Raw genomic sequence first — 1,153,433 nt, 5'->3', positions numbered from 1 at the left:
CCATCGCTAGGGTACGAAAGTCTTACTACTGGCCGAAACTTGCCGCTTGCGTTAAACAGTACGTTCAAGCCTGCCGCGAATGCCAGCGCCGAAAATCCCCATCTGTTAAGCCTGCGGGATTACTTCACCCTATCGAGCCACCCAGAACACCCTTCGATCAAGTCGGCATGGACCTCCTGGGTCCGTTTCCCTTGTCATCTTCCGGCAACAAGTGGATAATCGTCGCTACAGATTATCTAACCCGCTATGCTGAAACTAAGGCGCTTCCTAAAAGCACGGCTTGTGAAGTTGCTCAGTTTTTCATCGAGAGAATTGTATTACGCCACGGTGCTCCATCCTGTGTCATCACAGACCGAGGAACAGCGTTTACAGCAAGGCTCCTTGAACAAGTTTTTCAGTTAAGTTACTCCACGCATCGCAAGACAACAGCGTATCACCCTCAGACAAATGGACTGACCGAGCGGCTTAACAAAACGATGACTGATATGCTGTCTATGTACATAGACGTACAGCACAAGACGTGGGATGAAATACTGCCTTACGTAACATTCGCGTATAATACCGCTACGCAAGAGACCACACGATTCACTCCGTTTCGTCTTCTATACGGTCGGGACGTTCAGACGATGTTGGACGCAATGCTCCCATGCGACATTGACAACATCGAGAATCTCGACGAAGATGCTGAGTGTTTCGTGCAACGAGCCGAGGAAGCACGTCAACTAGCCCGCGTAAACATCAAGAAACAACAAGGCGTCGATGCACAGCGCTACAACCGCTGCCACAGACAAGTCGATTATAAACCAGGTGACCAGGTGTTGGTTTGGACCCCTGTGCGCTGCAAAGGTCTCTCTGAGAAGCTTCTCAGTCGGTATTTTGGCCCGTACAAAGTGCTACGACAAGTGAGCGACGTCAATTACGAAGTCCTTCCGGACGGAAGCCAACCACCCCGACGCCGACAGCTACGACCCGAGATTGTGCACGTGGTGCGGTTAAAACCGTACCACACACTGTGACAATGTTTTTTTTTTTACGATACACGCTTCGTTTAGCATCGAGGCGATGCTCTTCAGGGAGGAGGGGCAGTGCCGCGCGCTTGATCTGCCAGCGCAAAAGAGGCAGACGAAGTGGCAGTTCCCCTCGTGCCATTGTTCTGTTTTTGGCTGCGCTGAGCCGACCGCTCTTCGGACTTTTGTGAGGACGCCTTAAAAACGTCTCCTGTCTCTTTAACGTGACAATATGCTGTCTCTAGAACGCAACAAACAAATTCTTCTTGATCTATTTCTCTCTTACGGCCTAGAAAATGTAATTGATGTACCGACAAGAGTAACAGATGTCTCCGAAACTCTAATTGATCTATGCTTTATACCACAAACGAATGTCATAGAAGCAGGTGTCTTGATATCTGATGTCAGTGATCACATGCCAATTTTTGTTTTCTTCAACCCTCATTCAAAAACACATAGAATGCGTGCCAATAAAGCTTTTAAACTTAGAAAGATTAACAAAAGCAATGTTGCTGCTTTTCAAACGGCTGTTAGTGAAACCTCATGGTCTTATCTGTATCAGTTAACGGATCCCGTCATTGCTTATAATTATTTTATCAATCACCTTAAAAAACTTTATGATGAAGCATTTCCTTTAACTACTATCAAACAAAACAAGAAATGTAGGAAACCTTGGATTACCACGGTGCTTCTAAGGAGAATGAAGGAACGAGACAGACTTTTTAGTCAATTCATTAAAACTAGACAACCTAATCTCCTAACTGTTTATAAGAAAATTAGAAACAAACTAGGGCGTGATATCAAAGAAGCAAGAAATTGTTATTACGAAAGAAAGTTCGAAACCATTCTAAATGACCCCAAACGTGTGTGGCAAACATTAAAAGGCCTACTGCAGCAAAAAGAGCCACTCAGCGTCTCTGAAATTGTAGACAGCGATATAACTTATACCGGTATATCTTTGGCTAATAAGTTTAATGAACGCTTTTTAAAATGTGGAGCATCGGTAAGTGATAACTGTGACAGGCATAATTACAGGTCATACATTATGCATAACTCCTTGAAGTCTCTTTTCATGGAACCAACAACAGAACATGAAATTAAATCCCAAATACTAAAGTTAAAGAATGCATCCGCATGTGGCCAGGACGAGATAAAAGCCGAGCCGATAAAAGCAGTTGTCAACAGTATCAGCAATCCTTTATCACACATATGCAACCTCATTTTGGCTACAGGCGTGTTCCCTGATAAACTAAAAATCGCTAGAGTAACAGTTATATTTAAGGGAGGCGATAGAAATGACATGAACAACTACAGACCAATCTCGGTACTACCACTGTTTTCAAAAGTTTTCGAACAAATGATTAATGTAAGAATTATGAATTTCTGCACTAAAAATGATGTACTTACAGGCAATCAATACGGCTTTCAGAAAAAGAAGTCAAGTGAAATGGCTCTTTTAAGTATCAAAGAAAAAATAATTCAGAATTTTGAAGACAAAAAGTATACTCTAGGGATTTTTCTTGATTTTAAAAAGGCATTTGACTCTATTAAGCATGATATCTTATTAAAAAAGTTAAGCGAATATGGCGTTAGGGGACTTGCTCTTGACCTTATACGCAGTTATTTGACAAACCGCTACCAATACACAGACACAAATCATTCAAAATCAGTTTTAGGTGAAATTAAATACGGTGTTCCTCAGGGTTCCATCCTTGGACCACTTCTTTTTTTATTATATATAAATGATATAGGTAATATTCCGTTCATGCCAGATATAATTCTTTACGCCGATGACACGAATGTATTTTTTTCAGGAGAGAACCTACATATTCTTCAGTTGCAAGCTAGCAAATGGCTCAATAATTTATCTGAGTGGCTTATTGTAAATAAACTAGAACTAAATACCAAAAAAACTAAATATATAATTTTTCGCTGCCAAAATAAGTCAATCAGGAATGACGTACATTTGAAATTCCGTGGCGAGATCATCGAGCGTGTAAGAATACATAAATTTCTCGGTGTTCTTTTCGAAGAAAATCTCAGCTGGTCTCCTCATGTCGATAACCTCACAAGACGCATCTCACGTTCAATAGGTATTATCAGCAGAGCAAAGCAACTTTTGCCACGTTGGTTAAAACTCCAGCTATATTACGCACTAATTCATTCCCATTTACAATACTGCCTCCTTGTGTGGGGAACAACAACAAAAACAAATCTTAAAAAGCTGTATATCCTACAAAAACGTATTGCGCGAGTTATTGAAAATGTGCCATATATAACTCACTCCGCTCCACTTTTTAAAGCGAACACTATATTAACAATGCAACACATACTGAAAAAGAAGCTAGGCATTACAATATTTCAGAAAAGAAAGTTATGCCACGATAGTTTTTTTCGACAATTTCTGGGAAAAGGACACGCTTACGAAACCAGAAAAACTAGGTATGTTAAAGGTTTTACACGAACTAACTATGGTATCCAAAAACAATCTTACGTTATAGCAGACTTTTTAAATCATCATCCTACCGTGATAAACTTGGTACAAGAAACGATGCACATGAAATGCTTCAAAAGAAAGTTAACTGCATATCTCCTATCAATACAAGAATAATTCTGTTTTCTTTTTTTCTATTTTTTTCTTTTTTCTCTTTTTTTTTACCTTGCTGCAGTTTATACTGTATATGTATATAGAAAATCTTTCTGTTTCATATGTATATAGAACAATGTATATATGTAGAAAATCCTGTATATGTTTGGCCAAAATATGTATACTATATGCAACCTTGTGTATTTTGCTTAGATAACTGCCACTGATGTTTGAGTTGTGTGTGTCTAAAAAGGGGTGTGACACCCAGTCAGGCATTCGTGCCTTTTTGTCACTCCTCCTAGACAGGGCAAATGTACATATTACTTGTCTTTGTCTGAAATAAATACGAAATACGAAAATACGAAATACATGGCGAAAACAAAGTAATTGTGCGGCCACTTCTGAGCGCATGCAGCGTTGTTACATATCTCCTTTCAAGGTTCCCGCCGCGATGGCCTAGTGACTCAGGTTCTCGGCTGCTGACCCGCAAGTCGCGAATCAAATCGCGGCTGTGGCGGCTGCATTTTCGATGGTGGCAAAAATGCTCTAGGTTGTTGTGCTCAAGTTTCGGTGCATGTTAAAAACTCCTGGTGGTCAAAATTACCGGAGCCCACCACTACGGTGTCTCTCATAATCATAGAGTGGTTTTAGGACGTTAAACCCCAAATATCAGGTTGACCCTGTTAGCGCCGTTTCCAGGCGCAGCCACTTGGTGGTGATTGCTCACTTGCAATAACTATTTGGGCGAACGGGCTTTGACAAAGTCGCATCTGTGATGAACAACAAAAAGACCGATAAAAGATCATGCCAATAAATTGAGACGTGTCATGCCCTCAAACCAAAAATCTTGTTCTGCAAAAACGTACAGACAACAATATTCGTCCACTGCTTGTAACAGTAAAATCATGTTAGCAGTAATCTATTGCACCCTTTTTACCACAAGCCGCTGTAGGCTGTTTTTAGGCTTCTCTGTCTTTCTTGTAGACATTGCTAAGCGTAATACTATAAAGTTGCAGACCCGTGCCAGTTGTAGCTATGCGAATGTCAATTTTAAACACGGAATAATTGAGGAGCCTTGTAAGACGGCGAGTGGCCTAAAACTGTTGCCCCCCAAGCTGAAGAAAGAATGTAAGCTAGCTTTTCAGTCAAATCTAAAATCCTCAATCACTACAAACTTGAATCACAGGAATTCGATAAAGTGATAATTCTGGTAAATGGCAATGTTATAGAATCAAACTTTTTGACTTTTTGTACTTTTTACGCTATGTTCTAAGCTACAAATCTTTGCGATTTTTTTATCGCACCACCCCACCACAGTTACAACTGCATGAAATAGAGTTTCCTAAAATTAAGTAGAGTGCAGTCTGCCACTCTGATCATTAAGCGACGATGAGAATGATAAATAGTACAAGAATATGCCTAGTCTTCGTACTTGCGGGTGGTGAATCACACTTGTGGCTTCGTTTATAGCTGTGTTTCGGTTTTCTTTCGAAGGTAAGAACTAAACCTCTGGAATCGCCATCCGATTTCAAATAGTAAGCCTAAAGACATCAGGTGGTGAAGCACAACCACTGAATATTTGCTGATTTTTGTGTCGTGAGAAAACAGCTCCAAGCCACACGAACACATACAGAGCCAGAAGTACGAAGATGGGACCAATTCGTGTACTACCCATAATTCTTATGCTCACTGAAGCACCATGCGGTGCCGCTTCCATAGACACTAGCGCCAGAGTTACCTCTATTATATATTCAAGAAACTCTATGCTGCATGGCCCACTTCGATCTTTCTTATGTCCAGAGAACTTATACTTTGCCCACATCCAATCGCTCTTTGTGCAAACATAAAATGAAATTGGTCTAGACATCAGCTACACTAAGCCTGGTTCATTATGGAAGATGGAAGTGGGGCATGGTACGTGACATGAACTAAATGAGAGAACAACACAAGCGCGTCACGTACCATACCCCACTTTTATCTTCCATAATAAACCGCTGCCAGCTAGCCTAAATGGCTGCTTTGCTTCAATACTAAGTCATGTGGTCCACAAAATCTGGCATTTCAAGAGAAACAATACGATAAACAAAGCATTGACATGTAGACCTCTTGAATACTGATATCAATGACGTAAAAATAGATAGATAGATGGATAGACATACACACAGATATATATATATATATATATATATATATATATATATATATATATATATATATATATATATATATATATATATATATCACGTATGCCCTGACGAAGGCCGGTCCCCGGCCGTAACGTTGGTAATAAAGCATCGTTTTTCGTTTGCTCGTTCGCTTGTTCTGGTGACTTATAACTCGACCGGAATCCAGGAAGACTTTCAAGAAATATATATATATATATATATATATATATATATATATATATATATATATATATATATATATATATATATAAAGAGAGAGAGAGATAAATGACGTAGCCAGCAATATCTCTTAGGGAGGGGGGGGGAGTTCAACCATAAAACACAACAGAACACGAGCCTCTGCTTGATTTCCTAAAGCTGGGTTTGGTTGTTCATTGCTATTGTGAGCTGCATAGATACTGTATTTCGAAGCTTATGTTTCACGCGTAGTAGCGACAGCAGCACACTCATTGGGCACAATTGCATTGCGTTTTGTTTTTTCTAAACTGTCTCTGATAGTGATCTAACCTATGCAGGGGGAAAATGAATAAAAAAAAGAAAACAGGAGAACTCATTCTCTTGTTAATACAGACGATAATATAACGAAAGTATGCTTCGCCCTATATTTCGGCTAGGGTAGCAAAGGTTCACCGGAGAGGGAGCCACTCAGGAGTAGGGTGAATGCAGCGCATTGAAAGTTTGCTATCGAATTTGCTCTTCAATTGTTTGTCAAGTTTTCGCGCCACGTTTGAACTGATGTGCTGTGCCAGCTTCATCAGAACACTTGAAAGCACTGGCGTTCACAGTAGGTCTTGGAGCACTCGCACCACTAGTATGCGCCCACCCGAAGGCAGGTAAACCAGTGGCTCATGCATGGAACACAACACATCACGGCACTGGTGAGCGCTCTTCTTGACACCGCGCCCGCCCGTCCAGGCGCCACAGTATTCGTGGCCGAACCGTTCGAAGACAGCTCCGTAGTAAACGCGTACCCTCACTGCCGAAAGAACGCAGCGGCGGTAGCGTAATTGATAGATAAACACCGTCAAAGCGAGACGGGCTTCGCCATAGATGCGATGTTGGCGTACAAACTTCACTCGACGGGCGATTCATAGTAGCTCGATCGCTACCTTGACAATCTCGAGAAAACGCTCGGAATTTTCTCAAGTGAAGGAAGCGTTTCAAGTGAAGGGCGGTTTCTTAATGTGAAAATGCCACTCCGTGAGCGTTTCGAGTGAAGGTCGAGTCGAGCAGTGGTTGTGAATACGTTGTTAAGACCTTGCTGTCGGTGACTGTAGCGGTGTACAGGAGTATCCACTGCAAGAATGGGTTGCGCAGGTGAACTCGAAGTGCCGGAGCGTGGAGGTGTCCCAAGCATCAGTTGGAAAAGTCCAGCACCTCCACCAATATTGTGACGTGGAAAGAACATGACACAGGACGACGGTGCGACCAGGAAAAACAAAATTTGTATCGACAAAACAAAAAAGAGCAGCCACTTCAACGTTGTATTCCCCGGTGGAACCTTGGTTGCTCTCCGTGCTCATCATTTCATCGTCCTCTGCCATCCTGCCCGGCCTTCAGCTGTGACAATGTATTATGGAAAGGGGAGGACAAATACATCAGCAGTTTTTTTTTGTGATTTGGTGTAAGCGAGCTCTTGTTTGGTTATTACCTCAAGCTTGTACAGTTTTCCAAGTTTGATAGTTGGAAATGTTAATGTGAATTTATTTTTCAGTAGCAGGTTGCACTGGAGGAAAAATAATGTTATTTTCAAAAATTATTTCTATATGAAATTACAGGTGTGGCAGCACTTTACTCGACTAGGACATATGTATTGCGGTATGCAGAGCCTGCATGAGGCTTCAGTTTCTTTAAAACTGAATACATCAGGTGTGATCAGTTTGACGAAGTGATAGCTCTGCATTATTGTCAAAGAAGTATGAGAAGTGAGTGATTTCAACGATGGTTTTTAAATATGTAGTGTTTGGCACAAATAACATAGTTTGTTATGGTCCTGGGATGCATCGATTGCACGCACTGGCAAATCAAGCCTTCCCGTGGCCTAAAGCACCTGTACACAAAAAGAAATGACTCATGCTCTCTGAATGCGCAAACCTCTGCCATTGATGGGACTTTTATTATCCAGTGAATCTGGAAGCGGCCTGGAAGCATGCATGGCAGCATAATCTAGACGGACTTTGATGGAGAACCTTACAGTGAAGGAACTCAGCGAAATTTGTGAGGCACTTGGCCTTATTTTGGGCTATGCGAAGCAAAAGCAAGAGATACTTGAGATCATGACGGATGCAGGAGTGACAACTGGAAAAGTGGATGAGGCCTAGACGGGTATCAAAGCACGCCGGGAGGAGGCTGAAAGGCGAGAAGTTTCTTATTGAAAAAAAAACAGCGTGATGCCAGTGCATTTTTTAGCACTGGTTTGCGCTGAAGACACTGGTACGTGCTTGTATTCACTGGCACTTTGCTTGGCACACTGGGAAAAAGCTGTGTTGCACTTGTAGGGGCGCTGGCTCAAGTGCTGGGATGCTGGTGCGCGCTGCGAAGCGCTGAAACCGGTGGAACTTTCACTGGCAAGCGCTGGTGAATACTGGATGACGCACTGTTTTTATCAGCGAAGCGTTCACTTTATTGTAGCTTGTGCCGTGGTATGTTTTGGTGTCGTTGAATATAAAACGCTACAGTTGACGGCACGGAGAGATGCTACCCTAACAGATACCAAGCATAAGTAATTTTTGCGGCGCGCGTACGTATGGCAGCAATTATAATGCACCTTTTTCGCATATGCCCCTGCGTATAGCGGCCATATTTGCATCATCGTGTAATGCTGTAACGATTCCAAGTTGCAGTGTTTGTAAGCCTGGAGCTGCACGCCACTCCTAACTGAAACAGGAAATTCTTTTTGCCGCAAAGTTGACCAAACGTAAATGAGCTCTCTAGATCGCTTCGCAAGGTTTTCCAGCGGAGGCGAGAAAAAAGCTGTCATTCGATTTCACCACACCGCATGATTGTATGTATAGTTATGCTTATCCTTTTACTTACTTCAGGTGAGAGTTAGAAATGTTCCAAAGCTCAATTGCAGAATTACACCTGTCGTGCCGGCCGCGTTGGTATATCTGTTACCGGCCCTTTTTGCTTCGCGTACACACAACTTTAAAGTGTGAGAATAACTGTAAAGTATAACTTAGACATCCATGAATTTAAATCAACTATTTTGTCTTGTGTCGATGTTCGCACAAGGAGCGCTGGCGATCGAACGTCGCGCTTTCAGCTACGCAGGCTGTAACCGAAAGCTGCCGCCTGCACTTAGCCGGTACTTCTCTGACTGATATGTAACTACACGGAATTTTCAGTTGATAAATTGGAACGCTTTCGTTAACTGACTCCTTAGCATACATTTCGAGCTGATTGTATTATTATTTTATGGGCGTTTTTTTGAACATTGGTATTGATATACCTGCATATATTTGTACACTGGCAGGCCTGCTGTAAACTGCCAGTGGAGGCCAAAAAAAAAAACGGCTGTCGCTCGGCATCGCCACTCCGTAAATGCCTTTCTGGCATTGATTAACCTTTCACTTACTTCAGGTACAGTTTAGGTAACAGTTATAAATGTTGCAAAGCTCAAATGCAGAAACTTCAGCATCGCAACTAAGCTGCTTGGATTGCAGACTTACCCAGTGCCCCGTTCCAGCGGGGCCTATCGTGCCAGCCTCGTCGGTGTACATGCTGCCGGCGCATTTTACTTTGAAAAGGTAGAATTCTAACTTTTAAGAAAGACTGTAAAGCACAGTTTAGACATCTCTGAGCCTAAATCGACCATTTATCCGCGTGTGCGGTGACCGCACAAGGAGAGGCGACGATCGATGGGTCGTGCTTTCAGCAAGCTATAGGTTGTCACCGAAAGCTTCCTTTTGAGCGCTGGAGCTGGTACTGTTCTGACTCGTATGTACGAACACGTAATTAAAAGTTGGTAATTTGGTACGCCTTAGTGAACTAACACACTGGCATACTTTTTCAGTGGATAGCATTAGTATTTTCTTCGGCGGAGTCTTAGTTCAGTTATCGATACAACTGCAAATATGTAATCTGGTACGCCGGATCTGTACTGCTACATCGTCGCTTGCGCGAAAAAAAACTCCATATTCACTCATGTGCGCGGATATCTACCGAACAAGACATTTATATCATCTGTACATGTGGACAAGTAGCAAGTGCGAGAAGCGACCATCTAAGGAAAAAACTACCGGCAGCAACAGCTGACAATCTGTGGCTGCTCCTCCATGTCAACTTGAGATTTTTCAGAGTTAGGATGTGTATGCTCCAAAAACTTTGCGCTCTTGCTAATATCCGCACGTCATTCGGGGCCCGGACGTCTTGCGTCACTGAGGAATCAAGACGCAATTGTTATTTGGAAAGGAATATCGTGTCAGTCTTGACTACGCAACTTGTAAACATAAAGTTGAACGACGCGTTCTCCTGATAAATAGTCAATTTGCAACACCCCATGCATGTCCTGGCATAGTGTAGCGGGTAGTGTACTCGGTTTAAGATGACCCCAGATGGTCTAAATTTCCGGAGCCCTCCACTACGGCGTCTCTCATAGTTATATTGTGGTTGTGGGACGTTAAACCCCACATATCAATCAATCATTCAATCAATCAATCAATCAATCAATCAATCAATCAATCATTGGTTCGAAATGAGGAGGTGGCGAGTTTGAATCTCGCCAAGAAATGATTTATTGTTTTAATTTTTTTATTTACAATATCAATGCGCGCTATTTTATTTATATATACATTTATTTATGCAAATGTGCATGTCAGTGTTAACCCTGGGAAGCCATTTTTGAGTGCTGGGATGCTGCCGCTCCAGCGTCCCAGTACCTGCGCTGGGAGGCGATGGTACCAGCGCTGTACTGGGCTGAATGAGGCATGGCGCTGGACGCTGGTACCCAGTGGCGCTGGTTTTCGCAGTAGAGTCGCGAACGCGAAGAAGCTGAAAGGAGACAATTTTGCGAACATGAAGAAGCTGAAAGGCGAGAATGCCGTGAGGAGGCCGAAAGACAGGAGCGCCTTGAGTTGGAATGAATAGAATTGGCGATCCTACTGTGTCCACAGGTGCCTAGCGTAGCTTCTGCGTCAGTTCAGGCCAGCGGTCAGAGAATTCTTGACCAACTGCCACCGTTCGTAGTAGGCGAGGACATGGTGAAGTATCTCGTTAAGTTTGAACACGTCGGTGAGCGAAATGCTTTGGAGCGGTCTCTTTGAGCACAGAGCTGATAGCTCTTCTTCCCGGCGAAGTGACTGACGTGATAACGTGCTCGTCGAGGAAAGCGTTTGAGAGCTATGACGAGGTTAAGGAAGTGCTCTTGAGACGTTATAAGTTGTCACCCGAGGCTTTCAGGCAAAGGTTCCGGTATGCTAAAAATGGAGTGACGCACACGTTGACTTCGCGTTTCTTCTTAAAGCCGATTTATTTGAATGGCTCAAGGGCGAAGGTGTTTACGACGATCACCATAAAGTGATAGAATGCAATGCATTGGAGCAATTCTACCGCTGCATCGAGGAGGATGTAAAGCTTTAGCTGCAGGACAAACTTGAAGTACAGATAAACAAGGCGGCAGAGTTAGCTGAGGAGTATTATACTTGCCAAAAGTGGCATAGCAGGGCAGTGCGCGTTGAAAAAGATAAAAAGAAAGAGGGCTTTTCAAAGAAACCTGATCAACGGAAACCCGCTCCGCACCGCAATTTCAGGAAGGACCTTTCTCTTACGAAAGACACTGTAAAAGAAGGGCAAACGGAAGCGGAGAAATTGAGTGAGGTTCCTAAACAACGCACTAATACCACACGGTCGTTTGAATCACGGAAACCGCTGATCTGCTACAACTGCAAAAAGAAAGGGCCCATCGCGATAAACGGTAAGCAAAATGCTTTAAAGAAGAACGGCTATTCGGGCTAGTTGGTTATATTCCATGGTAATGAGGGTTGCAGCGCAAGCACGGAGGTGTTAGAAGAAACGAGAAACGAAAGGCGAGGCATGGAAAGCATTTTGTTTCACGTTTCTTCTAGCACCTTCGTGCTTGCGCTGCAACCCTTATTACCAATAAACTGTAAGCAAAAGTTTGCTTTCACAACAATTCGAGAATCGGAAAAGAACATGTGGTTGTTTCAGCTGTATCTACAAAATATTTGTGTAAATGAGAAAACGTGACGAGCACTTCGAGAGTCAGCGGTAACCATAGACGTGTTTCATCCTTCATTGGTGTCTCTGGATGACTTTACAGGAAAATTTGCGTGGATCAGACAAGTCTCGGAGGAGCAGAGTGCTTGCTTACCAATCGCGACTTTTGTCATTGAAGGCCCGTTCGGTAAGCTTCGCACCGAAGCGGCTGTGCCTGCCTCGCTTCCCGGTTGGTTTCCTTATCTTTTCTTAAATACCTCAGAGCAGCTTCTCAAAGAGCAGGGTAAATTGTTCTTGTCCAACTTAGCGTGCATGGCCCTCACGCGATCTCAAGCACAGAAGCTTTCGCAGCAACTTGATCTTGTTCAATGTGGTCTAACACAACCTGTAAAGGGTGCTGATCTTCGTGACCTTGGCAGTGAGTCGACGGAATCTGAGACAGGAAATTCTCCGTGTGAGTCAATTGAGCAGTAACAACAGCGGTCCGTCGCCGAAGCGACTGGTGTGGTCTGTGTCGGTGGAGGAGACGACATGGCGCCATTGAGTCAGAGCGAGAGGTGTGCAACGCTCCCGCCTATAGAAGAAAGTTGGAGTGAGCTGTCGAGAGTTGATCGAGAAACACTCATTCGAGAGCAGCGTGAGGACATCTCGATGAAAGCGGTAATGGAAAGCGTAAACTTGAGAAAAAAGAAAAAAAATGTTTCCATTTTTGAGAAAGCAGGGCTCCTGTATCGGAGCTACACAAATGCGTAAGGTCGCAAGAATGAGCAGCTCTTGGTGCCACAAAAGTATCGTCACCAACTATTAGAACTGGCGCATGAAAACGTGTGGGCAGGGCATATCGGCGTACAAAAGACCAAGGCTAGAGTTTCTCTTGAATTCCATTGGCCGAAATGGTGGAAGAATATCGAAGACTTTCTACGCTTATGCGACGCTCGTCATAGAGCGGGGAAATCCACGGACAAGTGGAAGGCACCCATGAAGCTTGTGCCAATTATCACAGAACCTTTTCGGCGCCTAGTAATTGATATCGTCGGGCCATTGCCAGAATAAAGGCAAGGTAGTCAGTACATTCTGACGCTCTGTGTAGCCACAAAATTACCGGAAGCAATACCACTTAAGGAGCTCAATTGCCTTCATGTTGTGGATGATCAGCTATCTATATTTGCACGCGCCGGATTTCCTTCTGAAATCTAATGCGACAATGGTAGTGTCTTCGCCAGGCACCTTACCTCTACCTTTTTGGGTAAATGTGGAATAAAAGCAGTGCACAGCTCGATCCATCACCCGCAATCTAATCCGGTAGAGCGTATGGATTCCGTTCTAAAACGGATACTGAGAGCTTTTTGCTGCGAGCACAAATGCGACTTAGAAGCATGTATTCCTCCCGCTATGTTCGCTTTGAGATCAGCTCCTCATGAGAGCACATGTTTTAGTCCTGCAGATCGTGTGTATGGCAGGAGTTTGAGAAGCGTATATTCCGAATGCTATGCGAGTCCTTTGCGAATGTTACGCGAGTCCTGGGATGGATTCAATGAGCACCCTGATGTAGTACCGCATGCTCTGGACCTCCTTCAGAGGCTTGGAAAAACGAAAGATCTTGTCGAAAGCCACCTGAAGGCTGCAAAAATGGGGTCAAAGTAGTACTACAACAATTCGGCGAAGAAGCGCACCTCTGAAGTAGGTAGTAAGGTGATGCTGCTGCAGCTGTTCAAAAAGAACAAGCTTTAGGTTAATGGGGAAGGGCCCGCCAAAGTAATATCGAAGCTTTCTGACAACAATTACGAAGTGAAAAGTAGGCAGGCGGCCAAACAAAATTTACTATAGTACCTCTGAAAGGAGTGTGCTTGCCTCATGTGGGCTGTTCAAAAGCTAGCCTGTTATGTCTCCGGTTTGATGTTGGTGGTCAAAATAGACCACTGTGTTCTAACCTGGTAAATAACAAGTCGCATAAAAGTGGCGGGTTACTGAGGTGGAGCATTATACTCGGACAGCACAACTTTGACGTTCGCTACAAAAAAGGAAAGCTAAACGCTAATGCAGATGCATCGAACCGAGCGTTTAGTTAGTACCTTCTCCACCTTTCGGTTTCTCGCTGGACATTCGGGGCACAATTTTGTCCTCATCACGGCCTTATCTGAGCGCTCTCGTCCAGAGTGATCTCAAGGGGCCAACTTTATGTTGTATTCTATTTGATCACGTTGTTCAGTTCTCATTTTAGGAGTCCTTTGTCCCCCATGTGCCTCTTGATGTAGAGGGAACGAAATTTCGATAGACACGTAGCTAGGTATATGTTGTTTTATACTTTGTCTGGTGTTCTGTCGGGTAACCGTGGGCACTTGCTTGTGTTGTGTGTTGTCTGTGGTCGCACCATTCTTGACAAAATGCACAACTATCGTCAAGTGCTGAGAAGAAAAATCGTCAGAAGAGGCGAGTGAAGATGGCCGAGAAGTTGTGGTGACAAGCCAGTGGAGCTGAGATCCGTCCTCAAGAAATGAATGTGTTCACGGAACTGAGCCTAAAGCTACATTCTCCCCATGGCCCTGGAGGCCAACCTGGAGGGACCTAGTGAACGAGCGCGCCCGACATCGGAGCCACGCGGAAGCACCTCGTCTTTCCGGCGCATTGTCTGGCGGCGGGGGTGCTGTTACGCCTGGGAGTCCACACTGAACGTCAATGCCTTTGTTAAGGCAATCTGTGTCAAGGCCAGTGATCGAGCCCGTCTAACGCAATCAACTGAACGATGTCATAAAGCGGCGGCGCCGGTCTGTCACGCAACACCCAGCGAGCTCCCTCAGCCCACGAGCCCGATGAAGCAATTGGCGCCATTCAGTCTGGCAAGTCTTAGGGACTGCGGGGCAACATCCCTCGTCCTAGGGTGCAACTCACACAGCAGAGGGTCCCCAGTGGAGCATTTTGACATCACGGCCAGTGGTGCTTCTGGTTGGACGTTTGATGACTCAAAGGATCCACCCGGTGCCTTTAAAAAAGCTCTGCGGTGCGTCGTCAACAGTAGACCGATGTGTCAGAAAAGCGTCTCGTAGCTTCGAGTCCCTATCGCAGTCGGCGCCTGGTGTCCTTGGCAGCGGTGAGTTTTGTGGCGTCCTTCGTAATCTCGTTGACGGTGCGCTTTGTGACAGCTGTCGGCCCCAGCACCGAATATGTAACGTTTCTATTTCTATTCTGTACATGTGACGCTAGATGCGGGAGACGTGGACTGGCTCATACGTCATGTTTATTCCAAAAGCACATCTTCCTTCTCGGCTTCTCCTAACCACCCCTGCCTTCTTACGTCACTAGATTCCCCCTACCCCCGAAAGATGGCACCGGTTACAAGCTACAACAAATTGCAGAGAATAAACAAAATAATGGCCAAATTCACAGTTTCACGTCCCGACAGAGTTTCACAATCTCCCTAAATCTTCAAGGCCGAGGGAGCAGTCCGGTGAACTCTATAACAACTCTGGTGGGCGAGGCTGACTGTTGCGTTCCGGACAGAGCGGGATACACGTGAATACTGACCGTACTGCTAGAACTCTTGTTCGGGCTGACCAAGGTTGGAACGCGCTTTGCATCGGCAGCTCGGATGTCGTCGGGGTTGTATTTTTCGCCGTGAATGGTGCAATCCCGATGCTTCTTGCTTGCGTGCTTCTCGACAGACTGTGATGGAGTGCCTGAGTGCTTGCGGTTTGCAAGCAGTGCTTCCACGTCTTTCTCGGCACTTTCTGTGGTGTTGCAGTCGGCGGAATAGCAGGCGCTGGGAGCGTTTCTGGCGACTTTTCTTTGTCTGAAAGTGTCTCACGTCTTGTTGGCTTGGAGAGTTTCTTTTTCGATGTTATTCAACTGGTGAACGCGCTTTCATTGAATTTCGCGTTCGCCGATGCCCTCGTTGCAGTCTCTTTTGTTGGTTTCTGAATTTGTGAACTTCGTTTGGCTTGCCTTGCTGGTGCTGCTCAAGAGATGATCGTAGTGGCGCCCCTTCTGGAATCGGGCATTCATTTCCTTCGAGGTTTGACACGTCCTGTAGACAGCTGATGCATGGTGAGCTGGTGTCTTGCTTATCGGGCATAGTTGGTAAAGTGGCATCATTATGCTCTTCAAAGACTTCGGTAAGGTGTTCCAGTATGGACGCTTCGGACAGACAGCTGTGTGCGAGGTATGGTGTATGTATTACTTCTGCATTTTTTCGGTTCTTGGAGCTGTAAGCACTGTATGGGGCTACCACAGGTGACGTGGCATGACTAGGTTTTAACTGCAGATTTTGGCAAGTCTGTGGTGCCACAGAAACGACACGAAGCTCTTCAGGGGCTTCTTCGCAGTTCACTGCGAGTGGTTCATGCGCCTGGTAGCTTGCGACGTTCGATGCGTCTGAGCCTTCTGCTTTGCTTCGACTGTCCAGTGTGTGTGTGCACCGCACGGTGATGAATGAACATGTCCGGAAAGAGCACGGCTTGACAGGGCATTTTCGTGAAGCGTTGGGTCGTCTACCGAGGTCGCAGCGTCCTTACGAGGCGAATAGTGATCGATAGGAGCGCTTGAAAAACCACGTGACGAAAACCCAGGTGGTGGACCACGTATGCGAGACGAAGAGTGAAGGGCATCAGGTGGTTGAGCAACGTCTCGGGTGTATGCTGAAGCGATGACTTCGGAAATGCTGACTTTCGCGCAGAAGGGAGGCGCGCTTGACGGTTAGGTTTTTCCCAATATACGCATCGCCTTCTGTAAGTAAACTCTAGTGCCACTTCGTCTTGAGGCAGTTGTCGATACACGCTGGGCTTTCGAATGGTTGAGGACTGCTGAAAGAATTGACGATAGTGTGCGGTTGTCTCTAGATGGTTGGCATTGAGCAGGTCTTGGTCATAGTCTTTAAAACGGGTAATCATCTCCTTTTTAATTTTTTGCCGATTTGTCATTTTCAAAGATGTGGGTGAGGTAACACTTAAAAGCCTCACCGGAGATGTAGTCAGTGAAGTTTGTGATCATCTCCCGTTCCGACCAGGATGCAGCGGCAGCATGGAGCTTGAATATGTTAAACCAGTCCTGTAGAGTTCCGTCGTCCGCTGATCCGGTGTACTTGGGGATGTCAAGGTCGTCTGATGTGGCTGTCATGATGCTGGTCTTGGTGTAGAGTTGGGATGTGCTTTTGTGGTTCGCGTTCGGTCACTGCGTCTTGCTGAGACGTTCGAAGATGGTGGCCGGTTGATGAAGTGGCCGCCAGGTCTTCATCCTGTCGACTCGTGTGACGCTAGATGCGGAAGACGTGGCCAGGCTCATACGCCATGTTTATTCCAAAAGCACTTCTTTCTCGGCTTCTCCTAACCATCCCTGCCTTCTTACGTCACATGCATATACCTTGCCTCAACTCACCGTCCTCTCGTCCGCTCGTCTATCAGCTCTGCGCACAAGCAGTCGCGAGCTGAGAGGCCTACGCTACCAAACGGCTGGTGACCTTGGCGGGGGAGTTCAGAGCAGTGGCGCCTTCAGGACCATGTTGGCGTCTCGCCTTCGTAACAATACCACGCTCAATGCACTCGCAGTCGTTTCAATGGCGATAGTTATAGCGCGAGAAGGACAAGTGTCCTGCGTGTCCTTCATGTCTTTGTGTCGTCGTTCTGTTCACGCGCTATAACTATCGTCATGTCATACCAACTAGCCCAAGCTGCCACACTTCTACTTTTCGATGGCTTTATATGCACTAAATTTGATATTACGTCACATGATTGGATGACAAAGGTATGTGACTTGTGCAAACACTATAATATGTTATTCGTGTCATATAATACATGGCTAGATTCCATGCTCATGATGCGCTCGCGGTCGTTTCGCTAGCTTCGAATATACCAAATATGGTGTCACGTAACGTGAATAGACGACGAATATAAATTACACCTCAAAACATCATAATCATGACGTGCGTGCCCCATAAACACGACTACATGCTAAGCTCATCGCGCGATCGTGGCCGTTTCACTAGCTTTGCATGTACGAAATTTGGCATTACAAGGCGTGATAACATATTACGTGATAACCGTGACATAGAAGCAATTTGCGGCGCAATTTGCGCCCATGTCGTAGCGTTGTGCTTATTTTAAAGTGACATCAACCCTTCCTTTCTCGTGGTTCGCATATGATTGTTTCCCATAGTACGTGAGATCTGCCAGTTTTCTTCATTCGCGTCACGTGATCCCATTTGTCACAGTCTGCTGAGCCTTTGATAGCAGTCTTGATGTCTGAGTTTTAATTTTTTTGCTTTCACCTATGAACGTCTTGATACCAGCTATAGCGGCAAGTTACTGGGTTTAAAGAGAAGTCATCGTAATAACTTGAATCAAGGAGGCTTGTTGTTACCTCGGTCCTAACCACTGAATGGGCCGGGAGAATATTCGTAATGAAATCTCGCGGAACACAAAAGCAACAAAATTATTCGTTCTGGTGGCTTATACAAGCAGCCATACGTGCCGTGGTACGCTAAACACACAAAAAAACATTTTTGAAGAGCTATGAGAGAGTTCCTAAATTTTTCAACGGCCCGAAAAAGCAGACGAGAACACTTGACCACACGAACACCAAGTTCACGCAAAGACACTTGCTTGTGTGCTGTCCATGTACTGTGGTCGCGCTATTTCTGAAACACCATTCTTATAAAGTAAATTTGGTATATATATATATATATATATATATATATGTATATATACATATATATATATATATATATATATATATATATATATATATATATATATATATATATATATATATATATATATATATATATATATATATATATATGTTCATACAACGCACCATTATACATCAGCGCATACTTGCCTTCAGGGTCTCCACGGAGGCGTCTACGTATGCAGGCGTTTGGTGTGTAGCGACACCATGGACCCGAGCTAACCGGGGGGTCTCGACTCTCTCCCTTTCCTGGCCATGCGTGGCTGAGCCGTGTCCGCGAAAAGGGTATACTGGGGGTTGAGCTGACGCTCGGTGCTTAGTACTTCAAGGCCCCCCGGCGGAGGCAACACTCCTCTTTCGGCCCGGCTTCACGTAGACGGCACCTGGGCTGACTCCCCGAGGGGAAATCGGCGGTCGCCTTTTACTATCTCTCTCTCCCTACATCTTCATCTTTATCTCTCCCTTTTTATCTCTCCTGTCATCTTCTCTTTTCAATCTACTTCCGAATTTCCTGGCGGCAAGGGCTAGCCTTGTGTTGATACCCAGTCTTGGCTATTCCACATTAGGTTATAGCAGCGCTGTGCAACTGGCGTGGACAGGACTCGCCCAGCATCTCCTGCCACGTCCCTTTGTTGGGCTCGGTGGTGGGCGGCTGGCACCGCTGCCGAACATTATGGTCGATTTATGGCAAATGCTTCCCCCACCCCTTCCTAATCGCTCCCTGAAAAGGTGGTGCATTGAAGACACTTTTATGCTCAACACACTACAACCAACCTTTCCGAGGTACCACATTATTCATAGCCTGAACGAAAAGAAGACAGTAGGTACTATTTCACCTTTTCTTGTGTCGAAAACTCTCATCGATGCAATAGGTCTAGCACTAAAATCACAAAGATAGGAAGTGACGATCTCCTTTTGGAAGTTCGTGACAAAGCTTAATATGAAAAGCTGCATATACTTGTAGCGTTTGGAGAAACCTTTGTTTCCGTGGGCCCACACAGGTCTATGAACACTGTCCGTGGCGTTATTTCTGATGATGACCTCCTTCAACTTTCAGGAAGTGAACTATTGGAAGGCAGGCAAGACCACAATGTAGTCAAGGTACAGAGAATTATTATATGACGAGACAAGAAAAAAAAAAGACCCACCAAACACATGATTGTCACGTTGGTACTAGTGACTTACCAGAATCAATTGAAACCGGCTATTGTAAGCTCTGTGTGAGACCATATATCCCCAATCCTCGTCGATGTTTCAAGTGGCATCGTTTTGGGCACGGATTGCAGAGTTGCAGAGTGCCAGCCACTTGCGCAGTGTGCATTCACTCAACACATATCAGACGACTGCACATCAGAATCCACTCATTGTTCAAATTGTGAACGAAATCACCGTGCTTAATCACGATCATACCCCACAAGGAAAAAGAGAAACAAATAGTAGAACTCAGGTCAAATTTAGTTTGTAATTCCATGAGAACGTAAACATTTTTCACTGCACCACCCCTCGTATCCCTCCTTTGCAGATGTGACGCACCGGGGTGCCACGCCCCATGTTTCTGCACCCGCGAATGTCACACAGAGTGTGGCCGCGGTCGTGCCACCGGCGCCCCCGGCTGGAGCAGCCTTTACTGCTTCGCCACCTGACAAACAGGGCCGGCAGATCCCCGTGACTGCGGAACTTCGGACCACTGCCAGCGCAGTTAGGTCCGAAAGTTCAGTGAATGTGCCTGCCCAGCAGGCACCATCCACCACCTCACAAGAGGTGATGGATACAAGTACGACTCCTCTGGTGCATCAGACACCGAAGGATAAGCGCAGCTCTTTGGAGCACGCCAAGAAAGAAAAAAACCCGAATTACAGGGCCTTCAAAAGGCCCTGTACCTAAGGAAACACTTTTGTACACACAGCACCACACAACACCTAAATGACACAAATACTACAGTGGAACGCCAGAGGACTGCTGTAAAACCTCTACAATATCCAACAGCTATTACACGAACATACACCGAAAGTGTTGTGTGTGCAAAAACACACTTGAAACCAAAACTCACTTTCTATGCAATTACGTTATCTTTCGAAAGGACCGGAATGATGCCATTGTGCTATCTGGTGGTGTTGCCATTATAGTCAATCAAGGGATTGCATGCACACAAGTACCACTACAAATATACCTTGAGGCGGTGGCTGTTCGAGCAGTTTTCTTAAATAGGCTCGTCACCATGCCCTTTACCCATACCTCCACAAAATCGTCTTGAAAACCATGAGTTCCAGTCCCTCGTAGACGAAGTTCCAGAACCCTACCTTTTCCTAGGGGACTTTAATGCACGTGTTAGCCTCTGGGGTGAGTCTCACTCCGATGCGCAAGGTCGCCTGATTGAACAGTTCCTTTTTTCTTCCGGTGTGTGCCTCCTGATTTGGAAAGAGCCAACATAATGCAAGATCGCTAACAATACGTACTCGACAATAGATCTCAGCATACGACCCCGATCACTCCTGCCTCTACTTAGGTGAGAAGTCATTACTAATCCATACACCATTTTCCCATCATTATCAGCACATCAGTAACCAATACATGTCCTGAACTAGTCCCCGAATGACTCACCGACAAAGCCGAATGGGAAAAGTTTCAAAAAAGGACTATTAACTTCGACTGAAATGGCGGCGTTAAGCATAGAGGATGCTGTGTGCTGCTCTACAGCTTTCTTGGTTGATGCAGCAACGAAATGTATTCCACGAACATGTGGAGCGTCAGACAAACGACGAGTTCCATGGTGGAATAACGAGTGCCGCGATGCGCGAAAAAACAAAATAAGGAACGGAAGTTGCTTAGAGACTCGCCTATTGCCGAAAATTTTGTAAACTTTACCCAGGAAGCACAGAACATTGCACCAATGTTGGGGATAGATTGGCACTTCATGGCCCAAGAATGGCCCGGATTCGACAACGTACCACCAATAATGGCTGTGCCAGCCTAATAGAACGGCGATGTTGGACCTGCATTGACAATTGTATCGTGCTGGGTCATGCTGACCATGACTCATGATGCGCACTCCGGTGCGCACCGACCGATTATGCCTAATATAAGCGGCGACAATAAACCCGGCAAGGCGTTGCTGCATCCTGCTTCATCGGTGACCGTCTCAGTCTTTGATCAGCCTACCTGGGTCTGATACATGGTGTCAGAAGTGGGATCGACGGCGGATGCTACCACATCGCTTCGCCGGTGCCGACAATCATGGAACTACTGAAGCCACCGGACCGACTATGCCTGACAGGAAATGTTCAGAAGAACTGGCAGCTTTTTAAACAAAAGTTTGAATTGTTTCTACAAGCAACAGAGCCAGCTACACGACTGACAGAAGCTGCTAGAACAGCCAGGCTCCTGACTGCTGCTGGGGACGACGCTTTAGAAGTCTTCAATAACTTTACATTCGCAGAAGGCGAGAACAAGCAAGACTACCAGACTGTGGTAAAGAAATTTGAAGAGTACTGTGCAGAGCAGCAAAACGAAGTCTACGAAAGATATGTCTTCAGGACAAGGACGCAAGATGAAGCTGAACCAGTGGAACATTTCATAAGAGACCTGCGCAAGCAAGCAAGGTATTGCAACTTCGGTCCGCTTGCTGACTCGATGATACGCGACCAAATCGTATTTGGCTCCTGGAACACTAAACTGAGGGAAAAGATGCTACGCGAGAAGGACTTGACGCTCCAGAAGGCCGAACAAATCTGCAAAGCAGCAGAGCTCGCGAACAAGCAAAACGATGCATGGCAAGGTAACGAAGCAAGAGTGGACGCCACCGAAAAACGTTACCTACATCGCACCCAAGGCCGGAAAGCTCCTGTCCAGTGCTGCAAGTGCAATCGAAGACATGAGCCTAGGAAATGTCCCGCCTTTGGCAAAATATGCCGCGCCTGCGCAGGCCGAAATCATTTTGCGGTTTGTTGCAGAAAGTATGAGGTCGACGAAGTACAAGAGGAAAAGGAAGACTTTGCAATCTTGGACGTCACCGTGTGCGGAATCCAGAAAACAGATTGGATTGTTAAGGCCCAAGTTGGACAGCAAGAAGTTGCATTCAAAGTAGACACTGGTTCCCAAGCCAATTTATTACCACTGTCAGTGTACAAAAGATTCCGAACGAATCCACCCCTCAGGGCAAGTAATTCCGTTTTACGATCCTATAGCGGAAACGCTATCATGCACTACGGAGTGACAACTCAGGTGATTACGATCAACGAGCGTCGGTGCCTTGCAGATTTCTTCGTTGTGAAGCGGGGCCAGAGTATATTAAGTCTCGAACTGGCTGAATCTCTAGCACTTGTCTCCAGGGTGGTTGATTTCGTAACCACTGAAGGGATGACTCCAATGACGCAACGGTCTCTCCCAACGACGCAGAAATTCAGCCACCTCTTCGAAGGCACTGGGTGCGTGAAGCGGCAATATCGTATGGTACTACATGACGATGCGGTTCCAGTGATCCATGCAGCGCGACGCGTTCCTTTGGCCTTACGGGAACCCCTACAGAAAGAGCTGGTGCGCATGGAACAGGCGAACATCATCTGCAAGGTGGACGAACCAACTGATTGGGTAAGCCCGCTTGTTATTGTAAGAAAAAAAGACGGTAGCCTCAGGGTATGCATGGATCCAAGAAGCGTAAACGCATGCTTGAAACGCGAACACTACCAGATGCCACAACGCGAAGACATTGAGGCGGAGCTGTCTGGTGCGAATTTCTTCAGTCGACTAGACGCTAACGCAGGGTTTCACCAAATTCCCCTTGATGAACCTACCTCAAAGATATGCACGTTCGCCACGCCGTTCGGGCGCTACCGATTTCTTAGACTTCCATTTGGCATTGCATCTGCCCCCGAAGTCTTCCAGAAAACACTGAGCGAGATTTTTGACCATTTACCCGGAGTTAGAGTGTACATTGATGACATTCTCGTGTGGGGAGCAACCAAGCAAGAGCATGACAGTCGCCTTCAAGCCGCTCTATGCGCAGCCCAACGCGCAGGGCTAACATTCAACAGGGCGAAGTGCCAGTTTGGAGTGCAGAAGATAGTTTTCTTGGGCGATGTTATCAGCTCAGCAGGAATTCGTCTAAATGCAGCTCTTGTAGACTGTTTGAGCAAAATGCCCGTACCAACTGAAAAACTTGCCGTACAACGTATGCTTGGAGTAATAAACTATTTTGGAAAATATGTGCCAGCTCTCGCTGATAGAACGAAGCTTCTTCGAAGCCTGATACGGAAGGACACCGTATTTGACTGGACCGAAAAACACGCTCAGGAATGGCACGCAGTCTGCGAAGCGCTGCGCACTGCCCCGCTCCTCGCTATATTCGACCCCGCGAAAGAGACAAAGATAACGGCAGACGCATCTAAGGTTGGCATAGGGGCCGCACTGCTCCAGCGACACTCCAGTGGCTGGCGTCCTATCGCCTACGCGTCACGAGCCATGACCGACGTTGAAAAGCGTTATTCTCAAATAGAGAAAGAAGCGATGGGTATAGCATACGGTTGCGAGAAGTTCCACCAGTTTGTGTACGGTAGGAAAATTGTGATCGACACCGATCACAAACCGTTGCTAGCCATTTCGTCCAAAGATATCGGGAACATGCCCCCAAGACTTCAAAGATTTTTTCTGCGCTTATTAATATACGACTATGTTCTACAGTTTGTTCCAGGCAAAAAATTGGTCCTTGCTGACATGCTCTCAAGGGCCACACCGTCAGAGCGTGAAGACACAGCGGATTTTGGCGACATTCAAGTACACGCAGTGGCCGTTTTGTCATCTTTAGTGAGTGAAAAAACGAAACAGCTTTTGTCTCCGGAAACATCTAACGACCCGGAGCTACGTGCGGTAGTAGAAAGCTTGTCGTTAAACAAAGACTTCGAAGGAACACTCAAGCCGTTCGCCTCGGAACTTTCAGTTGTCGACGGAATTCTTCTGAAGGGCTGTAAAGTAGTTATACCAAAGAAACTGCGTCCAGAAACCCTAAGCCGCATTCACGAGGGCCATCTTGGTTTAAATAAGTGCAAAGCTAGGGCACGGCGTTTAGTATTTTGGCCTGGTTTGAACTCTGACATTGCTGACGTTGTACGGAATTGTGCTGTCTGTAAAACCTATGCGTACAAACAACCGGACGAGCCCCTCTTGCTACGAACCCCTCCTGATCACCCTTGGTACCGAGTGGGCGTAGATCTTTTTTGTTATGCTGGAGCCACGTACCTTGCTGTTTTTGATGCCTATTCCAATTTTCCAGAAGTTGAAAAACTCGAGGAGACATCGGCAACTGCGGTTATCGACAAGCTGGCAGCCATCTTTGCAAGGTATGGAATACCGATGGAAGTCTGCACAGACAACGGCCCCCAGTTCGCAAGTCACCAATTCGCCACGTTCTCCAGACGGTACGATTTCAAACATATAACTTCGAGCCCAATGTTTCCACGTTCCAACGGGCTAGCAGAAAAGGGTGTCCAAATTATAAAGCGGCTGCTTAAGAAGACTGGGACCACACATGAAGATTTTTGGCTTGGGTTACTTGGTTACCGCTCTGCTCCCTTGCAGGATGGCCGGTCGCCGGCGGAACTTCTGCAGGGCAGGCCTCTACGCACTAGGATCCCCGACTTCAACCTGCAGCCCAAGAGTCCTGTAAAAAAGCGCCAGCAGACATCGTCTGGACGACCGCTGAAACCACTCCTACCGGGAGACGTGGTTCGCGTGAAAGGCCAGGCTTGGTCTCAAAAGGCTAAGGTATTGGGAAAAGTAGCCCCGAGGTCCTACAACGTCGCAACAGGAGAGGGGAGAACGCTGCGGCGTAACCGCCAACAGCTGCTGGCAACCTCGGAGCCATTTACGTACTCCAGCGACAGTGACACTGACGTCGGAGATGATGACGCAGAAGAGCCTCCACATCAGAGCCCGCCTCGCGTGACTTCGCCGGCACCTAGAAGATCCGCGCGCATTAGGGAGGAACCAAGACGTTTAGCATACGGCCCCAACTTTGCTCAAATAGTTTAGCGGCTAGTTCCGGCGGAATACTGTTGAATTTGTATTTTTTCTATCGCATTGCACTTCTTTTTTACGCCTTGTTAAAAAAAAAAAGGATGGGAGATGTATCGTGCTGGGTCATGCTGACCATGACTCATGATGCGCACTCCGGTGCGCACCGACCGATTATGCCTAATATAAGCGGCGACAATAAACCCGGCAAGGCGTTGCTGCATCCTGCTTCATCGGTGACCGTCTCAGTCTTTGATCAGCCTACCTGGGTCTGATACAACAATGTTCCGCCAATAATGGCTGCGCCAGCCAAATGGAACGGTGATGTTGGACCAGCATTCAGAACTTCCCGCCATTATTGGCCGTGCCAGCGTAATAGAACGGCCATATTGGACAGAGTTGTACAACCAGCAGCCAATATGGGCAGAGCCATGAAATTAGGCTGGCATTATTGGCCCATCGTTCGAACGTTGATGCCGGCGTCGGCTAAAGGGTCAACTTCGTTGACATGACATTAGACCGGTATGAGCTAATTTCTGCGTCTGCTGCTTTTGGCACTGTTCTGGTCCCACTCACGTGTCGATTTTTCAAGTTCGAGAGAGTAATATACCGGGCGCATGAGTAATATATTTTTGTCATTAAATCATGCACACCTAGTTGATATGCATGATTGTTGATTGAAGTTGCGCTAGGAAGGCTATATTACTGATAAACATTTATCGAGTTTGTCACCTGTCAGACCTCCGACACGGTGCTTTTCCAGATGAAAATCGTGCAGATCTGAGCGATGAAGCAACCGCAGACGCCACTGCTGTACGTGACCTACTTCGACGTGACCCGGCGCGCGCACGCGCCGGCGTTCGTTCTGTCGCATCACGTTGGCGAGTCCACGCCAAGCGCTTTCGATTTCGTAGTATCGGACGCAAAGCGTACCGTATCGTGTGTCCTTCTATGCTATCGCCACGACCGATTTGGTTTTTTCGCGCTCACAGCGCTGTACCAGTTAACAGCACACAATTGCTTGACGTGTGGGAACAGGAGTTATCAGTTGCCTTACGGTAAATGAATCGTACAACACACTCATTTGCCGTAATCTGTAATCTGACACACGCACCGACGCTCGCTTCTTTTATCGCAATGTTCACACGAATTACCTACAACATTGCAGCGAGTGGTTGGTAAAGTGTGGTGGAGTGCGTGGGCGTTGGGAACCTTGTCTTTGTGGGTCGTCGCGAGTTACATTTTTGTTGTGGAACGTTTTTTTGTTGATTATTTCGATATATATACATTGCCCTACTGTAACCAAAACATCAGCTAGCTTACGCAGTACGTAGACCTAATTGAATCCGCAGTACGACGCGCAAAAAAAAACGCTTTCGTGAGTTTATATCTGCTGATGCATAGAACACAAAACACGTAGGCTAAATTGTTTAACAAGAAACACGCACGCTTACGGCGTCGTGTTGTTATATCAAATACAGAACCACATAGCCGTCTCTGCCCACCTCCCTCCTGCTTTTTTAAGTCTGTGGAAAGAAGGAAGTGTTCGATTGATTGATTGATATGTGGGGCTTAACGTCCCAAAACCACTAAATGATTATGAGAGACGCCATAGTGGAGGGCTCCGGAAATTTAGACCACCTGGGGTTCTTTAACGTGCACCCAAATTTGAGCACACGGGCCTACAACAGTTCCGCCTCCATAAGAAGGAAGTGCTCTGCACAGATCCGGCAAGCCTGTTTCTGTGAAGTAAAAAGTCTTATTTCACGCTCGCTGTCTTTTAATAATTATCCGTTTAGTGGCTAAGGCCAGCTTGGTGTCTTTCGAGAAATCGATGGACGTAAACGTTACACAGCAAAAAATGTGTCAAAAATTGCTGAATCCCTAGAACATGAAAAATATCATTTGACATCTGGGTCAGGACTAGTCCTCACAACTGAAAGGCAATATCTATGAATAAATCTTAAGCTACGAGTGAGTGACTGTTTGTTGTACTGAAGACTGTTGCCTGTGTTGTCAGCAGCTGTGCATTTTTGTATATTTGGCATGTGAGATCATGAAATTTCTTTCTCACAGGGTTTCTCAATCTAGCTCACTCATATTTTTGTAGTTTCCTTTATCCAACAATTGGATAAACAATAAGAGACTACTCACGCGGCGATTATGACTCAATCAACAATGAACTCGAATCGAATTTTGAGAGCTTTGCTAATGGCTTCTTTCATCGCAGCGTTCAACAAAACTGGAACTTGTTCAAAATGAAAGTTGAATCTTTAATCACGTGATACATTCCCACATACGTTATCAAGGGTCGCCAACGCCCCCCTTGGTTCTCAACTGACTTAAAAAAATTGCGGAATAAAAAGAAACGGTTGTTCCGTCAGGCAAAGCAGACTAATTCGTTAGCCCGTTGGCACGTGTACAAATCTGTCCTTTCTGAATGCAGAGCAGCTATCAAGGAAGCCAAGCGCGTTTTTCTTAATAATACCCTTCCCTCAATTCTTGTAACCAACCCTTCTAAGTTTTGGAAAACTGTTAAACCAAGGGAAAAGAAAAACATTTCGCTTACGAACTCAGACGGGCAGCCAGTTCGCTGTGAAGAGTGTTGCATTGCATTAAATGATTTTTTTGTTACTACTTTTTCAAGTTGTTCTGCTTCTGCGTTGCCGCAAATGCCTAGTCGTGATTTTTTACCCATGTATCCTGTTACCGTTGATGCCGTTGGAGTGCAAAATTTAATTCACAAGCTTAAGTTATCCTCTTCTTGTGGCGTAGATGAAATCAACTCAGTTTCTAAAAAACACTGCATTGTATTCATCAATTTACTTGTCCCTAATCTTTTCGCAATCTATTCAGACCTCCACTTTGCCGCTTGACTGGAAGGTGGGGAAGGTGGTCCCTCTGCACAAATCTGGTAACACACAGTCTCCTCTCAATTACAGACCAATTTCCCTAACCAGTGTTCCTTGTAAAATGTTAGAACATATAATTTACTCCAACCTTGTCTCATTCCTAGAATCAAATTCTTTTTTTACTCCCTACCAGCACGGATTCCGAAAAAGTTACTCATGTGAAACCCAACTTCTTTATTTTACTAATGACATAGCATCGGCTTTAGATCGCGGCTCACTTGTGCATTGCATTTTTCTTGACTTTCAAAAAGCTTTCAATAAAGTACCTCACCAATTACTCCTCCTGAAAATTAGTGCCTTAAACATTGACCCGAACATTCTTAAATGGATTGAATGCTTTCTGACTAATCGCACTCAGTTTGTAACAACTAATGGCTAGAACTCACCTCTTTCTAAAGTAACATCCGGCGTACCCCAAGGTTCCGTATTAGGCCCTTTACTTTTTCTTATATATATTAATGATCTCCCAGACAGCATTAACTTCGCTATAAGGTTATTTGCAGATGATTGTGTAATTTACCGCGAAATAAACAATGAATATGATAACCAATTTCTACAGTCAGACCTTGACACTGTCTCAACCTGGTGCAATAAATGGCTTATGACTCTCAACTCTAACAATTCTAAATGCATGTCAATAACCCGGCGATCTATTTCTCCCCCCTGTACCTACAGAATTAACGCCGTTCCCCTCCAGCATGTCTCTTCATACAAGTACCTCGGCGTTTACATTACCAACAATCTATCTTGGCACACGCATGTTACCTACATCTGTAATAACGCTAACCGAACGCTAGGATACTTACGCCGCAACTTTTCTCGCGCTCCGCTGTCCCTCAAAATTCTATTATACCGATCACTAATTCGCCCAAAGCTTGAGTACGCGTCCACTATATGGGATCCCGTGCAGCAAAATTTAATTAACGCGTTAGAATCTGTTCAGAACCGCTCAGTTCGGTTCATTTGTTCTAATTAATCCCGTACTGCTAGCATATCAGAAATGAAATCTAACCTTGACCTACCCAATTTAACTGTCCGGAGGAAACTGGCGCGACTGCATTTTTTTTATAAGATATTTTTTCACAATACATCAATGAAGCGAGACCTCATTTCACAACCGTCATACCACTCATCGCGCATTGATCATCAGCATAAGGTTGCCATTCCGTTTTGCCGCACCAAATTCTTTTCAGCAGCCTTCTTACCAAAAACAGCCGCCGATTGGAACCACCTTCCCTCTTCCGTTGTATCAATAACAGACCCTTTGTTATTCAAGACTGCAATTTCTCAGCAATGCTTGTAACTATACGCAGTTTCCATTATCTACCTTTGTCTTGTATGTGCTTAAATTCTGATACATTTTTAGTTGACCTATGTTGCCTTCCTGATTTGCGCATCTGTTACTTGTTTCTTTATTTTGTCTTTTTTTCTTGTGTGTTATATATGTTGTACCCACCCCCTCTGTAATGCCCTACGGGCCCTGAGGGTATTCTAATAAATAAATAAATAAATCCAGACTCAGTGCAGAAGAGCAAACAGGATTGTTGTGATAAGCAAATAACTAGTTCCTTTGTCTTATTTATCACATACTATGTGTGCAATTTTGTGGTGTATGTGTCTTCCGAACGTCCTATAATCAGTGGCAGAGTCAAACAGAACTAAAAGCAAGGAACGGCTCAGTTGGCCAAAGTAGCTGGTGCATGTCACTCTTCCCATATTTCATATCTTTGTGACTTATACTGCTCTACACACATGAAGTTCTCATTGGTTTTTATATTCATGTGATATATGAACATGTTTCCTCAAGGCTTTTCAAACTGAAACAACCCTTTTCACTTTTAGTTTCACATGCAGGTAAAGATATTTAGCTTATCTGTATTATCAATGGATTAAATGGTCACGTCCACCAGAGGGGCAGTTTAATTGATGAGCCACTGAAGGCACAAAAGTGCAAGATGGGTGCTTCAGAGATAATGCAGTGGTGTAGCCAAGAAATAGGACACTGAGCAAATGGCCCACCCCTGAAATTTTCAGCAATGGGATACCGAGAACTAAATAACACATACTCGACTTGCCTGCACTGAAGACCAAGAACGTCATTCACCTGTTCCTCCACCACACAAGGTTTCTCTATATCGCAGGCTATAAGTCCATGGCCCATGTTCAAGCATTTTGTCAAGGTTTACGCGACCTAATGTTTTTAAATGGAAACATTTTTCTAAGAGAAACAAATACAACCATTTAGCATAAGTGGCAACATTTGTGTATGCAATTCATTTACGCTAGCTGTGTCAATTTGAGGCCAGAATGAAGTAGAATACATAGTTTGTTAGATAAACTCAACCTTCTCCCTAGTTAGTATGTCCTGACTTGACCTCAGTGTGCTGCTCACAACAGTAGCTGATTACTCTAGTGAAGGGAGTGTTATATTTGATGGGTCATTCAAATCGCGTTTTAAAACCAACGTCAAGTGTTGCTTTTGTTCTCCCGAAATAATGCAATGAAAATCAATTGCGCACACATATCGGAAACTTATGTTTTTTATTCTCTTTTATATCAATTAGGTATAACTTGCAGCAGAATGATGAAGTATTAAAATTCATAGAAGTTGTAATGGCTTGCTGAAGCTCACATGAAAGAAGACATCAATCTCTTCCTTGGAATGTGATTATGAGTGCCTTGTGATTGTGCTATGTCAATTGGCCACAATCGTTGACAGTGCATCATAATTCACACCAGAAGAGGCTATATGCTTAGAAGCATTAACAGTACTCTTCGCACGTGATTTGCAGTTAACTAAAAAAAGAGGCTTTGCCTGCCGAGCTAGTATTACATACTCAGAACATCACCACTGCAAAGAAACACCAGCCGCAACCAAGAAAGGGCACCCCTAAAAGGATTAGTCCACACTTTTTATGTTTTCTGCTGTGCCAGTAAGGCTGGCTGAGTTAGCACTGCATCCAGTACAAGGACGCTGCAGCGACAAAGTCCTACTTACAAAACATTCACGAGCTGAGAGGAGAAGTACTGACGTGCCAACCATCCAAAACGGAATGCCAGAGAAAAAAGCGGCGATTACTTTTACAGTCCATAAAAACAACCTAAGTGCTCAAAGTAGTAACGTTGCTGATCTTGGAGCCAAATAAATAAGGATACACTGAGAAAAGATACTAAGGATACATCATGAGGAAATCACTAAACAAAAACCGACGGAGGTTCGTCTTCATCACATGAGCAGCCTTCAACTGATAAAGTGAGTAAGTAACTGACAAACAATGAGTGCACGAAGGTGAGCTGTAACACGAGGTCGTCAGCAGTCAAATGCCACAGGCTGGAATCGGGGGTGGCGCCAGGCTAGGCCCAGGGAAGCTGGATTGTAGGCCCCCCACTCTCCCCCAATTTTCGCCTGACCTCTGTTTTGTGGTATGACTATATGTTGCGACTATGTTCCCAAAAGGAAACATAGTCGTAAAAATGGCCAAGTTCACCGCCTCTCTGCTCCTCCTGAAGGACCTCGCCTATTGTGGATGCACCCCCGGTATGAACTAATCCTGGCACTGACCCTGGCTAAAATACAATAAGAACAACTGAAAACTCAAGGCAAATGTTACCACCATACTTTGACTTCTTGCTTTGTGTGCAAGTGAATCTAGCGAGAAGTATGTGGAACAACAAGTAAAAGCACCACAGTCAACACCTGCTAGTACCTGCTTTCATAATAGTACAAAGTACTGAAGAAGCATGCAAAGAGGAATTCTTCGAAGCGAAATATTGTAAAGGAAAATGAGGTTGCGTGGCCCTGACTGAGACAATAATCCAACAAACAGAAGAACCTGTCAGGCATCTCAGCAGTTCATGCACAGCACTGAATAGTCATGAAAACCTACCTTCAATGCTTTTCTTGCTCAAGAACATAAAAGGAATACACAGTGATGGAGAAGAAAGCCATTACTCAAATCCGGCTCTTATGCACTGATGGAAGATACTTGGACCTCGATTCCTAACAATGGCTTCAGTACAACTCTTGAACATACCCTCAAAAGTGCTGAATTCAAGTGGACGAGACATGAAGGCAGACTACAATGCGACACAATGAACACGTCAACCACCAACCATGAACTTATGCTAGAGTAGATGCCGCAAGAAATCTTTAACACTGGAAACACTCAACGTTCCCAACCGAAATCTCGACCTCACAAACTTGATATGAATGTTCCGATGACCTGCTGCCCATCGTGATGATGTGAAACAGGGGCATACACACACACACACAACTGATATTTAAGGGATTAAAATACTCTTGCTTCCAGGTTTATAGAAGCCGTCTCACCAAAGTTCTCTCAATCACGCTCATTAGCTTTATCGTTGCCGGGAGTGTGTTCAAATTAAAAGAGACATATGGGACTGGTGGGGCTGCATGAAGATGCTGTTCTTCAAATAAATGAGCAATGGCCTGCACGGTCATCTTTGATAACCTTTCCCGCCAGAGCCATTTGTTATATTGACGTTGACATGTTAGTGTAGTAGTTGTGCCTAATGAAAAGCATGGAAGACATAAATATTAGTAAGAGAGTCCTGGAAACTTTCAGACGTCTTTTCATTTTCGCAAATTTGAACTGTGTTAGAAATAAAAAACCACATTGTTGCTCTAATGGCACTCTGTATATTTCAAAGAAATATTTGTACTGTGTTTCTACTCTTTCTGTACATGCAATGAGTGGATAAAGCCAGGCTTGCTTAAGCTAAAGTGATGCTTGCAAGCTGATCAGATAATGACAATCAATGTGTTTTCTTGTATAGTGCCTGTCAGACTCTGCTCTTACGTTCATTATTATTAATATTAATACATGCATAGAGATAGGGCTCCCATGTTCCCCAAATTAAATGGCTTTTCCTAAAATCCAATGCTGTGCCTTGATCCAAACAACTTTTTCAATATGAAAAATGCCATCACTAGCTGTCCTCTTCAATGTGTGTTTGATTCAATGAACTGCAGGAAAATTTGCTGCATTCACTTACTGTCAGCGACAAATTCAGTTCATTGCATTAACGGTGCCGGGAGTCTGAATAGTAGCATTATTTAGGTGTGCTAGAGTTGACTCAAAAAAGAACTACTCAGGCACAAGATACACAGCAATTATTGCAACAGTGGATTCTAAAAGAGCTCATACTAGTGGATTTTCACATAAACAAGTAAGAGACGAACAACTACAACTAATCTTGTGATCCAGTAAGCTTTCCGGTTTTTAGACTGGCACGACAAAGAAGGAAAAAAGACTATTGAGTAAGGTGCGCAAGCACAGGCTTCCTGAGTTGTCCTGTAATGATGTTTTGAAAAAAAAAATAGAACTAATTGAGAAGGTATAGTCAAAATGAAAAACAATCATGCATCAGTTTTCTTTCAATTATACTGCAGCGTAAACAAATCCTTCACTCTTCTGTACAACTTGTTTTTTTATTTTTTGGTATTGCTGGTCAATTTTGCGCATTGCCCTGTGGATGTAGTATGTATCTGCTCTGTAATTTTGAATAAACTTCAGCTGGGAATCGGCACTTGTGTTCCTGTGGCTCATTTGTTTTATTCTTCTTCGTTGTACTGTTCTAATATTAAGAATCCATACCAAATTAATCTGTCAGTTGTGTTCAAGTTTTCTGGCTTCTATAGTTGTATTACTAAACCATGTCAGAGTTTTGACCAAGCATACCTCTCGAAATGTTTGGAGGACCATTCGTTGTACGACAGGGCGCACGGAATTCATCTCACTGGTTACGTGATCATTGCTTTTTGCTGTTCAGGGGCACATGCACACACTTAGTCTTTACTTTTTTGCAAATGTGGCTTTACAAGCTTGAGTGCTTTTATGATGTGAATGAGTTAGGAAAGACGATTAGGCACGACTTACGACCACGAGCTTGTTGATCTACAAATGAAACAAGCTCAAGCTGCAAGACCACACCGTCTTTTATTCCAACTAATTGAAAATTCAGGTATTTAGAATAGTGTTTCAACTTTTTCTAATTGAAGTCTGGTTGCAGGGGTCAAGCTCACAGAAAACATGAAGTTACACTTTATTTTTCGTAGCATTTGAGCATAAGTACCAGGCAATAAAAAATTGAAATTACATTCTCAGTTTTTTGTGTGGCACTCGAGAACTAGCACATCTGCAAACCAATGCAAAACATAGATTTATTGAATCATATAACATTACAGCTGCTATTCAACATTTTGGTAGCCATCATATTTCAGGGGTCACAAATTCAATGGGGCATTTTTTTTCGCACTTAAGTTATCACTTCAGATATAACAAATCCATAAAAAGAGAAAAAATATTTTCACTTTGACTGAAGAAATGATGCTGGTCATAGCTTTATTAGCTAGATTGACTTGACAAGCAGTTAACATGCAATTTTATTCGTGGCATTGTGCGGATTGTTTATTGATGTTATGTAAGTGGGATATTTCTGCTGTTTCAGACCATTTGTGCACTGATGATGACTTCTGCATTGGAAGTGAATCATCCATCTTGTTTCCATGAAACTTCAGTAGAAGTTACTTGAGAGAAAGGTTTTTTTTTTAAAGTTAGCAGCATGCCACGAATGAGGGATGGTTAGCCCATATCATTTCATTATGCATGCGTGTACAAGAGTCTAGTTCACTGCTACCCTATGTGCCTTCCAATGCGCTGTCACACAGCTATAGGTAGAAGGTTCCTTATGATGTAATATAGACAAGATGTGCAGTCACTGGCAGGAAGGTGGGCTTCGTGTCGATCAGAGTAAAAGAACTTGGTCACTGGGTAGACCTACAGTCACGCATAAAGCAAGTTTTACAGTGTTGCAACCAATGTCTGCCTTGAATGTCATGCATATACGTTTCATTATTTCCATTGCTCATCGAGAGGTAGGGCTTGGTGGAATACTGTCGCTCCATATTGGCTTTCTATATTTGTTGGGACCAAGCATGACATGAGTGATGCAGCCAGCAGCTAGAAAAGCAGGAGCAACAGTGCGAGAGCTAGAAATATCTGGAGTTAGAATCTATTCCACCCAACGCTGAACTATGCAATCAACACAAGCCTACAAGTTTGTCTTTTTCAAGGCAGCATTATAGTCCTTGGCACAATAAGATCCTCAGAAACGTCGCTAAATCAAGTAGTTGAGCCTGCAAACATATCCAGCAATGTCACAATGCGATTGAATCTTGAAGTGCTGCAAAGCATTTGACACAGGTGGTACGTAAACCCGCGTGATGCCATACACCTTACGTTATTTGCCAGGGGAAGCCTTTAGATTTCCCGCGTGTTTGTGCATGAAAGACAGTCTAGTAATTTGCCTAATTGTGCTTGCAAGTGGGCACAAATGGTCATTTCTTAAGTCACAGCATGTGTTGGAGCTAATATGTCTCCTGTTACTGGCAAACGACTCTGCACCGCTGAAAGTCTAGCAGCGTCGAAGCTATTATTTCTTGCAGATGGCAGAATTTGTTGTGATTTCAACAAAGCGCCACTTTTTTAAGGTGTATATTTCTCTGGGAGAGGTGAACATGTTGATTGGGCTATGGGACAGGACATCAATGACAGTGTTGACAGCTCCTATGATATGTTTCCTATATGTTTGACGTTTTCTGAAGTTCATGGGAATATGGATGACACGATTGTAACTAAGGTAGTGTAACATGTATATCGATGAGTGATTTACTCACATATTCTATGACAAAGAAATTACGTAATTTCTTCCATGTAATATTGTAATGACATAAGCACTAACCATTTATGCCCACTTGTAAGCACAATTAGGTATATCACAATTAGAGAGTCTTTCACATACACCCAAGTACACGAGAAATCCAAAAACTTTCCCAGGCAAATAACCTAAGGTGTAGTATAGCATCACGTGGGTGCACGTACCTTCTGAGTAGATTGCTTTGCGGCACTTCAAGATTCAGTCGCATTGTCACATTGCTGGATATGTTTACAAGGCCAACCACATGATTCAGTGACATTTTTGAGGATATATTAGCTTCATCTTCCACAAACAAATGCTGTGGTGCTGCTCAGATAGTGAGCATAAGTTTTTAGGACATGTCAGGGAACTGATTGGCTGCCATATGTACCCCATCGACGAGTCGGTGATCTAGCACAAATTGCATTCAAGATATCGTACGATGACGTAGAGTGGAACTCTCATTTGATATTCAGGGAATAGCATATACTGTCGCGCAAGCATCTGTTGATCCACAAAAGTTTGTATGGGAGTTCTTGGTCTAAGGGAGCTCAATATAGTAGCGTTTTTGTGTATCAATAGCATGATGTGGAGGGAATATGTATAATGGCCTGGCACCAGGGTACCAAATGTTAGTATAGTACGTAGTTCACAAAAATAGGACGAAGGAGCATGTAGGGCTTATTAGCATCTAGTATTCGGAAATTGGAAGCTTTCAACACCTATAAATCTGCCTGGGTAGAGCTGAATACTGGGTGCGGAGAACGCAAGTTAAGGACAGGTGAGCTTTTGGACATCAGATACACACCTGCTTATGCTGACAAATGTGCCTTGTTCAGATGTTGGATTACACAATTCAGATGTGAACTGTGCTCATCTGATGAACTCACGATGAGTAGGTTGTTGAGGCAAGCATGACAGAATTCAAGGCTGGGGAAAATGCTGAAATGTATGTCCGGAATTCGCCATTCCGCATGGCATACGTAGAAGATCAGACACAATGAATGGTGTCACTATCAGAATGGTATTTGAAACCTACGCATCGTCCTAAAGAATTTGATGGTTGAAATACATGAGGCCAATTTCGGAGGAAATTGCTGCATCATATATTTGTGACATCATATACGAATGCGAGGAGTTGGGTTGAAGCAGCTAGGCTCAGTTGACTGTTGGTGCTATGCCATCAGCATCCTGATTAGGACTTCAGCACCATTCGCAAAACACAGTAACATTAACACACAACACACATTGGGCTGAGTGAAGTCGGAAAAATCTGTAAATATATCTGTAGATTGGTATGGCTGCCTCGAAAATTCTTTTGAATTGCAGCCGAATTGAAATAGTGCTTTTAATATAATTTAAGTAGTACATCAATTTCATGGTTGAATTGCCATATGCAGAATTATTTCTTTTTTGTTTCTCTGTCATCAGGGCCCTGATACTAGAGCTCTTTCTCAAAGAACCATCCCATACTGTTGTGGTGACTCCGCGGTTTAATATATGCAACAGTGACAATGTAGTGGGCAACGAAAAGAAGCAGGTACGATTGCTATGCCTTAAAACAAGTAATAGTCTGACCGGTCGCTTCACACTGATACAGAGCTTTCCTTAGCGGTTAAGTTGTCAAAATGTTGAAAATTAGCGCTCATGCAGTGCACACTCTCCAAAGTCCTCGTTCATTTTGCGACGTTTTGCTTATACGCTCACTGGTAGCATAATCTGGTACTTTTCCACAGAGTATATATGTAATTTTTTCATTGATTTGTCTACAAATACTGCAGGCCCTGTTCGGGCCCAAGCAGGAGTGAACAACAAATGTCAGTGACAAAACAGAATATAAAAATATAAGAAAATATGTTGTTGTTCGGACTAAGTTAATAGCGGACAGGCGTAGGTGGAGTGTTTTGGCTTTGCACATTTCCTATAAAGCATGCACGTGATAGTGGGCTTAGTTCTTGTACTCTACGCGCTGCCGTATTGTGTTCACGCGGGCGGTACATGTCGCAATAAGAGCGAGGTGTACCTGACATTAATAAATGTACACGCACACATGTGACCATGCTGGGTCATGTTCTCAAGAGCGTAGCCAGTGTTTATTTCTGGTTCATGCGTCAAACCCACGGCGTGGTTGAACCGGTATATTTGTATTGAATTGTATAGTTTGAACCCAACCTTGTGGCAAAGCCTAGCACCTTATACTACCACTTAATTTAATTAGGGACAAAAATTGTGCACTTCTTCGCCTCTTTACGGCCGTCATTCTCGCTTGGTATTTACGCGTCGTGCTCGCACGTACAACCGTAGCTTTTCACGCATGTCGAGTTAAAGACTACAGCAGCTGCATACCATCTGGAACTCCGGCATGATTAAATGAAATATATGCTGCAATGGGATCAGCTGATGCTAGTTTTCGTGATTTTGCGAGGATCACCTGATTTCTCTTGCCGATCCTTTCTAACGGTGTCTTTTGAGCGTGATCAGACCCCTCAGGTTGTGTTTGGCGCAAAATCGCGCAAACGTTTGGCGAAGACGTTAGCTAAATCACGGCCTGAGGGTCGGATATTGCGATGGGCAGATCCCGACCGTCTTATTCCTTCCGCAATGTTAGGTGTTCGTGTGACACGCAACGCAAGCTTAGCAAAGTCGTAAGAAGCAGTACGCTTGGTTTGTTGGTTATACAGACAGCTGGTGCTGTACAAAAGCTATCAATTGCATGCTACTTCATTAAAAAAAATCATTTCACAGTCTTTTGCGCCAACCATGCACGACCTCGGTCGTGATACCAGCTCGCCAAGCTGAGCGACAGTAGATTTTGACATTTGCTGGTTGACTACATCATCGCCGCATTCTGAGTGCTAAATATCACTTTTGTTAAATTGGCTTTAAATCATTTATAGTTTTGTCGTGAAGAAATACTTCCCTGGCCACGATTCGGGCGATTTTGTCCAATATTGTCGACGCTCTCTTACCAAGACCTGGCAACACTGAATTTGTCATCCGGGTTTCGGGCAGAAACTGAGAACTTCTGCGGCCTCAGCAACGTTAGGACAAGGTGGATTACATTTGTGAGTATAAGTTACTGTTCTTTTGTACGAGTGCTTTCTTGTTTATACCTGTCACGTGCACTTTAATCAACCACTCACCGTAGTGTGCGAGTATTCTGCGTGAAAGTAGGACGAAAAGTTGCGGCTAGTCGCGTACATGCGACCCGAGTGATCGAACTTTTTTCTTTAGATTCGAAGGTACATAGTAGACTACCGGTAATATTTTAATGTGCAACTTGTGTAAGCTTACCGCAAGATGGTGGGAGCCTATGTCGTCTGCCTATGTCTCTGGTATCTTTTAGAAAAGTGCCTGCCTCTCACCAATGCTAAATTTATATGCCTGGGTGTCGATCATGTGCACTGGAGCGGCAGTGTGAGCTAAATGGTGCATAAACGTAGCACATGTCGCACCATTTTGCATAATCGCGTCTTTACGATGCACCTAAAACAAGGTCAACTACTGCAGTCTGCCGTGGGTTCAGCGTGGCCATTATGTTGAGCGAGGCCTATTGCAACTGGAGGCAGTTCTCTGTGTGGGAGGTTAGTACGCTAGACAAGGCTTGTGTATCTTGCTAGCTACATTAGATATAATGAGCAGTGACGTTTACAAGCTTCGTGACATCAATATGAGTAAACAAAAGTGGCATCAACATTTATGTCAGTTACTTCGCAGCAAAAAAATTTGTGGTGGTGATTATGTTGCTACTAGCGGGGCAAACAAGAAAAGGAGGTCTGAATTACTTTTTCGTTTTTTTGCTTTGCAAGCCTAACAATACCTTTCAGTTCACTTTGAAAATTCACTCGTGGCGAGTCAGAAACACAATATGAAATATTGTCGGCTTATCCCAGAGGAGCGAAAGAGAGACACGCCTGAACGATAACCGATGCCAGCGCGGAACATGAGCCGTGGATTCACGTGCCACGGCCTAGCGCCTTCTTTATTTTCTTCTGTCGCCATCGCGCGCTCTCCGGTTTGCGCGCCGCCCGAACGAGGGCGCTACAGGGCCCCCCGTGTAGACTGGAAGTCGGAATGTGACATGCCGTTTGTGGTATTCCAACGGAAGATCAGTCGTAGATGAGAGGCTTTCTAGGGCGGTCTCCAGGTACGCCGGCTTGAGTCGGTCCAAGCTGACTGTCTCTTCACGGCCGTTCTGAAGTAGAGTGGCAGTTTTGGAGGTGTGGTGAAGGACGCGGAATGGTCCGTCGTAGGATGGTGTCAAAGGTGGTCTGACGGCGTCGTGGTGCACGAAAACATGTGTTGCACTGGCCAGATCAGGGTGGGCGAATATGGTCTTCTGTTCGGAAGGTCTGGGTGGAGTGGGCCGGAGGTCTTGAACGCAGTCGAGGAGGCGTTGTAGGAATTGATGTGGCTGGTCTGGTAGCTTCGTTGACGTGAAGAAGTCTCCCGGAAGCCGTAGGGAAGTACCATACACCAGCTCTGCTGTTGAGCACTGCAGGTCTGCCCGGATGACAGCTCGTAAACCTAAGAGCACCAGTGGCAAGGCATCAGCCCAGGTGGCTCTATTGAGGCGGGTAGTCAAGGCGGTCTTCAGTTGTCGGTGAAGGCGTTCCATCATGCCATTGGCGCAGAGATGATAAGCCCTGGTACGGCAATGTCTGGCTCCGAGGATGCGATTAAGGCAAGTAAACAGCGAGGACTCAAACTGACGTTCACGGTCTGTTGTCACTGTGCCAGGACAGCCAAAACGAGATACCCACGTAGAAATGAAAACGCGGGCGACTGTCTCGGCTGTGACATCTTGAATTGAAACAGCCTCTGGCCAGCGTGTGAAGCGATCGACCATGGTCAAAATATAACGGTACCCCTGAGACACTGGTAGAGGGCCCACAATGTCTAGATGAACATGGTCAAAACGACGGCCGGGTGGAAGGAAAGGCTGGGGCGGCGTCTTCGTATGACGGGAGACCTTTGTCATCTGGCAGGGCAGGCACATGCGCGTCCAAGCGCGCACATCACCGTTGATTCCGGGCCAGACATAGCGCTGGGTGAGAAGACGTTGAGTAGCCCGAATGCCAGGGTGACAGATGTCGTGTAAGGTGTGGAAAACGGTGCGTCGTAATGAAGCGGGAACGAAAGGGCGGGGAAGGTCTGCTGAGACATCGCACCACAAGCGCTCAGATGATAATGGATGAGGCACCAGGCGTAGTCGGAGAGAACGGCGGTTCTCCCGAAAAGCGGCAAACTCTCTATCATCTTGCTGTGCCGAGGAGAATGAGGCCCAGTCGATGGTTGGCGGTGGAGAGTCAACCGCGGCTATACGAGAAAGGGCATCTCCGGCGGTGTTGTCAGCTCCTTTCACGTGGCGGATGTCGGTCGTGAACTCCGATATATAAGCCAGATGGCGGAGTTCACGGGGCACGTACTTATACGAGTTAGTGCGGAAAACATACGCCAGTGGCTTATGGTCAGTCAGCACGTAAAACGAGCATCCTTCCAGAAAATGCCGAAAGTGCTGTATTGCAGCGTAGATGGCTAGTAATTCCCGGCCAAAGACGCTGTAGCGGTTCTCAGCAGGAAGTAGCTTCCGAGAGTAAAACGACAAAGGTCTCTACTCGGAGTTAATGCACTGCTGTAAGACGGCTCCGACGGCCACGCTGGATGCGTTCACCATCAACCGAGTATGGGCGTTGCTGCGTGGATGAATGAGAAGCACGGCGTTAGCGACCGCTTGCTTAGCAGCAGCAAAGGCGGCCTGGGCCTCTGACGACCAAGGAATGGCGGAGGACGGGCTGGCGGTCGACCGAAGGAGGTCGGTGAGCGGTCGTAGCAGTTCGGCACAGTGTGGTATGAAGCGCCTGGAAAAATTCACAAGCCCCAGGAATTGGCGTAATTGGCGCAGTGTTGTAGGCTGAGGATAATCCTGGATTGCTTTAACGTGGGACCGGAGAGGGCGTATTCCTTTGGATGATATGTGATGGCCCAAGAACTCGAGCTCAGATGCACCGAAAGTACACTTAGAGGCGTTCAACACGAGGCCGTATTGCTGAAGACGTTGGAACAGAGCGCGTAGATGGTGCTCATCATCTTCAGGTGTGCGGCTGGCGATGAGGACATCGTCAAGGTACGCAAACACAGTAGGAAGACCCCGTGTGACCTCAGAAATGAACCGCTGGAAAGTTTGAGCCGAATTGCAGAGTCCAAAAGGCATCCGCACGTATTCAAACAACCCAAAGGGCGTCGTGATGGCGGTCTTAGGTATGTCGGCGGGCTCGACAGGAATCTGGTGGTACGCCTTAACAAGGTCCATTGTGCTGAAAATTGTGCAGCCGTCGAGGCGCGATGTAAAGTCCTGGATGTGAGGTAGAAGATAGCTGTCGTGGACAATCTTGGCGTTCAACGCTCGATAGTACCCACAAGGACGCCAGTCACCAGGATCACGCTTTGGCACCAAATGCAGCGGGGAAGGCCAAGCGCTTGACGACGGGCGAATAATGCCGAGCTGCAGCATGTGGTCAAACTCCCGTTTGGCAATAGCTAGGCGGTCTCCGAACAGGCGGCGTGGTCGAGCGGCTGCCGGTGGACCCCGGGTGACGATGTGGTGTGTCACGGTATGTTTAGGCGGCTGAGTGAGGTTGCACGGTTTAGTTAACTCCGGGAAACTCGCCAAGATTTTTTCGAATGGTGAGGAAGGTATCAGCATGCGGATGGCCATTGGGGCGATGTCGGACAGGACTCTCGAGATGGAGAGACGAGTCTTACTATCTATGAGGCGGCGCCGCCGTACGCTGACGTCCAAATCGTAGTAAGAGAGGAAGTCCAAGCCGATGATCGGTTGGACCACGTCTGCGATGACGAAAACCCACCAGAAAATGCAGCGAAGGCCGAAGACGAGGGTGAGAGATTGGAGCCCATACGTTGCTATAGACGAGGCGTTGGCAGCACGAAGCACTTGCCCCTGTGACTTTGAACGATCAGCCTTAGTCGGGGGCACAACGCTAATTCCCGCGCCCGTATCTATAAGGAACCTGGCGCCCGATAGCTGGTCCGTGACCATTAAAAGGCGGCTGGGACGAGAAGGGAGATCACACGCCGCCGTCAGTGATCTCGGCAGGCGTTTCCCTGCCACGAACATGGGGGTGTACACTTCGTGGCTCGGTGTCGGAAACGCCGGTGGTACCAGCAGAGGGGTGGAGGGCTGGGACTCCGAGCATCTTGAGTGCGTGGAAGAGGTCGACGACCGGAGCGAGGTGAACGAGTCTCCTGCAGGAGGTTCCGGAGTGCGGCAATGGAGGCGGCGAGTTCGTCGATGCTGGCCTCAAGGCGCGAAATCGCTGTGTCTGCTGGTGGTAAGACAGCGTTGACAGATGGGGAGGTCGCTTCATGAACCTGATCAGCGAGCTCCGCCAGGCGGTCGAGATTGACGTCGCCGGCCGCCGCGAGGACGAGGCGGATTGGCTGAGAAAGGCGTTGGAGGAAGAGCTCGTGAAGCAACGCTGAGTAGGCAGAGACGTCGTGTTTCCCAAGAAGCTGTCGCATTCGGCGCAGTAGTTGCGAGGGGCGCCTGTCGCCAAGGTCCCCCTCTGCAAGGAGCTGCTGTAGGCGGACGCGTTCCGAAGGCATGAATCGTTCCAGCACCTTGGTTTTAAGGTGCTGATATGGCGTAGTGTCCGAGGGGTTGGAGAGGACGTCGGAGAGCTCGCTGGCAACGTTGAGAGGAAGGACGGAGGCTACGTGGTAGTAGCGTGTCGTTTCCGAGGTTACGCGGTACAGGGAGAATTGCGCCTCGACCTGATGAAACCAAACTTGCGGGTCCTGTGGCCAGAAAGATGGGAGACGTGGTCGCACGGCCGAGACGTCCTGCGGACGTGAGGCTTGTTCGGTTGCGGGTGCATTCGAGTCAGTCATTGTCTTCGTCCGGGTCACCGCTTGTAGGCTTATGTCACAGGAGCGAAAGAGAGACACGCCTGAACGATAACCGATGCCAGCCCGGAACATGAGCCGTGGCTTCACGTGCCACGTCCAAGCGCCTTCTTTATTTTTTTTTTTTTGTCGCCATCGCGCGCTCTCCGGTTTGCGCGCCGCCCGAACGAGGGCGCTACAATATCAAGTGATAATTCATCTGGTTCCTATGTTTGCCTTGTCTGTTAGCTTCCTGTGGTTTTAATAATTTGAACGCCTCCCATTCCTCATCGAGTGATGCTGCTTCTGCGCACAAATGTGCCAAACTAAGTTTCCTGCACTATCCTAATAAAATAAATGTTGATTATGCCATGCTATACCAGAGTCCCATGTTTCACCGTGTGTATCAGTGGAAATAGCAATGCTGGTCTAAACATTTGCCGCTCGATTTCGAGGCCACCTATCTCGCAGCCATACACTAAGGATTGTTTTAATAACTGAAGAGTGCTGGCACGCAAGATTTATTATACTGCATACAGCCAGAAACCAGATGCAATATTTCACCACCACGGGGTGGAAATTCAGTTTTGGTAAAGAAGTTGTACGCACAAGTGCACAACAACAATACAGTCATTTAAGTTTTTTGAAACCATGCTGTAATAGCGGAGTTAAATGCGCTTGATTATCCAAGCACAGTAATCACTACTTTCATTCTTCTTTTCACTACCCTCCGTTGGTACGTGTCCTGAAGCCGCTTTGCCCTCTTGCCGAGCCCCTCTCCCAAGCTTGCGCGCCCTCTGTCAACTGTGTGCTTGTTGGCGAATCGCTGTTGCTATGCCAACCAGTGCTTATGTGAATAGTGTCGGTATAAACCCTGTCCTACGGACCACAGTACCTGATTTGCAAGCACGTACATGCATGCGGGCATCACGACAAACCACGAGTGGCGTTCACAGCTTCTTGCAGGCTAACAGGAAGTCATAGGTGCTAGCTTGACCAATTGCAGCATATTTATTCTGCAGGTCAGATTCAACTTCTTGATGCCACGTGCCAGCCCGAAAGGCATGGGGGGATTGTTTCTTAAAATTTGTGGAGCACTGGCGGCTTGTTGCGCTGCCACGAGGAGAATCATTAGTCACGCAGCAGTTTGAAAATGATGCACGTGTTTATTTCAAACGTTTCAAAAAAAATCATATGAGGTAGTTTAGGGGCCCTTTGGGTGCCCTTTTTATTTTAAAATAAAGATTGCTTTAGTTATTTGCTATTCTTGAGGAACAATGTAGGGCGGCTCAGAAGAGGTTGATTGATTGATATGTGAGGTTTAACGTCCCAAAACCACCATATGATTATGAAAGACGCCGTAGTGGAGGGCTCCGGAAATTTCGACCACCTGGGGTTCTTTAACGTGCACCCAAATCTGAGCACACGGGCCTGCAACCTTTCCGCCTCCATCGGAAATGCAGCCGCCGCAGCCGGGATCCGAACCCATGACCTGTGGGTCAGAAGCCGAGTACCTTAGCCACTAGACCACCACGGCGGGGCGGCTGAGAAGAGGCTATAACGCGACACAGCTGGGGGATAAGGAAGTTCTGTTACACCATTGCAAAGCGTAATTTACTAGAAACCGCCTATGTCGACACGAGGTTAATTTGTAAGCGTTTTACTTAGAATGGGAGGATATCGAATGAAAGAACAAGAGGGATCAAAAAGCTTGTAGGCAAGCTAAGAAAATTCGGAAATGCTTTCAACACACGTAAAAATATAAAATGAATACAGCACATCATCAATATTGACACGTGTTGTTTTCCAAAGCTTAAGGGTGCATAAAGGCATGATTTCAGCCATTTATTTGTGTCTTGGGTACACGCTAGGTGGTGTTGCATTTTGGAGGAGTCATTTTGTTGTGATTTTTGCCGCACGATAATGGTAAGTGAGGTGCAAAACAGGCTAATTTCATTATTTGGCCTCAAGCACTTCATTTCAATCGAAACCATGTTATTCGAATGTCATTTTGTCTCCATTTTATTGACGCAATGAGGCCTCCAACCGTTCCATGCACCTTGCATAGAAATTCTCATGTTTTGTCCATGAGATAAGACTTGACCAATCTAGTGTGGCTCCTTTTCATTCTTTTGTTTCATGTCTGCCCTGTTCTGGATATAATACTTACAGAATTGCCCCTGCGATTTATCGCACATCTAACGTGAAATGAAACTATTTACTGTTTCTTTATATTTCAAATAAATAATGCTTTGCTGCTGTAGTCAGAAACGTACACTATATATAGCTTTAGCATACAAGTAAAATTTATAAACTTTTAGTCTCCTGTGTGTGAACAATAAAAATGACGAGCATATCCTTAATGTAGGTGCTGATTAGCTGGTACTTCATTGAATACCCTTTTGCGGGGGCATGTGCTCGTAAACAGCACAGTGCGTGTAAAATATTTAGGTTCACGTCACCACTTTCGGGGCTTATTTGCACCTTACAATTTCACGCCGTTTGCAGCAGGGCAGTTGCGTATCACCTACTCAACATTTGCGAAACCACCTTTGTGCCTAAACAGTGGGAACGCATCCACAGCTAACGGTAAAAATTTGCCAGAACAACATCTTTTTTTAAGTTTTGAACAGTGTTGACACACTTGGGAAATCTATTACCAATTTACGGGACACAAAGGTGGATACAAGATTTTTTATGAAGGAGGATCACCATTTGGAATAACATATTTGCTCTTCTTAGGGTATCAAAATAATAATATTAACAGGAGGAGGGTCACAGCATTTGGTTTGTCCTTATGAAATTGACCGCCCCCTCTGAAAGAGCACGTGGAATGCTTGAATAGTGCACATAGTGAAGCAATACGTGTGCAAACCACCCCACCAAATGTTACCTAGTAAACTCTACAATAAAGAAGTAACAATAAGCAACATGTTCAAGCACAACCAGTTCATTATATGAGAATCGATGACATGCAGAAGCTACGTGGTTAATATGTAATATTTATCGCAATCTAATCGACAAAGTAATGCTGTAAACAGCAGCAGAGGCAAGCATGAGTAGCCGTGAGGCAGATTTGAAGCTCGTGCACAAGGCCGGTTTGTCTGTGCCTGCATTATTACGGTGCAAAAACTAATTAATTCTGGCATGACATGAAAGAGCGTGCTGTGATGATTGCCTATGCTGTCCCACATCTGGATAGAGCAGAGAACATAAACAGGCATTTAATTGTAAGCAGCAAAATGAGCAACAGATCAGGACCTTCGCGTCAGCCATGAGGAAGTCAAATAACACAAAGGTCAATTTCCTGCAAATATTTTTTTAGCATCCCAGTTTCCTCAGTCTGAGCAGCATGGCACATGAAAATTTGTTGGCACTGCCACCCCTATCTGCCACGCCACGTTAATATGGACATTCCGTGCCTGCACAGGTGGAGCGCGCCCAGCCTACAACATTGCAGAAATGCGCTCGGTGTCTGCTAGATGGCAGCAGATTCTACACAAGGTCTGTACAACGCTGTGGGGTGTTTCAAAAATACACCAGTTTTTGCAAATATTTCTTTTATTAGCCTAGCAAGTGTTGTCGTCCTGCCATGATAACAAAGAATTCCTTTTTTGTTGTGCTGTTCGCCTTTGGTTTGCATTCCAAGGCTTGTTTAGAGCAGTGTGTCAGCTATCGCTTAGAGACCAGTGCGAACACAGAGTGGCAAGTTTCAAAACGTCTCGTAAGTGCTTTCTATTCATAGAAACCAGAAAAACTAAAGTCTCAAAGTGACGCTTCCCTTAAGGGTTGAGCTCCTGGTAGTCACTTGCTTTTCAAAGCAGAGAATTATTTTAGTGAACTAAAAGCACCTTAACCATATCTGTCTGTCCATCGGTCTGTGTAGTATCTATCTGATTGATCAATTTAGTCTAGCCTATTAGGTTGGACGCTCTGTGATCGCCTCTTTAACTTCACACCTTAGGTCGGCAACTCACATATGAGATGATTTAGCCGAGACTCGCTCATACTCAAATTAGGCCATGTGCTTGAGTGAGTAAGGGTGAGTAATAGTTTAACGAGCTTGAAGCCGAGCGAGTCTGGTTTAAGAAAATTGTGGTGGGTCAGAATGAGCCCCAGGCGTGATGTATAAGTGAGTTTGAGTGCGCTCTAATTTCTTGCCAACTAATGTTTGACATAAACGAAAATTTGTATGACAGGACAGAGTATGCTATAAAAAGGTTTGATTCAGCAACTCCCTGACATTCGGTTTCTATAGTGTACAAGATGCTTATTTACAAATGCGTTAAAAAGCCAAGAATATTTGGTTGACTGTTTTTGAAAAGTTTCTTGTGACTGTCTTTTCAACCACTGATGCACCCTGCACCGACCACTCTTGTCTTTCTCTATTGCTTGCTGCACCGCCCAGTGTACCAAGGGTCGGTCAGGCAGTTTCCCTAACGTATTGGGCGTGAGGCCCACCACCGGTGGCGCGAGTGCTGCAATCGCTGTGACATGTAAGGTTGGGTCACGTAATCTCGCCTCGCACTTTCAAAAAAAAAGCTCGCAGTTGCACGTGTGATTTTATGGTGACTTTGCAGTGTCTTCATTTTCGAACAGCGTTGTTTTGCTCTGGCTTCATGTGTGCCGACTTCTGCAGACTACACAATCCGGAAAGACTGCAAAAGTTATCGGCAGCATGCCACAGTGCGCTATATACGTGAGGGTGCTCTCACGGCGGCTTGCATTGCCACTGTCACCTCTCTCTTTTTGTGTTGTGGTTGTTATTCAACAATGAGTTAACATGAGCACCGACCATGAATGCTCGCATAAAAGCGGAACAATTAAGTTTCCGCATGGGCGACACGGTCACAACTAAAAATGAATGTGCGAACAGTGCAATTATGTATATTTCAAAATAGGATGCAGGTGTGTATATCCGGGGGAAGTTGCTGTCATTGTCAATACAATCAAGAATGTGCCCCGTTGTTGTCCTAATTGTCAGAGAGTCTAGATATAGCCCAGAAATTCAATTCTTTTCCCTTAATTTCGGTAATTTCACCTTATTCCTGTCTGTTTCGTTGTCAGTTGCTTCTGTGTGTTCGGCCAGCACGTTGGTCGAAAACTTCTTCTTACATCATACATGTGCCGCTGCAGTTAGAGCTACTTCTTTCGCCAAGGTAACCTAACAGCAGCCTGTGCCACTCCCCTCCCCCCCCCCTTTCCCCGACTCTCCTTCTCTGTGTGTGTACTCGACCACACTGGTTTCAATCCACCAATAGCGTAGCGAGGGGGTGGCACACCAGGCCCGTGCCTCTGCCCTCCCAGTATTTTGCTATGGTATATAGGGGCGCCGAAAATAGCGGTCTACCACATCTACTTGCCTAGCTGGGACCCATTCTAATCAAGGTGGCACCCCCTTCAAAAAAATTTCTGGCAACGCCTCTGCCATCTGCGACTTCAGCGCACAGGTTCTTTGCGTATAGATTACGTCTGTAGGATGGTCCCATAGCCACTGTCACTTCCTCTCAATGCTGTTTTGATGTATGAAAACTTGGTAAGCTTCGGAAACTGATTCATCTTCTAAGATCTGCCGTGAAATATCGCACAGTTTGTAAATAAAGCCTAAAAAACTGGACATTCTCTATTTCATTGAAAGCTCTGAGCTTCCCCCTACCCTTTTTTTGTCTTGAAGTTGCATTGTCCCGATCACGGTCTTGGCGATGGACATCTGTGGTACTGTCGCTAGGTCAACGGGTGCACGCCGTTGTTACTTTACTTGGTCGAACGCGCCTTCAAGGGAGAGCCGAAGCGATACCTAACCCCACGGTGAAAAAAAAAAACAAAGCGGGAAGTTGGGGAACGGGAGGTGTAGTGATAAAAAAATTTCTTGGCTTGGGATTCTAACCAGTGCTGGAAATCCTGAATAGGCCACCTTTGCCATTTCACACCAGTGCTTTGCGGAAAAGCGTAGTGTAGTGAGATTTGGAAGGGGTTGTTATCCCTAGTCACGGGACACTGCCCATACTGTACACTTACTCATGCGTTTGTATGCTGCCTAATTATGAATATCAGTGTAATCACTGATGTCTAAATATGCTACTGGAAATAGTTTGGAGCAGTGTACGACATTACTGCTCCGCTAAAAAAAAACTAAATTGTGCACCGGTTTTTTTTCACCACCTGTGCTCTTCGGTTTCAGGAATCTACCAAATTTCATGGTCGCAATCTTGGCAGATCCACAGTTAAATTTGCAGAGTCTGTCAAACGACTTTACAGGCACAGCAAATGCTAATATTTTATCATCGTTGGCTCAGTGGGGTTGTTCAAAATACCACTTTCATTGAAATAGCAATGCTCACGTTTACACTGCACTGTTTAAGGGCTGTCGAATGGTTTATACATATTTTGTTTCTAAATGTAAGCCTTTTTTTATACTGCTCAAAATTCGGTATAGTGATGAAAATTGCCTAATTTTCCCCTGTAACCTGCTCGCGATTTACACATTAGTGCTCCAAAAGTAACAATTTCTGCTCCTAAAATTGCTCCAAGTTGTATTTCGGCTGCTGCTCCATTGAACTTGTTAAACAGTAGCTTTCAGTGACGCTGTGTTCAATTAGGAAACAAGTTTGATATTCGGACATCCTTTTCGCATTTCTTCTGGTGCCCCCGTAATCTAACATGCACCTATCAGTCTGACCAATATAACTGTTGGCACATGGCTGAGGAATCTTGTACACTACTCCTGTAACACAGGGAATGAAGGAGCTTTGGTGGTTCTGACCACTTTCACCTTTATTTTTTGGTTTTGCCTTTGGCCCCGAGCTTAACAAGTGTGCAAGTGTGAGAGCTGTACATACCCCTGCCACATCATATCTGGATGCGACACTCTTTATTGTGCGCCATCTTGTGAACAAGTCTAACAAGTCTTGTGTATTTCCATGTACTGATAAGAGCTTGTATAAATAAAGAACTTGAACGTAGGGCAGCATGCCAAAGCGGCTTTAATCATTTTTCTCACAGACTTCACATTTGCTGAAATGTTTGATCCATCTACGCACCTTTTCGCGGGATCTAGTGACCGCATAGTCTGCAAATCCTCCTTTTGGAAACCTCTGGATCTGAGCATAAACACTGCTCAATACCTTGTGCACAAATGACTCGCACACAGCCTCCTGTACCAAAGATGCAGCCAATTCATCTTCGATAACTTTGGAATGAGCTAATGTATAAGGCAAGAGAGGCTGTTGCGACCTGGGCCTCTACTTCCAACACACAAGCATTGGTAAGGAAAGAGACAGCTGCTCATAATGCGCATTTTTGATACATTTCCGTCTTTTTGCGCCAAACTGCTCTAAAAGCCTAATAATCAATAAAATTGCACCGAACTGCTCCGAAACAGCCCCGAAAGGTAGAATTCTGATGCCGACCTCAGCTTTAGTGAGGAAAAAATGGCGAGTTTGACTAATGAGACGCACCCAATTTTGTTTGTTTTTTCACTTTCCATCTTTCTGGTGACAAAGGCTGCCACTGTGCCGCCATAATCTTTAAACTTTAGCAAATATGCGTGACCCCACAAAAATGTGTTGCCTGGCATCAAGCGTGCGGCTTCTATAGCTAGGCTGTGTGTTCTAGTGCCGCTGTCGGCGAGCGAAAACCACCGAGTTTGGTGGCAAGCATAGCGGGGTTAACTCTCTGCTTCCACTGTTACGTCACTGCAACGACAACTGTTACGTCACTAAGATTCTTGTGCAATCAGAATTTTTCAATTTCATTTTGAGTGTGATGTGTTTCTTTACAATGTTTCACTGGAACCTAGCTTTCAACAAAACATTTTTTAGATAGTAAGAGTGTTACGAAGGCTTGATAGGTCACGTGTGTGGTATATAAAAAAGTAGTGCAGTTCATACCTAGCGATAATCTTTTGAAAAACTTCCTTCAAAATCTGTTTCAGCGGATTGTGTATTAAAAGCCAATTTAAATATGCACTGGTGCCCCCACGTTGCTAAACATTCGTATTTTTAAGCTCCCAGGACAACTTAGTAAAGGCTGCTAACTGCTCCAAAATTGAAATTTCGCTGCTCCAAAAACTGCTCCCAATTTAGTTTCAGCCATATCACCCCAGTTTGAGTAAAGCGTTATCCATAGGTCTCAAAACTGAAGGTTTAATTCCTGCGGCAGTTCTGTCGTAAAGTGAAGTGCGCTTCCGTTCTCTTTAAAGAGACACTAAAGAGCAAAACAATTTTTGCATACTAGTAACTGTAATTTCACAATCCCAAAAACACCTCTCTTGCCAGGACATGATGCTTGACAAAGGAGAAAACATGCAAGAAGAAAATGGCGTGGCGATTTCGCTGAGATTGCCCTGCCAAACACAGTGATGTAAAAATAATAAAGGCATCTAATGGGGGATTCTCACATAGCTTCTACTTAATAAAAATGAAGTTTATTGTGTTCAGTGGGTGCTAGACCTAGCATACTGCCACGTTCTTGTTCTCAAGTTTTGTTATCGCCCCAATACATTACGTAATTCTCAGTGCAAACTGTGCTTGCAGTCTTCGAGAAGCTTCAGGACTGTAGTAGATCATTTCAAAAAGATCACGCCCACTCCGCGAACTATACAGATTATTCTGGAGCCTTCGTCACCACTAGCGATAACGCTAGAACATTCGACGGAAGTGCATAAATGCCGACGCGCTTCGCTGCATGTCAGTTGATCGACGGCCGATGCTCCGTTCGCCGCTATCAGTGCAAGCCTGCTACTGTAATGCGATTTTCCGCTTACTGGGCACAGGTTCGCCCCAATAAACAGTTTAATCTTCAAGGTACTCTCTGCTCTTTCGTCGACGTCACGACCCGGTGACATCTGGTGGAGGTGCTGCTTCTTTGATATTCCGGACGCCCCCTTCAAGCCACGAGCCCAGCCCAAGCGGCAACGAAGACACGGACGCAACCTCGAACAGCGAACAAGCCGCAGGCCGAGGAGACTACAACCAGAGTACGGGCCCCTTCCTGAAGCAGCCAGGCAGACCCATATCCCGACTTCAACTAAGCAACCACGACCACCCCCGGGCAGCCTGTCCCAGTCAAACTACGGACCTGGGAACTCTTTCAGACGACGCCACTGCGCACGTTCACGAGCATCGTCCGCAATGAAAGGATGCCACATTGCTAGGGAAAAGGGTGCAAAACTTTCTAATGAAAGCGTAACGCTCTTCGTCGAAGAGTTGGCCTGGCTCTTTCGAGACGCCGAGTCCAACTTGGCTGAGGAAAAGAATCTGCGGTTCCTCATGCGCGGAGTCAAGCAGGGCTGTTTGCGGGACTTATCCGGAATCTGCCCAAGACTGTCAGTGAATTCGTTGCCAAGGCCACAACTATAGGAAAGGCGCTTGAGAAGCGCACAACGCAATACAATCGCCGCACCTCATTGAACTGCGCTGATGCCTTCAGTACCGATGGCCTGCGGGAGATGATTTGAGCGATCGTACGTGAGGAGCTGCGGAAGTTGCCTTCAACGCAGCCTCAAGCCAATTCGATCACTGACATTGTCCGTGAAGAAGTTCAGCAGTCGCTTGGAATACGCAGAAGCACCACTGCCTGAACCGGAAGCAATGATCTCCGCCACTGCAGTGCGCCGCAATGCTCCTCCACGCCCTCGTCAAGACACAGCCCGCCTCAGTTCTTCCGCCACCACCACCACCCACGCCATACCGCCCGCCGGCCAGCCAGCGCTACGCTTCAAGGAAGACTGACGTCTGGCTGACCCGTGACCACCGCCCACTGTACTACCGCTGCTGCGAGGCCGGGCACACTTACCGCCGTTGCCAGTACCGACAAGATAGGACTGCGTGGCTTTGCCGTCAATGCACCACGTCCGAAGTCAGGGGAACCGCCACCTAACATCGCTGACTACCTGACAGGAACTCAGTGGACACCACGAAGTCCTTCCCTTTCGCCGTCGCGCAGCCGCCGCACGTCACCGCACCACCAGCAGTACTCTGGCCCAACGCGGGGTCGGTCTCCTAGCCCGTGTCCGGAAACTAAGGGCAGCAACCGATGGAGGTGTGGTTGCTGGGTGACGAATTACCGAAGATCCTCCGACGACGACAACGCCGCGACACAGCTTTCCGAACACGACGGCAACCAGGCAGAGTCCTGATGGCGAAACCGCTTTTACCGAAGGTGACCTGACGACGCAACATGGAAGCAGCGAAACAAGCCGACGCAGCCGTGACTCGACGTCACGCTCTCACTGTAACGCGAGACGACGAACTAGGGGCCTCAACGTTCTTATCGACGGCCACAGTGTGACCGCTCTCGTCGATACTAGAGCCGACTATTCCGTCATCAGTGGGCCATTCGCGGCGAAGTTGAAGAAAGTTAGGACAGCTTGGGAAGGCCCCGAAATTTGCACAGCTGGAGGTCATCTCGTAACGCCTGCAGCAGTCTGCACAGCGAGAGTCACCATTACCAGCCGTATTTATCCTACAGACTTCGTAGTCCTACAGCGTTGCTCGAGAGATGTCATTCAAGGCATGGACTTCTTATACCTCCATGGGGCTGTCATGAACCTAAGAACAAATTCGATAACGTTATCCACAGAAGAAGCACTACCACCGCGCACGCCGTCAGAAAACCATGCCTTGAATGTGCTTGAAGAAAGAGTCACCATTCCACCTTGCTACAGCGTCATTATTTTAGTATGCGCTCCTCAATCACCTGACTTGGAAGGCGTCGTTGAAGGCAGTCAATATCTGTTGGTCAGCCGCAATATTTGCGTCGCAAGAGGAATTGCAGAGCTGCGGGGAGGCAAAGCAACGGTCATGCTCACGAATTTCAGCAATGAATACAAACACGTGAACAAAGGAACGACGGTCGCATACATCAAAGAAATCGTGAAAGCCACCAGTGATTTCGCCCTCACCGATTCTGTGGAACCTGCTCAGAGAAACCAAGTCCCTCCCTCAGCTTTTGACGTCAATCCCAGCCTTCTGAACCATAAGCTAAAACAGCTCAAGACCCTGCTCCTGCAACACGAAGATTGTTTTTTTGTTGTCGCCGAAAATTTGGCAGAAGCCTATCACGAAACATCGCATCAAAAACAAGGAAAATGCCAGACCATTCCGTCAGGGCTCTTACAGGGTTTCGACGCTGGAATTCGAGGCCTTAAAGACAAAAGTTGATGAAATGCTACACGACGACATCATCCAGCCGCCTAAGAGTCTTTGGGCGTCCCCCGTGATGTTGGTGAAAAAAGGATGGAACGCTACGTTTCTGCGTCGATTATCGCCGCCTGAACGAAATCACAAAAAAGGACGTGTATCCTCTCCCACGAATAGACGACGCACTGGGTCGGCTCCATACGGTCAAGTACTTTTCGTCAATGGACCTCAAGACTGGCTAATGGGAAATCAAAGTCTACGAAAGAGATCGAGAGAAGATGGCGTTTATAACACCGGACTGCCTTTACGAGTTTAAGGTGATGTGCTTCGGTCTTTGCTCAGCGCCTGCAACTTTTCAACACTGTATGGATACAGCACTGGCAGGATTTAGGATGCAGACTTCCCTTGTGTACTTGGACGACGTCGTCGTGTTTTCCTCGAGTTTTGATGAGCATCTTTGGCACCTTGAAGCTGTACTTCAAGTCATCAAGACGTCGGGACTCGCACTGAAGCCTGAAAAGTGCAGATTTGCGTACGAGGAGCTCTTGTTCCGGAGGCACGTCATTAGCAAGCAAGTCCGGAGTACGTCCAGATCCACGGAAAACAGCCGCCATTGCCGACTTCACGCCGCCCACTGACAAGAAGGTGGTGCGCCGATTTCTGAGACTGTGCGCCTAATATAGGCGGTTCGTGAAAAACTTCACCCGCATCGGCGATCCACTCACTAACCTTACCAAGGCCGACGTGGAGTGAAAGTGGGAAACGCCGCAGGAACACGCTTTCCAGGAGCTTAAACATCGCCTCCAGACGCTTCCGTTACTTGCCCATTTTGACGAATTCGCCGAGACAGAAATACACACTGACGCAAGCAGCGTAGGTCTCGGTGCCGTTCTTGTGCAGAGGGCTGACGGACTTGAAAGAGTTACTAGTTACACCAGCCGATCGCTATCCAAAGCAGAAGCCAATTATTCCACAACAGAAAGGAGTGCCTCGCCATCATCTGGGCTACGTCGAAATTTCGGCCCTACCTCTACGGCAGGCCCTTCAAAGTTGTGAGCGACCACCACGCCTTGTGTTGGCTAACTACCATGAAGGACCCTTCAGGTCGCTGCGCACGATAGAGTTTGAGACTTCAAGAATATGACATTACCGTCGTTTACAAGTCCGGCAAGAAACACTCCGACGCCGACTGTCTCTCTCGTGCGCCTGTCGACCAAACACCACCCGACGACCCGGATGACGACTACTTCTTGAGAACGATAACTGCCGACGACTTCACTAAACGACAGCGGGCCGACCCGGAACTTAAGGCCCTAATAGAATACTTTGAAGGCAGGACCGCCGAAGTCTCGAAGGTATTCCAGCGCGCACTTGCGTCGTTCTTCCTACGAAACGGTCTTCTCTAAAAGAAAATCTTTTCACCATTTCGAGTCAAGTACCTCCTTGTGGTGCCTTCAGCTCTGCGACCTGAGCTCCTGCAAGCCCTGCAGGACGATCCGACGGCAGGGCACCTCGGTGTTTCCCTCACGCTCGCGAGAATACAAGAAAGGTACTACTGGCCATGTCTTACCACTGACGTCACTCGTTATAAGGACATGCCGGGGCTGTCAGCGACGCAAGACACCGCCGACAAGGCTAGCGGGACTTCTGCAGCCAATTGAACAACCTCGCCGACCATGCCAGCAGATTGGTATGGACCTACTGGGGTCGTTCCCGACGTCGGCTTTCGGAAATAAGTGGATTGTCGTCGCTACCGACTACCTCACCAGTTACGCCGAGAAAAAAGCCCTGCCCAAAGGCAGTGTATCCGAAATAGCTAAGTTCTTCATCGAAAATATCGTCCTACATCACGACGCCCCAGAGGTCCTCATCACCGACAGAAGAACGGCATTTACTGCTGACCTAACTCAAGCGATCTTGGAATACAGCCAGACAAACCCCCACCGGACAACAGCGTACCACCCACAGACCAACGGCCTCACCAAGCAGCTAAACAAGACAATCGCCGACATGCTGGCAATGTACGTCGATGTCGAACACAAGGTGTGGGACGCCATTCTTCCGTACGTGACCTTCGCATACAACACGGCGGTGCTGAAGACGACGCAGATATCTCCATACAAATTCTTCTAGGGTAGGAGCCCAGCAACGACGATGCCATGTTACACAACGTCACCAACGAAGAAAACCTCGATGTGAGTGAATACCTCCAACGCGCCGAAGAGCCCGACAACTCGCGCGTCTCCGTTTCAAGAATTAACAGACGACCGACAGCCGCCGTTACAATCTTCTACGACGCTTCGTGGCATACCAGCACGGTGAACGTGTTTGGGTGCGGACGCCGATACGCCGACGTAGACTTAGTGAAAAGCATCTGTGACGATACTTCGGATCATACAGGGTGGTTTGACGTCTCGGCCTACTTGATTAAGAGGTTGTCCACGACGGCATCACGAACTCTAAAGTCTAAAGTCGTCCATGTCACACAACTCAAGCCGTTTCATGCACGTTAACAAACTGAAACAGTGTTTTTTTTTGTATTATTGCAGTATGGTAATTTATTTATTGTACGTTCTTGCATTACTGTTGTACTTTCATCCACTGTCAAATCATCGGGACGATGCCTTTTTTAGAGGGGGGCAATGTCACGTTCTTTTTCTCAAGTTTTGTTACCGCCCCAAAACACTACGCTATTCACAGCCCAAACCACGCCTGCAGTCTTCGACAAGCTTCCGGACTGTAGTAGATCATTTCGAAAAGATCACGCCAACTCCGCGAACTATACAGATTATTCTGGAGCCTACGTCACCGCTAGCAATACCGCTAGAACATTCCACGGAAGTGTATAAATGCCGACGCGATTCACCGCTTGTCAGTTGATCGATCGCCGACGCTCCGTTCACCGCTATCAGGGCATGCCTGCTACTGTGATCCGAATTTCCGTTTCCCTACACAGGTTCGCCCAAATAAACGGTTTAGTCTTCAACGTACTTTCTGCTCCTTCGTTGACGTCACGACCCCGTGACAATACGATGGTTGAAAAATTTCATTGAGCCAATGTCGTGAATATACAAGAAGACATTTTGAGATTTGCTTTGATTGATAGGTGGGGTTTAACATCCCCAAACCACCATATGATTATGAGAGACGCCGTAGTGGAGGGCTCTGGAAATTTCGACCACCTGGGGTTCTTTAACGTGCACCCAAATCTGAGCACACGGGCCTACAACATTTCCGCCTCGTTCGGAAATGCAGCCGCCGCAACTGGGATTCGATCTCACGACCTACGCGTCAGCAGCCGAGTACCTTAGCAACTAGACTGCCATGACGGGGCATTTTTTCGAAAGTTTCTACGTGATGCTTAATTGCTGGGGTGCAACTGGTGCGCTGATTGCGCCAAATTAATAAAATTCCTCGTTTGTGCACCGAGCTGTGAGAAAACCATGAAAGTTCCCCAAATTGCGCCACGCTGTGCCAAAATGCCCGACCAGCCTCAAAATTTTCTCATTTGCCCAAATTTGAGCAAGAAATGGAAACCACTTTATCCACTTGTAGTTTGCTTCATCAATTTATGCGGGCAGACACTAACCCTAAACCAAAGTGTAAGATAGCTGCTCATTAGGTCAAGACACTTGCGAAACTCGATCGATCAAATGAATTAACAATACCGCGTGCCACGTGCCTGTCGGTCTTCTGACCGCAGCAGATATTTACTTGCGGGACGACGAAACTACAACACAAAAGATATGTTGCCGTAGCAAGCAAGACTTCGTTGAAAATATGAATTTTCTTGTTAGCAAGTGCGGCCATGGCATGTTAGAAACTATAAGGAGCTAAAGCTGGAAGAGAACAAACTCTCAGCATATCGAGCTTGTAGACTACCAGCATTAGTTCATGCTTGACCGCGCCAGTTGCCATAGCAACGCCAAATGCGATAGATATCCGGTGCCATTTCGAGGCCAACTGCCGCGTGCCATTATTACTTTATCTGGTCAAACGCGCCGTGCAAGCAAGCCAAAAAGTTGTGTCCTAAACGTAACCCCTTCATGAAAAAAAAATTGGAAGGGGGGGGGGGGGGTTGTGGCTCGAAAATTGCTTGGTCTTGTTCAAACCTGGGCAAAAACACCGCTTCTCCATGATACAGAAAAGGTCTGCGGCAAAGCGTTATAATATTTGGAAGGGGCTTATAGTTGTAGTTTCTAGACACTGCACAGTTTTTTCAATCCTTGATGTATGCATATGCCACATATTTGTGAGTACTGATATGCTCACTGATGTCTAAAAAAGTTACTGGAAAGGTTATTTGGAGTAAGAAATGACATCTCTGCAGCTGTAAAAACTCAAACAGTTTTTTTCCAGTTTTACGAATTTCATGGCCACCATCTTGGGAAATTCAGATTTGAATTCTTAAACAATTTGACGGGCCTGGTTAATTCTAATGTAGACCTCATCATTGTTTGTTGAGTGGGGTGAATAAATAAAATACTAAATTTGTTCAAATGGCAGTGCTCATATTCACTGTGCATGATTTGGGAAATGCTAAATGGCTTGCATGTATATATACATATATATATATATTAAAATAGAGGTGTTGTACGTCGAGAAGGGTTCAGACGTAGCTTGGCAAAATGTCCTTTATCAGGCAGGTCTGGCTAATGGCGAGCGGCGTGCGCGAGCTACTACTGCAGCCACCGATCATCATCGTCTTCTTCGTTGCCAGCAGAGCGTCCGTTACTCAGATTCATTAATTCATTACAATTACTCCCCGCGAAATAAGGAGCCATCCTGGCGACCTATGGACAAGTAAACACGGGAGGGTCGTAGCAGGGCTTAAGTCTCGAGACGTGGACAATTTCCTGGCCACGACGACGTTGGTCAGAAGATGGTTGCAGTGGCTCGATGAGGTAATTCACCGGTGACGTTTTTTGTAGCACACGATATGGGCCGTGATACTTGGGGACCAACTTGGTAGAAAGGCCAGGTGTAGCAGAAGGAACATGCAGCCAGACGAGTGAACCTGGATCGTAGGAAGTAGTGTTATTTGATGCGTCATGGTGGTGCTTTTGGCGTCCTTGGTCTTGGGTTGTGAATGATCTTGCCAGTTGGCGGCATTCCTCAGCGTATGTAGCGGCTTGAGACAAAGTCGTGGACTCTGAGGAGTCAGGTTTGTACGAAAGAATGGTGTCCATAGTGCAAGAAGGTTCGCGTCCGTAAAGGAGGAAAAAAGGAGAGAACCCAGTAGTGCTTTGAATGGCGGTATTATAAGCGAACGTGATAAACGGGAGCACTCGGTCCCAATTGGAGTGGTCTGACGAGATATACATAGACAGCATGTCGCCAAGGGTGCGGTTGAAGCGCTCTGTCATTCCATTGGTCTGGGGATGATAGGCGCTTGTAGTACGGTGAACGACGTGGCACTCACGCAGCAATGCTGTGATGACGTCTGACAAGAATACGCGACCACGATCGCTCAGTAACTTCCGAGGTGCTCCATGACGTAACACGATGTTGTGAAGAACGAAAGTCGCAACGTCTTTTGCTGTAGACGAGGGAAGGGATGAAGTTTCGGCATACCGCGTGAGATGGTCGACGGCAACTATGATCCAGCGGTTACCGTCAGCAGTGTTGGGAAGGGGACCATAGATATCGATGCCGACGCGGTCGAATGGTCGGGATGGGCATGGTAAGGGTAGCAAGGTACCGCTGGCGTGACAAGGGGGAGTTTTTCGTCTCTGGCACGTCGAGCAGGCCCGAACGTATTGTCGTATAAAACGGTACATGCCACGCCAGTAATATCGGAGACGTATGCGAGAATAAGTCTTCAGGAAACCTGCGTGGCCACATTGGGGGTCGTCATGAAACGTGGAACAAATTTCGGATCGCAGATGACGTGGAATCGCGAGTAGCCACTGACGTCCACCGGGTGCGTAGTTGCGTCGGTACAGCACGTCGTCGCGAGTGGCGAAGTGCTCCACTTGCCGACGCAACGTGCGAGAAGGGGGGGAAGCCGTCCGCCCAGCCAGGATGTCTAGAATCGAAGCAACCCAAGGGTCCTTGCGTTGCTCAGATGGCATGTCGGCGATGGTGACGGCAGTGGCATCACAGGTTAGACTTTCGCAGCAGTCCGGGTCAGGGGGTAGAGGCGAACGGGATAGGGCGTCTGCGTCCGAATGTTTCCGGCCGGAGCGATAGACCACGCGAATATTATATTCTTGGAGGCGTAATGCCCATCGGGCGAGGCGACCGCTCGGATCCTTCAATGACGACAACCAGCAGAGGGCGTGGTGGTCAGTCACGACGTCAAAAGGGCGCCCGTACACGTAAGGTCGAAATTTTTCTATCGCCCAAATAATGGCAAGGCATTCCTTTTCAGTGACAGAATAGTTGCTTTCGGCCTTGCTAAGAGTTCGGCTTGCGTAGGCAACCACGTACTCTTGGAAGCCGTCTTTCTTTTGTGCAAGAATAGCGCCTAGCCCGACACCACTAGCGTCGGTGTGGATCTCTGTGGGTGCCGATGGGTCGTAGTGTCGCAGAATAGGCGGCGACGTGAGGAGGCGGCGCAGTTCATTGAAAGAGTCGTCACAGGTGGCAGACCAGGCTGAAAGGTCTCTGGAGCCGGCGAGGAGCTTGGTCAAAGGAGCGATGATCGTCGCGAAATTGCGGACGAAGCGCCGGAAGTAAGAGCAAAGGCCTATGAAGCTTCGGAGCTCTTTCATGGTGGTCGGTTTGGGAAACGCTGAAACTGCTGTAAGTTTGGCAGGGTCAGGAAGAATGCCGTCTTTTGAAACCACGTGGCCAAGGATCGTAAGCTTTCGAGCGGCGAAATTGCACTTCTTCAGATTCAGTTGCAGCCCCGCGGCAGAAATACACGCGAGGACTTTCTCGAGGCGGGTTAAATGGGTTGCAAAATCAGCTGAAAATACGACAATATCATCTAAATAACAAAGGCAAACGTTCCATTTGAGGCCTCGAAGGATAGAGTCCATCATCCGCTCGAATGTAGCTGGCGCGTTGCAGAGGCCGAAGGGCATGACTGTGAATTCGTAAAGCCCGTCGGGCGTGATGAAAGCAGTTTTTTCACGATCGGCCTCTGCCATGGGTACCTGCCAGTATCCAGAGCGGAGATCTAAAGAAGAGAAAAATTCGGCTCCCTGTAGGCAGTCCAAGGCATCGTCAATGCGTGGCAGCGGATAAACATCCTTGCGCGTGATTCGGTTGAGACGCCGGTAGTCCACGCAAAACCTGATGGATCCGTCCTTCTTCTTCACCAACACAACTGGAGAGGCCCAGGGACTGCTTGACGGTTCTATTATGCCACGTGTCAGCATGTCGTCAACCTGTTCATTGATGGCACGGCGTTCAGTAGTTGACACACGATATGGACGCTGCCGTAATGGCGTCTCTTGACCGGTATCTATACGGTGAACAACAGATGACGCTCGACCTAAGGAAGGCTGATTGTGGTCAAACGAGGCTCGAAAACGCTGTAGGAGCTTGATCAGCTGTTTCTGCTGCCCAGGCGTGAGGTTACAATCGATGGACTTGCGGAATACATCCATAGGTTCACTAGCGTCAGTTGCGGGTGTAATGGCACAAGTCGGTAGAAATGGCTTGTCTGGATAGATCGGGTCTTCAAAAATACAATTTAAGGTCTCGAGGCTTCCCAGACACTCACCGCGTAGCAGGATGTACGGGCAAGCAGAAACGTTGCACGCATAAAGTACCGCCGAACCATTGGAAAAGTTGATGACGGCAAACGGGAGGACGATGGTTCGGTGTTGCACCCTAGCTATAGTTGGTTGGAACAGGAGCGTCGAGTTAGTGGCAGCAGGGGAAAACACAGGCACTAGGACGGCGGACAACGGCGCGATGCGGACGTCAGCTGCGGCAAACACTTTCGAGGGACTGTGGTGGTCGATATCAAGGCACGGATTCGTCAACGTGAGTTCAGCACGAGCGCAGTCGACGAGGGCCTGATGGGTAGAAAGGAAATCCCATCCTAGTATGACGTCGTAAGATGAACGTGGGAGAACAACAAAGTTGACGGCGTACCAAACATCTTGAATAAGAACGCGTGCTGTGCACTGAGCTGTCGGCGCGATGAAATGGGAGGTGGCTGTACGCAGAGCAAGATTCGTAAGCGGCGTTGTAACTTTTCTCAAATCGCGACACAGTTTTTCACTAATTACAGAAACGACGGCGCCTGTGTCGACAAGTGCACGTACAGCAACACCTTCTACTAGCACATCAATTTCGTTGGTCGGACAAAGAGGAGGCCTTAGAAAGTTCGACGACGACGCAGTTCTTGCCTCCGGAACTGCGGCTGTCAGTTTTCCTCTCGAGCGGGGCTCGTGCGCCGAAGCATCGGGGAGACAGATCGGCGACGGGGTGGTAATGACCGGCGAGAATCGACGGGGCGTCGTGGGGACAATGAGTCGGTGATAGAAGAAGATGGTCGCGGGGGATTCTGGGCAGCCTGGTAATTTGCAGAATTCCCATGGTCTGGAGGCTGGAAGTTGCGACGGCGACAGTAGCGTGCTATATGTCCCACGAAACCGCATGCGAAACAGATGGGTCGATTATCCGAGGTGCGCCATGGGTTAACGACAGAAGGTGCAGGGGGCGAAACGGGATGGGGTGCCGTGTATGTAGGCAGCGTCGTAGGGTAGGAGGACCCGGTGCCCCGGTATGCGCCAGAGACAGGTGGGGCTGGGGGTCTAGCAACGACGGCAGCGTAGGTCAGCGGCGTAGGGACAGGTGGCGATGGAGGCAGTGCTTGCGTGACCTGTGTCTCAATGACCTGGCGTAGACGTGGGTCTAACGAGGTCACTGGCGCGGATGCTTCGGCCACAAGAGAAAGCTGACGCGCAACTTCCTCACGAATGAATTGTTTGATTTGGGGCAGTAAGACGGTGTGATCAGCAGCGACGTTATGTACGAGGGCGGAAACTTCAGCCGTATCTTCTGCGGCCCTGCGCGTCGAGACACGCTGCTTACGCAATTCGTCGTACTCCTGACAGAGCTGGACAACATCGGTGACGGTCTGTGGATTCCTGGCGACGAGCATCTGGAAGGTGTCGTCGTCAACTCCTTTGATGATGTGCTTGATTTTGTCGCGTTCGGTTAGAGATTCATCGACGCGCTTGCAAAGGGACAAGACATCTTCAATGTAACTCGTAAAGGTCTCGTCCCTGCGCTGGACTCGACTACGGAGACGCTGTTCCGCGCGAAGCCGGCGCACGGCGGGACGGCCGAAGACCGCGGAGATGGTGGTCTTGAAGGCGGACCAGTTGGTAATTTCGCCTTCGTGGTTCTTGAACCAGAGGCTGGCCACATCATCGAGGTAAAAGCGCACGTTTGTGAGCTGGTCGCAGGCGTTCCACTTGTTGGAAGCGCTTACGATTTCGTACTCGACGAGCCAGTCCTCGACGTCTTGTTCATCGTTGCCGCGAAAAATTGGTGGGTCGCGTTGCCGAGGCGCGCCAGTACAGTAGACTGTCGTTGGTAAGGCAGCTTGAGAAGGGCCAGGAGCAGTCATGGTGAACGGTGAGGGTAGCGTCCGATTGCGAAGTTCCAGGTTGATGGGAACCCCGGCTCCTCCACCACTTAAAATAGAGGTGTTGTACGTCGAGAAGGGTTCAGACGTAGCTTGGCAAAATGTCCTTTATCAGGCAGGTCTGGCTAATGGCGAGCGGCGTGCGCGAGCTACTACTGCAGCCACCGATCATCATCGTCTTCTTCGTTGCCAGCAGAGCGTCCGTTACTCAGATTCATTAATTCATTACAATATATATATATATATATACATATATATATATATTTTCACCCACTTTTCTTCATATTTACATTAAAATTTGGTCTAATATCTTCCCCCGTACTTTCCCTGGCATTATTGTCTGTTAGATCTCATTAATATTGTGTAAAACACGGAAAAATGAGGCCTTAGGTATACACTTCTTTCCTTAATTCATTAACGAGGGTCTCGTACTGGTAGACTTAGTGCATTTATGTTGTATACGAGGGACTATTGGTCAGCTGCCCACTCGCAACAAGTTCACGTGCTACGTGACGCCAAACAGGCGCAAAAGAGTGTGCCACACTCGCCGCCATGGCTACTGGTGGCGCTGACTGAGAGTCCCACGTTTAATTCACATATAAACCCTATAATGTGGCCGGCTTGATAGCTGTCGTGGTAGCTCAGTGGTAGACCATCGAACGCGTCATTCGAAGGTCACAGGTTCGGATCCTGCCCACGACAAGTTATCTTTTCACCCACCTTTCTTCATATTTACATTACAATTTGGTCTAATATCTTTCGCTGTACTTTCCTTGGCATTATTGTCTGTTAGATCTCATTAATATTGTGTAAAACACTGAAAGATTAGCCCTTAGGCATACACAGCTTCTTTTTCAAGCTGCTCAAAATTCGGTCTTTCGTGGTAAAAAAATGAATGTGTTTTTCGCTTGTAACCTACTCCAAATTTGAGTTTTGGTGCTTCAAAAGGAACATTTTGCTGCTCCGAAAATTGCTCCAAATTCTAGTTCGGCTGTTGCACTCCTGGCAATTGTTTAAGCATGAAATTTAACATTAAAAGTTTGACCTTGATTTTTATTCATTATAATAAAATGATGACAGGTAAACTTGCAACATTAGAGTTCTCAGACTACAGTTTGTCAATCTAAGTCAAGTCATTGTTTCTCTTTATTGTCCCGAGTATATCTACATGCGGCTGGTCTGAAGTCGCACGCTCGCTTTCTTAACTGCCTGTGTACAGCAAGGAGGTTGCGCTTCTACCTATCGCCACAATCTTGTTCAAAACTAATTCGCCGTTGTCCATTGGAAACAAAAAAGACTAGCACACTCAAATAATGTTCAGGTTCATTTCTACTGTCGCACTTCCTAGTGGTACCAAGGCAATAGAAACATGGTAAAAGGCATATATGACAACTCTCTCTGATACTTCAAGACAGGAGTAAATTCATCAATATTCCATTCAGCACGCATTTACTAATGTGCGTTGCGTTCAGAAGGCTCGGCCACATGATCCGTCACAAACTGGCAGACGAAATTGCAGACAACGTAACTTTTTTTTCTGAGAAAAATAGTTTTGGAAACGTTCACTTCGAATCCACATGCTGGCAGCCAGTGCCGATGAAAATGATAAACTTGGCACATTTTTGTTCAAGGTATCACATTTCGTGTTTATTAAAATGAGTACTTCAAAAACGTGAAAGTAAAAGCATAATAGGGATGGTCGCTTTTTCACAAGTAGGTGTGAATAGCACTCGCAATAGCAGGAGTAATAGCAATACTGATAAGAATGTCATTGTAAATATTATTTGCTCAAAATAAAAACACAAAAGTTAGAAACATGAAAGAGCATGTAATGATAAAGTTTTGGAAAGTCGTTGTGGTAAAGAAAAAAAAACAACCAAAAGCCCACAGAATTCCAGACGCAATCTTCAGTGCTGATGAAAAAATGTGAAACATTTTCATATGAAATAAGGCTTGCCAGAGACGCAGGGGAACAATATAATTTCAGAGAATCAGAAAAGGTTCTCATTAGTTATAATACATTTTCGTTTCGCCTGAAGAGAAAGAAAGCACTGTTGGCAAAACTTTGTCGTGATGCTTTTAGTTGCCGTAGCGACATAGTTTCTAACCAGAAATGCTTTTGTGTGGGCTTTTATACATAGCCAGACGACAAGTCATTTTGATACGTCAACATTTTTATGCAATTAATTAAGAGAATCAAGAGAAACGATTCAGAAGTAATTAGCACCGACGCTTCTGCGTGACTCTTGTCCACACTTTCCGGACAGGCCAGTAGCAGGGAATCTTCAAGGTATGGCTCAAGAATCAACTGCACTTGTCAAAGATTTTTGTTCGAGGAAGCTATTTCACTGATATGTTTATGAAGGACGCCATAGTGAAAAGCTTTGGGAATTTTCACCGTGTGGGGCTCTTTAACGAGCACCTAGATGATAAATACAACCACACAAGCCTCAAGCATTTTCGAATTCAGTGAATAAATTGTGTTCGAGCCTTGAAAAAAAGATATTTGTGTCGTTGCGTGTGCGTATTCATTACCCAATGCATGAGTGCCCAAAATGCAGGCTGTGCCCACACACACCTCTACTACTTTCACTGCTTCTTACAAATGGAAAAGTAATTGGCACGAGAAGGTGGCCAGGCACAGCTGATTTACAAAGCCGATTTGCAATGCAATGCGTATGCGGCAAAATTCGTTTTCAAGAGTTGGCTCTCGACGCCCTCATGCAGAGTGCGCTGTCACTGTATAAAAACAACAAAGTTTTACTCGCGGCGGCTGCTTAGGCCATAAAACCAGGGAGCGAGTGAGTACCTACAGACCGGCCGTAATCTACCATCCATTCGTTAATATTGTTTCCTTCACAATTGATCAGGTAATCATGCATGTACCGAAATACATACTGCCAAGCCATGTAATATTACTGTCCCGATTTGCCTTGTTGGCATCACTTAAAAGAGGACGGAGACGAATTTTCATTATTTAGCAATTATTGTTCAATAGAAGACGCTTGGTTTCGAGAAGGGAGTTTGTAATGCGTGGGAAAACATCGCATATGTTTTTAATACCTCTACCTTTAAAAGACATTTTTAGTTCCGATGTCAAGTCGGTGGATTTTCCGTGACATGACAAGGCAGTGTGACATTGCAGGAACTTGGCAATTCACTCCGTACTAACGGCAGATGAGCGATTTTCTCGTCATACATATAAACCATGAGTGCATTGTTTCTGTTGACCATGACAGTGATTCCTGTGATTCAAGTTGCATGGAAACTCCGTTTGCTATTTCGGAGGAACCTTATTCCCTTGTCACGATAATGTCCACTCCATTGCTTGCCAATACTCTGCAACGAAAACTTTAGAATCAAAGTAACTATCTTATGCATGCTGGCTGACTAATGTGTGGTAAGTGGTAATACTACTTGCATAGCGAAGAAGCTAAAAATGTCCTTTTTGCGATGTCTCAAAATTGCCTCGGCACACCTTTAGGTAACGCTTAAACCAAAAACATTTTTCGCGTATAAGTGAAGTACCATTCCTCATTCCAGGAAATACCACTTGCATCGCGGAACGACGCTTGGTAAGCGAGATAACGCGCGAAAAGAAAACGTGGGTGGAGATGCCGGCTTGATTTTCTCGCACCAAACCATGTGACATCGATAATTTCAAACGCGTGTACTGGGTCTTACATAAATATGAATAATCAAAATTTAGTACACTGTCATCTGTCGGTGTGATAGACCTAAGATACGAAGTTTCAGAAATATTCATCAAGCCAATGTTGCGAAAATACAATACATTTTCAGATTTTGAGCATCACGAAATATAAAAAATAAACTTCAACCCTAATTTTCTCCTCTGGTAATAAACTTGTGGCATGAGAGGTCTCGGTGTGCAGCATGTCAGTCTAAACTGAGACATTGGTTCTCTTTAATGCAGTTTTAAGAAAATATTGCCACATAATGGTGCACCACCAGTCACTGCAAACACCGCTTTGAAGCAATATTTGATTTTTTTTTAAGTAAAACATCAGAGGTTCCCTTACATTTTAGTCCTATCACTTCGTTGAACTTGGCCTTGTCGTTGACTTCGTGTTGTAGCGCCTTAACAGCAGTCATGAGTTCTTTTTGGGGCATGGCGTAGCGTTATTATAATCCCTTTCTTGTGCCCGATTCAGGAGCTATCGTGATATTTCTGCGGCAGAATGATCCGAAGACATGCAGTGAATTTAGCTTAGATGTCGAAGACCTGTACTACCGTGAAATAGGGTTTTTTGTGACAGATGTTTCATGTTTTTTTCTCTTGTTGGAGAATCGTCAATGTAAAGGCAAATGAATAATGGCAGAACGATTACAAAACCTTCCCTCGCACTACGAATTGTTCTAATGATTCGCTTTTTCAATGTAAATGGCTCTAATGAGGTCAGGAGGTGAGGTGGGGCAAATGACTCTACATCGTGTGGGGCAGCTTTATGACAAAATTGTTTCTGGCTGAATATGATTGGGGAAAAAAAAAGGCTAGTACAAAGTTACACAATCGAAAGTTCATTTGAGTTATCTACAACTGCTTTCTGTTCTATCAATTTCACCTTTTCATGAAAATTCATTCGTACATGTACTTTCTCATTCAAGATGTTTTACTTCAAAGACACGTTGTTTGCCTAGTAGATTTAATTGAGTTCAAAATTGCGTCTTCACAGTCCACCCATCTCCAGTTCCTTACGGTCCTCCCATAGCGCTGATGATGTGTCTATCAGGTTTGACTTCTGTCGCTCATCCCAGGTAAAGGGGTCGTTCGAAGTTTGCTATGTCGAAGTTATCCTTCTTGAAGGTTTTTTTTTCTCTGGAACCCACACCATCAAATCCTAAACGTTGCCTGTATAGGGAACCAGCGATGGAGTTTCCACGGCCACCCTGGCGGTGAGAGCGTGCACTTCTCAGCTGTTCCAACAGACGAGAGTGGCGGCTGGTAGATAGTGGCTGCGTGCATCGCCATAACAAAACCAAAGGAGTGGCTACTTGGGCTGGTTGGCATTGCATTTTTTGAGAGAAATATACTTCCTTAGTACGCAGAGAGTGTTTCAGAGGGAAGATATAGCTGACAGATAGGACAGAGCGCACACTTACAACCAATTTTATCGCACAGAAGCCGGGAAAATATATACAGCCGAGAGGGTAAGGAGATCACACACAAAATAAAGGACAAATGATGGCGCATGCGCCAGACCACCTTATTCCACTTCTAAAATGACAACTTAACTGAAAAGATACCTGTCAAGGTGTCGGATAATGAATACATGTATCTTTTCAGTTAAGTTGTCATTTTAAGATCGGAATAAGGTGGTTTGGCGCATGTGCCATCATTTTTCTTTTCTTCTGCGCGTGATCTCCTCGACCTCTTGACCGTATATATATTCCCGCCATCTGTGAAATAACACTGGCTGCAAGTGCACTCTGTCCTATCTCTCTGGTATAATATCTTCCTTTACCGATGGAGGTGGAAATGGTGTAGGCCCATGTGCTCAAATTTGGGTGCACGTTAAAGAACCCCTGGTGGTCGAAATTTCCGGAGCCCTCCACTACGGTGTCTCTCATAATCATATGGTGGTTTTGGGACGTTAAACCCCACATATCAATCAATGCTATATGTTCCTTCTGAAACGTTCCCTGTGCACAAAGGAAATATATTTCTCTAAAAAAACACAAAAGGGCGCTGGCGGTACTGCTGCGTATTCATGTGCAACAGTATGTAAAAAGGAGGACGTATAGAGGAAAGGTAGAAGGTAGAAAGAGGAGGCAGCGTTGCATCCAAGCGGTCAGCTGAGCAAAACTCTGCTCTTGCTATCCTTTCTAGTGCTGTTGAGCTCGTTTCTAAACCGGCTGGCAAGCGTCTGCTATATTTTATCGAAAGTGAAGACAACCACCAGTGGAAACCAGGGCCCAACAGTCGAGTTTAAACGGTGTTTTGCCGGAAATGAAACGAGCGTATTATGCAACAAACTGCACTGTGAACTTTTTCTTATCTGGCCCGCTGAGCTTCGAGTAGTGAACTTCAAGACTAACAACGTTTCAATGCCTCCGTCCATTTTACCATCTCCACCAAGCTCTATGTGATGCTACTGCGTGTAGTGAACAAAACGATATAGGCACGTAGTATTTTTTTTTGAACTGTTGCGTGTAAGGGAAAGATGCGTGGCCCACAACACTTTTGCAAGGCCACGTTCATACGCCTCTGAACTACCATACAGGTACCGTACCTGTCGGGCATATAAGCCGGCACTAACATCGCACAAAATCCCAACCAGAAAATGATCACGAGGGGTTGCCATCACTGCACAACACTGTCTCAAAAATGCCACATGCATAGATGCAGTCCGCTTTGCCGAGCTTCTCTCCATTTTAAAGTGCTATTTATGTGAAAGTAGCCTTCATACCGGTTTTTTGAACCACAGTGCAGTATTACTGGCGCAATGGCTTTTAAAGCTGTTCGTGTCAAAATGAAGCACAGCAGCGCCACAAGGGCGTGCTCTCCCTGCAGCCTCACCCCGCCGCGGTGGTCTAGTGGCTAAGGTACTCGGCTGCCGACCCGCAGGGCGCGGGTTCGAATCCCGGCTGCGGTGGCTCCATTCCCGATGAAGGCGGAAATGTTGTAGGCCCGTGTGCTCAGATTTGGGTGCACGTTAAAGAACCCCAGGTGGTCTAAATTTCCGGAGCCCTCCACTACGGCGTCTCTCATAATCATATAGTGGTTTTGGGACGTTAAACCCCACATATCAATCAATCAATCTCTCTGCAGTCGGTCATCTGGGCGCGAATGGCTGAGTTGTGTCGCGACTCTCTGCCAAGTGCTGTTTTTTGGTGAGCCACCTATCCAGTCCTGGTCTACTATAAAACCAAGACTTCGGATCAATGCAAGTCTCAAAAACCACGTGAAATTTCGTAAGTTTATTTATTGCGAAAAGTACAACGTAAGAAACCACATCAGCACTTATTTTATAGCATTTCGAGATACCATTTTCATATAATACAGGAGCTTGCAATAATCCACAAGTTTGAGTGCTGAAATCGGGTTTGGATAGATTCTTTCATCTTGTGTTGTCTATCTGGTGGTCAGTCATCCTCTTGTGCAGTATTAGCTGATTTGTGCCCAAGAATAATCCAGATTTGAAAGTTCGTGTGGTCATGTGTCCTGTTGTCCTGTTATAAATTTATACAGCCATAGGCTATAGCTGCAGGCTAGTTCACGTGGCTTGCAACTTGTAAGTCATGTTCAGAAATCATGAAAGACATTGTGTTTATATGTAAACTAGTCAAACAAGCTTGTTGTAATCAACTTTCACTGAACCCTTTTCCTGAATACCTTGGTCTGTGGCAGATTTTTTTTTTGCACAATGACTGTTGAAGTATTTGTTCATTTCTTTTCATAATGGTCACAAGGCATTTGATCTGGATAGTTCATTATAACGTCTGATGTCATGGTTTTTCATTGCTTTAGCTTGCATATAGGTTGAACTGCAGTGCTTAGAACTTATTTGAGGTGTTTATTTCTATTCACGTATGCAGGTGTTTGAAAAAGCTCAGCGTTTCATCAAGACGTGCCTGTTGAAGTTTGTTCGCCTCGATGGAGGTTAGGAAAGGCACTTCACACATGTGTTCATAGATTTTCAGCCCGATTGCTGCTGCCCCTCAGAGCAGGGATCTACGACAGCCTGTGATGGTTGGTTTCCAGCCCAATCGCTGCCCACAGGACCCTGGGCAGCCCACCGTCATCGCCTGGTCTCCTACTGCAGCCTATAAATCATCGCCCCACCTCTGCGGCCCTGGCCAGCCCTATGCCCATAGAGCCTTGCTGAACTCGCCTCCTAGTTAGACTTGCATAACTGAAGAGCAGTAACTTGAAAATCTGAACTGAAAAATAAATGGTTTGACTTGGTAAATTCAGAATGAAAGTTACAAAAAATGTGTTCTGGTATTCTTATTTATAGATTGCTTGAGTGCGGAATATTTGCACTAAGAATTTATTTCAGTTATTTTTTTAGCCAATACTTTCTGAAACAGCCCATGTTACAATTTCTGGCAAAATTGAGGAGGAATGTGTAGAGAAAACCAGACAGTAATTACACTTGTGCAGTCTTTTGCTCTACATTTGGGGAGGGTTATAGGCAATGTAAGAAAAGGGTAAAAATGGACGATTTAGTTGAATCGTGTGGTCCTGCTACACTAGTCATCCAGTGGTCAGTCGCCTGGAAATATACTACACCGTGAAAATCGTACAGGACTGTTAAAAGCTGCTAGGGGAAGTTCTGGGGGCGTAATGTAATGTTTACCTGCTAAGGAATGCCAGTAGTAAAAAGCCCTTATTAATAACGGTGGAGTATTGGCAAGCCATTGGTAGCCGATGTTCATCGTAAAGCAAATGCTGGCGTAATGATGCATTTCATTGGCAACAAAGAGGCCCGAGAATGGTGCTATGCTGGATGTATGTTGGCAAGTACGTCGGTGAAAGGACGGGCCTTCACAATGGCGTGTCTAGAGTGGGCCGGCGTCGGCTGGATAATGGCAAATGCAACGGCAGAACGTCGGCCCCAGGTCGGCTTGAACATCGGTTCTACATCGAAAGAAGTTGCACTTGGCCGAGATGTCCCCTCGGGCCATTATTGCGGCCGACGTTAGGCGATACGGGTGCAAGATTGGTCCAACGCCCATGTGCTGCCTGGATAAAAACGTCAAGTCGCAACGAAAGAGGACGCGCCGACAGATGTGAAGGGAAATTTGGCACAAATTTTTGTCATGTAATAATTCATACATAGACGAGGTGACAGTCTGGAACATAGTTGGTAAGGTGGCAGCACGAAAAGTACATTCACTTCCTCTAGTGAACACACAAGGGGAGAGTTTTGAAGACCAGGCTAGCACTCTCGGAGCGCAATTCGAACAGGTCTCCTGCTCATCACCCTATAGTGAATCGTTCCGACGGTATAAAACCCGAATGAAAAAAAAAAACAGAGATTAGAGCGCAAGCCACACATGAGGCTTAGAATGAAGCTTTCTGTTTGGCTGAAATAGAAGCTTTACTCACCTGCTGCAGTAAATATACCCCAGGCCCGGACTATGTGGCATACGAAATCTTAAAAAACCTGCCCACTGAAACCTAGAAAGCTCTCCTCTCCCTGTGTAAAGTCATATGGTCTTCCAGTGAGCTACCCTCAGCCTGAAAGGAAGCTATCGTTATCCCAATTCTAAAAGAAGGCTGGACGCGGCCTCAGTTTCCAGCTACAGGCCAATACCGTAAAACAGCAGTCTTTGCAAGGTCTTTGAGAAAATGATTAACAGGCGCCTGATGCACTTCCTTGAAATTAATGACCTACTTGACCCATACCAGTGTGGGTTTCGAGAGGCTCGGTTCACCACTGACCACCCTGTCCGTATCGAGGCACAAATTTCTGACGCTTTTGTTCATAAGCAATTTTTTCTTTCTGTGTTCCTCAATAAGGAAAAGGCATATGACACTACTTGGCGCTTTGGCATATTGCGAGATCTGTCACATTTAGTTGTGCGTAGAAGAATCCTGACAATCATCGAAAACTACCTGTCTAACCGTACATTCCGTGTCCGAGTTGGTAATGTCTTATCCAGAGTATTTGTCCAAGAAACAGGAGTGCCACAAGGAGTTGTTCTGAGCTGCACACTTTTCATAGTTAAACAGAATTTCTTACACCTGTCTCTCCCACGTAATATTTTGTACTGCATATATGTCGATGATGAAAAGATGGGTTACAAATCATGCAACATCTCAGTGTGCCAACGTCAAGTTCAATTAGGGTGGAACAAAGTATCTCATGGGAAAATGAGAATAGTTTTATACTCAACGCGCAAAAGAGCACTTGCGTCTTGTTCTGCCGAAAGAAAGGCCTCCATCCTGACCCCGACATTTACCTGCATGGTCAACCTCTGCCAGGGAAAAACGAGCACAGGTTTCTTGGAGTAATATTACACACAAAAGTAACCATCATCCCACACATCAAGTATTTAGGAGACAGGTGTTTAAAAACAACGAATATTTTAAAATTGTTGTCACACACTACGTCGGGCAGTAACAAGAAGTAACTGACGAATTTATATAAAAGCCTCATACCCACACACCTAGGTTATGGTGCTCTAATCTATTAGTCGGCAACACCATCGACCTTGAATATTCTCGTCCTGTCCATCATCTAAGAATTCGCCTCTCTTCGGGTGTTTTTCGAACTAGCCCTATGAAGAGCCTGTACGTGGATTCGAATGAATGGTCGCTCCATCTACAAAGAAGTTAATTGTCTTTTTTGTACTTTCTGAAGGTGAAGGCACACAAGAAACATCTGTCGTTCCACAAGTAATGATTTTTCTTGTTGTGGCTTGTTCGAAAGCCGTCCTTCGTTGCGGCAGTTCTAGTCGCTCCGTATATGGGGCCTGGCCGAAGAAACAGGCGTGCATCTTCTCGAACACAGTTTGATGGCTTCTGCAACATATCTGCCACCATGGCAGTGGAAGCTTATAGACTGCGATGTCTCTTTTGTTGAAGTCACAAAGCACGCACCACTGTCACAGATACATGCATACTTCCTAGAACTACATTATAAATACGCATGCCCTGAGTTCATTACCAATGCCTCAAAGTCCAACACTTCTGTGTTTTATGCTGCGGCAGGCCAATCATTCTCCGAGGCCGGCGTTCTTCATCCTGATGCAAGCATTTTAACAGGAGAAGCTTACGAAATACTGGTGATCGTAAAACACAACAGATAAAACTACAAAGGCGGTCATATACACAGATTATTTAAGTGTGGTGAAAGCCCTAAAAACTTCTTAAAAACAAAAAAACCTCGTGCTGGTGTCACTTTACTCACTTCTGTGCACACTGTACACTTCAAAACAGCCTGTCATTGTCTGCTGGGTGCCAGGGCACCGTGAGATACAAGGGAACGTTTTGGCCGACAAGCTGGCTGCTTCCGCAAACGACACTACATCTAATGCATCAATCCATACACTTCACTTGAAACCGTTTCTAACAAAAAAGTTCATGAATTATTGGGAGAGTACGTCGGATAGACACACAGACAATAAACTCCATGCTATTGAGCCGCAACTAGGTAATAGGCCGCCACTATCAAAATCACGACACACAGAAGTAACACTAACGAGGCCCAGAACAGGGCATAGACACTCCACACATTCAGATCTTTTATCTACCGGCAATCCACCATATTGTGAGAGTTGTGGAGAACCACTAACGGTTCTCCACATTTTCATCCAGTGCAATGAGCTACATGCTCTAAAAAAAGCACTTTTTACTTCCCTACCGAAAACAGCTCCCAATTTACCCTTGGATGCTCATCAGTAGGAATCCGCTTTTTAAACTGAAATCACTTTTCATGTTTTGAAAAGATGTTCAATGCTTTCACTCCATTTTTCGAGGTCATCCGTAGCACAACCTTTCTACCGTGGTCGTGGCTGCGGTGACTACATCTTCATCATGGTTTAATTATCATGACGTTTTGTCATCCACTTTCACTGCACATATCTCACGCCACTGTCATGATTTTATTACTTCTATGTGTAACCCGCCTTTGCGCAAGTAATTTTAAGACCCTTTTACAGCCCCACATCATGTCCTTGTTCATATCTTTAGTCAATTGAAATGGCACTCTTTGGCCATCAATCGGCCCTTGGCCATTAAAAAAAACCACTCAGAATCATCATCATCGTGCCTCTAGGATCTGGAGGCCACTATCCCATGAGCATTGTGAGCTTACTGTGCGTATTTTGTTACAAAGGGCGTCCGAAAACAATGCTACGCATTTTCTTTATGTTGTTCAAAAGTATTACATCCCCATAGAGAATTCCTCTGAAAATATTACCATGAATTTCTAGGAGAGCATTGCATTTTCGTTAAGCCCCAAGAGCCCCACCTGCGAGGAGTGCAATGTCGTTATTATACTAAGCACGCAAACGAAGTGCGCCCAATAGAAGCCGGCTGCATAACTCCTCCTCCGCAGTAGCATGTGCAGTGGGGCCGATGCAAACACGTGCTTCCTCTGGCCCTGTGCTCTCGTTCTCATTATTACGGTGTACTTTTATCCGCTGTTTTCTTCTCTGCACGGCACTGTGCACTGCGCTGTGCACTGCACGGCGCTGTGCAGTTCGTCTCTGTGTCGATCACTCACTTTGTTACGAGATGTAGGAGGTGACCCCTGCGAGCAAGGGCATCGAGTCTGCGCTCTTCCTGCAGCCTGGCTGGCTGATGGTGGAAGCAGCTGATTAAACGCTCTGCCACACGCACACCTTTTTCCTACAACCTCGGCGTTCACCTGCCGAATGAAACTGGCCATACGGAACGTGTGTCTGGACTGAAGTCTATTACACTTCCCTAGTCACAATTGTGTAACAAAAACAAAATAGAAAAAAACAGTGGTACTTTGGTTTTTTACGATCATCTGGAGTGCATCATAGCAACGTGGAATGACGAAGTTTGACTGGACATTAATTATTTACTATCGTCTTAGTGATATTCCTACATTATTGGAAGAGTGCGGGAGTGGGTGCTATGGAGGACATAATGACACGCTCTTGATTTAATCAGGCATGGGATCCCAGTGGTCATAATTTCCACGTATCGTGTTTTCTCGTGGTTCCACCACCGATACCCTATCTTCTTTCACTAATGTGAACTGTATTTCTTCCGCGCAAGCGTCCTACATGGAAGCGGCATTTTCAGTAAGCGAAAGTGGGAGTTAGGTTTAAACATTTTCAGTATATTTGGCAGTGTAGACATCTTAGCCTTTCGTGACAAATATTCCCAAGAACCTTTTGCGTTCTAAGTAAACAAACTAACAGCCCCGCAGTCCATCTCCTGTTTTTTTTTCTCCCAAATTCCAGGATGCCTTCCTACACCGAACGTGTTTAAACTTCCACATTATTCAAGAGGCGTAAGTCGACGGAACGGCAAAGTCAACATACACAGCAAGCTCTGTCACTGCTGCTGTGAACGTGCGAACTTGTGCTCTCACGTAGTACGTGGTGAACGGCGTGCCGAATCTCTAATTCGGACGCCGTGTTGAGGGTTGAGTAAAAAGACAATTTCTGCATCAGCTTTCCCTCTATGCAAAGAAATCTCTACGGAATGATGGTTCACACACACACGTGGTGAAGCAATGTTCGCATCACTCAAGGCTCTTCCTGATCGTCTGGAGTGTAAGAATTACCACCCAAATCTAAGCAGTGACAATGAGTAGTTCACGCGAGAACTTAAACCGCAAATATATTGCGCGCACTGGTACCCCCCCCCCCCCATCCCCTCGCGAAATGCGAAACATGAACAATCTCAGAAGCATGGTGGAGGAAAATCGATTGGGCTTACATGGTATTTCACTAGATATGTTGAGTCCTGAAAAACATTCGGCATGTCCCACGTACAGTGGGAATCGATGATATGCGAAGCACGAATGAGGAAGGTCGATATGTAACTTTAAAATCAACACAACGTTACAAGGCACGGTATGTAATACCGTACATGACTTTCATAATGACTTTCATGTCATGATTATCATGTTTCGACGTGTCATTTACCTTCGTCTATTCACGTCTCGACATACCGAATTCCGTATATAGAGAGCTAAGGAAACGACTGGCAGCCAATCAAAAGTGTGGACCGTTTTGATGTTTTTACATGACACGCGTGTCATGATTATCACGTTTGCACTAGTCATATATCTTCATCATTTACTGACGTCACGTAACACTAAATTTGGTGTATGCAGAGCTAGCGAAATGGCCATGAGCGCATCATGAAGGACTCAATATACTCCGATGTAACGTTGACGAACGTGCACGCTGGGCGCAGTGACACTACGCTAGTAGGCGCGACCGGCGCGACCAGCGTCCGTCGGCGTGGCTCGGTGGCAACCGGTGCGAAATGTGACATGCTGCGATTCGCGCCGATCCCTTTACCCAGACAGCACTGCGTCTGCCTCTCTTCGTGAAGGTAGAACGCCGGGCACGCTTAAACACGCATTCGTAAAAGCACCGCTGCACGGCGCGCGCCTGCGAGTATATGGCCCAGATGGCATTCCAATTAGGTTGATAAAGACATTAGGTCCGAAGTCTAAGCAGGCTTTGAGAGAGGCAGTGAGTACAATAATAATCGATGGTGAAGTTCCCGATGGATGGAAACTTAGCAGGATGAGCATGATCTATAAAGGAAAGGGGGACAAAGCTGACATAAACAACTACCGTCCGATAACAGTGACATCAGTGGTCTACAGGCTGGCGATGCAGATTATAAAGGAAAGACTGCAGGCGTGGATAGAGGATGAGGGGGTGCTGGGGGAACTGCAGATTGGGTTTCGGAAACACAGGAGGTTGGAAGACAATCAGTTCTCACTGACGCAGTGCATCGAAATAGCAGAAAAGGAACACAGGCCCCTTTGGCTAGCATTTTTGGATATCAAGGGAGCGTACAATAGCTTGGTTCATGAGGAATTGTAGGGAAAACTGGACACACTAGGCGTGAAACATGTAGTCACTAATCTTTTAAAGGGTATCTATAAAGGTAACAAGGCAGTTATAAAGTGGGAAAAACAGGTATCCAAGCCTGCAGAGGTAAAACGGGGGCTTAGGCAGGGGTGCCCCCTGTCGCCCTTATTATTCATGATGTACCTACAAGGATTAGAGGCAAAACTAGAGGGAAGTTGACTTAGCTTCAACCTCTCTTTAGTCAAACAAGAAAAACTTATTGATCAGGCACTACCAGCATTAATATACGCAGATGATATAGTGCTAATGGCCAACAACAAGGAAGATTTGCAGAGACTGATGCACATCTGCGGTAATGAGGGAGATAGGTTAAATTTTAGATTCAGTAAGGAAAAATCAGCAGTCATGATTTTCAATGACAATGAAGGTAGTGAGCTTAAAATACAGAAGGTCACGCTAGAAATAACAGATAAATACAAATATCTGGGCGTATAGATAAGCAATGGGACCGAGTATCTGAGGGAACACGAAATATACGTGACGACTAAAAGTAACAGGAATGCAGCAGTCATGAAAAATAGGGCACTGTGGAATTACAATAGGTATGATGTGGTGAGAGGAATATCGAAAGGGGTCAAGGTTCCTGGGCTGACGTTCGGCAATGCGGTCTTGTGCATGAGATCAGAAGTTCAAGCAAGATTAGAAATTAAGCAACGTGGAATAGGTAGGCTTGCTTTAGGAGCTCACGGGAATACACCAAATCAGCGAGTACAAGGTGATATGGGATGGACATCATTTGAGGGCAGGGAAGCTAGCAGCAAGATAAAATTTGAGAAGCGATTGAGAGAAATGGGGGAAGAGCGTTGGGCTAGGAAGGTTTTCAGCTACTTGTACATGAAGAATGTTGATACAAAATGGAGGAAGCGAACCAGGAAGTTGACTGGTAAATACTTAGAAAACAGCAGGTGGCCAAACCAAAAAAAAAAACTAGCGGTTAAAAAAAAAGTGAAGGAAACGGAGACTGACATGTGGAGAATGGGCATGATTAAGAAGTCCGCACTAGAGATCTATCGAACTTTTAAGCAGGAAATTGCCAAGGAAAGGATCTATGATAATACTCGGGGTAGTTCTCTACTGTTTGAGGCCAGGACGGGAGTACTGCGAACCAAGACATATTGGGCCAAATACGAAGGGGTAGACACAGTATGCAGTGCGTGTGGAGAGGAAGAAGAAACTGCCGAACACTTGATAATGTTCAGTAAAGGGCTTCACCCTATAGTTCAGGATGATGGCGCAGAGTTTTTCAAAGCACTGGGGTTTAGGGACCGGGAGGGCAAAATAAACTTTAAGCGGGTAGACTTAACTAGAAGGAGGTTATCTGATTGGTGGCTAAAGTCAAGGCACGAGTGAAAATTAAACTCTTCACTGCAAAGTACGAATCCTCAAACTCACTTTTTAAGGAAAAAAAATAAATATAGTTTTTGGTTCATTAGGTATTACGGCTTGGTGGCGCTAGCCACCGCCCGATCTAAAGGGTACAGCCATATCCATCCATCCATCCATCCATGGCAGGTCGATCGGAATAGGGTGTGGAATCATCGGCGTGACGCGACGAAACGAACGCCGGCACACGCGCGTCGTGTCACGTGAAAGTATATTAGCGCCTTAAGTGTGGCATGTAGTCATGTTTTACATGACGCTCATCGCATAATTATCATGTTTGCGTGAGCCGCATACCTTCGTCTTCTATTCACGGGACGTCATACCAAACTTGGCATATAAGCTAACAAGCTCGCCGTGGTGGTCTAGTGGCTAAGGTACTCGGCTGCTGACCCGCAGGTCGCGGGTTCAAATCCTGGCTGCGGCGGCTGCATTTCCGATGGAGGCGGAAATGTTGTAGGCCCGTGAGCTTAGATTTGGGTGCACGTTAAAGAACCCCAGGTGGTCGATATTTCCGGAGCCCTCCACTACGGCGTCTCTCATAATCATATGGTGGTTTTGGGACGTTAAACCCCACAAATCAATATAAGCTAACAAAACGGCCCCCAGCGCCTCATGAGCGTTGCATGTAGTCATTTTGTTACATGACACGCATTTCATGATTTTCATGTTATGGTCTGTCGCTTGTGTTCACCATGCAGTCATGTCGTACCATACCAGTTGTGCAACATGCTATGTGAACGAAATTACTGCAAGAGCATGAAATGTAATCAATGACATTCATGGCATACATATCATGGTTACCATGCTGCGACTAGTCACTTATGCTCTTCATGCATTCATGTTATGTCATACCAAGTTTGGTATTGATACCATTATCGAAACAGCCAGGAGAGCTAAAAGTCGTAGGCGGCTACATAGATAGATAGATAAATAGATAGATCGATAGATCGATAAATAGATAGATAAATCGAGAAATAGGTAAATAGTTAAATAGGTAAATAGATAAATAGATAGATAGATAGATAGATAGAGAGATAGATAGATAGATAGATAGATAGATAGAGAGATAGATAGATAGGTAGATAGATAGATACCCTCAAAGTCACTCAAATTCACTGAGAAATGCTTCGCATATATAACGTAACATTCAAGGAAATGCAACCAAAACTTCTCAAACAGCCCGCGAGTAAGCAAAAGCGTCGACAGCAACGCTTCATCTTTTGCGCGGAGGGTTACGTTGCTATTAGAGTGGTCACACTGCTGTTTGCTGTCTTGGTGGCTGGCTTCTGTGTTGAGGCAAACACGTTGGCGTCGTGCAACAAACTTACAGCCAACATGTTCCAGTGAAGGTTAGAAGGGGTTGCTTAGTAACAAACAGATCCACGCGTGCGAAACTGTGCGGTCTTTGAAACAAACCACGTGCCAGCGGAGCGTTCGTCACTCGCTGCTAGCACTATGCAGCAGCTCTATCAATTAGAGATCGAAGCCAAACCTGTGGCTCGCAGTCAGTTGAGACCATGGCGGCTTTCAGGCCAGAAATGACAGAGATGACTTTATGCATGACACTGTTCATTATAAGGAAAAGCGCCACCAACAAACATGAACATTATTGTTGCCTGAAGGTACTCGAGAAACCAGGCGTTTTAAGATTTATGTACAAAGCGTCAACGCGCAAACCAAGATGAAGAACAACAGTGCGCTCTACCCCAAAATCACGTTGTCTTCCTTGGCACTTTTGGTGGTAGGCGGTGGCTTGTCAAGTCATTTTTCAAGATTGCTTTAGTCAAATCAACCGTAAAGGCCATACCTCTATCGGTGATGACAACCTTTTGGGCGTCATGACGAAGGACGTTGTCCTCAACGAAGAGCTTGGCTTCCTCTTCGACGCTACCTTTGGGTGGGGCCTTTGTTTTGACGTAGCGGGTGAGGTAGTCCGTAGCTACGATAATCCATTTGTTTCCTGAATTCGACATCGGAAACGGCTGCAGTAGCTCCATGCCGATTTGTTGGAACGGTTGGCGAGTTAGTTTGATCGGATGAAGAAAACCTGCTAGCCTTGTAGGCGTTGTCTTGCTGTCACAAAACGAGCGCTCAAAAAGGGCGCGCCCCGAAATTCTCGCGACGAAGCGCCAGAGTGACGCCACGAGGTCAACCATAAAAAAAAGGAAACAAACATCCAACGACTCCCCGGGCGCGCGCCTCTCCTCTCGGAAGCGTAGGTTCGCCGACGAACCTCCTCACCCCACATCAGCGGCCGAGCGAGTTCTAGAAATTTCTAGATGGAAAGGGGCGTGGTGATGCCGGGTTGAGTCATCCGTCGCGGACGGCCTTCGAACCGTCTCGCCCTCTCCCCAGCCTTCGCTGCGCATCGCGCTGACGAAATGATGAGAACTTTATGGAATCTCGCGCGGAAGGTATTTAATCGAGCAGCCGAGACGAGAGATCAGGAGAAGACGGAAGTTAGCGCCAGAGTGCTTAGGGATTCCGCCATGGAGTCGGCGAAGGTTTTGTCCGTAGAGAGCAAGCAGGAGAAGAAGATGATTTCCACCTGGTTGGTGACGACTCGAGCTACAGGCAATAGTGTGTGTTTACCGCTATTGAGCGAAGACGCGTGGCAACAGCTGCGTGTGTGGAGCCTACGTGTTTGCGGCGAAGAAGTGTGAAGCTTGTAGAGTGGCCAATTGAAGACGCGAGGTTTCCTGGAAGAGAAACTTCGGGGGCAGCGGAACGACAACAACCCTGGACGTTGAGTGAGTGATTCTCGGAAGAGTATCATCCAGACTTTTGTTCCAAGAACCTTGGACTGAATAAGTCTTCAAACTCTTTAGTCTTTAAGTGTCTGGTTGTTTGATGCATGCGACAGCATTGTAGTGCGTATTGTTGTCTGTGTCCATTGTTTCGAGTGTGGCTGATTGTACTGTGTAGTACGTTGTTTGATTGGTGACATATTCTATGCAACTATTGTGGAGTGTGCATTCTTGTGTATTGTTTTCAATCTGCCATTATTGAGAATATAATATTGTTTTGTTGATCAACTTTCGGCTCTGACTTGTTCTTTGGGCCACAGCCGGCGTCCGCTGGCGCGCCAAAAAGGACCACTTCTAAATTGTCCACGCTTTCGTGGTTCGGTTCGGCGGCCCGACACTTCGGCCCTTGGAATCAGCCCGGCGATCGCCTCCGGAATTAACGGGACCTGTGACAATTAATCTGGGGTCTGCGACAGGACCTTTTTGGTGCACAGTGTGCCCAAAGTAGTGAGAAAGAGCCTCGAGTTGTTGATAGTGCTATCGGAACGATTTTGTGTGTTGTTCAGTGTTCTCAATAACGAGTGCAGGAGAGTGTTCCGATAGACTGATTTAGGCAGATACTTTTTACACGCGGCAAGATTTTTTTCCGAGACACAATGGATCTCGAAAAGTTAGTCGCTCTTGGTGAGAAGATGGGTCGTTCTGGCGCCGAACTACGGAAGTGGGTCACCCAGAAGGAAAAAGAAGAAAAAGAGAGGGCCAAAGAAGAAAAGGCAGCTAAGCAGGAAAAAGGAAGGTTGGCGGTCGAAAGAGCCAAAGCGGGAAAAGAAGCTGAGTTGGAGAGAGAGAGGTTGGCAGCTGAGAGGGCCAAGGAAGAATGTCACAGAACGAGCGCTCAAAAAGAGCGCGCCGCCAACTCCTCGCGACGAAACGCCAGAGTGACGCCGCGTGGTCAACGATAAAAGAAAAAGAAAAAGAAAACAAGCTTTCTGGGCACGCTCCCTCTCCCCGCGGAAGCGTGGCTTCGCCTACGAACCTCTTCACCCCACAACGGCGGCCGAGCAAGCGTTCGATTTTTCTAGAAGGAAAGGGGCGTGGTCATACCGAGTTGAGTCATCCGCCGCGGAGGGCATCCCAACCGTCTCGCCCTCTCCCCAGGCTTCGCTGCGTATCGCGCCGACGAAATGACGAGAACCTTCTGGAATCTCGCACGGAAGGTATTTAATCGAGCAGCCGAGACGAAAGATCAGGAGAAGACGGAAGTTAGCGCCAGAGCGCGTAGGGTATACCGCCGTGTAGTCGGCGAAGGTTTTGTCCGTGGAGACAAAGCAAGAGAAAAAGATGATTTCCACCGGAGGGGTGACGACTCGAGCTACAGGCAAGAGTGTGTGTTTACCGCTATCGAGCGAAGACGCGTGGCAACAGCTGCGTGTGTGAAGCCGACGTGTTTCCGGCGAAGAAGTTTGAAGCTTGGAGAGTGGCCGATTGAAGACGCGAGGTTTCCTGGAAGAGAAACTTCGAGGGCAGCGGAACGACAACAACGCTGGACTTTGAGTGAGTGATTCTCGGAAGATTATCATCCGGACTTTTGTTCCAAGAACTTTGGACTGAATAGGTTACCTATCTCTTTAGTCTTTAAGTGTCTTGGTTGTTCAATGCATGCGCTGCATTGTAGTGCGTATTGTTGTCTGTGTCCGTTGTTTCGAGTGTGGCTGATTGTACTGTGTAGTATGTTGTTAGTTTGGTGACCTATTGTGCTCAACTATTGTGGAGAGTGCATACTTGTGTGTTGTTTTTTTGGATCTGCCATTATTGAGAATATAATTTCGTTTGTTTTTCAACTCTCGGCTCTCACTTGTTCTTTGGGCCACAGCCGGCGTCCGCTGTCGCGCCAGAAAGGACCACTTATAAATTGTCCACGCTTTCGTGATGCGGTTCGGGGACCGATACTTCGTCCCTTGGAATTCGCTCGGCGATCGCCTCCCTAATTAACGGGACCTGTGTGGCAATTAATCTGGCATCCGCGACAAGACCTTTTGGCGCACAGTGTGTCCAAAGTAGTGAGAAAGAGCCTCGAGTTGTTGATAGTGCTATCGGAACGATTATGTTTGTTGTTCAGTGTTCTCGTTAATGAGTGCAGGGGAGTGTTCCGATGGACTGATTTAGGCCGATAGTTTTTGCACGCGGCAAGGTTTTATTTGTGTGTTGCGAGACAAAATGGATCTCGAAAAGTTAGTCGCTCTTGGTGAGAAGATGGGTCTTTGTGGCACCGAACTACGGAAGTGGGTGACCCAGAAGAAAAAAGAAGAAAAATTGCCCGCAGCTTCCTTCGGGGGAACACTGAGGAGGATGCGGAGCGTAACTCACGCTAGCCGAGGGAACTTGACCGGCAATCAATGACTGCTTGCACGTAGCACACACGACGTAGTCGGCATAGTCGGTGCCCTTTCCAAACGTATCGCAAAGAACCGAAAACGCTTTGGAGTTGTTCTGAATGTTGCCGATCCGAGTTAAGTTGTTATCGAACCAAAGACGATCACACACCTTGCAGGTGTGGCCGAAGCTTCGGTCGAGGAAGTCGCGCTTGAAGCGAGCGTTGGGCGTGGCATACTGCTTGGCGCGCCACGCCGCTACGTCGGCGCGCTTGCGCTCGCGGGCAGCATCGGGATCGGCCTCTCGTCGCCGACGCTTGCACTCGGCTTCCCGTTTTTGAAAGTCCGGGTCCTCTTGTCGACGCTTATGTTTCAAAGCGGCCGAATTCAGTGCTGCTGCTCGACGCTGACGTCTCTCAGCGGCTTCACGTTCTCTAAGTTGAGCATCTTCCGCTCGACGCCGGCGTTTACGTTCGGCGTCGCGAGCTCTTCTCCGCGCTGCCTTGTCTTCGGACGACGACTTGGTTGCGGTTCCGCCAACACTTTGGCCGGCGCTGGTCGAAGAAACGTCGATCATTGCGACCTCGGACGTCGACGCGCCGTACAAACCAACCGACGAGCGGCAACTGAGCGAGCGAGCACCGACCTTGAGTATATATACAGCGCGACGGCGCATGCACTGTCAGCTGTCGAATGTTCGAGAAGGGGGAGAAGCGCAACGGCGCATGCGCGCGCGTCAGCTGCCGATGTTCTCGAAGCGCGACGGCGCATGCGCGCGCGTCAGCTGCCGGCACGCGGTGTGTAGAGAAAGAAGGGTGCACAGATGGTGGAGGAGTGAAGCGCGCGCGGTGTGTAGAGGAGGAAGGGATGCACAGATGGTGGAAGAAGGAGGAGGAAGCTTGCGGACGGCGCCGCACTACAAGCCTCAAGTATTAGATGCTCCGCATCTAAAAGAAAGGGCCAAAGAAGAAAAGCTAGCTGAGCTGGAAAAAGAAAGGCTTGCGGTCGAAAGAGCCAAAACGGAAAAGAAGCTGAGTTGGAACGAGAGAGGTTGGCAGCTGAGAGAGCCGAGGAAGAAAAAGCAGCTGAGTTGGAACGAGAGAGGTTGGCAACTGAAAGGGCGAGAGAAGAAAGAGAAGCAAAGGAGCGACAGCTGAAAGAAGAAAGAGAGGCAAGGGAGCGACAGCTGAAAGAAGAAAGAGAGCTGCAATTGAAGTTGGAGCTGGAGAAAGAGAGACTGGCAGCTGAGAGGGCGAAAGAAGAAACAGAGGAAAGAGAACGGCAGCGACAGCACGAGATAGAACTCGAGCGGCTCCGTTTGCAACAGCGAAGTGAAACTCTGGTCCAAGCTAGAGTTGAAAGCAGCGAACGGGAAGATCATGGCTTCCGCTTGAACCCAAGCAAGCTGCTCGTGGCGTTTGATGAAAGGAAGGACGACCTTGACGCGTACCTTCACCGATTTGAGACGATTGCGAGGAGCCAGAATTGGCTGGAACATCAATGGGCAACTGCTTTGAGTACTTGCTTGAGTGGTGAAGCGCTCAGTGTGTACGGCTAGCTGACGCCGACCGATGCAGCCAACTACGCAAAGGTGAAAGCTGCTTTGCTGAAGCGATTTAGATTTACTGTAGAAGGATTCCGGGACAGATTTCGGACAGGAAAGCCAGCTGATGGTGAGACGGCTACACAGTACGCCGCCTGACTTAGCCATTATTTCGACAGATGGATTCAACTTTCAGGGACAGCGCAGGAGTACGATGAACTTAGAGAGCTCCTAATTAGAGAACAATTTCTTACTAGCTGCCACCCAAGTCAGTCGCTGTACTTGAAAGAGAGGAGAGCGAAGTCACTTGAAGACATGCTTGAATTAGCTGATCAATTCTTGGAAGCACAAGGGGGAACTAATTTGGCCAAGAACCAGAAGGAGTGTCCCGAAGACTAAAAAATTCGGCACCCGAACCAAAGAAGCGTGCACCGGAGAGGGTTCCGCGATGTTTCCTGTGTAACCGAGTGGATCATCGCGCGAGCAACTGTCGTACTAACTTTACGAGCCCTACGGTAGTAAAATGTTTTAAGTGTGGACAGACTGGGCACAAAGCAGATGCATGTCGAAACGGAGCGAGTCAAACTCACCAGGTATCCTGTGTGCAAGCGGCACCGAAATCCGGTAATAATGCCGTCACCGACGGATTCGTAGAGTTGAAAAATGGGGAGAAAATTCCTATTGGGGGTGCTGTAATGTCAAAACAGCCGACCGGTGTTGTGAAGGGAATGCCAACGCTGCCTGGAAAAGTTGCGGACAAAAAGATTACGGTGTTAAGAAATACCGGCAGCTCCACTGTTATCGTGCGGAGAAATTCGGTACGGGAAAGTGAGTTAACCAGCAAAACGGAACCTGTTTGCTTAATTGACCGTACGGTTCGGATTCTTCCCGAAGCAGAAATTGAGGTGGAAACCACGTACTTCAGCGGGAAGGTTACCGCTGTATGTATGACGACCCCCCTTTACGACCTTGTCATCGGAAACATCGACGGGGCGCGAGGACCGAATGATCCGGAATGTTTGGGAGAAGACCCTAAGATAGAGCCCTCGCCAACCCAACGACCGCGAGATACAGTGGAGGAGCAACCCGTGACGGATCTCTCTAGAGCCCAAGGTGAAGCCGCGGTGCAAGAGACAGTGAATGAGAAGATTATCGTGTTGGGTGAGTTCATGGACCGGGCAGCTGGACTTACGTCGGCACGACCTCAACCGAGCGACAGTGTAAAGGTGACGGAGTCGGCCAGCCAGGCCACATGTTTGAGACGTGAAAAAGCGGGTGAATAACCGGGCAGGATCGGTTGAGCGTCATGACCCGTTAGCAGTGTCGGAAGTGACAACGATGGCTGAAACGCCACCTCAGATATTGTCGTTAGAAGGGGCTCGCCGAAACAAAACGAGCAAAAACAATAAGAAGAGATCGAGAGAGCACCGCAAGAAAGGGCGCAAGCGCCGCTCGAAATACACAGGATAGGTGCTGAGGTGGAATCGAATTGTGTTTGGCAGGGCTGAGTGCCATATGTTGTGTTAATGATCTTGTTGTCATGTGTCGCAACTGTATGTTGAGTGAGTCAAAATGTTTGTTACGGTGATGTGATGTATAGTAATGATGTGAGTATAGTAATTGTTGTAATGAGAGAACTTTATACATTTGTATTGTTTGGAATGTGTGTTGAAGTGTTGTAGTCATGTACCTGTGGCTATATTTCATGTGTCGTGGAATTGAATTACAATGTACAGTTGTATTGAGTGATCTATTGTGAATGTGAAGGGTCATGAGCGCCGGATTGTGTTACAGTCTGTGAGAGTGTGTGGTGACTGTTCGCGCTCGTTTGTGTGGTTTTGAATATTATGAGATAATATTCTTAAAGTGGGGGGCAGAGTCACAGAACGAGTGCTCAAAAAGAGCGCGCCGCCAACTCCTCGCGACGAAACGCCCGAGTGATGCCGCAAGGTCAATGATAAAAGAAAAAGAAAAAAGAAAACAAGCTCCCCGGGCACGCTCCCTCTCCCCACGGAAGCGTGGCTTCGCCGACGAACCTCCTCAACCCACAACGGCAGCCGAGCAAGCACTCGATTTTTCTAGAAGGAAAGGGGCGTGGTCATACCGAGTTGAGTCATCCGCCGCGGAGGGCACCCCAACCGTCTCGCCCTCTTTCTAGCCTTCGCTGCGTATCGCGCCGACGAAATGACGAGAACCTTCTGGAATCTCGCACGGAAGGTATTTAATCGAGCAGCCGAGACGAGAGATCAGGAGAAGACGGAAGTTAGCGCCAGAGCGCATAGGTTATACCGCCGTGTAGTCGGCGAAGGTTTTGTCCGTGGAGACAAAGCAGGAGAAGAAGATGATTTTCACCTGAGGGGTGACGACTCGAGCTACAGGCAAGAGTGTGTGTTTACCGCTATCGAGCGAAGACGCGTGGCAACAGCTGCGTGTGTGAAGCCGACGTGTTTCCGGCAAAGAAGTTTGAAGCTTGGAGAGTGGCCGATTGAAGACGCGAAGTTTCCTGGAAGAGAAACTTCGAGGGTAGCGGAACGACAACAACGCTGGACTTTGAGTGAGTGATTCTCGGAAGATTATCATCCGGACTTTTGTTCCAAGAACTTTGGACTGAATAGGTTACCTATCTCTTTAGTCTTTAAGTGTCTTGGTTGTTCAATGCATGCGCTGCATTGTAGTGCATATTGTTGTCTGTGTCCGTTGTTTCGAGTGTGGCTGATTGTACTGTGTAGTATGTTGTTTGTTTGGTGACCTATTGTACTCAACTATTGTGGAGAGTGCATACTTGTGTGTTGTTTTTGGATCTGCCATTATTGAGAATATAATTTCGTTTGTTTATCAACTGTCGGCTCTGACTTGTTCTTCAGGCCACAGCCGGCGTCCGCTGGCGCGCCAAAAAGGACCACTTCTAAATTGTCCACGCTTTCGAGGTGCGGTTCGGGGGGCCGATACTTCGACCCTTGGAATTCGCCCGGCGATCGCCTCCCTAATTAACGGGACCTGTGTGACAAAGAAAAAGCAGCTGAGTTGGAGAGAGAAAGGCTGGCCGCTGAAAGGGCGAAGGAAGAAAGAGAACAACAATCGCAGTTCGAGCTGGAGAGAGAAAAGTTGGCAGCTGAAAGGGCGAGAGAAGAAAGTGAAGCAAAGGAGCGACAGCTGAAAGAAGAAAGAGAAGCGGAGAGGGCTGAAAGGGAACGGCAGCGACAGCACGAGATAGAACTCGAGCGGATTCGTTTGCAACAGCGAAGCGAAACTTCGGTCCAAGCTAGAGTTGAAACCAGCGAACGGGAAGATCATGGCTTCCGCTTGAAACCAAGCAAGCTGCTCGTAGCGTTTGATGAAAGGGAGGACGATCTGGACGCGTACCTTCACAGATTTGAGACGATTGCAAGGAGCCAGAATTGGCCAGAACATCAATGATCAACTGCTTTGAGTACTTGCTTGAGTAGTGAAGCACTCAGTGTGTATGGTAGGCTGACGCCAACAGATGCAGCCAACTATGCAAAGGTGAAAGCTGCTGTGCTGAAGTGATTTAGATATACTGTGGAAGGATTCCGGGACAAATTTCGGACAGGAAAGCCAGCTGATGGTGAGACGGCTACGCAGTATGCCACCCTATTTTGCCAATATTTCGACAGATGGATTGAACTTTCAGGGACAGCGCAGGAGTACGATGAGCTTAGAGAGCTCCTAATTAGAGAACAATTTCTTACTGGTTGCCACCCATGTCTGTCGCTGTACTTGAAAGAGAGAAAGGCTGAGTCACTTGAAGGAATGCTTGAATTGGCTGATCAATTCTTGGAAGCGCAAGGTGGAACTAATTTGGCCAAGGTCAAGAAAGAGTGTCCCGAAGATTCGAAAAATTCGGCACCCGAACAAAAGAAGCGTGCACCGGAAAGTGCTCCGCGATGTTTTCTGTGTAACCGAGTGGGTCATCGCGCGAAAAACTGTCGACCGATCTTTACGAGCCCTACGGTATTAAAATGTTTCAAGTGTGGTCAGACTGGGCACAAAGCAGAGGCATGTCGTAACGGAGCGAGTAAACTCACCAGGTATCCTTTGTGCTAGCAGCACCGAAATCCGATAATAATGCCGTCACCGACGGATTCGTAGAGCTGAAAAATGGGGAGAAAATTCCTATTGTGGGCATTGTAATGTCAAAACAGCCAACCGGTGTTACGAAGGGAATGCCAACGCGGCCTGGAAAGGTTGCGGGCAAGAAGATTACGGTTCTAAGAGACACAGTTAGCTCCACGGTTATCGTGCGGAGAAATTTGGTACTGGAAAGTGAGTTGACAGGCTAAACGAAACCGGTTTGGCTTATTGACCGTACGGTTAGGATGCTTCCCGAAGCAGAGATTGAGGTTGAAACCCTGTACTTTAGCGGGAAGGTTACGGCTGTATGCATGACGACCCCCCTGTACGACCTCGTCATCGGAAACATCGACGGGGCGCGAGGGCCGAATGATTCAGAATGTTTGGGAGAAGACCCGAAGATGGAGCCCCCGCCGACACAGGGACCACGAGATGCAGCGGAGAACAAACCAGCGAAGGATTTCACTCGAGCCCAAGGTGAAGCCTGGGCGCAAGAGACAGTGAATGAGAACATCATCGTATCGAATGAGTTCACTTGCTGGGCAGCAGGGCTTACTTCGGCTCGACCTCAACTGACCGACAATGCAAAGATGACGGAGTCGGCGAGCCAGGCCAAATGTCGGGACATGAACAAGCGGGTGAATAACCGGACAGGATCGGTTGAGCGTCATGACCCGCTAGCAGTGTCGGAAGTGACAACGATGGCTGAGACGCCGCCTCAGATACCGTCGTTGGGAGGGGCTCGCCGGAACAAAACGAGCAAAAACAATAAGATGAGATCGAGAGAGCACCGCAAAAAAGGGCGCAAGCACCGCTCGAAATGCACCGGATAGGTGTCGAAGTCGATTTCGAAAGTGTTTGACAGTGCTATATGTTAAGTTAATGTGATTGTTTTCCTGTGCCACAACTGTGTGTCGAGTGAGTCAAAATGTTTGTTACAGTGATGTGATATATAGTAAAGATGTGAGTATAGTAATTGTTGTAATGAGAGAACTTTGTACATTTGTACTCATGCACCCGCGGTTATATTTCATGTGTTGTGAGATTGAATTTTAATGTCGAATTGTATGAGTGATCTATTGTGAATGTGACATGTCATGAGTGACGGACTATGTTACAGTCTTTAAGTGTGTGGCGACTGTTCGCGCTCGTTCGTGTGGTTGTGAATATTATGAGATAATATTCTTAAAGTGGGGGGCAGTGTCACAAAACGAGTGCTCGAAAAGGGCGCGCCGCCAAATTCTCACGACGAAGCGCCAGAGTGACACCGCGAGGTCAACCATAAAAAAAAGAAAACAAACATCCAACGACTCCCCGGGCGCGCGCCTCTCCTCTCGAAAGCGTAGGTTCGCCGACGAACCTCCTCACCCCACATCGGTGGCCGAGCAAGCTCTGGAAATTTCTAGATGGAAAGGGGCGTGGTGATGCCGGGTTGAGTCATCCGTCGCGGACGGCCTTCGAACCGTCTCGCCCTCTCCCCAGCCTTCGCTGCGCATCGTGCCGACGAAATTATGAGAACTTTCTGGAATCTCGCGCGGAAGGTATTTAATCGAGCACCCGAGACGAGAGATAAGGAGAAGACGGAAGTTAGCGCCAGAGCGCGTAGGGATTCTGCCGTGGAGTCGGCGAAGGTTTTGTCCGTAGAGACAAAGCAGGAGAAGAAGATGATTTCCACCTGAGGGGTGACGACTCGAGCTACAGGCAAGAGTGTGTGTTTACCGCTATCGAGCGAAGACGCGTGGCAACAGCTGCGTGTGTGAAGCCGACGTGTTTCCGGCGAAGAAGTTTGAAGCTTGGAGAGTGGCCAATTGAAGACGTGAGGTTTCCTGGAAGAGAAACTTCGGGGGCAGCGGAACGACAAGAATGCTCGACGTTGAGTGAGTAATTCTCGGAAGAGTATCATCCAGACTTTTGTTCCAAGAACCTTGAACGGAATAAGTTTTCGAACTCTTTAGTCTTTAAGTATCTGGTTGTTCGATGCATGCGACTGCATTGTAGTGCGTATTGTTGTCTGTGTTTGTTGTTTCGAGTGTGGCTGGTTGTACTGTGTAGTACGTTGTTTGATTGGTGACATATTGTATGCAACTATTGTGGAGTGGGTACTCTTGTGTATTGTTTTCGATCTGCCATTATTGACATATAATATTGTTTTGTTGATCAACTCTCGGCTCTGACTTGTTCTTTGGGCCACAGCCAGCGTCCGCTGGCGCGCCAAAAGGGACCACTTCTAAATTGTCCATGCTTTCGTGGTGCGGTTCGGAGGCCGACACTTTGGCCCTTGGAATTAGCCCGGCGATCGCCTCCCGAATTAACGGGACCTGTGACACTTGCGTCACTGACAGTCTCGGAATGTCCTCACGTAACGAGCGACGTCTGCGGTAAAGCGGGACCAGTGCCCCGCTGCGGTGGTTTAGTGGCTAAGGTACTCGGCTGCTGACCCGCAGGTCGCGAGAGTGAATCGCGGCTGCGGCGGCTGCATTTCTGATGGAAGCGGAAATGTTGTAGGCCCGTGTGGTCAGATTTGGGTGCATGTTAAAGAACCCCAGGTGGTCGAAATTTCCGGAGCCCTCCACTATGGCGTCTCTCATAATCATAGCGCGGTTTTGGGACGTTAAACCCCACAAATGAATCAAAGCGGGACCAGTAGTACTCTTGTTGTATTCTTGCAAGCGTGTAGGAAACACCAAGGTGTCCTGCCGTTGGATCATCGTGCAGGGCCTGGAAGAATTCTGGTCGCAGAGCTGAAGGCATCACAAGAAGGCACTTTGCTCGAAGCGGTGACAAGTTCTTGTTTTTCAGAAGACCGTTTTGCGGCAAAAACGACGTAAGTGTCCATTTGAATGCCTTCGGAACAACGGAGGTCTTGCCTCGAGGTATTCGCTTAGGCTCCAAAGTTCCGGGTCAGGCCGCAGGCGTTCCGCGAATTCATAGGCAGTGATCATTCCCAAAAAGCACTCGTCATTCAAGTTTTCGGGTGGTGGTGGGTAGACGGGGGCTCGCGACAGGGAGTCTGCGTCAGAGTGTTTTCTGCCGGACATGTAATTGACGGCAATGTCGTATTTTTAAAGTCTCGGGCTCCATCTGGCCAGGCAATCTGAAACGTCCTTCATGTTAGTTAGCACACATTTACCCCCGCACTTCGAGAGTATCTTTTTGTTATGAACCGGGCACTTTTGTTTTGAAGAGACTATTTTATTTAAAAGGTAGACCTGGTGAGGGTTCCATATTTGGGAAGCATAGTCAAGCTTAGAGTGGACTAGTGTATTGTAAGCTAAATGTTTAGTATCAGAATTGGCGAAAGGTATGTTACGTCTGATGAATCCGAGTGTCTTATAAGCGTTGCTAATGGTGTCAATGTGTAAGTTTTATGATAGGTGACTCGTTAAGTGAACTCCCAAGTACTTAAAATTGAGAACATTTTCAACTTGTTTCTCATTCAATGTGTAGTGATTAGTTATTGGTGTCTGTTTTGTAGTAAATGAAAGAACCTTTGTTTTTTCTCGCGTTGACTTCCATCTGCCAGTCTTGGCACCACTTACCTAATATGTTGAGATCGTTCTGCAAATTATAAGCATTTTCAATGCTAACCACCTTTCTATATATAACGCAGTCGTAGGCGAATAACCTTACGGTGGAAGTCATAGAAGTAGCTATATCATTAATGTAAATTAGAAACAGAATTGGCCCCAGTACAGATTCTTGAGGCACTTCCGATTTAACGTGCGTTAAAGGGGAGTGTTTGTCGTTGACTACAACGGATTGGTACTTGTTAGTTAGGAATTCCGATATCCAATTAAAAACGTGGGTGTTTAAGTTGAGAACGGTATGCTTTTTCATCAGTCTGGTGTAAGAACTTTATCGAATGCTTTTTTAAAATCTACAAAAACAGTATCCATCTTGCATCGGTCATGCAAAGCGATATGAATGTCTGTAATTAACTCAAATAGTTGTGTCTCGCAAGATCGACCACTCAGGAAGCCGTGTTGGTTGTCAAAAAAGAAATTGTTTTCCGCTAAGTAATTCATGAATGCCGTTGAAATGATGTGTTCAAGCAGTTTGCTGCCTATACTAGTTAGAGAGATTGGCCTGTAGTTAGTTGCGCTAAACGGGCTCCAGATTTGAATATAGGTATTACGCGGGCTAGTTTCCAGTCGTCGGGTACACAGCCTGTATCGAGGGACTGTTGGAAAACGGCACTTCACAAAGGATACAATTCGAGGTTTACCATCTTAAGCATTTTCGGGCATATCTCGTCAGGACCTGGTGCAGAATTTGCAGAAAGGCGATCAATGGCTGCTGCGATGCCTCGCGGAGTGATAAGGACATCTTGCATGCAGGAGGTTAAAAGAATAGCATGTAGGTTGGTTGGCATTGGACTTTCATCCGTAAACACAGAGCTAAAAAAGTTACCGAATTCTGTCGCGGCGTCTGTCGTAGAATGGAGTTTTCCGTCTTTCGCTATTGATATTATGACCTTAGAATCGTAACTTTGCCTCACAACCTTCCAAAGTTTTTTACTGTTGCTTGTTAACATGTTTGAAATATCCTAGTTATAAAATTTGTCTTTTGCTGCTTTGATTTTCATTTTACATATCTGCGCGTGTTCACGATGACGCTTCTAATCGTCCTCAGGTGCTGTCAATTTCACTCGCAAGTACAATCATTTCTTTTTGTTAATGCAGCATTTTACGTGTGCCGTGAACCATGTGCTTTGTGTTATTTATTTTATTTTATTTTTATTTTTATTTATCACATACTGCAGACCAAGTATGGTTCATGCAGGAGAGGGCAATACAGTTCAAAATTCTTCTACATACATACACTTCCGCTGCAGTATACATTCACTGCAGAACAAAATTCATGTACATTAAAAATTCGTGAAAAACAAGGGACAAATACAGGCAATGAAGCAGACTTAAGTGACAAGAAAAGGGTATAGTTTCATCTCGGCGTGTCGAGCATAGGGGAATCATGGGGAAGAGCATTCCAATCAGAGACAGTTCTCGGGAAAAATGAATACTTGTAAATGTTAGTGCGTGCAAATATAGGTGTAATGCTACGACTATGTTTATGACGTGAAGCCCTGGTTGTGTCCTGTGTTATGTAATTTGGTGCATGCAATCCAGATCTGGAAAAGTATAAAAAGCGGAAAAAGTTAAGCCATGCAGTTTTCCTTCAATCGGCCAAACGTTGGAGGTTCGCATCCTGCAACAGGGCTGACGGCGAATCGCGACATCTATACCGGTTGTATATAAATCGAGCAGCTAATCGTTGTAATTTTTCTATCTTCTGTATATTACCAGCTGTGTGGGGGTCCCACACAATGCTGGCATATTCAAGAGAAGGACGAACTATGACTTTATAGGCTCTAAGTTTTAGTGAACTAGAAGAACGACCCAATTTATACTTTAGAAAGCCTAATTTTCTCCTGGCAGCCGAACATATACCATCAATATGTGCTGTCCAGCTAAGCTTCGATGTAATCGTTACGCCCAAGTACTTGAATTCTTCTACTTGCCTGATAGCGTATCCAACTACATTATAAGTAAACTCCAGTTTTCGGATTTTGTTACTCAGACATAAATATGCAGTTTTCTCAAAATTAAAACCATTTCCCACCTTTTACACCATTCTTTTATGTAGATTAAGTTCTCACACAAGTCACGCTGGTCAGAGATAGAATTTATGGTATTAAAAATTATGCAATCGTCTGCAAATCACTTAACAGACACGCCAGGTCGGATGGCTTGAACTAAATCGTTAATATAAATATTAAATAGTATTGGCCCGAGAACTGACCCTTGCGGGACTCCAGATAACACCCCCAAATAACCAGGTTATTGTGGCTGTGGTGACTTTGGAAATGTATTTTCCTCTTAGTGAGATAACTTGGTTCCGGATAAGTGTCCAGTTTTTGTTTGCATCGCGGTCACCAATAGTGTAACCAAATCAATAGAAAAAGAAGAGAGTTGGCTTGATATCACATCAATATTTGCTCGTGCGTAGTCGAGGATAGTTTTCTTTTTATCACGTGTTTTTTCTTGGATTGTTTTAAATTCACAATGCAAGATTTTGTGATCGCTGACGCCTTCTAACACATTAACACACGTGTTGCTTGGATCAGTAGTAAGCACGAGATCTAAAATCGATTTGCCGCGTGTGGGTACACAAACAATTTGACTTAAGCTAAACAAAAAAAAGTACATCAAGGAAATCCTGACACTCAAGTTTTCTTGTGCTACTGAGAGCCACGCATGCCTGCCAGTCAATATTGGGATAATTAATATCACCAGCCAATAAATGTGGTGACAGTGGGAATTGGTTCTGTATTGCATTAACGGACTCGTTTAGGCACTCTGGGAAGTCGTCTGTTGAATCTGGTGTACGGTAGCAGACCCCGATAGCACAAGTTACAGCTGCAAAGGGGCGGAGTGCAGCCCACACAATTTCGAGGCACGTGTCAGTTACATTGACACGCGCGTCCATATTTTTCCTTATAGCAATTAACACTCCACCACCACGTGAGGCCGATCTATCTTTCCTAAATATTGTGAAATTTTTAGACATAGACAGCTGACTATCTGACACATTACCAGACAACCATGTTTCCGTTCCTAGAACGATATCAGCAGAACAAATCTCGAGGAAAGCACATAGATGGTCCTGGTTGTCGAATAGACTCCTGAATTTCGATACTAAGACTGATAAAAATCTACCCGAGCTTTGTTGTTTAAGTCAGTGCGTTGTATCACGTCTATCAGACTTAAGTAGAGCCCGAATCTGGTTGCTTGATGAATCAACGCAGTACACGGTTTTGCTTTGAACAAGCTTATCGAATAGCAGTTTATACCTGCCTTGAGGTTTCTTATTTTTCTCGTGCGAAATCCCCGAGTTTCTTTCTCACTTGCTGGACGAAAAATCTTCCTCGCTCCATTCAAGCTGCTCTACGTGTTTAAGCTTGAAAGCATTTGTGAGAATGTTGGTCTTATCTTTAAAGTTCAAGAACCTTACATTATTAGGACGAACGCGGTGCTTTTTTCGTTCACCCAACCTTTGGGCACGCTAAATTTCGCCTGCTGGTAAGCAGAAATGGTTGATTACAAATTCTTTGACGAGCACTTCAGTGTCTTTCCAGGTTTCCGAAGAGGCCTCGGAAATACCTTTCAAAATCAAATTATTGTGGCGCATTCGGTTGTAAGTTCATCAACAGCCATGTTACACTGCTGTGTTTGTTTGGATTCTATACTCTGTAACTTATCTTGAGAATCCTTTAGCAGTAGCCCCATATCGTCAATTGATCTACGAATGTCTAGCATGGTATCCGGCCTTCTTCAAGTTTGGAGAGACGCCGTTTTAGCTCAGTGACACTCGATTGAATGTCTTCTACTTTCGCTGTCATATCATTGAGAAATTTTTCACTTGAAGCCACTAATTCATTAACTGCTGTGAGGAGTTGGTCAACCTTATCAGGCCCCGGATTTGTTATCTCTAGAACAAAGTAGCAAGTGTGCAAGACAAAAGAATGCTGGCGTTAATTGGCCTGTCATGCAAAGCATAAGTGTAATTATGCCCACACGAAACCTTATGAGACGAGGCATATGGACTTCTTTGCCACGCGTAGAAAAGCAGCCTACTCGTGCGCGGTATGTGCAAAGGTCAACACCCATCACTTATTCAAGGAACGCCACAGTTTCACATGCAGTTAGGATTTGCAGCTAGCCAGTCTACAAAAGTGATGCACAAGAGTATGGTACACTCACCTAAAAAGTACAAGTGACTTGATTAGGTACTAGCATTGAGCTGCAAATCCTGCTGGTATCTTCTTCGTTGCCCTTCTTATGGCGTCGGTGGCGCTGTGATGCGTATCAGGCTCCCTTGCGCTGTGGGCGACGTAAGCAGTGTAGCTCGTCTCGCCAGCGGCAAGCGATAGCAACTGCAATCGACGATGTGTCAGCCGGTTTTCAGCGTACGGCCAAGGCAGGCGCAGCGCAGTTCTTCAGTCGACTGATAAGTACAAGTGACTTGATTGGGTACAAGCATTCAGCTGCAAATCAGCTGTATAATGACAAGCTCAACAGTATGTTGGATAAAGTAAACTTTCTAGGCATGCGCTACGGATGTTAAAAGGATCTGTGGTATGCGCCGAATGAGTATTTTATTCATCACTCAAAACTCGTGATAATGTTATAAATCATGGTAAGCATGCATAGGTCATGCACGTATTGCTGTTAAAACGAACAATTTGACATCGTATCTATTTAAGAATAATGAATATAATCTGCAAGTTTTCAAGCTATTGGCACAAACTTTAAAATCAGTTTCATCAAATTTTATTGCTAAATCGCGGTCAATAGCTTCCAAGATTCTGGTTTCCGGAGATTGTTGCAGAAGCTTGCATGCTTTATCAGGATGGTGTGTGGTTCGAAATGAGTGCCTCGTATGTTTTTTTTTCGTTAGACAACCTGTGATGCTTGAGTGAGTGTCGCTGCCATTTTAGCCAATTAGAATTATTGAAACTGCTGACAATAGCTTTCCGCACACAGTAGTAATTTAGTGACACCAATGTCTGACATTATAGGTATAACCGTCTCAGTGGGAGCTGCCTGAAAAGAGCTACATTGGTTGTATTTGAAATCGAACTTATGTTCAATATTATTAGAGGTTACCTCCAATGAATACTTGATGAAAGTGCATACCATCATGTATGTGTTGTGGTATCATTGAATTTGCTTTCAGCGCACTATGCACAAGTGCACTTCAAGCATGGTTTGGACACATCTGTAATGTGGAGATTGCCTTTTCTTTAATAAGATTTCAACTGTGTTTGCCAAGAACAACAAGAATGTATGTATGTAACATTTCTAGTTTGTGGACATCCTGCTTGTTTTAAAACACAGTCTTCCGAATCATTTTAAATATACAGACAAATTCAGTTTTTCTAAGAGTGGTGTGTCAGTCATGTCACTAAATTGTTTTTTGGGTGTTTTCATCGCAGCCTATGCATGCACTTCGAACGAACTGAGTATGAAAGAACTCTGCACAAGCCGGTCATCAATGGTGGCTCGTAAAAAAGTACGCTACTGAATGTACAACAGTTGCGCATGGCTTCTGTTTCCTACGGAAAGGGAGCTTCACTGAGCCATCTGGTTGCTGTGTTCAAGTATCCCGCATGTTCAGGATGTTCAATATTAAGCCTTTTGTTTTTCTTTAAAAAAGTCGGTGCTCTAAGTTGTGTGTGTAAAAGCCACCTTTGCAGATAGCTAAGCGTTCAGGGGAACACAATGTGCAACAATATTTATCACTGTCAGCCGTGCCCTTGAATGAGATTCAATAAGGAACCTATTAGTGACTGCATCAGGCAGCCAGGCACATATTAAAATTCTGAGCCAGTCACATTTCTACATAGGCCCGAAGAATTCTGGCATTCCTGTCATCAGATGTGCCGCTGGAAAGTTTAGTTGTGGCTTGTGTCATTATGCATGCAGGATAGTGAGCACTTGCACACAGCTACTCTTCCCCGAGATGCCACATATAATCTTACCATGGGGCGAAGCCATAGATGAGCTTTATAATGGTTACCTCTTTACTAGCGGCTCGTGATAGCAAGCACTTACTGGTCGTCCCACCAGGGAGTAATGGTTTGCTGATCCTCACTGCCTTGCATAGGTAATCATGAAAAGCGCAATAAACTTCCGAGTGGAAATCTCAGAGCATAGTCATGCTCGAAGAATTTTGCCAAGTGTGAGTGTGTGGAAGCACGACTGCCACAAAATGTTCTACGCAAACACACCCAATTTCTGTTGGCACCGATATTTCAGTATTCTTAGTTGATTGAGTAGCTGACAGCATTATTGTCTTAATTTGTGTCCCCCTGGACACATAACTTATCTGCAAAGGCAGTTTTCTGTTCTTAGGGCTGAATTTTATTACAAGCACAATGCACGTGTCTGAATGTGCCAGTGCTGCTTTCTAAGGTTTTATGTCGTCTTTAGTTTTTGTGTATTATGTACTTAGTCACTTAAAATTGAAATTTTTGCATTGCAATAATGCTGTAGCAGATCAAAAGTTTTATTTTCAATGTAAAAGTGACTATTTGTTTTATTGTTTTTGTAACCTTATTTCATTGTCTTCTCAAATTTATTCCCATAAGTGCAATAAAGTGATTTTCTATTGAAATACTTAATCACAAACAACTTTGCCAATGCCTAACCATGTGCGATATATTAAAGTGCTGCCTAACCATGTTTAACATTGTTAATGATGACTGACAGAAGGCAATCTAGAATACTGTAGCAGTTTTTACCGCACTGTGTCTTTCGTGCGAGTATTTCGGGATGAAATTCATTTTGGGGGTGTTATCAAAACCACAATCTGATTGTTAAACAGAGATTTGTGGTGAAACTTAATAATTTCGACTACTCATGGTTCTAACATACCTGAATTTGAGCGCACTGATTGAGAAAAAAATACTTGTTCGACTGCTGCTTTTTAGCTGCAACAAATGTTCTACCTTCATATATTTGCTACTGGGCCAATGTGTTTAACAAGCTAGCCCACTAAATTTTGTACCACTGAGAGAAGTCTGCTCGAGAAGAACAGTTTTTGCGTTTTGTATGTGTGCAGGTTTCTAGACAAGTATCAGGCCAGCCCCTCAATTGCTTTGTATATTTATAGTTACTATAAAGCATGCAAGTTTGGCACAAAGTGTGCAGTCATTGTTATGTATAATAAAGGTTACAAGTATGCAACAATATTTGTGAGAATTTTGCATTTACTTTTGAATGCGCAGTATGATGCATTCCAGACAACACCAGAAACAATATTGAGTTGTTTAAAAGTCTGTCTTGTCTCCAAGCCAAACAGGTTATCGTAATGATAGATGGCAGTCACATATAATTATTTCAACAAATATGGCGCCAGTTTTGCTGATTAGAATAGTGCCACCAATATTTTGGTGCCAAATTAGGTTGCTGTTCCTACTTGTCACTGTTAACAGTGAACAGCTAAATGCACCGATTGCAAAACGCTGACATGATGCAACAAATTAACCATGGGAGACGCTCAACAAGCTGGTTTGCATAATAAATAAATCTGTAAAAAGGGTGTTCAAAAATCTAGCAAAAGTCTTTTCAAAATCTTGGCAAAACGTTTACTAAGCTTTTATTATTATAAGTATAGTAAACGTTTACGAAGGTGCTTTAAACAATCTAGAAAGGCCTTCTTAAAATCTTGGTAGGAGTTTTATAGCCGCAAAATAACGTGGCGTTGGCACAGCTACAGGAGTTTTTAAAGCTGCTTGGGTTTAAATAACATCTGAGCAAGACTTCTCTTATACTTTTCGACTATATTTTTGGACATTTACTAGAAGTTTTTTAGCTTTTCTTGTGTTTCGTGGGCAGCATCTCGCATGCAGCGTTCATATGTCTTACCAGCCAGCGTGGCCCAAGCGTGCGTATCCTCTGCCTCGTCGCTGCTCAGTCCGGCATCGATTTCAGAATCTCTGCTCAGAAGATGATCAAGCCGAAAATAGCTCGCCATGCCGCGCGTCAACACGATTCTATATTCTTCAGTGTTTTCGTCGTCACTTGTGGGCACTGTTGACGATGGCGATGACAGGGGGGATGGCGAAAACATTTTTTATCAACTGAAACTCGCGTCACAATTTCGTGTAGCCACGAGGTCAGATGGGGTGGCACCACGGGTAATGACTAATTGACAGCGCTGGCAGCCCTAAGTATTGGGGTGCTTTTTACTCGTTTAAATATAAATGACCGGTAAAATAAGCAATTGCAGGGAACTGTGGGATACGATGGCTTCCGGTTCGACGCAACGCACGAGTCAACAGTGGCACACGCGCATTTTTGTACTGCTTTGTTGAAAAAAGCACCTCGCCGTGCAATGTCAGTGCTTTTTATTTTTTCCCAACAGTGAGTGACGATGACCAGCTACGAAAGCCATGAACGCTCCGGAAACATAGTCGCGCTAAAATCATCTGCTATGCTTTAATACTGCTCGGGGTGTTCTAAGTGTTGCTAGCAGATAAGATAAGATGAAAACAGTTTTCATTGTCTGATACGGTACTGCAGATAAAAAACCACCATTTTAAAGATATCAGGGGATGGGGATGAATGTAGCAGTGTGCTAAGAGTTTATTTCGGGATCGCTGCTTCGACCGACATCGTCAATCGGCATGAAGCGCGACACTTATTGAGCACGTTCAGATATATGTTTTTCTAGCCTTTAGTGCGCTATAAGATGCATTTTTAGTTGAAGTGAGGAGCTTAATTGAACGCTGATGTTGGTCAAGCTGCTTGGTACGGCGGCACACAAACAATACTTTCAGTCATAAACGGCACCGAATATTTGAAATTCTGCGCTTACTTAACGCACTTCTTCCTTTGGGTGCCGCTCTGGCGCACAGTTTGACGAAAATAAATGCAAATTAACTCTTCCAGCACTTCGTGTAAAGTTACTCTTGAGTGAATCTTCCGCGTTTTTTTGTCAAATATGTATATATATATATGAATATATATATGAATATATATATATATATATATATATATATATATATATATATATATATATATATATATATATATATATATATATATATATATATATATATATAATGTGATGACGTTTATTCGAGCCGAGAAGTCGCAGCGAGGTCGCAACGGAAAGTGGGCGTACGGCAAGTCTGGCAGAGGCGGCACAAACTCTCGCGCAAGCAGAGCACGGGCTTTTTGTTGTCTTCCGAAGGCGCATACGCGTTGGTGCGTATGCTCCACTACAATATATTCATATATATATATATCATCAGCTTGACTACGCGCACTGCAGGACAAAGGTCTCTCCCATGTTCCGCCAGTTAACTCGGTCCTGTGCTTGCTGCTGCCAATTTATACCCGCAAACTTTTTAATCTCATCTGCCCACCTAAACTTCTGTCTCCCCCTAACCCGCTTGCCTTCTCTTGGAATCCAGTTAGTTACCCTTGGCGACCAAAGGTTATCCCGTCTACGCGCTACATGCCCGGCCATGTTCATTTATTCTTCCTGATTTCAACAATGATATCCTTAACCCCCGTTTGTTCCCTAATCCACTCTGCTCTCTTCTTGTCTCTTAAGGTTACACCTACCATTTTTCTTTCCATTGCTCGCTGCGTCGTCCTGAATTTAAGCTGAACCCTCTTTGTAAGTCTCCAGGTTTCTGCTCCGTAGCTAATTACCAGCAAAATACAGCTGTTATATCCCTTCCTCTTGAGGGATAGTGGCAATCTACCTGTCATCTTTTGAGAGTGCTTGCCAAATGTGCTCGACCCCATTCTTATTCTTCTAGTTACTTCAGTCTGGTGGTTCGGCTCCGCGGTTATTACCTGCCCTAAGTAGACATAGTCTTTTACAACTTGAAGTGCACTATTACCTATCGCGAAGCGGTGCTCTCTTCTGAGGTTGTTGTACATTTTTTCGTTTTCTGCAGATTCATTTTAACACCCACCTTTCTCCTCTCCTTGTCTAACTTCGTAATCATCAGTTGCAATTCGTCCCCTGAGTTACTCAGCAATGCAATGTCATCGGCGAAGCGCAGGTTACTAAGGTACTCTTCATTAACTCTTATCCCTAACTGTTGTCATTCTAGGCTTCTGAAAACCTTTTGTAAGCGCGCGGTAAATAGCGTTGGGGAGATTGTGTCCCCCTGCCTTACACCCTTCTTGATTGGTATTCTGTTGCTTTCTTTATAGAGCACTATGGTAGCAATTGATTCCCTGTATATTTCTTCCAGGATGTTTATATATACTTCGTCAACGCCCTGATTCCGCAGTGTCTGCATGACGGCTGACATTTCTACTGAATCAAACGCCTTCTCGTAATCTATGAAGGCTATGTGTAGTGGTTGGTTATATTCTGAGCATTTCCTAGTACCTGATTGATAGTATGAATGTGGTCGATTGTTGAGTAGCCTGTTCGAATTCCTGCTTGTTCCTTTGGTTGATTGAATTCTAATGTTCTCTTTACTCTGTTAGCAATTAGCCTTGCAAATAGCTTGTATACTTCAGAGAGCAAGCTAATCAGCCTGTAATTCTTCAAGCCCTTGTCACCTCCTTTCTTATGTATTAAGATGATGTTAGCGTTCTTCCAAGACTCTGGTACCCTTCCCGTCAGGAGACACCTCGTAAACAGGGTGGCTAGTTTTTCTAACACAATTTGTCCTTCATCTTTCAGCACATCTGATGTTACCTGATCCTCACCAGCAGCTTTGCCATTTTGCATGCTCTCCAAAGCTTTTCTGACTTCTATCATTACTGGTGGGGTGTCATCTGGGTGACTGCTAGTTCTTATAGTATTAAAGTCGTGGTTGTCCCGGCTACTCTACAGAACTCTGTAAAACTCCTGCGCTATGTAAACTATCCTATCCATATTGGTCGTTATTTTGCCTTCTTTGTCCCTTAGTGCAATCATACGATTTTTGCCTATCCCAAGTTTCCTCTCCACTGCTTTGACGCTTCCTCCGTTTTTCAGAGCGTATTTCATTTTCTCCCTGTTATACCTTCTTACATCGGATACCTTACGCCTATTAATCAACTTCGAAAGCTCTGCCAGTTCTATTTTGTCTGTTGCACTTGAGACTTCCATGATTTGACGCTTCTTAATGAGATTCTTTATTTCCTAGGAAAGCTTGCTAGTGTCCTGTCTAACTACCCTGCCTACAACTTCCACTGCACACTCCGTAATGATACTCGTCAGATTATCATTCATTGTATCTATGCTAAGGTTGGTTTCCTCGCTAACAGCCGAGTACCTGTTCTGAAGTGAGACTCTGAATTCCTGTACTTTCCCTCTCAGTGCTAGCTCATTGATTGTCTTCTTGCGTACCTGTTTCTGTCGTTCCTTCCTCAAATCTAGGTGAATTCGAAACCATACCATTCTATGGTCACTGCATTGTACCTTGCCAAGCACTTCCACATCCTTCACGATGCCTGGGTGTCCACTCATTTTAAAGTCAATTTCGTTCTTATTTTCGCTATTAGGGCTCCTCCATGTCCGCTTGCGGTTTCCTCGTTTTCGGTAGAAGGTATTCAAAATCCGTAAATTATTGCGTCTTGCGAATTCTACTAGTAGCTCTCCTCTGGCGTTTCTAGTACCGATGCCATAATCTCCTACTGCCTGGTCTCCCGCCTGCTTCTTCCCTACCTTTGATTTAAAGTCTCCTATCAGTATTGCATACTGTGTTTTTACCTTACTCATTGCCGATTCCACGTTTTCATAGAAGCTTTCAACTGAAGCGTCCTCACGGCTTGATGTAGGCGCTAAGCCTATACCACCTTCATCTTGTATCTCTTATTCAGTTTAATTACGATACCTACCACCCTTTCATTATTGCTATAGTATTCCTCTAATGTTGCCAGCTATGTTTCTGTGAATTAGGAACCCCACTCCCCGTTCTCTTCTGTCAGCCAAGCCCCGATAGCAAAGGACATACTCATTCTGTAGCACCGTATAGGCCTCATATGTCCTCCTAACCTGACTGAGCCCTATTATATCTCATTTAACACTCTCTAGCTCCTCGAAAAGTACAGCTAGACTTCCCTCACTAGATAAGTTTCTAGCGTTAAACGTTGCCAAGTTCAGATTCCAATGGCGGCCTGTCCAGATCCAGAGATTCTTAGCACCCTCTGCTGCGTTGCAGATCTGACCGCCATCGTGGTCAGTTGCTTCGCAGCTGCTGGGGACTGAGGGCCGTGAGTTCTTTGACGTATTCCCGGCGGTGGTTACCGGTGAGACCGCACCCTAGGCCTCGTAATGCAGTTCCATCACCACGCGAATTTTTTTTATCCGTTTGGGAACGAAGCGGCACTGGGATTTGAACCACGGACCTTTTGCAAGCGAGGCGGATGCTCTAACCACTATGCCATCGCTGCATATATATATATATATATATATATATATATATATATATATATATATATATATAAGGGAGAGAAGTGTATACCTAAGTGCTCGTATTTCCTTGTTTTAACACAATAATAATGAGATATAACAGACAGTAATGCCGAGGAATGTACAGGGGAAGTTATTAGAACCAATGGAATGTAAATAAGAAGAAAGAAGAAAGAAAAAAGGATGAAAAAATTACCAGCTGTGAGCAAGTAATATATATAAATATATATATATATATATATATATATATATATATATATATATATATATATATGCCATGACCAGCGCTATTCTCGTGTGGCAGGTACATTTCACCCGCTCGTTCCCATATTACCTTTGCTAGGCGTGCCTGCGCGACAATTTATTTCTCAATATAATATTCGCAGCAAATTCATGGGTAAGCTTTTTTAGCGTGGAATACACTCGTACCTGTGACAACATGGTTTTCGCACACTCTGGCTTCAAAGTTCCGTAATCAAAGGCTACCTGTCACTGTGGCTCTCTTCGCAGTCGTGGCCCTCCTCGTTTCTTGTTATCATTATATGGCAATGAATTCCTGCGTTTACCTTGCACGTTCGAGTTGGAGCAGCCAATGGCTGAACAAAAGACCAAGGTTTATCAGGACGAAGATAAACAGGCTACCAAACGCGTAAATCACGAATAATCTGAGGCTAGCGGTGAAGCGGTTTGCCGTCGTCTACTCTTCGCGAACCGGAAGCCGATTGCAGACGGTGCATCCCACAATCCCTCGCTCTTTTACTGGTCACCTATTGCGTTCGGCACAAGTCATACTATTCGATATTACATATTGTATTTTATCCCCCTTGTTGCAATTTAGCTTCGAATCAATACAAAGGAATCAATGACTCAAAAATTAAATCGATGACCGCGATGACGCAATAAAACATCATACGTCAAGTTGCGTTAAAGCTCCTTTCCAAAAGAACCTGTTAGAATATATTAGCGATTTTTCTTGTAATTTCCGTAATTTTAGGGAGGTGCTGCTGAGCCTGTCGACCAGCTAGCGAGTTGGCATCTAACCACACAACGTTCAATAGCAAGCCTTCACACGATGGCACAAATATTGGTTTGCAGTTTTACATTGGCGATAAAACTCCGCTTCTCCTATATCGAATAACCGGTGTATGGCAGCAGCAATGCTGGTACTGACGTTTTAGATGAGAAGCCGCTTAGGGTCAAGCTCAATCTGGTTTGATGCGCGACCACTCTTCCTGCGCGTGTGCGTCCGTTTCCCCTCTCTCTTCTTCCCCCACCTTCCGTTACTTCGTCATGACGAAGCATCGAGCATCTGCTAACCTACACTCTATCCGTTTATTCAATATTTATTCCTAACCAGATCCGTCTAAACGTTGATTTTGTCTACCCCTGCTTATCAATATTTCGGTCAATATTTCGTTACACAAATCTACTGGTATATCTTCTTGACCTGCCTTCTTCCACCTTTTCAGAAACACCTCAATTTTAATTTGACCTGCAAAGCCTGTGGCCTGATCCGTCTCTCCTACGCCTACCTAGACTTGCACCCCCAACGGATGGTTCCTGCGCCATCGTAACAGCTGAGCGCTTTCTTCTACAAAAGTGGATTCTTTGCTACAGAGACAAGAAAAGATCATAGACAAATGAAGTATTTTTCTCACGTTGCCGCCTGGAGCATCAATGTCCCGAAGAGTTCCTCAGTGTGCAGTTGTACACAAACGACAAGGCAAGCATGCAACTGCGCCGGAGCGAGCTTTCACAAATGAGTTGGATACGTCGATTCCTCATCAAGGAAGCAAGATGTGCACTCAAAATGACAAAGAAACCATGCACAAAATTTTGAGCTACCGCCCGAGTAGTGTGGAACTTGACGTATTGTAATTGGGCCTGAACTTAAATATATCACGGAGCATCCAACGTAAAGAAAGTTGTCTGTACGATGCAAAAGGCTGTCAGCCATGTACAACCCTCCCGTTGTGACGAAGCACCCACTCACGCCATCTTTGACGAAGAAGGTGCTTAACAGCGCAAACAACAGGAGGGGATAGAAGAGCAAAGAAGAGAGGGCCGAACTTCTTCGCACCCTCTTCCTCTACCCTGCAGCACCAACCAGCCCATTCAAGCACTCTGTTAAAACTCACGCCATAAGTGTTCTATCGAACATCCGCTCGGGCGCACGTGTATCCCCGGTCACGTCTGAACAACATGCTGCCATCAAGAGCCTTCATAACATGAAGGGCATAGCAGTGCTACCCGCAGACAAGGGCAATGTGATTGTCATGCTGAACAAAAGTGACTTCAAGATGAAATCACTGGCGGAGCTTCTTGACGAATACGTTTACGCTTGTCTCGACAAAGGCTCTTTATGTCAAGGCTGCAAAGTGATTTTAAAAAGCTTCTCGCCGATGTGTTCCAGGTTACCTAAGCCGAACACCAGACTCTCTGCCACGAAAGACTAAACCACAACGCTCCTGCTTCTGCTCTCTACGGCGTCCCCTAAATGAACAAATCTGGTGTCCCATACCAACGCGTCGTGGACTTCATCGGGGGAAAACTTTACATGCTTTCTGGCTCGTTGTATTCGCTGATATTTCCTCTGAATAATCCGAATAACACTGACGTCCAGAATTTCAGCCACTTCATTGAAAAAGCCCTGGGCCTTGAACTTGATTCAGTTCTTGCCAAAAAAACGCCTATTGATGAGCCAGACGTGCTGAAAATTGTGCGCTTCTATCTGTATAATGCGTTTTTTAATTCAAAGGACTAAGCTTACCGGCAATTCAGTGAATTTTGATTGTTGCGCTGAATTCGACTATGCCGTCTGCAGAACGCTGATCACTCTTATCGATCACTAAAGTCCCAAAGATTTTCTTTCATGACGTCAAGAGCTCTTTTTGTATTATCAGCAACTAGTGTTTGCACTCGTTTACGTATCACGTGAATTGCACTGTGATGTCCCCCCCCCCAGTTTACAACTGAATTAAATAATGAAGAAATGCTTTTTCTTGATGTTCTGGTGAAGTGTTATGGTGATGAGCGTTATTTCACTGTCTTTATAAAGAACACGCACGTTCGCCGTTGTTCACACTTCAGTTCGGTACACCCAGCAGAGCCGAAGAGGTCCATCGTGTATGCAGCGTGACCACAAGATTTGCACCAAGTCTGTTGATCTATTCTTTGACATTGAACGTGTGTGCCGCGACCTGTCGGGTAGGGGCCACATGGGTTTCTTTGTGTCGTCTGTAAAACGCAAGTTAGAGTGCCCTCACACAGCTCCGTCGCAATGCTCGAAACAGTCCAGTACACTCTACGTGGCTGGCGTGCAAAAAACTTTGACCTGTGTTCTGTGCAAGTACTATGTGTACGTAGCTCATCTACCCATGCGAAAGGCAAAACACACGCTCATCAATGTGAAAGACAAATTACGGGAAGAATCCTTTCCTGGATCTGCGTACGAGGTCTAACACGCACTAAAGGCGATAGTGTACATTTTGGTGAATTTGGCAACGGCAAGCCATGGCTGAAAAGCACAATAGTGATGTAAAACGTGCCATCAAACGCCCTCGGCGAGCACGCGCAAGCTTCAAATAATGAAATTGACCAAAGCATGGCAGGTGCCGTCACTTCCAAAATTGGCTTCACTGAAAATATTATAGTAGTAGATCCTTCATTTTTCACCAAGATGATGTGGGAGGGTCTTGACTAGCTCCGGCCCCCAAATGTACACTCTGGAGCGTTTGCAACAAACTGTGCTGCACACATGAACGAACAAGAAAAAGATAACTTACAGCGATGAAATATTATAAAGGACTTAATAATTAACATTGTTGATGATCGGGGCGAAATAAATAGCAAGAAATTAGGGTGAACTGAGAAAAAAACAATTATCACTAACAATACGTTGCATGTTCCCTGGAAATATGAAGTGAAGATATCAACACATTTATGACAAGAAAAATTTTACTCATACAATTAGAGTCTGGTGTAGAATTTCAACAGTTGAGATAAAAGAAAAGAAAACAAGGAAAACAAGACACCATACTACAGCTGTATGAAAAAAGATATCCATATATGAAATACGTATTGTGTAAAAACATGCACGAAAGCGGGATTTCATCGCAAGGCTGATAAAACAAAAATTGTTGTGAAAGACTTGAGAAGAAAGTGCGCAGCTGTTTTGTTGAATCGGAAGAAGTGCGTTCGGGCATATTTCTGCCTTGAACAGCTCTCGTTTTTATTACACTGTCAGAATTCCTAACTATCTCTGAACAAGCGGAATGGAGGACACCACCCCCGGGATGGGGGACCATCTATCCAATAAAACCGCGGGTCCCAGCTGTTTGCCTAATGATGGACCGAAGGTTAGTGACCACGTTGGCGCATCTGCTTCTTGTGCTGACTCTACCGACAGCTCATCAGTGGGAGAGATGGAATAGGGAGCCGACTTCAGGACATTCAATACTCGCGGGTTGAAAAGGAAGCTTCACAGGACGTCATCAACAGCGGAGCCACAACCGGCGCTCAACAAAAGCGAGTGGTGTTTCACCATTTCGTGTGTACCCATTTCTACATCAGACAACCTCAACTCACACAACAGGCAGTCATTGACTGATTATTTCAATAAAGTTGCACCTGCTCAAGTGAATGAAATTTTCATAAATAACAGAAAAAACATATTGTCAGTTGATGTGGCGAACAAGACCACTCTTGACAGACTGAAGGCCGTAACAGAGCTCGGGAGTATCTCAGTTCGCACGTTCCTCGCTCATGGGAAAGGAACAACGACTGGCGTGATAAATGACATCGACGCAGATATCACGGACGCTGAACTCCAGAATCTCGTGACGTCGACAGTCAGAATCGTGACCATACGCCAATTCGGGCAGTCTCGCTGCATCAAGCTAGCATTCGATTCTGATACTCTGCCTCCTTGCGCGAAGGCGGATACGTGAGACATCCTGTGCGCCCTTAGGTGCTACGGCCTTTGCAGTGTCACAAGTGCTGCAAGTTGGAACTCGTCAGCACTGTGCGCAAAAGTGATACTATTTGCCAGCGGTGTGGCGGATCTCATAAAGTGGAAAGCTGCGATACTCCTGATCTATTGAAATGTCCAAACTGCTCTGGTATAATGAAGTGACATCGAAGGAGTGCCCGAAGATGAAAGAAGATATTCGCGTTCTGCGGAAGATGGTCAGAGACAACTCGACACACAGAGAGGCTGTCACGTTCAACCGTCGACGCAGACGTCTTTAACAACATAGGTACCAGCGAACCCATAGAGCACATAGGATTGATGCATCGCCATCAGCAATAGATGAACATACACATGCGCATTATCAGGCGGCTACACCCATGTCGTACGCACCACGTCCCAGGGATGCAGAAAGTGGACCAACGCCCACGTTGCACGCCGATACTTCAGATACTGAGTGGCCTTCGCTACCGCCCGGAGCAAAAAAAAAAGACCGCATCATAAGCTGCAACTTCAAAAGAGCGGAAATTAATAGGCGAGACACTGAGAAGACTCAAACTATGCTGAAGCATCTACTAAAATCTATTCGTGCGATTCTTAACGAGCTACAGACGCCCGGTGTAAAAGCAGCAGTGCGGAATCTCAACGAGCTGTAACCGCTGATGCTAGCCCTTCCATAAACAATATGGCTAATTTCATCGATGAACGGCTGCGCACCTCTGCTATAATACAGTGGAACGCAAAACGCTTGCAAAGCCGATTGTCTGACATTCGACGATGGAAGTTTAAATACATATTTCCATTCGTTGTTATATGTGAGCCGAATATAATGTCAGTGTTCCGGATTTCCGGATACGTCACTTTGTCGTCACGCGATGATCAAAATGCGAGCGAAGTAATTATATGCGTACGTCGAGATTTAACGTCCGTGAAACATGCCATGGCTTGTCATGCTTCTAATGACTATATTTGCCTATCTATTATGCACAAGCGACATTCATTATCAGTCAAGGGTAGATATATTCCTCCTAGAAGCCACGTGGACTGTTCCAATCTCTTGTCTGAGCTCCAAGCTTGCCCTGGACTACATGTATTAGTTGGGGAACTTGATGCACACCATTCCTTGTGGGGTTCTGCCTCAATGAACACCCGCGGTAGGGACATTGCCGATTTCGTGCTGAATCAGGGCCTGATGTCCATCAACAATGACTCCCCTACTTACCTTCGTGGCGCGTCGTACAACAGATGTCTGGACGTATATTTTGTGAGCAGTAGTCTATGGTTTACCAGCTGTTGGCTCATAGACGTTAAAACACGTGGAAGTGACCATCTCCCTACATATATAGAGATAGAAGGATTCCGTCGTTCGGCTCCCCTGCCTGTGAAAAGCGTAGACTCGCCAGAATTTCAAGCTTCTGTAAACGCTCAGTGCAGGAACATTCATTCTATATCTAAAATTGAAAGCATCAGTGCATCAGCCTTAACAAAACATACAAAACTTGTTAAGATCGCTACCATGATCACAACTTGACGCAACATAGAATACCTTCGTGCAATCAGTCACCGGGCCGAGAAAAAAATACATGAGGACGAAATTACCATCTGACTTATCTACAGCACGCTAAGCACAACGACGTGTATTGCGACACATCAATAAGCTCAACAGGCAACGGTGGAAAGTATTTTGTGGTTATCTTGATCCCAGAAAACCCCTATCTCGAATATGGCAAATTGTTCGTAGTCTTTAGACGCACACGCAACAGTTGTTCCCTTTCCGAGCTTTGGCTCTATTGCAAGGTCAACCTGAAGTAGAGGTTGAAGAAGATTACTGTCCCTTACTTAGACGTATGTCTTCCTCACCAATATGACCTTGAATGGATGGATGAATTGAAATGGCTGTACCCTTTAGATCGGGCGGTGGCTCACGCCACCAAGCTGTAATACTCAGTGAATAAAAACTAGATTTATTTTTTTCCTTTAAATAGTAAATTTGAGGACTCGTACTTTGCAGAGAAGGGTTTAATTTTCACTCGCGCCTTGACTTTAGCCACCATTCAGATAACCTCCTTCTTGTTAATTCTACCCGCTTAAAGTCTATTTTGCCCTCCCTCCCTCTAAACCCCAGTGCTTTGAAAAACTCTGCGCCATCATCCTGAACTATAGGATGAAGCCCTTTACAGAACATTAACGATTGTTTGGCAGTTTGCTCTACCTCTCCACACGTACTGCATACCGTGTCTACCCCTTCGTATTTGGCCCGATATGCCTTAGTTCGCAATACTACCGTCCTGGCCTCAAACAGTAGAGAACTACCCCAAGTATTATCTTAGACCCGTTTCTCAGCAATTTCCTGCTTGAAAGTTCGATAGATCTCCTGTGTGGACTTCCTAATTATGCCAATTCTCAACATATCGGTCTCAGTTTCCTTCACCTTCTTAACCGATAATTCTTTTTGGTTGGGCCCCCTCCTGATTTCTAAGTATTTACCAGTCAATTTTCTGGTTCGCTTCCTCCATTTTGTATCGACATTGTTCAAGTACAAGTAGCGGTACACCTTCCTAGGCCAACGCTCTCCCCCATTTCTCCTAATCGCTTCTCAAATTTTATCTTGCTGCTAGCTTGCCTGCCTTCAAATGATGTCCATCCCATATCACCATGTACACCCTGATTTGGTGTATTCCCGTGAGCTCGCAAGGCAAGCCTACCTATTTCACGTTGCTTAATTTCTAATCTTGCATGAACTTCTGATCTCATGCACAAGAACGCATTGCCGAACGTTAAACCAAAAACCATGACCCCTTTCCATGTTCCTCTCACAACCTCATATCTATTGTAATTCCACAGTGCTCCGTTTTTCATCGCCGCTGCCTTCCTGTTACCTTGAGCCGTCACTTATATTTCGTGTTCCCTTAGGTACTCGGCCCATTCGCTTATTCTTACACCTAGATATTTGTACTCATTTGATATCTGTAACATGACCTCCTGTATTCTAAGCTCACTACCTTCATTATCTATAGAAATCATGACTGCTGATTTTTCCTTACTGAGTCTGAAATCTAACCTATCTCCATCATTACCGCAGATGTCCATCAATCTCTGCAAACCTTCCTTGTTGTGGGCCATTACCACTATATCATCTGCGTATGGGTAGTGCCTGTTCAAAGAGTTTTCCTTGTTTGACGAAAGAGAGGTGGAAGCCCAGTCCACTTCCCTCTAATTTGGCCTGTTTTCTTTGTAGGTACATCATGAATAACAAGGGTGACGGATGACACCCCTGCCTAAGTCAACGTTTTACCTCTGCAGGCTTGGATACATGTTATTCCCACTTTATAACTGCCTTGTTACCTTAATAGATATCCTTTAAAAGATTAGTGACTCCATCTTCAACACATAATGTGTTCAGTATTTCCTACAAGTCCTCTTGACCCACGCTATTTTATGCTCCCCTCATATTCGAAAATGCTAGCCACAGGGGCCTGTGTTCCTTTTCTGCTACTTTGATACACTGCGTCAGTGAAAACAGATTGTCGTCCAGCATCCTGTGTTTCCGAAACCCATTCTGCAGTTCCCCCAGCACCCCTTCATCCTCTATCCATGCCTGCAGTTTTTCCTTTATAATCTGCATTTCCAGCCTGTAGACCACTGATGTCACTGTTATAGGACGGTAGTTTTTTATTTCAGCTTTGTCCCCCTTTCCTTTTTAAATCATGCTCATCCTGCTAAGTTTCCATTCATCGGAAACTTCACCAGTGGTTATTATTTTGCTCACTGCCTCTCTGAAAGCCTGCTTAGACTTCGGACCTAATGTCTTTATTAACATCTTTGGAATTCCATCTGGGCCTGTTTCTGTACTACTAGGAACACTCTTCTGAGCCCTTTCTCACTTTCGTTGTGAAAATGTAGCCATTCCGCCACTTGATTTATCCTTGTCTATAGAGGTGCGTAAAGAACTTCTTTGATGAAATTTTCCCGTCACACTTGTTCCTATATATTCAATAGAATCGTCCCCTACTAGCCTAGCACCTTGAGCTGTAGCTATGAACCTCCGCTCTAGGCTCGTCTCATTTCTTAGGGAGTATAGATGGTTCCGAAATTTCACAGCTGCCTTTCTACCTTTTTTATGTACTTCTGCCAGTCACTGAGCTCCCTTTCTTCTAATCTTTTCATTGATGAGAAGGAATGAATCCCTTCTACAGCATAGAAAGATTTCCCATTTTCTTTCAACATCATCTGTCCGTTTACCCCACTGTTTAGCATGTCTGTGTTCTCTAGAGGCTTCCTGACGTTTTGCTGTGGCTCTCTTAAGTTCCTCGACCCACCAACTCTTGAGTTTGTTTTCTTGTGTCTCGTTTTCCGAGGTGACTTGTCACGTGCCTTAGCAAGCTCTAGCTTAAACAGTCTAATTAGAAATGTGTATGTCCACACTGTTTTATTATCCTCAGTGATTACTTCTTCAAGTTGTTTAGTACCTATTTCTACTTGCCTTCCTGAATAAAAATTTTCCTGCAGTTGTTCAACCTGTCTTCTTCCCCCTTTCACTGCTCTTTCAAAATTTAGCTTGATACGTTTGTGATCACTACCTAGGCTTCTGGAGCCACCTTCATCTATGTTCATTCTCCTGAGCTTATCATACATCCTATTTGACATCAGTGCGTAATCTATCGTCGACGGCAGCCTTCCTACCTCCCATGTTATTTGCCCTTTACCCTTCTCGGTGCTGTTGCATATGATAAAATCATGTCTTTCACGCATATCCATGATCTTTTTGCCTGTTGGGTCGGTTTACCTGTCTATATCTTCTATATTTGCATTCATATCTCCCAGTATAATTATCTCGCACTCTCCTCCTAACTCCTCAAAGTTCTTCGATATACACTCTACCATTTCCTGGTTTTCATCTCTGGCCTTTGCTACCGTCCACAAGTACACCAAACCAAGGAGTGTCATTTGCCCTGCCACTTTCTCTTTTAGCCATAAATGTTCCTTGCGCTGCTGCTTGACAGTTTTCCAGTCTGTACTTTTATGAATGATTGCCCCAACACCACCCCCTTTCTGCTGCCTTCTTTTCTATTACAATATTTCCATGCGTAGTACGGATTGTTAGGAGGTTCTTCCATGTCCATAAGATGTGTTTCTACAAAACCGTATACCATCGGCCTCTCCTCCCTTAGCTGTTCTTCTATCTCTTCCCACTTCAGCCTCTTCCTGCTACCCTGCATGGTAATATACCCTATGTCTGAATTAGCTTGGCGCTCGTGGCTATGTCTATTTCTGCCCTGGACTTTACCTGTCTATGATACTGGTGCCACTTTGGAATTGTATCTGTCCATACCACCTGTCAAAGAATCTCCTTGGTTGTTTTCCTCGTTATTAGCTTCCCTGCACCCCGAAGGGCCCGCGTGCTCCCCAAAAAAGCTATTGCGCGTCCTGCAAGTCGTCAACCCACCTCATGACCTAGCCGCTATATCGAAGTGAATTCTGTCTTGTTGAAAACCACCCCACCTATGCACCTCCCTATTTAAAAGCCTGGGTTGGTGGAGGCTGGAATTTTTGGTGGATGAGGTGGAAAGAATAGTGTATATAGTGAACATATTAGTGGATATTGCGGAAACTGTAGTGGTCCTAATGGCTGATGATGGCGAAAGTGGAAAAAATGATGGCAGATGGCGGTAGTGGTGGCGAGACAATGGTGGTCACGGTGGAAAATGCCGGCTGATGATGGCTAGAGAGGATAAATGGAGGCAGAAGATGGTGGTGGTGGCGAGCCAATTGTGGTGACGGTGGAAAATGTCGGCTCAAGGTGGCGAGGCAAAACGTTTTTGGTAGAAGGCTTGGTGAGCAAGGTGAATGACGGGGGCATAGTGGAAGCTTGGTGCATGATGGTGGCATGATGAAAAGCACAGAACAGTATGCGAAGTCACTTATTTGTAGTGTTTTATTCTTGATTGCGCAGAGATATATGTTTACGGTCAAAAGGAATCAACGCTGCTCATTTCGCTTTCTAGTACGTTTGTTTTTTTATTCCTGTGGTATCAACAACGCTACGAATTTCATTAAGCATAGAATATGCAGCCGCGATCATGTTTACATTTCGCGCACGTACTTACATCAGTTCGACATCCGTGATATGTTTTTTTGTTGTGATGTTTAGAAGACTAGAATTGTCACTGTGAACTTGACAGTAAATGTTTTACATCGGCGCGCAGTTTCCAACCAATAAATGGGCTCCAGTTCGTAATCGCCCCTATCAATGTTAGAGTAGAATACAGTTGTCCCTCGATGTCGCCACGCTAGAAACGCAACTCTGGTAATTCTTGCGCACTCTATTGTTTGACCCGTACCTTTAAGTTAACAAAGTGCGTGCGAATATGCATAAACTTTCACTTTCGACATGCGTCGAGATGAGCTCAAGCGAATTTAATTTTTAGCCCTCTGTTCTACTACCATGATTTTCACCAAAGGTTGATCACACTGACCGAGCCCGTACAAGTGTTTTCAGCGCCTCTGGCTTTCAGAATACACAATTTTGACGAGTAAAATGACAATGCAGCACAGCTGTGGCATCATTTACCCTAAATGGAGCATCTTTTATTGTGGACGGTGTCCGCGCAAGAAGCGACAAACATCGATGCGACGCGCTTGCAGCACTTCCACCAAAGGTATGCCTCTCCTCACCGACAGCCGCCGGTCGCACTTGCTGGCACTTCACTGGCTCTTATGCGAGAACATAGACACGTCAATTTGTATGTTTACTGAACTATTATGATAGAATAATATTTCTGGCGCACTGCAATTGTTTTCGCCAAGCTGTTATGTAGTTGTTCCTAACGACAGAGCAACAGCGGTGTGCTGGCACGACTTCACTCGGCGTTGCGCGAGAAACATCAGAATCAATTGTGTGGGCGTATCTATCGAATGAGCATACCCAGGCAGCACAGAAGGTTGGCCCAATATTGGGGATAGATCGGCATTGCCTGGCCCATGAACGGCCCAGTTTTCACAACGTACCGCCAAGATTGGCTATGCCAGCCAAATAGAACGGCGACGTTGGACCAGCGTTGACAAGGTACCCCCAATATTGGTTCTGCCAGCCGAATAGAACGGCTATGTTGGACCAGCATTAACAACATTCCGCCAATGATGGCTGTGCCAGTCTATTAGATTGGTTATATTGGGCCAGCTTTCAGAACTTTCCGCCCATATAGGCTGTGCCGGCCTATTAGAACGGACACATCGGGCCAGGTTGTACAAGTAGCAGCCAATATGGGCGGAGCCATCCAATAAGACCGGCATTATTGGCCCGCCGTTTGAACGTTATTGCCGGCGTCAGCTGAAAAGTCAACATCACGATGTCATAATATTAGAATATGAGCCAATTTCTGCGTGTGCTGCTTTTTGGCGCTGTTCTGGCCCCAATTCACGCGCCAATTTTTCAAGTTAGAGAGAGAGTAATATATGTGCCGGGCACAATATTAGAACTATCTTTTCGTCATTAAACCATGCCCCGCCGCGGCGGTCTAGTGGCTAAGGTACTCGGCTGCTGACCCGCAGGTCGCGGGTTCGAATCCCGGCTGCGGCGGCTGCATTTCCGATGGAGGCGGAAATGTTGTAGGCCCGTGTGCTCAGATTTGGGTGCACGTTAAAGAACCCCAGGTGGTCGAAATTTCCGGAGTCCTCCACTACGGCGTCTCTCATAATCATATGGTGGTTTTGGGACGTTAAACCCCACATATCAATCAATCAATCATTAAACCATGCACAGCTCGTTGAAATGCATAATCGTTGGTTGAAGTTGTGCAAGGTAGACTTTTTAAGTGAGAAAAAATTACTGATCAAGTTTCTCTGTCAGACGTGACGTCCGATGCGGTGCTATCCGTACGTATGACAAAGCTGCTGCGGATACCGCTGTCTTACGCGTGCATGTAGACGTCGAATATCTGACGCAAATCTTATCGTATCATGTGTCGGGCTAGCTATCTACGCGACCTATTCGAATCTGTTTTGCGTTCACAGCACAGTACGGTTAACGGCACTTGCTGCTGCTTGACGTGTGGGAAGAGCGGGGGTCGTCAGTTGCGTTATGGTGACTGAATCATACAACATATGCAGTTGCCGTGATCTAACACACAGACGCGCGTGCGCACGCACGCACGCGCTATATTCATGCAACGACCACACGAATTCCCAACAACATCGCAGCGAACGGTTGGTAAGGTGTTGCGGAGTGTGTGGGCGTCGTAGGGCACCCTGTCGGTGCCCAGTTCGTTGCGAACGCGAATTTCGGCGTGGAACGCATCTTTTTTATGTACTTTTTTTACGTGTGCCCAAAACGGTAGGCTGCGCGATACGAGAAGTACGACACAAAAAAAAAGAAGAAACGTGAATGCATAGGGCAAATCGTTAATAACAAAAAAAAAAAAAAAAAACACGCACGCTCAAGTCACTGCAGTGGCGTGAGCGTGCGTGTTTTTTTGTTATTAACGAAGCACATGTGCTTCCATAAAACATGACAGCCAAGAATGATGAAGTATTCATTTAAATACAAATTACTATGAGTTGCTGAAACTCACGCAAAAGAACATAATTTTCTTCCTTGGATATTGATCGAGTGCCTTGGAATTATGCTATGTGAATTTGACACATCAACAGTGCATTATGATTCTCACCATAAGGGGCCACAATCTTGGCAAGTAATAGAAGTACTCTTCCCACCTGATGTGCACCTAACGTAAAGAGGCCTTGTTTCTCAAGTTAGCAATATATATATATATATATATATATATATATATATATATATATATATATATATCTATATATATATATATATATATATATATATATATATATATATATATATATATATATATATATATATATATATATATATATATATATATATATATAACCACTGGAAAAATATACCAGGTGTAACCAGAAAAAGGTGCACCTGCAGTTTTAAAGTTTAAAAGAAGCAATGACATGCCAACCATCCAAAATAGAACACCCGAGAAAGGAGCATCAATCAGTATTACAGCAGCTAAAAGCCTGCTAACAGCTGAAGGTAGTCATGCTGCTCTTCCATTCAAGTATAGTGTACACTGAGAAAAGATACTGAAGATACACCATCAGCAAATGACAAAAGCAATACAGACAGAGCTTTCTCTTATAATACAAAAAGTCTTTAGCTGAGGAGGCAAATAAGTCATTGGCACACAATAAGTGCACAAAAAAAAAAAAAAGCTGTTGCACGAGGCTGTCAGCGCTTAGACAACACAGGCAAAAATACAGTAGACTGAAGAAGGGAAAACCCATAGCAAAAGTTACCATACTCCTGAGTTCTTGCTTTGCGTGCAAATGAAGCTAGCGTGAAGTTGAACACTAGATTAAGGCACCACAATCAAAATCTGGAAGTCAATGCTTTAGGAATAGTACAAAGTACTGAAGAAGCATGCAAAGAGCATTCCTGTGAAGGCAAATATAAAAAAAGACTGAAAGCTCTGTGGCCCTGAACAAGACAACACCACAACCAATCGAAGAGCCGTTCGGACACACCAGCAGTTCCGGCCAACACTATAAAGTCAGAAAAACATACCTTTAATACCTTTTTTACAAGAGAACTTCAAAAGAAATGTGCATACACCAATGCCAGAAGTATCGATGGAAGCTATTACTCATATTCAGCTCTTCATTGAAACACTGACAGAAGATACTTGTACCTGGATGCTTAATTACTTTGGTACAACTCAAGAGCGTCGACGCCAAGTGGCAAAAAAATTATGATGGAAACAATGTGATCAAATGCACACGTCAACCACCAACCAAGGTCCTATGCTAGAGGGAATATCGCAAAAAGTCTTGAACGCCTAATGTCACTGGCTCATACTCAGCGTTCTCAATCAAAATCTTGACCTCCCACACAGCATATTATTTCAACAACCTGCCACCTCTCACCATGTCATGAAACAAGCTCGAGTATACACAAACCCTCCTCACCGTTAGGTAGTTAGATAGCTCCACTAGTGCTTCACTCTCGGAACACATAGACCAGGGCCGTAACTAGACGGGTAGTGAGGAGGTTCTGAGCCCCTGAAGTATTTTCATGCTCTGACTTTTCGTCAACAATAGCTTAATCTGGGCAAGTTGGTTCATCGTGGTTGTGTTCTAGTAACAGTTAGAGAAGTTCAGGAAGAGACAAAAAGGACAGGAAAGAGCGCTGACTGCCAACTAAATTTTATTGAAGGTACTATGCCCACTTTTTTACAGAGTACAAGAACAGTGCTCATGCACAACGACACATGTGAGACCATGATAATATAATCTTAACTGAGAAAAGAATACTCTCTCTCCGAATAATTGAGTGAAGGTATACTGATGCACTGATCCATGGCCTTCCTGACAAGAAAATGCTTTCACAGTCTCTCTTTCATTTCTTGTTCTTGCCTTTTTCAAAAACAGTGTTTTATGAAACATAGAACTGCACTTACATTCTTTACAGTGTATGGCCATGCGACTACCATAGCCATTCTTAACATTTTAAGCATGCTGTCTTGCTCAAACAATGGGGCATTGCCCAGTTTGTCTTATGTTTACGTTTCCACGTGTCAATAGTATCTCATACACAACATTATATTGGCATTCAGTATACCTATTCTCGTGACGAATGGTGAAATAATGGCTATTCCTGTTGCTTTTTAGTACACACACTTTTGAAAACTTGCAAGGGATGGCAAATAACAAGATAAAATCATATCGGCTCGCTATTTTCTTTATATTGTGAAACACCTTGTGTACGTACGGTATAGCATGCAAAGATCTTTGGTCATTCTGTTTTTATTTTGGTCCTGTTTTGTTTAACTTGACTTTCTGCAGGAGGGTTTAGCACACGGGTGTTATGGTGCTGTTGGGATATCCAGCATCCTTTAGTCTTTTAATCTGGTTTTTAAGGCTTACCTCATCCTTGTGCTCACATGACTTCTAAAGGGTGGCCTCAATGCACGTGGTGGCAATTCCTCTGTGTAAATTGTGTAAATGTGTAATCATGTGTTATGATGTACTAAAAAAGATGTCCCAAGAACCAGAATAAGTGACAGTAGTCAAAGTTTCTGTCACTGCCTTTATACAAATACCAGTTTATTTGTTGCCTCCTGCAGTATTTTAGGGCCTCTTATATAGATAGGATGTTTTCTCACTTTTATTACATTTTTGTATTGATGATGCCATATGCTCAGGAGGTAGAATGTCGTTATGTTCTTTCTGATAACTTCTAGCTTCTGAGCAAAGATAATGTTTCAGAAAAATGAAAAAAGGCTAGCATAATATTAAGGCATGGGAAGAAAGCAGAGTTTATCAAAAATGAATGCATTAGTTGGGAATGAGAAAAAAAGATGGATGACAGGTCAGTAATGTCAATTAATTTATATTAGGACACATGAAATGTATCAGAGGGTGGCAGGCGATTAGTTCCAATGAGATCGAGAAATTATCAGCCATAATATGAAATTGGCTCATACAGGACAGGGAACATTGATTGGGCTTCCACCCTGCAGTGGACATAATATAGGCTTAACGCTAACAATGAGCAAAGCCTGTGAAATTAATGCTCCATGAAATGAGCAGTACTGCACAGATTGCTGTGCTAGACTTCCCATTTTGCATGTTTTTACCAACTTATCCTGCTCGCTGTTCAGACACAAAGCTTCACCAGAAAAACAATGTTATACTTGGTGAGGATAATGCCAGTGAATCCACTGTTTTATCTACACCTTTCCTTGCTTATGTCCTCCTCCAAACTATACGATTTTTCTTGGAAATGTTCTGCTTACAGCACACCAACCGATCAAGTGAAACAACTTTATTGGGGTCCTGCAGGACGCGCCCTAGTATGCAATCACCATTTCACTTCACGTTACAACATATATACTGGTGGTAAAAATATTCTCTGGCAGGGTACAGAAGTGCATGCACTGAGCTAGCTTGTGCAGCGCGGTCTATTCCAGAAAGCTGAACCTATGTTTGGTACAGAATTTTGTAACCACACGATGCTTGCACAGATTAAATGTGGCCACACATAGCAACTTCTGAGCTTTTTTATGAAATGATCTCGCAGTATCTGAAAACATTTGTTTTTTTGTTTACTTCATAGTTCCCAGTGAAATATTTCTCGTGTTCCTCTCATTGAATAATGGCATTTGGTGTGACTAAGGTGTTCCTAATGCCTCACTATGAGATCAGAAAAATGATTCTCCTTGAAATTGCTTCACAAGCATTTCCTAAGATATTGAATGACACTGCTTGCACATGTACAAACATTTGCTAGTTTTATTGAGGGTTGATGATAAAGGGAATCAGTTGGTGCATCCAAGCCGGACCGAGATTGACTGGCCCTTAAAAGGGCGGTTTAGTTATATATCTTGCAGCTTGTTCCAGGTAGACAGGGCTTCATTCTGTAGAAATGGTAACTCATCACACTGGTTCCCCAGCATGAAGAACATAACTTGATGCTAACACTGACTCAGATGTTCTGAAATGTCATAGAGGGTACATGAAGGCTGGGTACATGAAGGTTGCAGTTATACTAACTGTACAGTCAGCATGCTTGTGTGATATGTGCATAGCTGCATCAAAGCCACGTGTGAGAATTGCGTGAACAGCTGAAAATCTCAATGGCAGCATAGCTTAAGAAGTCTGTCATCCCTTTTTTGCCAGTTTCCAATATCATCCTTCCCTTTTCATGCATCTTCTTTCAATATATCTGGGGTTTTAATTCCCAAAACCATGATATAATAATGAGAAGCAAATTTTGAACATCTGGTGTTCTTTAACATCTTCACTTGTTTGCAGCACAACACCAGAAACACAGGACAGGGAAGGAGCAAAAGAGAAAGAAAAGACGGCGCCGACTCTGAAAAAGATGGCACTGACATCATGACACGCACATGTCGTGATGTAAGCTGCCCAAAGAGTGGCCTCCCGTGAGAATAGTGAAGAATTTGGAATAGGATCTACCAGTAAGGGCTTTGTGTGTAATTCACAAACAGTGAAAAAGATCCACCAGGGGTGAACCACAGGTACATGCTGCACTCTGGTTGAGAGAGAGCAGAGTAAAACAGATGTGCCAGACAGGAGATTATAAATGGTTTTGTCTGGAGCTGGTGCCAGACCGAGCTCTGATTAAGCGTAAGGGAGTATTGAGCGCCAGGCCAATCTGATCCCATTCCTGTGATGGGGTGCAATGTGATGACAGGTGCGAATTCCATTTTCTTTTTTTTCCATGGGTTTAGGGAAATAATTTTTCAGGGATCAGATGAAAATACCTCCGACATACATAATAACATGCTTATTCTTGGGCGTAGTCATGCCTAGCCACCAGATTGGGAGAAAAAGGAATGTTTCCCGAAATGTGCGATAAAGTGTTTGGTGCTACGCCTTGACGGAAGTATTGATAGGTGCTTTGGAATTCGGTACGCCGTTTCTGTAATCGTTAAATATGCAACTGCATGTGCCACTGCTAGGGATAGCGTGACACTCCCAGCCATTTCGGGGTAAGCCGTTTTAATCTACATGAAGATGTTAATGAGCCCGTTCTCCATCACAGCAGTAGCTGTGGCCATTCCTTCAACTAGGCCTACTGCAGCGCCAACTAAACGTCTGCATGAATTTAGCGCTAGTACCGTACATAATAATCAGCACGTGCCTTGGGTTCACTTCGATGGTGTTGTGAATTCATCTTGCGTGACAATGGTTTAAGTTGCATGCGTGCCTTAATCATTATTGCAATAGGAGACCATGATTTATCGTCACGCATGGTGTTGCTTAGCTCGGTCCTCAGTGTTCGAAGCAGGTTCCGCCTTGTGAGTGCATGAGAGAGGCACAAGAGTTGATTTCTGCTCTGTGTTTCTATAATTCCCTAGCCTGTATTATACAGGAAGCGAATAGTGCTGGTGTGCATCAGCTGCCTCGGTGCACTCTCAACCGCCTGCCTGGTAAGACTGATAGCTCATTCTATCAGCGCCTTGTCGTACTCCCTCCTCACACTGCGACATGTCCTCCACTTGGAGGACATGATGACGGAACAAGATAATACGAAGCCCAAAACCGCAATGTTTGCAAGCCACAACCCGAGCAAACAATTCAACGGTGAGGCCAGAAAATCTACCTGACTAGGCCTGGAGCAACAAGCCAGAGAGCATATTCTTGGCTGGATAGATGGATGGATGTGGCCGTACCCTTTAGATCGGGCGGCGGCTAACGTCACCTAGCCGTAATGCTTAGTGAACTAACCACTAGATTTTTTTTTCCCCTTTAAATAGTAAAGTTGGACAGGTACTTTGAAGTGAAGGGTTTAATTTTCAATCGTGCCTTGACTTTAGCCACCAATCAAATAACCTCCTTCTAGTTAAGTCTACCCGCTTAAAGTCTATTTTGCCCTCCCTGTCCCTAAACACCAGTGCTTTGAAAAACTCTGCGCCATCATCTTGAACTATAAGGTGAAGCCCTTTACAGAGCATTGTCAAGTGTTCGGCAGTTTTTTCTTTCTCTTCGCACTCACTGCATATTGTGTCTACCTCTTCATATTTGGCTCGATATGTCTTGGTTCGCAATACTCCCGTCCTGGCCTCAAACAGTAGAGAACTACCCTGAGTATTATCATAGATTCTTTCTTTGGCAATTTCCTGCTTAAAGTTCGATAGATCTCTAGTGCGGACTTCTTAATCATGCCAATTCTCCACATTACAGTGTCCGTTTCCTGCAGTTCCTTTTTAACCGATAGTTCTTTCTGGTTTGGCCACCTGCTGTTTTCTAAGTATTTACCAGTCAATTTCCTGGTTCGCTTCCTCCATTTTGTATTGACATTCTTCATGTACAAGTAGCTGAAAACCTTCATAGCCCAACGCTCCTCCCCCATTTCTCTCAATCGCTTCTCAAATTTTATCTTGCTGCTAGCTTCCCTGCCATCAAATGATGTCCATCCCATATCACCTTGTACTCCCTGGTTTGGTGTATTCCCGTGAGCTCCTAAAGCAAGCCTACATATTTCACGTTGCCTAATTTCTAATATTGCTTGAACTTCTGACCTCATGCACAAGACCGCGTTGCCGAACGTCAGCCCAGGAACCATGACCCCTTTCCATATTCCTCTCACAACATTATACTCATTGTAATTCCACAGTGCCCTATTTTTCATCACTGCTGCATTCCTGTTATCTTTAGTCGTCACGCATATTTCGTGTTCCCTCAGGTACTCGGTCCCATTGCTTATCCATACGCCCAGTTATTTGTATTTATCTGTTATCTCTAGCGTGACTTCCTGTATTCTAAGCTCACTAACTTTGTTATCATTAAAAATCATGACTACTGATTTTTCCTAACTGAATCTAAAATCTAACCTATCTCCCTCATTACCCCAGATGTCCATCAACCTCTGCAAATCTTCCTTGTTGTCGGCCATTAGCACTATATCATCTGCGTAGATTAATGCTGGTAGTGCCTGATCAATGAGTTTTCCTTATTTGACTAAAGAGAGGTTGAAGCCAAGTCCCCTTGCCTCTAACTTGGCCTCTAATCCTTGTAGGTACATCATGAATAAGAAGGGTGACAGTGGGCACGCTTGCCTAAATACACGTTTCACCACTGTGGGCTTGGATACCTGTTTTTCCCACTTTTTAACTACCTTGTTAGTTTTATAGATTTCCTTTAAAAGATTAGTGACTCCATCTTTTACACCCAGTGTGTCTAGTATTCCCCACAAGTCCTCTTGAACCACGCTATTGTACGCTCCCTTGAATTTCTGCAGGCCGGTAGGAAGCTTCACAGCGCAGCGCCTGATCTTGTGAAACGGCGCAGCGATGCAGGCAGGGCATTCAATTCCCTCCCTATTTTTTGTATACTACTGTCCTTGTGTACATCGTAGAACACATAACAGTAATGATAGCAAACAGATCATTGATTCGGGTAGGCTTGGTGTTTTTATTTAAAATGGAACAACGAGGAAGCTGCTGAAGCTCGTGCCTGTATACAGCTGCTTTATATGGAGATGAAACTTTAACGAAAAAAAAATGTAATGATAAACAGTAGGCTCATAACAAACAACATTTCTCTGAGGGTGCATGGAATATATGTCCCATGCAAGGCTATGCATTGCAGTCCTTACTGCATTAATTATGTACACGTACTGCAGGGCATGCAAGTGTATGCAGACACACGCTGACGAAATGACATTTTTTGCTACATACAAACGTGCACCGCACCAAATAAGACGCACGTGTTTGTATAGTCAGGGAACACTCGTGAATATTGATGAAATCACACAGCTCGCTTACAGTATAAAATAAACACAATTGCGAACAATAAAATGCGACGCTGTTTAAAGAGGCGGACCCAGGTTACGAGGAGAATTATCAGTATGGCATACACACCACGTGTCAAGCTTTTGCAACATCTAAAGAGACTAAATATGGAAAGTTGCCTTTGTAAGTTAACATGACAGTACCAAATGGAGAAGCCACACGAGAGAACAATTCATCGTGGGCTAAATAATGTGTTTTAAATATTATACACAGCTTTGCAAGATAATATCGACGAGTTTTACTCGTCTAGGTGTGGGAGGTGTAGGCCTGATAAAATGCGATGTTGCTTCAGAGCCTTTCTTTCGTAATATTGCAATTTTATTCAACTCTTTCAAACGCGGCACCGTAAATTTCTACTGGGTGCTCGAACACGGCAAGCAGGTCGCGGGGCAAAATCTTTGTAACATTTTATTACCGAAACGGCGATACTAGCAATGCTTGAGCTGCACTTGCTGTTTTCTAAATTGTAACCTCCTCAATCTCATCACTGTGATCAGGAAACAGAGAGGAAAAGTACAGCAGTAGTACGTAGAGAAATATTCAATTTCAAGCCCTTTAGCAATATCATCTAAACAAATTGCCAGTTCACTGTTGAATTCTCGATGGAAACAAACAGCTGATCAGGGACGCAAGCTTGGCTTGGCACTGGCTTGGCCGTTCATACAGAGCCAAAAGCCGCTGCAGGAAACTGGATTGCGGATCGTATTGAGACAAAATATTTTATACAATTTTGTTTTCTTTGTTTCATTTCTCTAATTGCTCTTGTGATGGCGTGGACCGCGCTTCGTGATCTCATGTACCGGCGCACTGTTTTTAAGTTTAGTATGGCGCACGATAATGCATGATTGCGTGCTTTAATTTAAAAAGGTTCGCGAGTATGGCAGCAACACTGCAATGTCGGGAAGAGGCACGGGGAAGAGGAAGAGGATAGTAGTAGAACCAGTAGCAGCTGCATGCCCGGGTGGAGCGACGGATGCCCAGATGGAGGAATGTCAACCCGATGCCTTTTGTGTTGGCCGTTCTGGCAGTTCCGCCGACTTTATAGAAAGAGACGACCCCGTCGCTTGTCCTCTTCTCTTTTCCTTCGGGCATCAGCGACAACATTGACGGACGACGTGTTCGACTTCACAGTGCACGTGAGTATAGGTTGGTTTTTCATTCGAGTGAATTCTTGTTCAGATTTGCAACTTGTCGACTTCATCCTGATCACCTGTCACCGGCAATAAGTCACATACGTGTGATATTTAGGTGAAATAAATGATAATGCACATTTTCTGCTCCATTTGCGTGACTTAGCTACACCAGGACATGAGGTAAAGCCTTTGTCGCCTAGCCACTAGCAGGCAAGATCGATCACTCGCATGCTTCAGTTCACGAATCAACGCGGCTGCCTCAAAATTAGTAAGCTGCTCGCAAAGAAATCTTACCGAGGCAATTTTTTTTCTGTGAACAATGCACCGTAGATTTGTCTTGAATAACAAAAAAAAAAAACTTGAAAAATAAATGTCGCGACCTTTTAAAAAACGCCGTGTCTAAGAGCTAGACGCGGCATTTTGTAAAAGGCTCATTAAATTCAGTATGTTTTCGTAGTTTCTGCTTGAAATTATTGTCTATGAATTTCATGGCCCAATCTTTTGCTTTGGCTGAAAATCTCGGCGGCAAAAACTTTGTTCAGTGTCCCTTTAAGGGCAGGTGTAGATGCCATCATTTCAGTCGCAAATCTTTTTGCTAGTCGGTCGGCTGGTTAACAATAAGGGTACTAACTAGAGTTCCAGATTTCATCAGCAACACATCGTCATGGCTTCATCAGATGCTGCATTATATACATTCTATCCTCGTTTTTAAATAGGTGTACCGTATGGTCCACTGTTACAGGAAACAAGCGAGCTCATGGACAGTGAGCCATGTGGTGCTAACTGGCAGCGAGGCTTGTGAATGGGACGCATGCGCATAGAATCGGGGTGCGCCCAGTTTTGTCTGCCATTTCTCCGCCTGTACGCATGACAGCATTGAAAAGCGCATCCGTATTTTAGCTGCGCAATTTATCTAGCCCAGTGCCTCCTGCTTCAGGTATTTCCTGTGAGCACAAAAAATGCATGATTTTAATCGTTGCTGCAGTGTTTTGCAAGTTGTCACCGTAAAGCACATAATATTTTTCGCATAATGCTCGCTGCAACTAGCAAGTTTCGATGACTCAAAATGCTGTTCAGGTTTGATGTAGCAAACATTTTAAGCTCGTCCTCGTGACCTTGAAGTATTGGTTCATTAAATAATGGAAGGCAGAGTTGGCATCACTTGATTTACAGTGTGAAAATGAAAAGTGCGAAGGTCCGTGCCTCGCAAGTAAGCCCCGAGAGCATGAGCAGAGAAGTAGCAGATGAGGATGCTCATGCGCTGCATTTCCAAATCTCACCAGCACTAATGCTTGACGGACTGCTGGCCACGCACTAGCGTGTTCTTTCTGAAACAGGACTTTGGCCCTGTAAGCAAGTTCTTGAAGGGCATAAGTAAAACGTAGAATGGGCCCCCTAAATGCACCCATCCTTGAACCATTGGGCTTATGAATTAGTGCCCTTTTCAAAATACAACTATTCTGAGCTATAAATTGTGACAGAACAGTGCATGAAGTTTATAAATGGGAAAAAAGTCTTTAAATGTCCCCTTTATACGTAGTGTTCTTGTGATGTCACTTCTGCCGTTGTCGCCCTCTCCCACCATGCCCGGGTAACTCCCTGGGTAACTACGGCAGTTCACGTGCTGCAGTGCGGTTTGTTGGGGGCTCGTCATCTGTTGCTGTGAACGATGTGGAAGCATTGTGGTTTTTTGTTGTCTTACTTTAACGAGCTCATTGGATTAGGAAGGCCTCGCTCGTTCACTCGATACAAGACCAGATAATCAAGATGTGCGACACATATACCAGCCACGGCGTACACCGGCTGCCCGCCACAACCTATGAGGGCCTATTATCTTGCTTTCACTACAAATTGCCTGGCCTAAAAACAAGTGAAAGCTCAAAATCTCTCGAGCCGCAATTTTAAGAGTGGATGTGCGAAGCGCAGCTGCTCTCATCGAAAACTAGTCGTGCAGAGCTAGGCAAGTTTACAAGAGATATAATATTATGAATATATTGTCACGGCCTACGCCACCAAAGTAGCAATGCCCCCCCCCCCCCCCCCCCCCCGAAGTGTTTTAAACAGTGCTGATGTTGAGCTTGAGCCTCTTTGATTGCAATTTGTGGAAATAGCCGAGGAAAATATTATACAAGGCAGATAGCGACTTTGCGTGGTGTGTGCCGCGGTAATGCCAGTCATCACTTTATTTTTTGCGTATGCTTTAACACACTTTTCACTTTGTATTTTGCTTTTGTTGTACGCTAATGTACAGTGGAGTCACTGAACATGATAAGAGACCGTGTATAGAATTAATTGACTAATTAAAAAAATCCTGACGCCCAACTTGAACCGATCGGCTATACTTCAAAGTGAACTAATATTGTTTCCCATTTTTTATAGTTTGTTTCAATGCAATACCAAATCTCCGCGATCGCCATCACGATTTTAACCGCCTTCCTCGCCATCATGATTCTAACTGTGGGCAAGTTTGTATGTACAGTATCTTGGTAAGCTATATCTGTTTGCAGGTAAATACTTGGCTATGGCACTTACCCGTAATGAAGTTGTACCTGAAGATGCAAATATTGCAAAGTTTCTTCAAGTAGCTTTTGTTCATCTGCACCAGCCAAATACGCTGGTACTTTTAGGAAAATCGGAATGTGCGTTCTCAATTTCAGGTTATAACTTTCAGCGAAGAAACACCCTAAGCTCTGCTCCCTCTGCGTGGACTACTAAATCAACTTGCCTCACTAGCAGCTCATAATTTCTCAAACTTGCATCTTGAGGCAAAACTAAACGGGTGCAAGCACGAGGAGACAACATGGCAGTTGTAGGCGATAGATTCGGTTGGTGCCCGGGCATGTTGGTGGCGCATTTCGGAAGTGACGAAAAGGCGCTGCGAGATGCACGTGCACACTTTGTATAGTTGCTGTATTGGACAGCAAACTTTTTTTCTTATCTGAGCAGTTTTACCAAAGGAAGCTTCATCATATGGCGTGATAAATGAAGTGAATCCACAGGTTGAACCACATCATAGCATCGCTGTGCTTTTGTACTATTTTTAGCTCGCAAAATTTATTTGTACATATAAGTGACAACTTGCCAGTAATAAGGCAGCACTTGTTTCTTTACCATATGATCATCTCCGGTGTGCTGCTGCCTCAATATTTCAAATTCTAAGCATTTACACCATTGTATGCTAACTTTTCCTTCAAAGTGAGACAAGCCACATGTGTACCGTAGATCAAGAAGCATGCCAGTTTTACGTACTTGCAAGGTAAACATCAGAAATGCACAGTTGATCAAAAATACTAGTTTAATGGTGCATCTACATAGCAAAGCACCTGTGGCACCTCGGGAACAAGATAATGCCACATATGTTACAAGAGATAATTAAAAAAGACAGGGGACGTTCCGTGAACAAATAGAAACAAAAATAAAATGGCACGTGGCAGCGAGCGAAGGCGGCAAGGGGGGGGGGGAGCCCGTGGGACTTCAGCGGATGAACGTAAGGTGTGTGTTTAATATGTGGAAGAAAAAAAAATTCAAAATTTTGGCAACACTGAAATGAGGGTGACTTAGTGAGTGCGCTCATGACGAGAGTAAACAGGGTTATTATTTTTTTTTTTTTTCAAATCTCTTTTGAAAGCCACAAAAAATCTGTATGTGGTGCAGCCTAACAGAAGGTCCGTGAAGGCAAATTATGAATTCGTCGTTGTACAAATGCCTTTTTTTTTTTTTTTTTTTTCATGCGCACCATTTCCGCCGCAGTGGTCCAGTGGCTAAGGTACTCGGCTGCTGACCCGCAGGGCGCGAGTTCGAATCCCGGCTGCGGCGGCTGCATTTCCGATGGAGGCGGGAATGTTGTAGGCCCGTGTGCTCAGATTTAGGTGCACGTTAAAGAACCCCAGGTGGTCTAAATTTCCGGAGCCCTCCACTACGGCGTCTATCATAATCATATAGTGGTTTTGGGACGTTAAACCCCACATATCAATCAATCAATCATGCGCACCATAAATAGTGCTCAAAATTTAATTGCATATGTTGTTTTCATCCTCGCTGTACTCCGTGCTGTTTATGATGTAAAAAAAAAGTAGCACGCTGAAGTGGTGCTGCTTTTGGGCAACAGTTGAAAATGGCGGGGTGCATGAATGCGGAATACTGCCGCTTACACTCAAATCACTCTTGTGGTCACCTCCCACTGTTTGCAGCATGTGTTGTGTATATACAGCTGCATATTTCCTAGCTAGAAAAATTTGATTTTAGGTGTTTCACGCCATTTTCCATGTAACTATTCCACAATTGCACACACTGATCAGCAGGCTTTCAATTGCGCTGAAGGACACAGGTGCCATAAAATTCATAGTCGATTCTTTCAAGAAACCGTGTGTAAAGGCTGAAGCTTCATGCGTACATACACACACACATACCATATTGTTTTTTGTACTTTATGAAAGCTGAGAAGGTCTCATGTGCCTCCAAGCGTAACCTGTCTTATTTATTCTACATCACCGCAAATGTTTTGTGAGTTTCAAATAAAAGTACTTTGTGCGCATGGCCACTTTTGGGTAATTTTTTTGTGTAGGTGTTATTTGAGCAGCCTACAGTGTTTACTTTATAAGCCTGTATGTATATGTTGCATTATAAGGATGCAGAATGTGTGTAGCTGTACAATATAGATGAAGTGAAAATGAAAAATTAAGTGTGTCTATTGTAGTGTTCTTGCAACCAATCTTACCCCCGTATTCTAGAACGTCCCTCCACTCAACGCTTCACCTTCACTTGAGATGGCTGATGGGAGCACCGTCTCTAAGCAGAGAAAATTGCTGCATGTCAGCAATAATCTGCTGCGATTCTCGAGTAGCGCAGCGTCGCTTTCAAACGAGCAGCGGCACAGTGCTCAACTCTGTCAAGTGAAGGGTGAAAGTCGAGTCGGGGAGCGTTTATGAATATGGGGGTTAGTTTTGTTGTCTTGTTAACCTGCCATTAACACTGGATTGATGCTACTTTGCTCTAGCTGTACAGTGCTCTCCAAGGCTCAAGGAGGCACCGCACGAGGAAGGCTCGGAGCAAACCATGCGTGAGTTTCCTTTCATTGTTACACTATGCACGTATTAAGTGATAGACTTTAATGTATGCTATTTGTATTGTGCAAGTTTTTAGGGACATACAACTTCCAACACTTATATGTTCTGACGAAAATCACGCAAGAATGAGAGAAGCTTGTGCAAAAATTATGCAAGAGTGTAAGAAGTTTTTGCAGAAGTCTGTGAAATGAAGTTTTGAAATTTTGTGGCAATGTGTCATTGTATAGTAGTCAACAGTCTTGCTCAGCATGCTTGACTGCAGGGCTCCCGGCTGCACAGGCGCATCTACGGAGTGCCTGATGCATGATGGGCCAAATGTCAGCCTGCACACTGGCGCCTCTTATCCCCGTTTGTCTGTTACATCAGTGTCTCTTGTAAAGGGGATCAACTGTGCTACTTTTTTTTTTTTTCGAATGTAATGAGTTCTTTTTCCAGATTATTGTTGTTTTAAGGTAGAGCCTCACATTTCTATCAAGTACTGAAGATTCTATTTTTCCTTCTAGATGCTATGAAGTCACTCCTTGTGTTACAATAGAGTGAACACTGTTATGAGAAAAGCTACTTTATGAAGTTAACTCACTCCATATTGACTTAACACACAGAATTGGTGAAAACTACACTCCATTCCAGCTGCATTAGGAATAATATTCATTTGCATACTTCTGTTTCTTTTGTTTGTTTGTTGGCTGGAGGTTTGGAGTATTGGGTGGCCATAGGGCACTGTGTAGTCTTTCTTCATCTTCCCAATTTTTTGAACATCAATTGATAGCCTAATGGGAAGCAGCCAGCATGCTGAAACAGCGGTGCAAGCATGCAAGATGTTCACCATTACATGCAGTCAGTTGCTGTGAGCAACCTACTGCATACAATTAACTGCGAGTGGTGAACTAACGCTGCACTATGTGTGCCTCCTGGAAAGCTGCAATAGTAAAGTGCCACAATCGTATAGTAACATGGATAACATCGCAATTTGTTTGTGGAATAATTTTGCAACGGAATCAATGGAGTTTTGGTAAATTTGTGTATCTGCCTGGTTCATCAAAGCTACAGAGTCAAATGCGGTATATTCTCGCGTATTATGTGTACTTTTTTTGTCAATCCGGTCATGTGCGAAGCTAGTAGGAATCGCTGGCCTAAAAGCTCAACTGGGAATATATGTTGCAGGCGCTGTCACAGCTGTCTCAAAGCGGATTGTCATTTGTTTGCTAAGCCTGTTCAAATGCCCCCATTTTCTTGAAGTTCTTCCGAACAGTGCTCACAAAAACCAGTTCCCACGACAGGGTTATACCAGAGAACATAAGTACTCTCCAATGATTGTCGGGAACCCAACGTAAAGCAAGATGCAGACAAGGAAGCGCGATGCCAACACAGGGCTGTGTGTGTCGCCCTTCATGTGTGTGTGTGTCCATTCCTTGTCCCAGTCTTCTATTGCGTTGTGTTCCCTCCGATATCTAACCAACACACCCAAGCTTCTATGCTAAGTCTTATTCAACGCACTCTTCTGCTGGCTCCCATACTGAATATTGCATGTCGAAGAACTCCACGCTGATGTGCTTAGCGGTAGCACGGTTTCAGTTTTCTTCGGTAAGCTTTATAACAGCAATCTGCCTCGTATATAATTATTGTAGCCAATCACAAGGAACGGTAAAAACGCAATGGCCAGATGGCGAAACCGAAAAAAAAAAAATGAGTGCGAAAACCTGCCTCATCTAGTTGATGTGACAGGTCCTTGCACGCGTTCAACATCTGTGCTGTGTCTCGGGAATACATTCTTGCCATGGAAGAGGTGGGAAGATAGGAGGCAAACCTTTAGGCATTTCGGACTACACATAAACAGGTTTCAGTTTTCAAGTTCGGTATTCTAGGGAAAGCATAAAAGTTCATGGAAGAAGGGACCTTGCACTCAGTTCATTTTGTGTAAGACTGCACTCGCCTGCTCGACAAGAGATGTGCCTGACCAGAGCATCATGAAGTCAAATGTGTCTGTGTGTGTGCTGGCAAGGTGGCTCGGGCTGGTTGGGGAGGGCAAAGTATGCGAGCAAAAAGTTTCTTGTAGTAAAGCAGGCTGGCTAATTATACTGGTGAGCAAATTATGTGAGGATGCAAATTGTGCGAGTAAATATGGTATGTACTCTTGTATGTTTCAGCTCTATTGCTACGGATCCTGCGGATCCAACTTGGCATCCGGCAGCAACAAAGACAGGTTCTGCAGGAGGTGCGACAGCTGAAGCACAAGGTACGGCTCTTGTCCGTGCCTCAGCACGCCCAGCCAGCACAGCGCCCCTCTGACCTTCCCCGGCTGCCTGCTGGTACAATTGGAGAAGTGGAGGCAGCAGAGGCAGCTGTGCAGAGTAAAGCTGTGACTGCGGCTTTGGTGTATATTTCTTGATTTTTAATATGCCTATGTAACATGCAGAAATTTAGTACTGCTTTAAGATACTGTGTTTCGGGAAACAAACTAGTCAGGTTATCTCATGAGCCACTGTACTACAGTCGAATATGAATAATTCGTACTCAAAGAGGCCAGAAAATTTGTTCAAATTAAAAGAAGTTCAAAGTAATGAAAGTTACCGTAATTACTTGAATCTAACACGCACCTTTTTTCCGGTTAAGAGAGTTCATAAATCGCATGTGCGTTAGAATCGAGTACGAAAAAAAAAATGAATATGGTCATTCTATTGCCATCGCCACTTACAAAATGGCCGCCCCCTACGTGCGTCGGCATGGCGCGTCGGTCATTTTTGCCTATGTGTTTCCCATGCGCGGCACTTCATACGTGTGCTGAGGAGTTCGTCATCTTGTAGTACATTAGCATCGACGGCATGGTAGGGCCGACTCCAAAAACTCGACGAGTGCACCACAATGCTGCTTCTAAAAGAAAAGTCGTCGCGTGTGCCGGAACGGACAGAAATCGGGCCGCATCGCGGTCATTCGGAGTTCCCGAAACGTGCGTGCGGGACTGGCGGAAACAAAAGCAAAATATTGTCGACAGCAAAGATTCACGCAAAGGCTTCAGTGGACCACAGCAGGGTCGGTTTCCACAAATTGAAGAGCTGCTCGGCGAGTATGTGATTAAGCAGTGAGCGGCACAGCGGCCCGTGACGACAGAATTGCTCCAAGTGCAGGCTATGCAGTTAGCCTTAGAAAAAGGGCTAATGCAGAGCCATTTTAAAGCGAGCAGGTGCTGGCTAACGAACTTTATGAAGAGAAAAGGCTTTTCCCTCCGAAGGCGAACGGGCATATGCCGGAAGTTGCCAGAGGAGTACGAAGAAAAGCTTCAGAGTCTTCAGAGGTTCCTCCTAAACTTGCGGCACAACAACGGCTACCTGCTTGGGCAAATCGGGAATGCCGATCACACGCCTCTTTACTTCGACATGCCTGGCACCACAACCGTCTAGGAGAAGGGGGCGAAGCAAGTTTGTGTACTGACATCGGGCCACGGTAAAACTAGAGTGACAGCAATGCTCTGTTGCACGTCAGATAGGCATAAGCTTCCCTCGTGCTTCATATTTAAACGGAAGACGCTCTCAAAAAGAGTCGTTTTCGCGAGTGGTGTGATCAAGCGGGCCAACGAGAAAAAAAGGGTGCGCGTTGCAACCGATGTCTTGGTTTTTTTTTTTTTGTCGTGGAAACCGGGCGCACGTTACAATCGAGGGCGCGGTAGAATAAAGTAAATACGGTAAACGAGCGGAGGGCTCACCATGCAGTGATGCATGTGCATGGAGAAGTTTTATTCACAAATTACAGGACATCCGTCATTAATTAAAGTAGTCAATACATGTCTGTACACGTTGGCCTTGCAACGAGTCAACAAGTTTTGCGTGCAGTTTGCAAAGCATTTGTACTTCGGCTTCAGTATTCTCCTGGCAAAAGAAGTTGCGCGCGGCAATGTCCAGTGCTGACACTCTTCAAAGACAACTGTGTTTCCACTGTTACCATCTGCGCTGCAGCCGGAGCGTGGCCAGCACATGATGAGAATGGAGGAGCGTCTCCACCTGGAGAAAAGCAGATCGGCATTCGAGAGAGAAACACTCCGCGGCAGCTTTTTTTTTTTCTCTCTTCATGCGTGGTGTTGAAAGAAGAGTCTCTACATAGCAGGAACGAAAAACAGGGAAGCGTGACACCGGCGCGTTGCAGATCGGCATGAGAGAGCCAACTCTCTGCGACAGCTTTTTTTCCCCTCTTTCTCTTCATGCGCAGTGTTAAGAGGAGAAGGGTCTCTACGTGGCAGGGACGGAAAAAGCCGAAGCAAGGCACAGGAATGTCGCAGATTGGCATTTGGCAAACATTCCACCGCAGTCTTTTCTTTCCTTTTCTTCATTTTCTTTTTCAAGCACAGCGATGAGGTGTCTGAAGTGCCACCGCAGGATTGGGCGGGATGCCCCACCGCGGTGGTCTAGTGGCTAAGGTACTCGGCTGCTGACCCGCAGGGCGCGGGTTCGAATCCCGGCTGCGGTGGCTGCATTTCCGATGGAGGCGGAAATGTTGTAGGCCCGTGTGCTCAGATTTGGGTGCACGTTAAAGAACCCCAGGTGGTCTAAATTTCCGGAGCCCTCCACTACGGCGTCTCTCATAATCATATAGTGGTTTTGGGACGTTAAACCCCACATATCAATCAATCAATCAATCAGGATTGGGCGGGGTGCTGAGAGAATTTTCGGAGCGCGGTATAGCTTTGATAGGACCACAGCGTCAGTTCGAATTAAGTGTGTTGGAATTAATGAGATTCCACTGTATTTACTATAGTCTGTGAAGTCCGAGTGAACTGTCCTAAGCTAGCAGACGATGTAGGCGGCATCGTGTGTTTGATGGGCAGTGACTAGCAATAGCCTGCTTAAAACAGACATTCAGTAATTTTGTTCATTTATCACCCTATTTCGTGTCCGCTGCGGCTCTCTCTACTTTGAGCTACAGTTCACCCTGCCTTGTGTTAGCCGATTTCTTACTTTTTTAAAAATCTAACATGCACCCAATTTCGCAGTGTGAAGAAAAATGCACCTTTGTTTATTGTGATGAGATTTCTATAGCGACATGCCTCTTTGTTGGCTATCACAGAAAAATATAAACAGCAAATGGTGCGACCATCTAGTGCGACCTTTATTTTTCTATCAGTTTCATCTATGACCAAGATTTGGTCGCTCTAAGGTTGCCTCTTAGTACGCCTTGATCATGTTCATTTATCTTGTTGTGCTCTGCTTACAATGCATTGATTAAAAACATGTCCAAGCTTCTTTTTGAATTCCACATATTTTATCGTTTTTCACCTATAGAAGCTACTCCTGGTCAACATTCAGGCAAAGACATTGTAACCTCGAAGAAACGTGTATTGGAATTTGAGCACTGTACAAAGTAATTATACTATTTCATAGCTAGAATCAATATTTATTAAGGGTTATAACAGTGTTGTATTTGATTTCATAACAGCGAAACTGCATTCAGAGAAGGACTCTGAAAGGTTCTCACACTGAGTGTGAGAGGGCTGATGTGGAAACCATTTTAGGTCAAGTGAGTTGAAGTTAGTGTAAAAAAAACAATGAAATGTTGTAATGCCCAAAAATTCAAGTTGTTGTTTTCAGTGTCCTCTTCTTGCAGATTTTTATCATGAAAACATTTCGATGTGCTGTTGCGTTCACCCCATCTATGCTTCTTGCATTTTTTTACAGTGCAAGCACCTCCTGCTGATTGGGGGACGTGACCTCCGAGAAATTGGTGTGAATGCCATGAAGGCTGTATTGGCACATGACGTGCAAGTGCTGTACAGCCTTCATGGCAGAAAAGGGAAAAGGGCCTTTGTGAACCTGAGGCTCTGTAGATTAGTGACAGGTTAGACTTGTTCATTGTTTTATGTGTGTGTACCCTTGTGTATTCTCTGTGCTGCAGTGCTTCATGTGTACTATGGTATTTCTGTTCTTGTATGCAGATGTCATCTGCCAAAAAGCAGGGTGCGACCAGGCGGAGGCCCTCAACTTTATTAAGAGGTGGCTGCCAGGGTCTGGTGATCGCTGTGGGGGCAGGAAGCGGCGCTTCAGAGAAGCATCTGTTGTGGAGCAGCCCAATGATCCCCACTCTCAGAGTGCAGATTATCGACTGCTCGCGGCAGCTGGCTTCCTGCCCAGCCACAGCAGCCAGGGCCTTGACAGCACCACTGTCACTGTGCCCCCAACGCAACCTGACCTGCAGTAGAGCGGGCCTTTTTTAGTTGTGTATATATATTTTTCAATGTATACATTTTTTGTTGTACCAAATAAATAAAAAAAACAAAGAATAAATAGTCTGCAGACTGTCGGTGGTGCACTGTTCGGCTAGCTTATGCTGATTCGGAAGCACCATCACCATGTTTTAGTTACAAAAAAATGCTCTAAAGTATGAATATTCTCGATTACCATGTGGGGGACATATGTGGGGATTGCAAGTGGGGGACATACGTTTTCAACATTTACTTCCTAACGACTTTTTTCGATCTGCTGTACCAAATACCAGTACCAAATAAAGCACTCGCTATTGCAAAAGATAAATTGGTAAAAAAATAAACTACGCTTCTAGTGTTAGCAAAGGGAATGAGGTATAAAAGATGAAATAGATCGAGTAACTGCTTTCAGTTCTCAGCATTTTTCTGTTGCGCCAAGTATACAGGGCTGCAAAGCTACAAGAGCGGGTCATCGAGGCATATTGTTTAAATCTTCTGGTAAGAAAAATTACCTACTAATAATGGTTACATAATGGCAAGCCAATCAGTAGCCAATATTCGTTGTGCAGGAAACATCGGTGTAATAACGGCATTTGATTGGCTGCAATGTGGCCCTGGATTGGTCCAATGTCGGTCGTACATCCGTAGCCAATATTCGTCGTGCAGCAAACATCGGCGTAAAAATGGCATGTGATTGGCTGAAATATGGCCCAATGTTGGCCGAATATTGGCAGCTTTGTCGGCAAAACGACGGCAATACGATGGACCTTCGTCGGCCCAATGTTGGTTGCATACTGGCTAAAACATCGGCAAAACGTCGGCCCATCATTGGCTTGAACGTCGGCCCATCATTGGCTTGAACGTCGGCCCGACATTGGAAGAAGTTGCACTTCCGACGTCGGCCCGACGTCGGTGCCGATGTTAGCCGATGTTGGTCCAAGATTGGTCCAACGGCGGCGTGCTGCCTGGGTAGATGCGTCGTAAAGCCTGAACTGATATCGCTCTTAGGAAAGAGCGAGAAATGGATAATAAACTTGGCAGTAACCGCCAATAAACTCTACCTGCTCCTTAGTCCACTGAGTTTTTTCCCCTTGCCGTTCTAAATTGTAACAAAAACATAGTGCTGTTGCAATTATCGCAGTGGCAATCGTTACAGGCAGCGATTGTTCGTGTTTATCAGATGTGCAAATTTTAGCAGATGCGGGTCCCGTACCTCCCAAATAAACAACCAACCGAACTGAAGTAAAACAGTGACTTCCTCATTTGGCTACCTCTTTAACACCAAAATCGCCAACTGTCGGTGTGGCGCAATGATTAGTGTCCTCAGTTCTGAATTTGGAGATGGCAGGTTCAATTCCCCGCTGTCGCAAGTTTTTTTTGCAGGTGCGTTATACATCGTTTTTGATAGAATTATTTTTATTATCTTTAGTGGCAGTTTGTCACGGTGGTTCTGACGCTGCTTCGCGCTCCAGCATTGTCAGCTCGAGCACGCCATCCACCATGCGCTCCAGCATAGCCACCATACACCATGCGCCACCAACATTTCCACCGCCATAATCCACCAAAATGGTGGATGGTGGAATCAACCCTTCCTATGGTGGACGTTTTTTTCAATGGGGCTCTCTGTTTATTTCCACCACCACAAAGCCTTTCTCTCTACTCATCCGCCATATCTCTTGGTTTGCATTGACAACCGCACTTTGCAGGTTGACGACACGCACCGGTACCTCCGGTATTGTGCATATCACTACCTGTACCTGAGGAGAAGTGGCGTGCATGTCATCGACGCCTTTCACCAGTGTGGTCACTAGCCCTGCCATATCTTCATTTAGGACATCGTTGAAACCGCCTGAAATTATCACAAGGTTTCGTCTATCAGCTGCAGTTTTGAGTTTTGCGCTTGCTTGCATCATGACTGCTTCCAGCTTGCGTCCTGGGAATGTCCCTACTGGAAGCCTCCTGTCACCTCTTACCCTCTCGTTGATTACTTCTGCGCATCGATTTAAATTCGAGTTCCTAGCGATTATCCCATGTTGTGACTACGCCCAGCTGGAGCGTCCTGCACCTGGGAGTTGCTTGCACCTGTGACATCGGCTGCTTTGTCCCCTCCCAGCCCCACCACTACTTCGCTGAAGCTGGGCCTTGCGGCACTTGAACCGGCTGAACCTGTTTTTTGCAAACTTGCTAGCTCTTTCTTCGCTGCCGTTCTTGCTGCCGGTGCCCTGCTGTTCTCTCCGTCAGCCGTTCCTTTGTTCACCTTGGCTAGTGGTTCCTCGGCGGACTTCAGCATTTCTTCCATTGCCCTCATTTTGTCCTGATCTGTCCTCAACGCAGTCTCCAGCTCAGTGATTTTCAACAGCAGTTGACTCAGGGCAACCATCGTTTTTTCCATTTTTTCCTCGACTGCTGATTGCCTACACTTCGCGTCAGCCACCTCTCCGTAAGCTTCTGCACTTGGGTTCATTTTCAAACTCACTCCGCATACTGAACACTTCACAGCCTTTTTAACCATGTCTTTATGGCACCGATTGTCCTTATGACTTGTTTCACTCGATAATTACAGAACACGATCCCTACCCTACGAAAAAAGAAAGTCTAAGCTCTACTACAAAAGATTGCGTGTTCAATGTACGCGAACCTCCCCTACGGGGTGGCAAGAGAAGAAAACACAAAGAAACAAACACACACACACATGAACATAATAGTAAATACCCCCAGAAAAGCCGTACAATGTAATAAGAGCTGCAAAGATTTTAACTGCTGCCTTATAATTATAAAGGCAAGCTCAATACATGCAAAATCACTTATCTGTGAAGTCGATCGGGAGTGCTCAAAAACACGTCCATCCACCGTGCCAGTCCGAACTGAACTCTTGTTTAGCCTCACCGCCATATAGGGACGATCGCCTCGACTTACCATTCACAATGCACCAACTCGACGCTACGATTTCCGCGTTTCGACGCTCGTCCGCACCAGAGCTTGATGAAATTACTTATTCGGCTTTGTATCACCTCAGCCTGGAAGCAAGGCAAGCTCTCTTGTCGTTCTACAACGCTACGTGGGAAACGACGACCGTCCCAGAGAGTTGGAAGTGCAGCCGCATAGTGGCCTTACTGAACCCAGGCAAGTGTTTACCCGAGTTGTTTACCCTACACAGGTTTACACGTCCTGTGAACCTCTTCAAGTGCACCTACGTCTGCTGACCCAATACGCCCAGCACCCGTTGTATTGGCCACAAACGGACCAACCAGGCTGTACCTATTCACGATGCCTCGGCCCATTGCTCAAGCCAGTTGCATCGGTAAGGTGATAGAACGCATGGTGCTAACAAGTGTGGAGTGGCTACTGGAGAATAATATCAGCTTACCAGATTTTATAAATGGCTTTCGTAGCGGTCGATCATCCATAAAGGGTGTTGTAGACCTAGTTTCTTTAGTTAGAAAGGAAAGACCACGTTGGAGGTTGGTAGGGGCCATTTTCTTGTATATAAAGGGCGTGTACGATAGCATCCATCATGAGGCCATTCTTGATGCATTTGTAAATATTGGCGTAGGTGGCTAACTCCACCCATGGATAGTGATCTATCTCAGAAGACGTACTATTTCTATGTCGACATCTGACGGCGACACGGCAAGGCACCTCGTAAGCAGTGGAGTTCCTCAAGGTGCCGTCCGGAGCTTCATGCTTTTCAACAGCACTCATCGGTCTTGAAGCTGAGCTTCCCGACGTTGTCAGAATCAGTGCGTATGCGAGCGACATATGCATATGGGCGTCTTCAGCAATGTGACCACAACTACGAGCAAGGCTAGAACAAGGCACGTCAGTAACATCTAAGTACTTGTGCCATCGGAGCCTGAAACTTTCAATTGCAAAATGTGCTGCACTGGCACTTACAAAGAAATCAATGGTATCGTACCCAATCTTCGCTGATGGAACAGTGATTGCCGTGGTCAAGCACCACCGCTATTTAGTGGTCGTCATTGATCGCAACTGTTCCTGGTCGAAGCATGTGACTGCGCTGCAGAACGAACTAATCAGTTTTGTGTATGTTCTTTGTGTCATAGCAGGACGGAGATGAGGCCCTTCAGAGAAAAGTGCTCTGCAGTTGTACGAGGCATTGTTTGTGGGCTATATACGGTACAGCCCACCTGTACTTTCCGGCATGCTTGCAACGTCACTTCGTACTTTAGAGAGCCTTCAGGCACGAGCAATGAGAATATGCTTAGGTCTGCCATGGTGCATGTCAACCTCTGGCCCTATGGAAGAGTACCGCATCTACCCTACACAGGTTTACACGTCCTGTGAGCCTCTTCAAGTGTACCTACGTCTGCTGACCCAATATGCCCAGCACCTGTTGTATTGGCCACAAACGGACCGACCGGGCTGTACCTATTCACGATGCCTCGATACGCATAGACCCATGATGCCTACATGCTTTGCGCCTGCTGTAATGCCCGGAGTGCCTCCATGGACACCGACTAAAACGCTGGTGTGCCTTAACACACGCGGAATTTTGTATAAGTCGCATGTTTCTTATATTGCCCTCAAGCCTTGGCACATTTGTATGACCAATACAGCGACTCTGTGCACATCTACACCAGTGGATTCGTAACTTTTTCCACCTCAGCGGCAGCCTTCGTAATCCCTCAACTCTTTATTTCCCGTCTGTACAAATTAGGTCACATATTATCTTCGACTGCTAAAGAAATTGTTGCTATACAGGAAGCTATAAAATTTGTCAACGACGAGACACCGCGTAAATAGACGATTGTGTCCGATGCAAAGTCAGCGCTCCGAGCCATTCATTCTTGCATGAGAAGAGGCCAACTTTACGCGTTAGAATTGGAAATCGTCCAAGCATTTGACCTAACCCACAGGAGTGGTCACTTTATTACACTCCAACGGATTCCGGGACACCGCGGTCTCGTAGGCCACGAAATAGCCCATAGCGAAGCAAGAGTGGCAGTGTACAACGCTCCTATGTACGTCAAAGTACCGTATTCGCGAAGTGATGTCAACACATGGTTGAAATCGCTAATGCGCGAATGTGCTCCACTTACTGGTCGCTACTAGATAATCGGAACGAGCGTCTGCGGAAAACGAACCCCGATATAATTTTTCGTCTTCTAGCTAAAATCAGCCAAATACATGCTAATATACTGCACTGAATTCGTCTGGGCGTCGCCTTCACTCGTCACTACACCCACCTAACCAGCCATGCGGACAGCCCAAACTGTGAGTGCTGCCAAGTGCACAGAACTTTAGCTAACATATTTCGTGACTGTCCATTAAGCGTGGTGCAAAGAAAAATGCAAACTTCAATGTTGGCAATCATCGGGCGAACGCCATTGAATGAAAGCCACTTATTGTCAGCAATGATTAGCCAAACAGTGTCAAAAACTGCTGCAAAGGCTGTTTTATACTATTTTCAAAATACTGGACTAGACACTAGACTGTAGAGTACTATGCTAAGTGGCTACTGTACATACGCACCACCTCTTCTTGTCCTCCTGATCATTATTCATCCCTCTTTTCTTCCCCCTTCCTTTATCCCCTGTGTAGAGTAGCAGGCTAGAGCGAACTATCTCAGGCTGACCTCTCTGCCTTCTAATAAATTCTCTCACACCACCCAGCTGTTTTGTTGATAATCGTTCTGATGCGATGTTTTTGCAGCCACACAAGTTTAGCAACTCTAGAAGATTATGTTTTAGCATTTTTCTCCCGTAATTGGTGTGACATGGTGGTAACTTCAGGTCTCTGGATGGCGAACTGAATAAGCATGTATCTTCCTTTCTAAGCAAGCTAATTGCAGAAAATGGCCATTATTTTTATTTCTCATCTGTACGTTATGAAGAGGCGGTAGGAATACAAACATGGAATTTGTAAATTATGATGTTTGAGGCCCGTGTCACACGCGTCAAATCAAGTGCACTTCGAGCGAGTAAACTTAGCCGCGAGTGTCATTTGAGCGCTGTCACACGAGCAAGTTAAGTGTCACTCGCTGTAAAGTACACTTACCGGCACGTGCGTTCCGCAACCTCACTTGGCTGCGACCAAGTGTATAGCCTTGGTACCAGTGGCTTGCACAGAAATGCGCTGTTACCTAAAGTGGTGCTCACACCATTTTAAACTATTTATTCGTTATAAGGGATTCAGCTATATCCTAACACAAGCTATAAATCAACAAAAATTCTTGCTACTCTCTCTCTCTCAAGCAGTTTGCGACCACTTTCGCTGCGGGGATGTGGCAGCACATTCGGTGCGATGGCCGCGTCCGTCGCGTTGTGTACTTCCAGGCACACTTGCACATGTGTAGGCGAGTCGTTTTCTAATTGTTTACAATGGCGTGTACCACTGGTGCTACTTCCACGAAGACATTGTGATCTGGCGATAAGACGCGGGCACAAAACTAGCGAATATATATTGTTCTATAAACCTAACAATCGCCACTGTCATCACTTTCTAAGTACACTTCGCTTTCTTGTGTAGCAGCGAACCGCCAAAATGACACTTTGTGAGAGTAAGTACACTCGCTTAAAGTGCACTTTAAGGGGTGGTGACACCAAATTTGTGGAATCCGTGTTCTTTGCTGTAAGCGTTTTAGTCAGCTTCAGGAAGCATGATAAACGCACCAAGATTCGTCGATTTTTGCTAAATAGTTGAAAACTGCTCTACTTAATATGACCATTTTCGGTTTCGGTTTCCTGGCGCCGAGTTGCGCAGTGGCGTCGATGCATAGGTGGCTTGGCCACGTGACCACACAAAGCTGTGACGCACATTCTGCTGAGTTTCGTCTGCTCTCACACGCACGTGCTACACAAGCGCCAGGAAAGCAAACGCACTGACAGTCGCCATGGCCAGCTGCAGTAGCATCCAGGCAGTGGCAAGGCAAAAGGCATCCAGAAGAAAACGAAGCGTTTATACTAACAACATATGCACAGAACGTGGGTGAGGAAGCCGCCTGACGCTATATGCGCCGGCCTTTTATAGGTGCCAATACATTGAAGAAGAACGGGGCAGCCCCAATGTTGGGCACGCTCGGCGTCTCTGACGGACAAGGACGCGTCAAATGTCTCTTAGAAAGCACCCAGTATCTTTGACGGACGCACAGTTTCTCTGCAAGGGACGCCAACAAACTCGTCACTACAGATCTGGTGTGACGTCACGACAACTGCCGTTTCTTCTCCTATTCTGAAACGTCAATGTTGCTGCGCAAGCAATGGGTCTAGATCGTGAGAGTGGGCATTCAGCTTGACTTTTAAAAGTAAATAAAATATATTCTACGCATTTGTTTTATCCAACTCATGGTGTGGAGAGTCCTTGCATACAGAGGAATTTCACAACAGTCTTGGGATAGCCTCGAAGTTGGTGGTACTACCTCTTTAAGTTGCCCCGTGTAACAGGGGTATAAGAAAAAGAAACGATGAGGCATGAACGAAAGCCACGTTATATATGTGTCTTAACATTTCTTTCTGAAGCGAGTGTAGTATTCGTAAATTTGTTAAAGTAGTTGATCCCCACATATGTCAATATGTCAGAGACAGCGTTTTGTACAAGTTGGTGGAAAACTATGATATTATGCAAATATCCTAAAGGTGCACAAAACAGTGCAACCTACCGAGATACAGCGTTTTAAGATGACAGTATATCAGTCACGTGTGTGCAAAGCAGTGAGTTAAAAATGAAAAGTTTAACATACGTGGGGAGCATTTTTTGTTGATATACCGTATTTACGCGCATAATTTGCACCCTCACGTAATTTTAACACTCCTAATATTTTGCCAGCTTTTCGAAAAAAAATATTTACTCTCATATTTCACGCCCTCCGACCTGCCCGAGCAAGCTCGCTGGCACGCGCAGCTTGAGACTTTTCAATGCTTCGGGTGGGTGCGCGCCTCACCGAGCAGACAGCACAGTCAAACAGGCTGCGAGTACGAAGTCCCTTTTTTCAAAGACTTCACTCGAACTAGTGTCCCTAGAATACCGCACCTGAACACAAACCTTAAGACCGGTCGCCGGAACTGCTCCAGTGTTTTCATCCCCCTTTCTTCCAATCTCTACCCCTGAGATAATCGGAGAATGCACGCTCACGGCACTGACAACTTTCTGCATCGGAAGCGTTCAAGTCCTGTCACACCAACTGTTTCCCCTTTTCTCTGCGTCCACGCTGCAACGTACGCTTGCTCGATTTCTGAAGTTCAGGTTTCGCCATCCGGCCGACGCGTTTTGATGGTGCCCTTGCGATGTACTACAGTAATTACATATACGGCGAAATTTAGGTTCGCTGTTGCAAATTTCGCCGGAGAAATCCGGAAGTGCGCCATTGCAAAGGACTTCAAGGGGACGTACTTTAATGGGACGACCAGCGCGATCGCCACTCGAGAAAGCAGAAGAGTGCGCACTCGCTAATGCAAGTTTTCTGCCTTTGGAGGCCTTTTCAATTATGGGTGGATGCTTAGCTTTTCCGGTATCACCTTCTCGTAGGATCTACTTTCTCTCAGCATTGTCGAAAGAGCGTCAAAGTAATGGGGCGCTTGTACGTGGTCGACGGAACCAAGGACGACGCGCTTCGGGAGGGCAATGGCAGTGGCCGCTAGAATGATTCCCCATCGGACTTTGCGATCAGGGATTACTGGTAGACCACGTGGGTCCGGATCTGACTGGTTAACGTACACGCTAATTTTTTCAAAATTAACAAGTGCTCTTCATTTGTGCTCTAATTTATTTCTTCTATTCTTTAAATGTACATATGCGGGCGTTAGGACTTTGGCACAATATTTTATTTGTGCTCTCGAAATCCCAGCGTAAATTGCGCATGTTCTTCTCTGGGGCCCCGAAATCACACTGTCGCGAACGCCAGAAAATTGTGATGTTTAGGAAGGTTCGAGCACTTTCACAAATGGGCAGCGGTGCAGGAAACAGACAGGGAGACGTGTGCAAACGTATATATACAACAGGAAGGATATTAAAAGTCAGTGATATGGGCGCCGTCCGGACGACCACCACGGCACATGATGAAAAAGTGTCCCGTGGTCTCATGACTCTCGAGCAGCGGTGACGTCGTCTAGGAGAATCCTAGACCAGCGCGACCTCGGACCTCGTTTCCGAGCTCTGGATCACAGCCCGGGAGTAGCGGTTCCACGTGCGGGTTCTGGCCAGCACAGCACAGTTTGTGCCGTGCTGAAATGCCGCTCGCTAGATCTGCGGTGCGGCAGCTCAGTCACCAGCGTTCCTCGCCTTGGCCAGGGCACCACCAGGTGCCCTCGGGTGCACAGCTCATGAGCTCGCGGCCCACGTCCAAGACTGGCGCGTCACTCGGTGCGGCTCGGCACCACTCGGCAATTCTCGCTTCAGCCAGAGACTCCCCAGGCACCTGGATCCTCGGCCACTCTGGACCTCGCCTGGCTCCATGGTCCTCCGCGCACAAGCACGCGTCTCGCCCGGCAGAACGTCTCACTCGTCCGAGCACAGAATTGCACGCACTGGCCTGAAGACTGCGAGCGAGCCTCGTGCCACCGTGCCACCGCGCCCTTCTTTTTTGTCCCGCAGTGCTCAGTGGTCCGCGTCGATGTTTTTGCGATATTTAGACGTAAAATTTTACCCCCGAACTTTAGAAAAATGGGGGTAAAATGTCACGTGCGTAAAAAGTCACGTGTAAATATTCCGCGATCTTACCGTCCGAAAACCACCATATGATTATTTGGATTGATATGCGATCTTACCGTCCGAAAACCACCATATGATTATTTGAGACACCGTAGTGGAGGGCTCCGGAAATTTCGACCACCTGGGATTCTATAACGTGCACCCAAATCTGAGCACACGGGCCTACATTTCCCTCTCCATGGGAAATGCAGCCGCCGCAGCAAGGATTCGATCCCGCTACCTGCGTCAGTAGCCGAGTACTTTAGCCACTAGACCACCATGGCGGAGCATATATTTCATTGTTGAATGCCCGAAAAAAAATAATGGTTTTATACAAGGCGTAAGCATGCTTTGATGTTGGCTGCATTCTCCGCCCATAATAACACATTCAAATATTCCTTCTTTGCGAGGACAATTACTAAATGAATAATCCTAGAAATTGGCTGCATTTCCGATGGAGGCGGAAATGTTGTAGGCCCGTGTGCTCAGATTTGGGTGCACGTTAAAGAACCCCAGGTGGTCGAAATTTCCGGAGCCCTCCACTACGGTGTCTCTCATAATCATATAGTGGTTTTGGGACGTTAAACCCCACATATCAATCAATCAGTACCCATGATTAACGGCCAGTTACAGATTCAACAGTGGGCAAAACAAGTACGAACTTTGAAAAATAGGCAACAGAGACAGCGCTAGGATAGCGAATGAACTATACAAAACAGGAGGGCAAATGCCTAACCTGGGAAAACAACAGCAATAAGCGTCCCCGTCGTATGCGCTCCCTGCTGCCAAGTGATCGAGGGAGGCGTTGCCGCTGTCTTTTTGAATGGCCAGGGGTGGCCGATGTCACGTGGTATTGTGCCGGGCGCAAAAACGTAGCCGGTCGGTCAGCGCGGCACTCCCGCAAGGCGCTGGATGCAGCACGCTCCGCTATCAACGCCGATAGTCAGCCACGGTACACCTCGAACACCTGGGAAAACAACAGCAATAAGCGTCCCCGTCGTATGCTGTCCCTGCTGACAGTGAATGACGTTGTTTCGCAGATATCCTTGAAACTTTCTACTGCGTAGCTCCAGTAGCGCGTGTGTGAACTCTATTGCATGCACATGTACCGTTCATTTCAGTGAATGTAGAGTTTATTATTTCGCTGGGGGTCATCTTTATTGCAGTGCTGATTTTATTTTATTATATGCGTTTATACCTGTTCTTTGCAAATGATCGTCTACTTTTTTTTTATTTTCTGGAAGCCTGGAAATACTTCACCTGCTTTATTAGTATTTTTTTGCAACTTTGTTAACCTAACATAGGTATATTCACTCTGCTAAAACCATATTTGATTATTGAAGTAATAACAAATAAATAAACGATTCATTATTAAATGACGAAATGAACAAACAAAATAGAAATTAATTTACTTTAACCTTCTGAGTTGCTGATTTTAAAACGTTGCTAAATATTTCAGGTTACCCATATGAAATAATTTCCTGAATTACTACTATAAAATATCGATTATTTCAATTATTTTAGGCCTGCTTCGTTTATTGCGACTCGGTTTTGAGCATTGTTTGCCTTGTTTTAGGCCTATACTGGGAGCTTCAACTTGAGCATTATCGCACTGCTTGACAAGTATAGATAGACTAAAAGCCAGGCTCCTCAGGTATTACACAATAAAGGGTTTCGGACAGGAAATTTTCCACCCATTATTTTTTGTTGGGGTCATTAGTAGGCCAAGCATCCGAGAGCGTAGCAGACGTACCGGTACGCGTGAGTTTTCCTTTGAAGATTATCTACGGCATGATTTCAAAGCTAGTTTTGATTCATACTATACCGTGGCGTCACGAAATGGCATGTGCGGCACCACCAGGTGGTAGTATGTCCACGCGCAAGGTTTTGCGACGTACCCTTGATAGTTTCTTCGATCGTCTGCTTTGTGTGCTGCGCGCCACACGTATAGCAACTGTCGTGGCAGGGTGCACAATGTAAAAATGGCATACCTTTTAAGACAACGCGAAGAACGTCAGCAACTGCATGTTGCTCGTATACGCGTCCGGAATGAAGTGCGGCGAGCAGCTAGAGTAAACTCCACTTGGTTGGCGTCCAGTGTCCGCCTTGGCCATGGCGCATAAGGTTGACCCATGCTTGTCTCAACGCCGAATCAGAAGGGAATCACTGAAACTTGCACCTCTTGCCCCCGTTTTCTTCATGAAAGATTTCAAAGTGCATAATAATGGCGTCGTGACGACGATGAACTCAAAATAAAACATTTTATTTGCCGTTTGATGAGCGTATACCTTGTATCCTCAAAATGAAATGATTCATTTGCACTGTGATGGGATTTATGTTGTATTCGCGTGCACGTAAACTATCCGACATATCTACAGCTCACTTGATAGACACGCTAAATGGCAGTGACCACACGACCACATTTGGCGAGCAGGCGATCGAGAAGGCGATGCGCAAGCTGGCATGTTTTGTGTTTTGTGCTTCAGGTCTACACAGTTAACTAGCCAGACTGGTGCGTGAAGTCACCAGGGTTAATTTTCTAGCCTTACATCAAATCAGTGCCGATGTCGGTAGGTGTGCCACGAGAAAATTTACTTTTTTAATAAAACGTCATCATTGCGGAGCGTTGCACCTGCTCAGCGTCATTTTTTAAAGATGATAGTCTTTTTTGCGGATATTATACTAAAATTTTGGTGTTTCTGTCTGTCTGTCTGTACAATTGTTTATTTGTCAACTCTTAACGGCACTGAGTACTTGAAACAGCCGGCCTTATCCGCAGCGCCCACCAATGTTGCTCAAGGTTTAGCATTCATACTTGTGCGATTGTAAATAAAAAACAATTATTTCGCATGTTTTGGGTACCATAACAACACGTGCATATTCTTCATGTGTGTCTCTTACTAGAAAAGGCATACATAAAGAATTTTAAGGACCGTACCGCTTATCACGCTGCGCTGACCATGCAACGCCTGCACGAATAGGCGAGTGTTTCTAACGCTTTGCTAAGGTGAGATTGTGGTGGCGCCCGCCCGTCGCCTTGCGTTCTACACCTTATCATCTCTGAGATGGGCGCGCACACCCGTCTCAGTGCCACGCGCTTCCTTTTCCAAGAATACTGCCATATGGCAGTCATATCTCACGCGTGACGTGACTTGATGCGCTCGTTTGTCTCCACTGCACGCTCGAGCCACTCTAATGTGTACCATCTCCAGATTACCATTAACCAATTTTCTTGCGTAGGACATCAAATAAATGTTTTTTCACTCTGTCCACACGCAAGACTATCGCCTTTTGACGACATTTGCCGTATAACATGCAGATATGGGGCCAATGTTTCACAAAGGAAATCTGTCTGGCAGCGCTAACTCACCTCTGAAGAAGGTGTCACGAACATTTTTTGTTTGAATACCACAAATAGTTTAACGACCATGCATGGTTCTTCCTTTGCACACAGAACATTGGCCTAACTATGTTTGGTAGGACTATGGTAACTGGAGAAAGTTACCAAAAGTGGACCGAACTACAGTAATTGCCATGAAAATGATCACAGTAGCAGTTGTGGTGTGAAATTTGTGTGGTGGACTGGAGCTAAGTATTCTGACACGAGGCAAATCCCGCATTTGTCGTATTAAATGCGAAGAATTTCTTAGTGAACTTCGGCGACTTTGAGCGTATCTACCTATCTAGCCGTTTAGGTTTGGGTACTCTCGTGGTCAGCCCCTTACCTTGGCGTGAACAAAAGTTACCATGGGAGGGTAACGTGGTTTCACAAATATGAGGCACTGGTCAAAACATGAATATTCTGACATTCCCGTCGCGTACGTCTTAAAGCACTTCCCGCCAGACAGTGGCACATACAAATGGCCGAGTAGGTGCTACTGATAAGCGTGTATCCATCACAGGTGATTAACACTTAGTACCTATAGAGGAACGACAAGAACAGACAGGAACAACCTCAACGCACGAGCGTTAAGAAATACATGACATCAATATAGCGTTGACCCGGCGATTGCAAAAATAAATGTCAGGGTCCCAGCAGGAATTGAACCCAAGCATTCTGCGTGGCACTGAAGCATTCTACCACAGAGCTATGCCAGGTCTTGGAACTACTTCTCAAGTAGACGCGAATCTTCGTGACACGTCAATACTGGTGGCAGCACTGCCTACCCGATTTTAAAAACTGCACATATGTACTCCTTTGATATAAGCGTCACGTCGGGTTTATGTCAATTGTGGTAAGTAACCATGGCTGAAGTTGATTTATGTAGCAGTGTCCAGTGCCAGAATCATCGCGAGAATCAGGGCTTCATATCAGCTTCTTGTGTTGCTAATACGCATGTTCCAGTTGGCATCGTTGCGCAAGTGCACACAACTGGTTGCATAAATATCTGCAACTCTTCAACATATGTCTGTGCGCGCGACACTTGTACATGCATTGAGCGTCACTTCATGGCGTGTCGCCTAATAAAAAAAATGCAACACGGTCACCTTCCCTCCGCATGCTTCACGTAACGTCGATTTCCTGGTACGTGGGATCTGCTGAACTTTTTTTATATGCGAAACGTTTTCTAGCGAACTTCAGCGATATTGAACCTATCTATCTATCTATCTATCTATCTATCTATCTATCTATCTATCTATCTATCTATCTATCTATCTATCTATCTATCTATCTATCTATCTATCTATCTATCTATCTATCTATCTATCTATCTATCTATCTATCTATCTATCTATCTATCTATTTATCTATCTATCTATCTGTCTGTCTGTCTATCTATCTATCTATCTATCTATCTATCTATCTATCTATCTATCTATCTATCTATCTATCTATCTATCTATCTATCTATCTATCTATCTATCTATTTATGACGTTTAGCTCTCCTGGCTGTTTGGATGATCTTATCTAGACCAAAATTGGTATGGCATAACATGACTGCATGACAAGTGTAACTGACTAGTGATTACGTGAAAATCAAAACATGCATGTCATGAATGTCATGAATTATATTTTGTGGTTTTCCTGCTCTTGCTGTGATTTCGTTCACATGAAATTTTGCAAAACTGGTTTGGTATGACATGACTGCATGGCGAACATACGTGGCCGACCTTAACATAGAAATCATGATATGCATGTTATAATTTTCAAGTTATGACTAGTCATGGCTACTCGCCGTGCTAGTAGTGCGCTCGCAGTTGTTCCGCTAGTTTCACATATACAAAATAAGGAAGGTATACATGACTGGTGCAAATATGATAATCAAGGGGCACGTGCAGTGGCGTACGTACCAACTGTTTCGCGAGTGGGGGGGGGGGGGCAAACAACCTACCTCACTTGTCAGCTGGGATATATATATATATATATATATATATATATATTGTGGGCATTTAGTATATGCATTCTCTTCACCGGTACAATATCATCATTATCATGTGTGGCTCATGCATCCTCATCGTTGTCGCATAGCATCATCATCTTGGCTCATTCATCGTAGCTGTCGGCTGCCGGTTCCTCGGGCCTAATAAAAGGTAATCCAAACCAAGACTTCATACGTGGTGGAGAGTCTGTTAGATCCTCCGCCATCCTCTCGACCAGTCTACCCCTTGAAGCTACGTTCAGGTCACCGCTTGGACCAGGTGTCCGGAAATATGTCGCACCAAGATGAGGCCGGTGCTGCAGCCGTTCCCACTCAACCACCGCGTGCCGCGCCTTCTCACGTCATCAACAGCCTCCAGCTTGAGCCCCATCCATTCGCTGGTATGCGTGGGGAAGATGTGGAAAAATGAGTGGACGATTTCGAACGTGTCGGTGCTGCTAACCGGTGGGATAACACCTACAAACTCGCTCACGTGTCACTCTACCTCACGGGTGTCGCGAAGACGTGGTTCCTCAACCACTTCATCGACATCCCCGACTGGTCAGCCTTCAAAGATCAGCTTCGCCATGTCTTTGGCCCACCAGCTGTTCGTTCGGCTCTCGCAAAGAAAGCTCTCGCGACTCGCAAACAGCACATCGGGTAGTCGTACACATTCTACATCGAGGATGTTCTTTCACTTTGCCGCCGGGTTGACACACCAATGACAGAATCAGACAAGGTGCGCCAGCTTCTTAAGGGGATTGCACCTGTCGCATTCAATGCCCTTGCAATCCAGAATCCGGCTACCGTTGCTGACGTTGCGACAACCTGTCAGCGCCTCGAAGAACTTGAGTCTATGCGCCTACAACCATACAGTGACGCGGCCCGTATTACTACTGATCCAAACCTTCGACACACGATAAGGGCGATTATACGTGAAGAATTAGAATCAATGGGATTCACACTACCTTCAGTGTGTCCCATTCAGTCTTCTTCAACGTCATTGCGGGATGTCATTAGGGAAGAGCTCACGTTCACGACCCACATGGCCAACCTGCAGCCCATTGTCTCTCGTACTCTACCATCGTTCCCGCACACCGCCGCCGCACCACCAGGCACCGTCAGCCCGCCGTCCCCGCCACGAACATACGCGTCGGTTGCTGCCGCACCTCCCACAAGCTTTCCCACGAGCTTTTCATCACCACCGCGTGAGCCCTCACCTGTCCCTCTGACTTCTCTCTCTCTTGGTGCAGTTAGCGCAAGCTACTACCCTCCTCATCGATCGACTCGGCCTACGTGTTATTATTGCGGCTATCGTGGTCACATTGCACGCTTTTGCCGCAAGCGCCAGCAAGACGAGCGCCGAGGGTATGACATACGCGAACGGGACTATACCGCAGGAGCCTTGTACCAGGGCCACCGTTATTCGTCACCGCCGCGTCGGTCTCCATCTCCACCAGCATCGGGTGAACTGCGCAGTAGTCACCGATCAACCCGACGCCGTTCACCGTCGCCTTACCGGCGCTCTTCTTCTCCTCTTCAGCCTGCTTCCCTTACTTCTGATCGGTGTCCGGAAAACTAAGCGATGCAGTTTTTGGAGGACAAACTGCATTCCAACACAGGACTCCCATTCCTCCAGCGTGCCCCTACAATATGATTGCGGTCACAGTTGAGGGAGTGGACGTTGATGCTCTGGTGGACACTGAGGCTGCGTTTTCTGTTATTCGTGCTGATTTGTGTGCCCGTATTTGAAAAGTCACGACGCCTTATGATAGACCGACACTGGTTACAGCCCAGGGAACAATGAATCGCCCTTCCGCTCTCTGTACTGCCCGTGTACTAATCGACGAAATTCATCATCATATAGAATTTGCTGTGTTATCCCCGTGCTCCCATGAACTCATTTTAGGTTGGGACTTTCTTTCCTCTGCTTCTGCGGCTATTTGCTGTGCACAACGTGCCGTCCATCTTACTGACACGGACCACTTGCTCAACGACGAAACATACAGGCCACTTCGACTCATCGCTGCAGTAGACATCAAGTTACCACCAAACGAACATTAATTAGTTAGAGTTTTGTCCAACGACGTTGACTCTGGTGACATTTTGGTCACTCCGTCACCGTGTTGCCTTAATAAAGGCATAGCTCTGGCATCAGGTGTGGCTCGCTTCAACAATAGATCAACTGTCCTCGCTGCTACCAACACCACACAAGATAAAGTTTTACTGCCACGGGGCACTACTGTCGCCTGCGTTGCCGATCTGCAGCCTGTGTGCGTTGTGCCTCTTACCCCTGTCTCTTCTAAACGCCATGCTGCAGATCATGCTGCTTCCTCGGCCTTTACAGCAGCCATCAACAAAGACTTGAAGGACTCACAGAAGCAGCAGCTGCTTGATTTGTTGAAAAAACTTGCAAACACCTTTGACGTTCATTCATCCACCCTGGGCCAGACAACTGCTACAGCACATCGTATTCACACCGACGGAACATCCATTGTGCACCATCGTCCGTACCGCGTCTCTCTAGCCGAACGAAAAATCATTGAAGAAAACGTAGACGATATGCGCCAGCGGGAGATAATCCGACCCTCAACCAGTCCTTGGTCGTCACCCTTCGTTCTGGTACGTAAAAAGACGGTTCCGCACGATTTTGTGTCGATTACCAAGCACTCATTAAGATCACTACGAAGGACGTATACCCCATGGCACGCATCGACGACGCCCTAGATTCCTTACAGGGGGCTGAATACTTTTCGAGCCTCGACTTGCGTTCCGGCTATTGGCAAATCCTCATGCACAAAGATGATAAAGAAAAAACTGCGTTTGCAACCCCGGACGGCCTATACGAATTCAATGTTATGCCGTTCGGTCTATGCAATGTGCCCGCAACTTTTGAGCGCATGATTGATACCGTGCTGCGTGGCCTGAAATGAAAGTCTTGCCTATGTTACCTCGATGACATTGTTGTCTCTTCATCGACGTTTCCTCAACATCTGCAACGCTTGGACGAGGTTCTGACTTGTCTTTCGGGTGCTGGTCTTCAAATTAACACCAAAAAGTGCCGTTTTGCCAGCAGATCTATCAAGGTATTCGGTCATGTTGTGAGCAAGGATGGAATTCGTCTAGACCCTGATAAAACTGCTGCAGTGCTTCGCTTCCCTCGCCCTGACAAACCAAAAGATTTGCGAAGTTTTCTTGGTATCACCTCTTACTTTCGGCGATTAATAACAACTTTGCCTCTATAGCCGCACCACTTCATAAGCTACTTGCTTCCGGTATGACCTTTCAGTGGTCTCAGGAACGTGAATCGGCTTTTGACAGGTTGAAGAGTGCCCTCACGACCGACCCTGTACTTGCTAATTTTCACGATGATGCACCGACCTTTCTGCACACAGACGCTAGCGGCCGCGGTTTAGGAGCCGTGCTCCTGCAACGCGACAACTCTTCGTGAGAGCGAGTCGTTGCATACGCCAGCTGCGTCCTCTGCGCAGCCGAGAGGAACTACACGATCACCGAGCAGGAGTGCCTCGCCATCGTTTGGTCAGTACAGAAATTTCGTCCATATCTGCATGGCCGCCATTTCACCATTGCGACCCACCACCATGCTTTATGTTGGCTTTCGACACTCAAGAACTTGTCGGGACGCCTCGGACGCTGGATTCTACGCCTCCAAGAATATGATTTTGAGATCGTGTACAAGTGTGGCAGGAAGCATAGTGACGCTCTTGCTCGCTGCCCACTACCAGCGACTCCACTCGGGGTTTCCGCCATCAATTTGCACAACACGCCCTCGGAGTCCACGTATACGGCGCTTTCCTCTCTCGCCTCTATGGACCAGCTGCCTTCGGACGACCCGCACGATTTTCCTTCTCGACAGTTGGCTGACCCATACTGTCGACGTATTATAGGCTACCTCACTGGCAGTTCCCGTCCACCTAATGCAACGCTCCATCCCCAACTCTCGCAATTTAAGCTGGACAACTCGGTGCTGTACCGCGAAATTCACCATCCTGACGGTCAGCGCTGGGTTCCCGTTCTACCCCGATCGCTTCGGTCTGAAGTCCTCAGGGCACTTCATGACCATCCGACTGCTGGTCACCTTGGTTACCATAAAGCCTACGAGCGCCTTCGAAGTCGGTTTTATTGGCCAGGCATTATCACTAGTGTAGCTCGCTACGTCGGGTCCTGCACTACCTTCCAATGTAGAAAACTACCAACATCTGCTCCCGCTGGTACACTACAGCCTCTTCCGTGCCCAGCCACACCAATCGAAGTTGTAGGCGTCGATCTTTATGGCCCCCTCCAAGTGAGTGCTGCTGGAAACCGGTGGATAGTAACAGCCATTGACCATTTGGCGCCCTACGCCGAGACGGCATCCGTTACTACTGGTTCAGCTTCTGAGACTGCCGATTTCATCCTCCGAGCCATTATACTGCGTCATGGTGCTCCACGTGTGTTGCTCAGTGACCGTGGAAGGGCCTTTCTTTCGCAACTAGTGAACAAACTTCTTTAGGCCTCCGGCACAACTCACAAGACTGCCTCCAGTTAATATCCCCAGACTAACAGCCTCACTGAGCGATTCCACCGCACTCTTGCTGACATGATCGCCGCCTATATTCAACCAGACCACAAAAACTGGGATGTTGTTCTAGCATTCGTCACTTTCGCCTACAATACGGCCATTCAACGAACAACCGGCTACTCGCCATTTTACCTAGTTTATGGACGCTTCCCTACTACTTTCCTGGACGTCTCTTTCTTTACCTGCCAAGCGAATTCATCTCCATTCTCTTCAGAGGAATACGTTTCACGACTCGCACAGTGCCACCAGCGAGCTCGTATAAACACTGAAGCCCGCCAGCAAGACAGAAAGCTAGTTTATGATGAATCGCATCGTGCTGTATCCTTCCAACCTGGAGACGAAGTGCTCCTTTCGACGCCTGTTCGCACACCTGAATTTTGTGACAAATTTCAGCCTCGGTTTATCGGGCCGTACACAGTTTTTGAAGAGACTTCGCCAGTGAATTATCGCCTGACGCCACTTGTAGCCCCAGCAGATCGCCGTTATCGAAAACAGAGGTCGTCCATGTCTCCCGTATGAAGCCCTTCATGCGGCGTTCTTTGTCCCCTTGACTTGCCGCGGCCAGGCTGGCCGCTTTCACGGGGGGGGGGGAATTGATGTGGGCATTTAGAGTACGCATCCTCTTCACCGGTACATTATCATCATTATCATGTGTGGCTCATGCATCCTCATCGTTGTCGCGTAGCATCATCATCATCTTGGCTCATTCATCGTAGCTGTCGGCTGCCGGCCGGTTCCTCGGGCCTAATAAAAGGTAATCCAAACCAAGACTTCATAATATATATATATATATATATATATATATATATATATATATATATATATATATATATATATATATATATATATATATATATACACATATATATATATATATATATATATATATATATATATATATAGAGAGAGAGAGAGAGAGAGAGAGAGAGAGGGAGGGAGAGAGAGGGAGAGAGAGAGAACTTCAGCGACGCAATTGTACTTTGTAGTAATTTTTCGTACACACAGCGCTTGTTAAATGGCGTAAAAGAGGTCAAGTACGGCTGACTGTGCGAGGTGGTGCACGATGATCTTTTAAAACTCTGGTATCGGCAGCGTTGATACAATTAGTGCAAAAATTAAAAATCATGATCCCAAAAAGAATCGAAATTAATAATTTCATGTGGCACTCATGTATTCTACCACAGAACCATCTAAGGTAATGAATCTGTTTTGGTAATTGTACTGCACAGGCATCATGTCGGTGCAAAGTGGTTACGGTTACTATGCTAGCCTAAATTTATAACAAGAAGATAAACATTGAATATGTACTCAAACTATACAAATGCAGGTCGTGTCCAGCTAACATCAGTTGTATACCTTCAGTATCGCATGACAAGGAGCCTGCAAGGACAATCGTCACAGCAGAAATTCCAGAAACTTTTTCTAAAATAAAACATTTCGTGGTAACCTTTTCATTTCCTCGTAACATTATATTTGAGTGATTAATGTGGTGAAGGAAAACTTCGCCTTAGCCGTTGGTTTCCCCAGCGTGCAGCCGACAGTGACCACGGTCAAAAGGGGGGGGGGGGGGGGAATCAGCCCTCCCAACTTTTCTCAGGGGGGGCCTCGCACCCCCTTGCCCCTCCCAGCTGATACGCCTTATGGAGTCGTGTCATGCAACAACATGACTGCATGGCACGCTCACGATGCGCTCGCGGACGTTTAACTAGGTTCACATATACCTAATTTGGTGTTACGTGACGTCAATGCACAACGATGTATGACTGGTGCAAACATGATAATGATGACATGAGTGCCATGTAAGAACATGGCTACATGCTACGCTCGTAGCCTGCTCTCAGCTGTTTCGCTAGCTCCACCTATACCAAATTCAGTAGCACGTGACGTGAATAGACAACAAAGGTAAATGACACGTCTAAACATAATAATCATGATATGCGTGTCTTGTGATACATGATTACGCGCTTCGCTCATAGCGTGATCGCGGCCGTTTTGCTAGCTCCACGTATACGAAATTTAGTATTACGTGACGAAAATGGACGACAAGGGTAAATGACACATATAAACATGCTAATCATCTCATGGCAGTCCTGTATGGCATAATTTGTGTCCACCTCATAACGCTGCGCCTAATTTAAAGTGACTAATCACCTTCCTGAATCGTGCTGCTCTTATTATCGATTCCTGCAGTTCATGCCATCTGTCAATTTTTCTGTTGGCAGCTGCTTTCGTGGTCTTTTTTTTTTCTAACGCGCTGCCCGATTTCTGGTCACGTTAACCTGACATTGTTTACTTTAGTCACAGCTTCCTCGTGTGTTGATATTGCAGGCAGTATAAATTTCTTTAAAATGTTGTAAATCCCGGTATCTTGCTTCTACAAGTTTGTATGTTATAGCTGCATGCATTAACACAAGCGTTCTGCTAATTAGCCACACGTTTATACCAAGCTTTTATTTTTATTTTATTATTTGTTAGATTCAAAGTTCAAACAAAGCTTTAGCTATGAAAACTAAGCAGGGTCATATTTAGATAAACAATTATTACTGACTGAAATTTTATTTATTATTCTGCTTAGAGTCACCGGTATTATTTCACAGCCGTCTATGACACATCCGTTCCTAAGTTACGTTTAAGTACCTTACCAGACTGCTTTGGGGAGCTGCTCATTCGTTCATTTTGCGAAACGCTCCGTCCAAAAAGCTTAATTACAGCCTGTCATATATCCGCGAACGTGGCATGCACACGTTGCCTCTTTTTGCAGAGAAGTGACTATACAACTCTGCGGGAGACCATCCCACCCCATTTCCGCGTGCTATCATTTCGTCATTTACTCATCTACTTGCAATAAGAACTCCAATCTTTTGTTCTATTCGTTATGACACCCCACTGAGACCACCTTATTATAACAGACATGAAATGAGTCGTTCCTTCCTGGTACCCAGTCAACCGTGAAGCTATGATGCTGTCGCCGCCTGTTTATTGATAGCTCTTAGTTATTAAAAGCTTTCTAGCGACAAGAGCATCATATAATGCCGCGAGCCCATGGCAACACTTTTCTACTAATTGTGCAAAGTTAAATGCGATGCATCGTCATTGGCGCATGTCACTGTCACTGAGCACGTTGTTGTATGTGCATACCCTTGAAACACTGTCACTGAGCACGTTGTTGTATGTGCATACCCTTGAAATGCTATACAAGGCCTTGCTCTCGATAAACGTTGTTCACTGCTGTATGCTCGTGTCTATATATTTCAGTGAGGACGAGGCGATTGAAGGTTGATGAAACTGCAAAGGTTACAAAACAGGTCACTGAAGTTTTTTGCAGGATCGGCAAATGCACGAGAGGCGTGAGAGATAAACAATTGAGGTATTTTGTACAAGCACTCATGTATTCTAATATGATAGCACCTTCAGCCACCCCATCACCCGAACACCCTAGAGCGCCTCAACAACGAGGGCAGAACAGTCATTACAGGGTTGCCAAAGCACATGCCCCTTCCCGCTCTGAAGATCTGGTGTGCTTTTGAAGGCATCGCTGACTTTATGTCTATGCATGAGGTGACAGAGGTCGGGAGGTTTCAGTTTACGCATGATGTATCGAACCTTCCTGTACTACTACTCATGCCAGCGCATACAAATTGCAGACCCCTAACTTCTGTCGAAGAACATGGTGAACATTCCGCAAGGAAGAAGCCCACGCCCGAAACTACAAGAAATACATGGAGGAGATACTCAGTGGCAATTACCCCCGTAGCTCCTTTGAAGTAGTGTGCGTGGATGCGTTCATCGGGCTACAAGAGCAACCACCGATGTTCGCTACAGCATAGACCAACCTACACGTCAACGAATGGGGAACCAAACTGCACGTAGCGCGTCATGTTCTTCGCACATAAATGACGAAACTATATGCTGTTCACAATTTTGCTGAAGATGCTGATTACACCACTCAGAACTCACGAAGTGACAAGAATCTTCAGTACACAGCATTTACTGACTCCCAAGATGCATTTTTCGCTTGCAAGCACACTCCCATAGCTACTCCTGTTGTTCCTTATGTGCGTTTTTACCCGCGTCGTCTGTGGTAAGAAGAACATGATTTGCATCTGCACTGAATTCCCAGCCGCATGAGTACACCGGGAAATGAATGGCCACACCGACTGGTGCGTGCAGTGCTACTATCCGCGCTGTTGAAACCAGCGATACACAATATCCACAGTAACTAAGAGAAATTTAACAACACAGCAATTGTTCCGATTCATTTGAAAAATACTCCAAGCAAAGCGCTACTGGCAAAGCTATCTCCTCGATGTATCCAACCAATTGCACATACCACCACTTTCTTCAAGCACTCACCGGAAACAGTACTAAGCAGGTACTGAACAGGAACAGGTACCTACCGGGAACAGGTTTTGTTGCGGCAGGCACACACGGGAACCCTCTTTATACCCTTCCTCATGCAGCGTTTTCGCAGAGATTAACACTGGGGCACCCCGACAATTTGCATCTGCAGGCGCTGCAACACCTGGCGAACTTGGCGTTCGCAATCTGGGACTGCCCGCTGAAAACTGTGGACCCAAGCAAGAGGCAAATGCCATGGTTCGACTAGAATGGCACTCAACTTTCTTCCAGCCCTGGGCACAGCCCGGCCGGGTCACTTTAAAATTGGTGCCCGAAAAAAGACTGGCTGCGCACCTTGTATCAAACCGCGGTGCAGTGTGTGCGCACATACAAACCACGCAGAACGTCGCAAGCACGTCTTCAAACTTCATAGTAAGGATTCGTGGTAGATTCAACTGTGACCCTTATAATAGGCCTCCCAATATCGGCCAGGGGGCACTGCGCCACTCGCGTTTCACCACCGTTCAAGCAAAAACCGCTCGGTCGTCCTCCCGCTCCCGCCTTCTGACTGCGCTGCTGTTTAGTCGCCCTGTACGTGCAGCCTCACCTGTGACTCGCTCCAAACGTTTAAAATGCCACTCATCAGGTTTCACAATTTCGAACTGACAAGTGCAAATCGTACATGGGGCGTTCACTATCACATCTACTAAAATTTGCAACGCTACGCGCCGCGGAAAGGGTCAAACTTCAAGATGAACGCTACTCTCCCTTCCTTCCGTGGGCGGGAGCCTAGAAAATGAGGGCATGACGTGCATGCCTAAATTGCCTTACGTACACCTTACAAGGCAGTGCAGTGGCGTTGGTCCTCTACGTAGACGACTGTGCTTCGACGTTGCCAACACTACCACGTGGCATGGTGGTTTACAGCTAACCGAAGACCACTGGTTAGCTCTACACCTTCTCTCTTCTCGCCCCCACAACCACCTCAAATGAAACAAATAGAAGAATTGTTTTTTTCTTCGTGCCCCATCTGCTGTCATGATGATAGTGACCAGAGCGAACACATCCGTGAGCCAGTTTTCGAGAAAATTGTTATGCCCACCTGTACAGCATATAAGAAGCAAGTACACAGGAGGGTGAGCTCACCCAACACATTTATTAAAAGTTTTTTGTTTGTTAACCACTTCAAGAAAAGGGAAACGATCCGAAAAATAGCTGAGCTGCATCGTGGCTGTAGGCACAGATTCTTTGCGGTACTGAGGTCTACCTGCTTTACTCGCAGACAACATTTTTCGGTAACTAAGGGAAAGATACGAGAGCGGAGCTTCCTGCAAATGTGCTCCTACGCGAACTAGACGGTTCGGCATGTGTCTCGTAACTCTGTGCAAAATGATGGCTGAGCGCAGCCAGCGTTAATTTTCATACAGACACAGACGACGCTTAGCCCTTGAGGTACACGTAGAAGGCAGGGTTTTTTTCACGTGTGGAAAAGCACAGCGACAAAAAGACTTGCGCAAGCGAACACACGCACTCAGACAGACGAGCGCGCACACACATTCGCCCACACTCATTCACGAAGGAGCGCACGCAGACACCAAATTCGCATGCACAAAAGAACACACACGTGCGAGCGCGTGCACTCGCCCACACGCACAAGCGCGCGCAACAAATTGACGAGAGCGCACGCAGATGCACCCACATTCACACGCACTCACGCTGAAAAGAACGCGCGCACGTGCGCAATCGACCACACACACAATTGCGCCCACACTTGCAGACGAGCGCGTGCTCTCATATACACACACATTCGCCCACACTCACGCACGGAACGATCACACATGGCGCGCCCACACTAGGCCTCACACAAAAGCGCGCGCGCACACACACGCACGTACACATACGCACTCAAGCACAGAACACGCACACAATCGCCTCCCGAATCGCTAACAGGAAGCCCTCACTTCTCGGCGGAGACCTCCACTTTACCGCAAGGAAGTCTGAAGTGCAAACACCATGTTCATTGCATCTACCTCGAAATTTCGCTCGCGGCCAACGCAGCTTTTCCCCTCACACACAGACGCCGATGATATTATTTCTGCGAGACAAGCTCTTTAACGATGTCACGTTTCAATACAACCAGATTCACCTAAGCGAAAGAAAGTACTTTGGTATTGGGGTGACCAATCCCTGGCACCCAATAATTCGCGGGCGACTATAGCATTTCCCATCGTTGTCACGTCCATGGTCACCTACATGCAGCTTGCGCTTAGATAAGAAAATCGCATTTGCAACATTGTCGTACCAAGGGAACCTAAAAATGCTAAGTATCGTGCGCACAAGCAAATTTTGCTGATCATCGTGCAGGTGAAAATGACTGTAGCATTACCTGCCCTACGTTTAATTTTTCGCAATGTGGCGCTGTGACGACTGAGCAGGCTGCGTAACATGGCTATATATGCAGGGTTCATGACGACAAAATGCATTCCTTGCGGAACAAAGACGCTTAAATTGACAAGCGCTGATTCATGTGGCAGTGGGAAAAACAATCGCTAAAGCAAAGAGTGAAAAGCGCGGCAGATCACGTACTCAGTCAGCCTAATACATGTATCATGGAGGCGAAATTTGCGAACAAATTGCGCCACACGAAGTCGCCTCACCCTGCATGGCTTTGTCTCGATCATAGCATGCTACAGAAGAAAAAAAACTCACGGTGTCAAGCCCTATAAAGAATACATATTAGCGTTGCTTTAGTCCATTCACCACGTGAACGACGTCCATTGCGCATGTCTACGGTGCGGTGCACTCGGCGTCGTCTGCAGGGGAGTAGGAGAAGAACGCCGCTTTGTAGCGCGTGGAGGAACTTCTCGCATTACATTTTTAAAGACGATAGTCTTTCTTGGGGTCCTTCAACGCAAAAAATTTTGGTCTGTTTGTTTGTGCACTTTAAGGACATCGGTTACTTGAAACAGCCGACACCCTCCGCAGCGCCCACCTATGTTGCTCAAGGTTGAGCTGTCTTGTTTGTGCAATTGTCAAATAAAAAGCAATTATTGTGTATGTCTGGGTCACCATAATAACACGTATATATTCTGCATGTGCGTCTCTTACTAGAAAACGCATAGATAACAAATTTTAAGGACCGTAGCGCTTGTCACGCTGCACTTACCATGCAACGCTAGCACGGAACGGGAAGCGTTTCCAACGCTTTGCTGAGACGAGATGGTGCTGGCACCTACCCGTCACCTCGCGTTGTACACCTTATCACCTCTTAGACGGGCGCGCATGGCAGGCACTTTGTTTTCTGAAAGAAATTGCCAGATGGCGCTCATGGCCCACGTGTGACCATGAGCGCCATCTGAAAACAGTTTCATGAAAACAGTTTTCTCAGCTCATAATTAACCGATTAAGAAAGCTCTTGTGGCATAATGCTCCTCATAGAACACACAAACAAGGAAAACTTATTGACCAGGCATTACCAGCATTAATGTACGCAGATGATATAGTGCTAATGGCCAACAACAAGGAAGATTTGCAGAGATTGATGGACATCTGCAGTAATGAGGGAGATAGGTTAGGTTTTAGATTCAGTAAGGAAAAACCAGCAGTCATGATTTTCAATGACAACGAATGTAGTGAGCTTAGAATACAGGAGGTCACGCTAGAGATAACAGATAAATACAAATATCTGGGCGTATGGATAAGCAATGGGACCGAGTATCTGAGGGAACACGAAACATACGTGACGACTAAAGGTAACAGGAATGCAGCAGTCATGAAAAAGAGGGCACTGTAGAATTACAATAGGTATGATGTTGTGAGAGGAATATGGAAAGGGGTCATGGTTCCTGGGCTGACGTTCGGCAATGCGGTCTTGTGCATGAGATCAGAAGTTCAAGCAAGATTAGAAGTTAAGCAACGTGGAATAGGTAGGCTTGCTTTAGGAGCTCACGGGAATACACCAAATCAGGGAGTACAAGGTGATATAGGATGGACATCATTGGAGGGCAGGGAAGCTAGCAGCAAGATAAAATTTGAGAAGCGATTGAGAGAAATGGGGGAAGAGCGTTGGGCTAGGAAGAATTTCAGCTACTTGTACATGAAGAATGTCGATACAAAATGGAGGAAGCGAACCAGGAAGTTGACTGGTAAATACTTAAAAAACAGCAGGTGGCCAAACCAAAAAAAAAAAAACTATCGGTTAAAAAGAAAGTGAAGGAAACGGAGACTGACATGTGGAGAATGGGCATGATTAAGAAGTCCGCACTAGAGATCTATCGAACATTTAAGCAGGAAATTGCCAAGGAAAGGATCAATGATAATACTCGGGGTAGTTCTCTACTGTTTGAGGCTAGGACGGGAGTACTGCCAACCAAGACATATCGGGCCAAAAACGAAGGGGTAGACACAGTATGCAGTGCGCGTGCAGAGGAAGAAGAAACTGCCGAACACTTGATAATGTTCTGTAAAGGGCTTCACCCTAGAGTTCAGGATGATGGCGCAGAGTTTTTCAAAGCAATGGGGCTTAGGGACCGGGAGGGCAAAATAGACTTAAAGCAAGTAGACTTAACTAGAAGGAGGTTATCTGATTGGTGGCTAAAGTCAAGGCACGAGTGAAAATTAAACCCTTCACTGCAAAGTACGAATCCTAAAACTCACTTTTTAAAGAAAAATAAATAAATATAGTTTTGAGTTCATTGAGTATTACGGCTTGGTGGCGCTAGCCACCGCCCGATCTAAAGGGTACAGCCATATCCATCCATCCAGATGACGATGCGCCAGTGAGCCTCCGCTGCACGCTCGAGGCACTCTAACGCAGCGCCTCCGGAATACTATTCACCGATTTTTTTGCGCATAACATCAAATAAATGTTTTGTTCACTCTCTCCACACACAAGACTATCGTCTTTCAATGACATTTGCAGATTACATGCAGATACGAGGCCAATTTTTCAATGGGGCGTGCGCCGAAACCAACGGCCGGAGAAACAATCCCGCCTGCGCCCAATCCAGGCGGCCGTGGCGAAGGCTACGCGGGGGAGCGGCAAGTGTTTCGAGCTCACTTCCTCTCATCCTGATTTCGTGCCGCTTCATGAAAACAGTTTTCTCAGCTCGTAATTAACCGATTAAGAAAGTTCTTGTGGCATAATGCTCCTCATAGAACACACAAGAACTTCTGCCGGATAACTAAAACGTGTTATGGTGTCTTGTGAGTCTCCCTTTACAAATACTTCAAAAAATCATTTCTTGATGTGAATTTAATCAGAACTGCGAGCTATAATCGACAAATTTTGCGTGATCAAGCAATGAAGTCGTCATAGACGATGTCTTCGAGCTATCGCGTGTCGATGGTGAACGGCTGCGTTCATATGACATTAAAAGGCAGGTGATGGTGTGAATTCTGTTTGTTACTGATAAAATGAACATTTGCTGCAGCAGTCGTGTGTTCTCAGAGCTCTTGGCAAACCAACACCATAGTTGTATATAGCGTTCAGATTTCGATTGATTGGGCATCCAGTTTGTCGTGGGCGGCATTAAATTTAATAAATGCAAAGCATTCTCAGCGAACTTCGGCGACTTTGCGCGTATCTATCTATCTATCTATCTATCTATCTATCTATCTATCTATCTATCTATCTATCTATCTATCTATCTATCTATCTATCTATCTATCTATCTATCTATCTATCTATCTATCTATCTATCTATCTATCTATCTATCTATCTATCTAGCCGCCTATAACTTTTAGCTCTCCTGGACGTTTCGTTAATGTTATCGATACCAAACTTGATATGGCATAACATGACTGTATGAAAAACATATTTTACTAGACATAACATGAAAATTATGACATGAATGTGATGATTTACATTTCATGGTCCTCCAGCTCTTGTGGTGGTTTCGTTCACATGACATGTTGCGAAACTTGTATGGTATGGCATAATTGCAGGGGGAACACAAGCGACAGGCACTAACATGAAATTAATGACATACGTGTCATGTAACAACATGACTACATGCCACGATTATGATGGCTGGCGGCCATTTCGCTAGCTTCACTTATACCAAATTTGGTATTACGGGACGTGAGTGGATGACGAAGGTATCATACTGGTGCCAACATAAGATGCGCATCATGTAACAACATGACAGCATGCTACGCTCATGACGCGCTAGCAGCCGTTTCGATAGCTTGACTTGTACCAAAGTCGGTACATGTGAACGGACGACATAGGTAAGTGACACATGCAAACATAATGATCACGACATGCTTCTCATGTAACAACATGACTACATGCCACACTCATGATGCACTCGTGGCCATTTCGCTAGTTTTACAAATGCCAAATTTGGTATTACGCGACGTCAATAGACGACGAAGGTATGTGACGGGTGCAAACATGATAATCATGGGATTCGTGTCATCTGATCACATGGCTACATGCCACAGTCAAAATGCCAATAAGTTTCGACGTGACGCGGTGCGCGTGCTCACCGGCGTTCACTTTGTCTGGTCACGCCAGCGTCGCCACGCCAGGCACAGGTCCTGCCATATACTAACAGGCGCGCGCCGCGCAGCGTTGCTTTGATGCATACACGTTTCAGCGTGTCCAGCGTCTCTCCGTCAAGAAATGAGGGAGATGTGGTGTTGTCTGGGTAAACGCATCGGCGCGAATTCCGCACCGGTAACCATCGGGCCGCGCCGACGGCCGCTGGTAGCGCCGGTCGCGCCTGGAATCAGACTGTACAGTTATCACGTTTTGCTAACGTGGCGTCACTGTGCGCAGCTTGCGCGCGCGTGAACGCTACATGGGAATATATTGGGCCCTCCATGATCCGCTGGCGGCCGTTTTGCGAGCTCCACATAAACCAAATTTGGTGTTATGTGACGTCAGTGGATGGCGAAATATATGACTGGTGCAAACGTGCTAATCTTGACACGCGTGTCACGTAAGTACATGATAACATACCACGCCAATAGCGTGCTCGCGGCCGTTTCGTTAGCTCCACATATACTAAATTTGGTGTCACGTGGCGTGAATAGACGACGAAGGTAATCGTCTTATCCAAACGTGATGATCGCGACACGGAAGTCGTATACGGCAACATTTACCTCTCCCTCGTAACGTTGTGCTGATTTTAAATTGGCATACCAACCTTTCTCATTCGTGCTTCGCATATCATTGATTCCCACTGTACGTGGGATCTGTCAATTTTTAAGTGGTCAATGACAAAAGCCTAAATTTACGCCTGCCCTGCTGAGTTGATAGCACCATTGAAACGCTCAGTGTTCAGTTGCATAAAGGTACCCCTTTTGCGAGGTTTTCATCGGATGTTAACTGGGTCTCCAGTTTCCCATCTAGTTGCAGCCGGCGAACACGGTTGCGATCACGAAAGATAGAGCAAGCAAGGATGACACGAGAGACAGAAAAAAAAAGCGAGCATTTCAACTTGGCTCGCTGTGGTTAAACTTAGCTTTCTCCTTCGTGGTGACGTCAGTGCGTCATGCGCGGCACGGAGGATAGGGCTGTAAAACTTATCGAACATTTTAATGCCATGACCCTATAACTTTAGTTTCCGTTTTTGTCAGCACGCCGCAAACGTTTGCACATTTCACCACACTGCTGCTACTGCCAGATACCACATCAAAACAAATATTATATTCTTTTTTGTAAACGTCAAAACAGCATATCAATAGAGTGCGCGGCTTCAAGTCGGCAGAATGAGACTTACCTCGAGGCATACGTCGTACACGGTATTATCACGCAGGACCCGAAAAATGGATTTCGCAGTGACTCGGGCGTCCTCGCCTTCCGTATGCTTCAGATCATGAACTTGACTAACGAGCTTTACTCGTTTGGTTCGATTCCCTTCGCGGAATCGCTTGTCGAGCTCTGAGATCTTTGTGAAGCCGTACTGCAAGCGGTACATTGTGAGGTGACTCAAACGCAGCGCGCGCTCCACGTCCGAGCACGTAAGCGAACGCCAGCGCATTGAAGCGAAGAAAAAACGCGCCATCTACATCTCCGATTTCTACTTTTCTACCAAAGATGGCGCTGCCTGTTCAGAATCGCACTGATAGATTACGCACTGATGTCACATAGGATGTATGATAAGCTCATGGGAATGCACATAGACGAAGGTGGCTCCAGAAGTCTGGGTAGTGATCAAAAACGTATCAAGCTAAGTTTTGGAAGAGCAGTGAAAGTGGGAAGAAGACAAGATGAGCAACTACAGAAAATTTTTTTTATCCAGAAAGGCAAATTGAAACAGCCACTAAATAACTTGAGAGAGTAATGACTGAGGATAATAAAACAGTGTGGACTTACCCGTATCTAATTAGACTGTTTGAGCTAGAGCTTGCTTAGGCACGACACAAGTCACCCCGGAAAAGAAGACACAAACCCAAAAGTTGGTGGGATGAGTCAGTTAAGAGAGCTATAGCAAAACGTGAGGAAGCCTCTAGGGAACACAGACAGGCTAAACAGCGGGCTTAACGGACAGATGATGTTGAAAGAAAATGGGAAATCTATCTAAGCTGTGGAAGGGATGCATTCCTTCTGATAAACGAAAAGATTAGAAGAAAGAGAGCTCAGTCACTGGCAGAAGTACATAAAAAAGGTAGAAAGACAGCTGCGAAATTTCGGAACCATCTTTACTCCCTAAGAAATGAGACGAGCCTAGAGCAGAGGTTTATAACTACAGCTCAAGATGCTAGGCTAGAAGGGGACGATTCTATTGAATATACAGGAACAAGGGTGACTGGAAAATTTCAACAAGGAAGTGCTTTATGCACCTCCATACACAAGGACGAATCAACTAACGCAACGGCTCCATTTTCACAACGAGAGTAGGAAAGGGCTGAGAAAAGGGTTCCTAGTAGTACATCAACAGGCCCAGATGGCATTCCAATTATGCTGATAAAGACATTAGGTCCGAAGTCTAAACAGGCTTTGATAGAGGCAGCGAGCAAAATAATAACCGATGGTGAAGTTCTCAATGGATGAAAACTTAGAAGGATGAGCATGACCACTGAAGGAAAGGGGGAAAAAGCTGACATAAACAGCTACGGTCCTATAACAGTGACATTAGTGGTCTACAGGCTGGCGATGCAGATTATAAAGGAAAGACTGCCGGCATGGATAGAGGATGACGGGGTGCTGGGGGAACTGCAAAATGGGCTTCGGAAACTCAGGAGGTTGAAAGACAATCTGTTCTCGCTGACGCAGTGCATTGAAATAGCAAAAAAGAAACACAGGCCCCTGTGGCTAGAATTTTGGATATCAAGGGAGCTTATGATAGCGTGGTTCAAAAGATATTGTGAGGAGTACTGGACACACTAGGCGTGAAAGATGGAGTCACTAATATTTTAAAGGATATCTATAAAGGTAACAAGGTAGTTATAAAGTGGAAAAAACAGGTATCCAAACCTGCAGAGGTAAAAAGGGAGCTTAGACAGGGGTGTCCTATGTCACCTTTATTGTTCATGATGTACCTACAAAGATTAGAGGCCAACTTAGAGGCAAGTGGACTGGGCTTCAACCTCTCTTTCGTCAAACAAGGAAAACTCATTGAACAGGCACTACCAGCATTGATGTATGCAGATCATATAGTGCTAATGGCCGATAATAAGGCAGATTTGCAGAGTCTGATGGACATGTGCTGTATTGAGGGAGATAGGTTAGATTTCAGATTCAGTAAAGAAAAATCAGCAGTCATGATTTTAATGATAATGGAGTTAGTGAGCTTAGAATACAGGAGGTCACGCTAGAGATAACAGATAAAATGCAAATATCTGGGCGTATGGATAAGCAATGGGGCCGAATACCTAAGGGAGCACGAAATAGGCGTGACGACTAAAGGTAACAGGAATGCAGTGGTAATTAAAAAAGGGCACTGTGGTATGATGTTGTGAGAGGAATATGGAAAGGGCTCAAGGTTCCAGGTCTGACGTTTGGCAATGCGGTCTTGTGCATGCGATCAGTAGTTCAAGCAACCTTAGAAATTAAGCAACGAGGAATAGGTAGGCTTGCCTTAGCAGCTCGCGCGAATACACCAAATCAGGGAATAAAAGGTGATATGGGATGGACACCCTTTTGAGGGCAGGGAAGCTAGCAGCAAGACAAAATTTGAGAAGCGATTGAGAGAATTTGGGGAGGAGCGTTGGGCTAGGAAGGTATTCAGCTACTCTTACATGAAGAATGTCGACACAAAATCGAGGAAGGGAACCAGAATATTGACTGGTTAATACTTATAAAACAGCACGAGGCCAAACCAAAAAGAATTATCGGTTAAGAAGAAAATGAAGGAAGCTGAGATCGATATGTGGAGAATTGGCATGATTAAGAAGTCCGCACTAGAGATCTATCAAACTTTTGAGTAGGAAATTGCCATTCAAAGGATCTATGATAATACTCGGGGTAGTTCTCTACTGTTTGAGGGCAGGACGGGAGTATTGCGATTCAAGACATATCGGGCCAAACACGAAGGGGTAGACATGGTATGCAGTGCATGTGGAGAGGAAGAAGAAACTGCCAAACACTTGATAATTTTCTGTAAAAGGCTTCACACTATAGTTCACGATGATGGCGCAGAGTTCTTGAAAGCACAGGGGTTTAGGGACAGCGAGGGCAAAATGGACTTTAAGCGGGTGGAATTATTTAGGAGGTTATCTGATTGGAGGCTAAAGTCAAGGCAAGAGTGAAAATTAAACCGTTCACTGCAAAGAACGAATCCTCAACGTCACTATTTCAAGAAAAAAAATAAATCTAGTTTTTGGTTCATTAAGTATTACGGCTTCGTGGTGCTAGCCACCACCTGATCTAAAGGGTACAGCCATATCCATCCATCCATCCATCCATCGCAGCGCCACCATGCGTTGGTTTGGATTCCTATACTCGAAGGTATAGTGCTCTAGAATAATGGGTAGTGAGCCCACTCTACGGGGAGAGAGTTTTCGTTTTCTTGAGTGCCCATGTGGCGGCGCTACCATCGTCAGCAATGGGAGTTTTCACCTTTTCACTCCGCTTCTGTGTTGGCTGTGTGTTGTCGTCGCTGCAGGTTTACGGCCGAGCAGTGCTTTGTCAATACGTTCCTATTTTAAGTTCTTATAGTTGTGAATAATGTAGATTGGTAGTGAACACCTCGGTGTCATCGACACTTAGTGCGGAATGGCACCACTTCGCCAGAACCATTGTTATGCGCCCGGATGCCAGACGGGCTACGTTCACGTGAAAGGTGCTCCAAAACCGTCACTGTTCGTCGTCCCCAGGGATGAGAGACTCAGAAGACTGTGGGAGAATAATTTACACCGTGCGAACAAGGCACTCGAAGACACAAGTGTGGTTTGTGAACTCCACTTCGAGCCTCGGTACGTAATTCGCGATTATGTACACACCATCGGCGGTAAAAAAGTGCGGATCCCACGCGGGAGGCCTATGTTGAGCAGTGACGCTGTTCCCACTATTTTGCCAAATTTGCCATCGTATCTCACCAAAAAAGCAGTGAAAGAAAGGCCGCCTCGAAAAAGGAAGTCTGAGAGTGATGCTTTGCCAGTGAAGCGCCGGCTGTGCACGAGTGGCAACTCGACGGTGTTGCACACAAACGCCGTAAATACTCCGGATTCAGACGCTGCAGCATCGAGGCCAGAAGACGAACAGCTGGCCATCGATGTAGAAGTTTCTTCTTCAGAAAATCCACAGGAAGACCGCAAGTCTACGTCGTTATTTAGCTGTCTTGAGGTACCATCGCTGCACTGGACTAAGCACATCTTTCCAGATCACAAAGGCATTGTGTACTGCACGTCCGTGTTGACACCGAAGAATAAAGTACGATCGGAAAAAGTGGTCATGTTTTTTGAGTCATGCATTGCGAGCTACTGCAAAGTGTTCATCAGAGGCACCCTGTTGAAAGAAGGCACCGTGGAAACAGAGGCAGCAGCAGAAGAAGTGCTGAAAACAAGTGATCGTATGTGCATTTACGTTGGAGCAATATGTCACAAAGACTATGAAAAACAATTTTTTACGAAGAAGCTAAAGGACCATGTGGTTACATGCAACGAAATGTACTTCAGCATTAAGTGTCTTGGCCAGGTTGATAAAAAAGGTATTTATAATGTGCATTTTTACTAGTATGACAGCTATAACTCTTGTCGCTACGAAAGATTTTTTGCCAGTTATTGCAACCTAATTGACTGCACCTTTCTTTCAGGTGCACAATGTGTGTCTTGCCACTATTTGAAACGAGCACTGCAAATCCGACGAGCCCGGGCGAAGCGAGCACCAAGAAGGAATTGCCAATACGCAGCGCTGAAGTTTCGTGTTGTGGCCAGAAGAAACACTAGATTGTTTTCTCGCGTGAAAAGTGTGAAAAAAAAGCTGAAAGAAATGCAAATTAGGAATGCTGCTATAAAAACAGAAACTTTAGAAGCACAGATTGGAAGGCTTCCACCAAGACAGCAGGAAGCTGTACGACAGTGCTTTGCAGCTTCAAGAGTTAAACCCAATGGGTTGCGCTATACGAAAAGCTGGATTTTAGATTGTTTAATCATGATGATGAAGAGCCCTCGCCTGTATGAACACCTTCGTCGCAATAACATCCTAGCCCTTCCATGTAAATCAACCCTGAAGCGCTGTGTAGATGCATACCGCACTGTGTTTGGCTTTAGTGAGAGAGTTCGAAAGCAGCTAAAGGAAAAGACAGCGGAGCTTGATGTTTGGAAGAAACACGGTGGATTGGTCATCGACAAACTGAAACTGTCAGAACATTTTTCAGTGAAGAAGTCGGATGCAATTGAGGGTTTTGTGGATTTAGGTCCATTTACAACTTCCAAGGACAAAGGTGTACCTTTTGACCACGGTATGGTTATCCTTTTCGTCCCATTTCAAGGCAAATGGAGTCAAGTTATTGATTACTTTGCTACACAAGGAAACATGAAAGGTGACACAATCGCCGAAGTTGTCATTGAAGCAACCATACTAGCTGAAAAGAGTGGGCTCTTTGTGGATTTTATTACTTGCGATGGTGCAAGTTAGTATAGAAATATGTGGAAAATACTTGGGATCCAAGTGACAGCTGACTCTACTACTTCGAAAACTGAACACCCCTGTGATGCATCACGACGCCTATATTTTATATCTGACTTCTCACATCTCATCAAATGCCTACGGAACTCGCTGCTGAAGTCTGGATTCAACACCCCTGCAGTTCATGTAAGTCTGATGTTTTTTACGCATATCACACATTGGATTTAATATATGCTTACATTATCTCCAAGCTTAACCAGGTGCATTTCAATATGGTCCACTTAATTTCATTGCAGGTTGATATGCAACATGTAAGGGAAGCTCACAAAATAGAATCCTCCAACGAGACCCTTAAAGTGATGCCGGGCATAACACGGTGTCACCTGGATCCTAATGGATTTGAGAAGATGAGGGTCAGCTATGCCTTCCAGCTTAATGGGACAAAAGTCCTCCAAGCTTTCCACCTATACAAAGACAAGTTGGAAGCAACACTTGGAAGGGTGGTTGTAACACAAGAGTTCTTCAGGTGAGTCGTCTCTTGTCATATGCTGGTTAAAATTAGGTAGTGAAATGTCTGATATAACCAACTTGTAAATGAAAATTATATCTTAATAGAATGCATCATTAGCACCGACATTTGAGCGAGTTGGTTTTGGTTCATAGTTATGAACGGCGCAAAACACACGAGACACAAAATGACGTCCTTGTGTTTTTGCATTTTGTGTCTCGTGTGTTTTGCGCCGTTCATAACTGTGAAGAATGCATCATGCAATGTAAACTACAAAATTATGAAAACAGCTGTTTTGCATATTTCAGCAAAATCCACCAGCTCATCAGAGTGATGACGTCACGGTTCCCTGCTGAAGCCATCAGACCGTGTTCATCAGGAACAGCAGTGCTGCAGGATTTTCTGTCCTACCTCAAAGCATGGGAACAGCATACGAAAGGTGGAGGAGGCTTTCTGAGAAATTTCACTGCTGCTGGCCTACGTGTGACCATTTCGAGTACACTAGAGTTTCTTGACTATCTCACTGAAAATGTTGGCTTTAAATACCTAATGACTGCAAAAACTAGCCAGGATTCTTTGGAAAACCTTTTCAATATTATCAGGCAATCTTCTGGCAGTAATGATCATCCAACACCAACTCAGTTTTTGATTACAGTAAACTGCATGTCATTTTATGGTTTAGTTAAAGGTGTCAGTCAAGGAAACTGCGAAGAGGGCATGCTAGGTTCCCTTTTGGAAGTTAGTAGCCCACGAGACACATCGCAAAATGCAGCAGGCATGGATTTGGCACCGAGCTCTTCTCCGTATGCGCAGGCGTTGGTTATACCTTCCGAGGACCACAGCCAGCATGTTGCGAGGAGCGACTCAAGAATTATATTTTACATTGCTGGCTACGTGGCACGAAAGTGCATTTTGAAAAGAAATTGTAAAGATTGTTTGATACTACTAACCGTGCCTGCCCCAGACGAAAGCTTTCAGCTTGCAAGGTTGACACTATTTCGTGACAACGGTGGACTCCTCTACCTAAGTGCTTGCCTGTTTCGGTTCATAAAGAAGCTTGAAGACTTGTTCATGGGCTGCTTTTCTTGTGAACAACTCCATGCAGACAGCATTTTAGATGTGCTGACCATTGTGAAAGCAAGGCTTTGTCGAGAGGTTGGGTGCCCAAGCCATGTCTCAATGCTCTCTCAAAAAATAATACAATTCTATGTTGTTACACGACTTTTTTTTACATTAAGGGGCTAAATACAGACAGAGCAGGCAAACGCCAGAAAGCAAAGCACTTAAAGATAAGCCGCTGCTGTTAAATATTTTTTCCTTGCTTTAGAAGATTTTTAAAAATTTAATATTGTTCCTGTGTGGATTTTACAAGTGTAGGTTAAACTTGATGTATGAATCCTTTCTGAATATTCTTTTTCTGTTTCACTGACCCAAATACAAGAGAATGCCAGATTTGAAAAACAAGCAAAATAGTATGTTGCCACTCGCCACGCATACTATAGCAATAAACCCTTGACTAAGTGGCAACTCTGCTTAATTCAATTGTGAATGGTGACTTTGGTCCTTGGCGTACCATCAACAGTGCGATTAATATGATCTACGAGAACATCTGTAGATCTCTATAAGAATGCATGTTATTTGAATGGAAATGTGTCTATTATTTGTCAATTTCAGTATTTCTTATGATTCAGTGTCTTTACTTATTGTGTGAACAATATGTGTTGAGTGTTCATGTGTTTTTGTGAACTTTTTTATGCCAAGTGTGCTATTGAAAATATTTAGGTTCTTTTTGTGATTATTTGTAGTTGTGAATATTTTTCTAGCATCCATTGGGCTGTTCTAGGAGACATGCTCTTTGTCGCACACGCTGATAAGTACATAATGGGTCAAGGCCCTCTTCAAGCTATTTCAGCTTTTTCCATCTGCTTTCACTTTGAGAAAAAAAAATGAAACTGATTGATATGCATGGCTTTTGTGGAGTCGTTGTGCTGCCCCACCAAATAAACTTTTAACTTATTCCCGTGAACGATTGTTGTCTATATTTTTTTCCACACCTTCATTGCAAATTCACTTTTATTTCTTGGGCATGATTAGGATAGGTCTTTCCTTCTGTGCACTACCACACATTTTCTTGCACTTTTCAGGAGAATATATCAGCTGAGAGCGCGTAAGGTGCTTAAGTTTGTAGTAATATTGTTTTATTTAGTGAGAGTACGACTTCACTAAAGTTACTATTGAGTACAAACGCTAGCATATTGGTGGAGAAATGTGAGCCGCTTATATGCCACTCTGCGACTTATTAAATTAGTGATCATGAAAACATTAGTCTCTTTTATCAAAAGGCAATCGATGTCAGTGCACGTTAAAATTTCCGGAGTCCTCCACTACGGCGTGCTTCATAAGCAGAAAGCGGTTTCATAAATCAATTATCTAAAGGCAATAAAACTGCGAGAGCGCAATACAAAACTGGCTGTTTACAGCGTATATTGCATCCCGCTGATGACGCGCTCATGTTTAGCGATACTTCATGCGCCAGAACGACGGCCAAAGCAAGAATATGCTCAGGCAAAAGAAGAAAAGCAACGAAAATGGCTATGAACAGGGGTTGCACAAGAGTAGTTTGTGCTTGAAGCGCTGGCAAACTAACCTTCGCGCTGCGTTGGCCGAGAGCAGCAACGCGTCGCTTCCATTCACCGAGGAAGGAAAAGGTAAAGAGAGGCCCTGACGTCACTCGTTGTGAAGCCGCGATGAAGCCGGAAGTCGGCCATATTGAGTAGGCAAATTCTCCTCTCTTGTTTACATATGAATGCGAAGCAGAAGGCGCGACTCCCTCTCCGGCTCGGAAAGCACGTGGGCTGCGCAGCGCGTGTGTCGTGACGATCCGAAACTAATGGAACTGAGCTCATCACTCAGAGCCAGCGGGACAGCTTCAACGAAATCGCTTCGTCCGAGTATTAACAAAAAGTAACAGCTCGCTGACAACGAAGCAACTACGAAAGAACGCGCGCTAGATGCACTGACAACGGCGAGTGCTTTCACATCATTAATTCAGCAACTGTACAGACAACACGATCGGTCGTGCGCCTTCTACGGTTGCATTCCGCCACGCGACTGACGCAGCGTCCTGCCACTGTGTCCGTGTTCCGCGTGAAACTCACCTGCGTCAGCATTCTGCGACCGTGGTGACTTTGAGCACGGTGCTAGTGACAGTTGAACGTGGTTGCTGTTACGTTGAGATTACATGCAATGCTGGTGGAGAGTGTACCAAGTGAAACAGAAAAGGTGTTTTAATACGCACATGCAAGTTGTTAGTGTACACACACAACACGAAGCTACGTTTGTGCACATGGTCCTCACAGCATCTTGCTGGGCTCAACAGCGTCGTCCATTGTCACAAGCAGGAGCACTGCTCAACCGTCACTGACCTGCAAGGCGTTCGTCGTCATTCAGCTTCGTCATGGTGCCCAACGCCATTTCGCTGAACACTAACTGCTTCATCCGCGTCATCCGCCGCACGACACATGGATATGCACTTGTTCTACGCACTGTTGAAACCCCGTGATGAACAAAGAGATTTGTAAACGTTGGTAAGAGTAATGTAACAGCCAGACGAACACTGCCTAACCAATAACGCGGCGCAGAGCACAGATATTGTCTGCCACGGCTCAGCACGAGACCTGGGGAGGCACACATTCCGCCGCCAGCCGCGGCCGCTCACTGCTAGACCAGCTTCACTACGCAACTCGTAACCATAACAACGCCGCCATTGTGCCTACTGAATATGGCCGCCATGATGTCATTTCCGCGACATTTTTTACGCCCTGCGCCGGCTGGGCATGCCCTCTCTTTACCTTTTTCCTTCCTCCGTGCTTCCATTGCAGGTGGTGGTGGCGCCATCTACCAGGTGAGACATAAAGTGCATCAAAGCACGGCCTCCAGTCAGCCCACTACCCCTTTCTAGAACACTTACTTTATCGAAGGCGTGCGCCACGCTGCGTTGCTTAGACGCATGCGCGTGTGAGCGCGGAGGGCATCCCTCTGTCAGGAAGAGGGCAGACGCATTTCTGTCTTGGACGTCATCGGCGCGAAATGCACTGTGTCGCATTTCTCGCCGATTGCCACCTGGCCGTGCCGACGAACAATAGTCGCGCCGCTCGCGCCTGGCGTCAGACCACGGTGTAAAATACAAAAACTTGAGGTGGGGACGCTTCTCAGCTTTCGGATGGGACGCGATCGACCAGATAAAGTAACAGAGACGCGCGTTCATCGGACCGCTACCGGTAGCGCACCTATCGGCCTGCCAGCGCCACTTAAAAAAAATTACGCACCGTTGCTATAGCAACCGGTAAGGCCGGTGGCAACGCTGGCGTTCCGAACTCGTCGCGCTTTTCACTCTCAAGAAACAAGTCATTCGGCTACTTCAGTCACTAGCGTCCTTTGGCGCGTTTCATGAAGTAATGAGTGTCATTTCATAAATTCCGTTCGTGAAATGAACCTGTGATATGGTAAGCAGCCATGAATAAAATAAAATCTGCCTAAAAAGACGTTTACACAGTAAATAAATATGGGAAGAAAGTGCATCTTTAGTGATTGCTGGTCAGGTTACCCAACATGACAAGAAAATGTGATGTTATTCAATGTTTCTTCTGATCCCAAACGCCTCAAACCATGCACTCAAGAGGTGTCCCGGAAAGACCATCCACTCAGTAGAAAGGGTGCAGTCTGAAGCAAACAGTTCACAGATGAGATCATTCGTCGTGAATTTGAAGGGATAATATTCGCAGCTTGACCATTTGTTTTATGTTTGTGCAACACAATGATACGTAAAAGAAACAGTGTTTTTTTCTTTTACAGACATAGGGAGTTTTTTTTTACTGTAATACAGTGTGCATTCACTGCTTTTTGGTGGCAAGATTCCAGTGGCATTGCTAAAAAGGTCCGCTGATTGTTCAATGCGAAAATGTAAAATACTGTAATCTTTTTTCTGTAAATGGTCAGAAGGGATGGTAAAATCAGCAAAATGATAGGCGCAGGGTCCTTCGTAAACATGTCTCTCAGCGGGTAATCACACGTTAGTGAACATTTTGCCGTATAGTTGTCGTTAAAGCAACGAAATTAGCATTTGGCGCAGTACCGGTTGGTATCTATGTAATGCACGCCGACAAATTGATCAAGGTATCTAAGTGGTTGCTTCTCTTTTTACGAATGTCACGTGGTCTTAATACAGTCGCGCTTTGCTCTACCTCAAAAGACTGTGCGTCCCCCCTCACCGTTCGCGCGCTTCGCAGATCTAACTTGGCGACACGAGTGCCCACTAATCATCAGCGAGTGCACTAAAACTAGTGCAATTGGATAATGAACTGCGTCATACAAAATTTTGGAAAGCAAGTCAGTTATGTGTGTATCTGTTACGCGCCAAGCAGTGTTAAGTGCACAGGACGAGCGAGAATCACTTGAATTATGGACATGCGTTCCGAGAGGCATGTAGATCGTGCTCGCCACATGACTGATGCCCCCGTCATGCTTGCAGACAACAGTAATCAATTTTCACTCTTTGGCACGAACAACGCTGCTGGGCCGTTTATTTCAAATTTACCGCGGATGACCGGTTGTTGTAGCAACGCCTCCTTCTGTCTTCAAGTTGCGTCTATTCGTCTATAGGCACGCTGCCGGCAGCGGTTCGACGGACGCGCATCCCTGTTGCTCTATCTGGTCGATCGCGTTTCGCGAATGTCCCCACCTAAAGTGTTTGTATCTTACACCGTGCGTCTTAATATAGAGTGCTCGCATTGCGAGCGCAGCGTTGCTATACGCTTCGTCGGATTGTATTGGGCCATTCATGATGCGCTTGTGGCCGTTTTGCTAACTCCACATATACCCTGTTTAGTATCAGGTGACGTGAATAGATGACGAAGGTAAATGACTTGTTCAAACATAATAATCACGACAAGGAAGTCGTGTAAGGCCTAATTTACCTCCGCCTTGTAACGTTATGTTCATTTTAAAGTGACATATAAACCTTCCTCATTCGTGCTTCCCATAATATAGATTCCTTCTGTACGTGGGATCTGCCAATTTTTTTACCGCTCATTTGAAAGCATATTGATGCGCGCACACACACAAGAAAAAAGTATTTCGTGTCTACTTCGACCGCTTGATTCCTGAAGCGCGTGTTTCATTTCCGACAAAATCCACGCCTGACCACGCAGCATGTTCACTGATTTGAATGTTGCTTTGGTTGCTTTGACAGCTCACTTGTTCTTCGTCATATTAAACATTACTCACTAAAATTGAGGTTTTTGTTATGTTAGAACGAGAATTGCCCCTAAAAGCCACGTGTGATCATGCGAAACCATCTAAAATTTTATTGTCGCCTGGGTTCTTTTTTCAGCTTGTTTTCAAAGCTGCTGCTGTATATCACCCGCAGCTCAAGCCCGCGAATGTAAAAATCTAACATTTTATGGGCCAGAACTCTGATATAATTAGACGGGACGTCGTTGTGTAAGACACCAGAATGATTCCGGCCACATGAGGTTTTTCAACGTGCACATAAATTTATTTTAAATATAACAGACGACGAAGACAGCGGATAGAGGGTGCGCTTCAGGCTTACTACACAAGCTAAGTAACCGGAAATATAGGTTACGGAGGCACACCTTGATAACGTTGTACAAGATGTACATGTGCCCCATCATGGAATTCGGCTGCATATTATTCTCGGGTGGCCCTGCTTATAAAACGAAACCTCTAGTTGTCTTGGAGCGAGAAGCACTGCAAATGTGTCTGGGACTCCCTAGATTTGTGGCTATCAACGTACTGTACCAGGAAGCGCGCCTGCCTACACTACTTTGTCGATTTCGAATTTTGACCGTACAAGCATTTTTAAAATTTTATAGCTTACCGGCAAGAAGATCTCAATATGCTTTTATCGCAAACCCAGACGCCTTCTTTCTTGCTCATTGGCCACGCTTTCACACACTTCAGATAATGTTTGTACAAAAAAATCTACAAAGTATAAACGCGAACATTAGAAATGTAATTGAGACTAATGACTCGAATTGTCATGTTATTATTGAGTATGATGATATATTCCCGCAAAACGCCAAATTACATTCCCTCAAATTTTTAAATAAAATATTATTACATTACTTGGAGCATGCAAAAACTAAAAATATAATAGCCACAGATGCTTCCGTAAATAATCAAAAGGCAGGTGTAGGCATTGCCTCTGATTTGCTTGACTGGTCCTTTTCAGTGAGATTGCCTGATTTTACTCCAGTTTTTGAAGCGGAGCTCTTGGCGATTATTTTAGCTCTTCGAAAACTTCCATCAAATCAAAACAATGCAGTATTAATGACGGATTCTTTTTCAGTTTGTGCAGCTCTGACAGCTTCAGAGAACTCTTGAATTCTAAGCACATTCAAAACATTAGTACCCCCGCAGTTGAGACTCCTGAGATTACTATGGGTTCCGGGTCACTGTGGATTAAGAATAAATGAATTGGCCGATTCCTTAGCACGAGCCGCACTTGATGGGCCAGTTTTGTCCATACTGCCAGATGTAGAATATATCACGGCTATAAGATATCGAAAATCAGCAATCTCCACTGATACGATAGAAAAAGTAATTACATGGACAGACTATAACCACCTCATGTTTCCATGGCAACACCACTGGAGTCAGTCCAGAAAGATCGAAGTCTTAATCACTAAATTTCGATGTCGTGTCCCCCCCCCCCTAAACCTGTATCTACACAGAGCTGGTCAGACAACATCACCCCTCTGCGCATTCTGCGGAGAAATGGAATCACTAGATCATTATTTTTTGTATTGTCGCCGCTACGAGATACTTAGAAAAAGGTTACTAGTTATGCCATTTCGGAAAATAGGCCTTACATTGACGGCGGAAACGGCGCTAAGCTTTGGCGCCTCAGCCTTGGGACATTGCCACAGGGATGCTTTCAATGCCGTTTGCGATTATATTCAGGCAACCAAGCGTATACCTTTGTGATCTTCAATAAAAAAAATTATTTATTACTCCCAAGGGCAGAGTGAAGTAAACGCAGCTAAGTGGTAAACATAACACCTCAAATCTCAAAATTGCTCAACTTGATTTTTTTTCGTTTACTCTTTTTATGTTGTTTTTATTTTTACATTAGTCTTATTATAATACCAATTCATTACACATAGTTAAAATGGTCACAGAAAAACTGCACTACACTTTCTTGGCCAATCCCCCTGAGTGGGTAGGAGCCAACCTCCCAGGGAAACAAAACAAAACAAAAAAGAGGGTGCGCACACTTCGAGCGCCACATCTGCATGTTTACATTAGGTTCATCCCTCTATACGCTTGAAATTGACAAAACTAACACGCCCTCTCTGTCATTCTTACACCTGAGTCCAAGCACAGTTTACTACATTTGATTGATTGATATGTGGAGTTTAACGTCCCCAAACCACCATATGATTATAAGAGATGCCGTATTGGAAGGCTCTTGAAATTTCGACCACCTGGGGTTCTTTAGGATCGCTAGGTGGCGTCGAGGAGCGCGGACGTGAAAACGTCGGCTCCCGCTTTTCTAAATGTTTTCGGTCGTTTCTTTGCTCCAAGATCAGTTGGCTTTGTGCTTATTCGAACAAGCAAGCTCTGCGGTTTCAGTGGAGACGCCATTTTTGGCGGTGAGTGAACTCTTATACATATTTTTGGACTGTAAAGTTGCGACGCGGCGAGCGTCCCCGCTAACCCTAACCACACCTAGCGTTGGCGAGGAGTACGGCCGTTACACGTAGTTAAGGGCTCGGCCAGACGAGGCAGCTACTGGATCAACCTCCGTACGTCGCAGCCGACAACCAGGCACTGATAATGCCTTCCACAGTAACCGTGGAGGGAATGGAAGTAAGCGCGGAGATCTTAGACGGACCAGGATGGGCCACCGCCATGGGACGCCGAAGACAGACGACTCCGCCGAACGACGAGCTGGCCGCTGGGACGGTTGAGCAAAGCAACCAGGCGAAGCACCCCAGGGGCTTTAAAAAATGTCAATCGGCACTACACCGTGTGGTATCCGCTTCCAGGCTACCCCGCCTCCCAAAGACCAGATCAGGGTAATTATGAGACCCAGAGGTGGATTGGACGTAGCCCGAGTCGACCTCGTTCTGCCGGCGAGAGCCGTCATCATGGCCGCCCAGATCACCGACGAACAAGCACGGGAGGACACGATCTGCCCCAACAATATGTAAAACATCATTGTTATTTTTACGCCGTACCAAAATAATGCCACATCATACGTGAACGTGCAGAAACTGCCCACAAACCAAGGCTCGTTCGAAGTTGCCGCATATGTGGCCGTGCCCGATAATACATGCAAGGGCGTCATCAAGAACGTTAACCTCTCCCTTGACGACGCAACGCTCAAACGCCTGATTGTGCACGACCGAAATCCCACTGCCATCGAGGCAAGACGCATTAAAAAGACCAAAGTCGTCGCAATCCTCTTTGACGGGTTGCGCGTTCCGAGCCCAGTGATATGCGGAACCGCCATGGTTCCCTGCTCGCTCTACAAGCGACAAGTCGATGTTTGCGGAACGTGCGGAGGAGTCGGCCATCGCGCCGATGTTTGCCGGCACACAAACGCAACGAGCAAGAATTGTCACAACTGCGGTGAAACGCTACAAGAAGACGGCGTGCATCACTGCGAGCCGAAATGCAAGCTTTTCGATGGCAATCACCCCACCGGAGATCGCGAATGCAAAAGACGCTTCCACATTCCATACATAGTGAGAAGGAGAAGAAGACGCAGAAAGCAAGAGTGGCAAGCCCAACAACGTCAAGACGCACCAACATCTGTCACGTTTAAGGAACCCTGCCACAACCAGGTGCCGGGACAGGAGAACGCCTCGAGCGTCCATCAGCGTTCACCATCCAGGGGGAGATCCCGATCCAGAGGGCGTTCCCGATCCAGAAGGCGTTTTCGATCCAGAGGCCGTTCTCGTTCTGGAGGGAACCCCTCGACCCTGTCGGGATCCGACAACTGCCTGTCATCTCGGGAGTGCTCGAGATCCCAATCGAGAACGAGACCAACAGCCACGCAGCAGCAGCGGCAGCCGAACAATGGCTCCTGGGCCAGCAGGGTTGCAGGTAAATCACGAAGCACATGTAGCCAGCCCAAAGGTAAGGCACAGCCAGAGCATGCTCCCGATTCTCGTATTGTAGCGCTTGAACAAGAAAACAGGGCCCTCAAGAAGGAGCTTGAAGAGCTCCGGGCCTCAATTGCTAGAATAGAGAGTTGCCACGGAATTAATCTGTCGAGCTCACCGGCACCACCGACAACACGCTCACAACAAACGATCCACAACACACGCAAACGCAAAGCCGTAGACAGCGACAGCGACACGACGGAGGAGATCGAGATGGTCTCGATAGAAAAAGAAGCCCTACTGATAAATGTCGAGTCCGCGACAACTAAGCTCAACGACAAAATTGATACGTTGGCGAACACGCTTGCCAAGTTTATGGAAACCTTTAAGACTTACACTGACAAAGCTGACCAGAGGCTCGTGAGCCTGGAGAAGATGGCAGCCAACCCACCTGGGGCAGGTGCTCCTCAGAACCTAAGCGCGGACAAACCAGCGGTTACGGCAAGCGTGCCGAGCATACCTTCTAGAGCTAAAGTCCGATCAGTCAAAGCACGCAATCTCGCGGAAATAACGAGCCGCGACGCACACAAGCTACCAAGCCAAAATGGCTGCTGACTGTAACGAGATTAAGATCTGGCAGTGGAACTGTAACTCACTTCAGAAACGCAAAGCAGCACTAACACAACTATTGCTAGCTTGTAAAAAAAGCCGCATATAATATTGCTACAGAAATGTGGAGAAAGCAAAACTGCTAAAAGCATTGGCATACAGGGGTACAGGGTAGCCAGGCCGACCCTGCACCTCGAGCAGAACAAGACGCGAGGAGTGGCTACCTTTATCCGGAAGGACATAATGTTCGCCGAAAGGGACGCCCCCGTATACAAAAGGGCCTGGTAACGGTCCTGGTGGAAATCTTACCACACAGGGCTGTTAAAAGAAGCATCTTCGTGCTCAATGTTTACAGTTCTCCATCAGATAAGAAAAGAGATTTCAACAGACTGCTTACCTCAGCGGTCAAAATGGCGGGTGACAATCCGCTCATAGTAGCGGGCGATTTTAACGCCAGGAGTACCGAATGGGAATACTTAAAAAGCGAAGGCAAAGGCACCAAGTTAGCAGAAAGCGCGAATGCGCTGGACCTGCAGCTGATAAACAACCTTGCCCTCCCTTCAAGAAGAGGTAATTCGGTACAGTGGGACACAATGCCAGACTTAACCTTCACCAAGAACGTCAGAGCAACCTGGGAAAACCTCGCCGAAGACCTAGGTAGCGACCACTGCATCCTAGAAATAACCGTTGAGAACGAGGCGAAAGCGCCAAGAAAATTCAAAATCACAGACTGGGACCAGTTCCGTAAAATACGGGAGCAGAAGGGCAATACAGAACTATCTTATGAAGCTCTCTTAAATTAATTAAAAATTGCAGCGAATGAGGCCACCAAAGAAGTCGAGACAGATGAATCCATCCAGGCAATGGACTCTCACCTGGCCAGTTTGCTGCAGAAAAGGCATGACCTAAAAGAAGCGTGGCGTAAAAACAAGCTCAACAGACACGCACAAAAATCGCGGACCTTGGCCGCGAAATCGAATCTCACGCCAAAACAATCTGCGCGCTGCAACACATGAACAACACATGTGACGAAGCAGATGGCAAAATGAGGAGGGGAAGCAAATGGGGGCTGCTCAAACACCTTATGGCGGACAGCGACAAACCCACCAGAGGCGGCACCCAGCTGCCAATTGAACGATTGGTGCACAAGCACGCCCAGGATAGTGGTGGATTTCAAGCTCTCCTCAAAACGCTAAGCCAAAACTCTCTCCCACTGAAAAGCAAATCAGTAGCCTGGGAAAAAAATCCCTCATATGGAGGTCGACCCCAAGAAAAGCTAGACGAACCATTCAGTGAAGCTGAAATACGGTACGCTCTACAACAACTCAATGGCAGATCGGCGCCAGGGCCAGATGGAATCGAGAATAAACTGCTACGGAATCTAGACGATAAAGCAATCGTAATCATTACTAAGAAGATAAATGAGGCATGGGAAACGGGTACCGTGCCTAACGAATGGCGTAGTGCCAAGGTTTCGCTCATCCCGAAACCTGGAAAACCACTGAGCATCAATACCTTAAGGCCCATATCACTCACATCTTGCGTTGGAAAAGTAGCTGAGCATGCAATACTCAACAGTATCATGGACCACATTGAGAGCAATGGGCTCTTTCGACACAACATTATTGGCTTCCGCAGGGCACTGTCCACACAGGACGCCATGTTGATGTTAAGAGAACACATATGTTACGGCCTCCTCCACACGCCCAAAGCCATATTAGCCCTGGACCTCGCCAAGGCCTTTGACACCGTAAAACATGAACACATACTGGGTGAAATATCACACATGAACCTAGGTGAGAAATTCTATAACTACATTAAAGGCTTTCTGGCGAACCGAACCGCCACCATACGCATAGGAGAGCAATGCGGCGAACCCGAACGACTCGGAAATATTGGCACCCCACAAGGGTCAGTGCTCTCGCCATTGATCTTTAATGTGGCGATGCACAAGTTGTCGGAGAAGCTCGCTCAAATCCCATCCGTGCACCATGCAATACACGCGGATGATATTACCATATGGGTCCCATGTGCCCACTCATATGGTGCCTTGGAAGGAATCGTTCAACAAGCACTGACTACAACTGAAGAATTTCTTAAGCCAACTGGACTCGCACTGTCCCCCACTAAATCTACTCTAACACTCTCTCACCCTCGACGGAATTCGGGCGAAGAGGAGCAGCAAGTAGTGCTCAAAGCTGAGAACAACGAAACGATACCGCAAGTATATACGGTCAAAGTACTAGGGCTAACGGTAAGCGCCAAGGAGGGCCACAACAAAGAAGCACTCAAGCGCCTTGAAAAAAGCACGAACAGTTTTTCAAGAGGCATTGCTAGAATCGCCAACAAGAGAGCAGGCCTCCTAGAAGACAACATCATGAAGGCGTATCACGCCTTTCTCGTAAGTCACGTAGCATACGCGTTCCCGTTTCTGAAACTTACGAAGGCTGAAATCAAAAAGGTCGACTCCATGCTCCGCAAGGGACTGAAAACGGCCCTTGTCTTGCCCAATAGCACGAGGAACGAGAAACTCGAGCAACTTGGTCTGCACAACACAGCCGAAGAAATTTTCGAGGCTCAGAGAGTGGCACAGATCACACGCCTGTCGTTGACGCAGGCAGGCCATCTCATCCTACGAGACGCAGGCATTTGTCCAATTTTTCAACCAGAGAAAAGAACACAACTTGGTAATGACGTGAGGAAACACATTAGGGTAGAGCCAATCCCCCGCAATGTTCACCCTACGTTCAACAAAGGGCGAAGGAAAGAGAGAACGAGGGCGCTCATAAACAAGGCAAAAAAACACAACACACACGCGCTATTCGTAGATGCCGCCCGCTACTATGGCAGGGAGGCGTTTGCCATAGCGGTCGTTGATATAGACGGAAACCTTTTAAACGCGGCAACCGTCCAAGCAAGTCATGTCCACGAAGCAGAGGAAATGGCGATCGCGCTAGCCTTGCAAAGCTGCCAAGCCTACTCCACAATATACACAGACTCTAAGACGGCGGCACGAACGTTCGCGGCTGGCCTAGTAGCTAGAAGCACAAGAAAACTCACCATCACCGCAATAAGAGAGTACGAGAGCAAAGAAACCCTTGTTAAGGAAGAGAAAGCTGAAATCTACGTATCCTGGTTCCCAGCCCACATGGGACAGTTACCGGGACTCGACCACGGCAATCCCAACGAAGAGGTCAACCGCCTGGCGCGTGAGCTCACACGCCGCGCCGCGGACAACGACCCCTCGATGAGTGAGCGGTACGAGAATCTCTACAGCCAGGACAAAGCACTCACATACCACGAGATCACTTCACATTACCGGGGACAAAGACGTGCTTTCCCAGCACCGCACCCAAAACTTAACAAAGCACAAGCTCTAACTCTCAGAAGATTGCAAACACGTACGCACATAACACCATCCACCTTACACAGAGTCGACCCCGACACACCACCCACATGCTCCCTTTACAACCATCCCTATTGCTATTTTGAACACGTGCTCTGGCTGTGCCTTACCCATAGCGCAGCACAACTGAATACCCAAGAAGCTTGGCAGGAAGCCCACAAGAGCAATCAATACAAGCTGCAACTACAGGCGGTCTAGAGGGCCTGGGACATCGCTACAAGCCTTCGGCTGCCAGCGCCATCCTGGGCGGAGCCTCCAGGATGAATTAAGGTTCGGAATGGCCCTTTCTCAGCCTCCTCAGGATATGTTTAAATAAAGTCAATCTCTGTCTCTCTCTGGGGTTTTTTAACGTGCACCCAAATCTGAGCACACGGGCCTACAACATTTCCGCCTCCATAGAGGACACCCACGCCGAGGGAGGCGCTGCGGAGCGTGGCGCTGTCAGTCAATGTGGGCAGAAAACTGGTTACTCGAGTGTTGGCCCCTCCGCTGTCCCTCCAACCTGCCTTGAAAACGCGTTCGTTGGCTCGCACGCTGCACGCGTTCTGCACGTGTTTTTGAGAATCTCGCGGCGTGATTATGATGTATGCGCTCTGTCCGCAATTGATAGGATGCCGCAATTGAGGATTTTTTTTTCGTGGCAGCAATTTGCTAAAAGGGCAGCGAAGCAAGTTGTAGCAGACGATGCCGTCCTCGTCAGGGCGAAGTGCGTTTCGCTAGTGAAAGACGACGCTGTTACGGTGAATAAAACGTTAAAACGGTGAATAGACGACGTTAGAGGTGAATAAAACTTTCTGTACGTTCATAATTATATACCTGTTTTGACTGGTATATAATTATGAACGTACAGAAAGTTTTAATTATATACGTTTAACGTACAGAAAGTTTTAATTAAATACCTGTTTTATTTGGTTTACTGTGTGTACTATGCCCTTTGTTTGTTACTGGATGCATGGGTAAGGCCACTTCTCGTGCTTTAGGTTAAGCGGTTCTTGCGCTTTGACGGCTGTTACTTGGGATACCTTAATTTACTAGCACCCACCCACGTTATCGTGCGGTATATACATAGCACTTCAAAAATAACTGGTCTATTTGGGGCTTCTTTCTGACCCACAACGAAAATTGACATCTATCACGCGTGTCCTTCCTTGCATTATCACCGTTCTCATCGCGGGTACTTTGAGTTCACGAACAGCGTGCGTACCATCATGATGAGTGCCCAGCTTTCAAAGAAACTTTTTTGTGTGTGTCGAATCTGCAGGGTAAGAGCGCATTGATATAAAGGCAATTTATCTTGGTCTCGTATCGAAATTGCACCGTGTTGTTCGGGCTGCCCCTGCACACACAGTAACAACTAGTTCATTGTATCTGCCAACGCACGTGCAACAACGGCTAATGCATTTTTTTCTTTTTTTTCATAGTTGTCGTGGTCGTGTCCACTCAAGCGGGAGCGTCGCATCTCCAGCGGCAAATGTAATTGCATCGCTGGCGTCTCTAGCGATTCTAAATCACTTGAAAGCGAGTCATAGACATCGAGGAAAACAAAGTTCTCTTCATCTTGCATTGCTGTGTCGTCTTGAGCAATACCTTGTGGCACAGTCTGCTCCACAGAATTTTGTGCTGATCCGGCTGCCCTCACAGAATGACGCTTCCACCTAAGCAAAATAAGGTTGTGGCAGAGATTAGATCGTGCCGTTCACAACAACGTTCATACGTTAGAGTTTTTTTTATGCAGATAGTGTACGATGATCATCATTGAGCATATCTGTAGTGCGGCACATAATAGTTTTTTTATCATCTTCAAGTATAAAATGTGCAAAAAGTCTGAAAATGAGTAGACGTGGTTTCCGTGAGCCTGTTAGTAACGCCTTACATTCACAAAATAGAACAAGTACTGCATACGAAATCAAACTCTATAAAAACATGTACGATGGCAAAATGCCCCATTAAAAAAACTAGCATTTGTGTCCATCTGTGTGCACAGAAACACTTCATACAAGAATTTCACGGAGATAGCTGCGTATGAAAATTTATTGATTAAACATTTTGCATTGTCTGTTGCCTGAATCATTTTTATTTTGTGCGAAAACTATCACCAAAAAAGTAATCTGCTTGTTACTAACCGCATTCTCATCTTACCCTTAAAACGTAACGTTGCTAAAGTGTCATGTTTGATCAAAACCTTTCCATTTTCGCTTTACTTGATAATTGCGCATACGCGGAGTGAAGTCTCACTGAGCTTGAAATCAGTAATCAAGAGTCCTCATCAAAGGCTTTAAAATGCATAGATAGTTATGCGCTTTACTGCCTATCATACGTCTGCGCCGTTTGCGCTTGAGGTTCCCGTTTATTGTAAGCCGCTGGAAAGACTGTCGGCACATACGATGGGTGCATACTTGAGTCATTTTTGCAGTTTCCCAAAAAATGTCTACAAATCATTGTCCAAGCTTTTGGCGACCACACACTTCCGTCGGCGCTGCGTAGATATAAAAATATATAACAACATATCACCAATATTACATGTGTACACAGCTTCAACTACTACGTCCCCAAATATATCGAATAATAGTAGCAGCATAAAATATTTCTTCGCTATATTTTAACAGTGCTCTAAAGAGGGACGTTGAAAATTTATACTTTTAAGATGGAGACGTGCATTCCCCAGTAACTCCATAGATTACAGGAATGGTGACACAGGAATTAACACCTGGTATTTTTAATGCATTGTGTGCCTGCTAATTTTTATGAAAAAATTGTTTACTTACTTTAATCCATTCCTGACGTCTGCTTGTTTCGTACCATCGGTTTGGGAATCGGTAGAATTTCACTGGTGGAGTCGACCCCTTAGCGTTTGCATGGATATTGTGACTGTTGACGACGCCGCAATAGTTCCCCCTTTTCTGTTGGGGTGACATCGCGGAACAATGGACGTTTCACGTGCAGCGCGCGCTTCGCAAATGCGTCGAAGCCAAAGGGAGCGGAAGGGTCGGAAGACGCTACTGTTGTGCCCTTTTTCTGGAAAGGAAAAGGCAAGCGCTGGCGTCGCCGGGCAAACTTGAGCGGGTCTCCCCTATCGGAAATGCAGCTGCTGCAGCCGTGATACGAACCCAGTTTACTACATTTTGCTCCCATGGAAATGCTGCTGGCGTATGCGGGAATCGAACTCATGACTTAGATCCTACCATCGCACCACATTAGCCTGCTAAATTATCGGTGAATGTTGTTTGTGTGACATATACGTACAAAGGCTCAGCACAAACACGCAGCTTAAATCGGAATATTCAGCCTTCAGGGATGGATGGATGGATGGATGGATATGGCTGTACCCTTTAGATCGGGCGGTGGCAAGTTCCACCAAGCCGTAATACTTAATGAACCAAAAATTAGATTTATTTTTTTTTCTTTGAAAAGTGAGTTTGAGGATTCGTACTTTGCAGTGAAGGGTTTAATTTTTACTCGTGCCTTGACTTTAGCCACCAATCAGGTAACCTCCTTCTAATTAAGCCTACCCGCTTAAAGTCTATTTTGCCCTCCCGGTCCCTAAACCCCAATGCTTTGAAAAACTCTGCGCCATCATCCTGAACTCTAGGGTGAAGCCCTTTCCAGAACATTATCAAGTGTTCGGCAGTTTCTTCTTCCTCTGCACGCGCACTGCATACTGTGTCTACCCCTTCGTATTTGGCCCGATATGTCTTGGTTCGCAGTACTCCCGTCCTGGCCTCCAACAGTAGAGAACCACCCCGAGTATTATCATAGATCCTTTCCTTGGCAATTTCCTGCTTAAAAGTTCGATAGATTTCTCGTGCGGACTTCTTAATCATGCCCAATCTCCACATGTTAGACTCCGTTTCCTTCACTTTCTTCCTAACCGATAGTTCTTTTTGGTTTTGCCACCTGCTGTTTTCTAAGTATTTACTAGTCAATTTTCTGGTTCGCTTCCTCCATTTTGTATCGACATTCTTCATGTACAAGTAGCTGAAAACCTTCCTAGCCCAACACTCCTCCCCCACTTCCCTCAATCGCTTCTCAAATTTTATTTTGCTGCTAGCTTCCCTGCCTTCAAATGATGTCCATTCCATATAACCTTGTACTCCCTGATTTGGTGTATTCCCGTGAGCTCCTAACGTAAGCCTACCTATTCCACGTTGCTTAATTTCTAATCTTGCCTGAACTTCTGATCTCATGCACAAGACCGCATTGCTGAACGTCAGCCCAGGAACCAAGACCCCTTTCCATATTCCTCTCACAACATAATACCTATTGTAATTCCACAGTGCCCTATTTTTCATCACTGCTGCATTCCTGTTGCCTTTAGTCGTCACGTATATTTCGTGTTCTCTCGGGTACTCGGTCCCATTGCTTATCAACAAGCCCAAATATTTGTATTTAGCTGTTATCTCTAGCGTGACCTCCTGTATTCTAAGCTCACTACCTTCGTTGTCATTGAAAATCATGACTGCTGATTTTTCCTTACTGAATCTAAAATCTAACCTATCTCCCTCATCACCGCAGGGACACCGAACGATCAGCGCTTCTAGCGGCCACGGCTGGAAGCTTTCAAGTTTTAAATCGGACGGGGTAATTTTTTGGCGATAAAAAGCGTAGAGGCGGAAATCCCAAAAAGTTCCAATAGGGGCAACTTCTAGAAACTCTACTGCACTACACAAATGCAACATCGTTAACGTAGGGGCTTCCGATTCTGTTACCACGATGAATAAACTTACACAATAAGACCCTATCAAAGCCAACAGTATCACACCTTGTTTTTCTGGACAAAAAAAAGTCATTCGAATAACTAGGCAGAAACCTGTAAATGTCTTGGAGAGCTAAGTAGTACAAAGACTGAGCTTTGATTTAAGCCTGCAATAGTGCTTATGCGTAACATAAAACACGTTATAAAATGCAAATTCTATAACTCAGTCGCATCGCAGACTCAGGTCTTGGACCATAGTTTTTGATAAGACAAAATAGCCGCTCACCCGGCTGGCGTTTAGCCGAGTTTGTTGAGCGACCGTTCTGGTAGGCCGGGCGTGGCTAATTCAGTGCACGCAGGTTCGAATACCAAGAAATATATTTCCCTCTAGTTTTAAATGTGAAGTATTTTTAGCGAACATCGGCGAGTTTGAGCGTATCTATCTATCTATCTATCTATCTATCTATCTATCTATCTATCTATCTATCTATCTATCTATCTATCTATCTATCTATCTATCTATCTATCTATCTATCTATCTATCTATCTATCTATCTATCTATCTATCTATCTATCTATCTATCTATCTATCTATCTATCTATCTATCTATCTATCTATCTATCTAGCCGCCTACGACATTTTGCTGACCTGGCCGTTTCGATATTGGTATGGATACCGAAATTGGTAAAGCATAACATCACTGTATGACTAGCTTAAGTGACTACTCATAACATGAAAATCATGAGATGAAAGTCATGTATTACATTTCATGGTCCCGTTGCTCTTGCGGCGGTTTGGTTGACATGACATGTTGCAAAACTAGTATGATATGATATGACTGCATGGCGAACACAAGCGACAGGCCCTAACATGAGAATCACGACATGGGTGTCATATAGAAACATGACTATATATGCCACACTCATGATGCACTCGCGGCCGTTTCACTAGCTTCACTTATAATAAACTTGATTTTACGGGATGTCAATGAATGAAGAATGTTTGTGGCTGGTGCAAAAATGATTATCACGAGATGCGTGTCCTGCAGGAGCATGACTATATGCCACACTCATGACGCCAATAGACTTCTACGTGACCCGGCACGTGTGGGTGCCGGTGTTAGTTTCGTCGTGTCAAGCCAATGATGCCACGCCAGGCACCGATATGTGTCGTCTGACTCTGGAGTTTTGCGGACACGCAGCGCCACCAGTCGATGCAGTTTTGAGTACTGCGAGGCCGGACTCCTTGGCACAGTTTGCTACGCAATCAAGAGCAACTGCAGCGTAATATTCAGTGATTATGTTTTGTATTAGGTGCGTTGGAGCATTTCACACTTGGAAAAAGTGCTACGAGTTTTTTTCCGCTAGTCAGGCGCGTCACTGAACCGCCGTGAAGTGCTTGGTGGTTCACTCGCCAGAACGACGGCGAAAACAAGAGCAGACGCAACAGCTCCACGCTTTACGAAAAAAGACCCCAACCAACGCTAAAGTTGCGTGGTGAATTGCTACGGACGTTAAGGACTTCGTTTTACTGTTTTCCGCAGCTTTGGCGAAGCAGAACGGTGAAAGCATTGGACATGGGCTGTTGTGTTGGGTAAGTGAATCACTCGCGTTGTCTACAGCCTTTCACGTGAAAAAGTGTGATAATACATACGTATCCTGTTATTGTTATGAGTAGTTTTGATATCAAGGGGAACCGTAGTAGCTTTGATTACGAAGCTTAACACAGTCTCCGACTGCGGTGCGCACCGTGCAGCAGAAGACAGGTGACGCGCACGATAAACATCGCACATGCCGCGACTACCGATAACCTCAAGCTCCACAGCACTACGCCTAGGGTCTTTCAAGGTTCCAAGTTCCGGCTTTATCTAAGAAATGTGAACATGCACGTCATACGGGTAAATCACAAAATTATCGTTACCACAATAAGTTTTTTTTTCTGGCCGTTGGTCTTGATGATTGCCGGAACTATCTCGGAGGTCTCGGCTTTGGTTTTCGTTGTACACCGAGAAAGTGGACACGCATGCATCCCCATTTGCCGTATATAGAAACGGATGACAACCGTCAACAGATCATTATAGCATGCATAATAAAACAGTTCAACGCACAGGAAGCGAGACATCGATGGAGAATGCAACTGCAATGGCGAAAATCACCAGGGCAATTAGTGTGAAATAAAGTGTACTTTATTCCACTGATCGTAAGATATATTGCTCGTGTATGCACTTCATCACTTTGGCATCATGTGTATGCCCAAGTTTAACGCATTTAGGCGTTGCAGAATGAACGTAGGAGTGCTTTCCTGTAACAAGATGTCATGCGATGCTCACTTGCACAAACACACAGACAAACGAGCGCGCACACACATTCGCCCACACTCACTCGCGAAAGAGCATGCACAAAAGAACACACACGTGCGAGCGCGTGCACTCCTCACACGCACCAGCGAGCGCAACAGATTGACGAGCGCGCGCACACATGCACACACATTCGCTGTGTACGTGAAGATAATCTTGACTAACAATCTGCCGGAGCCATTTACAAAAAGTTACTTATCCGTGGGAAGAATAGCAAATGAAACTTACATGCGTCGCTTGTACTCAAAGTTTCACTTTTAGTACGCCGAACTAACTGAAACATCTTTTGCATTGTAAGCAATGTTTGTTTTGATGAGCTTTCTACTTTTCTGAAGTGAGGTTGGACTGAAGTAAAAATATTTGCCAGGTCCTTGATGTGCAGGAAACCTCGCCTTACGACCGACGAAACAGGAGGGCCTATGCATGTTCGCTTGCGGATGGATTGCTTTGCACTACCCATTTACGGCCGGCGCGTCGATAACGACGCCGATGGTGGGGTTTTTTGCAGCGCCGCCTGAGCAGTTTGACATCTATATACTTGCAAGCAAGCGCCGTGTTGCTATGCCACCGTAGCGCTGCGTTGTTTTGACGCATGCGCGTTTTAGTGCGACCGGCGTTTCTTCATCACGAAGAGGCACCAGACCAAAAAGCCACCGAAACATTGCCCAACGTGAGCGGTGCGAGAACTATTCATGATGGCTGCCCTGTGCTACCGAGCAAAACTAGCGCCTTGGTGTACCCAGAAATTCCCTATTTTGAGTGTTACGAGGTTGTTGTTGTTGGGGGAGTTGGTCGATTAGAGTGCTGTGAGTTATGTGAGGATGCAATGAAGGAGGTTGTGTATGCAGAACACTCGACGCCTGATCCTTCGTAGGAGCCTCAAATCAAGGAACAAGCAAGCAAGCGGCCTTTGTGTTTATTCTGTGTGTAAGGTGTGTCACCTCACAAGTGTTGATGAGTCAAGCCCGAACTTCTACGGCCACGGCCGATTCAGATGAATCTTGTTGCCCATTAGTTAACTGTCGTGATTAGTTGGTAGTCCATTGTGTGTGTGTGTGTGTATGTGTGTGCGCGCACACGTGTGTGTGTGTGCGCGCGCGTGTGTGTGTGTGTGCGTGCGTGCGTGTGTTTTAACCTTATTTGCGAGCTCTGCAGTTCAAAGCCAATTTCATGAGCAACTCGTAGTCGTGTAGTACGTTCCCTGTGCGTTGAACCTTTATACAACTTCAATTCGGCGCTCTGTTGTACTTTATTTAGTATTGTTTTGGAGAAAAGGTGTCGGAGAAATATGTTTACTATCGAGAAAACAAGCAGGCATACAAGATGGAACCCAGTCTGCACGAGATATCTGACATCGTCTTTCAGCGATTTTTGAGTTATCCGTGGCGCCACGTAGCACTACACCCCGGCGGCGAAGGCACCGTCTCGGTGCTCGATGGATCAAAGGGGTATCACTTCAGCCGAGAGACGTGCACAACGTCAGAACACGAGCGGGCGCCGGTGCTGTAAAATTGTCCAATTTCATAAGTCACGTCGGTAACCTGGTGCACGACACGGTATGAACCCAGATATGGCGAAGTCAGCTTTTCGCACAGGCCAACTCGCCATGATGGCGTACTGAGAAGGATGGTGTCACCACGCTGTAAGTTGACATCGCGGTGGCGGGCTTCGTACTGGAGTCTTTGACGGGCTTGCGAATCACTAAGACGCAGGCGAGCAATTTCACGTGCCTGTAGAGCTCTTAAGATAACATCGCGGGCGTAGTCCGATGTGTGGGTAACGGTAGGAAGGAGCGTGTCAAAAGGTAGCGTGGGTTCTCGTTCATACATGAGAAAAAAAGGCGAGAAAACTGCAGTATCAGGACGGGACGTATTATAGGCAAATGTCACAAATGGCAGGACCACGTCCTAGTCACGATGGTCGATAGAAACGTACATGGCGAGCATTTGTGTGATAGTTCAATTTAGCTGTTCTGCGAGCCCGTTTGTTTGAGGGTGATAGGCTGTTGTGCACTTTTGTCTTGTAGCGCAAGAATGCAATATGTCTTGTATAACCTGGGATAGGAAGTAGCGACCCCAAGCGGCAAGTAGTTGTCGAGGGGCGCCGTGATGTAGTATGGCGTCTTCTAGGAGAAAGTCGGCGACGTCGGTTACACAACTGGTAGGAAGAGCCCGCGTATGGCATACAGAGTGTCGTAGTCGATGGCGACTGCTATCCACTTGTTCCCACCGACCGATAAAGGGAATGGTCCAAGTAGGTCAAGACCTACCCTATAAATTGGTTCTGATGGTATCTGAGTGAGCTGAAGGCGCCCTGCTGGAAGGTTTGTTGGCTTTTTGCGGTGTTGACAGGATTTACAAGAAGCGACGTAAGGATAGAGCTCATACCAGGCCAGAAGAAGCAACGTCGAACACGGTCTTAAGTTCTTGAGACTCCTAAGTGACCAGCCACTGGGATGTCATGTAACTGCGCGAGGACAGTCTGACGTATATGTTGGGGTATCACCAGTAGCAGCTCAGGTCCGTCAAGATGCATGATGTAGCGATATAATACGCCGTCTCGGAGCAGGAACATACGGAGAGACGGAGGAGATGTGGGACCAGTCAGCCGAAGGATATCACTCAAGTGAGGATCACGACGTTGCACATCTCCGACATTGCCGAAGGCGAAAAGTGCCAGCACGCAAGTAGACTCGTCGCTCTCAGGAACGTCCGGTGGGTCGACTGGATGATGCGACAAGCAGTCGGCATCTTCATGGTGGCAGCCCGATTTCTAAACGACTGGGTACGAATATTTTTGTAGCCGTAGAGCCCACCGGCCGAGACGTCCACTAGGATCTTTAAAGGACGACAGCCACCACAAGGCGTGATGATCACTGACAACTGTGAATGGCCGTCCATAAAAATATGGCCGAAATATACCAACTGCCCAAACGAGCGCAAAACATTAGCGTTCAGTGATTGAGTAATTTTGTTCCGCTGTCAATAAGAGACGGCTAGCGTACGCAATGACGCGCTCGCAGCCATGCTTTCTTTGTGTCAAAACTGCTGTGATTCCATGGCCACTTGCGTCGGTGCGCCCTTCGGTTGGGGCGGACATATCAAAGTGGCCAAGAATTGGTGGCGTCATAAGTTTGGCGCTCAGCTCAGCGAATGCTCTGGCTTGTTCAGGTCCCCACACAAAAGTCACATCTTTCCTCAGTAGTTCCATCAGTGGGCGCGCGACGTGAGCGAAATTCCGCACAATTCTGCGAAAGTAAAGCAGAGGCCCAGAAAGCTCCGAACGACGTTCGCGGAGGTCGGCGAAGTTGAAATCTTTGACTGCGCGGATTTTCTCAGGGTCAGGACAAACAGCAGAAGAGTCGACAAGGTTACCGAGGACAGTCAGTTGGCGGCGGCCGAAGTGACATTTGGACGAGTTCAACTGAAGCCCTGCCTTGCCGAAAGCAGACAGAATCGTCGCAAGACGTTCGAGGTGTGTTTCAAAAGTCGGAGAGAAGACAACGACGTCATCAAGGAAAAACAAGCAGATAGACCATTAAAAATGTTGAGAGCGTCCACCATTTGTTCGAATGTAGCTGAGGCGTTGCATAACCCGAACGGCATTACATTAAACTGATAGAGTCAGTCGGGAGTTATGAATGTTATCTTCTCACGGTCCATGTCATCAACTGCTATCTGCCAGAAGCCGGAACGGAAATCGATGGAAGAAAAATAATTTGCTCCGCTAAGGTAGTCAAGGGCGTCACCTATTCGCTGCAGCGAATACACATCATTTTTCGTTACCTTGTTAAGATTCAGGTAGTCAACACAGAAACGCCAGATGTGACCTTTATTTTTGACGAGGACGACAGGCGAAGCCCAGGGTCTTGAAGAAGGCTCAATGATGTTCCGAGCAAGCATCTTGTCGACTTCTTTCTGGATCACGTGGCGTTCTGTGGAGAATATCCGATAGGGCCGCCGATGTACCAGATTTGCATCGCCGGTGTTAATCCGATGCTTTACGATGGTCGTTTAGCCCTTTTACCATGGTCGTTTGGTCGGTCATGACGATCAAAGGTGTCTTCATACGATGCAAGAAGGCCACGAAGCGCGTGCACATCCTCGGCAGGGAGATCAGATGCGATCATTTTCGATATGCCATGTCGGGTAGTGTCCAACTCAAGACTGGGAGGTGACGGTGTATCCTCTGTTAAAGCGGAAATGTTATAGTCGCTGGCCGTGGCAAGTGCTGCTAGGCATATTCCTCGGAGAAGTACTTGCGCGCAAATTCCAAAGTTGACAATAAGGAGACGTGCCACGTTGTATTTCATAGTGATAATCGTGTTCGGGAACGTTACATTGAACGGAGAGAGGACGGTAGCGTTAGGTGACACAAAATAATCCTCGTCGGCCACAAGCGGATCCGAAGAGACGTCCATATACATCACAGCTTGACACAATAGACGAATGTGCTCGACGGAGCATAGCCTTGCTGTCGCAGGAGCAGGATAGTCAATGGCGTGTGGTAAAGCAAGTTCAACAACACCCCAAGAATGGTCCATTAGGCCGGAATGATCAGACAGAAAATCTAATCTCAGAATGATTTCATGTGGGCAGTAGTTCAGGACGTAAAACAAAACATACTTATGATATCCAGCCAGAGTTTTACGGGTTGCACACATCTTAGTGACAGTTGACGTTGCTATATCAGCTACTCGGACTACAGTGATAGGAGCAGGCGTAAGCACTTTCTTAAGCCGAGCACGAAGACTAGAGTTCATTACAGATCTGTGTGCGTCAGTGTCAATGAGTGCTATCGCAGGTGTGCCGTGTACATTTACGTTGATCAAGTTCTTCTGTACGGGTAGCGTGCGCAGAGAAATTTCCGGTCGGGTCGTCAAGGCAGGCTCAACTCTGGGAGCCGCGCCCATTAGATTTCCGAGGACTGGTGCCGGTAGGAGGGAGAGGGAGAGCGGTGACGGTTAGGGGAGCGGGACAGGCGTCCGGATAGTGACGGCGAGCGGTTTGGTATAGCGGGCATGCGTAGCGAAGCATTGTCGTGGTTGACGTATAATGGCATGCGGGAACCGTTAGGTGGGCACCGGGTGTTGGTGTAGTGCTGCCGTGGCTGCCAATTCCAGAAATTACGGCAATGACGTGAAATGTGGCCGAGTCATCCGCAGTGCAAGCAGATAGGTCTATCATCGGAGCTTCGCCATTCAGCCAAGTTCCGGTAACGTGGACGGTTTTACGGACCGCGGGGCATATCGGGTACACTAGGTAATTGGTCAGATCTGTTAACTGGGCAGAGCGTCTGTAGTCTAACGTTGGCCAGTTGCTGGTGAACAACAGTCTGTATTAAAGAAATAATTGCACGAGAATCGTCAGTGGCACGGGCACGATTAAAATTAGGAATTATGGCCTCAATTTCACGGTGAACGATGCACACAATATTATCGAGAGTAGCAGTGGCTGAAGGGAGACAGGCGTCTTCGCAGGTACCGTGGCAGCTGTGTTGGGAAGAAGCGAAAATTAGGGAGAAATACGACGACTTTTCGCTTCTTCGAAGCGTTGGCATTCGTCATTGACATCGTCCACTATCGAAGAGTAGCGGAAGACAAGGAGAGCGAAGGCATCATGCACGAGTCTTTTGAGGATGTGCGCGACCTTTTCGCATTCCGGTAGTTTGTCGTCTACCATTTGATGCCTATTGCGCCGCAGTTAGCAATGAAGTATACGAGGGATATGTATTCCGTTCAAGAAAGCACGCGGAAAGGGAACCATTTGAAAGATTTGTTCTTGACTTGAAAAGGCAAACAGCCCAGTGTAACTTTGATATATTGCAGGACTCGATGAAAAGGGACGAAATTGTATATTGCACGCACAATCCTAGACTAAGCGGGAAAATGCGGTGGGACAACCAGTTGACGTTGCAAAAAGAGGAGTAAATATGCAGGGCAGTGGAAACGGTAGTACACCGAAACGAAGTGGGGCTTAAAAGCGAAGTCAGTGTGGACGCGGTCTCTAGGCGCCCGTCAACCCTAAAGAAAGAAAAATGGGCGAAAGAACAACAACGCTGTCACCGGTGCAACCACTGGCACAAACCAAAACAATGCCCAGCAATTGGAAGAAAATGTGGATTGTGTCATAAGCCTAACCACTTCGCAATTTGCTGTTCGTCAGCTGTAGTAAGTGAAGTTGACAAAGAACGAGAAGAGGACTTTGATATCCTCGAGATTGCAACACCAAGACGCGATAGGGATTGGAAGGTAAAGGCTGAAGTTAGCAACTGCGAAATAAAATTGAAAGTTGACACCGGATCACAAGCTAGCTTGTTTCCTATGTCAATGTACCGAAAACTGCACGGAGCAGGAGAGTTAAGACCGACAAACTCTGTTTTGCGGGCATATAATGGCGGTACCATATCTTGTTTTGGAACGTGCATGCACTAGGTAAAATTTGGGAATGTTACAGCATTCATCACGTTTTTCGTTGTGAAACATGGTCGGCAGGCTTACTCGGACTCGAAGCAAGTGAAGCCCTGGGACTAGTCAAGCGTATCGTTTGCCTCGTTGATAAGACTGCAAGAGGCGAACTTCTCAAAAGATTTAAACATGTATTTGAAGGGCTTGTTGTTTGCAACAGGCGTAAACCATCGTCCAGAAACATGAAGCAGTGCCAGTCATGCAACCAGGTCGTCGAGTTCCGGTGGCGCTGCTACAACGCCTAAAAAAGGAACTTGAAAGAATGGTACGCACTGGCATCATTCTTAAAGTGAATCAACCAACCGATTGGGTCATACTGTAGTTTTGACAAAGAAGAAAGACGGTTCGCTAAGGGTGCGCATGGACCCCAGAGCTGTCAACAGGTACATAAGGCGGCAGCACTTTCCACTTCCTATACGGGAAGGTTTCGAAGCCCCTCCAACCAATGCCACATACTTCAGCTGTCTTGATGCAAACTCGGGCTAGCACCAGATACCACTTGACGAACAAACTTCCAAGATGTGCACGTTCTCGTCCCCGTATGGGAGATACCACTTCCTCCGTTTGCCTTTCGGCATTTCTTCCGCACCAAAGGGCCGTACAAAAGGCTGGGTTTGCGTGGGTTCTCCGTCGACGCACCCCGCCTGCGAGCCGGCCAGCGCCCATTTGAGATCGAAGAATACCTGTTGAACACCAGCCGTGGACCATCCCATTTCAACCATTTGCCGTCGCCCTACCCATACCAATCCCCCAACCGTCGCAGCAATGCTGACTTCGCCCGTGGAAGGTCCCCCAGCCCACGAGGGGGAAACTAAAAGCAGCAACTTCTGGAGGTGAAATTGCACAACGAAAAAGTGAAAACCCTCCAACGACGCAAGACCGTGATTCACGACAAGCCCTCATCCCGACGACCCGACGACACCCTGACGAGAACCCCGAAAACGACGACAGCTACGCTGCGCGACACGTACCCGAAATGATGAAGCCTGCCGCTGAGAAGACGACGATGACTACGCATAGTGCCCGACCATCAACACGCGCAATTCGCGATGCGATGCCCCGACGCACCCGAAATTCGAGGAAAGTGGCATCCGACGTCCAGTTGTCCATCGACGGCTTTGACGTAGTCGCCCTTATCGACATGGGAGCCGACTACTCGGTCATGAGTGGGTCATTCACGTCCAAGCTAAAAAAAGTTACGACCAGATGGGATGGTCCGCACATACGCACAGCAGGAGGCCACCTCGTGACCCCAATTGAAATGTGCACATCGCGCGTCACCATAAACGGCACTACGTACCCTGCGGAGTTCGTCATTTTGCCTAACTGCTACCGCGACGTAATTCTCAGAATGGACTTATTGACGGACAATGGCACAATCATTGATCTGCAGACCAGGTCGATAACGTTTTCTTCCAATCACTCCACGACGCCGCAGCCGAACCTTAGACACCATCCTGCTGTAAGGATCACCGACAATCACGTCACCCTGCCACCCCGCGCAAGCTTGATGATCACCGTCTATTGTGAAGGGGCTGCCCCTGACGTCGACGCTATCGTGGATACTGACCAAAGGTTGCTTCTAGACCGCGGTGTGTCTGTCGCAAGAGGCATTGCGTGGTTTAAGCAACGCAGATCCCACGTTTTGGTCACCAATTTCACCGAGGAGTACCAGCATCTAAACAAGGGCACTGCGATTGCGTTCCTCGAAGAAACGCAAGAAGCGAATCAAGTGATCGTGGTCGCCACCTTTGAACGCGCTCGCGCAGATGCTTCCAGGCTGCCACATCCTTTCGACGTGAACCCGGCGCTGTCGCAAGAAAATCGGGACAGATTACTGGAGTTGCTAAGTCGCTACACCGAGTGTTTTTCCTCGAACTCGAAGTTACGTCAGACACATTTGCGAAGCATCGGATAATAACCGAAGATGGAGCCCGACCTACCAGACAGTCACCGTACCGCGTTTCTTCAAACGAGCGCGAAGCCATTCGGACTCAAGTAGATGACATGCTCAGCGACGACATAATACAGCCATCGAAAAGTCCGTGGGCTGCGCCGGTTGTACTCGTGAAGAAAAAAGATGGCACTTTAAGATTCTGCGTTGACTACCGGAGACTAAACAAAATCACCAAAAAGTACGTGTACCCCCTGCCACGAATCGACGACGCCCTCGACCACCTCTGCCTCGCCAAGTACTTCTCATCCATGTATCTGAAGACCGGCTACTGGCAAATTGAAGTGGACGAGAGAGACCGAGAGAAGACTGCATTTATAACCCCGGTTGGTCTATACGAGTTCAAGGCGATGCCGCTTGCGCTGTGCACGGCGCCCGCAACGTTTCAGAGAGTCATGGACACTGTGCTAGAAGGCCTGAAGTGGCACACTTGCCTCGTATACCTCGACGACGTTGTCGTATTCGCCCGGACTTTCGACGAACGCCTCACAAGGAGGGAATCTGTACTCGAGGCCATTCGTACGTCGGGGTTAACGCTGAAGCCTGAGAAGTGCCGTTTGGCGTACGAGGAACTCAAGTTCTTGGGTCACGTCGTGAACGCCGCAGGAGTCCTACCTGACCCGGCAAAAACATCAGCCATTGCGAACTTCCCAAGGCCGAAAGATAAGAAGGGCGTGCGAAGGTTTCTCGGACTGCGCGCATACTACCGGCGCTTCGTCGCAAACTTCGCACGCATTGCAGAGCCACTCACGCGCCTGACGAAAGAAAGCACCCCTTCAGCTGGGAAAACGACCGAGAAAAGGCATTCTGCGAACTGCAACAACGCCTGCAAAACCCACCCGTGCTCGCCCATTTCGACGAAAACGCCGAAACGGAAACGCACACGGACGCCAATGATATCGGTTTGGGTACCGTCCTCGTCCAAAAGCAAAGTGGTTACGAAAAGGTAATCGCCTATGCAAGCCGTGGTATGTAGAAGCAGGAGAGAAACTACTCTGCCTCCGAGAAAGAGTGCCTGGCTATCATATGGGCCATTTCAAAATTTCTCCCATACGTCTACGATAGACCGTTTAAGGTTGTGACAGACCATCATGCGCTGTGTTGGCTCGCCGATTTTAAGGACCCCTCTGGCCGTCTTGGGCGGTGGAGCTTGCGCCTGCAAGAGTTCGGCGTTACAATATTCTACAACTCCGGCAGGAAACACTCCGACGCTGACTGCCTGTCCCGCGCCCCCGTCGACCCCCCACAACAGGACTCCGATGAAGACAGCGCGTTCTTCGGAGTCGTGACAGAGAGCGACCTAGCCGCCCAGCAGCGTGCCGACCCTGACCTCCGCGCCATGATCGACTACCTCGAAGGACGCAACGTCGCCATGCCTAGGGCGTTCAAGCGCAACTTACCAGCGTTCAGCCTCAAAAACTCCATTCTAGGGAAGAAGAATTTCAACCACGGAACGAGAACGAATTATCTACTTGTCATCCCCGCAAACCATCGTGACGAAATTTTGGAAGCGTGCCACGACGACCCGTCTTCCGGACATCTCAGAACAGCTCGCACGATTACAAAAATCAAGGCGAAATACTTCTGGCCCCGCCTTACATCCGATGTCACCCACTACGTCCGGAGCTGCCGTGACTGCCAGCGACGAAAAACACCACCGACGAGACCCGCCGGACTTCTGCAGCCGATCGCCGTTTCAACAAGGCCCTTCCAACAGATCGGAATGGACCTTCTGGGCCCATTCCCTACATCCCAATCCGCGAACAAATGGATTGTCGTAGCGACAGACTACATGACGCGCTACGCAGAGACCACCGCTCTTCCGAGGGGAACTGCACAAGAAGTTGCAAAGTCCTTTATTAACCAAGTTGTGCTGCGACATGGAGCTCCTGAGGTCCTAATCACGGACCGCGGAACGACCTTCACTGCGGAGCTCAAGCAAGGAATCTTACGCTACAGCAACACGGATCACCGAAGAACGACGGCGTACCACCCCCAAACGAACAGACTAACGGAACGGCTGAATAAGACAATCGCGGATATGCTGTCTATGTACGTCGACGTTGAACATTAGACGTGGGACGAAGTCCTCCCGTACGCCACGTTTGCGTACAACACGGCTATCCAAGAAACCACGCAGATGACACCGCTCGAGCTCGTCTACGGAAGACGGCCGACTACGATGCTCGATGCCATGCTTCTGCACGTAGAAGACGACGACCTCAACGCCGACGTCCAAGCATACCTCCAACGTTCGGAGGAGGCCCGCCAGCTCGCTCGAGCTCGTATAACGGACCAGCAACTGGTGTATGCCGGACGCTACAATCTCCGACGCCGAGACGCCGAGTACCATCCTGGAGATCGTGTGTGGGTTTGGACTCCCATTCGACGACGTGGACTCAGTGAGAAACTTCTACGACGCTATTTCGGACCCTACCGGATTCTACGACGTGTTGGCGAACTCACGTACGAAGTGATCCCCGATGGTGACTCCCGTACATCACGACGACGCACGCGGCCCGAAGTCGTCCATGTGGTTCGCTTAAAACATTTCTACGGACGATGACGAACTTTTATTCTAATTTGTTTGGACTTTCCCTTATGTTAGCATCGGGTCGGTGCACTCTTAGAGGGGGGGTAGTGCCACGAACCATGCATTGGGTTTGTTTTTTTGTGTTTTGTTTTTTCGGCCTGGCTGCGCCGGCGTGTGCTATTACTGTTTTCACAGCGTTTCGAACAAACGCCGTCACAGCGTTCTCGATACAATTCGACTATTCGAGAAACCCTCACGCCGAGGAATACAAATTCCCGCACAGCCGATGCCGCGACATTCGGTCGCCGACGCTCACTAGCGTGCACGTCGTTTTGCCGACCACTGCTTCGCCGCCTGTGTATTCTTTCAGTTGTTAGGGGAGCACAAGTTCGCTCCAATAAACTTGTTTTCCTTATAGACCACTGCGTCGTCCTTTGCTGCGTCACAATATCGTCTAGTTGGACGCGAAGATAACGGACAAAGAATAATTGATAGCTCAAGTACACTTTTTTGCTGGATAGATAGAAAAGAAGTTTTAGTCTTGCAGTTTTCCTGCGACATTCTAGAGTATGAATTTTGTTATCATGCATTAGTTCAGTTGGGGAATCAGATCGGCGAAATCAGTTGAAGATAAAGCAAACGGCTAACCTTTGAATTTATCTAGGTTGTTAATATCTGTTTTAGTATGCGGATCCCATACCTCACATGCATATTCGAAATCAGACCTGATTATTGTATTATAAGCTAGAAGTTTATTCCTGGGGGAGAACTACTGAGTCATCAGGCCTTAGCATGCCTATTTCCTACGTGCAGATAAACATATCTTTTCAATGTGAGGAGACCAAGTTAGTTTGTTAGTGATTGTTACGCCAAAATATTTGTCACTTTCTGTTGGTAAAATTTGGGTCTCTTCTATACTTTACTGGGTAAATAAACGGCTGTTCCTTGTTAGTGATGCGCATGAACATAGTTTTATCAGGGTTTACAATCATTCCCCAGCGGTCACACCACGCAAATATGGCTTCGACAGATTCGTGCAGCGTTATCTGATCATTTAAAGAGTTGATTGAACGGAATAGAATACAATCATCGGTAAATAAGCGGATTTCTACACCTTGTTTAGCACATGTTGTGATATCATTATTATAAATAAGAAAAAGCAAAGGCCCAAGGACACTTCCCTGGGGAACACCAGAGTTAACAGGAAGAGGGTTAAAATAAACACCATTTATGTCAACAAACTGTGTACGTGAACCTAAATATGATTCAACCCAATAAACAATTGTAGAGGGAAAACCTACCAGATTAAGCTTGTGAATAAGTTTGAAGTGCGATATTGAATCAAATGCCTTGCTGAAATCAAAGAAAATTACATCGGTTTGGCCTGATTTATCTAGTACTGTGAAGCATAAATGTACACAAGAAATTAATTGGGTAGTTGTAGGAAGACCTTTACGGAAGCCGTGTTGCAATGGCGATAGAACATTTCGCGCGTCTAAAATTTACCATGTAATTTGAAATGATGTGCTCCAGCAGATTACAACACGTGCTTGTAAGAGATATTGGCCTCTAATTGGTTATGAGGAGATTATTTCCTTTTTTGAAAATTGTAAGGGGCAGTATCAAACAAGAACACGATGAGCGGTTAATAGCAGGGCTGAAATACCGAGAAGGCAGGCTTGACTTTCAACGCGCCAAAATGCAGAATAGGGGTGAAAGAAGTGGAGTTTCTCGGTGATGTCATCAGCCGAAAAGGCATATTGCCTGACCCGAAACTAATCGAAAGCTTGTCGGAAATGCCGACACCGACGTCTACAAATGACGTCCAGCGCATGCTGGGGGTGCTTAACTACTTCGGAAAATTCTTGCCGCAGTTGTCCGAGCAAACTACGCTTTTACGCAAGCTTATCATGTCTCGTTCAGAGTGCCAATGGAAAGCAAACCATGCACGAGAGTGTAAACTGTTGACGCAAAGGTTTGACCACCACTCCTTTGCTTCCCATCTTTGATCCCCAGCGAGATACCAAGATAAGCGGCGACGCATCGAAAGACGGTGTCGGCCCAGTGTTATTGGAAAGCTACAGTGATGAATGGTGGCCTGTAGCGTGTGCATCTCGGGTCTTAACAATTGCGGAAAAAAAAACTACGTGCAAATAGAAAAGGAATCTCTGGCGATATGTTTTGGCTGTGAGAAGTTTCACGAATTCGTGTACGAATGGACGGTGCGGATTGAAACGGGCAACAAGCCGCTGGTAGCGATTGCACGAAAAGGAATCGCAGACATTCCGCCGCGGGTGCAAAGGTTCTTTTTGAGATTGCTAAAATATGACTGTGTTCCAGTACGTTCCCGGAGAGCAGCTTGTTCTCGCCGACATGCTGTCACTGGCAACAGCGGATCCTGGTCACGACAAAGTTGACTCCGACAATAATGTCGACGTTCATGTGGTGGGGTCCTTGGGCTACATGGTGACGCCGGAAACGCAGTGGCTGATACAGTCAGAACATCTCAAGATAGCTACCTCCAGTCTGTAATTACAAGCTTGGCAAGTGGGCAACCGGTAACAGGGGAACTCAAGCCATTTTCGAAAGAACTGTCTAGCGTTAATGGAGTTATCTTAAAGGGTCCTAAAGTTGTAATACCACTGAGTATACGTCCATGCATGCTGAAGAAAATTCATGTTGGTCACCTTGGGCTTCAGAAATGTAAAGAGAGGGCTGGAACACTTAATATTTTGGCGCGGATTGAATGGCGACATCACAGCGCTTGTTGACAGCTGCGCAACGTGCAGAGAATACGCGTACCGGCAGCCAAAGGAACCACTACTAATGCAAGAAGTACCGAAACGTGGCTGGTACAGAATCGGAGTTGATATATTTTCTTATGCTGGAACGTCGTATATTGTTGCCTGCGATGCCTTTTCAATTTTTTCTGAGGTCGAAAAGCTCGAAGACGCTACCGCTCTTAGCGCTATGTTCGCCCGGTGCGGGGTACTAGTAGAAGTTTGTACGAATATCGAACCCCAGTTTTCTAGCCATGACTTTACCAGCTTTGCCAAGAGATACGACTTTAAGCATGTAATCTCAAGCCCCCGTTGCGTGCAGTCGAACGACTTGGCAGAGAAGGGTGTGCAAATCGTAAAGCGAATCCTGAAAAAAACTGTAGAGGTGAAGGAAGACTTCTGGCTGGGTCTTCTAGCCTATCGATCAGCACCTCTATAAGGCGGCATTTTTTCGGATGAACCTCTGCAACGAAGGAGACTTCGTTCTAACCTTCCCTACTTTCACAGCGTGTCCCGGACGCGACATTACAATCCAGCATCGTTGCAGCCAGTGACTACAGCGCCATGGCGAGTCATGGCGCGAACTAATACGAGTGGCCGCACCGTAGGTGCTTTTCTGGCGACCGCGCGCTGCCTAGGCACCCAAACCACGCGAACATCCTTATGCTTAGACCCTTGCGGTGCGCCGACGTCGACTGCCAGCGCTTCCTCTTGTTTGGTCAAGGTTAATTTTGGTGTTTTGCGGCGGTCACAGAAATCCTACCCGTTTAGAGAACGAAAACTGTACCTTTGGGCCGTTGTATTATAATAACATGCAAATACGTAGTGGCAAGTAATAACGTGCAAATACTGAACTGCAATACCGGGAGGCAAGATGCCGCTGGTAGAACTATAGTCATCAATAAAGAGACGCATTTTTTTCTTGCTGCAGGTGAGGGCTCGCGGCTGGTTTGCGCTGTTCGCTTCCTTTGGAATTTTTTTGGTTGATAAATCGCGCTTCGCGTCTGTAATTATCGCCAGGTGACCTAACTGGCCTCGACTGGCAAGAACAACGTCCATCAAGTAAGGTTTGCATCGTTTATATCGAGTATCCAAGCCGGTACAACCAATGTATACGGTCGGGTTCGAACAAAACAAGTCACTCATACATATTGAAAACTTTCAACCCATGTGTAAAGACTATTGAAAGCTAACAAGCATATGCATATAACTGAGCATATAACTGAGCATATAACTGAGCATATAACTGAGAAGTTCGGGGCGCCCGTTTGGTTGTTCAACATCTAGAGGCGAACACGAAGAGGACCTAGCGAGAGTCCACTAGCGAAGTTAAACACGTGTGTGTGCGGTGTAGGCGGCAGCTTCTAACAGTTGCTGAGGTAGGACAGTTAGCGGAGGCTGCTGGATAGCGGGGTTAGGGTTGAACTTAGGGCGGTCAGGTGCTTGGTCTGATGGTCGGGCGGGCAATGGCTAAGGAGGCTAGGAAAACCTCGGGCGGCAGTGTGCTGGTGCAGTGCGATGAATGCAAGCACTGGTGCTACTTGGACGAGACAGAACTCTCGGGTTTGGCCGACGCGTAAAAGGCGAGCTTCGTGTGAAGGCTGTGCGACGCACTGAAGGCGGCCGTGCAGCGCATGGAGGCTAGCATCGAGGGGCTTCAGGGCGAGCTTAGGGAGGAACCGGAGCAGAGGATAGAGCTCCAAAAACAGCTCGGAGCGTCACGTGAGCGGGAGGAGCTGTAGTTGTAAACCTCTGTTCTAGGCTTGTCTCATTCATTAGGGTGTTCAGATGGTTCCTATATTTCACAGCTGTCTTTCTATCCTTTCAAGGTACTACAAAAATAGGCTGTACCACCACCAGCCTATTAGAAAAAATGGGAAGGGCGGACGGAGCTCGAGCAGCGGGTAAGGGAGCTAATGGCGCTTTGCCCCGGCCCCGAGCAGTGTGAGACGGAAGGCATGGGTAGCGGAGAAAGCGACAGGCGAGAAGCAACAGGCGAGAAGGAAGGTCAGGGGGCCGCAGTGTGTGATCAAAGCATGGAGGCTCCGAGAACATACAGCTCGAAGGCGCGGCAGTCTTCGAGCAGGGCAGGAACACAGGACCACCGGCATAGAGAGAAACGGGTGAAGCAAACAGGGGCGCCATCACAAATAGGAAGCCAGACTCTAACATGGCCAGGGTTAGGGATGGCGTCTTCACAACAGTGAAGGAAAATGACAGAGTGAGGGTGGAGGCCCAGTCAGGAAAGAGCATGGGAGAGAGAGAATAAACTTTTATTATAACAAATGCACACTGAGCCTTGTTAGGGTGGGGCCCTCAGTCCAGGGCTCCATTGCCTTGCGCGACAATGCGAGCCCACTGGACCAGCTGCTGCTGTTCCTGCCGGCGTAAGCTGAGCAGTGCAGACTCCCAAGAGGAAGTGGTTGGGTTGGGAATGGAAGGAACGCCCTGTGGGGCAGAGCATTCCCACGGTACGGATCTACAGAAGGGGCAGTGGGAGGGGTAGAGATTCGGATGAAAGTGATTTAGCATATAAGGGCAAGGAAATGAGTTGGTCTGTAGTTGCCGCCAAGCGACAGCATCTGCTCTGTTAAGTGAAGCATGAGAGGCCGGATACGTATAACGTCTCTATCGGTAGTACTCCTGCGTAGCGTTGTAGTTTAGTGGTGCTATCGATGCGTCGTCTGGATTGGACAGCTCTTCCAATGTAGCCTGGCTGGTCAGCTCTCGGGCAACCGCATGAACGCGTTCATTGCCATGGAGAGAGGCGTGTTAAGGAATCCAGACAATACACATAGGACGTAATGCGGACGGTGAGACAGAAGAGAGGATATTGTGTGTATGTGCAGTCACAATTCCTTGAGCAAAAGCACGGAAAGCAGCTTGCGAATCTGTTACAATAGTGACAGGGGAGTCATGTGACAGTGTCGTAGCATGAACAATTGCCAGAGCAAGAGCTCCCTCCACTGCCAGACCACTGGCCAAAGCTCAGGAGTTTGTAGAGGACAGCATGGAAGGCGAAAATTTCGTCATTATTCATGCTGAACTCAATGAAGTGTTTAAGGGCAAGGATCAAAACCTTCAAAGACAGTTAAAGGACGGGATGCGTAAGCTTCGAGAAGCATCTGGGAGTGTGTATGTGACCATATGCATAGTCCCAAATGTCTTGGGGCAGTCTCGTGGGATTGAAAGGAGGGTAGTGGAGGCAAACTGTGCGATCAAGGGTACGAGCCGGCAACTCGGATACAGCGTAATGAAAGAGAACCAACACTTGTACGAGCCCGGCACTCGCCCCTTTGCAAAGGATGGCATTCAGTACAGTATTGCGATGGGCAGGAGGCTCGGTAGTAGAATGGGTCATCAAGCCACAGCTTTTTTAGGGGAACCCAGAGCCCTGAGGCCAATAGTGTGGCCAAAGACCGTTCCTATGGGGCAAAAATAATCAAGCCACATGGAGACCGTGGGAGAAGAAATCGACGTAGGCACAAGGGCCCAGCAAAGTCATACATAAGGTATATTATTGTGCAGGGAGGCAGGAACCAGATGAAGTGAAAAGAGATGGAAGAACAGCTAAGGGAGGAGAGGCCGGTGGTATATGGTTTTGTAAAAACACATCTTTGGGACATGGAACAACCTCCTAACGATTCGGACTACGCGTGGGATTATTGTAATAAAAAAGAAGGCAACAAAAAGGGGGGTGTTATTGGGGCATTAATTCATAAAAGTACAGACTGGCAAAGGGCCAAGCAGGAGTTCAAGGAACATTTATGGCTAAAAGAAAAAGTGGCAGGGCAAATGTGTATATCAAAGGACATTGAGGAATGAGAAGGAGAGTGCGAGATAATTATACTAGCTGATATGAATGAGCACATCGAAGATATAGATGGGTATACTGACCCAACAAGAAAATTGATCATGGCTATGTGTGAAAGGCATGATTTGGTCATATGCAACAGTACTGAGAAGTGTGGAGGGCAAATAACATGGGAGGTATGAACGCTGCAGTCGGCGATAGATTACACACTGATGTCACATAGGATGTATGATAGGCTCAGGTGAATGCACATAGATGATTGTGGCTCGAGAAGTCTGGGTAGCGATCACAAACGTATAAGGCTAAGTTTTTGAACAGAAGTGAATGTGGGAAGGAGACAAGATGAGCAACTACAGGAAAAATATTATTCAGAAACGCAAATAGAAATAGCTACTAAACAAAATTAGAAAGTAATCACGGAGGATAATAAAACAGTGTGGACATACACGAATTTAATTAGACTGCTTGAGCTACAGCTTGCTAAGGCATGTGACAAGTCACCCCGGAAAAGAAGACACAAACCGAAAATTTGGCGGGATGAGGAATTTAAGAGAGCCATAGCAAAATGTCAGGAAGCCTTTAGGGAACACAGACATGCTAAGCAGCGGGGTGAAACGACAAGTGATGTCGAAAGAAAATGGGACATCTTTCTAAGCTGTAGAAGAGATGCATCCCTTCTCATCAATGAAAAGATTAGAAGAGGAGCTCAGTGGCTGGCAAAAGTACATAGAAAGGATAGAAAGGCAGCTGCGATATTTTGGAGCCATCTAAACTCCCTAAGAAATGAGACAAGCCTAGAAGAGAGGTTAATAACTACAGCTTAAGGTGCTAGGCTAGACGGAGTGAAGGACACGCCGTGGTTGTCTTGTGGTTAAGGTACTCGTGGTCGAAATTTCCGGAGCCCTCCACTACGGCGTCTCTCATAATCATATGGTGGTGTTAGGACGTAAAACCCGACATATTAATCAATCAATTAGAAGGGGGCGAAGCTATTGCATATATAAGAACAAAAGTGATAGAAAAATTTAAACAAAGTGCTTTATGAACCACAATAGACAAAAAAGGATCAAGTGGCGCAATGGCCCCATTTTCACAATGGGAGTGTGATAGGCTGAGAAGAGGGTTCCTAGTAGTACATAATCAGACCGAGATGGCATTTCAAATACGCTGATAAAGAGACTGGTTCCGAAGCCTAAAGAGACTTTGAGAGAGGCAGCGAGCAAAACAATAATTGATGGTTAAGTTCCCGATGGAAGGAAACTTAGCAGGATAAGCATGATGTATAAAGGAAAGGGGGACAAAGCTGACATAAACAACTACCGTCCTATAACATCGACATCAGCGGTCCACAGGCTGGCAATGAAGATTATAAAGGAAAGACTGCAGGCACGGATAGAGGATGAGTGGGTACTTGGGGAACTGCAGATTGGGTTTTGAAAACACAGGAGGTTGGAAGACAATCTGTTCTCACCTACGCAGTGCATCGAAATAGCAGAAAGGGAACACAGGCTTTTGTGGCTAGCATTTTTAGATACCAAGGGAGCGTACGACAACGTGGTTCAAGAGGACTTGTGAGGAATACTGGACACACTAGGTGTGGAAGAGGGAGTCACTAATCTTTTATAGGATATTTATAAAAGTAACAACGTATTATAAAGTGGGAAAAGCAGGTATACAAGCCCACAGAGGTAAAACGGGGGCTTAGGCAGGGGTGTCCCCTGTCACGCTTGTTATTCATAATGTACCTACAAGGATAAGAGGCCAAATTACAGGGAAGTGGACACTTGCCGTGAGAAGAGGTATTACATAGTTGTCCTCTGTAATTCTGCCGACAATGACAAACGGTCTATCGTAAGTGGCCAAAAACTTTTGGCATAACCCGCGCTTGCGCATCAGATTTCACTACCACACCAGAATACCACGGCGATAAATCACTGGTCGATGATGAATGTCATAGCGTGCTTCCGCTTTGTCTTGCGATGCCTTTGTGAGCAGCCGAGCTATGCGACGCGCCTCTTCAGCGAGGCAGAGAGTCTCGGTGAGAACGACGTTGTCGAAATTCACCGATTGTGTGCCGGGGCAAACGTGCATAAAGCAAAAAGAAAGGGCTATAACCTGTAACCTCATGCTTCACGGTGTTGAGCGCCTAAGTAATGAACGGGAGTACGTCATCCCAGTTCTTGTGGTCGCATGAGACATACATAGACAACATGTTGATAATGGTGCGGGTGGTACGCTCAGTCAGCTCATTAGTTTGGCGGTTATATAGTGTCGAGTGACGCAGGCGGGATTCAAACAAACGAAGTAGCTCCTCCACGACGTCCGCTGTGAAATGTCGTCCATGTTTGCTGATAATTAGGCGAGGTGAGCCGTGTCGGAGGATAACGTACTGTAGCAAAAACGACGAGACTTCACTGACAGTTGCGGAGGCGACGGCCGCCGTCTCGCAGTAGCGTGTGTGGTAGTCGACGCAAACATTTATCCATCGGTTGCCCTTAGCCGATTTTCGAAAGGGGCCCAGGAAGTCAATCCTGAGCTGTTCGTAAGGCGCGTTTGGAGTTGGAATCTGCTCTAGAAGACCAGCTGGACCAGTTGATGGACGTCACATAACTCTCACATAACTCTCAACCGGCTTCTGCAAACCATGCCAATAAAAGCGCTCTTCAGTCCGGTGGAGCGACGCGCCGAAACTAAATTTCCAGATGTAGGGTCGTCGTGCATGACACTCATAATGACTGTTCGCAGGCTCTTCGGGACCGCTAGAAGGAAACGAACGCCACTGCTGGAGAGGTTCTTTTCGAAAAACAGTCCGTCACGCATATAAAAATGGCGTGCAATAGTGGAAGCGGATGCAGCGGCGAATAGTGGTGCTAGTTTAGCGTCCTTCCTCTGTTATGCTCTGAAACTGGGGTAGTCCGGGAATGTAGGTGACACAGACGCTACAAGCTGGTCAAGGCCATCAGATTCATAGTACATTGTGCTAAGTGGCATACGTGAAAGGCAATCCGCTTCAGCATGTCGGCGACCACTCTTGTAAGCGACCATAAAACTGTATTCTTGTAGCCGGAGTGCCCAGCGCGCAAGGCGACCACAAGGGTCACGAAGGTTTACAAGTCAACACAATGAGTGGTGGTCGGTTACGACTGTGGATTAGCGTCCGTACAGATAGGACCTAAACCGCTGCATTGCAAGCATTACCGCCAGGTATTCTTGTTTCGTGACAGTGTCAGCAGAGCAACTTGCGTATGCGATGACGTGTTCGCGGTCACCGTAACGTTGTACTAGGACGGCTCCAATACTATGCCATTAGCATACATATGAAGCTCTGTCAGAACAGAAGGGCTGAAGTGCTGAAGGTCGTGACGTCAGCAAAAACTTCAGTTGACTGAATGATGAATCGCACTCCAGAGTCCACTCAAAGGAATTGTCCTTTCGTAAGAGACATGTGAGGGGATACGCAACGTCGGCAAACTTCGGAATAAAGCGGCGGAAGTATGGACAAAGCCCCTGGAAACTACGAAGCTCATTGAAGGAACGCGGCGCATTGAACGCTTCATCTGCTGCTGTCTTCTGGGGGTCAGGATGGATGCCGTCCTTGTCAACGAGATGCCCAAGCACAAGCATCTGGCGGTCTCCGAAGTGGCATTTCTTCGAGTTTAAAACTAGGCCAGCGTTTCGGATGCAGTTCAAAACAGTATCCAGAGGAGAGTTTTGTTTACTGAACGTGCGGCCAAAGGTGACGATGTCATCGAGGGAGCACATGCAGATGTTCCACTTTAAGCCACGCAGAATGGTGTCCATAAATCACTCGAACGTTGCCGGTGCATTGCATAGTCCAAATGGCATCACGTCGAATTCAAAGAGCCCATCAGGGGTTACAAAAGCAGTCTTTTCCTTGTCCTCTGGGTGCATCGAAATTTGCCAATAACCGGATCGTAAGTGTACGGAGAAAAAATAACAGGCTGAATGTAAGCAGTCTATTGCGTCCTCTATACGGGGCAGCGGGTCTACGTCCTTTTTAGTCACGGCATTCAATCGGCGACAGCCGACGCAAAATCTCCAAGATTCATCTTTCTTCTTGACAAAGATTACCGGTGCTGCCCACGGACTGACGGACTCTTGTCCCACTCCATTTTGCATAATTTCCTGCACTTGGTCGTTCATAATTTGTCTTTCTGACGGGGAAACACGATATGGTTTTTTGGCGAATCAGACTTGCCATGCCAGTGTTGATGGTATGGCGGGTTCGAGACTGGGGGATAGGGATTACTTCGCCCTTCTGCGCAAAATCAACTAGCGAAACGTGCTTCAACAGCACATTCATTAAAGTTCGGCGCTCGCTTGAGCTAAGTGACCTATTTATCGTTGCCATAAGCGCCCTGTCCAAATTGTGACAACCAGTTCCGTCACGTTCTTTCGTCACGTCTGTGAGTTCGACCAATGACAAGGTCGCCTGTTCTTTGCTGACCAAAGCTGATTTCAAACAATTGGGTAGTGTCACGGGCTCAGAGGAACAGTTTACAGTCCATAGGCCAGTATGTCCGCCATCAATCGAAACTACATAATGGGGAACAAACACATTCTTCTTCGCGCATTTTATGTGAATTGGTTCTACGTTCGCATCGAAGCTGTCAGAATCCGTGCCTCGACAAACAACAGGAACACGTACGGTAGACAAGGCATGTATGAACATATCGCCTCAGGCACAGCTTTGTTTGGTCGTACGCTGGAGTTTTCAAAAGTTTTAACGGCATCCAACCACTCACAAAGCCTTTCCCCATGTGACCCTTTACAGTGGCACCACGTTCTTGCAAGAAGGCCATGCCAAGAATGACGCCATGTGTCGACCAAGGAATAATCGCAAACTCTGTCGTTATGATAAGGCCTCCCAAAAATACTTCAGCACTACACACACCAATAGGGCGCAACGGCTCTCCACTCGCTTCACAGAACGTTGAAGTTTCATCCCAGGTAAAAACAACTTTTCACCCTAACACATCTTTAAAAGAATCACTCATCGCGGAAATCGTTGCACTTGTGTCCACCAAGGCCGTCACAGGCACGTAATCTACCAAAACACGCACTTTGTTTTCAAACAAAGTCACAGGAGGTATTTCTGTCAGTAGCACATTTCCAACAACCTCACCTCCATTGGCCGCACCGGCTAGTTTTCCGGTGGCGAAGAGGGCACTATTTGGGACGTTAAACCCCACAAATCAATGAAGAGGGCACTATGCGACGCAGCGGTGATGGAGAACAATGAGCAAGTGGTCGCGGTGGGGGCGTTAAACTCCTGTCAGATGCCGGGTAGTGGTTGCGGAAAGTGCCGGGCTTCAGGTGGTATGTGGGCCGGCCGTTGGACACCATGAGACTGTTCGAAGGGTCGTGAAAAGTCGGATGGTTGGTGATACCGAGGAGTCACTCGACGGTTGCAAAACCGTGATATGTGGCCTGGCACACCGCTATAATAGCACACCGGCTGAGGTCGAAACGTTGGTCGCTATTCGATGAATCGAGCGTCATCATTTGTTCTTGTGTAACGAATCTACTGGTCAGGTACGACGTAACGAGACGTTGGCCGTCGAGGAGGCATGCGCTGAGAGCGTCGGTCATACCTCGACGCGGGAAATCGGGTTGTCATCCTTGTCTGTGGGGCTAGGCTGTACTCCACAGTTGCCGCGCTCATCGTCAGTTGCCATGGGTTCAAAGGAGGCACATTCAAAGCCTCACGTGGCAGACACAACTCGGCATGGTCAGCTGTCGAACGCGAGATTTCTCGGTGGGACAGTTCCTCGCGAACAATCTGTAGAATGGTAGAAAAGAGGTCGAGGCCAGGATTCATGTCCACACTGGCAACATTTGTAAGGTTAGCCAGCGGACCAAACCTGGGCGCAATTCGATGCGTCCTGAGCGTTTCAAAGGTTCGGCAATGCTGAATGACGTCGGACGCAGAACTTGGGCTTTCTTTTCAATTTAAAAATTATACACGTCCTCAACAACTTTTTGAGCAGATGACCAACTTTGTCCTCTTCCGACATGGTAGCACAGACCATCTTGCACAGCCTTAAAACTTCTTATATGTAAGTGGTGCATGTCCCACCTTGTAGCTGGGCCCGTTGCGACAGTGTTTGCTCAGCCCGCTTGTTTCTACCAACGGAGTCACCGAAAGACGCTCTAAGCTCTTCAACAAAAAAGTCCCACGTCGTGATTGCGTCCTCGTGGTTCTCGTATTATACTAGTGCGGTGTCGGTCAGGGAGCACACTACGTTGGCTAGCGTAGCGGCTGCATCCCAACCGTTGGACTTGCCCACAAGTTTGTACTTGGTCAGCCAGGCGTCGACATCTTCTCCAGCTTTTCCTCCGAAGGGCGGTGGAACTCGGTAGTACAGAAGTGGACCAGACGGTGCTGTCCTGGGAACGCCTGCTTTTTGGGGTATGTCGAAGTCACTCACAGCAGATTGTGGGAGACCGACAAGTCGACGGCTGGTCGAAGCTGTGGCAGTGATCGTTCCGTAGTTGAAGCGCTTACCAAGCTCCTCCACCACTCTGTTACGTTTGAAAGAAACTGGTAGAGGTTGAAAAGGGCCGTTAATTAGGTTGTAAGGAGCAGCTCAGAAGCGGCCGACTGGTTAGAGATCCTCCTGACCCTCTTGTTCCTTTTTCACTCCAGGCGACAAGTGCGTTCATCGTATACGCTTCGTTGTATTCGTGCATGTGCGCAACAATATACCCTAGGCCGAGCTTTGTCAGTGGCATGTTTTACGGCACGCAAATACCACCTAGCGCATTTCATCTGACCCGAGCTCGAACCGGATTAGCTTGAGCCGTGTATCAGCGGTCATAAAGTTGATCACGATCAAGAAAACTCACCCGGATCGCCCTGATCGCAATTAAAAGTGCAGGTGGGACACTGGTATAATATGTCCACGGGCTATGCATTCGTCATAGTGAATGAGGCATCCATAACTAAATAGTAACATCAATATTTTGCCCATCAGGACCATTGTGTCGAAACGAAAAAAAGGATGGAAGTACATTTAAGGGCTTCCTTCCTTTGTTAGATGCTATATTATTGATATCGAACAGACTATCATGTCAAAAAAAGTACATTTAGGACTTGTTTTTTTCTTAGACACAATACTATTGAAAACTGATAAACAATCTTATCAGTTAGCATGGTAGCCTGTCAGATCTCAATACTACTGTGCCTAACAAAGACAAGAAGATTTTACTTGTACTTCTTTCCTTCATTCATAGCGACGGTCTCGTTCTGACAGACGTGATGCATTCAGGTTCTATACAGAAATTATTGGTCAGGTGCTAACTCCTAATGACTCATAGACTGCGCGACGCGAAACAGATAAAAAAGTGTTCCACACTCAACGTTATGGCCCCCACTTTTAATTTACATTTACTCCATTAAGTAGACGGGGAGATGGCTGTCGTGGCGACACGCTCTCTGGATGTCATGCCGACCATTTGCGACCCCGCAATCTCCAATGACCGCGCAGCTCTGGCTGACTGGGCTCGCCCTACGCTACCTCCTTACGCCGACAAGAGCTCTCGCCGATTGGTGCCCCGTATTCAGACTCCTGAGACTTTTTTCAGCTTCAATATCTTCTTCTTACTTCCATATGTCGCTGCCCTGCGCCATACTCTCTCCTTCCCCCTATCTATTTTTATACTTTTTAATCCCTCCTTATCCACACCCCTCGTGAGCTACTGTTGAGGTGTCCTGCCTCTGAGAGACAGTTACGGGGCTCACTTCTCGCTTCTCATTTAAGAATAACGTCTCCCGCCCCCGTCGTGGTACCTCAGTTTCTGTATCGGACGTGTTATTCGAAGGTTGCAAATTCGGTCCCTGCCCACGGCAAGTTTTCTTCTTATCCAATTCTCTGTCTCCACATTTACATTACGTATTCAAAACAGGGCATATCAAGAAATGAAGGACATTTAACAATCTTAGCAACGTGTGCAGAAAGGGCAAAAAGCTCGAGTGCCTGGGGAACTATAGGTATACTTCGATTCACGAAATGATGTACCTGAAGAATGTACCCACATTTTGTAAAGTCCTTCAATGTCGAATCTGAAACACGATGGTGGTAAATGCTTGCTGTAGGAATTATCTATATATACCCCTCCACATCTCCACAACTGCCCCCCCCCTCCGACCTCCAGGAATTACACAGATGAATGATGCACATACCACGTGGACTCACAGTGCTCAAAGAATGACATATGTTTTGATATTTCAGCACATGCTCTGCTTAACTAGTGCAATGTGCGAGGTTTACTAACGACAATATTTCAATACACAATCTTGTGCCCTCCCCAAAAAGCGTTTGTTTTTCATTTACACTCGCCTAACAGAAAAATACACTGTTTATTCGGATGTAAATATTCCTTGCCCAACAGGAGATATTTCTTAAATGGAAACTAATGACAGCATATACATTTCTTAACCCAAAACCAACACTAGCTGGAGCCTCTTTGACATGTAAACGTTCAGCTTTTTTCCTGCATATTAGATTTCCTAATAAACTGCATACTGTTTTTAGTTTTTCATTAAGCTAGCTCATTACACCACCTAGTATATAGCAAGTACAATATTGTTTACTAAAAGCTCAATACTTCACTTAGGATATGCTGTTCAACGTATAACAGCTTCTTAATGCAGGCCAAAAGATCATTGAAGCTGCTTCAGTAAGCTGTTACTATCTGTTATTACAAAATAACCATCTGTTTTCAACATAGGTAAGAAGGTCTATGGATGGTATAGTAATTTTTCTGGAAAAAAGATGACAAATTTTGAACAAAATGAAGCGTGATGATTAACAAGTCAGGTAAGCTCCCCACTGAATAAACTCTGATTTATTTGGCAATACTTGGCAATAACCAGAGTACTTAAGATACATGGGTATATGAAGGGGGGTGGTCGAATTATGCATTACTCATATTGTGACAGAGGTGAGATCGAGGTTCATTCAAACAGCTAATTGTCAGCCAGACGATATGGCGGATGAGTACCACGCGCCAGCTACACGTTTTCTCATCGTATTCATCTTCGGCGACTACCACCCTGATTAATGTCTATGTTGCACCGTAACATAACCCTCCCGCGGCGGAAGCGTCATCGCGGCGCTTCATAAGGCGATGAAGACCTAGCAGGGCAATTTGGTTCACTCTAGAAACGCGTACGATGTCTGTCTGGGGTGACGTGGACGAAGAAGCTTAGTACGCAGGTGCGATCTCATAATTGATGTCGATAAGTCGGTCGGGTGCACTGTAGGGGCCATTGTAACGGGAGAGAAGCTTCTTGGATAAGCCGACTTGGCGACAGGGTGACCAAAGGAGTACCAGTGACCCCGTTGTGAAGTGCATGCTTCTATGTCGACTATCGTAACGATCTTTTTGCTGTGCTTGCGACAAAGATAGTCGGTCATGGGAAACTTGTCGAGCTGTATAAGCTCGAACAAGCACGTCACTGGCGTATGTAGTAGACGAGAGTCCGGTCAAAGTAAGGAGGGCCTCAAATGGTAACACTGTATGCTGACCAAATAGCAAATAAAATTGTGAATAACCCGCTGTATCATGTCGTGAAGAGCTATAAGTAAAGGTGACAAATGGCAGTGCATTTTCCCAGTCATAATGATCGGACGAAACGTACATTGACAGAATCTGAATAAGCGTTCTATTAAGACGCTCGGTCAATCTGTTCGTCTGGTGATGATAGGCTGTGGTAAGCTGTATGGAGCAGGTACGGAGAATGTCGTCGATGATACGTGAAAGGCCAGTATTGACGGCGTACTCAAAGCAGCGCCGAAATGAGCCAGTATTGACGGCGTATTCAGCAGGTGGACAAGAGTAGAAAAAGAGTCACCTTCCTCGATTGGTAAGCAACTGTGGAGGGGAGTCGACGTAGAATGACGTCATACAAGAGAAAGTCAGCGACGTTGGTGGCGCAACTCGTCAGCAGTGCTCGAGTAATGGCAAAGCTTCTGCAATAATCCATGGCAACAGCAACCCATTTACTACCCGTGGTAAACGGAGGAGAAGGGCCTAGCAGGTCAAGCCCAACACAGAATGGCTCCAAGGGTATGCCGATGGAGTGTAAGAGGCCAGAAAGCAGTACCGAAAGGTGCTTTTGTCGTAGGCAGTGGTCACAAGAAGCGACGTAACGAGCCACAGTACGGTACATACCGGGCCAGAAAAAGTGACGTCACACTGTATCGTATGTACGAGAAACACCGAGGTGAATGGCAGTTGGTACATCATGAAGTTGTTCTAGGACACTGTTGCGTAGATGGCGGGGAAACACAAAAAGTTGTTCAGGGCCATCAGCGTTGAAGCTCCGACGGTACAGGATGTGTTCATGCCGCTAGAACAGGCGGATAGACGGTTCAAGCGACAGCGACGTTAGACGGCCGATAATAGCCCCTAGCGATGGGTCCTGTCGCTGGTCACTGGCGATGTCAAGCAAAGCGTGGATGGGCTGCACGCAGGGATCCGAGTCAAGGTTTTGTGGTTTGCACTCTTCAACTGGATGACGTGACAAACGGTCTGCGTCTGTGTGAAGTCGCCACGACTTGTAATGTACGTACCTCAAACGAATATTCCTGAGGAAGTAGTGCCCAGCGACTGAGACGTCAAGGTGGGTCATTTAGTGATGAGAGCCAGCAGAGAGAGTGATGGTCCGTGACTACAGAAAACTTTCGGCCATATAGGTAGGGCCTGAATTTGGGCACAGCCCGCAGTAGCCCTAAGCACATTCACGTTCATTGATGGAGAATTTCAGCTCGGTGGGCGAAAGCACACTACTGGCGTGAGCAGTTATTCGATTCTTGCCCTGCTGTTGTTGCCGAGAACCACACCATGGCCACTGGCATCGGTCAGTGGCTTCGGACCGTGGCCACTAGCATCAGTCCGAACTGAAAGGTGCATCGTTTTTAGGAGATCAGTAAGAGGTCGGTTGATATCAGCGAAGTTGCGGATGAAGCGACGAAAATAGGAACACAATCCTATAAAACTGTGCAATACCTAGGTTGAGTACGGTACAGGGAATTCTCGCACTCTCCGCATCTTATCGAGGTCCGGTTGAACGCCGACAGCACTTACAAGGTGACCGAGTACAGTCATTACGCGCCGTCCAAAACAGCCCTCTGCCGAAGTCAGTTAAAGAGTGGCTCTGCGGAAAACATCCAGAACGGCAGACAGACGTGTGAGTTGGCTAACAAACGAAGGGAAGCCCGTTAGATGAAATATGGCTGGGAAAAAATGCTCGCGTCTCTGGCGCAAACGTCCACAGAATCGTATTTCTCGTATGTCGAAGTTGTGATTTCTTTGAGTCGGAAAGTCAATGTTTATGTTACCTAGACGATGATACTGTCTAGGTAACATAAACAGATGGATCCCTTATATCTACGGAGCAGGGAGTCTTTCATGCATTCGAAAGTTGCTGGGGCATTACAAAGTCCAAACGGCATGACCTTGAATTGGTAGAGAGCATCGGGCGCCACAAAAGTAGTTTATTCGCGGTCCAATGGGTCGACTGAAGTTTGCCAATAACCGAACCGAAGGTCGATCGATGAAAAGTATTGTGCACTATAAAGGCAGTCGAGGGCGTCATCAATCTGTGGCAAAGGGTAGACGTCTTTATGAGTTACTTTGTTTGAGTGGCGATATTCAACATAAAACCATTCTCTTCCAGCCTTTTTTCACGATCTCGATGGGGGAGGCTCACGGGCTGCACGACGGCTCTAAACATCCTTAGTGACCATTTTGTCAACTTCGCGCTGAATTACTCCGCGTTCCTGATGAGATACGCGATATGGACGCCGGCGTAGAGGAGTGGCGTCACCAGTGTTTATCCGAAGAGTAACGACAGATGTTTGACCCAGAGGACAGTCGTCGAAGTAAAAATGTTGCGATTGGACGCTTGTAGGTGATGGAGATCTGTAGCTTGCCCTGGGGTTAAATCGCGAGCGATAATTTTTGCGATGACGTCGGAAGGCAGAGTAGAACTAGTAACATGACATAGTGATGAAACATTGGCGTCTAAAGCGGCAATCATGCAATTGTCTAGCGAAGAGATGGTGGGCAATGACATTATACTTACCTGGTGCCGGGGTAACCGTGGTGAACATGGCGGCGCCCCCCGAGAGAGGCGCGGGCATTGCACTGCGTTCGTGCTGACCCCTGCTACTACCCCAAACTAGGGCAGATGGGGCATGTAATTTTTGAAATTTGGAATTTTGGAATTTTCAGTCTCTAAGAATCAATTGAGCGATTATACTGGCGTTGAGAATTGGAATGACCACTGTATTATGAACCACAAAAACAATGGTGTGAGCAAGGGCGACGTCTCGCGCCATCAGTACGCCGACAATAGGAGACACGAGGTAGTCACCGTCAGGCATATCACGCGAACAAGACAAAACGACGAGGGTAGCCGCTTCCAGGGGTAAGTGGGCGCGATTGTGAAAGCACAAGTGAAGAGGCAGGTCGGATGGATAATCCTCAAGCTGCGGCAACTCAAGCTGAAGAGCACTTGCCGCAAATTGTCGTGGGGACACTGGTCACGGGGACACTGGTCAATGACGGCGACTCGAACTGAGGTAGAATGACCGGCTATACAAATACAGGCAGTGCACATTCCGTGAACGGCACTAGTTACTCCATCAGTGAATAGGAGTGTGTGGAAAGCGTCAGGTGTGAGCACTTTATGCACGCCACGGCGAATGTTTGCGCTCATTACTGAAATGTGTGTTCCTGTGACATTATTCACCGAATAAGGTACACCATCAACGTCAACGTCCAGCAACCTTTGTCTCGTCAAAAGTGTAAAAAGAGGATTTTGGGAGGAAGTGAACAATGCAGCGTCACCTCCGGACATTGCACTGTTAAGTTTTCTTGGTAAGAAGAAATAGGGCAAACGGGTAGGACAACCGGTGAGTCTGCGGGGAGCGAGACGTCTGGCGACGACCTGAGGTGGGCGTGACTGATGACCACGGGGTGACGGGGAGCGGCTGTTGATCCGGGTGCATACGTTGTGGAAAGAAAACTGGGTCGGTGGTGCAAAGTGGGTGTCACCCTGTCGTCGGTATGGGGCACACGACGTCCGAGGTGGCGAGGACCAGCGGGCACTGTAGTAACAGACTACATGGCCAATATGGTGGCAGTGGAAACAAATCGGCTGGTTGTCGGCAGTCCTCCAAGCTGCGGGGTCGGGAAAGCCGGCGGCAGTAAAGCACTACTTGTGACAGGACGACGCGGGACGCCATCAGGTTGGCTGTGGACTAGTCGTAGCGCACACCGAGTGGATGCCAATGCTGGCGAGTTCCTGACGAACGAGGGCCTGAACATTGGGAGCAGCAGCTAGTGTCGTATCAGGCGTACCATTGTAAGCTGGACCAAGAGCCATGGCTTCAATCTCACGCCTTACGACTTTAGTCACCTGGTCTGGCGGAACGGGTGCCGGTAATTGCGTTCTAGCTCGAACTTCGCACGACGACGTTGCAGCCTTGTTGGAAAGCCAGGCAAACGCACCGTCAACTCGCCGGCTCTTACCTTGCTCATAGAGCCTGCACTCCTTTATAACGGCGTCCACGTTTGAGTTATTCTTACATATTATTAGATTGAAGGCGTCGTCGGCAATTCCTTTAGGAATATTCCCAACTGGCATCTCGGCATTGACTTTCCGACTCAAAGAAATCACAACTTCGACGTACGAGAAATACGATTCTGTGGACGTTTGCGCCAGAGACGCGAGCATTTTTTCCCAGCCATATTTCATCTAACGGGCTTCCCGAACAAGTCCAACATTTTCCTTCTGCACATTTCCCAGCTCCCAAGGTCTGCTTCATTGTTTTCATACTACACCTTGACGGCTTCCCTTATATAGAACAAGTTCGCCAGCATAAGAGTTGGACCCTATCGGTATCGAGTACTCACGCATTCCTACTCTGCCGGCCAATACTCAACGTCCACCTCATCTGGATTGCCGGAACCGCTAAACGTGCCAAGATCTCGGGGGGGTTCCAGCACGAAGGTTGTAGTCACCGCATCATCTTCAGCCGTAGGATTATCGGGGGCAGATGCAGACTTCGTAAATACTGTCACAGTTACAGAGTGACCCCTCAAACGACGGCTGCTGCGTAGTTTCATTGCGAGGCCGTTACCCCGGCCCTCCACGAAGTATGACGGACGCGAGATCGAGGTTTATTCAAACAGCTAATCGTCAGCCAGACGAAATGGCGGATGAGTTCCACGCGCCAGATCTTCGTTTTTCGTAGTCTTCATCTCCGGCGACCACCACCCTGGTTCATGTCTATGTTGCACCTGTAGGGAACTATGCGAATGACGACGAAGCAGCAAGAAACGGCCAGCCACAGCGTTGGTGCACACGCACGCCCCGAGGTCACGCTTGTTTGTATTTTCGGCCTGTTGACGTTCTTCGCTCTACTGGCGTTACTCGGTTTTCCAGTAGGTCTGTACATAAATAAACTACGTGACATCTGGTGGAGGTGTGTGGACTCCCGCACAAATCTGGAACTTCGCTCTCGTAAGGTTCCCTCTGTACGTGACACGAACATGGCTACAGAGACCGTCCATGTCACTTTCGGCACCGTGTATCCTCGACGAGATCCTCCTATCTTCACGGGCTCCACTGAGTCGGACGTCAGAGATTGGTTGGCGAGGCACGACAGTCGGCGCAAGTAACAAATGGGACGACCCAAGTAAGCTGGGCTAGTCACGTTCTACCTCGCGGACACCACGCAACTGTAGTTTAATAACCACGCAACCACGCAGCTGACATTCCTACGTGGTCTGCATTCAAGACTGCTATAACGGACGTCTTTGGACGGCCTTCGGCTCGCAAGCTTCAAGTCGAGCAGCGTTTACGTCACCGTGCGCAGCAACCAGGCGAGACCTACACGGGCTTCATTGAAGATGTGTTGCATCTATGCAACCGCGTCAACTCTACCATGCCTGAGGAAGAAAAAATCAGGCACATTTTAAAAGGCATTGACGACGGCGCCTTTCAGATGTTGCTCGCGAGAAATCTCCTAACAATTGCTGTGCTAGTTTCCCTCTGTCAGAGCTTCGATGAGTTGCGTAGGCAGCGCGCAATTGCTCGTCAAGCCCTGACGAAGCCAGACACGCTCACAAGATTGCACCTAGATGCCCATCCTATTGATCAGCAGCCGCTGCTTTCGACAATCAAGCACTTCGTCCGCGAAGAGGTAGCGCACCAGCTGTCACTGCTGCCACTGACACATGAGCCCGCGCAAGGTTTGGCACCGGACCTTCAACACACCATTCGGACCCATGTCGCTGAGGCCCTTCCACCGATGCATCAGCAACCACCTGTCAGTACGCCTCTCACGTACGCCGCCGTCCCTGCTCGGCCTACGCAACAGCGTATGCCGTATGCTTAACCTGCCACGCCACCCTATGTTGTGCCTACATCCCCATTGCTGCGCCGTATCCCTTCGCGAGATCTTCAGCTCCATTTTACCGTGGCTCAGACGCTAGGAGGACGCCGGATAATAGGCCCATCTCTTTAGCATGTGGTATCGCTGGACACGTCATCCGCCACTGTCGCCGAGATCCCCCTCCAGTTGCGTGGGCAGGCCAATTGCGTCGCCGTCTAGGATGCCATCAAGGTGCACCACTGACGGTCACCAAGCCTACGCAAACCATCGGTCACTATCGCCCCGACGACGCTCCCTGTCACCTATGTGTCACCGACCTGCTACAAAAGAAGGAAACTGATCGCTGCAGCTACGGAGGCAACAGCTGCATACAATTCGAACTGCTTAAGGCCTCCAACTTTTTCGCCGCAAAACGTTATCGACGTCAATGTTGAGGGAACCGCCGCACAAGCGCTTATCGACACAGGGGTCGCCAATTCCATAATCTGTGAGACCTTATGGCGCAAGTCAAAAAAGGTGACGACGCCTCTCTCAGGCCTGATGCTCCGCACGGCCAACTCGCAGTGTATAGAACCTACAGCTGTGTGCACTGCACGTGTCATTATAAAAGGTGAACTAGATGGCATTGAATATTTGTGCTGGCATCATGCTCACACGAAGTCATTCTTGGATCAGACTTTCTTTCGCGTCATCGGGTCATCATCTATTGCTCACGTGCAGAAGTTGCCCTTACGCCGACACCAACCTCTTGTTTGGTAGATTCTCTTTCTGAAGCATACAAACTTGTCGTTGTTGCAGACACGGAAATAACACCGAGAACATCCACCCTTATAGCCCTGACCTGTACGGCCGCTCCTGCCGGAACTGTTTTGTTCGCTCTGTCTGACGTACTTACCCGCCGCCGTAGCCTACACCTGCCCTTTGCCATACTCACCATGGAATACGGTGCTACCGCCATGCTCGTTGCGAACTCGCTATCGTCGCCAGTTACCTTACTTCGCGGAGAATGTTTGGGTAACATACAAGACGTCGACGTCTAGCGCCCTCTGAAGTTCGCCGAGCATCCACCTCACCTGCGGCTCAATGCTATGACGCCACACTGCCTGCGCCAGACTCATTCCAGCCCTCTGTTGCCGCTGAGCCATCGCTGACACAAAGACCCGAACTCCTGTCCCTCTTTCGAGAGTTTCGTTCAGCCTTCGATTGCGCTCAACCATCTTTGGGTCGCACAGCGAACATCACGCACCAAATTGACACCGGTACTCATGCTCCCTTACGCCGACGACCATATCGAGTTTCAGCGGAAGTGCGCCGTATTATCAACACACAAGTTGAAGATATGCTCAAGCATGGTGTCATCCAGCCATCGCAGAACCCTTGGTCGTCCCCTGTTGTACTTGTGCGCAAAAAGAATGGGTACATCCGATTCTGTGTCGACTACCGCCGGCTCAATAAGATTACTCGAAAGGATGTGTACCCGTCCCCACGCATCGATGATGCTCTCGATTGCTTGCAAGGAGCAGAATATTTCTCCTCTTTATATTTACACTCAGGTTATTGGCAAGTTTCACTGACTAATCCTGACCGATCGAAGACTGCATTTCTAACACATTATGGGCTGTATGAGTTTAACGTCATGCCGTTTGGACTCTGCAACGCCCCAGCTACCTTCGAACAGATGATGGACACTATCTTTCGCGGCTACAAAGATAACACGTGCCTTTACTACCTAGACGACATCATCGTTTTTTCTCGCGACTTTTCGACTCACCTTGTTCGTCTTCGTGCAATTATCACTTGTCTCACCTCTCCGGGCCTTCAGCTTAACATACAGAAGTGCCATTTTGCCGCACGTCAGCTCACTATACTGGGCCACGTCGTCTGCAAAAAGGGTGTTCTCCCGGATCCGGCGAAACTCCGCGCCGTGGCAGACTATCCGGAGCCCGATCTCATCAAGACGCTTCGAAGTTTTATCGGCCTGTGCTCATACTTTCGTCGATTTCTGCGCAACTTCTCTTCCATCATCGCGCCTCTTACCAACCTGTTGACAACTTCCAAAAGCGTTTCTGCTTGGTCAAAAAAGTGCGACGAATCCTTCACCGCACTTCGGCGGTTATTATTATCACCTCCAATACTACGTCATTTTGACCCCGATGTGCCTACGGAGATCCACACCAACGCCAGTGGTGTCGGTCTTGGTGCTGTATTGGCTCAACGAAAACCAGGATACCAAGAATACGTGGTCGCTTACACGAGTTGAACCCCCAAGAAAGCAGAGTGTAATTATTCCGTCACTGAGAAAGAGTACCTGACAATTGTCTGGGCTTTGAGTTCCGCCCATACCTTTATGGCCGCCCTTTCGAAGTCGTCATGCACCACCACGCTCTATGTTGGCTATCATCGCTTAAAGACCCATCGGGGCGCCTTGGTCGTTGGGCGCCTCGCCTACAAGAATACGACATTCGTGTTGTATACTGATCCGTCCGCAAGCACTCCGACGCTGATGCGCTATCCCACTCGTCGCTACCGGCTGACCCAACCTCCTCGTCACCTTCTCCAGCTGTCATAACACCAATCGACTTCGCAGACATTGCATCGGAACAATGCAAAGATGTGTATATTTCCCAACTCCTCGCCTTTCTGACTGATTCGTTAGCTAATTTGGTCTCAAGAACTATACGCCGTAAAGCCACACATTTCGCTATTCGAGACGACCTCCTCTATCGACAGAATTACGCGTCTGAAGGTCGGAGGTGGCTGTTAGTGATACCCAACCACATGTGCTCTGAAATCTGTACTGCTTTCCACAAACACCCGCAAAGCACTCACGCCGGCGCTCTCAAAACGTACAACCGTCTACGTCAGCGGTGCTACTGGCGCGGCATGTACACATTTGTCCGCAAGTACGTACGTGCTTGTGCTGCTTGCCAGTGACGTAAAGCTCCACCTCAACACACTGCCGGTACGCTTCAGCTCCTGCCATGTCCAGCGCGTTCATTTGACCACGTCGGTATCGACTTATACGGACCACTTCCCACGTCGTCTTCTGGAAATAGGTAGATAATTAGAGAGTTATAGTATACCGGGCTTACCGGGTTACCGGGGGTACCGTGATACCGGAATCGGAGTGCGCATGCGCAGATACGTACGTCACCCGTACCGATTCCTGTACGTGCGGTATTTTTCAAATTTCACGTTACCGTTGTGTACGTAGTGCACGTAAACATGGCGACGATCTCGGACACCCGCTTCGAAGTTATTTCGGCGTAGTTGTTGAAAGATTCACTTTGTTCGCAGCAAACGACTGTTCAAAGTGGCTTCGCTTGCCTTCAGTTAGCTTCGATGACCGAGTATTACGGATAAGTTGGCGTAGTTTTTGAGATAGCTTCCCATTTCGAACGCGCCTAGGCCTAACTACAACATCGATGTCAACAAATCGGCAACGTAGGTGCTCTGGCGTTTAGTGCGTGGTTCATATTTATTTACTTTTATTATCAAAAAATAAACTTCTAACAATTCTTCGCGTGGTGGCCTAGGCAAACATTCTCGTTTTCTTTTCATTTCACAGTTTAATCTATTAACTATCTAATAGGTGGCGCCACCATCCCAGCTGAGTCACGTAAACCACGTAAACGCTATTCCGCTAAACTATAAGATGCTTCCCAGAACGCACGTTTGCTGCACGGTAACGCCATTCTCCTAACCTACGCTATCACTCTAACGCTAAACTATAACTGTCTATTGTCGGCGTGGACCACCTCACACGTTACGCGGAGGCGGCAGCACTACCCGCAGCAACCGCGAGGGAAGTTGCATTTTTCATCTTGCGCAACTTTGTTCTTCGCCATGGTGCTCCCCATGAACTTTTGAGCGACCAGGGGCGTGTTTTCTTGTCTCACGCCATTCAAGCCCTGCTCGCTCAGTGCAACATGGTTCATCGCGTGACGACAGCATATCACTCGCAGACGAATTGCCTCACAGAACGATTTCATCGCACTCTCAGTAATATGTTGACGATGTACAGGCGAGACCAATTGGGACACTGTCCTTCCATTCGTCACGTATGCGTATAACAACGCTACGCACGCGACAACAGGGTTTTCCCCTTTCTTTCTGTTGTACGGACGCGAACCATTGTGCACGCTGGACACTATTCTCCCATACACGCCCAACTCCGCTGAGTACACTGCCATTTCTGATGTTGCCAGGTACCCAGAAGATTGCAGACGATTGGCCCGTTCGCTTACAATCGAGGACCAAGGCCACCAGAAGCTGCAGCATGACACCAACTGACATCAATCTACTTTCACGACTAGTGCTCTCGTTTGACTCTGGGTTCCACCGAGTACTCCTGGCCTTTCGTCAAAATTACTGGCACGATACTACGGGCCCTACCGCATTCTCGCCCGTACGTCAGCAGTAAATTATGAGATTGAGCCTTTGACACAGTCTGATGACTTAGGCCGTCATGGCCGAGAAATTGTGCATGTCAAGTCAAGTCAAGTCGAGTTTATTAAACAGTTCAGTTGAGTTACATTGTTAGTGTTATTAAAGCAGGAGGTCTCAAAGTTTCATAGAAACTGACAGGGGGACCTCCCATGGTTACATGGATAGGGTAATTATTTATTTATTTTATTTATTTATTTATTTATTTATTCATTCATAGAACACTGCGGACAAAAAGTCCAAGCAGGGTGAGCATACATGAAACACACTAATAAACAGAATGAAACAAGGTTGCAAAGTGTTTTTTACACAATTTCCTTGCTATAAGACAGAGGGGTTATGACTTAAAAAAAGGTAACAGTTGAACAACAAGGTGATAATACAATTCAAGGAAGTCATGGAAGAAGAGTATTTACACAAATGGTCAAGGGCGTTGAGGAAATGCTTTGGTTAGTTTATTACAAACATCTATTGCATGTGGGAAGAAGGAGTACCGAAAAGTATCAGTCCTTGCGAAGATTGGCGTTAGGGAATGAGGATAGTGGTGTCGAGTGGGTCTGCTTAACAAGGGGATACGTATGCTGCGGTGTCTAAGGGTAGGCTGTGGTTCACTATGTCTGAAAGAAACTGTAGCCGACTTTTTGTTCTTCCAATTTGTAATAGTTCTATTTCATTTGCCGTTAGTAATGCAGTTGGGTAGTCGGTCGACATAAATTTACTATATATGAATCGCACTGCTTTTCTTTGAATTCTTTCTAGGTTTTGAACGTTAATTTTTGTGTGGGGATCCCAAACTATGGAGGCGTACTCAAGATTAGGCCTAATTAAGGAAAAGTAGGAGAGTAATTTAACACTAGGTGGAGCATTCTTGAGCTTGTGGCAGAGAAGGCCTAATTTACGGAAAGCGGCAGAACAGATGTTACCTATGTGCAAATTCCAGGATAAGGTACTTGTTAATGTTAAGCCTAAGTATCTATAGGAGGCAACTTTAAGTAAAGGTGCTTCAGCTAACTTGTATGTGTAGTCTAATGGGACTTTTTTGCGCGTTATGGGGAGATACACACATTTGTTTGCATTAAGAAGCATTCCCCATTGTTGCCACCATTTTGATACATTGCCTAAGTTAGTATTAAGATCACATTGGCCACTAATGCAGGTTACATCTCTAAACAAAACACAATCGTCAGCAAATAAACGAATTTGTACCGGGGGGCTAATTACATTGACAATGTCATTAATGTATACCAGAAACAGAAGGGGGCCTAGTACGCTCCCCTGTGGAACGCCAGAAGTCAAAGGATAGCAGCCGGATTGTTTTTCTCCTACCTGAACATATTGGTTGCGATTGAGTAGATAAGCTGAGATCCAGGAGATAAATAATTCTGGTATACCAGCTAACCGAAGCTTTATAATTATTTTATCGTGTGGAACTGTGTCGAATGCTTTACTGTAGTCTAAGAATATTACATCAATTTGGCCGTTAGCAACAAGACGAGCTGCAAAGGTATGAATGATAGTAACCAATTGTGTTGTAGTAGAAAATCCTTTTCGAAACCCATGTTGATGATTTCTTAAAACTGAGCGTTCTTCTGAGAATTCATTTAATTTATGAGCTATTATGTGTTCGATAAGCTTACAGCATGGAGATGTTAAGGAGATCGGTTGATAATTTTATAGTACTGAGCGGTCGCCTTTCTTGAATATAGGAACTATTCGTGCCGACTTCCAGTCATCTGGCAATTTCGCTGACAACAGAGAGACTCGAAAAATGACGAGTAAGTATTTTGCAACAGACTCTGCAAAGCGACACAGAAATATGTTGGGGATATTGTCGGGACCGCAAGAAGTCTTATTCTTTGAGTTCAACAACACAGCAACGGCACCAGAATAAGAAATAAAGTTTACATTTGCAGCATTATCCGCATTTATGGCAGATGGGGAAGCACTAGGAGTAGAAAATACCCATTGAGGTGTTGAGCAATGGCAGCCTGATACCATTGAACCATGACATGACAAGATACCATTGAACCATTGACAAAAGCCTGTGATATGGCTTTCTTTTTTTCGCTAGTATAGTTACAGAACTTCTTTGGATCATTCTTTATGACGTTTGCGAGTGACGTATTCAAGTAGTGTTCCTTTGAGGTGTGTACGGCATGTGCAAGCTTATCTAGAGCGTCAGCTATAACTTATCGGTCAGCATGCTTTTTCTTTAATCTTTTAACTTTACGCTTGAGATGAATGATGCTTCTCGTCATCCAAGGCGTATGTTTATGCACCTTTTTACGTTTAGACGGTATAAATTTTTCGATACAGTAGAAGCATATGCGTTTAAATTGGTCCCACAATCTACAAACAACGGTAGCTACAAAATCTATCAGACAGGTTTCTAGGTGCTCGATAATGCAAGCATCGTTGGCATGTGTATAGTCTTTCACACAATGAAAGGACAAGTTGGCAGTTTCTGAAAGCGGTACCAGAGGTATAGAAACTGACACAAGGTAGTGATCAGACAGCCCTTGCTCAATTACTACGGTATGTGAACTGAAATCACGGGGAATAAATACCTGGTCTAAGATAGACCTATCAGAACCCTGATAATTCGTTGGTTCAAGAACCAATTGTACCAAATTATGTGCGAGCATGATGTCAAACACTGCATTTGCATTGCTGATATTGGCTGTAAAGGTTTCAAAACGCTCTCAATCTACTCCGGGGAGATTGAAATCGCCAATCAAAAGAACTTTGTTGGCATGGTATTTACACATGTGTTCCTTTAGTTACAAAAAATACAGCAATAGTATAAGGACTTGTGAGTAATAATGAATAAGCTTGATTAACAATGAAAATGCGATCAATACACATCATATTGGTAATACTCACTATTGAAGAATAACAAGGAAATAGTCAAAAGCAAGAGAAGACAAAAACAATATTAATGTACAACTCTACGTGACAAATGCAACACGTTTCATAATCAGTGTTATCAATTATACAAAGTCAAATTGAAGTAGTAAAATAGCACAGAAATGTGGAAAGCTATTAACATTTTTTTACACAAAACGGATGAGTTCATTAATTCCTGAACATAATATTTCTTGCTGCGCGAAGTGAAAATGTGGATGTTAAGCGATGATTTCGATTCGAAAGGCAATGAACTCTAAATGGCTATGCTAGTAAATAAGGCTGAGAACTTGGCGTAGTTTGTCCTTACGGCTGGCAAAAGAAGATTATTGCACTGGGAAAACCGGGTGATGTTACTATTAGTTAAGTGACGATGATCAATACATGCAATAAAAATGTCATGCATGATGAGTCTAAAGGCGACAATGGACATTCTATGACAAAATACTTGTTTCAATGGGAGTATGTTAAGCTGAGGCAACAACGAGCTACAGGAAAAGTAAAATGGGGCGAAAGTCATTAATCTAACTGCTTGATTCTGAAGTCGCTGCAAACGTTCGATGTGCGTGAAATATGTGTTGACCCAAGATAATACGCAATACGAAATCTCGCTATGAATATAGGCAAAATACAAAGTGCGTATGATATGAGGTCTTTGCTTTCCGAGTACCTCATTTGTGTCTGCTTGCGAGTACTTCATTTTGATTGTCGTGATTTGCGAAGTCGACGGTTAAATAAATGTTACACTCTCCGTGCACGTAAGCGTCTGGTGAGAATTTGGACGCTCATGAAATAGTAGTGCGGCTACGAAGGGTTGTTACTGAGCCAATGATCTCCGGTGGCCATTGCTCCTGCATTGCTAGCTTTTTAGCGAAGTGTGTGTAAGTACTTCAAAGCTGTCACCTGCGCGCATTGCTAGCTTTTTAGCGAAGTGCGGAAGTACTTCAGCGCTGTCAGACCGTGTCAGTCAGCAAAGCAGACAAATTGTTCGGCAGTTTATTATCGTTAGGGGGGCCAATGCGGTTAGCTGTGGGCAACATTTATTGAATGCTGATTGCCGTGAGCAACATGGTGACACGTCAATAGTTCGCAGCAACTTAGTCTGCCAATTACTGCCCGGCGTTCTCAGGGATTACAAAGAAGCCGATTTACACCTACCTGTAATGATACAACCTCGTCAAGCTGTAAATTCAAGCAGTTACGGTACACTGAGTGGAATAGCAAGGTTTCGTGCTGCGTATTCGGTGCGTCTACTGGATGAGGCAGAGAGAAATGATGGCAAGACACTGGTGGACCATTTTTTTAGAGGGCGGGGGGCGGACAGCCCTAACGATTTCTCCGTGTGTTCGCGTGTGACTAAGCTGCATGGTCTCCATACGTGGGCTGAATTGAGGTGGTTTCAAACAATATTGTCACGTAATACAAGATGGGGAACACACACAATAATTTATTGAGGGCAAACTTGTGCCCAGAAAAGTAGCGATGTCACAAAAAAGGTCTGCTAAAAGCGTTCCACCTACGTGTCCCTTTCTCAACAACTACTCCGTCCGTCTTCCCGGCTCGTGCTCGTACACCGGAGGCATGCGCTGCTCTGCCCAAGATGCATGAGCCGGCGCGAGGCACAGTAGACGCCCACACAGCGTCTCGTTAGTTGCGAGGCACTGCAGACGCCCACATAGCGTCTCGTTGGTTGTGAGGCACTGTAGACGCTCACATAGCGTCTCGTTAGCTGCGAGGCACTGTAGACGCTCACTTAGCGTTCCGTTGGTCCTCTTTGTAAAATAATTAGTAGGAGCAATCTCGGTGGCAGTACTCCCCCTCCGAAATGCGCATCGCCTCGATGCGTGAATTCGGAAGGTTAATAGTCGAGGGGGTAGATGTTTCATTCTCTTTCGTGGTATGGCTTCATGCGGACAACGTGGACAACCTTCGCATGGTTTTGCCGCTACGAGCGCTCTTGTCCGTCATGGATTACTTCATAAGTTAGGTCACTTAGCCGGCGAAGGACCTTGCATGGACCAAAGTACCGTCGAAGAAGCTTTTCTGACAGGCCGCGGCGTCGTATTGGTGTCCAGATCGATACTTGATCACCTGGCTGGTACTTGACTCCCCTGCGGCGCAGGTTGTAGTAGTCCGCATCCTTGAACTGTTGTTGACGTATTCGGTGCCTTGCCAACTGGCGTGCTTCTTCAGCTTTCTGCAGAAATTCGTCAATGTCAAATGGCTCGTAGTGGTCATTGTCGACTGGGAGCATGGCATCAACAGTTGAATTGACTATGCGACCATAGACAAGCTGAAATGGGGGGACGCGAGTGGTCTCTTGGAGGGCCGTATTATAGGCGAACGTTGCGTAAGGCAGGATTTCATCCAAGTCCACGTACATTGACAGCATGTCAGCGATCGTGCGATATAGGCGTTTCGTTAACCCATTCGTTTGGGGATGGTACACAGTGCTTTTCCTATGGCTGGTGTTCGTCATTATCATCAAACATTGCATCAACTCTGACGTGAAGGCTGCTCCTTGGTTGGTAATTACTACCTTTGGGGTGCCATGTCGAAGAACTATGCTGTGCACAAAAAACTTGGCTACTTCAGCTGCCGTTCCTCGCTCAAGACAGCCGGTTTCAGCATACCACGTTGAGGAGTCGGTGGCGACTACGATCCACCTCTTGCCTGATGATGACATTGGGAAGGGTCCAAGAAGATCTATTCCAACTTGTTCAAATGGTGTAGCAGGCGGTTCTATGAGCTGGAGCCGACCGGCCGTCTTCTGTGGTGGTCTTTTGCGCCTTTGAAATTAGCGACATGTCTTCACATATTGCTGCACGGACGCCAGCAGCTTGGGCCATTAATACTAATGATGAATTCTGGCGAATGTTCAGCTGACGCCCAAGTGACCAGACGATCGTTCATCATGACAAGCTTGTAGGATTTCGAGTCTCATTGCTAACGGAACGACGAGTAAGAACTTCTCTTTGTTATGCCCGAAGTTTCTTTTGTATAGCACATTTTCACGGAGACTGAATGAAGATAATAATCTCTTAAATACACGTGGGACCTGGCCGGCACGCCCTTCGAGGTGTTCGATCAATGGGAGCAGTTCTTCGTGAGCTCGTTGAAGCTCCGCAATATCTGAGGCTTCCATCACACAGAGAAGTGTCGAGTCGTCTTTTTCTGAAGGAGTAGAGTCAAGTGGCAAGCGTGATAAGGAATCAGCATCATTGTGTTTTCGTTCAGACTGGTATACTACAGTAATGTCGTATTCTTGCAGTCGGAGGCTCCATCTGGCAAGACGATCCGACGGGTCTTTTAAGTTCGCCAGCCATCAAAGTGAGTAGTTGTCGCTGACGGCACGGAACGGCCTTCCATAGAGGTACGGTCTGAACTTGCTGATAGCCCATACCACTGCCAAACACTCTTTTTCTGTCGCGGAATAGTTTTTTTTCGGCTTTCGAGAGTGTTCGGCTGGCGTAAGCTATCACTTTTTCTTCTCCATTTTGCCATTGTACGAGTACTGCGCCGAGACCAATATTGCTTGCGTCTGTATAGAGTTCTGTGCCAGCAGTCTCGTCGAAGTGGGCAAGGATTGGCGGGCTTTGCAAACGTTGCTTTAATTCGTTGAAAGCTGTTTCTTGTTCTGCACCCCGAGTGATTGATTCTTCGTCTTTTGTGAATTTGTTTAGAGGTTCGGCAATTTTCGAGAAATTTTCTACAAATCGTCTGTAGTAAGCGCATAAGCCCAAAAATTGACGCACCTCTTTCTGGTCTCTGGGCTTTCGGAATCCTGCGACCGCCGCAGTCTTTTCAGAATCAGGGCCAACACCTTCCGCGCTGATTACGTGTCCCAGAAAACGAACCTTGTCGAAGCCGAACTGGCACTTTTCTGGTTTGATTGTCAAGCCAGCCGACTAGATAGCCTGAAGAACTGACCGCAGTCTCTCTACGTGTTGGTCAAATGTCGCAGAATATACCACAACATCGTACAAGTAGACTGGGCATGACTGCCACTTCAGCCCCGTGAAGACACTGTGTCCATCATGCGCTGGAATGTCGCTGGCGCACAACAGAGGCCGAAAGGTAGCGCTTTAAAATTGTACAAGCCATCCGGGGTTACGAAACCGGTCTTTTCACGGTCTCTTTAATCCACTTCGATTTGCCAATATCCTCTTTTTAGGTCGAGCGAAGAGAAATATGTGGCGTGCCGTAGCCGATCCAATGTGTCATCAATACGCGGTAAGGGGTATACATCCCGCTTGGTTATGCGGTTTAGTTTCCGGTAGTCTACACAGAATCTCAACGTGTTGTCTTTTTTCTCACGAGAACTACCGGCGATGCCCACGGGCTGCTAGATGGCTGAATGACATCATCCTGCAACACCTACTGCACCTGGTTCTTTATAACCTCTCGTTCTTTCGGCGAAACTCTCTGAGGGTGTTGATACACTGGCCTGGTTGTTTCCTCTGTTATAATCCTGTGCTTCACGATCTGCGTGTGACGTACTTTTGATGAGGTAGAAAAACATTCTGCGAATTCTTCTATCAGGTCTTCTATGATTTTCCTCTCGACTGGCGAGAGACTTCGGCTGATTGGAACTGATGTTTCAAGGTCATGCGTAGTTTCCGAAGTAGGTGGCTCTGAAGCAATAGCACATAAGTCGGTAACTTCAGTAAAGCTGTGTAGAAAAGCGATGGCAGTGTGTTTTGCGACATGCTGAATTTCATTTCCGAAATTAGTGAGCAGTACGTTGGCAAGCCCACCACGTAAGCGAATAATGCCTCGAGCTTCAAATAACGCGTTAGATGCTCTAACCACTGAGCTATCACAGCGGCCTAATAATAATAATAATGCCTCGAGCTATGCAAATACCTTCCTTTAGCAGCAGCTCGACATTGCCATCCGCTATTCCTACAGAGTCGACGAATGCGTCATTCCTTACGCCAACCAGGACGCTGCATCGTGGTGGCACGGTTACGTCGCCGTCGATAACACGCAACGCAGAACTTCCCGTCTCCTCGTCTATGGCCAGCTTTGTAGAAAAAGAAATACTCGAATTCTGCAGGTTTATTATGGCGTCATTATCTAGCAGGAAATCCATTCCGATTATTACGTCTCTCTAGCATTCTGCCAGAACTAGGAAATCATCGACATAAGTGGCACCCTGAATGCCGATCCTGGCGGTGCATTTTCCCAGATGTGTTATCAGATGGCCCCAAGCCGTGCGTATTTTCGGTCCACTCCAAGGCATCAAAACTTTCTTCAAATCTTTTGCGATTGCGTACCTTATGATTGGCAAGTCAGCCTCGTGACTTGCCTTGAAGATAGCAGATCAGACGAGGACGACCGCAGGATTTGCACGCTGAGCTCACAAGGACTTCACTAATTCTAGACATGTCAGAGAGGGAACGAAAGAATTTAATAAAGGTCAGACATATCCACTAAAGTGATCGCCATCATTTTACGAGGCGGTGCAGCAATGTTTACCCTGCAACTTCCAGCGCTGGCTGCACGGTGACGCTACAGGCGCACTGCGCTAGCGCTCTGAGATCACCGATGTATTCGATTCGTACGCTGCCTCTTGCGCTCTGATTGCAAGCTGCCTCTGCATCTGGCTACTCTGAGCCAGAGGACTAGAGTGACCATCCAAATACGCCATTACTAGCAGACAGTGCCTGCGTTGGTCTTGCTAGGTGAGGCAAAGCGAGGGGAGCGGCACTTTTGCCTGTGCCTTCCAGGGCCAGGACGAGACGCGAGACGCCAGCCACTGCCGTCGTTGTGGAGCGACATTGTGCTACTAAGAAATGCTCCACATTTTAAACAATCTTAGCTGCTTCTGGCAGGAAAACACCAAGCTGGGTAGCGTTACATAAAGCTGTTGTGTCGACTCCTCGGTAAGCAACTGTCCCCAACGTACACTATGTTTTCGCCCTCACAACAAGAAGCTTTTTCATTCCAACCATCTCCCCCGAATCACGTCCTAGATGCGTGAAAACGAGCCACCGTACAGGATGCAAGGAGGTTATACTACGTTAACTCGATGTTCCCTGACGATGCCTAACTTGTCGTCTTCGTATGACCACCTTCATTCTTTGAATGTGTAATGACTTAAAGCAAGATCAGATTAAGAACTTTGCAAATATCTGTCTGTGAGGGCAACGAAGTTAACCAGCCTAGGGTATATTTTGCGCTCCCCTCCCCGCAGTACGCAGTGCGTAGAGTGTCTGAAGTGCGAGATCTGCCGAGACCAGAAGCTGGAGAGTGAGTGGCTGGTGGCCGAAGAATTCGCTATTATCAGGGTAATGAAGTATGGCTGTCTGTGGCCAACAGTCTTGGTTGCAGACTTGCAGCTTGCGGCAGGGAAAAAAGAGGATATTAAGATTGATTACAAAAATAAAAGCGGTGAATATGGGGGGGGGGGCGTAGAAAAAGGTAAAAGGTAAAGAATAAAAACTCGGATGATCGCATGTACATGAGAATGTCATACGTAGCATGCGGAGGCAGGGTGACTCTGTTGTAAAATTTTAGTGAGACGTTATGAAGTAATGTTAGAGATGTGTTCGAAAATTGTACGCACAGGTTTAAGTTCAACAGTGGCATATGGTTTATATTAACAGTTGGTTACAGCAGTGTGATGCTACCAACAGCTACATGGGTTTCAGCAGCACCACCAGATGTCTATAGCTAATATGCCACGCTTGCACTCGCGAGGATGGTAGTCTGGACCACTGCTCCATAAATAAACTTCAGCGGTGGCGCCCTGGTACAAGTGACGTTAATTCGAAGGGACAACTGCATCATTGAAGTACATATATAATGTTTAAAACATTGAACCTAGCCAGCCCTGCCTACAGACTGGAATTGTCACAAACATTAAGGTCTAGTTGAAAAGTGGTTGTGAGATATGGAATGACTCTGTTGTAGAATACTTGATTGCCCAGCAGAACATCGAAATCCAATTCCTGCTGGGGCCCCGGTATTCAATTTTGCATTTTTCAGCTTAAAGCTGCCGATGTCAGCTCTTTTTTAGTACTCCCGCGCAAAAATTGTGAAGGCCTATTCTCACCGTTTCTAGGTAGATGTAAACAGTCAATTCACTACAGCATATACTGGCATATGTAGTCATCTTGAAGTTTTTGCGCCAATACACGGGGACGAAGATGAGAAACACGGGTGGGTGCAAGATCTTCAAGATGAATATATTCCAAAAAGACCAATGCACAATTGTGCCACATTCTTGTGGCACATATTCAAGCGTGGTATACGAGTATATACCCAATATTAGCACATACCCAACCGTGGTATATGAACCTGGTGGAAATGGTTTGATGATGTGCGCGACGGAATTCTCATTTCGTATGTCATGAACAGGTAGTCATAATCGTCACACCAGCTTACCCTCCCGTAATAATTTTGGTTGGCCCAAGGTAAATAAGTCATCACGCGAGCACCCAGTTGTAGGAGTTGGATAGATAGATAGATAGATAGATAGATAGATAGATAGATAGATAGATAGATAGATAGATAGATAGATAGATAGATAGATAGATAGATATGCTAATGGCGTGTGCAGAACGCAAACAAATGATTCACAAATGACAGCCACATGTCCACCGGACACACTTCTATGAGCCAAGGGACAGCTATTTTTAGAATCTTAACGAACACAGTATGCAGTGCAAGCGGCCCCCTCAGGTCCCGATAATATAGGAACTATGAAGAGATTAGCTAAGCAAGTACAATCTGTTTACGTTGAAATTGTACTAGAGATGGGGACCCTGTCGCCATTTTCGATAGTTTTTACTTTTCTTTCAATATCCGAAACCACTATAGAAACTAGTGGAAGACGATAGTTATAGCGCGAGAACACAACGACGACACAGAGACAAGAAGGACACGAAAGACACGAGCGCTAACTTCCAACTGAGTTTATTGCGCACAGCACGAAAATATATATAGAGGAGACAGTAACCATGTGATAAAAACCATATGGCACAAAGAGCAGAACATGAGTAAGAAAAACAAAAACAAACAACACAAAAACAAAAGCACTGAAAAACAGCAAAGAAAAATCTAGAAGAAAACGAAACAGAAAGGTAAAGATAATATAACTACCTGCCCGCACCGAAACCTTCGAGGAACCTGCGTTCCTTCTCGGACAAAGCCATGGAGGGCTTGCTAATACAAGGCACCTGTTGGCGTGCCATCTGTGCGGCCTCGACAATGACTCGGGTGCTTTCATCTCTGTGTTTGTACAGCGTCGCTGTGTCCTTGAAGAGGGGAACAGTGTGCAATTGTGTGTCATTCTATCATGGCAAATAGATAGGCATTCTATCTATTTATTCATATATCTGTCCGTCTATCTATCTATCTATCTATCTATCTATCTATCTATCTATCTATCTATCTATCTATCTATCTATCTATCTATCTATCTATCTATCTATCTATCTATCTATCTATCTATCTATCTATCTATCTATCTATCTATCTATCTATCTGTCTGTCTGTCTGTCTATCTATCCATCTATCTATCTATCTATCCATCTATCTATCTATCTATCTATCTATCTATCTATCTATCTATCTATCTATCTATCTATCTATCTATCTATCTAGCAACCTACGACTTTTTACTCACCTGGGCGTTTGGATAATGGTATCAATACCAAACTTGCTATTGTATAACATGGCTGTATTACAAACATTACCGACTTGTCATAACAGAAAAATCCTAACATGTAAATTATAAATGTCACGAATTGCATGTCACGGTCATTTTGCTCTCACGATGGTTTCACTCACAAGATATGTTGCAAAATTAGTATGGTATGACGTGACTGCTTGGCGAACGCAAGTGACAGACTCTAGCATCAAAAGAATTGCATGCGTGTCGTGTAAGAACATGACGACATGCCACACTCATGATGTGCTCGCGGCCGTTTCGCTAGCTTTGCATATACTAATTTTGGTATTACGGGACCTGAATGGATGACTAAGGTATACGAATGGTGCAAACGTGATAATTGTGAGATGCGTGTTATGGTAGAACATGACTACATGTTACGCTTGGGGCCGTTTCACTCGCTTTATATGTAACAACTTCAGTATTACGTGACGCGAACGGGTGACATAGGTAGATGACACGTCTAAACGTGATGATCATGACATGCCTGTTAGGTACCAACATAATTTCGTCCCACACTTATGATGCGCTCGCGGCCGTATCACTAATTTCACATATGCCAAAATTTGGCATTACGTCACGTAAATTGATGACGAAGGTATGTTGCTGGTGCAAACAGGATAATCATGAGATGCGTGTCATATAAGAACATTATTAGACGCCATAGTCAAGGTGCCAGTACGCTTCGATGTGAGCTGGCGCACGTGTGCGCCAGCGTTGGTTTTAATGCATAACGCTGGCGATGCCACGCCAGGTGCCGATATCCCCAAAGAAGAGATCAGTGAATCTGCCAACTGAACTTAATTGTGGATCTGCATGCCATAACTCGCAGGCGTGCTCAAGGCTGCGTTGCTTTGACGCATGTTCGTTTGAGCGCACACGGCATCCCTCCGTCACGATGAAAGGCAGACGCGGTTCTTTCTAAGTAATGTCGTCGGTGCGAAATGCAGCATGTCACATTTCTCGCCAGTTGCCACTGGGCCATGCCGACGGACGCTGGTCGCGGTCGCTCTTGGCGTCCCACTATTGAGTGCTCGCGTTTTCTTAGCCTGGCGTCGCTGCACCCAGCCTGCGCGTGCGTCAACGTTGCGTCGGAGTGCATTGGTCCCTTCATGACGTGCTCGCCACCGTTGCGCTAGATCCAGATGCACCAAATTTGATATCGTGGGAAGTGAATGGATGACGAAGGCAAACACACGTCCAAACCTGATAATCATATATCCGTTTCATGTTAAACATGACTACATGCTACATTCGAAGCGTTTTCGCGGCTGTTTCACTAGTTTAATATATACTAAATTTGGTATGATGTGATGCAAAAAGATGATGAATGTAACTAAAGAGTCCAAATTTGATGATCTTCATATGGATTTCATTCAAAATAGACTACTTTCTACGCTCATAGCAAGCTCGCAGCCGCTTCGCCTGCTCCATATATATCAAAGGGGGTATCAGGTGACTTTAATAGATGACAGAGGCAAAAGAAACGTCCAACCATAATCTTCATGACATCAAAGTCATGTACGGCTTAATTTACCACCGCCTCTTAACGCTGTGCTGATTTTAAAGTGACCCATCACCCTTCCTCATTCGTGCTTCACATGTCGTAAATTCCAACTTTACGTGGAATCTGCTAATTTTCTATCTATCTATCTATCTATCTATCTATCTATCTATCTATCTATCTATCTATCTATCTATCTATCTATCTATCTATCTATCTATCTATCTATCTATCTATCTATCTATCTATCTATCTATATCACGCCTGAGTGCTCGCATGATGACCTAATTACCTTAGGGCAAACCAAAATTAGTGCGGTGGGGTAAGACGGTGTGACCATTGTGACAATCTATTCATGAGTCACGACATACAAAATGAGACAATTCGGTCGCGCACATTATCAAACGCTTTGCGCCAGGCACATGTACATATAGCACGTTTGGGTATGTGCCACAGCTATGCGGCAAAATTGTGACTCGGCTTTGTTGGTATATATTCAGCTTGAAGTTCTTGCACGTGTCTGCGTTTCTCATCTTTGTCTCCCTGTGTCTTTGCGCACAAACTTCAATATGAACTCATATGCGAGTTTATGCCATATGTGATGTACACTTTATATCTACCTAGGAACGGTGAGAATAGGCCTTCGTAATATTAACGCGAGAGCACCAAGAAAGAGCTGGCATCGCAGCTTTCATCTGACGAATGCAAAAAATAAATATCGGGGCCCAAGCAGAAATAGAATTCCGGCGTGCTGCTGGGCAATCAAGTATTCTAACACAGAGTCATGCCAAGTTTCGCAACTACTTTTGCAATAGACTCTAATGTTCGAGTAAGTTCCAGTGTGTATGCAGGGCCGGCTGCGTTAAATGTTTTAAACATTACATATTCTTATGAAGAGAAGGCGTCTGAAAAATACCTTTATTTTAGATAAACAGGCAGGCATATATTATGGAGCCCAGTCTGCACAAACTCGCCCTAAACATCGTCCTCTTTCCTATTATGTTCATTTGTTGCGCCCCGTAGCATTAAACCCGGCGGCGAAGGCACCATCTCGGTGCTTGGTTGGTTCGAGTAATATCGCTTTAGCCGAGTGACATGAACAACGTCAGAACACGATCGCGTGCTGGTGGCGTTAATAGGTTCGATTTCATATGTCACGTCGGTGACTTGGCGCACCACACGGTACGGGCCCGAGTACGGCGAAGTCGGCTTTTCGTATAGCCCAACTCGCCGTGACGACGTCCAGAGAAGGACAGTGTCATCACGACTGAAGTGGGCATAACGATGGCACGCGTTGTAGGCCAATCGTTGTCGTTCCTGTGAATAACTCAGATGCAGGCGAGCAATCTCACGTGCCTATAGAGCTCTAGAGATCACATCGCGGGCATAATTTGACGTGTGGCAAACGGCAGGAAGAAGCGTGTCAAAAGGCAACGTGGGTTCTCGTCCGTGCAAGTGGAAAAATGGCGAGAAAACTGCAGTATCTTCCGGGACGTATTATAGGCAAATGACACAAATGCGAGAGCGGAGTACCAGTCACGATGGTCGGAAGAAACACACATGGCGAGCATGTCCGTGATGGTTTTATTTAGCCACTCTGTGAGCCCGTTGGTTTGAGGGTGATACTTTGTTGTGAACTTGTGCTTTGTAGCACAAGAGCGTAATATGTCTTGAATAACTTGTGATAAAAAGTAGCGACCCCAATCGGTAAGCTGTTGCCGAGGAGGGCCATGATGTAGTATGAAGTCTTCTAGGAGAAAGTGTGCGAGGTCAGTCGCACAACTGGTAGGAAGGGCCCGCGTGACGGTACACCGAGTGGTGTAAACCGTGGTGACTTCTATCCACTTGTTTCCACTGGCCAATAAAGGGAACTGTCCTAGTAAGTCAAGACCTACCCTATAAAATGGTTTGGATGAGATCTGAATCGACTGAAGGCGTCCCGCTGGAAGGGCTCCTAGTCTTTTGCGGTGTTGACAAGATTTGCACGAGGTGACGTAACGGCAGACGGATTGGTGAATATCGGGCCAAAAGAAGCGACGTCGAACGTGTACATAAGTTCTTGAAACTGCCAGCTGACCAGCTGTCGGAATATCATGCAACTGTGCGAGGACAGTCTGACGCATATATTGTGGTAAGACCAACAGCAGCTCAGGTCCGTCAGGATGCGTGCTGTTGCGATATAATACGCCATTTTGGAGCTAGAACATGTGAAGAGACGGAGAAGTTGTGGAACAACAGAGCCGAAGGATTATATCTCGGATGTGAGGATCATGGCGTTGCGGATCTCCGATGTTGTTGAACGCGGAAAGTGCCAAAACGCAAGACGACTCATCGCTCTCAGAAAGGTCTGCTGGGTCTACTGGATCACGCGAGAAGCAGTCAGCATCCTAATAGTGGCGGCCTGATTTGTATACAACCGTGTAGGAATATTCCTGTAGCTTAGAGCCCACTGACCGAGACGTGCACTAGGATCTCTTCAGGATGACAACCAGTCTAAGGCGTGGTGATCAGTGACAACCGTGAACGGGCGTCCTTACAAATACGGCCGAAATTTACCCACTGCCCGGACGAGCGCGGGGCATTCACGTTTCATGATGGAGTAATTTCATTCTGCTGCCGATAAAATACGGCTAGCGTATGCAATACCACACTCGCAGTCATGCTGTCATTGTGCCAAAACGGCTCCGATTCCGTAGCCGCTGGCGCCGGTACGCACTTCCGTTGGAGCGCATATATCAGAGTGGTCGAGAATCAGTGGCGTCGTAAGTGTGATCGTCAGTTCAACGAATGCTGTGCCTTGTTCAGGTCTCCACACAAAAGTCACATTTTTTAGTAGTTCCGTGAGCGGGTGTGCGACGTCAGCGAAATTCCGCCCAAATCTACGAAAGTAAGAACAAAGGCCGACAAAGCTTGGAACGTCGTTCGCAGAGGTTGGCACAGGGAAATCCTTGACGGCGCGGACTTTCTCAAGACCGGGACGAACACTAGAAGAATCGACAAGGTGTCCAAGGACAGTGAGCTGCCGGCGGCCGAGGTGACATTTCGGTGAGTTTAGCGGGAGCCCTGCTTTGCGGAAAACCGTAAGAATCGTTGAGATACGCTCGACTTGAGTTTCGAAAGTTGGCGAAAAAAATTGACGTCATCAAGAGAGCATATGCAGATTGACCACTTGAAACCGTGAAAAAGAGCGTCCATCACTCGTTCGAACATAGCCTGGGCAATGCATAGCCCGAACAGCATTACTTTGAACTGATATAGTCTGTCGGGAGCTACAAATGCTGTCTTTTCACGGTCCAGATTATCAACTGATATCTGCCAGTACTCGGAACGAAGGTCGATGGAAGAGAAATAGTTTTCTCTTCTAAGGCAGTCAAGAGCGTCATCTATTCGTGGCAGAGGGCACGCGTCTTTTTTTCAAACTTTGTTAATACTTCTGTAGTCCACACAGAAGTGCCAGCTAATATCCTTCTTTCTCACGAGCACAACAGGCGAAGCCCAAGGACTTGAAAAAGGTTCATTGATGTCTCAGGCAAGCATCTTGTCGACTTGCTGCATTACGTGGCGCTTAGTGGGGGAAATCCGATAGGGTCGCCGGTGTACTGGATTTGAATCGCCGGTAGTGATGCGATGCCTCACGACGTTCCTTTGACCTAGGGTTCGGCCATATAGATCAAAACGTCTTGATACGACGCAAGAAGACCACGAAGCGCAGACACATGCTCGGCCGGGAGATCAGAGGCAATAATTTGAGTTATGCAGTCTAGTGTACTGCCCGAATGAATTGACAGATGGTGTATCCTCTGTTAAGGCGGATATGCGGCAGTCGCTGGCCGGTGCAAGAAATATCCTTCGTGGCAGCACTTCAGAGCAAACTCCAAAGTTCACAACAGAGAGACATGCCACGTTGTCCTTTATTGTGATGGTGGGGGGGGGGAACGCAACATTGGGCGAACACAGAACTGTAGAGTTAGGTGAAATAAAATGATTGCCGTCAGCCACAAGAGACGTCGATATACGTCACAGCTCGACAAGATAGGCGAACAAAGTCGGCAGAGCATAGCTTTGGCGGCGCTCGATCAGGAGAGTCAATGGCGCGTAGTAGGACGACCTAAACAACACCAGCAGAACAGTCAATTAGGGTGAAGTGCTCGGACAAAAATCGAGTCCCAAGATGATGTCATGTGGGCAGTGGTCCAGTACGTAAAACAGAACAGTGGTATGACGTCCAGCAACATTGACGTTGGCGGAAAACATCGCAGTGACCGCTGGTGTAGCACCATCGGGTACTCGGACAACAGTGATTGGAGCAGGAGTGAAAACTTTCTTGAGTTGAGCACAAAGGCTGGAGTTCATGACTGACTTGTAAGCGCCAGTGTCAATGAGTACTGCATCAGAAGTACCGTAAATATTTACTTCGATCAAGTTGTTTCGTCCACGTATTGTGTGTAGAGGAATTCGGGGTCGGATCGTCGAAACAGGCTCACCTCTAGGAGCTGCACCTGTCAGTTTTCCGGGAACTGGAGGTAGGAGGGTGAAGAAGAGTGACGTCGGTTAGTTGAGCAGGACATGCGTCCTGAGGGCGACAGGGAATGGTTCGGTTGGCTAGTCGTGGATGGCGAAGCACCATATTGTTCCACGTGGATGGGTATCCGAGAACCAGCAGGTGGGCGTTGGGTGTTGGTGTTGGCATAAAGCGACCGTGGCTGCCAATTCCAGGAAGTGCGGCGATGACGTGAAATATGGCCGACTCGTCCACAGTTGAAGCAGATCAGCCTGTCATCGTAAGTTCACCATTTTGCCGGGTTCCGGTAACGTGGGCGGCTCTTCGGTCCGCGGGACACATTAGGTGCACTGGGCAGTCGGTATTTAGGTCGGTCAACGGGGCGTAGCGTCTGAAGTCCGGCGTTGGCCAGTTCCTGGCGCACAACACTCTTGATCGAAGAAATCGTGGCGTGAGAGTCGTCGGGTGCCCGGACTTGGTCAGACAGAAGAGATGCTGCCTCAATTTTGTGGCGCACAATGCGCACGATAATGTCGGAAGCAGCAGGGGTTGTGGCAAACGGGCGTCTTCGCAGGTAGATGATGCAGTCGTGTTGGAAAGACGCGAAAAGTGTGGAGTGATGCGACGACTTTTCGCGTCTTTGAAGCGTCAGCATTCATTTATGACGTTGTCTACGGTTGATGAGTTTCGAAACACAAGGAGAGTGAAGGCGTCATCGGCAATTCCTTTGAGGATGTGCGCAAGCTTTTCAGATTCCGGCATCTCGTCGTCAACCTTCCGGCAGAGGGCGAGCACGTGTTGTATATATGTAACGTATGGCTCAGTGCAGGACTGGAGTCGGCGCGCTAGTTTTGTCTGCGCAGCACGATGAAGCTCAATGGGCTTGCCGAAGAGATTGATGAATTTCTGTTTACAGATGTCCCAAATTGTGATCTCGAGCTCCTTGTGGCTGGAAAACCAAACTTTAGCTGTGTCATCAAGGTAGAAAATATTATTGGCCAAAATGAGGGGGGATCCCAGTTGTACAGAGCACTCACCCATTCGTACAGCTGAAACCATTCCTCCACGTCAGTAATGTCACTGCCCGAAAGATGCCTTGGTCATTCGGTTGGGTAAGAATGACGGTGCGTGTAGTAGCGGCTAGATACGGTGCTATTGGCTGCTGCGTAGTTCGACGAAGCACGGTAAGGGTAGCCTTCGAAGAATGCTCGTTCTCGTCTTGATCAGGCATCGCACAGGCAGCCAAGGAACGTCCACTGCGTAGAACCGTCATGAATGTTGACTGTGGGAATACCCGCACTCTCCACCAAAATGTAACAAGGATAAGGCGTCTGAAAAATACCGTTACTTCAAATAAACAGGCAGGCATACAATATGAAGCCCAGTCTGCACGAGCTCGCCCTAAACGTCGTCCTGTTTCCTATATGTTCTTTTGTGGCGTTCCGTTTCAATATGTACTTTAATGATACAGTTATCACGTTGGGTTAATGTCAATAGTACCAGGACACCAGCACACAAGTATATTTATGAAGCAGTGCTCCGGACTACCATCCTCGCGTGTGCAAGCGTGGCATATTAGCTAACTACATCTGGTGGTGTAGACGATACCTATGTTAGTCAAGTCAAGTTAGTCAAGTTTATTCAACAACGATGTCAGTTTACAGAAAAGTGCGTACAGGATTGGCAATACACACAAGGAGCCCCAAAGTTGGAAACTGTCAGGGGGGCTCCCATACATGATGTTAACGGGAGAAGAAACAAAATATAACATTCAGTTGTTACGGTATCTTCAGTAAGAAAAAAAAAGCACAGTGCGAAAAAACGAAAGTAGAAAATACATATATGTTTAGCAAGGCAAAAAAGAAAACTCTGAAGAACAAACAAGCGCAAGTTATAATACAAAACGTAAGGACAATATAACATGTAGCAATTGTTATCGCTACATTAAAAAGCAGTTGCTAAGATAAAGACAACTGTTGCAAAAAATATTTCTTTACTTGGTTTTTGAATGCATGTTCTGTGGTTGATGATTTTATTACGTAAGGAAGGGAATTCCACAGCTTGATTCCCGTAAATGTGGTAGTGAACTTGCCGTAGTTTGTGCGAACTTTAGGCAGAAGGCGGTTATCAAGCTCAGAAAGCCTAGTAATATTATTATTTACAAGGCCTTCCAAGACAATGCCATCTATATGCACATTACCGCGAAAAAGCCTATACATCACAACTGATAACTTCAGCTGAAAGAGGTGATAAAGAGGATGTATATTTAAATTCTGATAAAGTGGCGTTGCATTGGTTAAGAAATGGCTGAAAGACATGAGTCGAAGTGCTTGATTCTGTAGGCGTTGTAGTTGGTTGAGGTGGGTCAAATATGTGTTACCCCAGGCTGATATGCAATAAGATAAATGGCTGTGAATATGTGCGTGATAAAGGGAGTGGATTATGTGTGGCTGAAAATATGAACGAGTTTTGATTATGGCGCGTATTCCAAAGGTTATCTTGCGAATGAGTGATTGCGCATGAAGATTGAATTTCATATGCCGGTCAAGAACTACACCGAGAAACGTTGTACTGTCGGACATGGGAATTAAATTATCGTCCAGACGCACAGATATAGATTTTGAAAGTACAGTCGGGAAGGAATGAAAAACTATAAAAACGGTTTTTGATGGATTAATTCTTAACATGTTCATTCGACACCAGGAACTTATATTATGTAGATCCACGTTAATGTTTCGTTGTAGCTCATCGACATTGTTAGCATAAGTAAAAATGGTCGTGTCATCTGCATATAAGATACAATCTGTAGCGGTCAAAACATTAGGTAGATCATTAATAAATAGCAAAAAGAGCAGCGGGCCAAGGATCGAGCCCTGAGGAACACCTTGATTTACTTTCTTAGCTGCTGAAACTTTACCGTCAATCTGAACAACTTGAGTGCGATTGCAGAGATAACTAGATATAAATTGAAGTGCAGGGCCAGTTATGCCATACGATTCAAGTTTATGTATAAGAATTTTGTGATTAATTGTGTCAAAAGCTTTCGTTAAATCTATGAATACGCCACCAACTACGAAGCCTTGGTCGATTGCCCCTTTTATTTTATCGGTGAGGGTTAGAAGCGCAAGCTCAGTGGAATAGCCAGGCCGAAAGCCGTACTGTTTAGATGTCAACAGATTAAACTTTGTCAGGTAGGATATTAATCTTGTATGCATAAGACGCTCGATTATTTTGCTGAAAAATGGAAGAATACAAATGGGCCTATAATTACTCAGAAGTTCGCGATCACCTTTTTTGTGAACAGGTGTTATTCTACCAACTTTTAGGGAATCGGGAAATATGCCTGCTTTAAACATCTTGTTAACAAAATCTGCAATGACAGGAGATAGCTCACTAGAGACTAACTTGATGTGGGATGGATGAACAGAGTCAAGACCAGGTCCCGTGGACCTGAGCGAAGTTATAACACGAAGAACTTCCTCTGCACTCGTTGGTCGCAAGAAGAAAGAATAAGGCTGGCGAGGTAATGTTGGTAATGGGGGATTTCTCAGAGATTCACAGGTACTGCTAATATACTCACTGAACGCATTGGCGATATCAGTTGGATGGCTGTATGTTTCTGCTTCAGTTCTAATTTTCGTTATCTGCTCACGACATTTATTATTTAAGAATTCGTTTATGACCTGCCAGTTGCGCCTCGTATTATTGCCATTATCCAAAATTTTTTTCTGAAAGTATTCTCGTTTTGCACATTTAAGTGCGGCTGCAAGCGTGTTGGAATATTTCTTGAAACGAATTTTAAGTTCAGAGTTAAATGGCTCACAAGACACTCTCTTGTGAAGTTGGTTTTTCTTCAAGATACAACGAAGTAGCGCCCTTGTAACCCAAGGTTTTCTGGGATTACTGAAATGACGAGCTGTGATGTGTACCGTCGTGCATTCGTTAATGCATTGTGTAACTGTAGTCAAAAATAGCTGATAAGCCTTTTCAGCGCAGGATTCACTTATTACGACGGTCCAGTCAATTGATTGTACCATAGATACGAATTTTTGAGAATTAAAAGATATCCTCTCTTTGTTTTCCTTACACTTGTAATTTTCTCTGCCCAAAGTCAGGAATATAGGGTAATGATCCGTTATGCTGTGCTCAATGACTCCTTCTGTATTGTCTGTAGCAAAATTGGTTAATATGTGGTCAATTAACGTACTAGATCCTGCTATGTCACATCTGGTGGGAGTGGTTATTAAAGATTCAAAACCGTAGCCATGTAAACACCCGAGATAATCAGAACATGACTGATTAGTAGGGTCGATAATGTTGACGTTGATGTCTCCGCAGATGATGATATTTTTGTTTTCGTTCGTAATAGTGTGCAACAACTTATCGAACTGTAAACAGAACTCAGACTGTGAAGATGTAGGCGAACGATAAATGCACCCTAATACTGTGTTCCGGCCATCGACTGAGAAAACACTCTTGTCAAATTCTATCCATACAGATTCACAGAACATATTAGAAAACGCAAGGTCATTGCGGCGTTTGTATGACAATGACGATTTAATAAAAACGGCGGATCCACCGCCCCGTGGTGTAGCACGATAGCAGTACTCTGCATTGTATCCTGATAGCGCATACAAGTTTCTGTCGTCCGGCGACAACCACGTCTCAGACAAACAAATAAATGAGAAATTGTGATTAATTAAAGAAAGAAATGCAATGAGACTGTTGTGGTTTTTACGTAGGCTGCGAATATTCAAATGTATCAGTGATAGTTTTGGGTTTTTATCACTGAAATGTTTTTTCAGAGCTTGACAAGAAAACATTGTTGCGTAGGTTTAAAATACGAAGCAGTAAATAGCAATACTGGTAGGCTAGGCTAACACAGCAAGGTCACCCGCACTAGAGATACGGTAGACGCGGCTGTCGTCCGTCCTTCTGGCCTTAATCATGCAGTGATCAGTCCAGAGATGTTTCCAGCCTTTAGCTTTTTTCAGTTCAAGTGCCTGTGCGAACAGCCGTTTCCTTTCTTGTGTGAGGTGATCATTTGCATATAAGGGCTTCTGATTGTTTTGGGAAAACCCAAGGGCCGCAGTCGTCAAGCGGGCCTTGCGTACTTTTTTCAAGAACTCAGTCTTTTTTTCTCGGGAGCAGAAGCGCGCGATAATGTTCGTGTCTTTTTTGGCTGGCACACGATGCACAGTATCAAGATCCTCAGGTGCAATCTTGCACCCTACAGCATCACCCATGGACTGAACAACTGCCAGACAGCTTTCACCTTTTGTTGCAGGGACGCCTTTTATTTCTACATTATTTAGTCGGGAGTACTGTTCAAGTTCAGAAACCCTTCGTGTCAGCTGCTTATTTTCATCTTTCAAAGCCTTGTTTTCAGTAGCGAGGTCGGAATTCTGCTTCTTAACACTCTCGACAAGCTCGTTGAACATACTAAGGCTGTCACGCATCGCCGCGACCTCAGTGCGTAAACACTCAATTTCTTTTGCCAACTCAGCGTTCGGTTGTTGCGGTTGGTAGCCTCACGCTGCTCTAAACAACTGTTTATATAAATATATGCCATTGTAGAACATAAATCTGTGCGTACAATTTTCGAACACATCTCTAATATTAGTTCGTAACGTATCACTAAAAAAATTACAACAGAGTCACCTTACCTCCACATGCTTTGCATAACATCGATTCTCATGTACGTGGAATCTTCCGAGTTTTTATTCTTTACCTTTTGCCTTTTTTTGCCCACCATATTCGTCGCTTTTAATTATTTCATGAATCTCATTCTGTTATTTTTTCACTGTCGTGAGCTGCAAGTCTGCAACCAGTACTGTGGGCCACAAACAGCCATTATTCACTACCCTGATTGCACCGAAGTCTTCGCCCATCAGAAACCCACTGCCCAGCTATCGGTGCCGGCTGAGACTGCACTTCGGACACTGGACACACTGTGTACTGCGGGGAGGGAGCGCCAAAGATACCGCAGGCTGGTTAACTTCGTCGCGCATAGAGACCGTTATTTGGAAAGCTCTTAATCTGGTCTTGCTTTAAGACATGACACTTTCAAAAATTGAAGGCGGTCATACAGAGAAGACGAGTTGGGCATCGTGAGGAAACATCGAGTCAAGGTATTATAAGCTCTTTGCATCGAATATGGCGGCTCGCTTTCACGCATCTATAGCGTGATTCGGGAGAGACGGGTGGGATGAAAAACCTTCTTGTTTGAGAGCGAAAACAACATGTACAATGGCGACAGTTGTTTACCGAGGAGTCAACAACACGGCTTTGTGTAACGCTACCCAGCCTGGTGTTTTCCAGCCAGAATCAGATAAAGATCGTCCAAAATCTGGAGCATTTCCTAGCAGCACAATGTCGCTCTTCGGCGACGGCAGCGGCTCGCGTCTCGCATCTCGTGCTGGCCCAGGAAGACACCCGCAAAACTGTCGCCCCCCGCGCACCTTGTCTCGCCTCGCAAGGCCAACGCAGGCAGCGTCTGCTAGTAATGACATATTCGGTTGGTCGCTCTTGTCCTCTGGCTCAGATTCGCCAGATGCAGAGGCAGCTCACAATCAGAGCGCGAGAGGCAGCGTACGAACTAAATACATCGGTGATCTCAGAGCGCTAGCACAGTGCGCCTGTAGCGCCACCGTGCAGCCAGCGCTGGACGCTGCTGGGTAAACATTGCTACGCCGCGTCGACAAATGGTGGCGATCACTTTAATGAACATGGTTGACCATTATTATGTTCTTTTTTTTCCCTCTTTGACATGTCTGAATGTAGCGAAAGCCTTCGGAGCTCAGCACATAAATCCTGCGATCGTCCTCGTCCGAGCTGATATCTTCAAGGCAAGTCACGAGGCAGACTGCAAGGTGCTGTAACGATAAAATTATTGACGTTTCCTCCGCTTTTGCTGGCCCCCTCGTTATTGACAAAATGCACCTATGGCCCCGTTCATGTGAATTCGCCGCACACATGCGCAAAACGCCATTAACAACCCACATGCTAGAAGTATTACACGGCCGCCGATACCACCTTCCAAAATGCACGCTCGCGCTCCTCACCACGTTCACCTGCCTGCAGCCACATTTTCGGTTGGCTTGTGTCACGTAATGCGTCGTCCTTGGCAGATAGCGCCACGCTCTCACTTTGAAGTTAGAATGGTCAAGAGCGCTCTGAGTCGGAGGCTGACGTTCTGAAAGAACCAACCGAAGGTACTCCGAGCACTCGAATTCTACCAAACCTAGGCGCAGTCATTTCTCAAAGCGCACTAGAGCGCACGAAAATGCCTAATTGTATACGCAAAAAAAATGACTGCTTGTGCTTTGGATCGCGCGTTCAGATTTCAGTCAAGGCTGTCTTGGCTTTCGCTTGACGTTGTAGGCAACAATTATCTTTCACTCAATGAATATTAAAAACAACCAGAGAAATTGCTCATTTAACATGCAAGGTTAAGAAAACAAAAAAAGCGGCAGCCAAAGTCCCGCTGCTTCAAAAGTTGAAAGATACACTTGCTAATAATATACGCGCAGCTAAACTCCATTACTTATTGGGGACCATGCCACAATTCCTAAAAAGTGGTCAGGTGAAATTCTGGCGCAAACTTCAGCCTAACAAACAAAAATCAGTGGAATGTGTTAAGCTCAAAGATGAGATTGTCCGAGATTCTAAGCAAATCTCGATTGAATTTAACCGCTATTTCTACTCAGTGTTTTCTAACCCATCCGAGTGTGCCAATTCAATTGATAACTGTATTAAAGTTGATCCAGATTTCATAACATTTGAAGGCGTATTTTCATGCTTCCTAATATCAAATATAAATTGCCATGTGGCCCAGACAACATTCCTAATGTATTTCTTCGTCGAAACGCCGATTCACTCGCACGTTTCTTGGTTGTAACTTTTGGCTCGTTCTTGTAGCAAGGCATTGTCCTGAAAGATTGGCTCATCGCACGGGTGGTCGCAGTGTTTAAAAAAGGAGATAATGTCACCGTAACATGCTATAGGTCCATATCACTACCTGTGTCGTGTTGTAAACTCATGGAGCACATTATTTGGAACTACATTTTGATCTTTTTAGATGAGCGTAATATTTTGTCACCATTTCAGCATGGGTTAAGTAAAGGCCTTGCTACCACTACTGAGCCTATTACTTCTATTTATCTCTTCTCTGCTGTATTTGACAAATCAGGGCAAACCGACGTAGTTTTCATAGACTTCAGCAAAGCCTTCAAGAAAATTTCCCATTCAAAGTTAATTTTAAAGCTTAATGTACTGGGTCTTCCATCTACAATCGTAAACTGGACAAAATATTACCTGCATTCCCGCGTTCAATTTGTAGATATAAATGGTTCTCATTCAGACTTCCTTTCAGTTAATTCCGGCGTCCCCCAGGGAAATGTTTTGGGACCGTTACTTTTCCAGATTTATAATAACGATCAAGCACCTTGTTATAATAACAATGTAGTATGTGTTAAATAAGGCAATGAAATACAATTATTTGCAGATGATTGTTTGTAATCAAGCACAATTATTTCTTCTAATGATGAGCAAATTTTAAACGATAACCTTGACGCAATAAGTAATTGGTGCGACCTTTAAGACATAAAACTAAATACTGAGAAAACCGTATTTATACGTATTACTAACAAAAAGCAACCTTATGAACATCAGTACACAACCAATGGTCTTCCTAACTCGCAAACTGATAGCTTTAAATATCTTGGCGTTACAATCACTAGTAATCTAACGTGGTCCTCCCACATTCTTAAAGTATGCGCCTCAGCAGGACGAAAACTAGACCTTCTAAGACATAAACTGAAAAATTCACCTGCGAACATGAAGCGTCCTTTGTATGACTCATTAGTACGACCATGCCTTGAATGCGCAGGCATAGTCAGAGATCCACATACTAAAAAAGACATTGCAAATATCGAAGATTAGCCGTCCGCTTCATTTACAACCGATACCACCGTCATGGCTCCACGACAGAACTAATCAAAATGAATGCAATCTCTACTTCGGAATCTCGACGCAAAATGATTAGGATAAAATTTCTTTTACAATTATCACACGGGAATATCAGACTCGAAACATCGGCCTTCCTGACTCTGTTATTATCACGTCCCACCAGGAGTTACCATTATGCAAAGTTCACGTCTATTAAAGCGCGCACTAACAATTTTAAGTATTCCTTTTTTCCTCACACAATAACCGACTAGAATAACCTTTCAGATGAAATCGTTTGATTCGATAATGTGCTGAAATGTATTGATCAAATGTTTGATTTGTAAAGTTTTCATTATTATTTCACAGTGTTTTTAGGATACTTTATGTTGTCGTGTTTATTGTTTTTACCTGGCTAAAGATTGTATAATTGATGTATTGGCTCTGTAACATCCACACTCTTGCTTGGGCCCGAGTGTGGTCTGCAGTGTTATTAAAGAAAGATAAATAAAACAATAAAGACGAAATAGGAACAAATTGACGTGGGCCGGGCATGCAGCACGTCAGCAGGATAACCGCTGGTCATTAAGGGTAACTGACTAGGTTCCCTGAGGAGGCAAACGCACGAAGGGGAGAATGGAAGTTAGTAAAAATTTCGCAGGTATAACGTGACAGCAGAAAGCATAAGGCCGGGTTGATTGACGGATAATGAGAGAGGCCTTAGCCCAGCAGCGGGAGTAGTTAGGCTCGTGATGATGATGATGGTGTTCAAGAAAATAAGTATTCCTAACCCATCTAATTATGCAACATTCACGCGATCCCCACCCCCCTGCCACTCTGCGATGCACTTACTTGAGTTCTCCCCCTGGGAGGATGCGGGCGGCAATTTGTTTTTATTCTGTTGTGCAATAAGCAGAATTCGAAGAAGACATTCTATATGAACTCCATAGCGACAGCTCATATGCTTTTTATTTAGAGCCGGAGTATAAATGTCTGGCATTTTTCCCACTTTGTCAGGGCATTATACTTCGCGGTTTCTCTTTGTGATGCAAAAGCAACGTAGCCTGGTTAGCACAGCGTAGATAAGAGAGCCAGCTATGACTCTAATTTTGTTTGACATTGTTCTAAAATACTTACCAGGAGTTTTATAGGTTAATTGAACGGAAATATACACAGAAACGGTTAAGGTTGCGGCCCTGAAAGAAATTCTCAAATCACTCGTTAGAACATCTCTTGTGTTTTGCAGGTATCTACGCAACAACCGAAGATTGCGCAGTGCATCGTTTACGATAAAGGCATATTTGACAAAAACGGGCTGGGCCGAAACTTTTCAGGCCCGGGCCGAATACGGGCCGTACTTGAAAACCCCGGGCCGGGCACGGCCGGGCCGGCACATGAACTTTTCAAACGGCCCGTTCCGCGCTCTAAGCCGGAATGCCAAGAACTCTTGGTGTAATTAAGTAATAAAATTAACACGCCTTTTTCCTGTTCTTTTTGAAACACCTTCGTGGTAATATTCAGATTGCTGAATCTCTGCCACCATATCTCTTGAAAACAAACCTTTTAATATATTCTTTTCGCCGTAGCATAGCTTATTGGAACGACTTACCCGTAGCTAGTTTATGCAACACTGACACTATTGATGCTAGTAGTTGTTGAATATGTCTTTGTTCTTAGTGCATAATTTGTTACTCTGCTAGTATTTATTTATTTATTTATTTATTTATTAGAATACCCTCAGGGCCCGTAGGGCATTACAGAGGGGGTGGGTACAACATATATAACACACAAGAAAAAAACAAAATAAAGAAACAAGTATCAGATGCGCAAATCAGGAAGGCAACATAAGTCAACTAAAAATGTATAAGAATTCAAGCACATACAAGACAAAGATAGATAATGGAAACTGCGTATAGTTACAAGCATTGCTGAGAAATTGCAGTCTTGAATAACAAAGGGTCTGTTATTGATACAACGGAAGAGGGAAGTATATTATATATAGTATATTATTTAGACTCACAGTCTTGTTGTGCTTTGAAACAGTCTTGTTCATTTTTGCTTCAAATTTTCTCATTCTAGCATTATATTTTTCTTCTTGTCACTGTAGTGTGTTAATTCACAATCTTAGCGCTTCTTTTATTGTCTTTTATATCTGTTTACTTGGTACTCTTCCCTTCCTCCCGCTCGGGCCCTCGCTGGGTCTGCAGCAACAAATAAATAAATTACAACAGGGTGAAGCCCTTTGCAGAACATTACCAAGTGTTCGGCAGTTTCTTCTTCCTCTCCACACGCACTGCATACCGTGTCTACTGCTTCATACTTGGCCCGATATGTCTTTGTTCGCAATACTCCCGTCCTGGCCTCAAACAGTAGAGAACTATTAGAAGGGGTGCTTACCAGCGCAAACTACAGGGCAGGAGGGGACAGGAGAAGATACGAGACAGAGCGCTGACAGAAGCACCCTTTACGATGTTATACCAACACACCCAATCCTACTGTCTCTTGAGAAGAGAACTAACCCGAGCATTATCATAGATCCTTTCCTTGGCTATTTCCCGCATAAAAGTTCGATAGATCTCTAGTGCGGACTTCTTAATCATGCCAATTCCCCACATATCGGTCTCAGCTTCCTTCACCTTCTTCTTGACCGATAATTCTTTTTGGTTTGACCCCCTGCTGTTTTCCAAGTATTTACCCGTAAATTTTCTGGTTCGCTTCCGCCATTTTGTAGCGACATTCTTCATGTACAAGTAGCTAAATACCTTCCTAGCCCAACGCTCCTCCCCAATTTTTCTCAATCGCTTCTCAAATTTTATCTTGCTGCTAGCTTCCCTGCCCTCAAATGATGTTCATCCCATATCACCTTGTACTCTCTGATTTGGTGTATTCCCGTGAGCTCCTAAAGCAAGCCTACCTATTCCACGTTGCTTAACTTCTAGTCTTGCTTGAACTTCTGATCTCATGCACAAGACCGCATTGCCGAACGTCAGCCCAGGAACCATGACCCCTTTCCATATTCCTCTCACAACATCATACCTATTGTAATTCTACAGTGCCCTCTTTTTCATGACTGCTGCATTCCTGTTACCTTTAGTCGTCACGTATGTTTCGTGTTCCCTCAGATACTCGGTCCCATTGCTTATCCATACGCCCAGATATTTGTATTTATCTGTTATTTCTAGCGTGACCTCCTGTATTCTAAGCTTCATGTACAAGTAACTTCATTGTCATTGAAACCTTCATTGTCATTAATAATTATGAGTGCTGATTTTTTCTTACTGAATCTGAAATCTAACCTATCTACCTCATTAGCGCAGATGTCCTCCAATCTCTGCAAACCTTCCTTGTTGTCGGCTATTAGTACTATATCATCTACGTACATAAATGCTGGTAGTGCCATCTAGCGGCGAGCAAAACAACCATTCGTTGCTGATATGGAACCAGCGGCAATATTGCGACCCCATCCCCCTTCAAGGCGATTTCGCGAGAGCTGGTAATCGCCTTGAAGGGAGAGAGGCTGCAAGCTTGCAGTTCTATATCAGGAACGAATGGTTGTTTTGCTAGCTGTTATATCACGCGAAAAGAGACTGTGGTTGCTCTCGCTCCCGCTTGAAGACACTGCTAGCAGCCCCTGTAGCACGGAGGCCACGCGTCGCCGCGTTCCTTTTCATAAAAATTTACACAGCCTGTATATTATATCATCAATACGTGACAATACGTGACAATACGTATCATCGATACGCGACACGAGATTTGTTATGGTGTAACTGTATATACTCGTTTTATATACACTTTTTAACAATATTGTCACTGGGTCGTGACGTGAACAAAGAGAGCGGACTGCAGGTCGGATAATAAACTGTTTATTTGGGCGTAACTTGTGGCTACGTAGAAGGAAAGTCAGATTACAGCAAAAGGCTGGCACTGGTAGTGGCGTGCAAAGCGTCAGCCGTCGATCAACTGACAAGCGGCGAAGCGCGTCGGCATTTATACACTTGCCATCAAATGTTCCAGCGTTATCGCTATCGGCGGCGTAGAATCCACAAAAACAGTAATCTTCACAAGGTGGGCGTAATCTTCACAAAATTATCTATTACTGCCTTGAGGCTTTTCGAACATCGTAGGCACGGTTTGCGCTGAACCTAGCGTAACGAGATGATAACAACACTTGTGCAAAGGAACGTGGCATCGTCCTTCTCTGGAAAAGACATCATGCGGATGCTTTACCAAAAGATGAAGGCACAATGATCAGACAAAAAACATTAAGTACAAGCAATAGAGAACGGTATCAACAACAAAATACAGTCCTCAGTTTTGTGCATGAATTGGCTTGAGGCGTACGACCTTGACAAATTCAGGTCAAGCATGGTGCCAGTGAGAGTTCCTTATGCCGTCAGGAACAACCTAACAACCTCGTAGTTGAGGGGGCCGAGACGTCAAACTACTCTATACAGTGCGAAATAGCGTCACAGAAGTTTTTCGACGAGCCCACTTTGGCGTATCTGTGTCCATACCCAGACACGGTCACCGAGCTGGCTCTCCACGAAGCTTCGTCGAAGATTGTAACGGCGGCTGTCGGCTGCCTGCTGATTCTTGGTGCGCAGGTGGGCGAGTTTATGAGCTTGTTCCTCGCACTGAAGGTAGACAATAACATCGTGGTTTTCTTCATCAGCGACGTTTGGCAGCATGGCGTCGAGCGTCGTTGTCGAGTTCCTTCCGTAGACCACGTTGTACAGCGTCATCTGCGTCGTTTCTTGAACGGCAGTGTTGTATGCGAAGGTTACGTACAGAAGGATGACATCTCACGTTTTGTGTTGGACGTCAACGTACATGGCCAGCATGTCAGTGATGGTCTTGTGTAGGCGGTCGGTGAGAATATTGCGCTGTTGTATGTGGGTGACATGTCTGTCTGTGTGCAAAAATCGCTTGGGTTAACTCGGCAGTAAATGCCATACCTCTGTCGGTGATTCGAACCACCGGGGCGCCGTCATGCGGGACGTTGTTTGCGACAAAGAATTTGGCTACTTCAGATGCATAATCTTTCGGCAGGGCTTTTGTACCTGCGTGGCGGGAAAGGTAGTCGGTAGCTACGACGATCTTTTCGTTTCCCACAGCGAATGTCGAGAACGGCCGAAGGACGTCCATACCAATTTGATCGAACAGACGGCGAGGTGGTTCGATAAACTGCATAAGTCCTGCTGGTCTTATCTTCGGTGTTTTTCGTCGCTGGTAGTCCCGGCATGTCCTTTCGTAAAGAGCGACGTCAGTGGCAAGGCGTGACCAGTATTATTTCTCTTGTATTCTCGCGAGTGCGCGGGAAAAACCAAGGGAGCAGGCCGTCGTGTCATCGTGTAGGGCATGCATAATATCCGGTCGCATTGCCGAAGGCATGACGATAAGGTAGCTGGCTCGGGTAGGGGAGAAGTTCTTCACGGGGACGTTGTTTTTCAAAAAATGACATCGGACCTCGCCTGAAGACTTTTGGAACGGCGCTGGTTTGGCCTTCGAGGTATCCTACTAGCCCTCTTAGTTCCGGGTCACCTCGATTTCCTTTGGTGAAGTCGTTGGCACCTATGATTTTCAAGAAGTACTCATCCTCCTGGTCATCTCGCGGTGGTGGATCGACTGGGGAACAAGACAGGCAGTCGGCGTTGGAGTGTTTCCTTCCAGACTTTTACACGATAGTAATGTCGAAATCTTGATGTCTTAGGCTCTATCGTGCGAGGTGACCTGAAGGGTCTTTCAGTTTAGCTAGCCAACACAAAGCGTGGTGGTCGCTCACAACTTCGAGAAGTCTGCCGTGGAGATAAAGCGAAATTTCGACGCTGCCAAGATCAGGGCAAAATTTGGACGCTGCCAATTTTGACGTGGCAAGGCACTTTTTTTCTGTTTTGGAATAGTTGGCCTTGGCCTTTGATAGTGAGCGGCTAGCATAACTGATAACCCTTTCCAGGCCGTCAGTCTTTTGTACAAGGGCGACGACGAGTCCTGTTCTGCTTGTGTCAGTGTGTACTTCCGTTTCGGCGAATTCATCAAAATTCGCATGCATCAGTGGTGTTTGGAGGCCTCGTTTAAGTGCCTGAAATGTTTCCGCTTGTGTCACTTCCCACCTGTATTCGACGTTTCTTTTCGTGAGGCGGAATAGCGGCTTGGTGATCTCTGAAAAACGTTTCACGAAATGCATGTACTAGGCAAACAATCCGAGAAATCGGCGTACGGCTTTCTTTCAGTAGGCTGTGGGAAATCAGCAATGGTGTCTGTTTTTCGCAGATCGGGACGGCCTCCAGACTTACTAATGACGTGTCCCAGGAATAACAGCTCCTCGTACACGAAGCTGTGCCTTTGTGGCTTCAGGGTTAGTCCAGAGGTGCTGATAGCTTGAAGTACCATTTCAAGGCGTCTGAGATGCTCGTCAAAGCTAAAGGAAAACACGACGACGTCATCAAAGTACACGAGGCAATCTGCCAATTCAATCAAGCCAGCATGGTGCCCATAACGCGCTGGAGCGTCGCAGGCGCCGAACAAGGCCAAATGACATGACCTTAAACTCGAAGAGGCCTTCTCGCGTTATAAAGGCCATCTCCTCTCGATCGCTTTCGTCAACCTCAATTGGCCAATAGCCCGCTTGGAGGTCCTTTGAGGAAAAGTACTTCGCGTAATGGAGTCGGTCTAGGACGTTGCTTATACGTGGAATAGGGTACACGTCCTTTTTTGTGATTTTGTTAAAGCGGTGGTAATCAACGCAAAAACGAAGGGTCCCGTCGTTCTTCTTCACTAATACCATAGGTGACGCCAACGGACTCTTGGATGGCTGAATGACGTTGTCGCGTAGCATTTTGTCGACTTGTTTCTTCACGGCGTGACATTCGTGCATCGAGACTCACAACGGGCTTTGTCGAACTGGTCGGGCACAGTCTTCTGTTATGGTGCGATGCTTCTTGACTGATGTTTGTCGAATTTGTGATGATGACGAGAAGCATTGAATTGCTAGAGCAGGGACTTGAGCTGGTCTTTCTTGCACTTCGAAAAGCTCAGGTTGACATCAAAAACTAGTTAGGGACCTAGCTTCGTCGAAGCAGCATCGGCAGCATCAAAGAGGGAAAATGAGTTGTTGGCCACCATGAATTCATCATTGTAGGCGACCGTCGTATCACTGTTGATGTGCCTGTATTCGGGACCGAAGTTTGGCAGCACCACTTTTGCTGTGCCCACACGCAGGTCAGCTACACCTCTTGCGGCGTAAATCTGACGCTTTAGAAGAAGGTGGTGATCAACCTCGACGATGGCTTTAAGGTTTTGGCTTATTCGAAGCCAACGGAAAGGACGACGCTGGAGAAAGGCGGCGCGGTGACGTGCTCTTCTGGTACATTCTATGCGTGATTCCAAGGCGTTGTAGAGGTCGGCAGCGCGTTTGCTGAAGGTAGTGTGACTGACTCACACCCCAGGTAAAATATAGCGCCGTGTTGACTTAGAAAGTTCATTGCAAGTATCAAATCCCTGGGGCAATTTTGTAAAATTACAAAGCTCGCAGGATAAGTCTGGTTATTGATGGTGATTCTTATTGTGCAGACGTATGTCGGTGTTATTAGGTGACCTAAAGCGGTCCAGATTTCGGGGCCTTGCCATGCAGTTTGAACTCTTTTCAACTTCGTCACGAAAGACCCACTGACGACAGGATGATCGTCTCCAGCATCGACGAAAGCAATGATGAGTTGGCCATCGAATATTACGTCGAGGTCACTGGTTCTTCGTCGTGCGTTGTGGTTGGGTCGTGGCATCGAGTCACGGCTGCGCCTATTTGCTCCGCTGCTTCCAAGTTGTGTGATGTCATCTTCTTGATGCGAAGGTTCGATGTCAAGAACCTTATCGTCTTGCGGCGGGTGCTTTCGATTCTGTGGCGGCGGCGTCGTCGGCGGGGGCGGAGGATCTTCCTTAGGTCGTTGTACAGCAACCGCACCTCCGTCATTCGCAGCCCTTAGTCTTACGAGTAAGGGCTCAGAGATCGGCTTCAAACAGGGCCAGTACACTGCCCACGGTGCGGTAAGGCGTACCGGCCTGACGATGGCGAACAGTAGAGTCGTCGGGGCATCGACTGCACACCCGCGGGGTGGTCAGCGACGTCATACGGTTGTTCACCCCGTTGTGTACACGGCGCGTTGGTGACGAAGGCTCATAGACCCATCTGTTGTTACTGGCAACAGCGATAGGTGTGCCCGGCTTCGCCGCAGTGGTAGCAGAGCGGGAGGTTGTCAGGCAGGCGCCAGACGTCGGCTTTCCTCGGCGCGCTGCGCTTGCCCGCCGGTGAAAGGTAGGACAGCGGTGGTGGTGGTGGCGGCGGTGGCATTCGGCAACGAAAATTCGACGTTACGGCGTCTTGGTGAGTGTCTAAAGGAGGGGCGTGACGGTGGGCTGCAGCAGAGCCCTGACCTATGGCGGGAGCCCTTGCTGCCGGCGGCTTGCTCGCTGCTCAGCGTTGGTGTCGATGTCCCCTTGACGGTCTGGGCTTGTCTCACGGCTGAAGGGAGGCGTTCGGTACATGGGACGGGAAGCTCCTTCACTAAATGTCACGGGGTCGTGACGTGGACAAATGGAGCACGCTGCGAGTCGAATAATAAACTGTTTATTCAGGCGAACCTGTGCCCAGTAAACGGAAAGTTGATTTGCGGTGGTGAAACATGTCGGCATTTATACTCTTGCCAGCGATTATTCTAGCGCTATCGCTGGCGGCGACGTAGCTTCCAGAATAATCTGTAATGTTCACAAAGTGGGCGTAACCTCAGCAAAACGATCTACTACGACATCGCAGCTGCTCGAACATCGTAGGCGCGGTTTGCGCTGAACGTAGTGTAATGAGGTGATAAAAACTTGAGGAAAGGAACGTGGCAATTTGAATTATTCCATTCATAAAAAATAGCCAGAGTGAAAAAGAAAGTTGAGCTGGCGATTATGAGTAGGGCCATGTAAATCTCAACAGGTGTCTTTCTATGCGCTACGGCAGCTTACATTTTGCCCTTGTCATCTTTACCTTCCTTAATCTCTTAGTGAGTTTCAGGCTTATTATTGAAAACTGTGAATCAGTGTCAACAACAGGCATCACTCGCTCGATGGCTTTAGGAGAATCTTGCAGCAGACAATTTTGAGGAGTGTCGTTACATGTGCGCCGACCATGATACGTAACGTAATCAAGCTAAGCAGGAAAAGTATAGTATTGAGCATCGCGATAACGGCGGACTCGAACACGTGCCCTCCTCTGCCACAACGATTGCACACCGCTTGAAGGTCAGCGGCGCTCTAAAAGTCAGTTTTTCAACGATACAGTTCTTTGCAGATACGCTACTGAACCACGTTGCACTGTCTGGTATCAATCATACTGCGTTGTTCGTGATGGCGAGAACGGTGTGTGTGGTGGCCTTGAGGTTGGCGTTTGATTGATCTATTGATATGTGGAGTTGAACATCGCAAATCCAAGCTATGATCATGAGATATGCCGAAGTAGAGGGCTCCGGAAATAATGACTGCCTGGGGTTCTTTAACGTGCACCCAAATCTGAGAGCACGGACATACAGCACTTTCGGTACCATGAGAGGAACCGTAGTAGAGGGCTCCGGAAATATCGACAACCTGGGGTTCCTAAAGGGCTACTGACATGAATTTTTCAGTTTTTTGCGTGGATTGACGGACTAGGACCCCAAGAACCCATGAAATGCACTGGCAAGTGAGAGTGTGACCTGAAAAATTATTTACGGCATGTCAGTAAAAGCTAGTTATGCTCGCTACTGTACCCTGTCGTCACATGGATGGATGGATGGATGTGGCTGTACCCTTTAGATCGGGCGGCGGCTAACGCCACCTAGCCGTAATACTTAGTGAACTAACCATTACATTTATCTTTTTTTCCTTTAAATAATGAAGTTGAGGATTCGTACTTCGCAGTGAAGGGTTTAATTTTCACTCGTGCCTTGACTTTAGCCACCAATCAGATAACCTCCTTCTAGTTAAGTCTACCCGCTTAAAGTCTATTTTGCCCTCGCTGTCCCTAAATCCCAGTGCTTTGAAAAACTCTGCGCCATCATCCTGAACTATAGGGTGAAGTCCTTTACAGAACATTATCAAGTGTTCGGTAGTTTCTTCTTCCTCTCCACACGCACTGCATATTGTGTCGACCCCTTCGTATTTAGCCCGATATGTCTTGGTTCGCAGTACTCCCGTCCTGGCCTCAAACAGTAGAGAACTACCCCGAGTATTATCATAGATCCTTTCCTTGGCAATTTCCTGCTTAAAAGTTCGATAGATCTCTAGTGCGGACTTCTTAATCATGCCCATTCTCCACATGTCAGTCTCCGTTTCCTTCACTTTTTTCTTAACCGATAGTTCTTTTTGGTTTGGCCACCTGCTGTTTTCTAAGTATTTACCAGTCAACTTCCTGGTTCGCTTCCTCCATTTTGTATCGACATTCTTCATGTACAAGTAGCTGAAAACCTTCCTAGCCCAACGCTCTTCCCCCATTTCTCTCAATCGCTTCTCAAATTTTATCTTGCTGCTAGCCTCCCTGCCCTCAAATGATGTCCATCCCATATCACCTTGTACTCCCTGATTTGGTGTATTCCCGTGAGCTCCTAAAGCAAGCCTACCTATTCCACGTTGCTTAATTTCTAATCTTGCTTGAACTTCTGATCTCATGCACAAGACCGCATTGCTGAACGTCAGCCCAGGAACCATGACCCCTTTCCATATTCCTCTCACAACATCATACCTATTGTAATTCCACAGTGCCCTATTTTTCATGACTGCTGCATTCCTGTTACCTTTAGTCGTCACGTATATTTCGTGTTCCCTCAGATACTCGGTCCCATTGCTTATCCATACGCCCAGATATTTGTATTTATCTGTCATCTCTAGCGTGACCTCCTGTATTCTAAGCTCACTACCTTCGTTGTCATTGAAAATCATGACTGCTGATTTTTCCCTACTGAATCTAAAATCTAACCTATCTCCCTCATTACCGCAGATGTCCATCAATCTCTGCAAATCTTCCTTGTTGTTGGCCATTAGCACTATATCATCTGCGTACAATAATGCCGGTAGTGCCTGATCAATAAGTTTTCCTTGTTTGACTAAAGAGAGGTTGAAGCCAAGTCACAACATTGTATCAGCAGCGCCATCTGACGGTAGGATGCACATGCGCACGTTTTCGTGACGTATCATCGTGCACGCATAGCTCCATTGACGTCTACTACGCGCGGCACGTATGTAAACTGTCACACCGTAACGATCGACGAATACTTTCTACCGGCTCAGACGACAGCAATGATTTCGGCAGAGAGGAGGATGCCGAGCTTGCAGACCCCATTAATCATTTCTCATTCGACCCTCTTTCAAGTTTGTCAGAATAGTCGTCTGATAGCGATAGCGTCATGCAAGAGGGTTTGCGCATCGAAAACGTTGAATGATGAGAATTCAGTAATTTTTTATTTGTTTGTTTGCTCTTGCACGGTCATCCACTGAGCGTTCGTCGGATGTCAGTAGCGTTCGTGTTAGTTTCTGCTTTCTGTTCGCTCTTGCGCGGCCATCTTCCGAGCGTTTGTCCGATGTCCACGTTCGCTTTCTTGTGTTTTCGTGCATGACATCCTCACAACCAACAAAACTGCTGCCTGACGTCATAAAAATTTGCACTGTACTTGACGTCAGAATAGTGTTGACGCTGGTAGGAGTGCCGCGACAAAACTGACTTTATTATCCAGATAAAAAATCTTATCCATATATGCTGAGCCTCACCCTTGCTCAGAACCATCTCTGTATACAGAAGATTTGCGAGGTAGAGTAAACTCACCTTCGAAAAAAAAAAGGTGTCAGTAGCCCTTCAACGCGCACCCAAATCTGAGCACACGGGCCTAAGCATTTTGCGAGCATTTGTCCGCGTTCGCGTTACTTTTTAACGGTGTGAGTTACTTTATTTATTGGTACTCGGCGCAGATTTAACACCGCATGTATGCGTGCTTTGTCCTGCTGCTTTCCCATGCAGCCGTACTGCGCATGTGGGATGAAAAAAACTGTTTTGATTTTCGCAGATCGTAAACTGAGTCTGTGCCTCTGTGGGGTCGCCACCCGATGGAGACAGAGTTGGTGTGCTTCCGAAAGGTTGCTAAATTCAGCGCCCTAGTGCCGGGTGAGACAGCCTGTGTCACAGCACACCCGACGTTTTAGCATGGGTGCCTCGACATTCACGCACTCGAAATCGCATATTACCCCTTCATGGAAGATCGACCAGGCGTCATTGATGGGTCTGGACTCGCTTGGGAAACGGAAAGCCAGAAGTCCTGCCCAGCTGCATCGTCTCTGCTGTGCGTCGAAATTTTCGTGTCAGGAGTATTGTGGTTTTCAGTACCCCGAATAATAATGAACAGAGATGCAGTACAAGAAATGAAAAAAATGTTCAATTTGATTCATTTTTAAGTGATAGTAGCCTATGTCACTAACCTTTCTTCTGTGTTTGTGCAAAATAGATGTAATATGAGTAGCACCGCAGAAGCCAGGCAACACTTCCGCTAACGCACATGAAAGTAAAGTGATGTACACAGCATACTTATGCAGGACCACAACACTGACTGCGATCACACATATGAAAGTGATGAAGCCGCGGCCACGGTTGGTAACATGACAATAACAAAACAAAAACAGCGGATAAGTCTGCACAGATGGCTGTGGCGCACGAAGTCGACCCACGCTTCTATCAGCGCCGGATAAGACGAAAATCGGTAGAACTTGCACCTATTGTTCCCCGTTTTACTGGCAGGAGTTCACAGGGCGAAATATTGGTGCCATGACGACAAAACCAAAATGATTGATATGTGAAGTTTAACGTCCCAAAACCACCATATGATTATGAGCGACGCCGTAGTGGAGAGCTCCGGAAATTTCGACTACCTGGGGTTCTTCAACGTGCGCCCAAATGTGAGCACACAGGCATACAACAATTCCGCCTACTTCTGAAATGCAGCCGCCCCAGCCGAGATTCGATCCCGGCACCTGCGGGTTATCAACCGAGTACCTCAGCCACTACACCACCGCAGCGCGGCATGAAATCAAAATGAAATGATTCCTCTACCCTTTGATAAGTGAAGATTTTGCACACGCAAGCACTCACACAATTTAAGACCCATTTACTCGCTTCACAGGAAGTCTGGATGACTGTAGCTGCACGACCACACGGCGGGAGCAGATGACCGAGAAGACGACGTCCAAGCTGCGGCTTTTTCGTGTTTTTGCGCGTGACGTCATCACAACCAACAAAACTGCTGCATGAGGTCATCAAAATGAGCGCTGTACCCTGACGTCAATATAGTGTTGATGCTGGTAGGAGTGCCGTGAGAAAACTGACTTTAATATCAAAATAAAATATCTTATCAGCATTTGCCGAGCTTCACCCTTGCACAAAGCCATCTGTGTATACAGAAGATTTGTTTGGTGGAGTAAACTCGCCTTCGAAAAACAAATGTGTCAGTAGCTCTTTAACGTGCAGCCAAATCTGAACACACTAGCCTATAGCATTTTTTGTCTCCATCAAAATTGCAGGCCGCCACAGGCGGGATGTGATCCCAAGCCCTGCGGGCCAGCAGCCGAGTACCTTAGCCACTATATCACCGCGGCGGGAGGAAGGTCGGTGGTGATGAGATCAGCTGAGTTTTCAGGGTAGTTGATCACCTAATCTTTAGAGGTGATGTCGTCGAGAGACTCTACATCAGGTAGCATCAGCGTGAGTAAGACGCAGTTGCATGTCATTATAGCCTTGTAAATAGCTTGATGGTCCAATTCCTGGTCAACATCAGTGACGAAAGACACTGTCGGCTTCGGTTGTGTTGATGAAATAAAACCAAGCTCATCAAGCTTTTCTCGCAGATTATCGCGGGTGACTTTGCGGAGAAGCTTGTCATCACTCACAGCCGTGACAGATGTGCGTGTTACTGGATTGATCATGTTGTCGTGCTGGTGGGTCGCTGCTCCGAAGCCCGTTCAATTGTTCTGCTTGTTTTTGGTCAATTCAGTGGTTGGTTTAGGTGGGCTTCTCACAAACCAGACAAACAGTTTCTCCTACACTCCTCACATGACACACCAGTACTTCCTTTGAACTAGCCTCTCAGGCGCTGTCCCATACTAAAAAGCTGGGTCGTGTCTTGCGAACATAGTAACGCAGCCGTTCTCTTTTTGAATGCGAGACTCCAGGAGGCATTGTGCAATCTCCATCCTGTCCACACTACTACAGTTGTCAAGGAGCTGGATGCGAAAGTCATCCCACGCAGCCAAAATGATCTTCCCGTTAATATACCCGACATGAAATCGTCATTGAGGTGGAAACATAATTTCTAAAGCTGGACCTCTGAGGTGACCTATTGTATTTCGCACAGCGTTAGAACCAGTTCAGTCACTCTTGATGGCTTTCAATAAAGCTTTCATTAATCATACGAATCCACAGGTGACACTGTGGATTCGTATGATTAATGAAATGACTGATTAATGTCACCTGTGTGTTCATACGAATTCACAGGTGACATTGTGGATTCGTATGAATCACACGCTCAGCAGCAGTGGCACCGAAAGGCCTGTTCGCGGTATCCCTAACGTGACCGTCTTCCAACTTGCAGGAATTGACGCGCAGCAGCTTCACTGGAGCAGGATACGAATGAACACGTGACGACCAAAGGACCACGTGCTGACCTACGTCATCAAGGACCATCTTCAAAAGCAGTGAACATTGAGCGCAATAGCACACACGCTCAGCAGCAGTGGCACCGAAAGGCCTGTTCGCGGTATCTCTAACGTGACCATCTTCCAACTTGCAGGAATTGACGCGCAGCAGCTTCACTGGAGCAGGATACAAATGAAGACGCGACGACCAAAGGACCACGTGCTGACCTACGTCATCAAGGACCATCTTCAAAAGCAGTGAACATTGAGCGCAATAGCACACACGCTCAGCAGCAGTGGCACCGAAAGGCCTGTTCGCGGTATCTCTAACGTGACCATCTTCCAACTTGCAGGAATTGACGCGCAGCAGCTTCACTGGAGCAGGATACAAATGAAGACGCGACGACCAAAGGACCACGTGCTGACCTACGTCATCAAGGACCATCTTTAAAAACAGTGAACATTAAGCGCAATAGCACACACGCTCAGCAGCAGTGGCACTGAAAGGCCTGTTCGCGGTATCCCTAACGTGACCGTCTTCCAACTTGCAAGTTGGGGGTCGACCTTATTCTTTTACACTGTTTGAAACGTTAGCGAGAGACCTGGTTGTAGCTGCTGCTGAATAAAATTGCGAAAAACTGGGTTGCCTGTCACAAGTGTATCCCAACTGATTCTGTCTATTTATCATGTTCAGAGTGCAATTATGAGTATCATCTCGGTTCATGCTCAGGCGTTACCGAAAGTGCATACAAAAAGAAATCGTCTGAGGCCAGAACTTTTTGGAAATGTCCGACTTGCAGAACCTCGAATGTTCGAGGCGGCCCGAGTAATGCAAAAGAAAAAATGGACCGTGAAATAGACCTTGCTAATGAAATTGCTGAAATACACGGTAAACTGAACATACTACTGACAATCCAAGAGAAAGTGGACGCACTAGAAGGCATTATTGCCACCATTGATACCATTGAAAAGTACGTACAAGCAATGTCTGATAAGTACGATGAAGTAATAGCACAAATGAAAAAAACAACGTGCAGATATAGACTGCCTAAAGACACGAGTGAAAAAGCTTGAAGAACACGCGGAAAAGCAAAAAATTGACAAACTCAAGCAATAAATGAACGATGTAGACCAATACGGCAGAAGACTGAACCTTGAAATTCACGGGCTTCCGCAACAAATGAATGAAAATGATCTCGAAAAATTGAACATACTGGCAAATGACTTGAAGCTGCCTAGGCTGTCAGAATCGGATGTAGAAGCCGCCCATAGGCTTCCGAAAAGAGCAGGGCAAGACGAGGCTGATAGGCCCGCCCCTATATTGGTACCCTTCACATCTCGACTGAGGCGAGATATCTGGCTCAAACAGCGATAAGAACTAAGGAAATTAAAGTCCAAGATCTTTTTCAATCAAAACTTAACTGCACAGAACAAAAAGCTGTTCTGGCTGATGAGGTGTAAAGCCCGTGAGCTGCATTATCAGTTTTTTTGGGTTAAGAAGGGGAACATGTTCATGCGACGAAGCCCACGCCATCAAATTGTTAACATAAGAACTGCTGAAGATCTAGAAGGGCTGCGGTAACTAAAAAAAAAACTAGAAAGTTCCTTTTCTGACCGACTTAATTCATGACTTTTTTCACACAGTCGCAGAATTATTATGATGCCTTTTCTTTTCGGCAATTAAAAGCTACACGAAACGTCAAACATCTATCCTTGTTAAATTTAAATGCCCGTAGTCTAAGGCACAAACAAGAATCTGTATGCCTTTTTTTTCGATACACTCGAACATAATTTCAATATCTTGACATTCACAAAACCTGGTTTTCTGGTGATAACCCTGATGTACATTTCGCTGGATAAAAATGTATTCAAATATCGCGAGAGAACAGAAAAGGAGGTGGTCTGGCGATTTATATTGAAAACTCCCTCCAATATGAAAATACTTTGGAATACTCCCATATTGAACTTCACTATGAGTGTTTAATGATCAAATGCATGGGCACGATTGTTGTCCTCATGTACAGACCCCCTTCTGGTTCTGTTTTGGTGTTTCTTAATTATATTCAAAGTGTTCTTGAATACTGTAGCCAATATGAATTTCCTGCGATTTTCTGTGGTGACATTAATATCAACTTATTAGCAACAACATCAAATATGCAAAACCTCGTTGATATTTTCTGCTCTTTTGGGTATCAAAATGTAATTAATATGCCAACAAGAATTACAGACATATCTGAAACGCTACTCGACTTATGTTTTACAAACTATCAGCCATGTGAATGCGACGCAGGTGTACTGATAGCAGGCTTAAGCGACCACTTGCCCTTTTTTATTTTCTTCAAGTCATACTTGTCCAGACATAACCAAACTATTCAGAATACAACCATTAAATGCAGAATAATATCTGCGGATAAGATTGCGATTTTTCAACACTTAGTTGAAGGTACAGATTGGAACTCTGTGACAGAGATCAAAGATCCGGTTGCTTCATACCGCCTTTTTCTAAACACTATCAAAGGTCTCTATGACATTGCATTTACCAAGACAACGATTAGGATAACCCGTAGGTCTAGAAAACCATGGATAGATTCACACCTTTTAAAAAGAATAAAAGTGCGTGATAGTCTGTTTAGTGTATTTATCAGAACAAAAAACTTGGACACATTATCTGCATACAGAAAAAATTAGAAATAAACTTGGCACTGATATTAAACAAGCGCGTTTCGCGTACTACGAAAATATGTTTGCTGGTATATTGAATGACTCCAGAAAAGTTTAGAAAAAGGTCAATGACCTTATGTGCAAAGATGATAAATCGGTTATATCGGAGCTCGTGATAGACGGTGAACCATGCTCAGGTCCGCCACTTGCAGATAGGTTCAATGAACACTTCCTTAGAGTTGGCGATTGTGGGACTACTGCTGGGGAGATAAGCAATCATACTTATGTAACTAGCAACATTTCATCCTCTGTTTTCTTGTTTCCCACATCCGAATCCGAAATATAAAAATTGTTGCAAAAATTAAAAAATAATTGTGCATGTGGCGTCGATGACTTAAAACCCCAGCCAATTAAAGCAGTTGCCCATACCATAAGTAAGCCGCTTTCACATATCGCTAACACAATTCTCAGTTCAGGTATTTTTCCTGATGAGCTAAAGATTGCGGAAGTATCTGTCATTTTTAAAGGCGGTAATAAAAATCACCTTAACAACTATAGGCCTATATCATTATTACCTATATTCTCTAAAATATTTGAGCAAGTTATCAACCTACAACTTTCAAATTACTTATTGCAAGAAAATGTGATAATACAACAACAGTATGGCTTCCAAAAGAAAAAAATCTAATGAAACAGCACCACTGAATATTGAAGAAAAAATACTTGACAATTTTGAACATAAATTACTTACCATAGAGATTTTTCTCGACTTCAAAAAAGCGTTCGATTCGGTTAAGCACCATATTTTATTACGGAAACTTCCTTCATATGGAATTAGAGGAAAGGCTCTAGAACTTATAAAAAGTTATCTAAGCAATTGTTAACAGTACACCAGTCTTGGCGACACTAAATCGAACGTAGGTAATACCATTTGTGGCGTTCCACAAGGATCAATCTTAGGGCCTTTGCTATTCTTGATTCATATCAATGATCTACCTAACATACCGCTAACCCCCGATGTTGTTCTCTGCGCGGACGACACCAATATATTCTTCGCCGGTAATTCCCTCAATCACTTTGAACAACAAGCAAACCTGTGGCTTACACATCTATCTGACTGGCTTAAGTGTAGTAGATTAGAATTAAACAATAAAAAACAAAATATGTTTTATTCCGCCCACGCAATAGAGCTATCAGAAGCGAGCCTACAATAATATTTGAAGGGCAGAAAATTGAACGTGTCACAGCGCATAAATTTCTTGGGATACTTTTTCAAGAACACTTAGACTGGTCCTTACACACCAACCACGTTCGTACCAAGATTTCTAGATCCACGGGTATCATCTGCAAATCGCGACAACTCCTCCCTCTGTGGTTGAAAAAGCAACTATATTATTCCATTGTTCACTCACATCTCCATTATTGTCTTCTTGTATGGGGAAATACGACTAAAGCAAACACTGACAAAATTCACACCTTGCAAAAAAAAGCTATACGACTAATACCAGTGGTGTCATTCAGGCATCATACCGCGCCTCTCTTTAAAAAACATAAAATACTTATGGTAACCAACGTCATGAAACAAAAATTGGCAATGCTTATTTATAAACAGGTACGAACTGATCGCTCAGGGTTTTATCAGAGGCATCTCCCGAGAGATCACAGTCACAACCTACGGCACAGGGTGTATACATATGAGAAACCACGTACAAATTACGGCACACAAAAACTATTGTATCAAATTTCGCATTTTCTGAACGAACAACCGATTGTAGCTTCTCTAATTTACAATACAGTCCCATATGGCATTTTTAAAAAGAAGATACAGGAACACTTCCTATTTACACAAAGGTAATCACCGTGACCATCATTGTTTCATATTTCCTGAAGTATTTTCTTGTGTAAATCACATTAATGTTTGGTTATGTTATCCAAACTGTGTTTCATTTATCGGTCAAACATATTCCTTTTTGATGTTGTTGTCTTTTGACTGTTAAAACCTTGTATTCAATTGTAAAGTTTCTTCAGGTATTTTACATGTCTTACATTAGTGTTTGTTTATGTCCTCTACAGTTTGCTTCATTTGTCGGACACGCATATGCTTTAATGATTTCATTGCCTGCGCAAATTTTCGCTCATTTATGTTTTCCTGTACATATTTTGCATGTAGAAACTTATTTATGCTTAATTTCTTATTGACTCTCTACTTTACACTGAGCACTGTGTTATTTTGGTGGGTTTTGGGTTTAGAGGGGGCAGCACTTTGTCAGGCTTTTATGCCTTTTCGCTGGTCCCCTAGGCAAATTGTACCTCTCTTCTTCTTTTTTGCTTTTGCCTGAAATAAACTTCAACTTCAGTTAAATTTCACCTGGATGAGCTGCAGTGGCCATGATCGTTAGAGGAGGATGACTAGAACCATCTAGCAGAGAATCGAGCTTAGGTGCCAGGCCAAGCAGAGATTGATTTGAACTGTGGTTCAGTGTTTTGATGGTCCGCGGTCACTTGCAGCGTTCTAGCTGTAAAAGAATTCCTGCACCCCGCCATATTGTACGGGCTCCTGCTCACATGGGGTTCGAAGGTAATGAGGCAGCCGACACCGCGACCCCCGCGCTTTTAGTGTGGTCCTTCCTACTTGCCTACTCCGAACACCGAGACATCGAATTCAATTTATTTATTTATTTATTAGAATACCCTCAGGGCCCCTAGGGCATTACAGAGGGGGTGGGTACAACATATATAACACACAAGAAAAAAAGACAAAATAAAGAAACAAGTATCAGATGCGCTAATCAGGAAGGCAACATAAGTCAACTAAAAATGTATAAGAATTCAAGCACATACAAGACAAAGATAGATAATGAAAACTGCGTATAGTTACAAGCATTGCTGAGAAATTGCAGTATTGAATAACAAAGGGTCTGTTATTGTTACAACGGAAGAGGGAAGGTGGTTCCAATCGGCGGCTGTTTTCGGTAAGAAGGCTGCTGAAAAGAATTTGGTGCGGCAAAACGGAATGGCAACCTTATGCTGATGATCAATGCGCGATGAGTGGTATGACGGTTGTGAAATGAGGTCTCGCTTCATTGATGGATTGTGAAAAAATATCTTATGAAAAAAATGCAGTCGCGCCAGTTTCCTCCGGACAGTTAAATTGGGTAGGTCAAGGTTAGATTTCATTTCTGATATGCTAGCAGTACGGGAATAATTAGAACAAATGAACCGAACTGAGCGGTTCTGAACAGATTCTAACGCGTTAATTAAATTTTGCTGCACGGGATCCCATATAGCGGACGCGTACTCAATATTTGGGCGAATTAGTGATCGGTATAATAGAATTTTGAGGGACAGCGGAGCGCGAGAAAAGTTGCGGCGTAAGTATCCTAGCGTTCGGTTAGCGTTATTACAGATGTAGGTAACATGCGTGTGCCTTTCATTGTATTCCTTCCCTAATTTGTGCAATAAAAACTATCCGACCACAGCCTTTATCCACACCCATGCAGAACCCTAAAAAAAACGGAGGAGCATCTTTTACTTCGGCTCCTCATCCCGTGAATCAGAGCACTCAAACACTTCGATCCCGCCTTTTCGCGCCGTTGATCACATGGCGCAAGAGAAGCCTTCAGACATCTACCTTATGGTTCCGGTGGGCCCCTGCATACCTGCTATGTCCCCTATCCCCAAGCGAAACCAAGAGGATTAGAACGAGAGACTGATTGGATGTTCTGCCCCTCAAACCCAAAAGGCCTTGGTATAACCTGCCCAGGCAGCCGACTCTAAAATGTCCTCCTACTAAGGATTCCCACCTAAACTTGTTGTGGGTATCATTCTCTAATGAGGCGTTCCCTGTCCATGTACAATTCGCTTGCTTCTAATTATTTTTTTACCGCCATAACTGCTTTGAACGCAGGGAAAGCCAAATAACCCTGACAGGGCCAAATATAGCATGTGTTCATCAGGCCATCAGTAGCTAATGGAGCGCGCACTCCAGACCAAGAAGAGACACCTCCTTCTTCTCGACCTTCGGGCGCCGTCAACATGCTACGTAGCTGAAATAAAGCCCTGCACGGACCCGTGCCGGTCGAAAAGCCCAAGTCCAGCCCGGCCCGCGGGCTGGTCGGGCCGGGTAAGTGGTTGTTGGATCGGGCTCGGGCCTAGGAGATTTGTGCTGAAGCACTGCATGGGCCAATTTTTCTGGCCCAGGCTTGGCCGCGTGTTTCCGTATTATATTACAAGAGATGTATGGTCAAACAGCGATGCCGCCATTCGCTGAAGGCGGTCACGTGACATAAGAAGCTTCCGTTTTTTTGTTTACTTTTGTTTCGTTTAGGCAAAATGACGGTGCCTGCAGAGTGGTTTTGCGAAGCTGGTTGAAGCCGTATGGCGCAGAAATTCGAGGTTACCGCTGACATGTGTTACGCGCGACTGACGATGGACGCAGTGGTGTTTAACATTAATCCGGGAGTGTGTAGAGCATGCCCTTTTGGAGTGCGACCATGTGTTTGAAGCCCCGAATGTACGAAGCCCCGCTCCGTACATATTGAGCCGTTCGTACGCCGCCGACATGATGGACGCCAGATTGTTCAGGCTTTTTGCTGCCAAATATTTTCGTGCCTTGTGGCAATGTATGCGCGGATTGTTTTGCGATGGACGCCAGGATGTGTGCACGGATTTTGTTACGGTGGACGAAGTGATGCACAACGTATATCCTGGAATCGTATGATGGGGGGCTAGTTCGTTGTACATTTAGGAAAATAAACTGCACTAAAAACAAGGCCCGAGAACGAAGTGGATCTGGAATCGTCCTGTCCACTTCGTTCTCGTGTCTCGTTTTTAGCGCAGTTTACTTTTCTTAAAAGTAAATCTGGGAGCGTGCGCATGGCCCTTTGGCTTGATAGTAACCTTGAGATCGTGTGTTTGCCATGACGCAAAAAACCGTAGGACTTGATTTTGCTCGCGTATGAGCGTAATCTTATTCAACTATGGTAAAAAAAAGAAGGGAGGCGATTCCTGAATATTTTTTCATTCATCCCAACTCGGCTCAATGCCATTGCAAATAAACCTGATGATTCAGGAATGTAAAAAGAGAAGTATGTTTCGGGAATAGCGTCATTATAAACTTCTAAGCTGCCTCTGGTAAGTGCACATCATTTTGTAAAAGGCAGGGAACACTTATCTCCAGCTTTTCAGGTGACATAGTTAATTCTAATCAGTGCTATCATCTGAGCAAGTAAAGAACACCTTATACCGGTGTCACACAGGAGCTTCTATTCGCTGTGGGTGTCGATCTGGATTTATCATGATTCAGATTAGGCGCTGTTACACGGTCACTTTTAATCTCGATCAGGCGTCATCGGTATCAAGCCTATCGCAATCCACGCATCATAATCTGCCTGATAGATCTCGATTTTGTTGTCGTCTGCACTCCATAGCAGAGCTTGTTGAAAGCACAATAAACAAGAAAATCAAGCATAGTTCAGAAAAACGCTTTAAAACAGCTAGATATGTGCAAAAAAGCAGAATCTGGACTGTTGAATCGAAAAAATATCTGAAGTATTGCATATTCTAGGATTCCCATCGACCGCATGTAGTTACGGGAGAAGCAGACGACAAGCAGACGAGAAGCAGTCGACCGCTGCCTTCAGCGCCTAGTTCAACTTTCACCCCGTCGGAGCTGTTGGAGCCCCTTGAAGCAAACTGATTAGGAGTGTTGCAAGCCTTTCGACTACGTCGCAACGTACGTTCACTACGCGGTCGAACAAAGAGATCTTTACAGCAATTGACCGTTGGCAGGAGCAACTGGAATAAACTTGAGGCGCCAGAAGTGAAACACTGGCGCGTACAACGAGATTCACGCTTCGCTGCGAGTTCACGGCTAAGAACAGGGGCCATGAGAAATAAAATTGCAGATTAAAAATCTCATACAGCAATGCAGGTAAGGACAAAAAAAATTTTATTGAATCATAGATTTATGAAATTGCTGTTGTAGGGGCATGCGAAGTTTTTGACGTTCGAGTAGTTCTCGCATGAATAACATTGCTGATAAAGGGCTTTGTACATATACCGTACGCCAAGTTTTGTCAGTGGCATGTTTTACGGTACGCAAATACCACCTGGCGCATTTCATCTGACCCAAGCTAGAACCGTTTAAGTTTCTGAAATGCTTCAATTTGCGCTGGTTCCCATTTAAAATCGACTTCGGTTTTCGTGAGTTGCGTTAGTGGCTTGGCAATCTGTGAAGAGCCTTTTGACAAGGCGTCTGTAGTAGGCGCACAAGCTAAGAAATCGGCACAAGGCCTTTTTGTCGGTGGTGGCGGAAAGGCAGCGACGGCAGCTGCTTTCTGTGGGTCTGGGCGCATTTCAGTTTTGCTGATTACGTGACCCCAAAACAGCAGCTTCTTGTACGCGAAGTGGCATTTTTCTGGATTTAGCGTAAGTCCAAAGCTCCTGATTGCTTTAAGTGCGGAATCCAGGCACTGGAGGTGTTCGTCGAAGCTCGACAAAAACACAACGACGTCATCGAAGTGACCAAAGCAAGTCTGCCACTTCAAGCCAGCCAGGACCGTATTCATGACTGGTTGGAAGGTTGCAGGTGCCGAGCAGAGATCAAAGGGCATCACCTTGAACTTGAACAGGCCGTCCGGCGTTATGAAGGCAGTCTTTTCTCGGTCTTTCTCATCGACTTCAATTTCCCAATATCCGGTTTTGAAGTCCATCAAAGAAAAGTACCTCTCATCAGGAAGGCGATCTAGAGTGTCGTCTATCCTTGGGAACGGGTACATTCTTGATTTTGTGCAGGTAGCGATAGTCACCGCAGGAGTATAGAGTTCCGTACTTCTCCAGTAACACCACCGGTGACTCTCATGGACTTTTTCAAGGGTGAATGATGCCGTCACGTAGCATTTTGTCGACTCGTTTCTTTATGGCCTTGCGGTCTCACGTCGGCATTCTGTACGGACTCTGACGTAGTGGCCTGCTACTTTCCTGTGTTATGATTTCATGTTTTGCGACGAGAGTCTATCAAATTCTTGATGATGACGAAAAGAAGTTATTGTATTTCAGGAGCACGTTTTTGAGCTTTTCTTGTTCACGCGTTGTAAGGCTCGGATTAACGTCGAAAGCCGGTTGAAGCACTGAGTCGTCATAGTGCATTTGGCAGAATCAATGGCGGCGGAAACGTTGCTAGCTTCAAGTATTTTTTTGATGTAAGCAACCGTCGTACCTTTGCTCACGTGCTTGTACTCATTTCTGAAGTTCGTAAGCATCACCCTCGCGTTACTTCTACCCAGCTCGGCTATTCCTCTGGCGACAAAATATTGGCGGTTGATCAACAGGTGCTCGTCACCTTCAACGACGCCTTGCATGTCTGTTCATTCTTGAGTGCTGACGAAAATGCTGGCGCTGGAGTGAGGAGGAACGTTGACATGCTCGTCCAGCACATTCAAAGCGTGCCTCTCTGATGGCGTGTGTGGCGGCAGAGTTTTTTTTTTTGTGGACAGTGTTATTGCCTCTGATTTTAGGTCGATGACGGCGCCGTTTCGACTTTAGAAACACATTCCTGGAGCAGTGCTGTAGAATTAAAAAGCTGGCGGAATAAGTCCGGTTATTGATGGTGATTCTTGAAGGTGCAAACACCAGCCGGCACTATTACATGGCCCCCCGTGGTCCAGATTTCAGGGCCTTGCCAAGAAAGTAGTCTTCGCTTTTTTTTTTCATTTCGTCACCAAGGCCCACTGACGGCAGAGTAGTCAGCCCCAGCATCGACAAGAGCGGTGTCATGGTGGCCATTGAACATTACGTCCAAGTTGCTGGTTTGTCGTCATGTGTTTCGGTTCGGTCGCGGCGTTAAGTAATGGTTACGTCGATTTGCTACACTGCTTCCATGCTGCGTCGTCAGGTTGTCTTAAGTACGTGGCGTTTCCTCGTCCAGGCTTTCCCGGGTTCGCGTCACGTTCGAAAAGTACCATCGCGGCGGCGGCGTCGAAGGATCTTCGACAATTCGCCCCACAGCAACCACATCTCCAACGTTTGCTACACTTAGTTTCCCGGATAAGGACTAGGAGATCAGCCCCAAGTTAGGGGAGTTTACGGCTGACGGTGAGGCGACTTGTAGTAGCCGGGTGATGGTGAATGAGATCTTGGAGTGTCCACTGCGCTGCTGCAAGTTATCCGGCAATGTCGCGGAGTCTTTCACCCCACTTTGGACGTAGCGCATCTACAACGAAACCACACAGTTCCATCTTACGCTACTGGCAGCGGCGGGGAAGCGCTGTGAGCGCGCGACGAAGCAAAACGTGCGGCGTATCGGCTCAATTAACTGCACTCCGCCAAGCTTAACGTCCATCGGCGCAGCAAGTCATCTGACCCCATTGGAGTCAAATTTGACCCAGCAGGCTCTCTTTTGAAGTAACTACGGCGGAAGTTAACCCTGCCACGGGGGCGACGCCGTTACGCCTGACGGTGATGCCGGGACCTGCTAGCCTGGAACGCCGACGGTGTCGAACCGGCGACCCGAGGCAACATGGCAGCCACCAGGACTTACCTGCGAGGTCACTATTACAAAGGCATGACTTGGAGTACAGTTCCATCCTGTCAAGACGACAACTCTGCTGTTTTGAGTTTTCAGCACCAGTCACTAAATGAAGAGGTCGCGTGTCCGTTCAAGAAAAGACAGCGGCGTCCAACGCCATCCCGGCCTCCAGAACACCGGCCGGCCTAACGCAGCCTCCAGTATCGCGTGCTGCAGGAGCCAAAGACAGGGCTATAACGAACTGGAGCCTTCGCTCATTCTCAAAACCAAGCTCAGAGGACTTTGTGGATGTGTTCAAGCCACGCGAAGTTGTCTCGCTGCACCAAGCTTTCTCAGACAACTGCTACGAAGCCGCCTTTACGGCCTACCTTGGACCCGAGTTGGCAAAGTCAATTTACGGTTGCGCCGTCTCGTGAGAAAAAAATCGTGTTGATCCATACCCAAACCCAGTGGTGGCAGATTGGCTTCTCGAGAAATTTTCGGTGAACACTGAGCGTGGGTTGATCCCGCTCTTTGGATACCTTTGACAAGACGGAGGCGATGCGTGCCACGGCGTCGTCATCGTGAGCAACTCATACACCACCGAATCGCTTCGAGAGCAGGAGCCATTGAGAGCAGGCACCATCGTCGGAGCGGGCAAACTCGGATCCTCTAACAAGGCTCGGGTTACCATCGCCGGGAAGGCAAAATCACATTTTGTACATTATGAGAACAGGCTTATTCCAGGGCGCCAAACTACCGGACTTTTCCAGCTGGCAGCCTGTGTGGGTGCGTCGATCACCGTGTGGATTCATGTCCCAACACGCAGCCCAACACGTGTGGACTCTGCAGACAAGAAGCTTCTCTTGTGGAGGGGGTGATGGAACATGCAAAAAACTCGCGTGAGTGTGCGGCGAAATTCGGCACCCATAAGGTGATCGTTCTAGAGGGTGATAGGAAAAATAAATCAGCAGCCAAGAAGATGAGCCACCATCTTGGCCTCCCCAGTGGGACACCAAGCCGAGATGACAGCACTGCGAAGCCGGCACCATACGCTGGCAATGACAGTATGGGGCCGCCGACGCAGCCACCACCACAAGGCGACAAAGGATGGTTGGATAGATGAATGTATCCGGCTGTACACTATAGATCGAATGGTGGGTCACGCCACCTAGCAATAAAGTTAATTACTATTATTGTGTGTTTAGGGATTGAATTTCACTTGCGCCTCGAATGCAGCCACCAATCAATTAGCCTCCTCCTGGTTATTTCTACACATTTAAAGTCTATTTTGCCTTCACTGTCCTCAAACCCTAATGTGTTGAAAAATTCAGCGCAATTATCTTCGACAATACGGTGGAGCCCGTTACTTCACACTATCAAATGTGTAGCTCTTTCCTCCTCCTCTCCACACGCACTACATACCGTGTTTGTGCCTTCGTACTTTGCTCAGTACGTCTTGGTCTGCAATACTACCGTTGTAGCCGCGAAGAGCACAAAACTACACCGAGATTCATCATAGATCTTTTCCCTTGCAATTTCCTGCTTAAAAATTCGGTTGGTCTCCAGTGATGATTTCGTAAGCATTCCCATCTTCCACGTGCGCCTTTCTGTTTTCTTCACCTTCTTCTTAACCAATGTTTCCTTTTGGCTTGGTATTCTGCTGTTGCCTAATTATTTGCTTGAAAATTTTTGAGTTAGTTTACTCCATTTACTATCGTAATTTTCATGTACAAAAAATTGAAACTTTCCTAGCCCAATGTTCTTCGTCTATTTTTCTCCATCACTACTCAAATTATATCTTGCCACTAGCTTCCCTACACTAAAAGATGTCCATCCCATTTCTACCCTTACCCCCTCATTTGGGTATTTCCGTGTGCTCGCAAAGCAAGCCTACCTGTACCATGTTTAATTTCCAATCTTGCTTGAATTTCTGACTTCATGCACAAGACCGCACTGCTGAATATCACACCTGAGATCATGGCATCTTTCTGAATCCCTCTCACAACATCATACCTATTGTAGCTCCACAGTGCCGTCTTTGTCATTACAGCTGCATTCCTAGTGCCGTTAGTCTTTACGTATACTTTATTCTCCCTTAGGTACTCAGCCTTGTTATTTATCCAAACGCCCAATTATTTTCACTTATTCACTATTTCTAGCGTGACTTCCTGTATTATATGCTCACTGCCTTTGCTATCATTAAAAATCATGTTTGCCGATTTTTCCTGCTGAACTTCAAATTTAATCTCTCTCCCTTATTACCACAGAAGTCTATCAATACTCACACATCTTCCTTGTCGTCATCTATAGATACTATATCATTTGCATACATCAACGCTGGTAATGTGTGTTGAAAGTTTTCTCTTGCTTGGCAAAAGAGAGGCTGAATCCGAGCCGACTCCCCTCTAATTTGGCTTCTAGTCCATGTAGATATGGTATAAATACCAAAGGTGACAAGGAACATTCCTGTAGAAGCACACATTGGATCCGTATAGTTCAGGTTCTCATTCTTTTTATTTGATAACTACCTTGTTACTTTATTAGATATCTCTTAGAAGATTAGTTATTCCATCTCCCACATCCAGTGTGTCCAGTATTCTCCACAAGTCTTCTTAAATAACACTTTCGTAAGCTCCCTTGATATCTAGAAATGCCAGCCACAGGGGCCTGTGTTCTTTTTTCGCTATTTCAGTACACTGCATAAATGAAAACAGATTGTCCTTCAGCCTTCTTTGTTTACGGAACCTATATTGTAGTTCTCCGACCACCCCTCATTCTCTACCCATGTCTTTAGTCTTTTCTTTACTCTCTGCATCATCAGCCTGTAAACTACAGATGTCAGTGATATAAGATGGCAATTGTTTATATCGGCTTTGCCCCCTTTCTTTCTTAGACCATGCTCATCCCATTTAGGTTCTACCCATTGGGAGCTTCGCAATTCATTATTACTTTGCTCGTTGCCTCTCTCAATGTTTGCTTAGGGTTTGGTCCTAGATCCTTTATTAATATGACTGGGCTGCCGTCAGCGCCTGTTGATGTGCTAGTAGAAACTCTTTTCTCTACTCTTTCCCACTCTTGTTGCCCCAGGAGAGACCCTGAGCTAATTGGTCGATCGCCATCTCGTATGGTGCATTCAGCGCTTTCTTGATGTTTAAATTCTTCTTTCATCAATGTTTTATATATTCCATGGCCTCATCCCCTTAGAGTCTGATCCCTTGAACTGTAGCTTTAAACCACTGTTTCTTGCTTGTCTTATTATTCAGAGAATCGACATGGTTCCAAAACTGCCCCGCCGCGGTGGTCTAGTGGCTAAGGTACTCGGCTGCTGACCCGCAGGTCGCGGGATTGAATCCCGGCTGCGGCGGCTGCATTTCCGATGGAGGCGGAAATGTTGTAGCCCCGTGTGCTCAGATTTGAGTGCATGTTAAAGAACCCCAGGTGGTCGAAATTCCCGGAGCCCTCCACTACGGCGTTTCTCATAATCATATAGTGGTTTTAGGACGTTAAACCCCACAAATCAATCAATCAATCAATCAATGTTTCGAAAACTCCACAGCTGCCTTTATATTCTTTTTGTTTATGTTCGTCATCCAATGGGCCCCCTTTTTTTCTAATCTTTTCACTGATCAAATCTGACGTTTTCCTTCTGCAGCTCAAAAAGTTATCCTATTTTCTTTTGACATCACCTCCTAGTTCCCCCCAATGTTAAGCATACCTTTGTTCCCTGGACGCTTCCTGACGTCTAACTGTGGCTCCCTTACCTTCCTTGCCCCACCAGATCTTGGGTTTGTGTCTGCTTTTTCCGGTTTATTTGACTCGTACCTTAGCAAGCTGTAACTCAAACAGTCGAGTTTGATTTCTCTACGTCCACTATGTTTTAGTATCCTCGGTAATTATGTTCTCATTCTCTTTAGTTGCTATTTCTATTTGCCTTTCTAAATAAATATTACTGTCTGGTTGCTTTTAATGCCCCCTTTCCGAATTCATTTTTTCAAAACTCAGCTTGATACGTTTGTGATCACTACCCGAGCTCCTGGACCCATATTCTACTATGTTCATTACCCTTAGGTAATCATACATCCTATGTGGCTTTATTGCGTAATCGATCGTCGAGTGCAGCCTTCCCACCTCCCATGTCATGTGCCGTTAGCATCTCTCGGTGCTGTTGCAAATGAATAAATCATGCCTTTCACATATATCCATCAGCATTCTGCCTGTCGGGTCAGTCTATTCATTCATATCTTCTCGCGTTCATATCTCCTGATGTAATTACTTCGCACTCTCCTCTTAGTTCATCAATGTTATTTCGAATGCACTGCACCATTTGTTGATTTTCTTCTCTGGCTTTTGCCCCAGTCTACAAGTATAGAAAACCCCGGCACGTGATTTGCTTTGCCACTTTCCCTTTTAGCGTAAATATTCCTTGCACTCTGCTTGACCCTTTGCCAGTCTGTACTTTTATGAATGATTGCCGCAATACCATCCCCCTTTCTGCTGCCTTCTGTTCTATTACAGTATGCCCGCGCATAGTCAGGATTGTTAGGAGGTTGTTCCATGTCTCTAACATGTGTTTCTACAAAACCATATACCATCGGCCTCTTATACCTTAGCTGTTCTTCTATTTCTTCTCACTTCAGCCCATTCTTGTTACCCAGCGTGTTAATATACCCTACGTTCGAACTCACTGGGCCATCGTGGCTACGTCGATTTTTGCCCCGGACTCTACGTGTCTTAGATATTGATGCCACTTTGGAATCGTATCTGTCTATACCCCCTGTCAAAGAGTCTACCTGGTTGCTTTCCTCGTTTTTAGCTATTCTGCACCAGGAAGGGCCTGCGTGCCCCCCAAAAAAGCTACTGCGCGTCCTGCAGGTCACCAACCCACCTCATGATATAGCCTCCCATCGAAGTGAATTCTTTCTCATTGAAAACCACCCCACCTATGCACTTATCTGTTTATTTCTACCACGTCATAGCCTTTCTCTCCACTCATCTGCAATATCTGTCGGTTCGCGTTGAGAACCACTCTTTGCAGGTTGCTGTCACGCACTGGTACCACTGGTACCTCCGGTATTGTGCATATCACTACCTGTACATGAGAAGAAATCGCGCGCATGTCATCAACCTCTTTTGCGAGTGTGATTGCCAGTCCTGCCATATCTTCATTTAGGACATCGTTTACACCACGTGAAATTATCTCGAGGTTTTGTCCCTTAGCTGTAGTTTTGAGCTTGCGCTCGCTTGCCTCATGACTGCGTCCAGCTTGCATCCTAGGAATGCCCCGACTGCAATCCTCTCGTCGCCTCTTACCCTCTCTCTATTTGCTTCTACGCATCGATTTAAATTCGAGTATCCAACAATTGTCACGTGCTGTGACTTTTGAGCTGAAGCTTCTTGCACCTGGGGGTGACTTGCACCTGTGATTCCGGCTGCTTTGTCCTCCCCTCCTAGCCCCACCACTACTTCGCTGAAGCTGGGTCTTGTGACTATTGAATCGGCTGAACCTGTTTTTTCCAAGCTTGTTTGCTCCTTCTTCTTCGCCGTTCTGGTTGCTGGTGTGCGACCGTTCTCTCCATCGGTCGCTCCTTTGTCCACACTCACTAGTGCCTCCTCGGCGGACTTGAGCCTTTCTTCCATAACCCTCGTTTTATCTTGCTCTGTCACCAAAGCAGTCCTCAGCTCGGTGATCCTCATCAGCAGTTCTCTCAGGGCAACCATCATTTTCTCTCTTGTTTCCTCGACCTCACATTGCCTACACTTGGCGTCAACCTCTTCTTAATTCGCGTCTGCATTTGGGACCACTTTCACCCCACCGCACATCCTGAATATTTTACAGCCTTTTTAATCATGGCTTTTTCACACAAATCATCCTCGTGAATTGTCCAACTTGATAATTTAAATACACGACGTACGACGAAACTACCCTAGGAAAAAAAATGAAAGTCTAAGCTCTGCTACAAAACTTTGCTGGTTTGGTGTACGTGCACCAACCCCACAGGGTGGCAAAAAAAACACAAACACAAAAACACACACAATCCAGTAAATATCTGGTCACTCACCCCCAAAAAAGCCGGACAATGTAAGAAGTGTTGCAAAGGTTTTAACAGCCGCCTTATAAATTTAAATTAACAAGCTCGAAACATGTAAAACTATTAATCTGTGCAGTCGATCGGGAGCGCTCAAAAACACGTCGATCCAACGTGCCAGTCCGAACTGAACAAAGGAAAACTGTCGACAACGCCACCACATGGCGAGGCTGGGACCTGGGCTAACGTTGCAAAACACGGAAAGCAGGTGAGTGTACGGGCAGTGCTGCCCTTCTTCTCCGCCTGTGGCATACAGTGACAAGCAAACCAAGATAGCAGCTCTCGAGGGCAAAATTGACATGTAGCTAAAAAATATCGACTCCTAAAATCCAATTGAAAAGAACTAACCAATCCCTGATCGCCCAGTACTGAGGCTACGATGAGTGAGCCCACGACCCTGACGGCAGCACTGAGCGCGGAAGCTGCACTTGAGGCTCGTCTATAGTACCGCATAGACGCCCGTCCTAATGCCTCAGAAAATCATATTTCCGCGGCACTGACCTCTGCTATTGCTAAAATGACCGAAAAGATCCCCACAATCATTGGCCAGCACTTGGCACAGTCGTCGCGTAGCGTTCGACGATCCGGCGGTCTCATCAAAGACGTGTCCGACGATCCGGTGTCTCATCAAAGACGTGGCCGCTATTTCCAAACCTCGCGTCGTGGATTAGAAAATGATGTAGACGATGACGACAGCTGCACGTTCACAGGAATTGAGGACGCCACCCTCCCCGCAAGTGCCGACTCCACCACTGCATCCCTACAACCGCTTTTCAACTTCAATGACCATGGCGGGCAACCCTCAAGTTAGACGCTTTTTACGTTGCGATTCGGCTGCCCCCATAATTACTCAATAGAACTGCCGGAAATCCCGTTTCCACGCCAAGCGGGTTCACCTTCGGCTTTTCCTAGTGAATCTTGCTTCACTTCCCGCAGCGGTTGCCCTGCAGGAGCCAGGGAGCCGCACTAACCTTCCAAATTTTTCCACGTTCTAGCAGAACTCCTCTTCATGTATATTCGTGCACAAAAATTATACAGCCAACAAAGTGGATTTCTAACTTAATACTGAATATTACTCTTCGATGGCCACCCTCCTTTCTCTTAAGAAACTAGATGCTCCATTACACATACTCAACAACTACTGCTCTCCAAAACTTAAAAATGTTTCTTTCACAACACTCTTCAGTCGCGCCCTGAAGGCTCTGGGCAGGGATTCCCTTGTGATCGTGGGTGATTCTAACGCTCACAGCACACTCTAGGGATACGTGCGTGATGAGAAGCGTGGGCCTCACTATTAACACTGACAATGCATATCCAACGTGAGTGGGAAACCCCGTGATTCTGGGCACGTGTCCCGACCTTACCTTTACCAAAACATTAACACGCAGACTGGGCCAACACCAAGAAAATCTTCAGCAGCAACCACTGCATACTCAACACAACCGTCACACACAGCCCGCCTATTCTACTGGACAAAGTTCCTGAAAAACTCCAACAATCAAGCCCCTATTCATGAAACAGGTTATAACGCGTGGTCACAAGAATTGGTTACCCACCTTCGTTCGACGGAAACTCAAGTTTAACTCTCAGATGCTATGCCAGGGGTGGAGAACCACCTTATTCACCTCCGGGAGGCGCGGCACAGCCTCGTCCACAGATGGTGCCACCAAAATTACAATCGGAAGCTCGAAATTTGCTTTGCCGAGCTCACCCAACGAGCGGCTGAGTACGTGCACAGCTCGCCGACTCAAATTGGCTGGAACGATGCAACATGGTTGCTAGAGAAATGTCTAGCCGGAACACTTGGCTTCTTTTTCGCACCTTGATTGAACCGACGCAAACCAGAGCCGAGCCACAAAACATCTCTAACGGGCTGTCCATGCCTTCGATGGAGACACTTCAAAATTAGCATGCAAACTCCGCGATCAATATCTCTCTGTCCGACGAGACATTCAAGGGCCAGCGTACTCGTATGCAGGTTCCGTGAACGCGGAGCTGTATCAAACGTTTCGTCTCCATGACCTGAAGGTGGCCCTGGCTAAAAAAAGCGAGGAACGGAACCGGGGAGGGACAAACTAACTCTGAAAATACTTGCCAATCTCCCCAACCCGGCGTACGACGCACTCCTCGCGTACATAAACACTGTCTGGCTTGGCGGGACACCCCTCCCAATCGAATGGAAGACTGCCCTGGTCACCTTCATTCCAAAAACTGGCAAACCCGTAAACACAAATAACCTTCACCCCATCTCTCTCACGTCTTGTGCGGGAAAGCTGATGGAGACTATGGTGCGAGATCGGCTATCTAATTTTTCGGAAAACGAACACGTATTTGCTGACACCATGTTCGCGTTCCGCCCACACCAGTCCGCACAAGAGTAAGACCACGAAATTGTAAATCCCATCGATTACCCTCCTAATGATAAGGCAGTACTCGCCATCTACTTGAAAGGAGCTGGCGACAACGTCACACATGACATCACTCTGATGCATCTTTCCCAAAGCAACTGCAGACACAACACGTTTTGATACATTAGACAATTCTCCCTGACAGACAGTCATATATCTGAATACACAATGAAAAACACGCCCCTACCAATTAGGAATGAGAGGTACCCCACAGGGCACGGTCCTCTCACCCCTACTGTTCATTCTGGCTATGATGAACCTACTGGCTCACCTGGAGAATGTTGAAGGCATACAATACGCACTTTACGCTGACGACATTACCATATGGGCTAAACACGGATCGGTAGGAGACATAGAAGGCAACCTGCAGCAAGTGGTTGACATCGTGACGCCTATGCCCGCCGCTGCAGCCTTAAATTCTCCCCAACCAAATCGGAATTTGTGCACATTTGCTCTTCGCCAAAGTTCACTACTGAAATTGAACTATCTTTGCAAAGCGGACCCATCCCCGAAAACGATGAGATCAGTATACTGGGCCCGTTTATTCACAAAAACCACCGAGCCGATACACCATTGACAAAACTGCGTAAGGTGGGTGACCAAGTGCGCCTGCGCGTTCACTCTCCGGGTAACGCCTTCGACCTTTTCGAAATAGATCTCGAACCCTATTTGGTTAACATTTCGAAAATTACTGAAGTCTATTGATTCGGCCATTGAATTTGTCCTAAACCCTGTAAGAGTCTTTCAGAGGTGAAGGAGCGATCACTCCTCTGCCTTTACACCAAAACACTGCTGGGCCCGGCAGTTCTTAAACATCTCGATCCCGCTTGTACAGGAAAATGTCCGCACTGTGCGGATAAGTCTCCAGACATCTTCCGCATGGTGTGGAAATGCCAGTCAACCCCTGGCCTCCCCCCGAAACCGATCTCCACCCGAGAGAGCTGGGAGGTGGCCCTGCTCGGCTGCTCCGACCTGCCAAGCCAGAAGGGTCTAGTAAACCGAGCCCAACTTACGTTGGATGCCAATGGGCATCTCCAAAGAGGAGCCCACCTAGTGTTTGTGAGGGCTGGCTCACACCAGGCCACCTTCTAAATACTGTCTGTGTATAAATAGAATAAAGTTTTTTTCTCTCTCTGGCAGCGGCGGTAAGTGTGGCTAGCTTTTCCGCAGTAGTAGCAGGGAGGTCGGTGGTCGGGGGCACAGCACACGTCGGTTTTCCATGGAGCGTTGCGCTGACCAGCGAGTTGACGGTATGGCATTGACGGCGGTGGTGGCTGACGGCGGAACTGCGACGGCGCGGTCTCTTGACGTGGGCCTGAACTAAAGCGTAGCGTCATGCTGCAGCAGCGTAGCTCATCGCTTGCGGCTGAGGCTGCGATGCTTTAGAATCCCCAAGAGATTGCCGAACTTCTTCGCGGACATGTCAGTGATCTAGTCCACTTGAGGCGGTGCTGAGGGTAACAGCTTGTGAAGCTCGTCCCACACAATTGCTCGGGTAGTCTCTCGCAGGTCATCGGAGCAGAGTGGTTGCATTTCTGTGCACTCTGGCGTCAAGCGGCGATTGACATCTCGGGTGCACATCTGCAGAGTATTTTCCATCGTTGTCGCTTCGGACATGAATGCCTCAGTACTGTCGAGTCGACAGTGCACGATTGATTTCGCATGAGATCCGCAAGTCGCTCCTTCTTTGCTGCTCGCATAAGGAAGCGAACTTTTTTGTCTTCAGGCATATTGGGGTCAGCGTGCCGGAAGAGTATAGCCATCTGTTCCGCGAAGAGCGTCACGTTTTCGCTTAGAAACTGCGACCGGGTTTCAAGCAGCGCTTTGGCCCTCTTCTTGCGTATGACGCTCGTGAATTTAGCGAGGAACTTTGTTCGAAATGTGTCCCATGTTGTCAAGATTCACTCCTGGTTTTCATACTACGTACGAGTGGTATCTTGTAAGGTGAAGAACGCATGACGAAGCTTATCTTTGCTGGTTAAAGCATTGAAAAGGACCACTTGGTACTCGTTCGTATGCATCTAGCTAACTTAATGGATTTAAGGGCTGAACCTAGGAAGGACGGTGGTTACGTGAGTTGCCAGAAGAGGCTCGGCGCAGATGGCACAGGATCTATCATTGTTACGGCGGCCATAGTCAGGGTCTTGGTCTGACGGGTCTTAGGTAGAGGCCCGAACTCGGGCGGTCGACCTTGTTGCCTGCAGCTTGTTCGCTGCTCGGGGTTGTCGTCGATGTCTTCCCGACTTGCGCTGTCTTCCCGGCTTCACAGGGACGTACATGAATGGAGCAGCACCTCCACCATAAGTCATAGGGTCGTGATGCGGACAAAAGGGAGCAGATTGCAGGTCGGATTAAAAACTGTTTCATCATCAGCAGCCTGACTACGTCCACTGCAGGACAAAGGCCTCTCCCATGTTCCGCCACTCAACTTGGTCTTGCGCTTTCTGCTGCGAATTTATATTTGTAAACTTCTTAATCTCATGTGCCCAACTAACCTTTAGTCTCCACCTAACCCGCTTGTCTTCTCTGGGAATCCAGTTAGTTCCAGTGGGAATCTAGCCTGGCGCGTGTTCATTTTCTCTTCTTGATTTCAACTATGATATTGTAGGCACTCATTAAGCCCATCCACTATCTTTACACATATTCATCATCATGAGTGGTCGTCATCTTCATGTGCTGTGGGGATTTGGCTTGCCTGAGTTCTGTGCCTTGGGTGTGGTCGCTTCCCAGTGTCTTCTCGGCCTAATGAAGGTTGCCTTCACCGTAACAGCACAAGTGGTGGAGTGTGCTCTACAATCTTCCGTCCTCTCCCAGCCCGATCTGCCTCCTGGAGCTCCGCTCAGGTCGTCGTTTGTGCCAGGTGTCCCGTAACATCCCTCAGGACGAGCCAACCGGCGCTTCTGCGTCTACCTCCACGGCCCCGGCTACCGCGGCCTATTAATTGTGGATTATTACCACGCACCAGCGTGAGCCGCCCAAGTTCGCCGGACTTCGAGGTGAAGATGTGAAGGATTGGTTGGACCAGATCAATCGAGCGAGTTCCACTAAAAACTGGGATGATCCTACCAAGCGTCGCCTTGTTTTTTTCTATCTGACAGGCGTAGCAAAAACATAGTTTTTCAATCACGAAACGGGCATTACGGACTGGACATGTTTCAAGCAACAGCTTCACCAAATTTTCGGCCTCCCGGTGGTTTGTTCAGCTCTCGCGAAGTGTACACTGGATGCTCGCAAGCAACAATGCGGTGAGTCTAACACATCGTACATAGAGGATGTGCTTGCTCTTAGTCACCGTTTCAGCACGTACATGTCTGAATCAGAGAGAGTTCGTCATCTATTTAAAGGAATCGGCACGGTCGCGTTCAATGCCTTGGTCATATAAAACCCGACCACAGTCACTGACGTTGTTGCCACGTGCCAACGCCTAGAGGAACTTGAGTCCCAACGGTTACCACCGGACAGCGCTGAAAACAACACCACGACTGATGCCTCATTGCGTGCCATGATCCGGGCGAATATACGGTAAGAGCTGCACTCTTTCGGCCTCTCAACGACACCGAGTCCTCCTCCCCCCTCCAACACTGTTTTGCGTGACGTTATCAAAGAGGAGTTGGCGTTCATGACCAGGCCAGCGTATGTAGACTACCCAGTACCTCGACTCCAGCCGACGTACGCACAAGTCCTCACTGGCTAATGACCCATCGTACAACCAATGCCCGCACACTAGACGCCTGTCCCACTGGCTTCGTTAACTCCGAGTGCGCCTAGCCAGCCCTTTCACCCACTATGGCGGCCGCCTCGTCCAATCTGTTATTACTGCGGCTGTCGGGGCCACATTGCACGCGTCAGTAGGACGAGCGTCGTGGATTCGACACCTACGAACGGGATGATGGCACAAGACGGAACGCTTTCCAACGTCGTCCTTATGATTCGCCGCTACGTCGCTCACCGTCTTCAACTGCGACATCTGAGCCAACCACCTCTCACCGCTCTACTAGACGCCACTCACCCTGACCCCTCCGCCACTACACGTCTCCATTGCGACCTGTCTCGCAATTCACCAACCAACGCCCAGAAAACTAACCTCTGCAGCTTTTGGACGAAAAGCTGCATCGAACGAAAAGACAGAAATTCCTCCAGTGCGTCCATAAAATACGATATCTGTTTTAATAGAAGGTGTGTACGTGGACGCTTTAATAGACACTGGTGCTTGTTTGTCTGTGATTGATCATTCCTTGTGCTCACGTCTGTGAAAAGTCACCACCCCTTATTATGAACCTACACTGCTCGCAGCTTAAGGGGACGCCATTAGACCTGCCGCTGTGTGCACCGCTCCTGTTTTCATAGCTGGTCTTCTTCATTTTGTGCAATTTGCTGTGCTGAGTTCGTGTACCCACCAGCTTATATTAGGCTGGGATTTTCTGTCTATGGCGAACGCTTCCATCTGCTGTCGAGAAAATGTTGTGCATATGATAAAAACTGACTATGTCCTGCATGCGGATGACAAGCCCGTTCGCTTGCTCGCTGCTGAAGATACCGAGCTACCACCTGGTCATCAGCGAATAGTTACCATCACTTCGAATGTGATCGACTCTGGTGACGTGTTTGTCCAACCATCTGCACGCGGTCTCGCAAGAGGTATCGCCCTTGCTTCAGGTCTAGTGCGGTTCCACAATGGCTCCGGACTTCTCTACGCTACAAACCAGACGTCTGAGAAAATTCTCATTCCTAAAGGCACCACAATGGCTTTCGTTACTGAATCCCAACCTGTCTCTGTTGTCCCGCTTACGCCAGCGTGTTCTGACCTTCCTTCTATTGGACGTTCATCAAGCGTTTCTACTCTTGCTGCGATTATTAGTCCACAACTGACCTCTTCAACGACCGATGAGTTGCTTGTATTGCTACAAAAGCATTGGAAATTGTTTGATGCCCATTCCTCGTCTTTGGGACAGACGTCCATTATTAGGCAGTGTATCCAGACCGATGGCACTGCCATCGTACGCCGTCGACCTTATCGTGTCTCTTCGTCCAAGCGTGAGATCATTGAACAAAATGTAGCCGGTATGCTGCAACGGAACATTAAACGTCCCTCCGCGAGTCCTTGGTCATCCCCTGTTGTTTCAGTAACAAAAAAAGATGGCTCCGCGCGATTTTGCGTTAACTACAGAGCACTTAATAACATTACCCACAAGGATGTTTACCCCATGCCGCGCATAGGCGATGCTTTGGATTCACTGCAAGGGGCCGAGTACTTCTCAAGCCTAGACCTGCGTTCAGGTTACTGGCAAATACCCATGCACAAAGATGACAAAGAAAAGACAGCGTTTTCAACGCCATATGGGCTGTACGAATTCAACGTCATGCCATTCGGCCTTTGCAATGCTCCAACAACATTTGAGCGGATGATCGACACAGTTTTACGAAGCTTGAAATGGAAGAGTTGCTTGTGCTATTTAGACGATATCGTTATTTTCTCGTCAACCTTCCCTCAGCACTTGCAACAACTGGACGAAGTTGTTACGTGCCTTGCAAACGCAAGTCTTCTGCTGAACACCAAGAAGTGCCGTTTTGCGAGCAAGACGATTAAAGTGTTAGGCCACATCGTAAGCAAGGACAGTATTCGACCTCATCCAGACAAGATTGCCGCTGTCCAACACTTCCCACGTCCTGAAAAAGGCAAAGATTTGCGCAGTTTCCTCGGCCTCGCTTCTTATTTTCGCCGATTCGTTCGAGGCTTCGCCTCAATGGCTTCACCATTGCACAAGTTGCTCGGATCAGGCGTCGCCTTTGTGTGGTCTCCTGAATGTGAAGCGGCGTTTGCCCAACTGAAGTGTGCACTCTCATCCCAACCAGTCCTCTGCCATTTCGACGAAACCGCCTTTTACGCTCCAACACACAGACGCTAGTGGTCGAGGCATTGGTGGAATTCTCCTACAGCGAGACAAATCTTCACGTGAGAAAGTCGTCGCATACGCGAGTCGTGCACTGACCCCTGCCGAAAAGAATTATACCATCACCAAACAGAGTGCCTAGCGGTTGTATGGTCGATGCAAAAGTTTCGACCTTATCTCCACGGCTGCCACTTTACTGTGGTTACAGACAATCACGCCTTGTGCAGGCTCTCGACAATCAAGAACTTGTCCGGCCGCCTTGGTTGCTGGATTCTTCGCTTACAAGAATACGACTTAACAATTACATACAAGTTGGGAAACAAACATCAAGACGCCGAAACACTTTCGCGTTGCCCGCTCACTTCGGAGCCACTTAACAAACCCGTCACTGCCGCACTGGAGAAGCTTTCGGCCATCTCTTCCCTACATGTTTCGTCATTAGCTACTGTGGACCCAACTTCTCCAAGCGAGTGTGGTTTGTTCTTATCTCACCAACGTGCTGACCCTTACTGTCGCCGCATCATGGACCGTCTTGAGGGAACTTGCCGGCCCCCTGACACCCGTCTTCGCCAACAGCTGACGCAATTTAAGCTCAACAACCACGTCCTGTACCGTCATATCTACCACCCTGATGGTCAACGCTGCGTGCCCGTTCTACCTCGCTCTCTTTGGGCTCAAGTCCTCAAGACATATCACGACGACATGTCTGCTAGACACATGGGCTTCCAGAAAACGTATGACCGCATAAGATGTCACTACCTGTGTCGGGCTTGTCTACCTGTGTCGCGAAGTACGTTGCCTCATGCGCCCTTTGTCAGCGTCGCAAGCTATCTACGTCAACTCGAAGTGGACAATTACAACCGCTGTCGTGTTCCCTGCAACCCTTCGAGGTAGTTGGCGTTGACCTGTATGGTCCGCTTCCTTTGACTGTCACGGGCAATCGATGGATAGTTACAGCTGTCGACCACCTGACCCGCTACGCCGAAAGAGCTCCCGTGCCTTCTGCATCAGCTTCGGAAGTGGCTAACTTCATCCTTCGAGCAATAATCCTTCGACACGGAGCTCCTCGTGTAATCCTGAGCGACCGTGGAAGACTATTTCTTTCAGAACTCGTCGAACAAGTGCTCAAGGCATCTGGCACTACACACAAAACAAGTTCCTGCTACCATCCTCAGAAGAACGGGCTGACTGAGCGCTTTCATCGTACACTGTCAGATATGATAGCGATGTATATCGAACCCGACCACAGATACTGGGACACCATTTTGCCATTTGTCACTTTTGCGTATAATACCTCTGTACAGCGCACATTCGGTTACACCCCGTTCTACCACGTCCACGGTCGCTTCCCCTCTTCTTTGCTCGATGTTTCGTTCTTCTCTGCGCCTGTCAAACCATGTTCATTTTCGAGTGAAGAGTGCGTGTCTCGTCTACTTCATTGCGGCCAGCTGGCTCGCGTCAACACTGAAGCCAAGCAACAGGATTGCCAGCTTGAATTTGATGCCTCTCATAATGCTGTGTCCTTCAGCCCTGGCGACGAATTCCTCCTTCTTACACCCATCCGCACTCCCGGCCTGTGCGAGAAGTTTCAATTACGTTTTATTGGCCCCTACACTGTCTTGGAGAAAACGTCTCCTGTGAATTATCGCGTGGCACCCGTTCTTCGTCCGACGAACCGCCGCTACAGGGCAGCAGAAATAGTCCACGTATCCTGCATGAAGCCTTTCATACGGCGTTCCTCTTCGCTTTAAACTGCGGCCAAAAACTGCGGTCAGGATGACCGCTTTCACGTGGGGGAGGGGGGGGGAGTTTGTGTAGGCACTCAAAAAGCACATCTACTATCTTTACACATATTCATCATCATGAGTGGTCGTCATCTTCATGTGCTCTGGGGATTTGGCTGGCCTGAGTTATGTGTCTTGGGTGTGGTCGCTTCGCCGTGTCTCCTGGGCCTAATAAAGGTTGCCTTCACCATTACATCACAATATCTTTAACCCGGTTTGTTTTCAGTTCACACTGCTCTCTTCTTGTCTCTTAAACATCCACTCACCAGGCACCAAACCAAATTTATGTTAGACAGTGGAAGTTGTTCGGCGTCCGATAAGGAACATTTTGCCACAAAAATTCGTTGATTCGGTTCATGACGAGAAGAAAAAACAGGTTTTTTCAAGCGGCGCAAAACGAGGATGAGAGGTACGATCTCAAAACCCTTGCTGCTCTTCCACGTAGCCTTCGCAAGCCAAATGTTCCCCGCCCTCTCAGGCATTCAACCAAGAAGTCACGTGCGCCTGACGTGCCCAAATAAGTCCAAACCCCGAGCACGTGACTGGCATTGCTTTGTTGATCAGCGTTATTTTGTGATCTTCTGCCTTTTTCTGTGGGATGGTTTGGAAATGCTGGCTTAGACACGGTAGAATAGATGAGTGCAATGAGTGTGCAAACCCGTAGGAGCGTTTCACGGTGGTTGTCTGCTCGATGTGCTGACCGCGGGTACACGAACGATTGTGAAACGCCGACACATTACCCAAACATATCGTTGCAATTCACGAGAGGGAATGAAAAAAAGACGTTCACATTCCCTTACTGCGTGTAATTATTTATCTAGAGCTTTAATAATCTCTTCAAGCAACAGCTTACATAAACTGTGCATGCCATGTTAAATAATTTTTGCCATGTGTCGCGTCACTGTTTGCAGCGTCACAGCAGAGTTATCTACGTAGAGGACCTACGTCACTGCATTGCCATGTACGTAGGACCATTCAAACGCGCACGTCATACCCTCGTTCTCTGGGCGCGCACCGGCAGAATGGAGCGCGATGCACGTTCATCGTGAAATTCGACCCGTTTCCGTGGCACGTAGCGTTACAAATTTTGGAAAACGTAATCATTATTGCCTCGTCTACGCATTGCGCTTGTCAGCTCAAAATTGACAAACCTGGTGAGCGGCCTTTTCATGCTACACCTACCAATTTTCTGTCCATTGCTCGCAGCGTCGTCCTTAATTTAAGCTGAACCCTCTTTGTAAATCTCCAGATTTATGCTCTGTAGCTAAATATCGTCAAGATGCAGCTGTTATATACCTTCCCCTTGAAGGATAGTGGCAGTCTACCTGTCATGATTTGAGAGTGCTTCCGAAATGAACTCCACCGCATTCTTATTCTTCTAGTTACTTTAGTCTCGTGACTTGGCTCCCCTGTTATTACCTGTCCTAAGTAGACATAGTCTTTTACAACTTCAAGTACACTATTACTTATCTCAAAATGCTGTTGTCTTCCTAGGCTGTTGTACATTGCTTTCGTTTTGTGCAGAATAATAACAAGACCTAACTTACTGCTCTCCTTGTCTAACTCCGTGATCATGAGTTGCGATTCACCCCATGAGTTACTGAGCAATGCGATGCCATCGGCGAAGCGTAGGTACTAAGGTACTCTCTTTTAACTCTTAAGCCTAACTGTTCGCATTCGAAGCCTCTGAAAACCTTCTTTAAGCACGCGGTAAACCCTCTGCTTTACACTTCTGTTGATCGGGATTTTGTTGCTTTTTTTAAGAAGCACTATGGTAGCAGTTGATCCTCTGTGGATTTCTGTTTATATATGCTTCCTCAAGGCCCTGATTCCGTTGAGTCTGCAGGACGGCTGGTATTTCTACAGAATCAAACGCCTTCTCGTAATCTATGAAGGCTACGCATACTGGTTACCTATTTCTGAGCATTTATCCATTACCTGATTGATAGTATGAGTGTGGTCGATTGTTGAGTAGCCTGTTCGAAATACTGCTCGTTTCTTTGGTTGATTGAATTTTAATGTTGTCTTAATTCTGCTAGCAATTGCCTTCGTAAATAGCTTCTACGGTAAGGAAGCTGATCGGCCTTTAGATATTCAAGTCCTTGTCATCTCCTTTCTTACGTGTTAGAATGATGTTAGCATTTTTTCAAGATTCTGGTACTCTTTCGGTCGGGAGACACCTTGTAAAGAGGGCAGCCAGTTTTTCTAACACAATCTGTCCTCCATCTTTCAGCAGATACGATGGTAACTGATCCTCACCAGAAGCTTTGCCTCTTTGCATGCTCTCCAAGGCTTTTCTGACTTCTTCTATTATTACTGGTGGGGTGTCGTCTGGTTTACTGCTAGTCCTCACATTAAGATCGTGGTTGTGCTGGCTACTGTACAGTTCTGTGTAAAACTCCTCCGCTAATTTTACTATCCCGTCCATACTAGTAGTTGATTTGTCTTCCTTGTCCCTTAGTGCATATATAAATAAACTGCTTATTTGGGCCTAACGTGTGGCCAAGTAAAAGAAAAGTCAGATTAGAGCAAGATGCTGGCACTGATACCGCTGAGCAGAGCATCAGACGATCAACTGAGAAGCGGTGTAGCGCGTCGGCATTTAAACACTTGCCATTGAATGCTCTTGCGTTATCGCTATCGGGGACGTAGGTTACAGAATAATCTGTAACCTTCACGAGGTGGGCATAATCTAAGCAAAACGATCTACTACAACCTCGAGGTTTTTGGAACGTCGTAGGCACGGTTCGCGCTGGACGTATTGTAACGGGATAATAAAAAAAAACTTGTGAAAAGAAACGTCACAATATTTGCCTATCAAAGTAATAAATACAGATATTTACATACTGATGCAGTCAGTACATTTTGATCAAGAGCTTGATTATGAATCACTAATTATAATGGCTTTGTGATCCATAAAGTACAAAGCCCTCCACGCCGCCAGTCCATATTGCTTCTGTGCTGTACATACTATCGACGCGCACTAAGTGATGTCCGGTGGCTCTGAACAGGCAGCGCCATCTTTGGTAGAAAAGTAGAATTCGGGAATGTATATCGCGCGTTTTTCCTTCGCGCCAACGCGCTGCAACTTACTTACGTGCTCGCGCAGAGGGTGCGCGGTGCACTTGAATCAACTCACAATGTACCACTTGCAGTGTGACTTCATTAAGATCTCTGAGCTGGACAGGAATTTCTGACAAGCGAATCTCACAAAAGGAGTTAAGCTCGTTAGTCAAGTGTATTATGTGGAGCACACGATGGAAGACGAGGACGCCTGAGTCGCTGCGAAATGCATTTCTCAAATCCGTGACAATATCGTGTGCCATGTATGCCTTGAAGCAAGTCTGATTCTGCTGAAATGAAGCCGCATACTCTATCGACGTGTTGCATTGACTTTTACGAAAGCCATATAATTGTAATTTTGATGTGATATCTAGCAGTAGCAGCTGCGTCATGTGCAAATGTTTGCGGCGTGCTAGAACTATAAAAAACTAAAGTTATATGGCCATGGCCTTCAAATGTCCATGTAGTGTTAGAATCAAGTTCTTTGTGCCTCGGCAGCATGACCTGCTGACCTCGCCACGAAGCAGCAAGCTGAGCTTCCACTTCACTTCACTTCACTTTATTACCTTAAAAACCACGGTGATGGGGTATGACATAAAGGGTGGGTTAACAAACGGAGGTTACAGAGAGTGTTCTTCTTACAATGCGCTGTAAGAATACTGCTAGACGCACGCCGGGGTAGAGCAACCGTTTATTGGGCGGAGTGGTTCTTGAGAGAAAGGAAGAGAAAAGTGAGCCCCGTTATTGTCTGATTCAGTGAGCGACACCGCCACAGAGCTCACAAAGGGATGGGGGTAAGGAGGGATAAAAGGGGAGAGGTAAAAGTATAGGAAAGAGGAAGAAGAAGCAACAACAAACTGAGGGGATAGAAGAGACAGGAAAGATGGAAAACGGTCACTGGAGTCCGAGGACGGGGTACACTTGCGAGAGATGGTGTCGGCGTCTGTAGATGGCGTAGAGCAGGACCAGTAAATCAGAGCTGCGCTGTCGTCGAAGGTCGTCGGCGACAGGAGATGACGTAGGACGAGCCCAGTCGGCCAGCGCTACGATGACGCCGAAGGTCGCAAGCGCGCGGAGCGCGCGGGCGCACAACCGGTCGCCACGAAATCCAGGGAGCGTCTGCCGTTTACTGGGCCTAACAGCACCGAGACAGCAACCAGCGGATTCAGCAGCAGCTCCAGCAGCACGAGCCTCCGCCACAACAAACGTCTTCGTCGTTCTTAGAGCCCGTATTTGTCACTACATTGACTCCCCGGTGCGAAAGGAGCCATCCTGGCTACCTATGGCACAGACAGGACTGGTGGGTCGTAGTGAGGTTTTAGGCACTCGACGTGCACAGTCTCGCGGCCGCGGCGCCGTTGATCTGTAGCTGGCTGAATAGGTTCAACTATGTAGTTGACTGGTGAAGTCTGGCGCAGGATCCGGTACGGACCGTCATACTTGGGTATGAACTTTGAGCAAAGGCTTGGGGCAGACGATGGCACGCGGAGCCACACGATTGCCCCAGGCGCGTAGACGAAGGGGATGAGTGTCGGTCATGCGAGTGCTTCTGGCGAGCCTGATCGTGCGTTGTTAGCGAACCTGCTAGCTGCCGACATTCTTCGGCATATGTGGCGGCTTTGGCCAAAGTTGGCGATTCCGAAGGGTCTGGGCGGTACAAAAGGATAGTGTCCAAGAACGATGAAGGTTCCCGACCACAAAGAAGGAAGAATGGGGAGAATACAGTTGTCGATTGAATTGCGCTGTTGTAAGCGTAAGTAACGAATGGCAGTATGCGGTCTCAGTTCGTATGGTCATCAGAAACATACATGGAGAGCATGTCACCCAGCGTGCGATTAAATCGCTCGGTCATCCCGTTGGTTTGGGGGTGGTATGCGGTCGTTGTTCGGTGCACGATGTTGCATTCCCGTAAGAGGGCTTCTACTGCTTCCGACAAGAAAGAACACCTACGGTCACTGAGAAGCTCGCGGGGTGCACCATGCCGAAAGACGAGGTTGTGCAGAATGAACAGGCCGACTTCACGCGCAGTGGCCTCGGGAAGCGCCGAAGTTTCGGCGTAGCGCGTAAGGTGGTCCGCGGCTACGATGACCCAGCGGTTTCCGTTTGGTGTGTATGGTAGGGGACCGTACAAGTTGATTCCGATGCGGCTGAAAGGCCGAGAAGGACAAGGCAGTGGCTGGAGCAGCCCTGTAGATGTGCGAGGGGAGATCTTCCGGCGTTGGCACAAGGAACATGAACGGACGTACTGCCTAACAAAGCGGTACATTCCGTGCCAGTAATATCGAATTCGTAGGCGATCATACGTCTTCACTACACCTGCGTGGGCGCATCGCGGATCCGCGTGGAAGAAGGCACTGACGTCAGAACGTAGGTGGCGAGGTATTACCAGCAACCATTTGCGACCATCAGATGGGTAGTTTCGCCGGTACAGAAGACCGTCACGAATGGTAAAATGGCGAGCAGTTCGTCGAAGTAAACGGTTGTCGGTACGTGGAGACGTCTGAGACAGGTACTCTAAGAGAGACGCTATCCATGGATCCTGGCGTTGCTCAGCGGACATGTCGGCCTGTTCAAGTGAAGAACATTCGCAGCTGGAAACAGACGCTGCAAGATAATCGTGGGGAAGTGGCGAGCAAGAAAGAGCGTCGGCGTCCGAATGCTTGCGGCCTGACCGATAAATTACACGAATATCGTAATCTTGGAGACGTTGTGCCCAGCGAGCTAGGCGACCAGATCGGCCTTTTAATGAAGACAACCAACACAATGCGTGGTGATTAGTCACGACGTCAAATGGGCGGCCATATACGTAAGGTCGGAATTTCGTGATTGCCCAAACAATGGCAAGGCATTCTTTCTCGGTGACTGAATAGTTCTTTTCCGCTTCAGGGAGGGTGCGACTAGCGTAGGACACAACATGCTCATCGAAGCGAGATTTACGCTGAGCAAGAATAGCGCCGAGGCCAACTCCACTAGCGTCCGTATTGATTTCGGTTGGTGCGTCTGGATCAAAGTGGCGTAGGATAGGTGGTGATGTCAGAAGATGGCGTAAAGACGCGAGTTTTTCGTCGCATGCTGGGGACCACGCTGAGAAGTCTTGGTTGTCGGCAAGTAGCTGCGTCAGGGGTGCGATTATGGTGGCGAAATTGCGCACAAAACGGCGAAAATAAGAGCAGAGTCCGATGAAGCTGCGGAGTTCTTTTAGTGTAGCCGGCCTGGGAAAGTCAGCGACAGCGCGAAGCTCGGCCGAATCAGAACGGACACCATGCTTGCTAACAACATGCCCTGAGATGGTAAGCTGGCGGGCCGCGAAGTGGCGTTTCTTCGAATTTAGCTGTAGTCCAGCGTTCGGAAGAAAGTCAGGACGCTTGCTAGACGGTGGAGGTGGGAGTTGAAGTCCTTCGAAAAAACGATTACATCGTCCAAATAGCAGAGGCATGTGTTCCATTTGAAGCCTCTAAGGATGTTGTCCTTGAGACGCTCGAAGATGGCAGGCGTATTACAGAGGCCAAATGCCATGACGTTAAACTCGTACAATCCGTCAGGCGTTACAAACGCAGTCTTGGAGTGGTCGGCGTCATTCATAGGGACCTGCCAGTAGCCGGATCGAAGATCTAAAGAAGAAAAGAACTGTGCTCCTTGCAGGCAATCGAGGGCGTCATCAATTCTGGGCAGCGGATAAACATCTTTTCTGGTGATCTTGTTAAGACGCATGTAATCAACGCAAAATCTGATGCCGCCATCCTTTTTTTTTCACCAGTACAACCGGAGAGGCCCAAGGGCTGTTTGAAGGTTCTATCACAGCACCTCGAAGCATATCGTTCACCTGATCATCAATGGCTCGGTGTTCAGCGTGAGAAACTTGATATGGGCGCTGGCGCAAAGGTCTATGGCTACCGGTGTCGATTTTGTGAACGATGGCAGACGTGCGACCCAAAAAAGGTTGGCTATGGTCAAATGACATCTTGAAGCGATCGAGTAAAGCCAGGAGTTGGGTGCGCTGAGTAACGCGAAGTTTAGGGTCAATGAATGGGGAAAAAACCTCCGGAGATGAAGTGGGGGTGGTATCAGTGGTAATGGTGTTTAAGTGAGATGATGACAAGTCATCAGGTAGGTGACTGGATGAAGCAGAATTGATTTCCTCAAGGTGACCGAGGAGTTCCCCACGGAATAATATGGCCGGGGAAGAAAGCGAGTTCATTATACAAATGGAGCCACGTGAGTTTCCTACGGTGACAACTGCGAACGGGAGAAGGAAGCTTTTGCAAGAGCCGAAGGTGTCAGAGGGGCTAAAGAGGGCGGTGACAGAGGGTGCGTCGTCGCAGAAGAGTGGCACATGAACACACGATAGAAGAGGGATGCGAGTGTCCGCGGCTACGGTGACTCGGGAAGATAGCGGCTTGAAAGAAGATCCTTCAATTGTCGGCGCTTCACACAGGGGCACTTCACACATCGTCGACAACTCTAGTTCAGCACGAGCACAGTGAACGACGGCATGATGAGCGCAGAGGAAGTCCCAGCCTAAGATGATATCGTGTGAACATGGGGAAAACACAACAAATTCGACTACATACAAAATACTTTGGATGACTAGTCGAGTTGTGCATGCCGCAGAAGGCTGGATGTGATGCGCAGTGGCCGTACGGAGAGAGACATCGGAAAGCGGCACCGTAAGCTTCTTCAACTTGCGGCACAGTTCACCACTTAACACAGACACGGCAGCATCAGTATCAACGAGCGCTTTCGCAGGTACACCATCAATATGCGCAGTTATTTCATTAGCAGGTAACAACGGAGGCCTTGAAGGTTTCGATATATGCGCAGCTCTTGCCTCGGGAACTGCGATGGTCAGTTTTCTGTTTGGGCGGGTGGTGATTGAGGAAGAATCGGAGAAATAGAGCGGCGCCGTGGTGAGGGCGACCGATTCCTGTCGAAGCCGCGGCGACGTGGCGGCGACTGATACGACGTGGGGTGGAACGAAGACGGCTGTGGTGGCTCTGGACGGTAAGAGTCGTAAGTCGCCTCACCAGCAGTTGGGTTGTAATCCCGACGACGGCAGTAGCGTGTTACATGACCAGGAAGCTGGCAGAAATAGAAAATTGGCCTATTGTCTGGAGTGCGCCAAGGGTTTGTTGATGGTGGTGTGGGGTGGCGAACAGGAGGTGGGTGGCGACGGGTGGGAGGACATGCTGCGTTGAGGGGACGGGACTGTCTAGCAAGATCCGTGACGGTTGGTAGCGACGGCGGCAAACGTCTGGCGGCCTCAGCGTAAGTGAGAGGGGCGGAGATAGGCGGAGGATTGTATGTGGGAGACAGGGCGTCAGAAACTTGCTCTTCGATTGCCTTGCGGAGCGTTGGGGTCAGCATGTGCTCACTGGTCGGGACGTAGGGCACAAGAGACAATTGACGCGAAACTTCTTCTCCGACAAACTGCTGGATTTGCTGCATTAATGTGGTTTGTTCGGAGTAAAAGGCGCCAATAGTTAACCCAGATGTAGAGGTCGTGTCGAGGTTTGGACGTCGAGTAGAAATCCGCTCTCTCCGCAGCTCTTCGAAACTCTGACAGTGCTGAATAAGCTGGGCGACGGTTTGCGGGTTTTTCGCAACGAGCATGTGAAAGGCATCGTCCTCGATACCTTTCATGGTGTGTCGTATTTTGTCAGTGCCAGGCATTTCTGAATCGATACGACGGCGAGGTCCAAAACATCCTCAATATACGAGGTAAAGGTCTCGTCTGGTTCGCTGTGCGCGGCAGCACAGGCGCTGTTCGGCACGGAGCTTGCGAACAGAGGGTCGGCCAAAGACTTCTGCGAAGCGCGTCTTGAAGGTAGGCCAAGAGGGTATTTCCGCTTTGTGGTTGTTAAACCCCAGTTCTGCCACACCCGCGAGATAGAAATTGAGGTAAGCGAGCTTGTCTGTGTAATCCCACTTATTGCCGGCGCTTACCGCTTCATACTGCGACCGCCAGTCTTCGGTGTCTTGGTCGTCGGTCGCGTTGAAAATCAGTGGATCTCGCCGTCGTGGCATTCGGGAACAGGTGACAGATAGGATTATCACTGCAGGGGGCTGGGTCATGTTGTCAGGCATTGACGAGGCGAGGGGCTGAGGTAGAGTCCGGGAATGGAGTTCCAGTTTGATACAACCAGCACTCTCCACCAAATGTAAGAATACTGCTAGACGTACGCCGGGGTAGAGCAACTGTTTATTGGGCCTAACAGCACGAAGACAGCAACCAGCGGATTCAGCAGCACGAGCCTCCGCCACAACAAACGTCTTCTTCGTCTTTCTTAGAGCCCGTATTTGTCACTACAGTGCATTTATGTTTTGCTCAAACGTTGTTGAAGACGTGATGGCTGCAATGTAACGGGGAAGGCCATTCTAGTCCACTGCTGTGCGAAAAAATAAATGAGGCGGCAAAACCAGTAGTGCGAGCGCGTGCGCGTGCGATTGAATAAGGGTGGGTCGTGCGGTGAGATATGCGCGTCGGTGGAATGATGTAAGGTGCTTCGTTGAGGGAACTGTGAAAAAATTTTGTGAATCAAACAGAGGCTGGCGATGCGGCGACGCACAGAAAGATTAGCAACATTTATTTCACGTTTTAGGAATAATATTCTAATGTCGTATGAATACGAAGAATGAATAAACGTAGTGGCACAAGTTGTACAGATTCTATTTCATTTATTAGGTATATGTGGTGCATGCTCTAGATGGGTGCTGTATATTTTAGTTTAGGTCTCATGAGGGCTTTGTAGGCCAGAAGTTTTATGCCTAGTGGTGCGTGACGCAAATGACGCTTTAGGAAAACGAGGTTCGCGGATGATATGACGTTGTTGATGTGTGCGTTCCAGGAAAGTTCAGATGATAAGGTGACGCCCAGGTATTTATATGACTGAACTTGTTCAATAGTGAAATTAGAGATCAGGTGTGAGAATGATAGAGGATTACGCTGGCGTTAAAATCAAACGAGTTTGCATTTAGTGGGATTAGGCTTCCTTAACCAAAGATTGCACCACTGTTGCACGAAATTAAGATACTGTTGGAGTGCAGTTTGATCTAAAATGTTCGTTACTGGCAATATGCGACATAGTCGTCGGTAAATAAACGGATATGAGAAGATGAGCGGGAAGATGAACGGGAGGATCGTTAATATTGATACCTAACAGCCACTAAACACGGCTGCAGGAAAGAGGAGGACGAAGAGAGTTTTCGTTTGATGCTGGTCTGGTCTGACGCTGGTCGAGTTCTTTGCGCTGTAAATAGATCATTAAACAAGTTACTCGTAACATTAATGGTGGAGATGGACGATCCGCGTACCTCGATGGAGACGCGCAGCGGTCGCACCATCGGCGACCTTTCGACTGCTTCGGCTGCTGGTACTTTCTCTGCGCCGCCCTCATCCGTTCAAGCCACCACCTACGTCACACTCCCGCACCTCCGGGATCCCGGCACTTTCTCCGGTGATGGTACGATCGATCTTGACACTTGGCTAAACTGGTACGAGCGCGTCAGCGCTACTCACCGCTGGGATCCCACGCTCATGCTTGCCAACGTGCTTTTGTCGCTCACTGAAGCAGACAATAACGGGGCTCACTTTTCTCTTCTTTTCTCTTTTTAAAAATGACTTCTCTCTACCTGGACGGCATTCCCCGAACATGGTTTGAAAGCCACGAAGCCGACATAGCGAGCTAGGATCTCTTCAAAAAAATATACGTGACCTGTTTGTCGATTAATCTGGTCGTTTTTTAATCTGACTGAATTGTACGTCTCCTATATTCTTGATGTCTTGGCTCTTTGTTCCAAGGCCGACCAGTGCATGTCAGAAGACGAAAAGGTTAACCATGTCTTGAATGGCATTGCTGACGATGCTTTCAACCTTCTGGTTTTTAACAACGTCTCGAGCATCGACACAATCCTTAAAGAATGCCGACGTCTCGAACAAGCGAAAGCCCGCCGCGTAGCCCAAAGCATCGTGCGCCTTCCGAACGCAGCGGCCACTTCTTCATGTGACGACGCCTTCCACCAGGCCCTTCTATGTGACAACCTTACACGCATCCTTCGTCGAGAGGTCGAGGCAGCACAACCGGTAGCCACACCATTATTTACGCCTGCGCCTTCCCCGACCATGATCTCTTTAATAAAAGTGGTCGTTCGTCAAGAGCTATCGAGTGTCAGACTAAATACTGTTACTACCGTATACTCTGCTGAGCCTTCTTATTGTACCCCTTCTGCTCCTCGCATACAACGCAATCCGTCCGAGTGGCGTACTTTTGATGACCGGCCCATATGTTTTAACTGTCGACCCGTTGGTCATATCGCTCGTCACTGCCGCAGCCGCTGGGCTCCACCGTCCCATTATGCACCTCAGTATCACGCCACTTCTGTTCGCCAGTCGTCCCCATCACTTTCTCCATCAACGCCGACCACACTTTCCGCTCCAGCAGCACCTCTGAGCAGACCTCACTACGACCGGTCACCGCCCCTGCTCGTCGTCAGTCCCGGTCGCCCCCACAACGCCGTGCTGCCTCCCTGACCCATTCGCAGCACCTCCGACCGGAAAACTAGGTCGTGCAGCTTCTGGAGGTGGAGCTGCGTTGACGACCTTCGTAAGAAATCCTCGAATAACGTTAACAACGAACCGGAACCTTTTGGACGTTACTGTCGACAATGTTCGTGTCAGTGCATTGATAGATACTGGCATGCATGTGTCCATTATGAGTGATAACCTTCGCTGCCGACTTGGAAAAGTTGTCACGCCCACCCCCAACCGAGCCGTACTAGTCGCCGATGGAGGAACTGCCGCAATTCTTGGCTTGTGCTCAGCGCGAGTGTCTATTGGGGAGATAAGCACTGTCGTTTTTTTCGCCGTTATCGAACATTGCCCTCATAAACTCATTCGCGTTATGAATTTTCTAGCCACGCACTCTGCCCTCATAGACTTTTCAGCTGACTCTCTCCATCTCAATTTACCCCTCTTTTCCCACCCGACCAGCCCACCGCTAACCAGCCTCTGCTGCATTGATTTCAGGTGCCTCCCTCCTAACTCTGTCACACATGTCGACTTATCCTCCACGCCACCAGTACCTGATGGTGATTACATGGTGGCCCCGATTCCTGCCGTGATGCTTACGCATGGGGTTGCTGTGCCACATATGATTCTGACGATTACGAGAAACCGCACCTTTCTTCCACTGGTCAACTTTTCACTCACCACCCAAGTTCTGCCACAAGGTATCTCCCTGGTCAAAATTACCGCTCTCCAAGATGACCATGTGTCACACCTGTCCCGTTAATTAGGGAGGCGATCGCCGGGCTAATTCTAAGAAATGAAGTATCGGCCCTCCGAACCGCACCACGAAAGCGTGGACAATTTAGGAGTGGTCCTTATTGGCGCGCCAGCAGACGCCGGCTGTGGCCCAAAGAACAAGTCAGAGCCGAGAGTTGATAAACAAACAAAATTATATTCTCAATAATGGCAGATCAGAAACAATACACAAAAATGCACACTCCACAATAGTTGCATACAATATGTCACCAATCCAACCAATCAATCAACGTACTACACAATACAATCAGCCACACTTGAAACAACGGACACGGACAACAATACGCACTACAATGCAGTCGCATGCATTGAACAACCAAGACACTTAAAGACTAAAGCGATAGAAAACCTATTCAGTCCAAAGTCCTTGGAACCTAAGTCCAGATGATACTCTTCCGAGAATCACTCACTCAAAGTTCAGCGTTGTTGTCGTTCCGCAGCTCTCGAAGTTTCTCTTCCAGGAAACCTCGCCGACTTCAATTGGCCACTCTTCAAACTTCAACTTCTTCGCCGGAACACGTCGGCTTCACACTCGCAGCGGTTGCCACGGGTCTTCGCTCAAAAGCGGTAAACACACGCTCTTGCTTGTAGCCCGAGCCTTCACCCCTCAGGTGGAAATCCTCTTCATCTCCGGCTTCGTCCCAACGGACCAAATCCTTCGCCGACTACACGGCGGAATCCCTACGCGCTCTGGCGCTCACTTCCGTCTCCTCCTCCTGATTTCTCGTCTCGGCTGCTCGATTAAATACGTTCCGCGCCACCTTCCAGAAAGTTCTCCTCATTTCGTCGGCGCGATGCGCAACGAAGGCTGGGGAGAGGCGCGAAACGGTTCGACTGCCCTCCGCGTCGGATGACTCATCTCGGCGTGACCACGCCTCCTTCGTTCTAGAAAAATCGCGGGCTTGCTCGGCCGCCGTTGTGGGGTGAGGAGGTTCGTCTGCGACGCCACGCTTCCGCGGGGAGAGCGCGCGCCCGGGGAGCCTCGGACGTTTGCTTTCTTCTTTTTTTTTGACCTCGCGGCGTTTTTTCCGCCCGTTGACGCAAGAATTTGGCGGCGCGCTCTTTTTTAGCGCTCGTTCTGTGACACCATGTCGAGCCTTTCAGAGTTACGATTGCTGCAGCGCAGTCAGTAGTTCCACTCCATCACGTTCTTCGGGCGCCGACATCGAGCGAATGGTGTCATCGGACCTCACGTCTGAGCAAGCTGCAGCGCTTTGCCACGTTCTTGAGGGCTATCGTAGCGTTTTCGACTTTGCCAGCAACTCTTTAGGCCAAACGACCATTGTCACCCATCGCATAAATACTGGCAAGGCAACTCCCATTCACCGACGCCCCTACCGTGTGTCTGCGTCGGAGCATGCAATATTACAACATGAAGTCGGCAAAATGCTTGCGAAAAACATTATCGAGCCTTTATGCAGCCCCTGGCCTTCTCCAGTCGTCTTTGTTAAAAAGCAACATGGAACATGGCGCATTTTTGTCAATTACCGTCACCTTAACAAAATTACCAAAAAAGACGTTTATCCTTTACCTCGCATCGACGACGCCCTCGACGGCCTGTACGGTGCCACTTCTTTTTCAACTATTGACCTTCGGTCAGGGTACTGGCAGATAGCCGTCGACGAGATGGACCGCGAGAAGACCGCATTCATAACTCCTGATGGTCTTTATCAGTTTAAGGTGATGCCCTCTGGTCTCTGCAATGCACAAGCCACATTTGAAAGAATGATGGACTCATTGCTCCAAGGGTTGAAATGGTCCACCTGCTTGTGTTACCTTGACGACGTTATTGTCTTTTTGCCCACATTCGACTCGCATCTTGATCGTTTGTCAGCTATTCTGGACGTTTTTCGTCGAGTCGGACTCCAGCTTAACGCCTCCAAGTGCCACTTCGCTCATCGTCAAATTTCCGTGCTCGGTCACTTTGTCGATGCCCAAGGCGTGCGTCCAGACCCAGAGAAAATTCGCGCAGTCACGAACTTTCCCGTTCCGAAAACCACAAAGGATGTCCGCAGTTTTGTGGGGTTGTGCTCATATTTCAGACGCTTTGTTAAGGACTTTGCGACCATTCCACGCCCCCTCACAGGCCTCTTGAAGAAAGACGCCTTGTTTATCTGGCCCATTACCAAGCGTCATCTTTTTCGCAACTTATGACAATGCTCACCACGCCACCAATCTTGGCTCACTTTGATCCACTAGCACCAACCGAGGTTCACACAGACGCCAGTGGACACGGCATAGGAGCTGTGCTATTGCAGCAACAACGGGGATACGACCGTGTTATAGCCTACGCAAGTCGACTGCTATCTCCAGCCGAGCGCAACTATTCCATCACGGAGCGCGAGTGCCTCGCCCTTGTATGGGCAGTCGCCAAGTCTCGTCCATACCTGCACGGGCGCTCATTTCGTGTTGTCACGGATCATCACGCGCTCTGCTGGCTAGCCTCCCTGAAGGACCCCACGGGACGTCTTGCTCGTTGGGCTCTACGCCTTCATGAGTACACGTTCTCTGTAATCTACAAAACAGGGCGATTACATCAGGATGCGGATTATTTATCCCGCTACTCTATTGACGAAGCAACCGATACTGACGCTATCACGGACGTTTTTTCCGTGTCGCAGCTGTTGAACATTGGCGAAGAGCAACGTCGGGATGCTTCTTTACGAGCCATCGTTGACAAACTGGAGTCAACACCTCGCGACCCATCCCTACGAATGTTTTTTTTTTGTGAAAGACGGAATCCTATTTCACCGTAACCTTGTTTACTTCGGATCAGACTTACTTCCTGTCATCCCAGCGCACCTGCGTTTCACTGTCCTGCATCAACTTCATGACGCTCCCATGACGGGCCATTTGGGCGTATCTCGCACATATGATCGGGTACGACGTCGGTTTTTTTGGCTTTGACTTGCCCGCTCTGTTCGACGCTATGTCGCCGCTTGTGAGCCTTGTCAGCGTCGCAAAACGCCGTCTGCCCTCCCAGCCGGCTACCTTCAGCCGTTCGACGTTCCCAACGAGCCTTTCTTTCGAGTTGGCCTCGACCTGTTGGGCCTTTTTCCACTCTCCACAGCCGGAAATAAATGAATTGCTGTTGCCACGGACTACGCGACGCGGTACGCAATCACACGAGCACTCCTGACCAGCTGCGCTACCGACGTTGCGGACTTTTTGCTGTACGACATAATTTTAGTGCACGGTGCTCCCCGTCAACTTCTCACCGACCGTGGCCGCACGTTCTTATCAGCTGTCGTTCATGAAATCCTGAGGTCTTGCCATACCAGGCACAAATTTACTACTTCAGACCATCCCCAGTCAAATGGCCTCACGGAGCGCCTTAACAGGACCCTAACCGATATGCTTGCCAAATACGTTGCGCCAGGCTACCATGAATGGGACATTCATTTGCCGTATGTGACGTTCACCTACAGTTGATATCGTCACAACACTGCCGGCTATTCGCCCTTCTATCTACTATATGGCCGGGACCCAACTCTACCCTTAGACACTTTACTTCCTGCGGCCACTGAATATGCTGGGGAAGCCATTGCCCGCACCGACCACGCGCGCCAAGTCGCCCGTAACCGTCTACAGGCTTCAGAGGCACGCCAACAACAGCTCTACAATTCTCACCATAGGGACGTGCACTTTGCTCCGGGTTCTCTCGTGCTCCTCTGGTCACCTACTCGGCGTGTGGGACTGTCTGAAAAACTGTTGTCGCCCTACACTGGACCATTCCGTATCGTTCGCCAAGTGACAGGCGTCACGTACGAGACTGTTCCAACCAATTCAGCAAAGTCATCGTGAGCTCCGAGCAACACCGTTCACGTGGCTCGGCTAAAGCCCTATTACCCCCCTTCGACATCATCTGCGTAAATTTAGCACCGGGACGGTGCTTCTACCGCCGGGGGTTATGATACATAACAGCCACTAAATACGGCTGCAGGAAAGAGGAGGACGAAGAGAGTATTCGTTTGATGCTGGTCTGGCGCCATCTTGCTCGTCGAGTTCTTTGCGCTGTAAATAGATCATTAAATAAGTTACTCGTAACAATATATATTAGGAACAAGAGGGGTGCGAGTGAAGATCCTTGGAGGACGCCGGTTGTTACTGGGAGGGAGCTACAACGGCAATTTTCAATGGCGACAAACTGGCAGAGGTTAGTGAGAAATTGCGTGATCCATGCAAGAATGTTAGGGTGCAGGTTCAGCTGGTCAAGTTTTAACAGTAGGCGTTTGTGTGGTGTCTTATCAAAGGCTTGTGCAAAGTCGAGAAAAATTGCATCGGTCTGAAAGTGATGGTCGAGAGTAGAATGTAGATCATGAATATTGCAAGTTGGGTTTCGCAAGAGAATGATTTACGAAATCCGTGCTGGGAAATATGGAAAAAATTGTAGGTGTCAAGGAAGTGCATTATGTAGGAGTATTAGACTTGTTCCATAATTTTTCAAGGAACGCTTGTTAGCGAAACGGGTCCATAATTTAGGGGGGACCGTCTCTTTGTGGACTGGACTAACTTTTCCATCCTTCCAGTCGCACGGCAAAATTCCTGTTTCGAGTGACAAAGAGAATATGATCGAAAGCACACTGCAATGACTTCCTTAGTTTTTTTTAACAAATTGAAGTTAATATTGTTTACGCCAGCCGATGATGAAAGTATTGTTTTGTCAATGAGTGATGAAACACCACCAACGGAAAACACAACAGGGGTCATCACTGGTAATGTCGTAGTAGGTGCACGGCGTAGGAAACGGTACGTTGGCTTCTTTAGTGAACATGGATGAGAACGCGGTGTTAAAGGTATCGGCACTAACAGTATCGCTTACGTCTTCATCTTTATTGTTTGTAAACGTGATGTCTCGTGTTAGTGGCGGGTTTATGAAATCCAAGAATTTTCTAGGGTTATATTTCAGAATTTTAGATAAACAGTTGTAATAAAATGTCTTTCGCTTTTCCAATTTCAGCATAATAAGCCTCTTTCGCAGCATACAACTTGCCCTATGCGCACGCATTTTTTTATACTTCGCAGCTTGGAAGAGGCGCTTTTTTTTATTTTCGAGTGTTTTCAAGCTTTTGGAAAACCATGGTTTATTTTTATCGGCAGTAAAGCTCACTGTGGGGATTATTTTTCAGTCAAGTCATTTATCTTGTCCTTAAGCAAGAGCCAGCTGTCATTGAGAGAACAGGAACCGAGATTGAATTCGAAGTAAAGCAGGAAATTCCGTAGTTCACGATTAATAGTTTTATAACGACCCTTATCACACAAGTAAATTGTTTTGCGGAAAATTGGGCGTATTTCGGGGGTTAAGTTAAATATGATATGAATAGCTTTGTCATCGCTGATTTCACGTAAGTATGCAATAAATTTTAAGCTTTCGGGGCCATTTGTTAGTACCAAGTCTAAAATATTTGAGGATTCACTAATGACGCGCACTGGTTCGATTACCTGTCAATGAGGTTAAAGTTGAGTCATAACATCGACAGATTCTCTTGTTTCAGATTTTCCGAGGTTGGTGAAGCATTATTGAGACAAATAATGGAGGGAAAGTTAAAATCCCCATAAATCAGAATACTTGCGTTGGGGTGTTTGTTACTAAGCTGGGATAATATTTCGTTAATTATGCAAAGTCTGGATCAGTTCCAGGGGGCCTATAGCATACGCTAAGTATTATTGCTTCGGGAGGGGCACGGCATATTACCCAGAATGATTTTAGTTGCAAAGATGTTAATTAGGTAGCATGATATTATTTTTAGTGGCGATGAGTACGCCTCCACCACGTGCATTTTTGCGGTCGTGACGAAAGACGTTAAAGGTTGGCAAGTCGGCCAGTACCTCTGTATCTGAAATGTCGTCACTGAGCCGTGTTTCTGTTAGTATTAGTACACTACTGCCGGATGATTCTATTTGATTAGACAGGGGCACGCGCTTGGAAAGAACACTAAGTATGCTAGTATAAAGTACAGAAAATGACAGGTTTGCTCTTGCGCTCGTACGGGGCTGATGGCGAGCTTGCTGACGGCGACATGATCCCTACGATACAACTCTGACAATTCCTGCCGCACTGTCAAAGATATATCGCTCCGCTCCATTGTGCAGGATTTTGAAGCGTAATGAAATTGATACGGAATCGCTCCTAGCCAAGGTAACAAACTGTATTCGTCCATTTCAAACTGAACGCGTGAAGCGTTCGCCAATGCTGATATTAGTGTCTTTTAGTTTTGGGCTGTTCGAAACGATAGATTCTTTAGTTTTAAATGATGCAAGCCTAATGATAATGGGTCGTTTCTGGTTAGTGCTGTAACGTCATAGACAATGTGCACACTCTATATCTTTAGTCTCGACTGTGAGACCAAAGTTTTTGAGATAGTGGTTGATGATTATTCGTTCCGAGTGAGCATATGTTTCCTTCGGGTTAGTGTCGGGAAACCCGTAACATATTAAGTTGTTGCGTCAGGAATGGTTCTAGAGGTCGTCAAGGCGCTCTTCAATGTCACACATACGATTGGCTAGTTGACCGGTTTTAGAGTTAAGGGCGTCAACTTCTGTTCGGAGAGCTAGAAAATTTTGGCAATGTTTTTCTAACTCTGTGAGGCGGGTGCTTAGATTAGCGATAGTGTTGTTTGTAATTGTAAGCTGGGTTTTGAGGCTCTGCATCTCAGATATTAGTGTGGCCTCGCTGGAAGACAGCTTTCTCAGTTCATCGAGGACGATTTTGTGGGAACCGAGGTTTGTCTCTACATCCCCCGACAGCAGTAGCAAGGCGCGTATGACATCGATACATTCAGAAACAAGTAAAAGACAGCACTGCGGGCTTGGCAGCTGTACCAAAAAGTAATCACTTGATTTTTTTGTAAGTGCTTGATACGAGCTACTAACCTGCATGATCAGGATGAACTGGTTAGTGGTCTCTAAATTGGCACAGCCATGAAGCCCACAGTGCGCGGCGGACGGTGGTCTGCGGCGCACTGTGGGCTTCGTGTTATGTGGGGGAACACACAACACAAGCGCTTGCGTTGTGCGTTCTATGTAATAGTGGCTGCGCTTCCGACCAAGATGGAGAAATCATGACGTGTATGTCCTGTACGTAATGACTATACGCCATGCTCATGATGTATTCTGCGGTCAATTCGTTATCTTCACATATACCAAATTTGGTATTACGGGACGTGAAAGGATGACGAAGGTATATGACCGGTGTTAAGATTATAATCAAGAGATGCGCATCGTGTAAGAACATGACTACACGCTACGCTAATGATGCGCTTGAAACCGTTTAACTTGTTTTATATCCATATACCAAATACAGTATTGCCTGACGCGAACTAAAACGAAGGTACAGGCCACGTCTAAACATGATAAAATAACATACCTGCCAAGTAAAACATGACAACTAGTTACGCTCATAGTGTGCTCGCAGTCATTTCGCTAGCTTTACATATACCAAATTTGGTGTTACATCACATGAATGGATGACTAAGGTATTTCAATGTTGTAAACATGATAATTATAGCAAGCATATCAAGCATGGCATGCATGAATACATGCCACGCCGATGATGAGCTTGCGGCCTTTTCGCTAGCTCCACATATATCAAATTTGGTTTAATGTGATATAAATAGACGAACGTAAATGACACATCCCATAATGATAATGATGACGCGCGTGTTATGTAAAACATGACTACATGCTGCGCTCGTACCGTGCTCTTTGCCGTTTCGCTAGCTCCACATATACCACTTTTGGTATCACGTGACATTAATGAACAACGAAGGTAAATGACATGTCGAAAAATGATTATCATGGCATGGAAGCAGTGTTGCGGAGTTGCCACTGCGGAATCGTAATGATTTCGTAAGCGTTACAAACTTTGGCGCCTTGGAATAGAATGGGAACAGAATTAAGCCTATTTTGCCCGGATTGGAATGGGAATGACATTACGTATAAAATAGAGCCCGTTTTCAACCACTTGTAGTTTTTTGAATTTCAAACATTAGTAATTCAGAGCATCGAATTTAACAATAAAGCATGGCTTGGCTGATTACAATCATGGTTCAACTATGTGTACCCATGTAGTACAACTCTGTGCCTATATTGACTGTGTTTCTCGGAAGTTTGTCTCTACTTTTCACGTATTTGCAGTCGAGTGATACTACGGCGGCAGCACCCTCGCTACCCTCTTAACCGCTTTTACGCATTGTGATTTTTTCTCTCTGTCGCCACCGAAGCCGTCTCCCCACCTTTCATTGCACTATGTTGCCGTCGACGTCTCGGACGCATATTTGAAGCAACGTATCTCAAAGTTGTGATGGGTATTGACGCTGGCGCGATGCTTTCGTTTATTGCAAACTTCTTTAACAATCTTGCGCAACCTCTCACCTCATACTAACCCCAGACCCCTTCGCCGTACTGTCCCTCCTGTCTAGACACATGGCCGCGTTCGCCTGAAACTGTCGGCGAAGGTCTATAGGTCAGTGCAGCAAACAGTCGTACCCGATAGCCCCTACACTCCAGGTAAAAAACTGCCGAAATGGAAGCAACGGCTGTTTCTAGTCTTTCAGACCAACTATTACCCCCCGAAGGGACCAAGTGGAACAAGGTGGCCGACGTGTTCAAAAACAGGGGAACAGCTGCATTAGTCTTAAGTTTGTAAGGAAGCAACGGAAGAAGGAATCGCTGTAAGTGCTCTCGTCACGCAGCAGTTACTCCCCTGCAGGACACCGCACACAAATATGCATGCCGCCAATATTGATATTCCTGGGCCAGATTATTATTTGTTCTGTGTACCCAACGTCATCAAACCAAAACAGTGATTTATTTAAGTATCCGCAGATAATGAGTAGCAGCGCTAGCTGAACACAAAAGGCCTGAGAATACATCTACCGCAAGTGCCTAATACACGCAGCAGCAGCAGCATGGAGAGTTGGAACGCCAGAAAGGACAAAACGCCGAAATACGCGCAAAGCAAGGATATTAAAAAAAAAAGCCCAGAGACACCGTTCATCAGCTAGAAAAAGGCGTCAAAGGAGCCCCCCCCCCCCAAAAAAAAATGTATCGGAGAAAAAAAAGCAGACCCAGACGCGTCTTTTATCTGCCGTAAAACTTAGTAGCACGCTTCAATGTGTAGTTTGAGGGCAGAATGACAAATGTGCGCTATCTGCACCCGCACAAGTGTGGCGCTAGTATAGCAAGCGATTCAATTTACAAAGTGACCATTATTCAACGGTTATGTTTATTAGCACGAAGTAAAAATTAAACTCTATTTTTATAAATAATTAGGAGTTCTGGTATAACCAAGTCTTATGGGTAACCAAGTATAACCAAGTTTTATGGGTGTATCAGGAGAACAAACTGAAAGCATTGCGCTGACGCCTGTGCTGCCACTGCTCAACGTCTTTTTCGGCGAAACTAAGTTTGCGTTCACACTTCTCATATTCATATGGTTTGTGGTCGGTGAGCACATGGACATGCGAGCTTGTGTGCTATGTTTTGATCGTGTATGTGTGTCGCAGGTTTGCGTTTACACTTATTCATGATGAAGGTTAGTGTATGTTTATCTTTAGAGAGTGAAATGTTGTGGATTTTGCTGCTGGATGTAACGAACACAATGTAAACACGTCTTCAGCTATCTTGAAACCTTTTAGCTCGTCGGACAAAAGACTGTACATGCATCAGTTTGCAGTCTAGTGGCATTTCCAGCCACTTTCATTGTTCTTACAGTGTGGGTAATTACAGTCTTACATTGGTTGGGACGTTTTCAAACCAAATTTATGCTTGTTCACAGCTTGTGAAAAATGTTGAGTTCTCGAACAACTGGCTTATTGTTTTTTTCTCCAAAGACATTATAGAGTAGTTGAGCTATCAAAAGAAAAATGATTTGCTCTTGCTTATTCACCGTATTCATCGCTAGCCGTGTCGGACTAAATTACCTCTATTATTACCGCCTGCGTACCCTCTTGCTGCCTCGGTCACCACCGTAGTGCCAGTGTAATTTTACTGTTAAAGGTTCCTTTTCGCAACAATATCTAGTTCGAAAAAAATTAGGGCGCGGTTGTAGCTGCTGTCATACTGGTACTTGTCTATCATTGGCTTTATGTACTGTTAACTGCTTGGTGTTGGGGCCTTGGGCCGCATTTTAAAGAGCTGTAGAGTTTATGTACACCAGAAAGTGAACAAATCCTTTTCGCATCACTTCACTTGCATAGCCAGGCGGTGGCAAACCAATTTTTTTCGGCCGAGCTTGGGGAGCCCAATATGACGACCATATTTGCTTTCCCCGCCTCCAATTCAGTTAGGCGAACCCTCCTCCCCCCCCCCCTTTCCGCACGCCTACAAAAAAAAAAATCTGCCTACATCACTGCGTCACTCGCTTCACCTCTACGCTGAACGTATTATTTTATAAGCGCGCCATCAAACGAGCACTTGGCATATGGACAGAACAATGGGAGGAGAAATGACCCAAATCTTTCAGAATTCGTTAGTAATGCAAAACCTTCGCAATACTGAATATTGTGAAAGAGAATCATAAATGCTGTAGGTTCACATTAGCGTTGTCATTATTCTGCATTATGGAATCTCTAAGCGCTGTGAAACTTAGCAAGCCGTTTAAGTAACATTTTGACGTCAATACCAATCGACAAAAACTTCGACAACCTCAATAACGTCGTTTAGGATTTGCCGCATGCACATAATTAGGCTGATTCCCACTTGGCTCTGCTGAACCCGAGTTGATTGCTACAAAATAAGACAATGTTTGATGCATGTCCTTTACTACAATTTTTCAGGTGTATGACACAAATTTGGTTTTACGGCAGATAATGATGCCCTCAATGATGCTAAAGTACAGAAAGCAAGTAAATTTCGGTAAGTTCAAACGTTTTGTACTACGTATAAGAAAGCATCGCTTTTTGGGCGCAAACTGCGCATGTGTTGGCCAGCGTATAGTGTATCATGCCACATGGTTACACTGGCACTGACAATTTGACATGGCTCCGCTGGTTTGTGTGTGTGCTTACACTGTTACCATTAAGATAAAATGTTTACGTTTTTGTTGCAGGGATTGCTGTTTGTACAAAAAAGCCGACTGCCAAGATTTGTTTACGCTGGTGCTACTAAACTTACGTTTTTACTATTTACACGGCTTTTAGCTTGCACAAAGCATAAAACTTGGGCCAAGATTCACAACGCTGTCTGTGCGCAGGCTTTCATAACAGCGTTTCTGGACTCGCCTTTGCTCTGTTTTCTGCACATGTTTCGCGGGTTTAAAAGTGCCACTGCATGTTGACCTGTACCACTCTGAAGAATTCTCGTTCAAACTTCTGCAAGAGTGTGCTTAACTTTTTTGTGCACCTCCTTGTTGTTCCAAGATTCCGAAGTGTTATGCTCTTACTATAGGTGGTAGTGTTCCTAATCATTGTATTTTCGTCACGTTGACAAAGTATACGGTGTGGGCTTGAATGTTAGCGCATCCTCAACAAATGTCTGTGTGGCACATGTAGAAGGCAGTACAAAATAAATTGGCAGACATTCACACTGGGCGCCAACTTCTAATATTGCTTTTTTTTGGAAACTATGGTGCACTTATTCCAATTTGTCCAACAGAGAAGTAACATGTTCGGCTGCGAACGAACACGACGTGGAACTAATAAAAGCTGCTTATATTGTTGTGCTCGGATATATGTGTATCAGCAAGCTATATGTGACACTGTCAAACAAATAATTAAACGTCTGTGCATGCCTTAAAATATATCACTTCGTTCACAAATCTTGTGGCTGTGACTCATCAACCGAGTGAACAAGAGCACCCTAGGTTCCTAAACTTAAAGCATTGTTTGAAAGTGGCACTGTCTATATTTATTTGTGTCTATCATTTTGTCCAACCGTATACGTCAGGCACAAGGAAATTTACTAAAGATTATCATGTAGCCTCTGCTAACGTTTGCTTTAAGCAGGCTTTGGATGCTTGGCTTGTGCCTACAGGTATTGCACAATTCATGACACAGCAGCGTGTGATATTACAGTAGAATCGAGAGCAACTATTTGCACGAGTTAAATAGGTAATTTAACATGAGTGGATGGTATGTGTCAATTGCCACACACATGATTTTGCTTAGAATGCCCATAGGCAAATATTCTCATGAAAATGTCACTCAGCTGTGTATAGAAAACAAGCTAACTTAACCTAAGGGTAGCTTTAACTGCTACAAATGTAATTCCTTCTCGAAGTGCTGCCCATTTTCTGCCAAAATATTACTATCTGAGACATCATGTTCAGAGCGTCTACCACATCAGCCTTTATACGGCTTGCCAAGTAACGTTTGGCTGAACGTAGAATTTTTTTCACATTTCATTTTGCATTAAAGATTCTAGAATATAAACGCAGCTGCAGTGTGTGTGACTCATTGTTATGAATTGGTTCTGGCAGGTTAAACCTGGCACTTCTATTTTTTTTCTTGCAGCAATGAGATGCTTCACATATGCCTGCTGTGACGTTCTGCTGTGCTACCCTGATGGAAGCACCAGTCCTGCGAAACTCGAGTCGTTCCCAATCGGAGAAGTGGCCCTTCTCTCTCCTATAAGACTGCCCTATGCTTGAAATTTAGGATCGTTTTTACACGGAAGACGGAAAAAACCTTTTGTGTATAATGACGCTTGGTTAGTTTTGGTTGTTGTGTGGCGAAGGCTGCTTCTACGTGTGCTCACACGTCGTCTAAAGAGACAAAAACAAGAAAGCATTTTTTTTTCCTTCAATATTGTCCACTTTTTGCTTTAGAAGCACCCAAGCAGTGCTCTGCCAAGGAGCTCTTGCCATTTTTTAAGCGTGTGACAAGCATACTCAAGATAAATATTCATTCACACAAGGAGTAACTGGAAGCATGTGCAGTTGGTCATCAGAGATTAACTGCGAACACATGGGAGTAACGGTAAAGAATAGCGTTGGTGTTAAGAGAGCAACAGGTGGAAGTAAATGTTGGTCCACAGGGAGCAACTGGAGGGATTAACTGTTCATCCTCCGAAGGAGAAACAGTTCATCCTTCTGCGGTTCCTCCTTTTAGGAGAGTAATGAGAGTGGCAATGCAATTTCTCCCTGAAAGGAGCAACCCCTATACCTCCGTTGCTCCCTCTTGGCTTAGAGTGTATGTATTCGCCGTTTGTACAGAGAGAGCATTGGTTCAGAAAACCGCCCAAATCGAGCATGCCCGCGTAACCACGGCCACGGCAGTGCCTCTCTCCGTCCTGAAGCAACGATTCACGCCGAAGATAACCCGTGGCTGCTCTGTTCTAAGGTGGAGGAAGGCCCAGGTGGAAAGCCGCTACCACCGTACCTGTTATTTGTTAGGCAAACACTACCATAATGCACGACCGCACAGGATCTTGCATCCAGTGGTCCACGCTCGAGTAGCTCCAGTTTAAGAAGCGCAACACAGATATAGGTGGCAACTGTTCCATCTGAATTTTCTTTAGAAACAATCGTTCAAAATGCCAGAATTCAGAATTATGGTTTTAAAAACTAATTGGCCAAGCACCTATAAGCTCATACCATTTCATGGGAAAATTTATATGAATAAATTTGAAACAATGCCTTTTTGCACCTTATCTGGCTTGTGACATTTATTGCAGCATTTTAATATACCGAGTATACTTCATCACTTTGTAATGTAAGCTTGCTTACCAATCAGAAGACAAGGTGTTCGAAAGATAAAGCACAGTAGATGAAGCGTTTCTTCTTATCAAGCTGAGAGCTGGTTATCCCACACTTCTACCAATCTGGGCTGGGATGATTTCATTGTTATCGTTATTTTTATGTATATTTTTGCAACTTTGCTTGGTGCCTACGACTCGGCATGTATTCGTCGCCAAATCGTCGCCATCGCCAAACAAAGAACACTTTGCGGCGGAAAGTATATTGCTACTGTCTTTATACAGTAACATCTTGCTCAAATTAGCGTTGTAGGTCTGAGTACATGTTTTATCGAAGTCTAAGGCCACAACGAATTCTCTAGATGAACCTTAAGTTAGCCGTAGCCAATGGTTGGGGCGTTCTAAAAGTGGGAACAATCTGCCAAATGGTGAAAGAGAAACTGAGCCATAGCTTAGTGCACAAATGCATTATGCCAACAGATTCTGAAGGGAGAGGCAAATTATCCTAGCAAGTTCATCCACACTGATACCCAACATGAAATTGGCAAATGCTCTGTGCGCTGCCTGATTTCTATCTCTCGAAAAGGTTAGTGTTTGACACACGCAAATAACCTTTCCGAAAAGGAAGACATTGCATAGCTTCGTACAGGCGAACACTAAAAGATCTCCTCTCCCCGCCCAAGTTTGCGAGATGCTCACAAGCGGGAGTGCTGATGAGCACGGCGGCCTAATGTTCTCTATCTGATGCAAAAACACAAAGTGCTGGAACGGTGGTGCACTGTTCCAACTAAAACCAGCAAATTTAGTGTACCTTATTAACAAAATTAGTGTGTAGTTATTAACAAAATTAGTGTTCTCCATGTTCAAAAATCACTCAATACGCGTGACAAAACAGCTGTCTTATTCAACGGTATACTTTTGTCACCATGATTATGCATCGCTTTGGCCATGCCACATTTAAGCTTCAACGTTATTAAAACATCACATTCGTTCAAACTTGCTCACCGTGCAAATACTAATGTTGCGGGAAAAGAGCCCCAATGGGATTAAGTAGGGTGGTTTTACTGCACGAGATATGATAGATAATATAGCAAGCAAGAGAGACGTGAAAACACGTCTTGAAAGTGGCTGTAGAGGCCGTGCCAATTTCGCCACTTTAATTCAGGGCTACAGCGGAGCCGCGGCGGCTGACAGCTTCCAGCGCGCCAGGTGGGTGAGCTCGTTCTTTTCTCGCGCAGCTCTAGCTATGCATGACCTGTGGGAGAGGGTTGGCGCGGTGACCAAGAAAATGTTGATGATCATGATCATGCGCCACAATATATACCAAGGTACTAATTCTCGGCCTTGGTAATGTGTTTTGCGTACTTTTGCAGTTTTAATGCATCTCGTGACACCAGCTTTATTGGGGCATTTATTATCAGCAAAAAAAAAATCAAGGTGCAGTTCCTACATTGAGGAATTACAGGAATGGAATTGAACTGCTGAGCCATTCCCGGTGTGAGAATGGGCTAACTATTACCATTCCGAGAAATTAAATGAAATGGAATTGTGGCGAGTTCTAACTCCCCGGAATGAATCTGTAATGAAATGAAGGTGCCCATTTCGCAGCACTGCATGGAAATCATATACGGTACGATTTACGTCCACCTCGTAACGTTGTGCTGGTTTTGAAGCGACAAATAAACCTTCCTTATTCGTGCTTCGCATATCATCGATTCCCAGAGTACGTGGAATCTGCCGATTTTGAACATCAACTTTATTATTTATATTGGAACATGATTTTGCCTGCGTTACGATAATTGATGATGGTTTACAACAGCCCCTCAGATGCTTTAAAAAAGCATGTCTCATGAATTTTGTACTCATACAGTCTCTTATGATGTTCTGCGAAGGTACTCGGCTGCTGACCCGCAGGTCGTGGGTTCGAATCCCGGCTGCGGCGGCTACATTTCCGATGGAGGCGGAAATGTTGTAGGCCCGTGTGCTCAGACTTGGGTGCACGTTAAAGAACCCCAGGTGGTCTAAATTTCCGGAGCCCTCCACTACGGCGTCTCTCATAATCATATGGTGGTTTTGAGACGTTAAACCCCACAAATCATCATCATCATGATGTTCTGCGAAATAGATAAGGCTATCTTCGTATCCGGTATGTTGGTTTACGTTCACTATGGTGACACAAGCAGACAAGGATTGTTTCTTTTTCATGTTTTAGGTAACATCTGGTGTGTGTGCATGGCTTCTTCGATTTATCTATCGTCATCACAGCTGTTTTGCTGAAATAACTTCATCTGATTCAAGGATCGCCAACGTTCTTTTTATTCCACGAGACGTGGTTCCCTTGTTTATATTTTAGATGAGCACTCTAAGGTTCTTTTCGGCTTTGACAGGGCCGGATTGGGTGGCCGCAAGTTTTGCAAGAGGTGTTCAGCCTCCCTTTAGGCTTTTTTTGTGCATGTTGTACATGAACACTGCGCCTTTCCACCTCTGCGATTTATGGTAGAACCAAAAATTTAGCGAGTCGATGACCAGTGAGCTGAAATGGCTGTGAATTAAGTGCTGTGTCAGTATTTTCGTTTTGACATTTGATCTAGGCTTTAAAATTAGCTAATTCGAGCGAAACACTCATCCACAATATTGTGTCATTTCTTGCTGTTTACAATAAATGCCAAAAAGATGGAGCTTTAATGGAAGATTGCGGTATTAAAAAGCGAAAGCAAAAATAATGAAGATATCTAGCTAAGATGAAAATTACCATCGCGAAGCTACCACCCAATGTGCAGCGTAAGATTCTTTTAATCGGGAGCGACGGACCAACTAACACTCGCTTTTTTATGAATGCTATTTCGAGGTGAAAATGCATTGCTGTGCTATGTATAAGTCGATTCGACGGTGCCGAAACATTTCATGAAGATGGACAAACAAAATCGAGTTTATCGCGCTCACTGTGCAAAACACCGTCCGTGAGCCTCTCGAGTGCTCGGGTGACAGTGCCTACGCGCTTTGTTTTTCATTCCAAGGCATGCAATCCCACCTTGAAGCGCATGCGCGCATCAAGTCGTGCGCGACGAATGAGTGGAGAGCACCACGCCTCCCTCTTGTCTTCACGGCCAATGACGGCGCGTGCATCCAGTGCTCTCCCTCCACATTCCCGCTCCTCGTCTCGCTATAAAAGCCGGCGCGCTGCTTGGAACAAGTGCTTGTCTCAATTCGCTGCTTCCTTTTCTTTCCTTTCTGACGCGTGGCTCTGAGAAGCACCACCGTGCGCGCTGCGGGGCAGGTGTGACCACCAAGGACACGGTAAGCTCGGCTTGGTCACGCAAGTGAGAAACTTCTGCTGATTTGTTCGTGTTTCTCTATATATATCCTAAATGAATGTGAAACAGCTAAGAAAATGCGTCTACTGATTTTCACGTACAACAATTGCAAATTAACAAGATGTCAAGCTCGATGGCACTGTCGGTAAACACATTTCTCAATATGAATAGAAAAACACTGTCATTGAAATATTATACCGAATAACATCTTCAAGCTCTGGGCCGGCTCTCGAAAATGCTTAAATTGTTCATAAGAGCGAAGATGAATGCGCTGCTACTATATATTAACCACAAACATAATAATCCTTAGTAAAACATTCATTTTTTTTCTCCAATTAGTTATAAATCTAAATTTTAGCTAAATATCGACATCATTAATGGAATCCATCTATTTTACAAGTACCTCATTTTGTCCCACTCCAACTTATTCTTAGAAATATTCTGGGTAATTTTTAAAAATGGCTACTGAGCAACAAAACAAGCAGCTAGCTTTCAGCCATTCACTGAGTTCATGCCAATAGTAGAACTATCATAACACGGACACCTGCATCCGGTGCAAAGAGCTCCTTACTTCTGCTGCACTACCAGTTCTATTGCATTCATTGCACTGCACTTTTTAGACAATGGCTCCACTATAGCGCATCGTAGAAGCTGGCAGATTATTGCAGAAATCCACTCTACATCAGTGGCCTTCCGTATTCAGCAATAACATCTAGTCCTTCACTACTTGAAAGCGCCGCTGTTTAACGCGCTTGTGCCCTCTTCTCCAATGACACTTTTTACTAATGGATGCATGCTAGGCACTTTGTCATATATTATATTCGTGTTTTGGGGTCGCTATTCTGAAAATTTTGAAAACGTGAACACTTCAGGGGTATATATTATTTAGTATACCAGGTGTTAAATGTTAAGCGTTATAATGTTTTAAAAATTAGGTGCTTGAAGGCACGTGCGAACCACTTGGTCACTTAGGTTAAACGGCCAGGCGGATGGAAGGTAATGATATTTACCGCTGTCAGCGGCCCAAATAACAAAAATAATTAGTTATCGCTGAGTTGGTATGTTACATTGAATAAAGTGTAAGCTGTGGTGTTTTTACACAGATTATGTTGGAAGATTTTTCGAGAACGCCTCTGCTTCGAGATATCCGGCTCCAAAGTTAAAGTGTCTTTCGCGTTAATATATATAGTTATTAATCAAAATCCTAGCTAAATATTGATATCTTTGACAGAATCCACCTGTTTGGCAAGTACCTCATTTTATCCCGCTCAAATTTCTTCTTGGAAATATTCTGACTAATTTCGAAAAATGACCAAAGAGCAACAAAACAAGCGGCTAGCTTTCAGCCATTCAGCGAGTCACGCGACAATGTCGATTTAAATGTCTTCATCGACGATGGCCTTCGTAGTCCGTCTTGGAAAGCGGACAGAGCTTGTTGTGCGCGCAAGAGGGTGAGATTCCGCGCAATGCTGCTTTTTAAAGTGACGTCTCTGTTGTGTGCACTGCTCAGTGTGTGAAGAGGGTGGAAGCGTAGGCATAAGTGATAACAGTTAGTCTTGCCCTCGTGCTCGCCGATATCAAAAATCGAAGGCAATTTGCAACCAGCGCCATAACACTCAACTACAGAGCCACATAAATAGTGGCAGATACCATACTGAGATAATGGTGCAAGCGGAGCATCTGGATGGCAGTGAGCGTGCGTAATAATGACTAAAAAAGCGTGCGTTATCGTTGCCTGGTCTACTTGAGTAGAGTGACTTCCGATGTCTGAGTACTGTAACTTTTCTTGAAATCAAGAGCAACAACTTCACCAATAATAACTGAAACAGTTTTAGTCTTGCTAACGCATATTTTTTCCTGCTACATAACCTTATTTCGGTCATGCACAAATCTCATCAAAACTCATTAGCTCTTAAGACATCAATGCCCTCAAAAGTGTTCAAAATGTCCGCCTTCGGCAGCAACACCAAGCATGAAACAAGCTCGCGTCGACTCGATAACTCGGCACACTACTTCTGCTGGAATACTCGCACAGGCAGATGTTACTCTGTCTTTCATGTCACTATTAGCGCTGGGCTCTGTTACGTAACTTGAGCGTTAACGTAGCACCAAAGAAATAAGTCGAGCGGATAAAGGTAATGAGATCTTGGTGGCCAAAACAACGCTCTTGCGCGCTTACTTCACTGTTGTGGAAAACTTCTATCCAACCAGTTATTCACCCTGCTGGACAAATGTGGTGGTGCTCCATGGTTCTTAAACCATACTGGGCACAAATCATTCAGAGTAAGACTGCAGGCATAGTCCTCAAACTAATATTTCTTTTGTGCACACCTTTCCGTTCAACTTGTTCTCAAAAAAGTGAGGTCCGATGATCCTGTTCCCGAGTATGTCGCACCATGTATACATTCACACTCTAACGAACTTAATCCTTATGCTGCCTCAGCCAGTGTGTGTTTTTTAGTGTCCAGTAACGGGCGTTGTGAAGAATAACACTTTTGTTTTGCCAAAACCAAGCTTCATTAGTTCATATTAATTTGTAGAAAACGTCAGTTTCTGGACCAGTTTTGATGAGACTCCTACTGCAGAAGTCAACTCGCCTTTTAAAGTTCGCCTCATTTAGGCCTTCATGAAGGTGAGTGGGGTATGAAAAAAACTTGTGATTTCTTAGAACATTTTTGACTGTTCCAGCGCATTGACCACACTGATTGGCAATCAGTCAGATGCTGAGCTCTTGCCTTGAGGTTACGCACGCGACAACGTCGATTTAAATGTCTTCCTCAACGATGGCCTTCGTGGTCCGTCTTGGAAGGTGGACAGAGGCTGTTGTGCACAAGCGTCGAAAAAGGTTTAGGAAAGTGGGTCTTGTGTAAAAGAGATGGTGTGAGGGGTGAGACGTGTAAAGCTCCATTGCTAACGAAGCGTTGCCATTAATTTGAGCTATTGCAAGCACCAGGTCGGCGTTTTTGTAGAGTACCTCACGCCAGAAGCAGCTACATTAGCTCGAGACTCCACGTGGATTTTCTTGGTAGACCTTCAATGCAGAGACGCTGTGCTACCGGAGGCACCCTAGTACAAGACGGTCAGGCTAACACGTTTACAAGAAGGTGTTTCCATGGGTTCTAAAGGAATGAAAAAAAACGTCGCGAAAAATGGTCCCTGTTATCGCGTTCAGCAGCATCATGCGTAACACTCATGGCGCACCACACTGTCACAGTTTGATTTCGCCGGCCGAGAGGGCAAGGATTATTGTTATTATGTATGCCTACGCTTCCACTCTTTCCACAAACTAAGCACTACACACAAGAGATACATCCCATTAGGAAAGAGCTTTGCACGGACCTTCACTTTCTTGCATGCGTAATCATGTGAAAGGCAAACTTTAGAGCCTTTTATCTCAGTGCACAAGTGTGCCAGAAAAGATCTGCGGACTGAAATTGTGTGCAAACACCACTGGCTACATTTTCTCAATATAAGCATGCCAACTTATGGCAGCCATTAAAATGTCAATTATTAAATTTTAGTTAGTTGGGTTGCTGGCAGCGATAATTATCTAAATTTCTGTCTCTATGGCCGTTAATTTATCTGCACAAGTAGTTCTAACACGTCATCGAGCGCCTAATATAAAAATAATCGTAAAACCTAACTTTAAACACCCGGTATATTGTATCAATTACTTGTCTGCGCTTAATTTTTCAGATTTCATAGCATTGAGAAGACTAGAACTTAGAGCCTACAGTTTCTATACAGGGGTGAAATGAAGAGCACATCATATAAAATTTCACCGCGAAGTCAACGGCGACTATTTCTTGCTCGTGATTATACTATATCTCTCTTGTTCACCGGTTGCTGATTGAGAAAAGTTCGACACTGGACTAACAATTCGATATTGCGTCTAAGAGCGAATGTTCTTGAGAAAATCGCTAAGCTCGTATAATTTAGCCCATATAATGTTCTTTCAGTTCCCGACACATTGCCAATTATGTTATTTGTAAAGTTAGTATTACTTCATGCGGTTAATCTGGAGCGAGCAGTTCACCGGCAGTTTCCGGGGTGAAAGGAACCAATAACATTGTATTATTCATAGAGCTTAACTCTACTGAGGGCCCGCAGGGGCGTCTGCGTAAGCGGGCGTTCGGTGTGAAGCGACACCACAGACATGAGCTAAAGGGGGGGTCTCGACTCTCTCCCACGCCTAGCTGTGGGCAGCTAAATCGTGTTTGAGAAAAATGGGATTTTGGGAGTTGAGCTGGCGCTGGGTGCTTGGGCCTTTGAGTCACCCCCGCAGAGGCAACACACTCCTTTAGCCCCAGCATCACGTAGGTGGCACCCCTGGGCTGGCCCATTCACGGGAAATCGGCAGTCGCCTTTTCCTATCCCTATCTCCCTACATCTTTGTCTTTATCTCTCACTTTTTATCTGTCCTGTCATCTTCTCTTTTTAGTTTGCTTCTAAATTTCCTGGTGGCGAGGGATAACCCTGTGTAGTTACCCAACCTTGAGTAGTTATGTTAAATTATAGCAGCGATGTATGGCGGGTGTCTTCAAGTGTTCACTATTCAACCTTGTAGCGTACCCTTGTTGGGCTCGGGTGGCCACCATCGCCACCGAACTGTACACAATCTGCATCTCCCTGATCACCACCCGAAAAGGTGGCGCACGGAAGAACTGTTCCTTTTTTTAAACCTAAGCAGTCTTTTCCCAAGTTGTTTCATGTCGTGCATAACAAGCAAGAGAACAAAACAGTTCAAGCAATCTCACAATTTTTTGTCTCGAAAACACTAAACGAAGCAATTGGCTCATGATAGCGTGTACCTAAGTTGGGAAGCGGTGGTCTCATTTTGGAGGTTCGCCACAAGCTTCAATACGACAACTTACCGAAACTATAGCCATGGATAATGTCCCAGTTTCAGTGGGCCACCACAGGTCAAGGACGTGGTGTGGTCTCTGATGACCACCTACTTAGCTAACGTGGTTGCTTGGGCGAGTGCCGCTGTCTGTCTCCTTCTTTTCCTAGTCTCTCGTTATTGGCGCTGTTTTTTTATGTGAATCACCTACTTAGACTGTCCGTAAGTGAAATATTGAAAGGCTCGCAAGACCAGATTGTAGTCAAGGTCCAAAGAAATAATATACAAAGAGACAATAAGGAAACACTCACAAAACACATAGTCATCACCTTTAGTACCAGTTGCTTACCTGATTCACTTAAAACTGGCTACTGAAAACTCCGTGTCAGGCCCTATGTGCCAAACCCTCAAGATGTTTCACGTTCCAGCACTTTGGACATAGGTGACTAAGCTGCAGAGGGTGCCTCGCTTGCGCAAAATGTGCATCCAATGAGCACGCATCAGATACGTGTACTTCAGCAAGATCATGCTGTGCGAACTGTGAAGGAGACCAAGCTGCCTACTCAAGATTGCGCCCAATCTGGAAGAAAGAAAAACAAATCCTTGATATTAAAGTGAAGCTCAATCTGTCCTTTCAATAAGCACGTAAACAGCCCTCCATCCATCAGTCCGGTCCCTCTTTCACCGATGTGATTAGCCGGAACGCCACACTACATCTTTCCGTGCCCCTAAATGTCGCAAAGAGTGATACTGCGGGCGCGCCACTAGCGCCCCCGGCTGGCGCAGCCAGTTCTGTTTCGCCACCTGACAAACAGGGCCACAGACTCTCCAGTCTGCCGGACTCCAGTGAGGCCCGAAAGCACCGTGAATGTGTCTGTCGAGCATGCACCATCCGCCACCTCAAAAGAGGCAATGGACAGGAGTCCCACTCCTCTGGTTCCCAACACAATGAAGAAGAGGCGCAACAATTTGAAGCGCACTAAAAAGATAGACTATGCATTACGGGGCCTCCTAACGACCCTGTCACCTAAGGCAACACTTTTGTACACACGGCACCACACAGATTAAAGATGACACAAATATTACAGTGGAACGTCAGAGTATTGCTGAAAAACCTCGACGATGTTCAAGAAGTTCTACACAAACATACAGTAAAAGTGTTGTGTGTACAAGAGACACACGTGAAACCAAAACAAACAAACTTTCTATGCTATTAAGTTACGTTTCGAAAGGATCGGAATGATGCAGTCGAGTCATCTGTTGGTGCTGCCATTGTTGTGGATCCAGGAAGCACCTGTACACATTTACGACTTCCGACGTTTCTTGAGGCAGTAGCCATCCGAGCCATCATCTTGAACAAACTGGTCACGATTTCCTCTATTTATGTACCTCCTCAGCACCAACTTAGTAAACAAGAGTTCCCGGCGTTAATTGACGAAATTCCAGAACCATATCTCCTCCTTGGAGAATAAAACGCACATAGCGGTCTGTGGGTGACTCGTGTTGCGGTGCACGAGGTCATCTGATTGAACAGTTTCTTTTCGTCTCTGGCGCGTGCTTCCTCGATACGAAAAATTACATTCTTGCGGACAATATCTACACGTCAATTGACCTAAGCATCGTATCTTCGTCGCTTCCTCTCCTGCTTCACCAAAAAGTCAATGTTATTCCTTTACAAGGCTACGAGTTTTCCAAGGCTCCTAGCTTAAGTTGTGCTGACATATGCCATTCTAATTTAGATGCAGCTGCACAATAATTTTACTGCTTTTTTTATTCAAGCTGCAGCTAAGTACATTCCACAAACATCTGGACAGGGCGGAAAACGACGAGTCCCCTGGTGGAACAGTGAGTGCCGTAATGCTCGAGAACAACAAGAAAAAGCATAGATTCTGTTTCGAGACTCACCTACCGCCGAAAAGCTTGTAAATTAAAACAAAATATGTCCTAAGTCAGGAGAACGCACCGACAGGCCAGCCGGAGAGCTGGCAGAGGTTTTTATCTGAAACCAACTCATATACACATGAAGCAAGAGTCTGGAGCTTGGTCGGTAGGGTAGTAGGATGAGAACCACAGCCTCTTCCTCTAGTAAACACACAAGGCATGGGTTTGGAAGACCAAGCGAACTTCCTCGGTGCACACTTTGAACGGGTCTCCAGCTCATCGCATTACAGTCCAGCGTTCCAATGGTAGAAAGCAAGAATAGAAAAAAATAAAACACAGATCACCAAATAATGAAGCATACAACAAACATTTCGTCTTAGCTGAGTTATAAGCATTGTTAAACTGCTGTAACAGAACCGCCCCAGGCTCCGACCATATATTATACGAAATGCTCAAACGTCTACCTCCCGGAACCTAAAAAACCTCTCCCCTCTTTGTATAATGCTGTTTGGTTTTCCAGTGAGATCCCTTTCACCTGGAAAGAAGCAGTCATTATTCCAATTCCTAAACAGAACATGGAACTCATCTTCAGCATCAAGAAACAGGCCTATAGTACTGAGGAATTGCCTTTGCAAGGTTTTCGAAAAAACGGTGAACAGACGACTGATGCATTTCCTTGTAACCAACAGCCTACTTCACCCATACCAGTGTGGGTTTCGAGAGAATAAGTTCACTACTGACCACTTTGTCTGTATCGAGGCACAAATTCAGGATGCTTTCATGCATAAACAGTTCTTTCTGTCCGTGTTCCTCGATATGGAGAAGGCCTATGACACTACGTGGCACTTTCGCATACTCTGAGACCAGTTAAGTTCAGACTGGCACGGTGGATGGACCTGTTTTTTGAGCACTCCCGATCGACTGCGCAGATTGGTGGTTTTGCATGTTTTGAGCTTGCCTTTATATTTATTAGGGCAGCAGTTGAAACCTTTGTAGCACCTTTTACACTGTACGGCTTTTTCGAGGGTCAGTCACCAGCTATCTACAGGTTTGTGTGTGTGTGTGTGTGTGTGCTTGTTTCTTTGGGTTTTTTGCCACACCAAGGGGGAGTTGCACGTACATTGAACACGCAAATTTTTGCAGTAGAGCTTACACTTTCCCTTTTTTGTAGGGCAGGGTTAGTCGTACGCCATGTTTGGCAATTATCGAGTGGGACAATTCATAAGAACAATTGGTGTCACAAAGACATGACGGTTAAAAAGGCTGTAAAGTGTTCAGGATGCGAGGTGGATTTTAAGATGAACTCAAGTGCAGAAGCGAATAGAAAGGAAGCTGACACCAAGAGTAGGAAATGTGAGGTTGTGGAAAAAAATCAAGAAAATGATGGTTGCCCAGAGTGAACTGCTGGTGAGAATCGCCGAGCTGGAGACAGTGTTGGCGACAGAGCAAGAGAAAATGAGGGCTATGAGAGAAAGGCTGGAGTCCGCCGTGGAGGCCTTAGCACAAGTGAACAAGCGGGCAGTCGATGGAGAGAAAAGTAAGGTACCGGTAACCAGAACGGCGGTGGAGAAAGATCAAAGAAGTTTGAAAAAACATGTTCAGCCGGTTTAGTGTTCTCAAGACTCAGCTTCAGCGAAGTAGTGGTGGGACTGGGAGAGAACAAAGCAGCCGGCGTCACAAGTGTGAGTAACCTCCAGGTACAGGGCGCTCCAGCTGAAAAGTCACAGCGCGTGATAATCGCCGGGGACTCGAATTTAAATCGATGCGCATAAGCAGTCACAGAGAGGGTAAGAGGTGACAAGAGGGTTGCAGTAGGGACGTTTCCAGGACGCAAGCTGGAAGCAGTCATGAGACAAGCGAGTGCAAAACTCAAAACTACAGCTGATGAACTTAACCTCGCGATAAATTCAGGTTGTTTAAACGATGTTTTAAATGAAGATACGGCAAGACTAGCGACCACAGGAGCAAGCGAACGAAAAAATTGACAAGTAAATATGCAGGTAAATTGACAGGTAAATATATAGAAAACAGCAGGGAGCCTAAACAAAAATCATGATAGGATAAGAAGAAGGTGAAGGAAGCTGAGACTGATATGTAGAGAATTGGCATGATTAAGAAGTACGCACTAGAAATCTATTGAACTTTTAAGCAGAAAATTGCCGAAGAAAGGATCTATGATAATATTTGGGGTAGTTATTTACTCTTTGAGGTGAGGACGGGAGTATTGCGAACCAAAAAATATCGGCCCAAATACGAAGGGGTAGACACGATATGTAGTACGCGTGGAGAGAAGGAGGAAACTGCCGAGCACTTGACAATTTTCTGTAAAGGGCTTCACCTGATAGTTCAGGGTGATGGCGCAGAGCTTTTCAAAGCACTGGTTTTTAGGGACAGGGAGGCCAAAATAGGCTTTAAGCGGGTAGAAATAACTAAAAGAAGGTTATTTGATTGGTGCCAAAGTCAAGGCACGAGTAAAAATTAAACCATTCAATTCAAAATACCAGTCCGCAACGTCACCATTTAAAGGAAAAAAAAAAGAAAAATCTAGTTTTTGTTTAACTAAGTATTACGGCTTCGAGGCGGTAGCTGCCGCCCGATCTAAAGCGTACAGCCATATCAATCAATCCATCCATCCAGACCTGTCACACCTAGGTGTGTGGGGCAGAATGTTGACAATAATCGAAAGCTACTAGTCTAATCAGACATACCGTGTCCGAGTGGGCACTGTGTTTTCCGGTACATTTGTTCAGAAAACAGGAGTGCCGCAGGAAGGGTATTGAGTTGTACACGTTTTATAGTCAAAATGTACTCCTTGCGCCTCGTTATCCTACGAAATATGTTTCACTGTACATATGTTGACGACGTGCAGGTTGGTTTTGAGTCCTGTAACCTCTTAGTGTGTGAACGTCAGGTTAAATTAGGTTTGAACAAAGTCTCTCAGTAGGTAGATGAGAATGTTTTAAACTGAACGGGCAAAAGAGCATCTGCATCTTCTTCTGTCAAAAAAAGGGCGTTCATCCCAATCCAGAGAATGACTGGCACGGTCACCGTCTGTGTCTAATATCTGAGCATACGTTTCTTGGCCTAATATTGGATGCAAAACTAACCTTCATAGTATATATGCAGTATTTAAAGAACAGGTACTTAAAACCATGAATATTTTGAAAGTGTTGTCACGCACTACATGGGGTGGTGACATATAATGTCTGATGAATTGATATAGAATCCTCATACGCACGCGCCTAGATTACGGTGCTATCACCTATCAGTCTGCGACACTATCAGCCATAAAAGTTCTCGACCCTGTCCACCATCTAGACATTCACCTCTCTACGTGTGCTTTTCGAACTAGCCCCGTAGGGAGTCTGTACCTAGAATGAATGATTGCTTCATCAGCATAGGTGTTAGCTGTCTTTTAACGCTGACAAGGACCATCCTGCCCACTCCCCATATATAATGGTCTGTCCAATGGTACCTTGTTGAATAGCTGTCCTTCACTGAGCCAGCCCTACTCACTTCATGTCAGGATGCTCGCTGAGGAAACTGCTGTGCCGATTTTAGAACAATGTTTCATGGTTTCACCAGTATATACACTGCCATGGAAGTGGAAAGTTATAGACTGCGATCTATCTTTCATGGAAGTCACTAAACACGTACCTACAGCACATATCCGCACGCACTTCCTCGAACTCCAACAAAAGTGCACTTGCCCAGAATTTTTCACAGATGCTTTGAAGTCTCACACTGGTGTGTTCTATGCAGCTGTTGGCCCATCCTTCTCCAATTCTAATATTCTGCACTCCTAAACAAGCATCTTCACAGCAGAGGTTCACGCGGTATATGTTGCACTCAAGCATATTAAGAAACTGCATCTACAACGCGTGGTAATATACTCAGATTTGCCGAGCGTAGTAATGGCTCTGAAAACTCTGAGAAAACATAAAATCCGGTCCTTGTGTCCTTGTACTCTCTGTGATGCACGGTCTATGCTCTTAAACGACATGTTGTAGTATGCTGGGTGCCATGGCACAGCAAAAAAGCTGGAAACGTGTTGGCGGATCAGTTAGCCGTATCTGCTCAAGACAACGCTGCCACCTGCACATATGTAGCTGCCCCTGCACTTCACCTGAAACCTTTTCTACGACGGCAAAGATGGGATGGGATAGGCATACAGAAAACAAACTAGATGTTATTAAACCGTGAATTGGAAAGTGGCCAACAGTATCCAGATCACGCTACACACAAGTCACACTTACGAGACTACAGATAGGACACACACTCGACAAATGGATACATTTTGTGTGGTGGCGATGCACTATTGTGTGAGAGATGTTGATAATCACTCACGGTACTCCACATCCTCTTCCAGTGCAGTGATTTAGATTCCCTCACAAAAAGCACTTTTTAATGCCCTAACGACAACAGATACCCTTGCACCCATCAATGTTCATCGAAAAAAAAAAACCTTTCTCCACAGAAATCTTTGCTGGTGTTTTTAACAGATGCATGTACTTTTAGCGTCATACACCCAGGCACTCCATAGCATGATCTATGAAGAAAGGTCTCTGCCCCAGTGGCTACATCTCCATCATTTTCTTACTATCCCGACGTTTCGCAATTTACAATTATCGCACATATTTCACGTCAAGGTCATGGTTTCAATGCTTCTATGTTTTTACTCGCGTTAGCGCGAAAAACTTGAACGCCCTTTTACAGCGGCCTATCATAATCAATCTTCGCATCACTTGCCCTTTGACGTGGCACTCTTTGGCCATCAAATGACCCCTGCGCCATACAACACCTCTCTTCATCATCATCACTCTGCTGAGGTATCGAGATAAAACCGATTTGATACAGGAAATCGTTTTGTTGTTTTGTCTTCCATAAAATGTAGCGTAAAATATTTTCTTAAAACAAAGTATGCATGCCTACGAACGTCAGAGTGTGAGCATGATTGCGTAGTCCGGCTGCACAACAAATTCTGAAGTGGCTACTTATCCAAGACCAGTGATAAACATCCTGCATATTTCACAGATAATGCTGCAATGTCACTTGATCTTGGCTTGTTCAAATATTCTGTTATAAATCCCGGGGTATTAGACGCATGGCTTAATACTGCCAGACGAGCTAGTTGGTATGAATGCATAATAACTGGTTTTTTAGCGCGCACTGACACACGGACAAAGCGAGGGAACGACACCTGCTCTACTATCAACTGAAGGCTTTATTCAGAACAGGAAAGCATGCTATGGCCCACTTCCCATGTGCTCCGTCGTAGTTTCAAAGTCAGTGGCTATCACGCCATATATGTTGCACTCATTACCCGCTTCAGCACCGACACTCCTTTTTCCAAAATAGTTACTGACGGCTGACTGATACAAGATGATTGCCTAATGTGGATGTGAAACGCCTCCGCGACCTCCCGCATCGTGCGAGCATGGTGCCAAAACAAAATGACTGTATTCGAAAAGCGTGCCTCACACCTACACTTTGCACGATCTATGAAATAATGCACTAGGCGCATGTCCTTCAAAGACTAGGGGTGCTCCCATGGCGTATATTTATGCAGCGACCAGTCTGACGCACATACGTTCATCCACATATTAGAATAGAGTGAACAAGCTTAGACACACATGAAACAAAACAAATCTCGTGCTTGATTTTGAAAGTTTGTGTGCTTCCTCATACGAGAGCATCCAGCTTTTCCCCCGCCATGGAGTACATCTTAGCCAGTTAATACTTTGCCCTAAAAACATTTATCCCGTACATATGGGTGGTCTTTTCAACAGCACATGTACGTACGGTATCACCGCTACTCTGCCGCGTTCACGTTCCTGTTGGTGATGTTGACTGCTTTTATTACGTTTATTAAGGCGCCTTTCAATTTCCTGCAAAACAGACCCGGGAAAACCGGCTTGTTTTAGCTGAATAAACTTCAGTGCTCTTTGAAGCTCTCCTGTGGTTAATAACGAAGAGACTTGATAACGGCTGACTTGAAGCAGCATGTGGCTACTCCGTTTTCTATTACTTTGGAGTGAAAGAAGTAGTAGCTCTGAGGGGGATTACGAAATCAAAGAGTGTACTGAAAACATGCATGGTCGGCTGAGAAATCCAACTTAAAGCGAAACTGCGGCGTTTTTATGATATGCACTGATTTCAAAAAGAGTTTCAATATGTGTTCGCATTAATACCGTAGTAGTATTTGCCAAGTTTTACAACCATAAGTCTTTAGTGTTTTTGTAAAACAAATTTTAAAACTGGTAGCTGATTCTTGAATCACACTTATGTGCCGTAAGGGCTTACTTTTTTTTTCAAAAACTCCGCCTTTCCTAGCAGACGGATGCAGCGCACAGTTTCTACGAGGTGACGACAGCGTGTTAGTTGTCGTTGACGTTGCGTCTTGCAATATTGAAATGAGGAAATTGATTTGGAGAATGTCACATGCTTCAGGCTCCGGAGGGTTGAAATCAAAAAACGATGCATTCGTCCTCAAATAGTAGCGGCAATTATCGCTGAACTTGTCACTGGTAAGTTCAGACGAGCAGCACACCTTGACTCCGTGTCGGATGACATCGACAACTTGCTTTTCGCGCATCAGAAGATCGAGGCACGCGAGCTATGTATACATCCTGGCCAGCCGTGGCGGGGTGTAGCGGATCTCGTGATGTCATCGGCGACGGACTTTTGAGACCTTATCAAATACCCATCATGGATGACAGAGCCGCTCCCTGTTTCGTTTTCTGTTTTGACTCGTAGTTTTTTTTTCTTAATCAAAGTATTGGCAAGTGCCTGGGCAAAATTAACCACCCTAGTTTTTTCGGGATTGTCAATACTATTAGAAATCAGAAATAAATGAGAATTATCTCAGTATGCAAGTTCCAAGATCTGCAATGTGTTTTGAACCGGGACCTCGCAAAAACATTTTAGCCCTCTTACTTTCGCCTGAAAAGGTTTAAGAACATCCCGTAGGAACGTATGTATTTGCACATTGCTAACTCAGTACCAAAACATAACCTACGAACCGAAATACCGTAGTGGACACTCCCTGGAGATCTAGCCGCAAATCACGGTTCATTTTGATCAAAAATATGCCACTCATAATTGATGAAATAGTAGATTCGATAAAACTGCCACATTATTTTATTATACAGCTTATCCTTGAATTCAACGAAGGTGTTGTTCAAGTAAAAGCTAGGAAGCTCTAGAAAGCTGTCCACTGTAATAGCACATTAATTTCTGAAAACAGTTTCATTGTTGTCCTTTACGAGGCAGTCTCCAACCCGCGCCATCAAAAGATCATGCGCAAGATAGGAAAACAAGTCTTCCATATTGATGCTAATACCGAAGCAAATAGTACAATCCGCATTAGAAAAGTAATCAGTTACTAAAGCTGAGTTACGTATAAAAAATGAATCAGAGATTTTCAAAGACTTAAGGTGTTTTTGAAGGTACGTGCAAATCACTTCGAAACAATCGAGTGAAAGGAAACGCCTGGCTTGTGCGTCTTGGCGGCAAAAAGTTGATTCAAGGCGGATTGGATTTCACCCCTGATGGAGGTGACTAGACCTGCCAATCTTACTGATCGCACATTTCGTGAATGCATGATTTTGCCTTGATTGTTTTATAGCCTACTTTACTGAAGTTCTTGAGAACAGCTTTTAACGCCTTTTTCACAAACATGGACTATTCATGAACCACAAAGTGGCCTTTCTTGTCTCATTCAAGGACACGTACGCCTTTTTTTTTTGCGAACACGACTGATAATTGTCTCAAAAGGTCTGCTCCCCTCTCTAGTGAACGCACCCTGCAGTAACAGCATCAACCCTCTCGGAAACAAAACGACCACTGCTCGTATCCGCTACACGCGTTGCTACGTTTCGAGTCATAGGCTTAGTTCCACAGTATCGATAGATGAACTAAAACAGAACTTAGTTTCTAGTTTCAGAACGTCCTGTTTACGTTCACTTAAGAATAAGTCTACTAACACCAGAAGTTTTCCTTCTAGAGACCTAGCCTTGTCAGGAGCCAGTAAGGTTCGACGGAAATTTTTCAACACTAACTCTGTAAACTTGCCAACAGGCTTCTTAGGAGGTTTTTCATTCACTCCGCTGTAATTCACCGCTTGAGGAACCTAGAGGAAGCATTGGTTCAAATAAAGTTATACGTACGGTGCTGCAAACAAGGGCTACAGCGGACCGTCTATATAAATCGAAAACAAATACTACCTGATAGACACGACTGTAAGTAAACTCGAATGAAGGTGAACCCCCCGAAATAATCATGGCTGGGGTCTTCTAGACTTGGTGTCGCGAGAGTGAAGCACGCTGACGGTAATGACGTAGACTTTTTTCTTGCGTGGAAGGAACTTTATTGTATACTGTCCAAATGTCATTGTGTGATTCCATGAAATGTGTTCCTGTCCTCGTCCATTATAAAGAACGCCTCCGTGTTATGAGGTTGTCTTGAGTACGTCCGATGACTTGGATACATTGAGTAAACCGCCTTACTCACTGCAATAGGTGAGCCTTGCCAGGATCAACACTTACCATTTTCCCACCATAACTTCATCACGCTCAAGATGCCTGTTAACTTGCGATGACTACAATGTATTCGAAAGAAGGTCGGTTGGTCTTGCTCCGATTTGAAGGGAATGTTGCGAGAAGACCCCGCAGAGGAACGCGAGAGGATTGATATCGAACTGCAGAACATATGCAAAGGTGACAATGACTATGAGCGCGTAAGACGAGAAGGAGAGAAGCTACTGTCGGAAATACGCATGGCTATCTCAGACACACGAAAGAATGCAAGAAGCAAAGCAGCGCGCAATGAGGTTAATGAGGTGTATAGGGTGAAAGCTCAACAAGACGAGACATATATTGCTAATGCACAGACACGCGAACACGTGAATGATAAAAAGTTTGATGCTATGCTCCAGATACAGAGTCTGCAACTACAGGTTCGAAGTGGGCATGTGGCGAAAACACAGCTCGCAGTGATAGAGAGCAAGTTAGTTTTTGCATTCTTTAGGACGATTAGTTAGGACGATTTAGTCCTAACTAATCGGCTTTAGATCGCGGCTCACTTGTGCATTGCATTTTTCTTGACTTTCAAAAAGCTTTCGATAAAGTACCTCACCAATTACTCCTCCTGAAAATTAGTACCTTAAACATTGACCCGAACATTCTTAAATGGATTGAATGCTTTCTGACTAATCGCACTCAGTTTGTAACAACTAATGGCTATAACTCACCTCTTTCTAAAGTAACATCCGGCGTACCCCAAGGTTCCGTATTAGGCCCTTTACTCTTTCTTATATATATTAATGATCTCCCAGACAGCATTAACTCCGCTATAAGGTTATTTGCAGATGATTGTGTAATTTACCGCGAAATAAACAATGAATATGATAACCAATTTCTACAGTCAGACCTTGACACTGTCTCAACCTGGTGCAATAAATGGCTTATGACTCTCAACTCTAACAAATCTAAATGCATGTCAATAACCCGGCGATCTATTTCTCCCCCCTGTACCTACAGAATTAACGCCGTTCCCCTCCAGCATGTCTCTTCATATAAGTACCTCGGCGTTTACATTACCAACAATCTATCTTGGCACACGCATGTTACCTACATCTGTAATAACGCTAACCGAATGCTAGGATACTTACGCCGCAACTTTTCTCGCGCTCCGCTGTCCCTCAAAATTCTATTATACCGATCACTAATTCGCCCAAAGCTTGAGTACGCGTCCGCTATATGGGATCCCGTGCAGCAAAATTTAATTAACGCGTTAGAATCTGTTTAGAACCGCTCAGTTCGGTTCATTTGTTCTAATTATTCCCGTACTGCTAGCATATCAGAAATGAAATCTAACCTTGACCTACCCAATTTAACTGTCCGGAGGAAACTGGCGCGACTGCATTTTTTTCATAAGATATTTTTTCACAATCCATCAATGAAGCGAGACCTCATTTCACAACCGTCATACCACTCATCGGGCATTGATCATCAGCATAAGGTTGCCATTCCGTTTTGCCGCACCAAATTATTTTCAGCAGCCTTCTTACCGAAAACAGCCGCCGATTGGAACCACCTTCCCTCTTCCGTTGTATCAATAACAGACCCTTTGTTATTCAAGACTGCAATTTCTCAGCAATGCTTGTAACTATACGCAGTTTTCATTATCTATCTTTGTCTTGTATGTGCTTGAATTGTTATACATTTTTAGTTGACTTATGTTGCCTTCCTGATTTGCGCATCTGATACTTGTTTCTTTATTTTGTCTTTTTTTCTTGTGTGTTATATATGTTGTGCCCACCCCCTCTGTAATGCCCTACGGGCCCTAAGGGTATTCTAATAAATAAACAAATAGTCAAACTAAGACTGTTGCAAACAGATCTCAGTCTGTGACTTCAGAACCACCAAGTGGTCGCGGTAGCAGTAGTGATGTAAAGGAAAGCACAGCCAGTAAGCATGGTACGTTTGACGAGCCCGAAGCTTGGGTCCTCCGTGAAAGCATGCCAGCAGAACACATGCTAGGCCTGCGCCAGACAACTACCTTGCCAGCTGAAGTGATCTTTCAGAAGCCCAAATTAAAGCAAGTTTCTGTCAACATTCGTGAAATAGAGCTGCAAGCCCTATTGCCAAAAACAGCGTCGCCAGCCTGATGCCAGTATGTTTGTTTGCACTGGTAAACGCTGGTATTTGCTGCCACTTCGCTGGGCGCACTGGGAAATAGCTGTGTTGCACTGGTAGGGGCGCTGGCGTATCCTCTGCGATGCTGGTGCACTCTGCGATGCTGGTGCACTCTGCGAAGCTCTGGGAGCACTGGAATTTTCCCTAGAAAGCGCTAGTGAATACTGGATCACGCACTCGTTCTACCAGCGCAGCGTGCACAATACTGTATACGTATGCCGCGGTAGGTTTCGGTGTAGGTAAATATAAAACACTTAATTCGACGGCACGGAGAGATGCTACCTTAACTGATACCGAGCATACGTAGTTTTGCGGTGCACGTACGTATCGCAGCAATTATAATGCACGTTTTTCGCATATGCCCCCGTGTATATCGGCCACATTCGCATCAGCCGTGCATTTCTAAAGCAATTCCAAGTTGCAGTGTTTATAAGCCTGGAGCTGGATGCCACTCTTAACAGAAAGAGAGAATTGTTTTTGACGCCGAGTTGACGAAACGTAAATGAGCTCTCTCGATCGCTTCGCAAGGTTTCTCAGTAGAGACGAGAGAAAAAGCTATCGTTCGAGTCCGCGACACCGCGTAAATGGATGCGTGGCCATGCTTATCCTCATGCTTACTTCAGGTGACAGTTGAAAATGTTCCGAATCTCAATGGCGGAAAATTCAATCATCCCAACTTACCGCGTCAAGAGCGGTCTTACCCAGTGCCCAGCCCAGTGAGCATTATCGTGTTGGCCGCGTCGGTGTATAAGTTACAGGCGCTTTTTGCTTCGTGCACACACAATTTTAAAGTGTGAGAATAATTGTAAAGTATAGTTCAGACATACATGAAGCTAAATCAGCTATTTTGCCATTTGTCGATGTTCGCACATGCAGTGCTGATGATTGATGCGTCATGCTTTCAGCTACGCAGGCTGTCACAGAAAGCTGCCAGCCGCACTTGGTCGGTACTTTTCTGACTGATATGTAACAATAAGCAATTTACAATTGGTGATTTGCCTTCGTGAACTGACTCCCGGGCATACATTTTCAGTGGCTTGTGTTAGTATTTCTTTTGGCGTTTTTTAACTGCTGTTATTGATATAATTGCGTATATCTGTACACTGGCATGCCCACTGTTTACTACCAGAGTAGCGAAAAACTGCAGTCGGTCGGTATTGCCACTGTATAAATGCATACCTGGCAATGATTGTCTTTCTGCTTATTTGAGGTACAGTTTAGGTAACAGTTAAAAATGTTGCAAAGCTCATATGCAGAAACTTTAGTCATCGCATCCCAGCTGCTGCGAAAGCTGCCTTACCCATTGCACCGTCCCAGCAAGGCCCATCGTGCCGGCCGCGTCGGTGTACATGCTGTCGACGATGTTTACTTTAGGTAGGCTCAATTATGAAGTGTAAGAATGACTGTAAAGTACAGTTTAGACATTCCTGAGTCTAAATCAATCATTTTTCCGCGTGTGCGGTGCCCGCACAAGGAGCAACGATGATCGATGTGTCGTGCTTTCAACAACGCAGGATGTCACCGAAAGCTTCCTGCTGAGCGCAGTAGACAGTACTTCTCTGGCTCTTATGTGAGAACACGCAATTTTCAGTTGGTAATTTGGTACGAGTGAGTGAACTAACAAAGTGGAATACTTTTTCAGTGGATCGAATTAGGAACTTTTTCAGCTGCTTCTTAGTTGGAGATGTCGATATAACTGCATGCAAATATGTAGTCTGGCACGTCAGATGTATACTGCTATATTGTCGCTCGCACGAAAAAATTACTGAATATTCACTCTTGTACGTGCATACCTACTGAACAAGTAATTTTAAATTATCTGTACATGTTGACCAGTAGCAAGTGCGAGAACCAACTATCAAAGGAAAAATTATTGGCAGCAACAGCGGAAAATCTGTGGCTGCTCCTCCAATCAATTTGAGATTTTTCAGAGTTAAAACGTGGATGCTTCAAAAAGCTTTCCGCTGTTTCTGATATCCACACATCATTCAGTGCCGGGAAGTCAGTTGTAAATGTCGAATCAAGACGCAATTGTTTTTTGGAAAGGAATATGCCACTGTGTACCTTGTAAACATGAACTCGAACGACGCTTTGATTGAATAAATAGTCAATTTAAAACTCAACAAGCACGTTCTTGCGTAGCTTAATGGTTAGTGTACTCGGTTCAAAATTGGAAGGTTGCGAGTTGAAATTCCATCAGGAGGCATTTTAATTTTTTGCACTTTTTGTTTTTTATTTTCTATTGTGATTGCGCTACTTTACATAAATAATTATTTTTTTAAGGCAAATAGGCCCCCCCCCCCCCCCCCGTTTTAAACCTGTGAAGCCATTTTGCGCAAATTACTTGGACGCTGCCGCTCCAGCGTCCCAGTACCAGCGCCATACTGGGCCCATAATCAGGCATGACGCTGGATGCTGGTACCCGGTGGCGCTGGTTTTTGCAATAGGGAGGGCAAAGGTTGGGCAAGAAAGACCTGAACCCCTAAAGCACTCTCGCCATTAGGGACGCCATGAGCCCATTTTATGGCTATTGTTACCACTTCAGATTAAATGGGCATCCACCCAGAGGAAGCTTGCCGTGTTGTGGGTACCACTCAGACGGAGACTCAGCTAGGTATCGATCTCATGGTTCAGTACCAGGGTTTGGATCTTAGCGGAATCGACAAGGCTCCGCATTACCCTGAAGCGAGCCGAAATGCTAAACGCGTGCTATGCGCAAGGACTTGAAAGAAAAAAGAATCACCCTATAAACCTCATGCATTGGCGGTTGCACGTACGATTCAGGACGTCATGACTTGTATGACGTCTTGAAACATTCATACAACCACCTTAGCCATAGCTCATAAGACGGGATACACTGCCAAGTGGTTGTTCGGTGGCACTCATGGCATATAGACAACTAGCCTTCAATAGTCATTCACCTCCTCATGATCAGATAGACCGTAAAGCAGTTGCTAGTTTTGCAAGAAGCACAACGCTTGTACTTGTCGTAGAGTTGGCTCCAGAGACACAAAAATTTTTCATCTCTTTTAACGTCCTTTCTCTGACCCTTTTCAGAGCAGCGTTCTTCAAAAGAGACTACACAAGTTTGAGCCAGAAAGCAGTCTCCGCACGCCTTGCCACATTATCACTTGCGCTTGGGCAAGCAGGTTTAGGCTTGTTCAAATGTAGTGCACCTGTTAAAGAGCCAGGTGACACATACATATGCATTAACACTGATTAACACTTTATTTTTATGTGCTCACTACGTGTAAATTTATGCGTTGAAGTTTGCCTTAGAAACTACGGAGTACTATACCATAACTACGAACAATGGCGATATTTTTTTTATTCGGACACAGACCCAAGCACCCATGTTTCAGAAGAGTTAAATACATCTGTAGATAACATTTATTTACTTATTTATTTATTTATTTATTTCAAAGTACCTTACAGGACCCTTTGGGAGCATTGAGCAATATGGGCATCACAAAATACGAAAACAACCAAAGTAAGCAAATCCACGAGTTCAAAAAGCATATAAAATATTACGTGCTAGCAATTCAATGTAAAAATAAATAGGTGGCAAGGAATACTGAGAATGCTAAATATCAATGAGTAAATAGTATGAACTGTTACAAAAGTAGTGGTGCAAGGGTCACGAAAAAACAACACAGAGAACACAGACACACTTGAAAATACACATAGCATAGGCGCACAGAATGCATCTTAGCGGAAAGTACTGAAAACTGCCAACCAGTGCCTGAATTAGAAAAAAACAGCAACAGTACTGAGAAACACCAAGCAAGAAAGTAAAAAGCTGATGAAAGGCAGTTGCATGCTAGCACTCTGCTTTACACAAGAGGAAAAGGAAAACCTAATTCGCTTAAAATTGAGTGTTAAGGTGGTGAATGTGAATATTGTTATGATGACACCTTTGGATTTAGGTGTTCCCTAAATTTGTCATTATTTTTAGTGTGGCATTGTTAGGGAGTGAAAGCATGATAAACGATTCTGAAGAAAACTAGTTTTCAAAATGAAACGAGGGCCATGCGAAACATGGAAATACAATATATACACAATACATGGTCTTTTTATTATTTTAGCTAATTATCACGAGGTAAATACCAATAGATTGCAAACACTGTATAGTCTCATAGCCAAATAAACATGCACTGGACAGTTGCGATCATCAGTGACACTTAAACACAAAAAACGAGGAACAGCAGAAAAAAAAAGAAAGTAAAGCACGAATAAATATCACAGATATAGATTAAGACAAGAAGGCAATATATCGCTTTTAAATAAATATAAGCACGGTAATAGTACATACGTACATACATACATACATACATACATACATACATACATACATACATACATACATACATACATACATACATACATACATACATACATACATACATACATACATACATACATACATACATACATACATACATACATACATACATACATACATACATACATACATACATACATACATACATACATACAATGTGATCGTGGTATTTAGTGAAACAGGATTGAACAGGTATTAGCAATGCGAAAACATTAGGTGTGTGTGATGATGAACTGTTTAAAGAAGTACACCATCAAGAAACAAGATGTTGGATCACTGAGTCAGGTAAATTTATTTTGGATTTTATGGCATACAGTTTTGGATTCAATTGATTGGTGATGAAGGTTTTTAAGATCTATTTTGTGAACTGAAATCAATTCGCTTCCTGATAGATCGACCATAGCAATAGAAGATATGCTATCAGACAAACCTGAGACCAAACAAACCTTATAAATCAAGCTATCATATCTCAATAAGACAGCCTCCAGCTTGAGCATTGTCATGAGAGCCATTTGCTACAGGCAGCCTTCGCCAACAAAGCGCCCCAGTTTCCTTCATCTTATAGCTGTGTCAGATGCACAGCTTTAACTACTGTTATGCCTAAGCAAGGTTTACAGTATAAACCGCAGTTAGCGCGAAGGCGGCTTTCTGTCGTTAACGTGTGAAGTTAGCTCATTTGACGAAGCTAATGATAATCACGTCGTCTGCAAGAAACTTTGGCACATCCTCGGCAAGTTTTGCGGTTCGACACAACTACACCTCCGCGACAGTGTGTGCACCTACGAATAAGTATTTAATGTTGGCAGCTCTACGAGATGGCCAGACACGAACATTGCGAAGAACCGTTCACCTCGACAAATACCTAGCGATTATGTCATGGTAATCCGGATGAGGACGGACTATTGCTTGCTTGTAGCCACTCCAAAGTAAGCCTAATTTTCCACAAGTTTTGCTTGACTATTGTTCGCCGAGACAAATTGTGTTATCGGAAAATCCTCGAATAACGCGAAGCTGCCGATTAATTTGCGCCGGTTCAAGGCTGATGCGAAGCTTGTCGGCCATTTGGTCAGTGTATCGGTTTGTGAGAATAAACGGTGTTTCCTTAGCTCAGTTTCCCACATCCATGGTTAGGAGACGGCTTTTACGCGTGCCGCGCAGCTATACCCTTGACTGTGGTTAGGCGTAATCGTAATAAGCTGTACCGAGGTTTGGGCTGTCCGTGTGACAGTGATATTATTCTCTCAACAAAATACGAGGTGTGTGGTTTTGTTCTTTGCCTGTGAAGAACTCCCGAATCTGAACCAATCAACGATTTTGGAAATATTGACATTGTTGCAAATAAGAGTTAATGAAGGCTTACAAGAAACTTTCTTTAATCTAGGTTGATAGAGTCATCGAAAATTCGGAACATCAGGCGTTCACCTTGTGCAAGTAAGCTAGGACATTGTGGTTGAGATGCTGTCTGATGGTTTCGGACGCCACAACGTGTCCGTCGATAATAACCTCAATTACTTGCATTCTGGGGCACCAGACCACAGATCGACAGGTCCAAGCATACTGTGGCATGCTCTACAAGAAATAAAGTGTGCACGGAGCTTTGCCATGTCCCCTCCTCGTCTTCGTCCGTGTTAGCCACGCTATTCGCTTCGTTAAATAGGTAGCATAGCGTTCGCGCCTCCACGTCAAGCGCCGGAGCTCGCTGCGACGTTACTACGAGCGACATCCTGTCTCTTCAAGCGTCACTAGTTTCTAGCCCGTATTTCATACGACCGGAAAAGCCTGAGATGCAGGACCAGCTCGTTTGGTTCTTTCTTGGCACAGGAAGCAAGTGCTCCTTCGTTCGGCGAAACATTGCCCGAGCACTGAACAGTCGCGCTCGAAGCATAGGGCGCCGTGACTTGTTCTTTTTCGGGCATACGCAACTTTCGGTGGCGATCATGTGGAAACGCGTGGCGGTAACACTAAGGGCCCTCCATGACGGTAAAGAAACTACAAGGAAGGAATTGGAGGTTTCAGATATCACTGTTGTGACAGGGAAACCCGCGTATGGCGAATGTTGGGGATTCGTGAACAAGAACAGACGACAGGAGACGTTTTCTGCTGGGAGTACGAGACTACAGCATCGGCACTGGAACGGCTAGCAACTGAGATGTCGCCATATGCCGAATAACGCGTTCATCTCCGCAGATCACAGCGCTACGCAGAAGTTCTCACTGAATTATACTTCTCTCACTTCCCTTTCCCCCTTCATGTTGTACGATGCTGTAGATGGCTATGCTACGTTTTACGCATCTCCTTTCACTAATCCTCGCCGTCACTTTTTTTATAACCGTTCCTCCTACACGCCTATAATTACCAAGCCCGACGGTACCCTGCTATACCTGCGCCGCTGCTCCCGCACCCTCCTGGACCACCTCGCCAACCCTCCATGCTATGCTATACCTCTGTCCTTATTATCCTCATGTCACTTATCATTATTACCCCTGCCCCTTCTACACCTTATTGTGCTGTGTGCCATTTGTTGCTTTGAGGTGTCATCGTAAGTCTAGACAGTTACAAGCGGCACTTTTCTATTTGTGGCATTTCAGATTCCGATCATTATTTACCACGATAGAGTTCACTTTGCCCGGCTCGAGAAGACCAGTTTTAACGGATATACGGCTTGCGTGACCACGGGCTGCTGTAGAATAAAGAACTTTCCACAGATATTCAACTAATTTAGTGCCGTGCGTTATAGTAGTGTTGACCAGTACAAACAGTTTTTGACCCGCAGACCCATGAGAGTGGCATGGCCGCAAATGTTTGAAGGAACGTGGCCAATGTTTCAAGTTCACCAAGAAGGTGACATTAGAGCGCAAGACTTTCCATTCACGACGGTGTCACGAGTGGTGCTAGTGATCTTGCTATTCTAAAGATCGATGTGATCCAGGGGTGCTGTCATCCGTGGAAAATGAATGCACTCAACTACGACGACCCTGTAAATCCTCTCTGCGTTATGTGTCCCGGAAATGAACAAAATAGTGGTAAGATTTGTTTTTTACACGCGACATTAACAAGGAGGAGAGGACTTGCAAAAATTTGTTGCCAAAACAAAGCAACTGCCAGTGAAATGCAGTTTTTGATCGTCTGTAAAACACATACTACGAGACTGAATTGTGCGGGGACTCTTAGATGAAGATGTGAGACAATACTGTTTCGTTTTGTGGAATCTTTGTGCTATAGATGTGGTCCACATTGGCGGATCAGTGGCTACGGTGCTTGGCTGCTAAGCCAAAGGTCGTGGGTTTGATACTGACCACGGTGGGCACGTTTCGATGGAGGCGAAATGGTAGAGACGCATGTACTACGCTATGTCATTGCACGTTTTAATAAAATACACAAGAAGGCCTAAATTTCCGGTGCGCTCTACTACAGCATCTCTGATAATGATATCATGGTTTTGGAGTGAAAAGCCCTACACATAATATTATTGCCATAGGTGTGGCAGTGAAGCCCCTTCGGAAGAAAAGACGACTATAGCCTGTGTTTTTAGTTCATAGTACTTAAAAAACGATAACGCAACAACGAACGCAGGAAAAGAAGCATACAGGGCAAACGCTCACATTCACCTAAAATTTTAATGCACATTCTAAGCATTCGGAAACACGAAACTGAAGCTGCAAGAAAAAACGAAAGAAAGTTAATCGATACGTGGCGTCTAGGCTAAACTATCAAGCTCTATCTTGAATATGGTATGCAGACGCATTAAGTACCTACTTTGGCTATCTTTATTGCTTCTGCGATTTCTCTAGAAGTCTTCTTACAATGGTGATTGAATGCAACTGTATAAATAAAACAGGTAGACATTGAGACTTCACATCACATTTTTTAGAATGGGCAGCCAGTTGTCCATCTGTCGAAGTAGTCATGGTCTTGCTCGAACAGACGCACGTTAAGGCATCGGCTGGTCCAACCTTCTCAAATCCTTCCACATGAAAGAAGTATTTCGTAAAGCACCCCTCTGGTGCGGGAAATGTAGGCATTTTTGTGTGTGATGGCACGAATGGTGTACCGCTTTCTTCTTGAACTTACAAAATCTCGCAATGTTTGTCTTAGAGAAAGAACACAACAACGTCATCCAACAACTCCCTTGCATTATTCAAATTATTAGAAAACTGTGCAATGACTTGTGAAAGTAGGAGATTACAGACAAATTTTAACATCATTTTCTTCTCTGATATCCAACTTCCGCTTTATTTCCTTCTTTAAAGCGTGAAGCAGCCTTTCTTTTTGACGGAGGCTATATAGAGAAAGCCTCGGATGGCCCACTTGCTCCAAACGTGCCACATCATTTTCAAGGCTTCCACGCAGCAAGTTACTCACAGGCAGTGTGGGAAAAAAGAACAATCGTGCTTTTTGTATGCTTTGGGTGTGCAGAATTTGATCTCGAAACGACCGACAACTGATTGTTCCCAACCCCTTTTTTGGCGCTACAGAAATCTCACCTTTCACAGCGTTCCTAGTCACAGTAGTTAATTCCATACGAAAGCAGTTCTTTGACAAACAGAATGTTTCAGTCTGAAAGGCTCCAAATACGGATGTACTTTTTTCAAGCAACGCTGAAAGTTGATAGAGATGCTGGCAGCTTTTTTCGAGATTTGTGAAAGCTGCCGCGATTTACTTTTGCAGGACTTCGCATAAATATATGCAACCACGTTTGTTTTAAGGTTTTCAGCTTTTTTTGAAAAAATATTCTCTCACAACGCGACGATGTCGCATTATGCACCTCCTCAGTACTTGCACCGCCTTGTGTGCGCCTGCACACAAGGTTGCCTGCGTCTGTGTTATGCGTGGCTTTCCCAGGCGTCGTAACCCTTCAGATACAGTAGTCAAGCCAAGTCGCCGAAAATGTCAATACGCATGTGCACAGCTATGCCGAGTAGCAGTACACATTCTTTCTGAGAGGAAGTGTTGGTAGCAAAAGTACGCCGCTTCAAAATCTTGTGACCTCGAAACTGCGTGCTTGCTTTCGTGACCACGCTGAAAACTTGCTCAAGACGCAATGACAAGCATGCAATCATTACGGGGTGACACGGCGTCACCAGTGTAATGCATACTACTAACACAAGCCTATATGTACATTTTTTATGAAGTAGTACGTTTTAGTGTAAAGAATCTAACACTATTTGAATAATAACCAAATAGCTTAAAAAGAACCAAAAGCCAAGGAAGTTCATCTGCACCTTTTTTACCACTGGCTTATGATCACTGACTTGATCACAAGCAAGGTGTCAAAAAGGCGAAAATAATGATGATGAGTGATACTAAGTTGAGGAGGATGGCAATATCGCATAGAATGGACAACGAGAGAGGAGAGTTGGTGGCTAGAGACATTCAGGTGGTCAACGGGAGTGCGAGAGCAATGGCGCAGGTGGCGTCGGGCTTAGAAAGGGGATGCGTGTAGGAGGAACGGTGCAGCATCATCACTGGTTTGGTCATCAACTGACATGTTGCCACCGGCCAGCTACCGCGTTTATCTCCGCAGATCAGAGCAGTGCGCGTCATTTCTAGCTGCACGCATCGCATTACTGGTCCTAACCCTTACTTCTCTTTCCCACTTTTTTACTGTTCGACACTGCAGATTGCTATGCTACCAGTCAGTGCCTGCTTTTTATGGTTCTACGTGACGTTTGGGAGAATTTCCAGTGGTGGTAACGCTGTACATAACAACAACGCTCGAGGAACGCGACGTACATGCCGCGCTCGTTATCATCGACACACCTCGACGAGCGTCATTTGTAAGCGATACCATCAAGGCGTTTAACGACTGCGAAGTGGCCACGATGAAGTAAAATGTCTTGAGTATGAACATGTGCAAGGCAGACCGCACAAGCCGGCAACTTCAGATCTAGCTAATGGGGTTGAAATGGGTCTTTCCACTAGCTTTGGGACTCTACAAAGCGGAGTCTGTGAAGGAGATCTTGAAAAAAATAAAAAAATGGATGACGCCTCCGCCATAGGTATCGGTGTATCGCGAAAGCGAAACGTGTCTTCATAGAAGTAGCGCTTACTCTGTATTGATATGCGACAGCTTGTAAAATGTCTTCTGGTGTTTCCGAGCTATAGCCACACTTGACATGGACGCACCGACGTTGACGCATAGTGTAGCATTTCCATCACGACGACGACCAACCCATGATCATTATTTAACCATTGTGGTAACTGTAGTTTTTAAAATGCATTTGTGCATAGTGAATTGTTAATGCAGAGAGCTTACATTGACGAGCGAACAATAAATAGGGCTACTCGATATGTGCGTTTTCAATGTGTCGTCAGTTATGGAGATAAACGGCATGGCGTGCGCTCCTTAGCTATAGGGAGTTTTAGAATAGCAGACCGCGAGTCTTTATGGTGTGATTGCTGCTACTGCGCATGTGTCGTAACTGTTCGCGTTCATGGCCCGCACGCAGAAAATCCCAAATAGCGCCCGGCGATCGCAGCCCACTAGTCCTACGAAGTGCTGTGTGTAGCTTCCATAAATTTGGGTTTTCGGTCGGAGTGAAAGTCCCAAGATTTTTGCCTAGAGGGAGCGAAAGAGAGAGAGAAGAAATGTAGGAAAGGTAGGGAAGTTACCTGGACTATGCGTCCAGTTTGCTACCCTACACATGGGGAGGGGGAGAGGAGGTGAAAAAAGAGAGAAAAATTGACGCATGTCACATCAATCACACAATGCCGAGTTTTACAGGTGGTGCCTCAATGAAGTTGCTGTCAAATATCTCGGGAGGGCTCGTGTGGCTTTCTGTGCTGATGTGCTGCGCGACCAGGCCCCTAAGATCTTTGCTTCATTAAATGGCCGGTCATCGAGTATATTCAAGGCACACTGGAGAGTCCGGCGATCAACATCAAATTGGGCACAGTGGCACAAGAAATGTTCAATAGTCTCTATACAGTTGCAGCTTTCACGCATGGATGAATCTGCGATGGCTGAATGACTGAGTAAACGCTAGAGGGAGCGAACGCTATTCTTGAGCTCATATGGCTCCCGCTATGCCCGCAGCGCCTGCAAAAGCTATTCTAAAACTCCCTAATAGGTTAACCTATGCCTGCGTGCATGCATACACTGCGATTCAGTGACGCGGAAGGCAGAGGTTGGTAGCTTAAGGAGTGGACGCACGCAGGCGTTCTGCGTGCCACTGGCCTCTGTTTTACTCCACCAAGGCCCGACATCTACCTGTCGACATCACGTCCTTGCTTACTGCAACAGTTTTATAAAAGAAGTCGTTGCTATTACGTGAACCTGAAGTAGTCGGTGGCTCAACATCATTGGTGCATGTGAAAGCTGCACCAATCTGACAGCGGTTTTTCACACTAAAAAAAACTAAATGCGAAGGACATAACTACTTCAGCGCCTCTCCAACGCTCACGCGTTCAGGGTTTTTCACTGCCATCAAGAAGCTCTACCTTGCGGCTCTAAGACTGCGCACTGGCACGCGATCTCGGATCTCATGCTTTAACAGCGTCGATGGCGAATCATTCTCTATCGGTGCTGGAGTAATACCGCATTGCTTCTCTTTACCGCTAAAGCAGATGGCCGCACCACGTTTCTTCGCCATATAATTGCACGGTGCAAGAGAGAATGTGTGAGAGATATAAAGTGCGTTCTTGCCGGGACTTTCCACTGCCTTAGCAGTTTAGCTGGGAAAGCACAAGGTGCTTTTTGTTTTGGCCCGAGGAGTCAGAGGTTTTACTCCAGGAAGACAGACTTTTCTGCGTTTTTTTTTCTTTTTTTCTTATTTGGTACCGTTACTTTTACAAAGCCATATCTGTGAGCAAACTTGGCCACTAAAGTCTTGGTTAACCGTTGCATAAAACACATTCTTCTTTTAAAACACGTCTCGCTTTTGCAAAACAGACATGGTGATATATAGTTTTACTACCAAGGCGTCCGATCAGTTGAGCATGGCATCTCCCTTTAAGGAAGCTGAATGCGCGATGCTAGTGCTTCCGGTCGTTCAAAACAGTTGGGTAATTCGACTGTCTGAGGTTGTAAGACTTATCGCAAATACCAGTTTCTTTCTTACAATGAGTGATTGTAGCAACGTGGGTTCACTAGAGCCGGTGATAAGGCGAGCATCAGAACATCCGGATGAGTTAGTCGCATGTGCCGACACACTGTCACTGTCTGCAGTTCCTCTCTTCATAGAATGCAGTAATCCACTTGAACCGTTGCTCACGTGCTTCTTTACGTTCGGTAAGCCGTAGTAACTCTGGCTGAACAATAAGTTGTTCAGTTCAAGACCGAGTGATTCCAGTTAAGAAAAAGTTTTCTGAGCTTTAGCACGAGGTGCCTGCACCGTCCCGAAGGATACCGTGAGGAAAATCAAATGCATTGCGTAGCGTCCGTATTGTTGGTACGCACGTGAGAACCCAGTGCTAGAAGAATAATGTTTTCTTTTTAGGGGCGAAGCTCCTTGTTTAGAAAAAGTTTATTTACAGCATGTACAGAACACAAAGGCTTCATACCATTCCAGTAACAAGGCACATACACTTCGGCACATCTATATTTCACGACTAACATCACTACGTTACAGTGAAGACATTTGCTCTAATATACATGATTATGTTGGCATACATGTACACAAAAATTCAATGTGATATCACGATACAAGGGTATAACGATACAATAGATCCAAATGAAACACAATTTGCTCCTTATGGCGTGGCTTGTGCATCCCTCGTAGTACGTAACCACCAGTGGCACATACCCGAAATAGCAGTCCTTACGATTTTGACCTCCAAGGTGGTTCCGGTGAGAGATTTCTTCAGTGCGTTGTTGAACAATAAAAGATAGTGTTCAATGCACATGCTAATGGCTGATAAGAGGGAATGAGAGACAGGAGCACTCGGCCTTTAGGTAACGCGCACGCTGCGATCCCCTTTAGCAGCTATTGGCATGTACATTGAGCCCAATTTGACAAGAAAGGGTTGCTACGTTATACTCGCTGGGTGTAACCTCCTTGGTTTTAGAAAGGTTTAGCGAGCGTTGGACCGCATAGCCATGAATACAGGGAACTACTAGAGAGTTTTAGTACTGCGGAATGGTGCTACGTACGCATCACGCAAGCGCCTTGCGTTACGTGGCGTCGTTCGCCACTAATTGGCTTTTAGTACGCCGTAGTACTCGCGTACGTAACGAGCGTGATGCGTGTTGCGTCATCTGGTAGATCAAAATAGAATCACGTGTTGTTGACAGCCAATGTGAGCCAATCCAAGTGTTATAGCCAGATTATGGCCATATTTTAAGCCACAGAGCCGGTCAGTGCTTGCCTTCGACGCCGCCATTTTGCAAAACAAAGTCTCGCGCTGTCGCGAACTTGTTCGAGAGTGGCGCGATCAGCTCATACGTACGCACGCACGCATCTCATGCGTGCGTACGTAGCGGCTGCGTACGTAACGTGATACGTGCGAGTTGCGGTCTGCGCATGCGCACTACGCAGAACGTGGCATCCTTACGTACGCAACGCCGCCACGTACGCAGTGTACGCAGTACTAAAACTCTCTACTATATACCATGAACTCGAGGTGGTTAAACGTGGGAAGTAAACCCGAAGCGCAAGCCGTAAGAAAGTATGCATGTGCCACCTCCCGTTTAGTCCTTAAAATGTCCGCTGCATGGCGGTGCTTCTATATGGAGAAGATATGATGAAAAGATGCGAGATGGTGGTACTTGGAGTGCTAAATAGATGGATGAACGGACACACAGACAGATACATGGATGGACGCATGAACGGATGCAGGCGCGGATGCACGGACGAACGCAGGGACGGACGCACGAACAGACGCACGCACGGACGGGGGGATGGACGCATGGACGGTTACACAGACGTACGCAGGAACGAACGGAAGCAAGAACGAATGGACGGACGAATGCTTCGCCCCACTCCCCATCATTCACTCCGTAGATATGCTGCCATTTTTTTTATTACACCGTGCCGCCAATTGCACCGTTTACGACACGTGACGTTTTCTGTCACGAGAAACGTGGTATGCGTTTCCAGCTCTAGTAGCTAGAGTGCACAGTTAAAGAGTGCACAGTGAACAAAACAAACAGCGTTTTCGGCTCTAGTTTCGAGCGTTCGTGTAGAGCGGATGTGCTGTTCGGAGCCCCTGTGTTTGCGGGAGACGCGCCTCAGCGTCTCGTGCAACGCTCCCCGTATCTTCGTCTGCATCATGGATTTTTTTCAACTGCGAGACTTTTCCACTAACTGGTGGTATCTTTCAACTCAGCAAGAGGCCGTGACTTCACCGCAGCCAAGCCAGTCGCAGTGAGTTCATCTTTCATGCATCCATGCGTGTGACTCCGACGCTCTGAGGCGGCTCCTATAAGGCTGCTGCTACTGTGGCGTGCTTTTGGCGTCTCATACTACAGGCCCAAAGCAGAAATCAGTGTGAAGGGCTCGAAGACAACTTACGACTTTGTGTCAATAGAGCACTCAACCATCGTAACACCGTCTTCCAATGAGCAAGGGTCATCGTGGTGACAAAGAACGCCGCCAGGCGTCGTGGGGCAGTAAGAAAACCCGAAACCCACACCGTGGGGCTGACATCTGATCCAGCTTTCACCAGTTCTCCTTCCGGACAACAAAATGACATTTTGTCTGGGGAAAGAAGAGAGGACAAGGGAGGACAACCGCCCTGCTGACCACACCGATAACGACGATGCAGGTGGCTGTTGGAAGACCGTCATCAAGAAGCGACGCGCCCAAAAAATGAAAACCCATGAAGAAACTCAACCAAGTGAGCGTCCCGGTCGTATCTCAGGGCAATTTATGAAAACAGAGTGCGAACCAGCATCTGCCTCTACATCCTATACACGATGAAAAAATGATTCTACGCCCTCATGGAGGGCTTTACCTGGATAGGAGGACCCACCCTGAACTCGCTGGTACTCTCTGGAGCCCTGCTAGTTTGACTACCAAAGACTGCGAGGACATCATATTCTCACTGCGACCACTGCGAAACCTAGCGATCATCAGCACGGCCCAGTTCCATGTGGCTGACGCGTTATATATGGTGTGGGAGCTGAGACTCGGTGAGCGTGTTCACCCCATCACAACGTACTTTGCGGCTCCTGACAATTCTTGCAAGAGTATTGTTCCTGGCATCGCACCCGTTACGTCGTCTTCCAAGCTAGTAGATGAACGTATGGCTCCAGGAACCCAAGTACTTGAAGCACGCGTGATGGGTCAAACCAACATTGAGTTGGTCACTTTCGAAGAATTGAAGGTCCTCGCTACGTACGTTTCTACGGGGCCGAACTGCGTCGTTACCCCCGTCGCCCCCGACAAGTTATTTGCAAGATTTGCCTTAATCTGGGCCATCGGGATGACTATTCCGCTACACCAGACGTTGTCGTATGCCCGACGTGTGGCACCGACAACCAAACGCAGTCGCATCTGTGCACTCCCCACTGCAAATCCTGTGACGGACCTCACCTTACGACGGATGGAAACTGCTCTCGGAGTGAGAGGCAGACACTCAACAAGGCATGGGTGCGGAAAGCCCTCTAAAAGGAACTGCATGAACTCTAACTCTCGAGTAACCATACCGCATCAAGCAAGACAGCCGAGACCCACCATTCATGCACCCCGACAAAGGCAGAAGAGTCACGCTCCAAGACCCGATCCAAATCGCATCGCAAGTCAAAGACCCGCTTCAAATCCCTGACCCTCTCCCAACCGCGGACTCGCCTCAAGTCCCGCTCCTTCTCGTGCGAATAATCACGGCGTCTATTGTAAACACATGCTCCTTCCGCATATGCGCAACGACCCCACAAAAAGGCTTTGCCGAGTAAACCTGTTGGCAAGGAGGTACACGCTTTCTAAAAGGAGCAGCGGGCCCCGGAACTAAACACAACCAAAGTGGCTCCTCGGGAGGTCGGTCAGGTAGAAGGTCCCCCCCCCCCCGTATTGCTCCGTCTTACCAATCACTGCCCAGCGCGTCCCTCCAGATCACTAAATCCTCAAGCCTTCATCCTCTACAGGATATAGCACACCTACGTCGAGACATGGAGGAGCGTTGCGAACGCCTGCAAAAGCAAATGAACGCGCTGATAGCAGAAATGGGCACCAGTATGCAGGTTGCACTCGACCGAGCGCATGGCGCTCACACGCAATGCGAGCGCATAGCGCTCAAAATGTGAGCGCCATGCGCTTACACTGTGAGCGTGTGAGAGTGTGAGCGCAATTGTGAGAGTGTGAGCGCAATGCGAGCGCATGGCGCTCACACTCTTACAAACCCTCTTCCGTTTCCTCCCACGATGACGACAGTGTCGCGTGACACGCCCCAACTAATGATGTCGCAATGGCACTGGAAGGGAGCGGAATTCCCTGCCGCAGTACGTAGCCGCATCCACTGACGCTCCCGATGTTAACTTCTTACAAGACGCAAATAGTCCTTCTTCTTTATCAAGCTACAACACGCTCTTGGGTGCCTCTCCTCTTGTGAGAGCCCTAGCTTTGAAACATGTTACATGTTGCGTGCATACCACCAGTACTGATATTCCTCACCAATTAATCTAAATAATTACGCAAAGCTCAAACAGTGAAAGTTTGGGAACTGTACACTGAATGTGTACAGTTCCCCCTGTTCGCGTAGGCACTGCTTTTACCGCCTTCTCACGGAATTACGGAGTTTTGGTCAGGTTCGTGTGTGTGCGGAGATTTTAACGCTCCACATACAGTTAGGGGTTAAGTCCAATCGCAGACCAAAGGAACACGCTTGTGGAATGGTGTTCGTAACATGAGATACACGTACTTTACTGACGCAGAGAGCCGCACTCAGTTTGGCAATACTACATCACGTGACACCTGCCCTGACTTCACATTTTTACTCAATGCGGGCCCGGTGGTAGCGCATAGTCGTTTAAAGGAGCACCTTGGCAGTGACCACTATATTGTGGTGAACATTCTACCACTTAAAGGTGCCCGGAAGACCGAGATGTGTTTACGCATTACAGACTGGGTCAAACTTAGGGAACGTCGCGGGGACCTGCCGGAGGGGCAAAGTTACGACTGGTGGCTTGACTCTCTTACTCAAAATATAGAGGCCACCACGCGCACATTATGTAAAACGATCGAAACACCAAAAATTGACCCACATTTCCTTCATCTTTGAGACGCGCGAAGAGAACAGACAGGTGATGCAAACGCCAGCGTCTGAACCGTAAACTGATAAAAAGAATGGATCAAATTACGCGGGAATCTCAAGAATATAAAGCGACCTCCACCAGAAATAACTGGCGAGGATTCTGCAACCAGCTTTCAGGAACATTAGGCATCGCAAAAACATGGTCGGTTCTTCGATCGCTCACAGATGCCACCACCGCGAAAACATAAACACATCAACAGTTACACATCCTAATACACGAGTATTGGAACGTCCCCTCGAGACTTCTCAGTGAGCTCGAAAAATATTTCATTGCGACAGGCCTAACACTGCATTACCCTGACTATCCGCACGTAGGTGAAACAAATGAATTGTCGGATGCAGATATCACGGTGGAGGAAGCAAGGGTAGTGTTGCAAGATCTACACCGTAAAACGGCACCAGGAGCAGAACACATTCGGTTCACCACACTCCTCAACGTAAGTGATGCGGGTATCACCCACTTCACCGGTATATTCAATGAGGACTGGCGCCAAGGTACGCTTCCTCAAGTCTGGCTACACGCCGATGTTTCGTTGATTCCCAAGCCGAGCAAACCAGTTCAAGTTCAAAACCTACATTCCATATCCCCAACCTCCTGCATTGGCAGGCAAGCTGATAGAGAATGCACTCTTGCGACATCTGCACTCTTTCTTAGAACAGCAATCTTTCATCGCGCATTCTCAATTCGTATACTGAGCTCATCTCTCGGCCAAAGGTGTACTGTTACAGCTACGCGAGAAAGTCCTAGGGCTTCCTTCTCGCGCCCAAACAAGAGCACTCATTGTTCTAGATTTGAAGGGGGGCTTCGATCATATTTTTTTATTTTATAAAGTACTGCAGGCCATAAAAATGGCCCAAGCAGGAGTTGTATGTAGTACAAGTAATGATATGACCAATTAATAAATGTACAGGTGTAGAGAAAGAAGAAAAAACAAAGAAAGCAACAACAACAACAACAACGACAGAAAAAATAAATCATACAGGTGTACAATATATTCGCGGGTTACATTACTTGCACTTCAAAGTAATTTTCTAGAGGTTTTAGTACATTTGCAGACTCAAAAATATGGTGCGGCAGTTCGTTCCATTCTGCTATTGTGTGAGGGAACAAAGAGTACTTGAAGTTGCTAGTGCGCGGAAAGACAGGTGTGAATTCGTAAGACTGGTATCCTCTAGTAGGACGTGAAGATAACGGAGTGAGGACGAGCGAAAGGTCTATGATAGTGTATTTATTAGATGGGTGAAAAAGAAATTTAAGTCTATCTCGTTTCCTTCTGGATGCTTAAGTTGGAATCTTGTTATTAGCTATTAGTTCTGTCGGGGAGTCAGACTGGCGGAAGCAATTGTAAATAAACTGAACATATAATCTTTGGACTTTCTCAAGACTAATAATATCTTTTTAGTGTGTGGATCTATGACTTCAGACACGTACTCTTAACAAGGCCGGACTAATGTGTTAAAAGCGAGGAACTTATTTTTAAGGGGAGAGCTTTTGAGGATGTGCTTTAGTAGCCCTAATTTTCTGCGGGCAGAAAAGCAAATCTTTTCGGAGTGGCAGGACCAAGCTAAGTTGTTGGTGATTGTGAAGCCAAGGTATTTATGACTTCGTGCAAGTAAAAGGGGAGTTCCTTTAATACTGTACGAGTAAATTAGGGGTTGTTTTTTGTTAGTAATGCGCATAGATACAGTCTTCTCTGGGTTTATATGCATGTCCAAGCACTCATAACAGGTATTGCTTGCATCAACCCTTGGTTCAATAACAATTGATCATCTGTGGATTCCACTGAACTAAACAGAACGCAATCGTTGGCAAACAGCCGCATTTCAACACTATATTTAGCACAGAATGTTATATCATTTATATAGATTAAAAATAGCTGTGGTCCCAGCATGCTACCCTGGGGTTAAACACGACCTCATCCTTCGCAACCGAGCCGAGTCACTTTGTGTAACTCGAATGTATAACTATATCCGCTCATTTCTTCGTGATTGTACGGCCACTGTGGGATTGTGACCGGATCTGTCTGGTACGATCCACCTTACAAGACGTGAGACACCACAGGGCTTCGTTCTTTCCCCTACATTATTTTATAGCGCACAGGCAGGGCTTCTCCGCTTGCTCGACTAGATCCCCGATGTCGTCCATGCTATTTATGCGCATGGCGTCACTATCTCGTCAACACGGGGCTCTGATGGAGCCATTCAGAGCCGACTGTAGAAAGCAGTGGATACTGTCGTTGAGTACGCTGAAAAAGAAACTTGCAGCGTGCTCCTCAAAAATCAAAGGTCATCATGATTCGCTCCCGAAGCAGTAGCCCTCCTCCCCCAATTATTATGCACGTGGATGGCATACCCATACCATATGTCCCTCGTGCCCGCATCCTTGGACTACGTGTTCAAGCGGATGGCAAAGCTTACTACACCATTGGCCTTATATCTCGACAAGTTGACGAAACACTGTTCATGATCCGGTGGGTTTCAAATCGGCGCTCTAGGCTTACAGAACAAGACCTGCTACGCTTGGTAGAGGCCTGCATAATCAGCCGGCCAACATATCACTTGCCCTTCAAGCGGTTGAGCCAATCGCAGCAACTACGCATAGACGCCATGATCAGCGAAGCGACAAAGCTGGCCCATGGCGTTCTGAACTGCACTTCCACACGTCTTCTTCTTAAGTAGAGGTCATACAACACACTAAGCGAGCTGCTTGAGGCAGATTGAGTCAGTCAGCGCCAATGCCACTTACTCACCCCTACTGGCTGCAATCACCTCTCACGCCTCGGATATCCCGTTCCACCACTTGAGAGTGGAACCCGCCCCATGCCCTTATCGCCTGCGATAGGAATATACAAACTCTTCATCTTTCACCATGTGAAATGCACCCCCTGCATGACAAGGGCCGGTGCAAATCCCGCGTACGATACCTCAGCCGTCGGCTCGAAGACATTCCTCAATCGCGTACTTTTAAGTGTGAATACACTTTATAAGCGACCCCAAACCATCCACCACCGTCGGCGGGGTCCGCAGTCTTCTCTCTATCTTTAAAAGAAAGAGGACTAGGCGGGCCGCAGCGCGACGCTCTACCGAATAAGTTACGGACGCGACGCTGATATCGGTGTCAGTAACGCGCCTTATATCTTTAACGCCGCTGCGCGCGTCTCCCTCCCTTCGCTCGCTCCTCCGCTTTCCTCGCTCGCTGCAGCTGAGTGCGCACCCCTCTCTCGCGCGCCCGCCTTCTCTCTCAGTCTCCCGTCGAGAGCGGGTCGTGCGATGGATGTCCCGGAGGCAACGCTACCATCAACAACGAATGCAGTACAACCGAATGCCAGCACTGCACCCGTCGTTGGAGGTGACGGTACCGCGGTGGTTTCGCCGACGTTGGAAGACAAGGCGGCGCTGCGAAGGGCTCGTGAGACCGAACGTAAGCCGGTGAAGCGTGCAGCGGATGCCGAACTGCGTGCTCGCGAGGCCGAGTGCAAGCGGGCGAAGCGTGCAGCGGATGCCGAACTGCGCGCTCGCGAGGCCGAGGACAAGCGGGCGAAGCGTGCAGAGGATGCCGAACTGCGCGCTCGCGAGGCCGAAGACAAGCGGGCGAAATGTGCAGCGGATGGTGAACTGTGCGCTCTCTAGGCCGAGATGAAGCGTCAGCATCGAGCCGCGAATGCGGCCCAAGAAGCAAAACGACAACGCAAGCGTCAGGCGGAAAAGGGCGATGAAGGCCGGCGTCAAGACGCCGCTCCCAATCGTCAACGGCGAGTGGACGTTTTCGAAGCTGTTTGAGCCAGTGAACGAGCCGCGTGAGAGAGGGTGCGAGCCCTGGACTTTGCTCGTCCGGACGTGCTTTTCAAACGCGACTTTGTGGATCGCAGCTTCGGTCACAGCTGCGCCGTGTGTGACCGGCTGTGGTTTGATAACAACCTGAGCTGCATTTCCGGCGTGAGAAACGAGACCAACAAGTTGAACGCGTTGCGGGTTCTTTGAAACGAGTTCGGAAGACGGTCGGGTGAACACCAATGCGACGACATGGATGCGCAAGACCCGCGGCTGGCTCCCTTCGGTGCGTTCCGGGTGTGTGCGTCGTGCCGAGAGTCCCTGCTGGCCGGGCGGGTTCCGCTGTTGAGCAAGAGCCACGGCTACGCGTACCCGCCTCGTCCCGCGGACCTCCCCGATCTGAACCCGGTGGAAGAGCGCCTCATCTCGCCTCGACTCCCCTTCATGAGCATCAGGTGGCTCACGCGGGGCAACGGTCAGTACGGCATTAAGGGACAGATCGTGAACGTGCCCATCGACGTTCCGAGCGCGGTGGAGTGTCTTCTGCGGCTGGTTCCCGAAGACGTTGCGATGACGTGCACGTGAAGCGGAGGCTGGTGAGTCCGGCTACGTACAGGCGCGGACTAGTGAAGCGCGGTAACATCTTGGCGTGGTTGAAGCACCTGGAGCATGTGCCGTTGTATGTCGCTAGCGGCCTGCGCATCGACTGGAGTCGGCTGGGTGTATTCGATGACGATGATGCGGCCGTTTGTGAAGGTGAACGTGCCCAGGGGGGAGACGACACTGATGACTTCGAGACTGTCCCCGAGAACATAGATTTGGACGACCCCGTGCAACTAGCCATTGTCCTCAATGTCATGTCAAAGACGATCTTCTTTAATGAGGAGGGTGAGCAACGACCGCGCGCACTCTTGGTGAGAGATGATGGGGAGCGAAGCGGTCAACTGGACGATGCCGCTGCCACTCACAAGCTGATCGATCAGTCGCATAGCCTGCACCTCGCTCCGGGTGGGAACCGCGTCCCACTGGCACTCTTCATGGATGCGTATGCGGAAGAGCTGGGCTTCCTCACGATATACATGGGCGTGCCTCGCAAGATCATCGGTCCGCGTTCCACGCCATTCGCCATGACCAGCAGTGAGATACGGCGCACCGACCAGCATGGAGCAATGCCGGAGCATGTCTTGTACATGGCCGCGAAGGTGATGCCGTACAACGTTGCGGAAAGCAACATGATGTTTCGCACCAACGAGACCACTGGTTCCATCACGCGCGAGCAGCTCGAGAGTGGCGGTGAGAAGTTCCTGGAGGAGGTGCTGGACTGCGACCTCGCATTCATTCGGGGCGTTCCAAATACGGTCCAGTACTGGCAGGATCGCAGGAGTGAACTCTTCGAAATGATCCACCAGTTGGGCAAGTCGCACGCATTCCTGACTATGCCCGCGTCCGAGGTCCACTGGGAGTGCCTGCTCAAGACCCTGGAACGGCTGCGGGTTGGGCCCGACGGCACGCCTCGGCCCGTGTCCGAGATGATGGCCTGGGAGCGCGTGGAGCTCGTGAACGAAGACCCCGTTGCCTGCGCGATGTACATCAACAGGATCTTCGACGTCGTCATGAACGTGCTCGCCGACCGAAACTGCTCGCCGTTTCGCCCGTACGTGATCCGGGATTACTTCAAGCGGGTGGAGTTCCCGCAGAGAGGAAGTGCGCACGTGCACGTGATTCTGTGGCTCGAAGAGGCGCCCGACGAGGAGCTCACCGGTGAGGAAGGTGCCATGCCCAAGACCCTCGAGATGGTGGCCCAACTCCTCACGCTCGACACTACGCTCCTCAGGCGGCCGCGCACGCAGACGCATCAGCACACCCACACGTGCTACAAGCGCGGCCGCACCAAGTGCCGGTTCGGGGCGCCCTTCATGCCCAGTGATGAAACGAGGATCGTGGTGCCGTTTCCACCTGCGCCGGAGGGAGACGATGTGGAGAGTAAGCGGGAACGCCAGCGTCTCAAGGCCCTAAGAAGAAGTATGATGAAATGCACAAGGGCCTCAAGTCCGGCGACTTTGAGGATCTCGCCTCGTTCCTACGCTTTTTCGGCCTGCACTCCGAGAAGGAGTATATGGATGTCTTGCGCGCCGGCCTTTCGCGACCCTGCGTCCTCCATCGAAGGACCCCGGCGAAGAAGTTTGTCAATGCATTCAACGCGTGGATAGGCCGGGTCTTGGATTCGAATATGGATATGCAGATAATACTCGATCACTACGCGTGCGCTTCCTACGTGGTGGACTATGTCAACAAGTCCGACCGCGGAATGTCCAACCTCAAACGCATCGTTGCCGAGATCCTCAAAACGAATCCCAACGACGACATCGAAGCCGTGATCCGCAAGCTTCATGTGGACATCCTTAAAAGAATTGAAATGTCGGCACAGGAGGCGGCCTGTTTTCTGCTCAAACAGGACATGTCGCACAAGAGCCGGGAGGTGGTGTACGTCCCCACGTGCTACCCCGAAGAACGGGTGCGCGTACGCAAAACGCGTGCCGAGTTGGAGGCGCTCCCTCTGGGCTCCACCGACGTCTGGAAAGCGAACGTCGTGCAAAAGTACGAGGCCAGGCCGCCTACCCTCAACGACGTATTTCTCGCCGACTTCGCGAGCAAGTACCGGCCGGTGAAGGGTGATTGCCGTTACGTGCTCAGGGTACGGCCGACTGTGATACGCTACCGCTGATACAACGCCGGTAACGATGTGGAGTCGTATATGCGGGAAAATGTTCTTCTATACGTCCCGTTCTGAAGCGAAACGGTTGATGTGTTGGATGGTAATAGGTATGTGTTCATCTACGAGAACAACAAGCAGTTAATCGAGGTAAAACGAAAAGAATACAACCGGGCGGATGAAGATGCACTGGTCCAAGAAATGGTGGAGGTCCACTACGCCGAGATGCTGCGGCTCAGGCGAGAGAGAGAGAGGAGGATGAAGAAAGAACAATGCAAGAAGAAGAAGAATGTAATGAAGATGACGGGTGCGCGCGGGTACAAATCCCCGAACGACGAGATGCGGATGCAAGTGTGTACGCGGACGTGCTGCCTATCGAGCGCCTACTCCGACTGCTCAAGGAGGTCAGTACGCCATGTGCTGCAGCACGCAAACGGCGCGGAATCATGGAACGAAAAGAGTACGTCTCGATGATGCGCAACACCAACCCCGAGCAGTACGAGTTGCTGCGCGAGATTCTGCACCGTCAGACCACGCCGGGGCAGCCTCCGCTGCGGGTCTTCTTCACGCGACCCGCGGGTTGTGGCAAGACCTTCGTGCTCAAGCTCGCCATGGACGTGTATAACCGCTGTGCGGACTGCTGCGGTGCCGTTGCTGGGAAGACGGCTCCTCCTCATCCGTTCCTTCCATCTGCAACGCGTACGTGATCTGTGCCAGTACGGGAAAGGCCGCCGTTGCTCTAGGTGGAACGACCATCCACAGTGCCTTCAAACTCGTGCGGGCTGCCCGTGGAAACCGACAGGACGCCCGCCTCGGAGTCATGGGGCACGGTGGACTCCGACCTAGTGACCTGAACACCTTCCGGTGTGTCTTCCGAAGAGTCAAGTGCGTCATCATAGACGAAGTCAGTATGATGTCCGCCGACCAACTCAAACTGGTTGATTGCCGTCTGTGCCAGATCACGCAGCGACTCACCGAACCATTCGGTGGACTGGACGTCATCTTCTGCGGGGACCTGCGGCAGTTGCCGCCCGTGCGTGCCAGCGAGATCTTCAAGCGGCCCCACAGTGCTGATGGTCTCCTCGGATTCAGCACTGTCACCTGGCATCATCTCGTATACTTCCCGCTCGTAAGAGTCGTGCGCCAGTCCGACGTCACCTTCTCCGCGGTCCTCACCAAGATTGGGGACGGCCGCGCGCTCGAGCCCGAAGAAGTAAAGCTTCTCGAATCCAGGTTCGTCACGGTCGAGGAAGCCGCCGAGCGCGCTCCCTCGCACGTGCGCATCTTCTACTCGAACGCCGATGTCACGCGTTTCAACGAGACCGTAGCACGTTCGCAGGACGACTTCGTGGTGCTTCGCGCGCGTGATCGGTACCTCGGCTGCAAGACGCCGCATCTGCTCGAAAATGCCAAGCGCAGGGTTGCCCGCATGGTTCCCAGCGAGTTTGCAAATCTGCCCGGGGAAGTCATGGCCATAGTTGGCAAGCCCTACATGATGACTCATAACATTGATCTCGTGGATGGTCTGGTCAACGGTGCGGTTGGAGCCTTGCGCCTGTGTGAGCTCGCCAGCCCGTTGCCCGATGATGGAGATGGAGTGGATGAAGAAGGAGAAGGAGACGAGGATGAGAGACGCGCGTGAGGCGACTGTGGCTCGAGTTCGATGTGCCCGGTACCGGAAAGCTCACGCCTGCGCGCGCCGCTCGGGCCGTTCACGAGGCCTGTTCCAACGGCTACGACGTGACCAGCGAGAACTGGATACCCATCGAGATGCAGTCGGCCACCGTCATGGTAGATCTAAAGACCGGCATAGCTTGTAAACGGACGCAGTTCTCCTTTGTCCAGGCCAGCGCCATCACCGTGCACAAATCTCAAGGGGGAACCTACCCCTCGGTCGTGTACGACTACTCCAAGACGCACCCGCAGAAGCTCGTCTACGTTGCACTCTCTCGGTGTACCATCCTCTACGGACTATACCTCACCAACGCTGAGGGAGACCACACCTTTTACCACAAGCAAGACAACCCCGACAAACCCATGCTCGATGAGTTTCGGAGGCTCGAGAATCACCGTCTCGTCACCGTCACGCAGCGCTACCTCTCCGCTCTGAGGGACCAGCATTTCCGCAGGGTGTGCGAGGGTGGCTGTAGAAGTTCACGCTCGCGCTCCTAAACGTCCGCTCTCTCTCGGCGCATGCACTGGACGTTGCCAAAGACCCCGCACTTTCCAGAGTTGATCTCCTCTGCCTCACGGAGACTTGGAACCGCTCCTCTGGTGACTGCGCTGCCGATGTCTCCCTGAGTGGCTACGATCGTGTGACCCGGGCCCTCGCCGAGAGAAGGGCTGGTGGAGTGGACGTCTTCCTAAAGCGCTACCGGCCCTTCAATTAAGAGCTCAGGCGACAGCAGGACCGGACCCAACTCCTGGTCTTACAGCGTGCCGACCTCGCTCCTGATGCATCGCCGCGAACGTGTCCCACTGACGACCCGTGCTCCTTCGCCCGGAGTGGAAGCCGGGGCGAGTACTGCGGCGTGTGCTTAGTTGGACACGTCTACGCCAACGTCCTCTCGCATGCCGTGTGTACTTCATCGCTCAGAGACGACTCGCCGTACGCCTCCGTCTACACCAGTGCCTACTCCGGCGATGCCGTCTTGGTTGTGACCGTCTACCTGGCCCCGAACCTCTCGAGAGATGACGTCTTGGAGCAGATGGATGCGGCGATGGAGAATGAGTCTGTGCGCGCGCGTCCCTTGGTTCCGATTGTGGTGGTGGGTGACTTTAACATGGACGTTAGAAAGGACAATGGCTGGTTGGTTGACCACATGCTGAACAATTACTCGATGACGTGTCTGTCTCTCGAGTTTCCGACCACGATCAACGGTGGCTTTATAGACTTGGCGTTCAGTAGGAACTGTACGGTCCGCTCCGTCTTGCCGGATCCACTCACCGTACATTTCTCGGATCACAAAGCGCTGGTACTAACCGTGAGCTACAACGATAACACGAATAGGTGCTATTCTGTAGTGTAGTTTGTGTGTGTGTGACGCGCTCGCGATGTGTGCATTTAATGCATCGTACGAAAATCGTGGAGTGTTAATAAATAATACTTCGTATATAATGTATCTGTGTACAAATGCTTCATGACAAACAACACCTAAATTCATTAATTACACTTTAATCATCATCATCAGTGATAAAACTCCCGAGCATTTCCCAGAGGGTGAACATGGTTAAGTGCGAATGCACGGGGTGATGCTATGAGGGAGAGTAAATTTAAAATCTGTTGGCATTCGCCAGTGAGTTAACGTAAACTCCCCCGTGTGATCAAATTGCGATTCCCAGGAACCATTACACCATAAAGGCACCATTGTGTGATTAATAAATATAATAGTGCGAATTAATAAATACCCCTCATAGCATCACCCCGTGCATTCGCACTTAACCATGTTCACCCTCGGGGAAATGCTTGGGAGTTTTTACACGGACACAGCTCAAACTCGCGAAGGTTACACCTTGGTAGTGTTAGATGGCACCGATTCCCTGCAGGGCTCGGCTGCAATGCGTGGGGCACATAGCACTCACGGCGAAATTCTTGGAATCGCTGTAGCGATACGATACGCTATCCTTGTTCACAGTGAGGTCTACATATTGACAGACTCGCAACAGGCATGTCGACCTTTCCTATCAAAACATGGCATCCGAAGAGCGACCCACTAAATGCTGAATCGAATTCCGCTGAGTCAAAGAGTACTATTCGCGTCCATTTACTCTGGACTCCTGGTCTTGCCTCTGTGCTGGCCAATGAACACGCACACGCTGTTACCCGCGAAATTTTCCTCCGGGTGGTTTGGCAAGGAGAGGAGACCATTTCAGAGTGGTGGGATTCTCCCCTCCCTTAAAACGACATTCTTCGTCACTACAGAAACGTTCATCGCACTCAGAGTGCCCCACCGCCATCTTTCTCGCGAGAGGAGGCAGTAGTGTTACGCCAGCTACAGACGAACATTTCCCAATTTAGTATCACTCTATAAATTCTACCCGCAGTGCTATGCAGATCGTTGCCTCGGTTGTGGAAAGTCATCGATGACCTTCTATGTCTCGATTGAGTGCAGTGCGAACATATTTCGCCGTTACCTGCTTTTCTCCAACATTTACGAAACGAAGACCTGTGGGATGATGCTCTCCGCGATAGACATCCCGAGGTCTTCCGAGCTCGGATAAAGGTGGGATGATGCTCTCCGCAATGGGCCTCCCGAGGTCCTCCGAGCTCTGATACAGCGGGCCCGACTCATCGCTGGAGTCGTCCGCGAGATCATGACTACGGGTTCCTCCCACGCCCCCCTTTTCCATGCTTTTGTGAATAAAGACGTTTCTCTCTCTCTCTCTCTCGGCTCGGCATCAACGTTTTAAAATGGTGTTTCGAGCACACATTTTCGGATGTTCTAGAGAGGCGCCCAGCCAGCGAACAGTTGAAAGTGGGGCGCGAGTGGATGGGAAAGGGGGGTGCAAGGAGGAGAGAGTGCGAAACGCAAAGATGTTCCATGCAGGTAATTTTTTCCTCTTTCGGAGAATTATCGCCTCTAATATTGAGCCAAAGGAAAAAAGTGAATCTTCGTGATATTGTAGGGAATTTTAAAAATGATTAAATTCTCCTATGACGACCGACGATTGGCGGTAACAGTGCGCCTTCATCTTCTGTAATCGGTTCTGAGGCATGCGTTGTGCAAGCACACCCCTTGAAATTAGTTTTTTATATTTACGTGGAGCGTTTTCTGGTTCACTATTGGTGTTATATTTGAAGCCCAATGTGCAGTGTACTCATAGTGTATGAAATAATGAAGTCATGCTATTGTTGTGCGACAGTGGAGAGGCCAATCACGATTTCAATAGCCACCAGTACGTCAAAAACGTGCAAATATAGTATGTGCGTTCGTGGATAGGGCGGAAATTAGTGCTGTTGTGCAGGGAAGTATGCTGGGGACTTTGTGAACATTTGCAGGGAAAAATGTCCGAAATAGGGAGTTTCAATGTCTCTGAATGGACATTTTCGGCGTAGTACGTAACTCCACTGAGCGAACGGTAAGAGAAGAAGCGGTGAAGCACTGCACTACCCCTCTTTTACACTCTTTAGCATCACATGCTGTTGTTGCTAGTGGTGAGGATGTCTGACGCCGCAGCAACGCTGCTGACACCACAGCCAACGCCGGATGTCTGACATAGCCCGACTAAAATATACATATACTTTTAAAATTGCAGTGGGTCTGAGTGAGCTACCAAAGCAGAATAAATTCTTTGAGTTAGTGTGAATTATTTTGAAACTTTGCCGACTAATATTTTGAGTTTAGGTGAGTCCTAAGCGCAAGATATATTTCCTTAGTGAGCATCAGAGAGCTGTACCCATCCGTGGGCGAAGGCCAAACTCGGGTCCCCGAGGTGGTAAGCAAACCAAAATATTTCTTAAGTTGACAACTGCTAATGGGAAACTTTCAACTTTCAACTAGCTCCATTGCAGATTATGCTAACAAAGAGATCCGTGAGTGAGGCAACAGGCACATAAGACAGCGGTTTGAAAGGTCAAGCTGACCATAAAAGTGGCAGAGTTTCTGACAAATTTTGAACCCAACAAACCTTTTGTGTGTGGATGGCCCACTATGTAGAGGCTGTGGTGATGCCTCCCATGATACAAGTGCAAATACTGGTATCATGGCCCATATCGATAAGAAAATGGAGCCCGTTGCACGCTAACATGCGAGGCTGTACGACCACATCACTGACGTGACCATTGTATGTAGCCCGTAACAATGGCTACCGCACGGACTTGAAAACACGTGACTGATCACCACGAAGGTTGGTTGGTGCACTGATGTCACCGAAAATATTCATAGCGTCCTTTACAGATTGGGACGCATACAAAACCGCTTCAGCAATAGTAATTACTGCCGATACGAAGGACAACGAATTATTCACTAGGATGACTCAATGCGTGAAGTAATAGACACACGTTTTAGGTAAAAATTATAGATGTCTGTCTATTGACGAGGTGTTTGAAAAACTGCGTGCTACTCGCAGGTGAGATAAAAAGAAATTTTTGCGAACTATGTGTCTTAGATACCTTCGGGCTAGCTGACAAAAAAATGGTGCAACTTTCGCTCCGCATTACATTTACGTCAATGTGCAGCCAAAATCTGGCTCTTCTTTAGAGGCATGCACATGCCATTTCAACAGGTGCAGTTTTCTGTGCACTCCTACTGCACGACCAAAAATCTCTCAATGGCCTCTCAAAATAATATTGCAGACTACTACCAGCGACTTCAATTCAGTAAGAAGCACAGAATGGTGGGTAATTCATGTTCACTGAGTTTCGCGAAAAATTGCAGTACAAAAGGAAGATACGTGGACACGACGCACACTAACCACTGAAACTTTATTCGAAAAAACAGGCATACATAAGCGCTTACGACTACCTGTACTTCAAAAAAATGATTAGAATAGCAGACAGACTGTATTAATGATGCACTTCCAGAAAAGATACCTCAGCGGCAAGTAACACAACCGACGTTTCGTGTCAAATGAATCATTAGCTTTGTTGATAGAATACGCCTGAAGCAAGACATCGTTGGGCTAGTTGATGATACATTATGGGTGGTAACAGTGCAAAAATTCACGGGAGTTTTTTTCGTCCCGTGAGTTCTTGTGCTGTTACCACCCATAAAAGAAGCCTCCTTGATTTGTTGCGCTACCTTCTCCCTGAATCTAGCTTTCACTACTGTATCACCAAATTATCGTGCGCCGCCCTCACATTCACTGCATTGTAGTGGTAGCTTAGAACACAGTTGTCCCTTCAGGAAAGCTTTCTTATCGAAATTCCTAATATAGTTACAACGCTTCCTTTCTAACTGCGGCGGCGGCACCAGACAGCCACAGTGCTGCGCATGACACGTGTTGTGATCTCACAACAGCTTTCGCTGTAAAACTTGCCTATAGAATTCGACGTTGTGCGAGAAGCAGTGTTAAGCAGGCAAACCCTAAAGAGGTGCAGAGCTCAGACATGTCGAATGGAGTACGATTCGCCAGTGTCAATCAAGTTCTTGCGAAGCAACCATCTGGAAGTGTCTTCAGCAACGTCAGCGGAACACTTTTGAAAAGGGACCAGACATCAAGAGAAATCAGTGCATTGTCAGTGTCCAAAGCAATACTCTTCATTTTGCTTCTGAGGTCAGTGTTGTTCTTCAGGTTAGTTCCAGTCATACCGGCCATTGGAGCTAGGACGTCGTCTAGATACTTTGAAAGGCTGTATAAAGGTTACCTAGCGTAATCTGCAAAGGGCGGGAAGGCAATAGGCATGATAGACCTTCGAAAATCTTATGCAAATTGTAGATCGCTGAAGCAGGACCATTGCATGGTAGATTGTAGTATGCCTTTTTGATGATGCAGGAAACGTCTGAAAAATACCCGAGAGTGGCTATTGCCAGCCTCTTTTGACTCTCTAGGCAGGATCCGTGTCAATCTTGGCGTACGTTGTGCAGTCCCCCACTATTTTTGAGTCCTCAGTACAGCAGTGCCTCCTCAGTACAGTGGCAAAAAGCTAAAGCTGGTAGCCATATTTTGTTTCTTACGTATTGTGTACACGTCGACAACACAGAACTTCAATGACTTGTTATAATTACTTTTTTATAATTATGCTGGTATACTTATAATTCTACTGTATTATTTGAATGTTATAATTACCTGCTGGCGTGAAGCGTTAGTTAGCAGCATGTTCAATAAGGTGCTGCCTGTTGACTTTTCTCACAGTGAAGGTGTGCGTCGTCTCAGCCCTATTATCACTACAGGAACGTCGCAGGGCACCACTGCTATTCACACTTTTGTGACATATTTCTAATAACTCGGTGATTTGTAAAAGCAATAAAACTTTACGATAACCTTAAAAACCAAATATACTGTAGTGAAATAGCAGACCACATTCTGTAATAAGCAATAACAGTGAATTTTTATACAGTTTGTTTACGTAACGCAATATATACTTTTTAATTAGCTCTCCTCAATAAAGCCAACAACATGAAGCGAATTGTACTTTGCGCTTCCTCGGTATATTCACGAATGTCGATTTGGCAAAATGGTAATAATTGTTTTAGAGTTAGTGCGCTTTGTCCTGTCATAGATACCATTACCAAACAACTGATTCCATCTTTTATGGCTGCGTACATGCTGCACGGTGAACTCGTCTCATTTTTAAAGGAACCCCACAATCTAATACATAGAGAAACGCCTCTGCGCTGATGCACTTCCGTACTGCAGCGTTCTTAAACGTCATTCGTTCAAAACAAGTGGGGTGCAGACCATCAGCACGTGACTTCTGAGGGACGTTGGTGTTTCCTTGCCATGAGCAGCAATCAAATTTCTGACGAAATAGGAAGCCGGGCCCTAGAACCACGGTAACGTATTTCGTTATGTTAGCCCTCCAAGGTCTAGCATAGTTCTTTGCAGTAAGGAAAGTGGTATCCTAATAATTTGCTCAGACAACTCCATTGCAACTTTTGCTTGATTAACTTACCAAAACATTTGCTGTATGGAGTGCACATTATCGTTTTTTTATTTATTTGATTATTCAGATACCCTGAAAGCCCAGAAGGCAATACATAGGGGGTGGGTAACAATTATAGAAAAATATCATATAAAACACTAAACAATGTAATAAAAAATACATGAAAAGAACAAGTAAAACAAAAACATTTGAAGGTTAAAGAATGGCTCAAGAAAAGCAATTATAACAAGAAAAGCTGCCACAATTCAAACATTAAACAATATATAACATTTTCTTCAGAGGGAGAGCACAAGTCTTGACAACGATTAGCTTAGAGTTTGATGAATGGCTTTACGTGATTTACAAATGATTCATGATTGACAATGTGTGCAATGTCAGTAAGGAGGACGTTCCATGAATGAAATAGTGTGAGTTAAAATGAGTTGAATTTTATGCTGGTGATCCAGGCGTGAAGATATATGTCGAGCTGGCCTGATATTGAAATTACCGCGAGATGACTGAGTGCAGTGAAGCTTATGGAAGAAGGACAACAGTGTCAGCATTCTGCGCTTTTCTAACGGAGCTAAGTTGAGTGAAGATTTGATGTGAGTTATGCTCGATGTGCGTAAGTAGTTTTTTTAGGTAAAACGAGCAGCCTTATTTTGGACAGGCTCCAGCTTCTGTATTGGGTGAGCCTTATGCCGATTCTACGTTAAGAAGGCGTATTCTATGCGTAAGCCTTTTATAAGAAGAATGTTTGGATCGGAGTTCACGGAATGCGAATTTTGTCTGATGATAGATGAACATTAAGGTAGCTTATTGTGGATACAAACCATGGGTATGTTGTTCAACTTGTAGTCGTATGACGCCATGTTTACTATTGTTTCGAACCTGATAGCCTTTCTTTTATTTCAATTAATTTGTATTTGCGAGTCATTACATAATGTATTGAAATTTGCTAGGTCAGAGTGAATGTAACAATGAGGGTAAACTACTTTGTCTGTAAATCACGCAATTATCTCCAAATAATTTTACTGTAGAATGCATATCAATGCTGATATTGTTAATATAAACAAAAAAAAAATGGACCCAAGCACAGAACCCTGCGGAACGCCAAACTTGACGTGCATAGACGGAGACGAATTATCATTAACAAAGACGAATTTGCGCCGGTTAGCTAAGAAGTTTGTAATCTACTTAAGAATTTTTGTATTTATTGAGATCTGTAAGTTTAGGAACAAGCCGCAATCGATGGATGATGTCAAAGATAACAAGGAAAGGCGGTATAGTTGGTTTTGTTGCATACTGAAGCTCTAGCGCACACAAACGAAGACAAATACGATAGAGACAGAAGCGTGCAGATCATTATGTGGACGAGTGCAAAAGAAATGTAGTGTGTAAGACTCCCTTTAATTGTGGGCACTGTTATGTTGGTCGGGCTGGCCGATGCTTGTATGTAAGAATGAAAGAACACTTGAATAGTTTAAAGGGAAGGCCGAAAACACATATAGCAACGCATTGTGCGATTTGTTTTTTTTTTGTTGTTGTTCATGTAAGCCTTTGTTTATTCAAACTTAAGTTCTGTATGTTAACCATAATTAGACAAAACGAATCATAGAAGAGTGGCGTATCTCTAGATCTAAATACACGCCTGTTAGTTATTTCCGTATCAATGAATGAGCAAGAAATTTTACTGCTGAATAACATGTGATATTACACGGCATCTGTTAAAGAATCTATTGGTGTTATATTTTTTGCATAATGTCGTTTTTTCCCATGCAGAGTGATCGTGAGGTTTTGAAAAGAGTGTATATTATGTTTCCTTGTTGAAAAAAATCTGTTGTTAACAGCGCAGGTCCATGTGTCTCCATCATATTTTTCCTCGTGTGTGTGCGCTAAAGCTTCAGTATGCTTGTAAATGGCCTTCGCGAATCCAACAAATATAGCATCAGTTGGATGAATGCAATGAGCTGAGTGATGCATGTTGTTAAATAATGCAAACAGTTGCGTTTCGCAAGAACGACCATAAAAAAATCCGCGTTGGTTGATGATGAATAAATTATGTTCCGTAAGAAACTCCATCACAGCGGATGAAATTACACGTACTAGGAGTTTGCAACACGCGCAAGTTAAGGAAATTGGTGTGTGATTTGATGGCTCAGACGGGTCAAGAGATTTAAATATGGGAGTTCCGCGAGCTTGCTTTGAATAATCTGGGACGTATCCTGTGCCAATATATTGCTGAAAAAGTGTGGCTAAATTGTTACATAATGCAGATTCTAACATTTTGTGAAGCCTAGTGCAGATCCCATCAGGAACAGTAGCCGAGTTAGTTGGAAGACGATCGACGCACGACTGCATCCCTTCTGGGGTGATATTGTCGCGCATGCTTGAATGCAGAAGAGGCATCTGAACATTACTTAGAACAAGGGTCTCATTCGTGAAAACAGACAAAAAAACCTCATTGAATTCTACAGAGACACGTGCCGGAGAAAGAATGCTACCACCCTTGGATAGTGAAACGGTCGAAGTGGGTGCGCTATTAGTGTTAAGTACTTTCCAAACCTTTTTCGTGTGACTGCCTGTTGTTATCTCGGTCTTGCGTAAGTGCGCGTGCTCAAAATGTATTCTTCAATTTCTTCAGATGCCTATGGTTTATTTTTTTTATATGAATGATTTTTTTGTTTATAGTGCAATTTACATGCTTTGTAAAGCAAGCTACTTGTGTACTGGTTAATAACTTGACTCTAGGAATGTGCTTTTTCTTAAAGTGCGATCATTTTCTCACAAAATAGTGTCAAGTTTATAATTTCGTTGCGTTAATTATATGATTTCTGAAAAAAAAGTATGCTTTTTTGGTGCGCAGAGAACGTTTCAGAAGGAAGATATAGCAGAGATATAAAACACAGCATTGAAACGGTCCGGGCACACTAGGAAAGTATATTTCTTTTGAAAAATGCAAGATCAAATAGTCCAAGTAGCCACTCTTTTGATGAAATGATTGTAAATAGTGGATAGAAAAGACAGAAAAGTCAATGATAAGCCCGTCTACACTCGCTCGGGTATAAACAAATGTTTCTTTCTTTCTGTTCGCAAGCTTTTGCACAGTGCATATGACTTCACAATGCAATATATTTTGGTCGCTGACACCATCCAGAATGTATAACAAAACATTATTCGGTTACGCTGTCAATAAAAGGTATAAAATTGAATCGACCCAAGTGGGAAGAGAAGCCACTCGGGGCAACTCAAACGACGCGATTACGCCAAGAAAAAGTTTACATTCCCTTTTTCTTTTGCTATTCAGGGGGCTGCGTGATTGCCACTCAATATTCGAGACAATTAAAATCGCCAGCAAGAGATGTCGGCGCCGTTAGTTAGATATTTTGAACAAACTTTGAAGACGCGTTTAGGCAACCGGAAATACGCGAAATGACTTAGGTAAGCGATAGCGTACCCTAATGACACAGGTATTTTGATTGGGCAGACAGAGTACAATCCACAAATTTTTTATGCAAGAATTAGTCTCTATAACGCGAGCTTCTAATCCAGCTTTTACAGTGACAACACACCACTCCCTCTTGATTCAACCCTATCTTTTCTAAGCAATGAAAATTCACTAGTCAAAGACGTGATCAAATATGTCATGTGAAAACCATGTTTCAAGACTCAGAACTATGTCTGCCGAACATGGTTCGACATACTAACACAGGTTATCTCGCTTTTCAAAGATACTGCGGAAGTTTGACACAAAAATAGACAAGTGCGTATTACAGTGTTGATGCTTCCGTCACTTCGCGGGGACTTGACACTTTGGAAGGATCTTCGGAAGGATCCAGAGGATCTTTCTAGTTTAAAATACGTCTGTTTATTTCGGTTATGTACGTTTCGACGTATTTTACCTTTCGTAACATGTCTTTTTGAAACTTTGTTCGACGCAACCATATCCTTGTTCCACTTTGTCAGGGCCAGGTTTTCATTCGACGTCTCCCGCATCAAGCAGCAGGGGCGCCACACAAAACAACCCAAGAGATAGCCGCCTTGCCAAGAAAACTTCGCAAGGACGGTAGCCGGACGAAACCACACCACGATACTCGTTCGCTTTACTCTGCGGTTACAGGCGAAGCAACCAACGCGAACGCGATGTGCGCATATGTCTATACCTATCACAAACAGACATACTGGGGATTTCCAGCCGGCAAAAAAATCTAGACGAGTTTCAAGGCAGGGAGCACTCAACTAAAAGGCAACAAAACAGGCTTAGTCAGCGACGAGCGTTTGGCCGCAAATCTCACTCGAATGTTGACGACACGTCTTCTCATAGGCGATTGGAAGGCGCGGCGCTAAGCTGTAACAGCGCTTGCACTTGGAAGGGTGCAAGGTAGTAGCCACGAGGCCCACGTAGCGGGCAATAAAGCTCGCGTGCGGTCACGCTTCGGTCCATCGCAGATGCTAAGATCGCGAAGAAGGTAGGCTTCCGAATGTCTTCGCTTTCTAGCGTTAGAACCAGCAACTATATTGTCGTGGCAAATATCTGAAAGGTAACAAAATAGGCTTGATCAGCGACGAGAATTTGGCCGCAAATCCCCACGAATGGTTTATAGACTGAAGTGCTTAAAGTTCCTGTTATGTTACCAAACAATGACGTAAAAAGGCTTTACGGTGACAGTCTCTTGATGTCTGCTCCTTTTACGAGTACAGTAGTTATTGTGAGATGGGGCTGGCAGCACCGTCCCCGTGATGTTTGGGATAGGCTGTCGGCGACGCGTACGCAAGTACCCAGAGCAGTGCTTTATTGCATGCGGTTACAAAAAAGGGAGAAAGAAAGATTGCAGGAACCCTGCTTATATGAGTGATGACCTCGGTGCCTTTGTGGGCACGTATGCGCATACACAGTTTTGTCTCATTGTGTTCGCCATGAAGAGTGGGACAGTCGATAAGTTTAGTCAGGAAAGCTTAGTGGCTGACAGCCCTTTGCGGTATACATTTACGCTTACCAAGTAAGCACATGTTCGTCCACCAGTAAAATTACAAAAATATTGAATGAGATCAGTTAAGCAGAAAGCTTTCAACGATGGATGCGTGCATGACCATGGCAACGCAGAGATAGATTGAAAGTAATTTATTCAGAAAAAGAGAAAGGCTGGGCGCATCATGACTTCTGTGGAGAAAAGCGGGACTTGAAACCTACACTACTTTTTCACGGCGTCGTAGGTTTAGCAATTATTGTATTCACCATCACTAGTACTTTGTCGGTTCGTGGTCAGTACTGTGGTCTGTGGTGGAAGCGATGCTCACACAACTGCATGTCACTGTCGCAATGCCCGGTGATCGCCATTTAGCTAGAACGTATGATGTGTATGCAAGATTTGCGTAGACCTGGGGTACCGCACGCGATGCGCTTTTTACTAGCAAGACGAAGGGAAATGCCCACGTTGTGCATTGTGGCTACCGAGAGAGCCATTTGACTTAAAAGCTTATAAGAGTTTACCCTAGGGGTGAGGGCAGAGAAAGATTGGTCGACCCAACTGCGGAAGCAGCTGCGGCGTGTGCCGCCGGACTGTCCCCGGGCATTCCCGTATGCCCAGGCATTCAGATAATTTCTATTGGCCTCTAGGCTTTTTTATGCTTTAAATGGCAGCAGATGTAGCATTATCCGAGATTGGGCGAAATGTTGCCACAAAGAATGCTTCTTTGAAGCGTTTTACTAATAGAACCAATGGAACGCTATGTGGTCGCCCACGAGGCCTCGCAACCAGCTAGACGCTATGTGGGCGTCTACGGTGCCACGCGCGTGCTCACGCATCTTGGGCAGGGCAGCGCATGCCTCGTGTGCACGAGCACAAGCCGAAAGGACAGACCTAGTCGTTGTTAAGAAAAGGACACGTAGGCGGAATGCTTTTAGCCGACTCTTCTTTGTGTCATAGCTACTTTTCTGGGCACAAGTTCACTCTCAATAAATCATTGTGTGTGTGTTCCACCTCTTGTATTACGTGACATTCGGGTGGAGTTGCTGGGTATGATTGGAAGTCCCCTTGGCGCAAGAGAAAGAAGCCCTGATGCTCAGCGATTGGAGCCTGGTGAACTTACTCCAGTACACCAGCGTTCAAGCCGCCGCCTCCAACGTGAGCCACCTGAATTCGAACCACTTCTCATTGCTCCAGCGACATGCGCAGCGGTAACCGCCAATGTCAGAGAATTGACCAATCCAGCTTCAGCATCTGACTTCATCGTGTCTCCCCCGTGCTTACCTGAACCCTTCCACGGTGATGCGCACAAAGATGTGGAAGACTGGCTGGAGCACTTTGAAAGGGTCGCAAGGAACAACATTCTGCAACATCAAGTCATGCAGACAGTTTCATCCCTCACATGCGTCATCTGTGATGAAGTTCGGCACGCCATTCTTCAGCCGAAACCAGAAGTGCAACCTCTTCGATTTTAACAACCACTGCAGGAATTCCAAGAACCAACGTAAGCAGACGCTTTACGTCAACCTGCCGTGCACAATGCCTCGTTCGTGACTCCCGGTGCACGCCAGTCAGCTTCGCCCACCTCACCTTTCCTTGGAGAGCAGAGACCACTAAAAAGCGATGTGTGGCGCACACCTCACAGGACACCACTCTGTTTTAGCTGTGGAGAAGCTGCCCCGCCGCGGTGGTCTAGTGGCTAAGGTACTTGGCTGCTAACCCGCAGGTCGCGGGTTCAAATCCCGGCTGCGGCGGCTGCATTTCCAATGGAGGCGGAAATGTTGTAGGCCCGTGTGCTCAGATTTCGGTGCACGTTAAAGAACACCAGGTGGTCGAAATTTCCAGAGCCCTCCACTACGGCGTCTCTCATAATCATAAGGTGGTTTTGGGACGTTAAACCCCACATATAGATCAACTGTAGAGAAGCTGGACATCTTTACCAACACTGTTCATACCGAAGACTCGGTCCTCGTGGGTTTTTGTGTATGCTCCATGCCCGCGTAATGGTGAAAGGCCTATAAAAGTAGAGGAGTACATTTCAAGGCAGGGATCTGCACCCACTAGCTTCCAGCACCAGCGAAGGTCACCAGCACCAAATTGTTATTGATCGCCAAGTCCGCGATGTTCAAGTTCACCACCGAATTCACGAAACCGTCGGTCAACGAGCCCGCGTAAGGAAAACTGAGGCCAGCACCCTGGGGAAGCAAGGCTGCTGCTGTCCGATAGAGAAAAGACCCTCCGTCGATGCCCCACCGAAGCAGCGATGAGCAGACAACCACGACGAAGATAAGTAAAAAAAATTCTTTAAACCTACGTGTTAGAGTGGACGGGTGAGAATTTAATGTATTGTTTGATACGGCCGGGTGCCGATTATTCAGTCGTAAGCTATGCAATCGCGAAAGAATCCAAGAAACTTTTGACGCCATGGAGTGGACCCGAAATACGCACGGTTGGGGGCCATCTGATAATACCTCTGGGAAGATGCACCGCCAGGTTCGGCATTCAGGGTGCTACACGAGTCGCTGATTTCCTAGTTCTGCCAGAAAGCTCGAGAGACGTAATAATCGGAATGGATTTCCTGCTAGTTATTGGAGCCATAATAAACATGCAGAATTCCAATACTTCTTTCTCGACAAAGCTGGCCATAGACGAGGAAACAGGTAGGTCTGCATTGCGTGTTATCGACGGCGACGTAACCGTGCCACCACGATGCAGCGTCCTGGTTGGCGTAAGGAATGTCGCATTCGTCGACACTGAAGGAATAGCGGATGGCAATGTCGAGCTGCTGCTAAAGAAAGGTATTTGCATAGCTCGAGGCAATATTCGCTTACGTGGTGGGCTTGCCAACGTACTGCTCACTGATTTCGGAAATTAAATTTAGCATGTCGCAAAAGACACTTCCATCACTTTTCTACACAGCTTCACTGAAATTGCCGTCTTATGTGTTATTGCGTCAGAGCCATCTACTTTGAAAACTACGCATGACCTTCGAACTTCAGATTCAATCAGCCGAAGTCTATCACCAGCCGAGAGGAAAATCGTACAAGACCTCATAGATTAATTCTCAGAATGTTTTTCTACCTCATCAAAAGTACGTCGCATGCAGATCGCGAAGCACAGGATCATAACAGAGGAAACAATTAGGCTAGTGAATCAACACCCTTACAGAGTTTCGCCGAAAGAACGTGAGGTTATAAAGAGTCAGGTCCAAGATATGTTGCAGCATGATGTCATTCAGCTATCAAGCAGCCCGTGGGCATCACTGGTAGTTCTTGCGAGAAAAAAAGACAACACGTTGAGATTCCGTGTAGACTACCGGAAACTTAACAGCGTAACGAAGCGGGATGTCTTCGCCTTACCACGCAATGATGACACGTTGGATTAGCTAGGGCACGCCAGATATTTCTTTTCGCTCGACTTGAAAAGCGGATATCGGCAATTTGAAGTGGATGAAACAGACCGTGAAAAGACCGCTTTTGCAACCCCGGATGGCTTGTCTGAGTTTAAAGCACTACCTTTCGCCTTCTGTTGTGCGCCAGCGACATTCCAGCGCATGATGGACAGTGCCTTCATGGGGCTGAAATGGCAGTCATGCCTAGTCTACTTGGACGATGTCGTGAAATTTTCTGTGACGTTTGACCAAGACGTAGAGCGACTGCGGTCAGTGCTTCAAGCTATCAAGTCGGCCGCCCTGACAATCAAACTAGAAAAGTGCCAGGTCGGATTCAACAAGCTTCATTTTCTAGGACTTGTAATCAGCGCGGAAGGTGTTGGCCCTGATCCTGGCAAGACTACGGCGGTCGTAGGAACACCAAAGCCAAGAGACAAGAAAGACGTGCGTCAATTTTCGGGCTCATGCGCTTACTACCGACCATTTGTAGAAAATTTCTCGAAAATCGCCGTACCTCTAAATAAACCCATAAAAGACGAAGAATGATTCGCTTGGGGTACAGAACAAGAAACAGCTTTGAACAAAATAAAGCAACGTATTCAAAGCCCGCCAATCCTTGCCCACTTCGACGAGACTCCTGACACGGAACTCCATTCAGACGCAAGCAATACTGGTCTCGGCGCATTACTCGTACAATGGTAAAATGGAGAAGAAAAAGTGAGAGATGACGCCAGCCGTACCCTATCCAAAGCTGAAAGAAACTATTCCGCGACAGAAAAAGAGTGTTTGGCAGTGCTGTGGGCAATCAGCAAGTTCAGACCATACCTCTACGAAAGGCCGTTCTTTGCCGTCAGCGACTACCATTCACTTTGCTGGCTGGCGAACTTAAAAGACCCGTCGGGACCTCTTGCCAGATGAATCCTCCGACTGCAAGAATACTACATTACTGTTGTATACTGGTCTGGGTGAAAACACAAGGATGCCGATTTCTTATTACCCTCGCCACTTAACTCTACTCCTACTAAGAAGACGACTCGACACTTTTCTGTGAGATGGAAGCTTCAGATATTGCGGAGCATCAACGAGATGACGCAGAACAACCCCCATTGATCGAACTCCTTGAATAGCGTGGTAGCCAGGTCTCTAACTATTCCACAAGATCCATTCCAACAAGTTGGAAGGAATCCTCTTGGACCATTCTCAATGCCATCATCGGACAAGAGGTTGATCATCGTCGCCACCGACTACTTAACGCGGTATGCTAAAGCCGGCTGCCTTAAGCGAGGAACGGCAGCTGAAGTATCCAAGTTTTTCGTGCACAGCATAGTTATTCTACATGGCGCCCCAGAGGTACTAGTCACTGACCGAGGAGCAGCCTGCGCGTTGGAGTTGATGCAGTGTTTGATGATAATGACGAACATCTGTCATAGGAAAAGCACTGCTTACCATTCCCAAATGAATGGGTTAACAGAACGCCTAAATCACACGATCGCTGACATGGTGTTGATGTACGTGGACTTGGAGCATAAAACGTGGGATGAAATTCTGCTTTATGCAACGTTCGCCTATAATACGGCCCTCCAAAAGACCACCCGCGTCACTCCATTTCAGCTTGTCTATGGCCGCATAGTAAACTCAACTCTCGACGCCATGCTCCCAGTCGACAATGACCACTACGAGCCATCCGACAACGACGAATTTCTGCAGAAAGCTGAAAAAGCACACCAGTTGGCAAGGCATCGAATACGTCAACAACAGTTTAAAAGTGCGGACTACAACAACCTGCGCCGCAGGGGAGTCAAGTACCAGCCAGGAGATCAGCTATGGATCTGGATACCAATACGACGACGCGGCCTGTCAGAAAAGCATCTTCGATGGTACATTGGTCCATATAAGGTGATTCACTGGCTAAGTGACTTAACTTATGAAGTAGTTGTTGACGGACAAGAGCGCTTGGACGGCAAAACCATGCTGAGGTCGTCCACGTTGTCCGTATGAAGCCATACTACGAAAGAGAATTAGGCATCTACCCCTTCGACAATGAACCTTCTGAATCCACACACCGAAATTATGTGCATTGTGGAGGGGGAGTAAAGCCACAAAGATTGCTCTTACGAATCATTTTACAAATCGAAGCAACGGGATGCTATGTGGGCGTCTACAGTGCCTCGCACGTGCTCACGTATCTTGGGCAGGGCAGCGCATGCCTCGGGTGCACGAGCACGAGCCGGGAGGACAGACATAGTGGTTGTTCAGAAAGGGACGCGTAAGCGGAACGCATTTAGCAGACTCTTCTTTGTGTCGTTGTTACTTTTATGGGCACAAGTTTGTTCTCAATAAGTCATTGTGTGTGTGTTCCCCCTTTTGTATTACGTGACAATATTCCCGAGTAAGCAGCGTGCGAGTGGGTGAAGGCATGAATGGGTTCTTGTATGCGAAAATTGCAGTCGGTCCCCATACGGCAAAAACTTCGACATAAATACCTGTACCGTTCGGTAGATGGCACCTTCAAACCCCAGTTGACTCAGTGGTCCGCGCGGAAATCCACGCTGTGCCGGCTCAGACATTATCAACAGCAAGCATCTGTCGATGGTATCCAAGCTCACTTCCCCGTGTAGTCGCATGGCAGGAAATTGGCGGGCATTATTATTGTGAAGAGATATAAAGAAAAAGGTCAAGTTTTTGATGGGTATTTTTTCATTGAGACAAAAAATAACCGCTGCCTTCCACCAGTCAGCAACAATGCCATGTAAGCACTCCAGACAGTGTAAAAAAGAATTTCCACTAAGTAGTACATCATAAATGCAAAGCAAGCTATGTGACTCAATTTCGAACGCCTAGCTCATATAAGAACACGAGTGTTTCTGTGTAAATTTCGCGTCAATTTAAAATTACGCACAGCAACTCAATCTTCAGTACAATTTAGGTACTTAAGTGTCAGACACTACTTGATAGCAAAATTTCATGGTAGCGTTACCACGGCCAGATAAACGCAACTTGACCTCATCGCCTAATTTTAAACTATAGTACCATACATACACACCAAAAAACAACGCGCAAGTGTGTGGAAAGTGACTGGTACCTGTTTAGAACAGAGTCACTGAAACACTGTATTACCATACAGTTTAGTGGTCCTCATGTTTGGAACGATAGCAAATGCATTTTACGATGAGCTTGAAGCAGACAGTGCCACTAACACTAAAATCATTTGGGTAAATGCAGCATACGGGAACGATACCTAACACCTTAGAATGCTACAGCTGAGCAAGACTAAATGTTTGCGTGCTTTGTTTAATCCATACGTACAAGCAGTGAAACTAGCGCTTACATAACCGAACAAACCACACTCTTGGAACGGGCGTGACGTACCCGCGCACGAAAACATGACGTGACCAGCATGTGGCGCAGAAACCCATCTACACTAGGCTCACGTCAGCCAGTAGCCACCACGTGGTGACACTGCTCAGTTTTGCGGTCGATACAGGCATTGCTTTCACAAGAAAGAAAATTAGAAAGTATCCACTCATTTTCGGTGGAGAGCCACTGACCTGTGAACAGCCTCATCAAGTTCTGCGAATGGTCATCGTACAAATTTTTCCTGCTCTTCTCAGGTGAAAGAACTTTAAGTGGGAACAGCTGCGGCAACACAACTTCTCAAATTCGTAAGAGGAATACCATGAGAATTTACATGTCAATAAATGGTCCTGGTTGAAAAAGCATACATTTAAGGAATCTTGCTCCATGGTCTACGAGTGCTTCACTGAATATCACTAGCAAACAAGAGAACTCTAGAAGCCGCATGTAACAGCTGCCTACGAATATTTGCAGGCCTGCCGAAGAGCTAAAATAGCATAAATCTAGCTAAATGTAGCGGGAGCAGGATGTCTCTCGAAAAATGTCATCCCAACACTGAAGACCATGCGTTTTAAAATGCGTGGATTTGGAACGCTACAAAAGCGCATGGAACGCATTTGAACCATGCGTTCCACAAAAAAGCAGATGGAAGGACTTGAATTCACATTTAAGCGTTGTAATAACGTTGTCGATCAAGTTGACGGGAATAGATTGCATTTATTGAATGCTTACACACACACACACACACACACACACACACACACCTACACACACACATATATATATACATGCCGTCACCTGTATTTCGTAAGATTGAGAGATCACAGGGCACGGTGGCACCGCAATGGTGTGGATCACTCACAACCCTTTTCTTCTTGCCGTGCAATTACTTGGTGTCCTGCGTGCTTAGGGCTGCTTAAACCTCGTCACGCTGAACGCTTCTACGCATGCACCACCGCTCTTCCCCTGCGACATCTGCAACCACAGCACCGGAAATCTGGTCTCTCAACCGTTCAGCAGACTACCATGTCATTCTACGTCATTGGATGCAGAGGACTACGCGCATGATCTGCGCGGAGTGACCCCTTTCAGGGAGCCTATAAAGAGACACCCGTTCGACGACTCGGTCACAGGGCACGGTGGCACCGCAATGATGTGGATCACTCACAACCCTTTTCTTCTTGCCGTGCTGTTACTTGGTGTCCTGCGTGCTGAGGGCTGCTTAAACCTCGACATGCTGAACGCTTCTACGCATGCACCACCGCTCTTCTCCTGCGACATCTGCAACCACAGCACCGGAAATCTGGTCTCGCAACCGTTCAGCAGACTGCCATGTCATTCTACGTCATTGGATGCAGAGGACTACGCGCATAATCTGCGCGGAGCGACACCTTTCAGGGAGCCTATAAAAAGACACCCGTTCGACGACTCGGCCACAGGGCACGGTGGCACCACAACTATGTGGATCACTCACAACCCTTTTCTTCTTGCGGTGCCGGTGAGAAAACACTATGGCAAATGTCTTCGTTCAAGCGATCCCTTTTTATTGGTGCTGCCGTGTCCACGGCGGAGTTGTTTGCTGCATGCTTTTCGTTTCTCACTGAGAAGGTTGCAACTTCCTGGGGGGGGAGGGGGACATTGAATCAAACCGTGACCCTGATCTTACTCAGATTTGAAAGCAGCTGAAAGAAATCCCTTGTGGCATAAAGGATATTAAAGAGAAGTGGCTGGTTGAAATCGCAAAGCAATTACGCACGCTTTCTAACCTGGACGGCAAGATAAACACTTACAAGGAAGAACTGCGCAGCATTCGCAGTGTAGTTCAGTCACTCGAAAAGAAAGTATATGAACTAGAAAACTACAGCCGCCGATCTAACCTAATCATTTATGGAATAACTGAAACAAAAGGTGAAAATGCTGAAACTTTGGAAATTACTGTTAGCAAAGATATTTTTCAAAGTCTTCAGGAACTAGAAAAAGCATCTATTGAACGATTAGGCATGCCGGCAAGTAACAAAAACCGCCCGGTTATCGTGAGGTTTTCGAACTCGAGAGACAAGTACAATATTCTAAAAAAGCGATATAAATTAAAGAACTCAAATATTTCGATCGGCGAAGATTTTTCTCGTAACATTCGGGAAGTCAGAGGAAAGCTGTGGGCAAGTGCGAAGTCAAACCGTGAAAATCGTGAGAAGGTTACGTTATCATTTGACATGTTGTACATTGGCGGGGTGGCGTATGCCTGGGATTAAGAAAAAAATGATAAAGTACCGGTTAAAAAAACAAGGCCAGAAGGCCAATTCGCCCAATGACAAGAAGTCACACGCAAGTGTTGTCTTAGTTGGAGAAGCTAGCAAGGTTCCAAGCAGCGCGAGAAGTTCCCCTTTCACAGATAACGACAATAGTATTGCTCACACGTGTTCACCACAAACAAAGCAGTTGCATATCACCAACTTAAATGCCCGCAGTGTTATCAAAAAGGCAGATTTATTAGAAATTCAGCTGCTCTTACATGACCCTCATGTCACAATCATTACGGAGACATGGTTGCATGGTCAGGTAACAGATGACCTTGCATTTCCACCGTGTTTTAAAGTTTTTCGTAGGGACAGAGCACATAGGGGCGGAGCTGTGGCTGTCCCTATTAAAGAACCAATTTATGCAACACTTATTGATGGATATCCTGACATTGAGTGCCTATGCATTCAGTTGTTATGCTGAGGGCATTCTTTTGTATTGTTCGCATGTTATAGACCACCAGACGCTGCAACAGTTTACGTGATAAAACTAAAAGAATACATGCCTCCTTTCCGGCATAAAAATTTTTTTCTCGTAGGCGATTTTAACCTGCCTAGTATTAACTGGGAACGTCTTAAGGCAGATTTAAAGAAGGACAGAAATGCTTACATTTTCTTCGACCTTATGCTAGAACACGACCTAATTCAAGCAGTTAATGAACCTACCCGTGTACAAGGTTTTTCTAGCGATATTCTTGACCTGCTATTTGTGAATCATGATTTTTCGGAATGCGTCGTTTCAGTTAATGACGGTCTGTCCGATCACAAGCTTGTAAATGTTTTCTTGCCCATAGTTACGCCTGATGTCTCTAAATGATAAAAAAAACATAGCTTCAAAAACTTTGCTAATGCCGATGATGCAAGCATAATAGATTACATGGAAACGTGCCTTGGTGAATTCAATGATACTGACAACAACGTATTCACGCTCTGGGAAATGTTCCGCAAAATGTGTCGCCACTGCATAAGTAGGTTTGTGCCTAACAAAACGAAGACGGTCAATAAACAAACGCCATGGATGATGCGTAACATAATGCAACTGAAGCGCAAACTAAAAAAAAGCAAAAAGAAGGGTGACCCGCCCCAACTTAGTGTTATAAAAAGCAAATTGTCATCAGCGGTTCGAAGTTCAAAGGATTACCACTTCAACGTGCAGCTACCTGGTTTCATGAAAAGTCCACCCGAAAAATTTTGGGGATATTTAGGCGAAGCTAAGAGACCTGTCTGTGAGATAATGGTCGATAGAACCACTACAAAAGACGAGAATAAAATCTCCGAACATTTTAACCCTTACTTCCACAGCGTTTATTCCCAGACAAGTTTAGGTAACGTGTTTCATTTTACTGTCTTTGAGCCGCACGAGGTGGACTTTATTTCATACAATGATATTGTGTCAATGCTTTTAAACTTGAAGACAACGAAATCATGTGGCCCAGATGGTATCCCAAATATGTTTCTTAAGCGCTATGCAGAATGTATCAGTAGATTTCTTTTTATTCTGTTCAGAGCTTCTTTGTTGCCTACTCAGGTACCCAAATACGGGAGGACAGCTCGGGTAGTGCCAATTTTTAAAAAGGGCAATAGTTTATCTGTGGAAAATTATCGACTGATATGTTTATCTTCATCCTGCTGTAAACTAATCGAGCATATCATCGCCAACCAGATGACAAAATTTTCAGACAAAAATTCAGTGTTAACGAACTGCCAGCATGGCTCTAGGAAAGGCTACTCCACTACGACACAACTGTTAACTGTAATTCATAGTTTTGCAAGAACATTGAATAATAATGGCCCAAGCGACGCTCTTTTTATAGACTTTAGCAAGGCGTTTGATAGAGTAGTTCACTGTAAACTTATACAAAAACTTATAGATTATAATCTTCCTAGCATTATAGTATCCTGGATAGCAGCTGATCTTTCGGATCGCGTGCAGTTTGTCACTATTGAGGGCAACGACTCGAGCTGTCTTCCAGTGACATCCGGAGTATTCCAGGGTAGCGTCCTGGGGCCATTGTTGTTTTGGTCTATATAAATGATATTGTCAACGTTGTTACACATGGCACACAAATCAGATTTATTGCAGACGATTGCGTTTTGTATCAGGAAATAACTACAGTGCATAACCAAACCAACCTCGAGATTAGTTTGCATAACATACAGGCGTGGTGTGACAGATCAGGCATCTCTTTAAACAAAGAAAAAACTGTCTGTCTTCGTATCTCTTGGAAAAAGAGCCCGTTAAAATACACCTACACACTGGCCGCCTCACCGCTAAAAGAAGTTGAAAACTTCAAATATCTGGGAGTAACATTTTCAAACAACCTTTCTTAGAATTTACATATTAGTAATACATGTTCCTCAGCTTTCCGTAAACTTTGTTTCTTGAAACACAAGCTTAAAAATTCACCCGTCCACATTAAACTACTGAGTTACATCACTTTCATTATACCGAAGTTAGAGTATGCTTGCATTACATGGGATCCCTACACTAAACACAACATTAAAATAATAAAGTCCAGAGAAAAGCTGTTTGCTTCATTTACTCTAAGTTCAAGAACACCGATTCTCTCACACAGCTGATGACAGAAAATGACATCCCCCTCCTCAAAACGCGTAGGCAGATTCTCCGCCTCAATTTCCTACAATCACTCAATAAATGTGAATTATCAATCGACCCCGCATTATATGTAACACCTCTGTCCACAAGGCGTACACGTCACGATCACACACATGCTTTAACCCCTCATTTCGCTAGGACAGATATTTACAAACACTCATTTTTTCCCAGGAGAGTGTCGGAGTAGAACTCTAGGCATGAAATGAATGACCTTTAAGTTACCACAATGCCCGCGTTAGGTGTTGTGTTTTCATTTCGTATGTTTTTTGTATGTTGCGTTTTGATTTTGTATGATTTTGTATGTTGGAGTGGAATTCTGGGCATATAATGCATGACCATTTTTTACCGTAATACACGCGTTAGGTGTCGTGTTTTTATTTTCTATGTTTTACTTCATTTTACTTGCTTCTGTTGTAACTACAGTACTGCATTTTTTTTATAGAATGCAGTCTGTGTGCCTTTACCAAGTTGAGTGTAAACATTTGCGCATATCTTGTGCTAACTGTATTGATATTTTGGTATTGTACTTTTTTAGTGTACTATGAGTGCCCTTCCTGCAATAACCGAATTCTGGTGTGCAGTATGTTATAAAAAGATAAATAAATAAATAAATAAATAAATAAATAAATAATAAATAAATAAATATATAAATATGAATGATGCGTGACATGCTTCTTCCCGCTCTATCCAACAACAAAAGATTAAGTAACGTCCCATCAGCTTAATTAACAGTTAACACATAACAATAGGCACACAAGCAACCATGTAAAGTTCACACGTCGGAACCGATTCCATTGCTTGCACACACGAACACTTTGTCATAGTAGTGGTGGTTCCGGCAATTCGGTGCCGCAGCCGCCACGGAAGACTCGGCCTAGTTCTTCCGTACTGGCTGGGGTGCGGGGGCTGATGGCGGCGATTCGTCGTGGTCTGTTGCGCCGTTGGTGTTTGGTTCTGTCCACGTTGCAGGCGAACAGAGGGTGTCCTGCTCGGTAGGCTGCTGCAGTTGTGTCGCAGTAAAGTTGGGCGTCATCTGTATTGTTGGAGTTCGCCTTGCAGGCCCTTCAAAAAGTGGTGGCGTTTCACCAGGTTCCAAATGTCTAGGGCGCAGATGGTAGGCGTCTGTGAAGTGGTGTATAATTGCGCACTTCCACCATGCATGCCAAGCCACTGATAACCTGGCTCATCTCCCCTTCTTCCCAGGAGACTTTTACCACGTACATTTTTCACCAAAACATTGTTCACCATGACAAACATACGCCCCCGCCCCTAAACAAATCTCGTTGCGTTTTGTTTAGGGGTCGTGTTTGTCCTGCATACTTTTCGCGAAATTCGGTTTGAGCAGTGACAATTTCACGCTTGGCTGGCGTTTCAAAACAGTTCAGTGGGTGATTTGCCTGTCGCACTGCTTGAGTGTTCTGGTGGGCCATGAGGAAGGTATCAATACTTTTCGCATCGCCGGCTGCTTGCCGGACGCCTCGATCTCATGCACCTGCAGCACCATTTGATGCTGCGTAAAAGGGGAAAGTACGAATGTTTTTCACACCACAGGTAGTGAGAAAATCAGCAAACTCAGCTAAGGTAAACTGGGGCCTCTTGTCACTTACCAAGACTTCTGGCAAGCCGCAAGTGGCTAAGGCACCCCCAAGTTTCTCCACGGTTTTTAGGGCTGACGTAGGTGACATTGGACACACGTCTATTCATTTTGAGAATAAGTAAACCAGTATAAGGGATACTTTCGTCTTTTTTGTGCAAAATTTCTGTCCACGTGGGACAAACACTGCGTAGGGTGGTGCCACAGTTGAAGTGGAACAGGCCGTGCAGCTGGTTGTACTGCTTGGCAAATCTTGCATTTCTGCCCGTAGTGTTCAATTTTGAAATTGATTCCTTGCCAACAGAAGAAACTTCTGGCTAGCATTTTCATGCGGCTTGCAGCTCGATACCCCTCATGCAGCATGTTTACCAAGCGCTCCCTCAGCTGTTCCAGAATTAACAACTCTTGCCCCCCACGTCACGCACCCCTTCTCAAGTGATAGCTCATCGCGGCTAACATAGTACGATTTCAATGCATCTGCATGCTGCCTGGGCCACCCAAATAGCGTGAACTGAGCCACACGGCTGAGAGTTAAGCTTCGTTTTGAGAACCTTGCAACTTCGTACGCGGTAAGCGGGAGGCACTTGCAAATTGGCAAGCACTCTGGAGCCTCGTTTTTAGGGACTTCTAGTTAAGGCAACCAAGACAAGGCGTCTGGCACTTCTACATTTTTACCCCTTCCCCATTTCATGTGATACCGGTAAGCTGCAAGTGTCAGAGTCCAACGTTGCATGCGCGCAGCAGCTACCGTTGGAATACGTTTATCTTGCCCTAGTATCCCTAGTACCGGCTGATGATCTGTGTATATGGCGAATGTTCGGCTATGCAAGTACCGGGGAAATTTTTTAGGCCATAAATTATGGTCAACGCTTGTCGTTGACACTGAGAATAGTTTTTTTTTCTGTTTCTGTCAGCGTACGTGACGCAAAGGTCACTGGCTTTTCATCACCTTCAGCTGTCTCGTGAAAAATCGCAGCACCTAAGCCATAGGACGAGGCATCGCAAAGCATTGCGAGTGGTTTCTGGACGTCATAGATTGTCAGCACATTGCTGCTTGTCAACAAGTGTTTCGTAGTTTTAAATGCATCGCTGCATTCCTTTTCTCTTGCTCAATTTTTGTCTGTTTTTATTTACCCGATAGAGTTGCGCCGCTACTGTCGAGGCGTTTTGAAGAAACCATTATTAAAAATTCTGCATTCTTAATACGCCTTAAGCTCTAACGGTAGTGGGCTCTCGTGCTTGTAAGATTGCCTTTTTTTAGTCTGTTGAGTAAATGCCTTTTGCCGTAACGTTGTGACCCAAATATCTAACAGATTTTTGGAAGATGACTGGTATGTGGGGTCTAACCTCCCGAAACCACGTTATGATCATGAGAGACGCCGTAGTGGAAAGCTCCGAAAATTTCGACTACCTGGAACTCTTTAACGTCCACCCAATTCTGAGCACATGAGGCTACAGCATTTCTGCCTCCATCGAAAATGCAGCCGCCACAGCCGGAATTCGATCCCGCGACCGGCGGGTCAGCAGCCGAGTACCTTAGCAATTAGAGCACCATGGAGGGGCTGATTTTGAAAGAACCGGCATTTATCCTCGTTAAGCGTTGTGCTATATTCGCTCAACCTTTGCAAGACACGTTCGAGTGTTTGCTGGCAATCGTCAGTGTCAGACCCTGTCACGATCTTGTTGTGGATATAGCATCGCATGCGTGCGATGCCTTGAATGACCCCATACATCATCGCCTGAAAGATAGCAGAAATGCTAGTCACCCCGTTAGAAAGGCGTTAGAACTCAAACAACCCTAGAGTGGTGCTTACTGTCAACAATGGAAGCGACTCATGAGTAAGTGGGAGGGAGGTGTTCATGTGCCGAGGACAGGTCTAGTGCACTGAAAACCCTACCGCCAACTAAGGCCGTGCACCCACTTCCAAGACCAGAGGCTCAGAAGTGGGTAATTATCTGTCATAAAAGAGGGGTTTACCGTTGTTTTGTAGTCATCACACACAACCAGACGCTGCCAGTCTTTTTTACAGCTGTGACCAGTGGCATAGCCCAGCCACTGTGCAGTACAGGGCGCCGCATGCCTGTTTCCACCAGTTCCCACCGTCGCTGCTCAAGTTTCTCCTGTAATGCAAAAGGGACTGGCCTAGTGCGGCAGAACACCCGCATCGAGCACTGCTTTAAGACAATCTTTGCTTGAAAGTTCCCGATCGTTCCCAATTCTGTTGACAACACGGCAGGGTACTTTTGCTTCAGAACCGCAACTCGGGTTTCTACCGCAATTAGACCAATCTGCAGCAAGTCAAGTTTTAGCCGTTCGAGCCAATTTCACCTAATCAGAACGGGTGAGTTGCAGCCATTGAACATTAAAACAATTATGGGTAACGTGATACTCTGGTTTTTGTACTTGACAGCCACGTCACACTGCCTTTCTAGCTGTATTTGCTCACCGGTATAATTGCGCAGTGACATTTTTCACGGTTCGCACTTCACGTGCGAAAACCGAGAATAGTACACATGTTCCAGAATTATGGTTACGGCCGCCCCCGTGTAAATTTGCATACTCAGTGCGGGCACCATTTTACTTTTATGCTCACTTCGCGAATGATTGATTGATATGTGGGGCTTAACGTACCAAAACCACTATGTGATTATGAGAGGCGCTGGAGTGGCGGGTTCCAGAAATTTTAACCCCCCTAGGGTTCCTCAGCGTGCACCGAAACCTGACCGCACGGGTCTACAGTATTTCCGCCTCCATCAGAAATGCAGCCGCCGCCGGGATTCAATCCCGTGATCTGCGGATCATCAGCAGAGTACCTTAGCCACTAAATCACCGCGGCAAGGCTTCTCACTTCGTAACTTGACTAGGTTGCACTAACCAAATGGTACAGTTCATGTACCGGTTCCTCGCCAGAATATTCGAGCGCATGCGTGCTCTCTTATCCTGCTCTAGAATTCTGGCACATGTTTTTCAGACTTCCTACTTCCAAACATTTCCAACTGGTAGCATTTTTGTACCAACACACTTCAGACGAGTGTCCTGTGCCGCACCTTTCACGGTTTTCGCTCTTGCGGGCTGTGCTTTCCTTGGGCTTACGGGTCTCTGGAACTGACGGGATTGACCCTTGCCGACGTGCACTGGTGCCTCCGGTTTCCTAGATCACATCTGCTCAGTGTCTCAAACCGATAGCTTTGTGTCCAGGGCAATTCTGAAAGTGCCATCTAATGTCAGCTCTCGTTCAGCAAACAGTGCGTGCTTTCTTTGTTTCGTATCCCCACAGCCAATCTATCTCGGGGGACGTCTTGCAAAAAAGCGCCGTAGTTGTACCTCATCACTAAGTATTTCGGTTTCACAATAAATCCTTCGACACTTTCCCTTCCTGTGGTACGCACCGGTTGAACTTGCACTGTTCCGCTATGACACAAATTCTGGCGCTGTAGTGCTCCTTTAGCAGACGTTTTACGTCTTCGTATGGCTTTTGTCCTAAGACCTCTGGTATAACGAAACTTTTTAGTACTTCATAAACCTCTGGGCGTATTACTGCCTAAAAGCCAAGAAGGCGCTTGGCTTCAGTTATCTCATTAGCTGTTAGAAAATGCTCAAAATGCTCTAAGCACGACTCAAAGTTCGGAGTCTGGGTCAAACTCCTCCATCTTTCCAAGTGGTGGCATTTCAATTAAGTAGATGTTTGCTACTCATTGGTTCGATGTTATTTGTTGTGAGCTCGACATCCCGTCACCGTTGGTCAAGTGGGTGTCTCTGCAAAGGGCTCGGTGCCGCATTTCGGACAGAATTTCGGACATCAACAGAATTGAATCTGTTCAGAAGAAAGCTGTACGCTTCATTTATTGTCGCTTTGACAGGTATTTTTCACCAAGTTCCCATCTTCCTATCTTACAGCTTACCAGTCTATCTTCCTGTCGACACGTTGAATGTTTGAAATTTCTTCATACCTGAATTAATTCCCCACGGTTTCCTTTACTCAGCAAATATATAGCACACGCTAGACCAACGACCACCCGAAATTACCATGAGTTAAACATGTCTACCTTTGCTCATCGTACGATGGCGTTTAAATATAGTTTTTTTGTTCATTCTATTGAATTGTGGAATTCTTTGCCTGGTTACGTTCGATCTTTATCACTGGATGAATATTTATTGTATATTACTAACCATTGATGTACAGCGCACTTGTTATGCTATTCTATGTTCTATTTGCCTACTCCTGCGATAGCCCTTTGGGGATGCAGTATGTTGAAATAAATAAATAAATAAATATCGGGAGCACGTACGAAGCGTGCTGGCTGCTGCCTACACGGACACGAAGAAATCTCGTCGCCAGTTGTAATAACGTTGTCGGTCAGGTAGATGAGAATAGATTGCATTTATTCAGCGTGCACGTATATATGTATATATATATATATATATATACCGATGCATGACGTCACATGAATTCCGTTAGATTGTGAGCCAGATATTCACTATGCGCGACATGCAGCGCTATCACAAGCGTGTGTTTCATTTGTAAATGTGAAGTATTTTTTAGCCAATTTAGGGGACTATCACCATATCTATCTATCCATCTATCTATCTAGCTATCTATCTATCTATCTATCTATCAATTTATTTATCTATCTATCTATCTATCTATCTATGTGCCTACGACTTTTTAGCTCTCCGGGAGGTTTCGATAATAGTCTCTATGCCAAAATTGGTATGTCATAACAAGACCACATGACGAGCATAACTGGCTAGTCATAAATTGAAAACATTCATATGTGTTTCATGATTTACAGTTCATGGCTTGCTGCTGTTGCGGTAGTTTTGTTCGCATGACATATTGCAGAACTGGTATGGTATGACACGACTGCATGGCGTACATAAGAGACATGCCTTAACGTGGAAATCATGACATGCATATCATGTAAGCCATGACTTCAGTCCACGCTAGTGGTGCGCTCGCGGTTGTTTCGCTACCGTCACATATACCAAATGCAGTATTACTGTGGACGTGAACTGATGTCGATAATGTATGACTTGTGCAAACATAATAGAGAGTTTTAGTACTGCGTACGTGGCGGCGTTGCGTACGTAAGTACGCCACGTTCTGCGTAGTGCGCATGCGCAGACCACAACGTGCACGTATCGCGTTACGTACGCAGCCGCTACGTACGCACGCATGTGATGCGTGCGTGCGTACGTATGAGGTGATCGCGCCGCTCTCGAACAAATTCGCGACAGCGCGAGACTTCGTTTTGCAAAATGGCGGCATCGAAGGCAAGCACCGACCGGCTCTCTGGCTTAAAATATGGCCACAACCTGGCTATAACACTTGGATTGGCTCACATTGGCTGTCCACAACACGTGCTTCTATTTTGATCTACCAGATGGCGCAACACGCTTCACGCTCGTTACGTACGCGGGTACTACGGCATACTAAAAGCCGATTAGTGGCAAACGACGCCACGTAACGCAAGGCGCTTGCGTGATGCGTACGTAGCACCATTCCGCAGTACTAAAACTATCTAATAATTATGAGATCCGTGTCATGTAAGAACACGCTCATGAAGTGCTCACGGCTGTTTCACTAGCTTCACGAACACCAAAGTTGGTATCACGGGACGCGAACAAATGACGAAGGTAAATGACACGTCCAATAATGATAATCAAGACATGCATGTGATAGAAAACATGAGCACATGGCGCAGTCATACCGTGCTCGCGGCCGTTTCACTTGCTCCACATATATCAAATTGAGTATAACGTGACATGACTAGACCACAAAGTTAAATGACAGGTCCAAACAAGATAATCATGACATGGAAGTGCTACGGCGTACTTCGCGTCAATCGTACAACGTTGTATTGATTTAAAAGTGACTTGTAAATCTTTATCATTTGTGCTTCACATATTATCAATTCTCACTGTACGTGGAATCTACCAATTTTTTAGCTGTGTCGCTTCGAATGCTGTCACAATTTAGTGTTTTCACTTCTTCCAAGAGTGCCTTTACCAACGTGTATGTCGTACCACTTCTGCGCAACAACACTCGATTTCGTGGAGTTTATTAAGGTACATGCCTCTTGTGCGTCTGCTCCACAGCGGTGGTCTAGTGGCTAAAGTACTCGGCTGCTGACCCACAGATCGCGGGATTGAATCCCGGCTGCAGCGGCTGCATTTCCGATGGAGGCGGAAATGTTGTAGGCCCGTGTGCTTAGATTTAAGGGCGCGTTAAAGAACCCCACGTTGACGAAATTTTCGGAGCCCTCTACTACGGCGCATCTCATAATCATAAAGTGGTTTTGGAACGTTAAATTCCATATATCAATCAATCAAACTTTTTTTGTGCCTAACTGGCGTATGTTACAAATAAATCACATGACGCAAAGAAGTGGTCTGCACTGTAATTTTTTTGCTCCGTGTAGAGGGCGTGAAGGGTAATCACAGCACGAAGCATGGCAGACAAATAAGAAAACAATGCGAAAGGGGCCTGATTACGTTACGGCGTTCGCCTGTTCATGCTGCGAGTCCGCCACGCTTTTGCGGTGTAACAAACGAAGACGAAGAAGCGTTCATTGAAAGAACAACATTATCGCCACTGATGCAGAGAAACAAAGCTTTTTGTTTACAGGCACACGGTCAAGCAGGTTGCAGAAGAATGGCTTTTCAAAAGAATAAGCATGAAATGAATTACCTGGCATTATTTGTCTTTTTTATCAACTGAGTACTCTCTAGAAGCAGCCCTCAGGTGACGAATGCTCTTTTAACATTTTCTTTATAACATGCCCTTTTAACGAATGCCTTGTTGGGAACCTTTATATGCCTCATTTTGAGCCCGAGCAAAAACCGCGCTGGTGTCACCGCTAATGCGGCTTATGCGTGGCCACTAACGCCGTCTCCCTTAGCGAGCTATGGCAGCCAGCTTTCTCTTCTTTCGGCGCTAATTCTATCTGCCACTTAATCCGGCATCACTTGCACATTCCGCCAGGGCCAGTTTTTTTTTCTTCTCAGCCGCGAAATTTTCCCACTGCAAGCCCAGGCTGCAGCAATATTGTCAGCAGCGCTGCCTCTTCTTGGAAAGGAAAAGCGATACGGAACGATGGAGAAGTTTAATTTCTTTCCGCCGCTCAAGGAGCCCGAAATCGCGGTTGCGCACTTCCGGTGGTCGGATGAAAAGCGTAGTGTTTTACTGGGTCTCTGCGGCGTTTGCCTGTGAATGAGCAGCCGCTGAATTGTGGTGGGATGACGCTCGGCCGCGTTTAATAATTCAAACTAACATGATCGCATAAAAGACAACGCGAAAATAGGATAATTAAAAGGGAGCATGACAGCGCAATCATATTGGCCCACACGTCATACATTCAACTCGGGCACGCAATCTCGGTTGCGATGGATGCTTGCGAAGAATACTAGCTTAAACTCGCGAGCTATGAGCAAGCAGTTCAGTTCACACAGACGAGTTTGTGGTCGCAGTGTAAATGAAAGCGCTGTTTCACAGCGGAACGAGCAGCTTTCCGTGCGCACAAGATCAAACACATGCTGCGCAACAAAATTTTTGTACCGAAGTCATGGCCACACGTAAGAGCGTTGCCGGCGAGTAATGTACCTACGAAGAGGCCCTTCATTCGGCCCTCTGTCTTGGCGCAGCTCACATGCGCTGAGTGTTTAGGGTCATATGGTGGCGCAGTAATGCAAGTTGCAGGTAGCAGTGGTGAACCTTTGATGATGTGCGAATACATGCGACGGTGGGAAACTTCGCTCTCCTGAGACACTATTAAAGAGCGTTCATTTATTAGTCAATGCATCAAGGTATCATTTTAAGAAATGCCACTCAGCCCAACTGACTGCTCTTGACAGCGATGCTGTAGAAAGCCAAGATTATTTTTCACGTATAGTTTGCAGTTTCTAGTGGGCATGCACAACAAAAATGGTACAAGCGCTACTGCTCACCTTCGGTCTATTAATAAGGAGCAAGTGCGCGGGCTTCTGTGTCACCAGGAGGAAAAATAAAAAAGCAGCGAGAATTGGCGAAAAAACAAGCAAAAAAAGACAAAGAAGGCAAAGCTAGAAATACAAGAAAATACTCTGGTGGAAACCATCTGCAGGAGGATACTGCTTATGACCTCGTGTGCCTGCCAGTGTCATGCCACCGGTGTCGCAGTTGAACCTGTCTTCGTGGCGTTCAGCCAGTGATTAGGGCAGCATTAGGCTGCCCTCGTTTTGCAAAAGAGGCCGTTAATATAGTAATGCACTTTGGGCGGTAAACAATGCTCTACCAAACAGTCTAGGCATTTCACCGACCGTGCTAGTGGAGTTGTCTACTCCCTAACTTTTTCATGCGGTGGTACGCATATCGGGCAGATGGGATGATGTTTAGCATCCGCCTAAGAGAACCCTCTGTATGGTAGACGCATCAGTTTCTCTGTTGCCTGCACTGCGGTTTCGACACTGAGGTACACGAAACTAATGAATACTGATTAGGCTCAACAACCGGCGTACGCGTGCATTTTCAGAAGCATTTGAATTCATAATAAAAGTGAAAGACAGGTGCGTAAGCAAGCCTTCGTTTGTTCGCTGATGCCGAGGTTTCGTACCTATGGCATATGTCATTAGATTCTTAGGTGGCGCTGATAAGATTTTTGACTGCCTTAGTTTCTTCTTAGACGTTCTATGTTTTTTCCACTAAACTTTCAGTTGTTAGGCAGCGCTTCTTTCGGTCTCTTTTTTGTATTTTTTGTCTTTAAAGCACTGATCATCATGAGTATACCTAAACTAGCCCAATATGCTGCATTTTTATGAATGTTTCATTTTGAAAAAGTGAGAAAAATTATTTTGTACACTTACAGATACTGCAGCCCCTCATTTAGCCCTTGCAAGAGTTATTACAAATAATACCATCAGACAATGAGTGCTAACAATAAATAGTAGTACTGAGAATAAGTTGGCATAACTCAAACAACAAAGTAAAACATGTACAATAATGGGAATTACATATATTTTTGTTGCACGGTAACTTTTCCCTGAAATCTGAATTTTTTCATATCAGCCACGAGTACAAAAGAGTATAGTGTTCTCAGATTTGCGTGTACGTTAAAAAACCCCAGGTGGTCAAAATTTCCGGATTCATTCACTACGGCGTATTTGATAATCATATTGCGGTTTCGGGACGTTAAACCCCACATATCAATAAAGAAAGAGCTAACTATTTTAATCAGTTTCGTAAATAAACTTTGCTAAGCAGTGTTAGATTTTGCAGATAATGCATTTGAAAAATATTTACGCGAGAAAAAAGAGTGAGCTTGTCGACTACAATGTTGCTGCATAAAAGCTTCATTGTCATCTATCCTGACTGAATGCTTTGCACTCGCTCAAAGTGCATTCAAGTTGCCACGTGGGATCGGGGCATCAGATTATAATATGCTCATTGCAGATCAACTGAGTAGGCAGTTGAATAAATTCTCTTTTTATTCCATGGGATAAGTACGGTCCGAAATGGCCATTTCCATACACGTCATGCAGAAGATTGGCCTGTGTAGAGTAACAAATCTCACGGCACTATTTTTCCAAGTAAAGTATCTCATAACTAGCCTAACGTATTTATTGTCGCCCACTTGTCAACGGCTACCTAGCTGTGAATATAATTGAACTCGCAAGGATTATTAAAACTTGTGCGAGTGAATTTGCCACAATTCACCTCAGTGATTTTTCAAAGTAGCATAATTCACTCCTAGCATTATGCCTCGTAGGGTTTTCAAGCTTCATATAGAGTTTATTTTCCATCACGTACCTAGATAAACCCGAAATCGTTGTTAGCGTGCGTTATCTGCAGAACACGGCGGGATAATTTTAGGGCTTGTTTCCTCGAGTTTCCTACTCGAGGAAACAAGCACTTAAAAGCATCGTTTTGATATCTTGGTGAAACAAGTCACTTGTTGAACATAATTCGTACAGGGTGGCAGGGTTGCCACTTTCGACAAATCGGCAAATTCGTGAGGCCCGTGGTGGCCTGAATTCACGAAGGGCGACATGGCGAATTTTCGGTGATTTTTGGCTTAGGTCTAAACAGACTACAGCATTCTATACTCAATGTCTACAAAACGACCGATTGACCAGGTTTCTTTTATTTTTTGTAGCCTTCGACCCACCAGTACAAGGAGCACTTTACAAGGAATTTATTACACTCTCATGACACCTTAATCTTCTGGAGGCACTGGTGCACTGGATTGTCCGCCAGCAACCTTTCAGAAAATGTGCCGCGAGGTGGCGTTAGACAAGTTTTTAGGCGCCTTAGGAGCTTAAATATTTTTGGTTTAGCTTCTGAAGTGGCTACATGTCGGTTAGGCCACATGTGTCAACCACAGCTCCGATTGTTCATAATAACTTGTCGGCTTCTTTACTGCTCTAGTACACAGAAAGGGGCACACATAGTTGATACTTTCCTAGCCGGCGAATATGTCGGCTTTTTTTTTTGTCAGCCTTCAGAAACTGCACTGAAGCAAAGGTGTAGCGTAAAAATGGCCACACAGAAAATGCATACAATCAGGGCATTTCGACAGTTAGGGAGTATTTTCGAACTTATTTATATGGTTTTATAATTAGGTTGTTCAATAGTGCAAAATAACAAAAACAAAAACGCCGACCAAGGTGAAATACACAAAACATAAAAAGACGGCTGTTCAATCATGGCACACATGATTGCACCACAATTAAATTCTCTAAATGTGTAGGAAGGCTACGCACACCATCCTTCTCTTGTTGTAGTGACTGCTTCGCCCTGTATACGCATTAACTGAAATCATTACAAAACATTGTTATCAGACGATAGCATTCAGGGAAGCAGCTGGTGTAGGCATGCCTTTCCTCAGTGCTCTCATGCGGTAGCGGTTCATATGACTGGCAATTAAAAACGTCAATATAGTTTAGCAATAGTGTATAATACTCTACCTTATGGGGCTATACACATTTAGCCATTTTTATTACCAGACATGCCGCGCATAAAAGGAGTGCCGACTTTCCTAGGGGAATTTGAAGAAAAATGGCGATTTTTCGCAGGTTTCTTGCTCATAGTTTGGCAGATTTCACTCGCTAATCAGTGGCGACCTTGCAGGTAGTGTCAGCGAGCTTTTCGATCTGCTATTGAAATCAAAAATATTATGTGGTGTTTGTTCTATTAATTCTTGGCGCAAGTCATTGCACCAGCGGTGCGTTATGAATGAACAAGAAGAAAGAAGGGTGCCAAGCGAAAAAATGTTCCTGCCAAGTGGGAAAATAGCCACGACGTCATCTCTTGAGCGCTTCCCGCAGGGCAGCTGCTTCCGATCGCCGCTCATGGCGGAAATATCACGAAGTGAGTCTTTGCCACCATCGTCCGTAAACTTCTATGGTTGACTGTACGAATTGTGTTTGCCGTTAACCATCGCAGTGGGTGAAGAGCTCAGCGAGCATGCACCACAACAACTGCACACAACGGGCAACGCTCGCTCCCGCGAAATAGTGTCCAACTACAGAAGACTTTAAAGGAATGCTGACACCTCTTTTTCGGAGGCAAGTCTACTCTGCTATGCAAATGTTCTGTATACAGACACGGCTCTGAGTATGTGTGACGCTCAGAAAACACTGATAAGATCGCTTGTTTTGATAATAAAGTAAATTTTCTCGCGCTGCATATACGGACATAAACGTTTACTTTACGTGAAGCTAGAGTACTAATCCTGGTGACTTCCCGCAGCAGTCTGACAAGTTGTAATGGCGTGAAGCACTGAAAAACCAATGATAGCAGCTTTTGCGTCACCATCTCTATCAACTTCTCGCACCGAGCGGTCGCTGCCATTCATCGTACCTCTGAAGAAAGCTAGCGGAGTCTGTAATAGTGCACGAGCACGTGAATATAAGGTATACACTAAGCATAGGGCAAAGAAACCATTTGATTTGGAACCTGTCGCCATGGTGACAAAAAAGGAATGGGGATTTGCGGCCAAGCAACTGATGCTAACGAAGTCTGCTCGCTTCTTTTAGGCACCAGAATATTTTAGGAAAGATCAGCGTTCTGCTTATACTGATGCTACCAGGTGATTTCACAGTGACCAGTCCACACGTGCTGCTTCCGGCCCGTGGCAAGGTCCCGACCACTTCCCTTGCTCAGACGGTCGACACCGCTCATTGTCATCATCTTAGTGGTGCTTCTATCAGCTACAGGAGCGCCCTCAAGCCTCTTGCCTATAGGAAGCCGCGTTAGCTACCAGCCAATGTGATTTTCGGCCAGACAGCTGACACTAACGACGTCTGCTCCCTTCTTTTAGGCGAGTTTGAGTCTTCTAATTAACTTAACCTTATGCTTTTTGTTCGCAAATCCCACTGAGTGATTACTGTGTACGTAGACATGCGTATTGATATTTTCACATACCGTGTTTGCATTGGTCGTTTTGTAGAATTACGAACACGTCCAAACACAATCACCTGTGTGGCTCCGTTCGAGAACAATCAGCCGCTCCTTGGTTGTGGGTAGTCGGCTTCTTGTTGTCCCGTTCTGCCTGTCACATCTCATTGTTCACGCTGGAGATGTTGAGACTAATCCAGGGTCGGATAAGATAGGTCACCTTCTAATGTTCCTGAAGGAGTTGGCGTCTTCAAACAAGAATTTTTTTTTGTTTTTTGTATCTCTCCACAAATAAAATCTGTTCGTTCAGTTAAATTTCAAAAGGATGTAACAGGTAGGCTTAAGGATATGCAAGCAGGCATCACAGATATTTGTAAAAAGACGAATATGTAGTCTAGAAAAAATACCCACAGATTTAGACATCCTTCGGGAAGGTGTTGCTGTCCAGCGCTAGATGATGTAAAAGCTAACCTCAAGAGCTCCGATATGCCAGCACTTCGCTCAATCCTTGAAGAAGTCAAAATTCATCTCGAAAATACTGGCTCAAGACAGTTTGAACAAGCTAGTATTGTAGTTGACAATCTAAGTAACCAGCTGAGACGAAATAGTCCGATATTCCAAGGAGTGCCTGAAAAAGGAGGTGAAAAACGGGACGATACGAAAAAACTTAAAGGAGGTTTTCAGAAGCCTAGAATGGGAACACTTATGGATAAGAGTTAATGGAGAGTACCTTAGTAACCTGCGCTTCGCCGATGACATTGCATTGCTGAGTAACTCAGGGGACGAATTGCAACTCACGATTACGGAGTTAGACAAGGAGAGCAGAAAGGTGGGTCTTAAAATGAATCTGCAGAAAACGAAGTAATGTACAACAACCTCGGAATAGAGCAGCGCTTCGAGATAGGTAATAATGCACTTGAAGTTGCAAAAGACTATGTCTACTTAGGGCAGGTAATAACCGCGGAGCCAAACCACGAGATTGAAGTAACTAGAAGAATAAGAATGGGGTGGAGCAGATTTGGCAAGCACTCTCAAATTATGACAGGTAGATTGCCACTATCTCTCAAGAGGAAGGTATATAACAGCTGTATCTTGCCGGTACTTAGCTATGAAGCAGAAACCTGGAGACTTACAAAGAGGGTTCAGCTTAAATTGAGGACGACACAGCGAGCAATGGAAGGAAAAATGGTAGGTGTAACCTCTAGAGACAAGAAGAGAGCAGAGTGGATTAGGAAATAAACGGGGGTAAGGATATCATAGCTGAAATCAAGAAGAAGAAATGGACATGGGCCGGGCATGTAGCGCGTAAACAGGATAACCGCTGGTCATTAAGGGTAACTAACTGAATTCCCAAAGAAGGCAAGCGGGTTAGGGGTGACTGAAGGTTAGGTGGGCAGATGAGATTAAGAAGTTTGCGGGTATAAATTGCCAGCAGCAAGCACAGGGCCGGGTTAACTGGCGGAACATGGGAGAGGCCTTTGTCCTGCAGCGACATAGTCAGGCTGATGATGATAATGATGACGACGAAAAAACTTATAAGCGAGTTTGTCTTGCGTAACCTTGGTTTTAACATTGGTGAATTTGAACGCGCACACAGAATAGGTCAACTAATGCCCGGTAAGAATCGCCCAATCATTGTGAAATTCTTGAATTATAAGGACAAGAGCACTGTGTTGCAAAGTTCGTCGAAACTTAAAAACCTTGCATCTCCATCCGTTCGGATAGAATATTTGTCACCACGAATTCACCTTATTAGGGGAAGGCTTCGGGACTTCATACGCGATGAACGTAAACCTAACGAAAAGTACAGATTGCGGTTCGATAAACTGTTCTTGGGTAACAAACTGTAAACCTATAATACCTCGAGCGACACGGTCGTCGCGCTTTCGAGGCGGGACGCGCCTGCGCCAACTACGTGACCCAAACAGCATTGCAGAAATAGAACTTATCGTTGATTGTGTCGAACTTCAAAAGCATTTTTCATAAACAAGAAAAAAAAAAGAACCTGTGTTCTTTTATCGAGGGCTGCTCTGCCGACATCGCACTTGATACAGAGACATGGCTGTCCCCGGATGTGGCTAAGTTTGAGGTATTACTGTCGAATAATTTCCTAGTCTTTTAAAAAGATGGAACGGCCTCTCGGGGCGGTGCTGTGTTAGTTGCTGTAAAAATTAACTTTAACGCTCACATAGTTGAAACAGAGGCTAGAATTAAAATTTTATGGGTCGCGCTACAGTTATCGTCATTTGTAACCTGTGCTGTCGGAGTATGTTACCGTCCACCAAACTCGCCAGTCGACTTCAAGGAAAAACTGAATTATTCGCTCTGCCTCATGTAATGCAGTTATCCCCGGTTCCCTATTTTTTGGCAGGTGATATTATTCACCCAGACATAAAGTGGCGGGCGTGTGCACCCGAAGGCGGCGCAGGATTGATTGATTTGTGGGGTTTAACGTCCCAAAACCACCATATGATTATGAGAGACGCCGTAGTGGAGGGCTTCGGAAATTTAGACCACCTGGGGTTCTTTAACGTGCACCCAAATCTGAGCACACGGGCCTACAACATTTCCGCCTCCATCGAAAATGCAGCCACCGCAGCCGGGAATTGAACCCGCGACCTGCGGGTCAGCAGCCGAGTACCTTAGCCACTAGACCACCGCGGCGGGGTGGCGGCGCAGGAAGGTCTGACCGTCAGGAATTTCTTGATGTACTAGTGCTGTTAAATTTGGCACAAATGGTTGTACTGCCTACTGGCGCTGATGCTATTTTAGATTTTGTATTGACTACCGAGCCCAATTATGCACTTGTGAATATTTTAAACAGTATTACTGATCACAATAAGCTTCATTGAGAATATACTTTAGAGAACAAAAAGCCAGAAAAGCCACAAAAAACAACCTACAACTGCACGCGCGCTAATATTGATATGATTATAAATCAACTGTCGTCTTTTTCTAATTAACCTTAAACGATCTGAGTCATCACAAGTGTCTATTTCCAAGGATGGTATAGTTCTTTCACCATCATATGTTGCAACGCAACTAAATCATTTTTTGGTTGAGTAGTCACAGCTAAAAATCCCATTCCGTCTGACCTTAATTTCACGACTCTAGATTCAGTCATGAACAATTTAAATTATTCACACCAAGGTATTGAATGAGCTATTGAAAGGCTCCCAAACAATTCGGCACCCGGCCCAGACGGCATCTCCACCAAAATGCTAAAAACAACAAAGCCTGTTATTTCTCACATTCTAGCTTCTTTTTTTTTTCAGCAATTTATTGATAGTGTTAGCGTACCAGACGCCTGGAAAATTGCCCACATCATTCCTATCTTTAAATTCAGTGACCCCTCAAGGCTCAGTAACGAAAGAACAATTTCGCTAACGGGCGTACCATGTAAACTTTTAGAGCACATTATATCAGCTGCAGTTATGACATATTTAACCACGAACAAGTTCTTCTTACCAAGTCAGCATGGTTTACAGCGTAGACTTGCATGCGAAACTCAACTATGTGAACTAATAACCGATATTCACGAAGCAATACATAACAAAACAGACGTTGATGCTCTCTTTAAAAATTTCGTCAAAGCCTTCGACAAAGTCCCCCATAACCGCCAAAATGTGAAACTGAGCGCCCTAAAAATCGAGCCTAATATCTAAAAATGGGTTGCTAATTTCTTGTCCGATCGCTATCAGTCTGTCTTTGGTAATATTACCTAGTCTCCATTAGTAAAGGTAAAATCAGGTGTTCCGCAAGTTACCGTGCTAGGGCCGATTCGATTCCTAATGTACGTTAACGATGTAAGTAACCAATTGTTATCCTCAATCAGACTTTTTGCAGACGATTGTGTAATTTACAGGCAAATTACTAATCATATCGATATGAGTGTGCTGCAGTCTGACATTAACCAAATCACCCGATGGTGCTACCACTGGCAAATGGAAATTAACGTTTCAAAAAACAAAGTATATTCAATTTAGAAGAACTACAAAACCAGAGCTGCCTTCCTACATGATAAGCAATAGGCTAGTGGAAATAGTAACCACTATAAATAATTATGAATTCGTCTTGCACACGACCTCTCATGGAATGCTCATGTTGAGGCAATAGCCAGTAAGGCTTTAAGAGCTCTAGGATTCATTAAACGAAATTTGCACTCTGCTAACCAATCCACCAACCTTTTTGCATACACAACTTCAAATCGCTCGAAAATTGAATACCCCTTATTTGGAATTTAAATCAGCAATTCCTTATTCATAAATTTGAGGCCATTCAAAACAAAGCAGCCCGCTTTATCACAGGGAAATTTTCTCGACTATATAGCATAACAGCTATTAAAACGTCGTTGAAATTACCTACTCTAGAAAAACGTAGGCTTATCGGATCAGTGCTGTCTAAATTCTACAAGCTTTATTTCAGTGAGTGCTCTTTCTTACAACCACAGATTAAACCAGCTCATCGCATTTTTCCACGTGTGGATCATGCTTATCAAATACAACCCATGTTTGCACGTAATAACTTCCTTCGTGACTCACCATTGTTTCTTGCGATTTATTATTAGAATAAACTACCTAGTGAAGTATTACTGTGCGTGATCACGACACGTTTGTTAGCAGATTAATGGAAATGTGGAATGTAAAACCGTAACATTTTGTGGCTTTCTTTAGTTTAGTCTAGTGCCAATATTACATCAGTTATCGAACACCTCATTTCATGTCATACCGAGTGCTACATTGCATTACTATGTGTTCTTTGGTGCAAAATTTGTTTCTGCGTTTACCTTTTTATTAATATTTTTCATGTTCCGTGTAAATATTTCTGTTTTGCAGATAACCCTGCTGTATTGTAACTACCCATCCCCCCTATGCAATGCCCAAAAGGGCCTTCAGGGTATATGAATAAATAAATAAATAAATATTTTTGCCGGTGAACTTTTGCACCAATGAAATGTGAGACAAGAGGTGCAAGTCCGACTTGTTCAAGACCGATATAGCGCTGAGACAAGTGTGGGTTGACTTCGCGCGCTGCGGCCGAGGTGAACGCGGACGCCAACCAAGTGGAGTTCCCTATGTTCGCTGCGCTTCACTCCTGACGTGGACACACTCAAAACTTGCAGTTGCTGACCGCTTTCAGATTGTCGACGAAGAACCTGTGTCTTAGAGGAGATGCCATTCCAACGTTGTGCGCCCCTGCCGTGACAGTTGCCACACGTGCGGCGCACAGCAGACAAGGCACATGATCGAAAAACCGAAGGGCGGATTACGATACTCCGCGGAAACTTGCGCGCGCACATGCCACCACCTAGTAACGCTGCTCATACCATGTCGTCAGGTGAGGGTGGAGTACGAATTGAAACTAGCTTTTAAAACAGGCTGTAATTGATTTTTCAGGGCACACTGACACTTACAGGTACACTGCGTATACACTCTTCGGGGCTTGGCGTGTTATTTGTCGCAAGAAAACGAAAATGGAAAATTGAGTGTCAGTACCCCTTTAACGTTAAAGGAATAGCTGGGATTAAGAGGCAATGACGGCGATTTTATTATATTCAACCAATTGTTATACAACTTTCAGCATATGTTCTTCGTGGTATATATACGTGTGTCAAATTATACAGTTTTATTCAGTTTCATCCAGTTTTAGCATTTTTTAGCGAACTTCAGCGTTTTTAATCGTATCGATCATTCCATATATCTAGCTGCTTACGATTGGGTGCTCTCGTGGTCACCCCCTTAACTTGGCATGAACCAAAGTTAGCATGGTGGAGTAGGATGGTTTCAAAAATATAACGCGCTGGTCACAACAATAATAATGTCGCATTCCCGTTGCGTACGCTGTCAAACACTTTCCACCACACAGCGGCACATAGCCACAGGTGGGTAATTGTGGTTGATATGCGAGTATGTGCCACAAATGATTGGCACTTAGTACCCGCCCAGGAACGATCTGAAATGCATAGGCAATTTTAACATGCGAGCGCTAAGAAATACCCGACGTCGGTAGCTTCGACCCGACGAATTCAAAGAACAAATGTCATGCTCCTCGCTGAAATCAAACCAAAGCATTCTTCATGGCAATGAAGCACTTTACCACAGAGCTACACCAGCTCTTGGAACTACTTTTCAGATAGACGCCAATCTTCGCGAGACGTCAATAGTGCTTGCAGTGCTGCCTACCCAATTTTATAAACATTACATATTGCCACCTGGTGTTCTGTGCCAGTGAACAGTGGGTCAGTTCTGTGCCGGTGAACGCGGAAGACGAAGACGAGCAACCCATGCCAGCGGAGACGTCCTTCTTTGTCTCCGAGATTTTTGACAGTCGCGTCCCTTTATACGTTGTTTCGAGCTCTTAGTGCGTGACAACTGGTGGAGGTGCTGGGTACCCTATGCACCAAACCCCTCCTAGTACAAGAAGCTCCAGCCCCATACCAGTGGTTACGCCTGCTCAACGTGCTAGCCACAGGATCCGTGGAGTGGACCCTGAGTTCGGACTTCTCTCAGAGGAGATGACGGCCCCAACTATTCCAGGCAGCGCCGTCCCAAGCGGCTCCAACTCAGCCGGTATGGAAGGCGCAACGCCATTGCAATATACACTGTTCAAACCAAAAACGCCGAATCCCTTTCATGGTGCTGTCCATGAGGATGTTGAAGATTGGCTAGTCCACTATGACTTCGCTGCCGCTCATAACATGTGGGATGACACAGACAAGCTCCGACATGCCTACTTCAGTTTGAATGACGGGGCACGTCTTTGGTACGAAAACCGGGCAGGTGTGTTCACGTCATGGGTGGACTTCAAACGCTGGCTTCTTGAAACGTATCCAAGTCGCGATCGACGACAGCGAGCTGAACGTGAACTCCAGTGCCGTATGCAACTGCCAAATGAAGGCGTAACAATGTATGTTGAGGACATGACGCGTCTTCTAGGGGCGAAGCTCCTTATGGCGTCGCTTGTGCGTCCCTCGTAGTACGTAACCACCAGTGGCACATACCCGCAATAGGTATAACATTTGACCTCCAAGGTAGTGCCAGTGAGAGATTTCTTCTGTACGTTGTTTAACAATGAAAAATAGTGCTCAATGTACATGCCAATGGCTGCTAATGGGAAATGAAATATTTTTGATATGTGGGGTTTAACATCTCAAAACCACCATATGATTATGAGAGACGCCGTAGTGGAGGGCTCCGGAAATTTCGACCACCTGGGGTTCTTTAACGTGCACCCAAATCTGAGCACACGGGCCTACACCATTTCCGCCTCCATCGGAAATGCAGCCGCCGCAGCCGGGATTCGAACCCGCAACCTGCGGGTCAGCAGCCGAGTACCTTAGCCACTAGACCACCGCGGCGGGGCAATGGGGAATGAGAGACAGGAGCATTCGGCTTTTAGTCAACGCGCACGCTGCGATCCCCGTTAGCAGCCATTAGCATGTACATTGAGCACTGTCGGACAAGAAAGGGTTGCTACATTATACTCGCTGGGTGTAACCTCCTTAGCTTTAGAAAGGTTTAGCGAGCGGTGAGCAGCAGAGCCATGAATACAATGAACTAGTATATACCATGAATGAATTCGAGGTGGTTAAAGGGGGAAGCAGATACGAAGCGCAAGCCGTAAGAAAGTAAAAGCCGAATTCCCCGCCTCTCATTTCCCATTAGCAGCCATTGGCATGTACATTGAGCACTATCTGACAGGAAAAGGTTGCTACGTTATACTCGCTGGGCGTAACCTCCTTGGTTTTAGAAAGGTTTAGCGAGCATTGGGCCGCAGTGCCTTGAATACAGTGAACTAGTATATACCATGAACTCAAGGTGGTTGAAGGTGGGAAGTAAACCCGAAGCGCAAGCCGTAAAAAAGTGTGCGTGTGCCACCTCTCGTTTAGTCCTTGGAATGTCCACTGAATGGCGGTGCTTCTATATGGGGAATATATGATAAAAAGTTGCGAGATAGTGGGACTTGGAGTGTTGAATAGATGGACGAACGGACACACACAGAGATGCATGGATGGACGCATGAACGGATGCAGGGGCAGATGCATGAACGAACGCAGGGACGGGTGCACGAAAAGACGCATGGACGTTCACACAGATGTACGCATGGGCGGACGAATGCCTCGCCCCACTCTCCATCATTCACTCCGTGGATATGCTGCCATTTTTTTGACGAGCCGACCCTCACATGCCGGAAGAAAAGAAGGTGCGATACCTGATGCGTGGAGTGAAACAGCAGTTGTTCGGTAGTCTTCTGCGCAGCCCCCCCAAGACTACGTCAGAGTTTCTTGCTGAAGACGTCCCGATTGAAAGCACGCTTCGGCAACGGACCCAGACGTACGAGCGACAAGTGAACTTTGCTTCTGCTACGGACTACATGGGTGGTCTTGGGGCCCACGTCGACTTCTTCCAAGAGCTAATACGCTCTGTAATTCGCGAAGAACTGCAGAAGTTATCTGTACCCTCAGCGCCCTCTGTCAGTTCTTTGTCCGGCATCGTCCGAGATGAAGTTCAGCAGGCACTACGAGAACCGTCCTGTCAGACAGAGCCGCGGCCTCTAACTGACTTCCCTCGCATGTCGTATGCGCCAACTCTGCTCCAGCCAGCACCACCTTTGGCTCCGCTTCCCACCGCGGCCCCTGGCATGCTTCTGGCAGACCAAACTCTGCTCCAACCTGCACCACAATTCACTCCGCCTTATACCACACAGCCCCAATCATGCTTCAGGCAGTCCAAGTGGGCCCGTACCACAGTGACCGCCGGCCGATTCCACGAAAATCAGACGTGTGGCGGGCCCCCGATGGACGTCCCCTTTGCTACCAATGTGGTGAACCTGGGCACATCTACCGACAGTGCACTTATCGACAGCTGGGACTTTGTGGTTTTTCGGCCAACTCCCCAACTCCTAGGTTCGGCCAGCGGCCTCCGGAAATCGCTGACTACGTTGCTCAGCAGCGCGGATCGACATCTCGGCACCACTCACGCTCTCCATCACCGCGGCGGTTCTCACCGAATCATCGCACCTATGCGGGCGTGGCGCAGGGCCAGTGACCTAGCCCGCGTCGGAAAAACTAGCCTCAGCGACCTTCAGGGGCAAGGCCGCTCAGACTGGTCATGCTCAAGGCCCCCTATCGACGCGGACTGAAGATACCGACGATACATCGACAACGACACCACCGGCTGATTGCGAAAGAGTTTCCTTAGATATTCCTGTTCTGCTAGATGGTCGCGAAGTCAGCGCATTAGTGGACACTGGTGCGGACTATTCTATAATTAGCGAAAAGCTGGCCGCCCTTCTCAAGAAAGTAACGATGCCTTGGAACCGAACTCCAATTCGTACAGCTGGCGGGCATATCGTCACGCCACTCGGTATGTGCACGGCAACACTGCAAGTCCGCGGTTGTACATTCGTTGCTAGTTTGAGCGTTCTCCGGCAGTGTTCTCGAGACCTGATCATTGGCATGGATTTTCTCAGGGAGCATGGTGCTATATTTGACGTTTGACGACGTCTAGTCACTTTCGCGACCACAAACGCCACAACAGCTTACGCCGATCCCAGCCACTCCCGAGTGTCTCTTCGCGTCGTTGATGACGCTGTCACGTTACCACCCCGTGCAACTGTTGTGGTTCAGGTGGCGTGGGACGGAGTGATGCACGGTGAAGCAGCCGTAGAAAACAATCACTTACTTTTGCTGTCTCAGGGCGTCTGCGTAGCGAGAAGCCTTGTTGACCTTCGTGATGATCACTGCAACGTTTTTGTCACAAACTTCAGCTACGAGCACCGGCACCTTTTTCCTGGAACTGTCATCGCCTATACGCCGACCCAATTCGCCAATGTCACCGAGTGTTTTGCTTCCGAGGCCATCGGCACTGCTGAAACGCCTTTCCGCACCGTCGACATCAATCCAACGCTTTCTGAAGCGAACAAGCAGCGTTTGAGCGAGCTGTTGCTGAAGTTCCACACATGCTTTGCACGTTCTTCAAAGATACGTCAAACACCGATAACAATGCACTGTATTATCACCTACGACGACGCGCATCCCATACGGCAGCTGCCTTATCGTGTTTCACTAACGGAACGGCACGCAATTCAACGCAGGTTAAGGAAATGCTTCAGGGTGGCGTGATACAGCCTTCAAGCAGCCCTTGGTCATCACCAGTCGTTTTTGTGAAAAAGAAAGATGGCACGCTTCGCTTTTGTGTCGACTACAGAAAGTTGAACAATGTCACAAAGAAAGACATGTACCCGGTGCCCAGAGTCGATGATATTCTGGACAAGCTGCGACGCGCGAAGTATTTTTCGTCCGTCGACTTGAAGAGCGGTTATTGGCAAATAGAGGTCGATGAACGTGACCGGGAAAAGACCGCTTTTGTAACACCGGATGGACTTTATGAACTCAAAGTGCTCCCTTTCGGCCTCTGTTCCGCTCCAGCCACAATCCAGCGAATGATGGACACTGTCCTGGCAGACCTCAAGTGGAAAATTTGTCTCGTCTACCTCGATGATGTCGTTGTGTTTTCAGAAACGTTTGATGAGCATCTTTGTAGCCTTCGGAATGTGCTAGAAGCCATTAGATCGGCTGATTTCACACTCAAGCCTGAGAAATGTCATTTCGGCTACGAAGAATTAAAGTTGCTTGGTCACGTCGTGAGCACCGTTGGTGTTCGGCCTGATCCTGACAAAACTGGTGCCGCCCCCGCTTTTCCACCTCCAACTGACAAGAAAAGTCTTCGACGGCTTCTGGGTCTGTGCGCGTATTACCGGCGCTTTATTGAAAATTTCTCCAACATTGTGGAGCCACTATTACGCCTCACGCGTGATGACACACCATTTGTCTGCGCTGACGACCAGCAGACTGCCTTTGCGGAACTACAGCACCGGCTCTCTTCACCTCCCGTGCCTGGCCACTTCGATGAAGATGCTGACACTGAAGTACGCACTGATGCCAGCAATATTGGTCTTGGAGCTATTTTGGTAAAAAGACAAGATGGCATTGAACGGGTAATACCCTACGCAAGTCGCACACTGTCTCGCGCTGAATCTAACTATTCCACATCAGAAAAAGAATGTCTCGCGGTCATTTGGGCAATTACAAAGTTTAGGCCATATCTCTATGAAAGACCATTTAATGTGGTGACTGAGCATCATGCTTTGTGCTGGTTGACCAATCTACGAGACCCTTCAGGACGATTAGCATGATGAAGTCTGCGCCTGCAGGAATTTGATGTCACCATCGTGTACAAGTCAGGCAAAAAGCACGAAGACGCCGACACGCTATCACGAGCATCTCTTCAATCCGCCAGTACTAGTGCAGAAGAGGACGGCGCCTTCGTGGCAACTGCCAGTAGACCGGATCTGATGTCCCATGAACGAAATGACGCCGATCTAAAAATGATTATAAATCATTTAGAAGGTGCCACCACGCCCATCCCTCGTCCAATGTCGCGAACGTTGCAATCATTTTGCCTACGAAATGTCGCCTTATACAAAAGGAACGCCGGTGCTGGTGACAGATCTCATCTCCTCGTCGTGCCTCAAGCCCTCCGCGATGACGTGTTATTAGCTTGCCATGACAAGCCCACATCAGGCCATCTGGGCTACTCGAGAACTATGGATCGGGTGCGACAACTCTACTACCGGCCTAAAATGTCTGCCTGTGTCAAACGCTACGTGAAGGGATGCCGTGTGGGCCAGCGTCGCAAGACACCACATTTAAAGCCTGCAGGTCATCTACAACCGATCGATCTACCACGTACACAGTTTGAACAAGTGGGGATGGACCTCCTAGGCCCGTTTCCTTTGTCTTCTTGTGGCAACAAATGGATTATTGTCGCAACCAATTATTTGACGCGTTACGCTGAGATAAAGGCGTTGCCACGAGGGACCGCATCTGAAGTTGCCAGTTTTTTTTATGCATCAAATTGTGCTACGGCATGGCGCCCCGTCATATGTCATCGCTGATCGAGGGACATCATTCACAGCGAAACTCTTGGATGATATCTTCAGGTTGAGTTACACAACCCATCGAAAGACCACTGCATATCACCCTCAGAGTAATGGTTTAACAGAAGGGCTAAACAAAACGCTAGTCGACATGATCTCTATGTACGTGGATGTGCAGCACAAAACGTGGGACGACATCCTGCCGTACGTAACATTTGCGTATAACACCGCAACGCAGAAAACTACACGCTTCACGCCATTCCGACTCGTTTATGGTCGAGATGTTAGAACTATGCTGGACGCCATGATTCCATATGAGGACATCGACAAGATCGACCAAGTAGCCCCCGACATCAATGAGTACATTCAGCGCGCTGAGGAAGCACGTCAACTGGCCCGTGTGCACATCCGAACTCAGCAGTGCGCAGATGCGCGGCGGTACAACGTCCACCATCGAGAAGTTAATTATGAATCTGGTGACCAAGTTTGGGTTTGGACACCCATTAGGTGGCGAGGTCTCAGTGAGAAACTCTTGAAGAAGTACTTTGGACCTTACAAAGTACTCAGACGTGTGAGCGACGTGAACTACGAAGTGATTCCAGACGGAAGCTCACCATCATCCCAGCGCAGGTTACCACGCCCAGAGACTGTACACGTAGTCCGCCTAAAACCATACTTTACGCGGTGATGCGAATTCTCTTCTTGTGCCAGTGAACTCTTCATGTGAACGGTGAATGCTGTCGATTTCCGATTACCGGGCCGAGGACGCATTTTCTCTCGTGCACTAATTTGTTTAATGTTTTTTTTTATGTTACCTACTTCGACCCACTGCTGTGCACACTTTTGTTTGAGCATAGGGTCGATGCTCTCTTGGGAGGAGGAGTAATGCCACCTGGTGCTCTGTGCCAGTGAACAGTAGGCCAGTTCTGTGCCGGTGAGCGAGGAAGACGAAGACGAGCAACCCGTGCCAGCGGAGACGTCCTTCTTTGTCTCTGAGATTTTTGACAGTCGCGTCCCTTTATACGCTCCTTCGTATTATTAGCGCGTGACAATATGTACTCCACTGATTCAGCCGTCACGTCGCGTTATTGTCAATTGTGGTTAGTCACCATGCGCTGAAGTTGATTTATGTAACAGTGTCCAGGGCCAGCATCCTCACGAGTATCAGCACTTCATATGAGCTTCTGGTGTTGCTAATACAAATGTCCCAGTTGCCATCGTTGCGCAGTGCAAACAACTGGGTATTCAAACATCTGCAATTTTTCAGCGTATGTGTGTGCGTGCAACATTTTTACACATATTTAGCGTCATTTCATGACGAGTTTTTCAATAAAAAAACTGCAGCAGGGTCACCTTTTGTCTACATGCTTCGCATAACGTTGATTCCCAGGTACGTAGGTTCTGCCGAATTCTTTCGTAACTTGAACTTTAGATTTGATGGGCGATTCTTGGGTCATTTTTGTAAACGCGGGTCACCATGTGCATGTGACGTACGTTGGTAGTCTTTCCGGCCTGCCTCGGCGAACAGATGGATGCAGCGCATGCTTCAATCTACGAGGCAACGATGACGCTAGAACCATTCAGTTTGGTCAGCTGCTTAGCGTGTAAGTCGTCGTTAACCTCGGCACTTAAAGTAATACTGAGAAACGAGGAGACTGATGCGGGGCAAGTCAGATACTTCAAGCACCCGCGGTTCTGAATCAAAAGGCGATGCGTCCGTGGTCACATAGCTGCAATAATCCTTCGACTCTTCTATGGTAAGTTCACACGGGCGGCACAGGATGACTTTGCGTCAGATGATGTCGTCAACTCGCTTTATTCACGATTGAAAAAGCACGTCTACTATGTCTACACCTTAGCCAGCCCTGGTGGCGTGTGGCCATGGTTTAGTGAACTCAATACATAAGCAGTACAATGCAGCTTGTTTTCGTTTAACCTCACCAATTATTGCTTCTTCAAAATCATTGACAACTATCTCAGCAAATTCAAGCACCCTAGCGCTTACAAGGCTGTTTTATTAGTTAAAGATTGCATTATTTCAATATAGTTGAAAATGCACCAGACTTACCCTTTAAGGAAGCCACAAACGTTCGTCACAGATGGTGCGTTTCTGTATACCGGAGTCGCGTTTACGTTATCAAGCTGAGATGTTTGTGTCATTCTTAGTGTGGGGTGTATGCGCTACAAAAACTGAAAGAAAATCTCAAAATGCTTGATTGTATCCCCGTATGCAGCAGTATCACTACATTTTCAGTAAGAAGTAAAGTCATTGACTTTGAACGACGAACCAAAAGCGAAAATGTATATGTCGAAGACCTGCATACAGCAATATTCTCGTATAAGCTAATATATTTTCAAGTGGGAAGCCATCTAAAAAAATACACTAAGTTAACAGCAGTTCATTGTCACCTTATTGTGCACTGCTTAAAAGACGAACACTTGCAATGAAAGACTATCTGGGCATAAAACTACCCAGGCTTGGTCTTCGAAGTTGCCTGAAAGCAAGCGAAGCCATTTAGCATGTTCATATGTTGCGAACAAACTGCATCCTTCAGCATCATGCCTAAAAATCACAAGAAAGGCAAGATAGACGCATGTGACGAAAAAGAGTTGTGAACAGCAGCTGGGTTGAACCGACGCTTCGACCAGCGGACTCGTCTCCCTGAAGGCTTTTTTGTCTCACAGAAACAAAATTGCACGTTTGAAAACAGGCGGCGTTTCATATATTATACATTCAGAATACACTCTCTACTAAGAACAAAAGTACCGTTGCAATCAATCTGTTTGTTATTTTATCAAATTTATGGCAAGAGAAAAATAAAATGAAAGTGCACAAGTACTCTTACAAGTCAATGACTATATGGATCTGCACTGACGTCATTCGAAAGAAGAACTATCTTAGGATAGAATTTAAGATTGATTGATATATATGTGGGGTTTAACGTCCCGAAACCACCATATGATTATGAGAGACACGCTAGTGGAGGGCTCCGGAAATTTCGACCACCTGGGTTTCTTTAACGTACACCCAAATCTGAGCACACAGGCCTACAACATCTGCGCCTCAATCAGAAATGCAGCCACCGCAACCGGGATTCGATCCCGCGACCTGCGGGTCTGCAGCCGAGTACCGTATCCACAAGCCCAACGCGGCGGGGTGATGTAATTTAAGAAGTGTAGTTTTTAGTGTAAAGTCTATATTCGATTCGTGAATGTTCAGCAATCGACTAATTTGGGATCAATGTCCTCTTTACCGTGGTTCAGGCGTGTTTTCTTTCTTTTGCGGGTAAAATTCCTGAAGCCGCATTTTGTTGCTGTATTGCGTGGACAGGAATGCTGAAGTTTATGTTTATGAATACGTTCCGTCAGCTTAAGACTGCATACTTTTCTACTGGATAAATTTAGAGTTTGAGGAAAACCGTTTGAATATTTGTTCTGGCCAGTGAATGTTTTTTGTAGCTTTTGAGTATGCGAAGCACGCTTCCGGGGAATAAAAATCTATCATAATTGGTCTTTGTATCTGTTCTTCGTATCAACATTTCATATGAAAATTTGCAGTATAGTGAGCTATAATACGGCGATTTATATAACGAATAAAGGATACGGAAAGCGATTTTACTCAAGCACCCTAATAAATAGCTATTTCTGCTAAAAGAATTTTTTTCGTGAGGCGTTTATGACAGCTGCTTCTGAAACCAGACCCCGAAAAATTTTCGTGCTCAGGCTTGTTCCGGTCGCTGATCACTGAACGAAACGAATATGTGTTACCATATAAAGTAATAAATTTGGTTTTTTGTGTATTTAGTCTCAGGTAGCAGTTTGTTAGCCAACCTGAGAGTTCTGAGAGGTATTATTTGTTGAATATTCTACTTCCTGGTTGCTGGAGCCTGTGGAAAACATATTTGTGTCGTCAGCCAACATTTTCGTTTTTGATGTGCTCTGAACGTGTCTTATATCATTTATATATGAAAGAAGAACTAACTGAAAAAAGAGGCGCATAGGTTTCAAGTACGCAAGGAAGCTCACGCCTTTTGTTTGTGTCCACAATTTGAACAAATTACTGTCATGAATATTTCTGGAGCACTTTCTAAAGATTTGGATTGAGAGAGATGGCAGACCGTGGTGGCAAGACAAATACACCTTAAGAAACTAAGAGTGGAGAGAAAAAACACCGAAAATTCACGTAAAAGTCTTGCACAGGATAATCAGTAATGCAACACAATTGGAACTAAAAGTGATCTTTGTCAAGACTTGTCCAAGCCCTAATCTGAGGCTACTCTCATGTGGACATGTAGTAGACAAACATTCTTATCTTTCTTGATGCCAACCTAGCACTACGACGAAGTGTTCAGTCGTCGAACTCCTTGAAAAATGATGTTCGTCGTTGTCGGCTTCATAATCCACTTGTCTCTTTTTGCAAAACGGTCGTCACAGACCAGGGACAGTCTAGTGGTTCGCAGCCGTCTCAGAATGTCAAGAGTGGCAGGTGCCCCAGGAAGTGCTGTTACAAGATTTGGCAGGTCGTCGGAGCGTTTCTTGTAGTCTACTAAGATTGACGGCTGCTAGCTGGAACCCTCACACCTACCTTCAGATCCGGGTTACCCGAACCTTCACCGCGGGTACAACGCTGTCTCTTTTTACCTTCTTAGTTCGACGCTCCGTAGAGCATTGATGTTTCCTCCTCTGAGATTTTCCACAACAAATCTCTTCGTGTGCCACGAGCCTTTGTACGACCGATCATGTGCGCGAGCGTTGCAGGGCGCATGCTATCGAGTATACTCTTTCATGGCTTCACGTGCCATCGCCCTTAACAAACGTTCTCAAGTACCTCGTGCTGCTTTGCTCATGGCAAATACGAAAGCCATTTTTTTGGTTTAGTGGAGTTGATAGCACAGGTTCCTCTCGGTCTGCATTTCTCGGGAGTAGCAGTGTAGTATCCGTTAAAGTCTGTGACAGTCTTTAAGCGTTTATTGTCGTCAAAGAGGTCCAACAGGCTTTTGAGATCTGATGTCAGGACCTTGCTTGGATCCCACCATTCACTGATAAGAAGCGCGTACAAAGAAGCGCCCTGTACGGGATGAACTTGCTGTGCCAGAACATTCAGTTACTTCATGTTTCATATCACGGCACATTTGAGAAACCTCGTCTTAACGAGCAATCCGTGCACGGATTCAGGCGGCAAAATAGGACTGCTTAATTTCGCCCACTTCGTTCCCTTTGCTTCGTAACTTCTCGAGAGAAGATAACACGCCTGTAGCGTGAAATACATTCCAGAGCTTCGCAAAACAAGAACCACCTCGACGGACATATGGCCTTCCGCGTCTTGAGTTTCATACCCATGGCCGAATACAAAAGAGCGAACTTAACGCGAAGCGCTCGCGACCATTATAACGTGAGAGGAAAGAGCACAACAAAATCACCAAGTACATTGAACAAGCTCGTCTTGATTCCACCTTCGAGAGCATCGTTTAGTCGGTGGAAGGTGTTGGAACTTCGTCTTTGTCCACCTAGCAGACGTATTTCGTCATCATCGTCAGTGCTCCTTAGAAGCTACTGCTCACTTTAGGGCATGAAGACGTCACTTTTTTTAATTTTCCAAGAAAAGAGTTCTTTTCGAACGTGCCGTTACTGCACGTCAGTGTTGTAGCCGGCGGACCTCGAAGTCCACCACATGGTTCCAAACCCCACGGGATCTTTGAAACAACGCCAACCTCAGCGATTGAAGTTCCCGGCTGCTGACTGAAACATAGAACGGCTACTCTAACGACGCGAGTGCCTCCGTTCGTAACTCGAAGCCATCGTAATAAAAGTGGAAGGCCTTCTACGGAAACAAGAGCTGTTATCGTCAAAGGTGAGCGCTTTAATCAACCGTATTAGGGCGACGTATGATCAGGTAATGAAGATCGATGACAGCATTTTAGTTAATACACCCGATAAGCTTTGAGACATAAATAATTGACGCGAACAGTTACGAGGACAAGATTGTCACGCTGGCACCAAAGCTTCGCTTAGCTATTCAGAACCAAGGGGCATCCCAAGTCTTCCGCCCGACGATGAGCCAACCTTCTGTTGGTGTCCGGTCATGACTACCGCAACTAGAACTACAGTGGTTCGATGCAGTCTACTGCAATTGCCTCGCTTTTGGATGCAGTTGTCGACAGCAGAGCATAATAACGATGACCTCAGTGGTGCCGACAAGTTTAAATACTTGAGTACGCTCGTCACTAGACCTGCTGCTGCAGTCATATCCAGATTGCAGCTTAGGCAAACTGCTATGAATGTGCAGTGGACATCTTCAAGAGATGCTTTGGAGACGGGAGTATTATGGTACTGCCTTATCTTCGAAGCATCTTAGATCACCGGCCAGTTTTGTCGTCTTCAAGCACCACCGCACTTCGAGAGCTCTATGATGAAGTTCAGTTTTATGTAAGGAGTGCCAAAGCACATGGAACAAGCCCTTCTGGGTTTGAAGTGTGTATCAACATGCTAATCCATACTGCTTAATCTTGATACATTACTTTCCAGTCGATCATGAAGGTTCTATGGACAAGAAGCTCGTCATCGTTGAATATTGCAAGCACCGCCTTAGCCGGACGTCCACGAAGTTCCGGTGACTCGTTAATAGCGACTGGAATAGGCTTGTCTTTCATCAGAGAGCTTATCGTCGCAAGGTTGTTGTCACTAACCTCATGTAGTTATTCCCCTTATAGTTGGAGACTACCTAGCATAATGCGTGCCACTGAATACTAGGTTCAAAAGAGGCTACCAAGAAGTCCATGCAGTGAAATGCTAGCATGACGGAGTGCTTGGCAAAACTGAGATGGGATATCGTTCGCATCTTCTCTTTTTGAGCCGGCCAGAGGGGTGATACATTCTTCCAGAGGCTTTGCTGTGGCGAGGCGCGTGTGAGACGACAATAACAAAAAGATGAGAACAAATTGAACTCTCACCATGCAAGTCTGTTAAGACCCTGGCATAGAAGTGAGCGTGCTTGACAAAACCTCGTGAAATTAGTACGAAACATGCTGCATCCACTCTCACGCAGCCACCAATTCAAAGCACTGGTAACACTTCAGCAAGATCTCACCTGTGGGTGCGTCGCGTTTCTTCAAAAAGAGGAAAAAGGCGCGTGTTGCAGTAGGTTGAAATAACATGCAGAGGGGCAGAAAAAAGGCAAAATTATTAGAGTTTAAAGAGCCCTTAGGTGTGCATGCAGTTACAGAAACACACCTTAAAGAATTGGAAGGGCCACCACAGATTCCGAATTATACTTGGGAAGGATGCAACAGCATCGTACCAGAAAGGAAAGGAGGGGGTGTTGGAATGCTGATTTATCTTCCCCGAAAAAACAGCAAAGCGAAAAGGGATGGAGTGAAGAAAACGTGTTCAGGGCACGTCTGGGATCTGGGCACAATAGGGGGAAAAATAACGTGGTTAGGTGAAGCTTATTGTAAATGGGGAATAACGGCAATGAAAAGAATCTGGAGATGGTGAATTTCATTGGCACCGGTATAAAGAATTAGGTCTGCGCAACGAAATTATTCTTCTAGGGGACACGATTGCTCACATACAGGACCTTGACAGATATTCAGACAGCAATGGTCAACCTATTGCTAATCGCTGCGAGCAACATAACGTGGGGTCTATGTGTGAGAAGCAGATACCGTGGGAAGTTGGACACGGGCAATCGAGCATTGATTATTGTCCTATGACACAGAGAATCCATGACAAACTTGTAGAGATGAGAATAGATTCGGAATGCATTAACAGCTGGGGTAGGGATCATAAACGTGTAATGGTACAAATCGGATATAAAATTGAAAAGAACAATATAAAGTCAAAGTTTGGAAGCTCGTATATAAGTGGCACATAAATAACAACGCTAGCGGCAAGATTCTGGGATGAAGTTGGAAAACTACCGTGAAAACACTCAGAGTGTATTGACCTGTTACATGCAATGACGAAGAAGATGGAAAGAGAGAAAAAAATTATTTGCTGGAAAGGAAAGAGAAAGCCTAAAAGTTGATGGAAGAGAGAAATCCGAGTAGTGAGCGACAAGCGACGTGTGGAAGCATCACGACAGTGCAGACAATCAAAAAGGAAGAAGCGGCCTCAAGATGAAGTCAACCAAATATGGGAAGTATATTTATAGAAAAAAAGACATTGTGCATAAATTGGTGGAGGTGAAAATTGCAGGTGAAACTGAACTCCAAATGAAAGAGATTCGCGAAAAAAAGAAGGTTGGGCCTAGAATATTTGGGAGCCACCTAAACGCGCTTGTGAGGCTGATGATGATGACGAAAAGTGCTAGGTAGGATGGCTGTCACAATGCAGCCACATTTGGTAGATGAAGAAAATAAACTGGAAGGGTATGAAACACGTGGTTAAACACAAAGGTAACATCAGATTAGTTTTAAAAGGACACCAAGGGGATTTTCCCGGTAAGTAAAAGTTTGAAAAGTGTGCAAGCGAAAAAAAAGGTAGTACTTAAGAATTTCAATTGGAAGAAAGCTAAAATATTCCTAAGAGCACTACTCCGGGCTTGGATGAAGTTCCCGTACGCCTCATCACCAAACTAGGATATAGCGCTGAAGAAGCAGTGCTGAAATCCGTAGAACGGATTTCAGCACTGCTTACAGATGAGGAAAATACCAGACAGTTGATGGAAAAGTAGAATTAACTTCATCTATAAAGCCAAGGAAGAAAAGGGTACGATTCACTCGCAGGGACTACTAACCTAGAAGTGTAGCGGTTTGGCTAGTTGGCATGACAATACGGTAGATATAGCGCTATATCTCGCGCTATAACTACCGTCAGGACTACTAACCACTACGTTTGGGCTATTGTCAATGCAGGCAGAAGAATTGATAGAAAAGTGGGCAGAGCAAAATGATGTTTGGGGAGAACTTCAGATCAGTGTATAGAAATATCTAAAATAGAAAAGCGTCATACGTAGCTTATCTGGACATCAGGACCACGTAAATCAGAAAGTTTTGTGGGGCATATTGCACAAAGTAGGAATAGGGGACGACTGTATACAGTTTTGGAGAGAAATAAACAAAAAATACAGTTTGCATAGTTTGGGAACAAGTAAGAAGCAATCATAGCATTCAAATTAACACAGGGCTGAGACAGGTATGGTCTCTGTCCCCGCGGTTATTCATGCTGTACATGGAAAAGATGGAAAAGGCGCTAGAAGGCAGAAACAGTCAGTTTATTTTGTCCCACAAACCACCTGGCACGATAGTTGAACAAAAGCTTCCAGGTGTTATTTTCGGATAGCCAAGAAGGTGTACGGCAGCTGACAGATATATTCGAAAGTGAAGGCGTAGCTCTAGGACTAAGATTTAGTATAAAAAATTGTGGATTGTTCGTATTTAATGATCACGATGACCAGGCGGTCTCATTTCAGGGTGAAGAAATAACGAGAGTAAGCGAGTACAACTCGGAGCTGGGATAAATGAACAAGATAGATATGTGGACGTACAATAAAATCCCTTTTAACCTGTTTATTAGGCGCTGTATACATATTTACCAGCAGCTGTATACATCAACAGCAAAGGGAAAGAGGAATGCTGCAACAATGAAACACAGACCGTTATAGGCATACGATAGGTACGAGGTGGTTCGAGGTCTGTGGAAAGGCGTCATGGTTCCAGGACTTACATTTGGGAGCCCAGCAGTCTGCATGAAGTAAGAGGTGCAATCATGAATGTATCTAAATCAAAGGATTGTGAGACGCGTCGAGTTGGGCGCTCACGGGAAGCCGACGAATGAAGCTGTAAACGGGGATATAAAATGGACATGTTTCGAAGTAAGGGAAGCTCAGAGCAAACTGAAATTTGAACAGTGGCTTATTAAAAGGAAAGAGAGTATATGCGCAAGGAAAGTGTTCAGGTATTTGTGTAGGAAGAGCATGGACACAAGCTCAGCAGTAAGTATACGGCTGTTCATGTGCGATACGGCAACAAAGAGCATAGGGGAACAAGCCAGAGAGGTGGGGATGATTTATTGGATGACAGCGATGGAGAAAATACCAGCTCTCAGTAACTACTGGACGGGCAAAAGGGAAATAAGGCGGAAAAGGTTTTGTGATAATTCTAGGAGTAGCGCTATACTTTTCGAAATTTAACAGGATCAAGTTGTCTTAATACCTTTCTTGCACAATAACATTAACACCAGAACATTGGCATACGCACTGATGGAGAAGAAAGCCATTACTAAAATCCTGCTCTTATGCACTGATGGGAGATACTTGGACTTGGATTCTAACATAACTTCAGTACAACTCTTGAACATACCCTCAAAAGTGCTGACTGCAAGTGGACGAGACATCAAGGCAGACTACAATTCGACACTATGAACAGGTCAACCACCAACCATGAACTTATGCTAGAGTGGATGCCGCAAGAAATTTTGAACACTGGGAACACTCAACGTTCCCAACCGAAATCTTGATCTCCCAAACACGATATGCCGCAAGAAATGCGCGTAGTCATAAAGCAACAAAAATTAACGAAGAAGAACAACGTACATGTTGTGGGCGAGCTGAAAAAACGAGGCAACATATTCTGATTGAATTTGGCAATATCCACCCAGGCATACCTGTGTGTATAAGGCAACATGGGTTTAGGGTTTTAGGGTCAAACATGGAAAGCTGAGCATGTCAGCAATAGAAGCGAGTAGGTGAAGGTAATAGTATTTGTGGCCGAAAGGTAGGGATGAAGGATCGAAATGTCGGGGAAAATGAGGGGATTCTGCCTGAATGGAAAGAGCAATATAACAAGAATTTATATTTTTGTATGTTATAGTAAGATCAATTTATTCGAAGTAGATATACAATGGGCCAACATAAAAATTAAATATTCTTTAATTTTTTTATTGCAAGCCTGGTGGCACACGTGTCACCGCCCAGTTATAAAGGGGACGCTCATAGCATCTATTCATCCATTAGTGGCACTGCCATTGTGAATACTCCTCAACTTTCATGGTGCCTTTTCCGTTGGCAAAATTGTCGCATAACAAAGCTTGTAAAGAATGACTCCTCCAGATAATGACTCCTCGAAATTGCTGCACTATTTTACAAAGTCGCCGCAAAGCTTCCGTTTTTGTTTCAGTTTGCTCGCATGAAATTTCTCTTGATGCACCTAAGAAATTCGTCGTGCCAGCATGTGAAGGTGTGTGAAGTCTTTGCACGTTCGACTCTCACTATTGGGGCTATCTGAAACGGTTCTATCCCACGCACGTGCAAGAGACAGCAGACCAATCAGGCACACGTGAAGTAATCCACGTGGCTGCAATGCACTGTTATGAAATCTCTGGCGGAGCGCGGTGACAGCGGCAGCAGGGGGTGGCGAAGACCGGGGCCCGTATCTAGAACGCCTATATCTTGTCCAGGCCCCCTAGCACCGCTGTTGCACATCAGTGTTCTCGAGAAATCCTACATCAAGATGCCGTCACACGGTTTTTGGTGCGCCCACGTTCGGCGACTTGTAGACGTCTCTCGCTTCGTGCGCGACAGTGCTGTTAGGAAAAGTGTGATGGGTGCGCTCTCCGAGATATTGTCGACGAGCGGTAAACTTTTAATGTTGAAACAAGAAGTTGTGTAAATAAGCGCTTAGAACTTGGCCTGTTGATAAAAACTGTAACCACATCACGTTACCCCTCGAAATCGGAGCTTGTGAGATAAATATAAATTGTGAAAATGTTCACCTGTTATAGTTTATAAAAATTTTTGGATGAAGGTGTAAATACAGAGGCATATATATATATATATACTATATAGGCGTGGCCCTCAAGTGGTCTGCTACCAAACTAGCGCACATGCCGAAAGGCGAGCGAGCACCGTAGCACAATCTAGAGGAAGCAAATCAAAATAAGCGAGAGCACAGCTGCGCCTCTAGCGGAAGCAGCGAGTGGCTACAATGGCGAAGCCTGGCGTAGCGTGGCTACAATGGCTAAGCGGAAAACGAGCCTCGAACCTAAGTAGCTTCACCCGTGAAACAATAGGAGAAATGACTCCAGGTTGTGACGGACACTGACGATTGACCTCATTTTATTCTGCCGCCTTGTCATCCCGCTCGTGCGCAGCTCTCAGCGCGCTCGCTGGTACAGAAGCTGATACAAAGACCATCAACCGACTCCTACGACCCCTATTGTACTTGGCGGACTCTAGAATAATTTGTGGCCATTGAATCGCAAGAAAATAAGCACTTTGTATAGTGCCATTTGACGATTATTTGGAATATAGGAATATACGAACAGGGCAACAGACAGCAACAGGGGAAGGTTACAACAGACAGCGCTGTAAACAACACGCAACGCATGAAATAGTGTTGCTGGTCTCCCTTCAAGATTGATGTGCTTGCTTAATCAGACGTTCTCCATTCTCTGACGAATCACATTCTGTGTCGCCTGGTGATTATTTTACTCTTGTACCCACTATATTACGTATGTTGATTGATGATTAATTTCTGGGGTTTAACATCCCAAAACCACCATATGATTATGACAGACGCGGTAGTGGAGGGCTCCGGAAATTTCGACCACCTGCGTTTCTTTAACGTGCACCCGAATCTGAGCACACGGGCCTACCACATTTCCGCCTCCATCGGAGATGCAGCCGCCGCAGCCGGGATTCGAACCCGTGACCTGCGGGTCAGCAGCCGAGTACCTTAGCCACTAGACCACCGCGGCGGGGCAATATAATACGTATGTTGAAGCGGTTCCTTCCTGACATGACGCCTGTAGAGGACATCTTAGGGAAGAAGTTCCAAGCACTGGTATGGCTCTGCGGTACAATGTTGGGCTGCCATGAAGGGGCAGCTGAACCCTGTTGTGCCCTGGATGCTTCTTCCTATTTCGCTTTTTAATTTTTATTTTGTCTGATAGCGCCTACGGGCACCGGTGGCGGCGGAGAAATGCGGCACCATCGTTATTATCTCGTAACATATTTCATTTTAAAACGGATCATTCACAACAATACCACGATCGCGAGATAACCTATCATTTGAAAACAGCACATACGAATTTCCACTTAGCTGGTGTACCTTCGCGGTTCATAAAAAGTAACTTCAATATTTCAGTATTTTCAACACTTCACGTCATGAAAATGAGGAAGTGTACTGAGTGGAGCCAGTTCTTCTCACATCATATCTTGGGCGGATGTGCTCACGTTGTAAGCGACAACGGTACAAGAATTACATAAAGGTATTTTAGGTCTTAGAAATAAAACAACTCCGCTTTGTTGCTGTCAATTCACATTTCTAAATGACTTCATATTTAGTTTTTCTGATCTTTCTTTTGAAGTCAGTCGGGAGACTTGATGCACGTTGTCTTGTTCAGCTCGCTGAGAATTTTCTACAGTAAATAATGACCTCGAAACCTGTGGGGTCCTTCTATAGACAGTTTCAAGATTGCAAGCGTTGTACCTCAATAAACGTCCGGTCAGTTTATTTACCAGCTCCTAAAGTTGAAATTGAAAGTGTGTTTTCAAACTTTTTTCTAGGGTTATGAGAGTCTCCCTTTAGTTTTTCAGATAAAAGAAACGTGCGGAAAGTTCAAGGAAATCCCTTACAGTTTATATGTAGCTCAATATGACAACTATTTCATTATATTTGCCAAATAAGTAAGGAAAGTGTAGGAATGGAGCGGGGTATACTCTAAGGCTTTTCGTGCTCACCGATGTTATTAGGAAACATCAGTGAACGAAACCACATGTCATCAAGGGTCTGTGTTTGTAAACAGTGAAATGGTCTAAAGGCTTCGTTGACGGACTCTGGTTGCAAAATGCAATTGCTAAAATTCTACTGCCACTGCCACGGAATCCATAATGTTCAGGAATAAAATTGAAATCCAATACCGTAAAGCCTGATCAGGCGGTGTAGAGAGCTTGATCAACATTAAGAGTGTTCCGAGACACTCATGCGTTTTCATAACAGTCAGGGATAGAGTCCAAAACGTGTTCTTTGGTGGAAGCTCTTACAAAATTTTGGACCCGTAAGGAAATGAGGACAACAAAGCAGAGCAGTGGTCTTTCTTGTCCACGTGTTTTCGCGCTTCTGAATTTTCGTCAGATGTCAACAAGCCGCCACTCATATGATTTTGGGTCACTATGTTTTGTTCTTTGACTGTGACACATCGATCGATATACTGCTGTGGGAGATATTTTGTCTTGCTGCTAGCTCATTCATAGCAAAGCGCACTACCAAATATGCCATATGGGTGCTGGAAATAGCTTATTATATGACCATGTTTCTTATAGAGTGCGCGGGTTGAGATCTTTTGCTGTGGCTAGACACTTGCTCGTCTGCGTTTGCTTGCGCCGCCGACATTACCAGTGAATCACTGCGGCCGTTTGTAATTCAGTTGTTTTAGTACGTCCAAAACTGAACTAATGCGGAGTAAAACACACTAAATTGTAGCTTCACAAGTGAACACCCGTTGCCTAAATAGGTGAAGCGCTGAAAGGTGGCATACACTTTATTAACGGGGTAATTATATGATTCGTTTTTTTCCAAAAGAGCCAACTTCACTTGAAATTAAACTGCTAAACACGCACTGATTTTCTACTGACACTATGGTTGGGCCTGATGAAAAAACTTCTTGTCAGTGTGTTCCTCTCCCATAAATAAAGAATTTCTTTTGTGGCTAAAATCTACATAGCCAAATATCATAACTGTTGTGGAGTAATGTTTGTACTTGGCTCATAAAGATGGAAACATTTCATTTATACAGGAATTAGCTTGTAAAATATGTGTGAAACGGTTCGAATGTACGGTAGAGCAATATTTCGCGATAAAATTGACATGATATTTGTGCTTCCGCCGGTACCGTGCTTCGAGGCATGGAAGAAATGGCGATCACTAGACTTGAAGAGCGAGTGGTCCTTCCTGGCAAATGGTGCACCATTTTGGACTGCCATCAGTGTTTTATTGTTCCTGGCATCTATTGAAAGCCTTGAAAAGTGTTCCAGTTAGTTTTATTCAATGTCATTTCTGACCGCTTTTTTTTTAGAGAATGGACAGGCGCCTTACATATTTATTTCATGCGTATTTTATTTCAAATATATTGTGTTGATAGAACGGAGGACAAGATACTGTTGCGCTAAAGTTGAAAAGAATCACTAAGCTGGAAAAAGAATTAAGCAAGTTAGCCTCTTACTATTTACAATCAAGTTTTTGGGGATTGAACATCATGTCATTCAGTAAGTGCCAACGCCAGCTAGAAAACCTAATTTTGAACGTCAACACGACAACAAAGCAATTAAGACACAAATGACTCTTTGGGTGAGACCATGTTGGATGTTTTGATTATGTTTGTTAGCGCAGTACTGGTCTAATGTATAGGGTTCACTTTGATTGAAACTGTTGGAGTGCTTGGGTCATGTTTGATTATGAAGTGCCTTTGTGAGCTCATGTTACAATAATGAGGTGCTTTATTTTGATTATACCTGTTCTAAAAATGGAAGACACTTAGGCATGCTTTACGTTTCAGTGAAATTTAGCTTAGTTTTTTGTTTCTGCATCTGGCACTTTTAGAAAAAAAAACGCCTCGTATAGGACCTCTCAAAGCCAACATTTGTGAAGTGCATCTATTCGAGTATATGTTTTCACAATGTACGCAAGGACAAGGAAAATAACCTCGTATGAAACATGTTTCATAATTACTAGTGGTTTGCGAATATTCGAAAATCTTGACTGACAAGTTCAAGAGTTATTTATTGAATCCACTGCTCGATTCTAAAAGAAAATATCTCATGTTCACCCAAGTTAATGATGTATGCAGATGACACTAACTTATTCTTCAGTGGTACACCCATTCTAGCGCTTGAATGCCAGCTTAATGGCTGCCAAATCAGCTGTCGGGTTATCTTATTTTAAATAAATTGCATGTAAACGTTAGTAAAACGAAACACATGGTACTCGCCCCGCCTCATAAGCCGTGCAGCTACAGTCCGACTGTTTTATTTGATGGCAGCGAGATAGAACAGGTCACCAACCAAAACTTTTTAGGAGTATGGTTTACCGAAGGCTTGACATGGAATACACATGTAGATAAATTAACGATCGCGTTTAGTAGAACCATGGGATGTTTATACAAGCTCGACGCAGTTTTGCCAAAATGGTTACAAGTAAAATAATATTATGCACTTTCTTTTCTGAAAAGACACACTCAATCTTAGTATGGCGAACTACCGCAAAAATATGAAATGTTACAGTTAACGTCGCTGTATTACTTCAGACTTTTGCAATGGGTTAAGCAAAATGGGTTACAATGTCTGGAAGCACGAATTACCACATCCGTCAGCAACGCCACAAAATGGCAACAGATAGGACAAATTATGGCAAACAACACGTCCCATACTGGATACCTACAATGTTAAATCGTGTACAAGGTCTTCTAGATTACGCGAGTAAAACTAAATATATATTGTTTGCACCCATTAATAAGCCACGGAATATAAGTCTAAGTATCTCCTTTGAGGGTCAGACTTTAGAACAAGTCAAGGTACAGAAATTCTTGGGTGTGTGGTTCCAGGAAGACCTTTCCTGGAATGAACATATAAATAAATTGGCAGCAGATCTAAGTAGAAGCGTTGGATGTATGTACAAACTATGTCCGTTATTACCACTTTGGCTAAAGAAAGCGTTATATTATACACTGATATATTCCAGGCTAAGTTATTGTGTCTTATGTTGGGGAACAACGACGGCTCAAAACTATAAAACATTACTTACACTACAAAAGAGGGTACTAAGACTATTCGAGGGATATTACGGTATGCCACAAGGTCTTAGCACACGTCCGTTATTCCCTAAATATCTCATATTACAAGCAAACCAAATATATTATTATAAGTTATTATTGTATATCCAAAATAATAAACTATACCCCATGTACGATTCTTCTCGATGTGCTGAGTACTATCTCCGTACACATAGTATAAGAACACCGAAAACTAGAACAACCTATGGTCAACAACATATTGATTACCAAATACCGAGTCTCCTCAACAAACTGGGTGACGTACTTGACCTAAATAAGAAAACTTCCAAAAATAAGTTCAAGGAATTTCTTCTTTATAATTGTATTGAATACACTTAATACAGAAATTTGGATTATTTATTACTTTCTGTGTCCCAATTGCTTAGAGTACACTATTTGTGTCCTTTTGTTGTTGTTTTTTAGGAATGTATGTGTCTCCTGATGCTTTCCTTACCTCACCTATTGTATATATTGCGATGTTTTTTAGGTATTTCATTACTATTTACTGTCCTGTTCTTTCTTTATATTTGTAATGGTTACATGTGTGATCATAATTTGCAAATTGTATCTGTATATAATGATGTTCTCTAATTCGGCTAAGTTGTGTATGACATGTTAATTTTAGTTTTTTTATTTTATTTTGCCAGACTGTATTTCGGAGCAAAAGCCTCCGTCAGGCTATGTAGCCTTTTGCTTTTGCTTCGTTTTTTTCTGTTGCACGTACAGAAAAAAATAAATAAATCTCAAATACAAATACAACTCTACCCCTTCTAACATCATTTGCAAAATCATACTAATGCATCATGATAGTGAGTACGCTATATAATGTTTGTTTAATTTCTATTATCTTCTCTAATATCTTGTATTTTTATATCTTTCGTTACTAATATTGTGCAATATACCATGAAATTTCATCTTGTATTTCCATGTTGTACAACAATGAAGTTCTGGTGAAATGTTGCTTTGCGATGAATTGCTTTTGTGTTTATTTCCCACTGCGTAGTAAGATTATGCTAATGTTTGTTGTATTTTTGTGCAATACGGCGTCGATATGGCGTCTGTTCTTTTTCGTAATAGTATATTCAAATTATTTCTAGATATGCAGAAGCACTATGGCCTGCGTGCCACAATGTATTCAGGAGCAGAGGCCCTTTGTCAGGTTGTATAGCCTTTATTCTCTGCTCCTGCTCCTGTAAGTTTTTTCACGGCAAATTAACTTTCAATTCAATGCAAATTATTATTTTACACGTCAGATATTTTTCGAATAGCTTTAACTGGTTCTAAAATAAAAAACGAACATGTGTTAGTCATAAAACCAAAATTTTTCAATAGCATTAAAGTGTATTTTTCTTTTTTTTTAACTAAATACCAATGTGCAAACAGCCCAACCTTTTACGAGAGTGCTGTAGCTGATTAGCGGTAGAAGGCGTACTTCTTTAGTTTTTTTTTGGAAACTGCCCCCTCCCTCGGAGTTTATTCGCAATGTAATAATTAGTTTCTGCCTTTATAATAAATAAACGAAGTTAGGGGTGACGAGTGCACTTAGCCCATTACAAGATATTTGGCGCAACCTTGGCTCTCACAAACACTCACACAAACGCTCAAACATCCACAAGAGTAACACACACGACAATCAGCGCTGGTCTCGGGTGAATGTGTGAGTGTTTGTGTGAGTGTTTGCGAGATTCAAGGTTGTGCTCAATACCTTACAGTATCACGAATAACGGCTAGCCCAACAACGAGTTTTATTGAACTGCATTTGGTTTCACGAATAACAAGCGAGTGTGTTTTCGAAAATCACCCTTGCTTCCAACAGTATAGCTCACATGCTCTCGGTGCCCAGGCCCATGTTGCAACAACAGGTTGATCTGCTTTATTACAGCTTTAGCTGTATTCGTGGTGTTCGGTTCAGAATTTCTCATCAATGTACCTCATTTTATGGAGTACTATAGTCACTGTCATGTACGAGCCTACCTCAGTTATCATACTGGAAATATTTGGAGTCAATTGAAAGCAACCGTAAAGTTTTTTTTTTGGTTAAAAATGAATCATTCTATTTTCAAATGAACTGTAGTTTCAGGACTGATTTCGAAAAGGTTGTTCTACTGCTCGAAATTTATTCGAACAGTATTTGTATTCAAATTCTCTGTCAGCACTGCTCGATTGATATTTAATTTGGTTCCTAAATTTACTATACGCACACCCCTATTCATTACTCGATATGACGTCATCGGTTGAATGGAATCACTCTGAGGCACTGCTCAAACAGTTCGCTGTTTGGCGAGATTTATTCTGCTGTTTGAGGAGAACTGTGACCTTATTTTTAAAATGAAATTTGTCACGCGTTGCTCGTTTAGCTTTGGTGTAACGCAGTGGGCGCTATTATAGGATGTTGTGCAAATACTGCACCAGCGTCAGTATCGTGCGGTGGATGAAGCAGCCGTGCTCCACATGGTTTTTATGCCATGACCGCTGTAAAGTAAGGTCCAAGCGAATTCATTCGCCCGAAAAGCTCCCGTCATCGTGCATAGCACCACCGTTCAGTAACCCTGCTGCTGATGATGAATAAATATGTCTGAGTGCTTTGTAGTCGCGTATGTTTGAATAATGTCTGATTGTTGTCTGAACGTCGAATTTTCAGAGAAACAAGCTTTAACAATATCCCAGAAAAGCGTGTTCCTTGTGTGGCCTGTTTGTCTGTTAATTTGTCTGTCTGTATTCCTCCACTCTGAAAATAATTTGCTACTACAAGAAAAATGGTAGTTTTTTTTTGTTTCCCGTTAGAGCAGAGCTTGAATGTATCACTAGACCTGGTAGAGAGGATAAAGCTGCCGAGATGTCTTGAATTTATTAACAAGATTTCGCGCTGACGCTAACATTTCGACAGAAGGACGGTCTTCACCATGACATCAGTGGCCGTACTTCTCAGCGTTTTTATGCCAATGCTGTAGAGATCTTTCCCCGCAGGCACTGGAATGGTGCGTTGTCTGCGCAGCAAACGAAACGAAGAACAACAAGGTGGCGACTCTTTCGATAACAGAAGGGTGCCACCATCGACCAGTGTGCACTGCTCTCAGTATTTCAACGTGCAGTGCGCAACACTCTGCATTCAGATAGGGTGAGGTTAAATAAGACTTAAAGCGAATAGCAAAATTCTGACTTTACTGGCCTCTGTAGCTATTAGAAAATGTACTTTTTGTGGTTATCTTTTCCAGCGTTAAGTCTGCTTCTTAATTGTGTACATTTTCATGCGTAGAAGTCGATTATTGCTCGCTGCATTCGCGTGGGAGAAATTACGCTGCCAGTGTAGGTGTGCTAGTGGTCTGTCAAAAAGGGGTGAAATTTTAATCAAGCAATTTTTTGGATCCATGCATAAAGCTTCCTTGTATTCGGTAAAACCACGTAAGTACATATCTTAATATTTGATACTTCTAGCTACTTACCGCCAAACTTCAGTTCATTCGGTGTCTGAGACCAAAGTGTGTTTTTTTTTATTCGGGCATTTCAAAGTGGGAGAACGTGACGAAAAGGCAACAAGTCACTTTAACATTTGTTTTATTAGGTGAATCGTTTACTTGCACTCATTACATATAACATTTAGCTGTTTATCTGTGTTCAGATGTGCAGGGTAATATATTATAGAGGCTCTTGCCAGAAAAACGACCTCTAAAACACTGATTTTTTTTTTAAAACAGAACTCACTGAATTCGCGCCGCGTCGAGCTTCTTCTGCGTTTCCAAAGATGTTCTCAGATGCATAAAAAATTGAGAGAATTTTTGACTCAAGAAATGCACAAACACGTTTTTTTTTTCATACCAAAATAACCAGTGACAAAAAACCAAAATTCTTCACCTCACAAAGCACTCTGACAAAGTTAACCTAAAAGTCGCTAAGAGCCTGAGAAATTTTCTATCAAAACGACCAAAAGAGGTGATTGAGAGGTGTCATAACTGGCATAACATATGTAGCTTCCAATCTTCAGTAATTCATTGAATTGTAAGCATTAAACAAAAAAATTTGCACAAAGAAGGAGTGACGGTGTTTCATTCTCAACCACTTGTCGAGCAACAAAGCCTGAGTGCTTGCAGTGCGAGAACTGAGTTCGCGAAGACAGCGTGAGGACCCAAAGAGTGAGTTTAAAGCGCTTTTTTGCAACACCTGACGTGAATAAGTTTTTTTCACACAGTGTTTTTTTGCCCTGCAGGTTGGGGCGAAATGGGACACCTGGTGCCTTTTTTCATTAATTTTTTATAAGAAACAGTCGAACGGGGGCAACACGGTCATAATTTTCTAGCACATACCTTACAACTGAAGGAATGGTTGTGCACTCAGATTTACTGCTAACGAGTGGAATATATAGAATTCTTCACTTAAAATGTTTGCCACATTTTGCTACACCCTATGCTCCTCAGGACAATAGACACCTGTAGCGTAAATAAAGCTGAAAATTTTCAACAAATTAGGCATTTTTAATGCAGTATTAAAATAAATAAACCTGCTTCTCCATCTTCTGAGTTTTCACGTTTTCTATCATAGATCTATGTGCGGAATCATTTAGCACTTACAGTTTTTAACGCCAAAGACAAAAAATGAGAAACTTATCTGCTCATTCACTGCATATGTCTAGTAGTCACAAGGAAATACAGAAGATACATATGCAGGCACTTTTACTACGACTAACTGATCTGCTAAGCAGTGTCACTTCTTTGGCAGTATGATGAGTTGCTGGCTCAGGTGCCTCTGTTTCGCTTTAATACAAGTACATTTGTTGAGGAACACGGAAAGACCACGCAATCGTTTAATAAATGCGAACTCAATACTGCATTTGGCGCTGAATATAAGTGTCCGGTGAGCATGACGACAACGTAGACAGTTAGGCTCCTGTTTAGAACTCAAAGAGCACCGCAAGTCAACTTTTAAGTTCGGCGAACCCGTTTCCTTGTCGGAATTTCGTTGGCAATGTTATAAACTTGTTGTGCCTAAAAACTCGGGGATACTGCGCGCTGTATTTATGAAAACGTTCGTTGAATACATCAAATTCTCCGTCTGGAGGAAAAGGTCGTCAGGTCGCACATGCATATACCAGTTGCATGTACCAGTTGAAATACAAGGGCATACCAGTTGAAACTGTGGTCTGTTCTTCATGATAACGCAAGTACTCACTCTGCAGCCAGAAGTAAGGAGCCCCAGTTGGAAAAAATGCGTTTTCAGTGCCTCGCAGTGCCTTTTAGCGAAGTTGTGGTACTAGAAACGCTGTCGTTCAGCAATGTACTACCATGCTCCGAGAGGCACCGAAACACATTGCACAGCGTGGCCAGTGCGGCCTAGTGCGTTTAGAGGCACTTTGCACTGTGGGCCAATCTCTTACAGCGCACATGAAGGCACTAAACACTCCGCCCAGAGTGCCCACGCACTGGTAACAGAGAACACGCATTGGGAACAAAAACTGGGTGTGCGGGTTAACGTGCACTTTGCATAGTTTATAATAAATTGGGAGTTGTGCAGAATGATTTATCGCGAGTACTTTCAAATTATTATTTTACTGTTTGCCCTACACGTAGGCGGGTATGCACTTGCGCGCTAAAGCATCTACTGACCACGCGCGTGTGTGATCCAGCATCGTGAATATGATTCATATAACTACGTCAAAATAACTAGTCACTCGCAACTCATTATGATATTTGTATTAGTGTAGTGTTCAAGGTCAACCAACTCTAGCACTCAGTCTTTCCATATGCGCATAAGAACGGTCATTAGGGCGAGTTGGTGTCTTCCATCTTGAACTAGAGCGACATAAATGAGAACGAGTGGAGCTAAGATTCGCAACTAAAGTTTTATTCCGAAAAAAAAGCGGAATAAATAGCGTCTGCAAAAACTAAGAAAAGAAAAACAACCATCGTGCACGCACAATGTGACAACCAAGCAACAACAGCTGATCCGGCTCATAAGACATGGACGTGACGCAAGCTAATCGGGAGGTTACTTCTGAACCTGATCAGTTCAAAGCATGGTAATAATTTCTCTAAAAACACTGTACTTGCAAAAATGATGAATTTCGTGAATCCTGCACATTTTAGGCACTAGTTAGAAAACACTTCCTTTGTAACCTCAGGAGGAACTGTGATGTGAATGCAATGCGTACAAGAGGCTTTGCTCCAAGATATAAGCATATTCTTTTTTTTTCGCGCTTGCAACTTGCGAGCCGGGCTTCAATTTCAAAGGAAAATGGCAAAACAATAATTGATCACATCCAGTAACTAGTTAAATATTCATAAATGGTCGGGCTTGCAAAGATCATGAGGAATGCCGGATGAGCTGTGTTTTTCGCTGTGTAGGTTCATGTATATTTTCATCCAAGTGAACATGGAAATTCCTTTACGCCTTTTTCTCGCAAGATCTTAACGCCCCCACGACAGGAAAATTGTGGATCAATATGAACTCTTTTCGTGTATAGTTCAGATGATTAAAACCTCAATTCAACTTGTGAAACACAAGTTCCACAAAACGTGGCTCTTGTTTGCATAGTGCACTCGAAAACGGTGGAGCAACCTTTTAGAAGTGTGGTGCGCATAGAATACGTCTCATAACGCTTAGAATAAGGCGTTTGAAATCTGCTTAAAAGCTGATGAGGATAGCTTGGGGGATATTTGGTAATGTATCTTGAATTTCTACAGCACACACACAGAGCAAGGTGACGACGCTTGTTTTGCGCATGCATATTGTCTCCGTCTATAATGCGCTGTAGCCTTTTTGATGCTTCAACCTCATTTTCAAATGTGCGTAAAACCCGCCACGATGGCTTTTAAACCAGGGGTAATTCTGGCATTGTGAAAACCCTCTTCTCTCCGGTGTTTTATAGCACCTCCTGTGTTGCTAGTGAATGGTGGCTAGTGTGAGCTAATTTTACGCTATATAATTTTCTGTTAGGAGAATAAAAACAAATAACTCACGGTTTGGAAACATTCGGTATTTGTTAGCTTTTAATTGCAAGTTCTACGACTATTCTGCCACAGAAGTTTGGAAAACGAAGCGACGTCCTTGCATGTGTGCTTCTCAGAACCGCTAGTTCATCGGTTAGAGTGATTTCGATGGCGCACTTCTCGCCCCTCTGGCCAAACTGGTGGCTGTGCTAGCTGGCGCGGCGTTATCTGCCGGGATAGCAGCGGAAATGGGATGCGAGCCGTCGCATTACGACTTCAGTGGTGTACCCCCTTCGTGCACATGCAACCCTCCAGCGGTCTGCAATTAGAGGCGGCCCATGATCGGCGCAGTTATTCCTTCTTTAATTTCTCTGCTCCCTCAGGTATGCCTTTCTAGTTCACTTTGACCCAGCACCTCAGCTAATGAAGAGGGGATCTTGATCTTCTGGCTGCTTGGCATGCAGGCCACACATTTTGTCGTCAATCGCTCAGCTTCCCTATTTAATTATGCGTGTCATGAAAACTGTGCTATTGGCGCGTTCCAAAAGAAGCATTGTTCAACCTTTTAATGAGAATATTTTTTCAATCAAATATACATCGACCTTCGTTTTGAAAGACTGAACCAATGATACTGCAGGCTATTCGAATGATGACCTACAGCGAGTTCCACGGTGTACAGGATAGTTGCACATAGTCAAAGAGTATACAGCGGAACATGTCATAACTAGAGCAACTTCACTCCTCGATATGACTGTAAAAATATCGCTGGGTGTACAAAACGAGCTATGTAAAATTGCACGTTTCGAACAAACAAAGCACAGGCATAAAAGGACTGTGAGGTTTAATATATCTCGCAATAAATCCGCCATATTTTTAAATGAAGTGATAAATGAAGCGTGACTACGTTTACCGAGTTCCACTTTTTTAATTTTTTTATACTTATACCTACAGCGCCCTCGGGGGGCATTGTTGTAAGGGGGGTTTACAAATTCAAAGTGCATTTAAATCAGTCGGAACAAGTTGAATTGCACGGCATAAAAAATAAAAACAAATCAAAAATACCTAAATCACAACATACAATGGTATTTTGTGACCACTTACTCCTTTAAAAGGGAAGGAAACGCTGTGGAAGGGGCGGTCACAATGTTTTTTGGAAGACTCTTTCATTTGTGTATTTCGCTAGACCTTCTGGTGAAGACGTAATCACCCGTCACAAACCGGGCGGCACGTTTCTGAATGCGCTCCAATGCATCAATATTTACCTTTGTGGCCGGGTCCCAGGCAGTGCAAGCATATTCTAAAATCGGGCGCACATTTGACACGTAAAGAACTTGTTTAAGAACAGAGGGGGCGGTTCTGAAATTGTGGTGTAGGAAGTTCAGCACGCGACTGGTTTTAACTGATACCATGCCAACATGATCATTACACGATAGTGTGCTGTTGATGACAACGCCGAGATACATGTATTCATTTATCATAAATATTGGTATCCTTTCCATGAAGGAATTTGTGATAGAAGGCTGCTTTTTCTTGTTAAACCTAACGACACAGCACTTTGACATGTTAAGCTGCATTTTCCACGTACAACACCAAGCTATTACTGAGTCAAGGTCTTTCTGCAGTTGTTCGGAATCTTGAGTGCACTTAAATTCACGATATATGCAGCAGTCATCTGTGTACAAATTTGCTTGACTGTTCACGCATTCAGCAAGATTATTGATATAAATCAAAAAGAATAGCGGCTCCAGGACGGAGCCTTCTGGCACTCCTGAAATGACGTCTACATGTGACGACGAGGCGCCATCGATTCGTGCATTGTTTCCTGCAGGAGAGATAAGCTTGTAGCCATGCCAGTGTGTTAGCAGATATATTGAGCCACAATAATTTCAGTAAAAGGAGCGGGTGTGTAACAGTGTCAAAAGCCTTGCTAAATAAGTCTAAAAAATGCAATCAATTTGGCTACCAGAATTTAACGTTGCGGCGATGTCATGTGTAAATTCTACGAGTTGCATATCGCAGGAAAACCCTTTCCGGAAACCGTGCTGTGTTAGACAGAAAGAATTGTTAGTCTGAAGATTTTTTGCCAAGTTCGAGTATATAATATGCTCAAGTGTCTTACAGGACACACACGTTAAATAAAAGGGCCGGTAGTTGCAAGTACTTGACTTGTCACCACTCTTAAAAATAGTAATTACATTTGCTCGTTTCCAGTCATCAGGTAATGCACCCTGCAATAAAGAATTTCTGAACACAGCTGTGAGAAATGGGCTTATTTAAAGGGCACAGTTCTTTAAAATGAAGCTTGACATTTAATCTGGCCCTGATGCCGAGTTCGCACTAAGGTTTTCTAAAAGAGGTGCAACACCTTGTTCTGAAATTTCGAACTCCGCTGTTTCCGATAACGTTACTGTGTTGCACATTGTAGTTTGAACCGCTGACGAAAGCGAAAACACAGACTGAAAGTACCAGTTAAAGCATTCAGCTTTATTTGTAATGTTCGACAAGTATTTAGTACCATTGTTTAAATCAGGAATACCACCAGGAACCTTTATCTTTCTTTTAACGTATTTCCAGACGAGTTTCGGGTTAGTTTTCACCTTAATACTCAAATCACTGAAGCATGCTCTCTCTGCTTCCCTCAGATCTTTGGTTATCTTCTTATGAAGTAGTTTCATTTGTTTGTACGTTTCAAGGTCTGACGTGTGACAATATTTGCGATAGAGAAGATCTCTTCTGTTTATGAGCACTCGGAGTTTCTTATTTAGCCATGGTTTATCATTTCGTTGTTTGGCTGATATGACTCCCGATGGTAGAAAAGTTTGAGTTAGAGATAACAGTTTTGTTTTAAGCTCTTTCCACAAGCCATTCAAGTCAAAACACAAGCATAGTTCTTGAAACTCAGGTAAATAGGCGTCTAGTTTTGTTGAAATGAAAGCGTAGTCTTCCTTTTCATGTAAAAACACCTTTCTGGGCCCCGAAGCTCGTTGTTTAGCTACAGATAAGCACATTTTGACAAGGACAACGTCGTGATCACTAATACCTGGTACTGTAACAACAGAGGAAGCAAGCGTTTGATCTTTGCAAAAAAAAAAAAACAGGTATAATACGTTTGCACTAGTACTGCACACCCTCGTGGGGGCTGTCACAAGCTGATATAGCTGATTGGCATTCACGATTTCTTGAATAGCTCTATGTAGCAGTGACTCACTGTGAATTATTGGTTTGAATGAGGACCTTGCAACATCCAGTAGGTTAAAATCACCGGCAACCATTATGTACTTTGTATTTACGGTTGACCATATATTGCTTAAAGTAAATAAAGGCTGGAGTGCTGCATAATTAGGGGGCCTGTAGAAGAAACCGACAGCCACAGTTGAGCCACCACTCAGCATAACTTTACACCACACATATTCACACAAGTCACTACACCATGAATACGAACGCTACGGATACTGTTATGGATCATTAGGAATACACCACGTCCGTGCACCGTGCGGTCCCTTCGGTATACTGCATAGGTCGACGGAAAGAATTCATGATATGCAATGGTGGTGTCCAGCCAAGATTCCATGCCAAAAACTATGTGTGGTTTAGTCATGTCTAATTACGAAAGAAATTCTGTTCTTTTGTTTTTCAAACTGCGACAGTTAACTACGATGCACGTTAGTTCATTTTTTCTCAATTCTTTTGTCAGTAAAACGGTATTTCGAGGTGATTGCTATCTACGACTAGGCACAACTCTATCTTCAGCACTGTTATACAGGAATATTTGGTCATTCATGAATAACTTATTGAAACGAAGCTTAAAATCACCACCCTTTCCTTTAGCGTGTTGTATCCATTTTTGCCTCTCTAGCCTGACTTTGGGTGAATAGTCTTCACTGATTCCAAAGTTGGTTTCCTTTAGCTTGCCAGAAGACTTCAGCACACGTTCTTTTTTTTTTAAAGATAGAAACTTTACTATGACGGGCCTTTTTGTCGCCGCCGAATATCGGCCTAATCTGTGACTTCGTTCAGTTGCCTCAGGGGCAATTTTAGCTGCAAGTCACTAGAACAAAAAGAAATAACTTTTTCCTCTGAGTGTGCCCATGTTCCATTCTCATTATCTGGGAAACCATAAAATACCAGGTTATTTCGACGATCCCTACTTGCGAGGTCGTCCTGACAGTCTTTCATAGCCTGACATGCACGCGCAAGCACTACACATTGAGCTGCAAGTTGCTCAAGCTCTTTTTTGCCCGTGTTACCTAGGGGGGTGTCATTTTCTACACGCGTTAATCTATCGTTTACATCTGCCACTTGCTGCTCAAGCGCCTGTTGCTCTTTTCACACTGAATGTATTTTTTCTCGTATTTTTTGTTGAAACGCTTCGTGATTAGTTCTGATAGAGCTACGTTCATCAAGAATGGCAGACTGAGAGATCTGCATTGAAGGTAATGTCATGATGGTGTCGAACATCTGCTTTTCCAGTTGCGGTGTTAGAGGTCCTGCGTTTTGCTCTATATCCCCAGATAACAGCAAAATCGTTTTCATCATATGACCACACGCGACAGCATTCGCGTACAAGGCCGACAAGTAGCAAAGCCCCGAATAAAGAACAGCAGTGGGATCTGGTGCCAATTTCTTAAATGTCCTACCATATACAGGGAGGTAAAAGTAACTAACCTGAAGAAATACTCGACGTACGTTTTCGGCAGCCATCTCGGCGCCAGATCCCAAAGTGGTTGAATGGTGGGTGTGCTTTTGTAGTGCTTCGCTGTCACGATGCTTCCATCGTTGCCAGATGCATATCCGCTCGCAACCGAACGTTGATACCGCTGGCAGCGCCGTCATGTCGAGTGGCATTCGGACCGCAGGAAAGCAAGGAAGTTCAATGAAGAAGTCTTGCGTCACAGAAAAGTCCGGCAGAGCCGCACACACCACTGATGCTGTGGTGTCCCGGGCAAACGCTCTCATCTGCATCAACTGCAGAAATACTCGACGTAAGTTTCCGGCAGCCATGTCGACGCTAGATCCCCTATTCAATTTAATCGATAAAAAAGAAATAAATGTATGAGTAAGATTAATTTTTCAGTGCGCATTCGCTAGCTGTGCGGACTTCTACTCGACCATTGTGAAGTTTTGGAAGTTTAAAGCTAATATTTTGTGCTTATTTTCTTTTAAATGCAGTTAAAAAGCCGGAAAAAGATAAGAAAGAACGCACGTGTAAGTTCATTGCGGTGGTTAAGCAATGAATGGGGTAGCGACTAATTGTATTCTCGTCCGATGTTAAAATTCCTTTCACCGTTTTCAGGCTGCGTCTTGGCAACTACAAAACGCTGGTGTAGGAAAAGACTGCCACTCTACGAAGCGAAGATGATCTCGGGCAGCATCTCTGCGTTGAAAGCGCAACTCGTCGAAACGCGTACGAGCCGTCCGCTGATGCCTGCGGAGATAGCGCGTGCGCCATGAATCTCCACCAAGCCTTTAGAATGAAAGTTAACAGTGGGATTCTTTGATTTTCAACTTCTAGCTGTTTTGGCTACCCGCAGGCTCCCAGAGCCAGCCAGAGCACCAGATTGCTTTGTCCGCCCCCCCCCCCCCCCGCGGGGGAGGGGGCATAGCCATTCGAGAAAACCCGAGCAGAAAGTACTGTTAAGTAGGTTAGTGGTGAACGCCTCGCATTGACGACGCAGAGGTCCCACGTTCGATTTCGCGCGCCGGTCTTTTCTCTGAATATTTTTCTCTCTTGCGTTGTCATATATATGGATGCGTATACGATGCATGACATCGACGCCCACGCCGACGCTTGCGGTGAAATCCTGCCGAGAGAGCCCATATAATTGCTATCACAATGAAAAAACAGAGATGTTTCGCAATTGCTTATGTCATCGTTGGTTTTGTCTTTATTCCTCTCCTAGTAATAATGCCATGCAGTATCTACGGTAATGAGCTGTATTAGCTCAAATCGAAGCAGTGCTACATGACATTTTGGAAGTGTCCTTAAGGACTGGCAAAGTGGTCCAGACAACTGCCAAAACTAGTCGAAAATGCGTCATGCGGAAAAGGATTTTAGATGCGACGTGCACTTGTGGTACCAATACCACCACATGTTTGAAGTTGAGACTAAGACACAAGTTGGTGAACACGTGTTTGCGCTGTATACACCGCGATAGCTGAGCACGTCTTTCCCGGAGCTCTTTCTAGGACACGATCACTTTCGCAATATTTTGCGTCATGTTGTGCAGTGATTGTTACATCCACTAGGCAGACGTGAGCTTGCTGAGCCGCTCTCGGAGTGGCAGCGTACCTTGCATCGTTATCGAGGCGCCGTGGACCTGCTGGCTGTATCTTTCGTGGAGGCGGCGAGTTGCGAGTGGTCGTGCGAGCGTACGAAAGCGTACCCCAAACGCATACACTCGAAGAAATTATTTCAGCTCTTTGACAAATTCAGCCCTGTATTTGCAGGCGGAAAATGCAGAAATAAATAGCGTGCACGCGGCGCATTGCTTTATTTGCTGCCACAGTGGTAGCGTTTATTTAAGTTTTACGCTTGATGTCCCAGCGTTCAATTTTGCAATCTTCTGGCAGCTTCGACTTTTTTCGGATTTCCCACATACGTGACCACAGTGCTGTTCCCTGTCCTGACCGGAACTAGCTGGCTGAGCCACTGGCCAGCTCTGGCTGGTAGAGACAGCATGGGGCCTGAAAATTGAAAATACCAAGTTGCTCCTCGTGCGACACCCCCTGCCCCCACCTAGTACCGCTGCAGGCTCTTTCAAGGGCGGCGGTCATTCTTTCTGGTTGTCACACAATATCATGCTCAGCGGCGATGTTCCCACACTCACTGTGCATGCTCGAGCCTCGCGTATCATGCCGCATGCTTGCGTCTTGTGCCAGCTGTTTATTCCTCCCAATCTCTCCCCTTGCAAGGCCGACCATGGTGGGGTCCCCTAGTAAGAAAAGCCCCCACCTGCCTGAAGAGAATCGTCGTGAAGAAATGAGAATGCACATCTTTCAAGGAAAGAGGGTACGATTGTCGTCAGACATTCGCCTTCATCAACATCTGACGTTGTCTTGAGAGGAGCCAAGCCAGCGAACGATTGAGAGTAAGAAGAGAGCGGACGGGAGAGAAAGGCACCACCGTTCTCGGCTCGGAGTGGGAGTTGACCCTGCCTAGCTCTGACCCAGTGCAGCAACAGGCCTTGGTCGACCGAGCCCGGGCGACGGCAACAGCCAATGTTCTTTGAGAGTCGGAGGTCTAACCACCGTAGCGACTTATTTATTACCAATAAATGCTTTAATTTCTCTCGGGATTTGCGTTTCACATCGGAGTCTCAAGCATGCGTTTCCGGATGCTCTTGAGAGGTGCCCAGCCGGCGAACTGTCGAGCGCAAGACGCGAGCAGACGGAAGAGTGGGGCGCAGGGAGGAGAGAGAGCAAACGGCGAGAAAAAGAGCGGAGAAGCAATGCACCTGCCCTACCCTACACTATCTCGAACCACCTGCTCCGGTTGCTAGAGGCGAGGATAAGCATGTGTGCCCAAGGTTGTTGCTATGAGAGCGGGGGTGAGAACGGACACCACCGCGGACAACGCCGGATGCCTGATATTGCCCGACTGAGAAATGCACTCGCATTTAAAACCGAATGCTTGAGCTGTGCATTGGATCGCACATCAGCGTCCCACCACTTGTCGAAGGCAGCGTTTCTTCTTCATTCAATAAATAAGAATAATAAAGACGGAATAGCACTTAAGCATTAGAAAACCATACCCAATGATGGAACATTCCTGCGATAATATCCCAACACTCTGCGACGCTTTTACTCGAGTTTCCCACCTGGGAAGATACGGCGGCTTTTCAAATGCGAAGCATTTCTTAGCGAACTTCAGTGACTTTGAGCGTATCTATCTATCTATCTATCTATCTATCTATCTATCTATCTATCTATCTATCTATCTATCTATCTATCTATCTATCTATCTATCTATCTATCTAGCCACCTACGATTTTTAGCTCTCCTGGTCGTTTCCGTAATGCAATCAATACCAAAATTGGTTTGGCATAACATGACTGTGTGACGAGCATAACTGATTAGTTGTAAGATGAACATTATGACATGTATATCAGGAATGTCACGATTCACACTGCCTGGTCTTGCTGCTCTTGTGGTGGTCTCGTTCACATGACATATTGAAAAATAGGTATGGTAGGACATGACTACACGATGAAGATCAGTGGCAGACCATAACGAGGAAATCGTGACATGCATTTCATGTTGATATGATATGTTGGTTAACGTCCCAAAACCACCATATGATTATGAGAGACAAAGTATTGAAGGGCTCCAGAAATTTTGGCCACCGGTGGTTCTTTACCGTGCACCCAAATCTGAGCACGCGGTTCTAAACCAGTCTCACCTCCATCAAAAATGCAGGCCGCAACCGGGATTCGATACCGTGACCTGCGGGTCAGCAGCCGAGTCCCTTAGCCACTAAACCACCGCGGCAGGGCGTGCATGTCAAGTAAGCCGTGGCTACACGCCAAGCTCAAGGTGCGCTCGCGGTCGTTTTGCTAGTTTCACATATACGAAATTTAGAATTACCGAACGTGAATGGACGACGAAAGTATATAAGTGGGGCAATAATGACAACCATAATATGCACGTTATGTAAGAACAAGAGTACATGCTACACTTATAGAGTGCTCACGGCTGTTTCGCTAGCTTCATATATACCAATTTTGGCACTATGTGACGCGACCAGACGACAAACGTGAATGATACTTACATTCATGATAATCAAAACATGCGTGTCAAGTAAAACATGGCTACTTGCTATGCTTATGATGCACTCGCGGTCCTTTCGCTATCTTCACATATAGCAAACTTAGTATCACGTGATGTGAATAGATGACGAAGGTAAATTACACGTCAAAACATGATAAGCATGACATCGAAATCATGTACTGCATAGTTTACGTCCGGCTTGTAACGTTGTGCTGATTTTAAAGTGATATATCAACTTTCGTTATGGGTGCTGCGCATATCAATAATTTCCACTGTACGTACTGAAATATGCCTTTCTTTTCCTTTTCGGGGTGTGGCCGTCGGTATTCCAAAGGAAGGCCGCGTGGGCAGATGTGGTTAAGTGTCATTTTGTACTCTTTATACAGTCGTTAAGAAAAGCCACCCACATCTTTCCACGGGGGCACTCGAGCAAATGCGTCGCAGAGTGTGTGTGTGGGGGGAAGGGGGTATCGCCTCAATGTTGCGTAATTGGGTATGCTTTGGGAATGCCTAATTTTTATTTCGGATTTATTAATTTTATTTACCAAACGAAGGAGAAGCGTTGCATTCAGTGAGTGGTGGGACGCTCATGTTGGGCTGTGCCCAACCACTGGTTGGAGGTACTGTTGCATCCATCGCATCTACTCGAGTCAAGCAATGTGCTAAGTCATGCGAAAGCTAAGGCGCTCTCTACTGAGCTCCTGCGCTCTTGACTGAACTCCGAACGCGGGATCCAGCGCCTACATACACGTTGTGCCCGGTGAGTGGTTGTGCAGCATGAGCAGTCTGTTTTGTTTTTGTTTGTTTGTTTTTTCACAAGTAGACGCTGCCTGCGCCTGCCTTGTGAGGCGAGAGAGAAGGGGATGACAGTTGGCACGAGACGCGAGCATGCGCAGTGCTGGTTATGGTACCGCTGAAGCTGGGTTTGCGAGTGGGTGCCATTATAGAATGCTCCACATTTAAAAATTTGTGGGAGGTCACGAGCTCACTGCGGCAGGCCCTGGCTGTGCAACTGCACGGGCAGAATTTATTGCAGAGCCCCACGTCAATGATGGAGACGGACCGGCTTGTTTCATTTGTGCCATAGGCGCGTTCGCGGCCTCTTATAGCAAAACGTCAAAGAAAACATACGATACGCAGAGGTACGCCGTCGATTTCGCTTTTATATGGAATTCTTGTAACGCAAAACCTCGTCAAAAGTGTAAATATAAAAATTCTCGAAAAAAAATTGTTGGTTTTTCGACAGTAATCCAGTGAGTCAAGCCTAGTGCTGAATTTGATTTCAAATGTCGACAGTGCACCAGTGGTGCGTGTCGCCAAGATCACTGTTTTGTGAAGGACAGGAATTATGCCTCTCTCGCACGAGCACCAGTGAAGTTCATTTAACTCGGTAAATGAAAATCTCCGTTGAACAGTTTCTTGGAGATGAAGTTATGGGAGGTGTCACTCGCCACATTTACCAGCTTTGGACTTGCGCCGTAAGGGGCCCAATCGAGGCTGCTGCGCATTTGTCTGCACACAAGATTTCACGTCCAAAAACGCTAATTACATTCTTACTTAGAGGCTTGATAGGAAAACGTGTCTCAATACAATAAAAAATTTGGGAAATAGCCACGAAGCCAACGCTCTTCGTTATATAAAGTAAGGCGATTACCAATAGCAGTGAAAGAAATGAAGCCGTTTGTTTACAAACAAGACAAACAAATTATATTTACAGATCACAAAGACACGGCAGTTGTACAAGAGTACACAGCGCAGAAATACTACACGCATACTAAAGGGTGAGCAGTTGAAAACTTGGGCAGCTTGATTGGAGATGTGACAGACGCCGTAGACTCCTGGGCGTGTGGCGACGGCATAAGGCGTGTGAGCACTCAAGGGGCGATGACAGCAGATGTGGCGGTAGATGCTGAAGGAGCAGGTGGGGTACAACGGAATGAAGGGATTGTTTCTGAGAACTGATGGCGTGCCGGAGGCTGGTAGCGCTCCCACGTGTAGCACTGTTGCTTGTGACAGCATTCGGCAGACGATGCGCTTGTTTATCAATGGCGGTTGAGATGCGCTTTCAAATTTAGTGTATTAGAAAGAACTAATTTTACTTTTTAAAATTGCAATCTATGTAACATAATATGTGGTCACCAATTCAGAATCCTCAGGAGAGCCTGCTGTTGGTCTATTTGAAGTTACGTAGAGCCACTAGGGTTACAAACTGGTATGGTGCGAGCTGATGAACTACTAGCCCAAAAACTTGGCAACCAACAGGCTCAGTGCAAAAAAAAAACATCGTTTCTCGCACCTTGCCATAGGGCGAAGTAAATAGGAGCGACACAAGAGCTTACTTCACAATTGTGATTTTTCTTATAAAGCTGCCAGAATAATGAAAATGCACTACGAAGTTAGTGCTTGTGTTTGTTGCAATTGTTTCTTCCGCTTTTAAGGAAGTTCTTTGCGCTAATGAAAAATCATCGAAATACAGCCCACACAGGCTGCGGAAATGAAAAGTGCACGCAAAATAAAAGAAGTGCTTCATACACTGTCAATTAGATAGCTAGCTTCGCTGCGAAATTTGAGGGGAAAATGAAGAAATTGCCACCGCGTATAATACCTCGCTGAAGGCAACGTTTGCTGGAAGCCCACCTGACTGTGGTAAAAGCAAGAATGATGGCGTCGAGTAAGAACATGTTATTCAAGACGTCAACAAGCAAAGTGGTACTGAAGATAAATGTGCTGAAGAAAGAGTTTCCTGATGAGTGAACGCGTATTCAACATCGACAGCTATCTCATAAACTCAGCGTGATCATTTAGGGGAAAAAACACTCCTCGTGCAAAGAAAATCTACCTAAAAGTAGAAATTGGCTGCAGCTCCCACCACAGACACTCCCAAATCATGATCATCAGTTTACCACAGTCTTATTTATAACAGCATATTCGTCAGACCACACATTTTACGTCAATCAGCGCTACAGAGGGACCACTGCGGAAGTCGAATGGCTCCAGAATTAAGGCTAGTTGTCATGACCCCGAAGTGGATTTGGAGTGACATCGAGACAACGCTCGAATGCTCGAAGGAACGATATGGTAATGGAAATAAGCGCCACTGTCACGCAATATAGTTGAAGTAAAATTTTGTCTTTTTGTCCGAAAATACAGTACGTTTTCGCTTACATGCTGTTTTTCAAACTTCGTACATTAGTAAGTTATAGCCTCGATTTCACAATGAATCAGTATTTCAGAATGGCTTGGCTGATTACAAGCATGGTACACATATAAGCAAGGTACCTACTACATTTCTGTCCCAATTTAATGAAGATCGCTGGACTCTCCAGTGTGCCTTGAATAGACTCGACGACCGGCCATTTAAGGAAGCAAAAATCTTAGGAGCCTGGTCGCGCAGCACATCAGCACAGAAAGCCACCCGAGCCCTCCAGAGATACTTGACAGCAACTTTATTGAGAGACCACCTGTGAAACTCGGCATTGTCTGTGTGATGTGACATGTGTCTATCCTTCTCTCTGTTTTTTTTACTCCCCTCTTCTTCTCCCCATGCGTACTGTAGCAAACTGAACGCATAGTCTAGTTAACCTCCCTACCTTTCCTACATTTGTTCTCTCTCTCTCTCACACACATTTCTGTCCCTATATAGAATGTGTTTCTCCAAATCACTTCTTTCAAGCAGCTCATGTTAGTTAGGCAGTGCATTATAGTAAAAATTTACTGATTCTCTTTGTTGAAACAACCTTTTAAATAAGCCGGATAGCCAACTTCATCTCTCAACATGAATTAAAACAGACAGCTAGGTCTCGTAGTTCAAAGCTCAAAAACGCTTTCAAGCAACGTGACAGGACAAATATTTGTGTCACAAATATTTCAAAACAGTTATGGAACTACCCAATAATAAAATTAGGTAAAATTTATATTATTGATTGTCTAGGGAGCTTCAAAGCACTTGGACGCACATCTCATTTCATCGTGAAGGTAATGCATCAGAATACTGACAGTTTGGCTAAGAACACTACAAACTTTCCACAATGCAGTTCATTGCGTTCTCGAGACTTGTTATTGAGGCACTCTGCTGCAAATTCAATGTATTGTAATAGGTGCGACACTGCAAGTTCAGGTTGTGCATACTGTATCAGGGTGGCTGAAATAACAGCTACCATGAAATAGGACTCAAGGGAGTCGTATTCAGAACGTTTTCACTTTATTAGGCCTAATCACAAAGTGGTTTTTTAAGCATAGTTCAAAAATAGATTTTACTTAAGTCCCCATTGAAAGGTCACTGCTGCTTCTAACCTTAAAATGTTTTTGGAGACCTGTTGGTACCTATAGAAGCATAGCAATTCATGTACAGGGTGTCCCAACTCTCTTCAGCGAGAGTTTAAAATTATGCCGACACACGCAGTGACAACACGATCAAACCCATGTTTTTGTCCGTCGCCGGGAGTGAGTCACACTATTCTTTGCTTTATTAATAATTTCCACATTCATGACCATCATTATCATCAACCTGACTATGTCCGCTGCAGGACAAAGGCCTCTCTTATGTTTCATGAGTCAACTCGGTCTTGTGCATGCTGCTGCCACTTCATACCCGCAAGCTTCCTAACCTCCTAACCCGCGCGCCTTCTCTAAGGTTCCGGTCGGTTATCGCTAATGACCAACGGTTACACTGCCTAAGCACTACATGCCCAGCCCATGCCAAATTCTTCTTCTTGATTTCAACTACGATATCCTCAATAGTCAATAGCTTTGGTTTCTTCCCTGATCCACTCTGCTCTCTTCTTGTCTCTTGAGAATACATCTATCATTTTGCTATCGAATGCTCGCTGCGTCGTCATCAATTCAACGGGCCTATGCAAAACTCTTGGAGCATCGCCTGAAAACGCTGCCGATCGGTAGTAGAGGCTCCAGACAACACGCGAGCCAAATATCATAGCAGAGCACGCGGCCTAAAATTCACAATAACCTATCAAAGTTAGCTAAAAATTCCTTTCCCTTCTCTCGACAAACACGTTACATGCCTTAAAATCACACGTCAATGACCCATCTATCAACCAGCAGGCAGTTTTGAACATGGTGCGCTCGCTCGTTACAGAGATCGCCGCGGGAGGCCGCTACTTGTCTACGCGTGTGCGCGCTATCACACTGACAAAGACACGAATTCAAAGAAAAAAAAGAAAAAGTGCTCAAGGTTGCGAAGTGCACGTGACATTTTTCTGTGTCCCTGCCATTCCTCCCTGCTTAGCTATGGGTGCTTTCGTTGGGTAGAAAGATAGAATGCATTGCAGCATGCGACAAAACTTCGCAACTCTACTCGCACTGGATGGATTCTTCAAATTTTTCTCGCGTTGAATTCGTGAGGCAATTAGCTCTTCAAGTAAATTCATTCAATGGTTACATGCAAAACGTTTCAGGACCCCTTTAGGTTGAAACCTCGTTGCAAGCCTTCAGGATTATGCTCCGAAGGTAAGTACCAGCAAGATGCAGCTGTTATATACCTTTCTCTTGGGATATAACGGCAATCTACGAGCCATGATTTGAGAGTGCTTGCTGAATGTCCTCTACCCCATTCTTATTTTTTAGCTACCTCGTTCTCAAGGTTCGGCTCCGCGGCTATCACCTGTCCTAAGTAGGCGTAGGTTTTTAAAACTTCAAGTGCACTATTACCTACTTCGAAGAGCTATTCTTTTCCGAGGTGGTTATACAATACTTTTGTTACCTGCAGATTAATTTTTAGACTTACCTGTCTGCTCTCCCTGTCTAATTTAGTAATCATGAGTTGCAATTCGTCCCCTGATTTACTCAGCAATGCAATGTCATCGGCAAAGCGCAGGTTACTGAGGTACTCTCCATTAACTGATATCTCCAACTCTTCCCATTCTAAGCGTACCAAAACCTCCTGTAAGGACGCGGTGAATAAAATTAGATAGATTGTATTCCTTTGCCTTACACCCATCTTGATTGGTATTTTGTGACTTTCTTTATGAAGCACTCTGGTGGCAGTTTATTCTTTGTATATTTCTTCCAAGATATTTACATGTCCTTTGTCAACGCCCTCACTCCACAGTGTATGCATGACTTCTGATATTTCTACTGAATCAAATGCCTTCTCGTAATCTATGAAAGGCTACGTATAGTTGTTAGCTTTATTCTAAACATTTCTGTATTACCTAGTTGATAGTATGAATTTGATTGATTGTTGAGCAGCCTGAACAAGATCCTGCTTGTTGTAATGTCTTACATCTGTTAACAATTACCCTTCTAAATAGCTTGTATACGACGGAGAGCAAGCTGATCGGCCTGTAATTATTCAAGTCCTTAGATCTTCTTTCCTATGAATTAGGATGATGTTAGCATTCTTCCAAATATTTTGTATCCTCCTCGCCAGGAGACACTTCGTAAACAGGGTGCCTAGTTTTTCTAACACACTCTGTCCTCCTTATTTTAGCAGATCTGATGTTACCCGATCCTCACCTGCAGCATTGTCTCTCTGAATTTCCTCTGTTGGGAAAAGCATGAGCCGCCGTCCCCATGGTGAAGCCCACCGTCGACTTATTGTTTGTTTGAGTACTATAATATAAGCTACTCCTAATGATGATCGCCATTTACACAGTTTTCAACACCATCCAAGGTTTTTGTGACTTCCTCTGTTATGACTGGTGGGAAGTCATCTGGCTTACTGCGAGTGCTTACATTATGGTCGTACTTTTCCAGCCTACTTAGTGTACATGTCTCTGTAAAACACCTCTGCTATTTTCACTAACGTCTTCATATTGGTAGTCACTTTGCCTTCCTTGTCGCTTAGTGCATACATGAGGTTTTTGGCTATCTCAAGTTTTCTGTTCACCACTGTGACGCTTCCGTCGTTCTTTATAGCGTGCTCAATAAATGCACTGAGAGGTAAAACACAGGAGTTCAGAGTCTCGCGTCAGAATAGATACTCGGCTCTTTTTGATTGATATGTGGGGTTTGACGTCCCAAAACCACCATATTATTATAGACGCCATAGTGAAGAGCTCCGGAAATTTCGACCACCTGGGGTTCTTTACCGCGCACCCAAATCTGAACACACGGGCCTTCAACATTTTCGCCTCCATCGCAAGTGCAGCCGCCGCCGCCGGGATTTGATTCCGCAACCTGCGGATCAGCAGGCGAGTACCTTAGCCACTTGACCACCACGGCGGGGCTTGGTTCTTATTGAGCAAACCAACCTTAGTGTTAACGCAATGAATGATAATCTGACGAATATCATTACGCAATGTGCAGCGGAAGTTGGAGGTACGGTATTTAGACAGGACACTGACGAGCTGTCTCAGGAGTCGAAGAATCTCATCATTCAATGTCAAAGATTGAAAGCCTCGAACACAACAGACAAAACAGAAGTGGCAGAGCTATAGAAGTTGATTATTAAGCGTAAGGCATCAGATGTAAGAAACTATAACATGGAGAGAGTTGCCTAATTAGGTCACCTTTATCAGCAAACTTGATAAGCAACCAAAATTGGCTGGACATTCTACTAAAAAAGTTGTTCATCAGTTTCCAAAGCGTCCGATAAGACAGTTTCGAGCTTTAGATCTGTCAATTTTCAGTGTTTTCCTACTAGCTGCAAACGCAAAAAACTATCTTATGACCAGCCCGTTAGCACCCAATATGCACTATCATTATTGTGCTCCCTAGCGTTTTACGTACGAACGACCGATTTACCCGATTGTGCTGTCTCGACAGGGCCGCAACGATGGTGATGGCTTTGCGATGAGCCCATCTCTCATACGACCTCCGTAGAAACAGTGGCGAAGCACGTCATCCTCAACCGATTAAGGCAACAAAGTATATACTTAAAACATGATTGGCTTCCGAGCCGGTTTCACGACGCAGGACGCAATGAAGATGATCAGTCATCAAAGAAGGGACGTCAGTACCAAGGACACCAGGGCCTTGCTCGCCGCCTCATCGCCTGCAAAGACCTGATGGCCAAGAGTCCAGATTATTGAACGCGGAGAGGGGTAACGTACTCGCGGCCAAGATTAAAGAATTTTCGCACTTAGGGATGGGATCCATCCCAGCTGAAAATTTTGGCAAGTTCCTTTGGATTCTGATATCATTTGAGAACGTTCGTGGGATATAGCCACAGCTATAGCCACCTCTTCAGCATGGGTAACATTGGTTGCACAGAAGGACAGACCATTCACCTGCCTGTCTTGCTGGATCATGGGGGCCGTATACCAACCCCCACGGTAAAAGCCAGCGAAGTCCGTGTAAAATACGTTTTGTTTAAAGCCGAATTGGTGCCGGAGAGCAAGAGGCCGTGCTTATCGACGGCCAGCGTGCGACTCACGTAACATATTGGTGTGGAGGGGTCGAAAATGAATGGCATATTTCCAGTGTTCGGACACTCGTACCCGCTCCTCTGTGTGGAATTCATGCCGAATGTGTAGGTGATCTAGCAGTCGTCTGCCTGAAGGGGTCTTTGCCAGATGCGTGTATTGATTTGTTAGGTGAGCTTCCCGGAGCTTCCGATAGGTGCTTACCACTCCTAAAGCAAGAAGTTCTGCATTGAAAGTAGTGATCAGGAGATCTAGGGCCCTCTTGACAGTTTAGCGAAGGGTTGATTGATTGATTTGTGGGGTTTAACGTCTCAAAACCACCATATGATTATGAGAGACGCCGTAGTGGAGGGCTCCGCAAATTTTGACCACCTGGGGTTCTTCAACATGCACCCAAATCTGAGCACAGGGGCCTACGACATTTCCGCCTCCACCGAAAATGCAGCCGCCGCAGCCGGGATTTGAACCCGCGACCTGCGGGTCAGCAGCCGACTACTTTAGCCACTAGACCACCGTGGCGGGGCTAGCGAAGGGTGACCTCCAAGGAATCTTCACCGTGCTTCTATAAGTGCAGGTACGCAGTCACATACAAGATGCGACCAGTGAAAAATGCATGTGCGTGGCGAAGCACATCCTTGCTTTTCAGACCTCCCCGCTTGTTGGAGACTCGGCGGACCATGCGGCCCACCTGTTCTCCAAACTTACGCAGCTTGTGAAGTGTTGTCTCGACCCTGCGGTGTTTCTGAACGTGAAGTCCAAGGACACGGATATCCTGTGCCTCAATAATAGGGCTACTAAGCAGGGAAAGGTTGATGGACGAAGTGCACTTCACCAACGGCCGAAGGTGCATGAATTCAGACTTCTGTGGGGGACATTGGAGGCCGCAGTACGCCACCTATTCATCCGCTATATGGGCTGCGGCTTGTAGGATGTCCTCCATGCTGCCCAGGCATGTCTCTGTGGCCCACAGATTGATGTCGTCAGCATAAAGCGCATGCCGTCGACAGCAGCCAAGCGGGCCGGGAGCTGTGCCATAGCTAAGTTGAACAACAGAGGCGACAACACAGCACCCTGTGGTTTGCCTCGCGTGCTCAGGAAATAGGGGACCGTATTCCTGATCTTGGATGCGAATGTACCCTGCTCTGTCGGTAAGAAAGTTTCAGATGTAGTTGAAGGTGCACTCGCCACAGTTGGTGGCACTTAGGTGAGCTAAGATGACTTCGTGCTTGACGTTAATGAAGGCTCCTTTAAGGTCAAGTGCTAGAATGATCTTGTCATTGTGGGGGTGTTCCACGGGATTAGGTACTTCGTGGTGTAGTTGTAGGAGTATGTCCTGTAAAGATTTCCTGGCCTGAAACCATACATAGAATCGACGAAAGGGTGGCGCTCTTTTAAAAAGGGAGAGACACGATCCCTGACCATAGTTTCCATTAGCTTCCCCCTACGAGAAGTAAGAGAAATGAGTCTGAGATCCTCAGTGATAGTCAGTTTTCCTGGCTTTCGAACAAAGGTTACTTGAGACATTTTCCAGTCTAGTGGGAGGGGTGTTTTTCCGAACCATATCACAATAATATAGTCAAGAAGGGACTTGTGCGCTGCATCGGGTAAATTTGCCAGCATTTTAACGGTAATTCTGTCTCGCCCGGAAGCCGTACCTCGCCTCATTTTGGCTAGAGCAGCGCGAAGGTCGTGTAACTGGTGTTGCGACTCCGGGTCCTGCGGGTCTCAGGGTAGCGTGATCCCGTCTTAGGACCCATCGTCGAACAAGTCAGATGAGGCGCTTGTGAATGTCCGCGGCTTCTTTGATTTTCAATACAATGATTTTAAACACTCGGGTAGCAGTGTGAATGATCTGTGGCTTACTTTTAAAGATATTGTCTTTGAATGCGTGGAGCGTTTCATACCGAAAATCGTTAAAAAAACTGAATGCCGGAACCCCTGGATTACAAGAGAAACGCTACATTTACAGCGAAAACTTAAACGAATAAAAAGCAAAAGAGCGAAATCTCATGATAAAGCTGCTTATACACCGCTGATAGCTAACATGTCGGGCGAACTAAAACTGCAAATTCCGCGCGACAAGGAAAGATACCACGAAACATCGCTTCCAACTTTTATCAAAACATCACCCGAAAAATTTTGGAGGCTGATCACGCCAACATCTCGCTCGATTGACTCATTCACGATAAGCGGCCAAAGAACATGCAATGAAGAAATAGTTTGTTCCGCCTTCAACAACCACTTCAAGTCTGGTTTTACTTGTGATAACGGCATCCTTCCTGATTTTTCAATATCGCTCCCACCTATTCCAGACTTAGTCATTTCCGAGAATGGCATTTTAAACTTACTGCTGAATCTGGATGTTAAAAATTCAACCGGGCCAGATGGCATTCGAAATGCCTTCTTGAAGCGCTACGCAGAATGGTGTTCTCGCTATTTGTTTATTTTGTATACCCATTCGTTGAATGAGGGCCAACTGCCAGATGACTGGAAGATCGCCAAAATTAAGCCTTTGCACAAAGCGGGAGACAAGTCATCTATTCCGAATTGCTGACCGATTTCCCTTATATCAACATCATGTAAATTTTTAGAACACATTATTCATAAACATATAATTACCTTCCTTAATTCTCATAAAGTATTAACAAATGTTCAACATAGGTTCAGGCGGGGCTTTTCAACGAATACTCAATTAGTGGAAATTACGCATGACTTTTCTCAAGCAATTAACGAAGGGAAGCAGACGGATGCCATATTTATGGATTTTCAAAAAGCCTTCGATAAAGTTTCGCATGCTAAATTACTTCACAAATAACTTGTATTCTACAAAACAAAAAGACCCTTGACTGGATAACAGCATATCTAACAAACAGGCGTCAATTTGTTACGGTAAAAAATACATCTTCTAAACACGCTCCTGTAAACTCAGGCGTTCCTCAAGGATCCGTCCTTGGGCCTCTTTTTTTTCTGTTATATATAACTGATATCGTCACTGACCTTTCTTTTCACAATAGGTTGTACGCCGACGATTGTGTCTTATATGAAAAGATCACCTCAGTTGACGATCAAATTAAACTAAATCAGAACTTTCTAAAAGTAATTTCGTGGTGTGACAAATGGCAGATGCCTGTTAATTTCGCTAAAACAGTTTTTATGAGAATTACCCTTAAAAAAGACCCTCTTCTGTTCCAGTACTCCACCAACAATACAATTCTGTCAGAAGTAACTCAATACAAGTACCTTGGTCTCAGGATTACAAAAAATCTATCCTGGTCAAAGCACATAGATTTTGTAGTAGCTAAATCTCTCCGTAAACTTTTTTTTCCTAAGGCGTTCTTTAAGATCAACCACACCAAGTATTCGTCTCCTCGCTTACAATGCCATTATCCGTCCTATACCGGAGTATGCTGTGGTCATATGGGACCCGTTCACTCAGACTGATATTCAAAAACTTGAAAGGGTGCAAAAAAAGGTTGTTAGGTTATTTTAAACTCGTACAGTCCTACTTCAATTACAAAACTTCTCTTGAAAAGCAAATTTCCAAACATTCCGGACCAAAATCGAATATTGCGCTTAAAATTTCTTTTCCAGTTAATAAAAGGTCACTAGGCAGTTGACACATCACATATCGTTCACTTTTCATTGGGTTACAGAACAAGACAGAGACACCATCTTACTATCTCTCCATTGATGCAACGAACAAATTGTTTCAAATATTCTTTTTTTCCGAGGACTATCATGGATTGGAAGAATCTACATAACGATGTTGTTACCCTAAATACATTGTCTGCATTTGAAGAGTCACTGCAGAAATGATTGTTATCTATGTTTGTACCTTACTTTTTGTTGATTATCTTGTCTCGAAGAATCACTGCAGCTATCAGTTACATAAGTTTGTATTACATTTGTTTTTGATTGTTTGTTTCCCTGTTTCCACTGATGTTTATGTTTATGTTTTGTACCACCCCTGCTATGATCTTGTAAAAGATCGCAGTATCAATAAGTAAATAAAATAAATAAAAACGACAACAATTTATTTACTTGGTTAGTAACTGAGAGTCAAAACTGTACACGAAATCTGTTGAACTGTGGAACTTGAAATACACGAGTCTTCGGCTTATATAGCACCTCGTTGCCAACCATGGGCGCATTGTCCGCGGCTTCCGCCAATAGGGCGCTCCAAGATCTAGGTGCTTCACCCACAAAGGAGAGGAAAGAGACCCCACAATGCATGCGGAGAGGGCACAGTCTACACGATGCCCAATTATGGTCACAATCGCACTGCGCCGATGTTTTCGCACACGTCACCAAGTTTCACGCACGTTCGATGATATTGGTTTCCAAGAGTCCTCTGGCAGTTCGGTGAGGTTCAAAAAACCGGCTGCCAGTTCACGTGTCAAACTTGCCTCACTGTTTGGGTAGGACAATGTAGTGGTGTGCCAGCATATCGTCAAAATATGCCACCCCACTAAGCACATCTTCTGGAGAAAGAGGAAGGAGGAGTGGTTGACTAATCCCTCGTTGTCGAGACGGGCTCCCACAAGAGCTACAGCAGATAGTGCCCTTCCTTTCCTTCAACCCCACATTCCATTCCTGGTTGTTTGCTAGAAGCTGTGGCTTAGCTGCGCATATTAGGGGCTCCGCTTCTCTTCACAAGGTGCAGTCACAACCAGTTTGGCTTTAGCTTTCAGCCTGAACTGCAAATACCATGCTGGTTCTGAGATTTCCAGATCCTCGGTGACCTCGAAAATGGCCGAGCTGCCTCCTTGTCTGCCTCGAAAGCCTTGGTTGCAGCAAACACAATGGCCTTTCTTGAGTCGAGCTCACAATGGCCTCTATTGGCTCGTGCGTTTTCTTTGCGCGAACCAGTCCCGAACCCCTCGTTCAGGTTTTGCCGAGAGGAAATCAACCTGTCTTGACGGCACACCCTTGCTGTAATGCGTCAAAATATGGTCGTCCCGTTCACAAACGCCGAAAGACTTCAATAGAGATTACGGTCTTAACACTGGAAAGGAGCATCCAGTGCGGAGTTCTTTCTGCCTGCATAGCGATACGCGGAGCCTCGCTTGTCCTGTTGAGTGCAAAGATATCGGTCCTGTAGTGATAAGGCTAGTTGTGCTGTGGAGCCGTGAAAATCGTGAAAGGCTCGGTGCAGTTGTTTTTGCGTTTCACCTCGTGTTTGAGTGGGATCAATCAGACTGCGGGAGAGTTTTATGTATTGCGACTTGACATTTGCCTGCTGGCAGTATTACAGTGATCTACCAAATTTGAGTCGGCGAGCTAGGCAGCGTACTCAGTCGCCATCTGGGTGAGATCCAGTATCCGCATGCGGACTTTGCGGTTGTGTTTTTGTCGGCGACATCTCTTTGTGAGGCTGCGGTGGGCCTCCCAAAGGTGAAGGAGATGGTGATCTACATCCAGATGACTATCCGCGAGTTGTATTTTCGTCTTGTGTTTTCTTTGTGTTTTAACCAAAGAGTGAGCCCACTGGAAATAACCGATCTCCAGAATGGGTGAGTCAGGTAAGCACTGCTGGAAGGCTTCTGAATTTGGTAGGTGAACCTGTGCGATTGGGGCATTGTAGGGGTCGTGTAGAAAATGTTGTGTTGAGAATGCAGTGGTCAATACCAAGGGTTTTCTCGGTATTGAACCAGTCTGCATGTCTGATGTTTTTGTGAAGGTTTTCGGCCAGATGTCCCGGCTGACAGAGTTACCTACACGAGTTGGTTGCGCGGGGTCTGTTTGAAGAGTCATGCCCAGCGTGCAAGTTAACTCCACAAGTTTCCTTCCACGCACCTCTTCCTTGCGGTAGCTTTAAAACTTGCTAGGGGCGTTGAAGTCACCTACTAATAAAAGAGGGTCATGCCCGGCGGGCTTCAGTGCCTTCTGAAGATGTCAACAAATGTGATATTTTTGAGTTTAGGTTTGCAATAAATATTGAGGATGTGCACTGGGGGGGGGGGGGTTGGTTCTGCGCAGGGGAAGAACCGTGACCATAGTGTACGAGTACGGTATTGAAATTTTGAGGTCGACCTCATGCATAGTTAAGGTTTCATGTACAAGAAGGCAGGTGAAGGGGTTCCGCTGAAAAGTGTTATAACCTGAAAGGCGCACGGCATTGTCGGGCTCTTGCAGGGATATGACGGCGCACTAGTGCTCAAATGTTTCAAGATAGAGGCGGAAATGGGCCTGTTTGGCCGAATCTTTGAAGCCTCTACAGTTCAATTTAATTAAAGAGAGTAACTCAGGTTTTCTGTGTGGCTATGTGAAGCAGTTAAGATGAGTCGCCATATTGAGAATTTCGGGTAGCTGGGAGAAACTGCATCCCTACTTCGGCGAACTGTGCAAGTGGGAGCTGGGAGTCCTCGGAGGTTTCAGCGAGGCTTATGGCGTTCGAAAACTTAAAGGCATGATTAACGTCCTTCAGAGGATCAGCCCTTCAGCTTTGAGGGTTTAGGCCATGGAGCCAAGTTTTAATGTTACTCGTCACCTGTTGGGTAACAGTGTTGGAAAGTGTTTCCAGGCTTTTGCTTACGGCAGTGATTTGTGTTAATAAAGCTGTCATAGTAGTTTCAATAGCCTGAAATTGCTCTTCAGTTTTATAAGGCTCCGAGACCGAAGGAATGGTGCACATGGGCATCGGTTCTGGAGCGGGAATGGTAATATTAGTTGGGAGTGACGCGGGTGGGACTGGTGGCCTACCTGTCTCCATAGCGGCAATTTGCCTTGAAGCTGCACGTTTGAGCTCGAGGAACTCGGGGGAGGAGGAAGAGAAAAAGGAGCAGAAGGCAGCCCTCAACCCGTTGCCTACCCGAGAAGCAGTTTTCTTGTTCGGCCGCTTATGGGCGCCGGGATCAGTCAGAGGTAGAACGTCCCCAGATTAGTGCACGGGGGCACCCGGGTCAGGTGTCTTGGATGACGTTTGATGTGACGGTATCTCAGGTGGAGGTGGTGCTTGTTGACTCGTCCCTTCAGTAGCAGAGTTCTTCGTGGCTTGGTTGGTAGCTCCCGGCTGACGGCCTTTTTACACGGTGCAAGATGTCTTGGGCGTTTACCGCTGTTCTGACGAGCCGCGGCTGCCATGATGCCCGCCCAGCTGCTTCAGGCGGCGAAAACTTGCTTTGCAGGCTTGGGATCAGGTGAGGTGTCTCTCACCGCAAACCAGGCACGATGGCGTGCACTCATGCGGTGCCATCTCTTCATCAGAAGCACCCACAACGTGACCACAACGGCCGCAGCACTGAACGTTCGCGTGGAGACACAGCTCCACCCGGTGGCCCACCATGCCACAGCGGTAGCAGGCTGAATGATTCGTTTGTGTTCACGTACTGTTGTCACAACGCTGTTGTAGTGCACGAAAGGTGACACGCGGCAGCCCTCAAAAGTTATAACGACCACCGAAGTCTTGTCAAGCTCTCTGATGAATGTGATGCTTCCACCACGCCAGTGGATGTTTGCTTTCAAGGAGGAGGAGGTCTCCTGCTCATGCACTATAATGACGTCACGGCACACTTCCTCACTGATCTTGGTGTGGCCGATCATTAGTAGAGGACCTTGTGATATTTCAAGAAAGAATTCACGAGAGAGAATCTTCGCAGAGTTGATGTCATCAGTTGAGAAAACAATAATATTTCGCTCCAACATGGCCCACACACTGTTGAAGTAACTGGAGGTAGCGTTCATGTATGAGGTGAGCTTGGCGCCTAGTTCACCTGGTTGAAAAGTAGCTTTGAAATTCACCGTGACACGAGGCTTCAGCACGATGGTGAAGACACCGATGAGCATTCATTGCACACCGGGTTCTGGCACAGTCGGTCACAAAGCTTTTGACCGCCCGAAGAGGTCACATAAGGACTGCAGTGTCACTGCTCCTTGAAGCCGTTGTACGTCTCCTTGGGCCTCAAAGTCGCTGTCCACCATAACTCAAGGCTGCATACCACACAAGGTTTCACTGTTGACATAACCACATACCTTCGTGTCACAACCACTCACATAGCACAAAACACGCTTCACCACAGCAGGTGGCATACACAGCTGCAGAGGCAAGAACGCTGCTGTTTTTTGTCCCTTGGTCCAAGATGTCAAAGCGTTGAAGGAAGGTCACCATCCTCGTAGCCCAGTTCTTCCTGAGACGATAGCCATAGCTGGTTTTTTTCCCCTGCCCGATGGGAAGGGACCCAGTCTACCTTACACCAATGATGCGAACACTCAACTCTCCCGAGGCAGCCAGGTGTCAACTTACTTCAAGACTTCATTCTTAATTTATTTTTCACAACAAAAGCCTACACTGTGGTGGTGACCAGTTAACATGATGCTGAAGGGATTATGTCTCAAACAAGGTGGGTGAATCTATTGACACAACCACAAGACCCCAGACAAAAAGCATTTCAGAATCAAGGTTTTTGATACCATGTTCAAAGACCCACATTGAAAAACACGAATGATTCAGGGAATATTCCTTCATAGGGCAGCCAAGACGGGTTTGAAACCAAACAATCTTTTCCTGTCACACGGGGAAAGGATCCTCTTAACGGCCCCCACCTGCATGTGAAACCCTTCCTGTTGCTCATAGTGAGGAAGAAAAAAAAATTGCAGATTTCACTAAATTAACCTACCGCGCAACCCTACCACACCGCTCAGTGATCATCCCTGTTGCCGCCGACGTACCACACAAAGACTGGTTTACAAGCTATACAGAATACATGCAACAATACAGAGAAGCAAGGCTCGTCTTTCCCGCACCTCGCCCGAGTCTAAACAGGCAAGAAGCATCAGAAAACCGACAGCTAACTGAACTCTGCACACCTCCACCTGAGCTACCCGCACTTATACCGCACTTATACCCGGACAACAAGTGTAAGCTATGTGTAACAAAAGAGGCGTCTTACAAACATATATTATGTGAATGCCCCAATTTATCAACAAGTTCTTCTGAGACCTTTTGAGAGCAGTGGCGGCTTGTGCCGCTCAGCTCGGAGGTTCAAGACTAAGAAAAATTGGCAGATCCCACGTACAGTAGGAATCGGTGATATGCGAAGCACGAATAACAAAGGTTTATATGTCACTTTAAAATCAGCAGAACGGCGTGATATACAAGTAAATGATGCCATACATGACTTCCCTCTTATAAATAACGTGCTTGGATGTGTCGTTTACCTTCGTCATCTGTCTACGTCACATGTTACCAAATTTAGTAAATGTGGAGCTAGCAAAAAAGCCACGATGACGCTGTTAGCGTGGTATGTTGTCATATTCTTACATGACACGCGTGTAGGAACTAGCATGTCTGCACCTGTCATATGTTTCGCCATCTATTGAAGTCACGTTACACCAAATTCTGTAAATGTAAACCTAGCGAAACGGCCACCAGCACATCATGAGCATGGCATGTAGTCATGTTGTTACATGACTCGCATCGCATGATTACCATGTTCGCACCAGTCACATACATTCGTCATCCATCCACGTACTGTAATACCAATTTTAGTATATGTGACGCAAGCGAAACGGACGCAACCGCATCATGAGCGGGGCATGTAGTCATGTTGTTACATGACAGGCATGTAATAATTTTCATGTCAGGATCTGTCGCTTGTGTTCGCCATGCAATCATGTCATACCATACCAGTTTTGATACATCACTTGTGAACCAAACCGCCGCAAGAGCTGCAGGACCATTACACATATATCATGACATTATTGGCATGCATGTCATGATTTTCATGTCATGACTAGTCAAATATGTTTATACAGTCATGTTATGCCATACCAAGTGTGATATCGATACTATTATTGAAACGGCCAGGGGAGCTAAAAGTCGTAGGTGGCTAGATAGATAGATAGATAGATAGATAGATAGATAGATAGATAGATAGATAGATAGATAGATAGATAGATAGATAGATAGATAGATAGATAGATAGATACGCTAAAGTTCGCTGAAGTTCGCTGAAAAATGCTTCGCATTTCAAAAATTGCCAGATCCCACGTACAATAGGAATTGATGCTGTGTGAAGCATGAATGAGGAATGTTGATCTCTCACTTTAAAATCAGCAAACCCTTACGAGATGGAGGTTAATATTGTCGCGGATTATAAATTACATGAGCTAATTTAAAAACAAGGACAGTGGAACTAGTAGAGACGCTCTCAAAAGAATGCCACTAAGATTGTCGCCTTCTTCACTCGCCTGCGCTGCCCCCTCGAGCAAATTCGCGTTCTTCGTTGTCGTCGCTATCTCGCCGCTAAATGCAGCTATGGAAGCGGCAATACCCTTTGCCCGAGCGAGCGTCGTTCCGATGCTCAACAGGTAGAGATGCGGCCAGCGCGTGTTTACATCACTGAGAGTGGTAAATTTTCATGCGGACAACGTGAACTGTCTCAGGCAGATGCTGGTGGCGTTTCGAACAGGAGGAGGCGTCGGTCACGACTTCATGCGTCATGTCGCTAAGACGGCGCAAAACCTTGTAGGGTCCGAAGTATCAGCGTCGGAGTTTCTCTGAGAGGCCTCGCCATCATACAGGAAACCAAACTCATACTCTATCTTCTGGTTGGTAAGTGACGAGTCGACTGCGAAGGTTGTACCGTTGGGCGTCAAGTTGCTGCTGGTGAATTATTCTGACGCGCGCAAGCTGCTTTGCTTCCTCGGCGCGCTCAGTGAAGTCTGCGGCGTCTGTCTCTAAATCACTGCAATCGTAAGGCAGCATGGCGTCAAGCTTTGTAGCAACTTCTCTGCCATAAATTAGTGCGAACGGCGTCATTTTTGTTGTTTCCTGGCATGCCGTACTATACGCCAATGTGATGTACGGCCATATTCGGTCCCAATTTTTGTGTTTCACGTCGACGTACATGCAAAGCATGTCAGCGATTTTGTAAAGTCAAAGTCGTTCTGTAAGCCCATTCGTTGGCAGGTGGTAAGCTGTCGACTTCCCACTGTGCCGCTGAGCGTAAGCACAGTGCGCTAAAGCTCGGCTGTAAACGTGGTACCTTTGTCCGTTATGACGACAGCTGGAGTACAGTGTCTCATGACATTGTTCCGAATGAAGAACTGGGCCACTTCAGCTGCTGTGCCACTCGCAATCGTCTTAGTCTCCACGTATCGGGTGAGGTAGTACGTCGCCACTATAACCCAATTGTTGCCACTGTCCGATGTTAAGAATGGGCCAAGAAGATTCATTCCGATTTGAGAAAACGGAGTTTCTGGCACGGGCACAGGATGTAATAGCCAAGCGGGTTCCACAGGTGGTACCTTGTGCCGCTGATATTCAATGCATGTTCGGACGTAATGTTTTACCTCTGTTGCGATTCTTGGCCGGTATTGCTTTTCTTTGACGCGTGTCAGTGTTCTTGTGAAACCGAGGTGGCCCGCAGTGGCTTCGTCACGGCAGGTTTGTAAAATTTCGCTGCGGAGAGCTTCAGGTACTACCGGCAGATAGCTTCTACCTGTTGATGAGAAATTTCTTCGTACATAATTTTGTACCGTGAACATAATGACGATAAGTTCTTCGAAAACACTCTTGGTGCATTAGCAGCTCGTTTGTTCCAGAACTCTATAGGCGAGTCGAGGTTCCGGTCATCTTGTTGCTGCCAAGAAATGATAGCTGCATCAACAACTCCTAAAACACCTGTGAACTCATCATCCTCTGTAGCCGGTGATTCAATCGGTGACCTTGCAAACTGTCGGCGTCTAAGTGTTGCCTTCTGGACTTGTAAACTACGGCCATGTCGTACTCTTGGAGCCGTAAGCTCCATCGTACTAAATGTCTAGATGGGTCTCTCATGTTAGTCATCCGACAAAGAGAGTTATGGTCGCTTACGACTTGGAAAGCGTGGCCATATAAGTACGGGCGGAACTTCGCAACTGCCAAAACGACAGCCAGACACTCCTTCTATGTTGTTGAGTAGTTGGACTCGGCGCCTGTCAGCGTTCTGCCAGCGTAGGCAACTACTCTTTCCACACTATCTTGGCATTGAACAAGAACAGCACCTAGACCCACATTGCTGGCTTTTGTATGGATGGCTATTGGTGCATTCTCGTCGAAGTGAGCGAAGACGGGTGGAGTTTGTCGACGCTGTCGCAGCTGGTTGAACAAAGCTTCTTGCTCTTCACCCCATACAAGCGCAGTGTCGTCTATTGTAAGGTGGGTGAGTAGAAAGGCGATGTGTGGAAAGCCTGCTATAAAACGCTGGTAGTAGGCGCAGAGACCCTGCAAACGCCTAACCGCTTTCTTATCCACAGGCCTTGCGAACTTTGCAACGGCTGCAGTTTTATCTGGGTCAAGCTTCACACCTTCGCGACTGACCACGTGTGCCAGGAACTGGATTTCGAAGCCGAAGTAGTATTTTTCCGGTTTGAGTGTGCGTCAAGCGGACCGTATGGCTTGAAGGACTGACAGTAGCCGCTTTAGATGTCATTCAAACGAGGCCGAAAAAACAATCACGTCGTCGAGGTACACAAGGCATGTTTTCTATTTCAGGCCGGACAGAATGGTATTCAATAGTGTCTGAAACGTGGCTGGGGCGGAGCATAGATCGAAAGGGAGGACTTTGAATTCATAAAGCCCGTCTGGCGTCACGAAGGTGGTCTTTTCTCAGTCGCGCTCGTCTACTTGTATTTGCCAGTATCCACTTTTAAGGTCTATTGTCGAGAAGTATCGCGCATGCCGTAGCCTGTCCAAAGAGTCATCGATTCATGATAATGGATAAACGTCTTTTTTCGTAACGTGGTTCAGCTTATGATAACTGATGGAGAAACGCAAGCTGTCATCTTTCTTTTTCACGAGTGCCACTGGCGATGGCCAAGGACTCTTTGATGGTTGGATTACAATATCCTCTAGCATCTTCTTGACTTGCTGCTGGATTACCTCACGTTCTTTCTGATCGACGCGATATGGGTTCTGTCGGATCAGTCTTGCTGTGTCTTCCGTGATGATGGAAAGCTGAGTCAGAGGCGTTCGACCCACTCGCGATGTCGATGAGAAGCATTCCTTGAACTGGTCGAGCAGCTCCATAAGACGGCATCTTTCAGTCGGTGTTAGAGGCAGGCCGATATCGACTTGTGGTGTATGTGCAGGTGATTGAGCAGTGGCTTCTCCTTGCATAAAAAGACAGTTGTGAGAGTAGTCGAGCTCTTCGAGGTACGCCACAGCCGTGTCTTTACCGATGTGCTGGTGCTAATTTGTGAAGTTGGTCAGAAGCACCTCTACGCGCCCATTCACTGAGCTGACGATGCCGCGAGCGATGTCGATGCTTGGCGAAAATGGACATGGCGTCTTCATTACAGTGCACGCCGCAACACACGGAAACAAGACCACATGACAGTGGTGGCACGCAGACGTCGTCGTCGACCACACGCAACAGACGTCGTCGTCGACCACACGAACACCCTAAGTTCTTGGTCTGAATCAAGGGTGACAGGCTTGCCAGCGGTGAATGTAATCACACCATCACGTATGTTGACCACAGCACCGTACTCTCTTAAGAAGTCCATTCCCAGTATCATGTGTGCAGCGCTCCGGTAGGATCAGAAATGTGGCTACAAAAGCCACATTTTCAATCAAGAGTCTTGCTGTACATTTTCCCGTGGGTGTCATTATCTGGCTCCCGCATTCCGGATATAAGGGCCCATCTATTCCGTCCTGACTTTCTTGAGTTTGTCTGCCAATATCGTTCACTCATGATGGAAAAGTCTGCGCCCGTATTGACTAAGGCCATCACTTCAACACCTTCAATTGTCGCAGCGAGGTCGGCAGTCACAGTTTTCTCGGCGGAGTCTTCATCGTCATCTCTCACGTGTTTCGGCAGCAGTGGGAGATTTTCGGCTATTCGACGGCTCGCAACCTTCCCCTCAGAGGTCGCTGCTTTCAGTTTCCCCGCCGTGGGCTGGGAGACCGACCTCTGACGGCGTCAGCAAAACTACGGCGGCTGGTGAACCAAAGCGAGCCGGGGATGGTGAGCGCGTCCGGAAGGTAGAAGAGCCTTCCCGCTACCAGCCTGGTCGTCGTCGATGAGGGCACGGCTTTCGTCGAACTGTCGGCGCGTAGCTGTAGGTTCAATACCACGGTATTTAGCTCGGCGATGTGAACAAAAACGGTATATGTGCCCTGGCTCTCCACAGTTGTAGGAGAGTGGTCGGCGATCCGCAGTGCACCACATGTTGGTCTTCCGCATATAGGGTCGCCTGACAGAATGCTGCTGGGCCCAGAGTGCCACGGGATACGATTCGATGTACTGCGGCGCTGGCATGGGCGTGGTTCGACGAACAGTGTCTGCATAGCTGTATTCGTTCGGCTGGTAGGATATTTCTAGAGACAGTGGACGACGCACAGCGTCTGCGTAGGTACACGAGTTTGGATGGTACGGTGGAGTGGAATAGTGCGGAGGAAAAGCAAACGCTTGTCCGAATTCATGGCGAACGACTTCAGTGACGGATGCTACTGTGGACTCCTGCTTCGGGGGCGCCTGTGACTGCAGTGTGTCCATGCATTCTCCTTCGCGATCTCCTCATGTACGATCTGTCTAATCAGGTCGTGTAGAGAAAACTCGTCGTTTGCGGTAAGTGCGGCGGCGCCTGCAGCTACGCCGGTAGCCGAGCGATCAGATTGTCGGTACCATTGCTGCAGCACACGCTGTATTTCGGTGGCCTCCCTGGTGAACTCGTCCACTGTTGTTGGCGGTTGCGCACAAGACCAACAGATAGCTGCTCTTTGAGGCCCCTCGTTAGATTGCTTAGCTTTTAAGCCTCGGGCATATTTGGTTCCATGTGGCTGCACAGACGCACCATATCCTCAGCAAACATGGCGACGCTTTCATGGAGCTGTTGGGTGCGTCCTTCAAGAAGGCGTTGTGCATTTTCGCGTCGGTTCGTGTTACCGAAGGTGTCAAGAAACTGACGACAAAACTCCTTCCATGTCGTCAATGTTGCCGCGCTGTTTATAAACAACGTCTTTGCGCTGTCTTCAAGGGCGAAGTATACGTGGAAGAGCTTTCTATCGAGACTCCAGTAGTTCGATTAGCTGCCCCTTCAAACTGCTCAAGCCAGTATTGTGCATCTTCGTTCAACCGGCCATGAAATGGTTCAGGAATGCGCATATTCTGGACCGTCCCCTGTGCAGGACTCCTTGAAAGTGCCGTTTCTTGAGTTTAGGTGGCTGTCGGAAGTGTTGCTCCTTCTAAAAGGCCAAATTCTGAATCAAGACCTTGAAGGTGACGGTTTGAGCGGTGCACAGGCGTCTCTACGCGTGGATGTCTCGTAGGGCTGGGTTCAAGACTTTTCACAGAGGTACCGATCATGAGGTGGTAGTACCCACCCCCTCCACCAGCGTGGTGGTTTATAAATTACAAGGACTTCATTTAAAAACACGGACAGTGGAATTCGTAGAGACGCTCTCAAAAGAAGGCCGCTAAGATTCTCGTCTTCCTCACTTGCCTGCGCAGCGCCTCTCGAGCAAATATGCGTTCTTCGTTATTGTCGATATGTCGCCGCTAAATGCAGCTATGCACGCGCTATAATATGTTTGGATGTGTCATTTATCTTCGTCATCTATTCATGTCACGTGATATCATATCTAGAATATGTGGAGCTAGAGAAACGGCCGCAAGTGCGCTATGAGTGTGGTATGTTGTCTTGTTCTTACATGACACGCGTGCCAGGATTATCATGTATGCACCAGTCATATATTTCGGCATCCGTTCACGTCACGTAACACCGAATTTTGTACATGTGGAGTGAGCAAGTGCCCGCGAGCGCATCATGAAGAGCCCTATATACTCCAATATAGCGCTGTCGTCCGCACATGCTGGGCACAGCCACGCTACGTTAGCCAAACGTGAGAACTCCATGCAGTCTGTTGCCCAGCGCGAACAGCATCCTTCGGTGTGGCCCGACGGCAACCAGTGCGAAATGCGGCGTGCTCCAATGCGCACCGGTGTTATAGGGTAACATTACTCTATTCTGGCACGTTACCTAGAAAACACTGCCCCCTATATTCAGAAACGCTACTTGACTTGAACCTGACTTGAAACCACCTTCAATGCAGTGCATTCGCAACGCGTCTGTGCGTTTGTGCTACCTTGGTGCCGCCTAAAGTCAGAGCGCTTGAAACGCGTTTGTGCTGCATTAAAGTCGGTGGCAAGCCAAGATCAAGTCAAGCAGCGTTTCTGAATACGGAGTGCGTCTCGCTCTTTTCGTGATAGAGGCACGCCAGACGCACTAAAACGCGCATGCGTCAAAGCAACGCAGCGCGGCGCATGCCTGCGAGTACACGGCAGGACCGCCGCCTGGCGTGGCAACGCCGGCGTGACGCGGCGAAATGAACACCGGCAAGCACGCGCACTGCATCATGTCGAAATTTATAGGCGCAGTGACTGTGGCATCTACTCGTGTTCTCACTTGGCACGCATCTCATGATTATTATGTTTGCACCAGTCAAATACCATCGCCATCCATTGGCGTCACCTAATACCGAATTAGGCATATGTGAAGCTAGCGAAACGGCCGCGAGCACTTCATCAGTGTGGCATGAAGTCATGTTGTTACATGACGCACATGTCGTAATCCTCATGTTTAGATTTGTCATTTACGTATGTCGACTGTTCGCGTCGCGCAATACCCAGTTTGGTACATTTGAAGCTTGTGAAACGGCCGCGAGCGCATCTTGAGCATAGAATGTAGTCATGTTTTTACATGACACGCATCTCATAATTATCATGTTTGCACCAGTTACATACCTTCGTCATCTATTCACGTACTGTAATACCAAATTTGGTATATGTGACACTAGCGAAACTGCCGCGAGCGCATGATCAGCGTGACATGTAGTCATGTTGTTGCATGACACGCATGTCATGATTCTCATGTTAGAGTCTGTCGCTTGTGTTCGCCATGCAATCATGTCATATCATACCACTTTTGCAACATGGCATGTGAACGAAACCACAGCAAGTGCTGTAGGACCATGAGATTTAATTATGACACTCATGATATAGATGTTACGATTTTCATGTTATGACTAGTCAACTATGTTCTTCATACAGTCATGTTATGCCATACCAAGTTTGCTATGAATACCATTATCGAAATGGCGAGGAGAGCTAAAGGTAATAGGCGGCTAGGTAGATAGATAGATAGTTAGATAGATAGATATATAGATAGATAGATAGATTAAATAGATAGATAGATAGATAGATAGATAGATAGATAGATAGATAGATAGATAGATAGATAGATAGATAGATAGATAGATAGATAGATAGATAGATAGATACGCTCAATGTCACCAAAGTTCACTTAGAAATGCTTCGCATTTAAGATATCCTTGAGGCAGTGCCACTTGTAACAGCAGAAACTTTAGAAGATCTTTCTCGCCACTGAAACAAGCAGTGCGCTGACAATCTGCCACCTCCTTTGTCACTCTCTCCATCTTTAGGCTTGTATGCTACTGAAATGACAGTTCCATCTCGGCTGTCCTGCCCATGCTCGTCCCTGTCTACTGAAGATAGCACCTCCGAGTGATTGCTTTCTGGGATACTGCATGTAAAAATCTATGGAAGCAATGCGCCTTCGATAGTTTATTTAGGCTACCTGATTGCAATCTGTTCTTTTTTCTTCTATTTTGCCTGCTGTATTAGAGACCTTTGACCTTCCTCTTCGTGGCTGCTTGGTCTTGGCTTGGTCAAGCGTGCGGAACACCATATTCTTCCGACCTTTTGTCTTCATCCTTCTTGGCATTGTATAGAAGAACATTTTGTATTGAGGCCTCTCCTGTTTTGCAATTCTAGCTTCTACAGTAGACTGTCTTCAATAGTCCTTGTTTCGTGGACGTTTTAGGAACTTTGAACGGACCATTGAGGGGACACTTCCCATCCAGGCCTTTTTGCACTAGAACCATCTCTCCAGGTATAATATCCGGCATATTGGACACGTGTCGTTTGTCGAACATTTCTTCATAGTGCACCGGTACTTCTTTTGTTGTTCTTCTTTGAATGGTGTTTCTCGCAGAGATATTTTACTGAAGATTTTCAGTGCTTTGTGGGCCGCAAGCCATGAGATCATTTCAAATGCAGCAAAATGTGGACAGCATCCTATCCCTGCTGTGTAAGAGTGGTTATGGCGGGCGACAGCTGCCTCCATTGAGCATTTAAACCCTCCCTTAAATTATGGGTAAACTGCAACTAACATCTTTAGGTCCCGTATTATCCTTCCAGCGAGGAAGTTGGCTTTGGGATGATAAGGAGCAGGAAAGCGAAGAACGACACTTCTGTCCATATTCGTAGCTTCTTACTTCGGAAAGCAGGTCCGTTATCAGCAACAACTTTCACGGTCATGAAAATGTCTCTTTCGAAAAGTTGAGTACATGAGTTCCCGCCCTCTCTTCCGGGCTCAGACGCCACAAACCACGTGCATTTATCCACGTGGTTCAAAAACACACGAACAGCTTGTGTTTTTGAACACTCTCACCCTTGTTTTTTATCTCGTCAAAGTCGAGGTGCAGTACTTCAAATAGAATGTTTGAATATGTTGGAATTATCATCTGGTTCACTCTGTTGCTGGGTGATGATGGGTTAAACTTCGCCTTACGTTTAGGCATACGTGGCATGATTTGATGTACCAAGCAGCATTTGTTTTTCGTGTTCTTCGACGTTAATCTTCGCATTAGCATTCTATACATCTTTCGAAAGCCATCGTCACCGCCGGAATGTGGGATATTATGGTACAGTTGGAGAATTAGTGGGACACTAGTTTCAGGTACGCATATCTGACCATATTTATGTCGTAAGTGTTCTATGCCTCCGAAGAGCATTGTCACGTTTACGGTATCGCTGTTTGTGTCTTTTGGTACATGCCATCTTAAAAGTACGTCAGCGTCTCGATGTTTAGTCCCGGGCGATGCGTAACTTCAAAATCATTCCTGTATCTCCTCTATTCACCAAGTGAGCCTTCTTATTGGCTCGACCAACTCAAGGAGATGCGTCAAAGCTTTGTTGTCAGTGACAAGCTTGAAATTTCGGCTTTGAAGTTGCTTTTATTGCATCTTAAGGACATCACAACAGCGACAGCTTCTTTTTCATTTGTTACATAGTTCACCTTGCCTTTAGTGTGTAATATCATTATCTGATTGCTTCTTGTCTTTCTGTGGACTTCCGAATTTTATGTTGATAGAAAGGTATGCCGAGCGCGCCGAACTGCTCCGGTTTTGTAGTGTGAAACTTCAGCACACAATTCAAAAGGTAGCGAAAAATGCGGTGTTATCGACACTGGGCCAGGTGAAATAATCTTGACAATATTCACGTAGCAGCGTTCACAGTCTTCTATTTATTCAAATAGAACTTCTTTTTGTGTTAGGGCTGTCAAGCTTTTAGTTTTTGTTGCGTAGTTCCTGAAATGACCAGCTAGACCTAGCAAAACTCTTAGGCAATGCGGGTCATATGGCTTAACAAGATTCTGTCTTCTCTGCACGCTTTCTTCTTTTGAGCTTTTTGTTTTCTTGTTAAAAGATCTAACACGTAATACCACAGTTAAGCAGAAGAATTCATTTTTCTTAACGTTTATCTTGAGGCTTTCTCAGCTCACCGCTTCTAATACATCAGGTAAGTGGTCAATCTGGTCATTCTTCGTCCTCCAGTAAACGATAATGTCATCGAAAAATACTTTGCAAAACTTGCCAATGTATTCTTTTAATACATTGTTCATCAAATCATGCCCCTTAGTTCTTCCATCCAAATAGGAATGGTTGTACTCATATATATCAAAGGCTGTAACGAATGCCGTGAATTTCTCGGGTTCTTTTTTTAGAGACACTTCCCATAACACCTTCCGCAAATATATTGTCGAGAACCATTCACATCCACCAGTCTCGTCAATAATTTCGTCAAGGCGAGAAAGGCGACAAGTTTGTTTGCGTGGTAAATAAATGAAAATTTGTGTACAGTCAAAGACAGCTGTTTTCCTAGGGCACAATAGTCATTGGCGACGCAAATGTAAATGTCAATGACCTGATGATGCCAAAGTCAAGAACACCTTGGAGCTGTTTCTTCAGCTTAAATTTCTTTTCCTAACTTAAGGTTTTTTCCTGACTTTTGTGTCTTTCAACTCAAATGGCACTTATATTAACGCACATCAGTTCAGGGAGCTTGACTGCGATGTCGCTAGGGCACTAAGCTACTCTGCTCACCATGGTACCAGTATTAGGCATAGCTTCTTTCGAATCGTTCATCTTAGTCCCTTTATCTTTTTTATTACGTCCTTCCATAGAATGCTCATCTTCGAGCGCTTCATATCCGCCCGAGAGAGGATGAAATCAAAGTCTACTTCGAATAATACCACAAGTTTCACAGGGACCTCCTGACCCCTGAAATAAACATTGGTAATTGTCCATCTTGAAAACTCTCGACGTTATCTATCGTAGCCACGTACCTGAATGGCTGTCTCATGATGATAATGTGTTCACCCAGAAGCTCTGTAACACGATTCGTCCTTACAGTATTGGTCAAACTTTATGTAGTCTGCTTACAGGAAGCTGGCAAGGGCTCAAAGGCACTCACAAACTATCGCCTGTAATCAGACACAATTGATCGCAGAGTGGCACTCCAGGTAAAGAAAGACTTGCCAATTACATATGAGTGCCACTTCTCTCCGAAAATTGCCTCGAAAATGCTCACCATATGGCCAGCAAAGAAAGGGCATCCCAAAGTAGTTATTTGTAATGTATACAGCCCACCTCTGGTGCACTCGGTGGACCGGTCTCAATACACTAATACGCACACTTATTAACAACATAACTGGCTAAGATCGCTTATTCTTCTTTGGTGACTTCAACGGGCGGAGCACTACCTATAGCTATATAGTATATCGTCCGAAAAAGACCAAGCTGTTGGAGGCAACCGAACACTTCAATTTGGAGTTGCTTACCCCACCCCCGAATATGCCAACCCGACTGGGAAATACCGTTTCAGGGGACACCACACCTGACCTTGCATTTACCAACAACATGTGGTAGGTGCAATGAAATAACCTCGAATAAATCCTTAGAAGTGACCATTACATAACGCAAAATCAATGCAGTTCCCCCGCTTTAAACGGCCACTGGGGAAAACGAAGTTAACAAACTGAAAAAAAATGCCGCGAAGCGCATGGGAACAGACTCCACGAACCCGTCATAGCACTAGAGAGGGGAGAACACATCACTGAAACTCATGCTCAATTTACCAAGACAGACTGACAGTGGACAATCACCTAGCGCACATGTGGGAGGCTCGACGGGTACTTGTTAAACGCTGGAAACGCCAACAAGTTCATCGCAAACTGAAGCAGCGGATCTGCGAGCTAACTGATGAATCCAACTCCTATGTTGCAGAGCTCACGCAGCAATTGGGTAACTTTCTTTGATTCGCTCAAATGCACTTTAGGAATAAAAAAAAAACTTGCGTTATCTTGCGCGGAATGACAGATCCTTCAAGCACGATAACAAAAACGACAAATACAATAACAAAACTAGCCACTGAATATAACAGGAGCACCGACCAACTTCTCCACGAGCTTACATAAAGTTATATTAGCAGTGCCAGGCCTTCGACCACGAGCAATGTAGCTTTACGACAATACACGGTGTCCCCAAATTTCATTCTAGACGCTCCAATCAGGGTCGAGGAGCTCTATTCAGCCACTCAGAAATTTCAAAGAAATGCCTTCCTGAGCTTTGCTGGTGTCACCAATGCCGTGATAAAGAATCTTGACAGAGGAACACTACAAAATCTCACAGACTACTTTAACAGCGTAGTTTGGACGCCAGAAGGACAACTACCTGCACCATGGACAAAGGCAAATATAGTTCTTATACCCGAACCAGGCAAACTTAAAACACTAAATAACCTTCGTTCTATTTCATTGACTTCGTGTCTAGGTAAGCTGTTCGCAAAAGTGCTGCTGCAGCGACTTGAAACACATGTTGAGGAACAGCACCTCATGCCATATATGATCCGCAGAGGGGTCTCGGCACAATAAATCTTTCTTATACCCAAGGAATAACTATTGAATAACTATGGGCAGTCTTGACAACATAGTCTTGAATTAGATGTGCACAAAGCGTTTGACACTATCTCTCACGAAACGATATAGCAAGGATTGGAAGATATTGTATGTGGCCAACGTATTCACCACTATGTTCAAACATTGCTGCACAATCGCACTGCAACTGTCGCATTGGGTTCACTCAAATCTAACCCCTTCAGTATTCTCAATTGAGGCACACCACAAGGCACTCTATTGTCTCCCTTTCTTTTTAACGTTAGGCAACGCAAGCTGGCCATAACGCTAACTCATGAACCCCGCCTTAGATTTGCAATGTATGCAGACGATATAACCCTTTGGATCACCCAAAGGTCTTACGGAGAGTGCCAGAATACCCTGCAAACTACCTTGAGTATAGTGGAAGACTACCTAAAAAAAGCCAGGATGCAGTGCGCACCGGCGAAGTCACAATACATTCACATACGTCAATATACGTTGCGGTGTTGCCGAGTAGTTGAGCTAACCTTCTACTTGGGAGGATCGCCACTCAGAAGAATTAGCATCCTTCGAATACTCGCCAAGTACATTCAGGAAACAACAAGCGTCAAGGTTGCATTAGATAAGCTGAAGCATACAGTAAAAAAGCCGGACGGAACTCATTAGAAGAATCTCGAAAGAAAGTAACACCATGACTGAGCACGACACGCTAAAGCTTGTGCGAGCACTTGTTCTGAGTCGGCTTACTTGTGCTCTCCCTTACCAGACAACCCGGAAAATAGAGCAATAGCAAGCCGACATATTAATTCGACTTGCGACTAAAGCAGCCCTTGAACTACCTACCAGTATGAGCACACAACACCTGCTGGAATTAGGTGTGCCTAATACTTTCGAGGAGCTGGCCGCTTTCACACTCATCACCCAGCGAGAATGACTCTGCGGCACAACACAAGGGATATTTTTCTTGCAGACTTGGATATCCTATCTCGCCACAATATTGTTGTGACCACCAACCTACTCTCGCCATATCTCAGACAGCGCACCATGACGCAGCCCATTCCTCGCAATGTGCATCTAAACCACCATATTGGACGCCGAAAAGCTCGAGTACAGAGGCTACAGCGGCTGAAAAATCGTCCTGACGTTTATTATACAGACGTCGGTCCCTACCTTAAGCAGCAGGGACAATCTCATGCTTTCACTCTCGCTGTAGTCAACCGGGGCAAACTTCTCCATTCTTCCTTCATACGTGCCTCTTCCTCCGGGTCAGCCGAGGCAACTGCAATCACTCTCGCCATTCGATTGGAAGACAAACAGAGTACCTCTGCTTACATTGTCTCAGACTCTCAGACAGCTTGTCGCATGTACCTCAAGGGCATATTACCTACAAAGGCCATCCAGCTGTTGTGGAAACGAACTCTTCTTTAACAATGGGTTAGTCTGGGGTCCGGCCCATACGGGCTAGGATGACAATGAAGTTGTTATTGCCAAGCTCGAGTACTCAGCAGCCGAGCCCCACTACCACCCGCTGCTGAAGAGGATACAAATGAAGGAGTGACATGGCGTGGAGTCTTAGAGAAACAATGATTAGATCGCCGAATCAAGGCCCCTCCCTATAAGGACCTTAATAGACATCAAGCTTGGGACTGGCGCCACCTGCAGACTAATACATTCCTAAATCTGCACAAGCTTCATATGATGTACCTGGCATGATGCCCGTAGTGCGGAGATATTCCTACACTAACACGTATTACTTACAGCTGTCCAGAGCGACCTGTCACAGTCGACATAGGACTTACGCTACCAATACATTCGTGGTCGTGGGAGGTGTGACTCGCTGAACTGACCCTGGGAAGCCAACTAGCGACCTTTGATCAGGCCTGCCGAGGCGCTATAATCAATGGAGTCTTAAAAGAAGGGCCCCACTCCTGATGAACAACTTTTTTTCATTATTAATAAATGTTGTTTCTCTCTCTGTTCTATAGGGCTAACAGACGCTCGTGTATCAACAATTGCTGGTATTTTTTTGTTCTTTACAAGCACTAGAGCGTACAGAATGTATGTCCGTGCAATAAACACAATCAAGACTAAACTCATCACTCTGGTATAGTTTAGTCTTGATTTTCCCGCTTGTGTCACATTCCTCAAAGTTTCTTATGGTTCTCGTATCTCCACGCGTGTCTTTCACAACACTTTTTATTATGTAAAGCTCTTCCGAAAAATGCGCTGACATTACTTCTATTTGTTGTCAGCATTCTTTCATCACTCCAAATATTACTAGAGATACCCAGGACGACTCTTGAAGAGTAAGCTCTGTGAGTTGAAGCAGGCGGCACTTATAAAGAACTAATCTAATATTCTTCGTTTATTCTGCGTATATGCTAGTGCTTCATCCCACAACTTCAGCGCATTACGTTAGAACGCAGGGCGAAAACTAGTTTTCCATGCACAACACGACTCTTCTTTTTCTACACTACAAATATCAAACCATTATTTTGGTGTTTTCAGTTATGTATTTTCTCATATAAACACATGGTGTAGATCTTAGAGGCAAGCAGTTCTTTCGCTGTCGTATTTATATAGCGCTCAAGCCATGCATCAACACAAGATGGAATGCCACCCAACTCTACCGGAGAAATTAGGGCTTGACGTCTACAGCAGACTGCAAGGGTACTCAAAAAAACGTTTTGGCGTTGGCTTTGTGGGCTTTGGAATTCAACAAGTTGACACAGTGCATTTGCTAATGTCGGTGGGGACAAAGCGCGTTTGAGGTGAATCTAGAATGATTCTGATCTTTACTAGTCTGGTAACTTAGCTCCATCATATTCATAATAATGGTCACGGTACCTATAACGACGATGTTGTTTATTGGGGCGTTTGCTTTGGCAACAAATAGCTCCTAGTAGAGCCGTTGTTATTGCCTTCTGTCGCGTCAACACGAAGGCTTCTCCATCTAGTTCTTAGCCCGGGACGACAGGTTGACCGTCTAGCTGCACCACATTTAAGGAGACCCACATCTTGTTCTTACTCGACTGTGCCAAATGTAAAAGCGTATGAAAGCAGTGTGCCTTCGATAGTTTATTGAGGCTACCTGATTGCCATCTTTTCTTCTTCCTTCTCTTCTCCTTTGTTCCCTGCTGTCTTACTGTCCTCTTATCTTCCTCTTTGCCGCTATTTGGTTTTGGCTTGGTCAAGAGTACGGAACACCATACCGCATCTGCCCCAAGCCAAGAAAAGCCTTCATTCACAAGTGAGTCATCCTGATTTTCAGCCATGTTTGTGATTCTTGTTATCTCTGACTGGCGATAGACGATGCGCTCTTCAGCTATCTCAACCGTGGCTTCCACGCTTCATGAATCTATCATGGATCCCTGCATTAACTGCGGCCTCACCACCGGCTTGTTTCTCCAGGACAACCTGAAGTTCTTGCGAGGCCTCGCGAGAACTTTTCTGAAGTTTTTGCTCACATAAACACATGATTTATTTGCATATTTACACAGGTATAGACATCTAAATGACCGCATGGGCGCAATTTCACCGCGACCGCGACAAACGACAGTGACGAGCGACAAGATTTGATGTCGCGAAGGCCCATCCGTTGCCGCCAATCGTCTCATCGTGCCATTCTGGAAAAATAGAAAAGATCGCTTGTCACCCGGAAGCCAGCGTGGTGATTTCCGAAAACATGGCTGCTGCCATAGTCCTCGCTTGGGTTACAATTTACTCTCGATGCTTGTTATCCGCGCATGCTTCAAGGGATGCAAGGTATCTACTACCTATTTAGCATTTTTATCTCACGCGGAGAGTGAGAGAGCGGTTGTATTTCGTCCTAAATCTCGTTATTGAAGGTTTGTTTTGATGTCTCGACAGAAGCTTGTGGAAACATTGTTGCTTGCTACATTGCGAAATCTCTTCGTACGAGGTGCGTAGTAGCCATCGTAGCGTACGCTTCTGGGCAGCATGTCGTGGTTAAACCAAAGATTGCGAATAAAGAAGGCCGTGAAATGCGTTTGTGGCTTTTTTATGTCATACAAGACGGCAATAAATATGGCATGTTGTGACCGACCAAATTTTAAACATATATTCGCAATTTTCGAGTATGTACGCGATAGATTTATTCAAACAACAATGATACTTTGTCGCTCACGTGCGGTTGCAGCCGTCACGACACGGCGGCGCGACGAAGCAAGTTTTTCGCTGCCACTTGTCGCTGTCGCTACGAATTCGCGTGCATGCGGTTAAGGCATCACGAAGGTCAGAGAGAGAGCGCCGAGCAAACACGCGTAAATTTTCCATGCACAACACAGAACAAACACGCGTAAAGTTTTCGTAAATGGAACACTAAAAAAAGCTGGCCCATCGTTCTCGTGCCTTCCCGTGCAGGTAACCGTGAAAGCTTGCTGGGGCACCATTTTTATTTTTTTCATGGCAACAGTTAGCGCACGCACCAGCAAAAACACACCTGCAGCTTTGGTAGGAGCAGCAGCGTTTGCCTACTTCGCGAAACTAAACGCCCGACGACAGTGGCACTGCATTTTCCTGCCTTATGTACAGTGGAATTCTGCTATATACAGAAGCCGCTATCTTTGTCCTAAGTTACCCTGACTTTTTCTGCATAAGCATCTAATTTAGGTCACCTCTATATTGCCGATGCTGCTTATGTTTACAGGGTGGAATTAACGGCCAATTCATCTTGCATTTCAGTCGAGTGCTATTAGATTTTGAAGACTTTCTTCACTCAATGTGATCCAAGTCTCCTTTCAGCCGAAGCGCACACGCGAAAGCGCAGTGAAAAACGGCCACGTGACGCAAGTGCGCGTTCGAACGGCTCCGGCAATCTGAGCAGCGTGCCATAAAACGGGTATTAGCCGTTTTGATGGCACCGCACCCTTCATCACGTTTATACGAGCCGGCGTACTATCCGGCTTGCGCCGAAGTGCTCCCCATTGTCGGCCTCGAGCTGAACACTGCAGTGAAAACACGGCCTGCTTCCTCCGGATCTTCTCTCTCCTGAAGCAATAGAGCGGAATTAACTTACAGTCTAAGCTGAACGCCTACGCCACTGAAAGCTATACTGACAAATTATAGCACGTTTGTTTACAACAATTTTGTAGCTTTCCTTCTTTGAGTTTCTAGCTGTGAGGGTAAGATGGAATCTTGGAGACATGTCGCTGCTGGAGCGAACTTACGAGAAAGTGGTCTTTCTTTCTACCTCAGTGCCTGTACTGGCATACAGTTGGTGTGTCACGTGGTGGGACACGTGCGGGACACGCACATGGAGGCAGACTGGGGAGCACACTGTGAACTCACTCCTGCTCTGGTCGAACTTAAAAAGCTCATCATCGCATTCACACCAAAACTTTAATGCGCCAACCAAAATGCTTTTCAATCAAAATGGCCGATCTCTTCGTCTTAGGAATCGGTATAACACGAACATGAAGCGTGTATTCAAACACGTCGCACTTTTTGTGCAGAGAATATTGGAGTTTGTACAGTCTCTATTGCTGTTTGTCATTGTTTATCCTTCGTGCACTAATCCTGAAGCTTAGTGACACATCATGGCGACGACGAACGCCCATGATTACTGTTTGACCACAGTGGCACCTGAAGTTGTGAACATCTACCTTGACCCGGCATATCGTAAATCCCACGGCACAAAGCCGTCATCAACTGGCAGTTCATAAAGGCTTGTACTCATTATGCACTTTTTCGAAAAGTTTGCTCTCAAGGATAAAAGCGGCTTCTGTGCGCACCCCACACATGTGCTCAGGCCAAGGTTGCCACTGGTGGCTACTTTTCACCAAATCTTTGAACTTGTTGAGACTCACACCGCGCTGGAATTAAACACACAAATAAAAGACACACTGAAGCACAGGTAGGACACACACGAGTGTGTCCTACCTGTGTGTGTCCTACCTGTGCTTCAGTGTGTCTTTTATTTGTGTGTTTAATTCCAGCGCGGTGTGAGTCTCAACAATGTTCAACCAACTAGCCCCCACTCTTGCCCTTTGAACTTGAGAGGCCGTGGCAACGTATAATGATGGATGGCGAATGTTTGGCGATTTTCGGCTTACGTCTTCACTGAGTTACGCATTGTATACACCGTGTCTTCGAAAGAATGGACGATAACATCATTGCTATGTTTCCTAGTTTTAGACCCCCGTATACGACGCAATTTACGCACACTTTACATTGAGGAGCTAGGAGGAGAGTGCGAGATAATTATACTAGGAGGTATGAATGCGCACATAGAAGATATAGATGAATATACTGAACCAACAGGCAAAATGACCATGGATATGTGTGAGAGGCATAATTTGATCATTTGCAACAGTACTGAGAAGTGTGAAGGGCAAATAACATGGGAGGTAGAAAGGCTACAGTCGACGATAGATTACGCAGTGATGTCACATAGCATGTATGATAAGTTCAGGGGAATGCACATAAATGAGGGTGGCTTCAGAAGTCTTCGTAGTGATCTCAAACGTATCAAGCTAAGTTTTGGAAGAGCAGGGAAAGTGTGAAGGACACAAGATGAGCAACTACAGAAAAAATTTTATTCAGAAAGGCAAATAGAAATAGCTATAAACAAATTGAGAACGTAATCACTGAGGATAATAAAACAGTGTGGACATACACAAATTTAGTTAAACTGTTTGAGCTAGAGCTTTCTAAGGCACGTGACAAGTCACACCGGGAAACAGGACACGAACCCAAGAGTTAGCGGGATGAGGAAGTTAAGAGAGCCATAGCAAAACGTCAGGAAGCCTCTAGGGAACACAGACATGCTAAGCAGTGAGGTGAACCGACAGATGATGTTGAAAAAAAGGAAATCTTTCTAAGCTGTGGAGGGGATGCATCCATTTTGATCAATGAAAAGATTTGAAGAAAGGGAGCTCATTGGCTGGCAGAAGTACATGAAAAAGATAGAAAGGCAGCTGCAAAATTTTGGAACCGTCTAAACTCCCTAAGAAATGAGATAAGCCTAGAGCAGACGTTTATAACTAAAGCCCAAGGTGTTAGGCTGGAAAGGGACGAAGCTATTGAATATATAAAAGAAGGGTGAAAGAAAAATTTCAACAAAGAAGTGTTTTATGCACCACAATAGCCAAAGATGAATCAAGTGCCACAATGGTTCCATTTTCACAACGAGAGTGGGAAGGGGCTGAAAAGAGGGTTCCTAGTATCACAACAACTGGCCCAGATGGCATTCCAGTTATGCTGATAAAGACATTGGGTCCTAATTCTAAGTAGGCTTTAAAAGAGGCAGTGAGGAAAATAATAATAGAGGAAGTCCGTGATGAATAGAGACTTAGCCGGACAAGCATGATCTCTAAAGGCAGGAAGAAAAAGCTGACATAAACAGCTACCGTCCTATAACAGTGACGTCAGTGGTCTACAGGCTGGCGATGCAGATTATAAAGGAAAGACTGCAGGCATGGATAGAAGATGAGGGGGTGCTGGGGGAACTGCAGAATGGGTTTCGGAAACACAGGAGGTTGGAAGACAATCTGTTCTCACTTATGTAGTGCATCGAAATAGCAGAAAAAGAACACAGGCCCCTGTGGCTAACATTTTGGATATCAAGGGAGCGTATGATGGCGTGGTTCAAGAGGACTCGCGAGAAATACTGAACAAACTATATGTGGACGATGGAGTCACTAATATTTTAAAGGATATATATAAAAGTAACAATGTAGTTATGAGGTGAGAAAAACATGTATCCAAGCCTGCAGAGGTAAAACGTGGACTTAGGCAGGGGTGTCCTCTGTCACCCTTGATGTTCATGTTGTACCTACAAAGATTAGAGGCCAAATTAGAGGGAAGGGGACTGGGCTTCAACCTCTCTTTAGTCAAACAAGGAAAACTCATTGAGCAGGCACTACCAGCCTTGATGTACGCAGATGATATATTGCTATTGGCCGACAACAAGGAAGATTTGCAGAGATTGATAGACATCTGCGGTAATAAGAGAGATAGGTCAGATTTCTGATTCAGTAAAGAAATATCAACAGTCATGATTTTTAAAAATAATGAAGGTGGTTAGCTTAGAATACAGCTCACGCTAGAGATAACGGATAAATACAATTATCTAGGCGCATGGATAAGCAATGGGGCCGAGTACGTAAGAAGCACGAAATATACAGGATGACTAAAGGTAACAGGAATGCAGCGCTGATGAAAAGGAGGGCACTGTGGAATTACAATAGGTATGATGTTGTGAGAGGAATATGGAAAGGGGTCATGGTTCCTGGTCTGATGTTCGGCAATGCGGTCTTGTGCATGAGATCAGAAGTTCAATCGAGATTAGAAACTAGGCATACGTGGAATAGGTAGGCTTGCCAAAGGAGCTCATCGGAATATACCAAACCAGGGAGTACAAAGTGATATGGGATGTGCATCATTTGAGGGCAGGGAAGCTAGCAGCAAGAAAAAATTTGAGATGGGATTGAGAGAAAGGGGGAGGAGCATCGGGCTGGGAAAGTATTCAGCTACTTGCACATGAAAAATGTCGATACAAAACGGACGAAGCAAACCAGAACATTGACTGGTAAATACCTAAAAAAACAGCAGGGGGCCAAACCAAAAAGAATAATCGTTTCAGAAGAAGGCGAAGGAAGCTGAGACTGATATGTAGAGAATTAGCATAATTAAGAAGTCCACACTAGAGAACTATAGAAATTTTAAGCAGGAAAATGCCAAGGAAAGGATCTATGATATTACTCGGGGTAGTTCTCTACTGTTGGAGGCCAGGACAGAAGTATTGCGAACCAAGACATATCGGGCCAAATACGAAGGGATAGACACAGTATGCAGTGCGTGGGGAGAGGAAGAGTAAAGTGCCAAACACTTGATAATGTTCTGTAAAGGGCTTCACCCTATAGTTCAGGATGATGGCGCAGAGTTATTCAAAGCACTGGGGTTTGCACTGGGGTTTAGGGACAGGGAGGGCAAAATAGACTTTAAGCGGGTAGAATTAACTAGAAGGAGGTTATCAGATTGGTGGCTAAAGTCAAGGCACGAGTGAAAATACACCCTTCACTGCAAATTACGAATGAGTCCTCAACCTCCCTATTTAAAGGACAAAAAATAAATCTACATGTTGGTTCACTAAGTGTTACGGCTCGGTGGCGTTAGCCACCGCCTGATCTAAAGGGTACAGCCATATCAATCCATCCGATCCATCCATTCAATAGTACGTGTTTGTTTCTCGTGTATAATCCCTAATTCAACGAGATCCTGCAGTGCTGCCACGTCCATCAGCAAAATCCCGCTAAAATTTACGTCAGTGAACTGCTTCGCGTGCCACGATGAGATGGTGCTACGCTGTGTTTCAGGGTCTTCAAGAGTTTGAGGCTAATCCGAATTGTCGCGTCAGAACTGACTAGGTGATGGTTTGGCCGTATATTCTGACCACAGCTGCAATTGTCGTGAATAGTTGTTGACTGCTGTAGTATCCCCCAATTTATTGTGTAAAGCAATTTTTTATTATTATGGTTTTAGTTTCTGCCAGACAGTCAGGCTTCCTTGTGCCGCTTCAGAAACTGCAGTGAGCTGAATTTATAGCGTGAGTATGACCGCACAGAAAGCTTTGTGTAGGCATTGGGACAGTTACGCTACACTGTTGAATTTATTTCCGATGCTTTTTACTTGAGTTTTTCGATTAGTGGACTCAGGATTGCACTGCAACGAAATTCTCTCAGTCTTCAGAAGGCCTATGCATGGTAACCGTTCCTTGTTGTAGCGACTGCTTCATCCTATATTTACTACAATTGGAACCACTACAAGTTTTTGTTATGAGGCGCTAGCATTCAGGGACGCTGCTAGTACATGCATGCCCTCTCTTTGTGTTCCCAAGGTGAAACATGTGATGAGAGTGGCATTCAAAAACGTCAATATGATTTAGGCTTTTATAGATGGTACAGTACTCCACAGAGCTATATATACTTCAGAATTTTATTACTATGCGCACGCCACACATATGGAGAGTGGCGACAATATTGGCGAAATTCGAAGAAAAGTTGTTGCGACATTTTGTTCTTCGTTTAGAGAATATCTCTTGAACGTCAGTGGCAACCCTGGCTCAGGCATGCACTACCACAAGCTCAGTGTATTGAGCGAGTTTTTTCTTTTGATTTTATTTATTTATTTACAAAATACTGTCAACCCTCCTTGAGGGTTATTACAGGAGTGGAAAAGATACAAACTATTTACAAGCAAGGCAGTGCAGTGGCAATACAAGAAGAGTACATAAGAAACGAACACAAGAATAATGACATCATGACGTGCAAGCGTCGCGATCATGGTAATTTCTAATGCATACATCATACAGGAATAGCAGTACAATGTCTACAACCAAATGACAAAGAAAATAATATAAATTGTTAGATTGTGGATGCTTTCACCCGTATGCAATTAGGTTAGCACATAGAACTTGGGGGCACCGACATGAGATTTCCAACTCTTTCTAGAATTTTTTGGAGTGTTGCCTGTGCTACAGTAGCTGAATCAAGCGCATTCCACTATCTTATTACGCGAGGGAAAAAAGAAAACCTGAAGGTATTGTTACGGCACAAATATTCTTCGAAGATCAGGTCGTGTTTTTGGCGCACTTTCCTTTTTGCTTTTACAGTAGCGGAAACGGGGGTATTAGTTTTAAAGTGGCCGCTTAACAATTGGTAAAAGAACTTCAACTGATGTATTTTTGCTCTATCGCAGAGCGTAGGTAGATCTGCTCGGAGCAGAAGCTCGGAAGGTGAATCCGTTCGTTTATAGTGGTTAAACATAAATCTTGCCGCCTTGCGCTGTACGCTCTCGAGCAAAGCTATGTCCGTATTTGTTGAAGGAAACCGCACTATATTCGCATATTCTAGCATAGGTCTTATGAAGGTAATGTAGGATAAGCGCTTCGTATCTGTGGTAGCGTAGCGTAGGGTCCGTTTTAGAAAAAACAACTTGTTCATTGCTTTTTTCGTCACTTGTTGTACATGCGCAGTTCATTTGAGGTCAGCTGATATTAGAAGCCCTAAATATATATACTGGGTTGCTGTGCGAAGGGTAACACCATTAGGCGAGTATGGAAATAATAGCTTGCTTTTCTTTCTACCTACGTTCATCACGACCGTTTTTTCAGAAGTAATAACCATCTACCAATCTTAGCAGCACTAGGCTACGTTGTTTAGGGATCTGTTAAGGGCAACCTGATCGTCAATCTGTTTGATTTCACTGTAAATCATGCAGTCATCTGCAAACATTCTAAATTTAACGTTTACTGATTCAACAATGTCGTCAATGAATAACAGGAACAAGAGTGGAGCAAGAACAGATCCCTGTGGAACGCCCGACAGGACTTTAACAGTGTCAAAATTCTGTCCATTATAGTGCACGAACTAGTGGAGGTCTGAAAGGTAATCACTAATCCATTCAACTATTGAACCATTGCCTAGTTTTCCTATGAGTTTAGTGATGAGTTTAGAGTGGCACACATGGTCGAAGGAATTAGAGAAATCTGAAATAATTACATCAATTTGCGATTGTTCGTTTATTGCCAGCCTGAAGTCATGTTTAGCCTCTGCGAGCTGAGTGACAGTAGATAGCCCACTTCTGAACTCATGCTGAGAAAGAGAGATGAGGTTGTTTTCTTCTACATGCTTGGTTATTAGCTTTAAGATAACATGCTCGAGAATTTTTCAAGTAGTGCAAGTTAAGAAATTGGCCGGTAGTTCAATGAAATAGAAGTATCACCAGATTTGTGCACTGGCACAACTTTCGCTGTTTTCCACTCCGCCGGAAGACGGCAATCGCTAATTGACTTTGTAATGATGAGATGGAGCTTCAATGTGGCTGCTCTAAAACTTGTGTGACTGCATCTGCCAAGTCAGCAAGATTCTGGGGACACCGATCTCACCCAGGTACGCCCAATTTTCGGCTACTTCGAGCAACTTTGCATAACAACGTAGCGAACGAGCTAAGCCTCACGGCGGCGGCTCCGCCGCTGCTGGATGCGGAGACGCCGCTCGGTCAACTCCTCAACATGGCGCTGCCTGAACAACGTGGCTACGACCCTACGACTCTGTCGTGGTCGTATATCCCGACAAATCCATCAGACGACGGCCCATCTACCATTTCGGCGGAGCAAGCCGACATTTTTCAACTCGTCGAGGGTCGGCGTCGCCGCCGAAGAAACGCGGAAGGAGCGTCTGCATTGAAAACTCCTCTCAACAATTCAGCCACTGGAGACGCTCGCGCTCCATCTCCTAAAGCTCCACAAAAGACTTCACCAGTCTCCAAGTGGACGCCGAAACCAACGGTCAGGGTGAATCCTGGCGACTACGTGATCGTGCTCAAGCCACGCATCACAGTAGCCCTCAAGGCAGCGTTTCAACAAGGTGAGCTCGGCGCTGCCATTTCCCAACTCATCGGAAGGCAGCACATGAATGACATCAGCATTTCTCCCAATTGGGAGCAAAACATCATCATCTGTGGCACGCAGAATAACGAGGTGGTTCAGAAACTGCTGTCGGACTTTAAAATCAACACCAGCAAAGGACCGCTGCCGCTTCGCGGTCACCTCAAGCTCACCGGTGATGTGTGTCGCGGCGTGATTTCTGTGCACAACCTCGAAACCAGTGCGTCTCTGAAACATAGTGTGCAGTGGCGTGGCGGTGAACTAGTCTATGCGCTCAAGCTGGGGAACTCCAACGTAGCTGTGTTGACTTTCGCGGGAAGAAACGTTCCGCGTTTCGTCCACTATAACGCAGAACTGACTCCCGTCAGGGAGTACAAGAAGACAGTGCCAGCGTGCTACCGCTGTGGTGCACTGGGGCACCGGGTGGATATCTGTCCCAACCCGGTCACCAAAAGATGCAGCCTTTGTGGCCAAAACGTGGGCGCTGGTCCTGAGGGGATGGCCCCCCACGAATGCAACCCAACGTGCATAGTTTGCGGGGGTCCGCACCTAACCAGCTCCCGCGAATGCACTGAAAAATTCATCAGGCTTCAGCAACCAGGGTCCAGGACATCGGGGACCCCAACAAAACCAAAGCACCGGTCAACTGGCAAAGCGCCAATTCCTGGCAAAGCAGCAACGGCAACGCTACCACCTGGTGCGGCGGAATCTCCAGCTTTCGGCGCTCCATCTGGCAACGCTGCACGCAACCAACCCAAGGTGGGCAGTTGGGTGGAGGTCCCCTCCTCCCCCTCCTCTCTCTCCTCTCCACCTTCTTCTGCCACAAGCACTACCGAAACACAAAAACTCAGGCATGAGCTCGCCCTTTTGCGATCTCAGAATGAAAAACTAGCCAGCGAACTTGACTCGCTCAAAACCAATCTCACTACTAAGCCCTCGTTGAGCGACGAAGAGGAAAATATAACAGACAGGGAGATTCCTACTACTGTAGAGAGTCGCGTCGCGGCCCTGGAGACCCAGGTGAATGCAATAGAAACACAATTGGCCGACCTCCCCAAAATTATCCAAGACACCATCGCGCGTCATATGGAGACTGTCATCGCACAGGTGACACAAACAGTAACTCACATTATCCAAAAGTGGATACAAGACAATCCACGCGTCCTCAAGCGCGTAGGGCCAATTAGGGACGTTAATCGCCCCTCAAAATTTAACAGAGTGACTCCAGATGAGTCGGACTTTTCTGAAGACTCCAGTACGTCAGCACAGGGTGCTGGTCAACTGAGTAATCTTAACAACACAACCCCACCCTCTATCTCCGAACATGGCCTCCAACCCTAGGTCGCGAGCCAGAGCAACTCAGCCGTTGTTACTAACACAGTGGAACTGCAGAGGTCTCAAGAACCACAAGAAGTGGGCTCATTTCCGCCTCTATCTTGAGACCTTTGAGTTCCTCGTTGCCGTGGTTGCCCTTCAGGAACCCGGCTCGGACGTCAAACTCACAAATTACACTACATTTCAACACAACCCGGAGACATGTATACTTGTTCACAAGCAATATACCGCCCAGGAAGTCACACTCCCCACAACACCGCCTTTCCCATACACAATGGTGTCGGTGCTGCCTATAAGGCGATCTGACCCACCTGTTCATATTTTAAACATTTACTGTCCCCCAAAGCTTAAGAACGTCACGTTCAGCGAAACTTTCACACAAGCTATGCAGGTGGCAGGACGGGACCCCCTCCTGATCGTCGGCGACTTCAATGCCCCAAGCAGGTTATGGGGTTACCCACGAGAGGACACGCGTGGAAGGAAGCTTGCGGAACTTCTTTCTACACTTGGACTCACCCTCCACACTGATCCCGCCAGCCCAACACGTGTAGGCAACTCTGTTCAACGAGATACTTGCCCGGACCTCACAATTACACGCAACATACGCCATGCCGACTGGCTTAACACACAGGACACTCTCGGTAGTGATCATTGTGTATTAAACACAACTGTGTACATGCGTGCCCTAAAATGCCCACTTACACAAGCTCGTATCTAAGACTGGACAACTTTCCGCACCACTCTACCTATTGTAGACCCTCTCCAGTCGGGATACGACACCTGGTCTAAATCACTGACGTATACACTGAAACAACATGAACAGCTGATACAGCTCACGGAAACTCAAACGGACGTGGACAACCACCTACTCCAACTTTGGCAGGCCCGCCGCAGCCTCACCAAACGATGGAAAAAACAGAAACATAACAGACGCCTCAAGAAACGCATCCTAGAACTCACGGAGCAAGCTGCGGAATATGCTGCTCAGCTAGCCGACACTAACTGGGTGGACAGGTGCAACACGGCTGCACGCCAGATGTCTGGTCGCAACACGTGGCGCCTGTTTCGCGCTCTCATCGATCCAACACAAACACGCACGGAAACTCAACGTCACTTACATAAGGTCATGCACAACTTTACAGGAACAACAACACAGCTGGCAAACACGCTCAGGGACCGATACCTGTGCACCACTAAGGACCCCTGGACGGCCGCATACTCCTACGCAGGCAAAAATAACACGCAGTTGGACGCCCCGTTCCAGCTCCACGACCTCCAGGCGGCCTTACGCAAGATGAAGCGTGGCACTGCACCAGGGCGTGACCAGGTTACGGTCAAACTGTTGGCCAATCTTCCCGACGCAGCCTACGCCACGCTCCTCAAATACATCAAAAGCATTTGGGACGGAGAAACTCCTCTCCCTGTTGAATGGAAATCAGCTCTCGTGACCTTCATCCCGAAGGCAGGTAAACCTATTGACGTGGAGAACCTTCGCCCCATCTCCCTCACGTCTTGTGTCGGCAAGCTGATGGAAACGATGGTGCGCGACAGACTCTCCGAGTTTCTAGAAACACAGCACACTTTTGCGGACACCATGTTTGGATTCCGCCCTCAGAAGTCAGCCCAGGATATAGTTCTACAGCTCCACCATGACATATTAGATCCTGTTGAATGCCCCCACAATGACAAGGTAGTCCTGGCCTTGGATCCTAAAGGGGCATTCGACAACGTGAAGCATGAGGTAATCCTTGACCACCTCAGTCAGACCAACTGTGGTTATAAAACATTCAATTATGTTAGACAATTTCTTACAGACCGTCGAGCCTACATACGCATACAAGATGAGGAACATGGGCCTTACGTCATCGGCTCGAGGGGAACTCCTCAAGGCGCGGTCCTCTCTCCCCTCCTATTTAATATAGCCATGCTTCATCTTCCCCCCAAATTGGCTTCTTTACCAGGGATACATCACGCTCTTTACGCGGATGATATCACGATCTGGGCCACGCAAGGTAACCTGGGTCACATGGAGTCATGCCTGCAAGCAGCAGCGACTGTAGTCGACAACTACGCAACCTACTGCGGACTCCAGTGTGCCCCGGCTAAGTCAGAATTTGTGCACGTACGTCCCTCCCCTCAGGACACAACTCAGCTCCATATCAGTCTTCCCTCGGGACCGATCCGTGAGGCCAAGGAGATCCGCGTCCTTGGCCTCTTCATACACCACCAACGCAAGGCCGACACCACAATAGCCAAACTTCGCACGGTGGGAGACCAGGTGGGCCGTATGGTCCGCCGGGTCTCCAACAAGCGGGGCGGATTACGAAGCAGGGATGCAATGCGGCTTGCCCATGCTTTCGTAACGAGTAGAATACTCTACTCGACTCCCTACTTGCACCTACGCAAACACGAGGATGATCAACTCGAGGTCATCCACATAAAGTTATCAAGCGGGCTCTCGACCTCCCTATCACCACGTCCAACCAGAGACTTCTGGCCCTAGGCGTGGTGAATACCTACCGGGAACTTCGAGAAGCCCACCTCGTTAACCAATACACGCGCCTTGCACAGACCCATTCCGGTCGCCGCCTCTTGGACCGAATACACATCAAAGACGATTACTATATTTAGGAAAGGGTGAGAGTGCCAGAACCTTGGAGACGCGCCCTCCGGGTCCGACCCCTTCCCCGCAACATGTCCAAAGAAAACCACAGTGGTCGCCGCCAGGCGCGCGCGGAAGCGTTGCAGCGACACTTTGGTCAAGAGGAACACGTGTGCTACGTGGACGTTGCCGGCCCGCACCATGGGGGGTGGTATACTGCCGCAGTCATACACAACGCAAACACCGTAGACGGGCTCACTTTCAAAGCCTACAGCGCAACACACGCGGAGGAGGTTGCCATCGCTCTGGCTCTCACCTATCCCTCTTCTAAACATATCATCACCGACTCACGAGAGGCCTGTCGGAACTATCAGCTAGGGTGGGCTTCACCGCTTGCTCAGCGCATACTGGAACCTAGCTGCCGATACGTTAATCCAACTCCGCGAAATCTGGTTTGGGCACCCGGTCACCAAGGACTCAGGGGTAACGAACAGGCCGATCAGGCCGCCCGCGCACTCTCTTCCCGGGCTATCTCCCTGTCTTTGGAAGCCTACTCGCAATCAGACAATTCGGCCCTTTCATTCAAAGATATTACCAATTACTACAAGGAGGAGCACCGGCGCTATCCAGACCCTTGTAAGGGACTGCATCGCGCTGACGAGCACCTCCTTTTAAAACTGTTTACTAATACCGTACTGTGCCCGGCGGTGCTAAAACATTTCAATTCATCCTTTGATGGCACGTGCCAGTTCTGTGGTGAGGTGGCTGACACCTTTCACATCGTCTGGGCGTGCCAGTCTAATCCATCTATCGCCCCCAACCCCAATCCCACGAAAGAGGACTGGGAGGCGGCCCTGCTCGGCTGTCAAGACCTGAAGGCCCAAGAGGCTCTGGTTCAACGGGTGCGAGCGGCGTTGCTTGCCAATGGAGCCCCGGAATAGGGGTTCCACCTAGTGCTGTGAGGGTAGGAGGCCAATAAGGCCCCAACCCAATCACCTCTCTGTAACCATTTAATGGTTATTAATTGTTTTCACCACCACCACCCATGAGATGGAGGTACTTTGTTGTGGGTTCAGCATACAGTTTAAGGAAGGTGTTAGGTATTTCGCCTGGGCCACAACTTTTCTATTCATCAAGGTCTAATAGCAGTGAAAGAATACCAGGTGCTGTCATATTTAACGACGGAAGTGATCTGCCTTGGTCAACGTGACGGGAAACCGGTGCAATCTTTCCGAGGTTATCAGTGCTAAAAACAGAGTAGAAATACGAATTGAAATTATTCGCCTTTATCGTGCACTCTTCAGCTGGAAACACTGATAATGTCGACCGTTTTATGCTTATGTAACGCCAGAATTTATCGGGTGCGCTTCTGATAATTTCTTGTAGTGTGTTCATAAAAATTCCGTTTTGCGTCTCGTATCTTTTCTTTTAAAGTCGATGTTAGACTTGCTCTTTGTGAGCTAGCGCTTTCAAGCGTTTTTCTTTTGCCTTCCTTACTCGCTTGATTTTGCGCTTAAGGTGAATTATGTCGCGGGCAACCCATGGGTTGTGCTTTCTTGTAACCAGTTTTCGTTTGGGAATAAGGTTAGAAATACAATGCATGATATGATGCTTAAAATGTGTCCACACTTCATCCATGCTCGCGTTGTTATCTGCACATAGCTAAAAAAACTCGGGATACTCGTGGGATAGTTAGTTCATTATTGCCGCGTCATTAGCTTTATTGAAAGAGGGCACATATATTACGAGGCCAGATTGCCGTATTGGAGTTGCTAAAGGCAAAGTGCACAGAACAGAACTATTTTATGATCCGATATGCCATCAACTGTTTCAACACTTGCACTATCGGTGGAAAAATGATCACTTGCAAATGCCCCGCCGTGGTGGTCTAGTGGCTAAGGTACTCGGCTGCTGACCCGCAGGTCGCGGGTTCGAGTCCCGGCTGCGGCGGCTGCATTTCCGATGGAGGCGGAAATGTTGCAGGCCCGTGTGCTCAGATTTAGGTGCACGTTAAAGAACCCCCGGTGGTCGAAATTTCGGAGCCCTCCCCTACGGCGTCTCTCATAATCATATGGTGGTTTTGGGACGTTAAACCCCACAAATCTATCAATCAATCACTTGCAATTACATGGTCGAACACTGAGTGCGACTGTTCTTGCATTCGTGTATTTTTTACAACAAGCTGAGTTAGATTGAGAGCAAATAGGAATTCGATGACTATATTATTCGACAGGGGGCCTGGACTTAGTGAGGGTCAATTTACATCAGGTAGGTTGAGGTCACCCGTCATGATAATTCTGCCAGCGAGCGTATGCAAATTCATATAATCCAGAAGTGGTTTAGGTACGTCGCATCAGCATTCGGGGGCCTGTATACGGCGCCAACATACACGTAGCCGTCATTCAGGAGAAGCTTGCACCAAACCGCTTCGACGCTGTTCACCTCTGGCATGACTGTGTAAGCGATTCCCTGCCGTAAAACAATTTCTACTCCACCGTCTCTAGTGTTCCTATCTTTGCGGACGATTGTGTAGCTCGGTGGCACAGTTTCGTGGTCATGTATAATTGAATGTAGCCACCTTTCAATAACACTAACAATATCAGGTTTTTCGGCCAATAAAACAGCTTCAAATTGTTCTGCCTTGTTCGCAAGACTTCGCGCGTTAACATTTAGAAGGGTTATGGGCGTCGTCGTCGAGAAGGCTGCGCCGTTGGTAGTTGCTCTTCGTTTTTCTACGATATTTTTTCTGTCTTCATCCCAAGTAAAAAGACGACCATTTATCTGAACTCTGTCAAATATAAGCCTTACCCTTTCCCCTCTATCGTGGTTTTCTTTCGCGACTTTCCACAATTTTCTTCTAGTTTCACAGACGCCAAACCAGTAATCCTCGCTTATTCAATAACCGCTCCCTTTGAGTTTGGCACAAGACTGGAGTATCTTAACTTTGTCGCGATGGTCGAGCAACTTGTGAATTATTGGCCTGTTTTTCGGATCGCCTTCTCTAGTTCTACCAAGACGGTGAATACGTTCAATGCCTGCAGTCTCTACGTCTAGGGCATCTTCAAATATTTCCTTTGATACGAGGTTATGAAGCTCTTGAAAGGACCCATTTTGTTTTTCCTCAACTCCGTACACAATCAGGTTCGACCTGCGATTGATTGATTGATTGATTTGTCGGGTTTAACGTCCCAAAACCACCATATGATTATGAGAGACGCCGTAGTGGAGGACTCCGGAAATTTCGACCACCTGGGGTTCTTTAACGTGCACCGAAATCTGAGCACACGGGCCTACGACATTTCCACCTCCATTCGAAATGCAGCCGCCACAGTGCGATTCGAACCCGCGACCTGCGGGTCAGCAGCCGAGTACCTTAGCCACTAGACCACCGTGGCGGTGCGGTTCGACCTGCGACTTCTGTTCTCCAGTTTTTCGATTTTCCTGTTCATGCCTTTGATTTTGTTTTCTAGTTCCACTATTTGCTTTACGCAATCAGAAACCTGCTTTTCCAGTCCACTAATTTTTTCAAGTTTCTTATCGATTGCGATTAGTTTCTGATTGGTGACGGATTTCTCTTTCTTGATTTCCTTTATGTCGCCCGCGATTGCCTTTAGTTGCTTTGACCAATCGCCTTCTGTAGACCCTGGATTAGTTTTCACGTCGCCACTAAGTAATAACAGGTAGCAAAGAGAATTAGGCACGTTAGTAACCATTTCGCACATTCACCATGAGCATGGCAGCAAGAATAAGCAAACGTTATTTCTACGGTAACACTTTCCGTATCGTTTGCTCACCTGTACAAAAAACATGATCTGGTTTGAAGCCCGTATCATGGCGTCGCCGCCATGCCTACTGTCAGGTGCCGCGCTTAAGAGCCCTTTTATAGTCTCGTTGACAAATGCATCCGTTAGCACCCCTGGTGGATCCGATGACGTCATTTTTGCTCCTCCGGGAAGAATGTTTAGCCGATGAAAGACCACGGGCATTGGCTTCTTTTGATCGATGACCAAGAACATAGCTGGTGATGAAGGGGCGTTGTTCATCGGTGATAGCCACGCTGGGACAAACAGCAATCCAAGCAGAACCTGTACTAAAAGCATGATTGGGTGTGAAGACCGTATCATGGCATCGCCGCCATGCCCACAGAGGGCGATCCATGGTAAAATCGCGTGGTTATAGCAAAGCTCTGTTTGAGAGTGAAGAAAAGAAGCCGGCGAAGAACAGAAATACAAAAGACAAGATGAGCCCTAAACTACCAACGTTTGTTTAATTTACGACCCTTCAGCAGACCGTTAGCTCACCTTGTAGTACACGTGTTCCGCACACATGGCAAAAAGTCACACTTTCCCCACAAGGCCAAAGCAATGAATGCGATAGGGACACGTCGTACTGAAGTAAGGCTGAGAAACCACACGAAATGTAGTGAACACGGTCGAATGTGCTTTGAGCTGCAACGTTTCTCCCACGTGCAGCAGCACGTTTTTCCAGTGCCTGGGCGAGTATGTGTGTAGGCACGCATGGGCCCGCCTTGCTTCAGCGCAAGTAGCGTTTCTTTGGAGCTGTTTCACAGGTGTTCGTACGACACAACTATATACAGCGCTTTGCCGGATTTCGTCCGGTGTTTTTTTCCTTGGTGTCAGTCAACGTCGACGAGCTCTTTTTCAGACTGCTCCGGATGACATACTTACCAACAGCATGGAGCACTTTGCGATAGAGTTCGCGTCATTATTCTCACGTGCCAACTGGTCACGACTAAGGCCGCAATTTACACAATGGTCAAACATTGGAGTGCATGCACACGTCTTGCCACGCATAGTCAAAGAACTACGAGAAGAAACCTTGTTTTTTGCATTGCAACAGTGCTTGCGCAGACGGTCGTTTACACACCTGCTACGCTATAAACTGCGTCGAACCAATCATGGAGCATGTACCCGACAGCTAAGGAACATTCAACAAACCTAGTCGCACGCTTCTTTCCTCAGGTGGATTGTGACTTATTAGGATTCGTAAACTTGGATAGTCGACTTAGTTTTTCGGGAGCAGAGAACACAATGCGGTGTTTGGTGTTTTTTCTCAGAGCTCTCAATTTCCAATAGTGTAAAATTTTAAGTACTTATAGTCTGACATTGGTTTTTCCAGCATCGGCCTTACCATTGTTCTGTGGTCATACCCGCCTAACACCGTATAGCCTGCCAAGGATTATCGCTTGTTCTGTCCTGCAAAAGTAACAGCTACTACGTAATGACATGTCTTCATCAGAGCCCTTTTAAAACACAGCCTGGCAATCCCTCATTTCACTAGCTTTGAATGCGCTTTACCGAACTGCAGGTCAGGCTTTTCTCACCGTGTTTTTTAGTACCAGCAAATACGTTCTAATGAACAGAACAACTGGATGTCAAGAAGAGGATTGGGCCTCCTTCCTGTAATTCGTATATGATGTCCAGAGGTACTAGAGATTCCTTAATGACTGGCTCAATTTCTGCAACTTGACTTTCAACATCAGCTCACGCGCCCTCGCCCAGCCGTGGTGTTCCAGTGGCTAAGACACTCGGCTGCGGACCCGCAGGTCTTGGGATTCAATGCCGGCTTCGCCAACTGCATTTTCGATGGAGGCGGAAATGCTACAGGCCTGTGTGCTCAGATTTGGGAGCACGTTAGGAAACCCCATATGGTCAAAATTTCCCGAGCCCTCTACGACGGTATCTCTTACATTCGTATGGTGGTTGGGGGTTCAACCCAACATATTATTATTATTATTAGTTTTATAATTATTAGCTCATGCATCCTAAATGAAAAACAACAAGAAAAAATTGTTAACATGACGAAAATCTTTGCCCACTCTTGTGTCATTTGGGCCATTTTGGGTCGCAGTCACAGCCAGTTGACATGAAAGACTGTTGAGGCGAACTCTACCACAAATTGTGCGAAGATCTGAGTGAGTACGCCATTCGTACCCTTATCTCGTAAGAAGCTCGATTTCCTTCGGTGTGTACTATGTAGTGCTGACGGATGTTAATTTAATATCTGCCTAAGGCTACCCTTCCTGGTCACGTGGGCTGCGCCGCAAGCTTACGGTTTTTGTCATATGTGCGGCGTTACGTGCAAAAGCAAAGCAAGTTATAAAATGTGTTGCAGGGTCATGCAATAAGCAAAAAAAGTTAAAAGTTAAGCGCCCTTTTTGTCGTCTGTGTTTTCAATCTTCATCGGCTTATTCACTTTTAAAGAGAGCTGCGCTATAACAGGATGATTTTATCATGCAGTACAGACTGCACACTGCGCTTCAGAAATACGGGGGGGGGGGGGCAGAGGTTCATAGCTTTAGGCACGAACACGCGCAGGCGTTCTATGTCCCGTTGGCCTCAACCTCGCTCCCCCAAAGCATGACATTCGCCCGTCGACTTTGTTGCCTCCTTGTAGCACCTATCGCAGGAACGTAGCGTTCTGAGCAAGTTGGTTCAACAGAATAGGACGATGAAACCAGCCAAAAACCACATGAAGACAGTCAAAAAGAACAACCACTTTGGACAAGCGCTGAACTGTGTGCTTGTTCTTTTTTGCTGTCTTTGTGTGGTTTTTCGCTGCTATCATCTTCCTATTATTACAGCAGTTTCATTAGTCGGCACTATCGCACTGGAAGCCGTCGTTGCCGGAGAAACATCGTTAAAGCCCGTGGAAGCTGCACTACTACGACAATGAGCCGTTACACATTAACACAAAGCTAAAAGTGAAGAACTTGACGTCGTCAAAGTCGACGCCCTGACGCTAGCTTTGCTAGTGTTTTTGGCTTCTGTCGAGGCCCTCTAACAATATCCTGCGAGAAATTCTTCTTTTCTAGGCCATCTTTTTACTGCGTCGTTGACATATCTATCGGCTCTAGTATCTATCGTCTCTAATACTTTCTTTGCTGTTCACAGACGGCATACTACACCACCCGCCTTAGCTCTTGCAAAAAAGCGAGATACAGAAGGCGCGTTTGTGGTAAAGCCTGCAGCGATCTCGGTAGCTCAGTCGGAAGTACGCTTAGCCCTTGTTGTCGTGCACCGAGAGGTCGTAGGTTTGATTCCCCGTTTGTGATCTTCCGAGTGTGAAGAGTTTTTCGGCAAACAAAAGCTCTTTCAACATTTGTAGTAACATATCTATCTACCTATCTATCTGGCCGCATACGCACGGGTGCTGCCATAATCACAACCTTAACTTGGGGTCGTACAAAATAATACGGCTAGATAAGAGGACTCAAGGCGAATAAGTCTGGCTAATCGTGGTATCAATAACGTTATATTTCATCACTTTGTTGTTACACTCTTTCCTTCTAGACATATGACAGAAGTCCATATACTGTGGGCCATGGTACTCGAGCACGTGCCACAGATTACTGACAGTGTATCAGCTCAGGCACGACGAGATCAGCCACTGGGAATTCATACACAACAGCGCTAACAGAACCGTTTCGGCGACGTTAACCTGACGAATGTGTCAGTGCCCTATCAAGAATTGGGAACCCAATCATTATTTGTAGGATTAAAGTGTTCTGTCACAAAGCCACGCCATACGTGATGGATTGGCAGCGCTGTCTGCTACCTATTATACAACCTGAGCTGACGAGCTCTAAGTTCATCATTCTTACGGGCTCGACGCAAGCTATCCACGATATACGACGAGTGTATTGATTGGTCTACGTCACTTTCGGATGGCATTCACTATCTAGCTGCATTCGAATCTGTGCGAATGTGTGTTCAGTGGGTTGCACGGGCCGCATTTCCAGACCTTATCAAAGCTGTGTTGGCAAGCGACCCTCAACTTACACCGCAAACACTACCGCATTTTCCTGAAGACGCTCAAGCATAGAGGCACAGGAGAAAAAATGCCTTCAACGTACCACACGAGATCTTATAGCTCCGGGTCTGTCATGCCTCCCTGGTGATTTAACCCGCAGATAGGAGGTTACATAGCCGAGGCTTTGTGTAGCAGTAGGGCTTATTTAGTGTTGTACAGAATGAAGTTCTAGGAACTAGTTCTTTTTTGGAGGACAGCCATCGTTTCATTGCGGATTAGTGTAACTGTAATGATATCTCGTTTGTTTACCACAGATTTGCAGGGGGAGTGGCGTTTCTTCTCCTAACGTTCCATGGCATTTAACAGGCAGACGTAGGTGCACATCACATTATGCAAAACTGTGGATGGCCGACTGCGACAAGTACGTGACTATACTGCATCTTGGTTTTCACTTAAAGACACCTGCTGGAGGCCCAAGGAAGCGCGTGACGCTGAGACTGACCGCGTGCTGAATGGACAGTTGATTTTTTTACACCACAGCTGCTATGCTCGAGGTAGCCGTTTATCGTAAAAAATAATCATTATCATGAACCAGCTCTTTTGCTCTTCTGCTTTGACCTCAGAACACGATTTGCCCGCCGTGGGATGCAAGAACTACAATGGGAGAGAGAACGAGTAAATATGGAGCAAAATAATGGTAATTAGAAAAAGAAAAAAAAGAAAATATTGGTGAAATATAGTCCCTACGAGGCCAGATTTGAACCACAATCCGAAGGCAAGCGTCGTAAATAATGTGTAATCCATTTCGTTTTTCTTTCGTGGTATTTATTTATCACATGCGTGACATATCGAAGAAATAAATTAGAAATTACAACTTACATGCCAATTCTGTTCGTATCGCTGCTTAACGACAAGCACATAGCACTGAAAAACCAGTATTTACCAATAGAGCAAATATACCAAATAACCGCATTTTGTAATCATACACTACAAAGTCAGTTAGGATGTTATGCACCTCATCAATGCGAATACCATTCTGGCCGATTTTTCATACGCTTTATTATATTGTGACGATGGAACGCGTTTATTTACAAGATGGGCAATGCAGAGGTGTATAGCTCAGCGAAGGATCCACAGCGTCGCTCGCGAGCCAGTCGAGTCTCTTCCTCTTCTTCGTCGAATCTTCGCTACCGCGTTTCACTTCCCGGTTCGCAGACGATGCCCTCTGGGCGAGTCACTCAGATGGTTGATGGTGGCACGGTTTAAGGCGCGCAACGTGTGTCAGCTGTTTTGCTAGAGCGGCGACCATTGGTGGTAGCGCTCGAGATTACGTACGTGACGTCGCTGAGGCGGTCAAGAATGACGAATAAACCAGAATAGTGAGCCAAGAACTTCTGGCACAAACCACGTTTGCGGACTGGTGTCCATAACCACACAAGATCGCCCTTACTATAAGATACGGAGCGATGGCAGGCGTCGTAACGTTTCTTAGAACGCTGCTGGGATGCCAAGGTTCGGAGGCGTGCGATGCGACGAGCTGCTTCTGCGCGGCAGAGCGTCTCGGCTGTCGAGGTTTCCACGTCTAGTGTAAAAAGTAGTATAGTATCGAGACAAAATCGTGGGGAGCGAGCGTACAGCAGGTAAAATGGAGAGTAACCTGTAGTCTCATGCTTCGCGGTATTGTACGCGTACGTGATGTAAGGTAGCACTTAGTCCCAGTTTTTGTGCTTAGAATCGACTTAAATAGACAGCATGTTCGTGAGAGTCCGGTTCGTGCGCTCTACGAGACCATTGGTCTGCAGGTGATATGGTGTGGCATGGCGGAAATGGCAGGCAGACAGACGCAGAATCTCTTCAACGACGTCGGCAATGAACTGACGTCCGTGGTTGCTAATGACAATGCGTGCAGGACCATGGCGGAGAATTATACAGCGAAGCATAAACTGCGACACGTGCATGACCATTGCAGCAGGTATTGCAGCAGTTTCTGCGTAGCGCGTTAGGTGGTCAACACAGACGACGACCCATCGATTGTTACTGCTCGATCATGGAAATGGACCGAGCAGATCGACACCAACAGTCTCGATGGGAGAGTTAGGAGGTGGAACAGGATGGAGAAGTCCTGGCGGCGTAGCCGTGGGACGTTTGTGTCGTTGGCATTGTTCGCAGCCAGCAACGTATTTTTCCGTGTCGTGTCGCATCTTGGGCCAATAGAACCTTTGCTGGATTTGTTGAAGCGTTCTGGCGAAGCCCATGTGGCCGCAGGTTGGGTCGTCGTGTAAGGACCGAAAGACGTGAGCCCGTAAAGTGCGTGGAACAACTAGAAGCAGATGGGCGCCTTGTCCGGAATAATTCTTCTTGTAAAAGACGCCGTCATGAACCACAAAAGAGCTTGGGTTTGCGTGTTCATTTGCGGAGGCGAACAGAGAATCTAAGGAGCGGTCCTCTTGTTGGGCTGTCCGGAAAGTCGCGAGATCAGGGAACTCAGAGGCAATAGCGCCGATATACTGGTCGAAGTTGTCAGCGTCGCACTCCGTCGTCGGTAGAGGAAGGCGCGATAGGCAGTCGGTGTCTGCGTGCCGGTTACCGCTCTTGTAGCGTACTGTGAAGTCGAACTCCTGTAGGCGCAAAGCCCATCGCGCCAGTCGTCCAGATGGGTCTCGGAGGCCTACCAACCAGCATAGAGAATGATGGTCGGTGATTACGGAGAAGCGACGGCCGTAAATGTATGGGCGAAACTTGTGCACGGCGAAAACGACTGCTAGGCACTCCTGTTCAGTGACTGTGTAATTTCGTTCTGCCTTGCTCAACGAACGACTCGCGTAAGCGACCACGTGTTCAGCATTGTCATGGCGCTGAACGAGCACTGCACCAAGGCCGATTCTACTGGCATCTGTGTGAATTTCCGTTTCAGCAGAAGGATCGAAATGGCGTAGTACCGGTCCTGAAGTCAGTATGAACCAAAGCTGCTTAAAGGCTGCTTTGCAATCGGGTGTCCAGTGGAAAGGGACATCCTTTTGCAGCAAGTCAGTCAGTGGTTGTGCTTTATCAGCGAAGTTCGAAACAAATCGACGAAAGTAAGAACACAGGCCCAGGAAGCTACGCAACTCCCTGGGAGACTGCGGCTGCTTGAAGTTGCTGACAGCGGCGACTTTCTGCGGGTCCGGTCTCACGCCATTTTTATCCGCCAGGTGTCCCAGAACCAAGGTTTCACGTTCTCCAAAGCGACATTTTTTTGAATTCAGTGTAAGCGCAGCTTCCTCGAGAGAGGTTAGAATGAGGTCAAGGTGATGATTATGTTCTTCAAATGTTCGGCCAAAAATCACCACATCGTCCAGGTAACACAGGCAAATTTCCCATTTGAGGCCCCGTAAAACGATGTCCATATATCTTTCCAACGTGGCGGGGGCATTACACAAGCCGAATGGCATAACATTAAACTCAAACAGACCATCGGGTGTAACAAAGGCCGTCTTTTCTTTGTCAGCCGGATCCATGGGGATCTGCCAATACCCGGATCGCAAGTCCACCGATGAAAAATAGGACGCTGAATGCAGGCAGTCGATGACATCATCGATGCGCGGAAGCGGGTACACGTCCTTCTTAGTTATAGAGTTGAGAGGTCGGTAGTCAACGCAGAACCTCCAGGACCCATTTTCTTGAATTACGCCAGAGGTTAGCATCTCGCTGACTTGCTCTGAAAATACCTCGTGCTCTGACGCGGAAACTCGATAAGGTTTCTGTCTGAGGGGGTGCGCAGATCCGGTGTCGATCTTGTGACGAGTGCGTGTGCTGGGCGTCTGAGGTCTATGCGACTTCGGTGCGAAATCAAATACTTTAGCGTGCCTGGCCAGCAGTGTAACCAACACTTTGCGCTTGTGCGAGAGAATAGACTTGCTAACAATCTTATAAAATTCGTATTCCGTGCCGGATACATCAGCATAGTTCGAATTCGCTGCATTGCTGAGAGCTCCTATGCAGATACTGCACTGCCCTTCAAACAAGGCAAGGCGCATTCTCTCTGGTAGTACAACAGACTCGGATGAGCAGTTAACTACCCATAACTTAGTTTTTCCCTCGGTGAGAGACACAACGCAGCACGGCAGAAAGATGTTTTTCTTCATGCAAGGCAAAGGCAACAGCTCAATCACAATATCAGGAGAACTGAAACTCGAGTCGGCATTCGAAGCAGCAACGGGCACGCTGGCAGTAGACCATGCCGGTAAAATAGTGTCTTTAACTACAACGAGGTTGTCGTCTCCGCTACGCTGAGGCTGCTGGGCGAGGGCGGACAACAGAACCTCGCCTGCCCCGCAGTCGACAGTCGCACGGCACTCTTGCAAGAAGTCAATTCCAAAGATAACGTCATGCGTGGAATGAGCGAGCACTGCGAATTCTGCCTTGAACGCTTTACCAGCAACACGAACAGACACAGTGCACACACCAACTGGACACAAAGCAGTGCCACTGACTGCTCGAAAAGTAGAAGATTTATCCCAATAAAACATAACCTTGCGGCCAAGTCTCTCCTTGAAAACTAAACTCATTACAGAAACTGTTGCACCGGTGTCTACCAGAGCCATCGTGGCAACATCGTCAATGAATACATGAACCTTGTTGTGAAGCATGTGAACTAATGGAGGCATACTTGTGTACAAAGCGGTACGTCCAGCGACCTCGCCTCTATCGGCCACGCTGGTTAGTTTCCCGGTGGCGGAGAGGAAAGCCGCGGCCGGGGACGGGGAGATGGGGACCGTCGCTGGCGCGTAGTAGGTGGCGTCAAGCTCCTCACAGAGGTGGGCGAGTCACTGCGGATGTTCGGCTGGTGCCCGTGCTTCTGGGCAGTTGAATCCGAAGGCCAGTAGGCGTAATCGGCTGTTGTCTTCGCCGTGTAAGCATCGCTGGTCGGTCAGAAAACGTCGTGCGTGGGCGACGTCGCGATGGGCAAAACCGGGCGATATGTCCGCGAACACCGCACTGGTAGCACAAGGGGCATTCCCGAGGCACATTGAATGCTGCGGTGTGGAGAGGATGCTCAAGGAACTGTTGCCACTCGGACACAAACAGAGGCGGTTGGCTGTCGTAGCTATAACTGCTGCGGGGAGCATAAGACGACTCGACGTAAGTAGCCTGTGGTGGCGGAGCCCTCAGCCGTGGACTGCGGGTGGAGTAACTGCGCTCGTCGAAACTCGCAGCATTGATGCTTGGGGTCAAACCATTTTTGTTTTTGAAAGACATAACTACGAATTATAAACTAAAGATCTGAAAAGGTAGTGGTTCACTAGCATGGTAATCTTTTATTTGCGTTGATGTAATCAAAGACAGCGGAGCATACATCCCTGTGGCAGTAACCAAATGAAGTTCCGCCAAGTGATAAAATTACTGGTAAATTTACTTGTATTCCTAGCTTTTGTAATTGGGCTACTAAAAATATTTTTCTCTGATAAGAATAACGATGACAGAATAAAAAGAATTGTTCAATTGTTTCAATTTCGTTGCACCAAATGTCACTGCGGGTGGAGTAACTGCGCTCGTCGAAACTCGCAGCATTGATGCTTGGGGTCAAACCATTTTTGTTTTTGAAAGACATAACTACGAATTATAAACTAAAGATCTGAAAAGGTAGTGGTTCACTAGCATGGTAATCTTTTATTTGCGTTGATGTAATCAAAGACAGCGGAGCATACATCCCTGTGGCAGTAACCAAATGAAGTTCCGCCAAGTGATAAAATTACTGGTAAATTTACTTGTATTCCTAGCTTTTGTAATGGGGCTACTAAAAATATTTTTCTCTGATAAGAATAACGATGACAGAATAAAAAGAAATGTTCAATTGTTTCAATTTCGTTGCACCAAATGCATAGCGGAGACCCGCAGTGTATCACACTGCGGGTCTCCAGCTTTCATGGGAACAGAGACATGGCGACGCAGTTCCTCCCGTACAATGTGACGAATGGTGGAGGAAAGGTCGGCAGGTAGAGAATTCTGGCAGACATCGACGGTGGCAACAGTCGTGACGTTGGCCAGACGTCCGCACTTCGATGTGATGCGACGAGTTTTAAGAGCCTCAAAGGTTCGGCAGTGGTTAATCACGTCGGCCACGCATTCCAGGCTCTCCTTGCCAATGAGGAAGTGGTAGACGTCATCGGCGATGCCCTTGAGTATATGGACCACTTTGTCTTCTTCCGTCATGTGGGCATCCACCGACTTGCACAACTTCAGAATCTCTTCAATGTAGGTTCTGCATGTCTCACCGGTGACTTGAGCCCTCTGCGACAACGTCTGCTCGGCCCGTTTCTTCTTCGTTGCTGGGTCTCCAAAGCATTTCTTAATTTCCTCCACAAACTGGTCCCAGGTTGTCAATGTGTCTTCATGGTTCTCAAACCATACCAGCGCCGTGAAATCGAGGAAGAGCCCCACGTGAGACAGCTGGCTAGCCGCATTCCAACCGTTCGAACGGCTCACCCGCTGATAGTGGCTTAGCCATTCGTCCACGTCATCGCCGGGTTTCCCTGTGAAGGTTCACGGCTCCCTGTAGTGGTAGGGCAACGTCCTTGCGGCTGGTTGCTGGTTGTCTCCGTCCGAGCTCATTTCTTGAGGTAATGGTGCCAAGCCCGCTAGTCGACGGCTGCGGCGAAGCTCGTGTAGCGGTTCCGTCGCTAGGAGACGGTGCCTCTCCGGTATCACTTGGTAGTAGCTAGCTTACCCAGCACCTTCCACCACAATTGTGACGATAGAACGCGTTTATTTACAAGATGGGCAATGCAGAGGTGTATAGCTCAGCGAAGGATCCACAGCGTCACTCGCGAGCCAGTCGAGTCTCTTCCTCCTCTTCGTCGAATCTTCGCTAGCGCGTTTCCAATACCAATTTACCAATAGAGCAAATATACCAAATAACCGCATTTTGTAATCATACACTACAAAGTCAGTTAGGATGTTATGCACCTCATTAATGCAAATACCATTCTGGCCGATTTTTCATACGCTTTATTATATATATGTGACGCAATAACAAGGTGATTCTAGGAGAAGCCGACGAAGAGGAAGTGCGCGTGCATTAGAGTAAATGCGTGCAGTTCCACAACTAAATTCTTACCTTAATAAAGCTCAGCTCAAGGCGTCACCGCTATGCATTTTGTGCAACGAAATTGAAACAATTGAACATTTCTTTTTATTCTGTCATCGTTATTCTTATCAGAGAAAAATATTTTTAGTAGCCCCATTACAAAAGCTAGGAATACAAGTAAATTTACCAGTAATTTTATCACTTGGCGGAACTTCATTTGGTTACTGCCACAGGGATGTATGCTCCGCTGTCTTTGATTACATCAACGCAAATAAAAGATTACCATGCTAGTGAACCACTACCTTTTCAGATCTTTAGTTTATAATTCGTAGTTATGTCTTTCAAAAACAAAAATGGTTTGACCGCTTGCCCAGCACACATTTTTGTTTTTTGGTAGTATTATTTTAAGCTACTTTTTCAGATTGGCTTCATTTTCAGTTTAGTTTCATTTAAGTATCCTGCCGCCCGGTTCTTGGCCCATTCCCTTTTGTGGGTAAGCGCCATCCATCAGAGGTCATCAGCATCAGCATCAGCATCTGGACCACGATGTGTCTCCATTTTGTAGCGTCACACAAGTCGACAGGATCGACCTCATCAACGTGCCATGGCTAAGCCAAAGCCTCCGCTCAACATACAGAAGTTCAAGGGAACACCAGAAGACGTCCGCATCGACAAGTGGCTTCTTCTTTTCGACATGAAGGCAGCCTAGGCATCATGAACTCACCGCGATCGGGTCACTCACTTCAACGAATACATTGAAGGGGAAGCGTTCAAGTGGTACCTGACAGAGATTTTCAGCAACGGCGAGACAACTTGGGGTGATATCAAGCATGACATGCAAGCCCGCTTTGCTTCGACTGACGGAGATGCCTTCCGTCTCTTCATTCACTACCGACTGAAAGGCGGGCAGACCATCAAGGACTACTACCACGAGAAAAAGCGACTGGGTTCCTTGGCTGACCTGAAAGAGTGCCACATTATTTCTGGGCTGACTGATGGTGTTCCTCCTGATGTGGAACTGGTGCCCGCCGGACTGTCTTTCAACTCGTCATTAGAGTGGCTCACCGCTGCTCAACGGGTCGAGACATCTTTAAAACGGGTGGGAGGAGTTTCCTTTACTCGCAACGCTAGTATCGCATCAAGAGCTCCACGTCTCTTCAGCAGATCGCAGCAACCGACAATAACTCTTCAACCGCGTGCCCTGCAAAACGAATGTAGATACTGCTCAGCTGCTGGTTTCCTACGACAGTTTCACTGGCACAACGAATGTCCACGTCGCGGCAATGTTTCCGCTATTGGTACTGAACGGGGAAACGAGGAGGGCGACCCAGAGTTTCATTAATACACTTCAGTGCTCTCATCAACGAAAAGCCAGTAAATGCAATTCTTGACACAGGAGCAACAATTACTTGTATCAGCGAGGATGTGTACAAACAGCTAAAGCTTCAGTTGATGAGAGACTCCAGCATCACGGTCCAGCAAGTTGCATCAAGCATTCGAACTTTGGGTCGCGTAAACATTAAGTTACAAATTGGGAACGTCATCAAGAAAGTTTATGCACATGTGCTGCGAGGCATGAGAACGCAATTAATTCTTGGCCTAGACAGCGCTTCATACTTCAATTTTTCTGCAAATCTGGAAAGCAAGTCAGTGACACAAGCACGTGAGAATATGAACCATCCGCATCACAATGAAAAGAAAACCATTCAAGCCCCGCTGATGCGAACCCTGACTTCAGAAAACTTATCAGAGCATGAGTCTGTGGCGCTCGACTCTCTTTTAAGCAAGTATGACGAGATATTTTCTAAATCTCAGACAGATATTGGGTGCATCACTACTGAAAAACATAGGATCGCACTTACCAATGCTGTCCCTATTCGTCGAGCACCATACCGGTGTTCACAGGCAGACAAAGTGGAGAGCAACAAACAGGTTAACGCTCTCCTCAAGCAAGGTGTTGTGAGGCCTTCATTATCACCCTACGCCGCACCTGTCATTTTAGCAGCAAAGAAAGGTGAAGGACGCACTCGTCTATGTATTGACTACCGGAAAGTCAATGCCATAACGGTACCCGACTTTCAACCAATTCCACGTATAGATGATATTCTTGACCACTTAGGAAAGGCGGAGTTTTTCACTACATTGGACGTAACGTCGGGATACTGGCATGTGCAAATGCATCCTGGCGATGTTCAGAAAACTGCATTTGTCATGCCTGATGGTCATTTTGAGTGGTTGGTAAAGCCGTTTGGGTTGAAGAACGCTCCAGCTACATTTGAAAGAGCCATGAAATCAATAATAGCAAAACATCAGCTCACCAATGTTATTAATTACTTTGACGATGTGGTCGTATACTCAGAGACATTTATAGATCATATACGACACCTTGAGGTGCTATTGAAAGCTCTCAAAACCGAGAACGTAAAACTCAAACGAAAAAAGTGCCAATTTGCACGCTGCAGCATTGAATACCTGGGCCACAAAATTTCAAAAGGAACAGTGACACCTAAGCAAAGTAATGTGGCTGCCATACTCAAATTTCCTACACCAAAACGAGAAAAAGATCTCCAGCGTTTTCTGGGCACTGTAAACACCTACCGTCAGTACATCCCCCACTTCAGCGATATCGCTCTTCCACTCACAAAACTACTCCACGAAGGCAGCAAGTGGGTGTGGACAGAAGCATGCGAGCAAGCCTTTCGTGAACTGAAGGAGCGAATAACTGAAGAACCGGTGCTTCACATATACGACCCTTCGAGACCATGTACTGTGTACTGTGACGCATCTGGCGAAGACATCGGTGCAGTGCTGAAACAACCTGATGACAAAGGCAAAGAACATCCTGTTGTTTACTATTCCCGCAAACTACTTAAGCACGAGGTGAACTATGCTATTACAGAAAGAGAATGTCTTGCCATTGTAGATGCCATTGATAAATGGCATTGCTACCTTCATGGAAAGTCATTCACTGTTGTAACAGATCACTCTGCACTCCAGTGGCTGAAAAACGTTAAAAATCCTCAAGGCCGTCTTTTCCGGTGGTCTTTGAAACTGTCAATGTATGATGTGAACATCAAACATCAAAAGGGCACAAGTAATGTCGAAGCAGATGCGCTCTCCAGAGCCCCAATAGTTAATCTTCTATAACACGACGACCATCAGCGATGCAACAATGAGCGTCCAAAAGGAACGCACTCATTGGAAAATAACATCATCATAGTTAAAAGAAAAGGACTACGGAAAATATACGTGCCCCATGAACTACGCCCAACCATTCTGAAGAATGCACATCAACATTTTGGGCATGTCGGAGTGAAGAAGACGCTATAACTCCTGTCTCCGCAATATTATTGGCCGCATATGGTAACCGATGTTTCCACTTACATTCGGCATTGTGATACATGCCAGAGATGCAAGAAGACGAAAACAAAAAAGTTTGGGACGCTTGAATCACTGCGTCCAGCTGAAGAGCCCTTCGACCTCTTTGCAATAGACACCATAGGTGGATTTTCTGGATATGGCTCGTCAAAAAGGTTTATACACTTGGTTATTAATCATGCGACTCGCTACGTATGGGCATTTGCTCATAAAAGTGAGAACAGCGACGCCTACATTTCATGCTTAAAAACTATTTTTTCTTCTGGAAAACCACGGAAGCTCCTTTCAGACCGTGGAACAGGATTTACCCCAGGAAAATTCAAGTAGTTTTTAAAACATAATCGTATACATCAACTATTCACCTCATCTCATCATCCACAATGCAACGGCATGAACTAGCGGACAAACCAGACTATCGTAACGAGACTTAAATGTAAGATCAATGACGAACCACAGAAGTCTTGGACTAAGCTGCTTCCGGAGGTAATTGACGAATACAACAGAACACCCCACGAAGTGACCGGTTACGCACCTTCCTTCCTGATGTATGGAATTCCATTTTATCCTACTGTACTGGAACAACGAGAAAAAACCGTCGAAGAAGCGCGAAAAACTGCAGTTACCAGTTCTATCGCCTACCATATTAAGAACAAAGTCATTTATGATAGCGAATTTCTTCCGATTGAGTTACAAGTCGGTGACTTTGTCCTTTACGAGACACCATGGCATCCTAACAACGGCAAACTGATTTTTGTCATGGAAGGACCCTACAAGATTCTACGCAAGGTCTCAACAGTGAACTATGAGATCAACCGCTCCGTGCAACCCTTACGTTGAAACTCTGACATTGTGCATGTTAGCAAACTGCGGCGTTATTTTGAACCTTCTGAACTGAGACTTCCTCGAGGGGAGGGGGAAGTGTGACGCATTAACAAGGTGATTCTAGGAGAAGCCGACGAAGAGGAAGTGCGCATGCATTAGAATAAATGCATGGCATCTGGACCACGACGTGTCTCCATTTTGTAGCGTCATATATATATATATATATATATATATATATATATATATATATATATATATATATATATATATATATATATATATATATATTCATACATTTTATATATATATATATATATATATATATATATATATATATATATATATATATATAAGGCAAACAAGTGTATACTTAAATGCTCTTTTTTTCGTGTTTACACAATAATAATGAGATCTGACTGACAATAATGCCAAGGAAAGTTAGGGGAAGTTATTAGGCCAATTGTAACGTAAATGTGAGGAAAGAAAAGTGGGTGGAAAGATAACTTGCCGTGGGCGGATCCTGCCCATGGTAAGTTATCTTTTCACCCAATTTTCTTTGTTCACATTTACGCTACAGTTGGTCTAATAACTTCCCCAATAATTTCCTTGGCATTATTGCCGGTTAGGTGTTACATTTCAAAGTATATATATATATATATATATATATATATATATATATATATATATATATATATATATATATATATATATATATGTGTGTGTGTGTGTGTGTGTGTGTGTGTGTGTGTGTGTGTGTGTGTGTGTGTAACGTAAGTAGGTAGTGACTGAAGATAGAGGCTGAGGAAGAAGAAGTGTTTTTAGAATAAACATGGCGTATGAGCCAGGCCACGTCTCCGATTCATCATAGCGTCACACGAGTCGACAGGGTGGAGACCTGCCTGCCCCTTCATCAGTCACTCATCACTGACGCAGTTCCCCAGAAGACACCCTGACCATACATTGACTACCGAATCATCGCCTAGAAGGACAACGAGCAGCACCATGACAGAACCATGGGCTGACCTCGACATCCCCAAGTACACCGGATCAGCGGACGACGGACCCGTGCAGAACTGGTTTAACCTATTCGAGATCCACGCCGCCGCTGCATCCTGGTCGGAACGGGAGATGATCATCAACTTCACTGACTACGTCTTCGGTGAGGCATTACAGTTTTACCTCACCCACGTCTTTGAAAATGACGAGTCTTGGCAAAAGATAAAAGAAGAAATGATCACTCGTTTTAGCCACTATGACCAAGACCTACTTATTGCCAACCATTTCAAGAAAACCCGACACTATCGTCAATTCCCTAAGCAATCATCGAGCATTCGAAAGCCCAACGTGAATCGACAACTGCCACAAGACAAAGTCGCACATGAGTTTACTTACAGAAGACCATGCGTATTCCGGGAAAAACACAACCATCAAGCGCGCCTCCCCTCTGCAGGAAAGTCGGAATTCGCAAAGTCCTCGCTCCAGCTTATGACACGAGGCGTTGCTCTCCCACCTGATTGCCTTCATTCTTCGTCTCGCATACATGGCCCGTCACCCGGTTTTTCATCACGCGGCTTTTCAAGCGCTCCTATCGCTCACCCTTTGCCTCATAAGGACGCCGCGATAACGGTAGATGACCTGACGCTTCACGAAAATACCCGGTCAAGCCATACTCTTTCAGGACGGGTTCATTCATTACCGTCCGGTGCACACACCTTAGACATTCGAAGCAAAGCACAAGGCTCAGACGTATTGAACATCGCACGCTGCCAGGCGCAAGAGCTCTTCGTAGTGAACAGTGTAGAAGAAGGTTCTAAAGAGCTGTCTATCAACCCTGAAGCATTATCTTCACTGCCCGAACAGAATTACAACAGCCCACAAACTACCAGCTGCCGACTAAACACCAGATCAAGTTGTCAGGAAAACCGGCCTAATGTTCAAGAATGGCTCCCCCCGCAACGCGTTCAACAGCAACATCAGCAACGCCAACAAAAACAACAAGGAGAACCCCAAAAACTAGTATGGCCACACCAACAAGGACAACGAAGAACTAAAGCTACATCGCAAGCATACTTGCGGCTTAAAGAATGTCGTGAACAACGATCACAAAAGAAAAGACTGATTCCGCATCTGAGCCAGCTTAGAAAGAAAAGCCAAGGAACTTTTCTGCAGCAGCTTTCAAGATTGCGCCTTCGGTCTGAACATCTGCGTTATCACCATAGAAAACTCCCCAAAAGCCACAAAACAATCGTTTGTGCTCTGCAGGAACACAAGCAGCGCCTAATCAGCCACGATCAACGTGTGCGCAAACTGCATGCACGGCGTTTGTATGACCCACGGCAAAAAATGCGACGCCTACGAAACATTCAATCCTGCAAAGCGTTCCAACCTCGTTCGTTCTTTGCAAGAATACCGGCTGTATTTCCATCTGTTTCCACGCTCAAAGCATGTTTACGTTGTCCAGAGCATAACAGCCAGCCTCGCCCACCGAAGCTGCACTTGATAACTCCGGATTGCTGCCCTCTCTTGTGAAGGCTATGTGCGATCTTAGGGAACTTCAATGTGATGTGCAACTACGGCCCGTTTCGATGTTTTTTTTTTTGCGTTCTAGTACTGCTCATTCATTATGCATTGTATGATACAACACGCGCATTCTTTCGGGGGGAGGGGGAATCGTGTAACGTAAGTAGGTAGTGACTGAAGGTAGAGGCTGAGGAATAAGAAGTGCTTTTAGAATAAACATGACGTATGAGCCAGGCCACGTCTCCGATTCATCCTATCATAGCGTCATATATATATATATATACATATATATATAAATATATATATATATATAAATATATATATATATATATATATATATATATATATATATATATATATATATATATACGTGTGTGTGTGTGCATATATATTATCTTAGTGACCATCGTAATTGGGTGGGAGGTCGAGGACATTGTTGGCTATGCATACCTCTGCAACACCCACGCACGCAGAGCATAGCAGAGCTTTGCACAGTATCGCGAGGAGTAGCGAAAGGGTAGTGAGGTTGAGGAGCAGGAAAGAGATAGCAAAACGAGTATAAAAAGAGACCGAGAGAAAGAGATAGATACAGAGGCGTTGAAAGAAAGCAAGACAGAATGAGAAAGAAATGAAGAAATAGGTAAAAAAAAGAAGGAAGACAGATACCACCAGACAAGGCTACAGAGAGAGACGAAGAAATATTTTTAAAGAGAAGAAATAGGCGGACAAAAAAATAAGGAGAAATGCTCAGAACTATGTTGGCCGACTGCAAAGAGACTTTACTGAATTCCAAATTTGTTTCCTGGAAATTATTTTCTACTCACCCGGAAATATTTCATCAGCACACAGTGAACCCCTACCATCGTCCCTTTTAGGGGCGAAGCTCCTTAAGGCGTCACGCTATCGTCATCTGCAGTAACCACCTCTATCAGATGGCGGTACTTGTATATAATAAATGTATGATGAAAAGACGTGAGGTGGTGGTACTTGGAGGCTTCACTAGACGTACGGACATACAGACAGATGGACAGACGCTTCGCCCTACTTATCATTATTCATTCCTTGGATACGCTGTGATTTTTATGCTGTTTCCTGTGCAATCAATTTAATTATATTGGTACATGGCTGAAGATTTTGGAAATTCAGAAGCGCATTTCACCGACTTGGAAAGTGCCAGACGTGTGGGACTTGCATCTTGCGAGCACGCAAGATGCAATTAACCTTGCTTGTAGTATGGTTGGTCGTCTAAAAATTATTGACTCAGAGCGTCTATTCAAAATTTTTACCAACGTATACCTTGCTGTCAGAAATAATGAATTCGCATAATTATATGTAGCTTGATGCGAGCGTTTAATTGTTTACTTCATTTCGCTACAGGATTTACTAACATTATATTTTTGTAAAGAGTGAAATATAACCTTATTGTAACACCTTCCTGTTTTCAAAATGTAACTAACAAGTTCCTCTCGAACTAGTAGAACTCTTTCCAAAATCGGGGAGAAGCGAAGAATGATCTTTAGTTCCTGAACAAGACTGCGCTTGCCCCGTCTGGGACCACCCCATGGACGCGAAAGTACCGAAGCCGTAACGTACACCATGCCCGTTTTGTGACGCCCTACGCGAGGATTTAACTGTGTCACACTTATTGTGGACTTGCACGGGTCTACAATTCAGCCGTCATCGTCACCTTCGTGCAACAGGCCTCAGGCCCTGGGACTTCAACCGCTTAAATAATAAAGTACAGTAATGAGTGGTGGTGCTCCTCACCACCACTCATTACTGTACTTTATACAAGAAGCAAACCTTCAGGTGTATTTTTGAATAACAAATTGTCACGTAAAAGGGCAGACGTCTGAAATAAAAAAAACCCTATGCAGGCGTTACGTCCGAAAAACGTCAACTGTGGTTATGCTACCCATCTAAGTTTATAAAGGTGACATATGTACTGATGTCACTATAGGTCAGCGAACTCTCTCACACTCAAATCAAGCTGTGAGCCGTGGTTTGAGTGCGTTTGTGTGAGCTATATTTTCGTGAGTCTGAGTCCGAGTGAGTCACGTAGAAGAAAAAAATCGTTAGTGTGAGTCCGAGTGAGCTCGGCTCAATAAATGTTCGGTGTGCCCTAGTGAGTAAAAAACCCAAAGTATATTTCCTGAGTGAGTCTGGCTTAGTTCAACTTTCTTTTGCCGACCTAAGTTCCTCTCTAATATTCTTCGGCATTAGTGTTTCACGTTTACAGTCACGTCTACTCAGAGTTTATTTAAGGTAGTCTCATTCATACACCTATTCAATATCTATACATTTAGAGGCGTGAATTACCTTTAGGGGCGAATTGACCTCTCCACACCAACTATTCCAAGAAATTTCATGATTATTGCATCTTATGCTGTGATCTCTTCCAAGCAAAATTTTTTTACCGGTTTGGGAGCACTCACAACTCGTTTTCGAAGATAGTATGCGAAACTGCACCAAGAAAAGCACTGACGTGAGATATTGGTCTTAAAGAGCGTTGAAGAAGAAGCTAATTTTAGGCTGACTGACTCGGAGTCGTTCAGACTCCAAGGGAGTGTGAGTGTGAGTGTGAGAGAGTGCAGCTGAAGAATACTTTCCTGGGTATGGGCCCGACTGATTCCGGCTCAGTAAAATTTCATTTATCCTGAGTGTGACTGAGTACAAAGCGCGAAATATATTTCATAGGAGAGCCTGAGTGAGCTCAACAAGTTTTGCCAACCTATGGCTATGACACAGGCGTCACCCCGGGTAAACTTTAATTGTAGTTAAGCGTCATCCACTGAAATCGGTCTATGTAGCGTTGTCCAGGGGTAGCATTTTTGCAAGCATAAGCTCTACATGTGAGCTTCCAGGTGCTAGTGAAACACACGTTGCTGTTCGCAAAGTTATGGAACTCCAAGCAACTGCTTATGTAAAAAGCATACCACTGTTCCTAGTAGGACTGTGCGTGCGAGATTTGTACGTATCATTAGCGTCATTTCAAAATGGTTTGCTCAATAATATTACATTACAGCGAGCTTCCCTCCACATGCTTCGCACAACAACGATTCTCTTTGTACGTGGAATTTGTCGAATATTTTCTTATACTCGTGCTTTCTCACCCCATTGGCGTACACTAAGTAACGTCATAAGCACGACAAAACTACGTTGCTAAAGACTTGACAAAAGCCGACGTAGTTCGCTTTAGAGTTCAAAAAAAAAAGAATATATCTGTGGACAAAGTTGCAGCACAGGTGTCCGCTATAGCTATCTAACACTTGGATGCGATAGTATACGCCTGTCTTGTGGATGCAAATATGGTAGAAATTCAGCTTGGTCGTTACGTCGGCGAAAAATATGGACAGGCGTACGCAGAACTTTAGTGAGGTCCTAAGCATTAGCGCTGTGACGGCCCCTGTAAAGGGGAATCCGTTGCAGTCGCGGGCCGCTCCAATGAACGGACCAGCAGACCGTATCCTTCCGCCCTCTCGTAGGCCTTCTGGACAGCCCAAAGTGGAAGCGAGAGGTTGCCGCCGTTGAGAGTTTTCCCCCAGCTACGGAGCCTCACTAAAATGCATTACAATATATAGCAATCACTCGGAGCCTTACTTCACGAAATTCTTCTAGGCTCAAAGAAACGAGCACAAGAGAGGCTGCAAAATACCAACCTATTTATTCGATTAAAAAAATATGGCGTACTGCGGGTTTCTTCAGGCGGGTACGTGAGTTGCATTTATAACACCACAGCAAAATGAAAAAGGACCGTTATTTACCAAAAGTTGTCTTGAGGAGCAACCGAGCGCTTGAGAGATTAGGCAGGCAGGTGACCTGGGAAATGTTGGGGGCCCTTTTGCTTAAATAAGAAATGCGCCATTTCCAAGTGTGCTGACATTGAATTTACTTCGCAATGAATTAGACTTTTCAGACAACTCTCGATAAGTGAAGGTTGTTTACCGCTTAGATATTGTGCTTTCAAATGTGCATCAATACTAGTTTCCAGAGCAGTTGATTTATACTGCTGGTGGTGGTGGTAGTGGTTAGAAGAGGAGAAAGGCGCCTAACTTCTGCAGCCCGGTAGGGAGCACGGCGCAGTGCCTGCGAGAAAGGAAAATTAGAGAAAAAAAATAAGAGAACATACTGAGATCTCGACTAGCTGCGCACGTAGAAAGGAGTCTGTGTCCCTCCTTCTTTCTCAGTGCTCGCTCAGCAAGCCAACTTCTCTTACCGGTGTAACAATGTATCTGACGTTACCTGGGAAGCAATATTTTAACAGAAAAGCCGTTACAGATACAAGTGATGACAGTCCCCGCTCCGCGAAAAACTGTCAGCATTGCGAACGAGTGTATACCACAAATTTGGGTAAATCGTACAACTCACCGCTTTGGCATTACCCTGATGGGTGATAGAAAGAAACAAAGTGAAAAAATGTAAACATAGAAAAGAGAATACCACTTGGATATCCAAGTACGCTACTTGAGCATTGTATAGTATTGCGTACCAAGGGGTAGGAAACGGTCGTAAGAGAGAGGGTGCGCGATGTTATGCTACGCAAAGGAGGGGCAGACATAATGAAGCAATATATAAAAAGAGTGTGAAGTAGGTAAGCAAATATTTACAAGGACAGAAAGAGAGAAAAAAAGAGAAATTCACCAAAGGTATCAAGAAATATAGAGAGGAAAAAATTGGCCCCGTATCTGCATGTTACACCGCAAATGTCGTCGAAATACGATAGTCTTGCGTCTGGAGAAAGTGAAAAAAAATAGTTATGTGGTGTTCTGCGCAAGAAAATTGTTTCTATTCCTGGGTTACTATTTTTCTATTCCTGGGTTACTATTCCTGGGTTACTATTCCTGGGTTACTGGGTACTATTCCTGGGTTCCTCCCAATCTCGTTTATTAATGCTTATTTTCCTGCGGGTGTTCTAAATTATTCCGTTCTAGATACTGCAGTTCACTATTGCCAAAAAGTTAGTGTATTAGTAGGTGACTTCAATTTTCATCATATTTCTTGGGGTTTTAAAACTGATATGAATGGCAATTGTTTATGGGATTGGGTGAAAAAGAATAACTTTATATGCATAAACACGAAAACTCCTACTTTTATGTGAAATCAGTCCTCGTCGGTATCGATCTAAATTTTTCGAACGCTAACCTCTCTATCTTATCATGGTCTGCGATTAACTTGGGAACAAGTAGTGACCATATGCAAATATTGTTCGAGGTGGTATGTCCAATAACCTCCAAGAATAGATCTTCCGTAACACATGTAAACTTTAATACCTTCGAGAAATCGTTACGAGGCGCTTTATCTAACCAATTGTATGATGCAGAACTAGACGCCATCAGAACTAGCGACATTTTAAAAGAGTCGTTAAATAAATCAAAATTCAACATTGAAAGCTCTAAACCGTCTACCAACCCTCGGTGGACTGCAGACTGTTCGTGGGCTTATAGACTAAGAAAAGCTGCATGGAAAAAAAAATTTCAACCAGTGTCCCAGGAACTGGAGTGATTATAAGTATGCGGCTGCTATTTTTAAGAGAACCATTGCTAATGCAAAGGACAAATTCAACAACTACCGATGTGAGTTCCTATCAAAGCCGGTCAATAGAAAAGCACTTTTTTGCTTTTTGAGAACTAAGAAAGTTCTTCCGGTACAAAGAAATATAGAATCTGTAGTACCACCGCCAGTTGAACTGAAGGCTCTTCTAGAAGATATAGCTCAGGGCCTCGAAAGTCGCTTTACGACACTTCTCTCATACCAAGCCCAGACCCTCCATAGGGCTGAGGATTTGGAAGAGGTTACACCTGCAGAATTAGCAAACGTAGTCAGAAAATTACCTCATTCTGTTCCTGGTTCTGATGGCATGACGACGTCGGTGATAAAATCAGTACATAAAATATACCCACTTGGCCTACTCGAAATTATTATTCACTCACTTAGAAGCTCTTTGGTGCCACCTGATTGGAGAATGACAAAAGTAAATTCATTATTGAAAAAGCAAGGCGCTGGGTTTACCATAGATAATATCAGGCCCATTGCACTTAGATCGAACCAAGTAAAACCCGTTGAAAGAATTTTCTATAGACGTATAGATCAATGGATGTCAAAAAAACTGACACTGAGCCCATGTCAAATTGGATTCAGACGTGGTTGCTTCATCTGGTGTGCGCACGTGGATCTCGAAAGCAATATTCAACTTGCTTGATATCAGAAACAATACTCCGCTTTGGTAACCTTAGATATCACAAAAGCCTGTGATAGCGTGGAGCATGTGAAACTGCTAGATTCACTTCAGAATTTAGAACTGCCTCAATATTTTGTGGCCTGGATTCATGCTTTCCTAGGTGATAGAGAATTTTACTGCTCGCAAGCTCGTGTGAACTTTTCCATATACAGGCAAACTAGAGGTATACTGCAAGGGTCAGTACTATCGCCCTTAATATTTAATGCACTACTATGTACCATTCCCATACAGCAGGATGTACAGTTCTATGTGTATGCTGATGATATTGCATTTTTCGCTGCGTCGGCGGACATTCTCACACTGTACCTGATTCTGCAGACATATCTAAATAGTCTGGAAACGTGGCTCCAGGATATCAACCTATGCCTCAATACAAACAAAAGTACAATCATAGTTTTTGCACAAAATGCCGCAGTGCGAATTTCACTAATGTACCGACAAGACGCCATACATCAAGTCGAGTCAGTTAGGTACTTGGGGGTAACCTACACCGAAACACTTAACTGGAGTTTCCACATAGAAAACATGGCTGCTAAAGGAGCACGTGCCGTAAGGATGCTGCGCAGGCTCAGTAATTATCGTGCCGGTTTGCGTAGAGAGATGCTCGTTATGATACATTGCATGTACATTCGACTGATAATAAAATTCGGCTGTGTTTTGTTTTCTGGCACTCCGGCCTACAAAGTTCGACCACTGATTTTGCTAGAATGCGAACCTTTACGCTTATGCCTAGGGCTACCTAAATATTTTGCGAACAATCTCCTATACGAAGAATCCCACCTGCCTTTTCTTATCAAAAGATTTCATACTCTAACAGTACGCCCATCCTTTAAAATCTATGCATCACCTCTGCGGAGGTCACAGTACGTTTTCGTTAACCAGCAGACCTCATTCTTCAACCACCAATGGCCTAAATTACGGTGCCCTCAAGTAATATTTACTCCAAAACTTTTGGAGCCCTTAAGAGTTAACCTTTGGGAAACACTTGTGCTCAACAGTGTAGATGCAATTAAGATTGAATTTGACGATATATATCCCAAGAATGGAAAAAAATTACCATGTCAGTATACAAATGGCATTTCGGAAGATCATTTGGCTAATCTAGAAACATCCATTGTGATAGTGACTGACGCTTCTGTTTATGAAGAGAAGGCTGACGTAGAAATCGTATCATTTTCTCTAGATTGGGCTTTCTCAATTTGATTAACCGACTTTACACCTATTTACCAAGTTGAACTACTGGCAATAGTCCTAGCATTGCGTAAAGTGCCGCAAGATCTTTCAGCGGTAATTGTTGTAACAGACTGTCTCTCGGTCTGTACTGCCTTAAGCTCACCAACTTTTTAGCGTACCTTAGAAACTCTCTACTCGCTCATTCCTACACATGTGTGACTTGTCCGACTAGTTTGGGTGCCAGGCCATAGAGGTTTAGCTCTGAATGAGCATGCAGATGCACTACCTGTATCTTCCCTTGACTATCCTGTTTTACCCATTTTGCCTTCTTCGGAATATATCACAGCAGCACGCTTTGAAAAACGCACAACGGCCAATAACTTCAAAAAATCCCCTTTGTTTGTATAAGACTGCCCAGAACTAGAGTTCCCTTGGAAGAACAAGTGGTGTTCATCAAGAGAGGAAGAAATAGTGATTACCAGGCTGCGTTGTCGAGTCCCCTCATTGAAATTTTACCTTCACAGGTCAGGTCTGGCACAGTCGCCTTTGTGCCTTTATTGTAATGAGAGGGAATCTTTGGAGCACTTCTTTTTGTCATGCCGAAAATTCGAAATTCAAAGGGAAAACTTACTAGAAGAACCCCTAAGAAAGTTGGGCTTTAACTTGACACTTCCGGTGATTCTTTCATTTGGCGCAGTCGCATTTGGATTCAGCCACAGGAGAGTTTTACCGCTGTTACAAATTTCCTACGATAATCTAAAAGAATAGAATGCTAAAAATAAGTAACTGCAGTTGTTTTATCTATATATTTTTTTCTTTTTTTGTGTGTTCATTAAGTTTTCTTTTCAAGGTTTTTTTGTTTAGAAATTTAACACCTTTTTATTATTACCTATAATACCTCATTATTCCAACCCTCTCCTTCGAGAAGTGAATTAATTTAAAAATCAAGGCACCGTCCCATTCATGGCCTATCCCCCTAGGTGGGTGGTGCCAAGGTGTTGAGGAACCAACCAAATAACCAATTGGTCAATGGTATTCTGGAGGTGCTGCGTTAGAGTGCCTCGAGCGTGTAGTGGAGGTGAACGAGCGCATCAAGTCACGTCACACGTGAGACATGAGCGCTATCTGGCAGTTTTCTTGGAAAACGGGGTGCGCAGTGCGCGCGCTGTCTCTGAGGTGATAAGGTGCAGAACGCAAGGTGACGGGTAGGCGCCACCATTGTGTCGTCTTAGTAAAGCGTTGGAAACACTTGCCGTTTAGTGCAAGTGTTGCATGGCCAGCGCTGCGTTATAAAGGCTACGATTCTTAAAATTACTTATGTATCCCTTCTCTAGTAAAAAATACACATACACATTGTTACACAAATTAAGGTAACTTAATGGGGGGTTTTAATGGGCCCTGAGTCCACAATCACAGTATAATGATGATGATCACCGCCATGGCTCGTACCCACTCAGGGGGATTGCAGTGAAGGCAACGTCATCTTCCTTCTCTGCCCACGCTTCTCTTGTTTTTCCTGGTAGTGATACTTTGTATCAGTCCTCCTCTCTCAAACGAAGCCCTCTGGGCGAGTCATTCTTGCATCCTTCGTGTAAACGGCTTCAGGCGGGCAACATGCGTCACCTCCGTCTTGCATGAACGTCGGCCACTAGTGGTGACACGTGCACTTTCATAGTTGACCTCACTGACACGACCGAGTATCACAAAAGGACCAGCATAGTGTGCCAGTAGCTTTTGGCTCAAGCCACGTCTGCGTATTGGGGTCCACACCCACACTAGATCACCGGGGGCATAGGCTACATGCCTGTGTCGACTGTCGTAGCGAGTTTTGGATGACCCTTGTGCTGCCAGTGTACGTAAGCAGGCAAGTCGACGGGTCTCTTCCGCACGACACAAGGTTTCCGCAATTGTTAAATCGTCATGGATGACAAAAGGAAAGATAGTGTCCAGCGTATGTCGAGGTGAGCGAGCGTAGAGCAGATAGAAAGGGCTATAGCCTGTCGTTTCGTGTTTCGGCGTGTTGAAGGCGTACGTGACAAATGGTAATACTTCATCCCAGTTTTTGTGGTCAGAGGCGACGTACATTGACAACATGTTGATCAACGTTCGGTTTGTGCGTTCGGTGAGACCGTTAGTTTGCGGATGATACGCAGTTGAGTGTCGGAATTTGGAGGCACACAAACGAAGTAATGATTCGACAATATCAGCGATAAATTGTCGTCCACGGTCACTTATTATCACGCGAGGAGGTCCGTGTCGGAGGATGACTGAATGCAACAGGAACTCCGAAACCTGGACTGCCGTGGCGGAGCATAAGGCAGCCGTCTCGCAGTACCGCGTCAGGTAGTCGGCGCATACAATTATCCACTGGTTACCTTTTGAGGAGCGTGGAAATGGTCGCATCATATCAATGCCAACCTTTTCAAAAGGGGAACCGGGAGGCTTTACCGGTTGCAGGTGACCAACTGGACCCGAGGAGGGCCGCTTGTGGCTCTGGCACTGCGTACAGCTGGCCACGTAGTTCTGAATTGTTTTGCTCATTTTCGGCCAATAGAACCGCTCTTTCGTGCGACTAAGTGTTCATGCGGTGCCTAGATGGCCAGAGGAGGGGTCATCATGCGTGAGACGCAGAACAGACGTTTCGAGGGACGCAGGAACAACTAGCAGAAAGCGGGCGCCCGTCGTGGACAAGTTTCTCTGGTAAAGAAGACCATTTCGGACGCAGAATCGGCCTTCGCTTAATGAATTTCTTGCTCCAGGGAAGAGAGCTTTTGAGCTTGGGTCATTACACTGCTCAGCGGCGAAAGTCATGGCATCAGGAAAGCTAGACGACAGAGAAGCGATAAGGTGGTCAAAGTTATCGGCTTCACAATCTGTCGATGGTAGCGGCATTCTGGAGAGGCAATCCGCATCAGCGTGTAGACGGCCAGTCTTGTATGAGATGGTGAAGACATGTTCTTGCTAACGAATGGCCCATCGTGCGAGGCGGCCGGATGGGTCACGAAGGTTGATCAGCCAACACAGGGAATGGTGATATCTGACGATAGTGAACGGGCGACCATAGATGTATGAGCGAAACCGTTGCACGGCAAAGACTACCGCTAGGCATTCCGGTTCGGTCACTGTGTAGTTGCGTTCAGGCTTGCTTAAAAAACGACTTGCGTACGCCACAACGTGTTCCTTCTTGCCAGAACGCTGAACGAGAACGGCACCGATACCGATTCCACTTGCATCTGTGTGAATTTCCGTGGGCGACGAACGATTGAAGTGCCGAAGTATTGGCTGCGAATTTAACAAACACTTCAGCTTGTGAAAAGCAGCATCACACTCGGAGGTCCACTGAAACAGGCTGTTCTTGCGTAGAAGGCTCGTCAGAGGGTGAACCACATCCGCAAACGTGGGTACGAACCGCGGAAATACGAGCAGAGCCCGATGAAGCTACGCAGTTGTTTTACAGATTTAGGACGCTCGAACGATTCAGCGGCCGCGGTCTTTTGTGGGTCAGGTCTAATGCTATCTTTGTCGACGAGATGTCCTAACACCAATGTCTGTCGCTCGCCAAAGTGGCACTTTTTTGAATTCAATACAAGGCCAGTTTTTTCAATGCAGCTTAGCACGAGGTCTAGGCGAGTGTTGTGCTCCTCAAACGTACGTCCAAAAATTATGACATCATCAAGGTAACACATGCATATATGCCATTTTAAACCACGCAATATCGAGTCCATAAATCTTTAGAATGTCGCAGGAGCATTGCACAGTCCGAATGGCATAACGTTGAACTCGTAAAGTCCGTCGGTCGTAACGAATGCCGTCTTTTCTTTGTCAGCTGCGTGCATCGGAATTTGCCAGTAACCTGATCTCAGGTCGACAGATGAAAAGTAAGACGCGGAATGCAGGCAGTCTAGAGCGTCATCGATGCGCGGCAGTGGATAAACGTCTTTCTTGGTAACAGAATTCAGTCGGCGGTAGTCAACGCAAAATCTCCACATACCATCCTTTTTCCTCACTAGAATGACAGGAGCAGCCCACGGACTTGCCGATTCCTGTATTATTCCCTTTTCCAGCATTTCTTGGACTTGCTCGTTGATGATCTTGCGCTCCGACGGTGCCGCTCGATAAGGTTTCTGCCTAATGGGATGCGCCGACTCGGTGTGGATCTGATGACGTATCCGGGACGCTGGTATTAAGGGCCTTTGGCTATTTTTAGAAAAATCAAACACTTTCGAGTGCTTGGATAGAACGTCGAGCAGTGTATGACGTTCGCTTTGGTCAAGTGACTTGCTGACCATTTGTAGCAATTGGGCACCTTCTGAACCTTCTAAGCCTAGATGTTCATTTTCGCTTGTAGCATCAAGAAGCGCAATCAGCGTCGTACATGATTCGGGTCTAAATACTGCAAGTTTCATGCCGCCTGGCAGAATTGCAGGCTCCATGGAACTGTTCAATGTCCACACACCTGCCTGTCCATAAACGACTGGCACTATGCAATGGGGAATGAGAATGTTCTTTTTCAGGCATGCCAAGAGAATCGGTTCGAGCGTGGCGTCAAACGTGCCACAGTTGTTGCTAGAACATGTCACGGGAACACACAGAGCAGAAAATGCAGGAATGACTGTGTCCACGGAGACGAAAAAGATGCATTCCTCCGGACGGGAATTTTCCAAGAGCGCCGTTGGGAAAGTACCGTGTATAGAAAGATGCCCACTTCTGCAGTCTACAGTTGCCCCACACTCACACAAGAAGTCAATACCCAAGATAACGTCATGTGTAGACCGCGGAATAACCGCAAACTCTGTGCAAAACACCTTGCCACACAGCGAGACGTACACAGTACAATATCCCACCGGACACAACACGTCACCACTTACACCACGAAATGTCACCCCACGGTTCAGGCAAAACATCACTTTTAGTCCCAGCAGGTTTTTAAAATTTACACTCATCACCGAGACTGTCGCGCCTGTATCCACAAGTGCCATAGTAGCCACTCCATCGACAACTACATGAACTTTGTTCTTCAACATAAACGCTGACGGGGGTATACCTGTAGATAGCACCTGCAGGTACTCGCGGCCTCACCCCCACTGGCCGCACCGACTAGTTTTCCGGCGGCGGTGTACGTGCGCGTCGCCGTGGCGATGGCGATCGTGGAGCACAGGGAGCTGGTGGTGGTGTCAAACTTCGATCAGAGGCTGGCGAGGGGTAGCGTGATCCGGTAGGTGCACGTGGTTTCCGTGACGTGGAGAGCGGATGGTCGAAAAATTGGTGAGACATGTGCCAAGACTGTCGCTGATATGGGCGGTGGTCACAAAAACGTGCGATGTGACCCATGGGATAGTGGGATAGTGGTACCGTCCATCGGGGGCCCTGTAGGGAGGCGATGTTGGGTAAACAGGTGGGCGAAAACTTCGTTCCTAGCTAGGAGGTGGTTGACGGGAGAATCTAGCCTGCCGTGTGCCTTGATATTCATAAGCGTCTGTTGCGTTGATCGATGGTTGCCATGGTGGAAGAGAAACAAGAGTCCGCACACGTTCTGGTTCGCTTACGTACCCATCCTGAAAATCGCTGGGGCGATGATAGCTCTGCTGACATCGAAGCAGCTCTTCTCAAACAATCTGCCATATGGTCAAAGCAAGGTCATTAGGCGGCACTGTTTCAACACTAGCCACAGTGGGGACGTTGGACAGGCGGCCGAATTTCGGAGAAATTCGTCGAATCTTGAGGGATTCAAAGGTACGACAGTGCTTCATCACGTCGGACATGGAGTTCAAGCAGTCTTTCCCAATTAAGAAATTGTACACGTATTCGGCTATACCCTTGAGAACGTGTCCAACCTTGTCTTCTTCAGACATCCTCCCATTCACGATCTTGCACAGCTTCAATATTTCTTCAATGTATGTCGTACATGTTTCTGCTGGAAGCTGTGCCCTCTGAGACAATGTCTGCTCCGCGCGTTTCTTCTTTGCGTCTGAATCACCGAAGCACTTCTGCACTTGTTCAACAAAACGTTCCCATGTCGTGAATATGTCCTCGTGGTTCTCGTACCACATAAGGGCGGTGTCAGTTAACGAGAATACGACATGATTGAGCTGTTCGTTCGAGTCCCAGCCAATGCTTCTGCTCACCCGCTTGTAGTTCTTGAGCCACACGTCGACGTCTTCTCCTGAGGTCCCGCCGAAGTTTGGTGGCACTCTGTAGTACGGCACGAAACCCATCGGAGTTGGCCTCGAAGCGTTGGATGGCTGCTCTTGGGCTATTACGATCGGCGAAGGTGGAAGTCCGACGAGGCGGCGGCTGCGACGAAGTCCTGGTAGTGAAGCTCCCGTCTTTGGGTTCGTCCTACCTAGCACCTTCCACCAAATTGTTACACAAATTAAGGTAACTTAATGGGGGGTTTTAATGGGCCCTGAGTCCGCGATCACAGTATAATGATGATGATCACCGCCATTTCTCGTACCCACTCAGGGAGATTGCAGTGGAGGCAATGTCGTCTTCCTTCTTTACCCACGCTTCTCTTGTTTTTCCTGGTAGTGATACTTTGTATCAATATTATTGACGTTGTTATGGTGCCTCGAATATGCTCAATAACTGCTTTTTAATTGACAATCGCACAAGTATGAACGCTGAACCTTGAGCAATATTGGTGGGCGCTGCAGATGAGGTCGGCCGTTTTGAGTATCGTTTGGTCACTTTAATGCCGTTTAGGATACCGTTAAGGGTGGACAAACGCACAAATCTACACAGAGACAGACAGACAGACAGACAGACAGACAGACAGACAGACCAAATTTTTTGCGTCAGAGGTCGCCAAGAAAGACGATCGTCTATAATAAGATCTAAGGGACCTAAGCAAGGATTACGTCGTTCAGCCGTAGAGCAATATACTATATAAAGAGCGGCCGCTCGAGCCTTTTAGCTGCCCAGCAAGAAGGAGTTTGACTGACCAATAGATGGCGCTACCAAGCTTGCTTCCACTCCTTTTTAAAGACATCCATTAGCCGCTTCAGAAGGACAATCACAACCAAAGTTTGGCCTCAAATTTCAGCAAAGAAGAAATTTTATTGACTCGTTCAATTTTCTATATTCGCTGTACACTGTGTTCCGCCAAGGATGTTTAATGCATTATCTTAAAAATCAGTAAATTCTTACTAGAGAGTGTTGATTTTCTGCATTTGTTTTGCACAAATGGCGTATTCATGTGGTTTAGATGTGCGGTACATGGATTCCCTTCGTGGAAGCGTGGGTGGGTAGCCTACTGGTAAAGACACTCTCTTTTGAACCATGAGAGTACATGTTTATAACCCAGTATTAGAAAGGAATTTCTTTTCTCATTTTATTGGCGCTGAAGACATTAACAGGTCTGACCAGCCACTCGTGGCGCTGAAAGTAGCGTAGTAGCTGGGCCGCAGTGCCCTAGGGGAGAGTCCACTCTTTAAGTAAGTATGTTTCTCCACGGTTCAGCGACCAGATAATGCATCTCCTGGCCAAGCTACGCATATGCAATACGTAAACCACGCCCACCAATGGAGGTATCGCGTGCAGCCTTCAGGGTGTGCCTGATGGGGCTTAAGAATGCGCCTACTTCTGAGAAGGAAGCCGTTCACTTCGAAGCTAAAACCAAATCTCAGTCACGCATACATAACGGTGACAAAACATTTTTTTGCAGATCACTGGCATGCGCATTTCGGTATCGGCCTGGTAGCCGATGCACAAGCGCCTTGGTCAAGTAACCACGAACGATACATGCTTTTGAAGTGGGCTGAGCGCCGAGAATGACACATGCCTCACCATTGTAAATCACAAGAGTTCATTATTCTTTAAACAGGGCGAATACCACCGATAAATGAGCCGTATATCAGCTTCAAATGCAGCCGCGGCATTCCTTTGCGTGATAGACGACGCGACGGTGGGTCTACCTTGGTTGCGGCGCTTGGCGGGTGAAGTCCGTACGTCGACGGCCGCTTCCCATTGCGCTTCGCTCCTTCGCCAGGCACTGAGAAATAGAGGCGCAGCCGATTGTTGACATATATGCTACTCACGATATCAATATAGCTTTCTGTAAATACACATGCGTGTTTTTGTTCGATCTGGGGGTTGTAGCTCATTCTGCTTAGGTACTGCCTGCGATGGTTCTCCTTACTTAGCTTACTTTTTTAGTTCCTTGTTATTGGGCAACTTCTCGCCCCAGTTCTCAGTAAGCCTCATCAGTATTCCATCTAGCGCTGTTCCGAACTAACGTCGCGTTTGCTTTCTTTTTTTTAACTTTCCGCGCTTTTTTTGTTTACATATATCGTTTCTCTCCACGTTTCTTGTTCATTGTAAGCTGCTCCCGCCTAATAATGTTTTTATCTGTGTTGCTGAAGCTTTCCAGCGCGTTTTTACATCACTCCTTTTGCTACTAACTTGTTGTCCAGCCCTGTCCGTACAAAAATATTTATGATTTTACTTTTCCTCGCTAAATGGTTTATGTGCGTCCAAACACCTTTTGTGTAGTACGCAGTAGGTCATCAACACTAAACCGATTTTGCAGCAAAACTGGATAACTGGTTATTGATTTCGAAAACTGGGTCACTGGATTGAGCGGATATTTGGTTGGTTATTCAGTTAATCGGATAATTTGGTGTATTGGATAATATTCGAATAATCGGATAACCGGATTTTCATTTTATAATGCTAAGATAAATATCCGTATTTCGTGGATTCTTGTGTTTGAGGAAACATTGAAATCATTTGAACAAGTACCATATGTTCTCTTATTGACCTTCTTACGTTGCTCTTTTTTGTCTTATTTTATTTTCACAGCTCTGCTGGGTAAGGCGTATAATTTTAGAACAAATGCCAATAGCTTACAATGAGGGTCACCACACCTAACGCCAGAACCATACGAAGTAACACGCGCGCAATACCATTCATTTCTACCGACCGCTATTTCAATGTATATGTAACTTCGTTAAGCTTCAGTGCAAGACGGCAATTCATTCATGTCATCTTGTACGTCAGATTTTTCTTTTCCACCAGAGTTACGAGAGTGACTGACACAAAGCAGTCACAAACCTGACGGATATTTTCTGATTTAGTTGTACTAAGACGTGCTATATCTTTTCTATATTCGTACGTTTTTGTCAAAATATATAATTTAGAGTAGTGGCAACCTGCCCGTAATTACTCCGCCACATGACTTAATCACTAGTGAGTCATGTTATACGAACCCGCCTCTATTTTACGTCTCTACACTGCTATCCGGCTGACATCATCACAAAGAAAAATTCTTCTTTTATGTAATAAATCGCACAACTCTTACTAAGACAAATGACGTATCCCCTAAATTATCACGCAAAGTCATACTGTTTGTCAATCGTATTCACCTTGCGGGTACGCATGTCCAACAAAACTTTATAGTGGTTAATACCCAATCAAAAGCAATATTCCAAGCGATGGTATCACTAGTGACTCACGTTATATCACCCCACTTCAGTGCATAGAATGCACTCGTGGAACTAGCCGTCAGGCGAACGTTTTTTAAAGTGTGATCAACCGATCTCTAGTCAACCGATCAACCGATCACTTTCAAAGTGTGATCAACCGATTGCACTTGAACCTCTTGACGGCACCTCTCTTCACAATCATGAATGTGTTTGCGCAACTTGTTGACATGCATGTCAAACAAAGGAGCTTTGAAGAGTTAATTACTAAATCACTACTAGCACAATGTAAAGTTGCGCCATCAATAATGACTCACGTGATGTCATCACTCTCCACTTCCATAAAAGCACTCGCGCATTTTGGTCACGTGCTTCTCAAAGAAAATTGTTTCGAAGGGGTAATAAAGAAATCACTAGCGATATGACAGGTGATGTTTCCACTAGTAACCCCTACCTGATGTCACCACTGTTTCGAGTCATTGATTGATATGTGGGGTTTAACGTCCCAAAACCACTATATGATTATGAGAGACGCCGTAGTGGAGGGCTCCGGAAATTTCGACCACCTGGGGTTCTTTACGTGCACCCAAATCTGAGTAAGGTAAAAACACAGTTTGCTATAGTGATGGGCGACTTTAATGCAGAGGTAGGGAAGAAGCAGGCTGGAGACCAGGCAGTAGGAGATTATGGCATCGGCACTAGAAATGCCAGAGGAGAGCTACTAGTAGAATTCGCAGAACGCAATGATTTGCGGATTTTGAATACTTTCTACCGAAAACGAGAAAACCGCAAGTGGACATGAAGGAGCCCTAATGGCAAAAATAAGAACGAAATAGACTTTATAATGACTGCACACCCACGAATCATGCAGCATGTGGAAGTGGTTGGGAAGGTACGATGCAGTGACCATAGAATGGTACGGTCTCGAATTCGCCTAGACTTGAGGAAGGAACGACAGAGACTGATACGCAAGAAGCCAATCAATGAGCTATCACTGAGAGGGAAAGTACAGGAATTCAGAGTGTCGCTGCAGAACAGGTACTCGGCTCTTAGTGAGGAAACCAACCTTAGCGTAGATACAATGAATGATAATCTAACGAGTATCATTACGGAGTGTGCAGTGGAAGTTGGAGGCAGGGTAGTTAGACAGGACACTGGCAAGCTTTCCCAGGAAACGAAGAACCTGATTAAGAAGCGTCAAAGCATGAAAGTGGCAAGTACAACAGACAAAATAGAACTGGCAGAGCTTTCAAAGTTGATTAATTGGCGTAAAGTATGCGATGTAAGAAGGTATAACATGGAGAGAATTGAACACGCTCTGAAAAACGGAGGAAGCGTCAAAGCAGTGAAGAGGAAACTTGGGATAGGCAAAAGTCGGATGTATGCACTAAGGGACAAAGAAGGCAAAATAACTACCAATATGGATAGGATAGTTAAAGTAGCGGAGGAGTTTTACAGAGATCTGTACAGTAGCCAAGACAACCACGACCTTAATACTATAAGAAATAGCTGTAACCCAGATGACACCCCACCAGTAATGAGTAATGAGTAAAGTCAGAAAAGCTTTGGAGAGCATACAAAGAGGCAAAGCTGCTGGTGAGGATCAGGTAACATCAGATCTGCTGAAAGATGCAGGACAGATTGTGTTAGAAAAACTAGCCACCCTGTTTACGAGGTGTCTCCTGACGGGAAGGATACCAGAGTCTTGGAAGAACGCTAACATCATCTTAATACATAAGAAAGGAGATGACAAGGACTAGAAGAATTACAGGCCGATCAGCTTGCTCTCTGTAGTATACAAGCTATTTACAAAGGTAATTACTAACAGAGTAAAGAAAACATTAGAATTCAATCAACTAAAGGAACAAGCAGGATTTCGAGCAGGCTACTCAACAATTGACCACATTCATACTATCAATCAGATAATAGATAAATGCTCAGAGTATAACCAACCACTATACATAGACTTCATACATTACGAGAAGGCGTTTGATTCAGTAGAAATATCAGCCGTCATGCAGACACTGCGGAATCAGGGCGTAGATGAAGTATATATAAACATTCTGGAAGAAATCTACAGGAGATCAACTGCTACTATAGTGCTTCATAAAGAAAGCAACAGAATACCAATCAAGAAGGGTGTAAAGCAGGGGGACACAATCTCCCCAATGCTATTTACCGCATGCATACAGGAGGTTTTCAGAAGCCTAGAATGGGAACAGTTGGGGATAAGAGTTAATGGAAAATACCTTAGTAACCGGTGCTTCGCCGATGACATTGCACTGCTGAGTAACTCAGGGGACGAATTACAGCTCATGATTACGGAGTTAGACAAGGAGAGCAGAAAGGTGGGTCTTAAAATTAATCTGCAGAAAACGAAAGTAATGTACAAAAACCTCGGAAAGGAGCAGCGCCTCGAGATAGGTAATAGTGCACTTGAATTTGTAAAAGACTATGTCTACTTAGGGCAGGTAATAACCGCAGAGCCTAACCACGAGATTGAAGTAACTAGAAGAATAAGAATGGGGTGAAGTACATTCGGCAAGCACTCTCAAATTATGACAGGTAGATTGCCACTATCCCTCAAGAGGAAGGTATATAACAGCTGTATCTTGCCGGTACTTAGCTACGGAGCAGAAACCTGGAGACTTACAAAGAGGGTTCAGCTTAAATTGAGGACGACACAGCGAGCAATGGAAAGAAAAATGGTTGGTGTAACCTTAAGAGGCAAAGAGAGAGCAGAGTGGATTGGGGGACAAACGGGCGTTAAGGATATCATAGTTGAAATAAAGAAGAGGAAATGGACATGGGCCGAGCATGTAGCGCGTAGACAGGATAACCGCTGGTAATTAAGGGTAACTAACTGAATTCCCAGAGAAGGGAAGCTGGTTAGGGGGAGACAGAAGGTTAGGTGGGCAGACAAGATTAAGAAGTTTGCGGGTATAAATCGGCAGCAGCAAGCACAGGACCGGGTTAACTGGTGGAACATGGGAGAGGCCTTTGTCCTGCAGTGGACGTAGTCAGGCTGATGATGATGATGATGACGAAATCTGAGCACACGGGCCTAAAACATTTCCGCCTTCATCGCAAATGCAGCCGCCGCAGCCGGGATTCGATCCCGCGACCTATGGGTCAGCAGCCGAGTACCTTAGCCACTAGACCACCACGGCGGAGCATGTTGCGAGCCATGTACTCCGCAATCTGCTGACATACCAAAGAAAATAACAAATTTAAATGGGTGATACAGATAGATAGATAGATAGATAGATAGATAGATAGATAGATAGATAGATATATAGATAGATAGATAGATAGATAGATAGATAGATAGATAGATAGATAGATAGATAGATAGATAGATAGATAGATAGATAGATAGATAGATAGATAGATAGATAGATAGATAGATAGATAGATAGATGTGCAGCGTCCATTCTTAAGCAATTCGCTAAAATTTATGTCAAAGAAATGCCGACACATGCATGCAGCGTGCGTACGCAGAAAGATCCTGCCGATGGAACTTTTTGTCCACCAGCACCTTCTCCGAAGAAAAGAATGGCAGGCGGAGTTCTCGCAGTGACGTCACACTGTTTGCAAACAGAGGAGGGGGGGGGGAGGTTATTGCTGCCACTTTTTTTTTGCTTGACAGATAGTGGCCCCAAATACACTCGTTTGGCTTTACAGTATGCGAGCTTATCAGTTAAGCGTTGTACACTGCCTGTGATACCCCTAGTTTAGTGTGCAATTTATTATACGTTGTAATTGTAATTTTTGTTGAATATACAGTGAGCGTTATGGACTCTAAAGTTAATCCCGGAATCCCAAGATGGGTGAGAAAATTATAATTGATAACAATCAAGTAACTAGGCCGAATTTAGCAAGCCTCTTATCGCGTGTGTGACGTGCGCGCATTAACGACCATAGGCTTTAGAACCATGCACCTCATATTCGCACCTCATTAGTAACATTTGTGACGTTGAAAGCATGATAAACCCACATTCAATTTAAATGTAGCAGATGGTAAAGAAGAACCCTCAGGTTTACATGCAGAGTGGCACGTTTTCTTCTCATAAAACTGAAAGTTTTCACACTGCCGTAATTGCAATTTCCCCGGTGTGCGCACTCGTATATGCGTAACTTGCATATTTAGTTATAGGCTCGCATATATAAGCTGTACAAGGGGATTTCGAAGCAACTGGATGCATTATAAGGATACTTAACGCACTCTTTTCGTCGGTGGCGGCAATGTAATCGTGAAAACCGAATCGGCACCGTGTTTTCAGTAAAGCACACAAAAGTAACGTTTCGACAATATTCAGTAGTATGCGCAACAATACAATGTATATCGTGGACAATTACTCGCCTAATCAATTATGACCTTAGTGCCAAAAGCAGTGAAAATATTTTCAAATGGTTTATTAGCCACAGAAGTTCAGAATGCATGAGTGCGTTTCGACTTCGCGGTGCGATGTGACGTATACGGTCTGTTAAAGCTGACAGCAAAAATATTTAGCGTTCAAGCACTTGGCTTGCCGCTTCTGTGTTATTAATACGGAGTAAAATATATGGTAATGGCGACTAAGATATTTATTTATTTATTTATTCATTTATTTATTTACAATACTGCCACTCTCATCCGAGAGCATAGCAGGAGGGCATACAAACGTGTGTACAAGAAACATGTGAATCTGCAGGCTTGATTCATGAGGAAGAACAAAAAGAACATATGCACACAAAGACAGAATAATTGCACAACTTTACGCATAAACACGCCTATATTACAAGCTGTAGTAACAGGAAGAAGAAATAAACGAAAGAAACAAGTCCATCAAAAAGATAAGAATAGTTCCAATACAAGGCTGCAGCAAAGAAATACACAAGAAATTAACAGATTTGTAAGGTGTAAATGCTACACGTGTGCTGTTCGGTTAGCGCAACAATAAGTGTTATTTCTACATCGAATAATCTAGCATTTCGACGAACTTAGATAACGAGTCAGTGCTTGTTATCACGGGGTCGAGTTTATTCCACTCGCGTATTGCCATTGGAAAGAAAGAGTACATAAACGTGTCGTTACTGCAGGAATATTCGGTTATGATGCGGTCGTGTTTGTGACGTGTAGGGCGGGTCTGAAAAAAAGATATGTATTCATGCGTATCAATCTTGTAACTGTTATGAATTAGCTGGAACAAGAATTTTAGGCGAGCGTGCCTCGCTCTAACTGACAAACTTTTTATTCCTGAATCAGCCAAGAGGTTAGTGGGAGAGTCAGTCCGTTTATATTTATTGTAGATGAACCTTATAGCTTTTCGTTGGACACTTTCAATCTTTTTCATGAGGGTAGTCGAGTGCGAAAACCATATCGCGCTTGCATATCTCAGAAGCGGTCTTACGAACGTTCTATAAGCTAACAGCTTGGTAGGAGTGGGGGACGTCTTTAGGCACCGTTTTAGGTAGAACAGTTTGCGCAACGCGGCGTCGGTAATATTTGTGATGTGTGAATCCCATCTAAGATTGGAAGTAAGCGTAATTCCTAAATATTTGTGTTGCGAAACCTTACTTAAGGGTATGTCATTAATGAAGTATGTAAACATAGAAGGCTGTTTTTTTCTTGAAACAGTCATGGTAACGAATTTTTTAATGTTTATTGTCATTTGCCAGTCAGAACACCATTTCGTTATTTTACTAAGCGACGTGTTAAGCATTAGGTGGTCCGTATAGCTATTAATTTCCCTGTAAATAATGCAGTCATCTGAAAATAACTTGATGTTGCACTCGATATTGGAAGTTATGTCGTTAATAAAAACTAAGAATAATAACGGTCCCAAGACTGACCCCTGCGGAACCCCGGATGTCACAGGTACGGTCTCAGATGGTGTGTTTTGGAAGACAACAAACTGGGACATGTTCGAGAGGAAGTCTTTTACCCATGCCGATATTGCGCCTTTGCCAATCACGTTTTCCAATTTCCCAATTAATTTAGTATGGCCTACACAATCAAACGCCTTGGAAAAATCCAACAGAATGATGTCTGTTTTCGCGTGGTTGTTTATTAATAGTGCGAGGTCGTGAACTACTTCTGCTAGCTGTGTAATAGTTGATAAGCCGCGGCGGAAGCCGTGCTGATGAGGTGATAAAAAGTTCACTTTTTCCAAGTAAACAGTTAGATGCTTCAGGATTATGTGCTCAAGTAATTTGCATGACGTGCTTGTTAGTGAAAAAGGCCTGAAATTTGAAACGTCATTTTTGTCTCCTGATTTGTGAATTGGTATTATTTTTGCTATTTTCCAGTCTTCGGGAAGGGTAGATGTTGAAAGCGACTTGCGAAAAATTAGGCCGAGGTACTTGCTACACTATTCTGCATATCTTTTTAGAAATTCATTCGGTATGTCATCCGGGCTGGTGGATTTTTTCGGGTCCAAGTTAAGCAATTGTTGCATAATTCCAGCGTCTGTGATGTTAATTTCGTCAATTTTGTCAGTATTGTGCTGTTCCAAATAAGGTGAAATGCCATTATCTGTCGTGAATACCGAGCGGAAGAAATCATTATGCGCATTCGACTTCGCTACCTTCTCTTCTGCTGTTAGTGTAGACGACGCTTCAGGACTTTTACGAAAATGCCTCCAGAATTTTTGTGGGCTATTTGTGATAAAGTTTGGAAGGGTTACGTTGAAGTAATGCTGTTTGGCTTGCTGCGTCTTTGTTTTCAGTCTCATGACTGCATTTAATAACTTCTCGTTACCTGGTGAGTTGGCGGGGTTGATCCTCGCTGCCCATCGTAACCTTTTTACTTGACGTTTCGCTTGGATAATTTCTCGATTTATCCATGGGTTTTTTAGATTGGTTTTTTTGTGTTTCACAGGTATAAAGGTATTGATGCAGTGAAGAACAATGACCTTGAACTCGAGCCACAACAAATTTACATTTGCGGACATGTCCGAGGCAGTTTCAAAAAAAGGTTGGAATTCATGCGCGAGATACGTTTGAATACTGTCACTGTTGGCTTTCTGATAATTGATAATGGTTACTGCGGTAGGGCGAACTGTGAGTTTACAATCAAGTACCAACCGACAAACAGGCATCTTGTGGTCAGATATCCTGTCAGCAACGCTTATCTCGATTTGCTCGTTTGGAAAATGGTCGCTCAGAAGGACGAGGTGGAGAATATTTTCAGTGGTTCCTTGTATGCGTGTTGCATTGGCTACTACCTGATGAAGGTTAAAATCAAGCATTAAATTAACCAGTGCTTTCGATGACAGAGACGTGTGGTGCATAGTAGCCCAGTCAAAATCAGCGAGGTTGAAGTCACCCATAATAATCACACGATTGCTGCGTGCATGCTGCGAAAGAAATTCTTGGATGAAAGATATACCGTCTTCACCAGAGGACGGGCTACGATAGACGCATCCAGTGATTGTACTCGGGCCGTCGCAAGCTATCTTACAAAAAAGAGCCTCCGCACTTGCTACCTCAGGTAAACATGTGAAAGGGATACATTTTTTAATTAATAAAGCTACCCCTCCGCCTCGAGTTGGCCTATCTTTCCTGATAACTGAGTAGTTTGGGGGAGCAATTTCATGGCTGGATACGTCTGGGGAAAGCCATATCTCCGTTATAGCCACAAGGTCAGGATCATAATCAAGTAAGATATGCTCGAGTTGTTCTATCTTGTTTAGTATACTCCGGGCTTTTATGTTCAGCAAGGTTAGCTCTTTAACAGCGCGTTGCTTCGAGTCGTCGACTTGCTCGGAATTTCTTTTTGCTTGCTTTATTTCATTGGACCTTTGCTTGCATTTTGGTCGTTTTTTTTCATCGGTATCTTGTCGCTCATTTCATCGCTCCAAACGAATGCGCGCTTGTCAATGTACAATTTGTCAAATGAAGGGGTAACCTTTTCTTTGTTTTTGATGACACTTTTATATTTGTGATACAGAAACAAAGAGTTTGGGTACTCGAACTCGCGCCAACACAATGCAATTTATTATGCACCGATAGGAGACTTAATTGACACGTTCCTTTCAGAGATTTCCTTTCATATGCTCGTGACCCAAGCTTGTATTTAACCTTTCAATATTTATAACATGGTCTAAAATATCCAGATTGTTGTTACAATCACTGAGCGACACGAAGCCAGGTTATTTTCTTTACAGTCTGCCGTCTGCCTTACAGGTAATGAAGGTACACAAAAAAGTTTCGCCTACTGAGCTTATAAATAGACTGTACAGACAAGAGAAAATAATAGAGCAGGTGACTACGCAACGGGACATACTATGAAATAACTTCATCATATGTACTTATAGACAGACAGGACAAACGACAGAAAGTGAGGGAGCAGACGACTGCGCAGACGGTGCAGACGTCAAAAATACTTCGCCGTTTGTTCTTATAGAAATATGATAATGACGGCAGAAAATACGGCAGCTGACGATAACGCAGACGATGCAGACGATATAAAAGCTACCAGTTGGCATAGAAGAGTGACAAAAAGTGCTCTTAAGGTATTGCCTGTCAGTCATCCACACCCATCAGATGCTAAGGGACTCTTCTCAACCTGGCTTCTTGTTAGCCCGTTAGTTTAGAAAGTAACGCTTTCAATATGGTTGCAAGAGTTACAACAGCCTGCAAGAAAGAAATAAATGAAGGAGGACCACCGCTGTGGAGACGGCACAGCGTTGGGCTGCAGTGCGTTGTCACTAGTTATGAAAAAACTAATGTGCTGGGCGTGGCAACATGCCGAAAGATCTTTGGGTGGTAGCACGGTGAAATGTGCCTTTTGCAATGAACAGTTTCGCATCAATATGTCAACATCGTGTCTGAATGAACATAGACTTCAAACGAAGCCACCAAAGCGCTGCTTGTAAGTAGAAGTTTGTACTCCGAAAGCTTTTGAAGTACCTTTTTAGAACATCTTTTCGTTATACAGTGATCCGCGTAAAAACTCACTCATTCAGTATCTCATGTATTTCAATAAATTGTTTCACTACTCATAATTAAGTAATTTGTATCACTTCGAGAACTCAGTCCTTAATGTTTTGCATGTTTCAAATACTTGTACAGCCCATTAAACTTACGCAGGTATTGAACAGCCATTGTTCGCCATGATCGGGTGTTAATACTATCTAACTTCTTTATCCTGTTTGTTTTCATTAAGGCAGCAGCGAAAAGGGCCGAATGATTACTGTAAACATTTATTAGAGTAGGGCATATTCACAATCAGCAGTTCATCATATGTACATGTGACGTTTCAAGAGAAAGAAAACCCCTGGTTCAGCACAACACGACAGAATGAGAATGATTTGACGTCAACGTCTCGCCCTGAGGCAATAAAGATTTACGTCCACGAGTTTTCTACGATGCTGAGTCTGTATTTTAGTATAAAACATTCTTGATCTTGAAACAAAACCATGCTCAAAAACAGATGGGAACAATGTTTCTCTCTTGCACATGGCTTTAGAAGTACGCATTTTCTAAGTGTTTTTGCCATAATTTTTCCCCAGAACGAAGAATGCTTTCGAAGCCTGCTTTCAAGCATCCATGCAACACAGCTTGTAATTACACGTATGATTAATCACAACTGTACAAAGTTTTTGCTCATGTAAAATTTAAGTATGCCCATTCTGCCTAATCAATTTTTCAGTGAAATGGCTGTCAGTATTACCAGTCGAACCCACTTATAACAATAATGGTTTTAACAATGTACTGGTTCCAACTTGAAACAATGAGAAGCTGCCAAAGCGTTTACAATTGTATGTTTTGTATGATGAATTAATTCACTTACAGCAATGCCCACAAACCACATTATCAGTTATAACAATAAATTCTGGATGTTCTACGTCTATACAGAAAGGTAATGGAACGTAAAATTTTTGAAAATAAGGTGAAAAACGAAAAGTTGAAGCTACTAACCCCCCCTCCACCAGCCCCACTAATCATTTGAAAATTGCTGCACTGCACGACGATGCAGCAATTAGGCAAAGCTAACTTTAGAAATTCACTGTGAAAGGAGAGTGAAGGTGAGTTTTTCTGATACACATTCAGACATCCAATTGGGGTGAAAAATTGACACCTATCAGAATTTTAGTATCTAGGGCTACAACATATTGCGACTACAGGGTTTGTGGTGGTGCTTTGAACGTGTATCAATTTTCAAGCATCTCTGAAAAATTGGTAGCTTGGTAATTTTCATCACAGATGTTGGAATATCACACACGCGATAATATAGTTTTCTCACAACAGCCTGCCATTCCCTCTTTCGCTTGTTTTTGTGCGACCCTTTGATTGCAGTTATCTATTATAGCAATGAAAATTTTTGTGGCACTTGAGTATATGTCGTCTTTACTTCAAACGTTCGCTTCTTCAGTATGGAAAGCTGTCGCCTTCCTAAGCAATAAATATTATATTAAAAACCATATTGACCACAGTTTTTTACATTTTCGTACCTTCTGGCTTAAAACGGGGGTAGTCTCTCAGGTCTAAAAATGCCTAATGCACTCTCGCACTTCAGCGCTTCTCTCCATGAGAAATGACTTTCACAGCAACAAATCAATTGGTGTCTAAATAACGTTGCGAATTCAAAACATAATAATTGGAACAGGCTTTTCAAATTGAAGAAAATAACAGTTGCCTGTTTTCTGCTTCCCACGAGAACTGATGCTATAAAAATATTGATTGCACGGAAAACATTGTCAACTTCCTCACGTTGACTGCTCCTATTTATCGCTTTGCAGACTTACGAGTTCGAAGGTACAGGCAGATAATATTTACGGCACTCTATTTCAGATCACAGTATGTACATTATTAACAGCGAGACTTCTAAAGCTCGAGGTGAAATGTCCAGAGCTCTCAAAAAACCCGCAATGCATTTCGCCCAGCCGTGTATGCGCTGAGGTAGCAGTGCCGCCAAGGCACTCCCACCGACGGTGACAGGACGCACAGGCACCACGGCGAGTCGGCCCAACGTAGTGGCAGCACGAGTTGTGTTCATCGGTGGTCGGGGCTTTGCAGCGGCTGCTCCTCGATGCATGCGCAGCTCAGCGAATGAACTAGCCGAGTACAGCCTAGCTAGTGACAAAAAAAGCCTTACTTCTAGCGAGGGTGTCACAGCCATGTTTGCAGGTCATTTTTTGGCGCTAAAGATTGGGCATCTTTGCAGCATCTTAAGAGGCTAAGCTTCGATTCTACTCTCTGTACCCTCCCTTGCATTATTCCAGAACGTCACGTTCAGACCCTACAAATGAACAGTTCCGCTTTTTCTTGAAATTTACACGGCTAGAATAAACGAGAAATTTTTATTCAGTATTAAACTGCTCAATAAATTTTGCGGTGCTTTTTCTTTTATCACTTCACTACATATATTGCTGCAAAACTCACGCATTCATAATTTTATGTACAGACAGTCACCTAGTTCAGACGCGAGTGACGTTAAAATTTCTTCCGACGAGGCGCCTGATGATAACGAAGCTCTAAGCCATGGGTTAGTCCCTCAGACATCAACAGGAGCTAAGCCACGAAAACGGCAGAAGAAGAGCGCTGAACAACAAGAGAAGATTGACCAAGCGCTTGCAAAAGTGATCGCTGTCAACCAGTTGCTTTTGGCATTTGCAAATAGTACAGGCTTTCGACATTTTATGGATGTTGTGGAACCAAGCTACAAGACACCTTTTTAAGTTAAGCTGAAAAATCGAATGAAGTTCCTACATGATTACTTGAAAAAAAAAAGTGGAACTTTATAAGGACTCCGCTACAGCTGTTGCGCTCACATCGGAATTGTGGACATCACGGGCGCAAGATTACTACATCATAGTCACTGTGCACATTTTGGACAGTGAGTGAAAATCACAGGCTTTCACCTTAGCGACCGAGCAAAAGTGGCACACGGGAGAAAATATCATGCAATGAATCGCAGAAGTCATCGCGGTATAGAAACTCAATGGTAAGGTGACGGCAGTTGTCTATGATAAAGCATCTAATGGAATCAAAGCAGTTAGTTCACTGCGATGCATTTTAGAACCGGATGACGTCACCTGCTCGCCTCACAGTCTCCACCCGATTGATTGATTGATTGATATGTGGGGTTTAACGTCCCAAAACCACTATATCATTATGAGAGACGCCGTAGTGGAGGGCTCCGGAAATTTATACCACCTGGGGTTCTTTAACGTGCACCCAAATCTGAGCACACGAGCCTACAACATTTCCGCCACCATCGGAAATGCAGCCGCCGCAGCCGGGATTTGAACCTGCGCCCTGCGGGTCAGCAGCCGAGTACCTTAGCCACTAGACCACCGCGGCGGGGCTCACAGTCTACATCCGAGCATCAACAAAGCACTATCACTCAAAGAGATTGATAAACTTTGCCGAGAGAGCGGGAAGCGGGTTGCCCATTTCCGTCATTCAACCATCGCCAGCGACGAGCTGGGTAAGCGACAAGTGGTGCTTGGCTTGGCAACAGAGCGCTTCACGCAAAGCTGCCCGACGAGATGGAACTCCACTTATTACAACAAGCTCGCAAAGCTTGTCAAGCACTGGCCTGCCATCAAAAGTGTACTTGCTGACACTGGAATAACACAGAACCTGGAGATAACTCAGCAAGAATGAAATGTCATCAATGAACTCTGCGAGGTTCTTGACCCTCTTCATCTTGCAACCGACATTCTCTGCAGTGACACAGTTTCACCTGTCTCCATGGTTCAGTCAGTTAAGAAACCACTAGTGAAAAAGCTAAGGCCTTGGGCTCGGGCATCTGGCGACTATGTTGTCAAGCACTTGAAAGAAATAGCTTGGTTGGAGATATTTCGCCGATTCTCGTTAGACTGGTGCACCCAAGTTAACTTGGTGTCGGCGCGTCAGCGGGCATCTTTTCTAGATCCGAGGTACAAAAGCCTTCAGTATGAAGAACCAAGCGCTCGGGAGACAATGCGTGCCAATGTTCGTGAAATGCTGCATGACTTGGCACCTTTGCATGGTGAAAGTGGGACAAGCACTACCGAGACCACAGCGGCAGCACTTGACATAATGTTTGATGCAGAGCCTCACGTTAGTGACCTGTCTGCTCAGTTCGAGGCATACCTCTCAGAACCTCAGCCCGGACACAACTTGGATGCACTAAGGTGGTGGAAAGACCATGAGTCCGAAATTCCCCGCGTGGCGGAACTTGCGAAAAAGTACATGTGCATCCCAGCCTTATGCGCAAATTCCGAGCACGTATTTTCAACGGCTGAAAATATTATTAATGCAAAAGAAGCTCGCTTCTACCAGAAAAAAAAGCACACTTGTGTTCTTGTACCAAAATAGGGCACACCTAGATATCTTATTATGAGAATTAAAACAAATAAATCGGTGTTTCTGAATATGTCACAGAGGTGGCGACTACTTTTTATTAGGTTAACTATTGTACGCGGGTGGAAAAAGCCGAACCAGGCGGATCAGATATCAGGAAAGTATAATGTCCAGTTCAACTGTTTCGGCAAACAAATATTAGATTTTGTTTGACATTAAACGTAAAGATCACACTTTACGTTAACTCGTTCACCTTCAGAAATGCGATTGTCACCGCATATGCTCGAAGGAAAAAAAACGTTTCTTGCTAGTTTGTTCATTCACTGGGTATTCTTTCATTTTGTTTTCGGCACCTTTGTTTTCTCAGTTTCTTTTTGAGTAAATATGCAAGATGCTTTTCGCATTTTATTTTTTCGGCCGAAATTCTTCCTTCACGCATATAAACGACTAGAAAACGCACTGTGGCTGTGGTGCACCTGTTTATTCATAGAAGTTTACGGCAATAGCATGGCGGATAGAGGACATAAACAACGTCACACAAATATGTGTCACTAGCGAACACAAACCACAACAGTTGGGCTTTACATAGCATGACAAACATAACATCTGCTGCCCACAAGGCTTGCTGCCACCATTTGCTGCGCAGTTTGCTCGCCGCGTTACTCGTGTCAGCTTGTTTTTTTTTCCTTGGTGTAAAAGTGCAGGCGGCAGCTGAAGAAAAAATGAACAACCTCTACTGTGGTACCCACATAGTGCAACCTACAGCCCACACCAGCAGAAGCAATGCGGCTGTCGAGCAAAACTTTGTCAACAACGTTCGCATACACATCGGCCAATGCAACTGTGTCCACAGTGAGTTCTTCAACATGTCCTTCTTTCACAGTGTGCAACAGGTTGAGGAGCTGGGATGAGAGCACTTGCGAGAATCCTCTTGACTTCTTCTGGATTAGTTCAATCGGCTCGTGTGTCTGGCTCTTGAGTGTTCCCACGCAGTCAGTGCAGCTTGTTGTTGAAAACTTCTTTACCACGTAACCGGCAAGATAATCAAGAACGCACTATTTGGTGGAGGGCGTAACGTCAGACATGGATGTATTGTTCGCTGCCTCTCTCCGCTCCTCAAGGACGTCATCAAAGAAGACCACCGACATGTAAACCTGCAAAATACATTCCAAGTTTCAAATCTTTCAATGTATAAGCCGAGATTCATAAATTGAAAAAAACACATTATGTTTTGTTTGGTTATTTGGTCACTTGTGTAGTGAAACTGCTCCTGAAAAAAAACTAGAGCTAATAAATAAAAGCAAGGGGCTCTTCACCTGACTGGAGGCATGTTTTCCCTTGTTAAAGAGGCCCTAGCGTTTGAGTAACAGCTGGGGTCCATCACCCTCGACCAATGCCCGTTTTGGCGGCCAAACTAGGTTGTTTAGAGAGAGCATCTGATAGATGAACAAAAAATGTTTCACAGTTGGCTGCCCTCCATCCCCAGCAACATGCCTGACGATGCCGAAAAGCCTGAAGACCAAAAACCAAAAACTCGCCCACTTTCAGCAAGTTCTTTCTGATGCACCTGAATAAGTGCGGTGAATTAATTACAACGTGGACTTGCTTTGAGGGCTCACACGGTTGTTCAAAACACGTTTGAAGCTTGTACGTACCCCTTGACACCTTGAGAGGAAAATAGTTTATTAGTACACCTGTTTTTCTACTACATCGATAACCACAGCTAAATAAAATTTAAAAAGACGTATCCACAGTTCTCAAGGCTGATTGGTTTGATGTGGAGTTGTCGCACGTCGCTGCGTCACCAACACCAGCGTTTGTAAGGTGAACAATTCACTGCAAAAAGAGCTTCGTCACGATTAATCCTGGGGCAGCACCAGAAGCACAAAATGTGCCCACAGTTTGTGACCACCCTCCAAGATAAGGCCGAAACAGAAAGACCAGCACGTGGTCGCTGTCTTAACCATCATCACCTGGTCGTGTGTGTTCGGCGATACCACGTTGCCCAGCATTGCCATATCCGGCTCGCGAATTTGAACGCTTTTTCGGACGCTCATTTCATCGTAAATGAGCACCCCTGGAAAGATTTGGGTTAGTCAACATCTTGTCTCAATTGCGCTGCTGAATATAATAGAATTACAAAAATGAGTACTGCTTCTTACATCGACGCTCTCTTTCTGGAACTGTTTCTAGCTGTTCACACAGAACCGTGAACAAAGTGCTGTCGAAGCCAAACTCAGCCTTCAGATTTATGAGGTAGCCATAGAAGGTGCGGGGATTTGGAAGGGGCAGAAATTCATTTTTATGAAGAAAAGTGTAGATTGCTGTGGACTTTATCTTTAGCAGTAAGCAGTCATTAGTCCACTTCTTTTTGCACCTGGCGAGAATTATTTACCAGTTAGTTTTCCACAGTGAGCTTGTTAGAAACTGTTCATGCAAAGCAAACAATTATGAGAATGGTGTTACAAAAACTGACGACAGTATATTTGCCCAAACGAACCTGCAGTTTTTCCCGACATTAGATATAAAACTACACAAAACACTACGACCAAACCAAAACCTGCCTCAATAACCTATTGTTTGGAGGTAAAACGGATACAAATACATGAAGAAATGAAGGTTGCACCTTGAGATATCATTTTGAAACGCAAAAGAAACAATCCAAAAGCAATATTACGTGTGGTGGGGTATTCGGAACTTACCGTACAGCTGTTGCAGACTTCGCGTTGGCTTTCATGAGCCAGTGGTGAAAAATGAGCTCCTCGCAAGCCGAAAGCTTCTGAATGTCTTGGTGCGATCTTCTGCTCCTATTCGCTTACACTGTCAATTTCGCAATCTTCACTTGGCACGAACGAATTTGCTGCTTAGTGCTTCGAAGCTGATCTTAACTGCGTGGAGCTCTGAGATAGAGCAGGTATTTCCCTCTACCCGGCATGCCATCTCTGTGCAGCTTCCGTGCTTATAGCTCCACCTGTCAAACGAAGAAATGTGGATCAATATTGTAACGGATATAACAACCTCACAACCGGGACGTCCTATTTACAAGGTTTAATAAGGGCGAACTTGTGCCCAAAGCCAAAAGAACTACACAGTAGCTGGGAGAAAGCAGCGAACGCTCGTCGTCCTCTTCTTCTCTTCTTTTCCGCTGCTCGGTAGCAGCTCGTGCACAGGCTGGGCCGGCTCGTGCCTTCCGGCGGGCTTCATGAGTCGTAGCGATGCCGTCAGCGTTCCTCTTTTAACAACGTCTGCGTTGTACTGCGCCTTAACAATTCCTCGTGGCATTATCCCCCCTCTCAAGCGGCATCGCCCCGATGCTTGCGATGAGGCTGTTTTTTTTTTTTTTTTTGTGTGTGCAAGTTTGTAAAAATGAGGTTGCAGTACGTCAAGGTATTGGGGTGGCTAGGTTTGGAATCGGTCGTAGTACGGTTTCATCCGTACAATGTGTACACGCTCCGTGGGATTGCGTCGCCTCGAATGCAGGTGGCCTGCAGGCTTGACTTCGTAGACGAGGTCATTGTGTCGCTGTACGATCTCGTAGGGGCCAAAATACCGTGAAATGAGTTTTTCGGAGAGGCCTCGTCGTCGTACTGGAGTCCATATCCACACTTTGTCGCCAACGTCATATCGCGTGTCAAGTCTTCCTCGGTTGTAGCGGTCGGCATCGATGCGGTGTTGGTGGCGTATTCGGTATCTTGCTAACTGGCGGGCTTCTTCCGCTCTTTGTAGAAAGTCGTCAAGATCGGGGGGGTAGTCATCTTGGTCTATTGGTAACATAGCATCCAGTGTTGTGGTAACAGCACGACCGTAAACTAGTTCAAATGGGGTGATTTTGGTGGTCTCTTGCACAGCCGTATTGTAGGCGAAAGTGACGTATGGTAAAATTTCGTCCCACTTTTTGTGCTCGACATCCACATACATGGATATCATGTCCGCTAAAGTTCTGTTAAGGCGTTCGGTCAGGCCATTGCATTGAGGATGATATGCAGTGGTTTTCCTATGAACAGTGTGAGTCATGTTGAGCAGGCACTTCAAAAGTTGCGCCGTGAAAGCCGTTCCGCGATCGGTGATTACAACCGTTGGAGCGCCATGTCGCAGGACTATTTTGTGTACGAAGAATTGGGCCACTTCTGCTGCCGTTCCTCGTTCCAAAGAGTCTGTTTCGGCGTATCTAGTTAAATAATCAGTGGCCACAACGATCCATTTCTTGCCGAGTAAAGATGTCGGGAAGGGTCCAAGGAGGTCCATTCCAACTTGGCGGAAAGGCGCTTTCGGTGGATCTATAGGTTGTAGAAGGCCCGCTGGTTTAGAACGTGGTGTTTTTCGTCTTTGGCACTCGCGGCATGTTTTGACGTAGTGTTGCACTGAAGCTAGTAGCTTGGGCCAATAATAATGGAGACTGATCCTTGCAAGCGTTCGCGTCACACCCAAATGTCCAGATGTGGGCTCATCGTGACACGCTCGAAGTATTTCTTGTCGCATAGTTGCTGGAACGACAAGCAGGAACTTTTCGCGGTTGGGCTTGAAGTTTCTCTTGTAGAGAACGTTTCCTCGGAGGCAGAACAATGCGAGGCTTCGAGAAAATATACGGGGTACTTGTACGTCAATTCCTTGCAGGTGTTCGATAAGCGGGAGTAATTCTTTGTCTGTACGTTGGAGTTCGGCTATTTGAGTGGTCTCGACAATTCCTACGAACGGAAAGTCGTCTTCTTCTGATAGTGGTGTGTCTGTAGGAGCCCGTGACAAACAGTCGGCATCGGTATGTTTTTTGCCAGATCGGTATACGACGGTTATATCGTATTCTTGCAGTCTGAGGCTCCACCTTGCTAGTCGTCCAGATGGTTCCTTTATGTTCGCCAGCCAGCAAAGCGCATGGTGATCGCTGACTGCCTTGAATGGTCTACCATATAGGTACGGCCGAAATTTACTGATGGCCCAGACGACGGCAAGGCATTCTTTTTCCGTGGCCGAATAGTTTGTCTCTGCTTTTGTTAGAGTCCGACTGGCATAAGCTATCACTTTTTCTTCACCTTTCTGCCACTGTATTAGAACGCATCCAAGGCCGATGTTACTGGCATCTGTGTGTATTTCCGTGTCGGCTGTCCCATCAAAGTGAGAAAGAATCGGGGGGTTTTCTAACCTCTTTCTCAATTCGTTGAAGGCGCTTTGTTGCTCGTTTTGCCACTGGAAAGGCACATCTTCTCTCGTAAGTCTCGTTAAGGGTTCTGCGATCTTTGAAAAATTTCTCACAAATCGTCTATAGTACGCACATAGACCTAGAAATCTCCGTACTGACTTTTTGTCTGTTGGCACCGGAAACCTTGCGACGGCGGCCGTCTTATCAGGATCAGGGCGAACACCTTGGGCGCTGACGACATGCCCAAGAAAACGAAGCTCTTCGAAAGCTAATCGGCACTTCTCTGGCTTGATTGTCAAATCTGCCGAACGGATTGCCTCTAACACTGACCGAAGGCGCTTGATGTGCTCCTCAAATGTAGCCGCGAAGATGACCACGTCGTCTAGGTACACTAGGCAACACTGGCACTTCAATCCGGAAAGCACAGTGTCCATCATGCGTTGGAACGTTGCCGGCGCACAACAGAGACCAAACGGGAGAGCCTTAAATTCGTAAAGTCCGTCCGGGGTAACAAAAGCAGTCTTTTCGCGATCACGTTCATCAACCTCGATCTGCCAGTATCCACTTTTCAGATCTAGTGATGAGAAGAACTTGGCACACCGAAGTCGATCTAACGTGTCGTCGATGCGTGGAAGGGGATATACATCCCGTTTAGTCACAGCATTCAGTTTCCTGTAGTCGACACAAAACCGTAGCGTGTTATCCTTCTTCTTGACAAGCACCACGGGAGATGACCACGGGCTGTTAGAAGGCTGGATAACATCATCTTCAAGCATTTCTCGTACCTGCTTCTTGATGACTTCCCTTTCCTTAGGGGAAACACGATACGGGTGCTGGCATACCGGCCTGGTTGTCTCGTCCGTTATGATCCTGTGTTTTGTAATGCTCGTGCGCCGTACCTTTGAACTGTTGGAGAAACAGCTGCCAAATTCCCGCACGAGGTCGTATAGCTGTTGACGTTGAATCTCTGAAAGATTAGGATTTACGTATATTGTGTCGCAGGCATCAGATGGAAGTTTCACATTCGGTGACGTCGTTTCAAGACTGCATATTTCTGTCACTTCACAGAATTCATGAAGAAACGCTATTGCCGTCCCTTTTGCGATGTGCTGGAATTCGTTACCGAAATTCGTCAAGAGGATGTCTGTGCACCCGTTTCGCAGCTGGATAATCCCTCGTGCCACACAAACGCCTCTTTTCAAGAAAACATCCACGTTGCTCTCCGCCACACCCTCGTAGTCGCTGAATGCATCATTATGCACGAGAACCATTATACTGCTCCGTGGCGGTACAGTCACATCATCGTCGACGACGCGCAGTGGAGTGGTACATCGTTCATCTGATCGTGCTACCTTTAAAGCTTGCTCCGTCGAAAAGGACACGCTCGACCTCTGTAAATTGATAATCGCACCATTAGCTTGTAGGAAATCCATTCCCAGTATCACTTCCCTCGAGCACACAGGCAGGACGACAAAGTCACCGACGTAAGTGAAGCCCCGTATCATGACCCTTGCGGTACATCGGCCGGAAGGGGTTATGAGGTGACCACCTGCAGTACGTACTTGAGGTCCACCCCATTCGGTCAGAACTTTCTTGAGTCGCTTCGCTAATTCGTAACTTATCACAGAATAATCCGCACCAGTATCGATCAAAGCATTGAGCTCTAGTCCGTCAATCACCAACGGCAAGTCTGAAGTAATTTTCTCTGTACTGCACTCCTTTACCTGGAAACAGTCGTCGTTATCAGGCTCGTACCGCAGTGGAGGATCTTCACATCCCAAGTCGCCAGCGGCCTCGCCTCCACAGGTCGCCCTCTTCAGTTTCCCGGATTTGGGCTAGGCGAACGCTGCCTAGACGTGCTTGGGAAGGGACGTGGGCTAGACGAGCGGTAGCGCATAGGGGATGGTGAGCGTGGTTGATGACGACGAGGCGGGTCAAATTCCCGACGTGAGCATAGGTATTCTTCAATCTCGGAAGGTCTTTCGCCGTTTCGCGGACACGGTGCATTGATGGCGAATCCCCTAAGACCAGCTTGACGATATCGGCAGAATCGGTACAGGTGGCCAGCCTCTCCACAGTGGAAACACAAGGGCCTACGTGTGGCATCTCGCCACACATCGCTCTTCCGTGGCATCATCTCTCTCGCACGAGGTGGAGTGCGTGTTGCCTCTACGATTTCAGGCGGGCTGCGCATTGTCTGCACATAAGTACTTGGTGTCTCGATCGGCGAACAGTGCAGAGTAGGTCGCCTGAGCACCTCGGAGTACGTTACCGCCCGTCGTGTCGCCGGCACATCACTCCGCGGCTCCCGCATGGCCTGTCGAATTTCGTCTCGGACAACTTCAGCAAGAGACAGCTCGGGGGTGACATCAGGTGACTGCAGTTTCCTTAATTCTTCCCTGACAACAGACCGGACGAGCTCGCGCAATGTGTCAAGATTATCCACGACGCCTGCTGAGTAGACTCCTGCGGATGCACCGGCTACGTCGCGGTTGTACTGTCGGGCTCTCTGCTGAAGCGTCGTTTCGATGGTTGTTGCTTCCGACCGAAACTCAGCAACAGTACGGGGCGGATTGCGGATGAGTCCCGCGAACAATTCTTGCTTTACCCCGTGCATGAGGTGGCGCACTTTCTTGTCTTCCGTCATGCCAGGATCAGCTCGCTTGAAAAGGCGGGACATGTCTTCGATGTACATCGCGACAGTTTCGTTCGTTCGTTGAATCCGTGTGCGGAGAGCTGCTTCCGCCTTTTCCCGGCGATCACTGTTGGCGAACGTACTCAGTAGCTGCCGCCGAAACTCTTGCCACGACGTCAGAGATGCCTCGTGGTTTTCGTACCACACTCGTGCAGAGTCTTCCAACGCAATGTAGACGTTACGCAGCTTGCCTTCCTCGTTCCACTGATTTAGATTTCCCACTCTCTCGAAATGCTCTAACCAGTCTTCGGCGTCCTCGTATGGGTCACCATGAAACACCTTTGGGATGACCGGTTGGCTTACGATGAGTTGTGCCGGCGTAACTTGGCTCGTCATGGTGGTGGCGGCGCTTGTCTCCGTCACCGATGCCCTTGATACAGAAGGGAGTGGCCCAAATTCTGGCAACTCTCCTCGGATACGGCGGCTGACTCGTTGGTGCACCGGTGTAAGCTCCACTGGTTGCGGCTGGTCAGTGCTTGGACTTCGCTCTTGCGTGGGGCTCGGAATCATGTACCCAGCTCCTCCACCAGAAAATGTAACGGATATAACAACCTCACAACCGGGACGTCCTATTTACAAGGTTTAATAAGGGCGAACTTGTGCCCAAAGCCAAAAGAACTACACAGTAGCTGGGAGAAAGCAGCGAACGCTCGTCGTCCTCTTCTTCTCTTCTTTTCCGCTGCTCGGTAGCAGCTCGTGCACAGGCTGGGCCGGCTCGTGCCTTCCGGCGGGCTTCATGAGTCGTAGCGATGCCGTCAGCGTTCCTCTTTTAACAACGTCTGCGTTGTACTGCGCCTTAACAATTCCTCGTGGCAATATAATGCGACATCACGCAGCACACGGGCACTACCGGCTCTCAACATAGTCAAACAAGAAAACAAGGCAATGCGAATGGAGGCTTAACATACTCTTCGGCTGCTTCAGGATTGCAGGGCTCTGTGCTGGAGCTCACAGAAGCTGCAGTGCCATCGTTGTTTGGCGATGAAACGCGACGACGTTTTGTAGGCGGATTTTTCCGATGTGAGCGCGACCGTGGCTTGGGATTCGTAAGAAACGCCGGAAGGTTTTCAAATATCCGGGGTAACGCGGAGCTTGGGCTTCTCACCGACGCGGAGCTTGGGCTTCTCGCGCTGCAGAAGCACAGATTGTCCACTTATTCTGAACTCATCGGCTCGAATAATGTCCGTGGTGTGGAAATGTTTCTGGCACACATGAACGGCCTTCAACTCGAAGTTGAAAGCGCCCGTCTCCTGTTATGGAATGGCTCGCTTCCACCTGTCGCGTTGTTCGCGGCCACTTGGGAGGCAGAGCAGCGAAGCTTTTTTCGTACAACTTCGATAGCCAGAGCTGCCACCAGGTACGCAGCACGTCAAATGCACGGTAGTTCACATAGTTGGCCGTCCGTGATGAGTGTAAAAAGCACAACAAGCAAACCAGTAAGCTTGCGCTCCAACGCACTGCAAATGCGGCCGCCGCTGTTCAAGCCGCCTTCACCAGACTCGTAGCGCCACTGCTCGGGAGCTTTCGTCCCCATATAAAGCTCTCCCATAGCGTTACGGATAATTTTTATGACCAGAAAAGTATTGAAGGACTCGGGTTTTATATACAGATCAGGAGATCAGGAGGAGTTATATACAGATTTATTTAATCGGCGTAGCGCGTTAGAATCATAGGACAAGGGAAGGGACAGAAGGGAGCGCTTGTCCCTTTCATTGGCCTATGATTCTAACGCGCTACGGCCATAAATTATGTCTTACCAACATGCCCAACTTTATACTCTAGTATATACAGATGCTGCAAGAGTTCATTAAAAATTGTGGGGAAAGATGACGCACGTGAGTCACTTGTGATACGATCCCCTGAATCGCTACAAGTGGTCTGCTTGTTAACCCTTGAAATACTTCTCATTTTGTATGTACGTTTGCAGGTCGCGTGAGTGCATTCATCACAATGAAGCGTAGTGTCATTATCTGAGTCAGTAATTATAAACCTCACGAGACACTATGCTAGTGATCGGTGTATTACTCCTTAAAATACCTCTCGTTTTGTATGCATGTCGGCAGGTTGCGGAAGTTCACTGAGGACAGGGAAATTTGGTGATGTCACATGAGTCACTATAGTGATTGCATTCATGACAATGAAGCGTAGTGTCATTATCCGAGTCACTAGTTATAAACCTCACCAGACACTGTGCTAATGGTCGGTCTGTTACCCTTTAAAATAGCTTTCATTTGATATGCACGTCGGCCGGCTGCATGAGTGCATCAATGGCAGTGAAACGTAGTGACGTCACCTGGGTTACTAGTGATAGCCTCCCTTGACGCTGTGCTAGTGATCGGTGTATTACCCCTTGAGCTACATTCCATTTATTACGCATGTCAGCAGGATGTAGTTTAATCATAATTGTGAAAAGTGGTGATGCACGTGAGTCACTAGTGATAAATAAGGTCAACTGAAATGCAGTCACTGATTGATCTGTTACCCATTGAAATACCTTTCGTTTTATATGCATGACCCCTGGTTGCATGAGTGCGATCATGACAGTGAAGCGTGGTGACGTCAAATGGGTCACTAGTGACAGCCTGAATTGGCGCTACGTTATCCTCACTTGACGCTATGCTAGTGATCGGTCTATTACCCCTTGAAACACCTCTTGTTTGATATGCATGTCGGCGGGTTGCGAAATAGCGCTCATGAAAGTGAAGCTTGGTCACGCCACATCTTTCACTAGTGATAGCCTCACTTGGCGCTATGCTAGTGATCGGTCTGGTACCTCTTGAAATACCTTTTGTTTGATATGAATGTCGGCAGGTTGCGTGAGTGCATTCATGACATTGAAGCATGGTGACGTCACGTGAGTCAGTATTGATAAAGTCACCTTTATTGCTGCCAATGATCGATCCGCTACCCCATGAAATACCTTTCGTTTGATATGCAGGTCGGCAGGTTGTATAAGTGCATTTATGATAGTAAAACATTGTGACGTCACGTGAGCCAGTAGCGATAGCCTCCGTTGATGCTCTGCTAGTGATTGGCGTATTTCTTCTCGAAACAACTTATATTTGATATGCATATCGGCAAATTGCGGCAGTTATTTCATTATTGTGAAGGGTCATGACATCTATTGAGTCACTAGTGATAACCGATTTTAACACTTTATGGCACCTTTATGGCAGTGAGGAGTGGTGACGGCACGTAAATCACTAGTGATAGCGACATAAGACGCCATGCTAGTCAATTCATTACACATTCAAAGCCGTTTCGTTCGACAAACATGTCGGCGGGTTGCAGGAGTACATGCATAATTGTCAACAGTGGTGTCATCAGGCGAGTCACTAATGGAAACATCACCGGAAATATAACTAGTGATCATTTTACTACCCCTTCAAAACCATAACGTGCGACATGCATGTCAGCAGGTATAGTGAGTGCTCTCATAGAAGTGATCAGTGGTGACGTACCGTGAGTCATCAGAAATACTTAACTTGACAGTGTGCTTTAGCGATCGTTTCATTACGCCTTGAAAGAAATTTTGTTTGATGTACACAACGGCAAGCTACGTGAGTGCATTCATAAGACTGAAGTGTGGTGACATTACGTGAATCACTGGTTATAATGCCTCTTGAAAGGTAGCTAGTGATTACCCATTTACATTCCGTTAGTTATGAATGTCTGCAGGGTGTGAAAGTGCATTCACAGTTGACAAACGGGAAGTCTCCGCATGGGCATTTAGTGATTACGACAGCAATGAATTAACGAGCTGCGCAAGTTGTGTCGGTGCACACGCAATAGCACTTAAATTTTGAATAACCTCTTAGCGACACTAAACATTCCTTTCCAAATATTGGAATGACCGGTTGTACGTTCATTCAAACCGGATGTCTGGAAAAACTGATAAACGACTTTCAAGGCCGGATTGACTGTTCTCCGGTTTAACCAGATAGCTGGTTTGGCAGATAGCGGCAAGCCCTAGTACGCAGAGCCAGCAATCGTTTTCATTACCAAGTTTCAAACTGATGAATTATTCTTTCAGCTTAATTAGAATTTTTGACTATTTTTTGGGAAATGTGTTTGCAGTTCTCAGTTGCTTACACGAATTCTTTTTAAATTGCGAATGCATTTCTTAGTGGGCTACGTCAGGCGTCCATCGCGATCCGTCCACTGCCCTCTGCCATAGCAACAGCTGTGGGTGCGTGCGTCCCTAGCAATCGGAGCCTCCACCATGTCGTTGTTCGGCATCGGCAGCTATCAGCAAGAACTGTGGGCACGCGTGCTCCTTCTCGCCCCTAGCAACCGGAGCCCCAACTCCTTGAATTGCACGTGACTGCCGCCACCTCAATGTAGGGCGTTTGAAACGCCTTTGAAGCGCTTGTGCTGCCAGCGGTCGTGTAACGTTTGTGTTGATAAGACGCTGACATGGCCGTCAGGTAAAATGGCAGGGGCAGTTCTCGCTTTTCCTTCTCTCGCCGTTCGCACTCTCTCTCGTCCCTGCGCCCCACTTTTCCGTCCGATCGCGCCTCACTCTCGACAAATGAATGGTTGGGTGACTTTCAAGAAAATCCCAAATTGTTACAAAGGTGTCTATGCAGGCTAGATGGTACTTCATTGCAATCATTAGGTGAAGCGCCGCGTACAAAATTGTAATAACAAATGTTTTATTTATTTATTTATTTATTTATTTATTTATTTATTTGAATACTTTCCATGCCCGAAGGCTTTACAGAAAGGAGTGGGGGTTATACAACAAAAAGTAAGCGAAATGTTACAATTGCTGCAAAATGGAGAGTTTGAAGTTTGCAGGGTCGATGAGGGATGCGGTGGCTGCGGAAAGGCAGTTCCAGTCTGCTTGTTCTGGGAATGAAGGAATCACTGTAGTGGTTTGTTCGGCAAAATGGAACACCTACTTAAAAGCATTGATCGAAACGAGGTGAAATGTAAGAGGGGGAAGAGAGAAGGCTCTCTTTTAAAGATGGATTGTAATGATAAATTTTATGAAAAAGAGAAAGGCGAGAGCATTTTCGACGGAATGATAAGTCGGTTTGGTTCAGAGTTTTTTTCATGGCTGTGACGCTGGCATGACGGAAATAATTGCACAAAATGAAACGGGCTGCGCGGTTTTGAACGGCTTCTAGAGTGAGAGTTAGGGTTACTTGACCGGGATCACAGATGGCGCATGCGTATTCCAGTTTAGAGCGTACTAACGTTTTGTAAAGGTTTAGTTTCACTGACATGGGTACGGAAGAAAACTTTCGTCGCAAATATCCGAGCATGCGGTTAGCATTACTAGTGACGTATTCGACGTGTTTCTGCCAGGATAGATTGTTAGTAATATTAAGCCCAAGATATTTATACGATGCAGCGATGGCGTAGTGGTTAGAGCATCCGCCTCGCATGCAAGAGGTCCGTGGTTCAAATCCCGGTACCGCGCAGTTCCCAACCGGATTAAAAAAAAAAACAAAAAAAATCCGCGTGTTGATGGAACTGCATTAGGAGGCCTGGGGTGTGGCCTCACCGGCAAACACCGCCGAGAACGCACTCCCTCACCAGAGAAGGATTGGCCACCCTGGTGCAGTATCTGGCCACTACCTCCCACATGCTTACGTCAAATAACTCACGGCCCTCAGTCCCCAGCAGCTGCGAAGCAACTGACCACGGCGGCGGTCAGATCTGCAACGCAGCAGAGGGTGCTAAGAATCTCTGGATCCGGACAGGCCGCCATTGGAACCTGAACTTGGCAACGTTTAACGCTAGAACCTTATCTAGTGAGGGAAGTCTAGCTGTACTATTCGAGGAGCTAGAGGGTGTTAAATGGGATATAATAGGGCTCAGTGAGGTTAGGAGGACAGATGAGGCCTATACGGTGCTACAGAATGGGCACGTCCTTTGCTACAGGGGCTTGGCAGACAGAAGAGAACTGGGAGTGGGGTTCCTAATTCACAGCAACATAGCTGGCAACATAGAGGAATACTATAGCATTAATGAAAGGGTGGCAGGTATCGTAATTAAACTGAATAAAAGATACAAAATGAAGGTAGTACAGGCTTACGCGCCTACATCCAGCCATGATGACGCTTCAGTTGAAAGCTTCTATGAAGACGTGGAATCGGCAATGAGTAAGGTAAAAACACAGTATACTATGGTGATGGGCGACTTTAATGCAAAGGTAGGGAAGAAGCAGGCTGGAGACCAGGCAGTAGGAGATTATAGCATCGGTACTAGAAACGCCAGAGGAGAGCTACTAGTAGAATTCGCAGAACGCAATAATTTACGGATTTTGAATACCTTCTACCGAAAACGAGAAAACCGCAAGTGGACATGGAGGAGCCCTAATGGCGAAAATAAGAACGAAATAGACTTTATAATGAGTGCACACCCTGGAATCGTTAAGGATGTGGAAGTGATTGGCAAGGTACGATGCAGGGACCATAGAATGGTACGGTCTCGAATTCGCCTAGACTTGAAGAAGGAACGACAGAAACTGATACGCAAGAAGCCAATCAATCAGCTAGCACTGAGAGGGAAAGTACAGGAATTCAGAGTGTCGCTGCAGAACAGGTATTCGGCTCTTAGTGAGGAAACCAACCTTAGCGTAGATACAATGAAGGATAATCTGACGAGTATCATTACGGAGTGTGCAGTGGAAGTTGGAGGCCGGGTAGTTAGACAGGACACTGGCAAGCTTTCCCAAGAAACGAAGAACCTAATTAAGAAGCGTCAAATCATGAAAGTGTCAAGTACAACAGACAAAATAGAACTGGCAGAGCTTTCGAAGTTGATTAATAGACGTAAGGTATGCGATGTAAGAAGGTATAACATGGAGAGAATTGAACACGCTCTGAAAAACGGAGGAAGTGTCAAAGCATTGAAGAGGAAACTTGGGATAGGCAAAAGTCGGATGTATGCACTAAGGGACAAAGAAGGCAAAATAACTACCAATATGGATAGGATAGTTAAAATAGCGGAGGAGTTTTACAGAGATCTGTACAGTAGCCGAGACAACCACGACCTTAATACTATAAGAACTAGCAGTAACCCAGATTACACCCCACCAGTAATGATAGAAGAAGTGAGAAAAGCTTTGGAGAGCATGCAAAGGGGCAAAGCTGCTGGTGAGGATCAGGTAACATCAGATTTGCTGAAAGATGGAGGACAGATTGTGTTAGAAAAACTAGCCACCCTGTTTACGTGGTGTCTCCTGACGGGAAGAGTACCAGAGTCTTGGAAGAACGCTAACATCATCTTAATACATAAGAAAGGAGATGACAAGGACTTGAAGAATTACAGGCCAATCAGCTTGCTCTCTGTAGTATACAAGCTATTTACAAAGGTAATTGCTAACAGAGTAAAGAAAACATTAGAATTCAATCAACCAAAGGAACAAGCAGGATTTCGAACAGGCTACTCAACAATTGACCACATTCATACTATCAATCAGGTAATAGAGAAATGCTCAGAGTATAACCAACCACTATACATAGCCTTCATAGATTACGAGAAGGCGTTTGATTCAGTAGAAATATCAGCCGTCATGCAAACACTGCGGAATCAGGGCGTAGATGAAGTATATATAAAAAACATTCTGGAAGAAATCTACAGGGGATCAACTGCTACCATAGTGCTTCATAAAGAAAGCAACAGAATACCAATCAAGAAGGGTGTAAGGCAGGGGGACACAATTTCCCCAATGCTATTTACCGCGTGCTTACACGAGGTTTTCAGAAGCCTAGAATGGGAGCAGTTAGGGATAAGAGTCAATGGAGAATACCTTAGTAACCTGCGCTTCGCCGATGACATTGCATTGCTGAGTAACTCGGGGGACGAATTGCAACTCATGATTACGGAGTTAGACAAGGAGAGCAGAAAGGTGGGTCTTAAAATTAATCTGCAGAAAACGAAAGTAATGTACAACAACCTCGGCAAGGAGCAGCGCTTCGAGATAGGTAATAGTGCACTTGAAGTTGTAAAAGACTATGTCTACTTAGGGCAGGTAATAACCGCAGAGCCGAACCACGAGATTGAAGTAACTAGAAGAATAAGAATGGGGTGGAGCACATTCGGCAAGCACTCTCAAATTATGACAGGTAGATTGCCACTATCCCTCAAGAGGAAGGTATATAACAGCTGTATCTTGCCGGTACTTAGCTATGGAGCAGAAACCTGGAGACTTACAAAGAGGGTTCAGCTTAAATTGAGGACGACGCAGCGAGCAATGGAAAGAAAAATGGTAGGTGTAACCTTAAGAGACAAGAAGAGAGCAGAGTGGATTAGGGAACAAACGGGGGTTAAGGATATCATAGCTGAAATCAAGATGAAGAAATGGACATGGGCAGGGCATGTAGCGCGTAGACAGGATAACCGCTGGTCATTAAGGGTAACTGACTGGATTCCCAGAGAAGGGAAGCGGGTTAGGGGGAGACAGAAGGTTAGGTGGGCAGATGAGATTAAGAAGTTTGCGGGTATAAATTGGCAGCAGCAAGCACAGGACCGGGTTAACTGGCGGAACATGGGAGAGGCCTTTGTCCTGCAGTGGACGTAGTCAGGCTGATGATGATGATGATGATGATTTATACGAGTGTACTGAGGATAAGGAGCATCTTTAAGCAGATACATGCAAGTGTTAGAAGCTGGAGTTTTTCGAGATACACGCATGCTTTTACATTTGGTTGAATTAAGTTTCATCCGCCAGTCACAACACCAAAGAGACACGTTATCTAGGTCATTCTGAAGTCTGATAGAATCAGTTGGGTTAGTGATTTTGGAATACGGCACACAATCATCAGCAAATAATTTAATGGTTGAAAACTCAACACAGTTAGGAAGGTCGCTTATATAAATCAAAAATAACAATTGACCTAACACAGAGCCCTGCGGCACCCCTGTTACGGCAGAAGTATCGGAAGAACAGTTGTTAGCAGTGACATATTGCGACCTGTTAGATAGAAAGGACTTCATCCAGCCAAGCACATTAGGGTCAAGGTTCAATTGATTTATTTTAACGAGGAGAAGTTCATGATAACGGTATCGAACGCCTTATGAAAATCAAGAAAAATGCAATGAGTGTCGTAACCTTCGTCAGAATTGGCAAAGAGATCGTTAGTGAAAGATACTAGTTGGGTTTCGCATGAAAATGATCTCCTGAAGCCGTAATGAGAAGGATGAAAAAAGGAATTTGTTTCAAGGAAGTCTATTAAATGAGAGAAAATAATATGTTTGAGTAGCTTACAAGAAATGCTTGTGAGAAATATTGGTCGATAGTTTTCTGGAAGATGCGGGTTACCTGACTTATAGACAGGAACCACCTTTCCAGAGTTCCAATCAGCGGGCAGCGATGAACACTGTAATGACTGATGAAAAAGCTTTGCAAGGACAATGGATGAATATACTTCTGTTACTTTTAACATTTTAGAGTAAATATTATCGGGGCCTGCAGAAGAACACATTTTGAAACCCTGAGTTAGCCTAGTTAAGCCCACCCAGCCAACAAAAATAGGTTCCATGGGCGGAAAATTGGCATGGTTGACAGGAAAGTGGCGCTCCTTTCCTGTCAACTACTTTTTCTCACAGTTTTGTACGCGGCACTACACCCAATTACCGAAATGTTTGCTCGAGACGCCACTGTGCCAGGCCAACACTGAACCGAGAACGCTGTTTGTTTTGTTCACTTCAAAGCCACTAGAGCTGGAAAGCGCACACCGTTTTTCACGACAGAAAAACGCCCCCAGTTTACGTTTTGGCCAGTCTTACGTTTTGACCTGCAAGGTGGTGCCGGTGGGAGATTTCCACTGTGCGTTGTTGAACAATAAAAAATTCCTAGCATGCGCGTTAACCAAAAGCCGAATTCTCCTACATCTCATTCTCCATTAGCAGCCCTTGGCCCATACATTGAGCACTATCTGACAAGAAAGGGTTGCTACGTTATACTCGCTGGGCGTAATCTCCTTGGTTTCAGAAAGGTTCAACGAGCGTTCAGCCACAGTGCCATGAATACAGTGAACTAGTATACACCATGAAGTCGAGGTGGTTAAAGGTGGGAAGTAGACACGAAGTGCAAGCCGTAAGAATGTGTGCACGTGCCACCTCTTGTTTATCCTTGGAATGTCCGCTAGATGGCGGTGCTTCTATATCGGGAATATATAATGAAAAGATGCGAGATAGTGGTACTTGGAGTGTTGAATAGATGGACGAGCGGACACACAGACAGATGTATAGACGGACTCACGGATGGCTGCACCGACGGATGGACGCATGGATGAACACAGGGGCGGATGCCTGGAAGAACACAGGGACGGACGCACAGATGGACGTGCGGACGCACGAACAGACGCACGCACGGATGGTCGGATGGACGCACGGACGGTCACACAGACGGACGCATGGACGGGCGGAAGCAAGAACGAAAGGATGGTCGGATGCTTCACCCCACTCTCCATCATTCACTCGGTGTATATGCGGCCATTTTTTATGCGAAACATTTCTTAGCGAACTTCGGCGACTTTGAGCGTATCCACCTTTATATCTAGCCACCTACGACTTTTAGCTCTCGTGGCCGTTTCTTTCAATTCTGGTATCGATACCAAACTTGGTAAGGCATAACATGAATGTATGAAGAGCATATTTGACTAGTCATAACATGAAAATCATAACACGTATGTCATGAATGTCGTGATTTACATTTCATAGTAAAGCAGCCCTTGCGGTGGTTTCGTTCACATAGCATGTAACAAAACTGGTATGGTATGACATGATTGCATCGCGAACACAAGCGGCCGACCGTAACATGAAAATCATGACATGTGTGTCATGTAATATTATGACTACAAGCCACAATCGTGATGCGCTCACGGCCGTTTCACTAGCGTCACATATACGAAATTTGGTATTACAGTACATGAATGGATGACGAAGGTATCTTACTGGTGCAAACATGATAATCATAAGATGCGTGCAATGTTACAACATGACTACATGTCACGCTCATGATGCGCTGGCGGCCGTTTCACTAGCTTCACTTATACCAAACGTGGTATTCCCGAATGGCAATGGATGACGAAGGTATGTGGCGGATGTTAACATGATAATCATAAAATACATGTCATGTGAGAACATGACTACTTGCTGCAGTCAAGCTGCCAATACATTTCGACATAACGCGGCGCGCGTGCTCACCGGCGTTCATGGCAACGCGCTGCGTTGCTTTGAAGCATGCGCGTTTCAGTGCGTCCGGCGTCCCACCATCACAAAAAGAGGGAAAGACAGTGTTGTCTGGGTAACTCATCTGCGCGAAACGCACCACGTCCCATTTCGGGCCGGTTACTGTCAGGCCGCGCTGATGGACGCTGCTCGCGCCGGTTGCACCAGGCTCGCGTTTTGCGCCAGGCTCGCGTTTGACGCGTGCGTTTCTCTGCTCAGCGTGCGCGCGCGTCACCGCTACATTGGAGTATACTAGGCCCTTCATGATGTGCTCGCGGCCATTTGGTAGCTCCCCGTATGCCGAATTCGGTGTTACGTGACGTCAATCAATGACGAAATAAATGACTTGTGAAGGTATGATAATCCTGACACGCGTGTCATGTAAGAACATGGCAACATACCACGCTCATAGCGTACTCGCGGCCTTTACGATAGCTCCGCATATACTATATTTGGTATCACTTGACGAGAATGGAAAGGTAAACTACACATCCAAAGATGATAATTATGACACGGCAATCATGTGCGTTATCATTTACCTCCACTTCGTAACGTTGTGCTGATTTTAAAGTGACATATCAACCGTTCTCTTTCGTGCTTCCTATTTCATCGATTTCCACTGTATGTGCAATCTGCCAATTTTTTTTTTCATTTGTACGCTTTTGTTAAGAAAGACAGCAGAATAATTTATAATCTTAACAATTTTCCCGTTACTTTTTCTCAGGGCTGGTCGGTGTCAAATATTCATCTCAACTGTTTAGATACGGCTTCAAACCGTTTTAACGAAATTTATTACTTGTTTATTGTACATACTGCAGCCATTTAGCACCATGACAGGAATGGGCGTGCATGTAAAATATGTAGAGAAATATGCGAGAGGCAGAGATAGAAACATTGAGAAACAGATAAATTAAAACAAAATATGTACATGTAAAAAACCCAAGCAATATCCACCACACCTATAGCTTAAGAAATGCGTCAGAAATGAACATCGGTAGGCAACAAATTCCCCTGTTCAGTAAAGCGTGAGAAAAGTGTATTTGAATATATCGCTATTTTCGAGGCAGAGTTTGACCTATCGTGTATGTTAGGACACAGCATGCATCGTTACCAGAAGTAACTGTGGTTTTACGGTAGGTTCAAGTCATGAATGCGATGACAATATCCCAACTCCGGAAAAATAGTACAGGTTTGAGGAATTGGGTACACAAGGAGCTGAGGAATCAAAACAAGTGGCTAGCCGCGAGGGTGCATGCGCATAACGCAAGCTGCCCTCGGACTCTGGCGCTTGTGTTGTCGCAAGAATGCCCCTGATGTTTCGTAATGTTGTGACACTCTCCTGTTGATTACCCCTGTAGGCTCTACTCGCTCTCATCACGCTCCGTCTTCGACAGTGGCGCCACCTGCATTGCTTCAGTGTAGCAGGCGACATTTCCCAGAGCCAATGCGGGCATGGCTCAGTGGTTGTCTGCAAGCGCGTGGCTGTGAGCATCTTCATTTGCGGCGCAATGACTATTTGTTGTGGGTTATACAAATATGTTGACTAGTGTTTGGATGACTATTCTGCTGTGAAGGTGTCTAAACTAACGCTAAAGTTGCCTACATGTCTGAAAGTACCATACTGCAGTTCACCACGTAACTTTTGTAGAAAGGCCGTATCGGCAGTCCGGTGCGAATTGATGTAAATGAAACGTTCTGGACTGTGCGATGAGATTACTCTCAACAGCAAAACCTCTGGCGCGTAGATATCATTCGTTGTTCATTTCAGGTGAATTCATGGGGTACATACGCCATGAAAGTTTAATAACATCCCCTGCAATTTTTCTGGCACCCCTGTCTGTTAAATATTGCGACTTCATATATAAAAAAAAGGGTCTGTATACGTGTGTCGCAAGAGTTACTTACTGTACATGGTAGACACCAGCTTGCAAAAGTACTTCATGTGATCTTGCTTTATAACATTGCGATGGGGTTCTTTGTAATAGACAGAAGTCGCGTCAGGGACAGCCACGCTCTCAATAGAAAAGGCGATGATGTTTTCTGTTTTCTTCGCTTTGTCGAAAGAAAAATCCAGGCCTGCGCGGTAGGCGCAGCACTGTCACAGCGAAAGCTAGAAGAGCGGCGTGTCAACGAAAAGAGGACACGCAACACATACTTAAGGTAGGAAAGCAGTTGACAAGGACTACCTACGAAATCCTTAACCTTAACCTTAACCTTTAGGCTATGTACAATGCTATGAACAGACGCTAAAACAGTCTAGTACACCCGCAACCGGAACAGTTTCACCAGTGAGCATCAGAATTGAGGCGACGGAGCGTCTACGGCGAGCAGGTCTTGTACGGCGATGCCGGCCCTGAAAGAACCAGTCGAAGAGCAAGATGACGCTCAGTTGTAGGTACCGACGGAGCGGCTAGGTGTCGAAGTCAGGGCCGGCGAAGTCAGGCAGTCTTCTCGGACGCACGGACCAGGGATCCACGACCATGACCGGGTGGCTGCGGTATTCTCCCGCTGGTTTCGAGGACCGTCGAAGCTTGAGGTAAAACAGAGCATGCCTCTCCGACTCTTGATCTCTGCCAGGCACTCGAGACAAGCCACGACTGTGATCCTGGCGAACTGCCTCCACCGTGCTTCTGCCCTAACCGACCAAGCATGCCTTGCCGATTGCCTTGGAGCTTGCTGGGCTGCCGCGTCAGCAATTGATTGGCCCCTGAATCCTTCGTGTTACCTTCTGATTCGGCCCTTTTGCCCTCCTATTGTCGACGTAGCGCCTCCTGCCTCTCTTCATTGTCAAAGTCTTCGCTGGGCTTTTCTCTTTGCACGTGTACTCCATGTCTTTTCGTTTCTTCTCGCAACTCGCCGCATTCACACTGTTTCACACCAAGACAACCGACATCGCCATCTATTACACCTCGCGCCAGAGTTCTGCCGATCTTTCGCGCGCACGTCGCATCACGAGCACATAAAGTTTCACTACTGTAAGGAGTCAATTCTCAATAGGTCAATCTCTTTGGTACCACGCAATGAACAGAAAAGTGGTAACTGATATTGCAGGTTATAACCCCTCCAGTAGTAGCATCTTCCCCCAATCTTCTTACAGAAACCAATGACAGACTTGAAGAATATTGTGATACATGTTAAAACGTTAGAGAGGCCCTCGACACTTTTGCGACACCTTTGTTTAGCACCAGAACGCGCGCAAAAGTGATCGCTGAGGCTGATTGAACAATAATTATGCAAATTGATGCACGAGAATAAAGTTATGAGTTCTCAAAGTTCAAAACTTCAGCAGATTATGAGAAACGTTTTCTTTTGTATATCACTCGCCCGTTGACGTAAAGTACAACTTCCAATTTAAGCACGCGTCTCAAAAAGACATACTGAAAATGACCCCTCGAGGTTGCCTTAACACAGTACCTCGCTACCACTCTTTTTGAGGGCGTCGTTGGCGTGGTCACGACGAACAACGTGCGTCGGGTATCACACTCTTCCACGGTCACACTGTTAAGTGGGGTCATCGATTGGCCGGTTCGGAGTGGGCGACGAACTCTGCGCCGGAGCACTCCACTCTGGCGGAGGGCTACAGGAGAGAATCTACCAATAGAACACACACACTGTCTCTGAAGCGAAGGGCAGGGGGATGATGGAACGCGATGTTCACGTCTCTTTTCTTACTTGAGTGACCACGCTTGGCACATTGACGCTACGCTAGCAAAACGTGAACTCCGACGCGAGGTGTAACCGACGCGACCAGCGTCCGTAGACGCGCCCGAAGTTGGCACTATTTCAAGCTACTGGGCGCTTGCTACTTCCGCACGGTTCCGCAAATTTTTGCGGAGTAGAATATTTTGCTCCGTGGAATTTATCTCGCAACGAAGCTGCTCTAAATGTGCCAACGAAACACACAGGGAGCGCTTCCAATCTACCAATAGAATAGACTCTCTTCGCATTAAACAAAAGAAAGTATTACCGGAAGAGCTCCGAATCTGCCAATGGCTGACACCTTCAGGTACACACATTATTCTTAGGCAGTAACTCTTCTCAGAACTCAGCTTGTAATAGAGCGGTACATATAAAAAACATTCACAGCATATCCACGTAGTGAATGATTAGGAGTGAGGCCAAGCGCCCGTCAGTCCATCTGCGCTTCTGTCTGTCCGTGCGTTCTTCCGTGTGTGCTTCGATTCGTGCGCCCATCCTTGCGTCCGTCTCTACCTCCGTCCTTGCGTCCATCTGTGCGTCGGTCCGTCCATGCGTCTCAGTGATCAACCGGGCGTCCGTTGCTCAGTGCCTCAAACAGACAGGCAGACGGACAGACGGACTCTGCCAGCAAATGATTCACGGTTTGTCGATAAAACACCCTTCGAAGCTTTGCCCCACTCATCATGATGCACTCTGTGGATAAGCTGTGTTACTACTTGCATGCATACATACAGGCGACAACCGACCCACATCCTAAAGAACTTCGTTCCTAAAAATAGAATACGACACATACATTCAAAAAATACTTTCTTCTGAGATAGAGACAGAAAATAAAGGTTTATTTGAGGAAGATCACTGTTGGCTAAAAGTGGGCGGCCTCTGTATACCTGGTAGCCATGGGCCTTCTCCATCTCCCGCACCCGTCGCACAAGGCTGCGCTGATTCTTCAGGCCTGGGTCCGATAACTTGACCTACCACTGCTCTCCGGCTACTGTAGTGGCTCCAAAGCTTTGTCCGCATCTCCATACCACATAGAATAGCGTTTGCGGGACATCACAGTACTTGCAGGGGTACGAGTACTGAGTTGCTGTAATGCATTGAAGCAGCCTACCGTGAAAGTCGGTATTTGTTTTCAGCTTCCTGAGAGTTACTGCTTCTTCCCAAATCAGGCTGGGGGAAGCAGGTGGATAAATTTTTCTGTTTACTCAAAGTGTTGTACTTTTTAAATGCGAAGCATTTCTTAGCTAACTTCGGCCACTTTGAGCGTGTCTATCTATCTATCTATCTATCTATCTATCTATCTATCTATCTATCTATCTATCTATCTATCTATCTATCTATCTATCTATCTATCTAGCTTCCTATGACTTTTAGCTCTCCTGGCCGTTTCGATAATGGTATCAATACCAAACTTGGTATGGCATAACATAATTGTATGATGCGCATACTTGACTAGTCAAAACATGAAAATCATGACATGTATGCCATGAATGTCCTGATTTACATTTCATGGCCTGCCACTCTTGCGGTAGCTTCCTTTACATGGCATGCTGCAAAACTGGTGTGGTATGACACGATTGCATGGCGAAAACAAGCGAGAAGCCCTAACATGAAAATTATGATATGCGCGTCATGTAACAACATGAATACATGCCACGCTCATGATGCGCTCGTGGCCGCTAGCATCACATATCCCAAATTTGTTATTACAGTGCGTGAATGATTGACGAAGGTATGGGACTGGTGGAAATATGACAATCATGAGATGCTTGTCACGTAAAAACATGTCTACATGCCACGCTCATTATGTGTTGGTGGCCGTTTCACTAGCTACAGCTACACTAAATTTCATATTTATTCCGGGACGTGAAAGAATGACGAAGTAATGATGCGGGTGCAAGCATGATAAACGTGATATGCGTGTCATGTAACAACATGACTACATGCCACGCTGATGATGCAATCGCGGCCGTATCGCTCGCATCAAATATGCCAAACTTCGTATTACGGTACGTGAATGGATGACAGAGGTACGCGATTGGCGCAAACATGATAATCATGAAATTCTTGTCCTGTGAAAACATGGCTACAAGCCAGGGTCTAGGCGCCAATGCATTTCAACATGACGCGGTGCGCGTGCTCACCTGCGTTCATTTCGTCGCGTAACGCCGGCGTTGCCATGCCAAGCGCCGGTCCTGCCATATACTCACAGGCGTGCGCCGCACTGCGTTCCTTTGAAGCATTCGTGTTTCAGGGCGTTTGTTGTCCCTCCATCACGAAAAGAGGGAGACGCGGTGTTGTCTGGGTAACGCATCGTCGTGAAATGCGCCATATCGCATCTCACGCTGGTTGCCGTCGGGCGGTTCCGATGGACGCTGTTCGCGCCTGGCGTCAGACCACAAAGTGCTCGCGTTTTACTAACGTAGCATCGCTGTGTCCAGCATTCGCGCGCATCAACGCTACATTGGAGTATATTGGGCCCTTCATGATGCGCTCGTGGTCGTTTTGCTAGCTCAGCATATACCGAATTCGGTGTTACGTGACGTCAATAGTTGACGAAATATATGACTGGTCCAAACATGGTAATACTGACGTGCGCGTCATGTAAGTATATGACAACATATCACGCTCATAGCGTGCCAGCGGCCGTTTCGATAGCTCCACATTTACTAAATTTGGTATCACGTGACGTAAATAAATGACGAAGGTAAACGACACATCCAAGCATGATAATTATGACACCGAAGTTATGAATGGCATCATTAACTCTACATCATTGCGTTGTACTGATTTTAGGTGACTTATTAACATTTTTTTATTCATGCTTCGCCTATCATTGATTCTCAGTGTATGTGGGATCTACGAATTTTCAGGTACATCTTCCTTTTTTAGGGAGCACTGTGACAAGACCCACTGAAGGGGAGCTCGGGCGAAAGCGTTAGTTGCCTCCTTTCCCATCAGACACTGGTGACCTAGATTTCGAAAGATGTGAGTTGCGGGTGAATGGCGCTTCAGTGGCGAAAATTTCTAAGGCTTGTTTTGAAATTCTCCCTGTCTCCCTCCGATCCCCAAACAGCTGACAAGCCGTTTAGGAATCGGTTTGTATTATTGCTGCGTTACCACAAGTTGAAACTGCTATCGCTCTCGCTGTTTCTTTTGACGTATTTGAGACGCTAGCTGCCGTTCTCGCTTTGCCATCGTGGTCGACTACGCTGACAGCATGGGCTTGGATTCAACATTTAGCTCCATCAGTGTAACTTGTGTCCAGATTGCGAACGTAGTTTTGTCGGAGCTTCTTCATTGTGCATTTCCTTCTTTTGAGATGGTAGGTAGGATGCATATTTCGTGGAAAGTGGGCTACCGCAACGTACTGTCTAATTGGTGGTAGAATTATCCTTTTTCTTCACATTGTTGCATTGCTTCATAATAACCCAATCTTCCAAGGATCGCACGGCCAGTTTCTTCGAAGTGATATGTTTGATCACTCAGTCAATTCATTGTTTGAAACGCATATACACCGAGCAAGAATAACTTCCTCGGTGGATTGTAATATAGGCAAACGTAGGAGCAGTAAAGTGCGCTATAGAATGGGACAAACGTCTCTTCGAGGATGGTCATGGCGTGCGCGCACATGCTCTTTTTATGTGGCTACCAGACGATGCTTGGAACAATCTACACTTGGCTCCTTTCTGCTTGTGGCTACCAGGTGGTGACTCCGCTCAATTTCTAGGTTAATGGGTTCCCCGTGGCTGGTCACGGTGTATATAGCGTGAAAACTGTCGAACAGTGACTAGATTTGGCTCATTTTGGCTCATTCTGGAAGGTTTCTTTCAGGTTTCTTGCTTCTGCATTTCTTGCTTCTTTCATCACTTAGTCTTGCCAGCACATTTTTGGGCGAGAGGGTATTCATCAGCTGGGCATAACTTGATGCTAGTAACAAACCTTTTGTTGACTGTGCAATTATAGCGCGTCGGCCGAGATGGCAGAGTATCTGCAAGCCTGTATTAGCTCGTGAAAGCTTTTTTTTTTTTTGTCGTTAGGACCCTTCGCTGTGTTGAGAATATGCGAAAGTTGGTTCAGGCTTGCGTGCCTGGTAAATCTCAGAGATGACTCAGAAACGCTTATAGAGATTTATATGGGCTAAGTTGAGTTTTCTTCACAGAATTTATTTTGTTACTGATATTCACACGCATTTCGGCCGCCCTGTTTGTAGTTAATATCACTTTTGGCGGAACAACTGAGCGTATTTTAGCCAGTCAAAAAACGAGCGTAAGTTGAAACAATTTAGGGTAGCGTTTATCCAACTCCATTTTGTTCATTCAGAATCATCTGGTATGCAGGCATATCACGCAATTGTCAAAACTTTATGCTCAGGAGCTTATGTGCTATTTTCAACGTTTCTCAAATTTCGTTTATAGAATATTTTGCTTTAGAAGCACTACTCAATTAACTGCTGTCAGTGCATTATTTAAGCAGTTTTTAGCCATAAGGCTGATCACTCAAAATTCACCCGAGCCAGATTGGTTGCTTGCGTGCGCTATTTCTCCAATTATTGTCAGTTTCGCGGGATGTGTCGCGTAGCACCACACAACGGTTATATTGTGTATTATTTGGCACGCACTGACGCGAACTCTCTGAATAAATTGTCTCCTCCCTGTTCTCGGCCTAGCACGACGCTCCTTGGAGCGCTCCGATGCTAACGCGCCAAGTGTCTCCATCTGACGGTGAATCCAATGGTGATACATCAAAATAGCGGTGAGATGAACAAGAAGTAGCCATCTAGCGTACTCTGTCGGTATCTCTGCCGATTTTCTATACGGACTGCCACATTTTCGGGTGAAGTAACAGGGCACCGCCCTACTTCCACGCTGCACAAAATGCGTTAGGCCTACTGCGGCCACTCCTGCACGTTTGACCAGTGCTTGCTGGCACCAGTGACTCGCCAACGCCTACTGGTGACTGCGACTCCTTAGTGCCTACACGTTCCAGCATTACTTCTGCGTTTGCTCCTCCGCCGTTCTTGCAAACTCCAAACACTGCTCCCATGCCTTTGGCTAAATGGCGTCGTGATTCTCAGGCGTGCATCGATGTTGCCGCCTGAGACACCACCCGGCCTGCTCTCAAGAAGAGTCTACTACTTAACACACTCGGAATTGAAGGCCACGATGTCTACCGGACAATACAAAATGCACAGGACGAAAGGTAAAGCCTAGACGGGACTTGGGACGAAGGCACGCTGGATGAGCACATCACAGCACTCACACTACTAGAGAACTATTTCAAGGATACAAGAAATGAAGTACTAGAGCGTCACTACTTCAAATTCCGCAAGCATATATTAGGAGAATCAGTTACTGACTACGATTTTGTTTACAGGCAAAGGAGTGCAATTGCAACTTCAGCGCTTCCACCAATTCCTTGGTCCGCGATCAGCTGTTCAGCAGAATAACCGCACAAAATGTCAGAAGACAACTCTTGCAACTGAGTCCTATCGTTACTTTACAGCATGCAATATAAATTGCGAAGGAAGACGAGCGTATCAAACTCAAACTGCAGGAATTCACGAACCCACCGGTTAAGAAGACCGGTTGACATCCAGGTTAGCAAGATGGCCACCAAAAACAAAAGTACGGCCGACAGCCTCCCGACAGAACTCAGCAGAAAGCCAACGTGGCCGCGGGCATCATGACTGCTGTCTTACTACATCAAATTTTTCAAGCCACCAGGATGGGCCACACCAATCAGAGCCGGGTGTTTGCAACAGATGCGGATCTCATAAACACTACACAAATTTTCGTAATTGTTCAGCCTGCAACAACACTTGTCCTGCCTGCTGGAAACAAGGTCGCTATTGAGCTGTATGCCGCTCTTACTGTTCAAGTTGGTTAAGTCAAGATCCATTTTCTCGTTGACAAAGGTGAGACCGTGTCATTGCTTAATTTACAAGATTTCAAGAAGTACTTTTCGGGCACGAGGCTACTCAACCTATACGTTGTTCTTCAGGACTATTAAAAAAATGCATTCCTAACCTTGGATACTTCTCCAGAGACGTTTGGCAGAATTATATTGTTATGTGAAAAAAAATATTGGCAGATCTCATGCGCAGTGGGAATCGATATGCGAAACATGATTTAGAAATCTTGACACGTCACTTTAAAATCGGCACAACGTTACGAGGTGGAGGTAAATGATGCCGTGTATGACTTCAGTGTCGTGATTATCACTATTCGATGTGTCGTTCACCTTCGACATCTATTCACGTCTCGTGATACCAAATACAGTATATGTGGAGCTAGTGAAACTACCGCGAGCACGCTATGAGCGTGGTATGTTGTCATGTTCTTAGATAATACGCGTGTCAGGATTATCATGTTTGCACCAGTCATATATTTCATCATCCATTGACGTCACGTAACACCAAATTTGATATATTCGGAGCTAGCGAAATGGCCGCGAGCGCATTATGAAGGGTCCAGTATACTTCAATGTAGCGTTGACGCGCGCACACGCTGGTCACAGCTACGCTACGCCAAAGAAACGTGAGCACTCTATAGTCTGACGCCAGGTGCGACCAGCGTCCGTCGGCGCCGCCCGACGGCAACAGGTGCTTTCGCGCAGATGCCATTAAGTAACATTACTTTATGCCGATACGCTACCCAGACGACACAGCGTCTTCCTCTTTTTGTGATGAAGGGACGCTAGACGCGCTGAAACGCGCATACGTCAAAGAAATACAGCGTGGCGCGCGCCTGTGAGTATATGGCAGGACCGGCGCCTGTTGTGGCAACGCCGGTGCAACATGACGAACTGAACGCCGGCGAGCACGTGCACCGGGTAATGTCGAATTGTATCGCCGCCTAGACTGTGGCGTGTAGTCGTGTTTTCACATGTCACGCATCTGATTATTATTTTGTTCGCACGAGTCACATACCTTCGTCATTCATTGGCGTCACGTACGTAATACGAAATTTGACATATGTGAAGGTAGCAAAACAGCCGCGAGCGCATAATTAGTGTGGCATGTAGTCATGTTGTTACATGACACGCATGTCGTCATTGTCATGTTTGGATGTGTAATTTACCTACGTCTTTAGTTCGCGTCACGTAATACCGAGTTTGCTACATATGAAGCTAGTGAAACGGCCGCGAGCGCATCATTTGCGTAGCATGTAGTCTTGTTGTTACATGACACGCATCTCATGTTTTGTTTGCACCAGTCACATAGCTTCGTCATGCATTCACGTACCATAATACCGAATTTGGTATATGTGAAGATAGCGGAACGGCCGCGACTGCATCATGAGCATGGTATGTAGTCATGTCTCATCATACGCATGTCATTATTTTCATGTTAGAGTCTGGCGCTTATGTTCGCTATGCAATCAGGTTATACCATACCAGTTTTGCAACGTGCCATGTGAACGGAACCACCACAAGAGCTGCAGGATCACGAAATCTGAATCATGACAGTCATGACAAAAATGTCATAATTTTAATGTTACAAATACTCATATATGTTCTTCATACAGTCAAGTTAGGCCATACCAAGTTTGGTATTGATACCATTATCGGAACAGCCAGGCGAGCTAAAAGTCGCAAGCAGATAGATAGATAGATAGATAGATAGATAGATAGATAGATAGATAGATAGATAGATAGATAGATAGATAGATAGATAGATAGATAGATAGATAGATAGATAGATAGGATACTACTGAAGTCACCGAAGCTCGCTAAGAAAAGCTTCGTATTCAAAATGACACGAGGCGTGTCTATTAAGAATCAATATTGACACTGATGCGTGTAGCATCGAGTAAGATGGAGGACAGCACGCATGACAGACAGGCCATCCCACTTTTTTGTTGTTGTCTTCTGATCGCTGATATGTCAGCCACGTAGCATTACCCCCACCACCAGCACCACCATCCCCCGGCGGTAAAAGCGCCGTCTCGGTGCACATTATTTACGGTCTTCAAAAGGCAGGTGCTAGGATTTTAACCAGCTGACATGCACAACATCACTGGGTGCGGTTGCAGGCATCGTTGCGGCCTTGGATTCCGGAAATACTTTATAGGTGATGTCGGTTGCCTGGCAGATAACGCGGTAAGGATCCATGTAGCGACACAACAACTTCTTTGATAAGCCAATTCGACAAACTGGGCACCACAAGAGAACGAGAAAACCGAGTGAGAAGCGAACATCGACATGCCGGCTTTCATAGATGGCTTTGTGGATGGCCTGTGAAGCCGAAAGACTAAATTGGGCGATCTGACGCACGTGATCGGAGCTAGCAATAGCGTCGAGTGCACATTCGGTTGACGGCGTTGTAGTGGTTGGAAATAGGGTGTCGAGTGGTAACGTTGGATCAAGGCCATAGCGCTAATAAAATGGTGAATAACGAGTTGTGTCCTGGTGCGAAGACTTGTACGTGAAGGTCACAAGAGGTAGGTAGCGCCAGGTCCCAGTCATGGTGGTCGGAAGACGCATACATCGCGAGTATGTCCGTTAGGGTGCGATTTAGGCGTTCGGTAAGGCCATTTGTTTTGGCATGGTAAGAAGTGGTCAACATGTGCTGCGTCGAGGAAAATGCCGAAGATCGTCGATTACTCGGCACGAGAATGCGCGGCCGCGATCCACGAGTAATTGGCGAAGAGTGCCATGGTGTAGCGACATCGTAGAGGAAAAAAATGGCAACGTATCCATGGAGTGAATGATGGATAGTGGGGCGAAGCATCCATCCGTCCATTCATTCTTGCTTCCGTCCATCCATGAGTGTGTCTGTGTGGCCGCCCATGCGTCCATCCGACCGTTCGTGCGTGCGTCTGTTCGTGCATCCACACGTTCATCTGTGCGTCCGTCCCTGTTTTCGTCCATGCGTCCGCTCCTGCGTCAGTTCATGCGTCCATCCGTCCGTGCAGCCATCCGTGCGTCCGTCCATGCATTTGTATGTGTGTCTGTTCGTCCTTCTATTCAACACTCTAAGTACCACCATCTCGCATCTTTTCATCATATATTCCTCATATAGCAGCACCGCCATCCAGCGAACATTCCGAGTACTGAGGGAAAGGAGGCACACGCACACTTTCTTACGGCTTGCGCTTCGTGTGTACTTCCCACCTTTGACTACCTCGAGTTCATGGTATATACTAGTTCACTGTATTCATGGCATTGCGGCCCAACGCTCGCTAAACCTTTCTAAAACCTAGGAGGTTACGCCCAGCGAGTACAACAGTAACTCTTTCTTGTCTTCCGTGCGTTGTTCAACAATAAAAAATTCGCAGCGCGCGCGTTAACTAAAAGCCGAACTCTCCTTTCTCTTATTCCCCCTTAGCAGCCATTGGCATGTACATTGATCACTGTCTTTTATTGTTCAAAAACGCACAGAAGAAATATCTGACCGGCACCACCTTGTAGGTCAAAATGTTGTACTTGTTACACAGTACTACAACGGCTACGAGGGATGAACGGGTGCCGCTATAAGGAGCTTCGCCTCTGAAAGTCCGCAAAGTCAAGAGCTGTGCTCGTGGGGAGCACCCGAGTGATGGCGTACCTAGTCACGTAGTCTACAGCAACGGCAACCCTCTTGTTGCCTGATTTCGACCCAGAAAAAGGACCAAGAAGATCTATACCAACACGGAAAATGTTTGGTTGGGATGGGGACTGGTTGAAGAAGTTCACTCGGGGACGCAGAAGGTGGCTTCCTACGTTGGTGTTTATCGCAGGAGGACATGTAACGGAGAATGTACCTGGCGAGACCGTGCCAAAATAAGCAGCGACGAATACGGTCCTATGCCCGAGATACACCCAGACGGCCAGCAGTAGGTTAATCGTGGAGCTCGTGCAACACGGTTGAGCGCGAAAGTTTCGGCATGACAAGAACGAGCTCGGGGCCATCTGGCTGGAGGCAATGACGGTACAGCATACCATTGAGAAGGACGTATATGCGAAGTGACGCGTCGTTCAGAGCAGATTATAGATGGTCAATAAGTTGCCGTAGGGAAGCGTCACGACGTTATTCATCACCAATCTCAGAAACTGAGACATTGACATGACGCTAAGGTTAGACTCGATGTCTTATTCGTTGGGCTGATCAACAGGGTAGCGGTATAAGAAGTCGGCGTTGAGATGGAGACCTCCAGACTGGTAAGCAACCGAGTAGGAATATTCCTGTAGGCCTAACGCCCAACAGCCCAGTCGTCCAGTGGTGTCATTCAAAGAACAAAGACAACACAACGGGTGATGATATGTGATGACTCGGAAAGGGTGGCCATACAAGTGAGGACGGAATTTCGAAACCACCCAGACAAGAACGAGACAAGCCTGTTCTGATAGGGAGTAATTTTGTTCATACATTGAAAGCAGACGTCTTGCATACGCAATTACACGGTCGTAGCCCGGATGAATTTGCACCAAAACTGCACCAATGTCACGACCACTCGCGCCTCTGCGCACTTATGTAGGAGCATCGGAGTAAAAATGGCCAAGAAAAGAAGGTGTCGTTAGAGCGGTGATTACCTGAAAGAATGCGTCAGCTTGAAGAGGGCCTCTCAAAAAATTGTGCGCCTTTTTTTAGAAGGTCGGTGAGGGACCGTGCGAGTGCCACAAAGTTTTTCACGAACCGGCGAAGATATGAGGAGAGGCCCAGGAAACAGTGAACATCATGAACATAGCGTGGGACTGGGAAGTTAGTTACAGCGCGTATTATCACTGGGTCTGGTGGTACACCGGCAGCGTCAACAAGGTGACCTAACACGGTAATCTGACGAAGACCGAAGAGGCACTTGGAGGAAATGAGCGGCAGGTTTGCTCGTCGGAATATGGATAGAATGATCGAAAGGCATTCAAGGTGGGTTGCGAAGGTAGGCGGGAAGATCATCACGTCGTCCAGGCAACACAAACATGTCAGCCATTGAAATTCTCGAAGGAGCGTGTCCATCATTCTCCCGAAGGTCACTGAAGCGTTGCAGAGACCAAAGGCTATAACCTTGAATAGGTAAACACCGTCAGGGGTAACGAAGGCGGCCTTCTATTGATCCATGTCATCTACAGCAATGTGCCAGTAGCCAGATCGGAGCTCGAGAGATAAAAATGTGGCGCCATGGATGTAATCTAGGGCATCGTCAATGCGTGGTAGAGGGTACAACTCTTTTTAGGTAGTTTTTTGAGATGGCAATAATGAATGCAGAAACGCCTTGAGCCACCTTTCTTCTTTACTAATACCACGGGAGAATCCCAAAAGCTCGATGAAGGGGGGTTATGTTTTTAGTAGGCATTCTGGCCAATTCTTTTTGAATTACTTCTCGCTCGGTCTTAGACGAGCGGTACGACCGACGGTGAATGGGCGCAGAGTCACCAGTGTTGATTTGGTAAGTGACAAACTTAGTCTGGCCGATGTACGATCGTGGATGCCATAACTGTCGCTGTATGAGGTTAAAACCTGGCAGAGAGCGTCGGCTTGGTGAGGCGAAAGGTACGATTCAATCATGTTTCGAGAAAAACGCCAGGCCTGCGAGGAAGGCGCAGCACAGTCACAGTGAAATCTATAAGAGTGGCCTTTCACAGCCTTTTTGAAACACTCATTAGCGTAACTACTGCAAGCACACATGCTTTATATCCACTAGGTTATTAATCAATTCAATTGGGTAGTAGGCCGTCATTAGCTATGTAAATTTTTGTTATTTTTCTGAGAAGCAGGGTATCCGCTAAACACTCGCAAAGACATTTGTGCCAATTGTTCATGCAGTGGCTGACGACAATGAGAAATTATGGCTGAATTGGGTATGCACCGCAGTAATAGGGAACAAGGACAAGCTTTTGTAATGGATTGGAGCATTGAACAGACCACTCGTTACGCTATTCGCATTTTGCAATGACTGATTGGTTTTTTGCTGTTTCTAAATGCTTTATAAGTCATATTACCGCGATTGCTTTCTCGACATCATGCCTGCCCAAGGCAGGTTTAAGAACTAGTCCCAAGTACCGGTGTAGCTCATTGGTATAATACTGGGCTGGCACCTAGCAGACCCAGGTTCAAGCTCCATTGTTTCATTTGTGCTAGGTCAAGCCAAGTTTGAAAACAAGGCAAGTTTGACAACAAGTTACAAGTACTTGCGTAGCTGGTGCTTGTAACTTGTCCAGCCAACTTCTTCTGGTTCAGCCCGGAATACTGGGCTGGCACTTAGCGGACCCGGGTCGAGGTCTACTGTGTCATTGGTGCGAGGTCTTTCTTATGATTTTGCGCAATGTGGTTACGGACACCAGCGGCAGCGATAGCGGACAACTGCGTGTGACCCGAGTTGTGATCTCATCAGAACTTTCAATGTAAAAATAGCATCGCTCTAGCTGGGTGACCGCGAGACTGCACTTCGATCATGAGCAGATACATACAGCGCCAATGCTGATATCGTCATCTGTTCTGGCATTTAGATGGGCTAGAGACATCTGGCAGGGCAACACTCGACAGGAAAAGCCAAAGTTAAGAAGCAGTTATCCGCTGTGGGCGCGATGGTATGGAGCACAGTAACACAGCGCATCAGCCGAACGTCAGTAATCAGCGTAACGACGTAACCACCATCAAGAACTGGAGGGGCTGATGACAAAGACACGTATGTGACCACTCGAGGTGGGAGGCGAAGGAAAGTGGTTGGGCTTTGCAGAGTAGTCAGCAAAGATTAGAAGATTGAGGCTGACGGTACCAGAATAACAGTCTATTAAAGCTGAATGTGCCGAAAGCAAATGAAGGCCAAGTATGAGGTCATGAAGGCAACAAGCTAGCACGGCAAAAAGGACCATGGCGTGTCCCCAGCAATGCTTACACAAGCAGTGCACATTCTGAGAATTGGTACGTTACCGCCATCGGCAACACCTATTGCCTGCGTCGTAGACGGTGTCATAATTTTTTTGCAAGCGGCGGCGTAAAGAAGCGCTCATAAAAGACAGGTGCGCACCTGTATCAATGAGGATGGTCATAGGAACATGGTTGACTTGTACTTCAATTAGTTCCAGAGAAGCTCAGCGAGGAAAAGCGCCGAAGTGGTGAAGAGCGGGATTCGCGACGTAGCGGCGACGGCGAGCGAGAGCTGCGGCGACCAGACGAAGGGGCGCCAGTGTAGCGGTGACTGGGCAAAAGGGCGTCAGTGGAAGGCTCGTAAGATGACGACAAATATAAATCAGGATGGTGCGGCGGCTGAACGTCGAGGGGTTGTAGGGTGCATGTGCGCATGGGTAGAGAAGGCCTGACGTGGTTGGTTTAGCCAACGGCGGCGGCAATATCGAGAAAAGTGCCCAGGCTGGCGTCAGGAAAAACAAATAAGCCGGTCGTTGGGTGTTCGCCATTCCGAAGGGTTGCACAAGGGAGTTGCGTAGGAGGTAGTTGCGTAGGAGGTAGGAGTTGCGTAGGAGTTGCATAAGAGGGTTGCCTAGGAGGTAAACGGCGAGCGTGGCCTGGAGAGTAAGGCGAGACTTCAGGGCCAGTCAAGGGACACGCTGATGGAATGCTCAGGTTCGCCAACTCCTGCCTCTCCACATATTGTATAAACGACACTAACGGCTGTTGTTTGTCAGAGGCGAGCGTTGAGAAAATTGGTGGCTGAAGAGCAGCCTGACAGGCAGATTCGATATCCCGTCGAACAATGGGCGTGACGATGTCATATGTAGGGAGCTGGTGGGTGGCTTCATGCGATGAGGTTTCGACCATGTTGGGCAGCCGGGTGAATCACTGAGTAATGCGGTGGCTCTTGACTTCTTCAAACCACTGGCACTCTTTAATAATGACGTTGACGGTGGACACTTTATGTATTCTAGAAGAGTACAGACGTCGTCTGCTATGCAATTCAGCACATAGGCTACTTTCTCGGACTCACTCATGTGCTCGTCAATCTGGCGGCAGAGGGTGATGAAGTCGTCAACGTACGATACGTACGTTGACGACTTCGTCAAAGTTACGTACGACGCCGTCAAAGTATGTGCACGGACTGTCAATTGATTCCGCGCAGCGATCTGCCGTCGAACGGTGTCACCAAAAAGGTCGCTAATCTTCTCTTTAAATGAATCCCCTGCTCGTAATCTCCGCTTCGAGCTTCTCGAACAACACCCGCGGTAGGCCATCGAGGTACAAAAGCACATTGGCAAGCATAAGAGTCGGGTCCCACCTATAGCTTGCGCTGATCCGTTCATAACGGTTGATTCATTTGTCGACGTCGACGCCATTCTGAGTGGCAATTACACCAGGTTCATGCGCAGGAGGTAGAATGACGCACGTAGTAGTCACGGAAGGGGCAGGTAGTGAAGACAATGTTTGTTTAACCTGTGATATGATTGGACCTATCATGATGTAGCCGTTGCGGAGCTTCGTGATGAGAACAGGGAAGCACCCAGCACTTCCACCACAAAGATGTTACGTAAAAATGACACGGGGTGTGTCTATTTAGCATGCATATTGACACTGATGCGTATAGCATCGACTAAAAAAGAGGACAGCAAGCAAAATGATGATGATGATGATGACGATGACGATAATGACGCTCCTTGAATCATTGGCATCTACCCACTCTCGAGGATCAGCCGTAAAATGGGCGATCATACGTAATGAATTTCTGATTAATATTTAGTAAGAGCTAAAATATTTAAGCCGTTTTTTAATGTTACGTATTTATGAATACTTGTACTTTTGAGTCGCATCATTTTGCGCAATCTCCCAGACAATGAAGATCTTTTGACTAGGAAGGCTATATAAAAAATTGTTAGTAGTTGATACACCTACCAAATCTATTCGACCCACATATTAACTTTTCGACAGCTTTGAAAATATTCCAATCTGAATGCCCCAGCGCAAAGGCCCCGAATGATAGCAGAAAGGCTGGCGTAACTGGTAGACCACATTGCCGCAATACATTTTCGATACGTTTCCTGTGTGAGAAAAACGTTGGCAGCTCAACAAGAAGAGTTTGATAGTTTCGAGTTCATTACAATAGGATCAATAAGGGAAGACTGCCAAACCCACTCTGTGCATGTAAAAATTTAGATTAGGAACTCTACAACGCATTCTGGTTAATGCAACTTCAGCTCATCTTTTCCTCCTCCAAGGGAACTGTAGGTGCAAAAGTCTGGTGATGAATCGAAACTTGGAGTAAAAACAGATAATGCATACTTTCTTATCCTTGTCGCAGCCACAAACACCGTAACAGGGAGGAGAGAGAGAACTGGACCTGTAAGAGAAGCTTCCGCAAAAAAAAGTCCACAACTTCATTGAGTACAATTCTTTTGTGTCCCTGCGACCAAATAAATCAGAGGTTTGGCATGTGATGAGGAACAAGTAATTGCAATAATTTTAGAACATCTGACTCTATTGAAGCAGTTAGCGCCGAACACAACGACAATGAATCTGTGTCTATAGCGACAAAAGTAATGGTTAAAGAAATTTTACATAGGACTAATAAAACAGCTAGGAACTTGGCCAAAAATAATTGGGTGTCATGAGGAAACCTAACAGAAAACGACCAGTCTAGTTGTGTAAAAAAAATTCCCACCCCGGCCTCTTCTTCACACTGCGAAGCATCAGTTGCTATCACAACCGTAGAATCAATTTGATTTAAGTGCTCTTGAAAAATGCCATTCAAACGATTACTAGGTCATTTTTTCGCATTGTTAGAAAATATCTCGTCATAAGATATGGCTATTTCACTGAACCTACCAATCATAGGCACTATAATATTAAGCCTTATCTGCAATGGGTCCAACAGCTTCTCGGTAATGATTACCTGAGGGGTATGAAAGCGAGGCCAAATTTTAATAAAAAACAAAGCTGGATCACAGATAAATATATATATTCTTCTCGTCTTATCGGCGAGTCACAGACTCTTAGGAATGCTCGAATTGTTAATGATTTGAATCTAACAGGTAAAGAAGGCATTTGTGATTCCTTATATAGAACAGAGTTTGCTACAAATTTGGGTAACCTCAGGCACCAGCGAAGTGCCCGGCACTCAATTAGAACTAACGGACGTGTCTTCCATGCTGGTACGCCAGAAAATAAGACACACCCAAACTCCAGTATAGCGCATCTGTCCGCATGCCCCATCGACTGTTACTAATCCTTCTGAATAGGCCTAACGCACCTGACGCATTGGTCGCTGTGTGCTCATTATGCATCTTTCAGTGGAGCTTTCCATCATAGATGACTGCGAGATATTTGAGCGTTTGCTCTTGGGGAATATCTGCTTGGTGGAATTAGAGCGATATATTTTAATGTCTTGCAAGGAGAACGCTAGAACTGGAAATTTCTGTACTGTAAGAATTAAACAAATGCTGTCTAGCCAAGCTTCCAAGGGAGATAAGAATCGTTGTAAAAGGATATGAAGTGATTGTATGTCATCCGCACATGTAAAGAATGCTATGTCATCCGCCTAAACATACGTCTTCACTCTTTGATGACGAGAAATGAAATTCAGCAAGATAGTAAATCGTAGCGGGGGCAAAACCAATCCTTGGGGAACTCCTCGTGGTTGTCTGAATTTCTCTGTTGATATCCTACCCTTTACACAGCGAAACTCCTTGTCCAGCAAGAACTCAGTTGTCCGCGTAATAAAAAAGCCAGGCAAGCCAATCTCTCTCATCTTTCTTGGTAAAATTGGGTATTCGACACTCTCGTAGACTTTATAGATATCTAAGAAGAATGGCAATTTGGGCTAGTTGGTTTGAATTCATGATAATAAGGGCTGCAGCGCGAGCACAAATGTGCTAGAAGAAACAGACGAAAGTCGAGGCACGGAAAGCAAACAGGAAAACACCAGCGCTGACTACCAACTGAATTTTATTATTCGCAGCACACATGATAATATATACAACAGGCAACCTTTTAACAGCAAAGGTGAGCAACGTGACATATTCTGGGGAATTGTCTGATAAAAAGAAGGTACAAAAATGGCTAACCCTTATCTAAAAGCGCGAACTCTTTGTCATGCAAGGCCACCGAAGGTTGGCTCACGCATCCGTCACACTTTTTTCTAATAAATTACGCTTCAGCTATTTCACGAGTTAACTTGTCCATGTGGCTTGCCAGCACACTCACGCACGGAAATCGAGGCTGGCACCCGCAGCTTTTGCAGTGCAAAACAAGGTTTTGAACTAATTCTTTTGCGGTGCATTAATAAAAGGCGGTGCATTAATAAACTGTTAGGAGGACAAATGAATGATATATGCAAAGCAGCCTTCATTTTTTAATGAAACACATTCATTGCCTCGCCAGTGGTCGGTGCTAGCTCGTAGCGCTTGCCGCGGTGGCCGGCGCGCAGTGCGAGCTCGATACGATGCCGGCTTGATACCAACGGCATAGCGAGGCCTTCTTACCACTTAGATCTTACAGCCGGTGAAATACCGGTAACACTCCGAGAAGCCACTATCGGCGGAGACGGGGCGAGCGCTTCGCCGGCGCAACTCTCAGACCGGTTGCCGGCCAGCCTGCCGTAGTCGAGCGAAGACCACTTTGAAGTTTTTGACGGTGAAACTCCAGGAGCAGCCGCTGACGATCGTAACAGCTTACTTTTGCTACCATTAATTTATTCTTTGAAGTTTTTTGTTACTCGGCCCTTTAAAGCGTGGCATTCAAGGCGTTTCGTTGAGGAATCGGACCGATGTGCAGCGTCGTTTAACGGTGCGAAATATATTGAAATGTTCGCAGTAAATATCAACCGGTCGTTGCTATTCTTCACTGCACATAAATTTTTCTTGCCTGTTGACAGATGTTCACATGGTTAGCCACACAAAGCACATGTGTTTCACACCGACGTGCAAACATATGCCCGTACACACACACACACACACACACACACACACACACACACACACGCACACGCACGCACGCACGCACGCACACGCACAAACACACACACACACACACGTCACGCCCAAAGAGGGTTTTTAAAGCTCCTATAGGGAGTTTGTAACCACGTGACCTGAAACTCCCTGCGGGGAGTTTAACAAGGTCATGTCGTTCATAAACTCTCTGATTAAGCAGAGGCGTTTTACGATGACATGTGCCGAGTTCACTCCCTAGCAGGGAGTAAATAATTGGGACAGGGGAGTTTTGTGGGCTCATGTGCTGGAGAAACCCCCATCTCGGCTAACATTTGCTTACAGTGATAGAGGTATCACTTTAGCTACCTTCCACACAGAAGGAAGCCTAAAGTGTTCTAGAGAATAATTTACTGTATCCGATAACACATTCGGAGCAACATCCACGATGATTTTCAGCATCTTCTTAGTGATACCATTAGGGCTTGGTGCTGCCGTTGGTAAACGTGCTACAACTAAGGAGAGCACCGACAATGATATATTTTCAGTATTTTTGAGAGTGTCTTGGCCCACAAGAGGTGAACAAAGCAGGTAAAAAATCAAGCGTCCGAACCCCTAGTGAGTGCACCTAGTGAATCTTCTATTTCTTGGGTAGAATGCACTATTTATTCTGCATGTAAGGGGCGTGGAATTGACTTGATATATCTCAGATGCCACAACAATGTGCTTTTATTGTTTGGTTTTGAAAGAAACTCAAATTGGTGAACGTTATATTCATCTTTTGCTTTCGCGACAGTACGCTTCAAACTCGCTGCAAGAAACTTGTATTTGTTCCAGTAGCTTAGAGACTGATTATGCATGAGTTGCTTCCACGCTGTTTTCCGGCAATTTTAATCACTCGAGCGGTCGTCATTCGCCCAATTATTAGCTGTATGGTCTCTTCTTTCTTGTATCATGAACTCCGACCTCTTACGAGCCAAGTCAAGAATAATGCAAACGTTAACTGCTGTGGTCAAATTTTCAGCCCAATATGTAAAACTTGCCCGCGAATTCATTTTAAACCTATTGCGGTCAATAACCGATCGAACGATACGCTGTGCATTACACTGTCACCCATGGATCTGAAATATCACGTTAATGTGGTCACTAATCTGACCAGTGTCTAATCAGGACAGCCCCGAAAGTCTTGGACCCAAAAACGTAAGATGTAGCACCGATTCGGACTGGCCCCATAAAAATTTTAATGATCCAGTGTTGTGACAAAGTGAAATTGTGCAATGCCGCCCAGTCCTATAGAAGTTTTCCATTTTGATTCGTTCTAAATACCCATGATATAGGATGAGAGTTGAAATCTCCAGCTAACACAACCTTTTTTCCATAGTTTAGAAGAACTGAATCTAGTGACTGACTATTTAGCACACCGAGAGGAAAATATGCATTAACTAGAGAAAAAGTGAGACCTCCTGGAAGAGTTAGTTCTACTGCTTACATTTCATTTTCTGTAGACAGCATAACCTTGCTTTATGGCAGAATTTATTTCACAAAAGAAAGAGTAAACCACCTCCTCTGATTGGGCGATCTAACCGAAATCATCGGTAATTACGCATACTAAAGAAATTATCTGGAGATAACCAAGTCTCTTGTAATAAGATAACGTCTTGATGAATCTGAGAAATCAAAACACTGAGATCAATAGAAGCAGCAAATACCGATCGACAGTTTCACTGCAGCACTCTCATCTATCTTCCGGTGACAAAAGCACCGCAGAGGCTACAGTCTCCTTCAAAATGTTAGCTGTACCTTTCCCATGAGGTAGAACTTTCTTTGATTTATAGTTAGTACAGGTATCGCAAACCTTTACGGAGGCCCCTTTTCTTTCTGTGCACCCGGGTCCACATCCATGCTTGCACATTTCTGTAAATCTGTATGGTAGCTTTGCGAGTCTGAAGGGCTACTACTTTTTGCAGACAAGCTGGAACTAGGACACTCATTCGAGGGTATCGTCTGGACATTGTCTACTAGTGAGGGAACTTTTCCTTGGCTTTGACCCACCGTCGGAACACTACCCAGTTGTTGCAACAGCCCCAATTGTGACACTAATAACCCACTGAGACTTTCGGACCCAGTCTTCGCAACGCGTTTCATCAGTTTCGCCATAGCTTTCTCGGCCGATTCTGCGATCATTTGCGAAATATTCACCTCAGGCATTACCTGGTCACGTGCATTTACGCTAGCATAACTATGTTCTCTTTCTTTTATCGCTGAAATAGCCTTCCTGCGTGAGCATCGCTTTTTGTCCGTTATCTATAAAACTAGTATATCTTTGTTTCTAGCTGGGCTTGTAGGGTTATCAGCCCAGTGTATACTTCCACACAGGCAGTACGTGAGGATTTGAGCAGAGCAGCTCTCCGGGGAGGGACCTTTACTACAAAAACAGATCCGCAAAGCAAATTTGCAACCTCCCGTACTATGGCCGTAGCTCCAGCAGTTGCGACACTGTAATGGACGTGAGGCAAGCGGGTCTACTCTAAAAATCAAAGGCCATACTTTGATTTCCGAAGGGCATGACTTACTGCAGTTGTGGCTATCACCGTTTAGTGGGGACCCATTGTTTATCGATTGTTCTGTTGCACTAGTATACAGCTATCAATCCAGCGGCGGAAAGCTTCTCGAGTGTCTCTTCAGGCCTTAAGCTATATTCTATCACACAAGAATTGTGGTGTGCTTTTAAAAGTAAAGTAATGGAACTCGTAGATATTTACATACCAAGTGTGCGTTCTCGTGGAATGAATAGCCACAAGAAGCCTTGGGTTAACTCACGGTTATTAAAAATAATTAAAACCAGGCAGCGAGTATACCGTATCTTCAAAAAAACGAAGGCAAAAAAACACTTCGACAGGTTAAGCGCCCTAACGCATGAATACAAAGTTATGGCAAAAAAAACGCGAAGGCGGGCTACTAAATAGGCTAAATGAAGAAATGAAAACAAATCCCAAAATGTTCTGGTGGTACTTGAAACGTTGCGGGTCGGATGCTACCGGTATTAACGAAATCCAATATAATAATCAAGTGTTCTCGGAATATATAGACAAGGCGAACTGCCTTAATGAATATTTTCGCTCTGTATTTTCGCCAAAGACTTTGTGATATTCCATGTGTATATCCCGTACCTTTAATGCAGCCTATTGAGCTTAGCGTGGACGGCATTTAAGCCTTTCACAGTAACCTCGATGAAACAAAAGCGAGTGGTCCTGACAGCATTCCTCTGCGTGTTTACAAACATGGTACTTCTCCTGTTTCTAAGTGTCTTCATTTAATTTACTCGAAGTCTTTATCTACTGGTGTCTTACCAGATGACAGGAAGATGGCCCACGTTGTGCCGATCCACAAAGGTGGACCCAAAAAGGAAGCTGTCAACTATAGACCAATTTCATTAACATCAATTACCTGCAAAGTACTTGAGCACATCTTGTACAAGGAAATAATGCGACATATAACGCACCACAAATTGTTAATAGATAATCAGCATAGATTCTGTAAAGGACTATCTTGTACCACGCAGCTGGTTGAATTTTATCATGATTTATCCTCTAGTATTGACGAAAATGAGCAAATTGACAGTATTTTTTTTGATTTCCAAAAAGCTCTTGATTCGGTTTCGCATGCGCTCCTTTTGCAAAAACTTAAGTTATTTAATTTAGACCTAAATGTGATAATCTGGATAGAAAATTATTTAAAGCATCGTCGCCTATGTGTTGTTTTGAATGGAAAAGCATCCAGTTATGTTGACGTGACATCAAGTGTGCCACAGGGCTCCGTTTTGGGTCCTTTGTTGTTTTTAATTTATATCAATGATATTTCGGTTGGTATCTCATCGTCTATCCGGCTTTTTGCCGATGACTGCATAGTCTACCGGAAAATTAAAAGTGAGCAGGATTCCTCCCAACTTCAACATGACTTGGTGCGTATTCATGACTGATGTACAACGTGGAAAATGTCTTTAAATTTCAATAAGTGTGTTAACCTTTGTTTTTCAAAGAAGACAAAGAAGATCGAATTTAGATATTGTATAAATGGTGTGCCAGTTACCACGAAGACAACTTACAAATACCTGGGTGTGTTCTTTTCTTCTTACTGTTCATGGAATGTACATGTTGATTATGTTGTCGCGAAAGCTGCGAGGGTGTTAAATTTTTTTCAGCGTAACTTACGATGTTCGCATCAACGACTTAAAGAATGTGCGTATTTGACGTGTGTACGACCAGTCTTGGAGTACGCCTGCGCTGTGTGGGATCCGGCGCAGGTATATCTTAGTGATAAGATAGAAAAAATACAGAACAGGGCGGCAAGGTTTGTGCTGGGACGGTATCAATGGCGGGAAAGCTCTACTGCTATGAAACAAGAATTGAATTGGGAGCTGCTTTCATCGCGTAGAAGAAAATTGCGATTAAATCTTTTATATCTAATATTTAATAATAAAACTGGAATCAATAAGAATATGTGTTCACAGACGCCGTATTATTTGTCAAATCGAATTGATCATCCTTTTAAACTGAGGCAATACCGTCCCAGGACTGAAATTTTTGCAAATTCTTTTTTGCCAGAACAATATATAAGTGGAATGGGCTCGCAAGTGTACAAGTGTCTGCTGTAAATGAAAATTTGTCTCTTTCGAATCTGTAACTCCCCTGCTATAACGCCTTCGGGCGCTGCAGGGATACTTCGAATAAAGAATAAAGAATGAGCTATTATATACGTCCTGAACAATGCCCTTGGTGCATGCAAGGTTTGGAGAGATGAAAGCAAACACTTCCATCAATCCAAATGTCTAGCATTTCAGAAGATCGCGCACGCAAGCCTGGTCAGGCGATCTACAAATTATCTCACCTTTGCCAAACTGCCGAACATCAGTAACGTGGAGGTAGTGGCACGTGGCCGACTGGAGCTCAGCTTGTATCGCTTTTGGGTTCTTAAGCCCTTCATGCAGGGGCACTAGAGCTACAAGAATACCGTTGAGACCACCGCGAAAGAACGCTTTAAGTGGCATTTGATAAGGTGGAAGAGAGGCCGACCAAGACTGAGGCCGCCTCTGGCCACCTCTTGGAGAACTGGTCGACATCAGCTCAGCTAGCAAAACAAACTGTAATTAGTCTAACAACCTCTGTTATTTATATCCGCCTGACCCTTAGATTAAACCCCCGAGTTCTCACTCAACTTTAGCAGAAGGCCACTCGCCAGGACATGACGGAGCCGAGACAAAGCACCCTAGCCGATCAGAGCAGGTATCTTATCAGATCAGGCATCTGCGGCGCACACGCGCAACCGACAAATAATCCCACTTCTTGGTTGTTGTCCTCTGATCACTGATAGGTCAGCTACGTAGAAAAATCACTGCTGCTGGCACATTTTACGTGACGAAAAAGGGTTCTTCGCTTCTTGGGTCGGATGTCATTCGACATCTTCACATAACCATCCACGGTGCAACATTGTCCTGCTCAGAAGTTTCAGGTTCAGAAACCCTTAAGAATTCTCGCCAATGCTACTTCTGAATTTCAACACCTCTTCACCCCGAAGTTCGGGCTGGTAAAAGACTACATGCACGAAGTGAAACGCCGTCGAAGTGTGCAGCCAATCTTCGCAGATCACCATTCATGCTTCAACAACAAATCTCCGATAAACTTTCTTGTCTTGAAAATCAGGCGTCATCGAATGAGTTTCAGCATCAGATAGAGTCTCTTCACTGGTCGTGGTGAAGAAAAAGAACTGTTTCTTAAGAATTTGTGTGGAGTTCCGTGGTTGAGTTTCCCCTACACCACATCGAAAAACTTCTCCAGCCAGCTACAGGTTCTATTTTTTATTTTTCAAAGCTAGATCTTGCATCAGCGTACCATTGGTTAACTTGTCAGGATCAAGTAGAGACTTGACTACTTTTTTAACACATGCTGGTCATTGAGATTAAGTAGAGTTTGCATTGGCCCTGCATCTGCCCCTTCTGTTTTTCAGAAAATGATGTCAGACATTTTGAAATACTTTTTTGGAGTACTGTGGTACTTAGATGAGAGTTTGGTCTGTGATCGAACGTGTGCTGGGCATGATGCTAATTTACAGGTTGTACTAAGATGCATAAACAACACGGGAAGGAAACTGAATGACAGATGTGTGTTTTCCGTCAAGAAAATTTATGTTTTAGGACACAATGTCAATGCCAGAGTATTGTCTCCTCTTTGATCCAGAGTGCATGCTATTGTTAATGCACCTGCAGATTCTAAAACCTTGCATCATTTTGTGTCTTGGTAACTTTTACTCTAAACCAATTCCGCTTATGCTGATGTTGAACCACTGCGTTCCATGTTGCGTAAAGGCCAAATATTCAATTGGCCCGTGGAAGCCAATTTGGCGTTCAACAATATCAAAGAAATACTATCTGCAAACCCAGTCATTCAACTCTTTGACGAGAAGCTTCCAATAGTCATTACGACTGATGCTTCCAGCATAGCATTGGGTGTCGTGTTTCAACAACTCAAAAGTGAATGGTTGTATACAATTGTTTTTGCTTAGACAATATTGTCTTCTGCTGAACGCACATACTCTGCTAGTAAGCGTGAAGCCCTAGCCTGCCTCTCTGCTTGCGAGAAATGTCATGTATACTTATGGGGTGGACATTTTACACTACGCACTGATCAAATTCTTTTACATTACTTACTGCTGGATCAGAGGGCCAATGCCTATTCGGTTTTCACGCTGGTGTGCCATACTGGTATACTAAAAATTCACTGTACAGCCCTGCAAGGGTTTACATATCTTTGTGGTGGGTGCACTTTCTAGTTTACCTTTGCAGTCTGTCCAGAGCAGGTAGAAGAAATGATTTCACTGATTACTCCTTGCATAAGTAAAGCTGACCTAGAGGCAACAGCTACTGAAGATGCTGCACTGCAGCATGTGCTTGCTCTCATTGCTAATGGCTGGCCAGAGAGAAATCATTGGTACCAGAACTATTGTCCTACTTTGCAGTCAGATTTGAGCTGTCCTGTGTAGAAAATTTAGTTTTCTGTGCAGATAGAGGCACCATTTCGATATTAATGGGTGATAGACTTGTTTGTGCAGCTGGCTCATGAAAGCCACCCGGGAATAATTAGGACGAAACAACGGCATAGATAAAGGTACTGGTGGCCTGGCATGGATTGTCAAGATAAACGAGCTGTGCGCAACTGCATTGTATGTCACACATCTGACAAATCTGCTAAACCTGTTTTTGCAACCCTCCAGCTTGTTCTGTGTCCAAGCAAATCATGGGAAAAGCTTGGCAAGGATATTGTCGGTCCACTAGAACGTTCTACTTACGACTGCAGATTTGCAATTTTCTTAGTTTACTACCACTCTAAGTGACCGGAAGTTTGTTTTACTCATGCAGTCACTTCTGAAGCGGTAATTGCATTCTTGTCAGCACTTTGCAGTAGGGAAGGCTTCCCTGAGGCAATTGTTACGGACAACGGTTCTCAGTTGAAGTCGCAACTATTTGAAACTTTCCTCTCAGACGGAGGAATTCAGTATCTTTGCTCACCGAACTACTATGCACAAGCCAATGGTCAAGTTGAACATTTCAACAGAGTTCTGAAAGAGTTAATTTAGCTCTCTCAACCTAAATGCCGCCCACTGACTTATTATGTTACAGAGTACTTAGGCACGTATCGCTTTACGCCTCAAGTGGAATTTTCAACGGCACAACTTTTGCATAATCGCCATTTGCATTTTGGAATCAACATTGCAGGATTACACCCAAAGTCTTCTGCACCTTTGCCAACGTTGGATCCTACGGTAACACAAGTATTCCATAGCCAACAGGCAACTATGCAACACATTGATTTAAAGCGCGGAGCTAAGCCTCCTAAGCAGCAGATGGGCCACAGGGTTGAAGATCGTCTTTCCGACAAGGTGATCAAGTGCAAGGGTCCATATACGGCCCGCCATGGTGGTCTAGTGGATAATGTACTCGGCTGCTGACCCGCAGGTCGCGGGATGAAATCCCGGCTGAGGCGGGTGCATTCCCGATGGACGCGGAAATGTTTTAGGCCCGTGTGCTCAGTTGGGTGTACATTAAAGAACCACAGGTCGTCTAAACTTCCAGAGCCTTCCACTATGTCGTGTCTCATAATCATATGGTGGTTTTGGGACATCAAACCCTACATATCAATCAAAGGTCCATATATAATTAGTCCATATATAATTCGATAGAATTTATTCCGCCGGAATGATGACAATGTATAGAATGCTTAAAAGCTCATACTGCTCAATACCGAGAAAAACTCATCTTCACAGAAGAATTCGCTTCCTTTGCCTAAATGTTCATTCATGCAACAGAATTACTCCCTAGCTCTGCGTTATTCTGCAACACCCTAGTTAGTGACTCTTCCAAACATCACCTTACACGCATCTCAGATCCAGCTATTCGGGACACAAGCGGTTTAGTTTGCCCGAACGATACCACGTGGCGTACCGACCTTGAAGAATTCAAAATTCCCGCCACGACATATGCAGTGACGTTGCACTAAATAAATCATAATCAAAACAAATGGTGCGCACACCCTGAAACGTTGGATTCACCTGAGCGCGCAGATGAGAGCCCGGTGTGTCGGCGTTATCTCGACGGTGACGACTGGCAATGGATGGAGAGTTTTTCTCGGCATACCGTGCCAGACAGCTCGCAGCACTCCGCACGTAATGTCTGGCCGTCGGTGACACAACTGTGGTGTGTCAAAAGAAGCCTGTTTGTTTTTTATTTGGTTGCTTTTATTTTCTGCGCTGCTGTACTGGTGTTGATATTAGAGAAGCATGCTGCTTTCAGGGTTTCGTGTTCGCCGAGCGTCAAGCTTTATGTTTGCGTACGAAAAGGACATTGCAATTGTATAATAACCATTTTTGTGTGCGCTACTTAGGTGATGCTCGCTTGCTCCTTGCGTTACTTCAAAGTAGAATTGGATAACTTTGAGAACGCAATAAAGGAGAGTATCAAAATTAAGTGAAAGGTATGTATTTTCGTTTTCATTTAGTTCTTGTCGACATATTTCTGCCACTTTCAGCTTGACGTCGTCGAAGCGGCTGTGGCTCGAACTTAAGCACGCAGTCAGGCTTGCTTTCCACCGCACTACGATCTTGGTGTCGCACGGACAATTTTGCTCACAATGAAGGCCAGTACAGATTGAGTTTGGTCCTCAAGCCTGGTACGGATTTAGGCTAGATACTTTGTTCCTAATAATATTTCGGCGCGCACACAGTTCACTGTGTGCGCTGATATGTTCCTAAGAATGCCCTCAAACCAACTCGCCCATATTTCTATACTTTACTAGATGCTTCTGTAAGCGTCACATTTATGTACACATTAAAAAAATTCATGGTTGAAAATTTCTGGAGCCCTCCGCTATACAGCATCTGTAATAACCATGCCATGATCTCAAGGCGTTCCACACCAAGTAGCATTATTACTGCTAGGACAGCCGCAGAGCGTGACAGTTGTGTCTCTCTTTTGTCATTAGATATCTTGCTTGTTTTATTCAGAATCCCGGCTGCGGCGGCTACATTTCCGATGGCGGCGGAAATGTTGTAGGCCCGTGTGCTCGGATTTGGGCGCACGTTAAAGAACCCCAGGTGGTCTGAATTTGTGGAGCCTGCCACTACGGTGTTTCTCATAATCTCATGGTGGTTTTGGGACGTTAAACTTCACATATGAATTGTTTTTTTTCAGGTCTGTCTCTCTCTCTCGCATACACACGTGTTTGGGATTGAATGGAACATGCACAAAATATGGTGTTTTATTAATGTTTCGGCTGGAGGGCAAGCTTTCGCCAGCATGAATGTGTTACCGGCTCTACATATGGGAAAGTCGATGTACATTAGGCGCACTGCACCACAATCAGAATTTTTGCGCATGAAGAACAAATTTGGGACATGTGGTGAACAGCGCACTTCACGGCGAATAGCAACAGCAATAAGACGCATATCGCGTAAGACAAGAAACCTTTTACTCACGCATAAGGCCTCCGCGCCCAATGTCAACCACTCTGAAGAAACATTTCAACATGTGGACGCATAGCGAGCGCGCAAAGAAAGTGTTTTCCAGAGCCCCTCTATATGCCATGTATCTATGTTGTAGCATTTTGCAGGGCATTCTTACTTTCTTCAATGTTCATAATATTACCACCCGCTGGTTGCCATTTATGTTGCAAACTTTACCGCAAGGAATGTAATCCTATGAATATCATTGCTGCTAAAATCATTGCCAATGATTTCAGCTTGAACATACATAGTGATTTTTCTTGTGAGACAGACAATATAGTTTATATGCTTGTGTGCTCCATTTGCAAGGTGCTGTACATTGGTGATACCAACAATGAGTTTTGGTACCGGTTCAATAATGCCAACGCGAATGTGCATTGTATGCTTCATTAGGCAATATCTAGGCGCACTCTCACCAGCGGGGCATATCTTCAAATCATTTAAAACGATGATATCCAAATTGGGATTCACTTTACAATATGAGCACCAAGTGCGCGAGTAATCTTTATTTAACAAGTTGAAAGCACCTTCAAAGAGCCTATATAAAAACGCTGGGAGATTTTTCTGCATGCTTGCATATCATAGCGACGCTTCCTAGAATTTGACTATAGTATAGAGCACATGCACAGTTCCATATTACCACTGAATACCTCTGCTTGTGTACACAATCATTCCGTTCAAAAGTGTTCTTTTTTTGTTGTACTTTTTTGTCTGATTTTGTTCGCAGAGTGCAATGCTTCGCTATGCACGGCACCAATAAATCTGATAACTGATATGTTTCGCAGTATCTCATTGCAAAGTGGCGTGGTTTCTTGTCTAACGGGATATTTTTGTTTTTGCCATTGCGATTCGCATTGCAGTGTTGTGCCCACCACACGCCTATAACTTGCTTTCTATGTGCAAAGAGTCTGATTGCACTGCACTGTGTCCTGTAGTTTACATCCTCCCACCTCTATATGATTCTCTAGCTAAAATCGCCAAAAAATGAAAAACAATTATACATCAGCACTACACGTCTCCAATTAGCGCAGTATACTTCTGAGTAATACAAGTATGTCATAACATTTTTTCCAATGTGCCAAGCTACGCAATTCGCAAAAATTGCCTAAGAAACAGTGTAATATTGACTATAGAGCCACAAGGTACTCCCTGTCAGTCTCTACGTGAGACACGCCCGCCACGCGCTAAGTGCGTCCGGTAGGACTAAAATAAAGTTTTTTTATTCAATTACATCCTGCGGTAAGAAATCTGCACTTCTTAAGTTTTGCCAGCCTTGGCGAAAGTTTTTTACTCCCGTCTCTCCATGTGTAGGGTAGCAAACTTGACGCATAGTGTAGTTAACCTGCCTACCTTTCCTACATTTTTTTTCTCTCTCTCTCTCGCGAAATGGAAATATTATCACATCAACACCGCCAAACGCGCTGCATTTTTATTGTCCTGAAATGAAGGTTCAGGAAATTATCAAAGACTCTTCAAGGGATGTCGCTTGAAGAGGCTATCGGTGACTAATATTGACGTTAAAGGTAACCTGAAGCACTTTTGAAAAAAAATTACTTAGAAACATGAAAGATCAGTTTGATTCCTGTTGAATCAGAAAAGCGATGCGAGAGTTCTCAAAAGTTAACGCAACCGGCACTTTTTGGTGAAAATCTGTGGCTGTAGCCGCCGCTCCTCTTGAGATGCCGAGCGAAGACGGTGACGTCATTCTTGGTATGCCACGTCATCTGCCACAGTAGCACTGCTGAAGTGTGGCCTCTTCGATTAGTTCCAGCAACGGCACGTCATGGGTTATTCACAGAGGCCGTAGTTGAAGAAATAAAACAACACTTGCACTAAGCCAGAGGAAACGAAGATGACGTATGTTTCCACGCCCACAGTTCCAGCGCGCTCGCGGGGGCGGAGCAAGACAAGCTTTTATTTCGTCTCTTCTAAAGCTTCTGCTGCAACCGCAAAAACAATTATGTCATCGTCAACAATTATTTTGGTCCTTCCTAACCAGGAAGCTTGATTGAATTCTAAAACTCCTTTACCTGCAAATTAAGCGAATGCAAAACTGCACCGATATAAAAAAGAACATCGATGAAAAAGCGTCCGCCACGTGCGAATGGGATACGAGACCACAGACAGAATTTAACGCAGCGCTGTTATTTTTTTTCTTTCCAGCTATCAATGAGCATCAAAACATTGATTTCGAACTTGCAGCAAACAAGCAATGCGCGCTTGATCTGTTCATTTGTTTGATGAACCATCATTGGGTTTGGCTCACGAACACTGTGTGGAGGGTAGTATAGTGGTTGCCTCATTAAATTGGTTGCCTCAATAAATTAACCAATTAACCAATTACCAATTAACCAATTAACCAATTAACCAATTAACCAATGGTTGCCTCATTAAAATGATAGGCAGAGCTTAAGTGCGAAAAAACGCTTGCTAGCGTTGAATTTACTTTCTCATTTTTCTTCATTTTTCTGTTGTATATTAGTGCTGACATAGGTACTTGTTCCGGGTAAGTCAGCAGTAAAGCTGGTATGCATGTGTCCATGCCTGAACTTTGCCTTAGGGATTACTCTTTGAACGGCATATAAAGTGTCATTGTCCCAACAAAACTAATGTGTCATCGGTTAATATTGACGACGAAAATATGCTGATCAGGATATCGCTGCAGTGGAGCAGAGGTTATGAAGCTTGGTTTGCTGACCCAAAGGTCGCGGGTTCAATGCTAACCGGAGCAGTCGCATTTTGATGGGGGCGTAATAGTAGCGGGTGGTAAACTGTCCGATGTCTGTGTGCGTTAAACACCAGATGGTCAAAACTTCCGGAGCCCTCCACTACAGCGTCTCTCATAATCATCTCGTGGTTTTGGAACGTAAAACGGGTGATAATATGCTGATCAATAAAGAAAATTGTACTAAAAAAAGAATGTGTTCAAAGGATGTTGTTTCACCTCACGAAAATAGTCCTGAAATCTTGCATTCCTCCCGATAGTATTATCGACGCACTCCGGGCGCTTCCACTCAAAAATAGCAAGCATGCTATGAGCCTACACTTTTCTTTTTTTTTGTCTCATAGGAAAGTGGCGAGCACCGAGAATTCAAGGAACGAAACGAAAGCCAGCAGCAAAGCAACCGGTAGAACGTGTCTTGTTCGTTCTTGTCCATAGTTGCATCATGCAATTGTGATAGACCCTTTTCGAAAAAGGGCGCCTCTAGCGCCGCGTACCCGAACTACAGTCTGCCGCCGTTGTGAGGGCACCGCAGCAGACTACGCAGGCTGTGTGTCCCAGCGACGCTGATGCGCGTTTCTTGTAGTGCTCAGAGACACCTCTTGCCTTTCTGCAGGACGCGGACCGCATCGGATGGGCATGCCGATGAGAGTCCCTTGCAGGCCGGATCCATGCATTGCTCGTCCAACTCGTTGAAGGGTACAAAATATTGCTCATTATACAGCGGAAGCAGCTCAGAAAGCTTATCGAAGAGTACTTGGAGCTTGTTCAAGCTAGAAAGCGGTGCGATAGCAGCGGATGATACGGAGAATCAGCCGCCAACACAAACATCACAGCACTCACGATTTCGACGGTTCAGTTTCCATGCCCTCATGATGGCGCTAGCTATCTCACGTTCTTTTGCGAAGCGAAACTTACGAAAAGCTCACCGTCAGGTGGCATATTTATGAAAAGGGTCTATAGCGAACCGAAGCTCAAATTTGCGGAGCGATGACAATACCGCGCCTGGCTTTGGCGGCGAGCTCCGGAACACTTGAGGAGAGACGCGGAAGAGATGGCAGGCGAGTGAGTGTGTTTCGCCGGAATGGGAGCGCGTACGACACGCGCGCAACGCGTTCTGCAGAGGCACCGTTCAGTCGAGTTTCCCAGTCTGACTGCAGTGCCAGAATACTTAGCTGAGCGCGTAAAAAAAATTTCCCGCAGCTTCCCTCGGGGGAACACTGAGGAGGATGCGGACCATATAATTGGTTAACGGGGTGTTAAAGTGCGACTTACTTGGGTCGATGGCTAAATTGGTTAACGTGGTTGTGAAATGGGGTGTTAAATTGCGACTTACTTGGGTCGATGGCTAAATTGGTTAACGTGGTTGTAGGAGGGGGTGTTAAATGAGTGAACACGTACACACGTATGCGAAAGGGCGGCGCTGGTCGAAGGGACGTCGATCATTGTGTTTGTGGATTCGTTGGAATTCATTTCACCGCGACCTTGGACGTCGACGCGCCGTACAAACCAACCGACGAGCGGCAACTGAGCGAGCGAGCGCCGACCTTGAGTATATATACAGCACGACGGCGCATGCACTGTCAGCTGTTGAATGTTCTCGAGGCGCGACGCCACATGCGCGTCCACTGGAGAATCAGGAGAATTGAAGATGTCGAACGCGGTGTGTAGAGGAGGAAGGGTGCACAGATGGTGGAGGAGTGAAGCGCGCGCGGTGTGTAGAGGAGGAAGGGATGCACAGATGGTGGAAGAGTGGGCGACGGCGCGACGGCGCATGCGCGCGCGTCAGCTGTCGAATGTTCGAGAAGCGGTGCGGACGGCGCGGACGGCGCACTACAAGGCGCGAGTATAAGATGCTCCGCATCTAAAAAACTTTGAGACAGCATCATTGAAAACGAAACGCGTCGCGCGAGGCTCGCGCCCTGCTTCTGATTGTGCCCGGGATACATGGGGGCTGCAAGCACGAGTCTTTTTTCTGCGTGCCTCTAACGCTGAACATCAGAAACGTTTAGATGGGGCAGTGTGAGCAACGCAGCTACCTGTGGTCAGTGTGTGGTGCATGTGCCGGCAGCTTGGCACGCTAAAACGAGAAGCTCGCTGTGAGAAGTTGCCTTTCCGCGAAAGAAGAAGCGGCCCCACGGAAGCGTCGGCGAGGTCCAAAGAATGTGTTGTGGGCTGCCACAACAATGCAGAAAACAACAAGGGATGCTCTCCACGTGTAAAGCTGTATCACTTTTTCATCTAGCCACAGCCGGCGAACAAAGCCGCGTTCGCGAAAGATAGAGCAAGCATGACACGAGAGCCGAAAAAAAAAGCGAGCACTTCAACTTGGCTCGAAGTGGTTAAACTTAGCTTGCTCTTTCGCGGCGGCTTCAGCGGGTCATGCCCGACACGGGGATATGACTCTGAAACTTCTCGGACATTTTAGTGCCACAACTGTGAAACTCAAGTTTTTAACTTTTTTTCAGCACACCGCAAACGTTTCCACATGACAGTAAATGGCTGCTACTGATAGATACCACGTCAAAACAACAAATACCAGGTTTCTATAAATGTCAACACAGCACATCGATAAAGTACGCGGCTTCATGTTGGCAGAATGAGTCTTACCTCGAGGCGTACGTCGTACACGGTATTATCAGGGAGGATTCGAGAAATGCATTTCGCAGTTACTCGGGCGTCCTCTTCTTCCGTCGTCTGCTCCACATCATAAACTTGACTAACGAGCTTCACTCCTTTTGTTCGATTTGCTTCTCGAATGTCCTTGTCTAGCTGAGAGATTTTTGTGAACCCACACTGCAGGTGGTACATTGTGAGGTGACTCAATTGCAGCGCGCGCTCTCTGCATGAGCACGTAAGGGAGCGGCTGCGCATTAGAGTGAAGGCAACACGCGCCATCTACATCCCCAAATTCTACTTTTCTACCAAAGGTGGCGCTGCCTGTCCAGATTCCCAGCGCCACCATGCGCTGCTTTGGCTTCCTATTAACCCTGAGAAGATGAATTGGCACCGTCTGCCGGATGATGTCATGGCACGTACCATGTCATGGCACGTACTATGCGAACCGCGGCGTGCCTACATGATGAAGTGCTCGCTTTGTGCGCTGTTCCAATTTTCGCCTTCGCTTTTTGCTTGTCTCAAGCTGCAGATTCATGAAAAAAACTGATTTAGTAGTGTTTTAAGTAAAATATTTAAACGCTCACTTTTGCTACTGCAGAATCACACGCTGGCTCGTATAGCAGTGTCAGATGAAAAAAGGTTTGTGTCGCGCTGTCAACCACGATCTTGGATTCCATTCGTGGCGACGCCAGCCGCATGCCGATGAGTGAAATCGAGAACACGCTTCTGTTTAGACGTATACAAAAAACTAATCGGTGCATAACCACGTGATTTAGAGAAGAAATTAAGACACCATATTTTTTATATAAGGTTAGGATGTGCATGGGTGATTCCTTTCTGAAATATCAAGGATTGTTCTCCCCTAGATTAATTTGTACAGGAGCAATTTACCTATCTATAAACAGCGCTTTCACAGGCGCATCAAGCCCCGTGCTTGCGTGCAGCATCGAGCATCGCAACATATATTGGAAGGCGCTCGCCCTAGAATACCGCCGCCGCTCTTGTGTGTTTTTCTTGTGTACTTGCTCACTCACCACGTTGTTAAAGTTAGATGTTTCTCTCGCATATTTTTGAAGCTTCAATTGACCAAAATTGTTGAAGTTAAGTGTGGTTAAGATTAGGTGCGTAAATTCCTATTGAGGCCACATTCTGACTTCGTGCAGAATCGTAGCAACGATTTGGTCACGCTCCGAAATACCCGTTTAGATAGACACTTCTTATGTTCATTATATTGTAGTTGATTACCTATTGGTAGACATGACGTGAGAGGCCAGTCGTCTCCTCGGCGAGGCGAAGGTTGTTTAGGTATTACATGGGTCCAAAAGCCTATAGGTTGACATTTTTTTGGGGGTTGGGGGATGACACCTACTTGATATGCTCATTTTTCTCTCTGCATTGGGAAAAAACTTTGGGAGGTAGCGTACAGGCCCGGTGAGCCATCCGCTGGTCACGCCACTGCTTGCGCCACGTCCTTGAGTAAGCTATAGGAAGAATTCATTTAGATTTTGTGGTTTTTGTGTTTAAATCGTCGCTATCAGCGATGCTTCCGCGTGAAGTATCTATTAGCGTTTGTGACGCGGCTGTGGAACACTCCAGCATGTCACGCAAATCAGGGTGTATGACTACATAATCCCTGATGACTGTTCAGAAGAAACGTGTACATACAATCCCATTGAACGGAAATATCTTATTAATTTTGAAATCGTTGTGCGGCAATATTATTTTGTTCGTATGAAGAATATGTTACGTGTGTGCTTATGGCAGTCATATTCCTGTAATGTCTCTTGCTGTAAGAAGCGCAGTTCTGTCAAATCATTTCCATCAATTGCAGATGCAGGTCAAACTTGGACGGTAAAGCGCAATGTATTTCGTAAATTGAAAACATTGCAATATCATTTCTCATACTTCGGCACAAGCTTGTTCTAATTACATGTTCAATTCTAATAAGACACGTTATTACTACTTAGCATTATTTCCTATAGCGAGCCTAGCGAACTTTGGCGACTTTAAGCCTATCTATCTATCTATCTATCTATCTATCTATCTATCTATCTATCTATCTATCTATCTATCTATCTATCTATCTATCTATCTATCTATCTATCTATCTATCTATCCATCTATCTATCTATCTATCTGTCTATCTAGCCGCCTACGATATTTAGCTCTTCTGGTCGTTTCGATAAAGGTATCGATACCAAACTTGGTATGACATAACAAGACCTCATGAAGAGCATATTTGACTAGTCATAGAGAGAAAATCATATGTAAGTCATGAATGTCATGATTTAGATTTCAAGGTCTTGCAGCTCTTGCGGTGGTTTCGTTCACATGGCCTTTCGAAAAACTTGTATGGTATGATACGATTGCATGGCGAACACAAGCGACAGTCCCTAACATGAAAATCATCACATGCATGCCGTGTAACAACGTGACTACATGCCACGCTCATGATGCACTCGCAGCGGTTTCGCTCGCGTCACATATACCAAATTTCGTATTACGGTACGTGAATGGATGATGAAGGTACGTGACTGGTGCAAACATGATAATTATAAAATTCTTGTCCTGTGAGAACATGGCTACAAGCCAGGGTCTAGGCGCCAATGCATTTCGACATGACGTGGTGCCAGTGCTCACCTGCGTTCATTTCGTCGCGTAACGCCGGCGTTGCCATGCCAAGCGCTGGTCCTGCCATATACTCACGGGCGTGCGCCGCACTGCGTTCCTCTGAAGCATTCGTGTTTCAGGGCGTTTGGCATCCCTCCGTCACGAAAAGAGGGAGACGCAGTGTTGTCTGGGTAACGCATCGGCGCGAAATGCACCATATCGCATTTCACGCGGGTTGCCGTCGGGCGGCTCCGATGAACGCTGGTCGCGCCTGGCGTCAGACCACAAAGAGCTCGCGTTTTACTAACGTAGCATCGCTGTGTCCAGCGTTCGCGCGTCAACGCTACATTGGAGTATATTGGGCCCTTCATGATGCGCTCGTGGCCGTTTTGCTAGCTCAGCATATACCAAATGATAATGATGAGATGATAACATGATAATGATGAGATGCCTGTCATGTAACAACATGACTACATGCCACGCTCATGATGCGCTGGCGGCCGTTTCACTAGCTTCACTTATACCAAATTTGGTATTACGGGACGTGATTGGATGATAGAGGTATGTTACTGGTGCGAATATGATGAACACGAGATGCGTGTCATGTAACAACATGACTACTTGCTACGCTCATGATGCGCTCGCGGCAATTTCGCTAGCTTCACATGTACCAAACACTGTATTAGGCAACGCGAACAGACGCCAGGTAAGGGACACATCTAAACATGATAATCGCGACGTTCGTGCCGTGTAACAACACGACTACATGCCACACTGTTGATGCGCTCGCGGGCGTTTCACTAGCTTTACATACGCCAAATTTGGTATTACGAGAGGTCAATGAATGACGAACCTATGTGACTGGTGCAAACAGATAATCATGAGATGCGTGTCCTGTGAAAACATGTCTACATGCCAAAGTCAAGGCACCAATGCATTTCGACATGACGCGGTGCTCGTGCTTACCGGCGTTCATTTCGTCGCGTCCCGCCAGCGTTGCCATGCCAGGCGTCGGTCCCACCATATACTCGCAGGCGCACGCCGCGCTGCGTTGATTTGACCCATGCGCGTTTCAGTGCGTCCGGTGTCCCTCTGTCAGAAAAGGAGGGAGACGCAGTCTATGGCATCGGCGCTAAATGCAGCATGTTGCCGTCGAGACGCCGAGACGGACGCTGGTCGCGCCTGGCGTCTCGCTATAAGTGCTCGCGTTTTGCTAACGTAGTCTCGCTGTGCCCAGCGTGCGCGCGCGTCAACGCTACATTGGAGTATATTAGGCCCTTCACGATGCGCTCGCGGCCGTTTTGCCAGTTCCAGTTATACCACATTTGGTTGTACGTGACGTCAATGGATGATGAAATATATGACTGGTGCAAACATGATAAACCGGACACGCGTGCCATGTTAGAACATGACAACATACCAAGCTCATAGCGTGCTCGTGGCCGTTTTGTTAGCTCCACATATACAAAACTAGGTATCACGGGACGTGAATAGAACGGTAAATGACCCACCCAAACATGATAACCTTAAAATGGAAGTCATGCATCACTTAACTCCACCTCATAACGTTGTGCGGATTTCAAAGTGACATATGAACATTTCCCATTCATGCTTCGCATGTCATTGTACACTGTACGTGGGATCTGCCGATTTTTTTAGCTCCCATTTTCTGGTGTACGCAATGAAAACGATAAATGTCTTTTCCTGCATCCCCATGTTCACAATAAATCTTCCGTTCGGACGAGAGTCTGCCTATTCTATAAGCTAAACTATGAAACCTCTTGCAGCTTTAAAAACTTTCACTAGTCGTGAAACCTTCCACCTTGTATGTTGAGAAAATTGCGCCACGAAATCGAGGAATAATCACCAACGTATTGCTAAAGAGCATGTACACCGCGGCCGCAAAAAAAAAAAGGCTACAAGCACTGGTGGAGCAGGAGATTCCGTGCCGTGACGTCACATCGCTGTGATCACAGCGACGCTAGTGGGTATTCTCGGGGCTACTGCCCTTTCGCCGTCTGTTCCACGCACATCGGTCCACGCATACAGCACGGTGAACCTCCGCCAGTCATCGACAGAAAGCGGGAGGGTATTGATACATATCTTAGTTATGCTCGTGAGTTCATTTTATATGTGCGTGTATACACATATAAAACTTAAAACTTTGAAAGGAGTTCGAGCACCATTTTCTCTGCCTACTCGAATGCTGACTAGTGAGGCGACACAGCAGCGTGCCATCTCTGCACCACAAGGTGGCAAATCTACGTGTGTGTACTCCATCACTCACACTATTTTTAAACAGCCGAATTTCCCGTAGGTCATTCGTTTTTGCCAATAAAGTTATAATGTGCTCTCTGTCTCTCGTTCACATATGCAAGTGCCTTTCTTGGTACTTTCATTACGTACAGGAAAGGTAGAAGCGAAGTGAGCCTGTTCGCCGAGGCAGCTGGTGTCGCATTGAGCCGATAAGATGCCACTGCTTCAAACCCGATAATCAAGCGAAATGTCTCTTATTGGCTCTACTTTGCAGAAATGCTGCTTTCACACCTACCGGTATTCTTTTGCATTCCGTCATAGGTGTGGATACAGGGAAATAAATGTACTAGTGTAACATTCTCCAGAGTTATTGAAGGAGCGATGGATTTTGGCAATGCTTCAATGGCGTCCGCTTTTCTTCTCGCTTCTGACGTGGTGTGATTGGATATGCTGACCCTGTCGTGACACCATATGGAATCACACAACGGAGAAGCGCGGCACAGATCTTTATGAAAAGCGACTTTTTTTTCGCAGTGCGCTTTGGGCTGGAATACTCAGGAAAACAATACAATCTGAAAAAAAAAGGGCGCGAGAATGGAAAAATAGGCTCCGTATTTCCTTCGGCGCGTCGACTTCCTCCCTTTCGGGCCATTTACCCGTCGCGGCTTCTCACGGCAAGGATCAAAGGAGCAACGTTCCTCCTTCAGTGTTCAAGTTTCTGCTCAATCGCACCGCCGCGGTGGTCTAGTGGCTAAGGTAGTCGGCTGTTGACCCGCAGGTCGCGGGGTCGAATCTCGGCTGTGGCGGCTGCATTTCCGATAGAGGCGGAAATGTTGTAGGCCCATGTGCTCAGATTTGGGTGCACGTTAAAGAACCACAGGTGGTCAAAATTTCCGGAACCCTCCACTACGGCGTCTCTCGTAATCATAGGGTGGGTATGGGACGTTAAAACCCACAAATCAATGAAATCAAGTTTCTCCTCAATCACGGAGGGTCTTGTGAGCGCGCATGCGCACGCCGAGCCTAGCCGGCCACGGCAAGTCGTGAGCGATTACTTTTACCTAAGATTGATGCAAGCGATGCAGGAGTGACGTCTCCTTTTTCTTTATTCATGTTGAGTAAAAGCCTCGCTTTTTTTATCGCCAGGCACTCGCACCATGCTCCGCACACTTCCGTGTGCGTCTCGTGTTGTTTTATATTACCAATTTGTCACGAATACAAGGAGCTCTGCTTCCCATGCAGTCTTGCTTTTTCGATTACCTTAGACTGTACACAAACACTGGATTTTTTTAGGTGTCAATATACTAGGAAAGCCCATGCATTTTTAGTTTTGCATGGCACCAACAGCCTCATGAATTAAACGAGGCGGATAAAGAAGTATCACACTTTTTCAGCATTCTAGGAAACCTGACACCACTGTACAGTCCATGTGTGAAAGCGCGATCATATACAATTGATAGAGTTACACGTGCCCCTACCGCCTTAAGGATGTTCTTTGCAGTTTACCCTCATTCGAATACGGCCGCCCTGGCTAGAAATCGAACCTGCGTCCTCCAGCATAGTCACCCGACACCCAATGAGGGCATGCTACTAAGGCAGGTGAAATAACAAAGGGAAACAGGCTGCGAAGTTTCACAGAGCGTTCCTTTTTCAGACTGGATTACAACCATCAGAAACGTTTCAAACATCATCATAACTGCATTTTTGTGAAAAGCAAGCCAATGACTTCTGTCAGTTAAACCTAATTCTCAATCGCATGCATTTTGAATTGTCCATGCCAGCACTGAGAGGTAAGGCGGAATTATGCACGCCTGCAGTATGCCTTTTTCGTCCATTATTCTCCTTTGCCGTCGGAAACTCCACACAAAGTGCACTTCTAGTAACAGCTGTGCACAGCAGGTGAGAGGTGAGTACTAACACTCACTCACCTTTGTAAAAAGAGTATTACAAATCCAGAGTTATAGTAACCACCACAGCCACAGCGCTAACAACCAAATTGTGGCACGCACTCTGACTGCAAGTTGACACGTGAGTCAAATCGCGAGAGGCATATGAAGCGGAAAAGTATGTAGGCACAGCATGCTATAACGTTATAGTAATTTTGCGCACTGCAGCACTAGTTCCTCCACTCAAATAATAGAGCTGCCGCGACGCCAACAGCCGTTGCCATCGCTCACAAAAAAATACCGTCGGAGGCGAGGTCATCGTTTATTTCTCAGCAAGAGCCGCGTTGTAACGTACGTATACACTGCTAGGACGGTCGTTACTGCATCAAAAACTGTGACATCGAAGGGCTAGTGGTGTACTGTATTCATGGCCAACGGTCACGCTTGTGGTAAGCACGTAAAAAGAATATAAGCAAACGTTAACACTAAACAACTAAACGATGTCAACGCGACCACAGAACACCTACCACGACGGGGAAAAGTCTGTCCTGCATAATATGCCCTCTCCGAGTAACAAGAGGAAAAATAAAAAAGACGTGACCTCCGAAATGGCTAGCGCGCGGCAGGCATTTGCGTTCTCGGAGGCTTCAAGAAAAAAAAGTAACTGTGGCAGTGGTCGAGAAATGGCGCAGCGTTCGAAATGCCATTGGCATTCTATGCATGGCTTGGTGTAATCGTTTTCGCGAAAACCTGATAAGCTCTTCCAATGATCCCGTTCATTATTGTGCACTCATTGATAAACTTCCGTTTGTCTAAGCATCAGATGCAACATATTTACGTGTGCGCCTGTTTTGGTATAGCCACCAAACGTAAACAAAAAGTTGACGAAATCTTACTTGTAACTTGTGCTACTATGGTTAATTGAAATTAATTGCTATATAAGCTTGTGCGCTTTCATGGTAGGGTGTGAGTAAACAGCTGTAAGTGTATGCCATTGGGGAGAATGGTTGATTGTACTCTTGTTCATTCAGGTTACTTTATATGCGTACTATGTATAGTATGTGTCTTTGATTGTATGGGTAACTATATGCATTGCATCAGCATATATTAGGCATCCGGTGCCAGTGAGTAATCCATGAATGGAATGAGTCGCGAGCCATCCGCAAGGGAGGCATGATTGTGCGTGGGACAACGTACGTCGCCGTAGGCAACCTTTTATTTTAGTACCGTTCAGTCCCCTCCAGATGACGCCAGCTACCACCTACTTCACAGCTTTGACACTCTTACACCTCCGGCTACTGATATAACGTTGAACATCTATCTATCAAAACTGCACTACTGAGTCGGAATAGTTTCGCTGCGATCTAGTCTATGGTTTGGAAGCACATCTCGTAACTTGCGGTCCCATAAACGCATAGACAACGTCGCTACACTATGCGAATCTGCGAGCAATAAATAGAGCAAATCTAGCATGCACTCTTCGGGTGAGGGCTCTTCAGTACCCGTGTCTTTCAAAGTGAACGTCGCCTCGCCGGCCGAACAAAACCTACTGGCTCCGTTGTTCTCTTTCATGGTGTTTTCATCACCACAGGTTCGTCTGCTTGTTTTTATAATCATTTCGTTCGATATCAAGCTCAGCGGGATCGTTTTTTTTTTTTGTAACTATCAGTGCCGTGCATTCCTTGTTAGTCGAGAATTGATGCATTTGCTAAGCCTACTCGCCTCGATAACATGAGGTCAGCCGTCTTGATTTTCATAGGGAGGAACCTAGTCTTATTGGGTGTCCTGTGACTATGCTCAAGGACATAGGATTGACATCCGTCTGCGGCGGCCGTATTCGAATGGGGGGAAACTGCAAAGAACACCCATATGGCGGTAGCAACACGTAAAACTCCATCAATTGTATACGATCGCGCTTTCACGCATGGACTGTACCGTGGTATCAGGTTTCCTAGATTGTTGAAAAATTAAGTGTGATGCATTTTTATGCGCCTCGTTGAATTCATGAGTGCTGTTGTGCCATATGGCAATAAAAATTCGCATGCTTACGAAGTATGTCGACACCAAAAAATTCCATTCTTTGTGTACTATCTAAGGTAATCGATTAAATAAGACTGTTCGAGAAGCAGAGCTCCTTGTATTTATGACAAATTGGTAGTATGAAACAAGACGAGGCACACATGGAATTGTGCGGAGCATCGTGATGCGAGTGCCTGGCGATTAAAAAAAGAGAGGTTTTTACTCTACACCAATACAACAACAAAAAAAACGTCACTCCAGCATTGCTTGCATCAATCTTAGATAAAAGTAATCGCTCGTGACTGGCCACGGCCGGTTAGGCTTGGCGTGCGCATGCGCGTTGGCAAGACCGCCGTGATTGAGGAGAAACTTGAACACTGAAAGAGGATCGTTGCTCATTGGGTCCTTGCCGCGAGATGGCGCGACGAGTAAAGCGCCCGAAAGGGAAAGAGTCGATGCGTCGAAGAAGAAACGGAGCCCGTTCTTTATTCTCGCGGTATTTTTTTTTTTTTAAGTGTAGTGCTACAAGCTTTCAGATTTCAATCTGTTCTATAGAAACAATGATAGATGTCATGTATTCAAGAATTTTAACGTTATCATAGATCCAGCTTTCACAGACATCGGCGTTTAGTTCACTAGTCTTCCAGCCCGTGCTGCGTGATCTTTATCTTTTTGAATCTCGCGCATAGCGAATAGTTGCGTCGCGTCAAGAAAAAAAAAGAAAATAGGTTCAAGTCGGCTTGGTCTGCTGCCTTTCGTCGTCAACGGCGACAGAAATAAAACAGCCGAGTTGTAACGATAAAGAGGCTAGGTGTTCCCTTATCCTATAGCAACGATCATTCGATGCATTAGAAAAGAATGCTGCCCGACTGCAGCGGACATTTTGAAAAGCCAGCCAAACCTATTGTTCTTCTTTCCTTCTTGTGATTGCCGGCTATTTTTGCGGCTCGGCACGTCGAGAAGAAACCATGATTATGCTGGTGCGCTGATGGCGTCAAGCAAGAATAAGAACAGTTGTGCCTATCTAAAGAAATATAACCATAGGCAAGCCTTTTAAAGCCATGTTGTTGTAAAACCTAATTATCTACGCATAACTATGCTAATAAAACCACCCTGAAATAAACCCTAATTAGGCCGACCTGAGATTATTATTTGCCTAGTCTTACCGCGCAAGGAAAGACGTGTGAAGCTCAGTTTACTCTAGCACAAACTGCAACCTTATCAAGATCAAACCTCGTATATGCAAAATGCTTATTCAAAGAAATAAGGTACTTAGTGCTGTGATTGCGAAGTGTTTGTCAATAGAACCAGATTGATACTAGCCAATACTTGCGAATCGCAATGTGATCGCGTAAACACTTTGTCCATGGGCGTTTGAGTGAACGTATGCCTAGTCAAACTTAGACAAGCAAGTGCGAACTGCTGTTGCTATGCCCCAGCTTTGTACGACTCCGCGAAAGCTAAGCTAATTTTTTACCGTATCAAATGGCTCCACCAATGGCAGATGTTGAAGTGGGTCACAATTATTTATTGACTTACTAGCCAAATGATAGACTTGGCAATGTTCAATGATAAATTACTTAACGTGTAGCATAGGCTCACTTGTCGTTCCCAAGTTTTTCAAGCTTTTTTCTACTAGTTAATCTTCTCTGGCTGCACAGAAGGCAGTTATACTTCTTCAAATAATGTTTCGAGGTTTTGCATCTAAAAAACGCAATGTGAATGTTAGAGATGCTGAAATGGAGGGCCTGAGAGTTCGACGACACGTGCTTCTGAATCTAAGTTCAGAAACTTCTAGGAACTTTCGTCCATCAAAACGCGACCGCGAACTCAGTCCCGTCAACTAACACGATGTTGCCTAACATATAGCTCAAAGTAGAAAGTACGGCTGCCGAGGTCGCATTTTTTACGAAGGTGAAATAACTTAACGCCCGTGGGCTTAACGGTCAACCGCAACGAAATTTTACTTGGGCGGAAACATACATAACTATGTAGTATATTTACGGTAAGTTACGATAATGACAATGAAAATTCTTACAGTCACGTATTTAATTTATATTTGGTGCTCTAATTGCCAGCTAGCTGACGACGCGGAGCTCCAGCGTTGTGCCCAAGCAAATCGGACAAAACCGGATATGACGATTACTACAGAACTTCGCCATGTCGTTCCACGTGAGCAATCCTCTCTGCCGTTAAATCGCTCTGCACGTTTGAAACGCGTCGGCGTTTGTGCTGCCTTGGCAACGCTCAAAGACAGCGCGTTCGAAAAGCGTTCGTGCCGCATTGAAGACAATGGCAATTCAAGTTTATAGGTCAAGCAGCTTTTCTGAATTCGGAGGTCAGACACCGCAAACTCACCAGTTGGAAGCTCGGACCAGAGTTCGATTAGAGGTATGTTCACGCAGCTTTCTTGAGTCAACATAAACACACACACTAAGCAGCGCTCCCGTGATGTGCGTGCACTAGGAGCGCGGAACAGACAATTTTTCTGTCGTTCACGCCACTTCCGGTTAGCCCTAATGGCATCGTTTATTCAAGCTTCGGTCTCAAAAACACCGTCGTTTGCAAGCTTTTTTCTAAGGTAGGCACTTGTATTTTGAAAGCAACATTTGGCGCAGTACTGCCTCTAGCTACGTTGCCTATAGGCATCCGGCAATATAGTTTACGAGATCTGATGGTAGCGCAAGAACACACAGCCTAGCGAGTAGGCGCAGCAAAACCAAGTCTTCTAATGCGTAACCTAGCGAGTAGACGCACCGAAACCGGACTTGCACGTGCATATTATTTTGTTTTTATGGGCAAAACGGGGAAGTTTATTGCAAACTGGTAACAACAATTCAGGTGAATACAACCGTCTGGTGTAACAAATCACTTCAGTGGCATGTGCAAACAAGAGAACATAGACAGGATTAAACACACAGCACTTCAATAATCTCACAGATCACGAATCACTCAAGAAAACAAAGAGAAAATAAATGCAAAAAAAGCAGTAAGTTGGAACATATTCACATATTACGTGCGACGAGAAGCAGTTTTTTTTCGAGTTAAAACGGCAGTAAAGGAAGTTCAATATACACGTTCCGAACTCCAAAAAAAACAAAAAAACGTGTACGCCACTTTCTGATAAAGGCTTATTCACCCTGAGTTTCAATCTGTTCGGTAAGGTACCGAACCATGATCACTCTAATCTTATACAATGCTGGGTATGCAGTTCGTTGGGGTCGTCGCCGTGCTTCGGCCATACAGCGGCGACGCCGCAATACGAACATTGTGATGAACAGTATGAGTTGTTCAAATAAGCATTTCTGCGCTGTTGGCTCGAAGAAATTGACACTCCGAATTGACGACGCACGACGTGCCATGTGCCCTTGGCCACTACACATTCAAACATCGTGTGCCAGATCGTTTTTCTTTTCCCGCAGTTGGGGCAGTGGTCATTGGGAACGACGCCCCACTTTGACAGTCTCTGACGAGTGGGCAACGCATCCCATCGCCGCAGCCAATCAAATTCTCTATTTCCGGTACGCGGTTGTTTCGCCATTTCTTCTACTTGCTGGGCCTCCATCTCTGTTTTTCCTCGTCAGTAATTGAGCGACTGAATAACATTTCGCTAATGCGTGCGGCTGCGAGCTTTGCAAAGTATTCTTCAGCGGCATCGTCGTCAACCAAACGCTTGAGGCCATCTGCTGCTTTATAAAAGGCATGTGGGTGTTCTGCTTGAGGTCCCCGATACCTTTCCGACGTGAATGCGGCTCCAAGAGTTCCGGACCAACATAGCAATCAGCTACGGCCGGGATAGTCATTGTACTGAAACAATTTGTGAACTGTTTTAGCTGCAAGTGTCTTTGTGAATTTCACAACATCTGGCAGACTGAGTCCTCCACAACTTTTTGGGAGCTTCAGGAACTATTGTTGAACTTTCAGTGTCTTCCCGTCCCATAGGAAGGCTCCGACCAATGACGCAAGGCGGCTCGCAAAAAGTTTGGGTATGAGTGCAATGTGCCCGATATAAAAAGCATATGCGCCTGCTTTCGTTTTCACCGCCGTCACTTTGGCGTCAAGTGACAAATTGATGTCAGTGGCATACGCGAAGACCTGCGTGGCTCTATGTACGGCGTTCTCTCAATTTCTTTCGGCCATCTCCCCGTCTCGAACGTATACCCTGAGAACCTTTACGGCATCCACGTATTGAATACTACCCGGCAAAGAGCCGTGGAAGCCACCGAAACGAAGGGCTTTGCTTTTCTCCGCATTCAGGAAAGCACCGGATGAACTGGCACATTCTTCGAACAGCTCCAAGAAAGCGCGGTAACTGGCTTGGTTTCGCAAAAACACAGTGATGTCATCCGCATAAGTGGTGGTGCTAACTGACTCCAGACCTGTCATTGGAAAGCCCTGAATACTAGGGCACTTTGCCACTTTCGTAAGGAGAGGATCTATGGAGAAAACAAAGAGCACCGGTGCGATTGGGCATCCCTGGCGAACACATCTTGTTACTGGAAAGCTTGCTGTCTCCACGCCGTTGATTAGAAGTCGGCTGGTCATGTTGGTGTATAGAAGCTTTACACAGCGAACACAGTACTCAGGCAAACCAAACATTATAAGTACGTGGTATAGGTAGTCATGTTCGACCCTGTCGAAGGCCTTAGCTTGATCCAATGACACGAAAGCACCGGCAACGTTTTTGGCGTTGGCATAGTAGAACAAATCTCTTATTAGAGTAAGTGTTTAAAAAATTGATTTACCCGGCACTGCACACGTTTTCGTGGGTGACACTATATCGTGCATAAAAGGTTTTAGCCTCAAGCCAAGGATCGTAGCTACAAGTTCGTAGTCCGTGTTAAGGAGGGTAATCAGCCTCCATGACCACGGATCGTCATGATCCATGCCCTCTTTGGTAGCAAGGCTACACGGCCCTCACTGAAACACTTCGGCTTTTGCCCATCAACTATGAAGCCGTTAACCATGCCTGTAAGTGCGTCGCCTAGCACGTCGAAGAAAGTTATATAAAATTCCGTCAGTATTCCGTCTCGACCTGGAGCCGTGGTAGTATTCATTTTCTTCAAGGCTTGCCAAACTTCATCTTTCGTCGCCTCAGCGCCAAGCATATCAGATGCCTCAGGACACAGCGTGGGCAAGCCTTCACAAAAGGCTGCGATTCTTTGATGCTGGTTGCTGTCTTTGGAGCGATGACCTGCAGTGCAGAGCCTTTCAAAATGCGCCCTAAAAACTTCTTCAATTTATTTATTTATTTGTAAAATCCTCAGGGTACATTTGTACATTATAGAGGGAAGGGCCGGAAATACAGATGAACAACAAAATAACTACAGGATTATGTAAACACATTTAACATGAAGATAAATATAATGATGAAGTTTTGCATGCAAGGAGTATATTTTATTAAAAAAAACTGAACTAGAACCACAAAGAATAAACCAAACAGTCAATAACACTTACGCGATTAGTACAGTTCACGATTCTGAGTTTATTAGTGCATTCTTAAATCGAGTAGGGTCGGTATCTGTGATTGATTTGGTATCTGTGACAATGCTCCCACACTCTCTCCGTGCTGCAGCGATAATACTGGGCTGGTGTTTTCTTACCCCTACTCGCTGTGCGTATGCCAAGTTACCTAGTTCATCCACAGGCCGGTTGTTGTTGTTGTTTTTTCAAAAATAGATACATTTTTATGAATACATTTTTTGCATAGCGAATGAACAATCGGATGTTCCAAAGTAAAAACTGCCAGGGGGACCTCCTAACAAAAAGTAAAAAGAGGATAAGCTTTTTTGTCAGCAAACAGCGACGATATCGCTGGTGCCGTTCCTCTGCGCGTTTGAAAGCCCCAGACGCTGCCCTCAACAAGAGGTCGTATTTAGCCTTTTTGGACCCAATGTACTCTTGAATTGCGCCGGTTAGATTACCTGCGCGCTCCCCTATTTGAATACGCCTCAATGTTTTATTCATTTGTGATGTTAGACACGCATGACGCATTTTCCCGGCCTCCTGCGCAATCACGCGCCATCTGGCCTTCATGAGAAACCATGCTGTCGGCGTAATATGCCGTGTGTCTTCCAAAGACGTGTAGATATTCATGCGCATTTAAGATACCGAAACTTCATCATTTAAAATTGAAGAATCAATTCGCCACAACTTGGAGCGATGCCTTCCCAGCTAGGCCTTCAAGGTGAACAGCACTGGCATGTGGTGGCTGAGCTTGCCTTGCCCAGGCGCTAAAGAAATGACATCGCATGTCTCTAAACTTGCAACGAGCTCGTTAGTGATATAGAATCTGTCAATCCTGCTCTGAGATGTACCCTGAACACGCGTGGCTCCAAAGGTGTTCCCGTGAAGCATTGTCCATGCATCGGCCAGCTTCAACTCTCTACATATTTTCTGCAACTCTTTTTAATGGTAAGTGCTTTGTTCTTGTCTAGGGCCTCGGACATCTCGAATTGAGTCAAAAACACAGTTGAAGTCACCTAACAACAGGGGGGCGCTGCGAGCACTCGATGGTGACGGACGCACTCCACATCGCCTCCGTAGATTTTCTGCTATTTTTGCGGACATCCACCTTGGTACCCCTAAAACTTAGATTTATCGTCACCGCCAAGTTCTCCGCTTCGCCTAGACAACACCTTCGTCCAGGTGTGTCCAGTTTTGACAACTTGAGGGACGTCCTTCACTCCCGGCTACAACGCCGCCTCGCTAAGGGCTCTCAGCCCCGCGATGGCGGCCGCTAACGTGGTTACGGGCTATGATCCTACTTCAAGCCAAATGCTGTCCATGGAGATTTCATCCTCCGAAAACACTATGCCATCAGAAGATGAATACCTCGACGACATGGTGAAACTGTGGCAACGCAAGCAAGCGAAATCGAAGTCTGCGTCTCAACAACAACGAGACGCCACGGCGGGCCACCATTCCCCAGCCTTGCAAGGAACGCCGGCGCGCCATCCCTCCGGCGGTGTGCCTACCTCTGCTCCGTCCTCGCAGCCAGCGAAGCAACGCAAGTGGAGTCCGCGTCAAACTCCTCGCCTCTCTCGCAACGACTACATCGTAGTACTCAAACCTCGCGTTCCCTGCGAGCTACGCACATTTGTCCCGGCCGATCGCGCGGGCGACGCCATCCGCAGCTACCTCGGCGAACGGACTACCACGCAAATTCAAGTGTGGCCAATCTGGGAACAGAACATCTTGGTCTGTAGCACCACGATTTTGCCTATGGCACAGCGACTCCTCCGGGACTTCCAGCTGCAAGTGGGGGATCAGCAGCTGCCCGTTCGAGGCCACGCCAAAACACCAGGGGATACATGCAAGGGCGTCATCAATGTAAACCCTGCTGAAAGCTCGGAAAAGATAATGTCTGAACTGTATTGGCCTCAAGGTACTATCCTTGCGGTCCGCAAACTCGGAGATTCCGCGGCGGCGGTGGTGACTTTCGAGGGCACGAAGTTACCCCGCTTCCTCTTCTACCACTGCGTGGCGACGTATATCCGCGCCTACAAGAAAACGGTCCCTGTATGCACCAAGTGCGGTACCATCGGTCATCGACCACCTCAGCGCCCTCACGCCGCTCCAACCCAGTGTGCCAAATGTGGAACCCCCGCACCTGCAGGTCTCAATGCCCACGACTGCCACCCCAAGTGCCTCCTCTGCCACGGCGCCCATGAGACTGGGACCAGTGGCTGCACGGCAAAATACCGAAAATATCGGAAACGCAAGCAGCCCTCAACATCTCCTCGAGGGACCACCTCATGTTCGTCACAGCCAGACAGCAGCACAAACCTGCATCATTCGGCTCCACCACTCCACGCCGACTCTCAAGCATTCCCACCGCTCGAAGCACCAGCGGCGGTACCTCAAGTGAGAAGTTGGGCAGAGAAAGCTGCTTCTAAGCCTCTCTCACCCCCTTCTGTCGATCATCCTTCTCCCGAACTTGCGGCCCTTCGCCAGCAAGTTGCGGCACTTCAAAAGCAAAATTCTCTTTTAACTAAACAACTCGAACTCTTAAATAAGCGACTTCAACCCCAACAACAGTGTACTGCAAGGCCATCCGGTATTGCCTCCTCTGTCCAGGCGGCTACGCCAGCTACGTCCAAGCTTAGTCCTCGCGCTAAGTCCACTCCCAATAAACCGCCGGTTCAAGCAGCCATGTGTACTGCAGCACTCGGAACCGGTGCCACATCTACTCCAGAAGCTCTTGAGGCTCCTGGGGAACCTCAGGTTCTCTTGCCCGCTAACCAAACTCTCCCTAGCGAAGAGCACACCCCGCGCGTAGAGGAACGCCTCACGCGCGTCGAAGCTTCGATTAATCACCTCCTCACCAGCTTCTCGGTCCAACGCATAGTAGTAGAGGTTACCCAGGCTATTCAAGCCTGGGCAATCACCCAGTTTCAACCCAAGGCATCGCGTTCCCGCTCCAGCTCAGTGAGCAGTGAGGGTACAGCTCCACGGCGTCGTCGTAAGGTGGCTACCACCACCCCGCCGTCGGACAATCCGGCCTCCGTGCCCCTCCCTGCCTCTGAGGATTCCGAGCGGGACATGGAGGACCAAATATAAAACCTAGGACAGTCACGATGGCTACCAATCGTACGTCCCGTTCAAACATTGCGTCTAAATTCGAGATCATACAGTGGAACCCTGGAGGCTTCGGGAACAGGCGAAAGCGTTAACATCTTTCCCTTTTCCTCAGCTCACTTGGCTCTCAGCCGGCCGTCTTGGCACTCCAAGAATCTGGCCCTGCTCCATCCCTTTCTGGATACTGCTCCTATGTAGGCGGCACCACCACATGCCTCCTCGTGCATAAAGCTTACATGGCGCTACAGATCGACCTCGATCTGGATCTTCCTTACAACTACTGCATGATATCATTGCTGTCTCAGCGGAGGGGCCAACCATCAATACATATCTTAAACGTGTACTGTCCCCCTCGCCTTTCGAGGGCTTCGTTTGCGCATCTCTTCCAGCGGGCACTGCGTATAGCGGCCCGACAACCACTGGTAATTGTCGGGCACTTTAATGCCCCCAGCCGTCACTGGGGTTACCACTACGAGAAGGCCCGGGGCAGAGAGCTCAAGGAGCTCATTTCCTCGCTGAGCCCGACGCTTCTTACCGATCCGGCACAACCCACACGTTCCGGCAACTCGGTCACGCGAGACACATGCCCCGACCTCTCCTTCACCCGTCACATCCGCGATGCTACATGGGAAAATTTAGGCGAAAACCTAGGCAGTGATCACTTTTTACTCCGCATTTCGTTCACACCGCGGCAGAAAATGCGCCAACACTGGGGCCAAGCCCGTCTCACCGATTGGACTCAGTTCAGAATGCAACCATTCCCCGCCGGCCTCTCCTCGACTGAATATGAATATGCAGCGTGGGCATCATACGCTCTTCATATGAAACAAGCGAACACTCGCACCCTTGCAACCTCTAATTTGACTCCTGCAATCGATCCACACCTCCTACATCTTTGGCACGCTCGCCGCGGGCTCATAAGGCGCTGGAAACGCAACAAACTTAATCGGAAACTTCGCGCTCGCATTGAGGCACTCACTGCAGAGGCGGCCGCATACTTCGCACAACTTTCCGATGCTAACTGGGCAGACACCTGTTCGAAGGCTGCAAACCAGATGAGCTCTAAGAGTGCGTGGCGACTCTTCAGAAGCCTTCTCGATCCCTCCACCACCAGGGGAGAAACGCAACGCCAGCTCCACCGTGTTCTGCATACATTTCAGGGCACTACGGATGAACTCGCGCGAGAACTTTGTGACCGCTACATCTGCCGCAAAATTGATCCCGCAGGCCCAGCATATACGTATTCCGGCGCCCCTAACACCGATCTCGACGCCCCATACACGCTTTCTGATTTACGATTTGCACTCACGAAAATGCGACGGGGCACGGCCCCTGGACGCGACGGAATCACAGTATCGCTCCTGGCAAATCTTCCCGACCAAGCACACTCTCGCTACTCCAGCTTATAAATTCGATATGGGACGGTTCTCCGCTTCCAACGGAATGGACCACATCGGTCGTGACATTCATGCCCAAATCGGCAAAGTCCGTTAGTATTGAGGCACTGAGACCTATCTCACTTACGTCTTGCGCGGGCAAACTCATGGAAACCATGGTTCGCGAACGCCTTTCCGCCTACTTGGAGGCCAGAAGCACCTTTGCCGACACGATGTTTGGCTTTCGGCCGCATCTGTCGGCGCAGGACGTCCTGCTCCAGCTTCAACACGATATCATAGAGCCGACTACTATGCGCCATAACGATAAAGCCGTGCTCGCTCTCGATCTCCGTGGGGCGTTCGACAACGTCAAACACAGCACTATACTCACTAACCTTTCTACCACAAACTGCGGGCAGAAGACTTTCAACTACATTCGCGCCTTTCTATCACATCGCACCGCCTTCATTCGCCTTAATTCTACCGAACACGGCCCGTACTTATTAGGCACGCGGGGTACACCTCAAGGGGCAGTCCTGTCTCCTCTGCTTTTTAACCTGGCGATGATGAACCTCCCCTCTCTTCTAAGCGAGGTCGAGGGAATACAACACGCACTATATGCGGACGATATCACAATCTAGACCAACACCGGCTCCTTAGCGCAAATCGAAGAACGCCTGCGAAAGGCTGCCCTTCAGGTGGACACCTACGCAGGTTCATGCGGCCTGGAGTGCTCTCCAGCTAAATCGGCTCTTCTTTCAGTCTCTCCGCTACCGCCGCCTCAAATTTTTCTTCCGTCCGGGCCCGTCCCGTCAGTGCAAAATATTCGGGTTCTTGGCCTTCACCTCACATCGTCCTTGAATCCAAAGGGCACAATAGCAGGCCTTAGACGCACCAGCGAACAGGTGAGCCGCATGATACGGCGAGTTTCTACCAAGCGCGGCGGCCTCGGCGGGTCTCAGTCCCTCCGATTGGCCCACGCGTTTGTGACCAGTCGCGTCCTCTACGCCTTGCCTTACTTTCGCCTGCGTCGTCGACACGAGCACCAGCTGGACGTCCTTCTTCGTTCAGTATACAAACGTGCTCTGGACCTACCTATTGCAACTTCCAACAGCCGATTCACGGCTCTGGGGGTACACAACACCTTTGCAGAGATGCGCGAAGCTCATCGCGTTAACCAAATCAATCGACTGTCACAGACGCCTTCAGGGCGCCGTCTTCTACACAGACTTGGCCTTAACCCGATATCTGACCAAGACCCTCTGCAGCCGGTACCAGAGCTCTGGCGTCAAAAGCGATGGGTGGAACCTTTACCCCGTAATATGAACCCTGACCTCCATCGTGGCCGTAGACTAGCACGCGCCGCGGCCCTTCATACGCGACACTCCGATCGTCCTGGTGTTTTCTACGTGGACGTCTCGGGTCCCTCCCCCTCGGGTCACTTCATGGCTGCCGTGATTACAGAGGGCAAACACGTAGATGGCCTCTCCTTTCGAGCAGACACAGTAACGCACGCTGAAGAGGTTGCCATAGCTTTGGCCGCCTCTCACCCTGCCTCACGCACCATCCTGACGGACTCGCGCTCGGCCTGTTCTCAGTACCTTCAGGGCTCCATTGCTCCGCTGGCGGCTAGCCTACTACAGGCAGCCTCTTGGCGCTTTAACCCTCATCCCATTCGTATAGTGTGGACCCCAGTCCACTCGGGCCTGCGTGGCAACGAGGCGGCAAATGCCGCTGCCTGCGCTTCTCCTGTCCGGGCCGTTGCCCCTCCATGTCCCGAGACGGAATCTGGCAATACCAACCTGACGCGCTTTCGCGAAATTTTGGCTTATTACCGGGCTTCGCGCCGCCTCTACCCGGACCCCGCACGCGGTTTGGAGAAAGCGGACGAACGACTGCTACGCCGCCTGCAGACGAACACCTTTATCAGTCCGGCGGTCGCCAGGCACTTTTTGCCGGAAATCAATGGCACCTGCTCGACCTGTCATGTTCTCGCCGACACATATCACGTCGTAGCATCGTGCCCAGTTAATCCCGTCCCTTTCTCATCCCCTTTTCCTATCCCAACTAGAGAGGCTTGGGAGGAGCACCTGCTCGGCTGCTCTACGTTTGCTGCACAACGCTCCTTGGTGGAGCGCGCACGGGCAGCTTCCAGCTCCACTGGCGTCCCGGAATAGGGTCTTGCCACTCTAGCACGCCGATGGGCCACGTCGGCACTCTCTAGTAAACTTTTTTTGAAATAAATGTTTTTTACCACCACCACCACTAACAACACGCACGGTGCTCAATTTAGCAGAAATGACCTGACCCCTCTAAAAAGTCATTGACAAAAGACCTATTCACGGGCGCGTAAAAGTTGGTGAATCGGATGGTCTGGTCGTTTATCCACATGTCCACCGCAATAATACGGCCTTCTGCATCGAAGAGGCAATGCGCACCCCGCCTGAACCTTGAATTGAGAAACACAACACTGGTACCACGTGACTTCGCCTGCGTTAAGGAGAAGAAGGCTTCAACCGAAAATCTAGTACGGAAGGTCGTGACGTCGTGCCGCGTTCGATAGTTGGTCTCTTGCAGAAAAAGCACGTCGACCATGAGTGAGCGCACAAGGTTCACTGTCTCCTGTTGTTTTACAAGATCTTTGAATCGACAAACATTAAAATTCATCAAAAATAACCTATCTATTTAAAATAAATTTAGGGGGAAACGAAACAATCCTTTTTTCTCTTTATTTAACAGCGATGAGTAAGGGAACGGCACGGCCTCTCCTGTGTCAAGTGGCAGTAGATGAAGTCAACGTGATGATACTCGAAGGACTGGCGCTGAGATTTATTCACAGATAGAACAGACCCAGTAAGCAACACCAATAATAACATAAATAGTAAACGCAGCATTCAACGTAACTCACACAATGCAATTACTATAACAGGGCATAGCCGCCACAGCATAGAACTCACAAAATGGCACATGAAGGTTCCATCGTGAATGACGGTAACATATGGAATGCTAAACAGTTTGCATGCATCAGAGACAACAAATGCATAGTGGTCGTACGGCTGGGAAGCAATCATTGCAACTGTACAGGCAACAGGAAGCGGAAAGAATAGATGTGTGCAGCACAAATAAAGAAACATTGAGCCCTCGCCCACATCAGGTGATGGATCTCAGTTTCGCGAATCCACTCGCGGCTTTTCGGATGTTCCGGAGGTGGTGACATCACTTCCACTGCTTGAGCTACCAGGCTTGGTGCGACGCTGAGAGTTTGTGGCTCTAGATAACTTGTCGGTAGAACACCTATTTTCAGGAGACAAAGATACCGATCGTGAGGCTTGCGAAAATCTGTCACTCTTTAATTTTCGTGGTGGTGACCGGCTCCAACGATGTCTAGATGTCTTGTCGAACGCTTCTTCTTGGGCCTGTACAGCGTGTGTGTGAGGTGTTTTAAGTTTCTTTGAAGACTTGGTCTTTACTTCTTTCATGGGCGTCGTCTTCACGCTACCTTCCAGGCCCACAGGTGGCCGTTCATGGAGCTCGTCACTTTGCATCGGAAGGTTGGAACAATTTTCCCGGTTGGCCAGCGCCCCGAGATACTTGGGATGCTTCCCCCAGCAATGACGCGTTCGAGGATCGTTCGTTTTCTGTGGCCTTGAGTTCCTCTGATGAAGACGTAGCAGACGCACTCGGCGTCTCTGCAGCGTTGCTGGGCTCCTCTGACGATGTAGTGGGAGATGACAACGCTGCGGTGTCCCCAGTCAGCGCAGAAACGTCATTGTCACTCGTTGTGCATGGCGACGCGGCATCAACGCCGGTGGCATTTTCTGTCCTGGCGCCATGAAATTCTGTGTTGGTTGCGCTGTCTTCATCCCAATAATCTGGAATCTTCAGTTGCCGTGGCTTGGTTTTGCGTTGTAAAACTTCCATGTGCCTGAAGGTTCGAATTTGGGTTGTTCTCTTCGAAGCAGACTCTCCAAGTTCTGGGAATTCTTTCAGTGATTTTGACGGAAGCAAGAACGAATGGACGGACGGATGCTTCGCCCCACTTCCATCATACACTCCGTGGATATGCTGCCATTTTTTTTATATGTGAGCAGGGGTTCACGGCTGGTTATGTAAGCGCCCAGGAAGCATGCTTTCAACACGTGCCAAAAAGAGCACCGACAGTTCAGCGTCCCAATGTGTTTAGCGAGAGTTTCATTCTCTTTGTATCTCTGGTGGTCAGTACAAACAATGCTGAGGCGGCGAAAAGAACTCCGTCGCGCCCTCTGGTCCATGGTCGGGTGCCTATACAGAGTGTCCCACCCAACTTGAGCCAAGAATTTGAAAATGAAAGGCACTTAGAAAGTGAATTGAACCAAATGCATATTACTCGCACTAGCCTGTAGGTACTCAGGCTAGTTTTTGTTTCTCTGTATATTATTTATTGTTAATTCGTAACTACCTATTTTTTTCATTATAGGCTGGAAACTCAAAATATGAACACTGAGATAAGAGCACTTTCAGAAACCACCGACTAAATTGCTTCTTGTACGATACGTATCACGCTGTGATTTTTTTCACGTTGTAAAGAAAGCCCTCGAAATGTAAAATGAAGCCACGTGACGTACCGCGTGCGCACTGCTATAGTAACGACGCTAGACGTATCGTATACAGGAGACAACTTAATCGGTGGTTTATAATAGTGCTCCACATCTCAGTGTTCATATTTTGCATTTCCAGGCGATAAATAAAGAAATAGGTAAATAATATAGATTATATAAGTACCTAAAGGCTTGTGCGAGTAGTACGCGTTTGGTACGCGTCTGCAGTGTTTTCATTTTAAAATTTTTGGCTCGAGTTATGTGGAACACCCTGTGTACACATTTTACGGTGTGCCCAATTTAGCTGCAGTTGTTCTTTAATCAAGGTGCCTGGTAAAACAACCCGGTCGAAATTTTCGGAGACCTCACCTACGGCATCTTTCATAACCATATGCAGTGGCGCACCAACTCTTTCGCAAGCGCAGTGGCCCTAACCTACCGCACTCGTCCGCCATTTATATATATATATATATATATATATATATATATATATATATATATATATATATATATATATACAGCCATACAACTAAAAACGTTTTATAGACGACACTTTTTTTATCTGGCATCACGGTGAAGCGGAACTAATGACTTTCATTGCAGACTTTACCAAGGTTCATCCATTCATTTCATTGTCACAATCGTACTCGAAGGCATCCATCTGTTTCCTGGATGTAACAGTATTCCTTTGCGGCGAAAAATTATCTACTAAAGTATATAGAAAACCCACCGACGCTCACCGATACCTTCATTTCAAAAGCAGCCATGTAAAACATTGTAAGACGAGTATACCCTACAGTCAAGCACATCGTTTCAAAAGGCTGTGCTCTGAAAGTTCAGACTTTATTGAAAACTGTGATAAGCTTCGTGATGCATACTAACATACTAACACCAATACTAACATACTAACATACCAACATACTAACTGTACAACAGTACCCGCCTCAGATTATCGACAACGCGATCATGCGCGCCGATGCAATGGACCGAAGAGCGCTTCTAAAATCAAATAAAGAACCTGCGCACCGGAAGCACATCAATTTAATTCTGACACATTCTCCGTCAATTCCAAATGCTAACGCGATTCTCTAAAAGCACTACAACATACTAATGCAGAGCAATCGTCTCAAAGACGTCTTCCCGGAGCCTCCTCGAGCAGTTTACCGCCGATCGAGAAACCTACGAGACATACTTACGTCATCCAAACTATCAACGCCAGCCCATGTGGGGTGTCACCCATGCAACAAGGCACGCTGCAAGGTGTGCCCTCACATGACCACGTCGCGTATTGTTAAGAGCTCTGCATCAAACTTCACTCTCTGGATAAAAGGCGATTTCGACTGCGACACGAGCAATGCAATCTACTTGCTCCAATGCTCATTGTGTGACCTCCAATATATTGGTCAAACGGAGACAACTTTCCGGTTGCGCTTCATTAATCACTGGTCACACGTCAGGTGCCTGCCTAGCCTTCCCCTGTCCAAACACCTCGCTACCCCAGGCCACTCCTTCGACAACATAACTGCCACAATATTTGAATCTGATTTTAAATCGCACTACGAAAGGGAAGTCCGTGAATCTTTCCTTATTCCTAAATTCAACGCCATAGAGTCTGGAATAAACGAGAACCAGGGGAGGCTTACGTTTTTACCGGCAAAACAAATAAATCAACCGTCGTAGCCCACATACACGTTTTGTTCGCTGCCGTGATTACGTTGCGGTGTCATTGGTGACACATTGGTTAGTTGACCAGAAAGCATGCACACTCTGTTACCACATTTGTGACATCAGTGGTGATATTATGCTCACGTATATTTCATTGACAACGAACGTAACTTACCATGGCATTGCCTTTTTTTGTTCATTCACAAATGTTGCGATATCACAAGTGTCCATCATATTAATTGTATCTATGTTTTCAAGTCACCTTGCCCTACCATATTCTGTATAGCGCACTGCTGCTCCGCTATCAAGAAAATGCTGCGCATGTCTGAATATCTTTTTGTTAACATGTATCTCAATATTGCTAAGAGTGATTATTCACAATTGGGGGCCCCCATGCTATGTTCTTAAGAAGTGCGTGTTAGTGTAATATGCACGTATGCCCTGACGAAGGCCGGTCCCCGGCCGTAACGTTGGCAATAAAGCATCGTTTTTCATTTGCTCGTTCGCTTCTTCTGGTGATTTATAACTCGACCGGAATCCAGGAAGACTTTAAAGAAATATATATATATATATATATATATATTGTGATGAGCGAGAGACGCAACACCAGATCCTGGGCCAGCTGTTCTTATTCCGTACTTCCTTCTTCTCTTCCTTGCTCTCACTATCCGCGCGCCGGAGACCTAGCGTCTTTCTTCGTCTTGACACTCAGCCATGACTGCGCGCGCGCGGAGCTAGCGGCAAAGTTTCTGGTGGGCAGGCTTGGCTGCATCGTGGTGGTCAGCCCGGACCACAATGCAAGATGGAGCGACGGTCTTGGGAAAGCGTCTCTGGTGGACGGCACTGGCTGCCTCGAGTCGGTCGCTCTTTTGCACGCCACGATGTCTCTTGAAAAAGTGCTGTGGACTCAGGCGGCCGGCACTGGCTGCCTCGTTGCGGCCGACGCTCTCGGCCATGCTGCAATTTGATCCGGGTATCTGCCAGAAGTAGATCTGGTGGTGGATACTGGCTGCATCTCGGAGGTCGGCCTCGACCGCGCTAGAACTGAGTGCCGGAGTCTGCCACAAGTCTATCGGGAGGTTGAGACCGGCTGCATCGTTGTGGTTGATCTCGTCCAAGGTTCGACGTGTTCGGAAGACTTGGTGAAAACAGTTCTGGCGGGTGGCATTGACTTCCTCGCCTGGGCCGGACCCGTCTAGGCTGTGACTTGGCGCGCTGAGACTGTATTTGTTGCCTTGGTCGGCCACAGTGTCGTTGTTGACGTTGGGCATTGGCATTCGCTCGCACCTTGGTCGATAAGGACTCGGGGTTATGAAACTGGTTGTACCTCGGTGGTCTGTCTTTACGACGCGTTAACACGGTGTAGAGATTTGGTGGGTGACAGTGGGTGTGTTGGAGCAGTCGTTGCTTGCCGAGTAGACATTTATGTCGTCTGAGTGGAGTGCACAGAAGTTAAAAAACAGCGCTAAAAAGACGGGACAAGAAAAGAAAGGACAACAGACAGCGCCCTGTCCTGTTGTCCTTTCTTTTCTTGTCCCGTCTTTTTAGCGCTGTTTTTTAACTTCTGTGAACATGAACCAACCAGCCCAAATGCGTACGCTTCTGAGTGGAGTGGTGTGGTTTTTATGCGCATTTGAATGCCGAGCCGGAAAATGCTTGAGCAACAGAGGGTGAGTGTGAGTGCTCACCGGCCACTGGACACAATCATGATGCGAAGTGCCCACAGCTTCCTTGCTGTTATCGCTCTTGTTTTGACCGAGCTGGTCATGGCCTGAACAATCAGGGTGACTTCCATGGTGACGACTTCATGGGGGTCTGCGCAACGTTCAAGTTGTACGTTGGGAGTCATGATGGCGTGCTTGTCGTCGTCGGCAAGATCGTACAACATGTTGCCAGAAAGGCCGATGCTGAGTCTCTCTGTTTTGAACGCATCGATGTAGCTCACACGCTCGGCCAATGACTGCAGATATGGTACACACTGGTCCAAGATTGTCTCCTTGCTATCCACGGTTGTCTCCGACAGCTCTGTCTTGGAAATGGCATTGGTTGCTGGCACGGAAGTTCGTGATGTGGGTCCCGGTGTGGAACCTGACATCGGAAGAGCGATGCCTGCCTTGGAGCCTGTTTCAGTGTACCCTGCGGAGCGTTCGGCCAAGAGGCCATCAAAGCTCATGCAGGGTACAGCTGCACATTCGGGATGGTTCAGTGTGGGTATGTCGTTTGAGTGACGTCCTTCACGAGGCCCGTCTTCGCTAGTGGTCTTTGGCTGAGTTGAACTTGAATTGGGCGATGGCAAGAGTCCGAAAGCTCAAGTGAACTGCAACGCATGACTGCAACCTGGAGGCGGAAACCCTCCTGCGCTTTATCCTCGGTAGTTGTTAGGTTGAACTGGGTGGTGAAAGGGAGATTGGAGAGTGTACGGCCGAAGGCAGCTATGAGCTTGGAGCTCCACTCCACCCAGGACTGCCGCTTGAAACCTTCATACCTGTGCCATGCCGTTGCACCTTCCCGAAGACGGTCCACAGCCAGGGTCCATTTCTGAGATTCCGTCCAGCCCTCGCGCATTGCTATTGCGTTGACGGTTGCCACCCAGCTGTCAGCGTCGTTCCGGACCCCGTGGAATTGCGGGAGTTCGCAGACGGCTGGTGATTGCGAGGTGGAATGTGGCAACGCAGAGATCACCGACGCGAATCAGTCGAGCTGGTGTGAGAGCTCGATGAAAGAAGACTGAATCTCCCAGCGTTGCTCCGGTGTGCTTGCCTCAAGGTCGTATGAGGCAGCTCCATCCAACACTGCGTTAATGTCACACAATGCTGGCAACATTGTAGGAGCTCGCTCGGCAATCAACGTGGTCAGTTTGTTAGTCTCGGCACGGAGTAGCGCGATGGTACGCCGCAGTTCCACGGTACTGTCGCACGAGGCTTCTGAACCACTTTGGTTCGCGTCCATGAGGTACGTGGTTCTAGTAGTACTCACGGCGGAAAGCTTGAACAGCATTCCCAAAGGACAGGAGCCCGTGCGTATCACGGCGCGAAATGGTAGCATAGTGTCCATCGGGTGATGCCCTGGTACCACAGAGGAGGCATGGACACCGTCCACTGTTGGTTCGATGGGCAGCTGAAGCGGCGGCCGGGTTGTTGACTCCATCGCCAAAGAAGCGTGAACGGTGTTCCTGGATGGAGAAGCCCGCACTGCCGACGAACCACGAAGACACGTACCGGTGGCTTCCCGCAGAGGGTTCACTTGTCGGACTGCGCCATTGTGATGAGCAAGACAGAGAACAAGAGACAAGACCCGATCCTGGGCCAGCATTTCTTATTCCGTACTTTCTTCTTCTCTTGATGAGGATGATGAACCTTCAGCTTTGCTGGCACTCGCCCACAAAGGGGGATCGGCCAAGAACCGGGCGGCAGGATCATCAAGTGTGCTATGTCAGACAATCGGGTAGTCTCGGAGCCGTAAATAACAACAATAGGCTAGCAGGGTAATCTCTTTGTTGCCCTTATGTATTCGCACACAGCAGAGAAAACCTCCCTGTGGCTATAACCTAATGTAATCTCTCAGAGGGATAAAATTAGTTACACGTTTATTGTTAAACCTAGCTTCTCAATTGGTTCGACCAGGTATCTTTTCCTTTGATAAGCATAACGTTGACAGGATAAAAAGAAGTGCTCTATTGATTCCGATTCCTTGCAAAAGAGACACAACGGAGATGCTGTTAGTCCAGCTTTATGTAGGTAGTAATTCAGATGTGGAATTCTGCATCGTAATCTGGTGATTGTAATTTCTAACTACCGAGATACACACCACTCTTTGTTCCAGCAATATCTTAGATGTACGAAGTCTCTGACTTCATTCAATGATAATTTTTCTATTTCTTTGTGCAAACAAGCTTTTCTCTATCTGAGTGCTGTTACGTAGGCAAAATCAGGTAAAATAGACAAGAGTGTTCATTTAACCATATGGTGTAGTAGCGCAATTTTCACGGGGACAAAGAGAACAAGAACACACGATACTCGCTACACTCGCAACTAATTTTATTTCAGAAGCAGCACATCATATATAACCCATAACCCTAGCGACACAGAAAAGAACTACAAACATTGAATCATTGCCAACAGAAGCTTTTGCGCAGACTCAAGCGATAGTACACGGCAGTTACGCTTACACTTTAAGATGACATAAATAAAAACAGCCCTGGGTAACATCAAATATAAAAAACAAAAAAAAATTTTTGCGGGAATTCACACGTGTTTGAAACAACATTTTGAAACGACAGAAGTCTGTTCTCTTTCCCCTCGTGAAAATAGCGCTACTACACCATATGGTTAAATGATGTCTCACCAACTAGCCCAGCTCTCAACCCTACTAGACAAGAGTGGTTCGCTTAAAGATACTTTGGCTAACGAGTCTGCCATCTCATTTGGAAAAATCCCGCAGTGGCCAGATATCCATAGCAAGTGAAATTTTTCAGGTTTTCTGGTAATAAACTGTTAATCATACTCAATAATGACAAATTTTTCGCTGTGGATAGTGCAGTGCATACTGAGAGAGAATCGGTAAGTATGACCGCTTCTGATTTGCTTGCAGAAAGTTTACGAAGCGCTAGAATTATAGCAAATAATTCAGCGATGAATATAGGCGTGTAATCTGGTAATCGAACTGAGAAAGACCAGTCGAGAGAAGTACAGAAGATGCCTATTCCAGCCTTTTCGTTCAATACAGATGCATCCGTCGCAATAATGTTGTTTATGGACAGATGAGTCAAGTAATCTTTTAACCGAATATTTAAATATTGAAGGGGCAGTTGTTTCGCATTAGAGGGGAAAATATCATCAAATTTAATTTCAAGTTTTGAATTAGGCGTCTTCGTTATAGCAATCTGATAAATATTTACATTAAGAGGCTCTAGCAACGCTTGGACGATCCTAATCTGAGGAAAGTGTAGAGTTGACCATTGTGTTCCAAGGAATGTGGTTGGTGCTTGATTAAAAACGTCTGAAGCTTGTCGCAGAGGCGAATTGTATATTTTTAAGAAAGTTTGAACTGTAAGTAATCTGAACCGAGTTAACAAAGGTGGAAGGCGCGCTTCCACATACAAACCATTGTTTGCCACAAATTTCAGGAGTCAAAGACACAAGCGTAAAGCTTCTCTTTCTAATAATATTATTTGTCTTATCTTGTAAGCCGCGCTGCCTGAAAATAATACACACCCGAATTCCATTATACGCCGCAAATACATCTTGTAAATCATTATCAATGTACTCCTAGGCAATCCTATTTTTCTGTTTCCCAATTTGCGTAATCACCCCAAGGCACGTGACGCTTTACAGCCAACCTCGTTGATATGGCTTTTCCGATTTAGCGTCCTGTTATATACGATGCATAGGTATTTAAGGAAATCGACCTGGCGAATGAGCTCGGTACGGTACATCAGGGAAATGTTGACACGATTCTTAAAATAGAATGGCAGAAGCGCACTTTTTTGACGTTCAATGACATATGGATATTGTCAAGCCATTCTTCTAGCATGTTCATGTAATTCCGTAATGCCTGATACAATGAGTGCAGATCACTGTTTGTTGCGAAGAAAGCAATATCATCTGCATATACGTAAATTTGGTTATCCTGATGAGTTGTAATGGAACTTAGTAATATGTTGAATAACACCGGGGATAATACTGAGCCCTGATACACCCCGTATTTGCTTATATTGTTTAGAAGAGCATCCATTCAAGAAGCAATAAAATTCTCTGTCTTTCACAAAGTCTGCAATCCATGCTGTTACATATTTTGGAAAGCGATAGTCTTGCATCTGCTGGATTAGGATAGGATATTCCACTTTGTCGTGCGCTTTAGCTAAGTCTAGAGTGACTAGGGCACAGTATTCACGGCGATGCCAAGCCAACTGTATGCGACTTTCCAAATCCACATGTGCACACCAAATAGAGTATCCCGATCTAAAGCCAATTTGTCTGGGGTTTAGTATTGTATGTTCAATAATGTAGTTTAATATACGGGCATTTAAGACTCTCTCTACAAGCTTGATCAGGTTAGATGTCAATGAAATAGGCCTTATGTTATCTAGAGTAAACTCCATTCCCTGTTTTTTAAGTATCGGAATTATTTTGGAAAGTTTCCAATCTGCCGGAATCCAAGAATTTTTCAGTGAATAATTGACTATATTACGGATTTCAAGTGGGGATATTTCGTATAGCACTTTAATCATTGTAGAGGTCACCCCATCAGGTCCGGGAGCAGCGGGCGGTAAGCTCTTCATCACATCCGCCAGTTAAGCTAAAGATACCTCCTGGAAATTACAATCCACCCTTATTTTACCGTGGACTTTGGCATAATTGTCGTAAACCTGGTTTTCAAGCCTTTAGCAATATTTTCCAAGAAATCAGAGAGTTCGCGAGGAGACATAATGGTGGAATGACTGCTTTCTGTCTGTGGAATCATTTTTCTCGCACGTAAAAACCTGAAAAGCATTTTATTATTTTTAAACTAAGACAGATAATTCAATTTATTCATATCATAGTCTTCTTTTGCTTTGCGCATTAGACGCTAAAATAGGTGGCGATAAATTTATAATCACTCCATTTTTGGAGCATTGGTTATTTAAGAGCTTTTTCCAAGCCGCTTTTCGCTTTCTATACCCCCTTACACATTCTGGATTCCACCATGGGCTAAAAGATTCCGCTGTGTTCGAGTTTACAGTAAACGTTGAATTTTTTAATGATCGTTTCAACACCGCACATAGACTCATAGCCCTAAGGTCTTCCTGCATTTTCTCGCGAAAAGTTGACGTAGATTTCAAGTGTTTTTGTAATTTAGCATAATTTACGGATGAGCCAACTTTCCCTGCCAAACTAAACCTCGGGAACTTAATTTCAAACGTAATGGGAAGATGGTCACTGTTTGTAGCACAATCTAATATATTCCGTGAGGAAATACCTAAAGTGGAGCTGGAAAATGTTAAATCAATAGTCGATTTAGAGTTACCTCCTACAAATGTAGCAACGTGTGAGTTCAAGCAGGAAAAGTTATTGTCGAGCGTCCATTCCCTCAAACGTCTTCCTAATACATCAGATTTGGAGCCCCAAGACACATGGTGTGAATTGAAACCACCACACAGTATTATTTCTTTTCTGCATGAAGCTACCATGATATCGAGGCATCTTGTGTGTTGAACTCCGGCAGGAAAGTATACATTTGCAAAAGATAAAGGCGAGCAGTCTGGTAGTGTTATGTCTAACACAAGAGTTTCGTAATTCGTATCCATACACTGATACGATAGCTTGGCTCTGTGGCTAAATTTAGTTGATATTAAGAAAGCCAGACCGCCACCTCTACTCGGCCGATCCAGCCGGATTAATCGATAATTTTTTATGTAAAATTTTTTACTGTTAGCAAGCCAGGTTTCCTGAATGGCAATTATGTCGGGAGAAATTTGCGAAGAAATATATTGTAAATCTGTATTTGCCGGCCAAATAGACCAGCAGTTCCACTGCAGAATTTTTAGGGAACCTATTTTGATGCTATACCGGCAGAAGAAACTGCCTGATCCAGAATATCTTTTTCCAAGAAATCATTTTTTTAAGGTTCTCAAAGAAGTCTTTCTTTGACAAGTATTTCTTGGATTTTGGGTTCTGAGAAGACTTTTTAGAAGGGGGAGATCTGTTACGTTTCAAAGTTCTTGGAGATTCTGTGTTCATATCTGTAAAGTCTCCTGAATTATCTGTCACAGGTTCTGACTCAACCTGAACTCTATTTTGTGAAGGTCCTGCTTTCGGAGAGATAGATCTATGATTGACTGTCTGATTTTCCTCCTCTGTACCCCTTGAAATCAACATAGCGTGCGAATCTCGATTTTGCACAGAAACTGTATCAATAATTTGTGTCAGCTGTTGTATTAACATATCAGCCAAAGCTTCAAAAAGAGTACCTGCCAGACGCTGCATTGCCTTTTCAGTGGACTTTTCAATAGCCTCAGTTATCGACTTTGCGAGCGATGCATTCATTGCCGCTGTGTGCCGGGATGTTATGCCTGCGTAACCTTTCAATCTTTCATGCATTTCTGCTACCGCCTCCCTCCTAGAGCATCGCCTGCGTTATATGATTTCTAGAACACCCATTTCTCTTTCTTTTCTGCCAGATTCAGCAGAGTCTGCAGGGTGCGCTTCATTACACAAGTAGTACTTCTGGTCATCAGATTTGCAATCGCAGCTGTCATGACTCTCTCCGCACAGACGACACCTAGCCTGTGATCTGCATCCTTTCATGCTGTGGCCGAATCGCCAACATTTTGAGCACTGGAAAGGTTTCGGGGAAAGTGGTTCTCCTTTGTAGATTAGTGGCCATGCCTTAATTTCCGTTAGCCTAACTCTTCCTGCAAAAGTTACTATAACTGATTCCGTAGGCGATTTTGTATTATCAGTCGTTCAATATCGATAGACTGAAACTGCCCCAGCTACAGCAAATAAGTCAAGAATTTCTTGAGGTGCCAGACTCGTATCCACCCCACGGACTATGCCCTTTGTACATGCAAGATGAGCTAGAATAAACGGGCTCACTGGCTGTGCAGCAAGTTCAGAGCGATTCAGAAGCTCTCGGACGCAATCCTGGTCGGCAGAGCAGCACAGGATACCCTCTCGGCTGAACTAGCGGACCTCAGTATTCTTCTGGAAAAGCGACGAGGCTTTCTGAAGCTCCACTTGTATCACATTCGGATTCTTCATTAGAATGAAACCCCCATTTGTAGGAACCAGAGCCACAGGAACGTAGCTATCTCCACTGCGTAGCAAGGTATCGAGCGGCCAATCCTTGACCGGTAGTGAGGCCAGCCAAGGGGAGTGCCCTTGGCAGGGTGATGAGAAAGACATCAGAATATTCTGACTTGCCTGGCCTCCAAAGGGCTGCAATAACGTTTCAGTTGAGAGAAACTACCAAGAAGTACGAGGAATGAAAAGCAAACCAAATCTTAGCTAAAACGATCCTGCCGCTCGACGTTGAGCCGATCTCCGATGAGCCACGTGGCGATCCTTCTTCAGCAGATCACGAGCTTCTCTTCCTTCCTTCTTCTCTTCGTTGCTCTAGCTATCCGCGCTGGAGCGCCAGCGTCTTTCTTCGTCTTGACTATATATATATATATATATATATATATATATATATATATATATATATATAGGGTAGAGAAGTGTATACTTAATGGCTCGTTTTTTCGTGTTTTGACACAATACTAATGAGATCCTACAGAGAGTAGTGGCAAGGAATGAATTGAAGTTAAAAGACCCTATCGTAGTGTAAATGTGAAGAAAGAAAAGTGCGTGAAAAATTAACTTACTGTGAACCGGACTCGAACCTGCAGCTTTTGATTAACGCTTTCGATGCTCTAACCACCCAGCTATCACGGCGGCTATCTCTCCAGACACTTTATTGGGTTTATATGTGAATTTAAACGTGGGAGTGTCAGTCAGCGCCATCTGTGGCCATAGCGGCAAGTGTGGATCACCATTTTATGAGCCTGTGTGGCGACACGTAGCACGTGAACTTGTTGCTAGCGGGCAGCTGACCAATATTTCCTGGTATACAACTTAGCAGCGCCAAGTCTGCCAGTACGAGACCCTCGTTAATGAATAAGCGGAAGAAGTGTAAACCTAAGGGCTCGTTTTTCCATGTTTTGACACAATATTAAGGAGATCTAGCAGACATATTGCCAAGAAATGTATAAGGACAGGTATTAGAACGAGTGTAATGTAAATAGGAAGAAGGAAAAGCGAGTGAAAAAAATAGTTTGCCGTGAGCAGGAATCAAACCAACGACCTTCGAATAGCGCGTTCGATGCTCAAACTAGTGAGCTATCCCGACGGCTATCTCCCAAGACCCTTTGTTGGTTTTATATGTGAAATTACACGTGGGAGTGTCAGCCCTATCTGTATTCAGAGCCGACGTAACAGTCGACTCGACGGTATACAGTGAACGCGCACCAGCGAGCTCTTGCCATCAACCGAACGTCCTCTTCTTCTGCCACCGTTCTGTTCCCCGCTACACACGTGCACACACCTAAGTTACATATGTGGTAACCTAACTACATATGTGGTGAGAAGTGTTTTGGTGATTCCGACTCAAAAAAGTAAAGCGTGGAGAGAACTCATGCTGGAGAAGCTCAGACTCCTTGAGAAACGTGCAACGCTTATATAGAGGACGGTCTTAAGCTTTGCAAGATTATTAACCCGCAAATGTCTGAAGAAGACAGGGTCGGACACTTCTTGAAATGCATAGGGGAAGACCTTTACTATTTTCTGATAGTCAGGGATCGCCTCACCTCTGTCTCCGACGTCCAATATCACTGCCGCACGTTTGAAAAACTGAAGACTCGTCGCATTGCCTCGAAATTCGGTAGGCTGGCAAATGTGACTACGGTCAGCAGCGTCTACGTGAGCCTGCCCACGGACCTTGCCGCTAGTATTCGGACAATAGTGCGTAAAGAGCTGCAGCGACAAGGTATTGTGGCTGACGAAATCATTCCTCATCCACCTACCAGTCTACCCTACTACACGGCAGCGCCATTAGCTCTTGCCACCAGCCAGACGTCCTCTTCTTCTGCCACCACCCTGTTCCCCGCTACACAGGTGCAAATACCTCAACTATACATGTGGTAACAATATATATATATATATATATATATATATATATATATATATATATATATATATATATATATATATGTGCCTTGAAAAAGACGGGGTTGCCGTCGAAACGTCGGCACAATAAACAGTTGTTACGCGAAAGCGCATCTACTTTCACATTTATAACCTTGCGGCAACCGAAGTTATTCTCCTGCTTATATATATATATGTATATATATATATATATATATATATATATATATATATATATATATATATATATATATATATATATATATACAGAGATAGAGAGAAAGAGAACTTCTCCAACGCGCTCGCACTTTCATGTGAGTTTTCATACACACAGTACTTGTCCGATAGCGTAGAAAAAAAAGGAAGAGTTAAGTTTAAGCAGAATGCACTAGGACAACGCGTACAGGCTTGCGATGCATGATGCATGTAATAATGTTACATGTGACGTATTTGTGCACTACCTCACAACTTTCTGCATGAATACAATTATGTTGATGAAAATATTTTATCAGTGATTGAGACTTTAGGATGACTGCCAGTTGGGCGTGTTGGTAAAGGTGCATAATGAAACAAGCGCTACAGATTACACGCACTCAGAGAGGACACAGACGAGCGCTTACTAGCAACTGAGAATTTTATTTTAAGGCGAACACTAATAAAGACATAACACGCATGTACGTCATTCCCAATCACCCATGTCATCATCAACAATGTGATATACCAAAATAATCACTCGCATAGTCAATGGCACACAACCGGAAACAAACAACTGTGAACAACTAACAAAAGAAAACGTAAAAAAGAAGAAAAGGAAAAAAGTAAATGCACTGGGTTATGTTACGCCCAAAAAAAGAAATTCCCCATTTGTTAGTAGAATAGACGCTTGACTGATACAACTGTCACCTCCTTTCCTAATTCTATACGCTCCTATTATTTCCCTCGTCGTCCGCTTCCTGCATGTGCCCACAAAGAATTCAGTTTTTAAATGGGACGCACTCATTGAGTATTTGAGCATTTCTATCTACTTATTTTAGCTTCTCACTGAGCTCGAGTCCACTGCTTTATTCGTTGCCGATTTGCAAGCTGCCTCTATCCTTCCAAGTTGCCATAAGCAAGGCTCATCAGATTTATCGGAGATCAAAGCGGAAAGCTTCTATGCTACCAGTACGGCGAAACTGAAGTATTTAGAAAAATTTGTCGCAAACATCTGCTCACAGCAGCTTCGACAGAGCAGTGGTGATGGTAAAAGGAGATATATAGGGCCTGTACTCAGCGCTAACCTGCTCTGCAGTGCCACTACACAGGGCGGAGAGCATCGCAAACAGCCTTCAAGGAAAATCGACACTGCTGAAATGTTGAAAAAATAATAATACATTGTACCTTTGAGTCATAATATTTTCTTTTTCTTGTGAATATATAATTGAGTGACTACAGTGATAAAACAAATTTTGCCTTAGTTGTTTTTCTCGGTGTGCTGCTGACAGTGACCACCGTCGAAAGTGGGTGGGGGGCTCAGCCTCCCAATTTTTCTGAGAGGAAAAGGGGGCTAGTGCCCCCTTTTGCCCCCCGGCTGATACGCCTATGGCAATATGATAGTTTTGGAAATAATACAGCACACATGACAATACAGCAAGCACACAATACAGCACACATGATCAACCACGTGCTGTTTGCCCATCGCTTATCATTGTTCATCAAAGAGCACAACAAAATAGTGTTATTCTAAGACCCGCTCGTGCATGATTTCTTCAATAAAGTAGAGCCAATATAAAAATATCAGAAGTTTTACATACCAGCCTATGATGCGATAATGAGGTCCACCAGAAAGAAATCCAGAAATTTCGACCTCCGGGTGTTTTTGGAGGTTAAATGATCTCACACAGTTCCGGTCCTCTACCGTTTTCCCTCAATCGAAATGCGACCGCTGTGGTCGGTATCGAACCTATACCTTTCGTATCACCAGCCGCCGACCTCCATCTCCACTGTACCGTCGCTGTGGTATATCTACAGTGTCTTCACAGCCACCATAGAGCTCCATGAAAAAACGGAATTAAATTTTAAAAAAGAATATTGCAGGGCAGGGAGCTCTACTTATACGATCTCTCTAATGTTAGTCACCCCATTTTACAGGAGGTTTTTAGAGGGTTACATTTGAAACAACATGAGATAACAGTTATTGGAGAGTATCTTAGTAAACTGCAATTCTCTGATCACATTTGCCATGTCGAGTAACTCGGAGAAATCATTGCAAATCATAATTACTGAATTAGACAAGGAAGGCAGTACCGTGGGTGCGAAAGCTAATCTGCAGAAAACTAAAGTAATGTTCAGCAGCCTTGGAAGAAAACAGTGGTTTGCCATACGCACGGAGACACTATAAGTACTAAAATAATACGCCTATTGAGGAAGGGTTATGATCGCAGACGCGAACCATGAGATTGAAGTAATTAGACGAATAAGAATGTTGTGGAATGGATTTGACGAATATTCTTAGATAATAGCTGGCAGTTTAATACTACATTTCGAATGAAAAAGCTACAAAAAGCGTCATATTACCGGTACTTGCGTATACGGGAAGAAACATGAAGGTTTACACAAGGGCAAAGAGCGTTCAACCTAAACTGAATACGACACCGCGTGCCATGCAAATATATATGATAGGTATAACCTTACTATGGGCAGGAAGGCAGGAGAGTGGGCGAGAAAACAGATGCGTGTTAAGGATATCTTAGTCAAAATCCAGAATGCTGCATAAAGGCCAGACAAATAGTGACCATTATATGGGACAGCATGGCTTCTAACAGAAAGAAAGCGCGAAAACGAGAGGGAGAAAGTTCAATGTGCAGATGATATTCGTAAGATTCTCGGGTTAACATGGGCGCAGTATGCACAAGACCGGGCTAATTGGAGAAAGATGGGAGTGGCATGTACTCTACAATTAACATGGCCATGTTGCTTATTATGGAGATGAAGACAACCACTCACTTGTGTAATGAGAATGCGTAAGTTTGATTACATGATTTGTACACATTTGCCAATATTTATTTTCCATATGACCGTAACATTACTGCGACAAAAAGCGTGTCAAGAGTTCAATCAGGTTATACCCTTAGCGTTTTCAGTGAGTGTAACATGTACTTAGCATTCATTCATTCATTCATTCAATCATTTCAAACGCACTCGAGCAAGTTGGCAATCTAGAGGAAAGTTGAGTGCATGTGTGCAACAATGAAGAGAATACTAATGTTTCAGCGAACACATTCAATAATATCTAAAGGTGCTGCCGGATGTTGTACAATTTCAGCTCGGGATGTAGTCTCTGTGAGCATGCCAATCTCCCTGAGTGGCCACAAGCTATTCTGGAAGAATCATCACCAATATCATCATCATCGAAAATTCCTGCATTTTTTCTGTTGTGAACTTTTTGCATGAAGCAAGGTTATTTACCATCCTATAACAGGAAATCATTGAAGACACCATTTTACTTTTCATGAAAGTTGTGCTACCATCGCAACTTCCTGAATGACGGACTCAAATGACTCTTATTCCGGGCTATTTTCGTTAAGACATAGCACGCCGTCAACGCTGACCCACAGTGTGCAAATATCGAAGGAGTGCAGACTTGTACTTTCCCTAGCTCTGCTTATGTAGAGTGTACCGCTGCTTCCAACAGTGGCGGAGCTGGCGAGGTGGGGATTCAAGCCCCCTTCAATTTCGCTTGGGTACATATATACGAACTCATGCAGACGCAAGCACAAACATACATAAACTATGGCTATAGCTCCCCTTCCTTTTCGTCCCCGAGAGAGATTTCTGACAACGCCCCTGTTGCCCACCGCTACAACTATTGCGTCGCGCGCAGCGACACAAGAACCACCCTAGCCATTTCCCTGTTCTGTAACAGCTTCTGAGTGGCCCGCTCAGTTCTTTGGACTATGCCGGCGATAATTCGTACGCTTATCATTACTCCTGCTACCAGAAGATAAAAAATTGTTGTCATCGATCACACGCTAACCGGAGAATGTGCCATGGTCATCTACATCCGCTAGCAAAGTTGCCTCTCATTTCACGCCACGTCATCCTACAGCACGGAGCAATACGGGAGCCGCTCCTTGACCGAAGTACGGGTAACTTTTTCTGAAGTCATCAAGCAATTTTCGAGAAATGCAAGGTCTTTCTCCGGACGACCACATGTTACATTCATAAAACGAATGGTTTAAGAGAAATATCTAATCGAACATCAGGTGATATGTTGACAAAATACGTCACTGCCGTTTACTAAGACTCGGACCCTATGATTCTCTTTATGACGTAGACGCCTAAAACACTGCTATGCTGGGCACGACTATAGATATCGTTCCTCCTTCTAACTTGTTGCTTACAAAACTTTTGTTAGACCACTACTAGAATATGCCTCAGTCGTGTGGAGTCCTCATCAAGACAGCCTGGAAACAAAATTAGAAAAATTTCAACGCCGTGCCATCCGCTTAATATGCACGATGTACCGCCGGTTAGATTCTGTCACGCAGATGTTGGAGTCCTGTGAACTTTAGTCACTTGAGGCACGAAGAGAAAAGAACCGGTTGAAAGCTCTTTTCCGGATACTGCAAGGACAAATAATAATTAACAAAGATGTGTACTTAAAAGCGCCATCGAAACGAAGCAGTAGGGTTAATCACGACTGTGCTTTAGTACCGTACTCTTGCCGGAGTGATGTGTTTCGTTATTTTTTTTTCCAGCTGCGATTGAGCTTTGGAATGTGCTGCCAGGCATTGTAGTAAATGCAAGCGATCTTCGCCAATTCGAAAAATTGTTGGACATGTACTTGGGCGATGAAGCTGCCAGATGGTGATAATGATCCTTGTTACTCTGGCGCAAACCCACAAAGGGGGATCGGCCCAGAACTGGGTGGCCGGATCTTAAGTAAAAGGCTTATGGTTTTTCAAACACAAAGTAATTTTGTACTGAAAAAAATTATATAGAAAGAAAAGCTGGAAATCGAAAAAGGAGTATATCTGAGCAGGGATCAATGCAGGCTATGAGATGCGATTTGAGACAGAGGTAATGGTGGGTCTAAAACAAATTATATATATATATATATATATATATATATATATATATATATATATATATATATATATATATATATATATATATATATATATATATATATATCAATATTTCGACCCCCTCTGCAATGGCGCACCAGCCTTCATTTCGCAGTGTGGTGCTACAATCGGTGATGTGCGTGACTTACTGGACCTAGAGCCCCGCTCAGCGTCCTGTCTTATTCATCATGTTGGGACGGTCGATGTGGCCTCGAGTTCGGGACACAAGGCGTTTGCGAAATACCGTGATCTACTGGAAAGCATTGCGAAAGACCGCCCAGAAATTCGGCGAATTTACGCCACGCTGATACTGCCTGGAAGCGGAAACCGTCGACAAAGGAACCGTAACCTGACATTTGTCCGACGCTGCAGCAGGCAAGCATCAGTGTTAAACAACATGCTTCGGAATTTTCGCCGCTATTCCCTGCTAGTTTGCTACCTCGATCATGAAATCGAATGGTTACCACCCGCACGCGTCCTCGCAGCAGACGGCCTTCATATGAGCTTCGAGGGTGTGTCGTTGCTTGCAAGCCACATCCGCCACGTGTGCTTCAGGAGACCGGTGGATGTGACATCAGCTGCCTGGTGCGATTTATCAACGAATGACTCTCCGCATCGAGTTGATCGAGCTGGGCGACCTTCAGCAGAGAACGTCACCTCGAAAGCATCGCGCGCCCACATGAACAAGTCGCAATCTACACAGCCTACGTCTTGCCTACCACCACCTGCGATCGTTGCATCACTTTCGCCGTCTCAACCACGCTACGGACTCCGGAACAGGGGCACAACCACGAGAGGAACGAACTGACTAACACAACGCCAGATGGGTGAGAGTACTTCGTCTGTTGGCTCAATGAACTTTTTAAGGACCAGGAAGGTTATAGAAAAACGGACTCGTTGTGAATCGCACATTTACATGCTTAGAATGTATGTCGCTGCAACAAGCGCTCCTAAAGGTTTGCAACTAAAACTGCAGCCGGCCACATCAGAGATTTCAAAGAAAAACCTGTCAAGGTGGAATAACACCTTAAATCGGGTGTCTGTTGAACTAACCAGCATACTTATTAGCCATTATGAATCATCACAAAAAGGTCTGCGGAATCAGGAAAAACAGCTTGTGCAATCCTCTCAGTTTACGACTGAAAAATTAAAAACTCAAATTATACCCCTCACAGAAGTTAGCCGAGCTGGATGCTAAAGTCAAAGAAGGTCGCCCGTGATAACTTAAGAAAAAAGGAATGCTCCCGACGAGGAATCATTCTAACTACAGCTGTAATGTGCAAGGCCGAGCTGAAAAGTAAATATTCTCGACAGGATAACCTTAATAATTTGTCATGTTGCGATCTATCAATTGATGAACGTATTGTGTTATCTCGAGGACTTAATTTTTGCCCTGCAACAGGAGGCTATAGTGAATTTCAGTTGGTGAAGTATCTTCACAATTTCGAACGTAACATGCGTCTCCGTCAGTACTTTTATGATCGGTCCTCGGCTTACAATACCGATAGCTCATCATTGCCATCTTACAAGCATTGGACACCTCCCTCCCAAAGAGACAAATGTCTGGACATTTATATCAGAGCTGTACAACACGATGTCATGCAGGCATATAGAAAACGTACACCATTGCACCGCAACCTTACTGACAGAGAGCAACAAACAATTGAATCCCACGCTAGTCGTAATGACCTAATTATAAAACCTGCAGATAAAGGAGGTGCCAATGCTGTAATGGACAGAAGCAACTATATCAGCGAAGGCCATAGGCAGCTCAGTGATGCATCATATTACAAGTGGCAAGATCATGACCTAACAAACGAGTTCAAAGATATTGTCCGTGATAGTCTGACTGCGCTCTTTAATGATAAAGAAATGAGCTATGGCACTCTGAAATCTCTAATACCATTCAGCCCAGTAGCTGGCAGGTTTTGCCTTCTTCCCAAAATTCATAAGAAAGATAATCCCAGTAGACCAATAATTTCTCAATTTGGAACAGTGACTGAGAACCTTTCCCGTTATGTAGATAGCCTCATCCACACCATTCCGTCCAGCTTTTCTTTTTACATTAAATATACCAATCACTTTCTAACAGATATTGTTGACCTACAGGTTCCTCAAAATTCGTTTCTCGTTACGTTGGATGTCACGTCACTATACACTAATATCCCTCACTCAGATGGCATCGAGGCAGTTATCTGCGCGTACAACGATTGCGACGCCGACAAACCACTTTCCGCATCTACGTTAGCTGCGTTGCTTAAGCTCATTCTCGAACTTAACAATTTTGAATTTGATGGGATACATTATGTTAAAGTTGGCAGTACATCTATGGGCACAAGAATTGGACAAAACTACGCAAACGTATTTATGGGGCTCCTTGAAAACAAATTTGTTGCAAATTGTGAATATAAGCCATTTTACTATAAGCGGTTCATCGACGAAATTTTTCTAATCTGGCACCATAGTGAATCGCATCTTCTTTCTTTCATAGCAGATCTTAAAAATGCTCATCCAGCGATTTCTTTTTCGCACGCGTATTCACATGTAAACATAAGCTTCCTTGATGTCATGGTCACTCTACGTAACGGGAAGCTGATAACAAATCTTTACAAGAAACCCACGGATAGGCAGATATCTTCACTTTAGTAGTAGTCACGTGAAATACAATAAAACTAGTATTCCCTACAACCAAGCAGTCCGTTTTAAAAGAATGTGCTCTGGTAGCAGCGAATTTTCCCGCACTGCAAACAACTTCGGAGCGCGCTCGAAAAACAGAGCTATCCGGCCCGCATAATCACAGACGCCATCAAACGTGCAGAAGAGCTCGACTGTTCAGACCTGCTGAGTACTAACGAAAGACCCAGAGATAGTTCGCGGACTAATTTAATTCTGACACATGCGGCCTCAGATCCAAATGTAAACCATATTTTAAAGAAACATTTCAACATTTTAATACAGAGCAAGCGGCTCGAAGGATTCTTTATGAACAACCACGGGTGGTCTACCGACGATCGTGGAACCTTCGTGATTTACTGACCTCATCTAAAACCACGTGTTCACATCATGAAGGCTGTCATCCCTGCAACAAACCACGTTGCAAAGTGTGTGCGCACATGACGACATCTAAAACAGTTTTAAGTACATCTTCCAGCTTTTCTTAAAGATAAATGGTAACTACACATGTGATAGTATCAACGTTATTTATCTTCTCGAGTGTTCAGCATGAAAAGCTCAGTAGATAGGTCAAACAGAGACAAGTTTCAGAATTCGTTTTAATAATCACCTTGCACATGCCGTAAGCCTCCCTAATCTACCGCTGTCGAAACACGTCAGTATACCTGGCCATGGTTTCGGCAAAATTAGGGCCACTATTGTTCAGTCCGGTTTCAAGACAAATCACGATAAGGAATTCAATGAATCCTTCTTGATTAACAAATTTAACACCATTCGTTCAGGTATCAATGAAAACGTAGGAAAGCTCACTTCCCTCGCACTATAACAACACGACTTCTTAAATGGGTAAAATATTTTAGTGTATATTAAAATGTATATCGGTCAACCGAGGTTTCTTTACTTCAGAGCTCCTTTACAAGTCCTGCCAATCATACTGTGCCCCACGAGTTTATGCACAAGCAAATTTGAAACTTGTATATTCAGGCACCCGTCGCATGTCAGTCATGTCAACACAAGGTTTTGACAGATTACCATTTTTTTCACTTTGATAGTCCTAGCATCTGTACCGAGAGTTCATCACGTGAGCCTATAAAAGCGGCTGCATTGTATCATACCTACTTACGCTGACGAAGGCCGTGTCACGGCCGAAACGTTAGTAAATACAATTTCCTTTTCAAATCTGCACGTTCTTCAATCAAGTTCATTCAGTATATATATATATATATATATATATATATATATATATATATATATATATATATAGACGTAGCGAGGGAGGAAGCGCACTGGCTCTGTAGTAAAAACGGAAGCGAGAAAGCACGACGTACGAGGAAACACTTTATTAATCACATACGTTTCGGCTGGTGGGCCAGCCTTCGTCAGTCACACTGACGCCAGCCACACTGAGAAAGGCTGGCCCACCATCCGAAACGTATGTGAATAATAAAAGTGTTTCCTTGTACGTCGTGCTTTCTCGCTTCCGTTATATTATATATATATATATATATATATATATATATATATATATATATATATATATATATATATATATATATATATATATATATATATATATATATATATATATATATATATATATATATATATATATATATAACGCCATCTGAGACCGTACCTTTGACATCCGGGGTTCCGCAGGGGTCAGTCCTGGGACCGTTATTATTCTTAATTTTTATTAACGACATAACTTCCAATATCGAGTGCAACATCAAGTTATTTGCAGATGAATGCATTATTTACAGGAAAATTAATAGCTATACGGACCACCTAATGCTTAACACGTCGCTTAGTAAAATAACGAAATGGTGTTCTGACTGGCAAATGACCATAAACATTAAAAAATCCGTTATCATGACTGTTTCAACAGAAAAACAGCCTTCTATGTTTACATTCTTCATTAATGACATACCCTTAAGTAAGGTTTCGCAACACAAATATTTAGGAATTACGCTTACTTCCGATCTTATATGGGATTCACACATCACAAATATTACCGCCGCCGCGTTGCGCAAACTGTTCTACCTAAAACGGTGCCTAAAGACGTCCCCCACTCCTACCAAGCTGTTAGCTTATAGAACGTTCGTAAGACCGCTTCTGGAATATGCAAGCACGATGTGGTTTCCGCACTCGACTACCCTCATGAAAAAGATTGAAAGTGTCCAACGAAAGGCTATAAGGTTCATCTACAATATTTATAAACGAACTGACTCTCCCACTAACCTCTTGGCTGATTCAGGAATAAAAAGTTTGTCAGTTAGAGCAAGGCACGCTCGCCTAAAATTCTTGTTCCAGCTAATTCATAACAGTTACAAGATTGATAAGCATAAATACATATCTTTTTCTCATACCCGCCCTACACGTCACAAACACGACCACACCATAACCGAATATTCCTGCAGTAACGACACGTTTATGTACTTTTTCTTTCTCATGGCAATACGCAAGTGAAATAAACTCGACCCCGTGATAACAAGCACTGACTCGTTATCTAAGTTCGTCGAACTGCTAGATTATTCAGTGCAGAAATAACACTTATTGTTGCGCTAACCGAACAGCACACGTGTAGCATTTCCAGCTTAAAAATCTGTTAATTTCTTGTGTATTTCGTTGCTGCAGCCTTGTATTGGAACTATTCTTACCTTTTTGATGGACTTGTTTCTTTGGTTTATTTCTTCTTCTTGTTACTACAGCTTGTAATATAGGCGTGTTTATGCGTAAAGTTGTGCAATTATTCAGTCTTTGTGTGCATATGTTCTTTTTTGTTCTTCCTCATGAATCAAGCCTGCAGATTCACATGTTTCTTGTACACACATTTGTATGCCCTCCTGCTATACTCTCGAATGAGAGTGGCAGTATTGTAAATAAAGATATATATATATATATATATATATATATATATATATATATATATATATATATATATATATATATTTATATATATATTGTAGGCATTTAGTATACGCATCCTCTTCACCGGTACATTATCATCATTAACATGTGTGGCTCATGCATCCTCATCGTTGTCGCGTAGCATCATCATCTTGGCTCATTCATCATCGCTGTCGGCTGCCGGTTCCTCGGGCCTAATAAAAGGTAATCGAAACCAAGACATAACATGTGGTGGAGGTGCTGCAGTAGACATCGAGTTACCACCAAACGAACATCAATTAGTTACAGTTTTCTGCAACGGCATCGACTCTGTTGACATTTTGGTAACTCTGTCACCGTGTTGCCTTAATAAAGGCATAGCTCTGGCATCAGGTGTGGCTCGCTTCAACAATAGATCAACTGTCCTCGCTGCTACCAACACCACACAAGATAAAGTTTTGCTGCCACGGGGCACTACTGTCGCCTGCGTTGCCGATCTGCAGCCTGCGTGCGTTGTGCCTCTTACCCCTGTCTCCTCTAAAGGCCATCCTGCATATCATGCTGCTTCCTCGGCCTTTACAGCAGCCATCAACAAAGACTTGAATGACTCACAGAAGCAGCAGCTGCTTGATTTGTTGGAAAAGCATGCAAACTCCTTTGACGTTCATTCATCCACCCTGGGCCAGACAACTGCTACAGCACATCGTATTCACACCGACGGAACATCCATTGTGCACTGCCGTCCGTACCGCGTCTCCCTAGCCGAACGAAAAATCATTGATGAAAACGTAGGCGATGTGCTCCAACGGGACATAATCTGACCCTCAACCAGTCCTTGGTCGTCACCCATCGTTCTGGTACGTAAAAAAGATGGTTCCGTACGATTTTGTGTCGATTACCGAGCACTCAATAAGATCCCTAGAAAGGACGTATACCCCATGCCACGCATTGACGACGCCCTAGATTCCTTACAGGGTGCTGAATACTTTTCGAGCCTTGACTAGCGTTCCGGCTATTGGCAAATCCCCATGCACGAAAATGATAAAGAAAAAACTGCGTTGCAACCCCCGACGGCCTATACGAATTCAATTTATGGACGACCCCCTACTTCTTTCCTGGACGTCTCTTTCTTTACCTGCCAAGCGAATTCATCTCAATCCTGTTCAGAGGAATACGTTTCACGACTCGCACAGTGCCGCCACTAGCTCGTATAAACACTGAAGCCCGCCAGCAAGACAGAAAGCTAGTTTATGATGAATCGGATCGTGCTGTATTCTTCCAACCTGGAGAAGAAGTGCTCCTTTGGACGCCTGTTCACACACCTGGTTTGTGTGACAAATTTCAGCCTCAATTTATCAGGCCGTACACAGTTCTTGAAGAGAATTCACCGGTGAATTATCGCGTGACGCCACTTGTAGCCCCAGCAGATCGCCGTTATCGAACTACAGAGGTCGTCCATGTCTCCCGTATGAGGCCCTTCATGCGACGTTCTTTGTCCTCTTGACTTGCCGCGGCCAGGCTGGCCGCTTTCACGTGGGGGGAATCGATGTGGGCATTTAGTATACGCATCCTCTTCACCGGTACATTATCATCATTATCATGTGTGGCTCATGCATCCTCATTGTTGTCGCGTAGCATCATCATCTTGGCTCATTCATCGTAGCTGTCGGCTGCTGGTTCCTCGGGCCTAATAAAAGGTAATCCAAACCAAGACTTCACAATATATATGTATATATATATATATTGATTAAATTATTGTACATGTATATGAACTCATGCAGACGCAAGCACAAACATACATATAGTATTGCTATAGCTCCCCTCCCTTTTCGTCCCCGAGAGAGATTTGTGACAACGCCCTTGTTGCCCACCGCTACAACCAGCGGTATATATATATATATATATATATATATATATATATATATATATATATATATATATATATATATATATATATATATATATATATATATATATAGATGATGGGGGCGGAAATGTTGTAGGCCCGTGTGTACTCAGATTTGGGTGCACGTTAAAGAACCCCAGGCGGTCAAAATTTCCGGAGTCCTCCACTACGGCGTCTCTCATAATCAAATGGTGGTTTTGGGACGTTAAACCCCACAAATCAATATATATGTATATATATATATATATATATATATATATATAGTCATTCATGTAAATGCAAGGCGATAAGAGGTAGCAGCGTCAGGACAGAAGCAGCAAGAGCTAGCCGAATATACGGGCGTCATCGCAGCACAAACCAGGCAGTTGCAGCTCGCGCGAACGTGTCGATGTCGCTTAGGTAAAAGGCATCCCTTTTCACAACATATGCTCCCCGTCAGAAAAAGAGCCGTCCTGGCAACTCACGGAGAACAGAGTACGAGTGGATCCTAATAATGTTTCAACTGCTGTACGTGAACGGTTTCGCGACCCCGATAGCGCTGGTCTGTGGACGGCTTCACGGGTTCGATGAGGTATTTAACAGGTGAAGACTGTGAGACAACGCAGTATGGTCCCTGGTATTTTGAAACAAGTTTCGAAGAAGGACCTGTAAGGACAGCTGGAATGCAAAGTCACACAAGGGTGTCCGGAACGAAGTTAGGGTATGGGTGGTTGTTGTCACGCCGAGATTTTTGTCTCTATTGGTCGATGGTTGTGAACGACTGGGCGAGCTTACGGCATTCTTCGGCGCGGCGGGCAGCTTTAGAGATGGGCGTAGATTCAGAGGAATTGGGGTGGTAGGGCAAATTGGTATCTTGTGTGGTAGAAGAGTTTGGGCCATATAACAGAAAAAATGGTGGAAAGCCCGTAGTCGCCTGTGGAGCAGTATTGTTGGCGAATGTCACAAAAGGCAGAATGAGGTCTCAATCGGAGTGGTCTGAAGCAACATACCTAAATATCATGTCGCCAAGGCTACGGTTGAATCTTTCCGGCAAGCCATTCGTTTGGGGATGGTAGGCGGTGGTAGTACGGTGAATGATACGGCATTCGGCAAGGAGTGCGTTGATTACTTCAGAGAGGAACACACGTTCTGTCGCTGAGAAGTTCACGCAGTGCGCCATGACGGAGAATGAAGTTCCGGAGGAGAAAAGATTATGCGTCACATGCTGTGGCAGCAGGCAAAGCAGCCGTTTCTGCGTATCGCGTCAAGTAGTCAACAGCGACAACGATCCAACAATTTCCGGAAGCTGTGAATGGAAGAGGCCCGTACAGATCGATTCCTATGCGGTCGAAAGGCCTGGCTGGGCAAGGGATTGACTGGATCGGACCATAGGTGTGATGAGCCAGAGCGTTCCGTCGTTGGCACTGTGGGCTTCACTGAATGTACTTGCGCAGAAAGGTGTACATGGCTCGCCAATAAAATAGGGAGGAAAGCCGAGCGTATGTTTTGAAGATGACCCCATGTGCGCACGGAGGGTCAGCGTGGAAAGCTGAACACATTGCAGCACGAAGATGGCGAAGTATGACCAGAAACCACTTTCGGCGGTCAGACTTGTAATTCCTGCGATAAAGGAGGTCATCGCGGATCTCAAAGTGAAGCGCTTGACGGCGCAATGTTCGAGAAGTTGGAGAAGTCGATGGGTCTGATAGGAATCGCCGAAGACCGTTGCTCCAGCCATCCTTACGTTGCTCAGACGCCATGACAGTTTGCTGGAAACGCAACCGTTTCATCCACGGCAAACAGACAAGCAGAGATTTCCGATAATACAGGCGAACGCGATAGGGCGTCGGTATTAGTGTGACGTCGGCTTGACCTGTAGACAACACGCATATCAAACTCTTGCAACCGCAAAGCCCAGCGAGCTAAATGGCCGGAGGGGTCCTTCAACGTGGGTAACCAACAACATGCATGGTGATCGGTGACTACGTTGAAAGGGTTACCATATAAGTACGATCTAAATTTACCTAGAGCCCAAATGGTTGCTAGACACTCCTTCTCTGTTGCAGAATGATTCTTCTCCGCTTTGTGGTGAGGGTACGGCTTGCGAAAGCAACTACGTACTCTTGGAATTTCGATTGATTCAATGATTCATTCATTCACTGTTTATTCAGACAAAAACAATGATTGCCTAGGTTGAAGGGACTAAAGGCAGATTACCTCTGCCTTACTAAGGTCCCTCCACCCATACAATTGCTGAGGTTAAGTGGAACAAAGGATACAAATTTCATTCTGCTTTTGAATGAGGGGACACAAAATTCAAATTCAACAAGTATAACAGATGTCGACACATACGTTTTAAAATAACACATTGCAGTCATCACCAATTTGCATTACCAATATAAAAATATTTATAAAAACTGCAACATCGAGAAAATTCTGACAGAATCACTAAGTACCATAGAGAAATACATTTGGAAAGAAAGAAATTGAGCAATTTTCATCTAACATGCAAGAGCATGAACGACACAAAAGAAATATTTATAATAAATAATACAATTAAGGCTTCTTACAAGAAAGGAAGTACATCTTAACTTTTTTTGTCACACTGTTTTTAGTGATATGTTCTTTAAAAAGTCACGGACATAGCTATTTTCGTGGAGTAGATAAGGTACTTGATATGATAAAGTTTGCTTACCATATGTTGTTCTGAAAAAAGGCAATCGAAAACGATCAAAGCGTAGTTCATAGGGAGTATCGCTTGGGTAGCGATGCTCCATATAAGTGCCAATGGTGTTTCCTATTTCATCATTGACATATAAGCTGAGTTTAAGATTGGTATAATTGTATAATTGGTAGATTGTATAATTGGTAGACAGTAAGTATCTGAAGCTTGCCAAAAAATGGAGGAGTATGTTCTCTAGGTTGCAGATTTGATATGTAGCGTGCAGACCTTTTTTCTAAAGCTAACCGCCTGTCAAGATTAGTTTTTGAAGTTGTGCCCCAAATTAAGAGAGAGTAATGTAGATGGGAATGAACCAAAGAATAATATAGCTGGAGTTCAGTAAGGTTGAGAGTTGGGTTAGTTGGTTAGACATCATTTTACCATATGGTGTAGTAGCGCAAATTCACGGGGACGAAGAGGACAAGAAAACACGACACTCGCTACACTCGCAACTAATTTTTATTTCAGAAGCAGCACTTCATATATAACCCATAACCCTAGCGACACAGAAAGGAACTACGAATACTGAATCATGCAAACAGAAGCTTTTGCGCAGACTCAAGCGATAGTACATGGCAGTTGAGCTTAGACACTTTCAGATGACATAACTAAAACAGCCCTGGGTAACATCAAATCAAAAAAACCAAAAAATTGCGGGAATTCACACGTGTTTCAAACAAAATTTTGAAACGACAAAAAGGAGAGTATGACACATGCAAACACTAATCTCAATTTAGTCCTTCGAGGTAGCTGGCTTCTCGGTTACTTAACGAAACCGATGACTGACTAATGCATCCTTCTTTTCTTTTTTTGATGTGTTTTCTTGTCCTCTTCGTCCCCGTGAATTTGCGCTACTACACCATATGGTAAAATGAATAATATAGCTGGAGCTTTAACCAGTTTGGAACTAGGGACCTAAGTTTATTTAAATCCGAAATAGATCGAGACATATTGGCATGTACTTTATTTATTTGAGAAACCAACTCATGTGCTCATTAAAAAGTACACCTAAAAATTGAAACAAAGAGACTCGTTGAATTTCATTATTTTCAAACCAGAAAGAAATCCTGTAATGTTCACACTTTTTTTGCTTCTAAATAAAAAAAATTAGTTTTACTAACATTCAACTGTAGTTGGTTCGAATCTAGCCGGTAAGAGAGTGAGACCAGGCATTCATTCGCTTACTTCTCAAGATCTTTTAGTTAGCTGCCAGAGAAGAACAAACTTGTATCACCTGCATACATAACTGTAGAAGCCACTGGAACATGAAAGATATCATTTATATAAATAATGAGCATAGAGGTCCCAGTATAGAACCCTGAGGCACACATAGTGTTACTAGTTTTAACTGGGAATTATACCCGTGAACTCATGTATATTGTAGCCTGTCTTTTAAATAGCTACGAACTAACTCTAGAGCAATACCTTGAATGCCATAATACGGTAATTTTTTGAAGAGAATATCATGCTTAACCGAATCAAATGCCTTTCGAGAGTCTAAAAATATTCCCAGGGTAAACTGCTTGCTGTCTATATTTTGAGCGATTTGTTCTTTAATGCCAAGTAATGCCATTTCTGTAGATTTCTTTGCTCAAAAGTCGAATCGCTCACAGACAAGTAGTTCATGATCATCGAGAAACTTGGTTATCTTTGTTTTGATTACGTTTTCTAACACTTTCGAGAATAAGGGTAACACTGATACCGGCCGGTAATTATTGAAATCATTGATAGGGCCTCCTTTATGTAAGATTGTTACCCTCGCAGTTTTCATAGCAGCTGGGAAAATGTCTGTAACTAGCGCTCTGTTGCAGATATGTTGTAAAGGTGCCGCAAGTAAATTTGCAACAAAAGTTATCAGAATAGCTTTGATTTCATCGTTACCGGCCGCAGTACTTTCATTTAAGAATAGATCTCCAATTCACTACATGGCGACAGAATTAGAGAATTCATACAAGAGTAAGCTATGTATTTTTCAACGATTAATTGCTTAGCGGAAGACGAATATGTACCCCAGGTTAAGAAGTATGAATTAAATTTATTTGACATGGCTTCTTTACTGTATGAGACACCATCAGTCACCAACGTGCTAGGAATGGTACCTTGTTCTTGACCAATAAGAGAACGTAATGTGTTCCAAACTTTTTTAGGGTCATCGGAAACAGTAAGAAATCTGTTTTTATAATATTCAGCCCTAGCTTTCTTGAGGTCAGAGTTTAACTTGTTTCTCACTTTCTTATACTCGTTAAGAAGTGCTAAGTCTTTTAGATTAATAAATTGATGGTATATTTAATTCTTTGATGTAACTCTTTTGTTACCCATGGTTTTGTACTTTTTTGTGTATTTTCGCATAACATTTAGGGAAAGCTTCCTCGTAGCAACGCTTGACCTCTTTCAGAAATATATCGTATGAGATGCTTGGGTTTTCTTCCTCGAGAACATTTGACCAGTCGACAAGCTCGATCATTGAGCAAAAAGCAGAGAGTGATGTTTCATCAAACTTACGACAAGGAACATGAGCAGTACGAGTTCGGCATATTCTGTTTTTTCTAGCAGCAAAGATGCAAAAAATTGGTGGGTGGTCACTCAAATCACTCGCGAAAAGTGCAGAAATAACATCACTTTTATCGAAGTTAGTAACACACAAATAAATCAGGGTTTCACTTAATCCTGTAATTTATGTTGGCCAATTTATTACATTTCCACAGTAGTATGATTCGATTAAGTTTAATTATTGATCTGATTGTGGAGTGTTTCTCAATATGTCAATGTTAAGATCCCCAACAAAAACAATAGGCAACATTTCTGTAGACACATATTCAAACAGGGAAGTAATATCTTCGAAAAAGGTTTAGTATCATATAAAGAGGCGGTAAACAGAAGCAATAACTGTTCCCACGCTCTTAACAACTACGTATTCATAATTTGCCGTAACACCCAAAAACTCACCCAACACATCATAAGTAATACAATCCTTAATATACAAAGACGTTCCTCCACCTCTACAATTGGATCTATAAACACCTTCTAATCTATAACCAGAAAAGTGTACAACATCCTGATCATTCTGAGACCATGTTTCCGTAAATTCCATGAAGTTAAAATTGTAGTCAAGCGACTCAAAAAAAAAGAATCGATATCTAGTTGTTTATTCTTTAAGCTTCTAATATTTACATGAAAAACAGACAATATACCATCTCTACTACTCACGTTTTCTGCTAAAGAATTGAATGAAGAAACATCGTGATACACAATCTTAGTGTGGTCAGCCATCAAAACAGAAATGCAAAAAAGGAAAGCAAGAACGCGGTGAAGTGATCTACGCTCAAGCAATTTCATAAAGATCTGCTTCGCATTCGATGCGCAACGCACGCTGGCCAGAAGCTTTACGTACAAAAAGTTTTCCATTCTTCTGCCACACAAAATCGTAGTGCATTTCCCGGGCCTTTGCCTTCATCATCCTGAGCAGTTTTTTCTTCTGCGGCGTCAAATTGTCTCTGAATTGAACCGCAAGTTTAGCATCTCTAAGCTCAGTTCTCTAGGACATCCACTCATCATGTAAAACACGTGAAGTGAAACAAACTAGTATTGCGGGATTGTTTCCAGGCTTAGCTGGCAGTCTGTGTAATGCCTCAAGGTCAGTGCGGGTCAACGCAGGAAGGCGAATTTCGTTAGCCAGTTCGTTAATCCTTCCGAGTAAATCCTCTTTATTGACAACAGGCATACCCTGTATTTCTAAATTATGCCGTCTACTGTATTGTTGTAGAGCATTAACTTGTTTTTCTAATTTGGAAACTTCCTGTGTACTGTTAGTCGATTCCACAATTTCAACTTTCTTTCTTAGGCTGGCGGTATCAGCGGACTGCTTTTTAAATTCTGCAAGCACAGTGTGGTACTGTTGCGACAGGTACTCAATTGAGTGCTCCAATTTGTCGACAGTTTCTTTGACAGAAAAAAGGGCATCCACCCTGCTCTGGATTATTGGTAACTGAGCCAAATTCTCGTTAATTTCAATGAGCACTTTTTCGAGTACTTTTTCATCTGTAAGGCCACTCCCCGCAGACTGATTGCTACGAGCAGCTGAGACGACGCACTTCCATGTTTTTTTCATCGCGTCATCCTTAGACTTGAAGGCGGTTTTGGTTAAACCCGAGCATGAACCTAAATGGTAACTGTAGTTACATTCGGAGCACGTTGGATACGAGGCATTTTCTGGTAGAGCCTCACTACAAACCAAACACAGCTCAGACATTTCTGTTCACACAGCACAGGGGTTAAAAGAAACTACCGCTCAGAAAGTACAGTAGATGCAGCAGCGGTGGCGGCAATGCATTAAAGGTAGTCAGTGAACAAAAAAACCAACCTGCAAAAGCAGAAGGTAACGATGACTGAAGATCAAGACGTCTTTCTTGTTGCCACCACCGCTGAGCAGATGCCCACCGACAGGAGTTCCGCCGTTTTTTATCTTGTCCAGGGGTGACGTAGGAATGGTGGGCGTAGAAATCGGGGTCGATAATGGCTCCTATCTGGAAGCTAGAGCAGGCAGTCGGCGTTCTTCAGTCTGGATGATTTCCTACGGGCAGAATCTGCAAAAGCAGAAAAGATAGATATGTGGGGTTTAAACGTCCCAAAACCACTATATGATTATGAGAGACGCCGTGTTGGAGGGCTCCGGAAATTTAGACCACATGGGGTTCTTTAACGTGCACCCAAATCTGAGTACACGGGCCTACAACATTTCCGCCTCCATCGGAAATGCAGCCGCCGCCGCCGGGATTCGAACCCGCGCCCTGCGGGTCAGCAGCCGAGTACCTTAGCCACTAGACCACCGCGGCGGGGTTGCAAATGCAGAAGGTAACGATCACTGAAGATCCAGACGTCTTTCTTGTTGCCACCACTGCTGAGCAAACGCCCGTCGACCGGAGTTCCGCCGTCTTTTATCTTGTCCAGGGGTGACGTAGGAACGGTTGGCCTAGAAATCGGGGTCGATAATGGCTGCTATCTGGAAGCTACAGCAGGCAGTCGGCGTTTTTCAGTCTGGCTGATCTCTTGACGGGCAGAATCTGCAAAAGCAAAAGAAAACAATCACTGAAGATCCAGACGTCTTTCTTGTGGCCACCACCGCTGAGCAATTTGCGCTGCGCGAGCACGGAACCGAGTTCAACACCGCTTGCATCGTTGTGTACCTCGATAGGAGCAGTCAGGTCAAATTTAAGTGACGCAAGATTGGCGGTGAGGTTAAAAGTGGCGCAACTTTTTAAAGGCATCATCACAGGCGGGTGACCAAGTGTAACTTTTCGAGTCATTCCATAAAAGTTTCGTCAAGGGGGCGGCGATCATCGCAAAATTCCGAATAAAGCGGCGGAAATATGAGCAGAGGCCAAAGAAGCTGCACAGATTCTTCAGAGATGAGGATTTAGGGACCTCTTCAACTACCTGAAGCTTGGCGGTGTCAGGAAGAATAACGTCTTTAGAGACAACATGGCCGAAGATCGAGAGCTGACTTGCATCGAAGCGGCATTTTTTCAGGTTGAGCTGAAGGCCAGCGCCAGTTAGGCACTGTAGTATTTCATCTAGCCTGCGGAGATGCGCGAAAAAATCTGGCGGAAATATAACCACGTCATCTAAGTAGCACAGGCAGGTTTTCCACTTCAGGCCACGCAAAAGATTGTCCATCATCCACTGGAATGTTGCGGGCGCGTTGCAAAGACCAAAAGGCATGACGCGGAATTCTTAGAGGCCATCAGGTGTGACAAAGGCGGTTTTAGGCTGATCTTCAGGCGCCATAGGGACTTGCCAGTAGCCGCTCCGTAAGTCAATAGAAGAGAAGAACTCCGAACCTTGGAGGCTGTCAAGGGCATCGTCGATTCTCAGTAAGGGGTAAACGTCCTTTCGAGTTGTTTTTTTAAGACGACGGTAGTCAACACAGAAGCGAATTGACCCGTCCTTCTTCTTAACGAGAATGACTGGAGATGCCCAGGAGCTATTCGAAGGCTGGATGAAGCCACGCTTCAGCATGTCAGCTAGTTTGTCACCGATAATTTGGCGCTCTGTCGCGGACACGCGAAAGCGTCTTGGACGCAGTTGTGCATCGGTGCCCGTGTCGATTCGGTGACACACAGCTGATGTGCGGTCGAGGGGACTATGCTGGCAGTCGAAGGAAGAACAAAGCTTGTTCAGGAGTCGTAGAAGCTGAGCACGGGTCGGCGATGGAGTTGCTCAGTATGCCAGGTCTAGTATTCTGTGGCGAAGAGGCACACGTCAATCCAGCGACTTCGTGTTCGGCAAAAGAACCAGTCGGCATGTCAATAATTGCAAAAGGGTCGAGACTGTAAACACGCCCGACGCACTCGCCCCAAAGTAGGGTTACAGGAGATGACAGCAGATTCGAGATGAGCATTCTGCTGACACCGTCATGAAGTTCCAAAAGGGCATGAGGTAGCGGCGCACACTTGCGACGAACGAAAACGGTAGATGGCGTGAAAAGTGCACTTCACTCAGCGAGCGCGTTGCAAGACATCATGGCAAGGGCAAAAAAGTGCGGTGGTATTGTAATGTCTTCACAACAAATAGTTTGTTCCCGGTTTCAACAGCGTCGTGTAAAGTAGCGTCGCTAAACAGTTCAAATGCCACCCCAGCGCGAGAGCAGTCGATGACGGCCTTATTAGCGGAGAGAAAGTCCCAGTCCAAAATGAGGTCATGGGAGCAGGAATCCAACACTAGTAATTCGACGACATAGATAAGGCCGTCAATCGCAATGTGAGCAGTACAGGAAGCGGCCGGCGTGACGTGCTCTGCGCTTGCTGTACGAAACGATATACTTGCTGGTGGCGTCATAACTTTTTTGAGCAAGCGGCAGAGCCGGGCACTGATCACTGAAACTGCAGCACCAGTGTCGACAAGAGCGAGTGCAGCGACGCCGTTCACATATACGTCCAGTACATTCGTCGGTGAAGAGAGTGGCATTGGTCTTTTCGCGGGTGTCGCAGTTCCTGGCTCTGGAACTCCTGCAATCACTTTTCCTGCTCCGGCGATGAAGGACGACGACGCATCGGCGATGGCGTGCGACGTCGAGATGATGGCGAGTGATGGTTAACAGGTGGGTGGTGGTCGGCGTGCGATGACATCTGGTCGGGATGCTGAGAGCCTGCGAACGAATGGCATGGTGGCACATAATAGACAGGTTCGAAGCTCTGGTGGTAGTTCTCGTGATAGGCAGGGACACGCTGGCCGCAGTATCGCGCTATGTGGCCAGGAAACCTACAGGCAAAGCATATCGGCCGATTGCCGGGTGTACGCCATTGTCCACTACTCTGGAGGGACCTTGGCTGAGCGTACCGAGGAGTGGGCACGGCTGATGATAGTGACCTGATTGTCTGGAGAGGTGGCCTTGCGGCAACCTTAGCATAGCTTAGAGTTGCATTCACCTCGGCACAGGCCACAGGTGTTGACACCGGCGAAGTGTCGTGGGCAGGTTGCAGAGCCGCGCAAACTTGCTTCTGGATGACCTCACGAATGTTTGCTGGCAGATGTGATAGTGGTTGGCCGGCTTTTGATAGCAGTGACAGCTGAAGAGCGACCTCAGTGCGAACAAACTCCTTGATCTGCCATAGCAGCGAGTGATGGTCAGAAGTGGTTGTCAACCTATAGAGGGTGTCATCTGGGACGTTAGAATGTCGCGTGAGAAGACGCTGTCGTCGGAGTTCGTCAAAACTCTGACGCAGCTCGAAGAGCTTCGAGACAGTGGCCGGGTTTTTCGAGAGGAGCATTTGAAAGGTGTCATCGGAAATGCCTTTCATAATGTGTCGTACCTTGCCAGTTTCCACCGTCGTCGGGTGAACACGTCGGCAGAGGTCGAGGATGTCTTCAATGTAGCTGGTGAATGTCTCACCAGTTTGTTGGGACCGGCTTCGTAGGCATTGTTCTGCGTGAACTTTGCGCTCCCCTGGGCTCCAAGTAGGAATGTCCAAGTAGGAATGTCCGTCTTGTGGTTTCTTTACCACAGCTTGTCGACATACGTTAAATAAAACATCACGATACCCAGTTTCATGGCATCATCCCATTTGTTGGTTGCGCTGGCTCGTTCGTAGGATTCCAGCCAATCCTCAACGTCTTTCTCGTCTGTGCCGCTGAAGATGTCGGGTTCAAGCAGGAGCTGGGCACCGGGATAGCCCCTGGGTGGTGGAGTAAATACAGCGTCGTCAGGCATGACGGACGGCAGCTTTTGGCTACGCAATTCCAGGGTCGGGGAAAACCGCAGCAGCCTCCACCAAAATATAAAGTAAATGCAAGGTAATAAGAGGTAGCAGCGTCAGGACAGAAGCAGCAAGAGCTGGCCGGATATACGGGCGTCATCGCAGCCGCAACCAGGCAGTCCCAGCTCGCACCTCGCGTGAACTTGTCGATGTCGCTTGGGCAGTAGGCGTTCCTTTTCACTACAATATATATATATATATATATATATATTAGTCCAGTAGATCCTCTGTGAGCGGTCACAACGTGGTTTATTTCGACGTTTCGGCCTAAAGTCGGGCCTTCATCAGGATCCTGATGAAGGCCAGACTCTAGGCCGAAACGTCGAAATAAACCACGTTGTGACCACTCACGCAGAATCTACTGAACTATTTATATATATATATATATATATATATATATATATATATATATATATATATATGTCACGGGCTAAGTAGATGCCTGAGGATGACGATGACGAAGTGCTGAGGAGAACGTGCTGGGACTGCGGCAGCGTTGTACGCATTTGCTCGCCAGTATATTCATCGTGTATACTTTATTCTCCGTAACACTCCCTTTATTCCTCGTTTTGGCCCAGCTCCATGATGCCCCCTCCACTGGACACCTCGGGGTGTCACGCACGTATGACCGCGATCGCCGCCGATTCTATTGGCCTGGCCTCTACCGTTCTGTGCGACAGTACGTTGCGGCATGCGACCTCTGCCAGCGCGGCAAGACAGCTGCTCTGGGACCTGCTGGTACCCTCCGGCCTATTTAAGTACCAGATCAGCCATTTTTTCGAATCGGCCTCGATCTTCTAGGACCTTTTTCCGCGTCGGCCACCGGTAATAAGCGGATTGCTATTGCTACCGACTACGCAACGCGGTATGCCGTTACACGCACCCTCCCCACCAGCTGCGCTACTGATGTAGCCGATTTCCTTCTGCATGACATCATTCTGCGTCATGGTGCTCCTCGTCAGTTGATCACCGACCATGGGCGCTGTTTTCTATTTAAAGTAGTCGACGAGCTCCTGCGATCCTGCTCAACCCACCACAAGTTCACTACAGCGTACCACCCGCAAACCAACGGCCTCACGGAACACCTCAACCGTACCCTGACGAATATGTTAGCGATGTACGACTCCAAGGATCACAAAGATTGGGACATCCACTTACCTTTCATTACCTTCGCATACAACAGTTCACGTCATGATACAGCTGGATTTTCACTTTTTTACCTACTGTTTGGTTGTGACCCGCCTTTGCCCATGGACACCATGCTCCAATCTGACGCCCCCTCATCGATTGCTTATGCTCGTGATGCCCTGGCCCGAGCTGACAGCGCCCGCTAAGTCGTCCGGGATCGTTTCTGTGCCTCGCTGCTTAACCAAAAGAGTGCTTACGATCGCCCGCACCGCGACGTACAGTACTCCCCGGGGTCGCTCGTCTTGCTGTGGTTACCATCACGTCGTGTTGGTCTCTGCGAAAAACTGATGTCCCGTTACGTTGGCCCCTACAGCTTCATACGCAAGGTCACAAGCGTGACCTATGAGATAGCTCCCCTCCATACCACGTCAGTACCAGCTTCAGTCCCGACTGATATAGTGCACGTCTCACGGCTTAAACCATACTACTCATGCCCCGACAATTGATCGTACCGGGACGGTGCTTCTGCCGCCGGCGGGTAATGTCACGGGCTAAGTAGATCCTCAGGATGACGACGACGAAGTGCTGAGGGGAACGCGCTCGGACTGCAGTAGCGTTGTACGCATTTGCTAGCTAGTATATTTGTAGTGTATGCTTTATTCCCCGTAACATTATATATATATATATATATATATATATATATATATATATATATATATATATATATATATATATATATATATATATATATATATATATATATATATATATATATATAGAGAGAGAGAGAGAGAGAGAGAGAGAGAGAGGCAGTTTAACATGGCAATAGCTTTGTTTCAATTATGTAGTTTAATACCACAGAGCAGACGTCCCTGTGGCTATAATCAAATTTAATGCTGCCAAACAATAAAATTACTGCCACATTTATTTCTAATCCTAATTTTTCGAGTGGAGCTACCAGGTATCTTTTCCGCTGATAAGAATATTGGCGACCGAACAAAAAGAAATTATCTGACGTTTCCAATTCTTCGCAAATCTGACATAAAGGTGACGCCTTTAGACAAACTTTATGCAAATAATAATTTAGTTGCGGAATTATGCAACGCAATCTTGTATAAGTGACTTCCAAATGCCGTGTTGCGCACCACTTTCTATTCCAGCAGCATCTTAGATGAGTGAAATCTTGAAATGTATCCAATGAGCAGCAGTTGGATTCATGCAAACAGAAGTTTCTAAACCTTATTGCTGTCGCGTAAGCCGTATCCGGCAAAATCGGGATAAGGGGACCGCTAAGAGATACTGTGGCTAGTGCATCCGCCATCTCATTGAGATATATGCAACGATGGCCTGGTACCCGTAAGAGCTGCAATTTTTTGCAAGTTTGTCGGTATGAGTTGTCGAAACATGTGTATAAGTGTTAAGTTGGCTCCTGAAGACACAGCAGCACATACTGAAAAAGAATCTGTCATTACGACTGCTTCTTTATCGCCGAAAGAAAGTTTCCGAAGTGCCAGTACAATAGCAAATAATTCTGCTATAAATATTGGTGTGTAATCCGGGAGTCTAGCCGAAAAGGACCAGTCAAGGGAATGTGAGAAGATACCTGCCCGAGCCTTTTCATTTGATACGGACGCATCAGTCGCAATTATGTTGCTCATGTTCACGTGTGCCAAGTATTCCTGAAGCCTATCATTTGAATATTAAAATGGCATTTGCTTTGCGTTAAAGGGATAAATATTCTCGAATTCTATCTGAAGATCTAAATTAAAGTTACTTGTTGAGAAAATATGTTTGCTTTTGACGTTCAGTGGTTCTAACAGCGCTTGAACGAACATGATCTTCGGGCAGTGGAATCGCGAGCACCAAGTTTCAAAAAATAAGCTTGGCTCTTTAATAAAAGCATAAAACGATTCTCTCTGGGGTAAAGTGTATTATTTTAAAAATGTTTGGATTGTAAGCATTTTTAATCTGTTAAACAATGATGGTAGACGCGCTTCCATGTATAGCACACTGTTAGCAACAAACTTGGGCAGTCCAAGGCACAGTCGTAAAGCTTCCCGTAGTAATATTACTAGCGGTTTCATTTTATAAGTTGCACTGCCCGAAGGTAAGACACAGCCGAATTCCATGATAGGACACAGGTACATTTTATAGACCATTACCAATGTATTTCTTCGCAACCCCATTTTCTGTTGCTGAGCTTGCATAACCACCCCATGGCTCGTGTTGCTTTGGACCCAATGTGATCAATGTGACTTTTCCAATTTAACGAGCTGTTGTATATGATGCCTAAGTATTTGAGTCAATCCACCTGGGGAATCAGCTCTGTGCCATACATGAGGGAGATGTTGACAGGATTCCCGAACGAGAACGCTAGAAGCACGCTTTTGTTTACGTTTAAAGACAATCGATTTTTTCAAGCCATTCCTCTATCATGTTTAGGTAATTCTGTGATGTCTGATAAAGTAATTGCAGATCACTGTTTGTCGGAAAGAAAACAATGTCTTCTGAATACACATATAAATGAATATCGCTATGCGTTGGAATCGAACTGAGGAAGATGTTAAACAACACCGGTCAGAGCACTGTTCCCAGTGGTACGCCACGGTATTGTCGATATCTGTTAGAAAAACAACCCCTCTGAAAGCAATAAAACTCTCTCTTCCTTAAAACTCTGCTACCCATGCTGCCATGTAGTTTGGTAAGTGATACTTTTCCATCTGCTAACGCAGATGGTAATTCAGGCTAATCATCTGCCAGATGATTAGCCTGCATGTTTTCTTGCTTTGAGTTTCTTTGTTTTCTTTCTCCCAGTTGTGTTTACAATGCGTAGCCAGGCATTGCTGTAAATGCAGGCAGTGTTTGCCTATTTGAATTGATTTACACATGTTATAATTGATTGCGCTACTAGCTGGCATAGGTGTATATTGGTTGTTCTGTATTTGGTTGTACCCTCCCTGTAAGAGCCCTCAAGAGAGGGCTGACAGTATTATGAAATAATGAAGGACTCAAGCTCTTTAGTACGTTGTGCGCCATACCTCCTTTTCACGCTTATGTGACTAGGTCCACAGCAGTTTCCTAAGCTGCTCAGCGTTGAAAAGGGTTGCCAGAGAGCCCAATCTGGCGCAACTTCTGGTAAGCAGCGTAAAATACACCAGCGCGATGTCTTGAAGCCTTTTAGCGTATGTACCCATGACTAACTTACATGGCTCTGAACTCGTCGAGCTAGCTCCGGTGGTCAAGCCCCTCCACCTTTCTTTTAATGTAGTTATCAACAATGTCAAAGCTTAAGATTGAACATATGAAACTGCTAAAGCTTTACTACCATGCACTGTGCCGTGGTGGTCTGCCCGCGATTCTCCAGGATGGCTCTGTTTCGAAATAGAAAGGCGCCGCTGCTTGCCAAAACAGAGCACGCTTCTCATAATTCTACCATTGCTGACCAGTCTCTAATAGTATCGTGCGCATTTTAAGTGCCTAATTACATTATAGTTAGCTTCTATCACGCTTTGCTTCAATTCAAGATACATTGCTTTACTGATTCTTCACTTAACTAATATACCCCTGATACCCCTTTTTTCTTGCCTAAATGATAGATAGCGTAATATAAGACAGAAAGAATGAAACAAGACAATCTTGCTTACTCCATTTCTAGAAACGAAACTGGCACTACAGTAGGTGCGACAATTGAGCGAAAAAAAAAGACACTAAATCGTCAGAAATCACGTACAAGTAATAACATTGAAGCACGACGGGCCAAAACTACGATATGGTAAGGAGGGGCGCCGTAGAGAAGGACTGGACTGAAAAAACTATGGCCCACAGGCTACAGCACACGCGTGCTGTAGTCTCTGGGGCACAGTTTTTCTTTCTGTTGCGACAGAGAAGTTGCCTAGAATTGCGATCCGCGGGGGTAAATTCACATGAATTTACACCTACGTGCACACAGTGGTGTAACCAGATATGAAGTCGCCTATGGGAAATATATTACCGTGTCACTCGTGATTGTAATGACAGTGATTATTTTTCATATCATTATTATTGTTTTATGTGCAAAATATCCTCAGGCTGTTCTGGGCAAGCAAACGAGCAATTTCTTGATTGATTGATTGATTGATTGATTGATTGATTCATGACTTCAGTACACTAATACTGCCTTGGACGTCCACCCATTGCACAACACAAAAGGTCCCCAAGATTAGAAAAAATGTGACACAAGCCAACAACCTATTCGGTCACTTGTCGTCTCGCTTTAAAAGAAACAAGCGAAATTTGTAAATTATATACATCTGAACGAAAGAGAACGATGGAGTAGGTAAGTAAATGGTTATTTTTGTTTTTAGATACATCACCACAAAAACTATTTTTCTAAATTATTTATTACGTTGAAGAAATGTGCATATTATGGCTACAATTTTTTAATAATGCTAACAGTGCGTCCAAAAGTCTTTTTAGGCAAATTCGGTTGTCGCCTATATTGTGTATTCTGTGACACGAGTGCTAATTTTGGCAGGGAACAATGCTTGAAAAGAAAACACGTTCTTTATATTTGAGATTTAAGATGGCACAGGTGCACTACAAAACAAGCTGTCACTCTCGGGTCATGTGTTTTCGCCCTCGGCCGCCTTATATAGACCAGGCATCTTAAACACGTGGCCCGCCGACGTCTCGCCAATGAACCGCAGCTCACGCGTCACTGTCTTCCTCGCAGTTTTTTTTCTTCGTTTTTTTTCTTTAATAGGTGCGGTCTTGAGCTACACAACTATGACTCGTCTAGAGAACTTCTTTTTCTTGATGGGACAGCCGCAGTCAACATTTGGGGATACATAACCGCAAAACCAAACTCTATACTTCAGAAACATTATTCAGATATTAGACAGTTATAGTTCACTGGTTTAGGGGGATAGTGGGCTTATTGTGATAGTGCCATCGAAGTGCGCATGCCCAGTAACGTGCGTGACCCGCACCGCTCACTGTACGCATGCTGTTGTTTGGATTTAACGTTACCGTGTTAGCGTTGTTCACGTAGTGCACATAGATCTTGACGGTTGTTTAGGGCGCACGCTTCGAGGTGATTTTGACATAGTTGTGTAAGGGCCGCTTCGTTTGTAGCAAGTGACTGTTTCAAATGTCTTAGCTTGTCTTCAGTTAGCTTCGATGACCGAGTATTACGCATAACTTAGAGTGATTTTCGGGATAGCTTACCAATTCGAAGGTATTAAGGCCTAACTGAGCCGCATGAATAGCAGCATGATTGTTTTCGCGTTTGGCGCGGGGTTCCCATTTATTTACTTTACTATACTTTAACTATTACTAAAAAACTTTTAGCACTGCTTCGCACAGTGACACAAGCACATATTCTTCTTTTATTTAATTTTCGCTGTTATTCAACTTATTTACCCTTCTATAGCTGGCACCACGGTGAAAGCTGAAGCACGTAAACGCTATCCCGCTAAACCACAAGGCGCTCTCCATATCTAACGTTTGTAGCACAATAACGCTATTCTCTTGACCCCCTGCACATAAATATATATATATATATATATATATATATATATATATATATATATATATATATATATATATATATATATATATATATATATATGTGTGTGTGTGTGTGTGTGTGTGTGTGTGTGTGTGTGTGTGTGTGTGTGTGTGTGTGTGTGTGTGTGTGTGTGTGTGTGTGTGTGACATATGAAGCCCTGGTAGCAGAGGTGGATAAGGAAGAGGAAGACGAAGTGCTTTTTGGTGAAAACTTGGCGTATGAGCCAGGCCAGTCCACGTCTCCCGCATCTAGCGTCACACACGTCGGCAGGATCTACCGTGCCTTTCATCATGACGACATGCAAGAATGTCATCAACATCCCAAATTATTCGGGAGCATCTGAGGCCATCCCTTTTGGCAAGTGGATCCAGCTCTTTGAGGTGAGGACTGCGGCCGCAACATGGACGGAGCGAGACAAGCTGTGCTACTTCTCCAATTACCGATGGTTTCTCACCGAGGTTTTTGACACTGACGTGTTTTGGGAGAGCTAAAGTTTACGCGCGGTGTCACGTTTGTTTCCGCCAATTTATTCATTGCCGGTTGAAACCAGGCCAGAGCCTGAAGGAATACTGTAATAAAAAATGTCTTTCGGACACCTCGGCGACCTAAAGGACGCGCACCTTATAACAGGGCTCAACGACGGCGCTTGCTGGGCTTACCGCGTCTACACCACTGGCATGGCTTATAGCTGCGATTCGTGTAGAGTCAACCATGCAGAGATTGAAGTTGCAGTGCCTTCCACCAGCTCGGAATACACAGATAAACGTAACAAGCGATAGCACTCGTCAGCGTCCACGTAATACCCCGTTACAAACAACCGTGCGTGAGTGCAAACACTGCGTGACGGATAGCTTACCTCGACAGATGCACTGGCATAATGAATGCCCAAGACGCGCAAGCATTTCCACCCTTTGGTTCCCTGGAGTCTTTGGTTCACTGGAGTCTTTGGTTACCTGGAGTCACTTTGGTTCCCTGGAGTCTTTGCCACCAGCGGAACAACCATTTGATCTTCTGGCCATAGACACTATCGGAGGTTTCGGCAACTCCGGCTAATCTAAAAGATCCATTCACTTAGCCGTTGATCATGCCACCCGCTATGTGTGTGCTTTCGCACACAAGAATGAGACTTGTGATGCCTACATCTCTTGCCTGAAGAGTATCTTCGCTGCTGAAAAGCCTCGGAAGATTTTTTTTCCGACCGCGGCACAGGATTCACTGCCGGCAAATTGAAGATGTTCCTCGAGCACAACAATATTAATCAGCATTTAACAAGCTCATAACGCCCCCAGTGTAATGGCCTAAACGCTCGCATTATTCAGTCAATCGTTACTCGCCTCCGATGCAAGATCAACGACGAACGCCGAAAACCGTGGCCACGGCTCCTCTCTGACGTTTTCGATGAGTTCAATAGAACACCTCACAAATTAACAGGCTACACACTCTGCTTTCTTATGTATGTCACACTATCTTATCCCTATCTCCTATCAGACGTTGTCAAAAATCTGCAGAAACCTCGTACAAACGCAGTCCCCAATTCAGTGGCACATCACTTGAAAAACAAGATCATATACGGTAAAACGTTTCTTGCGTGAGAGCTTCAAGTGCGAGACTTTGTTCTATATGAAACACCCTGGCACCCGAACTGCGGCAAACTCAGCGCAATCATGCAAGAACCCTATACGATTGTACGCAAGATCTCAGCAGTTAACTACGAGATCGATCGCAGCATGGCTCCACTCAGTCGCCAGACTGACATCGTTCATGTCGAATTAGACAATATCATCCGCCCCTGCATTTACGTCTCTCGCGGGGGAGAGTAGTAAATAAGGAAGACGAAGACAAATAAATGGTTCATCGTGTATCTATCATGTCTCCTGCATCATATATATAAATATATATATATATATATATATATATATATATATATATATATATATATATATATGAGATAGGCAAATGTATTTAAAATGGCAATGTTAGACACTCAAAAGGTAGCGTCTTTTGTGCGTCTTTGGTGCCCTATCCGGAGTCAATATCGACTATACGATGCTCATACCATCTCATTTCACCAGCTACCATAACCCATTTATGTGACACATCAAACTGAAAACGTTCAGATGTATGTATGTAGCAGAAAATAGAATGTCATTGTAGCTTGCTGCTTCACTGAAACCGAAAGTGGAGTCGATGTTCCTGACCGCCTTGTCTCCCGAGGTAGTGGGTAAAACATGAGTGTATAGCTCTTTTCTGGTGCAGCTCTCCTGGTTGGTTATCCGATACCCCTGGTCAGTTGTGGATATTAAATGTGCGCTAGCTTGAAACGCCAAGCTCACGTGGAATGAGCAGGGGCGTTGAAAATTGCACGCATTTTTGGTTGTGTATGAAAAAATAAGTTAACAAAGCAGATAATGCGGAGGTATTTTACTAAATGTATTTCGCCCCAAGCTCCATGCTGAATGAACCTCCTTTAAGCAGCGTGACCGACCTCTCGGCTGGTCAACTTTTTGGGGGTGATAAAGTTTTGATCATCACCATCGTCATAAATCTGATGGCTAATAGCAAATTAGAAACCACCATCACACATCGCCACGCGTGTGATTGACCGCTGCTTGGTCGTGCTGCAGTGAAGTCACTGCTTTCATGATGGCCGCGATGGATGCGGTTGCACACTTTGAGCCTCGCAGGGGAGATCTAAACAAGGATGCAGGATTGCATTTCACTGAGTCTGCATTATTTGCCCATACACTCGCGGCGGCAGCACCTCTTTCGGCAAATGGAGCCTACCTTCGTCGTTTTCGCCTACGGCATACGCGAGGCGTCCTACTGTGAATACGTTTTATGTACAAGCGTATTTATTTTTTCTATTTTATAATGGCGTTTTGTTTTGTGTAACTCGACCAGAGCCACCTTGCTATGAAGAAAATCGTGACATGGCAGTGAGAATAAATCCACGCAGAGCTTTTCTGTCTTCCATGGAATGCTGCGTGCATCCGAAAGGCAGGTAGTATTGTAGCATTAGGAAGAAATGTAACATGAGATCAATACCATCGAAGCCCCATATTTCGTGGTGGTACAGTGGTAGAACACGTTTGAAGTCTGACGCAAAGTCACTGTAGGGCTGACTCATACAAACAATGAAAACATCGCTTGAGTTAGACTACACCTGAATTCTGTTATTGCCAACGGGCTTACCGGCAGCCGCAAGAAAACAAAACAAAATGATTGTGCAACTTATCAAAATGATTAGCTCTCGGCAAAGCACGCCTGTACTGCGTTAGTGATAATTACGAGAAACGTGATTATATGTTGGTACTATCGGCATGAAATATGGAATGTGAAGAGCGGAAAACATTAGCAATGGTCTGGTGTGTACCATGCAGTCATCGCCGTGTAGATGTGCAGTGATGAAAAATAGTACTGATTCACGCAGTGGTAGTGACTCACGCAATGGTAGTGACTGGAGGGTGCGCAGTATATTATTTTCAATACTTACTGCTGTTCACACCTATTTTAACTGCGATTTTACCCATCCTTCTGTTTACCGGAATTTTCTCTCTCGTTAAAGCTAAGTTCACAGCATTATTGGCATAAATGTGATCACAGTAGAATAATTTCCCATTGCAGTTCTACTTCCTGTAACTCTTTAGTGCTATTATGAGCGAGGCCCACCACAGGAGACCTGGGCGCGGCAGTAGACATATGCTGCCACATAATGACCACGTGATGCAAGCCTTTTTGAGAAAAATTAAGGGGATTTTTCATCGGGGGACTAGGAACGCAAATATTTATTTGGGGAGTGACAGTGAATTCACACGTTACACCTCGTTATCTACGTCAAGAGGCAAACAACTCGAACCCTTCTAAAAAATTACTCGGGCACACCATTTCTCATAGTCAGCCCCTTCCTACGCATGCTGATTGGGGAAGTTGTCGTGGGAAAAACTCCGATACATAGAAAAAGATGAAGAGACGTGACACAATTCTATAGAAGACAGCAGTATTTGAACGCTCGCCACAGGGGTCTAGTGACTATGGCCCTCGACTGCTAACCTGAAGTTCGTGGGATCAAATCCTTGCTGCGTTGGCTGCATTTTTGAAGGAGCTGAAAATATTTGAGACTCGTGTACTTAGATATATAGGTGCTCGTTAAAGAACTCCAGGTGGTCTAAATTTCCGGAGCCGTCTACTGCGGCATCTCTTATAATCATTTTGCGGTTTTCGGACGTTAAACCCTAAGTATTATTATCATTATGTGAAGAAGATTTTAATTTCAGAAAAGATCAGAGTGAAACATTGCAGAAAAGCCGATATTTCTCTTTTTCCTTTTATCATTTCAGCTCCACCTCAGCCCACATAAGCTCGCCGTGAGCACAAAGACTGACGTGTCTGATGAGTTGGTAAAGAGCTTCTCGATCACAACTCTTCAGAAAAAAGACCGTGAAGAGCCCTTTTCTTTTCCAATTTTCACTAGGGTTATATACATGTTGAATAATCAAAGTGGTTTGAGCCGAACCATAAGAAAACAAATATTTCAAGCGATGAAATCAGCGGTGAAGCTAAAAGGCTGATAGGGATGTTCAACCTCTCACCAAGCTGATAATATTACATTTCTACATGTGTATATATGCGCACACACACAGATGCCAGACCCTAAATGAAGCGAAGGGAGAGCCTCAAAAGGAAGATTATGTATACGACCCTGGACACGTATACGTTGATGATCAAAATCCTGTTTAGGTGGAAACAGACTTACACCAACCAATATATCTCATTCATTTTCATAGACTTAAATATGAGGAAAGAGATATGGCCTTCTTGCTTACATGTGCCACAGGTTCTCAGGAACCCCTGGCTCTCAGAAGAATGCGTTTCGTTTGATGAATGAAAGGAGCAGTAATTAAAAACTAAAGGAAGTCGCTCGCCTCACGGATGGTACCAGGGGAAAAGAAAGTGAGGAAGAGGTGTCGGAACAGTGTGGTAGCATACCAACACTGTTTTTGAACCTGTAGGGGTAACCTTTACACGGGACTCGGTGCGGTGTAGTGCTCCGTGTGGTGTAGTTCTCCGTTTGGGTCCTCAGGAAGCCCTCGATTGCATGGTGGTCGGGTTCGCCTCGGCGCCTCCGTCCAAGTGGCACCTGGGGCACACATGTACTCCACTTGCCCCACCCAAGTCACGCCACTATGTGTATGCATCTAAATATAGATAATCTAGAATTCTCACCTACTTCGAGAGGCTAGAGCCGCGGTCATGATCGAACCCGTTTCCTTCGGATCGGCAGCCGAGCACAGTAACCACTGACATAAATTATCTAAAAAAAGACTGAAAGAAAGAGAGAGGTAAAATATTTTACTTGTAATTTGAACCCGCACCGCACCGTATTAACTGCACGCTAGCTAAACGCTTGGTCAATCAACCAACTCGGCATAAACGACCGGTGGTGCACGGCCATGAGATCTGCCTTATCAAGATACTATAGTCCAAGACTCGAGTCAGTGACACGAATTTGCTGTAGAAAACTGCAGTTTGGGACGTATTTTTTGTCATGCTAAACGTGACTGCAGGCTAAAATCAAAGCTCAGTCTTCGTACTACATAGATCTCCGAAAATTTTGCAGGTTTCCACTTGGTTTGTTTTTTTTTTGAACGGCCTTATTTGCTCCAAAAACAAGCTGTGATGTTAGTGGCTTTCGCAGGACCCAATTGTGTAAACTTCATTCGTCGTGGGAGCAGAATCAGAAGCCCTGAAGTTGACAGTTCTGCATTTGTGAAGTACAGCTCCTGGAACTTGTCATTTTGAGATCTTTTGGAATTTACACTTCTACAATTTTCTATCATTGAAAAATGACTCCGTCCAACTGAAAACGCGTGAGCTTCTAGCCGCGTCTGCTAGAAGCGCTGGTTGGTCAGTGTTGAGCCTGGCACGGTGGATGGACGTGTTTTTGAGCGCTCTCTATCAGCTGCGCAGATAAACGGTTTGACATGTTTTGAGCTTGCCTTGATAATTAGTAAGGCAGCAGTTGAAACCTTTGTATCACTTATTACACTGGATGGCTTTTTCGGGGGTCACTCACCAGGTATTTACTAGTTTGTGCAAGTGTTTGTGTGTGTGTTTGTTTCTTTTTTTTTCTTACCACCACATGGAGGAGGTGCACGTACATTTTACACGCAAATTTTTGCAGTAGAGCATAGACTTTCTCTATTTCGTTGAGCAGGGTTCGTCGCACGCCCTGTTTTGTATTTATTGAGTGGGACAGTTCATAAGGACAATTGGTGTCAAAAAGACAAGGTTAAAAAGGCTGTAAAGTGTTCAGGCTGCGAGTTGGGTTTGAAAATGGACCTATGCGCAGAAACGAGAAAAGAGGAGGCTGACGCCAAGTGTAGGCAATGTGAGGTCGAAGAAAAAAATGAAGAAAATGATGGTTGCCCAGAGTGAACTGCTGATGAGAATCACCGAACTGGAGACTGCGTTGGCGACAGAGTAAGAGAAAACAAGGGCTATGAGAGAAAGGCTGAAGTTCGCTGAGGAGGCACTAGGGAAGGTGAATAAAAGAGCGGCATACGGAGGGAACAGTAGGGCAGCGGCAACCAGAACGGTGGAGAAGAAAGAGCAAGCAAGTTTTTAAAAAACCAGTTTCAGCCAGTTCAATGGTCGCAAGACGCAGCTTTAGCGAAGTAGTGGTGGGGCTGGGAGGAGACAAAGCAGCCGGCGCCACGGGTGCAAGTAACCAACCAGGTGCAGGACGCTCTAGCTCAAAAGTCACAGCACGTGATAATTGTGGGGGACTCGAAACTAAATTGATGCGCAGAATAAATCAAAGAGAAGGTAAGATGTGACAAGAGCGTTGCAGTAGGGACGTTCCCAGGACGCAAGCTGGAAGCAGTCATGAGGCAGGCGAGTGCGAAACTCAAAACTACAGCTTATGAACGAAACATCGTGATAAGTTCCGGTGGTTTAAACGATGTCTTAAATGAAGATATGGGAGGACTAGGGACCACACTAGCCAAAGGGGTCGATGACATGTGTGCCACTTCCCCTCAGGTACAGGTAGTGAAATGCACGATACCGGAGGTACCGGTACGTGACGGCAACCTGCACAGAGCGGTTGTCAACGCAAACTAAGATATATGACGGATACGTCGTGACAAAGGCTTTGAGGTGGTGGAAATAAACAGAGAAGTGCATAGGTGGGGCGGTTTTAACGAGACCGAACTCACTTCGATAGGAGGCTAGATTATGAGATGGGTTAACGACGTGCAGGACGCACAGTAGCGTTTTGGGAGGGCACGCGGGCCCTTTGGGGTGCAGGATAGCTAGTACTAAGAAAAACAACTAGGGAGACTCTTTGACAGGTGGTATAAACAGATACGAATCCAAAGTGGCACCAATATCAAAGACAGTTAGAGTCCGGGGCAGAAATAGACGTAGCCACGAGGGCCGAGCCAATCCAGACATAGGGTATATTATTATACAGGGAGGCAGGAACAGGCTGAAGTGTGAAGAGATAGACGAACAGCTAAGGAAGGAGAGGCCGATGGTATACGGTTTTGTACAAACACATCTTAGGGACAAGAAACAACCTCCTAACAATACGGACTAGGCGTAGGAATAGTGTAAAAGAACAGAAGGCAGAAGAATGGGGGTAGTATTGGGGCATTCGTTCATAAAAGTACAGACTGATATAGAATCAAGCAGGAGTGCAAGTAACATTTATGGCTAAAAGGGAAAGTGGCAGGGCAAATGACACTCCTTGGTTTGGTGTACTTGTGGACGGGAGCAAAGGCCAGAGAGGAAAACCAGGCAATCCTAGAGTGTATATCAAATGACATTCAGGAGTTAGGAGTAGAGTGCGAGATAATTACACTAGGAGATATGAATGCGCACATGGAAGATATAAATGGGTATACCGGCCCCACAGGCAAAATGATCACGGATATGTGTTAAAGGCTTGATTTCATCATTTTAAACAGTACAGAGAAGTGTGATGGGCAAATAACATTGGAGGTGGGAAGGCTGCAGTCGACGATAGATTACGCACTGATGTTACATAGGATGATAGGCTCCGGGGAATGCACACAGATGAAAGTGGCTCCATAAGTCTGGGTAGTGATCACAAACGTATCCAGCTAAGTTTTGGAAGAGCAGTGCAAGTGGGAAGGAAACAAGATGAGCAACTACAGGGAAATTTCTATTCAGAAAGGCAAATATAAATAGCTACTAACCAGATTGTGAAAGTACTCACTGAGGATAATAAAATAGTATGGACGTACACGAATCTAATTAGACTGTTTGAGCTGGAGCTTGCTGAGGCACTTGACAAGTCACTCCAGAAAAAAAGACACAAAGCCAAGAGTTCGTGGAGTGAGCAATTTAATAGAGCCATAGCAAAACGTCAGGAAGCCTCTAGGGAACACAGACATGCTATCTGCGGGGTGAACCAAAAGATGACCTTAAAAGGAAATGGGGCATCTTGCTAAGCTGTAGACGGGAATCATTCCTTCTGAACAATGTAAAGATTAGAAGAAAGGTGGCTTAATAGCTGGCAGAAGTACATAAAAAAGATAGAAAGACAGCTGCGAAATTTTGAAACTATCTAAACTCCCTAAAAATGAGATGATCCTGGAGCACAGGTTCATAACTACAGCTCAATGTGCTAGGCTAGAAGGGGACGAAGCTATTGAATATATAAGAACAAGGGTGGCAGAAAAATTTCAACGGAGTGACTTATGCTTCAAATAAAAAAGAGTGTATCAAATGGCAAAGTGGCTCAATTTTCACAACGAGAGTGGGAAAGGGCTGAGAATATGGTTCCAAGTAGTACATGAACAGGCCCAGATGGCATTCAAAATATGCTGATAAAGACATTGGGTCCGAAATCTAACCAGACTTTCAGAGAGGCAGTGAGCAAAATAATAATCGATGGGGAAGTCCCCGATGGACGGAAACTTAGCAGGATGAGCATCATCCATAAAAGAAAGGGGGGAAAGCTGACATAAACTATGACCGTCCTATAACAGTCACATCACATGGCTACAGGCTGGCGATGCAGACTTTAAAGGAGAGACAGCAGGCATGGATGTATGAAGAAGGGAGCTAAGGGAACTGCTGAATGGGTTTAGGAAACACTTCAGGTTGCAAGAGAATCTGTTCTCCCTGATGCAGTTCATTGAAATAGCAGAAAAAGAACACAGCTCCCTGTGGCTAGCATTTTTGGATATCAAAGGAGCGTACGATAGTTTGGTTCAAGTGGACTTTGTGGGAAATACTGGATGCACTATGTGTGAAAGATAGAGTCACTGATCTTTAAAAGGATATCTCTACAGGTAACAAGGCAGTGATAAAGCGGGAAAACAGGTATCTAAGCCTGCTGAGGTAAAACGGGGGCTTGGGCAGGGGCGTCCTGTCACCCTTGTTATTCAAGATGTACCAAGAAGGATTAGAGGCGAAATTAAAGGGACGTGGACTGGGCTTCAACCTCTCTTTCGTCAAACAAGGAAAACTCATTGAACAGGCTCTACCCGCAGAATGCACGCAGACGATATAATGCGAATGGCCGACAACAAGGAAATTTGCAAAGATTGATGGACATCTGCGGCAATAAGGAAGATAACTTAGATTTCGGTTTCAGCAAGAAAAACTCAGCAATCGTCATTTTTTATGATAATGAAGATAGTGAGCTTAGGATACAGAAGGTCACGCTCGAGATAACAGATAAATACAAATATCTGGGCGTATGAATAAGCATTGGGACCGAGTACCTAAGGGAACACGAAATATACGTGATGACTAAAGGTAACAGGAATGCACGAGTGATGGAAAATGGGGCACTGTGGAATTATAATAGATATGATGTTGTCAGAGGAATATGCATAGGGGTCGTGGTTCCTGGTCTGATGTTCGTCAACGCCGTATTGTGCACAAGATCAGAAGTTCAAGCATGATTAGAAATTAAGCAACGTTGAATAGGTAGGCTTGCCTTAGGAGCTGACGGGAATACACCAAATCAGGGAGTGCAAGGTGATATGGGTTGGACATCATTTATTTATTTATTTACTTATAGAATACTGCAGACAAAGAGTCCAAGCAGGGTGGGCATACATGAAGCACACTAAATCACAGAATGAAACAAGGTTGCAAAGCGTTCTTACACAAGTCCTTTGCTATAAGACAGAGGGGTTATGGCTTTAAAAAAAAAGTAACAGTTGAACAACAAGGTGCTAATACCATTCAAGGAAGTCATGGAAGAAGAGTATTTACAAAATGGTCAAGGGCGTTGAGGAAATGCTTCGGTTAGTTTATTCCAATCATCTTTTGTTTGTGGGAAGAAGGAGTACCGAAAAGTATCAGTCCTTGCGAAGATTGGCGTTAGGGAATGAGGATAGTGGTGTCGAGTGGGTCTGCTTAACAAGGGGGATACGTATACTGCGGTGTCTAAGAATAGCCTGTGGTTCACTATGTCTGAAAGAAATTGTAGCCGACTTTTTGTTCTTCGAATTTGTAATAGTTCTATACCATTTGCTGTTAGTAATGCAGTGGGGGAGTCGGTTGACATAAATTTACTATATATGAATCATTTGAGCGCAGGGAAGCTAGCAGCATGATAAAATTTGAAAAGCGATTGAGAGAAATGGGGGAGGAGCGTTGGGCTAGGAAGGTTTTCAGATAGTTGTGCATGAAAAATGTCGATATAAAATGGAGGAAACAAACCAGAAAATTGACTGGTAAATACTTAAAAAAACAGCAGGGGGCCAAACCAAAAAAAATAATTGGTTAAGAAGAAGGCGAAGGAAGCTGAGACTGATATGTGGAGAATTAGCATAATTAGGAAGTCCACACTAGAGAACTATCAAAATTTTAAGCAGGAAATTGCCAAGGAAAGGATCTATGATATTACTCGGGGTAAATCTCTACTGTTTGAGGCCAGGACGGGAGTATTGCGATACAAGACATATCGGGCCAAATACGAAGGGACGGTATGCAGTGCGTTTGCAGAGGAAGATTAAACTCCCGAACACTTGATAATGTTCTCTAATGGGCTTCAACCTATGGTTCAGGATAATGGCGCAGAGCTTTTCAAAACACTGGGGTTTAGGGACAGGGAGGGCGAAATATACTTTGAGCGGGTAGAATTAACTAAAAGGAGGTTATCTGATTGGTGGCTGAAGTCAAGGCACGAATGAAAATTAAACCCTTAACTGCAAAACCAGTCCTTAACCTCACTATTTAAAAAGAAGAAAAAGATAAGTCTAGTTTTTGTTCACTAATATTACGGTTTGGTGGCGTTAGCCCCTGCCCGATCTAAAGGGTACAGCAATACAAATACATCCATCCATCCATCCATCCCAGAAAGCTGGATTTGTCACAAGAAATGGCCGATGTGTCAAGCCCCAGTGGAACCGTTTTCTAAGGGGGAAAAGATGTCTCCAGTAGAGATGTGTCATGTACGGACACTTCAGAATCGCTACCGCGTTTGCTCTTCGACGATAAGCATGTAGGTGAGCCCCAAGGCTTAAAATCTTCTTAGATGGATAAGGCTCGACCGGTAAATCCTTCACCTCATTCTTCTGCATGACTTTGTCCCAAGTGACGCCTTATAAAATAGGCACGTTGCGAGAATTATGCTTCTTAGGCATGCTTCTATATTCCCACATGTAATAACTACTGTATAAGATTGTTTTATTTTACAATTTTCTGCAAGATATTCTCAAAAACTATGCTGAATTGTCCTTAGCACCATAGATTTTTTGCATTTTTACTAGTCTATCTTACGCATGTTACTATATGTCAAAATTTCAGTGACTAACTGCTGTATAATGTTCGAAAGAACTGTGATTGCATACTATGGTGCTAGTTCTGTATAATTCAACCGCGTTCTTTAGTTCAATTACGCAAGAGTTCACGTCTCTTTTCCTTTATAGAGAGAGAGATTAGGTGGTGTCGGACATTTATTGTCCTAAATTCAAAAATAATACTAGTGGAGTCATGGACCTTCAATTAGAATCGGTGTCGCGCCACACAATGGCTATACAGTATGATGATTGCTACGCGCAGACGTGCACTCTCTGAATAAACGGCAGTGCGGCCAACTCTAGGAAAAATTCCCTAGATCTAAGGGATTTCAGTTGTACTTAGGGAAAAAGGAAAATTTTTCAACATCTAAGGAAGCTTTTCGCTTTCACGTGAAGCAAGCAGCTCGACGGAAGCACCTCCCGCTGTACTCCCGCCTACAACCTCTTTTTTGTGGCCTGTTCCATATTTTCTTTTTTACACCCCCTCTACATTACCCAAAAGCGCTGTGCCATGCCCAGTGGCGGTTCCGAAGGGTGCACGGGGGCGACAGGGCCGGTGTCCGTGCCCACTGCTGTGTCAGTGCATTCCTTTCCGCCCCTTCATTGCGGTTCATTCTATGCCATCCGTGTTCGATGTCGATTGCCTGAATCCTTGTTTGAAAAAAAAGAAAAAGTGCTCTCCCTCCAGCCCGCCAGCTATATGTTACATCAACCTCCAATTTTCTCGCCTTTCACCTGTGGCGTTATTTCTTCGGCTTGTTGTGGTTTCTTTATCAGTTTTCCTTCTTTGCGAACGCTGTAACCTTCCTAGTGCCCTGCCCGGGGAAGCCATGTGGTTCCAGCAAGGTCAGCAAATTTTCTGTGACAAGCGCGGCTGCAAGTATGCGCTAATTTGCAGAGCTCAAAAAATTGCAAAAAAGTGGCTGGTGGAAGACTGCATGGATATATTTGAAACGAATACATGGCACTCAACATTTCAAATAAACATAACTTTTTCTAACCATTCACCAGGTTGCGAGGGATGAAACTTAGAAGTGTGGCAGCATGGGCTATTTGGTATGACATGACGATAGTTATGGCTTGAGAATAGAACGACGACAACGTGCCCTTCTTGTCTCTTTGTCGTCATGTCATACGAACTGGCATAATATGATTTCATGGTTGAACTACTTTTTGTCACAAAATCCTGTATCAGATATAATGACATTGCTAAGAGTACGTTTTTCAAGACAATGTTTATAAAGTATGTAGGCATTCATCACTTTATGTTTTATATGAAGAGCACTAAGAATTTCCTGCAGGAGAGTTGAAAAATAACAAAATAACATCAAATGCAAAACAAGAGAATTGATGAATTTTTTAAAGCTTGCTCGCCATATTTCACGTGCGGCGCTTCATATATATGTTTGTTTTGGTAATTGTTATTATAATATTATTAAAATTACATTGTTTTGCAACTTGCATGCTATTACTAGTTCACTGTATTGTAGTGTGAGATTCCTGTGTTGTGCATTGAACCGCTAGCAGTGTTTATAAATGTTATTTTGATAACTTACCCCTTCTTCAGCCTTTATCTAATGCTTCTAGCTTGGCTATTTGTAGAAAATACTGCGATACTAAGTGTCCCCCCCCCCCTATGTGATGACCACTTACCTTTGTGATTTCATGAAATGAAACGATCTTTATTGCTATTAATTTGTACTGCGACGTTTTTCACCTTCAGCACGGTGATTTTCATTATTATTTCAACACGGTTGCACCATTATATCATAAAAGTGAACTTGGAAATTGTTTTTCACAGCACCAACACATTAGTCTTCAAAAAACTGCTCCTTATCGAAATCTAGGAAAATCTAGGCGATTCTTTTTTCTCCACGGAGAGAAAAAGTGGCTCCGCAGGTTGGCAGCTTTAATAAACAGTTCTCTCCGCGTTCTCGGCCTATCGTGACATTCCTTACAGCGCTTCGCCCCTAGCGCGCCAATATTCTCTGTCAGATGGTGCATCCGGTGGCGATACAACAGCTCGCATGACTCTTACTTCTTTCGTACTACCTCCTGCCGGCATGGCGTCTTCTTTCTCCACAAAAGACGCTGACTTGACCTGTGCATGATGGTGGTAGGTTCTTGCGGAAAGTCAATCGACAACATCTCGTCTGCTAAAAACCTTGGCCGACAAGCATTGGTACTGATAGACCAGGAAAACAAAAACTCGCTTGCGCTTTGTTTCCCATTAAAGCTAATGCGCAAGCTTCAGCGTTACATACGTAGTTTGATGCCATTCCCAAATCAACATTTGCGTTACAAAGCTTCAGCGTTTTAGCTTTACGCGTTTGCAGGAAGGCGTAAACGAATGAAGAAATTCGAGAGCCACTGTGAAGAAGTGCTTGTAAGAAAATTCCAAGAGCTTTAACGTTCATTGTGGGTTCTGATGACTGCGCCTGTGCTATGTAGCAAACAGAGAGCACGATGATAGACCCACCTACTCGGTGTTTTTCGTCTGCACGTACCAGGCAGCGTTCAACACTCCTGGCATTGCTGGCCGTGGGCTGCACCACACTGCCAGGGTTTAGTGTCGCTGGCTGCAGCAGATTTCCGAACGACCTCTATTCGCGCTACGGTGCGCAGAACGTTGCTGCCTTACATAACAACTTTCACCACACTGGTAGCATACGACTGGCACATGTCTGTGGTCGCCAGTTAGATTATGACTGAAATCACGCCTTTCGGCAGAGTGGCGTCCTGTGCACCCATTCATTACAAGAGCGCCTGTCTCAATCGGCTCGCGCAGCACATCTGAATCCAATATATCTGGACAGGGGGTGCGGCCGACTATACGTTTGTGTGGCTCGAGTAAGGAGCGGGCGCTCTGCATTATGACTCTGCACCGCGGACACTTGCTTTTAGGAACAGCTGATCCCAGATACGTTATTGAATGTGGCCCCGCAGAGCTGTTGCTTATGCGCGAATGGGACCAGGCCGCGGGAGGAGACAACCGTCAATGCGCCTGAGCTCTTCAGGCCGCATAAAGGGCTGGCAACCGGGGCACGCTAAGCCAGTGTAGTCTCAAGAACAGATATAGTCGCTGGAGGTGGCACGTAGGTGCTATCAGCAAACAGGGTGTCTTATGCACTGCAACCTTCTCATGCAAGATGCTCAAGGGTGTCGAATGTCAGACCGTAAAAAAATGGCCTGAATCTGGAATGATTTTGTCGAATGACCCGAGCAAATTCGTCTCTTTTCTAGGCAAGCGGTGCTGCTCAGCGATGCAGTTTTTACATCGTCCGGACTGCATCTGGACGTAATCGAGCACACTTCTCTTCAGAACCTGGGTTCTCAGTTCGAACTTACGCTATATAGACTCAGAGCTCGTACTCAGGGGGGGGGGGGGGGGGCAAAAATCATTTTCGGAAGTCCTTTTCAAAACCTGCCCATGTGGTGAAAGGCGAGAGTAGCCCGCCACCGTCCTGCGGCATACCGTAAAGCCAACGGCAGGATTCGAGCCACCGCGTTAGCTTACGAGACGCCACTAGCTCTGAAAGAGCTGTCTCTTTCATCCATAAAGTCAGCCACTCATTTCAGGTCTTGGTAGCCCGTATATGTTGATAGCTCAACCTGAGGCTGAAGCTGTGGGTCACTTACCCTCTGTGGCTCCAAGGCCAAACTGCTCACGCAGTCAATAACCGTGTTGCACAGTTCAACAACACGCTGTAGTGTGCTCAGCTGTGGGGCCAGCAGCTGTGCCACCAGCTGGAGATATGAATCCTTCTTGCCACCGGTAGACAAGATCATCCTGAAACGGAGACATTTTCCATCTGCGTATGCCATGAGAAAAAAAAACCGCACAAAAAAAAGAACACGCACCAACACAAAAAAATCACAGCTTTGCCTCAAACGCGAAGCAATGAACGCGATAACAAAAAATTGGAAGGTCTCGCGCAGAATGGCAAGCAGATCTAAACGTGCCCCGCTTTTCTCACGCACAAATAACGCATGAAACGTTTTCACAGGTACAATGCACATGAAAAACTGGCAGATCCCACGTACATAGAAAATCGATCATATGCGAAGCACGAATGAGACAGGTTGATATGTCACTTTAAAATCAGCACAACGCTACGAGGTGGAAGTTAAATATGTCGTACATGACTTTCGTGTCATCCTTTTCATGTTTGTATGTGTCGCTTACTTTCGTCGTCTATTCACGTCATGTGATACCAAATTTGGTATATGTGGAGCTAGCGAAACGACCACGAGCACGCAATCAGCATGGTATGTTGTCATATTTTTACATGACACGCGTGTCAGCATTATCATGTTTGTTCCAGTCATATACTTTCGTCATTCATTGACGTCACTTAACACCAAATAATCTCTGTGTGGAGCTAGCAAAACGGCCTCGAGCGCATCATGAGGGGCCCAGTATACTGCAACGTCAGGTCTTGATTTTCATGTTAGAGTCGGTCGCTTGTGTTAGCGATGCAATCATGCTATACCATACCAGTTTTGCAACATGCCATGCCAACGAAACCACCGCAAGAGCGGCAGGACCAGAAAATGTAAATGATGACATTCATGACAATATTATCATAATTTTCAAGTTTTGACTAGTCCAATATGTTCTTCATACACTCATGTTGTGCCATACCAAGTCGGTATCAATACCATTATCGAAACGGCCAGGAGAGCTAAAAGTAACAGGTGGCTAGATAGATAGATAGATAGATAGATAGATAGATAGATAGATAGATAGATAGATAGATAGATAGATAGATAGATAGATAGATAGATAGATAGATAGATAGATAGATAGATAGATAGATAGATAGATAGATAGATAGATAGATAGATAGATAGATAGATAGATAGATAGATAGATAGATAGATAGATAGATAGATAGATAGATAGATAGATAGATAGATAGATAGATAGATAGATAGATAGATAGATAGATAGATAGATAGATAGATAGATAGATAGATAGATAGATAGATAGATAGATAGATAGATAGATAGATAGATAGATAGATAGATAGATAGATAGATAGATAGATAGATAGATAGATAGATAGATAGATAGATAGATAGATATGCTCAATGTCACTGAAGTTCGCTAAGAAATGCTTCGCATTTAATAAGCGTCTCAGTTATTCGCTGTGTCTGAAAAGCGCGTTTTTTTTTTTGAAAACAGAGACTGTGCACCATTGCAGTGACTTTTGCGGGCCGCTTAATACAGCAGAATCATTCGGGTAAAGTCATCATGACAGCCAACACATAAGGTGCTCCCAACCGCGTAATAAGGATGCGCGAGTGTGCGTTCAAGGGCTTTACGACTACCCAATCTCCTCCGCGAAAAGTCCAGACCTACTTCCGTCTTGCCATTCCTATGGGTGAGAGCAAAAACCACGTTCGCCACTAACTGTGGCCATAGAGGTTGCTGCGACCCATGCGTAGGTAAAGCAAGGATGATAGAGGCTTCACGTTCTAACAACAACAATTTATTAAGCTAAACACGCCATACGGCCGGGTAGGCCCAGAGACTCGAGGAATTTACATAGCGACCATGATTGCGGGTAGCAACAATTTGTAAGAACGGGCGACAGCATCCGTTCATCGTGATAGCCAAGCAACCCTTCTTTTGGGAAATACGCAGAGTCACCCTTTTGAACAGCGCAGGTTGGCCACTTGCACTGCTGGAGCCCAACACGTGGTGCTATCTCTGCATGCGTCGTTCCCACAAGACGTTATTTGCATTTCACTACCCAATATATGAAATAAGTTCAAAAAGGTTGGTAGGCTGTAAGATGTTTTCTGCATAAAATGATTTGGCCGCACAGTGATGACCTTATCCTTTCATGTTTGACGAGTAAAATATAAATGCGAGTTTTTTTAGGTGAAGCACTTTTTAGCGACCTTCAGCAACATTGGGCGTATCTATCTATCTATCTATCTATCTATCTATCTATCTATCTATATATCTATCTATCTATCTATTCATTTATTTATTTATCTATATATCTATCTATATATCTATATATCCATTTAGCCACCTACGACTTTAAGTTCTCCTGGCCGTTTCGATAAAGGTATCAATATAAAAATTATTATAACATTTTGGTATGAAGTGCAGCAACTATTAACTGTGTAACAGTTACTGCGCTTCCTACCAAAATGAATTCATACCAACTGGCCCGGTAAAATTGTTTATTTACAACATAACATGACTGTATGACGAGCATAAGTGACTAGTCATAACATGAAGATGAAGAGTGTACGTAATAAATGTCATGATTTACATTTCATGGTCTTGGGGCTGTTGCGCTGCTTTTGTTCACATGACAAATTGCAAAAAATGGTAGGGTACGGCATAACAACATTGTGAGTATAGGTAAAAGACACTGACGTAGAAATCATGATATGCCTGTCATGTAAGTCGTGACTACAAGCCACACTCATGATGCGCTGGCGGCCGTTTAGCTAGCTTCGCAAATATCAAATCTAGTATCAGTGACGCGAATGCATGGATGATTTGATTGATTTGTAGAGTTTAACGTCCCAAAACCACCATAAGAATATGAGAGACACCGTAGTGGAGGGCTCCTGAGTTTTCGACCACCTGGGGTTCTTTAACGTGCAGCCAAATTTCAGCACACGAGCCAACAACATTTCCGCCTCCAACGGAAATGCAGCCGCCGCAGCCGGAATTTGATCCCGCGACCTGCGGGTCAGCAGCCGAGTACCTTAACCACTAGACCACTGTGGCGGGGGGACGCCAATGCATGACGAAGTTAAATGACACGTTTGAACTTGATAGTCATCACATGCGTGTCATTTAAAACAAGATTACAAGCTATGCTCATAGCACGCTCACGGCTGTTTCACTAGCCCCACATATACCAAATTTGGTATAACGGGACGTGAATAGACGACGAAGGTAAATGACACGTCTGAACATGATAATCATGACAAGTGTGCCATGTAAAATATCACTACATGCTACGCTCATTGCATGCCCACGGCTGTATCGCTAGCTCCACATATACCAAATTAGATATCACGTGACGGGAATAGACTACGAAGGTAAATGACACGTGATAATTATGATATACACGTGATATTCATGATATTTATGACATAAAAGTCATCTACTGTATAATTTACGTCTGCCTCGTACTGTGCTGATTTCAAATTGACATATCAACCTTCCTTATTCGTTATTCGCAAATCATTCATTTCCACTGTACGTAGGATTTGCCAATTTTTCTAGATAAGATAACTCTTGGAAGCACTGAACAGAGTGCCAGTGTCAAGCGCAATTCTCCGCCACAGAGCTAATGTTTGGACACCACCATCGCACGACACGAGAACTTGTCGAGGCCTACCATATTAACGCGAGGGCTCCCATGTGTTTTAGGAATCCTCTTTTGGCCTTATCGTAAAAGGAAGTCGCGCTACCCGCGGAACGGACGGGAAGGGGGTAGACCCATGGGGAGGGGGTGCAGGAGGTGTGTTCTTGGTTCGTATTAGTGCCTTTTGTTTCGCCCACGATGCGCATGCGTGGGATTTTGTTGGGCACTTAGTGTAAGTTTATATATTTTCGGTTCAAGCATTAAAGCTTTCAGTTGTGAGTAAGCACTTGTGGTGTACCCTTTTTTGTCCGTGTTTTTTCGTGCTACAATTACGATGTCTTGTATGCACTTTGAATTCTCTTGTATTTTCCTTCAAACGCTAGATGTATCTTGTATTTGTAAAGTATAAACAAGCAGAACAAATTGGCCATAAAAAATCCTGAAGTGTACGAATCCTGTGCTACGTTGAAAAGTGAAAGAACGACTGTTTTGGGATGTATCAAGTTCATGAAGATATCTCTATGTTACCGCACCTCTGGAAATACGATTGCTGTGAATTAAAATAGTATAGGAATGACATCGATTTAAGGGCTAACTGGGGCCCGAAAAATATAAGAAAATGTAGCTGCGTTCCTCACAGAAAAACCCAAAAGAATGGATTTCTGAAAAGGCATCGAGTGGTGCGTCATTTTACCACATCAAGTGCTTAGGAGGCACGTGCCATCAAGGCCTTTTATTCTTTTATTTCATACAGCGCCCAAGCTTCCGTACCTAGTTTCAATATTGTGTGTCTCTAGCCTCAATATAAGCAACAAAATACTATTGTTGTAAACAATAGGCTTCATCATACTCGGACCACACCAAATAACATGCCTAAAACTGATTTGAAGTGGGAATGCCAAAGCTTATATAGTGTACTGATTTGGTTGGTATGTGGGGTTTAACGTTCCAAAACTATCATATGACTATGAGAGACGCCTTAGTGGAGGGCCTCGGAAATTCAGACCAGCTGGGAATCTTCAAAGTGCACCAAAATCCAAGCACTCGGGACTGCTGTATTTTCGCCTCCATCGAAAATGCAGCCGCTGTAGTCGGGATTCGATCCTACGAACTGTGGATCAACAGCCGGGTATCTTAGCCACTAGGCTACTGCGGCGGAGCTTATTTTATGTAATGGCAAGTCCCGTTATTTTCGCCCAGCTTACAATTATTTCTAGTGCATAAAGATAGGTGCTCTGATTTCAGCTGATCTGCTTTGGTTCCGAAAATCACGGCGTTTGTCTCTTTTTGCAATATTTTGAGTAACGTTTGCCCCTGACCACTTTCGGTGAGCTTTTATAGCAGCCAAAATTAATGACGTGAAGAACACGCCCGACAGAGAGAAAAACAAACGCCAGGCCTGCACGGTGGGCGCCACACAGTCACAGCGAGAGCTAGAAGAGCGGCCTTTCAGAGCCTTTCAGAGCATTTCAAAAAACTCATTCGGCAACTAGTGCAAGCACAATTGCTTCATACCCACAAGGGCATTAATAATGACATTTTTAGTGCAGTAGGCCGGCCTTCGCAATGCTATTTTTCGCGTTCTCCTGAGAAGCGTGGTATCCGCTAAACTATTGCGAGGAATTTTGTGCCAATTGTTCATGCAGCGGCTGACGACGATGAGGAATTATGCCTGAAGTGGGTATGCGCCCCAGTTGGAGCACAATGGCTCCAATTTCATAACGAGAGTAAGAAAGGGCCGAGGAGAGGGTTCTTAGTAGTACAACAACAGGCCCAGATGGCATTCCAATTATGCTGAAGAAGACATCAGGTATGAAGTCTAAGCAGGATTTGAGAGAGACAGTGAGCGAAATAATAAGCGATGGTGAAGTTCGCGATGGATGGAAACTTAGCAGGATGAGCATGATCTATAAAGGAAAGGGGGACAAAGCTGACATAAACAACTACCCTCCTATAACAGTGACATCAGTGGTCTACAGGCTCGCGATGCAGATTATAAAGAAAAGACTGCAGGCATGGATAGAGGATGAGGGGGTGCTGGGGGAACTGCAAAATGGGTTTCGGAAGCACATCAGGTTGGAAGACAATCTGTTCTCACTGATTGCGCATCGATATAGCAGAACAGGAACACAGGTCTCTGTGGCTAGCATTTTTGGATATCAAGAGAGCATACAATTGTTTGGTTCAAGTGGACTTGTGGGGAATACTGCATGAACTAGGTGTGAAAGATGGAGTCACTAATCTTTTAAAGGATATCTACAAAGGTAACATGGCAGTTATAAAGTGAAAAAAAAGGTATCTAAGCCTGCAGAGGTAAAACATGGGCTTAGGCAGGGGAATTCTCTGTCACCCTTGTTATTCATGATGTACTTAAAAGGATAAGAGGCCAAATTAGAGAGAAGTGGACTGGGCTTCAACCTCTCTTTCGTCAAACAAGGAAATCTCATGAAACAGGCACTACCAGCATTGATGTACGGAGATGATATAGTGTTAATGGCCGACATCAAGAAAGATTTGCAGATATTGATGGACATCTGTGGTAATAAGGGAGATACGTTAGATTTCAGATTTAGTGAGCAAAAATTGGCAGTCATGATTTTTAATAATGATGAAGGTAGTGAGCTTAGGATACAGAAAGTCACGCTAGAGATAACAGATAAATACAAATATCTGGGTGTATAGATAAGCAATGGGACCGAGTACCTAAGGGAACACGAAATATACGTGACGACTGAAGGTAACAGGAATGCAGCAGTGGAGAAAAATAGGGCACTGTAGAATTACAATAGATATAAAGTTGTGAGAGGAATGTGGAAAGGGGTCATGAATCCTGGTTTGACGTTCGGCATTGCGGTCTTGTTGATGAGATCAGAAGCTCAAGCAAAATTAGAAATTAAGCAACGTGGACCTGGTAGGCTTGCCTCGGGAGCTCACGGAAATATACCAAATCAGGAAGTATAAGGTGACATGGGATGGACACCATTTGGGGGCAGGGAAGGTAGCAGCAAGATAAAATGGGAGACGTGATTCAGAGAAATGGGAGAGGAGCGTTGGGCTAGGAAGGTTTTCAGATAGTTGTGCATGAATAATGTCGATACAAAATGAAGGAAGCAAACCAGAAAAGTGACGGGTAAATACTTAGAAAACAGCAGGGGGCTAAACCAAAAAAAATTATTGGTTAAGAAGAAGGTGAAGGAAGCTGAGACCAATACGTGGAGAATCGGCATGACCGCGACTAGAAAGCACGTAACGGGGAGCCAAACGGTCAACGCGCAAGTATTTCAGCTGACTGAAAAAGTAGTTTATTCATTACTCGTATTTCTTGAATGTAAGGTGTTATTACTCGCTTGCTCGTGCGATCAAGTTGTTTTTAATATTTCCTTTTATGTTGTGCATTTTCGCGCACGCGCAGCTGCAAAATTCTTGTACTTTTAGTCTAGCATTAGAACATGACTGCGTTGATGCGGTTTCAAATATCAGTTTATGCGTTTCCATGCTGCCCCAGACATTAACACAACTCTTATCGATGGCGAGCTCTATTACAAACCTCATTATCAAAGTTGAGCATGCTTCAAGTGCACAGCGTGCAAATACAGTGCAAAAACTACAGCGCGTAGCAGACGTCTCTCACTTTCCACGCGCTTCTGAGCGCGGAAAGCCCACGAGTCCGGCGCAGCAGCGACGCGGCGTGGAAGTTCACTGCAAAAAATTCACGTAAGAGACCACGCTTTGGACACTCCCTTTATTCTAGGTCCCTGTATTAAAGTTTATTGCGCGTGAACTGATGAGTCAGTGGTGTAGCGAGCGGCGGTTGCGGTAGCAGAGTGAGTGGTGGTAGCGGCAGGGGTTGCGAGTGAACGGGCGAGGTGGCAACTGCGGGCGCTGCGGCGAGCGCATGGCAGCTGAGGGAGAGGATAGCGAGGACTGCGAGGATAGCGCAACATCAACGCGCAGCTGCGGCATGACCTACTCGGCACTACTCAAGTGCATGTGGCCAGGGGAATGCATTGGGGCACGTTCGTACTGGCACACGTACGTATGGCGTTACACACGTCAGTCAAAGAGCTACTTCACATCTAGGTATTTCTTTCAGATCACTGAAGACGACCGAAGCAACTCCTCCATTTTTTTTATTTGCGCACTTTCAACCCGACAACGTACAAAGACCCTGGTCGCAATTGTACATTTTTTTTTTGCGTAAATCAGTTGTGCTCCTAATATAACGTTCATTCTCTTGCCTATTGAAAAAAAAATTAGGCGTATTCAACATACATGAATTAAGAGCAAATGACCCTTTCGAAATGTAAAACCTCGCTTCTTTCAATTTAGGCCAATAAAAAGACGTGGTATTTAGCTCTGTAGACTGAAGAGAAGAAATTCTGTATTTATCTAGGTGAAGATTTCGCGCCTAAGAGCGCAAAAAACTTTGTGTGGGTGACTGAAGGTGCCAGATGCTGCAGCGATCAAGCATTAGTTGTTATGAAGTTCTGTTCGAACAGTCCCTTAACACTGTGCTCTTAGCGTACGAGGATTGGTGACAAAATCTGTCGACAGCATTGTTATTGTTTGTAATAACAGTCGTGCATATGTGTCTAGAGCGAACAGTTTGCAACTTTTAAGAGTTTCGACCAGCCGGCTTTTGTTTATGTGATTTCTTCATATGCATTTCAGAGTACGAGAGCGAACCCACTTTTCAGCTGCACCACCTAACATCAACGTCAATTTGTAAGTGAATTGCTACTTTTATACATGCTTTAACGCCCGTCCTATGCAAGCTTTGGCTAAGACAGACTTGAAAAAACCTCATTTCAACAGCAATACATATTGGAAAATTATTTTGTTGAAAGGTTGCGACAGATATGATGTTACTTTTTTCACTCGCTTTTGTCGTCCTACGTATATAGATCGAACAGTCTAGAGCAGATGTGCAAAAAACACTGCGATGCTACTCCGTTTCTTTGGTGATACCCAATTATTAGTTGGTCCTTCGCATCACCGAAGTGCAGGTACTCCCTTCATCTAAACAATATTTGCTACTTACTAGGCGACATCCTGATTGCGTGGCATATATGCAAGAAATCCGTCTGCACAAAAGCGGTGTCAGCTGTGCTGGACAGTACTGCACAAGAAAATCAGTAAGCAAGAACGCTAAATTTAATTCTGTAGCTGCAGGGATACGTGTCAGTCGTGTCTCGACGCGCAAATGCATAAAAAATATAAAGATGCATGTGATAACACGAAGTATAACGTGTTTTGCTGTTTGTGTCCCGATGCTAAAAACATAGCTGAGCCCCTACTGTGAAATCTGACAAAGTGATTTCCGTTCGTGAAGCTCCCACTGATCGGTTTACCAAAGCGTCAGTGTTGCCGCAGTTTGAAGTAAGCACGTATACCTTCTCCGGTACGAGTACAATATTGCTAGATATACATACTTCTGCTGCACTTTGTTCACTACCGTCAGGTTGTTTCCGCAGGTCACGGAGCGGCCCTCGCTGTCCGAGCTACACAACAAAAAGTGTGGCGGAAGTCTCGTGCTTTCGCACGGACTACCTAGCTGGATTCCGCCATTGTCTCGCGTCGTAGGCATAACACGTTGGCTTCAGAGCTGGCTGTAGTTGCGAATGCGCATTTTATGCAGCCGTTGCACTTTACAAATCACGCAGAAAACCTATAGTTGAGCGTCGATCTTCACGATTGCGTGTTTAGTTCATTTATTTGTTGTTGACAGCAGTTGCTGTCACGCCCCGCGCGGCTGCCTCTCTGAAAATGGTTGGCACCGCAGCTTTGTTGTTCTTCTTCGGCAAATGCTATATTGCTGCCTCAGGAATGAATGGCTTGATTTACTAGATGAGAGTGACATCAGCGATGGCTCTTAATGCGACAGGTGGTGGTGACCCGTCTTGCGAACAACAATCATAACTTTTACATCATCGTGTATTTGCAGAGTCTGCGCAGGTAATGCGCAAGCATCAATTACACCATCATCCTTGACTGCAGACGAACGGGGCAACTATTGGGATCATCTCTCATTGACGCCCCTTTGAAGCGAGAGCAGCAACACAGCTTCTGCTGCCAGGATTGTGCCGATGTTCGAAGTCATTTTGGCAGCAACGTTGGAGAAGCCTGGATGTCTTCTAACTACTTCGTTGCGTATTTGCACAGTGTGCACAGGTGATACGCAGGGATCAAGTACACAGTCATCCTTGGCTGCAGGTGAACGTGGCCATCATTGTGATCATCATCTTGTTGACGCCTCTTTGAAGCGAGTGCAGCGACACTGCGTCTGGCACCAGAATCGTGCCGATACTTTACGATTTACTCTGGCAGAAGAGGTGCAGAAGCTTGGACGTCTTTTAACTACTTGCGTATCTGCAGGTTTGATCTACATTTTTAGAACTTTACCTCGTAGTCATTCCTGCCACTGCTGCTGCCAGACAGTGCTGCTATTTGACGTTTGTCGAGGAAATTTGCCATGACGCGTGAAGTTTGTCTAGCACGTGAAAAGACGATCGGCAATAAGTGTAATGGGATCAGTTGATGTGATTGCGATTACATACACCCTGCAGGAAAATGATCGGGTACAAACGACGCATCCTTTAAAAGGAAGCATGAGGTTTCGAGGAAAACACGAAAGTGCCGGACGCGCTCCTCAGCAAGGTTAAGGGACAGCTCAGCTACTCCAAGTGTCATGGCATACGTGAACAAAGCTCTGGACTCTACTGCAAAGATAAATAGCTCAAACGATTTAAGTATGCATGCACTCGAGTTCAGACTCAATGATATTACAATATGTCTGTACCAACTTGAGCAATCACCAACCCAGTTTAATTGCATTGAAGAAAGCATCGACGTTTGGCATCGCATTTCACTGGCGCCCAGCGCAACTGAGAAAAACAATCGTTAGGTTTTACTCAGTGAAAATCAGGAACGAGTTTTGTCAGTGAGCAATAAAAGAAGACTATCCATGGATGTACTGGCATTTTTCTCCGCAGAACAGTCAATCTACATAAATGAGCACCACTCCCAGAAAAACAAGAAGTTCTTCAGAAAAGCTTGTGTGGGGGCTAGTTAGAAACTACTGCAGTAAAAGCTGTGCTGCCAAGTTGAAGACAAAAAACTGGACTGGCACAGGGAAAGCACATCGAACTGAAGTTTATTGAAATAAATAACAAAAAAGTGGAGTAACATACAAGGGGATGGGCACTGAGAACAAACCACACATGATCCTATCTGGTGCCATCTACGCCGTAGTACACGTGTGTTCATCAAAGTTTTTTTTCGTTTTGTTTGCCTTTGTAAACATGCCATTTGTTTATCTGAAAGTGCTATCGAAGGTGTGCTAACACATGCGTCAAACTTTCCAGACATCATATAGTAAGCTTCAATAATTTTTCTCCTGAATTTATCATTGCTGTGAGCCAAAGTGGTGGTATCGCTGAAGTTAGGCTGACACCCGCAAAGCAGTGTTGAGCAAGGTTGCCTTCTATGGCACGCCGAATACACAAATTACTGTGTTCTTGGAGCCCTACAGTAAGGCATCTGCTCAATGTGAATTGCCCCACAATTGCCCCAAGCTCAAGGAAATCAAGAAAACCACTCCAACCCTGCACTCAACAAATTTTTTGACGTGTCAAACCCTACATGCTTCTTCTCTGGCGTCACCTTCAGGGCCTTCAGCGTTAACTTTTTTACACAAGCCTACCAGTTTGTTGGGCGCAGAGAAAACTACTTGACACCATACTAGCCATCTTCTTAAATTTATGCGCAACTGTGTGCGTGTACGGCAACACCACTCCGTGTTCTTTCTTCGTTCCTTCACCTTCACTGGCTGTTTAACTCTTTCAGGCAGCATTCCACCACTGCTGTTAATACCCCCGTCAGGATATATCCACACTTTTTGAAGCGCTCTATTTGCAATCTCATGCTTTCTTCTGTTTTGTGCTGACATGAATTTTCGGTCGCCTGCAACAAGCACAATTTTGCAATGCATCTTTTTGTGAGCTTTGCGTGATTATAATGAAATGGCAAAATAGGTTTACCGATGTAAATGCTCACTCCTGCCATAGCCCCAAATTGGGGGCTGCAGTATGTATAAATAATAATAATAATAATAATAATAATAATAATAATAATAATAATAATAATAATAATAATAATAATAATAATAATAATGTGTGTTCTTGGCGGAAGAACTGAAACGAAAAAAAAAGTGGAGGTTTGTATACACAGAACAAGATCACATAAAGGCACGTAAGGCACCTGATAGTCCTCTATGGCGTCTTACTTGCGAAGCTCAGCCACGCCCCAGAAACTTAGCACTAGATTCCGTTTCAAAGAACGTGCACGATCGTAGCGGCTGCCGAGAACCCTAAAATCCAGATTAACGTAGAGAGGTTGATCTGAATGTTCGAATTACGGGATTCCACATAATTTTAAAAACAAAAAATTTGATACGCTGCTAAAACACATCCTATAATAAATCTTATGAAACAGCGCACCACCACAAGCACAAAATGAATGATAGAGACTCCGGTATTCTTTCAACTAGTTTATTTTGCTGAAAAACATAGTTAATACGCATAAAGACGGTGTTCTACGTGTGAGAAGGACGTTCAGGCTACAGCATATTTTCCAAAAAGCACATTTTGCGATCACTTAAACTAATTGATGCTTGGCTAATGCAGTTATTTTTCATTTAGCGGTATGGAAAACCTTGATAACTTCCCTGGTCACGTGATCCATGTGACGAGAAAATATTTCAGTCTCAGAGAACAGTAAAAAGCAGTGACACTCTAAGCAACTCCACCTTATGTGTGAGTAAGCATAATTAGCTAATGCTCTTGTGCTCCGTCAGCCTTGACTTATGCGCCGGCAGTTTGGCCGATATACATCTTTCCACATGACATGGGCTAACAATATACCACCGCAGTTCTGCAATCAACAAACGCAAAAACGTGCCAAATAGAGCACCGAAATATATCTTGTTTTGCCGATCGCTTTCTATCCAGCCTGGTGCAAATTTGTCCGAGTTTGTTTGGCGCAGAAAAAACATGTAAGCCGTATCGGCTGCCCACATTCTTTCGATTACTTGATATACTGTGTGCATAAGTGATTGAGACACATGTCTTTTTCTTATCTTCAGGCTCCCAGTCTTTTAGGAGCTCTTCCGTATATAAGCCCCTGCGCACATGTGGAACCAACTTGCGCGCTGATCTTCGCAGAACATGCTCTTCGTAACGCTCACTACCCAATCTATCTACTTGTCTATTGAAAGTATAATCAATTTTGTGAGGACAAGATTTTGCCAAGGCAGCGCAGAGGCAAGAGTAGGCTTTGTCGTTCTTAACGGTCTTCAAATGCCCGGAAGAGTAGTTAAGCAGGGGCTTCTTTCATCGTGGACTATATACCCAGCAAACATGGTCTGACTTACTGATAAAGACAAGTAGAAGAACAGAAGCTGACCATCCCTTGACGATTCCCACGTAAAGTCTAGGCCCGCGCTGCATTTCTTGAAAACATTTAGGATATCTTCTATTGCCCTGTCAAGCACAGTGTGTTCCACAAAAACTAAGTAATCATCAACATATCTAAACATGTTTGTGCAAGGCCATTTATACTGGCTAAAATTTTTTGCTTCACCTATCCAAAGAAAATGCAGATATGTATCAGGGTCACTTTCAAACCAAATCTCCAAATATCTAAATTTCAAACCAAATATTCCAAATCTTTGTAGGTACAACTCTCCATTCGATTCCTTAAAAGTAGACTGTAATTAAAAAGACAGTATTGAAAGGTATGCTCCTACTCGAATGCCGCATTTGTTAACAAATTCTGGTTCATCGTTTTCATCATTAATCTCCTTTCTAACAACTGTCAATAAGGAACCATGTGGAATAATATGGCACAAATTCTGAACATAAAACTGGCCGGTGCATAAATAGAAGGCTGACAGAGCACAAGAGAGCATTAGCTAATAATGCTTACTTGCGCATAAGGCGGTATTGCTAAGAGTGTGGCTGCTCTCCGCTGTTCTCTGAGACTCAAATACTTTTCAGTCACAGAGATCACGTGACTACAGAAGTTATCGAGGCTTTTCACATCACTAAAAGAAAGTATAACTGCATTAGTCAAGCATCAATCATTTTAAGCGATTGCAAAGTGTGTTTTTTGGAAAATATTCTGTTGTCTGAACGTCATTGTAACGTGTGGTACACCGTCTTGCATATTTATTATGTTTTTCTGCGAAATAAACTGAGAGTGCAGCGGTGTCCCTAACAGTCCTTTTGTGCTTGTCGTAGTGCGCTGCTTCATAAGTAATCGCGAACCATCACCAACTCGCCCAGTTCACTGTAGAGCAAATTACACCCTTATAGGTGTAATACCGTGTCTATAACTCAAACCCCTACGCCCCAAAAAATGAATGTAACAAGCAGGACTACACCTATGCAATGGGTGTACAAAGGGTGTAAAAGCAAATGTACACCCAAGTGGCCTTAAGGGAGTGAGGGTGTAAAAGCAATGTACACCCATGTAATCTTAAGGGCATGAAGGTGTAATCTTGCTATTACACCCTAACACCCTTAAGCAACACAAGTGATATAGAGATGTAATTCACTCAAACAGCTAAACCGGTGTGGGGGTGTTTATGCAGAATTATGCCTCAAAATTCATGCAAAAAATACCATAAATCGAGTGTTACCCCCTTTCAGTAGGCCCCCGTAGAAGCACTAGAGAGCTTACCCTTTAGCTAGACCTTTCAGGTGCAGATGTGCTATTGTAGTGGCTCCTGCCAATGCGTGAAAATTCTGGCCCTAGCAGTGCTTTTATGGTGCATATATGAAGCACGGCATATAAGGCTCTCACTTATAACATGTAATCCTGGCTGACTGGAAGGCATCACTAAACATGAGCTGTCACACAATGCTCAAAAAGTCATCCCGTAGTACCAAATAAACTCAAGCTTTATATCATTAGATACAGAGCACATACATGCTTCAGAAACAACTCGTAGCTTAATCCAAAACGTTTTTCAAGCGTGCAGAGCAGAAAGCCATTTGCTACAAAAGAAGCCCGGAAATCAGACGTTAATGATATTTCATGGAGCTCTAACAACCAAGAAATGCACACCAAAGTACAACAGAAAAGCTTTCATTTGCACTTAAAAATGAAGAACCACTTTTAACATGTTTCAATGCAACACAAAAGTACAGTGCAGTGAAAGATACAAACAACAGGAAGAGTGCAATGCAGCATGCCTTCTTTCTCCAATATACCGAAATAATATATCAAAGCACACTGCAATGGCTACTGTTTGCATGTGTTGTGGCATGCCTTATGCATATTATTCAAGGCTAGTGGTATTTTATTGATTATAATAAAAACAGTCTTAAAATGACATTTTCATTTCACAAAAACCCTTGTGTGTTCTGACATTGAGAATACTGGAGAAACAATATTACAGGAGTGAAAACAATAGGCAAAATTACAATGACTTAACAGCGTCACTACATACTTACCATGCAGAATAGTTGATGTGAAGATGTAAAATATTAAAAGCATCACATATTAACATGTCACCCTGAAACAATGCAACATAAAAGACCATAAACTGGACACACAAATCAGGGTGAAAAATGTAACCAATTACAGCTAGCAGAGGTGGAACACCCAAGATGAGATCTAGAGCAGTAATGTGAGCATCATACTTGCTTTTCGAGGAAGAAAATTTAAATTTAGAGCAGGTTTCAGGAAAAACAAACGCAGCATTTTTAGCCTGAAATTCTAAATTTACAGTATTGATTGATATGCGAGGTATAACGTCCCAAAATAACCCTGAGATCGTGAGAGCGCCGTAGTGAAGAGCTCCGGAAATTTCGACCACCTGGGGTTCTCTAACGTGCCCGAAATCTGAGCATACGAGCCAACCACATTTCTGCCTCCATCGGAAATACAGCCGCTGACGCCAGGATTTGATCCCGCTACCTGCGGGTCAGCAGCCGAGTACCTTAGTCACTAGACCACCACGGTGGGGCTCCAAATTTACTGTAGTACAATAAAATAGACTGAATCACACAAAAAGTATATGTAGAAATTATTTAACATCCACTAATTTATTCAATATACTCTAGAGCGCAGCTCTTTCAATTAACAGTCTCTTGAACTGCACCGCAGTGCTAACAATGCTAAAACTCGCTATAGCATTTGCCGAGCTTGTCAAACTGTTTGACAGGTGACAAAGAAATTCGAGAGATTCGTAAAGAAGGAGCTCAAGGTGGTGTCGAAAAGAAAAAAAAGGGGCGTATGATTTTCTTGATTGTTTCCTAAGGCCGTGCAAACATTTAAATCACTCTGAAAGACGACCAGCACTCATACTAGTACTAGTTATTGCATGGCATCTTCATGCGTGAGTAATAAAGGGCAAAAAATATTTTTTCTTCTGTGACAGCGAGTAATAGTAGCTACTTCCAAACCATCAATTACTTTTTCGGAAAGCAATACAGTTCTGTGTCAAAAGCGACTTAAAAAGCGTTGTGCACCTGTGAAAAATGGGCGCCAAACTTCTTTTAAACCGCTCTACTTTTTTTCTTTTGCCATAAGGTTAACGCATAGTCAATTATAAGTTATAATTATGGTTGGGGCGTCTTTGTTTTATTGGATGATGATCGCCTCGCCGCGGTGGTTTAGTAGCTAAGGTACTCGGCCGCATTTCTGTTAGGAGCGAAAATGCTGTAGGCCCGTTGGCGCAGATTTGGGCGCAGAAGAACTCCAGGTGTTTGAAATTTCCGGAGCCCTTGACTAAGGTGTCTCATAATCAAATGGTAGTTTTAGGACGTTAAACTGCACACATCAATCAATTGTATGGTGATGCACGAACTTATGGTTATTACTGGATTTTTTAATTTTCGATGAAGTTAACAATACTGAGAAAATATTTACGCTGGTGGGGCATTTTATAACGGTTCCAAGCAGAAATAAGAAATTGTATTCAATTGACCGAATTGGCGCAGCTGTTGTATTTCTGAACAAGCAAATGTGAATAGGAAAATAGCATGTAATATTAGGCTCATACATTAAACATGTGCTGTAATGAGATATGAATGCCTGAATTGAATAGTGAATTTCACGACGAAACCACGACCACGCAAACGAAGAAAACACATGGACAGGGCGGGCGCTCACTAGCAGCTGTTGGTACCATATAAATTTACACACAATCCTAAAAAGGTGGCGATTCGGCATGAAGTACTGCTGGAGTACGCCGCCCCTATCAAACTAGCAAAGTTGCGCCTGTGCATCACTGAAAATCACCCTCAGCAACTCAAAGGCTGTAAAAAGAAGCACGCGCGGCCGTTTACAAAGTGTGCCACTGAAGTGGTTTACAAAATATCCCTATCATGCAGAAAGAGACATGTTAGCCAGACGACGGGACGCTGCGTGAATGATCGAGCGAGGGAATACACTCTTACGGTAAAAAATAACGACGGTGCCCATTCAAGCGCGCATGTCACTTCATGTGAATTCACACCAAGAGAAATTTTAGAGGCCTTTCACAAAAGAAGCGGGGTACCGATTGCGTTAGCGAAACTTCACTAACTCTGTATGAGTTGGAAGCATGGTATTTAGAGATCATGTGTCCTATAGCATGATTAGGTAAGCAACTGCTCGAGTAGGTTGCCAAGCGGTGAATAAGTAGGTTTCAATTAGCCTGTTTCCTCGAGGAATAAACAGTTGCAAATGAGCGCCCATCGCGTTTAGTGTTTTCTTCGCTTCCTCATTTTGGCACAAAATTGCCTAATATTTAATTCAGACATGCACCAACTATCCCAACAGCGAGGTATACTAGATATGAATGCCGCTGCTGTAAATTTAAAATACTATAGCACGTGGAGCCGGCTGAGAACTGTGAAAAAAGCATTGTTATACAGCACCTGAGAGGAGGTACTTTCAATATATTTCTTCGTAAATAGAGGGTTCAACCAAAACGCATGACCTTCTGCTGTGTTCATGACATGCTATTATGGTCATTTCATGCCGAATGCCTCGCCATTTTGGCTACCATCCTAAATGTATTCGAAAAATATTGGCTTAATAACTGCTTTGAAAGCAGTGAAAGAGTAGGATATTTCCGAGAAAAAAAATGTTTGGTCACGTGGTTGCCTTTGAGACTTCCCGGAATTTTATTTGGTTGTTGTTTGCGGTGAAATTTATTTTAAAAGTACATTCCATACCAAGCTTGGTCTACATGTTGAGTAAAGGTTCTTGTGTAGGGTGTGTGAAGCTCAGTAATATTAGTGCCATTTTACTGGCACATACGCCTATAATAATTCATCCGAAATGCATTATATTTGCAATTTTTCGATTGAAATACTGCACTTTGCATGAATATCTGATTAGTGAGTACTTACTGCAAATGAGATATGATTTGAAAGAAAAAATATTTCATACCTCTCAAGCTGATAAACTTCACGAGAAAAAATCCTAAATTTCGCAAATTGTAATTTTTGTCCTTATTGAGATGCAATTTGCACCATGTGGTGGTCCAACTAAAATTATCTTGATACACAAATTGAAAGCAAATAAACAGTTTTTTCCATATGGAAACTCTAAGCATTACATTTTTTTGTTTTAAGGAAGAAAATAATTTTTGAATTTTCCCCTTGGCACCTGTCTTCCCAATTGGTCATACGACAGCTGCCGCCTTGAAATTCTCCATCGCCATCATTGGGAAAGTTAAACAATTCTTTTCTTGCTTAAAACAAAAATGTTGTGATAACATTTCGCTCACGAAAATGAGTTTGTTTTTCTTTCGATTTAGGTTTGAAGGCGATTTTTGATCGGAACATGCGATGGTGCAAATCGCGTCACAATATAGACAAAAATGGTGATTCGGCGAAATTTGCGAGTTTTTTTCTCGTAATGTTTATCAGCTTGAGAGGTCCCCAAATATACCTTTTGTGTAGTAAGTATTTACTTCTCAGATATTCACACAAAGCGAAGTAATGCAATATAAATATTGCAAGCACATTTTGGCTAAAATCTTGGAGGCGCGGTAGACGAAGAAATTGCCCAACAACGCAAAAGACAAGAGGAGATACAAGAGACGAGAACAGAGCGCTCAACTAACAACTAAAGTTTATTGCAAACCAACTGCAATATATTGGAAATAGAATCTGTGCATAACCGCGCAGCATAAGTAGAATTGCACATAGATCAGCCATATGGCACACCTTATCAACAACCGGTCATACCAGCGGACCCCACATAACTAACTTCACAGCAGTGAAGAAAAATGAAGGGTACGCTAACACAGGAAGCACCAAGCTGTTGTATGTAGAAGGCTTCACTAATCTCGTGCTCACGCCGATTTTTATATCAACCCGTGATCAAACAATTGTCAAGAATTGGCTGACCACAAGACTTATTACAATGGCCTGCCAAGTGGCTGGGAAAGAAGCCTTTTAGAGAATTAGCGTGCTCCCTCAACCGATCATTCATGCATCACCCTGTTTGGCCAATGTAACCGAGCCACACGTAAGTGATATCTCGTAGAGAATCGCTAAAACACGTTCAACATGGCACATAGCGTGTTTCTTAGCGCGTGTTTCTTTCTTAGGGCCTGTACTGTTGACCCTTTGATATAGCCCAACGAGCTTGTCGCTTGCGCAGAACACAACTCTTACACCTACTTTGCCAGCGACCTCCTTTAGCATATGGGAAACTGCATGTACGTTGGGTATAAGAGCCTTGCTAGAACGAGGCTTGTTGAGTTAGCTGTTGCTTTGTCTCTTATTAGGCACTCATAGTGACGTCAGGAGAGTCTCGGCAATGGAGTTGGCAGGTGATTAGGAAAACCTGCTTGTTGAAAGCGGTGAACTTAGAGCAAAAAGTTACATTCTATCTGGTCGTGACAAGAGCGAATTAGAGCTGCTTTTAGGCAGGAAAAATGATGCGCCACTTGACTAGCTTAGAATGGGTGGACGAAAAAAGAAGGCTCTTCATTGAGCGTGGTTCGTACCACCAATATACATGGTCAACCAAATAAAGCATTTCTATGTCTATACATCGTAGCTTGTCGTCAGAAATGAACACTGGCCTTAATTCCAGTTGTATCATTTTACGCTGAAAAACGTCAACCCTCGCAGAGAAGCCACTACTAAAGGGGCAAATTTCTCTGCTAAATTTTGTGGCAGTCTGGCAACAGCCATCCCAAAGTCTGGCAACTGACTTATGCAACGCCAAACATAACCTTGCCCAAGCATCATTGAAAGCCATTGACAGACAACACACACTCCGCCACACCGAATTTGTTCTGTACTTGCCGACGCACCATAGATTACACTGACACGTACTGTATCAACTGCAAGCGCGAGTTAAACCATGCAAGCCATATAAGTACACATCCTGGACAAGGCAAGTGAATAGCAAAATTGTGCACCAGTGTCAACATGCAGCAAACACTCACACAACATGTTACCACCCAATTCAAAGTCTGCCTGTTGATGATGGCGATGCGCATAGGCCCCGGGACCTCGAAACCGAAACCGACATTTATAGCAGCACCGTTTTAGGGTATAATTTTTAGGCTGTATCGAGCCACCAATATATTGGGTAATATTTTATGCTTCACAACATAATTATTCATAGCAGAGCTTCAAAGTCTTTTTTGGCCACTGACGTGTGCAGGCAGGAAATGCGTAACCTTCGTAATGCACATTTTTTTTCCCCGAGCGAGGTGACAATGCAGCGTTATTACGACATTTAGGAGTCCAAATTTGTTACTTGTGCAACATAGATATTAATAAAAAGTTAGGGAATGGCAGCGTGGAGGTTGTTCCATATTTGACACATTCACCCCTTTTTATGTTCGTTTGAGAAGCTTTCTTTATTCAAAATGGGGCAAATCTAGAACTGAAACAAGCTCTACTAACGCTGCCTTGGCGTAGACATGCTATGAAAGTTCTTCTCAAACATTAATAATTATAAATATAGTTTTATTATTACTGTTTTAGAGGAAAGATGAAAGCGTGTATGAGCATATTGAGTGTCATTCGAGCTACTTTCGGGTCAGCATTTGGCTCATTTCGCAAAAAAAAAGCTCCCGATTCGGATCCGCACATATGCAACCACAGGCAAAAACGTACATACAAATGGGTCAGGCTCCCTTTTTCTATCCTCCTCCATGCATAAATCCTGGCAACACCCCTGCTGTGCTATCAGCTTCTTTTGAATAACAACTTGTTATTCAGCAAGAACCCGAAGACTATCTATTTCACCGACAAAATATGAATGACGCTTGCTTTTATTTCAAGTCCTAAATTTTGTGTGAGCATATGAATGTGCGATTATAACTGCATTGTAAAGCCATAGTAATAACTCTCAATTAAAATGTTGCAAATAGTCAACTACTCTTCATTTTTGTGGCACGGGTACAGTGCGCTAGTGCTGTCTGCGATCGTTCACATGTATATTCTACGACCCGCAAGCGTTCATTTCAAGGAAATAAAAAAAGAGCAATAAGTGCCCACAGAGTGGTCCGTCCCATCGGGCGAGTTCACCCGTGCTTAGCGGATGTGCGCCAAGCTTGTCCTACGGCGCGGCATGCATGCATGCACAGCAGCTGCATCAGAGTAAGCTAGGCCTGTTAATCGCAAACATGCCTATTTCCACGGCAATGCGAATGCTGCAAACATTCAATTTGAACTCATTCATGCTCATAGATATAAATATAACTCACTGAATAAATCAGCGACTTTTCTATTGATGCGAAATACTTCAGTGTTGGAAAAAATGTGGACCCCCATTGTAAATGAACCAGGACCTCCGGTACGGAAAACTTAGTGTGATTTCAAAATGAGAAAGCGCGCATGAAAGCCCGTCGAAAACCGTGTGTGATCATTTCATGTTATGTTTAAGTGCGACGTGATCTTTTTTGCCGATGTTTCTGTAAGAATTAGAGATGAATGAACATGAGCGGCAGCAAAATATTTTTTAAGTAAGAATCCGCAAAAGTCAACCCAAGAAATAAGTTAATGAACATGTGTGTAATCTTCTGAATTATGTGAATAGGCGGTAGCATAATGAATATATTACATATTACGATATATTTAGGCGAATGAAACGCGATATGAAAACCAATGCCGAAACATACATCTTTTCACCAGAACTTTGGCATGCGGTTTGATTGCATCTGTTGATATTTGATATGTAGTGATGCTTTAAACTACATACATATAGGATACACTAAAAATATCGATTAAAAAGGGTGTCTTTTTGTCCCACAACAATAATCGTCATCAGACTTGCGTGCGCTTCCTTCCTTGAAATCTTGGCCCTGGCCAATCTCCTATCGAGAATGCAATGTAACCCTGATAATGGGCATATCGATCGTGACCGAAATATAACGGGCGCGGGGCGATACTGCAAGAATGGGACGCAATATAGATGACGATTATTGTTGTGGGACAAGATAACCCTTTTCTCTCGCTCTTTTTTAGAGTGTTGGTGTAACATTCAAAGAAACACCTTTGGGAGTATATTGTGAAGCTACACCTTCAGTACACCTAAAAATGACAAATGCGTGTACAAAAGGTGCCTTTGCATAAATTACATTCATTCGGGAAATTCGGGCAGAAATAATAGTTGTAACATGGGTGATTTATTGAAGAATCCACCCTTAAAGGCGTGAAATGGTTTGCAGTGAACTTTTGACATTACTGCACTTCTCTTTTATTTATATGTCTTTTGTTATTTCATGAATTTTAAATCAGGTGAAGCGCGGAAAGTGAGTGACTTGTTTTCGAAGCGTTTGCCTCCGCTCCTTCTCACCTTTCGCTCAGCGATATTAGAATTTGGATAGCACTAAGTTATGTCACTCTCTTGGTGTGGCACCTAAAGGAAAGATAAAGACAAAGGGTTGTGGCGGACACAGAACCAAAGACGCAGTGAGCTACGCCGAACATGTAAACTTGCATTCGTCTAAGAACGCTTAATTGAGTCACACGTGTTTTTTGCGGCTCTGCAGTGTGCTAAACCAAGGATTTTTTGTGCGGCAAAGGTTTTTCACCGTTTCCTACAGACAAAGGATGAGCGCAAGAATTCAAACTCAATAATTCAGAAGGTATTGATTTTTCATGAGTACATATTAGTGAGCATAGTCAGCAAGCCTGACTGGACTGACAGAAGTGCAGCGTTACTTGACTTTGGTGAATACGGCAGCCAAGCTCCTGTAGGGGAAATGAGTTTATTGAGAGGCTTGAATTCCAGTTGCCTCAGCTACATAGTCTTAGTTTCTTTTACTTGTGGCGTGTAGTTAAAATGCTGTCAAGTAATTATAGGCTGCTTCCTATTCATAAAACTCTTGTAGCCATGGTTTCAAAATTTGAGCCTTCTAACAGTGTCACTCAAATAGACCTGATGCGCTAAATGCTTCTAAAATTATTAGAGAATGCCGATGGAGCCAACGTTTCGACAAGTGAACTTTTCTTCAAGGCAGCGCTGTTCTCATGACGAAGACAAGTCAACTTGCTCAAGCTCTGTTTCCAGCGACGTTCTTTCTCGAAAATTTTCAGATCGCTTAACGTATCCCCAATGCCTTTGAACTTCAGTCTCATTTGGTAAGAAAGATATACGCGGTGTCATAACGAACGCGATTGACTCAAATTTGACGTGTCCTACTCGCAATTGTTCATAATTTCGCATTGGTTACAATATTCTGGGTTTAAGGTTTCTTCATTATCTCCGTATGCCAGTTAAATCTGCTTCAAATATTCATACTTTCCCACTACGTGTATGTCTGTACTTTATACAAAACGGGCAATGAAAAGTTGATTTTATTTCCACCAATCGAATTTCATCTTACGAAAAGATCAGTCAGCTTAACTTTCGCATCTTCGGAAAACACGAACAAAATTTTAAAAAAGGATTAACAAAATTTTATGAATGGCCTTATTGCCGAAGGAGCCCTAAAATAAAGCACGAGTGCATTCCGCTTGCATGCGAGTGGAAAAGAGGGCTTGCTCCTCTCGACTTTTTCTTGCATTTCAGGACGTAACCAGTGAGGTCAGTAAAGAAACTTTCTATTCGTGATTTACTTCTAGTATGATGCCCCGCTACCACCAGTCGTAAAAGCAGCGCTGCCGCAGCCGGGAGAGAATACATTCAAGGTATAGGGAGTTCCTGCCACTGAGTTTTGTCGTATCAGCTAGATGGCAAGTTAGACGTTATCATGCTTTGTTTTTCAATAGACAATTTGAATGGTTTGGCAGTTTTTGAAAACTTGCGGCGGGGCACACACTTTAAGTGCACACATTACGGAAAAACCAGGTCCAAATTGGCCAATGTATTGATTTATTGGCAAAAAGTTCACTTTTATTGGCATATGAGGGACAAGGTTGTCTGAGACTGAAGTGGGACTGCACAATAAATCTTGCTATAAGTTCGAAGCGAAATGTCGTACAATCTAGAATCAATCTAGTATGCATCATGGTGGTGCATTTTTCTACATTGGGGACAGGCGACTATTTGATGTTGAATTTGAAGCACCTCGATGCGAGTCGGTTTGGGTCAAGGTCGATAAATTTCAGTTGCAGTTGTCAAAGAACCTTATTATAGGTGTTATACATAAGTGGCCGTCTGCATTATATCAGGGCTTCTGTGAAGACCTTGGATTTCAATTCATTCTTGGGTTCTAATGTTTTTGTGATAATAATGGGCGATACTATTATTCATGTAAGTGATGTTCATTCTTTTTTTTGTTGTGATTATGCTTGCGTTTGCAAACACTCCAGTTTGCACACGTGCAGAAGTTCTTGATGTCAGTATTAATGATCACTACCCTGCGTTTTTTTGTATTGTCTAGAGCTGGTGCACACTGGCGACTAGCAGTGGTCGCGCGATCATTTGCGACTGATCGCAAACGGTCGCAAAGCGACTGCTTTGACTAGTCGCTTCCTGACCGATTTTTCAGTCGTGCTACTGCATTCGCAAAACTGCTGGAACCATTCAGCAATGCTCAATTTTTGTTTTTTTTGTTTCTTCATTGCGCTGGCCTTTTTGCGTCAGATACAAACGAGGGCGTTTCTTTGAGTCAGCGGCATCATGGTTCCCACGAAATACTTGACTTGGAGGTGGTGGGGCGCACCAGCTCGAGCAGTGTTGAATTTACGTGGCGGCACTCGCAAGAAGCTCAACACCGTCCATATAAACAGAAAATAAATTCGCCACTATCATTCCCCCGTATTCAGATTGTTTTTTTTTTTTCCTTGAACTTGACTTGTCACCTTCAATGCAGCGCGTTTGGAACGCGTTTGTGCTTCATGCCTTGCAAACGGCTTAAAACACCGCGTTCGAGACGCGTTCGTGCTGCATTGGAAGCTGTGGCAAGTCAAGATATATTTAAGAGCAATTCTGAATACGTACGACTCTCGAAATTTCTCCTCGTCGTCTCAGTGAAGCTCTGGAGGCAGGCGGCTTGCATGGCCAGCCAACTCCCGCGATTGAAGGGACGGTCACACCCACCACCAGCTCTTTTTCTTTGAAAGCATCTGTGCAGCCAGCGCTGACGCCATGGTATAGCGCACCAGCACCATGACAATCTCGTGTGCTTCGCTTGAATCGAACTCCTTGACGCTCTTGGGAACGCTGTGCGAGAATGGACGAAAACAATAAACGCTGCGCGGTCGGTTCGCTCCGCTCACTCAGCTGGCAGCGATCAGCTGATCGGCGCTGGTCTCCAGAGTTCTGGCTGATAAAAAGATTCGGACGTGACTCTCCAGTTTTGCGACTTCCAGTCGCTCGCATGCAGCCTCTCCCGGTGTGAACATCAGTCGCTATTTATTCACCAGTCGCGAATGGTCGCGCGACGGCTGCTAGTCGCCGGTGTGCACTAGCCTTAACTGCCTGAAATCAGACAAAAAAAGTTTTACGCGGACATTACTCTATGCAGACGTATTTGTGCAAAATGAACACGCCATTGACTGGTCTCCTGTATACTCTTCGAAAAGTTCTACCAAATCTTATAACAAATTTGTTGACAAGTTTACAGAAGCCATCTTTCACGCGTCCACAACTCACCGAGTACGCAGTAGGCATAAAATTCCGCGATACTTTTAGGTAACTGGCGCCCTCTTACGTTTCTCTAAAACAAAATGTAACACCTATCTAAAATGAAACGGCAACCTTATAACACTTTATTTATTTATTTATTTATTTATTTATTTATTTATTTATTTATTTATTTATTTATTTATTTATTTATTTATTTATGAGATACTGCCGGCTGCCTTTTGGGAGCCATGGCAGGAGTGGGTACAAAACAGAACAAATGCACATATGTCTAATGATAACAACACATGCGGCCGAATGTGAACTCAAGACGCGAACATAAAAAACAAGCCCAACAGCATTTGCAATAATACACTGAGGTAGGATACAGGAGCAATAACACGTACAGGATCGAGGGATTGAACACCCGAAAGACGCATACAACTTTTCAGAACATGAGTGAAACGGTCAACGAAACAAATAAGCATGTGAACCGAAGGACAGCTTACGTCAGCAGAAGAATACCGCGAAATAAATGGTTACCCGCATACATTTCAAGCTGTAAAAGAGAAAGAATTACAAGAACTGCGCATAACATCCGAGATAGTTCTGCACAGCATTTGTGAACGCATGAACTGATGATAGGCCGACTATGTCACATGGAAGCTCGTTCCATTCTGCTATCGTTCGAGGAAAAACGAAAATTGATACACCTTCGTTTAAACTCGTGGCCTTACAATCGTCTTACTGTGCTTCTATCTTGTTAGCCTTGCGCTGTTATACTGCATGTAATCAGTGAAGCCCATTCTAATGTTACCGTTTACAATATTATAACGCATTTGCAGTCGATGCAGTTTCCTGCGTGATTCCAGCGTTGGAAGTTTGCTTAAGTGTCTAAGGTTAATAATGGACACGTGCCTGCCGTAAGAGTTCAAGATGAATCTTAGCACTTTTTTTGAACGCGTTCAATGCAATCGACGTCACATTTGGTGTGCGGGTCCCAAATGACATCCGCATATTCTAATAGTGGTCTAACTAATGTCGTGTAGGCCACAAGCTTAGTTTTAGAAGTGCAATGCATCATGTGCATTGTTAGCATGTAAAGTTTTCTCAAAACCTTGGAAACAATGAATTGCACATGACCACTTCAGCTTAGCGTGGAACTGATATGTAAACCTAAGAATTTAAATTGGTCTACTGAAGCTAATGAAACATCATTGATGCTATAGGTGCAAACCAGCGGCTCCTTCTTGCGTGTAACACTCATATGAACACACTTGGAAACGTTTAGGCGCATCTGGCATGTTGAGCACCAGTTGCTAACAGCTGCCAAGATGTTGTTTAGTATTTGTTGATCTTTCACTGACTGAATGTGCATGTATGCAACGCAGCCGTCTACAAATAAACGGCAACATACTGGTGACGTAATCTGTAAATCATTAATATAGATTAAAAAGAGTAACGGGCCGAGCACCGAACCCTGATGAACGCCTGAAAGAATAGATGCGAATCCTGAGTCCGAATTGCCTATGTGAACAAACTGCCTACGCCGTGTAAGATACGAGTCGAGCCACTATACTATCCGAGGATTGTCAAAAAGGCATTGAATCTTTAACAATAAATATCGGTGTGACACACGGTCAAAGGCTTTTTCAAAATCAAGGAAAACCATGTCAATCTGTCCTCCCTTGTCAAGCATTACCATTAGATCATTTACAGTGTGAATAAGTTGCGTCGTAGTGGACAAACTTCGCCGAAAACCGTGCCGACTACTTAAAAATAATTGTTGTCCTCTATGAAAGAACAGATATGCTTACATATGAAATGTTCCAAAACCTTGCTACAAGTGCACAGTAGCGAAAGTGGTCGGTAGTTGATTACTTTAAGTTTGTCACCAGTCTTATAAATAGGCACCACCTTTCCAGTTTTCTATTCTAAAGGTATTTCCGCTGTCCGTATACTTTCTTTAAAGATTATGTTCAGATACTTCGCGCACCATTCGGCGTATATGCGCAGGAACATATTTGGTATGCCATCCGGGCCGATAGATTTTTAGTGTCTAATTCGAGTAGCGCCGAAAAAAATGCCGCTCTCGTTGATTTCTATATCCCGGATAGCAAAACTAGTTTTCGGATATGACGAGGGCTGAACGGTGGCGCGAGAAAACACAGACGAAAAGTAGTGAATAAATGTATTGGCTATACAGTTACTGTCATCGGTGATAGTGTCATCAAGTTTCATTTTGCTAATCGCTTCATTCTTATTCGTTAGGTGCAACCAGAACTTTCTTGTGTCATTTGCCGAAAAATGATGTATTTTGACGTTGAAGAAATGGAAATTAGATAGCTTAATCATTGTGCGCAATTCATCTCGGAGTAACTGTAGGGACACCGCCCCTCTCTTTCCAGCCGAGCGATGTAATCGCTTGACATGGCGTTTCAACTGTAATATTTCGCGAGTGACCCAGGAATTTTTTATTCATTTATTTATTTATTTATTTATTTATTTATTTACAACATACTGCAGGCCCACATGGGCCCAGGCAGGAGGGGTAAATTGCAAAACAAAAACACAGCATTTCAAAAGGCGAAAAACAAACAAAATAAACGCTTACATTTCAATTTCAATGTTAGGTTATGATAAATTGATCAGGTCAATTGACTCAACTCAATCAATCAATGATAATGGCAGCGAGTTCCATTTGTTAATAGTGTGACGAAAAAAAAGAAAACTTGAAGGTGTTAGTTCTTGTATGATATGGAGTTAAAGATTGAGGATGATGATGTCTGGTTAGTCTAGTTGATAACGGCCGTAGATATGGTCCAGGATGAAAAGAGAGTTTGTTATTCTTCAGAAGAAAAAGAAATTTGAGCCTGAGTATTTTACGTCTTAATTTCAATGTTTGTATTTCATGAGTTTGCATGAGCGCTGTTGGCGAATCGGTGGAATGGAATTTAGAAAAAATAAATCTAACAGCTTTGCGCTGAACCATTTCAAGTGCGTTAGTATTGTGGTTGGTGTGAGGATCCCAGACGGTGCAAGCGTATTCTAACTTAGGCCTAATTAGCGATGTATATGCATGAAGCTTGGTTTCAGGGGGCGCCTGTTTAAGTTTGTGTCGCAGAATACAAAGCTTGCGAAAAGAAGAAGCACAAATGTTAGCGATATGAGAATTCCAACTGAGGTTGTTAGTAATGGTCACCCCCAAATATTTGTATTCATTTACCTGAACTAGGGGATTAGATGGAAGACTGTAAGAAAACTGTCGTTTATGTATTTTCTTTGTTATATGCATGTATACTGTTTTTGTTTCGTTAAGCTTCATGTCCCATTGTTTACACCGTGAATGAACGTTAAGAAGGTTAGTATTCAAAAGTTCCTGATCCTCTCAACAAACAACTTCAAGGTACAATATGCAGTCATCTGCAAATAAGCGAATTTGAACTGGTTCTGTTATAACATTAACGATGTCAATAATAAAAATCAAGAACCGCCAACTACGCCAACTGCGCTTTTTTGTCTAGTAGGGACATAATTGCCAATGCATTTATTAACAACAGCCTTGAAATGAATCCACAAATCTTGGACAGTAGAATTTCCAGTAGCATAAATATGCTGAAAAATATCAAAATCTTCTTCCAGAAGGTCTAGTACACTCTCATCTTGAGCACAGTTAAAATCAGGGAATTTTTAGTGACGTTTTCGTCCTTTATCCTCGAGACTCGCATACGACCAGCAAAAAGGACGATGTCGTAATCGGACAGCCCAGGCAAATACGACATGTCATAGCCTACAGCACTAATATTTTCTGAAATGAAAAAAGATCTAGAATTGTGCTAGAAGTAGTTGATACACGCGTAGGCTGATCCACAAGCTGCTTCAGACAAAACGAGAAAGCAATATCAAGCATCAACTCGGAATGCTGACAAGATGTCGGAACACACAGTAGGTCCCAGTTAATTTTTGGAAGGTTGAGATCACCGCACAAGATGACATTAGCATTGCTTTTACAGTGCTCATACATGAAATCATGCAGTTTTTCTAGAATTGAAAGATCTGCATCCAGCGGTCTGTAAATTGCCTCAACGAAAACACTGTATTGGCAGAGGCGAACACGAATCCATAACATTTCTACGTTGGTATTGCGAGATATCACTGTGTACTCAATGTTTTTTTTTTTCAGCACAACTGCGACGCCACCGCCCCTTGCCCCCCGGTCGTGGCGAATAATCTCATGCGACCTTGGCACGATGTCCTCATCAGAAACATTATCGTGAAGCCACGGCTCAGTTATTACCGTCATGTCTAGGTTATACGCTAGAAGAAGGCCCTCCAAATCAGCAGATTTTGGTAAAATGCTTCTTGCATTATTTATTCATAATGGAAAACGTACTCTGGGTGGCGCATGGTGGCAGAGGCGTTGTGTCGTTTTTTTGAGATGCCCGATCATTACGCAGGGAAGAATCGCGTCATTGCGAGTGTAATGGAACCATCATGTTGCTTCCTTCATCCCATCTGAACAGCTTTGTGTTGATTTTTACTTTATCAAACAAAAGAGCAACCTTTTCACCTCTCTCTCTATTTTCCTTCGTAACTTCCCATAGTTTTTTCCGGATTGCCTGAATACGAGGGGAAAAATCCTCGGAAATACCATAGTTCGTACCTTTAAGTTTCCTGCATTTTTTCAGTATTTTCGGCTTGTCTCTCCCGTCCACTAACTTGAAAATTACCGAACGGTCCTTGCTCGGATTCGGCTTCCCCAGTTGGTGAATACGTTCAATTTTAACGTCATGACTACTCAAGGTATCACGAAGTATTGTTTAAGTAACTTCTTCCAACGACTCGAGTTGTTCTCCCCGAGGCTCCGTAATACCATATATAATAAGGTTTTTCCTTCTACTTCTATTCTCTAAATCGTCTACCTTCAAAATTAGTTGATCAACCATCTTCGGCAGGTCATCAACTCTAGATGTGTAAGCGCACACAGTGGACGAAAGGCCGTCCAGTATCGTTTCAATTGATGTCACTTTTTGCGTTGTTTCGTTCAACTTCAGGCTACTAGTACTGATGGTCGCTTTCATTTCCTCCATATCCTTCATTACCGACCTGAGCATTTCTTCCGTGTTAGGACCCGGGTTTTCCTCTACGTCACCACAACAGGTCAACAAAACAATGATATACGGCAAGCATATTTGAAAGCAGTGACAGTGGGCACGGTAGAAGCAAAAGACACGTTATTGCTTTTGTAGCAGGAAACTGAACAGTTGTCTCTCACCTGTACAAAGAACAAAAAGGGGTTTGATGAATGTGCGTCCATCGTGCCTCCACCGTGCCCACTGGCCCAGTCAGCTACGGCGACTGTTCTCATACTAGATGCACACGATGACGTCGATGAGAGTGGCGCCAGTAGTCTTCCGAATGGTGCAGTACAGATGCGCATGTCCAGGTCAGCTGCGTTATCTCTCTTTGTATCGATGTGCCAGTCGAAGATACGTTCCGCCGCATCCGGCCCAGTGCGGTTGACACGTGTGTCGCCAGACGAGGGGATCAAGGTGATGGCAAGCACGGTCTGTAAAAAGAACAAAAAGGGGTTTAATGAATGTGCGTTCATCGTGCCTCAACCGTGCCCACTGGCCCAGTCAGCTACGGCGACTGTTCTCATACTAGATGCACACGATGACGTCGATGAGAGTGGCACCAGTAGTCTTCCGAATGGTGCAGTACAGATGCGCATGTCCAGGTCAGCTGCGTTATCCCTCTGTGTATCGATGTGCCAGTCGAAGATACGTTCCGCCGCATCCGGCCCAGTGCGGTTGACACGTGTGTCGCCTGACGAGGGGATCGAGGTGATGGCAAGCATGGTCTGTACAAAGAACAAAAAAGGGGTTTGATGAATGTGCGTCCATCGTGCCTCAACCGTGCCCACTAGCCCAGTCAGCTACGGTGACCGTTCTTATACAAGATGCACACGATGACGTCGACGAGAGTGGCGCCAGTAGTCTTCCGAATGGTGCAGTACAGATGCGCATGTCCAGGTCAGCTGCGTTATCCCTCTGTGTATTGATGTGCCAGTCGAAGATACGTTCCGTCGCATCCGGCCCAGTGCGGTTGACACGTGTGTCGCCTGACGAGGGGATCAAGGTGATGGCAAGCACGGTCTGTGCAAAGAACAAAAAGGGGTTTCATGAATGTGCGTCCATTGTGCCTCAACCGTGCCCACTGGCCCAGTCAGCTACGGCGACCGTTCTTATACAAGATGCACACGATGACGTCGATGAGAGTGGCGCCAGTAGTCTTCCGAATGGTGCAGTACAGATGCGCATGTCCAGGTCAGCTGCGTTATCCCTCTGTGTATCGATGTGCCAGTCGAAGATGTGCCAGTCGAAGATACGTTCCGTCGCATACGGCCCAGTGCGGTTGACACGTGTGTCGCCTGACGAGGGGATCAAGGTGATGGCAAGCACGGTCTGTACAAAGAACAAAAAGGGGTTTGATGAATGTGCGTCCATCGTGCCTCCACCGTTCCCACTTGCTTGAGGAAAATATGCTGTGGTTACTCGCGAATTCATAATGCAACAATTTATGTAGCAAAGAAAGTTATTTTAGCCACGGTATTCACCATAATGGTAACAACTCAAAACAAAATACTGGAGCCTCCTCAACCAGTTTCTCGGACGAGACGCACAGAGTTTCATACAATAGTACCTTGAGAAGAATCTGGTGGTAGTGTCTACGTGGGCTCCTTCAGTGGTGCATGTACCCTCATGGAATTATGGGAAGGAAAGGCTTCGGATCTGCTTCAGATGGATAACGTTTCACACGCGAAGCATTTCATAATGAACTTGCAGCGACCTTGAGCATATCTATCTATCTATCTATCTATCTATTTACCCACCTACCTACTTACCTACCCACCTACCTACCTATCTATCCATCTATCTATTTATCTATCTATCTATCTATCAAGCCGCCTACGACTTTTAGCTCTCCTGGCCGTTTCGATAATGGTATCGATACCAAACTTCATGTGGCATACCATGACTGTATGAAGAACATACCTGAATAGTCACAACGTGAAAATCATTACATCTTTGTCATGAACGTCATGACTTACATTTCATAGTTCTGCAGCTCTTGCGGTGGTTTTGTTCACGTGACATGCTGCGAAACTGGTATGGTATGACAAGATTGCATGGCGAATGCAAGCGACAGACCCTAACACGAAAATCATGACATGCGTGCACATGTAACAACATGACTACATGCCACGCGCATGATACGCTCGCGGCCGTTTATCTAGCAACTAGCAACACATATACCGAATTCGGTATTATGGTACGTGAGCGGATCACAAAGGTATGTGACTGGTGCAAACATGATAATGATGAGATGCCTTTTACGCAACAACATGACTACATGCCACGCTCATGATGCGCCGGCGGCCGTTTTGCTAGCTTCACCTGTAGGAAATATAGTATTACGGGACGTGAACGGATGACGAAGGTATGACACTGTGGCAAACATGATAAACATGAGATGCGTGTCATGCAACAAAATAACTACATGCTACGCTCATGATGCACTCGCGGCCATTTCACTAACTTCGCATGTACATCGGTATTACGCGACGTGAAGGGATGACGTAGGTAAATGACACATCCAAACATGATAATCACGACATGCGCGTCATGTAACAACATGACTACATGCCACACTCATAATGCGATCGTGGCCGTTTCGCTAGCTTCACATATGCCAAGTATGTTATTACGTGACGCCAATGAATGACGAAGGTATGTGACTGACTGGTGGAAACGTGATAATCATGAGATGCGTGTCATGTGAGAACAAGACTACATGCCACAGTAAAGGCACCAATACGCAGCACCTTTGCATTTAGGCTCCAAAGTTTTTGTAAGTACGCCTAGCGCGAGATTGGTATCGTAGTGAGCGAAAGCTAGGTCTATGGTTTAGCCAAACGCCGCTCATGCTGCAGCTTTAATACCCAAGCCAACACCTCGTAAAAACATTATGCCGGGAACGTCAGCCGCGAACGCGCTGCTCTAACCTATGATTTTACCCTCCTCCGTCGGTACGAAGGCGAGCGTCTCCGACGGCCACGCCCTGCAAACACAGCAATGCTCTCACAGTTGTTTCCGTGCAGCCGTGATGTCACGTGACAGTGGTACGGTTATGTCACGTGACTGAGCGGTACGGAGGCGAGCAGTCTCACGCGGCGGCCGGTCGCAACATAAGGCAGGCGGCATGGCCTCCGAGATTGCGTGCTGGCAGGAAGCTCCCAATTGAAAAGAGAGCGACGTTCGAGGCATAGTTCTTCTAGGAGGCATCGCCCACGCCAACATGCAGCTGGTGCAGTGCGGCGGAGCAGGAACGCTTGGCCACGAAAAGCAACATGGCGCTTCTTGCTGTAGAAACCGGGGCTGGAAACCTTGTCTTTTAGCAGGCGGTGGCAAGCGGTAGGTCAAAGGTTGACACCATCACCTAAAACACGGAGACACGCGCACATGAAGGCTGCGTATTCTGCACTCAGGAAAATTTAGTTCTAGTGAAAAGCGCGTAAATCATTGACCTCAAGGGGTAATGTAGCTTACATTGTCAAGCCTGCACTGCAATTATCTGTGCAATTGTTGTTTCTTCACTCGCCGGATTCATGGGTGTGGTGCTGACCGAGTTTGTCACTTTTCATTCCTCTTGATCTTATTTCGTGTTCAACTACTGCTCCAATTGACACAAGATAATCGAGCAGCTCTCAGGAATCTACTTCGCTGTGCGTGGCGAAATCGTGGACGGACGTGGAAGTGTTTTTGTGTGCGTGTGCGTGTGCACGCCACTGGATTGGCGATCGTCAAACTTTCGTGCGAAAAAAATTGGACACCCTTGCTTGCGGGCAAGCGTTCATTCACAACTTCTCCCAAAAGCAGTACAAATGGACGTGGTAGCTTTAAGGTGTGAATAGGTTATCGGGATTAACAAGCTCTTTGAAAGATAAGTCTCGGTTAAATGTTAAGGTAAGTTCATCATTTTCATTACCTTCGCACGTTGTTCGCAAAAATTATGATTTTCAGAAAACAAAACCCATTGCATGCTTCCAGAGTAAATAATTTCATACTAATTTTCGTTTTGTGATTAGGCTGTTTTGTTTAAACGATACGACAACACTTTTCTTTTGCCATTTCTTCCAGACAGTGCTCTATTTAATTGAAAACTGTACACCAGGAAAATATAGGTTTTGTGCTATAGAACGTTTCACACATATTGATGTACATATACTTGTCTTGTATTTTTCTCAGTGTAACGCTTCAGGAATTCCCAACGATACACTATAACTTGTGTAATTACAAATAAAAAGCAGTTGCATATCCGTATCACAAAGGGTGTCGTGAGATTTACGAGCCCACGTTTGAATTTTTCTTGCGTTAGAATTTGTCTTTCTTCATCTAATTTTCTTTTGTTTTTATATTTACGTGTATTTTGATAAAGACACACAGTGAATATTTTTTGCTAGATCGATTTTCAAAGCAAGGTACAATGCTCACGAACGAAAACGGAAAATCGATGAGTACCCCATAACTCTGTTTCTACCATCTACAATTCGGGTGAAATAAGTGTAAGTTGGACTGGAATGCGTACATCACAGGAAACATTATCGTTACAGATAGCGCAACTTCGCATGGTTATCTTGAGGAACTGCACATACCCGCGTACATAGTTAAGCAAAATAATGTGATGTCACGTTTTAATCTGTTCGCATTGTAGATAGGTTTACGCAAGTCGACAGATAAACTGGTCTGATGCATTAGGGCTTGCCACTGTGCGAAAAAACTAACTGTCCATTAGGCTCCATCTTTCAGAGCTGAGCGCGTTAGTGATATCCTGTTTTTTGTGCGTAATTCAACCACTCAGTGTGCACTTTTTATTGTATGATGCTACTTGAAGATTTTTAATTGCGCAACCTTACTGAGTGATTGAGAAAGTTTAAAGTGCCTTGTCTCAATGAAGGTTTCGCACATGGCTGCATTCTGTGTGAAACAAGGGCAGCATAGTTCAAAGCACGAGCAATATTATGGTATTACTGAGTTGCCCAAAAAATTGGAAAACAAAAAGAAGACACCTGGACACACCGCACGGTGACAACTGAAACTTCATTGGAGAAAACAGACAATATGTTGTGGTTACGAGAACACGTGCGATGCGAGAAAATGATTAGATAAGCAGACAGATTGTACTAATGATGCGCATTCAGAAAAGCTACCTCAGCTGCAAGCAACATAACCGAGAGTTACGTGACACATGAGTCACCTGCTTTGTTTATGAGATACGCCTCAATTTTCTGCGCTACCGTGTCTCTTCATCTAGCTTTAACTACCGTATCATCAAACAAAAGCGCGCAGCCGCACTCTCTACAATGTGATGATTGGCTGGAGCATGGTTGTCTCTTTTGAGAAGCTTTGTGATCCACAGTTATAATATTGAATCCCAAATGATACTTCTCACACGACAGCGGAGTGCCGTAAATCGCACGTTGTCCACACGGTGAAAGAAAATGATTAGATATCTGCTCAACTAACCAGTTTTTTTCACATGACGTGTTCTCGTAACCACCTGTCTGTTTTCTACAATAAAGTTGCAGTTTTTGATTTGATTTGATTGATTTGTGGGGTTTAACGTCCCAAAACCACCATATGATTATGAGAGACGCCGTAGTGGAGGGCTCCGGAAATTTTGACCACCTGGGGTTCTTTAACGTGCACCCAAATCTGAGCACACGGGCCTACGACATTTCCACCTCCATCGAAAATGCAGCCGCCGCAGCCGGGATTTCAACCCGCGACCTGCGGGTCAGCAGCCGAGTACCTTAGCCACTAGACCACCGCGGCGGGGCAAAAAGTTTCAGTTGTTAGTATGCGCTGTGTCCAGTGGTCTTCCTTTTGCACTTCACATTTCTTCGCGCAACTCAGTTAAGATGAATTACCAACTTGCCCAGCAGACCGTGCTTCTCAATGTTAAGTGTATAAATGTTTGATAACTTTATGCACCCACTACGCAGTCTTGAGAGTATACCAGCAGTAACGTGTGTGCCTTTTGTAATGGTTGGCTGTCTTAAGACCGCGAAGTCACGTTGATAATATTGTGCTGTAATGCCCGAGGACAATGCGCGCTTGTATCATACAATACTAGTGATATAATAAATGTCATGCTGTGAAACCTGTATACAAGGTGCCTGTATTTGTTAAGCATGACAGCTATTTTTTTGCATTTCGAACAACAGGAAGTTATTCATACTTTGTTTTCAAGCAGAACACATAGCTGTGAGGTAGAGCGTTTGCTTGCTATGCAAATGATCTGCATGATTTTGATCTATATTCAGACCCATAAATTTATACTATTTGATTCATTTACATTCTATCAGTTTTTGATCAAAGGCAAGACGATTTTTCACTTAGATCCACCGGCGCCTATGCCACAATTTCTATGGAACGAGCTCTTTACCGCTGTTCCATTAGTGATGCATAATTGGCAGAACGGAAAGTGGGTTACGTTTACAGAATACATTTTTAGTGTCCCGTTGGCAAGAAATATCGCTATAAGCCTCCGTTGCCACGCGCCCAGAAACCTATAAGCAACAGTTTTAGCAGTCACGCTCTAGGCCATTTCTAGTCACAATACTTGTACACGACAAGCTTGCACATCAGTCGCATTTGATAGAACTTCATAAAAGTTCATTATCAAGTCATTTAAGGTATTCAATGCACACGTAGTTCATACAGTCAACAGCAAGTCATTATTTCGTTTTGACTAAGAACGCTCCGTTGGCACGCCAGAAAAGTTTTAGATAAAACTACTGTGGAAAAGTCAAATTGAGTTCTTTCATGCTATTTACCATTGTCAAGTCTGAATCAATGAAATGAAATATATACTTGCACCGTACTGTGTATGAGACCATGTTGACCATAGGCTCAAGACAAGAGAAATCACATGCAAGACTGACGTATTTCAAAACAATTTTTTACCAAATCAATCAGAGAATGAAACCACCTGCCTTCGAGTATTGCCTCTATCATCTAAATTATTTGTTTTATTCTATATTATAAATAGTGTGTTGAATTTTTTGGGGTGTGTTACGATTTTTATTGATATATGCGGGTGTGTTTCAGAATGTGATTGAGGTGACTTTGATTACTTTTTTGGCTGACTTTGTACCTTTTTTGTATTTAATGTTTGTAAACACTCCCCCACTGTAATGTAAGTTGGTGCTGTGGGTAATGAAATAAGAAAATAATAATTAAAATGTCACTAACTAAGCAATAAATTGAAGCAGAAACAACGTATTTCTTAAGAGAAAGTAGACTAACAGTCACACGTTCCCACCACAAACTCTAAATACGTTGCCAAGTTACATTTTAGCAATAGTTTTTTGAGAACAACTCGAGATATATTTTGAATAACTTGAACAAGATTGCTGAGGGGATATGCGCTGCGTTTGTTCTGGATACGATGGTGACTGCATGCAGACCTTTCAACAAACAGCCATATTTATAGCTAAAGAATAATTTGTGCAGCTGTAAATTATACCAGCAACAAGCTGAACCACTATTTATAAATCCTCTGAACACCTATATTTCAAGGTATTTCATTTCATTTCATTTCATTTTATTTCCCTAAAGGCACCTTGCGGGGCATTACATAAGGGGTGGGTACATAAAAATTGAGCAGAAAACAATCGTTTGTCCTAAAGTGAAAGATAATTAGTGATACAGGTTGTGAAGGTAGAAGTACAAGTAATGGCAGGAATGTCGCCTGAAAGGCCATTCCAGGCAACTGCCGTGCGAGGAAGAAATGATGTTGAAAAAGTAATGGTGCGTGCACGTGGGCGTACGACTTGAAGTGGATGATTAGTTCGTTGAGAGTTGTACGCTGGGGGAACAAAATATGGTGGCATGCGCATCGAGCTGTGAAAAAACTTATGAAATAACGAAAGACTGGCGATGCGGCGGCGGAGGGAAAGGAGGGGCAGTTGAAGTTCTGCCTTTAGTGAAGATACGCTGACGTCATGGGAGTAAGAATTATTGATAAACCTAGCGGCACGGTTTTGAATACACTCAAGGGCGTCGTCAAGATAGGCCTGATGCGGGCTCCAGATTGGGGAAGCATATTCAAGTTTAGTTCTAACAAGGCTTTTGTAAGCTAATAATTTTACATTTCTAGGTGCGTTACGTAGATGACGTCGAAAGAATCCCAATGTTTTGTTTGCCGATGATATGACTTTCGTGATATGCAAACCCCATGAAAGATCGTTGCAGAGTGTGACACCCAGATATTTAAAAGAATTAACAGTTTCAACTGGAATATTACTGATGGAATATGGAAAAACAAGTGGAGAACGGCGGCGGGTGAAGGATAAGGCTTTGCATTTGTGAGGGTTAAGTTCCATTAGCCAATCATCGCACCATTGTTTTACATTGTTAAGATCCCTCTGTTGAGCTAATTGATCAAAAGCGTTACAGACAGTGTGGTAAATCCAACAGTGTGGTAAATAAGGTATCCTTATGAGGTGATGTTTAACCTTATATAGATGCTTCTTTATATAGTCGTATAAAGGTAATTGTCGTATATAGCCAAATACAGCAACATCCATATAAGGGTATATAAGAGATATGGTATAACAGGTTGTAAAAGGTCCATATACAGCTGCATCAGGTATTAGGCATAACAGGTTATATATGGCCGATATATGAGGATTCCATATAAATATATGCCCAATTTCTAATGTAGCCACATATGGGGATTTTTATAAAAGTCCATATAGAGGATTTTCGTAAAGGGCGAATGGATAAAATAGCTTATTCTCGACGAAGAAAACAACACAGAAAGCTGAATGAACACTCGACAGTCTCGGTGCAGCGGCACATCATATCTCGTTGCGAACAGTGCCATGGTGAATTTCTCGTGGTTCATCATGACTGTTACGTTATAGTAATGTACGGCCGCAGTTGGACGCGCATAATACAAATGGACAGTGGCACACCTTACTTTTTATTAAATGCGAAGCATTTCTCAGCGAAATTCAGTGACTTCGAGCGTATCTGTATATCTGTCTGTCTATCTATCTGTCTATCTACCTATATGGCCGCCTACGACTTTTAGCTGACCTGGCCGTTTCGATAATGGTATCGATACCAAACTTGTTACGGCAAAACATGACTGTATTAGGACCATATTTGACTAGTCAAAACATGAAAATCATGACATGTTTGTCATGAATTTTCTGGTCCTGCAGCTCTTGCGGTGGTTTCGTTCACATGGCTGCTGCAAAACTGGTGTGATGTGGCATTATTGCATAGCGAACACAAGTGATAGACCCTATCATGACAATAATCACATGCGTGCCATGTAACAAAGTGACTACATACCACACTAACAATGCGCTCGCTGCCGTTTCGCTAGCTTCGCATATACCAAATTTGGTATTACGGTACATAAATTGAGGACGAAGGTATGTTACTGATGCAAACATGATAATCATGAGATCTCTGTCATGTAACAACATGACTACATGTTACACTCATGATGCGCTTGGGTCTGTTTCGCTAGCTTCACATATGCCAAATTTGGTATCAGGTCACGTGAATAGATGAAGAAGGTATGTGATTGGTGCAAACACAATAATCATGAGATGCGTGTCATGTAAAAACATGACTACAAGCCACACTCAAGGCGCCAATAAACTTCGACGTGACCCGGCATGACGTGAACGCCTCGACGTGGCGTGAACGCCTGGCGTGCGCGCTGGCGTTAGTTTCTTTGCGTCACACCGACGATGCCACGCCAGGCACCGATCTGCCTGCCATATGCTAGCAGATGCATGCTGAGTTACGTTGACGCATGCGCGTTTAAGCGCGCAAGGCGTCCCTCCGCCGTTAAGAGAGGCAAACCCAGTGTGGTCCGCGTAACGTAATCGACATGAAATTAAGCATACCGCATTTCGTGCCGGTAGTGGTGCGGGTCGCACCTGGCGTCAAACTACAGAGCCCACGTTTCGCTAGCGTAGCCTTGCTGCGCCCAGCGTGCGCACGCGTCCACGTTAGGTCAGAGTATATTGGGTCCTTCATGATGCGCTCGCAGCCGTTTTGCTTGCTCCATATATACCAACTTTGTTGTTACGTGACGTCAATGAATGGCGAAGGTATTTGACTGGTGAAAAGCTGATAATAATGACATGCGTGCCATGTAAGAACATGACAACATACTGCACTCATGATGAGCTGGTGGCTGTTTCGTTAGCCCCACATATACCGAATGTGGTATCACGTAACGTGAATAGATGACGAAGGTGAATGACTTGTTCAAACATGATAATCATGGCATTAAAGTCATCTACGGCATCATTTACCTATGCCTCGTAACGTTGTGCTGACTTTAAAGTGACATAGCAACCTTCCTCATTCGTGCTTCGCAGATCATCGATTCCCAAAGTACCTGAGATCTGCCAAATTTTCTTAGCTTGTCATTGACTATAGGTTTTATCATATGAAACCCTATGAACAAACGTAAAACATCCACCAGAAAAAAAAGTATTTACAGTGATGCCACGGATAACACTCGAAAGTATACGTTATGTTTTTAGCGCCTATTTTTCCTTCCGCAGTACATTCAAAGCTAAAATTTCAGATCGCCATATATGGTCCACACAAGTGTTTCGTTTTAGTGTTATCGCTCAAATGGACTTGAGCTTGCTTCAGTTTTTACAAGATTGCGAAACACAGCCTCTGGAATCGACAATGTTTCTGCGCATGCCGTTAAACTTGAAGATATCGCTTCACCATTTCTCGCTCATATTGTCAATACTACACTTGCCTCGGTGTAGTGTTGGGTGTAGTATAACAAAAATTACCAAGGTACGGCCACTTTACCAGTCGAATGACATAGAGAGATAGAAAATTATCGTCCAATATCAGTGTCGCCATTCTTCAGCAAAATACCTGAAAAATATTCTCTTCTTGGCTGACTATTTAAAAAAGCATACTATTTTTCTCGGCCCTGATTTAGTTTCCGAAAAGGTCTGTCTACGCTAGCTGAAATTTCAACTTTTACCGATGTAATTTGTAAGTCAATAGACAACGGCCATTTAGTGGCAAGATTGTTCATAGATTTTGCTAAAACCTTTGATTAGGTAAACCATGATATGCTATATAAACAAAACAGTTTTTTATATGAAAATAATGGCAAGCCTCTGGCGGTAATTCGCAGTTATTTGGAAGACCCGTGACAAATTACTCCACTAAGAAGTTCTCAGTCCAGCAGCATCCTTATAACATCGGTGTTCCCAGCACTTCATGCTGGGACCCCTTTTTTTACCGTACATAAATGACTTGCTTTCACCACTTGCCTGTGTGTCTCCTGTGCTCTTTGCAGAAGATACTAACTTTATAATTGCCGATCGTGAGAAATGTAAACTGATCTTGCACCAATGGCGCAATTTGACCACTCCTGACTTAAACCCAATAAGAACAATTTCTATTTTGATTCATTCTGAAAAAAAAACAAGACGAAGATTCACTCTGACGTCATTTACAATCACCATCCTATATAACAAGCTAGTGAGACAAGGTTTCTTTGTGTTTTAATCAACAAATAGTTTAAATTTTACATTTAGGTGCGCTCTGTAGATAACAGACTTTCTATATATTGCACGTACTTTCAAAATGTCACAACTGCTTCCCTCCCAACATACTTATAAACCTTTACTATGCATTTTTTCTCTCTCACATTAGTTACTCTGGTGGCGCATACAAAACTCATCTGTCACCAGTGCTCACGCTTCGAAAAAGAGCTCTCCGGATTATAAAACCTAACATGACACACATTAAAAGCAAATATTTATTCAAAAGTATCAACATTCTCATTATTTACGACCTGGTAACCTACAACATTGCCTTACTCATGCGCAAAAAAAATCGATGAAAAACTCGACACGGCAAGAGTTCGCTTCAGCCCTTCATTCGCACGCTATGAATTCTTCGTGTCGTCTTTTTATCCTGCCTAAGAGAACTACTAATTATGGTGGTTCCACACATAACGTTCTCGGTAAATCTCTTTAGGATAAGCTTGACTGCAACCTAGCCAGTACAACACAGTCGAATACATTTCTAAAAAAAGCTAAGGCACTCCCTTATTACAATGTCTAGCACGCTTGCTCGAAGATGTCTTTTTCTTTTTTTTTCGTTTTATTCTCTTTTGAGATGCGTTATTATAAGGCATTGTTGAAAAGTTTGTACTTTGCTGACATTTTTTTGTATTGCACATGTTTCTTTCGCGTAGTTGACACTTCTGTTTCTTATTGATCTTATTACAAAGTGTATATTAAGAGCTGCTATAGAGGTTTTTACTATACTCTGTTCCAGAAGTTCCATGCAGCAGAGCAAAGGCTACAAGACCCTCGAACGCAGGTTGTTGCAAAGCTAGATGTAGTGCCCCATATACGTAGCCCGTTCTTTGTACTCGTGACTTTTGCAAGCAGTCTCGGCGCAAGATTTTTACTTCAAGGCTTCTGTGCGTGTTGTAGCTGCAATTTGTATGACAATTTTGTTGCATTTTCTGTAAAAAAACAATTTTTGTCGCTCCATGTTACTTAAGCGAAAGTTCTTGCTTGTACGTGTTATAACATGAAAATAACGAAAGAAATACGCTGTTTTGGCTCGTATGTGTTATGTTTTTACCTATAAAGTACGAAAGATTGGTATGACACGGCCTAAATGCTTATGAGTAGTCCGCACAGCCCGAGCGTCCACAGCGCCGCGGAGAACCCAGTCTTGGGTTGTGATTAGTCCGCGGTGGCAGATTTGGTCACTACTCTCAAAATGGCCACGCCTGGTTCACCTGTTTGATATCGTTCCCGGATCAGCTTTTATGACAAGGTAGCGAAGCAGTTGGCTCTAAATGTGTTCAGGACACTGCGTAAAAAGGACGGCAAAAATGCAAGCATGAGCTTTCTCATTATGAGAACGGCTGCGTTAACCAACGTCAGTGAGCGTGCGCTCTACAAGTGGGTAGCGGAGCACGATAAGAACGCCGAGGAACGATAAGAACGGCAAGGTACCGGGAATAGAGCCAGCATTTCGTATCGAACGCGAGCGGCACTTCGCATGCCCATAGGCACGCGTATACGAAATCTGATGAAGCGTGGTGTTTTTATATTTAATTTGGCTATTGCGGCACTTTCCAGCGAAACATGAGCCACTGAACCCTATTCCTCAAATGTCTACATGCAAGTATCTCGAAGATGCGTGCTTTCATGATGCCGAGGAGAATATTTAACCGCTTTCACAATTACAGCTCATCTCACTGCGGAGTGTCTCGAGACGCTCTTGCCGCTTTAGCTGCAGCGTAAGTCGCTAGCAGACAATAGGGCATGGAAGGATACACTTAGATGTGCTTGCCCGCCTTATTGGTCTAGAAGGCCTGCAGTTTCCACAGTGCTGCACGGAACTTCTGAAACAGAGTGTACAGATACCTTCGGTAGGGACCCTTCAACAACTCTGCTGGGTCCCAAAAGTGTCTTTCCTTTAATCAATACATGTCATTTGTTAAATAAACTTTCAGGCTTTAAACTAGTGAAAAGCAGTGGCCCGTTGTGCGCACCGAAGCTTTCGAGCGTGATGAATGAAAAACGTACCTGACTCAATAACGGTGGACACAGTACGAAGCAGTTTGAATTATTAGCGTCCAGTTTACGCTTAGCGGGCTAACTCTATCTGCGCCCAAGTTTCACTTCGATATTATCGCAGTCCATCGATCCATGCAGCTGCAGCTTAGCTCGATAGCGATGAATGGTATACTCGTGCGAAAGTATCGTGAGACACACGGGCAAAGAGTAATTCGAAGGCGCATCATTTTGCTGAATAGCAACGCCAATCTGGATTTCACTGTTACGTCAGCTTCGGTAGAGCTACGTCGAATACAGCCTTACTAGAATAAATTCAGTTTGAAAGCGCTGCTGAAGAGGCAGGCTGGGTGGTGGTCGGGAGACCCATTGGCGCTGCAGTCTGATATTGCTCCCGTGGCCTGGGGCGCGGGTGTTGTGATCGGTGACGGCGATGACGAAGGGCTACCATTAGATACCGCGAATGGTTCAGTGTATTCACACGTCACTTCTCAGGCTGTTCTTTCCATGCCATAGTTTATTGCACGAAAACGCGTTTGCCATGTGTGAAGCGTGCTGAGGAAGACCAGATTAATGTACACTGAGGCACGCAGGCTTGCTTTGCGGCGGGCTCCAACAGTGACGACCGCAATGACGACTCCACTTCACGCAACTTGTTCGTTTGTTTGTTTAATAATTTTCTTTTTTTTTAGAAAACATGGTTGCACAGTGGCAGAGGCCCAAATGAAAGCTGCTGTGAGCAGCTTGAGAAGTTCACATATGTAGCTTTCGGTCTTTTTTGCCCTGCGGTGACTGGTTAGCAGGCGGACGAGAAGAAATTTCTTCTCTAGCCTTCCGCGTTCACCGAGAGTTCATATTGTTGTGCGAATGAAATGATTATTTCATTGCAATGGTGTTATTATAAGTTTTATTATAGATTACATGCGGCAGCAACTGGCGGATATATTAGAGGTGGCACCGTCGAGTTTTATGTATATAATGGATCAAACAATTACACAACCGTTACGGACACAGCAATTACAAAACTTGGACGTGATTGAGCTTCGCCGTCAAAAATAGACCGCGATGCGTAACCGGGCCATATGGGAATCACCTTCTCAATTACTATCCTAGCTTTGGCCTCGGTGTATACCTCAACCATGCTTCGAGGAAACGACCGACTGTGCATGCAACTCTGGGCTTTTCAGACTATCGTAGAATGTCTATTGAAATTACATTGTTAAAGTACCACCTATGCCAATCTTCGAAGGGCCTTCTACGCGTGCGTAAGGCATATGTTTGAGCGCTGTGTAATGACTGGGCCTTTAAAACACTTACTCGTTACGCATTTCACACGTTTTGACGCTTGGCGCAATTCTACGCTTCTACCATTTAATACTGCGTGCGTCAAAGAGATTCCTTCTACTACATAAACGAAAGAAGTGTAAACAAAAGACCTCGCATTTTTGGATGGACACAATACCAATGAGAACTTCTACTACATGACATTCATATTCATTTTTCTTTGTTCAATCAGTTTTGACCACTGCCGTGCTTCTAGTACAACAACTGATTGCCACGCAGAGAGCCTCGGTCGGATTTGTACTTGCATATATTTCTTGATTATTTATTTAATTGTCAGGTTTCTTACTTTTATTTTGTCATGCACAAGATGTTTTCTCGCTCACAACCGGAGACGCTGACATCATAATTCCTGCCAAACTCCTGAATGCTATGGTGTTCAACTAATACACAATGCATTAATACTATAAATATAAGTGAAGAGACAGTCGTTTATCCAACAACATAATTTGAGCACATGATGAAGGCACACACTAAAAGGTAGTCGCAAGCTCTAACAAAATTACCCTAGGAATATGAGTGGATGGGCTAAACCAGTTGAGACCATGCTTTTGCATGATCTCTAGATGTTAAGCACGAAGGGTACGAAACATTTCATGATAACAAAATTATCAGGGGCCCTGAGTAGCATTACAGAAAGCTAAGCTATAACTGTCCCTTACACACTATACACAGCCTAGACAAACATATTTACAGTACAGGTTTGACGCCTGACGTGGTGGAAGCTCTGGGGTCGAGTCATCGAGGCTCACCACGTCTACGAAGTCTGTTGTGTTACGAGTGCATGTTCCGCTGGCCATACCGCCAGGTCCCTGCAGTATCACGTGACTGCAGCATCGAGTACCCGCAGCGGCTGTACTGCTCGGCCTTGTGATGTGCACTCTATGGAGAGAAGCCGCAGGACATTTTTAGCGTCCTCACAAGCATTACGCCGCTTGGCCTAGCTCCTCTTCTGGTCGCAACCCACAGCTCACAGGCTGTTCCTGAGAACGCAGGGGCACCTGACCATGAGCTCTGCTGGCAGACTTCAGTCGAACGCCACGCCACTGTCACCGCACGTTTTCCGCTTGCCGTTCTGAACCCCTTTTTTCCTCCTCCTCTTCTTCCTCCCGGCCACATCGCCTCTCGACACCTTTCTTGACCTTCTTTTCCGTGCGTTCTTTTAAATGCGAGGCATTTCTTAGCGAACTTCGGCGACTTTGAGCGTATCTATCTAGCCGCCTACGACTTTCAGCTCTCCTGGCCGTTTCAATAATGGTATCAATACCAAATTTGGTATGGCATAACATGATGGTACGAACAAAATATTTTACTTGTCACAACAAGAAATTCATGACACGTATGCCATGAATGTAATGATTCACATTTCATGGTCATCCAGCTCTTGCAGTGATCGTTCACATAGCATGTTGCAAAACTGGTATGGTTTGGAATGATTGCATGGCGAACACAAGCAACAAAGCCTTAAATCAAAATCATTACATGCTTATCATGAACCAACATGACTACATGCCACGCTCATAATGTGCTCGCAGTCGTTCCGCTAGAATCACATACACCAAATTCGGTAGTATAGCATGTGAACGAAAGACGAAGGTATACGTGACTGGTGCAAAATGTTAATCATGAGGTGCGTGTCATGTAACAACAAGACTACATACCTCGCTCATGATGCGCTCGCGGCTGTTTCGCAAGCTTTACATGTAGAAAACTCGGTATTACGCGACGCGAACGGACGAGATAGATAATTGACACATCCAAACATGATAATAACGACGTGCGTGTCGTGTAACAACATGACTACATGCCATACTCATAATGCGCTCACGACCGTTTCGCTAGCTTAACATATGCCGATTTTCGTATTACGGGACGCCAATGGATGACGAAGATATGTGACTGATGCAAACATGATAATCACAAAATGCGTGTCATGTAAGAGCATGACTACCTGCCACATTGAAGGCGCCAATACATTTCGGCGTGACGCGGTGCGCGTGCTCACTGTCGTTCATTTTGTCGCGTCACGCCGGCGTTGCCACGCCAGGTGCCGGTCCTGCCATATACTCGCAGGCGCGCGCCAAGCTGCGCTGCTTCGACGCATGCGCGTTTCAGTGCGTCCGGCGTCCCTCCGTCACCAAAAGAGGAAGACACAGTGTTGTCTGGGTTACGCATCGGCGTGAAATGCAGCATGTCACAATTACTTTGCGCCGGTTGCCATCGTGCTGTGCCGACGGATGCTGGTAGCACCTGACGTCAAACTATAGAGTGCTCGCCTTTTGCAAACGTAGCGTAGCTGTGCCCAGCGTGCGCACGTGACAACGCCACATCATCATCAGTGTGACTACGTCTATTTCAGGACAAAGGCCTCTCCCATGTTCCGCTGGTTAACCCGGTCCTGTGCTTGCGGCTGCCAATTTATACCCGCAAACTTCTTAATCTCATCTGCCCACCCAACTTTCTGTCTCCCCCTAACCCGCTTCCCTTCTCTCGGAATCCAGTTAGTTACCCTTAATGACCAGTGGTTATCCTGACTACGCGCTACATGCCCGGCCCATGTCCATTTCCTCTTCTTGATTTCAACTATGATATCCTTAACTCACGTTTGTCCCCTAATCCACTCTGCTCTCTTCTTGTCTCTTAACGTTACACCTACCATTTTTCTTTCCATTGCTCGCTGCGTCGTCCTCAATTTAAGCTACACCCTCTTTGTAAGTCTCCAGGTTTTTGCTCCGTAGCTAAGTACCGGCAAGATACAGCTGTTATATACCTGCCTCTTGAGGGATAGTGGCAATTTACCTGTCATAATTTGAGAGTGCTTGCCGAATGTGTTCCACCCCATTCTTATTCTTCTAGTTCCTTCAATCTCGTGGTTCGGCCCTGCGGTTATTACCTGCCCTGAGTAGACATAGTCTTTTACAACTTGAAGTGCACTATTACCTTTCTCGAAGCGCTGCTCTTTTCCGAGGTTGTTGTATATTACTTTCGTTTTCTGCAGAATAATTTCAAGGCGCACCTTTCTGCTCTCCTTGTCTAACTCCGTAATCATGAGTTGCATTTCGTCCCCATTCATAGGAGTATATTGGGCCCTTTATGATGCGAAAGCGGCCGTTTTGCAAGCTCCACATATAAGAATTTTGTGTTATGTGACGTCAATTGATGACGAAATATATGACTGGTGCAAACATGATAATCCTGACACGCGTCTCATGTAAGAACATGACAACATACCACGCTCATAGCATGCTTGCGGCCGTTTCGCTAGCTCCACATATACTAAATTTGGTATCGCATGACGTGAATAGATGACGAAGGTGAACGACTCATCCAAACATGATGATCATGACACGGAAGTCATGCATGGCATAATTCACCTCCAACTCATAACGTTGTGTTGATTTTTTCACCCTGCCTGCTTCAATGTATGATTTTCGTCTTTCTTTATTTCTTTAATTGATATTGTTTTTTTCTCTAGTTTCTTGTTCATCTTTTCTTTTTTCCGCAACAAGTTAACATGATAATGACAACCATACTTCAAGAGAGTTTCTACATCGAAATTCGCTCTTGACGTCCGAAGACTTACCGTGGTCAATGGGCGATATGCACGTTTTCTCGATGCATTTGACCAGCACATTCGCATCACACCACTATCTCTTATTCATCTCACATCACGTATATATCACTATTAAGTCAGTTCACCTGCATCGAATATAGTTCAGACGTCCCACACACACACACACACGGAATGTCCTGGCCTTACGGTGACAATTTCAATAAATGTTCTCAATAACAAAATATTAGGTGCTAAACGTACTTAGCGTACCGGAGTAACTATAATGACTACTTAACACATTCGTGAGTTCACTGTTTTGAAACCTCCCGCTTTAAGAAACATTAGGCACAAACTCGCATAGTCGGCGCCTCACAGTCTACATGTCAGCACAATCTTTTTTTCTTCCCCGTCTGCTTACATCTTTTGACAAACTTTTGCACATCTCTAAGCAACGCAGGCTAGAACATTACTTTAGTTAATTTCATTACAGTTCCCCTCACACTTTTGTGCTTCTTGGCATAACACATCGCCAATATAGGTATTTCATACTTTGCCGGCATCATCAATTGTGGACACTCTCTTACCTTTTCTTTACAAACTTTTTGTACGCCACACCTTTATTCAGTACGTACGTCACGCTTCCTATGATTTCTTCATTCAACGAATCTACTTCCAATACCGTGTACAGCATACGTCAGTGACTCATCAAAGTCTTGCTCTTTACTGAGACGTCCCTGCTACGCCATCGATCGCCAAATAGAAGGAAGAACACTTAACCCTTTTTCTCGGTTCCCTATTGGTTGTGCGTCTCAACCACTCTCCATACACAGGGATTCCTGCTGGGGCCGGGAAATGGAAGACGCTACGACCTGTTCCTTTTTACTGATTCATTTATTTTATCACTAACAGCAAACATCGCATACCCGCGTAGATCAGCCACTACACAAAATTATAACACATGATTTAGACACTCACGACGTTCGAAACAAGGCAGGCACATAAAGAAAGTAACTGCAACAATACAAGGGTATGCATATATAAAGAAAACACATTACGACACAAATGATGAAGTTATCAATGAATAAAACCACGCAACGTCTAAACGTGTCACTTCCTTTCCTGCAAAGCTCGTCTAAATAGGGAGCATAAAGTTCGTCTCACGATTGGTCCGGGTTGTCAGTTTTCATCGTCGTTGTCGTCTTCATCGTCTCTCTTTGCGATTTCCATCTTAATCTCATTTCATAATGTGCCACAATCACTCGTTCCTCGTTTTCCATCTCTAACTTTCATTCCTCGTCATACCATCCCTGCTTCAGTCATCATCTCATCGACTCTCATCGCTATCTCTTCACACCGTTATCTTCCTCTTCCATTCCGCCTCTCTACCATCTCGATCTCATCCCAACGTCTACTCGATCGCCATTCCGTAGTCCCTTTTCGAAGGACACGACTCCACCCCTCCGTGGCACCTAACCAATTGCAACTGTTGACATGACACATTTCTCTGTCAGTCAGTGTGTGTCAGCTTCTAACACTGCCCCCGCAGACTACGTCAGTGGACAACCCTCTCCCAAGCAAAGCCGAGCAAGTAACAATGTACAAACTCAAGCCTCACAGAGAGAGATGGGCAAGCTGTCGGAAGACACGTGAATTACGGGTGATCAATGGTCCCGATGCTCCGACAAAGCGCGTCGTCTGTAATGGCCAACGTCCGGAGTTTTCAGTGTTGTGCCGAAAAGTTTTCGGCCAAATCAATTGCCCCGGATTCTGGTACCCAATGACCCGATGTTCAGATTGAGTCTCAACGCCTCCATGCAACTCGGTGTCTCCCGCAAAATTCTCCCCAGCGGCAACTTCTTTGTCATTCAACGCCGCGGCTGGTCATCCGCGCAGAACGCAGTAATGAGCCCTGAAGCCACGGAGGCTGACGGAAAGTCAGGCTGAGCCCGGCACAGGTCCTGCAGCAGGGCCGTATTCACCAAACCAACAAAGGTGCTCATCTGCTCCCCCATGCCACAAATCTGAAGGGTGCGCGCGGAGCATTGCCACCATACACATTCACACTGTCTGTAGACAACAAGGCGCCACCCGGTCCTGGTGTTTGCGTGGGGGGAGGGGGGGGGTGCGAGAACCGTCGAGAGGATCCTTCCAGGAACTCCACTCTGGAATGCGCATTGGTTACCCTGAAAGTTTTCTTTCCTTTTTTTTCAATGCGTGGGTTTAAGAAATGAACGTAGGCATCTTGAAAGGGCCGGGGTTCAGTCCATGTTTGCGGGGACGTCACAATGCCTTCATCTTGCAGAAGAATTTTCCCAGCCGGAAAATTCAAACACAAGAAATGCGGGCGCATGGCGCCGTCGGGTTGAGCAGCGAAATTGAGCCATTGCGGCAGTCATAGGAATAAGGCTTGCGAACACAGCACACTTGTGCTTTAGCCTTGGCGGCAGCACGTTGCTGAGAAAAACCAACCTGTTATTGTCGCTGAATTATCACCCACCACGAAGCAGTTTGATTCTGTGTTTTTACCACGTACAACACACTTGAAACCTTGATTGATTGATATGTGGGATTTAACGTCCCAAAACCACCATATGATTATGAGAGACTCCGTAGTGGAGGGCTCCGGAAATTTACACCACCTGGGGTTCTTTAACGTGCACCCAAATCTGAGCACATGGGCCTACAACATTTCCGCCTCCATCGGAAATGCAGCCGCCGCAGCCGGGATACGAAACCGCGACCTGCGGGTCAGCAGCCGAGTACCTTAGCCACTAGACCACCGCGGCGGGGCTTGAAACCTTGAGTGTCACCGCAGAAACTCATGAATGATGCGTGGACAACACGCACACTGGTCACAGTTGCTCGTCGGATGATTTTGCACGCAACGTTCAGTCATGTGTGCGGAAGGTTCAATACCATGCGAGCACATCACACACTTCGCCTGCAGTGTCCACTCTCGGCACAATCGAACAGAAAATACACACATTTCAATACGTTTTCATTCCACACATGCACAAAAATTTTAGGATCTTATCAAACATCTCAAACCAAACGAAAAGCGGGATGGCGGGGGATCATAGAACATACAAGCAGCAACACTGAATTACCCTCGCGTAGAATCTCCTTCCCGGCCTCTGCTGCACCTGTCGGTGAGAAAAAGAGACTTTCAACGGGATTGACGTGTTCGGATGGGCTGAGAAAGTGGCGTACATGCTGTCCTATGCAACTGTGACATTTGGCGCTGTACCTTAACACAGATCACGATGCTCCCTGCCTCCTAACGAGGTGCGACACTTCCGTGCGGGGAGACGCCTTGACCCCCTTTTCAATTTGAACTATCACCTCACCTTGTCGATACCGCGGCTGCTTCATTTCTTCCCACAATCGGCACTCCGCGCCTTCTGTCGAGGCACGACACTATTGTGTAAGGAAAACGTCGTAGCTTGTCCGTTATATTTCCTTGTCTCGTCTCATCACCTGTTGCAGCGTCTATTGATGTATCTCGACCTACCACCACGCATAATCTACCTAACTTAGGCCACAGATGCCAGTCACATATCCTGTCTTCCTAGACCTCCTCGTTTCTTAGAACATTCCCTTTTGCACCTTCCTCTCCGACAAGTGACGAGATCTGCGTAACCTCACATTCACTCACTCTATGTTCTCCCACCATAATTAGGCGTTAATCGATCCCAGGTGGTACCACTCACTCAATGATCAACATCAGATACCGCAAACAACACAAAAGCACAATAACCGAGCAAACTACGTGCCTCATTTCAAAACACAATCGACAAAATAAAACAAGTGTACAAGTCACAGAAAAACAAAATAAAGAACTTAAACTTTAACACAAGGTCTCCACTAAAGTAACAAGCACGATGACCGAGCAGAAATCATACAACACAAAATTGCATACAACATTGCGGACTCCTATGACCCTTGTCGAACCCCGAGCGCTCAGCATCTACTTGTATGCAGACCTCTTCCCCTACTCCGAGTCCCGGACCCTCGTTGGATGCTCCGAACTTCCACCTACTCAACTGAGTCGCGGACTGGGGTATCTGCAAAGCTATCTTATAAGACCACCGCTGCGCATGCCCGGGTTTGGTGTAGTGTACATCAAGTGTGCTGCAGATCCTTTATGGCCCCACAAAAACCACCCCGTTGCGATCTAGGCATTTCTCAATCTCATCTACTCTCTCTAACATCCGGTCTACCACCGTATCGACCAAGACTCCGACAACTGCATCCACATAAAACCCATTCTCATCCAACTCCATATCTGCTACTTTTACTGGTAATGCCTCATCGTCTCGTGGGACCTTCGAGGTAGAAACCGCAGCTAAACCGTCTGTATCCGCTGCAGCAACCCCAACAGCTTTTGTTTCACCCAGTGGCACCGGCGAGTGAGCGTTCCCCTCAAACACACATTCGCTCAATGGCGGAACATCCTCCTCGATCACTGAAATTGCATTAACCACATTCGCATACGGCAAACTGCGACTCGTTTTTACGGTGCTTGTTTCCTGACGAATATTTACGATCGCGATTGACCTCTGCGCGTCACCGTCATGAGGTGGAGTTGCGTCTAGGTTTCCAGATTCGAATTTTCCCACCATCTCCTTGCTTTTGTGAATGCGGCTGCCACCAGTCGAATTCCACTTTCGTCAGTGGTACCGGTGGCATTCTCGCCAAAAGTGACCAAACCTGCCACAATTATAGCACCCGCCAGGATAAGGGAGCTGCTTCGGGAATTCCTGCCAATTCTGTTTCACCTTATGGTGTACTGCCAAGCTCTCCACAAATTTTTCTAGGCGGTAAAGGCGGCTATGCATCTCTTAAATATCCGTGTTCTTTTCTACGTATCGAACGGGTAACGTATGGCTCCACGACAATTTCTCAATCTGTTCCTCCTTGACCACTATGGTAATGGCTTCGTCAAACGTTTTCTGGTCCCCAGAGAAAACGAATCTGCGGACCGGATTTCTCAGGCCCAATAAAAATTGCAACAGCAATTGCTTGGCCAGAATTTCGTGGCGCAAAGAAGCTTTCACCGGATCTTGACTATCGGAGCTCACCAGGGTGGCGGTCCCGACGATGCGCAAACGACTCGCAAATGACCGCACCTCCTCATCTGCCCTCTGCCTCGCGTTTGAAAACCTTTCCATTTTATAGATAAGTGGCTCCGTATCGAACCTCTTCAGGCCGAATATTTGAACTCAGAAAAAGTTGCAGCCGTAGCAACGCCATCATCCCACCACGCAAAATCGAGCGCCGCGCCTGCCATTTTGCATCGTGATATGCAGACCGGCTCACTATCCCTCCGTCCACCCAAGCGACCGACCTGCCCCGAAAATTTCAAGAAGTCTTCAATATCCGGGCTCGTTTAACGTCCCGTAAACGATGGAACCATGCCCGCTAACATTAACGCGGCCATTTCTAGTGGGTCGTCTCGGTCGGTCATCTTGGTAGCCTGCTCGTTCATTTTGCCGCCTCTCCTTACCTAGTACGAGGGAGATATCTCACACCGTTGCCCCAGCAGTAATCCCACTGCTGCCACCACTTGAGACGTCCCTGCTACGCCATCGATCGCCAAGGAGAGGGAAGAACACTTAACCCTTTTTCTCGGTTCCCTATTGGTTTTGCGTCTCAACCACTTTCCATACACAGGGATTCCTGCTGGGGCCGGGAAAGGGAAGACGCTGCGACTTGTTCCTATTTACTGATTCATTTATTTTATCACTAACTGCAAACATCGCATACCCGCGTACATCAGCCACTACACAAAATTGTAACACCCCTTACAAAAATCCTATATATGTACTTATATAAAAATCCCCATATTTGGGCCGTATATAACCTGATATGTCCAAATCCTGATATAGCCATATATGGGCCTTATATCTCCTTATATGGGTGTTGATGTATATGGCCATATATGGCTATATATAGAAGCATCCATATAAGGTCTTATATGGATGCTTCCATATATGGCCTTATATGGATACCTTTATATAAAGCCATTCAAATGATTCATCTATATTAGTTCAGCCTGTGTCACCGGCAAAAAATATAGCTGCTCAAATCATTCTTCAGCTAGAAATATACCTGTTTGTTGAAAGGTCTGCATGCAGTCACTATCATCTCCAAAACAAAGGCAGTACATACCCCCTGAACATTCTTCTTCAATTAAGTTATCCTCATTATATCTCAAGTTATTCTCAACAACTATTCGCTAGAATGTAATTCGGCATCATATTTAAAGTTTGTGGTAGGCACATGTCACTGTTAGTCCACTTTTCCTGAAGAGATACATTCTTTGTGGTTAAATTTATTGCTTACTTATCGACACTTTTTTATTTGTCTATTTATTTCGTTACCCACAGTACCAATTGGCATTACATTGTGGGAGCATTTACGAAAAGTAGAATACAAAAAATATATAGTCAGTCAAACAAATAATCAAAGTCACCTGAATCACAATCTGCAAGAGAAATTCATATATAAATCGGAACATTTTCTAACCTATAAATCGGAACAATTCTAATATGAAATAAAACAAATATTTGGGAATGTAGAGGCAATGCTAGAAGGCAGCTGGTTCCATCTTGTAAATTTTTTTTGTAAAAAGTCATTTTGAAACACGTCAGTCTTGCATGCGATTATTCTTATCTTGAACCTATGGTCAACACGGTCTGAGACATAGTACGGTGCAAGTAAATATTATCGATTCCGACTTGACAAAAATAAATACCATAAAAGAACCCAATTTGAGTTTCGTAAAGATTTTTTTCACAGTGTGTTATGTTTAAAACTTTTCTCGCGTGTCAATGGAGCGTCCATAGTCAGTCAAAATGAAATATTGACTTGCTATTGACCGTATGAACTGCGTGAGCATTGAATAACTTAAATGAGTTGATAATCAACCTTTAAGGAGTTCGGTCGAAAGTGACTGGTATGCAAGCTTGTTATGTACAAGTATTGTGACTGATGACCTATAGAACGACTGCTAAAACTGGTGTCTATAGGTCTCTGTGCGTGTGGGAACGGAGGCATTTAACAATATTTCTTGCCAACGGGATTGATTTGTGGGGTTTAACGTCCCAAAACCACCATATGATTATGAGAGAGGCCGTAGTGGAGGGCTCTGGAAACTTAGACCACCTGGGGTTCTTTAATTGCCAACGGGACACTAAAAATGTACTTTGTAAACGTAATCCACTTTCCATTTTGCCAATAATGCATCATTAACGTAACAGTCGTAAAGAGCTCATTCTGCAGAAATTCCGGCGTAGGCATCGGTGGCTCTCCGTGAAAAATCGTCTTGTCAATGATCGAAAATTGAGAGAATGCAAATAAAAGAAATATAAATTTTCGGGCTTGAGTGATGATCGAAATCATGCAGGCAATTTGCATGGCAAGCAAGTGCTCTACCACACAGCTATGCATCTGCTTGGAAATAAAGCATGAATAACTTCCTCTTGTTTTAAATGGAAGGAAAATAACTGTCATGCTTAACAAATACATGTATCCTGCATACAGGTTTCACAACACAACATTTAATATCGCAGCTATATTGCATGATACAAGCGTGCATTGCCATCCAGCATCACAACACGTTATTACCAACGTGACTTCGCGGTCTAAAGACAGCCAACCATTACAAAAGGCACACTGGTTACTGCACGTATTCCCTCACGACTGCGTAGTGGGTGCATAAAGTTCTAAAACATTTTACATACATTATATTGAGAAGCACGCTCTGCTGGGCGAGTTGGTACTTCATCTTAACTTAGTTGCACGAAAAAATTTGAAGTGCGAAAGGAAGACACCTGGACACAGCGCACACTAACAACTGAAACTTTATTGGAGAAAACAGACATATGTATGCGGTTACTACAACACGTGAGGTGGAAAAAAATGATTAGATGCGCAGAAATCTGATCATTTTCTTTCACAGTGTGGACATCGTGTGGTGGACGGCACTGCGATGTCGTGTGGGAAGTATTATTTAGAATTTATTTATATAATTGTAGATCACAAAGCTTCTCTAAAGGAATTAACAACCATTCTCTAACCAATCATCATATTGTAGAGAGTGTGGCTGCGCGTCCTTGTTTGGAATACGGTAGTTAAAGCTAGATTCAGTGACACGGTATAGCGCGGGAAATTGAAGAGGCGTATTTCATAAACAAAGCTGGGGATTCATGTGTCACGTAACTCTCACTTATGTTGCTTGCTACTGAGATAGCTTTCCTGGAAGCGCATCATTTATACAATCTGTCTGCTCATCTAATCCTTTTCTTTCACCACACGTGTTCTCGTAACCGCATATATACGTATGTCTGTATTCTCCAACAATGTTTCAGTTGTCAGTGTGTGCTGCGTCTAGGTGTCTTCCTTTTGTATTTCAATTTTTTCGCGCAACTCAGTAATTACATAATAGTTCTTGTTATTTAAACTATGTTACCCCTTTTTCACACAAAATGTAGCCATGTGCGAAACCTTCATTGAGACACTTTCAACCTTCTCAATTACACAGTACTATTCCACAATTAGATTTGTTCAAGTAGCATCATGCAACAAAGAGTACACACTAAGTGATTGAATTACGCACAAGAAACAGGATCGATACTGCTATCACGTTCAACTGTGAAAAACGGAGCTTAACGGTCCCCCAGTTTTTTCACACAGTAGCAAGCCCTAATGCATCATACCAGTTTATTTGTCGGCTTGCGTAAAACTATCTACAGTGCTCATGGATTAAAACGTGACATCACATTGTTTTGTGTAACTATGTATGCGGGTATGCGCAGTTCCTCAAGATAACCACGCGATGTTGCGACATCAGTAACGATAATGTCGCCTGTGATGTACGCATTCCAGTCAAATTTACACTTATATCACCCTGATTGTAGATGGCGGAAACGAAATTACGGGCTATTCTTAAGTTTTTCCATTTGGATCCGTGACATAGCACCCTGTTTCCAAGAGTCAAACTAGCAACAAAATTTTAACTGCGTGTCCTTATCAAAACACACGTAAATATGAAAACAAGTGGAACGTAGACGAAAAAAGATAAATTCAAACGCAAGACTAATTCAAACGTGGGCTCATAAATCTCATGACACCCTTGGAGTAGGAGATATGCAACTCTTCTTTATTTGTATTAGCGCAAGTTGTAATTTATCCTTGGTTTTTCCTCAAGCAATAAAATGAGAAAAATACAACACAAGTACATTTACATCAATATATTTATGAAAAGTACAATGGCACGAAACCAACATTTTTCTGGCGTAGATTTTTTGATTAAATAGAGCACTGTCTGAATCAAGTGAAAAAAAAAGAAAGTGTTGTCATATCGCTTAAACAAAACAGCCTAATGACGTAACCACGATTAGCATAAAGTTATTTACTCAGCAAGCATGCAATGTGGTATGTTTTCGAGTTATCATAATATTTATGAACAACGAGCGAAGGTAATGAAAATTATGAACTTACCTTAACATTTAACCGAGACTTGTCTTTCAAGGAGCCTGTTAATTCTGATAACCTATTCACACCTTAAAGCCACCACGTCCATTCGTACTGCTTTAGAAAGAAGTTTTGAAGGAACGCTTGCCCGCAAGCGTGGGTATCCATTTTTTTCTCGCACGAAAAGTTGACGATCGCCAATCCAGCAGCGTACAGACACACACGCGCACAAAAACACTTCCACGTCCGTCCACAATTTCGCCACGTACAGAGAAGTAGATTCCTGAGAGCTGCGCGATTATCTTGTGTAAATTGGAGCAGTAGTTGCACACGAAATAAGAGCAAAAGGAATGAAAATTAACCAACTCGATCAGCATGGCACCCATGACTCCGGCGAGCAAAAAAGCAACAATGGCGCGGATGGATACAGTGCATGCAGGCTTGACAATGAACATCACAATGAACATTACATTACTCCTTGAGATCAATGGTTTACGCACTTTTCACTAGAACTAAATTTTCCTGAGCTTATTGGCAAACAACGTTTCATTTTTTAACAATTATTGACGCAATGTTATTACCATACGACTGAATGTTTGTGCAAACTATTTTCTTCGTCGTTACTTGCAATGGGCCGCGGCACTCTCTTTCCTGCTGTGTCGACAGACTGTTGTAAGTTACGGCAGGGCTGCAGGGCGCCTACGTGCGCTTCATCGAACAACGTTCTCCGAATTGTCCACCCATCCGATGGGCGCCCCTTTTGTATTTTTTTTACTGTGCGCACCCCTTGCAACCAATGCAGTTAGGCGAGTTTTTTCGGACAATAGATTTCAACTTACTCCCGCGAGCCGAGAAAGCTGCACGTGGAGGACCTTTGAGACAGGCATTCCGTGGAGCTGAAATCACTGCTTCGTGTACGCTGGCTATGAAGACGCGTTTCAGCCAAATTTTCATCTTATTTCGCAAGGATTTATAATGATAATAATAATATTCAATCAACCAATAATCAATCAATCATTTTTAACGTATCCAAGAATAACCACAGGGTTTTTCGTGCTGGCGCGCGCGAAAATAAAACAAAAATAAACAATACATTACAGACTGTCCACAGAAAAGCAAATCAATGAAAAGAGCAAAAACGAGCTGTCGAAAAAAACCAATGCACAATGGGAACAACAAACATAAGAGTAGATATTCATGGAATGGGACTGAAAAATAATGTGGAATATACACAACCGTGCGGAAGGCTTCCTGAAAGACGGAAAAGGGAAGAATCTGTGCATATGCAAATCTACGTTAGGACAGGGCAGCCCTCACTGACAAAAAAAATGACTGTAGACTATGAAAAACATAACGAATCAAGAAAGTTCACGTTAGAGAGACTCGGTATTCTGTAAAGGATAGAGTGTTGAAAGAAGCTGGTAAGTACATGCAACGGTCGATTCTCTCTCGATAACTTACGCAAAGTTTGAAAATTATTACAACTGAGAAGGGCAGAATATCTCACCCTGAACTAGCTTGTAAATAAATAACAGCTCAGCGCGATTTTGCCGGCCATTAACTGATGGCAAATATAATATTCAAGCAGTGTTGAAAGGATTCTAGTGAAACGATGGGGGCAAATGCTTATGAAATTTTTCTGGACTCACTCAGTGGCGCTACTGCTGTATTTAGCAAGGCCATTCCAAATCAGATATGCATATGTACTAAAGTTGAGCACGACATATCACGGTGTACCATTTGTAGAAGACTGTAGGAGAACCGGATTCTCGCGAGATGTTAAGCCAACAGGAAGAGAATGAAGGCCTCGCATGGCAGCACATTTAATGCAAGTAGAAAAAACTCAGCATGCTATCAAAAAGAACACCGAGATAACTGATCTCATAAAACTTACATAACGACACAGTATGACAGCATATGGGTTTGCTGTTGGACGTTTTGCGAAATACAACAACAACAGCAACAACAACAACAATAATAATAATAATAATAATAATAATAATATAATAATAATAATAATATTAATAATAATACACTCATATCATTCTGACATGGCCGAAAATATCTAGCCACATTGAATGAAATTCCAGTGTCCGGGTGCCCATGAATCTCTATACGCGAGTGTGCACTTGCGCAGTTTGGTGGGTATGTACCGGCATACATATCTTATAAGTAAGAGCACTACCGTGTTGGTGTTGAAAGGATATGTTCGCAAGCAGTTTGAATCGTTACGCGCCTGCACAGCAAGGGGCTGTTTACATAATGTAGAGTTTGACTGGGGTATCACGCCAGCCCGCAAAAAATTTGTCATACTAATTGTATTCACAAGGCAATGTTTATGCTAATCCTGATGATGGCAAGTGCGCTTTAGTGACCTCAACCAAGTAATGACACACCGACACAAAATAGAAGTTTTGTGAATTCGGCAGCCTACGTTAATTGTTGCTATAAAGCTTCAGCATTTCATTACATGGTCCATTAAATATGTATCACGTGTGAGTCAGTTGCACCTTTCTTAACGTACATGTCTACGACGTGAGATTTATTTGATGCTTGCTAACATTACACTAAATTAATTGTTCACTTGTGCAATCATAAAATTTTCGATAAGTTTACTATGTGCACAGCCAGGAACATTATACGTAGCCAAAGGAAACGCAAGATGTATTTTTGCAATAAATTAGTACAACTTCCATCTTAAATGTAATAATAATAGTGCCTGCAAGTTGCATTCACGTAAGTTCTTTTTGTTTTTGAAAATACTCCCTTAAACATTGCACTAAGCATGCAATTATAGCAAATGGCTGCTGAAAGCAATCGCAGTTGAGGGGTCAACAGGATTAATAGAAATCTTGTTATATGAAGGGAGCATATAGCCATCAAAACTTTCAAATAATCAGAAATTTCGTCCACCGATGTGGAAGCTAAAAGTGCATTGAAATTACCATTTCTTGCTGCCACTTTAAACAATGCTATAATGTGAACAATATAAGTTGCATGCATTTTGTCTTTACATAATACTATATAGGATTGCTCTATAATAATAGCGAGGTTCGGAAGCTTCAATACGTTATGTGACTTGACACGATTCCTTCCTCATAAAACATGTCTGCTCTTGTATACATTATTTACGTCGTAATAATTGCAACCTATTAATTCAAACCTAAATGCCATGAAAAATGTACGAGTTAAATTGCACGAATGCATGTATATACGCATTCAACTGAGTTGCAACTATCACGTACACAAAACTGACCTGAAATTTCGGTTTTTTTGCATGGCAGAAACAACGTATATATTTAATACTCCTATTGTTATGAAAAATAAGAAGGTCAGCTTTGTGTACAAATTATTATATATTACAATTCACATAAAAGTGTGATGATGGTGCTAAATATATACGTGGTTCATCCCAAATAAGAGAGCACTTCCACATATAAAGATTCACTTGATATGTTATATATGCTGTGGCCGTGCCTTATTTGGCCGGATTTGACTCCTTATATGGGCCAACAGCGTCATATATGGCCGTATATAACCCCATACATGAGCCGACTCCGCCAGATATACATCCATATATGCTTATATGTGGCCACATATGCTGCCATATATGCTAATGTGTGGCCACATATGCTGCCATATATGCTTATATATGGCCAGATATAACTTATATATAGGCCATGTATGGCGTTTCCGTAAGGGACTTGATTTAGACACTCACGACGTTCGACACAAGGCAGGCACATAAACAAAGTAACTGCAACAATACAAGGGTATGCATATATAAAGAAAACACATTACGACACAAATGATGAAGTTATCAATGAATAAAACCACGCAACGTCTAAACGTGTCACTTCCTTTCCTGCAAAGCTCGTCTAAATAGGGAGCATAAAGTTCGTCTCACGAATGGTCCGCGTTGTCAGTTTTCATCGTCGTTGTCTTCTTCATCGTCTCTCTTTGCGATTTCCATCTTAATCTTCTTTCATAATGTCCCACAATCACTCGCTTCCTCGTTTCCCATCTCTAACTTTCATTCCTCGTCATACCATCCCTGCCTCAGTCATCATCTCATCGACTCTCATTGCTATCTCTTCACACCGTTATCTTCCTTTTCTATTCCGCCTCTCTACCATCTCGATCTCATCCCATCGTCTACTCGATCACCGTTCCATAGTCCCTTTTCGTAGGACACGACTACGACCCTCCGTGGCACCTAACCAATTGCAACTGTTGACATGACACATTTCTCTGTCAGTCGGTTTGTGTCAGCTTCTACGACTGCCCCCGCAGACTACGTCAGTGGACAACCCTCTCCCAAGCACAGCCGAGCAAGTAACAATGTACAAACTCAAGCCTCAGAGAGAGAGATGGGCGAGCTGTCTGAAGACACGTGAATTACGGGTGAACAATGGTCCCGATGCTCCGACAAAGCACGTCGTCTGTAATGGCCAACGTCCGGAGTTTGCAGTGTTGTGCCGAAATGTTTTCGGCCGAATCAATTGCCCCGGATTCTGGTACCCGATGACCCGATGTCCAGATCGACTCTCAACGCCTCCATGCAACTCGGTATCTCCCGCGAAATTCTCCGCAGCGGCCGCTTCTTTGTCATTCCACGCCGCGGGTGGTCATCCGTGCAGAACGCAGTAATGAGCCCTGAAGCCACGGAGGCTGACGGAAAGTCAGGCTGAGCCCGGCACAGGTCCTGCAGCAGGGCCGTATTCACCAAACCAACAAAGGTGCTCATCTGCTCCCCCATGCCACAAATCTGAAGGGTGCGCGCGGAGCATTGCCACCATACACATTAACACTGTCTGTAGACAACAGGGCACCACCCAGTCCTGGTGTTTGCGTGGGGGGAGGGGGGGGGGTGTGAGAACCGTCGAGAGGATCCTTCCAGGAACTCCACTTTGGAATGCGCATTCGTTACCCTGAAAGTTTTCTTTTCCTTTTTTTCCAATGCGTGGGTTTAAGAAATGAACGTAGGCATCTTGAAAGGGCCGGGGTTCAGTCCATGTTTGCGGGGACGTCACAATGCCTTCATCTTGCAGAAGAATTTTCCCAGCCGGAAAATTCAAACACAAGAAATGCGGGCGCATAGCGCCGTCGGGTTGAGCAGCGAAATTGAGCCATTGCGGCAGTCATAGAAATAAGGCTTGCGAACACAGCACACTTGTGCTTCAGCCTTGGCGGCAGCGCGTCGCTGAGAAAAACCAACCTGTTATTGTCGCTGAATTATCACCCACCACGAAGCAGTTTGATTCTGTGTTTCTACCACGTACAACACACTTGAAACCTTGAGTGTCACCGCAGAAACTCATGAATGACGCGTGGACAACACGCACACTGGTCACAGTTGCTCGTCGGCTGATTTTGCACGCAATGCTCAGTCATGTGTGCGGAAGGTTCACTACCATGCGAGCACATCACACACTTCGCCTGCAGGGTCCACTCTCGGCACAATCGAACAGAAAATACACACATTTCAAAACGTTTTCATTCCACACATGCACAAAAATTTTAGGATCTTATCGAACATCTCAAACCAAACGAAAAGCGGGATGGCGGGGGAACATAGAACATACAAGCAGCAACACTGAATTACCCTCGTGTAGAATCTCCTTCCCGGCCTCTGCTGCACCTGTAGGTGAGGGAAAGAGACTTTCAACGGGAATGACGTGTTCGGATGGGCTGAGAAAGTGGCGTACATGCTGTCCTATGCAACTGTGACATTTGGCACTGTACCTTAACACAGATCACGATGCTCCCTGCCTCCTAACGAGGTGCGACACTTCCGTGCGGGGAGACACCTTGACCCCTTTTTCAATTGGAACTATCACCTCACCTCGTCGATACAGCGGCTGCTTCATTTCTTCCCACAAGCCGACACTCCCCGCCTTCTATCGAGGCACGACACTATTGTGTAGGGCAAACGCCGTAGCTTGTCCGTTATATTTCCTTGTCTCGTCTCATCACCTGTTGCAGCGTCTATTGATGTATCTCGACCTACCACCACGCATAATCTTTCTAACTTAGGCCACAGATGCCAGTCACATATCCTGTCTTCCTAGACCTCCTCGTTAATTAGAACATTCCCTTTTGCACCTTCCTCTCCGACATGTGGCGAGATATGGGTAACCTCACATTCACTCACTCTATGTTCTTCCCGAATAATTAGGCGTTAATCAATCCCAGGTGGTACCACTCACTCAATAATCAACATCAGATACCGCAAGCAACACAAAAGCACAATAACCGAGCAAACTACTTGCCTCATTTGAAAACACAATCAACAAAATAAAACAAATGTACAAGTCACAGAAAAACAAAATAAAAAACTTATACTTCAACACAAGGTCTCCACTAAAGTGACAAGCACGAAGACCGAGCAGAAATCATAGAACACAATATGGCATACAACACTGCGGACTCTTATGACCCTTGTCGAACCCCGAGCGCTCAGCGTCTACTTGTATACAGACCTCTTCCCCGACTCCGAGTCCCGGACCCCTGTTGGATGCTCCGAACTTCCACCTACTCAACTGAGTCGCGTACTGGGGCATGTGCAAAGCTATCTTATAAGACCACCACTGCGCATGCCCGGGTATGGTGCAGTGTACATCGAGTGTGCTGCAGATCCTTTTTGGCCGCAGAAAAACCACCCCGTTGTGATCTAGGCATTTCTCAATCTCATCTACTCTCTCTAACATCCGGTCTACCACCGTGTCGACCGAGACACCGACAACTGCATTCACATAAAGCCCATTCTCATCCAACTCCATATCTGCTACTTCTACTGGTAATGCCTCATCGTCTCGTGGGACCTTCGAGGTAGAAACCAACGCTAAACCGTCTGTATCCGCTCCAGCAACCCCAACAGCTTTTGTTTCACCCAGTGGCACCGGCGAGCGAGCGTTGCCCTCAAACACACATTCGCTCAATGGCGGAACATCCTCTCGATCACGGAAATTGCATTAACCACATCGGCATACGGCGAACCGCGACTCGTTTTTACGGAGCTTGTTTCCTCGCGAATATTTACGATCGCGATTGACCTCTGCGCGTCACTGTCATGAGGAGGAGTTGCGTCTAGGTTTCCAGATTCGAATTTTCCTACCATCTCCTTGCCTTTGTGAATGCGGCTGCCACCCGTCGAATTCCACTTTCGTCAGTGGTACCGGTGGCATTCTCGCCAAAAGTGACCAAACCTGCCACAATTATAGCACCCGCCAGGATAAGGGAGCTGCTTCGGGAATTCCTGCCAATTCTGTTTCACCTTATGGTGTACTGCCAAGCTCTCCACAAATTTTTCGAGGCGGTAAAGGCGGCTATGCATCTCTTCAATATCTGTGTTCTCTTCTACGTATCGATAATGTTTGGCTCCACGAAAATTTCTCATTCTGTTCCTCCTTGACCGCTATGGTAATGGCTTCGTCAAACGTTTTCGGGTCCCCAGAGAAAACGAATCAGCGGACCGGATCCCTCAGACCGAATAAAAATTGCAACAGCAATTGTTCGGCCAGAATTTTGCGATGCAAAGAAGCTTTCACCGGATCTTGACTATCGGAGCTCACCAGGGTGGCGGTCCCGACGATGCGCAAACGACTCGCAAATGACCGCACCTCCTCATCTGCCCTCTTCCTCGCGTTTGAAAACCTTTCCATTTTATAGATAAGTGGCTCCGTATCGAACCTCTTCAGGCCGAATATTTCAACGCAGAAAAAGTTGCAGCCGCAGCAACGCCATCATCCCACCACGCAAAATCGTGCGCCGCGCCTACCATCTTGCATCGTGATATGCAGACCAGCTCACTATCCCGCCATCCACCCAAGCGACCGACCTGCCCCAAAAATTTCAAGAAGTCTTCAATATGCGGGCTCGTTTAACCTCCCGTAAACGATAAAACCATGCCCGCTAACATTAACGCACCCATTTCTAGTAGGTCGTCTCGGTCGGTCATCTTGGTAGCCTGCTCGTTCATTTTGCCGCCTCTCCTTCCCTAGTACGAGGGAGATATCTCACACCGTTGCCCCAGCAGTAATTCCACCGCTGCCAACACTTGAGACGTCCCCGCTAAGCGACCGATCGCCAAAGAGAGGGAATAACACACAACCCTTTTTCTCGGTTCCCTCTTGGCTATGCTTCTCAACAACTTTCCACACACAGATTCGTGCTGGGGCCGGGAAATGGAAGACGCTACGACCTGCCCCTGTTTACTGGCTCATTTAATTTATTACTAACTTCAAATATCGTATACCCGCGTACATGAACCACTACACAAAATTATAACACATGATTTAGACACTCGTGACGTTCGAAACAGAGCAGGCACAAAATAAAGTAACTGCAACAATTCAAGGGTATGCATTAATAAAGAAAACACACAACGACACAAACGATGAAACTATCAATGAATAAAGCCACGCAATGTCTCAGCGCGCCGCTTCCATTCCTGCGAAGCTCGTCTAAATAGGGTGCATAAAGTTCGTCTCACGATTGGTCCGTGTTGTCAGTCTTCATCATCTTCGTCGTCTTCATCGTCTCTCTAAGCGATTTGCATCCTAATCTTCATTTGTAACGTCCCGCAATCACTCGCTTCCTCGTTTCCCTTCTCTAACTTTCAATCCTCGTCATATCATCCCTGCCTCAGTCATCATCTCATCGACTCTCATCGCTATCTCTTCACACCGTTATCTTCCTTTTCCATTCCACTTCTCTACCATCTCGATCTACTCCCATCGTCTACTTGATCACCGTAGTCCCTTTTCGTAGGACACGACTCCACCTCTCCCTGGCACCTAACCAATTGCCACTGTTGACACGACACATTTCTCTGTCAGTCGGTGTGTGTCAGCTTCTACGACTGCCCCCGCAGGCTACGTCAGTGGACAACCCTCTCCCAAGCAAAGCCGAGCAAGTAACAATGTACAAACTCAAGCCTCAGAGAGAGAGAAGGGCGAGCTGTCCGAAGACACGTGAATTACGGGTGAACAATTGTCCAAATGCTCCGACAAAGCGCGTCGTCTGTAATGGACAACGTCCGGAGTTTGCAGTGTTGTGCCGAAATGTTTTCGGCCGAATCAATTGCCGCAGTTTCTGGTACCCGATGACCCGATGTCCAGATCGAGTCTCAATGCCTCCATGCAACTCGGTGTCTCCCGCGAAATTCTCCGCAGCGGCCGCTTCTTCGTCATTCAACGCCGCGGTTGGTCATCCGCGCAGAACGCAGTAATGAGCCCTGGAGCCACGGAGACGGACGGAAAGTCAGGCTTGGTCCGACACGGGCGGTGCAGCAGGGTCGAATTCACCGAACCAACAAAAGGTGCTCATCTGCTCCCCCATGCCACAAATCTGAAGGGTGCGCGCGGAGTATTGCCACCATACACTGTCACACTGTCTGTAGACTAGGCACCACCCGGTCCTGGTGTTTGCGGGGGGGGGGGGGCTGCGAGAACTGCCAACAGAATGCTTCAAGGAACTCCACTCCAGAAGGCATATTCATTACCCTGAAAATTTTCATTTCCTTTTTTTTAATGCGTGAGTTTATGAAATGAATGGAAGCATCTTGAAAAGGTCGGGGTTTAGTCCATGTTTGCGCGGACGTCACAATACAAACCTACCTGTAGACATGCCTAATTCATCCAGTACTGCAGTCGCATTAGGCTCGTGTCTTTCCTTTTTAATGCGAAGCATTTGTTTGCGAATTTCGGCGACTTTGAGCGTATCTATCTATCTAGCCACCTACGACTTTCAGTCCTCATGGCCATTTCAATAATGGTATCTATACGAAACTTGGTATCGTATAACATGACTGTATGAAAAGCATATTTCAGTAGTTGTAACATGAAAATCATGAATTGTATGTCATAAATGTTATGATTTACATTTCATGGTCCGGCAGCTTTTGCGGTGGTTTTGAAACTGGTATGGTATGGCATGATTGCTTGGCGAACACAAGCGACAAACCCTAAAATGATAATCATGACGTGCATGTCGTGTAACAACATGACTAAATACCACGCTCATGATGCGCTCGCGGCCGCTTCGCTATCGTCACATATACCGAATTCGCTAATACAGTGCGTGAATGAATGACGATTGTATGTGACCGGTGCAAACATGATAATCATGAGATGCGTGTCATGTAACAACATGACTACATGCGGCGCTCATTATGCGCTCACGTCTGTTTCGCTAGCATCACATGTACCAAACACGGTATTGCGCAACGCGAATAAACGACATAGGTAAATGACACATCCAAACATGCAAATCACGACATGCGTGTCATGTACCAACATGACTACATGCCACACTCATGATGCGCTCGTGGCTCTTTCACTTGCTTCACAAATGCCGAATTTGGTGTTACGGGATGCCAATGGATTACGAAGGTATGTGACTGGTGCAAACTTGATAATCATAAAATGCGTGTCATGTGCGAACATGACTACATGCCACCTTGAAGGCACTAATACATTTCGACGCGACGCGGTGCGCGTGCTCGCTGGCGTTCATTTCGTTGTGTCACGCCGGCGTTGCCACGCCATGTGCTGGTTCCGCCATATACTCGTAGGCACGCCAAGCTGCGTTGCTTTGACGCATGCGCGTTTCAGCACGTCCGGCGTCGCTCTGTCACCAAACGAGGAAGACGCAGTGTTGTCTGGGTAACGCATCGGCGCGAAATGCAGCATGTCACATTTCACACTGGTTGCCGCCGGGCCGCACCGACGGACGCTGGTCACGCCTGGCATTAAACTATAGAGTGCTCCCGTTTTGATGACGCAGCATCGCTGTGCCCGGCATCATCAGCCTGACTACGTCCACTGCCGGACAAAGGCCTCTCCCATGTTCCACCAGTTAACCCGGTCCTGTGCTTGCTGCTGCCAATTATACCCGCAAACTTCTTAATCTCATCTGCCCACCTAGCTTTCTGTCTCTCCCTAACGCGTTGCCTTCTCTGGGAATCCAGTTAGTTACCCTTAATGACCAGCGGTTACCCTGTCTACGCGCTACATTCCCGGCCCATGTCCATTTCCTTTTCTTGATTTCAACTATGATTTCCTTAACCCCCGTTTATTCCCTAATCCACTCTGCTATCTTCTTGTCTCTTAAGATTACACCTACCATTTTTCTTTCCATTGCTCACTGCGTCGTCCTCAATTTAGGCTGAACCCTCTTTGTAAGTCTCTAGGTTTCTGCTCCGTAGCTAAGTACCGGCAAGATACAGCTGTTACATACCTTCCTCTTGAGGGATAGTGGCAATCTACCAGCCATAATTTGAGAGTGCTTGCCAAATGTGCTCCACCCCATTTTTATTCTTCTAGTTACTTCAATCTCGTGGTTCGGCACTGCGGTTATTACCTTCCCTAAGTAGACTTAGTCTTTTACAACTAGAAGTGCACTATTACCTATATTGAAGCTCTGTTCTTTTCTGACGGTGTTGTACATTACTTTGGTTTTCTGCAGATTAACTTTAAGACCCACCTTTCTGCTCTCCTTGTCCAACTCCGTAATCATGAGTTGCAATTCGTCCCCTGAGTTACTCAGCAGTGCAATGTTATCGGCGAAGCACAGGTTACTAAGGTACTCTCCATTAACTCTTATCTCTAACTGTTCCCATTCTAGGTTTCTGAAAACCTCCTGTAAGCACGCGGTAAACAGCATTGGGGAGACTGCGCCCCCCTGCCTTACACCCTTCTTGATTGGTAGTCTGTTGCTTTCTTTATGAAACACTATGGAATTGTGCTTACGTAAAGTAAAAAGCGCCGGCAGCATATACACCGACGTGGCCGGTGCGATAAGCCTCGCTGGAACGGAACATTGGGTGAGGCTGCTCTCGAAGCAGCTGGGTTGCGATGCTTGAAGTTTCTGTATTCGAGCTCTATAACATTTCTAACTGTTACTTAAACTGCAACTGAAGTAAGTGGAAGGTCAATCAATGCCAGAAATGCATTTATGGAATGGCGATACCTAGCGACAGCCGTTTTTCTGGCCTCCGCTGGCAGAGTGCAGCAAGCTTGCCAGTGTAAAGATATGTGCAGTTATATCAATACCCACAATTAAAAAACACCCATAGAAATACCAATGCAATCCGCTGAAAACGAATGCCAGGAAGTCAGTTCACGAAGGCGTACTAAATTACCAGCTAAAAATTGCGTGTTGTTACACATCAGTCAGAGAAGTTTACGTTTCGTCAACTTTGGGCAAAAACAATTTCTTATTTCTGTTAGCAGTGGCGTGCCGCTCCAGGCTTACAAACACTGCAACTTGGAATTGTTACAGCAATGCACGGATGATGCGAATATAGCCGGTATACGTAGGAGCATATGCGAAATTACGCTGGAGCATACAATTGCTGCGATACGTACGAGCACCTCAAAAATTACGTATGCTCGGTATATTTTAGGGTAGCATCTCTCCGTGCCGTCGAATCAAACGTTTTATATTCAATGACACCGAAACACACCACGGCACAGGCTACAATAAGGTGCACGCTGAGCTGGTAAACACAACGCGTCTGCGGTATTCACCAGCGCTTGTCAGTGAAAATTCCAGCGCTGCCAGCGCTTCGCAGTGCGCACCAGCATCACAGCCGTTGAGCCAGCGCCCCTACCAGTGCGACGCAGCTTTTTCCCAGTGCGCCCGACGAAGTGCCAGTGATTACAAGCGTGTACCAGTGTCTCCAGCGTGTACCAGTGCCAAAAAAAACGTACTGGCATCACACTGTTTTTGCAATAGGGTTGGAGCATAATGAGCCCTTTGTGATGCGCTCGCGGCCGTTTTGCTAGCTCAACATATATTAAATTTGTTGTTACGTGACGTCATAGGATGACTAAATATATGAATGGTGCAAATATGATAGTCCTGACACGCGTGTCATTTAGGAACATGACAACATACCACGCTCGTAGCGTGCTCCTCGCCGTTTCGCTAGTTCCACATCTACTTAATTTGGTATCACGTGATGTGAATAGATGACGGAAGTAAACGACACAGCCAAACATAATAATCACGACATGAAAGTCATGTACGGCATCATTTACCTCCACCGCGTAACGTTGTGCCGATTCTAAAGTGACATCGAGCTTTTTCATTCTTGCTTCGCATGTCATCGATGCCCGCTGTACGCGAAATCGGCCGACTTTTTATTGCGATAGCAATTATACGGACACTGTCAGCTGGATATTGCCATCGTCACCATCTCTCACCTTATATGTATACGTATTTATATATATAGAAACGCAAGAAAGCAAAATGCAGAAAGAGACTCCAGCGTGCGGATTCGAAGGGAGGACCTCCGCATCGTGAACGCGAGTTGTTAGCCACAGAGTATCCGAAGAGCACCTATTTCGAAGTTCAAACGACAAGCTATTTATACTTACTACTTACCGCTGTTGGCAGGCAGCTTGGGGGGGGGGGGGGTATCATGTTTTTAGCATTAGCAGCTAGACGGCTCAATGAGCTGCGGCGGCGGCTCTCATCTCTCACGCGAACTTTGATCCGCGGAGAGGAGGGAGTGGGCTATCTCTCGTGCACCCTTATCTGCCAGTGGGGGCTATCATACGTCTTGGCTCGCGTTGGGCTTGCGCTGAGACGATCCTGTTCTTGTTACGGGGGGGGGGGGGGGGAGCACAAATATCACTGAAAATATTGCACCACTTTGTTAGCGAAAAGGGTGCGCTTTTCATACACAGCGAAGTAACAACTTAGACGCTTATTCGCGTTGTTCATCTTTACCTATGATTACGTTTTGTCCGTGAGAAACGCTGGGCACGTTTCGATTTTCTATTGATTATGCGCGTGACTTTCCAATCCGTTGCTATCGCGTTGATTGATTCGCCTTCGTGGCAGAGCTGTGACATTTTTCACCTATCACCCCCTTTGAAACCACTGCTCTTCTCGTTCCTTGTTGCATACTTTCTAAGCCGCCGCTTACACGGGGACTCGGCATTTTCTTTTGTTGCAGTGCTCCCCTGCTCTTACGCCTTTCACATTTTCTAGAAATACGTCATATAAAGGCTCGCCCTCACACAATGCATCTACATGTCCTAACTAGTATGGGGTGTTGAAAGTATAACAAACGCAGCCAGCCAGTAATGGCTAGGAGAAGTAGATCATGCTTGGTGACGGCAACGATGTCTTCTGTCGGACTTCTCCTGCGCCAGTTAACGTCATAGCGTCCACATAATTTTGGTGACGAAAAACCCCGTGAAGACAAGCCTTCCCTCTACGCAAGGCGCTCAGGGCTTTCACACTCGCTTCGCGTCAGGATGGCGAGGACTTGACGGATCTTGGACGCGAAGATTGGCGTAGGGGAAACGACGTCAGCAAGCAACAGTGCTCTCCATATGGATCGTCTAAAAGGCAAGCAATCTACATGACGTGCGCAAACAAGTAAGATAATTCTCGAATTGCGACTTTTGCTTGACTCCGGTGGCGCCGACATCGCGAAGCTCAAAGCCATAAAGCAACGACTCTTCGCTAGTAATAATGAGCTGTCCCAGATAGACGAGAAGTATGATCAGTATATCCCGGCGGTTCATATCGAGGAGCAGTATGAAGCTATAGTGAACTATCAGGACGAAGCTGTCAGCATGCTCGCCCAGCTACGTTGCCGAATCAGTCAGTTGGAACGGGAGCAATATACACATGCTCAAGCTAGCAGTACTCAAAACACAGAAGCAACGGCTTTCAGAAACGAAGCTGATTTATGACAGTCCGTTCGCCGCAGCTGCAGATTTCAATATTCAAAGGTGACATCGCACAGTGGACAAGCTTTTGGGAGAAATGTGATCAGCTCATTCACTGCAATAATGACCTGACGCCTTCCACAAAGTTTAACTACCTCAAAATTCTGTCGGTGAACGCAGCATTATCAATAGGGGGTTTTCCCATGACCAAACATTGCTACGGTGACGCCATAGATATGTTGAAGGAAAGATTCAGCGATAAAACAACGGTTATCCAGCACCATCTGATGGCGCTGAGAAATCTATCAGGTGTGATATCCGCTAACAACATCCGTGGGTTACAAAGATTATACGATTTGACGCAACTCAATGTTCGCTGCCTCGACGCGCGGAACATGCCGACGCTGATGTGTTCGGCTATGCTTATCAATACCTTGCAACATCTTTACGGCAGGCCCTTCAAAGTTGAGTGACAACTACGCCTTCTGTCGGCTAGCTAACTCGAAAACACTTTTTTGTCACCTCGCATAGTGGAGCCTGAAGCTTCATCAATTCGACATTACCACCGTTTACTAGTCTGGAATGAAACAATCTGACGCCGAGTGCCTGTTTCGTACCCTCGTCGACCCACCGCCGAAGAATGACACAGATGACGACTTCTTCTTGAGAACAATAGGTGCTGACGACTTCGGCGAGCGAATGCGAGCTGACCCGGAGCTCAGGAGGCTTGTAGAATACCTCGAGCGTAACATCTCCAATATTCCGAACGTATTGAATGAAGTACTGTCATCGTTCTTCCTGCAAAACGGAGTTCTCCTAAGAAGAACGTCTTACCCTTCGAGCCAGACACTTGCGGTTCCTTCAGCGGTGAGACTAGAAGTGCTCCGAGCCTTACACGACGGCCTGACGGCTAGACATCTCGGGTTTTCCAGCTGTAAAAATATACTGCTGGCCACGACTTGCTGCCGACGTGACTGGTTATGTCGGGACACGCTGACACGGTCAGCAACGCAAGACACCGTCCAGAAGACCAGCAGGCTTTCTTCAACCCATCGAGTCATCTTACCGACGGTTCTAGCAAATTGGTATGGACCTATTGGGACAGTTTTCTACGTCGGCTTGCTGGAATAAATGAAGCGTTGTCACCACCAATTACCTCACCATGTCCGCCGAAACGAAGACCCTACCTAGAGGCTAGGCCGCTGAGGTCGCGAATTGCTTCGTTGAAGATATTCTCCTGCGCCATGGTGCCCGAGAGGTTCTCGTCACTGACAGAGGTAAGGGCTTCGATGCGGGGTTATCTCAGGCGATCTTAAAATAAGGCCAAACAAGCCACCGCCAGACCCCCAATTACTACCCACATACTATTGGCCTCACCGAGCGCCAAACGAGACCATCGTCGACATGCTAACAGTGTACGTCGACTTCGAACACAAGACGTGGTATTTCATTCTTTCGTGTGCGACCTTCGCATATGACATGGTAGTGCAAGAAACGACGATGATGATGTCATGCAACTTGGTCTACAGATGGGGCCCGGCAACGATGCTCGACGCTATGTTACCAAATGCCACCGATGGTGAAAATATTGTCGTCACCGTCCCCCAAATCTCGATGATTTACCCGTCTGCGTATCCAGTGCCTGCAAAAGTGACAGCCGTCGTACATTCGACGGCGCTTTGTGGAATATCAGCCTGACTGCGTGTGTGGGTTTGAACTTGGACTTACTGAAGAGCAACTTCGACGACCCTTCGGGCCATACAAGGTGATTCGACTTTTGTGTGCTCTAGACTACAAGGTTATCTTGGACAGTATTACGAATTTTCAACGGTGCCGTGCGCGGCCAGAAGTCGAACATTGTCGGCCGCCTCAAGCCGTTTCACGCCTCTTAGAAAGCCTAAGGACCGAACTTTTTGCTTTATCATCGTTCTTTCTTTCTTGTGTTTGTTGTACTCTCTTACGTTGTTGGTACTTGTTGATGGTTTAGCCCCCGTATTCTGTTTTAGATATCAGGACGGTGCATTCTCTTAAGGGGAGCACTGCTACGAGTGTTTTATTTAGAGGTGCTCGTTTCAAACCTGTAAGCGATAATCTGTGCAGATCGCGTCTCAGTGTTCGAGAACCTTCGCGTTTGTTGTAGATCATTTTGTTAAGAGTGTGCCCAAGAAGCGAATACTCAAGATTATTACATAACTTCCGTGACCACCAATTAAAAGGCTGGAAAGTTCGACGCGTTAATAATAAAAGACGGTGATGTATTCGCGTGATGTATAAAATCCACGCCTGACACTCTACTCGCCGCTATCAGTGCCAGTGTATATTTCAGCAATCTGATTTTCCGTTTAGCGACCGCAAGTTCGGCCAAATAAACAGCTTTATCTTGGACATACAAACCACACTTCGTCAACATCACGACTACGTGACGCTATGCTATTCCGGAGAACTTGGCAGACATTGATTCCTCAGCATTATTACTAGAGACCACTGTTCCACTATTTCAAAGCACAAACGGCCTCTTCTCGGAAAACCTTCAATACTCCAACATCAGCCGAGCGTTGATATCCAGTGAAGAAACACCTTAATTCAAATATTTTTTTTAATTCTTGCTGTGATGTATGTCTAGGCATTTGAGAAGGTTACAACCCCCAGGACGATTGCCTGTGAAAGCAGTGAGCCAACATTTTATTCCTCTTAGAGTATTTTTCCTGCCCTGTCGCAGTGGTCTTGTGGTTATGGCACTCAATTGCTAAAGCAAAGGTCGCGGGATCGAATTCTCCCTGTGGCGGCTGCATTTTCGATGGAAGTAAAAATGTTTGAGGCCCATGCTTAGAATTAGCTGTACGTTGAAAAATCCCAGGTGGTCGAAATTCCCGGAGCGTTTGAGTACAGCGTCTCTCAGATTTGTATCGTGGTTTCGGGGTGTGGAAATGTTAAATACTAATACTTTGAGGATTTGCTAGACACATTTCTTGAAAAATGCTGTTTCGCATTAACGAAACGGTAATGAGGGCACAATGACGTAGATAGATAGATAGATAGATAGATAGATAGATAGATAGATAGATAGATAGATAGATAGATAGATAGATAGATAGATAGATAGATAGATAGATAGATAGATAGATAGATAGATAGATAGATAGATAGATAGATAGATAGATAGATAGATAGATAGATAGATAGATAGATAGATAGATAGATAGATAGATAGATAGATAGATAGATAGATAGATAGATAGATAGATAGAAAATTATTGAAAGCGTAATGAAAAAGCATGAAAAAACGACGACACAGAGTGAATATAGGCGACAACACGAGCACTTACTTAGAACATATCGTTTATTAAAAACCAAACAAGTCGCACAATCTATTTAGTCACCCAGGCATTCGGAACCATAATGACGTACTATTTTTTATGAAGTACCGTTCTACCCACAAATTTTGTTAGAAAAACTAGCCACCCTGCTTACGAGGTGTCTCCTGACGGGAAGAGTACAAGAGTTTTGGAAGAACGCTAACATCATCTCAATACATAAGAAAGGAGATGACAAGGACTTGAAGAATCACAGGCCGATCAGCTTGCTCTCTTTAGTATACAAGCTATTTACAAAAGTAATTGCTAACAGAGAAAAGAAAACATTAGAATTCAATCAACCAAAGGAACAAGCAGGATTTCAAACAGGCTACTGAACAATTGACCACATTCATGTTTGAAGTTTGAAGTTTATTTCACCACAGTGTTACACCATACAATGTGTGGTGTGGAATGCGGGAAAAAAGCTGCGATAAGAAACGCAGCTTGACTAGCCCCACATCCCATCAGTACAAGGCAGAAAAAGTGACAGCATTCATTAGGTCCTGGAAACAAATAAACAGACACAAATACATAGTTTTAAGTGGCACCAATAAGAAATATTGCATACATAAAATTTTACGAAATGTCGACAAAATCGCACTCTCTGAGGAAATACGAAAAAAATAAAAATAAGCAGAACATAAAAACAAATATTTGGAAATGGCTAAATCTCTTTTGCGTCATGAAAGTAAAAAATATTCGACATATCCTGTCGGGAAACAAGGCGCAATTCTTTTAATGATAAATCGAATTTATTTAGTATGTGGGGGAGTGAATGTTTCAGCATTTGTAGACCATAGTATGTTCGGCATCGAGGAACCTTCCAATAATCACGCTGTCTAGTAGGTCGAGACAAGGTGCTGTGCTCTAAGCATGCTATGGAGATAAGATTGTTACTTCCTTTGTTGATTTCAGTTTTTAAAGACGCTAGTAAACAATATTCATACATGTTGTCAAATCCTATGACTTTGAAATTGTTGAATAAAGACAAGGTATGTGAATAATATTCGGCATTTGCAATAGAACACAATGCATCTTTTGTAGTGTGAGTAATTTCTGCTTAGAGTGCAAAGTGCCAGTACCCCACGCCAAAAGGCCGTAGCGTAACTGGGACGAAAAAAAGCGTGTTGTATATCATTAGCATCTGAGTAGTCGGTAAAAATGACATCTCCTAAGCATGCCTAGTACCTTACTAAACTTGTTTTTTACCATTTCGGTTTGTGAATCCCATAACATATTCTGATGAAAAATAATTCCCAATGCTTTAGCGGTCGAAGAAAAATCAATCACAGAATCGTGCAGGTGTAGTTTTGAAGCAGCTTCGTACGTTGTTCCTTTTGAACGAAATAGGACGGCTTTGGTTTTTGAACAGTTGATTTGTAGGGAGCTAGCAGTTGCCCATGCATACAAGTCATCTAGTGTCGTGTTTGCTGCTGAAATTAGGTCATTTACATCCACACCAGTGAAAAACAAGGAAGTGTCATCCGCATATATGACATATTTAATTGTGTGATTTATGTTTATAATGTCGCTGACATAAGCGATAAAAAGTAACGGCCCCAATATACTACCTTGGGGTACACCTTGAGCAACTTTTTGCAAAGATGATTGTTCTGTGTTTATACTTACACACTGTAGCCCATTACTCAAATAACTGGTGATTAGGTTTAGCGCATTTCCTCTAGTGTCTTAATAGGGCAATTTTTGTAAGAGAGTATTGTGATTTATCCGGTCAAAGGCTTTGGAGAAGTCAACAAATATATTTAGAGTAATTTTCCTGTCCTTTATATTACCTAATATAATTTCCTTTTGACGTAACAATGCTACCTCTGTCGACAGCCCTGACCTAAAACCATACCGGGCTGTAGTAATTATCGAATGTTTTGCAAAGAAGTTTGACAGTCTTATAAATATTAACTTTTCCATGGTCTTTGACAACAATGGTAGAACATATATGGGCCTATAGTTCTTCAAATCAATTTGTCTCCTCCCTAAAACAGCCCTGTAACGCTTGCATGCTTCATACGTTCTGGGAAAATACCTGTGAATGTCAATCAGGTAATAGAGAAATGCTCAGAATATAACCAACCACTATACATAGCCTTCATAGATTACGAGAAGGCGTTTGATTCAGTAGAAATATGAGTCATCATGCAGACACTGCGGAATCAGGGCGTAGATGAATTATATATAAACATTCTGGAAAAATCTACAGGGGATCAACTGCTACCATAGTGCTTCATAAAAAAAGCAACAGAATACCAATCAAGAAGGGTGTAAGGCACGGGACACAATCTCCCCATTGCTATTTACCGCGTGCTTACAGGAGGTTTTCAGAAGCCTGGAATGGGAACTGTTAGAGATAAGAGTTAATGGAGAGTACCTTAATAACCTGCACTTCACCGATCACATTGAATTGCTGCGTAACTCAGGGTACGAATTGCAACTCATGATTACGGAGTTAGACAAGGAAAGCAGAAAGGTGGGTCTTAAAATTAATCTGCAGAAAACGAAAGTAATGTACAACACCGTCGGAAAAGAACAAAGCTTCGAGATAGGTAATAGTGCGCTTCTAGTTGTAAAAGACTATGTCTACTTAGGGCAGGTAATAACCGCAGGGCCGAACCACGAGATTGAAGTAACTAGGAGAATAAGAATGGGGTGGAGCACATTCGGCAAGCACTCTCAAATTATGACAGGTAGATTGCCACTATCCCTCAAGAGGAAGGTATGTAACAGCTGTATCTTGCCGGTGCTTAGCTATGGAGCAGAAACCTGGAGACTTACAAAGAGTGTTCAGCTTAAATTGAGGACGACGCAGCGAGCAATGGAAAGAAAAATGGTAGGTGTAACCTTAAGAGACAAAAGAGAGCAGAGTGGATTAGGGGACAAACGGGGGTTAACGATATCATAGTTGAAATAAATAAGAAGAAATGGACATGGGCCGGGCATGTAGCGCGTAGACAGAATAACCGCTGGTCATTAAGAGTAACAAACTGGATTCCCAGAGAAGGGAAGCGGGTTAGGGGGAGACAGAAGGTTAGGTGGGCAGATGAGATTAAGAAGTTTGCGAGTATAAATTGGCAGCAGCAAGCTCAGGACCAGCTTAACAGGCGGAACATGGGAGAGGCCTCTGTCCTGCAGTGGACGTAGTCAGGCTGAGGATGATGATGATGATGATGATGATGATGATGATGATGATGATGATGATGATGATGGTGGTGGTGGTGGTGGTGGTGGTGGTGGTGGTGGTGGTGGTGGTGGTGGTGGTGGTGGTGGTGGTGGTGGTGGTGGTGGTGGTGGTGGTGACCATCCTCTCCAACAATCCATTCATCAAGATCAATGTGTATAGGTTTCCAAACAGGTGGGTCACATTTGCTATAGAAATATTCAAGCGACATACCGCACTAACTACACAGCAAAAACTTCAGAAACTGGTCTACAGTCATAATCAGTCACGGTGTTTACTGGTCAGACAAAGTCTGCAGAGACAAACGCTGGAGACGTGAGTTCTTTTTGCAGAGACGTAATATACGGCTATTTTGATGTCTTGTATATAAACGAGAGTCTTAAAAGCAAACGCAGCTACAGCGGGCTTGATCCACCCACGAAATTGGGCAGTCTTCGTTTTGAGGGAGCTGTCCAAACCGGATATCCTTCAGCTTAAGTATAGTTATTGTTACACGCGTTTGCCATCAGCCACCGAAATAAAGGCCATGCCACGCCCTACGGTCCTTGCTTGGTCGCTTACGTGGTGTTTTGCGGCTTCGGAAACCCAAGATTGCAATTTAAATTTTAAATATCACAATTGGAAACCTCTATTTTTGTGTTTGCTGTCTTAGTGTTCCTGTAACTGATTTGCTCCGAAACCATGAAAGGGCTCGCTTATTAGCTTCGGCATGCACTCCTTCAAAGCTCAAGTGAATACCACCTTTATTTTAGTTGGAGAGTTGATATTCGGTTATATGCTGCGTGACTGAGATGAAAGACGACCGAGATGCTGTGTCACATTAGGCTCCGTGATCGCACACAAACTAATGAACTTCGTTTCACATATGCATAGTTGTATATTTACAAAACGTTACCATAATGTCAATGCCAATAACCCGCCATGAAGCTGATGGAACGAATGTCAATGTTTCTTCTTGACGACAAGACGCGGAGGCCTAATTTATTTTCAATATCATCAGCACTACGCCCATTACGCCCACTGCACGCTTGTCGTGTTTCTAAGGGCTAGAAATGAAGTTTTTTTTTCATCCATCCATCCATCTTGCAGATTTCGTCGCCATCACTCAGTCCCGGGCAGCGTCTTTGATCATGCAACATCGCTTGGCTATGCTTGAGCAATTAGGCACTCTACGTGAAGTCGTCAGCATACTCAATAGGAGCGTTCTAATGCGCGACCTGGACCAGTTTTACTGTTGCCAGCCGCAAAGTTCTGCGCGCTGTTGCTGAGATAATGCCTCAATATGCTTAGATAGTGCATCGACATGCATGGGTAACGTTGAGACAACAGTATCCAAAAGTGCGTCACACTAGCGTTAATCAAACCATTTCAAAACACCCTAAGGATTGTTTGTATTAAGCTTGGGGACGACTGTAAGCTCCATTCCTTGACGTACACCAAAACAGCAAGTGTTTGGCTCGGTTCCGTATGTCCCAATTGTTCGTGCACTTATGACTATCGGAATTCCCAGTTGTCTGCTGCACTTTGTGCGACCTTTTAGTAGGAAGCGTAAAATAAAATTGCGCGTTTCAGAACTGACAAGTAGAGCTTGCGCTGTTATGGAGGGCAGCATTTTGTTGCCACTTATTTTGTTACAACAGCTGGACAACCGAGCTGGTTGCCTTTAGGGTTTTGAACAAGTGTAGGAAATTACGTTGATGACATCGCGCGGTCAGCGATAAGTCACAGCATGGTTCATATTTTCGTGCGATATTGCAAGGACACCTCTTTTTTGAAGTGGGCCTGCAGGTTTCAAAAGCAGCCGTCATTGCTTACCATCTCATGCAAGGAGCTGGTCGAAGCATGGAGCCACTGTGCCTCGGAAAGACACCGATACGATGGATACAGCAACGCTGCTACTTTGTTGGCGCCCTGCATAATCGTAAACGAATGTCTTTGTTGGCGCCCTGCTGTCACATCTGCTTAAGTGAACGAATGCCTTGAAACCTAGGGCCGATGAAGCTGATCAGGTGCCATTGCTACATGGGGGCCAGTCATCTATACTGTTGGGCGATATATGCCTTGTCAGTCTTCAATGTGTCAACCGGAAGGGAAACATCTCTCTTTCTTGCTAGGAAGCGCAGCCACTATTACACAGAACACACAAAAGAAGCACTTAACTTCAACTAAACATTTATTGCAAACGTCAGAGTTTATAAAAGGGGGTGAAAAGAGAAAAGGAATAATAAAAGGTAGACAACAAAAAGCACACGTGCCAGTCCCGTACATTACTATCCGTTATTGTCTATCACCCCATCCATAAAACATAGTTCTTTCCGCGTGAGCGAGATAGAGGGTGAACTAACACACTCAAAATCATCACGTGTCATTTCCGCCGCTTCTACTATCAAACGGGTTAATAAATCTTGGTCCCGATATAACACGCACGTGTTATCGAAATAAGGCACACAACCGCACTCCTTACAGTGGATCGCCAAGTGACAATCGGTACCCTTCTGCACATTATTGTGGTGCTCTTTTAGCCTCTCATTAATGCATCTTTCAATTGTTTCCACATAAACAAGACCACATCACAAGGGCACTCTGTAAACTACCGACTGTGCACGCGCAACATATTATGTGGGAACAGCTGGAAGATGCATTAATGAGAGGCTAAAAGAGCACCATGGTTTTGGAACGTTAAACCTCACATATCACTTAAAAGAGCACCACAACTAAGTGCAGAAGGGTACTGATGGTCACTTGGCGATCCATTGTAAGGAGTGCGGTTGTGTGCCTTATTTCGATAACACGTGCGTGTTATATCGGGACAGAGATTTATTAACCCGTTTGATAGTATAAGCGGCAGAAATGACACGCGATGATTTTGAGTGTGTTAGTGCACCCTGTATCTCACTCACGTGGAAAAAACTATGTTTTTTGGATGGGGTGATAGACAATAACGGATAGTAATGTACGGGACTGGCACGTGTGCTTTTTGTTGTCTACCTTTTATTATTCTTTTTTAAAGTTTCACCCACTTTAAAAATAAAAACTCTGACGTTTGCAATAAATGTTTAGTTAAAGTTAAGTGCCTGTGTTGTGTGTTCTGTGTAATAGCGGCTGCGCTTACAAGCAAGACGGATCCTTACCAACTTGCCCGATACAATTGTTTATTGGAAACATCTCGTTGCCCTACGAATGATTCCTGGCTCACCTCATCACGCCCAAACCATTCCACTACTCACTGAGGCACACTAGCCGCCCGTAAGTTTACGAGCTGACCAGATAGCCTTACGTCATATCGAGCACGCATGCACTGAGTGCTCGTCACTTGTCTCACATGGCGCCTCTGGCTTTACTGGCAGTTTGAAGGAAACCACCTGCTTGAAGCAGTCAAACTAGCGCAGCATATGCATCTTCCCCATTTACCCGTGAAATCCTGACATACGCAAAAAGCTTGACCATACAACCAGTCTTATTTAGCCCATTTGCACACAACTTAAGAATTTCAATATTGCGCTAATGAAGGAAATAAATAGAATTTAAGATCTTAATTTTATTCGTTAGACATCGTATCATTGAGAATGAATTAACAGATGATTATGTGAAGGAAACTTGGGAGGATGCTATTAGCAGTAGGTGTTATAAAAATGTGAGAAAAAAGAAAACTGGAGAAAAAGACAACTTGCCGCTGGCAGGCACCAAACCTTCGAATAACGCATCTCATTATCTCCCAACTGAGCTACAGAAGCTGTAGTGCTGCCCTCCACTTTATGGTGTAATATGTGCATTCAACATCAAGGCAATACAAGGCTCAAAGCCTAAAACGATTTCTACCTTGGGTCGGCTTTCTAACCGTATTTATAACAGGAAAAAACGGCAAACATGAACTCACAATGCAATTGTAGGAAGCAATATTGTAACCTTTTGAATATATACCACAATTTATGTCTGACCGAAAAGTGCGGAATCAAATACCGGCTGCATTTTCATAGTAGGCGAAAATGCTCGACGCCTGTGTACTAAGATTGGGGTGCACGTTAGGTAACATCAAGTAGTCAAAATTTGCGGAGTCCTCCACTTATAGTGTTCATCATATTCATATTGTGGTTTTGATAAAACCGAGCAGTTATTATTATTAATATTATTATTATTATTATTATTGTTGTTGTTGTTGTTGTTGTTGTTGTTGTTGTTGTTGTTGTTGTTGTTGTTGCTGTTGTTCTTGGTGATGATGATAATGATGCTGATGTTGACTTTATGTCCCATGTACGGCTGCCGTCAATCTTTCTACACTAATTTCGGGATTTTGTATCAGCTTCGTTTCATTTTCTTTTCTCGAACGTTTGCTTGATTTTATCTAATATGTTTTTTAGAAGAAAAGCTTTTAAGAAATCGTTTCTATTGAGTATTACCTTCTCAAAGGGCCACTCACCAGGTTTTAAAGTTATGAGCTGACAAGCGCAATTCGTAGACGAGACGTTCATGATAACGTCTGCCCAAATTTGCAACGCTACGCACCGCGGAAATGGGTCTAATTTCAAGATGAACGCTGATCCTCCTGCCTTGTGCCGGCGCGCGCCCTTAGAATGAAGGCATGACGTGCACGTATAAACGCCCCTATATACACAGCACCACAGTGACGTTGGTCTTCTACGTAGGCGACTCTGCTCTGACGTTGCAAACAGTGGCACGTGACATGGCGAAAATTATTTAACCTGGCATGCGTAGTTTGTGTAATTTGTTGCTTGAAGAGAATAATAAAGCTTTAGATAAAAACATTGGCAGATCCCAAGTGGAGTGGGAATCGATGATATGCGAAGCACGAAAGAGAAATCTCGATATGTCACTTTGAATAAGATGAACTGGCGCTCTTTGGCCATGAAATGGCCCTTGCACCACAAAACATCAAGTGTCATCATCATCACCTAAATTCAAAATCAGCACAACGTTAAGAGGTGGAGGTAGGTGATGCCGTACATGAATTCTGTGTCATGATTATCATGTTTGGATGTGTCGGTTTTTTTCGTCATCTATTCACGCCACGTGATACCAAATTTAGTATATGTGGAGCTAGCGAAACGGCCGACAGCACGCTATGAGTGTGGTATATTGTGTTCTAACATGACACGCGTCTCAGGATTCTCATGTGTGCACCAGTCATATACTTTCACCGTCCATTGACGTCACGTAACACCTAATTTAGTATATGTGGAGCTATCAAAACGGCCGCGAGTGCATTATGAAGGGCCTAATTTACTCCTATGTTTCGTTGACGCGTGCGCATGCTGGGTACGGCGACGCTACGTTAGCAAAACGCGAGCACTTATAGTCTGACGCCATGCGCGACCTGCATCCATTGGCGCGCCCGACGACAACCGGCGCGAAATATGACAAGCTGAATTTCGCGCCGATGCGTTACCCTGACAACACTGCGTCTCCCTCTTTTTTTGACGGAGGGACGCCGGACGCACCGCAGCGCGCATGCGTCAAAGCAACGCAGTGTGGGCGCGCGCCTGCGAGTATATAGCTAGAGTGTACTAGCAGCTTTTGAGGGGCGCGAGCGGCTGCCTGGGAGCGGCCGTTTCGGCGTGGAATGATGCAGTGGCGCTGGCGTCGACCAATCTACCCGGGCGGATGGCTGGCAGGCGTTCCGCGTACGTGTTGGTACCTCTCTGTCGCGCCAAGTGTGAAGATGATCTCCCTCTTTTTTTCTTATTCACATACCTCCCCTTTTCCGCGCGAATAAACGTTATTTGACATTATTGTTATTGAAGTTGCTGCTGACCGCACTGCAGCCCGAAGCAGCATAGTACATTGTACAATATAACGAGCGCGTTTTTTTTTAAGTGTACATATTTTATACGAGAAACCAGCTCGCCGGTACACACCAGAAGCGCCCCCCCCCCAAAAAAAAAAAGAAAAGGAATATGCTGCACACAAAACGAAGAACTCTTGGTCGATTCCACGTAAAACACCAAAGCTGGACTCAAATAAAAGGCTCGTTGCTTGTGGCTGCGTGCACACACGACAAAAAAGTAGGTTTTATTGATATTATTTGAAGAACAGCAAAGTTTTTCCAAACCTCTTTTTGGTTTTGAAATATGGGAATAGATTCATTGTTGTAGGACTCACAGAAATGCAAATGCGTAATACTGCAGAAGAATGTCTTAGGTGAAACATAGTAGTCGAAGATTTTGAGAGTTCAAAAAACGCAACAATACTGCAAAGCAAAGTCGTAACTAATGATAATCATAATTGATAATATAAAAATGCAAGGTTTATATATTTAAAAAACAATACATTTGGACTTTGGTAAATTGTAAAAAACGTAAAATATAGAGCCAGGATACAAAAGATAACATAAAAGAAAGCAAACAAAACGACAGAGTTTAGGTTAGGTTATCTTTCCAAAATACATTTAAATAAAAAAAAGATGTTATGGTCGAAACATCGTTTGAAGGGACACTTAAGTGTAACAATGAATTGGCTTAGATTGATTAATTATGCACCGAGATCCCTAATGCTGCTAAATTTACCATCACAGGTTTAATACAAAAAGATTCAAGATCAAAGATTTATTTTGAGATTTCGCGTCATTATTTGCACGTTCTCTCGCTTACAAGCCTCTTCTAGAAAAAATTGTTTTTCTTCTTGGTGTACCATCCAAAAATTAAGTGTGTAAGAAAATATGCACGAAAAATGACATCCTTTTTACGCCACTGTAGCATTCTATAGCGTACTCAATTTTAGGTGCTGCTGTGCGCTTCTTCGTTTCTCAACCCTCGACTTATTCAAACAGGTGAAGCATACCGCTCGTTGAATGCAAAGTTCACGAGTGCTAGGATTCAGTGAGCACGCTACGTACGACACGCCGTCAAATCCAGGAAAATCGTGCAGCATCCATGACTTTGATGGTAGGACAAGACCACGAAGGTCACCGAGAGTGACAACCGCGTCATACGAGGCACTTGAGCTTGTCTCGTCAGCTTCGTCGCCATCTGAAGAAGTTGCACCGTTGGTATCCACAAGGAGCTGTGCAGGAGTGCTAATGCGTCGCCATTTTCTGTTGTCATTCTCAGCCGGCACACACTGATGCCGCCGCTTTGTTTGGGTCCGCGGAGCCGGAGTTTTGAGCATCAAATATGCAGGCAGGTTGGGCAAGATCGTCGGGACTGCATCAGGGGCAAGTGTCGGCGTTCCCCCAGGAATTCGGACTTGCACACCATTGATAACATGTACGTAGTCTCACACAATTAAATGTGGTTCAAAATGTAACTCGCACACAGCACAATCGGCGTCAAGTGGCTTGTCAAGCCGATGGAGGTTCCGCTCCCAAAGAAGTCGTCATTCTTCGTCTTTCGGGGCCTTAAAAAGCGATAACTTCGGACTTTGTTGCACACGCGGATATCCAGTTGTGCAAGCTGGCGGGTCAAAATGGTTTAGACGCTGTTTCTTCAGCATTTCGCGACTAAAACCGAGATGCCGGCCATGCCGCCGAGCCAGCCGAGTAAACCAAGCGGGAAGATTGGGGGATGGCAGCGCCGCCGCTACTTTCGCCACAAGTTGGGGATGAAGAAAGCAAGGGGAAAGCGTTTCGGTCGCGCCACTCAGAAGTTCAAGTACACTCTAATATGGCAGGACCAAGGAGGACTAAAGTTAATTGCTGGAGTGGAAGCTCCCGCAATTCCTTGCCAGCAGAAGTGAAGCCACCTTTTGCCACTGCCAAGATGGCGGAAACATGCTTTTTTCTGATAGTGCACACTTAAAGATCTAGAGGCTTTGATACGTTATGTAAATACTACGTTAGTCCTATATTAAAGGATAGTTGTTCCCGAAGAAATAACACACAGAAACAAGTATGGATAGCTGAATCTTCAAAGAACTTTGCCTCCAATTACAGGCTCACTAAGGAAAACTAGTAACTGTAAAAAGCACTTGGAGCACTATGTGACCCAAAAAAGTTCCCACATTAAACTCGTTAGACATGCGAGGGAATCGCTTCGTTTTTAATCGCTGAACGTTGATACTTTATCTTGCACATAGTAAGATGACCGCCACAGCCGCCATCTTGTCAGAGGAACGTCTTCACTTTTGCGCAATCATTTCCACTCCAGCAGTTTTTTTTAATCCTCCTTAGGCAGGACCAGCGCCTGGCATGGCAACGTCGGCGTGACGCGACGAAATGAACGCGGCGAGCACTTTCACCGCGTCTCGTCGAAGTGTATTGGTATCTTGACTGTGGCACGTAGTCATGTTCTCAAATAACACGCATCTCATGTTTCTCATGTTCTCACCAGTCATTCATTGGCGTCACGTAATAATGTGAAGCTCGCGAAACGGCCGCAAGCGCATCATGAGTGTACCATGTAGTCATGTTGATTTGATTGATATGTGGGGTTTAACGTCCCAAAACCATCATATGATTATGAGAGACGCCGCAGTGGAGGGCTCCGGAAAGTTCGACCACCTGGGGTTCTTCAACGTGCACCCAAATCTGAGCACACGGGCCTACACAATTTCTGGTTCCATCGAAAATGCAGCCGCCGCAGCCGGGAATCGAGCCCGCCACCTGCGGGTCAGCAGCCGAGTACCTTAGCCACTAGACCACCACGGCGGGGTCCATGTAGTCATGTTGTTACATGACACGCATCTCCTGTTTATCATGTTTCCACCAGTATCATACCTTCGTCATTCATTCACATCCCGTAATACCAAATTTGGTATAAGTGAAGCTAGCGAAACGGCCGCCAGCGCATCATGAGCGTGGCATGTAGTCAAGTTGTTTCATGCCACAGATCTCATGATTATCATGTTTGCAACAGTCACATGTCTTCGTCATCCATTCACGTACCGTAATGCAAAATGTGGTGTATGCGACGCTAGCGAAACGCCTGCGAGCGCATCATGAGCTTGGCATGTAGTCATGTCGTTACATGACACGCATGTCATTATTTTCATGTTAGGGCCTGTCGCTTGTGTTTGCCATGCAACTATGTCATACCATACTAGTTTTGCAACATGCCATGTGAACGAAACCACCACAGGAGCTGCAGGACCATGAAATGTAAATCATGGCAATCATATCATGATTTTCAAGTTATGACTACTCAAATAAGTTCTTCATACAGTCTTGTTATGTCATACCAAGTTTGGTATCGATACCACTATCGAAACGACCAGGAGATCTAAAAGTCGTATGCGGGTAGATAGATAGACATATAGATAGATACGCTCAAAGTCGCCGAAGTTCGCTAAGAAATGCTTCGCATCTAATAATGAGACGCCATAAGAGAATGTGAGCCTCTTTTTTCTACTTTTCTCGCGTGAATTGCAACGAGATGCGGGGCTAGTGTGTCGGCGTTGCACATGCGTTCGCGTACCCGCGGTCAGAGCATCGAGCAGATGACCACCGTGGAACGCTCCTACAAGTTCGCGCACTCATTGTGCTCATCTATTCTACCGCGCCTAAGCCAGCGTTTCCAAACCATCCCGCAGAAACAGGCAGAAGACCACATTGCCATAAAATAACGCTGGTAAACAAAGCAACGCCGCTCGCGTGCTCGGGGGTTGGACTTGTTTGGGCACGTTATGCGCACGTGACCACTTGGTCGGATGGCTGAGAGGGTGGGGAAGAGATTTGGCTTGCGAAGGCTGCGCGGAGGAGCGGCAAGAGTTTCGAGCTCGCCTACTCTCATCCTTGTTTCACACCGCTTTAAAAAGCCAGTTTTCTCCGCTCGCGATGAACCGATCCAAAAAATTTTTGTGGCAAAATGTTTCTCATTGGAAACCCAACAGCTTACGTCGATCATTTTGTAAGGAGCCTGGTGAGTGGCCCTTTATCGGGTATGTGCCTCTCTGTGTCCTATCAGAAAACTGTAATCATGAGTGGGTATGTACCACCGAAATTGGGCCAATCCCACCACTGGACACTGGTCCACTAAAAATGTAGATGGCAATGACTAGCAAAAAAAATGGCCGCTGAGGGTCGAAGGTGAGCCGAAGAACGGAAGTGCGTGACGAGACGATAATAGGGGTCGGAAAATGCTGTGGCAACTACGAAAAGACCACGAAGTGGTTGAAAACTTACGCCAACAATGACGTGCCCATACAACAATAGGAAGTGCGAATGCTTCATTTCGGCATGACTTTCTGTCGATGGATCTGGGGCAGTTGTGCCGTGTCTCTGACTTTCTTGGGTTCAACTTGTACCTTTCTGTGTTGAGAGTCCTCTGTTGTAGTCGGGGGTCTGCCAATAAGACCAGAGCCAGCCAAAGTCTTGGGGAAGATGTCGAGGAGAGGAGCCTGGAGCGGTTACCAGTAAGTTTTATTCACATTATTTACAAGTAGCGTGTTACTACATGACGGGGCTATTATCATGCATGCCCCCAATGGAAGCTTGATGGGAGCATCTTGGAGCTTCTATGGAGCGTGTCGACGCTCGCGTTTTGTGCGCTGGCCTTCCCAGGATTCTTTGCAGGAAAAAATGGGGGCCATGGCAGTCACACGAAATTTCCATTTTGTTCACAACCTTGGAAAGAGGAAAGAGGCACGCCCAGTTTTTCCATGGCGAGGGATAAAACACTGCACAGCACGGCGCGAAAACGTCGTGTCCTATACGTGCAAATCAGCTGTGTAATCTGTTGTAGTAGTGAGTGTACGGCGCCGGGCAGACCACGGTTTGAGGAAACGGCGGCATGAATACACCACGGAGAACGTGGGAAATTCACAAGAACATGGATCTCAGATGCTTGGCTCATTGTCCAGCGCACCTTGACGTACGCAGCAAGCCACCTTGACGGCCAAAAGCTCTTCCTAATCTGTCAGTTGGCCAGGCGTGTCCAAAGAATTTTACGAGGGGCGTTTACAGCCCTGTGCAATTCGAAGAACGACTTTCGTGTTGTCGCCGCTCTTGGCGCATCTCTAGAATCGCTGACCCGAAGAAATTAGGGTAGGCTCAGCCGCAATCTCTCACGCGTCCAAGTGAAGCCAAGACAGGGAAGCCGATGATAATACGGCCTAGAATCTCCTGGCTAAAGCCAATAGCAATGACCTAGAAGCAGCCTATCAACTATAGTTAAGGCCTCTAGACACAGCCTTGAAGCAACCAGAATAATCTTTAGAATCGTGCAGTGCGCGCTCCGACACATTGCAAGCTTGACCCCCTTTTTTTTTTCGTGGGCATCAAGTATAGCGCAGTTGCGAGTTCAGTGCCCTGTTTTCCTTTTTAGTCATCTGTATCCGTGTATTTCTGACGCTGTTGCTGATTGTAAGAAGCGTAAACGATTCCATTACGCAAAAAAAATATTTACCTTCTGACACTTACGACTTGAGAAAGCTTGGACTCTGATGGTGTCTCGCGGTCCCGACGTGAGAGTCACCCGCTGCAGCCAACATGTGTCTTGCCGGATACAAATAAAGTTTTCCACTCACCCACCAGCTGACTGCAGTGTGTTCAGTAAGATGGCTATCATTGAGTGAGTGACAACTCATAATATAAACGATTTGGCCCCGACGTGGCCCAGTGGCTAAAGCACACAGCTGCTGACGCGCAGGTCGCGGGGTGTAATGCCGGCTGCAACGGCTGCATTTTCGGTGGAGACAAAAATGCTGTAGGCCCTTGTGCTCAGATTTGGGGTCACGTTAAAAACTCCGGAGGGTCGAAATTTCCCGAGCCCTCTTCAACGTCGTCTCTCATATTCATATGGTGGATTTGGGACGCTAAATTTCACATATCAATCAATACAAACAATTTTTACTTACTCTTCTCACTGGTCATATACGAAATGCGACTCCCGGCGGTTATGCGCTCTGTGTTCTATATTTATTTATTTATTTAATTATTTTTATTTGTTTGTTTATTGTTTCTTTTGTTCTACCATTTCGTATTCGGTGAAAGTACCAACGGTGGCTTGAAGCTTCGCAGCGTTTTCCGGAAACTGTATATAGTGTACGCTTTTCTGCAAAATAAGCGACGCACGTCTACGCTGCAGATGGCCAGTAACTGGTACCTAATCGATAGTTGCTTGAAGAGGTAACCCGAAGAAGTGACGGTAAGCGCGCTTGTCAAGCTATACGGGCAATATTGCATCGAGAACAGTGCAGATATGGTGCACATGTGCGGCTGCTTCCAATTTTAGGATGTAACGACTCGAATAGCGGAAATGCGTTTTGAACAAAACACTTCCGGAATTCTTCCTCAGAACGAACACGAAAGTCATATGGCGCGTCAGAGCACCGCATGCGCCAGCTGAAAACTCCAATATGATGAGAACCTCAGTTCATACGTGAAAGCCCCGAGCCCGGCAGCCTTCTGTTAGATATTAAGCAAGAGAAGCACATAGCGACAAAAATTTTTTGGTGTAGCAAACATTGCGCTGAAATATTTCAGTGGGCATTCAGAACGCTGCCTTATTCACACCACGAATTAAGCAGTCGCAATGACTACGAAAAATATGACACGCTCTTCGCCTCTGCGGCATTCAACTTTCTCTTATCACTCGGCTTGTGAGAGGGCAGCGAGAAAGAGTGGCAGACGGCACAGCAATTTATATAGGCCATTACGTTTTTGAGATCGGGTCACCTAGATGACGGACGGGCATTATGATAGCAAGTGAATGGATTATCCGGCCCTGTTGTGAGGTAGCACACGTTGCGACGGGGAGCCCAGTCAACTTAGATATATCATAATGTTTTAGATATTCGAGTACAAAAACCATTATCTTAATTAACGCACTGGCGAAAGTTAGACGTCAACTCATTTTTTTTTATTATGCTGCCATTACTTCCGCACAAAATACAAAAGCCAGAATATCGCTTGTGAAATCAATTATCCTCCATGTTAACAGATGGGCGACGAAACATTAGTAGCGGTCATTCACGAGTGTGAATGCGGTTTTCACCCGCCATGGTGGTGTGGTTACGGTCCTCAACTGATGGTCGCGGGATCAAATCCCAGCCGCAGTGGCCACATTTTTGGTGGAGGCGAAAATGCTTGAGGCCGTGTTTAAATGCATCTTAAACAACCTCAGCTGGTCAAAATATCGTGAACCTTCCACTACGGCATCTGACAAAATCAATGGAGGTTGGGGGGGAGGGGGGGGCGACAAGCACCAGTAATTATTGTGCTTTGGGTTCCTCACGAAAAAATGGCGACTATTGGTGTGAATACTGAGCACAAAGTTTAGCTGGTTTCTTTTTATTTTTGTTTTGCTCCTTCTAAACTCTCATTACACTAGGCCCGATCACAACGTAAGGTGGCAGCATAGCCAAAGCTACGTGGGCAGAGCATCTGCACACGCGATGATATCACTAACTTTTGATTTTGCAACGTAGGCAGAGCTTCTGCCCACATGACGATACCGCTTTTACTTTTGATTTCGCGAGCGCATCCAACATGCGCATTATTCGTACGAATAAGCATAAATTGTGACACTACCTCGGAAATGGGGTTGTAAAAGGTACTTTATACTCAGCTTCGATTGAAGTCTACTCTAATCCTGCATCTACTTGCAGCTGAAATACCTGGAATCATTAATGAGCTCTCGCATCAAATATATCTACTCTGTCAGCAGTTCAGCTGCGAGAGCAAAGCGAGCAGCCTATTTTCCCAAGAAGTTGGAGTAACACCTCCTTGTGGGAGGCCTGGATGACGTCACGGCACGGACTCTCGAATTTCCGCCGCCACGCGCCTTCAGCGCACTCGCTTTGTGCGTTGCTCAGCTATTTGCGCTCGCTTTCTGTACGTCTGACTTTGAGCGTGACTGACGAAAACGGAATTTGTAATGTTCCTGGTAAAACAATAAATGGTTCAGCACAATCGCACGTTTGATCATTGAAAGTGTGATTGTGGTACAAAGGTCGGCGTTGCACAGCTAACATCAATGATGGATTACATTCCTGTCCACGGCAGCCGTATTCCGATGAGTGTGAAAAGACACGGCACCTTTCTGCTTGGATACAACAAACTGATTGGCGCATAAACATGATATTTTGAGGCGAAAGGCACAATATTTACGTTATCAGGCAGAGCGTTTCATGAGTGCTTCCTATAGAATGAGAGTTTACCCTTCTCTAGACTTATTTTAACTGGAGAAATCCGCGCATTTATGGACACTTCTTTCGCTGGTGCGCCAATACTTGCACTCACTTGCATTATCGAATCTCGCAAAATATCTCGCATGCGCGCACTCCAGAATACAACGGCTGCTTTTGTGTCTTTTGTTTTGTTGTGCGCTTGCTGGCTCAACACGTTGTTCACTTTCATGTTTCCCTCACAATAAGTTTGGAGCTTCATTTCACCGAAATTATTCAGGTTAGGACGGTTGAGTTTATGTGCGGAAAGTTTTATTGATGTCAGATTCTGTCTTGGTCCAGAATCATAGCAACAGTGCTGTCGCACTCGCAACCATAGTTGCGATTGCGATGAACTGCTATATCACTTTAGATGGCCACCTCATGAATTATTTTTCTTGCAGCTAATTACCTGTACGTGGACTTGACTTATGAGACTGGTCATTGCCTCGTTAAGGCCAATGTTGTTTAATACTTGCTTGGGCCAGATCGCTGACTGCACAATCGAAGCTGTTCATTTTGATTTCCGGCGTTTTTGCTGGAATCGTTGCTATCAGCGGTTCTCCCATGTAAAGTGATGTTTGCCACGCGGGGGTAGATAACCCCAGAATTATAAGCAAATCAGGGTACAAAATCAAAAACGCCGACCAAGGTGAAATACACAAAATTTAAAAAGACGTTTCGGCTCCGCACACGGGAGCCTTGTTCACAGTGATCGCCAATGGCGTAGTGCGCTCTTCTTATGTATGTTTCATCACGTGTTGCAGACATCGCGCGTACACAGGGGGGGAGTGTCCCAATATTTCTGTTCAACGTATGCGCAGTAGTTTGGATGGCCAGAGATTTCATGTACAATCTAGGTAACAACTTTCTTTCCGTGGCGATGATGCAGGATTTATCCCAGTCGATAGCGTGCCTAGTAGATGCAACATTTTCCCGGCGTGGTGTATGAAATTCCTTGCAAAGACTGGGAATATGGATACATTGGCGAAACGGGCAATTACAAAAGAAGGCTCTGAAAACGTTTTAATGACGTCAAGAAAAAGAAAGTAGCTCCTAATGCCCTCGCAGAACATGTTGCGTCTACTGGGCACGCTATGGACTGGGATAAAGCCTGCATCATTGCCACGGAAAGAAAGTTGTTACCTAGATTGCACATGCAATCTCTGGCCATACAAACTACTGCGCATACATTGAACAGAAATATTGGGACACACCCCCCTGTGTACGCGCGATGTCTGCAACAAGTGATGAAACATACATAAGAAGAGCGCACTACGCCATTTGCGGTCACGGTGAACAAGGCTCCCGTGTGCGGAGCCGAAACGTCTTTTTAAATTTTGCGTATTTCACCTTGGTCGGAGTTTTTGTTTTTGTTATTTTGCACTATGCTTGTCCCCGACAAGACGGGAATCCGTCGGACTCTTGACTAAATCAGGGTACACGACTACACAATTCCTTGCGACTGTTCAGAAGAACCACGTACATTTAATTCGAAGAAACGCACACATCCCAACATTCCGGAAATTTTTGTGTGTGGCAGTACAGTTTCGTTTATTTTTCCGAATAATTGAAGGTTGCGCTCTTGACAGACAATTTCATGGAAAGTATCCTGTCGGAGAAAGCGCGATTCTATCATATCCTTTAGAATATTTGCTGATGCTGGTGCATCTTTTACAGTAAAGCGCAATCTCACCAATTGCAGACATCCTGAATTCATTTTTGATACTTCGGCACACATATGTTCTCATCTCATAGCCTATGCTTAATTGTAATCACCTTAGCACCACTTAGCATATTTTTCAATAGCGCCCATTTTTTCGGTGTACGCAAAAAAACCTATTTTCACAGTAAATTTGCCGGTTCGAAGGGGATCTGCCTATCGTAAGCTAAATTGTGCAAACATTTTGTAGCCTCTATACCTTTGACTATTTTTGAAACCTTTTACTTTGTATTTGAGAATTATGCGTCACGCAATTGTGCAGTAACACTTACGTATTGCGAAATAGCGGTTACGAGGCGGAGGTAGAAAATAGATACAAGTGGTGGCGGATAAGGCGAGTCTCTGCCGTGGCGTCAAATCTCCGCGACCAAAGCGACGCCAGTGCTCGTTCTCAGGTCTAATAGCATAATATACATTTATTTTTCTTTGGAGGGGGGGGAGGGGTGAGCGATGGTGTGTTTGGTGACGACTGAAAATAGCGCGAAGAAACGGAGACACAAGAGAACACAAGACACAGGCGCTAACTTCCAACATAGTGTTTATTACCACCGCACACTTGCCTACGGCACCAGAAGAATAGCATCACACCACATGTATGATGCGCACAAAAATTAATTTCTTAGAAAACACAAAACCTTATCACTGATCATAAGTAAAGGAGTGCTGACACACTTATACCCTAGTAATGCGATAGCCTCAACCTCAATAATCTCTCTAGTAAGCTTGACAAACGTTCTGTTGATAACTGTGCATGCATTGAATATCGGTGCGCAGCCACAAGATTCACAATAAATCACCAGCCAACTACCCTGATCATTTCTCACGTTATTAAAATGAATCAATAATCGATCATTAAGGCAGAGGCCTGTCTGTCTAATATACGCTTTACCACAAGAAAGTGGAATACAATAAACAACGCAAGTGATGCAGGGAACAAAAACAGTTCGATGCTTCTTATTACAGCCGTTGGGTTTTACGTCATGGTCATGAAGGCCACAAAGGCTGGCCAACTTCTTCTGAGCCAAAAAGACAACGCCCACTTCAGAGCGCTTAGCTAATATCTTCAGGTTGTGCAATGTCTTGTGATGGTATAGTATGATGAGTATTTGCTTCGGTATATCGGCATCATGACGCGCTGTGCATCCTGGGTTGTGAAGCGTACGAAGCAAGCCTTCTGCAATCAAAGTTTGAACGTGCAGAGGATAACCTGCTTTCGACAATCTGTCCGACTTAATAAGAAAAGTATTGGCGATTTCATGCTCACAAGACTTGCTTAATGCATGACAAAAGCAATCACTGATTATGCCTGCTTTCACTGGTTTGGATGAAGCTTATTGGTAAGAAAAAACAGGTTTGTTCATACATAGTTACTATGCCCAACAAGTACGGTTAGGATTAAAGGTAAAGAGAACATCAAAAAGTTTTATGGCATTGTTCTCCGGGAGTTGGTGTGTTAGAGTCAAGAATTCAAAATGTTGTGGTTGGGAATCCTGTAGCTGCGCACCAATATTCAATGCAAGCACAATTACCAAGAGAATGTTTGACAAGCTTACTAGAGATATTGAGGCCGAGAGGCTATCGCATCACTGGGGTCTAATTGCGTCAGCACTACCTCGCATATGACCAGTAATAAAGAATTGTATTTTCGAAAAATATTTAGGTTTGTACCTATCATACATGTCATGAGATGTTACTCTTCTCTGGTGAGAGAGGCAAGCGTGCAGTGTTAATAAACATATGTTGGAAGTTAGCGCCTGCGTCGTGTGTCCTCTTCTTGTGACCCCGCTTCTTAGCGCCATTTTTAGTCGTCACAATGTACCAACAGGCCCAAATTTCGACAGTGTTGAGTGTGTTTGGTATTGTGAAGTTATCAGCTTAATTGAAGCGCGCTGTGTCAACTTTCATAGTGAGAAGCCAAGCATTAACTGCACTATAGTAAGTTTAAGGCAAATGCCTTAAACGTATTCTAGCCGTGTGATAAACCTATGTGCAACCAAGGTTGGCATTGTTGTTTTCTTTCATTTGCAGATGAATGACTTTCTTAGGACACTCACATTACTTTGTCCGGGAACGAGAAGGTATTGAGAGACAGCAGAAACCTTGTGCCACGAGTGCTCAGGAGCACGTCTGTAGTTCTAAGCGAGTGAAACGCGTTTGGAGGGTGATACCCATTCTGTTCAAGAACACGGTTCTTGCTCACATAGAATCAGCCTGTCTATCGCATAATACACATTAACGTGTTTGTTTTCCAGGCAACGATTTGAACTGGTGATTTCAAGCCTCGAGCCTTTATAGCCTCATACTCGCCTGAGCACTGAAACAGTTCCAGCTGTGGCCTCTTTCCTTTACACTCTCTCATCAATCACGCTATTGCTGAGGTAGTGTAAAAAACAAAAAAAAATAGTAAATGAGAGAAAGAATAAGGACAAAATATGCTCTCACTTCTCCGCCGAGAGTACACGGCGTAATTTGAATGACGCAAATTGATGAAGAGACGAGTACTTCTGCCGTAACCACTGATTTACACATTCGTCAGCACATGTTTGCGTGGTCATTGTAACTGATGACTTTAAAGTCAGGGTATTATCTACTCAAACGCTACACAAATGCTGGTACCACAAACGCTACAAACACGTTTCAAACGCACTGCATTGAGGTGGTAGCAAGACAAGTTCAAGTCAAGGAGGGGGGGGCTCCAGTTTCTACAGGCGAGGATAGTAGTAGTAGTAGTAAATATTTATTTAGAAAAAAACAGTGGTTGCTAGGAAGACCAGCCTCTAGTTGGTCAGCCTCCCTGCAGTACTAGGTGGAGTCCCTAGTCAGGGACCCCATTGGTCGTGGCCGCTGTCCTGGCACGCTGGATCATGGCTTATTGGGCCGCAAGGTCCTGGACACGAGAGGGCCGCCTCCCAGTTTTCTCTTGTTGAATTTGGGTTCTGGGGTAAAGAAAGAGTAAGCTGGCATGCCCACACTATGTGGTAGGTGTCAGCCACATCCGCACAGTACTCGCAGAGGCCGGGAAAGGAAGAGTCAAAGTGTTTAGGCACTGCCGGGCACATTAAATTAATGGTAAATAGCCGGAGAAGAATTCTCTCGTCCGCCTTCCTAAGACCTTTGCAGGGCGAAGGAAAACGGTGGTGGGAGTCCCGGTAATAGGTAATTATCTCTCTATAAGTTAGGAGAAGAGCATTTTCTTCTGGAACACAGGGGTCATCGGTAGGCGAGGCAGTGGCCCGGGAAATGAGTGCACGGGTCGCAGCGTGCGCCGCCTCATTGCCTGTGAGGCCCTGATGGCCAAGAGTCCAGATTATTGAACGGGGAGAGGGGTAACCTACTCGCGGACAAGATTTAGGAATTTTGGCAGCTAGGGGTGTGATCCATTCAAGTTGAATATTTCGGCACTCCTTTCGAGTCTGATAATATAATTTGAGAACTGTCGGGTGATATAGTCACAGCTAAGGTCACCTCTTCAGCATGGGTAGCATTGGTTGCGCAGAAGGCCAGACCATCCACCTGCCTGTCTTGGTTGACCACGGCAGCCGTATACAAACCCCCGCGCGAATGGTCGGCGATGTCCTTGTAAAATACGTTTTGTTTAAGAGCCAAATTAGCGCCGGAGAGCAAGGGCTCGCGCCTCTCGACGGCAAGCGTGCGACTCACGTGACATATTGGTGGGGAGGGGTCGAACATGAATCGCGTATTTCCAGTGTTTGGGCACTCGTGCCCGCTCCTCTGTGTAGAATTCATGCCGAATGTGTAGGCGATCCAGGAGTCGTCTGCCTGACGGGGTCTGCGCCAGAAGCGTGTATTGATTTGTTAAGTGTGCCTCCCAGAGCTCCCGATAGGCGTTTATCACTCCCAACGCAAGAAGTTTTGCATTGAAAGTAGTGATCGGGAGATCTAGGGCTGTCTTGACAATTTCGCGAAGGGTGACCTCCAAGGGATCTTCATCGTACTTCTGTAAGTGCAGCTACGGAGTCGCATACAAGATGCGACTAGTGACAAAAGCATGTGCGAGACGAAGCGCGTCCTTCCTTTTGAGACCTCCCCGCTTGTTGGAGACTCGGCGGACCATACGGCCCACCTGTTCTCCGAACGTACACAGCTTGTGAAGTGTTGTCTTGACCCTGCAGTGTTTAAGAATGTGGAGTCCAAGGACACGGATCTCCTGTGCCTCAATAATAGGTCCACTATGCAGGTAAAGGTTGATTGACGAAGGTGCACGAATTCGGACTTCTGTGGGGAACACTGGAGGCCGCAGTACGCCGCATATTCGTCTACTATATGGGCTGCGTTTTGGAGGCTGTCCTCCCTGCTACCCAGGCTTCCTTCTGTCACCCACAGAGTGATGTCGTCGGCATAAAGCGCATGCTTTACCCTATCGACAGCAGCCAAGCGAGACTAGAGCTGTGCCATAGCTAAGTTGAACAGCAAAGGCGACAACACAGCACCCTGTGGTGTGCCTCGCGTGCCCAGGGAATAGGGTACCATATTCTTGATCTTGGATGCGAATGTACGCAGCTCTGTCGGTAAGAAAGTTTCGGATGTAGTTGAAGGTGCACTCGCTACAGTTGGTGGCACTTAGGTGAGCTAAGATGACTTCGTGCCTGATGTTAATGAAGGCTCTTTTAAGGTCAAGTGCTAGAATGATCTTGTAATTGTGGGGGTGTTCTACGGGATTAAGTACTTCATGGTGTAGTTGTAGGAGTATGTCCGGCGAAGATTTCTTGGCCTGAAACCATACATAAAATCGACGAAAGGGGGGCAATCTTTCAAAAAGGGAGAGACACAATCCCTGACCATAGTTTCCCATAGCTTCCCCGCACAAGAAGTAAGAAAAATGGGTCTGAGATTCTCAGTGTTAATCGGCTTTCCTGGCTTTGGAATAAAGGTTACTAGAGACGCTTTCCAGTCTTGTGTAAGGGGCGTTTTTCCGAACTAGATTGCATTATTATAGTTAAGAAGCGACTGTTGCACAGCATCGGGTAGATTTGCCTGCATTTTAACAGTAATTTCATCTCGCCCGGAAGCCCTACTTCTCCTCATTTTGGCAAAAGCGGCGCGAAGGTCGTGTAACTGGAAAAGCGAATCCAAGTCCGAGTTCTCTCTGCCTGCATAGCAATACGCGGAGCCTTGCTTTTCCTGCTGAGTGCAAAGATATCGGTCCCGTAGTGTTGTTGGCTAGATGTGTTGTGGAGCAGTGGAAATTGTGAAAGGCTCGGTGCAGTTGTTTTTGCGTTTCGCCTCGCGTTTGAGTGGGATCAATTGGACTGCGGAAGAGCTTCCGTGTATATTGACTGGACATTTGCCTGCTGGCAGTGTTGCAGCGATCTACCCGATTTGAGTTGACAAGCTGGGCAGCGTAATAAGCCGCCTTCTGGGTGAGATCCAGTACCCGCATGCGGAGTTAGCGGTTGATTTTTTGTCGGTGCCATCTCTTTGTGAGGCTGCGACGGGCCTCCAAGAGATGAAGAAGATGGTTATCTACATACAGATGACTATCCGTGAGTTGTATTTAGGTCTTGTGTTTTCTTAGTGTTTTGAGCACACAGTGAGCCCACTGGGAATAACCGATCTCCAGGATGGGAGAGTCATGTAGGAACTGCCGGAAGGCTTCCCAGTTTGCTTGGTAAGCCTGTGCGATGGGGCGTTGTAGGGGTCGTGTAGAAAATGTAGTGTTGAGAATGCAGTGGTCACTACCAAGAGTTCCCTCAGTATTGAACTAGTCTGCGTGTCTGATGTTATTCGTGAATGCTAGGTCGGGGCAATTGTCCCAGCGGACTGAGTTACCTACACGAGTTGATTGCGCGGGGTCTGTTTGAAGAGTCATGCTCAGCGTGGAAGTTAGCTCCGCAAGTTTCCTTCCACGCCCCTCTTCCAAACGATAGCCCCAAAGTCTGCCAGGGGCATTGAAGTCACCCACTATTAAAAGGGGGTCAGCCCAGCGAGCTTTAGTGCCCTGCTGAAGATGTCAGCGAATGTGATATTTTAGGGGCGAAGCTCCTTAGGGCGTGGGCTGTGCGTCCCCTGTAGCCTGTATGTAGCCACCTCTAGTTTAGTTCTTGCAGTGTTCACTAGATGGCGGTACCGTCCCCTGTATGTAGGGGGTCAGCCCAGCGAGCTTTAGTGCCCTGCTGAAGATGTCAGCGAATGTGATATTTTAGGGGCGAAGCTCCTTAGGGCGTGGGCTGTGCGTCCCCTGTAGCCTGTATGTAGCCACCTCTAGTTTAGTTCTTGCAGTGTTCACTAGATGGTGGTGAACACTGCAAGAACACTGCAAGATGGAGTCGCTGGTGAGCAGGTAGGAGGTCGGACGTGTTTTTGGAGAGCTCCGGAATGACAGCTACAGATAAGTGTTTTTGCATGTTTCCAGCTTGCCTCTGTATGTAGCGTTATGAGAACGTAAGGCGCTAGCGTAAAGCTTGATTAGGTCTAGTACGGTGTACGTTTTTTTTTAGTATTCTGTACTGTGTCTTTTTTTTTCTCCAGCCACCACGTGGCTGAGGCCTGCGCGTAGACCGACCACGTGCATGCGCAGGTGCTGTGAAGTGTAGCGTATTTATTTATTATTGTGGTTCCTTTTGGCTTAGACCAGTGTATTTTAGTACAGTTTTCTAACACGTGGGCATCGGTAAACTGAGCTAGCCATGGTCAAAAAGACCGTAAAGTGTTCAGAGTGCGGGGTAGGGTGGAAGGTGGAAATTAGTGCGGAAGAGAAAGCAGAAAATGACGCCAAGTGTAGACAGTGCGAGTTCGAGGAGAAAATGAAAAATATGATGGCGGTCCAGAGTGGGCTCATGGAGAAAATCGCAGAGCTGGAGAATGCATTGGCGAAGGAGCGAGAGAAAACGTCAGCCATGGAGGAAAGGCTCCGGGCAGCCGAGAAGGGCCTATCGAAGGTCGTGAAGGGGAACGAAGACGCAGGTGACGGCGGAAGCATTATGGCGACGACCCCCCGTGCGGGAGAGATGAGGGAAACAGGCATGACAAAGGCAGATACATTGGCCACAGGGCCCAGCTACCGGGAAGTAGTTTTGAGGGAGGGAGGGAGCAAACCAGCAGCCGTGACTCACGCTAGTCACCTAGTCAGCAGCCAGGTGCAGGTTTCAGAAGGAATGTCTGAACAGGTCATCATCGCCGGTGACTCAAATTTAGTCCGATGCGCAGCGGCAATCAAAGAAAGGGTGAAAGGCGACAAGAGAGTTGCGATAGGGACGTTCCCAGGACAAACGCTGGGGACAGTAATGAGTCAAGCGGGTGAACAACTCGCAGCTAAAGCTAACAATCGTAACCTCGTTGTAATTGCGGGAGGGTTAAATGACGTCCTGAAAAAAAGAATCGTCAGGACTAGCGACGACCTTGGCGAAAGGGGTGGATGACATGCGCACCGTGTCCCCCCAGGTGCAAATTGTAGTATGCACAGTACCGGAAGTACCAGTACGCAATGTCAACCTGCAAAGAGCGGTAGTCGACGCAAACAAAGAGATATGGCGAATTAGTCGAGAGAAGGGTTTCGAGGTAGTGGATTTAAACAGGGAAGTGCACAGGTGGGGTGGATTCCAAAGAGACAAGATTCATTTCGATAAGAGGCTTGGACACGAGGTGGGCTGGCGACTGGCAGGACGCGCAGTAGCTTTTTGGGGGGCTCACGGGCCCTTCGGAGTCCGGGGTAGCTCGTAACAGGGAAAACAACCAGGAGGACGCTTTGACAGGTAGAATTGCGAAAAACCAAAAAAAAGGTAAAAGAAAAAGGAAAAAGGTGCGTGTTGCAATTAGTTACATAAACATGCAGGGTGGCAGAAAGAAGGCAAAATGGTTAGAGATTGAGGAGCAGTTAAACAAAGAACAGATAGGCGTGTATGCGGTTACAGAAACACACCTTAGAGACTTGGAAGAGCCACCACATATTAAAAATTATGTTTGGGAAGGGTGTAACAGGACCATATCGGAAAGGAAAGGTGGGTGTGTAGGAATGCTAATTCACCGCGGAGCCAAATGGGTTAGAGTGAAACAGACGTGTTCAGAGCACCTCTGGGTTCTGGGCACAGTAGGTGGAAAGGAAACGTGGCTAGGGGTAGCCTACTTGTGGACGGGGAATAACTGCAGAGAAAAGAATCAGGAGATAGTGGATTGCATGAGTGCGGATATTAAGGAATTTGGTAATGGGGCCGAAATCATCCTTCTAGGGGACATGAATGCCCACATACATGACCTTGACGGATATTCAGACACCAATGGGAAGTTATTACTAGATCTTTGCGAGCAACATAGTCTGGAGATAGTTAACACGGGGCCTAAATGTGACGGCCAGATCACATGGGAAGTCGGAAACAAGCAATCAAGTATTGATTATTGTCTCATGACTGAAGGAATTTACCACAAACTGACAGAAATGAGGATAGACGAGGAACGCATTAACAGCTTGGGTAGTGATCATAAACGAATAACATTACAAATGGGATACGAAACTGAAAATATGAGCATGGAATCAAAGTCTGGCAGCTCGTATTTGAATGACAAACAAATAATAAATATAGCCGCAAGAGTCGAGGAAGAAGTAGGCGAAATACCAGGCAAGGACTGGGAGTATAGGGAGCTGTTACATCTAATGACGAAGGAGATAGGGAAAGAGAAGAAAACCGTTTGCTGGAAAGGAAAAAGGAAGCCAAAAAATTGGTGGAACAAGGAAATCCGGGAGGCGATCGAGAAGCGACGCGAAGCATCACGGGAGCATAGAAAGGCAAAAAAGGAGAAGCGGCCGCAGGACGAAGTCAAAAAAATATGGGAAATATATTTGGAGAAAAAATCCCTTGTACAGAAATTGGTAGAGGCAAAAATTAAAGGTGAAAGTGAACGCTGGATGACAGAGATACACGAAAAAAAGGAGGCCGCGCCTAGGATTTTTTGGAGCCACATAAAGGCGCTAGGTAGGAAGTCTGTCACAACGCAACAACATATTCTAGATGAAGGAGGAAATCAATTGGAAGGGTACGAAGCGCTAGGTTACATCCAAAAGGTAACAGCCGATTCGTTTCAAAAGAGCGTCCAGGGGATCTCCCCGGTGAGTAAAAGTGTGGCGGAGAAAGCAACAGAGGAAGAGCTAGTACTAGATAATTTCAACTGGAAAAAGGCCGAAGGAAAAATTCCAAAGCGCACTGCCGCGGGTTTAGATGGGATTCCCGTTAGCCTCATTAACGAACTAGGACATAACACTAAAGAAGCATTGTTAAAAGCAGTAGAAAAAAGCTTAAAGGACGGACAAATACCGGACAGTTGGCGACAAAGTAGAATGAACTTAATCTATAAAGGCAAGGGAGAAAAGGACAAGATTCGCTCGTATAGACCACTAACCATTACATCGGTACTATACAGGTTGGCGATGCAAGCAGTAAAAATGAAAATAGAAACATGGGCCGAACATAACGATATTTTGGGAGAACTTCAGAACGGATTTCGAGTCGACAGGCGGTTAGACGATAACCTGTTTGTTCTCACTCAGTGTATAGAAATATCTAAAATAGAGAATAGGCCCTTGTATGTGGCTTTTCTAGACATCACTGGGGCATACGACAACGTTAATCAGGAAATTTTGTGGGATATATTGAAAGGAATGGGCATGGGCGACGACTGTATACGGCTTTTGAGGGAGATATACCGAGAAAATACAGTTTGCATAGAGTGGGAAGGAATGCGTAGCAAAGAGAACGTTGAGGTTAGCAGGGGTCTGAGACAGGGATGTCCTTTGTCCCCACTGTTATTCATGCTGTACATGGTGAGTATGGAAGAAGCGCTAGAAGGTAGCAACATTGGTTTTAATCTGTCACACAAACAGGGCGGCATGATGATTGAGCAGAAGCTTCCAGGTTTATTTTATGCGGACGATATCGTCTTATTTGCGGACAGTCGAGATAATATACAGCAGCTGGCGAATATATGCGGAAGGGAAGGTGAAGCTCTTGGACTAGGATTCAGTGTAACGAAGTGTGGTTTGATGGTATTCAATAATCCCTGTGATCAGACGGTGTCCATACAAGGCCAAGAAATACCGAGGGTAAGTGAATACAAGTACCTTGGAGTATGGGTAAATGAGAGTGATAGATACATGGAGGTACAGGAAAAAGCCTCGGCAGCAAAAGGAAAGAGGAATGCGGCAATAATGAAGCACAGAGCGTTGTGGGGATACAATAGGTATGAGGTGCTTCGAGGTCTGTGGAAGGGTGTAATGGTTCCAGGGCTTACTTTTGGGAACTCAGTGGTGTGCATGAGGGCAGAGGTGCAATCGGGAATGGATGTAAATCAAAGGACTGTGGGACGCCTCGCGTTGGGTGCTCACGGGAAGACGACAAACGAGGCTGTAAAGGGCGATATGGGGTGGGCAGGTTTTGAGGCGAGGGAAGCGCAGAGCAAAATAAGGTTCGAAGAAAGGCTAAGAAATATGAAGGAGAGTAGATGGGCAGAGAAGGTGTTCCGTTATTTGTATAGGAAGAGCGAGGACACACAGTGGAGAAAAAGAACTAGAAGACTCACTAGTAAATATACGGCTGGTATTGTGAGCCATATGTCAACAAAGAGCGTGAAGGGAAAAGTCAGGGAGGCGGAGAGGATTTACTGGATGGCAGCTATGGAGAAAAAACCGGCTTTGAGTAACTACCGAAAGGGCAAAAATGAAATAAGGAGGGAGGCATTTTACGATAATTCAAGGGGAAGCGCTTTACTGTTTGAAGCGAGATCGGGTTCCATTAGAACGCGTAGTTATAAAGCAAGATTCAGTAAAGAAGAAGAACAATGCACATGCTGCGGGAAAGAAGGAAACGGCGGAGCATGTTCTGATTGAATGTGGAGATATCCACCCAGGTGTACGTTTGGGCACGAGCCTACAGGAAGCCTTGGGTTTTAGGGACACCAATGGAAAGCTGAACACACCCGCGATTGAAATAAGTAAGAGACGGTTAGAGTATTGGTGGCGGAAAATTAGAGAGAAAGGACAAAAATAAATATTGAAAAAATAAAATATGGACAGTGTGCCGTAAATGGCAGAGAACTTAAGCTGAAAATTTACCTTTTTTCCATTAAGATAGAATTTATCGAAGTAGAGGCATTAGGCCAACATAAAAAAAGGGAAAAAAGGTTTTTTTTTTTGTCGAGCCTGGTGGCATACTTGTCACCACCCCGTTATAAAGGGGACGCTCATAGCATCCATCCATGTAGCCACCTCTAGTTTAGTTCTTGCAGTGTTCACTAGATGGCGGTACCGTCTCCTGTATGTAGCCACCTCTCGTTTAGTTCTTGTAGTGTTTACTAGATGGTGGTACTTGTAGCTGATGATGCAAAGATGCAAGATGTTATAAACTAGAAAGCGGTACTTGTAGTTGATGAAAGACGCGAGATCTTATAAAATAGGAATGATGTCACGTATGGCGCGTGTCATTGATTGAAGGCAATCGTTCGATTTAGTGCGGCGACGTACGCTAGGGGGAGCTTTGTAATAAAATCCGTTCATTCATTAGCAAGATTCAGTAAAGAAGAAGAACAATGCACATGCTGCGGGAAAGATAAGAAAACGGCGGAGCATGTTCTGATTGAATGTGGAGATATCCACCCAGGTGTACGTTTGGGCACGAGCCTACAGGAAGCCTTGGGTTTTAGGCACAACAATGGAAAGCTGAACACACCCGCGATTGAAATAAGTAAGAGACGGTTAGAGTATTGGTGGCAGAAAATTAGAGAGAAAGGACAAAAATAAATATTGGAAAAATAAAATATGGACAGTGTGCCGTAAATGGCAGAGAACTTAAGCTGAAAATTTACCTTTTTTCCATTAAGATAGAATTTATCGAAGTAGAGGCATTAGGCCAACATAAAAAAAAGAAAAAAGGTTTTTTTTTTGTCGAGCCTGGTGGCATACTTGTCACCACCCCGTTATAAAGGGGACGCTCATAGCATCCATCCATCCATCCGCTCGCTGTTGGCGCGCGCTCGGAGTCGCCGGATGGATAAGGCTGCACAGCGGAGAGAGCGCAAGGCGGCAGCAGCGCGCGCTCGCAGACAGAATCCCGATGTGCGAGCGCGCGAGGCAAGGGACATCGCAAGCCATCCGTCGTCTAAGAACAAGTAAAAGTTGATTTGTGTATATACACACACAGCGTTTCTCACGTCTTTACATGATGATCGACTGGGCGAATTACACGGAAGATTCACAGTTTACCGATGAATCCCTCCGGAGCTTCGCCCATTCATCATCATTCACCCCGTGAATATGCCGTAATTTTTTTTAGTTTAGGTTAGCAATAAATATCGAGGATGTGCACTTGGGGGTCGATTCTGCGCTGGGGAAGAGCCGTGACCATAATGTACAAGTACGGTATTGAAATTTTGAGGTCAACCTCATGCGTAGTTAAGGTTTTATGAATAAGAAGGTAGGTGAATGGGTCCCGTTAAAAAGTTTTATAGCCTGAGAGGCGCACGGCATTGCCAGGTTCTTGAAAGGGAATGACGGCGCACAAGTGCTCAAATGTTTCAAGATACAGGCGGAAATGGGCCTGTTAGGCCCAATCTTTGAAGCCTCTACAGTTCCATTGCATTAAAGAGAGTAACCGAGGTTCTCGGTGGGGTGATGTGGAGCAGTTAAGATGAGTCGCCATATTGAGAATTTGGGGTGGCTGCGAGGGACTCTACCCCTACTTCGGTGCCCTGTGCAAATGGGAGCTTGGAGTCCTCGGAGGTTTCAGCGAGGCTGATGGCGTTTGAAAACTTAAAGGGATAATTAACGTTCTTTAGAGTATTACCGTTCAGCTTCGAAGGTTTACGCAATGGAGCCAAGTTTTAATGTTACTCGCCACCTGTTGGGTAACAGTGTTGGAAAGAGTTTCCATGCTTTGCTTATGGCGGTGAGTTGTGTCATTAAAGCGGTCATAGTATTTTCAGTAGCGTGAAATCACTCTTCAGTGTTAGAAGGCTCCGAGATGGAAAGAATGGTGCGCATCGGCATCATTTGTGCTGCGGGAATCGTAATATTGGTGGGAAGTGACGCGGGGGGGGGGGGAATTGGTGGACTACTTGTCGCCATGACGGCAATTTTACCTTGAAGCTGCGCGTTCTGTGCCCGCAGCGCAGCAAGCTCTTGTTTGAGCTCGAGGAATTCGGGGTAGGAGGCGCGGAAGGAAGAGCAAGAGGAGGAGGAGGCAGCCGTCGCCCCGTTGTCTACCTGAGAAGCAGTTTTCTTGTTCGGCCGCTTACGGGCGCCGGGATCAGTCAGAGGTGGAATGTCCCCAGATTGGAGCACGGGGGCACCCTGGTCAGGTGTCTTGGATGACATTTGCTGTGACGGTGTCTTAGGTGGAGGTGGTGCTTGTTGTCTGGTCCCTCCAGTAGCAGGGTTCTTCGTGGCTTGGTTGGTAGCTCCCGGCTGACGTCCCTCTGGCACGACGCCAGATGCCTTGGGTGTTGACCGCTGCTGCGACGAGCCGTGACTGCCATGATACCAACCCGGCTGCTGCAGGCGGTGAAACCTTGCTTTGCAAGCCTGGGATCCGGTGAGGTGTCCGTCACCACACACCAGGCACGATGGCTTGCTCTCGTGCGGTGCCATCTCCTCCATATAAGCACCCACAACTCGACCACAATGGCCGTAGCGTTGGTCGTTCGAGTGGGAACGCAGCTCCACCTGATGGCCCACCGTACCACAGCGGTAGCAGGCTGAAATCATGTGTTTATATTCGCGTACTGGTGCCACAACGCTGTTGTATTGCAAGAATCGTGTCACGCGGCAGCCCTCGAAAGTTATAAGGGCCACCGAAGTCTCCCCAAGCTTTCTGATGCAAGCGATGCTTCCACCACGCCAATGAATTTTGCTTTCAAGTAGTCGAAGGTCTCCTGCTCATGTACCATGATGACGCTACGGCACACTTCGCCACTGATCTTAGTGTAGCCGATAATTAGTAGGGGAACTTTTTATGTTTCGAGTTAGAATTCTCGAGAGAGAAGGTTCGTAAAGTTGATGTGTTCGGTTGAGACAACAATAATATTTTTCTCCCACATGGGCCACACACTGATAGAGTCACTCGAGGTAGCGTTCACGTATGAAGTGAGCTTGGCGCCTATTTCACCTGGTCGAAAAGCAGCTGTGATATCTACCGTGACATGAGGCGTCAGCACGATGGTGAGGTCTTCGGCAGCAATGCGGGGCATAGCAGTAGGCCGCCACGATACACGGGATTCCTTCGTCTCGGGTGGTATGTTCACGGACGCAGTCTTATTGGTAGCCGAGCACTTGGTAGCTTTATATAGCCACCAGGCAATGCAGTTCAAAAGATCTGATGGTAGCGCAGAAACACAAAGCCTAGCGAGTAGTCGCAGCAAAACCGAGTCTTTGAATGCGTAGCCTAGCGAGTAAACGAAGCAAAAGCGAACTTGCGCGTGCATATAATTTTCTTTTTTAGTTGTGTGCAAGGGGGTCACGGCTGATTATGTAAGCGCCCAGGAAGCGCTCTTTGAAAAGGTGCCAAAAAGGGCACTGACACTTCAGTGTGTCACTGTGCTGAGCGAGCGTTCCATTTTCTTAGTATCCCTCGCGGTCGGTACCAACAATGCTGAGGCGGCCCAGAGAGCTTCGTCGTGCCCTCTGGTCCACTGTCGGGTGCCTATTGCTGGTGACGCTTGCGGACGGTCACCATGGTGAACAGTCCCTCATCCGCGATATCCGTTGGTTGAACGGAGTTTTCAGGCACTGGGGTAGAAATTTCTTTCCACGCTAAGGCCGTGGGATCATATTGCCACAAGGCAGTAGTGGGATTGGGGCATAAAGCGGTAGAGGGTCCCTGGCAAAGAGAGAAGACTACGAAGTGGATAGAGACTGGTTCCAGCCCGCCAGTGCGCCAGGCATTGTCATCGCGTATAATCGCTGTAAATATCTGTAAATATACGTTTTCTTGTAAGATTATTGGTGGAGGTGCTGGGTACGCCTACCTGGCTTTTCCGGCAAACCAACACGGAACTTCGGAGTGGTCGCCACCTTCATTTTTCTGCAATGGCTCAACAGGCCCACCCACAAGAGCAACAGCAGCCGCAGCTGCAGCCGCAGCTGCAGCAGCAGCAGCAGCAGCACCAGCACCAGCACCAGCACCAGCACCAGCAGCACCAGCACCAGCAGCAGCAGCTGCCTCCTCTGATTCTCCTGCCTCCACGAGACCCCGGAACCTTCTCGGGCACAGGCAAGGACAAGGTGAATGTTGAAGATTGGGTCGCTTTGTACGAGCGCGTGAGCGAATACTATAGGTGGGACCCTACGTTGATGCTGGCCAACGTTGTATTTTACTTGCGGGATACGGCGCTCACCTGGTATGAGACGCATGAGTCGGAGTTGACCAGCTGGGAAATTTGCAAACTGAAGCTTCTCGAGTTATTCAGCAGGCCATTTGGGCGACAGCAGGCCGCGAGGAAAGACCTGGAATGTCGCGTGCAGACATCGACAGAATCGTATGTATCTTACATACAGGACGTATTGGGCCTCTGTCGAAAGGTGGACGAGAACATGAGCGAAACTGACAAAATCGCTCACATATTGAAGGGAATTGCCGATGACGCGTTCAATCTGTTGATCGTTAAAGATTGCGCCACCGTCGACGCGGTTGTGAAGGAGTGTCAGCGCTTCGAGCACGCCAAGAACCGTCGCATAACCCGCCAGTTTGCGCGTCTGCCTAATACTGCAGCCACTTCGACCTGTGAAGACAGCCCCAAGTTCACGCAAGCTACATCGTCCGAAAATGTCACCCGAATCGTTCGTCGCGAACTCGAAGCAATGGCTCCTGCAGCCATCGCCTCTGACGGTCCTCAAGACAACGCATCCACCGTCTCCCTCATCCAAGCCGTCGTTCGCCAAGAAATAGCAAATCTCGGCATCACACCTGTTTGCGCTGTGCGCACCACCGAGAGCTCGGCTTCTGTTAACCAGATTCCGGTGTACCCTTCACGCTACCCTTCCCGCTACCGGAACCCTGCTGAATGGAGAACGTCGGATGATAGACCAATCTGCTTTCACTGCTCTCGCGCCGGCCACATTGCACGCTACTGTCGCAATCGTTGGTCATCGAATTCATCTTGGAACACTGGGACCTGGCGTCGCTTTGAAGGCAGTTCTCGCCGCTTTTCTACTCCGTACGATCCACAGCCTGCTCCCACTAACGTTCAGGGCCGAAGGTTCAGCCGGTCGCCATCACCCCAAGGCCGCCGATCCCTCTCGCCGATGATTTCTCGATCCAGGTCCCCTGCACGACCTGGGCCCTCAACCTCGGGAAACTAGACCATGCAGCTCCCGGAGGTGACGCTGCATTAACGACCCATTCTGCAAATCCTCTGTTGACGATTCCTACACGCCGCAATATTTTGGACCTTTTGGTGGATGACGTTACCGTTACAGCCCTGATAGACACTGGTGCACAAGTTTCAGTCATGAGCGCTGCTCTCTGTACTAAACTGCGAAAAGTGATCACGCCTCCTATTAAGTGTGCAGTAATGCTTGCCGATGGGAGCACATCTGCCGTTCTCGGCATGTGTACATCTCGCGTATGTATTGCTGGGCGCCAGACCGTCGTATTGTTCACCGTGCTTGAGCAGTGCCCACATGACGTGATTCTTGGCCTCGACTTTCTCTCTGCGCACTCCGCCCTTATCGACTGCTCGACAGGTCTTCTTCAGTTGGAACTGCCTTTTGACGCCGCTGTTGCCCATGACGCTCAAAGTCGCCTTTGTACCACCGAGTTCCTGCATCTTCCGCCGCAAGCCGCGACTTACGTGCAGCTCGTGTGTGATCCGCCTGTGCGCGATGGTGAATATGTCGTTTCACCTATTACCGACGTTGTGCTAAAGCACTCCATTGCTGTCCCGCACACCGTGGTGAGAGTATGCCACAATCAGACCCATTTGTCTCTTTTGAACTTTGGTTTCTCCACGCATGTGCTGCCTGCTGGTATTAAACTAGGCGTCATGTCGTCGCTGCAAGAGTGTGATATTTCTGAACTGTCGGCTCAGCAACCTACTCCGCATGTCAACTTGCTCACTGCGCCCAACCTGTCAAGCATTGACATTGCCAAAATGATAGCGCCAGATCTTTCGCCCTCCGAAGCACAAGACCTCCACCGTCTGTTGACATCCTATGCGGACATATTCGATCTTGACAACCGCCCTTTAGGCCAGACATCAGTTGTGACCCATCACATCAACACCGGCGATGCCAACCCAATTCATCGCCGCCCTTACCGCGTCTCCGCCGCCGAACGCTCTGTCATCCAGAAAGAGGTCGAGAAAATGCTCGCCAAAGGCGTCGTCGAACACTCATCTAGTCCGTGGGCATCCCCGGTAGTGCTTGTCAAGAAGAAGGACAACACATGGCGATTTTGTGTCGACTATAGACATCTCAACAAGGTCACTAAGAAGGACGTTTACCCTTTACCAAGAATAGATGACGCCCTTGACTGCCTTCATGGCGCAAAGTTTTTCTCGTCCATTGACCTTCGATCTGGTTATTGGCAGATCGCTGTTGACCCACGGGACCGAGAAAAAACAGCATTTGTAACCCCCGATGGGTTATATCAATTTAAAGTAATGCCGTTTGGGCTTTGTAATGCGCCGGCCACCTTTGAGCGCATGATGGACTCCCTTCTGCGCGGCTTCAAATGGTCCACTTGCTTATGCTACTTGGATGATATAATTGTTTTTTCACCGACGTTCGCAAGCCACCTAGAGCGACTGTCCAGTATTCTCCAAGTATTTCGCAACGCTGGTCTTCAGCTGAACTCTTCCAAATGCCGTTTCGGCCGTCGCGAAATAACTGTACTTGGTCACCTCGTTAACGCATCTGGGGTACAGCCCGATCCGGACAAAATTCGCGCATTGACTCAATTTCCCGTGCCCTCTTCTCATAAGGATGTCCGGAGCTTCCTTGGTTTGTGTTCCTATTTTCGCCGCTTCATCCGAAATTTCGCCGATATTGCGCGGCCTCTCACCGAGCTTCTTAAAAAAGACGTCCCATTTACTTGGAATTCGCCTCAGAGTGCTGCATTTTCGTCGCTCATTGCAGCCCTCACGACTACGCCAATATTAGCCCACTTCGATCAGACTGCCCCGACAGAAGTTCGTACGGACGCGAGTGGCCACGGAATTGGTGCTGTTTTAGCTCAGCGTCAGCATGGACGTGACTGTGTCATCGCCTACGCCAGCCGCCTTTTATCCCCTGCCGAGAGGAATTATTCAATCACCGAAAGAGAGTGTCTTGCTCTTGTTTGGGCTGTCGCTAAATTTCGCCCGTACCTCTTCGGCCGCAGTTTTACCGTTGTAACTGATCACCATGCACTCTGCTGGCTTTCCTCGCTAAAGGATCCCACGGGACGTCTCGGTCGTTGGTCTCTACGCCTCCAAGAATACACCTTCTCGGTCGTGTATAAATCTGGTCACCTCCATCAAGACGCCGACTGCCTGTCACGGTATCCAGTGGATCCACCAGACGCCACAGAGAGAGCTACGGAGGCTTGCGTCTTATCAATATCAGACTTTCTTGATATCGCTTCTGAGCAACGCCGCGACCCGGATTTACTTCCCATCATAGAAAGCCTGAGTTCCGCTACTCCACCCACTTCTCTGAACTTGTATTTCCTTCATGAAGGAGTTCTCTACCGCCACAACATGCGCCCTAACGGCCCTGACCGCCTTCTCGTCGTGCCTTCCCATTTGCGTGTAGATGTTCTCCGACAGCTTCACGATGAACCTGCCGCTGGTCACCTGGGAGTCACTCGCACTTATGATCGCGTCCGGCGCCGTTTTTTCTGGCCACGCCTATATCGCTCTGTGCAAAAGTATGTTGCCAGCTGCGACCTTTGTCAACGTCGAAAACGACCAACATCGCTTCCAGCTGGCCTTCTTAACCCTATTGAGATCCCTGCTGAACCATTCTACCGCGTAGGGCTCGACCTTCTCGGGCCATTTCCCACTTCTGCATCTGGGAACAAATGGGTTGCCGTGGCGACCGACTACGCGACACGTTATGCGATCACCCGCGCTCTTCCAACCAGCTGCGCTACCGATGTCGCCGACTTTCTGCTACATGACATCATATTGCATCACGGCGCTCCTCGACAGCTCGTTACTGACCAAGGCCGATACTTTTTATCTCGCGTCGTCCAGGATATCGTACGTTCCTGTTCCACGAACCACAAGTTCACAACGGCATACCATCCACAAACTAATGGACTTACAGAGCGCCTGAATCGCACTATCACGGACATGTTGTCAATGTATGTTTCTCCAGACCACCGCGACTGGGACGCAACGTTACCCTACGTCACCTTCGCTTACAACTCCTCCAGACATGACACCGCAGGCTATTCCCCGTTCTACCTTCTTTATGGACGGGAACCCTCTCTGCCTCTTGATACACTCCTTCCCGCTGGTTCAAGCTCCCCTGTCACATACGTCCGCGATGCCATACAGCGAGCCGACGCAGCACGACAGATTGCCCGAGAACGACTCATGCTTTCTCAAGCCTCTCAGAAAGATCGATACGATCGTCACCACCGTGAAGTTTCGTATACACCAGGTTCTCTCGTACTCTTGTGGACCCCATGTCGTCACATCGGCCTCTCCGAAAAACTTTTATTTCGCTATGACGGACCATACAAAGTCCTTCGCAAGATCAGCAACCTCACCTACGAGATACAGCGAGTCGTCGACGAAGCGCAGTCAATGCCACCACCATCCACTGTTGTGCACGTCGTAAGACTGAAGCCTTATGTGTCACCCAACACTCCCCTTTCGTGACAAGCGCCGGGTCGGCGCTTTAACGCCGCGGGGTAGTGCCACAAGGCAGTAGTGGGATTGGGGCATAAAGCGGTAGAGGGTCCCTGGCAAAGAGAGAAGACTACGAAGTGGATAGAGACTGGTTCCAGCCCGCCAGTGCGCCAGGCATTGTCATCGCGTATAATCGCTGTAAATATCTGTAAATATACGTTTTCTTGTAAGAATATCTACGGAGAGTGGTGGCCGCCATCCGTGGCTGCGGCTGTGAAGAAGTTCCGACGCAGTCAGCGTTCGGTGGAATGCTTGGTTGGGCGAGCGTAGCTCCCACAAAGTCAGGTCAAAGAGTGGACAAAAAATGCCCAAAAATTGGCCAACCTGAATGAGACTGGTGTCTTCTAGTACAGAACAATGTTACGAAGAAGATAAGATCAATCTTGACGAAGTGTGAAGCAGGGTTCCACCGGGCCTCACGAGTATGGTGGGAGCCGATGCGACGTGCGTCCACTCTCGTCGCGCGCTCGTAGAGTTTCCGGCGAGGATAAGCGTGGGCGCTCGCAGCCGTTGCTGACCGCTGCTGATGTTGAAGTGTGACATGGTGGGTGATCCGGTTTCTGTGGGCGCGTGCGCCCACAGCTGTTGCTTCTGGAGAGGGTGGTGGACAGATACGGGTGGACGCCTGACATAGGCTCGACTAAGAAATGCATTCGCATTTCAAAATTGGCCCCATATCTGCATGTTTCACTGCAAATATGGCCGAATGACGATAGTCCGTTGTCTGGAGAGAATGAATGAACCAATTATTTGATGTTCTGTTCGAGAACATCAGAAAAGGGGATTCTGGAGGCGCTGCATTAAAGTGACTCGATGGGCCTAGCGGGTAGGTGTCCCGACACAGCAAAGCGTTGGAAACAATCACCTTTTCGTGCGTAGCGTTGCATTGTCAGCTTAGCGTGGTAAGTGTTCTTTAAAATTACTTATGTTTGACTTTTATAGTGTAAAAAAACACGCCACTGTATATTAATGTGTTGATGTTCTGCCTCCGATATTCGCAACTTTTGCTTTTTATTCGACACTACGATCATGTACGGACGCAGAAACCAGAGCATATTGGTGGGCACTGAAGATGTGGTTGGATTAAGAAAATAAAGGCAGAGAATAACATGCAAGAACACAATTCGTTTCGGGTGACAATTGAACGGGCAGTCAGGCAGGCAGGCAGGCAGGCGGGCAGGTGGGCAGGCGGGCAGGCAGGCAGGCAGGCAGACCAAAATTTTTGCCTTCAAATATCCCAAGAAAAACTATCGTCTTTAAAAAAGACGCAGCAAAGTCAGTCAAATGACTGCAAGCTTTCGCCGAACGCGCTTCGGAATTGACAAAGTGTCCTTCATTTCTTTATTGCCCTGAATCACTGTCATCGCAAAGCGCCAAAAGCACCTCCTGCCGTAGACGCCAACGGGCGGGGTGGGACAGTGCACGTCACTCCATCGGCAATAGTAGGCATTCGAAATGCCGACCATAAAAATGGGCTCCTTGTACTAATTGCGTACTGCAGTGGTTGACCGTCCTGAAGACTGGCAGGTCGCCGGCGTCCGTCGAGCCCACCACATCACACACAACTTCTGTTCCCGTGAATGTACGTGGGTGAAACAATTCACAGTGACCGCTTTTTTTGGTTTCGTGTACCACCTAAAACGCACTTGCACTCGCTTGCTAGTTGCAATGAAGTGATGCCATCTTTGGCTTCTGGGGCAGGAAAACGTATAATAAACACCATGAAACCTAAAAACTCGAAGTAACGAAAACTCCTAACTGGATAATGTTTATCACTTGCAATAGCAACATTGTTGAAGGTAATGCCCATTTGTTATTCTTTTTCTGTTTTTCATTCTTCGTCACCTAAAAAAAGTTGGTGACGTAGAATGTTGGCGGACTACATGCAGAAGCGTAGGAAGTAATGCTTTATTAGGCAGCGTGGCCTTCGGCTGTACTGACACTGAAAGCTACTGAATCAGTAGATGAAACGTTCCTGGCTTCGTCATGTCTTGCTCAGAACTGAAAAATAAATGTAGGGCCACATGAATTTTTGTTATGCAATCGCGTAGGTATGAGATGTGCCAGGTTTTTTAACAAGGTTTAACTTCAGAGGGAACAGCCGAGCAATAAACAGTTTTTTCGTAGGTAGAGTCACCAGCCGTCTATTGCTTTTGTTTCTCCAGCAAAGAAACAATGAAATGTCATACACTTTCGACAAGTGTTCTTCCTCGAGCGCACCTAAAAGCTGGCCCACTCGTTAGGAGGCTTGGCATGTTCACTGTTTAGCGCACAAAAGAACACGGACGAAAAATGACGAGGACACAGCGCTGGCTTCGAGTACCTCTATATTTTTACAGTGGTACATACATACACACACCAAGCGACGAACTCAAGCGCATTGTACTGGATGGATGTAGAAAGTGCTTGCGTGCATGGTAAATTGAAATTTGGAGTCAAACCAAACAATACCAGATATGTTTCGCTATACGAGACCAGGAGGTCTTTGTAGGATACCATGGTTTTTGACCGGGCTAGTTGGTGAAGATCTATAACAGCTCACAGCACACGGGACAAAAGATGACCCCAACACCTAACAGCTGAAATAATTTAAAAAAAAAACATGCGGATAAATACGCAGATTTGCTTATCGGCGAGTGCATGCTGACGAAAGCGTCCTTTAACCGATATAACACGCAATCATAGTTAAGAAAAGCGTGCAAGGGAGCTCGATTCCCACAACGATGAAAACGATTTTGTGAATAGCATTTAGAAAGTTTGCTTATCGCCTTTTTTTCTTCATTTACCACAACTTCAATAATGAACTTTTTTTTCAAATGACGTTTTAGCAATTACAAAAGTGTCAGCAAACATGGGAGTGTAGCCACACTCAGAACAATGTTGCGCCGAAAAGCTCTCCACCTTTTTTTTTTCAATTTTTGACAATGCTCTAGCACACGCACGTTGAGACGTCATTACTGTTAGTTCCACGTACGCCACTCTACAGGAAATGGGTATGTTACATACCACACGTTTAGCACATTCTGTGATTGGGTTCCTATGATATTGCAGCCTTCACCTTTATTCGCAGCACATGTTCGCTTGCATAGCTTCGACAGTCTATCGAGAGCGGAAAAAAAGAATCGTCACATTTGATTTCTCGCCGGCTTTTTTTAAGCGGTGTGACATCTTATTCACATGTACGATTACACGTATCAATTTGTTTTTGTTGTTCTTTACACTGCATATGTACAAGAACCACAAAATCGAAACACCACGGAAATGCACTTAGAGTGCCCACGAAGGCCTATTTTAATGTGGTTGTTTCTTCACGTCGAAACAAATGCACCTGCATTACTTATTTCAGCACAACTTGAATTTCCTAACACATCGGGGACCAAAGAACTCATGAGCCTTCAGGATTTTTGTATAGAGAAACATAATATCGTGTGCGTCGGCGAGGCGAGTGTGATGCAGCACAATATTACAAGCATAAGATATTCTGCACAGCTGAATATTGTCACCAATCTTGTCTCACTCAAGGAAACCTTCCGCAGAACTGCTCGTCAAGCTAGGACAAAAAGAAAAACTGCTCCAACCCAACCTCTTCGTCCTCTTCCACACGAAAACCACGCGAATTCATGCGGCATTAAAAAGCGGCTCAATCCCAACCTCTTCGTCCTCTTCCACACGAAAACCACGCGAATTCATGCGGCATTAGTCCCCCCTTTTAAAAAGCATCGACTCGATGCTTCTAAATAAAAAGAAGAAGAAAAAAAAACCCATAATTAGAACACGCGTTGACGCAGAGAATGACAAAGTGAGTGCCAGGGAAAACAAAGAGGGCGCACAAGCACTTGGACCATGCGCGAACACAACAGCACCAGTGGAAGAGTCAAGAAAAAAAAAAAAAACACCACATGAGATCACTGTCACGTTTGCGAAGTAACTCGCAAGCACAGAGACTATTGTGTGTAGTACGGCTTGAGTCGTACGACATGCACAGTTTCGGGCCGATGTTGTCGACGTGACGACACTGTGCCGTCCGGAAGTACTTCGTATGTAAGGTCACTCACACGTCGGATAACCTTGTATGGTCCGAAATAACGGCTCAGAAGCTTTTCAGACAAGCCTGGTCATCGGACAGGAGTCCACACCCACACTCGTTCACCCGGGTGGTATGCGACGTTTCGACGGCGAAGGTTGTAACGTCGTGCATCTGCGTCTTGTTGGTGACCGATGTTCACGCGAGCCAGTTGACGAGCCTCTTCGGCGTACTGCGTGTATTGCTCGGCTTCTGGAGAAAGAGCATCGCTATTATCGTACGGCAGCATAGCGTCAAGCATCGTTTGTACGTTGCGTCCATAAACAAGGTGGAAAGGTGAAAATCGGGTTGTTTCCTGCATTGCCGTATTGTATGCGAACGTGACGTATGGGAGGATATCGTCCCAGGTTTTGTGCTGCACGTCCACGTACATTGACAGCATGTCCGCTATGGTCTTGTTGAGCCTTTCCGTCAGTCCATTACTTTGTGGGTGGTAAGCCGTTGTTTTTCGGTGACTCGTGCAGCTCAGTCTGAAAATGTCCTCTAGCATTTGTGCCGTAAATGATGTTCCTCTATCCGTAATCACACATGACGGCGCGCCGTGCCGGAGGACGATGTGCTGCACGAAGAACTTCGCCACTTCAGACGCCGTGCCGCGGGGTAATGCCTTTGTCTCAGCATACCGGGTCAAGTAATCGGTTGCCACTATAATCCATTTGTTACCAGTGGCCGACAAAGGGAAGGGTCCTAGAAGGTCCATTCCCACGAGGTCGAAAGGTGTCCGTGGTGGTGTAATAGGGTGGAGAAGGCCCGCAGGTTTCACGGGTGGCGTCTTGCGACGCTGGCACTCGCGGCAGCCTTGCACGTAGCGGTGTACACTGGTCGAAAGTCGTGGCCAATAGTACTGCTGGCGCACTCTGGCGAGAGTCCGCGAGTAGCCCAAGTGTCCCGACGTGGGCTCGTCATGGCACGCGAGGAGGATGTCATCCCGCATGTCGGCTGGTACAACGAGGAGGAAGGCTTTGTTGCTACCTCGAGCATTTTTCTTGTAAAGAATGCCCCTCCTTAGACAAAAGGATGACAATTCGCGAGCGATGCGCCGAGGAGTGTGAGAATTTCGGCCTTCTAAGGAATCAATAATAGGGCGCAATTCCTGATCGGCTCTCTGTCTAGACATAAAGTCAGAATCACTGAGGGCTCCGAGAAAACCATCAGCATATTCCGAGTCCATATCAGGATGTCCCACGGGTGCTCGAGAAAGTGCGTCGGCATCTTCGTGCTTGCGCCCAGACCTATACACAATCATGATGTCAAACTCTTGCAAGCGCAAACTCCACCGAGCGAGACGACCAGACGGGTCACGGAGATTGGCCAGCCAACACAGCGAATGGTGATCGGTCACCACCTTGAAGGGACGGCCGTAGAGGTAAGGTCGAAACTTTGCCGTTGCCCACACGACTGCGAGGCATTCCTTCTCTGAAGTGGAGTAGTTGGCCTCGGCTCGAGAGAGAGTACGACTGGCGTAAGCTATGACATGTTCTACGCCGTTGTGCCGTTGTACAAGGACAGCGCCAAGTCCGACGTTGCTTGCATCCGTGTGAACTTCGGTATCAGCGTCCTCATCAAAATGCGCAAGAACAGGTGCCTCTTGCATTCGCTGCCGTAACTCTGTGAAAGCTGCTTCTTGCTCTGTAGTCCAGGCAAACGGTACATCATCTCGGGTGAGTCGCGTGAGCGGTTCGGCTATCGTCGAGAAGTTGGTAATGAATCGGCGATAATAAGCACACAAGCCGAGAAAACGCCGTACCGCTTTTTTGTCTGACGGCACAGGAAAGGTGGCGACTGCTGCAGTTTTTTCTGGGTCAGGCCGCACTCCATCCGCACTCACAACATGTCCCAGAAATTTCAGCTCATCGTAGCCGAAATGGCACTTCTGGGGTTTTAGCGTGAGTTCGGCCGAACGAATAGCTTCCAGAACCATTCTTAGACGCTTCAGATGTTCTTCGAAACTCTCGGCAAAGATGACCACATCATCAAGGTATACAAGGCAGCTTTGCCACTTCAAGCCAGCGAGGACGGTATCCATCATTCGCTGGAATGTTGCGGGAGCCGAACAGAGGCCGAAAGGAAGAACTCTGAATTCATAAAGCCCATCGGGAGTTACAAACGCTGTCTTCTCTCTGTCTCGCTCATCGACCTCTATCTGCCAATAGCCGCTCTTCAAATCTATCGATGAAAAATACTTCGCGTGTCGTAGCCTGTCGAGAGAATCATCAACCCGTGGAAGCGGGTAGACGTCTTTTTTGGTGACGCTATTGAGTTTCCTGTAGTCAACACAGAATCGCAGCGTTCCGTCTTTCTTCTTTACTAGAACGACTGGCGAGGACCACGGGCTGCTCGACGGTTGTATCACCCCGTCGTCAAGCATCTCCTTTACCTGCGTCTGTATAGTCTCGCGTTCTTTAGCCGAAACACGGTAAGGTTGCTGGCGGATTGGGCGAACATCATCGTCGGTAATAATTCGGTGCTTTATGAGGGGTGTTTGACCGACTCTAGATGAAGAGGCGAAGCAAGATTTAAATTCCTTCAGCAGGGTATGCAGTGCGGCCTTCTTCTCGTCCGAAAGCTTCGAACTGACGTCGATGTGGTCCAGAAACTTATCTCCATCAACCATTTCCTCGGATGCGAAGCACTCGGTGACATCCGCTACACGGTCTCCGAAGGCCACGGTGGTGCCGCGGAAAAGATGTCGGTGCTCGAAGTTAAAATTTGTGACGAGTATCTGCGACCGTCCGTCACGCACACGCAGAATGCTTCGCACTGCACACACACCTTGAAGCAGTAAAAGGGATACGTTGCTCTCGGCGACCACGTCACCGTCTTGGAGGTCTTCACAGGTGACTTCTACGAAAGCAGTCGCTCGGGGAGGCAACGTCACGCTTTCGTCGGCAACACGCAGCGCAGGTCTACGACAGCTATCAGCGCCTCGATCGGTTGCAAGTTGCGTCGAGAAAGTCACCATTCGCTCGCGGAGATTTATGATCGCGCCATTCTCTCGAAGGAAGTCCATTCCAAGGATGAGCTGACGAGAACAGTCGCGTAGTACGAGGCAGGTTACCACAAACGTTGACTCGCGTATTTCCACTCTTGCGGTACAGCGACCCAATGGAGTAATAACGTGGCCTCCAGCAGTGCGAATACGCGTCCCATTCCAAGGTGTCATCACTTTCTTAAGACTGGTTGCCAATTTTCCGCTCATAATAGAATAATCTGCACCTGTGTCCACCAATGCGCTGACCTGAAGACCGTCTATCAGCACGGGAATGTCGAGTGAGACTCGGCCACTGGGTTCAGACGCACAATCCGGCATTTCTCTCGCACTGCACTCAGACGTCAATTCAATGTCTGCAGCGTTTTGTGGAAGCGTCGATAGGAGGTCTTCCGCACTTTTAGTCCCAGCGACCTCGCCCCCGAAGGTCGCTGCCTTCAGTTTTCCCGACGAGGGCTTGGGGAACGTCCCCGTGCCATCGTACTGAGACGTGGTCCAATAGCTGCGGGTCGTCGTGGAGATGGAGACCGCGATTGACGCCGTGGGAAAGGCAGACGTTGCTGCGCGAGGTAGTCCTCAATTTCTCTTGGCCTCTGACCAACTAGGGGACGAGGCGAATGAATAGAGAAACCGCGCAGTCCAAGTTGTCGGTATGGACATTCCCGGTAGATGTGACCGGCTTCACCGCAATGGAAGCAGAGGGGTCTTCTATCCGACGTACGCCAAATATCGGACTTCCGCGGAGGGGCACGGCGACCGTCGATGTCCAAACCAGCATGCGCAGATTGAATTGAAACTGGCGGCATCGTCTGGATTGGGACTGCAGGGCTTGAGACCGGCATGGAAGTGCGCAGAGCTTCGGCATATGTGCGGTTCCCAACATCAGTGGACGCAGGAGGTGGTTCTAGATTTGTAACCGTTGGTTGAGGGCGACGGCTGTGAAGCACCTGCTGGACCTCGTCCCGAATAATATTGGTGATGCTGCTTACCTCCGGCTGTCTCGCCCCGTGTAGTTTCGCGATTTCCTCGCGGACGACGGAGCGGACGATTTCGCGAATCCACTCAATGCTGTTGCTCCCGAAGCTGGCGGAAAATTCAGTAGGTGATGCAGAATTCACTTGCCGGTTGAGTAGGGCTGACCGCTGATGAAGTACCCTCTCCATCGTAGTGGCTTCGGTCAGGAATTCTGCTACACTCTTCGGAGGACTCCGCACTAGACCAGCAAAAAGCTGCTCCTTCACGCCTCGCATCAGATAGCGTAGCTTTTTTTCTTCTGGCATTGCCGGATCCGCTCGCCTGAAAAGCTGCGTCATGTCCTCCACGTACATGGTGACGGTCTCATTAGGCATCTGGATGCGTGAATGCAATGCACGTTCAGCACGATCGCGGCGGTCGGGGCTCCGGTAGGTCTCCAAGAGGCGATGCTGGAACTCGCGCCAGGATGTCAAGACATCACTTCTGTTCATGAACCACGTTCGGGCGCCGTCTTTCAAACACGCGTAGACGTTGCGGAGTTTGGCGGCTTCGTCCCAGTAGTTGATCGCTGCGACGTGTTCGAACTCGCTCAGCCAGTCGTCCACATCCTCAAACAGCTCTCCGTGAAAGGGACTAGGCATCAGCGGGTTCTGGACAGTGCAATAAATTGGTGCCGACGACGTAGGAGTTTCCATGACGCCTTGAGGCGAAGTCATAGTCGCTCTATGGATAAGCTGTGCCGGTGTCTCTGGTGGTAGGCCTCGTTGGCGGCGGCTTGTTCTGTGAACTGGCGTGTCCACGGGCACAGGGCTTGTGTTCCGGCTCCTGGATGGGCTCTTGTGCATGGGGTGCGTCGTCAGTTGTCGTACCCAGCAGCTCCACCAATCTTGTCACCAATCTTGTCTCACTCAAGGAAACCTTCCGCAGAACTGCTCGTCAAGCTAGGACAAAAAGAAAAACTGCTCCAACCCAACCTCTTCGTCCTCTTCCACACGAAAACCCCGCGAATTCATGCGGCATTAAAAAGCGGCTCAATCCCAACCTCTTCGTCCTCTTCCACACGAAAACCACGCGAATTCATGCGGCACATTGTCCAAAACGGGGTGTCGCCTTGGCGCTGCGCTGTCTTTTCCCTTTATTCTAAGGAGAGATAATATATTTCCATTTGAGTCTGTTTTGGATAGGCTAGAAGGCCGCTTCATTGCAGTTGCTCTTTGGCCACATCAAGCATTATCATCATGATCAGCTTGATGTTCTACCATGTTTTACCCATGTTCTACCAATAGATGATCCTATGCTTACTGCTAGCACGTTTTACGCGCAAGCTTCTTCATATCATCCACTCACCCATGTTTTCTCTTCCCCTCACGGCTTTGCGGTCCCTTTATATCCAGACGCTCATGAAGCCAATTTATTTGTTCTCCCTTCACTGTGTTTTATACGCCTCCATGAAATGTGTCACAGTGTCATAACATTTTTGATGATGTCTCGGGAAAGTGATGATTAGTCGAGGAACCTAGTATCAACAACTGCGTGCTTGGTGAGACAGAAACAAGATCTGAATATATCAATATTCGTACTCTCCCAAGGCTAGCGATGCACCACCGGCGTTCATTCAGCTCAATGTACACTTCCTTCTCGCTGTTCACTCGCCAGAACAGAAATGAACTTTGGTTTTGGCGATTTGTTTCATGGTCAAACTTTGGGGGTGCGGTGCTATGAAACACACAGAGAGACAAACATAGACCGACATGCAACAGAGGCTGATAAAATACCACGAGATATTTCTAGAAGTATGTATAATTTCTTTGATTATTGTTACCAAAGGTGGTTCACTGGAAAGAGGCTGTGCAAATGCCTGCGTTAGTTACCTTATGTGCCAATCAACCTAACGGCACTGACTGGACGAATGAACCGAATTAAAGATGATGCTTATTCAGTAGCAACTGCAAAACTTATTACAGCTTTTAGTTCTGCTCTTGAATGCATTGCTTAACAATTGGCACCATCTTTGTTTGTTTGTTTGTTTATTAATACTGTCAACCCCAGCTGGGGTTTTTACAGGAGTGGAAAACAAATGAAAGAAATGGTCATGAAATACGTTACAAAATAGAGACATACAGCGAACACAGGTATTTACACTAAAAGACAAAGTTAAACACAGGCATGTGCACTTGCATTCTGCGCATAGAAAACAACAATTAACAAAGCGAGAGGCAATATACATTGACATCGTGAATTATGACGCATCTATTTCGGAGAAAATAAGCGATTCTAAAGCTGCAGAAAACGCCGTGATAGAGGAAGACATCGCGACTTTGTTTGGTAGTTCGTTCCATTCTTTAATTGCCCTCGGAAAGAAGCTGTATTTAAATGCGTCGTTTCGGGTGGCTGGTGGCTGTATATATAAAGTGTGTTTGTGTCTAGAGCGCGGATCTGGAGAAATTTCAAAGAAATCTAATGAGTTGATTTTAACCTGACTACGAATAATGAGGAATAGGAATTTCAAACGGTCATACTTAGTTCTAAGTTCTAAGGCTTGTAGGTTTGCACGGTTGCAAAGATCGGAAGCAGAGTGCATACGTTGATATTTATTGAATATAAACCTGGCAGCCATTCTTTGAACTTTCTCCAGTTTATGTAGGTTAGTGGTGGTATGAGGGTCCCATACTATTTTACAATATTCAATTATTGGGCGTACTAGCATTTTGTACGCAAGACTTTTTACTTCGGGTGTTGCGTCATGTAACCTGCGCCTCAGACCCCATAGAGTTTTGTTTGCCTTTCTACAGGTGACGTCTACGTGAGTATTCCACCTCAAATCTGGAGTGAATATTAGCCCTAAATATTTATATTCTGTTACCCTTTTTAGATCGTGGGAACCAATATTGTAATTATATTTGAGAGGTACCTTTTTTCTTGTTATGCTCATGCAAACTGATTTTACGGGGTTTAGAACCATCTGCCATTCATTACACCATAGTAAAATTTTGTTTAAGTTGTTGTTCAGGTCTACCTGGTCTCTCAGGGATGTGATCTTGTTATATATAACGCAGTCATCTGCAAACAATCTCACGGGAACAGACAAATCTGAGGGCAGGTCATTTATAAAAATAAGAAATAAAAGAGGCCCCAGAACACTGCCTTGAGGCACACCGGATATAACGGGTCTGGACTTCGATTTAATTTTATTTATTTCTACGTACTGTGTACGAGAATGGAGGTAAGAAATGAACCACTGAGTAATATTTGAGTTTCTGAATATTTCATTTACTTTTAGTAAGAGTTTGGGATGCGAGACCTTATCGAAGGCTTTGGCGAAATCTAAGAATATTAGATCAATCTGTTCCCGTCGATTAATTGCCTGCGCAAAATCGTGAACTGTAACAACAAGCTGCGTTACTGTAGATAATCCCCTTCGAAAGCCGTGTTGCACAGGTGATAATAAATTGTGAGTGTCTAAATAATTAGAGAGATGCTTACACAGTATATGCTCAAGCAGTTTGGAGCAGGTACTCGTAAGAGAGATAGGCCTGTAGTTACCCACTTCTGAAGTGTTCCCACTTTTGTGAACTGGTATTATTTTAGCTTCTTTCCAGGCTACAGGAAATGAGGCTTGATTAATTGAAGTTTGAAAGATTATAGTAAGATACTTTGCGACCCATTGAGCATATCTATATAGAAACTCGTTCGGAATGCCGTCTGGACCAGCGGATTTCTTAATGTCAATGTGTAGAAGAAGGTTTAATACTCCTTCTTCGTTGATTAACGGGTCGGATACCGGAGGGCGATTGGAAGCGTCAGAAAGGGACGGAAGGGTACCATCATCTTCGGTGAAAACAGAAGAAAAAAAAGAATTGAATCTTGTGTTATCTTTGGTAGCCTCGTGTTTTCACGCTTCAACGATGGTTTCTATTGATCATCATTGACCAATATGTCAGCCCTCAGAAAAGTGCAATGCATTTACACAAACAATTATTGAGAGAAACTTAGCGCAAAAAGAAAGGCTTTCTGCAGGTCACTCGACAGTCAGATGCTGAAAATACATTGATTGCGAAACCCTAATTGAAAGTCTAACAGCGCTGAAAATGTTACAAATAGATGAACAGGATTGTCGGATTCCTATTTGCGAATCTTTTTTTACTCAAAAGACAGAATTTTTTTTCTTATTTTATAAAATTTTTACTTCCCGAAATGAAAATATGAATACGAGAGACACTGTAGTGGAGAGATTCGGAAATGCTTACTATCATTATCGTGCACTGGCATCGCACAGTGTTGTAGTGGAAATAGTAGGGAGGCAAAAAACTTTCTTTGAAGGATGACGACAGAGAGTGAAGACGTCTTCATAGTACGAACGCATCACGAAGACTCCTTCATTTTACAGTATGTACACTACTCTCGTTGAAGAGACAAGGAAAGCAAAAAAAAAGCATGCAGAGAAACACAAGTTTACATATGGTTAAAAGGAGTTTCCTCTGCACCCCGTACGTGCAACATTTTCCAGCAACTCCGGCAACTAACAGAGTCTGCCCTGTGGCCTTGAGCTTTTCGTCCACGGTAGCTCGTAGTCCTGTAGCTCGTTGAGGCATGCCGTCGTCGAGGACGGGCTTCCCTCTTGCTGGACCATTTGTCTCGTTTGAAAAGTGTAGCTACTGCCTGGAAACACGTTTTCCTCGAGTTGCCCCCTTTCGTGCCTTTTCTCCGCGGGTATTTCACTGGTAGTTCAATTAACGTTCCTCAGAAGTGGTGCTTTTGTTTCCATTTAGCGACAAATACATTTCGCCTCCATCGAAAAGCCACCGCCATGACCGGGATCGAACCCGCAGCGGTCGGGTCAGCAGCCTAGCAGCCAAGTCACTGATCCACCTAGGCTGACTCCGATTCAGTAGCAGTTAAGTACACAGCGTGAGCAGGGCTATCGACACGCGTGCGCCCAGAATCTGCGTATTGATTCCAGACAATCTCATTAAGACAGAGCCTCCTCTCCCTATTGATATGATCGGGAAGTAAGTTCGTCTTACGCAACTTCGTGGTGTAAATTTCCTGCGAATGATTACCGACCAAAAGAAAATGAGCACAGCCGAAGCTGCTTATTCCACATTAGGTGTTCCTCTTTTGTCAATCAGACGTCCCACACCTCTGTTTTTTTTTTATCCTCGCCTTTAATTTTTTAGACTACGCTTTTTTTTTTGTCTCAGCTTAAGTGTAAGCTATGCTACGATTCACTTCATTCTGACACCTGCGTGGCATCATGCACTATGAATGCAAAATAACTAAATTAGGCGTGTTATGCGCTTAACACTACCTAAATTTAGACCATAATCCCTTAGGATGTAATAAGGTTCAACGCACTGAATGCTACCTTGTTAGGCATTTACGTGATAATAGAGGGAGAAAGGAGGTCAATTCTAGACCTAATGTCATTCATCGAGAACGAGACCAATTAAAAAAAAAGACTCCTATTACACTCTCTCTGCCACAACTTCTTTGTCAATTCGTTTGGAGATCTGTGTAATCACTTCATTGCTGGGGCCATGCATCTAGCTGTGCAAAGGGAAAAATTGTGTTGTCGTTAGAAACGACCACCCTTCTCAGCATGTCTAATAAATTCATGAACACGCTAATCAACGGTTTCTTCGTGTCGCAGACACGTTGTCATAGGGAATGCGGCACAAAGCACACTTCGGACCGTTGAGCTTGCGCTTACGCAGCACTTTCACTGCAAAATGGCTTCGGTTATGCTGTTTTCTCATTCAATCAAAATAGGTTAAAAGAAAGAGCCCGTAAACTCTTGAAGTGGCTCATCGGCTCCGCTTGATGGTGCACTCAGTATTCCCTTTCGAATGAAGCATTCGGTAGAGGTGGCGTGCCTCGACATATAATATGAGTTGAAAAAACGTCTCCTGCACAAAAAAGAAAGAAAAAAAAAGAAAATGCCATTATCCTGAAGTGTTTGCAACAAAACGGACGAAGCGAGAAATGAAAAAGATAGCGTGGATCTACAGGCAACCGAAATGGGGGGGGGGAGAGGGGGGAGCATCACACGCATGCGCGCACGAAAGAAACAAAGGCCAAAAATAAATAACAGCATATTCACGGGGTGAATTATGGAGAGTAGGCGAAGCCCGTACTGCAGGGTCCTCGTGCCACCACCGCGCAGAATCACGGCTGACTTCGGGGTCCCATCTTGGTGAGCGAGCCACCGACGCCCTGCGTGCACGTCGCTCAGCAGCCCTGTTCATCCTCCGCCGACGAGCTCACGCTCGCCATAACAGCACCACCGATGCAGAAGAACACGTGATCGCAGTGCCGCGATCAACTCCATCTCCTTCCATACGTGTGACGTAAATCCTGTTTTCATAAGACTTACCTTTCATTATTAGCTTTTGCTGCAAAACGCCATCTAGTGTAGGCGTTTTAGTCTATCTAAGGCCAGATTGAAGACTCAACGGGTGGTCGTTACGAACATAACGGGGACAAACGGGTGACGCCTTAAAGGGCCAGTCAACAGGCCCCAATTTTTGTTTACACCCTCCAAACAAGCTCGCTCATTTTTCTTGCGCGGGACGAACCTCCTTCCACGCGCAGTGACGTCAACTTGGCGATCGGCGACGTTGACTTCATTATGTTTGTTGAGACCTGGCTTAGACCATTGGACGAGCTGCGTGCTGCGTCGCGTCGCCAATCACCGAGTTGACGTCACTGCGCGAGGAAGGAGGTTGGCCACGCGCAAGAAAAATGCGTGAGGTTTTCCTGCGCGTTTCAGAGCCTGTTGACCGGTCCTTTAAGGAGCTTCGTCCCTAAAAGAAAAAACACAAGAGGGTCTTTCAAGTTCTGAAACGACAGCTGATACTGGCATAAGCTGTCTCAGTGGTGTGGTGTGCTTGAGTGATAGCGAAGCGAAGCCGCCATGCGATTACCTTGGAATCGTAAACGATGCTTATGAAGTATTCTGCTTTGCCGTTATGGCGCGTTTTGTGCCAGCAGCCTTACACAGGTATCCAAGCCTGCAGAGGAAAAACAGGTATCCAAGCCTGCAGAGGTAAAACGGGGGCTTAGGCAGGGGTGCCCCCTGTCACCCTTATTATTCATGATGTACCTACAAGGATTAGAGGCAAAATTAGAGGGAAGTGAACTGGGCTTCAACCTCTCTTTAGTCAAACAAGGAAAGCTTATTGACCAGGCACTACCAGCATTAATGTACGCAGATGATATAGTGCTAATGGCCAACAACAAAGAACATTTGCAGAGATTGATGGACATCTGCGGTAATGAAGGAGATAGGTTAGATTTTAGATTCAGTAAGGAAAAATCGGAAGTGATGATTTTCAATGACAACGAATGTAGTGAGCTTAGAATACAGGAGGTCACGCTAGAGATAACAGATAAATACAAATATCTGGGCGTATGGTTAAGCAATGGGACCGAGTATCTGAGGGAACACGAAACACACGTGACGACTAAAGGTAACAGGAATGCAGCAGTCATGAAAAATAGGGCACTGTGGAATTACAATAGGTATGATGTTGTGAGAGGAATATGGAAAGAGGTCATGGTTCCTGGGCTGACGTTCGGCAATGCGGTCTTGTGCATGAGACCAGAAGTTCAAGCAAGATTAGAAATTAAGCAACGTGGAATAGGTAGGCTTGCTTTAGGAGCTCACGGGAATACACCAAATCAGGGAGTACAAGGTGATATGGGATGGACATCATTTGAGGGCAGGGAAGCTAGCAGCAAGATAAAATTTGAGAAGCGATTGAGAGAAATGGGGGAAGAGCGTTGGGCTAGGAAGGTTTTCAGCTACTTGTACATGAAGAATGTCGATACAAAATGAAGGAAGCGAACCAGGAAGTTGACTGGTAAATGCTTAGAAAACAGCAGGTGGCCAAACCAAAAAGAACTATCGGTTAAGAAGAAAGCGAAGGAAACGGAGACTGACATGTGGAGAATGGGCATGATTAAGAAGTCCGCACTAGAGATCTATCGAACATTTAAGGAGGAAATTGCCAAGGATCTATGATAATACTCGGGGTAGTTCTCTACTGTTTGAGGCTAGGACGGGAGTACTGCGAACCAAGACATATCGGGCCAAATACGAAGGGGTAGACACAGTATGCAGTGCGTGTGGAGAGGAAGAAGAAACTGCCGAACACTTGATAATGTTCTGTAAAGGGCTTCACCCTATAGTTCAGGATGATGGCGCAGAGTTTTTCAAAGCACTGGGGTTTAGGGACCGGAAGGGCAAAACAAACTTTAAGCAAGTAGACTTAACTAGAAGGAGGTTATCTGATTGGTGGCTAAAGTCAAGGCACGAGTGAAAATTAAACTCTTCATTGCAAAGTACGAATCCTCAAACTCAATTTTTTAGGAAAAAAATAAATATAGTTTTAAGTTTATTAAGTATTACGGCATGGTGGCGCTAGCCACCGCCCGATCTAAAGGGTACAGCCGTATCCATCCATCCATCCATCCATCCTTAAAGCTCACTTTTACCAAAGGCGGTGCTGCAAAGCGGTGAAGCGGGCTTTCTGATGCGGCAAGTGTTTGCTTTTGTTCAGATCGCACGCCTTCTTCGGATCGCTGCCCGGTCAAAGAGGAGAGGCATCTCGACCTTTCACACACGTGTAGCTAGGGCTGTCAACCTGCGGAGCCACTTTTTTCTTCTGTAGAGTAAAAAAAAAATTCCCTGGCTTTTCCTACATTATTATGGAGAGTAGTTTTTTGAAGACTACTGTGTTCTGTGAAAAACGATTTCCACATTCACTTGTATGATATAATGGTGCATTTGGTTTAACATATTACCTGAAATCACCCTGCTGAAGGGGAAAAAAGTCGCAGTAAAAATTCAAAAGCTTTAAAGAACTTCTTATTTCATGAAATCACAAAGGTAAGTGGTCATCACATTGGGGGGAGGAGGGAGGACATTTATTATCACAGTATTTTATGTATACAGCCAGGAAAGGAACCTGGGATATAGGCTGAAGAAAGAATAAATTGATTGATTGATATGTGGGGTGTAACGTCCCAAAACCACTATATGATTATGAGAGACGCCGTAGTGGAGGGCTCCGGAAATTTAGACCACCTGGGGTTCTTTAACATGCAAAGGATAAATTATCAAAATAATATTAGACACACTTCTAGCGGTTCAATGCAAACAACGGAAGTCTAATTGGAATAACATTTAAGTAGTAGTAATAATAATAATTTAATAATACTGCCACGTTCCATTTCCCAAGTTTTTGTTATCGTCCGAAAACACCGCACGATTCTCAGCGCAAACCGCGCCTGCAGTTTTCTAGAAGGTTCCGGACTGTAGTAGATCATTTCGATAAAATCACGCCCACTGTGCGAACGGTACAGATTGTTCTGGAACCTGCGCCACCGCCAGCGATAACGCTAGAACATTCGACGGCAAGAGTATAAATGCCGACGCGCTTCGCCGCTTGTCAGTTGTTGAACGAAGGCCGACGCTCCGTTCGCCGCTATCAGTCCGAGACTGCTATCTGTGCGAGACTGCTGCTGTAATTGGACTTTCAGTTTACCGGGCACAGGTTCGCCCAAATAAACAGTTAAATCCTAACACGAAGTCTCCTGTCTTCGGCCACGTCACGACCCCGTGACAATACGATAATAAATACCAAAGTGAGCATATGAAACGCAGTACATAGAATTTTCTGGCGAGCAAGCTTTGAAAAGTTCGTGAATTCTGTTGTTTCGCAATTTATGTTTTTCTGTTATTTTTCAACTCTCCTACAGAAAATTCTTGGTGGTCTCCATATAAAACATGAAGTGATGCATGCTTACATAACTCATAAACAGTGTCTTTCAAAACGTACTCACAGGCTTTGTCATAATGTCCGATACCGGATTTTGTGACAAAAAATACTTTAACCATGAAAGCACATTATGCCAGTTGGTATTTCATCTGTCGCCACTTGGTGAATGGTTACGAAAAGATATGTTTATTAGAAATGTTCATTTCATATATATTCGTTTCTAATATATTCATGCAGTCATCCACCAGCCACCTTTTTTTTCAATTTTTTTTTTCATCTCTGCAAACGACCGCATACGTGCAGCCAACTACTCTGGCCGCGCTTTCCACAGAAACCTTGGTGACCTTGGCGGAGCCACGTGGCTCCACCGGGCAGTGCACTAGCAACGTGACGGCGTTAGCGAAGAAGGAAAACTGATAAAGAAACAACAACAAACCAAAGAAATAACGCCGCGGGTGAAAGGCAAGAAAATGGTAGGTAGGTGTAAAAAAAAAACATATATTTGCAGGCTCGAGGGAGCGCACTTTTTCTTCAGTTCAAACCGGGATTCAGGCAATCGACGTCGAACCCGGACGGCACAGAATGAACCGCAATCAAATGCGGGAAAGGAATGCACTGACACAGCATTGGAGACGGACACCGGCCCTGTCGCCCCCGTGCACCCTTTGGAACCGCTACTGGGCATGGCACAGCGCTTTTGGGGAAGTTTAGAGGGGATGTGAGAGAGAACATAGGGAACAAGGAACAAAAAAAAAGAGGTTGTGGGTTGGAGTACAGCGCGAGGTCCTTCCGTCAATCTGCTTGCTTCACGTGGAAGCGAGAAACTTCGCTAGATTTGGACAAATTTTCTTTTTCCCCTAAGCACAACCCAAATCCCCTAGATATGCAGAAATTTCCTAAGAGCCGGCAGCACTGCGTGTAGCTATCATGTGGCAACGCGTTTCCCAAGGGTTCACTAGTGCCACCATTGCGCCTGGGCAGCATGGAGTTCCGATTGGCTACGGCAAAGCGGCGAGCCTTAGCAGGCGGCAAAAAAACAACAAAAAATTCTCTGAGAGCAATTACCTTTGCTGCCTCGTTTTCTGTCCACTTTCACCACTTGACAGGAAGTTTTCCCCGCTTTCCGCTTTGCCACCTTGGCGCTTTTTCCACCCCGCCTGCGGTGTGAACGAGGGTTCACTGTGTTCTCTTTCCTGAAAAAAAAATGCGTTGTTCGAAGACAGTGCAACGTGCCGCACGGCGAGTGCAATCGTGACTGTTGTCTAAACGAACGTAAGCTGGGCAGATCCTCGCGTTGATGACGTAGGCACCATTTTCTTTTTTTGTCGTAGTTGCGTCGTGGTCATCCTTTTGGATTTATTTTTTTTTTCGCTCTTTCTCTTTCTCTCAGCTTGGCGGTGCAAGCGCTGTTTGTTCGCAGCGTGCGTCGGCTTGCTTCGCTTATGGCAGGAGGTTCTATTAAACAATGCACGAGCCTGTTGACCGATAGATTGTGATTGAAAATTACCTCGACGGTTTACATCGTCAGGATGACGGTACTTTCACGGCTGCTTTAGCTAGACGATGAGTTTATTGGTTTAGGGAAAAAGCTCCTTAGGGCATGGCTTGTGCGTCACCGTTGTTGGTACCACCCCTCATTAATTCTTGAACCAGGCATAGAGGGCGGAACTTGTACTATATGCTGAAAATGCAAGTGGTACAACACTAGTAAAAAAGAAGGATTGACGTCACATGTACGGAAGAAGAAAGAGACGAACGTGCGACTACAATCACGTTTTCTTCGGTGGTGCCGCACGCCATAGTACAATAAAAGCGCCGTTATGGCGCGCGCGCGCATTCAGAGGCTCGGCGACGAAGGCTGCTCAGCGGCGCGCGCGCAGGGCGGCTTGCGCTCGAAGAAGGGACCCAGACGTGCGGGCACGCGAGGAGCCTGCAGTACGACAGCGGGCGGCCGAAGCGGCACCGGCGGGCGGATCTGGCTTCACCCCACTCTTTATCATTCACCCCGTGGATATGCTGTTAATTTTTAGAGGTCCTTGGCTGATGTAAACGGAGGTTACGCTTTCCGGAAGTCAAAATTCCTGAACAAGTAGTTTATTGCAAGGATGTATTAATTGCTTTTTAATGTGTCGCTAGGAGATTTGATTGAGAGTGCGAAAGCGTAGTAGTAATTTTAACGACTGACTCAACCTGACAGATGATCAAGTTTTCAGTTAGTGTTATTCATTTTTTCGTGTACCCTAAAGGTCCCAAGAAATCACATAGGGGGGGGGGGGCAATGGTATACATGACTAAAATCAACACAAGCACTAATGTATTAAAAGCTTTGAAAAACCTAACATCATTGTGCAAAAAGGTAGAAAAAAAAACGCTGAAATGTGATTAGAGGACCACATAGAAATGTACTCATACTGACAAGCTGCATTAAACGGAAAACAAAAACACCGAGGCTGAACATTTTTCAGCCACTCAGTGGTGATGTGACTGAGCTATACAGTGAGCCAGAAAAATCACGACGTGCAGCTGTAGTACGTCTGAAGCATTCTCAAACATGAAGATGAAGTTTTTATTTGTCGGTGAATTCATCACGATTTTGTTCTTTTTCCTTAGGCTGTTTCGAAACACCGTCTCCCCTTAGACACTATAAGCGACCTTAAACTACTGTTTAGGCATTGGAGTACTGACTGATGTTCTTGGCAAGCTCCCGATCAACCTCTTCACAACACTTGTCTTAAGGTGACGGTACCACCGTCGCCATCTTGCGAGTAGTTTCTGCTTGAGCCACCAGAAGACGCCACTAAGTCACGTTTGGAAAAAAGGGAGGAAAATGCACTCTCCGCCGTCGTAGCATGCAGTGGCGAAGAGCCTGTTCCTGCTGGAACTAATCCATTCTTTTCGGGGGTGCTGCTGCTCCCATATCTCCTTTGAAACGTTTCAAATGTGCGTGACGCCCTCCCCGCCCCCCCCCCCCGCTCCCCAATAACAACAACAGCAACAAAAAAAGGCACGGACCCGAGAGCCTTTGTACTCCCGTGCAACTGTGGGGAAAAGAGGGGCCTCTCTCTCTCTCCTGGTAACGTATAACTATTTACAATAGAGCGCTGAACCGCGCTGCCGCAAGGGTTGCTGGAAATAATGGTTTGGTTTCTGAACCGACTCTTTCTCTTCCTCGCTAAAGAAGAGTAGAAAGAAAAAGAGTAGAAAAAGAGTAGTTCTCCAGGAAGTTCTTCAGTGGCCCTGAATACCGGCAGTGTTGGGTCGCGTGGAACAACGCCGACCTTGTGCACGTGCATAGTAATTATAGATTTCTCCACTGTCAGCAGCTTTGGTTCGACTGTGAATGTAGTGTGGGTGTCGCGCATGGTCCGCTTGATACTTATGTCGCTACATTCAGAAGCTACCCAGGAAGCTCCTTTCCACTACTTCCTGGCTATCATTACACAAAGCCCCTTTTCCGTGCCTTGCAGTGAGCCAAAAATGGTGATTTTGTATGCATGAACGACAGAAGGGCTTTGCCTTTTTGCTAGCGAGAACACTATGAGCCTCATGCATCCCAAAACAGATGTATGGGCCGCAGCTGTAAACAGATGTATGGGGCGCAGGTGGCTATCAGTGGCGCCTCTATAGGCGGTGCACAAGGCGTATACACGAATGTGCTGCTCAGCACACGAATGCGCTGCTCAGGCGAACAATGTGGCATGTGCAGCTCTAGTTTCTTCACATAGCATCAGCGCAACAAATCAGGAAACTTTTTTCAAACACGAAAGAGTTTTATACGGAAGTCCACCACGACTGCGTTTGTATTTTCGTCGTTGATATGACGTTCGAAAACATATACTAACCAATTGCAAAGAAAAAGCGAAGAGAAAGTTTTGCAGCGAGACCTCGAACCAGCTACCTCTCGCATTGCAGCGCACGACGATACCCACAAAGCACAGAGCATGGCTAAAAATTTTTACGCAGCACAAAACACAGACGAGAAGAGAGAGGCACCGCAGGTGCTATGTTTTGTCGCCCGTGTTTTTTGTTGCACGAATTTCAGCCATGAATCGAAACCAACTCGCTCAACTTTCAATACTTTTGCTACAGAGCGAAAGTTGTGCAGCTTGTTAACGGCGAGCAACTCACATACACCATGTACCATTGACGGTCCTCAGATCTCAGCAACTTCAGTGTATTTAAGCGATCAGTAGCGAGATAGTGCTAGGGGATGCATGCTCTAAAGAATATTGTTTCCGAAAATTAACTTGAGGGGACTCTGGCGCCGCGATAGTTCAGCGATCATGAGAATTAATAATATGACATGGATTTGACTAGTCTTCAAGCTTGCGGGTGGCGAACGCACTAGTGGCTTTGTTTATCGCTGCACTTTTGTTTTGTTTCGAAGAAAAGAAGAAACCTTTTTTCACTTCGTGACCTGCTTTCAGGTGGTAAGTCAAAAAAAAAATGGCAGCATATCCACGGAGTGAATGATGGAGAGTGGGGCGAAGAATTTGTCCGTCCATTCATTCTTGCTTCCGTCCGTCCATGCGTCCGTCAGTGTGACCGTCCATGTGTCCGTCAGCCCATCCGTGCGTGCGTCTGTTCGTGCGTCCGTCCCTGCGTTCGTCCATGCAGCCGCCCCTGCGTCCGTTCATGCGTCCATCCGTGCATCTGTCTATGTGTCCGTTCGTCCATCTATTCATCACTCCAAGTGCCACCATCTCACATCTTTTCATCATATATTCTCCATATAGAAGCACCGCCATCCAGCGGATATTCCAAGGACTAAACGAGAGGTGGCACACGCACACCTTCTTACGGCTTGCGCTTCGGGTCCACTTCCCACCTTTAACCACCTAGAGTTCATGGTATATACTAGTTCGCTGTATTCATGGCACTGCGGCCGAACGCTCGCTAAACCTTTCGAAAACCAAGGAGGTTACGCCCAGCGAGTATGACGTAGCAAACTTTTTCAGTCAGATAGTGCTCAGTGTACATGCCAATGGCTACTAATGGGAAATGAGAGGCGGGGAATTCGGCTTTTACTTTCTTACGGCTTCCGCTTCGTATCTACTTCCCATTTTTAACCACCTCGAGTTCATTCATGGTATATACAAGTTCATTGTATTCATGGCCCTGCGGCTCAACGCTCGCTAAACCTTTCTAAAGCTAAGGAGATTACACCCAGCGAGTATAACGTAGCAACCCTTTCTTGTCAGATAGGGCTCAATGTACATGCCAATGGCCGCTAATGGTGATCGCAGCCTGCGCGTTAACTAAAAGTCGAATGCTCCTGTCTTTCATTCACCATAAGCAGCCATTGACATGTACATTCAGCACTATTTTTTATTGTTCAACAACGCACAGAAGAAGTCTCTCACTGGCACCACCTTGGAGGTCAAAGTGTTATACTTGTTACAGACTACGAGGAATGAACGGGTGCCGCTATTAGGAGCTTCGCCCCTAAAATCGTAAGCCAGAGAACCGTGGCTGCCAAACATCTGGCGATTGTTGTTACGTGACAGAGCAGCTTCAAGCCACACATAGCCAGAACGAACGCAAAGTACGAAAACTAGGCAAATCCATGTCATACCCATAATCACCATGCTCGCTAAAAGTGACATGCGTTACAGCTTCTATAGACACTCGCGCCTGAGTTCACCCTGGTATATATATAAAAAGCTCTATGTTTTAAACTGTGCCCACTAGCAACTAGAGCTAAGAACGCATTCCGCGTTTCTCGCGACCAAAAAAGGACACGTGTAGCAAACGCTGCTATTGGGTGCACAGTGTTAAAAAAAGAAAAAAAACAACAACAACCTACTAACGCTGAGTTCTCACGTGCGCAACGCCGTTATGGACGCTACGCACGCAGCTCGTCTTATATAGGGCATGCGCCGGTCACAGTTGCATAGGGAGTGCTGCGACATGGGGCCGACAAGAGAAAAGAGATAAACATTATGTGAACGTGGCGTCCACACCTAAATTATATTTCTTTCACCATGGTCCATAGGAAACAGCTCAAGTCGGGCCCTCCTTTTTTTTTTTATTCTGGAAGGCTTGAACGACATTTATATTTCGGATGCTAATCCATGGCGAATTCTAATTGCGTTTCCTATCATAGGTCTGTTAGAAAAGGAAGCTGAACTTTCCAACACGAAAGTGTTGGCGGGGTACACTCAGCGGGGTCCGCTACGACTCTGCTGACGTATTTTCGTAACGTATGTCAAATTGTAAAATAATGTAGAGAAAAAAAGCGATGATGGCTCTGCCGCGGGGCATCGAACCGGTGACCTCTGGATTCTCAGCGCGTGGCCCGTTTCACTACGCCATAGAGCGCATGTAATGAAGGGCGTTAACTGCAAGTCATTTATATACACCATATACCGATTGGCGGCCCTGAGAGCTTCGCTGCTTCAGCGCGTTTTGGTCATCAGCAGCACGATGACACGACCAGCCCGCGTTGGGCCTGTTCTAAAAGTCGTCATCGCCTCTGGCTTTTCCGAGAGCGCCGCCTCCACGGAGCGCGATCTCACCTGAGTGTGCGCTTAGAAGACTCGTGGTTCGGGAGAGCACAAAGGTCCCCTCACTTGTTGCCGGGGCCGCATGGACGTAAGGAAAATGCTGCTTACGCACGAAGAAGTAAGAGCTGTGGCAGCTGTTCGCGCTTGTCCTCGGTATATTTCTGCTTTCGTTCCGTGCTTCTTTTTTCCTATTTGAACAGCGCACTTTAAGCGTAGAGCTGCGACTCTTAGTCCGCACTCGTCGCGCGTATGCTCATTTCCTGCGTGCTTCCTGCTTGAGGTGCGCGCTGCAAGTTTTGTGGTCCTACTGCTTGCAGCTTTTTGCATGACTTTGCAATTTGTGGCTGAAGCATTCATTCTTTCATCAATTCAAAATATACGCTCAACTACCTATGTGAAGACACGTTTCTTTTTCGTGTTATACCGATTCCTAGAAAGAGGGATCAGTCACATTTTTCTAAAAGAGCGTGAACCACCAGAGGTAGCACGCTGCGGCTGGTAACCACACGTGGCGGCAAGCTTACACAAGAAATAGTCATATGCCACGATTCACCCTGAGAGCTATGTTAGATTGTATTGGCAGATCAAGGTCAAGTTTTTCTCTTCTGAGCGGATCTATCACACTCCAGTGGTGGTTCGGGAGCGTGAATTGTGTGTTCCAATGGCAGATTGAGAGCAACCGCAGATGACGGATTGGTCCGTGGAACAAGAATTCTTGCTCAGCCGAAATAGGCGGATTTGACCGGAAGTTCAAGGGACGTATTTTATGCACCCATCTTCCATGCAATCTTCAATGAATGCCCGAAAACGCTTTACATTCTTTCGCACGTTCTCGTTCTCCCTCGCTAGATTTTCACTCACCAACAACTCACGCGTCGAGACGCGCACAATGCGATTGCAGATTTTGAGAGAACCATCCCGCTTAAATCTGTGCGCTCCTTTCGCATTTCGGCCCAGCGCTCGCGATCTGCCATTGGAATTCAACATTAGTTTGTGGGCTAGAACTGTAAAAATGAGCACATGAATGATCTGTTTTTCAGAATAGTACCAAGTTGACATTGAGAGCTGGAACAACAACACGTGGATTAAAACATGCGTGTGTGAAGTTCTCCTATACTAAGTTGGGTAAGCTTTCAAGGAGACATTTCAGTTGCTTAGCAAAACATATGGGAAAGACTTTATGCGTCACACTCAGTGCTTTGAGTGGCCCAAGCGTTCTGAACATGGTAGACTGCAGGTCGGTGGCGATGGAACTCGCTCTTGTCATCACCAGATAGAATGCAGTTATTCACACCAAGTTCACCGCCTTCAACAAGCAGGTTTTCCTAATCCCCTGCTAACTTCCATCGCTGAGACTCTCCTTAAGTCACTAAGAGTGCCTGATAAGGGACAAAGCAACCGCCTACTCAACAAGCCACACTCTAGCACGGCTGTCATTACCTACGTACATAAGGTTTCCCATAGGCTAAAGAAGGTCGCTGGCAAAATAGGTGTATACGAATTGCGTTTTGCGCACGCGACAAGCTCGCTGGGCTATGTCGCAGGGATAACAGCTAAAAACCTAAGCAAGACGAATGGAATAAGAAACATGCTACGCGCTATGTTAAATGTATTTTAGCGATTGTATACAAGATATTGTTTACATGCGGGCTCTGTAACACTGGCCGAACAGGTCGTTGCTTTATTGATCAGTCGAGGGAGCACGCTTACTCTATAAAAGGCTCCGTTCCCAACCACTTGGTGGACCATTGTAAAAAGTGTGGTTGTCAGCCAATTCTTGACAAGTGAGTGATTATGGAGCGATATAAAAATCAGTGCGAGGGCGAGATTACCGAAGCCTTCTACATTCAACAATTTGGTGCTTCCTGTGTTAGCGTACCTTTTTCCTTCACGGCTGGGAAATTAGTTATCTAGCGTCCACTGATATGACTGGCTCTTGATAAGGTAGGCCGTTTGGCACATGTATGTGCGGTTTCGCCGACGTTCCGTGGTTATTCGCAGAATCTGTTTTCATATATAATGCAGTTGGTTTGCAATAAACTTTAGTTGATTGTTCAGCGCTCTATTTTTGTGTCTTCTACCCTCTCCTGCCCTTTACGCTGTTACGAACTTTCTTCGTTCACGCGCAGAATTGCTCGGGCCTCAAAACATGCTACTATTTAAATCTTGCCACCAATCGAATCATATAGCATGCTACGCATTGAAATGTGTTTTGAGACAAGTCACTGGCAAAATATGTCAAGAGACGAGAAATCTTATTAAGAAATGACAAATCATCAAGGCCTGAATTGCAACCAACAAAATAGAGCTAGTGGAGCTTTTGATTCATCAATAGGCGTAAGTTAGTCGACATCAGTAGGTATAAAAAAAGTAACATGAAAATAAAAAAATAACATGAAAAGAATTGAGCAGACTGCAAGAAGTGGCATGGCGCTAGAAACTGCGAAGGCAGACTTGAGCGTAGGCAAAAATCGAAAGGATGCATTGAGGAACAAAGAAGGAAATGCCATAACTAATACGAATGGGATAATCGAAGAGGTGGAGGAGCTCTGCATAGAACTGTACAGAAGCCAAAGCAACCAGGATGATATCGTGCGAAACAATATTACCAGAGGAATTCGACGTTTTACCAACAGGGAAAGTAAGGGAAAGTAAGAGAAGCCCTAGAAGAAATCCGAAGCGCCAAAGCCGCTGGTGAGGATAAGGTAACAACTGACCTCCTGAAAGATGGCAGAGTAATTGTGTTAGAAAAATTGACCACGGTATATACGAAGTGTCTGTTGACGGGAAAGGTACCACAATGTTGGATGAACGTCAACATCACCTTAATTTGTATGAAAGGGAGGTCAATATTTGAAAAATTACAGGCCGGTCAGCTTACTGTCCATTTTCTACGTACTATGTACAGAAATATTAGCTAATAGAATGAAGGCGACATTAGAGTTCAAGCAATCGAAGAACCAAGCAAGATTTCAACAGGCTACTCCACAATTGACCATATTCATACTATCAATCAGGTAATAGAGAAATGCGCTGAATACAACCAATCTCAATACATAGCTTTTGTATATTACGAGAAGGCGTTTCACTCAGTCGAGACATCAGCAGTAATGCAGGCTCTATGCAATCAACGCATTGAAGAGAGAGAGATAAATAGAGAGGAAAGGCAGGAAGGTTAACCAAGCGTGTCTCGGTTGGCTACCTTACAGTAGGGGTGGGGAAAGAGAGATTAATAGAACGGAAAGAGATAGAAAAGAAGAGGAGTAAGAAAGAAAATGATGAATAGTCAGCTCGAGACTACACAGCACGGTCTCACACTGTTCTTTCACAAGCGGTCGTGAAGTCTGGTGGTCCTTAGGAAGTACAAGAGGGCTTTCGTGGCTTTGCGCGTATGGGAAGCCACCGGCCAAGGTACCAGGATCTTATCTTCTGTAAGCGGCTGTGAATCCAGCTGACAGAGCTTGGCTTCCATAATACGTCGTTTAGACTGGTATGCTTTCAGTCGTTGCTGAGTCATTGCGGAATTGACCACGCGGATGAAGCGTCTCGATCGGCTCATGACTAATACCTGCGTACGCCCATACCACTCTCAAATGCATTGAAGAACCCTACATAAGCATACTGGTAGATATATACAGTGGATCCACAACCATAATGAAAAAAGTGACGGAATCCCAATAAAGAAGGATGGAATGCAGGCCCCCACGATCTCTCCAATGCTATTTATCGCGTGTTTACAGGAGGCTTTCAGGACCCTAGATTAGGAAGAGGTAGGGAGAAGAGTTATTTTCTTTTATTTTACTTACAGATACTCTAGTCCCTATAGGCAATTTTAGCAGGTTGTAAATACATCGTCATGGTAACAAAAATTCAGGCAGCAAAACAACGAAGCATATAAGACATTGCTTTTGAAAAATACAATACAATTATATCGATTATTGAAAGGAAAATGCATTTTCAGTGCTGTTGTACATACGGGACATTAACTACATAAAAATGGCAAAAAGAAATACTTATGTGAACGAGATCATGTTTCACATTTATTTATTTATTCATTTGGTAATACTGTCGACCCTCTTACATAATGTTTTTTATATTTCGACAACTCACAATACAAACAGGTATTCGCCTAATTAACAACTCAACATTCAAATAACAATTCAAGAACAATTCAAAATTCACAGTCAATTTTCAAAACATTTGCTATGAACATGCAGTCACTTACATCACTTGGCATTGAAAAAAAAATTAATTTAGCAATCACGTAAATGCGCTTCTAAAGCATTTTCGAAACCAGTGGTATATTTTAAAACAACAATTTTGTTCGGCTATTTGTTCCACATTCCTATGACATCTGAAAAAAAAAATAATATCGAAATGTGTCAGTATTTCTACGGTATGAATTTATGACGCAATCGTGGTTAGTTCGGGTATTTCTATTGTCTGGAGAATGTAAATATTTGAGGTTATCTATCTTCAGTTGATCGTGCAATATTTGGAACAGTACTTTCAGCCTACGTTTATTTCTACGTAGTTCAAGAGGGTCTAGGTTGCATCTTCATAACATCGGTGTAACTGATTCCTTCCTTCAGTACGTTGAACGAATAAAGCGCACCGATAGTCTCTGCATTCTTTCTACCTTTGTCTTAAGAGTAGCTTGACGGGGACTCCAAACAACGGATAAATATTCCAGTACTGCCCTAAAGAAGGTGGTGTTTGCAGTATGATTTACGTCGCACGATGCATCCTGCAGTCCTGCAGCTTCTTTCTCAATAGATATATCGTGTGATAGGCTTTCGTGCAAATGCTAAGTATATGCTCATTCCTTGTTAATTTTTGCTTAACTGTTGCCCCAAGGTAAATGAACTGGGTTGTATTTACCAACAACTGCTCAGCAATGCTGTACACAAAGGAATGGATTGTTTTCTTTTTGCTGATGGTGTAAATGTAGGTTTAAAATAATTTATTGCCATTTTCCATTTCCTACACCAGTTATCTAAGTTTTGCAAAGAGTTCCCAATTTTGACGACAGCAAATAGCGCAAAAAAAACGGGGACACAAGACGAGGACACACGGCACAGGCGCCTGTGCCGTGTGTCCTCGTCTTGTGTCCCCGTTTCTTTGCGCTATTATCTGTCGTCACAATGCACCAACAAGCCCAAATTTCGACAGTGTTGAACTTTAAATGAAGTCCACGAGTGTTGAAGATTGGGCGAGTTGGTTCGTTGTACTTGAACTGGTATAGCGCATTACGGGGAAGAAGAAACGGCCGAGCAGACCGACACAAGAGGACAGAGCGCTAACTTCCAACTGAGCTTTATTGTCGAATTGCATCAAATAAGTAGACCGGCGCAAGCATACAAAACCACCCTAACGCAACGACAATATAACACACAACATCACACCGTCACATATCACACATTCATAGGCGGTTACCCTGATTAAGGAAGGCCATTTCATGTTCAGATAAACCCAAAGAAGGGGCGCTAATACACGTGCTGCCAGCTCTTGCTATACAATGCGCCTCTATAATTTCTCGAGTTAATTGTGACGGGTGCTTTTTTATCACTTCACACTGGTCAAACATGGGGGTACATCCACAATCGCGGCAGTGAATTCCAATGTGGCCCTGGATTGCTTTGTGAGCATTATAATGGTGCTCTTTTAGCCTTTCATTAAGGCATCGCCCCGTTTGGCCGAAATACCACATACCACATGAGAATGGAATTGCGTAAACAACCCCCACTACACACGGCACAAACCGAGTTTTGTGCTTAGTTGCGCAATCAGTGGTGTGTGATTTGAGAGGGTTGACTGCTTTGCAAAGCCGCTGTAACTAATCCGGCGCTGAAAACACCACTTTGACGCTGCATTTCTCCCCTATCTTTTTTAGCCGGTGGAAAATGTCATGCACGTAGGGTAAAACTACGGGTCTTTTTCGGTCGTTAGATTCCGGCTGGGCCTCGGAGTTGCATCCTTTCTTTATCTGTTTTAATAGCTTTTCAGCTATAGATGCCAGTAGGATAGCTGGGTACCCAGCACTCAAAAGCCTTTCAGCTTGAGCAGCAAAGCTGCGATGCATGACATGATGACACGATTTCCTAAGAGGATTGATGAGAGAAAGATTTGTGATGCTGCGCTTAACTAACTTGGAATGGGAAGAGTCATAGGGTAAAAGGGGTTTTCCATTTCTAGGTTCAAATAGCCAGCACACATGGTCAGGTGAAAGAATCAAATTCAAATCTAAAAAGCGTAAGCTATTGTCAACTGGCAACTCATGAGTCAATAAAAGCGGTTTAAAACATTCCTTAAAAGTCATTACAATATCGTCGGTTAGGTGCTGGCAAGCAGCGTCGCTGCAGTCAATGAAAATTAAAAAGTCGTCTACGTAGCATCGCAGATGCTACGTAGACGACTTTTTCGTCTACGTCGTCTACAAGCAGCAAAGCTGCATCGCAGCTTTGCTGCTCAAGCTGAAAGGCTTTTGAGTGCTGGGTACCCAGCTATCCTACTGGCATCTATAGCTGAAAAGCTATTAAAACAGATAAAGAAAGGGTGCAACTCCGAGGCCCAGCCGGAATCTAACGACCGAAAAAGACCCGTAGTTTTACCCTACGTGCATGACATTTCCCACCGGCTAAAAAAGATAGGGGAGAAATGCAGCGTCAAAGTGGTGTTTTCATTTCATTTCATTTCATTTCATTTCATTTATTTATACTGTTAGCCCAGAAGTGGGCCGTTACAGGGTGGAAGTACAAACAATTATTTGCAAAAAAGAAGTACCGTACAGGTCTCGAGATAATTTCTCGGTATTATTGTGACCAGCAACTCGAAGTTATACATAACATACATAAATGGAACACACATGCGATGCAATACATACGCGCAAAACAGCACATGACGCATTTGAGGCGGCACTTTTGCACCGCGCTGAAGATTTGAAAGACAACTACTGCAGAATCATGCAACCAACAAAAAGTACACACACACGCCAAAAAAAAAACATATGTCACTGTTATTCGGAAAATAAACGTTTTAGATTCTGTTCAAATGATGCAAGCGAGGAACAACCAATTATAGACTCTGGCAGCATATTCCAATCTTCAATAGCACGTGGAAAGTAACTGAACTTAAAGCAATCGTTACGTGGGACTAGGGGTGGTATATACATATTATGGCGATGTCTGGAGTGTTCTTGTGTGTTGACCTGGAAGTAATCTGAATAGTTTAGTTTAAAATGATTATGAATTAACTGGAAGAGGAATTTCAGACGCTCAATCCTCGTCCTAAGTTCAGGACTATCCAGTCCAGCTTTTTTACAGAGTTCAGTAGGAGAATGATGTCGGCGATATTTATTAAAAATAAATCTCGCACCAAGTCGCTGTATTTTTGTTATTTTATTGCAGTTTGTCTTTGTGTAAGGGTCCCAGACAATTTTAGAATATTCGATAATAGGTCTGACAAGAGTTTTGTAAGCAAGAGACTTTATATCAGATGGGGCGGTATAAAGGTTACGTCTAAGGCTATACAATGCCTTGGTAGCCCTGGAGCATACATTATCAATATGAGTGTTCCACCAGAGGTCGGGCGTGAACCATAACCCAAGATATTTATAGTTTTGTACACGCTTGAGGAAAGCATTGCCAATCTGGTAGTTGTAATCTAGAGGTGCTTTCTTTCTAGTTATAGTCATAAAGACTGTTTTTTCTGTGTTCAAACTCATTTGCCATTCTTCGCACCAGCGCCGTATAAGTTACAGCGGCTTTGCAAAGCAGTCAACCCTCTCAAATCACACACCACTGATTGCGCAACTAAGCACAAAACTCGGTTTGTGCCGTGTGTAGTGGGGGTTGTTTACGCAATTCCATTCTCATGTGGTATGTGGTATTTCGGCCAAACGGGGCGATGCCTTAATGAAAGGCTAAAAGAGCACCATTATAATGCTCACAAAGCAATCCAGGGCCACATTGGAATTCACTGCCGCGATTGTGGATGTACCCCCATGTTTGACCAGTGTGAAGTGATAAAAAAGCACCCGTCACTATTAACTCGAGAAATTATAGAGGCGCATTGTATAGCAAGAGCTGGCAGCACGTGTATTAGCGCCCCTTCTTTGGGTTTATCTGAACATGAAATGGCCTTCCTTAATCAGGGTAACCGCCTATGAATGTGTGATATGTGACGGTGTGATGTTGTGTGTTATATTGTCGTTGCGTTAGGGTGTTTTTGTATGCTTGCGCCGGTCTACTTATTTGATGCAGTTTGACAATAAAGCTCAGTTGGAAGTTAGCGCTCTGTCCTCTTGTGTCGGTCTGCTCGGCCGTTTCTTCTTCCCCGTAATGCGCTATACCAGTTCAAGTTGAACTTTGGTTCCCAATTTCGATTTGGTCGTCTAGTTTGGTAAATGCGGCATAGATTAAGCAGTCATCTGCAAAAAGTTTAACGTGAATACCCTCTTCTATCACAATACTGATGTCATTGATGTACGGGAGAAACAATAGTGTTCCCGACACAGAGCCTTGGGGCACTCCCGAAAGTACCGCCATGGGTTGTGATAAGTTTTACTACCTGCGTACGATGTGTTAAATAGGCTTCAGTTCGCTTTATTACGAGTTCATTTATCTGCATTACGTATTTAGGCGATTAGTTGAAGATCTGATACTTTATCAAACGCTTTCAGGAACTTCACACATATCACATCAACCTGTTGTGTTATATCTGTAGCACTCACAAAATCATGAATTGTTTCTATTAACTGGGTCATGGTTGATAACCCCGTCCTGAAGCCATGTTCATAAGGGTACAGCAAAGCGTCCTGATCCAGAAATGCGAGTATGTGTTTTGCAATTATGTATTCAGACACTTTGCAAGCAACAGAAGTCAGTGATACTGGACAAAAATTTGTGGCCAGTTTGCGATTCCCGTCTTTAAATACAGGAATGACGAATGCAGTGCGCCAATCTCGTGGCAGCGAGTGCGCTGCATAAGATTTCGTAAAGATAATAGTTCGATAATGTGACATACATTCTGCGTATCGCTTAAGGAATACAGTTGGTATATCGTCGGGACCGCTCAAATTTTTCGTATCTAATGTGAGTAGCTGCTGGAATTTTCCCTCCCTAGCTATTTGAAGTGTTCCATTGAAACAGTAGGACAAATTATTAAGGCTTCTTCCGTACTTGCTTAAGTTTGTGGCAGGTTGAATACACACTGAAAAAATGGTTGAAATGGTCTGCTATCGCATATTTTTTTGTTATAATATTTTTGAATATTACACTTTTATAATATACTTTTATTGTTAAGTATAAATATGTACTTCGTCGACTAATTCTTTCCTATTGCTAAAATACCCCCAGAATTTCTTGGGCGAAGATCAAAGGAAATCACTGAGAGTTTTTTCAAAGAATATTTGTTTTGATTTCGCCAAAACATGCTTAAGATCAATTTTTAGATTTTTCAGAGCCACTGGCGACTTGCTCTTTTTACGCAGTGTCTTAATGTTTCTTTTCATATGAACTATATCTCGGGTGATTCAAGGACTTCTTTGTTTTCTTTTTTTACCACGTGATGGAACATAATTGCTAATGCAGTAACTTATAACACATTTAAACTCTTGCCATAGCTCTTCTACTGATTTCAAACCAGAAGTGGTCTTGAAGTTTTCATATTGGACCTCAAAATAGTCAATAATTAAAGCATCGTCAGCCCTACCTTAGTATTTAACCTTTACTTGTGTATAGCTCTTCACATATTGCGTTGCTCGAACGAGCAGCTGAAGACAGATCATCCTGTGATCCGATATACCATCTTCCACCGTCACTTTGTGATCGTTTAACTAATTAGGTAGGAACACCAAGCCTAGTAACGACCTTGACGTCGGCGTAAATCAGGTATCCTCAAGCGCTATTTGCTTCAGATTGTATGTAAACACAATTTCTAGCATTTTTTCAGCGTTTACTGGTTCCCCACCACTGTACGAAAAATGTTTCCATTTTATATGCGGAATATTACAATATCCAGTAATTACCAACCTAGTGTTTCCATTTATATGCTCACATAAAAACTTGTTCAAGCATTTCAGGAACTCAGGGGAGCGGGAGGGTGGCCGATATACAACTCCAATAAGGAAAACGGTACTGTCACAAGTTAATCTGCACCAGAGAGTCTCTGGTACTTCACAATCAATCAATGAAGCATTCAGACAACCGTCACCGACTGTGCACACCCCACCTCTCCGTGATTCTCTGTCCTTTCTAAATATATTGTAACTGGTAGGTCCAACACAATCATTTGGCTCATTTTCATGCAACCTAGTTTCCGTATTTGTGATTATATGAGGATCATGCGAGAGCAATAAGTACTCAAAGTGCGTAGTCTTGTTCACTACACTGCGAGCACCCCGCTGCGGTGGTGTAGTGGCTAAGGTATTCGGCTGCTGACCCACAGGTCGCGGGTTGGAATCCCAGTTGCGGCGGCTGCATTTCCGATGGAGGTGGAAACGCTGTATGCGCGTGTGCTCAGATTTGGGCGCAAGTTGAAGAACCCCATGTGGTCGAAATTTTCGGAGCCCTCCACTACGGCATCTCTCATAATCATAGGGTAGTTTTGGGACGTTAAACCCTACATATCAATCAAATCGATCAATCAACTACACGGCGAGCATTGAATGAGAGCAATCTTAGCTATTTTCTCGGTGCTCGAAAGAGCTGCCTGGGCTATCAGATTCGCCTGACTTGGTTGATACGACGCGTTCACTTCGTTTCGTTTTATCATTCTCACCTTTGACGGAGAGCAAATGGCGCTTGCCTCTGATTTCCTCCCATGCGTATAAGTCACCGTTTATTTTGAGTTTATCACGCACGAGAACTACTTTCGCACCTACCATGGCAGCGCTTTGCCATAACTTCTTTCGTATCTGCACTTTTTCCTTCACGTAGTCGTTGCTTATTCTGATCGAAGTTCCTTTTAGTTTTTTGCAGCTATTAAAAATGATATCTTTTTCTTTGCCATCCTAAATCTTCAAGATCACTGGTCTTGGTTGGAAAGTAATTAACAAACATATGAAGAGTATCTGAGTAACCCGCTATTCACTGATGACATTGCCTTGATGAGGAACTCAGGCGACAAATAACAATTATTTATTATTACTGAACTTCACATTGAAAGCGAGAACGTAGATCTGAAAATTATTATACACAAGACTAAAGTAATGTGAGACCATCTCGGCAGAAAACAACACTTTGCGATAGGCAGAAACGCGCTGGAAGTTGTAAAGAAATATATCTACTTAGTACTGATAGTTGACACGGACCCGAACCATGGGAGTGAAATTAGTAGAAGAATAAGAATGACGTAGATGACATTCGGCAAGCATTCTGAAATCATTATAGGTAATCTGCCACTAACCCTAAAGATGAAGGTATATATAACAGCTGCATCTTTCCAGTGTTTAGCTGCGAAGCAGAAACAGGAGGCTTGCAAAGAAGGTTTAGCTTAAATTCAGGACGACGCAGCGAGCAATGGAAAGTAAAATTAGAGGTGTAATCTTGAGAGACAAGAAGAGAGCAGAGTGGGTCAGGGAACAAACCGGGGCTAAGGATATCATAGTTAAAAGCAAGAAGAAGAAATGGACATAAGCCGGCACGTACAGCACGCACACGCAGCTAGGCAGGATAATCGCATCGCTGGTCATCAACTGACTGTAATCCCAGAAAAGGTGAACGCACGAAATAAGATAAATATGTGGAGTTTAATGTCCCAAAACGACCATGTGATTATGAGAGATGCCGTAATGCATGACTCCGGAAATTTCGACTACCTGGGATTCATTAACGTGCACCCAAACCTGAGCTCATGGGCCTACAACATTCCCACCTCCATCAGAAATGCAGCCACCGCAGCCGGGATTAGATCCCGCGACCTGCAGGTCAGCAGCCAAGTACCTTAGTCATTAGACCACCGTGGCGGCGCCTGTGAACGAAGGCAGGGGTGACAGATAGTTAGGTGGGCTGATGAGAGGAAAAGGTGTTTTAAAGAAATAGGTGCAGCAAAATGTACCTTCTGTATGCGGTGACTGTCTTTAAACAATGAAGTTACTACAGTCGCATGTTCTGACGACCGATGGTATTCTGCGCTTGTACCACGCATTCTTACTGCAACACTTCATGTTGTATTGTGAAGCACCCATACAGAACGTCTGTGTTTCTAAAGCAATAAAGTTACTTTCTCTGCATTTCCTAGCAGGGAAGTTATTTTCACCTTATTTACAAGCAGACGCGTGGCTATAAGACAGAGCACCCTCTTGCCACTGAAATAATCCGTGTTCAAAGAGCACTCAGTCGCAGTCATGCTGTTGTTTCTTTTTTTTGCATCTTTGTTCATTTATCGCTCACAACCAATGACGCCAACGCCTATGCCAACACCAGAATTTTTGGGGAATGAGCAATTTATTTTAGTTTATATATATATATATATATATATATATATATATATATATATATATATATATATATATATATATCTAGGCCCATCGCTTGCGCTGCAGCACTGACGTTTCAGAGTAGGAGAAGCTACGGCAGTTGTGACGTCACACCAGGTCTGTAGTGACGTGAGTGACCTTCTCCATCTCCGAAACGAGCGTACCCAACGTGCCAGCATGCATCAGTTGCTGTATTACTAGCAGAGTTTCTATAACTTCTTGGCTAAGTGCTACGCATGGAAACCTGCGAAAGCGTTCTGTTTTGCTGGCACTTGTGTGGCACCTGAGTGTGAAAGCAGACAAAATTGAGCACGATGTGCGTTACAGCCTTGAGTGATCACATGGCCAAGCCACCTATGTATCGACGTCACTGCCCCACTCGGTGCCGCGTAACCAAAACCGAAAATGGTCAACATAAGTAGAGCAATATTGAAATATTTAGCGAAAATACACGAATCTTGGTGTGTGCATCATGCTTCTTGGTGCTGAAGGAAACACTTACAGCGAAGAACACGCATGCCACAAATTCGGTGGCACCGCCCCTTCAACAAAAGTTGATCGGATGTACTATCAATCTCCGAGTACAAAACAGTCATGTGCGCGAAGTTTAACTTTAACAGGTATTCGTTCTTCGATATCATAAATAAGGAAAGTAAGTAGTAGAGGCCGTATAACTGATACCTTGGGAACGCTAGACTCAATTGTTATATATATTGAGAAACAATCGCGAAAAAAAAAACAAGTTGTTGTCGTTTAGTTATATAAAAACAGAGCGAGGTCATTAACGTTGAGTTTTGAAGTACTCTCTTTAATTAAAGAGTAAATTTTCTGCATGAAACCCTATCAAAACCTTCGGCGAAGCTCATAAAAATTGCATCTGATTGTTTGCGTGGTTAATAGATTTAGCAAAATCTTGTATGACTTTTGTCGAACTATTTCCGTACAGCAAGCGTAACCCATATGAAGTCAACCTTAAATCTACCCAGCCTATCATTTCGCCGCAAAATCTCGCGCTTGTGCCTCTTCCACAAGTTGTACCATACTATGCACTCACTGAGTAACTCGCTTTTTTTGCCGCCATCCTACATTTCATCCCGCAGCGATCACCACTTCAAAGTTGGAATTCCAAGCAGCCGTACAAACCTCCATTTTAATTCATTCGTGCCCAAAACAAGCACGGACTGGAATCACCTTCCCGCTTCCATTGCATCCATCACTGACCCGACCAACTTCAAGAATACCATAAACGCATACCCTTTTTAAACATGCTCCATTTGTTTGTACAGTTTGTTTGTTTGTTTTTCACCACTCCTCTCTGTAACGCCTTGTGCATTGAGAGAAAATAAATGAAATGAAACTAGCTGAGTGCAGGTTGAATATTCTTTTCTAAATCTACGCTAGCGTGTAATTAGCAACTTGTGTTTGTTAAATGTTCAACAATATTATTTTGTATTTTATGTTGTAATATTTGCAGCATCTTGGTGTTAATTAAATCGGCATGTAGTTGACAACCTGGTTCTTGTTTTCTTTTTATCTATTGGGTAAATTTTGGATGTTACGCAATGATGTGGTAGTTCCCCATTGAGCAGTGCTTTATAGAACAGTACGTGCAAATATTTTGGTTTGCATTCTGCATACCTGTTCGAAATACATTTCGAATGTAATCAGGGCCTATAGGGGTTTTTTTCGTATGTAGTTTCAGTAAAATTTTTAATATACTACTTTCAGAGATAAAAACATCAGGCAAGGGAGGTAGGAAGACATTAAATGCTGGCAAGGTACTATTGTATTCAGTTTAGACAGGTTGGAAGTGCTTATTAAAAAGGCACGTGAATAATACTTGATCAATTATCTCGTTGCCATGGTCATCAGATATTTAGCATTTGTTTACTCTGGTGAAATTGTCCTCCGAAACTTCTATGACGATGTAGTATGGAAACCGGGTAGTAATAGGTGTAATATTGAAACTCACGAAAGTAGCATTTTTATCTGAAACAACCTTTCTTTTTATCTCAGCTGTCGATTGTGCAATTTACCCCGGGAACTCAGATCAGAGTAATGAGCCATTGCTTCTTTTTATTCGTTTTTCTTCTTCTCAATTTTAATGTCTTCCTAGATATCCATGGATTTCTAGGTCTGGGATTTTTACGTGTGGTTGGAACAAAAACTTCAATGATTTTACCCACAATGCCCGAAAAATCGACCCGAAGATTTTTACACTCTTTTGTACTATTGGCTAAAATATTATAAACAAAAGGAAGAATATCAAGTGTTGGTTCATCATCAGCTTTAGAAAAGTTATAAAAGTAGTCAACTTGGGTTTTCGATGATCTAAAACATTTGACAAGGTGAAACCTACAGCAAGGTGATCGGAAATACCTGGGACAACGTCACAATTGCAATCAAGTGTTATATTTCTAGAAACTTAAACAAAATATAAATTTGATTAGGAGCTGCCTTGAATACTTGTGCAATATTCAACTGCCTGTGATAAATTATATTGAAAAGCAATGTCTATCACGGTATCGGCGGAAGCGTCGAAGTGTATAATGTGTTTCATGGTGTGGCAATCAACATTCGGCAGATTAAAGTCACCGTCCGATATATTCGGCCACGTGACTTTACAGTTGCTGTATATTTTCTGAGCTCATGGATAATAACTACTGAACAACCAGGGGACTTATATAAAAAACCCAGTACATATTTAGTGTTACCATGATTCACCTTACAAAAATTACATTCAGCATTTGGCACCTTTGCTATTTTAAATATTTCTATTTCCTTTTCAAACAGAATACATACGACACCAACTTCCAAGCTGCAATGATTTCTATATGCAATAAACCCGGTGGAAACATTTCGCTGTCCTATATAGAGTCTGTTAACCAAGCTTGACTTAGGAAATTTATGTCAGGATTTTGTGAGCGCAGAACTTCTAGCTCAACAGTCTTATTTACAATATTTCAGCAATTATATTGAGAATTTTCGGCAAGCTGTCGTTTTGCCTGTTTTTTTTCAGTTTCTGTTTTTGTTCCTAATGCGGTAACAGGACTTCTTGCTTCTGTCCCAACCATACGTTGCATCTTCTTAATTAGTTTGTCGTCCGAGAGCTAACTTTTGCATCTTTGGCACTTTCATCAGTTGGTATTGGATCTCTCACTTGCTTTGAAAAATCTTCAGATATGAATAGGTCACTATTTTCTTAATTTTTAGGCTGCCTTCAGGATAGACACCTTTTCGCAATGATCCAGGAGTTTTATTATAACCAGTCGTACTTTTCTTTCAGCCTCTTCACCTAACCTATAGATTCTTTCATTACTATTGACTCATAATCCAAGCTTGTGTTGGAAAACTTCGTCGCTTACTGTCTTGGCTAGTGTTTCCGTAGTGTCGTCGCATATCTCAATTGGACCACATATTATCAAGTTATGCCGGCGTCCTCTGCGTTCATTCTTATCCAGCTTTTCTTCAAATGTTGTAAGCAGTTTTACTCTTGCTGAAAAAGCGTTCATCGTCGATAGCTGTTTTTCAATGCTATCAACTTGGTCTGCTACATTAGACATTTTTCGCTAAATGTCTGCTTGGGATACCATAATAGCATCAATCGCAGACTGCATTTTAACTTGGCCTGCTAACACGTCCCGCAACATATCATTTCCTTAGAGCAAGGATTTGATTCTATATCCCCGTAAACTAGAAGATATTTTGTTAAGTCACTCACACTCTCAAAAAGACATTTAAAACTCAGTGGGCAAGGCATCAACAGCAAAAAATGGTCATCGCTACGATAGAATTTACCAGAGAGATAAAAACCAACCTGAAGTAAAAAGTGGAATGGGTGTTTGAGCATGTTTTGGCTGCTGCTGCTGCAAGGCCCTCTGTTAAAACGCAGTCTGGGTGCAGCCTTTATTGCGGTGCCCTCAGTCACGTGGAATAACGTCACATAGGTCAGAAGAGATGGTGCTGTGTCGAAGAAATCAGCATAGGTGTCGACACGAGACAACATCCTACGTCCGTCGAAACATGGCACACGTCTGCGCAGCAGCATCGCGCTAGATGATGTCTCGCCAAAGCAGCACGTCCTCGCATTAGTGTAGCCAGGAGAGTGGTTGATCTACTGTATTGTAGGTCGTCTTTTCTCTTATGACAAGCTAAATTGCAATGCTGAGATATTGTGTTTAATACTATGTGTCATCATTTCTCTCAGTATGAGCTGAGACAAATCAGACAAATATATAATGCTAGCACGTTATAACAATGACAAAAGGGAGACAAAGACAGCAAAAGGATGCTTCATTCAGCACCCTTCCTGTCCTGATGTATCTTTATTGCCTCTGTTTCTTCTGCTTCATTTGGTGCGGCTGGTATTGCCAACAATAGTATGTATTAATTTGCCCAGTAAGCCAGCGTAATGCACCACGTGGTTGAATTACGCACTAGAGAAAGATTTCGCTATCGTGTTTTAAAGGCGAAGCTCAAGAGCCCCGCTATTTTTCGTGTGCGTGTGTATATACGAAAAACTTCAGGGGAGGAAGCTGCAGCTTCCCCTCTCTTTCCCGCATTCTGGCTCCTCCATTGTAGCGTTCACACCTCAGTTTGGCTGGCACCCTATGCCCTTATGACTTTGAGCGGCCGTCACGTCTGTGCTGTATCCGTCTTACTCAAGAGGACGCTGCAGCACACAAGACCTTTATAGTTATCTTCGATACTTGCGACAGAACATCACAATGTGACAGATGCTTCATGTGTAACGGTCTCTTCAGCTGCTAAATACGCCTAAACTACCCCAGTGGCTGCTGTGACAACCTCGCATGTGGCACTCTAAGGCAAAAATGTGTTAAAATGTTTTGTGTTTCGTTCTTTTGGGGACTAATAAGGCTGCTACAACCATTATTCCTTTTAAGGACTAAAGGCATCGTGTCTAAGAGTTAGTCCCCACAGGCGAGTTCAAGAGACTAACATTTAGTCCACGCACTTACAACTTACTGAGTAACCGTTAGTCCCACAATACACCTCGAAGGAATAACATTCGATCCCCCCCATTTGCACCTTATAGGGCAATAGTTAATACCCACATTTACACCTTACCGGGCAGCCGTAAGTCCTCACAGTTGCACCTCGCCGGATGAATGGTTGATTCACTGAAATACTCTCATCAGATGAACTTTTTATGCCTAGTTCAGTCATTGTTTTTTTTTATTCATTTTCTATCAGGCCTATACTTTTTTCGCTTGTTTTTCTGCGCAGTAAGCAACTGTTACAAGCTACCACTCTAGCGTCGCCAGCGCGAAGTCGGCGACGGGAATGACAGCAGGTTAGTTCGTTCCGTATGCAAGCAGAGACAGTGAAGAGATCAGAGACGTGAGAAAACAAAACAAACTTTACTCTAGTGATATTGCAGTACACGGGATCTAGTACCACACTTCAATACAACTAACAAAATACATCAACACTTGACACAACTTAAAATACATACAAAAAACAAATCAGCTTACGAGAGAGCTATTCAAGCTACACAAACTAACAACAATTGAACTACGGAGGAGAAAGTTCGAAGATATAAACAGGCGAAGGCATACGTGTGACGACCGGCAGCGTTGCGTCCCCGACGATCGGATGCGAGAAGTCGAAGAGAGTTCTGGCACGACTGCGATGTCGGCGGTGTTGCAACGCTGGTGGCTACGGGAGGCTAGTGCTTGCAGGTGACCTCGGGCAGGTTGAGCTAACTCTAGGCGAAGTCCCGATGTCTACGTTGCAGACGTTAATATCGCGTCACAACTAGACGAATGGCTAAGTTTAGGTGGCCAGCCGATACAGAGCCACATTAAAAACTTCTAGAAGAGATACTTGTTGATCTGCGTGTAAACCATGTTGGTGAGCGACTAGACTGCCTAGCAGGGCAAAACCCTGCGCTTAAATCCCCTCGTGTCCTCTCACTCTCTTCCTTGGGGACAAGAGACCTCTACATGGGTCCAATCATGTGCATTTCATTGATGGAAACTCCACCCCAAAAATATATTGACCCCACCCTTTTTTAATTAGGAGAGGGCCCTCAACTAGCGAGAGGGACAACCTGTTGGGGTGCTGTCATACGGTTTGGCCACCAGAGGTTTTCCCACGGTTTTTGCGTGGGAACGGTCACACTTTTTGGCTCTCAGCCGGTGGGTCCCGTAGTCTAAAACGCGAGACAGACGTGCGATTTTCTCTGCGATTCGACGTGCGGTGCGACGATGCCACTGCCGGAGTGGTGACGTTTCGTGACGTTTCGTGACGTTTTGTGACGTATAATACCGTTGCACCGCCGCATATCCGGTGTGGCGAGCATCAAACCGGCCAGATATTCTTGTCGCAGCGTCGCACCGCCGCATTGCAGCAGCCAAACACAGCGCCGGCATACGAGTGGCGTCACGACGCTAGTGGCGCCATCTTCCTGTCGCCGCTCCCATCACCCGTGTTCCAAGGCTCCAGGCGAATCGATGGAGCGGTGCGAGCGTGGATTGCCGACATCGCCGACTGCGGCGGCGTAACAAACATCGAATACAACCAGCATAGTGAGTGATGGTCGGTGACTACATCAAATGGGCGACCATACAAATAAGGTCGGAACTAGGTAAGGGCCCAGACGATTGCCAGACATTCTTTCTCAGTGACGGTGTAATTAGTTTCGGCTTTTGTAAGCGTACGGCTTGCATACGCCACTACATATTCCGGGAACCCTGGTTTCCGCTGCGCAAGGACAGCGCCGAGACCGACACCACTGGCGTCCGTGTGTACCTCTGTAAGGGCCGTAGGGTCGTAGTGGCGGAGTATGGGAGGCGGCGTCAACAAACGACGGAGCGTTGTGAGTGCGTCGTCACCCTGTGATTTCCACGAATGGAGAGGCTCGTTACTTCCGAGGCGCTTCGTCAGCGGCGATATGATAGACGCGAAGCTTCGGATGAAGCGCCAAAAGTAGGAACACAGTCTTACGAAACTGCGCAGTTCCTTGACGGATGTCGGCTTGGGGAAATCGGTCACGGCCCGAAGCTTGGCTGGGTCGGGGAGAATTCCGTCCTTGGACACGACGTAGCCGAATATTGTCAACTGTCGAGCTGCAAATCGGCACTTCTTTAGATTCAGTTGCAGACTGGCATAACTCAGACGCGTTAAAACATGCCGCAGGCGTTGAATATGCGTGGAGAAGTCCGGAGCGAAAACGACGACGTCATCGAGGTAGCACAGGCACGTGTGCCATTTCAGGTCTCGCAGAACGGTATCCATCATGCGCTCAAAGGTGGCGGGCTCATTTCACAGCCCAAATGGCATGACGTTGAATTCATACAAGCCGTCGGGAGTGACAAAAGCGGTCTTCGGTCGAGCGTCCTCAGCCATAGGTACTTGTCAGTACCCTGAGCGCAAATCGAGAGATGAAAAGAATTCGGCTCCTTGCAGGCTGTCAATCGCGTCATCTACACGCGGTATTGGGTACACGTCCTTACGAGTGATCTTGTTGAGTCCACACAGAACCGCACAGAACCGTTCTTCTTCGTGACGAGAACGACAGGAGGCGCCCAGGGGCTGTTAGAGGGTCGAATAACATCGCGGCGAAGCATGTCGTCCACTTGCTCGTTGATTACACGGCGTTCGTGGGAGATACGCGATATGGACGTTGCCGTAGTGGTGGTTGTGTGCCTGTGTTGATGCGATGCGTAACACTGGATGTGCGGCCGAGAGAAGGCTGAGCGACATCCAAAGAAGAGCGGAATTCTTCCAACAGGGTCAGAAGCTGGGAGCGCTGAACCAGCGTAAGGTTGTCGGCAATGGAAGGACCGAATACATCTGCGGATGATGAAACAGATGTAGAAACAGCACTAAGCGTATCGGAACTTCGGCAGTGCATGTCATCAGGTTGATCCATGACTTGTGCGTCTTCGATGGGTTCCACGCTGCCGAGACATTCCCCTCGCGCCAACGTAACACTGTACGGGGATGAGTTCAGAACAAAAATAGTGGTGCTGCCGTGAGTGACTTGCACGGTCGCGAAAGGAACCAGCAAGCCTTTTCTGGTACAAACACGATGAGACGACGAGAGGAGTGCAGCGGTGTCGGAAAGACTTGCGCAGTAGACCGACACCACCGCGGACGAGTTTGCAGGCACTTGCGTGTCGTCCCTGACGAGTAACTTGCTTGCAGCAGATGGAATGTCGGCCGGCGTCAAAGAAGAGAATTGTGTCAACTCTATTTCTGCTGGGGCGCAATGAATGACGGCGTCTAGGCGGGAGAGAAAAATCCCATCCTATGATGACGTCGTGAGAGCATGAAGGAATTATGATGAATTCGATGGCCTACATCACGTCCTGAATCATGAGGCGGGCTGTACACATCTCTGTAGGGTGAATTCTTCGGGCGCTGGCTGTACAGAGGGAGAGCCCGCAAAGTGGCATGGTCACTTTCGGCTACGTTTCGCGTCCATGACGGATACGGCGGCTCCAGTATCTACAAGGGCAGATGCACGAACGCCATCCACAAGCACGTCTATCACGTTCGATGGGCTTTCCTGAGGGCTTCTGCAGTTCGACAGCGTCGCAGCCCTTGCCTCGTGGACTGTGACGACTAGTTTTCCTGGTCACCCTGTAGTGGACGTGGCCGCATCGGCGACAGTGAGCGACGTCGCGGAGAATCTGAACGGTGAGTAGATGGAGCGGGGCGGGACGACGGTGACGTAGGCGGCGGTTGGTCATAAAAGCGGCTCAATTAGCTGGGAAAATCGGAGGCGACCTGCGGTTGCTGCACACGATTGCAATTGCGTGCTACGTGACCAACGCAACCACAAGCAAAGCAGACGGGGCGATTGTCAGCAGTGCGCCATCGGTTCGCGGGTCTCATCCATGTCGCAGAACGCGATGGGCGAGCCGGCTGCTGATATAACTGCATAGTGGCTGGCACACCGGGCACGTGGATGGTGTCGGGATATGTAGGTGGCACAGTTTCTTCGAAGGCCTGGGGCCTGGCTATGGTGTCGGTGTAACCAAGGGGGGCAGTCACAGGAATCTGTGGGGGTGGCCTGGTGACAACTTGAGCGTAACTGAGTGGTGTGGATACTGGAGGCGGCTGTTGGTATTCAGGAACGACCTCCGCGATTTCCTGCTGAATGGCTTGGCGGAGGGGAGGCAGAAGTGTGCTTGACGGCTGTTAAGCACGTTGCGGGGAAGCAAAGCCAGTAAAGAAACCTGGTGGGCAACTTCCTCACGCACGAATGACTTGATTTCAGCGAGCAAGGTGGTGTGGTCAGGAAGTGTTGACAAGGCCGAGAGATCAGCGTCACGTGAGGGTGGTCGGCAGGTCATCGAGCGCTGTCACCGCAGCTCCTCATAACTTTGACATAGTGTAATGATCTCTGCCACAGTGCGAGGGTTCTTGGCCAGGAGCATGGTGAAGGCATTGTCGGCGATGCCTTTTATAACGTGGGTAATTCTGTCAGCCTCTGCCATGCTCGCGTCAACTTTCTTGCACAAGTCAAGAATGTCCTCTATGTAACTTGTGAAGGACTCACTGGTCTGCTGGGCTCGTTCACGTAACCGCTGTACGGCTTGCAGCTTACGAACGGCAGGACGGCCGAACACGTCGACGATGGCGGTTTTAAAAGGAGACCAAGTGGGAAAATCGGATGCGTGGTTGTTGTGCCACATGCCGGCCACACCCGCGAGGTAGAAAGCCAGGTTGCCGAAATTACCTGCCTCTTCCCGATGATTGGGGACGCTGACACGTTCGTACATAGCGAGCCAGTCCTCGACGTCGGTGCCATCCGCGCCGGCGAAGGCAGGAGGGCCGTGGATGCGGGAGACACCGGAACATCGCGTCGGCGCAGGAGGAAGCGTTTGCTGCGCGGCGTCTAGGTGCATGGTAGAAAGCATGGTGCGGGATCGAAGCTCCAAGGGCATCGAATGCTAACCGAAGGTGTTAGAAGGGCACAACACTCTCCACCAAATTGTTGAGACGTTTATTGGCGGACACTTGTCGATGATGCTTAACAGCGACTGTCAATGCGGGTACCGACTCTCTGCAGGAGCTGCTCTTCTTTTTTGCTAAAAAGGGTGACCCACTAGAAGGTGCTGGAGAGGACGACCCACTGTTCGAAGGCTTCGTCACAATATAAATATATACATATATATATATATATATATATATATATATATATATATATATATATATATATATATATATATATATATTTATATATATATATATATATATATATATATATATATATATATATATATATATATATTTATATATATATATACCAAAAAAAAAGTGATGCTGGGTCCGGGAAATATTATTCGTATAGGAAAGAAGACGCACGTACGAAGTTATTTTATTTGACGTTTCGGCCGTGGGTCCGGCCTTCATCAGAATAGAGTTTACGGCACGAGTGCTGTTTATATACATGTGCATATCAGTAAGATACAAATGTCAAAACCGACATGATAGGCTATATATGGGCATATATATATATGCAAGTCACACAATATAAAGAGCACCTAATCTACGAGTAATAAGATATTGCTTCCATGCACGAGCACGTTGTTTACAAATAAAAGATGAAACGCATAAAATATAAAGCACATAACATGAAGAGTAGTCCGACCGGTAAAAGCAAGAGAAGAAAAAAAAAACTATAAAATACTAATAAAAATGACAAAGACGTTACAAAGCTGCTACGTAATCAACGGATACAGACAATGTAGTGCGACTTGCTGAGCAAGGTTGAAAAAAGTTGGACAGGGTGATACAAGTTACGCAGATAAGCAACTAAGTTTTCCTACGTTTTCATTCAGACCAGATGCGACGGCGTTGAACTTATAGATGAGGAATGATTCACGGGCTTCTCTATCATAATTTGTGCGGAAACCAGATTCTAGTAATGTGACTTGTAGGTTTTCAAAAGAGTGGCCAGGGAGGTGCACGTGTCTTGAAATGGGCAAGTGGGGCAAGGTGTTAGCATGAGATTTATGGTTGTTAAAACGCAGTCTAAAAGGCCCTTCTGTTTGACCAATGTACTGTATTTCACATAGCGCACATTCTATCATGTATATCACGTTCTTAGAATCGCAGTCAAGATTGCCTTTGATTTTTAAGGAAAAGTTGGAACCAGTACTGGTGACCTGTTGGCATGTGCGCATGTAAGGGCATACTTTACATCGCGGTTTTTGGCAAGGATGGCACCCGATCGTGTCAGGACTGTTTGCTTTCGATGATGATGACGATGAGAGTATGTCTCGAATAGTTTTAGCTTTGCGATACACTGCTTTAGGTGGTTCGGTGAAAATGTTTCTTAAGCGTTCACTTTGCATTAGAATATTGTGGTGCTTTCTCAGCACATTCGAAACACGCGGAACTGACGCAGAATGGGTAAGGACTAAGTTTGTCTGCGGTGAGGGAGTCGAGTTTTTAGCAGCGCACAACAGCGTTCTACGATTATGCATGTCGGCACGTTTTATTGCGTCATCAATTAATTGCGGCGGATATTTTTGTTTGACTAGAGCATCCTTTAGTGTTCTGCAATTTTTTTGAAACTCTGATTGCTCTGAGCAGATTCTTTTAAAGCGTAAGGCCTGACTGTAAGGGATGCTAGTTTTGCAATGTTTCACGTGGCTACTGTCAAAGTGCAAATACTGTTGCCGGTCTGTAGGCTTCCTGTATAGAGCAGTGGATAGCTTATCATTTACAATTGAAATGCTTACATCAAGAAAACTAAGAGTTGATGTGGAATAGGTATGAGAAAATGATATTGATGGATGGGCATCATTAAAGTCAGATATGAAGGAAAGCAACTCCTGTTCACCATGCGGCCAAATAAGGAAAATGTCATCAATGTAACGTCTATAATAAAAAGGTTTCAGCGTGCGGGTTTGCAAAAATTCACTTTCAAGCTGGCCCATGAATATATTGGCGTAGTTGGGTCCAATACGCGTACCCATTGACGTGCCGCTAACTTGGACATAGTGTTGCCCTTCAAATTGAAAGTTATTTAGCTCTAAAATGAGCCTGAGCAATACTGCTAATGTGTTGCTGTCGATAAATTTACCCGGTGATGCTGCTTCATAGGACCTGGCGACTGCCGCTATTCCGTCTACATGCGGAATGTTGGTGTATAAAGACGCTACGTCTAGCGTGACCAAAAAGGAACCTTGAGGAACAATCAGATCAATTATACCAGAAACAAAGTCGGTAGTGTCCCTTACGTAAGATGGAAGCGATGCTGGGATACTGCAGATCAGAGAATCGACATAGCTGGACAATTTTTCTGTGACAGTACCTATACCTGAAATAATGGGACGGCCGGGGTTGTTTATCTTGTGTATTTTAGGCAAAAGGTAAAAACGACCAGGAACAGGACTTAGGGGAATAAGAGAATGAATCGCATTGTCAGGCATCTTTTTGTTTTCCCGAAGCTCTAGCAAAGTGCTCTGGACAAGAGATTTAACTTGTTCAGTGGGGTCGTGATCCAGACGCTTGTAAAAACTCGTGTCTGCGAGCTGTCTTAGGAAACGTAGGAAAACTTAGTTGCTTATCTGCGTAACTTGTATCACCCTGTCCAACTTTTTTCAGCCTTGCTCAGCAAGTCGCACTACATTGTCTGTATCCGTTGATTACGTAGCAGCTTTGTAACGTCTTTGTCATTTTTATTAGTATTTTATAGTTTTTTTCTTCTCTTGCTTTTACCGGTCGGACTACTCTTCATGTTATGTGCTTTATATTTTATGCGTTTCATCTTTTATTTGTAAACAACGTGCTCGTGCATGGAAGCAATATCTTATTACTCGTAGATTAGGTGCTCTTTATATTGTGTGACTTGCATATATATATATGCCCATATATAGCCTATCATGTCGGTTTTGACATTTGTATCTTACTGATATGCACATGTATATAAACAGCACTCGTGCCGTAAACTCTATTCTGATGAAGGCCGGACCCACGGCCGAAACGTCAAATAAAATAACTTCGTACGTGCGTCTTCTTTCCTATACGAATAATATTTCCCGGACCCAGCATCACTTTTGTTTTTGGTATACTGAAACAATGGCTCCGGAGCAGACCACGTCGAAGCACATTTACTGGAGGTACCCAAAGAATGTACCATCTATGACTGTCGTAGGAGACTCTCAGACGAAGCACATTTATCAGTACTTCGATCCAGCGCTGGCTGATACTCCAGCATTTGTGTCCCAGTGTGGTGCCTTGATCACTGACGTGCCAGCTCTATTAGATTTCGTGCCTCGGAACACCACTAGAATCGTCCTACACGTAGGCACCAACGACCTACTTCGAGTCTCAGCACAGAAAGCTTTCGACAGCTACTGTAAGGTTATCAACCATATTGCCAAGGAACGACCCGAAGTCACCTTGATCTATGCCACCCTCATCCTACCAAGGACCAGAAACCGCCGACGATGGCACCCCAGTGAAACTTTCGTGAGTTGCTTCAACCGTGAAGCGTGTTATTTCAACGCTCTGCTAAAGAATTTGTGTCGCCGCTCTCGACTGGTATCTTTCCTGGATCACGGCTTCGAATGGTTGCCTTCGCACCGCGTACTGGCCGCTGATGGCTTGCATCCTAATTTTGAAGGGGTTTCGCTCATGGCGAGCCATATTCGGCACATTTGTTACAAGCCATCCAGCGCTAGGTCCCACTCCTGGTTGGACAGTGTGCCCACCGATCCCCCTCAGCATCACGCAAGGAGGCCTACCGTTGTGCGCGAGTCGTCTGACACAGCACTGGTGACTGGCCAAACAAGAAGTTGTGCTTCCCCTCAGAAGCCACCATCGACCCACGAGCGAGTGACGCAGGACTATCGCAACAAGGTTTCTTCCAAAAGTTGCCCGACAGACTCCGCTACGAGAGGTTCGTCAATTGGACCTTCGCATTCAGCAAAGGACCCTCCAGATCCCTCAGCCAGTGGTCACCGCTACAAGCTTCGCAGCCATACCCAAACCGTGCGACAGGGACCTGCTGATTGACTACAGACTTTGTCACCCGGTAAAAACACTTCTTGCCTCTGTTCAAAAGAATTTTTAAGGTTACGGAAAGTTGTAGAAAAACGTGTTCGCAACGACCTACATGTAGATACTTTGAACACCTACTTAACCGCGTCTGTTGCACCTAAGGGTCTACGTATCATTGTGAAACCAGCCCTATCTAACATGTCTCAGCAAAATATAGATAGGTGGGACGACATATTAAGAAATGCTTCACTACAACTCACCCGAGTTACCCTTGATCATTATCGTTCTTCAAGCAAAAATATCTTGCACCAACAAAATCAAATGTTAGCAAATTTAAACCTCTCGTCTAATGAATCCGCCGCACTAGAGGCATTCGCATATAAAAAGCATCGTGAAATTTACGCATTGAAAGTCAAGAAAATGTCGCGTGACGGTGTTTGGTGCCCTAGCCAGAACAATGCATGCAATTACGTCCCTTTGCTAACGAATCCGGTACAAGCTTACCCCGATACTTCTTTGTCACCTTCCATTAACAAACATATCGTCAAGGAGCAGAACAATATAGTAAATATTTCGGACATTGTACTAACTGCTGAGGAGCGCAGTGTTCTGTGCCGCGGTCTTAATTTCTGTCCTGCCACAGGCGGACACAGTGAATTTCAATTACTGAAAGACTTGGATAATTTTGCCCGCAACTTACGCTTGCGCGAGTTTTTTCATGACCGGCAAAATACAAATAGTTCCACCAACGCATTACCTTCTGGAAAACGTTGGGTACCTCCCTCACAACGAGACAAATGCTTAGATATGTATATCAAAGCTGTACAACGAGACGTAATACAGTCGTATCGAAAGCAAACGCCGTTTCGCCGTAACCTAACCACCAGTGAAATGAAAGCATTAAATGCCTTGTCCTGTCGCAATGACATCGTCATCAAGCCTGCAGACAAAGGTGGGGCTGTTGTCGTAATGAACAAGTCTGATTATGAAGCAGAGGCCCAAAGACAGCTCGCAGACACGAGTTTTTACAAGCGTCTGGATCACGACCCCACTGAACAATTTAAATCTCTTGTCCAGAGCACTTTGCTAGAGCTTCGGGAAAACAAAAAGATGCCTGACAATGCGATTCATTCTCTTATTCCCCTAAGTCCTGTTCCTGGTCGTTTTTACCTTTTGCCTAAAATACACAAGATAAACAACCCCGGCCGTCCCATTATTTCAGGTATAGGTACTGTCACAGAAAAATTGTCCAGCTATGTCGATTCTCTGATCAGCAGTATCCCAGCATCGCTTCCATCTTACGTAAGGGACACTACCGACTTTGTTTCTGGTATAATTGATCTGATTGTTCCTCAAGGTTCCTTTTTGGTCACGCTAGACGTAGCGTCTTTATACACCAACATTCCGCATGTAGACGGAATAGCGGCAGTCGCCAGGTCCTATGAAGCAGCATCACCGGGTAAATTTATCGACAGCAACACATTAGCAGTATTGCTCAGGCTCATTTTAGAGCTAAATAACTTTCAATTTGAAGGGCAACACTATGTCCAAGTTAGCGGCACGTCAATGGGTACGCGTATTGGACCCAACTACGCCAATATATTCATGGGCCAGCTTGAAAGTGAATTTTTGCAAACCCGCACGCTGAAACCTTTTTATTATAGACGTTACATTGATGACATTTTCCTTATTTGGCCGCATGGTGAACAGGAGTTGCTTTCCTTCATATCTGACTTTAATGATGCCCATCCATCAATATCATTTTCTCATACCTATTCCACATCAACTCTTAGTTTTCTTGATGTAAGCATTTCAATTGTAAATGATAAGCTATCCACTGCTCTATACAGGAAGCCTACAGACCGGCAACAGTATTTGCACTTTGACAGTAGCCACGTGAAACATTGCAAAACTAGCATCCCTTACAGTCAGGCCTTACGCTTTAAAAGAATCTGCTCAGAGCAATCAGAGTTTCAAAAAAATTGCAGAACACTAAAGGATGCTCTAGTCAAACAAAAATATCCGCCGCAATTAATTGATGACGCAATAAAACGTGCCGACATGCATAATCGTAGAACGCTGTTGTGCGCTGCTAAAAACTCGACTCCCTCACCGCAGACAAACTTAGTCCTTACCCATTCTGCGTCAGTTCCGCGTGTTTCGAATGTGCTGAGAAAGCACCACAATATTCTAATGCAAAGTGAACGCTTAAGAAACATTTTCACCGAACCACCTAAAGCAGTGTATCGCAAAGCTAAAACTATTCGAGACATACTCTCATCGTCATCATCATCGAAAGCAAACAGTCCTGACACGATCGGGTGCCATCCTTGCCAAAAACCGCGATGTAAAGTATGCCCTTACATGCGCACATGCCAACAGGTCACCAGTACTGGTTCCAACTTTTCCTTAAAAATCAAAGGCAATCTTGACTGCGATTCTAAGAACGTGATATACATGATAGAATGTGCGCTATGTGAAATACAGTACATTGGTCAAACAGAAGGGCCTTTTAGACTGCGTTTTAACAACCATAAATCTCATGCTAACACCTTGCCCCACTTGCCCATTTCAAGACACGTGCACCTCCCTGGCCACTCTTTTGAAAACCTACAAGTCACATTACTAGAATCTGGTTTCCGTACAAATTATGATAGAGAAGCCCGTGAATCATTCCTCATCTATAAGTTCAACGCCGTCGCATCTGGTCTGAATGAAAACGTAGGAAAACTTAGTTGCTTATCTGCGTAACTTGTATCACCCTGTCCAACTTTTTTCAACCTTGCTCAGCAAGTCGCACTACATTGTCTGTATCCGTTGATTACGTAGCAGCTTTGTAACGTCTTTGTCATTTTTATTAGTATTTTATAGTTTTTTTTCTTCTCTTGCTTTTACCGGTCGGACTACTCTTCATGTTATGTGCTTTATATTTTATGCGTTTCATCTTTTATTTGTAAACAACGTGCTCGTGCATGGAAGCAATATCTTATTACTCGTAGATTAGGTGCTCTTTATATTGTGTGACTTGCATATATATATATGCCCATATATAGCCTATCATGTCGGTTTTGACATTTGTATCTTACTGATATGCACATGTATATAAACAGCACTCGTGCCGTAAACTCTATTCTGATGAAGGCCGGACCCACGGCCGAAACGTCAAATAAAATAACTTCGTACGTGCGTCTTCTTTCCTATACGAATTTATATATATATATATATATATATATATATATATATATATATATATATATATATATATATATATATATATATATATATATATATATATATATATATATATATATATATATGTGTTTCCCTGACGAAGGCCGTGCCACGGCTGAAACGTTGGCATAAAAGTATTGCTCTTTCGTACGTGTACTCGCTTGTGTTCTTTATATATATATATATATATATATATATATATATCATGTGGAAGACTACTGCCCAATAAACCGTGCCCAAAATATATATTGCCGCGAACAATGCATTGGGTATGTTTATTTGTGTTTTGTTTTTTCGGCCTGGCTGCGCCGGCCTGTGCTATCACACTGTTTTCACAGCGTTTCGAACAAACGCAACTACAGCGTTTCGAACAAACGCTAACACCGCTTCGAACAAACGCGTTTCGAACAAAAGCGCTTCGAGCGTTCCGAACGATCGGCATTTCGAACAAACGCTATCACGGCGTTCTTGATACAATTCGACTATTTGAGAAACCCTCGCGCCGAGGAATATAAATTCCCGCACAGTCGATGCCACGACATTCGCTCGCCGACGCTCACTAGCGTGCCCGTCGTTTTGCCGGCCGCTGCTTCGCCGCCTGTGTATTCTTTCAGTTGTTAGGGAAGCACAGGTTCGCTCCAATAAACTTGTTTTAGATGCGGAAGCATCTTATACTCGCACCTTGTAGTGCGCCGTCCGCGCCGTCCGCGCCGTCCGCACGCTTCTCGAACATTCGACAGCTGACGCGCGCGCATGCGCCGTCGCGCCGTCGCCCACTCTTCCACCATCTGTGCATCCCTTCCTCCTCTACACACCGCGCGCGCTTCACTCCTCCACCATCTGTGCACCCTTCCTCCTCTACACACCGCGTTCGACATCTACAATTCTCCTGATTCTCCAGTGGACGCGCATGTGGCGTCGCGCTTCGAGAACATTCAACAGCTGACAGTGCATGCGCCGTCGAGCTGTATATATACTCAAGGTCGGCGCTCGCTCGCTCAGTTGCCACTCGTCGGTTGGTTTGTACGGCGCGTCGACGTCCAAGGTCGCGGTGAAATGAATTCCAACGAATCCACAAACACAATGATCGACGTCCCTTCGACCAGCGCCGCCCTTTCGCATACGTGTGTACGTGTTCACTCATTTAACACCCCCTCCTACAACCACGTTAACCAATTTAGCCATCGACCCAAGTAAGTCGCAATTTAACACCCCATTTCACAACCACGTTAACCAATTTAGCCATCGACCCAAGTAAGTCGCACTTTAACACCCCGTTAACCAATTATATGCTCCGCATCCTCCTCAGTGTTCCCCCGAGGGAAGCTGCGGGCAATTTTTTTTTTGTTATAGACAACTACGTCGTCCTTTGCTGCGTGACATCTGGTGGAGGTGCGGGGTACATGAACCCTAAGCCATTGCCAAGCCGACGAGCAAGCCCAACACGACAAGCACGCCCAACTCGTGTCAGCCGCCGACAGCAAGGCCTTCAGCCAGAGTTTGAACTGCTCCCGGATAAAAAAAGGAAAGAAGACGTAAAAAGCACGATGATCAACGCAGGCACCATGACCAGCGCTACCAACCCTCCCGTCATTCTGCAACAACCTCGTGAGTCCCCATCATTCCGAGGATCTCCTGGTGAAGACCCGGAAGAGTGGCTGAAGAAGCTGGAGCCCATCCGCATCTTTAACAGGCGGGATGACGAAGAAACGTTTCGTCATGTCTTCTTCTATTTGGAGGATGCAGCTCGAATGTGGTTTGAGAACCATGAAGGCTCCCTAACCGACTGGACTGTCTTTAAGAGCGAATTCCTCAAAACATTCGCTACGGTTGTGCGGAAAGAACGAGCCGCCCTTTTGTTGGAGACGCGAATGCAACACCCTAACGAAGGTGTACTGTTCGCTGAAGAGATAAAGATGCTGTTTCGGAGAGCTGACTCCAAAATGGCAGAAGATAAGAAGGTGCGCTTTCTGATGCGGGGAGTTAAATAAGAGCTCTTCGCCGGACTCATCCGCAACCCCCCTAAGACCGTCACTGAGTTCGTCACCGAGGCTTCGATGATCGAGAGGACCTTGGATATGCGTTCACGGCAATACGATAGACCACTCAACATCCTTTCGGTGAACCCGGTAAACGCCCCTGGATTGGCGACGGAAGACTTGCGGGAGACCATCCGCGCCGTCGTTAGCGAGGAACTGAGGAAATTGTTCCCAGCAACGCCGCAGCCCCAAGTCGCCTCCCTCACTGACGTCGTCCGCGAGGAGGTTCAGCAAGCACTGGGGAATTCCACGCCGTCGGAAGCATCTTGCGAACCACAAGCGACGACCTACTCCGCTGCTGCTCGTCGACCCCGACCCGTCCCAACCCGTTATCAAGAGGCCCCGCCGTACCGTACCGCCGCCCAATGTCGCCCGCCCGACCCCCTGTAACCCGAAACCAGGCGCCCAGGAAGACCGAGGTGTGGCGAACGCCAGATAATCGTCCGCTGTGCTACCACTGCGGAGAGGCCGACCACGTCTACCGCCGCTGCCCGTACAAGAGGCTGGGTTTGCATGGGTTCTCCGTCGACGCACCCCGCCCGTGAGCCGGCCAGCGCCCATTTGAGATCGAAGAATACCTGTCGAACACCAGCCGTGGACCATCCCGTTTCAACCATTCGCCGTCGCCCTACCCATACCAATCCCCCAACCGTCACAGCAATGCTGACTTCGCCCGTGGAAGGTCCCCCCGCCCACGAGGGGGAAACTAAACGCAGCAACTTCTGGAGGTGAAGTTGCACAACGGCGGGAAAATGAAAACCCTCCAACAACGCAAGACCGTGATTCACGACATGCCCTCATCCCGACGACCCGACGACACCCTGATGAGAGCCCCGAAAACGACGACAGCTACGCTGTGCGACACGTACCCGAAATGACGAAGCCTGCCGCTGAGAAGACGACGATGACGACGCATAGTGCCCGACCATCAACACGCGCAAGCCGCGATACGACGCCCCGACGCACCCGAAATTCGAGGAAAGCGGCATCCGACGTCCAGTTGTCCATCGACGGCCTTGACGTAGTCGCCCTAATCGACACGGGAGTTGACTACTCGGTCATGAGCAGGTCATTCGCGTCCAAGCTAAAGAAAGTTACAACCAGATGGGACGGTCCACACATACGCACAGCAGGAGGCCACCTCGTGACCCCAAGTGGAATGTGCACATCGCGCGTCACCATAGACGGCACTACGTACCCTTCGGAGTTCGTCATTTTGCCTAACTGCTCCCGCGACGTAATTCTCGGAATGGACTTTTTGACGGACAATGGCGCAATAATTGATCTGCAGACCAGGTCGATAACGTTTTCTTCCAATCACTCCACGACGCCGCAGCCGAACCTCGGACACCGTGCTGCTGTAAGGATCGCCGACGATCACGTTACCCTGCCACTCCGCGCAAGCTTGATGATCAATGTCTATTGTGAAGGTGCTGCTCCTGACGTCGACGCTATCGTGGAGACTGACGAAAGGTTGCTTCTAGACCGCGGTGTGTTTGTCGCAAAAGGCATTGCGTGGTTTAAGCAACGCAGATCCCACGTTTTGGTCACCAATTTCGCCGAGGAGTACCAGCATCTAAACAAGGGCGCTGCAATTGCGTTCCTCGAAGAAACGCAAGAAGCGAGTCAAGTGATCGTGGTCGCCCCCTTTGAACGCGCACGCGCTGATGTTTCCAGGCTGCCACATCCTTTCGACGTGAACCCGGCGCTGTCGCGAGAAAATCGGGACAGATTACTGGAGTTGCTCCGTCGCTACAGCGAGTGTTTTTCCTCGAACTCGAAGTTACGTCAGACACCTTTGGCGAAGCACCGGATAATAACCGAAGATGGAGCCCGACCTACCAGACAGTCACCGTACCGCGTTTCTTCACACGAGCGCGAAGCCATCCGGACTCAAGTAGATGACATGCTCAGCGACGACATAATACAGCCATCAAAAAGTCCGTGGGCTGCGCCGGTTGTACTCGTGAAGAAAAAAGATGGCACTTTAAGATTCTGCGTTGACTACCGGAGACTAAACAAAATCACCAAAAAGGACGTGTACCCCCTGCCACGAATCGACGACGCCCTCGACCACCTCTGCCACGCCAAGTACTTCTGATCCATGGATCTGAAGACTGGCTACTGGCAAATTGAAGTGGACGAGAGAGACCAAGAGGAGACTGCATTTATAACCCAGCACGGTCTATACGAGTTCAAGGTGATGCCGTTTGGGCTGTGTACGGCGCCCGCAACGTTTCAGAGAGTCATGGACACTGTGATAGCAGGCCTGAAGTGGCACACTTGCCTCGTATACCTTGACGACGTTGTCGTATTCGCCCGGACTTTCCACGAACACCTCACAAGGTTGGAATCTGTACTCGAGGCCATTAGTACGTCGGGGTTAACGCTGAAGCCTGAGAAGTGCCGTTTCGCGTACGAGGAACTCAAGTTGTTGGGTCACGTCGTGAACGCCGCGGGAGTCCTACCTGACCCGGCAAAAACATCCGCCATTGAGAACTTCCCAAGGCCGAAAGATAAGAAGGGTGTGCGAAAGTTTCTCGGACTGTGCACATACTACCGGCGCCTCGTCGCAAACTTCGCACGCATTGCAGAGCCACTCACGCGCCTGACGAAAGAAAGCACCCCTTTCAGCTGGGAAAACGACCAAGAAAAGGCATTATGAGAGCTGCAACAACGCCTGCAAAACCCGCCCGTGCTCGCTCATTTCGACGAAAACGCCGAAACGGAAATGCACACGGATGCCAGTGATATCGGTTTGGGTGCCGTCCTCGTCCAAAAGCAAAGCGGTTACGAAAAAGTAATCGCCTATGCAAGCCGTGGTCTGTCGAAGGAGGAGAGAAACTACTCTGCCTCCGAGAAAGAGGGCCTGGCTATCATATAGGCCATTTCAAAATTTCACCCATACGTCTATGGTAGACCGTTTATAGTTGTGACAGACCATCATGCGCTGTGTTGGCTCGCCAATTTGAAGGACGCCTCTGGCCGTCTTGGGCGGTGGAGCTTGCGCCTGCAAGAGTTCGACATTACAGTATTCTACAAATCCGGCAGGAAACACTCCGACGCCGACTGCCTGTCCCGCGCCCCCGTCGACCCACCAACACAGGACTCCGATGAAGGCAGTGCGTTCTTCGGAGTCGTGACAGAGAGCGACCTAGCCACCCAGCAGCGTGCCGACCCTGACCTCCGCGCCATGATCGACTACCTCGAAAAACGCAACGTCGCCGTGCCTAGGGCGTTCAAGCGCAACTTACCAGCATTCAGCCTCAAAACCTCCATCCTAGTGAAGAAGAATTTCAACCCCGGAACGAGAACGAATTATCTACTTGTCATCCCCGCAGACCTTCGTGACGAAATTTTGGAAGCGTGCCACGACGACCCGTCTTCCGGACATCTCGGAACAGCTCGCACGATTACAAAAATCAAGGCGAAATACTTCTGGCCTCGCCTTACATCCGAAATCACCCACTACGTCCGGAGCTGCCTTGACTGCCAGCGACGAAAAACACCACCGACGAGACCCGCCGGACTTCTGCAGCCGATCGCCGTCCCAACGAGGCCCTTCCAACAGATCGGAATGGACCTTCTGGGCCCGTTCCCTACATCCCGATCCGCGAACAAATGGATTGTCGTAGCGACAGACTACATGACGCGCTACGCAGAGACTACCGCTCTTCCTATGGGAACTGCACAAGAAGTTGCAAAGTTCTTTATTAACCGAATTGTGCTGCAACATGGAGCCCCTGAGGTCCTAATCACGGACCGCGGAACGACCTTCACTGCGGAGCTCATGCAAGAAATCTTACGCTACAGCAACACAGATCACCGAAGAACGACGGCGTACAACCCCCAAACGAACGGACTAACGGAACGGCTGAATAATACAATCGCGAATATGCTGTCTATGTACGTCGACGTTGAACATAAAACGTGGGACGAAGTCCTCCCGTACGTCACGTTTGCGTACAACATGGCTATCCAAGAAACCACGCAGATGACACCGTTCGAGCTCGTCTACGGAAGATGGCCGACTACGATGCTCGACGCCATGCTTCCGCACGTAGAAGACGACAACCTCAAGGCCGACGTCCAAGGATACCTCCAACGTGCGGAGGAGGCCCGCCAGCTCGCTCGAGTTCGTATAACGGACCAGCAACTGGTGGATGCCGGACGCTACAATCTCCGACGCCGCGACGCCGAGTACCATGCTGGAGATCGTGTGTTGGTTTGGACTCCCATTCGACGACGTAGACTCAGTCAGAAACATCTACGACACTATTTCGGACCCTACCGGATTCTACGACGTGTTGGCGAACTAACGTACGAAGATCACCACCGAAGGTGACTCCCGTACATCACGACGACGCGCGCGGCCCGAAGTCGTTCATGTGGTTCGCTTAAAACCTTTCTACGGACGATGACGAACTTTTATTTTGTTTGGACTGTCCCTTATGTTAGCATCGGGTCGATGCACTCTTAGAGGGGGGGGGGGGTAATGCCGCGAACCATGCATTGGGTTTGTTTATTTGTGTTTTGTTTTTTCGGCCTGGCTGCGCCGGCCTGTGCTATCACTGTTTTCACAGCGTTTCGAACAAACGCTAACAGCGCTTCGAACAAACGCGTTTCGAAGAAAAGCGCTTCGAGCGTTCCGAACGATCAGCGTTTCGAACAAACGCTATCACGGTGTTCTCGATACAATTCGACTATTCGAGAAATCCTCGCGCCGAGGGATATAAATTCCCGCACAACCGATGCCGCGACATTTGCTCGCCGACGCTAACTAGCGTGCCCGTCGTTTTGCCGGCCGCTGCTTCGTCGCCTGTGTATTCTTTCAGTTGTTAAAGGAGCACAGGTTCGTTCCAATAAACTTGTTTTCCTTATAGACTACTGCGTCGTCCTTTGCTGCGTGACATGGGCCCTGTACACTTTCTGAGAATGGTCAAAAAAGGCGGCCGATCGGTAATACAGGCTGTTCAAAACACGTGATCCAAGCGTAATAGCACCGCATGTGGCCTGGCATTCACAATGAGTTATCAAATTCACCAAAAACTGCTTTCTCTATCCTCGACAAATGACGGAAAACGCTCAAATATCACACGCACATTAGCCATCTATCAGTTATTGGCTGATTTGTACATGGCGCGCTCCGTTGCTACAGAGATCGCCGCGAGAGGCCGTCGCTTGTCCGCGCGTATGCGCAATCACACTAAAAAAGCTACCTATTCGAAGAAAAAAAATGGCAGCATATCCACAGAGTGCATGATGAAGAATGTGGCGAAGCATTCGTCCGTCCATTCGTTCTTGCTTCCATCAATCCATGCGTCCATCTGTGTGACCGTCCGTGCGTCCATCCGCCGATCCGTGCGTGCGTCTGTTCGTGCATCCGTCCCTGCGTTAGTCGATGCATCCGCCCCTGCGTCCATTCATGCGTCCATCCATGCATCTGTCTGTGTGTCCGTTCGTCCATCAATTCAACACTCCAAGTACTACCATCTCGCATCTTTTCATCATGTATTCCCCATATAGAAGCACCCCCATCCAGCGGACATTCCAAACACTAAACGAGAGGGGGCACACGCACACTTTCTTAGGGCTTGCACTTCGGGTCTACTTCCCACCTTTAACCACCTCGAGTTCATGGTATATACTAGTTCACTGTATTCATGGCACTGTGGCGCAACGCTTGCTAAACCTTTTTAAAACCAAGGAGGTTACGCTAAGCGAGTATAACGTAGCAACCTTTTCCTGTCAAATAGTGCTCAATGTACATGCCAATGGCTGCTAATGGGAAATGAGACCGAAGAATCCGGCTTTTACTTTCTTACGGCTTGCACTTCGTTTCTACCTTCCACCTTTAACTACCTCGAGTTCATGGTATATACTAGTTTATTGTATTCATGGCACTGCGACTCAATGCTCGCTAAACCTTTCTAAAATTGTGGAGGTTACATCAGCGAGTGTAACGTAGCAACCCTTTCTCATCAAATAATGCTGAATGTACTAGCAAATGGCTACTAATTGGGAATGAGAGACAGGAGCAGTCATCTTTTAGGTAACGCGCACTCCACAATTTTTTTACTGTTCAACAAAGCACAGGAGAAATCTCCCACCAGCCCCACCTTGCAGGTCAAAATGTAACCCTGGTTACACACAACGACTACGACTACGAGGGACTAACGGGTGCCGCTTTAAGGAGCTTCGCCCCTAAAAAGCTCTCGAAATCAAGAGGCGCGCGTGACGTTTGTTTTTCTTTGTTTGTTTACCCCTCCCATCTCTCCCGGCTTAGCTTCCAGCGCTTTCGTCAAGACTAGAGAAGAGAGAATGCGATCGCAGTGTGTGACAAATAGTTGAAGCTCCGCTCATAATGGAAGGATTTTAATTGTTTTGTGGCATTGAATTCATGAGCCAATACGCTTTTTCAGTGAATTATTTCATGGTTCTTCAAAAAAGTGCTTTAGTGGTTTTACAGAAGGACTAAGTTTCTAATTTAAAATTTTTAGAGTTGTTGCGCGGTATGCCATTTTAATTATTTCAGGGGGCTGATTATACACTTTCGTGATTTGGTAATGAATTGCCTGCATCCCATAATTAGTACGCGTTCTTTAAAGAACTATGCATGGTTACGGAGGTTATGACTGGTGTTCCTGTTGAGGTAGTGACTGCCGAACGTGCCCCAATCTGCCGGTACTTCATAATATTGCTACGTGCATGGATTATGCATATTGATATTCTGGGTGGCGATGCGCGTGTGTGCCTTACGAGAAAGACGAAGGGTTGCCTCCCAGAATACTTCACCGCAATTAGATTTAGAAGATCAGCTATCTGAGATTAGATGGTAGAAATAACCACGTGGATGGAATATAATCCCCTAAAATATCCCTTGAAATTGCGGTAGAGCCATTCTTGACAATCAGAAGTGATGGTCACCAGATTTCGATGTCGTGTCCCCCCATCAAACTTTTACTGGTACAGGGCTGGTCTGATGATATCACCCCTCTACCAATACTGTGGAAAGCTGGAAAATATCGCACATTACCTTTTGTCATGTGCAAGATATTCTCGTATTGTAACTCGACTTGTAATTACCTCTTTTACAAAAATAGGCTCAACCTTATCTCAGTAAAATGTTTTATGCTTCGGTGCCTAAGGTTTGGGATACTGCCACAAGGATGCCTTTGATGCCGTGTGTAATTTCATTAAAATTACGCAACGAGTACCAATTTAATCTGGTATTTAATGAAATTCATCGTTATTTTGTTAAGTTAAAATTTAAGTTTTCAAAATTATTCCCGTCAGGTGATTGGCAGTTTGGAATACAGGCTCAAAAGCATATTACCTGTAGCTAAATTGAATATTTTACGTAATTTTTCAATTTCATTCATTTATTTTTGTTTTTAAGTTATACAGCTTACCTAAAATACCATTCAGCAGTTTCTACATTGCATTCTTGGCCAATCCCCCAAAGTGGGTACGTGCCATGTGTCTAGATAACAAATCAAAGAAAAGCTCGATCGCAATTTCAAACGTGTTCAAAATTACTGCAATTTAATTTCAAGATATATAACATTCTGTCTGGTCGACCTGGCAAAAACAATATTGCACTATTTCTGTACTTACGTGGGCTCTATCCTCCTTATATTAGGATTAGGTATCATTCGAAAGGCCTTAAATTTCATATCCTCAATTCTTCGCCAAATCCCCCTGAGTGGGCAAGAGCCACAGTGGAGGCGTCATCATCACCATCCTTGCTAGTTAACCTGTCACATCCATTACTGCTGGTTTTAAATACATATCATCCACAGCCTCGTCGATATTGTGTCGCGTCTTATCCATACTTTGAGTGGGCAATGCAGCAGCAGCAACAGCAGCCTCGGCATGTTGCCTAAATGCGTCTTCTTGTTTGCACAGCTCCTGAATTTCATTGCCGGCCCCGCCGCTCGGGTCCAGTGCCCGGCGATCTCTAGTTCGGACGCACACGTAGCGATCACCGGTGGTTTGCTGTGGGATAGCCCCCTCAGCGAAGAGCGACATCGTCTTGGTTTCTCGGCGTGTTTGCTTGACACAGCTGGGATCTTGCGCACACCCGTGGACGCTACAATCATCGCAGCTCCGCTGAGTGACGCCACCACATCGGTGACGTCAGGCATCAGCAGTATAAAAGCCCGGTCGTTCACACATCTCGGCAGTGGGCAATTCAGCAGCAGCAGCAACAGCAGCCTCGGCATGTTGCCTAAATGCGTCTTCTTGTTTGCACAGCTCCTGAATTTCATTGCCGGCCCCACCGCTCGTGTCCAGTGCCCGGCGATCTCTAGTTCGGACGCACACGTGGCGATCACCGGTGTTTTGCTGTGGGATAGCCCCCTCAGCGAAGAGTGACATCGTCTTGGTTTCTCGGCGTGTTTGCTTGACACAGCTGGGATCTTGCGCACACCCGTGGACGCTACAATCATCGCAGCTCCGCTGAGTGACGCCACCACATCGGTGACGTCAGGCATCAGCAGTATAAAAGCCCGGTCGTTCGCACATCTCGGCAGTGGGCAATTCAGCAGCAGCAGCAACAGCAGCCTCGGCATGTTGCCTAAATGCATCTTCTTGTTTACACAGGTATGTTACTTCGACAACTCGTGCTGTATCCGGTCTGATGATCAATTCTTGCTGCTGCTGTGTTGCCCACATGGTTATTCGCGTATTGGTCTTTTTTGCTACTGTTCCCATGTCGTTGATTGCCTCAGTCACCTACTCCTGAGCGGGGACGTTGAGCTTAACCCAGGCCCAAAGAAAGTTGCTGCTTCAAAATTGAGTAAATCTTACGAGTCACGTGAATATTCCCAAGCGCTCTTGAATCGTCGGTTGAGTTGGCAGTGTCAGATTGTTATAACCTTTTCCTCGTGAAGGTTCTTTCTGATTTAGTTGCTTGCCAGAAAAATTTATCGCAAGACATATGCGAAATAAAAAATACTGTGAAGACTCGTTTTGACGCCTTGGAACTGCGTTTGACTGCTCTCGAAAACACATGCTCCAAAGCTCTGACTGAGTAAGATTCCGAGCAGCTTTGTTCCAAACTCGTCTGCTTAAAACGCACAGTGGCTGACATAACGGCTAAATTTGATGACCTTGAAAACCGTTCGCGAAGAAACAACATCATTATTCATGGTATACCAGAAGATAAGGATGAGAATCGTGACACACTGCATTCCAAGGCAGTGAACGTGTTCAACAGGCTTGCCGTTGATTGTTCACGTGTTGAACGTTCCCATAGGTTAGGTAGAACACGTCCTGCACGTTCTCGGCCTGTCATTCGGAAATTGCTAGATTTCAATGACAAACTATTACTGCTAAAGAATGCTTACAAGTTGAAAAATTCTGATATAAAACTGTCCGAAGACTTTTCTTTGAAAGTACGTGCCGTACGTAAAAATCTATGGGACGCTTCAGATGAGCATCGTAATAACAAATCAATTGTCAAGATGAGGTTTGATCATTTATTTATCGATAACGTTCGGTATAATTGGGATGGCCCCTCAAACAGACTAATAATATATATAGCTCGTGATTCTGACAGCAATGCCAGAAAGACTAACGCATCTGCATCACTGCCTTGACCGTCCTATCAACCCGCCTCCGATCTTGCGTTTTTGAACGTTAATGCCAGAAGCATTACTAACAAATTCCCCCAATTTTTTTCGCTAGTTTCTTCATGTTCTTCTCATGTTATATGCATCACGGAAACATGGCTTCACGATGAAATTCACGATTCTGAATTCACGCCTCCTGGTTACCTTGCTCTTCGTTCTGATCGCCAGAATAGAAAAGGGGGTGGTGTCACCTTTCTTTTACGCTCAGATTTTAGTTTTAAGGCTCTATCTGGCTCCCTAACGTTGAATCAGTTTGGTGCAAGCTAAAAATAAATAAGCAGAGTTTAACCATTTGTGGTATTTATCGCCCTCCTGATGGTCCTAACGATCTGTTCGACGATCTCTCACATTTCGTAGTTCGAATTTGATAGTTCTAGGGGACTTCAACGTCACCGGCATTCACGGGCCTTCACTTACGTATTCCGCTCCTAGTGCCTCTGTCTGTAGGTATCTAGTTACATTTTCCTTGTCACATAACCTAATACAACTAGTTCATAAAAATACTAGGCAGAACTCCATTCTTGATTTAGTGTTTGTCAGTAACAGTCTTGCACATTTAGGTGTCACATACGAGATCTTAGAAGGTATCTCTGACCATAATGCAGTCCTTGTGCACATTCACTGTCCCATTCCACATGAACGTTTCAGCTATACCACATATGATTTTTCTAAGGCTGATGATACGGCTATTCTGGACGCCCTGGCAGATAATCTTGATCATTTTGTGTCGCTCAGTATCGAGTGTCATGTTGACGTGCTTGTCGGTTACTTTAAGTCGCAAGTGAGGTCATGCATAACTTGCCACGTTCCACTAAAAACAAAAAAGATAACCAATAAACTTCCTTGGATTAACCGCGATATCTTGCACCTATCACGACGTGTTAGCAGGCTGCGTAAAATTGAACAATCTAATCTCGAGGCTCGCGTCTCCTTTGAAAAAGCTAAGGGTGAACTTCGCACTATTACTAAAAATGCTAAAGATTTCTATTTTTCAGTGCAACTTCCTCAACTACTAAAATCAAATCCCCGAAAGTTCTGGACGTCAGTATCGCCTAGTACGACTAGCAGTACCTGTTTTAAGATTAAAGATGCTATAACCAACGACCCTGATGTCATTTCGAATGCTTTCAACTCGTACTTCCAATCTGTTTTCACCCTCGATAACCATGCAGTCCGGAGTTTAGGTATGTTGCTCAGAACAATAAACTAGAAAATATCCCAATTAGTTGTGATGGTGTCTTAAACCTTATCCTGAAACTTGACACTAAAAAATGTACCGGTTCCGATGGCATTCCTAATTCTTTTCTCTCATGATACTTTTTATGGACAGCAAAATACCTTACCTTAATTTTTCAGAAATCCTTGTACTCTGTTGTAGTACCACGATCATAAAAATATGCCAAAGTACTTCCCTTGCATAAATCAGGCGATAAACAACTTCTTTCTTATTACAGACCAGTTTCCCTTACACTTTGTTCTTGCAAGATGTTAGAACACATCATTAACAAACATATACTCGAATTCCTTGACTCTAATAATATCCTATCATCAGCTCAACATGGTTTCCGTCGCGGATATAGTACTGTAACACAATTAGTCGATTTCATGCATGACGTTGCCTATAACTTAGACCTAGGTAACCAAATAGATGCCATTTTCATTAATTTCTCCAAAGCTTTTGAGTCCGTCATTCAATCTAAGCTATTGTTAAAACTGAACCTCATTCTCGATAACCCTCGCATTGTTTCTTGAATAGCTAGTTTTCTTCATTTTCGCTCACAATTCGTTTCTTTCAGCTCGACAGATTCATGTTCCATTGACGTCACATCCGGCGTTCCTCAGGGATCCGTTCTAGGCCCTTTATTATTTTTACTTTTCAATATTGATTTACCTCATAGCATCTCATCTAAAATAAGACTCTATGCAGATGATTGCGTCCTCTATGAAACTATCAATTCCATTCACGATCATTACCATCTCGCGCAATCACTCACGTCTTTTAGCAACTGGTGTGACACGTGGCAAATGAACGTTAACTGCACTAAACAGTCGTAATGTCTTTTACCAATAGGCGCAACCCCTTCTCTTTTGACTATTTTCTAGGTGGAACCCAGCTCAATAGAGTTTCACAGTACAAATATTTAGGAGTAATTCTAACCGAACGCCTTTCATGGACTAGCCACATTGATCATGTATGTCGTAAAGCGCTAAAAAAATTAGGTTATTTGCGCCACACTTTACCTAACGCCCCTCGAGATACTAAACTGCTTTTATATAAATCACTCATTCGCCCTGTTCTCGAATATGCATCCGTAGTTTGGTTCCCTTACAAACACTGCGAAATGAGCTTGCTAGATAACGTTCAGCGAAAATCTATCCGTTTCATTTTTTATAACTATAGCGGCAACTTCTCGCCGAGCACAGCCCTTCAATCATTAAACATTCCATCACAACTCTCGCGATACCGAAACGAAGCTTTAAAATTTTTATACGGAATCATTAACTCCTCCTCCGGCCTTGGTCATGGTAACCTCATCACATTTACTGATGATAGATGTACCCGCAGTTCCCACGCTTTGAATGTAATACCTTTCTTTGTTCGTACTAATACATTTAAATACAGTTTTTTTCCGCGTTCAATAGAACTGTGGAATTCCCTGCCTGGTAACATTCGCTCCTTACCACTAACCGACTTCATAGTTGCTGTCGATGAATATCTTACTGACGCGTAACTAACTTCATTTTTACTTTTGCTTTGTAACGAGTGTACTTGCTTCACAATTTGTATTATTTGTCTGTATTTTTTCTCGGTTGCCTAGTATTATATAACGTCCCATTCTTGCGATAGCCCTGAATAGGGCTGCTGTATGTATAGATAAATAAATAAAAAAAAATAATAAAATAACAAATTTGGTGGAGGTGGAACGTTCCCCGACCTTACCACGAAGCTTCGCAATGGCCACACTCTTCAGTCTCTGGCCATGGTTTCCAAACACAACAACCCGTCAGCGTCTCCATCTGTAGCTCCTACCACTACATACCTGACGATGCCCTACCCTCGTGATCCCGGTACATTCTCTGCACAACCAGGGCTTGACGTTGACAATTGGCTCCGTACGTACGAGCGTGTTAGCCAGACACACTGATGGGACCCTACCATGATGTTCGCCAACGTAATCTTTTACTTGGATGGCACCCCACGTGTTCGGTTCGACGCCAATGAGACCGAGATCACCAGGTAGGATATCTTCTAAGAGTGACTGCGCGCAATCTTTAGGGACCCGTCCGGTCACCAAATCAAAGCTCGGAAAAAACTCGCCGCACGTGTGCAGTCCTCAATTGAGTCGTATGGCTCGTACATACAGGACGTGCGCGCGTTGTGCCGGAAAGTGGACGAGCAAATAACAGAGTGACAAGTTGGGTCACATACTCAAGGGCATCGCATAGAACGCCTTCAACTTGCACGTGTACACTAACGTCACGGCCGTCGATATGATTAGTAAAAAATGCCGCTGCTTCGGAATGGCCAAAAGCCACCGTGTCCTGCCTCAGTTTACGTGGCTACCAAACATGGCTGTTACATTTACCTGCACCGATCTCAGTGCCGCACCACCCATGCAGGAGAATGTGACACATATAGTTCGATGGGAGCTTGAGGCGTCAAGTCCGGCACCATTTCCTTCACTTCCACTCGACCATGGCACTGCACAAACGCCTCCGGTGGTCTCTTTTATTCAAGCCGTTGTGAGGCAAAAATTTGCAAAGCTTGGTTTTCCTGTGGTCTGCTCTGTCTCCTGACGCATCTCCAGACTGATGACAATAAATGCACCACACCATGACTCAAATTTTCTTCCGCAATCCGACAGAGTGAAGAACTGCAGAAGACAAACCGATCTGCCTCCGCTGCCACCGAGTTGGCCATGTCTCCCGCTACTGTCGCAGCACTTGGACGCCCCCAACCTAGAGCTCATTTTTCTCTTCTCACCTATACGACAACTCCCGCCGGTGTTCGCCCAGACGTGTGTACCCTTCTTCTGACGTGCCTAGCAGCCACTCCACCACTCGTTCGCCGTCACCTCAACGCCACTGTTACGCATCGCGCCAACCACGCTGCTATCCATCGCCGGTCAACTATGGATCCTTTCGGACGGAAAACTAAGTCGTGCAGCTCCGGATAGTACGATTCCATCAATTGCGACTGATGCGAATCCTCCGTTGACGCTCCCCACTAATTCGAACTTGATTGAGGTGTATGTGGCGGTATTTTTTGACGGTGTTAGTCCGGAGCTCAACCATAATGTCAATAATGTCCATAATAAGTGCTCACCTCTGCACCTACTCAAATGAGTCATCACGCCTGCAGCGATTAAAGCTCTCCGTGTCGTTGATGGTGGAGCTGTGGCCATCACTGGAATGACATCCCGGCTGCGGCGGCTGCTTTTTCGATGGAGGCGGAAATGTGGTAGACCCGTGTACTCAGATTTGGGTGCACGTTAAAAAACCCCAGGTGGTCAAGATTTCCGGAGTCCTCCACTACGGCATCTCTCATAATCCAATGGTAGTTTTGGGACGTTAAACTCCACTAATCAATCAATCAATCAATGGAATATGTACCGCTCGTGTTATCATTGGCGGCCACCATGTCCCCGTTTTATTTACGGGGCACGAGAACTGCCCTCACGACCTAATCTTCCGCATGGACTTCTTATCAACGCAATCTTCCTCTTCTAAATTTTCACCCTGAACTCCCGAACAGCCTCTGCACCGTTGACGTCTTGCGGCTACCACTTAAAGTTCTCACATTCTTTGAATTTGCAACGCCCTCTCCCGGGCTCGACGGCGATGTCGTGACGCCGATTCCTTATGTTCTCTTCGCGCGTGACATTATTGTCCCACACTTCGTTGTAACCATGGCTTCTTACCGGAAATATTTACCTGTTATCGATTTCAGCTTCATAGAGCAAGTGCTCCCTCACGGAATTTCGGTCGCCACGCTAAGACCCTTAATCGACGCCCACGTCACCAGTTTTCCGGCACACGTATGTCCCGATCACTCATGTCACCCGCAGGATGTCACGTGCTTCCATGCGACTTTGCGCTCCATGATGACCCCATACCTCCAACTTGAGAACTCAGCCGTGCTATGGCGGCTTCTGGCTTCATACCGTGACATATTCGACATCGACAGCCCTCCACTAGGTCAGACTTCCCTCGTCAATCATCGCATTAACACAGGTGATTCTTTTTTCGTTCATCGCCGACCATACCAGGTGTCTGGTCTCGAGCGTAAGGTAATTCACCAGGAAGTCACCAAGATGCTAGCCAAAGAGATTATTGAACCCTCTTCTAGCCTTTGGGCGTCCCCCGTTGGGCTCGTTAAAAAAAAGATGACATGTGGCGCTTCTGCATTGATGACGGCCATTTGAGTTGAATCACGAAAAAGGACGTTTACACTTTGCCCCGCATCGATCACGTTCTCGATTGTCTCCACGGCGCCCGATACTACTCTTCAATAGACCTACGTGGTGGCTATTGGCAGATTTCTGTCGACGAAAAACACCACGAGTAGAGTGCGTTTGTAACTCCAGACGGTCTCTACCAATTCAAGGTTATGCTGTTTGGGCTTTGCAACTCCCCAGCCACGTTCGAGCGCATGATGGACTCTCTGCTGCAAGGGCTCAAATGGTCAACTTGTCTTTGTTACCTTGACGATGTTCTCGTACATTTGAGACCCACCTTCAGCGTTTGTCAGCTTATCTCGACATCTTCCGCACTGCAGGCCTTTAATTAAACTCGTCGAAGTGCCCTTCGGACACCGGGGATTCACAGTGTTCGGTCACCTTGTCGACGATTCAGGTGTGCAGCTGTACCGGGAGAAAATTTGCGCAGTCATCAGTTTTCAAGTACCCAAGTCAGTCAAAGATGTCCGGAGTTTTGTAAGACTTGGTTCCTATTTTAGAACGTTCGTGAAAATTTCGCAACCATCTCTCAACCCCTCACTGAGCTTCTGAAGAAAGACGTTACTTTTAAGGGGTGTACCAACCAAGCTACTGCTTTTTACCACGTAATCACGCTACTGACGACTCCGCCGATATTGGATCACTGTGACCCATCTGCTGCGACAGAAGTCCGAACCGATGTTAGTGGTCACAAGATTGGAGGCGTCCTAGCCCAACGCCAACGCGGACACGAGCGAGTTATCGCCTACGCTAGCCGCCTCCTCACAGCTGCTGAGCGCGACTATATCATTACAAAGCGTGAATGTCTGGCTCTTGCTCGGGCAGTCTGAAATTTCCGCCCGTATTTATATGACACAACTTTCTCTGTTATAGCTGACCATCATGCGTTATGTTGGCTTACATCACTGAAGGATCCTACTGGCCGGCTCGGGCGCTGGGTTCTGCGACTGCAAGAGTATACCCACATAGTGACGTAAAATTCCGGACGCATATATCGGAACGCAGACTGTCTGTCTCGCTACCCGGTCGCTGATTCGAGCACTATGCCTGACGCCAACCCTTGCGTATTTTTTTTCCTTTTGCAAATGATATGAATCGGTGATGAGCAGCGCCGTGATGCGTCCTTACGTGCTATCGTCGAGAGCCTCAAATCACCAACTTCCGATCAATCCCATCACTCATTCGTGCTCCAGGATAGTGTATTATACCGCCAATATTTTGAGCCGGATGAACCGGCCCTGATGCTTGTCATTCCGAAACACCTTCGCTCGGAAGTTCTACACGAACTTCATCACCTGCCGACTGCCGGTCACCTTGGTGTGTCACGCACTTACGACCGAATCTGTCGACGTTTCTTTTGGCCAGGGCTTGCACTCTCAATCAGAAGATACGTTGCAGCTTGTGGGAAATGTCAGTGCCGCAGTATACTATCGACGCTTCCCGCCGGAACGCCTTCAACCATTTCACATTCCATCACAACCGTTCTTCTGCGTTGGTTTGGACCTACTTGGCCCTGTCTCCATGTCTTTCTCAGGCAAGATGTGCATAGCTGTGGCCAGCGACCACACCACGCGTTATGCCATCACGCGAGCTCTTCCAACAAGCTGTGCCACATATGTCGCCTACTTCCTCCTTAAAGACGTTATTTTGCAACACGGAGCACCACGGCAGCAACTTACAGACTGCGCCACGTATGTCGCCTACTTCCTCCTTAAAGACGTTATTTTGCAACACGGAGCTCCACGGCAGCAACTTACAGACCATGGCAGCACCTTTTTGTCGAAGATCATAGCTGACTTCTTGCAGTCCTGTGAAACGAGGCACAAGCTGACTACGTCGTACCATCCGCAAAACTATGGGCCTACAGATCGTCTAAATCGAACTCTTACAGACAGGCTCGCTAAGTATGTTTCCACCAACTTAACCAACGGGGATCTTGTGTTGCCGTACGTCACATTTGCCTACAATTGTTCGCACCATGACAATGCCAGTTACTCTCCATTTTTTCTGCTGTTTGGCCGAGAAGCAACATTGCCTCTAGACACCGTTATCCCGTACCCTGCAGTACCGACCAGTGGGTATGCCATGGACGCGATCACTCGGGCCTCTCAGACACGCGTAATCACCCGAACTCGCCTTCTGACCTCTCAAGAGAAGCAACAGCGTTTGCACGAACAACACCGCGACGTGCAATTTTCGCCCGGTTCTTTGATCCTGCTCTGGTCTCCGAACCGTCGAGTTGGCTTGTCTGAAAAACTGCTTACTCACTACACAGGTCAATACAGAGTCCTTCGTGTGGTTACTCCAGTGACATATGAAATCGGTCTGTCACCCTGTCACCTTCATGTGCCCCTTGCACAGACTACCAATATTGGAAACCTTGCGCACGTGAAGCCCTACATTTCTACCAGTTAGGTTGACATTCGGATGCACCAAGATGGCGCTTTTGCCGCCGGGGATTAGGCTACGTGCATGCATTATGCATACTGATATTCTGGGTGGCGACGCGCGTGTGTGCCTTTCGAGTAAGACGAAGGGTTGTCTCCGCTCGATCACTGGTGAACTGGTCAGGCCATTACTGCTGGTTTTAAATACATCTCATACACAGCCTCGTCTATACGGCGTCGGGTCTTCTCCATAACAATATATACAGAGAATTTATTCTTTTAAATACAGTAGAAATGCGGAGCATGATACTTTGGCATGAATTCGGATTATATCCCGAGTGAAGTAGTCTAACCGCCTTTCTCTGTATTGTTGAAAGTTTCTCATTATCGGCCTTAATTCCTGTGTCTCATACTAACAAACAATATCTAAAATGAGAATGAATTATTGAAAATAAAAATTTCTCTTTAGCTTGGTAGTTAAGAAGAGACTTAAGTGGCTCAACATTCCAATTGACTTCGCTACCTTCATTGTTATATTGTTTACGTGCTGGGACCAGCTTAAACTTGATTCAAAAGTAACGCTTAAAGATCAATGGTCATCTAAGAGATCTGGCAAAAAATCGCCATAACGCAGTTTATGTTGTAATTTAGCATAGCAACGGGGTGACCGACGCGTGAGGGGTAGACCGGAAAAAGCGAACGACGAAGGTAGTGTTGTGTTGGATTATGCTCGAGCGGTTGGCTCTAGTACGTTATAATATATATTCTTGAGATAAAAAGCATGAATTGTGTCTTTTTAACATTTATTTTTAATTGATTAGGAGATACCTAAATAATAAGTTGAGTCAACCAGTTCTTTCACATCGCCCGGCCGCAGTGGTCTAGTGGCTAAGGTACTCGGCTGCTGACCCACAGGTCGCGGGATCGAATCCCGGCTGCGGCGGCTGCATTTCCGATGGAGGCGGAAATGTTGTAGGCCCGTGTGCTCAGATTCGGGTGCACGTTAGAGAACCTCAGGTGGACGAAATTTCCGGAGTCCTCCACTACGGCGTCTCTCATAATCTTATGGTGGTTTTGGGACGTTAAACCTCACATATCAATCAATCAGTTCTTTGACATCTCGTCTAGCTCATTCAAATCAGCCCTAGAAAAGAAAACACTTGTGTCATGGGCGTGCATTAAGAGCTCGCTTGTAAAGGGGATATTAACGATGTCGTTTACAAATATAATAAATAGTCGAGGACCTAGTACAGAGTCTTGAGGCACCTCATACTTGGTTACAGCTTCTTCAGATTCAGCGTCCGAGAGACAAATGTAGTGTAAACAAGTCTGCAGATAACTACGGATGAGATGTTGAGCTTTACTCAAAAGCTATAGGTTTCAAGTTTATGGAATAAAATTTCATGTTTGATGAGGTCAAAGGCTTTCTGGAAATCTAGATATATACCAACTGTAAATAGCCTTTTTTTAAATGTTTTGGATGATATTATGTTTCATTCGCACCTGTGCCTTTTCTGTCTTTTTGAAATCCCAGTTGTTGCTTTATAATACCTTTTTTCGCCAATAACAATCTACTAAATCGTGTGCAAAGGATTTTCTCAGCGACTTTAGAAAATAGTGATAGCACGGATATTGGTCTATAATTACCCAACACATGAGTTTTGCCACCTTTACGAACTAAAGTCACACGGTCGATTTTAGCCCTTCACGATAAATTACGGAGGATATCATTTCGTTGAAAATGTGGCTTAATGGTTTTGCAATGTCATGTGCCACAAACCTTATTGGTGACGCGTTTATGCTTTCTTCTCGTGGTGCTGAGTTATTTTCAAAGGAACCTATCATTGATGTTATTTCATCTTCTGAAGTTGGTGGCAGGAACAACGTGTTTTTTACAGCACTATGCACGTGCGTCATTAAGTCTCTGGGTGTACAGTAAAGAGGCATTCAGCAACGCCAGTGTTGATAAAATATTCCTTTAACAAGTTTGCTAAAGAGTCACCAGATTATTTTACACCACTAACTTTTATTTCCGGTGGTGCTCCCGATGAAGGGGTGCTTTTAGTTCACGATAGATTTTTCATGTTCTGCAGCTATGCCGGGCAATACTTTCAAATTTGCGTTGAAAAAAGACAAGTGTATTCTTCTTGAGGTCAGCATTTAACCCATTTCTATACTTTTTAAATTCCTGTGATATTTGAAGATGGCGTGTTTTCAGGAAAAGGGCGAATGTTTTTTTTTCTTTTTGTTTTATACGATAATAAAGGTTGCTCGAGTAAGCGCGAAAAGATTTCATACACTATGTGTTTGATCTACGAACTAGGAACAAAATATTGCTGTCGCGTTCAACACTTAAAGGCAATTATTATGCGTTCTCAATTGTTTTTAGGGTTATCTAGAATTTTCACTCATAAACAACCCTTTTTTTTTTTTCACTTACAAGCAACAATGCCGATGCTGACACTAGAATTTGAGCGATACAAGCTCTTCAGTGCTCTTGTGTTAATATCTAAAGCGCAGTATTCTGGCTGCGTATTTGAAAGCTCAAATAAAAATGCCATATGTGTTGCACCTATATGAGACATTCAGTAAAGTTGCAGTGAGACATATTTGTGGTATGACAGGTAAATTACATCTAGGATCGTTCTCTTACACTCGCATATTTTACAAATGTATATTTTTGAAATACGCGTTGTGTACAAGATTAATAAATCTCCGACTAAATTTGGCTCCTAAATTATCCAGCACTATCTTTCGATCGAGAGTTCAATAAAAACGTAACAAACATTTCACAGTATATTTCATCTAAGATTGTTTTATACACTCGCATATTTTACGAATGTTAAATTCGCAAAATATTCGTTGTGTAAAAGAATATAGGTTTCTCACTATATTCTTTATATTTCTCACTATATTATATTCACTATATCTCTTGATCTAAATAGAGTGCTACATCATTTAGGGGTCAAAATGATGTAGCACTATATTTAGATCAAGAATTCAAATGTAACATTAAAGTTACGCCATGTTGGAATTTTTCAAATGTAACTGTAACGAGTTTTTTTTTTGCATTTAGCGAACGTGTAACGGGAACTTGTTCCAAAATTTGCAAGGGACTATGAATAAGCTTTCGTTCTTATTTTAGAGGAACGTGTACAACACTACTGCAACTACTGAGCATTGTTCGAATACAGGAGCGCCATAAAGAAAAATACGGTAAAATAATAAGAACTTGTGCCTTGATTCACCAAGTGGAACTGCGAATAAACAGGCAGTTGAACACATTTACTCCCTGGAAATAAACTTTCTGTAACATTCTGAGCGTGGCTGCACTTTATTGCAGATAAACCTCTTTTTTCTACGCCCTGGGAGGGTCGCGATACATCACAGTTACTCAGAGGCAAGTATTGCGTAACGTCACTCATCAGGAAGCGTCATTAGTTCGTAGTACGTGCATTCAACGGAGTAACGTTAGCGGTTGCCTCACGCTCTTTTTCGGACTAGGCGTCGCCATCGTCTTGCACACTATATCATGGCTGCTTTCTCGCTTTCGCCACATCAAATTGCATAAAATTTAGGCAGGCGTTTCAGTGAAGCAAGACGCCTTTTCTAGACGAGGCGATCTGTTGGCTACAACGAGGCAGCAACGTATTCCTCGTCAGCGAAGCCCCCGTGGCAGCTTCCTTTGTGCCGAATCAATTTTCTTCAAGACGCAGCAGTTGCGGACGTGAAATCTGTGAGCCAAGCACTTAACAGCAAATACAAGGCATTCTTATGTAAGTTCAGATTCGGACTACCAGTGGATCGAATGCTCACGTATCAGTGCAGATGAGACCTAGGGTCGTGTGGTTGTCCCTAATGCACAAAACAAATTCATCGCCACGAAACTTGCTTCTTTTTCCCTTCGGGATCGAACAGAGGTTGTGTGCACGTGGCTGCGTAAACACGCTACTTGCACTTCTCATGCAGTTTTATTTTCGAAATATCGCGGCGCCAACGTGACCAGAGCAGAGCGACTTTCTTTCCCGCTACGCCAGTGCGTTTTCTTTATGTGGCTCGGGGAAGCGCTTTTATTTTCACCTCCGGTGCCAAGAAGCCTATCCACAAATGCGGCATGCACAGAAATGTCGGTTTTATTTAAACTTGCTCTCCTAGGAACAAAAAAAAAAACGTGGACTACTCATACCCAGCCAATCATCACGTTTGTTGTGTTTTGCCGCTACTACTTGCGCGACGAGCAGTTGGACTGTTTCTTTTGTTTCGCTGCACACACTGTTTCAAACAAGGTTTAAATTGATCAAGTATCAAGGTTTCAGATGGCCATAACAAGGGGACTGAGAGAGTTTGCTTTTTCGCCGATTAATGCTGCATGAACGTGCTGATCTTCGATTCACGACAACAGCGGTGGTGATAGTGGCATAACTCTATAAATAACATCGGAGGTCTAAACGTTGCCAAAGCACCGCATGATTATAGGAGATGGCATATGTCTATGGAAAGTTGAACACCGGAGGTTATTTTACGTGCACCTAACTCCAAGTGCAAGTCGCATTTTGGCCCCCAATGAAAATGCAGCTGCACTGCTGTGTTTTCAAGATGCTGATTTATAAGTAAATCTTCTAATTTTAAAATTTTTCCTAATAAAGTGATGAGGTGTCTGAATCTACTGACCTCTGTATTTTTTTTACAGAAACACTGCTAAAAGCCACTGCTTTTTTTAATTTTTTATTTACAGATACTGCTGGCCCTTCTCGGGCCCATCAGGAGTGAATACAAATAATATAAGTAGGCAATAAATGCGAATCTACATTAAATCTTGGCACAGCTGAAAAAAATAGATAACCAATTAACAAGTCGATGGACATAGCACTCAGGAGATAGACACACATACACGTTTCTACATATACATATAGATACGCATACATGCAGGCCACATACATCAAGAAAAAAATTGGCAGACCCCTCGTACAGTGGGAATTGATTATATACGAAGCACGAAAAAAGAAGGTTGATATGACACTTTAAAATCACCAACGCGTACGAGGTGAATGTAAATTATGTCGTACACGACTTCCGTGTCATGATTATCATGTTTGAATGTGTCGTTTCCCTTCATCATCTATTGAAGTCGCATGATGCCAAATTTAGTATATGTGAAGCTAGCGAAACGGCCGCGAGACATCTATGAATATGGTATGTTGTAATGTTCTTACATGACACGCGTTCATAATTATCATGTTTGCACCGGTCGTATACCTTTGTCATTCATTGACGTTACATAACACCAAATTTATTTTATGTGGAGCTAGCGAAACGGCTGCGAGTGCATCTTGAAGGGCCCGATCTACTCCAACATAACGTTGAAGCGCGGACGCTGGGCACAGTGACGCTACGTTAGTAAAACGCGAGCACTCTATAGTCGCGACCACCTGGTCTGTTGCGCCTGGTCGCGCCGGTGGCGACCAGGCGCAACCGGCGCGACTGGCGTCCGTCGGCACGACCTGACGGCAAGTGGCGTGAAATCCGACATGCGGCATTTCGCTCACATGTGTTACACAGACAGCACTGCGTCTGCCTTTTTTCGTGAGAGAGGGACGCCTGATGCGGTGAAGCGCGCATGCGTGAAAGCAACGCAGTGCAGCGCGCACCTGCATATGCATATGGCAAAAGCGGCGCTTGGCGTGGCATAGCCGGCGTGGCGCGACGAAATGAATGCCGTTGCCCCGCGCGCCGGGTCACGTCAAACTGCATTGGCGTCTTGACTGTGGCATGTAGTCTTGTCCTCACACGACATGAATCCTATGATTATCATGTTTGCACCAGTCGCAGAGCTTCGTCATTCATTGGCATCACGTAAAACCAAATTTGGCTTACGTTAAGCTAGCGATACGGCCGTGAGCGCATCATGAGCATAGCATGTAGTCATGTTGTTAAATAACACGCATATCGTGCTTGTCATGTTTGCGCCAGTCTCATAGCTTCGTCATCGATTCACGTCCAGTAATACCAAATTTGGTATATGTGACGCAAGCGAAATGGCCACGAGCGCATCATGAGCGTGGCATGTAGTCATGTTGTTACATGACACGCATGTCATAATTTTCATGTTAGGGCCTGTCGTTTGTGTTTGCCATCCAGTCATGTCATACCATACTAGTTTTGCAACATGCCATGTGAACGGGAACACCGCAAGCGCAGCAAGACAATGAAATCTAAATCATGACACTCATGAAATGCACGTAATGATTTTCATGTTGTGACTAGTCAAATATACTCGTCATACAGTCATGTTATGCTATACCTAGTTTGGTATGGATGTTATCCAAACAGCCAGGAGAGCTAAAAGTCGTAATAGATAGATAGATGGATGGATGGATGGATGGATGGATGGATGGATGGATGGATGGATGGATGGATGGATGAATGGATGGATGGATGGATGGATGGATGGATGGATGGATGGATGGATGGATACGCTCTAAGTTGCAGAAGTTCGCTAAGAAATGCTTCGCATTTAAAAGGATTATTAACATTATGTTGTGTAAATGAAGCCAACAACCCTTTTTCAGTTATTTGGTTGGTTGGTTGTGAAACTTTATTGTGGTCCTGCAAGGCGCGCGCAAGCACGCAGCGGGTGCCTCTCACGTCCGAACCGTTAGGCCAAGCCCATCGGCCGCTCCGCGGGCCTGCTGGACAGCCTGAAGTTGGTCGGCCAGGAAGGAGCTGCGTAGCGCCGCCTCCCATCTGACCGATGTAGTGTCGGGGTTAGTGTACATTGCCTTGCACTCCCAGAGCATGTACGCCAGCGTGGGTAGATTTCCACATGCGGGGCAAGCGTCATTAGGGAAGACGTCAGGATAAATAGCGTGAAGGGATCTCAGGTTAGGGTACGTGTCGGTCTGCAGTAGTCTGAGCGTAAGGGCCTGTGGCCTATTACGTTTTGGACAAAGAAGTGGATATAGTCTTCGCGCAAGGTAAAAATGTTTTGTGATTTCGTTGTAAGTGACAGATAAAAAAATAGAGAAAGCCATCAGCTCGCTTGAATGACATAGCAAAATAACTGCTAGGATTGCGTTAGCGAGTGTATTTTCTAAACGCACAGCTTGTACAACTGAATAGAAAAAATTATCTTCCAGTCATGTTACTGCCTTTAATTTTTGCCATTTCTCCCTGTTGCTCTGTACGCCCTAAAGCTAAATTCGAGATCTACCTTCGCTGCATTGTGTAGGGGTGAAGAAGCACCACATAAGCCCAGAGTGCTAAGCAAGCCTGTTAGCCAGTGTTTCCTTCTGTTGAGTACTCTTGCAGGAAAACCACTCGTAGACGTTTGGACTCGCATTGTCATTTCGCTAAAATTTTATTGCACATCTGTAAGCAGATAAAGTTTGCAAACTAGCAGCCTTCAACCACAGCTAGAGTACCGGAAAAAATATTTCTTCCATGCTACACTCGCTGCTTTTCCTCTCTGCCACTTCTCTCTTTTCAAAATTATCAGCACTTGCTCACAGATGTGATATTCAGGAAGTTTTTGTAAGCCTTTATGGCTGCAAGGCACTCTTTCAGGAAAGTAGAGGGGTGAGTGCACATTTTATTTATTTATTCATAATACCCCTAAAGGCCCTCGTGAGAGGGTATTACATAGGGGGGTGAAAATCATTCCATGCACGAAAGCCTATGAGAAAGCATCGCAATACAATGGGGACATTAGCTACGTGGCGTATAGTTCGGAGAAAAATAGGGCACAGTGACGTAAGGTGAGGCAACGCCAATGAATAAAATATAAGGCAATAAGTTTTTGTATTTAACGTCTCGAAACCGCGAAATGATTATAAAAGACGCCGTGTTGTAGGGCTTCAGAATTTTCGACCACCAGGAGTTCCTTAACGGGCAATAAATTGAAGCACTCGCACCGTGAAACTCTCTTAAGGGTGCCGATACAGAGAGCAATTAAGTAAAGATGTGAGAACCACCTCGTCCCTGTTAAATTACTGCTGTGTACTTCCAAGATCATCTACCAAGCAGAAAATCTGTAAGGGCCTTCCATTGCTCACTATGCCCTTACCATGAGCACAGCCCCCCCCCTTCCTCCCAACAGAACCCTTTGTTTGCATCTACATTTAAATGAAATGGCCAAATTCTAAATTCAGTCGCCTTTTTCAGAAGGTGGCTAATCATGTCTTTTTTCACGCCGCAAACACTAAAAATCAACGTGCTGAGGGCTGCCAAAAACCTTTCTATATTTAATCAGTCTTGAATGGTTGATACCTTCAGGACATCAGCCATACGGGAGCGATAATTTTTACTACTTCATGAAAGTCATGGTACTCTACGGTATACTGCGAATACCAGCACTGAATTTGTGATGCAAAGACTAAGAGCAAAACCTAAAATTTAAAATATACTGATTTATACTGATTTTGTCTTGTTACAATGTTGCAGAAACCCTTAGCTTGAGGTCAGCCGAACGTCAGGATGGCCCGCTCACTGGCAAAGGGAAGACATCATCTTCTTTTGCGTGCTATTCTTCACCGTACTTATTTTAGCGGCACATACAATACAACCAGAAACGATACCGCGTAATGAATGCTTGTGGCATTACTCCCAGAGAGCATCGCCGCGATGCAGTTGCAGGGTTGCAAGAGCAAACGCAGAGACATAAGCTGACGGTGACGTCGTCAAGAAAGTCACGCATAGGTTTAACGGGTAGTCTACGTTAATAAAATGGTTGGATCCTGGTAATATGAATGATGTTTGGCTGCTGTGAACAATGGGATCGACGAGCTGTATCTTGGGGAAGAACTTCGTAGTTCACTTCGCTGAGACGCCACCGAACACTATAGGAACCCTAGTAGCGGTGCAATAGCTTTTCTTAACAGCCCCGTTGGCAAAAGGGGGTCCATGGCCAGACTTGATCGCCGGGTTGGTTAATAACCTGGGGATGACGATTATTGTACCGCTGGGAGTCGGCGCATCGCTAGATAAGAATTCTTTCGAGTGCGAGCATGCGAGCTGTGTCCACGAGTCGGATGAGTTCGTTCGGGTTGGCGCTAATGGCGCACCTGTGGGGTTGGAGCGTTATATCTAGCACTGTGGCTGCCTCCCTACCGTGAAGCAAACAGAACGGTGTCAACCAGGTAGTTTCTTGAACAGCCGTGTTGCTAGGCAAACGTGAGGTATTGCAAAACGTCATCCCAGTTTTTGTGGTCTTGATCAACGTACATAAAAATCATGTCGGTGATCATCTTGCATAGTCTCTCTGTAAGGCCATTCGTCTGTGGGTGGTATGCAGTTGTTTTCCGATTTTTCGATGAGCGGGTTCATTTAGCTGCAGGGCATCCTGCATCCTTTGGGCTGTAAAAGCTGTTTCGCGGTCCGTTATTACGACTGCTGAGTTCCGTTGCAGAGAACGATGTTTTTTATGAAGAAGTGAGCAGTCTCACTGGCGGTGCCTTGTGACAGTGTCGTGTCATGTAATCAGTTGCGACGACAATCCAGTGGTTTCCATTGTGATAATTGGAGAAATGTCTGAGCAGGTTCATACCAATCTGTTCGAATGGTTGTGCTGGTAGAACAATGGGTCTTAGAAAACCAGCTGGGCACTGACGTGGTGCTTCACGGCGCTGGCATTCTTGATACGCCTTGACATAATGCTGCTGGTCTTGTGTGCGTTTTGGCCGGTGTTATAGCTGGAGAATCCGAGCCAAGGTGCTCGTCAATTCCAAGTGGCCGTTCGTAGGCTCAACATGGCAGGCCGATAAAATCTCTGCAGGTAGCGTGGATGGAACAATGAGCACGTGTTCAGTCACGTATTGGATGAAGTTCTTATAAAAAACATTGCTTCCCACAGAAAAGGATGATGACATGAACGTGCGAATGCTTGTGGAGCGCGAAAGATGCCACCTTCAAGGTAGTCGATAGATTGTCGAAGCTCGGCGTCAGCCGTTCGTTGTTTAGCCAAGTCAGATGCATTGATGGCGCAAAGGAAGTGACCATCAATTTCATCGTCAGTTCACGTCATTATAAGCAAGCGAAAGAGTATCTGCCTCCGTGTGCTTCGGGTCAGACTCTAAACGATTGTTACGTTAAATTCTTGAAGGCGAAAATTCCACCTGGCCAGACGTCCTCAAGAGCCTTGAGATTGGCAAGCCAGCAGAGGGCATGATGATTCGTAACAACTTTGAACGGTCAGCCGTACACATATGGCCGGAGCTTTGCTATCGCCCAGACAACAGCTGTAGACATTCTTTCTCCGTGGTCGAGTCATTCGCCTTCGCCTAAGTTATTATCCGGCAAGCATGAGTAATAGCACGCTCGATGCCTTCTTGCCATTGAACGAGGACTGTGCCAAGGCTGATATTACTTGCGCAAGTATGCAATTAAGTAGAGGTGTCTTTATCGAAATATCCGGGTAAGCGGTGAGTTTGCAGGCGCTGCTGTAGGTCGGAGAAGGCAGCTCTTTGCTCGGGGCCGCCGCACACAATTGGAACATCATCTTTCGTCAAACAGGTCAGTGGCTCGGCTATGTTTGTTGCGCAAAACTCCTGCATTATGTAGTGTTGGAGGGTAATGCCACAAGCATGTAATACGGGGCATCGTTGCTGGCGGAATTGTAGGCAGGGTGCAGTCAGGTGACAAGCGATGTTGTGCAAGGTTCTACCGATGTAAGTTCGGACTCCTTCAGACGGTCGTTTGGCTGAGTCTGGTGAATTTGGCCTGTTGAAACTAACAAATGTTGCATGTTACTTGTTTAGGCGATAAAATCAGTGTGCTGTTGGCAGCGTCTCTGTGGTGCTGGTGCCCCCTAGTGGTGGATTGTTTAGGCTCAACAACCCAAAGGCAATTCAGGCGGAGCTGCAGGCCATGACGCCGCACTTCCAACTGATAAGTGACGTTCGTCATTTCACAAGAGGTGGTTTAGTATGCAGGTCATCAGATCCTTCATGCGTTTATGACATCCTAAAGTGCAATACATTTGCTTCGGTCTCGGTGCGTTTATCCCGCCTCATTTAAAATGCACCAAGGGAGGAGTCGACTCTAGACTAACGCCCGCTGAGACTCTGGAAAAACTGTCTGATGCTGGGGTCATAGCTGTGTACCAGTGCAACCACTTATTAGCGATGAGAGTTAACGCTTAGTTAGTTAACGGTAAGTAAGTTAGTTAACAGTAAGTTAGTTTACTTAATGGTAAGTCCCGCTTAGTTAACGGTAAGTCCCCACTAAGTCGGTTATTGCTACATTTTCCGGCACTTCTTGTCCATAAAAGTTGAAAATATGGCCACTCATTTTTAGAGTTGAGCGCCTCACTCAGTGTCAAAACTGTTGGCGTTTAGATCAGAGCGTAGGGGACTGTAAATCAAATTCACGTTGCCGGATCTGTGGCGATGCCATCTGTCGAAGAAGTGCACTGCCATAACCGAAAAGCGCTGCCTCTGTGCAGGAAATCATGCGGCCGATTACTTGAACTGCACCGCAAGATCGGATAAAATGCAACTGCTAGAAATCATGGCCAGACGTCGTTTCTCGTGGCGAGAAGCAATAACAGTTGTGAAGGATAGGAACTTTGGATATGCCGGGGTCACTTCGAGGCAGGAGCCACTAAGTGAGACGGAGCTTTCGAATTTTATTGAATCAGCTGTAGAGAACGCAATGTCGAAAGCGCTGGAACACATAGCTATGAGCGTAAGTGAGTGCATTTCGCAAGACTTTTGCGCACAAATGACACAGCTGGTTTCAACAGTAGGAGTAGCGATAGCAAAGTCGACACCTTGTACAGTGGATGAGATGCCGAATTTATCCACATAGTGGCAACCCCGAGAAGAGGAAACCCCAATTTTCTCTGAACATTCTACTGAATTCACGTGGAGTATCAGATTGAAGTGGACGTATGTCAAGATTTCAGGCGTCAGAAGCGCACTGGATCTCCTGTGAAATCTCCTTGCCCATGTTCAAAAACTAAAAAGGGCAACGCTAATGCCACTTCACTTATCAAAAAGAGTATTTTAGAAGGGGCCGTTGCTGAAGTTATTCGTTTGTCAACATAGATATCTTGAAAGTAGCACAGTGAAATTGTAGGTCTTTGATTTCTCCTTCTACTGACTTACTTTGCTTAATTGTTAAATTAAATCTCGACATAATATTATTACAAGAAACCTGGCTTAACCCTGCTAAAAATTATCATGTCAACAATTTAGGAGCATTTCGGTTGGACCATATATTACTAGGAGGTAGTTTAGTTATACTAGTCTCGAAAAAATTTCGGTACACAGCGAAAATAGCTTTTTATCTCATGTCCTCAGACTGTGAAATTTTGGCGATAGACGTCAATCTACCAGGGCACTGCGCTTTTTTTCTTGTAAACACATATTTTCCTATGGGTGTGCATAATACTCAGCAATTAGATACTGCCTTAGATAGTTGCAAGAATTAATTCCTTCGGACTGGTGATTTTCAACTCACATCATGTTTCGTGGGGATTTTGAATATACTCTTCGGGTACTCTTCTGTATAATTGGATGATTCATAAAAACCTTACATGCCTAATTGGGAGACAACCTACAATTAATCGCGGATGGACATGATTGGTGTTAGATTTTACGTTTTGCAGGTCGAGTGTTTCGACAAAGTCTTGGAAAACAATTGATTTCTCTTCAAATAATGGCCATCTTCTTGTATACTTTGAAATCGCATGTCCTATAAAATCTCTTGAAAGGCTAGACAAAACGTTGGTCTAACACAAAACACTCAAAGTCTGCATGTGTTCTAACATTAGGGCAGTGTCTCTGTTCTGCTTTAGAGATCTCCAAGAACACTTCAGAATTTGTAATTGCTTCGACATCAGCAAAAGTGCCCCACCTAGCAAATGGTGAAATACTTAGTGCACACGATACTGTAGAAGAGGAAAAGCTGCATGGAAAGGCCTATATGCACTCAAAGTCCACAAAACGTGAAGTATTACCAGCTCATTGCAACAACATTTAAACGCACTGTATCGCGAACGAAAAAGCAATGTGATCAAGAACATTTCGAGTACCTGTCTAAATCGAATGACAAACGTGCTTCATACAATTTCCTTCACTGTAGAAAGAGGAGTCATATACCAAGAAACGTTGACTCAGTAGTTCACGCCTCACAAGAACTACATGCATCGTAAATCCATTGACTGAAGGTTTAAAAAAACAGGTTCTCAACACGTTTTCCCTATTCCGTTTTATGCACCAGCCATCTCGGACTACAGAGAAATGTATACTTCCGATTTAAAAGAGGCTACAGAGAGAATGCGAAATTCAGCACTACGCCACAATGGAATAACAAATACAATGCTAAAAATACTACACCAGGAATATTCGAATGATCTTTTAGGTCTCGCAAATTATTTTCTTAGTAGAGCATTGATACCTTATAAATATAAGATTGCGAAAATTATACTATTACTTAAGAAACAAGAGGCAGACAATATTTGCCTAGACAACATACGACCGATAGCCTTAACGTCTAATGTAGTAAAACTTATTGAAAGGGTACTTTATGGCCATATAGTTAGGTTTATTAATGAAAACCAACTGTTAAGTTCTTCCCAAATTGGTTTTAGATCCTGATATTTCATATGGCATGCTCATGTAGATATGAAAAGTCGTATTCACGTTGCCCGTCACAAAGAGCAGTATGCGGCTTTAGTAACATTAGACATACGTAAGGTATACGATAGTGTAGAGTATTCTATCTTCATTATTCTGTTATGGAGTCACGGGTTCCCATCCTATATTGTAGCATGGGTGACGGAGTTTTTAAGTGGAAGAGAATTTTATTGTTTTCAAGCCGGTTTCTCTTCCTGTAAGCACAAACAAACCCGAAGTGCACCTTATGGGTCAGTACTTTCCCCCGTATTATTCATCATACTGCTTAGAACCATCCATGTTCAGTCACATGAGACAACCTATGTTTATGCCGACAACATTGCTTTGTTTGCAGTGGCACATGACATCCAGTGTCTTTCGAATATCTTGGAAGCACATCTAAATGAACTTGGACATTCGCTGGATGGTTTGACGCTTAACCTGACTACCGACAAATGTGCTATTCTTGTTTTTCCTGTTGAAGATCCTGTGCACATATCTATTAATTATAAGCTCCAAGATATCCCACAAGTACAATCACTGAAATACCTTGGAGTTATGTATAATGAACACCTCAATTGGCGCCCTCACAATGAATACATCGCGACAAAAGGAGCACACGCAATGGGCGTATTGCGGAGGTTGAGCTGCTGTATATCAGGTATGAGAAAGAAGGCACTTTCGATGATATATAAATTGTATGCCCGATCTGTGTTAGATTTGCCCGATCTGTCTTAGAGTTTGGCTGCATTCTTTTTTCTATTGTGTGCCATCCTACGAGCTTCGGCCGCTCGTTCTACTGGAAAGAGAGGCTTTAATACTCTGCTTAGGACTTCCAAATCATATTGCTTATGAAGTGTTATACCTTCTAGGAGGTTTCAAAGCTACTCGGCCCAAAACCCCACAAGGAAGACGCGGAGCCCGACTAGGAACCTTCTTTATTGATCGGAATCCGGGCCGCAACTGCCCGCTCTCGGCGGCTGTCCCGTGCCACCCAGCACACACCCGATCGTCGTCCTCCTTTTCTACCTCCGATCAGCACGCTCGTGGTGGGCGCTCCCATAACCTTGAAGCACGAATGCCAACCCTTTTATGTCGCGGTAACATTCTTACTGTGCAGACGTTTTTACAATTATATGAAGCAACCTTCAACCCTGATCAAACTATTTTTATTTCCAATCCTGACAACGCTTTTCCGTGTATTGGTCCTGATTTCACAAGCCACAAATATTTGTTCAATTATTACTTGAGTCTCTAAATGCACAGGTTCACGATCTGCTTCCTTAAACTGTGCAACTAATTTCTCCAGAAATTGTTTTGCATAATATGTTCCCAACTCACGCTATAGGCTATTACCTACAGGCATTTTAAATTGTTTACTGCAGGATCATTGATACTCTGCCAACAAAATTCATTATTGCAACCCGGCCCCGCCGCGGTGGCCTTGTGGCTAAGGTACTCGGCTGCTGACCCGCAGGTCGCGGGTTCAATTCTCGGCTGCGGCGGCTGCATTTCCGATGGAGGCGGAAATGTTGTAGGCCCGTGTACTCAGATTTGGGTGCACGTTAAAGAACCCCAGGTAGTCAAAACTTCCGGAGCCCTCCACTACAGCGTCTCTCATAATCATAAGGTGGTTTTGGAACGTTAAACCCCACAAATCAATCAAACATTATTGCAACCCACGTATTGTAATAAGATGAAAAATCAGGCGTTAGAATATAATGTCCTGTACTTGATTGGTCTTTGTCACCTCACTTACCAGATGTTCTTCCTGTCTTTCTGCCTTAATTTATGGCAATAATGTTAGCTTTGCGTAAGGTAAATACCTCGATTCCAGTCGTAGCAGTCATACCTGACTCATTATCAGTGTGCTCTTCTCTGTCCACATCCCGTTGCTCATTCATACTGAAACCTTTTAAATCATTGGTTCTTTGTCATCTCCGAAGTATCCATTTGATTTGGGCACCAGGGCACAAAGGCTTGTTGTTAAATGAAATGGCTGATTCTATTGTGAAGGCATCGCTTTCGGCATCGATCATTTCTATTTTCGCACCTACAGTTCACATTACGGTGACGCAATATCGCGCGCTTAAAATCAGGCAAAATTTATCAGACCCGGCACTGACGGCTTCTCCGGAGTACAACCACTTGTTATTACCCTGGCGCAGTGAACTGAAGAATGATGGAAGTTGTCATCACAGAGTTTTGTATCCGCATTAACTCCCTCAATTTTTACTTGCATCGAGTTTATTAAGTACCCCTTTGTGCATTTTTACTGTAATAAAAAGAAAACTATTAGTCATTTTTGGGGCCAAGCTCCTTAGGGTGTGGGTCTGTCCATCCTCCAATGATGTAGGTAACCACTAGTGGCACATACCCGACAGCGTGGTCCTTAGAATGTCTGCTCAAAGGTGGCACTTGTATTTGATGAATACATGATGAAAAGATGTGAGATGGCTGTACTTTGAGTGTTCACTAGATAGACGAACGGACGTATGGATAGACATACAGACAGACGGACGCACTGATGGACGCACAAACAGAGAGGCGGACGCATGGACGAACAGATGGACGGATGGACAGACGGACAGAGGTTCGGCCGCACCAACAGACGTACGGACGAATGGACGGACAGATGGAAAAACGGACATGCGGACGGACGCATGGAGAGACGCACAGATGAACGGATGCACCGAAGGGCACACAGATGGACGGACACGCTGACGGACGTATGGATGGACGCACGAATGAACGCATGGACGGACGGAAGTAGTAACGAATGGGCGGACCAAAGCACGAACGCACTAATGCACGCTTCGCGCCACCAATCATCATTCACTCCGGGAATAAGCTGTGATTTTTTTCGTATATTGTCGCCGTTTTCATTTATTCAGAAAAAGCATACTAGAACCACCTCTTCGATACCTGGGCTTGCATTTATCAGAACCTGCTCTTCTTTTCTTTTTGAGCCTCTACACAGGGGTACAGCCACATGGATGTTTTATTCGCCGTTCAGAAAAACATCACTGCGACCAGACAACTTTCTTGCTATATTCTGAATTCACTAATTCTTTTACTTCGTTTTAAATTCGCTATGGCCACTTGAAATTATAATTAAATAACCAGCGAATGAAGCCCTGCAGAAAATATCGGGCAAATTCACCTTATCATCAGCCCTCCTTTGGTTGGTTGGTCGGTTGTTCCTGAGAGTCCTTGCGCAACCCACCACGGGGGATCGGCCATGAAACTGACGGTGCCGCATTTGTGCGGTGGAGTAGTTTTACCAGCTGGATTATTTAGATAACAATGTTTAAATAAAGAACCAATTCGTAAACGATAGATTAGAAATAAACTAGATGTAATACAAAGAATGAACAGGCTAATATGATTTGAATTAAAGTGAATTAATGTCTCGGCTTAACATTGTAATCGTTGTGTTGCCTTTGGAAAATCACATACAGCCTCGCAAACATTCCTGTGGCTAAATCCCTTTTCAGTTGCTCTAAAGGAGGGGATCACCGGAAGGGATAAATTTAGAGCTAACCTACGGAGAGGTTCTTCTAACAGTCTCTTCCTTTGGTTTGTGTATAACCTGCATGTTAAGAGGAAATGGTGAAGGGATTCACTCTCGTTGCAGTGGAGGCATAGGGGATACTGTGCCAGACCAGACCTGTGTAGATAAAAGTTCAGGGGGGGGGGGGGGCGGACTCAGCATCTTAGTCTCTTAATTGATATCTCCGCCGTTCTAGAAAAGCACCATCGACTTTTCTAAGGGTACTTAAGATGAGAAAAGTCCGATGTCGCCAAGCGAGATTTTTCAAAGTGATCTGACATGACAAATTTTTCAAAGCATGCCATGGCGACAAATGCTAGCGTCGGCAATATAGAATTTATGGGATAATTATGTGAGGCCACTGCGAGTGCATCTGCATATTCATTGAGGGTTAAACCTTTGTGCCCTGGTATCCACACCAAGCGAATGAGTCGTAATTGTCTTAGGGCAAAGTCATGAAATACTTTTAAAGCATTGGACATATTAGGCGCAGTTAATGAACTACACACAGACAAGCAGTCTTAAAGATTAATAGCATCTGTTACTGACTGAGGTAATTTTCGTAACGCTAAAAGAATTGCCAGTGATTCCGCCTGATAAATAGGTGTGAAATCAGGTAAACGAATCGAAAAAGACCAATTCAACACTGAACATGCAATTCTGACTCCTGCCTTCTCTTCGCGAACTGAAACATCAATTGCTATTACAATATTTGTGTCTAATCTTGCCAGGTGGTCTTTCAAAATGGCATTTAGATATCTAATGGGAAGAGTTTCGCAATTGTTAGCAAAAATATTGTCAAATTCTATTTTCATTGTTTGAATAGGTGCTCTTAGTACCCGTACTCCACGAAGGTTAACATGTAATGTTTCCAAGAGCTTCTGTATGACGATGACTTGTGGACACTTCAATCTAGACCACTGTTAGTTAAAAAAGGACGCTGGCTCAATAATGAAAACATATTGTGACCTCGTCTGTGTAGATGCATATAATTTTAGGAAGGTACGGACTGTTAGTATTTGGAACCTAGCACAAAGAGAAGGTAGGTGCGCTTCCTTATATAAAATATTAATTACGACAAATTTAGGGAGCCCAAGACATAAACAGAACGCTTCGTGTTCTAGTAGTACCAGTGGTCTAATTTTATAGGCGGGTGCTCCAGGAAACAAGACACAGCCAAACTCCAATATTGGGCGAATATATATACAATATATCATTACTCGCACACCACGACGTAAACCACAGCGTTTATTGCTGAGTCTACGAAGCCTTCCAAGCGCATGTGCTCCTTTAGCTGTCATATTTTGTATATGCGGACTCAAATTCAGGTTACCAGTATAAGTCACTCCCAAGTATTTAATGGATTTCACCTGCGGAATAAAGTCCAGTCTGTAAAGTAAGGAAATCTGCACTGGAACACTTATAGGAAAAACTACGACTGCACTTTTCCTGATGTTTAATGATAGATTAATGTCGTCTAACTATGTGTCCAGAGCATTCATATAAAACTGTAGCATCTGATATAATGTATGTATATCTGTAGCTGTAGCAAAAAAAATGCGATGTCATCAGCGTATACATGCACATTATGTTGTACTTGAATTGTGCACAATAAAATAATAAATAATAATGGTGAAAGTACCGAACCTTGGGGGAGACCTCTAGTTTGTTTATACTTTAAAGACGACATGCCAGATTGTAAGCGATAGAATTCTCTATCTTTCAGAAAGGAGTTAACCCATGCCACGAAGTAAGTTGGTAACCCGATGAGCGTTAGCGAATTTATTAGTTCCATGTGTTCCACACTGTCATAAGGAAAGAAGGAAGGAAAACAGGGGAAAAAAACGTCAGGGAGGTTAACCAGCCTGTAGGCGGCCGGTTTGCTACCCTGCGCATTGGAGAGGGATGGGGGAGATGAAAAATAGAGAGCAGAGAGGGAAGAAACACAGCATATTCGGCAGCACACGCGCGCATACTCAGTCATAGTCCAGTCTTGTCTTTGGCGGTGTGTGACGTTGCTGTTACAGTCGCTTGTTCAAGCCCGTGTCGCGTAGGAATTTCGACAGAGCTTCCGTCGCCTTCTGTTGCAATGTCTTCTCTCGGGCACTTGACAGAATAGTGTCCACAGACATTTGGCTGTTGTCGATGTGCGCAAAAACGGATGCCAGTGACTGTCTCTGGATTTCATACAACGAACAGTCACACAGGATGTGGTGTAGCGTCTCTTCGCAATGACAGGCATCACAGAGGGCGTTGTCGGCCATTTCTATGACAAAGGAGTAAGATTTTGTAAATGCCCCTCCTAGCCATAAGCGATGAAGAAGGGTGGCTTCTCTTCGGTCGAGTCCAGTGGGCATGCGGAGAGCCATCAAAGAGGACAGGTGGTGTTGACGATTCGTATCGATGCTTGGTGGGCACCCTAGTGAAAACGTGATTTCACGCGCAAGTCGTTGAAGATTACTGGCAGCATCAATCCTCGAAAGTGGTATGGCTTCTTCTCGTGTTCCTTCAAGGGCTGCCCGCGCGGCAGTATCGGCATGTTCGTTCCCTGTGATGCCGCCGTGACTTGGCAGCCATTGAAGCGTCACATGATGCCCTTTCTCGTGTGAAGTCTGAAGAAGGCATCGAATTTCGAAAACAAGCTGTTCGTATGGCCTGCGACGCAGTGCTGAGAGCACAGATTGTAGGGCAGCCCTTTAGTCGCTGAAAATTGACCATTGTTGCGGTGGTTCCCGATTGCCCACACGAAGTGCAGCGCACAAAGCAGCTAGTTCCGCTGCTGTAGATGTCGTGGAGTGGTCCGTCCTAAAGCTGATCGTAACACCTCTTGCTGGGACAACTACTGCCCCTGAGGAAGACTGGCGGTTCGTGGAACCGTCGGTGTATACATGTATGCTGTCTGAATATTTCTCGTGCAAAAGAGACAGTTGTTTCAGCACAGGCGACGATAGCTCAGACTTCCTCCGGATCCCTGGTACACTAAGATTCACTGTAGGTCGAATAAGACACCAAGGCGGTATGGATGGTTTAGATGCAGGAGTGAAGCCCGAGGAAAGTTTATCGTTGTATTTCACAATCATTTTGGCGAACGATGCTTGGCGCCTCTCTGAAGGCCACATAGCAAGGGGATGACAGGGAGCACGTGCGAAGTGTCTGATGTGCGTTCTCAGGACTTTTACAACAATGTGAGTTTGTATCGGATAGTCACCAGCAATTGCAATTGTTGCTTCAGTTGACGTACATCTGGGCAGACCGAGGCACACTCTCAGTGCTTGGGCTTGTACTGCCTGTAGAACACGAACATTGGTCTTGCAGGTATTGCTGAGCGTGGGCAAGCTATATCTGAGGAAACCGAAAAACAGGGCTCTGTAGAGCTCCATCATTGCGTCTACTGACATGTCCCACGTTTTTTTCTGCCAGGAACTTGAACAGCTGGGAAATAGCGGTCAGGCGCTTCTTCATATAGGTCACATGCGGACTCCAACAGAGGTCCCTATCAATAATGATGCCCAGAAACTGGTGGGTTTTGGCGTAAGAAATCGGTCGCCCGCAGATTGAGATGACATAAGGGGTCATTGCTTGGCGAGTGAAGGCCACCAGCGCGCATTTTTCTGGTGATATGCGGAGACCTTGTTTTGACAAGTAGTCAGCAATCATAGTTGCTGCTTTTTGAAGCCGGGAACGTATCTGAGGACGTGTGACTGCCGAAGTCCAGACACAGATGTCGTCTGCGTATATTGAGATTTTAATGGTGCTTGGCAAGTATTCAGCAAGGCCAATTAGTGCAAGATTGAAAAACGTCGGGCTAAGAACTCCGCCTTGAAGAACACTCCTGGAAGTATAGCGTGGCGTAGTTGGGTCATCTTCTATTAACACAAAGAATGATCTTGCAGCCAGGTAAATCGAAATCTACCGAAAGACTCGACCACCAAGGCCAACCACCGCAAGAGCACCCAAAATGGCTTCATGTAGTACATTATCATAAGCGCCTTTCACATCTACAAACATAGCTGCAGATAGTCGCTTACGGGATCTTTCGTGCTGAACGTACGAAACTAGACCAACGACATTGTCAATAGAAGAGTGGTCGCGTCGGAAACCAGCCATTGAATTCGGATAAATCTGGTATCCAAGATATTCAAGATACCATGGTATTCAATATACCACTCCAGGCGGCCTAGTATTATTAGTTCCATTATCTTCCCTACGCAGCTGGCCAGTGCTATTGGGCGGTATGAGGTGAGTTCGAGTGGGGATTCACCCTGCTTCAAGATGGGTAGCAAGCGCCTTACTTTCCAGACATCAGGAACGTTGCCATCCTGCCACGAGATGTTGCAGAGGCTCAACAGTTCTCTCCTTGCACCTTCCCCAAGGTTGCACAAGGCTTGGTACGGAATACCATCTGGGCCCGGAGAAGTTGAACACCTGGAGAGAGCTAGTGCCGCCTCTAGCTTCTCCATTGTAAAAGGGAGGTCCATGTGGTAGACACGGGAACGGGGGACGTCACCTCTCACTGGAGAATCTGGACGAGTGGCTTGGTTGGCGATCTGCGCACAGAAATCTTCTGCGACATTGATAACACACTGTCATAAGCTTTTGCATTATCTAATGTGACAAAGACCGAAACCTGTTTCTTAGAACGAGCTAGTTGTATCCTGCTTTCCAGATCAACATGGGCACACCAATTGGAGCAGCCACGCCTGAATCAAATTTGGCATGGGCTTAAAATTGCACTTTCGTCCAACCAGTTGTCTATCCTAATGTGTAGAAGTCTTTCTATTAGTTTTACCAGATTAGATGTGAGTGAAATAGGCCTAATGTTATTCAAAGTAAACCAGCTCCATTTTTTTAAATAAAAAATTATTTTCGCGATTCTCCACTCAGGCGGAATCCACGAATGTCTAATGGAGTGGTTAACAATTGCAAGTAAATCTTGAGGTGATACTTTATGGATAATTTTTATTACCAATGCAGTTATTCCATCGAGACCTGGAGCAGAATTTGTATTGCAGGACGTGAATGGATGACGAAGGAATTATATTGTTGCAAACATGATAAACTGAGATGCATGTCATGTAACAACATGACTACATGCTAGGCTCAGGATGCGCTCGCAGCCATTTCGCTAGCTTCACATGTACAAAAACGGTATCACGTGACGCGAATGGTCAGCATAGGTAAATGACTCGTTCAAACATGATAATCACGATATGCGCATCATGTAACTACATGACTACATGCCACACTCATGAAGCGCTCGCGGCTGTTTCGCTAGCTTCACATATGCGAAATTTGGTATTACGTGACGCCAATGAATGACGAACGTATGTGACTGCTGCAAACATGATAATCATGAGATGCGTGTCATGTAAAAAAATTGCCCGCAGCTTCCCTCGGGGGAACACTGAGGAGGATGCGGACCATATAATTGGTTAACGGGGTGTTAAAGTGCGACTTACTTGGGTCGATGGCTAAATTGGTTAACGTGGTTGTGAAATGGGGTGTTAAATTGCGACTTACTTGGGTCGATGGCTAAATTGGTTAACGTGGTTGTAGGAGGGGGTGTTAAATGAGTGAACACGTACACACGTATGCGAAAGGGCAGCGCTGGTCGAAGGGACGTCGATCATTGTGTTTGTGGATTCGTTGGAATTCATTTCACCGCGACCTTGGACGTCGACGCGCCGTACAAACCAACCGACGAGCGGCAACTGAGCGAGCGAGCGCCGACCTTGAGTATATATACAGCACGACGGCGCATGCACTGTCAGCTGTTGAATGTTCTCGAAGCGCGACGCCACATGCGCGTCCACTGGAGAATCAGGAGAATTGTAGATGTCGAACGCGGTGTGTAGAGGAGGAAGGGTGCACAGATGGTGGAGGAGTGAAGCGCGCGCGGTGTGTAGAGGAGGAAGGGATGCACAGATGGTGGAAGAGTGGGCGACGGCGCGACGGCGCATGCGCGCGCGTCAGCTGTCGAATGTTCGAGAAGCGGTGCGGACGGCGCGGTAGACGCACTACAAGGCGCGAGTATAAGATGCTTCCGCATCTAAAACATGACTACATCCTACATTCAAGGTGCCAATACAGTTCGACGTGACGCGGTGCGCGTGCTCGCCGGCGTTCATTTCGACGCGTCCCGCCGGCGTTGCAACAACAGGCGCTGGTTTTGCCATATACTCGCAGGCGTGCGTCGCGCTGCGTTGCTTTGATGCATGCGCGTTTCAGCGTGTCTGGCATCCCTCCGTCACGAAAAGAGGGAAACACGGTGTTGACTGGGCAACGCATTGTCACGAATGTCGCGCCGGTTGCAGTCGGGCTGCGTCGACAGACGCTGGTCGCACCGGTCGCACATGGCGTCAGGCTATAGAGTGCTCGCGTTTTGCTAACGTAGCGTCGCTGTACCCAGTACGCGTGCGCGTCAACGCTACATTGGAGTATATTGGGCCCTTCATGATGGGCTCGCGGCCGTTTTGCTAGCTCCACATATACCAAATTTGGTGTTACGTGACATTAATGGATGGTGAAAGTATATGACTGGTGAAAACATGACAATCCTGACACGCGTGTCATGTAAGAACATCACAACATACCACACTCATAGCGTGCTGTTGGCCATTTCGCTAGCTCCACATACACTAAATTTGGTATCACGTGACGTAAATAGATGACGAAGGTAAACGGCACATCCAAACAGGATAATTATGACACGAAGTCATGTGCGGCATCATTTACCTCCACCTCGTAATGTTGTGCTGATTTTAAAATGATATATCAACCTTTCTTACTCGTGTTTCGTATTACATTGATTCCCACTGTACATGGTATCTGCCAATTTTTTTCAATCAAACGCCTCGGTGTGTATTTCTGCTGACCTGGCTCGCAAGGTAGCGCGCGATTTTTAAAGTATTCGCCTTTCTATTCGACTGTGAACATGCTGGTAGTGGGCTAGGTTGCAGTTATATATGAAAAAGAAAAAGAAATTCTGGGAACAAAAATTATTTGTATCCCTTTGCTGAGCTTCATAAAGGAGAGAAAAAGCAGGGGTCAGGATATTGCCCTCGGCGGAATTTCGTCTCACGGAGCGCTGCAATCTCTCGCTGGATGATGGCTAAGAAGGAGGCACGTCAGTCGGAAACCTGTGATAGGGGCACCTCTTTTTTGGCAAAATTTTTCGTGGCGCTGTGCTACAAATGATGCCTGTCCAAGCGAGAAACAGTGCGCTAGAGGGGACTAAATGATAGACAAGGCTCTCTGACACAGCGCTGGGTCAATTTATACCGGAAAGAGACGGAAACGACGGAAGTGTCATCGTGTTTTAGAAAAAAGTTTGGCAGCACATCCACGGAGTGAATGATGTAGAGTGGGGCGAAGTACTCATTCGTCCATTCGTTCTTGCTTCCATCCGTCCATGCGTCCGTCTGTGTGACCATCCATGTGTCCATCCGCCCGTCCATGCGTGCGTCTGTTCGTGCGTGCGTCCCTGCGTTCGTCCATGCATCTGCCACTGCATCCGTTCATGCGCCCATCCAAGCATCTGTCTGTGTGTCCGTTCGTTCATCTAATCATAACTCCAAGTACCATCATCTCGCATCTTTTCATCATATATTCCCCATATAGAAGCACCGCTATCCAGCGGACATTCCAAGGAATGAAAGAGAGGTGGCACACGCACACTTTTTTACGGCTTAGTTAGTATAGTGCCTAGAATATACTTTTTAGTTTGCCGACCACGTAGCGTTTCCAATGGGAGACGCTGGCACTGCCAATGATGCCTTTCTCCGTAAGCCACCAGACCGCGACACCCTTAGGGACCATGCCATCCGTACGGCGGGGCGCATCGAGAGCGCGCGTTTCATGCGCGGCGCTTGCACTTTGGATGCACTTCGAATGCGCATTCGTTAACCCAATCGTTTGCGGTGAAGTTGAGGGGCATTTTTGCTGTTGCGCACATAGCGCATGCCTCCGCATGTCTTTGCCGTGTTTCTTCTCTCTGCACGTGTTTCACACTTGTGTTCCTTCACGAAACCGGGATGTCGTCGCAGAAAAGAAGACGCAAGGAGAGCACCTGCTTTTTTTCTGTTTTGTGAGTGGATACTGCTCTATTAATGAGAGCATCTTATTATTCAACGGCCCTACAGACCCACGACGCTGAGCCGAGTATAGGATAAAACATAAAGCGAAAGGATCGAAGTATAACTGTGGCTGCTGTCGTTAGTGAGAAACATTTTAGTGATTGCTACATTTAGCACTCTCTCAAAATTGCAATCTATGGTGTCATCAGTGAAATTCCCCATAAAAACTCAAACTAAAAGTTTATAACCTTTATTCTATTTGTAATTCTCGACTTTTTTTCACGGTTAAAATGATTTCTCGCGTAAATCGGCATCGCCGACACTGTAATTTCTACGAAATTATCTCTTTAATGTTAATATTTATTAGTTTTTTGCACCACTCGACACTGTCCGCGTCGATACCGGTACCAAAAATATGCTCTAGCACTCGGACCATATTAGTTATGAAATTTAACTATTTACGTTTCATTAGTACAGCTAGCGTCAACGTCATTGGAGAATCGAAGTTCATGCGAAGAACTCATCTTACCTTTGCGCTATAAAAAACTTGGCTTATAATAAGTAGATAATGCACCAAATGCCGCTTGTTTCACTGTTGAGATTTGTTGAACTTCATTGAAGTTGACTTTTTCTTTCAGAAACCATGCATATTCGTTTATTTATTGGTATTTTTTATCAAACACTTGATATTTTGCTCCGCAATAATGATAACGGGATGTACGTACGTTTGTAAATTGCAAAGAAAAATCTTGCTTTGATTACGCATCACCTCCCAACCAGTTTTCTACAGTTCTAAGTGGGCTGGGAGAACCCATCGGCGTCTGTCGCACGCGCGCATTGGCAGAGACGGCCGCGGCCGTAGTAGAGACGCTGCCGACACCACTCCGCTCTGGCTCTGACTCGGGCCGCTTTGCCATTGGCTCGGCATAGCACGGTCCCTGCGGCTATCGCCGTCTGGTGGCCGCCGATGGAAGACATCATTCTCCGTGCCACCACGACGGCCGTGGTCAGCACACTAGTAAGTATATTCTAGGCACTATATTTATAGTTATCATGTTTTGTAAGATCTCGTTAGCACAGTTTTACTTATCGTTCATGATGAACGCCGCGTTAATTAGCGTGATTTAGTTAAAGCGCCAACTCGCAAGCTTTAACTACCACGGTTCTAGCTTTACACAGCTTCTTTACCATGGTTTCATCAGGATGTGGCGTGATTACCTAGGTCTTACAACGACTTGGCTTAGTCACTTTCGTTATAGCACGTCCTGGTCTAACTGACTAAGTATACTGGCCAGCCAAATAGCTAATTAGCCATTCGCACGTGCTCGGGTGAAGGCGAACGATGACGACAACCAAGAAGGCACGCAACTACTCTCGAGCAGCACTCTAGAATGTACAGGCTGACCATGATGATTACCACGTGGCCTCGTGTTCAGATACGGTCGCGATGTTGTGAGTCTCTTGGCTGGAACGTATCCCAGTGGCCACTGTGCTGATTATTTTAAACCAGGCTTACGGCAGTCATTAAAGTTTCGAAACGCATTTAAGCAGCTCGTGCATTTATAAAATGCGATCTAGAAAAGTTTTTGACACTTTCATTTCTAGGTTGTACTCCTGCACTCAGTGTAACGACAAACAAATGAAATAAGATGCCTCTGGTTTGAAAAGACCGCTTAACATTGTTGACCATCATTGACGTGATGCTGGGTTCCAACGTAACCAATGAAGTGCAGTGCACTGACGGGTAGATTGGATTTTTTCGCACTGTTGGCTAGTTCAATTGAGGCTGTCTCCAGAGCTCGAAAAAATTCCGAGTTTCACCTATGTCGGGCGATACTTCCTAGCACCCGAGATTTCTTATAGTTTATTGCTAGGCTTTAGCTAGATCATGTCAGGCTGTTTTTTGTTTATTCTCAGTGGAGCAAAGTTATCGTTAATATACAGTCAGTCACACAAGACACTTCGTGTTGCTGCCGGTGCCAACTAGAAATTGCCTATTGCTCCGACTGGTCGACTTTCTTGTGGTGGGCAGAACATATGCCTCACAAAACGTGAGTATTTTTCAGGTGTGCCTCAATCGCGGCCACTATTTATTGATTTATTTAAATATTTATTTATTTATTTATTTTACCCTCAGGGTACACAGTACATTTCAGAGGGGAAGGGCATGCACAACAATGAAAAATAAAACAAAGAATACAAAGCAAATGGCATAAAAATGCTGTCACTAATTGGGGTACAAAGATTATTACTCCTAACAACTCACATCATAATAAAGCAAATGATAACACTAATTTTATTTTTATTACATGGTGAAGGCACAAAGCAATACAAATAAACTGTTCAACAAACATACAGGGGGTAATTAGGTAATCATTGTTTAAAGACATTCTTAAGTTGAAGGGGTTCATTGATGCTTGTTATTGATGCAGGCAGGGAATTCCATTCATTACAAGTTCTTGGGAGATATGATTGGGCGTATGTTACTGTGTTGCAAGGGGGGACTGTGACGTTTTGTTGGTGATTACGGTGAAGAGAAATGAAGGGAGCAGCTTGGATTAAACGGGAACGGAGTTTCGGATTATGATAGAATATTTTATGAAACAGGCAAATGCGAGTGCGCTTTCGGCGGGTAACTAGTGGGATGAGGTTTAGAGATGCCTTCATTTGAGTGACACTAGCTGAAAGATGGTAGTTAGCCAAAATGAAACGAGCTGCACGATTTTGAATGGATTCCAACATGTGTGATAATGTTACCTGACCGGAGACCCAAACAGATGAAGCGTATTCCATTTGAGGACGGACGTATGTGGTATATAGTAATAACTTTAGTGAAGATGGAGCAAGAAAGAAGTTTCTTCGAAGGTAACCAAGTGTTTTATTAGCTTTGGACACTATATGTTCTGTATGTAATTCCGAGGACAAAGTGTTAGTTATGTGGACGCCGAGGTACCGGTAAGATGTTACAGTTTCAAGGGGGTGACTGTGAAGAAAGTAAGTTCGACAAGTTGTACTCGACCGAGAAATCCCCATAGACTTGCATTTTTGAATGTTTAGTTCCATTTTCCAAATATGACACCAATGAAGTATGTTATTCAGATCAGCCTACAGAGAATGAATATCAGTGTCTTTAGATATTTTACGGTAAATCCCACAGTCGTCAGCGAACAAACAAATATTGGAAGTAATAGTAGAAGGTAAGTCATTCATATAGATTAGGAATAGCAGGGGGCCAAGTACTTAACCTTGAGGAACCCCAGAATCAACCGGTGCAGTGGAAGAATTAACATCGTTAGTGCTGACAAATTGAAGACGAGAAGAAAGGAATGCACGAATCCAGTTAAAAACTGCAAAGTCAATTTTTAGAACACTTAGTTTATATAAGAGCAGGGAATGTTTAACTTTATCAAGCGCTTTAGCAAAGTCAAGAAATATACATTCAGTTAAAGAAGCAGAGTCCAAAGATAAATGCAAATAATTAGTAAAAGAAATTAGTGGAGTATCACAAGAAAAAATCATGTTTGTCAGAGTGATCAGGAATAAAGAGTGCCAAATCACCTGTCATAGAGATATTGGAATGCTTCTCTGGCGAATTAATCTCTTTTGTACTGTCCCAAAAAAACCAAGCCATCTCACGGTCATACTCTCACGTGAGTCAGCGTTTGTACACCTTCAACGACTATAATATCGTTCAAGCCACCACTGGTATCCATTGCGAATGACCTGTCTTTCAGTTGGTTCAGTTTTCCCGTTCGCTACAAAAATATGGCATTTCAAAACGTGAGTGCACTGTAGGGGTGCAAACCTGCAGTTGCGCCTTTCATCTGATGTACCCCAATCCATTAGGCCTCCCCGATCGAGCGACGCTAATGTGTGGCATCTCTTTCGTCTCCCAAGTTTTTTCTTAAGCAGTATGCATTGGCACATACGAGACACAACACTGCTGAGATGGCAATGGACTGCACTGTCACTTGCGTAGATGCAGAAGCTTTTCCGCTGCGTCATCTCTCTATGCAGCCGAGGGCTACTACTCAAGTGTCAGTGTAGAAATGGCAAAATGTATCGAAGTTGTTCGAGCGTAGCGATCCACTGTTGCTTTCACGGATGGCTCTTTTGTGCACAGTTATTCAGTGAATGACATGCAGCACATCAAGTCGGTGCGAAACCCGAGAAAGCTGGCTCGCGTTACTAATGCACCGGATGAGATGGTGCCCATTACGGATGAAGCTTTTATTTTGAAAGAAGCGATGCATGTTAGGCCGGCTAAAAGTAAGAGTGTCGTTACGCAGGCAGCGTCCACCTCATACGTACAGCGCCACTCAAGGGCGTCTCTTTATAATCTCATATCGTTCGTTATTTTGGTCCAGTTGATACCAACACGCAAGCTCTTGTCCCTGTGTCAAATTCGAGAATAATTGTGAAGAAATCTAGGTTGCGTCTCTTCTGGAAAGAAAAAATATGTTTTAGTCGCAGGTGCAATATCCAAGAGATATTGAAACTCTCAAGCACCTATGGGCAGTTCAAAGGAAAAAATAAAAATAAAAGCTCCACCCACGAGGCCCCGCTGCACATAATTTGCACAACCCCTCCCTCCTACCACCAAGAGCACGTGCCTATGCCTTTAACCCTGAAAAGCACACCAACAGGCATGTGGATTGCTGTACAGGTGTTGTATACGGGATTCCATTGGGTGGTAGAAGGATTTACCAAGGGTAGAGGGCAGTATTTATATTGAGGCTTCATAAAAAAAAAACGTCAAGCCTGCGCGGTCGGTGCAGCATAGTCACAGCGCAAGCAAGAAGAGCGGCCTTTCAGAGCCTTTTCAAAACACTCATTGGGTAACAAGTGCAAGCCCACTTGCTTGGTACCCACTAGGGCATTAATAATAAAATTTTGGTTAGTAGGCCAGCATTCGCTATGCTATTTTTGTCATTCTTTTGAGACGCGTGGTGTCCGGTAAACACCATGCTAGGAATTTTGTGCCAATTGTCCATGCTGCGGCTGACGACGATGAGCAATCATGGCTGAAGTGGGTATGAGCCACATTTAATAGGGAAACAAGAACAAGTTTTTGTAATGGGTTGGAGCATTGGACGGCCCATTCGTAACGTTCATCGCGTTGTGCGACGACTCGTTGTTCTTTCGCTCTTTAAAATAGCTTTATAAGTCGTAATAATGTGATTGCTTTCCCAACATCAAGCCTGCCTAAGGCAAGTTTAACAACAACTCACAAACACCGGAGTAGCTAGCCGTGGTAACAGGATGACCGAAGACCAAGACGCAGGATACGAGATTATTTTGCCACTACTGCCCAAGGGACACGTCGCGCAAAACACTGTGTTTTTTACACGGTAATGTGCGTGGCAGACCGTATCGGGTAGATTTCCGAGACGTGCTCGTCCCTACAGGACTGCTGCTGGAGGTGTTGGCATTGGGGGCCTACCAGATAAATCATGTCTGGGCAGTCGCCATGAACAACGCAGACGCTACGAAACGCTTGCTAGATGTGAAGGAGCGGAAAGACAAGAGGCGACGCTGCAACATCGTAGAACCACCAGGATCAGCAGGTGTGGCTGCGTTTTCATTGGCTGCTGTATAGCGTCAACGATGAAGACGTGCGAATGGCGTTGGTGGTTTTGGGGAAGGTCGTACAAGTTACCCGGGAGCGTTGGCGCATTCAAAGAGTCAGTGACAAGGGATCAAACACATGGTCTGTGCTTCTTAAGCTCATGAGTGGCGTGAAAACTGAAGATCTCCTGCATCAAATCAAAGTGGCTGGTGAACTGGCAATCGTTGATTGATTGATTGATTTATCTGTAGAGTTTAACGCTCCAAAACCACAATATGAATATGAGAGACGCCGTAGTGGAGGGCTCCAGCAATTTCGACTACCTGGGGCTCCTTAATGTGGACCCAAATCTGAGCACACGGGCCTACAACATTTTTGCCTCCATCGGAAATTCAGCCGCCGCAGCCGAGATTCAATCGCGCGACGTGCGAGTCAGCAGCCGAGTACCTTAGCCGCCAGACCACCGCGGCGGGGCGAACTGGTACTTGTGGTTGCACCTGGTCGGCCAATGCAGTGTCTGCGCTGCCAAGGTACCGGCCATGTTAGAAGAGAATGTAAGGTACCCCAACGTTCGCGTTATTGGTGGTTTGGCCACAGCGAAGATGGGTGCATGCGTACGTACGCATCGGCTATCGTATCAGCTGAAGGTGAATACACAGCAGAGTTGGTGATGGACGCGACCAATGCTGAACACGAGGCGAAAGGCGCAGGTGACGTGGTGAGCTCAGATGTTTCAACAGGTAAAGTCACACCGACTGGTGGTGATGGACCAACAGTACAAATAGATATAGCATCTGGGAAGGGTACTCAAGAGCCAGCCGGCCAAACCGAGAAAGGCTTCCCAAGCACCCTATCGAAGAAGCCTGAGCGGTGAAATTAACCGAACATCCAGTGTCGACCGAGTACCAGTGGTGGGGCGCCACGCAAAAGACCCCACGAACAGCCTGGATGACGGCGTGAAGTGTCCAGTAAAAACCATAAAGAGGGGCCACCTGCGAAGGCGAATTCGTTCCGACGCAGCAGCACAAAGCTATGTCCCAACCCGAAATCGGACAAACACTGGCCACCTTTGCCCTCCAGTGCCACGGGTCCACCTGGAGGCTCAGAAGATGTCTATATCTGTGCTAGACGCTAAAGGTAAGCATCATGCCCCGGGCTAGCTTCTTCACTGTGTAGACATGGCTTTTCCAACGAAACTCAAAGTGGCAACATTAAATGTTCGAGGTCTTGCCGCCAAGTGGAAATATAGCCTAGTCTACAGGCTGCTCGTGGATCATGATCTGGATGTACTAGCTGCACAAGAAACAAAAGTAAACGGTAAGGAAGAGGTCCGGGGCTTGGTGCTGAATTTACGGCGCGTTACTACGCAATTGTAAGTGAAGCAATAGGCACGTCTGCAGGCTTTGACTTGTTCAATAAGAAGCTACCGGGTCTGGTAGTGCAAGATACCTTCTGTTGCCCGTCTGGTAGATTGGTTTCCTGTGTTTTTAGGGGCGAAGCTTTTTACAGCGGCACCCGTTTGTCCCTCGTAGCCGTTGTAGTGTGTAACAAGTACAACATTTTGACATACAAGGTGGTGCTGGTGGGAGATTTCTTCTGTGCATTGTTGAACAATAAGAGATAGTGGCCCAATAGACATGCCAATGACTGCTAAGGGGGAATGAGACAAGAGCATTCGGGTTTTAGTTAACGTGCACGCTGCGATCCCCATGAGCAGCGATAGGCTTGTACATTGAGCACTATCTGACAAGAAAGGGTTGCTACGTTATACTCGCTACGTGTAAATTCCTTAGTTTTAGAAAGGTTTATCGAGCTTTGAGCCGCAGTGCCATGAATACAATGAACTAGTATATACCATGAACTCGAGATGGTTAAAGGTGGGAAGTAGACCCGAAGCGCAAGCCTTAGGAAAGTAAAATCCGAATTGTCCTGTCTCTCATTTCCCATTAGCAGCCATTGCCATTTACATTGAGCACTACCGGACAGCAAAAAGTTGCTACGTTATACGCGCTGGGCGTAACCTCCTTGGTTTCAGAAAGGTTCAGCGAGCGTTAGGCTGCAGTGCCATGAATACAGTGAACTAGTATATACCAGAACTCGAGGGTGTTAAAGGTGGGAAGTAGACCCGAAGCGCAAGCCGCAAGAAAGTGTGCGTGTGCCACTTTTCGTTTAGTCCTTGGAATGTCCGCTAGATGGCGGTGCTTCTATATGGGGAATATATGATGAAAAGATGCGAGATGGTGGTATTTGGAGCGTTGAATAGATGGACGAACAGACACACAGCCAGATGCATGGATGGACGCATGAACGGACGCAGGGGTGGATGCATGGACAAACGCAAGGGTGGATGCATGGACGAACGCAGGGACGAACGCATGAACAGACGCACGCACGGACGGGCGGATGGACGCATGGACGGTCACACAGACGGACGCATAGACGGACAGAAGTGAGACGTCCCCCGCTACGCCACCGATTGCCAAAGAGAAGGAAGACCACTCAACCCCTTTTTATCCGGTTCCCTCTTGGCTACGTGTCTCAATCACTTTCCACATACAGGGATTCGGGCTGGGGAAGGGAAGTAAGAGACGTCAAGATCTTTTTTTAATCATGGACGCATTTAATTCAATAGCAAGTGCAAATGGCGTACACACATACTGTCCGTGAACGACATCTCTGTTACACGAAATTGTAACACATCAGCAAATACTCGCGACACGTGAAACAGGATACATAATCGAAGTAATGGTGACAATAAAAGGGTGCCTCAATACAGAGTAACCACAGGACAACACAAATGATCAAGTTATTAATTAATAAAACCGTGCAATGTCTCAATATGCCGCATCCTTTCCCGCAAAGCTCGTTTAGGTAAGGAAGGTGAAGTTCGTCTCACAGAATGTCCATGTAGTCAGGGCCTCGGAGTTGGCTGCTCGAATCGGGGCCGAAGGTTGGTTCTTGGCGTCGAGGTCCGATCTGTTCAATTCGTCAGCATCTTCATCGTCTTCGTCATCGTTGCCTACGTCGTGCCTCTCGGTGATTTCCATCTTAGCCCTCTTTCGTAACGCTCCATTCACTCGCCTCCTATCCCTAATTTTCATTCCTCATCGTACTGTCCTTGTCCCAGTCATCATCTCATTGCCTCTCATTGCTATCTTTTCACACCGTCATCTTCCTTTTCCATTCCGTCTTTCTACCATCTCAATCTCAACGCTCCGTCTCTTTCTGACTCCCTCGTATCGTCTCGTAGTCCCTTTTTGTAGGACCCGACTCCGCCCTACCGGGGCACCAAACCAATCGCCACTATCGACGCGGCATATTTTCATGTCAGTCGGAGTGTATCATCTTCGACGGCCGCCCCCGCGGCCCGCACCAGTGGAAAACCCTCTCCCAAGCAAAGCCGAGCAAGTAACAATGTTCAAACTCAAGCCTCAGGGAGAGAGATGGGTGAGCCATCCGAAGACACTTTAATTACGGGCGAACAATGGTCCCGATGCTTCCGCTAATTGATGAGCCGATGTCCAGACCAAGTCTCAACGTTTCCATTCAGCTCGGTGTCTCGCATGAAATTCTGCGTAGCCGCCGCTTCTTCGTCATTCAACGCCGCGGGTGGCCATCCGCACAGAACGCAGTAATGAGTCCTGGAGCCCCGGAGGCTGACAGAAGTCAGACCGGACCCGGCACAGGCGCTGCGGCAGGGTCTCATTCCCCGAACCAACAAGAGGTGCTCTGCTGTTCCCCATGCCACAAATCTGAAGGGTGCGCGCGGATTACCTCCACAGTACACTGTCACACTGTCTGTAGACGACAAGGCGCCGCCCGGTCTTCGTGTTTGCGGGGGGGGGGGGGGGGGGCGAGAACAGTAGGAATAGTTCTTCCGGTACTCCACTCCTGAATGCCAATTCGTTACACCGAAAGTTTTTCTTTTCCTTTTCTTATGCGTGGGTTTAAGAAACGAGCGAAAAAATCTTGAAAAGACCGGGGTTCAGTCCGTGTTTGCGGGGACGTCACAGAAGCAACGAATGGACGGACGAATGCTTCACCCCACTCTACATCATTCACTCCGTGGATATGCTGCCATTTTTTGTATTTAATGAATGTCAGTGGCATATTGTGTGTATTTATGCACAAACCATCTGCGAGGAGTGATCACTTTTTTAAGCCTAAAGCAGCACTTCTCTTTGGAAAGGAAATTTGTATTACTTGGTGATGTTAACTGCGTCCTCAAGGGGTGAGATCGATCAAAAGGACGCGTTATTTACGATAATAGTAGGACGCTAGTGGACATAGTTACTGAATTCGAGTTAGAAGACGTGGGAAGTTGTATGGAGGGAACACAGGAAGCACATTTCACACATTTTCAGTGGAATAACCATGCACTTCTTGATCGCATTTACGTGTCGCTTGAATTATTAGCCCACTGCAATACATATGCTGTCTACCCAATACACTTCAGGAATCATTGTTTAGTTAAATTTGATATGGGATAGAAAACAAAAGGTGGAACTTTTTAATGGGAGCTGTGGAAGATGAATTCCGCTTTGAACACTCACGAATATTTTTATGGATGATAAAGCTGAACTTGCAGAACAATGGGAAGAGTTCAAGCAGCGAATAAAAATAAAAGCTAATAATCGTTCTTTCGCATTGAGTTACGAAAGGAAAAAAAAGAAAAAGAACTCCAAATGACCTTGGAAAGACTAATTGACTTGGAGTGCAAACAACCGGGAGAGTATAAAATTGGCGTACGCAATATTAAGCAGAAACTTCCACTGCAAAACAAGGAACGCTACCGTGGTGCACTAGTCCGCGCTAGGCCTGAGGCTCTAGCTGCTAGAAAGACGCCAACCAAAAGAGCGTTAAGGGTGGAAAAAACGAACACTTGACAAAATCATATCGAAAAAAATAGAGAAGAATGGTCGCGTAGTTTCCGATACCGACAGCGTTTTATCCGTATTTTCAAGTCATTTTGAAAACATTTTTGCGTGTAGAGAGGGATTGATTGATTGATTGATTGATTGATTGATATATGGGGTTTAACGTCCCAAAACCACTATATGATTATGAGAGACGCCGTAGTGGAGGGCTCCGGAAATTTAGACCACCTGGGGTTCTTTAACGTGCACCCAAATCTGAGCACACGGGCCTCGACATTTCCGCCTCCATCGGAAATGCAGCAGCCGCAGCCGGGATTTGAACCCGCGACCTGCGGGTCAGCAGCCGAGTACCTTAGCCACTAGACCACCGTGGCGGGGCGTAGAGAGGGAAGCCTAGAAAGATTTAAAAAAGAATATTTAGGACACATGCCAATACGGACAGCATTTTATCAGTATTTTTAAGTCATTTTGAAAACCTTTTTGCGTGCAGGCAGGTAAACCTAGAAAGATTTAAAGAATATTTAGGACGCATGTCGCAAGTGAGTGAGGAAGTGAAAAGCGCTTTGTAATTATGTATGTCTGCATCTTGAGTTGAACGGGCAATCGATAAGTTAAATCCCAGGAAATCTCCAGTACCAGATGGTCTTTGTGCCAATTGGTACAAATGTTTTAAAAGTGAATTGTCTCCTATACTTGCAGGCGTTCTTAACGAGGCATATGAGGAAAAGCAATTACCACCGTAATTTACCACCTTTTTGATTCTGAAGACAGACGAGGTTGAAAGGCTCAGGCACGTCACAGCGTACACGCTAATCGCACTGACAAACGTATTATTGCAACAGAATCGAAAGTTGGGCTAGTTGGATATGCATGGTATAACTATCAGTTAAAGCGCATGAAAAACAGACAGGAAGACAAGACAAGCGCTTTCTCGCAACTAAACTGTTTATTGGAAAGGGCAGAATATATATACAGACAATTGAAAAACACGACGCATGCGTGTGCAGACAAAAAAAAGTACATCCGTGGCACATCGAGAACACATGGTAAAAGAAGACAGATTATCTCGGAACAGAATCTAGAAAAACAAACTCTTTATCGTGCAGCAAAACCGAAGGCTGGCTGACGCATTGTTCCCTTCTTTTTCTTATGAGAAAAGCTTCTGTCAACTCACGAGTTAATTTATTTTTAGACCGAAAAACCACTTCAGAATCCTGAAAAAGAGGATAACATCCGCACTCTCTGCAATGAGCCGCGAGATGCGATGCACCCAAAGATTTCAAAGAGAAATCGTGCTCTCTGAGACGAACATTGACAAATCTTCCCGGCTGACCGATATACACTTTACCACAGCTAAAAGGAGTCATGTAAACAACGCCCATTGCGCTGTCTACGAACTTTTTGCTATGATTCATGCGAAATTGTGGAAACTCTCTGCGCATGCGTGAACAAATAGACTGGAATTTGCCTTTGGCTGAGAGAAGCACATCGACTTTATATCTCTTAGCTAGTTGCTTAAGTTCATGTGAAGTCTTATGAAGGTAAGGAATCACTGATATCCTCCTACCTTTTCTACTCTCTTCACGACGCTCCGAGTGCTTCTCTTCAAATTTAAGTTTCTTAATCATGTTTTTACAAACGGACGTGATGAGATCATTAGGATACCCTGCTTGTACTAATTTCATTACTTGACTATGAAAACTCATTTTCATTCTGTGTTGACATGACTTTCTTAAAGCAAAACCCAAACTCGTAGTAACGATACCTCTCTTCATCAGCTCAGAGTAGCTCGATCTGTAATTGAGTATAGGCTTTACGAATCTGGGACAATATTACCAGCAAACATGCTGGGGTTCGAAGACCAAGTTAAGATCTAGAAATTGCAGTTGATTTAGACACGGCAATTCAAAAGATAAGTTTAGTTTCTTGCCTGTTTCTTTATAAATTTTGAAAATATTCACAACATCTCGCATAAAATCTGAGGACGTAGTGAACACAAGAAAATTGTCGACGTATCTGAATACGTGAACCGGGAGTCCTGAAAATTGATTTTGAAGTGCTACATCAATTTTTCTGAGAAAAATTTCGCTTAAAATCGGAGCTACTGAAGAGCCTATGCATATCCCTGATCTCTGGGCAAAAAGATTGCCACTCCAAGCCACAAAAGTTGACTTCAGGTAGAAGCTAAGTAACTCTAGAAAACTGGATATAGATGTTCCACACTGATTGCTGATGAATGATGAATTGCTGAAAGACAATTCATCATTATCTTGCACGAGGCAGCTTTGAACACTTGCCATCAGCTCATCTTGAGGTATCGAATAGTACAAGTCCTCAATTTCTATACTGAAAGCCCTACATTTGCTAGAACTATCGGAGCTCAGAACTGTACCACCTTTTCGGAATTACTGACACGATAAGGATCCGGGATAGCAAGAGTTTCTAAACAGCTTGGCAGGTATCTCGAAACAACACTTTGCCACGCGTCTCTTTCGGACACAATCGCTCTGAAAGGCATTTCTGGCTTGTGTGTTTTGACCGAAAAAAATATATCAAGTTCAGATCGATTAGCAGATTGCAAGAGTTCAAAAGTAAAGAAAAATGCTTGTTCTTTGCTCTAGGACATAAATTTTGAGTGGTTAGCTTCTGAGGTCAAATCTGCTGAACGGGTGGCTTCAGACACGGTCATGCACTCAGATACATCTGGCGCGTATGGCAGCAAAGTGTCAATTGTGTGCGATGGTTGACGTCCGTATAGAAGGTAGAATGGGCAAAAGCCGGTGGTGACTTGGGTAGCAGTGTTGTACGCGTAGGTCGCAAACGGAAGAACCAGGTCCCAGTTCGTTTGTTCAGATGCCACATGCGTCACGAGCATGTCACCCAGGGTCCGATTAAACCGCTCAGTCAGGCCATTCGTCTGAGGGTGGTAAGCAGTATTCATCCGGTGTACAATATGGCACTGACGGATAAGTGCTTGGATTACGTCGGATAGATATACACGGCCCCCGGTCACTGAGGAGCTCGCGAGGAGGGCCGTGACGCAACACAAACCGATGGAGGATGAAAGATGCGACGTCCTGAGCGGTCGCCGTAGGAAGAGCAGCGGTTTCGGCGTACCGTGTCAGGTGATCTACAGCAACGATAGCCCACCGGTTACCTGCTGTGGTCAATGGCAGTGGTCCATGAAGGTCGATTCCGACGCGTCGAATGGGTGGTCAGGGCACGCAAGCGGCTGTAGTGGAGCTGCTCCTGCATTCGGTGGCTGTTTTCGTCGCTGACACTCGTGGCAGCCGCGAATAAACTGTCGAACAAAAGTAAACATCCCACGCCAGTAGTACCGCTTTCTAAAACGTTCGCAGGTTTTGAAGACACCGGCGCAAGCGCATTGCGGGTCGGAGTGAAATGATGCACAAATTGTAGAGCGCAGCTTTCGGGGAATAACGAGCACCCACTTGCTGCCGTCTGGTGAGTAATTGCGCCGTACAAGAGGCCACTTCGAATGGTGAAGTGCGAAGCCTGGCGTCGCATTGCTCGAGTGGTGGGAAGTGTCGGTACCCCAGATAAGACGTCCAGAAGCGAAGTTATCCATGAATCGTCGCGCTGTGCAGAGGTCATTGTGTCGTTGCCAAGAGCGCACAGCGCGTGTTCTATAGAAGATATATAGGCAACCTCAGCGGACAGTGGGGATCGTGAGAGCGCATCAGCATCGGCATGTTGGCGGCCGGAATAGTACACGACGCGGATGTCATACACTTGAAGTCGCAGAGCCCAACGAGCAAGACGACCTGATGGATCCTTCAGCGACGACAACCAACATAAGGTTTGATGGTCTGTAACTACAGTAAAGGTGCGGCCATAAAAGTACGGGCGAAATTTCACAATCGCCCAAAGTATGGCTAAGCACTCTTTTTCGGTAACACTGTAGTTTACCTCGGCCTTGTTTAGCATTCTGCTGGCGTAGGCGACGACATACTCAGGGGATCCAGGCTTGCGTTGAGCGAGAACTGCACCGAGACCGACACCGCTGGCGTCTGTATGGACTTCAGTCGCAGCCGTGGGATCATAGTGGCGCAATATAGGCGGTGATGTTAGGAGACGGCGAAGAGTGGTGAATGCGTGATCACATTTGGAAGACCATGATGAGATGTCGTTCGCACTGCTTAAAAGTTTAGTCAAAGGGGCAATTATGGAGGCAAACCGACGAAAGTAGGAGCACAATCCTACGAAGCTGCGTAACTGTTTTACAGTCGTCGGTTTGGGGAATTCAGCGACAGCGCGTAGTTTAGCCGGGTCGGGAAGAACGCCATCCTTTGCTACGACGTGACCGAGAATGGTGAGCGTCCGAGCAGCGAAGTGGCATTTCTTGAGATTCAGTTGGAGCTGCATTCTTCAGATAAGTAAGGACATGTTTCAGGCGTACAAGATGTGTTGCGAAATCGGGTGCAAAGACGACGATATCGTCAAGGTAGCAGAGGCATATGTTCCATTTCAAACCCCGCAGAACCGAGTCCATCTTGCGCTCGAATGTGGCTGGCGCATTGCAGAGGCCTAAGGGCATGACATTGAACTCATATAGCCCGTCTGGTGTCACGAAGGCTGTTTTTGGACGATCACCATCTGCTAAGGGCACCTGCCTATACCCCGAACGCAAATCTAATGACGAAAAAAACTCGGCACCTTGTAAGCAATCAAGGGCGTCATCAATCCTTGGAAAAGGGTACACGTCTTTGCAAGTGATGTTATTTAAGCGCCTGTAATCAACGCAGAAGCGAAATGTATCATCCTTCTTCTTAACGAGAATGACAGGCGATGCCCATGGACTTTGGGAAGATCAGATAACGTCGCACTTGAGCATATCGTCAACCTGTTCGGTGATAACCTGACGTTCCGTTGCGAAAACACGCAATGGTCGCTGTCGTACTGGCGCGTTGGAACCTGTGTCGATGCAGTGAAAAAACTGGGAGTTCGGCCAAGGGTAGGTTGAGCAACGTCAAAGGATTCACGAAACTGGTAGAGCAGCTGAAGGAGCTCAGAGCGTTCAGATGGCGATAGTCCATCTGCAATCGATGAATCTGAAAGCTCGCAAGGTGGTATATTGGGAGGGTTGAGGGCACTGATGACGTCGTAGTCACCGGAACAATCTGGCGGCATGGTAAAAATTTGTTCTTTATCAATGGCATGCACGTGTCCAAGAGATTTATCTTGCAACAGTTCCACGGGATACGGAAGGGGATTGATGAGGCAAATAGCACCGCTTCCATCAGAAATAGAGAGGGTTGAATTATTTATTTATTTATTTTCATTTATTTAATAATACTGTCAACCCTAACTTGAGGGTCATAACAGGGAGGGAGTACAATATGAGTACAAACAGAACACCTAAAAAACCACTAAGCAATAAACACAGGAAAACCGAATGGGCAGTACTACAACCATTACCAAAATAAGCATCAATTTCTCTGTCAAAAGTTTGTACATCGGTACTATCAATAACGTGTTGGGGTAAAAAATTCCATTGTTCTATAGCATCCGGGAAAAATGACCACCGAAAGATGTCAGTGCGAGCGCTGAAAGGTTCAATGGGGGCATCATGATTCAATCTAGTGCTACGTTTTCCTGGAAGGCTTATGTACTCGTTTTTAGGTATTTTGAATATCCCTTGGATTATAGGAAATAATGTTTCAAGTTTTTGTTTCCGTCTTCGAATTTCCAGTGATTATAAATTGCATGAATTTAGCATATCAACTACTGAATCCCGCCTTCTATATCTAGAGCACACAAACCAAGCTGCACGCCTCTGAATACATTCTAACTTGGTGACCAAGTGTTTCTGGTGAGGGCTCCAAACCACAGAGGCGTATTCCAGTCTAGGTCTTATATATTTGTGGTATGCAAGCAGCTTTACGTGTTTCGGTGTTTTATGCATCTTTGCTCGTAGAAAACACAGTTTTTTAAATGACTCAGAACAAACCAATTCAATGCGACGGTGCCAAGTTAGGTTGCTCGTAATTGTCACCCCTAAGTATTTAAAATGGGGCGTTTTACTGAGTTTATTGCTCCCGATGTTGTACTGGAAATTGAGAACATTTTTTCTTATTGGTAATGTGTACATATGTTGTTTTTTAAAGTTAATTTGCATGTCCCATTCGCAACACCACAATTCAAAATCTTCAAGGCACTTATTCAACTCGAATTGATCATCAGTACAGCTTACAGGCATATAAATTAAACAATCATCAGCATAAAGTTTCATCTTAACAGGTGGCTTCACAATAGTACTTATATCATTTATGTACAACAAAAACAACAGCGGGCCAAGCACGGACCCTTGAGGCACACCTGAAAACACATCTAGCCTAGCTGAAAAAGAACCATCGATCCTCACTACTTGCTTGCGTTTACTCAGGTAGGCGCCAATCCAATTTAAAATTTCATCACTGAACCCCATTTTACTCAGTTTAAAAAGCAGTTTAGTGTGGTTTACAACATCAAAGGTTTTAGCAAAATCAATACAAATTACATCAACTTGTTTGCGGTCGTCTATAGCTGAGCTGAAATCATGAATTGTTTGAATCAATTGCGTCACTGTGGACTTGCCACTTCTAAATCCATGCTGACAGTCATTAAGTAATTGATTAACCTCCAAGTGAACCATGATATGCTTTGCTATTATATGCTCTATGACTTTGCAGCAAACAGACGTCAGTGACACAGGACGATAGTTGCTAATAGTTATTCGGTTACTGGCTTTAAACAAAGGTATGGTAATTGCACCGAGCCAGTCCTGTGGAATAGTGTGAGTTTCTAAAGATTTTTTGAAGATAATAACAAGAAATAACGATACCCATTCTGCGTATCTTTTCAGAAAAGCAGTTGGTATCTTCTCCAGACCGCTAGCCTTCTTTGCATCCAGATTTAGCAACCGAGAAAATACACCTTCTTGATCAAACAATAAGAATAAGGCAGAAGAAGTGATCTTCGACTAAAGAAGAGGCTTGATGGCTCAAATAATGCAGTTTCGTTCCTAATGCCGTCACAGAACACGGAGAGCAACACAGCTGCTGTCGGAGGAATTTCAGTGCCTTCTTTGACGACGAGATTGTGTACGGCGGGCTGAATGCGGCTGGTTGGTTGGCCGTAAAACGGGAAAAGTTTAAGCTCCGATCTTGCACAATCAATAACGGCATGGTTACGCAACAAAAGTCCCATCCGAGTATGAAGTCGTGTGAGCATGACGAAAGGACAACGAACTCAACAGTGTAGTGGTCCTTCACGATCGTCAGTCAGACAGTACTGGCGGCTACAGGCTGAACCGGGTCCCCATTCGCTGTTTGCAAGGACATCATATTAAGAGGCGTCGTCACTTTTCGGAGCTTGCGGCAAAGTTTATAGCGTCTATCACGGAAACGTCAACATCGGTATCCACTAGAGCATATGCTCGAGTACCTTCTACAAAAACTTCGACAATATTCGACGGCAATGTGCGAGGACTTGAGCATTTCCACAGCGCAGTTCTTGCCTCCTGAACTGCGGCGGTTAGTTTCCCTTGTGTTCAGGAGCTGGCCGACGACGCATGGGTGACAGAGAGCGACGACGGGGTGAAGGTGAGCGACCAGACATAGTACGCGGACATTCCCGTGAAGACGAGCTTGACTGAGGGCCCGAATTTTCTAGACGAGATGGAGGAAGGTCCATGAAGCTGTTCTGTGTCCGGGCGTCTGTGTATCCCGGCACGCGACGATGGCAGTAACGGGTGATATGGCCAGGACCGCCGCATGCAAAACAGATGGGCCGGTTATCGCGCGTTCTCCAAGTATTGGTGACGAGGGGAGCAGCCCATGTGGCAGATGGGTGAGTTGAGGCTGTGGTGGAAATGGGAGGAACCCAGGCGGTGGACGGCTGAGTTGGGGCTGAGGTATACGGCAGTCCTTGGAACAACGGGGTGCGGTGTGGCTGCCGCCGCTTTAGTGCCTCAGCGTAAGTAATAGGCGCGGTGACGGGGGACTGCTGCAAGGGCACCGGTATAGCCTCGGAAATCTGCTCCTGGACCACATGTCGGAGCATGAGAACCAATGGTGGTGGGTGTCGCAGTGGCTGTTGCTGCGAGAGCTCCTGGCGTTGAGCAAAAGGCAGCAGAGAAAGCTGCCGAGCCACTTCCTCTCGCACGAAGTCTTTCATTTGTGCGAGAAGGTTTGTCTGGTCAGTAATAACGTCCAGTGCGGTCACTGGTTGGATTGTCTGGAATGAGCGTCGCGTCTGAGCTCGTTGCCTCCGCAATTCATCATAGCTTTGGCACAAAGTCACTGCTTCTGCCACAGTGCTAGGAGACTTCGCGAGAAGCATCTGGAAAACGTCATCGTCGACTCCCTTCATATTGGGCTGTATGTTCGCACTCTCGCTCATGGAAGCATCGACGCGCCGGCAGAGATCGATTACGTTTTCTACATATGATGTGAAAGTTTCACCTGGCTCCTGTGCCCGTGTGCACAGACGTTGTTCGGCGCGTAGCTTCCGTAAGGCAGGACGACCAAAAACGGCACATATCGCCTCCTTGAAGGCAGAACAATTCGCGATCTCGGTTTCGTGGTTCGTATACCAAAGCTTGGCCACGTCGGTGAGGTAAAAATTGACAGTGCCCAACTTAGCAGCGTCATCCCACCTGTTGGGTCCACTGACTTTCTCGTATGACGACAGCCAGTCCTCGACGTCCTGGTCTTCGGTGCCCGCAAAGATCGGGGGGTCTCGCTGATGAACCGGGCCGGGGCAACTAGCAGCCGCGAAAGGTATTGTTTGTTTGGCAGCGTCAACTTGCATGGTCGACGGCAGGGTGCGAAATCGGAGTACCAGGTTGTAGGCGATGTGGTTACCCAGCACGATCCACCAAATGTAAATAGGTTTATTGGGCGAACCAAACGGGCAGGTGGAAGATTCGAGATAGCGACAGGACGAGGAACATGGACGAGGAACATAGTTAGGAATACTAAACCGGACAAAAAAATACAGTACAAAAGCACAAACACAGCTAGATGTATACCACATGCATGGAAATCCACAATCAAAGTAAAAAATATGAAACCATATTAGCAAAAAAGTAATAGTCTCACTTTAAGGGTGAAGCAATGAATGCGGTTGCAATAACTTGGATTGTTACGCTGAGAACGGCTGCAGATCGAAACGTGCAGCGTGCTGCTCATGCACAAATGAAACACTAAAACAACTCACACAGGACTAGAGCTAACTAACAACGTTTACCATACGGCGCTTAACACGTTGTTCAAAGTGAAACGAGGCACGAAACGTATTCACAAGTACGCATATTAGTGCGCACTAACGAGGGTCCCAGTCGTTACGTCGCTGCGTTTCAAAAACGCGCTTATTTGGCAAAAGGAGCCTGCCCAGCGAGCGAAGGTTACCTTTGTGACCCAGGCAACAAACGCAATCATTTCGGTGAGAGGCCAAGACACACGATTCTCTCCACCAAAGGATAAGCGCGAGCGCACAAGCACTTAACCATTGGCTACATCAGCTAGTATACCCCCTAGATAATCGACAATTGCGCCACTAGCACCGATTTGTCCCCTAGTATTTGGTAGGCCAAACTGTGGAACAAAAAAAAAACAAAAAAGCTGATGTTGTATGGCAACGTTTTTGATGATGAGAGAGGAGGAAACGCGGAGCAGCTTGTCGTCTGCTACGCGCTAGACGAGCGCGTGACTGCCTCGTCAGTCACAAATGGCAAAGAACACCGCTTACACTTTTTTTCAGGTTGTGTTGCTTCTGCATATATTGTTTTCGACAGCTTTCGGTTGCTAATTTTCTCAGACTCTCAGTACCACAAACCAATTGTTTGGAAATATTTCTCAGTTGATTGCGTGCAAGCCAGCAAGCCTTGAGGTGTGACAGCTTTATTTGAGGAAGAAAAGGAAGTAGTCGGAAAATGTGGTTTAGAAGGAATTACAGCTGCCATGATAAAATATTATTTAAATTATCACCAGGTGACCTCCTGTGCACTGTAAATTATTCGTTAAAACACGCCTGGATTCCTTACAATTTGAAATTAGCAAAAATATTTCCGATACAGAAGAAGCAAGGTTTAGGCTATTCTGTAGAAAACATACGACCAATTTCCTTTACTTCTAATATGGTAAAGCTTCTTGAGCGGGTGCTTCTTAAGAGAATGACAAGCTGGATGACAGAAAATAAATCATTAAACCCTAGTCAACTTGGCTTCAGAGAACGCTGTTAGATATGGTGTGCCCACGCTGATTTAGAAAGCCGCATCGAACTTGCCCGCTAATGAAGGCAACATGCTGCTCTAGTGATTTTGGACATAGCCAAAGCACATGACAGTGTGGAATTTTCAGTGATAGTGGAGATACTTCTAAGCCAGAATTTCCCAAAGTATATTATTGCGTGGCTGGAAGAATTTATGAGAGCAAGAGATTTTTATTGCTTTAATAATGGCTGCTCTTCGACAAAATTTAAACAAACTGGTGAAGTTCCCCAAGGGGCTGTTTCGTCTTCGATATTATTCAACATTTTAATGAGTTCCATCCCTTACAGCCAGGATGTGCATGTATATGTGTATGCAGATGACATTGCCTTCTTTGCAGCAGACATAGATATTCATTCCTTATATCAAAAACTTCAGAGGTATATGAATTTGCTTGAGGGGTTGCTAGAGACAATATGCATGTCTCTAAATGTAAACAAAAGTGCAATGTTGCTATTTCTGTTAACAGATCCTATCTCAATCAATGTTTGTTCCAAAAAAGAGCCTATTCCGCAAGTTGAGTCGCTTAAATATTTGGAAATGATTTATAATGATAAATGAAACGGGACTCCACACATAGAGAGAAGGGCATGTAAAGCACAACGTGCCTTGAGTATGATTCGCAGATTGACCAGCAGACGCTATGCTCTACGCAGGGACACTCTACTTATGATTTGCAAAATGTATCTTCGTCCCATTCTAGAATTTGGATGTGTGTTATTCCCAGGTGGCCCAGCTTATAAGCTTAAACCTTTGATTGTTTTGGAGCATGAGACCATGCATTTATGCCTTAAGCTCCCTAAGTTTGTTGCGAACAATGTTTTGTACCAGGAAGCGCGCTTACCAACCTTGCCTTGTCGATTCCGAATCCTGATGGTTCAGGCTCATCTGAAATTTTATAGCTATTCGGTAAGACGATCGGACTATGTATTCATTAACGACCTAGATTCTTTTTTTCTTGCTCATCAGCCACGTTTTCATACATCACAAATTAGTTTTCTTCAGAAGCAACTGGACAGAATAAACGTAAAAATTCGAGATATACCAGCATCAAAGGAGTCAAATCAAAATCTCATCATAAACTTGATGACATTTTCCCCTGAAAGCCTAAATTTCATTCACACCGGCTCCTAAATAGCCACTTTCAAGATTACCTTGCACACGTGGAAACAAATAATGTAAAAGCCACTGATGATTCAGTAATAGATGAGAAGGCAGGAGTAGGTATTCACTATACTTCACTTGACTGGTCGTTTTCAGTAAGACTACCAGACTTTACACCTATTTTTGAAGCTGAATATTTAGGAATTGTTCTAGCACTACAGAAACTAACTTTGGACGCCCATACTGCAATAATAATTACAGACTCCCTGTCCGTATGTACGTCACTGGGAGCTTCATCTCAATCAGATGCCTTAAGGACATTCCTTTCACTAATTCCTCCACAGCTTAAGCTCTTAAATTTTTTATGGGTACCTGGACATTGTGGGTTAGAGTTAAATGAAATGGCGGACTCATTAGCTCGAGTGACATTAAATGGCCCAATACTTTCTGTGCTTCCAGTGCTGCCCAGTTTAACGGCTATAGATATCGAAAATTTGCACTCAGGGCTGATGCCATAGAATCAGTAACACCATGCACTGATTTAGACATTTGAAATATCGATGGAAATCCGGCTGGTGTCATGCTAACAAGACTGCGATGTCGTGTGTCACCTTTGAATCTATATTCACACAGGGCTGGTCGGGAAATATCTCCCCTATGCAGCTTTTGTACAGATCTGGAATCAATAGACCATTATTTTTGTCATGTCGCCGTTACAGCCTATTCAGAAAAGTCTCCTTGCCATCCCATTTGCTAACATTGGGCTGCCCTTCACTATTGAAAATATACTCTCCTTTGGTGCTTCGGTTCCGGGCTACAGACACAGCATTGCTTTTAATGCCGTTTGCAGTTATCTACTTGAAACAAAACGAATGCGCATCTAAATAGCGATTTGCATATTTTTCAATAAAATATTGAAAAGCAAATTCTAAACATCAATTTTAAACGTGTTCGAAATTACTGCAATGGTAATTCGAGATATATATTATTCTGTCTGGTCGAAATGGCAAAAAAAAATATTGCGCTCTTTCTGTATTTACGTGTGCTTTATCCTCCTCCTGTTAGGATGAGGTTTCATTCGAAAGGCTTTAAATTTTATATCCTCAACTCTTGGCCATTTCCACTGAGCGGGCAAGCGCCATAGTGGAGGCATCATCATCATCATCGTGCGGTTTAGTCTCTGTTTTTAATTACAAGGTATTTCAAATGATAAAACTCAATACAGGCCACAATAGCACGAAGCTGTATATTTCCTACAATAAATATCAATGTTGGCAATCTGCATCGGTTACACAAACATAATAGAATTCTCGACGCAATTCAAGGTATACAAAATATGGCTGCAAAATTCAAAACCTTCTTTGCCTGTACACAATACAATTCTCCAGAAGTGACGGCTTATAGAAACACGTTTGTGAATAATGAGCTGATCATGCTGAGCAGATGACCAGCACATTGAGCCCAGCACTACCAGCTCCTTTTTTTTTCTATGAAAGTTGTTGGTCGAAACAACCTTCCATAGCAAGGTAATTTCCTACATAACTCAGCTTGTGCTAATGTACCGTTGCATGTTGAGTGAATTCTAATTACACTTTAACACTCGAATATATATTTCTCAATACAAGGCGTAAAGCCTCGTTCAAAGCAGTAGCGTTGCTAACAGGGCAGTATTTTACACAAGTCTACCCCAGTATTATGCACTTAGTAGTGCTAACAAGGCAGTATTTTACAGAAGTCTACCCCAGTATTATGCCCTTAGTACTCGCAATTTGTAATGCACATATTTTTCTATAACAGTTTAGACATCAGTATCACAATCCCACGACAACAAATACCAAATGTCACTCTGCAGACAGAGCTTTCCTTCGAGAACAAGTAAATGCAGCGCAGGCAAGTATCGATGCTTAATCATCATTGCAAATTGGGCTAGAACAGAATGATGCACAAAGGTATCGCGAAACTAGCACCTTCTGGACATGAAGAAATGTTCACAAAAGCGATCGTATTACGCAGGTCTTGTCGCGTTGTCGTCGGCGGTGGCCGCGGAGGATGACGCAAAGGAAATTCAGATCGACTGCATTTAATGAATCAGCCTGCGCACAGAGCTCAGAACGGGTCTATTCTGAGCGGTTTCCAAGACAGTCCTCTAATGTGCCTGAACCGCCCCGCCGCACAGGTCTAGTAGCTAAGGTGGTCACTCGGCTGCTGACCTACAGGTCGTGGAATGAAATCCCAGCTGCGGACGCTGCATTTCCGATGGAGGCGGAAATGTTGTAGGCCTGTGTGCTCAGATGTGGGTGCACGTTAAAGACCCACAGGTGGTCGAAATTTCCGGAGCCCTCCACTACGGCGTCTCTAATAATCATATGGTGGTTTTCGAACGTTAAATCCCATATATCAATCAATATGACTGAACCATATAAAGTATACTTTTTATACAGCTCCTAAGCACAGCTTTGTGCGTCACTTTGGAAGCGTAGGAAAACTCTGAGCTGTACTATTAGTTTAGTAATTGGCTGAACGTAATTTGTCATTTGACTTTGGAAGACACCTTAAAAAACCGGTCAAAGGCCTTAAATTTTGCTGGTACCCTTGCTTGTGGCACAGCGGGCTTTCTTGACTTACTGAAATATTTCTGGTTTTTCAAGAAGCACCTCCTTTCTCTTCTGTTTGTTTTTAAAAAGAAGTATTCATGGCAACAATGCCAAGAAATGTTTTTTTTTCAACTTCACCGCATCAAGTTCGAGGTCTCGAATTTCGCGTATCGCAGCAAGGCAATATAGCGCAACCATATGAGCTCTGAATGTGTGTTCAAGGGCAATACCTTACATGCTGTTTGCGCCGACATCAAAATGCGCTAATGCGTCTTGTAAAGGTAGTCTACTAGGGAGACTGCCCAAATAACCGCTGCCCCTACAAAAATAATAAGCTCTTAGTGAAACAATTTCTCCAAATTTTGAAGCTTCTGAAGCTTTTGTTTTGCAGTGGACTTTCTCTCACGCTGTTTTTTGACGGCTCGATTTATGCCGCTTATGTGCAGTATAAGCTGTGCAGAGCAAAACTGCCGCACAAGGCCCAAGCGCCACTTTTCAGCGCAAAATGTTTCTTTGAGCCGAACGCTTGCCTTCTAGCGACCCTCCTATTCGGAGTAATTTTTGCTCCGCGCCTCCGGAGCAAAGTCTTTACCGCAGCTCACCGGAAGAATCGCGTGGCGCACCTGGAGTACTTTCAACAGATATTTCACTCCGACCAACCCGAGCGATTGCGTGGCGCCGGCCTTGCCTTACCTTCACCTGCGTCGTCGACACGAGCACCAGCTGGACGTCCTTCTTCGTTCAGTATACAAACGCGCTCCGGACCTACTTATAGCAACTTCCAACAGCCGATTCACGGCTCTGGGGGTACACAACACCTTTGCAGAGATGCGCGAAGCTCATCGCGTTAACCAAATCAATCGACTGTCGCAGACGCCTTCAGGGCGCCGTCTTCTACACAGACTTGGCCTTAACCCGATATCTGACCAAGACCCTCTGCAGCCGGTACCAGAGCTCTGGCGTCAAAAGCTATGGGTGGAACCTCTACCCCGTAATATGAACCCTGACCTCCATCCTGGCCGTAGACTAGCACGCGCCGCGGCCCTTCATACGCGACACTCCGATCGTCCTGGTGTTTTCTACGTGGACGTCTCGGGTCCCTCCCCCTCGGGTCACTTCACGGCTGCCGTGATTACAGAGGGCAAACACGTAGATGGCCTCTCCTTTCGAGCAGACACAGTAATGCACGCTGAAGAGGTTGCCATAGCTTTGGCCGCCTCTAACCCTGCCTCACGCACCATCCTGACGGACTCGCGCTCGGCCTGTTCTCAGTACCTTCAGGGTTCCATTGCTCCGCTGGCGGCTAGCCTACTACAGGCAGCCTCTTGGCGCTTTAACCCTCATCCCATTCGTATAGTGTGGACCCCAGGCCACTCGGGCCTGCCCGGCAACGAGGCGGCAAATGCCGCTGCCCGCGCTTCTCATGTCCGGGCCGTTGCCCCTCCATGTCCCGAGACGGAATCTGGCAATACCAACCTGACGCGCTTTCGTGAAATTTTGGCTTATTACCGGGCTTCGCGCCGCCTCTACCCGGACCCCGCACGCGGTTTGGAGAAAGCGGACGAACGACTGCTACGCCGCCTGCAGACGAACACCTTTATAAGTCCGGCGGTCGCCAGGCACTTTTTGCCGGAAATCAATGGCACCTGCTCGACCTGTCATGTGCTCGCCGACACATATCACGTCGTAGCATCGTGCCCAGTTAATCCCGTCCCTTTCTCATCCCCTTTTCCTATCCCAACTAGAGAGGCTTGGGAGGAGCACCTGCTCGGCTGCTCTACCTTGGCTGCACAACGCTCCTTGGTGGAGCGCGCACGGGCAGCTTCCAGCTCCACTGGCGTCCCAGAATAGGGTCTTGCCACTCTAGCACGCCGATGGGCCACGTCGGCACTCTCTAGTAAATTTTTTCTGAAATAAATGTTTTTTACCACCTACCACCGTGGCGCCGCCGGAGTACTTTTTACTGGCATTTCCTTCCGGCTGGCCGGAGTGATTACATGCCACCTCCGGAGCATTTTTCGCGGGTTTTTCACTCCGGCTATTCGGAGCTTTTGTGTGGTACCACCGGAGTATTTTATGAATGTACTTATTTCGTCCGTACAGATTTTCAGTGAGGTGGATCAGTACTTTTTCAAAGTGTTTGCTCCGCTGTTTATTTATTGTATGCTGATCGTTTTACGCATTGGTCAAAAGAAGAAAGTCCCAATTCTCATGCAAACACTGCAGAAATACTGTGTATTCTTTTCCACATCTCTAGCAGATGAAATTCAAGAAAACACTTGGGTTGTTATTTTTTTATTTATTTAAAATAAGCTGGCATTTCTGAATGATTACCCTGAACTTTGGACAAGGAGACAATAACAAACAAATACGCAACAGGCAACCAAAACCAAAACACAAGACAGATCCCATGAAATCAACAGCACTCAAGTTTGAAGCGCAGCACTTCAAAATGACGCCAATATTGCTGCAACACGATGCACGACAAACAAAGAAAGCGTGGCCACCGAGAACAACTCTTCACCAGCCTCGAAGAACCATCCATCAGATTCATTGATCGCGCAAGGGTTGAGCTGATTGCTTCCTGCATAATTTAGCAAAAGTCATAATTACACATGAGAACGGCAAGTTTTGCAAGAGGCACGGAAACAGAGAAAACTCAAGCCATGGATACTGAATAAATCGTATACAGTCTTCGAGTCTATGAGAAGAAAGAACTTCTAAAACTGACCACACACACACACATACATACATACACACACGCACGCACGCACACAAACCCAAAGACAGGATGAGCGTTCATTATCAAGAAGCACATTCAATGTAATCCGGTGTGAGACAGCCGCAACATAAAACCGCCTGACACGAAAACACACAACCTGACGCGAAATCACACTGCCTGACGTGAAAAAAGTTCAAAACTGGCCAAAGTTTTTTATGTATTTCTAAATCGATATATTTACCTTAGCTGAAACATTCAAAAACAATTTTCGACTAGAATAATATTATCTCAGTACTCTCATAAACAGCATCAGGAATGCCCCTCCCAATCATTTCCTAAATTCATCAAATAATATTTCTGATTATAAAGCTCGCATTTTAGGGCGTGCTCATTGTCTTACTTCTGGCAAAGTAAGCCCTTTCACTTTGCATGGTTGCGGCCTGTCTTTAAGGAAAGCCGCATATCTTTGGGAAAACAATTTTCGAGATAAGTTGGCATTGTTTTTTTTAATTTGTACTACACGCTCGGTTTTGATACGTGTTGTTGTGAACATTTTTAAAAGTGGTTATTGTATGAGCATGTATTTTAAGACAAACAGCTTCAGGCACGAACTATGTAAAAGTTCACTACAACGTATCAAAATGAATAAGCAAAATTCAGATGCATAATTTAGCAAAATATGCGAAGGGCACAAAAATTATGCCACCTAAACCAACTGCATTTTCACAAAAATAAGAAAAAGATGACCAGTGTAGTCAACCTAAAGGTCCGTGCGAAAGTCCTTAGGCCACAAAAGGTGATGCACGTGGAAGGGTCCCGGCGTGCCAGCGCCTCCTCCTTGAAAAAACTTTCTTTTCTTCTCTTCTACTCACAGGCCAGGGTCGTTGCATTGTGCAGGTCAAAACTACGTGTCAGCACTGTTCGCACTCCCGTCTTCTGCAAAAAAAAAAGAATGGCATCCGCAGCCACGGCAGCATGACTGAAAAGAGAAAAAAAAATGGAGCAGAAAGGATAGTACTCTCCCATCATCAACACAAAAAATAGGGCTAATTTTTCGAAAGGGTTCTTTCTCCTTTCTCTCTTCATGTCACTATCACGGCCGCTGAATGAAAGAGCGCACGGTACAGCCTGCCGCGTCAAACGGCTTTCTATGGGAGAGTGCGTGGCAGCCGTAGCGTCAGTTGCGGTCGCTGCAGCGCGACGGGGCGGGGACGGGAGGAATGGGAAAACGAGTAGCGCCGGCTCCCTCGGGGCAGCCGCCGCAGAAAATTAGCTGGTGTTTGTCACAGCAGTGACCCACTCAATCATTCTAACCCGACTTTTAAATGCGAAGCATGTCTTAGCGAACTTCGGCGACTTTGAGCCTATCTATCTATCTATCTATCTATCTATCTATCTATCTATCTATCTATCTATCTATCTATCTATCTATCTATCTATCTATCTATCTGTCTATCTATATATCTATCTATCTATCTATCTATCTATCTATCTATCTATCTATCTATCTATCCGCCTATGATTTTTAGCTCTCCTAGTCGTTTCAATGGTGGTATCAATACCAAACTTGGTATGGCATAACATGACTGTATGAAGAACATATTTGACTAGTCATACCATGAAAATCATGACATGGATGTCATGAATGTCATGATTTACTGGTCCTGCAGCTCTTGTAGTGGTTTCGTTCACATGGCATGTTACAAAGCTAGTATGGTATGACACGGAAGCATGGCGAACGCAAACGACAGACCCTAACATGAAAATCACGACATGCGTGTCATGTAACAAAATGACTACATGCCAAGCTCATGATGCGCTCGCGGGCGTTTCGCTAGCGTCACATACAACACATTTGGCATTACGGAACCTGAATGGATGACGAAGACATGTGACTGTTGCAAACATGACAGTCATGAGATCTGTGTCATGTAACAACTTGACTACATGCCACGCTCATGATGCGCTGGCGGCCGTTTCGCTAGCTTCACTTATACCAAATTTGGTATTACGCGATTTGAATGAATAACAAAGGTATGATACTGGTGCAAACATGATAAACAGGAGATGCGTGTCATGTAACAACATGACTACATGGTACACTCATGATGCGCTTGCGGCCGATCCGCGAGCTTCACGTGTACCAATCTGGCTATTACGTGACGCCAATGAATGATGAAGGTATGTAACTGGCGCAAACATGAGAATAATGAGATGCCTGTCATGTGAGAACATGACTACAAGCCACAGTCGAGACGCCAATACATTTCATCGAGACGCCGTGCAAGAGCTCGCCGCGTTCATTTCGTCGCGTCACGCCGACGTTGCCATGCAAGGCGCCGGTCCTGACATATACTCGCGGGCACAAGCCCATACTGCGTTGCTTTGACGAATGCGCGCTGCAGCGCGTCCGGCGTCCCTCCGTCACGAAAAGAGGGAGACGCAGTGTTGTCTGGGTAACGCATCGGCGAGAAATTCAGCATGTAATACTTTGCGCCGGTTGTCGTCGGGCCGCGCCGACGTACACTGGTCGCGCATGACATCACACTATAAGTGCTCGCGGTTTGCTAACGTAGCGTCGCCGTACCCAGCCTGCTCACGTGTCAACGCAACATAGGAGTATATTAGGCCCTTCATAATGCGCTCGCGGCCGTTTTTCTAGCTCTTCATATACCAAATTTGGTGTTACGTGACGTCAATGGATGGTCAAAGTATATGACTGGTGCAAACATGACAATCCTGACACGCGTGTCATGTAGGAACATGACAACATACCACACTCATAGCGTGCTGTCGGCCGTTTTGCTAGCTCCACATATACTAAATTTGGTATCACGTGACGTGAATGGATGACGAAAGTAAACAACACATCCATACATGATAATCATTACAAGGCAGTTATGTACGGCATCACTTACCTCCACCTCGTAACGTTGTGGTGATTTAAAATTTAAATGATGTTTGATGTTTCGTAGCACAAGGGCCATTTAAAGGGCAAAGAGCGCGAGTTCATCTTATTGAAAGTGACATATCAACATTTCTATCTCGTGCTTTGCATGTCATCGATTCCCACTGCACGTGGGATCTGTCAATTTTTTTCTTCTCATTTATCGCAGCGATGACATATCGCGTATTCAGTAGACTACGAGGCGCTATTTAGTTAAAAAGTCAATTGATTGTTCCTGTGCATGCCAAACACCTGAATTTTTTTTCAGAACCAGCTTCTTGTTCTCAGGCTGAAAGAAAAATCCACAATCCATGTAGCTGAATAATATGGCACTGAATGTGTGACAAACTCATTGTTCTATTTATGAAGATATCATAATTTAACGTGTTCTTTTTGTGACGTTTATTCAGCACTTTCGCGTTCTCTCAGCCAGAATGCAATTAATTTTTTGGACCCTTGACAATAGAGGTCAATAGTTTTTATATGCTAATAGCGTATGAAAAAAATGGCAGCATATCCACGGAGTTAATGATACGGGGGCGAAGCATCCGTCCGTCCATTCGTTCTTCCTTCCGTCCGTCTATGCGTTCGTCTGTGTGACCATCCCTGCGTCCATTCGCCCGTCCGTGCGTGCGTCTGTTCGTGCGTCCGCACGTGCACCTGTGCGTCCGCCCCTGCGTCCGTCCATGCGTTCATTCGTTGGTGCAGCCATCCGTGAGTCTGTCCATGCATCTGTCTGTGTGCCTGTTCGTCCATCTATTCAACACTCCAAGTACCACCATCTCGCTCTTTTCATCATATATTCCGCATATGCACCACCATCCAGCGGACATTCCAAGGACACTAAACGAGAGGTGGCACACGCACAGTTTCTTACGGCTTGCGCGTCGTGTCTACTTCCCACCTTTAACCACCCGGAGTTCATGGTATATACTAGTTCACTGTATTCATAGCACAGCGGCCCAACGCTCGCTAAACTTTTCTAAAACCAAGGAGGTTATGCCCTGCGAGTATGACGTAGCAACCCTTTCTTGTCACATGGTGCTCAATGTGCATGCCAATGGCTGCTAAAGGGGAATGAGAGGCAGAAAAATTCGGCTTTTAGTTAACGTGCACGCTGCGAATTTTTTATTGTTCAGCAACGCACAGAAGAAACCTCCCATCGGCACCACCTTGGAGGTCAAAATGTAAGACTGGTTACACACTACGACTACGACTAAGAGGGATGAACGGGTGCCGCTATAAGGAGCTTCGCCCCTAAAAAACATCATTTTAATTTGTTTCATGTTAACCTGTAGACGGTAGTGTGCCGAAAAATAATTAAGCTTCAAAGGCTGGATAAATTTGGTTTCTGCACCTATGGTGACGCGCTCCTTGTAACTTTATTGAAGAGGCTGCGAAAGTATTAGAAGTGGCATTCAAATTTCTTGATAGTTCTTACTAGGCAGGGCTTTATATATATATATATATATATATATATATATATATATATATATATATATATATATATATATATATATATATATATATATATATATATATATATATATAGAACACAAGCGAGTACACGTACGAAAGAGCAATACTTTTATGCCAACGTTTCAGCCGTGGCACGGCCTTCGTCAGGGAATAAAGAGTAGACAAGCAGATGCCCCTTTTAAGGGCCGTTGAAATCACACAATTGATCAGAATAGTGATTAGAAAGTGCGAAAGCAATACCAAAACAACATTGTCAGTATAATTTGATACGAGTATTGAGCAACACTATCGCTGTGGATAACTCAAGATATGAGCGCATAGCTTCAGCGTAGGGCAAATTTTTATGCGTAGGGCAAATTTTTAAAGCAATAAAGCACTTCATAAGCCAAGCGAATATCATGAGCACATGTCACGCACACTGTAAGATACCCGAGGGACAGTAAACAAAATTCAACTGGTAACTGAAGCGTCAAGTTTGATGCCAAACTACTGCATGCGCACATATAATAAATGGAAGCACACACAAAAAATATATATAATCAAACAAATGAGAGAAGAAACGATGGCATGGGTTGGGGGGCATTTAACGCATTCCTGTGATGGACAATGCTACATAGAAAGGAAAGTAACGCGTCCAACGCTTTCGTTGATGCCTGAGTGCAAAGTGTTGAACTTGTTAATGAGATAGGACTCGCGAACTTCTCGGTCATGATGAGTTTTAAACCCGGATTGTAATATTGTGGCTTTGATGTTTTCGAAAGAGTGCCCTGGCATCTGGACATGTTTTGACAGTGGAAGATGAGGAAGGTTAGAAGCATGGGCTCTGTGGTTGTTAAAACGTAACCTGAATGATGTTTCGGTATGCCCAATGTATTGCATACGGCAAGTGGAGCACTCAAGCATGTAGATAACATTAGCGCTGTCGCAAGTGAAGTCTCCGTTGATTTTTAAGGAAAAGTTTGATGCGGTGCTAGTTGCGGTATGAGTACTTGACATGTGCGGGCAAACCTTGCAGCGGGGCTTATTGCAAGGATGGCAACCACTGTAGTTGGACCGATTAATTATTTTCGATGATGTTAATGTATCATGCAGGTTGCGTGATCTGCGGTAAACTACCCTCGATGGTTCCGTAAAAATGTCTTTTAAGTGATCACTTTGTTGCAAGATATTGTGGTGTTTTCTTAGAATATTGGCCACATTAGGAACCGAAGCTGAGTGCGTAAGGATGAGGTTAACACTGTTACGTGAAGTGTTTGCAGATCGTTTGTTGCTTGTGAGCAACTCTTTACGGTCAATGTTGTTAGCCTTCTTGAGGGCGTCGTCTATGATTCCCGATGGGTATCCTTGCCTCGTAAGAGCACCTCGTAGGTCTTCGCAGTTGCGAGCGAAATCATTGTTATCAGAGCAGATGCGTTTAAAGCGAATGGCCTGACTATATGGAATACTGGTTTTGCAGTGTTTTGTGTGACTACTATGGAAGTGAAGATACTGATGTCTATCGGTTGGTTTCCTATATAGTTTGGTCGTCAATTTTCGATTGCACAGTGTCACTGTGACGTCAAGAAAGTTGACACTGGTGTCCGAGTATGAGTGCGAGAATGATATATTTGGATGGGCATTATTATAATCGCTGATGAAAGAAAGAAGCTGGGATTCACCATGATGCCATACTAAAAAAATGTCATCGATAAAACGCTTGTAATAAAAAGGCTTCAAATCGCGGCTGGCAAGAAAATCGCGTTCTAGAGAGCCCATAAAAATATTTGCGTAATTCGGGCCTATTCGTGTGCCCATGGAAGTGCCGCTAACTTGAATGAAGTGTTGTCCGTTGAACTCGAAATTGTTTAGTTCGAGAATTAATTTGAGAAGCGTAGCTAGTGTAGAGGAGTCTATCGATTTGTCGAGGTCAGACTCGTTATACGCTTTTACAACAGCGCGGATACCATCAGAATGGGGAATGTTGGTGTACAAAGAACAAACATCGAGGATCACCAAAAATGACCCATCAGGAATGTCTAAATCAATGATATCATTTAAAAAGTGATTGGTGTCTTTAATGTACGAGGGAAGTGAAACCGGAATAGAAGAAATGAGGGTATCAACGTAGCGTGACAAATTTTCTGTCACCGTACCTATACCAGACACAATCGGTCTACCGGGAATGTTTTCTTTGTGAATTTTGGGTAGGGTGTAGAACCTACCAGCCACCGGGCTTAGTGGAATCAGCGTACGTAATGCAGACTGAGCGATTTTGTTTTCTTTTACAAGATCTGTAACAACATCACTGACAATGCGTTTAAATTCCGCTGTCGGGTCGTCATTTAGACGCCTGTAGTATGTGGTGTCATCAAGTTGTCTCTGGGCTTCACCAATATAGCTGTCAGCATTCAATACCACTACTGCACCACCTTTATCTGCTGGCTTAATTACTATATCATTGCGGCTAGCCAATGCTTTGATAGCCTGAGCCTCTTTAAAGGTGACGTTATGGCGGAAGGGAAAACGTGTTTTGTACGCTTGAAGTACATCATCCTGTACAGCTCGTATATATAAATCGAGGCATTTATCCCGTTGAGTGGGTGGTGTCCAGTGTTTACCAGATGGTAACGCGGAGTTGGTTTGTTCACTTGGTTGGCGGTTGAAAAAGTACTCGCGCAATCGCATGTTTCTTTCAAAGTTATGAAGATCGGCAATGAGCGTGAATTCATTGTAGCCGCCAGTTGCGGGACAAAAGTTTAAACCTAGCGACAAAACCTTAGATTCTTCAAGACTTAATTGATGACTAGATAAATTCACTATATTAGTAAGTTGCCCGGTATGCTTAGCAGGGTCGGAAACACTTCCATGCGCTTCGGAATACAAAGCAACGGGTATGTTATCCCGAACCATTTTCCTCCGCTTGACATGGTTAATTTCATTCAGCTTTTTCTGCCTGTACAAGTGGAGCTCCTTGTTTTCTTCACTGCTTAGGACATGTGTGGCACGCAGCTGTTTCTCCTTATTAGCTAGAACCTTCGCGGACGATTCATAATGCTTTGAAATGATCTCGGTCAATTCAATAGAAGCTCGTGCTAGCGTGTTGTTCCATTTAGTCAAATGTACACTCGACATTTCAGAAACCGCAGGTTTCAAGGACAGGCATAAGCCTTTAGGCGCAGTGGAAGTAGCAACATACATTTTCATAGTAGATGCATGCAATTCACAGCGCGTACGCTTCTCAATAACTTTACGAATTTTCATGAAATGAACGGATGCATTTAGATAAGCACTCTTACCGAACCTGGTGGTTCCTAGTCAGTTCATTTCATGGGATGGAACATCACGGTGTCCTCGTAAGTTGTACCTCGACTGAGGCATCGTGGCATTTCTGTTGATTGATGTGGGAGCTGGTCCGCGCGGCCCAGAATGTTGCGGCGGGTCGGATGATGTGTCGCGGTCAGGTAAATTCCGCAATCTTGTTCGGCCATTTTGGATCGTTGCAGCACCAGGCATCCTCCGGGGCTGTACGGTAGACGGTCTTTTAGGGCCGCTTGTAGTGGAAGTGCGATGTGAGGACACATTCGGCGCACAGTCAGTCCACATAGACGACCCCATATCTTTGGGGTTGTTGAAACATAATTGTCTAATATGGCATGCTAGCAGTGCGACACCCTCGAAACTTAGATGAAGTCCATCGGCTGCTAGAACATGGCTCGGAGGTAGCCATTCAAACTGGTGGTCCAAATAGGACACAAGTCTAGATCTTCGGCAAAAAACTCGAAGAAGGTGGTTGAAGTGACCCGCCTCCTTGTTGCAGTGACGAACCAAAGGTAGGTTAAAGCTCCCTCGACGACGATTCGTGGACCTTGGTAAAATCAAGCTTGCGTATATCCGCTTTATACATGGACGGGTGCTGGCGATGAAGCCAAGCACGTCCCTGTATCTTTCAAACGCAACACGTCCTGAGCACGAAGTCAACATTGACCGTAAAGAGTTGCTCACAAGCAACAAACGATCTGCAAACACTTCACGTAACAGTGTTAACCTCATCCTTACGCACTCAGCTTCGGTTCCTAATGTGGCCAATATTCTAAGAAAACACCACAATATCTTGCAACAAAGTGATCACTTAAAAGACATTTTTACGGAACCATCGAGGGTAGTTTACCGCAGATCACGCAACCTGCATGATACATTAACATCATCGAAAATAATTAATCGGTCCAACTACAGTGGTTGCCATCCTTGCAATAAGCCCCGCTGCAAGGTTTGCCCGCACATGTCAAGTACTCATACCGCAACTAGCACCGCATCAAACTTTTCCTTAAAAATCAACGGAGACTTCACTTGCGACAGCGCTAATGTTATCTACATGCTTGAGTGCTCCACTTGCCGTATGCAATACATTGGGCATACCGAAACATCATTCAGGTTACGTTTTAACAACCACAGAGCCCATGCTTCTAACCTTCCTCATCTTCCACTGTCAAAACATGTCCAGATGCCAGGGCACTCTTTCGAAAACATCAAAGCCACAATATTACAATCCGGGTTTAAAACTCATCATGACCGAGAAGTTCGCGAGTCCTATCTCATTAACAAGTTCAACACTTTGCACTCAGGCATCAACGAAAGCGTTGGACGCGTTACTTTCCTTTCTATGTAGCATTGTCCATCACAGGAATGCGTTAAATGCCCCCCAACCCATGCCATCGTTTCTTCTCTCATTTGTTTGATTATATATATTTTTTGTGTGTGCTTCCATTTATTATATGTGCGCATGCAGTAGTTTGGCATCAAACTTGACGCTTCAGTTACCAGTTGAATTTTGTTTACTGTCCCTCGGGTATCTTACAGTGTGCGTGACATGTGCTCATGATATTCGCTTGGCTTATGAAGTGCTTTATTGCTTTAAAAATTTGCCCTACGCATAAAAATTTGCCCTACGCTGAAGCTATGCGCTCATATCTTGAGTTATCCACAGCGATAGTGTTGCTCAATACTCGTATCAAATTATACTGACAATGTTGTTTTGGTATTGCTTTCGCACTTTCTAATCACTATTCTGATCAATTGTGTGATTTCAACGGCCCTTAAAAGGGGCATCTGCTTGTCTACTCTTTATTCCCTGACGAAGGCCGTGCCACGGCTGAAACGTTGGCATAAAAGTATTGCTCTTTCGTACGTGTACTCGCTTGTGTTCTTTATACGTACCAGACCCCTTGAACTTCCTGCTGAATATATATATATATATATATATATGGGATATGGCACAGTGGGAGCGTTGTCAACAATGATAAATATATTTATTTCCCAACAGTTTCGGGAGGGGTCCTCCCTTCATCAGGGGATGAGTTATACCTTATTCTTGTTGACAACGCTCCCGTTGTGCCATATCCCATACCTTCACGAAGACTAACTGGCCCATTGAATTGATGATGATGATGATGATGATGATGATGATGGTAGATTTTAGTGGCACAAGGGCAACTCAGGCCAAAGAGCGACAAACACACGGTTTTTGGTCGATTTGATCATAAAAAGTCTACTCAGGGTGGCAAGAGTAAAAGAGTAGTGTATAGAACTTAAACTTAGGAGTAGTGACTATGTGTGATGGGTTTAAAACGGGCTACGCTTATGGGTTTTACAAAGTCATGACGTGTCGTCAACAGTTCTTGTCAAGACAAGGAGTGCGTGCTGCATGACATTGGATTAAAAAAAATCTCAGCGGTTCCCTCAGGATTGAGAGGAGGCTGAGATTAGTGAGAATATGTTATGGAATGTAGGAAGCCTACACTAGCTAAAAACTTTAAGACTACTTTTGGGGGAAACAAGGGATCGTCTCCAAGAAAAAATTGTGGATGAGGCGGAATGTGACATTTGTACAGCTTTGAAAAGTGGCACAGTCTTTCTGGTTCGAGGTACGGACAGGTAATTAGAACGTGAACGACAGACAGCTCATCACCACAATTTGCACAATGTGGTGCTGGAGAGTTCTTTAAAAGGTGCGAGTGTGTTGCATGTGTATGACCGATCCTGAGTCTGCACAGTGCAACCTCTTGGTGCCTGTAACGTTTTTCAGTCAGATATCTTCCTATTCTTGGCTTTACTAAGTGCAGTTTGTTTCCGTTTGCTGCGTTCCATTCTTCTTGCCATTGTCTACGCATTCGGGATATGATGATTGGCCTCAGGTCCTCATACAGGATGGTGTCTACGTCAACTGACGGGCGGAGTGCTGCTGACTTCGCAAGTTTGTCCGCTATCTCATTGCCAGCAATGTTGCAGTGTCCCGGAATCCAGCATAGCGTGATTTTGAGCTTAGATTTGCGGGCTGACATGATGCATTTTCGAAGTGTATTAGTAACTGGGTTTTTGAGTATCTTAGTGGAGGACAGCGCAGTCACAGCACTGAGAGAATCTGTGTATATGATTGAGGCTGGCTCTTCCTCCTTTAAAATGTTCGTTACAGCTAAAAGTATGCTATAGCATTCTGCAGTAAATATACTGGTATGTTCGTTCATTGTTCTAGATTCAGAGAAAGCGGGACCGTGTGCCGCACATGCGACTGCGGAGGACTTGGAGGCATCAGTAGAATGTTCAGCACACCTGTATTTGGCCTGCAGGTACTTGAAGTGTTGATCGATCGCGACTGGGTGGCCATTTTTTCCTACCTTTAGGAATGACAAGTCACAATCGATAGCCTGCATTTCCCATGGCACAACAGTGTCCTTGTGAAAGGTTAGTTGAAGACTGGGGACCGGTATGGGCATATTTCCAAGGTGTGAAGCCACTCTGAGGAGATACGGTGGCGTAGCTGATGGTCGCCTCAAAAACAGGAGGGCGTTCGATGTATCCTGCAATAGCGCACGAGCTGGGTGGTCGATATGGGAAAGCACCTTGGTGGCATACGTGACACTTGTAAACTGACGTCTCCGTTCTAGTGACCACCGGTCTGTCTCAACATACAGGTTGGCTGTTGGGCTGGTCCGGAAAGCACCGTTGGCCAGCCGAAGCCCAAGATGGTGCACTGGGTCAAGCATCTTCAATGCAGATCTTGAAGCTGACTCGTAAACCACCGAGCCGTAATCGATACGTGATAGCACTACACTGTTAAGAAGGTTCAGTAGACAGTCATGGTCTGTGCCCCATGACTGATGTGAGAGAATCTTGAGCAGGTTTAAGGCTTTCAAGCATTTAAGTCGTAGCTGTTTGATATGTGCAACAAAGCAGAGCTTTTCATCAACCACAACACCTAAAAATTTGAGATCTTTATTGTTAGTTATGGTTTGTCTGTTAATTGAAATGTGGGGGGGGGTGGCCTTATGCCACGTAGTTTTGAGAAGAGTACGCAAACAGTCTTGTCACAGTTAAACTTAAACCCATTTTTGTCAGCCCAGCTTGACAGCTTGTTTACTGCCAACTGAATCTGACGTTCATATGTGGCTAGGTTGCATGATTTGAAGCTGATATGAATGTCGTCCACATATACAGAGTAGGAGATTGTTCTAGGCAATATGGTGCTTATGGAGTTCATTTTTACGATGAATAGTGTGCAGCTAAGAACCCCACCCTGGGGGACGCCATTTTCTTGCGTAAACCACTTCGATAAGGCATTACCAACACGAACCACAAATGTATGGTCAGAAAGGTGGCTTTCAATAGTATTCAGCATGTTTCCTGACACTCCAAAAGATCGCAGGTCACGAAGAATGCCATAACGCCATGTCGTGTCGTAAGCTTTCTCTAAGTCGAAAAATACAGATAGGCAGTGCTGTTTATGAATGAAAGCATCCCAGACATAGGATTCAAATGCTACCAGTTGGTCAGTTGTCGACCGGCCAGACCTGAATCCAGCTTTATGACGATCAAGGAGGCCATTGTATTCAAGGTAATACATAAGGCGGGAATTCACCATTTTTTCGAACACCTTGCCCAAACAGCTGGTCAGCGCTATAGGCCTGTAACTAGCAGCAAGTGTGGCTTCTTTTCCTTGTTTTAGGATGGGTATGATAACTGCCTTTTTCCAGGTCATGGGCAGATGCCCAGAGGACCATACACTGTTGAAAAGAATGAGGATGACGTCAAGCGTTTCTTCGTGTAGGTGTTTCAGCATGCCTTAAGTAATCCTGTCCGGGCCTGCTGCTTAGCTGCCGCACTTTGCCAGTGCTGCCTTTAGTTCACCTATAGTAAAGGGGGCATTGTACCCTCCCGCCGATGGCCTGTCATCACGAATAGGGGCCCATTGAATTATTACTCCCACTAGAGATAGATAGATAGATAGATAGATAGATAGATAGATAGATAGATAGATAGATAGATAGATAGATAGATAGATAGATAGATAGATAGATAGATAGATAGATAGATAGATAGATAGATAGATAGATAGATAGATAGATAGATAGATAGAATAAAATGAGTTGTCGATGCTTTTATTGCGCACGCGCAATAAAAGCATCAACTACAAATCTTATTCATATCACAATGACTGAGCTGTGTATATGACGCGCTGACGGTAATGTCACGTGGGTTTTTGATAGTTTGATATCCATGCTTTCAATGTAGCTAATCATTATCTATCTCCGGTTCTTGCTGAGTTATGCTGTGTGCACGAAGAAGTGATTTCTGTTCTATGGTGTTTTACAGTTTATATATGTTTATATATTTGTTTATGTTTTTTCAAGATATCTAACTGTACCATCATGAACACTTCACGCTATGAATTGTCTATTCGCTGATATACGTCGCCGATCTTTGTTATCCCATGTGAATCATATTTATAAGCAAGCGCGTTGACATGTACTTGTTACTTTGACAAAGGCTGGTCTATTCGCCGAAACGTCAGTCAGAATATACTATGCAAAACCAACGTGCGTCGGACTCTATTTTTCCTTATTCTACCGGGGCCAGCGTTACTTCCTTGCTGCAATTTTATATATATATATATATATGTATATATATATATATATATATATATATATATATATATATATATATATATATATATATATATATATATATATATATATATATATATATATATATATAAAATAAGGGAAAGAAGTGTATACCTAAGGGCTCGTTTTTCCGTGTTTTTATATATATATATATATATATATATATATATATATATATATATATATATATATATTATATATATATATATATATATATTATATATATATATATATTATATATATATATATATATATATATAAATATATATATATATATATATATATATATATATATATATATATATATATATATGTATGTATAAGGGAAAGAAGTGCATACCTAAGGGTCATTTTGTCTGTCTTTTGACACAATAATAATGAGATCTAACAGACAGTAATGACAAGGAATGTATAGGGGAAGTTATTAGAACAAATTAAATGTAAATAAGAAGAAAGAAATGTGGGTGAAAAAATAACCAGCCATGAGCAGATATTGAACCTACGACCTTCCAATAACGCGTTCGATGCTCTAACCACTCAGCTATCACAGCGGCCTTCCCTCCATCCACTTTTTTGGGTTTCTATGTGAATTTAGAAGTAGGATTGTCGGTCAGCGCCATCTATGAGCCAAGCGGCGAGTGTGAAACACTCTTTTATGCGCAGGTGTGGCGTCACGTAGCATTTGAACTTATTACGAGCTGGCAGCTGACCAATAGTCCCTCGTATACAACCTAATAACACCAAGTCTGCCAGTACCAGACATTCGTTAATGAATAAGGGAAAGAAGTGTGTACCTAAGGGCTCGTTTTTTTCTGTTTTGACACAATATTAACGCGATCTAACAGACAGTAATGCCAAGAAATCTATACGGGAAGTTATTTGAACAAATGGAATGCAAATAAGAAGACAGAAAAGTGGTTGAAAAAATAGCCAGCCGTGAGCAGGAATCGAACCTATGGCCTTCGAATAACGCGTTGGATGCTCTAACCACTGAGCTATCAAAGCGGCCTTCCCTCCATCCACTTTTTTGGGTGGAAGGAATTCATAATTCATAATTATTCACTTCATAACTGCTCTTTCAATTGCCAGCATTGAACTTCTTGTAACACGGCATGCAAGCAGTCACTGCTACGTAAATAAATTTGAGGGTTTTATCTTAAATGTTTTAAGTGTAGTAATGTCACTATATGCAACTGGTCATCAGACTGATCTAAAGCCGAACGAGTTCGTCGAAGAAGCACAATCAGCAAACACACTTTGCAAGATTTCTTTTCGAAGAAAAAAATTATTACGAGCTAGCTCTAACAAAACCGATACTGAAGTGATATTTCAGTCTGCATGTCAGCTGGCATCAATCGGCTCACGATAAACTGCCCACAAGAGCAGTACATGTTTACAACATCACTGACAAGTGCGCAGTGCCAATAATAAAAAAAAAGGTTCACTGTAAAACAACAACAGATATATTTCGGTTCACCCTGTAGCTGTTTTGATAAGTATATCGCTTTGTACCGAACGAAAAGTACATGTGCATACCTGCCGTCCGCTGGGAAGTGGAAAAATTTCGCTGTGCTGTTTCTCCCCGAGTTATTGCACCACGAAGCAGCGCAGCGCACCTTGTGTCCTTTTCCTACTTTCATCGACATTTTGAGCACGTTGGCACTCACAAACACCGAAAATTTTAACTTCAAAGCATTCTCAAAAACTTTCCACGTGCACATGTAAAATGGCAGGAGCACACGAGCGGAATGACAGCAGAACAGATCAGAGTGAAAGCGTCGCCCATCGGCGCAACGAATGCAGTGTCCGGATAAATATATGGGGGTTAAAAAATAGCCAAGAACACATTTTTTATATACATAATTGCGCAACTATAGTTTATTGTTGCGGAGGTTGGAAAGAAAAGGCCACACAATCAAAAGTCGCTGAATTTTCGCTTCCTACTAGAACAATAGCGGACGCCTTATTTCGAATACAGCCCCTACTTAACCACTCCGCCCCCATGCGTGGGGCAAAGTACGCGTTGGAGATAAGCGCGCGTTGGCGCATCGCGACAAACTGGGTGCCGAGCACGGGCGGATTTTTTTAAAGACGATAGTCTTTTAGTCTTTCTTGGCAACATTCGACGCAAACAATTTAAAGATGAGAGTCTTTCTTGGGGACTTTCGACGGAAAAATTTTTGTCTCTCTGTCTGTCTGTCTGTCTGTCTGTCTGTCTGTCTGTCTGTCTGTCTGTCTGTCAGTACATTTGTCTGTTTGTTCGCCCTAATGATACCTCAAACGGCACTAAGTGGCCAACCCCAACCGCAGCGCTCACCGATATTGCTCAAGGTTTAGCGTTCATAGTTGTGCAATTGTCAATCAAAAATGCAAATATCGCGCATATCTGAGGCGCCATAACAGGTCTATGTTTAGTATGTCTGTCTTTATACTGGAAGAGGCACACACAAGTAAATCTAAGGACTGCAGCGTTTAACGCACTGCGCTGACAGTGCAACGCGATGCTCAAGAAGTTGTTTCCAACGCTTTGCTTTGGCGGCACGGTGGTGGCACCTGCCCGTCGCTTTGCATTCCACACCTTATCACATCCGTGACTGGTGCGCATCTTTCTCCGCGGTCGATCAACGCCTTCGTTTTGAAAGATAACTGCCAGATGGCGCTCGTGTCTAACGTGCCTAGATGCGCTTGCTCGCCTCCGTTACACGCTCGAGGCACTCTAACGTACGCAAGTGCCTTCAGAATACCATGCACCGAATTTCTTGCGCAGAACATCAAATAAACGTTTTCTTCACTCTCTCCAGACGCAAGACTATCGTCTTTCGACATTTACAGTGTAACGTGTAGATTCGGGCCTGTTCTTTGTCTGCCTGTCTGTCCTTTTGTCTATTTGTCCACCCTTAACGATACCAGGTACTTTAAACGGTCCCAGCGGATATCCTTAACGGCCGACCCCATCCGCAGCGCCCACTAATTTTGCCCAAGATTGAGCGTTCATATTTGTGCGAATGTCAAGTAAAAGGCAATTATCGCGCATATCTGAGGCACCACAGCAACACGTATATATTCTGTATGTGCGTCTTTTACTAGAAAAGGCATACATAAGTTATTCTACGGACCGTAGCGTTTATCACGCGGCACTGACCACCAAACGCTTGCACGAAAAGGCAAGTGTTTTCAACGCTTTGCTAAGACGACACGGTGGTGGCCCCTACTCGTCGCCTTGATTTCTACACCTTATCACCTAGAGCCGCACGTTTCGTTGTCCAAGATAACTGCCAGATAGTGCTCTCGACTCACGTGTGACGTGACTCGTTGCGCTCGTTCGATTCCGCTGCATGCTCAAGGCACTCCACGCAGCGCTTTCAGAATACCATTCACCGATTTTCTTGCGCAGAACATCAAATAAACGTTTTGTTCAATCTCTCTAGACGCAAGACTATCGTCTTTCGATGACATTTGCAGATCAACATGCAGATACGGGGCCATTATTTTCTTGAGTTTTCCTATATATTGATAGGTATACATAAACGGTGCCTAATGGCAGCTTTGATAACGGTAAAAACCAGCTGAGACTGTCCATATAATCGCTATTGCAATAAAGTACACATTCTGGTAATGTAAACGTACGTGACTCCAATTGCATAAAAATAGAACAATGCAAAAACAATGATGTAGTGACATGAATGAGCTTATGTTTTGTATTGGCTGTAGAATTCTTCGCAAGGAAAGTCCTTTTTGTTCTTTAAAATCAGCGAGTGTAACATCACAGTTGATTTCGTGAGACAGACGATTTACTAAGGCGGGTATCTGAGAAGTGATGGTCGACATTCTGTAATTTGTGCGCGTTTGTGCTATTGGTATCTCTGTGTTATGTAGGGTATACCGTCCAAATGTTTCGTGTGTCTCGTTTGACAGAGTAAATTATTGCACGTGCAAAAGAAGTTTGCAGTAATCTAATTTACACACATTGAGCAAATAGTGAATGATAAACAAAGGATTGCTTGTCAAGCGGTTCTGTTCGCATAAGTATATGCCTGAGCACTTTCTCTTGCGTTATTTGCAGTTTATTGGGATTGGTAATCGTTGGGGTGCCCCAAACCGGTGCCCCGTATGATAAGCGGGACTATAGTCGCTTTATGAGCCTGTCGAAATTATCAATATCTTACTAATGCTTTCCGTATTACTGCCAATACTAATGCTTACACTGGCTATCACCACTGCTGCTATCATCTTACTTTTGTGCTTATGAACTGGTAAAAAGTTACTCCGTAATGTATGCTACAGTTGTGTGAAGTAAGATTTTGTATTGTGTTTGTATTAGGAGCGAAGCTCCTTAAGGCGTGGGCTGTGCGTCCCCTGTATGTAGCCACCTCTCGTTCAGTTCTGAGTATTACGCTAGCCACCGCCCGATCTAAAGGGTACAGCCATATCCATCCGCCCATCCGTCCATCCGTCCGTCCATCCATTCATCCATCCATCCATCCATCCATCCATCCATCCATCCATCCATCCATCCATCCATCCATCCATCCATCCATCCATCCATCCATCAATCCATCCATCCATCCATCCATTCATCCATCCATCCATCCGTCCATCCGTCCGTCCGTCCGTCCGTCCATCCATCCGTCCATCCATCCATCCGTCCATCCGTCCATCCGTCCATCCATCCGTCCATTCGTCCATCCATCCGTCCATCCATCCGTCCATCCACCCGTCCGTCCGTCCGTCCATCCGTCCATCCGTCCGTCCGTCCGTCCGTCCGTCCGTCCATCCGTCCATCCGTCCATCCGTCCGTCCGTCCAAAAGATGCAAGATGTTATAAACTAGACGGTGGTACGTGTAGTTGATTATGAAAGATGCGAGGTGTTATAAAATAGGAATGATGCCACATATGGCGCGTGTCATCGTTCGATATAGTGCGGCGACGTACGCTAGGGGGAGCGTTGCAATAAAATCGAGTGGGCAAAATGTACGGAGGATTCATGGTTTACCAGGTATACCTCCGGAGCTTCGCCCACTCATCATCATTCACTTCGTGGATATGGCGGCATTTTTTTTATATTACTGCCAAAGTTTTTTGAAATCCGCCTGCTGCCAACCAGCACCCGCCTTGCTGTTCGTGACAGCTTTCTTCTATGGCAACGCCAGCTAGCTAACTGAAAACGAACAGAATTTTCATTCATTATCACTCTCTTGCACCTTACGTGCAATTACTGCTGTCATATAAATGCGAAATCTGCGCGATTGCGATCAAATTATTTCGTTTCTCCGTTCGTTTTTTTTTATACAGAACCTAAATGTGTCCATATTAGGCTTCATCTTTTGCCACTATTTAACTTCGCCTCTAGCACTGTACAAATAAGCGTGCTATTAATTTTTCAAGGCGCGTCGCGGTATAACATTACACTAAAGCGCGCATGTATTATTGCTTTTCCAATTGCCGTGCGTTTTATGAACCGCGGTAAACACACGACACCCTCAGCGCCCTCTCCGGCTTCCAATTACTGGGATGGAGAACCAATGACACTTTTTTTTTACAGTTTAATCTGCAGACGCCAAGGAAGTGCTGCTCAGCGCGCTTAGTGCTTTCGTGGGGCGATGCTTATGTTCTGGGTTCTCGAACATTATTCGTTGAGCGAGGATCTCTGGAACTTTACTCTTCATTAAAAAATGGTTGTTCAGGAGTGGGTGCTGTCGAGATTCATAGCTAGCTATGCGTGCTATTATGGCCTACTACTATTACTCCTTCCGTGACTTCTTGACTGATTTCAAGAGAGAGTTACCCGTTGACCTAGGGATGCAATCTGGATACCCAGCCTGCTGAAGACGACCAAGTTGGGCTTGAAAGCTTTCTTGTACCACATTATGGCAAGACTTCTGCAAAGCATTCTTTAAGCACGTGCTTGCAACCCTTTTTTTCACAAGTTTAGAGTGAGTGGAAGTCAAGGGAAGGAAATGTTTATGGACGCATGGCTCGTATTTCCTTATGTACTGGAATCCTTTCCGGCAGGACCGAGTTTCATTACACTGACTCATGAGTTGCTGGAAGAGGCAACCATCAGATTTTTAGACTTGCAGCGAAGCTTTCAGGGTTCTCATGTGTGCAGCAAATACGAAGCGAGTGCTGGTAAATCTTTGCTTCCTTTCTCTTCCAGTCACTCTAAACTTGTGAGAAGAGGGGTTGCAAGCACGTACTTAAAGAATGCTTTGCAGTAGTCCTGCCATCATTTGGTACAAGAAAGCTTCAAAGCCCAACTTGGTCGTCTTCCGTAGGCTGCGTATCCAAATTACTACATAACCAGGTCAGTGGCTAACTCTACTTAAATCAGTTAAGATATCACGGAAGGAGCAAGAGCAGCAAGAATTCCAAAATGAAAATGGGAAGTTTCGTAGGACAGTGGTGATACCGTACTTTCACGACGCTCCCATGATCTAAAAATTATTAGGGCCCATGTTCGAGTGAAAGTGGTTTTTGCAGAACCCCGTAAGTTGTGTTTTTGAAAAGTAGAGAAAAAATGCAAAGAAAACAAGTGCATGCCCCCTTAACCACTGAAACAAATTTATGGATTGCGTGTACAAAGTGTGTACGTGATTCCATTCACATGCGGAAAGAAATATGTAGGCCCGACGGGCAGGTGCCTAAACGAAAGACTGCGAGAGCATTACAAAAATGTACGCAAGTCTGGGCAAGGACACCTATGCTTTCATTGTTGAAATCGCAGACGTCAGCCAGATTTTCGCAAAACTAAAGCGACAGCTGTAGGCACAATAATCAGATGACGCATGAAATAACTGAGGAATCCGAGATTATCCATCTGCAAGATGACTGCGTCAGTATAGCTTCATGGGCACTGGCGCAGAAAGAAATGCTGTATCTTAACACGTGTTGCAAGATGTGTGATAGGTGCGTGCTACCTCTGCATGACTGGTCATTTGAATTACACTGTATGAAAGTTTTGTGATTCAATTTTGTAAACCTATTTTTGTAGCCATGAAATGCGATTGCATAAAAGGATCATGTGCCTGTCAAATAAACTCATTTGAAAGTTGGCGCTTGTGTACGTCTAGTCCTTCATCTTAAGTGTGTCTTTTAAGCAAGCAATGGTTCAGTATCACAGTAGACTAGCGCAAAAGGCTAAATAGAGAAAACCACCGAACACACCGCGAACTGTAAACTGATTTTTTTTTTCAGAAAGCACACACTCGTGCGATCAGTCACATCGTCCAAACTTAAACGAGAAGAAACAAAATTTGATTTAGTGGCTAGCACTCAAAAACATATTTCCGTGGCATGCACTGTGTTCGCGTTCGGCAGCTTTCTTTGTTCGTGTTCTTTGTGCTAAATCAAACTGAGAATTGCAAACAATGGTTTAAAAACGGGGTGGTGGATGTCCTAAGCAACATTAGCCTGTCTGCAGGAGAATGGCGAGCAGCAGCGTTCCGAGCGGAGTGTGGATGCTGGCGCTGTTGGTGCTGGGCTCGTTGCTAGGCGTTCTCGGCGAGCCACAGGCCGGTGGTGATTGGAATTCCCTGTCCGGCATGTGGGGCAAACGCGCCTCCAACGACTGGAACCGACTCTCCAGCATGTGGGGCAAGCGGGGACCTTACGTGCCCTACCAGGTACGCTGGGTGTGCTTTCATTCTCCATCATAACGTTAGACAGAAAGGACAGATGTCGCTCATCTCAGTGTGATAGGTGGTTGAGCGATTCGAGCAAAAAGCTTGTATTGCTCAAATTTCGGGGCGGGCATTGGCATTCTTGGTTGTGAAGGAAAAAGAAGGGTTGTTCATAAGTCAAAATTTCAGATAACTACACAACAAAAAAGTGCAGACCCTTATGTTTCAGCTTTAACAGTTGAATGCAAAAGTGACATTCTATTCCTAGTGCGCAATTCAAGCACTTAGTGTATAACATTTTTCTGAACTTGCTATGCACCCACTACGTGGTCATAAGGGCATACTAGCGTGTGGGCATTTTGTAGTTCGTGACGTTCTTTAATCTATGAAGTCGTTATGAAAATTACATATTCTGACGCCCGATGCCAACGTACGCTTGTACCACGCCATATTAGGGCTATATTTCATGTTGTATTGTGAAGCATGTATACAATACTTATGTGTTTGTGACGTATGAACGTTAGTTGATAAGCATTTCCAAGAAAAAGTTATTTTCACTGTATTCACAAGCCGAATCGTTGCTGTGTGGTTGAAAGGCTGCTCGCCAGACAAACGACCCACCCGAGTTCAATCCCCACTGAGAGCCTGAATTTGTCATTTATTTCATATGTAAGTTTCTCGACTTTTATTCATGCAAAGTTGATTATGTTTTGCTCACGACAAATCATGTCGACTCTGACGCCTGCGCAGACGCCGCAATTTCTGGCGAAACCAGCTCTTACGCTATCACGTTAACACGTTTGTGACATTCGCACTGCTTACTATATTTGTACGAAATTCTCCGAATACGAAAAAACTAGAAGTTCATAACCGGTGGGTAAAGAAACGGATAGTGGAAGAACAGCGATACGCAAGTTTATATGAGAAGTCTTTCATTTCACTTGAATATGTCTAAGAATATGCAAGAGGAATATTCAATCGGAAACGTTCACCAACATAATTTTTCTAAGAAAATAGATTCGGGCGTTGCTACTGTAAGACAAACTTCTTTTGCGACCTCGTTAAAATAGTTCAAAACACTCCGTATGGGAAAGGACAAGTACCTGAACATACAGCCTTAAGCCCAATATACTTGACAACTTTTTTAATGTAGTGAAAGCAGAAAAGAACGGAACTGCTATGACTGATTTGTATATATAGTGATCAATGCTCATTGCAGATCCAATGGCCACTACCCATAAAAACTTTCCACAATGCCACTATTGTGTGAACCGAAGGCCTTTGACACCTGGACTGAAGAAAAAAAAAACTACTAGCAGCTGTTTTGTTCACGAATGCTACCAATGAGCAAAGCTCCATAGAAATGGGCGCAAACGACCAGGCTCCTGATCTCGTTGCTGGCTTTCGTGAAAACGGTAGGAACGGTAGGAGGGGGGGGGGGGGGGAGCGTCTGTTTGTCTTGGGGGCATGAATCATTGAAACTTGGAGCACTTGGTAGGACATAACTAAATGTACGAACAGTGAAATCTAGAAGTAGGTACAACGTAACTACGGATGAAAAAAACAAGGAAAGAAAAGAGCGCTGACTTTAAACTATGATTTAAAAGCGGAGTGGTGTACATACGTAGGCGAAAAAACAAGAGAACGTGCATGCGTAGAAGGGTGCAGTCAACAACCATTGCGATACAACGTCAGCGAAACTCTTTTTTCTTGTTGATTGAGCTTCAAACAAATGAACAGCTTAAAAATGATCAAGACACGGAATCTCTTTTTGCAGCAACGCAACTGATGGGGAACTTACACAGGCGCCAATAAAGTCACAAGCATGAGTGCGGGCATGAGTGTGGTCATGACCTCTTAGGAGGTCATGCCCGCACTCGATGCGACGCAGTTTTTAAGCACAGGTTGAGCACCACTTACGCGTTGGTTACTCGAACGCCCAGATTTCTGCTGTTGCAAAAAAAAAAGCTTTTGAAACCAAGAAAAATCAAGGAGGACAATATCACCCACAATATGCATCAGCTCTCAAAAAGTTTGTGGCAGCCTCATATCTGCACAACGCTTCGCATAGGCTGAGAAAATCTGGATGCGTGCTGGTAGCACTGTTGTGTAATCCACCCCGGAAAAGCTACCCAAAATTTGTAAGTTGGTTAATCGTACAGCTGCAAGTGGAGTAAAATGCTCGGTGAAACACATAGCCCGCTTTGTTTCTTGTGCTGTTGTTGCCGCGTATCTTCTCCTGTTTTTGTGCTCTAATTTACACATAGGAAATACTGGAACATACTTAAATAACCGTGCCTTGACATCACATAGTACACGAGCCTCTACCGTTTCGCCTCCATCAAAATGCGACCGCCGCGGCTACGATAGAGCCCACGACTTTGGGTTCAGCATTAGAGCATCCTATAGCCTAAACTCCCTAAAATTAAAAATGGTCCACTGAAGTGGACCATATTTAATATTAGGGAGTTTTAGAATACCGTTTGCAAGCGCTGCGGGTGTTGCGGGCGTAGCAGGTGCCATATGAGTTTTAGAATAGCGTTTGCCCTGCTGCGATCCGCAACGCACGATAGCAGTGACACCGTAGCCTCGAAATCAGCGCTTGCGTGCCACATACGGGCCGCCATCACCAGCCTTACCTTCGAAACCAGCGTTTGCGGGTCACAAGCGGGCCGCCATTACCGCACGCAATTTCGGATTTTTTGCAAGTGGTCCACGAACGCGAACGCCGACTCGCGCTACGACGCATGCGCAGTGGCAGCGATCGCACCGCAAGAGCTTGCGGTGCGCTATTCTAAATCTCTCTATTATTTGGGGCTTGCGGGGTACCCCCGATAAGCATAACGTCAACAATCTCACCCATTTTCGCACAAGCAGCTCAAACACCCAGCAGCGAGAGCCTCTGCACATGCGCCCGAATCCGGACATGCTTGATAACCGGACGCATCAAGTGGCAAGGGGAGAGTTGGCGGTGAACCGCCGTGCTGTCTGCGTATGGGCGGAAAGTGTGGCCCGCAGGAGCCAGGGTTAACGGCACTGGGGATGGATTGTTCGCGGAAGCTTGCGTGCATGTATTTACATTTGTTCTTTTAATTGTTTTTGAACCTTCAGTTATAAATTGCTTTTGAGATACCCAGAAGTCGAGGAGTGCCCCGGTTCCATGGAGTGCATGAAGAACCCCACATGTGGCGCCCAACGTGCGAGAAACGTCTGCTCCGGCAAGCGTGGAGGCCGCACTGAAAAACCTTCCAGACTCGATAGAGTGCCTCGACCTGGCAACAGCAAAGCTCAGCGCGGCGCGGGAAGACGTCGCGTTCGCAGCGTACTTGGCAAAGAAATACCCAGTGGCCCCGACTGCAAAATATGCAGAAGCTGGACTGAATGAAGACGCTGGCAGCGTGGCCCAGCAGGCTGCAATCGTAGGCGACGCCGACGTGGAGGATGATTAACCCGCCGCGGTGAGTGAGAGTACGAGCGGGTAGACGACGCGACCTGCCGCTGATGCTGGCGCCGACACCACATTGTATGTCAACTAGAGCACGGATCAACGGCAAGGCTGAGCCTCTTGTGAAGTTGTGATGCTTCCGACTGCGCAAAGAAGTGTGCTGGTGCCGAGTAACGAGCTGGAGAGGAAGGAAAAAAGATAGTAACGACGCAGAGGAAGGTTACGCCACTTCGTATAAGTGACGCCCAACGTGTGTAAGTGACCACGTCTGGCAAGCAAGACGGATGCGACGCTGAAACAACTCTAAGTATAGAACGGCTCCACATAGCCTCAACAGTGTTCAGATCGGTGGGGGGACACATTGAGTCGATGGCCTATTTTGCGGCGTGGGGTTTTCGCGTCTCGACTACAGACGATGACCATCAGCCTCGTTTTGGCGAGTAATGTACACCTCCACAATACTACGAGGCCGCAGGTGACAGTTATGCCGATGGGCAGGCTCAGATTGCGGAGCTATCAGCAGACCACGCCCTGGCGGTGGCCGCAGGCGAGGATGACAAAGATGTCACGTAAGACTCGGATATGAAATTCGGAAAATCAAGTCCTATAGTCGAGAAGCCCATGGTTGAGCATGCCAAGGACAACAAGATGGGAAGCCCACATACGTTTTGGCGGCAATACAATATCGAGGTGCCAGCGACGGTGCTGGGGCGGCCTTGGTTATGCCTTTTACCGCCAAAGACTACTCGAGAATGGGCGTGGCGAAACATTCCACTGCAGCGAGAGTGAGTAGCCGTGTGGAGACTCCGAAAGATGCTGAAGCTGCTGGTGACGAGACACCGTTGCCTAGAAAGCCTGAAACAGTGACGACTACGGAGGTCAGGGAACAAGTCACCAAGAAGGCCGTTGGCCCGCCGTGGTGGTCTAGTGGCTAAGGTACTCGGCTGCTGACCCGCAGGTTGCGGGTTCAAATACCGGCTGCCGCGGCTGCATTTCCGATGGAGGCGGAAATGTTGTAGGCCCGTGTGCTCAGATTTGGGTGCGCGTTAAAGAACCCCGTGTGATCGAAATTTCCGGAGCCCTCCACTACGGCGTTTTTCATCATCAAATGGTAGTTTTGGGACGTTAAACCCCACATATCAATCAATCAAGAAGGCCATTGCACGCAGGAAGGAGGCTTACACGACCTCAAGGGCGACAGCAGAGACGGCAGCAAAAAACGGCGGAATCTGCAACCTGTGTGTGAGTGGTATGACCGTAACTACTGGGACAGGTAACATATATGCGTGGCAAGTCCAGGAAGGCAATGCAGACAATGGCTTACGTTGCGAGCAACACTCCTGGCACAGACCGTTGAGGCTTAAACACGTGAACGAAGCACGAGACCGGCGGCACAGTGCACAAATATCAGGGGTGGACGCAGGCTGCCATGGTGGCACAGCAAAAAAATAGAAAAAGACGCAGGCTGCCATGGCGGCTGAAACAACGCCCGCGTACGCTGCGACTACTGGCAAAGTGCCCAAGACGGCACCAACTGCCATGAGGACGTCGTTAGTGTTGAAGGCAAATGATGATGCCGGGAGATGCAACAAAAATAACTACCAAAAACGAACTTCGTCGGAGGGAAGGGGTTGGTATGTGTGGAAATGTGCGGAAACTGCGACTCAATAACGGGGCATTCGGCACAGTAGGGGTTTGCGCACCAATCAGAACAGCCTACAAGAGCACCAGCTGAAACATTGCTTGAGGTGTTGGACGGCTGGCGTGGCGAAGGTAGTGTGGTGGCTGGGTGGAATATTTTTGTCCCATTAGCATTACATTTTAACGTTTCCTTGCCACTAATACATGTTTCCCTCAGTTTTTATGTAGCCTTTCCATTCCGCCAGGTGGCCAGACAACGAGAACCCCAGATGTGGAATTTGACTTCCACTCCGCTGAACCAAAGCACTCCTCTACTTCTGGGTAACTCAAAAACAATTCATTACTGAAGCTTTGAAATGATTATTAGAACAATGCAACTGCATACAGGCAACCTTCCGCGAGCATTACTTTGTCGGTACCGTTAACCCTGGCTCCTGCGAACCACGCTCTCCGCACATGCGCACACAGCATCGCAGTTCACCGGCAACTCCCCCCTGCCCGCTTGCTGCGTACGTTTATAAAGCATGTCCATATTCGGGCGCATGCGCACAGGCTTTCGCTGCTCAGAGTTATTGCCACTTGTGCGAAAACGGTTGATAGTGATGGCGTGATGCTTATCAGGGGTACCCCACAGGTTATACGGGTCAACATCACGATATGATTATGAACTACGCCAAAGGGCCCAGCTTCGAATATTTTCCACCATCTGCTGCTTTTTGACACGCACTGATATCGCATACAACACGAGCCTCTACTGTTTTGCCTCCGTCAAAATGCGACCGCCGCGGCCAGGTAGAACGCGCGACTTTGGGGTCAGCAGCAGAACACCCTAGCCACTGTTCTACTGATGTGGACTGTTCTTAATAATATCTGAGGTTTGCTTGCCAAGACCTTGATATGATTATGACCTACTCTATTGTGCAGGGCATGGGATATTTTCAACCATCAGGTGTTTTTTAACATGCAGTGACATCGCAGAGTACACGGGCTTTATCCACCGCGGCCGCGATCCAAGGGAGTTGCAGAACTGCGCATGCATCGTAATGCGAGTCGCGGTTCGCACTTGTGGTCCACTTGTAGGAAATCTGAAATATCGTGTGACCCGCGCGGTCCACAAGGCACTGGTGTCGAGGCATTGGTATAGCTTCGATCGTGCATTTGTGTTTGCGTGGATGGCAGACGCTATTCTAAAACTCGTATGGCGCCCGCAATGCCCGCAACGTCTGATAATGCTATTCTAAAGCTCCCTAGTCTTCTTTCTTGCGTTTGTCGCATTTTTAGCGCTAATAAGTGTTACTCAGCTGTCGGCCACTAAATCAGCTAAAGTGATGCAGCATTTTCATGAGAGCATGAAAAAAAACTGAGTGAAAACACGTGAAACTACCGTCGCAGGTAGCTCACTGTGGCTAGTGGCTAGCACTAAACGTTCCCACGCTTAGTTTTTTAGCTATGATGATTCAATTTTACAGAAAGCACTGCCGTACGACATCATTTTCGCCTATACACGTGGAAAGCCCAGTCAGTCACTAAGAGAAAACGGGTCTGCTGCCAACGTCTTCGAGTCAGCCAGGGCAGCTGCTACATCTGATGCAGAGTTTACGGAGCTACTCACTCTTACACGTACTGAGCTAGAAATTCGGGAGCATTTGCTCGCTTCATTTCGTGCCGACCTGTTGTGTCCCCGCGATTTCCGACGATAGCGCAGCTCCGGCCGACTGGCTCGCCCCATATACGGCATCTCCTGCCGAGAAGATGCCGTATATAGGAGATGCCGAGGAGATGCCGTAAGAGCTCTCGCTGAGTGGTGCCTCTTCCTCAGGCTTCTGTGACCGTGTCCATCTTTCCTATCTTCTTCATACTTCTGGATGTCGCTGTCCCTGCACCACGCTCTCTCTTTCTCCCTCTTTTTATCTCTATATCCCTTAATTACTCTTACCCCCATCTTTTGTGAGATACTGTTGAGGTATCCTCCCTCTGAGAGACCGTTACGGGGATCACTTTTATCTTCTTTTCACTTAAGAATCGCATAAGAAAAGGAAGAAGTGGGGAGCAGTGTAACCCCTTTATTGACCAGCTGATGGATGACCGTGCACAGAGAACTAGAGGCGGCAGCACTAGCATGGCTTCCATACTACACAACGCATCGAGCAGCTGGAGTGAGTGTTTTTCTGCAAGTCGAATAAACATGGCACCCGCCCTTGGAACGCGAACCTTACCTTCATTTCTAAGAAAGGAATGTTGGCGAAGGACAACCGCTGCTGTCGATGCACGTCCTGAGGCCATCAGGCTTGTTCGTGCCACGTCAAACTCACCTGCTCAAGTTGTCACAGGAGGCACGAATCAAGTATGTGTGACCCACATTACAGAAGGAACCACACAACGAAACCTCCTCGTCCAATGGACGGCGGCACAGTAGGAATAGTGTCACAATCAGTTGTGCTGTGTGAAAAGGATTTACTAAGAGGCGCCACGACAAATCACAGAAAAGTATATCTACAGACGTTTCACGTCTCTGTCATCAAAAATGGCAAGACAGGGTATGTCTGAGAGATTCTAGATGAAGGGAGCCAGCGATCCTTCGTCACGAAATGTATCGCCACGAAGTCTCCCCTGAAAGTGTTCGGAGAAGCACAAACTGCACTGAATACGCTTGGCTGTGCATCACCATGTACCCTGGAAAGACTGCAGGTGGTAGAAGTTTCCCTTCGTAGCCAACACGGCTCTAACACCCGCACTGTGCATGCCATTGTCCCAGTTATATGTCACGACATTGCTTTCCCGATAGCTGACAGCCATTTCCTTCACAACCTGCGTATTAAAGGCAAGGCCATTGCTGATCAAAACAAGTTTGATGCGGAAACAGAAAATAGCCTCAACTTGTTGTTCGGTGCTGACCATCTTTGGCAAATTATGTCGAGACGTATAATCTAGAACGCAGAAGTTTTAAGACTAGTAGCGATCGATACAGCGTTTGCATGGACGGTACAAGGACGCAGTCACAAGGAAGCCTTTCTGTACTGCAGTTCTAGCCTAATAGTCTGCGGTCTGAGAGTGCATGCAATTGGTAATGACGAATCAGCCACGCCGATCTTGCAATCACTTTGGCAACTGAAAATAACGGGCATCAGAGTCTCGACAGCACCTTCTTTCTACGAGTGTTTTACAAGATTCAATGAAACTGTTAGTGAAAGAAACGACAGATACACCGTGGCGCTGCCTTAGAAGGAAGGCAAGAAACGGCTGCTATGGAACAATCGGGAAACAGCGCTAACACGTCTAGAAAGATTAACACAATGGCTATCAAAAAAGGAAGTGCTCTTGCAGCAATATAACACAGTAATTCAGCAATATATAAAGTTCGGTCCCACGGAAGTGGTGCCTAAGGGTACTTCAGGATTGATATCGGGCCACATAATATATGCCACATCGAGCAGTCATAAGAGAGGGATCGTTACCTACCAAACTGCGCGTAGTGTTGGACGCATTGTCACACACCCAAGGTGCACCATCCCGTAACAATTGCTTGGATAACGGAGTGAATCTTCATTCACAATCGCAACAAGCCCTTCTTCCCTGTCGCCATCAACTCCGACCCTTATATAGTGAGATACAAGAAACTGACCGAGGAGTATTCCGGTTTTTCTGGTTTGACTCTATTTCCAAAAGCAAACACCGTAATATCCTAGAATGGCGCATGACATGGATGCTGCTTGCAGAAACATCAACCCCCTTTTTGCTCATGGCAACTATTCACTACCGCTTATACAACGCGTACGAAGACAAAGATTTCGTTTTTATAATAAAGAAGACATTTTATGTCGACGATATATTGGTGGGTGCAGACACATTCTATGAAGGTCTGCGGGTCTATGAGTTCTCAAAAGCAATTATGAAACATGCGGGCATAAACTTCTGAAAGCGAAAAATGAATAACCATCAGCAGCAGCAAATTTTGACAACCAGGAGGAGCAAGCCGAAGGAGCATTGAGAGAAGCATCTGTGGTCTCCTTGGAAACGCAATGGGATATAGAAAATGACTACTTCAAGCTTTCTTCCGAATCTGTGGCCCATTATTTAGTCGCTGGCCAGCTTGACACAAAACTCACCCTACTGAAAGTTTTTCACAAATTTTCCACCCGCTTGGCCTTCTGTCGCCCTTCACCGTGACTGCGAAGTTTTTCTTTCAATGACTTTGGGTTTTAGGCTATTCCTGGGATGAATAATTGCCCGAGATCATGACGTAGCGGGCAGCCTAGTGTGCAGACGTGGTACAGCTCGGCCACATAAAGATTCCGCGCTGCGCTAGAGACTGGCTGCATTGAGCAGTTGAAGAGGCTGAACTGCTTATATTTGTCGACGCCAGCCCGAAGGCTTGTGGAGCATATGCCTATTTTAGATAGTTTGATGAAGGCGGGAACTCAGATGCCACACTAATAGTACTAATAGTAACGAAGTCAACAGTGGCACCTATTAGGACATTAAAGCTGGCAAAGCTCGAGCTTGCGGCAGCGGTGGTAGGAGCAGATTGCTAAAATACATTGGCTCCTCGTGGGATTTAAAGCATTTCCATTCCGCCGTGTGGACTGACTCCATTGTCACATTGAGCTGGATCCGCGGAGACCTTAGCAAGTGGAGTGAGTTGGTAAAGCACTGAGTCACTGAAATAGCGCAGGTTACCGAACCAGCGCTATGGCGCAACTGCCCGGGCGAAGACTATACCCGGCGGATTTACTGACTGGAGGCATACCTATAAGACTCCGCCTGCATGTCACTGCTGGTGGTACAAATCTGAATAGTTGTCCCAGCCTAAATCGAGCTCACGACCATAACTTAACCAGTGCACACCAAAAAACGAAGGGGCCGATAATGACCCGCCACATGTACTTCTTCCAGCATCATCCAGAAACTTACACCCGGTGATCAAAGTAAGAAAGCATAGCTACCAGCAGAAACTCTTACTCGTCACCGCTTAGGTCTTGCGCTTTGCGGATCAATGCCGTGGATTTCAAACTTCGCTCAGCGAAATAATTTCGGCACTGGAGCTAAGTAAGTCTTAAAAGATTTGCGTACGACGTGTTACGCTGGAAGTATTCGCACAGGACGTCGAACAGCTGCGGCTCGAATGCACTCTACCGAAACAGCTCATGCGGGTGGATATTCACCCTTTTTTGGACCAAACTTGACATCTTCGGCTTGGCGGAGGTCCTCGAGAGGATTGACGCCACATATGACGAAAAGCATCTGGTCGTACCGCGACAGAGCAGTACACTGCTCTGGTAGTGACTGAGGCTTACTGTAGAGCTTTGCATAGTGGTGTGGCAAGCAGATTCAAGTATGACAACGGTATTGGATCATCAACATTCGATAACAAGTTAGACGAATAATCAACACTTGTTTTTACTGGCGAATATAATATGTGGTACCTGGAAATGTGCAATATGCGCCGATGCCTGAAGGCCGTCTTCTCTCGTCACGGCCATTTCATTCAGAAGTATAAGACTTTCCAGGTCCACTGTATATAAAGCAACAGGAGCTACATGGTGACACAACGACAACTCATATCCTGCTGTTCACCTGTGCGACGACGAGAGCAGTACACCTTCAACTGACGAGTGTGAATTCGACCAGCGCCTTCTTGCTTGCGTTCCGGAGCTTTCTGGCTCAAAACAGGAGTACCCACTACGATGTACTCTGATAAAGCTGCTGCTTTCAAGAAAGTGTCACGGGACCTAAGGAACACCTGGAGTGTCATGAAGAGTTCTCCCTTTTTTCTGCTGACCTACCGCATAGTTGTGGAACTTAATCGGTCCAGGTGCACCTTGGCGGGGTGGTGGTCGGAGAGGCTTGTCCGGACAGTCAAGTCTTCGTTGCTCAAGGTGACGTAAAGAGCAAGCTTACCAGCCAACAAGCTGAGCCGATGCTACTGGAGTTAGAAGCGGTAGTGAATTCAAGACCACTGACCTACACGTACATAGACGCCAGAGAACCCTCTCTGATATGTCCGGCTATTTTGTTGTTGGACGTTCATAGTAGCGCCTGCGGAGCGGAGGAACAATGGCTATGATGTCATTAGTGCTAAGGCTAATTCAAGGGACATCACGAAGTTAATATACCGGCAGAGGATGACAGACCATGTGTGGATGTGATTGAAAGAGAAAAATCGGTTAGACCTGACGGCAGTTCACCTATGCCCAGCTTATCCCAGCAGCTGCCTCCGAGCAGATGACGTGGTAATCATTGAAGAGCCTGGAATTTTCAGCTTGGCCCCTTGGGCGAATCACAGACATTTGTTTACCCTGGACCAGATGCCACAATATAAGCGTGCTGAGTGAAGGCTCAAGACGGGAAGTTTTTCAGAAAACCAGTACGAAAACTTTACGCACTGGAACTGAGTGACCCCACATATGACGAAAAACATGCGGTTGTACTGCCACAGAGCAGTGCTACCGGATGTTTCGTTGAGCGGGAGTATGTTGGTTAAGAAAAGACATAAATGCGCGCAGGCGAGCACTGCCAGAAAAGAAGAAGCTGAAACCATGAACAACGTTCGGTCTTGTTTCTTAGCTGACCGATAGTTTTCCTTTACAGTGGTATTTTCTTCCCTGAATAAGTTGTCGCCATTATGTGCAAGAATTAGTTCTGTAAAGCCTCCTAACGAATGTAAAATAAGCAGCGAAACGAATTTGCTCAATGTGTGAAGAGTGCAGTATATGACGTAGCATTCACCTGAGGTCAAAGCCACATCGACCAGTAAGGCAAATGCCCCATTGTGCGAGTTCATGAGCGTAAACAGAAAGTAAAAAGGGGCTCTGGTGGTTTCCTGGTGACTCATCGCGCAGAATGCAAATGCGTGTTGGGGTTTTATACAACAACTGTGTTATGGGGCTACTCACTCTAACTGTAGTGTGAGGCTCATCATTGAGGCGGCAGTCATTGCAAATCCAAGCTGTGTCAGCAAGCCATTCATCGCACTAATGAAAAAAGAACTAGAACTTGAATTTACCGGCAAGTGGCTTTCTGTGTAAAGTTCGCCGCTGCTAGCTTTACTTTCTCTTCGTCTTAGGGAAGTGATTGTTATAATTGTGTTGCCGTGTGACAGATATATATGATTGGTGTTTTGCAACAAAATTTTAGTTGGAAGTCAGCGCTTGTCCTCGTTGTCTCTTTCTTCCATTGTTACTTTTTTGCGCTTCAGCTGTAAAAACATACAATACCAACTAGCCCACTCTTTGTTGCAGTGCGAAACCGCGTAAGGAGCAGAAAGTTTTCGAAATGGGAACGGCGTCTTATCGACCTAAAAGCGGGAAAACGAAAAGGTGACTTTCGCTTTTCGGTCTTCTTACGGGAGAACATAAGGACCAGTTTTGTTTTTGAATCGAACGTATCTAAACAATGACTCAGGAATCTGCAGCCCATATTGTATACGCTGAGTATGGGACTGAAGACGGGGAGGTCACATGGGAGCGTTCTCAGATCGTATCGCCCATTGTAGAATACAGCTCATTTCTTTCATTTTGTGAGAGATAAGCATTATTGAGCACGAGGAATCGGGCTCGAACGTACGTCACAGTGTGCGCTTTGTGCTACTCAACCACACGTCCTGACGCAGAAACAAAAGGTGTCGTCGCTTAAGTGCTTCTTGCCCACACAACTCGTAGCCGATGGCTTCTTGAAGTTTTGTAGCTCTACAACCCACTTTTCACGCATTTTCCTGTCCCACGGGCACTGGTGCAGGCTTAAACCGGACTCCGTTTCGTACTTACAGCACTGGAACACCGAGGAACAAGAGCAGCATGTTCATCCCTTTTGGAGACCGCCCATTCTCTCACAATGTATTTCACAGTATTCAAAACGCGAGAAAACCTCCGCATTCGTACAGACTGCAACACAGGTGGTGCTTGAAACTCATTTGCAAAGCAAGCGGCAGCGCTCCACAAGCAGCTGACGCAGCCGCTGAGACCACAATCTCTCGACAAGCACGTAAGTGTGTAGCACCACCGAGCCCATCACGGACACTTCATGGCAACCCACGGTGGCGGTGCCACTCACGATGCAGAATTCAGGCGATTGCTGTACGTAAAGAACAGAGACTTCTGTTAGGCCATGAAGCCGAACTAGTGCGCTGTTTTTAGCGTCATGAGCGGCTGGTCCAAACAACACTGTCAGAGGCATAAAAAATGACAGCATATCAACGAGGTGAATGATGGAGAGTGGAGTGATGCTGAGTCTGCACGCCGCTGCCACGCTGCTTTGGCCTCCCGTTGTCGTACTGCAGTGTTCTCGCGGCGTCGCCGCGCTGCTTTGCGGCCCACACAACTAAAAAATTGACAGCGCAACAACGGGTTGATTCATGAAGAGTGGGGCGAAGCTGGGTCCACACGCCGCTACTGCACTGCTTCGGCTTCCCATTGTCGTACTGCAGGGTTCTCGCGGCACAGTTCTGCCTCGCGCGCCCGCACGTCGGGGTTCCTTTTTCGAGCGCGAGCCACCGCCACTACCACCGCCCTGCGTGCACGCCGCTCACCAGCCTTGTCCATCCTCCGTCACCGAGCCTTTGAAGGTGCGCGCCGCCGAAACGGTGCTCTTATTGTACTATACAGCGCTCCCTGTCGTACGGCGCCGCCGAAGAACACGGGATTGTGGTCGCGCAATCATCTCTCTCCCCTTCCATACGCGTGACGTCAATCCCTCTTTTTTCTACAAGTAGCGCCCTTTAGTGTCGTGTCATATGCATTTTTCAGCGTATTGTACAAGTACCACCCTCTATGGCCGGTTCAAAAATTAACGAGGGGCGGTTACCGACAACGGAGACGCAAAATCCACGCCACAGCGAGCTTCGCACCTAAAAATTTCATTCCCATTCTGGGATTTGAGCCCGAATCATTGTGCTCCAATAGCGTGTGCCTTACCACTAGTGTACACACCTATGCTTCTATAAAGGGAGTATATGTGCACTACTTCTAACCCGCATGACTGTCTACCCTTGGTGCGAAACAAATGCAGAAAGATGACACTTTCTAGCCAAATTTTACTGATTTTTGGTGTGGCGCATATAAACGAAATGAATGTACAACAACCTCGAAAAATAACAGCACTTCGAGATAGGTAACAGGGCACTTGAAGCTGTGTAAGACTACATCTACTTAGGACAGATAATAACGGCGGATCTGAGTCATGAGATTGAAGTAACTATAATAATAAGGACTGTGTGGAGCACAATCGGCAAGCACTCTCAAATCTTGACAAGTAGATTGCCACTATCCCTCAAGAGGAAGGTATATAACAGCTGCACCTTTTCGGTACTTAGCTATAGAGCAGAAACATGGAGACCTATAAAGGGGGTTCAGCTTGAATTGAGGACGACGCAACGAGCAATGGAAAGGAAAATGGTAGGTGTAACCTCAAGAGACAAGAAGAGAGCAGAGTGGATTAGGGAAGAAACCGGGGTTAAGGATGCCATAGCTGAAATCAAGAAGAGGAAATGGACATGGACCGGCCATGTAGCGCGTAGACAGGATAACCGCTGGTCATTAAGAGTAACAAACTGGATTCCCAGAGAAGGGAAGCGGGTTAGGGGGAGACAGAAAGTTAGGTGGGCTGATGATATTAAGAAATTTGCCGTTATAAAGTGGCAGCAGCAAGCACAGGACCGAGTTGACTTGTGGTACATGAGAGAAACATTTGTCTTGCAGTGGACGTAATCAGGCTGATGACGATGACGATGATGATGAAGATGATGATGATATAAACGTCCTCAGCGGGACACAATATAGACCTCGTATGGAGAATTCCACGAATCAAAAGTTTTTTTTCTGGGAGCAAGTCACCGCTTTGACGCAAAGGCGAAGCAATGAACGTGACAGCAACAAATTAGAAGGTCACGCACAGAATGGCAAGCAGATCAAAACATGCCTCATGTTTCTTACGCACAAATAACGAACGAAACGTACTGACAGGTACTGATGAACGTGAATAAGCGTCTCAGTTGTTACTTCATTGTTTCTGAATTTCCAAAAAGCGCAATCTTTTCGTAAATGGAGGCTGTGCAACAATTTCAGTGACCTTTATGTGACTGGTAACTACAACGGAATTGTTCCAGTATAAACCCAAGGCCAGCCAAGACGTGTGATTCCCCCCACTGCGCGACAAGGGCGCGCGAGAGAGTGTCCACCCTCTCCTCTCCACGGGGCAATGTACCTGTGTGTGGGGAGGGGGGGGGGCGCGATGCGTGCCGCCGCGTCGTGACAATGTGGTGACGCGCACTCATTGCATCATCTTCCTGGTTATGCGCGTTAGCAGCGGTAATTGGTAAATATAAATGGCTTACCGTTTGAACGTTGAAACGACGTGCTCTTCAGTGGCTCAGTGGCTAATGTCTCGTGTCTCGCAATCACGTCTCAGAGGTCCCACGTTCGATTACGTGCGCCGGTGTCTTTTCCTGGATTATTCTTCTTTCTTTCATTTTATACGCATAAATACGTATACATATACGATGAGTGACGGCGACGCCCACATATACTCCAACGCTGGCGGCAAAATTCAAGCCGAGAGTGTCCATACAATTGCTATGGCAGCTAAAGTTTTAGGACGACAAACATAACTTACCATGGTCCTCCTGGAGCAGCTATTAGACGTCTTGAATAATGAATTGGATAGATGGATGAGTGTACCGACTGTGACCGTTAGATTGGGCAGCTGCTCACGCCACCTAGCCATATAGTATGTACTATCACAATGTGCCTGGGTAAGCGTAAAGCCCCTAATCTTGGGACAGTACCGCCATACACTATACCCGCCGCCACGCGCTCGACCTCCTCTCTCCTTCCTCGCTTCTCTTCGCGTCCTCCCGGTCTCCGACACATTTTCTGCACGATGATTGGTCTCTTTCGCGATGGCCCTTGGAGACACGTGGGTCTTGCACCTTGCTTGTGTTTTACTTTTTCGCTCACGCCATTTTTCGCTGCTGCTCCACGTAACAAACGAAGCATGCGCATTGCTTTTTATGCTTTGTGCGGGCACTATGCCATGCTGTTGCGCCTATGACTGCAACAACAACAGTAAAATTGGTAACGCACCTTTTATGGTACCCCACGGTGAACACGATAGCTTGCGCAAGTAGCAGTGGCTGCAGAACATCGGCCGAAAAACTTCGTTCCGACAAAGAACAGTGTACTTTGTTAGGTAAGGCGCCTTTCTGTTTGCTCGTATCAAAACATTGCCGAATGCTGAATTTGATATATTGTTTAGAGCTGCTCATCAATATACGCCTTTTTTAGGGGCGAAGCTCCTTACGCCGTCAGTCGTACGGCACGTGTCGTCGTAGTAGTCGTAGTAGCCAGTTGCGTTGCATTGAATGTCAATAAAAACGGTGTCACAGCATATCCATGGAGTGAATGATGACGAGTGAGACGAAGCGTCCATCAGTTCGTCCATGCTTCCGTTCGTCTATGCAACCGTCCGTCCATGTGTGCATCCATCCGTCCATCCGTCCGCCTGCACGCTCCCCCCCACTCGTCGTCATTCACCTCGTGGATACGCTGTGATCTTTTCTGGGCTATTTCTGCATTGCTTCAAACTGGAGTTTTCATGAATATGCTGAATTCATTTAGTGAAAAAAATTTACGTTTTTATACAAAAATATGTCAGGAAAAGTTGCCTTGAATGTACCTTGTACCAGCCACTACTAGGAATGTACCAGCCACTACTAGGAACCACCACAGTAAACATGATCAATCATTGGCACCCCATAATCACATGAACTGATGCTTACAAATACAGTTATTTGCCCAGTACAGTAAATGATTGAAATTCCTTGCCTCACGAATTTTTTTGGCTAACAATTTCGCCGTATCGCTGGAACGTTAACTACTTGATGATTAGACCGTTCAAATGCGTTACAAATTTTGTTGCTGTTTCACAGACATGTGACCTCTGTTAGCATATAGATACATGTTTTTTTTTTTGCTGTTACAAATCACTTGATGCTTTTTATGCCCCTCCTGCTTGGACGAAAATGCTGGTCTCCAATATGTGTAAATAAATGAATAAATCAATAAAAATATTCAGCTCATACCTCATCACCTCGCACGCACCTTGAAAATCGTCGAAAATGCACTACTGTGGGCTACTTTCGCTGCGAACAATTACGTGGGATGGCACAGCTTCTCGATCGCGCTTTTCGTAACTCTTAGGATTTGTTTACTGGAACGTTTGTTCGAGAAAACATATGAATGCATGAATAATAATTGCACTAATTGGCGCTCGTTTCTATAAGGTTATTTGTTTTGTTTCTTTGTTTGTTTTTTGAAGCGGAGGTCACTTCACGCACAAAACTCATGAAACAGATGTGGTTCATTGAAGGAAGGAAATAAATGCGGAGGCGCAACGCGAAAAAAAAGCTATAACACGGTGATAGCGAGTGAGCCATTTTCTAGGAGACTGTGGCCGCAATCGTTTTGGTCACGCCTGCATTAGCATGTCTTTCATTCCCCACGAAGAAACTATATACCAGTGTAACATGGGTACCTCTGACCGAGATCAGTCAGTCCATGGATAGGAGTTTTTGGTCACTATCGACGCGCAAATTATTATGGCATTCCTGGTGCATAAGTTCTCCTTTCACAGGTAACCCGATCTCTAGTTTTTTTTATAACAACGTCAAAACACAGTTCTAATTAAACATTTTCTATGTTTCTCTTACTGTGGTAAGTGAGTCCCTGTTGGCGACACTTAATTGGATTTACATTGCTCAAGGGCCATCTTCAGTTCGAAGACCACTGCGCAAAGCTACATTCACGCCGAGGAGATGGACACATGCTTAAACCATCCACCACCCACGAAGTCATTGCAATATGTGACGCTATAATTACCTGTGTAATACACTGGCACACAAGCACAAAAAAAATCGGAACACAGACGGACATGCCACAAGCGGAACTATATCAGATGCAAACGTGCAGCATGTTGTCATGAGGAAGAAAAACATCCACACCACAGAACTCCCCTTAACAACTTTTATTTATATAGCATGCCTTACTTATTAAAGAACCTTTGGAAGAAGCTTATCCTTTCATAAACGATCGCCGCAGTGTTCTTAATTTTATTGTCACCATTAAAAAAATTCCAGCACTACTGTGGCGCGCAAGCTACTGCCAATAACCCGCTTTCATTGAATTCTGCGACGCGCTCGCGGGAACGTGGGCTAAAAATGGCGCCTCGTGCCGTGCTTATGCGAAGCAGGCGAGGAGAGTCGAGGAAGACACGCGTGCGTGGAGGAGAGTGTCATTGCTATCGCGAGATCAAGTGGTTTTCGGTGTGTGTGCCTGGGTATGCTATCTAGCGGTTGTTCAGACCCTTCCTTGCTCGGCCGTGCACAGGCTCGAGTGGCCACTCTTAACGAAAGCATGTAAAGACTATAGTCTTTCTTCAACGAAACAATTTCGGTCTTTGTCTCTGTCTGTTAGGCAAGCGAAACGGCTCAAATACGACCTCATCGGCAGCGCCCATGATTTTTGTGGTTTCTGCTTTCATATTTGTGCAGTATTCAATTAAAAAGCAATTATTGCTTATATCTGAGGCACAATTTGGACACATTAAAGTTCCGCGGTGTGTGTGTTCGTACAAAAAAAGGCATACATAAGTACTTCCATGGCCACTGGATCAAAGCGCACAAGGTCCTGTGCGCTTTGATCCAGCAGCCGTGGTAATTCTATGAACTGTAGCATTTCTTACGCTGTGCTGACAATGCCACGCTATGCACGAAAAGGAGAGTTCCGTTCGCTTTGCCAAGATGATACGGTGCTGCAGCATATTATGAAATCTACAAATTATGGCCTCAGAGATTGTGCGCGCTCTCTGCGTGCTCGTTGTAACAAAAGTTACCCTTTCCTATCCTGAGATTACCGCCAGATGGTACTCATGTGTCACGCAGCGCTTGCGCAATCCCATTCACCAATTTTCTCGCACAAAACATCATAACATAGATGTTTTAGCCACTTTATCTAGATGGAAGACTATCGCCTTTCGACGAAATTTGCAGCCAAACTTGTAGATACGGGGCCAATTTTCTTTAGTGTTCATATGAATTGTGATCGGCAAGTACACGGACGGACACGTCGGTCTGCCATGTATTTCTCGTGCGTGTTTTTCGCAGATTCGCGTTTTTACTTATTTGTTATGAAGCTTATTGTATACTGATATTTCGAGAGCTCTACGTTGTTGTGGATTTTTCTGCTGGGTGGAACAAACACGACGTAAACTGGCATTCAGCTTTCTGTGAACCAGTCAGACAAAAACTGCGCATGCAACAGCTTGAAAGTAAGTGGTGACAAATTGCGTCACATTTTCAAATACATTTATTGTTCTTACGGTGTATATAATGATCATATAACAGCGCTTGTGGCGTTCTCATCTTCTCGATGTGGGCTTGTTGACGGCATGTGCAACGTGTTGAGTTTTCAAGCATTGTTTTTCCACAATGAGAAAGTTGAGTGCTATCGCACTATGAAAATAAACATAATCTGTTCTTGCTTAATCAGTTTCTATTGCTAGCTCTATAGGACCTAATTACCGCTATTGTTACTGCTTACGTCCCCCTTCGCTGCCTCTGTCAGTGCTGCAGTGGCAATGTACTTCTGTTGTTGTTGAATGGTCCCTTTTGCAATATTACTTATTTCGTTAAAATAACACTGGGCAAATTTGTTCCTGCGTTGATGCTGGTTCCTGGCCCTCATTGGCTTTATGTAACGTTAATGACTGGGTGTTGTGGGTTTGGCCATATTATATTTTTCAGAGCTGGATTGTATGTAGACCAGTAGGTCAACAACTATTTTCGCATCAATTCATTGACGTAGCGAGGAGGTGGCACACGGTGCCCGTGCCCCCTCCCATATCCTATCCATCATTTTTTAGGCGGAGCATATAGAGCTTAAATGACACACTTGACTACATTTTAATGCAGGGCCTGCACTTTAGATGAGCCCCCTACCCCCTTCCCCCCATCACGCACACGTGCGCACGCGCCTTCTCCAAAATTTTTGCCTATGTCCCTGCGTCACTTGGTTCATCTTTACACTGTACGTATTCTTTTATACGAACCCCATCAAACGAGTACTTTTCCTATAAACGGAACCAGGGAAAAAAAAGTAATTCAAATTTGTTTTCTTTGTGGACGCAAAGTGTTTGCAAAATTGATCATTTTAAGACAATCATGAATGCTGTTCATGTTTGTTTTGTTGTTATTATTCTGCAACAACATCTCTCTGTGTGCGCTGTGAAACCTTGCTACGCCGTTCAAGTTACGTTTTCACGCCAATGCTAACCGACCCAAATTTATGTTTTCATATTCGCAATCGCCCCGCTTGAGCTTTGTCACTTCCACATAGGCAAATTCCCACCTGGATGCTCTTAACCAGACTTAACTGATACCAAGTAAAACAATATTTGATCCATGTTCTGTATTACCTTTTTTCGGTATGTGACGCACATATTTCGGGATACCACAGATAATAATGCAAAGTGCTAAATGCTAGAACATAAATGCTAAATGTTGCAAAATGCTAGAACATATAATTGCCACTCGTATTAGCAGCTTCTTAGATGATAACCACATTTTATCTCCCTTTCAGCATGGATTTAAAAAACGGTTTTCCACAGTCACCCAGTTGGTCTCAGTTATTCATCACATTGCTTTTATTTTAGAAAAAGCTGGTCAGGTCGATGTACTGTTTTTAGATTTCAGTAAAGCCTTCGACCGTGTTCCCCATAACAAGCTCATCGAGAAATTGCAGACTAAAGGGCTTCCAAACTACCTAATATCCTGGGTGTCTGCTTACCTGAACGGCCGGAAACAGTATGTCGACGTCTGTGGACAGACATCACCTCATCTCCCAGTAGATTCCGGCGTACCGCAGGGTAGTGTTCTAGGTCTGCTGCTGTTTATAATTTATTGCAATGATATTGTTAATGCAATTACTGATCCGGTTAAAATAAGACTCTTTGCAGACGACTGCATTATTTTCACAGATGTACACTCGCCAGATGAACAGGTCGCTCTCGACACTGCCCTTAATAATATTCTTTCGTGGTGTAACAAATGGGGCATGGTGCTCAATTTCGATAAATCTATTTGCCTTCGAATTTCTAACAAGAAAAATCCCCTTCAGTTTTCCTATTCCTCCAAAAGCCAACCCTTAAAAGAAGTCAGTCAATACAAATACCTAGGTATAACTATAACGAATAAGTCGTCCTGGAATGCACACATTGCCGATGTTTCGTCATCGGATTTCCGTAAACTGTGTCTTTTAAGGCACAAACTCAGAGACACCCCGTCGCAAGTGACACTATTAGCTTATAACACTTTAATACGTCCAAAGCTTGAATACGCTTGTATTGTATGGGATCCGCATACTAAGTCTAACATATATTCCCTCGAAAAGATTCGAAGACGAGCAGTGCGTTTTATTTACTCGAAGTATGGTCGTGGTACATCAGTTACTGAACTAATGCGAGATAACGAATTCCGGACGATAACATCGTGGCGCCAGCTTCTCCGTCTAAAATTCTTGGACTCACTAATTAACAATAAACGTGGGCTAGACCCATCACATTACGTTACCCCAGTTTCGACCAGGCAAACTCGTCATTCTCATGTCCGATCTTTAACTCCGTATTTTGCGCGGACAGATTTATTTAAGTTTTCCTTTTTTCCGAGAACTGTAACAGAATGAAATAACTTGCCTTCTGATTTCCTCCAAACCTTCGATCTTGATGAACCCAATGTTTAATTCTGTGAATCTTGACCCCCCTCCCTTCCCAATATCGCTTGATTTTTTTATGTTTCTCTTCTACTCGCTCTTCTCTTACACAGATGTATTTTAGTCAAGCTGTGTTACTCATGTACTGATGGCGTGCTTTCTTTGTTTTGATGTTTTTCTTCTACTCGCTCTCCACTTACACAGATGTACTTTAGTGAAGCTGTGTCACTCATGTACTAATCTTGTGGCTGTGTTTGTGCCCCTCCTGCTTGGGCCTTTTTGGCCTGCAGTATTCCACAAATAAAAATAAAATAAAATAATGTCTCCAATGATGCAAAATACAGAGGGCAAGGGAATTTAGGTAAGTGCAGGCTTTTTGTGCGTGTTCCGTAAACGAAAGTGTCGCTTTTTTGGGAGCTAACTGCGCATGTGTGAGCTAGTGAATAATGTATCATGCCAAGTGGTTACGCTGGCAATGACAATGTTACAAGACTATGCTGACCTGTGTCAGTGCTTACACTGCTATGGTTGGGATAAAATGTCCATGTTTTCTTTGAAGCAATCATTGTTGGCACTAAAATCCAACTGCGAAAATTTGCTTACATTGGCGCTACTAAGAGTATGTTTTACTTATTTAGGCTAGCAGCAAGCATCGCACTAGGGCGTAGATTCACAATTCACAAGCTGCCTGCGTGCAGGCCTTCGTAACAGCATTTCATGACTCACCTTTACCTGTTTACTGCGCATGTTTCGAGGGTTTACAAGTTACACTGCATGTTAATCTTTCGCACCCTGACAAATACTGGCTTAAAGTTGTGCAAAAGTACCTTCCACTTTGTTGTGCATCTCCTTCTGTTCGAATATACTGAAGTGTCATGCTGTTACTAAATGTGGCAGTGTTCTTAACGTTTGTATTTCCATCGTGTTGACCAGGGATATGATGTAGGAATAAATGGTAGCACATCTTCAGCGAATTTCTTCGTTGTGCACGTAAAATGAACTACAAAAAATATAGGCACAGATATACAGAGGGCGCTAGCTCCCACTAATGCTTTATCTTTTATCAGAAACTAGGTTACACTCATTCCAATTTGTCTGCAATGAAGTGATCTGCTCAGCTGGGAGCCGAAAAGATTTTGAGCTTTTAAAAGCTGAACAGATTGTTTGCTCGAATATATATGTGTCAGCAAGCCACCTGTGACTATGTAGAAGAAAAAATTGGAACAAATTTGGATGCATTCAAAAGGATGCATTCAAAAGGTAACACAAAATTTAATGGCTAAAGTAGGCTGCGTGGTTGATTCGCGTGAACATTAGTATATAATATTCAATATATGAACAGCATACATAGCTTGGAAGGTATAACAAATTGATTTTGAAACATTCATGAATGCTTCACTACATCGTGCCATTAACACTCTCCAAGAGAACCCTTTGCGGACCCCCTGCTTCCCACAGGTCTCCACGCAGCAGTAAATACGACAAGCTATGATAACGTCTTAGATGGATGGATGGATGAAAAACTTTTATTGCGGTCCTGAAGGATTCCACCCCCGTTTTATAGGGGTAGAATCGCGGGCCGCTCCCACGTTGGGACGGGGAGGCCCAGCCTCACCGCCGCATCGTGGGCCTTCTGGACGGCCTTGAGTTGTTTGTTGTATGAGAACCGGACTCGTGAGCATTAAATGAAAGGAGTTCTCAGAAAATTCTTCATTTTTTCTTTGTGAAGAGGGGCACCTCCAGAGCATGTGGTTAAAATCACTGCGATTCTGGCAGTCTGGAGAAAGTTCTGAAATATCGGAGTAATGGCTATAGGTTACGAGGCTAGGGTATGTTCCCGTCTGAAGCATGCGAAGAGAGATTGCCTGTGGCCTAGACAACTTTTCGTGTGGCAATGGAAATGACCTACGGCCTAATTGATAATGCTTCGTGATCTCGTTGAATGTAGCCAAAATGTCCCTAAAATGAAGGCTGCTGGCTGACTCCTCTGTCTGAGAAGCACAAGTCCCGGCGCGGTAAGTGAAGCCTTGCGCCTTGGAGTGGGCTAGCTCGTTGACATTGGGAAGGCCTCCAACCCTTAAGCCAAGGTGAGCAGGGAGCCAAATAATTGTGTGGTGGGTGAGTTCCTTGTGAGCGAGAATTCTCAAAACTTCCTTGCAAATGGAACCAGAAGCGAAGGCCCTAGCAGCGGATTTAGAGTCCGTATAAATATCAGTCCTTTGTGGATCAAGTAGTGCTAGTCAATGGCCATCTGTTCTGCTTTGTAAGAAGAAGGGGTTCGAACCGACGCCGAGGATAAAATCTGACCCTTAGTATCTACGGATACTACCGCAAAGCGAGCGGAAACGCCATACTGGGCGGCATCAACAAAGCATGAAAAACGATTGTTTGTGAGCTTGAGCTAAAAGAGAGGAGGCTCGAGCGACACGCCTGCCCGCGTTGTACTGTGGATGCATATTTCGTGGAAGGGGGCATACTTTGATGCGAGAGCGTATATAATCATCGAGTGGCGTATTTTGCACTTCGAGCGTCAGGGGGTTGACTACAGTGTCAATCAGAATCTTTCTCTCCGCTGGTGTGATCGAAAGCCTGGCAACTTGTGCCGTTTGTTGAGCCTCGATAACTTCTTCAAGCGTGTTGTGGACTCCAAGTTTCATAAGGTTCTCAGTGCTTGTGCGCATAGGAATGCCAAGAACTTTCTTGATGTTTTTCCTTATGAGTATGTTCAATTTATTCCTTTCGTGGAGTTGCCACCTGTGCATAGATGCGACATAGCTTATGTGGCTCATCAAGAATGCATGGAATAGTCTGAGGAGGTTGTGCTCTCGAAGACCATCCCGACTGTTGGAAATGCGTGAGATTAGTCGGATGACCCCTTCCGCCTTGGAAGTCAGACGGTCGATCGTGCGGCCGTTCTGTCCATTAGCCTCGATAATCATGCCCAGAACGCGTATGAAGTCCACCCTTGGAATACGCTGCCCCGATGCCGTGTGCAGCCTAATGTCGATGTCAGCCAGTGGTTGCCAGTTTTTGGGGTTTGGGTCCCCGTCTCGTGGGTCGATATAAGAGAAGTTCGGACTTTGCTGGCGAGAGCTTGAGGCCCATTTCATTTATGTAGACTTCAACACGGTCTACGGCCTCTTGAAGAGAGTTCTCCACAGAGCCCTCCGAGCCACCGACACTCCATATGGTGATGTCGTCCGCGTAGATGGCGAACTTGATGCCCTCTTGGTTAGAGAGCTTTGCAGCAAGGCTGCACATTGCAATGTTAAAAAGCAGTGGGGAGACGACTGAGCCCTGCGGGGTGCCGAAGGAACCGAGATCGTAGGACTCAGACTTGAGATCCCCAAGCTGTATAGTGGCTTTTCTATTCCTGAGGAACGAGCTGGTGAGCTTGTGAAAGTTGGCTCCTAAGTTGAGAGAAGAGATGGAGGCAAGTATGTGGGAGTGCGAGACATTGTCAAAGGCCTTTTCAAGATCCAGACCGAGAATAGCTCTAACATCTTTTGTCTCCTGATCTATGATGTGATGCTTCAGCATTTTCATGACGTCCTGAGTAGATAGGTGTGGTCTAAAACCTACCATGTTGTACGGAAACAGGTTAGTCTTCTCTATGTGCTTTGATATTCGATCGTTGATGACATGCTCGGCGACCTTGCCTATACAGGACGTCAGTGAAATGGGTCGTAAGTTGCTAAAACTGGGACTCCGGCCAGGTTTAGGTATGAGAATAACCGACGCCCTTTTCCATTGCTCAGGGAAAGTCCCCGTCTCCCAAATACGATTGATTTCTTTGGTGCGGTAGGTGATAGAGTCATCGTCTAAATTGCGTAGTGTCTTGTTTGTAATGCCATCCGGGCCCGGGCTGGAGTTCCCGTTAAGATTGTTTAAGATGGTGCGGTCCTCTTCTTCCTGGAAGGGCTTGTCCAACTCGAAGGCTGGTGATCCCGTGTATTGCGCGTAGCCAGAAGGAGGCCGGGTTGTGTCCAAAGGGAGGTATCTCTGTGCCAGACACTTCGTTATTTCCGTGTCCGATTTAACCTTCCTTTCTGAGTGCAGTATTTGGTCTACCAAGCGCGTCTGGCTGGATTTAGATTTGGTCTCCTGCAGCAGGTGTTTGAGGAGGTTCCATTTTCCCCCAACTTTTATCTGACCATCCACCTTCTTGCAAATCTCGTCCCAATGCTGTTTTTCCAGCGTCTGACAATAAGTTGTTATTTCTTGGTTAAGACTTGCGATGCGTTTTCGCAGTCTTCGATTCATACGGTGTGCTTTCCACCTGGCTACGAGGGCGCTTTTAGCCTCAAGAAGATGAGCAAGCCTACTATCCATTTTATTGACCGGTAGATCAGTCTCTATCGTTTTGGTGGCCGACTTGGCGTCTTCGACCAACTGAGACAGCCACTTGTCGAAATTCGGTGAGTCATTATTCTCTTCTGCGCTCTTCGCTCTGATCTTACGGAAGAGGTCCCAATCTGTAAATTTGAAAGCTTTAGGGGGCTTTGCTTGAATTTGTAATGTCCTACTCAAAATACAATGGTCACTCCCCAAGTTTTCTCCTAAGTTTAACCATGATACCTCCCCCATGGTTGTGACAAAGGTGAAGTCTGTGGTAGTATCCCTAAGCAAGAATTTCCAGTGCGGGTAGGAAACATGGGGTCAGTGACCAAAGTAAGATTCAGATCCGATACCGCTTGCCAGAGCTCGGCTCCCTTGGCAGTGGTGCGAGGGTAGCCCCAAGCTTGATGGGGTGCGTTGAAATCTCCCGCTATAACTATGGGTGCGTCCACTTTCCTAGCGATCGTAACGGCTTTTGATAACAATGAGGTGAAGCGATGGTGCCTGCCTTTTGGGGAGCTATATATGTGGAGTATGAAAATGCTATTTTTAAGGTTGCTGCCAGGTATAATTTCTAAAAGAGAGTGTTCAGTCTTGCTATTTGCCATGTGCAAATTGTGCTCAATGTAAATGTACTTCTGGGACACAAACGTGCAGATACCGCGGCCATCTGGAGGTTTCGTGATGTGATGGGTGTAGCCTGGCAGGCTCATTGTTTCCGTAAGCGTCTCCTGTAGCATAATAACATGTGGTCGAATTGACTGGGATTTAATATACTGCTGGAGAGCTGCCTTCTTTGATTGGAACCCCAGCCGTTCCACTGCCAAATTACAAAATTTTTAAGGTGTCCCGCCATTGTTGGGACCCTCAAAAGCTGTCTCCTGAGAGGCGCTACGGGTTGCCACCTTCTGCACGATCCTGACCTTAGGTATTACTTGGGCCGGAGTAGCATCGGCTGATTGTAAAGGTTTAATTTGGTCAGCCTCGATCTTTGTGACTCTGCTGTCCAATACCGCAATCGACTCGACCACCGCCCTGAGAGCATTTTTGATATCATTCAAGGTTTCCTTGACCTCTGTTTTGAAATCTCTGTCCTCGTTATTGGCCGGTTGTGCTAGCGCTCTCTTTTTTGTTCGTTTTGCCCCTGGATGGACGTCCATGGGTACCTCATCGTGACTCGCATCCGATGTGGCCTCTGTACAGGGAACTGTGTTTGAAGGAGACGGAGACAAAACCTGCTGTGATTTCCTTAAGTCGGCTATTTATACCCTGAGTTGCTCGACAATGGCCCTGAGGTTAGCATTTTCCCTTTGCATCTGCGCATATATATCTGAGTGTTGCTCTGGATTGGTACCCCCCTTTACCTGTGGTTGGGAGCCCTTGATCTTGGATGCCCAGGTCTGGTGCTGATTTCCTTGCTGCACACCATTGCGGACGGTAGGCACACGTGAGTTAGAACGGCCCTTGGATCTAGAATGTCCTCTGGATCTCGAACGGCCCCTTGCTCTGCCTCTGGAACGGGATCGCCCTCGCGGTGGTTGTAGCTGTTGGCTGACGTCACGCGGGCGCCAGCTGCTGCTCGGGCGCTCAGTCGTAGCGCGGCCGCCTGCAGCGGCTGGTAGCGATAGGAAGTCTCCACCACTATCTGTGAAGTTCATGTCGTCGGCGTCTTGTTCCGCAAATTCCATCGTATATTGCATCCGTCGCTCTCGTCTTCGTCGACGGACTATGTAGGGCACTTGAAAACGATGCTTACACGTCTTGTCTGCCGTGAGATGTGGACCCCCACACAACTTGCATTTTGGAGTGCAGACGTGACCCTCCGAAGGAGATGACATACCACACCCTCTACAGACGGCCTCCTCTGGATGGGGACAAACATCGGCTCGATGACCTAGCTTTCCACAGGCATAACAGACATCGGTCTGTCGACGATACAGGGTGCAGCGAACCAAACTATTTCCACATATGACGTAATTTGGCACTTTTAGTCCGTCAAAGAGGACAATTACCGTGGTGGAATTCTTGATTCTTTTCACTTGGAGTGCAGTCGGGTTCCTTGGGTGTACAATAAGTGAATAAAGTTGTTCTTGACCGATGTCCGCATCAACACCTCTGATGATACCTTTGCAGGTGTCGTCGGGGGCAGCTCGGTAGGCACTAACATCAAAACTGGTGGTACCGAGAGTAATGGCGGTGATCTTGGAATACGCTCTGGCGTTTCTCTCCGCTGGAGTGCTTATAACTGCAATGTTCTGCATCATATTCGGGCATACCACGTCTTCCGTGACTTCTTCCTCACTGAGCGCTGCAGCCACTGCGAGTGCCTTCGCGAACTTAATTTGACTCACAGGTTTGACTCTCATGTCCAGGCCATTTTTAGGTCTCACGTTGACTCAATGGTGATCTCTTGGAAGGTAAGGAAGTCTAGAAACAGCGATAAGACGCTTCTTCACCGCAGCCCGGGAGCGCTGAGGCGACCACGCGTCGCCGTGCATGGAGACGCTTGCTTGCTTCTCGGTCCTGGGGGTATGCGTCCCACGAAGTTTACGTTTAGTGGTAGCCACAGACCATCCAGAATCTTGAAGATCATCGGGAGTGATATCCTCCCCATCGACAGAGACTTGCATAGACATTCCGTGCGTAGAGTGCTGGAACACCCTTCCGAGAAGGGCCGGCGGCCGCTCCGCCGTAGCCTAAGCCTAGCGCGCTCAGCTGAGCAGATGGGCAAACAGAAGAGTCTCGAAAAAGTGTCAAAAAGCTTATCCACAGTGAAATACTTGGTATCGATGTAGTCCGTGTGGTTTTATGCGTCGACTGGCACCAAAAGACGCTCACAAATGCACGAAAAACTGTCCAAAAACATTTTCGAACGCGGAGCCGATGTTTTCACATCCACACGAGACGGCGTCCCACTGGTGGCCTCACGTCTCAGATGCTTTTTTTTTGCCGCGTACGCCCCTGCAGTCTACACTTCTCTGCGGCTGGTCCCGAGTGTGTGGCCGTGGCGCACGCTTTGAAAGTTTTGTGTCTGCGACACTGCATTACCGTTTCCCATTCGAAAGCAATTCTTGATACGGACTGTGGGGAAGTGTGTCACAGTTCTCTTTGCTGACATAGTCGAGAGCTGCACACGCTATAGGTGGTGATAGTTGCAACCTGCAGCTTCTAGTTTTTGAAGCTCTCTCAAACCAAAACCTAAACTGCTTGATAATGAGGGAACTATAGTTAATTATTTGTCACGTGCTGTAGCAAACGATGTGTAGCGTTATGACTAACAGGGCCGAGCAACACATTGTAGTGGAAAAAACGCGAGGCCAAAGTTTTTGCGTCAGTACCGCTTTAACGTATATTGCTTTGTTCACAAATCTCGTGACTGTGACTCGTAAAACGAGTGAATCAGTGCACCGTAGTTTCCTAAAATTAAAACATGGCTGAAAGACGGTGCATTCTATGTTTATTTGAGCCTATAGTTCTTGTCCAGCCATTTATGTAGGTGCAAATAAATTTACTGAAGATCATCGTGTAACCCCTGCAAAAGGTTGCTTCCTGACATTCTTGGCATGCTTGGCTTGTGCCTACAGGTATTGCTTGTTTCATGACGCAGCAACGTATGACAAGAGAGTAGAATCGACAGTAGATACGTGCATGAGCTAAGTATAATGCTTTAACACTAGCGGATAGTACGTGTTACTTGTCACGCATGATCTCGATTAAAATGCCCATTAGTCTACAAGTTCAAGGTAATATCACGCAGCTGTGTAAAGAAAACAGGTGGGCTTAACCTAAAAAAATAGCAGATCCCACGTACAATGGTAATCGCTGATACCCGAAGCACAAACCAGAAAGGTTGATATGTCACTTTAAAATCAATACAACGTTACGAGGTGGAGGCAAATGATGTCATAAATGACTTTCATGTCATGATTATTCTGCTTGAATTTGTCGCTTACCTTTGTCATTTATTCACGTCACGTGATACCAAATTTAGTATATGAGAAACTAGCGAAACGCCCGAGAGCACGCTATGTGCGTGGTATGTTGCATTGTTCTTACATAACACGCGTGTCAGGATTATCATGTTTGCACCATTCATATCTTTCGTAATCCATTGACGTCACGTAACACCTAATTTAGTATAGGTGGAGCTAGCAAAACAGCCGAGACCGCATCAAGTAGGACCCATTTCACTCCAATGTAGCGTTGACGCGCACGCACGCTGGGCACAGCGACGCTACGTTCGCAAAACACGAGCACTAAGTAGTCTGACGCCAGGCGCGCGCGGCGCGGCCAGCGTCCGTCGGTGCGGCCCGACGGCAACCGGCGCGAAATGCGTCATGCTGCATTTCGCGCCGACGCGTTACCCAGACAACACTGCGTCTTCCTTTTTTTCGTGATGGAGGGACGCCGGACGCGAAGAAACGCGCATGCGTCAAAGCAACGTACCGCGCCACGCGCCTGCGAGTATATGGCAGGACCGGCTCCTGGTGTGGCAACGCCGGCGTGACGCAACGAAATGAACGCTGGCGAGCACGCGCACCGCGTCATGTCGAAATGTATTGGCGCCTTGACAGTGGCATGTAGTAATGTTCTCACATGACACGCATCTCATGATTAGCATGTTTTCACCAATCACATACTTTCGTCATCTATTGATGTCATCATCATCAACAGCCTGACTACGTTCACTAAGAACAAAGGCCTATTTCATGTTCCGCCAGCCAACTCGGTTCTCTGCTTGCTGCCGCCAGTTTATACCCCAAAACTTCTTAATCTCATCTGCTCCCCTTAACCCGCTTGTCTTCTCTGGGAATCCAGTTCGTTAACCTTCATTACCAGCGCTTATCCTGTTTACATGCTACATGCCCGGCCCATGTTCATTTCCTCTTCTTGATTTCAACTATGATATCCTTAACCCCGGTTTTTTTCCTAATCAACTCTGCTCTCTTCTTGTATCATAATGTTACACCTATCATTTCCCTTTCCATCGCTGGTTGCGTCATCCTCAATTTCAGCTGAACCCCCTGTATAAGTATCCAGGTTTCTACTCCGTAGCTAAGTACCGGCAAGATGCAGCTTCTATATACCTTCCTCTTGCGGGATAGTGGCAAGATACCTGTCATGATTTAAGAGTGCTTGCTAAATGTGCTCCACCCCATCCTTATTCTTCTAGTTACTCCAATGTTATGGCTCGGCTCTACGATTATTACCTGTCCTAAGCAGACATAGTCTTCTACAACTTTATCTCGAAGCGCCGCTCCCTTCCGAGGTTGCTGTACATTACTATCGCTTTCTGAAAATTAATTTTAAGACCTGCTTTTCTGCTCTCCTTGTCTGTCATGAGTTGCGATTTGTCCCCTGAGTTACTCAGCAGTGCAATGTCGTCGGCGAAGCACAGGTTACTAAGGTGCTCTCCAATAACTCTTATGCCTAACTGTTCCCATTCTAGACCTCTGAAAACTTTCTGTAAGCACGCGGTAAATAGTATTAGGGAGATTGTATCCCCCTGCCCTACACCCCTCTTGAATAGTACTTTGTTGCTTTTTTTACGAAGCACTATGGTAGCAGTTGATCCCCTGCAGATTTCTTTCATGATGGTTATATATGCTTCGTCGACGCCCTAATTCCGCAGTGTCTGCATGACGGATGATATTTCTACTGAATCAAACGCCTTCTCATAATTTATGAAGGCTATGTATAATGGTTGGCTGTATTCTGACCATTTCTCTACTACCTGATTGATAGTATGAAGGTGGTCTACTGTTGAGTAGCCTTTTCGTGGAGTAGCGTTTGACGTCACGTAATACCAAATTTGGCGTACGTGAAGCTAGCAAAACAGCCACGAGCGCATCATGAGTGTGCCATGCAGTCATATCATTACATGACACTTATGTCGCATAATGTTTGGATGTGTTATCTACCTATGTCGCCCTTCACGTCACGTAATAACGAGTTTGGTACATGTTAAGCTAGCGAAATGGCCGCGAGCGCATCATGAGCGTAGAAGGTAGTCATGTTGTTACATGACACACATCTCATGAGTATCATGTTTGCACCACCCACATACCTTCGTCCTCCATTCACGTACCGTAATACCAAATTTGGTATATGTGACGCTTGCGAAACGCCTGCGAGCGCATCATGAGCTAGGCATGTAGACATGTTGTTACATGACACGCATCTCCATATTATCATGTTTGCACCAGTCACATATCTTCATTATTCATTCACGTACTGTAATACCACATTTGGTATATGTGACGCTAGCGAAACGCCCACGAGCGCATTATGAGCTTGGCACGTAGTCATTTTGTTACATGGCACGCATGTCATGATTTTCATGTTAGGGTCGGACGCTTGTGTTCGCAATGCAATCTCTCATTTCATTTCATTTCATTTTATTTCCTTAAAGACCCCTTGCGGGGCATTACATAAGGGGTGGGTACATAAAAATTGAGCAGAAAACAATCGTTTGTCCTAAAGTGAAAGATGATTAGTGATACTGGTTGTGAAGGTAGAAGTACAAGTAATGGCAGGAATGTCGTCTGAAAGGCCATTCCAGGCAACTGCCGTGCGAGGAAAAAATGATGTTGAAAAAGTAACGGTGCGTGCACGTGGGCGTCCGACTTGAAGTGGATGATTAGTTCGTTGAGAGATGTACGCTGGGGGAACAAAATAAGGTGGCATGCGCATCGAGCTGTGAAAAAACTTATGAAATAACGAAAGACTGGCAATACGGCGGCGGAGGGAAAGGAGGGGCAGTTGAAGTTCTGCCTTTAGTGAAGATACGCTGACGTCATGGGAGTAAGAATTATTGATAAACCTAGCGGCACGGTTTTGAATACACTCAAGGGCGTCGTCAAGTTAGGCCTGATGCGGGCTCCAGATTGGGGAAGCATATTCAAGTTTAGTTCTAACAAGGCTTTTGTAAGCTAATAATTTTACATTTCTAGGTTCGTTACGTAGATGACGTCGAAAGAATCCCAATGTTTTGTTTGCCGATGATATGACTTTCGTGATATGCAAACCCCATGAAAGATCGTTGCAGAGTGTGACACCCAGATATTTAAAAGAATTAACAGTTTCAACTGGAATATTACTGATGGAATATGGAAAAACAAGTGGAGAACGGCGGCGGGTGAAGGATAAGGCTTTGCATTTGTGAGGGTTAAGTTCCATTAGCCAATCATCGCACCATTGTTTTACATTGTTAAGATCACTCTGTAGAGCTAATTGATCAGAAGCGTTATAAACAGTGTGGTAAATAATACAATCGTCGGCAAACATTCGGATTTTACAGGATACATGAGATGGAAGATCGTTAATAAATATCAGGAATAAAATCGGGCCCAGAACCGACCCCTGCGGGACACCAGATGTTACCGGAAGTGAAGTAGAGGTAGCATTGTTAACAGAGACAGCTTGAGTGCGGTTACTTAAAAATTCACGGATCCACTTTAGGACGTCGGGGTGTAGGTTTAAGCGAGAAAGTTTCAACAGAAGGCGTTTATGTGGTACTTTATCGAATGCCTTCGCAAAGTCCAGGAATATGGCATCAGTCTGTACGTTAGAATCCAAGTTAATATGCAAGTCGTGCGAAAACATAGCCAGTTGAGTCTCGCACGACAAACCTTTACGAAAGCCATGCTGCGCGGAATTGAAAAAGTTATTTGAGTCTAGGAAGTCCATAATCCGGGTGTAGATGACATGTTCGATGATTTTGCATGGAATGCTAGTTAATGAAATTGGTCGGTAATTGAGGGGTGACTCTCTAATACCTGATTTGAATACTGGGGTGATATTTCCATGTTTCCAATCACTAGGAAGCTCACCCGTGGAAAGAGACTGCGAGTAAAGTAGACACAAAAATTTTGCACAGATCTGTTGAGTGTTTTTTAGAAATTTTGAATTTATGTTGTCGATACCTGATGATGAAGATAATTTAAGTTTATCAATGATTGCCAAAACTCCGGGTTCAACAAAAAGGATTGGCGGCATGGAAGTACTGACTACGGTAGGCTGTGGTGGGGGTGGAATGTCAGTTTCTGTGCTAAAAACCGATGAGAAAGCTCTATTAAACAGGTCGACACATTCCGAGTCAGTGGCCACGTCACCTGCTTCATTAGTGAGAGTGATAGTGCACGAGTGGTTGGGATTTATGACCTGCCAAAATTTCCTAGGGTTACTAGCAAGCAATTTCGGTAAATGAGAGTGAAAAAAAGAATGCTTAGCGTTTCGTATTGCCATGAGGTAAGCTTTTTCAGCAGCATAATATTTTAACCATGCGTTTTCGATATTCTGCTGCTTGGCGGAACGAAAAAGGCGTTTTTTCTTATTTTCTAATTTTTTGAGCGTTTTAGTAAACCATGATTTTTGGGAACAGGCACGGAAACTGAGCTTGGGGATGAATTTTTCGACCAGTGTATCACATTTATCCTTAAATAACTTCCAGTTATCATGCACCGTGCGATAAAGAAAATTATCTTTGAATATTGGAAGAAAACAGTTTAATTCATCATTTATGGCAGTGTAGTTTCCTTTATGATATAGTCGTATGGTTTTTTTGGTGGTTCGTTGTTTTGGAGGAGTGATTAAGATGTCGGCTTGAATTACTTTATGGTCGCTTATTTCTGACAAGTAGGAAATAGACGTTACACTATCAGGAATACTGGTTAGTATTAGGTCTAATATGTTTTCACAGTCTTGGGTAACGCGGGTTGGTTTGGTGACAACTTGAGCTAGGTTGAAATTTAGACATACATTAACAAATTCACTCGCCTCACTCTGTACCCTCCGTTAACAGTTAGATTAGGCCAGTCAATATTCGGGAAATTAAAGTCGCCAAACAAGATAATATGGGCATTAGGGTACTTTGTTGAAAGTTCATTTAGCACCGAATTAAGCTTGCCGGGAAAGTCAGGATTTCTATGTGGGGGCCTGTAGCACACGCCAATTAAAACTGATTGCGGTACAGCTTGGTGTTTTATCCATATTATTTCCAAGTCTGACGAAATATTCACAAAAGTTGCGGGTAGGTCCTGGCTAACAGCAATGAGCACCCCTCCTCCCATTCTGTCGTCTCGGTCCTTACGGAAGATCTGAAAATTAGGTAAGTCAGCTAGAACTTCTTGATCGCTTACGTCACTATTAAGCCATGTTTCCGTTAATAAAAGCAAGTTACTACTGGATGATGAAACAAGATTAGAGACGATTTCGCGTTTCGAAATGAAACTGCGAATGTTGGTGAAGATTACGGAAAGAGACACGGTAGTTTGCTGCGTTGGTTGAGGATTAGTTGATGATAACGGACGACGCAGTGATTGCTAGGTTACTTCCTTCACTGCCTGGGAAGATTCATCAAAGACGTAGCGTTTAGAACCTATGAGCAAAGTTTTGAAGCTTAACTTAAATGCTGTAGATTTTGATCTGGCAAAAGTGACAAGGTGTCTTCGTGCATGTCGGGCGGCAGGGGAAAAGTCCTCACCAACGCTGTAGTTAGTGTCTTTAAATTTCTTGCCTTCCGACAAGATCGACTGTTTGACCTTAAACGAACTAAATTTTACAATCACAGGACGGACGCGGTCAGGCGAATGGCGACCAAGGCGGTGTGCGCGTTCCACTTGTGAAGGCTGTATTTCTAGTTCAAGGTTTTCAGTGATACACCGAATGACTGTTGCCTCTGAATCAGCAAAGGATTCTTTGGGATTAGGATCAGGAATACCATAAAATATCAGGTTATTTCGGCGGGAATGGTTTTCGCTAACGTCTGCACGGGATTGAAATTTATGATAATGCCGGGTGATATCAGTGGTTAAGGTTTTTGTGTCATCTAGCTCTCTGCGCATGCTTGAAAGTTGACAGTAATGCGTTTCCAGATTAGTCAGACGCTTGCATACATCAATCAGTGCTGCGTCAGTTGATCGCAGATGATCTTTAACAGTTTGAAGTTCCGCGATCAATTTGGTTTGTGCTACAGAAAGATTTTTCAGCTCGGTGAGTACAGCATGCATGGTATCTGGAGGCCCCGGGTTAGTTTCAATATCCCCTCCCAAAAGCAGTAATGAGCACAGCACTTGAAAACATTCGACAATAATAGCAACACAGCACTGCGGGCCCGGCAGCTGTACTAGAGAATAATTACTTGACTTTTTACAAAAGAGAACCTGGGTGTCACCAACCTGCATAGTGAAGACGAACGGATTAGTAGACTGCGCTTTCGCACAGCTACCGAGCCCACAGAGCGGCGAAGACGGATGGCACTCTTTTATAGCCGGTGACGTTGAAGTTTGCTTTGACGAGAATGGCCAGGCTGGAACGTAGATCGAGACATCTGGCGGCGGTACGATGAAGTGAAGATCGGTCGAGAGATGGCACCAGTTGTGGGAGCCATTCACAAAGGTGTTGGGGGCGGGATACGTCGGGATTTGTCCGGTAGGCAGGAAAGCCGTCAGGAGCGAGCTCGTGAGAACGGTGAGTATCTGCATAGTGAAGACGAACGGATTAGTAGACTGCACTTTCGCACAGCTACCGAGCCCACCGAGCCATCTCTCCTAACATACCAGCTTTGCAACATGCCATGTGAACGAAACCACCGCAAGAGCTGCAAGACTGTGAAATGTAAATCATGACATGTATGTCATGAAACTTATGACATACATATCATCATTTTCATGTAATGTCTAGCCAAATATGTTCTTCATACAGTCATGTTATGCCATACCAAGTTTGGTGTAAATACCGTTATCTAAACGGCCATGAGAGCTAAAAGTCGTAAGCGGATAGATAGATAGATAGATAGATAGATAGATAGATAGATAGATAGATAGATAGATAGATAGATAGATAGATAGATAGATAGATAGATAGATAGATAGATAGATAGATAGATAGATAGATAGATAGATAGATAGATAGATAGATAGATAGATAGATAGATAGATAGATAGATAGATAGATAGATAGATAGATAGATAGATAGATAGATAGATAGATAGATAGATAGATAGATAGATAGATAGATAGATAGATAGATAGATAGATAGATAGATAGATAGATAGATAGATAGATAGATAGATAGATAGATAGATAGATAGATAGATAGATAGATAGATAGATAGATAGATAGATAGATACGCTCAAGTCACCGAAGTTCGCTATGAAATGCTTTGCATTTAATAGCTACAACTGCTACAAATATAACACCTTCCTGAGGTGGCACACACTTGGTGCCAAAATTCTGCTATCTTGCACACAGACAGAAAGTGAAGAGCGTCCATCGCATCGAAATTAATATGGCTGGTCAAGTAACGTTTTACCGAACGCACGATTTGCTTTCACATTTCATTTTACAGTAGACTTTCTAGAATGTAAGCACTGCTACTGTGAGTTTGATTTATCGTATAGATTCATGAAACCACACATGTTTATTTCTTCTTGCAGGAATGAGATGCTTCACTTATGCCTGCGTTGACATTCCACTGCGCTAGTTTGATGGTAACAACAGTCGTGCGCACCCTCAGTCACTCACAAGTGAACGTGTGATCTTGTTTCTCTCATGATGGAACAGGCGACCATGTGCGGAGAATTGGACGTTTTTCTATGAAAGGCACAGAAAATATTTGATGTATAATGCCACTTGGTTAGTGTGGGTAGTGGTGTGACGAAGTCTGCTGCTGCGTGTGATCCCACGTCGTACTTGAACTGGTATAGCGCATTACGGGAAAGAAGAAACGGCCGAGCAGACGGACACAAGAGGACAGAGCGCTAGCCCTCTTAGCGCTCTGTCCTCTTTTGTCGGTCTGCTCGGCCGTTTCTTCTTCCCCGTAATGCGCTATACCAGTTCAAGTACGACGAACCAACTCACCCAATCTTAAACACTCGTGAATCCCACGTGGTCTCACAAAACGAAAAAAAATAATAAGCATTTCTTTTTGTTTGAATGTTGTCTCCTTTGTATGTTATGCGTAAACAGAGAAAAGAAAGATATAAACCGAAAGACACGAGAAGCAGTGGAAGGCATAAAAAGTGAAACAAGTAGGAACAAAGAAGGCCGCCTATCTTCGCACATCCTCTAGGCTTGACAACACTAGGATGAACCTTGCCTAACGTTTTATTGTTAATATTCGCATTAACAAGACACTTCGAAATACATATTAGTGCTATTTGGAAGTTTTGAAAATACTGATAACAGTCGCCGTGGTTATATTTGGCTTAAATACACTTAAAATAAACTTATATATAGCTGTATTTGGCGTGCAGGCTTTGCTACTGCGTGCCGGAGAGTCTGGAGAAATCGCAGGACATGGCATCAGTGCTCGTGCCGCTGGACCGGCTGCCTTGCGCGAGAACCACTGGAATGACCTCAGCGGCTACTGGGGCTGAGTACCTGCCGAGGTGAATGTTTTCTTTAATTACCACTCTCTTTGGTAGCAAATGCACACGCATATATCCTTTAGCTAAGAATAGCCTGATGATGTCGCGTTATCACGTCATGTTTGCTAATTTAGTGCATACACACATACACACAAAATTGCATACACACAAAATTTGGCATGGCATTCACACACAGACACTGTGTGCTTGAAAGTGAACCACAGACTAGATTTCTTAAGACAAAAACTACATCAAGATATGCGATATATAAAACTAGTAGCTTACAAAAGCTTCGTTAGATCAATACTACAGTATGTCTCAGTTGTGTAGAATCCTTATCAAGACAGCCTGAAAACAAAATTAGGAGAAGTTCAACGCTGTGACCGTCCGCCTCATATGCATGAATTACCGCCGGATAGATTCTGTCACGCAGATGTTGAAGTCCTGTGAACTGGAATCACTTGAGGCACGAAGACAAAAAAAAACCAGTTGAAAGCTTTTTTCATGATACTGCAAGGTCATCTATAAAATAACGAAGATTTGTACTTGGATGTGCCAGCGAAACGAAGCAGTCGGGCTAATCACGACTGCGTTTTAGTACCGTACTCTTGTCGAAGTGATGCGTTTCGTTATTCTTTTTTTTTTCAGTTGCCATTGAGATTCTGAATGCGTAGCCAGGCATTGTAGTAAATTGGAGCAATTTTTACCAATTCGAAAAATAGTTGGACATTTATTTGAGTGATCAAGCTGCCAGGTAAGATTGCATGTTTTCTTGGTTTGAGTTGCTTCGTTTTCTTTCTCCCTGCTGCGTTTAAGCCAAGTAGTGCGTAGCCAGGCAATGATGTGAATGGAGGCAGTGTTTTCCAATTCGATAAAGTGTTACACATGTAATTATTGATTGCGCTACCACCTGATATACATGTATATTTGTCGATTTGTATTTGGTTGTACCCTTTCTAAAAGAGCCCTTAAGAGAGGGTTGACAGTAATTTGAAATAAATGGATAATTAAATAAATTTTAGGCGTGCATCGCAGGTAGGCTATCCGATATCACTGAAGGTATCCCTGGCAGATTACCTAATGAATGAGCCACGCTGGCGCTCACAGCTTCACCACGATGAAATATCTGCTATCGTATAAGTAAACGCCATACCAGATGTTCACAACATTCCCCATGCTCGTTCAGAAACGTTCTCTCATTGGGATCCTCATTCCCCAACAGGGATGAGGATCCCAATGAGAGAAAGTTTCCGTGTCATGCTCTCTGCCCCGGTCATGGTTGGGTAATTTTGCAAGCTTGCGAGCCCAAAGAGGGACAGGGAACTCAGGAGTACGCAGAAAAGGGTTCTCTTAGAGAAGGAAGGCGCGGTGAAATTTCACGGCAACGTACTCCTCCTCCTTCCTCCTCTCTGTGTTCGAAAATGCGCAAGCTTCGTATCGGGTTCGAAAATGAAGCGATGTCGTTATTCTTACGACAGCGTCTTGCTGAGTGTGCAAACGGGAAGAAAACCGCTTTTGTAATGTGGAGTCAGCTCTCCTCGGCCGCCGTTATTGTCAAAAATACTTGGGCATCAATAACGGCTGTCCCCTTCGGTAGAAGGGAGGGGGAGTTCCATACTCTTGCCGTAAAAGGAAAACAATTGATCGGCGAAGAATCCAGACCGACTGCCGTATCTGGATTCCAACTTCTTCCTCTTGCAATGCTCGCCTGCATGCGTATAATCTTTGCTCTTTTTCTACACCTGTACCATTAGTAAAATCCAAAAGTCCGTAACCCTAATGTGGCCTAAATAAAATTTAAATTAAGCTATGACGTCGCTGCCATGATCCTTGCCTTCCCGGAAGTAAACGTGGAGAGCGAACATTTGACGTCGAGAACCTGTGTGGCCTTAAAATAAGACGGTGCACCACATCGTCCTCATGTATCGCCAATGAAAAGAGTCCTGGGCTTGCTGCGACCTACAATTTTCTTAATCTCATCTGCACACCCAACTCATGGTTTTCCCAACGAGCGCTTGCATCTTCATGTCAGGTACGTACTTACAGAGCAGAAACCTGAAGAATCACAAAAACGGTTTAGCTTAAAAAGAGTACGAAACAGCGAGCGATGGAAAAGAAAATGATAGGTGTAACGTTAAGCCACAGGAAGAGAGCAGAATGGGTCAAATAACATACGGTTGTCAAGGATATGATAGTTGAGATAAGGAAAAAAAGGGTATGAGATGGGCACGTAGCGCGTAGCAATGGTAACCGCTGGTCGTTAAGGGAAACTGACTGGATTCCAAGTCCAAGAGATTGACAAGACATGTCCGACTTAGCAAAAGTGAGGAACACATTCCGCCTCCCGCCCCTAGGTGATTGGGACGGTGGTTGCCTTTCCTTCCTTCCCTCCCAGCTTGCGCACGCCTATGGCTGCTTATGTGTGCAGAGAGGTGTTTGAATAGGCTTGCTAAGTGTACCCATGCCGTGGTGCGCATGTTTCCTATGTCGTGGTATGTGGTCTGAACAGGACCGATTGGTGGATATGTCAATTATTAATTGCGCGAACGTTATTACAAAGTAAAAACAGAATGTATTTGGGTGATCTACTTCCTTTGCCTCCTAAATGCTCTACCTTAAAGAAAAGAGTCAAAAGAGAGTCACAACATCATGATTTTGTTCAGGCAGTCACTTGACCTCTTTTGGAAGGTAGAAACAAAAAATAGCATATTTCAGAGGAGTGCAAGCACTCTCAAGAAGTACGTTAAGATCGCGTTCCGTGATAAAGGCGTTGCCGTATATGCTATACATAACGCACGTCCGCCATTCGAAGCCATTGTTGTGGGCTCGCTCGCTGGCCCCATCACTAGGGTGTTGCGTGTCGCCGCCCTCGCGGCGCCTTCGCCAGCGCCTCCGCTGCATCCGCGTTCTCTCTCTCTCTCTCTCTCTCTCTCTCCTAAGTATATTTCAATGCATTGCGCTGGTTTGTTACTAACGTCTTTGTGAGTCAGGTTCTACTTTATGCTTTGGTTACTATCTATGGTAGAGCCACTGAAAGCTCTATGAAGGACCAAGTCGTTGGTTTAACAAACACACACAAAACTTTAATTGGAAACTATAACAAAAATACTAATACTAAAGTGAACAATTAACAAAAAGTTGATTACACATGGTAAATCAATTTAAATCCACCCGAAGTGGAAGTTCAGAACCTTACACTACAATGTATATTTCGTGTGCGGATGAGCTGCGGAGCAGGGGCATGAAGTTGGTGGGTCTCACCACGTAATTGAGAGCGCGGCTATGATTACACAACTGGAATACGGTGGCTCCGGCTCTTGAAGTAGACACGGGCTGGCTGGTGACCATGATGTCTCGGTGGCGGTTGAGTGACCAGTTGACAAATCAGAGGAAACATGGCCCGGACATCTCGGTGCACAGCCCAGGTCCATAGCCCGACTGCTCTTGCTTGCCTCGCGACACTGAAGCCCGCAGGTCTTAGGATAGAGTTCACGACCGGACAGCTACGGTACTCTCGAGCAGGAACGCAATGGCAGAAGGCTCCAGCTGGTTGAAGTCCGTGGGGCTCGGTTCCGCAACCAGACGGCCCATCTTCAGCGCCTGGTTTGGTTACCACCTTCCACTCACCACGTTCTCTTCGAACACCCTGCTCTTCTGCGGCTGAAGATCTACTTTGAACTCTGGTTTCCTTGCCTGTCCTGACTTGCGATTTCTTACGTCCACCCTTGCGCCACGCATTTTTGTCCTATACTTGTTTCGGCATCATCTTTTTATCCCTTCATTCAGCCCCAACTCGCGTGCGCTCTTCATATTTTTGAGTTGTGCACTTTTCAAAGGCGCACACTTCAAACACGCATGACACCCATCTCAGAGGCCCCACTTTCAGTAACTTTTTTTGCAAAAAACTGCCGTACAGTGCACGCGACACACCTCTGCCATAAACGTAAACAGCACACACTTTCCTGGGCTGACCCGTTTCAGGTACAGTAGTCAACATATAAAGCAGAGCAGTCGCGAAAATTCGGCCCGTTAAGTACAGCGGACTGGTTGGTTAGGCGCACTCTTTCGTACTAGCGAATACATATCACATACAACGTACATTCCTAGAAATGACTTCCTTTACGTTGAACTATCTTTCACTATAATCATCACCAGTCTTGAACGAATATTAGTGCGACAAAAATGGGGACGGGAAAGAAATGACAAGCGATAGCGCTGGCTCGCAGCTAAACTTTGTTTAAAGAATCGGGATAAACAACATCTGAAAAAGCAAAGCAAAGGAAGTACCATCGCGTAAGCTCCAAACTCAACAAAAGGTTATGTGGCTGATGAATCCAACCTGCTTCCGTCGTATAGTTTCTCAAGCTAGGTAGTTCCTTCATTAGGAACATGAGAAGGTCACTTGCACTGTGCACCACATGTTTGTTTAAAGTTGCAAGAATGCCTCTCGCTCGGCTCGTCGAAGGGCCTCTGGTGGATACGCGGCGTCTTGTTTACCCTCAACCATGGCCGCCACGCTCTTTCCTTTCTGACCGACGTATGCTTATCCTTCATTTTCGCTGCCGGGATCTGAAAGTTTGCAACCACAGCCACACTTCACTCCCTTGTTTGCACTAAGGCCTTTGGCAATCAACTACTAGGCAACCCACTCAGCCGCTTCATGTCGGTGCAGCGGATCACACTCCGAACACCCGAGACGTCATGTTCAACGCGGAGTGCTTAAGAAGAGCCGGCTGGTTCGGTTTGGTGCTTTATATGCAGTTGTTTTGGAAACACTGGGTCCAATTTTGCTTTAAGAAGTAGCGGCGAGAGAAAGGAGACGTGAGACGACATCGAAGGTGGCCGACGGGGCCGTGCCAATCTTGCCACTTTATTTCAAGCCTGAAGCGGAGCCGCAGCGGCTGCAAGCGTTCGACACGAGGCACGTGAGCTCGTTCTGTCCTCGCGCAATTCGAGGTAGCATCAGCTTCGGAAGAGGCGTGGTGTGGTGATAAAGGAATGATGACGGTGATGATGGCATTACAGGGCTCCCCCTCAACACTTCGTGTGATTTGAAAGTATATGAAAAAGAAAAAAAGCGGCAAATACTATATATTGTAGCGATGCTGAGGCAGACAGGCTAAAATAACAGGCGTTTCTATTAGAAGAACTTGTGCCCACGAGTATTATGACTATGGTCGTCAAAGTCCGAGTAGCCGAGTTGCACAGATCCAACTGTCTCCATCTTCCTCGTAGCCCGAGAGCACGAGTGCGTGGCGCATGCCAGCCGGGTCTTGCCTGGCGCTCGTTTCACGATGATTGCGGCGGGCAACTTGAACGTGGCCAACCTGTCGCGGCACTATCCCCCTCCTCAGACGCATCGCTTGAGACAGTGCAAAGATACATGCGCATTCTCACTTGTTTTCCGACAATTTGTCATGATAGGGCTTTATGCACACTACGTGTACTACTTCCGTGGGTTCGCGGCGTCTTGAGCTTTCGTGTCCAGCTGATCTGACTTCATAAGTGACGTCGCTTACACGGTGGAGTACTTCATAACGGCCCAAGTATCGGCAAAGAAGCTTTTCCGAGAGTCCGCTGTGGCGCACTGGATCCTCATCTACACTTTGTCACCAGGCTGATAAAGCTCGTCACTTGTCGCTTGTTGTACCGACTAGAATCGACGCGCTGTTGGCAGCGTGTTGGGTATGTTGACATTTGTCGTGCTTCCTCACCTATTTGTAAAAAGTCATCTAAGCCAGGTGGAGAGCTGCTTTCGTTCCCTAGTGGTAACATAGCAGCCAGTGGGCTGGTTACTCTTCGGTCGAATACTATTTCCAAAGGGGCAACGGGGGTTGTTTCTTCAATGGCTGTATTTTATGCGAATGTTATGTAGGGTAATGTTTCATCCCACTGCTAATGTTAAACATCGACATACATAGATAGCATGTCGGTCAGAGTTCTGTTAAGCCATTCGACATAGGTTTAATACGCCGTTGTTCTGCTGTGATCATTATTTGTCATGCGCATCAAGCATTTGATTAGGTCTGCAGTAAATGCGGTGAACCGATCCGTAATAACGAACGAATGGGCGCACCTTGTCTGAGCACTATGTTGTTCACAAAGAACTTGGCGACTTCGGCAGCTGTCGCACTGTACAGAGAGTCAGTCTGAGCATAACGGGTCAGATAGTCTGTGGCTACGACTATCCATTTCTTGCCTGCACACGATGTCGGAAAAGTTCCTAGGAAGTTCATGCCAACTTGTTGGAATGGGGCATCCGGAGGGTCTATTGGTTTGAAAAGGCCGGCTGATTTTATGGGGGGAGTTTCACGCCGTTGTCATTGACGACAAGTCTTCTCGTAGCGCTGCACTGATGTGAGCATCTTAGACTAATAGTACTTCAGGCGAATCCTGGCGAATGTTTGGCTCACATCTATGTGTCCAGATGTTGGCTCGTCGGGGCATGCACGCAGATTTTCCTCTGACATGGCTGTGTGTACGACTAGTAAAAACGTTTCGCCGTTAGGTTTGAAGTTCTTCCTGTAAAGGACACTTCCTCGAAAACAGAACGTGGAGAGCCCTCTGGAGAATATGCGAGGAACTTGAACGTCCAGACCCTGCAGGTGTTGTATAAGCGCCAGCACATTCTGGTGATCTCGTTGTTGTTGAGCGATTTCGGATGCGTCGACAACGCCTAGAAACAGGATGTCTTCCTCTTCAGATGCACTTGGATCGACGGGAGAGTGTGACAGGCTGTCGGCATCGCTGTGTTTCCTTCCATATTTGCATACGACAGTAATGTCATACTCATGCAGCCTAAGGCTTCATCTTGCTAGTCAACCTGACGCATCCTTGAAATTTGCCAGCATGGTGGTCACTGACAGCTCTGAACAGTCTACCATAAACGTAGGATTGAAACTTCTTTATTGCCCAGATGACTGCGAGGCACTCTTTTTCAGTTGCAGAGTAGTTTGCCTCAGGTTTTGAGAGTTTGCGGCTGGCATAGGCTAACACTTTCTCTTGACCATTTTACCACTGCACCAGGATGGCGCTGAAGCCGACATCGCTGGCATTGGTATGGGCTTCAGTGTCGGCTGTCGTATCAAAATGGGCAAGTATTGGTGAATCCTGTAGCCGTTTTTTGAATTCGTCAAAAGCTTTCTGTTTTTCGCTTTCTCATGCGAAGGGCACGTTGTCTTTTGTTAGTTTTGCAAGAAGTTTCGCAATCTTTGAGAAGTTTTCCACAAATCGTCTATAGTAGGCACATAAACCAAAAAATCGACGCACCGATTTTTTGTCTCTGGGTGTAAGGAACCTCTGAACAGAGGTTGTCTTTTCGGGATCCGGATGAACGTCGTCAGAGCTAATGACACGTCCAAGAAATCGCAGTTCTTGGAAGCCGAAGTGGCATATTTAGGGTTTGATTGTCAAGTTTGCTGACCGAATGGCTTCCAATACTGTGCGCAGTCGCTCTCGGTGCTGGTCAAACGTTTCACATAATACCACCACGTTATCCAAATACACTAGGCATGACTGCAATTTCAATACCGCGAGGACAGTGGCCATCATTCGCTGAAACGTCGATGGCGCGGAACAGACGCCAGGTGGAAGCGCTTTGAATGAATTCGTAGAAGCCATCTGGGGTTACGCATGCCGTTTTTTCTTGGTCCCACTCGTCGACCTCTATTTGTCAATATCCACCTTTCAGATCCAAGGAGGAGAAAAACTTTGCGGATTGCAGCCGATCTAGTGTATCGTCGATACGTGGCAAGGGGTAGATTGCTCGTTTAGCTACACTGTTCAGTTTTCGGTAGTCGACACAAAATCCCAGTGTGTTGTCTTCGTTCTCAACGAGCACTACGAGAGAGCCCATAGAATATTCGAAGGCTGGATGACATCGTCCGAAAGCATATTCTCCACTTGCTTCTTTTTTTTTTGACACTCTATATGGATGCAGGGATATAGGCCTCATGGCGCCTTGCGTTATAGTTATGTGTTTCGTAATTGGCGTGCGCTAGACCTTCGAGGCAGTTGAAAACCAATCCGATAATTTTTTACCAAGACGTAAATCTGTTTCTTTTGACTGTCCGGAAGGCTCTAGTTGACGGTCACGGATGTGTCGATGTTGCAGGCCACTGGTCGAGTGGTTGGCGTCGTTAGGATGCATAGTTCGGTCGTCATACAAAGTCGTGTATATAGGCAGTAGCCGTTCCTTGAGCGATGTGTTGAAGTTCATTGGAGAAATTTGTGAGTATAATATCTGCACGGCCATTTGTCAAGTCAACAAGACCCCGAGCTACGCAGACAACTTTGTTCAAAAACATCCCTACATGTGTATTCGCTATGCTTTCGTGGTTGTACAATGCGTCATTTTCTATGAGCACCAATATAGTGCAGCGTCGTGGCACAGTTACGTCATCATGAACAACGCGTACAGCAGTTAGGCTTCATTCTTCAGATTCCTCCACAAGCATAGCTCGTTCAGTCTAAAATGACACGCAGGACCAACGTAGGCTAATTGCGGCACCATTAGCTCGCAACAAATTCACTCCTGTAATCAGTTCTCTTGAACATTCTCGTAGCACAATGAAATCGGCAACGTAATTAGAGTCCCTTATTTCAAGTCTTGCAGTGCATCTGCCAAGAGGCGTGATAATGTGACCACCTGCCGTGCGTATCTGCGATTCACTCCACTGTGTCACAACTTTGTTTAGCTTCTTCACCATCTTGTGACTTATCACTGAATAATCAGCAGCGGTCTCGACAAAGGCATTTAGCTCCCATTCTTTCATTCTCAACCGAAAATCTGAAGTAATGCTTTCGTTGCTGCACCTATTTACCGGAAATACACCATCGTCACCTTTAAACAATATTAGAGGATCTTCGTAAGTGACGTTACCAGCGGCCTCAGCTCCACAGGTCGCTTGCTTCAGTTTTCCGGGAGTGGACTTGGAGAACAATGACCAGGCTACATTGAAGGTGCACGTAGGCTGCGTGACGGGTAGCGCATAGGCGATGGTGACCATGACGAAAGTTGGCGTAGAGGGGGTGAGTTCTGGTGCGTGGACAAGTACTCCTCAATATCCGCTGATCGTTTGCCGTTTCGGGGGCACGGTGCATACGACGGGAGCTTCTTAATCCAGCCTGACGGTAAGGGTAACAGCAACCTGTACAGATGACCCGCTTCGCCACAATGAAAACACAGAGGCCTGCGCCCGTGATCACGCCAGACATCAATTTTCCTAGGCCTATGCTTCACATAGCGATGTATGCTACGGGCTGTTAGGGGCAGATAGGTGGCCGTTGGTTCCCGTTGACGAGGTGCGCTGCATGCTGCTGTAAGAAGAGGAGCCGCCGCCATCGCAACTGCTGCATTTCTGTGTACCGTGGGTTGCCATGTATATATATATAAAATGCCGCGAACCATGCATTGGGTTTGTTTATTTGTGTTTTGTTTAGTCTCCAGTAGTCAACGCAGAATCTTAAAGTGCCCTCTTTTTTATTCACGAGTACAACCGGCGCAGCCCACGGATTTTCGATGGCTGTATTATGTCGTCGCTGAGCATGTCATCTACTTGAGTCCGGATGGCTTCGCGCTCGTGTGAAGAAACGCGGTACGGTGACTGTCTGGTAGGTCGGGCTCCATCTTCGGTTATTATCCGGTGCTTCGCCAAAGGTGTCTGACGTATCCTCGAGTTCGAGGAAAAACACTCGCTGTAGCGACGGAGCAACTCCAGTAATCTGTCCCGATTTTCTTGTGACAACGCCGGGTTCACGTCGAAAGGATGTGGCAGCCTGGAAGCATCTGCTCGTGTGCGTTCAAAGGTGGCGACCGCGATCACTTGACTCGCTTCATGCAATTCTTCGAGGAACGCAATCGCCGTGCCCTTGTTTAGATGCTGGTACTCCTCAGTGAAATTGGTGACCAAAACGTGGGATCTGCGTTGCTTAAACCGCGCAATGCCTCTTGCGACAGACACACCGCGGTCTAAAAGCAACCTTTGGTCAGTCTCCACGATAGCGTCGACGTCAAGAGCAGCACCTTCACAATAGACGGCGATCATCAAGCTTGCGCGGGGTGGCAGGGTGACTTGATCGTCGGCGATCCTTACAGCAGCACGGTGTCCGAGGTTCGGCTGCGGCGTCGTAGAGTGATCAGAAGAAAACGTTATCGACCTGGTCTGCAGATCAATTATTGCGCCATTGTCCGTCAAAAAGTCCATTCCGAGAATTACGTCGCGGGAGCAGTTAGGCAAAAAGACGAACTCCGAAGGGTACGTAGTGCCGTCTATGGTGACGCGCGATGTGCACATTCCACTTGGGGTCACGACGTGGCCTCCTGCTGTGCGTATGTGCGGACCGTCCCATTTGGTTGTAACTTTCTTTAGCTTGGACGCGAATGACCCGCTCATGACCGAGTAGTCGGCTCCCGTGTCGATGAGGGCGACTACGTCAAGGCCGTCGATGGACAACAGGACGTCGTATGCCGCGTTCCTCGAATTTCGGGTGCGTCGGGGCGTCGTATCGCGGCTTGCGCGTGTTGATGGTCGGGCACTATGCGTCGTCATCGTCGTCTTCTCAGCGGCAGGCTTCGTCATTTCGGGTACGCATCGCGCAGCGTAGCTGTCGTCGTTTTCGCGGGTCTCATCAGGGTGTCGTCGGGTCGTCGAGATGAGGGCATGTCGTGAATCACGGTCTTGCGTCGTTGGAAGGTTTTCATTTTCCCGCCGTTGTGCAACATCACCTCCAGAAGTTGCTGCTTTTAGTTTCCCCCTCGTGGGCTGGGAGACCTTCCACGGGTGAAGTCAGCATTGCTGCGACGGTTGGGGGATTGGTGCGGGTAGGGCGACGGCGAACGGTTGAAACGGGATGGTCCACGGCTGGTGTTCGACAGGTATTCTTCGATCTCAAATGGGCGCTGGCCGGCTCGCGGGCGGGGTGCGTCGACGGAGAACCCACGCAAACCCAGCCTCTTGTACGGGCAGCGGCGGTAGACGTGGTCGGCCTCTCCGCAGTGGTAGCACAGCGGACGATTATCTGGCGTTCGCCACACCTCGGTCTTCCTGGGCGCCTGGTTTCGGGTTACAGGGGGTCGGGCGGGCGACATTGGGCGGCGGTACGGCGGGGCCTCTTGATAACGGGTTGGGACGGGTCGGGGTCGACGAGCAGCAGCGGAGTAGGTCGTCGCTTGTGGTTCGCAAGATGCTTCCGACGGCGTGGAATTCCCCAATGCTTGCTGAACCTCCTCGTGGACGACGTCAGTGAGGGAGGCGACTTGGGGCTGCGGCGTTGCTGGGAACGATTTCCTCAGTTCCTCGCAAACGACGGCGCGGATGGTCTCCCGCAAGTCTTTCGTCGCCAATCCAGGGGCGTTTACCGGGTTCACCGAAAGGATGTTGAGTGGTCTATCGTATTGCCGCGAACGCATATCCAAGGTCCTCTCGATCATCGAAGCCTCGGTGACGAACTCAGCGACGGTCTTAGGGGGGTTGCGGATGACTCCGGCGAAGAGCTCTTGTTTAACTCCCCGCATCAGAAAGCGCACCTTCTTATCTTCTGCCATTTCGGGGTCAGCTTTCCGGAACAGCATCTTCATCTCCTCAGCGAACAGTACACCTTCGTTAGGGTGTTGCATTCGCGTCTCCAACAAAAGGGCGGCTCGTTCTTTCCGCACAACCGTAGCGAATGTTTTGAGGAATTCGCTCTTAAAGACGGCCCAGTCGGTTAGGAAGCCTTCATGGTTCTCAAACCACGTTCGAGCTGCATCCTCCAAATAGAAGAAGACATGACAAAACGTTTCTTCGTCATCCCACCTGTTAAAAATGCGGATGCGCTCCAGCTTCTCCAGCCACTCTTCCGGGTCTTCACCAGGAGATCCTCGGAATGATGGGGGCTCACGAGGTTGTTGCAGAACGACGGGAAGGTTGGTAGCGCTGGTCATGGTGCCTGCGTTGATCATCGTGGTTTTTACGTCTTCTTTTCTTTTTTTATCCGGGAGCAGTCCAAACTCTGGCTGAAGGCCTTGCTGTCGGCGGCTGACACGAGTTGGGCGTGCTTGTCGGCTTGGCAATGGCTTAGGGTTCATGTACCCCGCACCTCCACGAGATGTCACGCAGCAAAGGACGACGCAGTTGTCTATGAGGAAAACAAGTTTATTGGAGCGAACCTGTGCTTCCCTAACAGCTGAAAAAATACACAGGCGGCGAAGCAGCGGCCAGCAAAACGACGGGCACGCTAGTGAGCGTCGGCGATCGAATGACGCGGCATCGGCTGTGCGGGAATTTATATCCCTCAGCGCGAGGGTTTCTTGAATAGTCAAATTGTATCGGGAACGCCGTGATAGCGTTTGTTAGAAACGCTGTTCGTTCGAACAGCGCTTCTGACAAACAACGCTTGAAGCGTTGTTTCTATCGAACAAAGCCTGAAGCGTTGTTCGATAGCGTTTGTTCGAAACGCTGTGAAAACGGCGATAGTACAGGCCGGCGCAGCCAGGCCGAAAAAACAAAATGCAAATAAACAAACCCAATGCATGGTTCGCGGTAATATATATATATATTTATATATATATATATGTGTGTGTGTGTGTGTGTGTGTGTGTGTGTGTGTGTGTGTGTGTGTGTGTGTGTGTGTGTGTGTGTGTGTGTGTGTGTGTGTGTGTGTGTGTGTGTGTGTGTGTGTGTGTGTGTGTGTGTGTGTGTGTGTGTGTGTGTGTGTGTGTGTGTTCGAATAGGTCGAACCGGCTGCAGCTCACGCTCTGACTCTCGTATGATCTATCCGATGGAGGCGGAAATGTTGTAGGCCCGTATACTCAGATTTGGGTGCACGGTAAAGAACCCCAGGTGGTCAAAATTTCCGGAGCCCTCCACTACGGCGTCTCTCATAATCAAATAGTGGTTTTGGAACGTTAACCCCCACAAATCAATCAATCATGACCTGCCTTAGCTCGTCTCGAACTACGTCGGTAACAGATAGTCCAGTTAGAGTCTGGGGCAGTTGCAGTCTGCTCAGTTCTTCTCTAATAACTGATTTAATGAGATATCACTGGACCTCATCGTCCTTTCGCACGCCTCCAGAGAATACCTGTGCAGATGGGCAGTTTATATTCTGGTTGTACTGCCGAGCCCGCTGTTCCAGTGTTTTTTCGATAGCCATCGCTTCCGAATAAAACTCAGGGACTGTGCTTGGGGGGTTGCGGAAGAAAACGGTGAGCAGCTCTCGCTTCACTGCACGCATTAGTAACGCACCTTCTTATCCTCAGCCATGTTGTAATCCGCTCGCTTGAACAGACCGACTATGTCCTCGATGTACATGGCAGGGCTATCATTTGTGAGCTGGTTCCTCGATTGAAGAGCAGCCGCCGCCTTTTCTTTCCGGTCTGTGTTCGCGAACGTAGCCACTGCTTGTCGTCGAAATACCTCCCAGGTAGACAATGAGGTTTCATGGTTCTCACACCTTGCCTTCGCGAAGTCTTCCAGGACGAAGTATACAAGACGAGGCTTCTCTCCTTGTCCCATTCATTCAAGCTCACCACTCTCTCGAACAGGTCCAAGCAATCTTTCACGAACTCGTACAAGTAACCGCGGAATACTGGCAGCTGGTGCGGTCAGCTGATGAAAACTTGTGCCCGTGTTACTTGAATAGTCATAGTGGTGGCGTCCATTGTTTGCATTCCCCTTAGTGTTAAGTGAAGAGGACTCAACTCAGGCGAGTCACCTCGAAGACGGCAACTTGCCCTCCAGTGTACAGGAGCCACTTTCACGGGGTTGACTCACTGGTCGTCGGGGCTACGCTGTCTTGAGCTCGCGGGATTTCGATTCATACCCCGCACCTCCACCAGAAATATAGCGATGCTGGGGCAGACAGGCTAAAAAAACAAGCGTCTTTATTCGGGTGAACTTGTGCCCACGAGTCTAATGACTATGGTCGTCCAAGTCCGAGTAGTCGAGTTGCACAGATCCAACTGTCTTCCACTTCCTCCTATCCCGAGTGCACGAGGGCGTGGCGCATGTTAGCCGGGTCTTGTCTGGTGATCATGCCACGATAATTGCGGCGTGCTACTTGAACCTGGCCAATCTGTCGTGGAAATAAATGAACGGCAATTCGTAAGGTGTCTGCTCGGGAGTCCAGGTTGTCAACGTGGAGTGGCCGTCGGTAAGCAGTGGGTCTCCAGCGGGCGACTCTGAGAGAATCACAGTGAGTGAGAGTCACGGCGACAGCACACACTTTGTTGTAGCGAGTGAAAGCAAGAAGGTGCCAATGTACATCGGGCCGTGATGTTTTATAGTGCAGCACAACAAAACTTGCACTAAGGCAGGCTGTTCCGATGGTGGTGGTTCTTGTGCGCAGTTGGGCACTTGGGGCAGGAGACGCAGGTATCGTGCCGATGGTGCCGCTAACTGCTCTCAACGCGGCACATTAGATGCTGTGGCTGCTGTCTACCGTGCCGATTGCAGACGAGCCGCGAGAATTCTTCTGGAGAGGCATGGGACGCGACCACTCGTGGTGTGATGATGAACCGTGCTGAAAGGACTGGAAGGCCTGCACACTGTAGTTGCAGAATTAGCAGGTGGAAGAGAGCGCACGTGCAAGGCGGCTGGCGGACTGTGTGCCTGCTTGCTCTGGGTGGTGTACCCGGCCTGCTCTACCTATTACGCTCCGGGCAAGTATCCCTCGGGATTTTCCGTCATCGTCGCAGCATCCCACACGTTCGGCTGTGGCTAGAGAGGGGCACGAGCTTCTTCTACAGAATACGTCAAGGGTGATGTTAGTTACTGGTGGTAAAACTCGCAGAGCAATTAGTTCGATAGAATGCAGGCTCGGGTTATCGTCTGCGTCGAAGCCTCCAGGATCACAGAGCTAGAAGCGGGCGTCACGATGTCTGTCGTCGTGACAGACTTGAGGGTGCGCAGCGATGTAGTGGTCGTGAAGTCTGACATGTCACATGGATTTTGGGCCATGGAAGTTGGGTAGGACGTGCGGGTGGTGAGCATGCCTAAAAGACCGTCGGCCGAGGACGTCGAAAAAGCACGCCTCGTGGCGAACTGGTCGCATTCAGCCCGAATGTCGGGAAGCTTGCTAGATGGGCAGTCGGGCGCGGAACTCGCGGCACTAGTGGCCGTCGTGGAGTCTCGTGGCACTGAGCTGTCGCGTACCGGCGATGTCACAGAAGACGTGCAGGAGACAGGCACGTGCGACGGACCTTCATACATGCACCGCCGCGGTGGTCTAGTGGCTAAGGTACTCGGCTGCTGACCCGCACGTCGCGGGTTCGCATCCCGGCTGCGGCGGCTGCATTTCCGATGGAGGCGGAATTGTTGTAGGCCCGTGTACTCAGATTTGGGTGCACGTTAAAGAACCTCAGGTGGTCGAAATTTCCGGAGCCCTCCACTACGGCGTCTCTCATAATCATATGGTGGTTTTGGGACGTTAAACCCCACATATCAATCAATCAACCTTCATACATGGGCTTCGAGGGATCTTACCTCTTGGAGGGCAGGTCAGTCGTGGGGTTGTCACCTATCTCATCAGCGTGATCGGGTGCAACAATAGATGTGCTTGCGACCATATCTAAGATATTAGTCGTAGGTGGGATAGTTACGTCGTGGTCAAGGCAAGGATGATGGCTGGTTGATAGCACTTGCTGGGACTCACGGGAAATCAGAAAGTCGTAAGGCTGTGGAAGCGGGCGGTAGATGAGGCTGTAGGAGGCCAGCACCGCATAGGAGAGGTCATCGTACGGCTGCGGGCTAGAGCTTGAAGTAGCAGCGAGATGACGCAGCTCTATCGGAGGGTCATCGAGATGAATGGCGTGCATCAGCTCCTCGTCCGTAACGTGATTCATCGCAAGAACGGCGTCGAGCTGCATAAACCATACCTTGGGGTAGGTCTATTGGAACGGTGGCACTGGCGGGCAGAGTCGCGGAAGCATGACAGCAGGCGGCTTGTCGAAAGGCGCGTTCTCTGGGTCACCAGTGTAGCGGTGAGAGACCAGAGACGTGAGACAACGCCGAATGTGGTGGACGAGACCGTGCCAATCTCGCCACTCTATTACAGGCGTGAAGTGGAGCTGTGGCAGCTGCCAGCATCCGACACGCCAGGCCCGTGAGCTCGTTCTCGCCTCGTACAGCTCGAGCTAGCATGAGCTGCGCGAAAGGCGCGGTGCAGTGATCAATAACTGATGATGGTGATGAAGGCACTACAAAGACATAACACTTTCAAAAGTCGAAAACGGTCACACGAAGACGATGAGATAGGCATCGTCAGAGAACAACAAAGATGGTGGCTGGCTTACTAATGGGTGCAGCTCGCTTTGACCAGTGTTGAACACGCTCCTCTGAAACTGCAACAAAAGCTCGCCCATCGCTCTTTCCCAATTTTTGAACGAATTGTCATTGCAAGTTTTCTTATTGTAAAAAGGCACTCGTTACAGTCACATTTCGATAATTGGTACTTGTCCTTACATATGTCTGCGAAACGATCGCTATTCTAAAAGGGGAGTAGGGTCCTCTACTGCAAAATACGGGGTGGCTTAGTGATTAATAAATCCTCGAGCCACCTCATCCGCACGCAATTCTCAATCACTCCCTCGCGCTTCGGTGTCCTTGTCATAGTCTGGACGTATTTCACTTTGGGGACCCATTAAGTCTCAAGCAATATCCGGAGCGCGTGTGCTCCAATTTTGCCCTTGTATATTTCCTGCAAGCTTTTTGTGATACTGAACAAGGGTGTTTATGCAGGCTAGTTGGTAGTTCATTGGAATATTGGGCCGCGCACAAAATTGTGAGAAGCATGGTAGGACAGAGGTGCACATGCAACTAAGGTCTATTTTGCGTTCATAACACATATATAGCCGAGTAACTACGTGATATCAATAGCACTGTAATCTTGGAAAAATACAAAAACATATGAAACCGCCTACTGCTCTAATCATTGAGATAATTTACAAGAAAACAGGTCAATAGATGATTTACCGATGCATATGCTCCACAACGTTTAAGGACGAAGTTCTTTAAGGCGGGTGTCCTTCTTCTCCTGTATGAAGTAGCCTTCTCTCCCTTTCGTCTTTGAAATGTCCGCTGGATGACGGTAGTTGTACATTATGAATATAATGACACAATGTGACTTCATGTTACGCACGCTAGCAGATACTTGTGCCCTCCAGATGGTTTGCGACGCACGAGCCTGCGGGGCCCAGCTGCGCGCGACCTGTGTTGGAAAAAAATAACATGAAGGAAGAAGAAGTGAATCCTCGAGACAACTAGGAGATTTTGTTCTAGCTGTGTTATTATTCTCGAGCACAAGTTTGCTCTGCCTAAGTTAGCTTATTAAAAGTGTTCATTGAACCATGCGTTACAAATCTGGTGGAGGTGCTGGGTACGATGCCAAGCACCTCTTGGGTGACGGAGCCCAGTCCAGAACCACAGCGATTTGGTCCCAACGAGCTGACGCCTGTTCATCAGCACTGCAGTCGACGCCTACGTGGTGAGTGACCTCAATTTTCACCTTTATCGACTTCCCTTAGAACCTCAACGGCTATGAACGGGTACGCAACCGACATGACCGCTCAGGTCACTCCAGCCAACATTGTAGTAAACCAGCCAATGCTACCAAAACCTTTCCACGACGAAAGCTACGAGGACGCAGAGGACTGGCTTGAACACTTTAAACGTGCCGCAAAGGCTATCAGATATGTGGAAGAGCACAAACTTGGAAGTGTTTACTTCACGCTGGAAGTTAGCGCACGAACGTGGTATGAAAACCACGAAGCTACCTTCCGGTCGTGAGATGACTTTTGACGGGAGCTGCTTGCTGCTTTCCCGAACACAGACCGCAAAGAAAGAGCTGAAGCTGTGCTCTATACAAGAAGACAGCGAAATAATGAAACTGTCGCCATGTATGTGGAAGACACGTCTCGCCTATTCTGCCGAGCGGATTCAAATATGAGCGAAGACAAGAAGCTGCGTCATGTGATGCGAGGTCTGAAGCAAGAACTCTTTGCCGGACTAATTCGAAGCCCGCCGCGCACCGTCACCGAGTTTCGTTTCGAGGCGGCTACAATGGAAAGGACGCTATAACAGCGAGTAAGGTTATACAACCGGGATGCAATCATCACTTCATTGGACATGTTGCCACCATTCTTCGGTAACGGCATGGAAGCACTACGCGAGCTGGTGCGGTCTGTTGTGCGAGAAAAGCTCCAGAAGCAGTGCCTTGACCAGAACACTCCAATTCTTTCGTCTGTGGCCGATGTGATCCGTGAGTACATCAGGCAGATGGTACGCGAACCTTCGAGCAACGCACAGCCAGAGCCGCCACTACAACACAAGACAAGAATGACGTATGCCTATGTGTTACTACGGGGACCTCGAGGACGTGCGGACGTCGTGGCGGCTACACCTATGCAGTACCCGATGCCGCCGAGCACCCTGCAGCCAACGCCAGAAACGAGACTAAGGAAGAGCGATGTCTGGTGCACTCCCGACAGGATACCGCTTTGTTACCACGGTGGGGAGGCTGGTCACCTCTACCGAACATGCCACTACCGCCAGGTAGGGCTACATGGTTTTTCTGTCAATGCACCTCGGCCACGATATGGTGAACGTACCTTCGAAATTGAAAAATACCTGTCAGGTCGTCAAAGCTCAAGTGGCCTCCAACGACGCCAACCTCGTGCAACGACAAGATGGAGGTAAAGGACGCCTAGCCCCCGACCTTCAGCAAGCTCCTCAAGGTCTCGTTCCCCAAGCACGCGTCGGGAAAACTGGAGTCAGCGACCTGTGGAGGCAAGACCGCTGTCGACGCTAATGCAGAAAAACCTCCATTGCTCACTCTCAACGACGACCGACTCAGAAACCGGTGCTTCGATAGCGACGTTGCTTCCGATTTACGTGTATTCGTTGATGGCTACCAAGTCATTGTACTGGTAGATACAGGCGCAGATTATCCAGTGATGAGTAGCGGAATTTCTAAAATACTGAAGAAAGTGCTCACTCTTTAGAAGGAACCACAAGTTTGCACAGCAGGAGGGCACCTCATCGACCCTATTGCAATATGCACAGCAAGAACTGGAATACGGGATTTCACGTACGTCGCCAGTTTTATTGTGCTGCCGCAATGCTCAAAAGACTTGATTATCGGCATGGATTTTTTACGAGCTATTGGCGATGTAATCAACTTGCGAGAATCTTCCGTCTCATTCTCAACTACGCACGCGATTGCTACGTTTGAAAAGGAAGAAAACGTATATGACCTTTGTGTTGCAGATGACGCGTCATGGTGCCGCCAAGATCGAGCATATCTGTCGCAGTAACCAACAAAGCATTCAGTGAATTCGACGGATTTGCTGACAACAACACTGCCTTAATACTCTAAAAAGGATCTGCATAGCACGAGGCCTTGTTAAACTACGTGACGGATGCACAAATGTTCTACTTACAAACTTAGGAAATGAGGTGCAGCACGTTGCAAAGGAAACCGTCATCGCCAGTCTGAATTATTTCGTGCAGGTTACGGAGCTGCGCACTTTCGAAACTAATCAGTCTGATTTCCAAGACGTGGAGTCTGTCCTTGCAGCCATCAGCATCGGGCCAAGGCTACTACCAAGCGAAAAAGAGCAAATAGAGGGCCTTGTAAAGGAATTCGCCGAATGTTCTTCGTTGTTGTCTAAAGTTCGACGCACTCCTATCGCCAAACATCGCATCAATCGCGACAAGTCAGTGAGGCGAACATACCAGCATTCCTATCGAGTGCCACCAAGAGAAAGAGAAGCTATTGATAATCAGGTTAAATAAATGCTCAAACACGATTTAATCCAGCCTTCATCTATTCCATGGGCGTCACCTGTTGTTCTTGTGAAGAAAAAAATACCAAACCTTGCCATTCTTCATTGATTACCGGAAGCTGAACGCCATCACCAAACAGGATGTTTATCCTCTTCCAAGAATTGATGACACTCTGGATAGGCTGCGAAATGCCAGGTATTTTTCCTCATTGGACCTTAAAAGTGGATATTGGCAGATAGAGGTTGACGAAAGCAATTGCGAAAAGACAGCGTTTGTGACACCGGACGGTTTATACGAGTTCAAGGTACTCCCTTTTGGCCTTTGTTTAGCACCCACCACATTCCAACGGATGATGCACACAGAACTTTGTGGTCTGAAATGGCAGTCGTGCCTGATTTCTCTCGACGATGTTCTAGTCTTCTCTGCCACCTTCAAGCAACATTTGGAAAAGCTCCGGGCCGTGCTCACTGCGACCGAGTCAGCGGACTTGACGATAAAACCGCAGAAATGTCACTTCGGCTTCCGTGAGCTCCTTTTTCTCGGCCAAGTCATCAGTGCAGATGGTGTCCGCCCAGACCCTGCAAAAACTGAGGCCGTAGCGAAATTTTTGAAGCCAACAGACAAAAAGTCATTTAGGCGATTTTTAGGTCTTTTCACACATTATTGACGGTTCGTAAAAACATTTTTATGAATCGTTGAACCACTGACGTGGCTTACAAAAGAGAAAATGCCTTTCGTATGACTTGCCGAACAAGAGGATGCCTTCAATGAACTACGAAAGTGCCTTCAAAGCCATCCTGTTCTGGCGCATTTTGACGAGGAAGCGGAAACTGATATCCACACGGATGCAAGCAATTTAGGTCTTGCGGCCGTGCTCATCCAACGGCAAAACGGACAAGAACGAGTCATTGCGTATGCCAGTCGCACTCTTTCGAAAGCAGAGGTGAACCACTCAGCGACCGAGAAAGAATGCCTTGCTGTGGTATGGGCTACCAGCAATTTTCGACCATATTTATATGGTAGGCCTTTTCGAGCTATAAGCGACCATCATTCGCTATCCTGGCTGGCTAATCTCAAGGACCCATGTGAACGGCTTGCACGATGAAGCCTGCGAGAACATGAGTATGATATCAAGCTTGTGTACTAGTCAGGTCGCAAGCACAGTGATGCGGACTGCTTGTCACGTGCTCCGTTTCAACCTGCTGCTTCTGCTTCCACCGAGGACGGAGAAGATTTTGTTTTCTTGGGAGCTGTGACACCGTCAGAGATGGCACATCATCAGCGATCCGTTCCTGAGATACTCCTCTTCATCAAGTACCTACAAGGAAAGTCTGTCGATGTTCCACGACCTTTTGTCCGTGGCTTCTCAGCGTTCGTCCTATGAAACAACATCCTTAATAAAAGGAACTATGACAACAATACAGCGAAATTCCTGCTTGTCGTCCCTTTACTTCTGTGACCAGATTTTGAAGGCTTGCCACGACGATCCATCAGCTGGACATTTAGGAGTAAGCAGAACGTTAGCACGCATACGCACTAAATAATACTCTCTGAAGTTGCTTAGCTCTGTACGACACTATGTCAGAACCTGCCGGGACTGCCAAAGACGTAAAACCCCACCACTAAAACCAGCATGTCTACTTCAACCTATAGTATCACCAGAGGCCCCATTCACACAAGTGTGAATGGACTTACTGGGCCCATTTCCTACGTCGTCATCGGCAAAACAGTGGAAAATGGTTGCGACCGAGTATTTGACCCGATATGCCGAGACCGCAATTCTTGTTAAAAGAGCAGCCGTTGAAGTAGCCGAATTCATTTCCAACATGATGCTGCAGCACGGAGCTCCAAGAGCGTTGATCATGGACCGAGGAACTGCATTTACGGCCAACCTGATGAAATGAATTATGAAATTGACGCACACCAGTCATAGGAAAATGACGGCATATCATCCTCAAGCGAATGATCTTACCTAACGACTGCACAGAACGCTGGCTTATATGTTGTCAATGTACGTCGATAAAACCGTATTTGGGACAAAATATTACCCTATGCAATGAAGCTCTCGCACTGTAGAAATCATTACACGATTAGTAACGCTAATCTTCAACATGTCACGGAATATAAATATCCAGGCATATTTTTCACTGCTGATTTGAGATGGAATAAACATGTCACTTACGTTAGGAACAAGGCGGTAGAGACATTAAGTTTTCTGAAACGTAACTGCCGTAGTTTACCACAAAAACTTAGAGAGCAGCTCTATTTTACACACGTCCGCAGCATAATGGAATATGCGTAGGTCTGCTGGGACCCATGTACTAAAGAACTTACAGGTGAACTTGAAAAAGTGCAGAATAGAGCGATTCGATTTGTCCTTGGAAATTACGACAGGATGCTTAGTGTGACAGAGAGCAGAAAAACATTAAATTGGGATCTTTTTGAAAACTATCGTCGAAACCTCAGATTAAAATTCTTTCATAGCATTTATCATTCGAGAACAGGGATCATCATGCAATTGTATTTTCAACCACCCAACTATGTTTCTCAAAGACGCGATCATCACTTAAAAATACGCGAGACACCTTTTGGGGGTGACGCTTTCCGCTACTCTTTCTTTGTCCGCACTATAGGAGAATGGAGCACTCTGCCACCGGAAACATTCTCTATTGATTCAAGTGATGATTTTTTTCCAGGCTTAATGAATGTTTTTGTATTTGATCACATGTACTGTACCCTCCCTGCTGTAATGCCTATTGGCGAAGCAGGTACTTCACAAATAAAAAATAATAATGAAACATTCGCCTATAACACTGCGATGCAAGAGACAACACGGATGACGCCATTCCAACTTGTTTTTGACAAGATGGTAACGACATCTTTAAATGCAATGTTACCTATTGACGAGACGCCCGAGAATGACTATGACGTTCACGACTACATACAAAGAGCAGAAGAAGCCAGACAGCTGGAACAATATCCCATTCTCCAACAGCAGAAAACCGACACGCACCGATACAATCTGCGAAGAAGAGACGTCCAGTACGCACCAGAAGACAGAGCATCGGCTTGGATTCCTGTACGAACACGTGGCCTGTCAGAAAAGCTGCTTCGCCGCAATTTCGGTCCGTACAGAATGCTCCGCTGCGTCGGCTCACTCAACTACGAAGTTATGCCAGAGGGACAGGATATTTTATCCCGACGGTCGCATCACACGGAAACTGTAATGTCATCAGGATGAAACCGTATCACGACAGGCAATGAAACGCCGAGGACACAACGTTGTTTTACGTTAACGACATCCATGACGAGGTTTTGTGAATGACCGCCATGCGACCAGTTCGGCACAGGTATCGGAACGATGCACTATGAAAAAGGGAGCAATGACACAATGTGACCAAGTTACGCGCGCTAGCTAATACTTGTGCCCTCCAGATGGTGCGCGACGCACGAGCCTGCGGGGCCCCGCTGCGCGCGACCCGTGTCGGAAAAAAAGAAGCCCGTGGAGGAAGAGGCAGAAGTGAATCCTCGAGACAACTGGGAGGTTTCGTTTTAGCTGTGTTATCATTCTCGGGCACAAGTTTGCTCTGCCTACGTTAGCTTATTAAAAGTGTTCATTGAACCTTGCGTTACAATATGATGAAAAGATCATAGATGGCGGAACTTGGACTGTTCACTAGATGGACGGAAGCACAGGGATACAGACAAACGGACACGTGGGCAGACGAACGGACATACATACAGACAGACAGAAGGGCGCATATGCAGAGAGACAAACAGACAGGTGGAGACATGGACGGACGGACATACAGACAGACAGACGTGCGGACGAACAGACAGAGAGACAGATGGGCGGACGGATGGACATACACACAGACAGACAGACAGACAGACAGACAGACAGACAGACAGACAGGCAGGCAGGCAGGCAGGCAGGCAGGCAGGCAGGCAGGCAGGCAGGCAGACACAGACACAGACCCAGACAAACAGACAGACAGACAGACAGACAGACAGACAGACAGACAGACAGACAGACAGACAGAAAGACAGACAGACAGACAGACAGACAGAAAGACAGACAGACAGACAGACAGACAGACAGACAGACAGACAGACAGACAGACAGACGGGCGGATGGACATACAGACAGGCGGACGGGAAGACGGAGACAGACGGACAGACGGATGGACGGATGAGTGGCTACTTGGGCTGGTTGGTATTGCATTTTTTTAGATAAGTATAATTTCTTAGTGCGCAGGGAACGTTTTAGAGGGAAGATTTAGCAGAGAGATAGGACAGAGCGCACCACGGATGGATGGCTGGACGTGGCCAGCGGATGATTCACGGTTTGCCGATAAAGCGCTTCGAAGCTTCACCCCACGCAAAATCATTCACACCGTAAATATGCTGCCATTTTTTTATTACATACGCCTGAAATATTTCCCGCTTCTGTTTCCGTATATAACTTTTTATTACTCGCGTCTTCTGAGCTAGGGTGCACTTTGTGAGTCTGTAACACTTGTTAATCGAGCGTTTCAAGTTCATTCCTCTTTTATTGCGAGTGCAATGGCGACCTCTTTTGCTTCTGTTGTCGAGGCTCAATTTATCGAAGCACAGGTTGCATTTTTCCCTTTACGGTCTGTGACTACACACACAGCTTTTTTGGCATCGGTCTCAAAACACGCGGCGTCATTGAAACGCACCGTATTCAGATATCTTGTCAATTTGTCAACGCGTTCGGTCCTTGCCTTTCTTCTCTGTTTTTTAATGTTTTTTTTTTGTATCAGCAGTGCGGCGCACTATTTTCAAACGTTTATCAGTACCCTTTTACTTTGTTGGTGTTTATGTATGAATTATTGCGTCTAGTTTTGTTACGACTACTCTTTGATTGAAAGCCTGGAAAAGTGGATTTTCTGATGCTATTAGCTGGGCCTCCTTCGATGTTATTGCGAAGCCCAAAAGTCAGTTGCTTGCCATTTAAAGTGAATATTTCGGGGTAATCTTAGAGCTGCTTCGTAGGCCATTTTTATTGCTTGGTTTGTTTTTTCTCTTCCGTGCTTGTAGCATCATACAGAAGTGAGTACCTAATACGGCTAATGAGACTTTTGACCAGTCAGAGGGTGTCCTGCTCTCTCACGCCGTTATGGTTAGATGTTATATGTGAGATAATGCGTGCGGTCTCATGTGCTACTGTTTTAGGTTAGGTTAGGTTAATTTGGTTATCATGGCGCAAAAGCAGCTAAGGCTATGCTGCGCCAGACACAAGACTTTCAGGAATGGACACTAAAAATATGAGATTTTAAAGCTTATTTAACGGGTTACATTTTTTCAGAAAGTTTAGCAAGTGAGGCAGAGGTACTAGAGGGTCGTCTCCTAGGAACAAAGCAGGGTGTAAAGGTACGTGTTGTTTTAGAGCTTGCTGAAATGTTTTTGTCTCTGTGTTTCAATGGTAGGACATGTGATTAGGATGTGCATAAGTGTTAACGCTTCTTGGCATTTTTCACACGTTGGTTGTTCTTCCTTTGCGAGTAAGAAGTTGTGTGTCAAGTGTGTGTGTTCAATGCGAAGTCGGCATAATACAACTTCAATAAACCATTGCTGGTGACAGCAAGTCTTCCATTACCCGAGTGTGGGTTTCACCAGGCGGAGCTTATTGTTCGTGCAGGTGTCCCATTGCTTTTGCCATTTTGCTAGTAGGGCCAGGCGAATCGTTCTCTGGATATCTTTAAGGGGAATTTTTACTTTTGTTACTGTTTTATGGGCTGCCTGGAAAGCATACTTATCTGCTTTTTTGTTTCCGGGTATTCCAACATGACTTGGGACCCAGCTGAAACGGATGCAGGTTGCCTGGCTGTTTACGTATACCATGTTTAAAATGTCGCCCACTATAGGCTCACATTCGGATTTTATATGTAGTGCTTTTAGTGGGCTTAGTGAGTCGGTGTATATGATTGCTTTCTTGTAATTTTCAGCGATAATTTTCCGAACTCCTTCACTCAAGACATAAGCTTCAGCTGAAAAAATGGAAAAACTACGAGGTAATTTCACAGAAGTTGCGCTTTTCCTCGTCACAATCCCAATACCCACGTGGTCTTCCGTTTTTGAGCCATCTGTGTAAAATTCTTCGTAATTCCTATATTCGTGCTGAAGTGTATAAAATTCTTGGAATATGTGTTCTGGTGGGGTGCTTTTTTTGTTGAAACGGCTTAGTGAAAATTCGCATAGCTGTGACAGGTCGAACTATGGCGGCAGTCTTGGTGGTTTAATAGCGACATCTAGTGATCCATCAGGGATAGTATAAAAGCGGCAGTATTTCCCGAAGCGTAGGACAAGTAGTTTGATTAGGTTCGGTTTGTTGAGGTAGTGTGAGCGCGAGTTGCTTGAGTTTCTTGAGTGTGTGCAGACATCTCGGGTTGGCTTGCAGCTACATACCTAGTACTTTTACGGTGTGTTTTTTTGGAGCGTTTTTTTTCTACAAATCAGATTTTCAGTCTTAAGCTTAAGGCGTTTCTTTGCGCTTTTCTTGTTGCGAAGCGAATAAGATCCGACTTTTTTGTTGAGCATTGAAGTCCCTGGATCCTTGTGTACTCCTCTGGGGTGCTATCTGTCTGTAGTAATTTGTCTCCTTTCTGTGCTAGGCTGTCTGTAGCAGCACGCTGCTAAGTCGTCTGCATGTTTGGAATGTTGTAGAGCAGCGATTCTTTGAAATTTCTTGCAAGGCCCATCATGATGTCATTGAAAAGTGTGAGTGAAATGACCGCTCCTTGTGGTGTTTTTTGTAACCCGAATTATGTTGAATTTATAATCGCCTAGCTTCATTGTCGCAGTCCTGTGACAAAGGAAACTTTTGACGAATTGGTGTATTCACTCTCCACAGTTGGGTTCCTCTGGACATTCAAGTATTTATTCCATTGTGAGTGGTGTTACTAAAGGCTCACTTTAAGTCGACGACAATGATGACTTTTTCCCCAACCTTGCAGACACTCATTAGTAGTTGTTCTTTTAGGAGTACTGAAATATTTTTTTGTGTAAAAGATCTGAACGACAGCCGAAAATGATGCTGGGCATAGGTTGGTTGTTCTCGAGATGTTTCAGGAGACTGGTATTCGCCGGTTCTTCAAAAACTTTGCCTACGCAGGACGTGAGCGACATGAGTCTCATGTTCTCAATGGGAAGCTTTTTTCCTGGTTCAGGCACCATGAGCACAATTGCATGTTTTTATTGTCATGGATGAATAGTTCCTGTAAATGAAATCATTAATATATTTTTAAGAGCTTCAAAAGCTTCGTCAAAAGCTTCGTGATTTCATCTGCACCCGCCACCATGTGCTTTTGGGCAATACATATGGCTGCACTGATTTCTGCATCCGTAAACGGCTCGTCTAGATGCAACTGCACTGATCCTTTATACCTTTTTCTGGCAGAAAGGCTTCATCCGGTTTTCCCCAAATATTTTGCATGTTGTTCTTGAATAAGAGCCTGTTTTGTATCAGAGTATGAATGTATTAATCGTTCGACGGCTTTACTGTTTTACTCTTCATATACGTTGAGTTCTTGATGGCTTTCAAAAATTCTATGTTTCGGCCGTGCCCCATGTGCCATTGAGTTAATCGCAGAAATTTTCTCTATTTATTGCAGCTAGCTAATTGGCGTATTTATCGGCACGATGAGTGATATCGCTATTTTTTTTCTTTTATTTTACTGTTATGTTTCTACTTTCGCAACTTTTGTAAGGCTTTTTTCTTGCTTCACAGATATGTAGCAGTTGTTAGTCGACCTAGGGCACTTTGTCTTATTTCGTCGCACCACTCATTCCAGTTTGCTATATCTGAGGCAGTTAACCTTTTTTTCACAGATTGTCTCAACAAGTGCCAATTGGTTATTTTTGCAGCGCCAATCTCTACAATTTCATTTGGCTTTGCCCACAGTTTGATGTGCAAAAAGCAGCGATGATTCGCACATTGAGAAAAGGCTGTTATAGGCACCGGACAGTTGATGACGTCATTTTTTCTGAAGGACCCACGGCAACTAGGAGGAACATGCAACGAATTTGTTGGTCTTCCTGCGAGACACTGGGCTGTCTGACACGTGGTGACAGTTTCAAAATTCAGGAGATGCTCCGACGGAACAATTGCCGGCCATGCAGGCCAGGCTACCCCGCCTACTACAACACCACCACCACCTACACTAATATGCTCAATGTGTACAGTAGAATTTGATATAATGATCACTGCTCAAATTTTCCAGAATAGTGCTCCGTTCCGCACTTTGACAACATCTGCACATTATTACACCTATGCTCGTGTATCTGTGTTTGCTGTTAGTGTTACGGGATTCGCTAGCAGTGTAATGCCACTAATTCCTATTTGTTTTGCTATGCTCTTTTCTTTTTGAATCTTGCGTTAGGCATCTAAAGCATGGGTTTTTGCGTAAAATTCACCCACCACTATAAGTGAGTTATATTTCGCAAGCTTTGCAGTATATTTGATAAGTTTTTGGAAGGTTGGGGGCGTAATTAACTGAATCTATGCAGAGCGTACCAGTCAAATTCGGGACGCTGTAAGGGGATCCAAAACACTCACTATAATATGTATTAAATACGAAGCATTTCTTAGCAAACTTCGGTGACTTTGAGCGTATCTATCTATCTATCTATCAATCTATCTATCTATCTATCTATCTATCTATATATCTATCTATCTATTTATCTATCTATCTATGTCTATCTATCTATCTATCTATCTATCCATCCATCCACGACATTTAGCTCTCCTGGCCGTTTCGATAACGGTATCGATACCAAACTTGGTATTGCATAACATGACTGTATGAAGAATATATTTGACTAATTATAACGTGAAAGTCATGACATGTATGTCACGAATGTCATAATTTCCATTTCACGTTCTTGCTGCTCTTGCGGTGGTTCCGTTCACGTGACATTTTGCAGACTGGTATGGTATGACATGACTGCATAGCGAACATAAGTGACAGACTTTTACGTGGAAATCATAACTTGAATGTCATGGTTTTCATGTTATGACTAGTCATGACTACACGCCACGCTCATGGTCCACTCACGGTCAGTTCGCTAGCTTCATGTATACCAAATTTGGTATTACAGGACGTGAATAAATGACGAAGTTGTGTGACTGGTGCGAACATGATAATCATGAGATGCGTGTCACGTAACATGACGACATGCCACGCTCATGATGCGCTCGCAGCCGTTTCACTAGCTTCACATTTCAAAGTTGGTATTACTCGACGCGAACGAACGACATAGGGTAATTACACATCCAAACATGATAATCGTGACATTCGTGTCACGTAACAACATGACTACTTGCCACACTCAGGATGTGCTTGCGGCCGTTTCGCTAGCTTCACATACGCCAAATTTGGTATTACGTGACCCCAATGGTTGACGAAGGTATGTGACTTGTGCAAACGTGGTAATCGTGAGATGCGTGTCATGTGAAAACATGGCTACATGCCACACTCGAGGCGCCAATACATTTTGACGTGACGTGGTGCGCGTGCTCACCGGTGTTCATTTCTTCGCGTCATGCCTGCATTGCCACGCCAGGCGCCGATCCTGCCATATACTCGCAGGCGTGCGCCGTGCTGCGTTGCTTTGACGCATGTGCGTTTCAGCACGTCCGGCGTCCCTCCGTCACGAAAAGAGGGAGATGCAGTGTTGTCTTGCTAACGCATCGTCGTGAAATGCAGCATGTCGCATTTCGCGCCCGTTACCGTCGGGCTGCACTGACCGACGCTGGTCGCGCCTGGTGTCACACTATAGAGTGCTCGCGTTTTGCTAACGTGGCGTCGCTGTGCGCAGCGTGCGCGCGCGTCAACGCTACATTGGAATATATTGGGTCCTTCATGATGTGCTCGCGGCCGTTTTGCTAGCTCCACATATACCAAATTTTGTGTTACCTGACGTCAAATACAGACAAAATATATGACTGGTGCGAACATGTTAATCCTGACACGCGTGTCTTGTACGGACATGACAACATACCACGGTCATAGCGTGTTCGCGGCTGTTTTGCTGGCTCCACATATACTAAATTTGTTATCACATTACGTGAATAGATGACGAAGGTAAACGACACATCCAAACATAATAATCATGACACGGAAGTCATGTACGGCATCATTTACCTCCAACTCGCAACGTTGTGCTGATTTCAAAGTGACATATCAACAATTCTCATTCGTGCTTCGCATATCATCGATTCTCGCTGTACGTGGGATCTGCCGATTTTTTTTTTGTGTGTGTGTGTTCGGCAAGTATCTTCGTAGTAATTTCAAATAGGGCAATGCCTCGTTTATGTTCGATGCATAACTGTCTGAAACAGGCCGGGCCAGGTCGGGCCAGGCATGAATCTTTCATGCCTGGATTGAGTACGGGCTGTGTTTAAGAACACTGGGCCGGGCTCGGGCGTGCCGGAGCATGAAGCTATCGGACCGGGTGAGCCCCGGGCCGGAAAAATCGGCCCATGCAGTGCTCTAGCTCAAGCCACGAGCCTCTGGGTCCCACGTTACTGAAGCGCCGTATGTGTGAGCGCTGGCCTAGGTTTCAGGAGCACACACCGTGCTGTATCTCTCCGTAACTGACGTTCTTTGAAAACGTGTATATCGAGTAGCAGTATTTCCTGTGTGCTTGTTTATGTCACATTTTCGCGCGTATAACGATATGCTGTGTTTATGTATGTGTTAAAAACTTCGGCTGCCACAACGGTTAAATCATCATCATGGGTAGCAAGTGTGATGGAGACGAGCCACTAGGCTTCAGCTTGGCAGTGTTCATGGCAAAAAGTGCTATTGCTGGAAACGACAATAGAAATTGTACAAGCTTTCATATATTACTACACACGCTAATAAAATTCTTGGTTGGGGAATTCTAGAGTTGTTGGTGGATATGGCGAAAAGAATACTGCATAATGTGGAAATAATAGTAGATATAGTGGAAGCTGTAGTGTTCATAATGACTGATAACGGCGAGAATGAAAAAAAGGGTGGCAGGTAGTGGTTGGTGGTGGTGAGTCTATGGTGGTGACAGTGGAAAATGCCGGCTGATGATGGCGACGCAAAACGCGCTTGGGGGATGACTTGGTGAACACGTTGGATTACAAAGGGGTTATGGATGCTTGGTGGATGATGGTGACATGATGAAAAAGCACATTACAGTATGTGAAATCCTTATTTGTAGCATTTCACAATGGAATGCGTAGATAAATATGTTTATGGTCAAAAAAATCGACGACGGTCATTACGCTTCCTAGCACGTTTGTTATTATTATTATTATTATTATTATTATTATTATTATTATTATTATTATTATTATTATTATTATTATTATTATTATTATTATTATTATTATTATTATTATTATTATTATTATTATATATTTTATCTATGCGGTGTCAACAACGCTTCAATTTTCAAGAGCGTATAGAATGCGGCCGCATAGAGTTTCATACAATAAAAATACCTAGTGAGGAATCTGGCGCTGCGATCATGTATCTTCACGTGAAATATGGGAAGTACAGGCTGCGGATGGGATTAGAATAGCTAGTGAACTGTCTACAAACATTTTTCTACAGTTTCACTTTCGTTATTCGCTAGGTGTTGGGGTACCGAGAAAAGCACTGAAACAGCGTCTTTGTAGTTCAAAAAGGCTGAAGATGTTGGAGCTTTACGAGTCGTAGTTGACAGCTTAAAGGAAGCGTCGTCCACTCACTGCCATGCATGAATGTAGCGTCTGATTCCAGTGCAGTATTAGTAGTAGAAGAAGAAGAAAAATTTATTATGTACATAATCCAGACAGGCTTGAACTCCAGTGCCCTGAGGAATATACAGGGTGAAGAGCGAAGTCTGTCCGACAGGGTGGTGCCCCTATTCCAGAGCCCCACTGGCGCGAGCCATCTGTTCAGCTCTGTGGATCAGTCGTAGCTGATCCACTAGGGCTGGGCTAGACAGCAGCGCCTCCAATTCCTCCCACGTGCTAGTGGTGTCGTGTCCTTTGTCGTGCTCTGCACACTCCCACATGATGTGAAAGAGTGTTTCAGTGCAGAATTTGTCTCTAGTTGCTGTTTTTCATGAGCGCGCCTGGTCTAAACATGTTTTAAATCGACTGCAAAACGATGACGAAGCAAAGTAAACGCACCGTGACGCTCCGCTGACTCGACTTACAATAAAACTAGAGGTGCTTTGGGGGCATTTGGACAGACGCACCTAGCGTCGCAGAAGGCAAAACAATACTTCTTTCTCACCTTATACTGTACTGTTATTTTTATAAATACAAAATGCATACATTTCAGAGAAAAAGAAACGTTTGTTTTATAGTGTTGTGAAAAAAAATTCATTTATTCTTGAGGCGAAATCTGGAAACCCAATGGCAGAGAAATGCATATCCTGATAGTTAAATTTGTTCAGGTTGCACTTTTTCTGCCTCTTCACAAAATCTTTTCGCAAAAAAGTTTGCGTTCAAAAAAATGAAACAAGTTTCAAATAATCAAAACTTCATTTCTCTTTGTTTTGCAATGGGAAAAGAAGCATCGCGAATATTATGAACGTAATCCATCCCAAGCGGATCCGAAGCCTGTACTTCCCATAATTCCCACGGGGTACAAGCGCCGCTGAAGAAGCCCGCATTGACACTAGCTCCACAATACCCTCTTGGTAATATTGTATGAAACTTCATGGGCGGCTGTGAATGTTCACATTTCCTGCACGTATCATCCACATCAGTATGACGTGCGCGATGTTCTGCATTGTTGTACTATTTAGAAGACTAGAGATTTCGCTGCCAACAGCGACAGTAAATATGTGACATCACCACGCAGTTGTCGAGATATAAATGAGCACTCGGTCGCCATTGCTCCTCTCAACGGTAGATCAGAATGCCATGGTCACTTGATGTCTCGACTCTACAAACGCAACCCTGGCAAATCTTGCACACTCAATCACTTGTGCCACACTTTTAAGTTACCAATGTGCATGCCACGCTAAAATGCAAAACCTTTTACCTTCCACAAGTGTCGAGACGAGCGCCAGCGAGTGTGACTTTCACCCTTCTGTTCTACCACCATGATTTCCACCAAAGGCTAGGACTACCGACCGAGCCCATACAAGTGTCATCGGCGCATCTTGGTTTCAAAATACACGATACCGACGAATAAGAATGACAATGCAGCAATGCCGCAGAAAATTTTACCCGAAACGAAGTATTTTTTTTTCATTGTGTACAGTGTCCACGCAAGAAGCGACGAACATCGATGCGACGTGGTTGCAGCATTTCCAGCAAACGTATGCGGCTTCGCTCACAAACAGCCGCCGGTCACACTGGCTGGCACTTTTCTGGCTCCTATGCTAGAACGAATACGTCTCAATTAGCATGCTTATAGAACAAAAGTGATGGCCTATTGTTGCCGGCGCACTTCATTCTCTTTGGCTAAACCATTATGCTGTTGCTAAAAATAGAGCTATACCAGTGCACTGGCACCACTGTGCTGTACGTTGCCCGAAAAACATCACAATACTCAATCACTTGTATGGGCGTGTCTGTATAGAATTAGCCGAGAGGCGTCATAAAGCCTGTGCAAATGTCACCCTTCAGAACGAGTAAGGAACGGATATTAATCTTGACAGTAACTGCCGGTAAGCTGTACCTGTTCCTCAGTCTCCTTGATTTTCCGCGGCTGTGCTTAGTAACAAAAACATAGCACTGTTGCTATAATTGTGGTATCAATCGTTACAGGCAGCAGTTGTTTGATCTTATTAAATATGCAAATTTTAGTAGCAGGTGCCGATCCCATCTATCTCAAGTACGCGACATTCAAAACTGAAGTTGAAAGGTCAGCTCGTTAGCAGATTTTGCAGTGACTATTACATATGTAATTATGTAAATAAAAAATAATTTGTCAGCATGGCGCAATCATTCTTTCACCGGAACTCGCATGCGTCGGACGCGCAGAAACATGGGCTCCCACGAAGCTTCGAAGGCGGTTCTAGGTGGCCGCGGAGACAGGTTTACAGATGAAAGTGACAAGGACTTTGAGATCATCTTGCCGAATCCGCTAGCAGGACGTGCTGTTTAGAACACAGTGTTTTTGCGCGGAGATATTCCAGTGAGGCCTTTAAATGTCGAAGATTTCCGAGATGCTCTGGCGTTGGTCGCCTACCAGATAATTCATGTGTTGTCGGTCACGTTAAACAGCCCGGTAGCAGCGAAGAGATTACTACAACGAAAGGAACTCCTGGTCAAAGGAAGACGCCGCCTTGTCATCGACCCCCAGGAGCAGCAGGTGAGGCTGTGACTTCACTGGCTGTTATATGGTGTGGCTGACGACAATGTTCGTCCAGCGCTGGCAGCGTTTGGTCGTGTGGCGGAAGTGACTCGGGAGCGTTGGCGTGTTGAAGGTGTTAGCGAGAAGAGTTCGACAACACGCACTGTGCTAAGTAAGCTCAAACCTGGTAGCAGGGTGGCTGATCTGCCACACCAGATCCGGATTGCTGGTGAATTAGCCCTAGTGGTAGCCCCCGGTCAGCCTATGTAGTGCCTGCGCTGCAACAAAACGGGGCATGTGCGTCGTGATCGCAAGGGGCCCCAGTGTTCGCATTGCCGCTGTTTCGGACATATCAACGCACAGTGTGTGTGTTCCTACGCCTCAGTGATCGAATCAGTGCACACAACGGACGTAGCACACCATATCATGGACGTAACCAGGACTGAAGACGCCGCGGAAGACAGTGGTGATAGGGGTGTAGCCACACTAAGCAGCCATGCATCAACGTCTATTGGGGACGCTCCGATCAGAACTGACGGACAGATCAATAGATAGGGCAGCAGCACTGGCCAAGGCCTCGAAGAATCTGAGAATGGATTTGAGCGGGCAGGTTACTGAAGCGTCTGAACTAACGTCTAAACAGGGCCGGCCTGCCAAAGGCGTCTCGTCGCTTGTGAGCACGGACTCGGATTTGGAGGAAGTGTCACGGAACGCCGTTAGCGCCTCGGGGAGCAACGCTGTTGGTACATTATTTGAAAGATCCCTGGAAGAAGCTTCTAGCCAAGTACAAATAGACGGCGAGAAGAGTGTTGAGGAAGCACCGGAGAAGACACCGACTACAAGACGCACCAGCCTCAGAAAAAGACCTGGCAGGGCTATGGGGAGGAAAACTGTGGACAATCCGTTCTCAGTGGGCAGCGAGACTGGTATACCGGCTGGTACCGGAGGCGTCTAGCGTTGCGTTAAACGTGCTAGCGCAACGCTAGACGTTATCTAACGCATTCTTGTAGGGCTTGATTCGCGATACATGTACAATATAACTGGACCGCACAGCAGGTGATGATGGATCGATGGGGATGATCTCGTAGGTGACAGGTGTTACTTGACGCAGTATACGGTAGGGACCCGTATAATGCGACAAAAGTTTTTCTGATAGGTCACGCCCACGATGAGGGGACCAGAGTAAAACGAGGTACCGGGAGTGAAATGTACGTCTCTATGTTCCGCATCGTACCGACGGCATTGGTTTGTTTGCAACGCCACCAGCCGAGCGCGAGCGAGCTGACGGTCATGATCGGCTCGCGCAATCGCGTCGCGGGCATACTCGCTGGTAGACGAGGTGTTAGCTGAGATGATTGTGTCCAGTGGTAAAGTCGACTCTCTTTCGTGCAATAAGTAGAACGGTGAAAAGCCCACTGTGTCGTGACGGGATGAAATATACGCGAAGGTTGCGTAGGGTAAGGCAAGTTCCCAGTATCGGTGGTCGGGTGACACGTACATAGAGAGCATGTTTGTTAGAGTACGGTTAAATCGTACCGTAAAGCCGTTTGTTTGAGGGTGGTAAGCGGTTGTGAGTGTGTGTTGCGTGGAACAAGAACACAGAATGTCGGCGATGACTTGGGATAGAAATGTACGGCCACGGTCTGTGAGGAGTTGTCTCGGAGCACCGTGAATCAGTATAACGCGCCGTAACAAGAAGTCAGCGACGTCATTTGCGCAGCTGGTCGGTAGAGCTCGCGTAATAGCGCAGCGTGTAGCGTAATCTGTAATGACGGCTATGGATCCATTTGTTTCCCAATGTTGATGTGGGAAAAGGACCAAGCAGGTCCAGCCCAACACGGTAAAATGGTTCTGCGTGTATGTCTATTGGTTGAAGATTGCCAGCGGGTAGCAGCGACGATGTTTTACGACGTTGGCATAGGTCGCACGTGGCGACGTATTGGCGTACCGAGCGAGCAAGGCCTGGCCAGAAGAAACGGTGCTGAACGCGCTCGTACATGCGGGGTACGACAAGGTGTATTGCCGTGGGAACGTCGCGATGTTTGGTGAGAACACAGCGGCACAAATGCTTAGCCACAACAATGAGAAGGTCAGGCCCATCTGGTTGGAAATTTTGGCAGTATAGCATACCTTCTTGAATGACAAAGTAACGGACGGAAGCATCATTCGGGGAGGATTCCGTGCGGCTGATGATGTCAAGCAGCACTGGATCACGCTTCTGTTCTTCCCCACTGTCAAGGAAATCAGGCACTGACAAGATAGAGTTCTCTGTGGGCTCGTCAGTGCCTTCAGGATCGTTGACAGGGTACCGGGAGAGGAAATCGGCATCATGGTGTAGACGGCCCGATTTGTAGACCACCGAATATGAAAACTCTTGCAGGCGCAAAGCCCAGTGACCAAGGCAGCCTGATGGATCTTTCAGAGAGTTGAGCAAGCAGAGCGCGTGTTGGTCGGTAACTACCTAAAATGGGCGTCCGTATAGATAAGGTCGGAATATCGCCACCGCCATTCAGGAGCCAAGCACTCACGCTCTGTGATCGAATAGTTACGTTCAAGTGCGGATAGGGGGCGGCTGGCATATGCAATAACGCAATCATGGTCTGAGCCAGCACTGCACCAATGCCATTTCCACTTGCATCTGTACGGATTTCCGTAGGGCCGACAGGGTTGAAGTGTGCCAGAATCGGAGGACGGAGGAGTAATGAGAAGAGCAATGAGGGTCGAGAACGCAGAAGCCTCTTCGGAGCCCCATGAAAACGGGACGCCTTTCTTGAGGAGCTGCGTAAGCGACCTCGGTATATGCGCAAAATTTTTCACGAAGCGTCGGAAGCAGGAACGTAGTCCTATAGAGCTGCGTACATCCTTCGCAGATTGTGGTACAGGAAAGTTTTGACAACGCTGATTTTTACCGGGTCTGGTTGTACAGCGTTGGCGTCTACTAAATGGCCAAGTACTGTGATTTGATGGCGTCCAAAGTGACGTTTCGACGAGTTCAGCTGCAGGCCAGCGTGACGGAAGATGCCTAAGATGGCTGACTGGCACTCTATGTGAGTTTTAAATGTTGGTGAAAAGACGATGACGTCGTCCAAATAGCACAAACAGGTGGACCATTTGAATCCTCTGACCAGGGAGTCCATCATTCGTTTGAAGGTGGCTGGAGCGTTACAAAGGCCGAAGGGCATGACCTTGAACTGATATAGGTCATCGGGGGTGATGAATGCCGTCTTTTCACGGTGCATTTCATCTACCTCTATCTGCCAGTAGCCGGAACGAAGAACTATGGAGGAAAATAGTGGGACCCAAAAAGGTATCCAGCGCATCATCTATTCGTGGCAGAGGGTACACGTCTTTATTGTAATTTTGTTTAAGTGTCGATAATCAACACAGAAACGCCATGCACTGTCTTTCTTGCGGACTAGCTCTGCAAGAGAAGCCTAAGGACTGCAGGATGGTTCAATGATATCCTTGGCGAGCATTTTGTCGACCTCACTTTGGATAAAGTGGCGCTCGGCCGCCGGCACCCGATTTGAATGCCTACGAATAGGATGCTCATTACCAGTATCTTTGCGGTGAGTCATACCAGTAGCTTTCCCAGACAGACGGCCACTGAGGACACACACGTCGATGTAGGACAGCAGAACCCGGTGGAGCTCGTCAGCCTGCTGCGGCGTTAAGTTGGAAACGATCACCGGAGTAATAGAGCTGTCGGAGCAAGCGTCGGGTTAATGTTGAGTGTGGGGGTCAGAAGGAGCGGCCATCGTGAAAACATCTACCGCATTGTCTTCTAAGGTATAGAGCAACGCCGAAGAGATCCGTTGTGGCAGCACTTGAGGTTTCAAGCAAAAGTTGACTACTGAGACACGTGGAATTTCCAGCGAATGACAGAATGGAGTGCGGTAATATAATGCCACGTTTTATGAGGACATCAGTGATAGGGGTCAGAACAAAGTCACCGTGGGTAACTGGTGGTATTGAGACGAGCTCTACGTAGGTCTGTGTCTGTGGAGGGAGGCGCGCATGTCCCTTTGTGCAGAGGCTACTCGGCCGTTGTGCAAGAGGTTCTCTTGAGGGCAAGTGTAGACGGACCGCACTAGTCAAGCATGAGGGCAGAATGCGTGGACAGAAAATCGAGGTCTAAGATTACGTCGTGGAGGCATTTATCAAGGACGGTGAAAAGAACCACTGTATGTCGATCCGCAATGCTTACACGAGCGGAGCACATTCCAACGATAGATGCTATTCTGCCATCCGCAACACGAACGAACTGAGTGGTCGCAGGTGTGAGAACCGTCTTGAGCCTGCGGCGAAAATCACTCGTCATCACGGAAAGTTGTGCTCCAGTGTCGACAAGAGCAGTGACTTGTACGCCGTCTACGTGTACGTCTATAAGGTTCTGTTTTGTCCATATCGTCAGTAGAGGAATTTCTGTCATGGATGTATGGATGGATAGAAGGATGTATATGGCTGTACCCTTTAGATCGGGCGGTGGCTAGCACCACCAAGCCGTAATACTTAATGAAACAAAAACTAGATTTATTTTTCCCCTTAAATAGTGTGGTTGAGGATTCGTACTTTGCAGTGAAGGGTTTAATTTTCACTCATGCCTTGACTTTATCCACCAATCAGGTAACATCCTTTTAGTTAATTCTACCCGCTTAATGTCTATTTTGACCTCACTGTCCCTAAACCCCAGTGCTTTGAAAAACTCTGCGCGATCAACCTGAACTATAGGGTGAAGCCCTTTACAGAACATTATCAAGTGTTCGGCAGTTTTTTCTTCCTCTCCACACGCACTGCATACTGTGTCTACCCCTTCGTATTTCGCCCGATATGTCTTGGTTCATAATACTCCCGACCTGGCCTCAAACAGTAGAGAACTACCCCGAGTATTATCATAGATCCTTTTCTTGGCAATTTCCTGCTTAAAAGTTTGATAGATCTCTAGTGCGGACTTCTTAATCATGCCGATTCTCCACATCTCAGTCTCCGTTTCCTTCACTTTTTTCTTAACCGATAGTTCTTTTTGGTTTGGCCACCTGCTGTTTTCTAAGTATTTACCAGTCCAATTCCTAGTTGGCTTCCTCCAAATGTATCGACATTCTTCATGTACAAGTAGCTGAAAACCGTCCTAGCCCAACGCTCCTCCCCAATTTCTCTCAATCGTTTCTCAAATATTATCTTGCTGCTAGCTTCCCTGCTCTCAAATAATGTCTATCCCATACCACCTTGCACTCCCTGATTTGGTGTATTCCCGTGAGCTCCTAAAGCAAGCCTACCTATTCCACGTTGCTTAATTTCTAATCTTGCTTGAACTTCTGATCTCATGCACAAGACCGCATTGCCGAACGTCAGCCCAAGAACCATGACCCCTTTCCATATTCCTCTCACAACATCATACCTAGTCTAATTTCACAGTGCCCTGTTTTTCTTTACCGCTGCATTCCTGTTACCTTTAGTCGACACGTATATTTCGTGTTCCCTTAGGTACTCGGTCCCATTGCTTATCTATATGCCCAGATATTTGTAATAATCTGTTATCTCTAGCGTGACGTTCTGTATTCTAAGCTCCCTACCTTCATTGTGATTAAAAATCATGACTGCTCATTTTTTCTTACTGAATCTGAAATCTAACCTACCTCCCTCATTACCACAGATGTCCACCAATCTCTGCAAATCTTCCTTGTTGTCGGCCATAAGCACTATATCATCTGCGTACATCAATGCTGGTAGTGCCTGTTCAATGAGTTTCCTGGTTTGACGAAAGAGAGGTTGAAGCCCAGTCCACTTCCCTCTAATTTGGCCTTTAATCTTTGTAGGTACATCATGAATATTAAGGGTGACAGGGGACACCCCTGCCTAAGCCCCCGTTTTACCTCTGCAGGCTTGGATACATGTTTTCCCACTTTATAATTACCTTGTTACCTTTATAGATATCCTTTAACAGATTAGTTCATACATCTTCCACGCCTAGTGTGTCCAGTATTCCCCATAATTCCTCTTGAACCACGCTATCGTACGCTCCCTTGATATCCAAAAATGCTAGCCACAGGGGCCTGTGTTCCTTTTCTGCTATTTCGATGCACTGCGTCAGTGAGAACAGATTCTCTTCTAACCTCCTGTGTTTCCGAAACCCATTCTGCAATTTCCAACACCCCCTCATCCTCTATCTATGCCTGCAGTCTTTCCTTTATAATCTGCATCGCCAGCCTGTAGACCACTGATGTCACTGTTATATGACGGTAGTTGTTTATGTCAGCTTTGTCCCTCTTTCCTTTATAGATCATGCTCATCCTGCTAAGTTTCCATTCATCGGGAACCTTCATCAATTATTATTTTGCTCACTGCCTCTCTCAATGCCTGCTTACACTTTGGACCTAATGTCTTTATTAGCATAATTGGAATGCCATCTGGGCCTGTTGATGTACTACTAGGAACCTTTTGTTCAGCTCTCTCCCACTCTTGTTGTGAAAATGGAGCCATTGTGCCACTTGATTCTTGTGTATTGTGATGCATAAAGCACTTCTTTTTTGAAATTTTTCTGCCACTCTCGTTATAATATATTCAATAGCTTCATCCCCTTTTAGCCTAGAACCTTGAGCTGTAGTGATAAACCTCTGCTCTCTGCTAGTCTCATTTCTTAGGGAGTTTAGGTGGTTCCAAAATTTCGCAACTGCCTTTCTATCTTTTTTATGTACTTCTGCCAGCCACTGGGCTCCCTTTCTTCTAATTTTTTCATTGATCAGAAGGGACGCATTCATTCTACAGCTTAGAAAAATTTCCCATTATCTTTCAACGTCATATGTCGGTTCACCTCACTGCTTAGCATGTCTGTGTTCCCTAGAGGCTTCCTGACGTTTTTCTATGGCTCTCTTACCTTCCTCATTCCACCAACTTTTGGATTTGTTTCTTCATTTCCGGGCTGACTTGTCACGTGCCTTAGCAAGCTCTAGCTCAAACAATCTAATTATATTCGTGTATGTCCACACTGTTTTATTATCCTCAGTGACTACTTTCTCACTTTCTTTAGTGGCTATTTCAATTTGCCTTCCTGAATAAAAATTTTCCTGTAGTTGCTCATCTTGTCTCCTTCCCACTTTCACTGCTCTTCCAAAACTTAGCTTGATACGTTTGTGATCACTACCCAGACTTCTGGAGCCACCTTCATCTATGTGCATTCCCCTGAGCTTATTATACATCCTATGTGATATCAGTGCGTAATCTATCGTCAACTACAGCCTTCCTACCTCCCATGTTATTTGCCCTTCACACTTCTCGGGACTGTTGCAATAGATCAAATCAAGCCTTTTACACATATCCATGATAATTCTCCCTGTCGGGTCAGCATACCCACATATATCTTCTATGTGTGCATTCATGTCTCCTAGTTGTGGGAATTGAGGCTGGCCCGCTGCCTTTAAGCGGGCTTTCCCGCCTTTTCTGCCGTTCTCATGTCCCGACATGTCTGCCCTCCGTTGCTGTCTGCCGTGCTGAGAGAGCGGAGTGACGTTTAACTCCCTCACCCGGTAGCGGATGCTGACGGTGGCGCCGCGCGCGGGGACTCCCAAGAGAGGTTTTCGCGCGCTGCGTCGGGAGCGGTCAGATACTCTCCGGGACAGCAAACGGTGAGCACGCTATCTTTTCGTCCGTCGACTCCCGTCAGTCGGGGGCTCGTCGGACTTCGCTGACGGCGCCTCGCGCCCAAGGCGAACGCTCACCCGCTGTTTGCCCCGCTGCGTACGCACGGCCGAAGGGCGGTACGGTGTCCTAGTGCGTGGCCTCGCTACGCCGACCCGTCTCCCTTCGAAGCCCACGCGAGCGCCTTTGCCCTCGCTCGAGCAACCGGGCCTTTGCTCCGGTGTCTCCGTGGATCGGCTTTACCGCGGAGACGTGCTCGTGGCACCCCTGTGTAGTACTTTGTGCCCGTGGCGTGGATAAGCCTACTTGCTTTCCCGCCGCGCCTATTTGCAACGGGCTGTACTGCGTTTGGTGTTGCCACAATAAAGTGTTGCGACTTGAGCAGTATCGTGTTGATGCCTATCCGCTCCCCACGATAAACTCCATCGTAGGTAACCTGGGTGATGCACGGTACTTTACCACGCTTGACGCCTCTAAAGGTTACCTACAGGTCCGGATGGGTACCCGTGACCAGTGTAAAACTGCGTTCACGTCCCACAGAGGGTTGTTCGAGTTTACTCGTATGCCCTTTGGTCTTTGCAATGCTCCTGCGACGTTTCAAAGACTCATGGACCGCGTCCTCGGGGAAGCAAAGTGGTCATACTGCATGTGCTACCTCGACGACATCGTGATTTATTCACGAACCTTCGAAGAGCACTTGGCCCATGTTGCCGATGTACTCGAGAGGGTGAGGACCGCCGGGATGACACTTAACCCCGCTAAGGTCCAATTAGCGCAGACCCGTGTTCAGTTGCTCGGGTTTACGCTGGGCGAAGGCTCCATAGAGCCGGATCGGGAGAAACTTCGAGCTATTCTCGAATTTCCCGTGCCCAAGTACGTACGTGGCCTTCGCCGCTTTCTAGGAATGGTCAACTTTTACCGTTCCTTCATTCCGTCCTGTGCCCGACTGCAGGCGCCCTTGAGCAAACTCTTGGGTAAGTCTGCCGAGTGGCAATGGGGACTTGAGCAGCAGGAGGCGTTTTGCCGACTGTCTAACGCCATAGCGGAGACAGCGCAGCTCAAGCTCCCCGACCTGACCAGACCGTTCGTTGTACAGACTGATGCGAGCGATCTGGGTTTAGGAGCTGTTCTCCTACAGGAATACGATGGCGTGTTGCAGCCGTTGGCCTTTGCCAGCCGCTCCTTGGTCTCTGCGGAGAAAAATTATTCCGTGACCGAGAAGGAGTGCCTCGCCATCGTGTTTGCACTGCGGAAGTTTGACGTCTATCTTGATGGGACGAAATTCGTAGTGCAAACGGATCACAGTGCGCTCAGCTGGCTGATGCGGCTCCGTGAGCCTGCCGGCAGGCTGGCGCGCTGGGCTCTCCTGATACAGCACTATGACTTTTCGGTGCAGTATCGAAAGGGGAGCACCAACGTGGTAGCTGACGCGCTATCTCGTGCCCCACTGTCGGCCGAGGACCTTGATCCCGGTGCGACCGCCGCTAGCGGTGCCTTAGCACTTGCAAGCGTCGGGGGCGAAACAGCAGCTTCGCCGCCGTTCGGCGTGAAGGGTGAGTCCCCATGCGGACAAACCTTGGCTGCTAACCAGGTAAGCGGCGCACCGCGAAGCGGCCGAGCGGGGGAGCTTTCCGAAGGCCACGAGGCCGAGAGCGAACCCGTAACGCCGACTCAAGCGGTTGTTGCTGCGGTCCTGAGTGGGCGCGATACCAGACTCCCCCATTTTGGGAGAATGGGCATCGCCTTCAGCAGAGAAGAGCTTCTGAAGGCCCAGCAAAGTGACCCGTTTTGTCGCGAAATATGCGACGGTCTCAGAGAGATGGAGCGCCGTGACGCTGCTTGTCCTGCAGCGGGCGCCGATAACGACTGTCTCGACGAGACGGAGCGCCGTGACGCTGCTTGCCCTGCAGCGGGCGCGAATAGGGGGCTCGAACCAGCGTGTGTCGCTGAGTCCCCGGCGGATTCATATTTGCTGGACCATGACGGGCTCCTGCTGAAGTATATAGCCACTGACGACGAGTCCATAGACCCGTTTAAGGTGGTTATGCCCAAAAGTCTGAGAGCCGCACTGTTGCGATCCTCTCACGACGAACCCATGGCTGGTCACCTGAGTGGCTCGAAGGTTTTTGCAAAACTGAGCCGCGTTGTGACCTGGCCCGGCATGAAGCGAGACATTTTTCGCTACTGCCGTTCTTGCCGCGTCTGTCAAACGGTGAAATCAAGGGGTGGCAAACCGCCCGGTCTGATGAAACCGATTGTCAGTGAGCGTCCGTGGCAAGTGGCCACCTGCGATCTAATGGGACCATTTCCCAGAAGTAAGCAGGGGTTCATTCACCTGATGGTAGTCGCTGATCATTTTTCGAAATGGGTGGAACTTTTCCCGCTTCGGAAGGTGACAGCGCGAGCGGTGCTTGAGAAGCTGCAGGAAGTGTTTTGCCGGTTCGGCTTCCCGGAAAGGCTCATCACTGACAATGCTTCATATTTCACCGCTCGGGTGTTTGGTGTCACGTGCCGTTCCCTCGGAATTGATCACTGCACCACTTCACCCTACCACCCCCAGTCCAATTTGACGGAGCGCGTCAATCGTACGCTCAAACCGATGTTGGCGGCCTTTGCCGAAAGTCAAAGGGACTGGGCAGACCATTTGAGTGAGCTCGCGTTCGCTATTCGAACATCCGAGAGTCGCTCAACTGGTTTCTCGCCCGCCTTCTTAAATTTTGGAAGGGAGTTGGCAAATCCGGTGACCAGCGTCACTCAATGCCAGCTCGAGGACGAGGAGGCGCCGGCAGACTGCTCTGCTTACGCGTCGGCACTTCGGGACAGGCTTTGTCGAGCTTTCTGCAAAGCAAGGCAAAGTTTGGCGTCGGCCAGGGCTCAGCAGAAGGCCCAATATGACCGCAAGCATCGCGACCTAGTTTTTGAGGTGGGCGATCTTGTCCTGAAGCGCAACCACGCCCTTAGCGATGCCAGTAAGGGGTTCTCAACCTCGCTCGCTCCTAAGTGGCTTGGTCCGTACCGAGTGGAGAAAGCTTGCACTCCACTCGCGTACTTGCTGAAGGATCCCCAGACGGGAAAACTCAGCCGTGCCCATATCGCAGACCTGAAACCCTTTGTATCACGGTCTGACGAGCTCGCGCAAGAGCCCTGCGGCACTTCGCGCCAGCAACGAGGCACACCCGGAGCGTCGGACCGCATTCGGACCCCGCACCGGTATAATCTGAGGAAGCGGTCACCTTTGTGATTTCGCGCCGGACGGCGGACTTCTCCGCAACCGAAGGCCCTCGGTTTACTGTCTAGCCTCAGTATAGGTTGGCTTCTTTACGGCCTTTTCTCGTAAAGAAGTTAACCCCGCCCTGTCTGCTGCCAGTTTTTTTTCAAGTGTTCATGTGTATTTTATGTTTCTTTTGTCTAATATTAAGTGTTATTTTGTATTTTGTTTTTTTTGCCAGATGTTTAGTGTCAGTATGCTCTGTGTTTACTTTTTTTTTTCGTGTTCGTTCGTCTACCGCGAAGGGAGCTGTGTGTGACCTTGAGTGTCGGTGCTTGCCGGGGGAGAGAGACGAGCACACACACCGCCTACGCTCGCGCAGCCGTCGGCGGTGTGTGTGCGTGTGTAAGTGCGTGACGCTTCAGTGCGAGCCGCGAAGAGTGCGTCATGGCTTCCCCCCCCCCCCCATCGATGCGGACGCTGGAGGTGCTGGGGGGTCATTGACCCACTGTCGTCAGACCATCTGGCTGTGCTCTGCTCTCGGCCGTCGTCGAAGAAGCCCCGCTGCCTTTACCACCATGGCTCCTGCGCGAGGCCAGCTGAAAGCAGCTATATGCTGCCGGCCAACGCCATTCGCAGCCAATTTGGGTCGGCCTCCCTGAGCACTGGAGAGGCCCGGCTTCGCGCAACGTTCCAGCTTCATCATCGAGCCAGAAATGCGGGGCCTCCGAAGCACAGCCGAGGCAGCGTTCGTCGGACTCGCTGCTTAACAAGACCAGCAACGAGCCATCAGTGAGCCCCCCCTTCCGGTACCTCTGACCTCGCACTCGGGCATCGCACCCAGCGGACACTGTCACGCCTTTACCGCCCCTCCGCGCACTGGACGCTATCCCCCTTCAGCACCACGAACACTAGTGCCACGTTTCTGTGCTCCCTTCCGCAGTTATTTGTATAGTGTCATGTGTTTATTTTGGTATTTATGTTTTTGTTCCTCACTTGTAATCTTTTTCTTTAGCAGCAGTAACAGGGCTGGACTGAGGTTAGCTGTCCCTCATAGCAGTGTCATTTTAACTGCATGGGTGACGCCCGGCTGCCTTTTGCAGACCGGTAAAGGGCAAATTTAGGAGAGGGGGATGTGGGAATTGAGGCTGGCCCGCTGCCTTTAAGCGGGCTTTCCCGCCTTTTCTGCCGTTCTCATGTCCCGACATGTCTGCCCTCCGTTGCTGTCTGCCGTGCTGAGAGAGCGGAGTGACGTTTAACTCCCTCACCCGGTAGCGGATGCTGACGGTGGCGCCGCGCGCGGGGACTCCCAAGAGAGGTTTTCGCGCGCTGCGTCGGGAGCGGTCAGATACTCTCCGGGACAGCAAACGGTGAGCACGCTATCTTTTCGTCCGTCGACTCCCGTCAGTCGGGGGCTCGTCGGACTTCGCTGACGGCGCCTCGCGCCCAAGGCGAACGCTCACCCGCTGTTTGCCCCGCTGCGTACGCACGGCCGAAGGGCGGTACGGTGTCCTAGTGCGTGGCCTCGCTACGCCGACCCGTCTCCCTTCGAAGCCCACGCGAGCGCCTTTGCCCTCGCTCGAGCAACCGGGCCTTTGCTCCGGTGTCTCCGTGGATCGGCTTTACCGCGGAGACGTGCTCGTGGCACCCCTGTGTAGTACTTTGTGCCCGTGGCGTGGATAAGCCTACTTGCTTTCCCGCCGCGCCTATTTGCAACGGGCTGTACTGCGTTTGGTGTTGCCACAATAAAGTGTTGCGACTTGAGCAGTATCGTGTTTCCCGCCACGGCGACGGTTAACGCGTGCCCTGCGGCTCGCTAAGACCGGACCCACGCTGGTGGCCGTACTCCTTCGGGATACGTGTACACCACATAGTATAATTATGTCGCACTCTCTTCCTAACACCTGAATGTCCTTTGATATACACTCTACCATGGCCTGGTTTTCCTCTCTGGCCTTTGCTCTCGTCCACAAGTACAAAAAACCAAGGAGTGTCATTTGCCCTGCCACTTTACCTTTTAGCCATAAATGTTCCTTGCACTCCTGCTTGACTCTTTGCCAGTCTGTACTTTCATGAACGAATGCCCCAATACCACCCCTCTTTCTGCTGTCTTCTGTTCTATTACAATATTCCCAAGCATAGTCTGCATTGTTAGGAGGTTGTTCCATGTCCATAAGATGTGTTTCTACAAAACCGTATACCATCGGCCTCTCCTCCCTTAGCTGTTCTTCAATCTCTTCTCACTTCAGCCTGTTCCTACCACCCTGCATGTTAATATGATCTATGTCTGACTTGGCTCGGTGCTCGTGGCTAGGTCTATTTCAGCCCCGGACTCTATCTATCCTAAATACTGGTGCCACTTTGGAATCGTATCTGTCCATACCACCTGTCAAAGAGTCTCCCTGGTTGTTTTCCTCGTTATTAGCTATCCTGCACCACGAAGGGCCCGTTTTTCCCCAAAAAAGTTACTGCGCGTCTTGCAATTCGCCAACCCACCTCATGACCCAGCCGCGCATCGAAGTGAAAGATTGTGTCTCGTTGAAAACCACCCCACCTATGCACCTCTCTGTTTATTTCCACCAACTCAATGCCTTTTCCTCGACTCATCCGCCATACCTGTTGGTTTGCGTTGACAACCGCTCTTTGCAGGTTGCTATCACGCACTGGTACATCAGGTATCGTGCATATTGCCACCTGTACCTGAGAAGAAGTGGCGCGCATGTCATCGACACCTTTCGCCAGTGTAGTTGCTGTAGCTGTAGTTTTGAGTTTTGCGCTCACTTGCCTCATGACTGCTTCCAGCTTGCGTTCTGGGAATGCCCCTACTGCAACCCTCTTGTCTTCTCTTATCCTCTCTTCGACGGCTTCTGTGCATCGATTTAAATTCGAGTCCCCGGCGATTATTACTTGCTGTGACTTTTCAGCTGGAGCACCCTGCACCTTGGGGTTACTTGCGCCTGTGACGCCGGCTGCTTTGTCCCCTCCCAGCTTCAGCACTACTTCGCTGAAGCTGGGTCTTGTGACAATTAAACCGGCTGAACCTGTTTTTTCCAAACTTGCTAGCTCTTCCTTGTCCTCCGTTCTGGTTGCCGGTTCCCAACTGTTTTCTTCGTAGGCCATTCCTCTGTTCACTTTGGCTAGTGCTTCTTCGGCGGACTTCAGCCTTGCTACCATTGCCCTCGTTTTCCCTTGCTCTGTCGCTAACGCAGTCTCGAGCTCTGTGATTCTCATCAGCAGGTCACAGTGGGTAACCATCATTCTCTCCATTTTTTCCTCGACCTCACATTGCCTACACTTTGCGTCAGCCTCTTCTCCTTCCGCTTCTACACTTGCGTCCTCTTTCAAACCAACCCCACATCCTGAACACTTCACAGTCTTTTTAACCATGTCCTTCCGACACTAATTGTCCCTATGACTTTTCTCACTTGTAATTACAAAACTCAAAGCCCTGCCCTACGAAAAAGAGAAGAGTCAGTCCGAGCGTTGCAGTGCCACATCTGGGGGCTGCAACACTTACTTTTCCGTCGAAGAACCTCGTGAGAAGGCGAAAAAGATGGTCGGCGGGGCTGTGGAGAACGAAACTGGCGACCTTAGGGGGATGAAGAGAAGGAGTAGCGGTGTTCGGTAGTATGTTCTTGAGAAAAATGGTCGCGGCTGGTCTCATGGTGATAGGCAGGACGTGCGTGGAAGTGACGAGAGGAGGCTTGTGCAGGAGGACCCCAGCAACTTCTGCAATGGCGAGAAATGTGCCCGATTCGGTGACACGAGAAGCAGATCGGCTTGTCATCATGTGTTCGCCGTGCGGACGGATTACGGAACATTGAGAGAGAGCCGAACGGGAAGGGACGTGCGGTTGTGTACTGGGGCTGGAAGTCGGTGCGGGGAAATGGTGAAATAGAGTGAATTCCCAAGCTGGCGATTTCCTGCCGGACGACTGCTTGAATGAGAGGCAACGTATTTGAAGGAGAGGAATCAGGGGACGTTGTTCCCACATTAGCTGGAGCAGCCGCTTCAAGTTCTCACCTGACGAGTCACGTAAAGTGGTCACAGGTGTCTGGTGGATGATATGTGTCCAGACATGAGAACGTCGCAGCGGTGTTCGGAAGGCGCTGGAGCTTCTGGGGGATGCGCCTGCTTTTAGGTTGTTGGAACCGGCGGCATCCTTGAATAATCGCATCAATAGTTGACACATTGTTGAACACCAACAGGTTGAACACATCGTCAGCGATGCCATTTAGAACATGCGCAACTTTGTCAGGCTCCAACATGTTTTCGTTAGCTTGGCGGCATAGTGAGAGGATACCCTGAATGTAACTGATGTAAGACTCCGGCGAAGATTGTGCACGAGCCAAACACTCATTTTTCACAGCTTCACGACGACCAAAAGGCTTGCAAAAAAGCTCACAAATCTTCTCCTTGAAGCTGTACCAGCTCGTAATGCCATGCTCGTGGTTGTCAAACCAAACACGAGGGGTTCCATCGAGATACTTGTAGCAAGGTTGAACTTGTAGCAAGGTTTTGGAACATTTCCTTTTTAAGCATATCTGTTCTTTTTTAGAGGACAACAATTATTTTTTAAGTAGTCAGCATGGTTTTCTGCGCGGTTTGTCCACTACGACGCAACTTATTCACACTGTAAACGATCTAATGGTAATGCTTGACAAGGGCGGACAGATTGACATGGTTTTTCTTGATTTTGAAAAAGCCTTCAACCGTGTGTCATACCGACATTTAATGTTAAAGATCCGATGCCTTTTTGACAATCCTCGTTTAGTACAGTGGCTCGACTCGTATCTTACACGGCGTAGGCAGTTTGTTCACATAGGCAATTCGGACTCAGAGTTTGCATTTGTTCTTTCAGGCGTTCCTCAGGGTTCGGTGCTCGGCCCGTTACTCTTTTTAATCTATATTAATGATTTACAGATTACATCACCAGTATTTTGCCGTTTATTTGCAGATGACTGCGTTGCATACATGCACATTCAGTCAGTGAAAGATCAACAAATACTAAACAACTTCTTAGCAGCTGTTAGCAACTGTGCTCAAAATGGCAGATGCGCCTAAGCGTTTCCAAGTGTGTTCAGATGAGTGTTACACGCAAGAAGGAGCCGCTGGTTTGCACCTATAGCATCAATAATGTTCCATTAGTTTCAGTAGACCAATTCATATACTTGGGTTTGCATATCAGTTCTACGCTAAGCTGGAGTGGTCATGTGCGATTCATTGTTCCCAAGGCTTTGAGAAAACTTTACATGCTAAGAAATCGCATGATGCATTGCACTCTTAAAACTTAGCTTATGGCCTACACGACATTAGTTAGACCGCTATTAGGATATGCGGACGTAGTTTGAGACCCGCACACCAAATGAGACATCGATTGCATTGAACGCGTTCAAAAAAAAGTGCTAAGATTCATCTTCAACTCTTACAGCAGGCACGTGTCCATTACTAACCTCAGACATTTAAGCGAACTTCCAACGCTAGAATCACGCAGGAAACTGCATCGACTGCAAATGCTTTACAATATTGTAAACGGTAACATTAGAGTGGGCTTCCCTAATTACATGCAGTATAACCGGTATAACAGCGCAAGGTCAACAAGATGGAAGCACAGTAAGACGATTGTAAGGCCACGAGTTAAGACGAAGGTGTATCAATTTTCATTTTTTCCTCGAACGATAGCAGAATGGAACGAGCTTCCATGTGACATAGTCGGCCTATCATCAGTTCATGCGTTCACAAATGCCGTGCAAGATTATCTGTGATGTTATGCGCAGTTCTTGTCATTCTTTCTCTTTTACAGTTTGAAATGAATGCGGGTAACCATTTATTTCGCGGTATTCTTCTATTGACGTAAGCTGTCCTTCGGTTCGCATGCTCATTTGGTTCGTTGGCCGTTTCACTCATGTTCTGAGATGTTGTATGCGTCTTTCGGGTGTTCAATCACTCAATCCTGTATGTGTTATTGCTCCTGTGTCATACCTCAGTGTATTATTGCAAATTCTGTTGGGCTTGTTTTTTATGTTCGCGTCTTGAGTTGACATTCGGCCGCATGTGTTATCATTAGACATATGTGCATTTGTTCTGTTTTTCTTTCTTTTTTTTATTTCGGTTGTCGACTGAAACGATGCAATGTGATGTACCCACTCTTGCCATGACTCCCGAAAAGTAGCCGGCAGTATCTGATAAATAAACAAATAAAAAATAATAAAAATAACGTTCGCGAGCATAAGTGTGGGGTCCCACTTGTAAGTGGCGCTGACGCGTTCCTAGAGGTGTAGCCACTTGTCGACTTGAAACCCTCGCACCCTAGAACACGCCAGGGTCTTTGGGGGTGGGAAGCGTCAAGAAAGTTGTTGTGGGAGCTGGGTTGACAGGCAGGGCAGAAGGACGGGTGACCGGGGAGGACGTAGCTGAGTCTTGAGTGGTCATGTTGAAAGCCGCGAGGGAGCGTCTGCTTCGAAGTTCCATGGCGAGGACGGGGATCCCACAACTCCAACAAATATGTTACCTGAAGGAGACTGACTCGGAGGGGTAGTCAGAGATGTATTTACAGCCGGTTAAGCGAGCACGCCACCCTCAGAGATTAGCTAGCGCCTGTCTTCTTCTTCGTCTCCATCCACTGGCGCGTATCAATATTTTCCCTTCGACTGTACTGTTTGAGTTGAGTTGCTTCCTAGTTTCTTTTATTTCCTTATTAAGCCTAGAATTTTTTCCGACCCTCTACGCTGCGTGCCTTTACCTTCAAAAGTACCGAGCGCATGCTTTTCATTTCTTTTCGAATTCTTCAAAGGAGCCATTTATGTGCCTCATTGACTTTGTGACAGCTGTAACTTAAGCCTTCAAAGTATTGATGGATGAGTCTTCATACTAAATTCTTGCAGCAAAGTCAGAATGAGCCTTAACAAACTGCCCCGCTATGGTGGTCTAGTGGCCAAGGTACTCGGCTGCTGACCCACAGCTCGCGGGATTGAATCCCGGCTGTGGCGGTTGCATTTCGGATGGAGGCCCGTGTGATCACGTTTGGGTGCACGTTAAAAAACCCCAGTTGGTCGAAATTTCATGAGCCCTCCACTACAGCGTCTCTCATAATCATGTGGTGGTTTCAAGAAGTTAAACCCCACATATCAAGCAATCAATCAGGCCTTACTAAGTGCGCAGTCGTTTCCAACAATACTTTTGTTATTTCCTTGATGCTGCCAGGGCATTTGTTCTAGGTGCATCGCAAAGTGTGGCAATGTATCCATTGCACTTGAGATGATTGCACAAGAAAGACGCTGAACAAATACGTTTTTCAGAGTGGTCATGAAGCTACGAAATCTAAGAAATCACCAATTATGGTAGGTGTGTATTTTTTCTAAATGGGCGACAACGATGCCGCACCTCGATGAATTCCGAAACGGTGACGTATGCTTGCTTGTTTGTTAAGTGCGGTGATCCCCAGGATGCGCATACGTCCTATGATGGCTTGCTGGCTGGTGCCAACCCTCAAAGTTTTCTTCGCTTAAGCAAGTAGTATCCAGGTAAAAGCCGACCATCTTCAACAAGGCCTTGTATAAAAGGGCCTAAAAATGCAAATGGACGGTTTAACAGACCAGAAGTTCGGCTGCCAGGACTGCTCTGAAGTTTACAAGCCAGTTGCATGGTTTCTTAAATAGGCGACAAAGATGCCGCCCCTCGAAGAATTCCGAAACCGAGATGTATGCTTCCCTGTTTGTTGAGTGTGGTGACCGCCAGGATGCGCATACTTCCTACGATGGCTTGGTGGCTGGCGCCGACCCTCAAGGTTTTCTTCGCTTAGGTAAGTAGCATACACGTGAAAGTGGACACTATTTCAACAAGGCCTTGTCCAAAGGGGCCTGAAATAATGCAAATTGACGGTTGAACAGACCAGAAGTTTGGCTGCCGGGACCGCTCTGAAGTGTACAAGCCAGTTGCATGGTTTCCTAAATGGGCGAAAAAGACGCCGCCCTTCGAAGAATTTTGAAATGGGGACGTATGCTTGCCTGTTTCTTGAGTGTGGTGACCACCAGGATGCGCATACGTCCCATGATGACTAGAGATAACAGATAAATACAAATATCTGGGCGTATGGATAAGCAATGGGACCGAGTACCTAAGGGAACATGAAATATACATGACGACTAAAGCTAACAGGAATGCAGCACTGATGAAAAATAGGGCACTGCGGAATTACAATAGGTATGATGTTGTGAGAGGAATATGGAGAGGGGTCATGGTTCCTGGGCTGACGTTCGGCAATGCGGTCTTGTGCATGAGACCAGAAGTTCAAGCAAGATTAGAAATTAAGCAACGTGGAATAGGTAGGCTTGCTTTAGGAGCTCACGGGAATACACCAAATCAGGGAGTACAAGGTGATATGGGATGGACATTATTTGAGGGCAGGGAAGCTAGCAGCAAGATAAAATTTGAGAAGCGATTAAGAGAAATGGGAGAGGAGCGGTGGGCTGGGAAGGTTTTCAGCTACTTGTATATGAAGAATGTCGATACAAAATGGAGAAAGCGAACCAGGAAATTGACTGGTAAATACTTAAAAAACAGCAGGTGGCCAAACCAAAAAGAACTATCTGTTAAGAAGAAAGTGAAGGAAATGGAGACTGACATGTGGAGAATTGGCATGATTAAAAAGTCTGTACTAGAGATGTATCGAACTTTTAAGCAGGAAATTGCCAAGAAAAGAATCTATGATAATACTCGGGGTAGTTCTCTACTGTTTGAGGCCAGGACGGGAGTATTGCGAACTAAGACATATCGGGCTAAATACGAAGGGGTAGACACAGTATGCAGTTCGTGTTGAGAGGAAGAAAAAACTGCCGAACACTTGATAATGTTCTGTAAAGGGCTTCACCCTATAGTTCAGGGTGATCGCGCAGAGTTTTTCAAAGAACCGGTCTTTAGGGACAAGGAGGGCTAAATAGAATTTAAGCGGGTAGACTTAACTAGAAGGAGGTTATCTGACTGGTGGCTTAGGTCAAGGCACGAGTGAAAATTAAACCTTTCACTGCAAACTACGAATCCTCAATGCCACTATTTAATGAAAAAAATATAAATCTAATGGTTGGTTCACTTAGTATTACGGCTAAGTGGCATTAGGTGCCACCCGATCTAAAGGGTACAGCCATATCCATCCATCCATCCATCCATCTTGCTGGCTGGTGCCAACCCTCGAAGTTTTCTTCGCTTAAACAAGAAGTATCTCGGTAAAAGTGGACACTCTTTCAACAAGGTCTTGTCTAAAGAGGCCTGAAATTATGCATATTGACTGTTTAGCACATAAAAAGTTTGGCTGCCAGGACCACTCAGAAGTGTACAAGCTAGTTGCGTGGTTTTTTAAATAGGCGACAAAGATGTCGCCCCTCAAATAATTTCGGAACGGTCACTTGAAAGTAAACATTCGACAGACGTCTGTCTGGTTGGGTATGAAACAGGGAGATGATTTAGACTCCTACCAAAAGTTTTGAAGAAACCCGACGTTTCGGGACCGACTTGGTTCGTTCCTCAGGGGTGACTGTGGAGGCTACGTAGCAGCTTCTTCTTCAAAGCACTCGCGGGCTGGCTCATGACCCCTCTCTCTCGCTCTCTCGTTTTGCCGTGGAGCGCAGTTCGTGTGAATACACTGGGGGAAGGGTTCCGAGAGAGCGGTTGATATTATGGGCTGTCCTCTGTATGTGCCACGACTCGAGTAACAACCTTCTTCTCCAGTTCGGCTCGCTTTCAAGGATGGCCGTCGCTTCAAAATTTATTTTGTGATTCAACGTCTCATCGTGTTCGGCGACTGCGCTGCGCTCTTTGTAGAACTTCCGCACATCGTTGGCGTGTTGATTCAGTCGTTCCGGTAGGTTTTTCGTCTCGCCGGTATACGACGAGGGGCACTCGGCCCACGGAATTTTGTAAACGACCCCGGGGTGCCTGCCCATTGTTGGCCCGTCTTTTGGGTGGGGGAGGAGGCAGCCCAGCGTACACGAAGGCACGTGCGCGATTCAAACCCCTTTCTTCCTGAAGATCCGCGTTAACATCTCGCTGGTTCCCTGAACGTATGGAACTGGTACGCGTTTGTTTTTGTGGAGGGGGGCTGCCAATTAAGGTTGATTGGTAATTTCGTATCCTGTGTTGCTCTGTGCGGCGGGTGGTGGCTCCAATAAAGTTCTTTGGGTATCCGTTTTTTCTGAGGTCAGCAATTACGCGGGCCTCCATTTCTTTCGCTAGGTGTCATTAGAGCATAAGTTTCTAGCTCTCTCGAGTAGCGTGGTGACAACGGAGGCCTTGTGGCATGCGGTTGGGAAGAATCAAATCGAAGGTAGTGGCCAGTGTGCGTTGGTTTCCTATGAACAGAGAATTCCAGGCCGTCACGCTTTCTTGCCACCTGGACGTCGAGAAAGGGCAGGCAGTGGTCGCTTTCACACTCGGTCGTGAATTGTATGCCTGGGTGCACAGAATTTAGCTGTTGTCTGAAGGCTTGAGTTCGTGACACCAACTCTTGTCCGTGATTCCAGCCACTTTGTGCAGCTAGGGTCAAATGTGAGCATCGGCGATGATGAGAGCATGGTCTCATTTGACGTCATTTCATTGTTCACCAACGTGCCAGTTCCCTTAGCTGTCTCCGCTGACCATGCTGCACTTGAGGAGGACGCAAGCCTGAGTGAAAGGACTCCTCTGGCGGTTGACGAGCTCTGTCGTCTACTGGAATTCTGCTTCTCCAGTACGTATTTCTCCTACAAAGGAACTATTTTCAGGCAGAACAGTGGAAGCGCGATGGGAACTTCAATCCCCGTCACGATGGCAAACCCGACCATGAAGTACATAGAAGAGAAAGCACTCAGCTCCTTCTCGCTGCGACCGAAGCTTTATCTGCGTTATATGGACGATTGCTTTTGTGTCATTAAAACGGCTGAAGTTGAAAACTTCAGACAACACCTAAATTCTGTGCACCCAGCCTTACAATTCACGACCGAGTGTGGAAGCGACCACTGCCTGCCCTTTCTCGACATCCAGGTGGCAAGAAAACGTGACGGCCTGGAGTTCTCCATTCATAGGAAGCTAACGCACACTGGCCGCTGCCTTCAATTTGAGTCTTCCCACCCCGCCTGCCACAAGGCCTCGGTTGTCACCATGCTACTCGAGAGAGCTAGGAACGTATGCTCTAATGACACTTAGCGAAAGAAAGAGGAGGCCCACGTATTTGCTGACCTCAGAAAAAAACGGATACCCAAAAAACTTCACTAGACCCACCACCCGCCGCGCAGAGCAACAGAGGATACGAAAACACCAACCAACCTCGATTGGCAGCTCCCCGAAATGCGTACCGGTTCCATACGTTCAGGAAACCAGCGAGATGTTAGAGCGGATCTTCAGGAAGGAAGGGGTACGCATTGCGCACGTGCTTTCGTGTACGCTGGGCTGCCTCCTCCCCCACCCGAAAGACCGGCCAAGAATGGACAGGCACCCCGGGGTCGTTTACAAACTTCCGTGTGCCAAGTGCCCCTCGTCGTATATCAGCGAGACGAAAAACCTACCAGAACGACTGAAGCAACACGCCAACGATGTGCGGAAGTTCTACAAAAAGTGCAGTGCAGTCGCCGAACATGCTGAGACGTTAGATCACAAAACAAATTTTGAAGCGACGGCCATCTTTGAAAGCGAGCCGTACTGGCGAAGGTGTTTACTCGAGTCGTGGCACATACAGAGGACAGCCTATAATATTAACTGCTCCCTCGGAACCATTCCCCCAGTGTATTCACACGGACTGCGCTCCACGGCGAAACGACAGAGAAAAAGAGGGGGGGGGGTCATGAGCAACCCCACGAGTGCTTTGAAGACGACGCTGCTACGTAGCCTCTGCAATCACCCCTGAGGAAGGAACCAAGCCGGTTCCGAGATGTCGCGTTTGAAAATTTTTGGTTGGAGTCTAAATCATTTCCCGGAACGCTGACGTATGCTTGCCTGTTTGTTGAGTGCGGTGACTGCCAGTATGCGCACGCGTCCGATGATGGCTTGCCATCTCGCTGGTTCCCTCGATGATGGCTTGCCATCTCGCTGGTTTCCTCGATGATGGCTTGCCATCTCGCTGGTTCCCTCGAGCTTTCCTTCGCTTCACCAAGTAGTATCCAGGCTAAAACGGCCAGACTTTCTACAAGGCCTTGTCTAAAGAGGCCTGAAATGATGCAAATTGACTGTTTAGCAGACGAGAAGTTTGGCTACCAGGACCACTCTTAAGTGTACAAGCTAATTGCATGGTTTCTGAAATAGGCGACGAAAATGCCACTCTCGACGAATTCTGGAACGGTGACGTATGCTTGGTAATTTGTTGAGTGATGTGACTGCCAGGATGAGCATACATTCGATGATGGCTTGCTGGCTGGTGTCAACTCTCGAAATTTTCTTCGCTTCATCAAGTAGTACCCAGGCAGGAACAGGCACTCGTTTAAAAATGAATTGTCCAAAGGTTCTCGAAATGATGCAAATTGGCGGTTTAGCAGACCAGACGTTCGGCTGCCAGTACCACTCTGAAGTGTACAAGCCAGTTGGGTGGTTTCTTCAATAAGTGACAACGTTGTGTTGCGGACCTGGCTATACCCGGTCTCTTGAGGTAGCGTGGTAAAGCTTCGAGTTGAGGAAACGAACGCTCACAAGATGGGGATACGTAATAACCAGCAGGTTTATGGCACTATATGCACTTATTTACAGCATAGAAAGGTTAGGAGTCACACAAACCGCGAGCGTGGTGGTTCAATCGTTACATGGTTCAGAGCAACGTCCATCACTCTGCAGCGACGTTCAAACACTGTCCAGCTCCTCCTCTTTGGTTGAAACGCCAATTACAGACGCAAGACACCGCCCAGGGGCAAAAATCAGTAAGACATGGTCCGCTGAATAGTCATTGCACCTCTTGACGTAATGCTCTGAGAAGAGGGGAAATAGGGTTCCTTCCCGAAACAATTTGGTGGTTGGGTTGCTTCTTCCGCCTTTCCCAGGAAGAGTAACCAAGGAGTAGATACTTGAATCGTGGAGACACGGCCTGTGCAGTCAGGCTGCTTCGCCGTCTCACTAAACAAGCTGGCCTGGAGGAAGTGCTTGTAGGGACATTGGCTCACAGACTGTCTTCTACTTCTTTTGTCGCTCCCCGCCGCACGACGCTGGTTCCAAGAGAACTGGGGTTCCAGGAGTGGGAACGCCGCCCGTCTACGTTTCTCAGCGACAGCCTGGTGCCTACTTACGATGGTCTTAACAGCTTCCCCCTCGCCAGATGAGTCACGGAGGGCAGCAGTCACCGCTGCTGCTCGCAGGGACGACGAAAGGGTCCGTAGTTGAATGCCAGGAACTCGCCTTCGCTTGTCGCATGGTCTGGGTAATTGGCGAAATCTTCGACAGCGTTACTGAAACACGACCACATGCACAAGCAAGCACTTGGCCCCCCTTCGAACAAACCAAGCCAAAAGAGATATGGCAAACCAATTTTAATTACTGGCTTTAACAAAAGCTCACACTCAGAACTCTATGGACTCGTTTGCGCTGAGAAACCAGATGTGCTACTTTACCCTATTCACATTATAAGATTCACGAAAAACAACTAAAATACCAATTTTAATACATCAAGAATACCCCAGAATGGCTTAGAAAGAGCGGCTGAGCGCGCCAGCGTTTCCGTTCAAATTGCCCTTTCTTTACCTTGTGTCAAAATGATATTTTTGAAGAATCAAGCTGCACCTCATAAGGCGACTATTCCTCGATGTCACGGTTTGCAGCCAAGTAAGGAGACATTAGTCTGTCTCTACTATAAACTTAGTACCTCTGAGATAACACTGCAACTGATGAATGGCCTACACAAAATGCAAGGGCACTTTTGCTGAAGCGCAGTACATTATCTCACGAAAGCCCAAATTCTGGCTCAAGTAGAGCGCATCTTTTCTCGTTACCACTGTTGCCTTGACATGATACGACGCCAAGGCCTCAATTTTCTTTTCATTGCTGACCACTTTCATTGTTTCTGTCCCGCGTAGAGCATCGGTCAAGCACGCGGATGCTGAACAAACTCAGATCGAGCGAGTGCTACAATCGTTCTAACATCCGTCTTTGTTCACGGCCACCCGTAATCGTTTACTACTTAAGAAATTAGGCTCACCAGCTTCCCAAAACCTTAACCTAACCTGTGACCTATAGTCCATGGTCTACCTAAACGTTTAGGGAAAGCTTTATATTCAGTTCATATGATCAATTGATTGATCATTCTTCAAAGACAAACAATAAAACAGAATGAACAAACACTGCCTTTCAGAAAGTTCGTTCGGGTATAGTAGCCTGCCTATGCTAACGACTCTGAGTGGTTTTGAAACGTTAAACCCTACACATCAATCAGTCATTACAAAATTAAAAGGACTGAAATCTGCATCTACAAAGTAACACTACGTAGCCACACTGAACACGCATGTGCAACAATCACTCAAACTGACCGCCCCCTTTTCTCCACTAGATTCGCTTGAAACGAACACAATGGGGTCGCAGTCCCGGTAAATTTAGAGCACGCCAGAGGCTGCAAAATGCATAAACTCTAAGCAGTGCGCTGCCGTAACGCCTCATTTTGCACTTTGGCCGGCTTTCCTCAGGGATGTGACAGGGACGGCAGAAACAGGAGAGAAGCCTGGGTAATAGCGCTTTTGTGTTCGCCCCCACGCGGTATTTAGCCATTGTGGCTTTTTGACTTTGATCCTTGGAACAAGGTCGCCTTCCTGAAGTTGTCGAACTGAATTGCGCCTTTCCTTGGGGTGACGCACCTCCTTTTTCCCCTCCAAACCTGGCTCGCCGCTTGTGCCTGCCTGAACGCCACCATTGACGTTTCCTTAAACGGAATAACAGCCTATCCTTTGGTCTTTCTCGAGACAGAGTGGGACCTGCTCTAGGTTTACGCGGTGCCGAACGCTTGCGCTTCTTTCTTTTTCTGCGATGCTTGCGAACCACCTCGACGGTATTGCTGCACTGCTGCAGCGTGGCGTTCTTGCTCTCTTCAGCAACTGCGCTAACCATGCCTAAATTTGACGATGTTGAAAGTTCCTCTTGAGGCACGAAGAAGGTTTTCAGCTGCTTACTGGGCTCATTAGGGCTGCTGGAACCTTCTTCTTCCACGCAAGGAGCGTCTTTCGACATCATCTGTGCCTCCAGACCAGTGAAGGCCTCGTTTTCTATATATTTTATTTTGATGTATTCTAGAATACGCGGGCCATGCTCTGGCGCGATCTGTTCCTCTCGCGCTTTATGACGCGCCTCAATTTCTGGCACTTTGCGACGCGCCTCACTTTCAGACTCCGGTCTGAGTCTTTCTTTCTTTTTGCTAACAGAAGTTCCGAATCTCTTGATTAGCTCTTTTTTAACATTTTCGTAGTTGTTCGCGTCCTGTTCACTGAGTCGCGTAACAACATCCACTGCCTCGCAAGGCAGAACCATGAGTAGCTTCTGAGACCAGGTGTCTCGCTCACACGTCAGTTCCCTACGATTTCGTTCAAAGAGTCTAAGATACAGTCCCATATCCCATGATAGCTCATATGGCTGCATGTACCTAGACATCTCAAACTCTGGTCACTGTCGAGAAGAAGTGCCGTTCCCTAGGGTTCCAACCTCTTCCTCAACTCGTTATCTTGTTTGAAAAACTATCTTGGGGTCTAGTTTTTCATCTTCTCCCTTCCCTTCCGTCTGAGCTGCTCTTGAGTTTCTTTCAATGAGGAGGTCCCATTCTTCGCTTAGTTCCTCATCATCAGCCCCCGAATCATTAATCGCTTTTATGATTATGGGTTTCCGTGCCAAAGCCTTTGTATCGGTCCCCAATTCCTCACACAACAGCAACAAGTCTGACTTCTGCAGCTTCCGTAAGTTAATGACCGTACTGAGTGCTCGCTACTTCCAAAAAACTCCCCGAAACGGCGAAACTGAATTTTTCTGCAAATTTAACTACCAGTTTTAAAATGTACCCTCTTTCAGAACCTGCTTTACTTACAGGAAAAGCAAAGCACTCACCCATACGTGATCCATGTCCCGAGCCAGCTGCTTCTCGTGGGCCGACTGTTGTTGTCACTTGTAGCTTCGTATCCCACCGCTGCCACGCAGTAGCCGATTCAAATCCCACCGCTGTCACCAGTTGTTGCTCACCGGGCTCTACCCGGTCTCTAGTGGTAGCGTGGTGTAGCTTCGGGTTGAGGAAACGAACGCTCACAAGATAGGGATACGAAATAACAAACAGGTTTATGGCACTATTCACGCTTATTTACAGCATAGAAAGGTTAGGAGTCACACAAACCACGAGCGTGGTGGTTGAACCCTTACATGGTTCAGAGTGATGTCCATCACTTAGCAGCGTCGTTGTGAACCCTGTCAGGCTCCTCCTCCTTGGTTGGAACGCCAATTACAGACACAAGACACCACCCAGAGGGCGTAATTCAGTAACGCATGGTCCGCCGAATAGTCATTGCACCTCTTGATGCAATGCTCTGAGGAGAGGGGAAACGTGGTTCCTTCCCGAAACAATTTGGCAGTTGGGTTGTTTTTTCCGTCTTTCTCGGGAAAGGCAGCCAAGAAGTAGATACTTGAATCGTGGAGACACGGCCTGTGCGGTCGATCTGCTTCGCCGTCTCGCCAAACAAGCCGGCCCGGAGGAAGTGCTTGTAGGGACATTGGCTCACAGACTGTCTTCTACTCCTTTTGTCGCTCCCCCCCCCCCCCCCCCGCGGGACGCTGGTTCCAAGAGAACTGAAATTCCAGTCGTGGGAGCGCTGCCCAGCTACGTTTCTTAGTGACAGCCTGGCGCCTACTGACGACGGTCATAACAGATGCCACCTCTCAATAAATTGCAGAACAGTGACGTATGCTTGCTTGTTCGTTGAGTGCGGCGACTGCCAGGTTGCGCATGCGTCCGATGATGGCTTGCTGGCTGGTGTTAATCCTCGAAGCTTTCTTCGGTTCACCAAGTAGTATCCAGGCAGAAGCGAGCACTCGTTCAACAAGGGCTTCTCCAAAGGGGCCTGAAATAATGCAAATCAACGGTTTAGCATATCAGACGTTCTGCTGCCAGGACCACCATGAAGTGTAAAGCCAGTTACGTGGTTTCTTAAGTAGGCGACAAAGATGCCGTCTCTCAGTGAATTCCGGAACGATGGCGTATGCTTGCTTGTTTGTTGAGCGCTGTGACTGCTAGAATGCGCATGCTTCCGATGATGCGTTGCTGACTGGTGGCAACCCTCAAACTTTTTTTCGCTTCACCAGGTGATATCCAGGCAGAAATGAGCCTACGCTCAATATGGGCTTGTCCAAAGCGACCTGAAATGACGCAAATTGGCGGCTTAGCACACCAGAAGTTAAGCTGCCCGGTGCGCTTTCAGAATCATGTAAGAAAGCACAAGCTTTCTTACATGATTCTTAAAGAGAAAAGAGAAAACTGAGCCCGTAACTGTCTGCATCAAAATGCGACACCTCAACAGTAGCTCACGGGAATGGGGGTAAGGAGGAATTAAAAAGATAGGATTAAAGCGTGAATGGATAGGGAGAGGAAAAAGAAAGCGGGGCGCAAGGACAGCGAACGACAGAAAATGACAGAAGTAAAGAGGAGATAGCAGAGATGTACATAGTTGCAGGAGTCCGAGGATAGGGCACCACTAGGCGAGAGCTCTTGTCGGCGTCAGGAGATGGCGTAGGGGCAGCCCAGTCGGCCTAAGCTGCGCTGTCGTCGGAGATTGCGGGGGCACAACCAGTCGGCATGAAATCCAGCAAGCGAGTGCCAGCACAAGCTACTAAATGGCAGCTATCATTCAACTGTTTCTGTGTTCAAATTGTTAAGCGTATAAGTAAGGCTGCTTGTTTTCGAGTAAATTTCAAAAAATACGAAAAACAGTTCTGGGTATTAATTTTCAGAATTCGGACTTGTAAGATAAGCTCCAATTTTATAAAAACATTTTCAACGTTCAAAGGAAATTGTCAAAGCTGACAGTCATCAATACAAAGTAGTGGACCTCCATCGCTGGCAACGACCGCGTAAAGTTTGCTTCCACCTATTACACAAGCTTTACCATTGTAATGCCAACAACTATAAGTTCTTTGCGTTCAAGTATTTGTGTTTGTATGTATAAGTGTTTCCGCTTCCAAACCTTCCAGACATCTAATATGAACTTCGCGTGTTCACGTGTTTTAGTGCTCGGGTACCATCTGAGATTTCGGAGTATTGGAAATAATTGGAAATATAATAATAATAATAATAATAATAATAATAATAATAATAATAATAATAATAATAATAATAATAATAATAATAATAATAATAACAGTATTATTATTATTATTATTATTATTATTATTATTATTATTATTATTATTATTATTATTATTATTATTATTATTATTATTATTATTATTATTATTATTATTATTATTATTATTATTATTATTATTATTATTATTATTATTATTATTATTATTATTACAATCAGCGGCGATTCAGCGACCAGACACTGACGACTCAGATTTTACAGGCTCGTGCTTCGCGTGCTACGGGACTTTCCTACCGCTGGGTCACGCTATTCATTCCTGTCTGAAACCATCAGCGATTTCGACACGTCACAGTCAAGCATACCGCAGCACGAGTATCCTCTGGAAACATTGGCAGACGAAACTTCTACTTAAACGGTTCGCAGTGCACGGCACTCTGCAGTCAGCGGCGATTCAGCGACTAGACACTGACGATTCATATTTTACAGGTACTGTGTTTGCCTTGTAAGTCTAACAAACGTTTGTTAGCCGCTGACTGCACAATGTAGTGTTTGAAGTCGCTATGAAAAGTTGTATTGCGTGCAACAAGTCACTCCCAGATGACAGTCGTTTTTTGAAGTGTGTGGAATGTGAGAACCTTTATCATTTGGGACAGCATTGTTCCGGTGTGGCGCAAAATACTTTCGCGGCAAAGAGTAAAAATAAACGTGATTCATGGGTATGCAGAACTTGTCGTACAGCTAAACAACGTGGGGGTGGGGCGTGCTCGCAGGCAGTGGGTATGACTACAACGGAACATTCTTCAGAACCTGGGATGGCATCGGAGTTGGCTGCTATTAAAGATAGTTTTGGCTTCTTTGTTGGCCCTACACGGCAAAGTTGACTCACTGCTTCTCCTAAAAGCCGAATTTACGAAAGTAACTATGTCAGTGAAGGATCTGGGAGAAACAGTTTCTTTCAAGTCAAAGCAATACGATTTGGTCTTGCAGCAGCTGTCAGCTAGCAAAGAAAGGGAAGCTGCACATGAGGCCCAAGTTGCTGACCTTAAAGGTGTACTGAAAACGCAAGCAGACATGATTCAGCTACTTCAACAGGATCTACATGAAAGTGAGCAATATATCTGAAAGGCCAACATGGAAATTCAAGGACTACCAGTCGTACATAACAAAAATCTGAAAGCAGTCTTGTCGGACATAGCCAGAACACTTGAGCTGTCAGACTTTGTTAGCTCTCATATCGAGGCCGTTCATTGCTTGCCAAGCAAACACAAGTCGAACCCAACGGTACTTGTGCGCTTTTCGTCGGTGGCTGCAAGAGGAAAATGGTTTGATGCTAAGGGGAAACTAAAACGTTTGCACCAGAACGGTCAGTGTTCGAAGCTGTTTTTCAATGATAACATGACAAGGCTCAACCGTAATCTGTTCTGACGAGCGAGAACGGCAGCACGAAAAAAAGCTAAAAACTTTCATGGGTGAAGGGAGGCAAGATTTTTGTGAAGAAAGACAAAGATGCGCCTCTGATTCGAGTGAACACTTTGTTGGACATCATTAAAATCTCATAAACTCCATAGCAATGAACGTTTATACCACAACAAATTTCCCTGAGTTTAAAGATATTTTTGGCATAAACTGAGAACATGACTTAACAGTGATTAGCGTAAATATTAGAAGCCTTCGAAAGTACTGGGATGAATTTAAAACGGTAGCGGAATCGCTCAAGGATTGTGCGGACGTGTTTGTTTCAGTCGAATGAAATGTATCAGCGGATGTCACATATGTGTTTCTCTTAAATGGTTACAAGGCCTATTTTATGTCAAGGGCAAACCAACGAGGTCGTGGCATAGCGGTATTCATTAGCACGAAATATTCTACCACATAAGTGAACATTACCTTTAGCCAAGCTGAATGCCTTCCAGTGAAAATCACGCTAGCAAACACGGACTTACATCTGCTAGCCATTTATCGTCCTCTTAAAAATAATGTCTCACGATTCTTGAGCGAGCTAGATGAAGTCCTAGACGGCCAAGCAACGGTGGATCAAATTTGCGTGGTAGGTGATCTAAACATCAATACATTGAACTATACCACAGTCAATGTATCTGATTACCTTTCAGTTTTAGCCAAATATGGCTTACAGTCGACCATAAAATTCCCAACACGCGAAGAATGCATACAGACCAGACTTGTGTCTTTCTGTATAGACTACAATGCAATGCGAGCACCAAATTATTCATCAAAGTCTTGCGTGATTAAGCAAAGATTAGATGGCCATTATTTCATGGCCTGTCGTCTATGTGGACAATTGCCGTTGCCGAGCGATGAAAATACAGAAGGAAAAAATAATACAGAAGGAAAGAATTGTTTTCCGAGAAACCAGAGCTAGTGGTTAATAAGTTCAACCACTTCTTCACGCGTTTTTCCAAGAATACGCATGCACATAAACGCACGTGCACGCTTAAACAGTCTGTTCCTGCATCTGCTTATTTGCCCACCCTCTCGAAGGAAGATCTCAGCAGAATAATTTTCAGTTTTCATCCAAATAAGCAAACAAGAATTGATGGGGTAGCTGTGGCCACGCTTTGATGGAACTTCGAGGCATTATCTGGTATACTTCTCTTCGCGTTAACTGGTTTTTTCACCAGTGCATCGATTTCCGAGATATTAAAAACGGCAATAGTTAAGCCATTGTTTAAAGCAGGCAAAAAAGATGATATAGAAAATTACAGACCAATTCCTATCTCCCTTATACTCTCCCAGATACTAGAAAAATTTTTGCTTCAGGGTATCATGTCCTTCTTACAGAAGTTCTCGCTACTAACACCCCGGCAATTCGGTTTCATTGCTAATCGCAGTACTATAACATTATTAGAAGAGTTTAGTGATGAAATATATTCGGCGTTAGACAAGAACCTGTTCTGTTGTGCTCTAATTTTAGACTTGGCAAAAGCGTTTGAAACAGTGAACCATACCTTTTTATTAGAAAAGCTATTTCGTTTGGGCTTTAGGGGGCCTTTTTATGATGTGCTCTATAATTACTTACAAGATAGGTCACAGGTCGTTATGGGATGTAGGGAGGTAATTAGCAATAGAAAATATATTACTGCTGGTAAGCCATAAGGATCGCTGTTGTTACCATTGCTATTTAATTTATTTATGAATGACTTCCCCTTAAGAATTCGTAAAGCCAATGTGTACCAGTATGCACATGATACGGTGCTATTAACACGTCACATACGTTACGAAGGGGTGATTAATACTCTTCAGAGTGAAATTCATAATGCTATGTTAAAGTTTGAAGAAAACTCCGTAAATGTAAAAGAAAAAAAATCTTATCTGCTTTCGAAGCCCTTTAAAAACACATAAAATGAATATACCAATTTTTCTTCACACCAAACATTGCAATCCATGCAAACGTTCTGCAGTGGAAAATGTCGAAACATTCAGATACCTAGGCGTAATTTTCCATAGAGGTATGTCTTGGCAACACCATATGGATGGCATTTATTTGTTTCAAACTGAGAAGTGTGGCATGTCTGCTTTTCAATATAAAAAGCTTGGTGCCTCTACCAGTGGAAAAAAAATGATAGTTCATTCGTTAGCATAGAGTGCAGTGATATATGGAGTAAGAGTTTTTGCATTTTGCTCAGAACGCTGGAACAGACGCATTGATAGTTTATGTCGAAGTATTTTAATTGATTGATTGATTTGTGGGGTTTAACGTCCCAAAACCACCATATGATTATGAGAGACGCCGTAGTGGAGGGCTCCGGAAATTTTGACCACCTGGGGTTCTTTAACGTGCACCCAAATCTGAGCACACGGGCCTCGACATTTCCGCCTCCATCGGAAATGCAGCCGCCGCAGCCGGGAATCGAACCCGCGACCTGCGGGTCAGCAGCCGAGTACCTTAGCCACTAGACCACCGCGGCGGGGCGAAGTATTTTAAAAAGGGTAGCTTTCTGTAGTTAGATAGATGCCAGTACTATTTTTCGAGATTCGGGCTTTCTTGTATTCCAGTATTTGTTTATTTGGACAGTTGTTCTAAGATACAATTTGTGTGATGACTTTAAAGTGCCTAATGTAACGCATCGACCCCTGAGAGGAAAAAAGCGTTTTTTAGTACCCTGGTTCTCTACCAGATATGGAGAAGCATGTCGAAGTGTATATATTGCAAAAATTTTCAGTGCACTACCTGACGAATTTTTTTCAGCGAGTTCAAAAAGGCAGTTAAAGAAATTATTCGCTGAGCTGTAAAATCACATGGTCTATTTGTATGCCACGTATGCTCTGTGTCCCTCCTTTCTTCCTCTTTTTAACTTACTGCCTGTAAAAAAGTAAAGGTGTCAATCGTTTGTCTGTTCGTTAGTAAGAAAACAACAATAGTTTTGTTACCTTGTATCCACATCGCTGTAACCGTCTCTGCCGGGCCTAGTCGCACAAGTCCTGGCGACTTAGACAGGCCCGTTTCGTTGTATTTCTTATGGATGTGTATATAAAGTATTAACATTATTATTGTTATCTTTATTATATTATTATTATTGATATTATTATTATTATTATTATTATTATTATTATTATTATTATTATTATTATTATTATTATTATTATTATTATTATTATTATTATTATTATTATTATTATTATTATTATTATTATTATTATTATTATTATTATTATTATTATTATTATTATTATTATTATTATGAGGTAGTGGGTCATGCAAAGCTCGGCAACCACATCGTCAGTGCTACGCACGAGAAGCTCGGCTCGGACGTGTTCGCTGCTTTTGCTGGCTAGGCCTACGATGCTACCTGGTCTCAAATAACAGTTCCGGTTGTCCCAGTTCATCATTATGTTTGGTGGAGGTGCTGGGTCTCCTCACAATCCTGTAGTTTCGAAGTCGGACTCGACCTGCCACCATGACCCATGCTTTCTATGCATGTCGCCTCCGACCACACCAATTTGGATCTTATGCTTCCCTACGTAACGTGCGCTGACAACACGGCACCTCAAGCGACGACAGGGTTTTCTCCATTCTTCTTACTCTATGGTCGAGAGCCATTCTCTCCAATCAACACTATTCTCCCCTACGAACCCGACTCAACCGAAGGCACACAAGTTTCCTAAGCCGCTCGGTATCCGGAAGAATGCCGGCAAACAGCTCGCACCCTTACAACACAAGCACAAGTGCTACAGTAATTTCGTCGCGACGATGGACGGTCCCACTATCAGTTCACGCCCAACTCTCTTGTTTTGCTGTGGGTGCCTCCCACTGCTGCTCCTGGTACCTCTACAAAGTTCGTCAGCAGGTACCATAGACCTTATCGCATCATAAAGCAAACTTCCACTGTCAACTACCTCATCGAACCCCTCACGGCCACTGCGGACCTGCGTCGCCGAAGCCGCGAAACCGTACACGAGGATCGTCTCAAACCGTATCACGAACCACTTGTCCTCATGACACCATAGAAGACCTACTTGGCTTCGTCTTCAGCGACGGGAAAATATGTAATGAAGAGGCAGTGGTTCATACAAAGTTCGGCAACCACATCGTCAGTGCTAAGCCCGAGAAGCTCAGCTCGGACGTTGTCGCTGCTTTTGCTGGCTAGGCCTGAGATCCTAGCTGGTCTCAAATAACAATTCTGATTGTCGCAGTTCAATATTATAATAATAATAATATTATTATTAACATTATTATTATCATTTTCATAATTTTATTATTAGTAGTAGTAGTAGTAGTATTCATAGTCCCTGTATTTTTTATCAAGCAGATGAGGGAGACTTCGACGAAAGGCATAAATGCAGCCTGACTATAGAGCCTGCTAACACACACTTACGAGAGCTCGCAGAAGAACACATCGGCGGCCTTGTTAGCAAGAAAATCAGCAGAAGCAGAGAAAAATTCAAAAGTTGGAACAACAGGATTATCAGCAACAGTGCAAAGCATTTTCATTGAAAATAAAATGATTAAGAAGACATTGTAACGACCTATATTGCAAAACACCGAACTTCAGAAAATTGCAATTTAAGAAAAATAGGCTCTGATAAATGCCAACTGTACTCTTAAAACATGATTCCAAAATGCACCCCTCCCAATTTCAACAAAACTTGACACTGAAAGCACAGAACCCTATATATAATTTAACCGACGCCCAAGGTGCGAATGTATTACTCGCGAAATGAAAAGTTCTGCTGTATGTTAAGAAACACTCAGGATTCAGCATTATGATATTCATCACTGAGCAAAAAAAGAAAGTTAAAACAAAAAATAAACAATTTCAATAATGAGAGATCTGTACCTTCAAATGTAGGAGAAAATTATTTTACACTAATGCTTCAAACCGGTAATTTACTATGAATTCTCTGACGCGACGTAGTTTCACTTGCGTGTTCAATGTTCTAACCATCCTTCAAGTGTCAATTTTTTTTCTCGAAGTATAGGAGCTTATTTTTTGTCACATTCACATATACAGGCATGATATTTTTCACCATGGCCGCATATAGTCGAAAATGCACCAGGCCTACCTAATATAGAAACATGAATGATGAAGAATTTTAAGACTTTCTCTGATGCTGTTTCTATCTACGGAATGCACTTGACTGGTCGTGTTGTGTGAGCAGTCTTGTCAAAAATGTCTAAAACAGCCTCGAAGTTTATGAAGTATTGTGATGGCGCCTGTGTCGAGTGCCTGTAACCACAGCTTCTGAACATTAGCTAGAGAAAACTCGGGTGTGGCGATAGTTCAGCTACCCTAGGACTGATGGGTATAACACAGATTTACGTAATCTCCGTGCTTTCTGCTACGAATGCATTTGTTACTGTTGTGTTTTCGCGTTTATTTTGTATAAAATAATGAGTCGTCATGATATTTGAGACCAGATCTGATTTGGTGAATACAAAAGATTCAGGGTTGAAGTGTGTCTGCTCAGCGTTTTCTGAACTTCGTGTTTCGACAAAGCGACTGTAGGCCACACAGAGGCGAAAGATTGGAGCTTGGACAAAGCTGTGTAGTACTCATAATTCCTATGCTAGCTGAATCGCCATGCGTTCAATGCAGCTCAGACACTAGCACCAGATATCGCTCAAGCATATCTATAGGAAACAATATAGTGACAGAAGTTCGTAGTTGATGAAGCTTGATAACGTAGCAATGAAGAAAGAAGCTCACATAGAAGTATCATTAGTTAAAAAAAGTCACAGCTGTGCCCAAAGGCAAAGCTATGAACGCGATAGCAATGAATTGGAAGGTCACGCGCAGAATAAAAGCAGATCAAAACTTGCTCCACGTTTCCGACGCACGAACGACGCTCGAAACATACTAACAGGTACAGATGCGCGCGAATAAGCACTCAGTTAGTACTTCGCTGTATCTGAAAAACACGCCCTTCTCGCAAACGGAGACTGCGATGATTGCAGTGACCATTGTGCGCCCGCTAAGAACAGAATCATTAAAGGCAAAGCCCAATGCCAGCAAAGACGTACGATCCTCTCCTCCTGTCCACCGGAGATAAGGACTTGCGAGGGAGCATCGCTTCCCTCCTCTAAGCGAACAAAGTATGCATGGCAGACTAGAGCGCGCTCTGCTGCGCGATGTGTCGACGCGCGCTCATTGCGCCATCTTGCTAATAATACTGAAACCACGACGACTTTCCCAAGATGCCCGTCAGCCGCGGTAAGTCGTAGGTATAAATAGCTTGCCATATGAACGGTGAAGGGCGTGTTCTGCGATGGCTCAGTTGTTAACGTATTGCACTTACGATCGAGAAGACCCAAGTTCAATCCCGCGTGCCAGAGTCATTTTCTGGGGTTTTCTTTCTTGCATTTTCATTTATGTAGATACATATGCATATACGGTGAGTGAGGGCGACGTCGATGCCAACGCTGGCGGGCAAAATTCAGCCAAGAGTGTCCTTATGATTTCTATCACAACAAAAATAACGAAGTAGTAACAAGTGAAAGAGCGTACCAGATGATCAAGTACGAGCCGGCGAAACGACTAGGCTATCAACACGTTCCTGCAGTTTCGCTTCCCGTAACAAAGCTCTCGCGGAGACACACCTTACTTCAGAACCAGAACAAAAAAAAACTTTATTATTGAAAACCAGACAATTATTCATGTTCAAAAAGTAATTTGCCTCAATTCAATAAATAATTTGTGGCACGAAAGTTTTTGCCACTGAGATTTTTCACGCATCGCTATTTTATTGAGCACGGCAAAAGCTCTTCCTGTGCTGACTAGCGCATTTTTATAACGGGGAGACACTTGTGAATATGAAAAATCGCATATGAGTTATTAGCGCTCAGTGATGTGCGTTGGTCTCATCGCAGGTTTACCGCCGTGTGCCGGCGACGACCGGAAACCCTTTGGTCGCATCCGCTGGACCCTGGAGAGATGCAAGACTTGTGTACATAGGAAGGCAACTCGGGCCGCCAAGCACACGTGTCTAAAATTGATTTCTGTTTGCGGCAAATCCACAGATTCATTATGACATTTGTGCGCGTACTTTTATTCGATATTAAATTCGAACCGCCTTTTGCTTCGTCATTCCAGTCACAGTCACTAAAGTGAAGTGTTTTCATGTGAACAATGCGTCAGAAAATGACGTTGCGGCACTCCGTGATTCTCATGCTGACGGCTCTCCCTTGAGCCAATCCCGCACTTCTTTACCGCCGGTAGTGCGGCTTCACTAATAAAGGCAATCCCTTCCAAACAAGCTGGTGGACTCTGTTTCTCTATTTGTCATGTATGTGCACTTAAAGCAATGTGATCTCGTGCTCAGTGACACGCTGACTTGCAGCGTCCACTAGGCATGAGAGGAAAATAATTAAGAAACGTAAGACGCACAAGTAGTGCTACTGGCCAGAAATTTCTTTTTTTCATGCCTGACCTCTCCATATAAATCGCAAACACAACAGGAAACACATGGCCGATAACACACGCGCAAAGGAGTCACCTAAAAATAGCGTTCAAAGAAGTGATAAGCGCACAGAAAAAGCTTGTCAGCGTTTTAGCAAGAAACTTAACTCTTTATTCTTAACACACATTACGCACACTAAAGACAGGACATACGGTGGGGACGACGTACCTCGGTGTTTCTGTCCTTTGTGCGCGCTACAGGTGTCACAACCTTATTTATCCCATCTTGGTGAAAAGGGGCTGCGAGAAAGTAAGGGATTCTACTCGCGGTAGGCCTCCTGCATCACCTCAACCCTCCTCAGGGCAGCCATTTCAAAGTTGGTTGGGGTTTCAAGGCTGTGGGTGGCTGCACATTGCAGCCACCCATAGCTCCTTACTATTTAGTTGTTCACGAAGGCTCGGGGGAGGGAAGTGATTTCGACACTCCCATATATTATGAGTAGCAGTGGTGGCGTAGTGTTTAGAGCCCCAGCCTCGCATGCAAGAGGTCCGTGGTTCAAATCTCGGTGCCACGCAGTTCCGATTTTCGAAAAATTCGCGTGGTGATGGAACTACATTAGGAGGCCTGGGGTACGGTCTCACAGGTGACCACCGCCAGTAATGCACTCCCTCACCAAAGAAAGATTGGCCACCCTGGTGCAGCATCTTGTCCCTACTTCCCATATGCATCCATCAATAACTCGTGGCCCTCGATCTCAAGTGGCTGCGAAGCAACTGACTACGGTGGTGGTCAGATCAGAAACTCAGCAGAGGGTGCTAAGAATTTCTGGGTCCGCACAGGCCTCCATTGGAACCTGAACTTGGCAGCGTTCAACGTTAGAACCTTAAAGTCTAGCTGTACTATTTGAGGAGCTAAAGGGTCTTAAATGGGATGCAATAGGGCTCAGTGAGGTTAGGAGGACCGATGAGGCCTATACAGTGTTACAGAATCGGCAAGTCCTGTGCTATCGTAGATTGGCTGAGAGAAGAGGAGGGAGACTCGGATTCCTTAGCCACAGAAACCCAGCTGGACACATAGAGTAATACTGTAGTATTATTGAAAGTGTGACCGGCATCGTAGTTAAACTCAATAATAATTACTTAGTAAAAGATACAAGATGAAGGTGATACAGGCTCACGCTCTTACATCCAGCCATGATGACGCGTCAGTTCAAAGCTTTCATGAAGACATGGAATCGGCAATGAGTAAGGTAAAAACACGGTATACTATGCTGATGGGAGACCTCTCTGCAAAGGTAGAGAAGAAGCAGGTTGGAGACCACGCAGTAGGAGATTACGGCATCGGTCAAGGAAACGCCAGAGGGGAGCCATTAGCATAATTCGCAGAACGCAATGATTTATTGATCTTGAATACCTTCTTCCAAAAACAAAGGAACCGGAAGGGGACATGGAGCAGCCCTAATGGCGAAAGTAAGAAAGAAATAGACTTCATGTGAGTGCACACCCAGGCATGGTGCAGGATGTAAAAGTGCTTGGCAAGATACGATGCGGTGACCATAGAATGTTACGGTCTGGAATTTGCCTAAACCTGAAGTAGGAATGACAGAAAATGATGCGCAAGAAGCTAATCAATGAGCTAGCACTGAAAGCGAAAGAACAGGAGTTCGGAGTCTCGCTTCAGAACAGGTACTCGGCTCTTATGAAGGGAACCAGCCTTAGCATTGACGAAACTACTGATAATCTGACGAGTATCATTACGTAGTGTGCAGTGGAAGTTGGAGGTACGGTAGCTAGACAGGACACTGGCAATCTGTCCCAGGAAACGAAGAAGCGTCAAAGCATGAAAGCCTTGAGTACGGCAGACAAAATAGAGTTGGCAGAGATTTCGAAGTTGAATAATAAGCGTAAGGTATGTGATGTAAGAATGTATTCCATGAAGAGAAGTGAACACGATCTGAAGAACGGAAAAGGCGTCAAAGCAGTGAGGAGCAAACTAGGGATAGGCAAAAATCAGATGTATGCATTCAAGGACAAAATAACAAGGAAGGCAACTTAACAATCAATATGGATAGGATGGTTAAATATCGGAGTAGTTTTACAGAGATCTGTATAGTAGCCGGGACAACCACGATCTTGCTATAAGAACTAGCAGTAACCTTAATGGCACCCCAAAAGTAATGCTGGAAGAAGTCAGAAAATCCTTCGAGATCATGCAAAGAAGCAGAGGTGCTGGTGAGTATCAGGTAACGTCAGATCTGCTGAAACATGGAGGGCAGAGTGTGTTATAGAAACTACCCACACTGTTTACAAGGTTTCTCGCGACGGGAAGAGTACCAGATTCTTGAAAAAATGGTAACATCGGTTTACTACATAATGAAGGAGATAGCAAGGACTCGGAGAATTTCAGGCCGATCAGCTTGCTCTCCATCGTATACAAGCTATTTTAAAAGGAAATCGAAAACAGAATAACGCAACATTAGAATTCAATCAACCAAAAGAACAAGCAGGATTTCGAACAAGCTACTCAACAACCAACCACATTCATAATATCAGTCAGGCAATAGAGAAATGCTCACAATACAGCCAACCACTATATATAGCCTTCATAGATTACGAGAAGGCGTTTGATTCAGTAGAAATATCACAAGTCGTGCTGACACTGCGAAATCAGGGCGTCTACGAAACATATATAAACGTCCTGAAAGAAATCTACAGGGAATCAACTGCTACCATTGTGCTTCATAAAGAAAGCAACAGAATACCAATCAAGAAGGGTGTAAGGCAGGGGATGAAATCTCCCCAATGCTATTTACCGCGGGCTTACAGGAGGTTTTTTTAAAGGCCTAGTATAATGGAAACAGTTAGGCATAGGTTAATAGAGAGTATCATAATAATCTGCGCTTCACCAATTATATTGCATTGCTGAGTAACTCACGAGAAGAATTGCAACTAATGCTTACAGAGTTAGACGAGGAGAGCAGAAAGGTGGGTCTTAAAATTAATCTGCAGAAAAAGAAAGTATTGTCCAACAACCTCGGAAGAGAGCAGCGCTTTTGGATAGGTAATAGTGCACTTGAAGTTGTAAAAGACTATGTCTACTTAGGGCAGGTATTAACCGCGGAGCCAAACCACGAGATTGAAGTAACTAGAAAAATAAGAATGGAGTGGAGCACATTTGGCAAGCACTCTCAAATTATGACAGGTAGATTGCCACCATCCCTCAAGAGGAAGGCATATAACAGCTGCATCTTTCCGGTACTTAGCTACGGAGCAGAAACCTGGAGACTTACAAAGAGGGTTCAGCTTAAATAGAGGACGACGCAGTGAGTATTGGAAAGGAAGATGGTAGGTGTAACCTTAAGAGAGAAGAAGAGAACAGAGCGGATCAGGGAACGAACCGGGGCTAGGCATACCATAGTTGAAACAAGAAGAGGAAATGGACATGGGGCGAGCATGCAGCGTGTAGACAGGATAACTGCTGGTCATTAAGGGTAACTAACTGGATTCCCAGAGAAGGCATACGGGTAAGGGGGAGAGACATAGTTAGATGGGCAGATGAGAATAAAAATCTTGGGGGCATAAAATCACAGCAGCAAGCATAGGACCGAGTTGACTGGCGGAACATGGGAAAGGCCGTTATCCAGCAGTGAACGTAGTCAGGCTTATGGTGATGACAACGTGATTAAAGTGCGCTTTCCTGACTGTAAAAAGCTTGCAGTCCCATTTGGGGTAAACTCCATGGTAAATTTTGTGGTGTAACGCACAGGAGAGAAAAATTCATGTTTGTAGTTTACGCCATAGGAACTCACGCCTACGACAGGACTGACGCAGTAAAAGCGTTAGGGTTCTGTGACCGAGGCAGTAGTGCCCGCAGATGTCGTTGTATGTAAGTTATCTTTTTTTCGATGTACTTGCAGTAGGGAGATCATCGATTTTTTAAGCGTCCACTAGGTGAGCTTGCGCTCGAATAATGAAAGCTCAAACACTGGTGTGGGCCACTTTATTACCAATCAGGCCTGAGTGAGCAGGTGTGCAGATGAACGCCAAAAGTTGGGATGATGGATTGCGGGAGAGAATGGCTAGGCCTGCAAACCGCGCCCGCTCCGAAGCTGTGTATGACACTTTTTAAGTCACTCACAACGACAGAAGATTGAGTAACCACTGCCTCCTCTGCCTCTTCCGAAGACGAGGCTCGAATGGAGGCTGCCGCTGCAACACTGCCGGTACAGCTGAACACTGATAATATAATTTTCTGCCCAGATGCATACTCTGCACCATCGACATGGACCATATCACTGCAGTTCAACAACGTTTTCACAAAAGATTTGGCTCGTTCTTGCATTCTATGCTCGTGATGAACAGGATGCATATTTTTAGAGACAGGAAGTGTATGAAAGCTCTCATGAAGCTGGTGAGGAATATTGAATTTTTCCTTAGTCATCGGGGCTGCACTAATATTTAGGGAGTATAAAACATGCTTGCCAGTGTGAGTGTTTGAAGGGCGTTGTTACTGAGCCGTTACGGGGGTTTCTGCGAGCTCACCGAAGGTATTCAAGGTGCCAGTAGCCAGATGTTTTTCTGTAGAGGCTGTACTTGGCACTTGATTGGTAAACTTGTAGAGCTTGCGAATCGGTGCATTCACCTTATCTTCGTCAAGCCTGGTTAGCTGAAAATATGGCAGGAGAAGGTGATTTTACTGATGGCAAATGCTTGTGCGAGTCATATTAAATCTGCCTTGCGAAGACCTCCGTGCTTATTGGACTCTCTTCTTGGAAGTCTGGTTGTGTGGGATACGCTAGTAGCAACCGTCTGAAGCTGAAGCATCAACGCGATAGCGTCAGAGAGCTCGTGTCGCAGAAACCACGCTGCTGGCGTGGGCCACATTTGTTGTGAGCGAAAAATTGTCGGTGCGCCTGTGACCGAAAAGTCAAGTTACCGAGATAGCCACGGGAGGCCGCTACTTGTCCACGCGTGCGCGATCACACTGAAAAAGCTGCGCGTTCGAAGAAGAAAAAAGTGCTCAAGGTCACGAGGCACAGTAGTTTTTTTGCCCTGCCACCCCTCCATGCTTAGCTTCCAGCACTTTCATCGGGATGAGAGAAGAGATAATTAAATTGCAGCTTGTGACACACTTTTGTAACTCCACTCGCACTGGACAGATTCCTAAAATTTTTGCGGCGTTGAATTTGTGAGGTAATAAACTTTTCTAGTGAATTCATTTCATGGTTACTTGAAAAAGTGTTTCAAGGCCCTTTTAACGCATTTTGCTCGACAGGTGTCACGACGAAAACGAGCCCATTCGGCGAAGTAGCACCCGCTGGTCCAACCTACTGTGTGCATGTTTGCGTGCGTGCGTGAGTATGTAACAAAACATACTTTTAAGTATGCACTTAGCGGTGGACGTGTGCGCTAGAGGCCGGATTTCGCTATCGCATTCAACTCTTAAAGGCCAAGCTTAAGGGTCCCCGATTATTTAGTTTATTTGACATGCCTAGACATGTAATTTGTCTATGACAGAAACTTGCTTCCCATTCAAGTTCATCTGAATGCTGGGTTTGTCGCACTTATTAGCTGAGATAAGTAGCAGCTCAGATTTACCTGGCGAGCATTCACCGCATCTACAGCCTCTTGTAAGGTATGTTGAATCTAGCCATCGAATCCACCCTTCATTTATATGATAATGTTATCAGCATATAAAGAATATTGCTGATCCGGTACTTTAGCTAGCGTCTCAAAAATAGAGCTCGTAGGTTGAAAAGGAACGGTGAGAGGACAGATTTATTTCTGAGGTGTGCCAAAGCTGCCTAGGATGATTATAGAAGAATTTCGCTATTGAGGCTAATGATAACCGTGTGGTTGTTAAGGAATTTGTGTGTATAGTCATATGTTTTCATGACACAGTTATTGTTATCCTATTCAATTTCATTCTAGTACCGTTGATTCAATTTCCGTAAGGTGGAGACATGACCTATGTTGCTAAACACACCGCACAGGTCGGGCTCTGTACACCTTTTCAATCAAGGCTTCCTGGGGGCCGCCATAGTCCTCTCTGGGCCGTTGTTAGTGCGCGTGACCCCCCAAAAAAGGCACTGCCGAGGCTGATACTTCGTCTTTTGTACCCTGGTGCAACCGCCCAGAAAGGAGAAAATTCCCCTCTCCGTAAAAAAGGTACATAAGCTGGCTTGGGTGTATTAACTCCAATTGGCAGTAGGGACGTCATGCTTGATCCTCAGCATGACATCCTGGAAAGAAAGTGACTGGCGAAAGCCAATCATCTTTGCTGAGCATAACCGATTGTCTTCTGTGTACATGTTTGAGTGATTAAGAGTGACATGTTCGAGAGTTTTGCCCAAACGCGAGGTTAAAAGATAGGTATAAGTGTAGCTATTGTCACGTGGTCATGACGTGGCCGAAGACAGGAGACGTTGTGTTGGAATTTAATTGTTTATTTGGGCGAACCTGTGCCCGGTAAACGGAAAGTCCGATTACAGTAGCAGTCTTGGACTGATACAAAGAGAAGTTTATTAACTTCAAACTCAAAAAACTCTTTACATCATTTTATACATACAGTGCTCGTTTAGGCACCCCTCTTGTGCACTATGGGGCATACAAACTCCATTATCCATAGAGGAAACTAGCGGCAAATATATATATATATATATATATATATATATATATATATATATATATATATATATATATATATATATATATATATATATATATATATATATATATATATATATATATATATATATATATATATATATATATATATATAAGTTTGTGCTAAACTACGCATACATTCGTAAAAAACCACAAATATATATTCACAGTCATATATACATATGTTTACAACAGATCGTGAACATGGGTAGGCATATTTACAATACTTCGACTGGCGCTATACATACACTTGTAACACAACGTTTTCGGGAGAAGGGGTTAGTAGGGGGTTATGGGGGTACGGAGTTCCGCACCTCTGACGAAAAAAAAAAAACTTCGTGTGCCAGCGGCGAAGGAACTGGTCCTCCCCGCCAGCTTCCAGTTGCTTGGCCAAGTACTGCACTATTTTCTGCCTGATCATGGCTAGTGCTGGGTAGGCCGCTCTCACTGGGGTGTTATTTACCTCAGCAAGGCACCGGCGTTTCCAAATTACAAAGAGTGTGATGGCAATCACCAGCCTTGCGAAGCAACCCCCATTCCTTTCGAGGGCCGGGGAAGGGCGGATGCTGAAGCACCTCGCAACCAGGCGACATACCGACTTGGCCGCCCCGCATTCTAACAACGCGTGGGAGATCGTTTCCTCAGCGCGGAAATTAGGGCACTGGCTATTTCGCGTGACGCCGAAACGGTGCAGGCGATGTCTTGTGGGCAAAACTTGCCACTTGCGCTTGCACTCGAAGTCATGTACTTCGCGCGGTCGGTACTCATTGCTTTTTTGTTTGCACAGTCCTAGGCTTTTGATCTGCTCCTTTTCTTCGGACAACTGGTTTTCTGTTATCGCTTCGACGATTCGGGCGGGTGGGTCTTTGTCAATGTCGCAGTTCGGGGCTTCTTTTTCTATGATCTTTGTCGGAGTTGCCGCCATCCTGTAAAAGAGTGAGGGCGCTTCCGCGCACGGGCCAGAGTGTTTGTGGTTTTCCAGATAGTGCGTGATGGTACTTGTCCAGTAGTTGATTAGATTCTTCCCAACGTAACTCGCTGCGTAATACATGCATGCGGGTAATCTTGAGGGCCAGTATCTTGCTGGTCATTTGTACGTGTGGGAGGCCGAGGTCACCTTTGTCCTCGGGTAGTTAAACGAGGTGTCGCTTGACTGGTGCCGGTTTCCCTTCCCATAGCAAATCGGTGATCACGGCGTTCAGTTGGCTCGCGGTTTTCCTAGGGATCACCGCTACCCTACTGGCGTAGAACGCAAACGCGCAAACGGTGGTCCTTGCTGCCAGCGCTTTTTCACGTAACGTGAGGTTTAGGAGGCGAATGTGGTCGGCTGCCAGCTTTGCCCTCTCGAGGGCTCTCTGCCACGTGGCTGGTGCCACCCCTTCACTGGAGAAGTAGATTCCCAGTACTTTAACGATGGACACCACTTCGATGTTTCCCAGGACTTCTCTGGGGAAAGTTCCAAATAGCATCGCCTTGCTCTTGTCCGCATTTATCGCCGCTCCGGATGCCTGCGCGTATCTTGTGAACGTCGCACTGAAGGCTTGGAGGCTGCTTTCATCCCGAACAAACAGGGAAATGTCGTCCGCGTATGCCGGCACTTTCACCTGCTCCTGGCCCGTCAGTGGGAAGCCCCGAATGCCTTCATGCGCAATAACACTTGTGATCAGCGACTCGCACGACATGACAAAAAAGGTCGGGCCCAATGGGCATCCTTGCCTTATGCCTCTGCTATTCTTGAATGCCGGCGTTGTGGCTCCGTTTATCACAACAGTGCAGGTTAGGTCCTCGTACAAAGTTTTTGTCAGTTTTATAAAACTTGCCGGTAAGCCTAACTCCTGCATCACGTCGAAGAGGTAATGGTGTCGTACCCTGTCAAAAGCTTTAGCTTGGTCTAGGGAAATGAAAACACCATTGAAACCTATTGTCGTCGTGTATTCGAAAGAGTCACGGATCACTGTGAGGTTCGCAAAATGCGACCTTCGTGGAATCGCGCATGTTTGGTACGGGCTAATAGCGGCGAACGGAGCGTCGGCCGTCGATCAACTACTCACAAGCGGCGAAGAGCGTTGGCATTTATACTCTTGCCGTCGAATGTTCAGCGTTATCGCTGGTGGTGGCGTAGGGTCCAGAATAATCTGTACAGTCCGCAGAGTGGGCGTGATTTTATTGAAATGATCTACTAAAGTCCGGAAGCTTCTCGAAAACTGCACGCGCGTTTTGCACTGATAATTGTGTAGTGTTTTGGAGTGATAACAAAACTAGAGAAATGAAACGTGGATGCCCCCCTCTGAAAAAGGCATCGTCCCGATGCTTTAACTAAAGATGAAGGTACAACAATAATGCAAGAAAGTACAATGAATAAATTACGATACAATAATAATACAAAAAAACACTGTTTCAGTTTGTTAACGCGCATAAAACGGCTTGAGGCGCGCGACATGGACGACTTCATGTCACGGTCGGCGTCGTTGAGAGTTCGTGATGCCGTCGGGGACAACCTCGTAATCAAGTGGGCCGAGACGTCCAACCACCCTGTACGGTCCGACGTACCGTCGCAGAAGCTTTTAACTTAGTCCACGTCGGCTTATCGGCGTCCACACCGAAACACGTTCACTGGGCTGGTATTCCACGAAGCGTCGTCAAAAATTTTAACGGCGGCTGTCGGTCGTCGGCGGCTGTCGACGGAGACGCGCAAGTTGTCGGGCTTCTTCGGCGCGTGGAAGGTACTCACTCACATCGAGGTTTTCTTCGACGGTGACGTTGGGTAACATGGCATCGAGCGTCGTTGCCGGGCTCCTTCTATAAACCAATTTGTGTGGAGATATCTGCGTCGTCTCCTGCACTGCCGTGTTGTATGCGAAGGTCACGTACGGAAGAATGGCGTCCCACGTCTTGTGTTCGACATCGATGTACACTGACAGCATGTCGGCGATCATCTTGTTACGTCGCTCGGTGAGGCCGTTGGTCGGTGGGTGGTACGCTGTCGTCCGGCGGCAGTTTGTCTGGCTGTATGCCAAGATTGCTTGAGTTAAGTCGGCAGTAAATGCGGTTCCTCTGTCGGTGATAAGGACCTCCGGAGTGCCGTGACGAAGGATGATATTTTCGACGAAGAACTTAGCTACCTCGGATGCACTGCCTTTTGGCAGGGCTATTGTCTCGGCGTAGCGGGTGAGGTTGTCAGTAGCTACCACGATCCACTTGTTTCCGAAATACGACGTCGAAAACGGCCCCAGTAGGTCCATACCAACCTGCTGGAAAGGTGGGCAAGGTGGTTAAATTGGCTGCAGAAGTCCCACCGGCCTTGTCGGTGGTGTCTTGCGTCGTTGACAGTCCCGGCATGTCCTCACATAACGATTGATGTCGGTGGTAAGACGTGGCCAATATTACCTTTCTTGTATCCTCGCGAGCGTGCCAGAAACACCGAGGTGCCCTGCAGTTGGATCGTCGTGCAGGGGCTGCAGGAGTTCTGGTCGCAGAGCTGAAGGCACCACAAGGAGGTACTTAGCTCGGAGCAGTGAAAAGTTTTTTTTTTTTTTAGAAGACCGTTTCGCAGGAAGAACGACGCAGGTGCGCGCTTGAGTATCTTTCGGACTTCGGCGGTCCTGCCTTCGAGGTACTCTATTAGGGCCTTAAGTTCTGGATCAGCCCGCTGTCGTTCAGCGAAGTCGTCGGTAGTTATCGTTCCCAAGAAGTAGTCATCATCCGGGTCGTCGGGTGGTGGTTGGTCGACAGGCGCACGAGAGAAACAGTCGGCGTCGGAGTGTTTCTTCTCGAACTTGTAAATGACAGTAATATCATATTCTTGAAGTCTCAGGCTCCATCGTGCGAGCCGACCCGAAGGGTCCTTCAAGGTGGCTAGCCAACACAAGGCGTGGTGGTTGCTCACAACTTCGAAGGGCCTGCCGTAGAAGTAGAGGCGAAATTTCGACGTAGCCTAGATGATGGCGAAGCACTCCTTTTCTGTTGTGGAATAATTGGCTTCTGCTTTGGATAGCGATCGGCTGGCGTAACTAATAACCCTTTCAACACCGTGAGCCTTCTGCACAAGAACAGCGCCAAAACCTACGCTGCTTGCGTCAGTGTGTATTTCTGTCTCGGCGAATTTGTCGAAATGGGCAAGTAACGGAGGCCTCTGTAGGCGATGATTAAGCTCCTGGAAAGCGTGTTCCTGCGACGTTTCCCACTTGAACTCCACATAGGCCTTGGTAAGGTTATGAGAGGATCGGTGATGCGGGCGGAGTTTTTCACGAACCACCTATAGTAGGCGCACAGGCCCAGAAATCGGCGCACCGCCTTCTTGTCAGTGGGCGGCGGGAAGTCGACGATGGCGGCTGTCTTCCTTGGATCGGGACGAACTCCAGACTTGCTAATAACGTGCCCCAGAAACAAGAGCTCCTCGTAGTCAAATCTGCACTTTTCTGGCTTCAGTGTGAGTCCGGACGTCTTGATGGCTTGAAGTACGGCTGTAAGGCGCCGAAGATGCTCGTCGAAACTCAAGGAAAACACGACGACGTCGTCCAAGTACACAAGGCAAGTCTGCCGCTTCAATCCTGCCAGTACTGTATCCATAACGCGTTGAAAGTTGCAGGCGCTGAGCAAAGACCGAAGGGCATCATCCTAAACTCGAAGAGGCCATCCGGTGTTATAAACGCCGTCTTCTTTCGGTCTCTTTCGTCGACTTCGATTTGCCAATACGAAAAGTACTTGGCGTTATGGAGCCGATCAAGTGCGTCATGTATTCGTAGGAAAGGATACACATCCTTTCTTGTGATTTTGTTCAGGCGGCGATAATCGACGCAGAAACGTAGGCTCCCAACTCCTTTTTCTTCACTAACACCACGGGGGATGCCCATGTACTCTTGGACGGCTGGATAATGTCATCCCGAAGCAATTCATGAACTTGTCTCTTCATGGCCTTACGTTCTCGCGTCGAAACCCTGTACGGACTACGACGGAGTGGTCTGGCATTTTCTTCGGTTATGATGTGATGCTTCATGATTGGGGTCTGCCGATTTTTTGATGACGACGAAAAGCAATCTTCGTATTGCAGGAGCAGGGCCTTGAGCTGTTCTTGCTTACGGTTCAGAAGTCTGGGATTGACATCGAAAGCTATGGGAGGGGCTTGGTTCTTCTGAGCAGGTTCCGCAGAATCGGCGAGGGCGAAAGCACTGGTGGCTTCGTCAAGTTCTTCGATGTATGCGACCGTTGTTCTTTTGTTCACATGTTTGTACTCATTGCTGAAATTCGTGAGCATAACTGTTGCTTTTCTTCCCCGCAGCTCTGCAATTCCTCTTGCGACGCAAATATTTCGGGTGACCAACAGATGCTGACCGCCTTCAACGACGCCTTCCAAGCCAGGTGATTTAGGAGCGCCGACTGAAATAATGACGCTTGAGCGAAGCGGAATGGTGACTTGTTCTTCCAGCACATTCAAGGCCTGGTTTCCTGACGGCGTGCGCGGCTGTAGTGCTTGTTCTGTGGATAACGTTATCGACTTTGTTTTTAGGTTGATGACAGCACCATGGAGGCATAAGAAGTTCATGCCAAGGATGGCATCTCTCGAGCAACGCTGTAGGACTACGAAGTGCGTAGGATAAATACGGCCGTTGATGGTGACTCTCGCTGTGCAGATTCCTGCAGCGGTTACGAGATGACCTCCGGCTGTGCAGATTTCAGGGCCTTCCCAAGCTGTCCAAACGTTCTTTAACTTTTTTTAACGACCCACTGATGACGGAGTAGTCGGCTGCCGTATCGACGAGAGCGGCCACACTGTGGCCGTCGCTAAGAACGTCCAGGTCGCTAGTTCGCCGTCTCGCATTACAGTTAGGGCATGGCGTCGGGTCAAGGCTGCGTCAGCTTGTTCCGCTGCTTCCATGTTGCGTCGTAAGGTCACCTTCGGTAAGTGAGGTTTCACCGTCAGGGCTTTGCCTGGTTGGCGTTGTGTTCGGAAAGCTCCGTCGCGGCGTCGTCGTCGTCGGAGTATCTTCGGTAGTTTGTCGCACAGCAACCGCACCTCCATTTGTTGCCGCCCTTAAAATTCCCGGATACGGGCTAGGAGACCGGCCCCGTGTTGGGCCTGAGTACTGCCGGGGGTACGGTGACATGCGGCGGCTGGGCGACGGCAAACGGGAAGGACTTCGTGGTGTCCATTGAGTTCTTGTCAGGTAGTCGGCGATGTCCCGTGGCCGTTCTCCTGGCTGCGGACGCGGTGCATTGACGGCGAAGCCACGCAGTCCCATCTGTCAGTACTGGCAACGCCGGTATGTTCGTCCGGCCTCGCCGCAGTGGTAGCAGAGCGGGCGGTGGTCAGGGGTGCGCCAGACGTCAGTCTTCCTTGGCGCACTGCGCTGTGCCGCTGGCGAACGGTAGGACGTCGGTGGGGGTGGTTGCGGCGATGGCGTCTGGCGACGGAAGTGCGATGGGGCAGCGTTTAGGCGAGCGCGCGGAGGAGGGGCGTGGCGGCGGGCTGCAGCAGCATAGCTCATGGGTTGCAGCTGAGGCTCTTGAGGCTGAGGAACGCCCAGCGATTGCTGGATCTCCTGGCGTATGACGTCCGCGATGGGTTCCACGTGACGCTGCGCTGAAAGAAGTAATTTTTGCAGCTCTTCTTGCACAATCGCTCGGATCGTCTCACGCAAGTCAGTGGTTCCAAGCGTTTGAATTCCGGCGTAGGTGGTAGACGAGAAGCTACGGTTGTATTGCCGCGTGCGCATCTCGAGCGTCTTCTTTTTCGTAGATGCTTCTCAAATTAATTCGGCGACTGTCTTTGGCGGGTTTCTGATCAGCCCGGCAAAGAGTTCCTGCTTTACTCCTCGCATGAGCAGACTGACCTTTTTCTCCTCGGACATGTCGGAGTCAGCGTGGCGGAAAAGTTTAATCATATCTTCAGTGAATAGCGCCACGTTTTTGTTTGGCATCTGCATGCGGGTTTCAAGAAGAGCTACGGCCTTCCCCTTGCGCACCACACTTGCGAAAGTGGTGAGGAACCTGGCGCAAAAGACGTCCCACGTTGTAAGGCTTCGCTCTTGATTCTCGAACCAGGTCCGAGCCGCATCTTCTAAGGTGAAATACACATGCCGGAGCTTGTCATCGTCTGTCCAGTTATTGAAGGCGGTGACGCGGTCGAACTTTTCAATCCATCTTTCCGGGTCTTCCAGTAGCAAACCGCGGAAAGTTGGCGGATCTTTGGGTTGCCGGAGCAAGACTGGTGCAGGCTGCACGGGGGCGGTCATGGTTGCAGTAGTTTGTAGCGAAACGTCGGGGTTGTTCATAGTTAGACGCATCGGAAGACCAGGGAGACGAATAAGTGTGGGTGAAACTCCGTGGAGGCAATCGATGAGAATTCAACACGATGATTTTGGGGAGTACACATTCGGGGTTTATTTAGCTAACGCAACTTCAATTTACAAAATGCACTAGGTCACAAAGCGAGAAATGCACTAGGTCTCCGGTGGTGAGATGCGCTGTTGACCCTGACTCCACTCTCCTCAAAAAGAGCCCGAGTCGCTGCTTAAACTTGGTTTTTTTAGCGTCCCCGGTTGCGCAGACCAACCAGGCAAGCCGAGGACAACCACATCAACATAAGTTTTCGTGGTTGCCTGAAGCCTGCCTCGCGACAATATCAGTTCACTTTCTGTACACACCACTTTCCGGCAAGCAGAGGCGATGCGCACACATGGTCTCAATTTTCGGCCTCTGGTCGTCCCGCGAAGTACCCCCGCTGTGTGCTTACAGTCATTTGCGCACGGGGCGTGAAGGAAACGAATCCTGCCTCGCGATAAAACTGTGGCAGCTTCTGGAAACGGTTGCATTCTCTGAAACGGCCTTGACGAGCTAACAAGCGCTCAAATTTCGGTGCCCTTTGTCCCCGGAGGACCGAAGCGGCGGCTAGTTCGTTTGAAGCGTGGGGGCTCATTGGTTAGGAGGAAAAAGGCACCTAATTTCTTCAGTCCAGTCAAAATCACGGCGCGGTGCCTGCTTTGGCGGGAAGCGCACAGTGACCGACTGGATGCAGCCCTTTCTGTTCAGACTCATTCTTCCTCAAGGCGCGCTCCCCGAGACAAATTAAACGGCGCCGCTAAACAAACTAAATTAAACGGCGCCGCTGGACAGAGTACTGTCGCATCCTGGCACGCAAGTCTGAAGATACCAGGGTCTTTCGAATAAATACCGCCTCTGACCTTTCGATTTTCATTTAAACGACGCCTTACATATTCTGTATCGACCACTAAGTTTTTCTTTTTTTTTCTGTCTTCGATTACCGTTAACAACCTCAAACATTCGCTTATGTTACAGAAATATTCGCTAATTCATTTTAATGCTCGCAGCATCCGAAAGAACTATGACGCGATTACCACTTTTCTTTCTCTACTGCACCACCAGTTTTCATTTATGTGCCTTTCGGAAACGTGGCTGTGCGACGCAGACCGCCGTAACATGTATTCTTTTCCACAGTATCAGGCAGAGTATTGTCACCGATCTTATGACGCGCATGGTGGGGCTGCAATTTTTGTTTCCAGTGTGGTTTCGTACACGCGCAGGTTTGATCTGTCTTTCACCGTACCACTGTGCGAATCTGTGTGGATCGAATGTGGCAAGTCACCCCTAAACAACAGAAAAAAATTAATCATTGGCAGTGTGTATCGCTCTCCTTCATCTCCTGTTCTAGAATTTCTGTCAAATCTTGATAGATTACTTCACAAGCTATCTTTTGAGAATAAGCAAGTTGTACTGGTAGGGGACATCAACATAAACTTATTAGATATGGAATCCAGTGTCTACTCGGCGTACACGAACTGCTTCAGTGGCTTCGGCTACGAATCACTTATCACTGCTCCAACAAGATGTGGCCACCAGGGTTCCCAATCTCTTTTAGATCATGTCTTATGCAATTTTTCTCCCGCCCCCGAGGCTGGCGTAGTTGACACATACATTACAGATCACTTCCCCGTTTAAATAACATTTAATGCTAGGCCCTCCAGTGTCGATAGCTGTTTTTACACATCTGTGCTGGATCATGACAAGTTTATCGATGCTATAACTACAACTGACTGTTCACTTATTAAGCCCGATATTCTTGATAATGCCTGCTCCGACGTAGAGGCTATGCTACAGAAATTCTGCGCTTTATTTTTAAAGGCCGTAACATCTAGTACATCAACTGTTAAATGCAAAAAACGTTATAAATTTCCCCACAATCCATGGATGACAAACGGCTTATTGACAAGTGTTCGTAAAAAAGATAACCTTTACAAAAAAACAAAAAGACAGCCTTTTAATACTTCGCTTGCCCGCCGATACAGGAAATATTGCAACAATTTGAAAATTTTACTCCGAGAAGCAAAAAAGCGTTACTATGAAAATGAGTTGACCAAACATCAGGGGGACGCTAAAAAACAATGGAACCTTTTGAACAACTTTTTAAACGAATCATCTGGAAACTCACCTATATCTGAAATAATATATAATAATATTTCTTTGCAACAGCCAACTTCTATTGCAAATGCTTTCAGCGATTTTTTTTCTAGCATTCGTACTACACAATCGGTCATACCAAAATGTTCCGTTTCTCGGGTCGCTTCTTCATTTTTTCTTTTGCCCGTAACCGCTGACGAAGTATGCTCAGTTTTCTTGAATCTAAAAAATAAATGCGCAGGTCTTGACAATATTTCTGCGTATCACTTAAAACTGGTTGCGCGTAATATTTCTGGGATACTTAGTGATATCATTAATCTAATGCTTCTGCAAGGCGTATTTCCTAAACTCTTAAAGAAATCTAAAATAGTTCCGGTATTCAAGAAGGGTGACAAAAGAACAGTTTCTAATTATCGACCCATATCAATTCTTTTTTCCCTCAGCAAAGTCATTGAAAAACTGTTCGTTGATCGTTTAAGTAACTACCTAAGCAAATTTACTATACTTCATCCGTGTCAATTTGGCTTTCGTTCAGGCAGTTCGACAAGCTTAGCACTAGTTTCTTTAATAGATTACTAAAAAAAAATCGATTGACTCTGGTAAATTTGTTGGATCTGTCTTCCTAGATTTCACCAAGGCCTGGGACACCATTAATCATGCCACCCTGTTTAACAAATTGGAGGCCTATGAGGTAACTGGAGCTCCATTAACCTTCCTGAAAAATTATCTGCACAATAAAGAATGCTCGGTGTACGTATCAGGCGCTTCTTCCGAAACTAAGCTAATCAATCAAGGCGTGCCCCAGGGTTCTATTTTGGGCCCTTTATTATTTATTATTTATAATAATGATCTTGTCGATGCAATTAAATCTACTCACTGCGTGTTATACGCAAACGACACGACTATAACTGCAGCTGAGGACTCTCTAACTGCTCTTACTTTACACTTGAATAACACACTTCTAGATATTACTAAATGGTGCTACGAGAACCAACTTATTATTAACCCAGCCAAAACCAAGTTTATGATATTTAGGTCCACTCAAAGGCCATTGCCTTTTCATCAACCCTTGACCCTAGGTCCTCACTCTATACCCACCTGTGATACTGTAATTTTTCTTGGTGTACATCTTGACTGCCATTTAAAGTTTAATCTCCACACTGATCACCTCAGAAAGAAAACTGCATTCGGAATTCGGGCTATAATAAAAGCTAGTGAAGTTTTTCATATACACGTACTTATGTCTCTGTATTTCGCCTTCATTCATTCCCATATCATGTATGGTATCGCTGCTTGCGGAAACACGTATGACTGTCATCTATCACCCATTCAGAACATACAAAATCAGGCGATTCGCATTATCACTAATAGCTCACGATACTCCAGTGCAGGCCATCTACTCCAAAACAACAAAATCCTACCTGTTCGTAAGTTATTTTTTTATAGCATTGCCGTTCTTCTGTTTCAATTGCGCAATGCACTGCTACCGTTTGAGTTCATTGATTCAGTTTTCTTACAAAACAACAATGTAACCAGATTTGCAATGAACCTTAACTTTTTGCTACCCGCGTCGAGCACAAATTATGGAAAAATGACCTCTGCCTTTGCAGCCATTACTTTTTGGAATAACATGCCTCTTTCTGTTAAAACGATGCCCCCATTGTCATCATTCAAAAAGTCGCTTAAAAGTTTTCTGTTAAATTATTAGCTACCTGTATGTGGGCTTTTTGGGGGCTTTGCGTTTTTGGTTATGCCATTTAGATCATTGCATTTCGATTGACAATGTCGGCCACTGAACGAGATGTTTTTTTTTTCTTTCTTTTTTCTTTCCTTATTTGCCTTGCTTTTTGTTGCCTGATGTGTCACTTAGCCTATAATAATTACTCATCACGCTATATTGTATAATTGATTTCCATTCACTCTTTGCTCGTTAACTTGATCTGATTTATTGATTGTTATAATGCATCGAGGGTCCCGTTACAGTTTTTAACTTTGGGACCCTCGTCTGTATATTATTATTACTGTACTACTTTTTTGAAATGAAAAAATAAACTGAAACTGAAACTGAAACTGAAAACAAGGGCATCTGGCAAAGAACAAACTCCAGCTGTAGCTGAAAAAGAACAAAGTTTTCCGCGAGATATTGCCCTCGCGACAAGTTGATGTCGGGATTCGAATCTGCCTGGCTGCTTCAGGAAGGGGCCCGTACTCTGGTTGTAGTCCCCTCTGCCTGCGGCTTGTTCGCTGTTCAGGGTTAGCGTCTGTGTCTTCTTTGACGCTTGGGCTGGGGTCGCGCCTTGAAGGAGGCGTCCGGTACATGGAAGAAACAGCACCTCCACCAGATGTCACGGGGTCGTGACGTGGCTGAAGACAGGAGACTTTGTGTAGGAATTTAACTGTTTATTCTGGCAAACCTGTGCCCGGTAAACGGAAAGTCCGATTACAGTAGCAGTCTTGGACTGATAGCGGCGAACGGAGCGTCGGCCGTCGATCAACTACTCACAAGCGGCGAAGTGCGTCGGCTATACTCTTCCCATCGAATATTCTAGCGTTATCGCTGGCGGTGGCGAAGGTTCCAGAATAATCTGTACAGTTCGCAGAGTGGGCGTGATCTTATTGAACTGATCTACTAAAGTCCGGAAGCTTTTCTAAAACTCCACGCGCGTTTGGCACTGATAATTGTGTAGTGTTTTGGGGCGATAACAAAACTAGAGAAATGGAATGTGGCACTATGTTTAAGGGTTTAATAAGTTCTGGAATAAAGTTGAACTTAGTGGCTCTGCGTGAGTTAAGAAGGGAGCTATTATTGAAACAGTGAGTGTGGTAATTTGCGAGGGAAATCAATTCGTCATCGAGATTTTGAAGTAATATATTAGGTACCTTATCAATACCGGGACAGATGTAGTTTCAAGACAAAATAGAGAACGTCGAACTTCCGTTTCCATTGTTAGGGCGTCAACAACTTCATTGACTTCACCTGCATAGTCTCATTGTGCGTGGGCTGAAGTGAGGTGGAGGTGCAGTTATGCAAGTTCCTTAAAAAGATGCGGGATGTAACGATTGTGTTGGTGCAATAATCTAGTGATTTAATGCCTGTGATGCGCACGCGATGTCCGTAGGTTGAGCAAATGCATCCAAAGTTGCCAAGTTTTCTTACTACTGGGATGACCATGCATGCTCTCACACATTTAACTCCATTGTTGATTGACCAGCTGTGTCGCATATGTGGGCATGTCGTTATCGAGCCTTGCTACACGGATGCAAAGCCTGTGGGTGCGGTGGTGTCTATTCCATCGCTTTAATAGCGACTCCGTAGCTTCGCACAGTAGCTCAGCATCAACTGTGTGAAATGGAGTATCGGAAAGCATACTTCTAGTATGTTTTCCAACATCCGCTTGAATTAGGTGTAACTACCCTTTAAATCGTTCATGGAAACCGGAGCATCAACCACGCGATTTCATCGAAATTTCTCCCACTCCGTTAGTTTCGGAGGTTTCCTCTTAAAGGGCTTATAATAAAAACTAGGAGAGGTCTGAATGACGTAGTGGTTGTTACGAAAATTAATTTGGAGGTTATCCCGTTTAGCTAAGTTAACCTGAGAGGTCATGATGAGATCTGTTGACCTGACTTTGGAGACGCTGTTTCCTAAGCGGGTAGGCATGTCGAAGTCATTCTGCCGGGTGAGTTGACCCTCCCGTATGTGGGTCCGTAAGGCTTGTCCTTTAGGCGTGGATATCGTGTTATTTCATAGCTGATTTGGAGAATGGAAGTCGCCAACAATCGATTAGCAGCGAATTTCTCCGATCTTCCTATTTAACACAAGCAAAAAAGGTGGGAAAACGGTGGTGTCTAGAGTTGGTACTGCTGTAAATATTAAGGATGTAAAGAGGAACTGACCTCGGATTTTCAAGAAGTATTTGTACGATGTCGTGATTACTGTCAATACAACCAAAATAGGAGCAAGTGTCGAGGCTTCAGCTTAAGTTAGAAGAATTTAAAATCAAGCTTGAATACAACAAGCTACATGTATGGGCACTACTTATTCAAGAGCATAAGAAGCTGTGTTCCTTGTACACTTTCAATGGGTATCATAACCCGCCCAGTACAGATAGGCGTGCTACGACAATGCCCCGCCACGGTGGTCTAGTGGCTAAGGTACTCGGCTGCTGACCCGCAGGTTGCGGGCTCAAGTCCCGGCTGTGGCGGCTGCATTTCCGATGGAGGCGGAACTTTTGTACGCCCGTGTGCTCAGATTTTGGTGCACGTTAAAGAACCTCAGATGATCGAAATTTCTGGAGCCCTCCACTACGGCGTCTCTCATAATCATATGGTGGCTTTGGGACGTTAAACTCCACATATCAAATAAAAGCGCTACGACTATGCGTTAAACTTCGGGAAAAGCCGCAGTGTATGGGTCATCGCGTATTCCTCATACAATGATTACTATGGCACGATGGTGCAGTGGCAATCAAGAAGTTGTCGCTGTGCTGACAGGACCATTGAAAACTCCTCTCATACTAGTGTCTTTTTATGCCAGACCACAGAGCAGACGTCTTAACTTTGGATGGATAGCACATCTGCGTTCTACGTACCCGAGAATTCCCATTCTCGTAAGTGGAGATTTCAATGCTCCATCTACAGATTAGGGATACAAGCACAGCTCCCAACGAGGATGCCAGGTTGAAAACATCATGACTAATGCAACGTTTACTCTGTTGAACCATCACGCTGTGTCTACCTGCTCTGTACGTACAACATCTGAAAAGCACGCTCCAGATCTCACATGGTGGTAGGGTTCTCGGACGTCGAGATGACGAGTGGAGCCGCATACCTGAGGTGCTGATCATATGCGAATCAATATTTGGTTTACAAAGAAGATTCGTGAAGAAAATTCGACGACGCGTAGCGATCACGCATTTGAATAACCTTTGAGAATCATCAATTGTTAAAGTTCCCACAGAGCCCACAAAAATTCTTCCCGCTTCGCAAGAACTGCTCCACAGTAACACAGTCGTGACCACCGTTCACGAAGAATGATCTCAACTGGACCTCGCTCATTTGAAAATCTGGGCGAAGCGGCGTCAGGTGGAGCTGTATGCATCGAGGAATCCAGATGTACCAGGTACCCATGCACATGCCAATCGTATAGCTGCAAAGGCGCGTTGGCACGAAAAGCAGCTTTCTAGACAGCGGCAGCATGAGTGGTGTAAGAAACTAGGATCTGGCATGGGAAACACAGCCCTTTTGCGTACGTTCCGGTCGGCGGAACGCGGACGCAAGCAACCTGACCCTGCAGCGAGCCTTAGGTTATCGATGCAAAGTACGCCACGAAAATTCGCAGAGCAGGCTGCAAGAGCATTTTTCCCGAAGTATCTTCTATAACCTGCCCCGAAATCAACGAGCTCTATCCAAGTGCCAAATCCTATATATCCAGTCATTTCGGCAGGGCCGAACTAATAGCGGCGATTGAAGCTTGTCACCAAAGAACAACACATGGCCCCGACGGTATTCCTTACGAAGTTTCCAAGAACATGGAAGTTGAAGCTCTCGATGCACTTCTGCAGGCTGTCAATAAAGTATGGGAGACTGTGTACGTCCCATCTAATTGAAAACACTCAGTCGTCCCGATTCCAAAACCAAGAAAGCCTTCAAATAACCTGCAATCCTTACGCCGAATTTCATTGAATGCTAAAGTCTGCAAGCTTGCTGAAAAGATGCTGGCTAAACCTGTTTCCTGGTGGCTTGAACTACACAATAAGTACCATCCGGCTCAAATCGGGTTCTGTTCTCATTCAGGGACTGAAGATGGTCTTTCTATCTTGTCGGATGGCATTTTAAAAGTTTCTCTATACAGCAACGCAGTACGCACTGTAGTAGCAACGGACGTAACGAAAGCTTACGACAACATGAACCATGATGTCATTTTATTCAACCTCATCGAGCTCAGATTTCCACTGCGGGTAGTAAGATTTCTTTACTATTTTCTTCACAACCGCACATTTGCGATAAGAGCAGACGTAAAGTCTGAAGGTTGCTTCATGTCCAACAGAGGTTTCCCGCAAGGATTCGTTTTGGCTCTTCTCCTATTCACCATTGCTCTAATACCTCTAGCATGGCAGCTACACCGAATTCCAGACGTGAGGTTTCTGATATACGCTGATGATGTGACTTTAAGTTCTGTGCATAAAGACGTCTCAAGACAAGCACAACAGCTTCAGAAAGCCCTTGATGTTCTTCAGAACTACACTCGAAACGCAGGGTTAGACAAGTCCGCCCAGAAATCAAGCTATATTCAGATGGTTAACAAGACAGGACGCAGAAAAATCAAGCAGTGTCCCTATACATTTACACTAGGTGCAGTGACCATTCCTGAGGTTTTGGAGGTCCGCATTCTAGGTCTTGATGTTCACCAGTCTGGCAGTAGAGCGCACTCTCTTCGCAAAGTCAGACAGAGTTCCATAAAAACACTTCATCTGATTCGCCGCATTGCGTCGAAAGCAGCTGGATCTCGTACACATGTAGCTCAACAGCACGTCTGCGCAGTTCTACAGCCAAGAATTCTATACCAGGCGTGATTTCTATGGTTAGCTTTGGCACAGTTAGCACAGTTGGATACTATTAACCATGATGCTATACGCACATTAACAGCGTTACCTTGCATCACTCCCATGCCAACTTTACAAGAGCACGCCCAGCTTAACGCAATCGCAGAGCTAATTTCGCAAAGAAAAAAAGCTCGTGAAATCAAAAGGCAACTTGTGCCAGCTGTTGCATGCTCACTTTCAACGTGGCTCTCGCATTGACAACCAGCCCAAAGCTATGCCTCCCTGGTAATTAACCACCATCACATATAATAAGACAACAACGTTACTGCGATCCGATATATCATCTACAATTGACGAACGCGTCATCATCGAGGCCCCATGCGCTAATACCTGCAAACTATATACGGATGCTGCTATCCTACAAGACGGCGGAAGGATATCATTCCTGAGTACTACGCATAATTTTGTCAGTGACCGCCAGCGTTATCTATCAACGGAAGCCACTTCTCTTGTGATAGAACTTCAAGCCATGCATGACGTAATCCAGGATTCCACCTCTAAGCTGCCTACATTTAAGCAGATTGGCGTATACACTGATTCCTTAGGTGCTATTAAGGAGCTCAAGAAAGTACACAAAGTGATGGAGATCTGCGAGGTGATTTATAGGCTGAACCATAATACAGTTACTTGCGTAAAAGTACATTGGATTCAAGACCATACTACGTACCTACACAACACTGCTGCTGACCAGCAGGCGCACTGCCCTCCAGACAAGGGCATTCCAGCCATTCGCCTTCCACCTCCGCCCCTCAACTTGCTCCATACTCGCAAAAATTTTCTCCAGCATTGACATTGACGTGCTCTCATTCCGCTATGTGTCTGCTCTCTCCCCCTCACCCTACTAGGGTGGAGGAAGTTGTGCTTAGGAGGCTTTGGACAGGGGTGGCCCTTACACCGGCCGTCATATTGTCATGGAACTGGTCAGGCATAGGAGTTGGTGATGCGTGTCGGTATTGTCCCACTCCAGCGATGCAAGCAGATGCATACTACCTTATGTGAACATGTAAAGGGTTGCAGCCAGAACGCTCCCGTCACCTCCTTCAAGCTGGCCTTTGCTACAGCGACACAGCCAGTTACAACCGCTGAATACACGAAAACACATTCCACAAGACACTACTTCACTTCATACACAACACCAGACAAACATACTCACAAAAATATTACGCCTTCAAGGCAAGTCTTTGGCGCAATAAAAAAGTGCTTAGGGGCTAAAATTGCGGTATTGTGGCGTTCGAATCTTCTGCACTGACTTGTATTGTAACCACAGAATTTAACGCGACCATGTGTTTCTTGTAAAGCAATACCTGAAGGTTCTTGTGTGAGATTGGCTATATATTGTTGCAGACTGGCCTTCTCCTCTGAAAATCCCTGCAGTTACACTGCCACACGGCTATTTCAGAGTGCTAAAGGGACGTGGTGACACATTCGGCCAAGTCTTTCGGTAATTTTACTGAACGGCTCATCAGCGTTGCTCAATTTCGTTTGACTGAACTAATCGTCAACGTTGCTCAAGCACTTACACAATCATCAAGATAATCTAGTACACTCCCATCATTGGTGCGTAAGTAGTCCTTTACAGAAATAGTTTTACAGCTAGTAGACTTGGGTAAATCAATAATGCAGGAAAAAGCTACAAGTTCATGATGAGAAATACCTTGTTCCACAGAAACAGCAAAATCTTGGGAAAACTGGCTAATAAATATAAGGTCAAGCATAGAAGCGGAAGCAGCGCTAATTCGTGTAGGCTCAGTAACCACTTGCTGTAGGTTGTGCATCAAAATAATGTCACGTAAGTGTTCATTATTTACACTGACATCAGCGTTAAATGCACCGCGAATACAGTCAATGCCTGGATTTGCGGATGGTGTACGAAAGATGCCATGTGCTGGTGCAGAACTTGCAAAAACTTTGGTGTGGAATGAGGGGCTCGGTAAACAGCAAATAATAGAAAAGATATATGGTAACATAAATATTTTAAAGAGAACACTTCAAGATTAGCTGCCTGACTTAGAAGCACAACGGTGATATCTTGCCTCACCAAGACAGCAACACCACCAACCCTAGTGTGTATATCCCTACGGAAAGCACAATAACCAGAGGGAAAGACGTCCGTATCATCTACTTCGTCATGCAGCCAAGTTTCCGTAATGACGAGCACGTGCGGATTATGCCCGAGAATAACCGCTTCAAGCTTATCAGTTTCATTAAGAACACTCCGAGCATTAATATTCAAAATTCAGAAGTCACGAGGTGGAGGAAATCAGTCCTTTTTTAAAATTACTATGATAATTATAAATTTTAACCCTGCTGTTTGCGGTATAGCTTCATACAAAGTAATCATTATTGATTCGAAGTTTCTCATGTATCAAAGTGACTTCCTTGGCTTTTTTTAACCTTTGCACTGTCCCATAGCAATTAACTTTTTCTGAGTGTTTCACGCGAGTAATCGTTTTGTATGAAAAGGTTTGTCGCTTTAAGCTCGTAGGCGTTCTTTAGAACATCGCGTTTTTCATTGAAGTCTTGAAAAAAAAAGATTACAACAGGTCATGATTCACGCGGCTTCCCCAGACGATGAATTCTTTCAATCAAACTGCAGTTTATACATTTCATTTCTCGGAAAATGTTCTGGTACTGGCTCTCGGAAATGTACTGGCTTTTTGCTTAAGCTCGGTTTCTGATTCACCGGCTTCCTCTCGAAGGCCGACGATCAACAAGTTAGAACACCTACTCTTCTCCTCCAAATTCACAATTTCGGATTCTAGAGATTTCACGGTCCGTTCAAGGTCACCGACATGAGCAGTACGCTTTTCTAACTCGGTGAACTGACGGTCCCACTCAGCGAAAGTCTTTTCCATGTTGTTTTGCTGTGTTATAAGAGCCGCCATTTCCTCAAGCAATTTGGCTTGTCCTAGTAATAGTTCTTGCATCATTTTTTCTGTGTTGTGACAGATAAATACAACACGAGAGGGGATAGGTTCCCTCCTTGTCACACTCTCTCTCATACCGGGCTGACCTCCGTTGGTAGCCATTCTCACGCTTGAGCCCCATCATTAAATGTTGTTTCGCAGAAGCCTCCTTAAGAGCAGTGAGTACACCGCTCATCCCTGTGCGCTTACCAGGTGTGCAAGCGACAGCGAGGCGCCCGCCTTCCTAACAACACTCGCACTCGGTAATGACGTATAGCGGGGTAGGATATGCTCGTCTCCGTGCCGCAACCATGGTCAGCTCCACGGGCGCGTCTCCGTTTTTACACGGGAGTCCACACTGAACGTCAATGCCTCTGCAAAGGCAATCTGTGTCAAAGCCAACGCTGGAAACCACCTGACGCGATCAAATCAACGACGTCATCAAGTGGCGGCGCCGGTCTGCCACGCAACGCACAGCGAGCTCCCTCAGCCCACGAGCCCGTTGAAGCAATCGGTGTCATTCAGTCTGGCGAGCCTTACGCAATGCGTGGGAACGTCGCTCGTCCTTTGCTGCAACCACACGCAGCGGCTCCGCATTTGATGAGCATGTCGCGGCCCAGCGGTGAGCCCCATTGGGGGATACTGACATCACGGCCAGCGGCACTTATGGTTGGACGTTGGTCACTCAAAGGATCCACCCGGTGCTTATAAAAAAAAGCCCTGCGGCGCGTCACCAGCCGTAGACCTATGTGTCAGAGTAGCCTCTCGTTGCGTCGAGCCTCTTCCGCAGTCGGCGTGCCCGTTGTCCTTGGCAGCGGCAAGTTTCGTGGCACCCTTCGTAAACTCGTCGGCGGTGCGCTTCGTAACAGAGAGGGAAGCCGACAGATGCGTGCGAGAGAAGACATCTCGGCTCTTCGAGTCCCTAAGCTGTCGGCCCCAGTGCCGAATTCACAACGCCTCTATTTCTATGCTGTAAATTGACCTTGCCTTAACTCACCGTCGTCTCGTCCACTCGTCTATCAGCTCTGCCCAGAAGCAGTCGCGAGCTGAGTAACACACGCTACCAAACGGCTAGTGACCTTGGCGGTAGAGTTCGAAGCAGTGGCGCCTTCGGGACCGTGTTGGCGTCTCGGCTTAGTAACAGTGGTTGGCAGCTGCGGAATCAGCCGGCGCCAGCGACATTGATGCGGTGAGTGCCTGATGTTTTCCCCTCAGTTTACCAGAATACTCTAGCAAAGGTCATAGTAGTTTGGAAAAGGGCTGTGTGAAGCATTAGAGTGAGCTTTGATCATTTCAAGTAAAGTCAAAGCGCTTAGAAATCAAAGGTAATGCGGAGGGTGTAAACACGGCTGTCTTAAAAATTGCTTGCGTGTCTTGCTATTAGACTTATAGTGGGTACGGCAAGTATATTCTTAACAGGGGCAAGCAGTAAGAGGCTAGTGTGAACAATGGAGAACCTTAAAGTGAAGGAACTCATCGAAATTTGTGAGGAACTTGGCCTTATTTTGGGCCGTTCGAAACGAAGGCAAGTGATACTAGAGATCATGAGGGATGCAGGAGTAACGACTGGGGAAGTCGATGAGGCCTGGGCGGATATCAAAGCACGCTGCGAGGAGGCTGAAAGGCGAGAAGTTTGCGAACGCGAAGAATTTGAAAGGCGAGAAGTTCGTGAATGCGATGAAGCTGAAAGGCGAGAAGTTCGCGAACGTAAAGAAGCTGAAAGGTAAGAACGCCGTGAGGAGGTCGAGAGACAGGAGTGCCTGGAGTTGAAACGAATAGAATTGGCAATCCTACAGTGTTCGCAGCTGCCTAGCGTAGCTTCTGCGACAGTTCAGGTCAGCGGCCAGAGAATTCACGACCAACTGCCACCGTTCGTAGTAGGTAAGGACATGGCGAAATATCTCGTCAAGTTTGGACATGTCTGCGGGTGAAATGCTTTGGAGCGGTCTGTTTGGGCGCAGAACCTGTTAGCTCTTCTTCCTGGTGAAGTGTCCGACGTGATAACGTAATTGTCGAGGGAAGCGTTTGAGAGCTATGACGAGGTTAAGGAAGTGCTCTTGAGACGTTATAAGTTGTCACCCGAGGCTTTCAGGCAAAGGTTCCGGTATGCTAAACAGGGGAATGAGTCACACGTTCACTTCGCGTTCCGTCTTAAAGCCAATTTAATTGACTGGCTCAAGGGCGAAGGTGTTTATGACGATCGCGATAAAGTGGTAGATTGCATTGCATTGAAACCATTCTACTGCTGCATCGAGGAGAATGTCGAGCTTTGGCTGCAGGACAAACTTTGTGAAGTATATCTAAACAAGATGGCAGAGTTAGCTAAGGAGTATTATACTCGCCGAAAGTTGCATAGCAGGGCAGTGCGCGTTGAAAAGAATGAAAGGAAAGAGGACTTTTCAAAGAAACTTTATCAACGGAAACCCGCTCCGCATCGTAATTTCAGGAAGGACCCGTCTCTTACGAAGGACACTGTAAGGGAAAGGCAAACGGAAGCGGAAAAATTCAGTGAGGTTCCTAAACAACGCACTTATACCACACGGGCGTTTGAATCACGGAGGCCGCTAATCTGCTACAACTGCAAAAAGGAAAGGCACATCGCGATAAACCCTAAGCAAAAGTTTGCTTTCGCAACAATCCGAAAATTGGAAAAGAACATGCGGTTGTTAGAGCCGTATCTTCAACAAATTAGTGTAAATGGGAAAACGTGTCGAGCACTTCGAGACTCAGCAGCAACCATGGACGTTGTCCATCCTTCGTTGTTGCCTCCGGATGACCTTACAGAAGAATGCGCGTGGATCATACAAGTCACCGAGGAGCAGAGTGCTTGCTTACCAATCGCTACGGTTGTCATTGAAGGCCCGTTCAGTAAGTTTCGCGCCGAAGCGGCTGTGTCTGCCACGCTTCCCGATCGTTTTCTTTATTATTTTTCTAATACCTCAGAGCGGCTTCTCAAAGAGCAGGGTAAATCGTTCTTCTCCAACTTAGCGTACATAGCCCTCACGCGATCGCAAGTGCGGAAGCTTTCGCAGAAACTTGATCTTGTTCAATGTGGTGAAGCATCTAGTGCAAAAGCTGCTCATCTGTGTGACCTTGGCTGTGAGTTGATGGAACCTCAGACAGTACATTCTCTGTGTAAGTCATATGAGCAGTCACTCGAGCGGCTCGTCGCCGAAGCGACTGGCGCGGTCTCCATGGGCGGAGGAGACGACATGGTGCTATTGAGTCAGAGCGACAGGAATGCAACGCTCTCACCTATAGCGGAAAGTTGGCGTGAGCTGTCGAGGGTTGATCGAGAAACGCTTATTCGAGAGCAGTGTGAGGACCTCTCGATTAAAGCGCTAATGGAAAGCGTAAACTTGGGAAAAAAGAACAAGAATGTTTCTTTTTATTAGAAATCAGGATTCCTATATTGTCGTTACACAGATTTGCAACGTCGCATGTATGAGCAGCTTTTGGTACTGCATAGGTATCGTCGCCTAAAAGTGGCCGATTACTGAGGTGGCGCATGATACTCCAGCAGCACAACTTTGACGTTCGCTACCAAAAAAAAAGCTAAACGCTAATGCAGATCCATTGAGCCCTGCATTTAGTTAGTACCTTCTCTGACTTTCGGTTTCTCGCTGACGATTCGGGGCAAAATTTTGTCCTCATCACGGCCTAGCTTAGCGCTCTCGTCCAGAGTGATCTCAAGGGACCAACTTTATGTTGTATTCTATTTAATTACGTTGTTGTACGTGTAAAAAAATGAGTTCTCCTACTAGGAGTCTTGTGTCCCACATGTGCCTTTTGATGTAGAGGGAACGAAATTCCGACGGACACGTACCTAGGTATATGTTGTACTATTCTTTGTTTGGTGTTCTCTTGGGTGACCGAGGGCATTTGCTTGTGTTGTGTGTTGTCTGTTGTCAAACTGTTATAGACAAGTTGCACAACCATCGACAAGTGCTGAGACCAAAAATCGTCAGAAGAGACGGGCGAAGCTGGCCGACAAGTTGAGGCGGCAAGCCAGTGGATATGGGATCAGTCCTCAGGAAATGGTTGTGTGCACGGAAATGAGCCAAGAGCTACACTCTCCCCATGGCCCAGGAGGCAAACCTGGAGAAACCTGGCGAACGAGCGCGCCCGACATCCGAGCCACGTAGAAGCAGCTCGTCTTTCCGGTGCATTGTCTGGCGGCAGGGGTGCTGTTGCGCCTGGTAGTCCACACTGAACGTCAATGCCTGTGCAAAGGCAATCTGTGTCAAGGCCAGGGCTGGAGCCCGCCTGACGTGATCAACTCAACGAAGTCGTCAAGTGGCGGCGCCGGTCTGTCACGCAACGCACAGCGAGCTCCCTCAGCCCACGAGCCCGTTGAAGCAATCGGCGCCTTCCAGTGTGGCTTGTCTTACGCAATGCGTGGGAACGTCACTTGTCCTTGGCTGCAACCACGCGCAGCGGCTTCTGATTTGATGAGAATGACGCGGCCGAGCGGCGATCTCCATTGTAGGATTCTGACATCACGGCCAGCAGCGCTTCTGGTTGGACGTTGCTCACTCAAAGGATCCACCCGGTTCTTATAAAAAAAGCCCTGCGGCGCGTCACCAGCAGTAGACCTATGTGTCAGAGTAGCCTCTCGTTGCGTCGAGCCTCTTCCGCAGTCGGCGCGCCCGTTGTCCTTGGCAGCGGCAAGTTTCGTGGCACCCTTCGTAACCTCGTCGGCGGTGCGCTTCGTAACAGAAAGAGAAGCCGACAGATGCGTGCGAGAGAAGACATCTCGGCTCTTCGAGACCCTAAGCTGTCGGCCGAAGTGCCGAATTAAGAACGCCTCTATTTCTATGCTGTACATAAACCTTGCCATAACTCACCATCGTCTCGTCCGCTCGTCTATCAGCTCTGCGCAGTCGCGAGCTGAGAAACACACGCTACCAAACGGCTGGTGAGCTTGGCGGCGGAGTTCACAACAGTGGCACCTTTGGGACCAACGTTTCTAGACTAGGTAAGTTGCAAAACTTCCCGCCGTCAGACTACCAGGCACACGGCGCCGGGACAGCTTCCGGTTTGATGGCGCTGGCGGCGCAACAAGCTTCCACTAGCAGATGAAAACGCGTAGTCGTCATGGCAAGACGCCGTGGTGGCCATTCTGAAAGAGCGTATCAACAGTATATTAGCGAGATTTGCTGTGCTGCCGCAGAAACTTAATACTGCGTAATATTTCGTGGTGTAAGGCAAATACAGTATAATTATAGTTTTCTGAACTGCCTCCAATAAACAATGCTTCATATATATAGCATAACATACGAGTCTGTCGGTTAGTTGCTAGTTAGTGTACGTTCGCAATAGATTTTTAGACGCGAAAAACCCAATTACAATGTCTGGCATCCTCTTTTGTGGCTGTGTTTTTCGGGCTTGAAAATAAATTACAACAATGTGGCGCAATCTTGTGGCTTTTGTCTGGTTATGTAGTCCGCTTTTTTTCATGTCAGTCACATCCTTTCGCAACTTAGACCATCGAAAAGCTACGCGTTCGGCCATTTTCTTGAGCATGTCTTCCCTCTGCTTCTTCTGGAGTTCCTCTAATGAAACCTGTTAACACAGCTGCAGCCAAAGCTTCGAGCAGAGACTGCACTTTGGGGTATCGGTGAGCACTTCGTAGTAATTACTCACGAGTCTGTCTGCTGGTGCATTGGGACAACATGCCCCGCCGCGGTGGTCTAGTGGCTAAGGTGCTCGGCTGCTGACCCGCAGGTCGCGGTATCGAATCTCATCTGCAGCGGCTGCATTTTCGATGGAGGCGGAAATTCTGTAGGCCCGTGTGCTCAGATTTGGGTGCACGTTAAAGAACCCCAGGTGGTCAAAATTTCCGGAGCTCTCCACTATGGCGTCTCTCATAATCATATGGTGGTTTTGGGCATTAAACCCCACATATCGATCAATTGGGACAACATGACCACACTTGCAGCTTTTCTATGTCCTCCAGAAGTTCGTCCCCATTGGGTGATGGTATCTGCATTACCAGGCGGCTTGGCTAAGTGATGGGGACGGCTGCTAATGGTGACTGTCATGTCTTCTGCGACGACAACGCATTTCTCCACAAATAGCGCTCTTCTTTTTCTTTGAGCCCTAGAAACACCACAAGACGACTTGTCTCGCCATTCTCAACAACTTTCCGCCAGCATGCAAAATAACGTTTTCTATGTCTTGAAGCGAAATGACGCCACTAGTTGACGGCATGTCGAGACTTATTTCACTGTGTTCGAACTCAGTGCTCAGAGATAGTCTATTCTTTTTCGCCGATGATATTCCGGAAAATACTCCACTCTTATCGGGCAGCTTTCGCTTCTTTGTCGCGGGCCCCGCGACAAAGGTAAGCGGGCAAATTCGGGAATATTCGTCGAACGCATCCTTCGACGAGGTCCCAATTTTTCTTGCGATTTGTACCTTCTTACCATATGACGTAAGTGAAAGTCTTCAGGATGTCCTTCTCATGAAAGTGCATATCACACGCACGTGAGGTGCTGAGGCAGTTTCTTATCCGCACGAGGAATAGCGTGGTCCCATACCTCTCGCTGCTCAGGTACACGTGGGAACAAAAGAAATGTCGTGGTGTCTCTCATTTCCCGTAGCTACTCTACAGCCGAGAACGCAACATCCGGGCATGATGAAAACACGCAACACATACAAGCAAAACAGGGCACCTTGAAGCATAAAAATTTTAACGCAGAAAGAAGCCTCCACAGATATCGACGCACTGCAACATGCACAGCGATGGAGGTTACGGTAGTGACACGAGCAAGCTAGGTGTTCTGTGAGCGAGCATGCAGTGAGTGAATCTGGATGCGACAGCAGCACCATATGTGTCGTTGGCAGCGGCGGCGCCGCGCAACATCGCTCAGTTTTGCAACTTACCTATTCGGGACCGTGTTGGCATCACGGCTTCGTAGCACAGCGGCATTCTCAACACACGTGCATGCCAACAATACCAACAACTCAGACGGCGGCGCCTGGCCAGCTTCTTGCAGACGCTCTTCCAAGAAGCCTTTCCCTTCTAGTCCCAAATGGGGGTGACCTTGACGGCCCCACTTGTGAACCATGGGAACGAATGAGTCTCGTTTATTTCCTGTGCTCAGGACTGCCACGTTCACCTTCGCGGAACCGATCAGCTTTGTCAGTTGACGGGTCGGGGAATGGCTCCGCGCTCTGCATCAGCCGCATTAATTGCGCTACACACAACACGCCACTATTGGTTACCTCATATTAACTGTAATCCGTGGACATTTAACGCCGCAGTCGTGTGACCTCGCTGGAGGATCGGGCTGCCATTTTTGTTTCTTTATCGCCGGCGCCCCCCCCCCCTTCTATACAGCCCGCGAACCTCAAAGTTTAGTTATGAGTACATGCGGACTTCTTGTAGAAGCATCACAGTGCTCTAATGTGCTGTTCTAATGTGGCTGGTGCCAAAAATATCAAAATACAAACCCCCATTTGAAAAGGAAACGCCCCAGCATTGACTTTGCCTCTCGCACACTTTGACCCGGCATTTCCAAACGAACACAAAGGTACATAGAATCGCAAACTATGTTTTCTCGCCACATAGAAGCTTCGCCAACAGCGCGGCAGCCTTTTCGACTGAAAAAAAAAAGCGCCGCGGTGCGGATGCAAGAGCGCGACACGCCCACCTCTGGAAACGCGCGCTCTTCGTGCGATCGGGACGGCCGGAGAGAAACACGCCACGCGCCCGCAATTTCGGAGGCCATGATACACCTAACTCGGCTTGTGTGCGAGTGTACAATATATTTATACCTATCTTTATTATGTCCTGACGTCTAAGGCACTCCGAAGTGTTGTCTAATGACGAAGGTGCCACATGTGCAAACGTACAGGCTAATCACATCCTTAGAAAGGTCCACTAAAGCACTTGTCAAGTAACCTCCACTTATATATAAAAACATGGTGGTTATAAATCTAAAGCAGCGTAATGAGAAATGCAGTGTGGGCAGCTGTAGCGAGCACAAGCTTCATTGTTCAGCACTGTGCCAAGAGCGCAAGAATAATGAACATGAAGCTGAAAATGTATGCGACAAATTATATATATATATATATATATATATATTTATATATATATATATATATACATATATATATATATATATATATATATATATATATATATATATATATATATATATATATATATATATATATATATATATATATATATATATATAAGAAAAGAAGCTGGTACACGTACGCGAAAGCATGCAGTTCCTTTATTAATTTACGTTTCCGCCGTGGCACTGCTTTCGTCAGAGAGTGAAAAGTGAACAAGGCATATGCCACTTTCAAGGGCCACTGATATCTCATAAAAACATCAGGAGTTCAAAATCAAACATCGGTGACAATTCATTTTGATCTATCACCTCGTGTAACAAGATAACTGCTACAACTTGAGAAACGTGTGACTAGGAAGCCATCGCATCAGTAAAACATATAAAGCAGTAAAACGTTGATGAAGCCGCGAAGGAGACACGAGAGAATAAGGCTACTTGCGTGGCAAAACAGATGTCAATCACATCTACTTCAGCACGGTACTCATAAAAGTACTGTAAGATCACCAAAAAAAATTTTTTACAAGTCACCATGGTCGCTATACAAAATATAGAACGTGCGACTTTATTGCAATATGCGGTGGTAAAAAAAAAGTGGGGCCATCAGGAAAAAAAGAAAGCTTGTGTGACGGAAGGGGGAGGATAGTGTATGAATATGATAAATTTTGTCACCCACAAAGAAAGGTTACACGTCCGATGCTTTCATTTATGCCAGCGTGAAGACTGTTGAATTTATTGATGAGGTAGGATTCGCGAACTTCTCGGTCATGATGAGCTTTAATTCCAGACTGTAGCCTTGATGTTTGCAAAAGGGTGACCTGGCATCTGGACATGTTTTGATAGTGGAAGATGAGGTAGGTCAAAAGCGTGGGCTCTGTGGTTGACTGATTTGTGGGGTTTAACGTCCTAAAACCACCATATGATTATGAGAGACGCCGTAGTGGAGGGCTCCGGAAATTTTGACCACCTGGGGTTCTTTAACGTGCACCCAAATCTGAGCACACGGACCTACAACATTTCCGCCTCCATTGGAAATGCAGCCGCCGCAGTCGGGATTTGAACCCGCGTCCTGCGGGTCAGCAGCCGAGTACCTTAGCCACTAGACCACCGCGGTGGGGCGAGGGGCTCTATGGTTGTTAAAGCGCAATCTGAATGACGTTTCGGTGTGACCGATGTATTGCTGGTGGCATGTGGAGCACTCAAGCATGTACACAACATTGGCGCTGTCGCAAGTGAAGTCTCCGTTGATTCTCACGGTAAAGATTGAAGCGCTGCTAGTTACGGAGTGCGAAGTTGTCACGTGTGGGCATACCTTACAACAGGGTTTATTGCAAGGGTGACAGCCAACATAGTTCGGTCGGTTGTTTACTTTGGACAAAGTTAAGGTATCACGCAAGTTTCGCGATCTGCGATAAACGACCTTGGGTGGTTCCGCAAAGATGTCTTTTAGGCGGTCACTTTGAATCAAGATGTTGTGGTGTTTCTTCAGAATGTTGTTTACATTCGGAGCTGATGCTGAATGCATAAAAATCAGATTTACACTGCTACGTGACGAGCTTGTTGATGGTTTGTTACCCGTCAGCAAATCCTCGCGGTCGATGTTTTCCGCCTTCTTGAGGGCGTCGTCAATGATTCGTAAGGGGTACCTTTGTCTGGTTAGTGCACCTCGAAGGTACTCACAGTTGCGAACGAACTCATTGTTGTCGGAGCAGATACGTTTAAAACGAATGTCCTGACTGTATGGAATGCTGGTTTTGCAGTGTTTAGTGTGGCTACTTTAAAAATGAAGGTATTGATGTTTGTCAGTCGGTTTCCTGTACAGCTTCGTCGTCAGTTTTTGATGGTGCAATGTTACCGTGACATCAAGGAAATTGACACTGATTGCTGAGTATGAATGCTAAAAGAGATATTTGGATGGAACTTATTGAAATCCTCGATGAAAGAAAGAAGGTCGGATTCACCATGGTGCCGTATTAAAAAGATATCATCAATAAAACGTTCGTAGTAGAAAGGCTTGAAGTCACGGCGTGAAAGGAACTCGTTTTCTAGGAGGCACATAAAGATATTTCCGTAATTGGGGCCAATCATCGTGCCCATAGAAGTTCCACTAACCTGGACGTACTGTTGACCATTGAACTCACAATTGTTTAATTCGAGAATTAACTTAAAAAGCGTGGCCAGTGTGGATGAATCGATTGCTTTATCGAGATCAGACTCGTTGTATGTGCGAACAACAGCCCTGACATCATCAGAGTGCGGAACATTAGTGTACAAGGAGCAAACATCCAGAACTACCAAAAAAGGGCCAACAGGAATATGTAAATCCTTGATATCGTCTAGAAAGTCGTTCGTGTATTTGATATATGAAGGAAATGTGACAGGAATGGAACAGATAATGCTATCAACATAGCGTGAGATGCTCTAAGTAACCGTGCCTATTCCATACACGATTGGTCTACCGGAATTGTTTTGTTTATGAATTTTAGGCAGGGTGTAAAAGCAACCCGCCACCGGGCACAGGGGAATAAGCGTACGCAACGCAGATTGAGCGATTTTGTTTTCTTTCACAAGTTTAGCTACAACATCAATGACAGTGCATCTGAATTGTTTTGTTGGGTCATTGCTAAGGCGTCTGTAGTATGTCGTATCGTCAGTTGCCTCTGGGCTTTGTCAATGTAACTTTTAGCATCCATTACCACAACTGCACCACCTTTCTCTGCCGGCTTGATTACAATGTCGCTGCGGCTTGCCAATGCCTCAATAGCCTGAGTCTTTTTAAAGCTGAGGTTATGACGGAAAGACGAACGATTTTTCTACGCTTTAAGTATGTCTTGCTGTACGGATCGTACGTATGAGTCGAAGCATTTATCCCGCTGTGAAGGCGGAGTCCAATGCTTACCAGTAGGTAACGTGGAACTGATTTGTTCAGTCGATTGGCGATCAAAGAAATACTCGCGCATTCGCATGTTTCTTTCAGAGTTATGGTGATCGACAATGAGCTGAAATTCATCGTAGCCTCCAGTTGTGGGACAAAAGTTCAGCCCTAGTGACAAAACTCTGGAGTCTTCAGAGGTTAACTGGTAACTTGATAAATTCACTATATTGGTTTGTTGTGTGCCTGTTTTTTTTTCATTTCTGTTTTTCCTCTCAAGCTGTTTTCCCTTATTAGCAAGAACGTTCGTAAATCATTCATAATGATTGGAAACAATATTAGTCAATCCAAGAGAAGCCCGTTTAAGCATCTCATTCCACCTCGCAAAATGTGCACTGGACATTTCAGAGAACGCAGGTTTCAAAACCAGGCGCAAACTTTAAGGCGCAGTAGCATTTGCGACGCACATCTTCATAGTGGAAGCATGTGATTCACAGCAAGTACGCTTTTCGATAACTTTCTGTATTCTCATAAAATGGCGAGATGCATTAAGGTAACCACTCTTACCTAACCTAGTGGTTCCTAGTCGGTTCGTTTCATTGGAAGGAGCACCACGCTGTCCTCGTAGGTTGTAGCTTGAGTGAGGCACCGGGGTCTTTTTGTTGGTTGATGAAAGAGCTGATTGGCAGGGCACAGCTGGTCGTGACGGGTCGTATGTTGTGTCTTGTTTACAGGAACGCTTGAAGTTCGTCCTCCTGTATGGCATCGCTGCATTACCGGGAGCTCTCGGGGGCTGCACAATAGGAGGTTTTCTACCAGTAGAACCACTTGTAGCGAATGCACCAGGAGACGACACACTAGGCGCGCAGTCATTTCACGTAGACGAGCCCATATCTTTCGGGGCGTGGAAGCATAGTTGCCTAACATGGCAAGCTAGCAGTGCTACACCCTCAAAACTTGGATGAAGTCCATCAGCTGCAAGGACGCGGCTGGATGGTTGCCATTCAAATTGGTGGTCCACATAGAACACCAGTCTCGATCTTCGGCAAAAGCCACGGAGAAGACGGTTGAAGTGTGCTGCTTCTATGTTGCAGCGACGTACGAATAGCAGGTTCCGATTGCCTCAGCGCCGATTCATGGTTCTTGGTAAAATCAAGCCCGCGTATATGCGCTTTATACCAGGACGGGTGCTGGCGATGTACCCCAGCACATCTCTGTATTTTTTGAAAGCAACGCGTCCTGAGCACGAAGTCACATCATTCGTGCCTATATGAAGGATCAGGGTTTCTGTGGATTGTGCGACAAAGTCTAACAACGAATGAATGTTGCTGATTCATTCGTCGCATAACCTGCGTGATACCTTAACTTTGTCCAAAAGATACAACCGACCAAACTATGTTGGCTGTCATCATTGCAATAAACCCCGTTATAAGGTATGCCCACACATGACAACCTCACACTCCGTAACTAGCAGCGCTTCAAGTTTACCATAAGAATCAACGAAGACTTCACTTGCGACAGCGCCAATGTGTACATGCTTGAGTGCCCCACATGCCACCAGCAATACATTGTTCACACCGAAACATCATTCAGATTACGCTTTAACAACCCTAGAGCCCACGCTTCTGACCTACCTCATCTTCCAATATCGAAACATTTCCAGATGCCAGGTCACCCCTTTGCAAACATCAAGGCTACCATACTACAGTCCGGATTTAAAACTCATCATGACCGAGAAGTTCGCGAATCCTACCTCATCAATAAATTCAGCAGTCTTCACGCTGGCATAAATGAAAGCATCGGACGTGTAACCTTTCTTTGTGGGTGACAAAGTTTATCATATACATACAATATCCTCCCCCCTCCCGTCACACACGCTCTATTTTTTTCCTTATGCGCCCCACTGTTTTTTTACCACCGCATATTGCATTATAGTCACACGTTCTATATTTCGTATAACGACCAGGCTGACTTGTAAAAAAAAATTTTTGGTGATCTTTCAGTACTTTTACGTGTACCATGCTGACGCAGATGTGATTGATATCTGTTTTGCCACGCAAGTAGCCTTAATCTCTTGTGTCCCCTTTGTGGTCTCATTATCGTTTTACTGCTTTATATGTTTCACGGATGCGATGGCTTCCTAGTCATACGTTTCTTAAGTTGTAGCATTTATCTTGTTACACGAGGTGTTAGATCAAAATGAATTGTCACCGATTTTTGATTTTGAGCTCCTGACGTTTTTTTTTTTTGAGATATCAGTGGCCCTTGAAAGCGGCATATGCCTTTTTCACTTTTCCATCTCAGACAAAGTCCATGCCACGGCCGAAACGTAAATCTATAAAGGAACTGCTTGCTTTCTCGTACATGTACCAGATTCTTTCCTTATACGTACCAGACCCACTGAACTTTCCCACAGAATATATATATATATATATATATATATTGATTCGGTTCATCTGTTCGTTTGTTTACATTGACATGACCAGAAGGGCACACCGAGCAATTTCTGCAACTAGCGACATGACGCACGACAACAAATTGAGAAAATGGAGAAACATGGCTGGGTGTGTTGCCGCGTAAAATTACGAGCAATATACATAGTAATAATTCTTGTTTACAACAAACGAAAAAAACTTTGTGCAAGCAATGTCTCAAGCCGCAAACAGACACATTACATAGCGAAATACTTTTCATTATCTTTTTTCAATTGACACAAACGATATCCTGCGCATTGCATGTCACAATATATGCCCCCTATGTTACCCGAAATTTACTGGTATTGCCACATGCAAGCTTGGGTTCTTGAATTGTCGTTCACACCTTTCGTGTCCGCAAACCACGGCTGCAAGGCAAAGGAGCTACTGAAAAGCAAGGAGTAGGCAACAAGATAGAACTAAATCACTCTGCAATGTTGTCAAAGTGATTTTCATCATATGTCTTATACAGTTGAACTTGCTTCCTTACTTACAGCTAAACAAAAAGTAGCGCATTCTGTTTTTACCAAAACCGTCTTTTGCACTTCCTGACAGGGTGATGTAGTGATTGCGGTGCACTATTGCAGACCCGCAGGTAGCGGGATTGACCTCTGCCGTATTTTGATGTAGGCTAAAAATGCCTTGAGGCCCGTGCACTTTGATTTAGGCTCATCTTAAAAAACCAAAGTGGTAAAGTTTCAGGAGCACCCCATTACGGCATCTTTCGTTGTCATATCAAGGTTTTTGGATATTCATCATCATCATCAGCCGGACTATGGCCACTGCGGGACAAAGGCCTCTCTCATTCTCCGCTAGTAGTCAACTCAGTCCTGTGCTTGCTGCTGCCACTTCATACCCACAAACTTCTTTATCTCATCTGCCCACCTAACTTTCTGTCTCCCCCTTACCCGCTGGCTTTCACTTGGAATCCAGTCAGTTACTTTTGATGACCAGCGGTTATCCTGCCAACACGCTACAGGCCCAGCCGATATTCATTTCCTCTTCTTGATTTCAACTACAATATCCTTAAACCAGATTTCCTCGGTGATCCATTCTGTTCTCTTGCCTTTTAAGGTTACATCTATCATTTTTCTTTCCATCACTCGCTGCATCGTCCTCAGTTTAGGCTGAGCCGTCTTTGTAAGTCTCCAGGTTTCTGCTCCATAGCTAAATACCGGCAAGATGCAACTGTTATATACCTTCCTTTTGAAGGATAGTGGCAATCTACCAGTCATGATTTGAGAGTGCTTGCCAAATGTGCTCCACCCCATTTTTACTCTTCTAGTTACTTCAATGTCATGGTTCGGCACCGCGGTTATTACCTGTCTTAAGTAGACGTAGTCTTTTACAACTGCAAGCGCAACATTACCTATCTCGAAGCGCTGTTTTCCTCTGAGGTTGTTGTACATTACTTTTGTTTTCTGTGGACTAATTTTAAGACTCATGTTTCTGCACTCATTGTCTAATTCCGTGATCATGAGTTGCGATTCGTCCCCTGAGTTACTCAGCAATGTGATGTCATCGGTGAAGCGTAGGTTAATAAGAGTACTCTCCATTAACTCTTATTCCTAACTCTTCCCAGTCTCGGCCTCTGAAAACATCCTGTAAGCACGCGGTAAACAGCATTGGGGAGATTGTATCCCCCTTTCTTACACCCTTCTTAACTGGTATTCTGTTGCTTTCTTTATGAAGCACTGCGGTAGCAGTTCTCACCATTTCTCTATTACCTGATTGATAGCATGAATGTGGTCGATTGTGCAGTATAGCCTGTCTGTAATCCTGCCAGATCATTTGCTTCATTTAATTCTAACGTTGTATTAATTTTGTAGGCAATTACTTTTCTAAATAGCTCGTATACGACGGAGAGCAAGCTGATCGGCCGGTGAGTCTTCAAGTCCTTGTCATCTCCTTTCTTATGTATTACGATGATGTTAGCATTCTTTCAAGATTCTGGTACTCTTCCCGTCAGGAGACACTTCGTAAACAGGGTGGCTAGTTTTTATAACACTATTTGTCCTCCATCTTTCAGCAGATCTGATGTTACCTGATCATCATCAGCAGTTTTGCCTCTTTGCATTTCGTCCAAGGCTTTTCTAACTTCTATCATTACTGGTGGCATGCCATCTGGGTTACTACTAATTCTTATATTAAGGTCATGGTTGTCTCGGTTACTGTACAGATCTCTGTAAAACCCCTCCACTTTTTTTAACTGTCCTATCCATATTGATAGTTACTTTTCCTACCTTGTACCTTAGTGCATATATCTGGCTTTTGCCTATCCCAAGTTTTCTCTTCACTGCTTTGACGCTTCCTCCGTTCATCAGAGCGTGTTCAATTTTGTCCATGTTATACCTTCTTACTTCATTTAACTAATGCTTAATAATCAACTTTGGAAGCTCTGCCAGTTCTATTTTGCTCGTTGTATTTGAACCTTTCATGCTTTGCATTTCTTGATGATATTCTTCGTCTCATGGGATAGCTTGCCAGTGTCCTGTCTAACTACCGTACCTACATCTTTCACTGCAAACTCCGTAATGATACTCGTCAGGCTATCATTCATTGCATCAACGCTCAGGCTGGTTTCTTAGATAAGAGCCGAGTACCTGTTCTGAAGCAAGGCTCTGAATTCCTGTACTTTCCCTCTCAGAGCTAGCTAATTTTTTGGCTTCTTGCGTATCAGTTTCAGTCATTACAACTTCAAGTTTAGGCCAATTTGCGACCGTACCATTCTATGGTCACTGCATCGTACATTGCCAAACACCTCCGCATTCTGCACGATGCCTGGGTGTGCACTCAATATTAAGTCTATTTCGTTCTTACTTTCGCCATTAGGGATCCTCTATGTCCACTTACGACTCCCTCGTTTTCGGTAGAAGGTATTGAAGAACTCTAAATTATTGCGATCTGCGAATTCTACTAATAGCTCCCCTCTGGCATTTCTCGTACTGATGCCATAATCTCCTACTGCCTGGTCTCCAGCTTGCTTCTTCCCTACCTTGGCACTGAAGTCGCCCTTCAGATGTAAAACCCCACTAATTGATCATTGAAAACTATGTTTTTACTGTTGTTCAGATCTCAATACAAGAATAGCTTCAGTTAACTTTCCTCATTGATTGAGCTGGCGCGTATCGTTGATGTTACACACATATTGAGCTGAAACCGACTACGTTCTCGGTGAAGAACAGCGAGAATGACTTTCGGACGGACTTGTATTTCACGGCTGATATTGAGAGAGCGATGCCAAACAATTTTTCATGCGTTGTTGAAGCCCTGAGGTACAGCTTTAGGCGTCTCAGCGATCAAGAAAAGTGTTATGCTTCAGCTGTGCTCACCAGAAGAATCACCGGACTTTTTAGAAGATGGTGCACATTTGAAAATAATACCTCTTGGCAATTCAACCGTTTGCATCGCCGACATGCTCCACATTTCTCGCTTCTCTCGCTTCCATTTTACAGCATACTCTGCTAACTCTCTTTGTAATGCTAAAGTTGAGATAATGTTCGAGTATACACGTCACTAAACTACTCGGCAGTGGGAAGAGTGGCAGATTAGGGAAAGTTCTGTGGCAGAAGCGAAAAATGCGTCTTCAAGGTGTGCCGACGCTTTAGAAAGCGCTCATGGAAGTGGTCTATTAAATAGTGCAGAAAATGCCAGAAATACTGAATGCCCAAAGTGCTCATTCCATGCCGGCCACTGACACGTTACTTCGATGAAGCCGCCTGCCTGTGACAAGCAGCATTCTTGTTTTCGCCAGTTGTCAAATGGGCACTGGGAGCAGCGTCGCTTTTCAGGAAACAATCAAGCGTTATACCTTACGGCGTTTCGGTGGGACCTTCGAGTCTCATGGAAGGGCGCTCATCAACCCAGTACACGAACTACCAAGGAATACGTGTGGGCAGCGTATTTCAAAAGGGGGACTTCACATTGTTAGGAAGCAACGAGCTCAGCGAAGCTCTGGCAGTAGCCCTGAATGCGAGAAACGAGAACTTTAGCGAAGATAGATGTCGGCTGGTAAATTTACGCTTTGAACACTAGTGCTCGTTTCTCACCTGGCGGAAATTTTAACGGGTATACACTTCCTACGCTTTTCTTCAGGTGCCGGTAATGTCGCGTTCGCCCAGTATTTTACTCTGCGCGTGAGAAGTCTTACGTTTGTGACTGCACCCATGCGGAAAGCTGGTAGTTTCTGTCACGTTGTGAGGAAATACTACAAACGTGAATGAACGCGAAGGAGGTGATGGCAGTAGTGAAATTCCAGCGACTCGCATCAGAATGCTCGAAACAGGCAACCAACAGGCATGGACGGTGCACAGTAGAGCGTAAGTAAATTCGTGTTGCGTGCGCTGGCAGTTTTCGTCAGAGTTCACGCGTTCTGAGACATTAAGTATGGTGCACCATGCTCTGAGCAACACCGGAGTGCATTTCTTCATCACTGGTGAACCGATCACTTAATATTTTGGAGGCTGCTTCTGTTCAGGCTAGTGTAAGCGCTAGAAACATGAATGCACGTATACTGCGCGGTTAAATATTCTGTACAGTTCTGAGTCTGTTCTGGTAAAAAGTCGGCTTATTTTGGGCTTACTTATACTGTCGGCTCATAGTCGGCTTACTTATTGCGTATCGCTAACATGCTTGGATGCACGCAGTTAAGTAAAAAAATATGTTTACTAAAAAAATATGTTTACTAAATATGTTCACTGCGTAGGGGTGGTTTGACATGTCGAGATTAATATATAAATCATTCCCATAAGCATGAACTCACAGACATTGATATTAAGAAATTCACTCAGCAAAGTAAGCAAGGCCAAAATGTAATTATGAATGCACAAAAACATGCTGCGTATGCCTCTCATTCCTCGTTGTAAGAGTAACCGTCCTTTACCTGTCAAACGCACTTCGGCCCCGATGAAGACTTCGCTATCTACGCTCAACAAAAATGAACGATTAGCGATGTCTTCTTCGATCGGGTGGGTAATCCCAATAATGCGTTTTTGAAGACTAGTTTATTCAATGGTGCGGAGCCCCATTGCGGTGGTCTAGTGGCTAAGGTACTCGGCTGCTGACCTACAGGTCACGGGATCGAATCCCGGCTGCAGCGGCTGCATTTACGTTGGAGGCGGAAAAGTTGTAAAACCGTGTGCTCAGATTTCGGTTCACGTTAAAGAACGCCATGTGGTGGAAATTTCCGGAGCCCTCCACTACGGCCTCACTCATAATCATATGGTGGTTTTGGGACGTAAATCACACATGTTATCAATGGTGCGGTGAGAGACCATTGCTCCAAACGGTCCCTGTACATGTCCTTTAGTGTATTTGAAGTACTTCTTACAGGACTATTTCGTCACCGTGGTCTACTGGCTAAGGTACTCGGCTGATAACCCGCAAGTCTCGAGATTGAATCCCGGCTATAGCGGCCGCATTTTCGATAGGGGCGAAAAGGCTGTAGGCCCGTGTGCTCATGACTGGGTGCAATTTTAAGAACCCAGGTGGTCTCAATTTCTAGAGCCCTCCACTACGGCGTCTCTAATAATCATATGGTGGTTTTGGGACGTGAAATCGCACATATCAATCAGTATTGTCTATTACCCAAAAAGGAAGCTGCTTTGTAAAGTACTCTTAGTGAGCAAGAAGCAACAACCAGGAACGTTCTTCCTGTTTGGAGCATATGTCACGTGACCCTATGATGTAATCTTTACTTTTTGCGTTTTTAAGAATTAAAACATAGCTGAGAGCCAGCGCAGTCGTATGTAGTATGCCCTCCTGCAGTGCCTCGTGTGCGCTACACAGTCCTAAGGATGGACCATATGCTCAAGTAATGAACATCCTGCCGGCGTTCCAGAAAAACAATAACGAGCCCAATACTGAGAATAGTTTCACCGCCCAGTGAATGGGAGACCTTTCCGATGTGATTTCACACGACGGGGAGTGCCACTATAAGCGCGCAAGTGAGGCACGCACTTAGCCGAGTGCTTTTAGGCCGTCTCGTCGAGTTAGCGGAGAAGGATGTCGAACCGTTGGGCGCCGCGTCGGCTCGTACTTACTCGGAAACAGTTCACTGTCATCCGACGTCTGCGAACACGAAAGGTTCGTTCCGCGTATCAGAACAAGTCTTCGCAGTCTCGAAGCAGCCCGCATTCTTCAGTTGGCTTAAAAAAGTGTGAAGTAGGCAAACATGTTTCACGTTCAAGATTCAAAGGCTGTGAGTATTTGCAAAAGTACACCCGATAAGCAGATTAAGACACTATACACAACCACATTTTCAGAAAAGAAAAGAAAAAAACTTATCTCACTTTTTTGGTCCCCGCACGCTGTTCTTCGTTGTTTTTTTTTTTTAGTAGGATTCTCGCGGGAGACATGACTATTCGTAAGAGTGTCGGTGTTTGGCAAGTAGACAGCTAGCACAAACGCGATATAATGCGTCTTATTCAGACATATATCGTCTAAATCATCACCACGCCAGAATAAAAAATTCCACTTCAGAACGAATTTAATCTAGACAGAAAATCTGTTTGATCTGCTGCGCCATCTCCATGGTGTGCCATGTAACTAGGTCTTCTGCACATAAGTGTGTTCCTTTTATTAATATTCAGTTGCTACTTCAGCACCTTGTCGTCTCTTCTTTTGTCTTTGTCAGCTTGTTTGCGCAGTTTTCACATTCAAGCATGAACCATCAACTAGCCATACTGTCGCTTCTAGGGCAGAAAATCTTGAAATGAGGCGGACTTTTAAAGACACCCAAAAACGTCTTTACCATCTGGGTTTTTTTACGAACACGTTTTTTTTTTTTAGCCGTGAGCCATACGAATGAAAGACATCAACTTCTATAACGATATGACGAAAATTTGAAGCCCCTCTATGAGACTAATTTTTGAAGACCCGTTTTCTCGTCATTTAGTCAATGCATGCACGTACATACCGTCGCGGATGGATGCATAGATAAACGTATGCGTGAATGTCGTGGGTTCTATTCCGGCCGCGACAGCCACGTCTCGATGGAAGCAAAAGGTAGATGACCGCGTACTGCGCGACGTCAGTACACGGTAAAGAACACCACATAGTCAAAATTTCCGGGGACTTCCACTACAGCATCACTCATAATCACAGCATGGTTTTTTTCACATAAAATCATACACATTACCACCACCACTACTAATACTACACCATTTTGCTTGCGTTCGTCTTCTCATCGTTCCTGCATCGTGCCTTCGCCAACCCTGACAACGCTTAGCTTGTGTTTAGTGCGTCGTCTCTGACCGCAGTTTACGCGGAGCTACGTCGCGTATCGCTGTCACGATACATGAACCATGCCAGCCTTTTCAAAAGTACGCGCACTGACTAATTTATCCCACAGAAGCGGGCAATACACCACAGAGAAAGCCGAAACGACACATCAATGGCATACGTGCACGAGTAGGCTGGGGCACGTCATGCACGCGTAACCTAGCTTACGCATGATGTTCTTGGTGCGTATGCGTCATGTGATCCTCCAGCCCAGATACCGATAAGAGCAGACAAGGAATTGGACTCACGATGGCTACTTGGGGCGATATGCAAGGGATTCAATCTTGCTTCTTCGTATCACGGCTTTGTGGCTCGTAACGAAGCCTTTTGAAAAATTGCCGTGGTAGAACACTTTTCATTGGGCACGCAAGATCATCTAGTGTCTTAACACTTGTTATGTCACCTATAGAGAAGGGTGCTTAAAGACGTAAATTACAAACGAAAAAAGCCACGTGCACATCACATTTGTTACCCGAAGGCACTGCAGCAGATTGGTTACAATATCAAAGAAAACACGCCTTCGTTGATACAGCACGCCTCTCTTCATAAGCCATTTCAATCACTCAAGAAACTAACGAAAAACGGATTATTATAAAAATAAGATGCGATACGACATTCTAATATTTCAAAGCAAAACTATTGCGCGAAGGGGACTGCTACGTACATTCATTATCGAATGCGAGTTTTGTCATGAAATACTTAAAACATGAGTTTTAACAATAGTTAATAGTAATTCCCTTTCTAGTTTATTTTTAATTGCGAAGCATTTCTTAGCAAACTTCGGCGACATTGGGCGTACCTATCTATCTAGCCGCATACGACTTTTAGCTCTCCTGGCCGTCGATACCATGGTATCGATACCAAACTTGGTATGGCATAACATGACTCTATGACGAAGATAAGTGTCTAGTCATAGCATGAAAATTCATGTCATGTATGTCATGAATGTCATTATTTATATTTCACAGTCTTGCTGCTTGTGCGGTGGTTTCGTTCACATGACATCTTGCAAAACTGATATGTATGGCATGACTGCATGGGTAACACAAGCGACATACCCTAACATGGAAATATGGCAAGCGTGCCATGTAACAACATGACTACAGGCCGCACTCATAATGTATTCGCGGCCGTTTCGCTAGCTTTACATATACCACATTTGATATTACGAGACGTAAATGAATGGCCAAGGTATGTGACTGGTGCAAACATGATAATCATGAGATGCGTGTCATGTAACAACATGACTACATGCCACACTCAAGGCGCCAATACACTTCAACGTGGTCCGGCACACGTGTGCGCCAGCGTTCGTTTTGTCGCGTCTCGCCGGCGATGCCACGCCAGGCGCCGATCTGCCTGCCATATACTCAGAGGCGCATGCCACGCATGCGCGTTCGAGCACACTTGACGTCCCTCCGTCACAAAGAGAGGCAGACGCAATGCTCTCTGCGTAGAGCTGGGTAACGTCATCGACACGAAATGCAGCATGTTGCATTTCGTGCCGGTTACCGACGAACGCTGGTGCGCCGGTCGCGCCTATGCAACATGGTAGCGCGCCAGATGTCAGGCAAAAATACTTGGAAGCTATTTCGCGCGCTCATGGGCCCAACGCAGACGCGCACCGAAACTCAGAAACACTTACAAAGGGCAATCCATATCTTTCAAGGTAATGCAACCCAGCTGGCGCACAGATTAAGGGACCAATATCTTTGCTCCACACAGGACCCGCGTGGATCGGCGTACTCCTACGCGGGTGCATGATTTGATTGATTTGTGGGGTTTACCGTTCCAAAACCACCATTTGATAATGAGAGACGCCGTAGTGGAGGGCTCCGGAAATTTCGACCACCTGGGGTTCTTTAACGTGCGCCAAAATCTGAGCACACGGGCCTACAACATTTCCGCCTCCATCGGAAATGCAGCCGCCGCAGCCGGGATTTGAACCCGCGACCTATGGGTCAGCAGGCGAGTACCTTAGCCACTAGACCACCACGGCGGGGCGCCTACGCGGGTGCAGTGAACGTGAAACTGGACCGCCCATTCGAGCTTTTCGAACTACGGAAAGCCCTGACTAAAATAGAACGTTGCACCGCTCCGGCTCGGGACAAAATACTGCAAAAATGGTAGCTAACCTTCCCGACGCGGCTTATGAATCAATTTTAGATTACTTCAACTCAATTTGGTCCGGGGAAATGCCACTGCCCATACAGTAGAAAACTGCCCAGTCACATTTATACCGAAACCTGGAAAGACCGTGAACACAGACAACCTTCGTCCCATTTCTCTCACATCATGTACAGGCAAACTGGTGGAGACGATAGCGCGGGTTCGTTTCTTTGATGGCATGGAAAGTAAACATATTTCCGCAGATTCTATACTCGGGCTTTCACCCGTACAGATCCGCTCAACACATTCTCTTGACTTAATCGGGATATCCCAGACCTTGTCGAACGCCCTCACAACGGAAAGGATGTACTCGCCTTGGACTTGAAGGGGGCGTTTGAAAATGTAACTCATGAGATAATTTTAACACACCTTTCACAAACTGGCTGTGGCTTCAGAGCATTCGAATACATTCGCCAGTTTTTAACCGACAGGCAATCCTACGTCCGCATACAAGACAACGAACACGGCCCTTTCTCTTTGTGAACTAGAGGTACACCACAAAGTGTGATGCTGTCTCCTTTATTCTTCAATTTGGTCATGATGCACCTGCCGGCTCAGCTGGCTGATGTTCCCGGTATACAACATGCGGTGTATACTGATGACACCACCGTCTGGGCCCCGCAGGGTGCACTCGGAGATATTGAGGCGAACCTGCAGCAAGCCACGAGCATAGTTGACCGCTATGCCCGCCAATGTGACCTTCTGTGCTCGCCATCCAAATCAGATTTCGTGCACATACACCTCTCATCCATGTGCACAGCCAAAATTGAACACTCACTGGAGACAGGTCCAATCCCTCAACAGAAAGAAGTCCGGGTACTGGGGGGGGCTCTTCATTAATCAAAACAGACGGTCAGACACCACATTGGCCAAACTCGGGAAGGTGGGTGACCAGGTGGGCCGCATGGTCCACCGGGTCTCTATTAAATGCGGGGGGCTACGATGCAAAGATGCCTTGTGGCTGGAACATGCATTTGTAACCATTAGAATCTTGTATTCTACACCATACCTCTCCCTGCGGAAGCAAGACGAAGATGTACTTGAAGTCATCCTTCATTAAAATGTAAAACGAGCCCTCGACCTCCCCGTAAACACCTCTAACCAGCGCCTTCTAGGCCTGGGCATGGTGAATACGTTTCAGGAGCTTCGAGAGGCCCTCCTCACAAATACACTTGACTTTCACAGACGGTAGCGAGGTGCCGCCTATTAGCCTGCCTACACATACAACACATTCACATCACGAAAGATCACGTTCAACTCCCATTCGAGTGGAGATGCGCTCTCCACGTGCGTCCTCTTCCACACAATATGACAAAAAAGACCACAATGGCCGGTGCCTGACGCGGACGGAAGCCCTGGCCTGCTACTATGGTTCAAAACCTGGCGTGTTATACGTGGACGCCTCCGTCCCACACCCTGGGGGCTGGTACACGGCCGCTGTCGCACGCGAGAACCAAACAGTTAACGAGCTCACGTTTCGAGCCCGGGACATAATCCATGTGGAGAAAGTCACCATTACATTGGCTGCTTCTCACCCTACGTCGCAAATCATAATCTCCGACTCTCGAGGGGCCTGTCAAAACATCGTGAACGGCCGTGTCGCATACCTGGTCTACCGCTTATTGCAGCGTTCAGACTATCAAGGAATCCCTGCACCCCACCGTATAGTCTGCGCTCCTGCTCACATGAGACTCGAAGGAACTGAGGCAGCCGATGCCGTCACCCCCGCGCTCTCTCACCGGGCATTCCCACTCACCTGCCCCGATCAGGGCTACCTTGAATTCAATCAGGTGTGAAGTTGTGTACTATTACCATTTCAATCAAAGCCTTTTTGCACGTCCATGCAAAGGCCTAAATAAAGCGGAGGAGCGGCTTTTACTCCGACTCTTCACGAACACTATGCTGTGCCCGGCAGCCTTCAAACATTTCTATTCCGCCTTTTCTGGCAGCTACTTACACTGTGGGGAGGCGTCTTCAGACATCTACCACATGGTGTGGTCCTGCTCATGCAACCCTGCTGTACCCCCTATACCCAACCATACCCGGTAGGGGTGGGAGGTGACCTTGCTTGGCTGCTCTAACCTTCAAGACCAAGAGAACTTGGTTCGACGAGCCCAGACAGCAGACGACGCCAGTGGGGTGCCGTACTATAGGGATCCCCACCCACTTGTTGTGGGTGCCGTCCTTTTATAGGGTGGTCGCTGCATACCTCCTGGTTTTTTTTTGTTGTTGCTGTTAAATAACTGTTTTTACTACCACCCGTTGCGTCTGGCGTTACACTATAGACGGCTCGCGTTTTGCTTGAGTAGCATTGCTGCGCAGAGCGTGTGCGCGCGTCAACATTACGTCGGAGTATATTAGGCTCTTTATGATGCGCTCGCGGTAGTTTCGCTAGCTCGATACTAAATTTGGTGTTACGTGACATCAGTGGATGACGAAGATACGTGACTGGTGCAAACATGGTAATCATGACACGCGTGTCATGTAAGAACATGACAGCATACCACGCTCATGATGCGCTCGCGGCCGTTTCGTTAACTACACATATACCAAATTTCGTATCACTTGACTTCAATAGACGATGAAGGTAAATCACGCGTCCAAACAAGATAATTATGGTATGCGCGTCATATAAAGCATGACTAAATGCTAAGCTCATAGCGTGCTCGCGGCCGTTTCACGAGTTCCACATATACAAAATTTGGTATTACGTGACGTGAATGGACAACGAATGTAAATGACAGCTCCAATCATGATTATCATGATATGCGTGCAATGTAAAACATGACTACATGCTACGCTCATAGCGCACTCGCGGCCGTTTTGCTAGTTCAACAAATCCTAAAGTTGGTATTGCGTGACGTAATAGACAACGAAGGTAAATGACACGTCCTAACGATATAATCATGGTATGGAAGTCATGTATGGCATAAGTTACCTCCGCCTCATAACGTTGTGACGATTTTAAAGTGACATATGCACCTGCCTCATTCTTGCTTCGATTATCATCGATCCCCACTGTACGTGGGATCTGCCAATTTTTTTTTGTATTGGTACAGCTGTCATTTTTGAGTAATGGCTTAGGACAAACCTTGCAGCTTTATTTATTTATTTACACAACATACTGCGGTCTTGAAAAGACTAAGCAGGAGAGGTACAATCCGTATTTCTTTATGTTTGTCACTTAAAGACAAATGCCAGGGGTTTCATACGGCGCAAATGTATTGAGGCAAAGGTGAATTTATGCTTAATACACCATTGATTGTAAAAATGCTGGCGCCTGCCTCAGGCTTCGCTCTACGAACTGTAACAATATGGCGGCCTTCGCAACCACTGAATCAACAGGAGCATGCCGTGAGTATTCAACATGAGAGTTCCACCTGAAAGTAGAAACTTTTGGGAGGCTTCTTGCTCCCACAAAAGACAGATAGTTTATTTACATATTTACAGAACTTGGCAAACTAGGCGAGCAGACATGGCATGACAGGCCAAAGCGACGGCCAGAGAGAGAGAGCCCCCAACGCACACGCGACATTCCTTTTATAGATAGATAGATAGATAGATAGATAGATAGATAGATAGATAGATAGATAGATAGATAGATAGATAGATAGATAGATAGATAGATAGATAGATAGATAGATAGATAGATAGATAGATAGATAGATAGATAGATAGATAGATAGATAGATAGATAGATAGATAGATAGATAGATAGATAGATAGATAGATAGATAGATAGATAGATAGATAGATAGATAGATAGATAGATAGATAGATAGATAGATAGATAGATAGATAGATAGATAGATAGATAGATAGATAGATAGATAGATAGATAGATAGATAGATAGATAGATAGATAGATAGATAGATAGATAGATAGATAGATAGATAGATAGATAGATAGATAGATAGATAGATAGATAGATAGATAGATAGATAGATAGATAGATAGATAGATAGATAGATAGATAGATAGCTTACTTGGGATCTGTGTCCACTTCGTCCTGTTGTTTGCATTGCTATTATCAAAATGGAACTATACCAACTAGCCCAGCTGTCGACCTTGCTGTGATATACAAACAGATGCAGTCACCTACAGTACACACTATGCGCTCACTTTTTTTAGCTCAGTTTTCGTGACGTACAGCCTGACACTTAGAAGCACCTTGTGGCTCTCTTGTTTGCAGTTCGTCCGCCTTGGTGCAGTTGACCTGCCAAGATTGTATGCCTTGCAAACTCTTAAATGGTATGATGTCTTGGTGCCATGCCTTCTATTGCTTTCTCTCAGTAACACAAAATCTCTGCAGCCATTTTTCGTCTGCACCATAACGGAGATGCCTCAACTTCAGCAGTGCCTATGTTAACCCACACTCCTCCTAAGAACTATGTCAACAATTCCAGCACAATGTGCTGCTGGGCCTCATAACAATAACAAAAGCTTATTAGATGGCACAAACTGCCCATATGCTTTAGCCCCACAATGCAGCTGCAAAGTTCTCGGTAGGGTGTGTTGGGAAACTGTCCAGTTTTACAAACATTGTGATGTGCTGTCAGCTGCAAGAGAATAACTCGTTTATAACAGCTCAATTTTACAGAACGGAGGAGGGGTAATGTATGTGAAAATGGCCATCCACTACTGTTTGTTGCACAAAACTGCAATTAATTCCAGATGAATTTGTCATGAAGAACAGCATTTTAGGTGCTAAAAATATTTGATATGGTGTGCAGTTTGAAACCGTGACCAACGCGTTTTTGGGATAATCTCTGTACCGTTTAAGCTAACCAATATGCTGCCAGCAATCGCAGTGCGAGGGTGAATTCAACTAACGTGTATGCACACTGATAACCAGCTGCAAGTACTCTTTTGAAGTTTGATTTTCATAAATATTTTGTAAAGAAGAATCACGTGCTAAAAGCTGCAGCATGTTTCCGCAGGTCTCTTGCCACACTCAATGCACGTGCTCAGGCTTTTTGGCTTATTGGCACGTGCACAACACATTGTTAGCCTCCCAGTTATATCTGTAGAGTAACAACCCCCGAAAGGTGCTGGTTCTAGGCTTAAGCCTAGAAGCACAACGTTTTTCTTTCTTTCCGAGAAATCGGTATGTATTTCGTGGTAGCTTTGTGCTAAAACAGGTAAATGGCCAATCTTCAATTCAAAATAATTTGTTTTCTACGCAGATAATGTATGTGAGTGCAACTGTGATATCTTTAACTCCTTAAGTGCCAAATAAATCACGAAAAAGTTTTGGAAATTTGCCAGTTTTTATATAGCAAGACAGCACCGAATTGGGCTAGTTGGCTGATATTCATTCTTTAAAGGTATAACTGTGTTTTTCAAGGTCCCTGTCTGCTTAGTGCAGTTATACCGTTAAAGAATGAAGATTTTTGTACGTGAAATGCTTCGGTGACGTGTTCAAAACAGAAAAATACTTGCAAAAACACTATGCATCAGGAAATGCATTATTCCTCTTTTTTTTGCGCAATCATGCAATACCTCATTCCTGAGGCACTTGAAGTGTAATCTCAAATAAAATTCAAACATGACTAAAATAATCAGTCCCCAACATTCGCATCACTAATCCTTTCATCATCTAAAGGAGAAAGATACGCATGTGAGATCGCCTCACAGATCAGGCCATACTCGTTTATAATGAACGGGAAACCAAAGCACGCATCCCCCATTTAGTGGGCAGACTCAATAAAAGCGGGAGTCATGAAACCGGTGCTGCCGTCTGTGTTTTATACAGGAAAACATTTCAGTGAGCTCATTGAAACATTGTAGAAGAGCCACAAGGAGCACAGGTCGTCATAAGTGCTTGAGAGGTTAATCATGTTCAGATGAGCTAGGCTTGCAGCATGCTGCCAAATGTGATAACAGGAGCTTCAAGTGAATGCCCTCAAATGTTCATTGTTACAGCGCTCCAAGAATTAGGGAAAAGCTAAGAAAATCAAACGATGGGACACAGCACGGCATACCTTGGCTTCTTTCTTCACAGTGTAACCTAATGAAGCAATACCAACTACCCCACACTGCACTCTAAAATGTGTTCAGACCTACCTGCTTGGCAAATTCACAAATAGCAATGGAACAGAGTGCTTGCGGAGATAGCAAGGCCATAACTACAAGGCCTGCACATACACACCTGAGCATGCAGAGATAGTGTCCTGTATAGACAGTCACTAGCTTGATGAATGTGCAATAAATGCAATTATTTGCGTATTAAAGGTGTGGTGATATGTGATTTCTACATTTATTTACTGCAATACATATAAGTTCACGATTTTTTTAGTAGTGATTAGCATCAATGAAAGAAAATTAATGCAAACTCATGCTACATGTATTCTTTTCAATCGAAGTACCCTGGCGCACAATGTTAATTATAAAAAGTAATACCATAGTTTCGTTATATTAAGTACGCACCGTGTTTCCGCTAAACCAAATTGGAAAAGAAAGTTTGCTTGCGAATCCAAGCACTCAACCATAGTAGTGTAGCAGAGTTCGGCATGGACCGAGCCTGCATCATGAAATAGAGGAAGCAGCGGTAGCAGATTTTAAAGGGCGCTGCAACATGCAAGAAGTCAGTAGCATAGCCAAAACTTTTTTCGTGGGGGTGGGGGGGGGGGAGGTTCAATTATACTTTTCGCATGTTAATGTGTGCCTTTGTATGTGTGCGTGTGTATAGACATGCAAAACTAAAAAAATTGCAGGGGTGTTCAAACCGCCCATGTCCCCCATCCCCCACCCAGCTACACCCCTGCAAGAAGTTCACGTCCCAAAACCACCATATGATTATGAGAGACGCCGTAGTGGAGGGCTCCGGAAATTTCGACCACCTGGGGTTCTTTAACGTGCACCCAAGTCTGTGCACACGGGCCTACAAAATTTCCGCCTCCATCGGAAGTGCAGCCACCGCAGCCGGGATACGAACCCGTGACCTGCGGGTCAGCAGCCGAGTACCTTAGCCACTAGACCACCGCGGCGGGGCCGCAAGCAGGGGCGTAGTCCCTGCTTGCGTAGTCCCGTGAACCAAAATTTTTTTAGTTTTGCATGTGTATATACGCCCACACATACAAAGAGATGCACGAACATGCAAAAAGTATGGTGAAATCCCTCCCGAAAAAAAACTTTCTGGCTACGCTCCTGCACGCAAGGGTCGGCACCCCGATATTGAACAGGAAGTCTGCGAGTTTGTTTGCAGCGAACAAAGCCGAGACTTCACTGTCCTTGCCAAAGCCATCCAGACGAAAGCGATGGAGATCACAAGAGAATGGAGATTACCCGTGCAGCGTTTGCGACATTGATCGGAACATTGCTAGAACATGTATTTCAGACACATGGAAGCGGATTAAGGTCAACATTGCCATTAGGTCGTCTAAGAAGTGACCAAGGATGATCTCCTGTGGGACACCGTGAGTGGCGGCTCAGATGGTTCGTCGGGCACAAGTGGTGCAACAGACTCGAACGGCAGTGCTAGTACTACCTCACGGCGGGTTCAGGAAGTGCACTTTTTTGTTACAGCAAAAGCTCTTAACAGCTCACAACTGCAGTGGCAGTGGGGCTTTTGCCGCCGCCACGCGTAGCCAAAATTGCATGAAATACAAAAAATGAGAAAAATTTCTAGGAACATAAGCAACATGAGGTGAGTAGTCAAAGTGTGCTCCAGTTTTACAAGTACATGGTAGTTTGCAACGTTATTTTCCGAACCTTGTTTGTGAATTGGTATCACCTTGGCACACCTCCAATCTGTCGGAACATCACCGGAGTGAAGTGACTTTGTAAATATGTCCAAAAAAAATGAACACCACTCGGCATATCGACTTAGGAAGGCGTTGGTAGTTTGATCAGGTCCTGGGCATTCTTTTCTCATCTATTTTAAGGAGCAGATCCAGAATGCCTTCTTGTGTTGTAGTTAGCTCAACTAGACATTGTTCACCAGAAAATCGCACTTGTGGGGTTGAGCCATCGTCCCAAATGACATTTCGTACAAAGTCAGTTTTTCTTTAAAAAGTATTGACGCCAATTTTGAATATCTTTGGGTTAATTGTTGCTCTAGATCAGGGGTCAGTAACCTTTTGAAGTGTAGGGCCAAGTCGCACGAAGTAGACACTGCGGGGGCTTGTATGGCAAACTGGAGGGGAGTTGAATTTGCAGTCAAATAGGAAATAGACGAATTAACAATAATTATCAACAAAACCTGAATGGAAATCAAGCCGAAACTATATATGCCAAAGGTGCTCACCAAGCAGACGCCGAAATTTGTATAGTTGCTCATTGGTTACTTGGGAGGTGCATAGTCTAACTATATGTGGGGGGAGGGGGGGTCTGAAGCCGCATAATACTGCCTCGTGGGCCGCAGATCGCCGACCCTTGCTTTAAATAAAAATAACTGCTGAGAACCCTAAAAAGAGTGTTGTAGTGCTTTTTCTGTATCGAAGTTGGCTTCACAGTGATGTATCAAAACAAGTCTGACATCACGAGAAACTCAATCTCGCAAATACCAGAAACGGCTGTGAATGCCACGTGTTCACGTAAACGATGCCGAGTGACTGGTCGTCCAGAGCTCAGACAATGATTACTGCAATTTCGGCTGCACGCCAGACACAAATTTTGCCTACACAATGACCTGTGAACTTCATGAGTCTAGCACACGTCTGTCACAATCATCGCGCTACTCGAGCTCCGATCGCTCGAGGGCATGAAGTAATATGTTCTCATTCATTCGATAATCCATTAAAGAAGAAGCGTTCATTCGGACATGCTGTCTTTTGTCTTGCATGACAGCCTGGTTGCTGGTGGACCTTGAGGTGCACCACAATCTGTGTTGACTTGTCGTGATAAAGTCTCTTGCAATCAGGCTGGCTTGTAGATTCTGAGGAATGCTAACTTTGAAATCAGAGTTAAATATGTTATACATGTTGTCTTGCTCCATTGTGTGGAGAACGCCGACTGTGCTCACCATGGAAACAAAAAAAAATGTCCCTACTGGGACACCATAAAATGGTGTCAGTACACCTAATCATCTAGAGGTTTGATAGATATGTGGGTTTTAATGTCCCAAAACCACCATATGTTTATGACAGACGCCGTAGTGGAGGGCTCCGGAAATTTTGACCACCTGGGGTTCTTAAACGTGCACCCAAATCTGAGCACACGTGCCTACAAAATTTCCGCCTCCATCGGAAATGCAGCCGCCACAGCCGGGATACGAACTCGCGTCCTGCGGGTCAGCAGCCGAGTACCTTAGCCACTAGACCACCGCGGCGGGGCAAGTTGACTGTTTTTGAAGCAGCACTAGAATGGTTATTATAACCATTTGCTAAATAGCCTCAAAATTCGACATTGTACTCGACACAATTATTCACAGAGAAAGATTATGTTTATTTATAGGCGATAAAAGCATACGAAAACTATGTGAAGTGAGGCAAAGTTGTATACAGCCGCAACTAAAACCATAGAAAAATTTTGTAACTGCATGTTGGAATACTGCAGTAGCTACAAGGTGGCGCCTTGGCAACAGCTTTTAAATAAAACTGGCATATAAATATCAAACAATAATGTCACGTGGCCGAGACGTGTACGAAGACAGCAGTCGGCAGGTTGAGAACAAATCTTTAATTTGGCGAACTTGTGCCAAGAAACAACAATCACACTACAGCCATGCTCGCTCTACTCTGATGACAGCGAACAGAACAGCTTCCGTCAATAAACCGGCAAGCGGTAACGCGCATCTGCTTTTATACTGTCGCGGGTTATAAATTACAGGGGGTTTATTTAAAAACACGGACAGTGAAACTTGTAGAGACGCTCTCAGAGAAGGCCGCTAAGGTTGTCGTCTTCTTCACTCGCCTGCGCTGCGCCTCTCGAGCAAATCCACGTTCTTCATTGTCGTCGCTATCTCGCCACTAATTGCAGCTATGCACGCGGCATTACCCTCCCGCCAGAGTGAGCCTCGTCCCGATGCTCAACGGGTATAGATGCGGCCAGCGGGTGTTAACATCACTGAGAGTGGTAAAGTTTCATGCGGACCACGTGCACCGTCTCAGGCAGATGCTGGCGACGTTTCGAACAGGAGGAGGCATCGGGCTCGACTTCGTACGTCACGTCGCTAAGACGGCGCAAAACCTTGTAGGGTCCGAAGTATCGGCGTGGGAGTTTCTCTGAGAGGCCTTGTCGTCGTACAGGAAACCAAACCCAGACTTTATCTCCTGGTTGATAAATGACGAATCGATGGCGGAGGTTTTACCGTTGGGCGTCAGGTTGCTGCTGGTTCCTTATTCTGACGCGGGCAAGCTGCCTTGCTTCCTCGGCGCGCTCATCTAAGTCTGCGGCGTCTGTCTCTGAATAATTGCAATCGAAAGGCAGCATGGCGTCAAGCATTGTAGTACCTTCTCTGCCATGGTAAAGTAGCAGGGTAGAGCAAGCTATCGCTCAGGCCGACCTCTCTGCCTTTCTGTAAATAAACTTACCTCCTCCTCCTCTCTGCCATGAATTAGTGCGAACGGCGTCATTTTTGTTGTTTCCTGGCGCGCCGTATTATACGCGAATGTGATGTACGGCAATGTTCGGTCCCAAGCTCGGCTGTAAACGTGGTACCTTTGTCCGTTATGACGACAGCTGGAGTACAGTGTCTCGTGACATTGTTCCGAATGAAGAACTGGGCCACTTCAGCTGCTGTGCCACTCGCAATCGTCTTAGTCTCCACGTATCGGGTGAGGTAGTACGTCGCCACTATAACCCAATTGTTGCCACTGTCCGATGTTAAGAATGGGCCCAGCAAATCCATTCTGATTTGAGAAAACGGGGTTTCTGGCACGGGCACAGGATGTAATAGCCCAGCGGGTTTGACGGGTGGTACCTTGCGCCGCTGACAGTCAATGCATGTTCGGACGTAATGTTTCACTTCTGCTGCGATTCTTGGCCAGTAATATTTTTCTTTGATGCGTGTCAGTGTTCTTGAGAAACCGAGATGGCCCGCAGTGACTTCGTCATGGTAGGCTTGTAAAATTTCGCTGCGGAGAGCTCCAGGAACTACCAGCAGATAGCTTCTACCTGTTGATGAAAAATTCTTTTTGTACATAATTCTGTCCCGTAAACAGAATAATGACAAGTTATTCGAAAACACTCTTGGTGCATTGGCGGCTCGTCCGTTCAAGAATTCTATAGGCGAGTTGAACTCCCCATCATCTTGTTGTTGCCGAGAAACGAATGCTGCATCAACAACTCCTAAAAAACCTGTGAATTCATCATCCTCTTTAGACGGTGATTCAAACGGTGACCTTGACAAACAGTCGGCGTCTAAGTGTTGCCTTCCGGACTTGTAAACTACGGCCATGTCGTACTCTTGGAGCCGTAAGCTCCATCGTGCTAAACGTCCAGATGGGTCTTTCATGTTGTTCAACCAACAAAGACAGTGGTGGTCGCTTACGACTTGGAAAGCGCGGCCATATAAGTACGGGCGGAACTTCGCAACTGCCCGAACGACAGCCAGACACTCCTTCTCCGTTGTTGAATAGCTGGACTCGGCGCGTGTCAACGTTCTGCTAGCGTAGGCAACTACTCTCTCCACACCATCTTGGCATTGGACAAGAACAGCACCTAAGCCCACATTGCTGGCGCCTGTATGGATGGCTGCTGGTGTATTCTCGTTGAAGTGAGCGAGGACAGGTGGAGTTTGTAGACGCTGTCACAGCTTGTTGAAGGAAGCTTCTTGCTCTTCACCCCATACAAATGCAACGTCTTCCCTTGTAAGGCGGGTGAGTGGAGAGGCGCTGTGTGCAAAGCCTGCTATAAATCGCCGGTAGTAGGCGCAGAGACCCAGAAAACGCCTGACCGCCTTCTTATCAACAGGCCTTGCGAACTTTGTGACGGCTGCCGTTTTATCTGGGTCAGGCTTCACAAATTCGTGACTGACCACGTGTCCCAGGAACTGGAGTTCTTCGAAGCCGAAGTGGCATTTTTCCGGTTTGAGTGTGAGTCCGGCGGACCGTATGGCTTGAAGGACTGACAGTAGCCGCTTTACATGCTCTTCAAACGTGGCCGAAAAAACAATCACGTCGTCGAGGTACACAAGGCATGTTTTCCATTTCAGGCCGGACAGAATGGTATCCATTAGTCTCTGAAACGTGGCTGGGGCTGAGCATAGACCGAAAGGAAGGACTTTGAATTCCTAAAGCCCGTCTGGCGTCACGAAGGCGGTCTTTTCTCGGTCGCGCTCATCTACTTCTATTTGCCAGTATCCACTTTTAAGGTCTATTGACAAGAAGTAGCGCGCATGCCATAGCCTGTCCAAAGAGTCATCTATCCGTGGTAATGGATAAACGTCTTTTTTGTAACATGGTTCAGTTTACGATAATCGATGCAGAAACGCAAGCTGCCATCTTTCTTTTTCACGAGTACCACTAGCGATGCCCAAGGACTCTTTGATGGTTGGATTACATCATCCTCTAGCATCTTCTTGACTTGCTGCTGGATTACCTCACGTTATTTCTGAGCGGCACGATATGGCTTCTGTCGGATCGGTCTTGCTGTGTCTTCCGTAATGATGTGATGCTAAGTCAGAGGCGTTCGACCCACTCGTGATGTCGATGAGAAGCAGTCCTTGAACTGGTCGAGCAGCTCCATAAGACGGCATCTTTCAGTCGGTGTTAGACTCGTACCGATATCGACTGGTGGTGTATGTGGAGGTGATTGAGCTGTGGCTTCCCCTTGCATTAGAAGACAGTCGTCAGAGTAGTCGAGCCCTTCGAGGTACACCACAGCGGTGCCTTTACCGATGTGCCGGTGCTCATTCGTGAAGTTGGTCAGAAGCAGCTCTGCGCGCCCATCCACTAAGCTGACGATGCCGCGAGCGATGGCGACGATGCCTTGGCGAAAAAGAAGGGCAGTGATGCCGTCGGTTATGGCATCTTCATTACAGTGCACGCCGCAACACACGGAAACAAGACTACATGACAGTCGTGGCACGCGGACGTCGTCGTCGACCACACGTAACACCCTGGGTTCTTCGTCTGAATCATGGGCCACAGACTTGTCAGCGGCGATTGTGATCACACCATCGCGTATGTTGACCACAGCACCGTACTCTCTTAATGAGTCCATTCCCAGTATCATAGGTTTGCAGCACTCTGGTAGGATAAGAAATGTGGCTATAAAAGCCGCATTCTCAATCGTGAGTCTTGCTGTACATTTTCCCGTGGGAGTCATTATCTGGCCTCCAGCATTTCAGATATATAAGGGCCCATTCATTCCATCCTGACTTTCTTGAGTTTGTCTGCCAATCGTTCACTCATTATGGAGAAGTCTGCACCCGTATCGACTAAGGCCGTCACTTCAACGCCGTCATTTGTTACAGCGAGGTCGGCAGTCACAGTTTTCTCGGCGGAGTCTTCATCGTCATCTCTCACGTGTTTCGGCAGCAGTGGGGGATTTACGGCTATTCGACGGCTTGCAACCTTCCCCTCAGAGGTCGCTGCTTTCAGTTTCCCCGCCGTGGGCTGGGAGACCGACCTCTGACGGCGTCAGCAAAACTACGGCGGCTGGTGAACCAAAGCGAGCCGGGGATGGTGAGCGCGTCCGGAAGGTAGAAGAGCCTTCCCGCCTGCCAGTCTGGTCGTCGTCGATGGGGGCACGGCTTTCGCCGAACTGTCGGCACGTAGCTGTAGGTGCACTACCGCGGTATTCAGCTCGGCTATGTGGGCAAAAACGGTAAATGTGCCCTGGCTCTCCACAGTTGTAGCAGAGTGGTCGGCGATCCGCAGTGCGTCATATGTCAGTCTTCCGCACATGGGGTCGCCTGACAGAATTCTGCTGAGTCCAGGCTGCCACAGCCCAAACAACACTCGATGTCCTGAGGTCGTCCTCATATGGTACAATCGTCCTCACGCAGTTCTCATTGACCTTAGTACTTACTGAGAACGACACAAGCTGGTTTGCCCCGGAAACGTCTTTTCGAGCGCTTTCTGAGGACAACAATTGGTCCGGAAAAGGTCCTGTTAAGGATCTTTCGGGGATGACAAAAGCATTGCACTGAGCACTTATATATATTTCCTGAAGACTTTTGCGCACCAAATAGATGCATTTCATACGTGAAAACTTTCTCCACACGTTTGTTTCTTACAGTCATAAAGTTATTGTAAATTTTCGCCTCGTTTTTCTGCAGAAAATTTTCAAATTATGCACCGCGCCTAATGAGACACACGTAATCAATTGACTTAGGTATCGAACCTGGTAGTATTGCAAAATGTCCATTTGAAACAGTGTGTTCTTAAATGTCACAGCCCTAAATTAGTCATTATACGTCGCTGTAGCGCGTAGTAACAAACTAGCAGCTGGCAACCATTGACTTTGCGGCATCATTCTAGATAGTCAAGTAGCCAAGCCATTCCAAGCCAACTGATTGTCAAAATGGCAGCGGCGGTCTTGTCAGGGAAAGTGCAGTGAACTAGTAAAGATTCGTGCCCTTTGTTGTTTGTGTGCATGGTTAAAAGTGAGATATTGTGAGAGTGTAAGTCGTAGGTGATGACGGTAGGTAAATTGCCGTGTTGACACGTGCACTGGGCTGCTCAATGTTCAGACCGATCATGGATGCCTTGTCACCAGCCGACCGCGGCGAGGTGTGGTTCGAAGCAGCCTGGAAAAACAGCCAATCGCGATCAATTGGGCTTCGAAGCAGCCTGGTCCCAACGTGAAAGGATCGACTTCTGCATCTGACACATGGCCCGACCTCGCCCCGCCGCGGTGGTCTAGTGGCTAAGGTACTCGGCTGCTGACCCGCAGGTCGCGGGTTCGAATCCCGGCTGCGGCGGCTGCATTTCCGATGAAGCGGAAATTTTGTAATCCCGTGTGCTCAGATTTGGGTGCACGTTAAAGAACCCCAGGTGGTGGAAATTTCCGGAGCCCTCCACTACAGCGTCTCTCATAGTCATATAGCGGTTTTGGGACGTTACACCCCACATATCAATCATCAATCATGGCCCGACCTCGGGCAAGTCAAGTCAACGCCCGTGTCGAGTGTACTGATAGGCTGTCCTGCGGAGCCTCTAGCACTAGTGAGTGCATGGGGCGCGATATACGTGGTGATGAGGACACTGTGTCAAACTTTTGAAGATGATTACAAACGTAGTTGATTTAGCTGTGTTGACTGCCTTGATACTGCTTTTCTTTTTTCACACTATACGCGGACTCGAATGCCTGACAAAGCTGTCTATTGTGATTATTTACTGTTAAATAAACAAATTTCAGTCAACAAGCTTTGTTTGTTTTACTCTAATAGTCCTGCACTGTCACCTCTCTGTTGATTGATACAGTATATATACTCGAGAACTCGTTGGTGTTTTAGGGGCGAAGCTCCTTAGGGCGTGGGCTGTGCGTCCCCTGTAGCCTGTATGTAGCCACCTCTAGTTTAGTTCTTGCAGTGTTCACTAGATGGCGGTACCGTCTCCTGTATGTAGCCACCTCTCGTTTAGTTCTTGTGGTGTTTACTAGATGGTGGTACTTGTAGCTGATGATGAAAAGATGCAAGATGTTATAAACTAGAAATCGGTACTTGTAGTTGATGAAAGACGCGAGATCTTATGAAATAGGAATGATGTCACATATGGCGCGTGTCATTGGTTGAAGGCAATCGTTCGATTTAGTGCGGCGACGTGCGCTAGGGGGAGCGGTGTAATAAAATCGAGTGGGCAAAATGTACAGAGGATTCATGGTTTACCAGTTTTACCTCCGGAGCTTCGCCCACTCATCATCATTCACTTCGTGGATATGGCAGAATTTTTTTCTTTTGATGTATGAAAATGTCATGAAAAGAAGTAAATCCTAAGTAGTATCACTGCCCACAGTACCGAACCGGCCACGCTAACGTTGTTCTGAAAAGATACTGAAAAAGTCCTGAATTGTTGTTTTGAGGATGTGCTGAGGTTGTATGTGTACGGAAAGGGGGCGGGATTAGTGCATTTCTAGTACCATAAGAGGACATTCTGAGGGCGTCATATTGTCCTCACGGAGGCATACTGAGGATGTCCTGAGGTTGTGTTTGAGTTGTCTGGGAGGATATGGTTCGAGGTACTGTGGCGCTGGCATGGGCGTGGGTCGACGAACAGCGTCTGCATAGCTGTATCCGTTCGGCTGGTAGGATACTTCTGGAGCCAATGAACGACGCACAGCGTCTGCGTAGGTACACGAGTTTAGACGGTGCGGTGGAGCGGAATATTGCTGAGGAGAGGCAAACGCTTGTCGAAGTTCATGGCGAACGACTTCAGCGACGGAGGTTACCGTGGACTCCTGCTGCAGGGGTGCCTGTGACTGCAATGTGTATTTTGCGTTGTCCTTCACGATCTCCTCCCGCACGATCTGTCTAATCAGGTGGCGTGGAGAAAGCTCGTCGCTTGCGGTAAGTGCGACGGCGCCTGCAGCTTCGCCGGAGGCTGGGCGATCAGACTGTCGGTACCGTTGCTGCAGTGCACGCTCTATTGCGGTGGCCTCCCTGTAGAACTCGTCCACTGTTGTTGGCGGATTGCGCAAAAGACCAACAAATAGCTGCTCTTTGACGCCCCTCATGAGATGGCTTAGCTTTTGAGCCTCGGGCATGTTGGGGTCCGCGCGGTGGCACAGACGCACCATATCCTCAGCAAGCATGGCGACGCTTTCATGCAGCTGTTGGGTGCGTCCTTCAACAAGGCGTTCTGCGTTTTCACGTCGGTCCGCGTTACCGAAGGTGTCAAGAAACCGACGACGAAACTCCTCCCATATCGTCATTGTTTGCTGTGTTGGGGGCTGGCTGGTCCCGACGAAGCAGAAGAAGAAGACTGCCGACGGAGACGTACGCGGCCAGCGGAGCGCCGACCAGCCCGAACACGCGAGTTGGCACGAAGCGCCGAAGAGAAGAACAACAACCGCACTCCACGGTTACTCAACGCACACTCAATTTATTTTACAGTCGCCTTGAAATCCTGGATGCCAGAACGGCACCCCCTGGCAACCTCACATGTCATTCCGAAACCGTAACCAACAACCCGGAACACAACAATCATCCCCTCCTCGAAAGAAGTTCACCTATACACTGTTTATATTTATACATGATCTGTACCAACGCATTATACAAGGTATGTATGTTAGAACACATGAAAATTCAGAGAACGGCACACCGAACTCACACATTATGAGTCCTGAAAATGCACTGAAAAAAATGTACACAACTCAGTACAATATTGATTTGGATGCATTGGGTCTTTGCACAGAACAATAATGTTCACGAAAAGTAATGAACAAGAGTTCTACATCACGTAGTCTTCGAACCGACGCGGCTTCTGCCGCTTACGCTTAGGGCGGGCCCTTTTGGGTGTAGAATCAGGTGTTTCTGCACCTTGGTCACTTGTGCTCTGATGTGACACATCAAGAGCAGTAGAAGATTGTGATGGCTCTGATCGAGCGTTAAAATTCGCGGTCTCATCAGAGCTCGCAGCATGAGCTTCGAAAGAACTTTGAGGACCGGAGTCCGGTTCAACGATCTCAGCCGTATTTGAAGGTTCGAAGTGAACCATAAGACATGGTGTACTTGAACCAGCGACACCGACTAGTAACGCCTCCCCCTTTGAAGAAGAAATGCCTGTACATGGAGGCCACAAGAAACAGTCTGATGCATAGTTGAAAGGCGTGGACGGAACGTGATGGGGAAGACTTTTAGGTGTTGAAGGCGAATCCGTATGAAAAATAACAAGGCGCGAAGCATTCCAGATGTTACCATCACTTAAGCGAGAAGAAGTGGGGCTAACCTGGCCCAAGACTTTGTAAGGACCCCGATACTTGAAGCGCTTGCCTGGCACACGAACCTTGACTAGATCGCCAGTGCGAACTTTGGACTGGTTTGCACCTCGACGGGTGTCGACATACTTTTTCATTGCTTGTTGATGAGAAAAAACCCTGGTACGGATTTCATCAGAAGAAGACACTGCTATGTTACGAGGCAAAGAGACTATGTCGAGAGCAACTCGTGGTTGCCTACCGTGGAGAAGTTGAGCAGGAGACACTCCAGTGGTGCCTTGTGGTGTGAACCTGTACGAAGCTAAACATTCAGTCAAGACTTGCTTGAGGGGACGGTGCTCTAATTGGGCAATCTGTATATGTCCCTTCAGAACGCGATTAAAGCACTCGACTTGCCCATTTGATTGGGGATAGAAAACTGATGACCTCAAGTGCTGAATTCCTCGTTGTGAAAAAAAAGCCTCGAAATGTTGGGACTGAAACTGTGGACCATTGTCCGTAACTATGGCATCAGGAAAACCTTCCCGGCAGAAGATTCAAGACAGAAACTCAATGATGACCTCAGAAGTAACCGTATGTGTGAAACAAAGCTCTGGCCATTTGGAATGGTAGTCGATGAGAGAAACAATGAACCGGGCATTTTGCGGAACATTATGCAAAAGGCCGATGATGTCCATGCCGAGTTTCTGCCAAGGCCGATCAGGCCACTGGACTGGCTGCAACGGAGAAAATGCAGGTTTAGCAGACTTCTCAGCTGCCTGACATATATGGCAGTTGTAAACTGCATGCTCGAGCTGCTTGTCTAAGGCTAGCCACCAGTACCTGTCTCGGAGATTCTGTTTGGTGCGAACAATGCCTGGATGGGCCTCATTGGCAAGCTGTATTAGCTTGCTACGGGAAGAAGCAGGAGGAATCACGCGTTCATCGCGGAAAAACAAGTCCTCGACACAAGACAGCTCCTGTCGGACTGCGAAGTAAGGCAAGAATTCAGAAGCAAGAACACATTTGGAAGGCCATCCTTCACGTAAATATTTGAGAACTTGAGACAAAGTGGAATCTGCAGCTGTAGCTGCCTGAAGCTCAGCTTTAGTAGTGCAGGAAGTAACTAACGAAACAACTTCCTCATCTCGCTCTTCAGTAACCGGTATCTGAAGAGGAAGGCGCGACAGTGCATCAGCAACCACGTTATTAGAACCTTTACAATATTGAACACTGAAATTATAAATAATGAGTTTGGCACACAGACGGGAAATGCGAATGGGGCGGCGGCCTTCGGATCCTGCAGAAAGAAGAGCAACTAGTGCTTGGTGATCTGTACGTAATGTGAAGTGCCGGCCCCACCAGTAAACATGCCATTCCTCACAGGCAAAAAGACACGCGAGAGCTTCACGCTCTCCTACTGAATATCTGCGTTCAGCGGGGTCAATGTACGAGATGCAAGAGCGATAGTGATCAGCTGATAACCTCTGAGTTGTTGAAACACTGATCCCAGTCCAACATCGGACGCATCCGTCGTGATGACGATGGGAAGCTTCTCATTGAAAATACTAACAGCTGGCTTTGAGGCCAGTATTGACTTAACTCGAATGATGCTCTGCTCAGCTTCAGCTGACTAATTAAAAGGCTATGCTTGACGAAGTAGAGTACGCAGTGGTTCAACAACATCAGCATGGTGAGGAACAAACTTGGCATAATAACCAACAAGACCTAAAAAATATTGCAAGGTTTCAGCATCAGTAGGCCGTGGGGCATTGACAATGGCCTGAACTTTAGATTCAACAGGTGTCAAGCCGCGGGAACTGACATTATGTCCTAGAAGTTGTAACTCATTCACAGAAAAAATGCACTTGTTACTAAGTTTCATACCACATTCACTGATGCGGTTGAGAACAGTATGCAAGTTAGCATCGTGCTCTTCGCAAATACGTCCCCACGCCAAAATGTCATCCAAGTAACAAAGGGCGCCATTACAACCCTTAAGAATAATTGACATCATTTTCTGAAACACTGCAGGGGCAGATGCAAGCCCGAAACACACGCGGCGAAACCGAAACATGCCTTCGTGTGATACAAATGTGGTTAAGTCTCTACTGCATTCAGAAAGTTCAACTTGGTGATAAGCGGACGCGAGGTCCAGCTTGGAGAAACATACCGCTCCAGAGAGCTGATGAAGCAGTTCTTCAATGTGAGGAAGTGGAAACCCGTCTACGACGATCGCCTTGTTCGGTTCTCGTAAGTCGACGCATAGTCGAAGGGATCCATCTTTTTTCTTGACGACGACCAGTGGAGAAACCCAGTCGGAAGCAGAGACAGGCTCGATGATTCCGCTGGCTTGAAGGCGAGACAGTTCCGCAGAGACTTGCTCACGGAGAAGAAGAGGAATGCGGCACAGCTTGGCACGCACAGGTCACACACCTGGTCGACGCATTACTTTATGCACAAAACCGCGCACACAACCCAGTTCACGGGTGAACAGGTGGTGCAATTCAGAAGGCACGTTGGCCGGAAGATCATCTTGGACGTCGACTTGAGCACACGTCATAGACGCACCGACGATGTTGATGGACAAAGCCCTGATGGCATCACGTCCCAAAAGCGAGCTGCCATTGGCAGTTACATAAAAAGTAATGGAAGCAGTGCGACTGCGATAGGAGACCTGAGCTGTAAAATGGCCTAAATTATCAATCGTTTTCTTGGAATATGTTTGTAGAACGATGTGTGAAGGCAAAAGCCGAATGTTGGAAAAATGACTATGAAAGTCAGCGGCACTGGTTAAAGAGACTGAGGCACCAGTGTCCACGAGAAATGACAAGGGCACATGGCCCACTGGAGCTATGATGCTGGGCTCGGACGTAGTGTGGAGGCCATCCACATTTAAAACAGTGACCGTATTGGTCTGTGCAGTGCTCGAAGGAGCGGACGAAGAAACTGGTTCAGGAAGATTTGCTGGACGAGAATTGCATACGGACTGAAAATGTCCGATTTTTCCGCACGCAAGACAAGTGCGGTTTCTCGCGGGACACTGCGCAAAGTTGGCTAAATGCCGAGCCGATCCGCAACGAAAGCAATGCGCGGTTGCGCTTGGAGAAAAAAATTGCGAACGCGAGTTAGGAGCTCGGTGCTGTTCCTGAAAACCAGAATTTGGTGTAATGGGGTCACCATATTGCCGGCTTCCTCGCCCCCGCGACGCAGAGAGGCCGCCATGTTGGCCGCCACGAAAGGACTGTGCAGGCGGGCGTTCATGTTGGCCGCCACGCCGAGACGAAGATGAAGGGCCGTTATGTTGACGCGTCCCGTGAAACAAAGAGCCGCCGCCTTGGCCCCCCGCAGCAGAAAGTTGCTGCACTGAATGCGGAGCGGATTGCTCCAACTGGGAGCGAATAAGCTCGTCCTCTCGCGCAATCGAGAGGGCTTCGGATAATGAAATCGAGGAGCCCTTTTGAAGCATGCGGCAGCGGACGTTTTGCGAGGCTACCCCGGTGAAAAGCTGATGGCGGATCATATCGTCCTCGAGCGCGCCGAAGCCGCACGACGCGGCGAGCGTTCGAAGAGAAGTATTGAACTCGGCGACTGGCTCGCCAGGCAATTGTCGCCTTTCTTGGAATTTTACGCGTGCGAGATAATCGCACGAGACATCTTTAAAATGCTCATCGAAAAGAGCAACAGCATTCTTGAAGGCATCGCCTGACGCTGGCATCGGCGACGCGTTGGTGGCGTCCAAAGTATAGAAGAGCTTTAACCCGGCAGGGGTACCAAGCCCGCGAGGCGGCTGAGGAGCTTGGCATCTCAGTCCCCACGTGGGAGCTGCCCGCAACACAGTGATCTGTGTTTTGGAGGACCAAATAAAAGTTTATCCAATCCAATCCAATCTAACCCGGCAGGGCCCAACGCGTTGAGCAGCAGGGCCTTGCGATGCTCGGGCTTGCTAGCGTCCTCCCCGGCCGCGTCTGCGTAGGCCTGAAACACTAATTTCCAGTCCGCCCACGGAAGTGGCGGGTCTCCGGGCGAATGAAGAAATAGGGGAGGTGGAATAGGAGATGCCATTTCAAGCAAGAATGGAGAGGTGCAGACGAGAAGAAAATGACGCCAGCACACTGTTTGAAGAAGACGACAGAGGCGGCGTAGCTGAATGAAAAAGGAATTGCCTGACTTCACACCAATTTATCTCGCAGAATTCCTGGCTATTACACTGGCTCTTCGAAAACTAAATTATCAGCAATCAAAAGCTATTATTATTTTGGATGCTTTGTCTGTATGTACACATCTAACGTCCGCAAAGAAGTCTCCTCTTCTCAGGATATTTTGGTCTCTCGTACCGCATAGCCTATCAGAAGTTCGATTTATTTGGGTCCCCGGGCATGCTGAAATTGAACTAAATGAAATTGCTGATTCGCTCGCTTCGGCATCTTTAAATTTCCCGGTGGTGCTAGTAGCTCCACAGTTTCCTCCACTGCCGAACGATTCAAACGCCTGTTAATCTTAAAAATCAACGAAACGTCGCTTCTACAATCTGAAGAATTTCGGCACTTGCAATTCCCACGGAACACCGCAAAATGCCTTTCCCGTCAATGTGACGTGACCCTCACAAGCTTTCGCTGTAGAGTTCCTCTGTTAAATTTTTATCTCAACAAATCAGGTTTTTCATTAACTAACCTATGTGTAGTTTGCTATGAACCGGAAACAATAGATCACTTTCTTCTCACATGCCGCCGCTTCACCTCACTGCGCCGAATGATTCTTGAAAGACCGATTGGTATGCTCGGATTACCAGTCAATACATCCACCCTATTATCGTTTGGAGCCAGTCAGTTGGGTGTGGGCCGCAGTGCTATTCTGTCAGCGCTACATAAATTCATTCAGGCAACCGGAAGGATACGCTGCTAGTGGTACTGCCAGATATATCCAATTTTTTCTCCCCCTTCCTCATTCTTGTTAATTTGTTTTATATATTCTGGTTTATCGCATTCTTCTGCAATTTTTCACGTTTTTTCAAAGGAACATTATTATGCTTCCTATCTAATTTTTCTTTATTTTTTTATTTTTTTAGCAAGCGTAGTAAAAATGATCTATTATGAGGTACAGTGTGGCAAATCCCCCCTGTGGGTATGATACAAGATCTCCTAGGAGACAAGACAAGACAAAAAGGAATGAAGCGACGCAGCACGCAGCAGCCACCTTGCTGGGAACAAAGAGCGTCTAGGGTTAGCAGGGTAGGTCCGTTAGAAGCAAGAAAAAGGCGAACACGGAGAACGAAATGGGTTCTTATCCCATCTTCGTCACCATTGCTGTGTTGGGGGCTGGCTGGTCCCGACGAAGCAGAAGAAGAAGACGGCCGATGGAGACGAACGCGGCCGGCGGGGACAACAATGGTGTTTTGATCTATGCAGCCACTACTGTGTATGCCTATACGAACTTTCCTGCATCTTCTTGTAGCTGCAGTAGCTGTTGATAGTTAAACGCTTCAAGTGGTATCAGCCTTGGGACCGGTGAATAAGAAGCACGAGAGCCGGGGCAGGAAAGAAGAGAATGATAAAATTAAAAATAAAGCAAATTAAGATGGATGCCAGTTCGTACTGAAGCTATAATGCTGTTCCGTTCTTTTAAGTAGGAACACTACAACGCTTACTGAAATTTCTGAAAAAAAAGAGGCATATAATAAGGCTATTGCAAGGAAACTAGGGATGAAGGGAGAATGTGAAATGCTTACATTATACACAATATACAACCTTACCTTGACAGAAAACTATCCCTAGCCAGGCAAGCCGACCAGGAAATCTCTAGAGAGGGTAACGGTTGGAAGCATTCGGACCCGCCGGACAACACATGGGTGGTCCTGACAAGGGCCGTTTGGTCAGAGTTCAGTGAGGGTGGAAGTTGGGTCGGGCAAATTGGTGACAGAACATCTTAACGTGTGAAGATGCACACAGAAACCAGGCATGTAAGGAGGAATATGATTTGACAGGCCAACCACTGCACTTGCATCCAGCTTATTTTGAAGGGAAAAAAGGTGGAGTTAATACACATGTGCACAAGTACACCACTTGCAACGAAGAGCTTTGCTCGTAACAATGCATAAAGTTGTTGCATGTGGTGCACTTATGTATGTAAGTGCTACCACTTCCCTTTTGCCCTTTAAAATAACCTAGTTGCAAGTACAGTGGGTTGGCCTGTCAAATCATATTTTCCCTCACATGTCTGGTTTCTGTGCGCTGCTTCACACGTTAAGAGAATCTAAAGCTGTCTTGGACCATGAAGAGAGAACAGACGAAGGTACTTGGACCATTCCCAGGATCTGTGGCCTTTAGTGTTGCAGTGGCTGCACTTCAGCACCCTGTAGTGGGCACCTGGCTCGCTGCGCCCATGCTACTGGATTCCGAGTCCAAAGTCTCGAACAAGAGAAACCACGATGATTTTGGCGAGCTGATTGATGCCTAGGGCTTTGTTTACATGGTATAGCCGTCAAATACGAAGATTGCACGTCGTGACTCTTTTGAATAGTTGAGAAAGCGATGCTGTGGAAGCAAAAAATTACTGTGATTAGGAAAAATGTGATGCATTAAGGCAAGAAAGAAAACATAGGTCAATTTACCTAGAGGCTCATTAGGGTGTCCTTCCCCACGGCAATCTTTAATAAAAGGTGAAAGATTGGTGCGGTTAGGTGAGGAAGGACCTGATGCGCACACACACATACACACACAAAAAAAAGTAGGGAACATGGGGCCACAGCATAGTTTCAAAAATAAGAGAAAATGCAAAATTTTCGCAAGTTGGTGGTCCCCTAAATTGCCTAACAGCGCAAGAAAGGACTAACACAGCGCTTGTCTGTGTTTCCTTCTCATCCTTTTTTGTGCTGTTAGTCAATATAAGGGAGAAATTTGGCAACATGATGCTACTATGCTCGGCCGCAGAAGCTACGTTAACGGAGCTTTCTCGGGCTATGTAATTATTACCGTGACTACATGTCTATTTACTCTACGTTAGTGCTGCCGCTAAACAATTTTACAGGGCGCTGGGTCCCACTGCAAATACCGTGGAGCAATGCCGCGCAAAAAGCGTTTGGAGCCATTAAGGAACAGTTATTAAGGGTGCCGACACTTCATGCTGCTGGCATAAGGAAGGGTTACATACTGGCAACAGATGCACCCTACGTAGCTTTAAGAGGATGTATTGCTCAAATTGATGAAAATGGCAGGAAATTGCCGCTGACTTTTCTCAGCAAGAAGCTAACACCAACCAAAACCCACTGGGCCACGACAGAGAGAGGAGCTTATGCTGCCATATGTACATTACAGTGTCTTGAGACGTGGCTTTTTGGTGCAAATGTCACAGTGTTGAGACTGACCATAATCCTCCAAAGTTCCTCACTTTGACGTCTGCTTAGAGTGCATGGTTGACGTGCTGGCCACTGGCACCACAGAAGCTTAATGTCACAATAATGCACAGAAGGGGTAGACCTAATGTGAATGTGGACGCATTGTCTCGGCTGGCAACCATGCACTCATTGGGGTAGAATATGAATGCATGGATAGGAATTATACTGGTCATGGTACTGCGGGCTTTTAGTTTTTTTTTTCTGCGAAAGAGTAGCTACTTGGGCTGGTTGGTATTGTATCTTAAAAGAAATATACTTTCTTAGCACGCAGATAGGAAAGCGCGCTTTTAGTGAGTGGCACATCCCTACTTTGCACTCCCTCTGTGATTAAAGTGCATTATTCAGCCTTTACAGGAAGCAACAAATACGGACGTCGGCTATTGGTCAGTTGCATCACGGGACGTTTATGCAACACAGTGACGGCAGAGCAGTCATGGACACGTTACCAGTAAAAAGTAACACTGTTACAGTTAGTTACTGTGAAAAGTAACGTCATTACTTTTTCATTACAACATAAAATAAGTAATTGCTTGCATATGAAATTACAGAATATATTTAATAAAAACGTATGAAGAGGAACGGGGAGTGCGTAACGAGTGGAGCCGACATCAATCAAGTCTATTCTCTATGTTGTTCATTGTGTGTCAGACGCTGTTCAGACAGCTTTGCGTCCCCTAGGCATACAAACCGCTTTTAAGCCCCGCTATAACTTGGGACACATGTTCGCAAAAACCAAAAACCGCACACCTGGAAACGATCAGTATGGAATTATCTACAAGTACGATGCGGGGATTGCGAAGCGACGTAACTACACCGATGAAACGGGCAGCAATGGATCAGGGAAGAACCAGGAAAGTACCAGGAAAGCAAAGGTTGGTAAAGTCGACCATACAACGCGTTCTTAGATGGAGCTTGTTGAACACTGCTGGACAGGGTGTATGTAGCTTTGACCTAAACAATGCAATGACACTGGCTCATGAGCAAGAGTGAGGGAGGGGAACTTCTGAAAAAGTCATTCATTTCCCACGACGAATCGGCTTGCAATAGCAACCGCGGCCCCTCGCCGGATGTTTGCAAGGAGATGAGTGGCTGATGAACTGATTGAAGTCCGCTATTTTTTTCCTCTTTCTTGTTTTTGTTGCCAGTGTGTACTGAAGATGGCACCTGCATAGGAGGCGGAACATCTGTCGATTTCTGAATTGTTGTATTAAGTTGGAATAGACGTTTACAGTCAGCCACAAAGAAGCTGAAAAAAAATGAAACCACAGTACCTCAGTTGGTAGAGCGTTGGACGCGTTATAGTGCGAGTTCGGTCCCTGCCAGCGGCAAGTTATCTGTTCGCCCGTTTCTTTTTTTACTTTCTTGGCATTTTGATTATATTCACTACAAATAACATTCCCTATATTTTCCTTGGCTTATCTGTTTGTTATAATTATCTGTCTAACAAAGAAAAAAGAGCCTTTAAAATTCTTCTTTTGTTTATTCATTAGTTTATGGCACATCAGACTTTCAGTCGTTTCAAGCTGCCATTTTCTAGCCACCTGTCTGTCAAACACGATTAGCTCGAAGCCTCGAAAGGAGGCTCCCCTGGCACAACACGAGAGCTACCAGCTCAAGAGTCAAAAAGAATATATAGGTCTTTCTCCCTCTAAAAAGTGGAACGTGAACTTGGCAAGCTGTTCAGTTGCAACATTATTGATGTACGACACGTAGTTGACAAGTGAATTCCAAATACGGTCTTCTGCAGAGAACATATTCCTTTCTTACAATAACAGAAAGCTGAGCTAGTTGGTACGTATTCATTCTACAAAAAACAGGGCGTACAACAAGGACAGAAGAAGGAAGAGCAGACATCACAAATGCCTACTATTAACTGAGGAAGCGCACAAAATGCTTGCAACAAATTAGTGGTAGCGCATGCGTAAGCCAACCGTCAATTGCAAAAAGAGGAAATAAAATGTCTCAACAATTATCTTTCACGCAGTTTTCCACGTGTGCCGGATTGATAGTGTAGCCTTGCACATGGGCATGCACAGACAAGTTTTTCGCGTCTTCTTTCTTTTTCGTCTTTTGTGCGCTTCCTCAGTTGGTAGTCGACGTTTGTGGCGTCTACTCTTCCTTCTTGTGTCCTTGTCGTACGCCGCGTTTTTTGTATAATGAATATTCCTCTCAGCGACTTCTTAACTATGAGTGAGCCCTCATTTGGAAAGCTAGAACCTGGAGAAAATGTGGTGAAGAAAGTTCGAAAAAGTCAAAAGCATTTAACAATGGCTTCTAACAAGTGTTGCGGTTAAATAATTTTTTACGAGATTAAAAAAAAGTAACTCTAACGGTACATTCCACTACCGCTACTGCATAAAAAAGTAACAGTGTTACACATGTTCCTTTATCTTAAAGTTAACTAGTTACCGTTGGAAATACTGGAAAAAGTAAGTAGTTACCGATAACATGTTACAAACAACTAGTTACTGCCCAATACTGCAGCAAAGTTGTCAGGTTGAACTGCGCGGTGCCTGTGACTTGGATAAAAAAAAGTGAGCAGTGGGACAATGCTAAGGGGAAGCACCGTGCACCTTGAGAGAGTGACCCTCGCACGAGACCTCTGCGAATGAACTTGAGAAGACCCCCGTGCAGCAGTGTTTTTAACGGACGCAAGAGGAGGCACCGTGCTGGGACCGTGAGAATGTGACCCTCACACGAGACCTTCGTGAATGAACTTGAAACGACCCCGTGCAGCATTGTTTTTAACAGACGCGAGGGGAGGGTCCGGAAGAGACGGATTTCAAAATGCGCTGGGTGCGCATCACGAATAAACGAACTAATTTTACCCAGTCTAAGTCTACCCTCATCAGCGACATACGAGGGCCAGCATTCTCGGTTCACAACAGACAAAAGGGCACACGAACCTCACTGTGACCATATCTGCTTCCCACTAGACGATCGCGCAACTTCGAAGCTCATTCAAAAACCAAGGCCATACAGGGGGAAAAAACGACATGAATTGAATGACAGATTTTCTCCTTCATGATGGATGGTGCAGTATGTTCGCGAAAGACACGAGATGTCTCGAATGCAGCAATTCAAACTTTCGATAGTGGGCTATCAAAGCCATGTGGATGCAGTACAGAAAGAGTTAAGTGGGCATATGAGGTGGCTGCCGGCAGCGAGTAAGGCTTGCAAGGCAATGCTTGACAGAGCTAAAAAGTGGTTGGCTGAACACAGCATGTCTGGACGGACAGTTAGTTGTGAAAGAATACCTAAGGCCTGATACCGGCTCCCCCTTTGTATTAGCTGTGTCAAACATTCATCTCAAACTGGGGCTCAGTACGAAGCACAAAAAGAATTCTGCATTGGAGACAAGAAAACGAAAGACACCTGGGGACTGGTGGAATGAGAATGACAGTCTCCAGGCCACAGTGAAACACAGCCGTAGTTTATAGCGCAAATATTGCAACACTGAGATGGTTACCGATCGAGAAAAGACGCTTTATGACCTAATTTGTGAGTATTTAGCGTCATCCTGTCAAGCCCAAAATGTCAACCTTTGAGGCTGAGAAGACAAAGACATCTCAGAAGACGTCCTTTACTGCATCCTGTAGGCCACCTGAGAATGAAGCTGAAGCAGACGGCATAATCCACAACCTTGTTCGTGCTCTAGCGTACATTGGCATGCAACAAAGGAATGAGCCTCCAGCGGCTTGAGGAGGCTTTGGCGAAGCAACGGAGAAAAGGAGCCGACGATCCGTCTAACGGGCGCGGAGGCACCCGAGCAACTGTCGCCTAGGCAGAGCACAACATCCTCGAGGTCTGGGCTCTAAGATTATCGGACTCTAATAGCCGTAATCTTAAGATAGGGAACATCCGCGCCCTGTAAGGCCAGGGACTTCCTACACGCCGGATGTATAAATAAATGTTATTTCTCTCTTTCTCAAGGGGACTTTACTCACAAATACTATAAGGCCACGAAAATCATGCCATGAGAACGACTTCGGGTGATACCTAAAAGGTGCTTTTGACAAGGACAAGGTGGAAATCCACATCGATAGTGCGCGAGTGTCACGAGTCCCAGGTATTGCCGTAGTTTCTATCGACACACTCCAGTGCTACTACAGTAAAAAGAGAGAATCAGGTTGTTTCGATCAACGTTAACAGAGTAATTGCTTCGAACAGATACAAAATGGCCAGTGCAATCAGCAAGGCTCTTGGACTATAAGTTGTGAAAGACATGGCTGTAGCCAGACTCAGCGGACATGCACAAAATGGGCAGAAAAATCTGCAAAGTGGAAGCAATGCACATCCTGATGTGAACTATTCAGCACATCCGATTCACACAAGTGTTGACCGTGCAAGTCTGACGCTCGGTCCCTATTGTTGGATACAATTTTAGAAGCATGCAGCACTTCGTCAAAGGTGGATATTCTAGATTAGAGGTCGGCAACCAGCGGGCCACATGCGGCCCCCGGCACAAATTTGGACCTCTCCTTCCTTCCCCCCTTCCTGCTCTTCCACTAACTTAGAAACACTTCCGCAATGTTCAAAGTCTCTCGCTCACACGACCTTGATATAGATAGCATTTGCGAGTTGGCTAACAATGTCCTGAATCTAAAGTCACGATAAGTTTTTTTTTTGTAACCTATGTTTATAACTTGGAACCTATGAGGTGAGTGCTGAAAATGAACATGACTTCTATTCCACTTTTGCACATCAATACATTATTGTCAATTTGCAAAATGTTTTTCTCCTTACGTGCATAGCATACTCCATTCCCCTCTCCAACCACCCCCTTTCTTCGCTCTAACGTGTGGTCCCTGCCTCACCAGCTTCATGCCATACTGCGGCCCTCCACTTGAAAAAGATTGCGGTCCCCTGCTCTAGACTAACCCCAAGAGCCGCTCAGCTGGTGACCCTGCCTTCGGGGAGGATCACTTAGTGCGTGAGCGGAACAGTTTTTTCAGTCCCAGAGGCAATTAGTTGCTGCCCTTCGGTCATCAAGATGGATAATATACGGACTGCTTAAGTATACACTCTAAAAAAAGATAGAGTTATAAGGGCGTATTTTCGCCCCACAGCAATAATTTCATCTATCTTGCGCTCCTTTCCTCGCCTTTTTACCGCAAGCCTGGCACTACCCGGTCACCAATGGCATACGCGCTGTCAGCGCGACATAGGATGCTCGATAGGAAAGTGACCAGCGCAGTCTTTTCAAGAAAAGAAACGGGAGCAAGCCAGATGACGATTATTGTTATGGGACAAAAAGACACCTTTTTTACTCGATATTCTTTCAGATTGCAGTATATGCAAGTGACATGTCGCCTCAGATGACGACAACAACAAAGTGCACGCGCAACTGTTCTACAGCTAAGGCATGTGCGCGGGCCTTGCATTGAACGCAAGCTGGCAGTGACTTGAATGTCTGAGCTACGACTGTTAACTTGTTCTTTCCTGTAGTTGATTCAGCGATTTCACTGAGTTAGTGATTACGCCACGGCGCTCAAGACGCTAGCAGCAGAATGCAACTTTGGGACAAGCACAGACACTACAGCAGACATTACACAACGAAATGCTGCGTGATCGTTTCGTTTGCGGTCTTCAGAATGAGCAGGTCCAGCAACGGCTGTTTGCAGAAAAGGATTTGACAGTCAAGAAAGTTCTTGATTGTCAAGTTCTTGGATTGTCACGTTCTTGGATTCTGAAGTCGACTTGCGTGCAACCTGCACACTCATCAGTGAGGCCATGTTCAAGGCCACATGAATAGATGACCCACCACAGCTTCAGACTGACAACATTCTCTTACGCATATGGTCAGGACAGTGTCTTCAAGTTCTCAGGATGCCAGCTTTCTACGACAGATTCTTGAAGAACAGGGCAACAGTTGCCAGCTGTCTCTGCCAGCTTCTTCAGAAGATTGTCATGTGGAGATGGGAGCAATTGACAAGCTTAAGACAATTGCTTCTCAGTCAGACTGTATTGGCACACTAGGACGAACTGAAGGAGCTTCTTGTCTCATGTGACACTTCACCATACGGCATAGGAGCTGTTCTGTCTCAATGCGACGACTAGAATAGAGAGGCGCCAATCTCTTTTGCATCTCGAACTGTAGGGCCGGACGAACGCAATTATGCTCAGTTGGACAGAGAATGCCTTGCTGTGGTGTTTACAGCACAGAAGTATATTGAGGGTAGAAAGGTGACTTTCGCCACTGACCATCAACTACTGCTCGGCATATTGGGTCTACGAAAGCCAACGGCTCAAGTTCTTTCTCCACAAATGACCAGATGGTGCATCAAGTTATCGACGTATGACTACGGCATCATCTACAGGGATAGCAATAACCATCAGAACAGCGATGCATTAAGCCGATTGCCATTACAATCACAGGTTTTTTTAAGAATTGAAACACAAGCAAGCCGGATGACGATTATTGTTGTGGGACAAAAAGACCCTTTTTACTCTATATTTTTTTAGATTGCAGTATATGCAAGTATAGTGATCAACTCAACATTGTGATTTTAGCACTAAAAAGCACATGCTCTTACTCTTACATTAGTTAGCCTATTTAGCACTAAAATCATAAGTTCTCACCAACTCTTCCAAAACCAAGTTCTTACATAGTGGTCAAGTTTGTAGTGTTAGTTAAACATGCTAACGAGCTGTAGCTAATGTACACTCAAAGTTGCTGCTTTCAATGGCTTTTCTGAGCCTGATGAAGAGAAGGTAATCTCTGTAATCTCAACTAAATGGCAAAGCTTCTACAAAGCCCTTGTTGTCATGAAAACATGGAGCTCACGAACGAAACTCTCTCGAAGTCCACGTGACAGCATTGAAGTAAAGCTCTTCAACTGAAACTGTCAAAAAATAAGTAATATCAGAGTCCTTTAATAAGCATTGAAGGACTCTGGTAATATGAAGGCGATTCTGGTAAAACGCAAGCTCAGTCTACTTTTAGATGTCCACAAAATTCTTGAAAGCCAATACTTCTGATGCCCAGTTTGACCACCTTGTAAATATTTGGCTGCCACAGGTGGTGGGCTTTCACAGACAACCGGCAAAAGCTGCTTTGTGTATGTAACCCAAGAGCAGTGCCACGTATGTAAAAACGTGGGAATAAAACCATTTGCACTAAGCTCTCTACAAATTGATGCATGCTGCACTGTTAAATGGAACGTCTCAAACAAAGGTGAAAACCAGCTAACATTATGGATATTGCCAGCAGTCTTGAATCCGTTGCAAAAGACTTCTCTGCTGAGCCAATCATTATATGAATACTGACCTACCTTCGTTTTGGAGGACACTGAAGACATGCATTCACTTCAACAAAAGTAAAATGAACTACCTGAGTTATGCAATTTCCACTAGAATGCTCTGGTTTCCCGTGCAACACAAATAGCACAAACCGGCTCTCCCGACGGCAGACGCGTTTGAATGAGACTCTGGCTAAGAGCATGTCCAATGTTGTTACCATTGTCTTCAGGGTTTGACGTGCTTTGTACCAGTACATTCATTTCGCTATTTTACATTCCGCTTAATTCGGGTCTGTTGGCAGTGCCGGTCGTGATCCGCATGTCGGCATTTTAATCCTAAAGACCTCTATTACATGATTTTACCGCAAACAATGAGTGACTAGCGCGGCTAAGTAGTTCTTTTTTTTTTTTTAACTGCGAGCCGCCCACGACAGTACGGCCTTTTCATGCCAGCGCAAGCTTACCTCGGCGTTCAAGATGCGAACACATGGCCAGCGCTTTAGCATAGCCGTCAGCTCGCGGTTCAGCAAGCGCGCTTTCTTTTTGCTTTTTCTTTATTTTCTTTATTCAGAAATACCCTGCTTTGCCCAAAGGCGTGTAAGCGGGGGGGTTACAGCATTGAAAAAAAAAAACAAGTCTTCGTTAAGACAGCACACTTGGTCACAAGACAATTGATTCCACTCTTGTACAGTATGAACAAAAAAAGAATTAGCATAAAGGTTCGTTCCAGTACGGTATTCTTGAATCTTAAGGTCATGATCAGACCTTCTAGACAGATAATGCGGTGGTTTAAGGTAAGTGTCTTTATTGATGCCAGTCTTATGGTATATCTGAAATAACAATTTCAAACGCAATTTTCTTCTGCGAGAGGAGAGCACTTCCCATCCCAGCTCGTTTTTCATTTCAGTACAGCTGTCACCTCGCTTATACCGACTGAGAACGAACCTTGCCGCTCTGTTCTGCATTTTCTCAATCAGATCAATCAAGGCCTTTTGGCGCGGATCTCACACACAACATGCATATTCCAAAATCGGGCATACAAACGAAATATACGCAGTACTTTTTAGGACAGCAGGGGAGGATCTCAGATTTCGTTGAATGAAATTTAGGGCTCTGGCAGCTTTTGAAACTACAGCATGCACATGCGCATTCCATGAACAGTCACTCGTAAGTGTTACACCCAAGTATTTATACATTGATTAATGATCAATGACGTCATCATTCAAAAAGTAACGTGCTTCATCCTTTTTTCTTCTTTTTATTTAAAGACACGTGCACACATTTTTTCACATTAAGTTGCATTTTCCACTTATCACACCATTGCACAATTCGGGTAAGGTCAGCCTGCAATTCAATGCGATCCTGTTCATTTTTTTTATTTTTCTGTACAAAACTGAGTCGTCAGCGAATAAACGTATTCGAGAAGTAATGCCATCAGGAATATCATTAATGTAAAATAGAACAGTAGCGGCCCTAAAACAGACCCTTGAGGGACACCCCATGTAATTACTTCCACCGTAGAAGAAGTAGTACCATTGAGAATGACACATTGTTGACGCTGTGATAGATAACAGGCTATCCAATTCATTCCTTTTTTATTAATATTTGCCCTTTCGAGTTTGCAAAGAAGCGAGGGATGGCACACGGAGTCAAACGCCTTTCTGAAATCTTAAGAAAACACAGTCTGTTTGACCGTTGTCATCAACCTCGGACACTAAATCATGGTAGAACTCAATCAGCTGTGTTGTGCAAGACGGGCCCCTGCAGAAACCATGTTGATCATCAACTAATAATTTATGTTGAACTAAGTGTTTCATTATGTCTTTATAGAAAATGTGCTCTAGTATTTTGCAGGGAATAGATGTTAATGAAATAGGTCTATAATTGTTGGCCTTTTTTTTGGAACCACCCTTGTGAATGGGAACCACGAAAGCCATTTTCCAGTCCTCAGGCAGAACCCCAGTAGAGAGCGATTTTTTGTATATTAGGTAAAGATAAGATGCTATTGGCCAGGCACACCGCTTCAACACGCGTGGGGAAATACCATCTGGACTAAAGGCCTTGGTTTCGTCTATATTTTTTAAAGGGGATTCAATATTACTCACACAGAGTTCAACCGGTGGCATTAATGGCTGTGTTCCCAGAGGTGGCTCTGCCAGCGTAAATAATTTCGCAAAATCCGTTTGAGGTAAAAATACAGAGTGGAAGAAATCATTAAGACACGACGCTTTATCAATATCACTGGACAAGATCTGACCATCATGGAAAATTTCGTTTACTCCTGTTGAATCAGCTCCACAGTTTCTTACGTATCTCTAAAAATGCTTTGGGTTCGTTTTTATACTTTCGTTTAGTCGATTGAAGTATTGATCCTTTGCGCTATGAATTTTAGATTTATACTATTTAGTTATCTCGACAAACTTGGGGTACTGATAACTACTACGGGTTCTTTTAAATGCCTTGTATACTCGTCGTCTTTTCCTTATTAATCTAAAAATCGCTGGTGTCACCCATGGCTTCTTGCACTTGTTGAGTTTAACCACGTTTGTACTTGGCACATACTTTTCCGTTAGTTCTATGACTTTTGCTTTAAATAGAGACCACAGTTGTAAAACATCGGCGCTCTCGCAATGACAATCGAAAACAGGCAAATGAGCAAATAATTCCTGAGAAATAGCAGAGTAATCCCCCTTATCATAAAAATATACTTTCCTTGATTGGCGGGGCTTGGGTCTCTTGATGACATGTTTAATAGTTGCTACAACAGCGAGATGGTCACCGATACCGGGTATTCACATGACAGAGTCCACAATATTTGGCGAATTACAAAAAAGCAAATCTAAAATGTTGTTATTCCTTGTGGCCACAGTAACGTACTGAGTAAGACCGAACGTATCAATGATGTTTTTCATGCTGATGTTTTCGCGACAACCAGTCAAGGCGATACATGTTCCATTATATCACGTCAAATCCGGATTGAAATCACCTGCAAGTATAAACTGATCTGATGTACTGTAAATCATGTCGTATAGTTGCTGCAACGTATCCGGGTCAGAATTTGGTGATCGATAAAAAGGTTCCGGCAATAAATTTCATATTATCAGCAAGTGTCACCATGAACCAGACCGATTCTACGGTCTGGTGCCCGATGACACTTGCTCCACATCGGCGTCTTCAGGTTTGAAGCAGCGTGGGAGCATCTTGAAGGCGTATGCAACAGGGGCCACGTCGTGCAGCAGTTGTAAAACTAAGTACTGAAATGTAAAGAAAATGCAACCTGCAAACTTAAGCAACTCACGCCAAGCATATGATAATAATATGTACCCCAATATTGTCGCATATCTCCCGAGGCTCCACGTTGACGTTCAAGGGAAGGCGACTCCTGCACATAAATTTCACTTGGCTGTTGCCAATCACCATGCCGCGCAAAGAAGACATAGCTAGCTCCACATGCAAAGACAAGGCCGACGAAGCTTCACTGTGACTAATGACTGGCAGGCTGGGAACTGGTAGGTGTTCTCTGGGCTGGGGACAAGGCCGAGGAACCGTCTGATCTCTCCCTAGCTACAACAGTACCTGTCTAGGGCTAGGGAGTACCTCCTTATGGCAACGTCAGATCCAGTTTTGCTCCAAACCATGAGAGTCCCGACTTTGGGCATCCGCTTTCCAAACGACAGCCATGGATGGATGGATGGATGGATGGATATGGCTGTACCCTTTAGATAGGGTGGTGGCTAGCGCCACCAAGCCGTAATACTTAATGAACCAAAAACTAGATTTATTTTTTTTTCTTTA

The 1,153,433-nt window shown here is 45.8% G+C and overlaps 3 protein-coding genes and 2 non-coding genes across 8 annotated transcripts; 4 read left to right on the top strand and 1 right to left on the bottom strand.

The window, feature by feature from the left end:
- Positions 1–129,596: 129,596 nt before the first annotated feature.
- On the top strand, positions 129,597–141,297 carry LOC142796187 (uncharacterized). The gene is made up of 5 exons (XM_075886335.1): positions 129,597–129,965; positions 134,959–135,021; positions 137,176–137,264; positions 140,692–140,851; positions 140,949–141,297. Exons 2-5 carry the CDS (start codon positions 135,018–135,020, stop codon positions 141,209–141,211), a joined length of 516 nt encoding a protein of 171 aa, XP_075742450.1. The 5' UTR covers positions 129,597–129,965; positions 134,959–135,017; the 3' UTR covers positions 141,212–141,297.
- Positions 141,298–229,525: 88,228 nt separating this feature from the next.
- Positions 229,526–229,689, top strand: LOC119170894 (U1 spliceosomal RNA). Its single transcript, XR_005109773.1, has one exon. It is a non-coding gene; the product is annotated as a U1 spliceosomal RNA (small nuclear RNA).
- A 105,383-nt stretch (positions 229,690–335,072) lies between these two features.
- Positions 335,073–1,068,641, top strand: Mip (Myoinhibiting peptide precursor). Of its 4 annotated transcripts, none has more exons than XM_037420273.2 (6): positions 335,081–335,168; positions 493,653–493,707; positions 704,018–704,071; positions 958,011–958,212; positions 996,647–996,781; positions 1,068,256–1,068,641. In XM_037420273.2, the coding sequence occupies exons 4-5, from the start codon at positions 958,015–958,017 to the stop codon at positions 996,767–996,769; spliced, it is 321 nt and encodes a 106-aa protein (XP_037276170.1). In that variant the 5' UTR covers positions 335,081–335,168; positions 493,653–493,707; positions 704,018–704,071; positions 958,011–958,014; the 3' UTR covers positions 996,770–996,781; positions 1,068,256–1,068,641. The 4 variants fall into 4 exon arrangements, with proteins under 4 accessions (XP_075742447.1, XP_037276170.1, XP_075742448.1 ...); XM_075886334.1 differs by having other exon boundaries at positions 335,087–335,191; XM_075886332.1 differs by lacking the exon at positions 493,653–493,707 and having other exon boundaries at positions 335,073–335,168.
- Positions 377,441–378,262, top strand: LOC142784522 (ATP-dependent DNA helicase PIF1-like). The gene has a single exon (XM_075882941.1). The coding sequence runs from the start codon at positions 377,441–377,443 to the stop codon at positions 378,260–378,262; it is 822 nt and encodes a 273-aa protein (XP_075739056.1).
- A 72,932-nt stretch (positions 1,068,642–1,141,573) lies between the features above and the next one.
- On the bottom strand, positions 1,141,574–1,141,703 carry LOC119170910 (U5 spliceosomal RNA). The gene has a single exon (XR_005109782.2). It is a non-coding gene; the product is annotated as a U5 spliceosomal RNA (small nuclear RNA).
- Positions 1,141,704–1,153,433: the final 11,730 nt, after the last annotated feature.

This window comes from Rhipicephalus microplus, chromosome 2 (assembly GCF_043290135.1).
Source record: "Rhipicephalus microplus isolate Deutch F79 chromosome 2, USDA_Rmic, whole genome shotgun sequence".
Taxonomy (NCBI): domain Eukaryota; kingdom Metazoa; phylum Arthropoda; class Arachnida; order Ixodida; family Ixodidae; genus Rhipicephalus; species Rhipicephalus microplus.
This window is presented reverse-complemented; position numbering and strand designations above follow the sequence as displayed.

Excerpts from the sequence above, each read along its gene's own strand:
- LOC142796187 (XM_075886335.1), top strand. Across the intron at positions 137,265-140,691 it reads TGCGACAGCTGAAGCACAAG|TGCAAGCACCTCCTGCTGAT; the intron begins GTACGGCTCTTG and ends ATTTTTTTACAG. Across the intron at positions 140,852-140,948 it reads GCTCTGTAGATTAGTGACAG|ATGTCATCTGCCAAAAAGCA; the intron begins GTTAGACTTGTT and ends TCTTGTATGCAG.
- LOC142784522 (XM_075882941.1), top strand. The coding sequence starts at position 377,441 with ATGGGGCACGGTGGACTCCGACCTAGTGACCTGAACACCTTCCGGTGT.
- Mip (XM_075886332.1), top strand. The coding sequence starts at position 958,015 with ATGGCGAGCAGCAGCGTTCCGAGCGGAGTGTGGATGCTGGCGCTGTTG. Across the intron at positions 958,213-996,646 it reads GACCTTACGTGCCCTACCAG|GCTTTGCTACTGCGTGCCGG; the intron begins GTACGCTGGGTG and ends TTTGGCGTGCAG.